Source organism: Salmo salar, chromosome ssa01 (assembly GCF_905237065.1).
Source record: "Salmo salar chromosome ssa01, Ssal_v3.1, whole genome shotgun sequence".
NCBI classification, from domain to species: Eukaryota; Metazoa; Chordata; class Actinopteri; order Salmoniformes; family Salmonidae; genus Salmo; species Salmo salar.
Genome location: NC_059442.1, coordinates 94671539 through 95793922, shown reverse-complemented (window position 1 = coordinate 95793922; position 1122384 = coordinate 94671539). Strand labels below are relative to the sequence as shown.

The 1122384-nt window shown below is 44.2% G+C and overlaps 11 protein-coding genes, 1 long non-coding RNA gene and 1 other non-coding gene across 19 annotated transcripts; 10 read left to right on the top strand and 3 right to left on the bottom strand.

Moving 5' to 3' along the window:
* Window positions 1-68385: 68385 nt before the first annotated feature.
* Window positions 68386-75269, bottom strand: LOC106610689 (delta-like protein D). Its single transcript, XM_014210161.2, has 11 exons — window positions 74723-75269; window positions 74310-74600; window positions 73209-73266; window positions 72854-73111; window positions 71464-71524; window positions 71214-71344; window positions 70801-70970; window positions 70384-70600; window positions 69433-70264; window positions 69214-69340; window positions 68386-69086 (listed from the first exon to the last, which is right to left on the bottom strand). Exons 1-11 carry the CDS (start codon window positions 74774-74776, stop codon window positions 69081-69083), a joined length of 2205 nt encoding a protein of 734 aa, XP_014065636.1. The 5' UTR covers window positions 74777-75269; the 3' UTR covers window positions 68386-69080.
* Window positions 75270-162718: 87449 nt separating this feature from the next.
* On the top strand, window positions 162719-168570 carry LOC106610676 (protein phosphatase 1G). 2 transcript variants are annotated; one of them, XM_014210139.2, is made up of 11 exons: window positions 162719-162815; window positions 163212-163354; window positions 164598-164667; window positions 164804-164889; window positions 165877-166006; window positions 166184-166617; window positions 166935-167042; window positions 167276-167510; window positions 167663-167792; window positions 167916-168015; window positions 168111-168570. In XM_014210139.2, exons 2-11 carry the CDS (start codon window positions 163244-163246, stop codon window positions 168297-168299), a joined length of 1593 nt encoding a protein of 530 aa, XP_014065614.1. In that variant the 5' UTR covers window positions 162719-162815; window positions 163212-163243; the 3' UTR covers window positions 168300-168570. The 2 variants fall into 2 exon arrangements, with proteins under 2 accessions (XP_014065614.1, XP_014065622.1); XM_014210147.2 differs by lacking the exon at window positions 162719-162815 and adding an exon at window positions 162822-163000.
* Window positions 168571-175598: 7028 nt separating this feature from the next.
* LOC106610657 (rho GTPase-activating protein 27) lies at window positions 175599-209126 on the top strand. Of its 5 annotated transcripts, none has more exons than XM_014210125.2 (19): window positions 175599-175886; window positions 177714-177859; window positions 178065-178878; window positions 199696-200154; window positions 200959-201204; window positions 201486-201566; window positions 202497-202574; window positions 204159-204226; window positions 204408-204495; window positions 204946-205047; window positions 205240-205338; window positions 205508-205607; window positions 205747-205875; window positions 206177-206275; window positions 206438-206515; window positions 206719-206850; window positions 207496-207601; window positions 207909-208093; window positions 208314-209126. In XM_014210125.2, the coding sequence occupies exons 2-18, from the start codon at window positions 177762-177764 to the stop codon at window positions 208084-208086; spliced, it is 2955 nt and encodes a 984-aa protein (XP_014065600.1). In that variant the 5' UTR covers window positions 175599-175886; window positions 177714-177761; the 3' UTR covers window positions 208087-208093; window positions 208314-209126. The 5 variants fall into 5 exon arrangements, with proteins under 5 accessions (XP_014065600.1, XP_014065592.1, XP_014065576.1 ...); XM_014210117.2 differs by having other exon boundaries at window positions 208211-209126; XM_014210101.2 differs by having other exon boundaries at window positions 207909-209126.
* A 2715-nt stretch (window positions 209127-211841) lies between these two features.
* LOC106610650 (vacuolar protein-sorting-associated protein 25) lies at window positions 211842-218259 on the top strand. Its single transcript, XM_014210092.2, has 6 exons — window positions 211842-211975; window positions 212505-212650; window positions 212888-212941; window positions 213024-213112; window positions 213359-213434; window positions 217208-218259. Exons 1-6 carry the CDS (start codon window positions 211929-211931, stop codon window positions 217318-217320), a joined length of 525 nt encoding a protein of 174 aa, XP_014065567.1. The 5' UTR covers window positions 211842-211928; the 3' UTR covers window positions 217321-218259.
* Window positions 218260-221805: 3546 nt separating this feature from the next.
* LOC106610613 (serine/threonine-protein kinase WNK4) lies at window positions 221806-351012 on the top strand. Its single transcript, XM_045697380.1, is given in 21 exon segments — window positions 221806-222446; window positions 222696-223375; window positions 272539-272711; window positions 273016-273236; window positions 273869-274026; window positions 303391-303479; window positions 304988-305207; window positions 310498-310765; window positions 310768-310914; window positions 311382-311563; window positions 311719-311798; window positions 319770-319905; window positions 320363-320479; window positions 324457-324630; window positions 336728-336782; window positions 336978-337121; window positions 339946-341033; window positions 341388-341484; window positions 347930-348614; window positions 348799-349102; window positions 349638-351012. Coding segments are annotated over 20 exon segments (4992 nt in total). The 5' UTR covers window positions 221806-222446; window positions 222696-222724; the 3' UTR covers window positions 349641-351012.
* Window positions 351013-356928: 5916 nt separating this feature from the next.
* LOC106610644 (cytochrome c oxidase assembly factor 3 homolog, mitochondrial) lies at window positions 356929-358496 on the bottom strand. The gene is made up of 2 exons (XR_001329944.2): window positions 358211-358496; window positions 356929-357637 (listed from the first exon to the last, which is right to left on the bottom strand). It is a non-coding gene; the product is annotated as a cytochrome c oxidase assembly factor 3 homolog, mitochondrial (long non-coding RNA).
* Window positions 358497-375357: 16861 nt separating this feature from the next.
* LOC123744734 (protein TANC2) lies at window positions 375358-605015 on the top strand. Its single transcript, XM_045724545.1, has 5 exons — window positions 375358-376031; window positions 420517-420550; window positions 516281-516392; window positions 590385-590462; window positions 603625-605015. Exons 3-5 carry the CDS (start codon window positions 516320-516322, stop codon window positions 603837-603839), a joined length of 366 nt encoding a protein of 121 aa, XP_045580501.1. The 5' UTR covers window positions 375358-376031; window positions 420517-420550; window positions 516281-516319; the 3' UTR covers window positions 603840-605015.
* A 10297-nt stretch (window positions 605016-615312) lies between these two features.
* Window positions 615313-831202, top strand: LOC106610487 (protein TANC2-like). Of its 2 annotated transcripts, XM_045724542.1 has the most exons (26): window positions 615313-615927; window positions 709959-710075; window positions 741730-741878; window positions 754585-754789; window positions 758822-759070; window positions 767250-767381; window positions 790662-790943; window positions 791157-791284; window positions 792535-792766; window positions 794071-794240; window positions 796805-797083; window positions 797267-797434; window positions 799363-799523; window positions 804014-804122; window positions 804286-804408; window positions 805033-805269; window positions 806710-806898; window positions 807185-807287; window positions 812730-812863; window positions 813001-813124; window positions 813773-813948; window positions 816323-816455; window positions 819990-820081; window positions 824640-824786; window positions 825363-825463; window positions 825723-831202. In XM_045724542.1, exons 3-26 carry the CDS (start codon window positions 741789-741791, stop codon window positions 828100-828102), a joined length of 6144 nt encoding a protein of 2047 aa, XP_045580498.1. In that variant the 5' UTR covers window positions 615313-615927; window positions 709959-710075; window positions 741730-741788; the 3' UTR covers window positions 828103-831202. The 2 variants fall into 2 exon arrangements, with proteins under 2 accessions (XP_045580498.1, XP_014065351.2); XM_014209876.2 differs by lacking the exon at window positions 709959-710075.
* Window positions 831203-853412: 22210 nt separating this feature from the next.
* Window positions 853413-871073, top strand: lsm12 (LSM12 homolog (S. cerevisiae)). Its single transcript, NM_001139674.1, is given in 5 exon segments — window positions 853413-853556; window positions 866133-866263; window positions 867257-867366; window positions 868083-868209; window positions 870231-871073. Coding segments are annotated over 5 exon segments (582 nt in total). The 5' UTR covers window positions 853413-853429; the 3' UTR covers window positions 870318-871073.
* Window positions 871074-1037027: 165954 nt separating this feature from the next.
* On the top strand, window positions 1037028-1066378 carry LOC106610502 (collagen alpha-1(I) chain). The gene is made up of 49 exons (XM_014209886.2): window positions 1037028-1037329; window positions 1038969-1039172; window positions 1039887-1039918; window positions 1040719-1040754; window positions 1042101-1042196; window positions 1044228-1044299; window positions 1044936-1044980; window positions 1045410-1045463; window positions 1045828-1045881; window positions 1047491-1047544; window positions 1048233-1048286; window positions 1048551-1048604; window positions 1048691-1048735; window positions 1049349-1049402; window positions 1049775-1049819; window positions 1049940-1049993; window positions 1050802-1050900; window positions 1051166-1051210; window positions 1051704-1051802; window positions 1052288-1052341; window positions 1053001-1053108; window positions 1053426-1053479; window positions 1054152-1054250; window positions 1054972-1055025; window positions 1055254-1055352; window positions 1055572-1055625; window positions 1055804-1055857; window positions 1056016-1056069; window positions 1056174-1056227; window positions 1056504-1056548; window positions 1056918-1057016; window positions 1057354-1057569; window positions 1057932-1057985; window positions 1058258-1058311; window positions 1058440-1058547; window positions 1058923-1058976; window positions 1059157-1059210; window positions 1059374-1059535; window positions 1060014-1060121; window positions 1060795-1060956; window positions 1061391-1061498; window positions 1061788-1061841; window positions 1061929-1062036; window positions 1062286-1062339; window positions 1062864-1062971; window positions 1063099-1063390; window positions 1063709-1063899; window positions 1064100-1064342; window positions 1065096-1066378. Exons 1-49 carry the CDS (start codon window positions 1037248-1037250, stop codon window positions 1065240-1065242), a joined length of 4383 nt encoding a protein of 1460 aa, XP_014065361.1. The 5' UTR covers window positions 1037028-1037247; the 3' UTR covers window positions 1065243-1066378.
* Window positions 1066379-1074399: 8021 nt separating this feature from the next.
* On the top strand, window positions 1074400-1105510 carry LOC106610511 (neurabin-2). The gene is made up of 10 exons (XM_014209897.2): window positions 1074400-1076521; window positions 1097599-1097731; window positions 1098493-1098613; window positions 1099760-1099864; window positions 1101396-1101528; window positions 1103286-1103438; window positions 1103618-1103671; window positions 1103812-1104041; window positions 1104282-1104375; window positions 1104711-1105510. Exons 1-10 carry the CDS (start codon window positions 1075058-1075060, stop codon window positions 1104759-1104761), a joined length of 2538 nt encoding a protein of 845 aa, XP_014065372.1. The 5' UTR covers window positions 1074400-1075057; the 3' UTR covers window positions 1104762-1105510.
* A 1896-nt stretch (window positions 1105511-1107406) lies between these two features.
* On the bottom strand, window positions 1107407-1115025 carry LOC106610521 (histone-lysine N-methyltransferase PRDM9). Its single transcript, XM_014209909.2, has 7 exons — window positions 1114867-1115025; window positions 1114447-1114551; window positions 1114227-1114325; window positions 1113761-1114032; window positions 1110129-1110196; window positions 1109840-1110030; window positions 1107407-1109673 (listed from the first exon to the last, which is right to left on the bottom strand). Exons 2-7 carry the CDS (start codon window positions 1114538-1114540, stop codon window positions 1108061-1108063), a joined length of 2337 nt encoding a protein of 778 aa, XP_014065384.1. The 5' UTR covers window positions 1114541-1114551; window positions 1114867-1115025; the 3' UTR covers window positions 1107407-1108060.
* Window positions 1115026-1115216: 191 nt separating this feature from the next.
* trnag-ccc (transfer RNA glycine (anticodon CCC)) lies at window positions 1115217-1115287 on the top strand. The gene has a single exon. It is a non-coding gene; the product is annotated as a tRNA-Gly (tRNA).
* The last annotated feature ends 7097 nt before the right edge of the window (window positions 1115288-1122384 follow it).

Here is a 1122384-nt window from a genome sequence, read left to right as displayed (position 1 = left end):
TATGTTCCTAACTAGTGGGCCAATGTTCTGGGGAGAAGATATGTTCCTAACCAGTGGGTCAATGTTCTGGGGAGAAGATCTGTTCCTAACCAGTGGGCCAATGTTCTGGGGAGAAGATATGTTCCTAACCAGTGGGTCAATGTTCTGGGGAGAAGATATGTTCCTAACCAGTGGGTCAATGTTCTGGGGAGAAGATATGTTCCTAACCAGTGGGAACACAGCAAACCAATGTTCTGGGGAAAAGAGATGTACCTAACCAGTGAGCCAATGTTTGCAACCTTTTTGTTGGGAAATTCGATGGAACCTTTTGGAAATGAGTAATTGTTCCGTTTTTATTCACTGCAGACTTCTTTATTGCTGTCAGATGTCAATGATTTTCAGCATAACATGTGAAACTCAGATTTTTTTTATTGCAGTCGTCCAGACTGTATTACCCTGGAGTCTCGTATGCCTACTGAAATAAGGACGTCCTTCACAAGTTGTCTTTATGACCAGGATTTATGTACAGACTCTGGGACACACTTTATAAAGTGGGAGTGAAAGTACCATCTCTTTTGATAGGTTGCAACACTTTTAAACAATGTGTCATGAAATAAAACTGATCCTCTCATAAAGCCAGCAGCAGCTGTCAGAGAGATAACAGCCTGTGGCTGAGCCTTGCTGGTTGTGAGAAACTCTACCAGGCTGTATTACTCCTCTGGCTTGTTTCTCCCTCTTGGGTCAAAGCAAACACTGGATCACTTGCTACTATGTATTGTTTTTAAATTTACCTTTTTTAACTAGGCAAGTCAGTTAAGAACAAATTCTTATTTACAATGACAGCCTGGGAACAGTGGGTTAACTGCCTTGTTCAGGGACAGAATGACAAATTTTTACCTTGTTAGCTCTGGGATTTTGAACTAGCAACGCTCTAACCATTAGGCTACCTGCCACCCCATCAATTATTGTATCAATTATTAATCTGGTAAGCTCATGGAAAATACAAACACTTTAGGGCTTTTAAATTTAAAGACCCCCCTGCTGTTTTGACTTGCGGTGGATAGCCAGGCTGTTAATGCCCTCGCTACATATTCGTCGCCAGACCCACTGGCTCCAGGTCATCTACAAGTCTATGCTAGGTAAAGCTCTGCCTTATCTCAGCTCACTGGTCACGATAACAACACCCACCCGTATCATGCGATCCAGCAGGTATATATATCTCACTGGTCATCCCCAAAGCCAACGTCTCCTTTGGCCGCCTTTCCTTCCAGTTCTCTGCTGCCAGTGACTGGAACGAATTGCAAAAATCGCTGAAGCTGGAGACTTACATTTCCCTCACTATCTTTAAACATCAGCTGTCTGAGCAGCTAACCGGTCGCTGCAGCTGTACATAGTCCATCTGTGAATAGCCCACCCAATATACCTACCTCATCCCCATATTGTTTTTATTTACTTTGCTGCACTTTTGCACACCAGTATTACTACTTACACACCATCATCTGCTCATCATCATCTGCTCATCTATCACTCCAGTGTTAATCTGCTAAATTGTAATTACTTTGCTACTATGGCCTATTTATTGCCATACCACCTCATGCCATTTGCACACACCTTATATAGACTTTCTTTTTTTCTATTGTGTTATTGACTGTACGCTTGTTTATTCCATGTGTAACTCTTTGTTGTTGTTTCTGTCGCACTGTTTTGCTTTATCTTGGCCAGGTCACAGTTGTAAATGACAACTTGTTCTCAACTAGCCTACCTGGTTAAATAAAGCTGAAATAAAATGTTTAAAATGCCAGGCTGTTAAATCAGGTGTAATTGTCCTCTCTTGTTGCCAGGCTGTTAAACCAGGTGTAATGGTCCTCTTGTTGCCAGGCTGTTAAATCAGGTGTAATGGTCCTCTTGTTGCCAGGCTGTTAAATCAGGTGTAATGGTCCTCTTGTTGCCAGGCTGTTAAATCAGGTGTAATGGTCCTCTTGTTGCCAGGCTGTTAAACCAGGTGTAATGGTCCTCTTGTTGCCAGGCTGTTAAATCAGGTGTAATGGTCCTCTTGTTGCCAGGCTGTTAAATCAGGTGTAATTGTCCTCTCTTGTTGCCAGGCTGTTAAACCAGGTGTAATGGTCCTCTTGTTGCCAGGCTGTTAAATCAGGTGTAATGGTTCTCTTGTTGCCAGGCTGTTAAATCAGGTGTAATGGTCCTCTTGTTGCCAGGCTGTTAAATCAGGTGTAATGGTCCTCTTGTTGCCAGGCTGTTAAACCAGGTGTAATTGTCCTTTCTTGTTGCCAGGCTGTTAAACCAGGTGTAATTGTCCTTTCTTGTTGCCAGGCTGTTAAACCAGGTGTAATTGTCCTTTCTTGTTGCCAGGCTGTTAAACCAGGTGTAATTGTCCTTTCTTGTTGCCAGGCTGTTAAACCAGGTGTAATGGTCCTCTTGTTGCCAGGCTGTTAAACTAGGTGTAATGGTCCTCTCTTGTTGCCAGGCTGTTAAACCAGGCTGAGCGCAGACAGCAGCATGGTTATCGGACCTTCCTCATGCATATTTTACTGCCTCACACCTGTTGCCTCTCCACAACGAGAGTGCCTTTGCCCCAGTGGACAAGCGGCTTAAGTGAGGACTGGCCATACGGTAGGCACCTTTCACCACCGTTCTGTCTCACCAGCCTTGAATGAAGCAGTTAATGGACGGGTGTTTGTTGAGGTAAAGGGTAAAGAAGGGAGTGTGTGAATGGAGGGGGTTTACTGGTTTTGTTCCGGTGAGGTATCTTTAGCCAGGTATATTTTACCACCAGAATAAGGCCTAAACTCATGACAAACCACGTAGTGTTTGAAGCGTTGGCGGATCTCCCTCTGCTCTCTCCAGTAGTCACCCACAGGACCTAGACAGGTTCTCCAGTAGTCACCCACAGGACCTAGACAGGGGTTCTCCAGTAGTCACCCACAGGACCTAGACAGGGGTTCTCCAGTAGTCACCCACAGGACCTAGACAGGTTCTCCAGTAGTCACCCACAGGACCTAGACAGGGGTTCTCCAGTAGTCACCCACAGGACCTAGACAGGGGTTCTCCAGTAGTCACCCACAGGACCTAGACAGGGGTTCTCCAGTAGTCACCACTCACTGCTTCGACCAACAGCTGGCTACAGCTGCTCTCTGGTTGCACCACATGCTTGAGTGAGGTAAGTGGCTGGCTGCACAGACGGGTCCAGTAACCTGCACAGCCAACACGTAAAAATAATCTTTGCACAAGGTCCCCCTCAGCAGGGAAGACTGCAGATGTTTTGTTCAGCACTGCTGGCCACTTCACCCCTTTAGTTCTGCAGCCTGTATCAGTTAGTGTGAAATTCACTCCGGTGTCAGTTTAGACCTTATGGACTGAATCCTGGACTTTAGCAGCAGCATGATATAACTGAATACCACCTGTACTGTAATGTCCACTGTTTAATCACATTTCTTTTTAGTATACACTATATTCCTCAGTGTGTTAAATGCGTGTTAATTTTGGGGCAGCTGTAAAATGGGAGTTGTTTATAGTTAGTATCAGTATAAGCAATAAACACCTAGATGTGCTGTCCGGCCTGTCAGTGACGACCTCCCCTTTCACCTGTTCCTCCACAGCGTGGGAAGGAGGCCTGTGATAAGTTAGACTTTGATGTAAACCCTGTTCTCTCTGCTGAGTGTCTGTGCTGCTGCGTTAGGGGTGGGCAGGCAGGCTTCATTTTACAGCTCATTCCAGTTTCTTCGGCCTCTGGAACAGTTTCACAGTCCTGTTTGGAACAGTGGGCCCGCTTTGTCACTGAGCTGCTGAAGCACCTCTGGGGCGCCCTGTGATTGAAGACAACATATGGACAATGCCCTCCCTTCCTGTTTCAAGGGAATGTTGTTCGGGCTGGGTGGACTCCTGGGAAAGGGAGTGCTACCTTTGACCTCTGAAATCACTCATTTACCCTGGGCCCAGGGAGAAGATGAGGGGGTCTGCAGGAAGGGATGCAGCCAACCAGCTGTTACTAGAAACACCCAGTGTTTCTGTGGCCATTCTCAGGGAGGAAGGCAGACCCTTTTGGGGGCAGGGCAGGGCAGAGCAGAGCAACAGGGCCAAAGCATTTGCCTGACGATCTGTGTTAGCCATTTCTATAGCTGCGTTCTACAATGTGGATTATAGGCTTTTGGTACAAACTGAGAAGCCATGATGGGGTAGAGATAACAAGATGTATGGGTATGCTGTTTTATTGGTGTTTTATGTTAAATGTAGTGTATTTCTCTAGTTTGTTTCATGGCTGTATTTCTATAATTATTTGTGTTGCAGCCAGGTTGAGGTTTGTGTTGCAGCCAGCTTGAGGTTTGTGTTGCAGCCAGCTTGAGGTTTGTGTTGCAGCCAGCTTGAGGTTTGTGTTGTCCCAAAAAAAACAGACTTCTCTTTTGGGATGCATTTCTCTTTGTCTGTCCTCTCTCACTTTACAATCCCCGTTACAGTCCTTGTTACAATCCCTGTTACAGTCCCCCGAATGGGCAGCTGTGGGTTTGACACCACATCCCAGACCTGTATCTGTCTGTGCACTAATTCAAGTATCAACTATTTACGGACATCATCCGCCAACCTACCGTTTCTGATGTGTCTGTCTGTCAGTGGGCTGGGTGTGGGCAGAAACCTGAGCCGTTTACACAGTCCTCCAAACTATCCCCTGATAAGGAATAGGGGATTATCATCTCTGACCTGTTTGCTATGAGTTACCTGTTGTTTTCAATTGTTACTGATATTAAAGATACATAAAACATTGTGGAGACATAGGAGAGGAGCACTTCTTTTGCCTGCTGCCTTTGATACCGTGAACCATCAGATCCTCCTCTCCACCCTCTCCGAGCTGGGCATCTCTGGCACCGCGCACGCTTGGATTGCGTCCTACCTGACAGGTCGCTCCTACCAGGTGGCGTGGCGAGAATCTGTCTCCGCACCACGTGCTCTCACCACTGGTGTCCCCCAGGGCTCTGTTCTTGGCCCACTCCTATTCTCGCTATACACCAAGTCACTTGGCTCTGTCATATCCTCACATGGTCTCTCATATCATTGCTATGCAGATGACACACAATTAATCTTCTCCTTTCCCCCTTCTGACAACCAGGTGGCGAATCGCATCTCTGCATGTCTGGCAGACATATCAGTGTGGATGACGGATCACCACCTCAAGCTGAACCTCGGCAAGACGGAGCTGCTCTTCCTCCCGGGGAAGGACTGCCCGTTCCATGATCTCGCCATCACGGTTGACAACTCCCTTGTGTCCTCCTCCCAGAGTGCTAAGAGCCTTGGCGTGACCCTGGACAACACCCTGTCGTTCTCCACCAACATCAAGGCGGTGACCCGATCCTGTAGGTTCATGCTCTACAACATTCGCAGAGTACGACCCTGCCTCACACAGGAAGCGGCGCAGGTCCTAATCCAGGCACTTGTCATCTCCCGTCTGGATTACTGCAACTCGCTGTTGGCTGGGCTCCCTGCCTGTGCCATTAAACCCCTACAACTCATCCAGAACGCCGCAGCCCGTCTGGTGTTCAACCTTCCCAAGTTCTCTCACGTCACCCCGCTCCTCCGCTCTCTCCACTGGCTTCCAGTCGAAGCTCGCATCCGCTACAAGACCATGGTGCTTGCCTACGGAGCTGTGAGGGGAACGGCACCTCCGTACCTTCAGGCTCTGATCAGGCCCTACACCCAAACAAGGGCACTCCGTTCATCCACCTCTGGCCTGCTCGCCTCCCTACCTCTGAGGAAGCACAGTTCCCGCTCAGCCCAGTCAAAACTGTTCGCTGCTCTGGCACCCCAATGGTGGAACAAGCTCCCTCACGACGCCAGGACAGCGGAGTCAATCACCACCTTCCGGAGACACCTGAAACCCCACCTCTTCAAGGAATACCTGGGATAGGATAAGGTAATCCTTCTAACCCCCCCCCTTAAAAGATTTAGATGCACTATTGTAAAGTGGTTGTTCCACTGGATATTATAGGTGAATGCACCAATTTGTAAGTCGCTCTGGATAAGAGCGTCTGCTAAATGACTAAAATGTAAAAAAATGTAAAATGTTTTGGTTATAGGTGTATGCTGTGAGGTGATGTTTCATCATAGGTACTGTGAAGTGATGTTTCATTATAGGTGCATACTGTGAGGTGATGTTTGATCATGGGTGTATACTGTGAGGTGATGTTTCATTATAGGTACTGTGAAGTGATGTTTCATTATAGGTGCATACTGTGAGGTGATGTTTGATCATGGGATGAAAATTGAACAGAACTTAATGCTGGATTGTGAACAATGCCGAAAAGCCTTTGTTAAAAAAAACTGTGGAGTCGACTTCCAAGTGGAGTCGCAATTCAAAGGATCAGACACGAGACGTATGTGGCAGGGGCTACAGACAATCACGGACTACAAAAGGAAAACCCACCATGTCATGGACACCAACGTCTTGCTTCCAGACAAACGAAACACCTTCTTTGCCCGCTTTGAGGATAATACACTGACGTGGCCCGCTACGAAGGACTGTGGGCTCTCCTTCTCTGTGGCCGATGTGAGTAAGACATTTAAAAGTGTTAACCCTCGCAAGGCTGCCGGCCCAGACGGCATCCCTAGCCGCGTCCTCAGAGCAGCTGGATGGTGTGTTTACGGATATATTCAATCTCTCCCTATCCCAGTCTGCTGTCCCCACATGCTTTAAGATGACCACCATTGTTTCTGTACCCAAGAAGGCTAATGTAACTGAACTAAAGGACTATTGCTCCGTAGCACTCACTTCTGTCATTCGAGAGACTAGTCAAGGATCATATCATCTCCACCTTACCTGTCACCCTAGACCCACTTCAATTTACTTACTGCCACTATAGGTCCACAGACGATGCAATCGCCATCACACTGCACACTGCCCTATCCCATCTGGACAAGAGGAATACCTATGTAAAATAATGTTCATTGACTATAGCTCAGCATTCAACACCATAATACCCTCCAAGCTCATCATTAAGCTTGAGGCCCTGGGTCTCAACCCCACCCTGTGCAATTGGGTCCTGGACTTCCTGATGGGCCGCCCCAGGTGGTGAAGGTAGGAAACAACATCTCCACTTCGCTGATCCTCAACACTTGGGCCCCGTGCGTGATCAGCCCCCTCCTGTACTCCCTGTTCACCTATGACTGCTTGGCCATGAACGCCTCCAAATCAATCATCAAGTTTTCAGATGACACATCAGTAGTAGGCTTGATTACCAACAATGACAAGACAGCCTACAGGGAGAAGGTGAGGGCACTCGGAGTGTGGTGTCAGGAAAACAACCTCTCACTAAACGTCAACAAAACAAAGGAGATGATCGTGGACTTCTGGAAACAGCAGAGGGAGCACCCCCCTATCCACATCGACTTGACAACAGTGGAGAAGGTGAAAAGTTTTAAGTTCCTCGGCGTACACATCACGGACAAACTGAAATGGTCCACCCACACAGACAGTGTGATGAAGAAGGAGCAACAGCACCTCTTCAACCTCAGGAGGCTGAAGAAATTTGGCTTGTCACCTTAAACCCTCACAAAATTTTACAGATGCACAATTGAGAGCATCCTGTCGGGCTGTATCACCACCTGGTATGGCAACTGCACCGCCCACAACCACAAGCCTCTCCAGAGGGTGGTGTGGTCTGCACAACGCATCACCAGGGGCAAACTACCTGCCCTCCAGGACACCTACAGCACCCGATGTCACAGGAAGGCCAAAAAGATCATCAAGGACAACAACCACCCGAGCTATTGCCATTTCTCTCCGGCAGCATCCAGAAGGTGAGGTCAGTACAGGTGCATCATAGCTGGGACCGAGAGACTGAAAAACAGCTTCTATCTCAAGGTCATCAGACTGTTAAACAGCCGTCACTAACACAGAGAGGCTGCTGCCAACATACAGACTTGAAATCATTGGCCACTTTAATAAATGGATCACTAGTCACTTTAATAATGCCGCTTTAATAATGTTTACATACCTTGCCATACTCATCTCATATGTATATACTGTATTTTATACCATCTATTGCATCTTGCCGCTGTGTCAATGCTCATCCATATATGTAAATGTATATATTCTTATTCCATTACTTTACTTAGATTTGTGTGTATTAGATAATTGTTGTGGAATTGTTAGATATTGCTGCACTGTCGGAACTCGAAGCACAAGCATTTCGCTACACTCGCAATAACATCTGCTAACCATGTGTTTGTGACCAATATTTGATTTGATTTGAAACGCTGAGTCGGGATCAAAATGCTGGGCCGGGACCAAATTGCTTTGCCGGGACCAAAACGCTGGGCCGGGATCAAAACACTGGGCTGGAAAGTAGAGTATACAAGCAAACAAAAACACACAAACATACAGGTAAATGCCAAAAATACTGGAACCGCCAACAAAGTGTCTTAATAGGGCGTTGGGCCACCACGAGCCAAAACAGCTTCAATGCACATTGGCATAAATTCTACAAGTGTCTGGAACTCTAGTGGAGGCAAGTGACACCATTCTTTCACAATAAATTTCATAATTTGGTGTTTTGTTGAGGTGGAGGAAAATGCTGTCTCAGGCACCTCTCCAGAATCTCGCATAAGTATTCAATTGGGTTGAGATCTGGTGACTGAGACAGCAATGGCATATGGTTTACATAGTTTTCATGCTCATCAAACCATTCAGTGAACTCTCGTCCTATGTGGGCATAGACATGGTAGCCAAAATAATGGCCTGCCAAGCATTTTTATAAATGACCCTAAGCATGATGGGATGTCAACTTCTTAATTAACTCAGGAACCACACCTATGTGGAAGCACCTACTTTCAATATACTTTATATCCTTCATTTACTTAAATTTTTCCATTATTTTGGCAGTTACCTGTATGTCAATATGTCACAGAGGGGTGGGGAAATAGGAGAAAGTGTAGTTGGTCTCCAAGAGGGACAATGCCTTATACAATAATACTGTATCACATCTGTAGGAGCAATTAAAGCAAATAACAAATAAAGCTCTTGTATTTCTTGGATGTTTTTCATTTATATGAAATACATTCAATGTTTGAAAAGTATGTATTCATAAACTCTGTTGCAGTATTTTCAAAGTGAAAATTAACCGTTGGCCATTTACTGAGTTTAGATCAAAATAGATCCAACAACGGTTTGATTTTCAGCCTGAGAACACCCTTCATCCAGTTAGTCTTTCAGAGAAAGAAGTGACCAAACAGAAGCGCTCTGGTGTGGTGTGGCTGAGGCCGGGTGGCCAAAGGGGGCGGTCCCCCCGAGCAGGCCACTGTGGTGAGAGTGAGGCGCCATAGACAGGGGCTGGTGACCCACTGAGAAGAGAGAAAACATTCAGTGGCCCTGTCTGACACCAGGGGTCAGGGGTTCAGCCCCAGCCACTGTAGGAAGCTTAGAAGGCAGGCCCCTCTTCCCGCTCCCCCCAGCGCCATCATTTTGAAGCCGGAGCAGCTGGCAGGTGTCAGGAGTTACAAAGGGCCATCTGTGCAGAGAGAACTGTCCTAACCATTCCTTCGCTCGCTACTTCATTAAACTTTCCACTTCATAAACCCAATCGGGCCAGCTCGCTGTCGCTGGCCAGCGTGTGGGCCACGCTCCCCAACTTTTTTTCCCAGGACTCACTCGATCAGTCCACATTGCCAACTATAAACAAGTGACAAGCCGCTTTTCCCCATCCTGAGCTGTTTTCTCTATTTGGCCAGTAGGAATAAAAACAAAACAACTTTTATTGGCAAGCTTGAGAGATGGAATTTTAAGATCAAAATAAATCATTTTTGATATGAAGAAAACAAGTTGGAACTGTGTGTACTGAAGAGACTTTGCAAATATAGCTGCGAGCAGCAATGCACGGGGTTCACAGGGTGACAGAAAGGACACGATCAGTTGGATAACAAAACCAGCAGTGAAAGCGTTTATCTGTTAATACCCCAAGGATGATGCAAGTGAAGTTTAGTCTAACCCTGCGCAAGTACTTCCAGTTCACGTTTTCTAATACGGCAGCAATAGTGCACATAATAATCCCAATATTTAGTTTCAGTTATAATTCTTATTTATTTTTTCTTAGAAAATACCCTTGTTTCGCAGCTCTTTCATATTGGACAATGCCAACATAATACAAATATTTCACAATATTTGTTCATATGTTTGTGTATATGATTTAAATCCCAGTTGGCACACTCCACATTAGCGTTCCAAAATACTTCAATACACTCAATACACTCTCACAGTTGTAATATGGTAGGATTTCCGATTTATAATTTTCCTGAATAAAAGATCCACTTTTCACTACAACAATATGTGATTATACAGATATACTAATCACAATATTTCACATTGTTTGTCTGCATAAATCTAATATTAATTTGCATGAGACAAAGTCAACTTGATAAATGGTCATTGCACTAGTATCCTATGGTGCCAATGACATCTATAGAAGCACCAACTGTTCTGGTGCAGCCACCTAAGGTTGCAGTTACTTTATATTCCCTCAGCTTCTAAGGACATATACAAAAGGTTTACATACAAAATTTCATGGCCCCATATCAATCGGTTCAGTTCTTACAGCCCTGGAGTGATATGGTGCCATCTAGTGATGTAGCTTGGCCGTCTTTGAATGCAGCAACTAATCATCCTCAAATTCATTAGAGGCTAATTCATTGAGTCTATGTACCAAATCTGGAATCCATTTTACTTATGGTTCATGAGAAGAATATTTTGAAAGTATTTTTTAGCATTTGTGCTAACGTGCATCTATAGGTACAGTGCGGCCATATTTGAATGCAGCAACTATTTTGAGAAGATTATTTTTAGTATTAGCGTAACATATGCAAAGAATGAGCTGTTAATAGTCTCTTTGTTTTTTGAGATATCAATACCTGATTCAGTGTTTGTTCATCTTAGGGATGTCCATGATAGCGATGACAAGTTTCAAGTTGACAAGTGGATTTACAAGGGGCAGGTGGACATGTAAAATCTTATAACTTTTTGGTCAATAACGCCATCTATTGACCCTTTGCTTTTCTCAAACTATGTTAAGACATGGCCCTACATTCTGAATTTGGTGTAATTTGGTCCTATGGTTCATGAGAAGAATATTATTTAAACTATTTATTGCATATTTTAGCATATTAGCATATGTGCTAATATACATCTACTGGTATAGTGTGGCCATCTTTGAATGCATCAATGTCATTTTCTCAAACTCTTTAGGGACTATTGTGATGAGTCCAAATACCTTATTTGGAGTGAATCTGACTTTTAGGCAGTGAGAAAAAGATTTTGTATGATTATTTTAAGCATTGGCATTACATAGTCCAAAAAGTGAATTGTTAATAGTTTCCTTTTTTAAAGATATCAATGCCAAACTTAGCATGGTTTTGATGACCCAAAAACGTTTCACGTTGATAGGCTATTGTGGAGTTGATTTACAAATTATTTAAATTGACTTTTAAAATCTGATTTCCTTATTTATCAATAACTCAGCAATTTATTAACTAATCCCTTAACTGTACCATGGGCCAACATACAACATTTTTGGTGTTATTTGGACTTAGGGTTCATGAGAATACGTTTTTCAAAGGTTTTCCAAAATGTCCAAGATGGAGGAAAATCTATCCTGATGAACCTTATGGGTCCTTAAGGCAAATTCGTTCCGCATGAGGAAAGACATCTACATACAAAGTTTCAAGTCTCTAGGTCAAACGGCGGGAGAAAATAGGGTTTAAGTGAGACTGCTTATAACAGCGCCACCGGTAGGCCAATCGGTGCCATTCTTTTTTACAGGGTTACTCATGCTGCTCTATTTTCGGCTCGAGTTAAGGCAGCGCTAGTGTCAAACACACGTTAGTTTGCAATTCTGTCATGTAAAAACTGGCGCGCTGGCATTTTCCAGCCCTAATGCCAGGTTCAGCAATTTACCTTTCTAACAGCAGCACACTTGCGCTCAGATGGGAGGGGTGGATATATTTGTGTCGTGTCCTTAAAAACAAGATCAAAAGTGTAATTTCAGGCAGTGCAGGTAGGGATATTTAAGACCAACCAAAAGCTGGTTTTAGCAGTAATGCAGTTGGTTATGAAATGAATTTTGACACCAGAAACACAGCCTATACAGCCATGACGCACAATGCCCATGTAACAATATATGATTTGGTGCCTGTATACTTTGTATTTAGAAACATAAAAGACTAATGTTTTTCCCCCATTTTGTTTTATTTTATTAAAAAACAAGCATAGCCTCCTCCTCTCAATGAACTATGTTTTCTTTTTGTCCTGCACAATGTAAACAAGTAGGCTAGTCAAGACCAACAATAAAGTGTTTGGCTCGTGAGACCGCTTGGAAATATATCTTAATCACCAAAGCTTTATTAAAATGTCAAGTTTGATAGGAGCAAAACAGTGAGCTAACATTCCCTTTTTTCTATGTATTGTAGTCAGGCCTACATTATATTAGCCAGTCGTTGGACGTGCATAAAACCCCCTCCATGATGTAGGCTAAACGTGTCCATGCCCATTATGAAACAAGAGAAACAAAACTTATTAGACACAGCCATTTTATATATACTGCTCAAAAAAATAAAGGGAACACTTAAACAACACAATGGAACTCCAAGTCAATCACACTTCTGTGAAATCAAACTGTCCACACTGATTGACAATAAATTTCACATGCTGTTGTGCAAATGGAATAGACAACAGGTGGAAATTATAGGCAATAAGCAAGACACCCCCAATAAAGGAGTGGTTCTGCAGGTGGAGATCACAGACCACTTCTCAGTTCCTATGCTTCCTGGCTGATGTTTTGGTCACTTTTGAATGCTGGCGGTGCTTTCACTCTAGTGGTAGCATGAGACGGAGTCTACAACCCACACAAGTGGCTCAGGTAGTGCAGCTCATCCAGGATGGCACATCAATGCGAGCTGTGGCAAGAAGGTTTGCTGTGTCTGTCAGCGTAGTGTCCAGAGCATGGAGGCGCTACCAGGAGACAGGCCAGTACATCAGGAGACGTGGAGGAGGCTGTAGGAGGGCAACAACCCAGCAGCAGGACCGCTACCTCCGCCTTTGTGCAAGGAGGAGCAGGAGGAGCACTGTCAGAGCCCTGCAAAATGACCTCCAGCAGGCCACAAATGTGCATGTGTCTGCTCAAACGGTCAGAAACAGACTCCATGAGGGTGGTATGAAGGCCTGAGGTCCACAGGTGGGGGTTGTGCTTACAGCCCAACACCGTGCAGGTCGTTTGGCATTTGCCAGAGAACACCAAGATTGGCAAATTCACCACTGGCGCCCTGTGCTCTTCACAGATGAAAGCAGGTTCACACTGAGTGGAGAACGTTCTGCTGCCTGCAACATCCTCCAGCATGACTGGTTTGGCGGTGGGTCAGTCATGGTGTGGGGTGGCATTTCTTTGGGGGATGCTCGCCAGAAGTAGCCTGACTGCCATTAGGTACCGAGATGAGATCCTCAGACCCCTTGTGAGACCATATGCTGGTGCGGTTGGCCCTGGGTTCCTCCTAATGCAAGACAATGCTAGACCTCATGTGGCTGGAGTGTGTCAGCAGTTCCTGCAAGAGGAAGGCATTGATGCTATGGACTGGCCCGCCCGTTCCCCAGACCTGAATCCAATTGAGCACATCTGGGACATCATGTCTCGTTCCATCCACCAACGCCACGTTGCACCACAGACTGTCCGCCACCTCATCAGGAGCATGCCCAGGCGTTGTAGGGAGGTCTACAGGCACGTGGAGGCCACACACACACTACTGAGCCTCATTTTGACTTGTTTTAAGGACATTACATCAAAGTTGGATCAGCCTGTAGTGTGGTTTTCCACTTTAATTTTGAGTGTGACTCCAAATCCAGACCTCCATGGGTTGATAAATTGGATTTCCATTGATTATTTTTGTGTGATTTTGTTGTCAGCACATTCAACTATGTAAAGAAAAAAGTATTTAATAAGATTATTTCTTTCATTCAGATCTAGGATGTGTTGTTTAAGTGGTCCCTTTATTTTTTTGAGCAGTGTATATTGTATTGTAATTTACACTGTACTATGTATTAGACCTACAGTAGATAATGTGTATGTACTCATACTGCTTGGTGGTGCGACCATCACTCAGGGTGGTGTGCTGCCCAACATCCAAGCAGTGCTGCTCCCCAAGAAGACTGAGAAGGCCGTCAAAGCCAAGTAAATTCGCTACTGCGGCTTCAACTTGACTACTCAACCCCCAAGTAGTCAACTAAAATGGCGCAGGAGCAGAAGGCAAACGTTTTACGTGCCCCCGACCGATTGTGTTTTTTGTTTGTTTGTCTACGTTGTCTGTAACTGATTTTTTTACTCATTTTGTACATAATGTTTCCCCTACCATTTCTTATGACCGAAAATAACTTCAAGACATAAGGACTGCGATTACTCACCACAGACTAGCAGAATACTTTTTCTTCTTTCACGACTCTGACGAGCCCGAGGCGGAGGATATACGGCTCCCTCAGGAACAGGCCCAGAGCCCCATGATCTGTGTGAAGAGGAGGCGGCGAAAGAGAGGCTAGAGAGCGGGCTGCCTGCTGAGAATTCTAAGGCGATCAAATAAACCCCCACTTCCCTCAATTCTTTTAGAAAATGTGCATTCTTTGGACAATAAAATCGACTAGTTACATGGAAGATTAAACTACCAACGGGACATTAAACATCTTATGCTTCACTGAGTCGTGGCTGAACGACGACAACATCAACATACAGCTGGCTGGTTTTACGATGTACCGGCAGGATAGAACAGCGGCGTCTGGTAAGACAAGGGGCGGCGGTCTATGTATTTTTGTAAACAACAGCTGGTGCACGATATCTAAGAAAGTCTCGAGCAATTGCTCACCTGAGGTAGAGTTTTTCATGATAAGCTGTAGACCACACTACCTACTGAGAGAGTTTTCATCTGTATTCTTTGTAGCTGTTTACATACACCCACGGTCAGAGGCTGGCACTAAGATAGCATTGAATGAGCTGTATTCCGCCATAAGCAAACAAGAAAACGCTCACCCAGAGGCGGCGCTCCTAGTAGCCGGGGACTTTAATGAAGGGAAACTTAAATCAGTTTTACCAAATTTCTGTCAGCATGTTAAATGTGCAACCAGAGGGAAAAGAACTCTGGACCACTTATACTCCCCACACAGAGACGCATACAAAGCTCGCCCTCCATTTGGCAAATCTGACCATAATCCATCCTCCTGATTCCTGCTTAAAAGCAAAAATTAAAGCAGGAAGCTCCAGTGACTAGATCAATAAAAAAAGTGGTCAGATGACGCAGATGCTAAGCTACAGGACTGTTTTGCTAGCACAGAATGGAATATGTTCTTGGATTCCTCCAATGGCATTGAGGAATACATCACATCGGTCATTGGCTTCATCAATAAGTGCATCAATGACGTCATCCCCACAGTGACAGTACGTACCCCAACCAGAAGCCATGGATTACAGGCAGCATCCGCACTGAGCTAAAGGCTAGACCTGCCTCTTTCAAGGTGCAGGACTCTAACCCGGAAGCTTATAAGAAATCCCGCTATGCCCTCCGACGAACCATAAAACAGGCACGCTTGCGCTCAGATGGGAGGGGTGGATATATTTGTGTCGTGTAATTTAAAAACAAGATCAAAAGTGTAATTTCAGGCAGTGCAGGTAGGGATAAACATCAATACAGGACTAAGATTGAGTTGTACTACACCGGCTCTGACACTCGTTGGATGTGGCACGGCTTGCAAACCATTACAGAATACAAAAGGGAAGCACAGCCGAGAGCTGCCCTGTGACACGAGCCTACCAGATGAGCTAAACTACTTCTATGCTCGCTTTGTGGCAAATAACACTGAATCATGCATGAGAGCACCAGCTGTACCAGAAGACTGTGTGATCACGCTCTCCGCAGCCGATGTGAGTAAGACCTTTAGACAGGGCAACATTCACAAGACCGCAGGGCCAGACGGATTACCAGGACGTATACTGCGAGCATGCGCTGACCAACTAGCAAGTGACATTTTCAACCTCTCCCTGTCCGAGTCCGTAATACCAACATGTTTTAAGCAGAGCACCATAGTGCCTGTGCCCAAGAACACTAAGGTAATCTGCCTATATGACTACCGACCCGTAGCACTCACGTCTGTAGCCATGAAGTGCTTTGAAAGGCTGGTCATGGCTCACATCAACACCATCATCCCAGAAACCCTAGACCCACTCCAATTTGCATTCTGCCCCAACAGATCCACAGATGATGCAGTCTCTATTGCGCTCTACTGTTAGATTTCATTGCAGCCTTTGATATTATTGACCATAACCTGTTGTTGTTGAAAAAACTTAAGTGCTATGGCTTTTCAACCTCTGCCATATCGTGGATTCAGAGCTATCTATCTAATTGAACTCAGGGTTTTCTAACATCTCTAATGTCAAACATGTAAAGTGTGGTGTACCTCAGGGCAGCTCTAAATCCAGAACAAATTCAAGAAAACATACAGTATTATATATAGCTATTTGCATGGAACTTCCTTCCATCTCATATTGCTCAAATTAACAGCAAACTTGGTTTCAAAAAACAGATGAAGGAACACCTCGCGGCACAAAGCCTCTCCCCTATTTGACCTAGATAGTTTGTGTGTATGCATTGATATGTAGGCTACATGTGCCTTTTTAAAAATGTATGTAGTTCTGTCCTTGAGCTGGTCTTGTCTAATGATGTTCTGTAAATGTCATTCTGTATTATGTTTCATGTTTTGTGTGGACCCCAGGAAGAGTAGCTGCTGCTTTTGCAACAGCTAATGGGGATCCTAATAAAATACCAAATACTCCACACTGCCCTTTCCCACCTGGACAAAAGGAACACCTATGTGAGAATGCTATTCATTGACTGCAGCTCAGCGTTCAACACCATTGTGCCCTCAAAGCTTATCAATAAGCTAAGGATCTTGGGACTAAACACCTCCCTCTGCAACTGGATCCTGGACTTCCTGAAGGACCGCCCCCAGGTGGTAAAGGTAGGTAACAACACATCCGCCATGCTGATCCTCAACACAGACTCCCTCAGGGGTGCGTGCTCAACCCTCTCCTGTACTCTCTGTTCACTCATGACTGCATGGCCAGGCACGACTCCAACACCATCATTAAATCTGCCGATGACACAACAGTGGTAGGCCTGATCACCGACAACAACGAGACCTGGCCGTGTGGTGCCAGGACAACAATCTCTCCCTCAACGTGATCAAGACAAAGGAGATGATTGTGGACTACAGGAAAAATAGGACCAAGCACGCCCCCATTCCCATCGACGGGACTGCTGTGGAGCAGGTTGAGAGCTTCAAGTTCCTTGGTGTCCGCATCACCAACAAACTAACATGGTCCAAGCACACCAAGACAGTCGTGAAGAGGGCACGAAAAAACCTATTCCCCCTCAGGAGACTGAAAAGACTTCGGATGGGACCTCAGATCCTCAAAAGGTTCTACAGCTGCACCATCGAGAGCATCCTGACTGGTTGCATCACTGCCTGGTATGGCAACTGCTCGGCCTCCGACCGCAAGGCACTACAGAGGGTAGTACAAACGGCCCAGTACATTACTGGGACCAAGCTTCCTGCCATCCAGGACCTCTATACCAGGCGGTGTCAGAGGAAGGCCCTAAAAATTGTCAGACTTCAGCCAGCCTAGTCATAGACTGTTCTCTCTGCTACCGCACGGCAAGCGGTACCGGAGCACCAAGTCTAGGTCCAAGAGGCTTCTAAACAGCTTCTGCCCCCAAGCCATAAGACTCCTGAACACCTAATCAAATGGCTACCCAGACTATTTGCATTTCCCCCCTCCCCACACCACTGCCACTCTGTTGTCATCTATGCATAGTCACTTTAATAACTCTACCAACATGTACATACTACCTCAACTAACCGGTGCCCCCGCACACGGACTCTGTACCGGCACCCCCCTGTATATAGTTTCATTTTTTACTGCTGCTCTTTATTTACATGTTACTTTTATCTCTTATTCTTATCTGTATTTTATTTGAAACTGCACTGTTGGTTAGGGCCATTTAGTCAATGTGCGTAGGTACAGGTTAGTCGAGGTAATTTGTACATGTAGGTAGGGGTAAAGTGACTATCCATAAATAATAAACAGCGAGTAGCAGCAGTGTAAAAGCAAGCGGGTGGCCATTTAATGAATTGTTCAGCAGTCTTATGGCTTGCGGATTGAAGCTGTTAAGGAGCCTTTTGGACCTAGACTTGGCGCTCTGATACCGCTTGGCGTGCAGTAGCGAAGAGAACAGTCTATGACTTGGCAGAATGAAGTCTTTGACAATTTTTTGGCCTTCCTCTGACACCGCCTAGTATATTCAGTGCCTTCTGAAAGTATTCAGACCCCTTGACTTTTTCCCCATTTTGTTACGTTACAGCCTTATACTAAAATGTATTAAATTAAACATTTTCCTCAGCAATCTGCACACAATACCCCATAATGACAAAGCGAAAACAGGTTATAAGAAATTTGGGCAAATTTATACAAAATTTAAGCATAAATTCCTTATTAACTTAAGTATTCAGACCCTTTGCTATGACACTCAAAATTGAGCTCAGGTGCATCCTGTTTCCATTGATCATGTTTCTACAACTTGATTGGAGTCCACCTTTGGTAAATTCAATTGAATGGACATGATTTGGAAAAGCACACACTTGTCTATATGAGGTCCCACAGTTGAAAGTACGTCAGAGCAAAAAACAAGCCATGAGGTCGAATGAATTGTCCGTAGAGCTCCGAGACAGGAATGTGTCGAGGCACAGATCTGGGCAAGGGTACCAAAAAAGTTCTGCCGCATTGAGGGTCCACAAGAACACTGTGACCTCCATCATTCTTAAATGGAAGAAGTTTGGAACCACCAAGACTCTTCCTAGATCTGGCTGCCCAGCCAAACTGAGCAATTGGTGGAAAAGGCCCTTGGTCAGGGAGGTGACCAAGAACCCAATGGTCACTCTGACAGAGCTCTAGAGTTATTCTGTGGAGATGGGAGTACCTTTCAGAAGACAACCATCTCTGCAGCACTCCACCAGTCATGCATTTATGGTAGAGTGGCCAGACGGAAGCCACTCAGTAAAAGGCACGCTTGGAGTTTGCCAAAAGGCACCTAAAGACTCTCAGACCATGAGAAACAAGATTCTCTGGTCTGATGAAACCAATAACTCTTTAGCCTGAATTTCAAGCGCCATGTCTAGAAGAAACCTGGCACCATCCCTACATTGAATGGTGACAACGCAGGAGTGGCTTCGGGACAAGTCTCTGAATGTCCTTGAGTGGCACAGCCAGAGCTCAGACTTGAACCCGATTGAACATCTCTGGAGAGACCTGAACAGAGCTTGAGAGGATCTGCGGAGAAGAATGGAAGAAACTCACCAAAATACAGGTATGTCAAGCTTGTAGCGTCATACCCAAGAAGTCTAGATGCTGTAATTGCTGCCAAAGGTGCTTCAACAAAGTACTGAGTAAAGGGTCTGAATACTTATGTAAATGTAATATGTCAATGTTATTTATTTTGATAAATTAGCAAAAATGTCTAAACCTGTTTTTGCTTTGTCATTATGGGGTATTGTGATGTACTGGGCCGTACGCGCTACCCTCTGCAGTGCATTACGATCGGATGCCAAGCAGTTGCCATACCAGGTGGTCAGGATGCTCTCGATGGTGCAGCTGTAGAACTTTTTATTTTAATATATAAAACATTTTTACCCACTGTTTCTCCCCAATTTCATGATATCCAATTGGTAGTTACAGTCTTGTCCCATCGCTGCAACTCCCTTACGGACTCGGGAGAGGCGAAGGTTGAGAGCCATGCATCCTTCAAAACACGACCCTGCCAAGCTGCACCTCTTCTTGACACACTCCTCGCTTAACCCGAAAGCCAGCCGCACCAATGTGTTGGAGGAAACATCATACAACTGGAGACCGTGTCACCATGCATGCGCCCAGCCCACCACAGCAGTCGCTAGAGCGTAATGGGACAAGGACATCCCGGCTGGTCAAACCCTCCCCTAGCCCGGACGATGCTGGGACAATTTTGCGTCGCTTCTTTGGTCTCCCGGTCGTGGCCGGCTGCGTCACAGCCCAGAATCAAACCCAGATTTGTAGTGACGCCACAAGCACTGTGATGCAGTGCCTTAGACCGCTGCGCCACTCAGGAGGCCCAGCTGTAGAACGTTTTGAGTATCTGGGGACCCATGCCAAATCTTTTCAGTCTCCTAAGGGGGAAAAGGCATTGTCGTGCCGTCTTCACAACTTTCTTGGTGTGTTTGGACCATGATAGTTTGTTGGTGATGTGGACACCAAGGAACTTGAAACTATCGACCCACTTCACTACAGCCCTGTCGATGTGAATGGGGGCTTGTTTGGCCCTCCTTTTCCTGTAGTCCACGATCATCAACTTTGTCTTTCTCACGTTGAGGGAGAGATTGTTGTCCTGGCACCGTTGTGTTGTCAGCAAACTTAATGATGGTGTCGAAGTTGTGCTTGGCCCCGCAGTTGTGGATGAACAGGGAGTACAGAAGGGGATAAGCACTCATCCCTGAGGGGCCCTGTGTTGAGGATCAGCGTGGCAGAAGTGTTGTTGCCTACCCTTACCCCCTCGGGGTGGCCCATCAGGAAGTCCAGAATCCAGTTGCAGAGGGAGGTGTTTAGTACCAGGGTCCTTAGCTTGGTGATGAGATTTGTGGGCACTATGGTGTTGAACGCTGAGCTGTAGTCAATGAACAGCATTCTCACATATGTGTTCCTTTTGTCCAGGTGGGAAAATGCAGTATGGAGTGCGATTAAGATTGCGTCATCTGTGGATCTGTTGGGGAATTGGAGTGGGTCTAGAGTTTCTGGGATGATGGTGTTGATGTGAGCCATGACCAGCCTTTCAAAGCACTTCATGGCTACCGATGTGAGTGATATGGGGCAGTAGTCATTTAGGCAGGTTACCTTCTCTTTCTTGGGCACAGGGACTATGGTGGTCTGCTTGAAACATGTAGATATTACAGACTTGGCCAGGGAGAGGCTGAAAATGTCAGTGAAGACACTTTCCTGGTAATCCGTCTGTTGACCTGTTTAAAGGTCTTGCTGACTTTGGCTACAGAGAGCATAATCACACAGTCTTCTGGAACAGCTGGTGCTCTCATGCATGCTTCAATGTTGCTTGCCTCGAAGCGAGCATAAAAGTCTCAAACGGAGCTCATCCAGTTTATTTTATGGTGATTGAACGTTGACCAACAGAACGGATGGTAGAGGCGAGTTACCCACTCGCAGACAAATTCTCACAAGGCACCCTGATCTGCGCCCCCTCCATAGTCTGCGTTGTTTTAATATTATATGCCCACGGGAAGCAATTATGGTGCCTGTAAGTGTATTTAGACACAGCATATTTTAAACAAGTTGTTGTTTTGTTTAGAATTTGATTGTAATTATTTGCTCTCTTTTTAGGCCTTATCAATAATGAATTTAATCTTGCTTACTGACAACATTTGGTATGCCCATGCTCCACCATAATGCAATTTACAGTAGGCTTAGCCCCTCAATCAGTGTGAATGTCACGTTCGTCATATGAAGGAGACCAAGGCGCAGCGTGGGTATCGTTCCACATCTTTATTTATATGTGAAACTATGCAAGACATACTATAAACAAAACAACAAACCGTGACAAAGAGGTGCAACATGCACTAACTCAAAATAATCTCCCACAAACACAAGTGGGAAAAACATCAACTTAAATATGATCCCCAATTAGAGACAACGATGACCAGTTGCCTCTAATTGGGAATCATACGAAAACCCCAACATAGAAAAAAGAAACTAGAACACAACATAGAAAAATTGAACTAGACAAAACCCCCCAGTCACGCCCTGACCTACTCTATCATAGAAAATTACGAGCTCTCTTTGGTCAGGACGTGACAGTGAATTCTATGCGTATATTTCCACGTTGAAGCCATGCAATTACTTAGAACAATGTGGACTGCACACCTGCACAACAGGTTCAAGTTAACATATTTGGCAAAGAGGGCATATGTCTACACTACCGGTCAAAAGTTTTAGAACGCCTACTCATTCAAGGGTTTTATTTATTTTTACTATGTTCTACATTGTAGAATAATAGTGAAGACATCAAAACTATGAAATAACACATATGGAGAATCATGTAGTAACCAAAAAGTGTTAAACAAATCAAATTCTATTTTATATTTGAGATTCTTCAAATAGCCACCCTTTGCCTTGATGACAGCTTTGCACACTCTTGGCATTCTCTCAACCAGCTTCACCTGGAATGCTATTCCAACAGTCTTGAAGGAGTTCACCACAATTGCTGAGTGAGCACTTGTTGGCTGCTTTTCCTTCACTCTGCAGTCCGACTCATCCCAAACCATCTCAATTTGGTTGAGGTTGGGGGATTGTGGAGGCCAGGTCATCTAATGCAGCACTACATCAATCTCCTTCTTCGTAAAATAGCCCATACATAGCCTGGAGGTGTGTTGGGTCATTGTCCTGTTGAAAAACAAATTATAGTCCCACTAAGCCTGTTGAAAAACAAATTATACTCCCACTAAGCCCAAACCAGATGGGATGGCGTATCGCTGCAGAATGCTGTGGTAGGCATGCTGGTTAAGTGCCTTGAATTCTAAATAAATCACAGACAGTGTCACCAGAAAAGCACCCCCAAACCATAATTCCTCCTCCTCCATGCTTTACGGTGGGAAATACACATGTGGAGATCATTCGTTCACCGACTCCGCGTCTCACAAAGACATGGCGGTTGGAACCAAAAATCTCCAATTTGGACTCCAGACCAAAGGACAAATTTCCACCGTTCTAATGTCCATTGCTCATGTTTCTTGGCCCAAGCAAGTCTCTTCTTATTATTGGTGTCCTTTAGTAGTTGTTTCTTACAAGCAATTGGACCATAAAGGCCTGATTCACGTCGTCTCCTCTGTACAGTTGATGTTGAGATGTGTCTGTTACTTGAACTCTGTGAAGCATTTATTTGGGCTGCAATTTCTGAGGCTGGTAACTCTAATGAACTTATCCTCTGCAGCAGAGGTAACTCAGGGTCTTCCATTCCTGTGGCGGTCCTCATGAGAGCCAGTTTCATCATAGCGCTTTTGGTTTTTGCAACTGCACTTGAAGAAACTTGAAAAGTTCTTGAAATATTCCGTATTGACTGACCTTCTTGCCTTAAAGTAATGATGGACTGTCGTTTCTCTTTGCTTATTTGAGCTGTTCTGGTTTATTTGAGCTGTTAGGTTTGTTAAAATAGTGCCCATGGCCTCTAGTTTCTGTGTGCCAAATTATATTTTTTACCAATCTATTCTGGAGTTGGATGTCAAGAAAATAAATCCAAGAATAACAATAGGTTTTACAGCTTTGCTTTGAACCCCCTAATTACATCAAAGACTTCAGTTGCATTGGATATACAGTATATTTAAGAAACTACATGATGCAATTTGTCTTAGAAATTCTATGGCTCTATCTATTATATGGCGTCATCTTTCTGTTTTAAAAATGTGGAACTAAAGTGTATGTTCTGTCATGCACCTTAATTACCAGATGTATTTAGAACCCTAAAATGTCTGTTTAGAAAAATGGAGAAGATATGTGTATGAACAAGTATAGACTTTGATATCATTTTGGGTTAGTTAAATACCTATACACCTGGTGGTGGTCAGTGTGGCTTAAAACTAATGACAAGACAGAATGGAGGAGAGGGTGCAGGCAGCGATTTGGAACAGGGCCCCCAGACAGTGAGTCCAACATTGTTCCCTGGTGTTGAAACAGTTAAGTTGGTAACAAGCGTGGCGGTTGGAAAGGATTGGCTCAGGATATGAGAGGGAAATGGCCTGAGTAAGGAAAGACTCGTTCTCAACTCGCTCAAATAGGAAATGGGCACTGATTCCAAGGAAATGGTCTGTGTTCCTGACTAATCATTTGGGCAGGCCTTCTACTGTGATCCAGCCTCTTCCTCCAGCAGTGCTGTCTGTGTGTCTATCTGTCTATTTGGACAGCACTGTGGAGCAGGGGGGGCAGGAACAATATAGGTCACAGAGGAGAGGAGGGGGCAGGAACAGCACAGGTCACAGGGGAGAGAAGAGAGGAGAGGCGAGGGCAGGAACAGCACAGGTCACAGAGGAGAGGAGAGAGGAGGGGAGGAGAGGGCAGGAACAGCACAGGTCGTAAAGTAGAGGAGAGGGCAGGAACAGCACAGGTCACAGAGGAGAGGAGAGAGGAGGGGAGGAGAGGGCAGGAACAGGACAGGTCACAGAGGAGAGGAGAGGGGAGGAGAGGAAAGGGCAGGAACAGCACAGGTCACAGAGGAAAGTAGAGTAGAAGAGAGAGGAGAGGGCCGGAACAGCACAGGTCACAGAGGAGAGGAGAATAGAGGAGAGGAGAGGGCAGGAACAGCACAGGTCACAGGGGAGAGAAGAGGAGTGGAGGAGAGGGCAGGAACAGCACAGGTCACAGAGGAGAGTAGAGTAGAGGAGAGGGCAGGAACAGCACAGGTCACAGACGAGAGGAGGAGAGGAGAGAGGAGAGGAGGGGGCAGGAACAGCACAGGTCATATCGGAGAGGGCAGGAACAGCACAGGTCACAGAGGAGAGGAGAGGAGAGAGGAGGGGAGGAGAGGGCAGGAACAGCACAGGTCACAGAGGAGAGGAGAGAGGAGGGGAGGAGAGGGCAGGAACAGCACAGGTCACAGGTCACAGAGGAGGTCACAGAGGAGAGTAGTGTAGAGGAGAGGGCAGGAACAGCACAGGTCACAGAGGAGAGGAGAGTAGAGGAGAGGGCAGGAACAGCACAGGTCACAGAGGAGAGGAGAGGGCAGGAACAGCACAGGTCACAGAGGAGAGTAGAGTAGAAGAGAGAGGAGAGGGCAGGAACAGCACAGGTCACAGAGGAGAGGGCAGGAACAGCACAGGTCACAGAGGAGAGTGGAGGGCAGGAACAGCACAGGTCACAGAGGAGAGTAGAGTAGAAGAGAGGGGAGAGGGCAGGAACAGCACAGGTCACAGAGGAGAGGAGAGTAGAAGAGAGAGGAGAGGGCAGGAACAGCACAGGTCACAGAGGAGAGTAGAGTAGAAGAGAGAGGAGAGGGCAGGAACAGCACAGGTCACAGAGGAGAGGAGAGGGGAGGAGAGGAGAGGGCAGGAACAGCACAGGTCACAGAGGAGAGTAAAGTAGAAGAGAGAGGAGAGAGGAGAGGGCAGGAACAGCACAGGTCACAGAGGAGAGGAGAGGGGAGGAGAGGAAAGGGCAGGAACAGCACAGGTCACAGAGGAAAGTAGAGTAGAAGAGAGAGGAGAGGGCCGGAACAGCACAGGTCACAGAGGAGAGGAGAGGAGAATAGAGGAGAGGGCAGGAACAGCACAGGTCACAGGGGAGAGGAGAGAGGAGGGGAGGAGAGGGCAGGAACAGCACAGGTCACAGACGAGAGGAGGAGAGGAGAGGAGGGGGCAGGAACAGCACAGGTCATATCGGAGAGGGCAGGAACAGCACAGGTCACAGAGGAGAGGAGAGAGGAGGGGAGGAGAGCGCAGGAACAGCACAGGTCACAGAGGAGAGTAGAGTAGAGGAGAGGGCAGGAACAGCACAGGTCACAGAGGAGAGGAGAGAGGAGGGGAGGAGAGGGCAGGAACAGCACAGGTCACAGAGGAGGTCACAGAGGAGAGTAGTGTAGAGGAGAGGGCAGGAACAGCACAGGTCACAGAGGAGAGGAGAGTAGAGGAGAGGGCAGGAACAGCACAGGTCACAGAGGAGAGGAGAGGGGGCAGGAACAGCACAGGTCACAGAGGAGAGTAGAGTAGAAGAGAGAGGAGAGGGCAGGAACAGCACAGGTCACAGAGGAGAGGAGAGGGCAGGAACAGCACAGGTCACAGAGGAGAGTGGAGGGCAGGAACAGCACAGGTCACAGAGGAGAGTAGAGTAGAAGAGAGGGGAGAGGGCAGGAACAGCACAGGTCACAGAGGAGAGGAGAGTAGAAGAGAGAGGAGAGGGCAGGAACAGCACAGGTCACAGAGGAGAGGAGAGGGGAGGAGAGGAGAGGGCAGGAACAGCACAGGTCACAGAGGAGAGTAAAGTAGAAGAGAGAGGAGAGATGAGAGGGCAGGAACGGCACAGGTCACAGAGGAGAGTAGAGGAGAGGAGAGGGCAGGAACAGCACAGGTCACAGAGGAGAGTAGAGTAGAAGAGAGAGGAGAGGGCAGGAACAGCACAGGTCACAGAGGAGAGTAGAGTAGAAGAGAGAGGAGAGGGCAGGAACAGCACAGGTCACAGAGGAGAGTAGAGCAGAAGAGAGAGGAGAGGGCAGGAACAGCACAGGTCACAGAGGAGAGGCGAGGGCAGGAACAGCACAGGTCACAGAGGAGAGGAGAGGGCAGGAACAGCACAGGTCACAGAGGAGAGGAAAGGAAAGGAGTCCACTATTGTGTGCAGGAATATCTTTGGCAAGGCTGTTAGGACATGACATGTGTCATGTGGAAGAAGGGATCCCATTGCTTACAGAGTTCCATATAAGGCTATGGTTTATCACCGCCTCATATCTTAGCTTTCTACAATTGAAATAATACAGGTAACCTACTGGAACACCATTTGCTGCACTAACTGTCTGCTGGATGTGACAAGCGCAGAATGAGTTGAGCAGTAGGTGCATCTTTTAACCCCAACATGGTTAGTTGATGATGTGTCTATGTAATCACCATGTCACCATGACATCTAGGGTCACTACATCAAATGAGTAATAACGAGAGATTGAGGCACACACTTAAAGATGCATTCTCAAACTTTTGTATAATTTCTGCCAGTAGTTTAGAAAGTAGTGGTCACGAGCCAAAAGTGGTCCCCATTTTATGTGTACTACGTCATCCTTTTCGTATGATATCCTACATCAATGATAGGCTCATATGATATGCTACATTCATGATATGCTCGTATAATATGCTACATCCATGATATGCTCGTATAATATGCTACATCCATGATATGCTCGTATGATATGCTACATCCATGATAGGCTCGTATGATATGCTACATACATGATAGGCTCGTATGATATGCTACCAATCCAATTCGTACTACATGTTAATAATATCCTGGTAATATCCTGGTGTGAATCTTTAACCCTATAGAGTAAGAACTGGAGTGCATCTTTAACCCTATAGAGTAAGAACTGGAGTGCATCTTTAACCCTATAGAGTAAGAACTGGAGTGCATCTTTAACCCTATAGGGTAAGAACTGGAGTGCATCTTTAACCCTATAAGGTAAGAACTGGAGTGCATCTTTAACCCTATAAGGTAAGAACTGGAGTGCATATTTAACCCTATAAGGTAAGAACTGGAGTGCATCTTTAACCCTATAAGGTAAGAACTGGAGTGCATCTTTAACCCTATAGAGTAAGAACTGGAGTGCATCTTTAAACCCTATAGAGTAAGAACTGGAGTGCATCTTTAGCTCTATAGCGTAAGGCACAAACTCACGATTTCTTCACATAACCCACTGTTCCCTGGGCGTCGAAGACATGGATGTCGATTATGGCAGCCCCCCGCACCGCTCTGATTCAGAGGGGTTGGGTTTAATGCAGAAGACACATTTCAGTTGAATGCATTCAGTTGTACAACTGACGTTTCCCTTAACTGAATTCATGTAATCACAGTTAAAGACACTAAGTGTATCCATGTAATCACCGTTATAAACAAATGAATTAATGTATGAGTGCAAGCACACTACAGTCATACGTCTTCCTGTCATTCCCAGAGATACCAGCACTGGGGACCAGGGGGGCTGGGGAATGTGTGGGTTGGCTGTGAGGTCGGCTGTAGGAGCCCTTCCACTCTGTCACCCTCCTCAGGGACAGAAAGAAACGCCCTGCAGGGAGACCCAGTCCAGGGAACTGCCTTGTTCAGGGGCAGAATGACAGATTTTTACCAGCTCAGGGATTTGATCCAGCAACCTTTCAGTTACTGATTAGGGTGTATAAAGGTGATTACATGAATTCAGTTAGGGTTTATAACGGTGATTACATGAATTCAGTTAGGGTTTATAATGGTGATTACATGAATTAATTTAGTGTTTATAATGGTGATTGCATGAATTCACTTAGTGTTTATAATGGTGATTACATGAATTCATGTATTGTTTATAATGGTGATTACATGAATTCACTTAGTGTTTATAATGGGGACAAACAAAGGCAAATCCTTTCAGAACTTACTGGCAGGTTTTTGGAAATGATCATGTCCATAAACTACATGAACTCTTTGATACTTAATATGTGCTTTATGAGATTAAGGGAAACAAATGTATGTAATGTTCCAGTTTATTTACTCCTGCTGTATATCAATATGACATGCTTGAGTATGATAAATGGGTTTAGATTAGAGTCCATTTTCACACTACTCTGCATTAGTGTCTCACTGTATTCTTGTCAGGCGACTTGTAAAACAAATGAATGATGATGACCTTGAACAGGACTTCCTGACTCAGTCAGTAAATATTGGCAAGAGTGCCATCCTCGTAGCTCAGCTCTAGCAGAAAGGAAAATACAAAAATACAATACAACACTTTCACTGGTCTCTTTTTAATTAAGAACGTTATACTTTTGGAATTTATGTTTTGTCTCTGAAACAGAACAGTATTCTATTTGTTGGACAACATTTTTTTTATTCCGGTTGACTTCTTCCATGAAATGCACTTTCTCTTTGTCTTTTGCTACTATATCCTGTGCTGTCAAAGAGGTGAAAGTGAAAGCCATTTGTCTATCTCAGAGGACATTTCTTCTCAGTGTCACTCATTCATCCCAGGTCCTCTGACGGCTCCAACGATAGCCTGGGTCAGAGCTCCTAAGAAATTCACACATCCTCACAGAAAAGGGAAGTTCCTATTCTATGTGCCAAAATCCAACTACTGTAGGACATACCATAACATCAACACTAGACCACAGTTACCATGTTGGTCTAGACAGAGCTACTCTGACCCTGAAAACCAACTGAACTCTCTCTCTCTGGACTGTTGCTGCTGTATGAATAATCTGGTGGACGGTTATTTCAAGGAGCACTTCTAAAATGTTATTGCTATATTCGTATTTTATTGGAATATTGGTATATTCGACTCTGGCTGCGCCGGACTGGTGGCGACTCTGGCAGTGCCGGACTGGCGGGCGGCTCTGGCAGCGCCGGACAGGCGGGCGGCTCTGGCAGCGCCGGACAGGCGGGCGGCTCTGGCAGCGCCGGACAGGCGGGCGGCTCTGGCAGCTCCGGACAGGCGGGCGGCTCTGGCGCAGGACGCACCAGGCTGGGGAGACTTGCAGGAGACCTGGCTCTAGGAGCAGGCACAGGACTCACCCGGCTGGAGAGACATGCAGGAGGCCTGGCTCTGGGAGCAGGCACAGGACTCACCAGGCTGGGGAGACTTGCAGGAGGCCTGGCTCTGGGAGCAGGCACCGGATACACTGGGCTGTGGAGGCGCAACGGCGGTCTCGAGCGCAGGACTGGCACCACCCGTACTGGCTGGGTGCCCGCTTCCCCCCGGCAAATGCGGGACGCTGGCACCGAGCACACCGGCCTGTGGATGCTCGGCCTCGACACCATGCGCATCACCCCATAGCACGGGGCCTGACCAGTCAAATGCTCGCCACGGTAAGCACGGGGAGTTGGCTCAGGCCGCACTGGGTTCTCCAGGCGAACTGGGGAAACCGTGCATGGAGCGGGCGCAGGACTCACCGGGCTGTGGAGGCGCACTGGAGGTCTGGAACGCCAAGCCGGCACAAGACGTGCAGGGCTGGGGAGGTGCACAGGAGGCCTGGTGCGTGGGGCTGGCACAGTCTTCACCAGATGGCTAGCACACACCTCAGGACGAGTATGGAGAGCTGACTCAGGTGACATCAATTCGAGGACACGCTCCGTAGGGCGAATGTCGTGCCTCATGCACCAACACAGCAGCTCTCTCATAGCGCTCTCCTCCAACACCTTCACGGTCTCTGCTTCGCTCACCTCCAATTTCACCCAGACTGGCTCTGGTTCCATCCTCGGCTCCGCCGACTGTCCCGTGTGCCCCCCCAAAAAAAATCTTGGGGCTGCCTCTCCTGGCCACGCTGCTTGGTCCTTTGGTGGTGGGCAGTTCTGTCACATCCATCGGATGAAGTAGACCAAGGTGCAGCGTGGTGAGCGTACATTTTCCTCTTTATTGAATGTCGCCAGCAAAACCAATAAACAATACAAAACGACCGTGAAGCTTACAGGGCAAAGTGCCACAAACAAAGTTAACTACCCACAAGGACAGGTGGGAAAAAGGGCTGCCTAAGTATGGTTCCCAATCAGAGACAACAATAGACAGCTGTCCCTGATTGAGAACCATACCCGGCCAAAACAAAGAAATACAAAACATAGAAAATAGAACATAGAATACCCAAAACACACAGAAAAACACCCCCTGCCACGCCCTGACCAAACTACAATAACAAATAACCCCTTTTACTGGTCAGGACGTGACAGTAGGCTGCTTTAAGTATATTTTCCTATGACCATATGGGTACAATAATTTTTCTTTGTGGAGTTTTTCAGAGTAGTGATTCTAATTTGATTATGTTACTTGAAATTTTGTTTTATCTTTTGACGAGTAGTAGTGCTGTTTTATACATTACTCTCATGGAGAGTTATGTGTTAGAAATGGGGGAGGATACAGTCCTTTGAGGTTTTGGATTGAAGTTTACACACCTTGAGTGATATGTGAAGGAGTGTATTGTTGTGTTGTTTGTTCTGTTCTATTCCCGATAGGTTATAGGTCTAACTTCCTGATCCTGTGGCTCTGCGATGAAGTTGAAATTGTGATGGGAAGTATAAGCCAATTTGAAAGAATAGTTTCAATAGAATGTGTTGTTATTCTCTTTGAAATATGTTTAGACATTTGTATTAACAATAATTGGTAAAAGTAATAATTTATCATGTAGTTAATGAACTGAACTAAACTGTTCTGATCTGTTCTTTCGAGGTTATCATGAAAAGTGACATCAGACGGTATCTTAATGCATGGAAGAGATATTTGGACCAAACAGTGTGTGTACCTCAAACCCCCTCTAACTGGTTAAAGAAGAAGAGAAAGGTGTTAAATACGGCCCTGTCCGCACCACTTCTACCGAGAGAAATGGCCGAGCCAGCAACCGGTGTACAGTATCTGATATAAGCTATCAACTGTTTTTCTCTCATGTTTCTCTCAGGAGTGTGAGAGGAGTCCACGTGGAGTGAGCATGGGGAGAGATCTGTTCTAAACTTCAATTATGTTGCTGGTATACTGGTTGACGACTGGCCAACACATAATGGGTGGTAAAGGTGATGGCGGCTCAGGTGAAACATTGAAATTGGGACATTATCATGGGCCATCCACTTTGAACTTTAAAGCTATCTGAAGAACAACGAAAAGGACGCCAGAAGAATCAGTGCCTGGAGGAGGGGGTTGGTCAACTGTGCCCAAAACTGTTTAGACTTGATTGTAGAGGTCTACACCACGTAAAATTATAGTAATTTAGATTAAGAATGCATTGAGATACTGATCTGTATTATAATCATGATAAAATGTTAATAGTAGAATTATGGGATAATTATACTGGATGTTAATATAAATGTACATTCTGCTAATGTTGATGTTTGTTAAATTGAGTTTTTACTTTGAGTGAGTGATAAGACCAATTTGAATCACTGAGCAATGTCATTTTAAAATTTTGGTTGGATAATTAACTGGGTTCTAATTATGATTTTATTTGGAAATTGAATGATTTTTTTAAAACTGAAGGATTGAGTTGAGTATGTTAATATCTATATGAGTGAAGCAATTAATGTATTAGGGATTGATTGTTGTTATGAACTAAAGATGTTGAAACTATTATAAGCATGCCATGGGTGAATGACATTGGTGAACTCTGATCTGGAGAGTGAAACTGATCCTAATCTATTTGATCTATAGGCATTGCCTTATAAATAGTGGAATCATGATGCTTGTCTTGGGTCATGTTCATTGGGCACCAAGGATATACATTTTATTTTAACTAGGAGTCACTACCTGGATTTGTACAACAAGATATGCTAATTTTAGTTTCTGGGATGGAAATAGTCATTTCCAACATACTATGCTGATCCATTGGAGTGTGATAGATAACTAAAGATTATTTTATTAAACTCCATTGTTGCATGCACTGCATTATGCATTAATTATGTGCTTTTCACTGTCTATGGAAAATATAGCTTTGAATCCCATAAACTGTATGCATTTTTTTTCTTCTTGTGTTCGTGCAGGTGACTGTATCATAACCTTCCCAGACAAATTGCTAGAGTGTTCAGAAAATGTGTTGGGGGTTTGAATGAGGCTGAGTTAGTGTTGTGGTCATGTGCAGGAACCCCATGCAATGAGTTATTGTTTGATGATTTTTGGTTTATGTAGAATATATGTATTTTCTATGTGAATGAATGTTCTTAAATCTTGTAATTTTCTTTTAAGTTGAGAAGATTCTCAAAATGGGGGAGATGTCGTGGAAATTGCAAGATTATGTAATAATGCTTGTATAGCATTATAATGGTTGTTTTATTCGACAGAATAGATTATTCTGTTAACTATTGTGTGTGTGTTCTACTGAGGATGGGCCTCTATGAGATAGCACTGACAGAGGAGATTTACGATGTCTTTGGGAGATAAAACCTAAAGAGCATTCCAGAGAACATGAGCTAATGGTTCTGTTCTATACCGTACCAGGGAGAGACGGTTCCAGTTTGGAGTAGGAGGACCAGACACTGGTCTATACAATGAAGTAGATACCTTTCATACAAATCTTAACCTTGTGACCATTCTATGTATCTGTTGTTCGTCATGTAGGTTGAGAAGGATGTATCTTGGCTATAAAAGATCTTTGTACTTTTGTGTTGTCACTTTCAATGGTTCATTAGAAATGGTGCATCATTGAAAGTCAATTGCTATTGCAAAGCTCTTATTATTAAAAATGTAGTTTAAGTATAACTCTGACTGGTGTGTGAAGTTTGTTTCTCCTCATTTGGTAATACAGAAATTAGCCACCACACTACCTCTCTCAAGGATTAACCAACCTCCTATTTGGCCACACCGGACAGTAAGACATTTTTTTATTTTATAGGAAGTAGAGTTTAACTCAAAGGAATTCAAACAAATTCAACATGAAAGTCTCATTCATTTGACACATATTTTTGTCAAAAGGATATGTCACTTATTAATGCAAAGAATACACATACCATTTTATTTTTCTTTGTCATAAGATGTTAGATTGTTCCCTTCCATACTGCAGTGTTTGATGTAATGCATTCTGGAAAAGAACTGAAATCTCATATTTCAAAACATTAAGGGAATTATGAATTATAATAAACAATCCACAGTATGATCTTGGAGTATTTCCAGACCACTGTAATTACTTAAAATTGTTATAGGAGAATGAGTTTAAAAATGAAAGGTTTCAACATTAAACATTTCTGTGGTGATGTGTAGAATAAATAAAGCAATTGTAATTTAATTTAATTAAATTCTACTTCCTTTAATTCAAATTAAATTCAACTTCTGCTTCATGTGGGGTGTGGACAATTCAAATTCAAGAATATTGTCACGCCCTGACCTGAGAGATCCATCTTTCTCTGTTTGGTTAGGTCAGGGTGCGACGTGGGGTGGGCATTCTATGCTATCTATTTCTTTGTTTTGGCCGAGTATGGTTTCCAATCAGAGGCAGCTGTCTATCATTGTCTCTGATTGGGAATCATACTTAGGCAGCCTTTTTCCCACCTGTGTTTGTGGGTAGTTGTCTTCTGTTTTGCATAGTGTACCTCACGGAACTGTTTGGCTTTTCGTTTTGTTAATTTTTGTTTGAGTGTTTTTTGATAAATAAAATCATGAACACGTACCACGCTGTGCTTTGGTCCCCTTCTTCCGACGAACGCCGTTACAAATATAATTGGAATTGAAGAGTAGTTCATTACTCAATTCAGAATTTACCCCAACCGTGCAATCTAGTAGGGGCTGGAAGCTATAGTAGGCATCGATTGGTCAGTTCACCTTTCCCAAATGTAGGTCCCGCCCTGTTCACGATCCCTCGCCCATGCTTGTAACACCCAATGGTCCCTGCCCACTTCTCTTCTCTTCCATTAAAAATGAATGGCTTCTGTTGTTTCATCTCCCCACATCATTTTCAGCTAATCAGCACCTTCACATGCTTACTAGACCGCTCGTGTGAGTGTGTCCGCGCACGCCATTGCGCGCATGTTGATTTTGTTCACCCACACCAGACGCAATCAGGACATGCAGGTTGAAACATCAAAACGAACTCTGAACCAACTATATTAATTTGGGGACAGGTCGAAAAGCATTACACATTTATGGCAATTTAGCTAGCTTTTTAATTTTACATTTTATTTAACTAGGCAAGTCAGTTAAGAACAAATTCTTATTTACAATGACGGCCTAGGAACAGTGGGTTAACCACCTTGTTCAGGGGCAGAATGACTGATTTTTACCTTGTCAGTTTGGGGATTCGGTTACTGGCCCAACACTAACCACTAGGCCCCATATCTTGCTGTTGCTATCTCATTTTTCCTGGGACATAAACATTGGGTTGTTATTTTACCTGAAATGCACAAGCTCCTCTACTCCGACAAGAGATAAAAGGGTAAGCGGAGTTTGTTTCTGGTAATCTCTCCTCCTTCATGCTTCTTCTTCTTCTTTGGACTTTGTATTGTGGTTGGCAACCAACTTTAAAGTGCATTATCATCACCAACTGGACTGGAGTGTGAACCTCAGTTCATCTTTCAATCACCCACGTGGGTACATGCTCCTAAAAACCAATGAGGAGATGGCACGTGGTTATATGCTCCTAAAAACCAATGAGGAGATGGGAGAGGCGGGACTTACAGCACACAGTCACAAATATAACCAATTTCTATTTTAGCGCCTGGCCACGCAGACGCCTGCGAGCAGTGTGGGTGCAATGATTGAATAACATGTATGTGTACATTTATTTTTGCAACACTCGCTCACGCGACGCGAGCGGTGTGGTCAGCATGTTAGTGTTTAGCAATGCAGACGCTTGTTGATGCGCGCAAGCAGTGAGCATGAAATGATTGAATAACATGCAGGTGCATGGTAATCATTTGATGTCTTTAAAGAAAAGAAAATCTTGCACTTGTCTGTAATACTTACGTATCGTAAGGACAGAATACTTCAAACATAATTCACTGTCTGTTTTGGAAACAGTCCAGTCCCTAGTGTGATTTTGGAGACATCTACCCACCTAACTAATAACTATGCTGCTCCATATTTGGACGACAAAGTTCTCTGCTTTTCTCATCTGTTTTTGTAAACAGCAAATAAAACCAATGGGAAAAAACAATGATATAATTTCATCCAACAGTAATCAATCAGCATGTGGGTGTAAAGTATATACTTTCTACTTTGCTTCATGTATAATCAGATGGTTTACTGCTGTACCACTGTTTACACTAGCATCTATCTTTCCCTTCCCCTATTCAGTAGATAGAGGGTGGATACTGGCAAGGGCTTCCTCTAGGTCCCTATTCATTTCCTCAGTAAAACTTTTGCCCAGACATCATCAGTCAGTGTGAACAATAGACGGGAAGATTGTTTAGCAACAAAAGCAACGCATGCGCAACTATGGGGCAAAACAGACAGGGTTGGCTTAGATTGTTGACAACATGTAAACTAGATTTAGTCTCCAATGCTTATTGAAAACAAAAATAAAGTTGCATAATGAGCACGTCTCTCCAATACATAGATATTTTTATTTTTATTTTTGGTTAGCAAGCTAACAAATGTTTGCCATTTTAACATCGACGTGACATCTGTCAAAACACCACAAAACAAGATATGGTATCAAGAACAAGATGAAACTAGCTGAAACGAGCCACTGCCGATTTCCCACATGGCAGTTTCTTGTCATTGTTGCTAGCTATCTGGCCATACAGAATCACAACAACCAGTGGAGGCTCCTCAGAGGAGGAAGGGGAGGACCATCCTCCTCAGTGAATTTCATAAAAATAAAAATAGTGAAACTTTAAAGTTATCCCTTTTAGATAAAACTATACTAAATATATCCACGTCACCAAATAATTGAGTAAAACACTGTTTTGCAATGAAGGCCTACAGTTGCCTCAGCATAATTCTGTAGGGTAACACCATGGTATAGCTGGAGGACAGCTAGCTCCTGTCCTCCTCTGGGTACATTGACTTCAATAGAAAATCTAGGTGGCTCATGGTTCTCACCCACTTCTCTTGCAGCATAAACTGACATGTTGTCCACCCACTCAAAGGATCAGAGAATGAATCTAGTACTGAAAGCATAAGCTACAGCTAGCTAGCACTGCAGTGCATAAAATGTGGTGAATAGTTGACTCAAAGCTAGAGAAAGACAATAGTTGAAATGTTTGGAACAAATACATAAACAAATTAAGGAGAATAGCGAGAGCGAGAAAGAGAGAGAGAGAATGAGAGCTAGCTATATTTGGTTGTCTTTTTTAACTTTCAGTTTGCTAGAAAATGCAGCTAGCTAGTTTAGCCTACTGGCTACCTGGCTCAAACAGAGAGGGATGCTATGTAGCTAGCTGACTATGGCTATTCAACACTGGAATTCTTCCAAGTCAAGGCAAGCTTTTGGATTTATTAATTTATTGCCACAGGGGCCTGCTGGTGTAACTGCTAAACTGCTTGCTGACTGTACACTGTACTGCATGATTGTAGCGGGTTTACTAACGCATTCGTGCTAGTAGTTCTAGTTGACTATGACGTGACAACGATGTAGGCTGTGTGTAGAAGTTAGTGGTCACGATATGAAGGTTTGGCTAGGAAAGTTGTTTTCGCCTGGTCATAGACAGCTGATGTGTTGTTCACTGAAGTCCACATGCAAAGGGAACAGTTGAGAGGAGGAGAGCGTGTAGATGGTTGCGAGAAGGAATTCTACAATGAGTGTCAAGGCTTTCGGAAGGATCGGACCAATACGCAGCGTGATCGTAGTTCCACATCTTTTATTCAGTCGTGAAACTCATGCAATAAACCATAAACTTGAAATACAAAAACAAGAAAGCCGTGACGCAGAGCAGGCATACACTACTCACAAAATAATCACCCACAAAACACCAGTGGGACAAACATCAACTTAAATATGGCCTCCAATTAGAGACAACGACAACCGGCTTCCTCTAATTGGAGGTCATGCCAAACAAAACTAACCTAGAAATACAAAACTAGAAACTAAACATAGAAATACAAAAACGGACAAACACCCCCTGTCACGCCCTGACCTACTCTACCATAGAAAATAACAACTTACTATGGTCAGGACGTGACAACGAGCAAAGTGATCATGCTGTTTTTATGTTGCTGCTATGAAAGTGAACTGTGTGTGTGATCAGGGGTGTGTTCATTCCACTGATTCTGTTGAAAACATTTCTTAAACAGAAGCAAACTAAATGAAACAGGGATAAATATACCTGAATTTGTTCAATAGAAATTCTCATTTGCAACTGTTGGACTAATGATTACACCCTAGATCAGCTAGATGCAGGCAAGAGTGTGCAAGGCTGTATCGAATGTGTCAATGTCTGTCACCTTGATTACTCAAAGTTCTCTCGACCTGTGCACCTTCATTGTAAACTTTAATTAATAAGCTAGGTTGTAGCAACCTCATGATGGGTATAGGTCAAATTCAAGTATCATGTAGTAGCCTAAACATATCGATGTTACATTGAGCTGGGTTAATGGAATATGAATGACAGTCATCCAACATGCTGTAATAGAAATAAGGCCATGCTCATAAAAAATAATCATCCTCCCTCATCTTAAATGGCACCGACCGCCACTGATAACAATACACAGACTTCCACCCCTTTGAAGTGCGCACATCGTTTTCGTGACGTTGTCAGCTAACCCGTCTATATCTCAAGCATTCCTCTGGAACGAACACCCCCACACACACTGTTCTTGTCCAATTAGCTTTTACCAGAAAGCAAAGTCACTTTACCCCTACCTACATGTATAAATGACCTCGACTAACCTGTACCCCCGTACATTGACTCGGTACCGGTATCCCCTGTATAGCCTCGTTATTGATATTTTATTGTGTTACTTTTTTTACTTTAGTTTATTTAGTAAATATTTTCTTAACTCTATTTTCTTAACACTGCATTGTTGGTTAAGGGCTTGTAAGCAAGCATTTCACGGTAAGGTCTACACCTGTTGTTTTTGGCGCATGTGACAAATAAAATTTGATTTGATTTGAAATAATGTTTTTAAGGTCGACAAAGTGACAATTTATTTAGCTCTGTTTTTTAATTCTTATAATTCATCCACATGATGCAATTTGCTTTAAAAACCCATGTTCCCTACATCCAAACAGTGATTGGACAAAAGGCAGATAAAAGCCTTCAGTAAAAAGTGAAACCCCTCCTCTGCTCCCCACCAAAGGGATGGTGACAATGCTACAAGCCAAGTGGAAAGAGACACTAAATCAATGTTGCCCGCTTTATGTGAGCCAGCGGGGCGAGTGGGGCGAGAAGACGACATGGCGCTTTCTGAATGGTCGCCTTTGCCAGGCCAGTGGCGACCGTGGGGTGGAAATGTGAGTTTAAGTGACTGGTGTTATTGACTCCAGTCAACAAATGAGTCCATGTAATCCGTCTGACTTTGTTCTGTTCACTTGGTGGAGCGCTCTCATTAGTCCCCTGTGAATGCTCAACCTTGTCAGAGGTTAGGTTACGTCAGCAGGTCTGCTCTACCGCCCACTGACCTCTGATTCAGGGCTCAACCTGTCAGCAGGTCTGCTCTCCTGCCCACTGACCTCTGATTCAGGGCTCAACCTGTCAGCAGGTCTGCTCTACCGCCCACTGACCTCTGATTCAGGGCTCAACCTGTCAGCAGGTCTGCTCTCCTGCCCACTGACCTCTGATTCAGGGCTCAACCTGTCAGCAGGTCTGCTCTACCGCCCACTGACCTCTGATTCAGGGCTCAACCTGTCAGCATGTCTGCTCTACCGCCCACTGACCTCTGATTCAGGGATCAACCAGTCTGGAGGTCTGCTCTCCTCCCACTGACCTCTGATTTAGGGCTCAACCTGTCAGCATGTCTGCTCTCCTGCACACTGACCTCTGATTCAGGGATCAACCAGTCAGGATGTCTGCTGTCCTGCCCACTGACCTCTGATTTAGGGATCAACCTGTCCTCCTGCACACTGGCCTCTGATTCAGGGCTCAACCTGTCAGCAGGTCTGCTCTACCGCCCACTGGCCTCTGATTCAGGGCTCAATCTGTCAGCAGGCCTGCTCTCCTGCCCACTGATCTCTGATTCGGTGCTCATTCTTGGACAAATTAAATCTGACAAATGACAAATCTTGCAGTGAACCCTTTGCAGCAGCACATTTGCTTTTAACACGGGAACCCCATTAGGCAGACCAGGCAGAAAGGCTCTTTTAGTGGCTATCTGGGCCGGCCCGAAACGGTTTTAACGTTCGTCCCACTTGACAGCTAGCAGTGGGCTTCTCTGGAACAAATGCCAACGTTTGGGGCACGTGGCTGTTTTATTTGCTCTGACAGATAACTTTGGTGAGGGGGAGGAAAAGTGTGTTCTGTGGTGTTTTAGGGCCTTGTGTTGACTGTCAGAGAGTTTGATTTAGTTAGATTTATACTGGATTAGATGACAGCCAGAGAGGTTGTTCCCCTCCTTGTGGACCAGGGAGAAGCTATGGAATTGATTTGTACCTCTCCGTCTAGTCAAAATGCACAGTTATCTCCCAAAGTTCGCTCATACTGATGGGCAATGAGTTTCTTTGTGGGTAATGTCAAACACAGAATACGGAAAGGACATGGGAAATTAACTCTATGCCAAGGCTGTCATTGTGCTGCTTTTCCAGTCAAATTGTTAGCAAATCAGTTATTACAACTAAATACCTACAGCTGAATTCTTCATTACCCATGTCTATAACAGGTTCATAACTGTCTGCATAACTTTGCTCTCAATTGAAGGACAATCAAAGAAACATTTTTATAACATTGGTTGTTTTAAAAAAATATTTTTTTACAGTAATTAGACCAATTAACATGTACAACGTGTTAATCTACCAATCCAAGTCTGAATCTATCACTTGTTTTTATTCGGTTCAGGGGACTCCTGGGAAGAAGCAGGCAAAGTTTCCTGCTGCAATAACTCTAGTAGCCTGCGATCTCCTGTCGACCAACGCATTCTTAATCAGCAACTCTCCGTTATCCTACCAGCAGATGAAGTATGTTTACCTTGCTCTCCCAGCCTGGTCTAGGAGGAACACTCCAGTTTGGACCATCATTTAGTTTCCAATAGGGCTTGCAGATACAAATGGATCTTACAAAACTGATTCCCCAGTCTCTTTGGTACTTCAACGTCAGAAAGGAGCACAAATATTGTGTTTAAATTCAAAAGATGAAGGAACTTTTAAACTTTACAGGAAAATATCTCATGTATGTACGTAAATGTTATTCCAAAAAGTGTAATTATCCTTTGGCAAAGGTGTATTTAGGCTTATTCAGTACACACATACATCATTAAATCTAATTTTACTAAAGCTGATCATCATGCTCAACCACATTGTACGGTACCATGTCAAAGGAGAAGGTAGGGATGAAACCCTGTGTCAAAGGAGAAGGTAGGGATGAAACCCTGTGTCAAAGGAGAAGGTAGGGATGAAACCCTGTGTCAAAGGAGAAGGTAGGGATGTAACCCTGTGTCAAAGGAGAAGGTAGGGATGTAACCCTGTGTCAAAGGAGAAGGTAGGGATGAAACCCTGTGTCAAAGGAGAAAAGCAGGGATGAAACCCTGTGTCAAAGGAGAAGGTAGGGATGAAACCATGTGTCAAAGGAGAAGGTAGGGATGTAACCCTGTGTCAAAGGAGAAGGTAGGGATGAAACCCTGTGTCAAAGGAGAAGGTTGGGATGAAACCCTGTGTCAAAGGAGAAAAGCAGGGATGAAACCCTGTGTCAAAGGAGAAGGTAGGGATGAAACCCTGTGTCAAAGGAGAAGGTAGGGATGTAACCCTGTGTCAAAGGAGAAGGTAGGGATGTAACCCTGTGTCAAAGGAGAAGGTAGGGATGAAACCCTGTGTCAAAGGAGAAGGTAGGGATGAAACCCTGTGTCAAAGGAGAAGGTTGGGATGAAACCCTGTGTCAAAGGAGAAAAGCAGGGATGAAACCCTGTGTCAAAGGAGAAGGTAGGGATGAAACCCTGTGTCAAAGGAGAAGGTAGGGATGTAACCCTGTGTCAAAGGAGAAAAGCAGGGATGTAACCCTGTGTCAAAGGAGAAAAGCAGGGATGTAACCCTGTGTCAAAGGAGAAAAGCAGGGATGAAACCCTGTGTCAAAGGAGAAAAGCAGGGATGAAACCCTGTGTCAAAGGAGAAAAGCAGGGATAAAACCCTGTGTCAAAGGGAGAAAAGCAGGGATGAAACCCTGTGTCAAAGGAGAAAAGCAGGGATGAAACCCTGTGTCAAAGGAGAAAAGCAGGGATGAAACCCTGTGTCAAAGGAGAAAAGCAGGGATGAAACCCTGTGTCAAAGGAGAAAAGCAGGGATGAAACCCTGTGTCAAAGGAGAAAAGCAGGGATGAAACCCTGTGTCAAAGGAGAAAAGCAGGGATGAAACCTAGGTCAATGTGACCGTGTGACTACTACTTCAAGTTTTACGTTTTATTGGTCGTATGTGCAGGATACACATGGTATACACTGTCCAACCAAATGCTTACTTGCAGGTTACTTCTGGACAATGGAATAAAAATAAGAAATAATTAAAGATAAGAATATGAACATAAAGTAAATGACTCAGTAGAATACAACAAACATTTTAGCGTTTAGCGTGGCTAATTCACACCCTGTGGGCTGTCTCATTTTGATGTGGTCTTTAGGACTTGCTTTGCTCTCTGATTAGACTTCCTGATGTTCATTCATAGAGATGGGGGTCAATTCAACTCACTCATTAGATCCCTTCAGAAGTTACTCCTTTCGAAGAACGAGACTAAACACAAACCAAATTCAATTCTGTGTTCATGTAAACTGTTTGCTGTATATGACCAAAATAGCATTTATTATTGTTATGGTTATGCTAAACACAATGAAGAAGAGAAAAATGATGGGAGACGATGGGACATATCACATTGTTTTAATCAGTTTGATTGTGTCCTGTCTGAGTTTTGTTTTTAGAATGAAGTCTATAAGGGAGGGGGGCGGGCTTTTCTCTCTCTCTCTTGATCTCTCTCCCTCAGTCTCTTCTTCCTCCATTCATATTCAGATGAAAGCCTTCTCTGTCTAGTCATTTACATACTGTGGAGGGAAGTATGGGGCAAGCCAGCCAGGCCCTGGCATGTCTGCCGGAGGAGAGGGATGAGAAAATGCCAGCACAGGCCGGTAGATACCAGAAGGGACGGAGCAATACCGCTCAGCCCATTGATGGGCGTTACTCACCATCTGTCCATTGGAGTGGCGAGGCGTCCGTGTCGACTCCCAGCTGCATGGCATCACAGGCAGACTGGAGCCAGAGTGAGGTCCCCAGAGCTCCGCTGGCTAGAGCAGTCCCACGCAGACACGAGAGGGGAGGACAATGTACTGGGGGGATGGGTGGGTGAGAGAGAGAGGGGCTGTTCAGCACTGCTGTTTATGGATACATCCATCCCCCGCCATGACTGGGCATACTCACACTGTCTTGTGTCATTGTCATTCATCTGAATGTGAGACTGACTTTCTGTCCTTGTGTGTCAGCAGTGGAAGATCCCATATGCAGTGTTGTCAGGGATGACATCATGTCCTCCACTTCCTCTCATGTTTTCTTCTCAGGGTTATAACTGTCCAAATAAATAAGAGAAACGATGAGTCACATCTCACGTCTAGTCACAATAATCCCGGTTAGATGCCTCCTCATGATTAATCTAGCGAACAGCACACATCCGTCCCCTATCTTGTTTTCCCTGTAATTGGCCTTAAGCTAAAGGCCAACGGAGGACATGGAATACTTTTTCCTTTGTTCTCAACCGAAGGGATTTTCATTCAGTTGATTGTGGCCAAACCTCAACTCTCCTACCCATCTGCCATTTGAAATGATTATCATCTCAAGAGAGCAGAGCATTCAGTGTTAGTGGTCATTAATCAGGCGTCAGTTCACCGATCCATTCCCACACACCCCACACTGAACGCTGTCTCCAAGGGACACGCCCCGCTCTCGCTTCAATGGAGAAGACCTGGCAACCCGGCGCTTTCCGAGCACGAGAGTAAAGGTGCTGTGCATTTATATACACATTATATTTGCTCTCGTGATGTGTGCATGCTATTTATTGGGGTGTTGTGGCTCTTTTTTGCACCGTGTCAATTACGGTGCCTGGGATCAAGGTCCTGTGAACTCCATAGGTCACAAAGGGCCCTCAGAAAAGGCCTCATATTCAGAGGATCCTTTAGCATTGACCAGAAGCCACACTGGCCACAGGGCCAGACAACACAAAACAGAGGAGAGAAGAAAACAACCATTATTCTTGACTAGGAACAACAGCAGCATCTCACTGAATAAATAATAAATACAAATACAACTATTACTACTCATTGGCACAATTTACAATCACCTCCCAGCAATATTATCACTCATAAATTCCACTAAATTCCTCGTGGCTTCTCAGTGAAACAAATTGATCATTCTGATTCTGATTCTGATTGAACATTGACATTTTCACCAAGTCTATCTATAAATGAGCAGATCAAAAACACCAAGCAAGGACTGGATCACCAGGGATTTCAAATCATTTAGTTTGAGTTTAGGTTTAATAAATATGCCACTTAGAAGATGCTTGTATCCAAAGCAACTAACAGTCATGTGTGCATACATTTCCCATACAGGTGGTCCCAGGAACCAAACCCACTATACTGGCATTGCAAGCACCATTTCTCTACCAATTGAGCTACTGAGGACCTGTAAACTGAAGTAATCCTGATGGGTCTGTTGGATAAAACTCATTATGATCCATTTATTTTACTCACAGTAGCTTATAAAACACGAACATTGTTCAGTGTCTTTAAAAAAAAATCTGTTTCAATATATTGGGATGTGAGGACCATTTCACTCACAATTTGATAAATGTAAATGACTGACTGGTTCCCCTGGTCTGAAATATGTATGTGGTTGTCTTTACTCTGATTTTGTTTTGACATCTTTATTCTTTTGGCATGAAGAAAACTTGGAATAATAACTAACCAATAGGTTCCCATCAATATGTACAACCTTGAATACAATTAAAACAATCACGAATCGATTGTACCTTAATTTCATCACATTTTCCTTCTCTCCACCAAACAGAGAGTAATCCATTATTATTTGTGTGCGCTCCCATTGATGAGCTCTCAACGCTCTTTGGCTCAGCACAGCTCTGTGGGTTTGGCTTGTGCGCAGGGCTGAATTCTTGCAAGGAGGCATCTGTTGCTTATAGTTCTGACATCTGCTGCCATTGCTCCCCTTTCCCATCATGCTGTGGGATATGGTTTCTTTGTATACACCATTGTGAATTGAATCATTGTCTGCCGCAGGCGGTTCCCACGAATCGTGCAAAGGAAGTTATTGCCATGCTTAGAAACCTGTTGTCATTGCCTCTGCACAGTGATCCTCATTGGGAGGATGCTACTCTTCATTTCACTTTCCTATGAGGGAATGAAAAAAAAGATCAACCTCTGAAAAGTTGAGTTTATGATATTGCTAAACAAGGAGAAACTGCGGACATTTGTGTTGAACTGGAAAATTAATGAGCACAGAAAAATGTTGAACAACATAAAGTGAATCTGTAAAAATTTGCATTTTTCACCACAGCGGAATTTGATAACTATCTGTCCAATATGGTCAGTTAGAGGATTTGTAAAATCTGGTTTTGGGGTTTGAGTTGGTAGATTCCCTGTCTGTTATCTCTCCTGTGGTGTATCTGGTAGGATTTCCAAGAGCCTCTTCTGGGAGGAGTGAGCACAAGGGACTCAAAGAGGCTTCGTCCCTAGGGAGCCACTTTTAACTCCTGACATTGCCCACTGAGTCATAGCAGAATATCAAATAAAATCAAATCAAAGTTTATTTGTCACGTGCTCCGAATACAACAGGTGTAGACCTTATAGTGAAATGCTTACTTACAGGCTCTAACCAATAGTGCAAAAAGGGTGTTAGGTAAGTAAAGAAATAAAACAACAGTAAAAAGACAGGCTATATACAGTAGCGAGGCTATAAAAGTAGCGAGGCTACATACAGACACCGATTAGTCAGGCTGATTGAGGTAGTATGTACATGTAGATATGGTTAAAGTGATTATGCATATATGATGAACAGAGAGTAGCAGTAGCGTAAAAGAGGGGTTGGCGGGTGGTGGGTGGCGGGTGGCGGGACACAATGCAGATAGCCCGGTTAGCCAATGTGCGGGAGCACTGGTTGGTCGGCCCAATTGGGGTAGTATGTACATGAGTGTGTAGTTATAGTGACTATGCATATATGATAAACAGAAAGTAGCAGTAGAGTATAAAGCGGGGTAGCGGGGGGGGGGGGGGCTCACATTGCAAATAGAATAGCGCACCGTGGGGTTGGTGGGGAAGACAAAGCGGATAATAGCCCACTGTGGGATTAGTGGGGAAGACACAACAGATGATAGCCCACTGTGGGGTTGGTGGGGAAGACAACAGATAATAGCCCACCATGGGGTTGGTGGGGAAGACAACAGATAATAGCCCACCATTGGGTTGGTGGTGAAGACACAACAGATAATAGCCCACCATGGGGTTGGTGGTGAAGACACAATAATAGCCCACCATGGGGTTGGTGGTGAAGACACAAAATATAATAGCCCACCATGGGGTTGGTGGGGAAGACAACAGATAATAGCCCACCATGGGGTTGGTGGGGAAGAGAGCAGATAATAGCTCACCATGGGGTTGGTGGAGAAGACACAACAGATAATAGCCCACCATGGGGTTGGTGGAGGAGACACAACAGATAATAGCCCACCATGGGGTTGGTGGGGAAGACACAACAGATAATAGCCCACCATGGGGTTGGTGGGGAAGACACAACAGATAATAGCCCACCATGGGGTTGGTGGGGAAGACACAACAGATAATAGCCCACCATGGGGTTGGTGGGGAAGACACAACAGATAATAGCCCACCATGGGGTTGGTGGGGAAGACACAACAGATAATAGCCCACCATGGGGTTGGTGGGGAAGACACACAGATAATAGCCCACCATGGGGTTGGTGGGGAAGACACAACAGATAATAGCCCACCATGGGGTTGGTGGGGAAGACACAACAGATAATAGCCCACCATGGTGGGGAAGACACAGCAGATAATAGCCCACCATGGGGTTGGTGGGGAAGACACATCAGATAATAGCTCACCATGGGGTTGGTGGTGAAGACACAACAGATAATAGCCCACCATGGGGTTGGTGGGGAAGACACATCAGATAATAGCCCACCATGGGGTTGGTGGGGAAGACACATCAGATAATAGCCCACCATGGGGTTGGTGGGGAAGACACAACATATAATAGACCACCATGGGGTTGGTGGGGAAGACACAGCAGATAATAGCCCACCATGGGGTTGGTGGGGAAGACACAGCAGATAATAGCCCACCATGGGGTTGGTGGGGAAGACACAACAGATAATAGCCCACCATGGGGTTGGTGGGGAAGACACAGCAGATAATAGCTCACCATGGGGTTGGTGGAGAAGACACAACAGATAATAGCCCACCATGGGGTTGGTGGGGAAGACACAACAGATAATAGACCACCATGGGGTTGGTGGGGAAGAGAGCAGATAATAGCCCACCATGGGGTTGGTGGGGAAGACACACAGATAATAGCAGACCATGGGGTTGGTGGGGAAGACACAGCAGATAATAGACCACCATGGGGTTGGTGGGGAAGACACATCAGATAATAGCCCACCATGGGGTTGGTGGTGAAGACACAACAGATAATAGCCCACCATGGGGTTGGTGAAGACACAACAGATAATAGCCCACCATGGGGTTGGTGGTGAAGACACAACAGATAATAGCCCACCATGGGGTTGGTGGGGAAGACACACATAATAGCCCACCATAGGTTTGGTGGGGAAGACACAACAGATAATAGCCCACCATGGGGTTGGTGGTGAAGACACAACAGATAATAGCCCACTGTTGGGAAGACACTGCAGTTAATGATAAACTTTGCTTACTGTCCTCCTCCTCAGGACGACTGCCATTGGTCTGTTCCACTCACAACCTGCTAAGCTGCAGACAACATAAAAGACTTGCATGATATTTCTGCCACACCACAGAAGAGGCTTGCGTTTGCACACTTAAGAATAACATTTGGCACCTAAGTGAGTGTTTGCGCTTCAGACAAGCTGTTCCTTATAAAACAAATGTGTTTGTGAACACAGAAAACATTTATAATTAAACTGTCTGACAGTTTCTGATGTACATTTTCTAAATTAACCTTTACTTTAATGTGGCCATCGCTCATTAATGAAAATGTTGAAGAGTTTGGAAAGTGAAGACTAACAACCTTGATGGCAAACTAAAGAGAAGCAAACAAACCATTATTACATTTGTTGCAGTCTATGTGAGCTACATTTGTGCTACAAGTTTAGATCCACATCTAAATAATGTAAAGTCCTGGTCTGTTGGTTATTAATAAAGTCATTGATGTAAGACGTTTGTATGTGTCATGGCTGTCTATAGAATTACATTTACATCATTTAGCAGACGCTCATATCCAGAGCGACTTACAAATTGGTGCATTCACCTTATGATATCCAGTGGAACAACCACTTTACAAGAATGGGACCAAAGCGCAGCGTGTGTATCGTTCCACATTTTATTATAACTGTGAAACTATGCAAGACATACAAATAAACTAATGACCAAAACAACAAACCGTGACAAACCCTAGTGGGAAAAACAACAACTTAAATATGATCCCCAATTAGAGACAACGATGACCAGCTGCCTCTAATTGGAGATCATCCCAAAAAACAACATAGAAATGCAAAAACTAGAAGCCCCACATAGAAATACATAAACTAGACAAAACCCCAACATAGAAAAAATAAACTAGAACCAACATAGACATAAATACACTAGACAAAACCCTTTGTCACGCCCTGACCTACTCTACCATAGAAAAATAAAAGCTTTCTATGGTCAGGATGTGACAGTATGCATTTTTTTTGCACGCATCCATCTTGCACTCAGAAAATATTAACTCAGTTTACTCAGTGCATTCAGGACTATTTGATATAGTGATGTTGGCTGGATTTACAGGCTACAAGGATGCTAACATTTCACAGTTCATCCAAAGATCATGTTGATTCACACCAGTGTTCAATCAAATTCAAGGATTTTAATAGGCTCCTCACAATACATTTCTACCTTCACAACTCAAGCTTCTTTTCCTACCTTTGCCCGAGATACTCAGTCCTACTCAGCCATATTTGTCTGACATGATGAACTAATCTCTGGACAGATGAGAAGGAGGCCTGGCTTCTTGTCTGTCTTCCATGACTAAGGAAATGTGGAAACCTTGGACTCCTGCAGAGGCTTTCAGGAGGACCAACACTTCCCCTAAGGGCACTAGCGGTCCCAGGACAGTGAAAGTGTCAGCTAGAACATTCGTTGAGAAAACAAAGGGGATGATTGTGCTCTCTCGATCACTGAGTTTGTACCAGACTGTGATTTACATGGGTGGAGAGCTCTGTCCCTCTCAAGATGAGAGGGCGTGTGATGGATGGATGGTCCCTGTGGGGGCTGAAGTGGACTATCACCCCCCTAGCTGTGTGGTCCCTCCTGGGCAATGTCAAGGGGCACGAAGGGCCAGAGTGGGTATGGTCATTATAATACATGTGGAGTTTTACTTTACTCCACCTGTGTTGCACTAAAGGAATGGAGGCATGCCTCTCCTGTCTTAAATGGGGGGGGGCAGGCAGCCTAGTGGTTAGTGTGTTGGGTTAATAACCGAAAGGTTGCTAGATCAAATCCTGAGCTGACAAGGTAAAAATCAGTCATTCTGCCCCTGAACAAGGCAGCACTGTTCTTAGGCTGTCATTGTAAATAAGAATGTGTTCTTAACTGACTTGCCAAGTTAAATAAATAAAAAATAGTTATCCGTGTTGGTTTCTGCCATTGATCAGAGATGGTTGTAAATCATCCAGTTTACCATGTTTTTTATGCTCTGTTTATACCTTCATTTCTTTGATGAAATTCAGTAGATCTAGCTCAATGTTGATAAATGCATACATTTACCCTGAAACTTTGACAAATGTATCCATTTAGCTACATTCATCAAATCAAATTTTATTTGTTAAATACACATGGTTAGCAGATGTTAATGTGAGTGTAGCGAAATGCTTGTGCTTCTAGTTCCGACCAAGCAGTAATATCTAACAAGTAATCTAACATTTTCACAACAACAAAGGAATGAATAAGAATATGTACATATAAATATATGGATGAGCAATGGCCGAATGGCATAGGCAAGATGCAGTAGACGGTATAGAGTACAGTATATACATATGAGATGAGTAAACATTATATAAAGTGGCATTGTTTAAAGTGACTAGTGATACATTTATTACATCTAATCTTTAATTATTAAAGTGGCTAGAGATTTGAGTCAGTATGTTGGCGGCAGCCACTCAATGTTAGTGATGGCTGTTTAACAGTGATGGCCTTGAGATAGAAGCTGTTTTTCAGTTTCTCGGTCCCAGCTTTGATGCACATGTACTGACCTCGCCTTCTGGATGATAACGGGGTGAACAGGTAGTGGCTCGGGTGGTTGTTGTCCTTGATGATCTTTTTGGACTTCCTGTGACATCGGGTGGTGTAGGTGTCCTGGAGGGCAGGTAGTTTGCCCCCGGTGATGCATTGTGCAGACCTCACTATCCTCCGGAGAGCCTTACGGTTGTGGGTGGACCAGCTGCTGTACCAGGCGGTGATACAGCCCGACAGGATGCTCTCTATTGTGCCTCTGTAAAGGTTTGTGAGTGTTTTTGGTGACAAGCCAAATTTCTTCAGCCTCCTGAGGTTGAAGAGGCGCTGTTGCGCCTTCACCACGCTGTCTGTGTGGGTGGACCATTTCAGTTTGTCCGTGATGTGTACACCGAGGAACTTAAAATGTTCCACCTTCTCCACTACTGTCCCGTCGATGTGGATAGGGGGCTGCTCCCTCTGCTGTTTCCTGAAGTCCACGATCATCTCCTTTGTTTTGTTGACATTGAGTGTGAGGTTATTTTCCTGACACCACACTCCGAGGGCCCTCACCTCCTCCCTGTAGGCCATCTCGTTGTTGTTGGTAATCAAGCCTACCACTGTAGTGTCGTCTGCAAACTTGATGATTGAGTTGGAGGCGTGCATGGCCACTCAGTCATGGCTGAACAAGGAGTACAGGAGAGGGCTGAGAACACACCCTTGTGGGGCCCCAGTGTTGAGGATCAGCGGGGTGGAGATTTTGTTTCCTACCCTCACCACCTGGGGGCGTCCTGTCAGAATGTCCAGGACCCAGTTGCACAGGGCGGGGTCGAGACCCAGGGTCTTGAGCTTAATGACGAGTTTGGAGGGTACTATGGTGTTAAATGCTGAGCTGTAGTTGATGAACAGCATTCTTACATCGGTATTCCTCTTGTCCATATGGGTTAGGGCAGTGTGCAGTGTGATTGCGTCATCTGTGGACCTATTGGGGCGGTAAGCAAATTGGAGTGGGTCTAGGGTGTCAGTGATATGATCCTTGACTAGTCTCTCAAAGCACTTCAAGATGACGGAAGTGAGTGCTACGGGACGATAGTCATTTAGCACAGTTACCTTAGCTTTCTTGTGAACAGGAACAAAGGCGGCCCTGTTAACCTGTTATGGCTAGGGGGCAGTATTTTCACGGCTGGATAAAAAACATACCCGATTTAATCTGGTTACCACTCCTACCCAGTAACTAGAATATGCATATACTTATTACATATGGATAGAAAACACCCTAAAGTTTCTAAAACTGTTTGAATGGTGTCTGTGAGTATAACAGAACTCATTTGACAGGCAAAAACCTGACAAGGTTTCAGGCAGGAAGTGGCCTGTCTGACAAGGTGTCGTTCTTCTTGTCTCTGTTTATTGAAGAGTGAGGATCTTAGCTGTCCCGTGACACTTCCTACGGCTGCCATAGGGTCTCAGAAGGCGGTAAAAAGCTGAATCGTGGCTTTGCAGGCTCTGGCTGAAACAAAGTAGCGCGTTTGGGTAGTGGCTGGTTACAGTACTGTGAGACTCAGGCTCGTGCCCGCGTCGACCGAAAGCTTTGTTTACTTTCCTCAGTTTAGCTAAAAGGAGATTCCTGGTCGGAATATTATCGCTTTTTTACGAGAAAAATGGCATAAAAATGGATTTTAAACAGCGGTTGACATGCTTCGAAGTACGGTAATGGAATATTTAGATTTTTTTGTCACGAATTGCGCCATGCGCACGACCCTGATTTACCATTTCAGATAGTGTCTGGGACGCACGAACAAAACGCCGCTATTCGGATATAACGATGGATTATTTTGGACCAAACCAACATTTGTTATTGAAGTAGCAGTCCTGGGAGTGCATTCTGACGAAGACAACAAAAGGTAATGAAACTTTTATAATAGTAAAGCTGATATTGGTGAGTGCTAAACTTGCCGGGTGTCTAAATAGCTAGCCCGTGATGCCTGGGCTATGTACTTAGAATATTGCAAAATGTGCTTTCACCAAAAAGCTATTTTAAAATCGGACATATCGAGTGCATAGAGGAGGTCTGTATCTATAATTCTTAAAATAATTGTTATGCTTTTTGTGAACGTTTATCGTGAGTAATTTAGTAAAATGTTAGCGAATTCCCCGGAAGTTTGCGGGGGGTATGCTAGTTCTGAACGTCACATGCTAATGTAAAAAGCTGTTTTTTGATATAAATATGAACTTGATTGAACAAAACATGCATGTATTGTATAACATAATGTCCTAGGGTTGTCATCTGATGAAGATCATCAAAGGTTAGTGTTGCATTTAGCTGTCTTCTAGGTTTTTGTGACATTATATGCTAGCTTGAAAAATGGGTGTCTGATTATTTCTGGCTTGGTACTCTGCTGACATAATCTAATGTTTTGCTTTCGTTGTAAAGCCTTTTTGAAATCGGACAGTGTGGTTCGATAAAGGAGAGTCTTGTCTTTAAAATGCTGTGAAATAGTCATATGTTTGAAAAATTGAAGTTTTTGTATTTTAGAGGAGTTTGTATTTCGCGCCACGCCCATCATTGGATAATGGAGCAGGTGTTCCGCTAGCGGAACGTCTAGATGATAGAGGTTAAAGCATATGGGAACAGCAGACTGGGACAGGGATTGATTGAATATGTCCGTCAACACACCAGCCAGCTGGTCTGCGCATGCTCTGAGGACACGGCTAGGGATGCCGTCTGGGCCGACAGCCTTGCGAGGGTTAACACATTTAAATGTTTTACTCACGTTGGCTGCGGTGAAGGAGAGCCCACAAGTTTTGGTAGCGGGCCGTGTCGGTGGCACTGTATTGTCCTTAAAGCGAGCAAAGAAGTTGTTTAGTTTGTCTGGGAGCAAGACATCGGGGTCCGCGATAGGGCTGGTTTTCTTTTTGTAGTCCGTGATTGACTGTTGACCCTTTTTGTAGACCGTGATTGTCCATTTTCAACCCTCTCAAAAATGTTTTCTTGCCTAACATCATTATTTGGAAACGGTATATTGATGATATTTTTGTTCTATGGAGGGGTGATGCAGAACAGCTCCAGGCATTCCATGCTTTTCTTAACTCCTGTTCTGAACATTTGAGATTTACTATGCAATCTGATACACATCAAATCAGTTTTCTTGATCTTCTGATCTTGTGTGAAAATAATGTTCTATATACTGATCTTTACAGGAAACCTACTGATCGTAACAGTTTGTTGAGGGCTGATAGTTGTCACCCACTTCCTTTGAAAAATAGTTTGCTCTACAGCCAATTCTGTCGAATCAAAAGAATTTGTAAAAAACAATCAGATTTCGACAGAAATATGGCTGAGACGCACAGAAAGTTCAAGGAGAGGGGGTACAAAAATGATCAGATTAATATTGCCATTGAGAAAATTCAGAACAAAATGAGACATGACCTTTTTCAAGGTCAGTCTCGCAAAAAGACGCATTCTTGCGTTCTAACTATCCCGCTATTCAAAGTGCTCTGAACAAAATTAAGGGAATCGTTCTCAAACATTGGCACATTCTAAAATCCCATGATAGTCTCGGTAATGTGTTTTCGGACCTTCCCTTGGTCGTATTCTCGCGGGGCAGAAATCTCAGAGACCAATTGGTACACTCTGATTTACCACCCCAAGATATTCCTGAACAACGTCTATTTGCGCCCCTACTGGATGGAAATTACAAGTGTAATGGCTGTGCTCAATGCAATGGCACTTATAAATGTAAATCCTTCAAACACCCACAAACAGGGAAATCGATCCCAATCAAAGGTGTTATCACATGCTCCACTAAGGCAGTTATTTATCTTATAACTTGTCCTTGTGGTAAAAATAATGTGGGTAAAACAAAGCGTGAATTAAAAGTACGTATCTCAGAGCATCGTAGCACCATTAGGTGCAAAAACTTGATTTACCCAGTTGCGGCCAACTTTATGGAAGTAAACCACTCGATTTCGTCTCTGCGTTATATTGGCATCGAACATGTCACCCTCCCTAGGAGAGGGGGTGACCTTGATAATTTATTGTTAAAACGAGAGGCTGCCTGGATCTTTAATTTAAAGACCCTTGCTCCCTTCGGTCTCAATGTAGACTTTGATTTGAGGCCATTCTTGTGATTTTTGTGACTTTGCCATTGTAATTGTTTATAAGCTTGTGTAGTCTAAAATGTATCTATGATCGTATGCTATCCATTTGTTCTTTCGTATGTTCTTTGTACGCCATTTTTATATTTCAGAGTTAACCAATGATATTAGGCCACATTTGGCCATGATTACAGACACCTGTGTGTTTTCTGACACTATATAAACGAGTAATCTCGCAGTGTTTGTGATGATATGCTGATGAAGACAGCTTGGCTGTCGAAACGTTGGATATTACATTTTTGCATCTGAGCTCCTAGAGTGTGCAGCTCTCCCTTATTTTCAAGTTTTCTACTCCGCTAGCCAGCACCTCGCCTTAATAGGTATGCGTTTCTTTTTCTTCTAGATTGACTGTTGACCCTGCCACATACCTCTCGTGTCTGAGCCATTGAATTGCGACTCTACTTTGTCTCTATACTGACGCTTAGCTTGTTTGATTGCCTTGCGGAGGGAATAGCTACACTGTTTGTATTCGGTCATGTTTCCGGTCGCCTTGCCCTGATTAAAAGCAGTAGTTCACTCTTTCAGTTTTGCGCGAATGCCATCAATCCACGGTTTCTGGTTGGGGAAGGTTTTAATATTCGCCGTGGGTACAATATCACCGATGCACTTGCTAATAAACTCGCTCACCAAATCAGCGTATACATCAATGTTGTTCGACGCTATCCGGAACATATCCCAGTCCACGTGATCGAAGCAATCTTGACGTGTGGAATCCGATTGGTCCCTGCAACTTTGACAATGTAGCTATTACGTTACAAAATTAATCCTGCAACTTTGACCCATATATCCATTCAGCTACATTTACCCTGCAGGTTTGACAAATGTATCGATTTAGCTACATTTACCCTGCAACTTTTGCCATTGTATCCATTTAGTTACATTTACCCGGCAACCTTGACAACTGTATCCATTTAGCTAGATTATGCCTGCAACTTTGACAAGTGTATCCATTAAGCTACATTTACCCTACACATTCTACAAATATATCAATTTGGCGACATTTACCCAGCAACTTTTACCAATGTATCCATTTATGTATCTACATTTATCCTTTAACTGTGACAATGTATTCATTTAGCTACATTTACCAAACAACTTTGACCAATGTATCCATTTAACGACATTTACCCTGTATTTTTTGACCAATCTATCCATTAAGCTACATTTACCATTTAGCTACGTTTACCCTGCAACTTTGACCAATGTCTCCATTTTGCGACATTTACCTTGCATCTTTGACAAATGTTTCCATTTACCTACATTTACCATGCTGCTCCAAACAATGTATCCATTTAGCTACATTTACTTTTCAACTTTGACAAGTGTATCCATTTAGATACATTTACCCTGAAACTTTGGCCAATGTATCCATTAAGCTACATTTAGCTACATTTACCCTGCAACTTTGACAAATGTACCATTAAGCTACATTTACCCTACAACATCGGCAAATATATTCATTTCGCTACATTTACCCAGCAACTTTGACCAATGTATCAATTTAGCTACATCACCCTGCAACTTTGGCCAATGTATCTATGTAGTTACATTTATCCTTTAAATTTGACAAATGTCTCTGTTTAGCTACATTTACCCTACAACTTTGACCAATGCATACTTTGACAAATGTATTGATTTCTTTACATTTACCTGGCAACCTTAAACTGTATCATTTAGCTAGATTTAGCCTGCAACTTTGACCAATGTACAGTTGAAGTCGGATATGTACATACACTTAGGTTGAAGTCATAACTCATTTTTCAACCACTCCACACATTTCTTGTTAACAAACTATAGTTTTGGCAAGTCGGATAGGACATCTACTTTGTGCATGACACAATTGTTTACAAACAGATTATTTAACTTATAATTCACTGTATCACAATTCCAGAAGGTCAGAAGTTTACATACACTAATTTGACTGTGCCTTTAAACAGCTTGGAAAATTCCAGAAAATATGTTCTGGCTTTAGAAGCTTCTGATTGCATAATTGACATCATTTGAGTCAATTGGAAATGTACCTGTGGATGTATTTCAAGGCCTACCTTCAATCTCAGTGCCTCTTTGCTTGACATCAAAAGAAATCAGCCAAGACCTCAAAGACATTCTAGACCTCCACAAATCTGGTTCATCCTTGAGAGCAATTTCCAAACGACTGAAGGTACCACGTTCATCTGTACAAACAATAGTACGCAAGTATAAACACCATGGGACCACGCAGCCGTCATACCGCTCAGGAAGGAGACGCATTCTGTCTCCTAGAGATGAACGTACTTTGGTGCGAAAAGTGCAAATCAATCCCAGAACAACAGCAAAGGACCTTGTGAAGATGCTGGAGAAAACCGGTACAAAAGTATCTATATCCACACTAAAATGAGTCCTATATCGACATAACCTGAAAGGCCGCTCAGCAAGGAAGAAGCCACTGCTCCAAAACCGCCATAAAAAATCCAGACTATGGTTTGTAACTGCACATGGGGAAAAAGATCGTACTTTTTGGAGAAATGTCCTCTGGTGTTACGTGTTACGTTTTTCTTGTTCCCCATTTTTCCCCTGCTAGTGTGTTTGTCTTGGGCATTACAGGTGTACCGAGTTGCGGCTAACGATGGTGGGCGTGGCTGTAGCTGATTACAGAGAGGATATCTGTTTGCCGTGTGAGAAGAGAGAAGGGGGGGGGGGGGAGAGAGAGAGGATACTTGTTTGTTGTTTGATTATTTGTGTTAATTTTCTTGTGTTTCAGCCTGTCCCCCTGAGGCGCTCCACCCTACCTAGGTCCTGGAGAAGGGAAAAGGTAGATCTGCCCATGGGTGTACATTCTCATGTAGATAACCCATTGTTTTATACACTAGGTTAGCTGGGTGGGTGTCACCCTTGTATTTTTCTTGGAACCAGGTAGGACAGTGGGTTAGGGCTTAGAGTGTGTTAGGAAGGATTAGGTGTGTAGAAGAGGAGGGACCTTTTGTTTATTTTCATTACTTGGACCCCGATCCCAAATATTTCCCTTCTCTTACCTTCCCTTGTTGTGGCTGTTTTGTTTCTTACTGATTATTTATGGGTGTTTTATATTATTTATTTAACAAATTCACTAAACATCCCCTGAGGGTTAAAATTGAGTTCTGGTTGTGGTCTGATTTATTTATCGCTCATTACACCCCACATTTCTTCCCTTTTCATCTGTATTACCTGGTGTGTTTAGGCCCAGGCATTTACGTCTCCTCCTCAGACGAGCTACACCCGAGGGGAGAACGTAATATCTGGTCTGATGAAACGAAAATAGAACTGTTTGGCCATTATGACCATTGTTTTGTTTCGTGGAAAACTTGGGAGACTTGCAAACCGAAGAACACCATCCAACCGTGAAGCACACGTGTGGCAGCATCATGTTGTGGGGGTGCTTTGCTGCAGGAGTGGCTGGTGCACTTCACAAATTAGATGGTATCATGAGGAAGGACAATTGTGTGGATATATTGAAGCAACATCTCAAGACATCAGTCAGGAAGTTAAAGCTTGGTCACAAATGGGTCTTCCAAATGGACAATGACCCCAAGCATACTTGCAAAATGGCTTAAGGACAACAAAGTCATTGTATTGGAGTGGCCATCACAAAGCCCTGACCTCAATCCTATAGAAAATGTGTGGGCAGAACTGAAAAAGCGTGTGTGAGCAAGGAGGCCTAAAAACCTGACTCAGTTACACCAGCTCTGTCAGGAGGAATGGGACAAAATTCACCCAACTTATTGTGGGAAGCTTGTAGAAGGCTACCTGACACGTTTGACCCAAGTTAAACAATTTCAAGGCAATGCTACCAAATACTAATTGAGTAAATGTAAACTTCAGACCCACTCGGAATGTGATGAAAGAAATAAAAGCTGAATTAAATCATTCTCTCCATTTTTCTGACATTTCACATTCTTAAAATAAAGTGGTGATCCTAAATGACCTAAGACAGGGTATTTTTACTAGGATTAAATGTCAGGAATTGTGACAAACTGAGTTTAAATGTATTTGGCTAAGATTTATGTAAACTTCCGATTTCAACTGTATCCACTAAGCTACATTTACCCTACAAATTCGACAAATATATCAATTTGGCTAAATTTACCCAGCAACTTTTACCAATGTATCCATTTAGTGACATTTACCCTGCAACCTTGACAAATGTATCCATTTAACTACATTGTCCCTTGTCACATCCTGACCAGCAGAGGGTGTTGTGTAGTTTTGGTCAGGACGTGGCAGAGTATGTCTATGTGTGTTCTGGGTGTTGTGTTTCTATGTGGGTCTGTGTGGCTCCCGATCAGGGACAGCTGGTTATCGTTGTTCCTGATTGGGAGTCATATAATTAGGAGTATGTTTGTCACTTGGTTTTGTGGGTGGTTGAGTTAACACTGCTATTCGTTTGTTCGTAAGTAGCATGTTGTTAGTGTTTATTGGTTTTCTGTGTATACTTTACACACACACACACACACACACACATATATTAAAAAGATGAGTATCCGCATGCAGTTTGTTCTCTTCAACACGGCTTCAACATTTATGACAACCCTGCAACTTTGACCAATGTATCTATTTAGCTACATTTACCCTGCAAATTCTACAAATTTATCAATTTAGCTACATTTTCCCTGCAACTTTGACAAATGTATCCATGTAGCTACATTTACCCTGCAACTTTGACATTTGCTATTTAGCTACATTTACCCTGCAACTTTGACAAATGTATCCGTTTAGCTACATGTATCCTGCAGATTTGACAAATGTATCCGTTTAGCTACATTTATCCTGCAACTTTGACAAATGTATCCACTTGGCTACATTTACCCTGAAACTTTGACAAATATATACATTTAGCAACATTTTCCCTGAAACTTTGACAAATGTATCCATTTTAGCAACATTTAACCTGCAAATTCTGACAAATGTATCAATTTTGCTACATTTTCCCTGCAAATTCTACAAATGTATCCATTTTGCTACATTTACCTTGCAACTTTGACCAATGTATCAATTTAAATACATTTGCTATTTAGCTACATTTACCCTGCAACTTTGGCCAATGTATCAATTTTCGCTACATTTGCCCTGGCAATTTCAACAAATGTATCCATTTAGCTACATTTATCCTGCAACTTTGAGAAATGTATCCATTTGACTACTTTTACCCTGCTACTTTTACAATAACCATTTGACTACATTTACCCTGCTACTTTGACAAATGTATCCATTTAGTTACATTTACCCTGCAGCTATGACATGCCTATTTAGCTACACTTACCCTGCAGCTTTGACAAATGTATCCATTCAAACATACATTTACCCTGCAGCTTTGACAAATGTATCCATTCAAACATACATTTACCCTGCAGCTTTGACAAATGTATCCATTGCAAACATACATTTCCCCTGCAACTTTGACAAATGTATCCATGTTCATCCCCAAAAAGTTGTTCCTTTTTCTTCATTATCATGTATCTAATTGATTTAACTGGAGAAGCTTGTCCATTAAACTATTTCATCACTACTCAGAGTAGTCCTCCTCATTCCTTTGCATAATAACTTTATTTAGAAATGTCTTCGGTCTGTTTAAAACCTCTTTAAGGATCCGCCCCTTTTTTCAAATTTTCGCCTGAAATGACATACCCAAATCTAACTGCCTGTAGCTCAGAACCTGAAGCAAGGATATGCATAGTCTTGGTATCATTTGAAAGGAAACACTTAAGTTTATGGAAATGTGAAAGGAATGGGGTGGCAGCTAGCCTAGTGGTTAGTGTTGGGCCAGTAACCAAGAGGTTGCTAGTTCAAATCACAGACCTGACAAGGTCAAAATCTTTCATTCTGCCCCTGATCAAGGCAGTAAACCCACTGTTCCTAGGCTGTCATTGTAAATAAATATTTGTTTTTAACTGACTTGCTTAGTTAAATAAATGTAGGAGAATATAACACATTAGATCTGGTAGAAGAGAATACCATCATATTTGAAATGCAAGAGAAAAGCCATAATGTTTTATTCCAGCCCAGGCTCAATGGAGATTTATGCCACTAGATGACAGCAGTGTATTTGCAAAGTCTTAGACTTATCCAATGAACCATTGCATTTCTGTTCAACATTTTGTATCAAGACGCCTAAGTTTTCCTAATTGGTTTATTAGTAACTTTACAAGTTCTTAACTGTGCACTCTCCTTAAATAGCATATTATTTCATTGTAATAGCTACTGTAAACTGGACAGTGCAGTTAGTTAACAATTTAAGCTTTCTGCCAATATCAGATATGTCTATGTCCTGGTAAAATTTCTTGTTACTTTCAACCTCATACTAATTGCATTAGCCTACGTTAGCTCAACCGTCCCGTGGGGGACCCACCGATCCTGTAGAGGTTGTGTGCGGCGTGGGGATTGGTCGAGTGTTGTCAACAGTATTCCCCTTTCTGGAGATGTGTCGACCAATCCGCACGCTGCCTTTTACACCCACCACTTCCCTTTGTGTCCTTTTCATTGTCATGCACGTTTTGTTTCCCAAGACTTCACTGTCACAACCCTAAATCCTATCCTTAGCCCGTCGAATGAGATCTAAGGCTCCAGGTTGCAGTAGAAAGTGGGGTGGTGCTGCATTGTAGGGAGTGACAGGTGACCACTATACAGGAACAAAGGATGACTCATTGTTGAACCATGATCCCCTTTCTTCTTCCATATTATCCTCTTTCCACAATCTGTCAATTGTACTTGCCATTGAGGGGCTTGCAGAAGAAAACAGCTTTATATTGACTAATCCATACAGAAGTAAGAGTGCACACACAGACTGTTCCAAAGGGGATCCACAACACCAGCATCTCCCCTTTTAATGAAACAAGAAGACAAATGAAGCCAGATGAAGGAAACGGGAGATATCTGAACGGGAGATATCTGACCGGGGGATATCTGAACGGGGGATATCTGACCAGATGAACGGGGGATATCTGACCAGATGAACGGGGGATATCTGACCAGATGAATGACATCCTGGGAAAGTCATTGACTTTACCAACCAGAACACTAAGGGCTCTCTTGTCATGGTCAAATAGATTAGGACCAGAGTAATTCTGTCTTCAAAGAGGGACCACGGTGGATTTAAGAAATAACCTACAGATAACAAAGCTAGTTTGTTAGCCGTAGCCTGAAACAATTGGCTGAACGTAAGTAAAAGTTAAAATGGAAAAACACCACCATTGGGCATCTCTTGGATGTACAGTACATTATCCAGGACGGTTCAGGAAAAGATCCTGCAGCTACATTGTGAGTTGATAATTAGTGTCACATCTAATCAACATCATTGACCAATGGCATCTACTTCAAATATTATAAATGTCAAACTGAAGAATGGCGCCAAAACTGTTAACTTCAGTGTTGTTGTCAAGGGGATCTCAGTCCTGTTGCATGATGGGAAGATGTTTAGGAGCTACCGCTTATGTGCATCTGTCACGTGTGCTCCCTCTCCGGCCTCTAGGTCACCAGGCTGCTCGTTATGGCGCACACCTGTCACCATCGTTACGCGAACCTGCGCGTCATCAGACTCACATGGACACCATCACTTCCCTTATTACCTTCCCTATATATGTCACTCCCTTTGGTTCCTTTCCCAGGCGTTATTGTTTTTGTTTGTTTCCTGTCTGTGCGTTGTTTGTTTTGGTCATTAAATTATGCACTCCCTGAACTTGCTTCCTGACTCCCAGCGCACTCGTTACAGAATAGCGCCTCACCAAAGGGAAGCATCAGGGGGTCAGTTTTTAAAATCTTTTTGTGTTGAAAGTGATGTCGGGTCCGGGTGTCCGAACCGGAGCTACCTGGGAGGCCTCAGGTGGTTTGTCGGGTTCCCCTGCCTCAGCTGGCTCGACGGATTTCCAAACCTCAGCGGGATCGATAGGCTCCCATGCCTCAGCTGGTGAACAGGTTCCCGTGCATCGACTGAGGCAACCGGGGAGGTCTCAGCCGGCTCATCAGGTTCTCACGCCTCAGCTGGTTCGTCAGGTTTCTGCACCTCAGTGGAGGTGACCGGTCCGCTCCAGATCCCCGGGATCGTCCCTTTGGTCGGTGTCCTGCGGCAGGAGCCGCGCGTCAGGGCGGGGGTACTGTCACGTGTGCTCCCTCTCCGGCCTCTAGGACACCAGGCTGCTTGTTATGGGGCACACCTGTCACCATCGTTACGCGCACCTGCGCATCAGACTCACCTGGACTCCATCACTTCCCTGATTACCTTCCCTGTATGTGTGTGTGTGTGTGTACTCTCTTTGGTTCCTTCCCCAGGCGTTATTGTTTCAGTTTCCTGTCTTTGTTGTTCGTGTTTTGTTCATTAAATTATGCACTCCCAGAACTTGCTTCCCGACTCCCTGTGCACTCGTTACAGCAGTTTTGCAACAGAAAACAATACACACAAACATTTGGCATTCCACCATATTCAAAACATATTTGGATCAACCCCCCCCTCCCCCAGTGAATGAATAGAAGACGCAAATCCTAAGGATGAATGCACCACCAATAGCTGAAAAGAAGAACTGTAATGGCTGTCGTATAGAGGGGACCAAAGCACAGCGTGTTGAGTGCTCATTATGATATTTATTAACTCAAACACTAAAGACAAAATAACAAATGGAAAATGATCAGAATACAGTTCTGTCAGGTACAGAGACTAAACAGAAAATAACTGCCCACAAACACAGGTGGAAAAAAAACCTACTTAAATATGATCTCCAATTAGAGGCAACGAGGACCAGCTGCCTCCAATTGGAGATCAACCCAAAAAACAACAGAAATAGAAAAACTTGAACTTAATCATAGAAAACCACCCAAAACACCCCCTGTCACGCCCTGGCCTACTCTACTACAGAAAATGACATCTTACAAGGGTCAGGACGTGACAGTACACACCCCCCCCCAAAGGTGCAACTAAAATTAGAAACCACAAAACAAAAAGGGAGGGTAGGGAGGGTGACAATTGTCTATGGCGGTTGTAGTGCAATACCCAGAACCTTACCATCCAGCAGATCCTCCAGCAGCGGCGGTGGCTCTGGTTCGGGGCGTAACCCCTGCTCCGCCCGCAGATCCCTCTGCTTCTGTACCACCGGACCGTGGATCGTCGTCGGATGAACCTTACTGTAGATCATCGCCGAAGACTCTAGGCTGCAGGCCGTCTCAGGAGGTGCTGTACGAGGGAGCGTCGCCGGAGGCGCCGGACTGGGTATGCGTACTGGAGGTCTGATGCATGGGACTGGCATAGGTGGCGCCAGACTGGTAACACGCACCTCAGGTCGAGTGCGGGGAGGAGGCACAGGACGTACTGGGCTGTGGAGGTGCACCGGAGGTCTGATGCGTGGGACCGGTACAGGTGGCACCGGGCTGATGACGCGCACCTCAGGGCGAGTGCGGAGAGGAGGTACAGGACGCACCGGACTGTTGAGACGTACTGGAGACCTGGTGTGTATAACCTGTATTACTTGTTCCGGAACTTCCACACACTTCTCAGGACGAGTACGGGGAGCTGACTCAGGTGGCACCAAACTGACGACACGTTCCTTTGGGAAAAACTTGTGCGTCCTCCCAACTCAGTAACTCTTCCATTTCTCCCTTCTCCAAATTTTCCCTCTTCTCCCGGATTGGCTCTGGTTTGCTCCTCGGCTCCGCCGACTGCTCCATGTGCCCCCCAAAAAATGTTCTTTGGGTTTCTGTAGCCTCACGTGCCTCCCTGGCAGGCTTAAATATCTATCTATTACTTGGCCCCAAGTCCAGTTTAGCCTCTCTAGCCTCTCCATCAGAGACCAGGTATCCATCTCCTCCCGAGCACCCTGCTTGATCCAGTTGTGGTGGGCAGTTCTGTAACGGCTGTCGTATAGAGGGGACCAAAGCGCAGCGTGTTGAGTGCTCATTATGATATTTATTAACTCAAAACACTAAAGACAAAATAACAAACGGCAAACGATCATAATACAGTTCTGTCAGGTACAGAGACTAAACAGAAAATAACTGCCCAAACAAACACAGGTGGAAAAAAAAAACCCTACTTAAATATGATCTCCAATTAAAGGCAACGAGGACCAGCTGCCTCCAATTGGAGCTCAACATAGAAATAGAAAAACTACAATTTAAACATAGAAATAGAAACCGTAGAAAACCACCCAAATCACGCCCTGTCCTACTCTACTATAGAAAATGACATCTTACAAGGGTCAGGACGTGACAAGAACATTTCACAAGAAGTATGCATTACACCCATGACATTGTGGGAATTGCATTACAAATGCATTTATAAGCATGAATAGGTATGCTTTTTTAAAAGAACCATGAGCCATTATGATTATTATTATGTAAATAGTTATTTTGTCTATGTAATGCATTACAGACAGATTTATAGTGGTTGTACATTTATAGAGGCTGTTAGAAGATTACAGACGTGGGGTACAACATTTTACATTTAGGAAACAAAACATTTAGCAAGAGAATGAATATTTAGTCAAAAACAAAATGTAAACATTTTGAATATTAAGATCTCAATGTTATAGTTTAGTGTAATTCCAAACATAAATGCAAGTAAATCTGACTTTTTGACAATCCTTTATTTCATGCTTATCAAAGAGTTTCAAAGTTCTTCATTCAAAACACTCTGGCATATTGGCATTAATTGGTGACCTTTGTTTGATTATTGACACACAACTGGAGAAAAAAAGTATAAAAAAAAGATATTCCCCATGAGACGAAGAGCCGTGGAACAGGACTACACTGAATGAAGAAACAAAGGGTTGCTTTAGACCTGTCTTCTGGTATTTTCCAACTCAGCGAAAAAAGCCATTGTGTTACTGAAAAAAGTTAAGTTAAAAGCTAAGCATAGTACGTGAAAACAGCTGTCCAACAAATACTTTTCACTGGTCCCTATTGGAGCCACTATATTCACGCTGTATTTACAGGGCAAACAGTCCCACCGCTCCTCTCTGGCTGGTTGTAAAAACAAAGTTAATTTCAGTTGAAAACAAAAAGGGCACATGGAAGTGGCTGGAACTTTTTACCAAGCCTAAGGAGACCTTATCTTACATTTATAAAGCACAAAGAAGACACTCCATTTTGTATTTTAAAGCATATTCCAAGGAAGAGTACAGTGTAACATTTACACTTTCATTATTGTTCTTAGAAGTTTAACTGCTGCTATTGTCCTTCTTTCTCTTATTTGGACCTCATTCAAGACAGCAACATCCATTGTTTTATATAAAAAAAAGGAGATAACATGGACTATAAAGTGAGTTGTCAAAAAGATGGATTATCATATTACCAATAACCTGATAAGAATAGCAGGTGTATAAGGCAGGTCTGGTCGATGAATATTTGCTATGCCACATCATTAGCATGGTCAGAACACTAGGTTAACTTTCCTCATCCATGATTAAAGTTGCTCACAGCTGTTTGATTCAAGAGCACTGTTTATCATTTCAGTGAGCAACCTGATAGTACACATTCAACTACCCCTACATACCCCTGCTCCTTCTGGTCAGAAAATAAAACCTATATACCCCTGTCCCTTCAGGTCAGAATATAAAACCTATTTACCCCTGTCCCTTCTGGTCAGAATATAAAACCTATATACCCCTGTCCCTTCAGGTCAGAATATAAAACCTATATACCCCTGTCCCTTCAGGTCAGAATATAAAACCTATATACCCCTGTCCCTTCAGGTCAGAATATAAAACCTATATACCCCTGTCCCTTCAGATCAGAATATAAAACCTATATACCCCTGTCCCTTCAGGTCAGAATATAAAACCTATATACCCCTGTCCCTTCAGGTCAGAAAATAAAACCTATATACCCCTTCAGGTCAGAATATAAAACCTATATACCCCTTCAGGTCAGAATATAAAACCTATTTACCCCTGCCCCTTCTGGTCAGAATATAAAACCTATTTACCCCTTCAGGTCAGAATATAAAACCTATACACCCCTGCTGCAGTCAAATCTTTGTTCATATGGCGAACTAGAGGAGCAAATTTCTTTCTAAAATAATTCATCTTTATAGTAAACACGGATAAATAGTTGTGTAAATAAGAACATAAAATGTTTCAACAATATATCAGCTAACTGATACATTTCTAAGGTATCATACTGTATCATTTTTACAGATGGATGCTATTTATCAAATAGAAAACGGAGCAAACGTAAACATGATCTGCCTCAGCATTCTATGAACAATAACATGGCTACTCAGGATCATCATTCTAAACTCAGCAAAAAAAGAAACGTCATTTCACTGTCAACTGCGTTGATTTTCAGCAAACTTAACATGTGTAAATATTTGTATGAACATAAGATTCAACAACTGAGACATAAACTGAAGAAGTTCCACAGACATGTGACTAACAGAAATGGAATTATGTTTCCCTGAACAAAGGGGGGGTCAAAATCAAAAGTAAGTCTTAATCTGATGTGGCCACCAGCTGCATTAAGTACTGCAGTGCATCTCCTCCTCATGGACTGCACCAGATTTGCCAGTTCTTGCTGTGAGATGTTACCCCACTCTAGCACCAAGGCACCTGCAAGTTCCCGGACATTTCTGGGGGGAATTGCCCTAGCCCTCACCCTCCGATCCAACAGGTCTCAGACGTGCTCAATGGGATTGAGATCCGGGCTCTTCGCTGGCCATGGCAGAACACTGACATTTCTGTCTTGCAGGAAATCACGCACAGAACGAGCAGTATGGCTGGTGGAATTGTCATGCTGAAGGGTCATGTCAGGATGAGCCTGCAGGAAGAGTACCACATGAGGGAAGAGGATGTCTTCCCTGTAACGCACAGCGTTGAAATTACCTGCAATGACAACAAGCTCAGTCCGATGATGCTGTGACACTCCGGCCCAGACCATGACAGACCCTCCACCTCCAAATCGATCCCACTCCAGAGTACAGGCCTCGGTGTAAGCTCATTCCTTCAAAGATAAACGCGATTCAGACCATCACCCCTGGTGAGACAAAACCACGACTCGTCAGTGAACAGCACTTTGTGCCAGTCCTGTCTGGTCCAGCGACAGTGGGTTTGTGCCCATAGGCGACGTTGTTGCCGGTGATGTCTGGTGAGGACCTGCCTTACAACAGGCCTACCTCTCGCAGCCTATTGCGGACAGTCTGAGCACTGATGGAGGGATTGTGCATTCCTGGTATAACTCGAGCAGTTGTTGTTGCCATCCTGTACCTGTCCCGCAGGTGTGATGTTCGGATGTACCGCTCCTGTGGAGGTGTTGTTACACATGGTCTGCCACTGCGAGGACGATCAGCTGTCCGTCCTGTCTCCCTGTAGCGCTGTCTTAGGCGTCTCACAGTACGGACATTGCAATTTATTGCCCTGGCCACATCTGCAGTCCTCATGCCTCCTTGCAGCATGCCTAAGGCACGTTCACGCAGACGAGCAGGGACCCTGGGCATCTTTCTTTTGGTGTTTTTCAGAGTCGGTAGAAAGGCCTCTTTAGTGTCCTATGTTTTCATACCTGTGACCTTAATTGCCTACTGTCTGTAAGCTGTTAGTATCTTAACGACTGTTCCGCAGGTGCATGTTCATTAATTGTTTATGGTTCATTGAACAGGTATGGGAAATGGTGTTTAAACCCTTTACAATGAAGATCTGTGACGTTAATTTGATTTTAAGAATTATCTTTGAAAAACAGGGTCCTGAAAAAGGGACGTTTCTTTTTTTGCTGAGTTTATGAACATAAACATGACAACTCTGGATCAGCATTCTATGAACATAAATATAACAACTCTGGATGCTTGGCTCTGTTGTGCTTCTACAGTGGTACAGTATAATGCATTTGCCTCATGCACCCCAACTCTGGAATGGGGTGTCCCTCCATCTGGACAGCTGCAGGTCAATGTGTTATTCAGTGTAGTTTTCAGCTGTCCACTTCTTACTCAATGCTTCAAAGAGTGATTATGAATGAAGACAGTCATACAGTACATATGGTAATGATGTTTGTGTTTCCTGCTTTCATATAGGTTTCTAACCATTTGTCGTGCTGGTTTTGGATTCTCATCGAGTTAGATCCAAATCAGTCTTTGAGTACGAAGTGCAAGTTGCTTGTAGGCTACCATCTAGCCTTACTAAATGACATTGACTAAGGTTTCAAAAAAGTTGGAAAACACTGACCAGATCATTTTCCAGGGGTGGTTTCTTCTTTTGTCAGAAGGCTCTTTCTTCCAAAAAATAAATTGCCATCAAGATGAGGGTAGTAATTTGTGATTACCGGTTGTGCCAGTTAGTGAGGTCCCTCAGGGAGACAGTTGCATCAGGCCAAGAATACACAGTTTACATTAAGACTACGTATAGAACTTAGGGTGAAACATTGCATGCATTTATGTCAAAGAGAAATCACTCTAATATTCAATGTTTTGCGTGACATGTTATGTAGGTGGATAATCAAAGACACTTATATGCTATTATTTCATACATTATTTATTTTTGAAAAATATTTAGTTGATTTTTCTTAATGGGCAACAATTCCAATAGCTTCTGTACAATGCTTCTTAAATACATTTTTGTTGGAAAACAAAGTCACATTGACCTGAACTGCCTTATATACATTAGACATAAATTATATCAAAATGAAATCTACAAATTCACAAACAAATGGAACACATAACACAATTAAATTAAAAGAATACATCTTTGAAAAAAACACAACAGTATGTTTACAAATTTAAAGGCAGTATTTTCCCATCTTAAAACTAAGTCAGAAGACTGCCTCAAAGGCTTTACAAATATACACTGCAGTCAGTGCATACTCATTATACACAGTAATTAACTCAAATGTGTATGTTTAAATACATATTAAAAAGCAACCCTCCATAGTGCAATGAGGTACAACTGTCCTCACAGGCAGTGCAACAAATCCATATTACGCACGTTCCTGGGAAACATAAGTTGTGAGAGCACGGACCAGTGTGGTCCAACATCCTTTATCTGCAGCCACTGTGCTTACTTCAGTTGAGAACCAGCTCATTCTGAATATCACTGTCAATGTCTTGGTCTCACAGCAGCAGTCACACGAAGGGAAACCTTCCCCCTGGGTTTGAGCAGCATTCACCGGAGTAAAACCTCCAGTAGAGAAGACGAGCTACAGCTCAGCTTGGTGTTACACCTGGGGAAGACAAGAGGCAAAGATGCTTTAGTTTCAGAGTATTTGGCTATACGCCAACCAGTGAAAACTAAATATGCAAACTGTAAAGCGATACATTCAGCAGTGAAAAAGAGGAAAATCAACTCACCTCAGTTGCAATGATACATTCATCTTTCTCGTCTGATATGACGTAGACTGACTGGTACTTTGTGTTGTTGCAAATCGATGCTTCGTTGCACATTGACTCCTCTGGACGTTTATCTTCTGAGGCGTCACTGAGAACACAAGAAAAATGAATACATTAACATCAACATTCACTCTTCAGACAAGCATCACATAATTTATATCTAAATGTGTAGATATTCACCTCTTTAAACGTTTTCTGTGTTTCTCTTCAAACTCACTGTCGGAACAAAAAGATTCAGAACAATCTGATTCGGAACACTTTGCTTCACTCTTTTCTTGGTCCTCTTTCGACACATCTTCTGGCTTCAGCTCATGCACCAGATTATAATCCGTTGACGAACATCGGGATTTGTAGCCATTCTGCTCTCCTCCAGCATTGTCCGAGTGAAAGTCCACTTTCTTATTGGTGTTCTTGACCCCTGTCGTGCCGATCACGCTGACAGATAGGTCCTTGTCAGGCCGTTGACAGTTGTTGGCCAGGTTGTTCATGGTCTCACTCTCACTGTGGGTGTCTCCCTGCTGACTCCTCTGCTGCACCTTGACCCGGATGTAAACCACCAGCACGGCACAGGCCACCAGCAGCAGCAGCGCCAGGATAATCCCAGCACACACTGCAGTCCAGGGGAATGTGCCTTGGTCCTCTTCATCAGAGTATCTCTTACCAGCTCCTTCCACCCCGGGCTGTCCCTGGGGGTGCTCCGGCAGGAGGAACTGGCAGTTATGGCCGCCGTAGCCTGGCACACAGGCGCACACGTAGCGGTTCTTCCTCTCGTGGCAGGTGGCTCCGTTGTGGCAGGGATTGTGCTCACATTTGCTGATGGTCGAGCTGCAGTTCTTGCCGGTGTATCCAGGTGGGCAGGTGCAGGTGTAATCGTTCATGCCATCCAAGCATGTGCCACCATTCTGGCAGGGGTAGTTGGCGCACTCGTCAATGTTGTCCTCGCAGTTGGCTCCGGAGAAGCCCTCAGGACACTGGCACATGTAGGAGTTCACAAGGTCCATACACTGGGCACCTGGAGACATTAAAAAGGCATGTTAAACCAACTGTTACAGTATTCATTCATGTCCTCAGACTTTGAATAGAAAGGTTAAACTGGTAAACACAGAACTGGAGAAGTTTGTTTCAGCTTACCGTTGGAGCATGGGTTGGAGGTGCAGTGGTCGATCTTCTTCTCACAGTTGAATCCGGCATAGCCGAGAGGACACTGGCAGTAGTATCCTCCCTCTGGGTTGTCAGCACAGCGTCCGCCGTTAAAGCAAGGCCCATCAGCACAGGTCATGGCACTGAGCTCACAGCTGTTGCCATAGAAGCCTGGGGGGCAGGCACATGTGTATGTGTTTTCTAAATCCTGTCAGAGGCGAGACAAAGCACTTGCTAAGCAAAAGTTACAACTCCTTAATGACTTGTTATTAATTTGTTTTGCTACATTCACCATGAGGAATGCCTGCCAGCTCTAGCATAGCAGCACCACACACTATGTGACACTATATCACTGAGAAATGCTTTCTAATGTAACTAATGAGGGGCAGCTCAGAAAAAGATACTTACAGTGCAGCTTCCCCCATTTTGGCAGGCGTTGTCGGAACATTCATTAACCTCAATCTCACAGCTGGCCCCAGTGAAGCCGGGTTTACAGGAGCAGGTGTAGCTACCCTGGCCAGTATTGGTACAAGTGGCTCCATTCACGCAGGGCTTGTGGTGTGTGCAGTAGTTGAGATCTGAAACAGACAATGGCACATGCCGATTAGTCTTCTGAGAGTTAAGGTACAGTGATATCCAGGATGTTTTTATGACTTGTTTTAAGGCCAAGAATGCCCTATTCTCTGAACCTGATTGGTATGGTGGCTTAGATAACATAGTGGGGATACTGTATGTCATCTCAACACCAGCACAGTCTGGATCTGGTGGAGAAGGACAGATGAGCACTAGTCCGTTGCATATGGGAGATAAACAGAACTCACCTTGGTTGCAGAAGAGGCCACCCCACCCCTCCAGGCAGCTACACTGCCACGGCTGCTGGCAGGTGCCATGAAGACACCCTGGATAGCGGATGCAGTCATCACAGTAACGCCCACTGAAGCCAACTCTACACCTGTAACCACACACAATGGTCATGGTTAGATATCTGGCATATATGAAACTACACCAAACGGTGATCCTGTTGACTGGTGTTTAACCCAGACAGAAGATGGACAAATCACTGGGACTTACTTGCATTCACCAGGCTTGTCACAGAATCCATGCTCCTCGCCACAACCAGGAAGACAGATTGCTGCAATGAGATAGACCATCACAAGTGAATCACGGGAATCTAACTCATTGGAACATGTGTTTATACCAGCAGAGCTTATTTTCAGATAGGCCCTTTCAGTAAACACTGGTTCATTCATTTCAGTGGGCTGGTGGCCCCATTAGCCGTTACCTAGAGAATATGCTCCACTTGTCACCAGGGGACCAACATTCTGCTTAACACAGTTGCTGCCTATACAAAGGCTTCTTTTTCGGCTAACTATGGGTCAGAAGGGTTAGGGTTAACCATAACTATGGGTCAGAAGGGTTGGGGTTTACCATAACTATGGGTCAGAAGGGTTAGGGTTAACCATAACTATGGGTCAGAAGGGTTAGGGTTAACCATAACTATGGGTCAGAAGGGTTAGGGTTAACCATAACTATGGGTCAGAAGGGTTAGGGTTTACCATAACTATGGGTCAGAAGGGTTAGGGTTTACCATAACTATGGGTCAGAAGGGTTAGGGTTAACCATAACTATGGGTCAGAAGGGTTAGGGTTAACCATAACTATGGGTCAGAAGGGTTAGGGTTTACCATAACTATGGGTCAGAAGGGTTAGGGTTTACCATAACTATGGGTCAGAAGGGTTAGGGTTTACCATAACTATGGGTCAGAAGGGTTAGGGTTTACCATAACTATGGGTCAGAAGGGTTAGGGTTAACCATAACTATGGGTCACAAGTCCCTTTTTTCTTTCTGCTTATATAACCCCTCCCCTTAATGTCCCTCAGTCTGTGCCGATACAATGTGGACAGCTGGTGTACGTGGTGCCAGTGCAGGACAGCTGGTGTACGTGGTGCCAGTGCAGGACAGCTGGTGTACGTGGTGCCAGTGCAGGACAGCTGGTGTACGTGGTGCCAGTGCAGGACAGCTGGTGTACGTGGTGCCAGTGCAGGACAGCTGGTGTACGTGGTGCCAGTGCAGGACAGCTGGTGTACGTGGTGCCAGTGCAGGACAGCTGGTGTATGTGGTGCCAGTGCAGGACAGCTGGTCCATTGTCTACTCTCACTCAGCAGCTGCCTGCTTCCAACAATACCTCACTAAGCCAATCAACGCCAAGTGCACTGCCAAGTAGCCAATCAGGCATTGCATTTAATCTATGGCTTGGGTGTGAATATTCGGCAAACTTCTCTTATTTAAATTTGCCTAAACAGTGCAACCCACATTTTGATAAGTGAAACGATTTGGTAATAACGCATGATTTATTCTGACTAATGACTGCAAATTAACCACATTCATACTTTTGTAAAAGAAAAATGGAACAAAAGTTAGTATGGGCAAAGCAGAAGTAAGGAGGATGCAGCCTACTTACGTTCTGTGCAGTAGGTTCCCTTCCATCCTGAGTTGCAGATGATCTCGCCACGGTCCCCACAGGTGAAGTGACCGAAGGCATCATCTCGTGGACGGCAGAAAACAGAACAACCCTCCCCGTAGTAATGCTCATCACAAACAAATCGGTAGGAGTACTTCAGCTCTGTTCTTCCACTAGTCTGTAAATCAGAGGACCACTCAACGCCCACTGTCAGATGCTTCTGAGTGGTGAAGCGACTGATCAGACCTTCAGGGTTATCTGAAAATTGTGAATACAGGAATTAGTACATACATCCCTATACATATTTACAATTAATCGTTTTGTTTGGTGACCTGTTGCTCTGTATTGAATTTACCTGTTGAAAGATCGCCAGAATCTGTGTGTAGGGCCTCAATAATGAGAGAGAATGTCCCCTGTTGAAAAAAAAGAACAATTATAATAAGGAACAACTGTGCCAAAGGGTTAGAAGGTGCTGAGGCCCCACAGGCCATAAACATTGGGCTGTTAGGCCTGATAGAGGTGAGCCACCGTTAGGCTTCTGTTGGGCCTGATAGAGGTGAGCCACCGTTAGGCTTCTGTTAGGCCTGATAGAGGTGAGCCACCGTTAGGCTTCTGTTGGGCCTGATAGAGGTGAGCCACCGTTAGGCTTCTGTCAGGCCTGATAGAGGTGAGCCACCGTTAGGCTTCTGTCAGGCCTGATAGAGGTGAGCCACCGTTAGGCTTCTGTCAGGCCTGATAGAGGTGAGCCACCGTTAGGCTTCTGTCAGGCCTGACAGAGGTGAGCCACCGTTAGGCTTCTGTCAGGCCTGACAGAGGTGAGCCACCGTTAGGCTTCTGTTAGGCCTGACAGAGGTGAGCCACCGTTAGGCTTCTGTTAGGCCTGACAGAGGTGAGCCACCGTTAGGCTTCTGTCAGGCCTGACAGAGGTGAGCCACCGTTAGGCTTCTGTTAGGCCTGACAGAGGTGAGCCACCGTTAGGCTTCTGTTAGGCCTGACAGAGGTGAGCCACCGTTAGGCTTCTGTCAGGCCTGACAGAGGTGAGCCACCGTTAGGCTTCTGTCAGGCCTGACAGAGGTGAGCCACCGTTAGGCTTCTGTCAGGCCTGATAGAGGTGAGCCACCGTTAGGCTTCTGTCAGGCCTGATAGAGGTGAGCCACCGTTAGGCTTCTGTTAGGCCTGATAGAGTGTGCCACTTTTAGGCTTCACACTTAATTCCACCACTTCCCCATTTACTCGAAGTTTCATGCAGAGATACCAATTATACTCCAACTATGGGGATGTGAAGTTTCCCACCCTGATAGCATTTGTTAAACGTGCCTTAGTCCCTCTTCCTGTCCTGGGATATGTTACATTTCACTATGACCGTTAATGGCATTGTCAAAGCCCCAAAATTGGTGAACCTTGAGCATGCTGACCAAGATTGTATAATTTGACAAAGCTGTGCTTAAATACTCACCGGCCACGTGAATCCAAAAGAAAACTGAATAGGGTTGGCGAATGCTTCTGCAGTTGTTTCCGGCACTTGGAAGGAGTTTGATCCGAGGACAGGAGTCACCGCACCACCATAGGTACAAGGTGGTTCCGGTGATACATTAACTTGATAATGCTTCAAGCAGATTCTAAAAAACGTTTTGCATTCACACTGCTGAATCCCAGAGGCTCCTTTGCAGCAGTTTGTATTGCCTGTCACTCCTTTCTTGTTGAGAAACTCTTGCAACTTCAACTCGAAAACCCCTGAACAAAAACCCTGTAAAAACACAATTAAAACATGAAGGTTGTATTCTATTATGTTTTTGATATGTAGCCTACACATGACTAATGAATAAACTTAAATTACAAATCAATTCAAGAGTGTCAAATTCGCAATACCTGGCCTATCAAGACACAAAGGATGACAGCTATCACACGCGACTGGCGTCCCATTGTGCTGACGATATTCAATAAATAGTTAAATGTCCACGAGCCAGGGCAATTGACGTATAACCCGGCTCAGAAAATCATCGAGAAAGTTATTTTCCGTAATAAAAAGTCCCACTTAAAAATCCGTACGGTCTTCAGACGTCTTGAATGGAACTGGAGTTTCTCGATGCTTCTCAGTGTGACTTCATGAACAAAGTTTACAATACAATGTAATCCTCAGCAGTGGTGCCGGTGACGAAAAATCCCAACGAAAAAATGGGGAATGAACTCGAAATTCCGTGCCAAGGTGTTAATACCGATCCAGTTATTAGATATTGCAGTTCAGCACAGCTTCTGACTTGAGGGCGCAAATGAGACAACCCAGTTTTAAGGCTGCTTGTGTTTTGTTTATTTCCCCTTGATTGACAATGATAAAAAAATGTAGTGATCCAAAACACTTCCCCAAGGCTTTCTCAGATCTTCGCCCTATGTAACTATGCGTGTGTCTGAGGTCCCAGCCTGCCTGCTGCTAGTTATATACAGACTGCGCTGCTACGGTAATGAGATGCAAATTAGCTAGTCTACTCCCCAATCTGTCTCGAGCTGTCACAAACGGACACTTTTCAAAACCTCCCTCTCAAAATATCGCCAAATGGTCATTGAGCTGTAAAATGTACAACCCTTCCCCATGGCACAAAACAAAACACTCTCATTTAGATTCCAACAAAATGTTCACCTCCAGAATCCTTTACATCCCTCTCTGATATAAACCTCAAATTACATCACATAACATATCCGCATTGTAAAACCCATGTAGGCAACGGTACGCTCCAAATAGCCTACATCTTCCACGCTTAATGTAAGACTATTTTTCATTCTTTAGCTTTTCAACATCACCCTTTTCTCCTAAACGTAACTTTTTATTTCATTTTTTACAAATTTGTTAAAGTGTGCCCACAAACTGTTTATTCACACAATAACAATTCATGTATTTAATCACAATATAAAACTAATGGTCAACATGAATTTACATTTAATCAAAATGGAAAATCAATAACTTATAAACAGGTTTTCACATAGCTCTTGGAAAATCTTGCCAAAAACCTAAGGATATTATCTTGATATAATTCAATGAAATCTACAAAAACATAGTTTATTTTTTTTATTATGAGTTTTGACAACTTTACACATCAACAGGTCAAGTGGATGCTTTTTTCTTTTTTTTTTTTTTACAACTGTAATATTGTGTTGACTTTAGGCATATATGTATAGATTTAACATTTTACATTCTTGTATGCTGGGCAGTAAAACTGAGCTGGTGTGTCGTTCGCATGGCTGTCATTAAGGCACTTTGTTATTGTGCGGGCCGAGGGAAAGAATAAGTTTCTTCTTTGTTGCTCTCAGCTGTATGGTAATTCAGGCAGCAGCACCTGCTCTCTCCACAATGTACTAGGGAGAAAGAGCTCCCCTCGGCGCACGCTGCCGTCCCTACAACAATGTCCTCAGTTTAAAGAAAAACACGTAGTTTGTTATTCCAGAAAAAAGTCAACAGGTTTTTGGTTATTTCAATATTAGCCAACAACAGAGATTTTTAAACTAGCCCATAACATTTGGTAAACTGTTCATTCTTTTTCATTGGTGAAACTTTCAGAAACATATTTGTGTCTTGTGAAAGAGGACATCATTTGTGCTGATGGTTCTAAGCTGATTACTCTGCCTCTCTGGTGACACTGAGACTGTGTGTGTGTGGGTGGGTGGGTCGGGTGGTCTTAATTAGGACGCTAATTGAAACGGAATTTCAATTTTTGGCGGGTGGCAGCAACGACATTTGAATGAGCGGCGTTCCAAAACAAGAAAAGCATTGATCCCATGCGCAATTACGCAACGTTTTCCCCCGTGTGTTTTAGTCTACTCTTGGGTTTACTAAGACATTGTGTGTAGCCGATGTAATGTCTGAGTGATGTTTTTATGTTTAGAATCATTATAATGGTCAAGATATGACACTTCCAAATAAAGATTTGGAATAGGTGCCTACCTTTGTACTCAAAGGAAATTGATGAGAGAGAACATTTCAACACTATGACTAATACCATTATGCATGTGTTCACATGGCCATATGGTTTCGAAGATCCGTGTTGTATTTAACCAGTTGATTCTTCAATACACCCAATGCAGTAATCCGAAGGATGTGGCTCTACGTTTTTACAGGTTTTTGCTCTGTACGTAATTCCGCGTGCTTGAGGTTTACGCGATCACCTCTTCTCCCAACCCTTCTGTCCTCATATAGGCAGGCCTACGCTGCACTATCAGGCGTTTCTTTTATTGACGTGGCATTCATTTATCGATTATGGCAGCAAAGCTTAACTGAAAGGCATGGTGAAATCCTGCAGAATCATGATCATTACACGTATTATTTTCAAACAAAATGTATGCCTCGAGATTCTGTCTTGGATAAATCAAGCATAAAGCTTCTTCTTCGAACTCCCCCTTCATTCTGAAGGTGGACTATGGGGAGACTGTTTAACTTAAGTGTTTCTATAGGGGGCTGTTGTACTTTAACTCCTGCCCACCAGTAGCTCCATTGAACAAAAGAGAGACTCGAGGTCTGACTATTCATCTTTTCTTTGCGCTTTAATTTTCATTGATTTTGAATACAAGGGGAAACCCTTGGGGATTTTATCTGAAGGGCACGACACGCCTTTAGACGCGGACAGCCTCCCAAGCCAACCATCTGCTCCACACCAAATGGCGTTTTCCCCCCAACCTCAACTGCATGTCTCTGCGTTTCTCTACATATTGCACAATCTTCATCCAAATTGGCCTGGAAGCATGTTATTAGAGAGACTGCAACGGTATGATGCTGACCATATGGTTAGGGAAGCCAAAATTAAAGTTTTTCGGATAGATTGCTCGTGGGAACATAAACACTGAGAACATGAACCATAACGACCAGATAGATAGCAACTCAGGCGTATAGCCTACGTTACCATTCACAAAAATTCTACCTAATTTTAAGTAGCCTATTGCGCAATTGTTCATTTGGATCAATATTCAAAGTCATCAGTATTATGACCTGCTGTTTTAACTGTGTTGAACAAATATGTTATTAGTTGTAAATAATAAATACATGTTTTGAACAACAGACACCAGTGAACATAATATAAATGTCTAACTTTTTGCTTTGCCAAATAGACATGCAGGCCATCGTTTCCCTCAGTGATATAACTGGACTGGAGTTCAGACAGAGGACGGAGCTTGTTTAGCGCGCTGAATCTCCACGTAGGTTTATTTTAGAACAATGAGTTTCTCGTCGGCATCCTGTGTGATGCTCAAAAGTAATTGTGCTGTAATTGTGCTGATTACAATTATAAAGAATCTGTCGCGTGGCTCGAATGCCTGCCTCCAGATGATGGATATCAGCAGTGCAGCCTCACCACATGACGACAGAAACTCGATAGCAAATCATCTGCTCTCTTTGGCCCAGCCCGTATTTTAATGACAATACCCGTGTGATTACCTGTGATCCTATGAACGAGACGAGATTCATTTGTCTTCAAGAAGTCCGATTACTCCGGCCAGCTGCTCTGTGAGTGAACAAGGACCCATTTCAAAGAGGCCGTTCTTTGTGCCCTGTATGTTGTTGGGGTCATGGGGGGATATTGGAGTAACTTTGCGTGTGTGTGCGCGCGTGCGCGTATTTGTGTGCATTCTTCAGGACGGGGTTTACTGCTGAGCCTCTAGAATTCTTTAGCAGAGTGGAAGGCAGTCGCGTGCTTTATGGAGAACATCTGCTTCTGTTTTGGGTGTCTTTTTCCTTGTGTGTCAAGCTTGGGTCCTAGAGGGGGTTGGAGAAAATCAATCCAAACGGCAATAACAAGAAGAAGGCCATATGCCTACATAACCTATAGGCATAATATCCTAAGAAAATCCCTGATTCATTGGATTAGACCTATAGCCTAAAGTAGGCTGGAAAAGGTCTAATTCACTCCATTAAATTAGCAGGAGAGATTGTTGAGAATCATTTTGTAGGCTCCAGCCTTTTTTGATTCGGAGTAGCTGCTGATGTGAATTCTTTGGAACCCTCAATAACTAAAGGTCTGAAGCGTCTGGCATGTGCAAGATTGCTTTAGCACAGATTGGCAGATTATTTTTATGTAAGAGCTTTTAGTTTTTAGCAAACTTCATCCCTACCCCCATAAAACCATCTTCACTATTTCACCTTGGGGATGAGCTCCAGTGCTAGGATACCATCAGACCGTCATTATGAGCCCCTCACCCCCAATTCCAGAGCAAGGCAATCTGAATTACGGCACAACGCCATCCCACTGAATGTAGGATTTAACGGGGCGGTGCCCCTTTAGAATGGCTCCCCAGGTCCCTGGGAGCATCTGCCCAGAGATGACCAGATGTAGGCACCTGTGGTGACAGCCTGCGTATGCTCCAACCTATTCACACTTTTCAAGTCACGGCCACAATAGAAGATAAAGCTTTGTGTGCACAGTATTATAACTCCTGGATGATCTATTTCTCAACAGCAGTAGGCTGAAATCTACTTTTTATTAGGCCTAGTTAACCAACTTCACTATTGAACTCTTTCTCCAACTTTATTTTCAAACGTTCAACAAATGATTAGGGTATGAAGTGTGACAACTTTTAGGCTATTTAGCAGCCAACCTGAATCATAGCCTTGGCCCTAGGCTTAGTTCTTATTATTAAACAGTTCAAACATTCTGTTGCAATAGCTAGAATACTTCTCCCTGAAAAGCATGGCCAGAGAGTCACACTCAGTGCGCTTTGAAACTATTTTTCTGAATATTCTGTGAGCATTATACCCATTTAGTCAGTTATTAATTCACTTACATGACATACATTGACTGGTATGAGCCAGTGCATTGTATTGCTCCTAGCCACTATTTAAAACATATTTTTCATTTGCCTTTGTATGAGTTGGTATAAAAGACTTGCAGTATTTCATGGAGAAATGTTGTCCAGAAACCTGTGGACCTCAGGGAGATGGCAATGCAGCATGTCAACAGCCACCAACAGGGCAGCAGCACCACTCCTCCTACACAGGTGGTGGATGGCATGGCCTGTCTGAGGGACTGGTATGGTGGCCAGTGGAAAGAGTTCATGCATTGCCTGGAGGAGTTTGTGGGTGCCTTCACAAATGCAGGTATCTGTCACAACGTCCATAGAAGGTGGCGCCTCTCCTCGGTCGGGCGGTGCTCGGCGGTCGTCGTCGCCAGCCTACTAGCTGCCACCGATCTATGTTTCAGTGTCTGTTAGTTATGTCTGTTTTTGGTTGCACCTGTTTCATGTTTGTCATTAGTGGGGAGGGTATTTAGTTCGTCTGTGTTTAGTTAGGATTTGTGCGGAATTGTTTTATGTTATGTGTGGTAGGGGTTGTAATTATTTAACGTAGTTGCATTTTGCTATGTATCGTTTAGGCATTAGGGTAGCCGGGCTGCGCCCCGTCTGTCTTTTAGAGTGGAGCTTTCCTCTCGTCATGTGACGTTTGTGCACCCTGCCTTATATGTGGATTTTGCCCCTTGGCAGTATTAAATTACGTTTGTTCAAACGGACCTCAGTCTCCTGCACCTGACTCATCCTCCAAGTGTTCTAGCTGCCCGTGACAGTATCTGACTTGTGTTTTTCTTTGACGGTCACAAGTCAGTTGTGTGGAGGTGAGGATGGAGTCAGGCGCAGGACACAGAACTGAGTAAAAATAACGTAATTACTCTGAAACAAGAATATACCACTAACACAGCCGACTAACACAAAACAAGAAACAATCACGCACAAGACATAATGAGAACCAGAGGGTTAAATAGGGAAATAATCATAACATAATGGGAGCCAGGTGTGAACAATCAAGACATAACAAATGGAAAAATAAACGTGGATCGATGGCAGCTAGAAAGCTGGTGACGACGACCGCCGAACGCCGCCCGAACAAGGAGAGGCACCAACTTCGGCGGAAGTCGTGACATTGACTGGGTAGTGGAAGAAGGCAAACAGGCAGAGTTGGTGAAACGGCAATTGAGGGTCAACGAGAACGTTGCCAGGGTGTTCCACCATTTAAAGTGTCATCATCAACAGCCTGGCCGGGAGCTGTTCTGCCTCCCCTCAGGGCTGGCCACCTTATCTCTCTTTGCCCTCAAGTCTCTAGGCCAGGAAACCTGGTGCTCTGCCCGCGAGGATGACTATGAGATCACCAGCTTTGCCCTCCGTCACAACTGTAGGGCATCCTGGGACAGGACACAAACTTCATAATCTTTGGCTCAGTCCCCTATCTGTCTGTGAGTCAGCTGAGTCTAGACACCATGACCACATGCTGATTTCCAGAGACTGTCCCACGCCCTCCAGCTCCCTCTGCTCGCGTGTCTCCTTTGTAACGATGTGGTGCCAGAGCAGTAGATGCAGCGGCCGCGTAGTGATGCCCTGGCAGCTTACAGGACATCCACATCCACATCCACCACAACGGTAGAAAACGTATGCTGTAGCAGATTTCATCAGTAACAACAATCTGTCCAGAGTGGGAACCCATGGTGTTAGCTCTCTGCCTCTAGAATGAGAGGTTGTGGACAAAGGAATACAGTACTATCTACTTCCTGGTCAAAAGCTACTATGGGACATTAGTGACACCTCTACGAGGAGAGGTATCTGAAGAAGAGCTGCTTGAGTCCTTACAGCAGCGTTTCCCAAACTCGGTCCTCGGGACCCCAAGAGTTGCACGTTTCATTTTTTGCCCTAACACTTCACAGCTGATTCAAATGATCAAAGCTCGATGATTAGTTGATTATTTCAAGCAGCTGTGTGGTGCTAGGGCAAAAACCAAAATGTGCACCCCTGTCCCCCAGTTTGGGAAACCCTGCCTTACATCCTCCAGGGAAGAAACAGATGTAGATTGTTTCAGTTTAATAAACTAGAAACATAAAAAGCCCAAACAATATGATGGTTATGTTTGTTTTGAATCCTGTTTTTTCTTTACAGGCAGACAAAGAAAAGCACATGTGAGCAGAGTGTTTTATGGTGTACAATGTACTGTATGATGTTGTGCTGGAATGCAGTAATACACTTGAAGACAGGGAGGATGCTGAGATCACTCCACAGGCAATTGTGTTTCAACCTTTCAGAGAACGCATCTACGGCATTCAGTTACCTACAAATCCATGTGTTGTATATTATTACGTGGTTATTACAAAATGATTGATTATTTCATGGTTATCACAAAATGACATATGGCATGATGAATATTACATGGTTATTAAAACATTGCAAGGTTATTTGTTGCCAGTTTTACTACCAGGCACCATCTTAATAATGAAACAGGTTTCACTATGAAGTACACAGAAATACTTTGTACATCTTTGGATACATTTCTTGCCATTTATCATGCATCTTTTCTCAGCAGTGGTGGACGGGCCCAAACAGTGAGGGAATGGCTTGTCTTTCCTGGAAACCCACTGAAGGAGCGCAAAGTAGTATCTCCCTTGCCGCTGGATGCCGCTGGTATGTTGTGAATTAATTAGGCAACGTGGAATAGGTGACTTCATATTGATGCAAAGTGCTGCAGATGGATTTCACCTTGAAATAATATTTTCCTTGCCAAGGTGGAAAACCAGATTTTAAGGTTTTATGGTCTGGGAAGGACTCCGAAACGATATGCCTCCACATCTCCACTTTTTTGGCAGTATTTGAGTTGGATTCATTCTCAGTGGAACATGATCATCTGGAAGGCTCTCTGGTGGCTGTGCTGTGCCTTTCGACCTACACTGCCATGCAGGTGAGGAAAATACTATGTTATAATGTAGAGTGTTTTTTTTGTCTGGTTATTTAGAAACAACTGTACTTCAGCCTCTCGTCTCAGTAGAGTTTTATCATGATTGAACAACATAGAAGCAGTCTCCCCTCTGGGGTTTTACAATGTTGTCGTTGGTCTAGCTCTTATTATTGACCTTTATTATGACACGAGGGCTGGCATTATCACATACAGTAGGAAAGATGGCGCCGACGGAGAAGGGCGATATCTTATTAGTTCCATCCTAACTTAGCTACAGTGAGGGGAAAAAAGTATTTGATCCCCTGCTGATTTTGTACGTTTGCCCACTGACAAAGAAATGATCAGTCTATAATTTTAATTGTAGGTTTATTTGAACAGTGAGAGACAGAATAACAACAAAAAAATCCAGAAAAACGCATGTCAAAAATGTTATCAAATGATTTGCATTTTAATGAGGGAAATAAGGATTTGACCCCTCTGCAAAACATGACTTAGTACTTGGTGGCAAAACCCTTGTTGGCAATCACAGAGGTCAGACGTTTCTTGTAGTTGGCAACCAGGTTTGCACACATCTCAGGAGAGATTTTGTCCCACTCCTCTTTGCAGATCTTCTCCAAGTCATTAAGGTTTCGAGGCTGACGTTTGGCACCTCCAACCATCAGCTCCTTCTACAGATTTTCTATTAGAGTAGGGTCTGGAGACTGGCTAGGCCACTCCAGGACCTTAATGTGCTTCTTCTTGAGCCACTCCTTTGTTGCCTTGGCCGTGTGTTTTGGGTCATTATCATGCTGGAATACCCATCCACAACCCATTTTCAATGCCCTGGCTGAGGGATGGAGGTTCTCACCCAAGATTTAATGGTACATGGCCCCGTCCATCGTCCCTTTGATGCGGTGAAGTTGTCCTGTCCCCTTAGCAGAAAAACACCCCCAAAGCATAATGTTTCCACCTCCATGTTTGACCATGGGGATGGTGTTCTTGGGGTCATAGGCAGCATTCCTCCTCCTCCAAACACGGCGAGTTGAGTTGATGCCAAAGAGCTCCATTTTGGTCTCATCTGACCACAACACTTTCACCCAGTTGTCCTCTGAATCATTCAGATGTTCATTGGCAAACTTCAGACGGGCATGTATATGTGCTTTCTTGAGCAGGGGGACCTTGCGGGCGCTGCAGGATTTCAGTCCTTCACGGCGTAGTGTGTTACCAATTGTTTTCTTGGTGACTATGGTCCCAGCTGCCTTGAGATCATTGACAAGATCCTCCCGTGTAGTTCTGGGCTGATTCCTCACCGTTCTCATGATCATTGCACCTCCACGAGGTGAGATCTTGCATGGAGCCCCAGGCCGAGGGAGATAGACAGTTCTTTTGTGTTTCTTCCATTTGCGAATAATCGCACCAACTGTTGTCACCTTCTCACCAAGCTGCTTGGCGATGGTCTTGTAGCCCATTCCAGCCTTGTGTAGGTCTACAATCTGGTCCCTGACATCCTTGGAGTGCGCTTTGGTCTTGGCCTTGGTGGAGAGTTTGGAATCTGATTGATTGATTGCTTCTGTGGACAGATATCTTTTATACAGGTAACAAGCTGAGATTAGGAGCACTCCCTTTAAGAGTGTGCTCCTAATCTCAGCTCGTTACCTGTATAAAAGACACCTGGGAGCCAGACATTTTTCTGATTGAGAGGGGGTCAAATACTTATTTCCCTCATTAAAATGCAAATCAATTTATAACATTTTTGACATGCGTTTTTCTGGATTTTTTGTTGTTGTTATTCTGTCTCTCACTGTTCAAATAAACCTGCCATTAAAATGATAGACTGATCCTTTCTTTGTAAGTGGAAAACGTACAAAATCAGCAGGGGATCAAATACTTTTTTCCCTCACTGTATATAGTGACTTGTATCATGTTCATCTTAATTTGTTTTACAGAAAGGTAATACTATTGTCACATATGACCGCCAAGCACTTCTGGACATCAGATCGACACTTACTTACCTTGAATTCCACTTCAAATGCGACTCAGCTGTTCCACTGTTCACTCCGGACCATATTCATTTGTTCCATGGCTACCAAAACACTGCAGGCGTAGACGCGGGAGACGAGGTGTAAAATCCTGGTAAAATTGAAAGAGAAAACCAAATGACTCACTCCTCCATTCTATTGGCAAATGTCCAGTCACTCGAGAATAAGATGGTTGAGCTTAGTTCGAGAGTCTCTTATCAGAGAGACTTGAAAAACTGCAATATATTATGTCTTATGTCTTTTCAATTTAAATTACTATACAACATTCTTGCAACTAATAGAATTTTATATATATGGGGGATACAATCTTCCCAGCTCTGCAGATTCTGCTGTGAGGAGGCAGAGAGATTAGATCATTTATTTTGGTATTGTCCATATGTAGCTCGTTTTTGGTCACAGGTCCAGGAATGGCTGAAGAATTGCAACATTTGCCTAGAACTAACGCTGCAGATAGCAATACTGGGTGATTTGAAAAGCCATAGTCAATCAATCAATAATGTAATCATTATTTTAGCAAAAATGTTTATTTTTATATTACAATCTGTAGAAGCTATGAGAATAGAAAGGTTCAATTGTTTTGTGAAGCATCACAGCACAGTTGAAAAATATATGGCAAATAGAAATCCGAAACGGATGATGTTGAGAGATAGATGGGAGGGGTTGAATGGAGCTGAAGGGTGGGACTAATAACAAGATAAACAATGTAAAACATACGGGGTCTGTAAAATGTATATAGGTTCACAACTTTTGTGATATAGCACAGTTACAAATAGAAATCAAACTGGATGGACATCAGAAATAGAGGAAGGACTAAAAACAAACAAAAAATAACTATTGTAAAATAGACTGTCTGTAAAATTTGTATAAGATGAATAAATTGAAGATAAAAGCCGAAGTGTTTATTAGTTTACTCCAATTGGGGGATCGGTGGTAGGGTTTGCGGGGAATAATAATAAAGGTATATTCTTTAAAAAAGTATGTATGTCTACATAGGTATGTGTATGTATTGTAATGACCTGACTAGATCATGAAGGAACAATTGTCCAGACAGAGGATGGAGTTAACGAATGGACGGTTTATTAACACAACTTAACACAGGCTACTGTTTGGCCGCAGCCCACGCCAAATAAATGAAAGGTACACTACAAACCAACCGTGACCTTCTCTTGTGAAGCCCAGACGTAAGAGAGAGAACAATGGCTAAACCCGGTCTTAACTTCCAATGCTCCATCCCCCTGCCCAACCCCCCTCCACGCCACTCCGCCAACCACCAGGCTGCCCGGTATCAGAACATTCCAGGCATTCCCGTGATTGGCAGATAGCAGGTTGATTGGCATGACCCCGCGAACACTGGTAAGTACGACACAACCCACTAATAGCCTAACACATAACCCACAACTGTCTGTGCGGGTCGCTACACAGCCCCCCCCCACCACAAAGTCCCTCGTCCCCGAGGGAACAAACAAAGTCTCTGAAGCGACCCGGAGGTCTCCTTTGCCTGCGTGGCCGTGATGGTCGCAGAGTGTCCAGATGTGAAACAGGGGGCTCCATCCGTGGCAGGGGGCTGCCCCTCTGGGACCCAGGGGATGAAGGAAGGGATATGGGGGACAAGGAAGCGGGAACGGGGAATACAGTCCGTGGCACCGGAGAACCACAAGGTGACACAGGGAGGGAGACAGGGGGAGTGGGCCGTCTGGAGCCTTGTCGACGGCACCTGGGGGTGGGTGCCTGGAGAATGTCATTGCCAGAGAGGGGAATTGTGGGGGTCCCTGGGGTTTGGGGAGAAGCGGCCCCTCTGTATGGGGCTAACCTGTCCCGGTGCAGTGCCACCTTTATCCCCCTGGAAGGAAGCTGCACCCGGTACACAACCTCCCCTACCCTCTCCAGGATGCTGCAGGGCCCCACCCAGTGACTGTCCAACTTGGGGCATCTGCCTTTTTTCCTTAGGGGGCTGTAGACCCAGACCAGCTCCCCAGCCACAAAGTGCCTTCCCCGGGTGTGCACGTCATAGTTCCTCTTCTGCCTCACACCTGCATTCACCAGCTGCTCTCTGGCGAAGTTGTGGGCTGTCTCCAGGCGGTCCTGGAGTCTCCGGGCATACTCCGGCCCCGGGGGAACATGAGGGCTATCCAGGGGCCGACCAAACGCCATCTCCACAGGGGTGCGGATCTCTCTCCCCAGCATGAGGAGGGCAGGCGTGCAGGAGGTGGAGTCTTGGACAGCGGAACGGCATGCCATGAGGACCATAGGCAGGTGCTTGTCCCAGTCACGCTGGTGTTTGGCAGAGACGATGGCCAGCTGCTGTCCAAGCGTTTTGTGAGCATATGCCCGCCGAGAGAGGCTCTCAATGTCATTAGCTAGCACCCGTAGAGGCTCTCCAGGCTGCCTGCGTCTATTACTCAGTTCGGAGCGCAGCAGCCCGGGCTGTACACATTGTCCATAGCGCCTCCTCAGTGCTCCCACTAAGGCACCATAGTCGCGTCTGTCCTCGGGGCTAATCAATATCAAACAGGCCAGAGCATAATGAGGTCTAGCATTGTCTTGCATTAGGAGGAACCCAGGGCCAACCGCACCAGCATATGGTCTCACAAGGGGTCTGAGGATCTCATTTCGGTACCTAATGGCAGCCAGGCTACCTCTGGCGAGCACATGGAGGGCTGTGCGGCCCCCCAAAGAAATGCCACCCCACACCATGACTGACCCACCGCCAAACCGGTCATGCTGGAGGATGTTGCAGGCAGCAGAACGTTCTCCACGGCGTCTCCAGACTCTGTCACGTCTGTCATATGTGCTCAGTGTGAACCTGCTTTCATCTGTGAAGAGCACAGGGCGCCAGTGGCGAATTTGCCAATCTTGGTGTTCTCTGGCAAATGCCAAACGTCTTGCACGGTGTTGGGCTGTAAGCACAAGCCCCACCTGTGGACGTCGGGCCCTCATACCACCCTCATGGAGTCTGTTTCTGACCGTTTGAGCAGACACATGCACATTTGTGGCCTGCTGGAGGTCATTTTGCAGGGCTCTGGCAGTGCTCCTCCTGCTCCCCCTTGCACAAAGGCGGAGGTAGCGGTCCTGCTGCTGGGTTGTTGCCCTCCTATGGCCTCCTCCACGTCTCCTGATGTACTGGCCTGTCTCCTGGTAGCGCCTCCATGCTCTGGACACTACGCTGACAGACACAGCAAACCTTCTTGCCACAGCTCGCATTGATGTGCCATCCTGGATGAGCTGCACTACCTGAGCCACTTGTGTGGGTTGTAGACTCCGTCTCATGCTACCACTAGAGTGAAAGCACCGCCAGCATTCAAAAGTGACCAAAACATCAGCCAGGAAGCATAGGAACTGAGAAGTGGTCTGTGGTCACCACCTGCAGAACCACTCCTTTATTGGTGTCTTGCTAATTGCCTATAATTTCCACCTGTTGTCTATTCCATTTGCACAACAGCATGTGAAATTTATTGTCAATCAGTGTTGCTTCCTAAGTGGACAGTTTGATTTCACAGAAGTGTGATTGACTTGGAGTTACATTGTGTTGTTTAAGTGTTCCCTTTATTTTTTTGAGCAGTGTATTTACCCAAAAAATATATGGGGGATTGGAAAGGATGCAGACAATTACATTGATGGAACAAATATTCTTTCCGCAATATTAAGCTGATCCACCCCAATAAAAATAAAAAAATATATATATATATTATGTCTTACTGAAACATGGCTGGATGATGATGCTATGCACATAGTTCTCGGTGGATTCTCCATGCAGCGGCAGGATCGTACTGTGGCTTCGGGGAAGTCAAAAGGACGTGGAGTATGTTTTTTCATAAATAACAATTGGTGTGCTGCTTCTAGTGTGAAGGAAATCTCAAGCTTTTGCTCACCTTATATAGAATACCTCATGGTAAGCTGCAGACCATCTCATCCGTAATTATCACAGCTGTCTACATCCCATCACAAGCCAACACCACTCTGGCACTTAACGAATCGGGCTATAAACAAACGACTAACCGCTCACCCAGAGTAAGTTTTTCTGGTGGGCAGAGACTTTAACGCGGAGCGACATAAAACCCGTCCTACCTCCATCCTGACATATTGCCAAGGCTGGTTGGTTGGGTCGAGAACAGGAACATCCCCCAAGTCATCCAGGAGCATCCTACGAGCTCCATTCACCAGGGAAGGGGAGACCACTTCGGGGAGGGATTCCTGCGATACTTCCACCAGACCAGAGCGGCGTCCGGCTACTGGGGTAGAAGAAAAAGGAAAAACTAGGCGGCCGTGGATTCCCCAGTAGCTTGTGTAGGTTCACTACTTGTTTGCTAAGAGTAGCCACTTCGCCCCTATAGTCCTCTGCAAGCAAACAGTTGCTACATTGAAAGTCAGAGCGGTCCACATTGTCCAGAATAAAGCAAAGTTAACAGAGCTATTGCAGCGTTGAAAACGATCAATAGCGACCTCCATTTGAGACTGCCAGCTAGGCTAGCTGGGTTTCCGTGTTTCTCTCTTTACATGGAATCTGCGGGAACCCGGGACAGATAGTAGAGTTCACAGTAACTGAGCCCAACTGTGCCGCGGGATCCAAAATTAAAATAAAAAGTATATAAAATCACACTGTCACAACTTTATAAAAACAAGCCGATAAACCGAGGTCTCTCGTTCAGTGTTCCGATGCTCATTGTATGTTTATTAAAAAAAAAATATATCACCTTTATTTTACCAGGTAGGCCAGTTGAGAACAAGTTCTCATTTACAACTGCGACCTGGCCAAGATAAAGCAAAGCAGTGCGACACAAACAACACAGAGTTACACATGGAATAAACAAACGTACAGTCAATAACACAATAGAAAAAAGTCTATATACAGTGTGTGCAAATAGCGTGAGGAGGTAAGGCAATAAATAGGCAATAGTAGCGAAGTAATTAAAATGTATCAAATTAACACTGGAGTGATAGATGTGCAGATGATGATGTGCAAATAGAAATACTGGTGTGCAAAAAAGTAAATAAAAACAATATGGGGTTGAGGTAGGTAGATTGGATGGGCTATTTACAGATGGGCTGTGTACAATTGCAGATGTGGCAGGGTTGCAGACAATAACGGAATACAAAGGGAAACCCAGCCATAAGTTGCTTAGTGAGGCAGAATTCCCAAATGATCTAAATGCTTTTTATTCTCACTCCAAGGAATATAGCACTATGCCTTGCATTAAACCTCCTGTTTTTCCAGATGACTGTGTGATCTTGGTCACCATGGCCAATGTGAGCTAAACCTTTAAACAAGTTAACAATCACATGGCTGGAGTAGACGGAATACCAGGACGCGTACTCAAACATTTTCAATCTCTCCTTGTCCCAGTCTGTAATCCCAACATGTTTTAAGCTGACCACGATTGTCCCTGTTTCCAAGAGCTCCAAGGTAACCTGCCAAAATGGCTATCGCCCTGTAGCGCTCACATCTGTAATTATGAAGTGCTTTGAAAATCTGGTCATGGCTCACATTACATTTACATTTATGTCATTTAGCAGACGCTCTTATCCAGAGCGACTTACAAATTGGTGCATTCACCTTATGATATCCAGTGGAACAACCACTTTACAATAGTACATCTATATCTTTTTTTTTGGGGGGGGGGTTAGAAGGATTACTTTATCCTATCCCAGGTATTCCTTAAAGAGGTGGGGTTTCAGGTGTCTCCGGAAGGTGGTGATTGACTCCGCTGTCCTGGCGTCGTGAGGGAGCTTGTTCCACCATTGGGGTGCCAGAGCAGCGAACAGTTTTGACTGGGCTGAGCGAGAACTGTGCTTCCGCAGAGGTAGGGAGGCGAGCAGGCCAGAGGTGGATGAACGCAGTGCCCTTCTTTGGGTGTAGGGACTGGTCAGAGCCTGAAGGTACGGAGGTGCCGTTCCCCTCACAGCTCCGTAGGCAAGCACCATGGTCTTGTAGCAGATGCGAGCTTCAACTGGAATCAACACCATCGTCCTAGAGACCCACTCCAATTTGCCTATCGCCCCAACAGATCCACAGATGACTCAATCTCAACTACATTTTACACTGAACTCTCCTACCTGGACAAGAGGGGAAATAACTATGTTAGAATGCTGTTCATAGACTACAGCTCAGAGTTCAACACCATAGTCCCCTCCAAGCTCAGGGACCCTGGGACTGAACACCCTCACTCTGCAACTAGATCCTGGACTTCCTGGCGGGGCCAGCCCAGGGTAGTGAGGGTAGGCAACAACACCTCTGCCACGCTGACCCTCAACACAGGGCCCCTCAGGGGTGTGTGCTTAGTCCCCCTGTTCACCCACGACTTTGTGGCCAAGCACAACTCTAACACCATCATCAATTTTGCTGACGACACCACAGTGGTAGGCCTGATCACCAATGCCGATGAGTCAGTCTAAAGGGAGGAGGTCAGAGACTTAGCAATGTGGTGCAAGGACAACAACCTCTCCCTCAAAGTCAGTAAGACCAAGGAGCTGATCGTGTGCTATAGGAGAAAGAAGGGAGAGCAAGTTTCCATCCACATCGACAGGGCTGTTGTGAAGCGGGTCGAGAGCTTAAGTTCCTTGGCAACCACATCATTAAGGACTTAACATGGTCCACACACCTGCACAGTCATCACCGCTTGGTATGGAAAATGCACCGCCCTTGATCGCAAAGCGCTACAGAGGGTGGTGCCAGTACCTCACTGGGGCCGAGCTCCCTGCCGTCCAGAAAATCTATATCAGGTGGTGTCAGAGGAAGGCCCAAAAATTGCTTAAGACCACCCACCCAAGCCATAGACTGTTTACTCTGCTACTGTCCGGCAAACAGGCTTAACTTTTCAACCCCCAAAGTCAATACTTTGTAGAGCCACCTTTTGCAGCAATTACAGCTGCAAGTCTCTTAGGGTATGTCTCTATAAGCTTGGCATATCTAGCCAATGGGATCTTTGCCCATTTTTCAAGGCAAAACTGCTCCAGCTCCTTCAAGTTGGATGGGTTCCTGCTGGTGTACAGCAATCTTTAAGTCATACCACAGATTCTCAATTGGCCTGGGCTTTGACTAGGCCATTCCAAGACATTTAAATGTTTACCCTTAAACCACTCAAGTGTTGCTTTAGCAGTATGCTTAGGGTCATTGTCCTGCTGGAAACTGAACCTCCGTCCCAGTCTCAAATCTCTGAAAGACTGAAACAGGTTTCCCTCAAGAATTCCCCTGCATCATTCCTTCAATTCTGACCAGTATCCCAGTCACTGCCTATGAAAAACATCCCCACAGCATGATGCTGCCACCACCATGCTTCACTGTGGGGATGGTGTTCTCGTGCAGAGAGGTGTTGGATTTGCGCCAGACACAACGTTTTCCTTGATGGCTAAAAAGCTACATTTTAGTCTCATCTGACCAGAGTACCTTCTTCAATATGTTTGGGGAGTCTCCCACATGCCTTTTGGTGAACACCAAATGTGTTTGCTTATATTTTTATTTAAGCAATGCTTTTTTCTGGCAACACTTCCGTAAAGCCCAGGTTTGTGGAGTGTACGGCTTAAAGTGGTCCTATGGACAGATACTCCAATCTCCACTGTGGAGCTTTGCAGCTCCTTCAGGGTTATTTTGGTATCTTTGTTACCTCTCTGATTAATGCCTCCTTGCCTGGTCCATGAGTTTTGGTGGGCGGCCCTCTCTTGGCAGGTTTGTTGTGGTGCCATATTCTTTCCATTTTTTAATAATGGATTTAATGGTGCTCTGTGGGATGTTCAAAGTTTCAGATATTTTTTTAACCCAACCCTGATCTGTACGTCTCCACAACTTTGTCCCTGACCTGTTTGGAGAGCTAATTGGTCTTCATGGTGCCGCTTTCTTGGTGATGCCCCTTGCTTTGTGGTGTTGCAGACTCTGGGGCCTTTCAGAACAGGTGTATATATACTGAGATCATGTGACAGATCATGTGACACTTAGATTGCACACAGATGGACTTTATTTAACTAATTATGTGACCTTTGAAGGTAATTGGTTGCACCAGATCTTATTTAGGGGCTTCATAGCAAAGGGGGTGAATACATATGTATGCACCACTTTTCCATTTTCCATTTTTTAGAATTCTTTGAAACAAGTCATTTTTTTCATTTCAGTTCACCAATTTGGACTATTTTGTGTAGCAGCAAAGGGGGGACCAACTCCATATTAATGCCCATGATTTTGGAATGAGATGTTCAAGCAGGTGTCCACATACTTTTGGTAAGGTAGTTTGTCAGTGTCTGCGAAGGAACAATAGTTATGTCTACTGCTGCACTTAGGGTGCTCTATGCATAATGCACAATTCATGTTTTCTCAGGGATTTCTCAATGTTGGATGTTCGTTTTTTTATACGAGACCTTGTTTCCATTACCCTTAGACTGGAACACTTCTCATGCTTGTTTTTATGTGGGCCACCTCTCCTTGGAAGACATGGATGCATATCTCAGCCAAGCTATCTGCGTCAGTACATATCCTATGCAAGGGTGAGTGAGATACATTAGTGTATCTGACATAAACCCGTTATATGGGGTTTATAGAAGCTTCATAAAGTGGTTATATCATATTTGGGAAAGTGTCAGATATAACGACCTGTTACTTATGTAGTTGTACATTTTCTTATAAATTATTTGTGTAGCAAATGCTGACCTGTTGTGCCCACAACCACTGTGATTATTATTATTTGACCCTGCTGGTCATCTATGAACATTTGAACATCTTGGCCATGTTCTGTTATAATCTCCATCCGGCACAGCCAGAAGAGGACTGGCCACCCCTCATAGCCTGGTTCCTCTCTAGGTTTCTTCCTAGGTTCTGGCCTTTCTAGGGAGTTTTTCCAAACCACCGTGCTTCTACATCTGCATTGCTTTAGGCTGGGTTTCTGTACAGCACTTTGTGACATCAGCTGATGTAAGAAGGGCTTTATAAATACATTTGATTGATTGACCTTCATTTTGTGGAAAAACTGAAGATAATTGGAAAGCTTTTGGAAAGCTTTTCGGAACGCATAGTAGTCTTTCTGGTATAGGCACTGCATCTTCATCTTACTCATCCAAGTTTAACATTTTCTGGAGTGATGAATCACACTTCACCATATGGAAGTCCGACAGACAAATCTGGGTTTGGTGGATGACAGGAGAATGCTACCTCCCCAAATGCAACCACACCCAGGACAACAACAAGAGAACGGTGCTGGGAGAATAGTCAAGAAGCCATTTTTCCACAATATAGTAAGTCCCACAGATGAAACTCATTTGACTCTTTCTCAATATGCAAGAAGATGCAGCAGCAGAAACTGCTGAGAGGGGATAATTTTGGGGCGCATTGCAACATTCCTGCTCAAACTGCTCTAACTGTGGTCTGAACCTGAGAGTGATGCTCTGGCGACGGACTCCAAGCTGTCCCCGACATTGACCACAGTGGCTATTTGCACCTCCCCACCCTACTTTAAACCCTACTACGCCTGCTATTTCTGCCCCAGCCGCCCAGAGTGGCCGGCGGTTTTCCTGGGCCCGGGTTGATAGCGGCTCCTTACGGTAGATATAATGGATGATAGCAGCGACAAATTAGAGCCTGGTGGGAGACATCCAGAAAGCCACATCCTGATTTACGGTGCTTCCATAGCATCCTCCCAGCGTCCCCCCTAAAGCTCGCGTCAGTCAGTTTCTCTGGTCTTGCCAAAACACTGCATGTTTTTGTTGTGTTGTTTGTTTTTAGAGTAGATCAGCTTTAATATTTCAGATTGTGGCTTCTAACAATGTAATTGTCTGCGTCATTTCCAATCCCCCATATATATTTTTTGTAAATATATATATATTTTCCTTTATTATTTTCCCCTAACCCTACCACCCCTCCCCTAATTGGAGTAAACTAATGTACAACAACACTTAGGCTTCCACTTCCAACTTATACATACTATATACATTTTATGGACACAGTATATTTGACATTAGTTATCTTTTTTTGTCCCATCCTTCTGCTACCCTCAACCCCTTACATCAATCTCTGAAGACCATCCAGTTTTTATTTATTTTTGCCATATATTTTTCAACTGTGCTGTGATGTTTCACAAAGTTCTGAACCTATATATAGTTTACGGTCAATCTATATTTTACATGAGTTATCTTGTTTTTTTGTGTTATTTTTAGTTCAACCCTTCAGCTCTCCTCAACCCCTCCCATCTGTCTCTGAACACCATCCAGTTTTGATTTCTATTTGCCATATATTTTTCAACTGTGCTGTGATGTTTCACAAAAGTTCTGAACCTTTCTATTCTCATAGTTTATACAGATTGTAAATTAAAGATAAACATTTTTGCTAAGAGTATTATTATATTACTGATCGATTGACTATGACTTTTCAAATCACCCAGCAGTGCTATTTTCAGAGTTAGCTCCAGGTAAATGTTGCAATTCTTCAGCCATTCCTGAACCTGTGACCAAAAACAGGCTACATATGGACAGTACCAAAACAAATAATCAAATGATTCTGTCTCTTCGCAGCAAAATCTGCAGAGATGGGAAGGTTGTATCCTCCTTATATATAACATTCTATTGGTTGCAAGAATTTTGTATAATTAAAATGGAAAAATTCTAAGTTTTGAATCCGGCGTTGTTTTGCGTATCAGTTCATAAACCATGTGCCATGGAATTGGTACATTGAAAATCTCTTCCCAACTATTTTGCAATATATATGGCACAGCTGTCAATTTGTTGGTCTTTAAATTAATTTATTTTATTAATCTATTTTATTTATCACAATTTTCTTTAATAGACCAGTTATGGTCTTTAATGCAGGGCTGACAGACAAGTTCCTTACTTTCTCCCCCTTCCACTTTTCTCTTCCATTTTTGCGGTAATGCTGCAATAAGTTGGTTGTAATTTTGGATAGAGCAGACAATTTCATATATTTTTGTTGGCTGCATGTGTGACATAACGCCACCAGTCATATTTATAATACATTTTCCAAAGATTATACCGTTGTTGTTTTTTATACATATTTGTTTTACCAATTAGTATATTTGAGTTTAACCATAATATTTGTTGTAATATTTGTCCAGTCTTTTCTGGTGGATTAATAGCTAACAATTGCAACAACATTTCTATGGCATGTTTTAAAAATAGCAATATTTTGGAGATTATTTCATTTTAAAATAACTGAAAGTGAGAGGTTATCATCTGAATAAAGGGAAAAAAGGCCATTCTTGAACAAGAGGTGAGCCATTCTTACTAATCTGCTAGAGAACCAGTTCAGATTTAAGTATAGCTTTTGTATGACTTAAGCATTTAATGTGAGGTCCAGTGCTTTAATATATTATAATTTCTGCCCTCCGAATTCATATTCATTATATAAATAGGCCCGTAAAACAAATTCTGGCTTGCCGTTCCAAATAAAAAAAAATCTTGCTCATATCATTTAAAAAACAAGTGATTATGTGAAGGCAGGGCCATAAGCAAATACTGTATGTAAACTGGGATATGACAACATTTTTAATCAGGATGATTTTTCCACAAATGGAGAGGTATTTTCCTTTCCATGGTAGCAAGATCTTATCTAATTTTGCTAACTTTCTATTCAAATGTATTGTAATGAGATCATTTCTTTCTTTCGGAATATGAATACCGAGTATCTCCACTTCACCGTCAGACCATTTTATTGGTAAACTACACAGTAATGTAAAATATATTTTTACTGATACGTAATGTAGTACATTTATCATAATTTGGTTGTAATCCAGAGAGGTTAGAAAAAGTTATCTAGACCCTGTGGAGGTATCCAAATTGTGGATTTAAAAGAAAACATGAATCATCAGCGTACAATGTCACCTTTATTTTTAAGCCCTGGATTTCTAGCCCCTTGATATTATTGTTGGATCTGATTTTAATAGCTAACATTTTGATGGCCACAATAAATAGATATGCCGATAGTGGACAGCCTTGTTTTACTCCTCTTGACAGTTTGATACTTTCTGAGAAGTAGACATTATTTATTATTTTATACCTAGGGTAACTATACATAATTTTATCCCATTGTATAAATTCTCCAAAATGTAAATATTCCAGGCATTTATACATATTTCAAAGTCAGCTATGTATACCAGGCCTGGTTTAGTTGGTAAACCAGGCGAGGCAATCATTTGAGAAACCAAGGCTGTCGAGTCTGCCAATAAGAATGTGGTGATTGACAGAGTCGAAAGCCTTGGCCAGGTCGATGTATACGGCTGCACAGTAATGTCTCTTATCGATGGCGGTTATGATGTCATTTAGGACCTTGAGCATGGCTGAGGTGCACCCATGACCAGCTCTGAAACCAGATTGCATAGCAGAGAAGGTACGGTGGGATTCGAAATGGTCGGTAATCTGTTTGTTAACTTGGCTTTCGAAGACCTTAGAAAGACAGGGTAGGATAGATATAGGTCTGTAGCAGTTTGGGTCTAGAGTGTCACCCCCTTTGAAGAGGGGGATGACCGCGGCAGCTTTCCAATCTTTGGGAATCTCAGACGATAAGAAAGAGCATGCTTTCCACCTGCAACCCCTATTACAGGCTAGTAATAGGTGTTGCAACAATTTCGGCAGATAATTTTAGAAAGAGAGGGTCCAGATTGTCTAGCCCGGGTCCAGATTTTGCAGCTCTTTCAGAACATCAGCTATCTGGATTTGGGTGAAGGAGAAATGGTGGGGGCTTTGGCGGGTTGCTGTGGAGGGTGCCGGGCAGTTGAACGGGGTAAGGGTAGCCAGGTGGAAAGCATGTCCAGCCGTAGAGAAATGCTTATTGAAATTCTCAATTATAGTGGATTTATCGGCGGTAACAGTGTTTCCTAGCCTCAGAGCAGTGGGCAGCTGGGAGGAGGTGCTCTTATTCTCCATGGACTTTACAGTGTCCCAGAACTTTTTTGAGTTAGTACTACAGGATGCAAATTTCTGTTTGAAAAAGCTAGCCTTAGCTTTTCTAACTGCCTGTGTATATTTGTTCCTAACTTCCCTGAAAAGTTGCATATCACGGGGGCTATTCGATGCTAATGCAGAACGCCACAGAATGTTTTTGTGCTGGTCAAGGGCAGACAAGTCGAGTGAACCAAGGACTATATCTATTCCTAGTTCATTTTTTTTGGAGTGGGGCATGCTTATTTAAGATGGTGAGGAAGGCACTTTTAAAGAATAGCCAGGCATCATCTACTGATGGGATGAGGTCAATGTCATTCCAGGATACTCCGGCCAGGTCAGTTAGAAAGGCCTGCTCGCAGAAGTGTTTTAGGGAGTGTTTGTCAGTGATGAGGGGTGGTCGTTTGGTCGCAGACCAATTATGGATGCAGGCAATGAGGCAGTGATCGCTGAGATCTTGATTGAAAACAGCAGAGGTGTATTTGGAGGGCGAGTTAGTCAGGATGGCATCTATGAGGGTGCCTGTGTTTACGGATTTGGGGTTGTACCTGGTAGGTTCATTGATAATTTGTGTGAGATTGAGGGCATCAAGCTTAGATTGTAGGATGGGTGTTAACCTGTTTAGGATAGGGGGCAGTATTTTCACGGCCCGGATAAAAAAACGTACCCGATTTAATCTGGTTATTACTCCTGCCTAGAAACTAGAATATGCATATAATTCGTAGATATGGATAGGAAACACCCTAAAGTTTCTAAAACTGTTTGAATGGTGTCTGTGAGTATAACAGAACTCATATGGCAGGCCAAAACCTGAGAAGATTCTATATGGGAAGTGCCCTGTCTGACCATTTCTTGACCTTTTCATAGCCTCTTTATGGAAAATAGAGGATATCTGCTGTAACGTGACATTTTCTAAGGCTCCCATAGGCTCTCAGAAGGCGCCAGAACGGGGAATGATGACTCTGCAGTCCCTGGGTGAAAAACAGTAGGGCTTTTGGAAAGTGGTCGTTCTGAGAACAATGACACGGGTGTGCGCGTGCATGTGAAGACTCCATTTTCTATTTTCAGTGTTTGAACGAAAACAAGGTCTCCCGGTCGGAATATTATCGCTATTTTACAAGAAAAATCGCATAAAAATGGATTTTAAACAGCGTTTGACATGCTTCGAAGTACGGTAATGGAATATTTTGAAATCTTTTGTCACGATACGCGCCGGCGCGTCACCCTTCGGATAGTGTCTTGAACGCAAGAACAAAACGCGGCTATTTGGATATAACTATGGATTATTTGGAACCAAAACAACATTGGGTGTTGAAGTAGAAGTCCTGCGAGTGCATTCTGACGAAGAACAGCAAAGGTAATCCAATTTTTCTTATAGTAAATCTGAGTTTGGTGAGTGCCAAACTTGGTGGGTGTCAAAATAGCTAGCCATGATGGCCGGGCTATCTACTCAGAATATTGCAAAATGTGCGTTCACCGAAAAGCTATTTTAAAATCGGACACCGCGATTGCATAAAGGAGTTCTGTATCTATAATTCTTAAAATAATTATGTTTTTTGTGAACGTTTATCGTGAGTAATTTAATAAATTCACCGGAAGTTTTCGGTGGGTATGCTAGTTCTGAACATCACATGCTAATGTAAAAAGCTGTTTTTTGATATAAATATGAACTTGATTGAACAAAATATGCATGTATTGTATAACATAATATCCTAGAAGTGTCATCTGATGAAGATCATCAAAGGTTAGTGCTGCATTTAGCTGTGGTTTTGGTGTTTGTGACATTATATGCTAGCTTGAAAAATGGGTGTGTGATTATTTCTGGCTGGGTACTCTCCTGACATAATCTAATGTTTTGCTTTCGTTGTAAAGCCTTTTTGAAATCGGACAGTGTGGTTAGATAAAGGAGAGTCTTGTCTTTAAAATGGTGTAAAATAGTCATATGTTTGAAAAATGAAAGTTTTGGGATTTTTGAGGAGATTGTAATTCGCGCCACGCTCTATCATTGGATATTGGCGAGGCGTTCCGCTAGCGGAACATCTAGATATAAGAGGTTTTAAGCATGTCCCAGTTTAGGTCACCTAGTAGCACGAGCTCAGAAGATAGATGGGGGGCAATCAATTCACATATGGTATCGAGGGCACAGCTGGGGGCAGAGGGAGGTCTATAGCAAGCGGCAACAGTGAGAGACTTGTTTCTGGAAAGGTGAATTTTTAGAAGTAGAAGCTCGAATTGTTTGGGTACAGACTTGGATAGTAATACAGAACTCTGCAGGCTATCTTTGCATTAGATTGCAACACCGCCCCCTTTGGCAGTTCTATCTTGGTGGAAAATGTTATAGTTAGCGATGGAGATTTCAGGGTTTTTGGTGGTTTTCCTAAGCCAGGATTCAGACACGGCTAAGACATCCGGGTTGGCAGAGAGTGCTAAAGCAGTGAGTAAAACAAACTTAGGGAGTAGGCTTCTAATGTTAATGTGCATGAAACCAAGGCTTTTACGGTTACAGAAGTCAACAAATGAGAGCACCTGGGGAGTGGGAGTGGAGCTAGGCACTGCAGGACCTGGATTAACCTCCACATCACCAGAGGAACAGAGGAGAAGTAGGATAACGGTACGGCTAAAGGCTATACAAACTGGCCGTCTAGCACGTTCGGGACAGAGAGTAAAAGGAGCAGGTTTTTGGGCACGATAGCATAGATTCAAGGCATAGTGTACAGACAAAGTTAAGGTAGGATGTGAGTACATTGGAGGTAAACCTAGGCATTGAGTAATGATGAGAGAGATATAGTCTCAAGAGACGTTTAAACCAGGTAATGTCATCGCCTATGTAGGAGGTGGAACAACATGGTTGGTTAAGGCATATTGAGCAGGGCTAGAGGCTCTACAGTGAAATAAGACAGTAATCACTAACCAGGACAGTAATGGACGAGGAATATTGATATTAGAGAGAGGCATGCGTAGCCAAGTGAACATATGGGTCCAGGGAGTGGTTGGGCTGACTGGGGACACGGCGATTCAGACAGTTAGCAGGCCGATGCTAACAAGCTAACAGTTAGTAGGCCGGGCTAAACAAGCTAGCAGTTAGCAGACTGGGGCTGGCAAGCTAGCAGTTAGCAGACCGGGTTAGCAACCAAGCAGTTGGCAGACCGGGGCTAGCAGTTAGCAGACCGGGGCAGGCAAGCTAGCAGTTAGCAGATCGGGGCAAGCAAGCTAGCAGTTAACAAACCGGGGCTAGCAAGTTAGCCTTTGGGGGACGTTGCGATGGGGGTAAGTCTGTTTTTTCCTCTTCGTGTGGTGACGTCGATAGACCAGTCGTGGAATTAGTAGGGTTCCAAGTAGCTCTAGGTAGCTAGTAGGCCGAGGTTAGCAGAATGGGCCTTCAGCGGACGTCGCGCCTGAGGGGCCTGTTGGAATCCTCGGGCAGATTATGTCAGTATTCCAGTCGTAGAGGATCGGCGGGGTTCCGTGCCCCGTACCGGCAGTAGAAGGGGTCCGGATATTGTAGCCCAGAAGTGGGTTTCGGTGGTAGCACAGGAACCCTGGCCGGGCTAGCTTCAGGCTAATTGGTGCTTGCTCCGGGATGGAAACTCTAGCAAGGAATAGTCACCCGGGATTGCAGTTAGCTAGTTGCGAAGATCCAGATGAAAATGTTCAGAGTTTGCGGTAGGAATCCGGGGATATGGGGAAAAAATTATAATAATAGGTCCGTTATGCTCTGGTTTGAGTCACGTTGTTCGAACTGGCGAGAGCTTTCCGAGCTAAAGGTTAGCTGATGACCGCTAGCAATGGTTTGCTGACTGATAGTTGGTAGGTAGTTAGCTGGCTAGCTTCAGTTGAGGGATTCCAGATCCGAAGTAAATAGAAATACTTTAGGAAAAAAAACAGATCCACGCCACATTGGGTGAGGCGGGTTGCAGGAGAGTATTTAGAAGTTGAGGTTTAGGAAAATATTTTATAAAGATATACAAAGAAAAAGATGTAAAAAGATATATACAAGGGACACGACAATACAAAGACGTCTGACTGCTACGCCATCTTGGATTGACAGAATTGTCAATTGGATTAATAAGAATTGTTTGTGTTGGGGAGATTTCTGTTTAGTGAGTGCACAGTAACAGCAGGTGTTGAATGGGTGGGCAGGAGGAGGTTATTATGAAAGTGTGTGTGTGCAAGTGTGTGTGTAAGTGTGTGTGTGTGAGAGAGAGAGAGAGGCCGGGCAGGCGGACGGGGTGGTGACAGCCTGCTGCTGGACAGATTAGAGTGTGTGTAGACTTGTGTCTGCCTCCTACTCCAGGGCTCCACACGCACCTGTTGCCCCACGCCATTGTTGCATCCCATCAGGAAGGATATTGTCACATCTGCCTGAAATCTCAGAAAGCCAGGGGAGGGGAGGGGTAGAGAGAGGAGAAGGGGGAGACAGATGGCAGGAGACTCTCCAGGGGCAGCCTGATGCTTTTTTCCCCCCCCCCCTAATCTCTCTCCCCCTGCGGTGCTTTCTCATACTGGGGGAATGTCCATTAAGCCTAGGGCTGGGGATCAGGGGATGCCACTGCATCAGGGAGCTGCTGGGAGCCAGCATACAGCCATCCACACACACAAATAAACCCTTTTATTCAATGGCAAGGACTACAGATTAGACCAGTCCTAGTTCCTACTAGTGTTGTGAGTAGGGTTGCAAAATTCATGGAACTTTCAATAAATTCCCTGGTTTTCCAGAAATCCTGGTTGGAGGGTACTGGATTTCCTGCTTATTCATTCCTGATTTTGGGAACCCTCCAACCGGGGTTTTATTGAATGTTACCGGAATTTTGGAACCCTAGTCATGAGCCCCTGATCATCTAAGCTTGTTCAGCAGAATGGGAATTGTGGTGCTGTTTCAAAGAGACCTGTTTCTCACTGGTAAGATCCTCTGTTGTGTAATGGACGGGGAGACGGTTGTCCAAAACACAGAGGGGTGCCCCCAGGGGTATCAACTGTCTCAGACATCTGGTTGGAGGAGATTTTAATGTTTATGCTTTGGTGAAGCTACTGTGGGGACAGCTGCACCCCTGTACTTAAAGACGTGGGCCTTCCTAACGTATACCTTCTTCATTGAGGGTGGCTCCATGGCTGGAGATTAGCATTCTGGTTTCAAGAAAAATACACCAAATTATGGAAAGGAGGCCTGACTAAGTTTAGAAAAATTTAAATTGTAACTGGTATGCTAATTGGCCAGGGATCCCACACACAAGCATGTGTTTCCTACTTTGAACTGCCACTTTCAACCAATGAACAGGACAAGTGTAGCCACACATTGTCAAATTACTACTTGTGCATGCTCAGAGATACTCCGTTTTGAAGAAGCCCCAAAGTAGTTGCTTCCCTTGCTTGCCTGTATGTGTGTTTAAATGTGGGATGAGTGCTTTGTTTAGGGGCGGTGTGCCTGGAAGGCGCCTGCTGCTGACTGCAGCCTCTTTAGCTCGCTCTCTCTTCTCTCTTTGCTTTAGCTGAAGCTGTGTTTGAGTGTGGAGCAGGTGGCAGGCAGGTCTCTGGGCCCATGTGTTTGATAGGGCCTAATCAGCCCTATTTTATCTCCTATGGGCTGAGGGCCCAGGTGAGACCTGAGGGTAAATACAGGGGACATCTGCCTGTTGGCTAGCTAGCTACCACTCCTGTCCTGCTGCGACCCCTGGCTCTCCTCTCTCTGTGCTGCTGCAGATCAACTCTCTGGGACAGAGTTTATTTACTGTAACTAGCCTAGTTCTATGCTGTATGTGCTATAGCATACTCTTCTATTGTTACCATGCCATGGAGTTAGGCCCATACATTACAGAACATTCCCATAGAAACATATGTGTCGAACAGATATAATTGTATGTCATGTAGAATAGAGAATCATGTCAGCTCTGTTCATTCCATTTCTATCTTCTCTGCAGGTCTCTTAAGTGGAGCCCCGAGCGGTTCAGCTGGGCTCTCTGTTTGTTCGAGGGCTGACCCACCTGGCGGCTGCCAAGAGGCTTGCGGCTGCCCCTTCCCCATGTAGCAGCTGGTGCCCTGAAACACCTTTGACGACCTGCTCTTCCACTCAGAGTACCTGCTGGCTCACTCAGGGAGGCCCCAGGAAGAGCTGCTGGAGGGCAATGTGAGTAAGTGGAAACACTGGTAGTAGAATTGATTATAGCTATTAGCTACTGTAACTGATGGTAGGATTGATTATAGCTATTAGCTACTGTAACCGGGCTCCCGAGTGGCGCAGCGGTCTAAGGCACTGCATCTCAGTGCTAGAGGTGACACTAAAGACCCTGGTTTGATTCCAGGCTGTATCACAATCGGCCGTAATTGGGAGTCCCATTGGGCGACGCACAATTGGCCCGGCTTCGTCTGGGTTAGGGTTTGGCCGGGGTAGAATTTGTTCTTAACTAACTTGCCTAGTTAAATAAAAATTGTAAAAAATAAAAACTGTGGTAGTAGGGTTGATTATAGCGATTAACTAATGTAACAGTGGTAGTAAGATTGATTATAGCTATTAGCTACTGTAATAGTGGTAGTAGGATTTATTATAGCTATTAGCTACTGTAGCTGTGGTAGTAGGATTGATTATAGCTATTAGCTACTGTAGCTGTGGTAGTAGGTTTGATTATAGCTATTAGCTACTGTAATTGTGGTAGTAGGATTTATTATAGCTATTAGCTACTGTAATAGTGGTAGTAGGATTTATTATAGCTATTAGCTACTGTAGCTGTGGTAGTAGGATTTATTATAGCTATTAGCTACTGTAGCTGTGGTAGTAGGATTGATTATAGCTATTAGCTACTGTAGCTGTGGTAGTAGGATTTATTATAGCTATTAGCTACTGTAGCTGTGGTAGTAGGTTTGATTATAGCTATTAGCTACTGTAATTGTGGTAGTAGGTTTGATTATAGCTATTAGCTACTGTAATTGTGGTAGTAGGATTTATTATAGCTATTAGCTACTGTAATAGTGGTAGTAGGATTTATTATAGCTATTAGCTACTGTAGCTGTGGTAGTAGGATTTATTATAGCTATTAGCTACTGTAGCAGTGGTAGTAGGATTTATTATAGCTATTAGCTACTGTAGCAGTGGTAGTAGGATTTATTATAGCTATTAGCTACTGTAATAGTGGTAGTAGGATTTATTATCGCTATTAGCTACTGTAACAGTGGTAGTAGGATTGATTATAGCTATTAGCTACTGTAATTGTGGTAGTAGGATTTATTATAGCTATCAGCTACTGTAATAGTGGTAGTAAGATTGATTATAGCTATTAGCTACTGTAATAGTGGTAGTAGGATTTATTATAGCTATTAGCTACTGTAACAGTGGAGGTAAGATTGATTATAGCTATTAGCTACTGTAATAGTAGTAGTAGGATTTATTATAGCTATTAGCTACTGTAATAGTGGTAGTAGGATTTATTATAGCTATTAGCTACTGTAATAGTGGTAGTAGGATTTATTATATGTATTATCTACTGTAATAGTGGTAGAAGGATTTATTATAGCAATTAGCTACTGTAATAGTGGTAGAAGGATTTATTATAGCAATTAGCTACTGTAATAGTGGTAGTAGGATTTATTATAGCTATTAGCTACTGTAGCTGTGGTAGTAGGATTTATTATAGCTATTAGCTACTGTAGCAGTGGTAGTAGGATTTATTATAGCTATTAGCTACTGTAGCAGTGGTAGTAGGATTTATTATAGCTATTAGCTACTGTAGCAGTGGTAGTAGGATTTATTATAGCTATTAGCTACTGTAACAGTGGTAGTAGGATTGATTATAGCTATTAGCTACTGTAATAGTGGTAGTAGGATTTATTATAGCTATTAGCTACTGTAATAGTGGTAGTAGGATTTATTATAGCTATTAGCTACTGTAACAGTGGAGGTAAGATTGATTATAGCTATTACCTACTGTAATAGTAGTAGTAGGATTTATTATAGCTATTAGCTACTGTAATAGTGATAGTAGGATTTATTATAGCTATTAGCTACTGTAATAGTGGTAGTAGGATTTATTATAGCTATTATCTACTGTAATAGTGGTAGAAGGATTTATTATAGCAATTAGCTACTGTAATAGTGGTAGAAGGATTTATTATAGCAAATAGCTACTGTAATAGTGGTAGTAGGATTTATTATAGCTATTAGCTACTGTAGCTGTGGTAGTAGGATTTATTATAGCTATTAGCTACTGTAGCTGTGGTAGTAGGATTTATTATAGCTATTAGCTACTGTAATAGTGGTAGTAGGATTTATTATCGCTATTAGCTACTGTAACAGTGGTAGTAGGATTGATTATAGCTATTAGCTACTGTAATAGTGGTAGTAGGATTTATTATAGCTATCAGCTACTGTAATAGTGGTAGTAAGATTGATTATAGCTATTAGCTACTGTAATAGTAGTAGTAGGATTTATTATAGCTATTAGCTACTGTAATAGTGGTAGTAGGATTTATTATAGCTATTAGCTACTGTAATAGTGGTAGTAGGATTTATTATAGCTATTATCTACTGTAATAGTGGTAGTAGGATTTATTATAGCAATTAGCTACTGTAATAGTGGTAGAAGGATTTATTATAGCAATTACCTACTGTAATAGTGGTAGTAGGATTTATTATAGCTATTAGCTACTGTAGCTGTGGTAGTAGGATTTATTATAGCTATTAGCTACTGTAGCTGTGGTAGTAGGATTTATTATAGCTATTAGCTACTGTAGCTGTGGTAGTAGGATTTATTATCACTATTAGCTACTGTAACAGTGGTAGTAGGCTTGATTATAGCGATTAGCTACTGTAATAGTGGTAGTAGGATTTATTATAGCTATTAGCTACTGTCATAGTGGTAGTAGGATTTATTATAGCTATTAGCTACTGTAATAGTGGTAGTAGGATTTATTATAGCAATTAGCTACTGTAATAGTGGTAGTGCGATTTATTATAGCTATTAGCTACTGTAATAGTGGTAGAAGGATTTATTATAGCAATTAGCTACTGTAATAGTGGTAGTAGGAATTATTATAGCAATTAGCTACTGTAATAGTGGTAGTAGGATTTATTATAGCAATTAGCTACTGTAATAGTGGTAGTAGGATTTATTATAGCTATTAGCTACTGTAGCTGTGGTAGTAGGATTTATTATAGCTATTAGCTACTGTAGCTGTGGTAGTAGGATTTATTATAGCTATTAGCTACTGTAGCTGTGGTAGTAGGATTTATTATCACTATTAGCTACTGTAACAGTGGTAGTAGGCTTGATTATAGCGATTAGCTACTGTAATAGTGGTAGTAGGATTTATTATAGCTATTAGCTACTGTCATAGTGGTAGTAGGATTTATTATAGCTATTAGCTACTGTAATAGTGGTAGTAGAATTTATTATAGCTATTAGCTACTGTAATAGTGGTAGTAGGATTTATTATAGCAATTAGCTACTGTAATAGTGGTAGTGCGATTTATTATAGCTATTAGCTACTGTAATAGTGGTAGAAGGATTTATTATAGCAATTAGCTACTGTAATAGTGGTAGTAGGATTTATTATAGCAATTAGCTACTGTAATAGTGGTAGTAGGATTTATTATAGCTATTAGCTACTGTAATAGTGGTAGTAGGATGTATTATAGCTATTAGCTACTGTAGCTGTGGTAGTATGATTTATTATAGCTATTAGCTACTGTAATAGTGGTAGTAGGATTTATTATCGCTATTAGCTACTGTAATAGTGGTAGTAGGATTTATTATAGCTATTAGCTACTGTAACAGTGGTAGTAAGATTGATTATAGCTATTAGCTACTGTAATAGTGGTAGTAGGATTTATTATAGCTATTAGCTACTGTAGCTGTGGTGGCTGGCTCCTCTAACTTGAGTCAGTCTTTCCCCAATTTGATTTTCAAGATGAGTCCCTAAAAGCAACATCCAGGCATTGTGGCTCCAAAGTGTCTATCTGAAACAAATATAAGTTAATATATTGCAGGGGAAACCCTACCTTGGGTGTACACTCTTTTACTGTAACTTGGCTCATCCTCTTGTCTAGACCCCCTGGGTGTTCCTGTTCCATTCCCTCAGAGAGCTGGTCTTGGGAACCTGCAGCTGGCGTGGCCAGACCATCTAGTCCAGACCATCCCGTCCTGACCATCTAGTCCAGTACAGACCATCCAGGCCAGACCATCTAGTCCAGACCACCTAGTCCAGACCATCCAGTCCAGACAATCCAGTTCAGTCCAGACAATCCAGTTCAGTCCAGAACATCCAGTTCAGTCCAGACTATCTAGTCCAGACTATCTAGTCCAGACTATCTAGTCCAGACTATCTAGTCCAGACTATCTAGTCCAGACTATCTAGTCCAGACCATCTAGGCCAGTACAGACCATCCAGTCCATCTTGTCCAGCCCATCTTGTACATACCATCTAGGCCAGACCATCTAGGCCAGACCAGACCATCTAGTCCAGACCATTCAGTCCAGACCATCTAGTCCAGTACAGACCATCCAGACCAGACCATCTAGTCCAGTCCAGACCATCTAGTCCAGTCCAGACCATCTAGTCCAGTCCAGACCATCTAGTCCAGACCATCCAAACCATCTAGTCCAGACCATCCAAACCATCTAGTCCAGACCATCTAGTCCAGACCATCTAGTCCAGACCATCTAGTCCAGACCATCTAGTCCAGACCATCTAGTCCAGACCATCCAGGCCAGACCATCCAGGCCAGACCACGGACAACACAGCCCATTGAGACACATTCATCTCACTAATGAAGCATGTTGAGGTCCCAGTGTCGGTGAACATGGCACACATACTGTATTTACACAAACACAGAGTCTATTAGTGAGATGAAACAGAGTCCATACGTTCAATGTATTTACTAAATATATTTGTATCTGCCTATACTATTTGTTTAGGCTAGTGTTAAAAAGGCCATGGCAACAAATACTTAACAAAGGAGTCTTCATAGTACCCTCCCCAAAGTTATGTGATTCCTGAGGCAAAGACATCGCTGCTCTTTGCCACACTCAAAGAGAGACAGCCTATTATTATTATCCATATGTTCTGAATAAAGGAAATAATGATGATTGAGAGAGAATGTGTACTGTACCATGCGGGACTGTTGGTGCCCCTTGAGGGGGAACAATACCCAGTAGTCTCTACAGTCTATAATATGATCCATCTGGGCCCCAATCCATTGAAAAAGTCCAGTGGTAGATACTTTTGGCTCCTCAAGATACTTTGTCATAAGAATAATTCTGGGTTTATTTTTATAGGACGTGATCTATATTAAGTAACATAACAAGACAACCAAATTATAACGTCCCAGAACTAGTCTGTTACAAAGGCCTCAACCCCACTGCTTTCAACTTGCATCCTGCTTCCTGTGGTTCTCTATAGAGATTAAAAGAACACGGAAGGCAACATTTTCTCCATCTGTTTGTTCTCTTGACGTTGAACAACACGTCAAATATGACCTACATTTTGTAGAGTTTTTGCTGGTTTTGTTACTATGATATGATTTGTAATGTCTGCTCTTCGTCCACACACAGTATTTTAATTAGTGTATGAGCCTATTTCTGTGGACCACAGTTCGAAAGTATCAAATAGTTCTGTAGACAAAATCTATCATAACTCAAAATAACTGTTGAAGTATAGATGGGAATGGGAACTTGTCCAAAACCGACATGGTTAGTAAATATACCACAGTTAGTAAATATACCACAGTTAGTAAATATACCACAGTTAGTAAATATACAACAGTTAGTAAATATATCATAGTTAGTAAATATACCACGGTTAGTAAATATACCACGGTTAGTAAATATACCACGCTTAGTAAATATACCACGGTTAGTAAATATACCACAGTTAGTAAATATACCATAGTTAATAAATTTATCATGGTTAGTAAATATACCACGGTTAGTAAATATACCACGGTTAGTAAATATACCATAGTTAATAAATTTATCATGGTTAGTATGGTCAAAATGTTTGTTTCACCTTAGAGGAACTCAATATTTTAGCAGCAATTATGTAGAACAGGTTTACTATGGTATATTTACTAACTGTGGTATAATTGTATTATGCTGCTAAAATATTGAGTTCCTCTGAGGTGAAACAAACATTTTGACCCAAATAACATGAGGCCCCTAATAACATAATAAGGCCCCTAATAACATAATGAGGCCCATTATAACACAATGGTGCCCCTAAAAACATAATGAGGCCCCTAATAATATAATGAGGCCCATAATAACATAATGAGGCCCATAATAACATAAACATTGTTTTTTTTTTTTTTTTTACATTTTAGTCATTTAGCAGACGCTCTTATCCAGAGCGACTTACAGTAGTGAATGCATACATTTCATACATTTCATTTCATGCATTGTTTTTGTACTGGCCCCCCATGGGAATCGAACCCACAACCCCGGCGTTGCACACACCACGCTGGCGTTGCAAACACCATGCTCTACCAACTGAGCCACAGGGAAGACATAATAACACAAGGAGGCCCCTAATAACATAAGGAGGCCCCTAATAATTTAATGAGGCCCATAATACCATAAAGAGGTCCATAATAACATAATGAGGCCCCTAATAACATAATGAGGCCCCTAATAACATAATGAACCCCTTAATAACATAATGAAGCCCTTAATAACATAATGAGGCCCCTAATGACATAACGAGGCCCTAACAACATAATGAGGCCCCTGATAACATATTGAGAGCCCTCTAATCATTAGTGAAAACAAGACAAAAACAGAACTACCAGACTGTGTGTGTGTGTGTGTGTGTGTCTACCTGCATGCCTGTGTGAGGCAGATGTTGACAACTGACTTTTCTTTTTTTGTCTCCTTGTCATTGTTTACTCTAAGTCTCTGTCTGTTATACAAGAGTTGTCATGAGTTTATAGATCGAATACGCTGCAAATAAAAAATGTAGACATAAAAAGGTATGTCTTTAATTTACGTCTTAGACTCAACCAGTAATGGTTACCCTAGGGTTGTGGGGAGATGGTGGTGGCGCTTTGCGGAGCACAGAATTGCATGGTTTGTGTTTGGAGTGATTCTTAATGTTTCATCTCCACAGTGAAATATTTATTCCAAGAGTCTGGACCTCATAATTATAAAAGAGCATAAAAATATTTTGTGGTATTGTCCTCAGGGATGCACGGGGAAGGAAAGAGGCGCCCCATGAGGACAGCATGGTCTACCTCCTCAATACTACAGACCCCAGACCAGATCCCCGTCAGGACAGCATGGTCCCCCTCCTCAACACTACAGACCCAAGACCAGATCCCCGTCAGGACATGGTCCCCCTCCTCAACACTACAGACCCCAGACCAGATCCCCGTCAGGACAGCATGGTCCCCCTCCTCAACACTACAGACCCCAGACCAGATCCCCGTCAGGACAGCATGATCCCCCTCCTAGACACTACAGACCCCAGAGCAGAGATCCCAGAGGACAGGTACATGGTAGGCTACAGACAGACCACTAGCTGCTGGTTGCTGTCTGGACCACTAGCTGCTGGTTGCTGTCTGGACCACTACCTGCTGGATGCTGTCTCGACCAGGGCAGAGTGCCATTGAGGTTTATTCCAACCAGCTAGCAAAAAAGCCGTAGCAACATATAATTCCATTCTGTTGTTGGTATGACTTTCAACCAGCTGACCAAAACCTTAACTGTTTTTTAAAACTTGCATGCAAGCATGATTTTCATGATAGTCCTATCATTCTTAATTAATCATATATTCTATTTTTCACAGAGCATAACAGACAAAGATTAAGACATCCAAACAGACAGAGACACCACATGGCCCCTACGTGAGACACCACATGGCCCCTACGTGAGACACCACCTGGCCCCTACGTGAGACACCACCTGGCCCCTAGGTGAGACACCACCTGGCCCCTAGGTGAGACACCACCTGGCCCCTAGGTGAGACACCACCTGGCCCCTAGGTGAGATACCACCTGGCCCCTAGGTGAGATACCACCTGGCCCCTAGGTGAGATACCACCTGGCCACCAGGTGAGATACCACCTGGCCCCTAGGTGAGATACCACCTGGCCACCAGGTGAGATACCACCTGGCCACCATTTGAGATACTACTTGGCCCCGCAGGTGAGGTACCCCCGAGCCCCTAGGTGAGACACCACCTGGCCCCCAGGTGAGATTTCACCTGGCCACCATTTGAGATACCACTTGGCCCCGAAGGTGAGGTACCCCCGAGCCCCTAGGTGAGACAATACCTGGTTCCTAGGTCAGACACCACCTGGCCCCTAGGTGTGTGTCAACATTTCTTATACTGTTACATGAGCAAGCTGCATTCATTCATTCAGAATTGCCTTGAAAACAATTATGATTTATTTCCCGCACTGTTTTTATTGTAGGTGGCAGAATCCACATCCTGATTTCACCTGACTGTCAGTGTTGAAGGGACAGCGGAGGGCCTCAGCTCCGATGAAATATGTTACATCCATCATGCTTTGTCTCAACCCTCTTACAGAATTGTCCTGTTGTTGTTGACCAGCCCAGCCCAACACACTCAGGGGATACGTCTAAGACTAGACTGTCTTGTTTTACCATAACTTCACTATCAGTTGGATTGGAGAAATATAGCTCCTGTAAAGTAACAATATGAGACATTGGTTTCAATAGGATTGCAATAGGAGAGGATATTGGTCACACGAATAGGAAGAAGGGCTCTTGTTGAGTAGGTCCACTTTTTGGAGGTTGGAGGTGAGGGATTGTAAGAGGTGAAAGAGGACCTGAGGGAGCAGATACATTTCCCTTGGCTAAAGTTACTCTGAATCGGAGCAAACTCCAAATATACGTGAGAGTTGGCTTGACTTTGTTGACGTATTTATTCAAAGTGTCACTTTAAAATATAAAAAAGATCCGATGTAATTTACTATGTCATTATCATAATTATTATTCATGCAGATGTGATTTGAGTATGTCATCATTTTGAAAAAAGTCATAAATTCTGAACAAGGGGAACGTCGAACGCCATGGAAATCACCTGCCATGCTCCACTACCTTTATCAGTGCTATGGAAATCACCTGCCATGCTCCACTATCTTTATCAGTGTTATGGAAACCACCTGCCATGCTCCACTACCATTATCAGTGTTATGGAAATCACCTGCCATGCTCCACTACCATTATCAGTGTTATGGAAACCACCTGCCATGCTCCACTGCCATTATCAGTGCTATGGAAACCACCTGCCATGCTCCACTGACATTATCAGTGTTATGGAAACCACCTGCCATGCTCCACTACCATTATCAGTGCTATGGTAGTGTCATCTGTAAGTCTTTGCTAGGTAAAGCCCCGCCTTATCTCAGCTCACTGGTCACCATAGCAGCACTCACCCGTTGCACACACTCCAGCAGGTATATTTCACTGGTCATCCCCAAAGCCAACTCCTCTTTGGCCGCCTTTCCTTCCAGTTCTCTGCTGCCAATGACTGGATCGAATTGCAAAAATCACTGAAGCTGGAGTCTTATATCTCCCTCACTAACTTCAAGCATCAGCTGTCAGAGCAGCTTACAAATCATTGTACCTGTACACAGCCCATCTGTAAATAACCCACCCAACTACCTCATCCCATATTGTTATTTATTTTTTTGCTCCTTTGCACCCCAGTATCTCTACTTGCTCATTCATCCTCTGCACATCTATCACTCCAGTGTTTAACTGCTAAATTGTAATTATTTCGCCACTATGGCCTATTTATTGCCTTGCCTCCCCAATCTTAATATATTTGCACACACTGTATATAGACTTTTTCTATTGTGTTATTGACTGTAAGTTTGTTTATCCCATGTGTAACTCTGTGCTGTTTATGTCGCACTGCTTTGCTTTATCTTGGCCAGGTCGCAGTTATAAATGAGAACTTGTTCTCAACTGGCCTACCTGGTTAAATAATATGAAATAAATAAAAAATAAAATGGAAACCACTTGGCATACTCCACTGACATGCTCCACTGCCATTATCAGTGTTATGGAAACCACCTGCCATGCTCCACTGACATTATCAGTGCTATGGAAACCACCTGCCATGCTCCACTGCCATTATCAGTGTTATGGAAACCACCTACCATGCTTCACTGCCATTATCAGTGTTATGGAAACCAACTGCCATGTTTCACTTCCATTATCAATGTTATGGAAACCAACTGCCATGCTCCACTGACATTATCAGTGTTATGGAAACCACCCACCATGCTTCACTTCCATTATCAGTGTTTAGAATGCTGCCACATTCCCATAGAGAAGGCAGCTAAGCAGCGAGCATCGCTTGCATCTACGGGGCTGCCCGTGGGGAGAGAATGTTTGGGTCTATCTGAGGTGGGGGATGACATGCATGGGGTGCCAAGCAGGGCCCCTTATTCTTAACAATACACGACAGTTCCTGGCCCTCTCCCCAACGCACAGATGTATCAATAATGTGCTGACAAAGTTCACAGAGGTCAAACAAGAATAAAAACATAATTAGGGACATACTAATCATTGAAATAGTTAACAGTTAAGCTTTTCTCCCTTTGCCTTGATAATCCTAATGGGTTTAATTAGAGCATATGGGTAATAAACTCAGCAAAAAAAGAAACATCCTCTCACTGTCAACTGCGTTTATTTTCAGCAATCTTAACATGTGTAAGTATTTGTTTGAACATAAGATTCAACAACTGAGACATAAACTGAACAAGTTCCACAGACATGTGGCTAACAGAAATTGAATAATGTGTCCCTGAACAAAGGGGGGGGGGTTAAAATCAAAAGTAACAGTCAGTATCTGGTGTGGCCACCAGCTGCATTAAGTACTGCAGTGCATCTCCTCCTCATGGACTGCACCAGATTTGTCAGTTCTTGCTGTGAGATGTTACCCCACTCTTCCACCAAGGCACCTGCAACTTCCCAGACATTTCTGGGGGGAATGGCCCTAGCCCTCACCCTCCGATCCAACAGGTCCCAGATGTGCTCAATGGGATTGAGATCCGGGCTCTTCGCTGGCCATGGCAGAACACTGACATTTCTGTCTTGCAGGAAATCACACACAGAACGGACAGTATGGCTGGTGGTATTGTCATGCTGGAGGGTCATGTCAGGATGAGCCTGTAGGAAGGGTACCACATGAGGGAGGAGGATCTCCTCCCTGTAACGCACAGCGTTGAGATTGCCTGCATGACAACAAGCTCAGTTCGATGATGCTGACACACCGCCCCAGACCATGACGGACCCTCCACCTCCAAATCGATCCCGCTCCAGAGTACAGGGCTTGGTGTAATGCTCATTCCTTTGACGATAAACGCAAATCCGACTATCACCCCTGGTGAGACAAAACCGCGACTCGTCAGTGAAGAGCATTTTTTTCCAGTCCTGTCTGATCCAGCGACGGTGGGTTTGTGCCCATAGGCGACGTTGTTGCCGGTGATGTCTGGTGAGGACCTGCCTTACAACAGGCCTACAAGCCCTCAGTCCAGCCTCTCTCAGCCTATTTGCTGACAATCTGAGCACTGATGGAGGGATTGCGCGTTCCTGGTGTAACTCGGGCAGTTGTTGTTGCCTTCCTGTACCTGTCCCGCAGGTGTGATGTTCGGATGTTCCGATCATGTCCAGGTGTTGTTACACATGGTCTGCCACTGCGAGGAAGGTCAGCTGTCCGTCCTGTCTCCCTGTAGCGCTGTCTTAGGCGTCTCACAGTACGGACATTGCAATTTATTGCCCTGGCCACATTTGCAGTCCTCATGCCTCCTTGCAGCATGCCTAAGGCACGTTCATGCAGATGAGTAGGGACCCTGGGCATCTTTCTTTTGGTGTTTTTCAGAGTCAGTAGAAAGGCCTCTTAAGTGTCCTAAGTTTTCATAACTGTGACCTTAATTGCCTGCCGTCTGTAAGCTGTTAGTGTCTTAACCACCGTTCCACAGGTACATGTTCATTAATTGTTTATGGTTCATTGAACAAGCATGGGAAACAGTGTTTAAACCCTTTACAATGAAGATCTGTGAAGTTATTTTGATTTTTACAGATTCTTTGAAAGACAGGGTCCTGAAAAGGGATGTTTCTTTTTTTGAGTTTATGTTCCAAAGTTGTCTCTAAGTACGCATGTACAGCTCAGTGACAATACAGGCTGCTCTTCTCTTTCTGTCTGAGGTGCATGCCAACACGGCCAGTGATGAATATTCAGCCCAGGCCGTATTAGTCCCTGATGATCTCTTGTCTTTCAGCCCTTGTGGTTTGGAACCAATCCAAACACACGTCATACAATTGTCTGTCAGCCCATTGAAACATGGAAAGCTTTCCAGACAGAAAAGGGAATGGGTAGTTGTTGGTTTTAATTAGACTAATTGTGAATAAGAGAAATCTGTTAATGATAATGATGTGAATGATAAAACAAATCATGGCGATTAGAGGAATGTCAAATGTTGCCTGACTGGAGTCATAGACTCCATAAGGTTCTTTATTTAACTCTGTAGCCCTTTACACTTGTAACCGGATACGGGTTGAAAATGGCAGATTTGGACACTGATAAATGCCTACATCAGAACGCAGTAGTTGTATAGTAAAAAAAAAGTTGATATTCTTTACCTTTATCTAACTATGCAAGCCAGTTAAGAGCAAATTCTTATTTTACAATGACGGCCTACCCTGGCCAAACCCTACCCGGACGACGCTGGGCCAATTGTGCACCGCCCTATAGGACTCCCAATCACAGCTGGTTGTGATACAGCCCGGGATAAAACCAGGGTCTGTAGTGACACCTCTAGCACTGAGATGCAGTAACTTAGACTGCTGCACCACTCGGGAGCCCATGCAATACATGACATCAGAGCTCAGTGGCTGTACAGTAACATGCTATAATGACATCAGAGCTCAGTGGCTGTACAGTAACATTCTATAATGACATCAGAGCTCAGTGGCTGTACAGTAACATGCTATAATGACATCAGAGCTCAGTGGCTGTACAGTAACATGCTATTCATGAGTTCAGAGTTCAGTGGCTGCACAGTAACATGCTATAATGACGTCAGAGCTCAGTGGCTGTACAGTAACATGCTATAATGACATCAGAGCTCAGTGGCTGTACAGTAACATGCTATTCATGAGTTCAGAGCTCAGTGGCTGTACAGTAACATGCTATTCATGAGTTCAGAGCTCAGTGGCTGTTCAGTAACATGCTATAATGACGTCAAAGCTCAGTGGCTGTACAGTGTCATGACGTTGGCCTGTGGGTAAGGTTTATGACCCCCCCCCCATAAATACCTTTCTCCCTTCCCCTCTCTGACCGTACTGAAGGACTTGAATAGCCTGTGTTAAATATAGAGAGTCTGGGAACATCAAACAAATGGGGAAAGGAACCATATTTTGGTAATAAAACCAGTTGGAAATATGCTTTGGAACGTAATGAGTATGGATGTCAGTTCGTTGTTATCTGAAACATTATGATTGATGACAGGACGACATAAACTGTACCTGAGAAAGTATACACCCTCTAGTTATCAGAGTAACATGGAATTGTTATGCAATTGAAATGTTTGATATTGAAATTGTTTGTTAGGAGATGAAATGTAATTTTAGCTTCCAAATGAGAGATTTGGGTTTTCATAAGGAAAGTGCCCTGCTTGATCAGTGGCCCACCCCTGTGAAGAGGAGGGGTTATAAACGATGAAACACATCCTTCCCCCCTCTCCACTATATAAGCCTTTGACGAAAAGATAACCGTGTGGTTCCAGTACGGGAGGTCTGCAGCCTCTACGTTAGAAGGACACACATGTCAAGTACAGAACTAAGCCAACCTCGGCATGAGCTTTGGTGGCGAATGGTATGAACTTTGAGCTTATTCACTACAGAAGTGATACTTCCTAGCCGTTGAGTTAGCAGCGGCCGCTGTAGACGTGGGCTAGGAAAGGACGGACGACGGATCCAGTCTAACAAACAGACGAAGATACCACCACGTATCCAATTGACCACCATTGACATTCTTCCGAAAACAGGAAGATCTGTTGGTCAACCCGGCCAGCATCTACGACCAATCTACCGAAGCGCAGCTCAGAGTAAATATTTATTGCATTTTCCTTTTCCAAATGGGCGGTAATTTAGAATGCATAAGATAATGTATTTACGATAGCATAGCTGCTGTTTCTTCGTTCCTAAGTCTTCCCGCTCTTTCATTCAAGCCCAACCCCCTTTCCTTTGTGTAACCAGGTTCCGTCCACCGGGACGTTTTCTGTATGACATCATATGTATTCGGTGTATTTGTAATTCTGTGTGATTGTTTAGGTATTTAGTAAATAAATAATTAAACCCAATTTTGTATTGCTGATTCAACTTGTTAGCCAGGGTTCGTGAAGATAGCCAAGAATTTACAACTTTCATTATGAGACTGAAAATAAGATAAGGGTTAATATTGACTGCTATCGATGTAAAATATTACTAAGTATTTTAAGAGTTTATTCAGAAGATAACGGCTCTATAAAGGTTCTTCCGTGGTGCCACATTGTAATTCATCCGACTTGAGTTGGATTTCAGCGTGTGCCAGCAGGGACCTCTGAAGAGTCACCAGTACTTTCCTTCAAGAATAATTAGTCAGGTGACACTCAAGTCGTTACTCATGATATCCAGACGGATATCGATGTCTTATTCAATTGAACTAATAAGTGAAATTGCCAGATTTACATTCTCAAGCGGATCTTTTAAATAATATCCAAATTGATGAGTTTTCTAAATGAGACATTGTAATCTTTTTCCCACATTAACCTAGATGAATAAACCTCTCAGGTTAATTAAAGTTTAAATCCCAAATAGCCTATACAGGTTTGATTTATCATTAAAATTGATCAATCAGTAAAATTTGGTTTTTGCAAAACCCATTCAGTAATCCAGTACTGACAGAAGTCCCGCCCCCGCGGGAATCCCATGTGGCTTCGGCCCAAGGAAGAAGTGTACCATAGTGGGGAGCGTTCCCAACATTTGAACTACTGTTAACACTTATGATATGCAATCAATGGAGATTGTATGGATTATCATCTCATTCAATTTAATAAGTTAAATTGTTGAACATACCTTAATGTTCTTGCAATCAAATGAGACACTTTTAAACTTCCCATATTAACCTGGATGAAGCAACCTCTCAGGTTAATTCAAGTTTAATACCCAGATAGCCTACCCAGGAAGGATTAATCATTGGCATTGATTAATTAATTCAATTTGCTTTTGCAAATTCATTCACGTCCAACTTCCACATTACTGGTACAGTACTGATGGTTCGTCAACATCTATGAATAGATTAAACTTGTCTTTGCAGCTTCCAATGAATTACAAACCCAAACATTGAAAAAAAATAGGAACATTTTTCCTCTAAATTTTTCTAATAATGTGCAAGCTACCAAAGGAGGTGGTCACCACTCCTCCGCTAATTAGTGAACCTCAACCCATAAAAGGATCGATCTCTGACCTCAGCAGGGATACCAACCCTAATTATGACATTAGCGAAAACACAGCCGAAATTGCGAACGCTCTCCAAAATCAACCATCAAACACAGGCTTTGTGACGGTTCTCTCCACTTTAGCACTTATGTATCGCCATCAAAGGTTGGCATCGATCCAATACCACAGTGCACAGCTGAAGCACGTGCAAGACATGGCTAACATGAGGGCAAAGGTGGAGAGAACTGAGCAACTATTGACAAAAGCAGGAAATGAAAACATTCTGCTAGCCGAGGAACTGCGTTTGAAATCGGAAGAATTAAAAGTAATTGCTAATACTTATGACGATGAACGAGCACAAACTCTCCAACAAAATCATCGTCTGCAGGAACTACTCGTTTTAGCCAAAACTAAATACGATGTAGTCCACTCCAAACTAGATAAATCTGTCGAGTTATCTATAAACAGGAGCGCACAATTTGATAACATGCAAGCAGTTTTGTTGAACGTTACTCAAGGTAACAATGTTCTACTCCAAATTCTGCAGACCAAAGACGATCAGTTGATGAACACAATGACAAAGTTGGATGACAAATCAGCAGAACTTATTGAAGTCGCTGACCAAATGAATGATGAGAGAACTCAGGTGATGAGGATGGAAATATTGATTTCTAAGCAAGCAGAGGAAATCTCATCACTGAATCTCTCGCTCTGTACTCGAGACCTCTATCTGCAAACCATGACAGATAAGTTTGAGACCGAAAGGAGCAGAGGTGACACTCACGTGTCCAAAATCGGTACTCTAAGCGCTCAAGTGGACTCTGCAATGCAGCAGAAGACCACCCTTAGGTACCATCTGGAGGAAGTCCAGAATGGTCACGCTCTACAGCATGACTACCCATCCAAGCAACCGGAGTCCGGTACTCAAAGGAGTGAAGACGATAGGTTTCAGACATTGCCTCCATCATGTGTCCCTCAGTCTTCTCCTCTTGGCCATTCGGCACTGAGTAATATGGAGCCTCTTGGCCAACAAAGCCAAAGCTTGGCTTCTCCTCTTGGCCTGTCGGCCCCAATTTCTCCACAGGATGAAGCCAACCCTCTCCGCCCGCTTGGCGCGGAATACCTTGACAAACTCGTCAAGAATTTCCCCACCTTTGACCCCGTTCCAGGTCAGCCAAACGATACTGAGACGTTCCTAGCTGACATAGAGGACGCGTTGGGTGGCTACCCGAATGCTACGGGTTCTGTCAGGGTTTAGCTGTTGAAGCGAACGTCGAATAGACACGTGACGAGGTTCATTCGCCTACAACAGCAACACGTGCTAAATGACTACGCTAAACTTGCCACAGCTTTGAAATTAGAATTCAGTGGTTCTGCGACTCGCAAACACGATAGCTCACTGGCTAACATGGTCAAACAAGCTCGGAACGAACACCCACAAGCTTTCTATCATAGGCTTCGTTCAGCTTATTTTGGCCTACTCACGGAAACGGAAATGGAAGAGCTGTTACCATTCAAACAAATGTTTCTGTCGAACATGTATCCCACCTTCATTACCTACTTGGGCCCTGCAGCCCACGTTGGCTTGCCTATCTTACAACTCAGAGAGCTTGCAAGCACAGCTTTTGAGGCATCAAAAGCTCGCAACACTAAGAGCCCTGACCACTCGGTTTTGAAGTTTGACCAGGAGCACTCACTCCAGTTAGAGGGTGCATTATCAGGTATTGGAGCGTCGAGAGCTGACGCACAACAACAGTTTCTACCACGAAACCATGATTCCAATAACCGCCGCGGTCGAAATAACTGTAAAGTACGTCGCCTTCAAAACGACTACCGCTACAATCTACCTGTTCGCTACGTTCCTGCACCCAACCCACACAAAGTGTCAGAACACAAGGGTAACAAAGGGTTGAAGGACGATCAAAATGTAGACCAATGTTCTCCAGAAGTTCCACTACGTGAAGAACTAAAGCGAGAACAATTTGAGAAAAGGGTAAAAGATAAGTCACAAGGACTAGACGGGGAATTACCGGACACCAGGTCCGCAGAAATTAACACCCATAGCAAGGACGTTAAAGTTCAAATTTCTCCCGCTCTCATTCAAGACCCTATCCAGGGCCCGCCTGATCAAGAAACAAGCCCCCGGGCTTTGTCTATAGACTCTGATACAAAAGTTGCGAAGAAAAAGGTAAAACGCTTCGTTAAAGCCAAGCCCACTCAAAATCGGAAAAGTTAATCTGCTTCCATCTTGAACAGACATGGCACATCACGTCGTTGCGAACGACCACTCCACTTTGTGGGGAATATGTCCACTAACCACGAATCTAAACGGCCATACCTGGAAACAGTCCTGGAGGATTGCTTCACTTGTCATGCGCTAATTGATTCGGGTGCGACAATATCACTCATCTCTCAAACATTGTTTGATGATCTCAAAAGGGCTTTGAAGCCAACTAAACGTTGGTTAAAAGTGGAGCGATGCGACACTACACTTCGAGGGGTCACTCAGACTACCTCGCCTCTCACATTGAGAGTCATGCTGAAACTACAGTTCAAGGACGTATCGCTCGTTAACCCTGTGTATGTTACCAGCCTCGAAACTGTACCCCTGCTACTTGGAGCAGACTTGATGGATCGATTACTCCCATTGATGGATTGGAAAACCAACCAGGTATGGTCACAGGCCACAGTGCCTTCTCCACTGACCACACTGTCTTCCCCTAACGCTAGCTGCAACGCAGTCATTCACGAGGGGTATCTGTCGAAAGCACCCCTTGGGAAAAAGACGTTTAGAAACCTCTTGGTGCAGAATCCGATCCAAGGAGATATTACGATATCTCGACACATTCCATCAGCCAATCTGATTGACCATTCTTTTCATGATTTCGAGCCAGCTGTCTCTGTGAATGAGCAACTTCCCTCCTCCTTGCAGTCGTGCAATACGGTAGTTGAGATTAACTTCTCTTGCCCTTCGGACACTTCCGCAAGCACTGCGGCCGTCTCAGCAAGAAAAACATTGATGCGCAGAGTACACTCTGCTTCCGATGATACACCTTCTGCTTTGTTGGGGACTGTCACCCCTTACAATGACACTAATGGCGTCAGTCCAGCAACTGACCCGATGACTCCCACTGGTGAAACACTTTGCGATATCACAGACCGATATCCTCGTCTCAGTTTGCAGGTACTGAAGAGGTTGCCACACGCGGACGCGGTGGTGACTGACAGACCTCGACAGCCACTGAGGGTGTTGAAGCACAAACACCAGGAGATTTGGTTGAAAGGTTACAGCCATTCTCATAATAACGCGGCCACTGACAACTCGTACATAGGGTCCGACCTTTTCGTTTGCGCCTCGGACACCAACACCACCCGCTGGTGGGGGGGTCCCGAGACACAAAGGGGGGGAATAGTAGCCCAGACCCATGATGAGCCTCATCGAGGCCGGTGGGGGGGTCGAGACTACGGACAACACTGTACGAGGCCGCCAGAGCATAAATCAAATCTAGTTGTAAACTCCCCTATGAGAACAGTGAGGAGCAGACAGGCCCCTAGATGGGGATTATCTTAGAACACATCTAAGATAGTTCTGAGGTGTACCACACTGGTCGTAAAGGAAGTCCAGTGGACTTGTCCACCTCCAAAACAAATGGCAACAATAATCATTCCTTGCCATGTGTAGGTTCAACTACAATACAACTAGTAATATGCTCCAATCATGTGTTCCGGTAGATAATATTTCAGAATAAATCGGTAGGACAACTGGACCCCTTGAATACCAGTACCAATACCACAGTCAGTCCAGCAACACTCAGTAAGAGGATTAGTAACCTCACAAGTTAAATTGCTATTGATAATAGCGACATAGGAGTCACTCAGAGTGCAACACGGGGAAGGGAATCTCCATTGCACTCTTCCAATGGTTAACACATGCCACTAATAAATAGAACCCTCCGTTCAGGAGAAAAGTTATTAGAAGTCATGAACCATGATCACACCACGTATGACTGGTCCAATACTTAAAGAGTACTTCTGTCGTGAGGTTAGCTCCTCCGTGAATAACATAGCTATGAAATAGACTTCATACTTACCGCCACTACAATAGTGGAAGACACCGTGACTTGTAGAAAACTACTACAGACTCCCTTGACACCAATCCTGACTGACCTCCAGGCATTGACCTGAAAATTACCTGACTACGTCAGACTCATTCTGAACAAGTTGTAATCTGCCAGAATACTTGGTTTTCTTCCATTGACATGCGTGATTGTGTAAGCATAAACGCACATGCACAACGGAACATCCAATTAGGATTTATGCTAGGATCACTTAAGGGTCCAAGCAAAATACCAGCCTTAGTAAAGTTGAACATTTACTTCTAGGCCTTTGACTCTACAGCACTCACCAGTTTTCTAACCAGAAGTCCATAGGTCATCCTGTAGACTGCCCAAAACTAGTGCCTTACAGCTGTAGACTTATCATATAGTTGTCAACTTAGGATAGTACCCTAAGCGCCACCCCGCAAATTAGGAAAGCCCTAAATATGACATTAGACAATGCCATGATAGGGTCATTTTGCAAAGACCATGGACGTAGATAGAATACAGTCCAATTAGATGATTAAGGTGGCATAACTATATTTTGTTTTGTTTATGCTTTCATTCATTTTGTTTCATTTTCTTCGGCACATAGAAAGTGATAAAGCCATAAACAACTCCCCCATACAACCATCAGTTAGTGCCACAACGCCGCTCATTTGGGAGGAAATGTAATGATATATTTCATGAGTGTGTGTGCGTGCGTTGTTAACATCTGCCTAAGTTACTGCCCAGATATTCCAGTCTGGACGACCAGACGACGGGTCCGGAACGGCGATCCCAATCCGGACATCCGCTGCCGAGCCATGGAACGGACATCTTCATTTGCAGAGACCCTACCCGGGTCGACCACCAGAGGGGGGACTGCAAAGCAACCACCAACTGGACATCTGCTGCCCAGCCTTGGAGCGGACTTCTTCATTTGCAGACACCCTACCCGGGTCAACCGCCAGATGGGGACCACAACGATGATCCACAACCAGGACAACCCACGTTCATTTTTATGATTGGTTTACAACATGCAGTTTAATCGCAAGATTGAACCCAACATGGGGGGGGCTGTCATGACGTTGGCCTGTGGGTAAGGTTTATGACCCCCCCCATAAATACCTTTCTCCCTTCCCTTCTCTGACCCTACTGAAGGACTTGAATAGCCTGTGTTAAATATAGAGAGTCTGGGAACATCAAACAAATGGGGAAAGGAACCATATTTTGGTAATAAAACCAGTTGGAAATATGCTTTGGAACGTAATGAGTATGGATGTCAGTTCGTTGTTATCTGAAACATTATGATTGATGACAGGACGACATAAACTGTACCTGAGAAAGTATACACCCTCTAGATATCAGAGTAACATGGAATTGTTATGCAATTGAAATGTGTGATATTGAAATTGTTTGTTAGGAGATTAAATGTAATTTTAGCTTCCAAATGAGAGATTTGGGTTTTCATAAGGAAAGTGCCCTGCTTGATCAGTGGCCCACCCCTGTGAAGAGGAGGGGTTATAAACGATGAAACACATCCTTCCCCCCTCTCCACTATATAAGCCTTTGACGAAAAGATAACCGTGTGGTTCCAGTACAGGAGGTCTGCAGCCTCTATGTTAGAAGGACACACATGTCAAGTACAGGACTAAGCCAACCTCGGCGTGAGCTTTGGTGGCGAATGGTATGAACTTTGAGCTTATTCACTACAGAAGTGATACTTCCTAGCCGTTGAGTTAGCAGCGGCCGCTGTAGACGTGGGCTAGGAAAGGACGGACGACGGATCCAGTCTAACAAACAGACGAAGATACCACCACGTATCCAATTGACCACCATTGACATTCTTCCGAAAACAGGAAGATCTGTTGGCCAACCCGGCCAGCATCTACGACCAATCTACCGAAGCGCAGCTCAGAGTAAATATTTATTGCATTTTCCTTTTCCAAATGGGCGGTAATTTAGAATGCATAAGATAATGTATTTATGATAGCATAGCTGCTGTTTCTTCGTTCCTAAGTCTTCCCGCTCTTTCATTCAAGCCCAACCCCCTTTCCTTTGTGTAACCAGGTTCCGTCCACCGGGACGTTTTCTGTATGACATCATATGTATTCGGTGTATTTGTAATTCTGTGTGATTGTTTAGGTATTTAGTAAATAAATAATTAAACCCAATTTTGTATTGCTGATTCAACTTGTTAGCCAGGGTTTGTGAAGATAGCCAAGAATTTACAACTTTCATTATGAGACTGAAAATAAGATAAGGGTTAATATTGACTGCTATCGATGTAAAATATTACTAAGTATTTTAAGAGTTTATTCGGAAGATAACAGCTCTATAAACGTTCTTCCGTGGTGCCCCGACTTCCTAGTTAATTACATTTACATGATTAGCTTAATCAGGTAATATTAATTACAGAGAAAGAATTTTATAGGTTAGCATGTCATATCACTTAATCCGGCATAGCCAAAGACACGACAACAGTAACATGCTATAATGATGTCAGAACTCAGTGGATGTTCAGTAACATGCTATAATGATGTCAGAGCTCAGTGGCTGTACAGTAACATGCTATAATGATGTTAGAGTTCAGTGGCTGTACAGTAACATGCTATAATCATGTCAGAGCTCAGTGGCTGTACAGTAACATGTTATAATGATGTCAGAGGTCACGGTCTCCTCTTCACATCTCTTTATGGGTTTTGACTGACAGCCGTTCTGAGCTTGAGCACCGTGCGCAACAAGAAGTTTCCCCCATCCCTTCCGCTATTGGGCAACTTTTGCACATTTGTTGTCTGAGTGAGGGAAATGCTGTAAATTAAGAGGACTCTATGTATTTTGAAAGGTGAGACGTTGAGGATTATAATAAATACTGCGTTGATGTCTTACAAGCAAGCCTAACAGCCGTGAGTCCAAATGTGCACTTCACATTTCAGATCAAATCAAAGTTTATTGGTCACGTACACAGATTTGCAGATGTTATTGCAGGTGCAGCGAAATGCTTGTGTTTGTAGCTGCAACAGTGCAGTAATACCTAATGCTTGTGTTTGTAGCTGCAACAGTGCAGTAATACCTAATGCTTGTGTTTCTAGCTACAACAGTGCAGTAATACCTAATGCTTGTGTTTCTAGCTGCAACAGTGCAGTAATACCTAATGCTTGTGTTTGTAGCTGCAACAGTGCAGTAATACCTAATGCTTGTGTTTGTAGCTGCAACAGTGCAGTAATACCTAATGCTTTCTGTTGTTTTTATTAATTTATTTATTTCACCTTTATTTAACCAGGTAGGCAAGTTGAGAACAAGTTCTCATTTACAATTGCGACCTGGCCAAGATAAAGCAAAGCAGTTCGACAACATACAAAAACACAGAGTTACACATGGCGTAAAACAACATAAAATCAATGATACAGTAGACAAAAATAAGACTATATACAATGTGAGCAAATGATGTGAGATAAGGGAGGTAAAGGCAAAAAAAGGCCATGGTGGCAAAGTAAATAAAGTATAGCAAGTAAAACACTGGAATGGTAGATTTGTTATTTGAAGAAAGTTCAAAGTTAAAATATAAATAATATGGTGCAAAGGAGCAAAATAATAAATAAAATAAATAAATACAGTAGGGGAAGAGGTAGTAGTTTGGGCTAAATTATAGATGGGCTATGTACAGGTGCAGTGATCTGGAAGCTGCTCTGATAGCTGGTGCTTAAAGCTAGTGAGGGAGATAAGTGTTTCCAGTTTCAGAGATTTTTGTAGTTCGTTCCAGTCATTGGCAGCAGAGAACTGGAAGGAGAGATGACCAAAGGAGGAGTTGGCTTTAGGGGTGACCAGAGACATATACCTGCTGGAGCGCGTGCTACAGGTGGGTGCTGCTATGGTGACCAGTGAGCGGAGATAATGGGGGACTTTACCTAGCAGGGTCTTGTAGATGACCTGGAGCCAATGTGTTTGGCGACGATTAAGAAGCGAAGGCCAGCCAACGAGAGCGTACAGGTCGCAGTGGTGGGTAGTATATGGGGCTTTGGTGACAAAACGGATGGCACTGTGATAGACTGCATCCAGCTTGTTGAGTAGGGTATTGGAGGCTATTTTGTAAATGACATCGCCGAAGTCGAGGATTGGTAGGATGGTCAGTTTTACGAGGGTATGTTTGGCAGCATGAGTGAAGGATGCTTTGTTGCGAAATAGGAAGCCAATTCTAGATTTAACTTTGGATTGGAGATGATTGATGTGAGTCTGGAAGGAGAGTTTACAATCTAACCAGACACCTAGGTATTTGTAGTTATCCACAAATTCTAAGTCAGAACCGTCCAGAGAAGTGATGCTGGACAGGCGGGCAGGTGCAGGCAGAGATCGGTTGAAGAGCATGCATTTAGTTTTACTTGTATTTAGGAGCAGTTGGAGACCACGGAAGGAGAGTTGTATGGCATTGAAGCTCGTCTGGAGGGTTGTTAACACAGTGTCCAAAGAAGGGCTAGAAGTATACAGAATGGTGTCGTCTGCGTAGAGGTGTATCAGAGATTCACCAGCAGCAAGAGCAACATCATTGATGTATACAGAGAAAAGAGTTGGCCCAAGAATTGAACCCTGTGGTACCCCCATAGAGACTGCTAGAGGTCCGGACAGCAGGCCCTCCGATTTGACACACTGAACTCTATCAGAGAAGTAGTTGGTGAACCAGGCGACGCAATCGTTTGAGAGACCAAGGCTACTGAGTCTGCCGATGAGGATGTGGTGATTAACAGAGTCAAAAGCTTTGGCCAGGTCAATGAATACGGCAGCACAGTATTGTTTCTTATCGCTGGCGGTTACATGTCGTTTAGGACCTTGAGCGTGGCTGAGGTGCACCCATGACCAGCTCTGAAACCAGATTGCATAGCGGAGAGGGTGCGGTGGGATTCGAAATGGTCGGTAATCTGTTTGTTGACTTGGCTTTCGAAGACCTTAGAAAGGCAGGGTAGGATGGATATAGGTCTGTAGCAATTTGGGTCAAGAGTGTCACCTCCTTTGAAGAGGGGGATGACAGCAGCTGCTTTCCAATCTATGGGAATCTCAGACGACACGAAAGAGAGGTTGAACAGGCTAGTAATAGGGGTTGCAATAATTTCGGCAGATCATTTTATAAAGAAAGGGTCCAGATTGTCAAGCCCAGCTGATTTGTAGGGGTCCAGATTTTGCAGCTCTTTCAGAACATCAGCTGAATGGATTTGGGAGAAGGAGAAATGGGGGAGGCTTGGGCAAGTAGCTGTGGGGGGTGCAGTGCTGTTGAATGCAGTAGGGGTAGTTAGGTGGAAAACATGGCCAGCCGTTGTAGCTGCAACAGTGCAGTAATACCTAACGCTTGTGTTTCTAGCTACAACAGTGCAGTAATACCTAATGCTTGTGTTTGCAGCTGCAACAGTGCAGTAATACCTAATGCTTGTGTTTCTAGCTGCAACAGTGCAGTAATACCTATTGGTCGTGTTTCTAGCTGCAACAGTGCAGTAATACCTAATGCTTGTGTTTCTAGCTGCAACAGTGCAGTAATACCTAATGCTTGTGTTTCTAGCTGCAACAATGCAGTAATACCTAACGCTTTCTGTTGTAACTGCAACAGTGCAGTAATACCTAACGCTTGTGTTTCTAGCTGCAACAATGCAGTAATACCTAATGCTTTCTGTTGTAACTGCAACAGTGCAGTAATACCTAATGCTTTCTGTTGTAACTGCAACAATGCAGTAATACCTAATGCTTGTGTTTCTAGCTGCAACAGTGCAGTAATACCTATTGCTCGTGTTTCTAGCTGCAACAGTGCAGTAATACCTAATGCTTGTGTTTCTAGCTGCAACAGTGCAGTAATACCTAGCAATACAAAAAAATACAATACACACTTAATCCAGAAAGAAAGAAAGATATTAGGAAATATCAGAACGAGACGGAATATAAATGTATATAGATATAATAGACAGTATGGACAGTATATGAATAGAAAAGGTATGTACAGCAGTAGTTATATAGGATGGTGTGTATAGACAGTATGGACAGTATATGAATAGAAAAGGGGTAGTTAGGTGGAAAACATGGCCAGCCGTTGTAGCTGCAACAGTGCAGTAATACAATAGCAGCAGTAATTTCCATATCATAAAACTCATGTCATATAACCTAGAGTGTCAACGTTTATGATCACCATGTTTGATATACAGTTACAAGATTACCTGGTGTCATACCCTGGGTTGTTTTGAACAGAATTAGCCTATGTTTGTTTGTTGTGAAGGGAATTTACTGCAGCAGAAGCACCTGAATGCACTCATGACCGCTATCTATGCGCACCGAAATTATAAACTGTTTCCCTGAATTGTATTGTGAAACCATAACACTGTTGTGTCGTATATTATAATTTATCTAGTCATGTTGACAATAGAACAGACTTTCAAATGATGCCCATCTGACCCAGATTGCAATTTATAATGGACCACTTTTGGATTGCGTAAACAACAACAGTAATTGTGTGATGGCTGGGATGCAGGGTTGTGTTCCAAACAAAACAACCACAAGGGTGCTTGCTCTAGTTCCTCAACGGCACAGCCAGGAGAGCTAAAAAAAAAGCACCTTATAGTTTAAGACTCTGAGTCATGAAAGTGCATTGAAATTATTTCAGAATTGTGCACATTGGAGGTGTGGCCACTTGGAGACACCAGTTAGTTCTCTCATCCCGAGTGGCGCAGCGGTCTAAGGCACTTCATCTCAGTGCTAGAGTCATCACTACAGACCCTGGTTTGATTCCAGGCTGTATCACAACTGGCCGTGATTGGGAATCCCATAGGGAAGCGCACAATTTGCCCAGCGTCGTCTGGGTTTGGACGGGGTAGGCCGTCATTGTAAATAAGAATTTGTTCTTAACTGACTTGCCTAGTTAAAGGTAAAATCATTCAAACCCTTGTAATTTTTCGGTCTTATGTTGCACCTACCCCACATTTTCCAGGAATATTCTTATGTTACTGAATGTATTTCGTTATCAACAAATGCGGCGAATAATACAGTAAATGTAAAATGCACATCAAATCAACAGTGTAATGTTTAGATTCAGTCTTGTGTCAGGTGAACGGATGTGTCCTCACCTTTAGTATAATCATTTTCCCATAATCTCCAAACAGTTCACTTTTAATTGCTATTATCTTTATGAATATGCTTTCCATATTTGTTCGGTAAGAAACATTTCAATTTAGCCCTATCCATATACAGTGAGGGAAAAAAGTATTTGATCCCCTGCTGATTTTGTACGTTTGCCAACTGACAAAGAACTGATCAGTCTATAATTTTAATGGTAGGTTTATTTGAACAGTGAGAGACAGAATAACAACAAAAAAATCCAGAAAAACGCATGTCAAAAATGTTATCAAATGATTTGCATTTTAATGAGGGAAATAAGTATTTGACCCCTCTGCAAAACATGACTTAGTACTTAGTGGCAAAACCCTTGTTGGCAATCACAGAGGTCAGACGTTTCTTGTAGTTGGCAACCAGGTTTACACACATCTCAGGAGGGATTTTGTCCCACTCCTCTTTGCAGATCTTCTCCAAGTCATTAAGGTTTCGAGGCTGACGTTTGGCAACTCGAACCTTCAGCTCCCTCCACAGATTTTCTATTGGATTAAGATCTGGAGACTGGCTAGGCCACTCCAGGACCTTAATGTGCTTCTTCTTGAGCCACTCCTTTGTTGCCTTGGCCGTGTGTTTTGGGTCATTGTCATGCTGGAATACCCATCCACGACCCATTTTTCAATGCCCTGGCTGAGGGAAGGAGGTTCTCACCCAAGATTTGACGGTACATAGCCCCGTCCATCGTCCCTTTGATGCGGTGAAGTTGTCCTGTCCCCTTAGCAGAAAAACACCCCCAAAGCATAATGTTTCCACCTCCATGTTTGATGGTGGGGATGGTGTTCTTGGGGTCATAGGCAGCATTCCTCCTCCTCCAAACACGGCGAGTTGAGTTGATGCCAAAGAGCTCCATTTTGGTCTCATCTGACCACAACACTTTCACCCAGTTGTCCTCTGAATCATTCAGATGTTCATTGGCAAACTTCAGACGGGCATGTATATGTGCTTTCTTGAGCAGGGGGACCTTGCGGGCGCTGCAGGATTTCAGTCCTTCACGGCATAGTGTGTTACCAATTGTTTTCTTGGTGACTATGGTCCCAGCTGCCTTGAGATCATTGATAAGATCCTCCCGTGTAGTTCTGGGCTGATTCCTCACTGTTCTCATGATCATTGCAACTCCACGAGGTGAGATCTTGCATGGAGCCCCAGGCCGAGGGAGATGGACAGTTATTTTTTGTTTCTTCCATTTGCGAATAATTGCACCAACTGTTGTCACCTTCTCACCAAGCTGCTTGGCGATGGTCTTTTAGCCCATTCCAGCCTTATGTAGGTCTACATCTTGTCCCTGACATCCTTGGAGAGCTCTTTGCTCTTGGCCATGGTGGAGAGTTTGGAATCTGATTGATTGCTTCTGTGGACAGATGTCTTTTATACAGGTAACAAGCTGAGATTAGGAGCACTCCCTTTAAGAGTGTGCTCCTAATCTCAGCTCATTACCTGTATAAAAGACACCTGGGAGCCAGAAATCTTTTTGACTGTTAGGGGGTGAAATACTTATTTCCCTCATTAAAATGCAAATCAATTTATAACCTTTTTGACATGGGTTTTCTGGATTTTTGTTGTTATTCTGTCTCTCACTGTTCAAATAAACCTACCATTAAAATTATAGACTGATCATTTCTTTGTCAGTGGGCAAACGTACAAAATCAGCAGGTGATCAAATACTTTTTTCCCTCGCTGTAGCCCAGTTTAAAAGGTTAAGTATTCTGTGAAAGTAAATTGTCACCTTTTTAGAATAGGGGCTAGGTCTGATTATCTAGCACATGCAAGGTCTTCATCAATGTGTGGTAACACCTCATCTTGTTCCTATTGCATCAGGTGTATGTGGTTCCTCTTGTCATCTGTATCCATCTAAAGAGGAGGACTGATGCTTGTACTTTGTCAGTGAAGTTGTACAGTATAGCATTCTTCCAACGGGACGTCGTAAAAAATGGACCAAAGCGGAAATAGGATATGGAGAAAGTTCCATTGCTCAAGTGGTCAAACCACAGCTCTTTCCGTTTATCTGCAGAAAATGGAACACATGCTGGAATGAAAAACAAAGATACATAAACAGATGACTTGACCTTGGCGGCAGAGCAACATATAGATTGAGCAGGAAAGAGATCCCGTTGATTTCTACAGAAAGAAGAGATGAGAAAAGGGCCAAGGTTGTTGATACAGTGATGATGATGTCATGGGTTTGTGTATGATACTGAGATAGATGGGCTTTTAGACAATATACAATGAAAGTCCTGTGAAGTCATCATGAAGGGAAACTATGCTGGTTAGAGCACTACTGCACTAGCCTCCCACTGGGCACAGACATCAGTTCAACGTTTAGTTTTGATTTACATTTGGTTGAGTTGTCAACTAATGTGAATTCAACATGAAATCAACAAACTAAGATTAACTTTGGTACCAAGGTCTTTAAATCTGGCCTGCATACACAATGCTAAATGAAGCATATATGTGGTATGTAAGTTGAAAAGCAGCCTAGATAGAAGCAAGGGAGCTGCAGCAGCAACACCTCTCTTTTGAGTTTCACAGTCCCCAATTAGCCATTTAATTGTGGCATGGCTTCGTGTGCCCTAATGGTAAATATAGTCTCTCTGCCTCAGAGTCGTTGTGGTTGTTGTCAAGGCCAAGTGGGCAAGAACTGGAGGTGCTGCGAGGGGGCTACGGTGGCTGACTGTGCGACAGGGGCGGGTCGCACCCATCCTCATGACCATAACAGGGAGCAAGTCGTCTGTTGTGTGGCAGGCCGGGGGAGAGGCAGGGGGAGGGGAAGAGCGGCGGGTCTCTGCCACAGGAACCAGATGACTTGGCACACTATCATCTCTGTTTCCTCTGTGGAACAGAGGGATGGGTGGGGCCTGCAGGCGCGGCGGCATAGCCAACCATCCCTGAGCCCCGAGACTGTGCCGTACCCAAAGAAATGAAAGCCTGCACACTGCTATTTTCAGTTTGGCTTTGTGTTTTGGCGGTTGGGTGTGGGAAGAGAGGGGGGTGGGGATAGTGAAGATTGTAGCATGTGCCAAAAACTGTGAAAGGGCCTTGACTGCAGTTGGTTGGCTACTCTCGTCAGTATCACGGTGTTGATTACAAGTAGCCGTTAGTTGTGGATTGAATTTAACATTTTGTGGGTTTATGTTTAGTAAATATAAACAATCACCATCTACAAATAAATGTTTACTTATAGTGGTGATGATCATAATTATAGAATGTCCAGTCTGTTTTCTATAATAAGCCCCTTCAGGACTGCCTATAACTTGAGTTGAAACACCGTATCTTCTGGGATAGGACTGCTGTACAATCCTACAATAGTTACATACATGCCAACGTGAGCAACTATAGCCAGGATATTTACAACTGAAACTATAGACACTTTTCTATAAAAAGTGTGGAACCGCTCCAAAAATGTGTTCATGCTGTATTTGTGCATGGACTTCCACTAAGTTAAAAACCAAAGAGGAAGAAAAAAAGAACTTAACCAAACAGAGTGCTGTTTGTGCTGTCTGGATGTTGGCATGTGTTTAGTGGGTTGAGGTGAGTGTGAGTGTAAGTCTGCCTTTGTGCATGTCAAGTAAACAGTACCATGCCCTCGCCAACGCTATAGTGCATAGCTTTCAGTATTATCTTTTTTGTTTTTGGAATCTAGGGCCATTTAGAGACATTATTGAAAACAAAGGATTACCGGTAGCTCCAGTAGTTCATATGATGAGATAAGTATGAAGTGTAGTAAGAAAGAGCTTGAGTAATAACAGTGAGGACCTTGAAACCAGCTCTTTTAACAGTTCTGTACTGTCAGACTGACAGCACAAAGCATGGTTTAGTTGATGTTAATGTGACAACAATCATTTTACAGGATACCCTACTGCTATTGAATTACATTTATGTCAGTGGTGCATAAATTGTGACCGAGGAACAAACAAAAAATGACATTCTTAACAAACCATGGGAATTGGTTAACTAACTCACCTGTTGGTTTGACCAAAGTCACCCTACAGATGTAGGATCTTAATTTGAGCCAGTTTGCTACAGCTGGAAAATAATCCTGCAGCAAAAGGAAATGTGAATTATTATATGGATCATAATTAATGGACATATTTGTAGAGGTTGATACATTTTTCCCAAGGGATAATCAAGTGTGAAATTTCACAGTGGAAATTACAAGCTTCAGAAGCCTTTTCAAGCCTCAAATACACTACAAGTTTTAAATGTCCTGCATTGCAGGAAGGTTCTGCAATAGGGTGATCAAATGAAGATCCTACATTTGTACCATGAAACCCTCCCTCCCCTTGTTACAGAGCTATAAAACCCTGCCAGTAGAGAACTATACACATATAGCATGAGCAAACCATTTATCATTTTTTCCCATCCTGTATATCCTAGTGATATACAGCCAGTCGTCAAACACAGTTTGGTTCTGTCTTAAAGGAGGAAAATGCGATGGACTGTCAGTAATTTGCATCCAGTGCTATTTACCTCTTATGGCTAATCTCACATTGGGGAGTATAACAATGCAGCACGAAATGAGGAGGAAATGTCAGGTTATGTTTCAGTGCCAGCCTCCTCCTCACTCTCCATCTGTAGCAATAGCCGGTGCGTATTGGAACATATGCTGCTTGTTGCACACCAACCATCTGTTGGCTGAACTGATGGAGTGATCCTGTTGCCAGGGTGATGGGGCCATTCAGTGAAATAACCCTGTGTACAAACATTTCCTGTTTCTAGTACATAGGAATGTCTTTGCTACTGCATGTTACCTAGAGCAACTTTTGTCAGTGAAAACGGTTTTGACGACAATAAACATTTTTGTAAAGTAACAACCTAACAATTTAGTGCAGAACAAAATGTGTCTTAATCCCAAACTACTTTTAGGAGATGTCAATATCTACATTTCAATCATCAAAATAATTCTGCTTTCAATATGATCTAATATTTAGTGATATGAAAGTAACTGCCCAGTGTTTCCAGATTTCTACAAATTATGATTTATAATTACTTACAATATGAGTGAAGTAGATTTCCTTAAAAAAAGAATGTAATTAGGTATGTTAAAAAAAAAGCAGCTTTTCTGTGTTGGAATGGTGTAGGCCTATAATGGTATTTAAAAATATTCATGCAAGTAGACCCCTGATTGGCCAGCTCATCTTCCTCTAGGCCACTGATTGGCCAGCTCATCTTCCTCAGGGAGTTGACATCATGTTCTATGAGGAAAAAGCAAGCATTTTTTAATAGGTTGGCTTGAGATACAAGTTTGAGGTGGGGTTTGAGTGTTTTTCTCAAATGTATGATTTGGCCACAAATACATGTATAGGATGAGTCAACAATGTTATTTGGGTATGAGTTAACAGAATATGAACTTTAAATGTATGATTTTCACTGGGCAGTTACTTTAAGACATGTTAAGTCTCTCCCAACGGAAAGTATAATTCAAAGCCTATCTACTGTTGTTTTCCGTTATGTTCATGTAGGTATGGCTCTCAGGGGTATAGACAGGTAGATTTCCCCAAGGAAGGCCATGCCCAGAGAGAGAGAGAGAGAGAGAGAGAGTTGTGCTGTGCACACTCTAGTGTGGTGTGTCGTTGAGCCCAGCCGTGTCTGATTTCTGTTCATTCAACTGCCGTCACTCCAGCCAACCTGAGACACAAAGGGGAGAAGAGCGCCCCAACACAAAGGACCAGGGAGAAAGTAAAAGCATTTGAAACCCAATCCTCAAGACATATGCTGCCGTTTTGGCCGTCTACTTTGCTCTCAACTGTATCTAACTGATGCTATATTCACTTCAGTCAAAAGACTGAAGGATTCTCTATACTCCCTACTCCACCCTCCATTCCACAGGCCTGGTGACCATATGTCAGCCCCACACGTGACTTACTACTGTATCAAAGTCACAGAGCATCTCCAGGGAAAAGTTCTCAAAAGTGCACCAAACTCTTTGGGTAACCTTGTCTGAATGAATACAAGGACATGGCTATGAGTTGCAGCTGTGGCTTGCTGAAACGCTGTGAACTAACTGAATGAAACAGTGAAAGATAAAATGACAGGCTGGTGGGGATGATGTCATTCAACGTACAAAACAGAAAGTCAAGGAAAGTTGCCTTCGACTGTGGTCTGTAGTGTGACCAGTGTAAGGACAGAACTTGCATTGTTGCAGCATAAGCTCTTTTTGTCACATAAGTGACTACAGCCGCTCAGCACCACCACAGGGTTGTGTGAAATACCCGGAACAACAGGTCAGCCAAACATGAGGCTACTACATCTTCAGGTTTTAAACCCTACTTTCACATTCTTCTAAGTTGGGAGATTTTTTTATAGGATCATGAGAGCCTGAACAAAAATACACCTGAGATAATTGTTTCTTTTTGAGGGCCTCAAAATGGCCTCTCTGTACCCCCACACTAACATAATGTACCCATACCAACTAAGGATCACACAAAAAAACATTCCATGTAGTTGAATTGTGAATGGGTGTATGCCACGGTGAGCAATTACTGTATGTCGGACGGTGAAGTGGTAGGGGGCTTCACGTGTGAATACGTTTTAATGACAAGGATGAGGACCACATGAGAACAGCCCCCCAGAAGGCAAAGCAGGGGAGATGGAAGTACCACATGGAGCGAGCTGCTGCCATGGAGGTCCGAGATGTGAGACCGAGCACAGAGGGGAGGGCGTGGGCTTCCTCTAGCTCACACGGTCATGACTGACTTTTACAGTCTCACGTGCTGCTGGAGATCTCTATCAGGTCTTCAAGGGACTGGCAAACCATCCCCGCTGCTTGTAGGATGTAAAAAACAAACAGCACTTTCCTAAAAAACAAAAACTGGTATTTTTACATTGACCCCCAGCTCTAGCTTGGTCTTATCTAGAGTCAAATGTTGGTGATGCTTTATGTGAATGTTGCATTATAATTCCTACCAGAAGGTATCATTCATAAAGAGCTTGATATTACATACTGCATTACTGATGTCAAAGGCATCATGTTTAAATCAACTGTCTGTAGGCATGATCGCATTCCCAAATTTTTGTCAAATAATCAGTATGGGGGAATTCAGACCTGAGTTAAGCGCATGTAAATGGAAGGAAGTTAGAGCCAGTTTTGTGAACCAATAATACTAGCATTTGTGGAATGACTGGAAGTCTATGGTATCTGCTAGCATGCTAGCAGTCATTGCACTAGGGCTAGTTAGCAACTTCCTTCAAACTGGTCGCAGAGACATAAAAATGGTATGCCTTTAATTCCCTTTTTATGCACTTTTCTCTCTGACCTTGAACTTAAGCATGGGTAAATGCATGTGCCAGCCAGGTCACAAATATGGACCTTGACTTCATTCCCAGATAATTCCACCACCTTTTCGTGTGAGGGAACTCTAAATAAGGTCTAGCAACCTGTCACTTCCCGACAGAAATAACACCATTCCCCATGCATTGTAATTGAGAAATTGATAAGAGCCAGGTAAATGAGCAATCCGTTTGCATAAGTGGATTGTAAATACAAATGACTATTGTTTTAGATCTATTTTACCTTATGATCGCTGGAGACAAATCTGAAACCAGTCATATGGCTGCAAACTGAATCATATCAACATGACAGGTAGGCTATCTGTGCCTTCCCCACAGTGAAGCATATCAACATGACAGGTAGGCTATCTGTGCCTTCCCCACAGTGAAGCATATCAACATGACAGGTAGGCTATCTGTGCCTTCCCCACAGTGAATCATATCAACATGACAGGTAGGCTATCTGTGCCTTCCCCACAGTGAAGCATATCAACATGACAGGTAGGCTATCTGTGCCTTCCCCACAGTGAATCATATCAACATGACAGGTAGGCTATCTGTGCCTTCCCCACAGTGAAGCATATCAACATGACAGGTAGGCTATCTGTGCCTTCCCCACAGTGAATCATATCAACATGACAGGTAGGCTATCTGTGCCTTCCCCACAGTGAAGCATATCAACATGACAGGTAGGCTATCTGTGCCTTCCCCACAGTGAAGCATATCAACATGACAGGTAGGCTATCTGTGCCTTCCCCACAGTGAATCATATCAACATGACAGGTAGGCTATCTGTGCCTTCCCCACAGTGAAGCATATCAACATGACAGGTAGGCTATCTGTGCCTTCCCCACAGTGAAGCATATCAACATGACAGGTAGGCTATCTGTGCCTTCCCCACAGTGAATCATATCAACATGACAGGTAGGCTATCTGTGCCTTCCCCACAGTGAATCATATCAACATGACAGGTAGGCTATCTGTGCCTTCCCCACAGTGAATCATATCAACATGACAGGTAGGCTATCTGTGCCTTCCCCACAGTGAATCATATCAACATGACAGGTAGGCTATCTGTGCCTTCCCCACAGTGAAGCATATCAACATGACAGGTAGGCTATCTGTGCCTTCCCCACAGTGAAGCATATCAACATGACAGGTAGGCTATCTGTGCCTTCCCCACAGTGAATCATATCAACATGACAGGTAGGCTATCTGTGCCTTCCCCACAGTGAATCATATCAACATGACAGGTAGGCTATCTGTGCCTTCCCCACAGTGAAGCATATCAACATGACAGGTAGGCTATCTGTGCCTTCCCCACAGTGAAGCATATCAACATGACAGGTAGGCTATCTGTGCCTTCCCCACAGTGAAGCATATCAACATGACAGGTAGGCTATCTGTGCCTTCCCCACAGTGAAGCATATCAACATGACAGGTAGGCTATCTGTGCCTTCCCCACAGTGAAGCATATCAACATGACAGGCAGGCTATCTGTGCCTCCCCCACAGTGAAGTATATGAAATGCTGTGCCGTTATACAGAATTTAAATTCTAACTTGCAGGGATGAATGTTGGAGACGCAAGCCAAATGAAATGACAAGCCAAATCTGTGCAGAGTGACAGTCGGCTCTAGAATGTTTTAATTTCAGGCCAGACTTTTCTCCGTTTTTTAAAACAATATGTATCATGTTAAATATTAGCCACCACTGTCAGTAATACCCAACCACACACTTTTGTAACTGTCACTTGTCTCCAAGGGCAAGTGCTGAGGCACATTCTATTAGAAATTAGAATGTCCGTATTCATGTGGCCGGTGTAGAGGTCTTTTTTCTCCATGTATATTAAACCCCGCCCTCCACTGTGGCCTTTATTTATTATAATAGTGCTACTGCAAATGACTACAATTCCCATCCCACTGGGCAAAAACTGGTTGTATCAATGTTGTTTACACATAATTTCAACCAAAAAAATCTATATGATGATGTTGAATCAATGTGGAAAACTGATTGGATTGAAAAAGTCATCAACGTAAGGGTATTTCATATTTTTTTCACCCGACTTTTAACCTAAATCCAATGAAATGGTGACATTTGTTGTTGATTTCACATTGAATTCACGTTAGTTGACAACTCATCCAAATGTAAATAAAAACTAGATTTTGAACTGACATCTGTGACCAGTGGGATGATGTGCTCTCATATATTAGAAGCATTTGTCTGCAACTCATTCCCACAGCATTGTGTTAGATCTGGGTTTATGTGCCACGGACTGCCACCAACCATTGCCCTCGTTGGCATTCTTTTGTCTAGATTTATATTGAAGGTAAACAGAGGGAGGTGCCTAGGTTGCATATCAATGAGGAGTAAGGGGGTTGGTGCCCATAGAGGACCCAGTTATATAAACACTCATCTCCATGCCAATCCACCCATCCTGCTAACATTTGATTGAGCCACCAACTCCTGGTTTGGAGTCCAGGTTCACCGGATTTGACTGAATGTGAAGTCAAGTAAAACCTCAGTGTTTTATGTTCTCTCTGGATTTGTTTATTTTTGAACCAGCATGATCAAATAGTGACAACAATGGCTTGAGGAGGTCTCTACCAATGTCATCCCCATATCGCCCCTCTGGATTGGATCAACAACAGTGCTAACTAAAGCACACAGAATCTTAGCAGACACAGTAGTAATTGCCATATCATATACAATATTTAGGGGTTGACATTAGCAATGCATACCATTTTTATTGTAATCAACCAGATCACTCACAAATAAACTGTGTTGATGCAACAGGCACAAGGACACCTAATGTTTCGTAGCTGTAAACGCATGTGTATCATTTTGCTTGTTGGGGGGTTCATTTTGTTACTTGGGGGAAAAAACACCCCCAACCCCATTGGCCTTTCATATTCTGCCAAATTGCCTGCGCATGTCCTCAGACAAGCTAAGCATTAAGTATAGCAGAGTTGTGATTTACTGGAGACAGTCACAGCCATAGATCCTCCCCTAGAAAAACTGAAGAAAGAAACCCACAGATTCCATGCGGTGGCTTACCCACTAAATCATCAGGGTTCAGGTGGCAAACTGATCCAAACCAGTCTTATTTCCCAACACATTTGAAGGACTTCTGTACATTAGACTCAAGTATATTTTGACGCAACACACAGAGTCAACCAAGAGGACAAGGAAAGACAATAAAAAGTAACAAGGAGGTCATAATGGTGCTTAGTCCAGTACCAAGCCTGTCATTATGAAGTTCCCTCATCTCCCTTTGGACGTTTCGCTCCCAGTTCCAACACAGCGACATTTAAATAACTTTATTCCTAACAGGAAGGCTTTGGCAAAGTCTCGTTCAGATCCGCTATATTTAGATGTCAGTGTTTATAAATTGCATCCCTTCACAAATGTGTTGACTCAAGCTCGGCTTTATCGGAGGCAGGCAGGCAGAAGGCCTAGCAGCCCTTTCTCTCTGGTCTCATCCAGGCAGTCAGATGTTGCTGTGGCAGTAGTCAGCCAGCCATGGTGGAGAGCAGTCAGCCAGCCAGGGGTGGACAGCAGACAGCCAGCCGGGGGTGGACAGCAGACAGCCAGCCAGGGGTGGACAGCAGACAGCCAGCCAGGGGTGGACAGCAGGCTTGCAGCCGGCTGCATTCTCCCGGTCACAGAGGGCCAGCGTGCCCTAAATTCTTGCACTTAACCGTCCCTTCTCTTTAGAGTTAGTGTATTCTGGAGAATTTGGCCACAAGAAAGATGGTGAGGACGATAGTAGGCTATGTAGTCAATAGAACACTGGAGCCATTGTCTCCCCTTTAGAAAGATTTGGACTGTGTCCTCTTTCCCATTGTGATTCCCCAATTACTCTTAATGATACTGGCAGAATGGTAAAAGTTGCGGTTCGATAAATCTATCAAAGATTTATGCTATTGGAATCTTTCCCTTGGCCATCATTAGCCCTAAAGATGTTTTCTGGGTAACGTGAGGGACACTGCCATGTTGTTGTGTACTTTGTGCTCGTAGATGACATCTGGAACAGGCGGAGGGGCGTTGCGGGTCCAATGAGCCCAGTGATCATTTAGCACGTCTTTAGCAGGGCCGGTGACTGAGGAGCTGCGAGACTGACTCCCAGTAGCATATGGCTTTGTAGTTAGGCAAGGAGTCACCCCCTCCTGGGCCGAACAGCTGTCACGCCACAAACAGCCAATTACATGTACATTTAAAAGCCAGTGAACTGAACAGATCCAACAATCACTGCTAGGTTTCCCACCCTCAACCTCAGGATGCCCCTACGTCTTCCTCCTCCGGGGTTATTTCCATGGAAACTTCTGCCCTGGCCAGCCGGCCCCACACTCAGGAACATCGGGTTGTGAACGGACTAGCTAATTCCACCCAGATGGCACCTGGAATGGAGATGCCATGCACTTCCTCTGATCTGGTGTCAATCACATGCTTGAAGCCCGGTGTTAAGAGGGAGCGGCAGGGGGTGCAGGGGTCACCACGGGCCAGGGTCCTCTCTTCCATGACCTGAGCTGTGGAAGATCAGCATAAGGTGAGTCACTCAGGTGTTTTCTCCCTCCCATGGGTTCCTTATGATAAATCATGGGGAAGTGGCGGCCGCTATTCCATAGAGCAGACCCTTTGATCCTGTCTCCATGGGAATAAAGAGCTTTGAAGCTGCTTTAGCACTGTCCATTATTCACAATAGACTCCAAGCTGAGATTGCTTTCCTGAATGGAGGTGTTGTTGCCTTGATCTTAAATCTTAAAGGGATGTGGCCTCCTTGGCTACTGTTAGGTGAGAGTCAGGATGTGGCCTCCTTGGCTACTGTTAGGTGAGAGTCAGGATGTGGCCTCCTTGGTTACTGTTAGGTGAGAGTCAGGATGTGGCCTCCTTGGCTACTGTTAGGTGAGAATCAGGATGTGGCCTCCTTGGCTACTGTTAGGTGAGAGTCAGGATGTGGCCTCCTTGGTTACTTTTAGGTGAGAATCAGGATGTGGCCTCCTTGGTTACTGTTAGGTGAGAGTCAGGATGTGGCCTCCTTGGCTACTGTTAGGTGAGAGTCAGGATGTGGCCTCCTTGGTTACTTTTAGGTGAGAGTCAGTGGAAGTGCTTGGAGTCGGCCATGGTGTCATCCTGTCCTCCTATAGTTGTGCTAATGAGAACCTCCAATTCTGATCCAGATGTATCTTTCCACAGGAAACCAAGCAACATAGGTCTACCTATATAGTACGCTACACAGTAACCATGGTATGCTGCTAATATTACCACGTCAAACGCAGTTTCTCATTTAGTCAGTTTCTCATTTAGTCAGTTTCTCATTTTTGTCAGTTTCTCATTCCATCCTAAACTACCACAGCATCCTGAGGACAGAGGACATCCTGTAGATGAGCTGGGTAATTGAGCAGTAAACAGGAATCGTTCCTAATAGTCAGGTACATGCCATGTCTCTTTGATAAGAAGACGTGCTTCCCCTTGGCAGGGTCTTGTCAAACACCATCCTGCCAAGGAATTCAACAAGCTCTCACAGTCTCACTTCAGAATTAGACGTTCATACATGTTTCTCAAACGTCAAATTTATACGTTGTTCCAAACGTCAAATTTATAATATAAGTGTTTAAGGTTACGTGTAAGCATTAACTCCGAATGGTTAAAGTAAGGGTCAAGGTTTGTGATAGGCTTAAAACAAAAATATCAAAAACCTTTTGAACCAGAGGCAGAGGCAAAAGCCCATTTTTTAATGTTTTTATTTAACCTTTATTTAACTAGGCAAGTCAGTTAAGAACAAGTTCTTATTTACAATGACGGCCTACCCCGGCCAAATCCTAACCCGGATGATGCTGGGCCAATTGTGCGTCGTCCTATAGGAGGCTTACGCCCATCCACCATCCCTGTCCACAACACCATAGCAAAACCAAAACCTACTTGAAAGTAACAGCGCTCACTGTTGCCCCTAGTGGCCGGTTTCCATGTAATCTCCTGACATGGATGGACGTCGAATACTGACTTGTATGAAGGAACTTGCTAATATACTGTACCTTCTAGAGGGAGGAGCCCAAGGCCTACTTTTAAAGGGAGGAGCCTACTTTAAAAAAAAATGTTTAGTCATTTTGTAGACACTCTTATCCAGAGAGACTTACAGGAGCAATTACGGTAAAGAACCTTGTTGAAGGGAATGGGATTCAAACAAGCAACCTTTCAGTTACTGATCCAATGTTCTTAACCACTAGGCTACCTGCCACCCTTTTAGAGGGCTGAGCCCAAGGCCGACCGCTGGTTCTTTAGGGGACAGTAAACATGTTCTAATGCAGCAGACTGGTAGACACACAAGGCAGTGTGTGTGTGTGTGTGTGGGGGGGGGGTCTGTCTGTCTAGGTGTGTGTGTGTGTGTGATGTGGGTGGGGTTCTGTCTGTCTGTCTGTCTGTCTGTCTGTCTGTCTGTCTGTCTGTCTGTCTGTCTGCCTGTCTGTGCGTGCGTGAGTGAGTGAGTGAGTGAGTGAACTGGGGGTCAATGGGGAGGAACTCTGGAGCTAGCTGCTGCATCGTTAACCCCGGTGGAGGAGCATCCCCTGCTGCCAGGCGGGTGTGAATTACCCCCATTCTCACCTTGGACCATTCCCAAGTGCCAAAGGCCTGCTGGGCTACCACTTCACAGATTCCTGCTGGGCTGCCACTTCACATAGGCCTGCTGGGAAAGATCCAGGCAGAAACAACACAGACAGAGAGACCCCAACCAGAGGGACACCAGGAGGTAGCGACACCAGAGGGACACCAGGAAGTAGCGACACCAAAGGGACACCTGGAAGTAGCGACACAAGGTTATGCATACAATGACTTTGACCTCCATAGTTTTTTAAGGCATTGGTTTTTATCTTATAACCTGTGCTTTGCTAAGTAGGGAAGACCATGATTTTGACCCAGATTATTGATGAAGTGGTTAAGTAGAGGGCTCTCCAAGAACAGGGCTGTCGGAAGCACACGTCTGTCGGTTTACAAGGAATCTTTTATTTATTTAGATGACTACTGCGTAGTGTATATCACAGCATATGTGACTCACCACCTGAATTCGGTCTTTTGTAGCAATATTTGAAATTGTGTTTTTTACATTGGATAAAAGTAGAGAGGAACAATGGGAAAGTATTTCTGCTTTGAAAGTTGATAAACTTGTAAACTCACTTTTGAGAAAATGGCATTTGAAGATTTTGGTATCTAGTGAAGAGCTCTTCTTGGTCTACACCCATTCAGCATCGTACACACCCTCTTAACCTTTAGCCCCACCCATCTCGTTTCGGTCTTGGAGCATTCAGAGCGCACACTTGATGCTATGGCCAATGATCTGTTTACCTCTGGATAACATGAAAACAGCCTAACCAGCTCGGCAGGCAAGAATTTCATTAGGCTTTTTTGGCAACGTTTACTGACACAGGCCATATTCAACGGGTGTTGTACACTTTAGCTTAAGACATGTGGCTAGCTAGGTAAACAATGAACCTAGCTAGGTAAACAACGATGAACATGGTGCCAAATCATGTCGTTACTACCCTGCATGAATATGCTGGGAGCTAACCAACCAGGTTCAATATTAACTAGCTAACATTAGGCTCTAACTAGCAAAGCAAACGGCTCTGGGATACGAATAATAATGTCAGCTATGGAGCCAGCCAGCTAACTTTAGCTAGATAGCTAACAGTACACTTTAGCTTGAAATGAAACCACTTTCTGTTAAAATTGGAAACGTGTAATATCTGAAAATGTAGCTAGCTAATGCTAGACTATCGTACCTGTATACATCATCGTGCCTCCCTGTCACAGATGCCATGCCAAGGTTGCCCTTTGTTTGAAGATGTAATCTGGAGACAAGTGTTTTCTCCATCTCTTTAGCTATCATACTCTAATTCCACTGATTTCAAAACACTTATCAAATCAAATCAAATGTATTGGTCACATACCTGTGTTTAGCAGATGTTATTGAGGGTGTAGCAAAATGCTTGTATTTCAAAATGCTTATTATTTATGCAGCCCCACTACACGATACATTTAAAAAAAAAAGCCACGTTCAACAGGATTACCAACACAGACTGACCATGTCACGACTCCCGCCGAAGTCGGCCCCTCTCCTTGTTTGGGCGGCGTTCGGTGGTCGACGTCACCGGCTTACTAGTTGCCACCGATCGATGTTTCACTGTTTGTTTGGTTTTGTCTTTATTGTGTACACCTGTTTTTGATTTTCCCTAATTATGTTCATTATTTAAATCTCTGCATTTCCTGTTTGTCTTGTCGGTGATTGTTTCCTGTTTTGTGTGGTTGGAGGTGTTTCTCCGCAATATGTGTTTTTCCTATGAGAAGATTTATTGATTTTTCAACTAAACACGTTTGTTTACATTCATCCCTGTGTCCTGCGCCTGACTCCTCTACTTCTCTAAGAAAACCATTACAGACCAGCTCAAATAGACAGAAGCTTTCTATATGGCAGACCAATCCAAACTCCTCTCTCGTCATGTCCAGCCCACTCATTATCTCAGCCAATCATGGCTAGTGAGAAGGTTGCTGACTTTTTCTGTGGCTTAACCAACAAGGCTCGTAATTTAACAATTTTATTCGTATTTACAGATGGCATACAAGTTTGTTATTAAGGCACATGAAAGTTCACATGTTCCAGAAGGCATTTCTGCCCAAAAAACGCATTTTGATAAAAATAAAAAAAATGTTAAAATGGCTCTCCTGTTGAAGTCGTGACTTGCGACATATGCCTAGTTTCCTGAAACGGGTCACAAATACAGACCTCTAGAAATGGCTCTAGTGGTTTATAGGGTATATAGGATATACAGGGCATATATGTATACAGAGTATATATGATATATAGGGTATATTAGGGTATATATGGATTATAGGACATATACAGTACCAAAAGTTTAGACAAACCTACTTATTCAAGGGTTTTTCTTTATTTTACTATTTTCTACAGTGTAGAATAATAGTGAAGACATCAAAACTATGAAATAACACATATGGAATCATGCAGTAACCAAAAAAGTGTTAAACAAATCAAAATAGATTTTCGATTTTCGATTCTTCCAACTAGCCACCATTTGCCTTGATGACAACTTTGCACACTCTTGGCATTCTCTCAACCAGCTTCATGAGGTATTCACCTTGCATACATTTCAATTAACAGGTGTGCCTTGTTAAAATTACATTTGTGGAAATTCTTTCCTTCTTAATGTGTTTGAGCCAATCAGTTGTGTCACATCTTTAAACAGTCAAACATTCACAGGGCCAGACGGATTACCAGGACGTGTACTCAAAGCATGCGCGGACCAACTGGCAAGTGTCTTCACCAACATTTTCAACCTTTCCCTGACCGAGTCTGTAATACTTACGTTTCAAGCAGATTACCAAAGTGCAAGTGCCCAAGGAAGTGAAGGTAACCTGCCTAAATGAACACCGCTCCTTAGCACTCACGTTGGTAGCCATGAAGTGCTTTGAAAGGCTGGTCATGGCTCAGATCAACAGTATCATCCTGGATACCCTAGACCCACTCCAATTCACATGCCGCCCCAACAGATCCACAGATGACACAATCTCAATCGCACTCCACACTGCCCTTTCCGATCTGGACAAAAGGATCACCAATGTGAAGATGCTGTTCATTGTCTACAGCTCAGTGTTCAACTAAATGTATCACTAAGCTAAGGACCCTGGGACCAAACACCTCCCTCTGCAACTGGATCCTGGACTTCCTGATGGGCTGCCCCCAGGTGGTAAGAGTAGGCAACAACACGTCTGCCACGCTGAGCCTCAACACTGGGGCCCCTCAGGGGTGTGTACTTATTCCCCTCCTGTACTCCCTGTTCACCCACGACTGCGTGGGCAAACCCGACTCCAACACCATCATTAAGTTTGCTGACGATACAACATTGGTAGGCCTGATCACCGACAAGATTGAGACAGCCTATAGGGAGGAGGTCAGAGACCTGGCAGTGTGGTGCCAGGACAACAACCTCTCCCTCAATGTGAGCAAGACAAAGGAGCTGATCGTGGACTACAGGAAAAGGAGGCCCAAACAGGCCCCCATTAACATCGATGGGGCTGTAGTGGAGTGGGTTGAGAGTTTCAAGTTCCTTGGTGTCCACATCACTAACGAACTATCATGGTCCAAACACACCAAGACAGTCGTGAAGAGGGCAAGACTACACCTTTTCCCCCTCCGGAGACTGAAAAGATTTGGCATGGGTCCTCAGATCCTCAAAACGTTCTTCAGCTCACCATCAAGAGCATCCTGACCGGTTGCATCACCGCCTGGTATGGCAGCTGCTCGGCATCTGACCATAAAGCTCTACAGAGGGTAGTGCGTATGGCCCAGTACATCACTGGGGCCAACCTTCCTGCCCTCCAGGACCTAAACACTAGGCGGTGTCAGAGGAAAGCCCAAAAAATGGTCAAAGACTCAAGTCACCGAAGTAATCAGCTGTTCTTTCTGCTACCGCATGGCAAGCGATACCGGAGCAGCAAGTCTAGGACCAAAAGGCTCCTTAACAGCTTCTACCCCCAAGCCATAAGACTGCTGAACAATTCATCAAAGGCCACCCGGACTATTTACATTGCCCCCCCATTTATTTTTACACTGCTGCTACTCGCTGTTTATTATCTATGCACAGTCATTTTACCCCTACCTACATGTACAAATTACCTTGACTAACCTGTACCCCCCCACACATTGACTCGGTACCGGTACCCCCTGTATATAGCCTCGTTATTGTTATTTTATTGTATTACTTTTTATAATTTTTTTACTTTAGTTTATTTTGTAAATATTTTCTTAACTCTTTCTTGAACTGCATTGTTGGTTAAAGGCTTGTAAGTAAGCGTTTCACGGTAAGGTGTTGTATTCGGCGCATGTGACAAATACTGTTTGATTTGATTTAATTTGTTGAGCTACAAGGTCTTGGTGTAGTGTGTTTCTCAAAATACCAAAAAGAAAATGTATTGTGTCTCATCTGAAATTGTGATGATAATTCTCATCAGTCAAGTGATACACATGCTGGGATATTAATGTGCTGCCATTATCTACTAAATGTATCAAGTCATTTTGCTGCAATCAGCAGATTTTGCCTGTCCTCTCTGAGCATTGTCTTTATTTCTTGAGTGCATAATTTGGTTGTTAGTGACCCAGCATTCTGCCACAAAATACAACATTCTAACTTAATAAAGTGTACATCTGTTTCTTTAGTTTTTCTGTAATGCATTAACTATTTACAATTCTTTAGATTTGTTCCATGAAAAGAAATTCTGATTTAAATATATCTCTTTCCCACAAGCTGTTGTCTCCGTCTATGTTTTGAACCCCTCCCCTTCCCTTTGGAGCTGTCTGTGGGAAAAGCCATCCAGATAGCAGGATAGAGAAAGCATTGAAATGGGTAATTCAATTTCAGTGTATTGCAATGAGGAGAGAGATAGGGAGACAGGGAGGGAGGGAGGGTGACTGGGAAGAGGGTGAGAGAAAGACAGAGAGAGTATCTTGTCTGGCTACTGCATTTTGAATGAATAAAATAACTGGTGGATCACTTAAATCACGGAGTTGATCCAATGCGCCACCTATTGGGGATGTTGTGTAACACATTTATTTTTTCATGTTTGTATGATACATTTGCCACTGCTTGGTATAGAGAGGTTTTTACATAATTTGATTGGATGAAGTGAGTGACACTAACACAATGTAAAGCACTTTGACACATTGTAGAAATAACATGCCTACATGAATGCAGTCATTTAGTGTTATCACTGTTATCACTCAGTGAACATCCAAACCAGTTAACAACAAGCAGTAAGATTCAGTTGGAGCACCCCTGGTACATCTCAATATGGATATGCAAAACTGGTATATTATCACCCCTTGTTGACTGCAGTAGTCTGAAGAATGATGGGATCTAATGCCCAAACAATCAATAAATGACACTTCACTATAAAACTCACAAAGATGTTTGATTTTAGCGAACAGGAATGAATAAGTCAGCAGCACAGAGAATGGAGGGGGGCCATGTTGCATTCGGGCTCTACTACTGCAGTAGCTGAGATAAGGTAGCTGGACCATGTTGCAGCAGGGCTCTACTACTGCAGTAGCTGAGAGAAGGTAGCTGGACCATGTTGCAGCAGGGCTCTACTACTGCAGTAGCTGAGAGAAGGTAGCTGGACCATGTTGCAGCAGGGCTCTACTACTGCAGTAGCTGAGAGGTAGCTGGACCATGTTGCAGCAGCGCTCTACTACTGCAGTAGCTGAGAGAAGGTAGCTGGACCATGTTGCAGCAGGGCTCTACTACTGCAGTAGCTGAGAGAAGGTAGCTGGACCATGTTGCACCAGGGCTCTACTACTGCAGTAGCTGAGAGAAGGTAGCTGGACCATGTTGCAGCAGCGCTCTACTACTGCAGTAGCTGAGATAAGGTAGCTGGACCATGTTGCAGCAGGGCTCTACTACTGCAGTAGCTGAGAGAAGGTAGCTGGACCATGTTGCATTCGGGCTCTACTACTGCAGTAGCTGAGAGAAGGTAGCTGGACCATGTTGCAGCAGGGCTCTACTACTGCAGTAGCTGAGAGAAGGTAGCTGGACCATGTTGCAGCAGGGCTCTACTACTGCAGTAGCTGAGAGAAGGTAGCTGGACCATGTTGCAGCAGGGCTCTACTACTGCAGTAGCTGAGAGAAGGTAGCTGGACCATGTTGCATTCGGGCTCTACTACTGCAGTAGCTGAGAGAAGGTAGCTGGACCATGTTGCATTCGGACTCTACTACTGCAGTAGCTGAGAGGAGGTAGCTGGACCATGTTGCAGCAGGGCTCTACTACTGCAGTAGCTGGAGAAGATAGCTGGACCATGTTGCATTTGGGCTCTACTAATGCAGTAGCTGAGAGAAGGTAGCTGGACCATGTTGCATCCAAGCTCTACTACTGCAGTAGCTGAGAGAAGGTAGCTGGACCATGTTGCAGCAGGGCTCTACTACTGCAGTAGCTGAGAGAAGGTAGCTGGACCATGTTGCAGCAGGGCTCTAATAATGCAGTAGCTGAGAGAAGATAGCTGGGCCTTGTCAACAGTTACTCTCTCTTGTCCCTGAGTGTAGAAGAGCCCTGATAACAGCCAGCAGGTTGGTGAGAGGTGCCGTTAGAGCAGACAGGCCTGAGCTCCAGCCTCACGCCACCAGGGTGTTAGCCCCCCCATCCTCTCCCCCTCTGCCCCCACTGCCATCTCCTGTGCCTCTGTAATGAGTGTCAAAAACAGGGATGATCAATATAAAGTGGCCTTGTACAGATACAGTGTGAGAAGTGGGGGGAGCAATGGTGTATGTGTGTGCAAGTGCTTGTAAGTGTGTGTTTGTGTGTGTGGAGGACTGAGACGGTATGCAGATCAAAAGAGGTTCTGCTGTGGACCTGTAGTATGGACCACAACGTCCTTTACTATTATCCCACAACAACAATGGGCTTCCTGAAGCTGTGGAAGAATACCACAAATAACCGTCTCCAATCAGCCAGTCTGCCTCGGCGTGGCATGTATGTGAGCATACAGGTCAACCTGAACCATTGTAACCAAAGTCTATGCTTCTAAACAATCATGTTGAGGGAGTGGTGCCTAGAATGGTGTCTGGGAAGTAACAGATAAGTGTGGTTTGTTAAAAAAGCTTAGTAAAATATTTAAAATCAAATGTTATTGGTCACGTAAAGATATTTAGCAGGTGATATTGCAGGTGTAGTGAAATGCTTGTGTTCCTAGCTCCAACAGTGCAGTAATACCTAACAATTCACAACAAAACACACAAATCAAAAAATAAAAGAATGCAATTAAGAAACATATAAATATTAGGACGAGCAATGTCGGAGTGGCATTGACTAAAATACAGTAGAATATAGTATATACATACAGTGCATTTGGAAAGTAGTCAGACCCCTTGACTTTTTCCACCTTTTGTTACCGTACAGCCTTATTCTAAAATTTATTAAATAGTTTTTTTCCTCATCAATCTACACACAAAACCTCATAATGACAAAGCAAAAACAGGTTTTTAGAAATGTTTCCAAATGTATTAAAAATAAAAAACTGAAACATGACATTTAAAATCAGTATTCAGACCCTTTACTCGGTACTTTATTGAAGCACCTTTGGCAGCGATTACAGCCTCGAGTCTTCTTGGGTATGACACTACAAGCTTGGCACACCTGTATTTGGACAGTTTCTCCCATTCTTCTCTGCAGATCCTCTCAAGCTCTGTCAGGTTGGATGGGGAGTGTCGCTGCACAGCTATTTTCAGGTCTCTCCAGAGATGTTCGATCGGGTTCAAGTCTGGGCTCTGGCTGGGCCACTAAAGGACATTCAGAGACTTGTCCCGAAGCCACTCCTGCGTTGTCTTGGCTGTGTGCTTAGGGCCGCCGTCCTGTTGGAAGGTGAACCTTCGCCCCAGTCTGAGTTCCTGAGTGCTCTGGAGCAGGTTTTTTATCAAGGATCTCTCTGTACTTTGCTTCGTTCATCTTTGCCTCGATCCTGTCTAATCTCCCAGTCCCTGCCCCTGAAAAACATCCCTACAGCATAATTCTGCCACCACCATGCTTCACCGTCGGGACGGTGCCAGGTTTCCTCCAGACGTGACACTTGGCATTCAAGCCAAAGTTTGCTCCGTTCATCTTTGACCAATTCCACTCAATTGTCATGCTTGAGTAAAAGTAAAGATACCTTATAGAAAATGATTCAAGTAAAAGTAAAAGTCACCCAGTAAAATACTACTTGTGTAAAAGTCTAAAAGTATTTGGTTTTAAATATACTTAAGTATCAAAAGTAAATGGAATTGCTAAAATGTACTGAAGTATCAAACGTAAAAGTAAAAGTATAAACCGTTTCAAATTCCTTATATTTTTATTGACAGATAGCCAGGGGCACGCTCCAACACTCAGACATCATTTACAAACAAAGCATTTGTGTTTAGTGAGTCCACCAGATCAGAGAGAGTAGGGATGACCAGGAATGTTCTCTTGATAAGTGTGTGAAGTGGACCATTTTCCTCTCAAAATGTAACGAGTACTTTTGGTTGTCATGGAAAATGTATGGAGTAAAAAGTACATTATTTTCTTTTGGAATGTAGTTGTCACGACTTCCGCCGAAGTTGGTGCCTCTCCTTGTTCGGGCGGCGTTCGGCAGTCGACGTCACCGGTTTTCTAGCCGCCACCGATCTACGTTTCATTGTCCATTTGTTTTGTCTTTATTGGACACACCTGGTTTACATTACATTATGATGTATTCCCTATTTAACCCTCTGGTTCCCACATGGTTTTGTGCGTGTTTGTTCGTTGTTAAGTGTTCGCTATTTCTGTGAGCTGGAGTATTTTCCCTGCGTGGAATTATTTTTGTGGTTTATTCGAGTAAAGTACATTTTTTACTCAGTTCTGTGTACTGCGCCTGACTCCGTCCTACCCGCTGCACATTGACACTTGACAGTAGTGAAGTAAAAAAATATATAAATAGTAAATAAAGTACAGATACCCCAAAAACTACTTAAGTAGTACTTTAAAGTATTTTTACTTAAGTAGTTTACACCACTAGCCTGATGGACTTGAGATAGAAGCTGTTTTTCATTCTCACGGGGCAAGTTGGATAAGTTGAGCGAAAGGAGTAAGTTGAGCCACCGTTGTTTCTAGGAAGCCATACACAAAATTAATAATTTGACCAAATATTTAGGAAGAGGTCATCATTTCATGGAGTCTGTTATTAAGGAAGAAACCACATGGAAAAAGTGGTAAGCAAGTTAGGTCTAAAAAATTGATTTTCATCCAGTCAAATGAATGTATTGTGTTTGAGGTTTTACGTAGATAATTTTAAGATTGTTTCTAAGCATCAGTTGAGGTCTTGATAGGCTTCAATATGAGGTCCTAAACCTCGCATGAACGTGCACCCGTGTAGCTGTGGAGGCTAATATAGTCAAAATGTTTCTGTTGGGGTAAGTTGAGCATCAATGGCCATGGGTTTGAGCCAATGGTTGAGCCAATGGCAAGTTAAGCAAATTGAGGTGTTTAATGCATTTATTTCTATTGACTGATTTCCTTATATGAACTATAACTGAGTAAAATCTTTGAAATTGTTTATATATTTGTTCAGTAGATATCTTTGTTTGAAAGAATACTATATTTGGCTTGATGGAGTGATGCTGAATGCATAAACTTACCCCACTCTCCCCTACCCCAAAATTCATGAAAAGAGAAAATTAATCAGATTGTCCCCACTTTTTCATGTGAATTTAACATTCCCAGGGACTCAGTCCTTAAAGGAAAATTCCACTCAAAAACTAGGTATTTGTTTCAGTAGTCCGCTGTTGATAAAGTCCCAAAATCATTTCAACGTCAGCAATCAAGTTTTCAAGGTACAGAAATTGTCAGTCTCTAAAGTACATCTTGAAAACTTGATTGATGACATTCAAAACATTTTAAACAGTTCTCAACTTGATATGACAGTTCTAATCTAGATATGTGTTGGTGTAGACTAGAGAGGTATTGAGGGAACACTGGAGAGCCTCTACGTATGACAAGTAAGGTAAAGGATATCCTGGAGAGAGGGTTTGGCCCGTGTCCTGCGCCTGCCACAAATAACAATAAAAAGTATTAATAACTCATAAGAAGGAGACCCCTGATGTGCTGGGGAAGTTGTTAGATTAAAGGCTAAACAACATTAGTAGCTCAGTGTGTGTGTGTGTGTGTGTGTGTGTGTGTGTGTGTGTGTGTGTGTGTGTGTGTGTGTGTGTGTGTGTGTGTGTGTGTGTGTGTGTGTGTGTGTGTGTGTGTGTGAGAGAGAGAGAGAGAAAGAGAGAGAAAGAGAGAACAAGAGAGAGGGGGAAAGAGAGCAAACCGAGCAAACAGTTCCTTGTCCATTCAAAGACAAAAACTTGGGCGGGCGTTTCAAGTACTGATTGAATAAATGAGCCTAGTGACAGTGTGAAAAGAGACTGTGAATGGAGCAGGGAAAGGTGGATGGCAGTTATTATATTTCCCTCTGGAGACTGGTGTTCCCAGGGGATGTAATTGATTTAGATGGATCAACAGTGGGGTTCCCACAGCCTGCGTCTGTTTGTTCTCCAACAGCAGACCCCATTGAGCAGACTGACCCTCTCCACGAACAAGAGGGGAGAGAAAAACAAAAACAACTACAAAACCCGGGTGGAAGAGAGCAAAAGGACTGTTCACACTGGCCCATAAATCGGTCCCTTTCCTCTCCAACATTTGATTGTTTTCCTGCCCCTCCCCACACGCCCTTATTTTTAGGACTTTGATAGACTTTATTCTCAGGCTTCTATTTGAGACTGTTTTTATTGAGTTTTTATGTGAAATCGCAGTAATGGCCTGTTACATTCTGAATTTGTCACTGTAGCTATGATAAAGAAAGAAAAAAGAGATTCTCAGACCACTTCATTTCAATGCAACATCAAGCCGGGTCAACTCCCCTTTGATATAACAGCACCACTAGAGATGTTCTAAGTTAACTGAAATATGCTAAAGTTGTACTGTAAAAGTTATCTGCATATGGTTCAGCTACAGTAGTAGCTGATGTTAGCATTCAGCTAACTAGTAGCTAATGATCTATGACGATGCAGAAATAATTTTGTTTAGTTTGCTTCTTAGTTCTTTATAAATGGCACGGTATGGTAACATTACTGTACTTTTAAATATGAGGGGTAGTAATTGTTCCTTTTTAATCAGCTAACGTTATTTGATTGTTAGCCAGCTAGCAGTGCTATATGTGCTATTGTCTTGTAATTTAGCTAATGAGGGAAGTTGGGGAAGTTGTTAGATTAAAGGCTAAACAACATTAGCAGCTCAGCGTGTGTGTGTGTGTGTGTGTGTGTGTGTGTGTGTGTGTGTGTGTGTGTGTGTGTGTGTGTGTGTGTGTGTGTGTGTGTGTGTGCTGCCTCTTGACAATGTATTGAATGTTGATCAAATCTTTTTTTTTAAACAGATAATGAAAATGTTATGACTTTAATCTCTTGAAAACAATCATGTTTAAAGCAAATTCATAAAGGTTTGATTGTCCTAAACTGAATAAGCCTGTAATAAAAGCACTTCTCCATTGCCATGCTCTTTGACAACCCGCTGGGCCACCCAACCATAACAATATGTATGGATTTACTCCCACACTTCAAACCAGACAAGAATACCTTGTGGCATGGTCAAGGACATGGACAGCTTTTTATGGTTCATTTATTTTTTCCAAATACGGCTTTATGGTGTCTAAGAGCTTATGCATTCAAATGAGTCTATCTGCCCTCTTTCTCACACTCTGGCCACAGGCAGCTGGCTAGTGGACAAACTGAGGGTGAATCAAGGGTGCTCTAGCTTTTAATCTTTGTTTTATAGCTATTTCAGCCCAGGCAACGCTTATTTAGGCTTCAATAAGGAGGTGATGGGACACTAGGACTCTTGTATCAGTTTGAGGGAGCATTCAAAAGCACATGACCAACATCAATCACTGATGAATTGTAGGCCTGCTACAACAATGAATGATTGTCACTGGTGCTGTGAAATTCTGTATGTATCATTATCTTATTCAATCCATGTTATTTCCCTCATCGACAGGATCTTTGAGTCTACAACAAGAACGCCATATTGCCAGAGGGACATCCATCATTGTGTGGAAAGGTGCCTTTTATTTTAGTATAGCACTTAAAATTCTGCCTGATTCTTCTGGTTCAGTACCTCACGTGCAGACAGTCGTTTTTTCTAGGTGACTGCTGAGGTCATACTGTCCTGGGAAATTTAAGTTATCCATTTAAATCAACAAATGATCGCGACCTCTTCTGAGTATATGAATGTGCCCGGTGGCAGATGGCAGCGTTCCATAACCCATAGACTTAGAGCACTAACCCCCAAGGGGGATCATGCATCCCTGGGTCATCAGTTGGTCACACCAAGGAAGAGGGAGAGAGTGAGAGATAAAGGGAGGGGAGGGTGGAAGAATGAGATAGAGGTGACTCTTGTTCTCCCTTAATCCCCCAAATTGAGCGAATACATTTTAGAGTTCTGCATATGCAAACAGGGGGGTTTAAGACTCTCTCCAACCCTGATTAGGCCTCTATCTTATCAGGGATAGGGATGCCCATGAATAATTACAGACAGCCATGTAGACTTATTTTACCCGCTTGTCTTTTTGACAGCTGCCAGCAGTATTTTCTATTTCAATTTGGCCAGGCAAGTCAAACCCAAATAAACTAGACAGCTAAGTCTAACCTATCCCAAATAAACTAGACAGCTAAGTCTAACCTATCCCAAATAAACTAGACAGTTAAGTCTATCCTATCCCAAATAAACTAGACAGCTAAGTCTAACATATCCCAAATAAACTAGACAGCTAAGTCTAACCTATCCCAAATAAACTAGACAGCTAAGTCTAACCTATCCCAAATAAACTAGACAGCTAAGTCTAACATATCCCAAATAAACTAGACAGCTAAGTCTAACCTATCCCAAATAAACTAGACATTTAAGTCTAACCTATCCCAAATAAACTAGACAGCTAAGTCTAACCTATCCCAAATAAATAAGACAGCTTAATCAATATCAATATCATAGTTTTAAACCGATTGCAACACTCCAGTTATGGCTTCTTTTCCCATGGAGGAGGCACACTGTTGTCTGACACTCATAACTCATAACATGTAGGAGCCAGTGGTGTAGTGGAGGGTAAATGCAAGTAAACGCAAGTACCCAAACTTTTTTTTGCAAGACAGTTTACCCACCTTTTGAGGGAAAATGCTTTCAATGTACAGGGAGCATTACTTAATTCACTGTGAACGGCGATCAGAGTTTATCCAGCTATTCCTTGACCACTACATTACTGGCATGAGCCGTGTGTGTGTGTGTGTGTTGAGACACATCAGCTGCAATCTCAACTAAAACCAGAGATCTCTGTGACTCAGCAGTTGAAGGAGGAATTTGTCCATCCCCCATCTCTGAGAGAGAGAGAGAGAGAGAGAGAGAGAGAGAGATGAATCAACAAAAGAACAGTGCAGAATACCTGACCACTGTGACTGACCCAAACTTAAGGAAAGCTTTGACTATGTACAGACTCAGTGAGCATAGCCTTGCTATTGAGGAAGTCCGCCGTAGGCAGACCTGGCTCTCAAGAGAAGACAGGCTATGCCCATAAAATGAGGTGGAAACTGAGCTGCACTTCCTAACCTCTTGCCAAATGTATGACCGTATTAGAGACACATATTTCCCTCAGATTACAAAGACCCACAAAGAATTAGAAAACAAACCCAATTTAAATAAAGTCCCATATCTACTGGGTGAAATATCACAGTGTACCATCACAGCAGCAAGATGTGTGACCTTTTGCCACAAGAAACTGGCAACCAGTGAAGAACAAACGCCATTGTAAATACAACCCATACTTATGTTTATTTATTTTCCCTTTTGTATTTTAACTATTTGCACATAATATGACATTTAATTAAATGTCTTTATTCTTTTGGAACTTTTGTAAGTGTAATGTTTAACGTACATTTTTATTGTTTATTTCACTTTTGGTTATTATCTACTTCACTTGCTTTGGCAATGTCAACATATATTTCCCATGCCAATAAAACCCTTAAATTAAAATAGAGAGAGATAGAAAGAGAGAGACCACAAATTCCAATTGGCTATACTTAAACTCTTTAATATCATTCTCAGTTCTGGCATCTTCCCCAATATTTGGAACCAAGGACTGATCATCCCAATCCACAAAAGTGGAGACAAATTTGACCCCAGTAACTACCGGGGGATATGCATCAACAGCAACATTGGGAAATCCTCGGCATTATCATTAACAGCAGACTCGTACATTTCCTCAGTGAAAACAATGTACTGAGCAAATCTCAAATTGGCTTTTTACCAAATTACTGTACGACAGAACACGTATTCACCCTGCACAACCTAATTGACAAACAAACAAACCAAAAAAAGGCAAAGACTTCTCATGCTTTGTTGATTTCAAAAAAGCTTTCGACTCAATTTGGCATGAGGGTCTGCTATTCAAATTGATGGAAAGTGGTGTTGGGGGAAAAACATATGTCATAATAAAATCCATGTGTACAAACAAGTGTGCAGTAAAAATTGGCAAAAAACACACACATTTCTTTCCACAGGGCCGGTGGGTGAGACAGGGATGCAGCTTAAGCCCCACCCTCTTCAACATATATTTCAACGAATTGGCCAGATCATCAGTTGGCACTAGAAAAGTCTCCAGCACCCGGCATCAACCTACTAGAATCTGAAGTCAAATGAGACCTGGCTCTCAAGAGAAGACAGGCTATGTGCACACTGCCCACAAAATGAGGTGGAAACTGAGCTGCACTTCCTAACCTCCTGTCAAATGTATGACCATATTAGAGACACATATTTCTATCAGATTACACAGACCCACAAAGATTTAGAAAACAAATCAAATTTGATAAACTCCCATATCTATTGGGTGAAATATCAGTGTGCAATCACAGCAGCAAGATTTGTGAGCTGTTGCCCCAAGAAAAACGCAACCAGTGAAGAACAAACACCATTGTAAATACAACCTGTATTTACCTGTAAATCAAATGTTTATTTACTTTCCCTTTTGTACTTTAACTGCATATCATTACAACACTGTATATAGACATAATATTACATTTGAAATGTCTATTCTTTTAGAACTTTTGTGAGTGAAATGTTTTATTGTTTATTTCACTTTTGTTTAACTATTTCACTTGCTTCGGCAATGAAAACATATGTTTCCCATGCCAATAAAGCCTGTTAAATTGAAATTGAGAGAGAAAGAGAGCTTCTCACAGAATCACACCTCTCCATCTGGACAGGCCCCTTTCCAAATGTTAATCACAGCAGGGACCCCCATTTTTCAACCTACATCAGGGACAACTCTCTTTAGAACACTTTGGGGATAAACAACTGCTGTTTTTTTTTGGGGGGGGTTGTTGTTTTTAGGTCCTCACTTTCTAGATTCACTTTCTAGGATGTCAATCATCAACTGTTTTCAATCGTCAACAACAATTTCCACATCAAGTTACACTGTGTCAAAACTTTAGACAATTACTATACGCTACAGGACCATTTATAAGACTATATACGTACTTTTATAAAACTAACCACACATGCATTTCATGTTTAAAACTTTGTGTTGTTCTTGCCTAGAGATAAAACAATGGTCTTTAAACACCTATGCTAAACTTTGACCCATGATAAAGCACACTGGGTCCAGATCAACTCAGCCTTTTCTGTGTAAATCTGTGAGTTACATGTGCCACCTGCTTCAGTATATCGATCAATGATAAGGTAACTTTATTTTACCATAAGATTCAACCTGTTCAGTATAGTCAGATTGGCTTGACTCTGACAAATGTATATATAATTTGAAGAGCATGTAGCCTGTCAGAATCAGAATATTAGTATGTGTTATTTAGACATATCTCACTCCAACATGATGAAAGGCTTTGAGGTGTTATTGGCCACCACCAGGCGTTTGGCATTCTGGCAAAACCAACCTGAGCACTGGTGTGTATCTCCCCCCTTGTGTTTAATGATGAACTAGGCAACCCTTTCAGGCTCCACTAACTCTGTTCCCGTTCCCAGGACAGAACAATCTACCCCGAGAGAAGGGGATTCTCAAATGTTGTAATGGTATTACAGAATTACAAGCAAACGGGAGTTAGAATAATTAGACAAAACAATAGGAGCAATACCAACAGGACAGGACAAGATATCGGCACTAAAAATCTCATTTGTTTTTTCCCACCTACTGTTATGTATGCTTGGATACAGTGAAGAAGTGGGTATACTCTAATTTTGTAAAACATTTTCCAAATGGCCCGCCCGGCGAAGGAAAGGCACCCTGTGTGAAAAATTATATGAGAACAGTGACAAACACTGAATGACCGAAAATTATAAATCCCATATTGGTCTTTCACAGTCAGGCCAACCCAAACTGTACTGTGCAAGTAGGCTAACAGTAGGCCTACTATTGAAACAGATAAATGAGGCTTTCAACTGAGTAAAAAAATGGCCACTGGATTGAAGCAAATAATCATAATATCATTATGCTAGATAGGAATAGGCTACTTTGTAGCAAGTTAACATTTATTTGAGAAGTTTATTGGGAAAGCCTTTCTATCTACCATAAGATGGTAAGGCCTATAATGGTAAGGCCATTAGCATTGCTAGATTTTTCTTGTTCCTCAATTGTTTGAAACCTAAACCTATTACTTGAGGCATGTCTTACCTTGCTTCAAAGTAGCCTATAGTCAAAATTCCACCATAGAAACTTGGAGGCAATTATATTATATTGACTTCCTTATATGCATTCTGTTCTATTGGTTTTCTTTCAACTTTCTTTCATTGTCTAGCAGCCAAAGCCATTATCCAAGTCATATTTGCAACCCATGATAGTTATTGCATCTTTAGATCTCCCCTCTTTCTACATTTCTAATGGATATTTCCAAATCTGTCCATGAAACCTCTCGCATGTATGGTGCACATGTTTCCCGCAAGTTGCATTACCGCCATGAGCACATTGCTGCGCCTAAAAAGTGAATAAATAATAGTTCATCAACATTTTAAGCTAAACATTCAAAAGCATCTTAAGGCTAAGTTCATCATTAAAACGTTTATAGGAGCATCGTTAATCTCCGAGCTGTTTCCCAAAACCATCCTTATTAAAGTTGCGCTTGAAATTGATCAAATCTAACACCCGCTTCAGACCACTGGTAGAACAGCAAAGTGCTTTGTTAGATGCTTTTTTCCCCTCCCGTGTCACTTAAATACACAGAAGATCTCCACTAAACATAGAAACGCATGGTTTATCCCTCTCTATTTGACCACTGATAACTTCAGAACAAAGTTGACTACAGATACAACATTGCCAATGTCTTTACAATTGATACAAACAAGCCACATATCAAAAAAAGTTTAAAATGAAAATCGAGAAGACTGCATTCAAATATAAACAGTACCCTAGGCTATATAGCCTATTTCAATCATATTGAAATACATGTCATGATCAATCAATTGACTTATATTTTGCTAAATGTAGGCTCTATCTGAAACTTGTCTCAATATATTTCATGACATGTAGCCTAACGTGCGCAATGATGTGCCAAATTTGTGATTTTGTGCATTTTCATTGGATAAGCTTCATAATAAGCAGCCTCAGTATTTGCAGCCATAGGTGGTAATATCTCTCTAGGTCTCGTCAGTATTGTGAAATAATTATAATGTTAAGGTAAGATTTGAATGGAGAAAGCTGATCAGAGAGCCTTTATTTCGATCCTATCAGTAGCCCTATCGACACATGCTCCAACTAGCACTTAGCGAACATTCTTTTTGTGTGGTGTTTTGGGAAATGCATGTTAGGCCTACATCTTCAGCGGTTGTAGGAAAGATACATCGTTAACACTCGTAAGCCTAAGTTCCATGCCATCGAGAAACCGGTCCTGATCTGTTCCATCAGCTTTATTAATTCATATGGCGTATAGTCTACTTCCGCTACACTACTTTGATATGCATCGTGGAGATAAAGAAGTTAGCAGGCCTATACACAATGCCCATTGAAAAATACGTGGGTATACAACATATACCTGCGTAAACCCTCCACTACCCCACTGATTGCGTATTTAGCCTCTCTTTCATGTCTACTGATTAAATAACTTTATGTTAAAAGGAAAATATACGAGGAAAGGAAATAGCAGTGGTGGAAAAAGTACCCAATTGTCATACTTGAGTAAAAGTAAAGATACCTTCATAGAAAATGACTCATGTAAAAGTGGAAGTCTAAAAGTATTTGGTTTTAAATATACTAAATGTAATTGCTAAAATATACTTAAGTATCAAAAGTACAAGTATAAATCATTTCAAATTCTTTATATTAAGCAAAGCAGATGGCCACATTTTCTAGTTTTTATTTATTTACTGATAGCCAGGGACACACTCCAACACTCAGACATAATTTACAAATTAAGTATGTGTTTAGTGAGTCCACCCGAACAGAGGCAGTAGGAATGACCTGGGATGTTCTCTTGATAAGTGTGAATTAGACAATTTTCCTGTCCTGTTAATCATTTAAAATGCAACGAGTAGTTTTGGATGTCAGGGAAAATGTATGGAGTAAAATGACCATCATTTTGTTTAGGAATTTAGTGAAGTAAAAGTAAAAGTTGTCAAAAATATAAATGACAAAGTAAAGTGCAGATACCCCAAAAACCTACTTTAAAATATTTTTACGTAAGTACTTTACACCACTGGGAAATAGGGATCTACTCCAACGTTTGTTGGCCACACTAGAATCGGTGGCTATGGCGACACCACATGGACGTCTTTGTTCATTGCAGTTAAAGTTTTGGCGCACTTTCTGAACGGACTCTTTCTGAACGCCCCTGCTCACAAATAGGCATGCGTATTTCTCGTTCATCACGGCGTTTCCGCTTCCTTTATGCCTCCTGTTCTTTTTGAGAGGTATGTTTATAGCTAGCTATGTTGTTAACGTTTGCAGTTACACGTGCTGGTATTTTCCCGTACAATGTTCCAATTGTGACTTACTTTTAGGCCAGAACTGTTTTGATAGCAACTATAATCTTCCGCTTGATGGTGTTTGAAGTTTACCATTTGGCTTCTCTTTAAAGGAAATGGCTCGTTTGCGAGTAAGAACTGTAGCTAGCTATGCTCGTTTGTTAGCCTAGCCAACGTTAGCTATCAATAATATTAAGGAAGCCCTTTGCGACAATTGCAATGTTTATACTCCACTGCATGATATAAGGAATTGTAAGATGACGTTGGAGCATCTGTGTAATTTAACTGATTACCTTGTTTTTGTCCTGCTAACGTTAAATCGGATTTTCCAACACCAACTAGATTGAAACCCACTGTTTGTTGGTAGCTACATCATGGGAGCTTACTTGTCGCAACCCAACACAGTGAAGTCCTCTTCCAATGGTGGAAACCAAAAGATGAGCTTCGGCTTTGCAGCCATGCAAGGCTGGCGTGTCTCTATGGAGGTAAGATTATCTAAACATTGCTTGTTGGATTGGATTCAGCAGTAATTCTTTGCCAATGCTGTCTAGTTATCACCTAGCTAGAATGCGAATTACATGATTTGGTTTAGACGACAATAAAAAATCTTTATCTAACTGGCTGTAAGGGATAGGTAGTCCTTATATAACTTTATAACGTTTGGCATCTTAGGTAACTAGCTATATGATTCCAACCATTAATGTGTCATAGTGTTAACTTAGTTGAGGCTTAAATATTAAAGTCAACGTTGTTGTGCAGGAAGACTGTTTGTAGCTAACGTTAGCAGGGTAGCTAAATTGTTAGCTAGCTACAAAACTAACTAGCTAGCTATGTAGTTAACTTTCCTGCATGTACTGATATGGAGATTCCACGCAAAATTTGATTTTGTATGTTCCCCTTTAAAGCCACGCCAGTAAGATGTGCATACCATTAAGACTGTGCCAGCAAATGCATCCCATTACATTTTCACATTCAAATGGCACTAGTCTGATTAGTGATTTATACGATCTGGTGGAAGGCTCATCATTTGTTTATTTATTTTACCAGGTAAATTCACTGACACATTCTCATTTACAGCATCTACTTGGGGAATAGTTTTCCAGAGAGAGGTAGGGGGATGATTGAGTCAATTGGAAGCTGGTGATGATGATTATGTACAGTTGTGGGAAAAGTACCCAACTGTCAAACTTCAGTAAAAGTAAAGATACTTTTGTTATTTTCTATTAATCTAAGTCACCCAGTAAAATTCTACTTGAGTAAAAGTATTTAGTTTAAAATATACTTAAGTATCAAAAGTAAAAGTGTAAATAATTTGCTTATATTAAGCAAACCAGATGGCACCATTTTTTATTTACAGGAAGGGGCTGAAAGCCAGGGGCACACTCCGACATCATTTACAACCAAAGCATTTGTGTTTAGTGAGTCCGCCAGATCAGAGGCAGTAGGGATGACCAGGGATGTTCGGTTGATAAGTGTGTGAATTTGACTGTTTTCCAGTCCTGCTAAGCATTCAAAATGTAACTAGTACTTTTGGGTGTCAGATAATTTATGAAGTAAAAAGTTACTTTTCTTTAGGAATAAAGTAAAAGTAACCCAAAAAAACTAATTCAGTACTACTTTAAAGTATTTTTTTACTTAGGTACTTTACACCTCTGATTCGGTATGATGAGGATTGGATTGGGAATTTGGCATTCCATGAGAGTAAAATGTTTTTGTTTCTTGCAACAGGATGCTCACAACTGCATTTTAGAACTGGATGATGAAACGGCCATGTTTTCTGTGTATGATGGACATGGAGGTACTGTGTATTCTTACTATCCCTAAGATAAACCTTTTTGAGCATACCTTGGACTTGTTTTTGTTAATACCGGAGACTGTTAAGCTAGTTACTTTAATTTAAGTAATCAAGACTTAAAATGCTTTTGCCTTCACAGGTGAGGAAGTTGCATTGTACTGTTCCAAGTACCTACCTGATATCATTAAAGAACAAAAGGCTTACAAAGATGGCAAACTGCAAAAGGTGAGTGGAAGAATGCATTTGGACTAGGGAAAGGAATCCTTCTGACATGGGCAGTTAACTACTTTTTTTTTTTTTTTTTACAATTTAGCCTTCATTTAACTAGGCAAGTCAGTTAAGAACAAATTCTTATTTACAATGATGGCCTATTGGGGAACAGTGGGTTAACTGCCTTGTTCAGGGGCAGAAGGACAGATTTTTACTTTGTCAGCTCGGGATTTGATCCAGCAACGTTTCAGTTACTGGCCCAAAGATCTAACCACTAGGCTACCTTCTGTTGGATATGTAAGAATTAAGTAGGCCTACCAATAAATCATGTATTTTGGGCACCCTTAAAGCTACAATGTAACTTTTTGGGCGTCATGACCAAAATAATTTTACTTTAGTTTGTTTAGTAAATATTTTCTTAACTCTATTTCTTGAACTGCATTGTTGGTTAAGGGCTTGTAAGTAAGCATTTCATGGTAAGGTCTATTATACCTGTTGTATTCGGCGTGTAACAAATACAATTTTATTTGAAATATGCGTAGAAATGTGTTTTATAGATATCATTTACATTTACGTCGTTTAGCAGACGCTCTTATCCAGAGCGACTTACAAATTGGTGCATTCACCTTATATGTCAGTCATTGAAAGCAAGTCGACGAGGTGTATGTTCTATATGCTCTATTTCTATGCTTCCCGTAAAGTTTTGTTATTGCGTATTTTGTCCATCAGCTGTAAATAATCTAGATTTTTGGTTATGGAAAATATTTCACAGCGGTTTAGATGGTACAATGATTTTCTACACAATGGCTGCTTGTGTTGCCACAAACTATTACAATTTAAGCAACTAGGAAATGGTGGAGTGATTCCTACAATATTGCATCTTTAAACGATATTAGAAGTGAGTACCTACCAACTTTGGTTGTAGATCTTGTGCTCTTTGTCAAACTCCTCCATAGGAGCATACATTGTCTTACTGGGTGGATGCATGTCGATGTGTTTCAGGCTTTGGAGGATGCATTTCTGGCAATTGATAGCAGGGTGACCACAGAGGAAGTGATCAAAGAGCTTGTTCAGATAGCTGGCCGCCCACAAGAGGAAGCACCAAATGAAAAAGTTGCTGAAGAAGATGATTGTGAGTAGACTCCAGCAACTGCCCAAGATCTAGTAAAATGATTGGTCACATACGTCTTTAGCGGGTGTAGCAAAATGCTTCATATGTAGTTAGACATTGCTGTGGCTGGAATCATAAACCATTATTCAAAACAAATCATTTGTAATTCAAACCCATGTGTTCCTTTCCCTCTGTTAGTGGACAATGAGGAGGCAGAGCTTTTGCATGAGGAGGCCACCTTGACCATTGAAGAGCTGCTCGTTCGCTACGGACAGAACCGCAATGCACTCAAACACAAGAAGCTCTGTCCGGAGGGCAACAAAGAGTCTGGGGAAGGTGAACCACATTCCTATGGGGAGAAGGGCATCAATGGAGAAGTGGAGGGTGAGATGGACAGCAATGGGAAGGCCAAGGCTGGTGGTGGTGCAGGATTCTCCAAGCTGCGGGCCTGCAGGAGAGCAGGAGGGGACAGCTCTTCAGCGACAGGAGCAGCAGGGTCCTGTGAAGGAGAGAAGGACACCGGGCCTTCCTGCTCTTCCTCAGCGGCTCCGGCTCCGGGAGACACCAGCTCCAAGTTCTTTGAGGACAGTGATGAGTCGGGGGAAGAGGAAGATGAGGGAAGTGAAGAGGAGGTGAGGTGGAAGATCAAGCCTTCAGGAATTACTGTAACTCTGGCCAACCCTCTACCTGAAGAGCTACTGGGTGTGTAGGCTTTTGCCAACAGTTCTTACTCACCTGGTTAAGATAATCATGGTCCTGGTGAGCAGCTATTGTCTGAGATTCTGGTTGGAGAAAATGTCTGCAGAAGGACTGCTCTCCAGGGGGAGGGTTGGCCGCCTCTGCTGGATCACATTACCCCCACTGGATTTGAACAATTAAACAGTCTAAGCTTTTTATACTTTTTTGAAAGAATCGTATGTGGGTTAATGATGTAATTATGCTTCTACAGGATGGCAGTGAGGAAGGTGAAAGCAGTGATGATGAAGAGGAAGACACTGAAGAGGGAGAGGATGAGGAGGAAGAGATGTGCTACCCTGGAATGGATGGGAAAGAAGAGGTAGAATACACAGCTTAATTTAGATCCTGCCATAACCCTAAAGGAAACCTAAACCTGAATGGAGAGCCTGAGTAGCCCTGGTTGTTGTAATGGGGCTATTCATGTCTATCTGGAGTAGTGGTCACTTTTTGTCTCACTAAATGCAACATTTTATCCTGCCTTTGTGTTTTGACCTGGATTAAACTGAAGGCGGCTATTCTCCGATAAGAGCTTTGTGTCTCTACCCCTCCTAGCCTGGCTCAGACAGTGGCACTACAGCGGTGGTGGCTCTGATCAGAGGGAAACAGCTGATTGTGGCAAACGCCGGGGACTCCCGCTGTGTGGTGTCTGAGAAGGGCAAGGCCATAGACATGTCCTACGACCACAAGCCAGAGGATGAGCTGGAGCTGGCCAGGATAAAAAATGCTGGGGGAAAGGTCACCATGGACGGCCGCGTCAACGGAGGACTCAACCTCTCCAGGGCCATCGGTAAATGGATCCTCCTCCTGCATATCCTAGCCCTGGCATTGGTGTTTCGATTGAAGTATCAGGCATAGTTTCCAGTAAAGAATGGCCTTGCTGTTGAAGAACGGGCATCAGACTGAAAGGACATAACTGAATGGCCTTTGTTGTGTTTTCAGGCGATCACTTTTACAAACGAAACAAGGCCCTTGGCCCAGAGGAGCAGATGATCTCCTCAATGCCTGACGTCAAAGTGCTCACCCTCAACCCGGAGCATGACTTCATGGTCATTGCTTGCGACGGAATCTGGTACAGCTTGTTTGATAGTAGCATTTTATAGTACTGTTTTCTCTTAAATTAGGCCGTACTTCAATAATCAATTTGTGAAATGGAACCACCTCAGAATTCCTCCTTAATGAGTGTCATCCACAGGAACGTCATGAGCAGTCAGGATGTTGTGGACTTTGTCAGTCAGAAAATAAAGCCTGATGCCAGTGGCGTTGCCAGGCCTCTGTCCTCCATAGTTGAAGAGGTAAGCGATATAGCTTCTTTTTTTTTTGACTCAATCCCCTGTATGCATAAAAAATTTTAACATTGAACTATGAACTTTTTATTTGGTCTCCGTAGCTACTTGACCATTGCCTTGCACCTGATACGTCTGGAGATGGTACAGGCTGTGACAACATGACCTGCATCATCATCACGTTTGGCGCTCACCCTGGCAACAGCATGGCCGACATCACCAATAAGAGGAAGCCTGAAGAGATTATCCCAGAGAAGAACGGGAATGACAGCAAGAAGTCAAAAAGCCAATAGAACTGCCAATAAGTAGAATAGCTCCAGTCCTTTTCACAAGCCAGGACTTTTTCTCTGGAAACTTTTAAAGACAGTGGTCTCTGGAATAGGATGAGTTTTAGTTAATGATACAAGATACAAGAATAAATGGAAAACAGAAAAACATTTTCTTGGTGTGTAATTGATTTTGCTTATCTGCCCCATTGGAAACGTGACTCCTAGTGTACTGTTTGTCACCACGCCCTTTATGTATATACTTGTTAATTGAATAAATGCATTTTCTTTAATTATGGATCAATGTGACATTTGGTGCATACTTCTGACACCATTGTAATTACAAATACATTTTAAATGTGATGAGTGACATCTTGTCTACTTTACCAGGACAATCCCTGTTTGCATTGGGCACATGTCCCCTGACAGAACACTTGAGAAACTACTCAACAGTTAAATAGATTTAAACATAAAATGATTCAATTCATGTAACATTTTATACTAGCTGTATTTTTAATGAATACATTTTACATTCCTTGCACTCACTGATTCCCAGAACTTAGCCAACCTGCTGAGTTAAGGCCACTTGCTATTTAAATGTCTCTCATACCTTGGTTTGCACATCCTACCTTGGTTTCTCTAACTATGCCTTGAATTTTGCATTACTCGATTTACGTTCCAGGTTTAGCAAATGCTTTTATTAGTGAATAAACTATTCAAGGAACAGAAGCTCCTCACTTAATCTGTTTGTATGCTGGACTAAAAGGACCACTCAGTTAAAGGGATACTAAAATATATTTTAGTACATTTATTACCTTCAGAGAACATTGTGAGTTGCACATGAAAAATCACATGAATATTTTTTTCTTCTCCCTAAATCAATAAAGTTGACAAACCTGTAATTTTGTTTCTATGTAATCAGTAATGGATATGGCAAGGTTGCACAATCATGTAGCAAAGCACTAAAGCATCATGCCAATAGTTTCAGAACTAAAAAATAAATGGTTTGGAACTAGCCTGTTTATGTGATCATTCTACACCGTCAAGGAGTGGAATGAAAGCACAAACTGACTGGTACACAGGCTAGTTGGAACTACTGTTCCCAAAATACTAGTGAGATTAGTTTATTTTACTTGGTGAACAAAGTTCTGATGTTGGTATCCAAAAGCAAATGGAATTTCCATACCATTCAAACTTTCTTCATCTTAGATTTTCAAGATATGCAACAGATCAAATCCGATACAAAGATGTCATCATAGGTATGCATTAACCAGATACCCTTTACCATGATCTACTCCTAAATCTTCTCATCTGTGTACTATTGTAAAGTGGTTGTTCCACTGGATATCATAAGGTGAATGCACCAATTTGTAAGTTGCTCTGGATAAGAGCGTTTGCTAAATGACGTAAATGTAAAAATCTGGCTATGGTAAAGTTAATAGTATAAGCAAATGGAATGTTCCTTAAACATGTTGGGCCTAGGTGTTTTCTTCTACCACATAGGTGTTCTGATGAACATCCCCAACCAGCTGTTGTGAGAATCAGCCATCTGAAACATCTATATAAAACACAATCCGAATGTAACATAGCCAGTAGACTGTGGTACACCTCTTAGTGCTCGATTCAAGTAAACCCTTATCCTGTATGCAGTAACAGAAAATCATTTCTTTTAAATCTGAAAATCACACTGCCCATATTTGTCATCAGCAATGATTACCTGCATTCTTTTATGAATACATCTCAACTGTTGGTTCATTAACTATTTCCCATCAAAAAAGAAAGAATAATTGAGCCGACATGGATTTACATGTATGATAGTACTGTAATTCAATTATAATGGATTCTTATGATGTACCTGATCAATTTTCCCATGGCATCTTAATTTAATCTGAGGAAACAGTTCTTCAAGTCTTACTATCTGAAATACACACATATATCTATACATACACATTCTTGTTCACATACTCACATACTTCTGATCCCTCCTGTCTCAGCCTCCAGTATTTATGCTGCAGTAGTTTATGTGTCGGGGGGCTAGGGTCAGTCTGTTACATCTGGAGTATTTCTCTTGTCTTATCCGGTGTCCTGTGTGTATTTAAATATGCTCTCTCTAATTCTCTCTTTCTCTCTTTCTGTCTTTCTCTCGGAGGACCTGAGCCCTAGGACCATGCCTCAGGACTACCTGGTATGATGACTCCTTGCTGTCCCCAGTCCACCTGGCCGTGCTGCTGCTCCAGTTTCAACTGTTCTGCCTGCGGCTATGGAACCCTGACCTGTTCACCGGACGTGCTTGTTGCACCCTCGACAACTACTATGATTATTATTATTTGACCATGCTGGTCATTTATGAACATTTTAACATTTTAACATTTTGACCATGTTCTGTTATAATATCCACCCTGCACAGCCAGAAGAGGACTGGCCACCCCTCATAGCCTGGTTCCTCTCTAGGTTTCTTCCTAGGTTTTTGGCCTTTCTAGGGAGTTTTTCCTAGGGAGTTTTTCCTAGCCACCGTGCTTCTTTCACATGCTTTGCTTGCTGTTTGGGGTTTTAGGCTGGGTTTCTGTACAGCACTTTGAGAATATCAGCTGATGTACGAAGGGCTATATAAATAAATTTGATTTGATTTGATTTGATTTAATTGATCAGTGTCATGGCAATAGTCCGTGGTTTTGGAATGACTGAGAATAAGCATATACACCACCCAACATTAATCACACATTCTAACAATAATGGAAACAATATATATATTATATACAGTGCATTCGGAAAGTATTCAGACTCCCTGACTTTTTCCACATTTTGTTACGTTACAGCCTTATTCTAAAATGGATTAAAAAAAAAATTCCCCCTCAACAATCAACACATAATGACAAAGCAAAAACATACTTTTAGACATTTTTGTAAATGTATTAAACATTAAAAACTCAAATATCACATTTACATAAGTATTCAGACCCTTTAGTCAGTATTTTGTTGAAGCACCTTAGGCAGTGTTTACAGCCTTGAGTCTTGGGTATGACGCTACAAGCTTGGGGCACCTGTATTTGGGGAGTTTCTCCCATTCTTCTCTGTAGATCTTCTCAAGCTCTGTCAGGTTGGATGGGGAGCATCGCTGCACAGCTATTTTCAGGTCTCTCCAGAGATGTTTGATCGGGTTCAAGTCTGGGCTCTGGCTGGGCCACTCAAGTACATTCAGAGACTTGTACAGACGCCCCTCCCTCATTGTCTTGGCTGTGTGCTTAGGGTCGTTGTCCTGTTGGAAGGTGAACCTTCGCCCCAGTCTGAGGTCCTGAGTGCTCTGGAGCAGGTTTTCATCAAGGATCTCTGTACTTTGCTCCAAAGATCTTTCCCTCGATTCTGACTAATCTCCCAGTTCCTGCTGCTGAAAAACATCCCCTCAGCATGATGCTACCACCACCATGCTTCACCGTAGATATGGTATTGGCCAGGTGATGAGCAGTGCCTGGTTTCATCCAGATGTGATGCTTAGCATTCAGGCCAAAGAGTTCAATCTGGGTTTCTTCAGACCAGAGAATCTTGTTTTTCATGGACTGAGAGTCCTTTTGGCAAACCTCAAGCTGTTTGTCGTGCCTTTTACTGAGGAGTGTCATCCGTCTGACCACTCAACTATAAAGGCCTGATTGGTGGAGTGCTGCAGAGAAGGTTGTCCCTCTGGAAGGTTCTCCCATCTCCACAGATGAACTCTAGATTTCTGTCAGAGTGACCATCAGGTTCTTGGTTACCTCCCTGACCAAGGCCCTTCTCTCCCGATTGCTCAGTTTGGCTGGGGGGCCAGCTCTAGGAAGAGTCTTGGTGGTTCCAAACTTGTTTCATTTAAGAATGATGGACACCACTGTGTTCTTGGGGACCTTCAATGCTGCAGAAATGTTTTGGTACCCTTCCCCAGATCTGAGCCTCGACACAATCATGTCTCAGAGCTCCACAGACAATTCCTTCGACCTCATGGCTTGGTTTTTGCTCTGACATGCACTGTCAACTGTGGGACCTTATATAGACATGTGTGTGCCTTTCCAAATCATGTCCAATCAGTTGAATTTACCACAGGTGGACTCCAATCAAGTTGATCAATGGGACCAGGATGCACCTGAGCTCAATATCCAGTCTCATAGCAAAGGTTCTGAATACTTATCTAAATAAGGTATTTCTGTTTTTTATTTGTAATACATTTTCAAAAATGTCAAAAAATCTGTTTTCACTTTGTCATTATGGGGTGTTGTGTGTTGATTGATGAGGAGAGATGTGAAGGTTGAATCATGCGTCCTCCGAAACATGACCCGCCAAACTGCACTTCTTAACACCCGCTCGCTTAACCCGGAAGCCAGCTGCACCAATGTGTCAGAGAAAACACAGTTCAACTGACGACCGAAGTCAGCCTGCAGGCGCTCGTCCCGCCACATGTAGTCGCTAGAGCACGATGAGCCAAGTAAAGCCCTCCTGGCCAAACCCTGCCCTAACCCGGATGATGCTGGGCCAATTGTGTGCCACCCTATGGGACTCCTGGTCACGGCCGGTAATGACACTGCCTGGCCTGTAGTGACAGCTCGAACTCCAGGCTGTAGTGCCTTAGTCCGCTGTGCCACTTGGAAGGCAGATTTTTTTCATTTATTTAATCAATTTTAGAATAAGGCTGTAACTAAATGGAAAACAAAGTGAAGGGGTCTGAATACTTTCCGAATGCACTGTGTGTGTGTGTGTGTGTGTGTGTGTGTGTGTGTGTGTGTGTGTGTGTGTGTGTGTGTGTGTGTGTGTGTGTGTGTGTGTGTGTGTGTGTGTGTGTGTGTGTGTGCTATCCTTAACGAGGCATGTGGTACACAACATTACGAGCTAGCATGACTGGCTAATATCTTGGCTAGCAGGCTAGAAGCAGCATGACTCACATGGAAAAGGAATAACTTTATAAACCTTATGAATATGCCTTAAGAACACCCAACTTAAACCCCATGACATGTTGGAGAGTACATACAATTATATGCACACACTAAACACAGGTCAAATAAAAGAAACATGAGGAATAGTCCAGTGAGTCCGTTCTTATTTGACCTCGATCTCACTCTGACGGCAGGAGCTGGGTTGAGTGAGGTGCGCGGGGAATGGCCAACTATGGCCAATACAAGTGGTGTGACTTGCAGGTACACTAATAAGATATAAGGGGTGTTGGGCAATTACAACAAACTAATGGTTGAGGGGTGCTGAAACTGCTCAATTAGAGCTGGCCTTTTTAACTCGCTCTCCCGTTTGTGTCTGGATGGCACAATGAGCCAGAAGAGGCGGGCTCAGGTCATCTAGGAGATACAGAGCGACGCACCCGGGAGCCCATTGATCATGCTGTTGTCACTCAAAGTCGGAGGGGTGGGGGTAAACCTCACTGCCACCTCACGCGTCTTTCTCATGGACCCAGTGAGTGTGTGTACCATGCAGTAACAGACATACACACTCTGAGATGTGTGTACCATGCAGTAACAGACATACACACTCTGAGATGTGTGTACCATGCAGTAACAGACATCCACACTCTGAGATGTGTGTACCATGCAGTAACAGACATACACACTCTGAGATGTGTGTACCATGCAGTAACAGACACTCTGAGATGTGTGTACCATGCAGTAACAGACATACACACTCTGAGATGTGTGTACCATGCAGTAACAGACATACACACTCTGAGATGTGTGTACCATGCAGTAACAGACATACACACTCTGAGATGTGTGTACCATGCAGTAACAGACACTCTGAGATGTGTGTACCATGCAGTAACAGACACTCTGAGATGTGTGTACCATGCAGTAACAGACATACACACTCTGAGATGTGTGTACCATGCAGTAACAGACATACACACTCTGAGATGTGTGTACCATGCAGTAACAGACATACACACTCTGAGATGTGTGTACCATGCAGTAACAGACACTCTGAGATGTGTGTACCATGCAGTAACAGACATACACACTCTGAGATGTGTGTACCATGCAGTAACAGACATACACACTCTGAGATGTGTGTACCATGCAGTAACAGACACTCTGAGATGTGTGTGTGTGTGTGCGCGTGTGTGTACCAGGTTTGGAACCCAGCAGCAGAGGACCAGTGTGTGGACCCCTGCCACTGCCAGAAGAAAGACGTTGTCATCACTAAGGTCAGAGGTTACAGGGCTGGGGGTTGTGGGTAATGTAGTCACTAAAGTACATAGTTTTGGTGTGTAGTCTATACTGAAGGACAGAACGGCAGGAACGCAGGAATAAAGTTTCTGTGACAAACCAGATATACATTGGTCTTGTTTCTTTAAATATGATATCTTAAATTCACCACAGAGGGAAATTCAGGGATCAAACCTCTGTCACATCCTACTCTAGGCCTGTGTCTTCAGTCTTCCCAACAGCACACATTTTGGTTGTTGCCCCTGACAAACTCACCTGATTCAACTGGGGTGGCAGGTAACCTAGTGGTTAGAGTGTTGGACTAGTAACCAAAAGGTTGCAAGATTGAATCCCTGAGCTGACATGGTAAAAAACTGTCGCTCTGCCCCTGAACAAGGCAGTTAACCCATTGTTCCTAGGCCGTCATTGAAAATAAGAATTTGTTCTTAACTGACTTGCCTAGTTAAATAAAGGTAAAATAAAAAAACTCAAGGGCTTGATGATTATTTGACAAGTTGAATCAGGTGTGCCTGTCCGGGACTACAAAACCAACAACGTGTGCTGTTGGGAAACACTCCTATAGAGAATGGGCGAGGCATGGTTTTACTGTACAATTTACTGACTTGCTTTATTTTAGAGACCAGAGGAAAATCTTATGAGGCTAAACGAATGTGATTCCTAACAAAACCAAGATCTGAAATAATCTTGATACCAGTGTTTGCTTCCCCTTTTTGGCCAACTGCCATGAAATGCTAAACCAGCAGAAATTCACACTGGCATTTAGGCTAGAGGGTATTTATTGACAACACTTATTGACAATTACTGCATCCCAAACAGTACCTTATTCCCTATATAGTGCATTACTTTTGACCAGGGCCCATAGGAGACGCACACATATTTGTTTGTAATTTATCAATTTCACATGGCTGTTAGCCTATAACCAGAGAAAATTCCCCACTGTAGTTCTAAAGGGAAGTAACGGTCAGTTTGGTCACAGACTCCTAGGAAACCAGATGATGTTTCATGAGGGACTGAATAGAACTATATATTGAGTCACTCCCATTTTTCATAGCTCTGAGTGTGTGTTCCTGTCCCCCAGTCTCCATTCTCTCAGTGTTGTTCCTATACCCAGTCAGTAGAACAGGAAATGATACAGAGGCAGTCAGGCAAGTTGAAACCTGTGCACGCACACACACACACAGCCCCGTGGTAGACAACTAGGCGTTTATAACCGACACTACAGGAGCTCAAAACATACTTGGACAAGTGAACGGTAATGTGATGGAAAATAGATGCTGAAAGAGAAAGATTTACCAGGTGTAATATGATGGGAATTAATGCAAATGGTAGATTTATTAAACTCACTCTAACGTCTGGGATCCACTGAACATTCAGAGAGTAGAGGACAGAGTTGGTACAAGTCTTCTGGCTGTATGCCCACCTCCAGGTATGAATACGTACTGTATTGTCAAGCCTTGAATTACATTGGTTTTATTGTAAAAGTTTGATGTACTGTTAGTGTGCATTATTATTGTAACATGAGATTCCCTTTGAACAACACTTCTGCTAGACCCCCTTAGTGTGGATTACATCATGCTTAACTTCTGCTAGACCCCCTTGGTGTGGATTAAATCATGTTTAATGTATTTTAGTCCCCCTTAGTGGGGATGAAATCATGTTTAATTTCTGCTAGTCCCCCTTTAGTGTGGATTAAATCATGTTTATCTTCTGCTAGGCCCCCTTAGTGGGGATTCAATCATGTTTAACTTCTGCTAGGCCCCCTTAGTGGGGATGAAATCATGTTTAATTTCTGCTAGTCCCCCTTTAGTGTGGATTAAATCATGTTTAATTTCTGCAAGTCCCCCTTTAGTGTGGATTAAATCATGTTTAATTTCTGCTAGTCCCCCTTAGTGTGGATTAAATCATGTTTAATTTATTCTAGTCCCCCTTAGTGGGGATGAAATCATGTTTAATTTCTGCTAGTCCCCCTTTAGTGTGGATTAAATCATGTTTATCTTCTGCTAGGCCCCCTTAGTGGGGATTAAATCATGTTTAACTTCTGTTTTACATGCACTGTTTTTTATTTTACCTTTATTTAACTAGGCAAGTCAGTTAAGAACAAATTCTTATTTTCAATGACGGCTTAGGAACAGTGGGTTAACTGCCTTGTTCAGGGGCAGAACGACAGATTTTAACCTTGTCAGCTCGGGGATTCAATCTTGCAACCTTTCGGTTACTAGTCCAACGCTCTAACCACTAGGCTACCTGCCACCCCTATCTGACTCTTTATAATGTAGGGTTGGATTGTTACTGTAGGCTATATCAAGTTCAAAACTTTCAAAAAGTTACCCTTCCTCAAAGAAAATATTTTAAATGCACTCTTACTAGAACAATTGAACTAAGTATTATGTCAGTTGACAACAAAAAAACAACTGTCATGTTGACATAGATCAGACGGTCCACTCTAAATGGGTTAGTATGGAGAGGGAATAGACTTAGCAGGGTTATTGGTCCTGGTTATTGGTCCTGGTTGTCAATGATGTCACTGCTGAAATTAGAAGAAGGAATTGAGTCCTTTGTTTTTGGAAGTTCTCCCCGTGTTTCTGGAGGCCTTATATGGCAAACTGAAATTGCAGCTTGACAATGGCGTGAGCTGTGCATCGTCAACCCAGGTTGGTGCTGGGCTACAGGCTTCCTGTTCTGTGAGCTCTGTGTTGTGAGTCTATAGAGCTCTTTATGTTTTGGGTTAGGACATTCTGAACTGCAGTGACTGCTGGCAGCAACTTCCTGTAGCACTATTTCTATGGACAGCGATGGGAGACAACCTTTACTGATGTCTGCCTGCCCATTGTTCAGGTTAAAATCATGAAACAGAAACAGCAATACTGGTCACTCTGCATTCTTTATGACGATAATCTGTAAGGCAGAAGTGGATCATGTTGATTGAGGACAACTATGACGTTAGTAACTGAGTACTCCCACCTCAGAGATCCTATTAAAATACATGTATGTAATTCAATGACTCCGATAATGTTGAGGTTTCCAAATGTCTATTACTGTATGGCCGGAGTCCTGTCTAAGTTTACTGGATCGGAATTTGTTTTCATCTTGTTTTTAATGCGTGTATGTCCCAAATGCCCACCCTATTCTCTATGTGCCCTGGTTAAAAAGTAGTGCACTATAAAGGGAATAGGGTGCCGTTTGAGACGCACAAAGTCAGATATGCCCATTTTAAATGTACTGTTTTGATGTGACTATCTGCATTTCAACACAGAGGCTCCAGCCAGCATAGCGGCTAACTAGGCCTAACAACCGTAACTGTATGCCTAACTACAGTAACATGGCGATGGTGCAGGTGGAGTTTGAGTATGAGTACACAGCCAAGGACGGGGCTCTGGTCTCCATCAAGCCCAACGAGAGGTAATTGAATTGAAAATCTTTATTGTCCAGAAAATATTTCACAAAATGGAAATTAGTCTTTAGTTAAAAAAGTAAAATTACAAAGGAACAGATCAGACAACATGATATGGATGATAGATCTTAACAATACATGCACAGTACACGTGTCATTGCACAGCCCAAACACATTCTTCATGTTGCCTCTCTGGGCCTCTAATGTTCACAGGTACATCCTGGTCTCCAGGACCAACGACTACTGGTGGCACGTCCGGAAGGACCAGAGGACCAAACCCTTCTATATCCCTGCCAAGTATGTGAGGGAGCTCTCTGTGAAGACCCAGGGCCCACTGGACCTCACAAATTCTGGGACTCAGAGTCGCACATTCTTACAGTCAACGACTGACAGAGAGCCACTGAACATGTCTAACAAAGGTCAAAGGTCAGGCGCTGTGACGCAGGTCCGCATCTCCACGGATCACTCTGCGAGAGCCACCACTCACAGGATGTCCACGTTCGGGGTCTCACAAGACATTGATGATATCAAGCATTATGAGCACATGAAGACCATGGTGGGACTGCAGACCTCCAATAATGAGACTAGAGATATCCCGCAACATGATCTGAAGAGGCAAAGTTTAGCTCCAGGTTTCTCATTCACCTCAGCCTCAGACGCTCAAGGTCTTGGTGATATGCTGCAGCACTGTTCCCTAAAGCTCCATGTCTCACCTGAGCCCACAAGCGGACTTCCCCAGCTGCAGTCAAGCCCTCCTACACTTATCAAGGATCAAGATAAACAGCAGATCTCAGATGGCCGGATAACGAAAACACTGCCAGGGGATCCTAGTGGGCTATCTCATTTATCTCAGGACTCAGATATCTATGAGACTATATCAGATACCCAGCACTCAGAGTTGACAGACTTTGTGGGAACAGAACTGGCTGAATCTTTGGGTTCAACTGAAACATCAGCAGAACAACAGCAGAGCCTGGATCGAACTTCTGGTCCAATTGACGTTACAGCCCCTTCCCCTACAGCTCAGGTAAGATTAAGGGTTCACTGTAGACATTCATAACATCCTACATACATTTATAATATGCAAGTATTTTATTTGACTTTATAATGATTGACATGAAGCCATTTGTAAAGGATGTGAGTTGGATGGGAACATCAGAGAAAATAATTGGTATTACTAACTTCTGACATCAGAGGGTGCTGTTCAGTCATGGTAGAACTGGCATCCAGACAAGCTTTCAAGGTCTGCTGGATAAGCACAGAAGTAATCAAGCCTTGCAATGCTCTGTCAATGCTTTTTTTCTCAGCTTTTTGAAGTAATGATTACTGAGGTTGGGAATCACTATGTTCACTATTTGGTTTGTTCATTGTCGTTACCCTGTTGTGTTTATCTTAAGAAAAGGAGAGATTTTATCCAAGATTCACAGAGGAATTATTATTATACTCTGGGAAATACTCAATGTTTGCATCCCCAATGGCACCCTATTCCTTATATATCAGGGGTACTTAACTCTTACCAGAGGTCCAGAGCCTGCTGGTGTTCTGTTCTACCTGATAACTAATTGCATGCACCTTTTGTCCCAGGTCTAAATCAGTCACTGATTAGAGGGGAACAATGAAAAAAAACGTAGTGGAACTGGCTTCGAGGTCCAGAGTTGAGTTTGAGGGCCTTATACAGTGCACTACTTTTAACCAGGGCCTCTAGTCAAAAGTAGTGCCCTTTATAAGGAATAGGGTGCCATTTGGGATGCACATTGAATCACAAACACAGATGAGAACTAGGCATATGACTTATTCTGTCAGATTTTCCAAAAGTTAATCTGGTCAACAGGACCAGGGATCCAAAAACATGACTCTAAAGATGCTTTCAGTAAGTGAGCCTTGTGATCTGCATTAAAGATACATGGTGAGTTTATGGATAACAGAATGCAGCGAGTTTGATTGAAGGTTGTGCTGTGGTCTTGTACAGACATGTACAAGTTATCCATGAAAGGGTAAAATCCCTGCTAATGTATTGAAAGATTCCTAACATAGCATAGCAGATACTAGCTATAGTAGACTCCATGTGTTATTCTGTGGCAGCTCATATACACAAGCCCTTTTGCTTTTGTGTGCCAGTCCACTGCCCCTAGAATGCAACTGTAGGGTCCGGTCCAGCAGATTCAAGTGCTCGATCTGGTCCGTTCGGTACAACTGTCTGGAATACGATACGCAGGACACAATCACTGTTAGGTGTATGGACCTATGCAATTTGATTGGAACATTTGAGTTTCTGAGATTTCCCAAAAGTGGAATCCTCTTTCTACCTTTTCTTTCCTCTTCTTTTTACTTTATTGAATGTGGGTGGGAGTTGGTGGGGCAACCACAGAACAGTTTAGAAACCGGTTAGTTTGGTTGATTCGAATGCATACCTACTGTAACCAGAAAGGAAAGAGTTAATCAGAAATTTAGGCTACCAACAAACCACTCCCAAACGGCTGGTTGTAGCTTCCAGCTGCTACCTGTTGACGAGAATTATACCGCCGTAAAAAATATTAACATTTTGCAAATTACATTGACTACAGTTGGTTGGTTTGACAGGCGTCACAGTGAAGCAACATCGTTTTTTGGAGAAACCTGAAACATTCCGCGAGTCTGCTTTTCATCGTTGGTTCACCTGCTCCGAGGTAAAGTGACGTAGGCCGCTCCTAGTATCAGGATGTAGTCAAGCATGGAACCATTTTATATCCTTCTCAATGCTGAGAATTCATTTGTTATATTGTTGCGCTTGCGGGTGGCAATGTGAAAACATTTACATTTCTGACTAAACTAGTGTGCAAAGTTTGAAAGTAGTCTGTAAAGTAGGCCTACATTGTTGTTACATTTGCTATAACAGAACTTGAACTAGTTTGCTAACTTGAAACTTCCAGAGAGCTGGTTTGTGGCTCTCCACAATCCTCCTCAGTGGAATGAATGACCCCCTCACTTTCCCCTGTCTGTTGGGACACTTATTTGCATCCCAAGTGGCACCCAATTCCCTATGTAGTGCATTTAGGACATAAACAAAGCTGTTACTCATGTGGACGTGCCAGGTCCCCTCAAGTGGAGCCACACTGTCCCACAATAGAGGTTCCGTTTCCATGATGATGTGTGGGGTATAGAGTTGAATTTAGGAGAAGAAGCTAGCCAGGGCTTAGGTTAGGTGGCAGTGCCATCCATGCCATGTAGTGTGTGTGTGTGTGTGTATAGACTGTGCACACTGGCAATCAAGCTAATATAATTGGTAATTTCTCATCTCTACTCAGTACATGTACCATAGGCTAGTTCCATTGCTTCCTGAATTTAAGCCTTCTAGGTAAATACTTCATGTTCTATTGTGTTATTGACTGTACGGTTGTTTATTCCATGTGTAACTCTGTTGTTTTTGTCGCACTGCTTTGCTTTGTCTTGGCCAGGTTGCAGTTGTAAATGAGAACTTGTTCTCAACTGGCCTACCTGGTTAAATAAAGGTGAAATAAAAACATCTGGGATGGTTGATTGGCTAGGCTTTTCTGGATGATAATTGAATGACCTTGTGGTACCCCTGCTATGCAGCAACAAGGGTAGCATTCCAAATGGCACCCTATTTAGTGCCCCATAGGGATTTGTTCCCTATGGTCAAAAGTAGTGCACTATGTAGTTCTGTCCTTTCTGGCATGGGATCCATCCACAGTTCATGTGTTGGTGCCAGCTGTTTGTAACATTTAAGTTGTGTCCAGTACAGTGGCTGCATTCTAAATTCTGATGAAGAGGCTTTAATCCAACAGAATGTACAGAGAGCCTTCAACCTGTATTCACTGTGTTCTAGAGCTGTAATGATGTACCATGTGCTACAGATTCATGAAATGAGTAGAATTTTTGGTGCAGCTAGATATCAGCCCTGAAGGTTTTTTCAGGAGTGAATGACAAGGGGTTTTACACTTTGACTCCGGTTTTTCACTTTAAAATTGTATGCTAACAAAACCATTGATTTCAAAGTTTAACGAACCATACAACTCTATGCACAAGGACTACTTTTAACAATTTCCACTGAAATATGTACAAAATTAAATTTAGTGGAAGAACTGTGCAGATTCCAACTTTGGTAATGAAATTACAGTAAAATCATGCAATCACGTTTTCCAAAGAACTGTTAAACATCATGGCAACATGAGTTCAAAAAAGTCTCTTTTGGTTATTGAACTACAGTAAGTGAAGTGGATTTACAGTTTAAGTTTACATACACTTAGGTTGGAGTCATTAACTTGTTTTTCAACCACTCCACAAATTTCTTGTTAACAAACTATAGTTTTGGCAAGTCGATTAGGACATCTACATTGTGCATGACACAAGTCATTTTTCCAACAATTGTTTACAGAAAGATTATTTCACTTATAACTCACTGTATCACAATTTCAGTGGGTCAGAAGTTTACATACACTAAGTTGACTCTGCCTTTAAACAGATTGGAAAATTCCAGAAAATGATGTCATGGATTTAGAAGCTTCCGATAGGCTAATTTACATAATTCGAGTCAATTGAAGGTGTGCCTGTGGATGTATTTCAAGGCCTACCTTCAAACTCAGTGCCTCTTTGCTTGACATCATGGGAAAATCAACAGAAATCAGCCAAGACCTCAAAAACATTTTTTTTTGTAGACCTCCACAAGTCTGGTTCATCCTTGTGAGCAATTTCCAAATGCCTGAAGGTACCACGTTCATCTGTACAAACAATAGTACGCAAGTATAAACACCATGGGACCACGCAGCTGTCATACAGCTCAGGAAGGGGACACGTTCTGTCTCCTAGAGATGAACCTACTTTGGTGCGAAAAGTGCAAATCAATCCCAGAACAACAGCAAAGGACCTTGTGAAGCTGCTGAAGGAAACAGGTACAAAAAGTATCTATATCCACAGTAAAACGAGTCCTATATCAACATAACCTGAAAGGCCGCTCAGCAAGGAAGAAGCCACTGCTCCAAAACCTCCATAAAAAAGCCAGACTACGCTTTGCAACTACACATGGGGACAAAGATCGTACTTTTTGGAGAAATGCCCTCTGGGTTGATGAAACAAAAATAGAACTGTTTGGCCATAATGACCATCGTTATGTTTGGAGGAAAAAGGGGGAAGCTTGCAAGCCGAAGAACACCATCCCAACCGTGAAGCACAGGGGTGGCAGCATCATGTTGTGGGAGTGCTTTGCTGCAGGAGGGACTGGTGCACTTCACAAAATTGATGGCATCATGAGGAAATAAATCATGTGGATATATTGAAGCAACATCTCAAGACATCAGTCAGGAAGTTTAAGCTTGGTTGCAAATGGGTCTTCCAAATGGACAATGACCCCAAGCATACTTCGAAAGTTGTGGCAAAATGGCTTTAGGACAATAATGTCAAGGTATTGGAGTGGCCATCACAAATCCCTGACCTCAATCCCATAGAAAATTTGTGGGCAGAACTGAAAAAGCGTATGCGAACAAAGAGGCCTACAAACCTGACTCAGTTACACCAGCTCTGTCAGGTGGAATGGGCCAAAATTCTCCCAACTTATTGTGGGAAGCTTGTGGAAGGCTACCCAAAACGTTTGACCCAAGTTAAACAATTTAAATGCAATGCTACCAAATGTGATTAAAGAAATAAAAGCTGAAATAAATCGTTCTCTCTACTATTATTCTGACATTTCACGTTCTTAAAATAAAGTGGTGATCCTAAGACAGGGAATTTTTACTCGGATTAAATGTCAGGAATTGTGAAAAACCGAGTTTAAATGTATTTGGCTAAGGTGTATGTAAACTTCCGACTTTAACTGTACATCCGATAATGGAAATACGGTAACAGAATTGCATCATGGGTCCCTAATCTGTACTACACAGAAATGCATAATTATCGATATGAATGTCCAAACTTGTGAAACATGAGGAGAATGACATCACAGCAGAGTAGAGTACAGTACAATATACTCTACCTTTCTTTACTGTACTATTAGACTGTGCAGTACTGTGTTCTACTCACTGTATTGTACTCTACTGTGCTCTACTCACTGTACTGTGCTCTACTCATTGTGCTCTACTCACTGTACTGTACACTACTGCTCTACTCACTGTGCTCTACTCACGGTACACTGCTGTGCTCTAGTCACTGTGCTGACAATGCTTTGAGGCTATTTTTTTCTTGGGAAATGGTGCCTTCTATGCCTTCATTTCCCAAAAAGATAGACTCTTAGCTTTCATTTGACACCAATTTGATATGCTCCTATTCGATGGAAATGCCCATCACCTTTACATGTCTTGTAACTGTAGCCTTCACTTACGCTGTGCAATAAGGGCTCTGGTCTCACACTTTATCATAGGGCTCTCGTCAAAAGTAGTGCATTATGTAGGGACTAGGGTGCCATTTGGACCTTGATTTCAATCCCTTTCTGACAGCACGCCTTTTTGATTTTAACAAAACCTTCCATACATGTTTGCCCATGGTAGAAGTAGTCAGAAAGTTACTTTTTAGACCTGAATGCCAAAACATTCAGGAGATAGAGGTGCTCAAAGTTGACCCATTTTGCATACCCCAGCCTATCATGAAACATCCATATCTTCATCACTGGAAAATATCAACGGTTAGGTTTGATATCATTTGAAAGCTTACAAAAAGTTTTGTTAAACTACTCTCTGATTTCTTGAAAAAAAGTATAAAATAAATAAACATCTACAGTACCAGTCAAAAGTCTGGACACTTACTCACTCAAGGGTTTTTCTTTATTTTTTTAAAACTATTTTCTACATTATAAAATAATAGTAGAGACATCAAAAACTATGAAATAACACATATGGAATCATGTAGTAACCAAAACAGTGTTAAACAAATGAGATTCTTCAAAGTAGTCACCCTTTGCCTTGATGACAGCTTTGCACACTCTTGGAATTCTCTCAACCAGCTTCACCTGGAATGCTTTTCCAACAGTCTTGCAGGAGTGTGTTGGGTTTTAAAAACAAATGGTAGTCCCACTAAGCGCAAACCAGATAGGATGGCGTATTGCTGCAGAATGCTGTGGTAGCCATGCTGGTTAAGTATCTCTTGAATTCTAAATAAATCACTGGTACTGTAACCAGAAAAGCACCATCACACCTCCTCCATGCTTCACGGTGGGAACCACACATGCAGAGATCATCCATTCACCTAATCTGTATCTCACAAAGACATGGCAGTTGGAACCAAAAATCTCAAATTTGGACTCATCTGACCAAAGGACAGATTTCCACCAGTCGAATGTCCATTGCTTGTGATTTTTGGCTCAAGTAAGTCTGTTCTTCTTATTGGTGTTCTTTAGTAGTGCTTTCTTTGCAGCAATTTGACCATGAAGGCCTGATTCATGCAGTCTCCTCTGACCAGTTGATGTTGAGATGTGTCTGTTACTTGAACTCTGTGACTAATTTATTTTGGCTGCAAATATTGAAGCTGGTAACTCTAATGAACTTATCCTCTGCAGCAGAGGTAACTCTGGTTCTTCCTTTCCTGTGGCGGTCCTTATGAGAGCCAGTTTCATCATAGTGCTTGATAGTTTCTTCAAGTGCAGTCGAAAAAACCATCTAAGTTCTTCAAATGTTTCGGATTGACTGACCTTCATGTCTTATAATAATGATGGACTGTCGTTTTCTCTTTGCTTATTTGAGCTGTTCTTGCCATAATATGGACTTGGTCTTTTACCAAATAGGGCTGTATTCTGTATACCACCCCTACCTTGTCACAACACAACTGATTGGCTCAAATGCATTAATTAACTTTTAACAAGGCACACCTGTTAATTGAAATGCATTCCAGGTGACTCATGAAGCTGGTTGAGACAATGCCATGAGTGTGCAACGCTGTCATCAAGGTAAAGGGTGGCTACTTTCAAGAATTTGCTTAACAGTTTTTTTGGTTACTACATGATTCCTTAGGTGTTTTTTCATAGTTTAGATGTCTTCACTATTTTTCTACAATGTAGAAAATACCAAAAATAAAATCCCTGGAATGAGTGGGTGTGTCCTAACATTTGACTGGTACTTTGTGTCATTGTATAACCTTTAACATTAATTAGGGTACGGTATGCAAAATATGTCAGCTTTGGAATTAACCAGGTTAAAAATGAGCTTTTTCTGTTTCTAATTAAATTGACTGGCAAAAAGAATGCATGTATTTGATCAGAGTTCAAAGTTTTGATTGAATATTGACCTCTGCCTTCCAAAATAAAATGCCAGGAAACTGCTCCAACAGATTGTGTGTGAGAGAGACCTATCTATCTGATTCTGCTCTCTGACAGAAAAGAACACTGAACACTGTCTGTTTTGTTCTCCTCCTAAACAGCAACATTGGCTCAAATGACTCCCTATATGGTCCATCTTATTAGTCTGGTCCAAATGGCTCCCTACTCCCTATATGGTCCATCTTATTAGTCTGGTCCAAATGGCTCCCTACTCCCTATATGGTGCATCTTATTAGTCTGGTTCAAATGGCTCCCTACTCCCTATATGGTGCATCTTATTAGTCTGGTCCAAATGGCTCCCTACTCCCTATATGGTGCACTTAATACTTTTGACCAGAGCCCTATGGGCCATTCCCTATGGGCCTTGTTCAAAAGCAGTGCACTATATAGTGCGTAGAGAGTAAATTGTGACACATACTAGGCTTGGCTTCTCACTGAGCACAGACGTCAATTCAATGTCTATTCCTCTTTGATTCAACCAACATTGATTCAACCAGTGTGTGCCCAGTGGGTTCTTACTGAAATCATTGGGAGGTTATTTGAGAGTAAGGATGGGTGAATACATTTAGATGAATCCAACATTTTAGCGTAACACCGGATGTCATGATCCCAAGACTCTGTGGAAAATAGTCATGGTTAGACTATCGAGTGGAGGGGACTACCCTAGTTAAATGAACTCAATTGACATGAAAATTAATGTAGGAATGGTTTTCTTACATTATCAAATTAACCATAAATTCCTTAACTATTGTTATAAACAAAATATGAATGTAAAAAACAGTTGTGATCTTGTTGATATCATCATGTTCATGCATACTTCACCAGATCACTAGGTTATTTGCATTAGTACTGGTAAATTGTTACTGCCAAGGACCGAAAGGCTCCTTAGCAGCTTCTACCCCCAAGCCATAAGACTGCTGAACAGTTCATCAAATGGCCACCGGACTATTTGCATTGACCCCCCCCCATCCCCCCTCCTTTTGTTTTGCACACTGCTGCTGCTCGCTGTTTATTATCGATGCATAGTCACTTCACCCCTACCTACATGTACGGATTGCCTCAGCTGGCCTGTGCCCCCGCACATTGTCTCCGTGCCGGTACCCCCTGTATATAGCCTCGTTATTTTATTGTGTTACTTTTTATAATTATTTACTTTAGTTAATTTGGTAAATATTTTTTTGACTCTTTCTGGAACTGCATTGTTAGTTAAGGACTTGTAAGTAAGCATTTCACGGTAAGGTCTACACTTGTTGTATTCTGCCCATGTGACAAATAAAGTTTGATTTGATTTAGTAAACGTACACACCATTTTGAGAGAGAAATGGAAATTCAGCATTTTTCTCTGTACTTGTTGTGCAAATCTCCTCTAGAGGCTCCCAATGACCGCTCCTCAGCTGTAATGAGACTATTTCATGGCTGTGTTTACACAGGCAGCCCAATTCTGATCTTTTTTCACTAATTCACATCAGCTCTGAAAAATATCTGATGTGATTGGTCAAAAGTCCAATTAATGGGGAAAAAATATCAGATTTGGCCTGCCTGTCTAAACGCAGCCTTTGGCCCCGTTCCTCTGCCTAGGTGCTGCTGATGCTTGCCAGATCTTACAATGTCTGGATAGGTATTTCATTTATCAGCTAACCACATATGTTATAGCAACCTGTCAGTCGATGACATGGCACGCAACCATTGGTTGATGCATGCAACATCTGAGCAGGGGAATGCAACCATTGTCTAAAGCGGCTATTCCCAAACTGGGGTACGGTACGTGTAATGCCTTCGGGGGTACCCCAAATAAAAATGTGATTCACATAACTTAATATTAGGGGAAAAAAATGTCAAATTTTTTTTTTTCTTCACATTTTCAGAGTATCCTGCCTTGGCAAATCGCGCTGTTAAGACACTGATGCCCTTTGCAACCACGTACCTACAGTATGTGAGAGTGGATTCTCGGCCCTCACTAGCATGAAAACTAAATACAGGCACAGACCGTGTGTGGAAAATGATTTAAGACGGAGACTCTCTCCAATACAACCCAACATTGCAGAGTTACGTGCATCCTTCAAGCACACCCTTCTCATTAACTTGTGGTGAGTTATTTAAATAAGGTTTTATATGTAAGATGGTTAAATAAAGAGAAAAATTATTGATTATTATTATATTATTATTTGTGCCCTGGTCCTATAAGAGCTCTTTGTCACTTCCCACATGTCGGGTTGTGACACAAACTCACACTCATTCTTATGTTTAATAAATGTATAGTGTGCGTGTGGCAGTCTTACAATGATGGCAAAAAAAAACATTTGAAAGTGTGCTGACCCACGTGCTAGAGGGGGTACGCAGCTGGCGGTTGAATGTTTGAAGGGGTACGGGACTATAAAAAGTTTGGGAACCACTGGTCTAAAGTATCTTGTCTCCTTAGTCATAGAATCATATTAGATCAGGAATGTCTTTAATTTCATCTTGATGCATGGTTCTTTTTTATGTACTCTATGTTTGTAATGATAGGGTTAACTGCTTGGGACTTCGCTATCAAAGCTCTTGAGATCTACATATCTGTAAATATGCATTTTAACTAAGTGGCTTTACTGCCCTTACAGAAAACTAATGTGGTTCACATGTGAAATGTGTTTTCGGAATACTTCACATGTGATCACGTTTTCACATGGTAGTTTCATTTTATCACGTGTTGCTTTAATGTTATCACATTAACTTCACGTAAGTTCACATGAAAACATGGATTTTTGGAACACTTCATGTATGTAATGTATGTTTTTTTCCGTAAGGGTGTGTACAGTACCGTAGGCATTCTTGGACAGCAGTTGTTACCCAACACCTAAGTCACTTTCAGTATCTTATGTTTCAGACACTGCAGTATGTTCAGAGATTACCATATCTTCTCTTTTTCCTCTATCCATACATGTATACTGTAGAATGTATACATCTCTGTGTTCCATCTATGTTCTAGAATTTCAATGTTCTCGAAACTCTATGTTCTCCTGCTTCATATGCGAGCAGGTTCTCTGCCTCGGGGCATTCAGAAGAGACATGTCAATAAAGCGTGAATCAGCTTGGCCTGAGGTGAAGTGAGGAGATGGGTAGGGAAGTGATAAGGCTGCTGTGCTGTATGTAGATTGTAAATGGAGCCATAACTGCCGTCTCTGGGGTAATCCAGGATTCTGGGCCATGAGGAGTGATGTAACGGGTAGGAATCAGACTCCATTAATAGGCCGACTGTGTTTTTGTGGCCTGATTTTGGGCCCCAATTTGCTCCTCCATTGTTTTATTGGATGATTGCTAAAGCAGTGAAGTCATCAGGCAGTTGGCTGCTTTGTAGCATTGCTCAAGGCTATAAGAGAAGGTTCTGATTATTCTCCTTTAGGGCAATTAGAGGCTATACAAAATATGGCTATCGTCTCCTTCAGGAGCTAGTTTAACATCACGTTTCCTCTTCAACCATCTCCTTCTTCAGGAGCTAGTTCAACATCACAACAATGTTTCCTCTTCAACCATCTCCTCCTTCAGGAGCTAGTTCAACATCACAACAATGTTTCCTCTTCAACCATCTCCTTCTTCAGGAGCTAGTTCAACATCACAACGTTTCCTCTTCAACCATCTCCTTCTTCAGGAGCTAGTTCAACATCACAACAATGTTTCCTCTTCAACCATCTCCTCCTTCAGGAGCTAGTTCAACATCACAACAATGTTTCCTCTTCAACCATCTCCTTCTTCAGGAGCTAGTTCAACATCACAACAATGTTTCCTCTTCAACCATCTCCTCCTTCAGGAGCTAGTTCAACATCACAACAATGTTTCCTCTTCAACCATCTCCTCCTTCAGGAGCTAGTTCAACATCACAACAATGTTTCCTCTTCAACCATCTCCTTCTTCAGGAGCTAGTTCAACATCACAACAATGTTTCCTCTTCAACCATCTCCTCCTTCAGGAGCTAGTTCAACATCACAACAATGTTTCCTCTTCAACCATCTCCTTCTTCAGGAGCTAGTTCAACATCACAACAATGTTTCCTCTTCAACCATCTCCTTCTTCAGGAGCTAGTTCAACATCACAACAATGTTTCCTCTTCAACCATCTCCTTCTTCAGGAGCTAGTTCAACATCACAACAATGTTTCCTCTTCAACCATCTCCTTCTTCAGGAGCTAGTTCAACATCACAACAATGTTTCCTCTTCAACCATCTCCTTCTTCAGGAGCTAGTTCAACATCACAACAATGTTTCCTCTTCAACCATCTCCTTCTTCAGGAGCTAGTTCAACATCACAACAATGTTTCCTCTTCAACCATCTCCTTCTTCAGGAGCTAGTTCAACATCACAACAATGTTTCCTCTTCAACCATCTCCTTCTTCAGGAGCTAGTTCAACATCACAACGATGTGAAAGTAAGTCAGCATACAGGGTCAGTTCCAATACCATATTTACAATGTGCAGGGATACTGGAGTGATAGAGGTAGAAATATATAGGGGTAAGCATACTAGATACAGGGTCAGGGGTGTTATTATGACACTATTGGTTGGGGTGTTATTATGATGACACTATTGGTTGGGGTGTTATTATGATGACACTATTGGTTGGGGTGTTATTATGATGACACTATTGGTTGGGGTGTTATTATGATGACACTATTGGTTGGGGTGTTATTATGATGACACTCTTGGTTGGGGTGTTATTATGATGATGACACTCTTGGTTGGGGTGTTATTATGATGACGACACTCTTGGTTGGGGTGGTTCATTTTGGCCAAAGGCATCAGACAGGCAGCAGATACAACAGTCTGATCCCTTCACTAACGTTTCCTGTGTCAAGTCAAGCACTCACCAACTCTGCAGAACTTCAGATAATCTGGGTTTATCCTTATGTACTTTTACAGAGATGTTTTCCCCTGAAATGGGTACATTTCACCTCTCTCCAGTGCATAATTGTGTTTTGCTGTGTACATTTCAGATTTGTTGTCATTGATTTTAAAACCACTTTAGTAGTATTGTTATAGTTACTTTCAGGGTGATTACAGACGTGATGTTCAAAGATGTAACCCAAACCAGAGTTGTAGCAGTGAGGACAGTGGACTAGATCAAGTTCCTTCTTTTTTCGGAAAGAAGATAAACCAAGGTTTTTTCACTATCTTAGCTTTCTCTCTCTCTCTGAACCCCCTCCCCCTGTCATTGTAACAGAAAAGGCAGTTATTTTTTTCAAGGAATCTCTAACTGTCATTGGTCACCAGCAGACACAGCTGGTCTGAGAGGATGTGTGTGTTAGGGTGTGTGTGCCCGCCCGCCTGCCTCAGCTCCTGTCAGTTCAGTCCTGTGATAGCTAGTGTAGCTGTGCTCTAGTCAGCTGTAGGATTATATGGCTCTACTCATTGGGATTACATAAACATGGTGGATCTTTATGCAAAGCCCCGGCATGGGTACCGGGCCCGGGGGAGCTTGGCTCTCCCAATACCAGCCCAGGTAGGTCCAGAACTTACTGTACACTATACTGTATATCTAGATGCAACAGTACAGCCTCAGTAAAACTATGCTGTCCAGAATAGAGATCAGTGTGTTGGGTTTGTTCAGTATATACAACATTGACAGTATTTACGTCTACCTTGTTATCACCTTCCTACTTCCTGTTTAGTCTACTTAGTCTCACCCTACTGAGGATATATTGCTTCAGCTCAACTTTATTTACCTGTGCTGCAGTGTAAGTCAACCCCAGAGAGTAAGCTCAATAACACAAGCAATGCCTGCTTCAGCATGTTTAGCACATAGCTCCGTTAAAGCACTCTTGATGTAGACTTGAGGTTAGAGGTTTGCTAGTTGTTAGTTGACACATTTGCCAACACAAAACCATAGTTTCTCACATATAGGTATTGAATTCACTGTGTGCTGCTTACTGTGGGTATTGGTGTAATGGGTAGATTGAGGGTTAAGCCTGTAGTTTATTTTTATTGGTGACACTGACATTTTATCCCACAAACATCTGGTTAGTGTGTGCTTATTGTGGGTAGATATCTCTTTCCAGTGGGCAGGGGAGGGGCATTCCACAATCAGAGAGATCAATGATGCAGCTCTCTCATTTCCTTTCTCTTGTCTGTCTAGTCATGTGTATTGATTACCTTGTGGTGATAATGAGATCAATAATGATGTTATTGAGCTCCCGAGTGGTGCAGCGGTCTAAGGCACTGCATCTCAGTGCAAGAGGTGTCACTACAGTCCCTGGTTCGAATCCAGGCTGTAGCACATCCGTCCGTGATTGAGAGTCCCATAGGGCGGCGCACAATTGGCCCAGCGTTTGGCCGGGGTTGGCCGTCATTGTAAATAAGAATTTGTTCTTAACTGACTTGCCTCGTTAAATAAAAACAATATAAAAACATTTAAAAAACTAGATGGTGCACCGAGTCCATGTCTGATCAAAACATGAAATGGTAAAATTTACCCATTACTATACATATCTGCCTTCCGACCATTGACCTAAATAGGTTTCAGACCTGTCACCATTTCTCAATCCAGTGGTTGGTTGAGCAGGGAGAATATTTATCAAAAAAACAGTGCAAACTTGAATGCTATTTGGCCCTAAACAGAGAGTACACAGTGGCAGAATACCTGATCGCTTTGACTATGTACAGACTCGGTGAGCATGGCTTTGCTATTGAGAATGGCTGCCGTAGGCAGACCTGGCTCTCAAGAGAAGACAGGCTATGTGCACACTGCTCACAAAATGAGGTGAAACTGAGCTGCACATCCTAACCTCCTGCCAGCTGTATGACCATATTAGAGACGCATACAGTGCATTCGGAAAGTATTCAGACCCCTTGACTTTTTCCACATTTTGTTACATTACAGCCTTATTCTAAAATGGATTCAATCGTTTTTTCCCTCATCAATCTACACGCAATACCCCATAATGACAAAGCAAAAACAGGTTTAAAAAAAAATATCACATTTACATACGCTTTCAGACACTTTACTCAGTACTTTGTTGAAGCACTTTTGGCAGCTATTACAGCCCTGAGTCTTCTTGCGTATGAAGCTACAAGCTCGGCACACCTGTATTTCAGGAGTTTCTCCCATTCTTCTCTGCAGATCCTCTCAAGCTCTGTCAGGTTGGATGGGGAGCGTTGCTGCACAGCTATTTTCAGGTCTCTCCAGAGATGTTCGATCGGGTTCAAGTCCGGATTCTGGCTGGGCCACTCGGACATTCAGAGACTTGTCCCGAAGCCACTCTTGCGTTATCTTGGCTGTGTGCTTAGGGCCGTTGTCCTGTTGGAAGGTGAACCTTCACCCCAGTCTGAGGTCCTGAGTGCTCTGGACAGGTTTTCATCAAGGATCTCTCTGTACTTTGCTCCGTTCATCTTTCCCTCGATCCTGTCTCCCAGTTCCTGCTGCTGAAAAACATCCCCACAGCATAATGCTGCCACCACCATGCTTCACCGTAGGGATGGTTCCAGGTTTCCTCCAGACGTGACACTTGGCATTCAGGCCAAAGAGTTCAATCTTGGTTTCATCAGACCAGAGAATCTTGTTTCTCATGGTCTGAGAGTCCTTTAGGTGCCTTTTGGCAAACTCCAAACGGGCTGTCGTGTGCCTTTAACTGAGGAGTGGCTTCTGTCTGACCACTCTACCATAAAGGCCTGATTGGTGGAGTGCTGCAGAGATGGTTGTCCTTCTGGAAGGTTCCCCCATCTTCACAGGTGTGTGCCTTTCCAAATGATGTCCAATCAATTGAATTTACCACAGGTGGACTCCAATCAAGTTGTAGAAACATCTCAAGGCTGATCAACGGAAACAGGATGCACCTGAGCTCGAATTTTGAGGGTCATAGCAAAGGGTCTGAATACTTATGTAAATAAGGTATTTCTGTTTTTAATTTTTAATACATTTGCGAAAATTAACTTGTTTTTGCTTTGTCATTATGGGGTATTGTGTGTAGATGGACGTGGAACAAAATGAATTTAATCCATTTTAGAATAAGGCTGTATCAAAATGTAGAAAAAGTCAAGGGCTCTGAATACTTTCCAAATGTATGCACTGTATTTCTCTCAGATTACACAGATCCACAAAGGATTTGAAAACAAACCCCATTTTGATAAACTCCCATATCTATTAGGTGAAATACCACAGTGTGCCACCAGAGCAGCAAGATTTGTGATCTGTTGCAACAAGGGCAACCAGTGGAGCACAAACAACATTGTAAATAAATTAACAGATACATATAGGTTTTATCTTCCCTTTCATACTTCAACTATTTGCACATTGTTACAACATTGTACATTGCCAATAATATAACATTTGAAATGTCTCCATTCTTTTAGTGTGTAATATTTACTGTTCATTTTGTTTTATTTCACTTGTTTATTTCCCTTGTTTCTTGCCTATTCCATTTGATTTGGCAATGTAAACACGTTTCCCATGCCAATAAATCCCTTTGAATTTGAGGGAGGGAGGGGGAGATGGAGAGGGAGAGCACTTTCACAATGCCATGATGAGGACATCATAGGCAGCAGTGTTCCCAGGGGGACCTCCCAGGAGTCATAAAGTCAGGCAGAGACCTCTCATGGGATACAGGAGGTGAGACTCTGGCCTCTGGAATAGATGAGCCTCCAGGTGAGTCTCTGGCCCAGTTGAGGCTCTGACCTCTGGAACAGATGAGACTTCAGGTGAGACTCTGTCCTCTGGAACAGATGAGCCTCCAGGTGAGACTCTGTCCTCTGGAACAGATGAGCCTCCAGGTGAGACTCTGTCCTCTGGAACAGATGAGACTCCAGGTGAGACTCTGTCCTCTGGAACAGATGAGACTCCAGGTGAGACTCTGTCCTCTGGAACAGATGAGACTCCAGGTGAGACTCTGGCCTCTGGAACAGATGAGACTCCAGGTGAGACTCTGGCCTCTGGAACAGATGAGACTCCAGGTGAGACTCTGTCCTCTGGAACAGATGAGACTCCAGGTGAGACTCTGGCCTCTGGAACAGATGAGCCTCCAGGTGAGACTCTGGCCTCTGGAACAGATGAGCCTCCAGGTGAGGCTCTGGCCTCCGGAACAGATGAGCCTCCAGGTGAGACTCAGATGAGTCTCCAGGTGAGACTCTGGCCTCTGGAACAGATGAGAGTCCCGGTGAGACTCTGGAACAGATGAGATTCCAGGTGAGACTCTGGAACAGATGAGAGTCCCGGTGAGACTCTGGAACAGATGAGATTCCAGGTGAGACTCTGGCCTCTTGAACAGGTGAGACTCCCGGTGAGACTCTGGAACAGATGAGACTCCAGGTGAGACTCTGGAACAGATGAGATTCCAGGTGAGGCTCTGGCCTCTGGCAATGTAGTATCAGTGAGTGAGTGTGCCAATGTTTACTGGAAGGATGGACACTCATTTACTTCTGTCATTAATTAAATTAAAACAACTTTATTTATCCCAGAGGAGCAATTACTTAAGGCAGCTGCAACAATGACAACAAGACTAACATTTAGGCTATCAAGGTTAACTCGACAATCCTTACCATGTGTATTGGCCTTGACTAGGTCTATACTTACATACTCAGAATTGCGTTTTGTGCTTCATACGGTAAAATACTGGAACTTTCTATAACTGTGGGTTCCAGATGAGAGGAAGAATAAAATGTATTTGAAGTTATATTCAGTCAGCTGTTTGAGTCATGTAAGCATTCTTGACATAGTTTTTTGACTGGCTTCAGTTAGTAACCATTGTCAGTAATCATTGTGAAACTGTTGCATGAAACCTGAATATTGGCCTTGCATACAGGGTTGGGGAGTAACTGATTACATGTCATCTGATTACAAAAAAAAACTAAACTACTGTAATCAGATACTTTTGAAAAACTACATGAATATTTATTGGATTACAGTTAAATTCAGAAAGGATGTTTGAGAAATACATTGACACCTTTCTGTTTTCTCAATGACATTCAAATCAGCATCAAACAAAGGCGCAAGTTAAAATGTATTCCACTTGAGAGAGTCGACCAGAAGTCAGAGATCTCTATGATGGCACACAAAATGCGTTTGATGGATATTTTTTGTCTTCTTCTTCTAATGCCATTTAAGGGAAAAGTAATAAGATTACGTTATTTAGTTTGGGTAATCCAAAAGTTACATATACTGATTTACAATTTTGGAAAAGTAACCGTTAACTGTAACGGATTACTTTGGAAAATAACCTACCCAACCTTGCTTGCATATTTCATGTGGACAGCTGTCATTAATCTTTCTTTTCACTGGAACACCCCACCTAAATGGAAGACAATGTCACATGAATGCCTCGGCAGTATTGTGAAGCAGTACAGTTTCAGTTTGTTGAGTGGTGAACTTTGTACATCCCTGTTGCACCTCCAGTTTTGGCAATGCAGAGTCAGTGTCTGTAGTTATTATTTTTTTGTCACCTTTATTTAACCAGGTAGGCAAGTTGAGAACAAGTTCTCATTTACAACTCCGACCTAGCCAAGATAAAGCAAAGCAGTTCGACACATACAACAACAGAGTTACACATGGAGTAAAACAAACATACAGTCAATAATACAGTAGAAAAATAAGTCTATATACAATGTGAGCAAATGAGGTGAAATAAGCGAGGTAAAGGCAAAAAAAGGCCATGGTGGCGAAGTAAATACAATATACCAAGTAAAACACTGGAATGGTACATTTGCAGTTGAAGAAAGTGCAAAGTAGAAATATAAATAATGGGGTGCAAAGGAGCAAAATAAATAAATACAGTAGGGGAAGAGGTAGTTGTTTGGGTTAAATTATAGATGGGCTATGTGCAGTGATCTGTGAGCTGCTCTGACAGCTGGTGCTTAAAGCTAGTGAGGGAGATAAAAGTTTCCAGTTTCAGAGATTTTTGTAGTTCGTTCCAGTCATTAGCAGCAGAGAACTGGAAGGAGAGGCGGGCGAAGGAGTAATTGGCTTTGGGGGTGACCAGTGAAATATACCTGCTGGAGCGCGTGCTACAGGTGGGTTCTGCTATGGTGACCAGCGAGCTGAGATAAGGGGTGGACTTTACCTAGCAGGGTCTTGTAGATGACCTGGAGCCAGTGGGTTTGGCGACGAGTATGAAGCGAGGGCCAGCCAACGAGAGCGTACAGGTTGCAGTGGTGGGTAGTATATGGGGCTTTGGTAACAAAACGGATGGCACTGTGATAGACTGCATCCAATTTATTGAGTAGGGTATTGGAGGCTATTTTGTAAATGACATCGCCGAAGTCAAAGATCGGTAGGATGGTCAGTTTTGCAAGGGTATGTTTGGCAGCATGAGTGAAGGATGCTTTGTTGTGAAATAGGATGCCAATTCTAGATTTAACTTTGGATTGGAGATGTTTGATGTGAGCCTGGAAGGAGAGTTTACAGTCTAACAAGACACCTAGGTATTTGTAGTTGTCCACATATTCTAAGTCAGAACCGTCCAGAGTAGTGATGCTGGACGGGCGGGCAGGTGCAGGCAGCGATCGGTTGAAGAGCATGCATTTAGTTTTACTTGTATTTAAGAGCAGTTGGAGGCCACGGAAGGAGAGTTGTATGGCATTGAAGCTCATCTGGAGGGTTGTTAAGTGTCCAGAGAAGGGCCAGAAATATACAGAATGGTGTCATCTGCGTAGAGGTGGATCAGAGACTCACCAGCAGCAAGAGCGACATCATTGATGTATACAGAGAAGAGAGTCGGCCCAAGAATTGAACCCTGTGGCACCCCCATAGAGACTGCCAGAGGTCTGGACAACAGGCCATCCGATTTGACACACTGAACTCTATCAGAGAAGTAGTTGGTGAACCAGGCGAGGCAGTCATTTGAGAAACCAAGGCTATTGAGTCTGCCGATAAGAATGTGATGATTGACAGAGTCGAAAGCCTTGGCCAGGTCAATGAATACGGCTGCACAGTATTGTTTCTTATTGATGGCTGTTAAGATATCGTTTAGGACCTTGAGCGTGGCTGAGGTGCACCCATGACCAGCTCTGCAACCAGATTGCATAGCGGAGAAGGTGTGGTGGGATTCGAAGTGATCAATAATCTGTTTGTTGACTTGGCTTTCGAAGACCTTAGAAAGGCAGGGTAGGATAGATATAGGTCTGTAGCAGTTTGGGTCTAGAGTGTCCCCCCCTTTGAAGAGGGGGATGACCGCAGCTGCTTTCCAATCTTTGGGAATCTCAGACGACACAAAAGAGAGGTTGAACAGGCTAGTAATAGGGGTTGCAACAATTTCGGCAGATAATTTTAGAAAGAAATGGTCCAGATTGTCTAGCCCGGCTGATTTGTAGGGGTCCAGATTTTGCAGCTCTTTCAGAACATCAGCTGACTGGATTTGGGAGAAGGAGAAATGGGGAAGGCTTGGGCGAGTTGCTGTGGGGGGTGCAGTGCTGTTGACCGGAATAGGGGTAGCCAGGTGGAAAGCATGGCCAGCCGTAGAAAAATGCTTATTGAAATTCTCAACTATAGTGGATTTCTCGGTGGTGACAGTTTTCTATCCTCTGTGCAGTGGGCAGCTGGGAGGAGGTGCTCTTATTCTCCATGGACTTTAGTGTTCCAGAACTTTTTTGAGTTTGTGTTACAGGAAGCACATTTCTGCAGGAAAAAGCTAGGTAACTGGGTAATCAATCAAATCACATTTTATTTGTCATATGTGCCGAATACAACAGGTGTAGAACTTACCGTGAAATGCTTACAAGCCCTTAACCAACAATGAAGGATTTTTTTAAATTAAGAAAATATTTGCTAAAAAATAAATAAACTAAAATAAGAAAAAAAAGCAACACAATAAAATAACAAGAACGAGGCTATATACAGGGGGTACCGGTACCGAGTCAATGTGCGGGGGTACAGGTTAGTCGGGGTAATATGTACATGTAGGTAGAGGTAAAGCGACTTCTCATAAATAATAAACAATCAGTAGCAGCAATGTAAAAAAATGGGAACAATGCAAATATTCTGGGTAGTCATTTGATTAACTATTTAGCAGTCTAATGGCTTGGGATTAGAAGCTGTCGGATGCCGAGCAGTTGCCATACCAAGCGGTGATGCAACCAGTCAGGATGCTCTCGATGGTGCAGCTGTATAACTTTTTGAGGATCTGACTACCCATGTCAAAATTTTTTCAGTCTCCTGAGGGGTAATATGTGTAGTAATAGTGGGCGTCTGTAAATTTAGACACAAATGAGGCGTTGGTTTGTGGTCTGGAGCTTGATGCTCTCTCTTCAGCTTTAGAATTTACTTCCTGAGCTGACTGCTCCGGAAGACCGTCTCTGATCTGCTCTGTCACCCTCTTACTGAGTGCTATAAGCCTCTCGTTCCTCCAGAACATAACAACTACTTTTATCTACACAGAACCAACTGACTGTCTGTAGAGGTGATAGACTAAAGTTAATGTTGGTTATGTTGTTCACAGGCTTGGCTCTCTGTTGCATGAAGCATTTTGACCGTCTAGAGTGACTCAGTGTCACTTAGCCTCAACCTGGTCCCAGATCAGTTTGTGTTCCTGCTGTAAGTTTATTGTCAAGACAGCGCAAACAGATCTGGCATCAGACAGTGTTCTAACTACTTGGTGTCACACTGTAGTTCGAAACATTTCCAGCTGACCTCTGGCCCCATATTATCTGCTCTTCCCATAGGTCAAGGAGAGTGCCCAGAACGCTGTGTACGTCAATGTAGCGGAGCTCGGCAGAAACATCTCTGAGTCCCTTCCCTCAGCCTTCTCCCCTCCCTGCACTCCTCCATACCTGGACTCTAAGGGATGGGAGGTGCACACTGACCAGGAGAGTAGACGGGAGTACTACTACCACCCCGAATCCGGGCAGACCACCTGGGACAACCCCCACATAGACCCTGAGGCTCCAGCCGAGGTGTCTGTGTGTTCGCCCTCCTCTCAGTTCCCCTCCCTGTCCCCCACCTCCACCTCCCCCCCTGCATGGACCTCTGACTGGAAGCAGTGTTTGGATGTGACCAGCGGCCACCAGTACTTCTACAACCCAGTTTCGGGGGAGACGTCTTGGGAGCCCCCAGAGCCACAGTGCCCCTACCCCCCTCTGATGGAGCCTCTGAGTGGGCTCCGGTCTCTGGAGGAAGGGCCGGTAAGGCCTGCTCCACTTCGACACCCAGTCTATTTTAGTTTCCTCATGGGACATCTACAAATAATACGCTCATCTTTTTAATGAAGTTTAAGCTCCTGCTAAGTCCTACACCTACAGTACATAGCAGAAAGTTGGTTTTCATGATTATGTAATTATCCTCCTGCTAAGTCCTACACCTACAGTACATAGCAGAAAGTTGGTTTTCATGATTATGTAATTATCCTCCTGCTAAGTCCTACACCTACAGTACATAGCAGAAAGTTGGTTTTCATGATTATGTAATTATCCTCCTGCTAAGTCCTACACCTACAGTACATAGCAGAAAGTTGGTTTTCATGATTATGTAATTATCCTCCTGCTAAGTCCTACACCTACAGTACATAGCAGACAGTTGGTTTTCATGATTATGTAATTATCCTCAAACTAGTAGGCATTCTGTACATTCCCACATTGACCTCATTGTGAACTTTTTGCAAACTGCATTGTTGAGTTTTCACCATTCTAAAGAGGCTTGTGAAAGAAAAATCTGAAAGCTGTTTAAACTGTTCAGTTGAAATGAGGATCTTTGAAAAGGTAAAAGGAAGCTAGAAGGAAAGTCATCCATTGTCCTGGTCTCCATCTGTTTTGAAGTAGAACACTGAATGTAACATTCTCACAACGTGTGTCTGTCTGTGTACATGCGTATGGGTGTGTGCATGTGTCTGTTTACACACCTCGTGTGTGTGTGTGTGTGTGTGTGTGTGTGTGTGTGTGTGTGTGTGACAGGATGTTTGTGCAATGCATAATGTGTGTGTGTGTGTCCAGCCTCCCCTGCCTGAGGAGGACTACCCAGCAGATGACTACCCAACCGAGGTTGACCTACCAGAAGAGGAGTTGTTGGCTGTGTCCCCTGTGACCCCTCACTCCTTCCCTAAGGACTACACCCCCAGCCATGTGACCCGGGCAGTCATCCCCAGGGCCAGCCTGGACAGGAGCGCCCCGACGGGCTGGAACCTCAACATAGACCCTGATGGGACCTGGGTGTTCTCCAACAGACACTCACCTGATCAGGTACACAGACTCTTTCTTTATTTAGACTTTATTTATTCTGGTTAGTCTCATTTGAGATAAAAATGTACTTTTCAAGCGAGAGCTGTCCAGGAATGCAGTCTCGGGGTAAACCGTGCCACTCAGCTTGAAGGAATATCACGGCTAAATGCACCGTTATGCTATTAGACTAGAAGATGTCGTAAGTGTATGCACTATGTAATATGCACTACATTTTTTTCCAGAAAGGTTCAGGAAAGTCAATATTTAACCGGAAGTCTTTGTCATTGTGTGTGTGGTAACAGTGGATCAAATCGTTGGATGACAGAGGACTGACGTACTACTACCTTAGAGATGGCTCCAGATCCCAGTGGAACCTGCCTGAGGTAGAGATCAAGATTAGAGATCACCCATAGCAAGTATGAAATGGAAGATCTCATTCATGTGAACAGATTGTTCTAAATTTGCCTATAGCAAAGAGAACATTCTATTATGATTACTCCTCTTCATTCCCATTGGAACACAAGGCCACAGTGAGCTCCTCCCCTTCTTCATGTCCTCAGCAACATGTTGTGCATCGCTTAAAGAGAGTTTCATCTTGGACAGCTCACCCACACGGTTTAGATCAGTATTTTCCTCATGTAGATGTGAAAGGTTTCTCCACTGTGAACATGCATTTCTCCATTATCATTTGACCAACCAAGGCCCCTGTAGTGTCAGGCCAGTCCAAGGTGGGGAACGGTGTTGAGCTGGACGGGGTCTTTTTAACGGTCATGAAGAACTGGAGACACACCATGGGTGCAACTTATGTCAGCTCAGCCCTGCAGGAGGGGGGGAGGACTAATAAACACATACTGGAGCATTAACATACCTCACGTCCCCCTAACCAGAGCCCACCACAGTAGAGCTATGAGGTAGAGTAGGTGTGTCAGCTGGCTCTGACCACAGTGTTCAGTAAGGCAGAGTGAAGTGACTGAGCGCCTTATGAAACCCCTGACCCTCAGCTCTCATACTGAGCCACCCTGACACCGCTTCCTAAACGAGAGAGTGCCCAGCACCTGGGACATTTCAGTCATCTGTGTGTTCAGTGCACCACGACAGAGTAGACGGTGCACCACGACAGAGTAGACGGTGCACCACGACAGAGTAGACGGTGCACCACGACAGAGTAGACGGTGCACCACGACAGAGTAGACGGTGCACCACGACAGAGTAGATTGTGTACTCTGGGGTAAGATTAAGTGATTGCAGACGCTAGGAAGTTAGGAATTAAGTAATAGTAAAGCATCCATTATTCTTCTCCTGTTGGGCAAAAGTTCTTCCCGACTCACAGAAGAAATGCCTCAGACTACGGCTCCAGTGCGGACAACTCTCCAGAGGTGGGGCAGCACCACGTGAGTTCTCCTCCTCCTCACCTGTCGTCCTCTCCTGTCCTCCTCACCTGTCCTCCTCATCAGTTCATTAGAGTTACCAGCTTCAGAAATTGCAGCCAATATAAATGCTTCACAGAGGTCAAGTAACAGACACATCTCAACATCAACTGGTCAGAGGAGACTGCATGAATCAGGCCTTCATGGTCAAATTGCTGCAAAGAAACCACCACTAAAGGACACCGATAAGAAGAAGAGACTTGCTTGCGCTAAGAAATACAAGCAATGGACATTAGACTGGTGGAAATCTGTCCTTTGGTCTGATGAGTCCAAATTTGAGATTTTTGGTGCCAACCACCGTGTCTTTGTGAGATGCAGAGTAGGTGAACGGATTATCTCTGCATGTGTGGTTCCCACCGTGAAGCATGGAGGAGGAGGTTTGATGGTGTGGGGGTGCTTTGCTGGTGACACTGTCAGTGATTTATTTAGAATTTAAGACACACTTAACCAGCATGGCTACCACAGCACTCTGCAGCGATATGCCATCCCATCTGGTTTGGGCTTAGTGGGACCAGAATCTGCTTTTCTGCAAGACAATGACCCAACACACCTCCAGGCTGTGTAGGGGCTATTTGACCAATAAGGAGAGTGATGGAGTGCTGCATCAGATGACCTGGCCTCCACAATCACCCAACCTCAACCCAATTGAGATGGTTTGGGATAAGTTGGACCTCCGAGTGAAGGAAAAGCAGCCAATAAGTGCTCAGCATATGTGGGAACTCCTTCAAGACTGTTGGAAAAGCATTCCGGGTTAAGCTGGTTGAGAGAATGCCAAGAGTGTGCAAAGCTGTCAGCAAGGCAAAGGGTGGCTACTTTGAAGAATCTCAGATATAAAAAAAAATGTTTTTGTTTAACACTCTAGGTTACTACATGATTCCATATGTTATTTCATGGTTTTGATGTCTTCACTATTATTCTACAATGTAAAGAAAAACCCTAGAATGAGTAGGTATGTCCAAACTTGTGACTGTACTGTAATACATGCATGCTATCTATCTAAGGGCTAATGGTGTGACGTACTAATGGTGTGTCGTACTAATGGTGTGACGTACTAATGGTGTGTTGTACTTGTAGAGTAGTAGTTGCTTGGGACTATTCTGATATGGCATAGCTACCCCTGGGAGAGTGGAAAACAGATGTCACTTGGGAAATGTAATATTTCCTGGTATATTAATAGATTCCCCTTTCGAGGACAGCTGATGTCACATCACCATTGGCAAACTGTCAGCCAAAACCACGAACTGCCACACCCCCTCATCACACCTCACTACACCCTGAAAGAAAGCATGCACTAGTCGAAAATGTCTGTGCTTTCATCCCCTCCATGCTGTTCGTTATAAAACATAGAGGTAGAGGTGTCTGTTCACGAGCTAAGACAAAGTAGCTTGCTGTGAGAGTTTAGCCACAGTTGTCATATCCGCCTGTTGCTTTTTTGTGCATTTCTATTAGTAGAGCTTAAGGTTAGTATCAAGGCACCAATAATGATGTCTCACTTGAACACTTGGCTTCACATCCTTAAAAGCATGTTATGTTTGGATCCTTTTTCAGGTGCAGAGTTTAGAAAAAGTTGGAATACTCAACAAAACTAAAGTGTCAGAGAACGGGAAAAGAGTAAGGTAATTCTGACCTCATCCAAAGTCTGAGCATAATTGCTGACATGAATGACATGGAAACAAGTGATGGAATAATCAGCCATGAACTTGAATGTATAGTCATCCATTACATTACCAAATGACTTTCTACACTGCAACATTCCCTGAAGTACAGTACAGCTCACACTCAGTGACCTTCCTGTAGGAAAAACTGGGCCCAGTCATGGACGGTCCTTCACGGAGGGGTTCTGACCTTCCATAAAGAGCCCAAGTCTGCAGCCACAGGAGCATCTGTGAGTGAAAGGTGTACATGTGTTACCTGCACAGAAAAATATCTCTAACATCTGCTTGGTTACACATTCCCTCACCTGACTGTGTGGGAACTCTACATTCCTGTTCTGGGACATTCAGTACATTTCTGTTTCTGAGGGAGTGAGGGAACTAACAGCTTTGAGACGTTAGCCCCGAGCTGAACACCTAGACATGGTCTCAGAAACATCTATAGTAAAATGTTTGACTGTGTCTTATTAGAAGGAATGAAAGAAAATGCTGTGAACATCTTAGAATGTAACATACAGGATGTTGTGTTGAAGCCATGACAGAGTGACGGCTCAGCACAGACAAGCCCTGAAGGCTCAATGAGGCATGACAGTCAAAGCTTTGTCCAGCTGTCTGATTTCATGGAATGCAGTGCTGTCTGTTTTCATCAACTGGTCCTCCATGATGTCTTTCTCTCTTCACAGATCAAGACCAATCAGATTGTCCCAGAGGTCACGGTAGATCTACGAGGGGCAAAGATTGGCTGGGCTCCCAGGGATAAATCCAGCAAAAAGAATGTTGTAGAAGTGAGTTGACAGTTGGTTGCTATGGAATCATAATAGGAGTTGTACTAGATACAGCAAAGACAATCCTGACAGGAGTGATTCTCGGAAGCAACATCATGTGAGAATACATTTGCCATTAATCCAAGACTGTTACCCTCTGTATAAATCTGTAAAGCAAATATTTAACGTCATAATAATGTATGTTGTCTTCAGTTGAAAGACAGAAATGGCGTTGAGTTTCTGCTACAGTACGACACTGAGAGTATCATCAACGACTGGCACAAAGTTCTAATGGACACCATACGACAGCTGGTATGTTTCTTTAAGTAAATTAACTCGCACACTTTAACGTGCTGCCAGGTGCATGGAGACAAATATGTACTGGATAAAAAGAAAAACTCCCTGATGAAGGTCAATTTAGGTCGGTTAACTTAATGGCTGCTGGTTCAAACATCATGCATGTTAGTCAATGACATTGCAGGACCAGGAACACCACCAATCTGAGGAGGAGGATGGGGACGTCAGTGAGAAGTCCTACAGTACAGACAGAGATCAGAGGTCACCAGGTACCATGGACAGGAGTAAGTTCTCCTTGCTCCAAATACACTGTAACAGACGTTTCAGCTGCAATAGCCTCCGCCAGGTCAACTTGCTCATGTTTCGTGACTATGTACCCCCCCCCCCCTTCCTCCTCCTTGTCTTCCTTCTCCTCCTCCCCAGTTTCCAGACCGAGAACGGACACCTCCTCTGGGGGAGAGACCGAACAGAAGAAGGTTCGTACCAAGCTGATGAAGTTCCTCCTGAAACGACCCACACTGCAGTTCGTCAAGGAGAAGGGTTACATCCGAGGTGGGCTCATAGGGTCTTCATTCCTACAAAGCAGCACATGCATAACTGGCTCCAAATCAGGCTACATAACATTTACTGTCAGGATTTGTCCCGACGATGTTACTAATCCAGGGAGAGATCATATGTTCATATCTTCTGTTGTGGTTGTGATATGGGTCAGGGTTGGGGTCAAGAGAATTGAAGCATTGAAGGAATTGGAATGTCAATGTACTTCCTGAATTGACTGGAATTGACCCCAACCCTGATACGGGTCAGCATCATATACACTGTACACACTAACCTCCATCATCCTTTTCCTCAGACAATGTGTTTTGCTGTCATCTGGCTGCACTGTGTGCCCAGGAGAAAACTACAATCCCCAGCTTTGTGGAGAAATGTATTCGAGCAGTGGAAAAGAGAGGTAATGATTAGTAATCACACTGATGATGATTGTTATATGCCAGCAATAACATTGTAATAGCAGTGTATTATTCAGCACAGTGTAAATGGTAATAGAAAAAAAGTTACCACAGTCGTTGATTGACCCAGATGCTGATGTGTGTGTGTGTGTGTGGCTTCACAGGTCTGGACATGGATGGACTCTACAGAGTCAGTGGGAACCTAGCTGTCATTCAGAAACTACGCTTCAAGGCAGATCATGGTAATGCTTTACATTTGTGTGTGTGTGAGAGACTGTGTTCTGTGACGTCCACAGGGTCGTTATACGTTTTACGTTAGCCTCCATATTGTTTTATGGACTCCACAGGTGTGTCTGAATATTGTTTTATGGGTTCCACTGGTGTGGCTGAATATTGTTTTAAATGGACAAATAAAACATATCAAAAAAGTAATTCTGTTCCACAGAGGAGCTAGACCTGGAGGATGGCCAGTGGGAGGACATCCACGTTATCACAGGGGCTCTGAAGCTGTTCTTCAGGGAGCTTCCTGAACCCCTTTTCCCCTTCAGTCACTTCAGCCGCTTCATCCAGGCCATCAGTAAGCAGCAGGCCGGACGCTGTGCTGTGGCCCCCTAATGGAACCTCAGTTTCCTCATTCAATGTTGTGTAGTCTGAAACTCTGTTAAGCATTAGACCCACAATGCCACCTCAGTTTCCTCACACAGTGTAGAATAGTCTGAAACTGTGTTAAGCATTATCCCCACAATGCCACCTCAGTTTCCTCACAGACTGCCTGAATAGACTGAAACTGTGTTAAGCATTAGCCCCACAATGCCACCTGTTTACTTTCAGACTGAAACTGTATTAAGCACTACCCCCACAATGCCAACTCAGTTTCCTCACAGTGTATAATAGTCTGAAACTGTTAATTATTAGCCCCACAATGCCAACTCAGTTTCCTCACAGTGTAGAATAGTCTGAAACTGTTAATTATTAGCCCCACAATGCCAACTCAGTTTCCTCACAGTGTAGAATAGTCTGAAACTGTGTTATGCATTAGACCCACAATGCCACCTCAGTTAAATCTGAAACTGTTAAGCTATTACTTCACTATCAAGGAAGGACTAATCATGTTTACCACCTCACTTCCCTTTTTAATAAGCATTGGAGATTGTAACACACTTGTGCCCTTGAATCTATACATTAGTAAAATGTGTATTGTTCTATCCTGTCTTGTTTACAGGAACTGTTGAGTACCACCTCAAAGTGTCTTACATGCGAGAGCTTGTTGAGTCTCTCCCTCGGCCAAACCATGATACCATGGAACTCCTCTTCAGCCATTTACGCAAGTATGTCTTTCACACACTCACATTTAGCCTGTGTCTCAAATGGCACCCTATTTGCTATAAACAGCACTATTTTTTACCAGAGCCCTATTGTATTGATGATATTATGATAACTAATGATAACTGGTTGTATTCTGCTTCTCTCTCTTGTCTTCCTGCTCTCTCTCTCCCCTCCCTTTCTCTCTCTCTCTCTCTCTTTCTCCCCCCATCGCCCCTCCTTCTCGCTCTCTTTCTTGCTCGATCTCTCACTCGCTCTGTCTCGCTTTCGCTCTCTTCCCACCCTCTCTCTCTCTCCCCTTGCCCCTCTTAGAGTGATAGAGTATGGAGAGGAGAACCGTATGACTGTGCAGAACGTGGCTATCGTCTTTGGTCCCACGCTGCTCCGGCCAGAGATGGAGTCAGCCAATATCACCATGCACATGGTTTTCCAGAACCAGATAGTGGAGCTAATCCTCAAGCAATATGAATACATCTTCCATTCCAGTTGAACCAATGGTAAGCATCTGTCAGTCAGAGGAGAGGGGTCAAATTAAGCAATATTGCAGGAGGGGAAAAAACACAATCACTACCGCACAGAGGGTGCATCCAACTAATCTTTCCTTCTTTCTAAAGTGTGCACTTGTTCACTACTCCTCACAAATTGGATTGGTGTAGCATGGACTAGAGGGAGTTTAAATATAGGTCTACCTGATCTTTTCCTTTCAAATCCATGAAGGGAAGGGAACAAGCGCACACGAAAGGAGAGATTGGGATTCAACGACGGAGAATCTAGTTGAAGGGGATGTCAAATATCTGCACTGCATTTATTGTAATATCTTCATTGGATAATCATTAACCAATTCAGATTGTTCTCTGAATTTCTGCAACTCATTGCATTCCTCATTGTGAAATAGCACATCTGCTCAAGGCATCACTTATGTGCAATCTAAAAAGAAATGTGGGTTGCTATAGGCCTACTTTGAAATCTTCCTTCCATGTAGAAATGTAACATCACAATAACATGATTTTATCTTAACACTCCAATCCCCAAGGCAACCTGGAAAGACACATTGATACTTTGTTTTTTATCACAGATCAGACAAACCATTTCAGATGGATTTTTAAAGGTTACATTGAAATGTTTAAAGGTGGATCTGATGTTGCTGTATAGCTCAGAAGTCCTGTGTTTATGAATGTTTCTTATTCAGTCAATGTATATAACTAATTTAGACATTTATAAAAGACATGCTGTGACACTGACTTCCATTGTACAACCTCTCTAGATTTTGTACTGGATAATCAGATGACATCTTTTTTTATATAATTTTAGTTTGAACACAGAATGATAATAACGTATGGCTGTACTATTTAAGGATGTTTGTTAGCCTTAATAGAGTCGAGAAAGACCAAAATGAAAAGACAGGTGTGATAAGCATGACATTAGGTTTTTGTTCTGTACATAGAAATAAATATCATATTTATGCTGTAAATTACTGAAGTTGCACAATGTGTATATTTAATAAAATAACTGTAAAAACATGTCAAGTAACACGACTCACTCCTTTCTCAATATGTCTTCTAATATAAACCAGTTTTTCATGACATAATGTAACTTATCCACTGTTGTGTGATAGATGTGTGTGATATATAGCCCAACTGGCCGCCAGATTGCGCTATTTAAGCATGTGGGATATGACACAATGCGGAGTGCCTAGATACAGCCCTTAGCTATGGTGTATTGACCATATACCACAAACCCCTGAGGTGCCTTATTGCTATTATAAACTGATTACCAACGTAATTAGAGCAGTAAAAATGTATGTTTTGTCATACCCATGGTATACGGTCTGATATATCACGGTTGTCAGCCAATCATCATTCAGGGCTCGAACCACCCAGTTTATAATATTCCTTTTACGTCATTTGTCATTGGATGAGTCTTAAGGAATAATATCATCCGATGACAAACGACGGGAAGAGCACGCTTGTTTGAAATGGAAAAGCATTGCGGTAGCTTTTGATAAAGAAGAACATCAAGACAAAGCGACTGCTTTGTAAGTGGGTTGCACTGTTGAGCGTTACATTGTACGGAGATTGTGACAGCCTGTTAAATGCATCCCTTGAGAATGAAAGAACAAGATGTACGTCAGGAGAAGTGCAGTATTATAAGGAGACATATACTTGGAATACGGAGGAGGAATGGCAGGAAAAAGAGAGGCAGAAGAGGTCTAAGAGAGAGAGAGGGGGAGGAATAGGGTGAGCTTGAGTCGGTTAAAAATGCCGGAAAAAAAGGGAGATTGTTTGTTAAAGAATAATGGTAGAAAGTGTAAGCAGAATGAGCTGAAGACAGGAGGAGAAATGGAAGTGAATGAGGTTGAAGTATTGGAGGTTGTAGGTGTGGTACAGTTCTCGGAGCCTGATGCTTGCACCAAGGGTCAGAATAAAGATGAATCTGTGACAGTAGGGGTGAAGTTTTGGGAAAAAGTGGACCCTTGCCTTTTGGCAGATCCATTTGTGGTTTCAGGGTGGGTGAAAACAGAGTTGGGTGCTGTGGAATCGGTGAGGGTAACCAGAAGTGGTCTTGTGATAATTGTTTGTGTTTCTGCTGGTCAGAGGGAGAAGGCGCTCCGCGTTAAACGAATGGGGGCAAGAAATGTGAATTGTTTTGCTCTCAAGAAAAAGGCACCATTGAAAGGAGTGATTTCTGGGGTAGCAGTAAATGTAAAAGTTGACCAACTGAAGGGGAAGATTCCCAGTGTTGGTGTTGTTGTTTGGTGCGACACAGACAGGGTGGCATGAGTGGTGAAACAGAAGAGTCATTGTCTGTTCTTTTGAGGTATTTATTAATTTTTTAAATTTATTTTGCCTTTATTTAACCAGGTAGGCCAGTTGAGAACAACTTGTCATTTACAACTGCAACTTGGCTAAGATAAAGCAAAGCAGTGCGACACAAACAACACAGAGTTACACATGGAATAAACAAACGTACAGTCAATTACACAATAGAAAAAGTCTATATACAGTGTGTGCAAATGAAGTAAGATTAGGGAGGTAAGGCAATAAATAGGCCATAGTGGCGAAATAATGACAATTTAGCAATTAAACACTGGAGTGATAGATGTGCAGAAGATGAATGTGCAAGTAGAGAAACTGGGGTGCAAAGGAGCAAAAAAATAACAATATGGGGATGAGGTAGTTGGGTGGGGTATTTACAGATGGGCTATGTACAGGTGCAATGATCTGTAAGCTGCTCTGACAGCTGATGCTTAAAGTTAGTGAGGGAGATATGAGTCTCCAGCTTCAGTGATTTTTGCAATTCGTTCCAGTCATTGGCTGCAGAGAACTGGAAGGAAAGGCGGCCAAAGGAAGAGTTGGCTTTGGGGATGACCAGTGAAATTTACCTGCTGGAGCGCATGCTACGGGTGGGTGCGTGCTGCTGTTTGATGTTGAGTCTTTGCTCGACAAAGTGTTGTTAGGATATATAATATATCCTGTATGAGCTTTTGTGCCAAATACATTACGTTGTTACAGGTGTCAAGCTTATGGGCACGTGGCAGCAGTGTGTAGGAAGGAAGTTCCTAGGTGTGAGAAGTGTGCAGAAGGGCATGAGACAAAGGAATGTGTAGCATCGGGGAAAGTTGTGGTATGTGTTAATTGTAGGGGTGCCCATGGGGCTGGGCATCAGAAATGCCCCATGCGAGAGAGGCAGTTTGAGGTTTCCAGGGTTAGAGTAGTGCAGAAGTTGTCATATGCTAAGGCAGTGAATAAAGTAGAGGAAGATGGGTGAAGGGGGAGGGATCCTGAGAGGAGTGGTGTAAGTAGATCTGTACCCGTACAGAGGGATAGGCCAACAAGTGATATGTTTCAGTGAGATTGGGTTTATTAGCATTTATAGCAATGGTTATCAACTGTACTGTAGGGATGGAACGTAAGTCGCAGAAAATTGAGGTTGTGGTGGAAGCTGCAGTTAAGGTATTTAGGTTTGCGAGACTTGACATCAGAAGAGTTACAGGGTGTGTTAAGTGTTGGTGTCCCATCCTTTCATGTTGTTGGCCTGAGGTAGGACCAAATATATTTAAATAGTGGAGTAGGGTGGTGTTATATTTAATTAATATTTTTTATTTTTATTTTGGTAAATGTAGTGTTAGATGGTAGTGTATTTGTTTATTTATTTATAGATTTTTCAAGCAAAGTATAAAGAAGTTGTACTCCAATCTAGTAGGTGGCGGTAATGCAACATTTATTGGATGCCAACCGCCGTTATCGCATTGAAGAAGAAGAAGAAGAAAAAGAAGAAGATTTATAGGTTGCACTTATTTCCGGGTGTCAGCTGTGCGTACATCTTTTTGCAATGAGTTTTGAGTGGCCTTGGCAGTATAATTTCCCTCCGTTTTTTACGTAAGTTAACACTTTCCACAACTAAACTGTGATTCCAGGTATAAAGAAGTATTGTGTGGATTGTGTTTGCGAATAAAATAGTTTACCTGCTTTAAAATAATGCTAGCTGAAGCTAGCTAGGGAAGTTAGCTTTAGCCATCCAAGGCGAACATATTTTAGGTTCGAGTCAAGGTTTCGATGCAATGAATGATTTCAGTGCTTTGCTCGATATGTAGTTAGCTAGATAGCCATGTTTCTCGTTTATAATTATAGTTAACGTTATCTACCTATGATATATTAGCTAGCTGGCTAGTAAAGCTTGTTAGCTAAGATGGTAAATTGTCCAGATGCATTACATTTAATTTTCTAATTTGCAACAAATAATGTACGATGTGGTTGTTCCCAGCTAACGTTTATGATTATTATTCACCTCTTCAACTTAATCAAACTTACTTAGCTGTTAGTGAGTGATTATCTGGGTACTTCTGTCTCTTAACTTAGCTACATGCCAATATAAGTTGATGCAATGGTTGCTTTTGATTGTTGACAGGTTACAACCCAATGTTGACACCAGACAGAAACAGCTTGCAGCATGGTGCTTCCTTGCTCTGTCCTACTGCCGCCATCACAAGCTCTACACTTTGGACATCATGGAAGTCCAAGAGTGCCCTGTGTTCAACCACAAGAATATTGATAGTATCCTTTTATTCACCGTATTCTAAGTTTCACTTACTGACATAAATCATAGATCTAACCAACCCGAAAAAAACACGAGGCCATCTCTGGATCTACTGTCCTCTTATTTGTTGTTGGATAGTGACTTTGAGGCTATGGGAAGGTAATAACATAGAACATTTATAAGGATGTTCTTTGAAATTATACCCCCTGAATATTTCCCCTCATATCTGCTAGAAACCTTAACTGATCTTGCAGGAAAACTATCAACGGAGGCCATACTAATTGTTTTTGAGGAATTGAGGAAAAAAGGTAACAGAACTGCTTTCATTGAAAGATGTATTTGGATACTTATTATGACACTAACAATAATTTAACTGGATATTGCTTACAGGAAACCTGGAATGGTTAGACAAGAACAAGACACAGTGTCTAGTCATGTGGAGGAGGCCAGAGGAATGGGGCAAACTGATTTACCAGTGGGTGAGTAGGTCTGCTATGGGTCCTGGTCTAAAGGAATATATTATATAGGGAGTAGGGTGCTTCTCTGGACGTAGCCTAGATCTCCTTTGACATTGTTGGAAGAATACTGTAATGTAGTATCATTATAGAAGATGTGCTGTGGTCTAGTAGATTTCCTAGTCAAAATAGTCTAAATCCTGGTGACCTCAGTATGCTGTTATTGATACTTCTTTATGAAGTTTGTGTTTCCTCTCCCTATCATTTCAGGTCTCTAAAAACGGTATGGTCAATACAGTGTTTACACTCTACGAGCTCGCCAATGGTGACGACACAGAAAGCGAAGGTACAACAACAGAAATGTGCATTTCTGACATACAGTGCATTCGGAAAGTATTCGACACCTTGACTTTTTCCACTTTTTTTTTTACCTTACTGCCTAATTATTAAATAGTTTTTTTCCCTCTTCAATCTACACATAATACCCCATAATGACAAAGCGAAAACAGGTTTTTAGAAATTTCTATTCTATTAAACATAATTCTAATTCTATTAAAAATAAAAACTGAAATACCTTATTTACATAGGTATTCAGACCCTTTCCAGAAGGACAACCATCTCTGCAGCACTCCACCAATCAGGCCTTTCTGGTAGAGTGGCCAGACAGAAGCCACTCCTCAGTAAAATGCACATAGCCCGCTTGGAGTTTGCCAAAAGGCACCTAAAAGGACTCTGACCATGAGAAACAAAATTCTCTGGTCTGACAAAACCAAGATTGAACTCTTTGGAAACCTGGCACCATCCCTACGGTGAAGCATGGTGGAGGCAGCATCATGCTGTGGGGATCTTTTTCAGCGGCAGGGACTGGGAGACTAGTCAGGATCAAGGGAAAGATAAATGGAGAGATCCTCGATGAAAACCTGCTCCAGAGTGCTCAGGACCTCAGACTGGGGCAAATGTTCATCTTCCAACAGGAACACAACCCTAAGCACAGAGCCAACTCAGGAGTGGCTTCGGGACAAGTCTCGCTCAATACGGAAGTGGTCAGATGAAGCGGATGCTACGCTACAGGACTGTTTTGCTAGCACAGACTGGTATATGTTCCGGGTTTCATCCGATGTCGTTGAGTATACCACCTCAGTCATTGGCTTCATCAATAAGTGCGTCGACGACGTCGTCCCCACAGTGACCGTACGTACATATCCCAACCAGAAGCCATGGATAACAGGCAACATGCGCATCGAACTAAAGGCTAGAGCTGCCGCTTTCAAGGAGCGGGACACTAATCCGGACGCTTATAAGAAATCCCGCTATAACCTCAGACGAACCATCAAACAAGCAAACTGTCAATACAGGATTAAGATTGAATCCTACTACACCAGCTCTGACACTCGTCAGATGTGGCAGGGCTTGAAAACTATTACGGACTACAAAGGGAAACCCAGAGGCGAGCTGCCCAGTGACGCGAGCCTACCAGACGAGCTAAATACCTTTTTATGCTCACTTAGAGGCAAGCAACACTGACGCATGCACGAGAGCACCAGCTGTTCTGGATGACTGTGTGATAATGCTCTCAGTAGCCGATGTGAGCAAAACCTTTAAACAGGTCAACATTCACAAAGTCGCGGGGCCAGACGGATTACCAGGATGCCTACTCAAAGCATGCACGGACCAACTGGCATGTGTCTTCACTGACATTTTCAACCTGTCCTTGACCGAGTCTGTAATACCTACATGTTTCAAGCAGACCACCATGGTCCCTGTGCCCAAGGAAGTGAAGGTAACCCGCCTAAATGATTACCGCCCCATAGCACTCACGTCGGTAGCCATGAAGTGCTTTGAAAGGCTGGGAATGGCTCACATCAACAGCATCCTCCCGGGAACCCTAGACCCACTCCAATTCGCATACCACCCTAACAGATCCACAGATGACGCAATCTCAATCGCACTCCACACTGCCATTTCCCACCTGGACAAAAGGAACACCTATGTGAGAATGCTGTTCATTGACTACAGCTCAGCGTTCAACACCATAATGCCTACGAAGCTCATCACTAAGCTAAGGACCCTGGGACTAAACACCTCCCTCTGCAACTGGATCCTGGACTTCCTGACGGGCCGCCCCCAGGTGGTAAGGGTAGGCAACAACACATCTGCCACACTGATCCTCAACACTGGGGCCCCTCCTGTACTCCCTGTTCACCCACGACTGCGTGGGCAAACACGACTCCAACACCAAGTTTGCTGATGACAACAGTGGTAGGCCTGATCAACGATGAGACAGCCTATATGGAAGGAGGTCAGAGACAACAACCTCTCCCTCAATGTGTGCAAGACAAAGGAGCTGATCGTGGACTACAGGAACTTGAGGGCCAAACTTGCCCCCATTAACATCGACGGGGCTGTAGTGGAGTGGGTCGATAGTTTTAAGTTCCTTGGTGTCCACATCACTAACGATCTGTCATGGTCCAAACACACCAAGACAGTCATGAGGAGGGCACAACAAAACCTTTTCCCCCTCAGGAGACTGAAAAGATTTGGCATGGGTCCCCAGATCCTCAAAGTTCTACAGCGGCACCATCGAGAGCATCCTTACCAGTTGCATCACCGCCTGGTATGGCAACTGCTCGGCATCTGACTGTAAGGCGCTAAAGAGGGTAGTGTGTACGGCGCAGTACATCACTGGGGCCAAGCTTCCTGCAATCCAGGACCTATATAATCGGCAGTGGCAGAGGAAAGCCCATAAAATTCTGAGGCTCCAGTCACACAGGTCATGGACTGTTTTCTCTGCTACCGCACGACAAGCGGTACCGGAGCGCCAAGTCTAGGACCAAAAGGCTCCTTAACAGCTTCTACCCCCAAGCCATAAGACTGCTGAACAATTAATCAAATGGCTACCAGACTATTACATTGAACCCCCCCCTCCATTTGTTTTGCACACTGCTGCTACTCGCTGTTTATTATCTATGCATAGTCACTTCACCCCTACCTACATGTACAAATTACCTCTAACCTGTACCCCCGCACACTGACTCGGTACCGGTACCCCCTGTATATGGCCTCGTTATTGTGTTACTTTTTATTATTTTTTACTTTAGTTTATTTGGTAAATATTTTCTTTACTCTTCTTGAACTGCACTGTTGGTTAAGGGCTTGTAAGTAAGCATTTCACTGTAAGGTCAACACTTGTTGTATTCGGCGCATGTGACAAATAAAGTTTGATTTGAACGTCCTTGAGTGGCCCAGCCAGAGCCTGGACTTGAACCCGATCAAACATCTCTGGAGAGACCTGAAAATAGCTGTGCAGTGATACTACCCATCCAACCTGACAGAGCTTGAGAGGATTTGTAAAGACGAATGGGAGAAACTCCCCAAATATAGGTGTGCTAATGTTTTAGCGTCATACCCAAGAAGACCTGAGGCTGTAACCGCTGCCAAAGGCGCTTCAACTGAGTAATCAAATGTATTTATTAAGCTGTTTTTACATCAGCTGATGTCACAAATTGCTATACAGAAACCCAGCCTAAAACTCCAAACAGCAAGCACGGTGGCTTGGAAAAACTCTCTAGAAAAGTAGAAACCTAGAGAGGAACTGCGCTCTGAGGGGTGGCCAGTCCTCTTCTGGCTGTGCCAGTTTGAGATTATAACCGTACACGTCCAAGATGTTCAAACGTTCATAGATGACCAGCAGGGTATAATAATAATAATAACAATAAATATGGCTTTTCATAGTCGAGCATTCAGATCCTGACTATAGAGTTAGAGACAGCAGGTGCGGTAGAGAGAGAGTCGAAAACAGCAGGTCTGGTACAAGGTAGCACGTCCGGTGAACTGGTCTGAATACTTATGTAAATGTGATATTTTGTGTTTTACTTTGTCATGTGATCAACAGTTTTTGCTTTGTCATTATGGGGTATTGTATGTAGATTGATGGAAAAAAAGCAATTTAATCCATTTTAGAATAAGGCAATGTAACAATGTGGAAAAAGTCAAGGGGTGTGAATACTTTCCGAATGTACTGTATTTCCTGCTAGTCATCCCTACCAAAAAACATTTGTACTGTTTTATACCATCTGAGCTGTACAGCATAAGTAAATAGCTGTAACACATTTCCCCCAGAATTCCATGGGCTGGAGGAGTGGATGCTGATTCGCTCGCTGCAGGCCCTGCAGACGGACGGCAAGGCAGAGGTCATCACCATGGATGACGGGAAGGGGGTCAAGTTCTTCTGAAGTAGCATTGCATTGTGGGATTGAATCAAGGGCTCAACTCAGATTGGGAACGTTTAATCCTTAGACTGTGAGGGTTCTGCTAGCCTGTTCCCAAATCTCTTTGTGTTGTCCTGCTAACTCTTGTGGTCATTGGTGTGACACAGGATGTGCACAGGCTGTGGCAAGACAGTGCAAACAGATCTGAGACCATGTTAATAGGGTTACTGCTGTTTAAAAGGCTATTATTTGCACCTCAGCACCCAATCCACGTGCTTGATGAGAATAATAGTAATTATTTGGTTTAGGAAGTTGCCTTTTTTGGTTCCTCATAAGTTTAAAGCATTTTCTTATTGGAAGAGAACCAATCTAGATAGTAAATTTACATTTTAGTAATTTAGCAGATGCTATTATCCATTTGCAGGAGCAGTTTAGGAGATGACTTTAGTTTGACTACTGTGGTAGTCACCTGGAACTTTTGATGTGGGCAGGTGTTCTGACAGACATGTGTCAAATAATTCAGGGGAGCCAGTCCTATGCATGTTTAGGTATTCTTGGAGAGAGACTTTCCCCACAATCTATCTTCCCCTTACTGTCTTCTGTTTTGTATTTAGAACTCATTTTTATCCTCACCTTCCTGGATAATAACGAATATACTTGCAGCGATGTGGTGGTGCGGCAGCGCTGGGGACTTCTGCCCGCCTGTTTTATTGCTCTTCCTCTTTACCAGAAATCCCAGTCAAGACGCCCTAGATACATTTGGGGAGTTTGAAAACCCCCAGAAGAGGAAACAAAATCTTGGTTTAGTTCAGCTGTTATAATGGTGCTGGATGTCTCTTGTACAGACTGATTGCTGTAAACCCTTAGTACAGAACCTATCTCTGTGTTCTATTGAACCTCTTTTTTTTTTTTTTTTTTTAAACTAGTGGAATACTGTAAGAAAATAAATGGAATAGATATTGAGTCCTACTTGCAGTTATGATTGAGGACAATGTTGTACGTCATGGTCTGATTTGAGCGCCAATCAATTTTGTATATATGAATGTCTATGGTGGCAACATAACATATCTCTGCTCAGGGGAGCGTGGATGAATTTGTTGTATTATAGTGCCCCCTAGTGTCAAAAGATACAGAAACTGTATTACAGTTTTAATAGAACTTTATGAATGGGCACCAGGCTTATATAGGGAAGAACATTATTTAGTTAAAGTAGTACTAAAGGTTGTTTGAGAGCATCAAATCAGTGATGTTTTGTGGGACAATTCTGACTGACTGATCTACTAATGATAATGTGTGGTTATGCAGTGATTTGTAGATCAGTTAGTTGGCAGTCGTCTGCAATGTTGATCAAGCCCAGAGACTCTACATAACCAAGAAAGATATAGCCTGCCTTACACAACCATGTTGGTAGTAACTTCCCAGGAATCACTAGACAGACTGACTGGGATGTTACTGTGTTTACCTACAGTTCATTCGTAAAGTATTCAGACCCCTTTACCTTTTTCACATTTTGTTATGTTACAGCCTTATTCTAAAATGATTAAATACAACTTTTTCCTCATCATCCTACACACAATACCCCATAATGACAAAGCGAAAACAGATCACTAGAATCTTTTGCCAATGTATTACAAATAAAAAACAACTTATTTACATAAGTATTCAGACCCTTTGCAATGAGACAAGAAATTGAGCTCAGGTGCATCCTGTTTCCACTGATCATCCTTGAGATTTTTCTACAACTTGATTGGAGTCCACCTGTGGTAAATTTAATGAATTGGACATGATTTCGAAAGGCACACACCTGTCTATGTAAGGTCCCTCACTTGATAGTGCAGGTCAGAGCAAAAACCAAGCCATGAGGTCGAAGGAATTGACCGTAGCGCTCCGAGACAAGATTGTGTCGAGGCACAGATCAGGGGAAGCAGTCCCCTAGAACACAGTGGCCTCCATCATTCTTAAATGGAAGAAGTTTGGAACCACCAAGACTCTTCCTAGAGCTGGCTGCCCGGTCAAACTGAGCAATCGGCGGAGAAGGTCCTTGGTCAGGGAGGTGGCCAAGAACCCGATGGTCACTGACAGAGCTCCAGAGTTCCTCTGTTGAGATGGGAGAACCTTCCAGAATGACAACCATCTCTGCAGCACTCCACCAATCAGGCCTTTGTGGTAGAGTGGTCAGATGGAAGCCACTCCTCAGTAAAAGGCACATGAAAGGCCACCTGTAGTTTGCCAAAAGGCACCTAAAGACTCAGAATATGAGAAACAAGATTATCTGGTCTGATGAAACCAAGATTGAACTCTTTGTCCTGAATGTCAAGCGTCACATCTGGAGGAAACCTGGCACCATCACTATGGTGAAGCATGGTGGTGGCAGCAACATGCTGTGGGGATGTTTTTCAGTGGCAGGGACTGGGAGACTAGTCAGGATCAAGGGAAAGATGAACGGAGAGATCCTTGATGAAAACCTACTCCAGAGCTCTCAGGACCTCAGACTGGGCTGAAGGTTCACCTTCTAACAGGACAATGACCCTAAGCACACAGCCAAGACAATGCAGGAGTGGCTTCGGGACAAGTCTCTGAATGTCCTTGAGTGGCCCAGCCAGAGCCTGGAATTGAACCCAGACAATCCATGTTTCCTGTACAGAGCTACAGTAAATACACTAAACAGAAATATAAACACAACATGTAAAGTGATGTTTCATGAGCTGAAATTAATGATCCCAGAAATTGTCCGTATGCACAAAAAGCTTATTTCTCTTAGATTTTGTCCACAAATTTGTTTACATCCCTGTTACTGAGCATTTCTCCTTTGCCAAGATAATCCATCCACCTGAGAGGTGTGGCATGCCAAGAAGCTGATTTAAAAAGCATGATCATTACACAGGTGGACCTTGTGCTGGGGACAATAAAAGGCCACTCTAAAATGTGCAGTTTTGTTCCACAACACAATGCCACAGATGTCTCAAGTTTTGAGGGAGCGTGCAATTGGCCTGCTGACTGCTGGAATGTCCACCAGAGCTGTTGCCAGAGAATTTCATGTTAATTTCTCTACCAATGCCATTTTAGAGAATTTGGCAGTACGTCCAACCGGCCTCAAAACTGCAGACAAAGTGTAACCCTGCCAGCCCAGGACCTTCACATCCGGGATCTTCACCGGCGGGATCGTCTGATACCATCTACACGGACAGCTGATGAAACTGGGGTTGCACCAAAGAATTTCTGCACAAATGGTCAAAACCCGTCTCAGGGAAGCTCATCTGCGTGCTTGTTGTCCTCACCAGGGTCTTTACCTGACCGTTGGCACGCTGGAGAGGTGTGCTCTTCAGGGATGAATCCCGGTTTCAACTGTACCGGTGTGTGGGCGAGCGGTTTGCTGTTGTCAACAGAGTGCCCCATGGTGGGGTTATGGTATGGGCAGGCATAAGCTATGGACAATGAACGCAATTGCATTTTTATCGATGGAAATTTGAATGCACAGAGATACCGTGACGAGATCCTGAGGCCCATTGTTGTGCCATTCATCCAACGCCATCACCTCATGTTTCAGCATGATAATTAATGGACGGCCCCATGTCGCAAGGATCTGTACACAATTCCTGGAATGTGAAAATGTCCCAGTTCTTTCATGGCCTGCATACTCACCAGACATGTCATCCATTGACCGTGTTTGGGATGCTCTGGATCGACAAGTAAAACAGCGTGTTCCAGTCCCCGCCAATATCGAGCAACTTCGCACAGCCATTGAAGAGGAGTTTTAAATATATATATATATATATTTTCACCTTTATTTAACCAGGTAGGCTAGTTGAGAGCAAGTTCTCATTTACAACTGCAACCTGGCCAAGATAAAGCAAAGCAGTGCGACAAAAACAACAACACAGAGTTACACATGGAATAAACAAACGTACAGTCAATAACACAATAGAAAATCTGTATACAGTGAGTGCAAATGAAGTAAGGAGGTAAGGCAATAAATAGGCCAATAGTGGCGAAGTAATTACAATTTAGCAATTTACACTGGAGTAATATATGTGCAGATGAGGATGTGCAAGTAGAAATACTGGTGTGCAAAAGAGCAGAAAAACAAATATGGGGATGCGGTAGGTAGTTGGTTGGTTGGATGGGCTATTTACAGATGGGTTGTGTACAGCTGCAGCGATCGGTAAGCTGCTCTGACAGCTGACGCTTAAAGCTACTGAGGGAGATATAAGTCTCCTGTGGGACAACATTCCACAGGCCACAATCAACAGCCTGATCAACTCTATGGGAAGGAGATGTGTCGTGCTGCATGAGGCAATTGGTGGTCACACCAGATACTGACTGGTTTTCTGATTCACGCCCTGACCTTTTTTAAAGGCAACTGTGACCAACAGATGCATATCTGTATTCCCAGTTGTGAAATCCATAGATTAGGGCCTAATTTATTTATTTCAATTGACTAATTTCCTTATCTGAACTGTAACTCAGGAAAAGCTTTAAAATTGTTGCATGTTGTGTTTATATTTTTGTTCAGTGTAATAGTAGCAGCTAGAGAGAGCCCTTTATTTGGAATAAGGTGCAATTTGGGATGCAAGGAAGGGAGACATGCCCGTGACATTACTGACCTCCACTAGGCTATGAGGTTAATCCCATGCTGCTCTGATTCACCTCCCCATGTTTACTTGGTTCTATGGTATTTGGTAATATAATTACATAACTGATTCATTAATTACATAACTGATTCATAGAATCTCTGTGTTTGGGGTTGTTGTTTAACACCTTACATGCACACAGACAGAGATAACAGTATTGTAATTTAAATGCTTTTTACCCACATAACCTAACTCAGAACAGGAAAATCCTGTTATCAACGATTCCAAAGGAAATAAGGAATATACACACGAATGGACATATACCTCATGAAGTCAGTCATTTGAGAAGAGGCTGTGGTTTGTGAATCAGGCGCTGTATGCTGCGTCACATTGCCCAGGTAAACCACGCAGGCTGTTTATGGGGCGGAGTTCGGTCGATATACACAGAGACTTTACTTTCTTCACTAGAGGTGACAGTGGAGTTGACGACTCACACATACAGGAGCAATGAACCGTCCGGTCGACTCGGATTCTCTGAGACGCATTATGTGAATTTTCTGAATTTGTACACCTTTTCAGGTAAGCTATTTCAATTCAAGTGCAAAATTGAGAATACTTGTTTTTGTCAGTCTATATTGACCTAATTGTCTTGTACTAGGCTACGTGCCACACAGTTTACCCTATGTTCCACAACTAACCTAATGTGTAAAAATGTATAACTAGGCTACAATGGAAAGTAGCTTCAATTGCTGAAAGATATGTGTAAAATAGCATGCTGTTTTATTAAGGTAACGGCCGGGTTTAATTGTATTATTTCTTTTTTTTAAGTCTCGGAAATAAGAATACGAACCGTTACAATGTCACACACGGAGTTTGAGGTAGCTGGACGCGGCTTCCCAAGCCTTTCCGACGAACTGAAAGATGACTGCTTATCTGGCCGTGTCCCGTCGATGCCGCGGAGGAACAACTTGGCTGCCAGGAGAAATTCTTATGGACTTCACAAAATTAACATGGACATCGACCCACAACTCTATGGTGGGGCGCTTTCAAAGGCTCTTTCCGGGTCCGCGGAGAATATTTTAACTTTAACGGAGGCCAGAGTTGAGGAGGACGACAAAACGGAGACTCCGCCGGCGTCTCCATCTCCGGTCTCCATCCCGGGCGCGAGCACCACCGGCAGCAAGTCCCCCTGTACCCAAATCAAGGACCCGGTCACCCCTCTGGTGAACAACTGGAGCTCGATCCCGAGCCCCAACAGACAAGATGCCAGCTCGGACTCAGACAATGAGCTTGTTCAAAATAAACCACACAACGTGCTGTCACGCAGTCCGTATGAAAGCAAATGGGAACAGGAGGAGAGGGAGGACATTGAGACCAAAGCTGTGGCCACCTCACCTGATGGAAGATACCTGAAATTCAACATTGAGATTGGGAGGGGTTCGTTTAAGACCGTTTATAAAGGACTGGACACAGAGACTACTGTGGAAGTGGCATGGTGCGAGCTGCAGGTGAGTGACAGACATCATTTTACATTATTGTCATGAAACAATGGTGATCATGATGTCATCAGACCTTTTTTCTCATGCTGAATTGCTAATATGATAAACATCGTTTCTTTGAATCTATTGGCACCATTGAAGTTATCCTTATTTATTTGTGTGCATGTGATGTAACTTATGGGGATAATTAGCCTGATGCTTGGTGACACTGCTATGACACTACCAACTGGTCCTGTCCTAGTGCCAGCAGTAGGCTCTGTAGTGACAGTGGACCAGGTGGGACATAGACACCTCAGAGTCCTAGGCCTATACCTTTCTCCTTCACCTTAGAATAGGCCTAATTCATACTTCATAGGCCTACACTCTCAGTACAAAACCCCAACAACTTCATGGGTCTCCCTGTGGTGAAAGTTCCAGAGCAATCTGTGACATTGGTTGGTAATCCATATTCACCTTAAAAGATTTAGATGCACTATTGCACTATTGTAAAGTGGTTGTTCCACTGGATATTATAAGGTGAATGCACCAATTTGTAAGTCGCTCTGGATAAGAGCGTCTGCTAAATGACTTAAATGTAAAATGTTAAATGTTCTCTGTGACATTGAGCTGGCTCCTGTTGCTCTTGCATGCCAGGAGGTCAACCTGTCAACGGTCTGCTGCTCCAACTGAGCCAGTCTGCCTGGCCGGCCAGCCTGCCTCTAAGCTGTGTTTTCAGTACCAACCAGTAACACCAGCTCCCTGCCTCTCTCGCTCTCAGCCTTGCTCACATGTAAACTACGAACTGCCAAAGTCGCAGATGATTTTAATTCTTCCCTCACTCAACTACAAATCCTCAATCCCACAAGAGACACCTATTGACTGACTGACTGTGCTATTAGATTATTCACTCACTGTTATGTATGAATCATTTGTATTGAGGGTTCTTTTATGGTGTCTGTCTGAACCCCTCCCCACACGCTCATTGAATGGCTAGCTTTAGAAATGTTGAGATACATTTGGTTGATTCATTGGTCAAATGAACCAGTTATCTACCTTTGAAAATACATTTTCTAACTAGGGATAGCTAACACAATGTCACAAAGTATGACGCACTAGCCAGTTAACTTTCATTCTGAAATAACTTCATATTTCCGAGTTAGTCAGACATTAGTTTAGATCATCTTGAAATTGGCATGGAGAGCATGCTGTTTTAGTCCACACAACATGTCGCCCTATCACCACAGTAGAACCTGATGAACATGGGGGGAAGCAATAAAATTGGCCAGCCACAGTTATGCTTTTTTGTCCTACCAGATCCCCGATGAGAAGGTTCTAGCTAGTGTATCCCTCTTTCCTTCAACTCTTGTTGGATGTAGATGTCCGGTTTATCAGGTCCCATGACTGTTATTTACAAGTTAATTACAATTAGCTTTAGCACCACCTGATAGAGCAGATCTAGTCTCGCGCCAGACGTAAGTCGTCTGGCACGAGAGACTGGGAGGGAGACTAGAGCAGATACAGAAGTTCTGACTGAACGCACATTTAAGTGGCCCAGGATGGTCCATTTACTTTGTGCTGTTATAATTTATGCTATGAAATCCTGCGATTTCATTGGGGCAGTCCCTCCTCATAGCAAATAGCTGGGAAAACAACAGCCTGGTCTCATAGACTAGACATAACAAAGTAATTGTAAGTCTGGGACACTCAAATGAGTATGATATGTTACGTTTGGTATGGTTACGTAAGACAGATGGTTACTTAATCAAAAAAAAGTAGGGTGGTTGGTTGGTTGGTTAGTCGTGGTGGATGGGTGGGTGTACAACGTGAATGTCTAGCAACTCAAAGGTTGCGAGTTCGAATCTCATCACGGACAGCATTTTAGCTAATTAGCAACTTTTCAACTTTTTAGCTACTTTGCAACTACTTAGCATTCTAGCTAACCCTTCCCCCAACCCTAACCTTAATCCTTTTAGCTAACACTTCCCCTACCTCTCACCCTAATCCCTAGCCTAGAAAACTATAGCCAGCTAACTAACGTTAGCCAACTAGCTAGAATTCGTAACATTTCATACGTTTAGCGAATTTGTATCATATTGGACATTTTGCAAATTTGTAACATATTGTACGTTTTGCAATTTAAACTTATAATACAAATTGTAATTCGTAACATATCATACGAAATGGGTGATAGACATCCACAGATTAATACATACCATTTGAAACGTAACATATCATACTAAATGGAGTGTCTTAGATTTACATACAGTATAATACGAAATGCTCTGAGACTAGGTTGAAAACAATCCAAGCAATGTTAGCACGCCTATGTGCCCGCGGAGCAGCTGCTGGCAGAATCACTGAGGGGCAGAGTAGTAAGTAACTGAACAGCTTGTTTTGAACAATATATTTTTGAAACAGGAAAATGTACACAGTACACTTTTACGAGCATTTAAAATATAATCTGTGAATTATATATAATATATATATAACACATCCTATATATATATATATATATATATATACTATATCTTTATTTATGTAAAAATGTTTTACCAATCCAAGTGTGGCTCCTCCCCTAACCCTTACCGTGCCGTATGTTGAGCGGAGGTGGGTCAGGGAAGACTTCTTATAGGGAGAAGTTGTGATGAATGTTCCTTTATTTTACATTGAGAGATAGAGAAGGGCTGCCGCGTCATCTTGGGACCACTCCTGTGTATTGCGGTAAATCAAATCTTTGAAAACATTGTTTGTATAGAAATGCCAAGTGTTGTTTCTGTTTGAAACACATCCGATAAAAATAGATCTGCCACTGAGGAGGGTGGTGGCTACTGAGCAACAGAGGCCCAGGCCTGGAGAGCAGCAGCCAGGACACAATTGGATCTCCTTCAAGGAGCTGAGAGACAAGGTGTGTATTCCAAATGGCACCCTATTCCCTATTTAGTCCACTATAAAGGGAAAAGGGTGGCATTTGGGATGTAGACAAGGGAATTTTACCAGATTCTTATTCCCCTTTCTTCACCTACATCTCTCTGAATATAGTTTAGTTTGGTTTAGAGGCCAGTTGGTTACCTGCCTTACTCTGGCTAGCTGCCATGTTCAGTTGTTCATGGTGGTTTGGTTTCTCCTCTCTCTCTCTCTCTCTCTATGGGACAAGGAGGCTTTAGCTGGGTTAAGGCCCCTAATCACCTCTAATGAGCTTTAAGGTGGCCGTTGTTGGTGTAGTTACCACTACATTATTCTGTTCTGTTCTGGATGACTGTGTGATAATGCTCTCGGTAGCCGATGTGAGCAAGACCTTTATCTAGATGTTCCGCTAGCGGAACACCGCTCCAATATCCAATGATAGGGCGTGGCGCGAATTACAAATTCCTCGAAAATCCGAAAACTTCAATTTTTCAAACATATGACTATTTTACACCATTTTAAAGACAAGACTCTCCTTTATCTAACAACACTGTCCGATTTCAAAAAGGCTTTACAACGAAAGCAAAACATTAGATTATGTCAGGAGAGTATCCAGCCAGAAATAATCAAACACCCATTTTTCAAGCTAGCATATAATGTCACAAAAACCAAAACCACAGCTAAATGCAGCACTAACCTTTGATGATCTTCTTCAGATGACACTCCTAGGACATTATGTTATACTATACATGCATGTTTTGTTCAATCAAGTTCATATTTATATCAAAAACCAGCTTTTTACATTAGCATGTGAAGTTCAGAACTAGCATTCCCACCGAACACTTCCGGTGAATTTACTAAATTACTCACGATAAACATTCACAAAAATCATAACAATTATTTTAAGAATTATAGATACAGAACTCCTTTATGCAATCGCGGTGTCCGATTTTAAAATAGCTTTTCGGTGAAAGCACATTTTGCAATATTCTGAGTACATAGCCCGGCCATCACAGGCTAGCTATATTGACACCCACCAAGTTTGGTACTCACCAAACTCAGATTTACTATAAGAAAAATTGGATTACCTTTGCTGTTCTTCGTCAGAATGCACTCCCAGGACTTCTACTTCAACAACAAATGTTGTTTTGGTTCGAAGTAATCCATAGTTATATTGAAATAGCTCCTTTTTTGTTCGTGCGTTCAGGTAACTATCCGAAGCTGTGGTTTTGATTTTTGTGACATATATGCTTGCTATGAAAATGGCTGTGTGATTATTTTTGGGTGGGTACTCTCCTGACATAATCTAATGTTTTGCTTTCGCTGTGAAGCCTTTTTGAAATCGGACAGTGTGGTTAGATTAACGAGAGTCTTATCTTTAAAATGGTGTAGAAGAGTCATATGTTTGAGAAATTGAAGCATTTTTTAGGTGTTTGTATTTCGCGCCACGCTATACTATTGGATATTGGTGAGGCGTTCCGCTAGCGGAACGTCTGTCCCATACAGGTTAAAGGTACAATGTTTTCGTAATAACGTCATCTCTTAACCTTTAACCTCTATGGGCTAGGTGGGACGCTTGCCAGCATATAATGTCACCAAAACCCAGAAGACCGCTAAATGCAGCACTCACCTTTGATGATCTTCATCAGATGACAACCCTAGGACATTATGTTATACAATACATGCATGTTTTGTTCAATCAAGTTCATATTTATATCAAAAACCAGCTTTTTACATTAGCATGTGACGTTCAGAACTAGCATACCCCCCGCAAACTTCCGGGGAATTCGCTAACATTTTACTAAATTACTCACGATAAACGTTCACAAAAAGCATAACAATTATTTTAAGAATTATAGATACAGACCTCCTCTATGCACTCGATATGTCCGATTTTAAAATAGCTTTTTGGTGAAAGCACATTTTGCAATATTCTAAGTACATAGCCCAGGCATCACGGGCTCGCTATTTAGACACCCGGCAAGTTTAGCACTCACCATAATCATATTTACTATTATAAAAGTTTCATTACCTTTTGTTGTCTTCGTCAGAATGCACACCCAGGACTGCTACTTCAATAACAAATGTTGGTTTGGTCCAAAATAATCCATCGTTATATCCGAATAGCGGCGTTTTTGTTCGTATGCGTTCCAGACACTATCCGAAATAGTAAAGAAGTGTCGCGCGCATGGCGCAATTCGTGACAATAAAATTCTAAATATTCCATTACCGTACTTCGAAGCATGTCAACCGCTGTTTAAAATCAATTTTTACGACATTTTTCTCGTAGAAAAGCGATAATATTCCGACAGGGAATCTCCTTTTCGGCAAACAGAGGAAAAAAATCCCAAAGGCGGGGGCGGTCGGGGTCACGAGCATAAGCCCAGTGTCCCTTGATCGGCCACTTGAGAAAGGCGATAATGTGTTTCAGCCTGGGGCTGGAATGACGACATTCTGTTTTTTCCCGGGCTCTGAGCGCCTATGGACGACGTGGGAAGTGTCACGTTAGAGCAGAGATCCTTAGTAAATGATAGAGATGGAAAAGAAGTTCAAGAAATGGTCAGACAGGCCACTTCCTGTAAAGGAATCTCTCAGGTTTTGACCTGCCATTTGAGTTCTGTTATACTCACAGACACCATTCAAACAGTTTTAGAAAATTTAGGGTGTTTTCTATCCATATGTAATAAGTATATGCATATTCTAGTTACTGGGTAGGAGTGGTAACCAGATTAAATCGGGTATGTTTTTTATCCAGCCGTGTCAATACTGCCCCCTAGCCCTAACAGGTTAATAACAATACAAAGATTACATACATTTTCATATTCCATCTCTCGTCATGACCACCATTGTGGCTGACGGAAACCATTGTTCCAAAGTCCCTTTATTGCATGTTTTAATGTTCTGCGGCCAGTTCTTCATAGTGAGGACAAAGGAATTTCTCTATGTCCTACGATTTATCATGGGCGTGAGGGGTCATAAAACCCCCACATCCTCATACCCCTAGATCTCTCCTCCTCTGTTGGGGATTGAGAGATAATCTGTAGGTTTGTGGTCTCCTGTAACCTGACCTGATCAGGACAGTCATGACAGACTGCAGCTCAGCTTTCAACACCATAGGGCCCACAAAGCTCATCACTAAGCTACGGACCCTGGGACTAAACACCTCCCTCTGCAACTGGATCCTAGACTTCCTGTTGGGCCGCCCCAATGTGGTAAGGGTAGGCAACAACACGTCTGCCATGCTGATCCTCAACACTGGGGCCCCTCAGGGATGTGTACTTAGTCCCCTCCGGTACTCCCTGTTCACCCACGACTGTGTGGCCAAACTCGACTCCAACACCATCATCAAGTTTGCTGATGACACAACAGTGGTAGGCCTGATCACCAACAACGATGAGACAGCCTATAGGGAGGAGGTCAGAGAACTGGCAGTGTGGTGCCTGGACAACAACCTCCCCCTCAATGTGAGCAAGACAAAGGAGCTGATCGTGTTCTACAGGAAAAGGCGGGCCGAACAGGCCCACATTAACATCGACGGGGCAGTAGTGGAGTGGGTCGAGAGTTTCAAGTTCCTTGGTGTCCACATCACCAACGATCTGTCATGGTCCAAACACACCAAGCAGTCGCGAAGAGGGCACAACAAAACCTTTTCCCCCTCAGGAGACTGAAAGGATTTGGTATGGGTCCCCAGATCCTCAAAAAGTTCTACAGCTGCAACATCAAGAGCATCCTGACAGGTTGCTGCTACTCGCTGTTTATTATCTATGCATAGTCACTTCACCCCTACCTACATGTACAAATTACCTCTAACCTGTACCCCCGCACACTGACTCGGTACCCCCTGTATATGGCCTCGTTATTGTTATTTTATTGTGTTACTTTTGATACTTTTTTACTTTAGTTTATTTGGTAAATATTTTCTTTACTCTTCAACTGCACTGTTTTACGGTAAAGTCTACACTTGTTGTATTCGGCGCATGTGACAAAAAAGTTTGATTTTGATTTGATTATTCTGACCTCAGGGGGAAGCTGCTTTAATTGCTCCGCCTCTTAGTACTGCTTTGGTTTTATCAGTATCTTTGTCGCACCTGTACTACTGTTCAGTCGTGTGGTCAGGTACCACAAAGAAGGACCTCGTTCCTGGACTGCTGTTCAGTCATGTGGTCAGGTACCACAAAGAAGGACCTGCACTACTGTTCAGTCATGTGGTCAGGTACCACAAAGAAGGACCTGCACCTGCACTACTGTTCAGTCATGTGGTCAGGTACCACAAAGAAGGACCTGCACCTGCACTACTGTTCAGTCATGTGGTCAGGTACCACAAAGAAGGACCTGCACCTGCACTACTGTTCAGTCATGTGGTCAGGTACCACAAAGAAGGACCTGCACCTGCACTACTGTTCAGTCATGTGGTCAGGTACCACAAAGAAGGACCTCACACCTGGACTACTGTTCAGTCGTGTGGTCAGGTACCACAAAGAAGGACCTGCACCTGGACTACTGTTCAGTCGTGTGGTCAGGTACCACAAAGAAGGACCTGCACCTGGACTACTGTTCAATCGTGTGGTCAGGTACCACAAAGAAAGACTTCGGAAAATTACAATTGGCTCAGAACAGGGCAGCACAGCTGGCCCTTAAATGTACACAGAGAGCTAACATTTTTAATATGCATGTCAATCTCTCCTGGCTCAAAGTGGAGGAGAGACTGACTTCATCACTACTTGTATTTGTCAGAGGTATTGACATGTTGAATGCACCAAGCTGTCTGTTTAAACGACTAGCACAGCTCAGACACCGATGCATACCCCACAAGACCTGCCACCAGAGGCCTCTTCACTGTCCCCAAGTCCAGAACAGACTATGGGAGGTTCACAGTACTACATAGAGCCATGACTACATGGAACTCTATTCCACATCAGGTAACTGATGCAAGCAGTATTATTAGATTTTAAAAAACATGTAAAAATACAACTTATGGAACAGCCGGGACTGTCAAGAGACACGTAAAGGTACAGACACAAGCATACACACACAAGCACACGCACTCTACACACACGTACATTGTAATATTGTTGTATAGTGGCATTATACATTTTGTATTGTAGATATGTAGTGGTGTAATATTGTTGTATGGTGGTATTATACATTGTGTATTGTAGATATGTAGTGGTGTAATATTGTTGTATGGTGGTATTATACATTTTATAGTGGTGTAATAATGTTATACGGTGTACTGTTTTATATTTTGTTTTATGTGTAATGTAAGTGCCTTAATGTGTTCGGTTCCAGCTGCTCCCTGTACAGTCGTTGATGTGTTGGTGTCCCTGGTTCCAGCTGCTCCCTGTACAGTCGTTGATGTGTTGGTGTCCCTGGTTCCAGCTGCTCCCTGTACAGTCGTTGATGTGTTGGTGTCCCTGGTTCCAGCTGCTCCCTGTACAGTCGTTAATGTGTTGGTGTCCCTGGTTCCAGCTGCTCCCTGTACAGTCGTTGATGTGTTGGTGTCCCTGGTTCCAGCTGCTCCCTGTACAGTCGTTGATGTGTTGGTGTCCCTGGTTCCAGCTGCTCCCTGTACAGTCGTTGATGTGTTGGTGTCCCTGGTTCCAGCTGCTCCCTGTACAGTCGTTGATGTGTTGGTGTCCCTGGTTCCAGCTGCTCCCTGTACAGTCGTTAATGTGTTGGTGTCCCTGGTTCCAGCTGCTCCCTGTACAGTCGTTAATGTGTTGGTGTCCCTGGTTCCAGCTGCTCCCTGTACAGTCGTTAATGTGTTGGTGTCCCTGGTTCCAGCTGCTCCCTGTACAGTCGTTAATGTGTTGGTGTCCCTGGTTCCAGCTGCTCCCTGTACAGTCGTTAATGTGTTGGTGTCCCTGGTTCCAGCTGCTCCCTGTACAGTCGTTAATGTGTTGGTGTCCCCTGGTTCCAGCTGCTCCCTGTACAGTCGTTAATGTGTTGGTGTCCCTGGTTCCAGCTGCTCCCTGTACAGTCGTTAATGTGTTGGTGTCCCTGGTTCCAGCTGCTCTCTGTACAGTCGTTAATGGGGTCCTGAACTCTACAAATTCTTTGATTTCAACAAATAGCTGCGGCGAAACTGTTCTTGCAATAATGGATTTGAATTGGAAGTAGGACAACAGGTACCCTAGCGGTTAAGAGTGTTGGGCCAGGTTGCTGGTTCGAATCCCCGAGCCAGGCTAGATGAACACATCTGTCGATGTGCCCTTGAGCATGGCACTTAACCCTAATTGCGTCTGTCAGTCGCTCTGGATAAGAGTGTCTGCTAAATGACTAAAATGTAAATGAAACAGAGCACCTTTATTCCTTCAATGAGTAGGCCTGTGATGTTTCTGCTTTTGTTGTATAGTGAAGTATTACAATAAAATCACAGTATCGAATCGCAATACATATAGAATCGTGAGAATCGCAAGACATTGTATCCGTACCTAAGTATGGTGGTAATACTGTATGGTGATAATACTGTATGGTGATAGTATGGTGTTAGTATCGTATGGGGATAGTATCGTATGGTGATAGTGTCATATGGTGATAGTATAGAATAGCATAGTATGGTGATAGTATAGCATGTGGTGATAGTATCATATGATGATAGTATCGTATGGTGATAGTATAGCTTGGTGATAGTATTGTATGGTGATAGTATAGCTTGGTGTTAGTATTGTATGGTGATGGTATTGTATGGTAATAGTGTCATATGGTGATAGTATCGTATGGTGATAGTATCGTATGGTGATAGTATAGCTTGGTGTTAGTATTGTATGGTGATGGTATTGTATGGTAATAGTATAGTATGGCGATAGTGTCATATGGTGATAGTATAACTTGGTGTTAGTATTGTATGGTGATGGTATTGTATGGTAATAGTATAGTATGGTAATAGTATGGTGTTAGTGTCATATGGTGATAGTATCGTATGGTGATAGTATTGTATGGTGATGGTATTGTATGGTAATAGTATAGTATGGTAATAGTATGGTGTTAGTGTCATATGGTGATAGTATTGTATGGTGATAGTGTCATATGGTGATAGTATCGTATGGTGATAGTATCGTATGGTGATAGTATCGTATGGTGATAGTATAGCTTGGTGTTAGTATTGTATGGTGATGGTATTGTATGGTAATAGTATAGTATGGTAATAGTATGGTGTTAGTGTCATATGGTGATAGTATCGTATGGTGATAGTATAGCTTGGTGTTAGTATTGTATGGTGATGGTATTGTATGGTAATAGTATAGTATGGTAATAGTATGGTGTTAGTGTCATATGGTGATAGTATCGTATGGTGATAGTATTGTATGGTGATGGTATTGTATGGTAATAGTATAGTATGGTAATAGTATGGTGTTAGTGTCATATGGTGATAGTATCGTATGGTGATAGTGTCATATGGTGATAGTATTGTATGTTGATAGTATTGTATGGTGATGGTATTGTATGGTAATAGTATAGTATGGTGATAGTATAGTATGGTAATAGTATAGTATGGTAATAGTATAGTATGGTAATAGTATAGCATGTGGTGATAGTATCATATGATGATAGTACCATGCTCTACTGGTAATCTATTTCAAGCCTTGAGCTTGGGAGTATAAATCGGACTGACAAGTGCTGAACTGAAGGCACCATTCTAGAGGTCTTCACGGGTCCAAAAAGTTGAACCCGTTCCGAAATAGACCTGGGGCTTTCCCACCCGGACCCAATATGCATAAATAAATAGTTTTAATATAGATACCCGTTCCGAACAGACCGAGGACAACGAGACCCGCTCCTTATAGACTTGGTCAGATCCAGACCTGGTCCGATCCAATCGTAGTGAGGGAAGCAGAAGAAAAGTCATTTTTTAAGCTACTTTATGAACCAGAGCTGATAACATGTGACAGGAGGGGGGCCATACTGTGAGGGAGTGACAAGGGGAGCAGGGAGGACGGAGGGAGAGACGAGAGACAGCAACTAACCGAGCCGACTCGTGCTATACTAGACTAATTGCTGCCATAGCTAGTTTATTTATCATCCAATATGATTACGTAGTGCCTGTCTTGACTGCATCAAACCAGGAAAAGCTAGTTGAGCTAGCTAATGTTAGCTAGCTAGGCTAATTGAGGCTGCAGTGTAGCATGCGCTTTCTCATCCTACAGTTACAAATAACAACAACTCCATTCAGAATATTAAGTAGCAGCCTACCTGGTCGTTATAGCCTATCCTTCTCCTTTAACTTTTATTTCCAGCATTTTAATTCCATATTCCATTGATTAGATATCTCCTAACTTTTGTCACATGGAGGCTCTATAACTGTAGCCTATTGCCTCTTTGATGTCTTCTGATTGGCCAACAACAACAAGCGACACGCGCCATGCTCCACTGTCATGAAAAGCAAGAGCAGCAGCATCAATTATAACATCTCTCTCTCTACTGCAGCAGTCTGTTAGGATCTGTACGGGCCCTTCCGGACAAGTCAGTTCAAATTACACATACCCAAGACCTGTGACATTGTTTAGAATTCTGGATCTGGGCGTGCTTGGGTCCCAGATTGTTTCTCGGGTATTTGGGTACAGGTGGATACTTGAAGACCTCTACACCACTGTAACGGCCGTCGTTGAAGAGAGTAGATTAAGGTTAGTGCTCATCATGAATTTATTTAAAATACTCTAATTAGACCTATATAAAATAATTAAACAATGAATACCTTATCCTCTCCTATAATCCATGCTCACAATACAATGAATCTATTGGAATTAGAAGGAATTCAGCTAAACAAAAAACCGACAGCCAAACAGTTCTGTCAGGTGCAAAACACTAAACAGAAAGTAACTACCCACAAACCCCAAAGGAAAACAGGCTGCCTAAGTATGACTCCCAATCAGCGACAACGATGTACAGCTGTCCCTGATTGAGAGCCATACCAGGCCAAAACAAAGAAATACAAAGCATAGAAAAAAGGACATAGAATGCCCACCCAAATCACACGCTGACCAAACCTAAATAGAGACATAAAAAAGGCTCTCTCAGGTCAGGGCGTGACAACCACAATACAGTTATGTATGTGTGTAAAGTAAAACATTTGTGAAGAAAAATAAATGTTGAAATCATTCATCTCTACCCTTCTTCCTCTAATCTTCCCCAACAAATAGAGTAGATTTTAACATTATCAAGCATTTACTATCAGATTCGAGAGTTATCCTCATGTAGCCTATGTGGGCAGGCACATGTGTGTTTGTAACAGTGAAGCAGAAGAGAAGGGAGAGTGAGGGGGTACACTCACCACCCAGGCTGCGGTGGCCAACTGGAACCAGTAGTGGAGCAGTGAAATGGCCTCTGGAGGGAGTAGGATCTGGAAGCTTTGCTGTTTACATGTAAGATCTGCTTTTAGGTACATGCTCACTTTATCAGTGCCAGATTAAACTAAAGTAGTTAAACCCTCATTTATACAATTATACGCTTTTCATGATGAGTTGCATCATGGTTCAAAATACAAATCATTCATTTCTACTATTGTTTTATATCATGCTACAGTAAACCATGAACTAGCCTGCGAGTGTGCATGTGTGTGTGTGTGTGTGTGTGTGTCCGTTATCTCTGACAGAGGGGTTAATGTTCAGTGTCAAAACAGACGCAGGGTTTTCGGAGGGTCTCCTATTAATTTAGCTGCTGGAAACAACAACACTGTCTATCCTCTCAGAGCCCACAATATGACTGGGTCTATCTTATCTGCACCAGCCCCATATTCTATTGACTTACTGAGGAAAGTGGAGGGGGCCCACAATGGTGCAGTGTAGATGTCAACACATCATGTTGATGTGGAGGGGGCCCACAATGGTGCAGTGTAGATGTCAACACATCATGTTGATGTGGAGGGGGCCCACAATGGTGCAGTGTGGATGCCAACATGTCACGATGATGTGGGGGGGGCAGTGTAGATGCCAACACGTCATGTTGATGTGGAGGGGGCCAGTGTAGATGACAACACGTCATGTTGATGTGGAGGGGACCAGTGTAGATGCCAACACGTCATGTTGATGTGGAGGGGGCCAGTGTAGATGACAACACGTCATGTTGATGTGGAGGGGACCAGTGTAGATGCCAACACGTCATGTTGATGTGGAGGGGGCCAGTGTAGATGCCAACACGTCATGTTGATGTGGAGGGGGCCAGTGTAGATGCCAACACGTCATGTTGATGTGGAGGGGACCAGTGTAGATGCCAACACGTCATGTTGATGTGGAGGGGACCAGTGTAGATGCCAACACGTCATGATGATGTGGAGGGGACCAGTGTAGATGCCAACACGTCATGTTGATGTGGAGGGGGGCAGTGTAGATGCCAACACGTCATGATGATGTGGAGGGGGCCAGTGTAGATGCCAACATGTCATGATGATGTGGAGGGGGCCAGTGTAGATGCCAACACGTCATGTTGATGTGGAGGGGACCAGTGTAGATGCCAACACGTCATGTTGATGTGGAGGGGGCCAGTGTAGATGACAACACGTCACGATGATGTGGGGGGGCAGTGTAGATGCCAACACGTCATTTTGATGTGAAGGGGGCCAGTGTAGATGCCAACACGTCATGTTGATGTGGAGGGGGCCAGTGTAGATGCCAACACGTCATGTTGATGTGGAGGGGGCCAGTGTAGATGCCAACACGTCATGTTGATGTGGAGGGGACCAGTGTAGATGCCAACACGTCATGATGATGTGGAGGGGACCAGTGTAGATGCCAACACGTCATGTTGATGTGGAGGGGACCAGTGTAGATGCCAACATGTCATGTTGATGTGGAGGGGACCAGTGTAGATGCCAACACGTCATGTTGATGTGGAGGGGACCAGTGTAGATGCCAACACGTCATGATGATGTGGAGGGGACCAGTGTAGATGACAACACGTCATGTTGATGTGGAGGGGGCCAGTGTAGATGCCAACACGTCATGATGATGTGGAGGGGGCCAGTGTAGATGCCAACACGTCATGTTGATGTGGAGGGGGCCAGTGTGGATGCCAACACGTCATGTTGATGTGGGGGGGGGGCAGTGTAGATGCCAACACGTCACGATGATGTGGGGGGGACCAGTGTAGATGCCAACACGTCATGTTGATGTGGAGGGGACCAGTGTAGATGCCAACACGTCATGTTGATGTGGAGGGGGCCAGTGTAGATGCCAACACGTCATGTTGATGTGGAGGGGGCCAGTGTAGATGCCAACACGTCATGTTGATGTGGAGGGGACCAGTGTAGATGCCAACACGTCATGTTGATGTGGAGGGGGCCAGTGTGGATGCCAACATGTCACGATGATGTGGGGGGGGGGGGCAGTGTAGATGCCAACACGTCATGTTGATGTGGAGGGGACCAGTGTGGATGCCAACACGTCATGTTGATGTGGAGGGGGCCAGTGTAGATGCCAACACGTCATGTTGATGTGGAGGGGACCAGTGTAGATGCCAACACGTCATGTTGATGTGGAGGGGACCAGTGTAGATGACAACACGTCATGTTGATGTGGAGGGGACCAGTGTAGATGCCAACACGTCATGTTGATGTGGAGGGGGCCAGTGTGGATGCCAACACGTCATGTTGATGTGGAGGGGGCAACACGTTGTGATGATGTGGAGGGGCCAACACATCGTGGTGATGTGGAGTTGCCAACATGTTGTGATGATGCTCAATTTCCACATTATTCATTACGAGACATAGTTGAGGTTTAGGGTTTAGTGAATGATTTGTCCCAAATACAATGCTTTTAGTTTTGGAAATATTTACGATTTGCTCATTCCTTGCTACCCATTCCAAAACTAACTGCAGCTCTTTGTTAAGTGTTGCAGTCATTTCAGTTGCTTTAGTAGCTGACGTGTATAGTGTTGAGTCATCCACATACATAGACAACCTGGCTTCACTCAAAGCCAAGTGGCATGTTGTTAGTAAAGATTAGAAAAAGCAAGGGGCCTAAACAGCTACCCTGGGGAATCCCTGATTCTACCTGGATTATGTTTGAGAGGCTTCCATTAAAGAACACCCTCTGTGTTCTGTTAGACAAGTAACTCTTTATTCACATTACAGCAGGGGGTGTAAAGTCATAGCACATACGTTTTTCCAGCAGCAGACTATGATCGATAATGTCAAAAGCTGCACTGAAGTCTAACAAGACAGCCCCCTCACTCATTTTATCATCAATTTCTCTCAGCCAATCATCTGTTATTTGTGTAAGTGCAGTGCTTGTTGAGTGTCCTTTCCTATAAGCGTGCTGAAAGTCAGGTTGTCAATTTGTTTACTGTGAAATAGCATTGTATCTGGTCAAAAACATTTTTTTCCCCCAGAAGTATACTAAGGGTTGGTAACAGGGTGATTGGTCGGCTATTTGAGCCAGTAAAATGGGCTTTACTATTCTTGGGTAGAATAATTACTTTTGCTCCCCTCCAGGCCTGAGGGCACACACTTTCTAGTAGGCTTAAATTGAAGATGTGGCAAATCGGAGTGGCAGTATCGTCTGCTATTATCCTCAGTAATTTTCCATCCAGATTGTCAGACCCCGTTTGCTTGTCATTGTTAATAGACAACAATAATTCTTTCACCTCTTCCACACTGACTTTACAGAATTCAAAAATATAATTCTTGTCTTTCATAATTTTGTCAGATATACCTGGATGTGTAGTGTCAGCGTTTGTTGTTGGCATGTCATCCCTAAGTTTGTTTATCTTGCCAATGAAAAAGTCATTCAAGTAGTTGGCAATATCAGAGGGTTTTAGATGAATGAGCCATCTGATTCAATGAATGATGGAGCCGAGTTGGCTTTTCCCCCCCAAATTTCATTTAAGGTGCTCCAAAGCTTTTTACTATCATTCTTTATATCATTTATCTTTGTTTCAAGGTATAGTTTATTTGTAATTTTATTTAGTTTAGTCACATGATTTCTTAATTTGCAGTACGTTTGGCAATCAGCTGGGCTGCCTGACTTATTTGCCATACCTTTTGCCTCATCCCTCTCAACCATACAATTTTTCAATTCCTCATCACTCCAAGGAGATGTAACCGTTTTTACAGTCATTTTATTAATGGGTGCGTGCTTAATAGTAACTAAAATAAGCAATTTCATAAATGTGTCAAGTGCAGCATCTGATTGCTCCTCATTACACACCACAGACCAGCAAATATTCTTTACATCATCAACATATGAATCACTACAAAACTTATTGTATGACCTCTTATACACTATATTAGGCCCAGCCTTTGGAACTTTGGTTTTCCTAGATATGGCTATTATATTGTGATCATTACATCCTATGGATTTGGATACAGCTTTAAAGCACATTTCTGCCACATAAGTAAGGATGTGATCAATACATGTTGATTCCTGTGCTGTTTGTAAATACCCTGGTACAGTAGGTTGACTGACAACCTGAACCAGGTTGCAGGCACTGGTTACAGTTTGAAGTTGTGTGTTGAGTGGGCAGCTTGATGAGAGCCAGTCAATATTTAAATCACCCAGAAAATATACTTGTCTGTTGATATCACATACATTATCAAGCATTTCACACATATTATCCAGATACTGACTCTTAGCACTTGGTGGTCTATAGCAGCTTCCCACAAGAATGGGCGCTTTAGGTGAGGCAGATGAACCTGTAGCCATATTACTTCAACAGTATTTAACATTAGATTGTCTCTAAGCTTTACAGGAATGTGGTTCTGAATATAGACCGCAACAGCGCCCCCATTAGCATTTTTGTCTTTTCGGTAGATGTTATAACCATGTATTGCTACCACTGTATCATCAAAGGTATTATCTAAGTGAGTTTCAGAGATAGTCAGAATATGAATGTCATCTGTTACAAGCAAGTTATTGACTTCATGGACCATGTTTTTCAGGCTGCATATGTTAATATGTGCTATTTTTAGCACATTTCTGGGTTGCTTGATTGTTTTTAATGCTTTACTGGGAAGATTATCAGAAGTAGACTTGCTCATGTAATTTATATTGGAGCTGTGCAGGGTGAGCTGCGCAAAGTGGTCTTCCTACTAGGGCACACCGCCTCAGTGTGTCTGCCAATGCCCCTAGGATAATGTACATTTGATGCAGTATTATGATTATTTATTGTCACAATGGTAGGGATTAACTGAGCTGGTCTTGGGTCATTGATAAGTCATGGTGATGTGGAGGGGGTCCAACACATTGTGGTGATATAGATGAAGCAACACGTCGTGGTGATGTCGAGGAGGCAACACGTCGTGGTGATGTGGAGGGGGAAACACGTCGTGGTGATGTGGAGGCAACACGTCGTGGTGATGTGGAGGGGGAAACACGTCGTGGTGATGTGGAGGCAACACGTCGTGGTGATGTGGAGGGGGAAACACGTCGTGGTGATGTGGAGGAGGGGCCAACACGTCGTGGTGATGTGGAGGAGGGGCCAACACGTCGTGGTGATGTGGAGGAGGGGCCAACACGTCGTGGTGATGTGGAGGAGGGGCCAACACGTAGTGGTGATGTGGAGGAGGGGCCAACACGTCGTGGTGATGTGGAGGAGGGGCCAACACGTCGTGGTGATGTGGAGGAGGGGCCCACTGTGAGTCAGGAGCTCTATTTGTTTCTTTGTGTTAACTTTACACGGTCCAGAGGAAAGGATGCACAAGATGTCTCCTCCTACCAGACGTCTCCTCCTACCAGACGTCTCCTCCTACCAGACGTCTCCTCCTACCAGACGTCTCCTCCTACCAGACGTCTCCTCCTACCAAACGTCTCCTCCTACCAGACGTCTCTTCCTACCAGACCTCACCTCCTACCAGACGTCCCCTCCTACCAGACGTCCCCTCCTACCAGACGTCCTCTCCTACCAGACGTCCTCTCCTACCAGACGTCCTCTCCTACCAGACGTCCTCTCCTACCAGACGTCCTCTCCTACCAGACGTCCTCTCCTACCAGACGTCCTCTCCTACCAGACGTCCTCTCCTACCAGACGTCCTCCTCCTACCAGACGTCCTCTCCTACCAGACGTCTCCTCCTACCAGACGTCTCCTCCTACCAGACGTCTCCTCCTACCAGACGTCTCCTCCTACCAGACGTCTCCTCCTACCAGACGTCTCCTCCTACCAGACGTCTCCTCCTACCAGACGTCTCTTCCTACCAGACCTCACCTCCTACCAGACGTCTCCTCCTACCAGACGTCTCCTCCTACAAGATGCGCGTGTGTGCACTTTGCAGACGAGGAGGGGTGGAAAACCTTGTCGTTATTCAGATGTGCTCAATTTGGTTTGTAGAGGTATTCTAGCCATATCTGCAATTGGCACTGATAATAGTGTGCAATAGTGGCTAATATTTCAGTAAGTGTTAGGATATCATCATCAAGTTTGTCTGATATCAAGTAATCAACATTTCTGTGGTCGATGCCCCTCCTCTCCAGCTCATTTACATCCCTATCCTAATTTATTTCTATGGTCGATGCCCTGCCTCTTCAGTTCATTTACATCCCTATCCTAATTGATTTCTATGGTCGATGCACTTCCTCTTCAGTTCATTTACATCCCTATCCTAATTGATTTCTATGGTCGATGCACTTCCTCTTCAGTTCATTTACATCCCTATCCTAATTGATTTCTATGGTCGATGCACTTCCTCTTCAGTTCATTTACATCCCTATCCTAATTGATTTCTATGGTCGATGCACTTCCTCTTCAGTTCATTTACATCCCTATCCTAATTGATTTCTATGGTCGATGCACTTCCTCTTCAGTTCATTTACATCCCTATCCTAATTGATTTCTATGGTCGATGCCCCTCCTCTCCAGCTCATTTACATCCCTATCCTAATTCATTTCTATTCCATTGAAAATAATATTTTTTCTAAAATCATAACAAAAAGTTTCCCTCAGTCATCATAATATGCCATTGTTCCGCTTCAGTTGATGAGAATGAGCGAATGGAGAGAACCTGTTGATGACTGTGTTGAGTGTTAGCTAAATGTTCTACCCTGTGTTACTGCCTAGCCTCTCTCCTGGAGGTAGAACCTGGCTCTGACCAATGGGAGACCAGAGATACCCGCTGATAGAACACTCAGTGGAACATAACAGACCAAAATCATATCTCCCTCTGCCAGTAGTAATGATTGAGCTATTGTTCTTACTACTTTTATGCACATGACACATGACATTATCATTACAGGAGACACTCTCTGTGTATTAATACTTCAGTGGGACTCATATTCTTTTTGGACTCAACAATGGGCCAGAATCCATATCATTAACTTTTCCAGCCTATAAAAATATGTGAATAAAAATGGTTTGGTGACCCACGTTTCATTGGATGATTAGCTTTCTTTGTTTAAAATGAATCTGATTGGATGGTTTGTTCCTTGCCTATTACCCAATCTCTGAGAGATACAGTAGGCATAATCCTGGTTTTTGATTGGCTGCCCCTCTTCCTGCTCCCACAACTTATGGTGCTCATTATTTTGATCTGTCTTTCGTTTTCTTTCCATCTGCAATGGTGCTGTAGCATGGTGCTGTAGAATGTTGCTGTAGCATGGTGCTGTAGAATTGTGCTGTAGCATGGTGCTGTAGCATGGTGCTGTAGAATGGTAGCATGGTGCTGTAGCATGGTGCTGTAGGATGGTGCTATAGAATGGTAGCATGGTGCTGTAGCATGGTGCTATAGAATGGTAGCATGGTGCTGCAGCATGGTAGCATGGTGCTGTAGAATGGTGCTGTAGACTGGTAGAATGGTGCTGTATCATGGTAGCATGGTGCTGTAGAATGGTAGCATGGTGCTGTAGCATGGTGCTGTAGAATGGTAGCATGGTGCTGTAGCATGGTAAAATGGTGCTGTAGAATGGTGCTGTAGAATGGTAGCATGGTGCTGTAACATGGCGCTGTAGCATGGTGCTGTAACATGTTAGCATGGTGCTGTAGAATGGTGCTGTAGCATGGTGCTGTAACATGGCGCTGTAGAATGGTAGCATGGTGCTGTAACATGTTAGCATGGTGCTGTAGATCCACATCAGTAGAGAAACTGGTTTAAACTCTAGTGAAAAACAATATCATACCACAGCTGCATGGTATTGACAGTGTACCATGGTCTGTTTTGGGGGAAAACATGTGGTCATGTGTGGTCACTCAGGAGGAGTGTGGGCTTGGAGGTCTAGATTGGCGCAGCGGTCTAAGGCACTGCATCTCAGTGCAAGAGGCATCACTATAGTACCTGGTTCGAATCCAGGCTGTATCACATCCGACCATGTTCGGGAGTCCCATAGGGCGACGCACAATTGGCCCAGCGTCGTCGGGGTTTGGCCAGAGTAGGCCGTCATTGTAAATAATAATTTGTTCTTAACTGACTTGCCTCGTTAAATAAAAATAAAATAAATAATAGAGGGGCCTAGGTCACCCTTCTCAAAACAAGTCCAGTGCCTCAATCACAGATGAGGGGGAAAGGGTGCCCCACCACCCCACCACACATTTAATCCTCTGTCAATGTTACGACTACAGTGATGAATGGGTTAATGGCGTAACGAGTATTGGACACACTAATGGCTATAACCTGTTTGGGACCAGCACCTCACACCACATGGTCAAACAGAACAACAAACATTCAAACGTGTTTTCTCAGTCAACAGCTTATAGTATGTACTTTAACAGAGCAAGACACCCCTTTAGGGTTACTAAAGCCCCCCCTGCTCATACTGCACTCTAAAAAAAGATGGGTTATTTGGTAACACAGTGCTGGGTAAATATTGGACAAATCACACACTGGGTTATTTTGACCCATAAATTGAGTTGTTTGGATGACCAAACATGGTTTAATTTAACAAGCCGTTGGGTTTTTATTCACTTTCATGCTGGGTTGGCCCAGCAGCTGGGCCTTTATTAATGCAATCCTCATCTTATTTTTAGGAGGCGTGGTTTTTTAGGGGCGTGGCTTTAGTGGCCACCATTGAGAGTCATTTCTGTTCATCATGTTAAGTTTGTACACCACAAATGTTAATTGTCCTTGTATTTTTTTGCACATTAAATATTTTTATATCAAATTAATAACATTATAACAAAGTGGTGACTATCCAAACGTTGGGATATGCATAGACTCTTGAGGAACTCACACACTCATACACTAATAAAAGCTACAAAAGTGTCAGTGTTCAACCTTAACACGTGATAACAATACAACAGAACGGATTAAACAGAATTACATTTACTCACACGACTGGACAAAAATAACTATCTGAAAGCCACGCCCCTACTAAGCCACGTCTGCAGTCTTCTGATCTGACCCGCAGGGTCATATCTCAATAACCCAGCATCAACAACCCAACCGTGCTCTTTTTAAAGGAAACAAATGCCTGCAACCCAGCAGCTGGGTCATCCAAACAACCCAGCCTTTTTTAGAGTGTGGAAGGGTGGCCAACTGGACATCTAAACAAAGTCAAGTATATCATGCCCATACTTTATTTTTTTAATCTTAATTGTTTGTCATTTCCTTCTCTCTTTTTTTTTTTTTACACCAAATACAAACAAAAACAATGACTACATCTCCTCTGCCAATACCCACACGCTCACTCTCACATCCTTATTGCTGTCACGACTTCTACTGAAGTTGATGCCCCTCCTTGTTCGGGTGGTGTTCGGCGGTCGACGTCACCGGCCTTCTGCTTCCCCTCCGCTGCTTGGTCCTTTTGTGGTGGGTAATTCTGTAAGGGCTGTCGTCATGGAGAGAAGAAGACCAAGGTGCAGCGGAGTTAGTGTTCATGATTTAATTCAAAAAAGAACACTGGAACACTACAAAACACCGACAGCTCAACAGCACTGACAGCTGAAACACAACTGAACAGAAACAACACGTACATAACAAACAAACAATCACCGACAGAGAAATGAGGGGAAGCAGAGGGTTAAATGCACAACATATAATTACTGGGATATGAAACAGGTGTGTAAAGAGACCAGACAAAACCAATGGAAAATGAAAAACTGATCAATGGTGGCTAGAAGACCGGTGACGTCGACCGCCGAACACCACCCGAACAAGGAGGGGCATCAACTTCAGTAGAAGTTGTGACAATTGCTTGCATTTTGTACCAATTTGTTTTTCTCAGTCACCAATGCTATTTCAATATTTCAGTAAGAAATCATTTGAGTTATCCATTGTGTTAATGATGGTCGGATTAATTGATTTCCAATCCTTTTCTGACTCAAATAAGATTCCCTCAAAGTTGCTCTAATGTCCAAAGGATTTCAAATAGAAATTTCATGATATGTAACTTTTAGGCTGCTTGTATTTGAAACTATCTACATTGGTGAGTCCAATATTACTTTTCAATTCTGTCATGGAAATAAATGTATACTGTACAAAAATATGAATGCAACATGCCACAATTTCAACCATTTTACTGAGTTACAGTTAAAATGAATTAATTAGGCCCTTAATCTATGGATGTCACATGACTTAGCAGGGGCGCAGCCATTGGTGGGCCTGGGAGGGCATAGGCCCAACCACTTGGAAGCCGTGTTTACCCACTGGGTAGCCAGGCCCAGCCAGTCAGAAGGATTTTTTCCCTACAAAGGGCTTTATTACAGACAGAAATACTCCTCAGTTTCATCAGCTGTCCAGGTGGCTGGTCTCAGACGATCCTGCAGGTGAAGAAGCCAGATGTGGAGTTCCTGGGCTGGCATGGTTACACGTGGTCTGCGGTTGTTAGGCAGGTTGGACGTACTGCCAAGTTCTCTAAAACTACATTGGACGTGGCTTATGGTAGAGAAATTAACATTCAATTCTCTGGCAACAGCTCTGGTAGACATTCCTGCAGTCAGCATGCCAATTGCACGCTCCCTCAAAACTTGAGACATCTGTGGCATTGTGTTGTGTAGCAAAACTGCACATAGAGTGACCTTTTATTGTCCCTAGCACATGGTACACCTATGTAATGATCATGCTGTTTAATCAGCTTCTTGATATGCCACACCTGTCAGGTGGATTATCTTGGCAAAGGAGAAATGCTCACCAATAGGGATGTAAATAAATTTGTGCACAAAATTTGAGAGAATTTTTTTTTTTGTGCATATGGAACATTTTTGGAATCTTTTATTTCAGCTCATGAAACATGAGACCAACACTTTACATGTTGCGTTTATATTATTGTTCAGTATATTTCTATGCCTTTAGTGTTCCATGTTGAGCAATTTATCAGTGAATTCTGAAAAGCTATCCAAGTATTTTTCCATAAGGTTGTCTTTTTAGGGAGTGATATTGGTTATTGTGGAGTATGTTGCATTTTCTACCATATTGTTATAGTGTTCTTAACTACTGTAGGAAGATTCTGGGGATGAGCATGTGCATCTTCAATATGTACCCATTGTTCCTCTTTAGTGCATTTAACTGTATGGGGTAGCGAGGTTAAAAGCCTTGGGTATTGAGTTGATACAATTCCAAGTCTGGAAAGTTAAAACCACCCTCACATTTAGGAAGATGTAAAACTTTCCTTTTTACTATAGGAATTTTATGAGCCCATATAAAATCGGGTTAGGAACACCATTGACTACAGCTCAGCGTTCAACACCATAGTGCTCACGAAGCTCATCACTATGCTAAGGACTCTGGGACTAAACACCTCCCTCTGCAACTGGATTCTGGACTTCCTGACGGGCCGCCCCAGGTGGTAAGAGTAGGCAACAACGCTGATCCCTAACACTGGGGCCCCACAGGGGTGTGTACTTAAATCGAATCAAATCAAATGTATTTATATAGCCCTTCTTACATAAGCTGATATCGCAAAGTGCTGTACAGAAACCCAGCCTAAAACCCCAAACAGCAAGCAATGCAGGTGTAGAAGCACGGTGGCTAGGAAAAACTCCCTAGAAAGGCCAAAACCTAGGAAGAAACCTAGAGAGGAACCAGGCTATGAGGGGTGGCCAGTCCTCTTCTGGCTGTGCCGGGTGGAGATTATAACGGAACATGGCCAAGATGTTCAAATGTTCATAAATGACCAGCATGGTCAAATAATAATTATCACAGTGGTTGTCGAGGGTGCAACAGGTCAGCACCTCAGGAGTAAATGTCAGTTGGCTTTTCATAGCCGATCATTGAGAGTATCTCTACCGCTCCTGCTGTTGCTAGAGAGTTGAAAACAGCAGGTCTGGGACAGGTAGCACGTCCGGTGAACAGGTCAGCGTTCCATAGCCGCAGGCAGAACAGTTGAAACTGGAGCAGCAGCACGGCTAGGTGGACTGGGGAGAGCAAGGAGTGATCATGCCACGTAGTCCTGAGTCATGGTCCTAGGGCTCAGGTCCCCCGAGAGAGAGAGAGAGAGAGAGAGAGCATACTTAAATTCACACAGGACACTGGAGAAATACTCCAGATATAACAGACTGACCCTAGCCCCCCGACACAAACTATTGCAGCTTAAATACTGGAGGCTGAGACAGGAGGGGTCAGGAGACACTTAGTCCCCTCCTGTATTCCCTGGTCACCCACAACTGCGTGGCCAAACACGACTTCAACACCATCATTAAGTTTGCTGACGACACAACAATGGTAGACCTGATCACCGACAACAATGAGACGGCCTATAGGGAGGAGGTCAGAGAACTGGCAGTGTGGTGCCAGGACAACAACCTCTCCCTCAATGTGAGCAAGACAAAGGAGCTGATCGTGGACTACAGCAAAAGGCGGGCCGAACAGGCCCCCATTAACATCGATGGGGCTGTAGTGGAGTGGGTCGAGAGTTTCAAGTTCCTTGGTGTCCACATCACCAACAAACTATCATGGTCCAAACACACCAAGACAGTCGTGAAGAGGGCATGACAAAACCTTTTCTCCCTCAGGAGACTGAAAAGATTTGGCATGGGTCCCCAGATCCTCAAAAGGTTCTACAGCTGCACCATCGAGAGCATCCTGACCGGTTGCATCACCGCCTGGTATGGCAACTGCTCGGCATCTGACCATAAGGCGCTACAGAGGGTAATGCGAACGGCCCAGTACATCACTGGGGCCAAGCTTCCTGCAATCCAGGACCTATATAATAGGCGGTGTCAGTGGAAACCCATAAAATTGTCAGAGACTCCAGCCACCCAGGTCATAGACTGTTTTCCCTGCTACCGCGCGGCAAGCGGTACCAGAGCGGCAAGTCCACGACCAAAAGGCTCCTCAACAGCTTCTACCCCCAAGCCATTAGACTGCTGAACAATTCATAACAATCGCCACCGGAGAATTTACATTGCCCCCCCTCTTGTACACTGCTGCAACTCGCTGTTTGTTTTTTACCACTTCACCCCCACCTTCATGTACAGATTACCTCAACTAGCCTGTACCCCTGCACACTGACTCGGTACCGGTGCCCCCTGTATATAGCCTCGTTATTCTTATCGTGTTACTTTTTATTATTACTTTTTATTTTAGCCTACTTGGTAAATATTTTCTTCTTCTTGAACTGCACTGTTGGTTAAGGGCTTGTAAGTAAGCATTTCACGGTAAAGTCTACACTTGGTTTATTCGGTGCATGTGGCAAATATAGTTTGATTTGATTTGATTTTATGACCGAGTATACTTTTTTAAAGAATATCTTTGATGGGGTAATTGGTATTACCGAAAATAAATAAATAAATAAATAAATACAAAATCCTTGGGAGCCATTCCATTCTAAAGTGGCGACCATGTCAGCATGCATTGTGCCCGGCCTGCCACAGGAGTCGCTAGAGCGCGATGGGACAAGAACATCACTGCCAGATAAACTCTCCCCTAACCTGGACGAAACTGGACCAATTGTGCGCCGCACCTGTGTATTCCGGTCGTGGCCGTCTGCAACAGAGCCTGTACTCAAACCAGGATGTCTAGTGGCACAGCTAGCATTGCGATGCAGTGTCTTAGCCTGGGGACAGTGAGACTGAGATGCGCATTCACGAGAATTCTCCATTTCTTTCTTTCAGCCTTTGAATGAATACAACGTTGCCCGGTTGGAATATTATCGCTATTTTACAAGAAAAATAGCATAAAAATGGATTTTAAACAGCGTTTGACATGCTTCTAAGTACGGTAATGGAATATTTTGAAATTTATGTCACAAAATGTGCTCGCGCGTCACCCTTCGGATAGTGACCTGAACGCACGAACAAAACGGAGCTATTTGAATATAACTATGGATTATTTGGAACCAAAACAACATTTGTTGTTGAAGTAGAAGTCCTGGGAGTGCATTCTGACGAAGAACAGCAAAGGTAATCCAATTTTTCTAATAGTAATTCTGAGTTTAGTGTGTCCCAAACTTGGGTGTCAAAATAGCTAGCCGTGATTGCCGAGCTATGTACTCAGAATATTGCAAAATGTGCTTTCGCCGAAAAGCTATTTTAGAATCTGACACCGCGATTGCATAAAGGAGTTCTGTATCTATAATTCTTAAAATAATTGTTATGTATTTTGTGAACGTTTATCATGAGTAATTTAGTAAATTCACCGGAAGTTTTTGGTGGGTATGCTAGTTCTGAACATCACATGCTAATGTAAAAAGCAGTTTTTTGATATAAATATGAACTTGATTGAACAAAACATGCATGTATTGTATAACCTAATGTCCTAGGTGTGTCATCTGATGAAGATCATCAAAGGTTAGTGCTGCATTTAGCTGTGGTTTTGGTTTTTGTGACATATATGCTTGCTTTGAAAATGGCTGTGTGATTATTTTTGGCAGGGTACTCTCCTGACATAATCTGTTTTGCTTTTGCTGTAAAGCCTTTTTGAAATCGGACAATATGGTTAGATTAACGAGAGTGTTGTCTTTAAAATGGTGTAAAATAGTCATATGTTTGAGAAATTGAAGTTATATCATTTTTTAGGTATTTGTATTTCACGCCACGTGATTCCACTGGCTGTTGACTAGGGTGGGACGCAATCTAATATTTAGTCTTAGGTGATATCTGTTTTTAGTGGATCTTTTTTGTCTTCTGTTATTTGCTTCAGAGTTGTTGAGTCTTAGAAGGCTGTGGGATCAGTCCCACTGTTGTTTAATTCTCATTCATATATATTTTCATAGAAGCTTTTAAAATTGTAAAAAATCTCATTGTTGTTCCTAATTACCACTTTTGTATCTTTATCTTTAAAAATGATCACTGGTTTAGCATGCATTCATTTTGTGAGAGCTGAGAGATATTTACCAGGTTTATTTGCCATTAAGTAGTATGCTTTATTTGAGTTTAACCTGTAGTTGTTGGTTCTCTTCAGAAGTGAAATATATTTTTCCTGCTTAAGTTCCGAAGTTTTATTTTCTTCTTTACCTTGTAAGGGATAGGGTCAGATTTTACTTTAGCTGAGTATGAGATTATGATACTGACACAATGCTAGTAGTTATTTCCACTATCTCATTGGTTGGACACATCATTGGATAGAGTTGAATCCCCTTTGGCTCTGAAGGACTCTGAAGGGCACTATAAAGAGCTCTCCTCGCCTCTTGCATACTATCACGTCGTTAACTATTGTATATCTGGTAGTCCTGGTTGGCACCGTACAATACAGTGTTGTCCTCTCTCTGTAAACAGAACACATAGGTCGTATTCCAAATGGCACCACTTTTAAGGGACTTGGTCAAAAGTAGTGCACTATGTCGGGAATAGGGTGCCATTTGGGATGCACACACAGATGTAGGATCTTTTTTTGATCACCTTCTTGCAGGAGAACTTTCCTTCAATCAAGGAAATTTTAAACTTGTAGTGTATTTTGAGGTTTAAAAGGCTTCTGAAGTTTGTAATTTCTACTTCTACAAATTAAACACACATCTCATTGACAGTGGAATATGGACATTTCCACATGTGGTAAGGTGAATTGCCTGCACTAAAGAATGCCAGACACCATGGTTCTTAATCTGACTATTTCTCAGTCCCTCACAAATATTGTACATACATACAGTGCCTTCGGAAAGTATTCAGACCCCTTTACTTTTTCCATATATTGTTACGTTACAGACTTATTCTAAAATGGATTAAATAAAAAAAATCCTTGGCAATCTACACACAATACCCCATAATGACGAAGCGAAAACAGGTTTTTAGTGTTTTTTGCACATTTATAAGAAATGTAAAACAGGAAAACCATATTTACATAAAAAATTGCTGCGTCATTGAAGGTCCCCAAGAACACAGTTGGGGACACACTCTTAAATGAAAGAGGCTTGGAACCACCAAGACTCTTCCTAGAGCTGTCCACCCGGCCAAACTGAGCAATCAGGGGAGAAGGGCCTTGGTCAGGGAGGTGACAAAGAACCTGATGGCCACTCTGACAGAGCTCTAGAGTTCTTCTGTGGAGATGGGAGAACCTCCCAGAAGTACAACCATCTCTACAGCACTCCACAATCAGGCCTTTATGGTAGATTGGCCAGATGGAAGCCACTTCTCAGCAAAAGGCACATGACAGCCCACTTGGAGTTTGCCAAAAGGCACCAAAAGACTCTCTTTGCCAAAAGACTCTCAGACCATGACAAACAAGATTCTCTTGTCTGATGAAACCAAGATTGAACTCTATGGCTTGAATGCCAAGCGTCAAGTCTGGAGGAAACCTGGCACCTGAAGCATGGTGGTGGCAGAATAATGCTGTGGGGATGTTTATCAGTGACAGGGACTGAGCTCTCAGGACCTTAGACTGGGGCGAAGGTTCACCTTCCAACAGGACAATGACCATAAGCACACAGGGAAGACAATGCAGGAGTCGCTTCGGGACAAGTCTCTGAATGTCCTTGAGTGGCCCAGCCAGAGCCCAGACTTGAACCCGATCGAACATCTCTGGAGAGACCTGAAAATAGCTGTGCAGCAACTCTTCCCATCCAACCTGACAGAGCTTGAGAGAATCTGCAGTGAAGAACGGGATAAACTCCCCGAATACAAGTGTGCCAAGCTTGTCATACCCAAGAAGACTCGAGGCTGTAATCGCTGCCAAAGTTGTTTCAACAAAGTACTGAGTGAAGGGTCCTAATACTTACAGTTGAAGTCAGAAGTTTACATACACTTAGGTTGGAGTCATTAAAACTTGTTTTTCAACCACTCCACAAATGTATTGTTAACAAACTATAGTTCTGGCAAGTCGGTTAGGACATCTACTTTGTGCATGACACAAGTAATTTTTCCAACAATTGTTTAAAGACAGATTATTTCACGTATAATTCACTGTATCACAATTCCAGTGGGTCAGAAGTTTACATATGTTGTAGAGTGATGTTGTTCCCCTAGATTATGCACCAAGTTGCACACAAGGACAGTTCAAGTAGGCCAGGTCAAGAGGGGATGTTAATAAGTTAATAACAATAATAATAATTCAATGTGTTTTTTTTATTTAATTACAGCTGCATAGTTAAGGTAATTTATCAGTGTACAATTTTTTTTTTGATATCTATATTGTAAATACACCTAATTGTAAAAGTTTGTATATTTTGGTTTGGTCCATCGCGGGTTATCCGTACTTACGTACCGTACCCTCTTATTGTTCTCTTTTGCCTGACCTTCAACTAGCAAGGTATGTTGTCCTTGGCGCCGTAATTTGTCAATATAAAACTGTGGTAAAGTTACATAAAGTGCTGTTACGCAACTATAGGTTTTGTTACAATGTGGACAATTATAAAGATTTATGTTAACAACTTTCACTGAGCTCGCTAATTAGGGTACCTATTGTAACTCGGGAGTATTTGGGACCGTGTTTGAGTGAGTTGCTATGTGCTCACGCAGATGCCCGAGAGCTGTGACTGCACCGAGGGCTAACATATTGTGTGTTTACTTATAGTGTGCTGTTGGGCACTGAATGTGTGCATGCAGTTCCCGCTCTTTTGCCTGAACTTCAACTAGCAAGGTGCCCGAGAGCTGTGACTGCACCGAGGGCTAACATATTGTGTGTTGTCTCTTCGTGTGCAGGTCGAATAAAAATGATTCAACCATCAGAATTCCAGTTGTGGCAGTGTCCTAAATAAAAGTACACAACGCAGAACGAACCACGCTACACATACACTAGTTGACTGTGCCTTTAAACAGCTTGGAAAATTCCAGAAAATTATGTCATGGCTTTAGAAGCTTCTGATAGGCTAATTGACATCATCTGAGTCAGTTAGAGGTGTACCTGTGGATGTATTTCAAGGCCTACCTTCAAACTCAGTGCCTCTTTGCTTGACATCATGGGAAAATCAAAAGAAATCAGCCAAGACCTCCGAAAAAAATGTGTAGAACTCCACAAGTCTGGTTCATCCTTGGGAGCAATTTCCAAATGCCTGAAGGTACCATGTTCACCTGTACAAAAAATAGTACGCAAGTAGAAACACCATGGGACCACGCAGATGTCATACCGCTCAGGAAGGAGACGCGTTCTGTCTCCTAGAGATGAACGTACTTTGGTGCAAAAAGTGCAAATCAATCACAGAACAATAGCAAAGGACCTTGTGAAGATGCTGGAGGAAATAGGTCCAAAAGTATCTATATCACCAGTAAAACGAGTCCTATATCGACATAACCTGAAAGGCCGCTCAGCAAGGAAGAAGCCACTGCTCCAAAACCGCCATAAAAAGCCAGACTACGGTTTGCAACTGCACATGGGGAAAAAGATCATACTATTTGGAGAAATGTCCTTTGGTCTGATGAAACAAAAATAGAACTGTTTGGCCATAATGACCATTGTTATGTTTGGAGGGAAAAGGGGGAGGCTTGCAAGCTGAAGAACACCATCCCACCCATGAAGCACGGGGGTGACAGCATCATGTTGTGGGGGTGCTTTGCTGCAGGAGGGACTGGTGCACTTCACCAAATAGATGGCTACATGAGGAAGGGAAATTATGTGGATATATTGAAGCAACATCTCAAGACATCAGTCAGGAAGTTGAAGCTTGGTCGTAAATGGGTCTTCCAAATGGACATTGAACCCAAGCATACTTCCAAAGTTGTGGCAAAATGGCTCAAGGACAACAAAGTCAAGGTATTGGAGTGGCCATCACAAAGCCTTGACCTCAACCCTATAGAACATTTGTTGGCAGAACTGAAAAAGCGTGTGCGAGAATGGAGGCCTACAAACCTGACTCAGTTACACCAGCTCTGTCAGGAGGAATGGGCCAAAATTCACCCAACTTATTGTAGGAAGCTTGTGGAAGTCTACCCGAAATGTTTGACCCAAGTTAAACAATTTAAAGGCAATGCTACCAAATACTAATTGAGTGTATGTAAACTTCTGACCCACTGGGAATGTGATGAAAGAAATAAAAGCTGAAATAAATCATTCTCTCAACTATTATTCTGACATTTCACATTCTTAAAATAAAGTGGTGATCTTAACTGACCTAAGACAGGGAATTTTAACTAGGATTAAATGTCAGGAATTGTGAAAAGTTTAAATGTATTTGGCTAAGGTGTATGTAAACTTCCGACTTCAACTGAATGTAAATTCATTATTTCCGTTTTAAATACATTTGATAAAAAATCGAAAACCCCGTTTTTGCTTTTCATTATGGGGTATTGTGTGTAGATTCATATGGGGAAAAACGATTTAATACATGTTAGAATAAGGCTGTAACGTAAGAACATTTTGAAAAAGTCAAGGGGTCTGAATACTTTCCGAATGCACTGTACGTCCTTGTTCTTTGAAAGTGCCTAGTAGATCATTCCAGGAAAAAGCTTGATCTAATATTTGATTCAGAGGAGGTTGGCGGGTGGAGCTATAGGAGGCTCATTGTAATGGCTGGAATGGAATAAATGGAACGGTACCAAACAGATCTATCATATGGAAACCACGATTGACTTTGCTCTGTTCCATTCCAGCCATTACAATGAGCCTGTCCTCCTATAGCTCGCCCCTCCAGCTTCCTCTGATTTGATTACAGGGTACTACTTGATGTAAACCTGATTGCATTCATGCTTAGTAGGGCACCTGTGTGTACACACTGTGTGCTTTCATGTTTTGCTATAACAGAAATGTCATTGCCTCTTGCTAATCTAATGGGCACTAGTAATGGGCATTAGACAACACACTGTTTCGTGGAAAAGCAACTGAGTGGCCTGATTTGTGGGCTATGCTGTATCATGTGTCAATTATTCAGCCCACTGTAATCACTGGGGTATACCTAGCTCACATTATATATGAACAAAGCATGGATTCATGCGTCTGTTATTCAGCCCTCTGTAATCACTGGGATATACAGTGCATTCGGGAAGTATTCTGACCTCTTGGTTTTTTCCACATTTTGTGGAGATAGCTATGCATTGACGCTCCCCATCGAACTTGACAGAGCTTGAGAGGATCTGCAGAGAAGAATGAGAGAAACTCCCCAAATACTGGTGTGCCAAGTGTGTATACCCAAGAAGACTCAAGGCTGTAATCGCTGCCAAAGGTGATTCAAAAAAGTACTGAGTAATTGGTCTGAATACTTATGTAAATGTGATATTTCAGTTTTTCCTATTTAATACATTTGCAAAAAATTCTATAAAACAATTTTTGCTTTGTCATTATCGGGTATTGCGTGTAGATTGATGAGGGGAAAAAATGATTTAATCAATTTTAGAATAAGGCTGTCATGTAACAAAACGTGGAAAAAGTCAAGTGGTTTGAACACTTTCCAAATGCACTGTACCTTGCTCACATTATATATGAACAGAGCATGGATTCATTATACCAGACAAAACAACATGGACTCACTACTTAGGGAAGTAATGGCTCAGTAGTGTTGGCAAACAGTTACCTGGACAGTGTCATGCAGGAGACTGAGGCTGCGTCACAAATGGCACCCTATTCCCTACATGGTGCAGTACTTTTAGAGCCTATGGGGCTGTGGTCAATAGTAGTGCCCTGTATAGGGAATAGGGTGCCATTTGGGACAGGCCCACTGTTACCTGGCCAGTACCATGCAGGAGACTCCTTAAATTCCAGTTTAAGAACTCTGTGTTCCTCTCAGGTCCTTAATGACTGGTGTAAGATGTAACCGTGAAGGAACATCACAGCCTGTTAAGTTTTCTGCTCCAGTACACTAAACACAGAATATTATTATTTATGTACCAAAACACTTGGGTTGAAAAAACATATAAACCTGTGTTTTTTACCTGCAGTAGCTCCGGAGGTGTAAGAAACCTCACATAACACATAACTTGTTTATTGAATTCTGACACAGTAGCCTCATGAAATTTGGTCTCTCAAGCCAGTGGAAATAGGTTACTAACAATAAGTGGCACACATACAGTGTTTTGAAGAATGGTAAAATAAAACATTTTGCTAACATTTTCCTCCTGTGTTTGCCAAGTATAGGCTCATTTTAGATTTCATAAGTTTGTGTGGCGTACTGTGGAGGGAAGGATATGGCTGGAGACAAAGCTGTGGTCGTTATTGTTTATTTTATTTCACCTTTATTTAACCAGGTAGGCTAGTTGAGAACAAGTTCTCATTTACAACTACGACCTGGCCAAGATAAAGCAAAGATCATCACAGCTAGCTAGCTGCCACCGAGTGGCCCAGCCCCGAAGCTTGATATGAGCCAGGCCCACCTCCCGGCTTACTCAGTGATCACTCTTCACCAACACAGCTAGAATCCACTACTCCACCGGATTCTTGCCGTAAGCTCTGAACCTGTCATAAGCGTCGTTGTAGGTAGTAGACCAAAACACAGCGGCTATATGAATCATCTTCTTTTATTGAAGGAAAAAACAAAACAAAACACTTACACGAAACAAACGACGAAAAACAACCACCCACAAACACAAGAGAAAATAAACCCATTTAAATATGGCCTCCAATTAGAGGCAACGACAACCAGCTTCCTCTAATTGTAGGTCGTTCCAAAACCCCAACATAGAAATAGAAAACCCAGATGTTCCTCAGGTGATGTGGAGGCTAACCCAGGCCCTGGGTGTCCCCAGGCACTCTCATTTGTTGACTTCTGTAACCGATAAAAGCCTTGGTTTCATGCATGTTAACATCAGAAGCCTCCTCCCTAAGTTTGTTTTACTCTCTGCTTTAGCACACTCCGCCAACCCTGATGTCCTCGCCGTGTCTGAATCCTGGCTTAGGAAAGCCACCAAATATTCTGAGATTTCCATCCCCAACTACAACATTTTCTGTCAAGATAGAACTGCCAAACGGGAAGGAGTTGCAATCTACTGCAGAGATAGCTTGCAAAGTTCTGTCATACTTTCCAGGTCTGTGCCCAAACAGTTCAAGCTTCTAATTTTAAAAATGAATCTCTAGAAATAAGTCTCTCACTGTTGCCGCCTGTTATAGACCCTCCTCAGCTCCCAGCTGTGCCCTGGACACCATATGTGAATTGATTGCCCCCCATATATCTTCAGAGTTCGTTCTGTTAGGTGACCTAAACTGGGATATGCTTAACCCCGCGGCAGTTCTACAATCTAAACTAGATGCCCACAATCTCACACAAATTATCAAGGAACCCACCAGGTACAACCCTAAATCCGTAAATATGGGCACCCTCATAGATATTATCATGACCAACTTGCCCTCCAAATACACCTCTGCTGTTTTCAATCAGGATCTCACCGATCACTGCCTCATTACCTGCATCCGCTATGGGTCCGCGGTCAAGCGACCACCCCTCATCACTGTCAAACGCTCCCTAAAACACTTCTGCGAGCAGGCCTTTCTAATCAGGATATTGACCTCATCCCGTCAGTCAATGATGCCTGGTCGTTCTTTAAAAGTAATTTCCTCACCATCTTAAATAAGCGTGCCCCTTTCAAAAAATGTAGAACTAAGAACAGATATAGCCCTTGGTTCACTCCAGACCTGAATGCCCTCGACCAGCACAAAAACATCCTGTGGCGGACTGCAATAGCATCGAATTGTCCCCGCGATATGCAACTTTTCAGGGAAGTCAGGAACAATACACACAGTCGGTCAGGAAAGCAAAGGCTAGCTTTTTCAAACAGAAATTTGCATCATGTAGCTCTAACTCCAAAAGGTTTTGGGACACTGTAAAGTCCATGGAGAACAAGAGCACCTCTTCCTAGCTACCCACTGCACTGAGGCTATGTAAATACTGTCACCACCGATAAATCCACGATAATCGAGAATTTCAATAAGCATTTCTCTACGGCTGGCCATGCTTTCCTAATGGCTACCCCAACCCCGGCCAACAGCTCCGCACCCCCCGCAGCTACTTGCCCAAGCCTCCCCAGCTTCTCTTTCACCCAAATCCAGATAGAAGATGTTCTGAAAGAGCTGCAAAACCTGGACCCATACAAATCAGCTGGGCTAGACAATCTGGACACTCTCTAAAATTATCCGCCCCCATTGTTGCAACCCCTATTACCAGTCTGTTTGACCTCTCTTTCGTATCGTCCGAGATCCCTAAAGATTGGAAAGCTGCCTCTGTCATCCCGCTGTTCAAAGGGGGTGACACTGTAGACCCAAACTGTTATAGACCTATATCCATCCTGCCCTTCTAAAGTCTTCGAAAGCCAAGTTAATAAACAGATCCCTGACCATTTCGAATCCCACCGTACCTTCTCCGCTGTGCAATCTGGTTTCCGAGCTAGTCATGGGTGCACCTCAGCCACGCTCAAGGTACTAAACGATATCATAACCGCCATCGATCAAAGATTGTACCGTGCAGCCGTCTTCATCGACCTGGCCAAGGCTTTTGACTCTGTCAATCACTGTATTCTTATCGGCAGACTCAACAGCCTTGGTTTCTCAAATGACTGCCATGCCTGGTTCACCAACTACTTCTCAGACAGAGTTAAATGTGTCAAATTAGAGGGCCTGTTGTCCGGACCTCTGGCAGTCTCTATGGGGGTACCACAGGGTTCAATTCTCAGGCCGACTCTTTTCTCTGTATATATCAACGATGTCGCTCCCTGATCCACCTCTATGCAGACGACACCATTCTGTATACATCTGGCCCTTCTTTGGACACTGTGTTAACAAACCTCCAAACGAGCTTCAATGCCATACAACACTCCTTCCGTGGCCTCCAACTGCTCTTAAATGCTAGTAAAACTAAATGCATGCTTTTCAACCATTCGCTGCCCGCACCCACCCGCCCGTCTAGCATCACTACTCTGGACGGTTCTGACTTATAATATGTGGACAACTACAAATACCTAGGGGTCTGGCTAGACTGTAAACTCTCCTTCCAGACTCATATTAAACATCTCCAATCCAAAATGAAATCTAGAATCGGCTTTCTATTTCACAACAAAGCCTTCTTCACTCATGCTGCCAAACATACCCTCATAAAACTGACTATCGTTCCGATCCTCGACTTCGGCGCTGTCATTTACAAAATAGCCTCCAACACTCTACATAGCAAACTGGATGCAGTCTATCACAGTGCCATCCGTTTTGTCACCAAAGCCCCATATACCACCCACCACTGCGACCTGTATGCTCTCGTTTGCTGACCCTCGCTACATATTCGTCGCCAGACCCACTGGCTCCAGGTCATCTGTAAGTCTTTGCTAAGTAAAGCTCCGCCTTATCTCAGCTCACTTGTCACGATAGCAACACCCACCCGTAGCACGCGCTCCAGCAGGTATATCTCACTGGTCATCCCCAAAGCCAACACCTACTTTGGCCACCTTTCCTTCCAGTTCTCTGCCTCCAATGACTGGAATGAATTGCAAAAATCGCTGAAGCTGGAGACTTATATTTCACTCACTAACTTTAAACATCAGCTATCTGAGCAGGTAACCGATCGCTGCAGCTGTACATAGCCCATCTGTAAATAGCCCATCCAATCTACCTACCTCATCCCCATATTGTTTTTATTTACTTTCTGCTCTTTTGCACACCAGTATTTCTTCACATCTATCATTCTAGTGTTAATTTGCTAAATTGTAATTATTTCGCTACTATGGCCTATTTATTGCCTTACCTCCTCACACCATTTGCACACACTGTATTTAGACTTTATTTTTTTTATTCTATTGTGTTATTGACTGTACGTTTGTTTATCCCATGTGTAACTCTGTCTTGTTGTTTGTGTCACACTGCTTTGCTTTATCTTGGCCTGGTCGCAGTTGTAAATGAGAACTTGTTCTCAACTAGCCTACCTGGTTAAATAAGGGTGAAATAAATGAGGGTGACCGTGTTTACGAATTTGGGGTTGTACCTGGTAGGTTCCTTGCTAATTTGTTTGAGATTGAGGGCATCTAGCTTAGATTGTAGGGTGGCTGGGTTGGTAAGCATATCCCAGTTTAGGTCACCTAACAGCACAAACTCTGAAGATAAGTGGGGGGGGGGCAATCAATTCGCATATGGAGTCCAGGGCACAACTGGGGGCTGAGGGGGGTCTATAGCAAGTGGAAACAGTAAGACTTATTTCTGGAAAGGTGGATTTTTAAAAGTAGAAGCTCGAACTGTTTGGGCACAGACCTGGATAGCATGACAGATCTCTGTAGACTATCTCTGCAGTAGATTGCGACCTGCCCTCTTTGGCAGTTCTATCTTGGCGGAAAATGTTGTAGTTTGGGATGGAAATTTCAGAATTTTTGGTGGCCTTCCTAAGCCAGGATTCAGACACGGCTAGGACATCAAGGTTGGGGGAGTGTGCTAAAGCAGTGAATGAAACAAGCTTAGTGAGGAGGTTTCTGATGTTAACATGCATGAAACCAAGGCTTTTACAGTTACAGAAGTCAACAAATGATAGCTCCTGGGGAATAGGTGTGGTACTGGCGTCTACAGGGCCTGGGTTAACCTCTACATCACCAGAGGATCAGATGAGGAGTAGATAAGGGTATGGCTAAAGGCTATAAGAACTGGATGTCTAGTACGTTGGGAAAAGAGAATAAAAGGAGCAGATTTCTGGGCGTGGTAGAATAGATTCAGGGCGTAACGTACAGACAAGGGCATGGTAGGATGTGAGTACAGTGGAGGTAAACCTAGGCCTTGAGTGATGATGAGAGAGGTTTCGTCTCTGGTGGGACCAGTTAAGCCAGATGAGGTCTCCGCATGTGTGGGGGGTGGGACAAAAGAACTATCTAATGCAAGGTGAGCGGGACTGAGGGCTCTACAGTGAAATAAAACTATAAGGACTAGCCGAGACAGCAGTAGACAAGGCATATTAACATTAGAGAGAGGCATAAAGCAATCACAGGTGTTGATCGGGAGAGCTAAGACAACAACGGGTAAATGGCGTTGAATGGGCAGAGCGGGTCAGTTAGGGACATGCAGGACCTGAGTTCGAGGCTGGGGCCGACATATAAACAAAATGAGGTACCATGTTATTGAAACAGTCCACGGGGCATCAGCTGTGTAGCCGAGTGATCATAGGGTCCAAAGAACAGCAATAGGTGAGTCAGTAGTCAGTACTGCGCTAGGCGAGTGGGAAACACGGCACTTAGAAACTACCGGGCTGGGGCAAGAAGATTATGTTTACATACTGCTGTACTCATCTCATATGTATATACTGTATTCTATTCTACTGTATTTAGTCAATGCCACTCTGACATTGCTTGTCCTAATATTTATATATTTCTTAATTCCATTATTTTACTTTTAGATTTGTGTATTGTTGTGAATTGTTAGCTATTACTGCACTGTTGGAGCTAGGAACACAAGCAATTCGCACACCCGCAATAACATCTGCTAAATATGTGTGTGACCAATACAATTTGATTTGTCTAGATTTTTGATTTGATTTGTAACGCAGACCCAGTTACCTCACAGGTCAGAGTGGTCATCAGGGCAGCATCAGCCCCACTCTAAACTAACCCCGGAGGATATAGACACATTAACCCCACTCTAAACTAATCCAGGAGGATATAGACACATTAACCCCACTCTAAACTAATCCAGGAGGATATAGACACATTAACCCTACTATAAACTAACCCAGGAGGATATAGACACATTAGCCCTACTATAAACTAACCCAGGAGGATATAGACACATTAACCCCACTCTAAACTAATCCAGGAGGATATAGACACATTAACCCCACTCTAAACTAACCCAGGAGGATATAGACACATTAGCCCTACTATAAACTAACCCAGGAGGATATAGACACATTAGCCCTACTATAAACTAACCCAGGAGGATATAGAGACAGAAGACTTGAGAGATCCTTCGCACACTTGATACCTGTACATGATTTTCACATCTCTGAGAATCCTGACTTGTTCCAGGATGGACATGACTAAGGAGTTACAATAAATCGTGCTTACTATTTTTTGGAAGCATGCCTTACATGAGACAAACATCTTATCAACTCTTGCCCCACAAATGAAGATTGGGAAGAGTTGCTAACATTGTTTTGAGAAATGAATGACTTTAAAAGATGATACAATGTTTTATGACACAATTATTTCAGTTCCAAGGCCAGTCAGTCAGGCACACATGCAGTTCTTCCTTTCACACACGTCTACTATCTAGCAAAACCTCCAACCAGGCCAAACTTCCAGGTCAACGGCAGCCTAAATAGGTCTGCAAAGGCTGCGTCCCAAATGGCACCATTTTCCCTGATTAGTGCACTACCTTTGACACTATATATAGGGAATGGGGTGCCATTTGGGATGCACTGGACCCTGGTCAAAATTAGTGCACTATATAGGGAATAGGGTGCCATTTGGGATGCACATGAAGACACAAATCTAGAATCGGTGTCCGGCGTAGTCTTTTGCTTGTTTATTTAATTGCTTTAGGCGCCACTAAAGCGGGAGCCAGGTTTTCAGAGTGCTAACCCCGGTGAGAGAGAGAGAGGGCGGGCTGAATCTCCCCTATACCCCGCTACATTCATAGAACAGCTCAGGTTTTCCTTGGAAAGTATACACTGGTACCTCAGTTCCTCACACTGCAATGTCTGTCTGTCTCTCAGTGTATGTGTGTGCCACAGATCTCTATCTGAAGGAGCCTCTGGAGAGCATGTGGGACCTCCACATATTGTAGTGATGGGTTAAAGACACATAAAGAAGGAGAGAAACAAGATAACCGCTTTAACTGCTTAAGTTAGCCACAGCACTGGTACTGTATTCATTCTAGACCAAACATGCCATGATGTCTCCCCCACCCCTCTCAATTCAATTCAAGGAGCTTTATTGGCATGGAAAACATATGTTTACATTGTCAAAGCAAGTGAAATAGATAATAAACAAAAGTGAAATAAACAGTACAAGTGAACAGTAACCATTACACTCACAAAAGTTACAAAGGAATAGAGACATTTCAGGTGTTATATTATGTCTATATACAGTGTTGTAACGATGTGCAAATAGCTCAAGTACAAAAGGGAAAATAAATAAATATAGGTTGTATTTACAATGGTGTTTGTTCTTCACTGGTTGCCCTTTTCTTGTGGCAACATGTCACAAATATTGCTGCTGTGATGGCACACTGTGGTATTTCACCCAATAGATATGGGAGTTTTATCAAAATTGAATTTGTTTTCACATTCTTTGTGGGTCTATGTAATCTGAGGGAAATATGTGTCTCTAATATGGTCATACAGCTGGCAGGAGGTTAGGAAGTGCAGCTCAGTTTCTACCTAATTTTGTAGCAAGGCTATGCTTACTGAGTGTGTACATAGTCAAAGCTTTTCTTAATTTTGGGTCAGTCACAGTGGTCAGGTATTCTGCCACTGTGTACTCTCTTTTTAAGGCCAAATAGCATTCTAGATTGCTCAGTTTTTTAATTATTTCTTTCCAATGTGTCAAGTAATTCTCTTTTTGTTTTGTCATGATTTGATTGGGTCTAATTATGTTGCTGTCCTGGGGCTCTGTGGTATCTGTTTGTGTTGGTGAACAGAGCCCCAGGACCAGCTTGCTTAAGGGACTCTTCTCCAGGTTAATTTCTCTGTAGGGGAGGGCTTTGTTTTGGAAAGTTTGGGAATTTTGATAATCTCTCTCTCTCTTGCTGTCTCTCTGTCTTTTTCCATCTCTCTCTCTGTCTCTCTATTTTTACATCTCTCTCTCTCTGTCTTTCTCTTTCTCCTAACCTAGTCTTCCATATGCTGCACTCACACACACATCACTGCTTGCATTCTGAATGTTATATGAGGACAGTGTTATGTTCCTGACCTGTAAAGTAAATTCTACGCCTCCTTTAGTGCTGGGTTGGCTGTTGTCCATCCGTTTCCCAGTTGTCATATAGGGGTGCTGCTGATAAGCAGGAAGTTCTTAATACCAATAGTCCAACCATCAACACTGCTTATGTAACTGTGGAGGGAGTTGGCACAGGGTCATAATAGTTCCTGCAGCCTTTCCATGCAGATCCAGTGCTGTTATTGTACATTTGAAACGTCTAGAAGCAACAACGGCTCAGCTGCGAAGCGCGTAGTGTGTAAAAATCTTCTGTCCTCGGTGCAACACTCACTACCGAGTTCCAAACTGCCTCTGGAAGCAACGTCAGCACAAAAACTGTTTGTCGGGAGCTTCATGAATGGGTTTCTATGGCCAAGCAGCCGCACACAATCCTAAGATCACCATGCTTAATAAAATTCGCCGCCATTGGACTCTAGAGCAGTGAAACACTTTCTCTGGAGTGATGAATCACGCTTCACCATCTGGGTTTGGCGGATGCCAGGAACACGCTGCCTGCCCCAATGCATACTACCAACTGTGAAGTTTGGTTGAGGAGGAATAATTCCAGTGAAGGGAAATCTTAACGCTACTGTCACGACTTCCGCCGAAGTCGGCTCCTCTCCTTGTTCGGGCGGTGTTCGGCAGTCGACGTCACCGGCTTTCTAGCCATCGCCGCTCCATTTTTCATGTATCCATTTGTTTTGTCATGTTCCCTGCACACCTGGTTTTCATTCACCAATCAATTCATATGTATTTATTCCTCTGTTCCCCATCGTGTCTTTGTGTAGGATTGTTTGTGTTACGTGTATTTTGATATTGTGGATATTGTTACACGCATTACTATTTGTCTATGTTCCGTGTTTTGGGCACATTTATTGTTATTTTGTGCTGTCATTTTGACCGGAATAAAAAGTGTGCATGTTCACTACACTCTGCTCTCCTGCACCTGACTTCGCCTCCGATACACACTCCTAACAGCTACAGCATATAATGACATTCTAGACAGCTCTGTGCTTCCAACTTTGTGGAAACAGTTTGGGGAAGGCTCTTTCCTGTTTCAGCATGACAATGCCCCCGTGCACAAAGCGAGGTCCATACAGAAATGGTTTGTCAAGATCGGTGTGGAAGAACTTGAGCTTGCTTTGCTGCACTTGACCATATGACTGGACAATAATCAAGATAAGAGAAAACTAGAGCCTGCAGGACTTGCTTTTTGGAGTGAGAGCAGAGCATCTCTTTATAATGGACAGACCTCTCCCCATCTTTACAACCATTGAATCTATATGTTTTGACCATGACAGTTTGCAATCTAAGGTAACACCAATTAATTTAGTCTCCTCAACTTGTTCAACAGCCACACCATTCATTACCAGATTCAGCTGAGGTCTAGAACTTAGGGAATGATTTGTACCAAATACAATGCTCTTAGTTTTAGAGATGTTCAGGACCAGTTTATTACTGACCATCCATTCCAAAATAGTCTGCAACTCCATGTTAAGGGTTTCAGTGACTTCATTAGCTGTGGTTGCTAACACATATATGGTTAAATCATCAGCATACATGGACACACAGGCTTTGTTTAATGCCAGTGGCAGGTCATTGGTTAAAATAGAAAAGACTAGAGGGCCTAAAGAGCTGCCCTGCGGTACACCACACCCTACATGTTTGACATTAGAGAGGCTTCCATTAAAGTAAACCCTTTGAATTCTGTTAGATAGATAGCTCTGAATCCACAATATGGCAGATGTTGAAAAGCATAAAACATACGTTTTCTCAACAACAGGTTATGATCAATAATATCGAGGCTGCATTGAAATCTAACAGTACAGCTCCCACAATCTTCTTATATCAATGTATTTTAACCAATCATCAGTCATTTCTGTCAGTGCAGTACATGTTGAGTGCTGTTTTCTATAAGCATGCTGAAAGTTTGTTGTCAATTTGTTTACTGAGAAATAGCATTGTATTTGGTCAAACACATTTTTTCCAACAGTTTGCTAAGAGCTGGCAGCAAGCTGATAGGTCTGATGTTAGAACCAGTAAAGGCTGCTTTACCGCTCTTGGGTAGCGGAATGACTTTGGGTTCACTCCAGGCCTGAGGACAAAGACTTTTCTCTCGGCTCAGATTAAAGATATGACAGATAGGAGGGGCTATAAAGTCAGCTACCATCCTCAGTAGCGTTCCATTTAAGTTGTCAATGCCAGGTTTGTCATTATTGATAATTCCTCATCAATCCATGAAGCCTTAACAATTCTAACAGTCGGTTTCTTAACAAGTGCATGTTCATCAATAATTGGAAGAATCAATTTCATAAATTCATCAAGTGCAGCATCTGGATGCTCCTTATTAATTACATCAGACCAACAAATATTTTTAACATCATCCACAGTCACAGCAAAATCTTTTGTATGATGCCTTATGCACTATTGTAGGCCCATCTTTGGCTTTCCTGGATATAGCCACTACATTGTGATCACTGCATCCAATGGGTGCGGATACAGCTTTAGAACAAAGTTCTACAGTATTAGTCACGTATACTCCCCCTCCCGCGCTCGAGGTCATCAGGCTGATCATTATTACGCACACCTGTCACCATCGTTATGCGCATCAGCGCCTCATCAGACTCACCTGGACACCTTCACCTTCCTGATTACTTTCCCTATATATGTCACTCCCTTTGGTTCTTTCCCTAGGCGTTATTGTTTCTGTTCCATTGTTTCATGTCTGTACACTACTCTTGTTTTGTCCTTGTGTTATTTATTATTAAAAGTCACTCCCTGAACTTGCTTCCCGACTCCCAGCGTACACGTTACAGAATAATGCCTCACCAAATGGGAGCATCAGGGAGTGTTTGCTTGTTACTGTAGCATCCGGGTGTCACTACCGGAGCAACCGGGATGCCTCAGCTGGCTCGTCAGGCTTCCACGTGTCACGCGGAGTGGAACAGGTGAACATAAGAGCAGACTCAGACAAGGAGACTGGGATGAGGTAACCAAGGTATTAATTGAAAAACAGGGGGAAAATGGGGTGCAGGCCAAGGGAAGCTCGGGCAGAATGCAGGAAGCCAGGTGCGGAGGCTGAGGCTGGAGCGAGGGCAGTTGGGACTGGGTAAGCAGGTCCGGAGAGGAATCCAAGGACGCAGTGGAGTGGGTGTCCAGGACAGAGTAGCAGGACTGACTGGACGTGGGACTGGAGACAGGGGCCAAAGTCAGAGCGGGCAGAACTGTAGTGGAGAGGAAAACAGCGTCAGGCAAGGGAAAACAGGCATAACACGAAAACAGGATCTAAGCAGGAACAAACGGCTAAAAAACGCAGACTGATTGAGCAGGGATCTAGAAACGTGGAAGTGGCAGGGCTGAGTATTTGTAGAGGTCTTGATTATGGAACAGGTTGCAGCTGGTGGGGATCTGCTCTGGCCCCAGCACACCTGTCTCCTTCCACACAATCACACACACCCACACAGAGAGGAAGAGGGAGAGAGCACTGGGGGAGTGGCAGCAGGTTAGGGAGACACAGGATGAGAAGTAGAGGGCATGGCAGGAGCAGATGTAACACAATGCCTCAACCAGGTCGTCAGGTTTACAAGACCCGGTTGCCCCGTAAAGTGTCCGTTGCCGTGTCTACCGAGGACACCTCAGCTAGCTCATCAGGCTCCCATGCCTCAGCCGGTTCGTCAGGCTCCCAATGCCTCAGCTGGTTCATCAGCTCTCTGCACCTCAGCCGGCTCGTCAGGTCCCTGTGCCTCAGCTGGCTCGTCAGGTCCCTGTGCCTCAGCTGGCTCGTCAGGCCCCCGCGCCTCAGCCGGCTCGTCAGGTCCCCGTGCCTCAGCCGGCTCATCAGGCCCCCGCGCGTCAGCCAGTTCATCAGGTTCTCGCTCCTCAGCAGAAGCGATCTGCCTGCTCCTGGTCGCCGGGATCGTCTCTCTGGTCGACGTCCTGCGGGTGGAGCCGCTCGCCAGGGAAGGGGTACTGTCACGTATACTCCCCCTTCGGCGCTCGAGGTAGTCAGGCTGCTAATTTTTACGCACACCTGTCACCATCGTTACGCGCATCATCAGACTCACCTGGATGCCATCACCATCCTGATTACCTTCCCTATATATGTCACTCCCTTTGGTTCTTTCCCTAGGCGTAATTGTTTATGTTCCGTTGTTTCATGTCTGTACGCTACTCGTGTTTCTTGTTTTGTCCTTGTGTTATTTATTTATTAAAAGGCACTCCCTGAACTTGCTTCCCGACTCCCAGAGTACATGTTACAGTTAGTAAAAATGTGATCAATACATGTGGATGATCTTGTTCCTGTAGTGTTTGTAAACACCCTGATAGGTTGATTAGTAACCTGAACCAGATTACAGGCACTGGTTACAGTGAGAAGCTTCCTCTTGAGCGGACAGCTTGATGAAAACCAGTCAATATTCAGGTCCCCACGAAAGTAGACCTCTCTGTTTACATCACATACACTATCAAGCATTTCACAGATATTTTTTAGATACTGACAGTTAGCACTTGTTGGCCTATAGCAAGATCCAAAAAGAAAAGCCCTTATATGTGCCAGGTGAACCTGCAACCACAACACCTCAATAACACTTGAAATTATATCTTCTTTAAGCATTACAGGGATGTGGCTCTGAATAGCCCCCCCATAACCATTCCTGTTTCTTTTATAGATGGTATATCCTTGTATTGCTACTGCTGTATCATCAAATTAATTATCTTAGTGAGTCTCAGAAATAGCTAATATATTAATGTTATCTGATGTTAGCAAGTTTTTGATGTCATGAAACTAATTTCTAAGGCTGCATACAGAATATTAAAATGGGCTATTTTCAGCCCTTTCCCGGGTAGATTATCAGAGATAGATGTAATATGGAAAAGAGCAAACAAAAGAAGATCATTTAAAACAAAAAAATTCAGCAGTCCATTAATCAGTTGGTGTGTGTAAGTGTGTGTGCTGCGGGGTTGGCACTATGAACCCATAGGCTTTGCTCTCTCTCATCCCTTCCAGGCTTTTGGGAGGAAGGGTGGACAATGAGCCTGTCATAGCGGATGTAATACAATACGCTCTGGCAGCTTTCATGTGTGAGCACTTATTGTTGGTTTCTCTTTATGTTCAGACCAAGTTAAGTCTGTCATTTGTGTTGTATCAGTGTTAAATTCAACCATATAGTGATATTTATGTAATCTGGAAAGCATGTGATGACACATCATGTTTAAGTAGATTTGACATGGTTGTCAACATAAATTATCCTATTTTCAAATAAGGCACATCAAATCATCGTACAGAATTATCTGCAGCTTGTGTATATGTGTTTATGCTTAAACGGCATCATTACATCACTGTGCAATTAGTCCATGTCACACAACAAATTGATCCCGTGATAGCATAAAGTCAACACAATTGATGTTTTCACTTTTACTTTTGTTCTAAATTCACAGTAGGGAGCTGTCAAGGTTTCCAGGGCAGGCTGGTTGACCATGAGGCTAAATGCACGTACACACCACAGTGAGCTATACTGTAGAGGACCTTCAAGTTAAACAGGTCAGTCAGGTTGTCAGTCAGGTCAATCAGACCATAAGTCAGGTCGTCAATCAGGTCAGTCAGACCGTCAGTCAGGTCGTCAGTCAGACCGTCAGTCAGGTCGTCAGGTCAGTCAGGTCGTCAGTCAGGTCGTCAGTCAGGTCAGTCAGACCGTCAGTCAGGTCGTCAGTCAGACAGTCAGTCAGGTTGTCAGTCAGGTCGTCAGTCCGTCAATCAGGTCGTCAGTCCGTCAGTCAGGTCGTCAGTCAGACTGTCAGTCAGGTCGTCAGTCAGGTTGTCAGTCAGGTCAGTCAGACAGTCAGTCAGGTCGTCAGTCAGGTCGTCAGTCTGGTCATCAGTCAGGTCAGTCAGACTGTCAATCAGGTCGTCAGTCAGACCGTCAGTCAGGTCGTCAGTCCGTCAGTCAGACCATCAGTCAGGTCGTCAGTCAGGTCAGTCAGATCGTCTGTCAGACCGTCTATCAGACCATCAGTCAGGTCGTCAGTCAGGTCGTCGGGTCAGGCAGGTTGTCAGTCAGGTCGTCAGTCTGGTCATCAGTCAGGTCAGTCAGACTGTCAATCAGGTCGTCAGTCAGACCGTCAGTCAGGTCGTCAGTCAGGTCGTCAGTCAGACTGTCAGTCAGGTCGTCAGTCAGGTTGTCAGTCAGGTCGTCAGTCCGTCAATCAGGTCGTCAGTCCGTCAGTCAGGTCGTCAGTCAGACTGTCAGTCAGGTCGTCAGTCAGGTTGTCAGTCAGGTCGTCAGTCAGGTTGTCAGTCAGGTCAGTCAGACAGTCAGTCAGGTCGTCAGTCAGGTCGTCAGTCTGGTCATCAGTCAGGTCAGTCAGACTGTCAATCAGGTCGTCAGTCAGACCGTCAGTCAGGTCGTCAGTCCGTCAATCAGGTCGTCAGTCCGTCAGTCAGGTCGTCAGTCAGGTCGTCAGTCAGGTCGTCAGTCAGGTCAGTCAGGTTGTCAGTCAGGTTGTCAGTCAGGTTGTCAGTCAGGTCAGTTAGACCGTCAGTCAGGTCGTCAGTCAGGTTGTCAGTCAGGTTGTCAGTCAGGTTGTCAATCAACAGGAGACATGGCCCTCTGCTCTGCACTAGGGTTATGATTAAACACACGTGTCCTAACACACAAACACACATACACACAAACGAATACGCATGTACCCAGATTTTCTGCAGCTGCAACTCAATGACATAGTCTTTACCATGCAGTGGATGTCATCTGTATGAAAACAGAGGCAGTGGAAGCACCCAATCAGATCAGAGAGGGATCATTGTTAGATTGTTAGATGTTTACTCAGAGTTTACCTTCAAGGACACTGAAGCTCAGTCTCCCATCAATACTGTAATCCTAACATACGAGTCCTAGAATGTATCGCCTGTAGTTGCATCATACTCCTGTCTCTGTTACACTAATTCTCCACATACAGTATACATACAAACTCCTTGGTCAAAAGTTATTTTATTCTTATTTAATTAGTGTTTGGCAGTTGATGGACGTTGGGGCTCCCCTCATGTACCTTGCTCTCTGAGATAGTCCAGATCCTAAAACAAGCCCTCCCATGCTTGATAGGGCTTGAAGTCCCAAATGGTACCCTATTCCCTAGTGCACTACATTTGACCAGGGAATTACCAAAACTAGTGCACTATAAAGGGAATATGGTGCCATTTGGGATGCAGACAGGGCCTGGTAACGTGAGCGTCAGCCCCCTTCTCTAAAGGGGAGGAAGGTATCGTGGTCAGGTAATTGTAAACATAAACATACCCTCCAAGTTTTCCCCAGAACTGCCTGAATGCAGGATTCATGGTTGTAGAAGTTTAGAGGTCTCTCCAGAGTTTTCCGCCAGCTAGGCACCCACTGCAGCCTCCTGGCAGCTTTACTCAGAGACCAGAGACTGAATCAAGCCATTCATACCTCCCTCTGCACAAAAATTGATTTGTTCACCCACCTACTGTGACCCACCTACCCACTGTGATTATACTGTGACCCACCTACCCACTGTGATTATACTGTGACCCACCTACCCACTGTGATTATACTGTGACCCACCTACCCACTGTGATTATACTGTGACCCATCTACCCACTGTGATTATACTGTGACCCACCTACCCACTGTGATTATACTGTGACCCACCTACCCACTGTGATTATACTGTGACCCACCTCCCCACTGTGATTATACTGTGACCCATCTACCCACTGTGATTATACTGTGACCCACCTACCCACTGTGATTATACTGTGACCCACCTACCCACTGTGATTATACTGTGACCCACCTCCCCACTGTGATTATACTGTGACCCACCTCCCAACTGTGATTATACTGTGACCCATCTACCCACTGTGATTATACTGTGACCCACCTCCCCACTGTGACCTCCCCACTGTGATTATACTGTGTTTGGTAAAATTTCTCACAGCTATCGGAAACCTCCTCTCAAAATGTCTTGAAGTCACAGTTCAAGTTTTAAGAAAAATATGATTATGTAACACTGGAATGTGCTTCTCAAGATGGACGACCAACCTGGGATTTTTCACAAAAAAAACAAATTAGTACAGTAAAATATCTCCGTCAGTGGCTCTGTCTGTTCTCTCCCTGTAGGACACACACATTTTCATATTTTTCACACATCTTGATAAGCTTATTCATTCTGTATTGTGTGGTAATAAACAATAGTCATAAAGTCAGGCCTGAGGGCTGGGGGGTGTTCCCTGGCAATATGCTCTGCCCATAGAAATGGAATTCTAGAATGGTTCTGACTGTGTCGTATGTAAAAGTTCTAGAATATATCTATGTTGTGCTCCGTGCAGACGCGTAAGCTGACCAAGTTAGAGCGGCAGAGGTTCAGTGAGGAGGTGGAGATGCTGAAGGGCTTGCAGCACCCTAACATCGTCCGCTTCTACGACTCCTGGAAGGACAACTCCAAGGTCCTCAAGTGCATCCTGCTGGTCACCGAGCTCATGACCTCAGGCACCCTCAAAACGTGAGTTTGTCCTTCCTGCCCCAACCTGGCCTCAATCATCGTTGTAGTAGAGGAGACTGTTGTGCCTGTTTTGTCCCATTTGTTTTATTTCCTCTACAAAATTCCTCCTAGCAAATTCATATCATTTCAATATTTTCTATATTATTTTCTATATTTTATCGTGATTATGGAATCTTGATAGAAAACAAGGGTGGATAAAAATAGTTTTCTATCTGAACTTCTGACAGTCCTCTCTGGTTTGGAATGTACTGGTCTGGCCTGTACTGTTTAGGTAATGCATCCTGATAACGTGTGTTTACTGCAGGTACCTGAAGAGGTTCAAGGAGATGAAGCTGAAGCTGCTGCAGCGTTGGAGTCGGCAGATCCTGAAGGGGCTCCACTTCCTCCATACCCGCACCCCTCCCATTATCCACAGGGACCTCAAGTGTGACAACATCTTCATCACCGGCCCCACTGGCTCCGTCAAGATAGGAGACTTGGGCCTGGCCACACTCAAAAGTGCCTCCTTTGCTAAAAGTGTCATTGGTGAGTGTATATGAGTTTATTAACTAATTGCAGTCATCTATTTTTATGGATTAATTTCATGTTTTGGGTTTTTCTAGTTTAGGGCCTTTGAGTGCTCTAACTATATAATCATTATTAGATCACTGTGCCACAGATTACAACCCTATGATGCATGTCCTGTGTAATCAAATGTCTCTTTCCTAGAGAAGATGTGTGTGTGTGTGCGTGTGTACATCTGTGTGTGTGTCACGACTTCCGCCGAAGTCGGTCCCTCTCCTTGTTCGGGCGGCGTTAGGCAGTCGACGTCACCGGCCTTCTAGCCATCGCTGATCCACTTTTCATTTTCCATTTGTTTTCTCTTTGCTTTACACACCTGATTTAAATTCCCCAATTACATGTTCATTATTTAACCCTCTGTTTTCCCCATGGTTTTTGTGCGTGTTTGTTTTATGTATTTCGGTCCTTTTGTGTGGGCTTGGTATTTACTACATGGAATGTATATTATTGAGTAAAGTTACTTTTATTACTCATCTCTGCTGTCCTGCGCCTGACTCCTCTGCACCAGCTACACCCAGATCGTTACAGTGTGTGTGTGTGTGTGTGTGTGTGTCTTCTTGTGACTGGTATTGACTTGTCTCTCTCCTCTCCTCCAGGTACCCCAGAGTTCATGGCTCCAGAGATGTACGAGGAGAAGTATGATGAAGCTGTGGACGTCTATGCCTTTGGGATGTGTATCCTGGAGATGGCCACCTCAGAGTACCCCTACTCCGAGTGTCAGAACGCAGCCCAGATCTACCGCAAAGTCACCAGCGTGAGTGGAAATATATATGCCATTAGGCAGACCCTTTTATCCAAAGTGACTTACAGGAGTGCATGCATAAACTTTTCAAAAAAGGATTCCAAAAGGGTTCTTCAGGTGTCCCCATAGGAGAACCTTTTTTGGTTCCAGGTAGAACCAATCCTTTTTTTCCCTAAGAGTGTACATTTTGGTATGGGTGGCCCCAGGGGGACTCAAACTCAAAACCCTGTTGTTGCAATGCTCTGCCATGCTCTACAATCCTGCAACACAGGACCATGGTCCTACATAGACTGGGACTCTCCTCTCTCCATGCAGGGTTAGTCAATAACGTAATTGTGCACACCTGTTCACTCTCTTCCTCTTGCACCATGGAAGAGAGAAAATAACCCTATGAATGTCCTAGATGTCTGGAGGAAGGGAAAAGTCTACACGGGTTTCCTTGGGATGTCCCGAACTTTGATGTCACCCCATTGAAGTTGATATTTAAAAGTTAAGGTAAGGGTTAGGTAAGGGTTGGGTTTAATGTTAACCTCTATGGGCTAGGTGGGACGCTTGCGTCCCACCTACGTAACAGCCACTGGCAGCCTGTGGCGCGATTTTCAAAACGTTAAAAATCCTATTACTTCAATTTCTCAAACATATGACTATTTTACAGCTATTTAAAGACAAGACTCTCATTAATCTAACCACACTGTCCGATTTCAAAAAGGCTTTACAACGAAAGCAAAACATTAGATTATGTCAGCAGAGTACCAAGCCAGAAATAATCAGACACCCATTTTTCAAGCCAGCATATAATGTCACCAAAACCCAGAAGACAGCTAAATGCAGCACTCACCTTTGATGATCTTCATCAGATGACAACCCTAGGACATTATGTTATACAATACATGCATGTTTTGTTCAATCAAGTTCATATTTATATCAAAAACCAGCTTTTTACATTAGCATGTGACGTTCAGAACTAGCATACCCCCGCAAACTTCCGGGGAATTCGCTAACATTTTACTAAATTACTCACGATAAACGTTCACAAAAAGCATAACAATTATTTTAAGAATTATAGATACAGACCTCCTCTATGCACTCGATATGTCCGATTTTAAAATAGCTTTTTGGTGAAAGCACATTTTGCAATATTCTAAGTACATAGCCCAGGCATCACGGGCTCGCTATTTAGACACCCGGCAAGTTTAGCACTCACCATAATCATATTTACTATTATAAAAGTTTGATTACCTTTTGTTGTCTTCGTCAGAATGCACACCCAGGACTGCTACTTCAATAACAAATGTTGGTTTGGTCCAAAATAATCCATCGTTATATCCGAATAGCGGCGTTTTGTTCGTATGCGTTCCAGACACTATCCGAAATAGTAAAGAAGTGTCGCGCGCATGGCGCAATTCGTGACAATAAAATTCTAAATATTCCATTACCGTACTTCGAAGCATGTCAACCGCTGTTTAAAATCAATTTTTACGACATTTTTCTCGTAGAAAAGCGATAATATTCCGACAGGGAATCTCCTTTTCGGCAAACAGAGGAAAAAATCCCAAAGGCGGGGGCGGTCGGGTCACGCGCATAAGCCCAGTGTCCCTTGATCGGCCACTTGAGAAAGGCGATAATGTGTTTCAGCCTGGGGCTGGAATGACGACATTCTGTTTTTTCCCGGGCTCTGAACGCCTATGGACGACGTGGGAAGTGTCACGTTAGAGCAGAGATCCTTAGTAAATGATAGAGATGGAAAAGAAGTTCAAGAAATGGTCAGACAGGCCACTTCCTGTAAAGGAATCTCTCAGGTTTTGACCTGCCATTTGAGTTCTGTTATACTCACAGACACCATTCAAACAGTTTTAGAAAATGTAGGGTGTTTTCTATCCATATGTAATAAGTATATGCATATTCTAGTTACTGGGTAGGAGTGGTAACCAGATTAAATCGGGTATGTTTTTTATCCAGCCGTGTCAATACTGCCCCCTAGCCCTAACAGGTTTTAAGGTAAGGACGTCCCAAGGATTCTGGATTGCACTAACCCTGGAAGAAGTCTTGATGTTAGACTCCACTCTCCAGATGGAACTGAGGTGGCCATCTCCAGGATACACGTCCCTAAGGCCACAGCTGCATCATACTTCTCCTCATACACCAATTTATGAAAGCACCATTTTTTTTAAATTCATTTAAAGCTGTGTTCATTACCATGTTGTAGCCTTACCACCATCTCTATTCTCATCTGCAATTTTGACTCATAATATCTGATATTTAACTCAGAGATTCTGCGCTCGTTCTACGCTTCTACCTTTCCACAGATCTGACTGGATGCTCACACTCAACATGAGCTCTATTAGAAGATTCCATTTCCTACAGACCATGATGACATGGTGCTAGTTACCAGGGAGACAGATGACATGGTGCTGGTTACCAGGGAGACAGATGACATGGTGCTAGTTACCAGGGAGACAGATGACATGGTGCTGGTTACCAGAGAGACAGATGACATGGTGCTGGTTATCAGGGAGACAGATGACATGGTGCTGGTTATCAGGGAGACAGATGACATGGTGCTGGTTATCAGGGAGACAGATGACATGGTGCTGGTTATCAGGGAGACAGATGACATGGTGCTGGTTATCAGCGAGACAGATGACATGGTGCTGGTTACCAGCGAGACAGATGACATGGTGCTGGTTATCAGGGAGACAGATGACATGGTGCTGGTTATCAGCGAGACAGATGACATGGTGCTGGTTATCAGCGAGACAGATGGCATGGTGCTGGTTACCAGGGAGACAGATGACATGGTGCTGGTTACCAGCGAGACAGATGGCATGGTGCTGGTTATCAGCGAGACAGATGGCATGGTGCTGGTTACCAGGGAGACAGATGACATGGTGCTGGTTACCAAGGAGACAGATGACATGGTGCTGGTTACCAGGGAGACAGATGGCATGGTGCTGGTTACCAGGGAGACAGATGACATGGTGCTGGTTACCAGGGAGACAGATGACATGGTGCTGGTTCCCAGGGAGACAGATTACGTGGTGCTGGTTACCATGGTGAGAGAGAGATTACCTTTTCAGAGCAGCTCATAATAAAGACATTTCTAACTGACTCTGATTCCAACATATTATCAGACATTTAATAGCAGATGAAACATATCATAGTACTTAAAGACCTCTCCCTTCCACCAGAGAGATGCAGCTAAAGGTGCCTTCAGAAAGCAGTCACACCCCTTCACTTTTTCTACATGTTGTTCTGTTACAGCCTGAATTTACAATGGATTAAATTCAGATGTTGTGTCACTGATCAATACATAATAAAATATTACAAATAAATAGGACATGAAAAGCTGTAATGTCTTGAGTCAATAAGTATTCAACCCCTTTGTTAAGGGATGCCTAAATACGTTCAGGAGTAAACGTGCTTAACAAATAATAACATAACAAGTTGCATTCTATGTTCAATAATAGTGTTTAACATCATTTCTTCAGAGATGACTACCCCATCTCTGTACCCCACACATACAGATAATTATAAGGTCTCTCAATCGAGTAGTGAATTTCAAGCACAGATTCAACCACAAAGACCAGGGATGTTTTTCAATGCCTTGTAAAGAAGGGCACCGATTGGTAGATGTGAGCATGGTGAAGTTATATATTAAGCTTTAAAACAGTTAGAGTTCAATGGTTGTGATATGAAAAAACTGAGGATGGTCAGGGATGTGTTGATGAGGGAAGTGAGGAATGGGAGATGAGTCACTCAGCCAAGGATCAGGAGGAGAGGGCCGAGCTGGGCAGGAAGAAAGGGGACAGTGCGAGTCATAGGATGTTGGAAGAGGAGAGTAAGGTTGAAGAGGCAGAATCAGGAGACAGGAGGGAGAAGGATTTAACAGAAGGGAAAGAGTAGTGGGAGAGAGCGAGACAAGATTGTGATGGCGCATGCCCATCTGAGTGGTTAGGGATGGAGGAAAGGGAGACAGAAAAGCAAACAAAGTAGTGATCAGAGACCTGAAGGGGGTTGCAGTGAGATTAGTAGGCAAACAGCCTCTAGTAAAGATGAGGTCACGCATATTGCCTGCCTTGTGAGTGGGAGGGGACTGGGAAAGGGTAAGGTCAAGAGAGCCAAGGAGGGGAAAGAGAGTGTTGGAAAGAAATTAATTGAAGGCAAGCGTCAGGAGGGTGAAGTCGTCAAGTACGTATATTGGTGAGCCATTATAAGGAAATTAGCTTATCAAGGTTCAAGCTCATTGAGGAACTCTAAGGGAACCTAGTGGGCAATATATGACAATGTTAAGCTTGAGTGGACAAGTGACAGCATGAAATTCACTTAGGAGAAATGAGTAGCCCTGTGCCATCACCGCGATGACCAAATGTTCTCGGACTATGAGGAAAATGTATTCAGATGGAGAGAGCAGCAGTGTTCTCTGGGGTGATCCATGTCTCTGTCAGGGCCAAAAAGTCAAGGGACTGAAGGGCAGCTAGAGCAGAGATGAATTTGGCGTTCTTGAATGCATATCGGCAGTTCCAAACGCTGCCACGGAGCAGGAATTCCACATGGGTTGTGCGCGCAGGGTATACGCTCCCCACCCCCGACCAAGTGTCCGTAAAGCCTACAGAGAGAGAAGCCAACAGGTATAGAAAACACACATATAGTTGACAAAAGAGCAAACTGAGATGTGAAAATAACTATGTAAAATACTCAAGTGAACGAGTGGTGTGGAGCTTTACTCTCTTTCCTTTCTCGAACAACTCGACGGAACAACTCGGCAGAACCGTCTTTGTTTCGGCGACGGTCTTAGATTTGGAACACAATTGCCACCGCTGAGAAAACAGGGGAGACTAAAGTACTAACACTAATTGCTAATTGCCTTGCAAAGTTGAAGAGCAAACCTCCTGGTACTAATTGCTGATTGCCTAGGAAAGGAGAAACCACTCCCCCTCCAATACAGCCACTGTTTACGAAAACAACAACAGTCACAAATTGCCTTGCCCCTTAATCTTAGTTGATGTGTCAACAATCGTCTGCAAGTTAATAGCAGTCAGCAGTTCACACACCAAGTAGACTACTGGGAAGAAGGCAGCACTAGTTAGCAACAAGACAGTATTAGACAACAACAGAAGACAAAAGTTATACTTATCACTGCTGGAGATATCAGGAGTCCTCTAGCTATAGAATGAAGTACTGGGAGACAAATTAACCTTTCAGAAGTACAATAACTTAAAACACAAGGCCAAATCTACACAGGAGTTGCTTACCAAGACGACATTGAATGTCCCTGAGTGGTCTACTTACAGTTTTGACTTAAATCTACTTGAAAATCTACGGCAAGACTTGAAAATGGCTTTCTTGCAATGATCAACAACCAACTTGACAGAACTTGAATAATTTAAAAAAGAATAATGGGCGAATGTGGTACAAGAGACTTACCCAACAAGAGTCACAGCTGTAAACGCTGCTAAAGGTGTTTCTAACATGTATTGACTCAAGATACATTATTGTTTTGTTTTTCATAATTTTTGAATAAATGTTAGAATTTGTCTTCCACTTTCACATTACAAACTATTTTGTGTAGATCGTTAAAAAAAGACAAATACATTTAAATCCCACTTTGAAACACAATAAAATTTGGAAAATGTCAAGGGGTGTCAATACTTTCTTAAGGCACTGTATGTAGGTCTTCGGGAAAGAGTTCAGTTTAAAGCCAAGTCCATGATTACATTTACACCTGATTGCTGGATCAAAGTCCATGGCTATGTCCATGGACTTTGTGCATTTGGAAAGTATTCTGAACCCTTGATTTTTTCAAGTTACAGCCTTATTCTAAAATGTATAAAATAAATAGAAATTGTCATCAATCTACACACAATACCCCATAATGAAAAAGCCAAAACAGTTTTTTTGTATTAAAAATAAAAAACAGGTACCTTATTTAAAAAAATATATATATTTCACCTTTATTTAACAAGGTAGGCTAGATGAGAACAAATTCTCATTTACAACTACGACCTGGCCAAGATAAAGCAAAGCAGTGTGACACAAACAACAACACAGAGTTACACATAAAATAAACAAACATACAGGCAATAATACAATACAAAAAGTCTATTAACAGTGTGTGCAAATGAGGTAGGATAAGGGAGATAAGGCAATAAATAGGCCATAGTGGCGAAATAATTACAATATAGCAATTAAACACTGGAGTGATAGATGTGCAGAAGATGAGTGTGCAAGTAGAGATACTGGGGTGCAAAGGAGAAAAATACATAAAATAAATAACAGTATGGGGATGAGGTAGTTGGATGGGCTATTTACAGATGGGCTATGTACAGGTGCAGTGATCTGTGAGCTGCTCTGACAGCTGGTGCTTAAAGTTAGTGTGGGAGATATGAGTCTCCAGCTTCAGTGATTTTTGCAGTTCGTTCCAGTCATTGGCAGCAGAGAACTGGAAGGAAAGGCGGCCAAAGGATGAATTGGCTTTGGGGGTAAAATATACCTGCTGGAGCGCGTGCTACGGGTGGGTGCTGCTATGGTGACCAGTGAGCTGAGATAAGGCGGGGCTTTACCTAGCAAAGACTTATAGATGACCTGGAGCCAGTGGGTTTGGCGACAAATATGAAGCGAGGGCCAGCCAACGAGAGCATACAGGTCGCAGTGGTGGGTAGTATATGGGGCTTTGGTGACAAAATGGATGGCACTGTGATAGACTGCATCCAGTTTCTTGAGTAGAGTGTTGGAGGCTATTTTGTAAATTACAGTACAATAGTCAGTTTTACGAGGGTATATTTGGCAGCATGAGTGAAGGATGCTTTGTTGCAAAATAGGAAGCCGATTCTAGATTTAATTTTGGATTGGAGATGCTTAATGTGAGTCTGGAAGGAGAGTTTACAGTCTAACCAGACACCTAGGTATTTGTAGTTGTCCACATATTCTAAGTCAGAACCATCCAGAGTAGTGATGCTAGACGGGCGGGCAGGTGTTGGCAGTGATCGGTTGAAGAGCATGCATTTAGTTTTACTTGCATTTAAAAGCAGTTGGAGGCCACGGAAGGAGAGTTGTATGGCATTGAAGCTCGGCTGGAGGGTTGTTAACACAGTGTCCAAAGAAGTATACAGAATGGTGTCGTCTGCGTAGAGGTGGATCAGAGAATCACCAGCAGCAAGAGCGACATCATTGATGTATACAGAGAAAAGAGTCGGCCCGAGGATTGAACCCTGTGGCACCCCCAGAGACTGACAACAGGCTCTCTGATTTGACACACTGAACTCTGTCTGAGAAGTAGTTGGTGAACCAGGCGAGGCAGTCATTTGAGAAACCAAGGCTGTTGAGTCTGCCGATAAGAATATGGTGATTGACCCGAGTCGAAAGCCTTGGCCAGGTCAATTAATACATTTGCACAATTTTGTCTCTTATCAATGGCGGTTACGATATCGTTTAGGACCTTGAGTTTGGCTGAGGTGCACCCATGACCAGCTCGGAAACCAGATTGCATAGCGGAGAAGGTACGGTGGTATTCGAAATGGTCGGTGATCTGTTTGTTAACTTGACTTTCGAAGACCTTAGAAAGGCAGGGTAGGATAGATATAGGTCTGTAGCAGTTTGGGTCTAGAGTGTATCCCCCTTTGAAGAGGGGGATGACCGCGGCAGCTTTCCAATCTTTGGGGATCTCAGACGATACGAAAGAAGGGTTGAACAGGCTAGTAATAGGGGTTGCAACAATTTCGGCGGATAACATTAGAAAGAGAGGGCCCAGATTGTCTAGCCCGGCTGATTTGTAGGGGTCCAGATTTTGCCGCTCTTTCAGAACATCAGCTATCTGGATTTGGGTGAAGGAGAAATGGGGGAGGCTTGGGCAAGTTGCTGTGGGGGGTGCAGGGCTGTTGACCAGAGTAGGGGTAGCCAGGTGGAAAGCATGGCCAGCCGTAGAAAAATGCTTATCGAAATTCTCAATTATCGTGGATTTATCGGTGGTGACAGTGTTTCCTAGCCTCAGTGCAGTGGACAGCTGGGAGGAGGTGCTCTTATTCTCCATGGACTTGACAGTGTCCCAGAACCTTTTGGAGTTTGTGCTACAGGATGCAAATTTCTGTTTGAAAAAGCTAGCCTTTGCTTTCCTGACTGCCTGTGTATATTGGTTCCTAACTTCCCTGAAAAGTTGCATATCGCGGGGGCTATTCGATGCTAATGCAGTACTCCACAGGATGTTTTTGTGTTGGTCAAGTGCAGTCAAGTCTGGAGTGAACCAAGGGCTATATCTGTTGCTGGTTCTACATTTTTTGAACGGGGCATGCTTATTTAAGATGGTGAGGAAAGCACTTTTAAAGAATAACCAGGCATCCTCAACTGACGGAATGAGGTCAATATCCTTCCAGGATACCCGGGCCAGGTCGATTAGAAAGGCCTGCTTGCTGAAGTGTTTTAGGGAGCATTTGACAGTGATAAGGGGTTGTTGTTTGACCGCAGACCCATTACGGACACAGGCAATGAGGCAGTGATCACTGATATCCTGGTTGAAGACAGCAGAGGTGTATTTGGAGGGCTGGTTGGTTAGGATGATATCTACGAGGGTGCCCATGTTTACGGATTTGGGGTTGTACCTGGTAGGTTCATTGATCATTTGTGTGAGATTGAGGGCATCAAGCTTAGATTGTAGGATGGCCGGGGTGTTCAGCATGTCCCAGTTTAGGTCACCTAACAGCACGAGCTCTGAGGATAGATGGGGGGCAATCAATTCACATATGGTGTCCAGCTGGGGGCAGAGGTGCTCTATAGCAAGCGGCAACGGTGAGAGACTTGTTTCTGGAAAGGTGGATTTATAAAAGTAGAAGCTCAAATTGTTTGGGCACAGACCTGGATAGTAAAACAGAACTCTGCAGGCTATCTCTGCAGTAGATTGCAAACCGCCCCCTTTGGCAGTTCTATCTTGTTGGAAAATGTTATAGTTAGGGATGGACATTTCTGGGTTTTTCGTGGTCTTCCTAAGCCAGGATCCAGACACAGCTAGGACATCCGGGTTGGCAGAGTGTGCTAAAGCAGTGAATAAAACAAACTTCTATTGTTAACATGCAAAACTAGTCGTCTAGTACGTTCGGAACAGAGAGTAAAAGGAGCAGGTTCCTTGGCACGGTAGAATAGATTCAAGGAATAATGTACAGTACAGACAAAGGTATGGTAGGATGTGAATACAGTGGAGGTAAACCTATGCATTGAGTGACGATGAGAGCGATATTGTCTCTAGAAACATAATTTAAACCAGGTGAGGTCACCGCACGTGTGGGAGGTGGAACTAAAGGGTTAGCTAAGGCGTGTTGATCAGGGCTAGAGGCTCTACGGTGAAATAAGGCAATAATCACTAACCAAAACAGCAATGGACAAGGCATTTTGACATTAGGGAGAGGCATGTGTAGCCGAGTGATCATAGGGGTCCAGTGAGTTGCTCGGCGGGCTGGAGACTTGGCGATTCAGACAGCTAGCGGGCCGGGGCTAGCAAGCTAGCAGAAGGGCCTTGGAGGGACGTCGCGATGGAGGAAGTCTGTTGTAGCCCCCTCATGCTGTTACGTTGGCAGTCCAGTCGTGATGGATCAGCAGGGCTCCGTGCGTTGAAAGGGTCCAGGCCAATTGTCAAAATAGGTATAGTGGCCAAAGAATTTGTCCGATGAGCCTCTTCAGCTAACAGTCCGATATGCTGTAGACAGCTAGCGGGCCGTGGCTAGCAGGCTAGCAGATGGGCTTTCAGGGGACGCCGCCACGGAGGAGCCAGTTGAAAAAAACCCTTGGGCAGATTACGTTTTTAGTCCAGTCAGATGGATCGGCGGGGCCCCGCGTTGGCAGTAAAAGGGGTCCAGGCCAATTGGCAAAATAGGTATTGTAGCCCAAGGAGTGACTGATGGACCTCTTCGGCTAGCCAGGAGATGGGCCTAGCAAAGGCTAGCTCCAGGCTAATTGGTTCTTGCTTCGGGACAGAGACGTTAGCCAGGAGTGGCCACTTGGATAGCAGCTAGCTAGCTGTGATTATCCAGGTGAAAAGGTTCAGAGCTTGCGGTAGGAAACCGGAGATATGGAGAAAAATAAGTCCGATTTGCTCTGGTTAGAGTTGCGCCGTGCAGACTGGCAAGAGTTGTCTGAGCTAAAGGTTAGCTGATGACCGCTAGCAATGGCTAGCTGACTACTAGCTAGTAGCTAGTTAGCTGGCTAGCTTCTGTTGGGGGTTCCGGTTCAAAAGAAAGAAAATAGCAGATCCATACCACATTGGGTGAGGCGGATTGCTGTAGAGTATGTTGAAGTTGAGGTTGAGGTTTAAATATATGCGAAGAAAAAAGGTATAAAAGATATATACCCGGGACACGACAAGATGAGGACAAAGACGTCTGACTGCTACGCCATCTTGAAATAAGTAATTTACATAAGTAATCAGAACGTTTGCTATGAGACTCAAAATTGAGCTCCAGTGCATCCTGTTTCCATTGATCATCCTTGAGATGTTTCTAGAAATTGATTGGAGTCCACCTGTGGAAAATGATTGGACATGATTTGTAAAGGCACACACCTACAGTGGGGAGAACAAGTATTTGATACACTGCCGATTTTGCAGGTTTTCCTACTTACAAAGCATGTAGAGGTCTGTAAATCCAGAAAATCACATTGTATGATTTGTAAGTAATTAATTTGCATTTTATTGCATGACATAAATATTTGATACATCAGAAAAACAGAACTTAATATTTGGTACAGAAACCTTTGTTTGCAATTACAGAGATCATACGTTTCCTGTAGTTCTTGACCAGGTTTCCACACACTGCAGCAGGGATTTTGGCCCACTCCTCCATACAGACCTTCTCCAGATCCTAAAGGTTTCGGGGCTGTCGCTGGGCAATACGGACTTTCAGCTCCCTCCAAAGATTTTCTATTGGGTTTAGGTCTGGAGACTGGCTAGGCCACTCCTGGACCTTGAGATGCTTCTTACGGAGTCCAATAATCGCGCCCTCAAGCGCCAGGGGGAAAGAGCAGGAGCAAGCATGACAGTACCCCCCCCCACACCTCTAGAGGTGCCACCTGGCGTCCCACCTGGGCGAGCCTGAAGGGCCGGCCCGAGGCACGGGCGCTGGACAAGCCGGCTGGGCGTGAAACCCTGAGGAACCGACAGAGGCATGAGAGCCTGGCGAGCTGGCTGAGGCATAGGAGCCTGACGTTCCGGCTGAGGTATGACGGCCTGTCGATCCCACTGAGACATGGGAGCCGGATGATCTGGCGGAGGCGAAGCAGCCTGACGAGCTGGCTGGGCGTATAAACCTGACGATCCGACTGAGGCCTGACGTGGGATGGGCACCTTCCGAGCCAACCGGGGAAAAAACCTCTTGAGCAAGCTAGGGTGTGACAGTCCGACGAGCTGGCTTAGGCACACCCAGTTCCATCGGTGTCAGGCCCCGGAACCAACGTCACCACCAACCAGAACGTCAGCACTCCCCGATGCTTCGTATGAAGCAGGATACAGAGCGGGGAACTAGACAGATATAGGGAAGGTAATGACAGAGGTGATTGAGTCCAATAATCACTGATGCGTGTGACGGGGGGAAGGCAGGTGTGCGTAATAATGATGGCAGGTGTGCGCAATGCTTGGGAGCCTGGCTCCCTCGAGTGCCAGAGGGGAGGAGTGGGAGCAGGCGTGACACAGAGAGGTAGTCAGTAATGAAGGGACCGTCCACATTGAGAGATGTGTTCTTGGGCTTTGGGCTTGAGCATACAGGGTGGTGACGCCACAGTGGGTTTGGGCAGGTGATGGTAGAATGATGTGTTTTGAAAATGACGTCTGCCTTCTGCACAAACGTCGTCTCTCTCTCTAAGTGCAGGTTACTGTAGGGGTCGCTGATCGGCCGCCACTCACCATCCATAAAGTCAATGTTCCATAAACAACTAAAAAGGTGTCACGTCCTGACCAGCAGAGGGTGTTGTTGTGTAGTTTTGGTCAGGACGTGGCAGAGTATGTCTGTGTATGTGTGTTCTGGGTGTTGTATTTTTATGTGGGTCTGTGTGGCTCCCGATCAGGGACAGCTGGTGATCGTTGTTCCTGATTGGGAGTCATATATTTAGGAGTATGTTTGTCACTTGGGTTTGTGGGTGGTTGTGCTAACACTGCTAGTATTTTTGTTTGTAGTAAGCCTGTTAGCCTGTCGTGAGTTTCGTGTTTATTGTTTTCCTGTGTATACTTTGCTTTAATTTATTATTCTTTGCATTAAAAGATGAGTATCCACATTCCGCCTGCAGTTTGGTCCATTCAACACGGCTTCAACAATTATGACAAAAGGACCTATTCAGGGGAGTCTGGGGCAATTACTTGGCAGATTACCACTGCTAGTCTGAACACGTTTTTAATATAATGTCACGTTTTAACATAATAAACTGTTAAATTCACAAGCAGAGATATTATCTCCACTGTGCATTATAACAGAGTCAGATCGAAAGAGAATACTCAATTGGTTTGCTTGCTTGTATACTGGCTGTTCCGCTGTTAAATAGATAAGCCATAGCGTTATTATAATGATAGTGGGGGCCAATTGAAGAGCATTGTCCTTTGTGTTCTTTACTTGTTATCAAGTATTTGGAAGAGTTGAAGGGATGTGGAAAAAGAGTCCTTTACAATCACAATGATCTCCAGATTATAGTGAAATTCAGAGCATTGGTGTTATGTAACACACTGTCACGCTGTTCCAAGGTAATAACTGTATTACAGTAGCTGATGCATTTACACAGAGAATCCATTGACATGTTGTTCCTACTTCAAGGTGTGAAATGAGAATATCACACCTTTAGTTACACTCCATTCCTGCCATCCATAGTCTCACAGTTCGATTCTCTGTCTCAGAATAAATAGGTTATTAAGGAAAACATAGGCCGGTGTCTGGCCCTTGGCAAATATTAAACTCAGAAGCCAAACATGACGAGTCAACATTGTTGCACAATTACAACAATGTAAACCAGTCAACCAACCAACCAACCAACCAACCAACCAAACAACCGTGATTTACCAAACGGTTTTATTTTAATGTCTGAATAAACATGGGGTAAGTTTAGGACAGCTGTGATGTTCACGTTAGCTGTTTAACACATATGGGGACTTGTTCTGTTCTATTATCAGAGATTGAAACAGTTGCAAACCCATAATGCACTGCTCACCGAGTTGCACCGGCGTGGGTGATGAGAGAGGTCTGCATTCTTTCTGTAGCCATGCTGTCCTTTAAACGACAACACTAACACGAACAGATATACAGTCTCTTTGGTCTGCCCTTTTAAATGACAACACTAACACGAACAGATAGACAGTCTCTTTGGTCTGCCCTTTTAAACAACAACACGAACAGATAGACAGTCTCTTTGGTCTGCCCTTTTAAATGACAACACTAACACGAACAGATAGACAGTCTCTTTGGTCTGCCCTTTTAAACAACAACACGAACAGATAGACAGTCTCTTTGGTCTGCCCTTTTAAACAACAACACGAACAGATAGACAGTCTCTTTGGTCTGCCCTTTTAAACAACAACACGAACAGATATACAGTCTCTTTGGTCTGCTCTTTTAAACAACAACACTAACAGATAGACAGTCTCTTTGGTCTGCCCTTTTAAACAACACTAACACGAACAGATATACAGTCTCTTTGGTCTGCCCTTTTAAATGACAACACTAACACGAACAGATAGACAGTCTCTTTGGTCTGCCCTTTTAAACAACACTAACACGAACAGATAGACAGTCTCTTTGGTCTGCCCTTTTAAACAACAACACGAACAGATAGACAGTCTCTTTGGTCTGCCCTTTTAAACAACAACACGAACAGATAGACAGTCTCTTTGGTCTGCTCTTTTAAACAACAACACGAACAGATAGACAGTCTCTTTGGTCTGCCCTTTTAAACAACACTAACACGAACAGATATACAGTCTCTTTGGTCTGCCCTTTTAAATGACAACACTAACACGAACAGATATACAGTCTCTTTGGTCTGCTCTTTTAAACAACAACACGAACAGATAGACAGTCTCTTTGGTCTGCTCTTTTAAACAACAACACGAACAGATAGACAGTCTCTTTGGTCTGCTCTTTTAAACAACAACACGAACAGATAGACAGTCTCTTTGGTCTGCTCTTTTAAACAACACTAACACAAACAGATAGACAGTCTCTTTGGTCTGCCCTTTTAAATGACAACACTAACACGGACAGATAGACAGTCTCTTTGGTCTGCCCTTTTAAATGACAACACTAACACAAACAGATAGACAGTCTCTTTGGTCTGCTCTTTTAAACAACACTAACACAAACAGATAGACAGTCTCTTTGGTCTGCCCTTTTAAACAACACTAACACGAACAGATAGACAGTCTCTTTGGTCTGCTCTTTTAAACAACACTAACACGAACAGATAGACAGTCTCTTTGGTCTGCTCTTTTAAACAACACTAACACAAACAGATAGACAGTCTCTTTGGTCTGCCCTTTTAGACAACAACACTAACACGAACAGATAGACAGTCTCTTTGGTCTGCCCTTTAAATGACAACACTAACACGGACAGATAGACAGTCTCTTTGGTCTGCCCTTTTAAATGACAACACTAACACAAACAGATAGACAGTCTCTTTGGTCTGCCCTTTTAAATGACAACACTAACACAAACAGATATACAGTCTCTTTGGTCTGCCCTTTAAATGACAACACTAACACAAACAGATATACAGTCTCTTTGGTCTGCTCTTTTAAACAACACTAACACGAACAGATATACAGTCTCTTTGGTCTGCCCTTTAAATGACAACACTAACACGAACAGATATACAGTCTCTTTGGTCTGCCCTTTTAAATGACAACACTAACACAAACAGATATACAGTCTCTTTGGTCTGCTCTTTTAAACACCACTAACACAAACAGATATACAGTCTCTTTGGTCTGCTCTTTAAATGACAACACTAACACAAACAGATAGACAGTCTCTTTGGTCTGCTCTTTTAAACACCACTAACACAAACAGATATACAGTCTCTTTGGTCTGCTCTTTTAAATGACAACACTAACACAAACAGATATACAGTCTCTTTGGTCTGCCCTTTAAATGACAACACTAACACGAACAGATAGACAGTCTCTTTGGTCTGCCCTTTAAATGACAACACTAACACGGACAGATAGACAGTCTCTTTGGTCTGCTCTTTTAAACAACACTAACACAAACAGATAGACAGTCTCTTTGGTCTGCCCTTTAAATGACAACACTAACACGAACAGATATACAGTCTCTTTGGTCTGCCCTTTAAATGACAACACTAACACGAACAGATATACAGTCTCTTTGGTCTGCCCTTTTAAACAACACTAACACGAACAGATATACAGTCTCTTTGGTCTGCCCTTTTAAACAACACTAACACGAACAGATATACAGTCTCTTTGGTCTGCTCTTTTAAATGACAACACTAACACGGACAGATAGACAGTCTATTTGGTCTGCTCTTTTAAACAACAACACGAACAGATAGACAGTCTCTTTGGTCTGCCCTTTTAAACAACAACACGAACAGATAGACAGTCTCTTTGGTCTGCTCTTTTAAACAACAACACGAACAGATAGACAGTCTCTTTGGTCTGCTCTTTTAAACAACAACACGAACAGATAGACAGTCTCTTTGGTCTGCTCTTTTAAACAACAACACGAACAGATATACAGTCTCTTTGGTCTGCCCTTTTAAACAACAACACGAACAGATAGACAGTCTCTTTGGTCTGCTCTTTTAAACAACAACACGAACAGATAGACAGTCTCTTTGGTCTGCTCTTTTAAACAACAACACGAACAGATAGACAGTCTCTTTGGTCTGCTCTTTTAAACAACAACACGAACAGATAGACAGTCTCTTTGGTCTGCTCTTTTAAACAACAACACGAACAGATATACTGTCTCTTTGGTCTGCCCTTTTAAATGACAACACTAACACGAACAGATAGACAGTCTCTTTGGTCTGCCCTTTTAAACAACAACACGAACAGATAGACAGTCTCTTTGGTCTGCCCTTTTAAATGACAACACTAACACGGACAGATATACAGTCTCTTTGGTCTGCCCTTTTAAATGACAACACTAACACGAACAGATAGACAGTCTCTTTGGTCTGCTCTTTTAAACAACAACACGAACAGATAGACAGTCTCTTTGGTCTGCCCTTTTAAACAACAACACTAACAGATAGACAGTCTCTTTGGTCTGCTCTTTTAAACAACAACACGAACAGATATACAGTCTCTTTGGTCTGCTCTTTTAAACAACAACACGAACAGATAGACAGTCTCTTTGGTCTGCTCTTTTAAACAACACTAACACAAACAGATAGACAGTCTCTTTGGTCTGCCCTTTTAAACAACACTAACACAAACAGATAGACAGTCTCTTTGGTCTGCCCTTTTAAATGACAACACTAACACAAACAGATAGACAGTCTCTTTGGTCTGCTCTTTTAAACAACACTAACACAAACAGATAGACAGTCTCTTTGGTCTGCCCTTTTAAACAACACTAACACGAACAGATAGACAGTCTCTTTGGTCTGCTCTTTTAAACAACACTAACACGAACAGATAGACAGTCTCTTTGGTCTGCTCTTTTAAACAACACTAACACAAACAGATAGACAGTCTCTTTGGTCTGCTCTTTTAGACAACAACACTAACACGAACAGATAGACAGTCTCTTTGGTCTGCCCTTTAAATGACAACACTAACACGGACAGATAGACAGTCTCTTTGGTCTGCCCTTTTAAATGACAACACTAACACAAACAGATAGACAGTCTCTTTGGTCTGCCCTTTTAAATGACAACACTAACACAAACAGATATACAGTCTCTTTGGTCTGCCCTTTAAATGACAACACTAACACAAACAGATATACAGTCTCTTTGGTCTGCTCTTTTAAACAACACTAACACGAACAGATATACAGTCTCTTTGGTCTGCCCTTTAAATGACAACACTAACACGAACAGATATACAGTCTCTTTGGTCTGCCCTTTTAAATGACAACACTAACACAAACAGATATACAGTCTCTTTGGTCTGCTCTTTTAAACACCACTAACACAAACAGATATACAGTCTCTTTGGTCTGCTCTTTTAAATGACAACACTAACACAAACAGATATACAGTCTCTTTGGTCTGCCCTTTAAATGACAACACTAACACGAACAGATAGACAGTCTCTTTGGTCTGCCCTTTAAATGACAACACTAACACGGACAGATAGACAGTCTCTTTGGTCTGCTCTTTTAAACAACACTAACACAAACAGATAGACAGTCTCTTTGGTCTGCCCTTTAAATGACAACACTAACACGAACAGATATACAGTCTCTTTGGTCTGCCCTTTAAATGACAACACTAACACGAACAGATATACAGTCTCTTTGGTCTGCCCTTTTAAACAACACTAACACGAACAGATATACAGTCTCTTTGGTCTGCCCTTTTAAACAACACTAACACGAACAGATATACAGTCTCTTTGGTCTGCTCTTTTAAATGACAACACTAACACGGACAGATAGACAGTCTATTTGGTCTGCTCTTTTAAACAACAACACGAACAGATAGACAGTCTCTTTGGTCTGCCCTTTTAAACAACAACACGAACAGATAGACAGTCTCTTTGGTCTGCCCTTTTAAACAACAACACGAACAGATAGACAGTCTCTTTGGTCTGCTCTTTTAAACAACAACACGAACAGATAGACAGTCTCTTTGGTCTGCTCTTTTAAACAACAACACGAACAGATATACAGTCTCTTTGGTCTGCTCTTTTAAACACCACTAACACAAACAGATATACAGTCTCTTTGGTCTGCTCTTTTAAATGACAACACTAACACAAACAGATATACAGTCTCTTTGGTCTGCCCTTTAAATGACAACACTAACACGAACAGATAGACAGTCTCTTTGGTCTGCCCTTTAAATGACAACACTAACACGGACAGATAGACAGTCTCTTTGGTCTGCTCTTTTAAACAACACTAACACAAACAGATAGACAGTCTCTTTGGTCTGCCCTTTAAATGACAACACTAACACGAACAGATATACAGTCTCTTTGGTCTGCCCTTTAAATGACAACACTAACACGAACAGATATACAGTCTCTTTGGTCTGCCCTTTTAAACAACACTAACACGAACAGATATACAGTCTCTTTGGTCTGCCCTTTTAAACAACACTAACACGAACAGATATACAGTCTCTTTGGTCTGCTCTTTTAAATGACAACACTAACACGGACAGATAGACAGTCTATTTGGTCTGCTCTTTTAAACAACAACACGAACAGATAGACAGTCTCTTTGGTCTGCCCTTTTAAACAACAACACGAACAGATAGACAGTCTCTTTGGTCTGCTCTTTTAAACAACAACACGAACAGATAGACAGTCTCTTTGGTCTGCTCTTTTAAACAACAACACGAACAGATAGACAGTCTCTTTGGTCTGCTCTTTTAAACAACAACACGAACAGATATACAGTCTCTTTGGTCTGCCCTTTTAAACAACACTAACACGAACAGATAGACAGTCTCTTTGGTCTGCCCTTTTAAACAACAACACGAACAGATAGACAGTCTCTTTGGTCTGCCCTTTTAAACAACAACACGAACAGATAGACAGTCTCTTTGGTCTGCTCTTTTAAACAACAACACGAACAGATAGACAGTCTCTTTGGTCTGCCCTTTTAAACAACACTAACACGAACAGATATACAGTCTCTTTGGTCTGCCCTTTTAAATGACAACACTAACACGAACAGATAGACAGTCTCTTTGGTCTGCTCTTTTAAACAACAACACGAACAGATAGACAGTCTCTTTGGTCTGCTCTTTTAAACAACAACACGAACAGATAGACAGTCTCTTTGGTCTGCTCTTTTAAACAACAACACGAACAGATAGACAGTCTCTTTGACCTGCTCTTTTAAACAACACTAACACAAACAGATAGACAGTCTCTTTGGTCTGCCCTTTTAAATGACAACACTAACACGGACAGATAGACAGTCTCTTTGGTCTGCCCTTTTAAATGACAACACTAACACAAACAGATAGACAGTCTCTTTGGTCTGCTCTTTTAAACAACACTAACACAAACAGATAGACAGTCTCTTTGGTCTGCCCTTTTAAACAACACTAACACGAACAGATAGACAGTCTCTTTGGTCTGCTCTTTTAAACAACACTAACACGAACAGATAGACAGTCTCTTTGGTCTGCTCTTTTAAACAACACTAACACAAACAGATAGACAGTCTCTTTGGTCTGCCCTTTTTAGACAACAACACTAACACGAACAGATAGACAGTCTCTTTGGTCTGCCCTTTAAATGACAACACTAACACGGACAGATAGACAGTCTCTTTGGTCTGCCCTTTTAAATGACAACACTAACACAAACAGATAGACAGTCTCTTTGGTCTGCCCTTTTAAATGACAACACTAACACAAACAGATATACAGTCTCTTTGGTCTGCCCTTTAAATGACAACACTAACACAAACAGATATACAGTCTCTTTGGTCTGCTCTTTTAAACAACACTAACACGAACAGATATACAGTCTCTTTGGTCTGCCCTTTAAATGACAACACTAACACGAACAGATATACAGTCTCTTTGGTCTGCCCTTTTAAATGACAACACTAACACAAACAGATATACAGTCTCTTTGGTCTGCTCTTTTAAACACCACTAACACAAACAGATATACAGTCTCTTTGGTCTGCTCTTTAAATGACAACACTAACACAAACAGATAGACAGTCTCTTTGGTCTGCTCTTTTAAACACCACTAACACAAACAGATATACAGTCTCTTTGGTCTGCTCTTTTAAATGACAACACTAACACAAACAGATATACAGTCTCTTTGGTCTGCCCTTTAAATGACAACACTAACACGAACAGATAGACAGTCTCTTTGGTCTGCCCTTTAAATGACAACACTAACACGGACAGATAGACAGTCTCTTTGGTCTGCTCTTTTAAACAACACTAACACAAACAGATAGACAGTCTCTTTGGTCTGCCCTTTAAATGACAACACTAACACGAACAGATATACAGTCTCTTTGGTCTGCCCTTTAAATGACAACACTAACACGAACAGATATACAGTCTCTTTGGTCTGCCCTTTTAAACAACACTAACACGAACAGATATACAGTCTCTTTGGTCTGCCCTTTTAAACAACACTAACACGAACAGATATACAGTCTCTTTGGTCTGCTCTTTTAAATGACAACACTAACACGGACAGATAGACAGTCTATTTGGTCTGCTCTTTTAAACAACAACACGAACAGATAGACAGTCTCTTTGGTCTGCCCTTTTAAACAACAACACGAACAGATAGACAGTCTCTTTGGTCTGCTCTTTTAAACAACAACACGAACAGATAGACAGTCTCTTTGGTCTGCTCTTTTAAACAACAACACGAACAGATAGACAGTCTCTTTGGTCTGCTCTTTTAAACAACAACACGAACAGATATACAGTCTCTTTGGTCTGCCCTTTTAAACAACAACACGAACAGATAGACAGTCTCTTTGGTCTGCCCTTTTAAACAACAACACGAACAGATAGACAGTCTCTTTGGTCTGCTCTTTTAAACAACAACACGAACAGATAGACAGTCTCTTTGGTCTGCTCTTTTAAACAACAACACGAACAGATAGACAGTCTCTTTGGTCTGCCCTTTTAAACAACAACACGAACAGATAGACAGTCTCTTTGGTCTGCCCTTTTAAACAACACTAACACGAACAGATAGACAGTCTCTTTGGTCTGCCCTTTTAAATGACAACACTAACACGAACAGATAGACAGTCTCTTTGGTCTGCCCTTTTAAACAACAACACGAACAGATAGACAGTCTCTTTGGTCTGCTCTTTTAAACAACACTAACACAAACAGATAGACAGTCTCTTTGGTCTGCCCTTTTAAATGACAACACTAACACGGACAGATAGACAGTCTCTTTGGTCTGCCCTTTTAAATGACAACACTAACACAAACAGATAGACAGTCTCTTTGGTCTGCTCTTTTAAACAACACTAACACAAACAGATAGACAGTCTCTTTGGTCTGCCCTTTTAAACAACACTAACACGAACAGATAGACAGTCTCTTTGGTCTGCTCTTTTAAACAACACTAACACGAACAGATAGACAGTCTCTTTGGTCTGCTCTTTTAAACAACACTAACACAAACAGATAGACAGTCTCTTTGGTCTGCCCTTTTAGACAACAACACTAACACGAACAGATAGACAGTCTCTTTGGTCTGCCCTTTTAAATGACAACACTAACACAAACAGATAGACAGTCTCTTTGGTCTGCCCTTTTAAATGACAACACTAACACAAACAGATATACAGTCTCTTTGGTCTGCCCTTTAAATGACAACACTAACACAAACAGATATACAGTCTCTTTGGTCTGCTCTTTTAAACAACACTAACACGAACAGATATACAGTCTCTTTGGTCTGCCCTTTAAATGACAACACTAACACGAACAGATATACAGTCTCTTTGGTCTGCCCTTTTAAATGACAACACTAACACAAACAGATATACAGTCTCTTTGGTCTGCTCTTTTAAACACCACTAACACAAACAGATATACAGTCTATTTGGTCTGCTCTTTTAAACAACAACACGAACAGATAGACAGTCTCTTTGGTCTGCCCTTTTAAACAACAACACGAACAGATAGACAGTCTCTTTGGTCTGCTCTTTTAAACAACAACACGAACAGATAGACAGTCTCTTTGGTCTGCTCTTTTAAACAACAACACGAACAGATAGACAGTCTCTTTGGTCTGCTCTTTTAAACAACAACACGAACAGATATACAGTCTCTTTGGTCTGCTCTTTTAAACACCACTAACACAAACAGATATACAGTCTCTTTGGTCTGCCCTTTAAATGACAACACTAACACGAACAGATAGACAGTCTCTTTGGTCTGCCCTTTAAATGACAACACTAACACGGACAGATAGACAGTCTCTTTGGTCTGCTCTTTTAAACAACACTAACACAAACAGATAGACAGTCTCTTTGGTCTGCCCTTTAAATGACAACACTAACACGAACAGATATACAGTCTCTTTGGTCTGCCCTTTAAATGACAACACTAACACGAACAGATATACAGTCTCTTTGGTCTGCCCTTTTAAACAACACTAACACGAACAGATATACAGTCTCTTTGGTCTGCCCTTTTAAACAACACTAACACGAACAGATATACAGTCTCTTTGGTCTGCTCTTTTAAATGACAACACTAACACGGACAGATAGACAGTCTATTTGGTCTGCTCTTTTAAACAACAACACGAACAGATAGACAGTCTCTTTGGTCTGCCCTTTTAAACAACAACACGAACAGATAGACAGTCTCTTTGGTCTGCTCTTTTAAACAACAACACGAACAGATAGACAGTCTCTTTGGTCTGCTCTTTTAAACAACAACACGAACAGATAGACAGTCTCTTTGGTCTGCTCTTTTAAACAACAACACGAACAGATATACAGTCTCTTTGGTCTGCCCTTTTAAACAACACTAACACGAACAGATAGACAGTCTCTTTGGTCTGCCCTTTTAAACAACAACACGAACAGATAGACAGTCTCTTTGGTCTGCCCTTTTAAACAACAACACGAACAGATAGACAGTCTCTTTGGTCTGCTCTTTTAAACAACAACACGAACAGATAGACAGTCTCTTTGGTCTGCCCTTTTAAACAACACTAACACGAACAGATATACAGTCTCTTTGGTCTGCCCTTTTAAATGACAACACTAACACGAACAGATAGACAGTCTCTTTGGTCTGCTCTTTTAAACAACAACACGAACAGATAGACAGTCTCTTTGGTCTGCTCTTTTAAACAACAACACGAACAGATAGACAGTCTCTTTGGTCTGCTCTTTTAAACAACAACACGAACAGATAGACAGTCTCTTTGACCTGCTCTTTTAAACAACACTAACACAAACAGATAGACAGTCTCTTTGGTCTGCCCTTTTAAATGACAACACTAACACGGACAGATAGACAGTCTCTTTGGTCTGCCCTTTTAAATGACAACACTAACACAAACAGATAGACAGTCTCTTTGGTCTGCTCTTTTAAACAACACTAACACAAACAGATAGACAGTCTCTTTGGTCTGCCCTTTTAAACAACACTAACACGAACAGATAGACAGTCTCTTTGGTCTGCTCTTTTAAACAACACTAACACGAACAGATAGACAGTCTCTTTGGTCTGCTCTTTTAAACAACACTAACACAAACAGATAGACAGTCTCTTTGGTCTGCCCTTTTAGACAACAACACTAACACGAACAGATAGACAGTCTCTTTGGTCTGCCCTTTAAATGACAACACTAACACGGACAGATAGACAGTCTCTTTGGTCTGCCCTTTTAAATGACAACACTAACACAAACAGATAGACAGTCTCTTTGGTCTGCCCTTTTAAATGACAACACTAACACAAACAGATATACAGTCTCTTTGGTCTGCCCTTTAAATGACAACACTAACACAAACAGATATACAGTCTCTTTGGTCTGCTCTTTTAAACAACACTAACACGAACAGATATACAGTCTCTTTGGTCTGCCCTTTAAATGACAACACTAACACGAACAGATATACAGTCTCTTTGGTCTGCCCTTTTAAATGACAACACTAACACAAACAGATATACAGTCTCTTTGGTCTGCTCTTTTAAACACCACTAACACAAACAGATATACAGTCTCTTTGGTCTGCTCTTTAAATGACAACACTAACACAAACAGATAGACAGTCTCTTTGGTCTGCTCTTTTAAACACCACTAACACAAACAGATATACAGTCTCTTTGGTCTGCTCTTTTAAATGACAACACTAACACAAACAGATATACAGTCTCTTTGGTCTGCCCTTTAAATGACAACACTAACACGAACAGATAGACAGTCTCTTTGGTCTGCCCTTTAAATGACAACACTAACACGGACAGATAGACAGTCTCTTTGGTCTGCTCTTTTAAACAACACTAACACAAACAGATAGACAGTCTCTTTGGTCTGCCCTTTAAATGACAACACTAACACGAACAGATATACAGTCTCTTTGGTCTGCCCTTTAAATGACAACACTAACACGAACAGATATACAGTCTCTTTGGTCTGCCCTTTTAAACAACACTAACACGAACAGATATACAGTCTCTTTGGTCTGCCCTTTTAAACAACACTAACACGAACAGATATACAGTCTCTTTGGTCTGCTCTTTTAAATGACAACACTAACACGGACAGATAGACAGTCTATTTGGTCTGCTCTTTTAAACAACAACACGAACAGATAGACAGTCTCTTTGGTCTGCCCTTTTAAACAACAACACGAACAGATAGACAGTCTCTTTGGTCTGCTCTTTTAAACAACAACACGAACAGATAGACAGTCTCTTTGGTCTGCTCTTTTAAACAACAACACGAACAGATAGACAGTCTCTTTGGTCTGCTCTTTTAAACAACAACACGAACAGATATACAGTCTCTTTGGTCTGCCCTTTTAAACAACAACACGAACAGATAGACAGTCTCTTTGGTCTGCCCTTTTAAACAACAACACGAACAGATAGACAGTCTCTTTGGTCTGCTCTTTTAAACAACAACACGAACAGATAGACAGTCTCTTTGGTCTGCTCTTTTAAACAACAACACGAACAGATATACAGTCTCTTTGGTCTGCCCTTTTAAACAACAACACGAACAGATAGACAGTCTCTTTGGTCTGCCCTTTTAAACAACACTAACACGAACAGATATACTGTCTCTTTGGTCTGCCCTTTTAAATGACAACACTAACACGAACAGATAGACAGTCTCTTTGGTCTGCCCTTTTAAACAACAACACGAACAGATAGACAGTCTCTTTGGTCTGCCCTTTTAAATGACAACACTAACACGGACAGATATACAGTCTCTTTGGTCTGCCCTTTTAAATGACAACACTAACACGAACAGATAGACAGTCTCTTTGGTCTGCTCTTTTAAACAACAACACGAACAGATAGACAGTCTCTTTGGTCTGCCCTTTTAAACAACAACACTAACAGATAGACAGTCTCTTTGGTCTGCTCTTTTAAACAACAACACGAACAGATATACAGTCTCTTTGGTCTGCTCTTTTAAACAACAACACGAACAGATAGACAGTCTCTTTGGTCTGCTCTTTTAAACAACAACACGAACAGATATACAGTCTCTTTGGTCTGCTCTTTTAAACAACAACACGAACAGATAGACAGTCTCTTTGGTCTGCTCTTTTAAACAACACTAACACAAACAGATAGACAGTCTCTTTGGTCTGCCCTTTTAAATGACAACACTAACACGGACAGATAGACAGTCTCTTTGGTCTGCCCTTTTAAATGACAACACTAACACAAACAGATAGACAGTCTCTTTGGTCTGCTCTTTTAAACAACACTAACACAAACAGATAGACAGTCTCTTTGGTCTGCCCTTTTAAACAACACTAACACGAACAGATAGACAGTCTCTTTGGTCTGCTCTTTTAAACAACACTAACACGAACAGATAGACAGTCTCTTTGGTCTGCTCTTTTAAACAACACTAACACAAACAGATAGACAGTCTCTTTGGTCTGCCCTTTTAGACAACAACACTAACACGAACAGATAGACAGTCTCTTTGGTCTGCCCTTTAAATGACAACACTAACACGGACAGATAGACAGTCTCTTTGGTCTGCCCTTTTAAATGACAACACTAACACAAACAGATAGACAGTCTCTTTGGTCTGCCCTTTTAAATGACAACACTAACACAAACAGATATACAGTCTCTTTGGTCTGCCCTTTAAATGACAACACTAACACAAACAGATATACAGTCTCTTTGGTCTGCTCTTTTAAACAACACTAACACGAACAGATATACAGTCTCTTTGGTCTGCCCTTTAAATGACAACACTAACACGGACAGATAGACAGTCTCTTTGGTCTGCTCTTTTAAACAACACTAACACAAACAGATAGACAGTCTCTTTGGTCTGCCCTTTAAATGACAACACTAACACGAACAGATATACAGTCTCTTTGGTCTGCCCTTTAAATGACAACACTAACACGAACAGATATACAGTCTCTTTGGTCTGCCCTTTTAAACAACACTAACACAAACAGATATACAGTCTCTTTGGTCTGCCCTTTTAAACAACACTAACACGAACAGATATACAGTCTCTTTGGTCTGCCCTTTTAAATGACAACACTAACACGGACAGATATACAGTCTATTTGGTCTGCTCTTTTAAACAACACACACGAACAGATAGACAGTCTCTTTGGTCTGCCCTTTTAAACAACAACACAAACAGATAGACAGTCTCTTTGGTCTGCTCTTTTAAACAACACTACACGAACAGATAGACAGTCTCTTTGGTCTGCTCTTTTAAACACACAACACGAACAGATAGACAGTCTCTTTGGTCTGCTCTTTTAAACAACACTAACACGAACAGATATACAGTCTCTTTGGTCTGCCCTTTTAAACACCACTAACACGAACAGATATACAGTCTCTTTGGTCTGCCCTTTAAATGACAACACTAACACGAACAGATAGACAGTCTCTTTGGTCTGCCCTTTAAATGACAACACTAACACGGACAGATAGACAGTCTCTTTGGTCTGCTCTTTTAAACAACACTAACACAAACAGATAGACAGTCTCTTTGGTCTGCCCTTTAAATGACAACACTAACACGAACAGATATACAGTCTCTTTGGTCTGCCCTTTAAATGACAACACTAACACAAACAGATATACAGTCTCTTTGGTCTGCCCTTTTAAACAACACTAACACGAACAGATATACAGTCTCTTTGGTCTGCCCTTTTAAACAACACTAACACGAACAGATATACAGTCTCTTTGGTCTGCTCTTTTAAATGACAACACTAACACGGACAGATAGACAGTCTATTTGGTCTGCTCTTTTAAACAACAACACGAACAGATAGACAGTCTCTTTGGTCTGCCCTTTTAAACAACAACACGAACAGATAGACAGTCTCTTTGGTCTGCTCTTTTAAACAACAACACGAACAGATAGACAGTCTCTTTGGTCTGCTCTTTTAAACAACAACACGAACAGATAGACAGTCTCTTTGGTCTGCTCTTTTAAACAACAACACGAACAGATATACAGTCTCTTTGGTCTGCCCTTTTAAACAACAACACGAACAGATAGACAGTCTCTTTGGTCTGCCCTTTTAAACAACAACACGAACAGATAGACAGTCTCTTTGGTCTGCTCTTTTAAACAACAACACGAACAGATAGACAGTCTCTTTGGTCTGCTCTTTTAAACAACAACACGAACAGATAGACAGTCTCTTTGGTCTGCTCTTTTAAACAACAACACGAACAGATAGACAGTCTCTTTGGTCTGCTCTTTTAAACAACAACACGAACAGATAGACAGTCTCTTTGGTCTGCTCTTTTAAACAACAACACGAACAGATAGACAGTCTCTTTGGTCTGCTCTTTTAAACAACAACACTAACAGATAGACAGTCTCTTTTGTCTGCTCTTTTAAACAACACTAACACGAACAGATATACAGTCTCTTTGGTCTGCTCTTTTAAACACCACTAACACAAACAGATATACAGTCTCTTTGGTCTGCCCTTTTAAATGACAACACTAACACAAACAGATATACAGTCTCTTTGGTCTGCCCTTTTAAATGACAACACTAACACAAACAGATATACAGTCTCTTTGGTCTGCCCTTTTAAATGACAACACTAACACAAACAGATATACAGTCTCTTTGGTCTGCCCTTTAAATGACAACACTAACACAAACAGATAGACAGTCTCTTTGGTCTTTTCTGTTTCCAAGTGTTCCCTCCCTCCCTCCCTCCCTCCCTCCCTCCCTCCCTCCCTCCCTCCCTCCCTCCCTCCCTCTGTGTTTACCTGAAGGCAGAGCACAGTGCCATGCAGGCAGACTGGCAGGCAGGCTACATGGTGGCAGACATCACAGCCTCAGGGGGTTATCCAGCTACTGGAAAGGACTGTTGTGGGTCCAGCTCCTGGAAAGGACTGTTGTGGGTTCAGCTACTGGAAAAGACTGTTGTGGGTTCAGCTACTGGAAATGACTGTTGTGGGTTCAGCTACTGGAAAGGACTGTTGTGGCTTCAGCTACTGGAAAGGACTGTTGTGGGTTCAGCTACTGGAAAGGACTGTTGTGGCTTCAGCTACTGGAAAGAGACTGTTGTGGGTTCAGCTACTGGAAAGGGACTGTTGTGGGTTCAGCTCCTGGAAAGGACTGTTGTGGGTTCAGCTACTGGAAAGGGACTGGTGTGGGTTCAGCTACTGGAAAGGACTGTTGTGGGTTCAGCTACTGGAAAGGACTGTTGTGGGTTCAGCTACTGGAAAGGACTGTTGTGGCTTCAGCTACTGGAAAGAGACTGTTGTGGGTTCAGCTACTGGAAAGGGACTGTTGTGGGTTCAGCTACTGGAAAGGACTGTTGTGGGTTCAGCTACTGGAAAGGACTGTTGTGGGTTCAGCTACTGGAAAGGACTGTTGTGGCTTCAGCTACTGGAAAGAGACTGTTGTGGGTTCAGCTACTGGAAAGGGACTGTTGTGGGTTCAGCTCCTGGAAAGGACTGTTGTGGGTTCAGCTACTGGAAAGGGACTGTTGTGGGTTCAGCTACTGGAAAGGACTGTTGTGGGTTCAGTTACTGGAAAGGGACTGTTGTGGGTTCAGCTACTGGAAAGGACTGTTGTGGGTTCAGCTACTGGAAATGACAGTTGTGGGTTCAGCTACTGGAAAGGACTGTTGTGGGTTCATCTACTGGAAAGGGACTGTTGTGGGTTCAGTACTGTAGGTACACTCATCATGAGGGAGGAAAGTCTGAGGCAAAAATGTTTCTCAGGCAACATCTGAGGAAGCACATACTTTGACTGTATCTGCAGAAAAATAGAAAGATATGCACACCCAACTTCAGAAAAACATATCAAAGAAAAAGGTATTGTCCACAACTCTGTTTCCATGGTGATTTAATCAGACACATCAAATAAGACAACGTTTCCATCTGATCTTTGTTAGGTCATGGTACCAGAGTTGCGGACATTTTTCTTTGTATTCGTACATTCCCCTGTGATAGTACTATGTTCCCTTAGGTTACCATTGCCTTCCATTTTGAACCAAGCATGTAAATAAGCAATGCTAACCAGAATACTTTTCCTTACAGGGGATGAAGCCAGACAGTTTCTACAAAGTCAAGGTCCCAGAGCTCAAAGAGATCATCGAAGGATGTATCCGGATGGACAAAGATGAAAGGTATTGGGCTTCTCATAATATTCTTACATTACAGAAAACATATGAGATATTACACATAGGATAAAATGAACATTCCAGACATTATGCTAAGTAAATTATATATCAAATCCTTTGGCGTTTAATTAAGGTGTCCAATTAAAAGGAGTTGATTGAATTGAATAGCTACAGTTGATGTTGGAAGTTTACATACACCTTAGCCAAATACATTTAAACTCAGTTTTTCACAATTCCTAACATTTAATCCTAGTACAAATTCCCTGTTTTAGGTCAGTTAGGATTACCACTTTATTTTAAGAATGTGAAATGTCAGAATAGTAGTAGAGAGAATGATTTATTTCAGCTTTAATTTCTTTCATCACATTCCCAGTGGGTCAGAAGTTTACATACACTCAATTAGTATTTGGTAGCATTGCCTTTAAATTGTTTAACTTGGGTCAAACGGTTCGGGTAGCCTTCCACAAGCTTCCCACCTCTAAATTGGGTGAATTTTGGCTCATTCATCCTGACAGAGCTGGTGTAACTGAGTCAGGTTTGTTGGCCTCCTTGCTCGCACACACTTCTTTAGTTCTGTCCACAAATTTTCCATAGGATTGAGATCAGGGTTTTGTGATGGCCACTCCAATGCCTTGACTTCGTTGTCGTTAAGCCATTTTGCCACAACTTTGGAAGTATGCTTGGTGTCAACGTCCATTTGGAAGATCCATTTGCGACCAAGCTTTTAACTTCCTGACTAATGTCTTGAAATGTTGCTTCAATATATCCACATAATTTTCCTTCCTCATCATGCCATTTATTTGGTGAAGTGCACCAGTCCTTCCTGCAGCAAAGCACCCCCCACAACATGATGCTGCCACCCTCGGGCTTCACAATTGGGATGGTGTTCTTCGGCTTGCAAGCGTCCCCCTTTTTCCTCCAAACATAACGATGGTCATTATGGCCAAACAGTTCTATTTTTGTTTCATCAAACCAGAAGACATTTCTCCAAAAAGTATGACCTTTGTCCCCATGTGCAGTTACAAACCATAGTCTGGCTTTTTTATGGCGGTTTTGGAGCAGTGGCTTCTTCCTTGCTGAGCAGCCTTTCAGGTTGTGTCGATATATGACTCGTTTTACTGTGGATATAGATACTTTTGTACCTGTTTCCTCCAGTGTCTTCACAAGGTCCTTTGCTGTTGTTCTGGGATTGATTTGCACTTTTCACACCAAAGTACGTTCATCTCTAGGAGACAGAACGTGTTCCTTCCTGAGCGGCATGACGGCTGTGTGGTCCCATGGTGTTTATACTTGTGTACTATTGTTTGTACAGATGAACATGGTACCTTCAGGCGTTTGAAAATTGTTAAAAAAATTACTTGTGTCATGCACAAAGTAGATGTCCTAACCAACTTGCCAAAACTATAGTTTGTGAACAAGGAATTTGTGGAGTGGTTGAAAAACGAGTTTTAATGACTCCAGCCTAAGTGTATGTAAACTTCCGACTTCAACTGTATATTATTCCTTTACCTCAGGTACACCATCCAGGACCTGCTGGAGCACACGTTCTTCCAGGAGAACAACGGCGTCCATGTTGAGTTGGCTGAGGAGGACAACACGGTGAAGTCAGGCCTGAAGCTGTGGCTCCGCATGGACGACACCAAGAAACTCCATGGGAAGTACAAGGACAACAACGCCATTGAGTTCCTGTTTGAACTCTACAAGGATGTGCCAGAGGAGGTGGCGCAGGAGATGGTGAGCAGCACACATTTCAAGTTGCAGGTTTATTTTCAATACTGTATGTAAAATCTTACTCAGAGCAGAGCTCTCAGCAGAGCTGAAAACAGTAAGAAAGCCATGAAATGGTCAAGTTGAGATTTGTATAAGTTTAGATTGGTATACTGTATCCACTCCCTTTGGTACTACTCATATGGTAACAACTGTTACTGTAATAGGCTGTGTGAGAGAGCAATATGGCCTACCCCTGAGGCTGGGTATCTTTCCACAACACTTGTCTTGACCTTTGCACTTGCCTAGCATCATGTCCTCTTTAATGTTTATGTCCTCTAGTTGTAGCATTAATGATAAGAAGGGTTTCCTGTTGTGGCTCTCAAGCTAAGGACCAGTGGAGACAGCTAGGTGTAATACTATAGCTATTATGCAGGTAGGTAGTAGACTCAGCTTACACATTGTTGGAGTGTCACTGTAGCATCAGGTGAAAACACAGCCATTCTTATTTTTAGAGCCAAACAAAATAAGTTATACACAGAGGGCAGACAGACATACACTACCATTCAAAAGTTTGGGGTCACTTAGAAATGTCCTTGTTTTTGAAAGAAAAGCAAAAAATGTTGTCCATTAAAATAACATCAAATTTATCCGAAATACAGTGTAGACATTGTTAATGTTATAAATGACTATTGTAGCTGGAAACGGCAGATATTTTATGGAATATCTACATAGGTGTACAGAGGCCCATTATCAGCAGCCATCACTCATGTGTTCCAATGGCCCTTGGTGTTAGCTAATCCAAGTTGATCATTTTAAAAGGCTAATTGATCATTAGAAAACACCTTTTGCAATTATGTTAGCACAGCTGAAAACTGTTGTCCTGATTAAAGAAGCAATACAACTGTCCTTCTTTAGACTAGTTGGGTATCTGGAGCATCAGCATTTGTGGGTTCGATTATAGGCTCAAAATGGCCAGAAACAAAGCACTTTCTTCTGAAACTCGTCAGTCTATTCTTATTCTGAGAAATGAAGGCTATTCCATGCGAGAAATTGCCAAGAAACTGAAGATCTCGTACAAGCTATGTACTACTCCCTTCACAGAACAGCACAAACTGGCTCTAAAACAAGGACATTTCTAAGTGACCCCAAACTTTTGAACGGTAGTATATAGATATATAAACTCAGCAAAAAAATAAACGCCCTCTCACTGTCAACTGCGTTTATTTTCAGCAAACTTAACATGTGTAAATATTTGTATGAACGTAACGAGATTCAACAACTGAGACTTAAACTGAACAAGTTCCACAGACGTGTGACTAACAGAAATGGAATAATGTGTCCCTGAACAAAGGGGGGGTCAAAATCAAAAGTAACAGTCAGTATCTGGTGTGGCCACCAGCTGCATTAAGTACTGCAGTGCATCTCCTCCTCATGGACTGCACCAGATTTGTCAGTTCTTGCTGTGAGATGTTACCCCACACCGCGACTCGTCAGTGAAGAGCACTTTTTGCCAGTCCTGTCTAGTCCAGCAATGGTGGGTTTGAGCCCATAGGCGACGTTGTTACCGGTGATGTCTGGTGAGGACCTGCCTTACAACAGGCCTACAAGCCCTCAGTCCAGCCTCTCTCAGCCTATTGCGGACAATCTGAGCACTGATGGAGTGATTGTGCGTTCCTGGTGTAACTCAGGCAGTTGTTGTTGCCATCCTGTATCTGTCCCGCAGGTGTGATGTTCGGATGTACCGATCCTGTGCAGGTGTTGTTACACGTGGTCTGCCACTGCGAGGACGATCAGCTTTCCGCCCTGTCTCCCTGTAGCTCTGTCTTAGGCGTCTCACAGTACGGACATTGCAATTTAATGCCCTGGCCACATCTGCAGTCCTCAAGCCTCCTTGCAGCATGCCTAAGGCACGTTCATATAGATGAGCAGGGACCCTGGGCATCTTTCTTTTGGTGTTTTTCAGAGTCAGTAGGAAGGCCTCTTTAGTGTCCTAAGTTTTCATAACTGTGCATACCGTCTGTAAGCTGTTAGTGTCTTAACGACTGTTCCACAGGTGCATGTCCATTAATTGTTTATGGTTTATTGAACAAGCATGGGAAACAGTGTTTAAACCCTTTACAATGAAGATCTGGGAAGTTTGGATTTTTACAAATTATCTTTGTAAGACAGGGTCCTGAAAAAGGGACGGTTTATATATATAACACCATACAGTGGTAGTAATGAGTACAGGATAAGTTGAAGAATGAATATTCTATCTAGATTCAGATGATAAAGCTACATTCACCTCATTTAGTAGCCCGTCTAATCAAATAAAATTGTATTTGTCACATGCGCCGAATACAACAGGTGTAGAGCTTACAGTGAAATGCTTAGTTATAAGCCCTTAACCAACAATGCTTTAAGATGTTAAGAAAACATATAAAAATAAGTGTTAAGTAAAAAATAGATAAGTAGATAATAGAAAATAAAATTAACAAATAATTAAACAGCAGCAGTAAAATAACAAGTGAGGCTTTATACAGGGGGTACCTGTACAGAGTCAATGTGCAGGGGCACCAGTTAGTCGAGGTAATTGAGGTAATATGTACATGTAAGTAGAGTTAAAGTGAATATGCATAGATTATAAACAGAGAGTAGCAGCAGCGTAAAAGAAGGATATGGGTAGCCCTTTGATTAGCTGTTCAGAAGTCTTATGGCTTGGGGGTAGAAGCTGTTAAGAAGCCTTTTGGACCTCGACTTGGCGCTCCGGTACCGCTTACAGTGCGTTAGCAGAGAGAACAGTCTATGACTAGGGTGGCTAGAGTCTTTGAACATTTTAGGACCCTGCCTGATATAAATGTCCTGGATGGCAGGAAGCTTGGCCCCAGTGGTGTACTGGGCCGTACGCACTACTGTAGTGCCTTGAGTTCGAAGGCAGAGCAGTTGCCATACCAGACAGTGATGCAACCAGTCAGGATGCTCTCGATGGTGCAGCTGTAGAACATTTTGAGGATCTGAGGATATCTAGATATCCCCTTTGCAACAGACCAGGAAACACATAGAATCTAATACCCCAAGATCACATAGTTTACGATTTGATTACAATCGTGGACACACACTGCCATATGCTTAGCCCATAAAGTGAAGTGGACGTGCCTGGAGATAGTGTGTCAAGGGCACAGCTCAGCGTTTAATCATCAGTGGTAGAAATGTGAGAGGAGAGCGAAAAGAAGAAAGCAGAGGTCAGGGTTTTAATAATATAATGTCTCTCGCTCTCACGAACAAGAGGCCATATGAAACAGCCTTTCCTAGGGTGAGTCCCAAATGTCGTCCCAAATGGTACCCTTTTCACTTTATAGTGCATTATTTTTTACCAGGGCCAACACACTAGTCTGCCATTTGGGAGGTAGGACTTTGTGTCCTCCAGCCCTCTTAGCAGAGGTCACTTTTAATGAGAAGGACCCGGCCTGGCCACCAGCCACAATTCCATACCTCTTCCTCCTGCCTGCTGCCTTTTCATCAAGTTCCCATGTATTATCATCCAGGACATTTAGTCTGGGTTATGGGAATCTAACAGTGTAATCTGATGACATGTTGAGAAAAGGGTTAGAGAGAGGAGGGAGGCAAATCACCAACTTTGTGTACATCCCAAGTTACACCCTATTCATTATGCAGTGAGGGAAAAAAGTATTTGATCCCCTGCTGATTTTATACGTTTGCCCACTGACAAAGAAATGATCAGTCTATAATTTTAATGGTAGGTTTATTTGAACAGTGAGAGACAGAATAACAACAAAAAAATCCAGAAAAGCGCATGTCAAAAATGTTATAAATTGATTTGCATTTTAATGAGGGAAATAAGTATTTGACCCCCCCTCAATCAGAAAGATTTCTGGCTCCCAGGTGTCTTTTATACAGGTAACGAGCTGAGATTAGGAGCACACTCTTAAAGGGAGTGCTCCTAATCTCAGTTTGTTACCTGTATAAAAGACACCTGTCCACAGAAGCAATCAATCAATCAGATTCCAAACTCTCCACCATGGCCAAGACCAAAGAGCTCTCCAAGGATGCCAGGGACCAGATTGTAGACCTACACAAGGCTGGAATGGGCTACAAGACCATTGCCAAGCAGCTTGGTGAGAAGGTGACAACAGTTGGTGCGATTATTCGCAAATGGAAGAAACACAAAAGAACTGTCAATCTCCCTCGGCCTGGGGCTCTATGCAAGATCTCACCTCGTGGAGTTGCAATGATCATGAGAACGGTGAGGAATCAGCCCAGAACTACACGGGAGGATCTTATCAATGATCTCAAGGCAGCTGGGACCATAGTCACCAAGAAAACAATTGGTAACACACTACACCGTGAAGGACTGAAATCCTGCAGCGCCCGCAAGGTCCCCCTGCTCAGGAAAGCACATATACATGCCAGTCTGAAGTTTGCCAATGAACATCTGAATGATTCAGAGGACAACTGGGTGAAAGTGTTGTGGTCAGATGAGACCAAAATGGAGCTCTTTGGCATCAACTCAACTCTCCATGTTTGGAGGAGGAGGAATGCTGCCTATGACCGCAAGAACACCATCCCCACCGTCAAACATGGAGGTGGAAACATTATGCTTTGGGGGTGTTTTTCTGCTAAGGGGACAGGACAACTTCCCTGCATCAAAGGGACGATGGACGGGGCCATGTACCGTCAAATCTTGGGTGAGAACCTCCTTCCCTCAGCCATTGAAAATGGGTCGTGGATGGGTATTCCAGCATGACAATGACCTAAAACACACGGCCAAGGCAACAAAGGAGTGGCTCAAGAAGAAGCACATTAAGGTCCTGGAGTGGCCTAGCCAGTCTCCAGATCTTAATCCCATAGAAAATCTGTGGAGGGAGCTGAAGGTTCGAGTTGCCAAACGTCAACCTCAAAACCTTAATGACTTGCAGAAGATCTGCAAAGAGGAGTGGGACAAAATCCCTCCTGAGATGTGTGGAAACCTGGTGGCCAACTACAAGAAACGTCTGAACTCTGTGATTGCCAACAAGGGTTTTGCCACCAAGTACTAAGTCATGTTTTGCAGAGGGGTCAAATACTTATTTCCCTCATTAAAATGCAAATCAATTTATCAATTCACATTTCCTGTTGCTGTAGGATTATTTTCCTGCTGTAGCAAACTGGCTGAAATTAAGATCCTACATCTGTACAGTACAGAACAGCACGGTCAGGAAGTACATCAGACCTCTATGCATTATTATTTACACAGACAGTGGTAGTTCATGGACCGTGATGTGTTCCCTGTTTGTATCAGTATTAAGTCCTGACTCTGCTACGTCCCTTCTCTCAGGTAGTGCTGGGCTTTGTGTGCGAGGCCGACTTCAAGCTTGTGGCCAAGGCCATTCGGGACCGCGTCAACATCATCAAGCGGCAGCGTGACAAACTACGCCGCCTCGCAGAGAAGAAGAAGCAGGAAGAGGAGGAGGCCATTGAGAAGGAGCCCAAGCCTGCACTGCAGCCGCCCTCCCTGAAAATCAACATGTCTCCATCAAAGCCCCATCAGAGCACCATAGGCGTCCACGCCCCCACCCCGGCCCAGAGCCAGGATCACCCCCCCCCCTGAACCCGCTGACCCCCGCCCTGTCCCCCGTCAACAGCTCTCTGGACTCGGGCATCAATGCCAGCTTCATCCATGAACCTGAGGAACCAGAGGCAGACCAGCACCAGCACTTCCAGGTCCACCACACCAGCTGCTCCTCGGCCAACTGTGAGAACACTTAACTTAACCTTTAGCTAATTTGGGCTGTGGCTCTGTCCCGAATGGAACCCTAGTCCCTATATAGTGCACTACTTTTGACCAGGGCTCATTGCTTTCATAACTGTTGGTTTCATAACTGTTGTAGTGCTGAATGGCCCTGACTAGATGTACATGTGGGAGGCCCTGAAAGAAAGGAGGATAACTTAATTATTCAGTCCCTGGTCTAACAGTGTACCTCACCAGTTGTGTGTATGCATGTGTGTGTGTGAGTGAGTGTGTGCGTGACTGTGTGGGTGTGTGAGTGCATGCGTGCGTGCATGCAATCCTTTGTGTGAGTGCGTCTGTGTCAGTCAGTCAGTGAGTCACATGCTCATGGCTGATGTCTCATGCCTGGTCAGTCACATGCTCATGGCTGATATCTCATGCCTGGTCAGTCACATGCTCATGGCTGATGTCAGATGTGTTTGTTGTAACAGCTGACTGCGAGACAGACGGCTATCTCAGCTCCTCTGGCCTCCAGGATCCCCTGGAGATAGCGGTCAGCCTCAACTGGTCAACCCTGACCCCTCCCACCCTGACCCAAAACACTGGGACTGGGACTACCGCCCTCAACAGACACCCTCAGCACCACTCCATCCCAGCCCTCCGCTTCCCCTCGGTGTGTTCATGGGACAAATAGCTAGCTAGCTATGATGATGACTAGTAACTCTACCTGAACTGTACATTAATAAAATTGTATTTTTGAATTACCATAATACACTATGTGTCTGTTCCCTCTTCCTGACTGTTCCCTCTCCCTTGTCCTGTTCGTAGAGTATTGCAGTATTGGGTAATATGGAGCATGGCCACTCTGGAGAACACTCTACCAGCGGCTTCAACTCACCTGTGGACAGGTACATTCCTCAGCCTCTTCCCTAGAATAGATACTTTATTGTCCATTTTTGCTAGAAAAAGAAATACATCTCTTGCCTTTCCCATCACCTCCAGACACACAAATACCCACACACACACACAAACACACAAATGCATGCACAGACACACACACACACACACACACACACACACACACACACACACACACACACACACACACACGTTGAGAGGCACAGGGTCAGTCAATGCTGATCTACTTCCAACAGCAGTGGAATCTGAGATAAACAGACCGCCAGTTGCCAAGTTCCTACTGGACCATCTAACCTCTACGCTTCATACGCCTCCGTACACATCTGTGTCCAAACAGCAGATTGACCTGAGGTTCTTAACAGCCCCTCTCTCTAGCTAAGGGAAACGACAGCCCCTCTCTCTCCCAGCCGAGGGAAACGACAGCCCCTCTCTCTCCCAGCCGAGGGAAACGACAGCCCCTCTCTCTCCCAGCCGAGGGAAACGACAGCCCCTCTCTCCAGCTGAGGGAAACGACCGCCCCCTATCTCCACCTGAGGGAAGCAACAGCCTGTCTCACTCCAGCTGAGGGAAACGACAGCCCCTCTTTCTCCAGCTGAGGGAAATTAAGCCCCTCTCTCTCTAGCTGAGGGAAACAACAGCCCCTCTATCCAGCTGAGGGAAACAACAACCCCTCTCTCCCGCTGAGGGACACAACACCCTCTCTCTCTCTCTCTCTCTCTCTCTCTCTCTCTCTCTCTCTCTCTCTCTCTCTCTCTCTCTCTCTCTCTCTCTCTCTCTCTCTCTCTCTCTCTCTCTCTCACCAGCTGATAGAAACAACAGCCTGTCTCTTTCTAACTGAGGGAAACGACTGCCCCCCTCTCTCCAGCTGAGGGAAACGTCCTTCCCTCTCTCTCCAGCTGAGGGAAACAACAGCCCCTCTCTCTCCAGCCGAGGGAAACGACAGCCCCTCTCTCCCGCTGAGGGACACAACACCCTCTCTCTCTCTCTCTCTCTCTCTCTCTCTCTCTCTCTCTCTCTCTCTCTCTCTCTCTCTCTCTCTCTCTCTCTCTCTCTCTCTCTCTCTCTCTCTCTCACCAGCTGATAGAAACAACAGCCTGTCTCTTTCTAACTGAGGGAAACGACTGCCCCCCTCTCTCCAGCTGAGGGAAACGTCCTTCCCTCTCTCTCCAGCCGAGGGAAACGACAGCCCCTCTCTCCCAGCCGAGGGAAACGACAGCCCCTCTCTCTCCAGCCGAGGGAAACGACCACCCCACTCTCTCCAGTTGAGGGAAACGACCGCCTCTCTCTCTCCAGCTGAGGGAAATGACCGCTCCTCTCTCTCCATCTGAGGGAAACGACCATCCCTCTTTCCAGCTGAGGGAAACGACATTCTGTCTCTCTCCAGCTGAGGGAAACAACATTCTGTCTCTCTCCAGCTGAGGGAAACAACATCCTGTCTAGCTCCAGCTGAGGGAAACGACAGCCCCTCTTTCTCCAGCTGAGGGAAATGAAGCCCCTCTCTTTCCAGCTGAGGGAAACAACAGCCCCTCTCTCCAGCAGAGGGACACAACCGCCCCTCTCTTTCCAGCTGAGGGAAACGACCGCCCCTCTCTCTCCAGCTGAGGGAAATGACCGCCCCTCTCTCTCCAGCTGAGGGAAACGACCGCCCCTCTCTCCCCACCTGAGGGAAACGACAGCCCATCTCTCTCTCCAGCTGAGGGACATGACAACCCCTCTTTCCAGGTGATGGAAACATCTCTTCTCTTCAGCTGATAGAAACATCAGCCCTCTCTCCAGCTGAGGAAAACAACAGCCTGTCTCTCTCCAACTGATGGACACATGATCCCCTCTTTCCAGTTGATGGACACATCTCTTCAGCTGATGGAAACAACAGCCTCTCTCTTCAGCTGATGGAAATAACAGCCTCTCTCTCCAGCTGAGGGAACAACAGCCCCTCTCTCCAGCAGAGGGACACAACCGCCCCTCTCTTTCCAGCTGAGGGAAACGACCGTCCCTCTCTCTCCAGCTGAGGGAAACAACAGCCTGTCTCTCTCCAGCTGAGGGAAATGACAATCTGTCTCTCTCCAGCTGATGGACACTACAGCTCCTCTCTCCAGCTGAGGGAAACAACGGCTCCTCTCTCCAGCTGATGGAAACAACAGCCTCTCTCTCTCTTCAGCCGAGGGAAACGACCCCCCCTCTCTCTCCAGCTGAGGGAAATGACAGCCCCTATTTCCAGCTGAGGGAAACGACAGCCTGTCTCTCTCCAACTGAGGGAAACGACAGCCTGTCTCTCTCCAGCAGATCGACACTACAGCTCCTCTCTCCAGCTGAAGGAAACAACGGCCCTCTCTCAGCTTAGGGAAACAACAGCCTGTCTCGCTCCAGCTGATGGACACAACAGCCCCTCTCTCCAGATGATGGACACAACAGCCACTCTCTCCAGCTGAGGGACACAAAAGCCCATCTCTCCAGCTGAGGGACACAACAGCCCCTCTCTCCATCTGAGTGACACAACAGCCCCTCTCTCCAGCTGAGGGAAACAACAGCCCCTCTCTCCAGCTGAGGGAAACAACAGCCCCTCTCGCTCTCCAGCTGAGGGAAACATCAGCCCCTCTCTCTCTCCAGCTGAGGGAAACAACAGCCGGTCTCTCTCTCCAGCTGAGGGAAACAACAACCCGTCTCTCTCTCCAGCTGAGGGAAACAACAACCCGTCTCTCTCTCCAGCTGAGGGAAACGACAGCCAGTCTCTCTTCAGCTGATCGACACTACAGCTCCTCTCTCAAGCTGAAGGAAACAACGGCCCTCTCTCAGCTGAGGGAAACAACAGCCTGTCTCTCACTCCAGCTGAGGGAAACAGCAGCCCGTCTCTCTCTCCAGCTGAGGGAAATGACAGCCCATCTCTCCAGCTGATGGACACAACAGCCCCTCTCTCCAGATGATGGACACAACAGCCACTCTCTCCAGCTGAGGGACACAAAAGCCCATCTCTCCAGCTGAGGGACACAAAAGCCCATCTCTCCATCTGAGTGACACAACAGCCCCTCTCTCCAGCTGAGGGAAACAACAGCCCATATCTCTCTCCAGCTGAGGGAAACATCAGCCCCTCTCTCTCTCCAGCTGAGGGAAACGACAGCCAGTCTCTCTCCAGCTGATCGACACTACAGCTCCTCTCTCAAGCTGAAGGAAACAACGGCCCTCTCTCAGCTGAGGGAAACAACAGCCTGTCTCTTTCTCCAGCTGAGGGAAATGAAGCCCCTCTCTTTCCAGCTGAGGGAAACAACAGCCCCTCTCTCCAGCAGAGGGACACAACCGCCCCTCTCTTTCCAGCTGAGGGAAACGACCGCCCCTCTCTCTCCAGCTGAGGGAAATGACCGCCCCTCTCTCCCCACCTGAGGGAAACGACCGCCCCTCTCTCCCCACCTGAGGGAAACGACAGCCCATCTCTCTCTCCAGCTGAGGGACATGACAACCCCTCTTTCCAGGTGATGGAAACATCTCTTCTCTTCAGCTGATAGAAACATCAGCCCTCTCTCCAGCTGAGGAAAACAACAGCCTGTCTCTCTCCAGCAGAGGGAAACAACAGCCCCTCTCTCCAGCAGAGGGACACAACCGCCCCTCTCTTTCCAGCTGAGGGAAACGACTGCCCCTCTCTCTCCAGCTGAGGGAAACAACAGCCTGTCTCTCTTCAGCAGAGGGAAACGACATTCTGTCTCTCTCCAGCTGAGGGAAATGACAATCTGTCTCTCTCCAGCTGAGGGACAGGACAACCTCTCTTTCCAGGTGATGGAAACATCTCTTCTCTTCAGCTGATAGAAACATCAGCCCTCTCTCCAGCTGAGGAAAACAACAGCCTGTCTCTCTCCAACTGATGGACACATGATCCCCTCTTTCCAGTTGATGGACACATCTCTTCAGCTGATGGAAACAACAGCCTCTCTCTTCAGCTGATGGAAATAACAGCCTCTCTCTCCAGCTGAGGGAAACAACAGCCCCTCTCTCCAGCAGAGGGAAACAAGAGCCCCTCTCTCCAGCAGAGGGACACAACCGCCCCTCTCTTTCCAGCTGAGGGAAACGACTGCCCCTCTCTCTCCAGCTGAGGGAAACAACAGCCTGTCTCTCTTCAGCAGAGGGAAACGACATTCTGTCTCTCTCCAGCTGAGGGAAATGACAATCTGTCTCTCTCCAGCTGATGGACACTACAGCTCCTCTCTCAAGCTGAAGGAAACAACGGCCCTCTCTCAGCTGAGGGAAACAACAGCCTGTCTCTCTCTCCAGCTGAGGGAAACAGCAGCCCGTCTCTCTCTCCAGCTGAGGGAAATGACAGCCCATCTCTCCAGCTGATGGACACAACAGCCCCTCTCTCCAGATGATGGACACAACAGCCACTCTCTCCAGCTGAGGGAAACAACATCCCCTCCATCTCTACAGCTGAGGGAACAACAGCCCCTCTCTCTAGCTGAGGGAAACAACTGCCTGTCTCTCTCCAGCTGAGGGAAATGACCGCTCCTCTCTCTCCAGGTGAGGGAAACGACAGCCCGTCTCTCTCCAGCTGAGGGAAACGACATTCTGTCTCTCTCCAGCTGATGGACACTACAGCTCCTCTCTCCAGCTGAGGGAAACAACGGCCCCTCTCTCCAGCTGAGGGAAACAACAGCCCTTCTCTCTCCTACTGAGGGAAACAGCGGCCCGTCTCTCTCCAGCTGAGGGACACAAGAGCCCCTCTTTCCAGCTGATGGAATCATCTCTTCTCTTCAGCTGAGGGAAACAGCAGCCCATCTCTCTCCAGCTGAGGGAAACAGCAGCCCGTCTCTCTCCAGCTGATGGAAACAGCAGCCCGTCTCTCTCCAGCTGAGGGAAACAACTGCCTGTCTCGCTCCAGCTGATGGATACAACAGCCCCTCTCTCCAGCTGAGGGAAACAGCAGCCCGTCTCTCTCCAGCTGAGGGAAACAGCAGCCCGTCTCTCTCCAGCTGAGGGACACAACAGCCTGTCTCTCTCCAGCTGATGGACACAAGAGACCCTTTTTCCAGCTGATTGAAACATCTCTTCTCTCCAGCTGATGGACACAACAGCCCCTCTCTCCAGCTGATGGACACAACAGCCCCTCTCTCCAGCTGAGGGACACAACACCCTCTCTCTCTTTCTCTCTCCAGCTGATAGAAACACAGCCTGTCTCTCTCCAGCTGAGGGAAACAACAGCCTGTCTCGCTCCAGCTGATGGATACAACAGCCCCTCTCTCCAGCTGAGGGAAACAGCAGCCCGTCTCTCTCCAGCTGAGGGAAACAGCAGCCCGTCTCTCTCCAGCTGAGGGACACAACAGCCTGTCTCTCTCCAGCTGATGGACACAAGAGACCCTTTTTCCAGCTGATTGAAACATCTCTTCTCTCCAGCTGATGGACACAACAGCCCCTCTCTCCAGCTGATGGACACAACAGCCCCTCTCTCCAGCTGAGGGACACAACACCCTCTCTCTCTTTCTCTCTCCAGCTGATAGAAACACAGCCTGTCTCTCTCCAGCTGAGGGAAACAACAGCCTGTCTCGCTCCAGCTGATGGACACAACAGCCCCTATTTCCAGCCATTGGACAAAACAGCCCCTCTCTCCAGCTGAGGGAAACAGCAGCTCGTCTCTCTCCAGCTGAGGGAAACAGCAGCCAGTCTCTCTCTCCGGCTGAGGGAAACAACAACCTCTCTCTCGCTCTCTCTCCAGCTGAGGGAAACAACAGCCTCTCTCTCTCTCCAGCTGAGGGAAACAACATCCTCTCTCTCTCTCCAGCTGAGGGAAACAACAGCCTCTCTCTCTCTCCAGCTGAGGGAAACAACAGCCTCTCTCTAGTTTATTTATTGAAGCACAATGGACTCTGATGTTTCTGTTTTACTTTCGTATCAGATGTTTCTGGTAACTGTGTTTTCATGAAGCGGTATGTGAGGAGAACAGCTTTCTTCTCTGTAGGGGAGCCTAGAATGGGGTGGGGCTGGTTTTTGTGCGTCTGTGCGGCTGTGTATGCTCCGGCATGTGTAGCACATGGGGATGTGTGAAACTTACTCCTCAGCTTGAAGTGTCCTCAGCTTGAAGTGTCCCCACTTGCGCCTCTGAATAGCAAGCTTTTCGCGTGGTACGACTGGTAGCAAGGCAGAGGTCCTGGGTTCGAGCCTTGGTGGGATCCAAATCAGGAGGAAGTGGTACTCGCTAAGCAAGTAGCGTGAGGTCCTTTACGTGTGTGTTGTCATCTGGTGCCCATTCTGTCTAGGGAATACCTTGTTCAAGTTTTATCCGCTGTGAACTGAAGTTACCCAAAAGTTATTCCAATTTTAGAAAATGGTTAGAAAGCACAGTGGAATCTTCTAACCAGTAGAGCGTCTGTCTGTAAATGTTTGATGGCCTCAGAGGAGTAGTGGATGGCTGGAGGGATAAATCAGGGACCACGGCTCTAAGAGACCCAGGGGACTCAATTAGCTAACCATGAAGCTTTTTACTGCATGTTCTCCCAGGCTGTGTAACACGTTTTCATTACATAAATGCTCCACTGCTGAATTGAACACATGGATTTGTTGTTCCTTTCTTATGACTGTATTGTTTTCTTTCAGAGATGTGTCCCATATTACAGCACACTAACGTTTACTATATCCTCACATTAGGCTTTATTTGGCATATACACTCACTGGCCAGTTTATTAGGTACACCCATCTAACACTGGGTTGGTCCCCCATTTGCCTCCAGAACAGCCTGAATTCTTCAGGGCATTCTACAATGTTCCACAGGGATGTTGGTCCATGCTGACGCGATGGCATCGCACATTTGCTGCAGTTTGGACAACGTTACGTTCATGCTGTGAACAGTCCGTTCCATCTCATCCCAAATATGTTCTATTGGGTTGAGGTCTGGGGCCTGCGCAGGCCACTTAAGTACACTGAACTCGCTGTCATGTTCCAGCAAATGTTTTTCCTGGAACATGTGTGGCCGTCTGCTGCAATAGCTATTCTATGACAAGAATCAACCTGTTGTGCGCTCCAAGATGCCATTCTGCACGATACTATCGTACTGTGCCGTTATTTGTCTGTTTGTGACCCGCCTGTTTGTGATCCGCCTGCTTCCACAATTCTTGCCATTCTCCTTCCACCTCTCTCATCAATGAGCTGTTTTCACCCACAGGACTGCCACTGACTGGATGTTTTTTGTTTGTCGCGCCTGTAACGGAGACGCTGTGAGTCGAGAAGCAGGTGCAGGTGAAACGTTTAATAAAACAACAAACATAAAACGAGACACCATAACAGTGGCGACAATGCATGAACACAGGAACAATACCGACTGAGGAAGGAACCCAAGGGAGTGACAGATAAAGGGGAGATAATCAGGAAGGTAATGGAGTCCAGGTGAGTATCATAATGATCTGCAGGTGCGCGTAATGATGGATGCCAGGTGTGTAACGATGGATCTAGGACCGGTGCTTAGTATACCGGCAACGTCGAACGTCGGAGGGGAAGAGCGGGAGTAGATAGCACCATTCTTGGTAAACCCTAGACACTGTAGTGCGTGAAAAGCCCAGGAGTGCGGCCGTTTCTGAGATACTGGATCTGGCGTGCCTGGGACTGACAATCATAGCAAACTCAAAGTTGCTTAGGTAACTCGTTTTGCCCATTCTAACGTTCAATGGAACAGTAACTAAATGCCTCGATGCCTGTCTGCCTGCTTTATATAGCAAGCCACAGCCACGTGACTCAATGTTTGTAGAAGCGATTTGTGACATCGGCTGATGTAAAAAGGGCTTTATAAATACATTTGATTGATTGATTCATTTTCGTGAACGGGGAGTGTACCTAATAAACAGGTCTAGCTCTGTTTCCTATTTTGACGTGTGGTTATTTCTATTTCATCCTCATTGCATGGTTATTAACTCATAAATGACTGCAACATAAAATGCACCAGTGGTTTTACAGCGGTAATGACAAATTTACTAACACGCCAATCATCTTCACAGCTACGCCTCCGACGTGACCTTGGGTTTGAGTGATGGCTACGAGGGCCTATCAGAGAGGAGTGGCAAGACTGCTGCCAGGCGCACGGCTGGCAAGCTGTTCCGGAGGAGAGCCCGTTCAAGACTGCGCATCACTGGGGTAAAACAAATCAATGAATCAATCAATCAAGCAAGACTATTCTGTTCAACTGATTGTCAAGCCCACAATTAGGGCCTGTCCCAAGAGCACCATATTCCCTATATAGTGGGGGAATATAATGCTAATGGGGTACCATTTGGGATGCCTACTTTGCAGTTTCCCATATATTCATTTAGCAGCAGCACTTTTTTTTTAGATATATACAGTACCAGTCAAAATTTCGGACACACTGACTCATTCAAGGGTTTTTCTTTATTTTTACTATTTTCTACATTGTAGAATAATAGTTAAGACATCAAAACTATGACTATGACTACATCCTGCATACACACGTCCTGCATACACACATCCTGCATACACACGTTCTACATACAGACGTTCTGCTGCTTCCCCAGTGTTTCTTTAGTCTACAGAACATAAACAGAGTTACCCTGATAGATGGTGTCTCTATGTGCAGCTCTCTGACAAAGACGACCGGGTGGTGGAATGTCAGCTGCAGACTCACAATGACAAGATGGTTACTTTCAAGTTCGACCTGGACGGAGACAACCCAGAGGACATCGCAGCTGTCATGGTTAGTGGTCACCTCTAGGGTTCCCTATTCCCTATGTAGTTCACTACTTTTGACCAGGGCCCTAAATAGGAAATAGGGTACACCATTTGGGACGCAGACCTAGTCTACTCAGTCGACCATTGGCCCTTCACTGATCTCCAAATAATAGACCTACATACTATAGGTGTAACGGCTGTCGTAGAGAGGGAACCAAAGCGCAGCGTGGTACGTGTTCATGATTATTTATTAAACAATGAAACACTAGAACAAAAGAAACAAAACGAAAAGCCAACAGTTCCGTCAGGTAACGAATACGAAACAGAAAACAACTACCCACAAACACTGGTGAGAAAAGGCTGCCTAAGTATGATTCCTAATCAGAGACAACGATAGACAGCTGCCTCTGATTAGGAACCATACTCGGCCCAAAACAAAGAAATACAAAACATAGAATGCCCACCCCACACCCTGACCTAACAAAATAGAGAAATAAACCGTCTCTCTCAGGTCAGGGCGTGACAGTAACCCCCCTCCCCCAAAGGTTCCGGGGCATGGATTACAGGCTCCGGGGCATGGATTATCCCTACAGGCTCCAGGGCATGGATTATCCCTACAGGCTTCTCACCATGGATTATCCCTACAGGCTCCGGGCCATGGATTATCACTGGAGGCTCCGTGCCATGGATCATCCCTACAGGCTCCGGGCCATGGATCATCGCTACAGGCTCCGGGCCATGGATCATCGCTACAGGCTTCTTGCCATGGATTAACACTTGAGGCTCCGGGCCATGGATTATCACTGGAGGCTTCGTGCCATGGATCATCCCTACAGGCTCCGGGCCATGGATCATCACTGGAGGCTTCGTGCCATGGATCATCACTGGAGGCTTCGGAACATGGATCATCACTGGAGGCTTCGGACCATGGATCATCACTGGAGGCTTTGTACGTGGAGCCGGAACGGGTCTCACCGGACTGAGGAGACGTACTGACAGCCTGGTATGTGGAGCAGGCACAGGACGTACTGGGCTGTGGAGGCGCACTGGAGGGAGAGTGCGAGGAGCAGGCACAGGACGTACTGGGCTGTGGAGGCGCACTGGAGGGAGAGTGCGAGGAGCAGGCACATGCTCACCACGATAAGCACGGGGAGTTGGCTCAGGTCTCAACCTGACTCCGCCAATCTACCCGTGTGCCCCCCCCCAAAAAAAAAAACATTTTGGGGCTGCCTCTCCTACTTCCCCAGCAGGCTTCTGTATCTCTCCAATACTTGCCCCCAAGTCCAGTCTATCCTCTCTCGCAACTCCTCCAGAGACCAGGAATCCATCTCCTCCCGGGCACGCTGCTTGATCCAGCTGTGGTGGGTAGTTCTGTAACGGCTGTCGTAGAGAGGGGACCAAAGCGCAGCGTGGTACGTGTTCATGATTATTTATTAAACAATGAAACACTAGAAACAAAACGAAAAGTCAACAGTTCCGTCAGGTAACGAATACAAAACAGAAAACAACTACCCACAAACACTGGTGAGAAAAGGCTGCCTAAGTATGATTCCTAATCAGAGACAACGATAGACAGCTGCCTCTGATTAGGAACCATACTCGACCCAAAACAAAGAAATACAAAACATAGAATGCCCACCCCACACCCTGACCTAACAAAATAGAGAAATAAACCGTCTCTCTCAGGTCAGGGCGTGACAATAGGGTAGTATAACCTCCAGAGAAATGAAGCACTACCAGCTTATCTTAATAGCAGATTCTACTATCTTCCCCTATCTCAAACAGCAGCACAAGTTCTACGTCCCACTTCCAGTTTAAACACTTTTCTCTGTGTTTCTATGTCATATAGATGTATCTCAGTTAGGGGGATGTGAGGCATGCAGATAAGCAGTATACACCCGTGCCATTTTAGTTTACACACGTCTCATTTAGGTATGATTACGAACTTGGGGGGCGGTTCTGGCGTAGGGATACACAAAGCACGTAGCCAAGATGAGGTAGTGGTATTTTCTACTTCTGTTGGTGGTAAATTCTAGAACTTTGTGTTGACTGATTATTCTGTTTATTCCAACTCTGAATGAAACACAGTGCGCTTTTGTTTAGTCGAGTCTTGGCACATAGTTAGTCAGGTCTTATAAAAGCCCCTGTGGTTATTAGTGCAGTACACCAGCACTACAAGAGCTGAATTAAGACATGCTGACAGGAGAGCCAGCCCATTCACCACAACCAACCATCCAATCAAACCACAATTCACAGAATAATGCAAACCGCCTTAATCCTGCTCTAGACCAGTGGTTTTCAACCTGTGGTCCTCGGACCACTGGTGGTCCACGGGGGTACTGCTGGCAGTCACATTTTTGATTGTAATTATTTATTTTAATTGTATTTTTTTGTTATATTTTTTTGTTGTTGAAAAGATTAGAACTGTTGGGAGTATTAATGTTATTGTTTGCAATTTTACATAAATGTTCACAATGCAAATTGTTTTAATATAATAATAATAATAATTGATTTGTTACATAGGCGTACAGAGGCCCGTTATCAGCAACCATCACTCCTGTGTTCCAATGGCACATTGTGTTAAGTAATCCAAGTTTATAATTTTAAAAGGCTAATTGATTATTAGAAAACCATTTTGCAATTATGTTAGCACAGCTGAAAACTGTTGTCCTGATTGAAGAAGCAAAAATACTGGCCTTCTTCAGACTAGTTGAGTATCTGGAGCATCAGCATTTGTGAGTTCGATTACAGGCTCAAAATGGCTAGAAACAAAGAGCTTTCTTCTGAAACTCGTCAGTCTATTCTTGTTCTGAGAAATTAAGGCTATTCCATGCGAGAAATTGCCAAGAAACTGAAGATCGCGTACAACGCTGTGTACTACTCCCTTCACAGAACATCGCAAACTGGCTCTAACCAGAATAGAAAGAGGAGTGAGAGGCCCCGGTGCACAAGTGAGCAAGAGGACAAGTACATTAGTGTCTAGTTTGAGAAACAGACGCCTCACGAGTCCTCAACTGGCAGCTTTATTAAATAGTACCCGCAAAACTCAACATCAACAGTCCGGTATGCTGGCCTTCTAGGCAGAGTTGCAAAGAAAAAGCCATATCTCAGACTGGCCAATAAAAAGAAAAGATGGGCAAAATAACACAGACACTGGACAGAGGAACTCTGCCTAGAAGGCCAACATCCCGGAGTCGCCACTGTTGACGTTGAGACTGGTGTTTTGCGGGTACTATTTAATGAAGCTGCCAGTTGAGGACTTGTGAGTTGTCCGTTTCTCAACCTAGACACTGTAATGTACTTGTCCACTTGCTCAGTTGTGCACCGGGGCCTCTCACTCCTCAATCTATTCTGGTTAGCGCCAGTTTGCGCTGTTCTGTGAAGGGAGTAGTACACAGCGTTGTACGAGATCTTCAGTTTCTTGGCAATTTCTCGCATGGAATAGCCTTCATTTCTCAGAAAAAGAATAGACTGATGAGTTTCAGAAGAAAGTTATTTGTTTCTGGCCATTTTGAGCCTGTAATCGAACCCACAAATGTGAATGCTCCAGATACTCAACTAGTCTATAGAAGGCCAGTTTTATTGCTTCTTTAATCAGGACAAGAATATTCAGCTGTGCTAACATAATTGCAAAATAGTTTTCTAATGATAAATTAGCCTTTTAAAATGATATACTTGGATTAGCTAACACAACATGCCATTGGAACACAGGAGTGATGGTTGCTGCTAATGGTCCTCTGTACACCTATGTAGATATTCCATAAAAAAATTGTCAGTTTCCAGCTACAACAGTCATTTACAACATTAACAATGTCTACACTGTATTTCTGATCAATTTGATGTTATTTTAATGGACTATTTGTCTTGCTTTTCTTTCAAAAACAAGGACATTTCTAAGTGACCCAAAACTTTTGAACAGTAGTGCACATACACAGACAGGCATTCAGGCAGAAAAACCTGCAGACGTGTTATTGATTTATTCATGGCGTGTGTATTTTCCAGGTACACAATGAGTTCATCTTGCCATCGGAGAAGGAGGGTTTCATCCACCGTATGGGTGACATCATCAAGAGGGCGAAGACTCTGATGAAGGAGCACATGGTCCACATGGGCGGCAGCCATGGAGCGCCATGCCCACAATACCACAACGGGGTCAACTCATTGACTGCGTCACAGGTCAGTACTAGCTCAGGTAGCAGCAGAAAACAGTCTATAATCTGGGTGACTGGAGTCTCTGACAATTTTATGGGCTTTCCTCTGACAACGCCTATTGTATAGGTCCTAGATGGCAGGGAGCTTGGCCCCAGTGATGTACTGGGCCGTTCGCACTACCCTCTGTAGCGCCTTACGGTCAGATGCCGAGCAGTTGCCATACCAGGCGGTGATGAAACTGGTCAGGATGCTCTCGGTGGTGCAGCTGTAGAACCTTTTGAGGTTCTGGGGACCCATGCCAAATCTTTTCAGTCTCCTGAGGGGGAAAAGGTTTTGTCGTGCCCTCTTCACGACTGTCTTGGTATGCTTGGACCATGATAGTTAGTTGGTGATATGGACACCAAGGAACTTGAAACTCTTGACCCACTCCACTACAGCCCCGTCGATGTGAATGGGGGTCTGTTCGGCCCGCCTTTTCCTGTAGTCCACGATCAGCTCCTTCGTCTTGCTCACTCACATTGAGGGAGAGGTTGTTGTCCTGGCACCACTGCCAGTTTTCTGACCTCCTCCCTATAAGCCATCTCATCATCGTCGGGGATCAGGCCTACCACTGTTGTGTCATCAGCAAACGTAATTATAGTGTTGGAGTCGTGCTTGGACACGCAGTCGTGGGTGAACAGGGAGTACAGGAGGGGACTAAGTACACACCCCTGAGGGGCCCCAGTGTTAAGGATCAGCGTGGCAGACGTGTTGTTGCCTACTCTTACCACCTGGGGGCAGCCCGTCAGGAAGTCGGAAGCCAGTTGCAGAGGGAGGTGTTTAGTCCCAGAGTTCTTTGCATAGTGATGAGCTTCGTGGGCACTATGGTGTTGAACGCTGAGCTGTTGTCAATGAGCAGCATTCTCAGATAGGTGTTCCTTTTGTCCAGGTGAGAAAGGGCAGTGTGGAGTGCGATTGAGATTGCTTCATCTATGGATCTGTTGGGGCAGTATGCGAATTGGAGTGGGTCTAGAGTGTCCAGGAGGATGCTGTTGATGTGAGCCATGACCAGCCTTTCAAAGCACTTCATGGCTACCGATCTGAGTGCCACGGGGCGGTAATCATTTAGGCAGGTTACCTTCGCTTCCTTGGGACCAGGGACTATGGTGGTCTGCTTGAAACATGTTGGTATTACAGACTCGATTAGGGAGAGGTTGAAAATGTCAGTGAAGACACTTGACAGTTGGTCCGTGTATGCTTTGAGTACACATCCTGGTAGTCCGTCTGGCCCAGCGGCTTTGTGAATGTTGACCTGTTTAAAGGTTTTGTTCACATCGGCTACCGAGAGCGTTATCACACAGTCATCCAGAACAGCTGGTGCTCTCGTGCATGCTTCAGTGTTGCTTGCCCCGAAGCGAGCGTAAAAGCTTGTCTGGTAGGCTCGCGTCACTGGGCAGCTCTCATCTGGGTTTCCCTCCGTAATAGTTTTCAAGCCCTGCCACATCCGACGAGCGTCAGAGCCGGAGTGTGTTTTGTCCTTTTATTTTTATTTAATTTTTATTCCCCGCTCCCGTCCCCGCAGGAGGCCTTTTGCCTTTTGGTAGGCCGTCATTGAATTGCCTAGTTAAATAAAAGTTAAATAAATACAAAAATCACCTAAACCAAAGACAACAATGTGTTAAACAAATCAAAATATATTTTATATTTGAGATTCTTCAAATAGCCACCCTTTGCCTTGATGACAGCTTTGCACACTCTTGGCATTCTCTCAACCTGCTTGACCTGGAATGCTTTTCCAACAGTCTTGAAGGAGTTCCCACATATGCTGAGCACTTGTTGGCTGCTTTTCCTTTACTCTGTGGTCCGACTCATCCCAAACCATCTCAATTTGGTTGAGGTAGGGGGATTGTGGAGGCCGGGTCATCTGATGTAGCACTCCATTACTCTCCTTCTTGGTCAAATAGCCTTTACACATCCTGGAGGTGTGTTGGGTCATTGTCCTGTTGAAAAACAATTGATAGTCCCACTAAGCCCAGATCAGATAGGATGGTGTATCGCTGCAGAATGCTGTGGTAGCCATGCTGGTTAAGTATGCCTTGAATTCTAAATAAATCACAGACAGTGTCACCAGCAAAGCACCCCCACACCATAAAACCTCCTCCTCCTCCATGTTTTACGGTGGGAAATACACATGCTGAGATCATTCCTTCACCCACACCACATCTCACAAAGACACAGCTGTTGGAACCAAATATCTCCAATTTGGACTTCAGACCAAAGGACAAATTTCCACTGGTCTAATGTCCATTGCTCGTGTTTCTTGGCCCAAGCAAGTCTCTTGTTATTATTGGTGTCCTTTAGTAGTGGTTTCTTTGCAGCAATTTGACCATGAAGGCCTAATTCACACAGTCTCCTCTGAACAGTTGATGTTGATGTGTCTGTTACTTGAACTCTGTGAAGCATTTATTTCGACCGTAATTTCTGAGGCTGGTGACTCTAATGAACTTATCCTCTGCAGCAGAGGTAACGCTTGGTCTTCCATTCCTGTGGCGGTCCTCATGAGAGACAGTTTCATCATAGCGCTTGATGGTTTTTGCAACTGAACTTGAAGGAATGTTCAACGTTCTTGAAATGTTCCAGATTGACTGACCTTCATGTCTTCAAGTAATGATGGACTGTCGTTTCGCTTTGCTTATTTGAGCTGTTCTTGCCATAATATGGACTTGGTCTTTTACCAAATAGAGCTATCTCCTGTATACCACCCTACCTTGTCACAACACAAGTGATTGGCTCAAACGCATTAGTTAATAGTTAAAATGATTCCTGGGTTTAGGGGTTATGGAGAAAGCAATATGAGTAACACTGTAATCAGGACATGGTGGTACTAAAAATCTCTTGAACCTTCATATAAATCCTATGATGTCATTAGTGGAAGCACCAACAGGCCTCCCTCTTTCCTCTCCACCCTCCTGTGTACATTACATTCCAGCTCTAATAATATAACTAGACCATTATTTATGTTCAGAGTGGTTCACTGAGAAAGGGTCTCCATCCCACATGGCACCCTATTCCCTTTATAGTGCACTGCCTTTGGGTTTAGGGCTCTGGTCAAAAGTAGTGCACTATATAGGGAATAGGTAGCCATTTCAGATGTACATGTACCTAGATAATGGCAGCCAGGAGAGAATACTCTGTAATTCCAGGACATGTTCCTATCTCCAGAGAACAACATGTCTGCTGTGCTGTGCCTTCCAGTAAACAGATCTAGGATGTCCATAGTGGAGAACAATGTGTTGTTTCATGTGGGTCGGGAGGACCGGTAACTCCTTCTCCTACACATATTACCCCCTGGGTACATAATTACCTCACGCAGTCCTGGAAATCTCTTCTTCCTGGCTCCGGATCAGGACCTGATTGAAAACAGGCTGCTGACCCGACCACATCTCTAACTGAGATCCCATATAGCCTTATACATTTCTAGGCTATTTGGACTATTTGTGTCCCCCCGGGAGGCGTCAGACGTCACTGCCTGCTTTTGCTGTGGTGTTACTAAACCTGTCTGTGGCGAGAGATGACATTCGTAGCTGGACGCTCAGTCGGATAAAAATCAAGGTTAACGTTACATATTGAGGAATTTATAACACCGTGGTGGAGTTACAGGCATGCTGCTGTCAGGGGACACCAACTCAGCTCACAAACTCAGACACCTGTGTCAACACCTGCAATCAACTAGCCAGCTAGCTAGCTAGCTTGCAATGGAACCCGCTTCGCCTGAAGTAGCTAATGAATGTTTCCAGCTCTGTAGAGCTGTGTTTATTTGCGCTCTTGTCCGCGACAATATTGACAATCCGGAGTTCCAATGCAGCAATTGTTTGCTAGCGGAGGATTACAGGAATGACTTGGCTATGCTTAGCAAACAAATCTAAATTCTGCGCAAACTTATAGGGAAAACACAAACTGTAACTTTCTTGTTCTCAACTCCTATGGCTGGACACCGCTTGGGTCTGATGGATGTTTCCCCGCCTTGTCGTCTGTCCCTATCTGAATGGCAGGTGCTTCCTGGAACATGCCTGCGAAGGAAGTCATCTCTTTCTGCTTCTTCTCCTCCATCCTGTAATGAAGTAGACGGAGAACACCAAGAAGAATGTTCCAAAAAGAGCTGGTTCCATGTCACAATTCGTTGGAAACCGAAGGCAGCGGCATGATGCTTAATGGATGGGAGTAACTGCGAGAGGTTCATAGCAGATTGACATGGAATAGCTTCGCTGCATTGGTGCCTGATCTACCTGCGCCCTCATCACTGGGATTGCCTGTGTCTGCGACGATGGTGCTGACTCCATTATGTTGACTCCAGCAGCAGCTTCGTTGTCGAGTTCGGCTCCTTTTCCCTCGATGGATCTGACGGGGCACTGCTTGCAGTGGGATGTCTGGACCTATCAATGTGAACAGTGGGCGTGTGCTATCCTGCATCTCCTGGGCCCGTGAAAGATTCAACGAATTGTGTTAGGGGTAAGAATGGCCGGATTTCTCCATTCCCTTCTCTGGCTGTTGTATTGGGCAGTTCAATGGTGACAAATGTCTCAGCATGGGTACAGGACATCAATAAGCTGCTCCCAAACACTTTAACCAGCATCAGGAAATTGAGTCTATTATAGTTCATGTGGGATTCAATGACATTATGAAGGGCAGCTCAGAACAGCTGAAGATGGATTTTAAAGAACTGATTGTGTCACTACTTGACCCCTAACAAATGCCCCACAATATATCTGTCCCCCTGCCCTCCCTAAATCGTGGCATTGAATGATTCAGCAGACTTTTAGCCCTCTATAACTGGCTACAAGACTATTACAGCTCTGTGGGTGTTAATCCCTACCATTGTGTTGCTGAGTTGTCATATGCTTCAGAAAATGTACATTATCTCAGGGGCGTTGGAAGACACAATGTAAGTAACCTCATTTATGTCCCTCTTACTGCCCCGAATGCCTCTGCTGATCCCACAGCTATTTTATGCAGTAATCATGTGCCTATGAACCAGAGTTGTACTGTTAGCATTGAGGCGGTGTGCCCTAGTAGGAAGTCCACTGTGTGCAGTTCACCCTGCACTAACATCAATTACATGGCATGTCTACCTCTGCTAAGCTTCCCAGTAAAGCAATGAAAACAATCAAGCATCCCAGAAAAGTTCTAAAAATAGCCCAGGTTAACATATGTAGCTTAAGAAACAAGGTCCATGAAGTCAATAACAGATGACATTCATATTCTGACAATTTTTGAAACTCACTTAGATAATACCTTTAATGATACAGTGCTAGCAATACATGGTTATAACATCTACCGAAAAGACAGAAATGCCAACGTTGGAGGTGTTGCCATTTATATTCAGAACGACATTCCTGTAAAGCTTAGAGAGGATCTCATGTTAAAAACTGTTGAAGTAATATGGTTACAGATTTATCTGCTTCACTTAAAGCCCATTATGGTGGGAAGCAGCTGTAGACCAAGTGCTAACAGCCAGTATCTGGATAACGTGTGAAATTCTTGATAATGTATGTGATATCAACAGAGGTATATTTTCTGGGTGATTTAAATATTGACTGGCTTTCATCAGGCTGCCCAGTCAAGAGAAAGCTTCAAACCTGGTTCAGGTTATCAGCCAGGGTAGTTCCAAACAGCACAGGAATGAAATCAACAACATATATTGATCACATCTTTACTAATGCTGCAGAAACTTGCTTTAAAGCAGTATCCAAATCCATTGGATGTAGTGATCACAATATAGTAGCCATATCTAGGAAAACCAAAGTTCCAAGCTTTAGGCCTAATGTTGTGTGTGCGTTTTATAGTGATTCCTATGTTGTTGATGTAAAACATATTTGTTGGTCCGTGGTGTGTAATGAGGAGCAACCAGACGCTGCACTTGACACATTCATGAAATTGCTTATCCCAGTTAATAATAAGCAGGCATCCATTAAGAAAACGACTGTAAAAACAGTATTATGTTTGAGAGGGATAAGGCAAAAGGAATGGCATATAAATCTGGCTGCACAACCGATTGGCAAACGTACTGCAAATTGAGAAATCAAATGACTAAACTGAATTAAAAAGAAGAAACTACACTATGAAACAAAGATAAAGGACATAAAGAATGATAGTAAAATGCTTTGGAGCCCCTTAAATGAAATGTTCGGCAAAAAGGCAAACTCAGCTCCATCATTCATTGAATCAGATGGCTCATTCATCACATAATCCACTAATATTACCAACTACTTGAATGATTTTTTTCATTGGCAAGATTAGCAAACTTAGGCATGACATGCCAGCAACAAACACTAACACTACACATCCAAGTGTATCTGATCAAATTATGAAAGACAAGCGTTCATTTTGAATTACGTAGAGTGTGGAAAAGGTGAAAAAAGTATTGTTGTCTACCAACGATGACAAGCCACCGGGGTCTGACAACTTGGATGGAAAATTACTGAGGATAATAGCGGACGATATTGCCACTCCTATTTGCCATATCTTCAATTTAAGCTTACTAGAAAGTGTGTGCCCTCAGGCCTTGTCACGCCCTGACCTGAGAGAGCCTTTTTATGTCTCTATTTAGGTTTGGTCAGGGTGTGATTTGGGTGGGCATTCTATGTCCATGTTTCTATGTTTGGGATTTCTTTGTTTCGGCCGGGTATGGCTCTCAATCAGGAACAGCTGTATATCGTTGTTGCTGATTGGGAGTCATACTTAGGCAGCCTGTTTTTCCTTTGGGTTTTGTGGGTAGATGTTTTCTGTATAGCTACTTTGCCTTATGGAACTGTGTAGTCGTTGTTTTGTTTATTTTGTAAGTGTTCACTTTTCTTAATATTAAAAAGATGAGCATTCATATTCCTGCTGCGTTTTGGTCCTGTGTTCACGACGACCGTTACAGGCCTGGAGGGAAGCAAAAGTAATTCCGCTATCTAAAAATAGTAAAGCCCCCTTTACTGGCTCAACTAGCCGACCAATCAGTCTGTTACTAACCCGTAGTAAACTTTTTGAAAAGATTGTACAATGCTTTACAGTAAACAAATTGACAACAGACTTTCAGCACGCTTATAGGGAAGGACATTCAAGAAGCACAGCACTTACACAAATTACTGATGATTGGCTGAGAGAAATTGATGATAAAAAGATTGTGGGGGCTGTTTTGTTAGACTTCAGTGTGGCTTTTGACATTATCGATCAGTATGCTGCTGGAAAAATGTATGTGTTATGGCTTGACACCGCCTGCTATATTGTGGATAATGAGTTACCTGTCTAACAGAACACAGAGGGTGTTCTTTAACGGAAGCCTCTCCAACAAAATCCGGGTAGAATCAGGAATTCGCCAGGGCACTGTTCTAGGCCCCTTACTTCTATTATTTTTTACTAATGACATGCCACTGGCTTTGAGTAAAGCCAGTGTGTCTATGTATGTGGATGACTCAACACTATACACGTCAGCTACTACAGCGACTGAAATGACTGCAACACTTAACAAAGAGCTGCAGTTAGTTTCAGAATTGGTGGCAAGGAATAAGTTAGTCCTAAATATTGAAAAAACTAAAAGCACTGTATTTGGGAGAAATCATTCACTAAAACCTCAACTAAATATTGTAATGAACAATGTGGAAATTGAGCATGTTGAGATGACTAATGTGCTTGGAGTAACCCTGGATTGTAAACTTTCATGGTCAAAACATATTGATACAACAGTAGCTAAAATGGGGAGACATCTGTCCATAATAAAGCGATGCTCTACCTTCTTAACAGCACTATCAACAAGGCAGGTCCTACAGGCCCTAGTTTTGTCCCACCTGGAATACTGTTCAGTCGTGTGGTCAAGTGCCACCAAGAGGGATTTAGGAAAATTGCATTTGGCTCAGAACAGGGCAGCACGGCTGGCACTTGGATGTACACAGAGAGCTAACATTTTTAATATGCATGTCAATCTCTCCTGGCTCAAAATGGAGGAGAGATCGACTTCATCACTACTTGTATTTTTGAGAGGTATTGACATGTTGAATGCACTGATCTGTCTGTTTGAACAACTGGCACACAGTTCGAACACCCACTCATATCCCATAAGACATGCCAACAGAGGTCTCTTCACAATCCCCAAGTCCAGAACAGACTATGGGAGGCACACAGTACTACATAGAACCACGACTACATGGAACTCTATTCCACATCAAGTAACTCATGCAAGCAGTAAAATTAGATTTAAAAAACAGATACAAATGCACATTATGGAACTGTGTGGACTGTCAAGCAACACAAACATAGGAACCGACAAATGCATACACACACACACACTACAACATACACACTATACACACACATACACATATATTTTGTGTTGTAGATATGTGGTAGTAGAGTAGGGGCTAGTTATAAAAAATGTATTCATTGTATAACTGCTTTAATTATTCTGGACCCCAGGAAGAGTAGCTGCTGCTCTTCCATAATAAATACAAACCCCCCCAACTCTTCCCCTTAAAAACCCTAGATGTCACTTCGGTTGAAAGGAGAGGACCAAGGTGCAGCGTGGTGAGCGTACATATTATTTTTATTAGAAAAGACGCCGAACAAAACAATAAACACTACCCAACAAACCGTGAAGCTAAAGGCTATGTGCCATAAACAAAGTCAACTTCCCACAACACAAGGAGGGAAAAGGGCTACCTAAGTATGGTTCGCAATCAGAGACAACGATAGACAGCTGTCCCTGATTGAGAACCATACCCGGCCAAAACATAGAAAATAAAGGACATAGAAAAAGGAACATAGAATGCCCACCCTAGTTACACCCTGGCCTACCCAAAACAGAGAATAAAAAACCTCTCTATGTCCAGGGCGTGACACTAGAAAATGAGTTCTGTCTGAGAGAGTGTAACCACAACAATATTTGTGCATCCCAAATTGCACCCTTTTCCCCACACAGTCCACTACTTTTGACCAGAACATAGGGGCTTGGTCAAAAGTAGGGGCATGGTCAAAAGTAATGCACTATAAAAGGAATAAGGTGCCATTTGGGATGCAAATGATCTCTGTCCTGGTTGTGGATTACGGTTAGGGGCATATCCGCTTCTATTCTTAAAAGCATCTCAGATTGGTTCTGAAGTTATTTGTTGATATAAAACTCCTCATGGAAGACGGGATAGGAGTGGACCCCTGGACATGTATGTCTGTTCTCATTACAGTCTAATAATTCAAGGAAATAAGACAAATCTGTGACTAGACCAGTGGTTCCCAAACTTTTTAGAGTCCCGTACCCCTTCAAACATTCAACCTCCAGCTGCGTACCCCCTCTAGCACCAGAATCAGCAAACTCTCAAATATTGTTAGCCTGCCACACACACACACTATAAGATACATTTATTAAACATAAGAATGAGTGTGAGTTTGTCACAACCCGGCTCGTGGGAAATGACAAAGAGCTCTTATAGGACCAGGGCACAAATAATTATATAATAATAATCAATCATTTTGTTCTTTATTTAACAATCTTACATATAAAACCTTATTTGTTCATCGAAAATTGTAAATAACTCACCACAGGTTAATAAAAAAAAAAAAAATTATTTTACCTTTGTTTAACCAGGTGGGCCAGTTGAGATCAAGTTCTCATTTGCAACTGCGACCTGGCCAAGATAAAGCAAAGCAGTGCGACAAAAACAACAACACAGAGTTACACTTAAACAAACGTACAGTCAACACAATAGAAAAATATATGTACAGTGTGTGCAAATGTAGAAGATTAGGGAGGTAAGGAAATAAATAGGCCATGGAGGCGAATTACAATTTAGCATTAACACTGGGGTGATAGAGATGATGATGTGCAAGTAGAGATACTAGGGTGCAAAAGAGCAAGAAGATAAATAACAATATGGGGATGAGGTAGTTGGGTGGGCTATTTACAGATGGGCTATGTACAGGTACAGTGATCGGTAAGCTGATCTGACAGCTGATGCTTAAAGTTAGAGAGGGAGATATAAGTCTCCAGCTTCAGTGATTTTTGCAATTCGTTCCAGTCATTGGCAGCAGAGAACTGGAAGGAAAGGTAGCCAAAGGGGGTGTTGGCTTTAGGGATGACCAGTGAAATATACCTGCTGGAGCGCGTGCTACGGGTGGGTGTCGCTATGGTGACCAGTGAGCTGAGATAAGGCGGGGCTTTACCTAGCAAAGACTTATAGATGACCTGGAGCCATTGGGTTTGGCGACGAATATGTAGCGAGGGCCAGCCAACGAGAGCATACAGGTCGCAGTGGTGGGTAGTATATGGGGTTTTGGTGACAAAACGGATGGCACTGTGATAGACTACATCCAGTTTGCTGAGTAGAGTGTTGGAGGCTATTTTAATGGGAAGGGTGTGCTTGAAAGGATGCACATAACTCTGCAATGTTGGATTGTATTGGAGAGAGTCTCAGTCTTAAATCATTTTCCACACAGTCTGTGCCTGTATTTAGTTTTCATGCTAGTGAGGGCCGAGAATCCACTCTCACATAGGTATGTGGTTGCAAAGGGCATCAGTGTCTTCACAGTGCGATTTGCCAAGGCAGGATACTCTGAGGGCAGCCCAATCCAGAAATCTGTCAGTGGCTTCTGATTAAATTGAATTTTCACAGAACCGCTTGTTGCAATTTCGATGAGGCTCTCTTGTTCAGATATTGGTAAGTGGACTGGAGGCAGGGCATGAAAGGGATAACGAATCCAGTTGTTTGTGTCATCAATTTTGGGAAAGTACCTGTGTAATTGCACACCCAACTCACTCAGGTGCTTCGCTATATCACATTTGACATTGTCCGTAAGCTTGAGTTCATTTAGACACAAAAAAATCATACAATGATGGAAAGACCTGTGTCTTTTCCTTGTTAATGCAGACAGAGAAGAGCTCCAACTTCTTAATCATAGCCTCAATTTTGTCCCTCACTTTGAATATAGTTGCGGAGAGTCCCTTTAATGCTAGATTCAGATCATTCAGGCGAGAAAAAACATCACCCAGATAGGCCAGTTGTGTGAGAAACTCGTCATCATGCAAGCGGTCAGACAAGTGAAAATTATGGTCAGTAAAGAAAACTTTAAGCTTGTCTCTCAAATTAAAAAAAATCTGCCAATACTTTGCCCCTTGATAACCAGCGCACTTCTGTATGTTGTAAAAGCGTTACATGGTCGCTGCCCATATCATTGCATAGTGCAGAAAATACACGAGAGTTCAGGGGCCTTGCTTTAACAAAGTTAACCATTTTCACTGTAGTGTCCAAAATGTCTTTCAAGCTGTCAGGCATTCCCTTGGCAGCAAGAGCCTCTCGGTGGATGCTGCACTGTACCCAAATGGCAAGCAACTGCTTGCACGCGCGTTACCACTCCACTATGTCTCCCTGTCATGGCTTTTGCGCCATCAGTACAGATACCAACATGAGCAGCAGCTACGTTTGGCTACATACGGACCGTTAGTGGAACTGTTAGTTTGTTTCCTAATTAGGACGGGTTAAAGTTAGTTATTAGTACATATTATGGTGGTTAAAAGATTTAGACCAAAGCGAAGTAATGGGAACACCACATAGTTGTTAATGATTGTCTTAATGGGTCGTTATTCAAATGGTCCTCATCATTATAATGACCCTGCCTTAATGCAACTGACTTCTCACAACAAACCCATTGGGTTTATGTCCTATGTTTATGTTTATTAATGAAATGTTCTGGAACTTTGGCGACTACTAAGTATTTTTTAAACCTCTCGCTTTGGGCTGGATGTGTCAATGTGTAGTTCATACATGCATAATCTATGAGCAGAATTACTGTTTTACCTCAATTAGATTGAAAGCTGTGCTGCGCCATTTTTGTTACATTTTCCCCTACTTGGGCCAGCCCCCTAGCAATGTAAGTTCTAGCCAATGAGCTTCAGCCCCTGTCCATTTGAGTGACACCTAGCAAGATGCACACACAGGAGAGTGAGAGAGAGAGAAATGATGTGGTGCACATATCTGCTCATATGTGATGTAGTACGCAACTTTCAGGGACCACTTTTGGCACGTGAGCGCTAATTTCAGAACTACTGGCTAAAAAGTATTAAAAAATTACCAGACAATCTCTAACTCACTGTGTATATCTGTGTCCTCTCTCCCAGCCTAATCTTCACAGTCACATTGTGGAGTGGACACACTCTGCCTTCTCTCTACCAGGTAAGAAAACGAAACCTCAGTTCTTCTCAGTATCATCTTGTGCTGCTTGGTCTCTATTCATATTCAACCTCCCTACACCTACTGTATGTTCACTAGGGTTTGTATGGTAAATATACATGCATTTTCTTGCCACTGTGCATGTCCATCTCAATGACTGAGACTGACTTGACTGTCTGTATCTGTCTGTTCTCCCAGACTTCAGCATGGCTGACCCCAGTGTAGGCGTGCATGGTTCTCCCTTGGGTCCCACTGATGGAGGAGACTTCTTCAGCCCAGCAGACGTGACTTTACCTGCATGGAGACCTCTATTACGCTCCCAGTCTTTCCACAACGCCCCAGGTACTGTACTGTAACAGCCTACCTCTCCTCCTCCTCCCCACAGGCCCATGTGAAGAGACTTAGCATTGTTTACTGTTCACCACAGAGAGAGGACTGTTGCAGACTAAATGACACCCTATGACCTATAGGGCACGACCAAAGCCTGGTCTAAAGTAGTGCACTATTAAAGGAATAGCGTGCCATTTGGGATGCATCCTCATCTTGGCAGTGGAACACAAACCGGTCCCGACACTGTCGTAAAACCCCTCCCTCCTCAGACCACGTTCTTAGTATTGTCAGGACATTTGAATGGTCCCGACTAACTTTCCCTACACCTCAAAGCCCGGTTTTGTGCCTCAGTGGTGCCGTGCCAGCCTTGCCCCAGGGCCTCTTTGGTAATTACCTCATCTGAAGGAAGCTTGTTGCCTCTTTTCGAGAGGTGAATGCAGTCACTGTGAAGCATAAGCTTTCCCAGCCTGTTTTCTGTTTTCTAGCACACGCACACAGAAACGTACGCATACACATACAGACACACGCACACAAACAATCCCACTCCCCCTCTTTCCAAGAAAGCTCCCCCCCTCCACTGGAGGAGATGGAAGCATTTAAAGTCAATTAAAGAACACACAATGTCCCCTTCCACCCCACAAGACTTGGAGGCCATCTGAAGTATATCCCCCCTTCCTCCTTCCCCTGTTGTCTCTCTGTTCTCTGCTGGACACAGCCACAGCACAGTCTGGCTTCACAATGCCTGCTGGAACTGAGTGTTGCCCAAACTATATTTCTATCTGAATTTACATGTTAGTGGCTGGATTACCTCAGTGACTGACATGTTAGTGGCTGGATTACCTCAGTGACTGACATGTTAGTGGCTGGATTACCTCAGTGACTGGTATGTTAGTGGGTGGATTACCTCAGTGACTGGCGTGTTAGTGGCTGGATTACCTCAGTGACTGGCATGTTAGTGGGTGGATTACCTCAGTGACTGGCATGTTAGTGGCTGGATTACCTCAGTGACTGGTATGTTAGTGGGTGGATTACCTCAGTGACTTGCGTGTTAGTGGCTGGATTACCTCAGTGACTGACATGTTAGTGGCTGGATTACCTCAGTGACTGACGTGTTAGTGGCTGGATTACCTCAGTAACTGGTGTGTGAGTGGCTGGATAACCTCAGTGACTGGCGTGTTAATGGCTGGATTACCTCAGTGACTGGCGTGTTAGTGGCTGGATTACCTCAGTGACTGGCGTGTTAGTGGCTGGATTACCTCAGTGACTGGCGTGTTAGTGGCTGGATTATCTCAATGACTGGTGTGTTAGTGGGTGGATTACCTAAATGACTGGCGTGTTAATGGCTGGATTACCTCAGTGACTGATATGTTAGTGGCTGGTTTACCTCAGTGACAGGAGGCCTGTTGGTTCATAACTGTAGAGCCATTGTTGAATACAATTTAAAATCAATGGATGGGGTAGTGTAATGGCATCCACACTAATCCCTGTGCCCAGTGGGATGTTTTCAATTTCAGACTTTCATAAAATGTCAAAACTAGTCTTTCTTTGCTCCATTAAATGTCTAATCCAAAATAAATCCCTGCCTGCGTCCCAAATGGGATCCTATTCCCTACATTATACACTACTTTTGACCAAGGCACTACTTTTGGGTGCCATTTGGGATGCATACATAACTGCACATGTCCCAACCACTCTGGCTATCAGCGCCTGTTATGCAATGACAATCTCATCAAAGCTCTCTCTTAAACTGTGATTTTGTTAAGACAAAACCCTGCCATTCGCCATGGAAACCATCGCACATGAGGGATTTATGTTCTAAATGCCTGATGTCACTTGGCAGTGGGGTAGAAGGAACAATCCAAAATCTGAGGAGAGTGAGATGGAGCAAGAATAATATAATTCACTAGTCTCTGTTTGATAAGTCCGTTTCCCACTCTTTTACAACCTAAGGGGTTCTCTAGACGTTGGCATAACAGTTTGTATGAGGACACTGTAAAGAACACATTGAGGTTTTGTAAGGAGTTCTTTTTACATAAGTGGTATTTCTGAGTTAGGTAATGTTGTGTTGTTTTGTGTCTACCAATCTGTCACCACACATGAAGTTCCCTCTCAGTAAAGAAAAGTTACTTCAATTTGATAATAACTACCGTAATATCCGGACTATTGAGCGCACCTGAATATACCCACTGAATTAAAAAAATATATATATTTTGAACATAAATAAGCCGCACATGTCTATAAGCCGCATGTGCCTACCGGTACATTGAAACAAATGAACTTTACAGGCTTTAACGAAACACGGCTTGTAACAAAAATAAATAGGCTTTAACGAAACACGGCTTGTAACAAAAATAAATAGGCTTTAACGAAACACGGCAGTAAACAGTAGCCTACCAAGAAAGTCATTGCTCCAGACCAAGGTCGCGTGCAGCAGCTCTATTTCCTTTTCCAACAGCCAGATCAATCGCCTTCAACTTGAAAGCTGCATCATATGCATTTCTCCGTGTCTTTGCCGAGATGAGGGTGACAAAATGACTACCGTAATCATAATGATGGGAAGTTTGAGCGCGCTCGATTTAAACAGTAAACAAAAAAGTTGTTTGACCTTAACCCGATCGGCAATTTCATTGGTCTAATGAAAGCTTCATGCCGCCAAAAAACTGAGCACGTCACAGAATGTGTTTTTTTTTTCTTTTTTTTTTTAAAGCGGGAAAAATCCATATATTAGCTGCGTCATTGTTTAAGCCGCGAGGTTCAAAGCGTGGGAAAAAAGTAGCGGTTTATAGTCTGGAAATTACGGTAACATAAACTGTTCTGTTTTGTTTCTATCTTCCAGGTTCTCCTCACTACCAGCAGCACCACCTAGCCTCCATGTTCTCCCCAGAGCACCCTCATCCCCAGCAGCAGCACCCCCACCCCCAGCAGCACCACCCAGCCTCCATGTCCCCCAAGCCCCCAGCGCACCACCCAGCCTCCATGTTCTCCCCAGAGCACCCCCAACCCCAGCAGCAGCACCCCCACCCCCAGCAGCACCACCCAGCCTCCATGTTCTCCCCAGAGCACCCCCACCCCCAGCAGCACCACCCAGCCTCCATGTTCTCCCCAGAGCATCCCCATCCCAAGCAGCAGCACCCCCATCCCAAGCAGCACTACCACATGCCCCCCTTCATGAGCCACACACACTTCCCTTTCCCTTACCCAGTGAACCCCGGCTCCCCAAAACCAGCCCATTCTCCCCTCACACGGGTTGCCAGCAACCCCATGTTCCCCTCCGTTTACTCCCCAGCCTTCTCCGGGGGCCCCCACTCTGATGCCCCGAGCCCCTCAGAGTACAGCGGGGAGGGGAACCCTCTGTCTCCCTCTGCTCAACCCCAGCACTCCGACATGTGGCCTTCCCACACACAGCCCCTCTTCTCCCTGGCCAATGTGATCTCTATGGCGATGAGCATGGCCCACTCCTTCATCCCTGCCAATACCCTGGCCAACCAAGGGATGCCCTCCATAGCAGGCTTCCACCCCCAGCTAACCCACCCCCAGTCGGGCTACCCGTCCATCTACTCCCCCCACTATCAGACAGCTCCAGTGGAGGTCCCCTACCCTCAAGGTGAAGGAAAACAGCACAGTGTCTACCAGGGCGCAGACACTCCAACACAGATGCAGAGGGATGGGTCTGGGTCTGTGTACTCTCAAAACAGACACCCCAGCTGGCAGCATAACCACATATCTCCCTCTATGATGGGCTACAACACCCCTCCAAGGAACCCACAGGGGATGTCACCGCAAACTGTGTCTTCCAAACGCCTAAGCCATTTACAGAATAGTTCCCAGGGATTCTACATGGTTCCTCAGGACCAGTCTGATGTGTCCAGCTCTGCGTCGGGGTCTGACCTGTCCCCCTCGGCCCCAGACAGCCCAGAGAGCACAGTAAGTTACCAACTAGACCTTACATGACTGTCTGACCGTGACAAGTAATGTCATTCTTGCTGAATATTTTTGGTCACTGAAACATAGCTGAAATTATTTTGCAAAAGCCTACTGGAAAAAAGGAATCAACATTGTTATTTGTTGCTTTTATTATTATTATTTTTTTAGGTAAAATTGCATTGTTGGTTAAGGGCTTGTAAGTAAGCACTTCACTGTAAGGTTGACCTGCTGTATTCGGCGCATGTGACAAATAAAATTTGATTTGATTAAGAAAATGATAAAGAGAAATACCTAATGTATGGGGGGATATGTATGTTGTATGTTGATTACATGTTTCCTTCCTCTTTTCCCAAGTTATCATTGTTCACCTCAACCACACCAATGTCCAGACCAATGGTGCCTGAGATGAATGCCAGTGCTCCCAAGCCCAGAGTTTCTCCCAGTTACACAGGTAGAATTCCCCTCGCTACCTCTACTCTAGCTGTATTCTACTGTACTGGCCCTTACCTAAGCTTACTGTTGATCTGTTGATGGTAGGAGACGGGTCGGGGAGGACGCTGGCAGACCTTGTTAGCACACTAAACAAATGCAGAGTAAACATTCCAGACACACACACACACACACACACACACACACACACACACACACACACACACACACACACACACACACACACACACACACACACACACACACACACACACACACACACACACACACACACACACACAACAAGGCCCTTTCTCTATTAAGCACGTGTGTTTTATGTTGTATTCTGTCTAAATAAGGCCTACCCAGCTAGCACATAACGTTCTGAGAACCATATGTTTCTTAGAGCTTGGTGAGAGCATGGTTACAAACTTCCCACAACTTTCTGGGAATGGTGCAGGATAGTTGCTTGGCTTTGGAACATTTTCAGCACATTTAAGGAACTTGACAAAAAAACATTATTTTCTTGGTATTTCATTACTTTAACAGAACATTTCCTAAAAGTTCAAACATGGTTACATTTAATAAAAATGTTGGTAATGTAGGAATGTTCTCCAACTGGTTTGATATTGGGAATGTTCTCAAATAGTTCAGAAAACGTTGAGAAACAACGTTCTTCTGTGGGAATTTCAGTACTTTAGCATAACGTTTCCTCATGGTTCTATTTAAAGGCATGTTCTCAGAACGTTCAAAAACTTTCCAGTAAAGTTCAGAGGTTATTATAGTAAATTAAAACTGAAACTAAAACAAAAACAAAAACTAATCAAAAAAACGATTTAGTAAACTGCAATAAAATAATTAAGAAACACGTTTGAGAAACTAAAACTATACTAAAACTATTAACTATGGTAAATTATTTTCAGTGTTAGTTTTTTCTCTTCTAAACTTTGGGAAAAAAAGATGCATCATGCTGCACAAAAGAAAATATTTTAAAAATAAGCTTTATTTAACTCGGCAAGTCCGTTAAGAACATATTCTTATTTACAATGAAGGCCTAACCCGGACAACGCTGGGCCAATTTTGCGCCACCCCTATTGGACTCCCGATCACAGCAGGTTGTGATACAGCCCGGGATCGAACCCGGGTCTGTAGTGACGCCTCTAGCACTGCGATCCATAGCCCGGCCCAGTGCACTTAGTCAAACTTCCTCATTGTCCCAGCATTCACATCTCATCCGTACAAGTACCTTGCCTGTGACAGCATGGGCAGTGCCATTGAGGCTAACATTGGTGATTTACCTCCACCTGCAGTGCTGGAGTCTTAAACCAAATCGTGTGTGCCATTCATTTAGTGTGGTCACTAGATGTCGGTAATATAGCTCAAAGCCATTTACTAACTATAGGCAATCCAATTTGAAGAAGAAGACAATGCTCTGATCCTTGGCTGATTACTCCGGAATCCCCACCCAGTTGACTACTTTAAAATGGTGGAAGCCATTTTAAATGATCTCTAATGATCTCTATTCATTTCTTTGGAACAGGGAAGCACGTCGCTACCTTATCCAGTGACACCACGGCCCTGTCTGTTTGTTTCCCTAGCGTCAACATCCCCATCCCATACATTTTTACAGATAACCTCAAAATGAAGTCTGAAATGTCTTGAGTCAATAAGTATTCAACGCTTTTGTTATGGCAAGCCTAAATAAGTTCAAGAGTAAAAATGTGCTTAGCAAGTACCATAATAAGTTGCATGGACAATAATAGTGTTTAACATGTTTTTTGAATGACTACCTCATCTCTGTACCCCACACATACAATTATCTGTAAGCTCCCTCAGTCGGGCAGTGAATTTCAACCACAAAGACCAGGGAGGTTTTCAAATGCCTCGCAAAGAGCACCACCTATTGGTGGATGGGTAAAAATAAAAAAAAGCAGACATTGAATATATCTTTGAGCATGGTGTGGTTATTAATTACACTTTGGATGCTGTATCAATACACCCAGTCACTACAAAGATACAGGCGTCCTTCCTAATTTAGTTGCCGGAGAGGAAGAAAACCACTCAGAGATTTCACCATGGTGACTTTAAAACAGTTACAGAGTTTAACAGTTGTGATAGGAGAAAACTGAGGATAGATCAACAAAATAGTCGTTACTCCACAATACTAACCTAAATGACGGAGTGAAAAGAAGGAAGCCTGTACAAAAAAAAGAAAAAATAACATGCATCCTGTTTACAACAAGGCACTAAATGAATACAGCAAAAGACGTGGCAAAGCAATTCAAAGCAACTTTAGTCCTGAACATAAAGTGTTATATTTGGGGCAAGTACAATACAACACATTACTGAGTACCACTCTCCATATTTTCAAGCATAGTGGTGGCTGCATCATGTTATGGGTATGCTTGTAATTGTTAAGGGACTGGGGAGTATTTCAGGGTAAAACAAAATCAATGGAATGGAGCTAAGCACAGGCAAAATCCTAGAGGAAAATCTGGCTCAGTCTACTTTCCACCAGACACTGGGAGATTAATTCACCCTTAAGCAGGACAATAACCTAAAACACAAGGCCAAATCTACACTGGAGTTGCTTACCAAGAAGACAGTGAATGTTCCTGAGGGGCCAAGTTATAGTTTTTACATAAATCAAAAGCAAGATCTGAAAATGGTATTGTGTGTAGAATCCATTTTGAATTCAGGCTGTAACACATAAAAATGGAATAAGCCAAAGGGAATACGAATATGAATACTTTCTGAAGGCACTGTAAAGTGGTAGCTATCTAGCTAGCGAGATGGAGAATGCAGAGGTTATTTTTAATTAGTGCATTTCACAAGTGGCTAGTTTGCATCATTTACAGTACATTCACTAAAACCACTGCAAGGGATTTGCCTGATGCTCTGAGATGTCTGCTTACGTGCTTCAGATAAAGAATGGACTCTTGAGTGTTAAGGCTGAAGCAATAGACTGCAGATGAAAGTCGAGGAGTGAAGTCGGGGAGGTGCATCTGCAACAGCCAAAAGTTGTGGTTTTCCAAAGGCACAGCTCAGTGCAACATGGCAGTGTTGCTGTCGTTTATACCCGTTTTTTTTGTAATGTCGAAATAAACATTTATCGCACATTCAAACTGTAAATACATTGTCCTATTTTTTTATATTGTACACTGTACTATCAATTGGTTATTGAGAGCCTCACATTCATTTGTCCACTGTATACATGAAAATCGCAAATTTGGTTCCTGTTTCAGTCACATCTTTGGTCATGTTCGTGTGAGGCAAACAAAAACATCTTAATGATTGGTTGACAAAAGAGCCTCCCACAATGCAGGCAGTGGCTGTAGGCTGAAGATGGTGAAGAGCAACTGAAGAAACTTGCAGTCTTTGATCACATATTTTTTTGTAAAGTTAATGCCATTGTCATGTAGGCGCAGGCGGCCAATTTATATCCCCATAATGCAACACATTAGGCGGTAACCAAGGCGGTAACCAATGATGATTTTTCAGGCTTGGCCTACCTACCCAAACTTGGGAGAGTTTTCTGTCTGAAGAATACCCTTCCCGGATTTGTTTTCTTTCTAAATGTCCAAGAGAATCCTTTAGGTCTGTGATTTCAGAGACTACTAGCTAGCCTAACACTTGCTAACACTAGCTATCACTAGCTGACACTAGCCTATTACTAGCTATCACTAGCCTATTACTAGCTAATTACAAGCTAACACTAGCCTATCACTAGCTAACACGAGCCTATTTCAAGCTAACACTATCTAACACTAGCCTATTACAAGCTAACACTAGCTAACACTAGCCTATTACTAGCTAACACTAGCATATCACTAGCTAACACCAGCCTATCACTAGCTAACACCAGCCTATCACTAGCTAACATCAGCCTATCACTAGCTAACACCAGCCTATCACTAGCTAACACCAGCCTATAACTAGCTAACACTGGTCTATCACTAGCTAACACTGGTCTATCACTAGGTAACAGAATAAATAACACATACATGGCTGCTAGCCCCCCAGGCATAGGCTACTTTGTCCTTGACACTAAAACAGAAACTAAATAACATAAAAATGAAATAGAAATGTTTTTATCAAACTAAAATGGAATAAAAACGAAAACTAACTGAAACTAAACTACATTTAAAATAAAAATGGAAAAAACGAATAGAAATAAAAATATATATATAAAAACACAAAACTATAATAACCTTGGTTCAGAGAACATTCTAAGAATGTTATTTAAAAACATATACATTCCATTCTCAGCAGCAACAAAACTCTCTCTATCCTCTATCTTGTTAAGTGTGTTCAGGTGTGTTGGCCACACCCACTAATTGGCCACACCTGATCTTAATGAGTGCTTGTTTCCTTTGAAATGGGGTCTGTTTGAATAGACTAAAATTAATAGCTTTGTTTGCGTAAAAAAACATGGCATGGCTAGCTCCATCCTGGTTGATAGAGGACAGAAGATTATATGTTTGAATCATTTGAATCATTATTTGAGTAAAGTCATACCATTTATAAATGAAGACAGATCATTAGTTTGTTCGATATGGTGGGATCTTTTTGTGTCGGTAAAATCTATTATGCGCGAATTGACTGTGGAAACACCTTTATGCGCAAATATTTAGATATTAACCATCATATCGAAGTTAACTACGTGATGATATGGTGTGTGTGTGTGGTCCACCCACAATGACTCGGAAAACCATGATGTTTATTAGGCTACAGATTAAATCAATTGTGATTAACATCACAAAGTGGTGAAAGTGCAATGTGATGAGTTTGATGCTTCTTTCCAATATAAATCGAAGGTCTTATTCTGGTTACATGATGATCGATGCTTGGCTGCCGTTTGACAAAATAAAATATTATCGCTCTTTTGGCCATAATAATCTCATGTAGGCTATATCCGCACTGTATCTGCAAGCTGTAGGCTAGAGCGCATGTGACAATATTATATATCGCCACATTTTTTGTGTCAAAACAATCAGTAGAGTTGAAAATGCGATGGAATCCCATTTAACTGGAATTTTTTATTCGGTACATGGGAATTTAACCGCAAAAGTTATTATGTGGACTATGTTATCACGCACATACTTTAATCTGCAGTCAATTTGATGGAAAACATCTCTGGTGGGAAAATGCACATATTTTATTTATGCAGATTTTAGAATATTCACATGAAAATCTGATGCGAATTGGATGGAATCCTAGCTACTGATGCTGTGTCACAATAAAAAAGAAATGTGCTTGAAGTTCAAAAAAGTTAACCCAAAATAAGCTAGCAATATTATTAAGTGTTATTGAAACATTCAGTTAAAGTTTGAAGGAGGTTATTTTTTTTTAAAACTCTAAATAACCTATATTTTCCATTCTCAGAGCATTAATAAAACCTCCAGGAAAACTTTCAAGGAACCAGAGAGTAAACCATTCTCAGAATTGCCCTGCAATCTAAAAATAAGCCTTCCCAGAACAGGCAAAATTTTGCACTTCTGTTATAGGAACGTTTAGAAAACAGTTTTACCGGTCAGGAAACGTATGACTTCGTTACTACAACCAATGTGAAACCAAAAACATACGTACCCGCAACTTCCAAGGAACCAAATGTGCTAGCTGGGTAATGACTGTGTTTGGGCCAATTTGCCCTTCCCGTTGTTTCCTGTTCTGTTTAATCCTGCCCACATCGGTGTTTGGTGACAACATCACCTATTAGCACTAGCAGAGCCTCGGGATCATTGAATAAGGGACCAATACGTAGGTGTGATTATAGCCCTGCCTACCAGTATTGACCTATTAGAAGATTTGTCCAGCAGAACTGACCAATTAGATGGCTTCCACACTCGTTACAGGTCTCTCCTCCCATTTCCTACACCGCCACTCCGCCCTGCTCCGGTCCCCGAGCGACCCAACCCATCAAGGCCCACCCCGCTCAATAGACAGACAGAACAGGCTCTGTTTGAGAAGTCCCAGGGCCGCATTCAGCAGAGAAAAGCTGTTTCCAAGCCAGTAGAGTGACACCTAGTTCCACACCTCAGCTAACTTTGATTCCTTCCCACTTCTTACACCACTGCCAGATGTTGGCAGTAGATATGGCAGTTGGATTGGTTTTCTGACAGAAAGTTATGAAACTAAGGCCAGGGTTCTATCCGATCAACGGTAGAGCCACGTAACTGCATGCTTGATATTTAAAGGAAATTTCAAATTGAGTTGACATATGCAGCGTGTACCATGAATGCTCCGCGAATGCAGAAACATTGCCTTTAAACGGCGCATAGCCCGAAAAGGGGCAATCGGATTGAATCCCGGCCTAAAGCATTGTAATCAATTTGAGTGTACATGAGTCAATATCAGTGGAATATAATATCAACTACTGGAACAGAATGTAAACACAAACAGCAGATTGTGAAAATGAATTATTATCACTGTATTGATATTGTTCATAAACACCCTTCTCCCCACAGATCCCCCGCCTCCTGCTGTCACAGTGGGCCGTTTCCAGGTCTCCCCTAGCATGGAGATCCCTGTGACTGCTGAACCAGGTGGACAGGGCTCTAACCCCGTCAGGCCCATGTCAGTGGGCAGCACTACCACCTCCAAGAGCAGCACAGAGGAGCAGGAGCAGTGGGAGTCAGAGACCAGCCTGAACACCTCCCTCACTCTTTCCCCCTCACACCAACACCTCACTATGGGGGAGGACCGGGAGGTCCAAGTAGAGTGGGCCGGGACCAAGGAGCAGCAGCAGGAAGAGGAGGAGGAAGAACAGGGGGAAGATGAGGAGGAGCAGAAGAAGGAAGAAGAGGGGGAAGAAGATGAGGAAGAAGTTGGGGAAGAAGATGAGGAGCAGGAGGGGGAGAAGGAAGAAGATGAGGAGCAGGAGGAAAAGGAAGAGCAGCAGACAGTGAGGAGGAGGAGGAGGAGGAGAATGTGCAGCCTCAGTCTGATGGGTATGTCTGCAGACAGCGGCCTTTCCGTTATAGCGGTGGACTCAGAGGGTCGTGGCCTGTGGGAGGGAGGGGCAGGGAGCCCCACCTACAACTCCGCCCTAAACCACATGTGGCTGAGCTACAGCCGTAACTTCAGATACCTGAGCAGTGACGACTCAGAGAGTGAGGACATGTGGGAGGAGCTGCAGGAGATGAGGGAGAAGTGAGTGTTTCACCTTCAGCATCTCTTCAGTCATTCACCCATTTTGGGTTTTAATCGAAGTTTGATTACTTTGAACTCAACTTGACTCTCAACTATTCCAAAGCACTTACACATATCCTCCTCAGAGTCCTAAACTGTTTATCTTTATCCCGCTCTCTCATTCTCTCTCTCTCCCTCCTGTCAGACACTTGGCAGAGGTGCAGAGTCTCCAGGCCACCCAGAAGAGGGAGATTGAAGAGCTGTATGAGAGGATGGGGAAGGTTCCCCCTGCGGGGATTGTCTCTCCTGCCGCCATGCTGTCAAGTCGCCAGCGCCGCCTCTCTAAGGAAAGGAGTTACCTCTCCTCCCGCAGAAACAGTCTGCAGCGCCTGGACATGCTCCCCCTCCAAGGTATCATTAGGAGGAACTCTCTGGGTGGCAGCAGCAGTAGCAGCTCTCTGGAGAAGCCCTCTAAAGGGGTGACTTTTGCATCTGACGTCAGTAGAATGGTGGGTTTACACATTGTCCTTACAGGGGCCGGGTCTGAATACTTCTACTTGCGTTCTAAATAGTAGGATGATTGGGAATGCGAAAATAAAACGTTTTATAGTGTGTGGGAAGAAAAAAAAGAATCGCTGCCAGCTACTGAGGAATAGAATCATCTTTTCAGACCAGCGTGTGTTTGACAACAGCTGATAATCAGATAAGGGGAGAAGCTATACCAAAATGAACAAATGGCGGGAAACAACGCAATTGCGCATTAGCTGACACACTCTCGGTATGTTGACATTTGTTGCTTACTGCATATGTTTTTATTAAATACTACATTCTAAATAGTATATGTGATTAGTACACAGTATGCAGTTTTAGTAAGTAGTAGGCAAGCCAGATTTCAGACACGGCTACTGTATTGAGTATGTGTTGTATTCATCCTGCTGTCCAAAATCTGAGTTTATCTAGAAGACAGGAGGTGAACAATTCTCCACTATATCTGAATACTCTACACATCTAATCATTGCATCTCCTTGTCTCCTCTCTCACCAGTAAGAATCTCAAGCCATGCTTGCTGTAGAATAAGTCCGGACTACCTCATCTGAAGAGTGACTGCAGTGATCATATCCATCTTGCTGGAGGAAGGAAGTGACATCACGTCTAAACCCTTTATCTGGCCCCCCACTGGAGGAGAGAGTAACCTAGGCCCCCCAGAAACCAGGAAGCTTCTCTGCTGAGCCAATGGTCACAGGGTTAATCAAAGGTCACGGGTTCATCAGAGATCACAGGGTTCATCATAGGTCACTGAGCCCTCTGCTATGAAGGGACAACGGAACCTCTGTCATCTGCTGTCAGTCACCCCAGAGAGAAGCCCTGCCAGTACAATGGTTCAGTAGGATGCCACCAGAACAGTGTGAGTATAAAATGAGTGTAAACGGCTCACAACAGTACCAGCCCAAGTAGTGCTATATCCTTCCTCATACTATGCTATGCTGAACATGTGTGATAGTTGTACATACAGTAGAGCCTTAGTGATCAGCTATAATCCTGCCTTGTAGACACAAAGCAGTAAGGGTTGTTCGAGCAACAATATTGGGATCATGGGATCAAGTCCGGGGCAGTGGATCAATATTTTCCTGCTTATCTGACTGTCGCAGACAGTTTTTATTGGGACTGTTTCAGATTATTCACATTTTTATTTGCACATTTGACTGTCTGTTTGCAATCTGTTGATGTTGATGCTGACTGTAAGCGCACTACTGCCCTCTAGAGTGACTATGGAAATCCAGATATGTTGTTGTACTTCTGCTGGTTTTCTAATGTGCAACAGCATTATGAAGGACAACTGTTGTCGACATGTAGAAGGATGTGAACATTGTTTTCTAACGTTAGGCAGTATCTTATATACATGATAGTGAGCATTTATCAATACAATTCAACACTATAGACCAGTAGTTTTCTATTGCTGAATACAACCTAGTGGTAGCACTATAACACTGAGATTGCGGTGTCAGTCTTTCCGTAGGAAGCTAGACAACACAGCTCTATACATGAGGAATACCCAAGACAAACTAACTACTTACTCCTTTAAAAAAAAAAAAGTCCAGTGAAAGTATTGCCAAATCAGCCACGTTGATAAAAAATGTAAACTAGTTATGGTTGATGATTGTTACGAATCTCTCTTGACTTTTTCACTGAGATTATATTTTCTACAAAAAGAATCCAATATACAGATATAGGTGTAGACTAATGGGTCTCACCATGATTGTAAATATGAAATAATGCATTTATAAATTACGTTTGCAAATGAACCAAAGACATTTTGGCAACCTACATTTCTTGCACATACACGGAGTGTATAAAACATTATGAACACCTGCTCTTTCCATTAGACTGACCAGGTGAATTCACAATTTATTTCCAAATAATGTAATATATTTTTTACTTTCTTATATATAAAAATGTATTCTAGGCACACCGGTTCTAGGCACACCGGTTTGAGTGTGTCAAGAACTGCAACTCTGCTGGGATTTTCACACTCAACAGTTTCCTGTGTGTATCAAGAATTATCCACCACCCAAAGGACATCCAGCCAACTTGACACAACTGTGGGAAGCATTGGAGTCAACTTGGGCCAGCATCCCTGTGGAACGATTTCGACACCTTGTAAAGTCCATGCCCCAACTAATTGAAGCTGTTCTGAGGGCAAAGGTGGTGAAACTCAATAATAGGAAGGTTTAGGGCTGTCTCCGACAAAAAAAACTAAATCTTGGTCGACTGGGTCCTTTTTTCTTTTGACCAATTAGACAAAATGTTAAAACGTGTATTTTTCCATACAGACTGAGCTTATCTGATGCAGTAAGTACTTAGTTTAATTAAACAATGAATATACACAAATGACTCAAGAATGAGCCAGAGATCAATATATCCTAACCAGAAGAAAAATACCTGTTCCCGACCCTCTTTCTCCCGCTGATGCTGGCCTTCGCTGATTCTTCCGTTATCCTCCTAAAGTTGCCGGTAATAGGCTACACCATGGGCCGGCAACCTTTTATATTTGCAGTGTCAATTTATCTTACCATTTCTACCGATCTGGGTGTCAGTTATGATTTTCATATGCACATTTTAGTGGAACAGTTTAATTTAATTTATAATAGTCTTTGTATCTCAAAATAATTGTCATGTGGTTAATCTAAATTATATCTACATATGAATGAAAATGATACACATCTAAAAGTAACTTCTATTGCCATTGGCAACTATGTAAAAATAGCCTTCATAAACCAACAAATAAAAACATTGCAGCCTGCAGGTAGAATCTATCCTGATAAAAAAAACATCCTTTAAATCACATTGGCTACCCATGGCCTGTCTGCAAGGAACTTGAAACATTGTATCAACTATTAACTTGGGTACAGCCTGAAGCTTGAGCTAGCAAACTTGCAACATGGTATAAAACATTCTGGGGCCTCAGAGTTCCCCACACCAGTGTAATCATCTATTTTGTGACGTTTCCACTGGATCAGAGCATGACATGTTTCCCTTTCATGCCAAGTGGATATCGAAAAGGAAAGCACTGGAGATATTTTTCAAATACATTGACGTTCTGAAAAGAGACTTGCTCAGCTCCAGAGCTCATTACTTAAGACAATTAGAAATACTATCAGACATCCCCCAAATGGGCACATTTATTGGCCTGCATTTGCACGCAGGCCAGGTAGCCTAGGCCTATATACTTCTAGGCCTATATGCGTAATTAGGTGCACGTCCTTACTCAACATTGACAGGAGCGCTCCAAAGAAAAGACAATTAATACAATGACAAAACTCGTAAATTGATTGAAATAAACCAAAACTTGTTCCTCACAAGTGTAGCATAGGTTGTGAGCTCTGCACACAACATGTCCACTCCGACAATGAGAACAGCAAAATACTGGTATAATAATATAATGACTGCATTAACAGAAATGACCCTAACCAAACAAACATTGTAGATTAGAAATGATGGGGATTAATGGTAAATATAGCCTATTACTGGTGATATACACTACCGGTCAAAAGTTTTAGAACACCTACTCATTCAAGGGTTTTTATTTATTTGTACTATGTTCTACATTGTTGAATAATAGTGAAGACAGCAAAACTATGAAATAACACATATGGAATCATGTATTAACCAAAAAAAGTGTGAAACATCAAAATAGCCACCCTTTGCCTTGATGACAGATTTGCACACTCTCGGCATTCTCTCAACCAGCTTCACCTGGAATGCTTTCCCAACAGTCTTGAAGGAGTTCCCACATATGCTGAGCACTTGTTGGCTGCTTTTCCTTCACTCTGCGGTCCGACTCATCTCAAACCATCTCAATTTGGTTGAGGTCGGGGGATTGTGGAGGCCAGGTCATCTAATGCAGTACTCCAGCCCTCTCCTTCTTGGTCAAACAGCCCTTACACAGCCTGGAGGTGTGTTGGGTCATTGTCCTGTTGAAAAACAAAATGATAGTCCCACTAAGCTCAAACCAGATGGGATGGCATAATCGCTGCAGAATGCTGTGGTAGCCATGCTGGTTAAGCGTGCCTTGAATTCTAAATAAATCACAGACAGTGTCACCAGCAAAGCACCCCCACAACATAACACCACCTCCTCCTCTATGCTTTACGGTGGGAAATACATATGCTGAGATCATCCGTTCACCCACATTGCATCTCACAAAGACACGGCGGTTGGAACCAAAAATCTCCAATTTGGACTCCAGACCAAAGGACTAATTTCCACCGGTCTAATGTCCCATGCTTGTGTTTCTTGGCCCATGCAAGTCTTTTCTTATTATTGGTGTCCTTTAGTAGTGTTTATTTTGCAGCAATTCGACCATGAAGGCCTGATTCAGTCTCCTCTGAACAGTTGATGTTAAGATGTGTCTTACTTGAACTCTGTGAAGCATTGAATTTGGGCTGCAATTTCTAAAGCTGGTAACTCTAATGAACTAATCCTCTTCAGCAGAGGTAACTCTGGGTCTTCCATTCCTGTGGCGGTCCTCATGAGAGCCATTTTCATCATAGCGCTTGATGGTTTTTGCGATTGCACATGAGGAAACTTTCAAAGTTCTTGAAATGTTCTGTATTGACTGACCTTCATGTCTTCAAGTAATGATGGACTGTTGTTTCTCTTTGCTTATTTGACTGTTGTTTCTCTTTGCTTATCTTGCCATAATATGGACATTGTATTTTACCAAATAGGGCTATCTTCTGTATACCACCCCTACCTTGTCACAACACAACTGATTGGCTCAAACGCATTAAGAAGGAAAGACATTCCACAAATGAACTTTTATCAAGGCACACCTGTTCATTTAAACATGATGATTAGGTGATTACCCAGGTGATTACCTCATGAATCTGTTTGAGAGAATGCTAAGAGTGTGCAAAGTTGTCATCAAGGCAAAGGGTGGCTATTTGAAGAATCTCAAATATAAAATATATTTTCATTTGTTTAACACTTGTTTTGGTTACTACATGATTCCATGTGTTATTTCATAGTTTTGATGTCTTCACTATTATTCTACAATGTAGGAAATAGTAAAAATAAAGAAAAACCCTTGAATGAGTAGGTGTTCTAAAACTTTTGACCGGTAGTGTATGTAACAGGGAACTGATCATAGACACTAACAATCAAAGGGCAAACAGTTGACACAATGAAGTTATGAAACAATGAGAGACGTGCCTTCTTCATCTTAGCCACACGCTCCTTCTTGGACCACAGCCTCCTCAATGAATTAGTCCACTGAGACATGCGCAAATCAGACAAGAAATAATCATCTTGGCCAACCAACAGCCTATGGACCAAACAATCGACCAGTAGACTAAATGGGCTCAGTCCTAAAGGTGTTCCTAATGTTTTGTACACATCATTGAACAATGATAAAACATTGCTGCAATGTGTAATAAACAATAAAACAACTCTGCACTTTAGTAACTTCTACTTTAGTAGTCACTAATTTCATACTTTTTGTAAATGAAGTAGCTTATTTATATGCACAGGTAGGGAGGGGAGAAAATGACTGCATAACAAATGGATCGAACTGTGAGCCCTTAGCCATTGCCTTAAATACGCACACTGAATTCTATTTTTATTTTATTTAACTAGGCAAGTCAGTTAAGAACAAATTCTTATTTACAATGACGACCAACCCCGGCCAAACCCTAACCCGGATGACACTGGGCCAATTGTGTGCCACCCCATGGGACTCCCAATCACGGCCGGTTGTGATACAGTCTGGAATTGAACCAGGGTCTGTAGTGACACCTCTAGCCCAGATGCACTGCCTTAGACCGCTGCGCCACTCAGGATGATACTCACCTAAGATTTCCACAAATGTATATATTTAAAGAAAATGTGATTACAATGCTAATATTTTAATAAATGTGTATGATTGTATTGCTTTGATATGCAAAGCTGCTGTCCTGCCATGCTCAAATCTGTGCCTTCCCCTTGCAATGTCTTATTTAATATTTTTACTCTGTAGGTTTGGTGGCTACAGCATACTCTGTAAATCATATTTTGACATAATAGTTGGAATTATGATAGCGTTCCTCTCTGCTTCAGTACTATTGTGCCAATATTAGTGTACAATTAAAGTCGGAAGTTTACATACACTTAGGTTGGAGTCATTAAAACTCGTTTTTCAACCACTCTACACATTTCTTGTTAGCAAACTAGTTTTGGCAAGTGGGTTAGGACATCTACTTTGTGTATGACACAAGTAATTTTTCCAACAATTGTTTACAGACAGATTATTTCACTTATAATTCACTATATCACAATTCCAGTGGGTCAGAAGATAAAATACACTAAGTTGACTGTGCCTTTAAACAGCTTGGAAAATTCCAGAAGATGATGTCATGGCATTAGAAGGTTCTGACAGGCTAATTGACATAATTTGAGTCAATTGGAGGTGTACCTGTGGATGTATTTCAAGGCCTACCTTCAAACTCAGTGCCTCTTTGCTTGACATCATGGGAAAAATCAAAAGAAATCAGCCAAGACCTCAGAAAAAAGAATTGTAGACCTCCACAAGTCTGGTTCATCCTTGGGAGCAATTTCCAAGCGCCTGAAGGTACCACGTTCATCTGTACAAACAATAGTATGCAAGTATAAACACCATGGGACCACACAGCCGTCATACCGCCCAGGAAGGAGACGCGTTCTGTCTCCTAGAGATGAACGTACTTTGGTGCGAAAAGTGCAAATCAATCCCAGAACAACAGCAAAGGACCTTGTGAAGATGCTGGAGGAAACAGGTACAAAAATATCTATATCCACAGTAAAGCGAGTCCTATATCGACATAACCTCAAAGGCCGCTCAGCAAGGAAGAAGCCACTGCTCAAAAACCGGCATAAAAAAGCCAGACTACGGTTTGTAACTGTACATGGGGACAAAGATTGTACTTTTTGTAGAAATGTCCTCTGGTCTGATGAAACAAAAATAGAACCGTTTGGCCATAATGAACATTGTTATGTTTGGAAGAAAAAGGGGGAGGCTTGCAAGCCGAAGAACACCAGCCCAACCGTGAAGCACAGGGGTGGCAGCATCATGTTGTGGGGGTGCTTTGCTGCAGGAGGGACTGGTGCACTTCACAAAATAGATGGCTTCATGAGGAAGGAACATTATGTGGATATATTGAAGCAACATCTCAATACGTCAGTCAGGAAGTTAAAGCGTGGTCGCAAATGGGTCTTCCAAATGGACAATGACCCCAAACATACTGCCAAAGTTGTGGCAAAATGGCTTAAGGACAACACAGTCAAGGTATTGGAGTGGCCATCACAAAGCCCTGACCTCAACCCTATAGAACATTTGTGGGCAGAACTGAAAGTGTGCTAGCAAGGAGGCCTATAAACCTGACTGTTACACCAGCTCTGTCAGGAGGAATGGGCCAAAATTCACCCAACTTATTCTGGGAAGCTTGTGGAAGGCTACCCGAAACGTTTGACCCAAGTTAAACAATTTAAAGGCAATGCTACCAAATACTAATTGAGTGTATGTAAACTTCTGACCCACTGGGAATGTGATGAAAGATATAAAAGCTGAAATAAATCATTCTTTCTACTATTATTCTGACATTTCACATTCTTAAAATAAAGTGGTGATCCTAACTGACCTAAGATAGGAACTTTTGTCTAGGATTAAATGTCAGGAATTGTGACAAACTGAGTTTAAATGTATTTGGCTAAGGTGTATGTAAACCTCCGACTTCAACTGTATGTCTGACATTTAGCCTATGAAACATTCCACTGACCTTACATGAAGATGTAATTTGTGTTGTAAAAAAACGACATAATACAATTTTTACAACTCCGTCCTTTATCAACATAAATATATTTCAATCTGATTGTGTTTCTTTGTCTCAGTTCAGTAGTTCCAATTCAAATCCCACACATTTCAAGGCCACTGTAGAATTAACATTATTGATTGGAGGTTGAATTAGTTCTATAGACAGTTTTGGGAGACATATGGCGCTGAATGGGGCAGTACCAATAATTCTATACAAGTGACTGACTACTTATTGGGAGAAAAGGAAGAATAGGGTCCTGTTCATGTTTTTTTTTTAAGTGACCGTTTCTTACAAAAGTCTACAACAACTACAAGTAGTCCATTTTCTTCCATTTAGTAAACACCACCCAGGTATCCTGAATTGGTAGGGCAATCGGGAGCAGTAGATCTTTCCTCCTATTGACAAGCATGTTTAATCACAATGAAAACGCTTAACTCAGCAGCAATTTTACATAACCTACAGATCCTGGGCAAAACATGTCCGATGCTGCCTCTTTGAAAGTTGACAATGGCTAGCAGTGGAATAAGGTGTAGCGTCAGCATTAGTCTTTTCGTCCCTTCCAGTGCAGTAGATAGGATACGTGGCACACCACACAGTCCATCTGAGCTAAGTTCTGATTGCCATGTCAGTTGGTGCCTGTCTTTGCCCCTCTCATCTTGGCCTCCTCATCCAGCTCATCCATGATCTTCTCCTGTTTCACTGAGTAAAACGTGTAGGCATCTAGGAGAAGCAAAGTTAAGGCAAATGTGCAGATTGAGGCAAGGGATGTGCTGACTGAAAAGCGATCTACAGTCGACCTTAGTTACTGTACATACACACAAAGATGAATGTTTTTAACATCAACATACATTTATGGCACGTTTTACACTCATCACCAGCTTTCACTGTAGCAGCCTACAATAAAGTGACAAGCTGAGAGACCTATTTAGGTATCTAGTTAGCCAATTAGTAAACCAGAAACTGGGCATTCAGGAGAAGCTTAATATGGCGATTCGATTTGAAAGGAAAATCGCTATATTCAACGACTCCTGTAAACCCAAATTCTGGTTTTAAGGCCAATTAACTAACTCACTTGCTACAGTACAATGCAAACACTTCATGGTGCGCTTCACCGTTTCAACGTGCATGTCATTTCATTTCTACAATGACTTGCAGCTTCAAGGACCTAAATTAATGTCCGGTTGACTAAACTATGGAAAACATTGCCATGGCTTGTTATATCATGCCGGATAGTGCAAGTTAGCTCTTACGTAACTAGCTAGTTCACCTTGTGTGACTGTTTCACAAGGATACAAATTCCCATTACAATGGCTCCGATACCAAGTCCTGTTGCAATATTACGGCCCCTCAGCTGCTGCGATTTCTTCTTCCATTGCGCAAGCTCCACTTGTCTGATAAAGTAGAACTCGTCCCTGGTAAGATCCTCCTTGTTTGGATCTATTCTCTTGGCAAAGGGAACTTCAGGATCCACCGTTGGTTTCTGGTCAGACATCTTTCCGACGACCAGGCTGGTCTGTTTATGCAACACTATAATAGGTCCCTCGGACGTTTCCGGGTTCGACGCAAAAAGTTCCTCTGTTTCGAATGCGATTTCTTTATATGTGTGTTGCAATTACCCCATCTCATGGAAACCGGTTCTAGAATTTTGTCATTTGAAAAATGATCAGTACATTTTTCTATGTGTATCGGGAACAAGTAACGTTAGAAACAAGCTCAAGCTGTATGGCTAGTAGCTATGAAGAAAAGTTAACGTTAGCATTGGCTTTGATTTGTTAGGATCCCCATTAGCTAACGCTAATGGATGGCGACAGCTAGTCTAACTGGGGTCCGACACAACGAAAAATACATTACAGACGAAATACTTTACAATTTACATACATTTAAAAACATTAACGTGTTGTGTGTGTGCATCTATCAGTTACATGTCAGTACACGCACACAAAAAGTAGGTCACATGGGGCCCTTACAAAAAAGATTGCCGTTTTGAAACTGCAGTAAAAGTACAGTCAACTGTGGAGTTTTGGACGCAGTAATTATAGAATGTGCCCTTTTATAGACGCATTTCATACCATTCTATGTCACTTCACATGACTGGAGACTTTGGGATATTTTTTAATACAGCACAGATGATCGGAATGCAGGCTACTTTGACACTGACAAACTGAGAACAATAAAACTACCTTTTCTCGAATCTATCAATAGCCTAGACCTAGGTGTGTGGAGACATACAATATTGTAGGCTACAATGTGAGGAGGAAATATAGTCCTAAAATGCTTTCCAGTTTCACAATCTCACCCAATGATGCGGGGCTCACTTACATTTACATTTTAGTCATTTAGCAGACGCTCTTATCCAGAGCGACTTACAGTAGTGAATGCATACATTTCAATTCATTTCATACATTTTTTTTTCTTCCTCGTACTGGCCCCCCGTGGGAATCGAACCCACAACCGAGCCACAGGGATGGCTGATTCTCTCCTGCCAAAAGCCTCTCTCTCTCGGAAGTTTACCAAATATTTTAGCCTACAGCAGTCTTCTCATTTCAGCAGGAGCCATTTGCTTTCCTGTGTTTCCCTTGATTTGTATTTTTAATATTTCGAAAGACCTGTTTTGTCTGCGTGATGTTTTTTCACTGTCAAATCTGCTGCGCGTTCAAAACTGTAGTCTATTTCCTGTCTATCAGAGCAGAGGGAGAGAGATCATAGAAAGTGAATCTCATTCTAGTTATGTGAGAAATACTGTCGCGCTTCTCATACAGCCAAGGCCACGCTTCTCATAGGTTACAATGTTGCGCAAAACATAAACCCTTAGAATATTAGGCCAGGAATGAAAATCTATTTTTTCACTGTTTCTTTGTGGGGGCATGGAAATGAATGAAGAGACAACTCGAATGAACTTTGATCGCTTTTGTAAAAACATTTGACATTTAAAAAAGTGAAAAATATTTTTCATGCCACCAAAGTTAACAAATCCGGCCAAATAGGTTCCGGAAAAAAACTGTCCTAAACAGAGAGGTGCCGGATCCTGTTCTGGCATGATCCAGCTCAAATTAGGCACTGGTCACACTGCAAAATTACTGCAGTAAAAAAAAAAAGTTTATTATGGACGCAGTATTTGCAGCATACTGCAGTTAGACTGCCGTTATACAGCATTGTACTGCAGTTAAACTGCACTCTGACTGCAGTATCTTTTTGTCAGGAGAGGCGTTGTGCCATGAGGTGTTGCTTTATTTATTTTTTTTTAAACCAGATTTGCTGTTCACTTGGAGTATGGAAGATGGGAGTTCAATACAGTCATGGCTCTGTATAATACGGTACGTTTCCTTGAATTTGTTCTGGACCTGGGGACTGTGAAAAAAACCCTGGTGGCATGTCTGGTGGGGTAAGTGTGTGTGTCAGTGCTGTGTGTAAGTTGACTTAGTGTCACACCCTGATCTGTTTCACCTGTCTTGTGCTTGTCTCCATCCCCCACCAGGTGTCTCTTGTTTTTGTCATTATCCCGTGTATTTATACCTGCGTTTTCTGTTTGTCTATTGCCAGTTCGTCATGTCTCGTTAAGTCGTCCCAGCGTCTTTTCCGTGTTACCGGCTGTTTAGTTCTTGTTCTCTAGTCTTCCCGGTTCTGTACCTTTTTGACTCTGCCTTAGACTACGAACCTCTGACTGCCCTCGACCTGCCCTTTTGCCTGCCCCTTTGTCATAATAAATATTCTGAGAGCCGAACCATCCTACTCCTGTGTCTGCATCTGGGTCATATCCTGAGTCGTGATACTATGCAAACAATTAGGAATTTCCAACACATTAATGTTTCTTATGAAAACAAGTAGTGACGCAGTCAGTCTTTCCTCAACTCTTAGCCAAACTGGCATGCATAGTATTAATATAAGCCCTCTGATTACAATAAAGAGCAAGACGTGCCGCTCTGTTCTGGGCCAGCACTTTGCAGCACTTGACCATATGACTGGAAATAATCAAGATAAGATCAAATTAGAGCCTGCAGGACTTGCTTTGTGGAGTCAAAAAATCTGAGCATTTATTTATTACAGACAGACCTCTCCCCATCTTTACAACCATTGAATCTATATGTTTTCACCATGACAGTTTACAATAAGGGAACACCATGTAATTTAGTCTCCTCAACTTGTTCAACAGCCATACCATTAATTACCTGATTCAGCTGAGGTCTAGAACTTCAAGATGGCGCCGACAGAGATTGTTGCCTCGCTTCAGGTCCTTAAGAAACTATGCAGTTATTATTTTTTTTTAATGTATTATTTCTTACATTGTTAGCCCAGAAAATCTCAAGTGTTATTACATACAGTCGGGAAGAACTATTGGATATCAAAGCGATGTCAACTTACCAACATTACGACCATGAATACGTCTTTCCTGAAGCGGATCCTTTGTTCGGACCTCCACCCTGGTCATGGGATCTTACCCCAGAGGCCGACCCAAAACAACGCGGTCGCCGCAGGAGAGGCAGACGGAGCGGCCTACTGGTCAGACTCAGAAGGCGAGCACACCATCCAACTCTTCCTAACATATTACTCATCAATGTCCAATCTCTAGATAACAAGGTGGACGAAATTAGGGCACGAGTTGCCTTCCAGAGGGACATCAGAGATTGTAACATTCTCTGTTTCACGGAAACATGGCTCACTCGGGATATGTTGTCAGAGTAGGTACAGCCACCCGGTTTCTTCATACATCGCGCCAACAGAAACAAACATCTCTCTGGTAAGAAGAAGGGTGGGGGTGTATGCCTTATGATTAACGACTCATGGTGTAATCACAACAACATACAGGAACTCAAGTCCTTATGTTCACTTCGCCTAGAATTCCTTACAAGCTGGTAGCATTCTGGATCATTGCTACTCTAACTTCCGCAATGCATACAAAGCCTTCCCCCCCCTGCCTTCGGCAAATCTGACCATGACTCCATTTTGTTGCTCCCACCCTATAGACAGAAACTAAAACAGGAAACGCCCGTGCACAGGTCTATCCAATACTGGTCTGACCAATCGGATTCCACACATGAAGATTGCTTCAATTCATGCGTATGTTCCGGATAGCCTCAGACAATAACATCGATGTATACGCTGGCTCGGTGAGCAAGTTTATTAGCAAGTGCATCGGAGATGTCGTACCTACTGTGACTAAAACCTTTCCTAACCAGAAACCGTGGATTGATGGCAGCATTCGTGCAAAACTGAAAGCGTGAACCATCGCTTTTAATCATGGCAAGGCGACTGGAAACATGACCGAATACAAACAGTGCAGCTATTCCCTCTGCAAGGCAATCAAACAAGCAAAGCATCAGTATACAGACAAAATAGAGTCGCAATTTAACGGCTCAAACACGATCGTATGTGGCAGGGTCTACAGTCAATCACGGATTACAAAAAGAAAACCAGCCCCGTCGCGGACATCAACATCTTGCTCCCAGACAAATTAAACAACTTCTTTTGCTCACTTTGAGGACAATACAGTGCCACTGACACGGCCCGCTACCAAAGCCTGTGGGCTCCCCTTCTCCATGGCCAACGTGAGTAAAACATTTTAAAAGTGTTAAACCTTGCAAGGCTGCCGGCCCAGATGGCATCCCTAGCCGCGTCCTCAGAGCATGCGCAGATCAGCTGGCTGGTGTGTTTACGGACATATTCAATTAATCCCTATCCCAGTCTGCTGTCCCCAAATGCTTCAAGATGGCCACCATTGTTCCTGTTCCCAAGAAAGCTACAGTAACTGAACTAAATTACTATCGCCCCGTTGCACTCACTTCTCTCATCATGAAGCGCTTTGAGAGACTAGTCGAGGATCATATCACCTCCACCCTACCTGATACCCTAGACCCACTCCAATTTGCTTACCACCCCAATAGGTCCACTGACGATGCAAGCGCCATCACACTGCACACGGCCCTATCCCATCTGGACAAGAGGAATACCTATGTAAGAATGCTGTTCATTGACTACAGCTCAGCATTTAACACCATAGTACCCGCCAAACTCGTCATTAAGCTTAAGGCCCTGGGTCTCGACCCCGTCCTGTGCAACTGGGTCCTGGACTTTCTGACGGGCCACCCCCAGGTGGTGCTCCCCGCTGATCCTCAACATTGCGACCCCACATGGGTGTGTTCTCAGCCCTCTCCTGTACTCCCTGTTCACCCATGACTGCATGGCCATGCACGCCTCCAACTCAATCATCAACTTTGCAGACACTACAGTGGTAGGCCTGATTACCAACAACGACGAGACAGCCTACAGGGAGGAGGTGAGGGCCCTCGGAGTGTGGTGTCAGGAAAATAACCTCTCACTCAACGTCAACCAAACAAAGGAGATGATCGTGGACTTTAGGAAACAGCAGAGGGAGCACCCCACATTGACGGGACAGTAGTGGAGAAGGTGGAAAGTTTTAAGGTTCTCGTTGTACACATCACAGACAAACTGAAATGGTCCACCCACACAGACAGCTTGGTGAAGAAGGCACAATAGCGCCTCTTCAACTTTAGGAGGCTGAAGAAATATGGCATGTCACCTAAAACACTCACAAACTTTTACAGATGCACAATCGAGAGCATCCTGACGGGCTGTATCACCGCCTGGTACGGCAACTGACCCGCCCTCAACCGCAAAGCTCTCCAGAGGGTGGTGCGGTCTGCACAGCGCATCACCATGGCCAAACTACCTGGCCTCCAGGACACCTACATCACCCGATGTCACAGGAAGGCCAAAAAGATCATCAAGGACAACAACCACCCGAGCCACTGCCTGTTCACCCCACTACCATCTAGAAGGCGAGGTCAGTACAGGTGCATCAAAGCTGGGACCGAGAGACTGAAAAACAGCTTCTATCTCAAGGCCATTAGACTGTTAAACAGCCATCACTAACATAGAGAGGCTGCTGCCAACATACTGACTGAAATCTCTGGCCACTTTCATGAATTGACTTAATAAAGGTATCACTAGTCACTTTAAATAACGCCACTTTAATAATGTTTACATATCCTACATTACTCATCTAATATGTATATACTGTATTCTATACCATCTACAGCATCTCGCCTGTGCCGCACGGCCATCGCTCATCCATATATTTATATGTACATATTCTTATTCATCCCTTTACATTTGTGTGTATAAGGTAGTTGTTGTGAATTTGTTAGATATTACTGCATTGTGGGAACATTAACATCTGCTAACTATGTGTATGTGACCAATGCAATTTGATTTGATTTGTAAGGAATGATTTGTACCAAATACAATGCTGTAGTAACTACTTTACTGTTGAATTATTTTTTCATTGGCAAGATTAGCAAATTTAGGCATGCCATGCCAGAAACAAACGCTGACACTACACATCCAAGTATATCTGACCAAATTATGAAAGACAAGCATTGTATTTTTGAATTCCGTAAAGTAAGTGTGGAAGAGGTGAAAAGATTATTGTTGTCTATCAACAATGACAAGCCACCGGCTGACAACTTGGATGGAAAATTACTGAGGATAATACGTGTAGGCATCTAGGAGGAGCAATTGCCACTCCTATTTGCCATATCTTCAATTTAAGCCTACTAGAAAGTGTGTGCCCTCAGGCCTGGAGGGAAGCAAAAGTTATACCGCTACCTAAGAATAATAAAGCCCCCTATATCCTTAGTAAACTTTTATAATGTTATTTGACAGTTAACAAATTGACAACAGACTTTCAGCACGCTTATAGGGAAGGGCATTCAAGAAGAACAGCACTTACAAAAATTACTGATGATTGGCTGAGAGAAATTGATAAAAAAGACAGTGGGTGCTGTTTTTTAGACTTCAGTGCGGCTTTTGACATTATCTATCATGGTCTGCTGCTGGAAAAAAGTAACCAAACAGGAAAATCCTCATCCAGAGGCGGCGCTCCTAGTGGCCGGGAACTTTAATGCAGGGAAACAAATCCGTTTTACCTTATTTCTACCTGCATGTTAAATGTGCAACCAGAGGGGGAAAAAAACTCTAGACCACCTTTACTCCACACACAGAGATGCAGACAAAGTTCTCCCTCGCCCTCCATTTGGCAAATATCACCATAATTCTATCCTCCTGATTCCTGTTCACAAGCAAAAACTAAAGCAGGAAGCACCAATGACTAAAAAAGTGGTCAGATGAAGCAGATGCTAAGCTACAGGACTGTTTTGCTAGCACAGACTGGAATATGTTCCAGGTTTCTTCCGATGGCATTGACGAGTAAACCACATCAGTCACTGGCTTCATCAATAAGTGCATCGATGACGTCGTCCCAAAAGTGACTGTACGTACATACCCCAACCAGAAGCCATGGATTACAGACAACATCCTCACTGAGCTAAAGGGTAGAGCTACCGCTTTCAAGGAGCGGGACTCTAACCCGGAAGCTTATAAGAAATCCCGCGATGCCCTCCAACGAACCATCAAACAGGCAGAGCATCAAATACAGGACTAAGATCAATTCGTACTACACCGGCTCCGATGCTTGTCGGATGTGGCAAGGCTGGCAAACTATTACAGACGAAGCACAGCCACGAGCTGCCCAGTGACACGAGCCTACCAGACGAGCTAAATTACTTCTATGCTCGCTTCGAGGCAAGTAACACTGAAACATGCATGAGAGCATCAGCTGTTCCGGATGACTGTGTGATCATGCTCTCTGCAGCCGATGTCAGTAAGACGTTTAAACAGGTCAACATTCACAAGGACGCAGGGCCAGACGGATTACCAGGATGTGTACTCCAAGCATGCGCTGACCAACTGAGTCTGTAATACCAACATGTTTCAAGCAGACCACCACAGTCCCTGTGCCCAAGAACACTAAGGTAACCTGCCTAAATGACTACCAACCCATAGCACTCACGTTGGTAGCCATGAAGTGCTTTGCAAGGCTGGTCATGGCCCACATAAACACCATTATTATCCCAGAAACCCTAGATCCACTCCAATTTGCATACCACCCCAACAGATCCACAGATGATGCAATCTCTATTGCTCTCCACACTGCCCTTTCCCACCTGGACAAAGGAACACTTATGTGAGAATTCTACAGTATTCATTGACTACAGCTCAGTTCAACACCATAGTGCCCTCAAAGCTCATCACTAAGCTAAGGACCATGGGACTAAACACCTCCCTCTGCAACTGGATCCTGGACTTCATGATGGGCCGGCCCCAGGTGGTAAGGGTAGGTAACAACACATCCACCACGCTGATCCTCAACACGGGGCCCCTCAGGGTTGCGTGCTCAGTCCCCTCCTGACCCCCCCATTTTTACGCTGCTGCTACTCTTTATTATCTATGCAGTCACTTTACTTCTACCTACATGTACATATTACCTCAATTACTTCAACTAACCTGTCCCCCGCACATTGACTCTGTACCGGTACACCCTGTACATAGCCTCGCTACTGTTATTTTGTTGTTGCTCTTTAATTATTTGTTATTTTTCTATTTTCTTATTTATTAATTTTTTTTACTTCAGTTTATTTGAGCAAATACTTTCTTTACACTTATATTTCTTAAAATTGCATTGTTGGGTATGGGCTTGTAAGTAAGCATTTCACTGAAAGGTCTACACCTGTTGTATTCGACGCATGTGACAAATACAGTTTGATTTGATTTTGACTCTGGTATGGACGAAGGACTGGTGTCAGCTGAGCTCCTGAAGGAGAGCTCAGCCCTGTAGATGTCCTCACTGTGTACGCATTCCTCTGTAATACTCCTGCTCCCTGAGAAGCCCTGGAAGGGATCAGTGATCAGCTGGAGATAGGGCTCTGGGTCGTCTGGTCTGGGGGAGCGGTGGTACTGCAGTGAAGGGAGATGGGGACAATCTGTGTAGGACCTTCCAGAAGAGGTCTGGGGTTGTGGGAGGGAGCAGCTGTCTAATGAATCTTGACTGGGTCCTGTCTTGTAGAGATGTTTGATCTATCCACACGGTCACATGATGGCGCTCCCATCATGCTCTTCCCCCTCAGTGCACCTTGACTTTGTGTCAGAGTGTTTGGCTTAGTTTCACAGGTGGATAACTTACAGACACAGTTTTTATATCCACAGATTTGTGTTTGTGACATGGTGGATATTGTTCCTTACCTTGAAGAAAAGCATCAAGAAGAAAGTATAACAATTTGGGAACAAATTCAATGTAAATAGAGACATTGGAACCCCCATAACCACTGCTGAGTGTAGTCAGTTGTCTAAGAGAGTGCATTGTGAGAATCTTACAGTGGGGCAGTGGTTCTTCTCACAGTCTTTGATGTGCTTGCCAGTTCTGCTGTTCTACTCTGGGTTCTGCTGGAGATGGCAAGTCACTGAGCCTTTGTTCAGTGAGTTTATCGTCTCTGATATGGTGGATTTCACAGAGCTGGAGGACAAGGTTTAGAGAAACACTATTAGGGATAGAAGTGGGAAGAAGGCTGCAGTCTCCAAACTCACAAACTATAGAGATATTTACATTTTACATACCATTTTAGTAGAGATTCTTAGTAGTGACTGCATCCATTTTCCATACTGGTCCCCCCGGGAATCAAACCCACAACCCTGGCATTGCTCTACCAACTGAGCCACATGGGATCAATGTTGCTTCAATGACATGTACAGCTAATGGTATGTGACAGTTGTAAAACTGTAGAAGTGTGAAGAGTTATCAATACCTTCTTGGTAGCTGGCGCTCCCTGTGCCCATGGTCTTTCATACGTGCAGGATTTTAACCTATTTGTCTGAGGTGCTGGTGATGCCGTCCGTACTCTGTGTACTTCCCTCCTCACCTCTGCGTCTGCCCTTTCCTGTTCCCGTCTGCGTAGGTGGTCCTGCAACATAATTACCTTCATTTCCTACAATCACCTTCATTATCACCCTCATTATCACTTCCATTCACCATACCGCTGCTTTCAGGCGCTGTCATACTTGAACAACATCCATGCATACAATTTTCTATGCCCTGTAAACCTTCATATCATAGAAATTATTTGAGAACTACTAATGTACAATAGTTAGGACTACCTCTTTAATGTTTTTTTTATTTTTATTTTTATTTAACTAGGCAAGTCAGTTAAGAACAAATTCTTATTTACAATCATGGCCAGTTGTGATACAGCCTGGAATTGAACCAGGGTCTGTAGTGATGTCTCTAGTACTGAGATGCAGTACCTTCGACCACTGCGCCACTCGGGAGCCTGTAATGTACAATAATGTATAATAGTTAGGACTACCTCATTAATGTACAATAGTTAGGACTACCTCTTTAATGTACAATAGTTAGGTTTACCTCTTTGGAACATACTGTAGCTTACCTGATATTTAAGGTCAATCCTCTTCCTTACCTCACGCATGTGTTCAGCCTTGGTGAGGTTCTCAGCTGCATGTCTTTCCCTGCTGCACATTATGTGGACAAAGACTCCTGACACAAAATGTTACCAACCTGGACTCAGACATAAGAGGGTAAACTTAAATCCGGGACACTTCAATATATGATATGTTACGTTTTGTATGGTATGTATTAATTTATGGATGTCCATCATCCATTTCGTATGATATGTTACGAATTACAATTTGCATCATGTTACGAACTGCAATTCATACAATATGTTACGAATTTGCAAAACGTATATGTTAGGAATTTTATGGCTAACGTTAGCTAGGTGGCTAACATTGACAATGGGCCTCTGATCTCATGGTATCTCTGTGCATTCAAATTGCCATCGATAAAATGCAATTGTGTTTGTTGTCCGTAGCTTATGGCTGCCCATACCATAACCCCACCACCACCGTGGGGCACTCTGTTAACAACGTTGACATCAGCAAATCACTTACCCACATGACGCCATACACACTGTCTGTCATCTGCCCAGTACAGTTGAAACTGGGATTCTTCCGTGAAGAGCACACCTCTCCAGTGTGCCAGTGGCCATCGAAGGTGAGCATTTTCCCACTGAAGTCAGTTAACACGCCAAACTGCAGGTAGGTCAAAACCCTGGTGAGGATGACGGGCACGCAGGTGAGCTTCCCAGAGACGGTTTCTGACAGTTTGTGTAGAAATTATTTGGTTGTGTAAACCCACAGTTTCATCAGCTGTCCGGTGGCTGGTCTCAGACCATCCTGCAGGTGAAGAAGCCGGATGTGGAAGTCCTGGGCTGGCGTGGTTACACATAGTCTGCGGTTGTGAGGCCGGTTGGACGTACTGGCAATTATCTAAAACGATGTTGGAGGCGGCTTATGGTAGAGAAATTAACATTCAATTATCTGGCAACAGCTTTGGTGGACATTCCAGCAGTCCCCATGCCAATTGCATGCTTCCTTAAAACTTGAGACATCTGTGGCATTGTGTTGTGTGACAAAACTGCACATTTTAGAGTGGCCTTTTATTGTCCCCAGCACAAGGTTCACCTGTTTATTGATCATGCTGTTTAATCAGCTTCTTGATATTCCACAGTAGTCAAGTGGATGGATTATCTTGGCAAATGAGAAATGCTCACTAACAGGGAACAGTAAACAAATTTGTGCACAACATTTGTGAGAAATAAGCTTTTTGTGCTTATGAACAATTTCTGGGATCTTTTATTTCAGCTCATGAAACATGGGACCAATACTTTACATGTTGCGTTTATATTGATAAATGATAAGTTCCGGAACTCCAATTTGAGCAGCAGCAGCTGAAAAATGAGCTCCTACAAATATTGAAATTTACATGGTTTTTAGAGTGAAGTACATCGGAAAAAAGCAAAAGAAAACTGCAAGACTGAATAGGAGAAAAAACAAGCAACAAACAAAGAAGATAGGCTTTTGAAAAATAACTATTTTTCATAAAATTGTAGTTATCTTAGCAAGCTGAATTGTTTACCAGTTGCTAAGCAGTTGCTAGGGACTCTTTTGGAAGAAGCTAGCTAGCTAACGAAGAACAACAAAGAATATCTAGTTAACAGAAGAAAAGAAAGAGAAAATCAGGACAGAAGAAAAAGGATATCAAAGTGAAACAGTTCTCTAAAGACACAGGAGACAATAATACAAGAAACAACACTTCTGTAGCTTGTCAACTATGTGTCTGTCTATCCCTGTTCTCTCCTCTCTGCACAGGCCATACAAACGCTTCACACCGCGTGGCCGCTGCCACTCTAACCTGGTGGTCCCAGCGCGCACGACCCACGTGGAGTTCCAGGTCTCCGGCAGCCTCTGGAACTGCCGGTCTGCAGCCAACAAGGCTGAGTTCATCTCAGCCTATGCTACCCTCCAGTCCCTAGACTTCCTGGCGCTGACGGAAACATGGATTACCACAGATAACACTGCTACTCCTACTGCTCTCTCTTCGTCTGCCCACGTGTTCTCGCATACCCCTAGAGCATCGAGCCAGCGGGGTGGTGGCACTGGAATCCTCATCTCTCCCAAGTGGACATTCTCTCTTTCTCCCCTGACCCATCTGTCTATCTCCTCATTTGAATTCCATGCTGTCACAGTTACCAGCCCTTTCAAGCTTAACATCCTTATCATTTATCGCCTCCAGGCCCCGGTTCCCTTGGAGAGTTCATCAATGAGCTTGACGCCTTGATAAGTTCCTTTCCTGAGGATGGCTCACCTCTCACAGTTCTGGGTGACTTTAAACCTCCCCACGTCTACCTTTGACTCATTCCTCTCTGCCTCCTTCTTTCCACTCCTCTCCTCTTTTGACCTCACCCTCTCACCTTCCCCCCCTACTCACAAGGCAGGCAATACGCTTGACCTCATCTTTACTAGATGCTGTTCTTCCACTAATCTCATTGCAACTCCCCTCCAAATCTCCGACCACTACCTTGTATCCTTTTCCCTCTTGCTCTCATCCAACACTTCTCACTCTGCCCCAACTCGGATGGTATTGCGCCGTCCCAACCTTCGCTCTCTCTCTCCCGCTACTCTCTCCTCTTCCGTCCTATCATCTCTTCCCTCTGCTCAAACCTTCTCCAACCTATCTCCTGATTCTGCCTCCTCAACCCTCCTCTCCTCCCTTTCTGCATCCTTTGATTTTCTCTGTCCCCTATCCTCCAGGCCGGCTCGGTCCTCCCCTCCTGCTCCGTGGCTCGACGACTCACTACGAGCTCACAGAACAAGGCTCCGGGCAGCCGAGCGGAAATGGAGGAAAACTCGCCTCCCTGCGGACCTGGCATCCTTTCACTCACTCCTCTCTACATTCTCCTCTTCTGTCTCTGCTGCTAAAGCCACTTTCTACCACTCTAAATTCCAAGCATCTGCCTCTAACCCTAGGAAGTTCTTTGCTACCTTCTCCTCCCTCCTGAACCCTCCTCCCCCTCCCCCCCCCCTCCTCCCTCTCTGCGGATGACTTCGTCAACCATTTTGAAAAGAAGGTTGACGATATCCGATCCTCGTTTGCTAAGTCAAACGACACCGCTGGTCCTGCTCACACTGCCCTACCCTGTGCTTTGACCTCTTTCTCCCCTCTCTCTCCAGATGAAATCTCGCGTCTTGTGACGGCCGGCCGCCCAACAACCTGCCCACTTGACCCTATCCCCTCCTCTCTTCTCCAGACCATTTCCGGAGACCTTCTCCCCTTCCTCACCTCGCTCATCAACTCATCCTTGACCGCTGGCTACGTCCCTTCCGTCTTCAAGAGAGCGAGAGTTGCACCCCTTCTGAAAAAAACCTACACTCGATCCCTCCGATGTCAACAACTACAGACCAGTATCCCTTCTTTCTTTTCTCTCCAAAACTCTTGAACGTGCCGTCCTTGGCCAGCTCTCCTGCTATCTCTCTCAGAATGACCTTCTTGATCCTAATCAGTCAGGTTTCAAGACTGGGCATTCAACTGAGACTGCTCTTCTCTGTGTCACGGAGGCTCTCCGCACTGCTAAAGCTAACTCTCTCTCCTCTGCTCTCATCCTTCTAGACCTATCTGCTGCCTTTGATACTGTGAACCATCAGATCCTCCTCTCCACCCTCTCCGAGTTGGGCATCTCCGGTGCGGCCCACGCTTGGATTGCGTCCTACCTGACAGGTCGCTCCTACCAGGTGGCGTGGCGAGAATCTGTCTCCGCACCATGCGCTCTCACCACTGGTGTCCCCCAGGGCTCTGTTCTAGGCCCTCTCCTATTCTCGCTATACACCAAGTCACTTGGCTCTGTCATATCCTCACATGGTCTCTCCTATCATTGCTATGCAGACGACACACAATTAATCTTCTCCTTTCCCCCTTCTGATAACCAGGCGGCGAATCGCATCTCTGCATGTCTGTCAGACATATCAGTGTGGATGACGGATCACCAGCTCAAGCTGAACCTCGGCAAGACGGAGCTGCTCTTCCTCCCGGGGAAGGACTGCCCGTTCCATGATCTCGCCATCACGGTTGCCAACTCCCTTGTGTCCTCCTCCCAGAGTGCTAAGAACCTTGGCGTGATCCTGGACAACACCCTGTCGTTCTCCACTAACATCAAGGCGGTGACCCGATCCTGTAGGTTCATGCTCTACAACATTCGCAGAGTACGACCCTGCCTCACACAGGAAGCGGCGCAGGTCCTAATCCAGGCACTTGTCATCTCCCGTCTGGATTACTGCAACTCGCTGTTGGCTGGGCTCCCTGCCTGTGCCATTAAACCCCTACAACTCATCCAGAACGCCGCAGCCCGTCTGGTGTTCAACCTTCCCAAGTTCTCTCACGTCACCCCGCTCCTCCGCTCTCTCCACTGGCTTCCAGTTGAAGCTCGCATCCGCTACAAGACCATGGTGATTGCCTACGGAGCTGTGAAGGGAACGGCACCTCCATACCTTCAGGCTCTGATCAGGCCCTACACCCAAACAAGGGCACTGCGTTCATCCACCACTGGCCTGCTGGCCCCCCTACCTCTGAGGAAGCACAGTTCCCGCTCAGCCCAGTCAAAACTGTTCGCTGCTCTGGCACCCCAATGGTGGAACAAGCTCCCTCACGACGCCAGGACAGCGGAGTCAATCACCACCTTCCGGAGACACCTGAAACCCCACCTCTTTAAGGAATACCTAGGATAGGATAAAGTAATCCTTCTAACCCCCCCCTTAAAAGATTTAGATGCACTATTGTAAAGTGGTTGTTCCACTGGATATCATAAGGTGAATGCACCATTTTGTAAGTCGCTCTGGATAAGAGTGTCTGCTAAATGACTTAAATGTAAATGTAAATGTAATATTGTTGTTTAGTATTGTTGCAAATTAGCTAAAGTTGTCTGTGATGAGATTTGAACACGCAACCTTTGGGTTGCTAGACGTTCTCCTTAAATGTGGACCAACCACCCTACCTGCTCCCAACCTGTTTTGCATGTCAGCAATCAGGTTTTCGCAACAAAACTTTCTAAATACAGAAATACAGCTGGTATGATACATTTTGCTCGTTGGCGTGTTCATCACCAAAATGCTTGTCAGTAGGTAAGACAGGACAGGTGGAACGGTCCAATCGTGATGGCAGATGCTTAAGCAAATGCCCTACAATTCTGTTAATATTTTAACAAGTTTTTTTTATAGCTAAATTATTATAATCTCCTATTACTTACTATTCAATCCAATACATTTCCAGTCAGTCAGTGAGCTGCTAGCTACTTCCCCAACTTCTGCGTTTTCCCCACGTCTCTTCGTCTCCATGGAGATGAGGCGCGCTCTCAAAACTTCAGGTAGAGTTGTGTGTGGTGGATTCAGACGCGCGCATGCTGTTTTTTTTCACCCTGTCCCTGGTGCATGGAAATGTTTTCCCGAAAATGATACAACAGGTCAGACCTGAGTGCATTCATGATGGTATAGGATACCCCTAACCCGTCCAAACTACCAGCTCCATCACTCCCCATATGGTCACCATGGAAACACTGCAGTGGTAAGAAAGTCATTGGGGGATTTATTTTTTATGGCTCACTTGCCAAATATGCAAGTTGGCTCTTTAGGGCCCTGCCTTTTGCTTCTCCCTAGCAACTGGTTGCTATGCTGCTATTTCTTTCCATGCTGTTGTTGGTGCAGTGTATGAGATTCATAACTAGGCCTAATCAACCTCCCCCTGCTGTGCATTGACATGTCAAACATGCTTGCCCTTCATCATGTGCTCACACCTATAGGCAACAACTCAGTCTAGTTCACAGTAATGCACTGGTTTTCCTGCTTCCTGTTTTCTTATGAGGCGGAAAGAAAATAATTGTACCCACTTTGAATGTGTGAAAATAATATTTACTGGTATCTCTACTTACTTCATTAATATCAGTCTGTTCAAGGCTTAGTTGGCCTTCCCTTGCACGGTACAAACACAATTAGGCCTAAAACTAAAGTACTGAAAATTCTTTAAAGTTGCAATCAGCAGTAGAAACAATAAGATGTTTGAACTAATCTCATGAGGCATTTCTAAATTATATTCTTCAAGAATCAATTGGTACATATCATATAGCTACTGCTGATCGCCCCTTTAATGGAAAATTAACTGCATGTCAAATTGTTGTGCTTACCTAACAGCCTGAGAATATGCCGGCCTACCCCAACTCCAGTAGCAGATGGTATATCTGCTGTGGAGAGATCATGGGATTAGAGAAAAAATAATCTCCACCCCATGATCCTCCAGGAGTCTGCACAACGTCTGAGTGCAGAGCGGAGTGGTGTGACGGATTACAGCTGCCTGAAGCACCTGAGGGAAGGAAGGTGTGTGCGGTATGCGGCCTGTGTGTGATATGTGCAGGGGAGGCGCTGTGTGTGAGGGAGGCTATGCTTTGGCAGAGAGAGAGAGAGTGAGTGTCAATCCCCAATAGCACCCTCTTCCATATTTAGTGCACTACTTTTGACCAGGGCTCATTAAGCTCTGGTCAAAAGCAGTGCACTAAATAGGGAAGAGGGGGCCATTTGGGATGCTGTCAAAGAGAGGTGATGGAGTATCAGTGGATTAACAGTGGATCCAAGGGCCAGAACTCTCTCTCTGGCGTAACACTGCCTCAGCTCTACATGACTCTGCTGATCGCTTCACATCAAACTTAACCCTCATTAATCTCTCCTCTTGCCCCTCACTGGATGCTTCCCAAATGCCATGCTCCCTATACCCTTTATGGTGCACTACATAGGGCTCTGGCCAAAATAAGTGCACTATGTAGAGAATAGGGTGCCATTTGTGACTAAGATTCTGTCAAAACCCCACGCACTGAAACCAGCAGCCCTGGGCTTGGCACACAGCTGGAGGGGGCATTTCTCACTGCCGTCCTTTAGCCTCAGCTTTCCTGCTGTAATATAGTAGGCTGCAGCACAGAGACATTGTATGACGATACATGCACCAGTTTACACCAAGGCTACAGATCACATTTGAAATGACAATCAAATAATCATTTGAATAAAATTTACATTTCGCATGTATGTGGTATGCACCTTTTTTTTTAAGACAATAGTATTCATTAAGTAATGTTGTATAGATCCTCTAAAGCAGACATGATCAATCTGTTGACCTTTCTTCCCCTAAGAGAATAGACCTACAAAATCTGCAGTCTCCAGAATGAGTCGCCTGCAGACCTCACATTTTTATAGCATAATTGCCTTACATCAAATGTCAAATGCCTTGGCCGTGGGGGAATGAACTAAAGATTTGATTGACATTGACCTTGTCTCCTCTTGAATAATTATTATGATCGGTTTAGACATTAGTGCCTCCCATTTTCATGATTTATGCATCGTCTTCTACCGCGCTGTGCACTGCCCGCTGCCAGTCAGAGGTTGCACCGGTAGGCGTGCTAGCGCTCCATACGTACTGCGGCTGTGGATCATATGACTTTTTCTTATGAATCGGTCCAGTCCTACACTTGATATATTTCCTGGGGTTAAATTACCGGCGGCGATGAAATAGGTAACTACGCAGTGTCGCGCGCTGCATGAACAAGTAGAGTGTTCTTTTTTGTTTTTGTTTATCTGTATATCCTTTCTTATATTATGGGTGAATTTTTATTGGAAATAGAAAGTCGATAGACATATCAGTTTAATATATTTGGCTAGACGGTGTAGACTATTTATTCGCTCTGTGACGGTAGTGGACTATTGATAACGTCAACTGTAGCTAGCAATTTCGCTTGAGGATCTCAAAGAAACCGGCTACGGGTATTTGCTGCAACTGATGCGAACTGGCTAGTGTCAGGCTGGAGAGACAAAGTTAAGCAAGGTAAGGATAGGTAAGGATACTGTAGGTTATGTCTTTATTTAGGCAGTAGGCTTGACATTAATTAAGCTGCATGCCATGTGTGAGAAATCCCATTTAAAAACAGACACATGCATGATCGATATCTCCCGCCTGATCCAAATAGCCAACTGTCAACGCTGTAGCCACCCTCCCCAGTCCCCACCTCCTACAAAAAGCAATTGTTCTATATATATTCTCTATATATATTTTTTAAAGTAACAAGCCTTTTGTTTGTCTCTGTACTTGACTATAAGCCATAAAACACTTTAGTGTGCATGCATATACGATACACACCCACCATGGTAAAGAGCTGTCCAGGATAATGTCACTAGTTCAAGGTAAAGAGCTGTCCAGGATAATGTCACTAGTTCATGGTAATGAGCTGTCCAGGATAATGTCACTAGTTCATGGTAATGAGCTGTCCAGGATAATGTCACTAGTTCATGGTAAAGAGCTGTCCAGGATAATGTCACTAGTTCATGGTAAAGAGCTGTCTAGGATAATTTCACTAGTTCATGGTAAAGAGCTGTCCAGGATAATTTCACTAGTTCATGGTAAAGAGCTGTCCAGGATAATTTCACTAGTTCATGGTAAAGAGCTGTCCAGGATAATGCCACTAGTTCATGGTAGAGCGCTGTTCAGGATAATGTCACTAGTTCATGGTAAACAGCTGTCAATGATAATGTCACTAGTTCATAGTAAAGAGCTGTTTTTTCTTGCTGTGTGGCTTCAGCCCAGTACCTACCTTATTCTGTCTCTTATCTGACATCTGGTTGGTTCCTCCTGACAGGGTCTTATGTGCTAATGATGGTTCAACATAGCCCTTGATCATGACTCTCAGTTCCATTACATTACACATAAGAGTCATTGGACGAAGGGGTCTTCTGTATGTTTTTTAGTATGTCACCTTAGTGTTCTTTGTTAAGAGCCCTGACTCTTGGTCTGAACATTAACATACAACACTTGCGTTACGGTTTTGGAAGCATAAGGACCTTATCTTTCATATTATTGAGTATACATTTTCTAGAAAACAAAACGTTAAAACACCTTTCTTTATAGGGTTAGTGTTCCCACATGGCCATATCTCTATGTTACAGTACATGTTTACTGAAGACAGACGGAAGACAGAGGGACGACCTGTGTTAATTAGCTATCTAGCATGTTTCCGAACACCTTTGTGTAATGGAAGAAAGCTGCCAGAAACTTGTCACTGAAAAATACTATCGTCTGCAACCAATGTTCCCTCAAAACAATTTAGTCACTGAAAAATACTATCGTCTGCAACCAATGTTCCCTCAAAACAATTTAGTCACTGAACAAATTTCAGGTCTGCTGAGCGCAAACTTCAACGTTGTAAATATTCTGTGCAACTTCACCATGCATTTACACTGAGGCTGTACCCGATTTAAGTCAACATTTTAACAGTGGCCAAGTAGGCTACTGTGGCTATTTGATCATAATGTAGGCATACCAGAGTGGCCTACCATAAAAAACAATGGGGAAAATGCATCCCATAACATTTTAACATGGAAATAGCTGTTCTATCATTCAGCCTACAATAGCAGCCAATGTGTGGTGCTCAATGTAGGCCTACATTCCATGAGACTTTTGAAAAAAACATGCAGGTCTTGACATTAACCTGTTTATCCACTTGTCCTTCGGACAAGGAGGTGACTGAAAATGTTGTCGTGTTTGATACGAGAAACTACTTTACAAAATGAAATGCATTATTATTCCCATCCCATTATTACAGAGAATCAGACAAATTATGCTACCCTCTGCCTATTGGCTACTTAGATTATTCAAGCCAGGATCAAAATACAACACTGCTCCTTTAAAACAAAAAAAAGCTCTTAACCTGACTGGCTTTTCAAAGATGCCTAGAAATGTACACGTTTTATGCTCTTGTAAGAAGCAATCACTCCCCTATTGCTGGCTATAAATGATCTATAACTGGGCTATTAACTCACTAACTAGCAAAGGATATGAACAAAATGTGCACATGTTGCTACATGCAGCTCTGGCTTTAATCTCAAAACAAGCACATCTCACTACCGCTAATGCTGTAAACACAGTACAGTTCAAAGCAAATGGCACAGAACCATGTATGACAAAGGTCTATTTGCATACAGGCCTACATCAGCTCTGATTGTTTATGCCGCTCCGGTATGTGTAGAGTATGGGCTTAGGGCGGCAGTGGCAGCGTAGCCTAGTGCTTAGAGCGTTGGACTAGTAACCGAAAGGTTGCAAGATCAAATCCCCGAGCTGAAAAGGTACAAATCTGTTGTTCTGCCCCTGAACAAGGCAGTTAACCCACTGTTCCTAGGCCGTCATTGAAAATAAGAATTTGTTCTTAACTGACTTGCCTAGTTAAATAAAGGTTAAATAAATTACTGTGTGTCAATGCAATAGAATTCTACTCCGATGCTTGCAAAAGCTCTTGCATAGTTTGTTTTGTTTCGGTATGTTGCATTGAAAGTGGCTAATATTGCGTCGACTCAATCACAATAAAGGGAAACGTTGATATTGTTAACAGGGAAAACTATAGAACAGTGGTACCAACCTTTTCTGAGTCAAGATCACTTTGAGTCAAAATTCAAGCTCTAATTCAAGATCTACCACTCAGATTTTTTTTATTGTACATGACTTAAAAACCGTAAGCCTATGCAACATCAACCAATTTCTGAGGTTTGTGCAGAAAGCTATAGGCCCAATACATTATCACCCCATATTGGCTTTGCTTGAATTGTTGTTCGGACCATATTTTTTAATTATATTTCAAAATTTGAGGTAGGCTATATGATCACACCAGTAATAAATCTGTTGTTGTACTACTTGTGAGGCACAGCTGATTGAGCATACATTTGAAATATTTGCTGTTTATTTTACTGGGCTGATGGTGCCTGCATCTGATGGTCAGTCACAGTGGAGGGAGAGAGCAGCAGACTGAGGGTCCGCTTCTCAACATCCCTCCACTTTTCCCTTTCTGACACTGACCAAAAAACTAATGGGGAAACTCGAGTCTGGCAACGCATTATTTCTGCCTCATGCACAAATTCATTTTGTTACTCCTATGAACAGAGAAAGTTAAATATTCCTCGATATTAAAAAAGACCCAAGCCGTTAATAATAACAACAATGCAAGCCTATAGATACACTTTCCTACTCATTCATTACTGCTGCACTGCTTGTTGTAGCGCTGAGTGGAAATGAGAAGAATGTGCATTTTATGGCTTATAATCAGGGGCGCAACTTTCACTGGGAACATGTCCCCCCACATTTTGAAATTGCATTTTTGCTCCTCCCCCAATTTTATAATTGAAATGTGATACAAAACGAGGCTACGGTGTGGTTTAGGACCATGCGGACGCCTCCGGCCGGTCGGGTAGGCTGTTTGGAGTGTTTATCTGACTGGAAAAATAATAGTGTTGAATACGAATTGTTGCCAGTGCTGAGAAAGAACTTAAACATGAACTCATTCATAAAAACAGCATCTCTTTAAACGTTTTGTATTCTCACAGTATCAACTTTGCTTAAGCTTTATTTTATGCCTGCTACAGTACTGCAGACAGTATTCTGAGCCATCCAATTGGCCAGCAGTAGGACCATAGTGCACTTGATTTGCTCTCCTGGCCCGCCGGGAAGGCAGAGATTGTACCTTCAGATATGTTCAGTAGAGTAGAGTAGATATGTTCAGTAGAGTAGATATGTTCAGTAGAGTACAGTACATATTTTTAGTTCAGTAGAGTAGAGTACAGTAGATATGTTCAGTACAGTACAATTAAGTGATAATGCCTGAGAAGCCGGTGTTTGGAGGATATATTGGCACGGGTGTTGTTAGGTCCGAGACGAAATGTGCCAATATTGTTGGCTTCAAGGGCATTATCACTTTTATTGAACGGGTTACCAACATATTCAAATAATGATTTACATATTTTTATTAAAAACATTATTATGATGAATTTATTCATACTATTTAATCTTTCCACAATATATAGTCCCGACACAAATCTAGGGTTGCTACCCAAGCCGGCTGGTCGTTTGTTCTATCGGTTCGGTTGCCAGAGACGCGACCCAGTCGTTTAGTCTTTTTGTTCTGTATCTATGGACGTGACCCAGCCATTCGTTCTAAATGTTCCAAGCAAATACTGGCTGGCAACTTTCTTATCCCTTGCTTGCTAGCTTTTTTCAATTGACATTTATTTGTATTTATCCATAAAAAGGATGCCAGCGGATTCATGATTTCGACTGGCTGAGAAACGCTGCCTGCCTGTCTGTCTCGTCCCGACTCCCACATGTTCATTACTATGGGACAGCTGGAAATCGAATTTGAATATTAAAACAGACAGCAAGGTTTATACAAATCTCCACTGTTGAAAACTAAATGTTATTAAAAAAGAGCTGTGAGATAATGTCTAGATCAAGTTTATAAATTGCCTGGCTGGGCTGGTGAGACAGTGGATTGCACAATCAGATGGAACAGAGAAAATAGGTATTTTAACGTCATAGATTTAGCTGGTGGTAACTTGTGGAATAGACACCAGCTGGAATGCGGTTTTAACCAATCAGCATTCAGGATTAGACCCACCCGTTGTATAATACAGTACATTATACTGTACTTTACTCTAGTGTGTGGTACTGAACTGTACTGTCCAAACATAGCCATAAAAAACTCTTATGAACTGAACATAACAGTATGCCAGTAGAAGGGAGGACAGTAGCAGGTGACCCTATGAGCTGAACATAGCAGTATGTCAGTAGAAGGGAGGACAGTAGCAGGAGACCCTATGAGCTGAACATAACAGTATGTCAGTAGAAGGGAGGACAGTAGCAGGAGACCCTATGAGCTGAACATAACAGTATGCCAGTAGAAGGGAGGACAGTAGCAGGAGACCCTATGAGCTGAACATAACAGTATATTAGTAGAAGGGAGGACAGTAGCAGGTGACCCTATGAGCTGAACATAACAGTATGCCAGTAGAAGGGAGGACAGTAGCAGGAGACCCTATGAGCTGAACATAACAGTATGTCAGTGGAAGGGATGACAGTAGCAGATGACCCAACGGCAGTTTGTGACAATTATGATTTTCCCATTGTAGCCAATTCAATTGCAGTAATTCCGTTACTGATTTTTTTTTGGTATTTCCGTTACAAACAGAATTACAAGTTTTGATCACTTAATTCATAAACTAACTTAAAAAAACTTTTATCCCTTTTTCTCCCCAATTTCATGATATCCAATTGGTAGTTACAGTCTTGTCCCATCGCTGCAACTCCCCTACGGACTCGGGAGAGGCGAAGGTCAAGAGCTGTGCATCCTCCAAAACACGACCCTGCCAAGCCGCACTGCTTCTTGACACACTGCTCACTTAACCCGGAAGCCAGCCGCACCAATGTGTCGGAGGAAACACTGTCCAGCTGGCAACTGTAGGTCAGCTTGCAGGCGCCTGGCCCGCCACAAGGAGTCGCTAGAGTGCAATTGGACAAGGAAATCCCGGCCAGCCAAACCCTCCTCTAACCTGGACAATTGTGCACCGCCTCATGGGTCTCCTGGTCACAGCCGGTTGCGACACAGCCTGGGATCGAACCCGGGTCTGGAGTGACACCTCAAGCACTGTGATGCAGTCCCTTAAACCCCTGCACCACTCGGGAGATAAACAAACTTGATATCAGTAAAAACACTACAACTAATTGATAGGTTTACCTTTACTTATTACTTATATCTTCAAGATGCAGTATGTGGGTTTTTGGTAGCTGAATCCCAGGCACAAGGCAATGTTTCTTAAACTTACAGAAGGCAAAACTAAATAGTGTTGATATTAGTCGGCAGGGGTCTTTACTTCAACATTATTGTGTTTTGATGTATTTCTAATACCTTTTAACTTTTTCTGGTAGATGTTGTAGAAGACCTCTTTTCCATCTGTTTGACCAGATATCAAAGCCTTTGCTTATTCAACATTATGGAATAAGGGATGGAAAATTGTTGAAAAATGTATATATGCCTTAATTACTCAAAAATATAGACTCTTAGCTTTCATTTGACACCCAATTTGATGTGCTCCTATGAATTTCACATGTTGGACCCATCTCTCTCGGTTTCTTTCTATTTCGTCTCTCTCTCTCTATTTGTCTCTCTCTATTTTTGTACCTCTCTCACCCCCTCTCCATCCCACACTCACATCTGTGATTTTAGTATGCTGGAGACAGTGAGGGTGTTTTGAGGATTGGTTTCCATTATGAGGTCATGTTTTCTGCTGTCTAGTGTTTAACTGTCATTTCACTGCGTTATCTTTGTCCACCAGGAGTGTCAAGGCCTTAGTTTCCACCGACCCAGCCAGACACCATCCCACAGACAGGTCATGGATGGAACCGTGAGGTTGGAATGGACAGATTTGTTTTAAGATACAACAGTAAATCAGTTTATATCGTTTCAAAAATCCTATTCAGTCACATGTAACGTCATTCTTGGTCACCCTTGGGCAATTCCACTGGAACAGAATTATGCTTTGACACAGTTTTTTTACTTCAAAATATATGCCAAACAAAAACCACTGATTTCAAAGTTTACTCTGCACAATTACTACTTTGAACAATTTACACAGTAAATACTGGAAAATCGGTGCAGATGCAAAGTTTAGTAACAAAATCAGTGTAAAATCTCCTTCAGTTTTATTCTCTTACTAAACTTTGTATCTGCACAGTTCTTTCTGTAAATGTGTTTAACACATTTTCAGTGGAACTTGTTGAAAGTAGTCCTTGTGCATAGAGTTCTATGGTTTGTTATGCTTTGAATTTCTTTTGTTTGGTATACATTTTGAAGTGAAAAATTTGAGTCTCAGTGTAATTGCATTACAATTGAATTGCCCCCCTTTCTGGATCAAACTACACAAGAACTGTGACTATTTGCTGCCGGGCATTGGAATCTACAGTAGCTTTGCTACACAACAGGGTACTTGTGGATATTTTATGCTTCACCAGTAGTAGGTCTTACTTGGAGTGGTTAGAATGGATTTAGGGATTTCTGCCGACACAAGAAGTGTAATAATATTGCTCTGTCAGGTTTGAGACTGCTGCATTTTATCAGCCACCAGCCGGAGAGGAGAGCTGCGGGTGCACTCTTAAAAAAAAGTGTTCCAAAAGGGTTCTTCGGCTGTCCCCGTAGGATAACCCTTTTTGGTTCCAGGTAGAACCCTTTTTGGTTCCATTTAGAACTCTTTTTGGTTCCATGTAGAACCCTTTGTGGGTTGAAATATCAAAACGAACTCTGAACCAACTATATTCATTTGGGGACAGGTCGAAAAGCATTAAACATTTATGGCAATTTAGCTAGCTAGCTTGCTGTTGCTAGCTAATTTTCCTCGGATATAAACATTGTGTTGTTATTTTACCTGAAATGCACAAGGTCCTCTACTCTGATAATTAATCCACAGATAAAAGGGTAAGCGGAGTTTGTTTCTGGTAATCTCTCCTCCTTCATGCTTCTTCTTCTTCTTTGGACTTTGTATTGTGGTTGGCAACCAACTTTAAAGTGCATTATTATCACCAACTGGACTGGAGTGTGAACCTCAGTTCATCTTTCAATCACCCACGTGGGTACATGCTCCTAAAAACCAATGAGGAGATGGCACGTGGTTATATGCTCCTAAAAACCAATGAGGAGATGGGAGAGGCGGGACTTGCAGCGCGGCTAGCGTCACTGATTGAATAACATGTATATGTACATTTATTTTGCAACACTCACGCATGCGACGTTAGCGGTGTGGTCAGCATGTTAGCTTCTAGATAGCAATTTTTTTTCCTAAAGGCTGTGGGTGTCCCTCTCTGGATGCATTCCAAATGGCAAAAGCATTGCACTATGTAAGGAGCAGGGTGTTATTTGGGACGCAGACTCTCTCTCCCATGCTCTCTGCTCTCCCTGTCTCTTTCTCTTTCTGTCTCTCTCTGAATGTTATCAGCAGTGAAAATGTGAGGCGTTTTCCTGGCGAGGTATTAAAGGTGTCATTATCTGGGGTATTGTGATTCATTTCCCTCAGCTCTGAGGTAAATGGCAACTCTTTATGCGCCTTTAATCAGGAAGAGCAGTCATGGAAATCATAGAGAAAGAACGGTCGGTTGTCATGGAAATAATCTCAGATGGGTGCTTTATAGTTACATTTTTGGGTGGGATGGGTGTTGAATCTTTAGTGTAGAAGCCTCATTTGTTTTGCGAGGGAATTTTTTATGTATTTTTTGTTGTTGTGCAAATCCACCCTCCCTGACGAATAACTAAATTTGTATGCAAAAGCAATCTATTTAATGCAAGCCAGGCAAGCGGAATAGTACTACCGCAATACATGTATATTAGGCAGCAGAAATCACCTCTCCCCATAGGAAACATATCAGACAGAACATCCATGGTGGAAAATGTTAAAGATCTGATTTCTGATATGATAGCCCTGTGTGGATTAGACACTGAGCTGAACTCCTTTAATGCGCTAAGGATTCTCCACAGGCTTTGCCACACACATTCATACATTCTGCTTTGATTCTGTAAATACGGTGCTGCAGATGAAGTGTCCTTACAGCTCCTTAGTCGTCCTTTTATAGGGATCCTGGGTACATCCCAATTGGCACCTATTCCCTATATAGTACACTATTTTCGACCAGGGCTAATGGGGCTCTGGTCAAAGTAGTGCACTATATAGGGAATATGATGCTATTTGGGACACACCCATAGAGATTCTAACAGAGATAAACAACAAGGCCTTTTTGCTCAGCCTCTGAGCTGTGTGTCTGTCAAAGGCTGCTGTGGGTTGTGTGTCTGTCAAAGCAGTTTGTGGGCTGGCTGCGGTGGGCTGTCTTCTCCTTTGTCAGCTGTGCTGCCGGGAGTTGGAGACGGGTCATTCCATGTCATTTCAGCAAGCCATGACACCCACAATCTCAGATTGTTCTGAAATAGTTTCTGTAGTTAGAAACGTAAGATTAGCATTCCTGAAACATTATTTTGTTGACAATTTCTCAGAGATCAAATTAAAAAAGCTAATAGATTGCACCAAAATTGGCCCTTTTAATTCATAGGATGTGCGTAATATTACACCAATATATTACCCAACATCCGATTTGAACCAAACTTTTCCTACCATTGAGTAAGACATGAGGAATCCAATAAAATGGTCAAAAGCCACCCACAGACTCCCCACGCCAATCCCACCCCAACAACCAGTATACAGTATCAGTTCTCTATGTTTATAAAGATGCAGTTTGGAGTATTGCTTCTTTATTGTAATGTATTTTTTGTGAATCTGGTGCTGTTTTTTCTCACTGTTTAGAGAAATGAGCCATTGAAGTCGCTTTATTTACCATAAATTAGTGTGAAAGTACCTGTTTTTTTTTTGTGAGAGAAGTTTTGGTTTATTTCATACCATTTACGAGTTGTCCATTTATTGTCTTTTGTTTGGAGCGCTCTTGTCAATATTCAGTAAAGAAATGCATCTTATTAGGCATAGAAGTAGATCTAGACTACCTGGCCTGCACACAAATGTAGGTCTATAAATGTGCCCATTTGGAAATCTGATACTATTTCTGATTGTCTTAGCTCACCATAATGGTGGAGCTTCTCAAAGTATTTTTTTCTTCGCCTCAAACAGCAAGTAAACAAAGTATGTTTTAACATCCATTGAGAAGGACAATAGTTCCTCAACGTTGCCTATTTGAAAATTCTTTCCAGCTCTCTCTTTCGATAACCCCTCAGCATGAAAGGGGAAATAAATGTGATGCTCTGATCCGAAGGAAACATCATAAAATATCATAAACATCATAAAATTACTTCTTATCCCTTGTACAAATATCCTACAGCTCTGTCTGTCCGGAGCTCACTGGCGCATGAAACTCTGAGGGCCCAGAATATTTCATACAATGTTGCAAGTTTTCTATCACGAGTTTGGGCTGACCAGGTTAATAGTTGATACAAGTGCCTTGCAGACAGGCCATGTGTAGCCAATGTATTTTATAGGATATTTATTTTTATCAGGATATTTTCTACCTGCATGCTGACATTTTTTTATTTGTTGGTTTATGAAGGCTATTTTTACATATTGGCAATGGTAATAGAAGTTACTTTTAGATTTGTATTGTATTGAATTTTGAGTAACCACATGACATTGATTTTGAGATATGAAGACTTTATTATAAATGAAATGAAACTGTCCCATGCAAATGTGCATATGAAAACCATAACTGGCACACAGATCAGTAGAAATGGTAAGATAAATAGGCACTCCAAATGGAAAAGGTTGCTGACCCTGGTGTAGCCTATTACCGGCAACTTTAGGAGCCTTATGCAATGGCGATTTTAGCATGCAAATCTTGGTAGGGCAAACTCCCCCAAAAATGTTTAGATGCATGCCAGCAAAGACACTACACAACACTAAACAATACATTAATTGCACTATAACGGCGACAAGCTGTGCCCACAAACTGTTGGGGCCTACATAAAGCTGTCCCAACAGCAGAGCTTTCTTTCCAGCACGATGGAGTGAATCCTTAACACCGCCATACCTGGCTATCAGCGGAGCCTTGTCTGGCAGCGAAACAATTAATTCAACCTTTTTAAAAAACATGGCTGGCTTGTTTAAACAAATGTGGTTTCTACTGACAATTGAGATGTACACACTATGGCATAAGGGAACGATGAGCGGATGAGAGGCATTCCGATTTTTTTAAGACACTTATGAGCGAGCAACAGTAAGACGGACGTAGTCAATATAACTATGCGTTCAGCACTTTTGAAATGTACAGTGACAGAATGCAGAACATGGGCTGCTCTTACAGTATTTTCCCTGTACATCAAGTCAGAATGGAAGGATAAATAAAGGGGGCATATAAGCTGACAATGACAGCTAAGACAATATTAGATGATGACATTTCTAAAAAACAGGTTATAGGCTACATGTGCAGCACATTGGCATGTTTAGTTAAAATTCAGAGGGGTTAACAGACCAAATTATTAGGGTGAGGCACATGGGCTACAAACAGCTTACTACACAACATACACTTAGTATTACTTTTTTAGCTACAGTATACAGTTGAAGTCGGAAGTTTACATACAGCTGAGCCAAATACATTTAAACTCAGGTTTTAACAATTCCTGACATTTAATCCTAGTAAAAATGCTCTGTCTTAGGTCAGTTAGGATCACCACTTTATTTTAAGAATGTGAAATGTCAGAATAATAGTAGAGAGAATGATTTATTTCAGCTTTTATTTCTTTCATCACATTCCCAGTGGGTAAGAAGTTTACATACACTCAATTAGTATTTGGTAGCATTGCCTTTAAATTGTTTAACTTGGGTCAAATGTTTTGGGTAGCCTTCCACAAGCTTCCCAGAATAAGTTGGGTGAATTTTGGCCCATTCCTCCTGACAGAGCTGGTGTAACTGAGTCAGGTTTATAGGCCTCCTTGCTCGCACGTGCTTTTTCAGTTCTGCTCACACATTTTCAATAGGATTGAGGTCAGGGCTTTGTGATGGCCACTCCAATACCTTGACTTTGTTGTTCTTAATCCATTTTGCTACAACTTGCACAACTTGCTTGGGGTCATTGTCCATTTGGAAGACCCATTTGCGACCAAGCTTTAACTTCCTGACTGATGTCTTGTCTTGTCTTTGCTGTTGTTCTGGGATTGATTTGCACTTTTCGCACCAAAGTACGTTAATCTCTAGGAGACAGAACGCGTCTCCTTCCTGAGTGGTATGACGGCTGCGTGGTCCCATGGTGTTTATACTTGCGTACTATTGTTTGTACAGATGAACGTGGTACCTTCAGGCGTTTGGGAATTGCTCCCAAGGATGAACCAGACTTGTGGAGGTCTACAATTTTTTTTCTGAGGTCTTGGCTGATATCTTTTGATTTTCCCATGATGTCAAGCAAATAGGCACTGAGTTTGAAGGTAGGCCTTGAAATACATCCACAGGTACACCTCCAATTGACTCAAATGATGTCAATTAGCCTATCAGAAGCTTCTAAAGCCATGACATCATTTTCTGGAATTTTCCAAGCTGTTTAAAGGCACAGTGAACTTAGTGTATGTAAACTTTTGACCCACTGGAATTACAGTGGGTCGGAATTACACAGTGAAATAATAATAATACTCCCAATATACACTACCGTTCAAAAGTTTGGGGTCACTTAGAAATGTCCTTGTTTTTGAAAGAAAAGCAATTTTTTTGTCCATTTCAAATAACATCGAATTGATCAGAAATAGAGGACGACCGATTAATCGGCGTAGCCGATTTAATAAGGGACGATTTCAGGTTTTCGTAACAATCGGTAATCTGCCTTTTTGGATGCCGATTATGGCCGATTACATTGCAATCCACGAGGAAACTGCGTAGCAGGCTGACCACCTATTACGCGAGTGCAGCGTCAAAAGGACCTTTTGGCTGCATGGAGCCAAGGTAAGTTGCTTGCTAGCATTTAACTTATCTTATAAAAACAATCAATCTTCACATAATCACCAGGTAACTACATATGGTTGACGATATTACTTGGTTAACTAGCTTGTCCTGCGTTGCATATAATCAATGCGGTACCTGTTAATTTATCATTGAATAACAGCCTACTTCAACTTCGCCAAACGGGTGATGATTTAACAAAATCACGTTCGCGAGGAAACCACAATCGGTGAACAAATGTACCTAACCATAAACATCAATGCCTTTCTTAAATTCAGTACACAGAAGTGTATTTTTTTTAAACCTACGTATTTAGTTAAAAGAAATTCATGTTAGCAGGCAATATACCAAAAATTAGAACAGGTCATGGTAGAAATAGTTTTAGTTACTTAGCTCCGGGGTCCTGGAATTCTCTCCTGAACATGAACAAATTTGATGATCTAGTTTTGTTGGTGGAGTTTAAACACTTGATCGATGTATATATCATAGATGAGTGTAATTGTTTTTAGGCCAGCTGGTTTTAGTTAAGACTTTCGTGTTTTTAACGTAAAATGTTTTTGCTGTACTGTATGTGTGTTTATAGTTTTGTCTAATGTTATGTTAGTGTATGTAAGTTGTTTTGTCTGAAACGTTGTTCCCCCTGCTGCTATTCGATCAGGTCTCTCTTGGAAAAGAGATGTTATCTCAATGAGAAATACTTGTATAAATAAAGGTAAAAAAATATTACCTAGGGAAATCACTTGCTGTCAGTGCAAGCAGAGTCGGGGTATATGCAACAGTTTGGGCCGCCTGGCTCGTTGCAAACTACGTGACTGTTATTAATTTGCCAGAATTTTACATATTTATGACTTAACATTGAAGGTTGTGCAATGTAACAGCAATATTTATACTTAAGGTTGCCACCCGTTTGATAAAATTTGGATCGGTTCCGTATTTCACTGAAAGAATAAACGTTTTGTTTTCGAAATGATAGTTTCCAGATTTTACCATATTAATGACCAAAGGCTCGTATATCTGTGTTCATTATATTATAATTAAGTCTATGACTTGATATTTGATTGAACAGTCTGACTGAGCGGTGGTAGGCAGCAGCAGGCTCGTAAGCATTCATTCAAACAGCACTATACTGTGTTTGCCAGCAGCTCTTAGCAATGCTTGAAGCACAGCGCTGTTTATGACTTCAAGCCTATCAGCTCCCGAGATTAGGCTGGCAATAATAAAATGCCTATAAGAACATCCAATAGTCAAAGGTATATGAAATACAAATGGTATAGAGAGAAATAGTCAATGCGTCATAATTCCTATAATAACTACATCGTAAAACTTCTTAACTGGGAATATTGAAGAACTGGGAATATTGAACAACCAGCTTTCATATGTTCTCATGTTCTGAGCAAAGAATTTAAACGTTAGCTTTTTTACATGGCACATATTGCACTTTTACTTTCTTCTCCAACACTGTGTTTTTGCATTATTTAAACCAAATTGAACATGTTTCGTTATTTATTTGAGACTAAATAGATGTTATTTATGTATTATATTAAGTTAAAATAAAAGTGTTCATTCAGTATTGATTGTTGTAATTGTTATTATTACAAATATATATATATATATATATATATAATAAACCGGCCGATTAATCAGTATCGGCATTTTTGGTCCTCCAATAATCGGTATCGGCGTTGGAAAATCATAATCGGTCGACCTCTAATCAGAAATACAGTGTAGACATTGTTCATGTTGCAAATTACTATTGTAGCTGAAAACGGCAGATTTTTTTATGGAATATCTACATAGGCGTACAGAGGCCCATTATCATCAATCATCACTCCTGTGTTCCAATGGCACGTTGTGTAAGCTAATGCAAATGTATAATTTTAAAAGGCTAATTGACCATTAGAAAACCCTTTTGCAATTATGTTAGCACAGCTGAAAACTTGTGCTGATTAAAGAAGCAATAAAACTGTCCTTCTTTAGACTAGTTGAGTATCTTGAGCATCAGGATTTGTGGTTTCGATTACACGCTCAAAATGGCCAGAAACACAGCATTTTCTTCTGAAACTCGTCAAACTATTCTTGTTCTGAGAAATGAAGGCTAGTCCATGGGAGAAATTGCCAAAAAACTGAAGATCTCTTACAACGCTTTGTACTACTACCTTCACAGAACAGCGCAAACTGGCTCTAACCAGAATAGAAAGAGGAGTGGGAGGCCCCGGTGCACAACTGAGCAAGAGGACAAGTACATTATCAAATCAAAGTTTATTTGTCACGCGCTCCTAATACAACAGGTGTAGACCTTACAGTGAAACGCTTACTTACATGCTCTAAACAATAGTGCAAAAAAAGGTGTGTGTGTGTGTGTGTGTGTGTGTGTGTGTGTGTGTGTGTGTGTGTGTGTGTGTGTGTGTGTGTGTGTGTGTGTGTGTGTGTGTGTGTGTGTGTGTGTAGGTAAGTAAAGAAATAAAACAACAGTAAAAAGACATTTGAAAATAAGAGTAGCAAGGCTATATACAGACACCGGTTAGTCAGGCTTATTGAGGAAGTATGTACATGTAGGTATGGTTAAAGTAACTATATGATGAACAGAGTAGCAGTAGCGTAAAAAGAGGGGTTGGCGGGTGGTGGGACACATGCAGATAGCCCGGTTAGCCAATGTGCGGGAGCACTGGTTGGTCGGGCCAATTGAGGTAGTATGTACATGAATGTATAGTTAAAGTGACTATGCATATAAGACAAACAGAGAGTAGCAGCAGCGTAAAAGAGGGTTTGGGGGGGGGGGCACACAATGCAAATAGTCCGGGTAACCATTTAGTTACCTGTTCAGGAGTCTTATGGCTTCGGGGTAAAAACTGTTGAGAAGACTTTTTGTCCTAGACGTGGCACTCCGGTACCGCTTGCCGTGCGGTAGTAGAGAGAACTGTCTATGACTGGGGTGGCTGGGGTCTTTGACAATTTTTAGGGCCTTCCTCTGACACCGCCTGGTGTAGAGGTCCTGGATGGCAGGCAGCTTTGCCCCAGTGATGTACTGGGCTGTACACACTACCCTCTGAAGTGCCTTGCGGTCGGAGGCCGAGCAGTTGCCGTACCAGGCAGTGATGCAACCAGTCAGGATGCTCTCGATGTTGCAGCTGTAGAACCTTTTGAGGATCTCAGGACCCATGCCAAATCGTTTTAGTTTCCTGAGGGGGAATAGGCTTTGTCGTGCCGTCTTCACGACTGTCTTGGTGTGTTTGGACCATTCTAGTTTGTTGTTGATGTGGACACCAAGGAACTTGAAGCTCTCAACCTGCTCCACTACAGCCCCGTCGATGAGAACGGGGGCGTGCTCGGTGCTCCTTTTCCTGTAGTCCACAATCATCTCTTTAGTCTTGGTTACGTTGAGGGATAGGTTGTTATTCTGGCACCCCCCGGCCAGGTCTCTGACCTCCTCCCTATATGCTGTCTCATCGTTGTCGGTGATAAGGCCTACCACTGTTGTGTCGTCTGCAAACTTAATGATGGTGTTGGAGTCGTGCCTGGCCATGCAGTCGTGGGTGAACAGGGAGTACAGGAGGGGACTGAGCACGCACCCCTGGGGAGCTCCAGTGTTGAGGATCAGCGTGCCAGATGTGTTGTTACCTACCCTCACCACCTGGGGGCGGCCCGTCAGGAAGTCCAGCATCCAATTGCAGAGGGAGGTGTTTAGTCCCAGGTTCCTTAGCTTATTGATGAGCTTTGAGGGTACTATGGTGTTGAACGCTGAGCTGTAGTCAATGAATAGCATTCTCACATAGGTGTTCCTTTTGTCCAGGTGGGAAAGGGCAGTGTGGAGTGCAATAGAGATTGCATCATCTGTGGATCTGTTTGGGCGGTATGCATATTGGAGTGGGTCTAGGGTTTTTGGGGTAATGGTGTTGATGTGAGCCATTCCCAGCCTTTCAAAGCACTTCATGGTTACAGACGTGAGTGCTATGGGTCGGTAGTCATTTCGGCAGGTTGCCTTTGTGTTCTTGGGCACAGAGACTATGGTGGTCTGCTTGACACATGTTGGTATTACAGACTAAATCAGGGACATGTTGAAAATGTCAGTGAAGACACCTGCCAGTTGGTCAGCACATGCTCGGAGCACACGTCCCGTAAATCCATCTGGCATCGCAGCCTTGTGTAATTTGGCTACGGAGAGCATGATCACACCGTCTTCCGGAACAGCTGATGCGCTCATGCATACCTCAGTGTTGCTTGCCTCGAAGCGAGCATAGAAGTGATTTAGCTCATCTGGTAGGCTCGTGTCACTGGGCAACTCGTGGCTGTGCTTCCCTTTGTAGTCTGTAATAGTTTGCAAGCCCTGCCACATCTGACGAGCGTTGGAGCCGGTGTAGTATGATTCAATCTTAGCTCTGTATTAATGCTTTGCCTGTTTGATGGTTCGTCGCAGGGCATAGCAGGATTTCTTATAAGCTTCCGGGTTAGAGTCCTGCACCTTGAAGCGGCAACTCTACCCTTTAGCTCAGTGCGAATGTTGCCTGTAATCCATGGCTTCTGGTTGGGGTATGTACGTACAGTCACTGTGGGGATGACGTCCTCGATGCACTTATTGATAAAGCCAGTGACTGATGTGGTGTATTCCTCAATGTTATCGGATGAATCCTGGAACATGTTCCAGTCTGTGATAGCAAAACAGTAGTTTAGCATCTGCTTCATCTGACCACTTTCTTATAGACCGAGTCACTGGTTCTTCCTGCTTTCATTTTTGCTTGTAAGCAGGAATCTGGAGGACAGCGTTGTGGTCGGATTTACCAAATGGAGGGCGAGGGAGAGCTTTGTACGCGTCTCTGTGTGTGGAGTACAGGTGCTCCACACACAGAGGTTGCACATTTAACATGTTGATAGAGATTTGGTAGAACTGATTTAAGTTTCCCTGCATTAAAATCTCTGGCCACTAGGAGCGCTGCCTCTGGGTGAGTGGTTTCCTGTTTGCTTATTTCCTTATACAGCTGACTGAGTGCGGTCTTAGTGCCAGCATCTGTTTGTGTTGGTAAGTAAACAGCCACGAAAAGTATAGCTGAGAACTCTCTAGGCAAGTAGTGTGGCCTGCAATTTATCACAATATACTCTACTTCAGGCGAGCAGATTCTAGAGACTTCCTTAGATTTCGTGCACCAGCTGTTGTTTACAAATATGCACAGACCACCCCCCCCTCGTCTTACCGGAGTGTGCTGTTCCATCCTGCCGGTGCAGCGTATATCCCGCTAGCTGAATATCCATGTCGTCATTCAGCCACGATTCCGTGAAACATAGGATATTACAGTTTTTGATGTCCGGTTGGTAGGATATTCGTGATTGTAAATCGTCTAATTTATTGTCCAATGATTGCACGTTGGCGAGTAATTTTGACGGTAACGGCAGCTTTCCTACTCGCCTTCTGCGGTCCTGACGAGGCATCCGGCTCTTCGTCCTCTGTACCTGCGTCGCTTCCTCTTGCGAATAACTGGGATGTCGGCCCTGCCGGGTGTTTGGAGAAAATCATGTGAGTCTTGCTTGTTGTTGAAAAAATCTTTGTCTAATCTGAGGTGAGTGATCGCTGTCCTGATATCCAGAAGCTCTTTTCTGCCGTAAGATACGGTTGCAGAAATGTTATGTTCAAAATAATTTACAAATATAGTGAAAAAACCCACATAATAGCACAATTGGTTGGGCGCCCGTAAAACTGCTGCCATTTCTTCCGGCGCCATTTTAGCCGAGAATGTCTAGTTTGAGAAACAGATGCATCACAAGTCCTCAACTGGCAGATTCATTAAATAGTACCCGCAAAACACCAGTCTCAACGTCAACAGTGAAGAGGCGACTCCGATATGCTGGCCTTCTAGGCAGAGTTGCAAAGAAAAAGCCATATCTCAGACTGGCCAATAAAAAGAAAAGATTAAGATGGGCAAAAGAACACAGACACTGGAACTCTGCCTAGAAGGCCAGCATCCCAGTCACCTCTTCACTGTTGACGTTGAGACTGGTGTTTTGCGGGTACTATTTAATGAAGCTGCCAGTTGAGGACTAGTGAGGTGTCGGTACTTGTCCTCTTGCTCTGTTGTGCTACTTGCTACTTGATTCCATATATGTTATTTCATAGTTTTGATGTCTTCACCATTATTCTACATTGTAGAAAATAGTAAAAAATAAAGAAAAACCCTTGAATAAATAGGTGTTTTAAAGCTTTTGACCGGTGGTGAAGTTTCAGTAGTTGTGAGACAGCGACTGACATCAGACTGGTTTTGTATGAGAACATATGCTGCTTATCTTTCTTCAAAGGACCAGGCTCTGTAGCCTTAAAGGGAGAATCCATCAGTACAACCAAATATTAGGACACATGATCAAAGCACTTCTGTGTTTCATTCTGAATATCCATGTCATCATTCAGCAACGATTCCGTGAAACATAGGATATTACAGTTTTTGATGTCCCGTTGGTAGGATATTCGTGATCATTTAATTAATCATTTAATGATTTAATTTAATGAATCTGCCAGTGTTTCATTCTGAAACACAGCTGAAGCCATACAAACATAATTACTGTTTACAAATTACAAATACGATCATAGTTCCTCTAATGCTAGACTAACTAAGGCTAGTATTTCTACAGTATGTGGGTAAGGATTGTATACTGCAGTAGAGCTCAGTAAAATGCATCATGCAGCGTTGCCTGATTGAGTATGAGTGGCGTACTGCATATCTTGATGATGCCTCATGCCTGGCCTGACGTGTCCAGTGCTCCGTTCATAGCCTCAGTCTCCTGTCCCTCTAAGCCCCCTGTCCTCCTGTCCCTCTAAGCCCCCTGTCCTCCTGTCCCTCTAAGCCCCCTGTCCTCCTGTCCCTCTCAGCCCCCTGTCCCCTCCACTCCTCCTCACTGTCCTCTTGTCCCTCTCAGCCTCCTGTCCCTCTAAGCCCCCTGTCCTCCTGTCCCTCTCAGCCCCCTGTCCTCCTGTCCCTCTCAGCCCCCTGTCCCCTCCACTCCTCCTCACTGTCCTCTTGTCCCTCTCAGCCTCCTGTCCCTCTAAGCCCCCTGTCCTCCTGTCCCTCTCAGCCCCCTGTCCCCTCCACTCCTCCTCACTGTCCTCTTGTCCCTCTCAGCCTCCTGTCCCTCTAAGCCCCCTGTCCTCCTGTCCCTCTCAGCCCCCTGTCCCCTCCACTCCTCCTCACTGTCCTCTTGTCCCTCTCAGCCTCCTGTCCCTCTCTTAGCCCCCCTGTCCTCCTGTCCCTCTAAGCCCCCTGTCCTCCTGTCCCTCTAAGCCCCCTGTCCTCCTGTCCCTCTCAGCCCCCTGTCCCCTCCACTCCTCCTCACTGTCCTCTTGTCCCTCTCAGCCTCCTGTCCCTCTAAGCCCCCTGTCCTCCTGTCCCTCTCAGCCCCCTGTCCTCCTGTCCCTCTCAGCGACCTGTCCCCTCCACTCCTCCTCACTGTCCTCTTGTCCCTCTCAGCCTCCTGTCCCTCTAAGCCCCCTGTCCTCCTGTCCCTCTCAGCCCCCTGTCCCCTCCAATCCTCCTCACTGTCCTCTTGTCCCTCTCAGCCTCCTGTCCCTCTAAGCCCCCTGTCCTCCTGTCCCTCTCAGCCCCCTGTCCCCTCCACTCCTCCTCACTGTCCTCTTGTCCCTCTCAGCCTCCTGTCCCTCTCAGCCCCCTGTCCTCCTGTCCCTCTCAGCCCCCTGTCCTCCTGTCCCTCTCAGCCCCCTGTCCTCCTGTCCCTCTCAGCCCCCTGTCCTCCTGTCCCTCTCAGCCCCCTGTCCTCTTGTCCCTCTCAGCCTCCTGTCCCTCTCAGCCCCCTGTCCTCCTGTCCCTCTCAGCCCCCTGTCCTCTTGTCCCGCTCAGCCTCCCGTCCCTCTCATCCCCCTGTCCTCCTGTCCCTCTAATCCCCCTGTCCTCCTGTCCCTCTCAGCCCCCTGTCCTCCTGTCCCTCTCATGATTCATGATTTGAGAAAGTTGCCCAAAAAGCTTGTGCTCTGTTCCTTGCCTCAGGCTGCATACACTGTTCTATCATCACCGTAAGACTGACCCTGCAGACATCTGGAGAGGCTGCCAGCCCAGTCCCCTAATTCCTTCAGACAGCCAGACGTCACCTCTCTGCTACGGCACAGTGCAGACATCTGGAGAGGCTGCCAGCCCAGTCCCCTAATTCCTTCAGACAGCCAGACGTCACCTCTCTGCTACGGCACAGTGCAGACATCTGGAGAGGCTGCCAGCCCAGTCCCCTAATTCCTTCAGACAGCCAGACGTCACCTCTCTGCTACGGCACAGTGCAGACATCTGGAGAGGCTGCCAGCCCAGTCCCCTAATTCCTTCAGACAGCCAGACGTCACCTCTCTGCTACGGCACAGTGCAGACATCTGGAGAGGCTGCCAGCCCAGTCCCCTAATTCCTTCAGACAGCCAGACGTCACCTCTCTGCTACGGCACAGTGCAGACATCTGGAGAGGCTGCCAGCCTAGTCCCCTAATTCCTTCAGACAGCCAGACCTCACCTCTCTGCTGCTGCACTGCTCTCAGTAGAGTCTGCAGCACAGTACACTGTAGCCATATCCCTAAAATAGACAACCAGTGGTAGCAGTTATATTTCCAGTCAGTCAGAGACTCATGTGATTGGAGCAGGGCCTCTGTTGCTGCATCCTGATGTAATGAAATGTAATTCATATTTCTTCTGGACAAGCCTGAGTGTGTAATTGTGAGTGTGTAATTGTGAGTGTGCAGTTGTGTGTGGGTGTCTGTTTGTATCTGTGCCTATGTGTGGCTGTCTACATGACAGAGCTCTCTGATTCTGTCTGATTCTAAAGTAGATGGCCATGCATCCAGGTGGTTGTTGTGTAAACAAAGAGGAGTTATGCGGCCGTAGCCAATCAATCTGCTGCTCCAAAGCCTCTTCTGGGGGACCTGGGATCGCTGTTAGCCAATTAAGCAGCTGCATATACTGTGTGTGCCGGCCCCAGCTGCCGACGGCAGATAAATAACAGACTGTGAATTCATCAGGGCTGAGAGCTCTGACTTTGACTGGCTGCATCCCAAATGGCAATCTATTCCTTATTTAGTCCATTACTCTTGACCAGAGCCCAGGGACGCCTATGGGACACCTCCTCTGTCTCTCTTCTCTGTTTCCCAGTCTGCAGGGACAGCAGAGTGGGAAAAACTTTGCTCGCCCTCCCGCCTACTTCCCTCTCCCCCAGGGTCAGGAGCAACCGCTGACCCCTGACCTCCCAGTGCAGTAGCACTCCTATATTTACATTGACAGGGCAGGGCTTAGTTATTTCACCTCTCTGCTTTCTGTTGGGCACATTACCAGGGACCTACAGTAAGTCTTAAAGCATCTGATAAAGAATTATAGTGTATCAAGTTGTACTGCAGTTGTCTCAGTCAGAATGTAATCATACAGCGTTATAGAGGTGACTAAAAAGAGAGCTGTCGTTGTCAGTATGTATAGGGCATTTCCATGTAAAAGGTCCCATGACCACAAACATTTGAAGTTCATAGGAGCATATCAAATTTGGTGTCAAAAGTCTATATTTTGGAGAAATTAAGGCACATATAACCTTTTTCAAAAATGTTTTATTCTAAAAGTTAGGAATAATCTAAGGCTTTGATTTCTGGTCAAACATATAGAAAAGGGGTCTTAGAAAACATCCACCAGAAAAATTCTTAAGGTATTAGAAATATATCAAAACACAATAATGTTGAAGTAAAGACCCCTGCCAACTAATATCAACACTTCTATTTAGTTTTGGAGAAATTATTTGCCTAGTGTCCTGTCATTCTCTTACCAAAAAAACACGTCTTTAAGATACACTATATATACAAAAGTATGTGGACATCTCTTCAAATTAGTGGATTTGGCTATTTCAGCCACACCCGTTGCTGACAAGTGTATAAAATCGAACACACAGCCATGCAATCTCCGTAGACAAACATTGGCAGTAGAATGGCCTTACTGAAGAGATCTGTGACTTTCAACGTGGCACCGTCATAGGATGCCACCTTTCCAACAAGTCAGTTCATAAAATTTCTGCCCTGCAATAGCTGCCCCGGTCAACTGTAAGTGCTGTTATTGTGAAGTGGAAACGTCTAGGAGCAACAACGGCTCAGCCACAAAGTGGTAGACCAAATCAAATTCAAATCAAATCAAATTTTATTTGTCACATACACATTGTTAGCAGATGTTAATGCGAGTGTAGCGAAATGCTTGTGCTTCTAGTTCCGACAATGCAGTAATATCCAACGAGTAATCTAACCTAAAAACTTCACAACAATTACCTTATACACACAAGTGTAAAGGAATGAATAAGAATATGTACATAAAAAAAATATGAATGAGTGATGGAATAGAACGGCATAGGCAAGATGCAGTAGATGGTATAGAGTACAATATATACACTGCTCAAAAAAATAAAGGGAACACTTAAACAACACATCCTAGATCTGAATGAAAGAAATAATCTTATTAAATTCTTTTTTCTTTACATAGTTGAATGTGCTGACAACAAAATCACACAAAAATAATCAATGGAAATCCAATTTATCAACCCATGGAGGTCTGGATTTGGAGTCACACTCAAAATTAAAGTGGAAAACCACACAATAGGCTGATCCAACTTTGATGTAATGTCCTTAAAACAAGTCAAAATGAGGCTCAGTAGTGTGTGTGGCCTCCACGTGCCTGTATGACCTCCCTACAATGCCTGGGCATGCTCCTGATGAGGTGGCGGATGGTCTCCTGAGGGATCTCCTCCCAGACCTGGACTAAAGCATCCGCCAACTCCTGGACAGTCTGCGGTGCAACGTGGCGTTGGTGGATGGAGCGAGACATGATGTTCCAGATGTGCTCAATTGGATTCAGGTCTGGAGAACGGGCGGGCCAGTCCATAGCATCAATGCATTCCTCTTGCAGGAACTGCTGACACACTCCAACCACATGAGGTCTAGCCTTGTCTTGCATTAGGAGGAACCCAGGGCCAACCGCACCAGCATATGGTCTCACAAGGGGTCTGAGGATCTCATCTCGGTACCTAATGACAGTCAGGCTACCGCTGGTGAGCACATGGAGGGCTGTGCGGCCCCCCAAAGAAATGCCACCCCACACAATGACTGACCCACCGCCAAACTGGTCATGCTGGAGGATGTTGCAGGCAGCAGAACGTTCTCCACGGCGTCTCCAGACTCTGTCACGTCTGTCACGTGCTCAGTGTGAACCTGCTTTCATCTGTGAAGAGCACAGGGCGCAAGTGGCGAATTTGCCAATCTTGGTGTTGGGCTGTAAGCACAACCCCCACCTGTGGACGTCGGACCCTCATACCAGCCTCGTGGAGTCTGTTTCTGACCGTTTGAGCAGACACATGCACATTTGTGGCCTGCTGGAGGTCATTTTGCTGGGCTCTGGCAGTGCTCCTCCTTCTCCTCCTTGCACAAAGGCGGAGGTAGCGGTCCTGCTGCTGGGTTGTTGCCCTCCTACGGCCTCCTCCACGTCTCCTGATGTACTGGCCTGTCTCCTGGTAGCGCCTCCATGCTCTGGACACTACGCTGACAGACACAGCAAACCTTCTTGCCACAGCTCGCATTGATGTGCCATCCTGGATGAGCTGCACTACCTGAGCCACTTGTGTGGGTTGTAGACACCGTCTCATGCTACCACTAGAGTGAAAGCACCGCCAGCATTCAAAAGTGACCAAAACATCAGCCAGGAAGCATAGGAACTGAGAAGTGGTCTGTGGTCACCCCCTGCAGAACCACTCCTTTATTGGGGGTGTCTTGCTTATTGCCTATAATTTCCACCTGTTGTCTATTCCATTTTCAGAACAGCATGTGAAATGTATTGTCAATCAGTGTTGCTTCCTAAGTGGACAGTTTGATTTCACAGAAGTGTGATTGACTTGGAGTTACATTGTGTTGTTTAAGTGTTCCCTTTATTTTTTTGAGCAGTATACATATGAGATGAGTAATGTAGGGTATGTAAACATATAAAAGTGGCATTGTTTAAAGTGGCAGTGATACATTACATCAAGATGGCAAGATGCAGTAGATGGTATAGATTACAGTGTATACATATGAGATGAGTAATGTAGGGTATGTAAACATATAAAAGGGGCATTGTTTAAAGTGGCTAGTGATACATTACATCAAGATGGCAAGATGCAGTAGATGGTATAGAGTACAGTATATATGAAATGAGTAATGTAGGGTATGTAAACATTTATATGAAGTTGCATTGTTTAACCTCACTAGGGTAGGGGGCACTATTTTCACCTCTGGATGAAAAGCCGTGCCCAAAGTAAACTGCCTGCTACTCAGGCCCAGAAGCTAGGATATGCATATAGTTGGTAGATTTGGATAGAACACACTCACACGTTTCCAAAACTGTTAAAATAATGCCTGAGTATAACATAACTGATATGGCAGGCAAAAACCTGAGAAAAATCCATCCAGGAAGTGGGGATTTTTTATTTTTGTAGTTTTCTATTGAATGCCATTATAGTATCCACTGACTTAGGACTCAAATTGCACTTCCTATGGCTTCCACTAGATGTCAACAATATTTAGAAATTGTTTCAGGCTTGTATTCTGAAAAATGAGGGAGTAAGACCAGTCTGAATGAGTGGACACTGCAGTGTCCCAAAGCTTTTTTATGCGAGCGACTGAGAGCACGCCTTTCTTGTTTTCCTTTTATATTGACGAAGCTATTGTCCGGTTGAAATGTTATTGATTGTTATGACTAAAAACAACCTGAGGATTGATTATAAACATCGTTTGACATGTTTCTACGAACTTTACTGATACTTTTCAGATTTTTTGTCTGTCTGTTGTGAATGCCTTTGAGCCTGTGGATTACTGAACAAAACGCGTGAACAAAACAGAGGTTTTTGAATATAAGGAGGGACTTTATCGAACAAAACAAACATTTATTGAGTAAATGGGTGTCTTGTGAGTGCAACCATATGAAGATCATCAAAGGTAAGTGATTAATTTTATCACTATCTCTGACTTGTGTAACTCCTTTACTTGGCTAGTAACTGTTTGTAATGATTTGTCTGCTGGGCTCTGTTCTCAGATAATCGCATGGTATGCTTTCGCCGTAAAGCCTTTTTGAAATCTGACACCGTGGTTGGATTAACAAGAAGTTAATCTTTAAACCGATGTATAACACTTGTATGTTTTATGAATTTTTATAATGAGTATTTATGTTTTTGAATTTGGCGCTCTGCAATTTCACTGGATGTTGGTAGCGTCCCACACCCCCTAGAGAGGTTAAAGTGGCTATTGACACATTTATTACATACATTTTTCCATTATTAAAGTGGCTGGAGTTGAGTCAGTATGTTGGCAGCAGCCACTCAATGTTAGTGATGGCTGTTTAACAGTCTGATGGCCTTGAGATAGAAGCTGTTTTTCAGTCTCTCGGTCCCTGGGGATGTCGCAGCTGGGGATGTCGTCTGGGCCTGCAGCCTTGCGAGGGTTGGCACGTTTAAATGTTTTGCTCACGTCGGCTGCAGTGAAGGAGAGCCCGCAGGTTTTGGTAGCGGGCCGTGTCAGTGGCACTGTATTGTCCTCAAAGTGAGCAAAGAAGTTGTTTAGTCTGTCTGGGAACAAGACATCCTGGTCCGCGACGGGGCTGGTTTTCCTTTTATAGCCCGTGATTGACTGTAGACCCTGCCACATACCTCTCGTGTCTGAGCCGTTGAGTTGCGACTCTACTTTGTCTCTATACTGACTCTTAGCTTGTTTGATTGCCTTGCGGAGGGAATAGCTACACTGTTTGTATTCGGTCATGTTTCCGGTCACCTTGCCCTAATTAAAAGCAGTGGTTCGTGCTTTCAGTTTTGTGCGAATTCTGCCATCAATCCACGGTTTCTGGTTTGGGAAGGTTTTAATAGACGTTGTGGGTACGACATCGCCGATGAACTTGCTAATAAACCCGCTCACCGAATCAGCGTATTCATCAATGTGATCGAAGCAATCTTGAAGCGTGGAATTCAATTGGTCGGATTAGCGTTGAACAGACCTGAGCGCGGGAGCTTCCTGTTTTAGTTTCTGTCTATAGGCTGGAAGCAACAAAATTGAGTCGTGGTCAGCTTTTCCGAAAGGACGGCAGGGCGGGCCTTATATGCGTCGCGGAAGTTAGAATTACAATGATCTAGGGTTTTGCCAGCCCTGGTTGCGCAATCGATATGCTGATAGAATTTAGGCAGCCTTGTTTTCAGATTAGCCTTGTTAAAACAAGTTCACAGAATGAGACCGCCGAGTGCTGAAGCGTGTAACGTGTAAAAATCTTCTGTCCTCGGTTGCAGCCTCTGGAAGCAACATCAGCACAAAAACTGGAGCTTCATGAAATTGGATTCCATGTCCGAGCAGCTGAAACACAAGCCTAAGATCATCATGTGCAATGCCAAGCATTGTCTGGAGTGGTGTAAAGATCACCACCTTTGGATTCTGGAGCAGTGGAAACGCGTTCACTGGAGTGATGAATCACGCTTCACCATCTGGCAGTCCGACGGACGAATCTGGGTTTGGTGGATGCCAGGGGAATAGAATGTCATTTGGGATACGGCCTGGGTCTTGTTAAGTGTTTTATTGAAATACCCTGAAGAGCTATACACCAAAACAAATGGTTTTAACAATTATCAATTGTTTTTGAAGTGAACTTCAATTGTCCTCCCAAAAGTTTTTGAATATGGTTTAATAGGGTTTCATCTATTTAAGTATTTTATCAGGTTAACTTCATTGCTATGTTGTTTTTGCTGAAACACCTGTGTTTGTAGAGGATGAAGGGGATGTATTGTCATTCCCACAGCTGGTATTATGATGAGCTGTGAGGAAATAAAGGGTGTGACTGACTAGGCTAGGGGACGATCATCCTAACCACTCCTGCCTGAACTAGTGTAGGAGTAATCTAGGTTCGGGGATGAGCATCCTCACATTGAATTGTGGATTGTGATTGTTTAGGGAAAAATGTTGTGTTTAAAAAAATATTATAATCAGCTGTGGAGCGCAGATAGAATTATACTGCAAGTTGACATGGGAAATGGAATGGCAGCAAGCCTACTAAGTGAACTGTTCTTTGCTAGTATTAGTATCCAAGAGGGGAGTGAGTAGTAGTAGATTATGTCCCAAATGTCACCCTATATAGTGCACTACTTTGGACCAGGGCCAATAGGGAAATGGGGTGCAATTTAGGACACAGATGTATTTAGCTGCCCTGCTGCTTCAAGTTCAGTTACCAGAATTGTCCTTGTTCAGGCATGGTACAGACAGAGAGACTTCTAAAGCCAGCTATAAATACCCCGGCGCCTCTGGTCCAAAATACACATGAAGGGGCAGGAATAAAGAGTATGCAGCTCAAAGCTAGGATCTTCAGAAACACACAGGGAGAATATCAATTGCATACTCCTGGTCTCCTTCTCAAAACCCATTGGAGGAGAAGGTCAGAGGGGAGGGACCAATGGGTTTTGAGGTGAGGAGAGAGGATGCGAGGAGTATGCAATTGAGATTCTCTCAAAGGTGCCACATACATATATTGGTCAAAAGCAACCAATGGATATGCTGGCTTCCGCACAATAGTCCTAGCAGGTCATTTCCATGTAAAAGGTCCCATGAGCACCAACATGTGAAGTTCATAGGAGCATATCAAATCGGTGTCAAATGAAAGCTAAGTCTATATTTGTGTGAAGTGAAGGCATAGATACATTTTTCAACCATTTTCCATCTAAAGAAATACCGCATAAGTAAAGGCTTTGATTTCTGCATAAATACACCAACACAATAATGTTGAGGTAAAGACCCCTGACAATTAATATCAACACTTAGATGTAGTTTTGGTGAAATTGTTTACCTTCTTAAAGTTTAAGAAAAATTGCCTTGTGCCTTGTAATTCCGTTACCAAAACCCCACATATTTAAGAAAAAGAAGTGTTAGGGCGATGACATTTCACAGATGTAACAACTAATGGTAGGCCTATCAATTCATTATAGTGATTTTACTGATATAAATTTGGTTTATTAATTATTAAGTGATTAAAACTCATCATTCCATTACCAAAATGGTAACGAGATTACCAAAAAATCTGTAAAGGAATTACTGCAACTGGATAAAATAATAGTCACAAGCCACAGTTGGGGAACCTGCTACTGTCCTCCCTTCTACTGCTACTGTCCTCCCTCCTACTGCTACTGTCCTCCCTCCTACTGCTACTGTCCTCCCTTCTACTGCTACTGTCCTCCCTTCTACTGCTACTGTCCTCCCTTCTACTGCTACTGTCCTCCCTTCTACTGCTACTGTCCTCCCTTCTACTGCTACTGTCCTCCCTTCTACTGCTACTGTCCTCCCTTCAACTGCTACTGTCCTCCCTTCTACTAATATACTGTTATGTTCAGCTCATAGGGTCTACTGCTACTGTCCTCCCTTCTACTGCTACTGTCCTCACTTCTACTGCTACTGTCCTCCCTTCTACTGACATACTGTTATGTTCAGCTTATAGGGTCACCTGCTACTGTCCTCCCTTCTACTGACATACTGTTATGTTCAGCTCATAGGGTCACCTGCTACTGTCCTCCCTTCTACCCTCATACTGTTATGTTCAGCTCATAGGGTGACCTGCTACTGTCCTTCCTTCTACTGACATACTGTTATGTTCAACTCATAACTGTTTTCTTTCTCCTTCTGTTAAAACAGTCTCTCTGGACAACCCCTCCCTCTCTCTGCCTGTTTCTCACTCTCCAATTAATGTCACCTGTCCCGGATCATACTGGCACCGACCTACCCATGAGCCACCGCCTCTTTCCATTTACTGGGACCTAGAACAAGCATCTCTGTTTTGTCCGAGTTTAAAAGTAGAAAGTTTGCAGCCATCCACTTCTTTATGTCTGAAACACAGGCTTCTACCGAGGGCAATTTTGGGGCTTCACCATGTTTCATTGAAATGTACAGCTGTGTGTCGTCCGCATAGCAGTGAAATTTAACATTATGTTTTCGAATGACATCCCCAAGAGGTAAAATATATAGTGAAAACAATAGTGGTCCTAAAACGGAACCTTGAGGAACACCGAAATTTACAATTGATTTGTCAGAGGACAAACCATTCACAGAGACAAACTGATATCTTTCCGACAGATAAGATCTAAACCAGGCCAGAACTTGTCCATGTAGACCAATTTGGGTTTCCAATCTCTCCAAAAGAATGTGGTGATCGATGGTATCAAAAGCGGCACTAAGATCTAGGAGCACGAGGACAGATGCAGAGCCTCGGTCTGACGTCATTAAAAGGTCATTTACCACCTTCACAAGTGCAGTCTCAGTGCTATGATGGGGTCTAAAACCAGACTGAAGCGTTTCGTATACATTGTTTGTCTTCAGGAAGACAGTGAGTTGCTGTGCAACAGCTTTTTCTACAATTTTTGAGAGGAATGGAAGATTCGATATAGGCCGATTAGTTTTTTATAATTTCTTGGTCAAGATTTGGCTTTTTCAAGAGAAGCTTTATTACTGCCACTTTTAGTGAGCTTGGTACACAGCCGGTGGATAGAGAGCCGTTTATTATCTTCAACATAGGAGGGCCAAGCACAGGAAGCAGCTCTTTCAGTAGTTTAGTTGGAATAGGGTCCAGTATGCAGCTTGAGGGTTTGGAGGCCATGATTATTTTCATCATTGTGTCAAGAGATATAGTACTAAAACACTTTAGTATCTCCCTTGATCCTAGGTCCTGGCAGAGTTGTGCAGACTCAGGACAATGGAGCTTTGGAGGAATACCCAGATTTAAAGAGGAGTCCGTAATTTGCTTTCTAATGATCATGATTTTTTCCTCAAAGAAGTTCATAAATGTATTACTGCTGAATTGAAAGCCATCCTCCATTTGCGAATGCTGCTTTTTAGTTAGCTTTGCGACAGTATCAAAAATACATTTCGGATTGTTCTTATTTTCCTCAATTAAGTTGGAAAAATAGGATGATCGAGCAGCAGTGAGGGCTCTTCGATACTGCACGGTACTGTCTTTCCAAGCTAGTCGGAAGACTTCCAGTTTGGTGTGGCGCCATTTCCGTTCCAATTTTCTGGAAGCTTGCTTCAGAACTTGTGTATTTTCTGTATACCAGGGAGCTAGTTTCTTATGACAGATGTTTTTAATTTTTAGGGGTGCAACTGCATCTAGGGTATTGCGCAAGGTTAAATTGAGTTCCTCGGTTAGGTGGTTAACTGATTTATGTCCTCTGACGTCCTTGGGTAGGCAGAGGGAGTCTGGAAGGGCATCAAGGAATCTTTGGGTTGTCTGAGAATTTATAGCACGACTTTTAATGCTCCTTGGTTGGGGTCTGAGTAGATTATTTGTTGCAATTGCAAACGCAATAAAATGGTGGTCCGATAATCCAGGATTATGAGGAAAAACATTAAGATCCACAACATTTATTCCATGGGACAAAACTAGGTCCAGAGTATGACTGTGGCAGTGAGTAGGTCCAGAGACATGTTGGACAAAACCCACTGAGTCGATGATGGCTCCGAAAGCCTTTTGGAGTGGGTCTGTGGACTTTTCCATGTGAATGTTAAAGTCACCAAAAATTTAAATATTATCTGCTATGACTACAAGATCCGATAGGAATTCAGGGAACTCAGTGAGGAACACTGCATATGGCCCAGGAGGCCTGTAAACAGTAGCTATAAAAAGTGAGTGAGTAGGCTGCATACATTTCGTGACTAGAAGCTCAAAAGACGAAAACGTCATTGTTTTTTTGTTGTAAATTGAAATTTGCTATCGTAAATGTTAGCAACACCTCCGCCTTTGCCGGATGCACGGGGGGTATTGTCACTAGTGTAACCAGGGGGTGTGGCCTCAATTAACACAGTAAATTCATCAGGCTTAAGCCATGTTTCAGTCAGGCCAATCACATCAAGATTATGATCAGTGATTAGTTCATTGACTATAACTGCCTTGGAAGTGAGGGATCTAACATTAACCTCTTACATCTAGACGTTCCGCTAGCGGAACACCTGCTCCAATATCCAATGATAGGCGTGGCGCGAATTCCAAATTCCTCAAAAATACAAAAACTTCAATTTTTCAAACATATGACTATTTCACAGCATTTTAAAGACAAGACTCTCCTTTATCTAACCACACTGTCCGATTTCAAAAAGGCTTTACATCGAAAGCAAAACATTAGATTATGTCAGCAGACTACCCAGCCAGAAATAATCAGACACCCATTTTTCAAGCTAGCATATAATGTCACAAAAACCCAGAAGACAGCTAAATGCAGCACTAACCTTTGATGATCTTCATCAGATGACACACCTAGGACATTATGTTATACAATACATGCATGTTTTGTTCAATCAAGTTCATATTTATATCAAAAAACAGCTTTTTACATTAGCATGTGACGTTCAGAACTAGCATACCCCCCGCAAACTTCCGGGGAATTTACTAACAATTTACTAAATTACTCACGATAAACGTTCACAAAAAGCATAACAATTATTTAAAGAATTATAGATACAGAACTCCTCTATGCACTCGATATGTCCGATTTTTGAAATAGCTTTTTGGTGAAAGCACATTTTGCAATATTCTAAGTACATAGCCCAGCCATCACGGGCTAGCTATTTAGACACCCGGCAAGTTTAGCCTTCACCAAAATCAGATTTACTATTATAAAAGTTTGATTACCTTTTGTTGTCTTCGTCAGAATGCACTCCCAGGACTGCTACTTCAATAACAAATGTTGGTTTGGTCCCAAATAATCCATCGTTATATCCGAATAGCGCCGTTTTGTTCGTGCGTTCCAGAAACTATCCGAAATGGTAAATCAGGGTTGTGCGCATGGCGCAATTCGTGACAAAAAAATTCTAAATATTCCATTACCGTACTTCGAAGCATGTCAACCGATGTTTAAAATCAATTTTTATGCAATTTATCTCGTAAAAAAGCGATAATATTCCGACCGGGAATCTCCTTTTCGGCAAACAGAGGAAAAATCACACAGACGGGGGCGGCCAGGGCACGCGCCTAAGCCCACAGTCCCTTGATCGGCCACTTGAGAAAGGCGATAATGTGTTTCAGCCTGGGGCTGGGATGACGACATTCAGGTTTTTCCCGGGCTCTGAGCGCCCATGGAAGACGTAGGAAGTGTCACGTTAGAGCAGAGATCCTTTGTAAAAGATAGAGATGGCAAAGAAGTTCAAGAAATGGTCAGACAGGCCACTTCCTGTAAAGGAATCTCTCAGGTTTTGACCTGCCATTTGAGTTCTGTTATACTCACAGACACCATTCAAACAGTTTTAGAAACTTTGGAGTGTTTTCTATCCAAAGCCAATAATTATATGCATATTCTAGTTACTGGGCAGGAGTAGTAACCAGATTAAATCGGGTACGTTTTTTATCCAGCCGTGAAAATACTGCCCCCTAGCCATAACAGGTTAAGTAACCCAATTTTGAGATGTGAGGTATCACAATCTCTTTCAATAATGGCAGGAATGGAGGAGGTCTTTATACTAGTGAGATTGCTAAAGCGAACACCGCCATTTTTTATTTTGCCCAACCTAGATCGAGGCACAGACACTGTCTCAATGGGGAAAGCTGAGCTGACTACGCTGACTGTGCTAGTGGCAGACTACTACTGGATACTACTGGATGTTCTTACAGGCACTATAGTATTGCCAGCCTAATCTCGGGAGTTGATAGGCTTGAAGTCATAAACAGAGCTGTTCTTCAAGCATTGCGAAGAGCTACTGGCAAACGCAGGAAAGTGCTGTTTGAATGAATGCTTACGAGCCTGCTGCTGCCAACCACCGCTCAGTCAGACTGTTCTATCAAATCAGACTTAATTATAATATAATGAACACACAGAAATACGAGCCTTTCGTCATTAATATGGTCAAATCGAGAAACTTTCATTTCGAAAACAAAACGTTTGTTCTTTCAGTGAAATACGGAACCGTTCCGTATTTTATCGAACGGGTGGCATCCCTAAGTCTAAATATTGCTGTTACATTGCACAACCTTCAATGTTATGTCATAATTATGTAAGATTCTGGCAAATTAATTATGGTCTTTGTTAGGAAGAAATGGTCTTCACACAGTTCGCAACGAGCCAGGCGGCCCAAACTGCTGCATATACCCTGATTCTGCTTGCACAGAACACAAGAGAAGTGACACAATTTCCCTAGTTAATATTGCCTGCCAACATGAATTTCTTTCAACTAAATATGCAGGTTTAAAAAAATATACTTGTGTATTGATTTTAAGAAAGGCATTAATGTTTATGGTTAGGTACATTGGTGCAACAACTGCTTTTTTCACAAATGCTCTTGTTAAATCATCACCCGTTTGGCGAAGTAGGCTGTGATTCGATGATAAATTAACAGGCACCGCATTGGTTATATGCAACGCAGGACAAGATAGTTAAACTAGTAATAGCATCAACCATGTGTACTTAACTAGTGATTATGTGAAGATTAATTGTTTTTTATAAGATAAGTTTAATGCTAGCTAGCGACTTATCTTGGCTCCTTGCTGCACTCACAGTCTCCTCTTGGAGTGTAATGTAATCGGCCATAATTGGCACCCAAAAATGCCGATTACCGATTGTTAAGAAAACTTGAAATCGGCCCTAATTAATCGGCCATGCCGATTAATCGGTCGACCTCTAGTGTTTATAGTGCGTATGTTATCGTGTGTGTATGCATGTGTCTGTGCTTATGTTTGTGTTACTTCAAAGCCCTACTGTTCCGTTAGGTGTATTTTTATCTATTTTTTTCAATCAAATTTTACTGCTTGCATGAGTTACTTCAAATCAAATTGTATTTGTCACATGCACCGAATACAACCTTACCGTGAAATTCTTACTTACAAGCCCTTAACCAACAATGCTTTAAGAAGTTAAGAAGCCTTTTGGACCTACACTTGACGCTCCGGTACCGCTTACTGTGCGTTAGCAGAGAGAACAGTCTAGGGCTAGGGTGGCTGGAGTCTTTGACAATTTTTAGGGCCTTCCTCTTACATCGCCTGGTATAGAGGTCCTGGATGGTGGGAAGATTGGCCCCAGTGATGTGCTGTACGCACTACCCTCTGTAGTGCCTTGCGATCGGAGGCCGAGCAGTTGCCATACCAGGCAGTGATGCAACCAGTCAGGATACTCTCGATGGTGCAGCTGTAGAACCTTTTAAGGATCTGAGGACCCATGCCAAATCTTTTCAGTCTCCTGAGGGGGAATAGGCTTTGTCGTGCCCTATTCACGACTGTCTTAGTGTTTTTGGACCATGATATTTTGTTGGTGATGTGGACACCAAGGAGCTTGAAGTTCTCAACCTGCTCCACTGTAGCTCTGTCGATGAGAATGGGGTCGTGCTCGGGTCCTCCTTTTCCTGTCGTCCACAATCATCTCCTTTGTCTTGATCAAGTTGAGGGAGAGGTTGTTGTCCTGGCACCACACGACCAGGTTGCTGAACTCCTCCCTACAGGTTGTCACATCATTGTGTTCCTTTAGTCCAGGTGGGAAAGGGCAGTGTGGAGTGCAATAGAGATTGCATCATCTGTGGATCTGTTGGGGCAGTATGTAAGTTGGTGTGGGTCTAGGGTTTCTGGGATAAGGGTGTTGATGTGAGTCACGACAAGACTTTCAATGCACTTCATGGCTACAGACGTGAGTGCTGCGGGTCGGTAGTCATTTAGGCAGGTTACCTTAGTGTTCTTGGGCACAGGAACTATGGTGGTCTGTTTGAAACAAGTTGGTATTACAGACTCAATCAGGGACAGGTTAAAAATGTCAGTGAAGACACTTGCCAGTTGGTCAGTGCATGCATGGATTACACGTCCTGGTAATCCGTCTGGCCCAGCGGCCTTGTGAATGTTGACCTGTTGAAAGGTCTTACTCACATCAGCTATTGAGAGCGTTATCACACAGTCATCTGGTACAGCTGATGCTCTCATGCATGCTTCAGTGTTACTTGCCTCGAAGTGAGCATATAAGTAACTTAGCTTGTCTGATAGGCTCGTACCACTGGGCAGCTCGCGGCTGTGCTCCCTTTGTAGTCTGTAATAGTTTGCAAGCCCTGCCACATCCGACGTGCGTCGGAGCAGGTGTAGTACGATTCAATCTCAGTCCTGTGTTGAGGTTTTGCCAGTTTGATGGTGCATCGGAGGTTATTGCAGGATTTCTTATAAGCTTCTGGGTTAGAGTCCTGCTCCTTGAAAGTGGCAGCTCTACCCTTTAGCTCAGTGCGGATGTTGCCTGTAATCCATTGCTTCTGTTTAGGGTATGTATATATGGTCACTGTGGGGAAGACATCATCAATGCAATTATTGATGAAGCCAGTGACTGATTTGGTGTACTCCTCAATGCCATTGAAAGAATCCTGGAACATTTTCCAGCCTGTGCTAGCAAAACAGTCCTGTAGCTTAGCATCTGCTTCATCTGACCACTTTCTTATTGACCGAGTCACTGGTGCTTCCTGCTTTTAGTTTTGTTTGTAAACCGGTATTGGGAGGATAGATTTATGGTCAGGTTTGCCAAATGAAGGGCGAGGGAGAGCTTTGTACGCGTCTCTGTGTGTGGAGTAAAGGTGGTCTAGAGTTTTTTTCCCTCTGGTTGCACATTTAATGTGCTGGTAGAAATGAGGTAAAACGGATTTGAGTTTCCCTGAATTAAACTCCCCGGCCACTAGGAGTGCCGCCTCTGGATGAGCGTTTTCCTGTTTGCTTAACAGTTTAAACAGCTGTTGTTTATAAATATACATAGACCGCCACCCCTTGTCTTACCAGAGGCCGCTGTTCTATCCTGCCGAAAAAGCTTAACCTCTTGGGGCTAGGTGGGACGCTAGCGTGCCACCCGTGGTGCACTCCATCAACAGCAGGTGCATTTCAAGAGCGGCAAATTTGAATCCAAATAAATGTCAAAATTCAAATTTTTCAAAAATACAACTATGTTACACCATTTGAAAGATAAACATCTCCTTAATCTAACCACGTTTTACGATTTCAAAAAGGTTTTACGGCGAAAGCATAAATTTAGAGTATGTTAGGACAGTACATTTACAAGAGTTGTGTGTAATGTTTTGTCAAGTCAAAGACAGGGTCACCAAAACCATAAAACCAGCTAAAATGATGCACTAACCTTTTACAATCTCCATCAGATGACACTCCTAGGACATTATGTTAGACAATGCATGCATTTTTAGTTCTATCAAGTTCATATTTATATACAAAAACAGCGTTTTACTATGGCATTGATGTTGAGGAAATCGTTTCCCTCCAATAACCGGCAGTCAAGTCAGCGTCAGAAATTAAATAATTAAAATTAGAAAACATTGGTAAAATATTATATTGTCATTTAAAGAATTATAGATTTACATCTCTTGAACGCAATCAACTTGCCAGATTTAAAAATAACCTTACTGGGAAATCACACTTTGCAATAATCTGAGCACTGCGCCCAGAAAAATACGCGTTGCGATACAGACTAGACGTCATGTTGGGGAGATCTAAAATCGAAAATACTATGTAAATAATCCATTACCTTTGATTCTCTTCATCAGATGTCACTTCCAGGTATCACAGGTCCATAACGAATGTAGTTTTGTTCAAAAAAGCTCATCATTTATGTCCAAAAATCTCCGTCTCGTTAGCACATGATGTAAGCCAGCCGGACTTCTCGTCATGAACGAGGGGAAAAAATATATTTCCGTTCGTTCAAACATGTCAAACGTTGTATAGCATAAATCATTAGGGCCTTTTTAACCAGAACATGAATAATATTCAAGGTGGACGAATGCATACTCTTTTATAACGTATTGGAACGAGGGTACCCAACATGAAGTACCGCGCCAGGTGTCTAATGGGACATCACCGTTCCATGGCTCTTGTTCGGTCAGATCTCCCTCCAGAAGACTCAAAACACTTTGTAAAGGCTGGTGACATCTAGTGGAAGCAATAGGAAGTGCCAAAATATTCCTAAACCCCTGTGTTTTTCAATGGGATAGGTTTAAAGTCAATACAACACATCAGGTATCCACTTCCTGTCAGAAAATGTCTCAGGGTTTTGCCTGCCAAATGAGTTCTGTTATACTCACAGACACCATTCAAACAGTTTTGGAAACTTTAGAGTGTTTTCTATCCATATATAATAAGTATATGCATATTCTAGTTACTGGGTAGGATTAGTAACCAGATTAAATCGGGTACATTTTTTTTATCCAGACGTGCAAATGCTGCCCCCTAGACCCAACAGGTTAAAACCCGCCTTCTCTATGTTATTCATGTAGTCGTTCAGCCACACTCGGTGAAACGTAAGATATTACAGTTTTTAATGTCCCGTTTAGTAGGATATACGTGATCGTAGTCCGTCTATTTTATTGTCGATTGAATGTACGTTGGCTAATAGGGCCGATGGGAAAGGTAGATTACCCTCTCGGCTACGGATCTTAACAAGGCACCCGGATCTTCGTCCACGATACTTCCGGCCCTTTCTCCTGTGAATGACGGGGATGTGGGCCTTCTCGGGTGTCTGAAGTAAATCGTTCTCATCTGACTCGTTGAAGAATAAGTATTCCTCCAGTAAGCAATCGCTCTCCTGATATCTAGAAGCTCTTTTCGGTCATAAGACACGTGGCAGAAACATTATGTACAAAATAACTAACATGTAAAAACATACACAATAGCACATTTGGTTACGGGATCGTAAAACAGCCATCTCCTTCGGTGCCATTCTCCTACTTGGTGTGGAGTAGAGTTCCCTGTAGTAATTTCTCTATGTAGTACTGTGCACCTCCCATTGTCTGTTCTGGACTTGGGGACTGTGAAGAAACCTCTGGTGTTATGTCTTGTGGGGTATTAGATTAGATTAGATTCCACTTTATTGTCATTGAACAAGTACAAGTAGAGTACAACGAAATGAGCTTAGCATCTGACCAGAAGTGCAAATAAAAGAGTGCAAAAAATGTACAAGTAAAACAACTAAGTACAATGCATATTATTAAGTGGGATGTATAAATGTGCAATGAAGGCAAATGGCAAGTACAAATGGCAAGTGTAAATGTGCAATGAAGGCAAATTGAAAGTGCAAGGAGGCATGCAACTGAAATGCAGGGATAGCAGCAATGAGGTTACCGAGGTAGACATGTACATGCACAACTGAATAATGTCCTTCATCAGACTTTGCAAAGCAATGTCAGAGTCCAGTAGTACCGTGAAGAGTGCTAAGAGAGTAGTGCAACAAGGTCCCTGAGAGGCAGTACTAAGCGGTGGACGGGTGGATATGGCTAGTGCCGTGTCACAGAGTTCAGCAGGGTTACAGTAGCTGGAAGGAAACTGTTATTGAGCCTGCTAGTGCGGGAACGTAGAGACCTGTACCGCCTGCCTGATGGTAGGAGGACAAACAGTGTGTGGCATGGATGTGAAGGGTCCCTGATGATGCCACGTGCCCTACGCAGACACTGCTTGTGCTGGAGGTCTACGATGGCAGGGAGCTCGGCACAAGTGATGTGCTGGACGGTTTTCACCACCCGTTGCAGGGCCTTCCGGTCAGCCATGGAGCATCGACACTGTCGCGCTGTTAGTCAGAATACTCTCGACCGTGCAGCGGTAATAATTCACCAGGATCTTGGGAGACAGGCGGGCCTTCTTCAGCCTCCTCAAAAAGTACAAGCTCTGCTGCGCCTTTTTGACCAGGGTTGAGGTGTTGAGGGTCCAGGAGATGTCATTGGAGATGTAGACACCCAGGAATTTGAAGCTGGGCACACACTCCACCTCAGTGCAATCAATGAGAACTGGGGTGTGGCTGCAGCTTTTAGACTTCCTGTAATCTACAATGAGCTCGTTGTTTTTTTTGCATTGAGGGCCAGGTTTTTGTCAGCGCACCATGCAACCAGGTGCTTGACCTCCTCTTTAGGCTGACTCGTCATTGTCACTGATCAGGCCTACCACCATGGTGTCGTCTGCGAACTTGACAATGGTGTTGGAACCGTGTAAAGAAACGCAGTCGAAGGTGAAGATGGACTACAGGAGGGGGCTCAGCACGCAGCCCTGTGGCACATCGGTGTTCAGGTTCAGGGTTGAGGAGGTGAAGTTGTCTAACCTGACAGTTACAGAGAGAGGGGCTGATTCCTAGGTCATAGAGTTTGGTGACCAGCCTAGAGGGAATGACCGTATTGAATGCTGAGCTAAAGTCTATGAACAGCATTCTCACATAGGTGTTGGTTTTGTCCAGGTGGGTCAGGGCAGATTGTAAAGCTGTGGAGATGGCGTCCTCTGTAGACCTGTTTGGTCGGTAGGCAAACTGGTAGGGATCCAGTGTTGGAGGGAGACAGGACTTAAGGTAGGCCAAAACCAGTTTTTCAAAGCACTTAATGATCGTGGGGGTGAGTGCAACAGGTCGGAAGTCATTCAGGCTTGATGCGGTCGACTGCTTTGGCACTGGCACAATGGTTGCGGTCTTGAAGCACGTGGGGACAACCGCCTGGGCCAGTGACAGGTTGAAAATGTCAGTGAAAACCTCGGCCAGCTGCCCAGTACATGCTCTGAGCACATGACCGGGGACGCCATCAGGACCAGCAGCCTTGCATGCATCCACCCTGCTCAGTGACGACAACACATCTGCGATGGATAGTCTGAGGGGCAGGTCGTCTGGGGTGAGCTCAGCTTTGATGGCTGGATCTTTGTTGTCCCTGTCGAAGCGAGCATAGAACTTGTTTAACTCGTCGGCGATGGAGATGTCACTGGCTGTGGGGGTAGGGTTTTTTGGCCGGTAGTCTGTGATGGCTTGGATGCCCTGCCACATGCGTTGAGGGTCGGAGTTATTGTTGAAGTGCTCCTCAATCTGCAGTTTGTGGTCATGTTTAGCCATCTTGATGCCCTTTTTCAGGATGGCCCTGGATGAGCTGTAGGTTTCCGCATCGCCGGATCTAAAAGCAGCGTTGCGTGCCTTTAGCAGTAGTCGGACCTCTCTGTTCATCCAAGGCTTCTGGTTGGGGGAAGGTCTTTATTAGTTTATGGGTGGTGACATTGTTGATGCGGATGGTGACGTAATCCAGAACGGAAGAAGCATATGTTTCAATGTCCGTAGGAGAGTCAAGGGTGGCCTGAGTGGCAAACAATCTCCAGTTTGTGTGTTGAAACTGATGCTGTAGTAATGAGTCTGACCCCTCTGGCCACACTTTGACTGTCCTCACTGATGGTTTCACACATTTAATGAGGGGTAAATACTTGAAGTGGGAACAGACTTGGAGTAGGAACAGTGAAAGGTGATCAGACTGTCCAATGTGGGGGAGGGGAATGGCTTTGTAAGCCTCCGGAATGTTTGTATACACGTGGTCTAGTGTATTGTCTCATCTAGTGGGGCAGGAGACATTTTGGTGGAATTTGCGAAAAACAGTTTTGAGATTTGTGTGGTTAAAATCCCCTGCAACAATAAAAGCATGTGTGTCCGAGCTGTGCGCCAGTAGTTCAAACAGATAGCTCGGTGCACACCACATGTCAATACCTCTCACAAATACAAGTAGTGATGAAGTCAATCTTTCCTTCACTTTGAGCCAGGAGAGATTGACATGCATATTATTCATGTTAGCTCTCTGTGTACATCCAAGGGCCAGCCGCGCTGCCCTGTTCTGAGCCGATTGCAAGTCTCTTTTTGTGGCACCTGACCACAGGACTGAACAGTAGTCCAGGTGCGACTAAACTAGGGTCGGTAGGACCTGCCTTGTTGATAGTACTGTTAAGAAGGTAGAGCCGAGCTTCATTATGGACAGACTTCTCCCCATCTTAGCTACTGTTGTATCAATATGTTTTGACCATGACAGTTTACAATCCAGGGTTACTCCAAGCAGTTTAGTCACCTCAACTTGCTCAATTTCCACATTATTTATTGCAAGATTTAGTTTAGGTTTAGTGAATGATTTCTCCCAAATACAATGCCTTTAGTTTTCTTTCAATATTTAGGACAAACTTATTCCTTGCCACCCACTCTGAAACGAACTGCAGCCCTTTGTTAAGTGTTGCAGTCATTTCAGTCGCTGTAGTAGCTGACATGTATAGTGTTGAGTCATCCGCATACATAGACACACTGGCCTTACTCAAAGTGGCATGTCATTAGTAAAGATTGAAAAAAGTAAAGCGACAGCTGCCCTGTGGAATTCCTGATTCTACCTGGATTATGTTCTAGAGGCTTCCATTTAAGAACACCCTCTGTGTTCTGTTAGACAGGTAACTCTTTATCCACAATATAGCAGGGGGTGTAAAGCCATAAGACATATGTTTTTCCAGCAGCAGACTATGATCGATATGTAAAAAGACGCACTGAAGTCTAACAAAACAGCCCCCACAATCTTTTTATCATCAATTTCTCTCAGCCAATCATCAGTCATTTGTGTAAGTGCTTGCTTAAAGTCCTTCCCTATAAGCGTGCTGAAAGTCTGTTGTCAATTTGTTTACTGTAAAATTGCATTGTGTCTGGTCAAACACAATTGGTCGGCTAGTTGAGCCAGTAAAGGGGGCTTTACTATTCTTAGGTAGCGGAATGACTTTTGCTACCCTCCAGGCCTGAGGGCACACACTTTCTAGTAGGCTTAAATTGAAGATATGGCAAATAGAAGTGGCAATATCGTCCGCTATTATCCTCAGTAATTTTCCATCCAAGTTGCCAGACCCCGGTGGCTTGTCAGTGTTGATAGACAACAAAAACATTTTCACCTATTCCACACTCACTTTACGGAATTCTAAATTACAATGCTTGTCCTTCATAATTTGGTCAGATATACTTGGATGTGTAGTGCCAGCATTTGTTGCTGGCATGTCATGCCTACGTTTGCTAATCTTGCAATATCAGTTTGCAATATCAGTTGGTTTTGTGATGAATGAGCCATCTGATACAATTAATGATGGAGCTTAGACTTTTTTCCCAAGATTTCATTTAAGGTCCTCCAAGCTTTTTATCATTCTTTGTTATTTATCTTTGTTTCTTGGTGTAGTTTCTTCTTTTTATTCATCCCTCTCAAGCATAACATTTTTTCAATTCCTTGTCAATCCACTGGGATTTAACTGTTTTTAGTCATTTTCTTGATGGGTGCATGCTTATTAGTAACTGGAATAAGTTATTTTGTTAATGTGTCAAGTGCAATGTGTGTTTGCTCCTCATTACACACCATGTCCCAACACATTTTCTTCTTTACATCAACAACATAAGAATCACTGCAAAACTTATTGTATGACCTCTTATGCACTACATTAGGCCCAGCCTTTGGAACTTTGGTTTTCCTAGATATGGCTATTATATTGTGATCACCACATCAGATGGATCAGGATACTGCTTTCAAGCTAATTTCTGCAGCATTAGTAAAAATGTGATCAATACATGTTTATGATTTCATTCCTGTGCTGTTTGTAAATACCCTGGTAGGTTGACTGATAACCTGAACCAGGTTGCAGGCACTGGTTACAGTTTGAAGCTGTTAAGAGTCAGTGGGTACAGCAATGGTTTCTTCAAGTTGAGGAGCATTTTATTGTAGCGGCAGGTAGCCTAGCGGTTAGAGAGGTGAGCCAGCAACTGCTTGACTGAGGGACCTTACCAATAATTGTATTTGTGGGGTACAGAGATGAGGTTGTCATTCAAAGATGAACGGAGCAAAGTACAGGAAGTTCCTTGATGAAAACCTACTCCAGAGCGCTCAGGACCACAGACTGGGGCGAAGGTTCACCTTCCAACAGGACAACGACCCTAAGCATAAGCACACAGCCAAGACAATGCAGGAGTTTCTTCGGGACAAGTCTCTGAATGTCCTTAAGTGGCCCAGCCAGAGGCTGGACTTGACCCCGATTGAACATCTCTGAAGGGACTGAAAAAAGCTGAGCAGCAACGCTCCCCATTCAACCTGACAGAGCTTGAGAGGATCTGCAGAGAAGAATGGGAGAAACTCCCCAAATACAGGTGTATCAAGCTTGTATAGTCATACCCAAGAAGACTCGAGGCTGTAATCGCTGCCAAAGGTGCTTCAACAAAGTACTGAGTAAAGGGTCTGAATACTTATGTAAATGTGATATTTAAGTTTTTTTAAAGTTTTTTTAATTAAAAAATCCAGTCACTATGGGGTATTGTGTATAGATTGATGAGGAAAAAAATGATTGAATACATCTGTAATCTACCAAAATGTGGAAGAAGTTAAGCTGTCTGAATACTTTCCGAAGGCACTGTTTGTATATACAGCCTTCAATGTTAGAACAGTAAACATAGAAATAGTGCACATAGAACAGCTATACCACTTCTTAGACTTGATTTCAATGAGAATGACAGATCTATAACGAACAGCATTTCTATGTGAATTTGTCCAGGTCGCCCAAAAAGTTACATATTGCAGTTTTAAGTCAGTTTTGATGAATTCTTGGCTACTGACTGATCTCTCGGTAAGAAAATACCTCAATCAGTTCCCTAACTTCTGAAACCCCCCTCCCTCAGTGCTCCTAAATTATTTCTAAATAAATAACTTATATTGGTTCATGTTGTGCTTTTCTTGTGTTCTTCTAATGCCTGTTCATTAATGATTGAGGCTTGTACCTTTTCAGGTGGTTATGTTTAGGCCTTCCTGTGCTCTTACAGAAACAAAACAATGACAGTGCAACATGACAAGCAGAATGTCATCGAACAGTCTGTCTGTCTGTCTGTCTGTCTGTCTGTCTGTCTGTCTGTCTGTCTGTCTGTCTGTCTGTCTGTCTGTCTGTCTGTCTGTCTGTCTGTCTGTCTGTCTGTTGTAATGTCATTATGACATGTTCAGTTAGTAGAATGCTGAGTGACTCCATTGATTTAGATCAGAGTTCTTCTGGGTGCAACAGTATCTATGTGTCTCAAATGACACCCTATTTCCCCCATAGGGCTCTGGTCAAAATATAGTGAAGACGATGCCGTTTGTGATACACCCTGTGTCAGTCCACCCACAGTTTTAGCAAGATTTCAGATCAACAATTGGGATCTTGCCTGTGAACAATTTAACAGCAAACTCTTTCAGAGAGACATCCCACACCACAATGCAGACTTACTCTCTCTCTTTCTCTCTCTCTCGCTCTCTCTCTGTTTCAGGTTATACACCTGCGTAGCCTGCTGTCTACTCATGGTGAGTCATCATCTCTTTCAAGTTTTGCACAAGTAAGACTACACCTGTCTGGCTGGCTCTACAGTAATTTAGGTCTAAACCAATTTCACTCACGCTCCGCAGTTCTCTTCAGAATCAGGTTGTTATTGTAAAATAAAATGTGTTCTCATTCTCAATGACGTACCTGGTTAGATAAACACACACACAAAGTATTCAGAGGTGTTTCTATTTTATGACATTTTATTTAACCTTTATTTAACTGGGGAAGTCAGTTAAGAACATATTCTTATTTACAATAAGAATATAACCAAAAGGCAAAAGACCTCCTGCGGGGACGGGGGTTGGGGGGCAAAAAAATAAATTTAAAAAATAAATAATAAAATACATATATATATGACAAAACACACATCACGACAAGATAGACAACACAACACTACATAAAGAGAGACCTAAGACAACAACATAGCAAGGCAGCAACACATGACAACACAGCATGGTAGCAGCACAAAACATGGTACAAACATTATTGGGCATGTATGGACTTTCTTTTTACCAAATGGGCTATCTAATGTATACCAACCATACCTTGTCACAACACAAATAATTGGCTCAAACGCATTAAGAAGGAAAGAGGGCACCACCTAAGCCCCTTTTTTATTTAGAAAAAAACCTAGAGAGGCTGTTAGCTGTCCCCTCTGAGGAGAGCTGCGGTTTAATGTGCCTATGCTTCCACTCCATATACTGCTCTGCTGCAGTAGATGTTAGGGACCACACCGCATAGTAGTGGACCATGCTCCTGTCACTACAGATACTGCTCTGCAGGGGCACCACGACAACAGCTCAACACCCCTTAAACAGCTGACAGAAGCAGATAGAGGCACACACACTGTTCAAAACAACACACACAGCCCAGTCATGACGCATCAGAGCAGATACTGTACAGGCTACTTAAAGTCTGGTAACGTTGCAGCTAAATTGTGGCCACCAGATATTTCTTTATTTATTATTATATCTATTGTTATCATGTAGATGTTTAGATGTATGCCCCAGGAAGACCACATCCACTGTCATGGATGACCCCACCCACCCACACAGGAAGACCTCTCTCTCTCTCTCTCTCTCTCTCTGTCTCTCTCTCTGTCTCTCTCTCTCTGTCTTTCTGTCTCTGTGTCTCTGTGTGTGTGTGAAGGCCTTGCCCAGTGAAACTTGTTCTCACAAAATGACTTTGTGTCCAAACAACAATTTCATGGCTGGGCAGTCGCAGAATAATTACGAGGCCCCCAAGCAGACACATCGATCAGCACTCAGTACCTCTCTCCAAAATAAGAGCTCATTTTTGATAGGTAGCTTCTCACCAAATAAATGAATTGCACTATCTGCCACTGCTAGTCTTAAGACAAGTCTTTGAAAAAGGATTATAGAATAATACATTATTATTCTTTGCTGATGGGCTCTCTATTTCTGCCTTGGTAAGCAACATAAAAACTATTCTGAGGCAGTGGCACCCAACGTCCTCTCACTACCCGAAAAAAACAGGTAGACATTACTACAAGGGCTGTGTCTTTACTGGTATACTACTAAAATAAAAAATTTGCAAACATCACTGCTAAACAAAATCAAAGTTTGGAATATAATTTAATTTAGCAGAATAGCTTTAAAAACATATTCCACCCTGATTACAAGAGCCCAGTATTAAATACGTCGTCCACCCTGATTAGAAAAGCACAGTATTCAATTGGAGCTAGCTACAGAATGCCCTGACTGACAGAACCACAATTCATTCAGTATGCCACTGAAACACATTCCCTGACTGACAGAACCACTATTCATTCAGTATGCCACTGAAACACATTCCCTGACTGACAGAACAACTACTCATTCAGGACACCATCCAACCTGGAACTGAGTGAATAGTGTTTGATCTGATACTATTTTGAATGCCAAGAAAAAAAATACAAATGAAAACAATAAAAGAAAGTACATTACAATGACATATTTTACTTTATGGGGACTGAATGCTGAGTTAAGGCTGCCAGGCTTGCTAGGATAGACCAGATACAATTTCAATTAGCACTGAGGTGTGAAGTGAGAGGTGTCGAGGCCTTTGGGCCCAACAAGTGGCAGGAGTCTTTGAAGCCGTCTTTGAAGCCCCCCTCCCGCTGTTCAAAGACCATCCACTGGCATTTTCTACAAGAAATCTGTCTCCAGAAATAAAAGCTTCTCCCAAGTGGGTGTGACACTAGCCCCAAGTTGATATATATTTTATTTTTTGCTATTTGCTTCATGACTCCTGCTTGCTTTGTTGGCTATGAACTTTCTTGTTTACCCAGCCGTGAGACAGACTATGTTTGTTCACACACTCTGGACTCTGACTCTCTATTGGTTACACAGACTTTTGGCATGCCATCCTATTCTAACCACTTCTCGCCGGCTTTGTATTCATGCTACCTGATGAAATTGCTGTACAATATGATCTTGTTCCCATGTAATGCCCATTCAGATGTCATAAATCAGCACTGCTGAGCTCTCCCTGTCCTCTGCGTGCCTAGGCATCTCCCTGTGGCTCAGTTGGTAGAGCATGGTGTTTGCAACGCCAGCATGGTGTGTGCAACGCCAGGGTTGTGGGTTCGATTCCCACGGGGGTTGTACAAAAAAATAAATAAAGAAAATGCATGAAATGAAATGTATGCATTCACTACTGTAAGTCGCTCTGGATAAGAGCGTCTGCTAAATGACAAAAATGTAAAATGTTGATTGTATTACTGCTGATGATATCTGGAAGTGTGCATGTACACCCTGGCCCATCTACTGTTACTAGCCCAAATTCTGACTTGTGTTCTGATATCTGCTTCACTGATTTCTGCTCTCGTAAAAGCCTGGGTTTTCTGCACGCTAACACTAGAAGCTTTTTACCTAAAATGGAACAATTGAAAGTGTGGGTTCACAGCTCCAGTCCAGATGTGTTGGTTATTACTGAGACATGGTTAAGGAAGAGTGTTTTGAAACTGATGGTAACCTTTCTGCTTATAACCTTTTTTTGGCAAGACAGATATTCCAAAGGTGGGGGACTGGCAATCTTTACCAAGGATCACCTTCAGTGCTTGGTTGTCTTCATCTAGTCTGTCCGCAAACAATTTGATTTGCTGATTCTAAGCATTCAACTTTCAAATAGCTCTTTGTTGACTGTTGCTGGGTGCTATCGTCCTCCATCAGCACCGGCCTGCACCCTACCTGCCCGAAGTGCTCTCCTGGCCCCTTACACTAAGTCTGAATTTTTCCTGATAGGTGACCTAAACTGGGACAGGCTTAAACCACCTGAACAAGTCCTAAAGCAATGGGACTCATTACATCTTTCTCAGATTATTACCAATCCCACAAGATATGACTCCAAAAACCCAGAAAAGGCTACTCTCCTTGATGTTATCCTCACAAATAATCCTGAGACGTATCAGTCTGGTGTTTTCTGTAATGACCTTAGTGATCACTGTTTTACAGCCTATGTTCGTAATGGTTGCTCAGTGAAACGACCTGTCCTGACTTGCTAAAAAACATTAATGAGCAAGCCTTCCTTCATGAACTGGCCTCTGTAAAATGGTATAGAATCAAATCAAATCAAATTACATTTATTTATATAGCCCTTCTTACATCAGCTGATATCTCAAAGTGCTGTACAGAAACCCAGCCTAAAACCCCAAACAGCAAGTAATGCAGTTGTAGAAGCACAGTGGCTAGGAAAAACTCCCTAGAAAGGCCAAAACCTAGGAAGAAACCTAGAGAAGAACCAGGCTATGAGGGGTGGCCAGTCCTCTTCTTGCTGTGTCGGATGGAGATTATAACAGAACATGGCCAAAATGTTCAAATGTTCATAAATGACCAGCATGGTCAAATAATAATAATCACAGTAGTTGTCGAGGGTGCAACAAGTCAGCACCTCAAGAGTAAATGTCAGTTGGCTTTTCATAGCCGATCATTGAGAGTATCTCTACCGCTCCTGCTGTCTCTAGAGAGTTGAAAAAAGCAGGTCTGGGACAGGTAGCACGTCCGGTGAACAGGTCAGGGTTCCATAACCGCAGGCAGAACAGTTGAAACTGGAGCAGCAGCACGGCCAGGTGGACTGGGGACAGCAAGGAGTCATCATGCCAGGTAGTCCTGAGGCATGGTCCTAGGGCTCAGGTCCTCCGAGAGAGAGAAAGAAAGAAAGAGAGAATTAGAGAGAGCATACTTAAATTCACACAGGACACCGGATAAGACAGGAGAAATACTCCAGATATAACAGACTGACCCTAGCCCCCCGACACATAAACTATTGCAGCATAAATACTGGAGGCTGAGACAGGAGGGGTCGGGAGACACTGTGGCCCCATCCGATGATACCCCCGGACAGGGCCACAGGCAGGATATAACCCCACCCACTTTACCAAAGCACAGCCCCTACTCCACTAGAGGGATATCTTCAACCACCAACTTACCATCCTGAGACAAGGCCGAGTATAGCCCACAAAGATCTCCGCCATGGCACAACCCAAGGGGGGCACCAACCCAGACAGGAAGACCACGTCAGTGACTTAACCCACTCAAGTGACGCACCCTTCCTAGGGACGGCATGGAAGAACACCAAGTAAGCCAGCGACTCAGCCCCTGTAATAGGGTTAGAGGCAGAGAAACCCAGTGGAGAGAGGGGAACCTGCCAGGCAGAGACAGCAAGGGCGGTTCGTTGCTCCAGAGCCTTTCCGTTTACCTTCACACTCCTGGGCCAGACTACACTCAATCATAGGACCCACTGAAGAGATGAGTGTTCAGTAAAGACTTAAAGGTTGAGACCGAGTCTGCGTCTCTCACATGGGTAGGCAGACCATTCCATAAAAATGGAGCTCTATAGGAGAAAGCCCTGCCTCCAGCTGTTTGCTTAGAAATTCTAGGGACCATTAGGAGTCCTGTGTCTTGTGACCGTAGCGTACGTGTAGGTATGTACGGCAGGACCAAATTGGAAAGATAGGTAGAAGCAAGCCCATGTAATGCTTTGTAGGTTAGTAGTAAAACCTTGAAATCAGCCCTTGCCTTAACAGGAAGCCAGTGTAGGGAGGCTAGCACTGGAGTAATATGATCAAATGTTTTGGTTCTAGTCAGGATTCTAGCAGCCGTATTTAGCACTAACTGAAGTTTATTTCGTGCTTTATCCAGGTAGCCGGAAAGTAGAGCATTGCAGTAGTCCAACCTAGAACTAACAAAAGCATGGATTAATTTTTCTGCATCATTTTTGAACGGAAAGTTTCTGATTTTTGCAATGTTACGTAGATGGAAAAAAGCTGTCCTTGAAACAGTCCTGATATGTTCTTCAAAAGAGAGATCAGGGTCCAGAGTAACGCCGAGGTCCTTCACAGTTTTATTTGAGACGACTGTACAACCATCAAGATTAATTGTCAGATTCAACAGAAGATCTCTTTGTTTCTTGGGACCTAGAACAAGCGTCTCTGTTTTGTCTGAGTTTAAAAGTAGAACGTTTGCAGCCATCCACTTCCTTATGTCTGAAACACAGGCTTCAAGCGATGGCAATTTTGGGGCTTCACCATGTTTAATTGAAATGTACAGCTGTGTGTCGTCCGCATAGCAGTGAAATTTAACATTGTTTTCGAATGACATCCCCAAGAGGTAAAATATATAGTGAAAACAATAGTGGTCCTAAAACGGAACCTTGAGGAACACCGAAAGTTACAGTTGATTTGTCAGAGGACAAACCATTCACAGAGACAAACTGATATCTTTCCGACAGATAAGATCTAAACCAGGCCAGAACTTGTCCGTGTAGACCAATTTGGGTTTCCAATCTCTCCAAATGAATGTGGTGATCTATGGTATCAAAAGCAGCACTAAGATCTAGGAGCACGAGGACAGATGCAGAGCCTCGGTCTGACGCCATTAAAAGGTCATTTACCACCTTCACATGTGCAGTCTCAGTGCTATGATGGGGTCTAACACCAGACTGAAGCGTTTCATATACATTGTTTGTCTTTAGGAAGGCAGTGAGTTGCTGCGCAACAGCTTTTTAATTTTTTTTGAGAGGAATGGAAGATTCGATACAGGCCGATAGTTTTTTATATTTTCTGCGTCAAGATTTGGCTTTTTCAAGAGAGGCTTTATTACTGCCACTTTTAGTGAGTTTGGTACACATCCGGTGGATAGAGAGCCATTTATTATGTTCAACATAGGAGGGCCAAGCACAGGAAGCAGCTCTTTCAGTAGTTTAGTTGGAATAGGGTCCAGTATGCAGCTTGAAGGTTTAGAGGCCATGATTATTTTCATCAATGTGTCAAGAGATATAGTACTAAAACACTTTAGTGTCTCCCTTTATCCTAGGTCCTGGCAGAGTTGTGCAGACTCAGGACAACAGAGCTTTGGAGGAATACGCAGATTTAAAGAGGAGTCAGTAATTTGCTTTCTAATGATCATGATCTTTTCCTCAAAGAAGTTCATGAATTTATTACTGCTGAAGTGAAAGCCATCCTCTCTTGGGGAATGCTGCTTTTTAGTTAGCTTTGCGACAGTATCAAAAAGAAAGAATCAGCTTGATCCCCTCTGTCAAAGATGCTTTGACCTTCTTTTTTGATATTTTCAGTGGTATTGTTAACAAACACGCTCCCATAAAGAAAATGAGAATTAAAAACAGGTTCAGCCCCTGGTTCGACCGTGATCTTGCAGAATTACTCCACCTCAAGAATTGCATTTGGCGAAAGGCTCGGCACACACGTACTCAGGCTGACTGACTATCGTTCAGGCAAATGAGAGATAAGTGCACTCAGGCTATCCAGAAGGCCAAAGTTAGTTACTTAAGGAGCAGTTCTCTCTCTGTGGGTCTAACCCAAAGAAGTTCTGGAAAACGGTTAATGACCTGGAGAATAAACCCTCCTCCTCACAGCTGCCCATGTCCCTTACAAGCACTGACTGGCTTTTCTTGATGTCTATAGTATTCTCTCTGGTATGCAATCTGGTTTCCACTCAGGTTATGGCTGTGTCACTGCAACCTTAAAGGTCCTCAATGATGTCACCATTGCCCTTGATTCTAAGCAATGTTGTGCTACTATTTTTATTGACTCGGCCAAAGCTTTTGATACGGTAGACCATTCCATTCTGGTCTCTGAGGGGTCTTTGGCCTGGTTTGCTAACTACCTCTCAACAACATAGCTCAGGCAGTAGGATGCTCTCTCATCCATTTATATGCAGATGATACAGTCTTATACTCAGCTGGCCCCTCCCCAGATTTTGTGTTAAATGCTCTACAACAAAGCTTTCTTAGTGTCCAACAAGCTTTCTCTACCCTTAACCTTGTTCTGAACACCTCCAAAACAAAGGTCATGTGGTTTGGTAAGAAGAATGCCCCTCTTCCCACAGGTGTTATTACTACCTCTGAGGGTTTAGAGCCTGAGGTAGTCACCTCATACAAGTACTTGGGAGTATGGCTAAACGGTGCACTGTCCTTCTCTCAGCACATATCAACACTGCAGGCTAAAGTTAAATCTAGACTTGGTTTCCTCTATCGTAATTGCTCCTCTTTCACCCCAGCTGCCAAACTAACCCTGATTCAGATGACCATCCTACCCACGCTAGATTACAGAGACAACACACACTGTATATAGATTTTTCTATTGTGTTTTTGACTGTACATCACTGCACTCTATACTCCTCTGTAAACTAGTCATCTCTGTATACCCATCGCAAGACCAACTGGTTGATGCTTATTTATAAAACCCTCTAAGGCCTCACTCCCACCTGAAATATCTACTGCAGCCCTAATCCTCCACATACAACACCCGTTCTACCAGTCACATTCTGTTAAAGGTCCCCAAAGCACACACATCCCTGGGTCGTTCCTCTTTTCACTTCGCTGCAGCTAGCGACTGGAACGAGCTGCAACAAACTCTCAAACTTGACAGTTGTATCTCAATATATTCATTCAAAGACTCAATTATGGACACTCTTAATGACAGTTGTGGCTGCTTCATGTGATGTATTGTTGTCTCTACCTTCTTGCCCTTTGTGCTGTTGTCTGTGCACAATAATGTTTGTACCATGTTTTGTGCTGCTACCATGTTGTTGCTACCATGCTGAGTTGTCGTGTGTTTCTGCCTTGCTATGTTGTTGTCTTAGGTCTCTTATGTAGTGTTGTTGTCTCTCTTGTTGTGATGTGTGTTTTGTCCTATATTTATATTGTATTTGTCAGTGTGCACTAGAAAACAGGAGGGTCGAAATCAGGCGCAGGAGACACAAGTCCGTGTACACACGTAATTTTGATAATATCCACACATAGCCCAGAAAATGGGTAAGGCAGGGCAAGGCAAAACAAATGCCCAAAACAAACAGCCCGCACGCAGCTTAGGGACGCAGCCCAAAACACGGTGCACCAAAACCCACAGGCAGAGGGAAAAACACCTGTACCTCTGAACAAACACCTGACAACAAATAATCACGCACACAGCACAACCTACACAGAACGACTAAATACCCTCCCCCACTAATGAACCGATACTAAACAGGTGCCAACTAAACTAGACCTAACCAACAGAAAATAAAAGAGGATCGGTGGCAGCTAATAGGCCGGCGACGATGACAGCCGAGCGCCGCCCGGGCGAGGAGGGGAGCCAGCTTCTGTCGATGTTGTGACAGTATTCATTTTTTTTATTTTTTATCCCATGCCCCAGTACTCATTGGAGGCCTTTTTCCCTTTGGTAGGCTGTCATTGTAAATAAGAATTTGTTCTTAACTGACTTGCCTAGTTAAATAAAGGTTAAATAAAATAAAAAATATTAAAAAAAATATACTGCTCAAAAAAATAAAGGGAACACTAAAATAACACATCCTAGATCTGAATGAATGAAATAATCTTATTAAATACTCTTTTCTTTACATAGTTGAATGTGCTGACAACAAAATCACACAAAAATAATCAATGGAAATCCAATTTATCAACCCATGGCGGTCTGGATTTGGAGTCACACTCAAAATTAAAGTGGAAAACCATACTACAGGCTGATCCAACTTTGATGTAATGTCCTTAAAACAAGTCAAAATGAGGCTCAGTAGTGTGTGTGGCCTCCACGTGCCTGTATGACCTCCCTACAATGCCTGGGCATGCTCCTAATGAGGTGGCGGATGGTCTCCTGAGGGATCTCCTCCCAGACCTGGACTAAAGCATCCGCCAACTCCTGGACAGTCTGTGGTGCAACATGGCATTGGTGGATGGAGCGAGACATGATGTCCCAGATGTGCTCAATTGGATTCAGGTCTGGGGAACGGGCGGGCCAGTCCATAGCATCAATGCCTTCCTCTTGCAGGAACTGCTGACACACTCCAGCCACATGAGGTCTAGCATTGTCTTGCATTAGGAGGAACCCAGGGCCAACCGCACCAGCATATGGTCTCACAAGGGGTCTGAGGATCTCATCTCGGTACCTAATGGCAGTCAGGCTACCTCTGGCGAGCACATGGAGGGCTGTGCGGCCCCCCAAAGAAATGCCACCCCACACCATGACTGACCCACCGCCAAACCGGTCATGCTGGAGGATGTTGCAGGCAGCAGAACGTTCTCCACGGCGTCTCCAGACTCTGTCACGTCTGTCACATGCTCAGTGTGAACCTGCTTTTATCTGTGAAGAGCACTGGGCGCCAGTGGCGAATTTGCCAATCTTGGTGTTCTCTGGCAAATGCCAAATTTCCTGCATGGTGTTGAGCTGTAAGCACAACTCCCACCTGTGGATGTCCTAATGGAGTCTGTTTCTGACCGTTTGAGCAGACACATGCACATTTGTGGCCTGCTGGAAGTCATTTTGCAGGGCTCTGGCAGTGCTCCTCCTGCTCCTCCTTGCACAAAGGCGGAGGTAGCGGTCCTGCTGCTGGGTTGTTGCCCTCGTACGACCTCCTCCACATCTCCTGATGTACTGGCCTGTCTCCTGGTAGCACCTCCATGCTCTGGACACTACGCTGACAGACACAGCAAACCTTCTTGCCACAGCTCGCATTGATGAGCCATCCTGGATGAGCTGCACTACCTGAGCCACTTGTGTGGGTTGTAGACTCCGTCTCATGCTACCACTAGAGTGAAAGCACCGCCAGCATTCAAAAGTGACCAAAACATCAGCCAGGAAGCATAGGAACTGAGAAGTGGTCTGTGGTCCCCACCTGCAGAACCACTCCTTTATTGGGGGTGTCTTGCTAATTGCCTATAATTTCCACCTGTTGCCTATTCCATTTGCACAACAGCATGTGAAATTTATTGTCAATCAGTGTTGCTTCCTAAGTGGACAGTTTGATTTCACAGAAGTGTGATTGACTTGGAGTTACATTGTGTTGTTTAAGTGTTCCCTTTATTTTTTGGGCAGTGTATATGGACTGTAACAGTGGAGATGGACACAGTCAAACAGTGTTCAGAATGTGCTCTGTGTGTCACAAATAATGTTGTTGTGTTGAAGGGAGGACCAATACGCAGCGGGAATGTGGATACTCATCTTTTTAATAAAACACGAGCAAAGCATCCACAGGAAGAAAACAATAAACAATACTCACGACAAGAACAGTGTGGCAGGCTAAACAAAAGCAGTGCTCACAAACAACTACCCACAACCACAAAGAAAAACACACCTGTTTATTGGACTCCCAATCAGAGGTAACTAGAAACACCTGCCTCCAGTTGAGAGTCCAGCACCCAACCTACACATAGAAAACCTACCTAGAACCTACACACAACACAAACACTCTGCCACGTCCTGACCAAAACTAATACAATTACTCCCTCTGCTGGTCAGGACGTGACAGTACCCCCCCCCTAAAGGTGCAGACCCCGACTGCACCTAAAAGAATAGACAAAAACCCCCAAACAACAAAAAAAATCCACCTAAACTAAAGGGAGGGAAGGGAGGGTGGCTGCCGTCAACGACTGCACTGTGCTACACCCCCCCTCCCCAACCCACCTATAGAGGAGGCAGCTCAGGTGCGGGTCGTGGACCTCGCTCCACCTTCGGCGTCGCCCACTTAGGTGGCGCCCCTGGCTGCGCCCGGCTGGCGGGCGGCAATGACTGCGCCGGGCAGACGGGCCACTCTGGCTAACCCGGGCAGACGGACCACTCTGGCTGGGCCGGAGGACAGGCGGGCCACTCGGGCTGGGCCGGAGGACAGGCGGGCCACTCGGGCTGGGCCGGAGGACAGGCGGGCCACTCGGGCTGGGCCGGGGGACAGGCGGGCCACTCGTGCTGGGCCGGGGGACAGGCGGGCCACTCGGGCTGGGCCGGGGGCCAGGCGGGCCACTCGGGCTGGGCCGGGGGACAGGCGGGCCACTCGGGCTGGGCCGGGGGCCAGGCGGGCCACTCGGGCTGGGCCGGGGGACAGGCGGGCCACTCTGGCTGGGCCGGGGGACAGGCGGGCCACTCGGGCTGGGCCGGGGGACAGGCGGGCCACTCGGGCTGATCCGGGCAGACGGGCCGCTCTGGCTGATCCGGGCAGACGGGCCGCTCTGGCTGATCCGGGCAGACAGGCCACTCTGGCTGATCCGGCCCGGCTCTGGCTGATCCGGGCAGACGGGCCGCTCTGGCTGATCTGGGCAGACGGGCCGCTCTGGCTGATCCGGGCAGACGGGCCGCTCTGGCGGCTCCTGACTGGCGGGCCGCTCTGGCGGCTCCTGACTGGCGTGCAGCTCTGGCGACTCCTGACTGGCGGGCAGCTCTGGCGACTCCTGACTGGCGGGCAGCTCTGGCGACTCCTGACTGGCGGGCAGCTCTGGCGACTCCTGACTGGCGGGCAGCTCCGGCGGCCCCAGACTGGCGAGGCTGGGCTGACGCACTAGATGCCTGATGCGTGGGGCTGGTACAGGACGTGCCAGCCTGGAGACACGCACCTCAAGGCTAGGGCGTGTAGCGGGAAACACTGGACCGTAGAGGCGCACTGGCGGTCTCGAGCGCAGGGTTGGCATCACCCCTTCAGGCTCAATGCCCACTCTCCCCTGGCACATGCGGGGCGCTGGTACTGCACGTACCGGCCTGAAAATACCAGGCCTCACCACAGCACCTACCCCAAAGCACGGGACCTGTCCAGTCTGTTTCTGTCCAAAAAAGGTACGGGGAGCTGGCCTGGGTCTCCAATCTCGCCCCGCCAAACAGCCCTTGTGCCCCCCCCCCCAAAAAAATGATTGGGGCTGCCTCTCGGGCTCCCTTACCCGCCGTGTTCCCCAGTCCTCGCCAGAATTCCTCTGCTGCTTGGTCCTGCTATGGTGGGTAGTTCTGTCACAAATAATGTCGTTGTGTTGAAGGGAGGACCAATATGCAGCGGGAATGTGGATACTCATCTTTTTAATAAAACACGAGCAAAGCATCCACAGGAAAAAAACAATAAACAATACTCACGACAAGAACAGTGTGGCAGGCTAAACAAAAGCAGTGCTCACAAACAACTACCCACAACCACAAAGAAAAACACACACCTGTTTATAGGACTCCCAATCAGAGGCAACTAGAAACACCTGCCTCCAATTGACAGTCCAGCACCCAACCTACACAAAGAAAACCTACCTAGAACCTACACACAACACAAACCCTCTGCCACGTCCTGACCAAAACTAATACAATTACTCGCTCTGCTGGTCAGGACATGACACTGTGATGTACATTTTGACATTCAAGGTCATGTCAAAATAAATTGTGGTCTTGGTGAATGACTTAATTTCCCTCGCCATTAGCTAGGTTTCCATCCAATTGGCAACAGATTTTTATACAAATATTCTAAAATGTTAAACTTATTCCATCTGCCTATAAAATGCTTTTCCTCATTGTGGTGGTAGTACAACAGTAATACAACAAAACATATCTTTCTACTATATGATGGTTTTTATATCAATATTAGCGCTTAAAATCATTTCCACCGCAGTTGTCGCATAATCTATTTCACCGACAAAAAAAGATCCCAACTTGTCTTCAGAACAGCACGTCAGAACAGCACTTCAGAACAGAACTCAAATGTGCCATTCTTTCTGGGTGCTCAGCTCAGCTGTCCAATACCAGATTGTGGTGTGTTGAAGCATGAGACATGTGAGTCCTCCTGTCTGTCTTGTGTAGTCTGGTGTAAGACAGCTTTTGAGCTGTGGAGTCTCTCGCTTGCTCTCTCCCTCTCCCTTTTCCCCTCTCTCTCTCTTGCCCTCTCTCTTTGCCTCTCTCTCCATCTCCCTTCTCCTCTCTCTCTCCCTCTCCATCTCCCTCTTTCTCTCTCTCCATTCTCTCGCTCTCCATTCTCTCCTCTCTCTCTCCTTCCCCTCTCTTCTGTCTCTTCTTCTCTCTCCTTCCCCCTCTCTCTCTCTTCCTCTCCTCTCTCTCTACTTCCCTTCTCTCCTGTCTCTCTCTCCTCTCTCTCTCCTTCCCCTCTCTCCTGTCTCTCTCTCTCATTCTCCTCTCTCCTGTCTCTCTCCTCTCTCTCCCTCTCTCACTCTTTACCGATTGGTCACTGGCCTGCATGCTGAAGCTAAGATCATCTAACTGTCATGCAGCAGCTCATTAAAAAGAGACTGGTGGCTTTGAATTCGATGGACCTTGTTGGGGCAGCTTGACGTTTATTGTCATGAGTCTTGTCCTGGCCAGCTGCAATGTTAAAATGGGCTATATTGTAAATATTTATGAAAACAAAATTTGGTTTTTGGTCTAAATTTAAGCATTAGGATTAGCAGTGTGGTTAAGGTTAGGTTTAAAATCATATTTTATGACTTTGTGGCTGTGCCAGCAAGTGACCACTAGAGCTGCCTCCAAAACAACGTTCATGACAAAAAACGCTTACCTGCCTTGTTGAGTTGGGTAGCCCTTAGTAGTAGGGGAGGGAAGTGGAGGGAATACAGCTAGGCTACATATCTATTTGGGTTTATTGGTTAGGTTATAAGATATGTTACCAAAATTTGGGCTTGGAGATGGGGATTGGGACCGGTTCAGGGAACAGAACCGAAAACTTGAAAATAACAATATTTTCTGAGGAACGGAAACAGAAACGGGAACACTATTGTTCCGGAACAAAACCATTATTTTCAAATGTTGAGAACCGGTTGTGAGTGAGACTCAAATGGCACTCTATTCCCTATATTGTGCATTACTTTTGAAATTGAGTGCCATTTAAGATATACCCATGTCACAGCTGCAAACTACAAATCTGAAAGACTGTAAGTGGCCATTTGGAGGTAAGCCATCTCAATCAATCAATCAATCAATCAATCAATCACTCAATCAATCAATCAATCAATCAATCAATCAATCAAAATGTATTTATAAAGCCCTTCTTACATCAGCTGATGTCACAAAGTGCTGTACAGAAACCCAGCCTAAAACCCCAAACAGCAAGCAATGCAGGTGTAGAAGCACGGTGGCTAGGAAAAACTCCCTAGAAAGGCCAGAACCTAGGAAGAAACCTAGAGAGGAACCAGGCTATGAGGGGTGGCCCTCTTCTGGCTGTGCCAGGTGGAGATTGTAACAGAACATGGCCAAGATGTTCAAATGTTCATAGATGACCAGCAGGGTCAAATAATCACAGTGGTTGTAGAAGGTGCAACAGGTCAGCACCTCATTAGTGAATGTCAGTTGGCTTTTCATAGCCGATCAACTCCTGCTGTCTCTAGAGAGTTGAAAACAGTAGGTCTGGGACAGTTAGCACGTCCGGTGAACAGGTCAGGGTTCCATAGCCGCAGGCAGAACAGTTGAAACAGGAGCAGCAGCATGACCAGGAGGACTGGGGACAGCAAGGAGTCATCAGGCCAGGTAGTCCTGATGCATGGTCCTAGGGCTCAGGTCCTGAGAGAGAGACAGAGAGAGAGAGAGAGAGAGAGAGAGAGAAACTTAAATTCACACTGGATAAGACAGGAGAAATACTCCAGATATAACAGACTGACCCTAGCCCCCCGACACATAAACTATTGCAGCATAAATACAGGAGGGGTCGGGAGACACTGTGTCCCCGTCCGACGATACCCCCGGTCAGGGCCAAACAGGCAGGATATAACACCACCCACTTTGCCAAAGCACAGCCCCTACACCACTAGAGGGATGTCTCCAACCACCAACTTACCATCCTGAGACAAGGCAGAGTATAGCCCACAAAGATCTCCCCCACGGCACAATCCAAGGGGGGGGGTGGGGCGCCAACTTGGACAGGAATATCACGTCAGTGACTCAACCCACTCAAGTGACACACCCCTCCTAGGGATGGCATGGAAAAGCACCAGTAAGCCAGTGACTCAGCCCCTGTAATAGGGTTTGAGGCGGAGAATCCCAGTGGAGAGAGGGGAACCTGCCAGGCAGAGACAGCAAGGGCGGTTCGTTGCTCCAGTGCCTGTCCGTTCACTTTCACACTCCTGGGCCAGACTACACTCAATCATAGAACCTACTGAAGAGATGAGTCTTCAATAAAGACTTAAAGGTTGAGACCGAGTCTGCGTCTCTCACATGGACAGGCAGACCATTCCATAAAAATGGAGCTCTGCCTCCAGCTGTTTGCTTATAAATTCTAGGAACAATAAGGAGGCCTGCGTCTTGTGACTGTAGCATACGTGTAGGTGTGTACAGCAGTACCAAATCAGAAAGATAGGTAGGAGAAAGCCCATGTAATGCTTTATAGGTTAGCAGTAAAACCTTGAAATCAGCCCTTGCCTTAACAGGAAACCGGTGTAGAGACGCTAGCACTGGAGTAATATGATGACATTTTTTGGTTCTAGTCAAGATTCTAGCAGACGTGTTTAGCACTAACTGAGGAATATTTATTGCCTTTTCTGGGTAGCCGGAAAGTAGAGCATTGCAGTAGTCTAACCTAGAAGTGACAAAAGCATGGATACATTTTTCTGCATCATATTTGGACAGAAAGTTTCTGATTTTTGCAAGGAAAAAAGTTAACACATGAAAGTAAACATTTCGTTTCCGAATGACATCACCAAGATGTAAAATTTATAGTGAAAACAATAGTGGTCCTAAAACGGAGCCTTGAGGAACAGCGACATTTACAATTGATTTGTCAGAGGACAAACCATGCACAGAGAGAAACTGATATATTTCCGACAGATAAGATCTAAACCAGGCCAGAACCTGTCCATGTAGACCAATTTGGGTTTCCAATCTCTCCAAAAGAATGTGGTGATCTATGGTATCAAAAGCAGCACTAAGGTCTAGGAGCACGAGGACACCTTCACAAGTGCAGTCCCAGTGCTATGATGGGGTCTAAAACCAGACTGAAGCGTTTTGAATACATTGTTTGTCTTCAGGAAGGCAATTCGTTTTTCTAAAATATTTGAGAGGAATGGGAGATTCGATATAGGCCGATTTAGTTTTTTATATTTTTGGGGTCAAGGTTTGGCTTTTTCAAGATAGGCTTTATTACTGCCACTTTTAGTGAGTTTGGTACACATCCGGTGGATAGAGAGCTGTTTATTTTGTTCAACATAGGAGGGCCAAGCACAGGAAGCAGCTCTTTCAAAAGTTTAGTTGGAATAGGGTCCAGTATGCAGCTTGGAGGTTTAGAAGACATTATTATTTTCATCAATGTGTCAAGAGATATAGTACTAAAAAACTTTAGTGTCTCCCTTGATCCTAGGTCCTGGCAGAGTTGTGCAGACTCAGGACAACGGAGCTTTGGAGGAATATGCAGATTTAAAGAGGAGTCCGTAATTTGCTTTCTAATGATCATGATCTTTTCCTCAAAGAAGTTCATGAATTTATTACTGCTGAAGTGAAAGCCATCCTCTCTTGGGGAATGCTGCTTTTTAGTTAGCTTTGCGACAGTATCAAAAAGAAAGAATCAGCTTGATCCCCTCTGTCGAAGACGCTTTGACCTTCTTTTTTGATATTTTCAGTGTTATTGTTAACAAACACGCTCCCATAAAGGGAATGCTGCTTTTTAGTTAGCTTTGCGACAGTATCAAAAATACATTTTGGATTGTTCTTATTTTCCTCAATTAAGTTGGAAAAATAGGATGATCGAGCAGCAGTGAGGGCTCCATCATATGATGACTACTGAAGTGAACTGTAGTTGTCACTAAAGGCTTAAGTAAAGTGTAGTCATCACTAAAGGCTGAAGTAAAGTGTAGTTGTCACTAATGGCTGAAGTAAAGTGTAGTTGTCACTAATGGCTGAAGTAAAGTGTAGTTGTCACTAAAGGCTGAAGTGAAGTGTTGTCGTCACTAAAGGCTTGGTGCCTTATGCCAAGCAGTAGGTAGATAGAGAGGACACCTGTCACGTTGTATGCGTCCCAAATGGCACCCTATTCCTTTTGTTGTGCACTACTTTTGACCAGGGACCATAGGGCTTTAGTGACGACAACACTTCACATCCATTGGCTTAGTATTTTCGATTGGAGTGGTTTTTGTGAGTGCCAGGCTAAATGGAGGTACTTACTTTGAAGCTCTCCCAGGGCCGTACTTCAAAAGGCCTTCATTAAAAACCTAATAATAAAATATCTCCTCTTACATGAGTTATAGCAGAAGGATCATTGTACCTTTTAAATTAATGTTGCTCTCGTTAACCTTTTGGAATGAATACATTTATATTCATCAGACATTATTGGATGAGACAATGTATTATCAAGATATTGAGCCAGTACAGTGTCAAACACCAAGACAGTCTTAGTCTGTCATTGTGTAAAATAGTGTGATTATGAACTGGTTAAGTCAAACTGCAGAAATCAAGAGCACATCATTGAGACCTGTCTCTCTCTGCCAACCTTTGAGAAATAGCTGCCTGGGCATGTGAAGCATTGAATGTGTCCCAAATGGCAGTTTATTTCCTTTGTAGTGCACTACTTTTGACCAGGGCCCATAGGGCTCGCGTCAAATATAGTCCACTTTATAATGAATAGGGTGCCATTTGGGACACAGTAAATGGACATGCGAAGCATTGAGCCTAGTTCATCTCTTCTACACTAGACTGAGTGCTTTTCTCTATTCCGCTACATTTTTCATTTTCTGTGAGTCTCAGACACTGCACATAATTGTCTACAGGGGTGTGAGATATGGGCTGGTGAGAGATTGTTTCAATTCATTTTTCTCTCTTGTTGGGAGAGCTGTTACATCCTTCTGTCTCCCTAAATCTTATCAGATAAATGTTAGGGTTCTGCCAGCTTTTATGCCACAATGTCCCATGCAATGGGTCAATCACACAGGCTGTAATAGGAAAGGGTCCTGTTTCCATCGTGTAGCAGGGTAATGTATTCTCAATACTAAGGTGTGTATTGCGTATACTGAAAGCAAATGCTGGAGTTGTGCATTAAAGTAGTTGAAGTTGGCCAAAGGTGAGCATGCCAGGCATGTGTGATTTATTTTGGAGTGCAGTGTTTTGAATTATAATGACCCAACCGAAGCTGGGTGGGCGGGTTGTCCACTTTGACGCCTCGCTCAATTACAACGGTTCTCTATTTTTGCTTTGTATTACTAGCGCTGTTGTGACAAAAAACAATATAAAGGTTGTAATTATTCACTTTTTTTCGAGCTAATTTGAATTGGTTTAGGTAGCTAAGGCTTGAGGCTTTACCATGCATGCTAAATTAGACCAAGTCGTCCCATTATTGCAAACACAGCATTGCTGTCAGCAAAGATAATTGGCGATATGGACTATCCTGCTAGCATACAGTCACTGCTCTGCCTGTCCCGTTTTTCCCACCCGCCTCGCTCTGCTTGCTCTGCCTACCCACTTCTGGTGAGTTTTCTGCTTACTGGACAGTATGGGAGTGTTATCACACATTTCCAGAATTTTCTCTGGGTCTGGAGAGCTACTATCATGGACATCATCATCTATTCTGTAAGGGTTTGTTGATTAGTTTGCATGAATGCTATGTTGCAAGTTTGGACTAGCATAGAAACCTTTGCTTGGTTTGGTAGGACACTTCCAGGTTCCAACAGAAGGCTCATCATAGTACCTTCTGTTCAGCTGAAGACATCACAGACAGGCTTTCATCTTCATCTTCACATCGCGCAACAATGAGCATCAGTAATGACTGTATGGATGGTGATGGAAAGCTAAACACAGACATCAGATTGTACACCGGGGCTTTTGAGGGATTTCCTCAAGTAGGGAACCAGAATGGATGCACAGGTTTGTTCAAATCCTCTCCTCCTCCCCTTCCTACCCCCTTTCCTCTCCTGTTCCTGTGCCAGCCGTCATTGCCAGCTGTGCCCTGTCAGCATCTGCCTCCCCCTTTTACTTTCCTCAGATTCAAATAAATGGATTTAAAACAGACAGAGACATTGCTTGTGATCATAAGCTTGCTCCCTCCCTCAGTTGTTCAAGCACACTTTGTAATGATAACGAGTGGTGGCCCCTTGATTATTGTCTTGTGGACACCCACGACCATCAGAGGGGCAGTGGGAGGAATCTTTCTTTCTTTTTTCTTTCTGTCACACGTGCTCCCGCTCCCCCTCTTTGGCGCTCGAGGTTGCCAGGATGCTCATCATTACGCACACCTGTCACCATCGTTACGTGCGCCAGCACTTCATCGAACTCACCTGGACTCATCACGTCATTGATTGCCTCCCCTTTATCTGTCACTTCTTCCATTTCATTCCTGTGTCTGCATTGATGTTACTTTGTTTCTCTTGTCCCGATGTTGTTCTTGTTTAGTTTCATGTCTGTTTATTATTATATCTTCACCCTGTACTTGCTTCCCGTCTCCCAGCATCTGTAATTAACGGAATCGTTTCTTTCTTTCTTTCTTTCTTTCTCTTTCTTTCTTTCTTTCTTTCTTTCTTTCTTTCTTTCTTTCTTTCTTTCTTTCTTTCTTTCTTTCTTTCTTTCTTTCTTTCTTTCTTGTCTGTGCTAATATAGCCACAAATTTGCTAGCAAGCTAACCAACAACTGTAACGATGTATTTGAGAGACGACAATTGCTTATTTTGCAACTTTATTTATGTTTTCAATCCCACTTTACATGACGTTCAGCTTATAAAGCCTTCATAATACCTTCATAAGCACTACATAAATGTGTTACAAAACATCATGCAAGTATGTCATGCTTTATAAAGGGTTCATATAAATGTACATAACTGTGCGACATGATCACCAATGTCAAATGTGACATAACCCACTGTTGAATATGATATAAACATGTGCATTATAAAGGGTGACATGTTGTGCTGAAGGATGGCTCTAGCTCTAGTCACACTACACTTAATCTCGTTCCCAGACACTTCTGCCCAAATGCGCCAAACGTCTGGTGGACCAACACATCAAACTTGGCCTTCATTAGTTAGGGTTAGTGTTCAAATGACATTTTTAGAAGATACATTGTGGAAATGGGCAGGGTTTAGCAATAATTATGACTTTTTTGCAAACACCATGCTCTACCAACTGAGCCACATGGGACCACGTTCCTCAGTACACAAAAAAACGAGCCATACCGCACGATGCTGGACCCATTCAGATCTTTGACACATTCACCCACTCCCCCGCTGAAAGATCAGCCACAAAATGTTGGCACCATTGTAACAGGTTGTAATCAAGGCCTGGTCTCCTGCATGGGAACAGAAGAGAAATACCTGGTGCGGTAGTCTCAGGTTGGACTACTCCAAATCATCTTGGTTCTGACACACACACACACACACACACACACACACACACACACACACACACACACACACACACACACACACAAATGCAAGCTTTGCAGGTCCATCAACCAATTTCACTACCTCTCACACCCTACAGTAATCTGTGGATCATGAGAGAACCCTCATAAATCAGCAGAACGTTACTAACCTATTTATTGAAACTTAATGTAATGTCCTGTAATACTTAGTTTGAAGTGAGACCCCTTCGGTCCTTCATAACACATCTATAAATGCCTTGTATCATATCCAGTGCTTCATTTGAACTGGACCCAGCCGGAACAGGATCCAGCACCTCTCCATTTTGGACTGTTTTGTTCCGGAACTTATTTGGCCAGATCCGGTAACTCTCATGGCATAACTTGTTTTCCTCCACTTTTTGCAATGTATAAATTCTAATGAAAGCGATCAAAGTTAATTCGATATGCCTCTTCATTAATTTTCATGCCCCCACAAAAAAACTTTATGTGAAAAAGTAGATTTTCAGCCGGGCCTAATATTTTAAAAGTTGATTTGGGTTGAGCCGGCCCGGGCTTATGATTTGCTCAACATTGTAACCTATGTTTGAGACCAATGCGTGGCCTTGACTGTATGAGAAGCACGCCAGTATCTCTCACATAACTTGAATGAGATTCACTATCTATGATCTCTCTCCCTCTGCTCTGATAGACATGAGCCTGGAACTCTCATTTCTCCATTGCACTTCATCATTTATTTCCTTATAGAATCATAACCATGCAAAGGGTTCTGAAGGAACTGCAGCACCCCTGATAAATGTAAAAGAATTTGCTAAAGTTATAGAATTAATTATGTCTGTTCAGAAATAAATTACATAATTTAGAATAGCCTACTACACCATGAGAAGGCCTATAATTTAGCCACAGAAGATCAATAGCTTCTTTTTAAAAATAGCCTAGCTGTGGATTGTAGCCCAATAACAAGAAATAGCCTGCAGTCGGGAATGCACAGCAAATCTGTCAGTGAACAAACAGCACGCAGACAAAACAGGCCTTATGCAATATTTCAGATACAATCTAGGGAAAACAGGTTGGAGAGCAAATGGCTCCAGCTGTAGCCTATCAAAATATTTATCAACTTGCAAATCTTGTTTTAAAAAGTAAAACAAGAGAGAGAGAGGGACAGCAAGTGAGCTGTGAGCTGTACATCATTGGGTGAGTCTGTGAAACTTGAAAGCATTTTAGGACAATAATTTCCTTCTCATTTTGTAGCCTACAATATATTTATTCAACACACTTAGGCCTAGTCTATTGATGGATTCAACACAAGGTCGTTTTTATTGATCTCAGTTTGTCAGTGTCAAAGTAGCCTGTCATTTCGATCATTTGTGCAGTAACGCATGAATTGTTTGAAGTGTGTTTAGAAAAGGCCACATTTCCCCCCTAGGTTACTAAAATGTTCCCCATGTGTGGAACTTCTCTCTGTGCTCTATGCCATTATGCAAATGCGATGATATGCATGCAATGCTTTATTAAAGGTGATTTTGTTTCTCATGCATTCCGCTACCTCAGAACTCCCCAGGTCACCCCCCTCTGCTCACTTTTTGTTCCGGCACCATCCCGATTTACAAATTAAGCACTGCATATGACACTGTACTTAATACAAAGTCAGACACCTTTGGTAATTCATAATACATACATAACGGTTTAATGATGTGAACACAAATGTAAACTGAAAAATATGTGTATAGCTTGACGATCACCATAGTAGAATGATTGATTGTTATTTATATTGTTTGACCATCAACTTTGCCAGCTCTGTCCTAATGGTCCTGTCCTGTCTGCATGATGGCACATCCTCATCCTCCCCATGTATTCTCTAGCAGCGTTGGTCTCACAACACTGGCCAGTCTGGACAGTGAGTAATTGAGCTGTAGTCCAGTGTCATTAGCTCACGCTCTACAGATTAGTGACACTCAAATTATCAGAACAACAGTGGGATGCATGGATGGTTGCTTGGGGATAAGGAAGTAACATTGGCTTGTTTATTTCTGTGTTTGTTAGTTAGTGTGGTATTAACCTCATTGGATCAGTGTTTCTTCTACCACTGACTGAATTCATCTTCCTGGCTCTGTCCTGTAAAGTGTAATTTATTCAGATATGCATACTCTAATGCTCTCCAATCAGTATTTCAATTAGAGGGTCACTGGGTTACGCTTTGGGCTAACACTCAAACCCTGCCCTTCTATGCCCTCTCTCTCTCTTTGAATTAAATTCAATTTAAGGGCTTTATTGTCATGGGAAACATATGTTAACATTGCCAAAGCAAGTGAAGTAGATTATTTCACTTTTGTTTATTAACAATAAAAATGAACAATAAATATTACACTCACAAAAGTTACAAAATAATAAAGACATTTCAAATGTCTTATGTGCAAATAGTTACAAAAAGGTAAAATAGATAAACATATCGGTTGTATTTACAATGGTGTTTGTTCTTCACTGGTTGCCCTTTTCTTGTGGCAAAAAGGTTACAAATCTTGCTGCTGTGATGGCACACTGGTATTTCACCCAATAGATATGAGAGTTTAGCAAAATTGGGTTAGTTTTTGAATTCTTTGTGGGTCTGTGTAATCTGAGGGAAATATGTGTCTCTAATATGGTCATACATTTGGCAGGAGGCTAGGAAGTGCTGCTCAGTTTCCACCTCATTTTGTGGGCAGTGTGCACATTGCCGGTCTTCTCTTGAGAGTCAGGTCTGCCTACGGCGGCCTTTCCCGATAACAAGGCTATGCTCACTGAATCTGTACATAGTCAAAGCTTTCCTTAAGTTTGGGTCAGTCACCATGGTCAGGTATTCTGTGTAACGCCCTGGCCATAGAGAGGGTTTTTTTGTTCTTTATTTTGGTTAGGCCAGGGTGTTACATTGGGTGGGCGTTCTATGTTCTTTTTCTAGGTTTTTGTATTTCTGTGTTTTGGGCCGTGTGTGGCTCCCAATCAGGCACAGCTGAAGTTCGTTGTTGTTGATTGGGAGTCACACATAAGGAGCATGTTTTTCCTTTGGGTTTTGTGGGTAATTGTATTTTGTTAGTGTGTTTTCCTAACAGAACTGTTTTCTGTCGTCTTTTGTTTATTTTTGTAGTGTTCTCTTTATTCATTAAAACACTAATGATGAACACATCCTCCGCTGCGTATTGGTCCACCTTTTCCGACGATGACTTCTCTGTTTCATCTGACGACGAAGACAGCCGTTACATTCTGCCACTGTGTACTCTCTGTTTAGGGCCAAATAGCATTCTAGTTTGCTAACATTTTTTGTAAATTCTTTCCAATGTGTCAAGTAATTCTCTTTTTGTTTTCTCATGATTTAGTTGCGTCTAATTGTGTTGCTGTTCTGGGGCTCTGTGGGGTCTGTTTGTGTTTGTGAACAGAGCTCCAGGACCAGCTTGCTTAGGGGACTCTTCTCCAGGTTAATTTCTCTGAAGGTTATGGCTTTGTTTGGGAATCGCTTCCTTTTAGGTTGTTGTAGAATTTAATGGCTCTTTTCTGGATTTTGATAATTAGTGGATATCGGTCTAATTCTGCTCTGCATGCATTATTTGGTGTTTTACGTTGTACACAGAGGATATTTTTTGCAGAATTCTGCATGTAGAGTCTCAATTTGGTGTTTGTCACATTTTGAATTATTGGTTGTTGAGCGGACCCCAGACATCACAACCATAAAGGGCAATGGTTCTATAACAGTTTCAAGTATTTTTTGCCAGATTTTATGTTCACAGCTTTGTGGAAGTTACCTGTGGCGCAGATGTTTAGGCCAAGGTATGTATAGTTTTTTTTGTACTCTAGGGCAATGGTTTCCAGATGGAATTTGTATTTGTGGTCCTGGGAACTGGACCTTTTTTGGGACACCATTATTTTAGTCTTACTGAGATTTACTGTCAGGGCCCAGGACTGACAGAATCTGTGCAGAAGATCTAAGTACTGCTGTAGGTCCTCTTTGGTTGGGGACAGAAGCTCCAGATCATCAGCAAACAGTAGACATTTGACTTCAGATTCTTGTAGGGTGAGGCGGGGTGCTGCAGACTCTTCTAGTGCCCTCGCCAATTTGTTGATATATATATTGAAGAGGGTGGGGCTTAAGATGCATTCCTCTCTCACCGCACGGCCCTGTGGAATGAAATGTGTGTGTTTTTTGCCCATTTTAACTGCACACTTGTTTGAACACATGGTTTTTATAATGTCGTATGTTTTCCCCTCAACACCACTTTCTATCAATTTGTCTAGCAGGCCCTCATGCCAAATTGAATTGAAAGCTTTTTTTAAATCAACAAAGCATAAGAAGACTTTGCCTTTGTTTTCATTTGTTTGTTTGTTAATTAGGGTGTGCAGGGTTAATACGTGGTCTGTCGTATGGTAATTTGGTAAAAAAAACTATTTGACATTTGCTCCGTACATTGTTTTCGCTGAGCAAATGTACACGTCTGCTGTTAATGATAATGCAGAAGATTTTCCAAAGGTTGCTGTTGCCGAATATCCCATGCTAGTTATTGGGGTCAAATTTGTCTCCACTTTTGTGGATTGGGGTGATCAGTCCTTGGTTCCAAATATTGGGGGAATATGCCAGAGCTGAGGAAGATGTTAAAGATTTTAGGTGTAGCCAATTGTAATTTGTGGTCTGTATATTTTATCAGTTAATTTAAGATACCATCAACCCCACAGGCCTTTTTGGATTGGAGGGTTTGTATTTTGTCCTGTAGTTCATTCAATGTAATTGGAGAATACAGTGGGTTCTGGTAGTCTTTAATAGTTGATTCTCAGATTTGTAATTGATAATCTATACAGTGGAAGTCAGAAGTTTACATACACTTAGGTTGGAGTCGTTAAAACTCATTTTTCAACCACTCCACAAATTTCTTGTTGACAAACTATAGTTTTGGCAAGTCGGTTAGGACATTGTGCATTTCCAACAATTGTTTACAGACAGATTATTTCACTTATAATTCACTGTATCACAATTCCAGTGGGTCCGAAGTTTACATACACTAAGTTGACTGTGACTTTACAGCTTGGAAAATTCCAGAAAATGATGTCATGGCTTTAGAAGCTTCTGAGTCAATTGGAGGTGTACCTGTGGATGTATTTCAAGGCCTACCTTCGAACTCAGTGCCTCTTTGCTTGACATCATGGGAAAATCAAAAGAAATCAGCCAAGACCTCAGAAAAGAAATTGTAGACCTCCACAAATCTGGTTCATCCAAATCTGTCTCCCACTTCCACAAGAAATGTTAATTTGTTCGATAAAGTCCATCATTTATGTCTAAATAAATCAGTTTTGATGGCGCGTCCAGATCCCCATTCCAAAATGTATCTATCCATCATTGACGAAAAGTTAAAGTTCCCTCAGCGTTTGTAGAAACATGTTAAACCATGTTCACGATCAATCTTTAGGGTGTTATAATCGTAGAATTGTGATAATATTCCAACCGGACAATAGCAGATTCATTACAGAAGAAAAATAAAAATGGCTAATCCTTCGTGAGCGTGCGCGAGGTAAGCCAGTGACCCCAGTGAGAACACTTACTGTTCCGGGTGTTATTCAATGAAATTGCATTCTAGAAGCCTCAAACAAGGTTCTAATGACTGTTGACATCTAGTGGAAGCCTTAGGAAGTGCAATATGACATCACAGACACTGTATTTTAGAACTTCATTTGAAATGACTACAACCCTCTTGAGGTCCAACTTCCTGGTTGGATTTTTCTCAGGTTTTTGCCTGCCATATGAGTTCTGTTATACTCACAGACATCATTCAAACAGTTTTAGAAACGTCAGAGTGTTTTCTATCCAAATCTACTAATAATATGCATATCCTACCTTCTGAGTCAGTTTAATTTGGGTACGTTTTTCATCCGGCCGTGAAAATACTGCCCCCTATTGTGAAGAGGTTAATGAATATGATGTCAGTTCGGTTGTCATCTGAGACATTATGACGGATGACAGGACGACATAAACTGTATCTGGGAAAGTCTACACATTATAGTTATCAGATTCACATGGAATTGTTGTGCAATTTAAATGAAACTATTTGTTTAAAGATTAAATGTAATTTTAGCTTCCAAAGGAGAGAATTGCGTTTTCATAAGGTTAGAGCTCTGTTCAATCAGTGGCCCGCCCCTGTGAAGAGACATTGGTTATAAACTATGAAACACACCCTTCTCTCCCTCCACTATATAAGGCCGTGACGAAAATGTAACTTTCTGTTCCGAGTATGCGAGGCCTGCAGCCTCTGCGTTAAAAGGGCAAATAACTTTCTGTTCCGAGGACGATAGGACGATGGTCCATACGTTAAAAAGGCCTAACATGTCAACTACAGAACTAAGCCAACCTCAGCGTGAGCTTTGGTTGTGAATGGTATGAACTTTGAACTCTTATTCACTAAAGAAGTGAGACATCCTAGCTGTTGAGTTAGCAACAGCAGCTGTAAACGTGGGCTAGGAAAGGACGAACAACGAAGATACTACAACGTATCCAATTTACTACCAGAGACATTCTTCCGAGGACAGGAAGATCTCTGTTGTCCAACACGGCCAGCATCTACGACCAACCTACCGAAGCGCAGCTCAGAGTAAATATTAATTGCATTTTCCTTTTCCAAATGGGTGGTAATTTAGAATGCATAAGATACTGTATTTACGAAAGCTTAGCTTCTCCCTTTGTTCCTCAGTCTTCCCGCTCTTTCATTCAAGCCCAACCCCCTCTCTTTGTGTAACCAGCCGTCATACAGGTTCTGTCCCCCAGGGACGTTTTCTGTATGACACAATTTGCATTCTGTGTATATGTAATTCTGTGTGATTAGTTAGGTATTTAGTAAATAAATAATTAAACCCATTTTTGTATTGCTGATTCAACTTGTTAGCCAGGGTTCGTGAAGATAACCAAGAATTTACAACGTTCAGATGAGACTGAAACAAGGTGACGATTAATATTGACTGCTATTGATGTAAAATATTACTAGGTCTTTCAGAGTTTATTCGGAAGATAACAGCTCTATAAACACTCTTTCGTGGTGCCCCGACTTTCAAGTTAATTACATTTACATGATTAGCTCAATCAGGTAATATTAATTACAGAGAAAGGATTTTATAGAATAGCATGTCATATCACTTAATCCGGCATAGCCAAAGACACAACAGGAGCACAATCTCTCGCTTTTCTGTGTGCTCAGTGGATGTGTGGGGGTTTTCAAGAGAGCTATCAGGGGAACTGACAGGGTGGCTGTTAGGAGGGGGTGGAGTCTGTTGGGTTGGTGGGTCCTGTGTTTTCTGTCCCATTGTAGCTATCCTCGTCTGCAGGACAGTTTGAAGAGGTGTGATCAGACTCACTCAGGATGGGGGAGTCGTCACAGAGAGAGAGAGCTTTTCCTTCTGTGCTCTCTCTTTGATCCCGTAAAAGTCCTGCTGGAACTGCATGGATGCCCTGCACCATTACTGTCCCAGACTTGTACATGTTGACAGAGGTTGTTTCCATTTCCTCAATGTCTAGTATTCTGAGTTTCCACCCTGGGCCAAATCCTTCTCTCTTGATATAGGGTTAGTGTGCTCTTATACCACTGTGCCATGCCTGGGGATGGTCTGTGTGGAAAATGAAGTTGCTTACGTTCCCCTCTTTGTAGCAGTCAGCAAATAGTGTCTCTGGATTGTCATTGAGGAGCTATTTTTGTACTTATTTCTTGCAGTGTTATTTTATATCCATGTAATGACCTCTGGACAGGGATAAGCCATTGGGGCTCCAAAGGCCTCTGCATTTAGGTGTGTGTGTTCACACATCAGTGCTAATTGAAGTTCCAGACAGGTCAGTTCTGTCCTAGTATTTTGGTAGCTTAGTAGCCTTATTTATCAAGCTTTATATAACACAATTACTTAGAGACGGGTGTCTTGTAATTTTGTCCAAAATCAAGGTATGGAAATTAGATTTTGATTTCATGTTTTGATGTTGAGGTTTGTATCCTGTAAGTCCTTGTGAAAATTCTGTATCTACATTTATACAACTCTAATTCTATCTTTTTGCAGAAGGACTCAGGAGCCCAATGGCTCCCTCTCTCTCTGTCTCTCTCTCAATTCAATTCAAAGTCTTTATTGGCATGGGAAACATATGTTTACATTGCCAAAGCAAGTGAAATAGATAATAAACAAAAGTGAAATAAACAATACAAAATTAACAGTAAACATTACACTCACAAAAGTTCCAAAAGAAAAGACATTCTTTTGAAACTTTTGTGAGTGTAATGTTTACTGTTAATATTATGTCTATATACAGTGTTGTAATGATTTATACAGTGTTGTCGTTCTCACTCACTCACTCACTCACTCACTCACTCACTCACTCACTCACCTCACTCACCTCACTCACCTCACTCACACACACCCCTTCTATTCTCTCCCTGCCCTGGCAGCCCTGCACGTCTCCAGCTAGCTTCATTATATCAGCCCTCCACGTCTCCAGCTAGCTTCATTATATCAGCCCTGCACGTCTCCAGCTAGCTTCATTATATCAGCCCTGCACGTCTCCAGCTAGCTTCATTATATCAGCCCTGCACGTCTCCAGCTAGCTACATTATATCAGCCCTGCACGTCTCCAGCTAGCTTCATTATATCAGCCCTGCACGTCTCCAGCTTGCTACATTATATCAGCCCTGCACGTCTCCAGCTAGCTACATTATATCAGCCCTGCACGTCTCCAGCTAGCTATATTATATCAGCCCTGCACGTCTCCAGCTAGCTACATTATATCAGCCCTGCACGTCTCCAGCTTGCTACATTATATCAGCCCTGCACGTCTCCAGCTAGCTACATTATATCAGCCCTGCACGTCTCCAGCTAGCTACATTATATCAGCCCTGCACGTCTCCAGCTAGCTACATTATATCAGCCCTGCACGTCTCCAGCTAGCTACATTATATCAGCCCTGCACGTCTCCAGCTAGCTACATTATATCAGCCCTGCACGTCTCCAGCTAGCTACATTATTCAGCCCTGCACGTCTCCAGCTAGCTACATTATATCAGCCCTGCACGTCTCCAGCTAGCTACATCATATCAGCCCTGCATGTCTCCAGCTAGCTATATCATATCAGCCCTGCATGTCTCCAGCTAGCTACATTATATCAGCTCCTGCACCCCGCCTGCAGCTAATGACAACTTCCTTTATTGAGACGTAGCTGCCATTGGGTTCATTTACTCAGAGTGACAATTTAAGATGTCTTAAGTACAGTATGAATCGGACACATTTAAAACATTTATTTTTTTATTTCACCTTTCTTTAACCAGGTAGGCTAGTTGAGAACTTCACATTTGCGGATGCGACCTGGCCAAGATAAAGCAAAGCAGTTCGACACATACAACAACACGAGTTACACATGGAATAAACAAACAAACAATCAATAATACAGTAGAAAAGTCTATATACAGCATGTGCAAATGAGGTAGGATAAGGGAGGTAAGGCAATAAATATGCCATGGTGGCGAAGTAATTACAATATAGCAATTAAACAATGGAATAGTAGATGTGCAGAAGATGAATGTGCAAGTAGAGATAATGGGGTGCAAAGAAGCAAGATAAATAAATACAGTATGGGGATGAGGTAGATTGGATGGGCTATTTACAGATGGGCTATGTACAGGTGCAGTGATCTGTGAGCTGCTCTGACAGCTGGTGCTTAAAGCTAGTGAGGGAGGTAAGAGTTTCCAGCTTTAATGATTTTTGCAGTTCATTCCAGTCATTGGCAGCAGAGAACTGGAAGGAGGCGGCCAAAGGAAGAATTGGCTTTGGGGGTGACCAGTGAAATATACCTGCTGGAGCGCGTGCTACGGTTGGGTGCTGCTGAGATGAGTGAGCTGAGATAAGGCGGGGCTTTACCTAGCAGAGACTTGTAGATCACCTGGAGCCAGTGGGTTTGGCGACGAGTATGAAGCGAGGGCCAGCCAATGAGAGCGTACAAGTCGCTGTGGTGGGTAGTATATGGGGCTTTGGTGACAAAACAGATGGAACTGTGATAGACTGCATCCAATTTGTTGAGTAGAGTATTGGAGGCTATTTTGTAAATGACATCGCCGAAGTCGAGGATCGGTAGGATGGTCAGTTTTATGACGGTATGTTTGGCAGCATGAGTGAAGGATGCTTTGTTGCGAAATAGGAAGCCGATTCTAGATTTCATTTTGGATTAGAGATGTATAATGTGAGTCTGGAAGGAGAGTTTACAGTCTAACCAGACACCTAGGTATTTGTAGTTGTCCACATATTCTAAGTCAGAACCGTCCAGAGTAGTGATGCTGGACGGGCGGGCAGGTGCGGGCAGCGATCGGTTGAAGAGCATGCGTTTAGTTTTACTTGCATTTAAGAGCAGTTGGAGGCCACGGAAGGATAGTTGCTTGGCATTGAAGCTCATCTGGAAGTTAGTTAACACAGTGTCCAAAGAAGGGCCAGAAGTATACAGAATTGTGTCGTCTGCGTAGAGGTGAATCAAAGAATCACCAGCAGCAAGAGCGACATCATTGATGTATACAGAGAAGAGAGTCGGCCCGAGAATTGAACCCTGTGGCACCCCCATAGAGACCGCCAGAGGTCCGGACAACAGGCCCTCCGATTTGACACACTGAATATCAGAGAAGTAGTTGGTGAACCAGGCGAGGCAATCATTTGAGAAACCAAGGCTGTTGAGTCTGCCAATAAGAATGTTGTGATTGACAGTGTCAAAAGCCTTGGCCAGGTCAATGAATACGGCTGCACAGTAATGTCTCTTATCGATGGCGGTTATGATATCGTTTAGGACCTTGAGCGTGGCTGAGGTGCACCCATGACCAGCTCTGAAACCAGATTGCATAGCGGAGATGGTACGGTGGGGTTCGAAATGGGATTCGATCTGTGGGATTCGATCTGTTTGTTAACTTGGCTTTCGAAGACCTTAGAAAGGCAGGGTAGCAGTTTGGGTCTAGAGTGTCTCCCCCTTTGAAGAGGGGGATGACCATGGCAGCTTTCCAATCTATGGGAATCTCAGATGATACGAAAGAGAGGTTGAACAGGCTAGTAATAGGTGTAGCAACAATTTCAGCAGATAATTTTAGAAAGAGAGGGTCCAGATTGTCTAGCCCGGCTGATTTCTAGGGGTCCATATTTTGCAGCTCTTTCGAACATCAGGCTTGGGTGAGTTGCTGTGGGGGGGTGGAGGGCTGTTGATCGGGGTAGGGGTAATCAGGTGGAAAGTATGGCCAGCCGTAGAAAATTGCTTATTGAAATTCTCAATTATAGTGGATTTATCAGTGGTGACAGTGTTTCCTAGCCTCAGTGCAGTAGGCAGCTGGGAGGAGGTGCTCTTATTCTCCATGGACTTGTCCAGTGTCCCAGAATTGTTTTGAGTTTGTGCTACAGGATGCAAAATTCTGCTCGAAAAAGTTAGCCTTAGCTTTCCTAACTGCCTGTGTATATTTGTTCTTAACTTCCCTGAAAAGTTGCATATCACAGGGGCTATTCGATGCTAATGCAGAATGCCACAGGATGTTTTTGTGCTGGTCAAGGGCAGTCAGGTCTGGAGAGAACCAAGGGCTATATCTGTTCCTGGTTCTACATTTTTTGAATGGGGCATGCTTATTTAAGATGGTGAGGAAGGCACTTTTAAAGAATAACCAGGCGTCCTCTACTGACGGGATGAGATCAACATCCTTCCAGGATACCCGGGCCAGGTCGATTAGAAAGGCCTGTTCGCTGAAGTGTTTTAGGGAGCGTTTGACAGTGATGAGGGATGGTCGTTTGACCGCAGACTCATTACTTATGCAGGCAATGAGGCAGTGATCACTGAGATCTTGGTTGAAAACAGCAGAGGTGTATTTGGAGGGCAAGTTGGTTAGGATGATATCTATGAGGGTGCCCGTGTTTACGGAATTGGGGTTGTACCTGGTTTGTTCATTGATAATTTGTGTGAGATTGAGGGCATCATGCTTAGAATGTAGGATGCCCGGGGTGATAAGCATGTCACAGTTTAGGTCACCTAGCAGCACGAGCTCTGAAGATAGATGGATAGACATTCCGGTACGTAGGTACCTGTTTGATTACGCATAATGCCTGCTTTGTCACACTGCAGTGCTGTACCATTATTCCTGGTAGAAGTAGCTTAATATATAGTAGGATATTGATGTTTGTGTTTTTTTACATGTGTCTTGATTATAAGATAAGACAAAGACACTACTTCTTGTGGATAGCAGTTCATTAATACCCAAAGCACAATGCCTCATCAGCTGTGATGGTTCAGCCCTCTCTATTAGTAGTCATGTAGGTCTGACTGCTGCAGCAGGACTTGAAAACACTGAAAGCCTAAACATCTCACAAATGACAACAATCTGCTTGCTTCATGCTTTGTTTACCGTTCAAACTCATTGTTGTCATTGTCACTAAAGCGAAAATGATGCACTAAATGACTGCTTGTATCTATGAGAGTCCCAGGTCCTCATTTCTTCACAAGATTTTGGGCTTGCGTCCCAAACTAGTCAAAGGTAATGCACTATGTAGGAAATATGGTGCCATTTTGGATGCATATCTTGTTTCTGGGTTAGAGAAGGAGAGAAGTGGTCTTAATAACTAGTTCTCTCAGTGCAGCCTGTCTGTCACTCTCCAACTCCTGACAGGCTGGACTGACTGACTGACTCATAAATGTATCTTTCTATGGACTGACTGACTGGCGCGTGATGGAAAGCTGTGGCCAAATTAAAGCCTGGGAAGAGAGGAGAGAGAGAGACCCAATTATGCTGTTAATAACCTCCCACTGACCTCTCTCTATGGTGCTTCTTCCCCAGTGCTCGTTATATTAAAAAAAACATTTGTTTGATTACAGAGGCCTGTTTCAATCACATGGAGTGATGGAAGTTTGTTCTCAAACTCCTTTACAATGCAGTGCTTATTGTGGCTGATGTAAAAACCATAAACAGCGTCTCTGAACACAGCCCTGTTAAACAGAGAACGGTATTACAAGGTTGATCATGTATAGTTGTCCCTTTAAATCCGCACAGGGGTGGGCAACTCCAGTCCTCGAGGGCCTGATTGGTGTCACACTTTTTCTCCATCCCTAACAAACACAGCTGAATAATCAAATTGCATTCTAAGCCGAAGATCATGATTAGGTGATTATTGGAGTCAGGTGTGTTAGCTGGGGCGAAACTGTTAGACCAATCAGGCCCTCGAGGACTGGAATTGCCCACCCCTGTAGTGTAGAGACAATGGAGAGAGGAGTATTACAATGTTCGAATCTGGAATACTTCTCAATAAACACAAATAAAAAGACCTATAGTCATTTATCACGAAGCTGGGGGGAGTTGGTTATAAAGAAAATCTGTGTGGCACAAGCAAGACTAATTACACAAAAAAGCAGATTTTATTCCCCACAAACTCTGTCACCTCCACCTCATTATTCACTGTTTAAAGTAATAGTTCCAATAGACTTGTCATTGCGCTAACGTTAATTAGCGTTGGCTCTCGAAACTACCTTCATACTGGACCCCAATATCTCCAAATATCCCTTTAACATGAATATTTTTGCATGCTAAAAGTAATCTCATGGCACTAAACTATACCAGGTCTGTGCCCCAAATGGCACATTATTCCCTACATAGTGTACTACTGTTCCCTAAATAGTGCCGTATATAGGGAATAGGGTGCCATTTGGGACGCATACTCTCTCCAAGAAGTTCTCTTACTCTATTAGTCTACTAGAATGGAAGGGAAGCTAGGTGAGAGGTCCTGCTGATTCACCGAGCAGCAAGGTAGTTCTCCTCCTGAGTGAATGTTAAAGGAGAGGTAGACCAGGTTTGTGTCCCAAATGGCACCCTATTCCCTATTTGTCCACTACTTTTGACCAGGGCCCATAGGGAATAGGGTGCCATTTGGGACTAGGTTTTGCTGGAGGACTAGCTCGAAGAATGTTTTATTCATCACAAACAGAGAGACATGATTAATCTCTCCTTTTCTTCCTCCTCCCCTTCAATGCAACCCCACTCATAGCCAAGGCCAGAGCTGTTCTGAGGTTGCAATCCGCATACTTATTTCCCCAGGTGTTTTGTTACGACTGTTGGCTGAAATAGAGTCTCAACCCATCGTAAACAAATCACTTTGAAAATTTGACCGGTTTTCCCTCTCTTGTTCAGTACCAAGAGGCCCAGATACTGATTGGCAGAAACTCATTTGGTTGCTAGTGTCAGAAGTTATTATCAGAGCCATTTTGACACATGGACGACTCCAGTTTCTCTCTCTACCCTGCTGTTTGGTGCGACTGGAATAGTTAGTGAACCATGCCATTCTCGTCCTGCGATTTTTAGATCTATACCTCCTGTATATTTGATAGGCCTGTACCCTCAAGCCCTGTGATCTGTGGGGTGGAAATGCACCTTGCAACCAAGAATGCATCCCAAATAGCACCCTATTCCTTATATAGTGCACTACTTTTGTAGTTCACTTTAAAGGGAATAGGGTGCCATTTTGAACGCAAATACTGCTTACTGATGTCACTGGCACTCCCTGGCGATGTCATAAATAGACTACAGTGTCACTGTGAAACCTGATGAAGTCCATGTGGAATAGAAACAGAAAACGATGCCGGACATCTCTCTCACCTTCACCAGACGATGACATCACAGAGCCACTGATGCTTGTCTCTATTCACTGTAGTGTTGTTGCAGACAAACTGCAGTCAGTATGTCCTTGTTGTCTAAAGACCAGGGTTAAAGTAAAAGAGTAGACTATCTTTTCCCAGTTTGTTGATAAAGATTACAGGTAAAGAGTTGACGCTTTGCCCACTCTGTTGATAAAGATTACATTAAGAGTAGAATCTCTTTGCCCAGTCTGTTGATACAAATTACAGTAAAAGAGTAGACTCTTTGCACGGTCTGTTGATACAGATTACAGTAAAAGACAACCTTGTAGTATGTGTACAGCCCTGTGAAAAGGGGATATTACATCAAATATGTTTCCATTTGTATCTCAGACAAGTCACTCAGAGCCTTATGAGAGAAATGTGGTCATATACTCTGAAACAATATCAGATCTAATTTTGACATATATTGAAACAAAATGAGAGCCAGACAGTGCTGGTATAGCCAAGGTTTATGAAGCACATTTCAGTGCATTCCTACTGGCACACTAAAGCTAGCAGGATATAATCTGAGGCAGAGCTGTGTCACACAGCCAGACCCACTTCTGAGAAGCTGGCTGTGTGGGGTGATCAAATCAAATACAATTATACTGGTCACATACACATATTTAGCAGATATTATTGCGGGTGTAGCGAAATACTTGTGTTCCTAGTTCCAACAGTGCAGTATTATCTAACAATTCACAACAATGCACACAAATCTAAAAGTAAAATAATGAAATGAAGACATATATAAATATTAGATTGAGCAATGTCGGAGTGGCATTGACTAAAATACAGTAGAATAGAATACAGTATATACATATGAGATGAGTAAAGCAGTATGTAAACATTATTTAAACATTATTAAAGTGTTCCATTATTGAAGTGACCAGTGATTCCAAGTCTATATAGGGCAGCAGCCTCTAAGGTGCAGGGTTGGATGACCGGGTGGTACCCGGTTAGTGATGGCTATTTAACAGTCTGATGGCTTTGAGATAGGAGCTGTTTTTCAGTCTCTCGGTCCCAGCTTTGATGCACCTGTACTGACCTCGCCTTCTGGATGGTAGTGAGATGAACTGTCCGTGGCTGAGGTGGTTGATGTATGTGATGATCTTTTTGGCCTTCCTGTCACATCGGGTGCTGTAGGTGTCCTGCGGTGATGCGTTGGGCAGACCGCACCACCCTCTGGAAAGCCCTGTGGTTACTGGCAGTGCAGTTGCCGTACCAGGCGGTGATACAGCCCGACAGAATGCTCTCAATTGTGCATCTGTAAAGTTTGTGAGGGTATTAGGGGCTAAGCCACATTTCTTCAGCCTCTTAAGGTTGAAAAGACGCTGTTGCGCCTTCTTCACCACACTGTCTGTGTGGGTGGACCATTTCAGATCGTCGGTGATGTGTACGCCGAGGAACTTGATGCTTTTTAACTTCTTCACTGCGGTCCCGTCGAAATGGATAGGGACTGGTGTTGAAGGCTGAGCTATAGTCAATGAACAGCATTCTTACATAGGGCAGTGCGATGGTGATTGCATCGTTTGTGGATATATTGGGTACGGTATGCAAATTGAAGTGGGTCTAGAGTGTCAGGTAAGGTAGAGGTGATGTGATCCTTAACCTGTTAGGGCTAGGGGGCAGCATTTGCACGTCTGGATAAAAAAAATGTACCCGATTTAATCTGGTTACTAATCCTACCCAGTAACTAGAATATGCATATACTTATTATATATGGATAGAAAACACTCTAAAGTTTCTAAAACTGTTTGAATGGTGTCTGTGAGTATAACAGAACTCATTTGGCAGGCAAAACCCTGAGACATTTTCTGACAGGAAGTGGATACCTGATGTGTTGTATTGACTTTAAACCTATCCCATTGAAAAACACAGGGGCTGAGGAATATTTTGGCACTTCCTATTGCTTCCACTAGATGTCACCAGCCTTTACAAAGTGTTTTGAGTCTTCTGGAGGGAGATCTGACCGAACAAGAGCCATGGAACGATGGTGTCCCATTAGACACCTGGCGCGAGTTCATGTTGGGTACCCTCGTTCCAATACGTTATAAAAGAGTATGCATTCGTCCACCTTGAATATTATTCATGTTCTGGTTAAAAAAGGCCCTAATGATTTATGCTATACAACGTTTGACATGTTTGAACGAACGGAAATATATTTTTTTCCCCTCGTTCATGACGAGAAGTCCGGCTGGCTTAGATCATGTGCTAACAAGACGGAGATTTTTGGACATAAATGATGAGCTTTTTTGAACAAAACTACATTCGTTATGGACCTGTGATACCTGGAAGTGACATCTGATGAAGAGAATCAAAGGTAATGGATTATTTACATAGTATTTTCGATTTTAGATCTCCCCAACATGACGTCTAGTCTGTATCGCAACGCCGTATTTTTCTGGGCGCAGTGCTCAGATTATTGCAAAGTGTGATTTCCCAGTAAGGTTATTTTTAAATCTGGCAAGTTGATTGCGTTCAAGAGATGTAAATCTATAATTCTTTAAATGACAATATAATATTTTACCAATGTTTTCTAATTTGAATTATTTAATTTGTGGTGTTGACTTGACTGCCGGTTATTGGAGGGAAACGATTTCCTCAACATCAATGCCATAGTAAAACGCTGTTTTTGGATATAAATATGAACTTGATAGAACTAAAAATGCATGCATTGTCTAACATAATGTCCTAGGAGTGTCATCTGATGGAGATTGTAAAAGGTTAGTGCATCATTTTAGCTGGTTTTATGGTTTTGGTGACCCTGTCTTTGAATTGACAAAACATTACACACAACTCTTGTAAATGTACTGTCCTAACATACTCTAAATTTATGCTTTCGCCGTAAAACCTTTTTGAAATCGTAAAACGTGGTTAGATTAAGGAGATGTTTATCTTTCAAATGGTGTAAAATAGTTGTATTTTGAAAAATTTGAATTTTGACATTTATTTGGATTCAAATTTGCCGCTCTTGAAATGCACCTGCTGTTGATGGAGTGCACCACGGGTGGCACGCTAGCGTCCCACCTAGCCCATAGAGGTTAACTAGCCTCTCAAAGCACTTCATGATGACAGAAGTGAGTCCTATGGGGCGGTAGTCATTTAGTTCAGTTACTTTTGCTTTCTTGGGTACAGGAACAATGGTGGACAACTTGAAGCAAGTGGGGACAGCAGACTGGGATAGGGAGAGATTGAATATGTCCGTAAACACTCCAGCCAGTTGGTCTGCGCATGCTCTGAGGATGCAGCTAGGGATGCTGTCTTGGTCTTACTCACGTCAGCCACGGAGGATGAGAGCCCACAGTTCTTGTGACCGGGCCGTGTCGGTAGCACTGTGTTATCCTCAAAGCGGGCGAAGAAGGTGTTTACCTTTTCCTGGAGCAAGACGTTGGTGTCCGCGACTTGGCTGGTTTTCCCTTTGTAATCCGTGATTGTCTGTAGACCGTGCCACATACGTCTCATATCTGAGCTGTTGAATTGCGACGCCATTTTGTATCTGTACTGACATTTTGCTTGTTTGATTGCCTTATGGAGGGAACAACTACACTGTAGGTATTCAACCATATTCCCAGTCACCTTGGTTGAATGCGTTGGTTCACGCTTTCAGTTTTGCGCGAATGCTGCCATCTATCCACGGTTTCTGATTTGGGTAGGTTTTAATAGTTACAGTGGGAACACCATCCGCTATACACTTCCTGATGAACCCAGTCACCACGTCCATGTTATTCTCAGAGGCTACTCGGAACATATCACAGTCCTCGTGATCAACACAATCTTAAAGCATGGATTCCGATTGGTCAGACCAGCATTGAATGGACCTTAGCACGGGTACTTCCTGTTTTGAATTTCTGCCTATAGGAAGGGATGAGAAATGGATACATGATCTGATTTGCCAAAGGGAGGGCCTTGTAGGAATCCTGGAAGTTGGAGTAGCAGTGGTAGAGTGTTTTAGCAGCGCAATGTGTTGATAGAACTTCGGTAGTGTTTTCCTCAAATTTGATTTGTTAAAATCCACAGCTACAACAAATGCGGCTTCAGGATATGTGGTTTCCAGTTTGCACAAAGTCCAGTGTAGTTCCTTGAGGGCCGTCGGGGTGTCGGCTTGATGGGGATTATACACGGCTGTGACTATAACCGAAGAGAATTCTCTTGGGAGGTAATATGGTTGGCATTTGATTGTGATGTATTCTAGGTCGGGTGAACAAAAGGACTTGAGTTTCTGTACGTTATCACAATCACACCATGAGTAGTTTATCATGAAACATACACCCCTAACTTCCTTCTTCCCGGAGAGTTCTTTACCTGTCTGCGCGTTGTACTGAGAACCCAGCTGGCTGTATGGACAGGGACAGTATATCCCGAGAGGGACATGATTCTGTGAAACAGAGTATGTTACAGTCCTTGATGTCTCTGTGGATGGAGATCCTCACCCTGAGTTTGTCTACTTTATTCCCCAGAGACTGAACATTAGCGTGTAATATACTCGGAAGAGGTGGATGGTGTGCACGCCTCCTTAGTCGGACTAGAAGTCCACTCCGAATACCTCTTCTCTACCATCGGTGTCTTGGAGCAGCCTTAGGTATATGTTAACCTCTATGGGCTAGGTGGGACGCTAGCGTCCCCCCCGTGGTGCACTCCATCAACAGCAGGTGCATTTCAAGAGCGGCAAATTTGAATCCAAATAAATGTCAAAATTCAAATTTTTCAAACATACAACTATCTTACACCCTTTGAAAGATAAACATCTCCTTAATATAACCACGTTGTCCGATTTCAAAAAGGTTTTACGGCGAAAGCATAAAGTTAGATTATGTTAGGAGAGTACATTTACAAGAGTTGTGTGTAATGTTTTGTCAATTCAAAGACAGGGTCACCAAAACCATAAAACCAGCTAAAATGATGCACTAACCTTTTACAATCTCCATCAGATGACACTCCTAGGACATTATGTTAGACAATGCATGCATTTTTAGTTCTATCAAGTTCATATTTATATCCAAAAACAGCGTTTTACTATGGCATTGATGTTGAGGAAATCGTTTCCCTCCAATAACCGGCAGTCAAGTCAACACCACAAATTAAATAATTAAAATTAGAAAACATTGGTAAAATATTATATTGTAATTTAAAGAATTATAGATTTACATCTCTTGAACGCAATCAACTTGCCAGATTTAAAAATAACCTTACTGGGAAATCACACTTTGCAATAATCTGAGCACTGCGCCCAGAAAAATACGCGTTGCGATACAGACTAGACGTCATGTTGGGGAGATCTAAAATCGAAAATACTATGTAAATAATCCATTACCTTTGATTCTCTTCATCAGATGTCACTTCCAGGTATCACAGGTCCATAACGAATGTAGTTTTGTTCAAAAAAGCTCATCATTTATGTCCAAAAATCTCCGTCTTGTTAGCACATGATCTAAGCCAGCCGGACTTCTCGTCATGAACGAGGGGAAAAATATATTTACGTTCGTTCAAACATGTCAAACGTTGTATAGCATAAATCATTAGGGCCTTTTTTAACCAGAACATGAATAATATTCAAGGTGGACGAATGCATACTCTTTTATAACGTATTGGAACGAGGGTACCCAACATGAACTCGCGCGCCAGGTGTCTAATGGGCCATCATCGTTCCATGGCTCTTGTTCGGTCAGATCTCCCTCCAGAAGACTCAAAACACTTTGTAAAGGCTGGTGACATGTAGTGGAAGCAATAGGAAGTGCCAAAATATTCCTCAGCCCCTGTGTTTTTCAATGGGATAGGTTTAAAGGTAATACAACACATCAGGTATCCACTTCCTGTCAGAAAATGTCTCAGGGTTTTGCCTGCCAAATGAGTTCTGTTATACTCACAGACACCATTCAAACAGTTTTAGAAACTTTAGAGTGTTTTCTATCCATATATAATAAGTATATGCATATTCTAGTTACTGGGTAGGATTAGTAACCAGATTAAATCGGGTACATTTTTTTTATCCAGACGTGCAAATGCTGCCCCCTAGCCCTAACAGGTTAAATTGACCTGTGGGGTAAGAACAAAGGATCCAATTTGGGAAAGTTGTTTTCCTGGTCGTAATGCTGGTGAGTTACCACCGCTCTGATATTTAAAAGTTATTTCGGGCTGTATGTAATAACACAAAAAAAATTCTGGGCTAATAATGTAAGAAATAACACACAAAAAAACTAAATACTGCAAAGTTGCTTAGGAGCTAGAAGCAGAGCTGCCATATCTGTCAGCTCCATCTTTATGTGGTGACCATCAGACGTGTGTGTGCCCTCTCTGCTTCAGGCTGACACCATTCTGCCCCCATGTGGCATTTGAGCTCAGGGCAAGACAGACATGCCAGGATTTCTTTAAAATGACTCTTTTCTGCTGTAATAAGTCATTTTTACTTAGCCTCAGGATCCCTCCTTCACTTTTTCTCTCTCATAAAGAAATACAGCATTTATTTCAGTCTCTACTGGTCATTTGATGAATGCCTGTGAATGATGAAAAGGGCAGCTACAGTATCACGGTGTATGCGTCCCACCCTATTCGCTATGGGCCTTGGTCAATAGTAGTGCACTATGAAGATAATAGGGTGCCATTTGAGGAAAAAGCCCCCCAAAATCCCATTGAAAATCAAATGAGAAGTGGAAAGGCAGAAGAAGGCAGGGGTGAGACCAGACTACACGATCCTCAACTATTTCATTCAGTAGGAATTCAATTTGAATGCTCGACCAGGCCGGAGTCATTGACTGACACTTGAAATGCCTCCATCTCAATGCAAATGTGCCCATCACTCTCTCTCTCTCTTTCTTTCTCTCCCTGATTACCTGTCATTCATGTCCCAGTGTGTTGTGACCTTCCCTCCCTGTGTCACTACTCTATTTACTCCTTTAAACCGCCTGTCAAACACAGATCCATTCTCCTTCCTGCGGCCACAGCCATTTGTTTGAACAGGGACGGCAACCCTGCCACTGCAGGGCATATGAAATGGGAGTCTCAGGATGCACCCTATTCCTTATATAGTGTACTACTTTTGACCAGGACCCGTAGGTCTTTTGACCAATGCACTATATAGGGAATCGGTTGCCATTTGGGACAGGTCCTCTTTCTGTCGGGATTTATGCTGGCATAATCTATGTGTTCTGTCTACTGGTGATTTGACGTGGCCTGTGTCATTTGTACGTTTGATAACGGCTATAATTTAGATTAGGGAATTGGATGTGGGATTTCTCATTATTATCGTGATATTCATTTAAACAGTTGCTGTGGTTAGTTGGAGACATCTCCTCAGAATGACTTGTAGGTATAGATGTCTTGTTTCAGATGGAGGGATGAGAGGAGCGGTGAGCAGATGGGGTGAGAGGATTGATGGGAGAAGTGACTACATTAGTCAGATGAATGATATTCTGTGTTTGATTGTAGATGTCTCTCAGTTCAGTTCAGCTATGTATGTTAAACAAGCTCTGTTCTGCTTGACTTTCAGTCTCATTGTTGTCAACTATGTTGTCTCACCATCTAATTACATGTCACTGTAAAAATTATTTTAAAATCAGGGCTACTCTGCTACCACTTTCATTTTGATGTCTCCTAGCAAAACTCCCTTTAACTTAATCAACAACAGACACCCCTATTTTTTCCTCCTAGTGGTCACTTATTACAAGTCTACTGTTGTGATGGGATACTGAGAAATGGGAGTGAAAGCAGCCTGTGAACGGTCCTATATTTATCCAGCTCTCCCTCTAGCCAGGGGAATACACCTGCCTCCATGGCTCTGCAGACCCCAGTATTTCATCACATTGTTATAGTGCCTTCCCAGACGTCCCCTCTAAAACAAACAAGGGAATTAAAGGCAATAAATTATGTTTATTTTCCTCTTTCCCCTCTGATATAGGCTGACGCTATTTCAGTAGGTTCAGTAGGCCTGGGGGATGCGTACACCTCTCGCCCTGTCGTCCTGGGTCTGAGCCTGGGGATGCGTATACCTCTCGCCCTGTCGTCCTGGGTCTGAGCCTGGGGATGCGTATACCTCTCGCCCTGGGTCTGAGCCTGGGGATGCGTATACCTCTCGCCCTGGGTCTGAGCCTGGGGATGCGTATACCTGTCGTCCTGGGTCTGAGCCTGGGGATGCGTATACCTGTCGTCCTGGGTCCTGAGCCTGGGGATGCGTATACCTGTCGTCCTGGGTCTGAGCCTGGGGATGCGTATACCTGTCGTCCTGGGTCTGAGCCTGGGGATGCGTATACCTCTCGCCCTGTCGTCCTGGGTCTGAGCCTGGGGATGCGTATACCTCTCACCCTGTCGTCCTAGGTCTGTGCCTGGGGATGCGTCCCAAATGGCACCCTTTCCCCTATATAGTGCACTACTTTTGACCAGAGGCCTATGATGACAATTTGCAATTTAGGATGCATCATGGGCCTGGGCAGATACTTCACCTTTTTGATATCATTAGGATTTCTGTTCCATTGCTCCGCTGGCTGGCCGTCCCCTAATCCCCCACTGTGGGATTTATCCCTGTCTAACTCACACACATACACACACCAGACACCCGTTAGGAGAGGGCAGGCTAGCCTGGAATCCAAACCAATATCATTGTTGCATTATTGTTTCTCTCCACAGTAGAAGAAGAAGAAACTGAACTATAATGAGTTTGGATTTCAGGCAAAGAAGAAGGCCCGACCAGACTGTCTCAGGGCCATACAGTATATATGTCCCCATCTATGGCTCTGGCCCTAACCTCTATGCATGTAGATGGTTTGACAGAGACATAGACAGTCACTGAAATAATACAGAAATACACTACGGAAAAATAAGGAACAGCACATCAGAAATCAGCTCAATATAGACTCTAACCACTTCTGTGAAAATTGGAAAACACTAAAAAAAACATGAAGAATTATCTATCCAAAATAGAGATGTATGGGTAAATCACTTCTCCAAACTTTATGGCTCTATAACAAAGAACAAACAGTATAAACATATACGTATGGCTAGCACAGACTGGAATATGTTCAGAAATTCTTCCGATGGCATTGAGGAGTACACCACATCAGTCACAGGCTTTATCAATAAGTGCATCGAGGACGTCGTCCCCACAGTGACTGTACGTACATACCCCAACCAGAAGCAATGGTTTACAGGCAACATTCGCACTGAGCTAAAGGGTAGAGCTGCTGCTTTCAAGGAGCGGGACTCTAACCCAGAAGCTTATAAGAAATCCCGCTATGCCCTCTGACGAACCATCAAACAGGCAAAGCGTCAATAAAGGACTAAGATCGAATTGTACTACACCGGCTCCGACGCTTGTCAGATGTGGCAAGGCTTGCAAACTATTACAGACTACAAAGGGAAGCACAGCTGAGAGCTGCCCAGTGACACAAGCCTACCAGACGAGCTAAATCACTTCAATGCTCGCTTCGAGGCAAGTAACACTGAAACATGCATGAGAGCATCAGCTGTTCCGGATGACTTTGTGATTACACTCTCCGCAGCCGATGTGAGTATGACCTTTAAACAGGTCAACATTTACAAGGCCGCTGGGCTGGATGGATTACCAGGATGTGTACTCCGAGCATGTGCTTACTAACTGGCAAGTGTTTTCACTGACATTTTCAACCTCTCCCTGTCTGAGTCTGTAATACCAACATGTTTCAAGCAGACCACCATAGTTCCTGTGCCCAAGAATACTAAGGTAACCTGCCTAAATGACTACCGACCCGTAGCGCTAACGTCTGTAGCCATGTAATGCTTTGAAAGGCTGGTCATGGCTCACATCAACACCATTATCCCAGAAACCCTAGACCCACTCCAATTTGCATAACGCACCAACAGATCCACAGATGATGCGATCTCTATTGCACTCCACACCGCCCTTTCCCACCTGGACAAAAGGAACACCTACATGAGAATGCTGTTCATTGACTACAGCTTAGCATTCAACACCATAGTGCCCTCAAAACTCATCACTAAGCTAAGGACCCTGGGACTAAACAGCTCCCTCTGCAACTGGATCCTAGACTTTCTAACGGGCCACCCCCAGGTGGTAAGGGTAGGTAACAACACATCTGCCACGCTGATCCTCAACACGAGGGCCCCTCAGGGGTGCGTGCTCACTCCCCTCCTGTACCCCCTGTTCACTCATGACTGCATGGCCAGGCACAACTCCAACACCATCATTATGTTTGCTGATGACAACAGTGGTAGGCCTGATCACTGACAACGATGAGACAGCCTATAGAGAGGAAGTCAGAGAACTGACCATGTGGCGCAAGGACAACAACCTCTCCCTCTACATTATCAAGACAAAGGAGATGATTGTAGACTACAGGAAAAAGTTTACCGAGCATGCCCCCATTCTCATCGACGGGTCTGTAGTGGAGCAGGTTGACAGCTTCAAGTTCCTTGGCGTCCACATCAACAACAAACTAACATGGTCCAAGCTCACTAAGATAGTCGTGAAGTGGCCACAACAAAACCTTTTTCCCCTCAGGAGACTGAAAAGATTTGGCATGGGTCCTCAGATACCCAAATGATTTTACTGCTGCACCGTCAAGAGCATCCAGAACCCACTGTATTCTCCAATTACCTTGAATGAATTACAGGACAAAATAAAAACCCTCCAACCCAAAAAGGCCTGTGGTGTTGATGGTATCCTCAATGAAATGTTAAAATATACAGACCTCAAATTCCAATTGGCTAAACTAAAACTATTTAACATCATCCTTATCTCTGGCATCTCCCCCCCCCAGAAAAAAAGGTTAAAAAAATGTTTTAACCAAGGACTGATCACCCCAATCCACAAAAGTGGAGACAAATTTGACCCCAATAACTACCGGGGGATATGGGGCAACAGCAACCTTGGGAAAATCTTCTGCATTATCATTAACAGCAGACTTGTACATTTCCTCAGTGAAAACAATGTTCTGAGCAAATGTCAAATTGGCTTTTTACCAAATTATCGTACGACAGACCACGTATTCACCCTGCACACCGTAGTTGACAAACAAACAAACAAACCAAAACTAAGGCAAAGTCTTCTAAATCATGAGAAAACAAAAAGAGAATTACTTGACACATTGGAAAGAATTAACAACAAAAAAACTGAGCAAACTAGAATGCCTTTTGGCCCTAAACAGAGAGTACACACTGGCAGAATACCTGACCACTGTGACTGACCCAAACTTAAGGAAAGCTTTTACTATGTACAGACTCAGTGAGCATAGCCTTGCTCCGTAGGCAGACCTGGCTCTCAAGAGAAGACAGGCTATGTGCACACTGCCCACAAAATGAGGTGAAAACTGAGGTGCACTTCCTAACCTGCTGCCAAATGTATGACCATATTAGAGACACATATTTCCCTCAGATTACACAGATCCACAAAGAATTTGAAAACAAATCTGATTTTGATTAACTACCATATCTATTGGGTGAAATACCACAGTGTGCCATCACAGCAGCAAGATTTGAGACCTGTTGCCACAAGAAAAGGGAAACAGTGAAGAACAAACACCATTGTAGATAAAACCCATATTTATGTTTATTTATTTTCCTTTTTGTACTTTAACCATTTGCACATTGTTACAACACTGTATATATACATAGACATTTGTAATGTTTTGAACTTCTGTGAGTGTAATGTTTACTGTTCATTTTAGTTTTTCTCACTTTTGTTTATTATCTGCTAAACTTGCTTTGGCAATGTTAACATATGTTTCCCATGCCAATAAAGCCCCTTGAATTGAAATGACAGAGACGGCTGGTGTACGAGGTTACGGCCACCTTGACTGGGAGTTATTTTTCTTCCTATTCCAGACTGTTCGCTACAGTAGACATGCTTCTGAAGCAGAATGTCAGCTTCTTAATAAGCACTGTCCGCTCCCTCTGAGCAACCCTCTCAACCTCACACTCACACCGCACACACACACAGACACCCACACAGACACACACAGTACGTACTCTGACAGGAGAGAAGTGAAGAGTCAATGCATTATGGATGACTCCTGACTCCTTCACTGAAATTAATAGGCTGCTGGCTCAGGACAAACACTTTTAAAACAATGTTTTCTCTGCTATGCTTTCACCGTTTTTTCTTAGATTAAAATCGGACATCTGTATTCAAACCCAAAGTATTATCTTATTACCCAGTGTATTACTGCTCCTCAAAGTCAGCTTATACAATGGCAGTCTTTGGCTCTGATGTACAACGTGTTTTAGGATAGTTCAGGACTTTAGTCATTGTTGAATGGGAAATGTGTGGTGAATTTCTCTCTCTGTGTTCCTCTGACACGGGGGAACTCCTAATCCTAGTAGGATAAACCCACTCTCACTGGGAATAGGATTTGGTCTACTGGGGACTTTCCCCCTACCATTGAGTTACTTTGAGCATCTAGAAGCGCTAAATATATGAATCAATTAATGAATCAATTAATTAAATGTTTATTATCATTAGCTGCAGCAGAGGTCGTGGTCAAACATTAGAGGGTACTTCTGGTCCAAAAGTGCAAAGTAGTGCAGTATATAGGGAATATTGTGCAATTTCAGAAGCAGCGACACATTTATTTCACCCTCCACTTGTGTTACAGGTAATTACATTAAGTGCCTTCTCTCTCACAGGAAGCTGTGACTTCACTTGTGTCATTCGATAATTGTGAGTGTGTTTTCTCACAGATGCAGGGTTTAAAAATTGGGCAAGCAGATTAATTCCATTGGCTTGGCCTACACCGGTGGCCTCTGCTATCTCCAGACTGATTAAAGGGGATTTTATTGATGCATGAAAGAAATACCTTTACTCTGGAATTAACAGTGGGGTCCGAAATTATTGACAGCCTGTCACGACTTCCGCTGGAGTCGGTCCCTCTTCTTGTTCGAGCGGCGTTGTAAGGGCCGTCGTTCAAATGAGACCAAGGTGCAGCGGAGGATGTGTTCATCTTCAGGAATTTATTAAAGAAAGAACACGTTAGACAAAAAACAAGAAACCGACAGCCAAACAGTCCTGTCAGGTGCAAACACTAAACAGAAACAATTACCCACAAAACCCAAAGGAAAAACATGCTCCTTATGTGTGACTCCCAATCAGCAACAACGAGCTTCAGCTGTGCCTGATTGGGAGCCACACGGCCCAAAACAAAGAAATACAAAAACATAGAAAAAGGAACATAGAACGCCCACCCAATGTAACACCCTGGCCTAACCAAAATAAATAACAAAAAACCCCTCTCTATGGCCAGGGCGTTACAGGCGTTCGGCGTCATCGGCCTTCTAGCCATTGCCGATCCACTTTTCATTTTCCATTTGTTTCGTCTTTGTTTTCTACACACATGGTTTCAATTCCCCCATTACATGTACATGTGTTTGTTCTATTGTTCAGGCTGTTACAGACGGCTGGTTATTTGTTGCCCGGTTTTGTTATTACGCCCGTTTATTTCGTGGTACCGGTATTTTTCCCGCACCGTAGTATTGTGTTATAACTGGTGTTATCTTGTATTAAATACCTTGTCCACGCACCTTTCACCAGTTACCCACAGTCTTGATAAAGATTAGCAAAAAATGTGTGTATAAAATGCATAATTAAAATACTGATTAATATTGTATGCAAAAAAAGGGAAATTATATTATTTTATACTAATACAATTCCTCAGAGAAAGAGGTTTTGTTTAACAAGTAATCTTTTTTTCTCAAAAAGGTAGGAGTCAAAATTATTGACACCCCTGTTTTCAATACATTTCAATACCTCAACTTGCGAGGATAACAGCACTGAGCCTTTTTCTAAAATGCTTTATGAGATTAAAGAACACATTGGGAGAGATCTTAGACCTTTCCTCCATACAGAATCTTTCCAGATACTTGATATCCTTTGTCTGCGCTTATAAACTGCCCCCTTCAATTCAAACCACAGGTTTTCAATGGGTTTAAAGACATTATCCTTGCAAGGTAAGGTATTGCAAGGTAAGGTATTGCAAGGTATTGACAACAGGGGTGTCAATAATTTTGACCCCTATCTTTTTGAGAAAAAAATTATTGTTTAACAAAAACAATTGCTCAGAGAAAGAGAATTAGTATAAAATAATAGAATCATTATTTTTTTGCATACAATATTAATCAGTATTTCAATTATTTATTTTATACTGTAATATTTGCTAATCTTTATCAAGGGTGTCAGTAATTCCGGACCCCGGTGTATATATTTATACATTTATTTAAATCTACCAGCTGTAGAATTAGCCCTTGTGTTGCTCCTCCTGATCAAAACAGTGGGCTTTGCTCCTCCAGTCAATCCAGTGGGCTAAATGGCACCCTTTCCCCAAATTTTTCCAAATAGCACCCTGTACAGTGCCTTCAGAAAGTATTAATTTCCCTTGACTTATTCCACATTTTGTTGTATTACAACCTGAATTAAAATTTATTTAAAAAAAATCTTACCCATCTACACACATAAATCTCACCCATCTTCTGGGTAAGTCTCTAAGAGCTTTGCATACCTGGATTGTACAATATTTGCACATTTTTCTTTTTAAAATTATTTAAGCTCTGTCAAGTTATTTGTTAATCATTACTAGACAGTATTTTCAAGTATTTTTAAGTCAAGTGTAACTAGGCCAGTCAGGAACATTTTATGTCGTCTTGGAAAGCAACTCCAGTGTATATTTGGTTATTGTCCTGCTGAAGGGTGAAATTGTCTCCCAGTGTCTGTTGGAAAGCAGACAGAACCAGGTTTTTCTCTAGGATTTTGTCTGTGCTTAACTCTATTCCGTTTCTTTTCATTATAAGAAAATCCCCAGTACTTGCCGATGACAAGCCTATCCATAGCATGATGCAGCCACCACCTTGCTTGAAAATATGAAGAGTGGTACTCAGTGACGTGTTGTGTTGGAATTACCCCAAATATATTGCTTTGTATTCAGGACATACATTTAATTTCTTTGCCACATTTTTAACATGTTTTGTAATATTTTTTTATTCTGTACAGGCTTCCTTCTTTTCACTCTGTTATTTAGGTTAGTATTGTTGATGATCCATTCTGTTTTCTCCTATCACAGCCATTAAACACCGTAATAGTTTTAAAATCACCATTGGCCTCATGGTGAAATCCTTGAGCGGTTTCCTTGCTCTCTGGCAAATGAGTTAGGAAGGACGCTAGTATCTTTCTAGTGACTGGGTGTATTGCTACACCATCCAAAATAATAACTTCACCATGCTCAAAGGGATATTCAATGTCTGCTTTTTTATTTTTACCCATCTCTCAATAGGTACCATTCTTTGCGAGGCATTGGGAAACTCCCTGGTCTTTGGGGTTAAATCTGTGTTTAAAATTCTCTACTCGACTGAGGGACCTTACAATTATCTGTAAGTGTAGGGTACAGAGATGAGGTAGTCAATTCCACTTTGACATTATGGGGTATTACAGTGGTTCCTCCTTTAAAAATGGTGTCATACTGCAGTACACCTTGCGGGCTGCTGCAGCATTCTATGGCACGTTATTTAATTGTCAGCCATTTTTTACGTTAATGCAAGTTAGATCTAGTTTGACCACCAGAGGGCAACTTTGAGAAGCAATTGATAGTCTCCCATATTGGCATTACTAGATGGGATTGATTAAGAAATTTGGCTTAATTAATTTGATTAATATTATTGTTTCTATTCCGAGAAAAATGAAAAAACGAAACTCAGGTTTTCCATTAGGATGGAATGGAAAATATGGCACTGTACAACGTGACGGTCAGGAGTACAGTATTGGGCTATTTATCTAAAGAATCCAGTGTCCTGCAGGAGACCGGGGTTTAATTCCCTGACGGGGAGAAAGGAGTAGGCTGTCCTTGTAAATAATAATTTGTTCTTAACTGACTTGCCTAGTTAATTTAAGGTTACACTAAGAGCATAACATTTCTACACCGTCATTTTCTAATTCTAGTCTAACCAATACCCAAATGTAGATTCAGTGAAAATAAAAATCTCATTGATTTATCAAGGCCAGTCCCCATGCTTGTTTCAGAGCAGCGTGTAACGGTGCTAAAATAGTTGTAGGCTATTGCTTCTAACTTCAATATGCTCTTTAAATAAATAAGACCTACACCACTTTAACAGCACATTACTCAACGCTAGTGAGACTCATGTCGCCTACGGTAGGCCAACAGTATATCGAAAAATACGACGTGACTCTCCGCCAATAATTACATATAGAGGACCTCGTCACAGACTTCGTGAATCTGCACAATCCCGAGTCTTACTAATCATTCCGTACTACACAAATTGATTTGATTATTTATTTACTAACAAACTAAATGATAACATAGGACACACACACACACACACACGATATAGGTTATTGATTAGAAACTTAATACAATGACAACGAGTCCCTAGTGGACTAACACAATATGACACTTGTTACACAAGATGGAGAATTAAAGAGGGAGAGAAAGTGAGAGGGAAAGAGAAGCAACACTTGGACACATTTGGGATCTACACTCAATATATCCCTAACACCTTGCCCCGCCCTGTGCAACTGGGTCCTGGGCTTCCTGACGGGCCGACCCCAGGTGGTGAAGGTAGGAAACATCATCTCCACTCCACTGATCCTCAACACTGGGGCCCCACAACGGTGCATTCTCAGCCCTCTCATGTCAATGAACATCATTCTTACATAGGTATTCCTCTTGTCCAGATGGGATATGGCAGTGGGATGGCAATTGCATTGTCTGTGGACCTATTGGGGCAGTAAGCAAATTGAAGTGGTTCTAGGGTGACAGGTAGGGTGGAGGTGATATGATCCTTGACTACCCAGCTAGCACAGTGGATATGGGCCAATTCCGGCTGAGAGTCTGGGCACTCACCTGAGTGTCAGACTCGGCCGACATCATGTGGCCCGAGTCTGGGCTGCCTTCGGCAGTGTTACTTATGGCTAGGATGTGGAGATGGAGCTCGGGCCGATTCCGGTGTGAGTTATCTGGCCCAAATATATTACTTGGGGCTCGGGCTGATTCCTCTGAGAGTTATCTGTCCCAAATGTATATATTACTTGGGCCTCGGGCCGATTCCGGTGTGAGTTATCAGGTCCAAATGTATTACTTGGGGCTCGGGCCGATTGGAGCAACTCTCTGGCAGATTCTCTCTGGCAGATTTACATGGGCTACTTTATATAATATAATTAACATATAATTAACATTTCATTTTTTATTTATTTTTCCATATTTTCCTCATTGCTTCTGTGATCAAAAAATACAATTAACATTTAAATGAAATTCTTTAAGAGTGCAGTAGTATCTTAGTATTTTGATACTTTGTAAAAGGCAATTGATAAGCATTACAAACTTTGTGGATGGAACCTCCCGAGTGGCACAGCGGTCTAAGACACTGCATTGCAGTGCAAACTGCGTTGCTACAGATGCTGATTCGAGACCCGTGCTGGCAGTGACCAGGAGGCCCATAGTGCGACGCACAATTGGCCCAGAGTCATCCAAGTTAGGGGAGGGTTTGGCCATCCGGGATGCCCTTGTCCCATTGCGCTGTAGAGACTCCTGTGGCGGGCTAGGCGCATGCACACTGACACGGTCACCCAGGTGTATGGTGTTTCCTCTGCCTTGTTTTTTTGTGGAGGGGTATAATTTGTTTGTATAGAATGTATAATAGTAATATTTAAAATTACTAAAAATCGGGTAATTTTGTATACATTTATTTAAATTTGCATCGGGCCACTTTTGGGAGCATTCTGGTAAGATGCCGGCAAAGTCGGCTGAATTCCGTTACACGGAAACGGCCCAATGTACTTGGGCCGATTCTGGGCAGTAATTCATTTTGATTCCGGGCCGAGTCCGAAACCCGATTCCGGGCCGATTCAAATCAGTTCCTGCCCCCCGGAAGAGGACCACTTCTGGGTCGATTCCTCATTGCTAGCTGGGTAGTCTCAAAGCACTTCATGATGACAGAAGTGAGTGCTACGGGGTGATAGTCATTTAGTTCAGTTACCTTGGCTTTCTTGGGAACAGGAACAATAGTGGCCACCTTGAAATGTGGGGACAGCAGACTGGGATAGGGATTGATTGAATATGTCCGTAAACACACCAGCCAGCTGGTCTGCGCATGCTCTAGGGATGCCGTCTGGGCTGGCAGCCTTGCGAGGGTTAACACGTTTAAATGTTTTACTCACGTCGGCCATTTAAAAAAAAATATATTTTTGATTTTAACCTTATTTAACCAGGAAGGGCTCATTGAGATTTAAAATCTCTTTTTCAAGAGCGTCCTGGCCAAGATAGGCAGCACCAAGTCATTACAAAAATTAAAGACAAACAACATGAAAAACTACAAGTAATCTAGTAAAAACCATAGAATTCACAAGAGTATAACAAAATCAAAAATAGCAAATTAAAAACATTGACAGGTCAGGGAATCAGTCTCAAGATCATTCATCAGTGATTTAATTTTCCAGTTTAGAAGTATTTTGTAAATCGTTCCAAGACGATGGCGCAGAGTACATAAAATCCCTTTTACCAAATTCAGTTCGGACATTTGGAACAGTTAGCAGGATAAAGTCCAGCAAACGAAGAGAGTGCCCATCACATTTCTGAACAATAAAAATGCCCAAATAAAAAGGTAGTAAACCCATAATGGCTTTGTAAATAAAAGTATACCAGTGACTGAGCCTACGAGTGACTAGAGAAGGCCAGCCAACCCTGGTATACAAAGTGCAGTGGTGCGTAAGGGTTTTGCAGTTTAAAATAAATCTCAAAGTGCCATGGTAAAGGGTGTCAATTGATCTCAAACACTGAGCGGAAGCATTCATATATAAAATATCCCCATAGTCTAGTAAAGGCATAAATGTAGCTGATACTAGCCTCCTTCTGGCTTAAAAGAAAAACAGGCCTTATTCCTAAAATAAAATCCCAGTTTAAGCGTCAATTTTTTTTAAGTTGTTGAATATGCAATTTAAAAGAGAAGCAGTTATCAATTAAAATTCCAAGATATTTATATGAGGTTACATTCCAAGATATTTATATGAGGTTACAGTCCCAATCTCATTGCCCTGACAGGTAATAATAGGTGAAAAGTTCAGAGGTCTATTTCTTGCTTTAGAAAACACCATTAGTTAAGTTTTGTCAGTATTGAGTATAAGCTTCAATTGACAAGGTATGTGGAACAGTATAAAAAGCAGTTTGCAAGTTCTGGAAAGATTTTGTAAGAGACGAGGCACAACAGTAAATAACAGTATCATCAGCATAAAAATGAAGTTGCGCATTGGACATTTTTGTCTAAATTATTTGTATAATTAGTGACTAAGAGAGGACCAAGTGCAGAGCCTTGGGGCACACCATTACAGACAGACAATTTAACAGACATGAGCCCATCAAATTGAGTGCACTGAGTTCTATCAGACAGATAGTTAGCAAACCATGCAACTGCATGCTCCGAAAGACCTACACTTGACAATCTCTGCCTTAGTATAGCATGATCAACTGTATCAAAAGCCTTAGAGAGCTCAATAAAAGTGAGACACAGTGCTGTTTTTGTCAAGGGCTTCAGTGATAACATTTAAAACCTTCATGGCTGCCATGGAGAAGGAGAGCCTACAGTCTTTGTTAGAGGGCCGCGTCGGTGGCGCTGTATTATCCTCAAAGTGCGCAAAGAAGTTGTTTAATTTGTCTGGAAGCAAGACGTTGATGTCGGCGACGGGGCTGGAATTATTTTTGTAATCCGTGATTGTCTGTAGACCCTGCCACATACGTCTCGTGTTTGAGCTGTTGAATTTGCGACTCCACTTTGTCTCCATACTGACACTTTGCTTGTTTGATTGCCTTATGGATGGAATATGGTCCCGTGTGGCTCAGTTGGTAGAGCATGGTGTTTGCAACGCCAGGGTTGTGGGTTCGATTCCCACGGGGGACCAGTATGGAGAAGAAAAAAAATGTATGAAATGTATGCATTCACTACTGTAAGTCGCTCTGGATAAGAGCGTCTGCTAAAATGACTAAATGTATAACTACACTGTTTGTATTCGGCCATATTCCCAGTTGCCTTGCCATGATTAAATGCGGTGGTACGTGCTTTCAGTTTTGTGCGAATGCTGCCATCAATCCACGGTTTCTGGTTCTGGAAGGTTTTAATAGTCACAGTGGGTACAACATCTCTTATGCACTTCCTTATTAACTCGCTCACGAGTCAGCATATACGTCAATGTTGTTCTCTGAAGCTACCCGGAACATATCCCAGTCTATGTGATCGAAGCAATCTTGAAGCGTGGAATCTAATTGGTCAGACCAGCGTTGGATAGATCTAAGCACGGGCGCATCTTGTTTTAGTTTCTGCATATATGAGGGGAGCAACAAGATGGAGTCATGGTCAGATTTGCCAAAAGGAGGGTGGGGGAGGGCCTTGTATGCATCGTGGAAGTTAGAGTAGCATGTTACTCGCTCGTGTACTGCAATCGATATGCTGATAGAATTTAGGTAGCCTTGTTCTCAAATTAGCTTTGATAAAATCCCCAGCTACAATAAATGCAGCCTCAGGATATATGGTTTCCAGTTTGCATGAAGTCCAGTGAAGTTCCTTGATGGCTGTCTTGGTATCCGCTTGCGGGGGGATATACACGGCTGTGACTTTAACCGAGGAGAGTACTCTTGGGAGATAATATGGTCGGCATTTGATTGTGAGGAATTCTAGGTCAGGTAAAGGACTTGAGTTCCTGTATGTTGTTACAATTACACCATGAGTCTTTAATCATGAGACATACACCCCTGCCCTTCTTCTTACCGGAGAGTTGTTAATTATTGTCGGCTTGATGCACTGAAAATCCCGTTGGCTGTACTGACTCTGACAGCATATCCCAAGCTAGCCATGTTTCCGTGAAACAGAGTATGTTACAATCCCGGATATCTCTTTGGAAAACAACTCTTGCCCTGATTTCGTCGACTTTGTTAACCTCTCTGGGCTAGGCGGGACGAATTCGTCCCACCTACGTAACAGCCACTTGAAGCCTGTGGCGCGATTTTCAAAACCTTAAAAATCCTATTACTTCAATTTCTCAAACATATGACTATTTTACAGCTATTTAAAGACAAGACTCTCGTTAATCTAACCACACTGTCCGATTTCAAAAAGGCTTTACCACGAAAGCAAAACATTAGATTATGTCAGCAGAGTACCAAGCCAGAAATAATCAGACACCCATTTTTCAAGCTAGCATATAATGTCACAAAAACCCAGAAGACAGCTAAATGCAGCACTAACCTTTGATGATCTTCATCAGATGACAACCCTAGGACATTATGTTATACAATACATGCATGTTTTGTTCAATCAAGTTCATATTTATATCAAAAACCAGCTTTTTACATTAGCATGTGACGTTCAGAACTAGCATACCCCCCGCAAACTTCCGGGGAATTCGCTAACATTTTACTAAATTACTCACGATAAACGTTCACAAAAAGCATAACAATTATTTTAAGAATTATAGATACAGACCTCCTCTATGCACTCGATATGTCCGATTTTAAAATAGCTTTTTGGTGAAAGCACATTTTGCAATATTCTAAGTACATAGCCCAGGGATCACGGGCTAGCTATTTAGACACCCGGCAAGTTTAGCACTCACCATAATCATATTTACTATTATAAAAGTTTGATTACCTTTTGTTGTCTTCGTCAGAATGCACTCCTAGGACTGCTACTTCAATAACAAATGTTGGTTTGGTCCAAAATAATCCATCGTTATATCCGAATAGCGGCGTTTTGTTCGTGCGTTCCAGACACTATCCGAAATGGTAAAGAAGGGTCGCGCGCATGGCGCAATTCGTGACCAAAAAATTCTAAATATTCCATTACCGTACTTCGAAGCATGTCAACCGCTGTTTAAAATCAATTTTTATGCCATTTTTCTCGTAGAAAAGCGATAATATTCTGACCGGGAATCTCCTTTTCGGCAAACAGAGGAAAAAAATCACAAAGACGGGGGCGGTCAGGTCACGCGCCTAAGCCCAGAGTCCCTTGATCGGCCACTTGAGAAAGGCGATAATGTGTTTCAGCCTGGGGCTGGGATGACGACATTCAGGTTTTTCCCGGGCTCTGAGCGCCTATGGACGACGTAGGAAGTGTCACGTTAGAGCAGAGATCCTTAGTAAACGATAGAGATGGCAAAGAAGTTCCAGAAATGGTCAGACAGGCCACTTCCTGTAAAGGAATCTCTCAGGTTTTGACCTGCCATTTGAGTTCTGTTATACTCACAGACACCATTCAAACAGTTTTAGAAACTTTAGGGTGTTTTCTATCCATATGTAATAAGTATATGCATATTCTAGTTACTGGGTAGGAGTGGTAACCAGATTAAATCGGGTATGTTTTTTATCCAGCCGTGTCAATACTGCCCCCTAGCCCTAACAGGTTAACTAGGGACTGGACATTAGCGAGTAACATACTTGGAAGCGCTGGGTGGTGGGCGCACATCCGAAGCTTCACTAGAAGACCACTCTGGCACCTTCTCCTCTGGCGGCGTTGTTTTGGGTCGGCCTCTGGAATCAGTTCAAATTCCCTCGGCGGTGCAGACAAAGGATCTGCTTTGGGAAAGTCATATTCCTGGTTGTATTGCTGGTTGTGCTGGTAAGTTGACCTCTATCTGATATCCAATAGTTCTTTCCGGCTGTATGTAATAACACTGAAGGATTTCTGGGCTAAAAATGTAAGAAATAATACATAAAAAAACTACAAAATACTGCAGTTGCCTAAGGACTAGAAGTGAAGCTGCCATCTCTATCGGTGCTGTCTTGATAAGTGTTATTGTGGGTGTAGCGAAATGCTTGTGTTCCTAGCTCCAACAGTGCAGTAACATCTAACAATACACAACACACAAATCTAAACATGTAAAATAATGGAATAACGAAATCTCCATGGAATTAAGAAACGGAATTGAGAAATATACATGCACCCAATAGCTTACCAAAAACAGGGCACACTAATTTGACAGAACTGTCAACAAGTTAGGCTTGCTAACTCCAGCTAGCAGTCATTCAGCTTGGCTAAACAGAACATCACATTTCTGATTTGAGTCCTAAGCAATGCCCAGGAGCACATACAGTCAGGAGCGGAGGAGAGGAGAAAATTGTTTTCATTGTTGTTGTTTGCTAATCGAACAGTTATACCGGAGACTGTTGTCATTTGGCTAACAAATAACCATCATCCAAAATTCCATGACAATGCAATGACAACCACTTGTCAGTTTGGGTGGGAAATCTCTGGAAATCTTGGTAATCTGGTTCCCGCTATTAAACTCTATGGTAGCTGTCCTAGCTAGTACTCTATCCACAGTATTTACAGTAGCTATGGTAATGCACATTTCAGTATCCACGGTATCTACAGTAATCCACATTTCAGTAGCCACAGTTATCCACATTTCAGTATCTACAGTAATCCACATTTTAGTAGCCACAGTAATGCACATTTCAGTATCCACAGTATCTACAGTAATCCACATTTCAGTAGCCACAGTAATGCACATTTCAGTATCCACAGTATCTACAGTAACCCACATTTTAGTAGCCACAGTAACCCACATTTCAGTATCTACAGTAATCCTCATTTCAGTATCTACAGTAATCCATATTTCAGTGTCTATAGTATCTACACTAATCCAAATTTTCGTATCCACAATAATCCACATTTTAGTAGCCACAGTAATCCACATTTCAGTAGCCCCAATAATCCACATTTCAGGACCCACAGTAATCCCTAATGTCAATATGCCTTGTCTATTGCCGTTTTGGTTAGTAATTTTTGTCTTATTTCACTATAGAGCCTCCAGCCCTGCTCAATATGCTTTAGCTAGCCCTTATGTCCCACCCCACACACATGCGGTGACCGCACCTGGCTTAAGTAGTGCCTCTAGAGACAAAATATCTCATCGTCATGCAATGCCTAGGCTTACCTCCACTGTAATCACATCCTACCATACCCTTGTCTTTACATTATGCCTTGAATCTATTCTTCCGCGCCCAGAAACCTGCTCCTTTTACTCTCTGTTCCGAACGCACTAGATGACCAGTTCTTTTAGCTTTTATCCGTACTCCTATCCTATCTTCTCCTTTGTTCCTCTGGTGATGTAGAGGTTAACCCAGGCCCTGCAGCCCCCAGCATCACTCCCATTCCCCAGGCGCTCTCATTTGTTGACTTCTGTAACCGTAAAATAATTGGTTTCATGCATGTTAACATTAAAAGCCTCCTCCCTAAATTTGTTTTATTCACTGCTTTAGCACACTCCGCCAACCTGGATGTCCCAGCCGAGTCTGAATCCTGGCTTAGGAAGGCCACCAAAAATCCTGAAATTTCCATCCCTAACTACAACATTTTCCGACAAGATAGAACTGCCAAAGGGGGCGGAGTTGCAATCTACTGCAGCGATAGTCTGCAGTGTTCTGTCATACTATCCAGGTCTGTGCCCAAAAAATTTGAGCTTCTACTTTTAAAAATCCACCTTTCCAGAAACAAGTCTCTCACCGTTGGCGCTTGTTATAGAACCCCCTCGGTACCCAGTTGTGCCCTGGACACCATATGTCAATTGATCGCCCCCCCCCCATTTATCTTCAGAGTTTGTACTGTTAGGTGACCTAAACTGGGACATGCTTAACACCCCGGCCGTCCTACAATCCAAGCTAGATGCCCTCAATCTCACACAACTCATCAAGGAACCTACCAGGTACAACCCTAAATCCATAACCTTGGACACCCTCTTAGATATCATCCTGGCCAACCTGCCCTCTAAATACACCTCTGTTGTCTTCAACCAGGATATCAGCGATCACTGCCTCATTGCCTGCGTGCGTACTGGGTCCGCAGTCAAACCACCATCCCTCATCACTGTCAAACGCTCCCTAAATCACTTCAGCGAGCAGGCCTTTCTAATCGACCTGGCCTGGGTATCCCGGAAGGATATTGACCTCATTCCATCAGTAGAGGATGCCTGGTTGCTCTTCAAAAGTGCTTTCCTCTCCATCTTAAATAAGCATGCCCCATTCAAAAAATGTAGAACTAAGAACAGATATAGCCCTTGGTTCACCCCAGACTTGACTGCCCTTGACCAACACAAAAACATCCTGTGGCATTCTGCATTAGCATCGAATAGCCCCCGCGATATGCAACTTTTCGGGGAAGTCAGGAACCAATATACTCAGTCAGGAAAGCGAAGGCTAGCTTTTTCAAACAGAATTTTGCTTCCTGTATCACTAATTCCAAAAAGTTTTGGGACACTGTAAAGTCCATAGAGAAGAAGACACCTCCTCCCAGCTGCCCACTGCACTGAGGATAGGAAACACTGTCACCGCCGATAAGTCTACGATAATTGATCATTTCAATAAGTATTTTTCCTCGGCTGGCCATGCTTTCCACCTGGCTACCCATACCCTGGCCAACATCTCAGCACCCCTGCAGCAACTTGCCCAACCCCCCCGCTTCTCCTTCACCCAAATCCAGACAGCTGATGTTCTGAAAGAACTGCAAAATCTCGATCCCTACAAATCAGCTGAGCTAGACAATCTGGACCATCTCTTTCTAAAATTATCTGCCGAAATTGTTGAACCCCTATTTCTAGCCTATTCAATCTCTCTTTCGTATTGTCTGAGATCCCCAAAGATTGCAAAGCTGCCACGGTCATCTCCCTCTTCAAAGGGGGAGATACTTTCAGCCAAACTGTTATAGACCTATATCCAACCTGCCCTGCCCTTCTAAAATCTTCGAAAGCCAACTTAATAAACAGATCACCAACCATTTTGAATCCCACCGTACCTTCTCCACTATACAATCTGGTTTCCGAGCTGGTCATGGGTGCACCTCAGCCACGCTCAAGGTCCTAAACGATATCATAACCACCATCGATAAAAGACAGTACTGTGCAGCTGTCTTCATCAACCTGGCCAAGGCTTTCGACTGTCAATCACTGCATTCTTATCGGCAGACTCAATAGCCTTGGCTTCTCAAATGACTGCCTCGCTTGATTCACCAACTACTTCTCAGAGTTCAGTGTGTCAAATCGGAGTGCCTGTTGTCTGGACCTCTGGAACTCTATGTGGGTACCACAGGGTTCAATTCTCGGGCTGACTCTTTTCTCTGTATAGATCAATTATGTCGCTCCTGCTGCTGGTGATTCTCTGATCCACCTCTAGGCAGACGACAACATTCTGTATACTTCTGGCCCTTCTTTGGACACTGTGCTAACAAACCTCCAAACAAGCTTCAACGCCACACAACACTCCTTTGTGGCCTCCAACTGCTTTTAAATGCTAGTAAAACTAAGTGCATGCTCTTCAACCGATTGCTGCCTGCACCCTCCCACCCGACTAGCATCACTACTCTGGACGGTTCAGACCTAGAATGTGTGGACAACTACAAATACCTATGTGTCTGGTTAGATTGTAAGCTCTCCTTCCAGACTCACATTAAGCATCTCCAATCCAAATTGAAATCTAGAATCGGCTTCTGATTTCACAACAAAGCCTCCTTCACTCATTCCGCCAAACATACCCTCGTAAAACTGACTATCCTACTGATCCTTGACTTCAGCGATGTAATTTACAAAATAGCCTCCAACACTCTACTCAGCAAGCTGAATGTAGTCTATCACAGTGCCATCCGTTTTATCACCAATTCCCCATATACTACCCACCACTGCGACCTGTACCCTCTCGTTGGCTGGCCTTCACTACATATCCGTCGCCAAACCCACTGGCTCCAGGTCATTTATAAGTCTTTGCTAGGTAAAGCCCCAAATTATCTCAGCTCACTGGTCACCATAGCAACACCCACCCATAGCACTCGCTCCAGCAGGTATATTTCACTGGTCATCCCTAAAGCCAACACCCCCTTTGACTTCCTTTCCTTCCAGTTCTCTGCTGCCAATGACTGGAACGAATTGCAAAAATCTCTGAAGCTGGAGCCTAATATCTCCCTCCCTAACTTTAAGCATCAGCTGTCTGAGCAGCTTACCGATCACTGTACCTGTACACAGCCAATCTGTAAATTGCACACCCGACTACCTCATCCCCATATTATTATTTACCCTCTTGCACCCCAGTATCTCTACTTACACATACAGTATCTCACAAAAGTGAGTACACCCATCACATTTTTGTAAATATTTGAGTACATCTTTTCTTGTGACAACACTGAAGAAATGACACTTTGCTACAATGTAAAGTAGTGAGTGTACAGCTTGTATAACAGTGTAAATTTGCTGTCCCCTCAAAATAACACAACACGCAGCCATTAATGTCTAAACTGCTGGCAACAAAAGCTGGCAACAAAATATTTTCACCCCTAAGTGAAAATATCCAAATTGGGCCCAGTGTGTCAATATTTTGTGTGGCCACCATCATTTTCCAGCACTGCCTTAACCCTCTTGGGCATGGAGTTCACCAGAGCTTCACAGGTTGCCACTGGAGTCCTCTTCCACTCCTCCATGACAACATCACGGAGGTGGTGGATGTTAGAGACCTTGCACTCCTCCACCTTCCGTTTGAGGATGCTCAATAGGGTTTAGGTCTGGAGACATGATTGGCCAGTCCTTCACCTTTACCCTCAGCTTCTTTAGCAAGGCAGTGGTCGTCTTGGAGGTGTGTTTGGGGTCGTTATCATGTTGTAATACTGCGCTGCGGCCCAGTCTCCGAAGGGAGGGGATCATGCTCTGCTTTAGTATGTCACAGTACATGTTGGCATTCATGGTTCCCTCAATGAACTGTAGCTCCCCAGTGCCGGCAGCACTCATGCAGCCCCAGACCATGACACTCCCACCACGCTTGACACCATCTGAACCAAATAAGTTTATCTTGGTCTCATGAGACCACAGGACATGGTTCCAGTAATCCATGTCCTTAGTCTGCTTGTCTTCAGCAAACTGTTTGCGGGTTTTCTTGTGCATCATCTTTAGAAGAGGCTTCCTTCTGGGATGACAGCCATGCAGACCAATTTGATGCAGTGTGCGTCGTATGGTCTGAGCACTGACAGGCCGACCCCCCACCCCTTCAACCTCTGCAGCAATGCTGGCAGCACTCATACGTCTATTTCCCAAAGACAACCTCTGGATATGACGCCGAGCACGTGCACTCAACTTCTTTGGTCGACCATGGCGAGGCCTGTTCTGAGTGGAACCTGTCCTGTTAAACAGCTGTATGGTCTTGGCCACCGTGCTGCAGCTCAGTTTCAGGGTCTTGGCAATCTTCTTATAGCCCAGGCCATCTTTATGTAGAGCAACAATTCTTTTTTTCAGATCCTCAGAGAGTTCTTTGCCATGAGGTGCCATGTTGAACTTCCAGTGACCAGTCATTAGAGGGAGTGTGAGAGCGATGACACCAAATTTAACACACCTGCTCCCCATTCACACCTGAGACCTTGTAACACTAACGAGTCACATGACACCGGGGAGGGAAAATGGCTAATTGGGCCCAATTTGGACATTTTCACTTAGGGGTGTACTCACTTTTGTTGCCAGCGGTTTAGACATTAATGGCTGTGTGTTGTTATTTTGAGGGGACAGCTAATTTTCACTGTTATACAAGCTGTACACTCACTACTTTACATTGTAGCAAAGTGTCATTTCTTCAGTGTTGTCACATGAAAAGATATACTCAAATATTTACAAAAATGTGAGGGGTGTACTCACTTTTGTGAGATACTGTACATGACCTGCACATCTATCACTCCAGTATAAATGCTAAATTGTAATTATTTTCGCCTCTAGGGCCTATTTATTGCCAACCTCCCTACTCTTTTACAATTGCACACACTGTACATAGATTTTTCTATTTTTCTTTTCTTTTGTGTTATTGATTGTATGTTTGTTTATGTGTAACTCTGTGTTGTTGTTTTTGTCACACTGCTTTGCTGTATCTTGGCCAGGTCGCAGTTGTAAATGAGAACTTGTTCTCAACTGGACTAACTGGTTAAATAAAGGTGAAATAAAAATATATTTAAAAAATCCACATTTCATTATCTACAATATTCCACATGTCAGTAGCCACAGTAATCCACATTTTAGTATCTACAGTAATCCACATTTCAGCATCTACAGTATCAACAATAATCCACATCTCAGTATCCAGAGTAATCCACAGTAATCCACATTTCAATATCCACAGTTATCCACATTTCAGTATCTAAAGTATCCACAGTTATTCACATTTCAGTATCCACAGTTATCCACATTTTAGAAAGGCAACCACCACAAAGGCAACCACCGCAAATTGTATAGAATACATATCCGCAACACTTTGTTTATTGGAAAGTTTGACTTCCTCTGCTTTCATCTGAATATGTTCTTTAACCACATCTCTTTCTCTCTCCTAACAGGATGCAATTGTCCTGTCTGGTGTATCAGACTCCAGCAGTTCTAATGACTATAGTGATTAAGGAGGAGTGAGGGTTTTAAATTAGTTGTTTCTATAGCAAAGATTTCACTGAGTGACTCTAGCAGTGAGTGATTAGAGAGCAGAGAGAGAATAGCACATCTAATCACACAGTAAGGTTGATTATGAGACCATTAAAGGAGATGGAAGTTTGCTTTGGGAGAACAACACATTTAAACTTTTAAAGGTCTGTTCACGGAATTGGCCTTATCAGCATGGAAGGCGATACAGTGAGGCAGCGCTAACACGTGTAGTTTCTGCAGTCAAAAGTAAAACAAAAAAATCTATTTACGTTCGTTCAAACATGTCAAACGTTGTTTAGCATCAATCTTTAGGGCCATTTCTAACGTGAAACATCAGTAATATTTCAACCGGCCCTTTCCTGTGTCTTGAAAAACGTTTGGAATACAAGGTCTCATCTCACATGAACGCGCATGAACGCGCAATAATGAAGTGACGACATCCCAGGGACATCAACTTCCCTTCCTTCTCATCCGGTCTCTGTTCATCATAGACGCTTCAAACAACTTTATAAAGACTGTTGACATCTAGTGGAAGCCATAGGAAGTGCAAAATTAATCCTTTGTCACTGTGTGTTTTATTGGCAATGACTCGAAAATAGTACAGCCACAAGATTTTCATTTCCTGCTTGTATTTTTTCTCAGGTTTTTGCCTGCCATATGAGTTCTGTTATACTTACAGACACCATTCAAACAGTTTTAGAAACTTCAGAGTGTTTTCTATCCAAATCTACTAATAATACGCATATTCTATTTTCTGGGCCAGAGTAGTAACCTGTTTAAATTGGGTACGTTTTTTATCCGGCCGTGAAAATACTGCCCCCTAGCCCCTAGAGGTTAACACTGACTGATGAGGTTATGTCTGCACTTTTGTTTGAATGTATAGCTAGCGTGATTTTAATGAATGATTGATGGTTGAGATCAATCAGTTCGGGTAAAACACTAACAAACAAAGTCCAGTCAAGCTATCATCAGTCATCTCACAAATCAAATGCCCCACCCATATTCAACCAAAGAAACATCACACATTGAACCAAAATGACCTCAAATATACCACAAGATATACAAGATATCATCACATTAGCTTATACTGAACAAAAATATAAACGCAACATGTAAAGTGTTGGTCCCATGTTTCATGAGCTGAAATAAAAGATCCCAAAAACCTTATTTCTCTCAAATGTTTCTCTCAATTTGCTTACATCTCTGTTAGTGAGCATTTCTCCTTTGCCAAGATAATCCATCCACCTGACTGCTGTGGCATATCAAGAAGCTGATTAAACAGCATGATCAATACACAGGTGCACCTTGTGCTGGGGACAATAAAAGGCGCAGTTTTGTCACACAACACAATGCCACAGATGTCTCAAGTTTTGAGGAAGCATGCAATTGGCATGCGGACTGCAGGAATGTCCACCAGAGCTGTTGGCAGACAATTGAATGTTAATTTCTCTACCATAAACCGCCTCCAATGTCGTTTTAGAAAATTTGGCTGTACATCCAACCGACCTCACAACTGCAGATCACGTGTAACCATAGCAAAGATTTAGTGTTTTACCCGGCTTCTTGACCTGCGGGATGGTCTGAGACCAGCTGAGACCAGCTGAGACCAGCTGATGAAACTGTTGGTTTGGACAACCGAAGAAGTTCTGTACAAACTGTCAGAAACCGTCTCAGGAAAACAAATCTGCGTGCTCGTCATCCTCACCATGATCTTGACTTGACTGCAGTTCAGCATCGTAATCAACTTCAGTGGGCAAAAATTCACTGCAGTTAGATGTGCTGGTGCCACTCAGGAAGTTTAAATTATTGATTGAGGACCTCCATGTAGTTGAATGTGATTGCTTTTATTAAATATGTTTACTTTGGTTTATTGTGTGCTGAATTATATTGCTTTATAGACATGTTGTTTTATTATTCTGTTTATTGTAATGTATACAGGGCTCTCTTGTGAAATAGATTTTTAATCTTAATGTGACTCCCAGTTTAAATAAAGGTTATATAAAATAAATAAATAATCCTGGTTTCAACAGTACCGGGCAGATGGCCGAGAGTGTGTATGGCGTCATGTGAATGAGCGGTTTGCTGATGCCAACGTTGTGAATAGATTGCCCCATGGTGGCGGTGGGGTTATGGTTTGGGCAGGCATAAGCTACGGACAACAAACACAATTGTATTTTATTGATGGCAATTTGAATGCACAGAGATACCGTGACCAGATCCTGAGGCCCACTGTTGTGCCATTCATCTGCCGCCATCACCTCATATTTTAGCATGATAATGCATGACCCCATGTCGCAAGGATCTGTACACAATTCCCGGAAGCTGAAAATGTCCCAGTTTTTCCATGGCCTGCATACTCACCAGACATGTTACCTATTGAGCATGTTTGGGATGCTGTGGATTGACGTGTAAGACAGCGTGTTCCAGTTCCCGCCAATATCCAGCAACTTCGCACAGCTATTGAAGAGTAGTGGGACAACATTACACAGGCCACAGTCAACAGCCAGATCAACTCCATGCGAAGGAGAAGTGTCAAGCTGCATGAAGCAAATGGTGGTCACACCAGAAAATGACCGGTTTTCTGATCCACGCCCCTACCTTTTTTTTTTAAAAGGTATCTGTGACCAACATATGTATATCTGTATTACCAGTCATGTGAAATCCATAGATTAGAGCCTAATGAATTTATTTTAATTAACTGATTTCCTTATATGAACTGTAACTCAGTAAAATCTTTGAAATTGTTGCGTTTATATTTTTGTTCAGTGGTAATAACACATCACATCTGAATATCACATCCTAATGGTAACATTTTATCATCAGTTGTCGACCTCTAGTCATCATAAAGTCTGCTCCACTCAGACAAAACCTCAAATCAAATCAAAGTTTATTTGTCACTTGCGCCGAATACAACCGGTCTTAAGTGTGCCTTACAGTGAAATGCTTACTTACATGCTCTAACCAATAGTGCAAAAAAGGTATTAGGTGAACAATAGGTAAGTAAAGAAATAAAAACAATAACAACAAAAATACAGTGAAAAATAACAGTAGCGAGGCTATAAAAGTACCGAGGCTACATACAGACACCAGTTAGTTGGGCTGATTGAGGTAGTATGTACATGTAGATATGGTTAAAGTGATTATGCATATATGATGAACAGAAAGTAGCAGTAGCGTAAAAGAGGGGTTGGCGGGTGGTGGGTGGCGGGACACAATGCAGATAGCCCGGTTAGCCAGTGTGCGGGAGCACTGGTTGGTCGGCCGATTGAGGTAGTATGTACATGAATGTATAGTTAAAGTGACTATGCATATATGATTAACAGAGAGTAGCAGCAGTGTAAATGAGGGGTGGGCACACAATGCAAATAGTCTGGGTAGCCATTTGATTACCTGTTCAGGAGTCTTATGGCTTGGGGGTAAAAACTGTTGAGAAGCCTTTTTGTCCTAGACTTGGCACTCCGGTACCGCTTGCCGTGCGGTAGTAGAGAGAACAGTCTATGACTGGAGCGGCTGGGGTCTTTGACAATTTTTAGGGCCTTCCTCTGACACCGCCTGGTGTAGAGGTCCTGGATGGCAGGCAGCTTAGCCCCAGTGATGTACTGGGCCATACGCACTACCCTCTGTAGTGCCTTGCGGTCGGAGGCCGAGCAATTGCCGTACCAGGCAGTGATGCAACCAGTCAGGATGTTCTCAATGTTGCAGCTGTAGAACCTTTTGAGGATCTGAGGACCCATGCCAAATATTTTTTGTTTCCTGAGGAGGAATAGGCTTTGTCGTGGCCTCTTCACGACTGTCTTGGTGTGTTTGGACCATTCTAGTTTGTTGGTGTTGTGGACACCAAGGAACTTGAAGCTCTCAACCTGCTCCACTACAGCACCGTTGATCATAATGGGGGCATACTCGGTCCTTCTTTTCCTGTAGTCTACAATTATCTCCTTAGTCTTGATCACGTTGAGTGATATAGGTTGTTATTCTAGCACCACCCGGCCAGGTCTCTGACCTCCTCCCTATAGGCTTTCTCGTCGTTGTTGTTGTTGTGTCCTCAATACCTCATCAGTTATTTAGGCGACACACCAGCCAAGCCATGCTGTCTGGGTTAGACTGTGCATGGTAAATAAGGTGAGGGGTTAGGAATATGCTGTCTGGGTTAGACTGTGCATGGTAAATAAGGCGAGAGGTTAGGAATATGCTGTCTGGGTTAGGCTGTGCATGGTAAATAAGGTGAGGGGTTAGGAATATGCTGTATGGGTTAGACTGTGCATGGTAAATCAAATCAAATGTATTTATATAGCCCTTCGTACATCAGCTGATATTCTCAAAGTGCTGTACAGAAACCCAGCCTAAAACCCCAAACAGCAAGCAAAGCATGTGAAAGAAGCACGGTGGCTAGGAAAAACTCCCTAGGAAAAACTCCCTAGAAAGGCCAAAAACCTAGGAAGAAACCTAGAGAGGAACCAGGCTATGAGGGGTGGCCAGTCCTCTTCTGGCTGTGCAGGGTGGATATTATAACAGAACATGGTCAAAATGTTAAAATGTTCATAAATGACCAGCATGGTCAAATAATAATAATCATAGTAGTTGTCGAGGGTGCAACAAGCACGTCCGGTGAACAGGTCAGGGTTCCATAGCCGCAGGCAGAACAGTTGAAACTGGAGCAGCAGCACGGCCAGGTGGACTGGGGACAGCAAGGAGTCATCATACCAGGTAGTCCTGCTTTACAGGTAGTCCTAGCTTTACACCACTCCAGTCGACGCTTGGCATTGCATATGGTGATCTTAGGCTTGTGTGCACTCAGCTCTGGCAGGGCAGAAATATAAAGAACTGATTTGTTGGAAAGATGGCATCCTATGACAGTGTCACGTTGAAAGTCACTGAGCTCTTAAGTCAGGCCATTCTACATGCCAGTGTTTGTCTATGGAGATTGCATGGCTGTGTGCTCGATTTTATACACCTGTCAGCAACGGGTGTGGCTGAAATAGCAGAATCCACTGATTTGAAGGGGTGTCCACATATATACCGTAATGACGCGGCTAATATATGGATTTTTCCCGCTTTCAATTTTTTTTTCCCAAAAAAACACATTCTGTGACGCGCTCAGTTTTTTGGCGGCATGAAGCTTTCATTAGACCAATGAAATTGCCGAACGGGTTACGGTCAAACAACTTTTTTGTTTACTGTTTAGATTAAATCGAGCGCTCTCAAACTTCCCATCATTCTGATTACGGTAGTCATTTTGTCACCCTCATCATGGCAAAGACACGGAGAAATGCATATGATGCAGCTTTCAAGTTGAAGGCGATTGATCTGGCTGTTGGAAAAGGACATAGAGCTGCTGCACGGGAGCTTGGTCTTAATGAGTCGATGATAAGATGTTGGAAACAGCAGCGTGAGGAACTAAAGCTTACAGCAAATTGTTTATTTTTTGTTACAAGCCGTGTTTCGTTAAAGCCTATATATTTTTGTTACAAGCCGTGTTTCGTTGAAGCCTATTTATTTTTGTTACAAGCCGTGTTTCGTTAAAGCTTGTGTAAAGTTCATTTGTTTCAATGTACCGGTAGGCACCCGCGGCTTATTTATGTTCAAAATAATATTTTTTTATATTCAGGTGCGCTTAATAGTCCGGAAATTACGGTATTTATATATATACTGCTCAAAAAAATAAAGGGAACACTTAAACAACATAATGTAACTCCAAGTCAATCACACTTCTGTGAAATTAAACTGTCCACTTAGGAAGCAACACTGATTGACAATATATTTCACATGCTGTTGTGCAAATGGAATAGACAACAGGTGGAAATTATAGGCAATTAGCAAGACACCCCCAATAAAGGATTGGTTCTGCAGGTGGGGACCACAGACCACTTCTCAGTTCCTATGCTTCCTGGCTGATGTTTTGGTCACTTGTGAATGCTGGCGGTTCTTTCACTCTAGTGGTAGCATTAGACGGAGTCTACAACCCACACAAGTGGCTCAGGTAGTGCAGCTCATCCAGGATGGCACATCAATGCGAGCTGTGGCAAGAAGGTTTGCTGTGTCTGTCAGCGTAGTGTCCAGAGCATGGAGGCGCTACCAGGAGACAGGCCAGTACATCAGGAGACGTGGAGGAGGCCGTAGGAGGGCAACAACCCAGCAGCAGGACCGCTACCTCCACCTTTGTACAAGGAGGAGCAGGAGAAGCACTGCCAGAGCCCTGCAAAATGACCTCCAGCAGGCCACAAATGTGCATGTGTCTGCTCAAATGGTCAGAAACAGACTCCATGAGGGTGGTATGAGGGCCCGACATCCACAGGTGGGGGTTGTGCTTACAGCCCAACACCATGCAGGACGTTTGGCATTTGCCAGAGAACACCAAGATTGGCAAATTCGCCACTGGCGCCCTGTGCTCTTCACAGATGAAAGCAGGTTCACACTGAGCACGTGACAGACGTGACAGAGTCTGGAGACGCCGTGGAGAACGTTCTGCTGCCTGCAACATCCTCCAGCATGACCGGTTTGGCGGTGGGTCAGTCATGGTGTGGGGTCGCATTTCTTTGGGGGGCCGCACAGCCCTCCATGTGCTTGCCAGAGGTAGCCTGGCTGCCATTAGGTACCGAGATGAGATCTTCAATCCAATTGAGCACATCTGGGACATCATGTCTCGCTCCATCCACCAACGCCACGTTGCACCACAGACTGTCCAGGAGTTGGCGGATGCTTTAGTCCAGGTCTGGGAGGAGATCCCTCAGGAGACCATCCGCCACCTCATCAGGAGCATGCCCAGGCGTTGTAGGGAGGTCATACAGGCACGTGGAGGCCACACACACTACTGAGCCTCATTTTGACTTGTTTTAAGGACATTACATCAGAGTTGGATCAGCCTGTAGTGTTTTCCACTTTAATTTTGAGTGTGACTCCAAATCCAGACCTCCATGGGTTGATAAATTGGATTTCCATTGATTCTTTTTGTGTGATTTTGTTGTCAGCACATTCAACTATGTAAAGAAAAAAATATTAAATAACATTATATCTTTCATTCAGATCTAGGATGTGTTGTTTAAGTGTTACCTTTATTTTTTTGAGCAGTATATAAATATAAAAGTATGTGCAAAGGGAATTTATTTGAGAATAAAATCACCAGCTCTCTACACTGTTAACTGTATCCCAAGATAAACCATTGTGTTTGTAACACTGTGAATGTTTCACTAGCACTGACCTCGGTCTGTGCTGGTATGTGCTTATTGATGGGACATTTACTGCCACTGTTATTGACTGTTAGAAGGTTGAGCCCTCAGTCACAGTCCCAGTATGGATGCATCCCAAATGGCACCCTATTCCCGACATAGTGTGCTACTTTTGACCAGGGCCCACTCTTTGGGAAACATAATAGATGTTGGATAACATGAAAACAGGACAATGAGGACACAGCTAGAAGGACAGCATTATTTCACTTTAAAGCCATGATTTCCTAGAGAACCAAAACCAAATGTTTTCCTAGAAAACCAAAGCCACAGAGGAGTCCCAAACCCCCACATCACACCTTTCTTCAGAAGTATCTTATTATGTTGTGCCATGTAAGACAAGTGTCTACCCACAGTGAGCAGGTGTTCTGTACCAGAATGTTCCTGAAAGTAGTGGGAGGCCCCAGTGTCTAGAGGGTTTTGGAGAGGGAGAGGTACGGGAGATAGTTGAAAGCTTTTCATGTTCCTCTCGTTTGATTGTTTTAGTTTGGATCCAGAGAGCTGGTTCAGTTCTTTCTTTCTTTCTTTCTTTCTTTCTTTCTTTCTTTCTTTCTTTCTTTCTTTCTTTCTTTCTTTCTTTCTTTCTTTCTTTCTCTCTCTGTATATCTCTGTCTCTCTCTCTCTGTTGCTTTCTGTCTCTCTCTGTGGCTTTCTGTCTCTCTCTGTGGCTTTCTGTCTCTCTGTGGCTTTCTGTCTCTCTCTGTAGCTTTCTCTCTCTCTCTCTTTCTCTCTCTCTTTGTACCTCATCCCCCTCTCCCTCCCTGCATCTTAATATATTTGTCTCTCTCTTTGTACCTCTCCCTCCTCTCTCTCTCTCTCTCTCTCTCTCTCTCGCTCTCTGTCTCTCTGTGTCTCTCTCTCTTTGTACCTCTCCCTCCCCTCTCTCTCCCTGAATCTCTCTCTCTCTTTTTTCTCTCTCTCTCTTTGTACCTCTCCCCTCTCTCTGTCTCTCTCTGTCTCTGTGTCTCTCTCTGTCTTTCTCTGTCTTTGTAGCTTTCTGTATCTCTAGCTCTCTCTCTCTGTCAATTTCAATTTAAGGGCTTTATTGGCATGGGAAACATATGTTTACATTGCCAAAGCAATAGAAATAGATAGTAAACAAAAGTGAAATTAACATAAAAAATTGTAAAGTTAACATTACACTCAGAAAAGTTCCAATTTAATAAAGGCATTTCAAATGTCTAAATTATGTCTATATACAGTGTTGTAATGATGTGCAAATGGTTAAAGTACAAAAGGGAAAATAAATAATCATACAGTAGCAAGAAAAAGTATGTGAACCCTTTGGGAATTAAATCAACAACAGAATGGCTTCAACAGAAGAAAATACACCTTCTGGAGTTGCCCAGTCAGAGTCCTGACCTCAACCCTATTGAGATGCTGTGGAGGGTCAACCAGTTATTAAATCCAAGGGTTCACATACTTTTTCCACCCTAAACTGTGAATGTTTACACGGTGTGTTCAATAAAGTCATGAAAACGTATAAGTGTTTGTGTGTTATATGTTTAAGCACACTGTGTTTGTCTTTTTTTGTGACTTAGATGAAGATCAGATCAAATTTGATGACCAATCTATGCAGAAATCCAGGTATTTCCAAAGGGTTACATACTTTTTCTTGCCACTGTAAATATGGGTTGTATTAACAGTGGTGTTTGTTCTTCACTGGTTGCCCTTTTCCTGTGGCAACAGGTCACAAATATTGCTCATTGATTGCACACTTTGGTATTTCACCCAATAGATATGGGAGTTTATCAAAATTGGATTTGTTTTTTAATTCTTTGTGGGTCTGTGTAATTTGAGGGAAACACGTGTCTTTAATATGGTCATACAATTGGCAGGAGGTTAGGAAGTGCAGCTCAGTTTCCACCTCATTTTGTGGGCACATAGCCTGTCTTCTCTTGAGAGCCATGTCTGCCTACGGTGGCCTTTCTCAATAGCAAGGCTATGCTCACTGAGTTTGTACATATTCAAAGCTTTCCTTAAATTTGAGTCAGTCACAGTGGTCAGGTATTCTACCACTGTGTACTCTCTGTTTAGGGCCAAATAGCATTCTAGTTTGCTCTGTATTATTGTTTATTCTTTCCAATGTGTCAAGTAATTATATTTTTGTTTTCTCATGATTTGATTGTGTCTAATTGTGTTGCTGTCCTGGGGCTCTGTGGGGTCTGATTGTGTTTGTGAACAGAGCCCCAGGGCCAGCTTGCTTAGGGGGCTCTTCTCCAGGTTCATCTCTCTGTAGGTGATGGCTTTGTTATGGAAGGTTTGGGAATCGCTTCCTTTTAGGTTGTTGTAGAATTTAACGTCTCTTTTCTGGATTTTGATAATTAGCAGGTATTGGCCTAATTATGCTCTGCATGCATTATTTGGTGTTTTACGTTATACACTGAGGACATTTTTGCAGAATTCTGCATACAGTCTCAATTTGATGTTTTTCCAATTTTGTGAATGCTTGGTTGGTGAGCACACCCCAGATCTCACAACCATAACGGGCAATGGGTTCTATAACTGTTTCAAGTATTTTTCAGACAGATTGTCACGAATCCCACCGAAGGTGGCTCCCCTGCCTGCTCGGGCGGCGCTCGGCGGTCGTCGTCACCGGCCTACTAGCCGCCGCTGATCCCTTTTTCCTTTTCGTTTGGTATGTCTTATTGTTTGCACCTGTTCCTCATTTGGTTCTTTTGATTTTTGGTTATTTAAGCCTGGTTAGCCCGCCCAGGTTTGTGCGGGATTATTTAGCGTCAGGTTGTGTTTTGTATTTGGATGTGCTGGCGATCTACTATTGTTATATTTTTATGCATGCTGTGCACCTGTTGTTCTGGGCACTTTGCATTTTTCACGCCGGTTGTGTTGGCGTCGATCGTGTTGTGTTTTATTTAACCTGTTAGGGCTAGGGGGCAGTATTGACACGGCTGGATAAAAAACATACCCGATTTAATCTGGTTACCACTCCTACCCAGTAACTAGAATATGCATATACTTATTACATATGGATAGAAAACACCCTAAATTTTCTAAAACTGTTTGAATGGTGTCTGTGAGTATAACAGAACTCAAATGGCAGGTCAAAACCTGAGAGATTCCTTTACAGGAAGTGGCCTGTCTGACCATTTCTTGAACTTCTTTTCCATCTCTATCATTTACTAAGGATCTCTGCTCTAACGTGACACTTCCCACGTCGTCCATAGGCGCTCAGAGCCCGGGAAAAAACAGAATGTCGTCATTCCAGCCCCAGGCTGAAACACATTATCGCCTTTCTCAAGTGGCCGATCAAGGGACACTGGGCTTATGCTCGTGACCCCGACCGCCCCCGCCTTTGGGATTTTTTCCTCTGTTTGCCGAAAAGGAGATTCCCTGTCGGAATATTATCGCTTTTCTACGAGAAAAATGTCGTAAAAATTGATTTTAAACAGAGGTTGACATGCTTCGAAGTACGGTAATGGAATATTTAGAATTTTATTGTCACGAATTGCGCCATGCGCGCGACACTTCTTTACTATTTCGGATAGTGTCTGGAACGCACGAACAAAACGCCGCTATTCGGATATAACGATGGATTATTTTGGACCAAACCAACATTTGTTATTGAAGTAGCAGTCCTGGGTGTGCATTCTGACGAAGACAACAAAAGGTAATGAAACTTTTATAATAGTAAATATGATTATGGTGAGTGCTAAACTTGCCGGGTGTCTAAATAGCGAGCCCGTGATGCCTGGGCTATGTACTTAGAATATTGCAAAATGTGCTTTCACCAAAAAGCTATTTTAAAATCGGACATATTGAGTGCATAGAGGAGGTCTGTATCTATAATTCTTAAAATAATTGTTATGCTTTTTGTGAACGTTTATCGTGAGTAATTTAGTAAAATGTTAGCGAATTCCCCGGAAGTTTGCGGGGGGTATGCTAGTTCTTGCGGGGGGTATGCTAGTTCTGAACGTCACATGCTAATGTAAAAAGCTGTTTTTTGATATAAATATGAACTTGATTGAACAAAACATGCATGTATTGTATAACATAATGTCCTAGGGTTGTCATCTGATGAAGATCATCAAAGGTGAGTGCTGCATTTAGCTGTCTTCTGGGTTTTGGTGACATTATATGCTGGCTTGAAAAATGGGTGTCTGATTATATCTGGCTTGGTACTCTGCTGACATAATCTAATGTTTTGCTTTCGTTGTAAAGCCTTTTTGAAATCGGACAGTGTGGTTAGATTAACGAGAGTCGTGTCTTTAAATGGCTGTAAAATAGTCATATGTTTGAGAAAATGAAGTAATAGGATTTTTAAGGTTTTGAAAATCGCGCCACAGGCTGGCAGTGGCTGTTACGTAGGTGGGACGAATTCGCAAGCGTCCCACCTAGCCCATAAACACACAGTTCCTTACCTCTGCTCTCTGCGCCTGACTCCTACCACCACTCCTAGCAACTACTGACAGAATCCCGCACCAGCTATGGAGTCAGCATGAGCAGCCTCCCCTCCTCTCCCATCGATGGAGGAACGGGTCCTCCATCATACCACCATCCTCCACCGAATCGGCTCAGCGATGGACCAGATGATGGAGAGGATGGACCGATGGGAGAGGAGTGGCCTCCCTACCGCATCCCCAGCACCAATTCCTCCTCCACCATCTACCCCTCCACCGACGTCCGGACCCGGAGCCCTACGCCTGGCTCTCCCCAGGGAGTACGATGGAGCGGCGGCTGGGTGCCAGGGGTTCCTGCTACAGTTGGAGTTGTACCTGGTGTCATGACGTTGGCCTCTTTTGGTACAATTTTGTGATACTCAGAAGAGACAATATAGCCATATTACCATAAAACTGTTTATATAATAGACTCAGTTTAAGACTTGCCTCATATGGGTGTATGGAATGTATTAATAAGGATAAAGCTTTTGTAAGACATTGAGATGCTATGTACTGATGTAATGTGATAGAATTGTATTTCTGTAACCAAATCTAACTCAGTCATAGGCACGCCCCAGGGACATATACAGGACCAGGCGTCATTTGAATCCTACAGACGAAGAACCATATATGTGACAATTTTTCCATTTTAAGATAATCAGTTATTTTTATATTATTCATTGTGTGTACCACATTAGGTGTTTTATGGTTGACAAATAATTCACCATACTCATATCTTCCAACAACAATTGATATTTTTTTGTTATTTCAAAAAAGACTTTTTTTATTGCCGTTTTAATTTTTAGAATGTGGAAGAACAGTATATCTCCAGTGATGATTTCAGTTTGTGGAAGAACAGTATATGTGACATTTTCCATGACACTTGTAAGATGTCCTTTTTTAATACCTGATATGATGTTTTAAGTAATTTCAAGTACAAATGCCCTTCATGTAAATAACTTAAATGCAATATGTAGTTAATTCATTTAATGGAGGTTCATTTAAAGGTGGTCTATCAACTTTAGCACCGATGACTTTTCTTAAGTTGAGTCATGAAATCTTAGTCTCATTTAAAATGAAGTCCTCAATGTGAACATACCATAGAATAACTACAAAAATAGAATACAATTAAATTAATTCAATCAAAAGAAGTACAACTTGTACATATCAAATATGGATCAATGTGATGTGCCAATATGCATGTCCATTATGCAGGTCCCTAAGGTCAATATTACAAAACGTTCAGAAAACCATTCTCTTTGCGTTTAACACTATGATCTGCAATTAAGTTTTGAATTGCGTTAAACCCATGCTAAAGGCAAGAAATGTCCTGTACTGAGGTGACAGCAGTAAATAAGTATTAACTGCTTAGAGTTGATGCTAAATGTGGTGACAGAGATGTATATTGTAATGAATAAAAAAAGGGAATCATTAGGATATTTTATTATTAGAACAACATGTTGCATGTTGATGGGATGTTAGTAAACTATTCTCTGTGCAATACCTGTGACTTTTAACCACCTCACTGAAGTGATCTGTAGTCCAGCTGGTCGCTTGAGGACAGAATCTGGGAGGTGACTGAAGTCTTCACATTGCATCCTCATCATCTTGAATGGTTTTGCTGGTTGTGCTTGTTGTTTCTCGTATGGGACAGTGTAGAAACTGTTGAACAGATGTAGCTTGCGCTCATCAGTCAACTTTCCACAATCCTTTCTGCACGTCGTGGAACACGCTCTTCCCTGCGGGATACAGTGTAACGTTACATATAACTAGCTAGCTACTGTAGCCATGTCGAATCATCCGGTGGATGGACAAAAAGTACCTAGCTATGTTTCTTCTATAATCTAGCAATAACATTTGTAACGATAATGTATAAGTTAGTAGGCAACGAACTTTAGCTAATATATTTTCTCTATAGTTACAAATTAGACAACCCAGAACATGCATGTTAGTTACTGTACTCTATAGCTAGCTAGCTTGATTGTTTGATATACGGTTCTTCCACATACCTCTTTTGGACAGCTTTTCCCAGTTTTTTCTTGACCCTTACGATTTGTATAGGGTTTTCCCGCATCCCGTAAGATCTTCCTTTGCCTGTCTTTCCATTCTTTTAGTTTTGTTTTACGTTTCTTTCCCACATTTCGGCGATTTTCATCAGCAACAGAAAAGTTGTGCGCTTGTCCGTCCATTCTGAGTGGTGCACATAAACGGTTATTCCACGAGAGCCTATCTTTAAATGAAAAATGATTGTTAATTAGCGCGTGGAAAGCTTGTGAAACCGGTTCACTATAGAAAAAGAGTGTCCAATAATGATTTTTCATGTATATCTCGTTTTTTTGAAAAATGTCACATATACGGTTCTTCGTCTGTAGGATTCATTTGACCAGCCTGTTCGATGGGCACTATAAAACACTCCCTGATTTACATTTCTCCAGACCAGGCCTACACTCCGTTGGCCAAATAGGTTCTACCATCTAATTCCTCTACTGAAAGTGAACCATACCACGTGGTTAACTTTTAGACTATCGATACTGACAGAATAAGAACAAGTCTTTGATATTAATTATTAGTCTGCAGCTAAGTAAATTATATCATTGAACGCGAAGACCAACGAAGCAACCATTCGATGACGACATTAATGAAGGTCACTCTGAAAGATCCATTCTAACCGAGAGAGAGAGAGAGAACGCGGACAAAACTCCCCAACAGAACTACTCTCCAACAAGAATCAGAACGACACACTGAGCGTAAATATATATATTGATTGCAATTGTTCCCGAATGAGTGAGCCTTCAATTGTCAATTGTTAATGAACTCTGTGTAAACTTCTCAGCTGACCATTTATGACCCATTGTTCAACAGGCCGACCAGCCTGTTTAGCCCACAAGGGCACATTCCGATACCAATCCTTTGTTGACGATAATTACTGTTTGTATGTTTTTCTGTTAATTACTTAGTGTAGTAAATAAATGATTTTAACCTCTATGGGCTAGGTGGGACGCTAGCGTGCCACCCGTGGTGCACTCCATCAACAGCAGGTGCATTTCAAGAGCGGCAAATTTGAATCCAAATAAATGTCAAAATTCAAATTTTTCAAAAATACAACTATTTTACACCATTTGAAAGATAAACATCTCCTTAATCTAACCACGTTTTACGATTTCAAAAAGGTTTTACGGCGAAAGCATAAATTTAGACTATGTTAGGACAGTACATTTACAAGAGTTGTGTGTAATGTTTTGTCAAGTCAAAGACAGGGTCACCAAAACCATAAAACCAGCTAAAATGATGCACTAACCTTTTACAATCTCCATCAGATGACACTCCTAGGACATTATGTTAGACAATGCATGCATTTTTAGTTCTATCAAGTTCATATTTATATCCAAAAACAGCGTTTTACTATGGCATTGATGTTGAGGAAATCGTTTCCCTCCAATAACCGGCAGTCAAGTCAGCGTCACAAATTAAATAATTAAAATTAGAAAACATTGGTAAAATATTATATTGTCATTTAAAGAATTATAGATTTACATCTCTTGAACGCAATCAACTTGCCAGATTTAAAAATAACCTTACTGGGAAATCACACTTTGCAATAATCTGAGCACTGCGCCCAGAAAAATACGCGTTGCGATACAGACTAGACGTCATGTTGGGGAGATCTAAAATCGAAAATACTATGTAAATAATCCATTACCTTTGATTCTCTTCATCAGATGTCACTTCCAGGTATCACAGGTCCATAACGAATGTAGTTTTGTTCAAAAAAGCTCATCATTTATGTCCAAAAATCTCCGTCTTGTTAGCACATGATCTAAGCCAGCCGGACTTCTCGTCATGAACGAGGGGAAAAAAATATATTTCCGTTCGTTCAAACATGTCAAACGTTGTATAGCATAAATCATTAGGGCCTTTTTAACCAGAACATGAATAATATTCAAGGTGGACGAATGCATACTCTTTTATAACGTATTGGAACGAGGGTACCCAACATGAACTCGCGCGCCAGGTGTCTAATGGGACATCATCGTTCCATGGCTCTTGTTCGGTCAGATCTCCCTCCAGAAGACTCAAAACACTTTGTAAAGGCTGGTGACATGTAGTGGAAGCAATAGGAAGTGCCAAAATATTCCTCAGCCCCTGTGTTTTTCAATGGGATAGGTTTAAAGTCAATACAACACATCAGGTATCCACTTCCTGTCAGAAAATGTCTCAGGGTTTTGCCTGCCAAATGAGTTCTGTTATACTCACAGACACCATTCAAACAGTTTTAGAAACTTTAGAGTGTTTTCTATCCATATATAATAAGTATATGCATATTCTAGTTACTGGGTAGGATTAGTAACCAGATTAAATCGGGTACATTTTTTTTATCCAGACGTGCAAATGCTGCCCCCTAGCCCTAACAGGTTAAGACAATTGATGTATGGATGATTTTAGTAAAGACTGGGTTCGTGCAGATACAACAATTTACGACGTTTTGGAATGAGACTGGACTAGAGGTAAATCCACCATTTAAACTTAGAAGATAATCGACCTATACTATAATAGAATATAATATTATAGTACAGGAAAGTTATATTAGGAAAATTATAGCTTTGTAATCTGAATATTCTCCTTGGTGCCCCGACCTCCTAGTTAATTACAATTAAACGATTAATCAGTTTAATCGCGTGATAATAATTACAGGGAGCTAATTGATAAACATATCTTCCGTTTAATGGTACCCCCAAAGACACGACATTTGGTGCCCCGTGTAAGGCCTCAAACTAAAACGCACATTGGTTCAATTTGATAACATATTGGAGCCCCCTTGCTAGGAATCTAAGATAGAATTTGACTTTGCTGTGAAATTCTATATATCAATTGTGCAAACAGAATTGTACAAACAGCCTGCTATGTAAACAAAGTGATTTTGCATTTTCCATTGAGAGAAGCTATTTAGAATAGCTCCGGTCTTATGTCGATAGCAGTGAGGATTAAATTCCAGATTTAGTCCGTTAGGCCAAACGATACTATTTCTGTCGGTAAATATTAACTTCTAGAGTAAGGTTAGAAATTAGAGGTTAACTGTCCGGGAACCGAGCCGAATAATTTGCCTACCGCACTAAGACTGTGGGCAGACCATATGCGTATTTGTAGTAAAGTACCGTGTCGCTCCGGTCAACATAAACGCTAGCAGAATATGCTGAATGGGGTTTAAGGTGAGACGTCACTAGAAAACCCACCCTTTCCATAAGGGAAAGGATCCTATTTTGGTGCTTGGAAGGATACTCCTGAACCAAGTAGCAATAGCTTAGCATTACGGGTAAGCTAACAGAGAGGGAACATTTTACCCTCCACCGTAACACGTTTAAAATTTCTCCGCTAGCGCGACGGAAGTCCGACCTTTGTACTTCCGTTTAAATTTCAGCATTCTGCACCCTGGTGGTGAAGAATTGCCAGTACATCTCTAGGGGAAATTCAAACGTGGAGCACGTCTCATTCAATTTAACTAACAAGTGAAATTGCCAGATTTACCTTTTCAAGTGGATCTTTCAAATAATATCCAAAATTGATTGGGCGTCTACAATGAGACATGATTAACTTTTTCCAAACTTAACTTAGATGAAGCAATGCTCTCAGGTTAATTGAAAGTTAATTCCCAGATAGCCTATACAGGTTTGATATATCATAAATAGATTAATCAGTAAAATCTGCTTTAGCAAGGCACAGTCAGTAAAACCCCTTTACTGACGTTCAGCCCCAGGTAGGAGCGTACCCTAGTGGTGAAGGGTCCCAACATTTGAACTACGGTTTACACTTATGATATCAAATCAATGGAGATTGTATGGATTATCGTCTCATTCAATTTAATAAGTTAAATTGTCGAACATACCTTTCTAGGTTCTTCCAATTAAATGAGACAACTTAAACTTTGCATATTAACCTGGATGAAGCAACCTCTCAGGTAATTCAAGTTTAATACCCAGATAGCCTACCCAGGTAGGACTAATCATTGGCATTGATTAATTCAATTTGCTTTTGCAAATTCATTCACGTCCAACTTCCACAGTACTGTACAGTACTGATGGTTCATTAACGTCTATAAATAGATTAAAATCGTCTTTGCAGTTTTCCACATTCCAAAATGTTGGAAAAGTAGGAAAAACATTTTTTCCTTTCAAATGTTCTAATAATGTGCAGGCTATCAGAGGGGGTGGTCCCCACTCGCCCGCTAATTAGTGAACCTCCACCCGTAAATGGATTGATCTCTGACCTCAGCAGCGATAACAACCCTAATTATGCCATTAGTGGAAAAGCAGACAACAATGTTTTCCAAAATCAACCATCGGGCGCAGGCCTCGTAAAGGTTCTCTCCAGTCTAGCTCTGATGTCTTGCCATCCGAGATTGCCATCTGTCCAATACCGCAGTGCACAGCTGAAGCACGAGCAGGTAACGGTAGACATAAAGGGACAGGTGGAGAGAGACCGGGAAACCAATCACAAATGCAGAAAAGGGAGAAATTCTGCTAGCTATGGAACTGCATTCGAAAACTGAACAATTAAATGTAATTGCAAAAACGTATGACGATGAACAAGCACAAGCTCTTCAACAAAATCGTTTTCTACAGGAACAAAATCATATGCTACAGGAACAACTCGATTTAGCCAAAACGAAATACGATGATGTCCATGCCAAACTAGATAAATCTGAAGAGTTATCTACAAACAGGAGCGCTCAACTTGACAACATGCATGCTGTTTTGTTGAATGTTACTCAAAATAACACAGTGCTCCTCAAAGCGCGGCAAACCAAAGACGATCAGTTAATGAACACAATGACAAAGTTGGATGATAAATCAGCAGAACTTATTGAAGTCGCTGACCAAATGAATGATGAGAGAACTCAGGTGATGAGGTTGGAAATATTGATTTCTAAGCAAGCAGAGGAAATCTTATCACTGAATCTCTCGCTCCGTACTCAAGACCTCTATCTGCAAACCATGACAGATAAGTTTGAGATCGAAAGGAGCAGGTGTGACACTCACGTGTCCAAAATCAGTACTCTAAGCGCTCAAGTGGACTCTGCAATGCAGCAGAATTCCACCCTTAGGTACCATCTGGAGGAAATCCAGAATGGTCACGCTCTACAGCGCGACTTCCCATCCAAGCAACCGGAGCCCTGTATTCACAGGAGTGAAGACAATAGGTTTCAGACCTTGCCTCCCTCATGTGTCCCTCAGTCTTCTCCTCTTGGCCCTTCGGCACTGAGTAATATGGCGCCTCTTGGCCAACAACAACAAGGCTTGGCTTCTTCTCTTGGCCTTTCGGCCCCAATTTCTCCACAGGATGAAGCCAACCCTCTCCGCCCGCTTGGCGCAGAATACCTTGACAAACTCGTCAAGAATTTCCCCACCTTTGACCCCGTTCCAGGTCAGCCAAACGATACTGAGACGTTCCTAGCTGACATAGAGGATGCGTTGGGTGGCTACCCGAACGCTACGGGTTCTGACAGGGTTTACCTGTTGAAGCGAACGTCGAATAGACACGTGACGAGGTTCATTCGTCTACAACAGCAACACGTGCTAAATGACTATGCTAAACTTGCCACAGCTTTGAAATTAGAATTCAGTGGTTCTGCGACTCGCAAACACGATAGCTCACTGGCTAACACCGTCAAACAAGCTCGGAACGAACACCCACAAGCTTTCTATCATAGGCTTCGTTCAGCTTACTTTGGCCTACTCACAGAAACAGGAATGGAAGAGCTGTTACCATTCAAACAAATGTTTCTGTCGAACATGTATCCCACCTTCATTACCTACTTGGGCCCTGCAGCCCACGTTGGCTTGCCTATCTTACAACTCAGAGAGCTTGCAAGCACAGCTTTTGAGGCATCAAAAGTTCACAACGCTAAGAGCCCTGACCACTCAGTTTTGAAGTTTAACCAGGAGCACTCACTCCAGTTAGAGGGTGCATTATCAGGTATTGGAGCGTCTAGAGATGACGCACAACAACAGTTTCTACCACGAAACCATGATTCCAATAACCTCCGCGGTCTAAATAACTGTAAAGTACGTAGCCATCAACATGACTACCACTACAATCGACCCGTTCGCTACGTTCCTGCACCCAACCCACAAAAAGTGTCAGAGCACAAGGGTAACAAAGGGTTGAAGGACGACCAAAACGTAGACCAATGTTCTCCAGAAGTCCCACTACGGGCAGAACTTAAGCGAGAACAATTTGAGAAAAGGGTAAAAGATAAGTCACAAGGACTAGACAGGGAATTACCGGACACCAGGTCCGCAGGAATTAACACCCATAGCATGGACGTTAAAGTTCAAATTTCTCCCGCTCTCATTCAAGACCCTATCCAGGGCCCGCTTGATCAAGAAACAAGCCCCCGGGCTCTGTCTATAGACTCTGATACAAAAGTTGCGAAGAAAAAGACAAACGCTTCGTTAAAGCCAAGCCCACTCAAAATCAGAAAAGTCAATCTGCTTCCATCTTGAACAGACATGGCACATCACGTCGTTGCGAACGACCACTCCACTTTGTGGGGAATATGTCCACTAACCACGAATCTAAACGGCCATACCTGGAAACAGTCCTGGAGGACTGCTTAGCTTGTCATGCGCTAATTGATTCGGGTGCGACAATATCACTCATCTCTCAAACATTGTTTGATGATCTCAAAAGGGCTTTGAAACCAACTAAACGTTGGTTAAAAGTGGAACGATGCGACACTAAACTTCGAGGGGTCACTCAGACTACCTCGCCTCTCACATTGAGAGTCATGCTGAAACTACACTTCCAGGACGTATCGCTCGTTCACCCTGTGTATGTTACCAGCCTCGAAACTGTAACCCTGCTACTTGGAGCAGACTTGATGGATCGGTTACTCCCATTGATGGATTGGAAAACCAACCAGGTATGGTCACAGGCCACAGTGCCTTCTCCACTGACCACACCGTCTCCCCCTAACGCTAGCTGCAACGCAGTCCTTCACGAGGGGTATTTGTCGAAAGCACCCCTTGAGAAAAAGACGTTTAGAAACCTCTTGGTTCAAAATCCGATCCACGGAGATAGTACGATATCTCGACACATTCCATCAGCCAACCTGATTGACCATTCTTTTCATGATTTCGAGCCAGCTGTCTCTGTGAATAAGCAACTTCCCTCCTACTTGCAGTCATGTAATACGGTAATTGAGATGAACTTTTCTTTCCCTTTGGACACTTCCGCAAGCACTGCGGCCGTCCCAGCAAGAAAAACATTGATGCGCAGAGTATACTCTGCTTCCGATGATACACCTTCCGCTTTGTTGGGGACTGTCACCCCTTACAATGACACTAATGGTGTCAGTCCAGCAACTGACCCGATGACTCCCACTTGTGAAACACTTTGCGATATCACAGACCGATATCCTCGTCTCAGTTCACAGGTAATGAAGAGGTTGCCACACGCGGACGCGGTGGGGACTGACATGCCTCGACAGCCACTGAGCGTTTTGAAGCACAAACACCAGGAGATTTGGTTGAAAGGTTACAGCCACTCTCATAAAAACGCGGCCGCTGACAACTCGTACATAGGGTCCGACCTTTTCATTTGCGCATCGGACACCAACACCACCCGCTGGTGGGGGGGTCCCGAGGCACAAAGGGGGGGAATAGTAGCCCAGACCCATGATGAGCCTCATCGAGGCCGGTGGGGGGGTCGAGACTACGGACAACACCGTACGAGGCCGCCAGATAATAAATCAAATCTAGTTGTAAACTCTCCTATGAGAACAGTGAGGAGCAGACAGGCCCCTACACGGGGATTATCTTAGAAGACATCTAAGATAGTACTGAGGTGTACCACACTGGTCGTAAAGGAAGTCCAGTGGACTTGTCCACCTCCAAAACTAATGGCATCAATAATCATTCTTTGCCATGCGTAGGTTCAACTACAATACAACTAGTAAAATGCTCCAATCATGTGTTCCGGTAGATAATATTTCAGAATAAATCGGTAGGATAACTGGTCCCCTTGAGTACCAGTACCAATACCAGCTACACTCAGTATGAGGATTTGTAACCTCACAAGTTAAATTGCTATTGATAATAGCGACATAGGAGTCACTCAGAGTGCAACACGTGGAGGGGAATCTCCAGTGCACTCTTCCAATGGTTAACACACATGTCACTAATAAATAGGACCCTCCATTCAGGAGTAAAATTATTAGAAGTCATGAACCATGATCACACCACGTATGACTGGTCCAATACTTAAAGAGTACTTCCGTCGTGAGGTTAGCTCCTCCGTGGATAACATAGCTATGAAGTAGACTTCATACCTATCGCCACTACAATAGTGGAAGACAGTGACTTGTAGAAAACTACTACAGACTCCCTTGACACCAATTCTGACTGACCTCCAGGCATTGACCTGAAAATTACCTGACTACGTCAGACTCATTCTGAACAAGTTGTAATCTGCCCGGATACTTGGTTTTCTTCCCTTGACATGCGCGCTTGTGTAAGCATAAACGCACATGCACAACTGAACATCCAATTAGGATTTATGCTAGGACCACTTAAGGGCCCAAGCAATATACCAGCCTTAGTAAAGTTGAACATTTACTTCTAGGCCTTTGACTCTACAGCACTCACCAGTTTTCTTCCCAGAAGTCCGTAGGTCATACCTGTAGACTGCCCAAAACTAGTGCATTACAGCTGTAGACTTATCATATAGTTATCAACTTAGGATAGCGCCTAAGCAACACACCAAGTAGGAAAACCCTAGATATGGCATTAGAGACAATGCCATGATAATCATTTTGCCAGAACATTGGACGTATATAGAATACAGTCCAATTAGATGATTTTTTTTGTGTGAACTATATTTTGTATATTTTTGTTTTGTTTATGCTTTCATTCCTTTTTGGTTCAGTTCCTTTGACACTTAGGAAGTGATAGAGCCATAAACAAAGTCCCCATACAACCATCACTTAGTGCCACAACGCCGCTCATTGGGGAATTCATGTAATTATATATATTTCATGAGTGTGTGTGTGCGTTGTTAACATCTGCCTAAGTTACTGCCCAGATCTTCCAGTCTGGACGACGGTTCCGGAACGGCGACCCCAAATCCGGACACCCACAGCCTATCCTTGTGGCGGCATGCCCGCTGTCAGAGAGACTACCAAGGTAAACCACCAGAGGGAGGGACCGCAACGGCGATCACCAACCAGGACATCCCCTGGCCCTTCCTGGGGTACTTTACAGCTTCCAGGGAACCTACCAAGGTACACCAATTGAGGAGACCGCAACGGCGATCACCAACCGGACATCAACTGCCCATCCTTGTGGTGGACGGCTCCGCTTTCAGAGAGCCTACCAAGTTCAACCACCAGAGAGGACTGCAACGATGATCTACCAATGGGACATCACGTGGTCATGATTTTATGTTGATTTGTAACTTGCAGGATAAACAAGATCCAAACCACCAGGGGGGGTATGTCATGACGTTGGCCTCTTTTGGTACAATTTTGTGATACTCAGAAGAGACAATATAGCCATATTACCATAAAACTGTTTATATAATAGACTCAGTTTAAGACTTGCCTCATATGGGTGTATAGAATGTATTAATAAGGATAAAGCTTTTGTAAGACATTGAGATGCTATGTACTGATGTAATGTGATAGAATTGTATTTCTGTAACCAAATCTAACTCAGTCATAGGCACGCCCCAGGGACATATACAGGACCAGGCGTCATTTGACCAGCCTGTTCGATGGGCACTATAAAACACTCCCTGATTTACATTTCTCCAGACCAGGCCTACACTCCGTTGGCCAAATAGGTTCTACCATCTAATTCCTCTACTGAAAGTGAACCATACCACGTGGTTAACTTTTAGACTATCGATACTGACAGAATAAGAACAAGTCTTTGATATTAATTATTAGTCTGCAGCTAAGTAAATTATATCATTGAACGCGAAGACCAACGAAGCAACCATTCGATGACGACATTAATGAAGGTCGCTCTGAAAGATCCATTCTAACCGAGAGAGAGAGAGAAACGCGGACAAAACTCCCCAACAGAACTACTCTCCAACAAGAATCAGAACGACACACTGAGCGTAAATATATATATTGATTGCAATTGTTCCCGAATGAGTGAGCCTTCAATTGTCAATTGTTAATGAACTCTGTGTAAACTTCTCAGCTGACCATTTATGACCCATTGTTCAACAGGCCGACCAGCCTGTTTAGCCCACAAGGGCACATTCCGATACCAATCCTTTGTTGACGATAATTACTGTTTGTATGTTTTTCTGTTAATTACTTAGTGTAGTAAATAAATGATTTTAAGACAATTGATGTATGGATGATTTTAGTAAAGACTGGGTTCGTGCAGATACAACAATTTACGACGTTTTGGAATGAGACTGGACTAGAGAAGATAATCGACCTATACTAATGAGACTGGACTAGAGAAGATAATCGACCTATACTATAATAGAATATAATATTATAGTACAGGAAAGTTATATTAGGAAAATTATAGCTTTGTAATCTGAATATTCTCCTTGGTGCCCCGACCTCCTAGTTAATTACAATTAAACGATTAATCAGTTTAATCGCGTGATAATAATTACAGGGAGCTAATTGATAAACATATCTTCCGTTTAATGGTACCCCCAAAGACACGACACTGGCTACCGTTCGTCCGACTCCCTCGGGAGATGAGAGCGTAAGCGTCCTCGTCTCCTGCTTAACGGGACGTGCCCTGGAGTGGGCCAACGCAGTGTGGTATGGCCCAGACTCGGCAAGGGATCACTACCCCGAGTTCACCCGCCGTTTCCGGGCCGTGTTCGACCACCCAGCAGAGGGCCGGGCGGCGGGTGAACGGCTGTTCCACCTGCGGCAGGAGACGAGGAGCGCACAGGACTTTGCTCTGGAGTTCCGGACCTTGGCTGCTGGAGCGTGGTGGAACGACAGGGCCCTGATGGACCTCTATCGGTGTAGCCTCCGGGAGGACGTCCGCCGTGAGCTAGCCTGTCGGGACACTACCCTCTCACTAGATGAACTAATCGACATGTCCATTCGTCTCGACAACCTGCTGGCGTCCAGACAGGGCCCTGTTGGTTCCACCTCCAGGTCCTCCAGCTCCCATCCCTATGGAGCTAGGGGGGGCCGCGTCCAGGGGAACCGGAGGAGGAGGCTCCTCTTGTACCCAGTGTGGTCGGAGAGGACACGTCAGGCCAGGTGGGCCATGTTCTTTACCCGTTTCCGGTTCACGATCTCTTATCGGCCAGGTTCACAGAACACGAAGGCCGACGCACTGTCCCGCCTATATGACACCGAGGAGAGGGCCATCGATCCGGCTCCCATTCTTCCAGCGTCGTGCTTGGTAGCTCCGGTGGTATGGGAGTTGGACGCGGAGATCGAGCGGGCGTTACGGTTGGAACCTGCACCATCGCAGTGTCCGGCAGGTGTTCAGTACATGCCGCTTGGTCTCCGTGATCGATTGATTCGATGGGCCCATAATCTCCCCTCTTCGGGTCACCCTGGGATCGAGAGGACAGTGCGGAACCTGAGGGGGAAGTACTGGTGGCCCACCTTGGGTAAGGACGTGCGGTTTTATGTTTCCTCCTGCTCGGTGTGCGCTCAGAGCAAGGCTCCTCGACACCTGCCTAGAGGGAAATTACACCCCCTCCCCGTTCCACAGCGGCCGTGGTCACACTTGTCAGTGGACTTCCTCACTGACCTTCCCGTGTCTCAGGGGAACACCACTATCCTGGTCGTTGTGGATCGGTTCTCGAAGTCCTGTCGTCTCATCCCGTTGCCCGGTCTCCCTACGGCTCTGCAGACTGCGGAGGCCCTGTTTACCCATGTCTTCCGGCACTACGGGGTGCCCGAGGACATCGTTTCTGATCGGGGTCCCCAGTTCACGTCCAGAGTTTGGAGGGCGTTCGTGGAACGTTTGGGGGTCTCGAGAGTAATGGGCAGGTGGAGAGAGTGAACCAAGAGGTGGGTAGGTTTCTAAGGACGTATTGCCAGGACCGGCCCAGGGAATGGGCGAGATACGTGCCATGGGCAGAAATAGGCCAAAATTCTCTACGTCACTCATCAACCAACATGTCACCATTCCAGTGCGTGTTGGGCTACCAGCCGGTCCTGGCTCCATGGCACCAGAGCCAGACCGAGGCTCCTGCGGTGGAGGATTGGGTGCAGCGCTCGAAGGACACTTGGAGAGCCGTCCAAGACGCACTCACAAAGGCGAGTGGACGGCAGAAGAAGAGCGCTGACCAGCACCGCAGTGAGACCCCTGTGTTTGCACCAGGGGATCGAGTCTGGCTCTCGGCTAGAAACCTGCCCCTCCGCTTTCCCTGCCGGAAGCTGGGCCCGCAGTGTGTAGGGCCGTTTAAAGTCCTGAGGAGGATAAACGAGGTGTGTTACCGGTTACAACTTCCATCTTACTACAGTATTAACCCCTCGTTTCATGTGTCTCTCCTCAGGCCGGTGGTGGCTGGTCCCATGCAGGAAGGTGAGGTGCCGGAGGTTCCTCCACACCCGCTGGACATTGGGGGCCATTCTGGACTCCAGACTTCGGGGGGGGGGCTACAGTACCTCGTCGATTGGGAGGGGTACGGCGTGGAGGAGAGGTGCTGGGTACCCAGGAAGGACACTACTGAGGGAGTTCCACCGCCTTCATGGGGATCGCCCTGCGCCTCGTCCTCCAGGTCGCCCTCGAGGTAGGTGGCGGCGCGCTGCGGGAGCCGCGCGTCAGGAGGGGGGTACTGTCACGAATCCCACCGAAGGTGGCTCCCCTGCCTGCTCGGGCGGCGCTCGGCGGTCGTCGTCACCGGCCTACTAGCCGCCGCTGATCCCTTTTTCCTTTTCGTTTGGTATGTCTTATTGTTTGCACCTGTTCCTCATTTGGTTCTTTTGATTTTTGCTTATTTAAGCCTGGTTAGCCCGCCCAGGTTTGTGCGGGATTATTTAGCGTCAGGTTGTGTTTTGTATTTGGATGTGCTGGCGATCTACTATTGTTATATTTTTATGCATGCTGTGCACCTGTTGTTCTGGGCACTTTGCATTTTTCACGCCGGTTGTGTTGGCGTCGATCGTGTTGTGTTTTATTTAATAAACACACAGTTCCTTACCTCTGCTCTCTGCGCCTGACTCCTACCACCACTCCTAGCAACTACTGACACAGATCCTAATTGGTATGTCAAATGTTATCTTCCTTTTGATGGCATAGAAAGACCTTCTTGCCTTGTCGCTCAAATCGTTCACAGCTTTGTGGAAGTTACCTGTGGCGCCTATGTTTAGGCCAAGGTATGTATCGTTTTTTGTGTGCTCTAGGGCAACGGTGTCTAGGTGGAATTTGTATTTGTGGTCCTGGCAACTGGACATTTTTTGGAACACCATTATTTTTTGTCTTACTGAGATTTACTGTCAGGGCCCAGGACTGACAGAATCTGTGCAGAAGATCTAAGTGCTGCTGTAGGCCCTCCTTGGTTGGGGACAGAAGCTCCAGATCATCAGCAAAGAGTAGACATTTGACTTCAGATTCTTGTAGGATGAGGCCGGGTACTGCAGACTCTTCTAGTGCCCTCGCTAATTCCTTGACATATATGTTGAAGTGTGTGGGGCTTAAGCTGCATCTCTGTCTCACCGCACGTCCCTGTGGAAAGAAATGTGTGTTTTTTGCCAGTTTTAACTGCACACTTGTTGTTTGTGTACATGGATTTTATAATGTTGTGTGTTTTTTCCCCAACACCACTTTTCATCAATTTGTATCGCAGACCCGCATGCAAATTGAGTCAAAAGCTTTTTTGAAATCAACCAAGCATGATAAATACTTTGCCTTTGTTTTCATTTGTTTGTTCGTCAATTACGGTGTGCAGGGTGAATACGCGGTCTGTCGTATTGTAATTTGGTAAAAAGCCAATTTGACATCTGCTCAGTACATTGTTTTCACTTGAGGAAATGTACGAGTCTGCTGTTAATGATAACGCAGAAGGCGTTAACGCAGAAGGCGATAACGCAGAAGGCATATCCCACGGTATTTATTGGGGTCAAATGTGTCTCCACTTTTGGATTGATGTCAGAGCCAAGGAGGATTAAAGGGTTTAAGTTTAGCCAATTGGAATTTGTTGTCTGTATATTTTAACATTTCATTGAATGAGGCTTTTTTGGGTTGGAGGGTTTGTATTTTGTCCTGTAGATGATTCAATGTAATTGCAGAATCCAGTGGGTTCTGGAAGTCTTTAACAGTTGATTTTAAGATTTGTATTTGATCATGTATATATTTTTGCAATTTTTTATTTGTTATAGAGCCAGAAAGATTGGATAAGTGGTTTACCCATACATCTCCGTTTTGGATACAAACTCTTTGTGCTCTTGTTTGTTTAGTGTTTTCCAATTTTCTCAAAGTGGTTAGAGTCTATGGAATCTTCAATTATATTGAGCTGATTTCTGACGTTCTGTTCCTTCTTTTTCCGTAGTGTATTTCTGTATTGTTTTAGTGATTCACCATATTGAAGGCTCAGGTTTTCTGGGTTTCTATGTTTTTGGTTGGATAGGTTTCTCAATTTTTTTCTTAGGTTTTTGCATTCTTCATCATTGTTGATTTTGTTATGTTTTCTCTTTGAAATATATAGATTTGATAGGGAAGCTGAGAGGTAAAATATACTGTTTAGGTTTTCTACTGTCAAGTTTACACCTCCACTATTACAGTGGAATATTTTGTCCAGGAAGTTGTCTAAAGGGGATTGAATTTGTTGTTGCCTAATTGTTTTTTGTTAGGTTTCCAAACTACTTTCCTTCCATCTATAGCATTTCTTAATATTATTCAGTTCCTTTGGCTTTGATGCCTCAAGGTTGAGTATTGCTCTGTTCATGTAGAAGTTATTTTGCTGTGATCTGATAGGGGTGTCAGTGGGCTGACTGTGAACACTCTAAGAGACTCTGGGTTGAGGTCAGTGATAAAGTAGTCTACAGTAGTGCCAAGAGATGAGCTATAAGTGTACTAACATAGGAGTCCCCTTGAAGCCTACCGTTGACTATGTACATACCCAGCGTGCGACAGAGCTGCAGGAGTTGTGCCCAGTTTTCATTGGTTGTTGGCGTAGATGTGCCTAGGGGGGCATATGGGGGAGGGAATGCTGTCACCTCCAAGTAGATGTTTGTCCCCCTGTGTGCTGAGGGTGTCAGGTTCTTGTCCAGTTCTGGCATTTAGGCCGCCACAGACTAGTACATGTCCCTGGGCCTGGAAATGATTGATTTCCCCCTCCAGGATATAGAAACTGTCTTCATTAATGTGGGGGGATATAGGTAGCACACAGGAGGATTTTTTTTTCTGTTGAGATCATTTCCTTTTAAATTTCAAACCAAATGTAAAGTGTTCCTGTTTTGATTAATTTAATAGAGTAATCTTTACAAAATTAGCATAACCCCTGAGTCCTTTCCCTGTTTCACACCTGGTGGTTTGGTGGATCGGACTACCAGCTCTCTGTAACCTAGAGGGCAACCAGTGGGTCCATCTCCTCTATACCAGGTTTCTTGTAGGATAACAATGTCTGTATTTATTTGATGAAGTCCAGGTTCCTGCTCTTTAGACCAAAGGCAGATGACCTCAGGCCTTGGATATTCCAGGATAAGGTAGTGAAGGATTTGTGTTCCACAGGTCTGGGAGAGTGTCTCATTGGTCTGGGCGAGGTGTCTATTGATCTGTTGCTCCTGTGTGAGGTGTTGGGGCTGCGGTTGAGGGCGATGTCCTTTAGGGTCCGGGCGAAGGTGGGCACTGCTGCCTTGTATAGGTGGACCTGGTCGTAAAGGCTGTTCAAGTTCAGGGTGGTGTGGTGGGCCAGTTAAACATTTTGTTTTGAGGCACAGTTACAGGAAATACTTGCGTTCACCCGCTGTATGGTAGCAGGGTGGAAGTCTTTTCGTGGTAGCAGGGTGGGGATAACCACTTGTGCTTTGGGAAAAGTAGAAGAAGCTTTTTCAATCACTCCCTTGAGTGCTGTGGCAACCCTTTCCTGCTGTGTTCTCAGGTCTTTTGTGCCTGTGTGTATTATTATGTGGCTGGGTAAACCTAGTTGGTCCTCAGACAGAAGGTCTAGGTTATGCTGGGTGTTTGGACACCAGAGTTTTGACACTGTGTGTTTGGGAAAACGTTTATTTTCTTGTATTTATTTCCCATTTGAGTCCATAAGGAGTACAATCTGTAGTTTGTGTATGTCCTCAGTGGGGGTGGGGGGGTTGTCACGAGGGCTATCAGGGTGGCTGACGGGGGGTGCTCAGAGGGGTTGGGATCCCCTGGTCTTGGGGTTCTTCATTTGTCTGTCCTGCTGTGATGTCGAGGCTATGGGTCTGGGGTGGACTGCTCTCTCTGTCTCTCTCTCTCTGTCTCTCTCTTTATCTCTCTCTCTCTCTGTTTCTCTCTCTCTCTGTATCTCTCTCTGTATCTCTCTCTGTACCACCCTCTGTATCTCTCTCTGTATCTCACTATATCTCTGTATCTCTCTCTCTATCTCACTCTCCCCAGATCCTGGCTGTGTGCTGCTCGGCTGCTGAGTCATTCTGGGTTGAACAGAGAACAAGGGATGTAGAGGGAGAGAGGGATGGAGAGAGAGACAGACTTGGGGAATTTAAGATTTTATATTTTGATTTTATCACCAGCTATTGTGTATAATTCTGATATGCTGGCCTCTCCCTGCTATTGTATATAATCTGATATACTGGCCTCTCCCTGCTGTTGTGTATAATTCTGATATACTGGCCTCTCCCTGCTATTGTGTATAATTCTGATATACTGGCCTCTCCCTGCTATTGTGTATAATTCTGATATACTGGCCTCTCCCTGCTATTGTGTATAATTCTGATATACTGGCCTCTCCCTGCTATTGTGTATAATTCTGATATACTGGCCTCTCCCTGCTATTGTGTATAATGCTGATATATTGGTCTCTACCTGCTATGCTACATATCCTTTTGTCAGCTCCTCTGAGCTGGCCTCCTACGTACAGTACTGTACACTCCCAGTGATGTACCTAGCTGTTGTTCTCCCACTCCCACTCCTAACCCCTGTCCTTGGTCTCCAAATCCAATATAACCTGTAACATCATCACCAGCCATTCAGGTAGCTAGACTCCTATTGGTTCAGTCTCTCTCTCTCTCTCTCTCTCTCTCTCTCTCTCTCTCTCTCTCTCTCTCTCTCTCTCTCTCTCTCTCTCTCTCTCTCTCTCTCTCTCTCTCTCTCTCTCTCTCTCTCTCTCTCTCTCTCTCTCTCTCTCTCTCTCTCTCTCTCTCTCACAGACAGACATCTGACTTAAGGAAAGGAAGCAATGCACAGATTACCATTTTTCTATTGACAGAAGATGAGTCATTATAGCAGGAAGATAAAGAAAGAGAACAGAGAAGCCTTTAGCTACCTCCCTGTCTATAGGTCTCAGAACCAAGGTCAGGAGTACAGGGACTAGGACTTCTTGGAGAAATCCTTTTCATGACTTCTATTTTCCCTGTTTGTTTCCTTCAGGTTTCTGTGTGGTAGCCGTGGCGATCTGCTGCTGTAACTATGTTTAGGAACAGCTTGAAGATGCTGCTGACAGGCGGCAAGGCCAATCGCAAGAACCGCAACGGCAGCAGTGGTGAGTCTGACCCCTGACCTTTAACCTGTGATCTCTGTAAACAATGATTAACAACATGCCTGTCTTCTGTGTGTCAGACACCAATAGCCTTACATTGGGTTTCAGTAGTAGTGCTCAAAATGCACCTGATATGAGACTCATTTATACAGTGCATTCAGAAAGTATTCAGACCCTTCCCTTTTTCTACATTTTATTACATGACAGCCTTATTACAGAATTAATTAAATAAAAATGTTTCTACATCAATCTACACACAATACCCCATAATGACAAAGCAAAAACATGTTTTTAGAAATGTTTGCAAATGTATTAAAAGCAGAAAACAGAAATACCTTATTTACATAGGTATTCAGACCCTTTGCTATGAGACTCAAAATTGAGCTCAGGTACATCCAGTTTCCATTGAGATGTTTCTAAAACTTGATCGGAGTCTACCTTTGGTAAATTCAATTGTTTGGACATGATTTGGAAAGGCACACACCTGTCCATATAAGGTCCCGCAAATGACAGTGCACGTCAGATCAAAAACGAAGTCATGAGGTCGAAGGAACTGTCCGTGGAGCTCCGAGACAGGATGGTGTCAAGGCACAGGTCTGGGGATGGATACCAACAATTTCTGCAGCATTGAAGGTCCCCAAGAACACAGTGGCCTCAATCATTCTTAAATGGAAGAAGTTTAGAACCACCAAGACTCTTCCTAGAGCTGGCCGCCTCGGCTCAACTGAGCTATCAGGGGAGAAGGGCCTTGGTCAGTGAGGTAACCAAGAACCCGATGGTCACTCTAACAGAGCTCCAGAGTTCCTCTGTGGAGATGGGAGAACCTTCCAGAAGGACAACCATCTCTGTAGCACCACCATTCAGACCTTTATGGTAGAGAGCCAGACTGAAGCCACTCCTCAGTAAAAGGTAAATGACAGCCCGCTTGGAGTTTGCCAAAAAGCACCTAAAGAACTCTCAGACCATGAGAAACAAGATTCTTTGGTGTGATGAAACCAAGATTGAACTCTTTGTCCTGAATGCCAAGCGTCACATCTGGAGGAAACCTGGTACCATCCCTACAGTGAAGCATGGTGGTGGCAGCAGCATGCTGTGGGGATGTTTTTCAGGGGCAGGGGCAGGGACTGGGAGATAAGTCAGGATCGAGGGAAAGATGAACGGAGCAAAGTACAGAGTTTGGACATGATGCATGTGCATGTCGTTGTAGAATGGCGCCGGAGAGGATGGCTGACGTTTTACGTGCTCCTAACCAACTGTGTTATTTTTTTATTTTTTTTTGCGTTGTTTATAACTTATTTTTTTTGTACTTATTTTGTATATAATGTTGCTGCTACCGTCTCTTACGACCGAAAATAACTTCTGGACATCAGAACAGCGATTACTCACCACCAACTAGTAGAAGCTTTTTCCTTTCATGAATCCAACGAGTCCGACGTGAAGGATGTACTACTTTCCCAGGATCAGGCCCAAATCCCCGTCATTTGAGTGAAGAGAAGACAGAGAAAAAGAGGGTGGAGTTCGGGCTGCCTATTGAGAACATGTAATCATTGGAAAATAAAATCGATGACCTATGAGCAAGATTAAACTGTGGCCGAACGACGACATGAACATCATACAGCTCACGGGTTTTACACTGTATCGGCAGGATAGAACAGCAGCCTCTGGTAAGACAAGGGGTGGCGGTCTATGTATATTCGTAAACAACAGCTGGTGCACGATATTTAACCTGTTGGGGCTAGGGGGCAGTATTGAGAAATTTTGAAAAAAATATGTGCCCATTTTTAACTGCCTCCTACACCTACTCAGAAGCTAGGATATGCATATTATTAACACATTCGGATAGAAAACACTCTGAATTTTCTAAAACAGTTTGAATGGTGTCTGTAAGTATAACAAAACTCATATTGCAGGCAAAAACCTGTGAAAAATAGATAAAAAAAATGTGAATTTTGTGACTGTACTATTTACTGTCATTGTTTTATAGATACCATAGTGAGAAAGGATTCATTTCGCAACTCCTACGGCTTCCACTAGATGTCAACGATCTTTATAAAGTTGTTTGAAGCGTCTATGATAAACAGAGAGCAAATTAGAATGCAGGGAAGTTGACATGTCGTCACTTCATTTTTTTGCGCCTGCGCATAAATCTGGAAGAGTGAGTTTGTCATAATTGTTTATCTAGACATAGGATAGGTTGTGTGAAAATATTACTGATGTTTACTGATGTTTCACGTTAAAAATGGACCAAAAGATTAATGCTAAACAACATTTGACATGTTTGAACGAACGTAAATAGATTATTTACTAGGTTTTTTTAGCTTTTCGGCGTGATTTTACACCCCCCCCACCACGTTTTGTGGGAGCATACTGAACGCTAACTACTTGGTGTTATTTGGACATAAATTATGAACTTTGTCAAAAGAAACCACATTTGTTCTGGACCTGGGATTCCTGGCAGTGCCTTCTGATGGAGATAATCAAAGGTAAGGGGATATTTACAATGTTATTATCGATATTAGATGATGCTAACTGTATAGCATAGCCTATTGTTCTTAGCATAGCACCCCGTTTATTGCAAAATGTGATTTCCCAGTAAAGTTATTTTGAGATCTGGCCATTCGGTAGCAATTACGAGATGATAATATATTATTCTTTGAATGACAATATTATAATTTACCAATGTTTTCGAATAGTAATTTTGTTATGTTCACCGGAAGCATTTCAGAGAAGAAAAAAATCTGAATTTCACGCTACTGTAAAATGCTGTTTTTGGATATAAATATGAACTTGATGGAACAAAAAATGCATGTATTTTATAACATAATGTCCTAGGAGTGTCATCTGATGGAGATTGTCAAAGGTTGGTGCATAATTTTAGCTGGTTTCTGCTTTTGGTGACGCCTGACCTTGAATTGAAACTGGATGTTTGTACTTTTGTGGCTATGTACTGTCCTAACATAATCTAACTTTATGCTTTTGCCGTAAAGCCTCTTTGAAAATCGAACAATGTGGTTAGATTAAGGAGATGTTTATCTTTTAAATTGTGTAAAATAGTTGATTGTTTGAGAAATTTAAATTATTAGATTTTTGATGTTTTGAATTTCCAGCCTTGTTAGCAATCCCGTCTCGGGGTTCATTGCTAACCTGTAGCCCCAACAGGTTTTAAGGAAGTCTCAAGGTTTTGCTCGCCTGAGGTAGTGTGGTCTACAGCTTACCATGAGATACTCTATCTTCCTAGGGAGTTTTCAACTGTATTTTTCGTAGCTGTCTACATACCACCACAGACCGATGCTGGCACTAAGACTGCACTCAATAAGCTGTATACCGCCATAAGAAAAGGAAAACGCTCATCCAGTGGCGGCGCTCCTAGTTGCCAGGGACTTTACCAAATTTTTACCAAATTTCCACCGGCATTTTAAATGTGCAACCAGAGGGAAAAAAACTCTAGACCACCTTTACTCCACACACAGAGACGCGTTCAAAGCTCTCCCTCGCCCTCCATTTGGAAAATCTGACCATAATTCCATCCTCCTGATTCCTACTTACAAGCAAAAACTAAAGCAGGAAGCACCAGTGACTCGGTCAATAAAAAAGTGGACAGAGGAAGCAGATGCTAAGCTACAGGACTGTTTTGCTAGCACAGACTGGAATATGTTCCGGGATTCTTCCGATGGCATTGAGGAGTACACCACATCAGTCACTCGGTTCATCAACAAGTGTATCGATGACGTCATCCCCACAGTGACTGTACGTACATACCGCAACCAGAAGCCATGGATTACAGGCAACATCCGCACTGAGCTAAAGGGTAGAGCTGCAGCTTTCAAGGAGTGGGACTCCTTGAACATGGAAGCTTACAAGAAATCTCGTATGCCCTCCGATGAACCATCAAACAGGCAAAGCTTCAATACAGGACTAAGATCGAATCGTACTACACCGGCTCCGACACTCGTCGGATGTGGCAGGGCTTGCAAACTATTACAGACTGCAAAGGGAAGCACAGCCGAGAGCTGCCCAGTGACATGAGCCTACCAGACGAGCTAAATAACTTCTATGCTCTCTTCGAGGCAAGTAACACTGAAACATGCATGAGAGCATCAGCTGTTCTGGACGACTGTGTGATCATGCTCTCCGCAGCCGATGTGAGTAAGACCTTTAAACAGGTTACAAGGCTGCAAGGCCAGACGGATTACCAGGTCGTGTACTCCAAGCATGCGCTGACCAACTGGCCAGTGTCTTCACTGACATTTTCAACCTCTCCCTGTCTGAGTATATAATACCAACATGTTTCAAGCAGACCACCATTGTCCCTGTGCCCAAGAACACTAAGGTAACCTGCCTAAATGACTACCGACCCGTAGCACTCACATCTGTAGCAGTGAAGTGCTTTGAAAGGCTGGTCATGGCTCACATCAACACCATTATCCCAGAAACCCTAGACCCACTCCAATTTGCGTACCGCCCTAACATATCCACAGATGATGCAATCTCTATTCCCCTTTCCCACCTGGACAAAATTCACACCTATGTGAGAATGCAATTCATTGACTACAGCTCAGTGTTCAACACCATAGGGCCCTTGGATCCACTAATCTAAGGACCTTGGGACTAAACACCTCCCTCTGCAACTGGATCCTGGACTTCTTGACGGGCCCCCAGGTGGTAAGGGTAGGTAACAACACATCCACCATGCTGATCCTCAACACGGGGGCCCCTCAGTGCGTGCTCAGTCCCCTCCTGTACTCCCTGTTCGCTCATGACTGCACGGCCAGGCACAACTCCAACACCATCATTAACAGTGGTAGGCCTGATCACCAACAACAACAACAACGAGATACCCTATAGGGAGGAGGTCAGAGACCTGGCTGTGGGGTGCCAGGACAACAACCTCTCGCTCAACGTGATCAAGACAAAGTAGGTGATTGTGGTCTACAGGAAAAGGAGGACCGAGCACGCCCCATTCTCATTGAAGGGGCTGTAGTGGAGCAGTTTGAGAGCTTCAAGTTCCTTGGTGTATTCATCACCAACAAACTATCATAGTCCAAACACAGCAAGACAGTCGTGAATAAGCCACGACAAAACCTATTCTCCTCAGGAGACTGAAAAGATTTGGCATGGGTCTTCAGATGCTCAAAAGTTTCAACAGCTGCACAATCGTGAGCATTGACTGGTTGCATCACTGCCTGGTGTGGCAACTGCTCGGCCTTTGACCGTAAGGCACTACAGAGGGTAGTGCGTACGGCCCAGTACATCACTGGGGCCAAGTACAGTCGAGTGCTCAAAACAAACCCCCGACTCAGACGTTGCAAGAGGTTTTTGCCCATGGCACACCATATGGCAAAGAATGACGAAGATTGAAGGAGATAACAGTTGCAACTTACATCAACAACGACATGGCCCCAATTTACACGGTCAAGGAACGGGGGTTTCGTGAGTTGGTGCTAACACTCGACCCAAGGTGCCAAATGCAAATTGATGTGACACATATTAATGCCAAAATAACATGCAAAACAGGCAAGCCCCCAAAATATATATATTTTAGGCCTATTTTTATTTTGTTTGCAACTATAGGTGCAGTGTTTTCTATTTACCTTTTTAGATTTATACATTCATATTTTATATTTTGTTACATGCTTATTTTTAAAATGTACGCAAAGGTTGTAGATAAGGAGAAATAATCAAATGTGAGTAAGCACCTCCTTTTATTTGTTGAGTATAATTAAAAATGCAATAAGAAATAGGCCTTTACATGTGGTCATTTTATATAAACTATTTATTAATAAAATTTACAGAAAATGTGCTATATCGTGATATGTATCGTTACCGGGATATGAAATGGCCTATATTGGGATATGAGATTTTGGCCATATCACCAAGCTTGTAGCATCATACCCAAGAAGGCTCGAGGCTGTAGTCATTGCCAAAGGTTTTTCAACAAAGTACTGAGTATAGGGTCTGAATACTTATGTAAATTTGATTTAGCAGTTTTTTATTTTCAATACATTTGCAAAAATGTATAACAACCTGTTTTTGCTTTGTCATTATGGTGTATTGTGTGTAGGTTGATGAGGATTTTTTAAAAAAATCAATTTTAGAATAAGGCTGTAACATAAACAAAATGTGGAAAAAGTAAAGTGGTCTGAATACATTCCGAATGCACTGTAGGTACATCTTGTTGGCAATGATGATCTGTTCAGGTTTCAGACAACTGAATAAGTTTTGAACAGAGTTGATTCTTATCTGAAGACACTTTACTTTCATTTTCAATCAACACCTGCCATACTATCAAAAGTTCTCATGCTCTTGGTTCCTATAGTACACTATATCTCACTGTATTCACTCACTTATGTGTTTTAACTGTTAAATGCTCAGAAGGAGAGAAAGCTGTGTCAGTACAGAAACACTTTCTGTTCCTTTACGTCCCAAATGACACCTATTCCCCATTTAATGCACTACTTTTGACCAGGGCCCATAGCGCTCAGGTCAAAAGTAGTGCATTATGTAGGAAATAGGGTGCCATTTGGGATGCTGACAGGATCTTTATCACAGAGGAGGAATGTGCCGCCTAAGGGCTTTCGCTCGGCCCGCCACTTGACGATTTTCTGAGATTAAATGAATCTTGTCAGGCCCTGCATATGAATTACAGCTGAAATGTTGAACAGAAAAGCCTAGATATCTTGTATATCACACATTGCCAGTCACACACACCCTATTGCCTACATCATATGACTAACTTAACGCTTTGGAGCGTTCCAGCAGCTACTGCTGATGTAAATTGGAATAATCTATCCCACCACATGGCCCAGACATTGTTACATTATCAGACAGATCCAGTTTTACTGTGTGTATATGAGAATGTGTTAAGGGCCATCTCGCTTCACATCACTGATTTTAATCCTACTTTGTGGTTATAACTTTACACACTCAACGATGTCAACCCAACTGCTCTGAGAGAATGTTGTGTTCTTCCTCTTCAAATATGGCTGAAATATTTCTACTCATCCTTAAGGCAGCATAAGATTTTACGGTGCAGCTTTACATTCCACTGCAGTGATGTGATATGACTCCAACAACATATCAAGCTGCTACACACACACACACACACACACACACACACACACACACACACACACACACACACACACACACACACACACACACACACACACACACACACACACACACACACCAGCAGAACCACTCAGCTGTGTGTGCCTTGAGATAGCATGTCATACCACCCTATTCTTTATACTAGTCATGTTAACTGTTCCTTTTGCAATTAGCCCATTTCACTGAGTGCTGTTCTCCAACCACAGTCTGTCTTTGTGTGTGTGTGTGTGTGTGTGTGTGTGTGTGTGTGTGTGTGTGTGTGTGTGTGTGTGTGTGTGTGTGTGTGTGTGTGTGTGTGTGTGTGTGTGTGTGTGTGTGTGTGTGTGTGTGCCAGTTGAACTCTTTCAATAATGAGGGAAAACAACAGTGAGTCTGCCTGTCAAATAGACAGACAGCTCACAGTGCAAACCTTATGCTGCTCACTCAGTCAGTCAGTCAATAATGGCATTGTTATTATATCAAATCACAGACAAACTACACTTGATTGTAATTGAAATATCAACAGACAGTCTATGAAATATCATATATATATACTATAGTCTGTATGATTAAATCAACAAATATTTGAATACAACAGGTGTAGACCTTACTGTGAAATGTTTACTTATAAGCCCTTAATCAACAATAGAGTTAAAAAAATATTTACTAAATTAACTAAAGTAAAAAATGTAATAAAAAATAACACAATAAAATAACAATAATGAGGCTATTTATAGGGGGTACTGTATATAATGTGCGGAGTCAATGTGCGGGGGTACAGGTTACTCAAGTTATTTTGTACATGTAGTTAGGGGTAATGTGACTATGCATAGATAATAAACAGCGAGTAGCTGCAGTGTAAAAACAAAGGGGGGTGGCCATTTGATTAATTGTTCAGCAGTCTTATGGCTTCGGGGGAGAAGCTGTTAAGGAGCCATTTGGAGCGAGACTTGCCGTTCTGATACCGCTTGTCATGCGGTAGCAGAAAGAACAGTCTATGACCTGGGTGACTGGAGTCTTTGACAATTTTTTGGTCTGAGTAGACTGCTGTTGAGGACGTAATAACTGTCCTGTCTGTCAGTACAGCATCAGTATTGCAGCTGTAGACTGCTGTCGAGGACGTAATAACTGTCCTGTCTGTCGGTACAGCATCAGCATTGCAGCTGTAGACTGCTGTTGAGGACGTAATAACTGTCCTGTCTGTCAGTACAGCATCAGTATTGCAGCTGTAGACTGCTGTTGAGGACGTAATAACTGTCCTGTCTGTCAGTACAGCATCAGTATTGCAGCTGTAGACTGCTGTCGAGGACGTAATAACTGTCCTGTCTGTCAGTACAGCATCAGTATTGCAGCTGTAGACTGCTGTTGAGGACATAATAACTGTCCTGTCTGTCAGTACAGCATCAGTATTGCAGGTGCCAGATGATCCTCTATCTACACAATACACAGACAGGCTCATTCAAGAGGCGTTATCTGAACTGATCATCTCTTCGCTGATCACAAGTAGTCTCATTAAAGCTCAGTCAAAGGTGTTCCTCCCATCACAAGATGCAGTGTTATCTTCAGACTTCAGATAGGCTTTGAATAACCTCAAGTCTTCTGATCAGATGATGATATGGATAGACAGAGGGGTCTGACTAAAGATCAGAGAGTTCAATACCCATACATCCCCGATAACATACATTGTACTATGTAGAGGAATGAAGCAATGTATTGGGCATGCTTTCTAAGTGGTGTGCTAGTAGCCTAGTACTGGTGGGTCCATGAATTTATTTGAATGTTCCATCCCTGCTGCTGGCGTGGCTAGTCACCGAAAGGTTGCCAGTTCGGATCCCCGAGCTGACAAGGTGAAACGTCTGTCATTCTGCCCTTGAGTAACTCAGTTAATCCCCGACAAGAACAGCTCCCCAGGCGCCCAATGTCACAGTGCCCTGCACCTCTCTGATTCATAGGGGTTGGGTTAAAAGCGGAAGTCAAGGGAGGGAGAGAGGAAGCGGACGTCAAGGTTGGGAGGGAGGGAGAGAGGGAGCGGAAGTCATGGTTGAGAGAGAGAGGGAGCCCAGGTTGAGAGGGAGAGAAGGAAAGCGATACTGACAGAGAGACTGAGAGGACTGGATAGATCACAGCATTATGGTAATAGATTCATCTTTCCCTCTGATTGGCTGGCTGGAAATGTCAGTTTAATACTTCTCTCTCCAATACTCTCAGATATACAGGAGCGGCTAGGGAATAGGGGTTATCAAAATCAAATCAAAGTTTATTTGTCACGTGCGCCGAATACAACAGTGAAATGCTTACTTACACGCTCTAACCAATAGTGCAAAAAAGGTATTAGGTGAACAATAGGTAGGTAAAGAAATTAAACAACAGTAAAAAGACAGGCTATATACAGTAATGAGGCTATAAAAGTAGCGAGACACCGGTTAGTCAGGCTGATTGAGGTAGTATGTACATGTAGATATGGTTAAAGTGACTATGCATATATGATGAACAGAGAGGTTCAGCAGCGTAAAAGAGGGGTTGGCAGGTGGTGGATGGCGGGACAATGCAGATAGCCCGGTTAGCCAATGTGCGGGAGCACTGGTTGGTCGGCCCAATTGAGGTAGTATGTACATGAATGTATAGTTAAAGTGACTATGCATATATGATAAACAGAGAGTAGCAGCAGCGAAAAAGAGGGGTTGGGGGGGTTGGGAGGGGCACACAATGCAAATAGTCCGGATAGCCATTTGATTACCTGTTCAGGAGTCTTATGGCTTGGGGTTAAAAACTGTTGAGAAGCCTTTTTGTCCTAGACTTGGCACTCCGGAACCGCTTGCCATGCGGTAGTAGAGAGAACAGAGAACAGTCTATGACTGGGGTGGCTGGGGTCTTTGACAATTTTTAGGGCCTTCCTCTGACACCACCTGGTGTAGAGGTCCTGGATGGCAGGCAGTTTAGCCCCAGTGATGTACTGGGCTGTATGCACTATCCTCTGTAGTGCCTTGCGGTCAGAGGCCGAGCAGTTGCCGTACCAGGCAGTGACGCAACCAGTCAGGATGCTCTGTTGCAGCTGTAGAACCTTTTGAGGATCTCAGGACCCATACCAAATCTTTTTAGTTTCCTGAGGCTTTGGACCATTCTAATGTGTTGTTGATTTGGACACCAAGGAACTTGAAGCTCTCGACCTGCTCCACTACAGCCCAGTTGATGACAATGGGGGCATGCTCGGTCCTCCTTTTCCTGTTGTCCACAATCATCTCCTTAGTTTTGGTTACATTGAGGGATAGGTTGTTATTCTGGCACCACCCGGCCAGGTCTCTGACCTCCTCCCTATAGGCTGTCTCGTCGTTGTCGGTGATCAGGCCTACCACTGTTGTGTTGTCTGCAAACTTAATGATGGTGTGGGACTCGTGTCTGGCCATGCAGTCGTGGGTGAACAGGGAGTACAGGAGGGGACTGAGCACGCACACCTGGGGAGCTCCAGTGTTGAGGATCAGATGTGGCAGATGTGTTGCTACCTACCCTCACCACCTGGGGGCGGCCCATCAGGAAGTCCAGGATCCAGTTGCAGAGGGAGGTGTTTAGTCCCAGGATCCTTAGCTTAGTGATGGTACTATGGTGTTGAACGCTGAGCTATAGTCAATGAATAGCATTCTCACATAAGTGTTGTTTTTGTCCAGGTGGGAAGGAAGTGTGGGGTTCAATAGAGATTGCATCATCTGTGGTTCTGTTAGGGCGGTATGCAAATTGGAGTGGGTCTAGGGTTTCTGGGATAATGGTGTTGATGTGAGCCATTACCAACCTTTCAAAGTACTTCATGGCTACGGACATGAGTGCTACGGGTCTGTAGTCATTTAGGCAGGTTGCCTTTCTGTTCTTGGGCACAGGGACTATGGTGGTCTTCTTGAAACATGTTGGTATTACAGACTCAGTCTGTGACATGTTGAAAATGTCAGTGAAGACACCAGCCAGTTGGTCAGCACATGGCCGGAGCACACGTCCTGGTAATCCATCTGGCCCTGCAGCCTTGTGTATGTTGACCTGTTTAAAGGTCTTACTCACGTCGGCTACGGAGAGCGTGATCACACAGTCGTCCGGAACAGCTGATGCTCTCATGCATGCCTCAGTGTTGCTTGCCTTTAAGTGAGCATAGAAGTGATTTAGCTCGTCTGGTAGGCTCGTGTCACTGGGCAGCTCGTGACTGTGTTTCCCTTTGTAATCTGTAATAGTTTTCAAGCCCTGCCACATAAGATGTGCGTCGGAGCTGGTGTAGTATGATTCAATCTTAGCCCTGTATTGACGCTTTGCCTGTTTGATGGTTCGTCGCAGGGCATAGCAGGATTTCTTGTAAGCTTCCGGGTTAGAGTCCCGCACCTTGAAGCGGCAGCTCTACCCTTTAGCTCAGTGCGAATGATGCCTGTAATCCATGGCTTCTTGTTGGGGTATGTACGTACAGTCACTGTAGGGACGACGTCCTCGTTGCACTTATTGATAAAGCCAGTGACTGATGTGGTGTACTCCTCAATGCCATCGGAAGAATCCCAGAACATGTTCCAGTCTGTGATAGCAAAACAGTCCTGTAGTTTAGCATCTGCTTCATCTGACCACTTTTTTATAGACCGAGTCACTGGTGCGTCCTGCTTTAATTTTTGCTTGTAAGCAGGAATCAGGAGGATAGAGTTGTGGTCGGATTTACCAATTGGAGGGCGAGGGAGAGCTTTGTATGCATCTCTGTGTGTGGAGTACAGGTGATCTAGAATTGTTTTCCCTCTGGTTGCACATTTAACATGTTGATAGAAATTTGGTAGAACTGATTTAAGTTTCCCTGCATTGAAGTCTCCGGCCACTAGGAGCGCCGCCTCTGGGTGAGTGGTTTCCTGTTTGCTTATTTCCTTATACAGCTGACTGAGTGCGGTCTTAGTGCCAGCATCTGTCTGTGGTGGTAAATAAACAACCACGAAAAGTATAGCTGAAAACTCTCTAGGCAAGTAGTGTGGCCTGCAATTTATCACAGTATACTCTACTTCAGTCGAGCAAAATCTAGAGTCTTCCTTAGATGTGCCTGTAGGGGCTAAGGGTAGATCCATATGGAATTCAGCACCAGATGTGTCGTGACAACTCAGAAGCTTTGAGACCAAAATGAAGGTCAGTTCAAGAATGAGGCAGATGGATGGATAGACGCCTTCTGCTTTCTGTTGTATTATTGATGTTCAGAGACCTTTTGGTGGAGACCCTTAATGAACACTCAGACATGCCTTCAGTCTGTGGGCGGGCCACTTGAATTGATTCAAAATGGCCTCTTTGGAATTGGAACTGAATAAGGCAGCCATGCAAGTACTCTCCTTCCCTCTCCACAGACAGATGGGCGGGTGGGGCGTATGGCGGGGCAGACAGACAGTGAGACAGCCAGACAGTGAGACAGACAGAGACAGGCGGACAGACAGTGATGGAATGTTCCCGGATGTTCTGGAACGTGTTCTGGATTCATTCAGACCAGATGGAACCAGACGGGCAGCAGGTGCCTGCCAGGAATCACATTTCCTACCTAATTGTGGGATTCTAATTGACATCTGATTTTCTACAGCAGTGGAGGAGAAATGTTATTAGAAATCAGTAGCTCTGTAAACAGCCATCAAACTCTAATAGGCTCAGGGAGTGATGGAGGTATGATACATTAATACTTGTGTGACTCTTAATACCCTTACATTCACTGGCTGGTTTTTCTGCTCTATACTGATTTGACTGTAAATGTACCATTCTAACTGTTCCACCATCAGGTTGACAATGTGAAGAAATAGACTCATTGACATTGTTCATGCCACTCATATGTAGTCATACACAGACATACGGTATTACCTATATAAACGAAGGCTATGCCAAATATTAAAGAATAAGCAGGCTTCTATAGTAAGGGATAACTGAATGGTCCAGGGATACAGAAGGAGCTTCAGAAGGAGCTCAATAGGAGAGTTGGTATTGGCTGCTGTCCACCAGTCGACAGATTGGCAGCACCTGATTGGCTTGTCCTGCTCCACACACACTGTATGTCCCAAATAGCACCCTATTCCCTATATAGTGGACTACTTTTGACCAGAGCTCTATGGGCCCTATGGGCCCTGGTCTAAAGCATTACACTATAAAGAGAATTGGGTACCATTTGGAATGCAGACACAGTAACGTCCCCTTCCTTCCTGTGTTAATGAACTCATAAAAATGAATGGAGGAATTAGAGTAGAGGCACCACAGAGACTTAGCGATGTTGGATACAGTAGAATAGAGGATCAGCTACATGATACGTAGGGTCATCATGTTTGTCCTTCTAGATTCGCTTAGAAATATGTTTTATCCTCTAATGAAGGAGGATACATTATTCAGGGCTCACTTGAAAAAGAGACCTGGTTCTCAATGTGACTTCCCTGGGTAAATAAAGGTTAAATAAACTTGAGAAATTCTGTGTGCAGTATAAAGACAAAAAGCCACACATGTGGTGTTATGTGCTGCTCCAAACGCTGTGTTGGCATAAATCGAGATACAGTGCCTTGCAAAAGTATTCACACCCCTTGGCGTTTTTCCTATTTTGTTCCATTACAACCTGGAATTTAAATTGAATTTTATTTGGATTTCATGTAATGGACATACACAAAATAGTCCAAATTTGTGAAGTAAAATGAAAAAAAATTACTTGTTTCAAAAATGTCAAAAAATGTGCAACCGAAAACTGGTGCGTGCATTTGTATTCACCCCCTTTGCTATGAAGCCCCTAAATAAGATCTGGTGCAACCAATTACCTTCAGAAGTCACATAATTAGTTAAATAAAGTTCACCTGTGTGAAATCTAAGTGTCACATGATTTGTCACATGATCTCAGTATATATACACCTGTTCTGAAAGGCCCCAGAGTCTGCAACACCACTAAGAAAGGGGCACCACCAGGTAAGTGTCTCTATGAAGACCAAGGAGCTCTCCAAACAGGTCAGGGACAAAGTTGTGGAGAAGTACAGATCAGGTTTGGGTTATAAAAAAATATCAGAAACTTTGATTATCCCACGGAGCACCATTAAATACATTAATAAAAATTGAAAGAATATGGCACCACAACAAACCTGCCAAGAGAGGGCCACCCATCCAAACTCACGGACCAGGCAAGGAGGGCATTAATCAGAGAGGCAACAAAGAGACCAAAGATAACCCTGAAGGAGCTGCAAAGCTCCACAGCAGAGATTGGAATATCAATCTACAGGACCACTTTAAGCCATACACTCCACAGAGCTGGGCTTTACGGAAGAGTGGCCAGAAAAAAATAAGCAAACGTTTGTGGTCTGCCAAAAAGCATGTGGGAGACTCCCCAAACAGAAGGTACTCTGGTCAGATGAGACAAAAAATGGAGCTTTTTGGCCATCAAAGAAAACGCTCTGTCTGGTGCATACCCAACACCTCTCATCACCCCGAGAACACAGTGAAGCATGGTGGTGGCAGCATCATGCTGTGGGGATGTTTTTCATCGGCAGGGACTGGGAAACTGGTCAGAGTTGAATAATGGATGGTGCTAAATACAGGGAAATTCTTGAGGGAAACATTTTCAGTCTTCCAGAGACCTCTCTTTCGTATCGTCTGAGATTCCCAAAGATTAGAAAGCTGCCGCGGTCATCCCCCTCTTCAAAGGGGGTGATACTCTAGACCCAAACTGCTACAGACCTATATCTATCCTACCCTGTCTTTCTAAGGTCTTCGAAAGCCAAGTTAACAAACAGATTACCGACCATTTCGAATCCCACCGTACCTTCTCCGCTATGCAATCTGGTTTCAGAGCTGGTCATGGGTGCACCTCAGCCACGCTCAAGGTCCTAAACGACATCATAACCGCCATCGATAAGAGACATTACTGTGCAGCCGTATTCATCGACCTGGCCAAGGCTTTCGACTCTGTCAATCACAACATTCCTATTGGCAGACTCAACAGCCTTGGTTTCTCAAATGACTGCCTTGCCTGGTTCACCAACTACTTCTCTGAAAGAGTTCTGTGTGTCAAATCGGAGGGCCTGTTGTCCGGACCTCTGGCAGTCTCTATGGGGGTGCACAGTGCTCAATTCTCGGGCCGACTCTCTTCTCTGTATACATCAATGATGTCGCTATTGCTGCTGGTGATTCTCTGATCCACCTCTACGCAGACGACACCATTCTGTATACTTCTGGCCCCTCTTTGGACACTGTTAACTAACCTCCAGACGAGCTTCAATGCCATACAACTCTCCTTCCGTGTCCTCCAACTGCTCTTAAATGCAAGTAAAACTAAATGCATGCTATTCAATCGATCACTGCCCGCACCTGCCCGCCCGTCCAGCATCACTACTTTGGACGGCTCTGACTTAGAATACGTGGACAACTACAAATACCTAGGTATCTGGCTAGACTGTAAACTCTCCTTCCAGACTCACATTAAGCATCTCCAATCCAATATTAAATCTAGAATTGGCTTCCTATATCGCAACAAAGCATCCTTCACTCATGCTGCCAAACATACCCTCGTAAAACTGACCATCCTACCGATTCTCGACTTCGGCGATGTCATCTATAAAATAGCCTCCAACACTCTACTCAACATTTTGGATGCAGTCTATCACAGTGCCATCTGTTTTGTCACCAAAGCCCCATATACTACCCACCACTGCGACCTGTACGCTCTAGTTGGTTGGTCCTTGCTTCATACTCGTCGCCAAACCCACTGGCTACAGGGTATCTACAAGTCTCTGCTAGGTAAAGCCCCGCCTTATCTCAGCTCACTGCTCACCATAGCAGCACCCACTCGTAGCACGCGCTCCAGCAGGTATATCTCACTGGTCACCCCCAAAGCCAATTCCTCCTTTTGTCGCCTTTCCTTCCAGTTCTCCGCTGCCAATGACTGGAACGAACTGCAAAAATCACTGAAGCTGGAGACTCATATCTCCCTCACTAGCTTTAAGCACCAGCTCTCAGAGCAGCTCACAGATCACTACACCTGTACATAGCCCATCTGTAAACAGCCCATCTATGTACCTCATCCCCATTCTGTATTTATATTTCTATCTCCTTTGCACCCCAGTATCTCTACTTGCACATTCATCTTCTGCACATCTACCATTCCTGTGTTTAATTGCTATATTGTAATTACTTCGCCACCATGGCCTATTTATTGCCTTAACTCCCTTATCTTACCTCATTTGCACTCACTGTATATAGACTTTTTTTCATTTTTTTGTACTGTATTATTGACTATATGTTTTGTTTATTCCATGTGTAACTGTAACAACTGTGTTGTTGTACGTGTCGAATTGCTATGCTTTATCTTGGCCAGGTCACAATTGCAAATGAGAACTTGGTCTCAACTAGTCTACCTGGTTAAATAAAGGTGAAATAAAATAAAAAATAAATAAATAAAAAAGGTTCGGCCTCTGACTCCGACTCGCTGCTTAATGGGGAGAACCACTTGAAAGTTTCTGTCGGCTGAATGAGCGACACCGGTTGAGCATTCCTACAGCATTTCCTTCCAGAAGCCATAAGAAAGATGTCTGGCTGCGGGGACTGTGCGTGGGGATTTATACTACTATCTGTACTTACTGGTGGCACAGATGCTGTTTCATCCTTTCCTACACTTAAATTACCCTTGCCTAACGACTGTGTCTGAAGCTGGGCTTGCAGCACAGCTATCCTCGCCGTAAGGCGATCGTTCTCCTGTACATTATGAGTACAGCGACTGCAATTAGAAGGCATCATGTTAATGTTACTACTTGGCTTCGGCTGGTGGAGGTCCCGACGAACCACGTCCAGATAAGGCGTCCAGAGTGAAAAAGTTGAATGAAAAAAAAGTTGAGCGAGAGAAACTAAAACTATAAACAGTAATTAAAAAGTAAAAACCCGTAAAGTTGGCAGGTAGCAAAGTAAGGTTAGCAACAAAACGCACAGCAGCACGTAAACAAGTCTACAAGTTGTGACCAGAAATGACGTGCTAATTGACATCTCTAGAAATGACACGCCATAATTGACATCATTTCAGTCAATTGGAGGTGTATTTCAAGGCCTACCTTTCAGATGTATTTCAAGGCCTACCTTCAAACTCAGTGCCTCTTTGCTTGACATCATGGGAAAATCAAAAGAAATCAGCCACAAATTGTAGACCTCCACAAGTCTGGTTCATCCTTGGGAGCAATGTCCAAACGCCTGTAGGTACCACGTTCATCTGTTCAAACAACAGTACGCAAGTATAAACACCATGGGACCACGCAGCCATCATACTGCTCAGGAAGGAGACGCGTTCTGTCTCCTAGAGATAAACGTACTTTGGTGCAAAAAGTGCAAATCAATCCCAGAACAACAGCAATGGACCTTGTGAAGATGCTGGAGGAAATGGGTACAAAAGTATCTATATCCACAGTCAAATGAGTCTTATATTGGCATAACCTGAAAGGCCGCTCAGCAATGAAGAAGCCACTGCTCCAAAACCGCCATAGAAAAAAGCCAGACTACGGTTTGCAACTGCACATGGGGACAAAGATTGTACTTTTTGGAGAAATGTCCTCTGGTCTGATGAAACAAAAATAGAACTGTTTAGCCATAATGACCATCATTATGTTTGGAGGAAAAAGAGGGAGGCTTGCAAGCCGAAGAACACCATCCCAACCGTGAAGCACGGGGGTGGCAGCATCATGTTGTGGGGGGGCTTTGCTGCAGGAGGGACTGATGCACTTCACAAAATAGACGGCGTCATGAGGAAGGACAGATTATGTGGATATATTGGAGCAACATCTCAAGACATCTGTCAGGAAGTTAAAGCTCGGTCGCAAATGGGTCCTCCAAATTGACAGTGGCCCCAAGCATACTTCCAAAGTTGTGGCAAAATGGCTTAAGGACAACAAAGTCAAGGTATTGGAGTGGCCATCACAAAGCCCTGACCTCAATCCTATAGAACATTTGTGGGCAGAACTGAAAAAGTGTGTGCGAGCAAGGAGGCCTACAAACCTGACTCAGTAACACCAGCTCTGGCAGGAGGAATGGGCCAAAATTCACCCAACTTTTTATGGGAAGCTTGTGGAAGTTAACCAATTTAAATGCAATGCTACCAAATACTAATTGAGTGTATGTAATCTTCTGACCCACTGGGAATGTGATTAAATAAATTTAAGCTGAATTAAATCATTCTCTCTACTATTATTCTGACATTTCACATTCTTAAAATAAAGTGGTGATCCTAACTGACCTAAGACAGGGAATTTTTACTAGGATTAAATGTCAGGAATTGTGAAAAACTGAGTTTAAATGTATTTCGCTAAGGTGTATGTAAACTTCCTACTTCAACTGTATATGGTTTGTTTCAATGGCATACTACTCCCTTTGTGGTGCACTCCTTTTGGCCAGGGCCCATGGTCAGAAGTAGTACACTTTAGTGAAAATAGGGTACCATTTGGGACAGAACAATACCCTCCATCAGGCCACAGTAGCTCTACTGTCTTATCTTGCAGTGTGCATGAGTTACTTTCATCTAATGGCCATAAACATGTACATTAAGCTGGTGTGTAAACAGTGTCTGTACTCTGTAGCCAGTGAAGGAGAAACTATGGCTTGCATCCCAAATGGCTTCCTATTCCTTATGCAGGACACTACTTTCCACCTGAGCCAAAAGTGGTGCACTATAAAGGGAATAGGGTGCCATTTGGGGCTCTGTAGCCAGTGAAGAGGAAACTAAATTATGACTCAATATCTAAGGACAACAGCAATGCCTTGTCCGTCTACTGTACTGTCTCTTCACCTAGGCTGAAGCATGTTGTTAAGCTTCATGTCAGTCCCAAATCAACCTATTCCCCATGTAGTGCACAGTGTTGGTGAAGCTACTACTCTGAAAATATAGTTTACTAATGTCATGACGTTGGCCTGTGGGTAAGGTTTATGACCCCTCCATAAATACCTTTCTCCCTTCCCTCTCTCTCTGACTCTACTGAAGGACTCTTGAATAGCCTTTGTTAAACAGAGAGAGTCTGGGAACATCAAACAAGTGGGGGGAAAGGAACCATATTTCGGTAATAGAACCAGTTGAAAATATGCGTTGGTACTTAATGAATATGATGTCAGTTCGGTTGTCATCTGAGACATTATGACTGATGACAGGACGACATAAACTGTATCTGGGAAAGTCTACACATTCTAGGTCCATACGTTAAAAAGGACTAACATGTCAACTACAGAACTCAGCCAACCTCAGCGTGAGCTTTGGTTTTGAATGGTATGAACTTTGAACTCTTATTCACTTAAGAAGTGAGACATCCTAGCCATTGAGTTAGCCATTGAACCTAAAAGGGTTCTTCAGCAGACCCCTTTGAAGAATCTCTTTTGGTCCCAGGTAGAACTCTTGAGTTCCATTTTCACAGAGGTTTCTACATGGAACACAAACAAGTTCTACCTGGAGCCAAAAAGGGTTATCCTATGGGGTCAGCCAATGAACCCTTTTGGAACCCTTTTTTCTAAGTATATTAATACAAAAAAAATGTTTCAAGTGAGAATTGGGAAGGTCTGATGCTGAAAAAGATACAAAAAGGATTGTCTACTTCAGCCATTTTTTATTTTGTTTTTCCAAAAAAGAGTAGTGTGTAGTTCCATTAGTTAGCTACACCGCTACACGGTAAAACAGTAGTGTGTAGTTCCAGTAGTTAGCTACACCGATACATGGTAAAATAGTAGTGTGTAGTTCCAGTAGTTAGCTATACCGCTACATGGTAAAACGGTAGTGTATAGTTCCAGTAGTTAGCTATACCGCTACATGGTAAAACGGTTCTCTGTAGTTCCAGTAGTTAGCTACACCGATACATGGTAAAATAGTAGTGTGTAGTTCCAGTAGTTAGCTGCACCGCTACATGGTAAAACTGTTGTGTGTAGTTCCAGTAGTTGGCTACACCGCTACATGGTAAAATAGTAGTGTGTAGTTCCAGTAGTTGGCTACACCGCTACATGGTAAAACAGTAGTGTGTAGTTCCAGTAGTTAGCTACACCTCTACATGGTAAAACGGTTGTGTGTAGTTCCAGTAGTTGGCTACACCGCTACATGGTAAAACGGTAGTGTGTAGTTCCAGTAGTTGGCTACACCGCTACATGGCTAAAAGTAATGAACTACTGAAAACACTACCTTGATTTGAATTTAGTTAATCTACCACCAAGCTACTGCAAAATGTAGTTTAGTTACCAGTTGAACTACATGTAGTTCACTACTCCCCAACACTGGTAGTGCACAAATTTTGACCACGCCCAATGCACTATATAGGAAATAGGGTTCTATTTTGGGGCATTTAATCTACATTCAGTAGTGTGTAGGGGCTGTACAGTCACAGAGGCAGTGAACCGCTACACCCATGTCTTACTGAAGCTAGTCTTGTTGGTGGTCCAAGGTGCACAGGGTTGTTCTGTTGTCATCAAGAGAGAGAAGGAGATTAGCTATGTGTATGATGCCGTATGTTGTGTTTTTTTACAGCTCTTCTCAGTAGCTCACTATTAACAACACAATTCTTTCTTCTCAAATATTAACAACATAATTCTTTCTTCTCAAATATTAACAACACAATTCTTCTCAATATTAACAACACAATTCTTCTCAATATTAACAACACAATTGTTTCTTCTATTCTGGAGTTCTATTTCTGTTTTAAGCTCACCATGCACCATCAATAGGTTTTTGTGTGGGTGGCCCAAAGGTAAACCTAGCAATCAGGAAAGAGCAGTCAGTGACAGCAAGGTAGGCTCCACCACGTAACCTCATCATTGGTCGCCGATGACCTCATGACCTCGCCCAAGGTGACAAAGCACAGGTGAAGCTGCTGCCCTCCGAAGGTCAAAAACAATTGACTCCATCTCACTTAGGTGGGGAAACAGGCGCCTAGTGATGTCCTCATCTGACCTCACCACTGGGCAACCATGTCAACAAAGGAGCTGGAAGCGGAATGTCCGCTGAAGGTCCGAGACAACTCAGAGATGTCATCAGAGAGGATGGTGAGATATGACCTCAGTGTCAGTGGCAGCACTCTCCTAACTACTCCTTGTGTGTTGAAGACACTTCCCCTTTTTACCCCCTTTTTCTCAACAATTTTCGATCTTGACTCATCGCTGCAACTCCCCAATGGGCTCGAGAGAGTCTTGCGTCCTCCGAAACAAAACCTACCTAACCAAGCTCCTTAACACCCTCCAGCTTAACCTGGAAGCCAGCCACACCAATGTGTCAGAGGAAACAGCGTTCAGCTGGCGACCGGGGTCAGCCCGCAGGCACCCGGCCCGCCACGAGGAGTTGCTAGAATGCGATGAGCCAAGTAAAGCCCCTGCGGCCAAAACATCCCCTAACATAATGTGGTTGGGTCTAATTGTGTTGCTGGCCTGTGGTGGAATGTGTGGGCATCACTTCCTTTTAGATAGATGTAGAATAAAAACTATTTTTTCTTTTTTTTTCTTTTTTTTTCTCTCAATTTTCATTTTACATTGGGATTTACATTGTACACAAAGTATATTTTTGCAGAATTCTGCATGCAGAGTGTCAATTGGGTATTTGTCCCATTTAGTGAATTATATGGGTTCTAGAACTGACTGAAGGTTTGTTTGTATTTTTAGCCAGATCCTGTCAAGTTTGATGTTCCTGTTGATGACATAGAAGGCCCTTTTTTGCCTTTTCTCTTAGGTCGTTGGTTAGGCAAGCAACCATTTTTTTTTAGATGCATGCCAGCGAAGCCACAACACCACTCTAAATAATACATTAAATGCACTATAGCTGTGACAAAGGGTGCCCACAAACGTTTAGGGTCTACATAAACCTGTCCCGAGAGTGGAGATTATGGCTGACTTGCTTCAATATGGTTTCTATTGACTTCATGTTGATTTGTGAAACTGGATAAGAACCGCATTCTCCTTCAATAATAGTGAATGTCGATATGAGTTTGACTTTTGTTTGTTCTTATATAATTAACACTTAGCTCTAAGTATAAGCAAGTGCAAGCAAACGAGCTGCAATTCCGAAATGGAACGTGACAGAAATTCTGATAGATGTTTATTCAGATAAATCCAGCAAAAAAAAAAGAGAGAGAGAGAGAGAGAGAGATTCAAAGTATTTATTTAACCTTTTCTGGCCTATGGGGTTGCATGTGAAGGTTTTTTTTAAATTCTTTTTGGGGTGGAAAAGTTTCTCTCTGACTCGGTGGTTGGCATCAGAATGGTGATGGTGATGATGATTTTGAGAAGAAAGACTCAGACAAGGCCTCCTGCAGGTTGTTCTTGTAGAGTGATTTCAATAAAGAAAGTGCTGTCTTTCCACAGGCCATAGCTTGGTAGCACACTGGAGTTCTGTGGTCGGAAAGGAATGTATATACTGGGGGGAAAATGAGCTGTACACCAACTTTGCTGTAATTAACTGGTCACTTTCAGAAAACCTTTCTTGCACATGAGCAGCAATTTTGTCGCATGCCTCCTTCATCACGGGTGCAGAGTTACGTTTTCTCTGCCTTGGTTCAGTGGCATCAACATGTCCTTTGGCCAGTGCATTAGTATGCTCACAAATGTTTTTGAATGTTCACCTTGAAGCAGCGTTTCCTGCTGCATCAATGGTTTGTTTCTGCATTATGTTGCACAAAACATCCACCTCTGGCATGACCAAGGAAAAGAACTGGAGCAGTTGCAGAAATGTGGGATCCTTGATTTTCATGGACAGGCCATAAGCCTCGCTGATGGTGATCTCATCCTATCCAGGCTGTGTGCGGATGTCCTCCATGCACTGGGCCCATGTCTCACGGTTCTCCCACACAGCATTGACGGTTCTGCTTTTGAAGTTCCATTGTGGCCTGGTGACCCGTCTGTTCGTTGATTCCGTGAGAGTGGAGAGTCTTTTGAGTGAGCCGGTGGCAAAAAAACACTTTAAGCATGCTCACTCTCCCAGCACAAAGTTGTTGAAGTGTTAGATTCAGGTGGTGTGCGTAACAGTGCACAAATTGCGCGTTAGGACACCACATGCATTACCATTCATCACCGCTGCCCCATCGTAGGTTTGTGCAGCCAGCTTCTCCTTGGCATTCAGTGGCGCTAGGACATGTTTGATGGTGTTGGAGAGGCAATCACCAGTTTTGTCCTTCGCCTCTACGAACACCTCTCACACACACTGTTGTCTGGTAACATGTAGCGCAGCACTATTACCATCTGTGATTTACAGGAGACGTCAGTGGTGTCGTCTGCCTCGTCTCAGACACCTCCTTAGCTATAGCTTCTCTGGAAACTTCATACATGCAATCCAAAAGTTCATTTTGGATCGTGCTTGATGTACCCTTACAAATTGGTTGCTTGTCATAATGCCTTTGTAGCCTGTAATCTCCTTCATGGTCTCAAAAATACACCTGAAAACGCATGGGTTCATGGAGTCGGCCGACTCATCATGGCCTCGCAGTGCTGTCTCACAATTGCTACACAATTTAATGCATGCTATAATTGTGTCAAATACATACCTATTCTCCTCCGTTTGTTGGTTGTGAAGTTCGATGGCTCGTCTATATGCGGTGTGTAGTTGAGCCACAATGTTTGATTTCCCCAGTAATCCCACTTTAACAGCGTTGTCTATATGTGATGCACAATTCTCATGTTTTGAAAACCTTTCAGACACGTTTTAAATCTTTAAGCCCAGACTTGTACCACACACCCTCTCCACTGAATAGCAGGCGGACAATGCAAAATAGTGATTGCTTTGACTTCTGTAATGTTTATGTCCAATGGCCGAAGAGCGCCGAGATGTTTTATCTCTAATTTGTCTTTATATGACAAGGATTGAAAAAGATTTGCCAGTAGATTGTCGACTTGATTCATGATGATGACTGCTAGCTTGCTAGCTAAGATTTTGAAAGTATGATGTTGACATGATCAGTCCAATCAAAGCTACTGTAGATATTTTTCATTTTATTTCACCTATATTTAACCAGGTAGGCAAGTTGAGAACAAGTTCTCATTTACAATTGCGACCTGGCCAAGATAAAGCAAAGCAGTTCGACAACATACAAAAACACAGAGTTACACATAGAGTAAAACAACATACAATCAATGATACAGTAGAAAAAAATAAGGCTATATACAATGTGAGCAAATTATGTGAGATAAGGGAGGTAAAGGCAAAAAAGGCCATGGTGGCAGAGAAAATAAAGTATAGCAAGTAAAACACTGGAATGGTAGATTTGTTATTTGAAGAAAGTTCAAAGTTAAAATATAAATAATATGGTGCAAAGGAGCAAAATAAATTAAATAAATAAATGAAGTAGGGGAAGAGGTAGTAGTTTGGGCTAAATTATAGATGGGCTATGTACATGTGCAGTGATCTGGGAGCTGCTCTGATAGCTGGTGCTTAAAGCTAGTGAGGGAGATAAGTGTTTCCAATTTCAGAGATTTTTGTAGTTCGTTCCAGTCATTGGCAGCAGAGAACTGGAAGGAGAGACGACCAAAGGAGGAGTTGGCTTTAGGGGTGACCAGAGAGATATACCTGCTGGAGCGCGTGCTACAGGTGGGTGCTGCTATGGTGACCAGTGAGCGGAGATAAGGGGGGACTTTACCTAGCAGGGTCTTGTAGATGACCTGGAGCCAATGTATTTGGCGACGATTATGAAGCGAAGGCCAGCCAACGAGAGCGTACAGGTCGCAGTGGTGGGTAGTATATGGGGCTTTGGTGACAAAACGGATGGCACTGTGATAGACTGCATCCAGCTTGTTGAGTAGGGTATTGGAGGCTATTTTGTAAATGACATCGCCGAAGTCGAGGATTGGTAGGATGGTCAGTTTTACGAGGGTAAGTTTGGCAGCATGAGTGAAGGATGCTTTGTTGCGAAATAGGAAGCCAATTCTAGATTTAACTTTGGATTGGAGATGATTGATGTGAGTCTGGAAGGAGAGTTTACAGTCTAACCAGACACCTAGGTATTTGTAGTTGTCCACAAATTCTAAGTCAGAACCGTCCAGAGAAGTGATGCTGGACAGGCGGGCAGGTGCAGGCAGCGATCGGTTGAAGAGCATGCATTTAGTTTTACTTGTATTTAGGAGCAGTTGGAGACCACGGAAGGAGAGTTGTATGGCATTGAAGCTCGTCTGGAGGGTTGTTAACACAGTGTCCAAAGAAGGGCCAGAAGTATACAGAATGGTGTCGTGTGCGTAGAGGTGGATCAGAGAATCACCAGCAGCAAGAGCGACATCATTGATGTATACAGAGAAAAGAGTTGGCCCAAGAATTGAACCCTGTGGTACCCCCATAGAGACTGCCAGAGGTCCGGACAGCAGGCCCTCCGATTTGACATGTTGTAAAAGCATTACATGGTCACTGCCCATATCATTGCATAGTGCAGAAAATACATGAGAGTTCAGGGGCCTCAGTTAGGATCACCACTTTATTTTAAGAATGTGAAATGTCAGAATTATAGTAGAGAGAATTTAATTTAGCAGAATAGCTTTAAAAACATATTCCACCCTGATTACAAGAGCCCAGTATTAAATACGTCGTCCACCCTGATTAGAAAAGCACAGTATTCAATTGGAGCTAGCTACAGAATGCCCTGACTGACAGAACCACAATTCATTCAGTATGCCACTGAAACACATTCCCTGACTGACAGAACCACTATTCATTCAGTATGCCACTGAAACACATTCCCTGACTGACAGAACAACTACTCATTCAGGACACCATCCAACCTGGAACTGAGTGAATAGTGTTTGATCTGATACTATTTTGAATGCCAAGAAAAAAATACAAATGAAAACAATAAAAGAAAGTACATTACAATGACATATTTTACTTTATGGGGACTGAATGCTGAGTTAAGGCTGCCAGGCTTGCTAGGATAGACCAGATACAATTTCAATTAGCACTGAGGTGTGAAGTGAGAGGTGTCGAGGCCTTTGGGCCCAACAAGTGGCAGGAGTCTTTGAAGCCGTCTTTGAAGCCCCCCTCCCGCTGTTCAAAGACCATCCACTGGCATTTTCTACAAGAAATCTGTCTCCAGAAATAAAAGCTTCTCCCAAGTGGGTGTGACACTAGCCCCCAGTTGATATATATTTTATTTTTTGCTATTTGCTTCATGACTCCTGCTTGCTTTGTTGGCTATGAACTTTCTTGTTTACCCAGCCGTGAGACAGACTATGTTTGTTCACACACTCTGGACTCTGACTCTCTATTGGTTACACAGACTTTTGGCATCCCATCCTATTCTAACCACTTCTCGCCGGCTTTGTATTCATGCTACCTGATGAAATTGCTGTACAATATGATCTTGTTCCCATGTAATGCCCATTCAGATGTCATAAATCAGCACTGCTGAGCTCTCCCTGTCCTCTGCGTGCCTAGGCATCTCCCTGTGGCTCAGTTGGTAGAGCATGGTGTTTGCAACGCCAGCATGGTGTGTGCAACGCCAGGGTTGTGGGTTCGATTCCCACGGGGGGTTGTACAAAAAAATAAATAAAGAAAATGCATGAAATGAAATGTATGCATTCACTACTGTAAGTCGCTCTGGATAAGAGCGTCTGCTAAATGACAAAAATGTAAAATGTTGATTGTATTACTGCTGATGATATCTGGAAGTGTGCATGTACACCCTGGCCCATCTACTGTTACTAGCCCAAATTCTGACTTGTGTTCTGATATCTGCTTCACTGATTTCTGCTCTCGTAAAAGCCTGGGTTTTCTGCACGCTAACACTAGAAGCTTTTTACCTAAAATGGAACAATTGAAAGTGTGGGTTCACAGCTCCAGTCCAGATGTGTTGGTTATTACTGAGACATGGTTAAGGAAGAGTGTTTTGAAACTGATGGTAACCTTTCTGCTTATAACCTTTTTTTGGCAAGACAGATATTCCAAAGGTGGGGGACTGGCAATCTTTACCAAGGATCACCTTCAGTGCTTGGTTGTCTTCATCTAGTCTGTCCGCAAACAATTTGATTTGCTGATTCTAAGCATTCAACTTTCAAATAGCTCTTTGTTGACTGTTGCTGGGTGCTATCGTCCTCCATCAGCACCGGCCTGCACCCTACCTGCCCGAAGTGCTCTCCTGGCCCCTTACACTAAGTCTGAATTTTTCCTGATAGGTGACCTAAACTGGGACAGGCTTAAACCACCTGAACAAGTCCTAAAGCAATGGGACTCATTACATCTTTCTCAGATTATTACCAATCCCACAAGATATGACTCCAAAAACCCAGAAAAGGCTACTCTCCTTGATGTTATCCTCACAAATAATCCTGAGACGTATCAGTCTGGTGTTTTCTGTAATGACCTTAGTGATCACTGTTTTACAGCCTATGTTCGTAATGGTTGCTCAGTGAAACGACCTGTCCTGACTTGCTAAAAAACATTAATGAGCAAGCCTTCCTTCATGAACTGGCCTCTGTAAAATGGTATAGAATCAAATCAAATCAAATTACATTTATTTATATAGCCCTTCTTACATCAGGCTTCCTGACAGATGTGTTGAGATGTTGCTCCAATATATCCTCATGATGCCGTCTATTTTGTGAAGTGCACCAGTCCCTCCTGCAGCAAAGCCCCCCCACAACATGATGCTGCCACACCCGTGCTTCACGGTTGGGATGGTGTTCTTCGGCTTGCAAGCCTCCCCCTTTTTCCTCCAAACATAACGATGGTCATTATGGCCAACAGTTCTATTTTTGTTTCATCAGACCAGAGGACATTTCTCCAAAAAGTACGATCTTTGTCCCCATGTGCAGTTGCAAACCGTAGTCTGGGTTTTTCTATGGAGGTTTTGGAGAAGTGGCTTCTTCCTTGCTGAGCGGCCTTTCTGTTTCTGTTGATATAGGACTCGTTTTACTGTGGATATAGATACTTTTGTACCTATTCCTCCAGCATCTTCACAAGGTCCTTTGCTGTTGTTCTGGGATTGATTTGCACTTTTCGCACCAAAGTACGTTCATCTCTAGGAGAAAGAACGCGTCTCCTTCATGAGCAATATGATGGCTGCATTGTCCCATGGTGTTTATACTTGCATACTGTTGTTTGTACAGATGAACATGGTACCTTCAGGCGTTTGGACATTGCTCCCAAGGATGAACCAGACTTGTGGTGGTCTACAATTCTTTTTCTGAGGTCTTGGCTGATTTCTTTTGATTTTCCCATGATGTCAAGCAAAGAGGCACTGAGTTTGAAGGTAGGCCTTGAAATACATCCACAGGTACACCACCAATTGACTGAAATGATGACAATTAGCCTATCAGAAGCTTCTAAACCCATGCCATCATTTTCTGGAATTTTCCAAGCTGTTTAAAGGCACAGTCAACTTAGTGTATGTAAACTTCTGACCCACTGGAATTGTGATACAGTGAATTATAAGTTAAATAATCTGTCTGTAATCAATTGTTGTAAAAATTACTTGTGTCATGCACAAAGTATATGTCCTAACCGACTTGCCAAAACTATAGTTTGTTAACTTCTCTAGGGTAGGGGGCAGTCTTTTGAAGTCCGGATGAAAGGCATGCCCAAATTAAACTGCCTGCTACTCAGGCTCAGAAGGTAGGATATGCATATTATTAGTAGATTTGGATAGAAAACACCCTGAAGTTTCTAAAACTGTTTGAATGATGTCTATGAGTATAACAGAACTCATATGGCAGGCAAAAACCTGAGAAAAATCCAACCAGGAAGTGCGAAATCTGAGGGTTGTAGTTTTTCAATTGATTGCCTATTGCCTTTACAGTGACTAAGGGTTCATTTTGCACTTTCTAATGCTTCCATTAGATGTCAACAGTGTTTAGAACGTTGTTTCAGGCTTCTACAGTGAACAGAGCGCGAACAAGAGTCAGATGACTGAGAAAATGACATGAGTTCAGTGGCGCGCTTTCACGTGAGAGGTTGCTGTGTTCCATTACATTTTTGAAGACATTGGAAACGTCCGGTTGGAATATTATTGAAGATTTATGTTAAAAAGGCCCTAAAGATTGATGCTATACATCGTTTGACATGTTTCTACGAACGTAAATATAACTTTTTTTGACTTTTCGTCGTGAAATTTTCGGCGCGCTTCCTACATTTGGAGTAGCTTACTGAACGCGCTAACGAAAAGGAGGTATTTGGACATAAATTGTGGACTTTATCGAACAAAACAACATTTATTGTGGACCTGGGATTCCTGGGTGTGCATTCTGATGAAGATCATCAAAGTTAAGTGAATATTTATAATGCTATTTATGATTTTAGATGACTCCAAAATGGCGGGTATCTGTATTGCCTGATGTTGATTTCTGAGTACTGTTGTTGGTTTTGCAAAGTATGCTTTCCCCGTGAAGCTTTTTTGAAATCTGTCACAGCGGTTGCATTAAGGAGATGTTTATCTATAATTCTTTGAATAATATTTTATCAACGTTTATGATGAGTATTTCTATAAATTGATGTGCTCATTCACAGGAAGTTTTTGAAGGAAAAACATTTCTGAACATTACGGGCCAATATAAAATGGGGTTGTTGGATATAAATATGAACTTTATTGAGCAAAACATACATGTATTGCGTAACATGAAGTCCTATGAGTGCGATCTGATGAAGATTATCAAAGGTTAGTGCTTAATTTTAGCTGTATTTCTGGTTTTTGTGACGCCTCTTCTTGCTTGGAAAATGGCTGTGTGGTTTTTCTTGTCAAGGTGATGTGCTAACATAATCTAATGCTATGCTTTCGCCGTAAAGCCTTTTTGAAATCGGACAATGTGGTTGGATTAAGGAGAAGTGTATCTTTAAAATGGGATATAATAGTTGTATGTTTGAGAAATTTAAATTATGAGATTTTTGTTGTTTTGAATTTGGCAACCTGCTATTTCACTGGCTGTTGAATAGTGTGTCTTGCAGGTGGGACGGTCACGTCCCACATACCCCAAAGAGGTTTTAACAAGAAATTTGTGGAGTGGTTGAAAACTAGTTTTAATGACTAAAACATAAGTGTATGTAAACTTCCGACTTAAACTGTATATATATTTTTAAATGTGAATCACATTTTTATTTGGCGTATCCCTGACAGTATTGTGCGTACTCTGGGGGTACGCGTATCCCAGTTTGGGAATACCTGCTCTAGGGCAACAGTGTCTAGATGGATTAGCATTTGTTGTCTTGGGTGCTGGACCGTTTTTGGAACACCATTATTTTTGTCTTACTGAGATTCACTGTCAGTCCAGGTCTGACAGAATCTGCACAGAATATCTAGGTGTATCTGTAGGGCCTCCTTTGTTGGGGGACAGAAGCACTAGATCATCTGCAAACTGTAGATATTAGATTTCTGAGTCCAGTAGGTTGAGGCAAGGTGCTGCCGAATGTTCTAGTGCCCTTGCCAATTTGTTGATATTTATGTTGAAGAGTGTGGGGCTGCATCCGTCTCACCCCACGGCCCTCAGGCAATACATTTTCACTGCACACTTGTTTGTATACATTGATTTCATTGTATGTTTTTCACCCAACAGCGCTTTCCATCTATTTGTATAGCAGACTCATATGCCAAATTTAGTCAATGCTTTTGCGAAATCAACATGAGAAGACTTTGCTTTTGTTTTGGTCTGTTTGTTAATACGGCTGTCCAGGTTGTATACGTGGTCTGTCGTACATTAATTTGGTAGAAAGTCAATTTGACATTTGCTCAGGACATTGTTTTCACTGAGGAAATGTTGGAGTCTGCTGTTGATGATCGAATTGCTGCAAAGAAACCACTACTAAAGGACACCAATAATAAGAAGAGACTTGCTTGGGCCAAGAAACAAGCAATGGACATTAGACCGGTGAAAATCTGTCCTTTGGTCTGATGAGTCCAAATTTGTGATTTTTGGTTCCAACCGCCATGTCTTTGAGAGACGCAGAGTAAGTGAATGGATGATCTCTGCATGTGTGGTTCCCACTGTGAAGCAGGGAGGAGGAGGTGTGATGGTGTGCGGGTGCTTTGCTTGTGACAATGTCAGTGATTTATTTAGAATTCAAGGCACACTTAATAACCAGCATGGCTACCACAGCATTCTGCAGCGATACGCCATCCCATCTGGTTTGCGCTTGGGACTATCATTTGTTTTCCAACAAGACAATGACCCAACACACCTCCAGGCTGTGTAAAGGCTATTTGATTAAGAAGGACAGTGATGGAGTGCTGCATCAGATGACCTGGCCTCCACAATCACCCGACCGCAACCTAATTGAGATGGTTTCGGTTGAGTTAGATCTGGACCCAAGGAAAGAACTAATAAATATCAACAAAAAAAACCTAAGCTAGTTTAGCCTGCTTCATGAACAGCTAGATAACTAACCAACCAATAAAATACAGTGGGTGGTCCACCCAGTTCTAACTAGGGTACTTAGAGTTTTCCTACGGGTAATGTATGCCCATGGGCGACTTGGCTTGGTATCCCCTTTTCCCACAAACAGTTCTACACCACAACAATACATACTCACATAATAAAGGACAAATGTGACATGTAGGCTCAAAAACAAAAGAGAGGTAGCTGGAGAGACAACTGATTGGGTTTCTTTTAAACCAAGGGAAAGGGGATGTGATTGGGTAAGGGAAACGGAGCAGGTGTGTCTTCAGATTGGCGACTGATTGGTGTCTGATTGGCGACTGATGACTGCCAACTGTGACTAGGGCAGAAGAAGAGAAAACAAATACACACAGGATACCTGTATCCGTAACAGTTGGTCATATGAAACACTGACTGACTCAGTGAGGACAGAGTTTGGTTGGTCATATGAAACACTGACTGACTCAGTGAGGAGAGGTTGGTTGGTCATATGAAACACTGACTGACTCAGTGAGGACAGGGGTTGGTTGGTCATATGAAAGACTGACTGACTCAGTGAGGAGAAGGGTTGGTTGGTCATATGAAACACTGACAGACTCAGTGAGGAGAGGTTGGTTGGTCATATGAAACACTGACTGACTCAGTGAGGAGAGGAGTTGGTTGGTCATATGAAACACTGACTGACTCAGTGAGGAGAGAGGTTGGTTGGTTGGTAATATGAAACACTGACTGACTCAGTGAGGAGAGGAGTTGGTTGGTCATATGAAACACTGACTGACTCAGTGAGGAGAGAGGTTGGTTGGTTGGTCATATGAAACACTGACTGACTCAGTGAGGAGAGAGGTTGGTTAGTTGGTCATATGAAACACTGACTGACTCAGTGAGGAGAGAGGTTGGTTAGTTGGTCATATGAAACACTGACTGACTCAGTGAGGAGAGAGGTTGGTTAGTTGGTCATATGAAACACTGACTGACTCCAGTGAGGAGAGGGGTTAGTTGGTCATATGAAACACTGACTGACTCCAGTGAGGAGAGGGGTTAGTTGGTCATATGAAACACTGACTCAGTGAGGAGAGGGGTTGGTTGGTCATATTAAACACTGACTGACTCAGTGAGGAGAGGTTGGTTGGTCATATGAAACACTGACAGACTCAGTGAGGAGAGGTTGGTTGGTCATATGAAACACTGACTGACTCAGTGAGGAGAGGAGTTGGTTGGTCATATGAAACACTGACTGACTCAGTGAGGAGAGAGGTTGGTTGGTTGGTCATATGAAACACTGAATGACTCAGTGAGGAGAGAGGTTGGTTAGTTGGTCATATGAAACACTGACTGACTCAGTGAGGAGAGAGGTTGGTTAGTTGGTCATATGAAACACTGACTGACTCAGTGAGGAGAGAGGTTGGTTAGTTGGTCATATGAAACACTGACTGACTCAGTGAGGAGAGAGGTTGGTTAGTTGGTCATATGAAACACTGACTGACTCAGTGAGGAGAGGGGTTAGTTGGTCATATGAAACACTGACTGACTCAGTGAGGAGAGGGGTTAGTTGGTCATATGAAACACTGACTCAGTGAGGAGAGGGGTTGGTTGGTCATATTAAACACTGACTGACTCAGTGAGGAGAGGTTGGTTGGTCATATGAAACACTGACTGACTCAGTGAGGAGAGGAGTTGGTTGGTCATATGAAACACTAACTGACTCAGTGAGGACAGGGGTTGGTTGGTCATATGAAACACTGACTGACTCAGTGAGGAGAGGAGTTGGTTGGTCATATGAAACACTGACTGACTCAGTGAGGAGAGAGGTTGGTTGGTTGGTAATATGAAACACTGACTGACTCAGTGAGGAGAGAGGTTGGTTGGTCATATGAAACACTGACTCAGTGAGGAGAGGTTGGTTGGTCATATGAAACACTGACTGACTCAGTGAGGAGAGAGGTTGGTTGGTCATATGAAACACTGACTGACTAAGTGAGGAGAGAGGTTGGTTGGTCATATGAAACACTGACTGACTCAGTGAGGAGAGAGGTTGGTTGGTCATATGAAATACTGACTGACTCAGTGAGGAGAGAGGTTGGTTGGTCATATGAAACACTGACTGACTCAGTGAGGAGAGGAGTTGGTTGGTCATATGAAACACTAACTGACTCAGTGAGGACAGGGGTTGGTTGGTCATATGAAACACTGACTGACTCAGTGAGGAGAGGTTGGTTGGTCATATGAAACACTGACTGACTCAGTGAGGAGAGGTTGGTTGGTCATATGAAACACTGACTGACTCAGTGAGGAGAGAGGTTGGTTGGTCATATGAAACACTGACTGACTCAGTGAGGAGAGAGGTTGGTTGGTTGGTAATATGAAACACTGACTGACTCAGTGAGGAGAGGAGTTGGTTGGTCATGTGAAACACTGACTGACTCAGTGAGGAGAGAGGTTGGTTGGTTGGTCATATGAAACACTGACTGACTCAGTGAGGAGAGAGGTTGGTTAGTTGGTCATATGAAACACTGACTGACTCAGTGAGGAGAGAGGTTGGTTAGTTGGTCATATGAAACACTGACTGACTCAGTGAGGAGAGAGGTTGGTTAGTTGGTCATATGAAACACTGACTGACTCAGTGAGGAGAGAGGTTGGTTAGTTGGTCATATGAAACACTGACTGACTCAGTGAGGAGAGAGGTTGGTTAGTTGGTCATATGAAACACTGACTGACTCAGTGAGGAGAGGGGTTAGTTGGTCATATGAAACACTGACTGACTCAGTGAGGAGAGGGGTTAGTTGGTCATATGAAACACTGACTCAGTGAGGAGAGGGGTTGGTTGGTCATATTAAACACTGACTGACTCAGTGAGGAGAGGTTGGTTGGTCATATGAAACACTGACTGACTCAGTGAGGAGAGTGGTTGGTTGGTCATATTAAACACTGACTGACTCAGTGAGGAGAGGTTGGTTGGTCATATGAAACACTGACTGACTCAGGGAGGAGAGGAGTTGGTTGGTCATATGAAACACTGACTGACTCCTTGAGGAGAGGTTGGTTGGTCATATGAAACACTGACTGACTCAGTGAGGAGAGAGGTTGGTTGGTCATATGAAACACTGACTCAGTGAGGAGAGGTTGGTTGGTCAAATGAAACACTGACTGACTCAGTGAGGAGAGGTTGGTTGGTCATATGAAACACTGACTGACTCAGTGAGGAGAGAGGTTGGTTGGTTGGTTGGTTGGTTGGTAATATGAAACACTGACTGACTCAGTGAGGAGAGGAGTTGGTTGGTCATGTGAAACACTGACTGACTCAGTGAGGAGAGAGGTTGGTTGGTTGGTCATATGAAACACTGACTGACTCAGTGAGGAGAGAGGTTGGTTAGTTGGTCATATGAAACACTGACTGACTCAGTGAGGAGAGGTTAGTTGGTCATATGAAACACTGACTGACTCAGTGAGGAGAGGGGTTGGTTGGTCATATTAAACACTGACTGACTCAGTGAGGAGAGAGGTTGGTTGGTTGGTCATATGAAACACTGACTGACTCAGTGAGGAGAGAGATTGGTTAGTTGGTCATATGAAACACTGACTGACTCAGTGAGGAGAGGTTAGTTGGTCATATGAAACACTGACTGACTCAGTGAGGAGAGGGGTTGGTTGGTCATATTAAACACTGACTGACTCAGTGGGGAGAGATTGGTTGGTCATATGAAACACTGACTGACTCTGTGAGGAGAGGAGTTGGTTGGTCATATGAAACACTGACTGACTCAGTGAGGAGAGGTTGGTTGGTCATATGAAACACTGACTGACTCAGTGAGGAGAGAGGTTGGTTGGTCATATGAAACACTGACTCAGTGAGGAGAGGTTGGTTGGTCATATGAAACACTGACTGACTCAGTGAGGAGAGAGGTTGGTTGGTCATATGAAACACTGACTGACTAAGTGAGGAGAGAGGTTGGTTGGTCATATGAAACACTGACTGACTCAGTGAGGAGAGAGGTTGGTTGGTCATATGAAATACTGACTGACTCAGTGAGGAGAGGAGTTGGTTGGTCATATGAAACACTAACTGACTCAGTGAGGAGAGGGGTTGGTTGGTCATATGAAACACTGACTGACTCAGTGAGGAGAGGTTGGTTGGTCATATGAAACACTGACTGACTCAGTGAGGAGAGAGGTTGGTTGGTCATATGAAACACTGACTGACTCAGTGAGGAGAGAGGTTGGTTGGTTGGTAATATGAAACACTGACTGACTCAGTGAGGAGAGGGGTTGGTTGGTCATATTAAACACTGACTGACTCCTTGAGGAGAGGTTGGTTGGTCATATGAAACACTGACTGACTCAGTGAGGAGAGAGGTTGGTTGGTCATATGAAACACTGACTCAGTGAGGAGAGGTTGGTTGGTCATATGAAACACTGACTGACTCAGTGAGAAGAGGGGATGGTTGGTCATATAAAACACTGGCTGACTCATAACATACAGTATGCAGTGCATACACATTTATTTATCACCTTTCTTTCAGAATAGATTTGTTCATAATGATTATTAGTTACAACAGCATAGTGTATATCACTTGGTTGTCCCTGTATTTTGAAATTATAATACATTTTTTATATATTCCACAATGTACTAATATAAACATTAGACCTAGAACAAGGATATTGGTACTGAAAGGGTTAAGGAGTTCTGCCCTGACTGAGACACCGAGAGTGAGTATGAGAGCGAGTTATTGCTGCTAGTGAGAGAAGAGGGGGAAGGAGAGAATGCCTGTCTGCCGGTGTGTGTGTGTTTGTGCATGTGCGCACTGTCACCTGGTGCTTTCCTTCCTCGCTGCCTGCTCACGCTGTGGCGAGCTCTCTCTCTGTCTGGGCCATGCTTCACCTCTCTCTTTCTCCCTCTCTCTTTCCCTCTTTTCCCTACCTCTCTTTCACCCCTCTCTTTTCTCTAGCTCTTCAGCATTCCTCCCCCCTCCCTCTTTCCTTTATTTTGGACCTTTCTTACTATGGTGCAGGATTATTTAATTGCCTGGGAAGCCGAGACGTTGGACTGACAAAGGTGAGCTGGATGGAGAATAGGGGAGGGAATGGACTGTTTTATTAACCAGTCTCATCGGTGTATCAAGTAGCCTGTTTTTCCCAGGGTTTTGGACCTGTGTTGGCAGCAGATGTCTGTGGCTCTGTGGTTGTTCCTGATGTGTGCCACCTTGCCCCAGGTATGGGGCCATCACACCAATCAGGTTCTCCATCACAACACTATACACCTCCTGTGTCTGGTGGGTCCTCTCAGCTCTGTTCTTGTGTAATGTTTGACCAGTGCTTTTCTTCGTAATAACACAGGTTGTACATGCATAATGAATGCTTATATCCTTCCTAGTTCTAAAATTCTATCATTGAATCTCTGGGAGATACATCATTGAGCAGCACCCACTCTGCTCCTCCAGCATCTAGTGTTACCATGACCATCTCTCACCCACATTCTCTCTCTCTCTCTCTCTCTCTCTCTCTCTCTCTCTCTCTCTCTCTCTCTCTCTCTCTCTCTCTCTCTCTCTCTCTCTCTCTCTCTCTCTCTCTCTCTCTCTCTCTCTCTCTCTCTCTCTCTCTCTCTCTCTCTCTCTCTCTCTCTCTCTCTCTCTCTCTCTCTCTCTCTCTCTCTCTCTCTCTCTCTCTCTCTCTCTCACCCAGCTCACCCAGCTCACCCAGCTCACCCAGCTCACCCAGCTCACCCAGCTCACCCAGCTCACCCAGCTCACCCAGCTCACCCAGCTCACCCTGGAATATTTTTGGAGCGAGAGAGAGAGGCTGAGAGAGGAGAGGAGACCGGGACAGGGACGAGGAGAGGTAGAGAAACTGAGAGAGGAGAGGAGATAGGGACGGGGAGAAAGAGGAGAGGTAGAGAGGCTGAGAGACAGGCACAGGGAGAGCGAGGAGAGGTAGAGTCTGAGAGGAGAGAGAGGATGGGTAGAGAGGAGACAGGGAGAGGTAGAGAGACAGAGGAGAAAGGGACAGGGAAAGGCAGAGGCTGAGAGGAGACAGGGAGAGGTAGAGAGACAGAGGAGAAAGGGACAGGGAAAGGCAGAGAGGCTGAGAGGAGACAGGGAGAGGCTGAGAGGAGACAGGGAGAGGGAGAGGGAGAGAGTCTGAGAGGAGAAAGGGACAGGGAAAGGCAGAGGCACTGAGAGGAGACAGGGAAAGGCTGAGAGGAGACAGGGAAAGGCAGAGAGGCTGAGAGGAGAGGGAAAGGCAGAGAGGCTGAGAGGAGACAGGGAAAGGCAGAGAGGCTGAGAGGAGACAGGGAAAGGCAGAGAGGCTGAGAGGAGACAGGGGTAGGCAGAGAGGCTGAGAGGAGACAGGGGTAGGCAGAGAGGCTGAGAGGAGATCGGGAAAGGCAGAGAGGCTGAGAGGAGATGGGGTAGGCAGAGAGGCTGAGAGGAGATGGGGATAGGTAGAGAGGCTGAGAGGAGACAGGAGAGCAGGGAGCTTAATGTTTTAGCCTCAGGTGGGCTAATGATGGTCCTCGCAACTCCATCTGTCTCCCCTGCTCCCTCCTCACCATCATCCCCCCCATCCTCTTCATCTACCTCTTCTTCACACCCCACCCTCCAGGTCTAGAACAACATTTGATTGTGAACACAATTGAGCACATCTGGGACATCATGTCTCGCTCCATCCACCAACGCCACGTTGCACCACAGACTGTCCAGGAGTTGGCGGATGCTTTAGTCCAGGTCTGGGAGGAGATCCCTCAGGAGACCATCCGCCACCTCATCAGGAGCATGCCCAGGCGTTGTAGGGAGGTCATACAGGCACGTGGAGGCCACACACACTACTGAGCCTCATTTTGACTTGTTTTAAGGACATTACATCAAAGTTGGATCAGCCTGTAGTGTGGTTTTCCACTTTAATTTTGAGTGTGACTCCAAATCCAGACCTCCATGGGTTGATAAATTGGATTTCCATTGATTATTTTTGTGTGATTTTGTTGTCAGCACATTCAACTATGTAAAGAAAAAGTATTTAATAAGATTATTTCATTCATTCAGATCTAGGATGTGTTATTTTAGTGTTCCCTTTATTTTTTTGAGCAGTGTATATTTTTTTATTACTGGTGTCACGAACTGGCTCAAAGTTCATAACAAAAAGGGAGACAACGTGGAGACAAGAATAACAAAATAGATTTTTTAAATAAAGTAAACAAAATACAATTCACAATGGTGTGTGTAATCAGTAATGTAAGTGAGTGTTTGCATGCAGAAATGTGATAATGCAGGGTGTTGAAAGGTGCCAAAGCAAACAAAATGGCCACAACCAAACTAACACTGTGTCTGCATGGAGAGAGTCTCAATGAATGGGGAAGAGGTGCATTTGTCCTGGGACACACCCGAGCCCAGGTGTCCCATTTCGCTGACGACCCTCCCGGCTCCGCCCACCGACATCCTATTAAGGAAAACAAGAGCAAAGAGAAATAATTCGGCAGACAGAGTGGGAGGGTCGTCACACCACCCCCCCATAAAAACCGGGGACCAACAAAGACCCCGGAACACCATACCAGTCACACAACAAATTAATCCAGCCTCTGCGTCCCTTTGCCCCAGCCAACCTCGTCCTCCCCAGACCTCAGCAACCTTTGCGGACAGGAAGCAACCTTTCAGAGGAAAGAAAACGAGACCAGAAGGGAACAGACAGGAGCGACATAACAGGACAATACCAGACACAAAATAACAGTGGTCAGTAACATGGACATTCAGGAACCGGGCGCACGAGAGAACACGTCAGCAATGACATTATCAGTCCCTCGGATGTGCCGCATATCGAGATGGAATGCTTGTAAAAATAAACACATAATCTCATTATCCTCTGATTAGGACACATCATGGACCTCAAATAGGTGAGAGGGTTATGGTCGGTGTAGACCACAATAGGTACTACTCCCGACCCGACATACACCTCGAAGTGTTGTAGTGCCCATATGAGTGCTAGCACTTCTTTTTCAATGACCGAGTAGTTCAACTGATAATGGTTAAACTTTTTGGACAAGAAACTAACAGGCCTCTCAACACCAGACACATCCGCTTGCTGCAAAACTGCACCTGCCTCCATGACTAGCATCCACCTGGAAGGTAAATGACAAATCCACGCGAGCAGCAGCCAGCACCGGAGTTGAGGTAAGCAACCTCTTTGCATCTTCAAAAGCCTGTTGACAACGAGAAGACCATACGTAAACAGCCTTAGCTGTCAGCAAATCTGTCAAGGGAGCGACCACAGTATAGAAGTTCCTACAAAAACTACGGTAATAACTTAGCAAAACTCATCAGTTCCTTTTTAGTAGTTCGTGGTGGAAAAGCATCAATAGCTACCACTTTAGCCCGAACAGGACGCACTTCACCCTGCCCAACCACCTTTCCAAGGTATGTAACGGTCGCCTGAGCAAACTCACATTTAGCCAGATTGCGGGTCACCTCACGATCAGCTAGGCGGTCAAACAAGGCTTGAATACGGAACAGATGTTCCTCCCAATTATATGTATATATCACCACATCGTCCAGATAAACCGCGCACCCGGCCAGACCGGAGACAACCCAGTTCAGAAGTCGCTGAAAAGTTGCAGGTGCATTACGCAAGTCGAAACTCATAACCGAATACGAGTACAGACCAGTGGGTGTAATAAAGGCAGAGATTTCACATGCCCTACTCGTCAGTAGCACCTGCCAATAGCCCTTTAACAGGTCAAATATGCTCACGAATTTAGCTGCGCTGACTTGATCAATGCAGTCCTCCATCCGAGGAAGAGGAAATTAATCTGGCTTAGTGACACTGTTTACCTTAGGGTAGTCCGTACAAAATCTGTTTGTCCCATCCAGTTTACTGACCAAGATACAGGGAGAAGCCCAACTGGAGATAGCAGAGCCTTCTATCTTACTCTCCAGCATGTATCTGACCTCAGCATCCAGATGAAATTAGATCATTGATCACTCTGAATGACCTTAGGGATTCCAAACAGTGAGAAAAACTGAGTCAAAGCTTTTAACCTCTCTAGGGTATGTGGGACGAAATCGTCCCACCTACGTAACAGCCAGTGTAATCCCGTGGCACGTTATTCAAAAACCTAAAAAATGCAAAAACTTCAATTTTTCAAACATATGACTATTTTACACCATTTTAAAGACAAGACTCTCGTTAATCTAACCACACTGTCCGATTTCAAAAAGGCTTTACAACGAAAGCAAAACATTAGATTATGTCAGCAGAGTACCCAGCCAGAAATAATCAGACACCCATTTTTCAAGCTAGCATATAATGTCACATAAACCCAAACCACAGCTAAATGCAGCACTAACCTTTGATGATCTTCATCAGATGACAACCCTAGGACATTATGTTATACAATACATGCATGTTTTGTTCAATCAAGTTCATATTTATATCAAAAACCAGCTTTTTACATTAGCATGTGACTAGCATGTGACTAGCATTCCCACCACAAAAAACATAACAATTCTTTTAAGAATTATAGATACAGAACTCCTCTATGCACTCGATATGTCCGATTTTAAAATAGCTTTTCGGTGAAAGCACATTTTGCAATATTCTCAGTAGATAGCCCGGCATCACAGGGCTAGCTATTTAGACACCCAGCAAGTTTAGCACTCACCAAAGTCAGATTTACTATAAGAAAAATGTTATTACCTTTGCTGTCTTCGTCAGAATGCACTCCCAGGACTTCTACTTCAATAACAAATGTTGGTTTGGTTCAAAATAATCCATAGTTATATCCAAACAGCGGCGTTTTGTTCGTGCGTTCAAGACACTATCCGAAAGGGTAAATAAGGGTGACGAGCATGGCGCAATTCGTGACAAAAAAATTCTAAATATTCCATTACCGTACTTCGAAGCATGTTTAAAATCAATTTTTATGCCATTTTTCTCATAAAAAAGCGATAATATTCCGACCGGGAATCTGCGTTTAGGTAAACAGACAAAAGAAAATAAAGCACGGGGTCGACTCGTGCACGCGCCTAAGCCCATAGTACTCTGATCGGCCACTTGCCAAAAGCGATAATGTGTTTCAGCCAGAGGCTGCCTCGATATCGTTCAGCTTTTTCCCGGGCTCTGAGAGCCTATGGGAGCCGTAGGAAGTGTCACGTTAGAGCAAAGATCCTCAGTCTTCAATAAAAAGAGCCAAGATGAAACACAACTTGTCAGACAGGCCACTTCCTGCATGGAATCTTCTCAGGTTTTGGCCTGCCATTTGAGTTCTGTTATACTCACAGACACCATTCAAACAGTTTTAGAAACTTTAGGGTGTTTTCTATCCAAAGCCAATAATTATATGCATATTCTAGTTACTGGGCAGGAGTAGTAACCAGATTAAATCGGGTACGTTTTTTTTATCCGGCCGTGTCAATACTGCCCCCTAGCCCTAACAGGTTAACACAGACTTAGTCGTTGTAGACCGGAGAGGATAGGCAGCAGGAAACCTAGTGGTCTGACACAATAGTGAACAGGTAACTACTACCCTTTTTAGAACGAGGCAGAGGACCAACAGTCAATAATCAGATACTCAAAAGGTTGGCTGAGTACAGGAATAGGAAACAGTGGTACCGGCTTGATTAGGTTTACCAGTTAATTGACAGGTGTGACAAGTTGATGAACTTAGATTGGAGCGGGATAGAGATAACAGGGAAAGCAGTGACAGACTTCTTTGTGGTATTCTCGTTAGCCGGTGCAGTGACCAGGTCGCCATGGCTCATAGAACGCGTCACTGCACACACAGAGAACACCTCTGGGAAACTCTGCGCACTCTCATCAGAAATACCTACAAATGACGGCTTAGTGGAAACCAATAGAGATGGAAACACGACATGCCATACACGCTCACCAGCCAAGTTATTCCCAAGGATAACATCGATACCCTCAATAGGCAACGAAATACGCATCCCCACAACAACCGCACCTTTCACCAGTCCACAATCCAACATCAGTTTATGCAATGGAACTGACAGAGTGTTCAAACCTATTCCCCTAATCAGTCTCAGCAGAGAAGGGTAACAGATTCCAACACAGACGATTCAGAGGCACCTGTGTCTCTCAGGATCTTCACTGGCACTAGGTTCTTACTTCCTAACATAGACACAAAACCCTCCGTAATGAAAGGTAAATAGTCTGAGTCAATATGGACTTTCACATGCCCCTGGGCATGAGACAATGTGTCAGGAGTGAACTGATGTGGAACAGGCGCAGCTAACGCCATAGGCTTAGATTTAACATAAGCACAAGTACTGAATTTACCCCTAGCCCTGATAACTGGACATTTGTTTTTCCAATGACCTGAACCTTGACAGTAGTGACACTCTTGACCAAAGTCAGCTTTACCATGGGTGTCAGGCTCAACCCTAGTAGAATGAAACTCTGCCCGTGAATCAAATCAAATGTATTTATATAGCCCTTCTTACATCAGCTGATATCTCAAAGTGCTGTACAGAAACCCAGCCTAAAACCCCAAACAGCAAGCAATGCAGGTGTAGAAGCACGGTGGCTACGAAAAGGCCAAAACCTAGGAAGAAACCTAGAGAGGAACCAGGCTATGAGGAGTGGCCAGTCCTCTTCTGGCTGTGCCGGGTGGAGATTATAACAGAACATGGCCAAGATGTTCAAATGTTCATAAATGACCAGCATGGTCAAATAATAATAATCACAGTAGTTGTCGAGGGTGCAACAAGTCAGCACCTCAAAAGTAAATGTCAGTTGGCTTTTCATAGCCGATCATTGAGAGTATCTCTACCGCTCCTGCTGTCTCTAGAGAGTTGATAACAGCAGCTCTGGGACAGGTAGCACGTCCTGTGAACAGGTCAGGGTTCCATAGCCGCAGGCAGAACAGTTGAAACTGGAGCAGCAGCACGGTCAGGTGGACTGGGGACAGCAAGGAGTCATCATGCCAGGTAGTCCTGAGGCATGGTGCTAGGGCTCAGGTCCTCCGAGAGAGAGAAAAAAAGAAAGACAGAAAGAGAATTAGAGAGAGCATACTTAAATTCACACAGGACACCAGATAAGACAGGAGAAATACTCCAGATATAACAGACAGACCCTAGCCCCCTGACACAAACTACTGCAGCATAAATACTGGAGGCTGAGACAGGAGGGGTCAGGAGACACTGTGGCCCCATCCGATGATACCCCCGGACAGGGCCAAACAGGCAGGATATAACCCCACCCACTTTGCCAAAGCACAGCCCCCACACCACTAGAGGGATATCTTCAACCACCAACTTACCATCCTGAGACAAGGCCGAGTACAGCCCACAAAGATCTCCGCCACGGCACAACCCAAGGGGGGACGCCAACCCAGACAGGAAGACCACGTCAGTGACTCAACCCACTCAAGTGACGCACCCCTCCTAGGGATGGCATGGAAGGACACCAATAAGCCAGTGACTCAGCCCCTGTAATAGGGTTAGAGGCAGAGAATCCCAGTGGAGAGAGGGGAACCGGCCAGGCAGAGACAGCAAGGGCGGTTCGTTGCTCCAGAGCCTTTCCGTTCACCTTCACACTCCTGGGACAGACTACACTCAATCATAGGACCTACTGAAGAGATGAGTTTTCAATAAAGACTTAAAGGTTGAGACCGAGTCTGTGTCTCTCACATGGGTAGGCAGACCATTCCATAAAAATGGAGCTCTATAGGAGAAACCATGCCTCCAGCTGTTTGCTTAGAAATTCTAGGGACAATTAGGAGGCCTGCATCTTGTGACCGTAGTGTACGTGTAGGTATGTACGGCAGGACCAAATCGGAAAGATAGGTAGGAGCAAGCCCATGTAATGCTTTGTAGGTTAGCAGTAAAACCTTGAAATCAGCCCTTGCCTTAACAGGAAGCTAGTGTAGGGAGGCTAGCACTGGAGTAATATGATCAAATGTTTTGGTTCTAGTCAGGATTCTAGCAACCGTGTTTAGCACTAACTGAAGTTTATTTAGTGCTTTATCCGGGTAGCCGGAAAGTAGAGCATTGCAGTAGTCCAACCTAGAAGTAACAAAAGCCTGGATTAATTTTTCTGCATCATTTTTGGACAGAAAGTTTCTGATTTTTGCAATGTTACGTAGATGGAAAAAAGCTGTCCTTGAAACAGTCTTGGTATGTTCTTCAAAAGAGAGATCAGGGTCCAGAGTAACGCCGAGGTCCTTCAAAGTATCTCTCCAAACTCCCCCACTGACTCCGAATACGGGGCTCTGCAAAGACTTTTGTGAGTCAAACATACTCGTCTGCCAAAACCGCAGCTTCAGCGACAGTGTTTACTTTTCGTTCGTTCATGTACATGGCTATTCGATCAGGGATTGTGTCCTTAACCTCTGGGAAATGTGGGACGCTAGCGTCCCACCCACGGGACACACTATTTAACAGCCAGTGAAATAGCAGGGCGCCAAATTCAAAACAACAAAAATCTCATAATTCAACTTTCTCAAACATACAACTATTTTACACCATTTTAAAGATGAACTTCTCGTTAATCCAATCACATTGTCCGATTTCAAAAAGGCTTTACAGCGAAAACATAGCATTAGATTATGTTAGGACAGCGCCGAGACAAGAAAAACCACACAGCCATTTTCCAAGCAAGGAAAGGCGTCACGAAAACCAGAAATACAGCTAAAATGAATCACTAACCTTTGATTTTCATCCGATGGCACTCATAGGACTTCATGTTACACAATACATGTATGTTTTGCTCGATAAATTTTATATTTATATCCAAAAACCCCATTTTACATTGGCGTGTAATGTTCAGAAATATTTTGCCTCCCAAAACTTCCGGTGAATGAGCACATCAATTTACAGAAATATTCATCATAAACGTTGATAAAATATTAAACTGTTATTCAAAGAATTATAGATACACTTCTGCTTAATGGAACCGCTGTGTCAGAATTCAGAAAAACTTTACAGCGAAAGCACACTTTGCAATAATCTGAGTACAGCGCTCAGAGACGAAACCAAACCCGCCATTTTGTGGAGTCAACAAATCTCAGAAATAACATTATAAATATTCACTTACCTTTGATGATCTTCGTCGGAATGCACTCCCAGGAATCCCAGTTCCCCAATAAATGTTCATTTGTTTCGATAAAGTCCATATATATGTCCAAATACCTCATTTTTGTTCGCGCGTTTGGTAGAGTACTCCAAATACAATGTGCTCGCGCAGTTAATTTCAGACGAAAAGCCAAAAAAGTTATATTACAGACAATGTATAGAATGTCAAACGATGTATAGAATCAATCTCTAGGATGTTTTTATCATAAATCTTCCATAATATTCCAACCGGACGATTCCTTTGTCTTCAAAAAAGAAAAGGAACACAGCTGACTCTCACGGGAGGGTGCGCCACTGAGCTCATGTCATTTTCTCACTCATCTACTTCCAGGAGCTCTTATTCTCTCCCTATTCACAGTAGAAGCATGAAACAACGTTGTAAAGACTGTTGACATCTAGTGGAAGCCTTAGGAAGTGCAAAATGAACCCTAAGTCACTGTATACTGTATAGGCAATCACTTGAAAAACTACAAACCTCAGATTTCCACACTTCTTGGTTGGATTTTTCTCAGGTTTTTGCCAGCCATATGACTTATTTTATACTCACAGACATCATTCAAACAGTTTTAGAAACTTCAGAGTGTTTCCTATCCAAATCTAATAATAATATGCATTTCCTACCTTCTGGGCCCGAGTAGCAGGCAGTTTAATTTGGGCACGTCATTCCTCTGAATTTCCAAATACTGCTCCCTGTCACTAAAAAGTTAAATTGCTCTAACATAATCCGATCATACAGCCCTTGGAAAGTCATAACTGCAGAGGCGGAACACCAGCGATTAAACTGAAGATAATTCTCAAGCAAACTCAATATGAGTCTGCTTATCATCCCTTTTTAAAGTTCTAAATCGTTGGCGGTAAGCCTCAGGAACCAAGTCGTAAATCTGTAACACAGCCATTTTAACCTTATCATAACTGACACTGTCAGCTACACTAAGAGCTGAATATGCTTCCTGCGCTATACCAGTCAGCACACACTGCAACATTAAAGTGCGGTCAGAATCAGGCCAATTCCTGGCGTCAGCAACATGCTCAAACAACGAAAAGAATATCTCAGGGTCCTTTTCATTAAACTGAGGCAACAACCGTAAGTTCTCAACAATATCAAATGTGTCCGGGGCACGACCAAAAGAGGAACGACCCCTAGGTAAATCTGGGTCACCTTCCCAGAGCAAACTCTCCCCTGAGAGATTTCCTTCCCTAACCAGCTCTAGCCGCTCTTGTTGCAGCTTGATTTTAGCACGCTCCATTTCCTGTTTAAATGCCAATTCCTTTTCATACTTTACACGATCATGCTCTAGCTGTAACAGAAGCAGTTCTTTCTGCTGTTCAAAAAGAAGACTACTAGGACTAACCAATTGAGTGGTCATTGTAACATTACGGGGAAACGGCGAGTCCTCAGCAGAGGCTGCCCCAGTGGTAACTTCAAGAATACCACTCTCCATCAGATTGGCCTTCAATATCAACCTAATAGAATTTTTGCCGTTTATCACTAATTTCAACCTTGTAGTGTTCAGCAACTTTCAACAGCTGTTCTTTAGTACATAATTCTAACAGTTCCTCTGATGGAATGCAAATGAACTCGTCTACATAAGACACCATAGTCACAAGAAAAAAAAAGAAAGAAAAATGTTTTCCCCTCTGCTGACCATACCAGACCACAACCAGAGAAATGACAATCACACTGGGCATCACAGAAGAGAGATGCGATATATATATATGGAGCTTCCCCAAAACCTACAGTAACTCAACCCTAGTCTTCGTGCGGATTTGCGGTGGGTAATTACGCACTGTAGCCCGCTGGCAAGGAAATAAACCACCCAGCACGTTGGAAGATTCCACCAAGCCACGGATGTGCCCCCGTGACAACTGCTCAGTCCACAGACACCACACAAAAATAACAAACAAAATAACCATGCCCAACGTATTCCAAAGTGAAACACGTCGCCAAGCCAAACAGAGGAAAAAAGGCTATAACTTCTCTAGGGCCAGTGGGACGAAATCGTCCCACCTACGTAACAGCCAGTGGAATCCTGTGGCGCGTTATTCAAATACCTTAGAAATGCTATTACTTCAATTTCTCAAACATATGACTATTTTACACCATTTTAAAGACAAGACTCTCGTTAATCTAACCACACTGTCCGATATCAAAAAGGCTTTACAACGAAAGCAAAACATTAGATTATGTCAGCAGAGTACCCAGCCAGAAATAATCAGACACCCATTTTTCAAGCTAGCATATAATGTCACATAAACCCAAACCACAGCTAAATGCAGCACTAACCTTTGATGATCTTCATCAGATGACACACCTAGGACATTATGTTATACAATACATGCATGTTTTGTTCAATCAAGTTCATATTTATATCAAAAACCAGCTTTTTACATTAGCATGTGACGTTCAGAAGTAGCAAACTTCCGGTGAATTTACTAAATTACTCACGATAAACGTTCACAAAAAACATAACAATTATTTTAAGAATTATAGATACAGAACTCCTCTATGCACTCGCTATGTCCGATTTTAAAATAGCTCTTCGGTGAAAGCACATTTTTCAATATTCTAAGTAGATAGCCCGGCATCACAGGGCTAGCTATTTAGACACCCACCAAGTTTAGCCCTCACCAAAGTCAGATTTACTATAAGAAAAATGTTATTACCTTTGCTGTTCTTCGTCAGAATGCACTCCCAGGACTTCTACTTCAATAACAAATGTTGGTTTGGTTCAAAATAATCCATAGTTATGTTCGAATATCCTCTGTTTTGTTCGTGCGTTCAAGACACTATCCGAAGTGTAAAGAAGGGTGACGCGCACGACGCGTTTCGTGACAAAAAAATTCTAAATATTCCATTACCGTACTTCGAAGCATGTCAACCGCTGTTTAAAATCAATTTTTATGCAATTTTTCTCGTAAAAAAGCGATAATATTCCGACCGGGAAAGCGTGTTTACGTTCAAAGAGAGAGAAAATAAAAACATGGGATCCCCTCGTGCATGAGCCTCAGTCTGATGGTCCTCTGATAGACCACTTACCCAAGGCGCTAAAGTTTTTCAGCCAGCGGCTGGAATTACATCATTCAGCTTTTTCCCGGGTTCTGAGAGCCTATGGGAGCCGTAGGAAGTGTCACGTTACAGCAAAGATCCTAAATTTTCAATAAACAGAGCCAGGAAGCCCAAGGAATGGTCAGAGAGGGTACTTCCTGTACAGAATCTTCTCAGGTTTTTGCCTGCCATATGAGTTCTGTTATACTCACAGACACCATTCAAACAGTTTTAGAAACTTTAGGGTGTTTTCTATCCAAAGCCAATAATTATATGCATATTCTAGTTTCTGGGCAGTAGTAATAACCAGATTAAATCAGGTACGTTTTTTTATCCGGCCGTTTAAATACTGCCCCCGTGACAACTGCTCAGTCCACAGACACCACACAAAAATAACAAACAAAATAACCATGCCCAACGTATTCCAAAGTGAAACACGTCGCTAAGCCTAACAGAGGAAAAAATCTATAACTCCAGGTAGCTAGTGTCACCACCCTACCCAAATCTCCCACTGAGGTACACAGCCGATTGTACTCACCTCCTCGGACCGATGACCCAACTGCGAGTAGAGCAAGAGTCTCCAACCTGGGCAGGGGCCTGGAAACTAACTAATGTACTTTCTCCAACGCAGCACACAACGAACTATCCACCGCAGTGGCAAGTTTACCAACCAAACAAACAAAGGCAACCAGTACTGGGCACCAAACATTACAACTCAAACAAGCTGTAACAAAAGATGCAAAACAAAGCACCTACAGAGTTTAACATTAACTCCACATCTTCTCCCAAACACAACACACATACTAGTAAGCCAAATTACGCTAGTATTAGTCCTTCATAATGCAACAAAGTGCTATACGCCAAAATGTCTAGGAACCAATCTTATGATCCCGGACGAGCCCCCACTTGTCACGAACCGGCTCGAAGCCCGTAACAAAAAGTGAGACAACGTGGAGATAAAGAATAACAAAATATATTTATTAACTGAAGTAAAGTAAATACAATTAACAATGGTGCGTGTAGTCAGTAGTGTAAGTGAGTGTTTGCATGCATAAATGTGATAATGCAGGGTGTTGAACAGTGCCAAAACAAACAAAATGGCCACAAAAAAACTGCCACACCCAAACTCTAACAGTGTGTCTGCATGGAGAAAGTCTCCTCAATGAATGGGGAAGAGGTGCAATTGTCCTGGGGTGTCCCATTTCGCTGATGACACTCCCGGCTCTGCCCACCAATATCCTATTAAGGAAAACAAAAGCAAAGAGAAATAATTTGGCAGACAGAGTGGGAGGGTTTAAGAAGATATATATTGATAGAACACACTGGGTAGAGGGATTGTTTTGGCAGTTGTAAAATATATATTTAAATGACCTGGTAGAGGGATTGTTTTGGCATTTGTAAAATATATATCTTCTTAAATTAATGGGTAGAAGTATTGTTTAGGCAGTTGTAAAATATATATCTTCTTAAATGACTGGGTAGAGGGATTGTTTTGGCAGTTTAAAAATATATCTATTCTTAAATGACTGGGTAGAGGGATTGTTTTGGCAGTTGTTTACAAGCTGGCAGTCACATACTGTGTTCACTAGTTCATTTATATTTGATCATGTTTCATTATTCAAGCCTGCTTGTTCACAGTTGTCTCTCCTCTGCCTGCAATGGAGTTGATGTGGTTGTGTGTGCGAGGCATATATCACCAGTGTTGTTCAGGACAGAGTGAGTGATTTTTCTGGGCTAACAAGAGGATAAGAATAAGAGAGTGTGAGGAAAGAGGGAACAGCACGGACATACTGTCTCCCCTAGCTCTCTCTCATTCTCTCTCTTTGTCTTTTGTGTCTCTCTCTCTCTCTCTCTCTCTCTCTCTCTCTCTCTCTCTCTCTCTCTCTCTCTCTCTCTCTCTCTCTCTCTCTCTCTCTCTCTCTCTCTCTCTCTCTCTCTCTCTCTCTCTCTCTCTCTCTCTCTCTCTCTCTCTCTCTCTCTCTCTCTCTCTCTCTCTCTCTCTCTCTCTCTCTCTCTCTCTCTCTCTCTCTCTCTCTCTCTCTCTCTCTCTCTTTTTTTTTTCTATGGTGGAGGGTTAATGCAATATTTGTTTTAGCGGTATCCACCGTTTTTTTCAGAGTTAGGGTGGAAGAAGACAGAGTAAGGTTTCTGGGGTTTGCAAGGTGTGGTATGCGCGATGGCTTCTCAGCCTAGCGCGGAGGAGACGCTGTCGATACGGCATGGATTCAGGTGTGTTCCTGAGAATGGAGTTAAGGTGGAGGAGGTTCTGCTCGCGGTCGGCGAACAGGTAGGAGCTGAATTTATACATTCTGCTTCTAGAATGAACAAAGCGGTGGTGGTGTTCATGAAAAGAGAAAATTTGGTTGGTAGGCTAATTGCTAGCGGAATATTTGTAAGGGATGTGTTGGTGCCAGTTTTACCTCTTTCTACCCCTTCGACAAGAGTAGTTGTTGCAAATTTACCTCCGTTTATTACGGACGATCAAATCAGGAAAGAGCTGAGTCGTTTTGGTAAGTTTGCTAGCGGGTTTCGTGTACTGTCGGCAGGTTTTCAGGCAGCTGCTGTTAAGCACGTTGTTTCGTTCCGGAGGCAAGTGTTTATGTTCCTGAACAACAATGAGCAACAGCTAAATGTGCATTTTAAAGTGAGGCATGGGGAGGGGCTCTATGCAGGGTTTGCCAGCACAGACAGTCTACGGTGTTTTGAGTGTGGGGATTTGGGGCATAAGAGTTTTGCGTGCCCACATAAAGGCCGTAGACAAAGTGAGGGTACAAGCGCCGGTGGGGGAAATCGAGGTCAAAGTGCAGGGGGAAATGAGATGCAGACAGCAGAGGCTGGGCCTAGTCATACCAGGGATGGTGGGGTAGCTGAGGCTGGGTCTAGTAAGGCAAGAGATGGTGGGGTAGAGGAGGCTGGGTCTAGTCAGACTAGAGATGGTGGTGTAGTGGAGGCTGGGTCTAGTCAGGCTAGAGATGGTGGTGTAGCGGAGGCTGGGTCTAGTCAGGCTAGAGATGGTGGGGTAGTGGAGGCTAAGCCTAGTCAGGCTAGAGATGGTGGGGTAGCTGAGGCTGGGCTTAGCTATGATATGGAGGATGGTGTAAATGATGCTGGGCCTATTCATGCTATGGAGGGTGGTGTAGAGGATGCTAGGTCTAGTCAGGTTATGCTAGTGGATGAGGAGAGTATAGTGGGGAAGTGTAAGAGACTAGGGGGGGGAGGAGGGTGCCAAGCGGAAAAGGAAAAAGGGTGTGGTTAAAGGCACAATGGAAATTTTGCCTGTTGCTGTGGGAGATGCCATGACCAGAGAGGAAGAGCAGGTGGTCAGGGTGGGAGATAGAGATGAGGAGGAAAGTGAGTCTGAGGAAGAGGATGAGGAGATATTTTTTCAGACTCCTCTTCAATAGGCCCGGAGCTGACAGCCAGTCAAGCAGAGGGGTCTAAGTACACATTGAGAGAACTGACAAGGTTCCTGAATGAGGCCAAGGGAAAAAAGTTAATCTTGAGGCTTTTTTCCCTGATTCAAGAAAGTTTGTACGATCAGTACAACATGCTGTGAAAAATGAGGGGCATGGTGTCCTCTCACCCAGGAAACGGTTTAGGTTGAGGAAGTGGGTCACAACAGTGCGTAAGGGTTTACCTTCGGACACTGTTTAGATGTATACTTTCTTTCTGACACTGGGACTTTTGAGCTTTGCTATTGGTCTTTTTTCTCTGCTGGCTTTTCTCCCACTTCTTATGGAGACTCTACGGGTAGGCTCGCTCAATATAAATGGCGCCAGAGATGCGGGAAAGATGAGTGTGTTGGGTGAATATGTAAAACAAAAAAAAGTACAGGTGTTGTTTCTGCAGGAGACACATAGTGATGTGTTGAATGAAGTCGATTGGGGGCTCTGGTGGAAAGGGGCAAGTGTGTTGAGCCATGGGACAAATCTTAGTGCAGGAGTGGCAGTCCTTTTTGCACCGGGTCTGTCTGTAAAAATGTGCTCCTCAAAGGAGGTGTGTAGGGGTAGGCTCCTTGTTGTTAAAGCAGAAATTAACAACATGGGTTTTGTCTTTATAAATGTGTATGCGCCTAACACAGGGAGAGAAAGAGGGGTTCTATTTGGGAGTCTTAGACAGGAACTCTCACAGGTAGCGCCTGAGGAGACACTGGTGGTCGGAGGGGACTGGAACTGCACAATGGATTTTACAAAAGACAGAAATGGGGAAGAGCCTCATTCAGTGTCAGTGGGAGTGTTAAGGGACATTATTAATCAGTTCGACTTAGTGGATGTTTGGAGAACTAAACATCCGAACACAAGACAGTACACATGGGTGAAGGTTTTTGGGGCTAGGGTGAGTGCAGCCCGACTTGATCGGTTTTATATGTCTAGGAATCGGAGCAATAGGCTGTTGGGCGCTACCATTCTCCCGGTGGGGTTTTCCGATCATCACATAACCATGGCTCGGCTGTCTATTTCACCAGGGCCCCGGCAGGCATCCTATTGGAAATTCAATGTAAAGCTCTTACAAGATGCCACTTTTTGCGCAGGTTTCCAGACCTTCTGGGAAAGGTGGAGGCAGCAAATAGAGGAGTATGAGTCTCTGAGCCAATGGTGGGATGTGGGGAAAATCCAAATTCGGCTTTTCTGTCAACAATACACAGCTCTCTCATCCTCAGAGGCTAGGAGAGTATTGGGGGAACTAGAGCGGTGTATTAGTGAGATGGAGGTAGAGATGGTGGGGCAAGGCAATGTAGGCCTCCAGGCTAATTTAGCTGAATTACGCAGGGACCTGGGCAGTTTTTTCCAGGTTAAAGCAAAGGGAGCACTTGTAAGAGCTAGATTCTCCATGCTCAAGGAGATGGATGCTCCCAGCTCCTTCTTCTTTGGTTTGGAAAGACAGAGCAGTGAAGCCAAGGGTATGCATTGTCTACGGCTGTCTGATGGGCGGGTGACCTCTGTGGTGGGTGAGATGCGGGAGCGGACTGTGGAGTTTTATACTGAATTGTATAGGGCAGAAGAGTGTGATCCTTTGTGTGCTCAGGTCTTGTTCACAGAACTCCCTAAACTCTCTCTGGCACAGAGGGACGATTTGGACGTTCCTCTGTTGTCCCATGAACTGGCAGAGGCCGTAACCCAGATGTCCCCCGGTCGTGCACCGGGGGTCGATGGACTCCCAGTGGAGTTTTATAAAAAATTCTGGGGAATAATTGGACAGGACTTCTTTTGCGTGTTGCGTGAATGCGTCGGGGTAGGAGAGTTGCCGATGAGCTGCCGTCGGGCGGCTCTGACTCTCCTGCCCAAAAAAAGGGGACTTGTGTGAACTTAAGAACTGGAGGCCTGTGGCATTGCTCTGTGCGGACTACAAGATATTTGCCAAGGTCCTCTCTAACAGACTGAAGTCCCACTTGGACTCGATAGTACATAAGGACCAAACATATTGTGTACCGGGACGCTCAATCACGGACAACCTGTTCTTAATTAGGGACATGTTGGACTTGTCGAGAGGTTCTAATGTGAACTTTGGACTGGTCTCTTTAGATCAAGAGAAGGCTTTTGACAGAGTGGACCATGAATATGTGTTTAATGTGATGTCTGTGTTTGGGTTTGGGAGGAGTTTTTTGACCTGTGTGAAGCTGTTGTATGCTGGGGCATCATGTATGGTTAAGGTGGGAGGGGGGCTCAGTAGGCCAGTCTGGGTGAGACGGGGCATTAGACAAGGATGCCCTCTATCTGGGCAGTTATACACATTAGCCATTGAGCCTTTTTTAGGCCTGCTACGCAGGAGACTGCAGGGAGTGTGCTGGACAGGTATGGGTGTGGTGACAGGCATAGCAGTGTCAGCATATGCAGATGATGTCTCTGTGATGGTCAGGGATGGTCAAGATATGCAGGCACTGGAGACCAGTCTGAAGGTGTACGAGGGAGCTTCATCAGCTAAGGTAAACTGGGGCAAGAGCAAAGCTCTGTTATGTGGGGCATGGGGGGATAGGGCTCCTCCTCTGCTTCCAGGGGGTTTGCAGTGGGGTTGTGAAGGGCTTAAAGTGTTGGGGGTGTACCTGGGCTCGGAGAGGTGGGTCAGGAAGAACTGGGAGGGGCTGTCACAGGCAGTGGTGTCAAGACTGGCCAGGTGGAGGTGGCTCCTGTCCCAAGTGTCATATAGAGGGAGGGTGCTGATAATTAACAACCTGGTGGCATCCTCCCTGTGGCATAAACTGGCTGTCCTCAACCCCCCCGCCGGTCTGCTCGCAGACCTGCAACGCAAGCTGGTGGACTTCTTCTGGTCGGGCCATCACTGGCTGAGGGCGGCAGTGTTGTATATGACCGTCCACGAAGGAGGACAGGGCCTGGTGGAACTGGAGAGCAGGATGGCTGCTTTCCGGCTAAAGGCGGCACAGAGACTGCTGTACCATACTGATGTTGGCTGGAGGGAACCAGCATGCGCGCTGCTGAGGAGAGCTGGAGATTTAGGGTTGGACCGGCAGCTGTTCCTCATGAAGCTGGAGAGGCTGAGTACAGCAGGTCTCTCTGATTTTTACTCTGCGGTGCTGAGGGCCTGGCAGCTGCTAAGGCACACACGAGAAGGGGGTGTGGAGCCTGGGCTGTGGGTGTGGGAGGAGCCTATCTTCCACAACCCAGCCATCCCTTTGAGATCGGTCCAGTCGGCCACCCTGCAGAGGCAACTGATGGCAGGGGGTGTAAAAAGGCTGGGTGACTTGAGACTCCTGGGAGAGGAGGGGTGGAAAAGCCCGGAAGTCTTGGCACAGCAAACAGGAATAACGTCACTTAGGCTGCTGGAGAGATTCCTGGAGGAGGTCCAGGAGGCACTGTCTGAGCCGGTAAGGGGGATGTTTGAGCAGCCAAAGGGAGAGGGGCTACCAATGTTTCCGCCACTGCAGGTGACGGCAGAGACTGGAGACTGGCAAGGGGGTCTGGAGGACTTGTTAGATTTTAACACTCCGAGCCTGGGGGAGTTTGAAGGGGTGGGAGGTAAAGCCCTCTACAACCTCTGTGTAAAGGTGAGGAACATTAGGAGCCTAACAGGAGTGAAGGCACATCAGTGGCAGGGGGTATGTGGGGTGGAGAGTATGGTGGGTTTTAGATGGAGGGGGCTCTACAAACCCCCAGTACCAAAGAGGTCAGGGGACCTCCAGTGGAGGGTTCTACATGGAGCCCTGGCCACTAACAGCTGGTTGGCACGGGTTGAACCGGGAGTCGGGCAGGAGTGTCATTTCTGTAAAATGAAAGAAACTGTGATTCATGTGTTTTCTGTGTGCACCAGATTAATGCCATTAATGTCTCTGTTGGAATGTCTGTGTGAGAGGTTGGGGGTGGTTTTTACTGTTGGGATGTTTATAATGGGATACAGGTATTCAAGTAAGGAGAAGGAAAAATGTGTTTTGTTGAATTTTCTGTTTGCTCAGGCAAAGTTATCTATTTGGCTAACAAGGAGGAACAGGGTCAAAGGTGGGGGGATAACAGACCCTTTATTATTGTTTAATGGGATGGTCTCTGCGCGCCTTAGGGTTGAGTTTGAGTTCTATAAAATGATAAAAAGTGTGGAGATGTTTCAGGAGATATGGTGTGTTGGGGGGGCTGTCTGTATAGCTGGGGAAGATGTTTTGGATATACGGTTGTAGGAGTGGGTATTGTCTTGAGTATTGTGATGTTGGCTTGTATCATGTGGTTGCTGGAAAGGCGAGTATGGTACATGTATGCATTACAGGATGTATTTTTGGTTTTATTTTTAAGGGGGAGGTTGGGTGGTGAGTTTTAAATGAAATGAGAATGTTTCAGTAAAAAAAGTCAAAGTCAAAGTCAAAGTCAAAGTCAAAGTCAAAGTCATCTCTCTCTCTCTCTCTCTCTCTCTCTCTCTCTCTCTCTCTCTCTCTCTCTCTCTCTCTCTCTCTCTCTCTCTCTCTCTCTCTCTCTCTCTCTCTCTCTCTCTCTCTCTCTCTCTCTCTCTCTCTCTCTCTCTCTCTCTCTCTCTCTCTCTCTCTCTCTCTCTCTCTCTCTCTCTCTCTCTCTCTCTCTCTCTCTCTCTCTCTCTCTCTCTCTCTCTCTCTCTCTCTCTCTCTCTCTCTCTCTCTCTCTCTCTCTCTCTCTCTCTCTCTCTCTCTCTCTCTCTCTCTCTCTCTCTCTCTCTCTCTCTCTCTCTCTCTCTCTCTCTCTCTCTCTCTCTCTCTCTCTCTCTCTGTGTAAACATTACACTCACAAAAGTTCTAAAAGAATAAAGACATTTCAAATGTCATATTACTCTCTCTCTCTAGCCCTTTCCCCCTATCTCTTTCTCTCCCTTTCTATCAATTCAATTTCAATTTAAGGGCTTTATTGTCATGGGAAACATATGTTGACATTGCCAAAGCAGGTGAATTAGATAATAAACAGAAGTGAAATAAACAATAAAAATTAACAGTAAACATTACAGTCACAGATGTTCCAAAAATAATAAAGACATTTCAAATGTCATATTATGTCTATATACAGTGTTGTAGCGATGTGCAAATAGTTAAAGTACAAAAGGGAAAATAAATAAACATAAATATCGGTTGTTTTTACCATGGTGTTTGTTATTCACTGGTTGCATAAATAAACATAAATATCGGTTGTTTTTACCATGGTGTTTGTTATTCACTGGTTGCATAAATAAACATAAATATCGGTTGTTTTTACCATGGTGTTTGTTATTCACTGGTTGCATAAATAAACATAAATATCGGTTGTTTTTACCATGGTGTTTGTTATTCAATGGTTGCTCTTTTCTTGTAGCAACAGGTCACAAATCTTGCTGCTGTGATGGCACACTGTGGTATTTCACCCAGTAGATATGGGAGTTTATCAACATTGGGTTTGTTTTCACATTTTTGTGGATCTGTGTAATCTGAGGAAAATATGTCTCTAATATGGTCATACATTTTCAGGAGGTTAGGAAGTGCAGCTCAGTTTCCACCTCATTTTGTGGGCAGTGTGCACACAAAATGTAGAATTTAACTTCTCTTTTCTGGATTTTGATAATAAGCGGGTATCAGCTAATTCTGCTCTGCATGCATTATTTGGTGTTTTACGTTGTACCCGCCAATTCGTTGATATATATGTTGAAGAGGGTTTGGGCTTAAGCTGCATCCCTGTCTCACCCCAAGACCCTGTGGAAATAAATCTTTTTTTTTGCCAATTTTAACCGCACACTTGTTGTTTGTGTACACGTATTTTATAATTTTGTATGTTTTCTCCCAACAACACTTTCCATCAATTTGTGTAGCAAACCCTCATGCCAATTGAGTCAAATCAACAAAGCATGAGAAGACATTGCCTTGTTTTGTTTTGTTTGTTTGTCAATTAGGGTGTGTAGGGTGAATACGTGGTCTGTCATACGGTTATTTGGTAAAAAGCCAATTTGACATTTGCTCAGTACATTGTTTTCACTGAGGAAATTAACTAGTCTGCTGTTAATGATAATGCAGAGGATTTTCCCAAGGTTGCTGTTGACGCATATCCCACAGTAGTTATTGAGGTCAAATTTGTATCCACCTTTGTTGGATTGGGCTGATCAGTCCTTGGTTCCAAATATTGGGGAAGATGCCAGAGCTAAGGATGATGTTAAAAAGTTTAAGTATAGCCAATTGGAATTTTGTGGTCTGTATATTTTATAATTTAATTGAGGATACCATCAACACCACAGGCCTTTTTTGGGTTGGAGGGTTGTATTTTGTCCTGTAGCTCCTTCAATGTAATTGGAGAATCCAGTGGATTCTGGTAGTCTTTAATAGTTGATTCCAAGATTTGTATTTGATCATGTATATGTTTTTGCAGTTTGTTCTTTGTAATAGGTCCAAAAAGATTTTAGTAGTGGTTTCCCATACATCTCTGATTTGGATGGATAACTCTTTGTTGTTTGTTTAGTGTTTTCCAAATTTCCCAAAAGTGGTTAATGTATATTGGTTCTTCAATTACAATAGGCTGATTTCTGACGTGCTGTTCCTTCTTTTTCCGTAGTGTATTTCTGTATTGTTTTAGTGATTCACCATAGTGAAGGCTAAGGCTCAGGTTTTCTGGGTTTCTATATTTTTGGTTGGATAGTTTTCTGAATTTGTTTCTTAGGTTTTTGCATTCTTCATCAAACCATTTGTCATTGTTGTTAATGTTCTTTGGAATTCTGTTTGAAATGTTTAGATTTGATAGGGAAGCTGAGAGGTCAAATATACTGTTTAGGTTTTCTACTGCCAAGTTTACAGTTACAGTGGAACTTTTTGTCCAGGAAGTTGTCTAAAAGGGATTGAATTTGTTGTTGCCTAATTGTTTTTTGGTAGGTTTCCACAATACTTTCCTCCCATCTATAGCATTTCTTCATATTATTCAGTTCCTTTGTCTTTGATGCCTCATGATTGAGCATTGCTCTGTTCAAGTAGACTGTGGTTTTGCTGTGATCTGATAGGGTTGTCAGTGGGCTGACTGGGAACGCTCTGAGACTCTGGGTTGAGGTCAGTGATGTCGTGACTTTGGCATCATTAAAACTGAAGACATATTTATCAATTAAACAGTCCAAAATCACATTACACAATTTCACAAATAGCTTCATCCTTATTCATTCATTTTATACAACAATTAGATATAATCCTCATAACTGAGGCTATTATATAAACAGTGTTATGGTAATGTGACAGTATTGTCTCATGAGTTTCACAAAATTGTACCAAACGGACCAGTTCGTAGCTGGATTCTTCACCGATCTTTTATACCTTCTCCAGAACATAAATGTCGTCCGGTTCTCCAGTTCTGTGAGGTGGAAGAAATTCCTTTGTTTTCTCTATGAAAACTCACTCTCTCTCTATACTGTGGCCATGAGGAGGATCTCCTCATAGGAATGTATGACCTCTCTTACAGAGCCTGGTGAAAGGGGTATAGAGAGGGGGATGGTGCTCGCTGTACCCAAAGAGGGCAACGTCATGACAGTGATAAAGTAGTCTACAGTACTACTGCCAAGAGATGAGCTATAGGTGTACCTAATATAGGAGTCCCCTCAAAGCCTACTATTGACTATGTGCATACCCAGGGTGCAACAGTGCTGCAGCAGTTGTGACCCGTTTTTGTTGATTATGTTGTCGTAGTTGTGCCTAGGGGGGAAAATGGGGCAGGGAATGCTGTCGCCCCCTGGCAGGTATTTGTCCCCTTGTGTGCTGAGGGTGTCAGGTTCTTGTCCAGTTCTGGCATTTAAGCCGCCACAGACTAGTACATGTCCCTGGGCCTGGAACGGATTGATTTCCCCCTCCAGGATTTAGAAACTGTCATCATTAAAGTATGGGGATTCTAGTGGGGGTATATAAGGAGCACACAGGAGGATATTTTTCTCTGTTGAGATCATTTCATTTTGAATTTCTAGCCAAATGTAAAATGTTACTGTTTTGATTAATTTAATAGGATGAGCTAGGTCTGCTCTGTACCAAATTAGCATACCCCCTGAGTCCCTTCCCTGTTTCACACCTGGTAGTTTGGTGGATGGGACTACCAGCTCTCCGTAACCTAGAGGGCAACCAGTGGGTCCATCTCCTCTATACCATGTTTCTTGTAGGATAACAATGTCTGTATTTCCGATTTCTTTGGTGAAGTCAAGGTTCCTGCTCTTTAGGCCAAAGGCAGATGACCTCAGGCCTTGGATATTCCAGGATGAGATAGTGATTGTGTTCCATAAAGTATCCTCTCTCTCTCTCTCTCTCTCTCTCTGTCTTGCATTCCTTCCCTCCCTCCCATCCCTATTTCTTTCTTCTCCTGTGTCTCTTCTCTCTGGACTAATGGTTGCCCCCTGCTGTTTGAAAACTCTGCACTCAGATTGGAATAAAGAACACCCAATGACACCTTTCATATCTGACATCAAATGATGTCTCTCCTCTCGGATGGAGTTTATTTTCTTCTCCAAAGCTATGTTGTTCGTGTGGTCTTTGTACTATTATTGTACTGTTGTTGTTAGGGCTATTTATCGCTATGACACTTTGATGTAACGAAACATACTGTTGTTGCCCTCATTAACCTAATGCTCATCCTTGATTCTCCTGTTTAGAAACCATGTCCATTTAAATGCCGTCTGTGTACATCCATGGATGACTCACATGGTTTATTATTGATTGCACTGCACTGAAATGCTCCGCTGCGTCCCAAATGGAACCCTATTCCCTAAAGTGCACTACTTCTGACCAGGGCTTATAGGGCTATTTAAAGGGAATAATGTGCCATTTTGGACAGGCTCTTAGTCTTCCTCTAGAAATGCTTTGTTTATGTCAGAATCAGGACCTTTTGGCATGTATTTCCCTGGTATAGTTGGTGCAGTGATCAGTAGAGACAGACATATGGCTCCATAGCAGGGGACTCACATCTCCTACAGTACACTGGAGGTCAGAGAGAGGCAGAGGTGACTGTACGCTATCACTGTGCTGGGAGAAACAGGGGGAGGAAGAGAGAGGCAGAGGGAGACAGAGGGAAGAGAGAGGCAGAGGAAGACAGAGGGAAGAGAGAGGCAGAGGGAGACAGAGGGGGGAGGGAGACAGGGGGAAGAGAGAGGCAGAGGGAGACGGGGAGGGAGACAGGGGGAGGGAGACAGGGGGAGGTAGACAGGGGGAGGGAGACAGGGGGAGGGAGAGAAGGGGAAGACAGACAAGGAGTTGAAGAGAGTGAGGGTGATGATAGTGATTTGTATGATGGTAGCTCGCCTTGAGTGCCAGAAATGCACTTTATAAATAACATTCACTGTCATTATTATTATGGAGGTAGAGAGAGAAATGGAAAAGGGGGGAATGCAAGTACCGGAGAGATGTTGTCTTTACACTGTTCTGGTCAGTTGGTTTGGTGCTGCTTCTTGATGAGAGATGTTGTCTTTACACAGTTCTGCTCCGTTGGTTTAGTGCTGCTTCTTGATGTGTAGATATGGGGTCTAAAAAAGGCAGTTCTCCATGGGCCTGATCAATAGAACCATGTCTCTCTCTCTCTCTCTCTCAGCCCATTGGGTGTCTATTAACATACTGCTAACTAAATTACATTTTTTCAATAAAGGCTGCTAGTTAATTAAATAGTCTTACGAGCGCAAACAACAAAGTCATTGCAAAGACAGGTAACCCAGCTCATGAAGTTATACATATAAGGTGGGAGCTACCGAATGTCATTTTTGGTGAGTTTGGACATTTACAAGCAAATGTGAGATATTGTGCAAATGAGCAAAGTTTCGACGCATGTTTGTCTGAAGGAAGAACAGTACTGGCTCTGGAGCAGCATGTGTACATGCTCTGTCTGTGTAAAGTTGCTAGGGCAACAGGTCTGCCTGCTCTGCTGGGAGAAGAGGGGGGGGAGAAGAGGGGGGTGAGACCAGACTGAGGGGCCAAGAAGGAAAGGATAAAAAAATAAACACAAGGAAGTCAAAATAGCAGCAGTGGTAGCTGTACAGATAAGTCATCTATAGCGCTTTGACTTCTCAAACACGGCAGATAGATAACACAATGTGATGCCCCGTCTCCTTATTAATTCAGCCACTTACTGAGATAACTAGCAAGTTAAACCAAATCAACAGCTGGACTCACCTGCTCCCTCTTTCAGCCATTGTGCTATTTACAAACAAACACGTGACTGAATCAACTGCTCTTGGGAACTATGGTAAGCTTCATAATGTACATTAATGTGACCAGTGAAATGAAGAACGCAATTTGCTTTATCTCCTAATGTATTGCACAAGTTGACTGCAGGTATTTACTTAAAGTAGCTAGAAATATTTACATTTATTGAAAAACGTATAGTAAATAGATTTGAAGGTATTGACGGTATCGAAAAGCCATTCCGTGGCTTTTTCCAAATACCCAGGTATAGGATATATATGGTATACCGCCCAAGCCTAGCCAGTAGGCAGTCACTTGAGTGTCTTTGTATTATATAATACCCTAGTACCTCAGGTTGCTGATTGGTTGTGTGTCTTTCTGGCAAAGCCCACCCACTCAATACTGCCTCAGAGGTTCATAGTGTGGGAGGGATGCCCCTCTCTCTTTATTCAAAGGGCTTTATTGGCATGGGAAACATATGTTTACATTGCCAAAGCAAGTGGAATAGACAGTAAACAAAATGGAAATAAACAATCAGAAATTAACAGTAAACATTACACTCACAAAAGTTTTAAAAGAATATAGACATTTCTCAATATTAAGGCTATGCTCACTGAGTCAATGCTTTTCTTAAAACCTGTTGGGGATCTTATCCCGATATCGGGATTCATTGTCAAGAGACCAGGGCGGGAAATTCAAAAACTGCAAGAATCTAATAATTTCAATTTCTCAAACAATCAACTATTTCTCACAATTTGAAAGATAAACATCTCCTAAATCCAACCACATTGTCCGATTTCAAAGAGGCTTTACGGCGAAAGCATAAAGTTAGGTTATGTTAGGAGAGTACATTGAAAATAGCTGTGTGTAATGTTTTGTCAATTCAAAGACAGGCGTCACCATAAGCGGATAACCAGCTAGAATTATGCACCAACCTTTGACAATCTTCCTCAGATGACACTCCTAAGACATTATGTTACACAATACATGCATTTTTTGTTCCATCAAGTTCATATTTATATCCAAAAACAGCATTTTACCGAAGCGGTGAAAATCAGATTTTTTTTCTCTCAAATGCTTCCGGTGAACAACGTTACAAATCACAAAATTACTATTCGATAACATTGGTAAATTATATTATTGTCATTCAAATATTCATAGTTTAACATTTCGTAAATGCTACTGCAATGCCAGATTTCAAAATAACTTTACTGGGAAATCACAATTTGCAATAAACCGGGTGCTGTGCTAAGAACAATAGGCTAGGCTATACAGGTTAGCACCATCTTGTACCCATGTAATATCAAAATTACTATTGTCAATATTCCCTTACCTTTGATTCTCTTCATCCATTGGCAATTCCACGCATCCCAGGTCCACTGCAAATGTGGTTTCTTTCAACAAAGTTCATAATTGATGTCCAAATAACTCCAAGTTGTTCCATGTTGTTAGCGCTTCGGTAGGCTACTAAAAAGTAGCGGGGGGAGTCACGGCGAAAAGTAAAAAAATAATCTATTTACATTGTTCAAACATGTCAAACGTTGTTTAGCATCAATCTTTAGAGCCATTTTTAACGTGAAACATCAGTAATGTTTCAACCCGACCTCTCCTGTGTCTTGAAAAACGTCTTTGAAAAATGTATCGCATCACATGATTGCGCAGGTGCAGCCAATAATGAAGTGACGACATCCCAGGGAGGTCAACTTCTCTTCCTTGCCATCCGGTCTCTGTTCATCATAGACGCTTCAAACAACTTTATAAAGATCGTTGACATCTAGTGGAAGCCGTAGGAGATGCGAAATGAATCCTTTCTCACTATGGTATCTATAAAACAATGACACTAAATAGTACAGTCACACATTTTTTTTTGATCTATTTTTCACAGGTTTTTGCCTGCAATATGAGTTTTGTTATACTTACAGACACCATTCAAACTGTTTTAGAAAATTCAGAGTGTTTTCTATCCGAATGTGTTAATAATATGCATATCCTAGCTTCTGAGTTGGTGTAGGAGGCAGTTAAAAATGGGCACATATTTCTTTCAAAATTTCTCAATACTGCCCCCGAGCCCCAACAGGTTAATTTTGGGTCAGTCACAGTGGTCAGGTATTCTGCCACTGTGTACTCTCTGTTGAGGGCCGAATATCATTCCAGTTTTCTCAGTTAAGTGGTCAGGTATTCTTCCACTGTCTACTCTCTGTTAACCCCTGTGCGGCCTAAAATCATATCGCCATTAGCATAACAAAATTTAATAATTTTCTTTTTAAATTTTTTTCTCCAAATTATATCGTTTTATAGATACACCTCTCCTGAATCGAACCACGTTGTCCGATTTCAAAAAGGCTTTACAGCAAAAGCAAAACATTAGATTATGTTAGAGGAGTATATCGTAAAAGTAGCCACATAGCCATTTTCCGACCAACCACATGCATCACAAATAACCAAAAAACAGCTAAATGCAGCACTAACCTTTCACAATCTTCATCAGATGACACACCTAGGACATCATGTTACACAATACATGCATTCTTTTGTTCGATAAAGTTCATATTTATATATAAAAACAGCATTTTACATCGGTGCGTAACGTTGACTAACTATTTTCCCTCAAATGCATCCGATGAAACAGAGCTACAATTTACTAAATTACTATTCGAAAACATTTTAAAAATATAATATTGTCATTCTAAGATTTATAGATAAATATCTCTTGAAAGCACCTTTAATGCCAGATTTAAAATTAACTTTACTGGGTAATCATACTTTGCGATGAAAGGGGATGCGATACTCTGAAAAATAGGCTAACGTTACAGGTCAGCGCCATTTTGGAACAATCGCATATCACATCTAGTCTTGTATACTATTGTCAATAATCCCTTACCTTTGGTTGTCTTCATCAGAAAGCACTTCCAGGAATCCCAGGTCCACAACAAATGTATTTTCGTTCGAAAAAATTACTCCTTTATGTTCCAAGAGCTTGTTCTTGTTAGCGCGTCTGAAGGCTGATCCAAATGCTCCGTCGGCCGCGGGACAGCCATTTCGAGAAAATGCATTTTTTTCCCATTTAGGTTGGTTCAAACATGTCAAACGTTGTATAACATAAATCTTCAGGGCGTTTTTCAACAAGAGAGCCAATAAGATTCAAGGAGGATGATTGCATTGTCTTTCAAAACGTTTCGAAAAGGGGAGGGAAGCCAGGGCCGCCGGCGTCATAATGGTGATGGCCCTCTCCGTGTGACCACGTTCCACAGCGTCTCATTCATTCAGTTTTCACAGTAGGAGACTCAAACCACTTTGTAAAGACTGGGGACATCTAGTGGAAGCAATAGGAAGTGCTCAATGAACCATAGCTCACGGTGTGATTAATAGGCAACGTGATGAAGTTGAGTTCGCAATTCAGAATTCCACTTCCTGTTTCGATCTGTCTCGGGGTTTTGACTGCCATATGAGTTCTGTTATACTCACAGACACCATTCAAACAGTTTTAGAAACTTTAGGGTGTTTTCTATCCACAAGTATTCATTATATGCATATCCTAGCTTCTGAGTTTGAGTAGTAGGCCGTTTAAAATGGGCACTAATTTTTTTCAAAATGCGCTGTGGCGCCCCCTATCCTAGGCGAACGTCAAGAGGTTAAGGGCCAGATCATATTCCAGATTGCTCTGTTTTTTGGTTGATTCTTTCCAGTGTGTCAAATAGTTATCTTTGTGTTTTCTCATAATTTGGTTGAGTCTAATTGTGTTGCTGGCCTGGGGCTCTGTGGGGTCTGCTTGTGTTTGTGAAAAGAGCCTCAAAACCAGCTATCTGAGGGGACTCTTCTCTAGGTTCATCTCTTTGTAGGTAGGTGAGGGCTTTGTGGTGAAATGTGTGGGCATCTCTTCCTTTTAGGTGGTTGTGGAATTTAACAGCTCTTTAAAAAAAGTATTTATATCTTTCTCTCGTCTCTCATCTCTCTCTCGTCTCATCTCTCTCTAAATTCATTTCAAAGGGCTTTATTGGCATGGGAAATGTATGTTTACCTTGCCAGAGCAAGTGGAATAGACAATAAACAAAACGGAAATAAAAATGGAAATAAAGAGAAATTAACAGAAATTAACAGTAAACATAACACTCACAATTATTTTTTATTTTGTCAACTTTTACCCCCAATTTTGTGATATCCAATTGGTAGTTACAGTCTTGTCCCATTGCTGCAACTCCCGTACGGATTCGGGAGAGGTGAAGGTCGAGAGCCATGCGTCCTCTGAAACAGAACCCTTCCAAGCCGCACTGCTTCTTGACACACTTAACCCGGAAGCCAGCCACTCCAATGTGTCAGATGAAACACTATACACCTGGTGACCGTGTCAGCGTGCATGCGCCCAGCTTGCCACAGGAGTCGCTAGAGTGAGATGGGACAAGGACATCCCAGCTGGCCAAACCCTCCCTTAACCCGGACGACTGTGGGCCAATTGTGCGCCGCCTCATGGGTCTCCCGGTTGTGGCCGGCTGTGACACAGCCCGGGATCGAATCCGGGTCTGTAGTGATGCCTCAAGCATTGTGATCCAGTGCCGTAGACTGCTGCACCACTCGGTAGGCCCCCGCTCACAAAAGTTTTAAAATAATATAAACATTTTAAATATCGTATTATTGGCTATGTACAGTGCAACAATGTGAAAATAGTTGAAGTACAAAAGCGAAAATAAATAAACATAAATATCGGTTGTATTTTCAAATCAAATCAAAGTCTATTTGTCACGTGCGCCGAATATAACAGTGAAATGCTTACTTTCAAGCCCTTAACCAACAGTGCAGTTTTTAAGTAAACAATATTAGGCAAACAATAGATAAGTAAAGAAATATAAAACACAGTAAAAAATAACAGTAGTGATGCTATATACAGGTACCGGTATAGAGACAATGTGCGGGAGCACCAGTTAGTCGGGCTATTTGAGGTAATATGGACATGTAGGATTAGTTAAAGTGACTATGCATAGATGATAAACAGAGAGTAGCAGCAGCTTAAAATAGGGGTTGGTGGAAGGGGGGGGGGTTAGGGGTGGGGCACAATGCATAGTCTGGGTAGCCATTTGATTAGCTGTTCAGGAGTCTTATGGCTTGGGGGTAAAAGCTGTTGAGAAGCCTTTTGGTCCTAGACTTGGCACTCCGTTACGTTACCACTTGCCATATGGTAGCAGAGAGAATAGTCTATGACTGGGGTGGCTGGAGTCTTTGACAATTCTTTGGGCCTCACTCTGACACCGCCTGGTATAGAGGTCCTGGATGGCAGGCAGCTGAGCTCCAGTGATGTACTGGGCCGCACGCACTACCCTCTGTAGTGCCTTGTGCATAGTCACTTTAACTATAAATTCATGCATATACTATCTCAATTGGGCCGACCAACCACTGCTCCCGCACATTGGCTAACTGGGCTATCTCCATTGTGTCCCGCCACCCACCACCTGCCAACCCCTCTTTTACGCTACTGCTACTCTCTGTTCATCATATATGCATAGTCACTTTAACCATATCTACATGTACATACTACCTCAATCAGCCCGACTAACCGGTGTTTGTATGTAGCCTCGCTACTTTTATAGCCTTGCTACTGTATATAGCCTGTCTTTTTACTGTTGTTTTATTTCTTTACTTACCTATTGTTCACCTAATACCTTTTTTACGCTATTGGTTAGAGCCTGTAAGTAAGCATTTCACTGTAAGTTCTACCTACACCTGTTATATTTGGCGCACGTGACAAATAAACTTTGATTTGATTTGCAGTTGGAGGCTGAGCAGTTGCCGTACCAGGCAGTGATGCAACCAGTCAGGATGCTCTCGATGGTGCATCTGTAGAACCTTTTGAGGATCTGAGGACCCATGCCAAATCTTTTTACTTTCCTGAGGGGGAATAGGCTCTTTCGTGCCCTCTTCACAACTGTCTTGGTGTGTTTGGACCATTCTAGTTTGTTGGTGATGTGCACACCAAGGAACTTGAAGCTCTCAACCTGCTCCACTATAGCCTCGTCGATGAGAATGGGGGCATGCTCGGTCCTCCTTTTCCTGTAGTCCACAATCATCTCCTTTGTCTTGATCATGTTGAGGGATATAGGTTGTTATTATGGCACCACCTGGCCAGGTCTCTGACCTCCTCCCTATAGACTTTCTCGTCGTTGTCAGTGATCAGGCCTACCACTGTTGTGTCATCTGTAAACTTAATGATGGTGTTGGAGTCGTGCCTGACCATGCAGTCGTGGGTGAACAGGGAGTACAGGAGGGGACTGAGCATGCACCCCTGAGGGGCTCCAGTGTTGAGGATCAGCGTGGCAGATGTGTTGTTACCTACCCTTACCACCTGGGGCCGGCCCATCAGGAAGTCCAGGATCCAGTTGCAGAGGGAGGTGTTTTGTCCCAGGATCCTTAGCTTAGAGATGAGCTTTGAGGGCACTATGGTGTTGAACTGAGCTGTAGTCAATGAATAGCATTCTCACATAGGTGTTCCTTTTGTCCAGGTGGGAAAGGGCAGTGTGGAGTGCAGTAGAGATTGCATCTTCTGTGGAGCTGTTTGAGCGGTATGCAAATTGGAGTGGGTCTAGGGTTTCTGGGATAATGGTGTTAATGTGAGCCATTACCAGCCTTTCAAAGCACTTCATGGCTACAGACGTGATTGCTACCGGTCGGTAGTCATTTGGGCAGGTTACCTTAGTGTTCTTGGGCACAGGTACTATGGTGGTCTGCTTGAAACATGTTGGTATTACAGACTCAATTTACAATGGTGTTTGTTCATCACTGGTTGCCCTTATCTTGGGCAACAGGTCACAAATATTGCTGCTGTGATGGCACACTGTGGTATTTCACCCAATAGATATGGGAGTTTATCAAGATTGTGGTTCTGTGTAATCTGAGGGATAATGTGTCTCTAATATGGTGCACATAGCCTGTCTTCTCTTTAGAGCCAGGTCTGCCAACGGCGGCTTCTCTCAATAGCATTGCTCACTGAGTCTGTACATAGTTAAAACTTTCCTTAAGTTTGGGTCAGTCACTGTGTACTCACTGTTTAGGGCCTAATAGCAGTCCAGTTTGCTCTGTTTTTTTGTTAATTCTTTCCAATGTGTCCAGTAATTATCTTTTAGTTTTCTGATGATTTGGTTGAGTCTAACTGTGTTGCAGTACCAGCTGGCTGAGGGAACTCTTCTCCAGGTTCATCTCTCTGTAGGTGAGGGATTTGTTATGAAAGGTTTGAGAATCGCTTCCTTTTAGGTGGTTGTATAATTTAACTGCTCTTTTCTGGATGTCTCTCTCGTCTCCCCTCCCTCTTTCCTCTCTCCTATTTTTCTCCTCTCTCATGCTATCTCATCCCTTTCTCTCTCTTCTCTCTCACCCTCCCTCTGTACTTCCTGTTCCACTAACACCTCCTTCCAGGACCCTGTAGAGTGGTAGAGCTGGTGGCCAGCGCTTGACGCAGATCAGCCCCTCTCATGCGTCACCATTCATCGCTTTGGCCCTGGCCCTGTCTGAATAATTGTACAGTACAGCCACCCAGTCTCACAGCCTCCCAGTCTCACAGCCTCCCTGCCTCACAGCCACCCTGCCTCACAGCCACCCAGTCTCACAGCCTCCCTGTCTCACAGCCACCCAGTCTCACAGCCTCCCTGTCTCACAGCCTCCCTGTCTCACAGCCTCCCTGTCTCACAGCCTCCCTGTCTCACAGCCACCCTGCCCCATAGCCACCCTGCCCCACAGCCACCCTGCCCCACAGCCACCCTGCCCCACAGCCTCACTGTCTCACAGCCTCCCTGTCTCACAGCCTCCCTGTCTCACAGCCTCCCTGTCTCACAGCCTCCCTGCCTCACAGCCACCCTGCCTCACAGTCTCCGTCTCACAGCCACCCTGCCTCACAGCCTCCCTGTCTCATAGCCTCCCTGCCCCACAACCTCCCTGTCCCACAGCCACCCTGCCTCACAGCCTCCCTGCCCCATAGCCTCCCTGCCCCACAGCCACCCTGTCTCACAGCCTCCCTGCCCCATAGCCTCCAAGCCCCACAGCCACCCTGTCTCACAGCCTCCCTGCCCCATACCCTCCCTGCCACCCTGTCTCACAGCCTCCCTGTCTCACAGCCACCCTGTCTCACAGTTACATACATTCATTCATGCTCAGAGAGAAGGATGAGTGTACAAGGAAGCCATTAGCGGGATCAGCAGAATGGTCTGAGGGCAATTCCATGGTAAAACCACTGATTTCAAAATTTAACAAACCATTATGTACAAGGACTACTTTTAACAATTTCCACTGAACATTTGACAAAAACACATTTACAGGAAGAACTGTGCAGGACAAAGTACGGTAGCAGAATAAAACTGAGGGAGATTTTACTGTAATTCTGTTACCAAACTTTGCATCTTCACAGTTTTTCCAGTTAATTCCATTTTTTATTTATTTACTATGTAAATTCTTGAAAAAAGTCATTGTTCATAGAGTTGTATGGTTGGTTAAACTTTTAAATCAATGTTTTTTTATTTGACTTTAATGTGAAAAATCGTCTTGGCGTAATTCGGTTACTGTGGATTTGCCCTTGATAATGGTTTAGGTTTTTGTTCATCATTTTGTAGCATTTTAACTGTTTTTGTTAACCAGGCTGTGTATAGTGCAGTATGCTGTTTCTACTATGCTGCAGCACCCAAAGTGTATGATTCAATTAATTCCAACTATGTTTCGCCTTGGTGCTGTGTTGTCTGTTCATTACTGTAGACTATCTAGTGGAATACAGGTCAGACATGGGAGGGCTCAGGGGGAGAGAAGGGAAGCAGAAGCTCAAATGAATGACATTACATTATTGTAGCCACAAGCTCAGCAGAATATGACAACATGGAAACAAAGGAAACCGTATTGTAGTCTACATTGTTTCGGTGTACTCTTCTCTTTTACTCTTTTTTTGTTGTTGTACTTTTACCCCTTTTTTTCCACAGTTTCATCATATCCAGTTGGTAGTTACAGTTTTGTCCCATCGCTGCAAATCCCATACGGACTCTGGAGAGGCGAAGGTTGAGAGCCATGCGTCCTCCGAAACACGACCCTTGACCCTTGGCCAATTGGCTACTTGGCCAATTGTGCGTCGCCTCATGGGTCTCCCGGTCACGGCCGGCTGTGACACAGCCTGGGATGAAATCCGGGTCTGTAGTCACGCCTTAGACCACTGCGCCACTTGGGAGGCCCTTTTCTTTTCCTCTTTAATTGAAAACATGAGGCATCGGCTGCTTTACAAATTGGAATACTCCATTAATTTGAATGTTTGCTCAGGGGACTTAGGCTAGAAACATGTACTGTAGCTAGAAACAGAACTTAAGCTGAGATTCCATCAAGGATTTGTCTAAATTGCATTAAAGCCTTAACAGATCTGAGTTGGTAAAACTGCTGGCTCAACTCTTTCCCCTTACCTGTCTCTGTCAGCCCTTCCTTCCTTCCTTCCTTCCTCTCTCTCTCTCTCTCTCTCTGTCTCTGTCTCTGTCTCTCTCTGTCTCTGTCTCTCTCTGTCTCTGTGTGTGTGTGTGTGTGTGTGTGTGTGTGTTCCTGGTGGGAGCAGCTATTCCAGCTGGCTCAGCACTCAGGTCCATTCTCAAAGTAACATTACGTAAGAGCTGACAGCATTGTCTTTGGTCTGTCAGGCTGGATAATACAGTACAACATGACCTCTCTCTACTGTACTAGCTACATACAGTAGCTCTGTTCACAACCCACTCACAGTCTGGCTGTTCACATTGCAGCTAACTTTAATCTCTAGGCGCATTGTCTTAGGTCAGATAGTGTGACATTTGTCTGCACCATTGGAGGCTGGTGGGAGGAACTATAGGAGGATGGGCTCATTGTAATGTCTGGAATGGAATAAAATGGAATGGGGTAAAATATGGTTTCCATATGTTTGATCTGTTTGATACCGTTCCATTAATTCCATTCCAGCTTTTACAATGAGCCAGTCCTCCTATAGCTCCTCCCACCAGCCTCCTCTGGTCTGCACTGTCAGTTGAGGGATTAGTGTTGTGTAGTGACGGATTTCACTCTATTGATTTGATGTGATTTCATCGTGATGCATTGTAGTATAGCTATTTTTTGTTCAAGTATATAACATTTGAGTTTCACCATGTGATGCTTTCAGCTCCACTGCGTAGCCTGTTTGTCATTGGGTTGTTTCAAAGAGAACAGAATAGACCTTTGTCAAAGTGGTGAGGGGGTGTGCCCCAGTTGTCACACTAACGCTCAGGCCCTCTGGGTAATGCTATTGGTCTGTCTACAAGCTGGATCTTTCCATCAGCAGCCGAGTCTACCTTGAATGGGCACAACAGACAGCAGATTGTGTACTGATGTCCAGTCTGTTTATTGTGGGTTGATGATCAGAACATATACACAAGTGTTTGTTTGGGAGAATACACACACACACACACACACACACACACACACACACACACACACACAGGACCCGTTGATGGAAACGTGGTGTATCCGTCATGGCCAGATTACACGACCCTTTGCAATAAAGACCCACACCGCTTTGTACGTTAGTGGCAAGCTGAGTACTACAGACAGAGAAATCCATTGGCTTAGATAACTTTCAAACAACAGCTTGTTTATAAATGGGTTGGCTTAATTTGAGTGGGATGTGTGATTTCAGAATGAATCATGATATGCCACTAAGTCCCTTGTAGTTTTAGGCTGCTTCCCACATGGCACCCTATTCCCTATTTCGTGCAATACTTTTGACCACAGCTCAAGCTCATAGGGCTCTGGTCAACAGTAGTGCAATTTATAGGAAATAAGGTGCCGTTTGGGCCGCAGCCTTAGTTGTATGGCTCTACTGTTGATTACTGTGCATTAGAGAGGGGCTGGCCTCGTCAAACAGACTGTAGTGGAGGCAAAGCTGGCTGGCCATTGCATCAACCCCCTAACCAAGCCCTGCTCCATCCACTGTGATCAATCTGTCCCTGAAAATCCATCCCTGAGCGAATCTCTCAGTTGTCTGGGCCCACTGTATTGATCCTCATATCATTGGCTAACCCGGCTGTAGCTCTGTCAGTAAACTGTACTGTACTGTACCACCAGTCCTACCCTCACAAGTGTCCCACTTATCCACAGGGACTAGCTCTGTGGATCAACAGTCCTCTCAGAATTGTAACAGTTCTGCTGTAGGCTGTCCTCTCAGGGGCTGGCCCTGGGCTCTGGACAAGGGCCTGGTTGGTGTCTCTGGTCTACATCCCAGCAGACCACAATGAACAAGAACAATTGGGTCCACTTTGCCAGTGTGCGGGACTCTCTAGGACCCTGGAGGAGGGGTGTGGAGGGGCTGTGTTGTCAGCAGCCTCCTGAGGTCCCAGTCCTGGTTGGTGGAGGATGAGGTGACCTACCTGCTGGAACGCCACCCGCATGCCCGCACTCACTCTCTCTCCTCTTCCTGGCATCCTCACTCTCTCCTCTTCCTGGCATCCTCACTCTCTCTCCTCTTCCTGGCATCCTCACTCTCTCTCCTCTTCCTGGCATCCTCACTCTCTCCTCTTCTTGGCATCCTCACTCTCTCCTCTTCTTGGCATCCTCACTCTCTCCTCTTCCTGGCATCCTCACTCTCTCCTATTTCTGCCATCCTCACTCTCTTTCCTCTTCCTGGCATCCTCACTCTCTCCTCTTCCTGGCATCCTCACTCTCTCCTATTTCTGCCATCCTCACTCTCTTTCCTCTTCTTGGCATCCTCACTCTCTCCTCTTCCTGGCATCCTCACTCTCTCCTATTTCTGCCATCCTCACTCTCTTTCCTCTTCCTGGCATTCTCACTCTCTTTCCTCTTCCTGGCATCCCCACGCTCACTCAATTTCTTTCTTTCTTTCTTTCTTTCTTTCTTTCTTTCTTTCTTTCTTTCTTTCTTTCTTTCTTTCTTTCTTTCTTTCTTTCTTTCTTTCTTTCTTTCTTTCTTTCTTTCTTTCTTTCTTTCTTTCTCTCACTCCTCATCTGCAGATGGAGGGAATGAGGACCTGGCAGACCCCCGTTCGCCCAATCTAGAGAACCACCCCCACCTGAGCCACACCGGTCAAAGTAGGTAGTTACACTACTGGGTGTGTTACACTACTCTGTGGACCAAACCCCCTCTTCCTCTGTCGCTGTCTCTCCGTCTCTTTATCTATCTGTCGCTGTCTCTGTCTCTCTCTCTGTCTCTCTGTCTCTCTCTCTCTCTGTGTCTCTCTCTCTCTCTGTGTCTCTCTCTCTCTGTGTCTCTCTGTGTCTCTCTCTGTCTCTCTCTCTCTCTCTCTGTCTGTCTCTGTCTCTCTCTTTGTCTCTCGCTCTCTCTGTCTCTCTGTCTGTCTCTGTCTCTCTCTCGCTCTCTCTCTGTCTCGCTCTCCCTTGCTTTCTTGCTCTCTGTCTCTCTGTCTCTCCTTTATCCCATTTCCCCGTATTTCTTATTTTTATATCCATCTCTTATTTTTTCCTTCTGAATTTTTTGATTCATGCTCATACTATTTTCCTGCCCCTCTCTCTACTCTCTCCCCTGGAGCAACAGAGAGGGCTAGAGGCTGTTTAAAGGGCTGTATTTTATATCACTTAATAGCAGAGGATTTAATAACTGGAGAAGAAGTGATGTTGTAATTTTGTGGAGAGAGAACACTATGAATGTTTATGTTCCTGTAATTTTGTCTGAGTCTGTTCTCCCTGGAAGTATACACTGGGCAGGAAGAGAAACAAAATGTTAGTCAATTGTGTCTGTCAACAATAAAACATCAAATCAAATGTTATTTGCCACATACACATAGTTAGCAGATGTTAATGTGAGTGGAGCGAAATACTTGTGCTTCCAGTCCCAACAGTGCCGTAATATCTAACAAGTAATCTAACAAATTCACAACAACTACCTAATACACACAAATGTAAATGGAATGAATAAGAATATGTACATATCAATATATGGATGCACGATTGCCGTGTGGCATAGGCAAGATGCAGTAGATGGTATGAAATACAGTATATACATATGAGATGAGTAATGTAGGATATGTAAACATTATTAAAGTGGCATTATTTGAAGTGACTAGTGATACCATTATTAAATCCATATATTAAAGTGGCCAGTGATTTGGGTCTGTATGTTGGCAGCAGCCTCTCTATGTTAGTGATGGCTGTTTAACAGTCTGATGGCCTTGAGATAGAAGCTGTCTCTCGGTCCCAGCTTTGATGCACCTGTACTGACCTCGCCTTCTGGATGATAGCGGGGTGAACAGGCAGTGGCTCCGGTGGTTGTTGTCCTTGATGATCTTTTTGGCCTTCCTGTGACATCGGGTGCTGTAGGTGTCCTGGAGGCCAGGTAGTTTGCCACCGGTGATGTGTTGTGCAGACTGCACTACCCTCTGGAGAGCCTTGCGGTTGAAGGCAGTGCAGTTGGAATACCAGGAGGTGATACAGCCTATCAGGATGCTCTCGAATGTGCAAATGTAAAAGTTTGTGAGGGTTTTAGGTGACAAGTCAAATTTCTTCAGCCTCCTGAGGTTGAAGGTTGTGCCTTCTTCACCACGCTGACTGTGTGGGTGGACAATTTCTGTGTACGCCGTGGAACTTAAAACTTTCCACCTTCTCCACTACTGTCCTGTCGACATGGATGGGGGGGGGGTGCTCACTCTACTGTTTCCTGAAGTCCACGATCATCTCCTTTCTATTGTTGACGTTGAGTGAGAGATTGTTTTCCTGACACCACCTGGGGGCGGCCCGTCTGAAAGTCCAGGATCCAATTGCACAGGGCAGGGTTGAGATCCAGGGCCTTAAGCTTAAAGATGAGCTTGGCGGGTACTATGGTATTGAATGCTGAGCTTTAGTCAATGAACAGCATTCTTACATAGGTATTCCTCTTGTCCAGATGGGATAGGGCAGTGTGCAGTGTGATGGCCATTGCATTGTCTGTGGACCTGTTGGGGTGGTATGCAAACTGAAGTGGGTATAGGGTCCTTGACTAGTCTCTCAAAGCACTTCATGATGACAGTGTCACGACTCCCGCCGAAGTCGGCTCCTCTCCTTGTTCGGGCGGCGCTCGGCGGTCGACGTCACCGGTCTTCTAGCCATCGCCTCTCCACCTTTAATTTTCCATTTGTTTTGTCTTGTTTTCCCGCACACCTGGTTTACATCCCCTCATCACTCTACGTGTATATTATCCTCTGTTCCCCCCCCCCATGTCTGTGTGCGTAATAGTTCGTTACGTTTATTGTGTGGCGCGGCAGGCTGTTTTTTTCCAGGTATTGTTTTGAACCCGTGGTATTGTATTGTTGTGCATTGTTTGTGTGACTAGTGCGCTTGTGTGACTAGTGCGCTTTTGCCTTTGGCTGGAGTGTTATGACGCTGTTGCGTCTGACTGATTTTGCTTCGGCCAATTAAAGTGTGCCTGTTCACTCAACTCTGCTCTCCTGCACCTGACTCCAGTTGACCAGTTGCGCACCCAGTCTGACAGACAGAAGTGAGTGCTACAGGGTGATAGTCATTTAGTTCAGTTATCGTTGCCTTCTTTGGTATAGGAACAATGGTGGTCATCTTGATGCATGTGGGGACAACAGACTGGGATAGGGAGCGATTGAATATGTCCGTAAACACACCCCCGCCAGCTGGTCTGCGCATGCTCTGAGGACGTGGCTAGGGATGCCGTCTGGGCCAGCAGCATTGCGAGGGTTAACAGGTTTAAATGTCTTACTCACATCGGCCACAGAGAAGGAGAGGCCCGCAGTCCTTGGTAGCGTCGGTGGCACTGTATTATCCTCAAAGCGGGCAAAGAAGGTGTTAAGCTTGTCTGGAAGCAAGACGCCGGTGTCCGTGACGTGACTGGTTTTCTTTTTGTAGTCCATAATTGCCTGTAGACCATGCCACATACGTCTCGTGTCTGGGCTGTTGAATTGTGACTCCATTTTGTCCCTATACCGACATTTCACTTGATTGATTGCCTTGTGGAGGGAATAACTACACTGTTTATATTCAGCCATATTCCCCAACCTCTTTCCATGGTTGAATGCGGTGGTTTGCGCTTTCAGTTTAGCACGAATGCCGCTGTCTATCCACGGTTTCTGTTTGGGGTAGGTTTTAATAGTCACAGTGGGTACAAATCTCCAATGCACTTCCTACTCACCGAGTCAGCGTATAAATCAACGTTATGGTTTGAGGCTTCCCGGAACATTTTCCAATCCACGTGATCAAAGCAATCTTGAAGCGTGGATTCCGATTGGTCAGACCAGCGTTAAATGGTTCTAGCCACAGGTACACCCTGTTTGAGTTTCTGCCTATAGGACGGTACGAGCAAGATGGAGTTGTGGTCGGATTTGCCGAAGGGAGGGCGGGGGAGGGCCTTGTATGCATCGCAGAAGTTAGAGTAGCAGTGGTCCAGTGTTTTGCTCAAGCGGGTGCTACAGCCAATGTGCTGGTAGAATTTAGCTGTGGTAAAATCCCCAGCTACAATAAATGCAGCCTCAGGATATATGGTTTCCAGTTTACATAGAGTCCAGTGAAGTTCTTTCAGGGCCTTTGAGGTATCTGCTTGGGGGGGGATATACACAGCTGTGACTATAATCGAAGAGAATTCTCTTGGGAGATAATGTGGTCGGACTTTGATTCTAAGGAATTCTGGGTCAGGTGAACAAAAGGACTTGAGTTCCTATATGTTGTTATTGTTACACCATGAGTTGTTAATCATGAGGCATACACCCTCGCCCTTCTTCTTATCAGAGAGATGTTTGTTTCTGTCGGTGCGATGCATGAAGAAACCCGGTGGCTGTACCAACTCTGAAAACAATCCCGAGTGAGCCATGTCTTCTGTGAAACAGAGAATGTTACAATCTCTGATGTCTCTCTGGAAGGCAACTCGTGCCCTAATTTCATCCACCTTGTACTCTAGAGACTGGACTTTGGCGACTAATATGCTCGGAAGCGGTGGGTGGTGTGCTTGCCTTCTAATTCTGACCAGGAGGCTGCTCCGTCTGCCTCTCCTGCGGCAACGACGTTGTTTTGGGTCGGCCTCTGGGATTAGATCCAATGTCCAGGTTGGAGGTTCAAAAAAAGGATCCGCTTCGGGAAAGTCGTATTCCTGGTTGTAATGTTGGTAAGTTGACGTCGCTCTTATATCCAATAGTTCTTCCCGGCTGTTTGTAATAACACTTGAGATTTTCAGAGCTAACAGTGTAAGAAATAATACATAAAAAAAACAAATTACTGCATAGTTTCCTAAGGACGTGAAGCGAGGCGACCATCTCTGTCGGCGCCATCTTACAATTGTTATAGACTACAGTTATGGAGTTCTGCTTCCATAGGACTAATTTAGGCAGTGTGATTTTCCCACAGGTGTCCTTGCTCTTTTTTACCTATGTTTTGAGCTGAATGCTTCTATTGGGGGGGGGTGTTTGTGTTTGCGTCTGAGTGTTTTGTTTTGTGAAGTGTCTTTTACACTCTTCAAAAATACCTGTCTGTCTCAACAGTTCAACAAGGAGCATTTAAATTCACCCTACCCTTTTGTTTGGCAGCTTTTTGAGAGGTAAGCCACTTACCACGTCAATGTAGCTATGTAGCCTCCCCCAGACCATTGGCTCACCAAACTTCTCTTGGCTCTCAGACATGTAAAGCTTTCCAGGCAGCTTCTCTTGAATTCCCCTCTGGTCTTCATTCACACCCTCCTTGCAGACAGACAGACTGACTGAGGGATGTGGCCACTGCTGCTGCTGCTGCTACAGTACATAGATGGAGTCTCTCAGGCAGAGCTGAAACCACAGAGCCAGGGGGTACGGTGTCAGATGGTGTGTGTGGCATGTGTGTGTGATAGTGTGATGGTGTAAGCAGTCCCTGGCTGTGTCTGTCTATCACACACACACACACACACACACACACACACACACACACACACACACACACACACACACACACACACACACACACACACAGCACTCTATGGGGACTAGTGGGGAGAGTCTGTTAATGGCTCCTGGTCTCTGGTATCTGCTATGCTATCTGATTTTACTTGAAGGTGTTGGCCAGTTGGTTTCACAGCTCTGTCTGTTCAGTGGGACAGGGCCGTCTGGGCTGGGCTTGGATGTGGTTATGTATGGACAGACAAAATGGCTGTACAGAGTGTTATACAGAAGTGTTAGTGTGCTAGGAAATGTGAGAATTAAAAATGTAAAAAAAACTGGCAAACAGAACTTGTGATATTTGGAGGGAGGTGTTGCTGTGGTTTAGTGATTGCTCCTGTGTTCTTTCAGGAATTGAGCTCCCTTATGGTTTGGTTGTCTTTGGATAATGGTTGATCTCTATTCTAGCTACATATCTTTGATGTTATACACCAGGTGTGCTCAACCTTCTTTGACGTGAAATCTGCTTTTTCATTTGCCAGCCTGATGAGATCTACCAGTCTCTAAATCTAAACCAACAAACAAAATGTATGAAACGCAACACACCACTGAGTATGGACCTGCCTCTCTGATACCCAAATATAATGTGGACCAATAACATGTTTTCCTCAAATAAGTGCAACTAATTAAATTTCCTACCTTAGTGGGACTTTTGGCATTGGGTGGAGCCAAGTCGTTTTTCATAGTCAGGGCTGTAGCAGCGTGTTGCAAGTCTCATGCAGGCCACAAAGGTGGTCATCAGTCATAGTAGATCTGTACTTGGACTTTATTATCTTCATGTGAGAAAATGCAGACTCACAGAGATAGGTTGATCCAAAAAGGGCTGATAAGTTGAGAGCACATCTTCTTATTTGGGGATCCTCTAGGACTAGCTCCCAGAACTCTTCCTTCATCTCAGTGGTTGCCCTGGATTTCAGATGAATGTCATTTTGAAGGGTGAGAATTTCTGTTTCTGCTATAGTTGTGTCCAACTGAAAAAGTGATCCCATTTTGGAGGCAATGACTTCCACATTTATGTCTGTGCCAAACGAAAGCACATATAAGTGGCAATAGGCTCAAGTGATGCAAAGTCAGTGAAACGACTGTTAAACTCAGATAAGATGCTCCGGACTTGCTCCACGTAACGTGCATTGTCTAGTTCTGAATGCATGTGTTGAAAGAAGTGCAGGTCCTTGCATTGCAGTTTTCTTGCGAGCAGTTGTAGTTTGCATTTAAAAGTGTTCACAGAGCTGATCATGTCGATTGCATGTTTACCTTTCCTTACAGCTCTACATTCAGTTCATTAAGCATGTAAGTTAGGTCAGTGAGGAAAGCTAAATCCAGGAGCCACTATGTGTCCTCTAGCTGTGCATGTTCTGCATGTTTGGAGACCTTGAGAAACTCCTTGATTTCAGGCAACAACTCACTCAATCTCCCGAAAAATGTACTTTGGCTCAGCCACCGCACATCCGTGTGCAGCAGCAGGTTTGTGTGCTCTGCTTCAGTCTCTTCTAAGTGAGCGAGAAATAGCCTCCGCTGTAGGCTTCTTACTCGAATAGAACTCACAATCTTCATCGCATCATCCATCACCTCTTTCATGTTTAACATCTTCCCGCACAAAGCGTGCTGATGAATTACGCAGTGATAACTAAGAAAGTCCGGGAAAGAATCATCTTCTTTGCACAATGCAATGAACCCACTGCCGCCTACCATAGCGGGTGCCCCATTGGTAGTAATGGAGACAAGCTTACAAAAGGGCCGTTGGACTTGGTTAGCAAACTCCATAAAAGCTTGAAAAATATTTTCGCCTCTTCTATGACCTTTCAGTGGCAAAATGGCGAGTAGTTCCTCCTTTGCACTCATGTTGTCCAATACCATTCTGATGAAAATGCATAACTGTGCCACATCTACCATATCTGTGTACTCAACAAACTAGAGGGAATAACACTCGCAGCTGTCAACATCCTTCTTCAGTTGATCCTCGAGGTTCTCCGCTATTCCCTCACTTCTTCTTGTCACCGAATGTCATTGATGGCAGCCATAATTTCAGTCTTATTCTTGAAATCCCCAAACAGCGAGTCTGCAGCCTCAATAAATGCTTCCTTAATCTTCTCCCCATCTTTGAACAACTTTTTATGCTTAGCAAGAACGCGACTCACACGATTAGATACTATGGTTGCCACCTTCCCTTTGGTCACAGGCCTTGTGAAAATTGACTGCTGCGCTGCCAGTAGATTTTTTAAATTCTTGTACCTTTCTTCTTCAGTTTTTGCTGGAAAATCTCTTTCCTGGGTTTTGTGTTTGGTTTTAAAATAGTACCTTTATTTGGGATAGCTGTGCTATTATAGCAGATGAGGCACACACATTTTGAGTTTGACATGATGAAAAAAGAATCCTCCTCCCATTCCTTGTGGAAATTATACGTTTTCAGTTTTTTCTATCCTTCCCTTCACTCATTATTGCTGCTGTCGACCACACAATTTAAGAACGAATCTGGCTACAAAGTTAGCTAGCTACCTGCTTGGCATCACCGTGACCTTGACTTGGAGTTGGCGGGTGGCATCTGACCGTGCTAACTAGGCATATGTCAATAAGTGGGCAGGACCTGGTCATATTTTATGTAAATCACATCTCTTTTCAGACATTGCTGTGAATGAAGGACTGATGAACGTTAATACAGAAAGAGATTATAGGCATTGATTTGTGTGGCTGAATTTTAGTATAATCATCTCACGGTCAACTGGCAAGCACTCCGCGATCGACCAGTAGACCGCAATTGATTGGTTGGGCACCCCTGTTATACAGTGAACCAAAATATAAATGCAACATTCAACAATTTCAAAGATTTTACTGAGTTTCAGTTCATATGAGGAAGTCAATCAATTTAAATAAATTCATTAGGCCATAATCTATGTATTTCACATGACTGGTCACAGATTCCTTAAAAAAAAGTTGGGGTGTGGATCAGAAAACCAGTCAGTATCTGGTGTTACTACCAGTTGCCTCATGCAGCGAGACACATCTCCTTCCCATAGAGTTGATCAGGCTGTTGATTGTGGCCTGTGGAATGTTGTCCCACTCCTTTTCAATAGCTGTGTGAAGTTGATGGATATTTGTATTTTTAATTTTTTTATTTCACCTTTATTTAACCAGGTAGGCTAGTTGAGAACAAGTTCTCATTTACAACTTTGACCTGGCCAAGATAAAGCAAAGCAGTGCGACGAAAACAACAGAGTTACACATGGAATAAACAAACATGCAGGCAATAATACAGTAGAAAAAGTCTATATACAGTGTGTGCAAATGAGGTAAGATAAGGGAGGTAAGGCAATAAATAGGCCATGGTGGCAAAGTAATGACAATATACCAATTAAACACTGGAGTGATAGATGTGAAGAAGATGAATGTGCAAGAAGAGATACTGGGGTGCAAAGGAGCAAGATAAATAAATAAATACAGTATGGTGATGAGGTAGTTGGATGGGCTATTTACAGATGGGCTATGTACAGGTGCAGTGATCTGTGAGCTGCTCTGACAGTTGGTGCTTAAAACCTGTTGGGGATAAGGGGCAGTATTTGCACGGCCGAATAAAAAACGTACCCGATTTAATCTGGTTACTACTCCTGCCCAGTAACTAGAATATGCATATAATTAGTAGATTTGGATAGAAAACACTCTAAAGTTTCTAAAACTGTTTGAATGGTGTCTGTGAGTATAACAGAACTCATATGGCAGTCAAAACCCTGAGACAAATCCTAGCAGGAAGTGGAAATCTGATGTGTGGAATCACTTCAAGCCTTTGCCATTGAAACACACAGGGACTTATTAATCATTTAGCACTTCCTAAGGCTTCCACTAGATGTCAACAGTCTTTACAAAGTGGTTTGAGTCTTCTATGGTAGAAACTGACCCAAAGAGAGGCTTGGGAAGTTGGTCACACGTTCCCAGACAGGTTAAAGCGTCCCACGTTCCCAGACAGGTTAAAGCTAGTGAGGGAGATATGAGTCTCAAGCTTCAGTGATTTTTGTAGTTCGTTATAGTCATTGGCAGCAGAGAACTGGAAGGAAAGGCGGCCAAAGGAGGAATTGGCTTTGGGGGTGACCAGTGAGATATACCTGCTATGGGTGGGTGCTGCTATGGTGACCAGTGAGCTGAGATAAGGTGGGGCTTTACCTAGCAAAGACTTGTAGATGACCTGGAGCCATTGGGTTTGGCGATGAGTATGTAGCGAGGGCCAGCCAACTAGAGCGTACAGGTCGCAGTGTGTAACGCCCTGGCCATAGAGAGGGGTTTTTTGTTCTTTATTTTGGTTAGGCCAGGGTGTTACATTGGGTGGGCGTTCTATGTTCTTTTTCTAGGTTTTTGTATTTCTGTGTTTTGGGCCGTGTGTGGCTCCCAATCAGGCACAGCTGAAGTTTGTTGTTGTTGATTGGGAGTCACACATAAGGAGCATGTTTTTCCTTTGGGTTTTGTGGGTAATTGTTTCTGTTTAGTTTTGTACCTAGTAGAACTGTAGGCTGTCGTTCATTTTCGTGTTTTGTTTAAAGTGTTTCTATTAATTAAATATTGAATATGAACACTCACTCCGCTGAGTATTGGTCCACCTTTTCCGACGATGACTTCTCTGTTTCATCTGATGACGAAGACAGCCGTTACACAGTGGTGGGTAGTATATGGGGCTTTGGTGACAAAACGGATGGCACTGTGATAGACTGTATCCAATTTGTTGAGTAGAGTGTTGGAAACTATTTTGTAGATGACATCGCCGAAGTCGAGGATCGGTAGGAGGGTCAGTTTTACGAGGGTATGTTTGGCAGCATGAGTGAAGGATGCTTTGTTTTGCTAAATAGGAAGCCAATTCTAGATTTAATTTTGGATTGGAGATGTTTAATGTGAGTCTAGAAGGAGAGTTTACAGTCTAGCCAGACACCTAGGTATTTGTAGTTGTCCACATATTCTAAGTCAGAACCGTCCAGAGTAGTGATGCTGGACGGGCAGGCAGGTGCGGGCAGCGATCGGTTGAAGAGCATGCATTTAGTTTTACTTGTATTTAAGAGCAGTTGGAGGCCACGGAAGGAGAGTTGAATGGCACTGAAGCTCGTCTGGAGGTTAGTTAACACAGTGTCCAAAGATAGGCCAGAAGTATACAGAATTGTGTCGTCTGCGTAGAGGTGGTTCAGAGAATCACCAGCAGCAAGAGCGACATCATTGATGTATACAGAGAAGCGAGTCGGCCCGAGAATTGAACCCTGTGGCACCCACATAGAGACTGCCAGAGGTCCGGACAACAGGCCCTCCGATTTGACACACAGAACTCTATCAGAGAAGTAGTTGGTGAACCAGGCGAGGCAGTCATTAGAGAAACCAAGGCTGTTGAGTCTGCTGATAATAATGTGGTGATTGACAGAGTCGAAAGCCTTGGCCAGGTCGATGAATACGGCTGCACGGTAATGTCTCTTATCGATGGCGGATATTGGCAAGAGCTGGAACACACTGTCGTACATGTCGATCCAGTGCTTCCCAAACACGGTCAATGGGTGGCATGTCTGGTGAGTATGTAGGCCATGGAATAACTGGGACGTTTTCAGCTTCCAGGAATTGTGTACAGATCCTTGCGACATGGGGCCATGGATGATCATGCTGAAACATGAGGTGGTGGCGGCAGATGAATGGCACGACAATGGGCCTCAGGATCTCATCACGGCATCTCTGTGCATTCAAATTGCCATCAATAAAATGCAATTGTGTTCATTGTACGTAGCATATGCCTGCCCATACCATAACCCCACCGCCACCATGGGGCACTCTGTTCACAACGTTGACATCAGCAAACTGCTCGCCCACACTTCTCCAAGCTGCTCGCCCACACATTGCCAGTGGCCATCGAAGGTGAGCATTTGCCCACTGAAGTTGGTTACGACGCCAAACTGTAGTCAAGTCAAGACCATGGTGAGCTTCCCTGAGAAGGTTTCTGAAAGTTTGTTAATCTTACATCTAGACGTTCCGCTAGCGGAACACCGCTCCAATATCAAATGATTGGGCGTGGCGCGAAATACAAACTCCTCAAAAATCCGAAAACTTAAATTTTTCAAACATATGACTATTTTACAGCATTTTAAAAACAAGACTCTCCTTTATCTAACCACACTGTCCGATTTCAAAAAGGCTTTACAACGAAAGCAAAACATTAGATTATGTCAGGAGAGTACCCAGCCAGAAATAATCAGACACCCATTTTTCAAGCTAGCATATAATGTCACAAAAACCAAAACCACAGCTAAATGCAGCACTAACCTTTGATGATCTTCATCAGATGACACTCCTAGGACATTATGTTATACAATACATGCATGTTTTGTTCAATCAAGTTCATATTTATATCAAAAACCAGCTTTTTACATTAGCATGTGACGTTCAGAACTAGCATTCCCACCGAACACTTCTGGTGAATTTACTAAATTACTCACGATAAACGTTCACAAAAAACATAACAATTATTTTAAGAATTATAGATACAGAACTCCTTTATGCAATCGGTGAAAGCACATATTCTGAGTAGATAGCTCGCCATCACGGGCTAGGTATTTTGACACCCACCAAGTTTGGTACTCACCAAACTCAGCTTTACTATAAGAAAAGTTTGATTACCTTTGGTGTTCTTCGTCAGAATGCACTCCCAGGACTTCTACTTCAACAACAAATGTTGGTTTGGTTCCAAATAATCCATAGTTATATCCAAATAGCGGCATTTTGTTTGTGCGTTCAAGACACTATCCGAAGGGTAACGAAGGGTGACGCGCGGACACGTATCGTGACAATACATTTCAAAATATTCCATTACCGTACTTCGAAGCATGTCAAACGCTGTTTAAAATCAATTTTTATGCGATTTTTCTCGTAAAATAGCGATAATATTCCGACCGGGAGTCGTTGTTTTCGTTCAAAGACTGATAATCTAAAATGGACTCTTCACGTGCACGCGCGCACCCATCTCATTGTTCTCAGATCGACCACTATCCAAATGCGCTACTGTTTTTCAGCCATGGCCTGCAGAGTCATCATTCAACGTTCTGGCGCCTTCTGAGAGCCTATGGGAGCCTTAGAAAATGTCACGTTACAGCAGAGATCCTTTGTTTTGGATAGAGATGACAAAGAAGGCCAAGAAATGGTCAGACAGGGTACTTCCTGTACAGAATCTTCTCAGGTTTTGGCCTGCCATTTGAGTTCTGTTGTACTCACAGACACCATTCAAACAGTTTTAGAAACGTTGGAGTGTTTTCTATCCAAAGCTACTAATTATATGCATATTCTATTCTGGGCAGGAGTAATAACCAGATTAAATCGGGTACGTTTTTTATCCGGCCGTGAAAATACTGCCCCCTATCCATAACAAGTTAAGAAATTATTCGGTTTTGCAAACCCACAGTTTCATTAGCTGTCTGGGTAGCTGGTTTCAGACGATCCCGCAGGTGAAGAAGCCGGATGTGGAGGTCCTGGGCTGGCGTGTTTACACGTGGTCTGCGGTTGTGAGGCCAGTTGGACATATCACCAAATTCTATAAAACAACGTTGTAGGTGGCTTATGGTAGAGAAATGAACACTACATTATCTGGCAACAGCTCCGGTGGACAATCATGCAGTCAGTAGTCCAATTGCACGCTCCTTCAAAACTTGAGACATCTGTGGCATTGTGTTGCGTGACAAAACTGCACATTTTCGAGTGGCCTTTTATTGTCCCCAGCACAAGGTGAACCTGTGTAATGTTCATGCTGTTTAATCAGGTGGATGAATTATCTTGGCAAAGGTGAAATGCTGTCCTAAATAAGCTTTTTGTGCGTATGGAACATTTCTGGGATCTTTTATTTCAGCTCATGAAACATGGACCAACACTTTGTATGTTGCATTTGTAATTTTGTTCAGTAAATGAGAAATGTCGGCTTTCTGGTATATTGTTATTGAGAGAAACAGGGAGGCATCCTGTCATGTCTGCCTTCAGAGCTGTGGTCTCTACTGGGTCAGGCCAGGCAGATCTCAGTCAATACCACAGTAGCATCACAACATGGGTCGCTCCATGGCTCTTGGTTCCGCAGTCATTTTAATTTACACTGAACACTGTAAGAAATCATACATGTAGTGAAGAAATTACTTCATATTAATACCCTGTTCACAGTGCCACAAGAAGCACATGTATAATGCCTTATACATTATGCAGAATGTAATACATTGCACAACAAAGGCACTAATAACTGTTCTTAAACATTCATGACTATCCATAACTATACTCACATAAGTGTTGTAAATTCTGAAATATATGCATAGAATACATTATTATTATGCTGACAGTTCTGCTTCCTCCTGCAGGTGGCAGTATAGACAGTGACTGTGCCTTTGAGGGTGACTATGCCCTGCCACCTCTGTCTATGACCGACGGCATGCAGCACATCCGCATCATGGAGGGCGTGTCACGCTCCCTGCCCTCCTCCCCGCTGCTCACACACCAGACCATCAGCGTCCGGCTGCAGCCCGCCAAGAAGCTCACAGGTACACGCAACACCCCCACAGCAGAACTCCCATAGGCCAAGCAGTGGGGCTGTCTGATTAACCAACCAACCAATGTCACTCATTCGTGTTGGAATGTCGTGTGAGGAAATTCAAAACAGCCAGTTACATGATGGTAACTGTGAAGTGGGATGCTTATGTCAATGATCACTGATGCCGGTCAACAAAATCTATAAATGATCAACCACAGCCCTCCCAGGTCAAGGCCCACGAAGAATCACTCCAGCCTTACCTAATAGCTGGGTTGGGATGCCAGGTCAAGACCCACTAAGAATCACTCCAGCCTTACCTAATAGCTGGGTTGGGATGCCAGGTCAAGACCCACTAAGAATCACTCCAGCCTTACCTAATAGCTGGGTTGGGATACCAGATCAAGGCCCACTAAGAATCACTCCAGCCTTACCTAATAGCTGGGTTGGGATGCCAGGTCAAGACCCACTAAGAATCACTCCAGCCTTACCTAATAACATCATACACAATGATTCATTTGTCTATACTGGGCCTGTTAAAAACTGTGTCATCTTCACTGGGGTTGCTGCTTGCTACTGCTGGACGAGAAGACTTTGTGTTGTTGGTGACAGGAGCCAGGAGAGGTGGGGTTGGATTGGAGGAAATGGGGCCTGAAAATGTGATTTCATAGCAAGCTAATCTTCTGCTGCCAAATCTCTTTCTGTCAATTCAATTTAAGGGCTTTTTGGCATGGGAAACATATGTTTACATTGCCAAAGCAAGTGAAACAGGCCTCTCTCAATAGCAAGGCTATGCTTACTACAGTCTCTACAGAGTCAAAGCTTTCCCTAATTTTGGGTCAGTCACACTGGTCGGATATTCTGCCACTGTGTACTCTCTGTTTAGAGCCAACTAGCATTTTAGTTTGCTCTAAATTCTTTCCAATGTGTCAAGTAATTATCTTCTTGTTTTTCATGATTTGGTTGGGTCTAATTGTGTTGTTGTCCTGGGTCTCTCTCTATCTTTCTCTTCCTCCCTCTTTCGTGCAGAACATTCTGCCTAATTTACTGACAGCACTTTCATCTGCTTGAATCAAAAGGAATTCTGGGAGCTTCATTGTGTTTGCCGTTATCTTGATGATGGTTGTCTCATAGAGGAACGCTGTTGTTAGTATTGTTAAAGAATAGCTTGATTAATGACCCAGACACGGTTCTCATTCTCCCTTAGTTCTGCATGTCTTTATCTCACAGTTTGGGTGTGAGCTCTGTAATTGTGTATAAATGCATAGTCATTCAACTTATGATTTTTACTTTGCCTTGTTAATGCAATATAGTCATAATTATGTTTGGCCGGTGTAGGCCGCCGTTGTAAATAAGAATTTGTTCTTAGCTGGCTTGCCTAGTTAAATAAAGGTTAAAATAAAATAATATAAATATAAAAATTAACAGATTGGGCATGGTCTCGAGCACCCTAGCCTTCTTCCCACTCTTTAATTAATTCAACCCAGTGCCACTCCTTAAACCGCCTGTCAGTGCCAAGTTACAGTATGGGCAGCATGGGCATCTGAGCCCAAGGGTTCATCCAAAATGGCACCCTATTCCCTTTATAGTGCACTACTACTTATAGTGCACTCAGTGTTAGTGATGGCTGTTTAACAGTCTGATGGCGTTGAGATAGAAGCTGCTTTTCAGTCTCTCGGTCCCAGCTTTGATGCACCTGTACTGACCTCTCCTTCTGGATGATAGCGTGGTGAACATCGATGGGGCTGTAGTGGAGCGGGTCGAGAGTTTCAAGTTCCTTGGTGTCCAGATCATCAACAAACTATCATGGTCCAAACACGCCAAGACAGTCGTGAACAGGACACCACAACACCTTTTCCCCCTCAGATTTGGCATGGGTCCAATTTTATTGTGTTACTTTCTATTAAAAAAAAATATTTTTTACTTTAGCTTATTTGGTAAATATTTTCTTAACTCTTTCTTGAACTGCATTGTTGGTTAAGGGCTTGTAAGTAAGCATTTCACGGTAAGGTTTAGAAAATCATTGAGTTTCTAATTGAATCCCCTCCGCTCTTTCCGCTCTCTCTGCCTGCATGGAGGTTTCACCCAGGGGGTCTCAGCTGCTCTGAACCCAACCTGTGAACTGGATTGGAGAGGTGGGCAGGAGCTGGCAGGGGGTTACTTATGGCTTTTCCCCTTTACAGATCCAGCAGTGCCATTGTTTGTGTCCCAGAAGGCACCCCTATTCCCTATGGGCTCTGGTCAAAAGTAGTGCACTATGAAGTGCCACAGTTCCCCCGGCTGGTGGGTTAGGGTTAGGGATAGAGGTAGGGTTAGGGATAGGGATAGAGTTAGGGATAGAGGTAGGGTTAGAGGTAGGGTTAGGGATAGAGGTAGGGTTAGGGTTAGGGTTAGAGGTAGGGTTAGGGATAGAGGTAGGGTTAGGTGGGAAAATGTCACACTGCCTTTGGTCCAGAAGATCACAAGTGCATCCTGTTCTCTCTGGTGGTTCTGAACACTGGGCAGCAGACAGCAACATCCTGACCTGTCTCTTCTCTCTGGTGGTTCTGAACACTGGGCAGCAGACAGCAACATCCTGACCTGTCTGTTCTCTCTGGTGGTTCTGAACACTGGGCAGCAGACAGCAACATCCTGACCTGTCTGTTCTCTCTGGTGGTTCTGAACACTGGGCAGCAGACAGCAACATCCCGACCTGTCTGTTCTCTCTGGTGGTTCTGAACACTGGGCAGCAGACAGCAACATCTGGTGGTGAGTTCTGAACACTAGGCAGCAACATCCTTTAACTATAGTGGAGTAGACAGTCGTGACCTGTCTGTTTGGGCCTCAAACCCTCAGCATTGATTCCATTCCACTGCTGTTGTGTTCTTTGATGTCTCCCACCACTGCTGCTAGTCCACTGTGCTGTGTGTCTGGAACGGCTCAGGAGTTGATACACATAAAATGGCTAACTGTCACGTGTGCTCCGTCTCCGGCCTCTAGATCACCAGGCTGCTCGTTATGGCGCACACCTGTCACCATCGTTACACACACCTGAACGTCTTGTAACGGTTTTGACTTGAGGTTATCGTTTATAGGGGTGCCAGGTAGGTTGTGCCTACCAGAGAAAATAATGGTTTCTCCTTTTGGTTTGGGAGGGAATGAGTCCCATCTGGTCCGTCAAGTCTACACCAATACAAAGGACTCATGTAAAAGTCAGGATGGAAATACACTTTTCATAAACCCTTAAAACATTGGAAAGAACTTACAAAACAACTGTATTCTTTTGCATGGGTTGTATTACCAACATAAATGATCACACACACATAACAATATAACAAATAATGAACTCTGGTTCCTCCAGAAATGTCCTGTACCTCGGGCCTAGAAAGAGTCCAGCCCGGTAAAGAACTTCAGGGAACTCAAGTGACCGTGGTTACACAATGTTTGTTCTTTCATACAAGTGTAGCGTAAACCCAGTATCAATCAAAATAACAAATATTTTACCACACAACTATAAAGCGTATCACATCTTAATACGTCCTCACTTACAACTAACTACATAAATCATCACGGTATACATCACACCAAAACAAATTAAATACCGTATACAAAAAGGTTGTAGTCAGTCGGTCAGTCAGACAAGCCAATCCGCTGACAGATCTCCAGCGGAGAAAGGCCAAGAAGAACAACGGAGAGGTGGAGTCCACGGACGCAAAGAGTGGATCCGATCCTGGGTAAACTTGCTATTAGGCTACAAAGCACACTTTTAAATGCAACAAAACAAACGGAAGAGAGACGCTTCAGAACTGAGGGTTGACCACATCCTTATTCACGTCTCCATCACAACCCCACAGTTGCGCAGCTGATGCTGGCTATTTAATTGGGAATTAAAGGGAATGTGCCCTATTGGAAGGAGAAGCACTATTTAATTGAGAATTAAAGGGAAAGCGCCCTATTGGAAGGAGAAGCACTGAGACGGTTCAGGAAAATTCAGGGCCATCACAGTTTTCACTCACCTGGACTCTACCACTTCCTTGATTACCTTCCCTATATATGTCATTCCCTTTGGTTCCTTCCCCAGGCGTTATTGTTTCTGTTTCCTGTCTGTGCGTTGTTCGTGTTTCTTGTTTTGTATTATGTTTCATTTATTAAAACACTCACTCCCTGAACTTGTTTCCCGACTCTCAGCGCATATCTCTATCTTCAATGAGTCTGTGTGATGTAGCCCATGATACCTTTTTCATAGCAGATACACGAGACCCTCAGTGATATACAGTCTGTGGTTAATAAGCTCAAGGTTTTGCTGAAACCTCCAGGACAGGAGCTCTCCAGCAACAGGGTTGAACCGTTCTGAGATCAAAAGTAGTTCACTTCCTAGGGAATATGGTGCCATTTGGGATGCCCTGTAGAGCCACAACCAGCTGATTGATCAGACTTACTCCTCTCTGAAACTTTTAAAGGCTTTATTTCATCATCTATTTCTCTGTGTCACACTACTCCCCTAATTAATGACAGATAGCGATCAATACAATGAACTATTGGATTTCCATGTTAAGATGGAAAATAATTGCATTAGACTTTAACCCTTTACACTTGTGGGAATTGGCCTATATGGATAGGGCGAAATTGACATAATTTTTACAGAAGAAATATAACTATGACAGTAATTGAAAGGGAACCGTTTGGAGATAATGGGAAAATGATTAGACTAAAGGTGAGAACACAGTTCACCTGACACAAGACTGCATCCAAACGTTACACTGTTGATTTGATGTGCATTTTACATTTCCTGTACTATTCACCACATTATTTGATATCGAAATCTGAAAATACTCTGGATACATTCAGTAACATAAGACAATTTCTGGAGAATGTGGGGTAGGTGCAACAAAAAAATGACAAGGGTTTGTTTGAGAGGACTAACTGGTGTCTCCAAGTGGCCACACCTCCAATGTGCACAATTCCAAAATAATTTCAATGCACTTTTATGACTCAGTCTTCAACTGTAAGGTGCTCTTTTTTTAGCTCTCCTGGCTGTGCCGTTGAGGAACTAGAGCAAGCACACTTGTGGTTGTTTTGTTTGGAACACAACCCTGCATCCCAGCCATCACACAATTACTGTTTATGCAATCCAAAAGTGGTCCATTATAAATTGCAATCTGGGTCAGATGGGCATCATTTGAAAGTCTGTTCTATTGTCAACATGACTAGATAAGTTATAATATATGACACAACAGTGTTATGCTTTCACAATGCAATTCAGGGAAACGGATCATCATTTTGTTGGGCATAGGGGTCATGAGTGCATTCAGGTGCGTGAGCCGCAGTGATTTTTCATGGTGATCATAAACGTTGAAACTATATATGAGTTTTTTGATATTGAAATGTGAAGTGCACATTTGGACTCACGGGTGTTTGGCTTACTTGTATGACATCAAAGCGGTGTTTATTATAATCCTTAACATGTTTTTTTGCTTTTTCATTATGGGGTATGGGGTAGGCCACCATTTGAAATAAGAATTTGTTCTTAATAACCTCTTACATCTAGACGTTCCACTAGCGGAACACCTGCTCCAATATCCAATGATGGGCGTGGCGCGAATTACAAATTCCTCAAAAATACAAAAACTTCAATTTTTCAAACATATGACTATTTCACAGCATTTTAAAGACAAGACTCTCCTTTATCTAACCACACTGTCCGATTTCAAAAAGGCTTTACAGCGAAAGCAAAACATTAGATTATGTCAGCAGAGTACCCAGCCAGAAATAATCAGACACCCATTTTTCAAGCTAGCATATAATGTCACAAAAAACAAAACCACAGCTAAATGCAGCACTAACCTTTGATGATCTTCATCAGATGACACTCCTAGGACATTATGTTATACAATACATGCATGTTTTGTTCAATCAAGTTCATATTTATATCAAAAACCAGCTTTTTACATTAGCATGTGACGTTCAGAACTAGCATACCCCCACAAACCTCCGGTGAATTTACTAAATTACTCACGATAAACGTTCACAAAAAACATAATTATTTTAAGAATTATAGATACAGAACTCCTTTGTGCAATCGAGGTGTCCGATTTTAAAATAGCTTTTCGGTGAAAGCACATTTTGCAATATTCTGAGTAGATTGCCCAGCCATCACGGCTAGCTATTTAGACACCCACCAAGTTTAGCCCTGACCAAAGTCAGATTTACTATTAGAAAAGTTTGATTACCTTTGGTGTTCTTCGTCAGAATGCACTCCCAGGACTGCTACTTCAATAACAAATGTTGGTTTGGTTCAAAATAATCCATAGTTATATCCAAACAGCGGCGTTTTGTTAGTGCGTTCAAGACACTATCCGAAGTGTAAATAAGGGTCACGAGCATGGCGCATTTCGTGACAAAAGATTTCTAAATATTCCATTACCGTACTTCGAAGCATGTCAACCGCTGTTTAAAATCAATTTTTATGCCATTTTTCTCATAAAAAAGCGATAATATTCCGACCGGGAATCTGCGTTTAGGTAAACAGACGAAAGAAAACAAAGCATGGGGTCGACGCGGGCACACGCCTGAGTCTCACAGTACTGTAACCAGCCACTATCCAAACGCGCTACTTTTTTTCAGCCAGAGCCTGCAAAGCCACGATTCAGCTTTTTGCCGCCTTCTGAGAGCCCATGGGAGCCGTAGGAAGTGTCACGTAACAGCAGAGATCCTCTGTAATGGATAGAGATAATCAAGAAGGGCAAGAAATTGTCAGACAGGGCACTTCCTGCATGGAATCTTCTCAGGTTTTGGCCTGCCAAATGAGTTCTGTTATACTCACAGACACCATTCAAACAGTTTTAGAAACTTTGGAGTGTTTTCTATCCAAAGCTAATAATTATATGCATATTCTAGTTTCTGGGCAGGAGTAATAATCAGATTAAATCGGGTACGTTTTTTATCCGGCTGTGAAAATACTGCCCCCTAGCCATAACAGGTTAACTGACTTGCCTAGTTAAATAAAGGTTAAATAAAAAATAAAATATAACATTTGTGTGTAGAATGATTTACGATTTAATCCATTTTAGAATAAGGCTGTAACCTAGCGAAATGTGGGAAAAGTAAGAGATCTGAATACTCTGTGTGGCTGAGATATTACTGTACTGTACTGTAGGGCTACCTTGGGCCTAGGAGTGTGGTCCATATAGTATCTATATAATATATCTGTCTGGCTGATGCTGAGACTGGCATTTATATATTTCAATCTCCTCCCCTGCAAATCTCTTCACCCAGCCGGTTCAGCTCCCAGGGCCGATCGTTCCCCAATTACAATCTGCGTGACCAACAATAACCCTTCCTCCTTTCCCCACATGGAAAGTCATTTGTTCCGCCAAAGGGAAATGTGACATTTTCTGCTCCTCTGACTTTTCACAGGTGGAGAAAACGGAGAAAAGTCTATATGAGAAGGTAATTGAAAAGGAGGAATATAATGTCATGAGAACCAGTGGACCTGAACACGTCAATACTGACTGAAGAAAACACTGCATCCAGATTGGCACCTTAATCCCTATATAGTGCGCTGCCAATAGGGCTCTGCTCAAAAGTAGTGTATAGGGAACAGGGTACCATTTAGGACACACTCAGTGTTTATCGTTTAGCAGATGTCAGTTAAATAAACCTGTGGTTTTCAGACAATGCCATCCACCGTGTCTGCTTCAGTAAGCTCTAAGGGTTTGTCAATACTGTATGGGTGCGGAAGTCCACACAACTCTTTTTCACTGTTTTGGAAACTGTATGTCATCGACATGTGATGTGGCATTTGTTAGTCTTTTGAAATACCACAATATCAATGACTGAGAGATGGAAGTCCATTGAGGTGCAGACGGGCTATACATAGTCAAACAGAATCGTATCAGTCATAGACGAGGAACCTTTCATCGGCCTTTAGATAACCAAGATAACTCAGTAGTTGTAACTGTTTGCTAGTATTCCAGGTTTTGATATAACAGGTTATGAGTTTTACAGATTATACATGAGTCTGCCTGTCTTGGTCTGCTAGGTCTGATGAGAACAGAAAACTTTGTAATGATGTCTACGCCTCATTAGGATAGAGAGAGCACGAGAGAGGTGAAGACAACTAGAATTACAATTTAGACCATCACGGAGGACCAGATTCAACCAACATTTTTAATTAATTTATTTTATTTTATTTCACCTTTATTTAACCAATTGCGACCTGGCCAAGATAAAGGAAAGCAGTTCGACACATACAACAACACAGAGTTACACATGGAGTAAAACAAACATACAGTCAATAATACAGTAGAAAAATAAGTCTATATACAATGTGAGCAAATGAGGTGAGATAAGGGAGGTAAAGGCAAAAAAGGTGGTATTTACTTTGCCATGGTGGCAAAGTAAATACAATATAGCAAGTAAAACACTGGAATGGTAGATTTGTAGTAGAAGAAAGTGCAAAGTAGAAATAGAGATAATGGGGTGCAAAGGAGCAAAATAAATAAATAAGTAAATACAGTAGGGGAAGAGGTAGTTGTTTAGGCTAAATTATAGATGGGCTATGTACAGGTGCAGTGATCTGTGAGCTGCTCTGACAGCTGGTGCTTAATAAAGCTAGTGAGGGAGATAAGTGTTTCCAGTTTCAGAGATTTGTGTAGTTCGTTCCAGTCATTGGCAGCAGAGAACTGGAAGGAGAGACGGCCAAAGGAGGAATTGGCTTTGGGGTTGACCAGAGAGAATTACCTGCTGGAGCGCGTGCTACAGGTGGGTGCTGCTATGGTGACCAGTGAGCTGAGATAAGGGGGGACTTTACCTAGCAGGGTCTTATAGATGACCTGGAGCCAGTGGGTTTGGCGACGAGTATGAAGCGAGGGCCAGCCAACGAGAGCATACAGGTTGCCGTGGTGGGTAGTATATGGGGCTTTGGTGACAAAACGGATGGCACTGTGATAGACTGCATCCAGTTTATTGAGTAGGGTATTGGAGGCTATTTTGTAAATGACATCGCCAAAGTCAGGATCGATAGGATGGTCAGTTTTACGAGGGTATGTTTGGCAGCATGAGTGATGGATGCTTTGTTGCGAAATAGGAAGCCAATTCTAGATTTAACTTTGGATTGGAAATGTTTGATGTGATTCTGGAAGGAGAGTTTACAGTCTAACCAGACACCTAGGTATTTGTAGTTGTCCACATATTCTAAGTAAGAACCGTCCAGAGTAATGACGCTGGACGGGCGGGCAGGTGCAGGCAGCGATCAGTTCAAGAGCATGCATTTAGTTTTACTTGTATTTAAGAGCAGTTGGAGGCCACGGAAGGAGAGTTGTATGGCATTGAAGCTCGTCTGGAGGGTTGTTAACACAGTCCAAAGAAGGGCCAGAAGTATACAGAATGGTATCGTCTGCGTAGAGGTGGATCAGAGACTTACCAGCAGCAAGAGCGACATTATTGATGTATACAGAGAAAAGAGTTGGCCCAAGAATTGAACGCTGTGGCACCCCCATAGAGACTGCCAGAGGCCCGGACAACAGGCCATCCGATTTGACACATTGAACTCTATCAGAGAAGTAGTTGGTGAACCAGGCGAGGCAATCATTTGAGAAACCAAGGCTATTGAGTCTGCCGATGAGGATGTGGTGATTGACAGAGTCGAAAGCCTTGGCCAGGTCAATGAATACGGCAGCACAGTATTGTTTCTTATCGATGGCGGTTACGATATTGTTTAGGACCTTGAGCGTGACTGAGGTGCACCCATGACCAGCTCTGAAACCAGATTGCATAGGCTAGTAACAGGCTAGTAATAGGGGTTGGAACAATTTTGCAGATAATTTTAGAAAGAAAGGGTCCAGATTGTCCAGAACATATCGGTCTAAGTTTCCTGCATATCTTTAGGCCAACAACAGAGCATCCCCATCCCTTTATTTAATCTATTCCATGTAATCCCACCAGCCAGAGAGGGAGAAAGGAAGTTACTGAGACCAAGGAAAGATGAGGAGGAGAAAGAGAGAATATCTACACTATATATACAGCAGTATGTGGACACCCCTTCAAAATAGTGGATTCTATTTCAGCCACACCCATTACTGACCGGTGTATAACATTGAGCACACAGCCATGCAATCTCCATAGACAAACATTGGCAGTAGAATGGCCTTACTGAAGAGCTTGGTGACTTTCAACGTGGCACCATCATAGGATGCCACCTTTCCAACAAGTCAGTTTGTAAAATGTCTTCCCCGGTCAACTGTAAGTGCTGTTATTGTGAACTGGAAATGTCTAGGAGGAACAATGGCTCAGCCGTGAAGTGGTAAGCCACACAACCTCACAGAACAGGACCACCAAGTGCTGAAGCACGTAAAAATCCTCTGTCCTCAGGTTCTCGGTGGCAACACTCACTACCGAGTTCCTAATTGTCGCTGGAAGCAACGTTAGCACAATAACTGTTTGTTAGGAGCTTCATGAAATGGGTTTCCATGGCCAAGCAGCCGCACATAAGCCTATGATCACCATGCGCGATGCCAAGCATCAGCTGGAGTGGTATAAAGCTCACCACCATTGGACTGTGGAAACGTGTTCTCTGGAGTGAGAAATGACGGTTCACCATCTGGCAGCCCGACAGCCGAATCTGTGTTTGGCGGGTACCAGGAGAACGCTACCTGCCCTAATGCATAGTGCCAACTATAACGTTTGGTGGATGAGGAATAATGGTCTGGGGCTGTTTTTCATGGTTCGGGCTAGGCCCTTTAGTTCCAGTGAAGGGAAATCTTAACGCTACAGCATACAATGACATTCTAGACCATTCTATACTTCCAACTTTGTGGTAACAGTTTGGGGGAGGCCCTTTCCTGTTCCAGCATGACAATGCACCTGTGCACAACGCGAGGTCCATACAGAAATGGTTTGTCGAGATTGTGTGGAAAAACTTGACTGGCCTGCACAGAGCCCTGACCTCGACCCCATGGAACACCTTTGAGATTAATTGGAACGTCGACTGCGAGCAAGGCCTAATTTCAGTGCCCGACATCGCTAATGCTCTTGTGGCTGAATGGAAGCAAGTCCCCGCAGCAATGTTCCAATATCTAGTGGAAAGCCTTCCCAGAAGAGTGGAGGCTGTTATAGCAGCAAAGGGGTGACCAACTCCATATTAATGCTCATGATTTTGGATTGAGATGTTTGATAAGCAGGTGTCCACATACTTTTGATCATGTAGCGTATAAAAATAGCTGCGGCTGTGGGGCCATGCGTTTCAAGGGTAAAATGCGGGCGCAGGGAGGTTCGGGTCCAAGAGGAGATTGAGTAACATATCCACAAAGAGACCCTGTCTCCCCCCAGATGATTCTGCCTTAGTTCTTACCCAGATATGTCCCCGAAGCTTCTCACCACTGTGAACTGTGAAACAGTGCCCCTTAAATACCACCCTCCCTCCCTTCCTCCTCTTTTATTCCATGTTTTTCTCTCTTTCCATACTCCCTCCCTCCCTCCCTCTCCGTCCTCCCCGGTGGTTGCCATAACAACAGCAGCACTGCGCCATTCATCTGCTGGTGTACAGAGTAGTCCTGGGCTCCCTGCTCCTGTGGAACTAGCAGTGCCTCTCACATCTATACATAACACCGCTCGCTAAGCGCCAGTCACGGACACCAATGAGCTCGCAATCCATCTATTGGCCCGCATTTGCCTCTGCTGCTTAGGAAAGGTCTTCTTTTTTTGGAAGGAGAAAGCTGGCTGACTGTCCAAGGATGAGTGAAGATATCAGAGAGAATGTAATCTCAGTGTCCCTCTCTCTCTCTCCTAGTGACACAGTGACTGCTGCCTGGGTGCCTTCCTCGTCCTCCTCCTCCTCCTCTCGCTTTTCTCGTCACCCTGCCATATCTGCTTCCTGCAACCCATATCATTTTCCGTGGCTGAATCGAGCTGACTGAACGGCGTCAGCAACACTGAGACCTGTAGAGGATTACTTTGAAAGAAGAGAGGAGAGGAGACGAGGAGAGTCGTTATTATTTTTCCTCCTCTGCTTGATTTGCTGTGCCGCTTGCTGTGTGGGTACCAACCAAGGGGTCATCGTTCAGGGAGGAAGGTCTGTTTGTGTCACTGGACGGAGAAGGAGGGAAACTGGTGCCATATTCCAGCCATCCACAATCATGCAGGATCTGGCTTGAGAATGGTGAGCCACCTCCAATTAGGGATGGGCACGGTCATTAAAATATCTGAACGGATGTTAGTATCTGATCACTTGTGTGAGTGTTAATTTTTGTAGAGATTTAGTTTTAGGCCTTTAATTAATCCTTGTGAAATTGTTACATACACAAGGGTATACCATACCACCTCTGCTGTAACTTACCTGGTGTGCTCCAGGCCTGGCCCAGGTTAACAGGCTCTCTGGGCCTGGCCCAGGTTAACAGGCTCTCTGGGCCTGGCCCAGGTTAACAGGCTTTCTGGGCCTGGAACTGGTTAGCAGGCTCTCTGGGGGGTCAGTGTGGAGGAGTGGAGTGGATGTATTTGTCATAGGTTTGAATGCTATTGTTGGTACAGCAAGCTGGGCTTATAAGGAGAGAGAGGAGGTAGGCTAAGGTCTTTGCAGCTGTAATCAGAATTTAGGCTCAGTAACTGTAGTAACTGGCTACAGCGTGGGGAGTAGTAACTGGCCACAGCGTGGGGAGTAGTAACTGGTCACAGCGTGGGGAGTAGTAACTGGCTACAGCGTGGGGAGTAGTAACTGGCCACAGCGTGGGGAGTAGTAACTGGCCACAGCGTGGGGAGTAGTAACTGGCCACAGCGTGGGGAGTAGTAACTGGCCACAGCGTGGGGAGTAGTAACTGGCCACAGCGTGGGGAGTAGTAACTGGCCACAGCGTGGGGAGTAGTAACTGGCCACAGCGTGGGGAGTAGTAACTGGCCACAGCGTGGGGAGTAGTAACTGGCCACAGCGTGGGGAGTAGTAACTAGCCACAGCGTGGGAGTAGTAACTGGCCACAGCGTGGGGAGTAGTAACTGGCCACAGCGTGGGGAGTAGTAACTGGCCACAGCGTGGGGAGTATTAACGGGCTACAGCGTGGGGAGTAGTAACTGGTCACAGCGTGGGGAGTAGTAACTGGCCACAGCGGGGGGAGTAGTAACTGGCCACAGCGGGGGGAGTAGTAACTGGCCACAGCGGGGGGAGTAGTAACTGGCCACAGCGTGGGGAGTAGTAACTGGCCACAGCGTGGGGAGTAGTAACTGGCCACAGCGTGGGGAGTAGTAACTGGCCACAGCGTGGGGAGTAGTAACTGGCCACAGCGTGGGGAGTAGTAACTGGCCACAGCGTGGGGAGTAGTAACTGGTCACAGCGTGGGGAGTAGTAACTGGCCACAGCGTGGGGAGTAGTAACTGGCCACAGCGTGGGGAGTAGTAACTGGCCACAGCGTGGGGAGTAGTAACTGGTCACAGCGTGGGGAGTAGTAACTGGCCACAGCGTGGGGAGTAGTAACTGGCCACAGCGTGGGGAGTAGTAACTGGCCACAGCGTGGGGAGTAGTAACTGGCCACAGCGTGGGGAGTAGTAACTGGCTACAGCGTGGGGAGTAGTAACTGGCCACAGCGTGGGGAGTAGTAACTGGCCACAGCGTGGGGAGTAGTAACTGGCCACAGCGTGGGGAGTAGTAACTGGCTACAGCGTGGGGAGTAGTAACTGGCTACAGCGTGGGGAGTAGTAACTGGCTACAGCGTGGGGAGTAGTAACTGGCTACTGGTGGGTGACTGTAGCAGTAACCGGCTACTGGTGGGTGACGGTAGCAGTAACTGGCTACTGGTGGGTGACTAGCAGTAATTGGCTACTGGTGGGTGACTGTAGCAGTAATTGGCTACTGGTGGGTGACTGTAGCACTAACTGGCTACTGGTGGGTGACTGTAGCAGTAACTGGCTACTGGTGGGTGACTAGCAGTAACTGGCTACTGGTGGGTGACTAGCAGTAACTGGCTACTGGTGGGTGACTGTAGCAGTAACTGGCTGCTGGTGGGTGACTGTAGCAGTAACTGGCTACTTGTTGGTGACTTTAGCACTAACTGACTACTGGTGGGTGACTGTAGTAATAACTGGCTACTCGTGGGTGACTGTAGCAGTAATTGGCTACTGGTGGGTGACTGTAGAAGTAACTGGCTACTCGTGGGTGACTGTAGTAGTAACTGGCTACTGGGGGGTGACTGTAGCTGTAACTGGCTACTGGTGGATGACTGTAGTAGTAACTGGCTACTGGTGGGTGACTGTAGTAGTAACTGACTACAGGTGGGTGACTGTAGCAGTAACTGGCTACTCGTGGGTGACTGTAGTAGTAACTGGCTACTGGTGGGTGACTGTTGCTGTAACTGGCTACTGGTGGATGACTGTAGCAGTAACTGGCTGCTGGTGGGTGACTGTAGCTGTAACTGGCTACTGGTGGATGACTGTAGCAGTAACTGGCTACTGGTGGGTGACTGTAGCAGTAACTGGCTGCTGGTGGGTGACTGTAGTAGTAACTGGCTGCTAGTGGGTGACTGTAGTAGTAACTGACTACTGGTGGGTGACTGTAGCAGTAACTGGCTGCTGGTGGGTGACTGTAGTAGTAACTGGCTGCTGGTGGGTGACTGTAGTAGTAACTGGCTGCTGGTGGGTGACTGTAGTAGTAACTGGCTGCTGGTGGGTGACTGTAGTAGTAACTGACTACTGGTGGGTGACTGTAGCAGTAACTGGCTGCTGGTGGGTGACTGTAGTAGTAACTGACTACTGGTGGGTGACTGTAGTAGTAACTGGCTGCTGGTGGGTGACTGTAGTAGTAACTGACTACTGGTGGGTGACTGTAGCAGTAACTGGCTGCTGGTGGGTGACTGTAGCACTAACTGACTACTGGTGGGTGGCTGTAGTAGTAACTGGCTACTGGTGGGTGGCTTCTGGTCCTCCCTTACTTCTAACTGTGTGTGTGTGTGTGTGTGTGTGTGTGTGTGTGTGTGTGTGTGTGTGTGTGTGTGTGTGTGTGTGTGTGTGTGTGTGTGTGTGTGTGTGTGCATCCATTTGTTATGTCCATATATATGTGTTTCAATTACTGTGTGAACAGTTGGAAATGGTATGTTATGTATCAGAATTTGAGAGACGTCATGTCTTCCTTTCTGCTATCGTCTCCATAGTTCCATCAGAGACGCCTGCATGCCTCTCTCTCTCTCTCTCTCGGGGGTTAGCTAGCTAGCTGGTGTGAACAGCTGAACAGAACAGAATGTCCCAATAAGAAGGATGTCTGCTGCATGAATAGTCCTCTCATCAGTAGCTGCTGCTGCTGGTGGTGTCAGGTGAAGGAAGGTGTTTGTTGAGGAGAAGGACATACACACACACACACACACACACACACACACACACACACACACACACACACACACACACACACACACACACACACACACACACACACACACACACTCGCCATCGACAGACAGATTCCACAGGAGTTTGCTGCTATCGTCACCTCCTGCAGAGAGCTGTGATGAGGCTCCTTGTTGTCTGTCAGTCTCAGTCAGGATTTTAGCATTGTCCCTCGTGACAGTCTTCTTGTTTTAGACACAAAAGATTGGTGTGTGTGTGTGTGTGTGTGTGTGTGTGTGTGTGTGTGTATTGGTGTGTGTGTGTGTGTGTGTGTGTGTGTGTGTGTGTGTGTGTGTGTGTGTGTGTGTGTGTGTGTGTGTGTGTGTGCGTGTGCGTGTATTGGTGTGTGTATTGGTGTGGGTGGGTGCATGGCCTATGTGATGACATGATTCCATCACAGGGCTTAATGAGGATCTGTATACATTCACCAGTTGAAGGATGTGAATCTGTCACACTGCTTTACCCCTGTTGAGCTGAAGGTCATGTATAGGAGGGATTGACAAATGCAGATAGGATTCATCTACCGGTACAAGCACCTTTAGAGTATTGCCTAAGAAATAATGTATCTTTAAAGTGTATGGAAGTAGCATGCGCCGTTAATTGATTTTCTACATCAGTGCTGATAGACATAGACTACAGCTAGCTACACCCACATTCAAATGGAGAACATTGCCCGTTAGTAATAATAGTCTGTCCAAATGAATTTAAGGTTAATTTGGTTATCAAAGGATAACCAGTGGAGCATGAAGTGTATTCTATTCTCTTCACTAAGTAAGAGCCTCTGGGTTGGTTCCTGCATGCTGGAGCTTCGTTCAGACCCTTTTCACCACTCAATTCTTATCAGAAAACCAGCCAGCTAGCCCACTGAGAGAGACTGGTTATGTTGCAAATGGCACCCTACTCCCAATGTAGTGCACTACTTTTGACAAGGGCCAACAGGGCTCTGGTCAAAAGTAGTTCACAGTTTAGGGAATATGGTGCCATTTGGGGCACAGGCACTGTCTCCTTAGAAAAGTGGGCACAGTCTGTACTCTGTATGGTGTGACACCCCAGCAATAAATCAAACATTGACAAAACCACTCTCCTGTAAAAACCCTCACTTTGTCTCTCAGAGCGAAAGGTTACAACAGGAATCTCATTATGTTTGCTGTCTGGCTAGCTGGTGGAGTAGTGGAAAGGTGGAGGCTGTTGAAAAGTACTTAGAGCCCGTCAAGTCCTCCCATCATCTCAGTGTCACCGCGACAACACAACTCATCCAGAATTTTGTTGCCGTAATTAACCCTTCACTATGAGTTAGTTAATGCAGGTTAAAGGGATAGTTCACCCAAATTACAAAAGTACATGTTGGTTTCCTTACACTGTAAGCAGTCTATGGAAAAGGTGTGTCAGCAAGGTTTGGTTTAGTTTCCTTGACACTTTGTCCACATGCTAACATTTTAGCATTTGTGGCACAAATCCCATTCAGGACATGGTACCGATATTAGCATTCTTTGTGCATCATGTTCAAATCATCTATAAGTGACTTTGTTGAACTTCACAATACATTTTCGATTATTTTTGATGATTTGGAAATGATGAGTGAAAAATACAAATGTTGGTCCCATGACTATTGGTCCATTTTTATGGAATTGAGTTTTGTTTTGTTAAGACCCTCCAGGAACGGACTTGTCCAGAGCAAATTGTGGATAAATACTTTTTTGTTCTTTCTATTTGTAAAATACTAAATTGACAACATGCAGTATCAACAATTCCCTCTGGGCAAGTCTGATGAATATACACTTAAATCCACTTCAATCAGATCAGTGGTCACCAACCTTTTCTGAGTAATGATCACTTTCTGAGTCAAAATGCAAGCCGACCTCTACCGCTCAAATTGTTTTGTTTAAACATGACTTAAAAAGCATAAACCTATGCAACATTAACCAATTAAAAACAGTTCTGTAGCAATGAGGTTTGTGCAGTAGGCTATAGGCCCAATACATTATTACTGCACATTGGCTATGCTTGAATTGACCTGCCAATGTTGTTCTTCTCAGACCATTTTCAAATTATATTTGTAAAAAAATGTGTTATATGATCACGCTGGTAATAGATCATTTGACTGAGCATAATAATTAGCATATTTTTACTGTACTGATGATGTAATGTGATGCTACTGGCGGCAGAGAAGTCAGGCGCAGGAGAGCGGAAACTGATTTACAACGGTTGTGTTTAATAACCATAAACCACCGTGAACAGAATAATACAAAAAAATGGGTCAAACAAAACCCAGTAACTACCAGCATACCGTGCACAATCACTACAACAAACAATTATGGACAAGGACATGGGGGGGAACAGAGGGTTAAATGCACAACATGTAATTGATGGAATTAGAACCAGGTGTGATGGAAGACAAGACAAAACCAATGGAAAATGAAAAATGGATCGGCGATGGCTAGAAGGTCGGTGACTTCGACCGCTGGACGCCGCCCGAACAAGGAGAGTGACCAACTTCGGTGGAAGTCGTGACAGATGAACTGCATCTGATGGTCAATCTGAGGGTAGAGAGGTAGGGAGCAGCAATGAGGCTGCCTGTCACCCAACTCACTGTTCATCCGCTCTCCCTCCCTCCGCTGAGAAAAGGGGACACAGTCTTCCAGCTGATGGGGAAACTGAAGTCACACTGCATTATTTCTGCCTCATGCACCAATTCATGTCGTTACTCCTATGACCAGAGAAAGTGAAATATTATTCGATATTAAAAAATACACAAGCCGGTAATAATAACAACACAAGCTTATCAGAACACTTTGCTGTAGTCATTCATTACAGCTGTAGTGCTGGTTGTAGAGATCCCCCGGTTGTTGACCGAATCATTTATTGGGAATGACTGTTGTTCCATTGGGTTCGCACAGGGTGATTTAACAGTGCAAGACTTGTCAAGAAGGAGCTATGGATTTGGAATGAGTCAATTTAACCCGTTAGTAGGAGTCAGTATATGTAGGAAACTAAGTGGATTTATTGTCATTATGTATAACCTTTTTGTTCAATTGGGTTTTCCATTGGGTCCTTATACAGTGGAAGGCTGCGTCTCAAATTGCACCCCCATTTCCTATACAGTGCACTTTTTTGACCAGGGCCCATAGCAGTGCACTATATAGGGATTTGGGTGCCATTTGGGACGCACACAAAGACTGTTCTAGAAGAAGCTGTATTAGTGTAAGAATGAAAAACCCGCAGTGTGCTATTAATAGGCCTGATAATGATTTGCTTACAAAACACAGCAGTGGGATTACCATGCGTTACGTATCCTGACTACCCCACCACTCATCTGCTAATGATGATGCTACCAAGCTCAGCAGATCAGGTGTCTGTCTGTCCGTCCGTGTGTGCGTGCGTGTGACAGTGGTTATGTTGAGTCATATATGTTAGTATTTCAGGATTCAGGGCACCACACTAGTGTTTTCAATGGGTGATACTAGTGCTATAACTGCAATTAGGTGAATGGATGGCCTCCATTAAGCATCGCTCTTCTCTCTATTCTCATCTTTATCTTTACAGGAAAATTGCTTTCACTAACGTCAGTGACTTTAAAGCATTTTTACTCTGTTTCTCCTCTCCCCGTTGAGCTCCAATCACCTCCACTCTGTTTCTCCTCTCCCCGTTGAGCTCCAATCACCTCCACTCTGTTTCTCCTCTCCCCGTTGAGCTCCATTCAACTCCACTCTGTTTCTCCTCTCCTCGTTGTGCTCAAATCACCTCCACTCTGTTTCTCCTCTCCCCGTTGAGCTCCATTCAACTCCACTCTGTTTCTCCTCTCCTCGTTGTGCTCAAATCACCTCCACTCTGTTTCTCCTCTCCCCGTTGAGCTCCAATCACCTCCACTCTGTTTCTCCTCTCCCCGTTGAGCTCCAATCACCTCCACTCTGTTTCTCCTCTCCCCGTTGAGCTCCAATCACCTCCACTCTGTTTCTCCTCTCCCCGTTGAGCTCCATTCAACTCCACTCTGTTTCTCCTCTCCTCGTTGTGCTCAAATCACCTCCACTCTGTTTCTCCTCTCCCCGTTGAGCTCCATTCAACTCCACTCTGTTTCTCCTCTCCTCGTTGTGCTCAAATCACCTCCACTCTGTTTCTCCTCTCCCCGTTGAGCTCCAATCACCTCCACTCTGTTTCTCCTCTCCTCATTGTGCTCAAATCACCTCAATAACCAGAGAACTCAATAACCAGAGGCCTTAGCGTGGAATGGACGTAAAGTGTATTTTTTGGTTTTAGAAAAGCACTGTATAAATCCTTGGTATAATTAACCTTCTATTTGACTCAGTGTCAGTCAGGGTATCAATCTACAGCAGGGGTATGAAGATCTCACCCTATGAGGTCCAGAGCCTGCTGGTTTTCTGATCCGTCACTGATTAGAGAGGAAAAATGAAAGAAAGCAGTGGAACTGGCTTCACAGTCCAGATTTGAATTGAAGGGAGGTTATTCACAGTAGGATAGCTTGGATTGATTAGCATGTTTTCTGTGCTTCTGCTTGCTTTTTGGAGTCTAGGCCGGGTTACTGTAAAGCACTTTGTGAGAAACTGCTAGTGTATAAAGGGCTTTATAAATACATGTACTTGATTGATTGAGGGGGTTAGGGTGGGGTAATAGGTATATACAGTGTGATGTTAGAGGTAGGAGGACCTGCCAAGACCTGCAGCCGACCTAGACCTTCATGCACTGCTCTGGGCCTATAAATAATCTCACTAGGGGTTAGAGCTCAGCTGGGACTGGGGACAGGGGTTAGGGGTCAAGGCATGTCGGCTATTAGAATCTGCTCCATCATCCATCCACATTAGGTCTGAGGCCATTCTACGATACTCTCACCTCTTAAATACACTGCTTAATCACAGAGTCACATAACTCTATACTGATGGTGTCATTCTCAAGTCTCTCTCTCTCTTCCTCCACTATGTTTACCTGAAGACTACCTACTCAATGTGTTACTGGTATGTCATTCTCAGCCTGTTCCAGCTATACACTCACCCTGTAGTCTTCCTCCACTATAGTTATCTGACGACTGCCTCCTCAATGCAGTATAACAGTATCATGTAACTCTATACTGGTGTTGATGTCTAATTCTCAGTTTGTCTCACCCTCTAGTCATTTCCTCCCTTTGTCCATTGTGGTTGTCTGAAGAGCAAGTGGTCCCACATCCACATTGAAAGACCCAGAAGCATTGCAGTTCTTAACACTCTCAAACCGGTGTGCCTGGCACCTACTACCATACCCCGTCCTGCCCATTTTGTCCTGCCCATTCACCCTCTGAATGGCACACATACACAATCCATGTCAGTTTATGTTCTGGAAAAAGCAGGTGTTCCTAATGCTTTGTACACTCAGTGTATAGGGGATAGGGTACCGTTTGGGACGGACTGCATGACTTGACAGCAGGTAGCCTAGCGGTTAAGAGCATTTGACCAGTAACCAAAATGTTGCTGGTTCGAATCACACACAACAGTTTCCCGAGTGTATCAAGAATGGTCCACCCAAAGGACATCCAACAAACTTGACACAACTGTGGGAAGCATTGGAGTCAACATGGGCCAACGCTTTCGACACCTTGTAGAGTTCATACCCCTATGAATTGTGACTGTTCTGAGGTCAAAAGTAAGTGCAACTCAATATTCGGAAGGTGTTCTTAATTTTTGGTTCACTCAGTGTATAGTGCACTTCTTTTGACCAGGGTAGTGCACACTATAGGGAATATGGTTGTCACGTCCTGACCATATACTTAGGTTTTTTTGTATTATATTTGGTCAGGACGTGGCAGTTATGTTTGGTTATGGTATAGTGGGGTTGTGAGTGTTGGGGTAGGTTCTAGGTTAGGTATTTCTATGTGGAGTTTAGTGAGTGTATGTTTGTTTGGTTAATTGGGGTTGGGACTCTCAGTTGAAGGCAGGTGTTGTCTATCTGCCTTTGATTGAGAGTCCCATATAGTGGGGTGTGTTTGTTTGATTTTTGTGGGTAATTGTAATTTTGCACTGTGTTTCGTTTCACCTGTGAAACTGTCACCTTTCTCCTCTGCGTGTTTATTTTGTTTTGTCGTTTCCATCTAAAATAAATATGATGTGGAACAGTCAACCTGCTGCGTATTGGTCATCGAGTGATTTCGACATATCTTCCGATGAGGGAGAATACGAGGAACGTGACAGAATTACCCACCGACAACGGACCAAGCAGCAGAGGAAGGAGCAGCACAAGGAGAGGCACCAGGAGAAAAGCATTCTGGAGTCATGGACTTGGGAGGAAATCCTGGATGGGAAAGGTCCATGGGCTCAAGCTGGGGATTATCGCCGCCCACAGTGGGAGATCGAGGCGGCGAGAGCTGAGAGGCGCTGGTATGAGGAGAGGGAGCGCAACGGACACGGGAGGCAGCCCCACAATTTTTTTGGGGGGGGGCACACGGGGAGATGGGCGGAGTCAGGTGGTAGACCTAAGCCAACTCCCCGTGCTTACCGGAAGCAGCGTGGTACTGGTAAGACACCGTGTTATGCTGTGGAGCGCACGGTGTCCCCAGTGCGCGTTCAAAGCCCGGTGCGCTACATACCAGCCCCCCGCAAGTGCCATGCGAGTGCAGGCATCGAGCCAGGGCGGATGGTGCCAGCTCAGCGCGTCTGGTCTCCAGTGCGCCTCCTCGGTCCAGGTTATCCTGCGCCGGCGTTGCGCACTGTGTCTCCAGAGCGCTGGGAGGGTCCAGTTCGCCCAATGCCTGCTCTCCGCCCGTGCCGGGCCAAAGTGGGCATTCAGCCTGGAGTGTGGGTAAAGAGTGTCCGTACCAGAACTCCAGTGCTCCCCCACAGCCCGGTTTATCCTGTGCCTCCTCCTCGGACCAGGCCTCCAGTGGGTCTCCCCATCCTGGTTCATCCTGTGCCACCTCCCAGGACCAGGCCTTCAGTGGGTCTCCCCATCCTGGTTCATCCTGTGCCACCTCCCAGGACCAGGCCTCCAGTGGGTCTCCCCATCCTGGTCCGTCCTGTGCCACCTCCCAGGACCAGGCCTTCAGTGGGTCTCCCCAGCCTGGTGAGTCCTGTGCCACCTCCCAGGACCAGGCCTTCAGTGGGTCTCCCCATCCTGGTCCGTCCTGTGCCACCTCCTCGGACCAGGCCTCCAGTGGGTCTCCCCATCCTGGTTCATCCTGTGCCACCTCCCAGGACCAGGCCTTCAGTGGGTCTCCCCAGCCTGGTGAGTCCTGTGCCACCTCCCAGGACCAGGCCTTCAGTGGGTCTCCCCATCCTGGTTCATCCTGTGCCACCTCCCAGGACCAGGCCTCCAGTGGGTCTCCCCATCCTGGTCCGTCCTGTGCCACCTCCTCGGACCAGGCCTCCAGTGGGTCTCCCCATCCTGGTTCATCCTGTGCCACCTCCCAGGACCAGGCCTTCAGTGGGTCTCCCCAGCCTGGTGAGTCTTGTGCCTGTGCCCAGGGCCAGGCATCCATCATGTCTCCCCAGCCTGGTGAATCCTGGGTCAGGGCCGTCGGAGGATCCGACACCGGGGTGCGGCCCAGAGGATCCGACACCGGGTGCGGACCAGAGTATCCGACAACCTCTTGCGACCCGGGACTGAGGGGAGCTGCCTGTGACCCAGAACCGGGTGAGTCTGGTCACAATTCTAAAATAAAGTTGATTAACTATGACTGTGATGATTCTGCCTACAACCCAGAACCGAAGGAGTCTGCTTACAGCCTGGGACCGACGGAGTCGGCCCACGAACCAGAACCAAAGAAGTCTGCCTACTGTCCTAAGCCCAACAGGTCTGTCTACGGTCTGTTGGACAGTAGGCCAGAACCGAGCCACCTCCAATAGAGGTGGGTTGGGGAGGGGGGTGTAGCACTGTGCCGTCGGTGACGGCAGCCACCCTCCCTTCCCTCCCTTTAGTTAGGAGGTTAATTGTGTGTTGTTTTTTTTTTGTTTTGTTTTTTTCTGTTGGTTTTGTGCATTCAGTGTATGCACCTTTAGGGGGGGGGTAATGTCACGTCCTGACCATATACTTAGGTTTTTTTGTATTATATTTGGTCAGGATGTGGCAGTTATGTTTGGTTATGGTATAGTGGGGTTGTGAGTGTTGGGGTAGGTTCTAGGTTAGGTATTTCTATGTGGAGTTTAGTGAGTGTATGTTTGTTTGGTTAATTGGGGTTGGGACTCTCAGTTGAAGGCAGGTGTTGTCTATCTGCCTTTGATTGAGAGTCCCATATAGTGGGGTGTGTTTGTTTGATTTTTGTGGGTAATTGTAATTTTGCACTGTGTTTCGTTTCACCTGTGAAACTGTCACCTTTCTCCTCTGCGTGTTTATTTTGTTTTGTCGTTTCCATCTAAAATAAATATGATGTGGAACAGTCAACCTGCTGCGTATTGGTCATCGAGTGATTTCGACATATCTTCCGATGAGGGAGAATACGAGGAACGTGACAATGGTACCATTTGGGATGCATCCATGGAGGAAGTCCATGGAATTCCTTAAGTAATGACTAGTAATGTGGGTGGCAGTTGAATAACCCCAGTAGACTACATCATAGGCCTGTAGTGGAATTACTCCTCTCTGGAACCACCAGACTATCATGGACCACATTGAGCAAGGCTGTTGGCTTTGGAGCCGGATTCTAATTTCAGGGTGCAGCACTGCGGTGACCCGCGGCTTGTGTGTTTGCATTTGGCGTTTTGTTTTTAATTGTTGATAGTGTTTGTCTTCGTGTTGTTTTATTCTCCTTGTATTTATTGTCTGTATTTATATTGATGTCTTTTGTATTTTATTTTATTCAACATTTCTTTAACTAAGCAAGTCAGTATGTTTGATCATACTATATGTGTTATGTACATAGAGACGCAAACGGCATTTCCCCATGAAGATATTAAAGTCATTATCTTATGTAAGCATTGGTTGAATGCACTGTTGGCTAACCTTACATGACTTATACTAGCATGTAAGCTTTGGATGTAGTCTTGTGAGCCGTACTTTAAATTTCATGCTAGCTATGTGAGAGTCTTGTAAACCTTACCAAACAGCCCCGTAGCTATAACATTCTGAATAATATTGGAGTGTTTTAAGATGTAATCCTGCTAGCACACAGGTTATCTGAGGCACAGAATCAACAGCATTTGGGGCAGAGTTGAGAAGGACAGAACCACAGCTAATGAGTGTTCTTAACAGATCAGCTCCTCCCCCTGTGTCTGATGTGTTGTGTGTGTGTGTTACCTCACTGGGCTAATCCCCCCATGGCTGTAATGATAGACACACCTACACACACACACACACACACACACACACACACACACACACACACACACACACACACACACACTTACTGAAGCAGCTGAGTTAATGGTGCATGTACGGGGGTGTTGTCAGCAGCCTCTATATTCAGTCTGAGCTGAATGAACACAACACCTTCCAGTGTTTCACACTCTACTAGCCAGTGTTGTTTAGACAACCATCCAACCAGACAGGCTTTAAGAGGTACTGTAGAGATACTGTAGAGGTACTGTAGTAGTGACTGTAGAGATACTGTAGAGGTACTGTAGTAGTGACTGTAGAGGTACTGTAGAGGTACTGTAGAGATACTGTAGAGGTACTGACGGGCTACTGTAGAGGTACTGTAGAGGTACTGTAGTATTAACTGTAGTGCTACTGTAGAGATACTGTAGAGGTACTGTAGTAGTGACTGTAGAGGTACTGTAGAAGTACTGTAGTAGTAACTGTAGAGGTACTGTAGAGATACTGTAGAGGTACTCTAGTAGTGACTGTAGTAGTGACTGTAGGGCTACTGTAGAGGTACTATAGAGGTACTGTAGAGATACTGTAGAGGTACTGTAGTAGTGACTGTAGAGGTACTGTAGTAGTGACTGTAGAGGTACTGTAGTAGTGACTGTAGGGCTACTGTAGAGGTACTGTAGAGATACTGTAGAGGTACTGTAGAAGTACTGTAGTAGTGACTGTAGGGCTACTGTAGAGGTACTGTAGTAGTGACTGTAGAGGTACTGTAGTAGTGACTGTAGAGGTACTGTAGTAGTGACTGTAGGGATACTGTAGAAGTACTGTAGAGGTACTGTAGTAGTGACTGTAGAGGTACTGTAGTAGTGACTGTAGAGGTACTGTAGAGGTACTGTAGTAGTGACTGTAGGGCTACTGTAGAGGTACTGTAGAGGTACTGTAGTAGTGACTGTAGGGCTACTGTAGAGGTACTGTAGTAGGGCTACTGTAGAGGTATTGTAGAGGTACTGTAGTAGTGACTGTAGAGGTACTGTAGTAGTGACTGTAGAGGTACTGTAGTAGTGACTGTAGGGCTACTGTAGAGGTACTGTAGAGGTACTGTAGTAGTGACTGTAGGGCTACTGTAGAGGTACTGTAGAGGTACTGTAGTAGGGCTACTGTATTGTAGTGACTGTAGGGCTACTGTAGAGGTACTGTAGTAGTGACTGTAGGGCTACTGTAGAGGTATTGTAGAGGTACTGTAGTAGTGACTGTAGAGGTACTGTAGTAGTGACTGTAGAGGTACTGTAGTAGTTACTGTAGAGGTACTGTAGTAGTGACTGTAGAGCTACTGTAGTAGTAACTGTAGAGGTACTGTAGAGATACTGTAGAGGTACTGTAGTAGTGACTGTAGGGCTACTGTAGAGGTACTATAGAGGTACTGTAGAGATACTGTAGAGGTACTGTAGTAGTGACTGTAGAGGTACTGTAGAGGTACTGTAGAGATACTGTAGAGGTACTGTAGTAGTGACTGTAGAGGTACTGTAGAAGTACTGTAGTAGTGACTGTAGGGCTACTGTAGAGGTAATGTAGTAGTGACTGTAGGGCTACTGTAGAGGTACTGTAGTAATGACTGTAGAGGTACTGTAGTAGTGACTGTAGAGGTACTGTAGTAGTGACTGTAGAGATACTGTAGAGGTACTGTAGAGATACTGTAGAGGTACTGTAGGGCTACTGTAGAGGTACTGTAGAGGTACTGTAGTAGTGGCTGTAGAGGTACTGTAGAGGTACTGTAGTATTAACTGTAGTGGTACTGTAGAGATACTGTAGTAGTGACTGTAGAGGTACTGTAGAGGTACTGTAGTAGTAACTGTAGAGGTACTGTAGAGATACTGTAGAGGTACTCTAGTAGTGACTGTAGGGCTACTGTAGAGGTACTGTAAAGATACTGTAGAGGTACTGTAGTAGTGACTGTAGAGATACTGTAGAGGTACTGTAGTAGTGACTGTAGAGGTACTGTAGAGATACTGTAGAGGTACTGTAGGGCTACTGTAGAGGTACTGTAGAGGTACTGTAGTATTAACTGTAGTGCTACTGTAGAGGTACTGTAGTAGTGACTGTAGAGGTACTGTAGTAGTGACTGTAGAGGTACTGTAGTAGTGACTGTAGAGATACTGTAGAGGTACTGTAGAGATACTGTAGAGGTACTGTAGGGCTACTGTAGAGGTACTGTAGAGGTACTGTAGTAGTGGCTGTAGAGGTACTGTAGAGGTACTGTAGTATTAACTGTAGTGGTACTGTAGAGATACTGTAGAGGTACTGTAGTAGTGACAGTAGAGGTACTGTAGTAGTAACTGTAGAGGTACTGTAGAGATACTGTAGAGGTACTCTAGTAGTGACTGTAGTAGTGACTGTAGGGCTACTGTAGAGGTACTATAGAGGTACTGTAGAGATACTGTAGAGGTACTGTAGTAGTGACTGTAGAGGTACTGTAGTAGTGACTGTAGAGGTACTGTAGTAGTGACTGTAGGGCTACTGTAGAGGTACTGTAGAGGTACTGTAGAAGTACTGTAGTAGTGACTGTAGGGCTACTGTAGAGGTACTGTAGTAGTGACTGTAGAGGTACTGTAGTAGTGACTGTAGAGGTACTGTAGTAGTGACTGTAGAGGTACTGTAGTAGTGACTGTAGGGCTACTGTAGAAGTACTGTAGATGTAGTGTAGTAGTGACTGTAGAGGTACTGTAGTAGTGACTGTAGAGGTACTGTAGAGGTACTGTAGAGGTACTGTAGTAGTGACTGTAGAGGTACTGTAGTAGTGACTGTAGAGGTACTGTAGAGGTACTGTAGTAGTGACTGTAGGGCTACTGTAGAGGTACTGTAGAGGTACTGTAGTAGTGACTGTAGAGGTACTGTAGTAGTGACTGTAGAGGTACTGTAGTAGTGACTGTAGGGCTACTGTAGAGGTACTGTAGAGGTACTGTAGTAGTGACTGTAGGGAGGTACTGTAGAGGTACTGTAGTAGGGCTACTGTAGAGGTATTGTAGAGGTACTGTAGTAGTGACTGTAAAGGTACTGTAGTAGTGACTGTAGGGCTACTGTAGAGGTACTGTAGAGGTACTGTAGTAGTGACTGTAGGGCTACTGTAGAGGTACTGTAGAGGTACTGTAGTAGGGCTACTGTAGAGGTATTGTAGAGGTACTGTAGTAGTGACTGTAGGGCTACTGTAGAGGTACTATAGAGGTACTGTAGAGATACTGTAGACGTACTGTAGTAGTGACTGTAGAGGTACTGTAGAGGTACTGTAGAGGTACTGTAGTAGTGACTGTAGGGCTACTGTAGAGGTACTGTAGTATTAACTGTAGTGGTACTGTAGAGATACTGTAGACGTACTGTAGTAGTGACTGTAGAGGTACTGTAGAGGTACTGTAGAGGTACTGTATTAGTGAATGTAGAGGTACTGTAGTAGTGACTGTAGAGATACTGTAGAGGTACTGTAGAGATACTGTAGAGGTACTGTAGGGCTACTGTAGAGGTACTGTAGAGGTACTGTAGTAGTGGCTGTAGAGGTACTGTAGAGGTACTGTAGTATTAACTGTAGTGGTACTGTAGAGATACTGTAGAGGTACTGTAGTAGTGACTGTAGAGGTACTGTAGAGGTACTGTAGTAGTGACTGTAGAGGTACTGTAGAGGTACTGTAGAGATACTGTAGAGGTACTGTAGGGCTACTGTAGAGGTACTGTAGAGGTACTGTAGTATTAACTGTAGTGCTACTGTAGAGGTACTGTAGTAGTGACTGTAGAGGTACTGTAGTAGTGACTGTAGAGGTACTGTAGTAGTGACTGTAGAGATACTGTAGAGGTACTGTAGAGATACTGTAGAGGTACTGTAGGGCTACTGTAGAGGTACTGTAGAGGTACTGTAGTAGTGGCTGTAGAGGTACTGTAGAGGTACTGTAGTATTAACTGTAGTGGTACTGTAGAGATACTGTAGAGGTACTGTAGTAGTGACTGTAGAGGTACTGTAGAGGTACTGTAGTAGTAACTGTAGAGGTACTGTAGAGATACTGTAGAGGTACTCTAGTAGTGACTGTAGGGCTACTGTAGAGGTACTGTAGAGATACTGTAGAGGTACTGTAGTAGTGACTGTAGAGATACTGTAGAGGTACTGTAGTAGTGACTGTAGAGGTACTGTAGAGGTACTGTAGAGATACTGTAGAGGTACTGTAGGGGCTACTGTAGAGGTACTGTAGAGGTACTGTAGAGGTACTGTAGTATTAACTGTAGTGCTACTGTAGAGGTACTGTAGTAGTGACTGTAGAGGTACTGTAGTAGTAACTGTAGAGGTACTGTAGAGATACTGTAGAGGTACTCTAGTAGTGACTGTAGTAGTGACTGTAGGGCTACTGTAGAGGTACTATAGAGGTACTGTAGAGATACTGTAGAGGTACTGTAGTAGTGACTGTAGAGGTACTGTAGTAGTTACTGTAGATGTACTGTAGTAGTGACTGTAGGGCTACTGTAGAGGTACTGTAGAGGTACTGTAGAAGTACTGTAGTAGTGACTGTAGGGCTACTGTAGAGGTACTGTAGTAGTGACTGTAGAGGTACTGTAGTAGTGACTGTAGAGGTACTGTAGTAGTGACTGTAGAGGTACTGTAGTAGTGACTGTAGGGCTACTGTAGAAGTACTGTAGATGTACTGTAGTAGTGACTGTAGAGGTACTGTAGTAGTGACTGTAGAGGTACTGTAGAGGTACTGTAGAGGTACTGTAGTAGTGACTGTAGAGGTACTGTAGTAGTGACTGTAGAGGTACTGTAGAGGTACTGTAGTAGTGACTGTAGGGCTACTGTAGAGGTACTGTAGAGGTACTGTAGTAGTGACTGTAGGGCTACTGTAGAGGTACTGTAGAGGTACTGTAGTAGGGCTACTGTAGAGGTATTGTAGAGGTACTGTAGAGGTACTGTAGTAGTGACTGTAGAGGTACTGTAGTAGTGACTGTAGAGGTACTGTAGAGGTACTGTAGTAGTGACTGTAGGGGCTACTGTAGAGGTACTGTAGAGGTACTGTAGTAGTGACTGTAGGGGCTACTGTAGAGGTACTGTAGAGGTACTGTAGTAGGGCTACTGTAGAGGTACTGTAGAGGTACTGTAGTAGTGGCTGTAGAGGTACTGTAGAGGTACTGTAGTATTAACTGTAGTGGTACTGTAGAGATACTGTAGTAGTGACTGTAGAGGTACTGTAGAGGTACTGTAGTAGTAACTGTAGAGGTACTGTAGAGATACTGTAGAGGTACTCTAGTAGTGACTGTAGGGCTACTGTAGAGGTACTGTAGAGATACTGTAGAGGTACTGTAGTAGTGACTGTAGAGATACTGTAGAGGTACTGTAGTAGTGACTGTAGAGGTACTGTAGAGGTACTGTAGAGGTACTGTAGAGATACTGTAGAGGTACTGTAGGGCTACTGTAGAGGTACTGTAGAGGTACTGTAGTATTAACTGTAGTGCTACTGTAGAGGTACTGTAGTAGTGACTGTAGAGGTACTGTAGTAGTGACTGTAGAGGTACTGTAGTAGTGACTGTAGAGATACTGTAGAGGTACTGTAGAGATACTGTAGAGGTACTGTAGGGCTACTGTAGAGGTACTGTAGAGGTACTGTAGTAGTGGCTGTAGAGGTACTGTAGAGGTACTGTAGTATTAACTGTAGTGGTACTGTAGAGATACTGTAGAGGTACTGTAGTAGTGACTGTAGAGGTACTGTAGTAGTAACTGTAGAGATACTGTAGAGGTACTCTAGTAGTGACTGTAGTAGTGACTGTAGGGCTACTGTAGAGGTACTATAGAGGTACTGTAGAGATACTGTAGAGGTACTGTAGTAGTGACTGTAGAGGTACTGTAGTAGTGACTGTAGAGGTACTGTAGTAGTGACTGTAGGGCTACTGTAGAGGTACTGTAGAGGTACTGTAGAAGTACTGTAGTAGTGACTGTAGGGCTACTGTAGAGGGTACTGTAGTAGTGACTGTAGAGGTACTGTAGTAGTGACTGTAGAGGTACTGTAGTAGTGACTGTAGAGGTACTGTAGTAGTGACTGTAGGGCTACTGTAGAAGTACTGTAGATGTAGTGTAGTAGTGACTGTAGAGGTACTGTAGAGGTACTGTAGAGGTACTGTAGAGGTACTGTAGTAGTGACTGTAGAGGTACTGTAGTAGTGACTGTAGAGGTACTGTAGAGGTACTGTAGTAGTGACTGTGGGGCTACTGTGAGGTACTGTGGTACTGTAGTAGTGACTGTAGAGGTACTGTATAGTGACTGTAGAGGTACTGTAGTAGTGACTGTAGGGCTACTGTAGAGGTACTGTAGAGGTACTGTAGTAGTGACTGTAGGGCTACTGTAGAGGTACTGTAGAGGTACTGTAGTAGGGCTACTGTAGAGGTATTGTAGAGGTACTGTAGTAGTGACTGTAAAGGTACTGTAGTAGTGACTGTAGGGCTACTGTAGAGGTACTGTAGAGGTACTGTAGTAGTGACTGTGGGGCTACTGTAGAGGTACTGTAGAGGTACTGTAGTAGGGCTACTGTAGAGGTATTGTAGAGGTACTGTAGTAGTGACTGTAGGGCTACTGTAGAGGTACTATAGAGGTACTGTAGAGATACTGTAGACGTACTGTAGTAGTGACTGTAGAGGTACTGTAGAGGTACTGTAGAGGTACTGTAGTAGTGACTGTAGGGCTACTGTAGAGGTACTGTAGTATTAACTGTAGTGGTACTGTAGAGATACTGTAGACGTACTGTAGTAGTGACTGTAGAGGTACTGTAGAGGTACTGTAGAGGTACTGTATTAGTGAATGTAGAGGTACTGTAGTAGTGACTGTAGAGATACTGTAGAGGTACTGTAGAGATACTGTAGAGGTACTGTAGGGCTACTGTAGAGGTACTGTAGAGGTACTGTAGTAGTGGCTGTAGAGGTACTGTAGAGGTACTGTAGTATTAACTGTAGTGGTACTGTAGAGATACTGTAGAGGTACTGTAGTAGTGACTGTAGAGGTACTGTATAGGTACTGTAGTAGTGACTGTAGAGGTACTGTAGAGGTACTGTAGAGATACTGTAGAGGTACTGTAGGGCTACTGTAGAGGTACTGTAGAGGTACTGTAGTATTAACTGTAGTGCTACTGTAGAGGTACTGTAGTAGTGACTGTAGAGGTACTGTAGTAGTGACTGTAGAGGTACTGTAGTAGTGACTGTAGAGATACTGTAGAGGTACTGTAGAGATACTGTAGAGGTACTGTAGGGCTACTGTAGAGGTACTGTAGAGGTACTGTAGTAGTGGCTGTAGAGGTACTGTAGAGGTACTGTAGTATTAACTGTAGTGGTACTGTAGAGATACTGTAGAGGTACTGTAGTAGTGACTGTAGAGGTACTGTAGAGGTACTGTAGAGGTACTGTAGTAGTGACTGTAGGGCTACTGTAGAGGTACTGTAGAGGTACTGTAGTAGTGACTGTAGGGCTACTGTAGAGGTACTGTAGAGGTACTGTAGTAGGGCTACTGTAGAGGTATTGTAGAGGTACTGTAGAGGTACTGTAGTAGTGACTGTAGAGGTACTGTAGTAGTGACTGTAGAGGTACTGTAGAGGTACTGTAGTAGTGACTGTAGGGCTACTGTAGAGGTACTGTAGAGGTACTGTAGTAGTGACTGTAGGGCTACTGTAGAGGTACTGTAGAGGTACTGTAGTAGTGACTGTAGGGGCTACTGTAGAGGTACTGTAGAGGTACTGTAGTAGGGCTACTGTAGAGGTACTGTAGAGGTACTGTAGTAGTGGCTGTAGAGGTACTGTAGAGGTACTGTAGTATTAACTGTAGTGGTACTGTAGAGATACTGTAGTAGTGACTGTAGAGGTACTGTAGAGGTACTGTAGTAGTAACTGTAGAGGTACTGTAGAGATACTGTAGAGGTACTCTAGTAGTGACTGTAGGGCTACTGTAGAGGTACTGTAGAGATACTGTAGAGGTACTGTAGTAGTGACTGTAGAGATACTGTAGAGGTACTGTAGTAGTGACTGTAGAGGTACTGTAGAGGTACTGTAGAGATACTGTAGAGGTACTGTAGGGCTACTGTAGAGGTACTGTAGAGGTACTGTAGTATTAACTGTAGTGCTACTGTAGAGGTACTGTAGTAGTGACTGTAGAGGTACTGTAGTAGTGACTGTAGAGGTACTGCAGTAGTGACTGTAGAGATACTGTAGAGGTACTGTAGAGATACTGTAGAGGTACTGTAGGGCTACTGTAGAGGTACTGTAGAGGTACTGTAGTAGTGGCTGTAGAGGTACTGTAGAGGTACTGTAGTATTAACTGTAGTGGTACTGTAGAGATACTGTAGAGGTACTGTAGTAGTGACTGTAGAGGTACTGTAGTAGTAACTGTAGAGGTACTGTAGAGATACTGTAGAGGTACTCTAGTAGTGACTGTAGTAGTGACTGTAGGGCTACTGTAGAGGTACTATAGAGGTACTGTAGAGATACTGTAGAGGTACTGTAGTAGTGACTGTAGAGGTACTGTAGTAGTGACTGTAGAGGTACTGTAGTAGTGACTGTAGGGCTACTGTAGAGGTACTGTAGAGGTACTGTAGAAGTACTGTAGTAGTGACTGTAGGGCTACTGTAGAGGTACTGTAGTAGTGACTGTAGAGGTACTGTAGTAGTGACTGTAGAGGTACTGTAGTAGTGACTGTAGAGGTACTGTAGTAGTGACTGTAGGGCTACTGTAGAAGTACTGTAGATGTAGTGTAGTAGTGACTGTAGAGGTACTGTAGAGGTACTGTAGAGGTACTGTAGTAGTGACTGTAGAGGTACTGTAGTAGTGACTGTAGAGGTACTGTAGAGGTACTGTAGTAGTGACTGTAGGGCTACTGTAGAGGTACTGTAGAGGTACTGTAGTAGTGACTGTAGAGGTACTGTAGTAGTGACTGTAGAGGTACTGTAGTAGTGACTGTAGAGATACTGTAGAGGTACTGTAGAGATACTGTAGAGGTACTGTAGGGCTACTGTAGAGGTACTGTAGAGGTACTGTAGTAGTGGCTGTAGAGGTACTGTAGAGGTACTGTAGTATTAACTGTAGTGGTACTGTAGAGATACTGTAGAGGTACTGTAGTAGTGACTGTAGAGGTACTGTAGAGGTACTGTAGAGGTACTGTAGTAGTGACTGTAGGGCTACTGTAGAGGTACTGTAGTAGTGACTGTAGGGCTACTGTAGAGGTACTGTAGAGGTACTGTAGTAGGGCTACTGTAGAGGTATTGTAGAGGTACTGTAGAGGTACTGTAGTAGTGACTGTAGAGGTACTGTAGTAGTGACTGTAGAGGTACTGTAGAGGTACTGTAGTAGTGACTGTGGGGCTACTGTAGAGGTACTGTAGAGGTACTGTAGTAGTGACTGTAGGGGCTACTGTAGAGGTACTGTAGAGGTACTGTAGTAGTGACTGTAGGGGCTACTGTAGAGGGTACTGTAGAGGTACTGTAGTAGGGCTACTGTAGAGGTACTGTAGAGGTACTGTAGTAGTGGCTGTAGAGGTACTGTAGAGGTACTGTAGTATTAACTGTAGTGGTACTGTAGAGATACTGTAGTAGTGACTGTAGAGGTACTGTAGAGGTACTGTAGTAGTAACTGTAGAGGTACTGTAGAGATACTGTAGAGGTACTCTAGTAGTGACTGTAGGGCTACTGTAGAGGTACTGTAGAGATACTGTAGAGGTACTGTAGTAGTGACTGTAGAGATACTGTAGAGGTACTGTAGTAGTGACTGTAGAGGTACTGTAGAGGTACTGTAGAGATACTGTAGAGGTACTGTAGGGCTACTGTAGAGGTACTGTAGAGGTACTGTAGTATTAACTGTAGTGCTACTGTAGAGGTACTGTAGTAGTGACTGTAGAGGTACTGTAGTAGTGACTGTAGAGGTACTGCAGTAGTGACTGTAGAGATACTGTAGAGGTACTGTAGAGATACTGTAGAGGTACTGTAGGGCTACTGTAGAGGTACTGTAGAGGTACTGTAGTAGTGGCTGTAGAGGGTACTGTAGAGGTACTGTAGTATTAACTGTAGTGGTACTGTAGAGATACTGTAGAGGTACTGTAGTAGTGACTGTAGAGGTACTGTAGTAGTAACTGTAGAGGTACTGTAGAGATACTGTAGAGGTACTCTAGTAGTGACTGTAGTAGTGACTGTAGGGCTACTGTAGAGGTACTATAGAGGTACTGTAGAGATACTGTAGAGGTACTGTAGTAGTGACTGTAGAGGTACTGTAGTAGTGACTGTAGAGGTACTGTAGTAGTGACTGTAGGGCTACTGTAGAGGTACTGTAGAGGTACTGTAGAAGTACTGTAGTAGTGACTGTAGGGCTACTGTAGAGGTACTGTAGTAGTGACTGTAGAGGTACTGTAGTAGTGACTGTAGAGGTACTGTAGTAGTGACTGTAGAGGTACTGTAGTAGTGACTGTAGGGCTACTGTAGAAGTACTGTAGATGTAGTGTAGTAGTGACTGTAGAGGTACTGTAGAGGTACTGTAGAGGTACTGTAGTAGTGACTGTAGAGGTACTGTAGTAGTGACTGTAGAGGTACTGTAGAGGTACTGTAGTAGTGACTGTAGGGCTACTGTAGAGGTACTGTAGAGGTACTGTAGTAGTGACTGTAGAGGTACTGTAGTAGTGACTGTAGAGGTACTGTAGTAGTGACTGTAGGGCTACTGTAGAGGTACTGTAGAGGTACTGTAGTAGTGACTGTAGGGCTACTGTAGAGGTACTGTAGAGGTACTGTAGTAGGGCTACTGTAGAGGTATTGTAGAGGTACTGTAGTAGTGACTGTAAAGGTACTGTAGTAGTGACTGTAGGGCTACTGTAGAGGTACTGTAGAGGTACTGTAGTAGTGACTGTAGGGCTACTGTAGAGGTACTGTGAGAGGTACTGTAGTAGGGCTACTGTAGAGGTATTGTAGAGGTACTGTAGTAGTGACTGTAGGGGCTACTGTAGAGGTACTATAGAGGTACTGTAGAGATACTGTAGACGTACTGTAGTAGTGACTGTAGAGGTACTGTAGAGGTACTGTAGAGGTACTGTAGTAGTGACTGTAGGGCTACTGTAGAGGTACTGTAGTATTAACTGTAGTGGTACTGTAGAGATACTGTAGACGTACTGTAGTAGTGACTGTAGAGGTACTGTAGAGGTACTGTAGAGGTACTGTATTAGTGAATGTAGAGGTACTGTAGTAGTGACTGTAGAGATACTGTAGAGGTACTGTAGAGATACTGTAGAGGTACTGTAGGGGCTACTGTAGAGGTACTGTAGAGGTACTGTAGTAGTGGCTGTAGAGGTACTGTAGAGGTACTGTAGTATTAACTGTAGTGGTACTGTAGAGATACTGTAGAGGTACTGTAGTAGTGACTGTAGAGGTACTGTATAGGTACTGTAGTAGTGACTGTAGAGGTACTGTAGAGGTACTGTAGAGATACTGTAGAGGTACTGTAGGGCTACTGTAGAGGTACTGTAGAGGTACTGTAGTATTAACTGTAGTGCTACTGTAGAGGTACTGTAGTAGTGACTGTAGAGGTACTGTAGTAGTGACTGTAGAGGTACTGTAGTAGTGACTGTAGAGATACTGTAGAGGTACTGTAGAGATACTGTAGAGGTACTGTAGGGCTACTGTAGAGGTACTGTAGAGGTACTGTAGTAGTGGCTGTAGAGGTACTGTAGAGGTACTGTAGTATTAACTGTAGTGGTACTGTAGAGATACTGTAGAGATACTGTAGAGGTACTGTAGTAGTGACTGTAGAGGTACTGTAGAGGTACTGTAGAGGTACTGTAGTAGTGACTGTAGGGCTACTGTAGAGGTACTGTAGAGGTACTGTAGTAGTGACTGTAGGGCTACTGTAGAGGTACTGTAGAGGTACTGTAGTAGGGCTACTGTAGAGGTATTGTAGAGGTACTGTAGAGGTACTGTAGTAGTGACTGTAGAGGTACTGTAGTAGTGACTGTAGAGGTACTGTAGAGGTACTGTAGTAGTGACTGTAGGGCTACTGTAGAGGTACTGTAGAGGTACTGTAGTAGTGACTGTAGGGCTACTGTAGAGGTACTGTAGAGGTACTGTAGTAGTGACTGTAGGGCTACTGTAGAGGTACTGTAGAGGTACTGTAGTAGGGCTACTGTAGAGGTACTGTAGAGGTACTGTAGTAGTGGCTGTAGAGGTACTGTAGAGGTACTGTAGTATTAACTGTAGTGGTACTGTAGAGATACTGTAGTAGTGACTGTAGAGGTACTGTAGAGGTACTGTAGTAGTAACTGTAGAGGTACTGTAGAGATACTGTAGAGGTACTCTAGTAGTGACTGTAGGGCTACTGTAGAGGTACTGTAGAGATACTGTAGAGGTACTGTAGTAGTGACTGTAGAGATACTGTAGAGGTACTGTAGTAGTGACTGTAGAGGTACTGTAGAGGTACTGTAGAGATACTGTAGAGGTACTGTAGGGCTACTGTAGAGGTACTGTAGAGGTACTGTAGTATTAACTGTAGTGCTACTGTAGAGGTACTGTAGTAGTGACTGTAGAGGTACTGTAGTAGTGACTGTAGAGGTACTGTAGTAGTGACTGTAGAGATACTGTAGAGGTACTGTAGAGATACTGTAGAGGTACTGTAGGGCTACTGTAGAGGTACTGTAGAGGTACTGTAGTAGTGGCTGTAGAGGTACTGTAGAGGTACTGTAGTATTAACTGTAGTGGTACTGTAGAGATACTGTAGAGGTACTGTAGTAGTGACTGTAGAGGTACTGTAGTAGTAACTGTAAAGGTACTGTAGAGATACTGTAGAGGTACTGTAGTAGTGACTGTAGGGCTACTGTAGAGGTACTGTAGAGGTACTGTAGTAGTGACTGTAGGGCTACTGTAGAGGTACTGTAGAGGTACTGTAGTAGTAACTGTAGAGGTACTGTAGAGATACTGTAGAGGTACTCTAGTAGTGACTGTAGTAGTGACTGTAGGGCTACTGTAGAGGTACTATAGAGGTACTGTAGAGATACTGTAGAGGTACTGTAGTAGTGACTGTAGAGGTACTGTAGTAGTGACTGTAGAGGTACTGTAGTAGTGACTGTAGGGCTACTGTAGAGGTACTGTAGAGGTACTGTAGAAGTACTGTAGTAGTGACTGTAGGGCTACTGTAGAGGTACTGTAGTAGTGACTGTAGAGGTACTGTAGTAGTGACTGTAGAGGTACTGTAGTAGTGACTGTAGAGGTACTGTAGTAGTGACTGTAGGGGCTACTGTAGAAGTACTGTAGATGTAGTGTAGTAGTGACTGTAGAGGTACTGTAGAGGTACTGTAGAGGTACTGTAGTAGTGACTGTAGAGGTACTGTAGTAGTGACTGTAGAGGTACTGTAGTAGTGACTGTAGGGCTACTGTAGAGGTACTGTAGAGGTACTGTAGTAGTGACTGTAGAGGTACTGTAGTAGTGACTGTAGAGGTACTGTAGTAGTGACTGTAGGGCTACTGTAGAGGTACTGTAGAGGTACTGTAGTAGTGACTGTAGGGCTACTGTAGAGGTACTGTAGAGGTACTGTAGTAGGGCTACTGTAGAGGTATTGTAGAGGTACTGTAGTAGTGACTGTAAAGGTACTGTAGTAGTGACTGTAGGGCTACTGTAGAGGTACTGTAGAGGTACTGTAGTAGTGACTGTAGGGCTACTGTAGAGGTACTGTAGAGGTACTGTAGTAGGGCTACTGTAGAGGGTATTGTAGAGGTACTGTAGTAGTGACTGTAGGGGCTACTGTAGAGGTACTATAGAGGTACTGTAGAGATACTGTAGACGTACTGTAGTAGTGACTGTAGAGGTACTGTAGAGGTACTGTAGAGGTACTGTAGTAGTGACTGTAGGGGCTACTGTAGAGGTACTGTAGTATTAACTGTAGTGGTACTGTAGAGATACTGTAGACGTACTGTAGTAGTGACTGTAGAGGTACTGTAGAGGTACTGTAGAGGTACTGTATTAGTGAATGTAGAGGTACTGTAGTAGTGACTGTAGAGATACTGTAGAGGTACTGTAGAGATACTGTAGAGGTACTGTAGGGCTACTGTAGAGGTACTGTAGAGGTACTGTAGTAGTGGCTGTAGAGGTACTGTAGAGGTACTGTAGTATTAACTGTAGTGGTACTGTAGAGATACTGTAGAGGTACTGTAGTAGTGACTGTAGAGGTACTGTATAGGTACTGTAGTAGTGACTGTAGAGGTACTGTAGAGGTACTGTAGAGATACTGTAGAGGTACTGTAGGGCTACTGTAGAGGTACTGTAGAGGTACTGTAGTATTAACTCTAGTGCTACTGTAGAGGTACTGTAGTAGTGACTGTAGAGGTACTGTAGTAGTGACTGTAGAGGTACTGTAGTAGTGACTGTAGAGATACTGTAGAGGTACTGTAGAGATACTGTAGAGGTACTGTAGGGCTACTGTAGAGGTACTGTAGAGGTACTGTAGTAGTGGCTGTAGAGGTACTGTAGAGGTACTGTAGTATTAACTGTAGTGGTACTGTAGAGATACTGTAGAGGTACTGTAGTAGTGACTGTAGAGGTACTGTAGAGGTACTGTAGAGGTACTGTAGTAGTGACTGTAGGGCTACTGTAGAGGTACTGTAGAGGTACTGTAGTAGTGACTGTAGGGCTACTGTAGAGGTACTGTAGAGGTACTGTAGTAGGGCTACTGTAGAGGTATTGTAGAGGTACTGTAGAGGTACTGTAGTAGTGACTGTAGAGGTACTGTAGTAGTGACTGTAGAGGTACTGTAGAGGTACTGTAGTAGTGACTGTAGGGCTACTGTAGAGGTACTGTAGAGGTACTGTAGTAGTGACTGTAGGGGCTACTGTAGAGGTACTGTAGAGGTACTGTAGTAGTGACTGTAGGGCTACTGTAGAGGTACTGTAGAGGTACTGTAGTAGGGCTACTGTAGAGGTACTGTAGAGGTACTGTAGTAGTGGCTGTAGAGGTACTGTAGAGGTACTGTAGTATTAACTGTAGTGGTACTGTAGAGATACTGTAGTAGTGACTGTAGAGGTACTGTAGAGGTACTGTAGTAGTAACTGTAGAGGTACTGTAGAGATACTGTAGAGGTACTCTAGTAGTGACTGTAGGGCTACTGTAGAGGTACTGTAGAGATACTGTAGAGGTACTGTAGTGGTACTGTAGAGATACTGTAGAGGTACTGTAGTAGTGACTGTAGAGGTACTGTAGAGGTACTGTAGAGGTACTGTAGTAGTGACTGTAGGGCTACTGTAGAGGTACTGTAGAGGTACTGTAGTAGTGACTGTAGGGCTACTGTAGAGGTACTGTAGAGGTACTGTAGTAGGGCTACTGTAGAGGTATTGTAGAGGTACTGTAGAGGTACTGTAGTAGTGACTGTAGAGGTACTGTAGTAGTGACTGTAGAGGTACTGTAGAGGTACTGTAGTAGTGACTGTAGGGCTACTGTAGAGGTACTGTAGAGGTACTGTAGTAGTGACTGTAGAGGTACTGTAGAGGTACTGTAGAGATACTGTAGAGGTACTGTAGGGCTACTGTAGAGGTACTGTAGAGGTACTGTAGAGGTACTGTAGTATTAACTGTAGTGCTACTGTAGAGGTACTGTAGTAGTGACTGTAGAGGTACTGTATAGGTACTGTAGTAGTGACTGTAGAGGTACTGTAGAGGTACTGTAGAGATACTGTAGAGGTACTGTAGGGCTACTGTAGAGGTACTGTAGAGGTACTGTAGTATTAACTGTAGTGCTACTGTAGAGGTACTGTAGTAGTGACTGTAGAGGTACTGTAGTAGTGACTGTAGAGGTACTGTAGTAGTGACTGTAGAGATACTGTAGAGGTACTGTAGAGATACTGTAGAGGTACTGTAGGGCTACTGTAGAGGTACTGTAGAGGTACTGTAGTAGTGGCTGTAGAGGGTACTGTAGAGGTACTGTAGTATTAACTGTAGTGGTACTGTAGAGATACTGTAGAGGTACTGTAGTAGTGACTGTAGAGGTACTGTAGAGGTACTGTAGAGGTACTGTAGTAGTGACTGTAGGGCTACTGTAGAGGTACTGTAGAGGTACTGTAGTAGTGACTGTAGGGCTACTGTAGAGGTACTGTAGAGGTACTGTAGTAGGGCTACTGTAGAGGTATTGTAGAGGTACTGTAGAGGTACTGTAGTAGTGACTGTAGAGGTACTGTAGTAGTGACTGTAGAGGTACTGTAGAGGTACTGTAGTAGTGACTGTAGGGCTACTGTAGAGGTACTGTAGAGGTACTGTAGTAGTGACTGTAGGGCTACTGTAGAGGTACTGTAGAGGTACTGTAGTAGTGACTGTAGGGCTACTGTAGAGGTACTGTAGAGGTACTGTAGTAGGGCTACTGTAGAGGTACTGTAGAGGTACTGTAGTAGTGGCTGTAGAGGTACTGTAGAGGTACTGTAGTATTAACTGTAGTGGTACTGTAGAGATACTGTAGTAGTGACTGTAGAGGTACTGTAGAGGTACTGTAGTAGTAACTGTAGAGGTACTGTAGAGATACTGTAGAGGTACTCTAGTAGTGACTGTAGGGCTACTGTAGAGGTACTGTAGAGATACTGTAGAGGTACTGTAGTGGTACTGTAGAGATACTGTAGAGGTACTGTAGTAGTGACTGTAGAGGTACTGTAGAGGTACTGTAGAGGTACTGTAGTAGTGACTGTGGGGCTACTGTAGAGGTACTGTAGAGGTACTGTAGTAGTGACTGTAGGGGCTACTGTAGAGGTACTGTAGAGGTACTGTAGTAGGGCTACTGTAGAGGTATTGTAGAGGGTACTGTAGAGGTACTGTAGTAGTGACTGTAGAGGTACTGTAGTAGTGACTGTAGAGGTACTGTAGAGGTACTGTAGTAGTGACTGTAGGGGCTACTGTAGAGGTACTGTAGAGGTACTGTAGTAGTGACTGTAGGGGCTACTGTAGAGGTACTGTAGAGGTACTGTAGTAGTGACTGTAGGGGCTACTGTAGAGGTACTGTAGAGGTACTGTAGTAGGGCTACTGTAGAGGGACTGTAGAGGTACTGTAGTAGTGGCTGTAGAGGTACTGTAGAGGTACTGTAGTATTAACTGTAGTGGTACTGTAGAGATACTGTAGTAGTGACTGTAGAGGTACTGTAGAGGTACTGTAGTAGTAACTGTAGAGGTACTGTAGAGATACTGTAGAGGTACTCTAGTAGTGACTGTAGGGCTACTGTAGAGGTACTGTAGAGATACTGTAGAGGTACTGTAGTAGTGACTGTAGAGATACTGTAGAGGTACTGTAGTAGTGACTGTAGAGGTACTGTAGTAGTGACTGTAGAGGTACTGTAGTAGTGACTGTAGGGCTACTGTAGAAGTACTGTAGATGTAGTGTAGTAGTGACTGTAGAGGTACTGTAGAGGTACTGTAGAGGTACTGTAGTAGTGACTGTAGAGGTACTGTAGTAGTGACTGTAGAGGTACTGTAGAGGTACTGTAGTAGTGACTGTGGGGCTACTGTAGAGGTACTGTAGAGGTACTGTAGTAGTGACTGTAGAGGTACTGTAGTAGTGACTGTAGAGGTACTGTAGTAGTGACTGTAGGGCTACTGTAGAGGTACTGTAGAGGTACTGTAGTAGTGACTGTAGGGCTACTGTAGAGGTACTGTAGAGGTACTGTAGTAGGGCTACTGTAGAGGTATTGTAGAGGTACTGTAGTAGTGACTGTAAAGGTACTGTAGTAGTGACTGTAGGGCTACTGTAGAGGTACTGTAGAGGTACTGTAGTAGTGACTGTAGGGCTACTGTAGAGGTACTGTAGAGGTACTGTAGTAGGGCTACTGTAGAGGTATTGTAGAGGTACTGTAGTAGTGACTGTAGGGCTACTGTAGAGGTACTATAGAGGTACTGTAGAGATACTGTAGACGTACTGTAGTAGTGACTGTAGAGGTACTGTAGAGGTACTGTAGAGGTACTGTAGTAGTGACTGTAGGGCTACTGTAGAGGTACTGTAGTATTAACTGTAGTGGTACTGTAGAGATACTGTAGACGTACTGTAGTAGTGACTGTAGAGGTACTGTAGAGGTACTGTAGAGGTACTGTATTAGTGAATGTAGAGGTACTGTAGTAGTGACTGTAGAGATACTGTAGAGGTACTGTAGAGATACTGTAGAGGTACTGTAGGGCTACTGTAGAGGTACTGTAGAGGTACTGTAGTAGTGGCTGTAGAGGTACTGTAGAGGTACTGTAGTATTAACTGTAGTGGTACTGTAGAGATACTGTAGAGGTACTGTAGTAGTGACTGTAGAGGTACTGTATAGGTACTGTAGTAGTGACTGTAGAGGTACTGTAGAGGTACTGTAGAGATACTGTAGAGGTACTGTAGAGGTACTGTAGTATTAACTGTAGTGCTACTGTAGAGGTACTGTAGTAGTGACTGTAGAGGTACTGTAGTAGTGACTGTAGAGGTACTGTAGTAGTGACTGTAGAGATACTGTAGAGATACTGTAGAGGTACTGTAGAGATACTGTAGAGGTACTGTAGAGGTACTGTAGAGGTACTGTAGTAGTGGCTGTAGAGGTACTGTAGAGGTACTGTAGTATTAACTGTAGTGGTACTGTAGAGATACTGTAGAGGTACTGTAGTAGTGACTGTAGAGGTACTGTAGAGGTACTGTAGAGGTACTGTAGTAGTGACTGTAGGGCTACTGTAGAGGTACTGTAGAGGTACTGTAGTAGTGACTGTAGGGCTACTGTAGAGGTACTGTAGTAGGGCTACTGTAGAGGTATTGTAGAGGTACTGTAGAGGTACTGTAGTAGTGACTGTAGAGGTACTGTAGTAGTGACTGTAGAGGTACTGTAGAGGTACTGTAGTAGTGACTGTAGGGCTACTGTAGAGGTACTGTAGAGGTACTGTAGTAGTGACTGTAGGGCTACTGTAGAGGTACTGTAGAGGTACTGTAGTAGTGACTGTAGGGCTACTGTAGAGGTACTGTAGAGGTACTGTAGTAGGGCTACTGTAGAGGTACTGTAGAGGTACTGTAGTAGTGGCTGTAGAGGTACTGTAGAGGTACTGTAGTATTAACTGTAGTGGTACTGTAGAGATACTGTAGTAGTGACTGTAGAGGTACTGTAGAGGTACTGTAGTAGTAACTGTAGAGGTACTGTAGAGATACTGTAGAGGTACTCTAGTAGTGACTGTAGGGCTACTGTAGAGGTACTGTAGAGATACTGTAGAGGTACTGTAGTAGTGACTGTAGAGATACTGTAGAGGTACTGTAGTAGTGACTGTAGAGGTACTGTAGAGGTACTGTAGAGATACTGTAGAGGTACTGTAGGGCTACTGTAGAGGTACTGTAGAGGTACTGTAGTATTAACTGTAGTGCTACTGTAGAGGTACTGTAGTAGTGACTGTAGAGGTACTGTAGTAGTGACTGTAGAGGTACTGTAGTAGTGACTGTAGAGATACTGTAGAGGTACTGTAGAGATACTGTAGAGGTACTGTAGGGCTACTGTAGAGGTACTGTAGAGGTACTGTAGTAGTGGCTGTAGAGGTACTGTAGAGGTACTGTAGTATTAACTGTAGTGGTACTGTAGAGATACTGTAGAGGTACTGTAGTAGTGACTGTAGAGGTACTGTAGAGGTACTGTAGAGGTACTGTAGTAGTGACTGTGGGGCTACTGTAGAGGTACTGTAGAGGTACTGTAGTAGTGACTGTAGGGCTACTGTAGAGGTACTGTAGTAGGGCTACTGTAGAGGTATTGTAGAGGTACTGTAGAGGTACTGTAGTAGTGACTGTAGAGGTACTGTAGTAGTGACTGTAGAGGTACTGTAGAGGTACTGTAGTAGTGACTGTAGGGCTACTGTAGAGGTACTGTAGAGGTACTGTAGTAGTGACTGTAGGGCTACTGTAGAGGTACTGTAGAGGTACTGTAGTAGTGACTGTAGGGCTACTGTAGAGGTACTGTAGAGGTACTGTAGTAGGGCTACTGTAGAGGTACTGTAGAGGTACTGTAGTAGTGGCTGTAGAGGTACTGTAGTATTAACTGTAGTGGTACTGTAGAGATACTGTAGTAGTGACTGTAGAGGTACTGTAGAGGTACTGTAGTAGTAACTGTAGAGGTACTGTAGAGATACTGTAGAGGTACTCTAGTAGTGACTGTAGGGCTACTGTAGAGGTACTGTAGAGATACTGTAGAGGTACTGTAGTAGTGACTGTAGAGATACTGTAGAGGTACTGTAGTAGTGACTGTAGAGGTACTGTAGAGGTACTGTAGAGATACTGTAGAGGTACTGTAGGGCTACTGTAGAGGTACTGTAGAGGTACTGTAGTATTAACTGTAGTGCTACTGTAGAGGTACTGTAGTAGTGACTGTAGAGGTACTGTAGTAGTGACTGTAGAGGTACTGTAGTAGTGACTGTAGAGATACTGTAGAGGTACTGTAGAGATACTGTAGAGGTACTGTAGGGCTACTGTAGAGGTACTGTAGAGGTACTGTAGTAGTGGCTGTAGAGGTACTGTAGAGGTACTGTAGTATTAACTGTAGTGGTACTGTAGAGATACTGTAGAGGTACTGTAGTAGTGACTGTAGAGGGTACTGTAGTAGTAACTGTAGAGGTACTGTAGAGGTACTCTAGTAGTGACTGTAGTAGTGACTGTAGGGCTACTGTAGAGGTACTATAGAGGTACTGTAGAGATACTGTAGAGGTACTGTAGTAGTGACTAGAGGTACTGTAGTAGTGACTGTAGAGGTACTGTAGTAGTGACTGTAGGGCTACTGTAGAGGTACTGTAGAGGTACTGTAGAAGTACTGTAGTAGTGACTGTAGGGCTACTGTAGAGGTACTGTAGTAGTGACTGTAGAGGTACTGTAGTAGTGACTGTAGAGGTACTGTAGTAGTGACTGTAGAGGTACTGTAGTAGTGACTGTAGGGCTACTGTAGAAGTACTGTAGATGTAGTGTAGTAGTGACTGTAGAGGTACTGTAGAGGTACTGTAGTAGTGACTGTAGAGGTACTGTAGTAGTGACTGTAGAGGTACTGTAGAGGTACTGTAGAGGTACTGTAGTAGTGACTGTAGGGCTACTGTAGAGGTACTGTAGAGGTACTGTAGTAGGGCTACTGTAGAGGTATTGTAGAGGTACTGTAGAGGTACTGTAGTAGTGACTGTAGAGGTACTGTAGTAGTGACTGTAGAGGTACTGTAGAGGTACTGTAGTAGTGACTGTAGGGCTACTGTAGAGGTACTGTAGAGGTACTGTAGTAGTGACTGTGGGGCTACTGTAGAGGTACTGTAGAGGTACTGTAGTAGTGACTGTAGGGCTACTGTAGAGGTACTGTAGAGGTACTGTAGTAGGGGCTACTGTAGAGGTACTGTAGAGGTACTGTAGTAGTGGCTGTAGAGGTACTGTAGAGGTACTGTAGTATTAACTGTAGTGGTACTGTAGAGATACTGTAGTAGTGACTGTAGAGGTACTGTAGAGGTACTGTAGTAGTAACTGTAGAGGTACTGTAGAGATACTGTAGAGGTACTCTAGTAGTGACTGTAGGGCTACTGTAGAGGTACTGTAGAGATACTGTAGAGGTACTGTAGTAGTGACTGTAGAGATACTGTAGAGGTACTGTAGTAGTGACTGTAGAGGTACTGTAGAGTATACTGTAGAGGTACTGTAGGGCTACTGTAGAGGTACTGTAGAGGTACTGTAGTATTAACTGTAGTGCTACTGTAGAGGTACTGTAGTAGTGACTGTAGAGGTACTGTAGTAGTGACTGTAGAGGTACTGTAGTAGTGACTGTAGAGATACTGTAGAGGTACTGTAGAGATACTGTAGAGGTACTGTAGGGCTACTGTAGAGGTACTGTAGAGGTACTGTAGTAGTGGCTGTAGAGGTACTGTAGAGGTACTGTAGTATTAACTGTAGTGGTACTGTAGAGATACTGTAGAGGTACTGTAGTAGTGACTGTAGAGGTACTGTAGTAGTAACTGTAGAGGTACTGTAGAGATACTGTAGAGGTACTCTAGTAGTGACTGTAGTAGTGACTGTAGGGCTACTGTAGAGGTACTATAGAGGTACTGTAGAGATACTGTAGAGGTACTGTAGTAGTGACTGTAGAGGTACTGTAGTAGTGACTGTAGAGGTACTGTAGTAGTGACTGTGGGGCTACTGTAGAGGTACTGTAGAGGTACTGTAGAAGTACTGTAGTAGTGACTGTAGGGCTACTGTAGAGGTACTGTAGTAGTGACTGTAGAGGTACTGTAGTAGTGACTGTAGAGGTACTGTAGTAGTGACTGTAGAGGTACTGTAGTAGTGACTGTAGGGCTACTGTAGAAGTACTGTAGATGTAGTGTAGTAGTGACTGTAGAGGTACTGTAGAGGTACTGTAGAGGTACTGTAGTAGTGACTGTAGAGGTACTGTAGTAGTGACTGTAGAGGTACTGTAGAGGTACTGTAGTAGTGACTGTGGGGCTACTGTAGAGGTACTGTAGAGGTACTGTAGTAGTGACTGTAGAGGTACTGTAGTAGTGACTGTAGAGGTACTGTAGTAGTGACTGTAGGGCTACTGTAGAGGTACTGTAGAGGTACTGTAGTAGTGACTGTGGGGCTACTGTAGAGGTACTGTAGAGGTACTGTAGTAGGGCTACTGTAGAGGTATTGTAGAGGTACTGTAGTAGTGACTGTAAAGGTACTGTAGTAGTGACTGTAGGGCTACTGTAGAGGTACTGTAGAGGTACTGTAGTAGTGACTGTAGGGCTACTGTAGAGGTACTGTAGAGGTACTGTAGTAGGGCTACTGTAGAGGTATTGTAGAGGTACTGTAGTAGTGACTGTAGGGCTACTGTAGAGGTACTATAGAGGTACTGTAGTGGTACTGTAGAGATACTGTAGACGTACTGTAGTAGTGACTGTAGAGGTACTGTAGAGGTACTGTAGAGGTACTGTATTAGTGAATGTAGAGGTACTGTAGTAGTGACTGTAGAGATACTGTAGAGGTACTGTAGAGATACTGTAGAGGTACTGTAGGGCTACTGTAGAGGTACTGTAGAGGTACTGTAGTAGTGGCTGTAGAGGTACTGTAGAGGTACTGTAGTATTAACTGTAGTGGTACTGTAGAGATACTGTAGAGGTACTGTAGTAGTGACTGTAGAGGTACTGTATAGGTACTGTAGTAGTGACTGTAGAGGTACTGTAGAGATACTGTAGAGGTACTGTAGGGCTACTGTAGAGGTACTGTAGAGGTACTGTAGTATTAACTGTAGTGCTACTGTAGAGGTACTGTAGTAGTGACTGTAGAGGTACTGTAGTAGTGACTGTAGAGGTACTGTAGTAGTGACTGTAGAGATACTGTAGAGGTACTGTAGAGATACTGTAGAGGTACTGTAGGGCTACTGTAGAGGTACTGTAGAGGTACTGTAGTAGTGGCTGTAGAGGTACTGTAGAGGTACTGTAGTATTAACTGTAGTGGTACTGTAGAGATACTGTAGAGGTACTGTAGTAGTGACTGTAGAGGTACTGTAGAGGTACTGTAGTAGTAACTGTAGAGGTACTGTAGAGATACTGTAGAGGTACTCTAGTAGTGACTGTAGGGCTACTGTAGAGGTACTGTAGAGATACTGTAGAGGTACTGTAGTAGTGACTGTAGAGATACTGTAGAGGTACTGTAGTAGTGACTGTAGAGGTACTGTAGAGGTACTGTAGAGATACTGTAGAGGTACTGTAGGGCTACTGTAGAGGTACTGTAGAGGTACTGTAGAGGTACTGTAGTATTAACTGTAGTGCTACTGTAGAGGTACTGTAGTAGTGACTGTAGAGGTACTGTAGTAGTAACTGTAGAGGTACTGTAGAGATACTGTAGAGGTACTCTAGTAGTGACTGTAGTAGTGACTGTAGGGCTACTGTAGAGGTACTATAGAGGTACTGTAGAGATACTGTAGAGGTACTGTAGTAGTGACTGTAGAGGTACTGTAGTAGTGACTGTAGATGTACTGTAGTAGTGACTGTAGGGCTACTGTAGAGGTACTGTAGAGGTACTGTAGAGGTACTGTAGTAGTGACTGTAGGGCTACTGTAGAGGTACTGTAGTAGTGACTGTAGAGGTACTGTAGTAGTGACTGTAGAGGTACTGTAGTAGTGACTGTAGAGGTACTGTAGTAGTGACTGTAGGGGCTACTGTAGAAGTACTGTAGATGTACTGTAGTAGTGACTGTAGAGGTACTGTAGTAGTGACTGTAGAGGTACTGTAGAGGTACTGTAGAGGTACTGTAGTAGTGACTGTAGAGGTACTGTAGTAGTGACTGTAGAGGTACTGTAGAGGTACTGTAGTAGTGACTGTGGGGCTACTGTAGAGGTACTGTAGAGGTACTGTAGTAGTGACTGTAGGGGCTACTGTAGAGGTACTGTAGAGGTACTGTAGTAGTGACTGTAGGGCTACTGTAGAGGTACTGTAGAGGTACTGTAGTAGGGCTACTGTAGAGGTATTGTAGAGGTACTGTAGTAGTGACTGTAGAGGTACTGTAGTAGTGACTGTAGGGCTACTGTAGAGGTACTGTAGAGGTACTGTAGTAGTGACTGTAGGGCTACTGTAGAGGTACTGTAGAGGTACTGTAGTAGGGCTACTGTAGAGGTATTGTAGAGGTTCTGTAGTAGTGACTGTAGGGCTACTGTAGAGGTACTATAGAGGTACTGTAGAGATACTGTAGACGTACTGTAGTAGTGACTGTAGAGGTACTGTAGAGGTACTGTAGAGGTACTGTAGTAGTGACTGTAGGGCTACTGTAGAGGTACTGTAGTATTAACTGTAGTGGTACTGTAGAGATACTGTAGACGTACTGTAGTAGTGACTGTAGAGGTACTGTAGAAGTACTGTAGTAGTAACTGTAGAGGTACTGTAGAGATACTGTAGAGGTACTCTAGTAGTGACTGTAGTAGTGACTGTAGGGCTACTGTAGAGGTACTATAGAGGTACTGTAGAGATACTGTAGAGGTACTGTAGTAGTGACTGTAGAGGTACTGTAGTAGTGACTGTAGAGGTACTGTAGTAGTGACTGTAGGGCTACTGTAGAGGTACTGTAGAGATACTGTAGAGGTACTGTAGAAGTACTGTAGTAGTGACTGTAGGGCTACTGTAGAGGTACTGTAGTAGTGACTGTAGAGGTACTGTAGTAGTGACTGTAGAGGTACTGTAGTAGTGACTGTAGGGATACTGTAGAAGTACTGTAGAGGTACTGTAGTAGTGACTGTAGAGGTACTGTAGAGGTACTGTAGTATTAACTGTAGTGGTACTGTAGAGATACTGTAGAGGTACTGTAGTAGTGACTGTAGAGGTACTGTATAGGTACTGTAGTAGTGACTGTAGAGGTACTGTAGAGGTACTGTAGAGATACTGTAGAGGTACTGTAGGGCTACTGTAGAGGTACTGTAGAGGTACTGTAGTATTAACTGTAGTGCTACTGTAGAGGTACTGTAGTAGTGACTGTAGAGGTACTGTAGTAGTGACTGTAGAGGTACTGTAGTAGTGACTGTAGAGATACTGTAGAGGTACTGTAGAGATACTGTAGAGGTACTGTAGAGGTACTATAGAGGTACTGTAGAGATACTGTAGACGTACTGTAGTAGTGACTGTAGAGGTACTGTAGAGGTACTGTAGAGGTACTGTAGTAGTGACTGTAGGGCTACTGTAGAGGTACTGTAGTATTAACTGTAGTGGTACTGTAGAGATACTGTAGACGTACTGTAGTAGTGACTGTAGAGGTACTGTAGAAGTACTGTAGTAGTAACTGTAGAGGTACTGTAGAGATACTGTAGAGGTACTCTAGTAGTGACTGTAGTAGTGACTGTAGGGCTACTGTAGAGGTACTATAGAGGTACTGTAGAGATACTGTAGAGGTACTGTAGTAGTGACTGTAGAGGTACTGTAGTAGTGACTGTAGAGGTACTGTAGTAGTGACTGTAGGGCTACTGTAGAGGTACTGTAGAGATACTGTAGAGGTACTGTAGAAGTACTGTAGTAGTGACTGTAGGGCTACTGTAGTAGTGACTGTAGGGCTACTGTAGAGGTAATGTAGTAGTGACTGTAGGGCTACTGTAGAGGTACTGTAGTAATGACTGTAGAGGTACTGTAGTAGTGACTGTAGAGGTACTGTAGAGATACTGTAGAGGTACTGTAGGGCTACTGTAGATGTACTGTAGAGGTACTGTAGTAGTGGCTGTAGAGGTACTGTAGAGGTACTGTAGTATTAACTGTAGTGGTACTGTAGAGATACTGTAGTAGTGACTGTAGAGGTACTGTAGAGGTACTGTAGTAGTAACTGTAGAGGTACTGTAGAGATACTGTAGAGGTACTCTAGTAGTGACTGTAGGGCTACTGTAGAGGTACTGTAGAGATACTGTAGAGGTACTGTAGTAGTGACTGTAGAGATACTGTAGAGGTACTGTAGTAGTGACTGTAGAGGTACTGTAGAGGTACTGTAGAGATACTGTAGGGCTACTGTAGAGGTACTGTAGAGGTACTGTAGAGGTACTGTAGTATTAACTGTAGTGCTACTGTAGAGGTACTGTAGTAGTGACTGTAGAGGTACTGTAGTAGTGACTGTAGAGGTACTGTAGTAGTGACTGTAGAGATACTGTAGAGGTACTGTAGAGATACTGTAGAGGTACTGTAGGGCTACTGTAGAGGTACTGTAGAGGTACTGTAGTAGTGGCTGTAGAGGTACTGTAGAGGTACTGTAGTATTAACTGTAGTGGTACTGTAGAGATACTGTAGAGGTACTGTAGTAGTGACTGTAGAGGTACTGTAGAGGTACTGTAGTAGTAACTGTAGAGGTACTGTAGAGATACTGTAGAGGTACTCTAGTAGTGACTGTAGGGCTACTGTAGAGGTACTGTAGAGATACTGTAGAGGTACTGTAGTAGTGACTGTAGAGATACTGTAGAGGTACTGTAGTAGTGACTGTAGAGGTACTGTAGAGGTACTGTAGAGATACTGTAGAGGTACTGTAGGGCTACTGTAGAGGTACTGTAGAGGTACTGTAGAGGTACTGTAGTATTAACTGTAGTGCTACTGTAGAGGTACTGTAGTAGTGACTGTAGAGGTACTGTAGTAGTAACTGTAGAGGTACTGTAGAGATACTGTAGAGGTACTCTAGTAGTGACTGTAGTAGTGACTGTAGGGCTACTGTAGAGGTACTATAGAGGTACTGTAGAGATACTGTAGAGGTACTGTAGTAGTGACTGTAGAGGTACTGTAGTAGTGACTGTAGAGGTACTGTAGTAGTGACTGTAGGGCTACTGTAGAGGTACTGTAGAGGTACTGTAGAAGTACTGTAGTAGTGACTGTAGGGCTACTGTAGAGGTACTGTAGTAGTGACTGTAGAGGTACTGTAGTAGTGACTGTAGAGGTACTGTAGTAGTGACTGTAGAGGTACTGTAGTAGTGACTGTAGGGCTACTGTAGAAGTACTGTAGATGTACTGTAGTAGTGACTGTAGAGGTACTGTAGTAGTGACTGTAGAGGTACTGTAGAGGTACTGTAGTAGTGACTGTAGAGGTACTGTAGTAGTGACTGTAGAGGTACTGTAGAGGTACTGTAGTAGTGACTGTAGGGCTACTGTAGAGGTACTGTAGAGGTACTGTAGTAGTGACTGTAGAGGTACTGTAGTAGTGACTGTAGAGGTACTGTAGTAGTGACTGTAGGGCTACTGTAGAGGTACTGTAGAGGTACTGTAGTAGTGACTGTAGGGCTACTGTAGAGGTACTGTAGAGGTACTGTAGTAGGGCTACTGTAGAGGTATTGTAGAGGTACTGTAGTAGTGACTGTAAAGGTACTGTAGTAGTGACTGTAGGGCTACTGTAGAGGTACTGTAGAGGTACTGTAGTAGTGACTGTAGGGCTACTGTAGAGGTACTGTAGAGGTACTGTAGTAGGGCTACTGTAGAGGTATTGTAGAGGTACTGTAGTAGTGACTGTAGGGCTACTGTAGAGGTACTATAGAGGTACTGTAGAGATACTGTAGACGTACTGTAGTAGTGACTGTAGAGGTACTGTAGAGGTACTGTAGAGGTACTGTAGTAGTGACTGTAGGGCTACTGTAGAGGTACTGTAGTATTAACTGTAGTGGTACTGTAGAGATACTGTAGACGTACTGTAGTAGTGACTGTAGAGGTACTGTAGAGGTACTGTAGAGGTACTGTAGTAGTGACTGTAGAGGTACTGTAGTAGTGACTGTAGAGATACTGTAGAGGTACTGTAGAGATACTGTAGAGGTACTGTAGGGCTACTGTAGAGGTACTGTAGAGGTACTGTAGTAGTGGCTGTAGAGGTACTGTAGAGGTACTGTAGTATTAACTGTAGTGGTACTGTAGAGATACTGTAGAGGTACTGTAGTAGTGACTGTAGAGGTACTGTAGAGGTACTGTAGTAGTGACTGTAGAGGTACTGTAGAGGTACTGTAGAGATACTGTAGAGGTACTGTGGGGCTACTGTAGAGGTACTGTAGAGGTACTGTAGTATTAACTGTAGTGCTACTGTAGAGGTACTGTAGTAGTGACTGTAGAGGTACTGTAGTAGTGACTGTAGAGGTACTGTAGTAGTGACTGTAGAGATACTGTAGAGGTACTGTAGAGATACTGTAGAGGTACTGTAGGGGCTACTGTAGAGGTACTGTAGAGGTACTGTAGTAGTGGCTGTAGAGGTACTGTAGAGGTACTGTAGTATTAACTGTAGTGGTACTGTAGAGATACTGTAGAGGTACTGTAGTAGTGACTGTAGAGGTACTGTAGTAGTAACTGTAGAGGTACTGTAGAGATACTGTAGAGGTACTCTAGTAGTGACTGTAGGGCTACTGTAGAGGTACTGTAGAGATACTGTAGAGGTACTGTAGTAGTGACTGTAGAGATACTGTAGAGGTACTGTAGTAGTGACTGTAGAGGTACTGTAGAGGTACTGTAGAGATACTGTAGAGGTACTGTAGGGCTACTGTAGAGGTACTGTAGAGGTACTGTAGAGGTACTGTAGTATTAACTGTAGTGCTACTGTAGAGGTACTGTAGTAGTGACTGTAGAGGTACTGTAGTAGTAACTGTAGAGGTACTGTAGAGATACTGTAGAGGTACTCTAGTAGTGACTGTAGTAGTGACTGTAGGGGCTACTGTAGAGGTACTATAGAGGTACTGTAGAGATACTGTCGAGGTACTGTAGTAGTGACTGTAGAGGTACTGTAGTAGTGACTGTAGAGGTACTGTAGTAGTGACTGTAGGGCTACTGTAGAGGTACTGTAGAGGTACTGTAGAAGTACTGTAGTAGTGACTGTAGGGCTACTGTAGAGGTACTGTAGTAGTGACTGTAGAGGTACTGTAGTAGTGACTGTAGAGGTACTGTAGTAGTGACTGTAGAGGTACTGTAGTAGTGACTGTAGAGGTACTGTAGTAGTGACTGTAGGGCTACTGTAGAAGTACTGTAGATGTACTGTAGTAGTGACTGTAGAGGTACTGTAGTAGTGACCGTAGAGGTACTGTAGAGGTACTGTAGAGGTACTGTAGTAGTGACTGTAGAGGTACTGTAGTAGTGACTGTAGAGGTACTGTAGAGGTACTGTAGTAGTGACTGTAGGGCTACTGTAGAGGTACTGTAGAGGTACTGTAGTAGTGACTGTAGGGCTACTGTAGAGGTACTGTAGAGGTACTGTAGTAGTGACTGTAGGGCTACTGTAGAGGTACTGTAGAGGTACTGTAGTAGGGCTACTGTAGAGGTATTGTAGAGGTACTGTAGTAGTGACTGTAGAGGTACTGTAGTAGTGACTGTAGGGCTACTGTAGAGGTACTGTAGAGGTACTGTAGTAGTGACTGTAGGGCTACTGTAGAGGTACTGTAGAGGTACTGTAGTAGGGCTACTGTAGAGGTATTGTAGAGGTACTGTAGTAGTGACTGTAGGGCTACTGTAGAGGTACTATAGAGGTACTGTAGAGGTACTGTAGACGTACTGTAGTAGTGACTGTAGAGGTACTGTAGAGGTACTGTAGAGGTACTGTAGTAGTGACTGTAGGGCTACTGTAGAGGTACTGTAGTATTAACTGTAGTGGTACTGTAGAGATACTGTAGACGTACTGTAGTAGTGACTGTAGAGGTACTGTAGAAGTACTGTAGTAGTAACTGTAGAGGTACTGTAGAGATACTGTAGAGGTACTCTAGTAGTGACTGTAGTAGTGACTGTAGGGCTACTGTAGAGGTACTATAGAGGTACTGTAGAGATACTGTAGAGGTACTGTAGTAGTGACTGTAGAGGTACTGTAGTAGTGACTGTAGAGGTACTGTAGTAGTGACTGTATGGCTACTGTAGAGGTACTGTAGAGATACTGTAGAGGTACTGTAGAAGTACTGTAGTAGTGACTGTAGGGCTACTGTAGAGGTACTGTAGTAGTGACTGTAGAGGTACTGTAGTAGTGACTGTAGAGGTACTGTAGTAGTGACTGTAGGGATACTGTAGAAGTACTGTAGAGGTACTGTAGTAGTGACTGTAGAGGTACTGTAGTAGTGACTGTAGAGGTACTGTAGAGGTACTGTAGTAGTGACTGTAGGGCTACTGTAGAGGTACTGTAGAGGTACTCTAGTAGTGACTGTAGAGGTACTGTAGTAGTGACTGTAGAGGTACTGTAGTAGTGACTGTAGGGCTACTGTAGAGGTACTGTAGAGGTACTGTAGTAGTGACTGTAGGGCTACTGTAGAGGTACTGTAGAGGTACTGTAGTAGTGACTGTAGGGCTACTGTAGAGGTACTGTAGAGGTACTGTAGTAGGGCTACTGTAGAGGTATTGTAGAGGTACTGTAGTAGTGACTGTAGAGGTACTGTAGTAGTGACTGTAGAGGTACTGTAGTAGTGACTGTAGGGCTACTGTAGAGGTACTGTAGAGGTACTGTAGTAGTGACTGTAGGGGCTACTGTAGAGGTACTGTAGTAGGGCTACTGTATTGTAGTGACTGTAGGGCTACTGTAGAGGTACTGTAGAGGTACTGTAGTAGTGACTGTAGGGCTACTGTAGAGGTATTGTAGAGGTACTGTAGTAGTGACTGTAGAGGTACTGTAGTAGTGACTGTAGAGGTACTGTAGTAGTTACTGTAGAGGTACTGTAGTAGTGACTGTAGAGGTACTGTAGTAGTAACTGTAGAGGTACTGTAGAGATACTGTAGAGGTACTGTAGTAGTGACTGTAGGGCTACTGTAGAGGTACTATAGAGGTACTGTAGAGATACTGTAGAGGTACTGTAGTAGTGACTGTAGAGGTACTGTAGAGGTACTGTAGAGATACTGTAGAGGTACTGTAGTAGTGACTGTAGAGGTACTGTAGAAGTACTGTAGAGATACTGTAGAGGTACTGTAGGGCTACTGTAGAGGTACTGTAGAGGTACTGTAGTAGTGGCTGTAGAGGTACTGTAGTAGTGACTGTAGAGATACTGTAGAGGTACTGTAGAGATACTGTAGAGGTACTGTAGGGCTACTGTAGAGGTACTGTAGAGGTACTGTAGTAGTGGCTGTAGAGGTACTGTAGAGGTACTGTAGTATTAACTGTAGTGGTACTGTAGAGATACTGTAGTAGTGACTGTAGAGGTACTGTAGAGGTACTGTAGTAGTAACTGTAGAGGTACTGTAGAGATACTGTAGAGGTACTCTAGTAGTGACTGTAGGGCTACTGTAGAGGTACTGTAGAGATACTGTAGAGGTACTGTAGTAGTGACTGTAGAGATACTGTAGAGGTACTGTAGTAGTGACTGTAGAGGTACTGTAGAGGTACTGTAGAGATACTGTAGAGGTACTGTAGGGCTACTGTAGAGGTACTGTAGAGGTACTGTAGAGGTACTGTAGTATTAACTGTAGTGCTACTGTAGAGGTACTGTAGTAGTGACTGTAGAGGTACTGTAGTAGTGACTGTAGAGGTACTGTAGTAGTGACTGTAGAGATACTGTAGAGGTACTGTAGAGATACTGTAGAGGTACTGTAGGGCTACTGTAGAGGTACTGTAGAGGTACTGTAGTAGTGGCTGTAGAGGTACTGTAGAGGTACTGTAGTATTAACTGTAGTGGTACTGTAGAGATACTGTAGAGGTACTGTAGTAGTGACTGTAGAGGTACTGTAGAGGTACTGTAGTAGTAACTGTAGAGGTACTGTAGAGATACTGTAGAGGTACTCTAGTAGTGACTGTAGGGCTACTGTAGAGGTACTGTAGAGATACTGTAGAGGTACTGTAGTAGTGACTGTAGAGATACTGTAGAGGTACTGTAGTAGTGACTGTAGAGGTACTGTAGAGGTACTGTAGAGATACTGTAGAGGTACTGTAGGGGCTACTGTAGAGGTACTGTAGAGGTACTGTAGAGGTACTGTAGTATTAACTGTAGTGCTACTGTAGAGGTACTGTAGTAGTGACTGTAGAGGTACTGTAGTAGTAACTGTAGAGGTACTGTAGAGATACTGTAGAGGTACTCTAGTAGTGACTGTAGTAGTGACTGTAGGGCTACTGTAGAGGTACTATAGAGGTACTGTAGAGATACTGTAGAGGTACTGTAGTAGTGACTGTAGAGGTACTGTAGTAGTGACTGTAGAGGTACTGTAGTAGTGACTGTAGGGCTACTGTAGAGGTACTGTAGAGGTACTGTAGAAGTACTGTAGTAGTGACTGTAGGGCTACTGTAGAGGTACTGTAGTAGTGACTGTAGAGGTACTGTAGTAGTGACTGTAGAGGTACTGTAGTAGTGACTGTAGGGCTACTGTAGAAGTACTGTAGATGTACTGTAGTAGTGACTGTAGAGGTACTGTAGTAGTGACTGTAGAGGTACTGTAGAGGTACTGTAGAGGTACTGTAGTAGTGACTGTAGAGGTACTGTAGTAGTGACTGTAGAGGTACTGTAGAGGTACTGTAGTAGTGACTGTAGGGCTACTGTAGAGGTACTGTAGAGGTACTGTAGTAGTGACTGTAGAGGTACTGTAGTAGTGACTGTAGAGGTACTGTAGTAGTGACTGTAGGGCTACTGTAGAGGTACTGTAGAGGTACTGTAGTAGTGACTGTAGGGCTACTGTAGAGGTACTGTAGAGGTACTGTAGTAGGGCTACTGTAGAGGTATTGTAGAGGTACTGTAGTAGTGACTGTAAAGGTACTGTAGTAGTGACTGTAGGGCTACTGTAGAGGTACTGTAGAGGTACTGTAGTAGTGACTGTAGGGCTACTGTAGAGGTACTGTAGAGGTACTGTAGTAGGGCTACTGTAGAGGTATTGTAGAGGTACTGTAGTAGTGACTGTGGGGCTACTGTAGAGGTACTATAGAGGTACTGTAGAGATACTGTAGACGTACTGTAGTAGTGACTGTAGAGGTACTGTAGAGGTACTGTAGAGGTACTGTAGTAGTGACTGTAGGGGCTACTGTAGAGGTACTGTAGTATTAACTGTAGTGGTACTGTAGAGATACTGTAGACGTACTGTAGTAGTGACTGTAGAGGTACTGTAGAGGTACTGTAGAGGTACTGTAGTAGTGACTGTAGAGGTACTGTAGTAGTGACTGTAGAGATACTGTAGAGGTACTGTAGAGATACTGTAGAGGTACTGTGGGGCTACTGTAGAGGTACTGTAGAGGTACTGTAGTAGTGGCTGTAGAGGTACTGTAGAGGTACTGTAGTATTAACTGTAGTGGTACTGTAGAGATACTGTAGAGGTACTGTAGTAGTGACTGTAGAGGTACTGTAGAGGTACTGTAGTAGTGACTGTAGAGGTACTGTAGAGGTACTGTAGAGATACTGTAGAGGTACTGTAGGGGCTACTGTAGAGGTACTGTAGAGGTACTGTAGTATTAACTGTAGTGCTACTGTAGAGGTACTGTAGTAGTGACTGTAGAGGTACTGTAGTAGTGACTGTAGTAGTGACTGTAGGGGCTACTGTAGAGGTACTATAGAGGTACTGTAGAGATACTGTAGAGGTACTGTAGTAGTGACTGTAGAGGTACTGTAGTAGTGACTGTAGAGGTACTGTAGTAGTGACTGTAGGGCTACTGTAGAGGTACTGTAGAGGTACTGTAGAAGTACTGTAGTAGTGACTGTGGGGCTACTGTAGAGGTACTGTAGTAGTGACTGTAGAGGTACTGTAGTAGTGACTGTAGAGGTACTGTAGTAGTGACTGTAGGGGCTACTGTAGAAGTACTGTAGATGTACTGTAGTAGTGACTGTAGAGGTACTGTAGTAGTGACTGTAGAGGTACTGTAGAGGTACTGTAGAGGTACTGTAGTAGTGACTGTAGAGGTACTGTAGTAGTGACTGTAGAGGTACTGTAGAGGTACTGTAGTAGTGACTGTAGGGCTACTGTAGAGGTACTGTAGAGGTACTGTAGTAGTGACTGTAGAGGTACTGTAGTAGTGACTGTAGAGGTACTGTAGTAGTGACTGTAGGGCTACTGTAGAGGTACTGTAGAGGTACTGTAGTAGTGACTGTAGAGGTACTGTAGAGGTACTGTAGTAGTGACTGTAGGGCTACTGTAGAGGTACTGTAGAGGTACTGTAGTAGTGACTGTAGAGGTACTGTAGTAGTGACTGTAGAGGTACTGTAGTAGTGACTGTAGGGCTACTGTAGAGGTACTGTAGAGGTACTGTAGTAGTGACTGTAGGGCTACTGTAGAGGTACTGTAGAGGTACTGTAGTAGGGCTACTGTAGAGGTATTGTAGAGGTACTGTAGTAGTGACTGTAAAGGTACTGTAGTAGTGACTGTAGGGCTACTGTAGAGGTACTGTAGAGGTACTGTAGTAGTGACTGTAGGGCTACTGTAGAGGTACTGTAGAGGTACTGTAGTAGGGCTACTGTAGAGGTATTGTAGAGGTACTGTAGTAGTGACTGTAGGGCTACTGTAGAGGTACTATAGAGGTACTGTAGAGATACTGTAGACGTACTGTAGTAGTGACTGTAGAGGTACTGTAGAGGTACTGTAGAGGTACTGTAGTAGTGACTGTAGGGCTACTGTAGAGGTACTGTAGTATTAACTGTAGTGGTACTGTAGAGATACTGTAGACGTACTGTAGTAGTGACTGTAGAGGTACTGTAGAGGTACTGTAGAGGTACTGTAGTAGTGACTGTAGAGGTACTGTAGTAGTGACTGTAGAGATACTGTAGAGGTACTGTAGAGATACTGTAGAGGTACTGTAGGGCTACTGTAGAGGTACTGTAGAGGTACTGTAGTAGTGGCTGTAGAGGTACTGTAGAGGTACTGTAGTATTAACTGTAGTGGTACTGTAGAGATACTGTAGAGGTACTGTAGTAGTGACTGTAGAGGTACTGTAGAGGTACTGTAGTAGTGACTGTAGAGGTACTGTAGAGGTACTGTAGAGATACTGTAGAGGTACTGTAGGGCTACTGTAGAGGTACTGTAGAGGTACTGTAGTATTAACTGTAGTGCTACTGTAGAGGTACTGTAGTAGTGACTGTAGAGGTACTGTAGTAGTGACTGTAGTAGTGACTGTAGGGCTACTGTAGAGGTACTATAGAGGTACTGTAGAGATACTGTAGAGGTACTGTAGTAGTGACTGTAGAGGTACTGTAGTAGTGACTGTAGAGGTACTGTAGTAGTGACTGTGGGGCTACTGTAGAGGTACTGTAGAGGTACTGTAGAAGTACTGTAGTAGTGACTGTGGGGCTACTGTAGAGGTACTGTAGTAGTGACTGTAGAGGTACTGTAGTAGTGACTGTAGAGGTACTGTAGTAGTGACTGTAGGGGCTACTGTAGAAGTACTGTAGATGTACTGTAGTAGTGACTGTAGAGGTACTGTAGTAGTGACTGTAGAGGTACTGTAGAGGTACTGTAGAGGTACTGTAGTAGTGACTGTAGAGGTACTGTAGTAGTGACTGTAGAGGTACTGTAGAGGTACTGTAGTAGTGACTGTAGAGGTACTGTAGAGGTACTGTAGTAGTGACTGTAGAGGTACTGTAGTAGTGACTGTAGAGGTACTGTAGTAGTGACTGTAGGGCTACTGTAGAGGTACTGTAGAGGTACTGTAGAAGTACTGTAGTAGTGACTGTAGGGCTACTGTAGAGGTACTGTAGTAGTGACTGTAGAGGTACTGTAGTAGTGACTGTAGAGGTACTGTAGTAGTGACTGTAGGGCTACTGTAGAAGTACTGTAGATGTACTGTAGTAGTGACTGTAGAGGTACTGTAGTAGTGACTGTAGAGGTACTGTAGAGGTACTGTAGAGGTACTGTAGTAGTGACTGTAGAGGTACTGTAGTAGTGACTGTAGAGGTACTGTAGAGGTACTGTAGTAGTGACTGTAGGGCTACTGTAGAGGTACTGTAGAGGTACTGTAGTAGTGACTGTAGAGGTACTGTAGTAGTGACTGTAGAGGTACTGTAGTAGTGACTGTAGGGCTACTGTAGAGGTACTGTAGAGGTACTGTAGTAGTGACTGTAGGGCTACTGTAGAGGTACTGTAGAGGTACTGTAGTAGGGCTACTGTAGAGGTATTGTAGAGGTACTGTAGTAGTGACTGTAGAGGTACTGTAGTAGTGACTGTAGGGCTACTGTAGAGGTACTGTAGAGGTACTGTAGTAGTGACTGTAGGGGCTACTGTAGAGGTACTGTAGAGGTACTGTAGTAGGGCTACTGTAGAGGTATTGTAGAGGTACTGTAGTAGTGACTGTAGGGCTACTGTAGAGGTACTATAGAGGTACTGTAGAGATACTGTAGACGTACTGTAGTAGTGACTGTAGAGGTACTGTAGAGGTACTGTAGAGGTACTGTAGTAGTGACTGTAGGGCTACTGTAGAGGTACTGTAGTATTAACTGTAGTGGTACTGTAGAGATACTGTAGACGTACTGTAGTAGTGACTGTAGAGGTACTGTAGAGGTACTGTAGAGGTACTGTAGTAGTGACTGTAGAGGTACTGTAGTAGTGACTGTAGAGATACTGTAGAGGTACTGTAGAGATACTGTAGAGGTACTGTAGGGCTAGTGTAGAGGTACTGTAGAGGTACTGTAGTAGTGACTGTAGAGGTACTGTAGAGGTACTGTAGTATTAACTGTAGTGGTACTGTAGAGATACTGTAGAGGTACTGTAGTAGTGACTGTAGAGGTACTGTAGAGGTACTGTAGTAGTGACTGTAGAGGTACTGTAGAGGTACTGTAGAGATACTGTAGAGGTACTGTAGGGCTACTGTAGAGGTACTGTAGAGGTACTGTAGTATTAACTGTAGTGCTACTGTAGAGGTACTGTAGTAGTGACTGTAGAGGTACTGTAGTAGTGACTGTAGTAGTGACTGTAGGGCTACTGTAGAGGTACTATAGAGGTACTGTAGAGATACTGTAGAGGTACTGTAGTAGTGACTGTAGAGGTACTGTAGTAGTGACTGTAGAGGTACTGTAGTAGTGACTGTAGGGCTACTGTAGAGGTACTGTAGAGGTACTGTAGAAGTACTGTAGTAGTGACTGTAGGGCTACTGTAGAGGTACTGTAGTAGTGACTGTAGAGGTACTGTAGTAGTGACTGTAGAGGTACTGTAGTAGTGACTGTAGGGCTACTGTAGAAGTACTGTAGATGTACTGTAGTAGTGACTGTAGAGGTACTGTAGTAGTGACTGTAGAGGTACTGTAGAGGTACTGTAGAGGTACTGTAGTAGTGACTGTAGAGGTACTGTAGTAGTGACTGTAGAGGTACTGTAGAGGTACTGTAGTAGTGACTGTAGGGCTACTGTAGAGGTACTGTAGAGGTACTGTAGTAGTGACTGTAGAGGTACTGTAGTAGTGACTGTAGAGGTACTGTAGTAGTGACTGTGGGGCTACTGTAGAGGTACTGTAGAGGTACTGTAGTAGTGACTGTAGGGCTACTGTAGAGGTACTGTAGAGGTACTGTAGTAGGGCTACTGTAGAGGTATTGTAGAGGTACTGTAGTAGTGACTGTAAAGGTACTGTAGTAGTGACTGTAGGGCTACTGTAGAGGTACTGTAGAGGTACTGTAGTAGTGACTGTAGGGCTACTGTAGAGGTACTGTAGAGGTACTGTAGTAGGGCTACTGTAGAGGTATTGTAGAGGTACTGTAGTAGTGACTGTAGGGCTACTGTAGAGGTACTATAGAGGTACTGTAGAGATACTGTAGACGTACTGTAGTAGTGACTGTAGAGGTACTGTAGAGGTACTGTAGAGGTACTGTAGTAGTGACTGTAGGGCTACTGTAGAGGTACTGTAGTATTAACTGTAGTGGTACTGTAGAGATACTGTAGACGTACTGTAGTAGTGACTGTAGAGGTACTGTAGAGGTACTGTAGAGGTACTGTAGTAGTGACTGTAGAGGTACTGTAGTAGTGACTGTAGAGATACTGTAGAGGTACTGTAGAGATACTGTAGAGGTACTGTAGGGCTACTGTAGAGGTACTGTAGAGGTACTGTAGTAGTGGCTGTAGAGGTACTGTAGAGGTACTGTAGTATTAACTGTAGTGGTACTGTAGAGATACTGTAGAGGTACTGTAGTAGTGACTGTAGAGGTACTGTAGAGGTACTGTAGTAGTGACTGTAGAGGTACTGTAGAGGTACTGTAGAGATACTGTAGAGGTACTGTAGGGCTACTGTAGAGGTACTGTAGAGGTACTGTAGTATTAACTGTAGTGCTACTGTAGAGGTACTGTAGTAGTGACTGTAGAGGTACTGTAGTAGTGACTGTAGAGGTACTGTAGTAGTGACTGTAGAGATACTGTAGAGGTACTGTAGAGATACTCTAGAGGTACTGTAGGGCTACTGTAGAGGTACTGTAGAGGTACTGTAGTAGTGGCTGTAGAGGTACTGTAGAGGTACTGTAGTATTAACTGTAGTGGTACTGTAGAGATACTGTAGAGGTACTGTAGTAGTGACTGTAGAGGTACTGTAGAGGTACTGTAGTAGTAACTGTAGAGGTACTGTAGAGATACTGTAGAGGTACTCTAGTAGTGACTGTAGGGCTACTGTAGAGGTACTGTAGAGATACTGTAGAGGTACTGTAGTAGTGACTGTAGAGATACTGTAGAGGTACTGTAGTAGTGACTGTAGAGGTACTGTAGAGGTACTGTAGAGATACTGTAGAGGTACTGTAGGGCTACTGTAGAGGTACTGTAGAGGTACTGTATAGGTACTGTAGTATTAACTGTAGTGCTACTGTAGAGGTACTGTAGTAGTGACTGTAGAGGTACTGTAGTAGTAACTGTAGAGGTACTGTAGAGATACTGTAGAGGTACTCTAGTAGTGACTGTAGTAGTGACTGTAGGGCTACTGTAGAGGTACTATAGAGGTACTGTAGAGATACTGTAGAGGTACTGTAGTAGTGACTGTAGAGGTACTGTAGTAGTGACTGTAGAGGTACTGTAGTAGTGACTGTAGGGCTACTGTAGAGGTACTGTAGAGGTACTGTAGAAGTACTGTAGTAGTGACTGTAGGGCTACTGTAGAGGTACTGTAGTAGTGACTGTAGAGGTACTGTAGTAGTGACTGTAGAGGTACTGTAGTAGTGACTGTAGAGGTACTGTAGTAGTGACTGTAGGGCTACTGTAGAAGTACTGTAGATGTACTGTAGTAGTGACTGTAGAGGTACTGTAGTAGTGACCGTAGAGGTACTGTAGAGGTACTGTAGAGGTACTGTAGTAGTGACTGTAGAGGTACTGTAGTAGTGACTGTAGAGGTACTGTAGAGGTACTGTAGTAGTTACTGTAGAGGTACTGTAGTAGTGACTGTAGGGCTACTGTAGAGGTACTGTAGAGGTACTGTAGTAGTGACTGTAGGGCTACTGTAGAGGTACTGTAGAGGTACTGTAGTAGGGCTACTGTAGAGGTATTGTAGAGGTACTGTAGTAGTGACTGTAGAGGTACTGTAGTAGTGACTGTAGGGGCTACTGTAGAGGTACTGTAGAGGTACTGTAGTAGTGACTGTAGGGCTACTGTAGAGGTACTGTAGAGGTACTGTAGTAGGGCTACTGTAGAGGTATTGTAGAGGTTCTGTAGTAGTGACTGTAGGGCTACTGTAGAGGTACTATAGAGGTACTGTAGAGATACTGTAGACGTACTGTAGTAGTGACTGTAGAGGTACTGTAGAGGTACTGTAGAGGTACTGTAGAGGTACTGTAGTAGTGACTGTAGGGCTACTGTAGAGGTACTGTAGTATTAACTGTAGTGGTACTGTAGAGATACTGTAGACGTACTGTAGTAGTGACTGTAGAGGTACTGTAGAGGTACTGTAGAGGTACTGTAGTAGTGACTGTAGAGATACTGTAGAGGTTCTGTAGAGATACTGTAGAGGTACTGTAGGGCTACTGTAGAGGTACTGTAGAGGTACTGTAGTAGTGGCTGTAGAGGTACTGTAGAGGTACTGTAGTATTAACTGTAGTGGTACTGTAGAGATACTGTAGAGGTACTGTAGTAGTGACTGTAGAGGTACTGTAGAGGTACTGTAGTAGTAACTGGAGGTACTGTAGAGATACTGTAGAGGTACTCTAGTAGTGACTGTAGGGCTACTGTAGAGGTACTGTAGAGATACTGTAGAGGTACTGTAGTAGTGACTGTAGAGATACTGTAGAGGTACTGTAGTAGTGACTGTAGAGGTACTGTAGAGGTACTGTAGAGATACTGTAGAGGTACTGTAGGGCTACTGTAGAGGTACTGTAGAGGTACTGTAGAGGTACTGTAGTATTAACTGTAGTGCTACTGTAGAGGTACTGTAGTAGTGACTGTAGAGGTACTGTAGTAGTAACTGTAGAGGTACTGTAGAGATACTGTAGAGGTACTGTAGTAGTGACTGTAGTAGTGACTTAGGGCTACTGTAGAGGTACTATAGAGGTACTGTAGAGATACTGTAGAGGTACTGTAGTAGTGACTGTAGAGGTACTGTAGTAGTGACTGTAGAGGTACTGTATTAGTGACTGTAGGGCTACTGTAGAGGTACTGTAGAGGTACTGTAGAAGTACTGTAGTAGTGACTGTAGGGCTACTGTAGAGGTACTGTAGTAGTGACTGTAGAGGTACTGTAGTAGTGACTGTAGAGGTACTGTAGTAGTGACTGTAGAGGTACTGTAGTAGTGACTGTAGGGCTACTGTAGAAGTACTGTAGATGTACTGTAGTAGTGACTGTAGAGGTACTGTAGTAGTGACTGTAGAGGTACTGTAGAGGTACTGTAGAGGTACTGTAGTAGTGACTGTAGAGGTACTGTAGTAGTGACTGTAGAGGTACTGTAGAGGTACTGTAGTAGTGACTGTAGGGCTACTGTAGAGGTACTGTAGAGGTACTGTAGTAGTGACTGTAGAGGTACTGTAGTAGTGACTGTAGAGGTACTGTAGTAGTGACTGTAGGGCTACTGTAGAGGTACTGTAGAGGTACTGTAGTAGTGACTGTAGGGCTACTGTAGAGGTACTGTAGAGGTACTGTAGTAGGGCTACTGTAGAGGTATTGTAGAGGTACTGTAGTAGTGACTGTAGAGGTACTGTAGTAGTGACTGTAGGGCTACTGTAGAGGTACTGTAGAGGTACTGTAGTAGTGACTGTAGGGCTACTGTAGAGGTACTGTAGAGGTACTGTAGTAGGGCTACGTTAGAGGTATTGTAGAGGTACTGTAGTAGTGACTGTAGGGCTACTGTAGAGTTACTATAGAGGTAATGTAGGGCTACTGTAGAGGTACTATAGAGGTACTGTAGAGATACTGTAGAGGTACTGTAGTAGTGACTGTAGAGGTACTGTAGAGGTACTGTAGAGATACTCTAGAGGTACTGTAGTAGTGACTGTAGAGGTACTGTAGAAGTACTGTAGTAGTGACTGTAGGGCTACTGTAGAGGTAATGTAGTAGTGACTGTAGGGCTACTGTAGAGGTACTGTAGTAATGACTGTAGAGGTACTGTAGTAGTGACTGTAGGGCTACTGTAGAGGTACTGTAGAGGTACTGTAGAAGTACTGTAGTAGTGACTGTAGGGCTACTGTAGAGGTACTGTAGTAGTGACTGTAGAGGTACTGTAGTAGTGACTGTAGAGGTACTGTAGTAGTGACTGTAGAGGTACTGTAGTAGTGACTGTAGGGCTACTGTAGAAGTACTGTAGATGTACTGTAGTAGTGACTGTAGAGGTACTGTAGTAGTGAATGTAGAGGTACTGTAGAGGTACTGTAGTAGTGCCTGTAGAGGTACTGTAGTAGTGACTGTAGAGGTACTGTAGAGGTACTGTAGTAGTGACTGTAGGGCTACTGTAGAGGTACTGTAGAGGTACTGTAGTAGTGACTGTAGAGGTACTGTAGTAGTGACTGTAGAGGTACTGTAGTAGTGACTGTAGGGCTACTGTAGAGGTACTGTAGAGGTACTGTAGTAGTGACTGTAGGGCTACTGTAGAGGTACTGTAGAGGTACTGTAGTAGGGCTACTGTAGAGGTATTGTAGAGGTACTGTAGTAGTGACTGTAGAGGTACTGTATTAGTGACTGTAGGGCTTCTGTAGAGGTACTGTAGAGGTACTGTAGTAGTGACTGTAGGGCTACTGTAGAGGTACTGTAGAGGTACTGTAGTAGGGCTACTGTAGAGGTATTGTAGAGGTTCTGTAGTAGTGACTGTAGGGCTACTGTAGAGGTACTATAGAGGTACTGTAGAGATACTGTAGACGTACTGTAGTAGTGACTGTAGAGGTACTGTAGTAGTGACTGTAGAGGTACTGTAGAGGTACTGTAGAGGTACTGTAGTAGTGACTGTAGAGGTACTGTAGTAGTGACTGTAGAGGTACTGTAGTAGTGACTGTAGAGATACTGTAGAGGTACTGTAGAGATACTGTAGAGGTACTGTAGGGCTACTGTAGAGGTACTGTAGAGGTACTGTAGTAGTGGCTGTAGAGGTACTGTAGAGGTACTGTAGTATTAACTGTAGTGGTACTGTAGAGATACTGTAGAGGTACTGTAGTAGTGACTGTAGAGGTACTGTAGAGGTACTGTAGTAGTAACTGTAGAGGTACTGTAGAGATACTGTAGAGGTACTCTAGTAGTGACTGTAGGGCTACTGTAGAGGTACTGTAGAGATACTGTAGAGGTACTGTAGTAGTGACTGTAGAGATACTGTAGAGGTACTGTAGTAGTGACTGTAGAGGTACTGTAGAGGTACTGTAGAGATACTGTAGAGGTACTGTAGGGCTACTGTAGAGGTACTGTAGAGGTACTGTAGAGGTACTGTAGTATTAACTGTAGTGCTACTGTAGAGGTACTGTAGTAGTGACTGTAGAGGTACTGTAGTAGTAACTGTAGAGGTACTGTAGAGATACTGTAGAGGTACTGTAGTAGTGACTGTAGTAGTGACTTAGGGCTACTGTAGAGGTACTATAGAGGTACTGTAGAGATACTGTAGAGGTACTGTAGTAGTGACTGTAGAGGTACTGTAGTAGTGACTGTAGAGGTACTGTAGTAGTGACTGTAGGGCTACTGTAGAGGTACTGTAGAGGTACTGTAGAAGTACTGTAGTAGTGACTGTAGGGCTACTGTAGAGGTACTGTAGTAGTGACTGTAGAGGTACTGTAGTAGTGACTGTAGAGGTACTGTAGTAGTGACTGTAGAGGTACTGTAGTAGTGACTGTAGGGCTACTGTAGAAGTACTGTAGATGTACTGTAGTAGTGACTGTAGAGGTACTGTAGTAGTGACTGTAGAGGTACTGTAGAGGTACTGTAGAGGTACTGTAGTAGTGACTGTAGAGGTACTGTAGTAGTGACTGTAGAGGTACTGTAGAGGTACTGTAGTAGTGACTGTGGGGCTACTGTAGAGGTACTGTAGAGGTACTGTAGTAGTGACTGTAGAGGTACTGTAGTAGTGACTGTAGAGGTACTGTAGTAGTGACTGTAGGGGCTACTGTAGAGGTACTGTAGAGGTACTGTAGTAGTGACTGTAGGGGCTACTGTAGAGGTACTGTAGAGGTACTGTAGTAGGGCTACTGTAGAGGTATTGTAGAGGTACTGTAGTAGTGACTGTAGAGGTACTGTAGTAGTGACTGTAGGGGCTACTGTAGAGGTACTGTAGAGGTACTGTAGTAGTGACTGTAGGGCTACTGTAGAGGTACTGTAGAGGTACTGTAGTAGGGCTACGTTAGAGGTATTGTAGAGGTACTGTAGTAGTGACTGTAGGGCTACTGTAGAGTTACTATAGAGGTACTGTAGGGCTACTGTAGAGGTACTATAGAGGTACTGTAGAGATACTGTAGAGGTACTGTAGTAGTGACTGTAGAGGTACTGTAGTAGTGACTGTAGGGCTACTGTAGAGGTACTGTAGAGGTACTGTAGTAGTGACTGTAGGGCTACTGTAGAGGTACTGTAGAGGTACTGTAGTAGGGCTACTGTAGAGGTATTGTAGAGGTACTGTAGTAGTGACTGTAGAGGTACTGTAGTAGTGACTGTAGGGCTACTGTAGAGGTACTGTAGAGGTACTGTAGTAGTGACTGTAGGGGCTACTGTAGAGGTACTGTAGAGGTACTGTAGTAGGGCTACGTTAGAGGTATTGTAGAGGTACTGTAGTAGTGACTGTAGGGGCTACTGTAGAGTTACTATAGAGGTACTGTAGGGCTACTGTAGAGGTACTATAGAGGTACTGTAGAGATACTGTAGAGGTACTGTAGTAGTGACTGTAGAGGTACTGTAGAGGTACTGTAGAGATACTGTAGAGGTACTGTAGTAGTGACTGTAGAGGTACTGTAGAAGTACTGTAGTAGTGACTGTAGGGGCTACTGTAGAGGTAATGTAGTAGTGACTGTAGGGCTACTGTAGAGGTACTGTAGTAATGACTGTAGAGGTACTGTAGTAGTGACTGTAGGGCTACTGTAGAGGTACTGTAGAGGTACTGTAGAAGTACTGTAGTAGTGACTGTAGGGCTACTGTAGAGGTACTGTAGTAGTGACTGTAGAGGTACTGTAGTAGTGACTGTAGAGGTACTGTAGTAGTGACTGTAGAGGTACTGTAGTAGTGACTGTAGGGCTACTGTAGAAGTACTGTAGATGTACTGTAGTAGTGACTGTAGAGGTACTGTAGTAGTGACTGTAGAGGTACTGTAGAGGTACTGTAGTAGTGCCTGTAGAGGTACTGTAGTAGTGACTGTAGAGGTACTGTAGAGGTACTGTAGTAGTGACTGTAGGGCTACTGTAGAGGTACTGTAGAGGTACTGTAGTAGTGACTGTAGAGGTACTGTAGTAGTGACTGTAGAGGTACTGTAGTAGTGACTGTAGGGCTACTGTAGAGGTACTGTAGAGGTACTGTAGTAGTGACTGTAGGGCTACTGTAGAGGTACTGTAGAGGTACTGTAGTAGGGCTACTGTAGAGGTATTGTAGAGGTACTGTAGTAGTGACTGTAGGGCTACTGTAGAGGTACTGTAGAGGTACTGTAGTAGTGACTGTAGAGGTACTGTAGTAGTGACTGTAGAGGTACTGTAGTAGTGACTGTAGGGCTACTGTAGAGGTACTGTAGAGGTACTGTAGTAGTGACTGTAGGGGCTACTGTAGAGGTACTGTAGAGGTACTGTAGTAGGGGCTACTGTAGAGGTATTGTAGAGGTACTGTAGTAGTGACTGTAGAGGTACTGTAGTAGTGACTGTAGGGCTACTGTAGAGGTACTGTAGAGGTACTGTAGTAGTGACTGTAGGGCTACTGTAGAGGTACTGTAGAGGTACTGTAGTAGGGCTACTGTAGAGGTATTGTAGAGGTACTGTAGTAGTGACTGTAGGGCTACTGTAGAGGTACTATAGAGGTACTGTAGGGCTACTGTAGAGGTACTATAGAGGTACTGTAGAGATACTGTAGAGGTACTGTAGTAGTGACTGTAGAGGTACTGTAGAGGTACTGTAGAGATACTGTAGAGGTACTGTAGTAGTGACTGTAGAGGTACTGTAGAAGTACTGTAGTAGTGACTGTAGGGCTACTGTAGAGGTAATGTAGTAGTGACTGTAAGGCTACTGTAGAGGTACTGTAGTAATGACTGTAGAGGTACTGTAGTAGTGACTGTAGGGCTACTGTAGAGGTACTGTAGAGGTACTGTAGAAGTACTGTAGTAGTGACTGTAGGGCTACTGTAGAGGTACTGTAGTAGTGACTGTAGAGGTACTGTAGTAGTGACTGTAGAGGTACTGTAGTAGTGACTGTAGAGGTACTGTAGTAGTGACTGTAGGGCTACTGTAGAAGTACTGTAGATGTACTGTAGTAGTGACTGTAGAGGTACTGTAGTAGTGACTGTAGAGGTACTGTAGAGGTACTGTAGTAGTGCCTGTAGAGGTACTGTAGTAGTGACTGTAGAGGTACTGTAGAGGTACTGTAGTAGTGACTGTAGGGCTACTGTAGAGGTACTGTAGAGGTACTGTAGTAGTGACTGTAGAGGTACTGTAGTAGTGACTGTAGAGGTACTGTAGTAGTGACTGTAGGGCTACTGTAGAGGTACTGTAGAGGTACTGTAGTAGGGCTACTGTAGAGGTATTGTAGAGGTACTGTAGTAGTGACTGTAGGGCTACTGTAGAGGTACTGTAGAGGTACTGTAGTAGTGACTGTAGAGGTACTGTAGTAGTGACTGTAGAGGTACTGTAGTAGTGACTGTAGTGCTACTGTAGAGGTACTGTAGAGGTACTGTAGTAGTGACTGTAGGGCTACTGTAGAGGTACTGTAGAGGTACTGTAGTAGGGCTACTGTAGAGGTATTGTAGAGGTACTGTAGTAGTGACTGTAGAGGTACTGTAGTAGTGACTGTAGGGCTACTGTAGAGGTACTGTAGAGGTACTGTAGTAGTGACTGTAGGGCTACTGTAGAGGTACTGTAGAGGTACTGTAGTAGGGCTACTGTAGAGGTATTGTAGAGGTACTGTAGTAGTGACTGTAGGGCTACTGTAGAGGTACTATAGAGGTACTGTAGGGCTACTGTAGAGGTACTATAGAGGTACTGTAGAGGTACTGTAGAGGTACTGTAGTAGTGACTGTAGAGGTACTGTAGAGGTACTGTAGAGATACTGTAGAGGTACTGTAGTAGTGACTGTAGAGGTACTGTAGAAGTACTGTAGTAGTGACTGTAGGGCTACTGTAGAGGTAATGTAGTAGTGACTGTAAGGCTACTGTAGAGGTACTGTAGTAATGACTGTAGAGGTACTGTAGTAGTGACTGTAGAGGTACTGTAGAGGTACTGTAGAAGTACTGTAGTAGTGACTGTAGGGCTACTGTAGAGGTACTGTAGTAGTGACTGTAGAGGTACTGTAGTAGTGACTGTAGAGGTACTGTAGTAGTGACTGTAGAGGTACTGTAGTAGTGACTGTAGGGCTACTGTAGAAGTACTGTAGATGTACTGTAGTAGTGACTGTAGAGGTACTGTAGTAGTGACTGTAGAGGTACTGTAGAGGTACTGTAGTAGTGCCTGTAGAGGTACTGTAGTAGTGACTGTAGAGGTACTGTAGAGGTACTGTAGTAGTGACTGTAGGGCTACTGTAGAGGTACTGTAGAGGTACTGTAGTAGTGACTGTAGAGGTACTGTAGTAGTTACTGTAGTAGTGACTGTAGGGCTACTGTAGAGGTACTGTAGAGGTACTGTAGTAGTGACTGTAGGGCTACTGTAGAGGTACTGTAGAGGTACTGTAGTAGGGCTACTGTAGAGGTATTGTAGAGGTACTGTAGTAGTGACTGTAGAGGTACTGTAGTAGTGACTGTAGGGCTACTGTAGAGGTACTGTAGAGGTACTGAAGTAGTGACTGTAGGGCTACTGTAGAGGTACTGTAGAGGTACTGTAGTAGGGCTACTGTAGAGGTATTGTAGAGGTACTGTAGTAGTGACTGTAGGGCTACTGTAGAGGTACTATAGAGGTACTGTAGAGATACTGTAGATGTACTGTAGTAGTGACTGTAGAGGTACTGTAGTAGTGACTGTAGGGCTACTGTAGAGGTACTATAGAGGTACTGTAGAGATACTGTAGAGGTACTGTAGTAGTGACTGTAGAGGTACTGTAGAGGTACTGTAGAGATACTGTAGAGGTACTGTAGTAGTGACTGTAGAGGTACTGTAGAAGTACTGTAGTAGTGACTGTAGGGCTACTGTAGAGGTAATGTAGTAGTGACTGTAGGGCTACTGTAGAGGTACTGTAGTAATGACTGTAGAGGTACTGTAGTAGTGACTGTAGGGCTACTGTAGAGGTACTGTAGAAGTACTGTAGTAGTGACTGTAGGGCTACTGTAGAGGTACTGTAGTAGTGACTGTAGAGGTACTGTAGTAGTGACTGTAGAGGTACTGTAGTAGTGACTGTAGAGGTACTGTAGTAGTGACTGTAGGGCTACTGTAGAAGTACTGTAGATGTACTGTAGTAGTGACTGTAGAGGTACTGTAGTAGTGACTGTAGAGGTACTGTAGAGGTACTGTAGTAGTGCCTGTAGAGGTACTGTAGTAGTGACTGTAGAGGTACTGTAGAGGTACTGTAGTAGTGACTGTAGGGCTACTGTAGAGGTACTGTAGAGGTACTGTAGTAGTGACTGTAGAGGTACTGTAGTAGTGACTGTAGGGCTACTGTAGAGGTACTGTAGAGGTACTGTAGAGGTACTGTAGAGGTACTGTAGTAGTGACTGTAGGGCTACTGTAGAGGTACTGTAGAGGTACTGTAGTAGGGCTACTGTAGAGGTATTGTAGAGGTACTGTAGTAGTGACTGTAGAGGTACTGTAGTAGTGACTGAAGAGGTACTGTAGTAGTTACTGTAGAGGTACTGTAGAGGTACTGTAGTAGTGACTGTAGAGGTACTGTAGTAGTAACTGTAGAGGTACTGTAGAGATACTGTAGAGGTACTGTAGTAGTGACTGTAGGGCTACTGTAGAGGTACTATAGAGGTACTGTAGAGATACTGTAGAGGTACTGTAGTAGTGACTGTAGAGGTACTGTAGAGGAACTGTAGAGATACTGTAGAGGTACTGTAGTAGTGACTGTAGAGGTACTGTAGTAGTGACTGTAGGGCTACTGTAGAGGTACTGTAGAGGTACTGTAGTAGTGACTGTAGAGGTACTGTAGTAGTGACTGTAGAGGTACTGTAGTAGTGACTGTAGGGCTACTGTAGAGGTACTGTAGAGGTACTGTAGTAGTGACTGTAGGGCTACTGTAGAGGTACTGTAGAGGTACTGTAGAAGGGCTACTGTAGAGGTATTGTAGAGGTACTGTAGTAGTGACTGTAGAGGTACTGTAGTAGTGACTGTAGGGCTACTGTAGAGGTACTGTAGAGGTACTGTAGTAGTGACTGTAGGGCTACTGTAGAGGTACTGTAGAGGTACTGTAGTAGGGCTACTGTAGAGGTATTGTAGAGGTACTGTAGTAGTGACTGTAGGGCTACTGTAGAGGTACTATAGAGGTACTGTAGGGCTACTGTAGAGGTACTATAGAGGTACTGTAGAGATACTGTAGAGGTACTGTAGTAGTGACTGTAGAGGTACTGTAGAGGTACTGTAGAGATACTGTAGAGGTACTGTAGTAGTGACTGTAGAGGTACTGTAGAAGTACTGTAGTAGTGACTGTAGGGCTACTGTAGAGGTAATGTAGTAGTGACTGTAGGGCTACTGTAGAGGTACTGTAGTAATGACTGTAGAGGTACTGTAGTAGTGACTGTAGGGCTACTGTAGAGGTACTGTAGAGGTACTGTAGAAGTACTGTAGTAGTGACTGTAGGGCTACTGTAGAGGTACTGTAGTAGTGACTGTAGAGGTACTGTAGTAGTGACTGTAGAGGTACTGTAGTAGTGACTGTAGAGGTACTGTAGTAGTGACTGTAGGGCTACTGTAGAAGTACTGTAGATGTACTGTAGTAGTGACTGTAGAGGTACTGTAGTAGTGACTGTAGAGGTACTGTAGAGGTACTGTAGTAGTGCCTGTAGAGGTACTGTAGTAGTGACTGTAGAGGTACTGTAGAGGTACTGTAGTAGTGACTGTAGGGCTACTGTAGAGGTACTGTAGAGGTACTGTAGTAGTGACTGTAGAGGTACTGTAGTAGTGACTGTAGAGCTACTGTAGTAGTGACTGTAGTGCTACTGTAGAGGTACTGTAGAGGTACTGTAGTAGTGACTGTAGAGGTACTGTAGTAGTGACTGTAGGGCTACTGTAGAGGTACTGTAGAGGTACTGTAGTAGGGCTACTGTAGAGGTATTGTAGAGGTACTGTAGTAGTGACTGTAGGGCTACTGTAGAGGTACTGTAGAGGTACTGTAGTAGTGACTGTAGAGGTACTGTAGTAGTGACTGTAGAGGTACTGTAGTAGTGACTGTAGTGCTACTGTAGAGGTACTGTAGAGGTACTGTAGTAGTGACTGTAGGGCTACTGTAGAGGTACTGTAGAGGTACTGTAGTAGGGCTACTGTAGAGGTATTGTAGAGGTACTGTAGTAGTGACTGTAGAGGTACTGTAGTAGTGACTGTAGGGCTACTGTAGAGGTACTGTAGAGGTACTGTAGTAGGGCTACTGTAGAGGTATTGTAGAGGTACTGTAGTAGTGACTGTAGGGCTACTGTTGAGGTACTATAGAGGTACTGTAGAGATACTGTAGACGTACTGTAGTAGTGACTGTAGAGGTACTGTAGAGGTACTGTAGTAGTGACTGTAGGGCTACTGTAGAGGTACTATAGAGGTACTGTAGAGATACTGTAGAGGTACTGTACTAGTGACTGTAGAGGTACTGTAGAGGTACTGTAGAGATACTGTAGAGGTACTGTAGTAGTGACTGTAGAGGTACTGTAGAAGTACTGTAGTAGTGACTGTAGGGCTATTGTAGAGGTAATGTAGTAGTGACTGTAGGGCTACTGTAGAGGTACTGTAGTAATGACTGTAGAGGTACTGTAGTAGTGACTGTAGAGGTACTGTAGTAGGGCTACTGTAGAGGTATTGTAGAGGTACTGTAGTAGTGACTTGTAGAGTTACTGTAGTAGTGACTGTAGAGGTACTGTAGTAGTGACTGTAGGGCTACTGTAGAGGTACTGTAGAGGTACTGTAGTAGTGACTGTAGGGCTACTGTAGAGGTACTGTAGAGGTACTGTAGTAGGGCTACTGTAGAGGTATTGTAGAGGTACTGTAGTAGTGACTGTAGAGGTACTGTAGTAGTGACTGTAGAGGTACTGTAGTAGTGACTGAAGAGGTACTGTAGTAGTTACTGTAGAGGTACTGTAGAGGTACTGTAGTAGTGACTGTAGAGGTACTGTAGTAGTAACTGTAGAGGTACTGTAGAGATACTGTAGAGGTACTGTAGTAGTGACTGTAGGGCTACTGTAGAGGTACTATAGAGGTACTGTAGAGATACTGTAGAGGTACTGTAGTAGTGACTGTAGAGGTACTGTAGAGGAACTGTAGAGATACTGTAGAGGTACTGTAGTAGTGACTGTAGAGGTACTGTAGAAGTACTGTAGTAGTGACTGTAGGGCTACTGTAGAGGTAATGTAGTAGTGACTGTAGGGCTACTGTAGAGGTACTGTAGTAATGACTGTAGAGGTACTGTAGTAGTGACTGTAGAGGTACTGTAGTAGTGACTGTAGAGATACTGTAGAGGTACTGTAGAGATACTGTAGAGGTACTGTAGGGCTACTGTAGAGGTACTGTAGAGGTACTGTAGTAGTGGCTGTAGAGGTACTGTAGAGGTACTGTAGTATTAACTGTAGTGGTACTGTAGAGATACTGTAGAGGTACTGTAGTAGTGACTGTAGAGGTACTGTATAGGTACTGTAGTAGTAACTGTAGAGGTACTGTAGAGATACTGTAGAGGTACTCTAGTAGTGACTGTAGGGCTACTGTAGAGGTACTGTAGAGATACTGTAGAGGTACTGTAGTAGTGACTGTATAGGTACTGTAGTAGTGACTGTAGGGCTACTGTAGAGGTACTGTAGAGGTACTGTAGAAGTACTGTAGTAGTGACTGTAGGGCTACTGTAGAGGTACTGTAGTAGTGACTGTAGAGGTACTGTAGTAGTGACTGTAGAGGTACTGTAGTAGTGACTGTAGGGCTACTGTATAAGTACTGTAGAGGTACTGTAGTAGTGACTGTAGAGGTACTGTAGTAGTGACTGTAGAGGTACTGTAGAGGTACTGCAGAGGTACTGTAGTAGTGACTGTAGAGGTACTGTAGTAGTGACTGTAGAGGTACTGTAGAGGAACTGTAGTAGTGACTGTAGGGCTACTGTAGAGGTACTGTAGAGGTACTGTAGTAGTGACTGTAGAGGTACTGTAGTAGTGACTGTAGGGGTACTGTAGTAGTGACTGTAGGGCTACTGTAGAGGTACAGTAGAGGTACTGTAGTAGTGACTGTAGGGCTACTGTAGAGGTACTGTAGAGGTACTGTAGTAGTGACTGTAGAGATACTGTAGTAGGGCTATTGTAGATGTACTGTAGAGGTACTGTAGTGGTGACTGTAGAGGTTCTGTAGTAGTAATTGTAGAGGTACTGTAGTAGTTACTGTAGAGGCACTGTAGTAGTGACTCTAGAGGTACTGTAGAGGTACTGTAGTAGTTACTGTAGTAGTGACTGTAGAGGTACTGTAGTAGTGACTGTAGAGGTACTGTAGTAGTGACTATAGAGGTACTGTAGTAGTGACTATAGAGGTACTGTAGAGGTACTGTAGTAGTTGCTGTAGAGGTACTGTAGTAATGACTGTAGTAGTTACTGTAGTAGTGACTGTAGAGGTACTGTAGTAGTGACTGTAGAGGTACTGTAGTTGTTACTGTAGAGGTACTGTAGTAGTTACTGTAGAGGTACTGTAGTAGTGACTATAAAGGTACTGTATAGGTACTCTAGTAGTTACTGTAGAGGTACTGTAGAGGTACTGTAGTAGTAACTGTAGAGGTACTGTAGTAGTTACTGTAGAGGCACTGAAGTAGTGACTGTAGAGGTACTTTAGTAGTTACTGTAGTATATACTGTAGTAGTGACTGTAGAGGTACTGTAGTAGTGACTGTAGAGGTACTGTAGTAGTTACTGTAGAGGTACTGTAGTAATGACTGTAGAGGTTCTGTAGTAGTGACTATAGAGGTACTGTAGTAGTGACTATAGAGGTACTGTAGAGGTACTGTAGTAGTTACTGTAGAGGTACTGTAGAGGTACTGTAGTAGTAACTGTAGAGGTACTGTAGTAGTAACTGTAGAGGTACTGTAGTAGTTACTGTAGAGGCACTGTAGTAGTGACTGTAGAGGTACTGTAGTAGTGACTGTAGAGGTACTGTAGTAGTGACTGTAGGGGTACTGTAGTAGTGACTGTAGGGCTACTGTAGAGGTACTGTAGAGGTACTGTAGTAGTAACTGTAGAGGTACTGTAGTAGTAACTGTAGAGGTACTTTAGTAGTGACTGTAGAGGTACTGTAGTAGTGACTGTAGGGGTACTGTAGTAGTGACTGTAGGGCTACTATAGAGGTACTGTAGAGGTACTGTAGTAGTGACTGTAGGGCTACTGTAGAGGTACTGTAGAGGTACTGTAGTAGTGACTGTAGAGATACTGTAGTAGGGCTACTGTAGATGTACTGTAGAGGTACTGTAGTAGTGACTGTAGAGGTTCTGTAGTAGTAACTGTAGAGGTACTGTAGTAGTTACTGTAGAGGCACTGTAGTAGTGACTCTAGAGGTACTGTAGAGGTACTGTAGTAGTTACTGTAGTAGTGACTGTAGAGGTACTGTAGTAGTGACTGTAGAGGTACTGTAGTAGTGACTATAGAGGTACTGTAGTAGTGACTATAGAGGTACTGTAGAGGTACTGTAGTAGTTACTGTAGAGGTACTGTAGTAATGACTGTAGTAGTTACTGTAGTAGTGACTGTAGAGGTACTGTAGTAGTGACTGTAGAGGTACTGTAGTTGTTACTGTAGAGGTACTGTAGTAGTTACTGTAGAGGTACTGTAGTAGTGACTATAAAGGTACTGTAGAGGTACTCTAGTAGTTACTGTAGAGGTACTGTAGTGGTACTGTAGTAGTAACTGTAGAGGTACTGTAGTAGTTACTGTAGAGGCACTGAAGTAGTGACTGTAGAGGTACTGTAGTAGTATATACTGTAGTAGTGACTGTAGAGGTACTGTAGTAGTGACTGTAGAGGTACTGTAGTAGTTACTGTAGTAATGACTGTAGAGGTTCTGTAGTAGTGACTATAGAGGTACTGTAGTAGTGACTATAGAGGTACTGTAGAGGTACTGTAGTAGTTACTGTAGAGGTACTGTAGAGGTACTGTAGTAGTAACTGTAGAGGTACTGTAGTAGTAACTGTAGAGGTACTGTAGTAGTTACTGTAGAGGCACTGTAGTAGTGACTGTAGAGGTTCTGTAGTAGTTACTGTAGAGGTACTGTAGTAGTGACTGTAGAGGTACTGTAGTAGTTACTGTAGATGTACTGTAGTAGTTACTGTAGAGGTACTGTAGTAATTACTGTAGAGGTACTGTTGTAGTGACTGTAGAGTTACTGTAGTAGTGACTGTAGAGGTACTGTAGTAATGACTGTAGAGGTACTGTAGTAATGACTGTAGAGGTACTGTAGTAGTGACTGTAGAGGTACTGTAGTTGTTACTGTAGAGGTACTGTAGTAGTTACTGTAGAGGTACTGTAGTAGTGACTATAAAGGTACTGTAGAGGTACTCTAGTAGTTACTGTAGAGGTACTGTAGAGGTACTGTAGTAGTAACTGTAGAGGTACTGTAGTAGTTACTGTAGAGGCACTGAAGTAGTGACTGTAGAGGTACTGTAGTAGTTACTGTAGTATATACTGTAGTAGTGACTGTAGAGATACTGTAGTAGTGACTGTAGAGGTACTGTAGTAGTTACTGTAGAGGTACTGTAGTAATGACTGTAGAGGTTCTGTAGTAGTGACTATGGAGGTACTGTAGTAGTGACTATAGAGGTACTGTAGAGGTACTGTAGTAGTTACTGTAGAGGTACTGTAGAGGTACTGTAGTAGTAACTGTAGAGGTACTGTAGTAGTAACTGTAGAGGTACTGTAGTAGTTACTGTAGAGGCACTGTAGTAGTGACTGTAGAGGTTCTGTAGTAGTTACTGTAGAGGTACTGTAGTAGTGACTGTAGGGGTACTGTAGTAGTTACTGTAGATGTACTGTAGTAGTTACTGTAGAGGTACTGTAGTAATTACTGTAGAGGTACTGTTGTAGTGACTGTAGAGTTACTGTAGTAGTGACTGTAGAGGTACTGTAGTAATGACTGTAGAGGTACTGTAGTAGTGACTGTAGAGGTACTGTAGTAGTTACTGTAGAGGCACTGTAGTAGTTACTGTGGAGGTACTGTAGTAATGACTGTAGAGGTACTGTAGTAGATACTGTAGAGGTACTGTGGTAATGACTGTAGTGGTACTGTAGTAGTGACTATAGAGGTACTGTAGTAGTTACTGTAGAGTTACTGTTGTAGTTACTGTAGAGCAGGTTTTCCCAAGCAGGGGTACGCGCAATGCTGTTGGGAGTACGCCAAATAAAAATGTGATTCACATTTTAATTAATAATAATAATATTTTTATCAAATTTTTTTTTTTTTCATCTTCATTTTCAAATGTATATTTTCCTACGAGGCTAAACATTTGGGTGAGGTTTTTTTCTCACCTGAGTAGCCTCGTTTCACTGCCAAAAAGAAAATTAAACCATCTTGTGTTCAGCGAAATAACAACGCAATGTCAAATACAGGTAGTCTCTTCAAATAATTAACATCCAATCACATTAACCGTTGCTCTCTCACGGGAATTCCACTAACGGTCCATATGTTGCCAAACGTAGCTGCTGCTCATTCCGTTTGCTTGAAAATTGATAAATGGTTAAAAAAAGTAAGGCCCGTGTCCATGGAGACAAATACCAGCTCTACTGGTAGTACTGCTACTACCAGCAGTACTACACCCGCACCTGTTGACGACACAAGTTGTTCTGCTTCCACGAACACATCCAATGCTAGCATCAGTGATTCTACATTTGTTGTTAGCCCAGCTAGCATGGATACTGACAGTTGTGAATCTGATGCAACCTGAAGAGCTACTGCCCCTATACCTGGGAAAGCACCGAACAACAGACAGGGACGTTGGACCATCGAAGAGGCGCAAATATGATGAGAACTACATTGATTTGGGGTTCACTTATATTGGGAGTAGTGTCTTTCCTCAGCCACGGTGTGTTTATACAGTGGGGAGAACAAGTATTTGATACACTGCCAATTTTGCAGGTTTTCCTACTTACAGAGCATGTAGAGGTAATTTTTTTATCATAGGTACACTTCAACTGTGAGAGATGGAATCTAAAACAAAAATCCAGAAAATCACATTGTATGATTTTTAAGTAATTAATTTACATTTTATTGCATGACATAAGTATTTGATACATCAGAAAAGCAGAACTTAATATTTGGTACAGAAACCTTTGTTTGCAATTACAGAGATCATACGTTTCCTGTAGTTCTTGACCAGGTTTGCACACACTGCAACAGGGATTTTGGCCCACTCCTCCATACAGACCTTCTCCAGATCCTTCAGGTTTCGGGACTGTCGCTGGGCAATACGGACTTTCAGCTCCCTCCAAAGATTTTCTATTGGGTTCAGGTCTGGAGACTGGCTAGGCCACTCCAGGACCTTGAGATGCTTCTTACGGAGCCACTCCTTAGTTGCCCTGGCTGTGTGTTTCGGGTCATTGTCATGCTGGAAGACCCAGCCACGACCCATCTTCAATGCTCTTACTGAGTGAAGGAGGTTGTTGGCCAAGATCTCGCGATACATGGCCCCATCCATCCTCCCCTCAATACGGTGCAGTTGTCCTGTCCCCTTTGCAGAAAAGCATCCCCAAAGAATAATGTTTCCACCTCCATACTTCACGGTTGGGATGGTGTTCTTGGGGTTGTACTCATCCTTCTTCTTCCTCCAAACACGGCGAGTGGAGTTTAGACCAAAAAGCTCTGTTTTTGTCTCATCAGACCACATGACCTTCTCCCATTCCTCCTCTGGATCATCAAATCAAATCAAATGTATTTATATAGCCCTTCGTACATCAGCTGATATCTCAAAGTGCTGTACAGAAACCCAGCCTAAAACCCCAAACAGCAAGCAATGCATGTGAAAGAAGTACGGCGGCTAGGAAAAACTCCCTAGGAAAAACTCCCTAGAAAGGCCAAAAACCTAGAAAGAAACCTAGAGAGGAACCAGGCTATGAGGGGTGGCCAGTCCTCTTCTGGCTGTGCAGGTTGGATATTATAACAGAACATGGTCAAGATGTTAAAATGTTCATAAATGACCAGCATGGTCAAATAATAATAATCACAGTAGTTGTCGAGGGTGCAACAAGCACGTCCGTTGAACAGGTCAGGGTTCCATAGCCGCAGGCAGAACAGTTGAAACTGGAGCAGCAGCACGGCCAGGTGGACTGGGGACAGCAAGGAGTCATCATACCCGGTAGTCCTGAGGCATGGTCCTAGGGCTCAGGTCCTCCGAGAGAAAGACAGAAAGAGAGAAAGAGAGAATTAGAGAGAGCATAATTAAATTCACACAGGACACCGGATAAGACAAGAGAAATACTCCAGATGTAACAGACTGACCCTAGCCCCCCCGACACATAAACTACTGCAGCATAAATACTGGAGGCTGAGACAGGAGGGATCAGAAGACACTGTGGCCCCATCCGATGATACCCCCCGGACAGGGCCAAACAGGCAGGATATAACCCCACCCACTTTGCCAAAGCACAGCCCCCACACCACTAGAGGGATGTCTCCAACCACCAACTTACCGTCCTAAGACAAGGCCGAGTATAGCCCACAACGATCTCCGCCATGGCACAACCCAAGGGGGGGCGCCAACCCAGACAGGAAGACCACGTCAGTGACTCAACCCACTCAAGTGACGCACCCCTCCCACACCAGTAAGCCAGTGACTCAGCCCCTGTAATCGGGTTAGAGGCAGAGAATTCCAGTGGAAAGAGGGGAACCGGCAAGGCAGAGACAGCAAGGGCGGTTCGTTGCTCCAGCCTTTCCGTTCACCTTCACACTCCTGGGCCAGACTATACTTAATCATAGGACCTACTGAAGAGATAAGTCTTCAGTAAAGACTTAAAGGTTGAGACTGAGTCTGCGTCTCTCACATTGGTAGGCAGACAATTCCATAAAAATTGAGCTCTATAGGAGAAAGCCCTACCTCCAGCCGTTTGCTTAGAAATTCTAGAGACAATTAGGAGGCCTGCGTCTTGTGACCGTAGCATACGTGTAGGTATGTACGGCAGGACCAAATCGGAAAGATAAGTAGGAGCAAGCCCATGTAATGCTTTGTAGGTTAGCAGTAAAACCTTGAAATCAGCCCTTGCCTTAACAGGAAGCCAGTGTAGGGAGGCTAGCACTGGAGTAATATGATCACATTTTTTGGTTCTAGTCAGGATTCTAGCAGCCGTATTTAGCACTAACTGAAGTTTGTTTAGTGCTTTATCCGGGTAGCCGGAAAGTAGAGCATTGCAGTAGTCCAGCCTAGAAGTAACAAAAGCATGGATTAATTTTTCTGCATCAACAGACAGAAAGTTTCTGATTTTTGCAATGTTACGTAGATGGAAAAAAGCTGTCCTTGAAACAGTCTTGATATGTTCTTCAAAAGAGAGATCAGGGTCCAGAGTAACGCTGAGGTCCTTACAGTTTTATTTGAGACGACTGTACAACCATCCAGATGAATTGTCAGATTCAACAGAAGATCTCGTTGTTTCTTGGGACCTAGAACAAGCATCTCTGTTTTGTCCGAGTTTAAAAGTAGAAAGTTTGCAGCCATCCACTTCTTTATGTCTGAAACACAGGCTTCAAGCGAGGGCAATTTTGGGGCTTCACCATGTTTCATTGAAATGTACAGCTGGGTGTCGTCCGCATAGCAGTGAAATTTAACATTATGTTTTCGAATGACATCCCCAAGAGGTAAAATATATAGTGAAAACAATAGTGGTCCTAAAATGGAACCTTGAGGAACACCGAAATTTACAATTGATTTGTCAGAGGACAAACCATTCACAGAGACAAACTGATATCTTTCCGACAGATAAGATCTAAACCAGGCCAGAACTTGTCCATGTAGACCAATTTGGGTTTCCAATCTCTCCAAAAGAATGTGGTGATCGATGGTATCAAAAGCGACACTAAGATCTAGGAGCACGAGGACAGATGCAGAGCCTCGGTCTGACGCCATTAAAAGGTCATTTACCACCTTCACAAGTGCAGTCTCAGTGCTATGATGGGGTCTAAAACCAGACTGAAGCGTTTCGTATACATTGTTTGTCTTCAGGAAGGCAGTGAGTTGCTGTGCAACAGCTTTTTCTAAACTTTTTGAGAAAAATGGAAGATTCGATATAGGCCGATAGTTTTTTATAATTTCTGGGTCAAGATTCGGCTTTTTCAAGAGAGGCTTTATTACTGCCACTTTTAGTGAGCTTGGTACACATCCGGTGGATAGAGAGCCGTTTATTATGTTCAACATAGGAGGGCCAAGCACAGGAAGCAGCTTTTTCAGTAGTTTAGTTGGAATAGGGTCCAGTATGCAGCTTGAGGGTTTGGAGGCCATGATTATTTTCATCATTGTGTCAAGAGATATAGTACTAAAACACTTTAGTATCTCCCTTGATCCTAGGTCCTGGCAGAGTTGTGTAGACTCAGGACAATGGAGCTTTGGAGGAATACCCAGATTTAAAGAGGAGTCCGTAATTTGCTTTCTAATGATCATGATCTTTTCCTCAAAGAAGTTCATAAATGTATTACTGCTGAAGTGAAAGCCATCCTCCATTTGCGAAGGCTGCTTTTTAGTTAGCTATGCGAAAGTATCAAAAAGAAATTTCGGATTGTTTTTATTTTCCTCAATTAAGTTGGAAAAATAGGATGATCGAGCAGCAGTGAGGGCTCTTCGATACTGCATGGTACTGTCTTTCCAAGCTAGTCGGAAGACTTCCAGTTTGGTGTGGCGCCATTACCGTTTCAATTTTCTGGAAGCTTGCTTCAGAGCTCGTGTATTTTCTGTATACCAGGGAGCTAGTTTCTTATGACAGATGTTTTTAATTTTTAGGGGTGCAACTGCATCTAGGGTATTGCGCAAGGTTAAATTGAGTTCCTCGGTTAGGTGGTTAACTGATTTTGTCCTCTGACGTCCTTGGGTAGGCAGAGGGAGTCTGGAAGGGCATCAAGGAATCTTTGGGTTGTCTGAGAATTTATAGCACGACTTTTAATGCTCCTTGGTTGGGGTCTGAGCAGATTATTTGTTGCGATTGCAAACGCAATAAAATGGTGGTCCGATAGTCCAGGATTATGAGGAAAAACATTAAGATCCACAACATTTATTCCATGGGACAAAACTAGGTCCAGAGTATGACTGTGGCAGTGAGTAGGTCCAGAGACATGTTGGACAAAACCCACTGAGTCGATGATGGCTCCGAAAGCCTTTTGGAGTGGGTCTGTGGACTTTTCCATGTGAATGTTAAAGTCACCAAAAATTTGAATATTATCTGCTATGACTACAAGATCCGATAGGAATTCAGGGAACTCAGTGAGGAACACTGCATATGGCCCAGGAGGCCTGTAAACAGTAGCTATAAAAAGTGAGGGAGTAGGCTGCATAGATTTCATGACTAGAAGCTCAAAAGACGAAAACGTCATTGTTTTTTTTTTGTAAATTGAAATTTGCTATCGTAAATGTTAGCAACACCTCCGCCTTTGCCGGTTGCACGGGGGGTATGGTCACTAGTGTAACCAGGGGGTGAGGCCTCATTTAACACAGTAAATTCATCAGGCTTAACTCATGTTTCAGTCAGGCCAATCACATCAAGATTATGATCAGTGATTAGTTCATTGACTAGAACTGCCTTGGAAGTGAGGGATCTAACATTAAGTAACCCAATTTTGAGATGTGAGGTATCACAATCTCTTTCAATAATGGCAGGAATGGAGGAGGTCTTTATACTAGTGAGATTGCTAAAGCGAACACCGCCATTTTTAATTTTGCCCAACCTAGATCGAGGCACAGACACGGTCTCAATGGGGAAAGCTGAGCTGACTACGCTGACTGTGCTAGTGGCAGACTCCACTAAGCTGGCAGGCTGGCTAACAGCCTGCTGCCTGGCCTGCACCCTATTTCATTGTGGAGCTAGAGGAGTTAGAGCCCTGTCTATGTTCGTAGATAAGATGAGAGCACCCCTCCAGCTAGGATGGAGTCCGTCACTCCTCAACAGGCCAGGCTTGGTCCTGTTTGTGGTTGAGTCCCAAAAAGAGGGCCAATTATCTACAAATTCTATCTTTTGGGAGGGGCAGAAAACAGTTTTCAACCAGCGATTGAGTTTTGAGACTCTGCTGTAGAGATCATCACTCCCCCTAACTGGGAGGGGGCCAGAGACAATTAATCGATGCCGACACATCTTTCTAGCTGATTTACACGCTGAAGCTATGTTGCGCTTGGTGACCTCTGACTGTTTCATCCTAACATCGTTGGTGCCGACGTGGATAACAATATCTATATACTCTCTACACTCGCCAGTTTTAGCTTTAGCCAGCACCATCTTTAGATTAGCCTTAACGTCGGTAGCCCTGCCCCCTGGTAAACAGTGTATGATCGCTGGATGATTAGTTTTAAGTCTAATACTGCGGGTAATGGAGTCGCCAATGACTAGGGTTTTCAATTTGTCAGAGCTAATGGTGGGAGCCGTCGGCGTCTCAGACCCCACAACGGGAGGAGCAGAGATCATCCAGATGGTCATTGGCAAACTTCAGACGGGCCTGGACATGCGCTGGCTTGATCAGGGGGACCTTGCGTGCGTTGCAGGATTTTAATCCATGACGGCGTAGTGTGTTACTAATGGTTTTCTTTGAGACTGTGGTCCCAGCTCTCTTCAGGTCATTGACCAGGTCCTGACGTGTAGTTCTGGGCTGATCCATCACCTTCCTCATGATCATTGATGCCCCGCGAGGTGAGATCTTGCATGGAGCACCTGACCGAGGGTGATTGACCGTCATCTTGAACTTCTTCCATTTTCTAATAATTGCGCCAACAGTTGTTGCCTTCTCACCAAGCTGCTTGCCTATTGTCCTGTAGCCCATCCCAGCCTTGTGCAGGTCTACAATTTTATCCCTGATGTCCTTACACAGCTCTCTGGTCTTGGCCATTGTGGAGAGGTTGGAGTCTGTTTGATTGAGTGTGTGGACAGGTGTCTTTTATACAGGTAAGGAGTTCAAACAGGTGCAGTTAATACAAGTAATGAGTGGAGAACAGGAGGGCTTCTTAAAGAAAAACTAACAGGTCTGTGAGAGCCGGAATTCTTACTGGTTGGTAGGTGATCAAATACTTATGTCATGCAATAAAATGCAAATTAATTACTTAAAAATCATACAATGTGATTTTCTGGATTTTTGTTGTAGATTCCGTCTCTCACAGTTGAAGTGTACATATGATAAAAATTACAGACCTCTACAGGCTTTGTAAGTAGGAAAACCTGCAAAATCGGCAGTGTATCAAATACTTGTTCCCCCCACTGTATGTGCAAAAGTACTATCTCACAACTCGATGAAACCTTCACTCTTGCACAGACATTTCGAAACAAAACATGCAAATTTGAAAAATAAGCCTCAAGAGTTTTTGGAGCGAGAATTAAGACAACTTTCGTGTAGTAAGACATGTATAAAAGCAACAGATACCATTAATAAGAAGGGGCTAGAAGCGTCTTATATGGTGAGCTACCGAGTGGCTAGGACAGGCAAGCCCCATATTATTGTGGAGGACTTAATTCTTCCTGCTGCCATGGATATGGCTGAGACAATACTGGGGGAAAAGGCCCAAAAAACTATACAGACAATCACTTCATCAAACAACACTGTTTCACAACGCATCAGTGACAGGGCATGAGATGTTGTGAAACAATTACTGCTTCGCATACAAGCCAGTGAATTATATGCGTTACAGCTGGATGAGTCAACAGACGTGGCGGGCCTGGCACAGCTCCTGGTATATGTCCGTTATGTTTATGGGGGGTCAATTAAGGAAGACATCCTCTTCTGCAAACCACTGGAAACCAGGACAACAGGAGAGGATATTTTTAAAGTACTGGACAGCTTTGTGACATCAAATGGACTTTGGTGGTCAAGATGTGTTGGTATCTGTACTGATGGTGCAAAAGCCATGACAGGGTGACATAGTGGAGTGGTAACGCACATGCCAGCAGTTGCTCCCAACGCCACTTGGGTACACTGCAGCATCCACCGAGAGGCTCTTGCTGCCAAGGTAATGCCTGACAGCTTGAAAGATGTTTTGGACACTACAGTGAAAATTGTTAACTTTGTTAAAGCAAGGCCCCTGAACGCTCGTGTATTTTCTGCGTTATTCAATGATATGGGCAGCGACCATGTAACGCCTTTACAACATACAGAAGTGTGCTGGTTATCATGGGCAAAGTATTGACATTTTTTAAATTGAGAGACGAGCTTAAAGATTTCTTTACTGACCATAATTTTCACTTTTCTGACCGCTTTCATGATGACGAGTTTCTCACACGACTGGCCTATCTGGGTGATGTTTTTTCTCACCTGAATGATCTGAATCTAGGATTACAGGGACTCTCTGCAACTATATACAATATGCGGGAAAAAATTTAGGCTATGATTAAGAAGTTGGAGCTCTTTTCTGTCTGCATTAACAAGGACACCACAGGTCTGTCCATCATTGTATGATTTGTTTGTGTGCAAATGAACTCAAGCTTATGGACAATGTCAAATGTGACATAGCGAAGCACCTGAGTGAGCTGGGTGCGCAATTACGCAGGTACTTTCCCGAAATGGACGACACAAACAACTGGATTCGTTTTCCCTTTCATGCCCTGCCTCCAGTCCACTTACCGATATCTGAACAAGAGAGCCTCATCGAAATTGCAACAAGCGGTTCTGTGAAAATTGAATTTAATCAGAAGCCACTGCCAGATTTCTGGATAGGGCTACGCTCAGAGTTTCTTGCCGTGTGAAATCGCGCTGTTAAGACACTGATGCCCTTTGCAACCACGTACCTACAGTTGTTACTGTAAACTTCTGACTTCAACTGTAGTTTATTTATTTTATTTATTTTTTATTTCACCTTTATTTAACCAGGTAGGCTAGTTGAGAACAAGTTCTCATTTACAACTGCAACCTGACCAAGATAAGCATAGCAATTCGACACATACAACAACACAGAGTTACACATGGAATAAACAAAACATACAGTCAATAATACAGTAGAACAAAAGAAAACAGAAAGTCTATATACAGTGAGTGCAAATGAGGTAAGTTAAGGCAATAAATATGCCATAGCAATAAATATGCCAAGTAATTACAATATAGCAATTAAACACTGGAATGGTAGATGTGCAGAAGATGAATGTGCAGTAGAGATACTGGGGTGCAAAGGAGCAAGATAAATAAATAAATACAGTAAGGGATGAGGTAGGTAGATAGATCGGCTGTTTACAGATGGGCTATGTACTGGTGCAGTGATCTGTGAGCTGCTCTGACAGCTGGTGCTTAATGCTAGTGAGGGAGATATGATTCTCCAGCTTCAGAGATTTTTGTAGTTCGTTCCAGTCATTGGCAGCAGAGAACTGGAAGGAAAGTCGACCAAAGGAGGAATTGGCTTTGGGGGTGACCAGTGAGGTATACCTGCTGGAGCGCGTGCTACGAGTGGGTGCTGCTATGGTGACCAGTGAGCTGAGATAAGGCTGGGATTTACCTAGCAGAGACTTGTAGATGACCTGTAGCCAGTGGGTTTGGCGACAAGTATGAAGTGAGGGCCAACCAACGAGAGCGTACAGGTCGCAATGGTGGGTAGTGTATGGGGCTTTGGTGACAAAATGGATGGCACTGTGATAGACTGCATCCAGTTTGTTGAGTAGAGTGTTGGAGGCTATTTTATAGATGACATCACCGAAGTCGAGGATCGGTAGTTTTACGAGGGTATGTTTGGCAGCATGAGTGAAGGATGCTTTGTTGCGATATAGGAAGCCGATTCTAGATTTAATTTTGGATTGGAGATGCTTAATGTGCGTCTGGAAGGAGAGTTTACAGTCTAACCAGACACCCAGGTATTTGTAGTTGTCCACGTGTTCTAAGTCAGAGCCGTCCAGAGTAGTGATGCTGGACAGGCGAGTAGGTGCGGGCAGTGATCGATTGAATAGCATGCATTTAGTTTTACTTGTGTTTAAGAGCAGTTGGAGGCCACGGAAAGAGAGTTGTATGGCATTAAAGCTCGTCTGGAGGTTAGTTAACACAGTGTCCAAAGAGGGGCCAGTAGTATACAGAATGGTGTTGTCTGCGTAGAGGTGAATCAGAGAATCACCAGCAGCAAGAGCAACATCATTGATGTATACCGAGAAGAGAGTCGGCCCGAGAATTGAACCCTGTGGCACACCCATAGAGACTGCCAGAGGTCCGTACAACAGGCCCCCCGATTTGACACACTGAACTCTATCAGAGAAGTAGTTGGTAAACCCGGCGAGGCAATCATTTGAGGGACCAAGGCTGTCGAGTCTGCCAATAAGAATGTGGTGATTGACAGAGTCGAAAGCCTTGGCCAGGTCGATGAATACGGTTGCACAGCAATGTCTCTTATCGATAGCGGTTATGATGTTGTTTAGGACCTTTAGCATGGCTGAGGTGCACCCATGACCAGCTCTGAAACCAGATTGCATAGCGGAGAACGTATGGTGGGATTCGAAATGGTCGGTAATCTGTTTGTTAACTTGGCTTTCGAAGACCTTAGAAAGACAGATAGATATAGGTCTGTAGCAGTTTGGGTCTAGAGTGTCACCCCCTTCGAAGATGGGGATGGCCGCGGCAGCTTTCCAATCTTTGGGAATCTCGGACAATACGAAAGAGCGGTTGAACAGGCTAGTAATAGGGGTTGCAACAATTTCGGCAGATCATTTTAGAAAAAGAGGGTCCAGATTGTCTATTCCGGCTGATTTGTATGGGTCCCGATTTTGCAGCTCTTTCAGAACATCAGCTATCTGGATTTGGTTGAAGGAGAAATGGTGGGGGCATTGGCGGGTTGCTGTGGAGGGTGCCGGGCAGTTGACCGGGGTAGGGGTAGCCAGGTGGAAAGCATGGCCAGCCGTAGAGAAATGCTTATTGAAATTCTCAATTTTAGTGGATTTATCGGTGGTAACAGTGTTTCCTAGCCTCAGAGCAGTGGGCAGCTGGGAGGAGGTGCTCTTATTCTCCATGGACTTTACGGTGTCCCAAAACTTTTTTGAGTTAGTACTACAGGATGCAAATTTCTGTTTGAAAAAGCAAGCCTTAGCTTCTCTAACTGCCTGTGTATATTTGTTCCTAACTTCCCTTAAAAGTTGCATGTTACGGGGGCTATTCGATGCTAATGCAGAACGCCACAGGATGTTTTTGTGCTGGTCAAGGGCAGACAGGTCTGGAGTGAACCAAGGACTATATCTATTCCTAGTTCCACATTTTTTGATTGTGGCATGCTTATTTAAGATGGTGAGGAAGGCACTTTTAAAGAATAGCCAGGCATCATCTACTGACGGGATGAGGTCAATGTCATTCCAGGATACCCGGGCCATGACGATTAGAAAGGCCTGCTCGCAGAAGTGTTTTAGGGAGCGTTTGACAGTGATGAGGGGTGGTCGTTTGGTCGCAGACCCATTACGGATGCAGGCAATGAGGCAGTGATCGCTGAGATCTTGATTGAAAACAACAGAGGTGTATTTGGAGGGTGAGTTAGTTAGGATGACATCTATGAGGGTGCCCGTGTTTACGGATTTGGGGTTGTACCTGGTAGGTTCATTGATACTTTGTGTGAGATTGAGGGCATCAAGCTTAGATTGTAGGATGGCCGGGGTGTTAAGCATGTCCCAGGTTAGATCACCTAGTAGCACGAGCTCAGATGATAGATGGGGAGCAATCAATTCACATATGGTATCGAAGGCACAGCTGGGGGCAGAGGGAGGTCTATAGCAAACGGCAACAGTGAGAGACTTGTTTCTGGAAAGGTGAATTTTTAGAAGTAGAAGCTCGAATTGTTTGCGTACAGACTTGGATAGTAATACAGAACTCTGCAGGCTATCTTTGCAGTAGATTGCAACACCGCCCCTTTGGCAGTTCTATCTTGGCGGAAAATGTTATAGTTAGCGATGGAGATTTCAGGGTTTTTGGTGGTTTTCCTAAGGCAGGATTCAGACACGGCTAAGACATCCGGGTTGGCAGAGTGTGCTAAAACAGTGAGGGAAACAAACTTAGGGAGTAGGCTTCTAATGTTAACATGCATGAAACCAAGGCTTTTACGGTTACAGAAGTCAACAAATGAGAGCACCTGGGGAGTGGGAGGGGAGCTAGGCACTGCAGGACCTGGATTAACCTCCACATCACCAGAGGAACAGAGGAGAAGTAGGATAAGGGTACGGCTAAAGGCTATACCAGCTGGCCGTATAGCACATTCGGAACAGAGAGGAAAAGGAGCAGGTTTCTGGGCACGATAGCATGGATTCAAGGCATAGTGTACAGACAAAGGTAAGGTAAGATGTGAGTACATTGGCGGTAAACCTAGGCATTGAGAAATGATGAGAGAGATATAGTCTCTAGAGACGTTTAAACCAGGTGATGTCATTGCATATGTAGGAGGTGGAACAACATGGTTGGTTAAGGCATATTGACCAGGCCTAGAGGCCTATTGATATTAGAGAGAGGCATGCGTAGCCAAGTGAACATATGGGTCCAGTGAGTGGTTGGGCTGACTGGGGACACGGTGATTCAGACAGTTAGCAGGCCGATGCTAACAAGCTAACAGTTAGTAGGCCGGGGCTAGCAAGCTAGCAGTTAGCAGACCGGGGCAGGCAAGCTAGCATTTAGCAGACCGGGGCAAGCAAGCTAGCAGTTAACAGACCGAGGCTAGCAAGTTAGCCTTTGGGGGACGTCGCGATGGGGGTAAGTCTGTTTTTGCCTCTTCGTGCGGTGACGTTGGTAGACCAGTCGTGGAATTAGTAGGGTTCCAAGTAGGTCTAGGTAGCTAGTAGGCCGCGGTTAGCAGAATGGGCCTCCAGCGGACAACATGGTTATAGAATATTGGTTGCATTCTATATGCTGTCAACTGTCAGTATACAGGAGTATTTTTTTTTTCAACGAGGCCATGAATTTTATTGTATTTAGCAAGCAAGCAGTTGGCAGACCGGGGCAAGCAGTTGGCAGCAGTTGGCAGACCGGGGCAAGCAGTTGGCAGCAGTTGGCAGACCGAGGGCTAGCAGTTAGCAGACCCTCAGGACTGAGGGGCCTGTTGGAATCCTCGGGCAGATTATGTCGGTATTCCAGTCGTAGAGGATTGGCGGGGTTCCATGCCCCGTACTGGCAGTAGAAGGGATCCGGATATTGTAGCCCAGGAGTGGGCTTCGGTGGTAGCACAGGAGCCCTGGCCCGGCTAGCTTCAGGCTAATTGGTGCTTGCTCCTGGATGGAAACGCTAGCCAGGTGTAGTCACCCGGGATTGCAGTTAGCTAGTTGCGAAGATCCAGATGAAAATGTTCAGAGTTTGCGGCTGGAATCCGGGTTATGGGGGGGGCGGGGAAATAATATAATAATAGGTCCGTTATGCTCTGGTTTGAGTCACGTTGTTCGAACTGGCGAGAGCTTTCCGAGCTAAAGGTTAGCTTATGACCGCTAGCAACGGTTTGCTGACTGATAGCTGGTAGGTAGTTAGCTGGCTAGCTTCAGTTGAGGGATTCCAGATCCGAAGTAAATAGAAATACTTTAGAAAAAAAACAGATCCACGCCACATTGGGTGAGGCGGGTTGCAGGAGAGTATTTAGAAGTTGAAGTTTAGGAAAATATTTTTTTTAAATATGCGAAGGAAAATATATAAAAAGATATATACAAGGGACACGACAGGACAAAGATGTCTGACTGCTACGCCATCTTGGATTGTATTTACTCTAGTAGTTACCGTAAAGGTACTGTAGTTGTTACTCCACATGCAATGTAGTAGGTACTGTAGTAGGCCTAGTAAGGTACTGTAGAGGTACTATAGTAGTTACTGTAGTGGTACTGTCGTAGTTACTGTATAGGTACTGTAGTAGTTACTGTAGAAGGCCTAGTAAGATACTGTAGAGGTGCTATAGTAGTTACTGTAGATATACTGTAGTAGTTACTGTGGAGGTAATGTAGTAGGCCTAGTAAGTTATTGTAGAGGTACTGTAGTTGTTACTGTAGAGGTACTGTGGTGGTACTGTAGTGGTACTGTATAGTCCTAGTAAGGTACTATAACAGTTAATGTAGTAGTTACTGTAGTGGTATTGTAGTACCATGTAGTAGTTACTGTAGTAGTTACTGTTGGCATACTATATTAGGTACTGTAGTAGTTACTGTTGAGGTACTATAGTAGTTACTGTAGTAGGTGGTGTTGAGGTACAGTACTGTAGTAGTTTCTGTGGTGGTATTGTAGTAGTTACTGTAGTAGTTACTGCACATGTACTGTAGTAGTTACTGTAGACATACTATAGTAGTTACTGTAGTAGTTACTGTAGAGATACTGTAGTAGTTAGTATTGAGGCACTGTTGTATTTACTGTAGTAGTTAGTGTTGAGGTACTGTTGTATTTACTGTAGTGTTATTGTAGTAGTTAGTGTAGGGCTACTGTAGAGGTACTGTAGAGGTACTGTAATAATTACTGTAGAGGTGCTGTAGCAGTTACTGTAGTAGTTACTTTGGAGGTACTGTAGTAGTTACTGTAGAGGTACTGTAGTAGTTACCGTAGAGGTACTGTAGTAGTTACCGTAGAGGTACTGTAGTAGTTGCTGTAGAGGTACTTTAGTAGTGACTGTAGAGGTACTGTTGAAGTTACTGTAGAGGTACTTTAGTAGTGACTCTACAGAGGTACTGTAGTAGTTACTGTAGAGGTAGTGCAGTAGTTACTGTAGTAGTTAGTGTAGAGGTACTATAGTAGATACTGTAGAGGTGCTGTAATAGTTACTATGGAGGTACTGTAGAGGTATTGTAGTAGTTACTGTAGAGGTACTGTAGTTGTTACTGTAGAGTTACTGTAGAGGTACTGTAGTAGTTACAGTAGTAGTTAATATACAGTTCCAGTAGTAGTTACTGTAGAGGTACTGTAGTAGTTACAGTAGTAGTTACTGTAGAGTTGCTGTAGTAGTTACTGTAGAGGTACTGTAGTATTTACTGTAGTAGTTACAATAATAGTTGTTGTAGAAGTACTGTAGTAATTACCTTAGAGGTCATGCAGTTATTACTGTAGTAATTACTGTAGTAGATAACGTAGTGGTACTTTAGTGAATACTGTAGTAGTTACAGTAGGAGTTACTTTAGAGGGACTGTTGTAGTTACTGCAGAGGTATTGTAGTAAATACAGTAGGAGTTACAGTAGAGGGTCTGTAGTAGTTACTGTAATGGCACTGTCATTGTTACTGTAGTGGTACTTTAGGATTTTCTGTGGTGGTATTGTAGTAGTTACTGTAAAGTTACTGTAGAGGTACTGTAGAGATAATGTAGTAGCTACTGTATTAATACTATAGTAGTTACTGTAGTAGTTACTGTATTGGTACTGTAGTAGTTACTGTATTGGTACTATATGTGTTACTGTAGTAGTTACTGTAGAAGTTCTATAGTAGTTACTGTAGTAATTACTGTTGAGGTACTGTTGTAGTTAGTGTTGAGGTACTGTAGTATTTACTGTATTGATATTTTAGTAGTTACTGTGGAGGTACTGTTGCAGGTACTGTGGTGGTACTGTGGTAGTTACCATAGAGGTACTGTAGCAGTTACTGTATTAGTTACTGTAGAGGCACTGTAGTAGCCCTATTAAGGTACTTATGTGGTTACAGTAGAGGGACTGTAGTAGTTGCTGTGGAGGTGTTGTGGTAGGCCTTGTAAGGTACTGTAGAGGTACTGTAGTTGTTACTGTAGAGGTTATGTTGTAGTTACTGTAGTAGTTAGTGTAGAGGTACTATAGAAGTTACTGTAGAGGTACTGTAATATTTACTATAGAGGTACTGTAGTGGTACTGTAGAGGTATTGTAGTAATTGCTGTGTAGGTACTGTAGGAGTTACTGTAGAGGTACTTTAGTAGTTACTGTAGAGGTGCTGTAGTAGCCCTAGTAAGGTACTTGGTTGGTTACTGTAGTAGTTACCTTATTGGTACTATAGTTGTTACTGTAGTAGTTACTGTAGAGGTACTGTAGTAGTTACAGTAGTGGTATTGTAGTTGTTACTGTAGTAGTTAGTGTTGAGGTACTGTGGTAGTTACTGTAGTAGTTACTGTTGAGGTACTGTGGTAGTTACTGTAGAGGTACTGTAGTAGTTACTGTAGAGGTACTGTAGTAGTTACTGTAGTGGTATTGTAGTAGTTACTGTAGTAGTTACTGGTGAGGTACTGTGGTAGTTACTGTTGAGGTATTGTAGTAGTTACTGTAGTAGTTGGTGTAGAGGTACTGTAGTATTTTATGTGGTGGTATCTTATTAGTTACTATAGTATAGTTTTTGCTGCAGTGGTATTGTAGCAGTTGGTGTTGCGGTACTGTAGTAGTTACTGTAGTAGTTACTGTAGAGGTACTGTAGTAGTTACTGTAGAGGTACTGTAGTAGTTACTGTAGAGGTACTGTAGTAGTTACTGTAGTGGTATTGTAGTAGTTACTGTGGTAGTTACTGTTGAGGTATTGTAGTAGTTACTGTAGTAGTTGGTGTAGAGGTACTGTAGTATTTTATGTGGTGGTATCTTATTAGTTACTATAGTAGTTACTATAGTAGTTACTGTAGAGGTACTGTAGTAGTTACTGTAGTGATACTGTAGTAGTTACAATTGAGGTAGTGTAGTAGTTGCTGTGGCTGTACTCTAGTAAGCCTTGTAAGGTACTGTAGATGTACTGTAGTTGTTACTGTCGAGGTACTGTTCTAATTACTGTAGTAATTAGTGTAGAGGTACTTTAGAGGTACTATAGTAGTTACTGTAGATGTACTGTAATAGTTATTATAGAGGCACTGTAGTGGTACTGTAGAGGTATTGTAGTAATTGCTGTATAGGTACTATAGTAGTTACTGTAGAGGTACTTTAGTAGTTACTGTAGAGGTGCTGTAGTAGCCCTAGTAAGGTACTTGTTTGGTTACTGTAGTAATTACCTTATTGGTACTATAGTAGTGACTGTAGAAGTTACTATTGAGATACTGTAGTAGTTACTGTAGTGGTATTGTAGTAGTTACTGTAGTAGTTAGTGTTGTGGTACTGTGGTAGTTACTGTAGAGGTACTGTAGTAGTTACTGTAGTAGTTGGTGTAGAGGTACTGTAGTATTTTATGTTGTGGTATTTTAGTAGTTACTGTAGTCATTACTGTAGAGGTACTGTAGTAGTTACTGTAGTGATACTGTAGTAGTTACTTTATTGGTACTATAGTAGTTTCTAAAGTAGTTACTGTGTTGATACTATAGTAGTTACTGTAGAGGTACTGTAGTAGTTAGTGTTGAGGGACTGTTGTTTTTTGCTGCAGTGGTATTGTAGTAGTTGGTGTTGAGGTACTGTAGTAGTTACTGTAGTAGTTACTGTAGAGGTACTGTAGTAGTTACTGTAGAGGTACTGTAGTAGTTACTGGAGTGGTATTATAGTATTTACTGTAGTAGTTAGTGTTGAGGTACTGTGGTAGTTACTGTAGTAGTTACTGTTGAGGTGCTGTGGTAGTTACTGTTGAGGTACTGTAGTAGTTACTGTAGTAGTTGGTGTAGAGGTACTGTAGTATTTTATGTTGTGGTATTTTAGTAGTTACTGTAGTCGTTACTGTAGAGGTACTGTAGTAGTTACTGTAGTGATACTGTAGTAGTTACTTTATTGGTACTATAGTAGTTTCTATAGTAGTTACTGTATTGATACTATAGTACAATTTACAATTGAGGTAGTGTAGTAGTTGCTGTGGCTGTACTGTTGTAAGCCTTGTAAGGTACTGTAGAGGTACTGTATTGGTTAGTGTAGAGGTACTATAGTAGTCACTGTAGAGCTACTGTAATAGTTACAATAGAGGTACTGTAGTGGTACTGTAGAGGTATTGTGGTAGTTACTGTTGAGGTACTGTAGAGGTACTGTAGTAATTAGTGTAGAGGTACTATAGTAGTTGCTGTAGAGCTACTGTAATAGTTACTATAGCGGTACTGTAGTGGTACTGTAGAAGTATTGTGGTAGTTACTGTTGAGGTACTGTAGGAGTTACTGTTGTAGTTACTGTAGAGGGATTGTAATAGGTACTGTATAGGTACTGTAGTTGTTACTGTAGAGGTATTGTAGTAACTGTAGAGGTACTGTAGCAGTTATTGTAGAGGTATTGTAGTAGTGACTGTAGAGGTGCTGTAGTAGTTACTATAGTAGTTAGTGTAGAGGTACTATAGTAGTTGCTGTAGAGCTACTGTAATAGTTACTATAGAGGTACTGTAGTGGTACTGTAGAGGTATTGTGGTAGTTACTGTCGAGGTAATGTAGTTGTTACAGTAGAGTTACTATAGTTACTGTAGAGATATTGTAGAGGTACTGTAGTTGTTTCTGTAGAGTTGCTGTTGTAATTACTGTAGTAGTTACAGTAGTAGTTACTGTACAGTTCATGTAGTAGTTTATGTAGAGGTACTGTAGTAGTTACAGTATTAGTTACTGTAGAGTTATTATAGTAGTTACTGTAGAGGTACTGTAGTATTTACTGTAGAGGTTCTGTAGTAATTACTGTAGAAGTCATGCAGTTATTACTTTAGTAAGTACTGTAGTAGTTACAGTAGGAGTTACTGTAGAGGTACTGTTGTAGTTACTGTGGAGGTACTGTAGTAATTACTGTAGTAGTTACAGTAGTAGTTACTGTAGAGTTACTGTAGTAAATACTGTAGTAGTTACAGTTGAAGTTACTGTAGTGGTACTGTTGTAGTTACGGTAGTAGTTACTGTAGATGTACAGTTGTAAATATTGTAGTAGTTACAGTAGGAGCTACTGTAGAGGTTCTGTAGTAGTTACTATATTGGTACTGCGTTCTTACTGTAATTGTACTGTAGTTATTACAGTAGTAGTTACTGTAGATGTACTGTAGTAGTTACTGTCGAGGTACTATAGTAGTTACTGTAGTAGTTAGTTTAGATTTATGTGGTTGTTACTGTAGAGTTAATGTATTAGTTACTGTGTTGGTACAGTAGTAGTTACTGTAGTAGTTACTGTATTGGTACTATAGTAGTTACTGTAGTTGTTACTGTAGAGGTACTGTAGTAGTTACTTAAGTGGTGTTGTAGTAATTACTGTAGTAGTTCGTGTTGAGGTACTGTATTAGTTACTGTAGTAGTTAGTGTTGAGGTACTGTAGTTTTTACTGTAGAGATAATGTAGTAGTTAGTGCTGCGGTACTGTAGTAGTTACTGTAGAGATACTGTAGTAGTTAGTGTTTAGGTACTGTAGTAGTTACTTTAGAGGTACTGTTGTATTTACTGTAGTGGTATTATAGTAGTTACTGTAGTAGTTAGTCTTGTGGTACTGTATTAGTTACTGTAGTGGTATTGTAGTAATTACTGTAGTAGATAGTGTTGAGGTACTGTATTAGTTACTGTAGTAGTTAGTGTTGAGGTACTGTAGTATTTACTGTAGATATTCTGTCGTAGTTAGTGCTGAGGTACTGTAGGAGTTACTGTAGTAGTTAGTGTTGAGGTACTGTATTAGTTGCTGTAGTAGTTAGTGTTGAGGTACTGTAGTATTTACTGTAGATATGCTGTAGTAGTTAGTGCTGAGGTACTGTAGTAGTTAGTGTTGAGCTACTGTTGTAGTTACTGTATAAGTACTGTAGTAGTTAGTGTTGAGGTACTGTAGTAGTTACTGTAGTAGTTACTGTAGAGGTACTGTAGTAGTTACTGTAGGGGTATTGTAGTAGTTACTGTAGTAGTTAGTGTTGAGGTACTGTAGTAGTTACTGTAGTGGTATTGTAGTAGTTACTGTAGTTGTTTGTGTTGACGTACTGTAGTAGTTAGTGTTGAGGTACTGTAGTAGTTACTGTAGTAGTTACTGTAGTAGTTACTAGAGGACCTTGAGGGCAGAACTTGGTGTCTCCACATATGCAAGGCCTTGTGTGTGTTTGTTTGTGTCTTTCAATGTGTCGTTGCACTGACGATGTGAACATAGTCACATCATCAAGGTATAAGAGGACAGATTTATAGCGACAGTCTCCAAACATGCATTCCTGAAATGTACTGGGGGCTTTGCACAACCCAAAGGGCATGCTATTTAATTCAGACAAACCAAAAGGAGTTTATGTTTATACATAGATTGTTGTAACACCCTGTTATGAACACCTTTGTCATCGTTTGTCATTCATGTATCTAATTATACTAAATGTATCTCATTATCTTATAATTAACGTAATGAGCATTACCTGGATATTCATTTCATATGCACATCTCATTAGTTTCTCAAAGCCCAGCTTGTGTCTTAATGGACTTTCATGTAGGAGTCTATGTTTTTCATATGGACACTTTCAATGATATGTTTTGCAGGACATGTTCTTGTTATTTTTCCTAAAGCCTTGGCTTTACAATGGCTGTCTGAGGGAAATAGACATGAGCTGTTTGTTTATTCTTTCGGTTTCTTTCCCACATTACCACACTCCCACCCAACCACCCTACCACACTACCACCCTACCACACTCCCACACAACCACCCTATCACACTCCCACAGTCCCACACGACCACCCTACCACACTTCCACCCTACCACACTACCACCCTACCACACTCCCACGCTACCACCCGCCCACATTCCCATACTACCACACTCCCACTCTACCACCCTACCACACTACCACCCTACCACACTCCCACACTATCACCCTCCCACACTACCACCCTACCACCCTAACACCCTCCCACAGTCCCACACTACCACCCTACCACACTCCCACACTACCACCCTACCGCGCTCCCACCCTCCCGCACTACCGCACTCCCGCACTGCCACACTCCCGCACTACTACACTCCCGCACTACCACCCTCCCGCACTACCACCCTCCCGCACTACCACACTCCCGCACTACCACACTACCACCCTACCACACTCCCACACTATCACCCTACCACACTCCCACACTACGACCCTCCCACCCTACCACCCTAACACCCTCCCTCAGTCCCACACTACCACACTCCCACCCTACCGCACTACCACACTCCCGCACTCCCACCATCCCGCACTACCACCCTCCCACCCTTCCACACTCCCACACTCCCACCCTCCCACCCTACCACACTCCCATACTACCACACTCCCACCCTACCACCCTACCACCCTCCCACACTACCACACTACCCCTCTTCTGCACTACCACACTACCGCACTCCCACACTATCATATTCCCACACTCCCACACTACCACATATACTACTCACAGAGGATGTCTCAAATATCTACTTTCCAACTATGTGCATCTGCATATAGATATTTATTAGCTGAGTGGATTTGCATGCTGCCATCCGTCATTCTGTCACTGCCTGGCTGGTAAGGTTCTTCCTTCCTGGCTGGCACACTGATAATGTACTGCTGGTAAGGTTCTTCCTTCCTGGCTGGCACACTGATACTGTATTGCTGGTAAGGTCCTTCCTGGCTGGCACACTGATAATGTACTGTTGGTAAGGTCCTTCCTGACTGGCACACTGATACGGTACTGCTGGTAAGGTCCTTCCTGGCTGGCACACTGATACTGTACTGCTGGTAAGGACCTAATGGATGGAATATGAATGACAGTCATCCAATATGCTGTAATAGAAATAAGGCCATGCTCATAAAAATAAAAATTGTCCTCGCTCATCTTAATGGGCACAGACCGCCACTGATCCTGGCGTTGGTGACTAAACTGCTTGGAGTAACCCTGTATTGTAAACTGTCATGCTAGCATAATATTGCCACATTACAATATAACATTTCAACATAACATTGCCGGCATAACATTACAAGTTCAGAACATGTCGAGCTATTATATTCAAGTCTTTTAAACTGTTCCAGTGTACACCTCACTTGAGGAAGTCATGTGTTATTTTAATTCTATTGTATTCTGTTCTACTCTATTCTACTATATTCTAAGCCAAACAGATTTGACTTGTGTTATGTCCCATTTGCATAGGAACATAATGTTCCTAGACATCCACCACCCCTGAATTTTTTACATTCTAACATTTTCGGCACCTTTCCTTTCTCGGAAAGGTTGCCTGTTCGCTGCCAGTGTCTGAGTCAGGTGTGAATACATTCCCAAAATGGATGTCATTTGCAGGAAGTAACAGTGACTCGCTTAATACGGAAGTGGTCAGATGACGCAGATGCTAAGCTACAGGACTCTTTTGCTAGCACGGGTTGGAATATGTTCCGGGATTCTTCCGATGGCATCGAGGCAATACCGCATTAGTCACCGGCTTCATCAATAAGTGCATCGACAACGTCGTCCCCACAGTGACCGTACGTACATATCCCAACAGTAAACCATGGATTACAGGCAACATCCGCACTGAGCTAAAGGCTAGAGCTGCCACTTTCAAGGAGCGGGACACTAATCCGGACTCTTATAAGAAATCCTGCTATGCCCTCCATCAAGACAGGCAAAACGTCAATACGGGACTAAGATTGAATCCTACGACACCGGCTCTGACCCTTGTCGGATGGGTCAGGGCTTGCAAACTATTACGGATTACAAAGCGAAGCCCAGCCACAACTGCCCAGTGACACGAGCCTAACAGATGAGCAAAATGACTTCTATGCGAGCTTCAAGGCAAGCCACACTGAACCATGCATGAGAGCACCATCTGTTCTGGATGACTTTTAAACAGGTCAACATTTACAAGGCCGTATTACCAGGACGTGTACTCAGAGCATGCGCTGACCAGTGGTGTAAAGTACTTTAGTAAAAATACTTTAAAGTACTACTTAAGTAGTTTTTTGGGGTATCTGTACTTTACTATTTATATTTTTGACAACTCTTACTATTACTTCACTACATCCCCCCCCCCCCAAATAAAATAATGTACTTTTTACTTTCCCTGACACCCAAAAGTACTCATTACATTTTGAATGCTTTAGCAGGACAGAAAATTGTCCAATTCACACACTTATCACGAGAACATCGCTGGTCATCCCTACTGCCTCTGATCTGATGGACTATCCGTAAAACTTTTATAATAATTGTGCCATCTGGTTTGCTTAATATAAGGAATAAAAAATGATTTGTGCTTTTACTTTTGATACTATTTAAAACTGAATACTTTTAGACTTTTACTCATGTAGTATTTTACTGGGTAACTTTTACTTGAGTCATTTTTATTTTATTTTTTTACCCCCTTTTTCCCCCCAATTTCGTGGTATCCAATTGGTAGTTACAGTCTTGTCTCATCGCTGCAACTCCCGTACAGACTCAAGAGAGGCGAAGGTCGAGAGCCGTGCATCCTCCGAAACACAACCCAACCAAGCTGCACTGCTACTTGACACAATCTGCACTCAAACCCAGAATCTCTAGTGGCACAGCTAGCACAGCGATGCAGTGCCTTGGACCACTGAGCCACTCGGGATGCCCCACTTTTACTCAAGTATGAGAATTTAGCACTTTTTCTACCACTGGCACTGACCAACTGTCAAGTGTCTTCATTGACATTTTCAACTTGTCCCTGAGCGAGTCTGTAATACAGTACATGTTTCAAGCAGACCACCATAGTCCCACTGCCCAACAGCACCAAGGTAACCTGCCTAAATGACTACCGACCCATAGCACTTACATCTTTAGCCATGAAGTGCTTTGAAATGCTGATCATGGCTCACATTTTATTTATTTAACCTTTGTTTAACTAGGCAAGTTAGTTAAGAACAAATTCTTATTTCCAATGACGGCCTACCCCGGCAAACCCTAACCCGGATGACACTGGGCCAATTGTGCACCGCCCTAGCACTGAGATGCAGTGTCTTAGACCGCTGCGCCACTCGGGAGCCCAATCAACACCTTCATCCCAGAAACCCTAGACCCATTTCAATTCGCATACCGCCCCAAAAGATCCACAGATGACGCAATCTCTATTGCACTCCACACTGTCCTTTCCCACCTGGACAAGTTCCTTGGTGTCCACCATCACCATCAAACTATCATGGTCCAAACACACCAAGACAGTCGTGAATAGGGCACGACAACGCCTATTCCCACTCAGGAGTCTGAAAAGATTTGGCATGAGTCCTCAGATCCTCAAAAGGTTCTACAGCTGCACCATCGAGAGCATCCTGACTGGTTGCATCACTGCCTAGTATAGCAACTGCTCAGCTTCCGACCGCAAGGCACTACAGAGGGTAATGCGTACCGCCCAATACATCACTGGGGCCAAGCCTCCTGCCATCCAGGACCTGTATACCAAAGACTCCAGCCACCAAAGTCATAGACTATTCTCTCTGCTTCGGCATGGCAAGCAGTACCGAAGCGCCAAGTCTAGGTCCAAAATGCTCTTTAACAGCTTCTACCCCCAAGCCATAAGACTACTGAACAGGTAATCAAATGGCCACCGGACTATTTGCATTGACCCTCTTTTTTTACACTGCTGCTACTCTTTATTATCGATGTATAGTCACTTTTCCCCTACCTGCATGTACATATGACCTCAATTACCTCGACTAACTAACCCTTACCCCCGCATATTGACTCTGTACCGGTACCTGCTGTATATAGCCTCGTTATTGTTATTTTATTGTGTTACTTTTTTAAACTAGTTTATTTAGAAAATATTTTCTCATTCTGCACTGTTCGTTAAGGGCTTGTATGTAAGCATTTCACGGTAAGGTCTACACCTGTTTTATTCGGCGCATGTGATGAATAACATTTGATTTGATTTGATTGCGTCACTAGGCAGGCTGACAGACATTTACATTTTTCAATGCTCTTAAATTTAGAGGATGATTATTCAATAGAAGTTTGACGTTCTGTTCTATGTTATACTGTAATTATCACCTTTATCTACTGACGGTTAAAAATGCCCAAGGAATGTGATTAGGTGATTGGGTAACGTATACTGGTGTAGGATCTTATTTTGAGCCAGTTTACTACAGCAGGAAAATAATCCTGCAGCGACAGGAAATGTAAATTATTATGTAGATTATAATCAATGGACATTTTTGAAGGGGTTGATACATTTTTTGTAAGGGAAAATCAATCTGAAATGTCAAAGTGGAAATTAAAAACTTCAGACAAGCACATTACAAGTTTTACATTTCCTGCATTGCACACAAGTTATCATGCAACAGGGTGATCAAATTAAGATCCTACATCTGTAGGAGTAATGTATAGGACAGGGCTCTCCAACCTTGTTCCTGGAGAGCTACTGTCCAGTAAGTTTTCGCTCTAACCCTAAGCTAGATCACCTGATTCTAATAATTATCTGATTGATAAGGTGAATCAGGTTAGGTACAACTGGGGTTGGAGCGAAAACCTACAGGAGGGTAGCTCTCCTGGAACAGGGTTGGATTGAAAACCTACTGGAGGGTAGCTCTCCTGGAAAAGGGTAAGAGTGAAAACCTACAGGAGGGGAGCTCTCCTGGAACAGAGTTGGAGTGAAAACCTACAGGAGGGTAGCACTCCAGGAACAGGGTTGGAGTGAAAACCTACAGGAGGGTGGGGTTGGAGAGCCCTGGTAGGGAGGTATTGGCTTGGTGTCAGCTGGTTGGAGAGCCCTGGTAGGGAGGTATTGGCTTGGTGTCAGCTGGTTGGAGAGCGCTGGTAAGGAGGTATTGGCTTGGTGTCAGCTGGTTAGAGAGCGCTGGTAGGGAGGTATTGGCTTGGTGTCAGCTGGTTGGAGAGCCCTGGTAGGGAGGTATTGGCTTGGTGTCAGCTGGTTGGAGAGCGCTGGTAGGGAGGTATTGGCTTGGTGTCAGCTGGTTGGAGAGCCCTGGTAGGGAGGTATTGGCTTGGTGTCAGCTGGTTGGAGAGCCCTGGTAGGGAGGTATTGGCTTGGTGTCAGCTGGTTGGAGAGCGCTGGTAGGGAGGTATTGGCTTGGTGTCAGCTGGTTGGAGAGCCCTTGTAGGGAGGTATTGGCTTGGTGCCAGCTGTGCTCTTGTTGTTCTATATACTATGTTACTGTAACAAGCTTGAGCTAAAGTTGTATCTGTGACCAGTTACTTGTGATCCAACTCAAATGAGTTGACATGAATAAGCTTTGCTGTGTGTTAGTCATTTCAACGTGCCAACGCAATTTCATAAGCTCTCTCTGTCTGTCTCCCCTCTCTCTGTCTGTCTCACCTCTCACTGTCTGTCTCACCTCTCACTGTCTCTCCTCTCTCTGCCTGTCTCCCCCTCTGTCTGCTTCCCCCTTTCTGTCTGTCTACTCTCTCTCTCTCTCTGTCTGTCACCCCTCTATCTGTCTGTCTCCCTTCTCTCTCTGTCTGTCTCCCCCCTTTCTGTCTGTCTCCTCCTCTCTGTCTGTCTTCTCTCTCTCTGTCTGTCTGTCTCCCCCTCTGTCTATCTCCCTTCTCTCTCTGTCTGTCTCCCCCCTCTCTGTCTCCCCCCTCTCTGTCTGTCTGCCCCCTCTCTGTCTGTCTCCCCCTCTCTGTCTGTCTCCCGCCTCTCTGTCTGTCTCCCGCCTCTCTGCCTTTCTCCCCCTATCTGTCTGTCTCCCCCCTCTCTGTCTGCCCCCCTCTCTCTGTCTGTCTCCCACTCTCTCTTTCTCTCTCTTTCTCTCTCTCTCATCGTTTGGGTGTTCTTTGTCCCTGTGTGTGTTCTGTCTCATTGTGTGTGTTTGTGTGCTTTCTGCTCCCAGCCCCTCTGCGGAAAGCAAAGTTTGGGGAGAGCCCTGGCATTCCACAATCAGAGCTCGGCTCCCCTACACACACCTCCTGTACTACCAGGAACCACAACCTGGATACATACGTCCCCGGTAAGTCTGCCCTGCTCTGTCCTTCCGTTTGTCTGTCCATACAGTGTGTGGGTGAGTGCAGATTGAATGTGTGTGTCAGAGCTAAGCAGTGTTCGGTTCGGTCTTTTGCGGCATCTTTACCAGACACTGCACATCTCGGAGGTCATTAGCTGAATTGCTTTCCTGACGCCCCCCCTTTCCAGACTGTCTAGTTCTTCTTCCTAACACCCCCCTGTCCAGATTCTCTTGTTCTTCGTGACCCCCTACCCCCGTGTCCAGACTCTCCAGTTCTTCCTGACCCTCCATGTCCAGACTCTCTAGTTCTTCCTAACACCCCATGTCCAGACTCTCTAGTTCTTCCTGACCCTCCATGTCCAGACTCTCTAGTTCTTCCTGACCCTCCATGTCCAGACTCTCCAGTTCTTCCTGACCCTCCATGTCCAGACTCTCTAGTTCTTCCTGACCCTCCATGTCCAGACTCTCTAGTTCTTCCTGACCCTCCATGTCCAGACTCTCTAGTTCTTCCTGACCCTCCATGTCCAGACTCTCTAGTTCTTCCTAACACCCCCTGTCCAGACTCTCTTGTTCTTCGTGACCCCCTACCCCCGTGTCCAGACTCTCTAGTTCTTCTTGACCCCCCCCTCCCGTCCAGACTCTTTAGTTCTTCCTGACCCCTCCTCCCCGTCTAGACTCTCTAGTTCTTCCTAACGCCCCCCCCCATCCAGACTCTCTAGTTCTTCTTCCTAACACCCCCCTGTCCAGACTCTCTAGTTATTCTTCCTAACACCCCCCAGTCCAGACTCTCTAGTTCTTCTTCCTAACACACCCCTGTCCAGACTCTCTAGTTCTTCGTGACCCCCATCCCCCGTCCAGACTCTCTAGTTATTCTTCCTAACACCCCCCAGTCCAGACTCTCTAGTTCTTCTTCCTAACACCCCCCAGTCCAGACTCTCTAGTTCTTCTTCCTAACACACCCCTGTCCAGAATCTCTAGTTCTTCTTCCTAACACCCCCCTGTCCAGACTCTCTAGTTCTTCTTCCTAACACCCCCCTGTCCAGATTCTCTAGTTCTTCTTCCTAACACCCCCCTGTCCAGACTCTAGTTCTTCTTCCTAACACCCCCCTGTCCAGACTCTCTAGTTCTTCTTCCTAACACCCCCAGTCCAGACTCTCTAGTTCTTCTTCCTAACACCCCCCTGTCCAGACTCTCTAGTTCTTCTTCCTAACACCCCCCTGTCCAGACTCTCTAGTTCTTCTTCCTAACACCCCCCTGTCCAGACTCTCTAGTTCTTCTTCCTAACACCCCCCTGTCCAGACTCTCTAGTTCTTCTTCCTAACACCCCCCTGTCCAGACTCTCTAGTTCTTCTTCCTAACACCCCCCTGTCCAGACTCTCTAGTTCTTCTTCCTAACACCCCCCTGTCCAGACTCTCTAGTTCTTCTTCCTAACACCCCCCTGTCCAGACTCTCTAGTTCTTCTTCCTAACACCCCCCTGTCCAGACTCTCTAGTTCTTCTTCCTAACACCCCCCTGTCCAGACTCTCTAGTTCTTCTTCCTAACACCCCCCTGTCCAGACTCTCTAGTTCTTCTTCCTAACACCCCCCTGTCCAGACTCTCTAGTTCTTCTTCCTAACACCCCCCTGTCCAGACTCTCTAGTTCTTCTTCCTAACACCCCCCTGTCCAGACTCTCTAGTTCTTCTTCCTAACACCCCCCTGTCCAGACTCTCTAGTTCTTCTTCCTAACACCCCCCTGTCCAGACTCTCTAGTTCTTCTTCCTAACACCCCCCTGTCCAGACTCTGTAGTTCTTCTTCCTAACACCCCCCTGTCCAGACTCTCTAGTTCTTCTTCCCAACACCCCCCTGTCCAAATTTTCTAGATCTTCTTCCTAACACCCCCCTGTCCAGACTCTCTAGTTCTTCTTCCTAACACCCCCCTGTCCAGACTCTCTAGTTCTTCTTCCTAACACCCCCCAGTCCAGATTCTCTAGTTCTTCTTCCTAACACCCCCCAGTCCAGACTCTCTAGTTCTTCTTCCTAACACCCCCCTGTCCAGATTCTCTAGTTCTTCTTCCTAACACCCCCCTGTCCAGACTCTCTAGTTCTTCTTCCTAACACCCCCCTGTCCAGACTCTCTAGTTCTTCTTCCTAACACCCCCCAGTCCAGACTCTCTAGTTATTCTTCCTAACACCCCCCTGTCCAGATTCTCTAGTTCTTCTTCCTAACACCCCCCTGTCCAGACTCTCTAGTTCTTCTTCCCAACACCCCCCTGTCCAAATTTTCTAGATCTTCTTCCTAACACCCCCCTGTCCAGATTCTCTAGTTATTCTTCCTAACACCCCCCTGTCCAGACTCTCTAGTTCTTCTTCCTAACACCCCCCAGTCCAGACTCTCTAGTTATTCTTCCTAACACCCCCCTGTCCAGACTCTCTAGTTCTTCTTCCTAACACCCCCCTGTCCAGATTCTCTAGTTCTTCTTCCTAACACCCCCCTGTCCAGACTCTCTAGTTCTTCTTCCTAACACCCCCCTGTCCAGATTCTCTAGTTCTTCTTCCTAACACCCCCCTGTCCAGACTCTCTAGTTCTTCGTGACCCCCATCCCCCGTCCAGACTCTCTAGTTCTTCCTAACCCCCTCCATGTCCAGACTCTCTAGTTCTTCCTAACCCTCCATGTCCAGACTCTCCAGTTCTTCCTGACCCTCCATGTCCAGAGTCTCTTGTTCTTCCTGACCCTCCATGTCCAGACTCTCCAGTTCTTCCTGACCCTCCATGTCCAGACTCTCCAGTTCTTCCTGACCCTCCATGTCCAGAGTCTCTAGTTCTTCCTGACCCCCCCGTCCAGACTCTCTAGTTCTTCGTGACCCCCATCCCCCGTCCAGACTCTCTAGTTCTTCCTAACCCCCTCCATGTCCAGACTCTCAAGTTCTTCCTGACCCTCCATGTCCAGACTCTCTAGTTCTTCCTGACCCTCCATGTCCAGACTCTCAAGTTCTTCCTGACCTTCCATGTCCAGACTCTCAAGTTCTTCCTGACCCTCCATGTCCAGACTCTCTAGTTCTTCCTGACCCTCCATGTCCAGACTCTCCAGTTCTTCCTGACCCTCCATGTCCAGACTCTCTAGTTCTTCCTGACCCCCATGTCCAGACTCTCTAGTTCTTCCTGACCCTCCATGTCCAGACTCTCTAGTTCTTCCTGACCCCGTCCAGAATCTCTAGTTCTTCCTGACCCCCCCATCCAGACTCTCTAGTTCTTCCTAACCCCCTCCATGTCCAGACTCTCTAGTTCTTCCTGACCCTCCATGTCCAGACTCTCCAGTTCTTCCTGACCCTCCATGTCCAGAGTCTCTAGTTCTTCCTGACCCCCCCGTCCAGACTCTCTAGTTCTTCCTGACCCTCCATGTCCAGACTCTCCAGTTCTTCCTGACCCTCCATGTCCAGACTCTCTAGTTCTTCCTGACCCTCCATGTCCAGACTCTCTAGTTCTTCCTGACCCTCCATGTCCAGACTCTCTAGTTCTTCCTGACCCTCCATGTCCAGACTCTCTAGTTCTTCCTAACACCCCCTGTCCAGACTCTCTTGTTCTTCCTGACCCTCCATGTCCAGACTCTCTAGTTCTTCCTGACCCTCCATGTCCAGACTCTCTAGTTCTTCCTGACCCTCCATGTCCAGACTCTCTAGTTCTTCCTAACACCCCCTGTCCAGACTCTCTAGTTCTTCCTAACCCTCCATATCCAGACTCTCTAGTTCTTCCTGACCCTCCATGTCCAGACTCTCTAGTTCTTCCTGACCCTCCATGTCCAGACTCTCTAGTTCTTCCTAACACCCCCTGTCCAGACTCTCTAGTTCTTCCTAACCCTCCATATCCAGACTCTCTAGTTCTTCCTGACCCTCCATGTCCAGACTCTCTAGTTCTTCCTAACCCTCCATATCCAGACTCTCTAGTTCTTCCTGACCCTCCATGTCCAGACTCTCTAGTTCTTCCTAACCCTCCATATCCAGACTCTCTAGTTCTTCCTGACCCTCCATGTCCAGACTTTCTAGTTCTTCCTGACCCCCCCCATTTCCACTCGCTAGTTCCTTCTGACCCCCCATGTCCAGACTCTCTAGTTCTTAGTCACTCTTTCTCTTTAATCCTCTCCCTCTCTCTACTGCTCTACCACTTCCCCTCGCTCCCCCTCTCTCTATCTCTCTACCACTTTCTCCCCCTCACGCTCTCACTCCTCTCCCACACCTCGTCTTCGGTTTCTGTTTAGATCACAGCGGACCATTCCTCTGTATTCCCGTGGAGAGTCCAGTTCCCTCCCTACATCCCCTCTTTCCCACCACAGGAGAACAACATCAGCTTGGGCCGTTAAATGTGGTGAAGGCATGGAATACCAATGCTGTTACTGCTGGTACTCTGTGACAGTAGGGTGGATTGATTTGAACAGGAATTCTGCTCAGTAGGGAAAAGCTAAGAAAAGATGAGCTTTGACCTCCCACATGGAACGAATGGCATTCGTGTTAGCTTTTATCAAGAGGTCTCAGGGAACGTGTGACTACCTGAGTCTGAGTTTAACATCTGATCTTAGGACAGAATACCAGACCACAGGTCCCATTCTGCCTTGTGTCTGTGTCTAGACTTGTGTGTATGTGTGTGTGCATGTGTGTTATAGCATAGCCTCCACTGGTGTTTTACTATACATTGTACAACCCATCCTACTGTACAGGATGTGAACAGCACCTCTTTCATGGTAGTAGCCATAGAGATCCTATACATTATTATAATTCCTAATCCTATGGTAGTAGCCATAGAGATCCTATACTGTCACGTCCTGACCAGTAAAAGGGGTTATTTGTTATAGTAGTTTGGTCAGGGTGTGGCAGGGGGGTGTTTGTTTTGTGTGTTTGGGATTTTGATGTATGTTCTATATTTTATATTTCTATGTTCATTCTATGTTCCCTATCTAGTTTTTGTATTTCTGTGTTTTGGCCTGGTATGGCTCTCAATCAGGGACAGCTGTACTTCATTGTCGCTGATTGGGAGCCATACTTAGGTAGCCCTTTTTCCACCTGTCTTTTTTGGGAAGTTGATTCTGCAATACTGTTCGTTCATTGTGCTTCTTGTTTATTGTTTTGCTGGTTCACGTTAATTGAAAGATGATGAACCCAACCCACGCTGCGCCTTGGTCTCACTCTAACGACGGACGTTACATATACATTATTCTAATTCCTAACCATAGAAATCCTATACATTATTATAATTCATAACCATAGAGATCCTATACATTATTATAATTCCTAATCCTATGGCAATAGCCTTGTAATCTAGTGTTACAGTGTCTGTCCTATTCTGTGCAAGGGTAGCATTCCAGAGAGACATCCAAGACTGTAACGTTCTTTGTTTCACGGAAACATGGCTGACTCGAGACACGCTATCTGAGTCGGTACAGCCACCTGGTTTCTTCACGCATCGCGCCAACAGAAACAAGCATCTCTCTGGTAAGAAGAAGGGTGGGGGTGTATGCCTTATGATTAACGAGACGTGGTGTGATCATAACAACATGCAGGAACTCAAGTCATTTTGTTCACCTGACTTAGAATTCCTCACTATCAAATGCCGACTGCATTATTTACCAAGAGAATTCTCTTCGATTATAATCACAGCCGTGTATATCCCTCCCAAGCAGACACATCGACGTCCCTGAAAGAACTTCATTGGACTCTATGTAAACTGGAAACCACATATCCTGAGGCTGCATTTATTGTAGCCGGGGATTTTAACAAGGCTAATCTGAAAACAAGGCTCCCTCAAATTCTATCAGCATATCGGTTGTGCTACCAGGGCGGGCAAAACCCTAGACCACTGTTATTCTAACTTCCGCGATGCATATAAGGCCCTCCCCTGCCCTCCCTTTGGAAAAGCTGACCACGACTCCATTTTGTTGCTCCCAGCCTATAGACCGAAACTAAAAAAGGAAGCTCCCGCCCTCAGGTCTGTTCAACGCTGGTCCGACCAATCGGATTCCACGCTTCAAGATTGCTTCGATCACGTGGACTGGGATATGTTCCGCATTGCTGCGAACAACAACATTGACGAATACGCTGACTCGGTGTGCGAGTTCATTAACAAGTGCATCGGCGATGTCGTATCAACAGCGTCTATTAAAACATTCCCCAACCAGAAACCGTGGATTGATGGCAGCATTCGCGCAAAACTGAACGCGCGAACCACTGTTTTTAATCAGGGCAAGGTGACTGGAAACATGACCGAATATAACAGCTATTCCCTCCGCAAGGCAATCAAACAAGCTAAGCGTCAGTACAGAGACAAAGTGGAGTCGCAATTCAACGGCTCAGACACGAGAGGTATGTGGCAGGGTCTACAGTCAATCACGGACTACAAAAGAAAAATCAGCCCCGTCGCGGATCACGATGCCTTGCTCCCAGACAGACTAAAGAAGTTTTTTGCTCGCTTTGAGGACAATACACCACTAACACGGTCCGCTACCAACACCTGCGGGCTCTCCTTCACTGCAGCAAACGTGAGTAAAACATTTAAACGTGTTAACCCTCGCAAGGCCGCAGGCCCAGACGGCATCCCCGGCCGCGTCCTCAGAGCATGCGCAGACCAGCTGGCTGGTGTGTTTACAGACATATTCAACCAATCCTTATCCCAGTCTGCTGTCCCCACATGCTTCAAGAGGGCCACCATTGTTCCTGTTCCCAAGAAAGCTAAGGTAACTGAGCTAAATGACTACCGCCCTGTAGCACTCACTTCCGTCATCATGAAGTGCTTTGAGAGACTAGTCAAGGACCATATCACCTCCACCCTACCTGACACCCTAGACCCACTCCAATTTGCTTACCGACCCAATAGGTCCACAGACGACGCAATCGCCATCACACTGCACCTTACCCTAACCCATCTGGACAAGAGGAATACCTATGTAAGAATGCTGTTCATCGATTACAGCTCAGCATTTAACACCATAGTTCCCTCCAATCTCGTCATTAAGCTCGAGACCCTGGGTCTCGACCCCGCCCTGTGCAACTGGGTCCAGGACTTCCTGACGGGCCGCACCATCACAAGGAGCAAACTACCTGCCCTCCAGGACACCTACACCACCCGATGTCACAGGAAGGCCAAAAAGATCATCAAGGACAGCAACCACCCGAGCCACTGCCTGTTCACCCCGCTAACATCCAGAAGGCGAGGTCAGTACAGGTGCATCAAAGCTGGAACCGAGAGACTGAAAAACAGATTCTATCTCAAGGCCATCAGACTGTTAAACAGCCATCACTAACATTGAGTGGCTGCTGCCAACATACTGATTCAACTCAAGCCACTTTAATAATGGGAAAATGTATGTAATCAATTTATCACTTGCCACTTTATATTATTTATATTAGATAATGTTTACATAACCTACATTATTCATCTCATATGTATATACTGAACGCCATACCATCTACTGCATCTTGCCATCTTGATGTTCTTAGACGTATCACTAGCCACTATAAACATTGCCACTTTATATAATGTTTTCATTACCTACATTACTCATCTCATATGTATATACTGTACTCCATACCATCTATTACATCTTGCCTATGCCGTTCGGCCATCACTCATTTATATATCTTTATGTACATATTCGTATTCATTCCTTTACACTTGTGTGTACAAGGTAGTTGTTGTGGAATTAGTAGATTACTTGTTAGATATTACTGCATGGTCGGAACTAGAAGCACAAGCATTTCGCTACACTTGCATTAACACCTGCTAACAATGTGTATGTGACAAATACATTTACATTTACATTTTAGTCATTTAGCAGACGCTCTTATCCAGAGCGACTTACAGTAGTGAATACATTCATTTCATTTCATGCATTTTTTAAATATTTTTTTTGTACTGGCCCCCCGTGGGAATCGAACCCACAACCCTGGCGTTGGACACACCATGCTGGCGTTGCAAACACCATGCTCTACCAACTGAACCACAGTATTTGATCAATTTGATTTTATTTGGCTACTTATGTTGATTTTAGGGGGAATGTGGGGGCTTACATGACTTAACCATCCTGTCTCACTTCACCTGTAACCCCTGTTCTCCTGTGGTATGGAGGTATGGGGCTCCCCTGTTCTCCTGTGGTATGGAGGTATGGAGGTATGGGGCTCCCCTGCTCTCCTGTGGTATGGAGGTATGGAGGTATGGGGCTCCCCTACTCTCCTGTGGTATGGAGGTATGGGGCTCCCCTACTCTCCTGTGGTATGGAGGTATGGGGCTCCCCTACTCTCCTGTGGTATGGAGGTATGGGGCTCCCCTGTTCTCCTGTGGTATGGAGGTATGGGGCTCCCCTGTTCTCCTGTGGTATGGAGGTATGGGGGTATGGGGCTCCCCTACTCTCCTGTGGTATGGAGGTATGGGGCTCCCCTACTCTCCTGTGGTATGGAGGTATGGGGCTCCCCTGTTCTCCTGTGGTATGGAGGTATGGGGCTCCCCTACTCTCCTGTGGTATGGAGGTATGGGCCTCCCCTGCTCTCCTGTGGTATGGAGGTATGGGGCTCCCCTACTCTCCTGTGGTATGGAGGTATGGGGCTCCCCTGTTCTCCTGTGGTATGGAGGTATGGGGCTCCCCTGTTCTCCTGTGGTATGGAGGTATGGGGCTCCCCTACTCTCCTGTGGTATGGAGGTATGGGGCTCCCCTACTCTCCTGTGGTATGGAGGTTTGGGGCTCCCCTACTCTCCTGTGGTATGGAGGTATGGGGCTCCTCTGCTGTTCTGTGTTATGGAGATATGGGGCTCTCCTGCTCTCCTGTGGTATGGAGGTATGGGGCTCCCCTACTCTCCTGTGGTATGGAGGTATGGGGCTCCCCTGCTCTCCTGTGGTATGGAGGTATGGGGCTCCCCTACTCTCCTGTGGTATGGAGGTATGGGGCTCCCCTGCTCTCCTGTGGTATGGAGGTATGGGGCTCCCCTACTCTCCTGTGGTATGGAGGTATGGGGCTCCCCTACTCTCCTGTGGTATGGAGGTATGGGGCTCCCCTGCTCTCCTGTGGTATGGAGGTATGGGGCTCCCCTGCTCTCCTGTGGTATGGAGGTATGGGGCTCCCCTGCTCTCCTGTGGTATGGAGGTATGGGGCTCCCCTACTCTCCTGTGGTATGGAGGTATGGGGCTCCCCTACTCTCCTGTGGTATGGAGGTATGGGGCTCCCCTGTTTTCCTGTGGTATGGAGGTATGGGGCTCCCCTGCTCTTCTGTGGTATGGAGGTATGGGGCTCCTCTGCTGTTCTGTGTTATGGAGATATGGGGCTCTCCTGCTCTCTTGTGTTATGAAGGAATGGGGCTCCACTGCTGTTCTCTGGTATGGAGGTATGGGGCTTGCCTGCACCTATGGTATGGAGGAATGGGGCTCCCCTGCTCTTCTGTGTTATGGAGGAATGGGGCTCCCCTGCTCTCCTGTGTTATGAAGGAATGGGGCTCCCCTGCTCTCCTGTGTTATGAAGGAATGGGGCTCACCTGCTCTCCTGTGTTATGGAGGAATGGGGCTCCCCTGCTCTTCTGTGTTATGAAGGAATGGGGCTCCCCTGCTCTCCTGTGTTATGAAGGAATGGGGCTTGCCTGCACCTATGGTATGGAGGAATGGGGCTCCCATGCTCTTCTGTGTTATGAAGGAATGGGGCTCCCCTGCTCTCCTGTGTTATGAAGGAATGGGGCTTGCCTGCACCTATGGTATGGAGGTATGGAGCAATGGGGCTCCCATGCTCTTCTGTGTTATGAAGGAATGGGGCTCCCCTGCTCTCCTGTGTTATGAAGGAATGGGGCTCCCCTGCTCTCCTGTGTTATGAAGGAATGGGGATCCCCTTCTCTCCTGTGTTATGAAGGTATGGGGCTCTCCTGTGTTATGAAGGTATGGGGCTCTCTTGTGTTATGAAGGTATGGGGCTCCCCTGCTCTCCTGTGTTATGAAGGTATGGGGCTCCCCTTCTCTCCTGTGTTATGAAGGTATGGGGCTCTCCTGTGTTATGAAAATATGGGGCTCCCCTGCTCTCCTGTGTTATGAAGGTATGGGGCTCCCCTGCTCTCCTGTGGTATGAAGTTATGGGGCTCTCGTGTGTTATGAAGGTATGGGGCTCCCCTGCTCTCCTGTGGTATGAAGTTATGGGGCTCTCGTGTGTTATGAAGGTATGGGGCTCCCCTGCTCTCCTGTGTTATGAAGGTATGGGGCTCCCCTGCTCTCCTGTGTTATGAAGGTATGGGGCTCCCCTGCTCTCCTGTGTTATGAAGGTATGGGGCTCCCCTGCTCTCCTGTGGTATGGAGGAATGGGGCTCCCCTGCTCAGCTGTGGTATGGAGGAATGGGGCTCCTCTGCTCAGCTGTGGTATGGAGGGTTGGTTCTCCCCTGCTTGCTCCACACATTTGCTAGCTCCTCTCTCCTCTCAAAAGGCTGCAAAAGGAGATAGAACCAGGTGCGTCCGCACAGGAACACATTCCTCTTCGCTGCGTTTTGCGCTGGCAGATAGTTACCATGGCAACCATCTGTCTCTCTTCTCTCCCCTCCTCTCTCTCCGTAGCTCAGGAATCTGATTGAGGAGGACTAGGAGAGGAGAGGAGGGCAAACACACAAGCTTACTTTATATTGCTCTGTTTTTTTCATATTCAAATTGTGTTTCTAATTTAGTGAAATCCTTTGTCTTTTTGCTTTCAAAGCTGTCCAAGATCTAGGCTGTCACTTGGATAAATTCAATAACAAACAGTATGTTGCAATGTCAATATGCTCAAGTAAATATATTCAAATGAAGCCATGTATCAGACCTAAATCAAAAGACACACACACCTGCTGTGATTGTCTGTCTCTGTCTGTCTGTCTGTCTGTCTGTCTGTCTGTCTGTCTGTCTGTCTGTCTGTCTGTCTGTCTGTCTGTCTGTCTGTCTGTCTGTCTGTCTGTCTGTCTGTCTGTCTGTCTGTCTGTCTGTCTGTCTGTCTGTCTGTCTGTCTGTCTGTCTGTTCGTCTGTCTGTCTGTCTGTCTGTCTGTCTCGTCTGTCTCGTCTGTCTGTCTGTCTGTCTGTCTGTCTGTCTCGTCTGTCTGTCTGCTCGTCTGTCTGTCTGTCTGTCTGTCTGTCTGTCTGTCTCGTCTGTCTGTCTGTCTGTCTGTCTGTCTGTCTGTCTGTCTGTCTGTCTGTCTGTCTGTCTGTCTGTCTGTCTGTCTGTCTGTCTGTCTGTCTGTCTGTCTGTCTGTCTGTCTGTCTGTCTGTCTGTCTGTCTGTCTGTCTGTCTGTCTGTCTGTCTGTCTGTCTGTGATGGTGGATGTTAGGAGCCCCCTGTGATGGTGGATGTTAGGAGCCCCCTGTGATGGTGGATGTTAGGAGCTCCCTGTGAGGGGGATGTGTTTCTTCACAACCCACCATTACCATGTTCTACTTCTGGATATGGGTTGTACAGGCTTAATGACCTCCCAGACCAACTTTACTGTGTGTAGATTGGTTGTACAGGCTTCAATGGCCTCCCAGATCAACTTTACTATGTCTAGATGGGTTGTATTTTCACACCAAATCGGAAATGCAGACTCCTGAGGGTCCTATAATGTGTAGTGTGATTACTGCAGTTGCATGTGTGTGCATTGTTGTTCATGTAGTATGAATGAATTACATAGTAAACACACTCCCAATGGCAGCCTTCCTCCTTGCTCTAAACCCCACAGTCCTGTGGGTCTGGTCTGACTAGTCAGTCAGAGAGGGAAGGGAAGGAAGGAGGGAGAGAAGGGAAGGAGGGAGAGAAGGGAAGGAGGGAGAGAAGGGAAGGAGGTCTCGGGGTTGTATTCATTAGTGTAATTATTTTGCAACAAAAAACTAGTGTTTTTTTATTGGACATTTTCAGGTAGGTCCCTCCCTGTTTCAGCCTGTTTGCTTCCGTTTGGTTCCTTTTGAATACACCCAAAGAAACCAGTCTGTCTAATCTCTCTCACTACTATTTAGTTGAACACATCACCCTCTGTCAGCTGTCTTTCTTTGATATTCCCACGTCCACATCTAACACCCTTAACCCACACACAGCAGAGAGAAACCATCTCTTCAGCTGAGATCAACACGTTACCCAGCAACACCCCGCCCATAACAAAGTAGTCCACCAGCGGCAGCATCAGGTATCAGTTTAACAATAACATCCTGGTATTGTGCCCTCATGACCAAACCAGAGCAGGATCTAGCGACATATTAGTAATGATGACAGTGAAACCTCCAGCATTGCTAGAAGTGTCTTCCTTCCTATCATCATATTACAGTAGTTTCAGAGGATATTCAGACCCTCTCCAATATACTGTACATGTGTACATACTGTATCCTACATACCGCTCTCGCTCTCTCGCTCTCTCTCTCTCTCTCTCTTAATTCAAATTCAATTTAAGGGCTTTATTGGCATGGGAAACATTGCCAAAGCAAGTGAAATAGATAATAAATAAAAGTGAAATAAACAATAAAAAAAAACAATAAAATTGACAGTAAACATTACAGTTACAAAAGAATAAAGACATTTCAAATGTCATATTATGTCTACAGTTGAAGTCGGAAGTTTACATACACTAAAGTTGGAGTCATTAAAACTATTTTTTTTCAACCACTCCACAAATTTCTTGTTAACAAACAATAGTTTTGGCAAGTCGGTTAGGACATCTACTTTGTGCATGACACAAGTAATTTTTCCAACAATTGTTTACAGACAGATTATTTCACTTATAATTCATTGTGTCACAATTCCAGTGGGTCAGAAGTTTACATACACTAAGTTGACTGTGCCTTTAAACAGCTTGGAAAATTCCAGAAAATAATGTCATTCTGATAGACTAATTGACATCATTTGAGTCAATTGGAGGTGTACCTGTGGATGTATTTCAAGGCCTACCTTCAAACTCAGTGCCTCTTTACTTGACATCATGGGAAAATCAAAAGAAATCAGCCAAGACCTCAGAAAAACAATTGTAGACCTCCACAAGTCTGGTTCATCCTTGGGAGCACTTTCCAAATGCCTGAAGGTACCATGTTCATCTGTACAAACAATAGTATGCAAGTATAAACACCATGGGACCACCCAGCCGTCATACCGCTCAGGAAGGAGACGTGTTCAGTCTCCTAGAGATGAATGTACTTTGGTGCGAAAAGTGCAAATCAATCCCAGAACAACAGCAAAGGACCTTGTGAAGATGCTGGAGAAAACAGGTACAGGTTCGACATAACCTGAAAGGCGCTCAGCAAGGAAGAAGCCACTGCTCCAACACCGTAATAAAAAAACAGACTACGGTTTGCAACTGCACATGGGGACAAAGATTGTACTTTTTGGAGAAATGTCCTCTGGTCTGATGAAACAAAAATAGAACTGTTTGGCCATAATGACCATCATTATGTTTGGAGGAAAAAGGGGGACGCTTGCAAGCCGAAGAATACCATCCCAACCGTGAAGCACGGGGGTGGCAGCATCATGTTGTGGGGGGGGCTTTGCTGCAGGAGGGACTGGTGAACTTCACAAAATAGATGACATCATGAGGGAGGAAAATTATGTGGATATATTGAAGCGACATCTCAAGACATCTGTCAGGAAGTTAAAGCTTGGTCGCAAATGGTACTTCCAAATGGACAATGACCCCAAGCACACTTCCAAAGTTGTGGCAAAATGGCTTGGCAAAATGGAGTGGCCATCACAAAGCCCTGACATCGATCCTATAGACAATTTGTGGGCAGAACTGAAAAAGTGTGTGCGAGCAAAGAGACCTACAAACCTGACTCAGTTACATCAGCTCTGTCAGGAGGAATGGGCCAATATTCACCTATTTATTGTGGGGAAGCTTGTAGAAGGCTACCCGAAACATTTGACCCAAGTTAAACAATTTAAAGGCAAGGCTACCAAATACTAATTGAGTGTATGTAAACTTCTGACGCACTGGGAATGTGATGAAAGAAATAAAAGCTGAAATAAATCATTCTCTCTATTATAATTATGACATTTCACATTCTTAAAATAAAGTGGTGATCCTAACTGACCTAAAACAGGGAATTTTTTACTGGGATTAAATGTCAGGAATTGTGAAAAACTGAGTTTAAATGTATTTGGCTAAAATATATGTTAACTTCCGAGTTGTAATCTTTCTCGCTCTCTCTCTCTCCCTATCGCTCTCTCCTTATCTCTCTATCTCTCTCTCTCTTAGAAACACACACACACACACACACACACACACACACACACACACACACCACTGCCCTCACACAGGTTAGGGGCGTGTTAATTTACCTCATCCAAGCACACCACTGATTGTATGGCATGGGAAGAGTAGTGTGTGGAGGAATCTTAACAGGCATGGCATGTCATTACTAGAATGGGTTGGCTGTCCCAAACCCAGTGAGTCCAGTTCAGTCTCAATCTCAGGAGAGTTTACCTCTGATGCACAGCTCTGCTCTCAGGAGTTGTTAAGGTATTGAGTCTCTTTTCTCTACTCTACCCTACACTACTGTACCCCACTCTACTCTACTGTACTCTACTCTACTGTGTCCTATGCTACTCTACACTACTGTACTCTACTCTACTGTACCCTAATCTACCCTATGCTACTCTACTGTACTCTACTGTACTCTGCCCTACCCTACCCTACTCTACTCTACCAAACTTTACTCTACCCTACTCTACTGTACTCAAGCCTACCCTACTCTACTGCACCATACTCTCTACCTTACTCCACCCTACCCTACTGTACCCTACTGTACTCAACCCTACCCTACTCTACTGCACCATACTCTACCTTACTCTACCCTACTGTACTCCACTGTACTCTACCCTACTCTTACTTACTCTACTCTACTGTGCCCAACTCTACTCTACTCTACCTTACGCTACTCCACCCTACCCCACCCTACTTTACCCTACTCTACTCTACCCTATTCTACCCTACTTTACTCTACTCTACTCTACTCTACCCCACCCTACTTTACCCTATTCTAGTCTACCCTACTCGGTTTCAACCCTACTCTACTCGGTTTCTACCCTACTCCACTCCACTCTACCCTACTCGGTTTCTACACTACTCTACTCGGTTCTACCCTACTCTACTCCACCCTACTGTACTCTACTCTACCCTACTTTACCCTATTCTAGTCTACCCTACTCGGTTTCAACCCTACTCTACTCTGTTTCAACCCTACTCTACTTGGTTTCTACCCTACTCTACTCCACCCTACTCTACTCTACCCTACCCCACCCTACTTTACCCTATTCTAGTCTACCCTATTCGGTTTCAACCCTACTCTCCTCGGTTTCTACACTACTCTACTCCACCCTACTCTACTCGGTTTCTACCCTACTCTATTCGGTTTCTACCCTACTCTACTCGGTTTCTACCCTACTCTACTCGGTTTCTACCCTACTCGGTTTCTACACTACTCTACTCAATCCTACTCTACTCGGTTTCAACCCTACTCTACTCGGTTTCTACACTACTCTACTCCAACCTACTCTACTCGGTTTCTTCACTACTCTACTCCACACTACTCTACTCGGTTTCAACCCTACTCTACTCGGTTTCTACCCTACTCTACTCGGTTTCTACACTACTCCACCCTACTCTACTCGGTTTCTACCCTACTCTACTCGGTTTCTACACTACTCTACTCCACCCTACTCTACTCGGTTTCTACCCTACTCTACTCGGTTTCTACACTACTCCACCCTTCTCAACTCGGTTTCTACCCTACTCTACTCCACCCTACTCTACTCGGTTTCTACACTACTCTACTCCACCCTACTCTACTCGGTTTCAACCCTACTCTACTCGGTTTCTACACTACTCTACTCCAACCTACTCTACTCGGTTTCTTCACTACTCTACTCCACCCTACTCTACTCGGTTTCAACCCTACTCTACTCGGTTTCTACCCTACTCTACTCGGTTTCTACACTACTCCACCCTACTCTACTCGGTTTCTACCCTACTCTACTCGGTTTCTACACTACTCTACTCCACCCTACTCTACTCGGTTTCTACCCTACTCTACTCGGTTTCTACACTACTCCACCCTTCTCTACTCGGTTTCTACCCTACTCTACTCCACCCTACTCTACTCGGTTTCTACACTACTCTACTCCAACCTACTCTACCCGGTTTCTACACTACTCTACTGCACCCTACTCTACTCGGTTTCAACCCTACTCTACTCGGTTTCTACCCTACTCTACTCGGTTTCTACACTACTCTACCCCCCCTACTCTACTCGGTTTCTACCCTACTCTACTCGGTTTCTACACTACTCCACCCTACTCTACTCGGTTTCTACAGTACTCTACTCGGTTTCTACACTACTCTACCCCCCCTACTCTACTCGGTTTCTACCCTACTCTACTCGGTTTCTACACTACTCCACCCTACTCTACTCGGTTCTACCCTACTCTACTCGGTTTCAACCCTACTCTACTCGGTTTCTACACTACTCTGCTCCACACTACTCTACTCAGTTTCTACACTACTCTACTCGTTTTCTACACTACTCTACTCCACCCTACTCTAATCAGTTTCTACACTACTCTACTCCACCCTACTCTACTCGGTTTCAACCATACTATACTCGGTTTCTACCCTACTCTACTCGGTTTCTACACTACTCTACCCTACTCTACTCGGTTTCTACCCTACTCTACTCGGTTTCTACACTACTCTACTCCACCCTACTCTACTCGGTTTCTACCCTACTCTACTCGGTTTCTACCCTACTCTACTCGGTTTCTACCCTACTCTACTCGGTTTCTACCCTACTCTACTCAGTTTCTACACTACTCTACTCCACCCTACTCTACTCGGTTTCAACCCTACTCTACTCGGTTTCTACCCTACTCTACTCCACCCTACTCTACTCGGTTTCTACACTACTCTACTCCACCCTACTCTACTCGGTTTCAACCCTACTCTACTCGGTTTCTACCCTACTCTACTCGGTTTCTACACTACTCCACCCTACTCTACTCGGTTTCTACCCTACTCTACTCGGTTTCTACACTACTCTACTCCACCCTACTCTACTCGGTTTCTACCCTACTCTACTCGGTTTCTACACTACTCTACTCCAACCTACTCTACTCGGTTTCTACACTACTCTACTGCACCCTACTCTACTCAGTTTCAACCCTACTCTACTCGGTTCCTACCCTACTCTACTCGGTTTCTACACTACTCTACCCTACTCTACTCGGTTTCTACCCTACTCTACTCGGTTTCTACACTACTCTACCCTACTCTACTTGGTTTCTACCCTACTCTACTCGGTTTCTACACTACTCTACTCCACCCTACTCTACTCGGTTTCTACCCTACTCTACTCAGTTTCTACACTACTCCACCCTACTCTACTCGGTTTCTACCCTACTCTACTCCACCCTACTCTACTCGGTTTCTACACTACTCTACTCCATCCTACTCTACTCGGTTTCTACACTACTCTACTCCAACCTACTCTACTCGGTTTCTACACTACTCTACTGCACCCTAATCTACTCGGTTTCAACCCTACTCTACTCGGTTTCTACCCTACTGTACTCGGTTTCTACACTACTCTACTCCACCCTACTCTACTCGGTTTCTACCCTACTCTACTCGGTTTCTACACTACTCTACTCGGTTTCTACACTACTCTACTCCACCCTACTCTACTCGGTTTCTACCCTACTCTACTCGGTTTCTACACTACTCTACTCGGTTTCAACCCTACTCTACTCGGTTTCTACACTACTCTGCTCCACCCTACTCTACTCGGTTTCTACACTACTCTGCTCCACCCTACTCTACTCGGTTTCTACACTACCCTACTCGGTTTCTACACTACTCTACTCCACACTACTCTACTCAGTTTCTACACTACTCTACTCGGTTTCTACACTACTCTACTCGTTTTCTACACTACTCTACTCCACCCTACTCTAATCAGTTTCTACACTACTCTACTCCACCCTACTCTACTCGGTTTCAACCCTACTCTACTCGGTTTCTACCCTACTCTACTCGGTTTCTACACTACTCTACCCTACTCTACTCGGTTTCTACCCTACTCTACTCGGTTTCTACACTACTCTACTCCACCCTACTCTACTCGGTTTCTACCCTACTCTACTCGGTTTCTACCCTACTCTACTCGGTTTCTACCCTACTCTACTCGGTTTCTACCCTACTCTACTCCACCCTACTCTACTCGGTTTCAACCCTACTCTACTCGGTTTCTACCCTACTCTACTCCACCCTACTCTACTCGGTTTCTACACTACTCTACTCCACCCTACTCTACTCGGTTTCAACCCTACTCTACTCGGTTTCTACCCTACTCTACTCCACCCTACTCTACTCGGTTTCTACACTACTCTACTCCACCCTACTCTACTCGGTTTCAACCCCTACTCTACTCGGTTTCTACCCTACTCTACTCGGTTTCTACACTACTCCACCCCTACTCTACTCGGTTTCTACCCTACTCTACTCGGTTTCTACACTACTCTACTCCACCCTACTCTACTCGGTTTCTACACTACTCTACTCCACCCTACTCTACTCGGTTTCTACCCTACTCTACTCGGTTTCTACACTACTCCACCCTACTCTACTCGGTTTCTACACTACTCCACCCTACTCTACTCGGTTTCTACACTACTCCACCCTACTCTACTCGGTTTCTACCCTACTCTACTCCACTCTACTCGGTTTCTACCCTACTCTACTCGGTTTCTACACTACTCTACTCCACCCTACTCTACTCGGTTTCTACCCTACTCTACTCGGTTTCTACACTACTCTACTCGGTTTCAACCCTACTCTACTCGGTTTCTACACTACTCTGCTCCACCCTACTCTACTCGGTTTCTACACTACCCTACTCGGTTTCTACACTACTCTGCTCCACACTACTCTACTCAGTTTCTACACTACTCTACTCGGTTTCTACACTACTCTACTCCACCCTACTCTACTCGGTTTCTACCCTACTCTACTCGTTTTCTACACTACTCTACTCCACCCTACTCTACTCGGTTTCAACCCTACTCTACACGGTTTCTACCCTACTCTACTCGGTTTCTACACTACTCTACCCTACTCTACTCGGTTTCTACCCTACTCTACTCGGTTTCTACACTACTCTACTCCACCCTACTCTACTCGGTTTCCACCCTACTCTACTCGGTTTCTACCCTACTCTACTCGGTTTCTACCCTACTCTACTCGGTTTCTACCCTACTCTACTCCACCCTACTCTACTAGGTTTCTACACTACTCTACTCCACCCTACTCTACTCGGTTTCAACCCTACTCTACTCGGTTTCTACCCTACTCTACTCCACACTACTCTACTCGGTTTCTACACTACTCTACTCCACCCTACTCTACTCGGTTTCAACCCTACTCTACTCGGTTTCTACCCTACTCTACTCGGTTTCTACACTACTCCACCCTACTCTACTCGGTTTCTACCCTACTCTACTCGGTTTCTACACTACTCTACTCCACCCTACTCTACTCGGTTTCTACCCTACTCTACTCCACCCTACTCTACTCGGTTTCTACACTACTCTACTCCAACCTACTCTACTCGGTTTCTACACTACTCTACTGCACCCTACTCTACTCGGTTTCAACCCTACTCTACTCGGTTTCTACACTACTCTACCCTACTCTACTCGGTTTCTACCCTACTCTACTCGGTTTCTACACTACTCTACCCTACTCTACTCGGTTTCTACCCTACTCTACTCGGTTTCTACACTACTCTACTCCACCCTACTCTACTCGGTTTCTACCCTACTCTACTCGGTTTCTACACTACTCCACCCTACTCTACTCGGTTTCTACCCTACTCTACTCCACCCTACTCTACTCGGTTTCTACACTACTCTACTCCACCCTACTCTACTCGGTTTCTACACTACTCTACTCCACCCTACTCTACTCGGTTTCTACCCTACTCTACTCGGTTGCTACCCTACTCTACTCGGTTTCTACACTACTCTACTCCACCCTACTCTACTCGGTTTCTACACTACTCTACTCAGTTTCAACCCTACTCTACTCGGTTTCTACACTACTCTGCTCCACCCTACTCTACTCGGTTTCTACACTACTCTACTCCACCCTACTCTACTCGGTTTCTACACTACCCTACTCGGTTTCTACACTACTCTTCTTCACACTACTCTACTTTGTTTCTACACGTTTCTACACTACTCTACTCCACCCTACTCTACTCGGTTTCTACCCTACTCTACTCGGTTTCTACACTACTCTACTCCACCCTACTCTAATCAGTTTCTACACTACTCTACTCCACCCTACTCTACTCGGTTTCAACCCTACTCTACTCGGTTTCTACACTACTCTACCCTACTCTACTCGGTTTCTACCCTACTCTACTCGGTTTCTACACTACTCTACTCCACCCTACTCTACTCGGTCTCTACCCTACTCTACTTGGTTTCTACCCTACTCTACTCGGTTTCTACCCTACTCTACTCGGTTTCTACACTACTCTACCCTACTCGGTTTCTAACCTACTCTACTCGGTTTCTACACTACGCTACTCTACCCTACTCTACTCGGTTTCTACACTACTCTAACCTACTCTACTCTGTTTCTACCCTACTCTACTCGGTTTCTACACTACTCTACTCCACCCTACTCTACTCGGTTTCTACCCTACTCTACTCGGTTTCTACACTACTCTACTCCACCCTACTCTACTCGGTTTCTACCCTACTCTACTCGGTTGCTACCCTACTCTACTCGGTTTCTACACTACTCTACCCTACTCTACTCGGTTTCTACCCTACTCTACTCGGTTTCTACACTACTCTACTCCACTCTACTCGGTTTCTACCCTACTCTACTCGGTTTCTACACTACTCTACTCCAACCTACTCTACTCGGTTCTACCCTACTCTACTCGGTTTCTACACTACTCTACTCCACCCTACTCTACTCGGTTTCTACCCTACTCTACTCGGTTTCTACCCTACTCTACTCGGTTTCTACACTACTCTACTCCACTCTACTCGGTTTCTACACTACTCTACTCCACCCTACTCTACTCGGTTTCAACCCTACTCTACTCGGTTTCTACACTACTCTACTCCAACCTACTCTACTCGGTTTCTACACTACTCTACTCCACCCTACTCTACTCGGTTTCAACCCTACTCTACTCGGTTTTACCCTACTCTACTTGATTTCTACTCTACTCTACTCGGTTTCTACAGTACACTACTCCACCCTACTCTACTCGGTTTCTACCCTACTCTACTCCACCCTACTCTACTCGGTTTCTACACTACTCTACTCCACTCTACTCGGTTTCTACCCTACTCTACTCGGTTTCTACACTACTCTACTCCACCCTACTCTACTCGGTTTCTACCCTACTCTACTCGGTTTCTACACTACTCTACTCCACACTACTCTACTTGGTTTCTACACTACTCTACTCAGTTTCAACCCTACTCTACTCGGTTTCTACACTACTCTGCTCCACCCTACTCTACTCGGTTTCTACACTACTCTACTCCACCCTACTCTACTCGGTTTCTACCCTACTCTACTCGGTTTCTACACTACTCTACTCCACCCTACTCTAATCAGTTTCTACACTACTCTACTCCACCCTACTCTACTCGGTTTCAACCCTACTCTACTCGGTTTCTACACTACTCTACCCTACTCTACTCGGTTTCTACCCTACTCTACTCGGTTTCTACACTACTCTACTCCACCCTACTCTACTCGGTCTCTACCCTACTCTACTCGGTTTCTTCCCTACTCTACTCGGTTTCTACCCTACTCTACTCGGTTTCTACACTACTCTACCCTACTCTACTCGGTTTCTACCCTACTCTACTCGGTTTCTACACTACTCTACCCTACTCTACTCGGTTTCAACCCTACTCTACTCGGTTTCTACACTACTCTACTCCAACCTACTCTACTCGGTTTCTACCCTACTCTACTCGGTTTCTACACTACTCTACTCTACTCGGTTTCTACCCTACTCTACTCGGTTTCTACACTACTCTACTCCACCCTACTCTACTCGGTTTCTACACTACTCTACTCAGTTTCAACCCTACTCTACTCGGTTTCTAATCTACTCTGCTCCACCCTACTCTACTCGGTTTCTACACTACTCTACTCCACCCTACTGTACTCGGTTTCTACACTACCCTACTCGGTTTCTACACTACTCTTCTTCACACTACTCTACTTTGTTTCTACACGTTTCTACACTACTCTACTCCACCCTACTCTACTCGGTTTCTACCCTACTCTACTCGGTTTCTACACTACTCTACTCCACCCTACTCTAATCAGTTTCTACACTACTCTACTCCACCCTACTCTACTCGGTTTCAACCCTACTCTACTCGGTTTCTACACTACTCTACTCCACCCTACTCTACTCGGTCTCTACCCTACTCTACTTGGTTTCTACCCTACTCTACTCGGTTTCTACCCTACTCTACTCGGTTTCTACACTACTCTACCCTACTCTACTCGGTTTCTAACCTACTCTACTCGGTTTCTACACTACGCTACTCTACCCTACTCTACTCGGTTTCTACACTACGCTACTCTACCCTACTCTACTCGGTTTCTACACTACTCTAACCTACTCTACTCGGTTTCAACCCTACTCTACTCGGTTTCTACACTACTCTACTCCAATCTACTCTACTCTGTTTCTACCCTACTCTACTCGGTTTCTACACTACTCTACTCCACCCTACTCTACTCGGTTTCTACCCTACTCTACTCGGTTTCTACACTACTCTACTCCACCCTACTCTACTCGGTTGCTACCCTACTCTACTCGGTTTCTACACTACTCTACTCCACCCTACTCTACTCGGTTTCTACACTACCCTACTCGGTTTCTACACTACTCTTCTTCACACTACTCTACTTTGTTTCTACACGTTTCTACACTACTCTACTCCACCCTACTCTACTCGGTTTCTACCCTACTCTACTCGGTTTCTACACTACTCTACTCCACCCTACTCTAATCAGTTTCTACACTACTCTACTCCACCCTACTCTACTCGGTTTCAACCCTACTCTACTCGGTTTCTACACTACTCTACTCCACCCTACTCTACTTGGTCTCTACCCTACTCTACTTGGTTTCTACCCTACTCTACTCGGTTTCTACCCTACTCTACTCGGTTTCTACACTACTCTACCCTACTCTACTCGGTTTCTAACCTACTCTACTCGGTTTCTACACTACGCTACCCTACTCTACTCGGTTTCTACACTACTCTAACCTACTCTACTCGGTTTCAACCCTACTCTACTCGGTTTCTACACTACTCTACTCCAATCTACTCTACTCGGTTGCTACCCTACTCTACTCGGTTTCTACACTACTCTACTCCTCGCTACTCTACTCGGTTTCTACACTACTCTACTCCACCCTACTCTACTCGGTTTCTACCCTACTCTACTCGGTTTCTACCCTACTCTACTCGGTTTCTACACTACTCTACCCTACTCTACTCGGTTTCTACCCTACTCTACTCGGTTTCTACACTACTCTACTCCACTCTACTCGGTTTCTACCCTACTCTACTCGGTTTCTACACTACTCTACTCCAACCCTACTCTACTCGGTTTCTACCCTACTCTACTCGGTTTCTACACTACTCTACTCCACCCTACTCTACTCGGTTTCTACCCTACTCTACTCGGTTTCTACCCTACTCTACTCCAACCTACTCTACTCGGTTTCTACCCTACTCTACCTCGGTTTCTACACTACTCTACTCCACCCTACTCTAATCAGTTTCTACACTACTCTACTCCACCCTACTCTACTCGGTTTCAACCCTACTCTACTCGGTTTCTACACTACTCTACCCTACTCTACTCGGTTTCTACCCTACTCTACTCGGTTTCTACACTACTCTACTCCACCCTACTCTACTCGGTCTCTACCCTACTCTACTCGGTTTCTTCCCTACTCTACTCGGTTTCTACCCTACTCTACTCGGTTTCTACACTACTCTACCCTACTCTACTCGGTTTCTACCCTACTCTACTCGGTTTCTACACTACTCTACCCTACTCTACTCGGTTTCAACCCTACTCTACTCGGTTTCTACACTACTCTACTCCAACCTACTCTACTCGGTTTCTACCCTACTCTACTCGGTTTCTACACTACTCTACTCTACTCGGTTTCTACCCTACTCTACTCGGTTTCTACACTACTCTACTCCACCCTACTCTACTCGGTTTCTACCCTACTCTACTCGGTTGCTACCCTACTCTACTCGGTTTCTACACTACTCTACTCCACCCTACTCTACTCGGTTTCTACACTACTCTACTCCACCCCTACTCTACTCGGTTTCTACACTACTCTACTCCAACCTACTCTACTCGGTTTCTACCCTACTCTACTCGGTTTCTACACTACTCTACTCCACCCTACTCTACTCGGTTTCTACCCTACTCTACTCGGTTTCTACCCTACTCTACTCGGTTTCTACACTACTCTACTCGGTTTCTACACTACTCTACCCTACTCTACTCGGTTTCAACCCTACTCTACTCGGTTTCTACACTACTCTACTCCAACCTACTCTACTCGGTTTCTACACTACTCTACTCCAACCTACTCTACTCGGTTTCTACCCTACTCTACTCGGTTTCTACACTACTCTACTCCACCCTACTCTACTCCACCCTACTCTACTCGGTTTCTACCCTACTCTACTCGGTTTCTACCCTACTCTACTCGGTTTCTACCCTACTCTACTCGGTTTCTACACTACTCTACCCTACTCTACTCGGTTTCTACCCTACTCTACTCCACTCTACTCGGTTTCTACCCCTACTCTACTCGGTTTCTACACTACTCTACTCCACCCTACTCTACTCGGTTTCTACACTACTCTACTCCACCCTACTCTACTTGGTTTCTACACTACTCTACTCAGTTTCAACCCTACTCTACTCGGTTTCTACACTACTCTGCTCCACCCTACTCTACTCGGTTTCTACACTACTCTACTCCACCCTACTCTACTCGGTTTCTACCCTACTCTACTCGGTTTCTACACTACTCTACTCCACCCTACTCTAATCGGTTTCTACACTACTCTACTCCACCCTACTCTACTCGGTTTCAACCCTACTCTACTCGGTTTCTACACTACTCTACCCTACTCTACTCGGTTTCTACCCTACTCTACTCGGTTTCTACACTACTCTACTCCACCCCTACTCTACTCGGTCTCTACCCTACTCTACTCGGTTTCTTCCCTACTCTACTCGGTTTCTACCCTACTCTACTCGGTTTCTACACTACTCTACCCTACTCTACTCGGTTTCTACCCTACTCTACTCGGTTTCTACACTACTCTACCCTACTCTACTCGGTTTCAACCCCTACTCTACTCGGTTTCTACACTACTCTACTCCAACCTACTCTACTCGGTTTCTACCCTACTCTACTCGGTTTCTACACTACTCTACTCTACTCGGTTTCTACCCTACTCTACTCGGTTTCTACACTACTCTACTCCACCCTACTCTACTCGGTTTCTACACTACTCTACTCAGTTTCAACCCTACTCTACTCGGTTTCTACACTACTCTGCTCCACCCTACTCTACTCGGTTTCTACACTACTCTACTCGGTTTCTACACTACTCTACTCCACCCTACTCTACTCGGTTTCTACCCTACTCTACTCGGTTTCTACCCTACTCTACTCCAACCTACTCTACTCGGTTCTACCCTACTCTACTCGGTTTCTACACTACTCTACTCCACCCTACTCTAATCAGTTTCTACACTACTCTACTCCACCCTACTCTACTCGGTTTCAACCCTACTCTACTCGGTTTCTACACTACTCTACCCTACTCTACTCGGTTTCTACCCTACTCTACTCGGTTTCTACACTACTCTACTCCACCCTACTCTACTCGGTCTCTACCCTACTCTACTCGGTTTCTTCCCTACTCTACTCGGTTTCTACCCTACTCTACTCGGTTTCTACACTACTCTACCCTACTCTACTCGGTTTCTACCCTACTCTACTCGGTTTCTACACTACTCTACCCTACTCTACTCGGTTTCAACCCTACTCTACTCGGTTTCTACACTACTCTACTCCAACCTACTCTACTCGGTTTCTACCCCTACTCTACTCGGTTTCTACACTACTCTACTCTACTCGGTTTCTACCCTACTCTACTCGGGTTTCTACACTACTCTACTCCACCCTACTCTACTCGGTTTCTACCCACTCTACTCGGTTGCTACCCTACTCTACTCGGTTTCTACACTACTCTACTCCACCCTACTCTACTCGGTTTCTACACTACTCTACTCCACCCTACTCTACTCGGTTTCTACACTACTCTACTCCAACCTACTCTACTCGGTTTCTACCCTACTCTACTCGGTTTCTACACTACTCTACTCCACCCTACTCTACTCGGTTTCTACCCTACTCTACTCGGTTTCTACCCTACTCTACTCGGTTTCTACACTACTCTACTCGGTTTCTACACTACTCTACCCTACTCTACTCGGTTTCAACCCTACTCTACTCGGTTTCTACACTACTCTACTCCAACCTACTCTACTCGGTTTCTACACTACTCTACTCCAACCTACTCTACTCGGTTTCTACCCTACTCTACTCGGTTTCTACACTACTCTACTCCACCCTACTCTACTCCACCCTACTCTACTCGGTTTCTACCCTACTCTACTCGGTTTCTACCCTACTCTACTCGGTTTCTACCCTACTCTACTCGGTTTCTACACTACTCTACCCTACTCTACTCGGTTTCTACCCTACTCTACTCCACTCTACTCGGTTTCTACCCTACTCTACTCGGTTTCTACACTACTCTACTCCACCCTACTCTACTCGGTTTCTACACTACTCTACTCCACACTACTCTACTTGGTTTCTACACTACTCTACTCAGTTTCAACCCTACTCTACTCGGTTTCTACACTACTCTGCTCCACCCTACTCTACTCGGTTTCTACACTACTCTACTCCACCCTACTCTACTCGGTTTCTACCCTACTCTACTCGGTTTCTACACTACTCTACTCCACCCTACTCTAATCAGTTTCTACACTACTCTACTCCACCCTACTCTACTCGGTTTCAACCCTACTCTACTCGGTTTCTACACTACTCTACCCTACTCTACTCGGTTTCTACCCTACTCTACTCGGTTTCTACACTACTCTACTCCACCCTACTCTACTCGGTCTCTACCCTACTCTACTCGGTTTCTTCCCTACTCTACTCGGTTTCTACCCTACTCTACTCGGTTTCTACACTACTCTACCCTACTCTACTCGGTTTCTACCCTACTCTACTCGGTTTCTACACTACTCTACCCTACTCTACTCGGTTTCAACCCTACTCTACTCGGTTTCTACACTACTCTACTCCAACCTACTCTACTCGGTTTCTACCCTACTCTACTCGGTTTCTACACTACTCTACTCTACTCGGTTTCTACCCTACTCTACTCGGTTTCTACACTACTCTACTCCACCCTACTCTACTCGGTTTCTACACTACTCTACTCAGTTTCAACCCTACTCTACTCGGTTTCTACACTACTCTGCTCCACCCTACTCTACTCGGTTTCTACACTACTCTACTCCACCCTACTCTACTCGGTTTCTACACTACCCTACTCGGTTTCTACACTACTCTTCTTCACACTACTCTACTTTGTTTCTACACGTTTCTACACTACTCTACTCCACTCTACTCGGTTTCTACCCTACTCTACTCGGTTTCTACACTACTCTACTCCACCCTACTCTAATCAGTTTCTACACTACTCTACTCCACCCTACTCTACTCGGTTTCAACCCTACTCTACTCGGTTTCTACACTACTCTACTCCACCCTACTCTACTCGGTCTCTACCCTACTCTACTTGGTTTCTACCCTACTCTACTCGGTTTCTACCCTACTCTACTCGGTTTCTACACTACTCTACCCTACTCTACTCGGTTTCTAACCTACTCTACTCGGTTTCTACACTACGCTACTCTACCCTACTCTACTCGGTTTCTACACTACTCTAACCTACTCTACTCGGTTTCAACCCTACTCTACTCGGTTTCTACACTACTCTACTCCAATCTACTCTACTCTGTTTCTACCCTACTCTACTCGGTTTCTACACTACTCTACTCCACCCTACTCTACTCGGTTTCTACCCTACTCTACTCGGTTTCTACACTACTCTACTCCACCCTACTCTACTCGGTTTCTACCCTACTCTACTCGGTTGCTACCCTACTCTACTCGGTTTCTACACTACTCTACTCCACCCTACTCTACTCGGTTTCTACACTACCCTACTCGGTTTCTACACTACTCTTCTTCACACTACTCTACTTTGTTTCTACACGTTTCTACACTACTCTACTCCACCCTACTCTACTCGGTTTCTACCCTACTCTACTCGGTTTCTACACTACTCTACTCCACCCTACTCTACTTGGTCTCTACCCTACTCTACTTGGTTTCTACCCTACTCTACTCGGTTTCTACCCTACTCTACTCGGTTTCTACACTACTCTACCCTACTCTACTCGGTTTCTAACCTACTCTACTCGGTTTCTACACTACGCTACTCTACCCTACTCTACTCGGTTTCTACACTACTCTAACCTACTCTACTCGGTTTCAACCCTACTCTACTCGGTTTCTACACTACTCTACTCCAATCTACTCTACTCTGTTTCTACCCTACTCTACTCGGTTTCTACACTACTCTACTCCACCCTACTCTACTCGGTTTCTACCCTACTCTACTCGGTTTCTACACTACTCTACTCCACCCTACTCTACTCGGTTTCTACCCTACTCTACTCGGTTGCTACCCTACTCTACTCGGTTTCTACACTACTCTACTCCTCGCTACTCTACTCGGTTTCTACACTACTCTACTCCACCCTACTCTACTCAGTTTCTACCCTACTCTACTCGGTTTCTACCCTACTCTACTCGGTTTCTACACTACTCTACCCTACTCTACTCGGTTTCTACCCTACTCTACTCGGTTTCTACACTACTCTACTCCACTCTACTCGGTTTCTACCCTACTCTACTCGGTTTCTACACTACTCTACTCCAACCTACTCTACTCGGTTCTACCCTACTCTACTCGGTTTCTACACTACTCTACTCCACCCTACTCTACTCGGTTTCTACCCTACTCTACTCGGTTTCTACACTACTCTACTCCAACCTACTCTACTCGGTTCTACCCTACTCTACTCGGTTTCTACACTACTCTACTCCACCCTACTCTAATCAGTTTCTACACTACTCTACTCCACCCTACTCTACTCGGTTTCAACCCTACTCTACTCGGTTTCTACACTACTCTACCCTACTCTACTCGGTTTCTACCCTACTCTACTCGGTTTCTACACTACTCTACTCCACCCTACTCTACTCGGTCTCTACCCTACTCTACTCGGTTTCTTCCCTACTCTACTCGGTTTCTACCCTACTCTACTCGGTTTCTACACTACTCTACCCTACTCTACTCGGTTTCTACCCTACTCTACTCGGTTTCTACACTACTCTACCCTACTCTACTCGGTTTCAACCCTACTCTACTCGGTTTCTACACTACTCTACTCCAACCTACTCTACTCGGTTTCTACCCTACTCTACTCGGTTTCTACACTACTCTACTCTACTCGGTTTCTACCCTACTCTACTCGGTTTCTACACTACTCTACTCCACCCTACTCTACTCGGTTTCTACCCTACTCTACTCGGTTGCTACCCTACTCTACTCGGTTTCTACACTACTCTACTCCACCCTACTCTACTCGGTTTCTACACTACTCTACTCCACCCTACTCTACTCGGTTTCTACACTACTCTACTCCACCCTACTCTACTCGGTTTCTACCCTACTCTACTCGGTTTCTACACTACTCTACTCCACCCTACTCTACTCGGTTTCTACCCTACTCTACTCGGTTTCTACCCTACTCTACTCGGTTTCTACACTACTCTACTCGGTTTCTACACTACTCTACCCTACTCTACTCGGTTTCAACCCTACTCTACTCGGTTTCTACACTACTCTACTCCAACCTACTCTACTCGGTTTCTACACTACTCTACTCCAACCTACTCTACTCGGTTTCTACCCTACTCTACTCGGTTTCTACACTACTCTACTCCACCCTACTCTACTCGGTTTCTACCCTACTCTACTCGGTTTCTACCCTACTCTACTCGGTTTCTACCCTACTCTACTCGGTTTCTACACTACTCTACCCTACTCTACTCGGTTTCTACCCTACTCTACTCGGTTTCTACACTACTCTACCCTACTCTACTCGGTTTCTACACTACTCTACCCTACTCTACTCGGTTTCAACCCTACTCTACTCGGTTTCTACACTACTCTACTCCAACCTACTCTACTCGGTTTCTACCCTACTCTACTCGGTTTCTACACTACTCTACTCCACCCTACTCTACTCGGTTTCTACCCTACTCTACTCGGTTGCTACCCTACTCTACTCGGTTTCTACACTACTCTACTCCACCCTACTCTACTCGGTTTCTACACTACTCTACTCCACCCTACTCTACTCAGTTTCTACCCTACTCTACTCGGTTTCTACCCTACTCTACTCGGTTTCTACACTACTCTACCCTACTCTACTCGGTTTCTACCCTACTCTACTCGGTTTCTACACTACTCTACTCCACCCTACTCTACTCGGTTTCTACACTACTCTACTCCAACCTACTCTACTCGGTTTCTACCCTACTCTACTCGGTTTCTACACTACTCTACTCCACCCTACTCTACTCGGTTTCTACCCTACTCTACTCGGTTTCTACCCTACTCTACTCGGTTTCTACACGACTCTACCCTACTCTACTCGGTTTCTACCCTACTCCACTCGGTTTCTACACTACTCTACTCCACCCTACTCTACTCGGTTTCTACACTACTCTACTCCACCCTACTCTACTCGGTTTCAACCCTACTCTACTCGGTTTCTACACTACTCTACTCCAACCTACTCTACTCGGTTTCTACACTACTCTACTCCACCCTACTCTACTCGGTTTCAACCCTACTCTACTCGGTTTTACCCTACTCTACTCGGTTTCTACACTTCTCTACCCTACTCTACTCGGTTTCTACCCTACTCTACTCGGTTTCTACACTACTCTACTCCACCCTACTCTACTCGGTTTCTACCCTACTCTACTCTATGCCTTCTCCCATTTGTGTTCTCTTTTAGTTTTAGTGTTTGTGATTGGTATTGATTTAGTATTTAAATAATGTTGGGGTTGGGACTTGAACATGTAAAGGACATTTATCCATCAGTTTGCTGCATGGTTGCCTTGTGAATCTTGTCATTTTCATGGGCTCCTTCTCTTGTCTAGTTTCTATTCGAGGTGTGGTTGCCTCCCAGGTAAAGCCAGTTGGTTTACTCTGTTTTACACACACTCACAAACATACTCCTTCTCTCTCTTTCTGTCTCTCTCTCTTCCTCCTTCTCCCTCTCTCTCCCCTCTCTCTCTCTTAATTATTTCCCCTCTATCTCTCTCGCTCTCTTCCTCTCTCCTTCTCTCTGTCTATAGGGGAGTCAAGCAGGGAGCTGGGCCCCCCTCCTTCGGTGGATGAGGCAGCCAACACATTGATGACGCGGCTGGGCTTCCTGTTGGGAGACAAAACTAGTGAGGGGCCAGACGGAGAACATTACAGCATGGACGAACCAGACAATAGACAGGTGTGTGTGTGTGTGTGTGTGTGTGTGTGTGTGTGTGTGTGTGTGTGTGTGTGTGTGTGTGTGTGTGTGTGTGTGTGTGTGTGTGTGTGTGTGTGTGTGTGTGTGTGTGTGTGTGTGTGTGTGTGTGTGTGTGTGTGTGTGTGTGTGTGTGTGTGTGTGTGTGTGTGTGTGTGTGTGTGTGTGTGTGTGTGGCCATCCCACAATGCTAACCCCTCCTCTCTCTACTACTGCTATCACTGAGGAAATGTTGCTGGGGAGGAAAAATGTCTCTCCATATTCATGATATCTTGAGATTCCATTCTGTGTTCCTCTATTTCTGATCCCATTTGGGAAACAGTTAAGAACAAATTCTTATTTACAATGACAGCCTACCCCGGCAAAACCCAGACGACGCTGGGCCAATTGTGCGCCACGCTATGGGACTCCCAATCACGGCCGGATGTGATACAGTCTGGATTTGAACCAGGGACTGTAGTGTCACCTCTTGCACTGAGATGCAGTGCCTTAGACCGCTGGGCACCACTTAGGAGCCCAGACATACCTGGGATGTAATGACTTCCCTTTACCTGACAGTTTGATGAGCTTCTTGTTTACAGCCTGGTGCTATACATCTCTGTAAGCCAAGTCCACAGATAAAAAAGAAACTCACTAAATTGCACTTTACATTCCCAATTTGTCAGTTTCTCAAAGCATAAACTCTTCCGCCCTAATTAGGCCATTATATAACAAAGTTCCTAGATTATTTATTCAGCTCGACACATCAAAACTTCAAAAAAGTTGTCATTCGTTAATATATTCTGCTACTTTAGTGTGCTGATAACCAGCAGGTTGATTTAGCCTCATATTTCTCTCACCACTGACTGAACCTCGGCTGCTAAATGGCTTTTAGATATATACATGTACATGTACAGTGCCTTCAGAAAGTATTCACACCCCTTTACTTTTTCCACATTTTGTTGTGGGATTAAAATGGATTTAATTGTAATTCTTTGTCAACGATCTACACAAAATACTCTTTCAGAAAAATGGAAGAAAAATGTGAACATTTGCAAAACATTTCTGAAAAATAAAACGCTAATATATCTTCATTAAATTAGTATTCAACCCACTGAGTAGACCTTTGGCAGTGATTACAGCTGTGAGTCTTTCTGGGTAAGTCTCTAAGAGCTTTGCACACCTAGATTGTACAATATTTGCACATTATTCTTTAAAAAATGATTCATCCTCTGTCAAGTTGGTTGTTGAACATTGCTAGACAGCCATTTCCAAGTCTTACCATAGAGCTGATTTAACCCTTGTATTGTCTTAAGGGTCAAAAATGACCCGCCACTATGTTAAACAGCAGAGAAAGCCCCCTAAATTATATTTTTTCAGCTTGAAATTTTATAACTTTTCCTAGAGTGAACCCAACATTAGAAAAAGTGAAACATCGCCTTTGTTCATATTTCCATGAAAGCTGTACACCACCAGGGTACAACGATTGTCTTAGGGTCCTTTTTGACCCGGCAGTTATAAAATAATTTACACACCACGAAAACCACAAAGACACACACACACACACACACACACACACACACACACACACACACACACACACACACAATGATACATTGAGGTTATGTGTGCTACTGATTGAACTCAGCCAGCAGCTCCTGAAGAGGAAGATCACCATGGTTTGCACAGTTAGAAAGAACAAGCCTGAGCTCCCCCTGCACTCCTCACGACAAGGAGGAGAGAGGCCTTCTCATCAAAGTTTGCCTTCACCCCCACTACCACTCTAGTTTCTTACCTCCAAAAGAGGAACAAGAATGTGGTCCTCCTGATCACAATGCACAAAACGGCTGAGATCGGTGATCGTAAGGACAGGAAGCCAGCCATCATCCTGGACTACAACACAACAAAGGAGGTGTGGACAACCTGGACAAGGTGATTGGAACTTACAGCTGCTGGAGGATGACTGCCCACTGGCTCCTGGTCATCTTCCATAACATCATTGATGTGTCCTCATACAATGCCTTTGTGATATGGAACAAGATCAACCCTACCTGGATGCCTGATAAGCGGAACAAGAGGAGGGTGTTCCTGGACCTGCTGGGAAAGGCACTTGTTACCCCACACATTCAAAGAAGGAAGTGCCTCCCCCGCACAGCAGCCTCTGCAGCGCTTGTGAAAGCTGTTCAAGGGGCTGAATCTTGTCCTGATCCACCTGAGGCTGCAGCTGGCAAGAGGAGGAGATGCCAATTCTGCTCCCCAAAGAAGGACTGTAAAACAAATACTATGTGCTGCACATGTGAGAAATACATCTGCAAAGTCCATGCACACACACTTGCATACTGTCCTACATGTGCTAATTAGAGTTGATTGATTTATGTTCTTCACATTTTTGTAACTATTATCTTATTTTATTTGTATTGATTGTTTTTGTTTATACACCTTGTGGGTGGGGGCAATGGTTAACAAAATGGGACAAGACTAGTATTTTGTAGTTGAGTTCCTCATTGTACATGTAATGGAGTGTGTAACTGGCTGCAGGCAAGTCAGGAGCAGGAGAGCAGAAATGGATAGCAAACGGAGCCCTTTATTGAGGCGAACAAAACACGGCATTCAGAAAACTAAACACACATGGGTTACAATAACCCGGCGCAAACCAGCCTGGAGTACACATATATTTACACATAACAATTACACACACAGACATGGGGGAAACAGAGGGTTATATGCAAGTAATGAGGGAATGCAAACCAGGTGTGCGGGGAAAACAAGACCAATCCAATGGAAAATGAAAGGTGGATCGGCGATGGCTAGAAGACCGGTAACATCGAACGCCGCTCGAACAAGGAGGGACCGACTTTGGCGGAAGTCGTGACAGTACAGTATATAAGAATATGTTACTATGTTGCCAAAAAAGTTCAAGACTGTTATTGTTTCCCTTCAATAAAATGCAATAAAAACTACTTTCTGAACATTCCTGCTACTTTCTTAGGCTACACAAGTGCTATCTCTTGCTAAAAAATGTATTTTTACACTTATGTAGTACCTTTAGCAATAATAATAATAATACAACTCTACTTTAGTAAAGAAAACAATTATGACAGGTGTGTTGTAATAAAAACGAGTGGTGTCCATTAAATGCTGTCTTTCTGCGTAGTGAAGAGGGAAAACACAGATATTCACAAAGTTTGTGATGAATGACAGGTTATTTCTTCATGCAAAATAGATTTGGGGTTTAAAATTCAATTAAGCTGCTTTATTTTAGGGGTTTAGTGAAGGCGGGTCATTTTTTACCCTTAGGACAAGGGGAGTATACAGAATATTAAGACTATACAAGGGGTAAATCAAAACAGTATCTAGGCCACTCAGGAACATTCAATGTTGTATTGTTAAGAAACTTCAGTGTAGATTTGGCCTTGTATTTTTGATTATTGTCCTGCTGAAAGGTGAATTCATCTCCCAGTGTCTGTTGGAAAGCAGACTTTCCTCTAGGATGTTGCCTGTGCTTAGCTCTATTCCGTTTCTTTTATCATAAAAAACTCCCTAGTCCTTGCCGATGACAAGCATACCCATAAAATGATGCAGCCACCACCATGCTTGACAATATAAAGAGTGGTACTCAGTGATGTGTTGCATTTGTCCCATATATAACGCATTGTATTCAGGACAAAGTTAATTTCTTTGCTACATTTTTTGCTGTTTTACTTTAGTACCTTATTGCAAACAGGATGCATGTTTTGGAATATTTTTTATTCTGTACAGGCTTCCTTATTTTCACTCTGTCATTTGATCCATCCTCAGTTTTCTTCTATCACAGCCAACTATGGACCTGTTTTAAAGTCACCATTGCCCTCATGGTGAAATCCCTGAGTGGCTACCTTCCTCTCTAGGAACTGAGCTAGGAAGGACGCCTATATCTTTGTAGTGACTGTGTATATTGATATGCCATCCAAAGTGTAATTAATAACTTCACCATGCTCAAAGGGATATTCAATGTCTGTATATATTTTTTCTCTCCCATCTACCAATAGGTGCCCTTTGGCATGGGCGAGCACTGCAAAATAAATGCACACATACATGTTATTCAATCATTGCACCCACACTTCTCACGTGCGTCAACAAACGTCTGCATAGAACACTAAAATAGAACTTGGTTCTATTTATGGCACTTGACGCGCTGCCCTCTCCCATCTCCTCATTGGTTTAGCTAGCTAGCTAAATTGCCATAGATGTTTAATGCTTTTCGACCTGTCCCCAAATTAATATAGATGGTTCAGAGTTCATTTTGATTTTTCAACCTGCGGACGCACGTGTACGAGAGGTGTTGTCAGCATGTGAGGGACCTTACAGATAATTGTATGTGTGGGGTACAGAGATGAGGTAGTCATTCAATATCATGTTAAACACTATTATTGCAACTTATTATGTGACTTGTGTATAACACATTTTTACTCTTGAACTTATTTAGGCTTGCCATAACATAGGGGTTGAATCCTTATTGACTCAAGACATTTTAGCTTTTCAATTTTTATTAATTTGTAAACATTTGAAAAAACATAATTACACTTTGACATTATGGGGTATTGTGTGTAGGCCTGTGACTAATTTAAATTCAGGCTGTAAATAAAACAAAAAATCAAGGGTTGTGTATACAGAAAGTATACTTTTTCCACATTTTGTTTTATTTACAGCCTGAATTTACAGCTCCAGATAGTCAACTAGTGTAAAGAAAAAATGTAAATTTTATTTTCTTTCAAAAACAAGGACATTTCTAAGTGACCCAAAACTTATACACACACTACCATTAAAAGGTTTTGGGTCACTTAGAAATGTCCTTGTTTTTGAGAGAAAATTAAATTTAAATAACGTCAAATTGATCAGAAATACAGTGTAGACATTGTTGATGTGGTAAGTGACTATTGTAGCTGGAAACGGCATCTTTTTTTATGGAATATCTACATAGGCGTACAGAGGCCCATTATCAGCAACCATCACTCCTGTGTTCCAATGGCATGTTGTGTTAGCTAATCCAAGTTTATCATTTTAAATTATAATTGATCATTAGAAAACCTATTTTGCAATTATGTTAGCACAGCTGAAAACTGTTGTTCTGATTAAAGAAGCAGTACAACTGGCCTTCTTTAGACTAATTGAGTATCTGGAGCATCAGCATTTGTGGGTTCGATTTCAGGCTCAAAATGGCTAGAAACAAATAACTTTCTTCTGAAACTCGTCAGTCTATTCTTGTTCTTGGAAATGAAGGCTATTCCACATGAGAAATTGCCAAGAAACTGAAGATCTCGTACAAGGCTGTGTACTACTCCCTTCACAGGGAGAGTTCCTCTGTCCAGTGTCTGTGTTCTTTTGCCCATCTTATTATTTTATTTTTATTGGCCAGTCTGAGATATGTTTTTTTCTTTGCAACTCTGCCTAGAAGGCCAGCTACCCTGAGTCACCTCTTCACTGTTGACGTTGAGACTGGTGTTTTGCAGGTACTATTTAATGAAGCTGCCAGTTGAGGACTTGTGAGGCATGTTTCTCAAACTAGACACTCTAATGAACTTGTCCTCTTGCTCAGGTGTGCACCGGGGCCTCGCACTCCTCTTTCCATTCTGGTTAGAGAAAGTTTGCGCTGTTCTGTGAAGGGACTAATACACAGCGTTGTACGAGATCTTCAGTTTCTTGGCAATTTCTTGGCAAAATTACCTTTTTAAGCAATACATCAGACACCCTGCGTTCTCTACCTCAAACCTAATTAGAGAGCGAGAAAGAGAGCGAGAGAGAGATGGCCGGTCTACCATGGCAGAGGAACATCAAAGCTCCAGGCATTAACAGTTTCTGACAGAGAGTACATAGTGGCAGAATACCTGAATATGGTGACTGACTGACTATATACAGACTCAGTGAGCATGGCCTTGCTATTGAGAAAGGCCACCATAGGCAGAGCTGGCTCTCAAGAGAAGACAGGCTATGTGCACACTGCACTTCCTAGCCTCCTGCCAAATGTATGACCATATTAAAAACACATATTTCCCTCAGATTACACAGACTCACATTTAAAAAATAAAAAATACATCTAATTTTGATAAACTCCCATATCTATTAGGTGAAATAACAGTGTGCCATCACAGCAGCAATATTTGTAAACCTGTTGCCACAAGAAAAGGGCAACCAGTGAACAAACACCATTATAAATACAACCCATATTTATGTTTATTTATTTTCCCTGTTGTACTTTAACTATTTGCACATTGTTACAACACTATATATAGCCATAATATGACATTTGAAATGTCTTTATTCTTTTTGGAACGTTTGAGTTTAGTGTTTACTGTTCATTTTTTATTATTTATTTGACTTTTGTTTATTATCTATTTCACTTGCTTTGTTAATGTAAACATATGTTTCCCATGCCAATAAAGCTCCTTGATTTGAATTGAATTGAGAGATTGTCATCATGATGAAATGACCCCCCCTGGACTGAATGGTGGAGAGTTGTGGTGTTACATGTTGCTTTAGCTAGATATATTACGGACTGTATAGGTATGGACTGACGCAGTGTGGCTAACCAATTAGACTGGTGGAGCTTGCTAGCTGTTAGTGGTGTTATACTGTAGTGGTGTTTTCCTTTAGTGGTGTTATACTGTAGTGGTGTTTTCCTTTAGTGGTGTTATACTGTAGTGGTGTTATGCTGTAGTGGTGTTTTCCTTTAGTGGTGTTATACTGTAGTGGTGTTATACTGTAGTGGTGTTATACTGTAGTGGTGTTATACTGTAGTGGTGTTATGCTGTAGTGGTGTTTTCCTTTAGTGGTGTTTTCCTTTAGTGGTGTTATACTGTAGTGGTGTTATACTGTAGTGGTGTTATGCTGTAGTGGTGTTATGCTGTAGTGGTGTTATGCTGTAGTGGTGTTATGCTGTTGTGGTGTTATACTGTAGTGGTGTTATTCTGTAGTGGTGTTATGCTGTAGTGGTGTTATGCTGTAGTTGTGTTATGCTGTAGTGGTGTTATGCTGTAGTGGTGTTATGCTGTAGTGGTGTTATGCTGTAGTGGTGTTATGCTGTTGTGGTGTTATGCTGTAGTGGTGTTATGCTGTAGTGGTGTTATGCTGTAGTGGTGTTATGCTGTAGTGGTGTTATGCTGTTGTGGTGTTATACTGTAGTGGTGTTATGCTGTAGTGGTGTTATACTGTAGTGGTGTTACGCTGTAGTGGTGTTACGCTGTAGTGATGTTATACTGTAGTGGTGTTATGCTGTAGTGGTGGTATGTTGTAGTGGTGTTATGCTGTAGTGGTGGTATGCTGTAGTGGTGGTATGCTGTAGTGGTGGTATGTTGTAGTGGTGTTATACTGTAGTTGTGTTATACTGTAGTGGTGGTATGCTGTAGTGGTGGTATGCTGTAGTGGTGTTATGCTGTAGTGGTGTTATACTGTAGTGGTGTTATACTGTAGTGGTGTTATACTGTAGTGGTGTTATACTGTAGTGGTGGGGTGTATAGAGAGATATGTAAGAGAGGTTCATTAAAGAATGTAGGGAATAGGGTGCCATTTTGGATGCATTCTGTGACTCATCGTTGACCCCTGCCATGTGTGCTCCCTCTATAAAGTCACATATTTCCATATTTCCTTACTTTCCTTATATATATACACTGCTCAAAAAAATAAAGGGAACACTTAAACAGCACAATCTAACTCCAAGTCAATCACACTTCTGTGAAATCAAACTATCCACTTAGGAAGCAACACTGATTGACAATAAATTGCACATGCTGTTGTGCAAATGGAATAGACAACAGGTGGAAATTATAGGCAATTAGCAAGACACCCCCAATAAAGGAGTGGTTCTGCAGGTGGGGACCACAGACCACTTCTCAGTTCCTATGCTTCCTGGCTGATGTTTTGGTCACTTTTGAATGCTGGTGGTGCTTTCACTCTAGTGGTAGCATGAGACGGAGTCTACAAACCACACAAGTGGCTCAGGTAGTGCAGCTCATCCAGGATGGCACATCAATGCGAGCTGTGGCAAGAAGGTTTGCTGTGTCTGTCAGCGTAGTGTCCAGAGCATGGAGGCGCTACCAGGAGACAGGCCAGTACATCAGGAGACGTGGAGGAGGCCGTAGGAGGGCAACAACCCTCCTACGTGCAAGGAGGAGCAGGAGGAGCACTGCCAGAGCCCTGCATAATGACCTCCAGCAGGCCACAAATGTGCATGTGTCTGCTCAAACGGTCAGAAACAGACTCCATGAGGGCCCGACGTCCACAGGTGGAGGTTGTGCTTACAGCCCAACACCGTGCAGGACGTTTGGCATTTGCCAGAGAACACCAAGATTGGCAAATTCGCCACTGGCGCCCTGTGCTCTTCACAGATGAAAGCAGGTTCACACTGAGCACATGACAGACGTGACAGAGTCTGGAGACGCCGTGGAGAACGTTCTGCTGCCTGCAACATCCTCCAGCATGACCGGTTTGGCGGTGGGTCAGTCATGGTGTGGGGTGGCATTTCTTTCGGGGGCCGCACAGCCCTCCATGTGCTCGCCAGAGGTAGCCTAACTGCCATTAGGTACCGAGATGAGATCCTCAGACCCCTTGTGAGACCATATGCTGGTGCGGTTGGCCCTGGGTTCCTCCTAATGCAAGACAATGCTAGACCTCATGTGGCTGGAGTGTGTCAGCAGTTCCTGCAAGAGGGAGGCATTGATGCTATGGACTGGCCCGCCCGTTCCCCAAACCTGAATCCAATTGAGCACATCTGGGACATCATGTCTCGCTCCATCCACCAATGCCACATTGCACCACAGACTGTCCAGGAGTTGGCGGATGCTTTAGTCCAGGTCTGGGAGGAGATCCCTCAGGAGACCACCCGCCACCTCATCAGGAACATGCCCAGGTGTTGTAGGGAGGTCATACAGGCACGTGGAGGCCACACACACTACTGAGCCTCATTTTGACTTGTTTTAAGGACATTACATCAAAGTTGGATCAGCCTGTAGTGTGGTTTTCCACTTTAATTTTGAGTGTGTCTCCAAATCCAGACCTCCATGGGTTGATAAATTGGATTTCCATTGATTATTTTTGTGTGCTTTTGTTGTTCGCACATTCAACTATGTAAAGATAAAAGTATTTAATAAGATTATTTCTTTCATTCAGATCTAGGATGTGTTGTTTAAGTGTTCCCTTCATTTTTTTGAGCAGTATATATATTTGGTAAGGAAATGTGACTTTGTAGAGGGAGCACACATGGCAGGGGTCAATATATATATATATATATGGTAAGGAAAAACAGCTAATGTTGGGTTTTTTATCCATGAAAAGACATTGAGCCCCTCAAGGGCGGCAATATGAGGATACGAAATGATACGTTTTTCTATTACCCTTAAATCAATATACAATAAACCTTCAGTTGGGCTGCAGTAGGTAGATTCTTACAGTAGCTGGGATCTCTTCAGGATAGCTAAAGCCTACTGACTGAGGGAAGAGGGTGACCTTTCTTTATCTCCAAAAAGACGGCCATTAATTGCCTCTCCCCTCTCCTTCCCTCCACATCTCCACCTCTTCTTCCTCTCCTCCCCTCCACATCCCCACCCCTTCTACCTCTCCTCCCCTCCACATCCCCACCTCTTCTACCTCTCCTCCCCTCCACATCCCCACCTCTTCTACCTCTCCTCCCCTCCACATCCCCACCACTTCTACCTCTCCTCCCCTCCACATCCCCACCTCTTCTACCTCTCCTCCCCTCCACATCCCCACCTCTTCTACCTCGCCTTCCCTCCACATCCCCACCTCTTCTACCTCTCCTCCCCTCCACATCCCCACCTCTTCTACCTCTCCTCCCCTCCACATCCCCACCACTTCTACCTCTCCTCCCCTCCACATCCCCACCTCTTCTACCTCTCCTCCCCTCCACATCCCCACCTCTTCTACCTCTCCTCCCCTCCACATCCCCACCTCTTCTACCTCTCCTCCCCACCGCTTTCCTCCATCTACCTACCACCCCTCCACCTACAACTGCTCTACCCCTCCTCTACTCCTCCCCTCCACATCCCCACCGCTTTCCTCCATCTACCTACCACCCCTCCACCTACCACTGCTCTACCCCTCCTCTACTCCTCCCCTCCACATCCCCACCGCTTTCCTCCATCTACCTACCACCCCTCCACCTACCACTGCTCTACCCCTCCTCTACTCCACCCCTCCATCACTCCACCCCTCCATCACTCCTCCCCTCCTCCTCTCCACCCCTCCATCACTTCTTCCCTTCCTCTTCCCCACCTCTCCTCCCCTCCACCTCCCCACCTCTTCACTTCTCCTCCCCTCCTCCTCCCCACCCCTCCACCCCTCCATCACTCCTCCCCACCTCTTCACTTCTCCTCCCCTCCTCCTCTACCTCTCCACCCCTCCACCTTTTCACCCCTCCATCACTCCACCCCTCCATCACTCCTCCCCAACTCTCCACCCCTCCATCACTTCTTCCCTTCCTCCTCCCCACCTCTCCACCCCTCCATCACTCCTCCCCTCCACCTCCCCACCTCTTCACTTCTCCTCCCCTCCTCCTCCCCACCCCTCCACCTCTCCACCCCTCCGTCACTCCTCCCCTCCACCTCCCCACCTCTCCACCCCTCCACCTCTCCACCCCTCCATCACTCCTCCGCTCCACCTCCCCACCTCTTCACCTCTCTACCTCTTCTCCCACCTCCTCCAACTCTCCACCTTAGCAAGGCAAAGATCCAATGATCAAAGTTCAATCCAATTCTACTGTGCTTTTTAAGGTCAGATGGTCAGACTAACACACAGAGGAAGCGTCCCAAATGCAGTGCACTACACTACCTATGCAGTGCACTACATTTGAAGTATTGCACTATATAGGGATTAGGGTGCCATTTGGGACTTATCCAGAGTGCGCTAGCCCAGCAGATAGAGGTTTTGCTGCTTGCTGTGTGTGTATGTTTTCTGCTAGCCTCTCACAGACCTACCCAGTTGACTGGCCTCTTCCATACGCTGAGTACAGGGGTCAGCTCTCACTGGGCAGCCTGCACAACTCCATGACTGTACTAGGCCCAGCCCATCTCGGGGGAGGGGAGGAGACGGGGATGAGAGGGAACACGTAACAGGCACCATGCAACCTGACTGACCTGGCTCTCTGCTGTCCTATCACTACAGCTCTGACCAGGAAGACCAGGGATGGTCTGAGTGTTTCAGTTACTGGCTACCAAGGAGGCTAAGCAGAAGTACAGTTGAGTCTATGGGAGGGCGTGTGAGGGGAAGCCAAGTCAAGTCTATTTGTCAAATGCACATGATACACAGTATAATGAAATGCTGACTACAGGTTCACCTCTCAACAATGTGACATAATAATGAAATGCTGACTTCAGATTCACCTCTCAACAATGTGACATAATAATGAAATGCTGACTACAGGTTCACCTCTCAACAATGTGACATAATAATGAAATGCTGACTACAGGTTCACCTCTCAACAATGTGACATAATAATGAAATGCTGCAATCTCATTGGAATAAAAATGTAGTACATTTAACAGAAATATAAATATAAAAAGGCACTCAAACTCATTTACAGTTGAATATTTACAGTAGGATATTGACAGTGGGATATTGACAGTAGGATAATGACAGTATAATGTTTACAGTAGTACATTTACAATATGATATTGACAGTAGGATATTGACAGTGGGATATTGACAGTAGGATAATGACAGTATAATGTTTACAGTAGTACATTTACAATAGGATATTGACAGTAGGATATTGACAGTAGGATATTTACAGTGGGATATTGACAGTAGGATAATGACAGTGTAATGTTTACAGTAGTACATTTACAATAGGATATTGACAGTAGGATATTGATAGTAGGATATTTACAGTGGGATATTGACAGTAGGATAATGACAGTGTAATGTTTACAGTAGTACATTTACAATAGGATATTGACAGTAGGATATTGATAGTAGTATATTTACAGTAGAATAATGACAGTATAATATTTACAGGCAGGATATTGACAGTGGGATACTGGCAGTAGGATATTGACAATAGGATGATGACAGTAGGATATTTACAGTAGGCTGTAGGACAGGATGATATTTGCACAATAAAACCATTTTTTAAGCACTTCGGCAAGGGATTTTACCTCGAAGCCCCTCATACCCCCCTTAGTGAACTGAGCGGCACTTCTACCTTTGACCTTACCCCATAAACACAGTCATTATTTGAGTGAGTGAGTGAGTGAGCGAGCGAGCGTGTATATTAGCCATGCCAGAATTCTTCTCTCCCTGTGGTGCCCTCTCTGAGCTGACATCAGGGAAGGGCACGGCAGGGGGTCACAGTAAAATGTAACAGGTAACATCCAATGGGAGGAGGGCCACAGCAACATTGTGACAGGCTCTGTCCAATGGGAGCAGGGCATAGCAGGGTCAGGAAGTGTTTATTCATTCTGCTGCTAGATATAAGCAGGGTCAGGAAGTGTTTAAAGCTCTCTCTCTCTCTCACTCAGCAATGCTGTGGAATCATTCTGCTGCTAGATATAAAATGGAAGCTTCAGTACTGCTGGTTCCTGACTATGATAAACCTACACAGAAACCTATGGAGACTCAACATGTGACTACTTCCTCCTTTCCTATTGATGTGGCCTCAATTGTGTTGGTGTTCTGGGCTGTGTTGTAACTAGTACCGTCATCTGACTCTGTGTTTCTCCTCCAGGGCCTGGCTGCTAACCAGAGGCTCAGTCCATGCTCCACCCTGACCAGCAGCACAGCCTCCCCCCCGGCCGGCTCACCCTGCTCCACCCTAGCGCCTGGCGCTGATGGTGCCATGCCCACGGGTAACCAGGATAATAAGGACCACGCCTACGGATCTGTCTCAAGCCCCACCTCCACCCTGGAGAGCCGGGACAGCGGCATCATCGGTGAGGGGGATGGACTATATACACACACATATGCACATCGTAAGAAACGCACACGCGCATACACACTCAAAAACACACGCACACACTCAGAACACAAAACCCTGTTTATTCATTAGAGAAAACAGGACACAGTATATCAGAGAACAGAATATCAGTCGGATAGCTGTTCATGTGCAGAATACTACAGACATTTACATGACTGGTTGTGTTGTTGGGTCATTGAGCATGGTCGTAGCAAAGGCAACTCTAGCCCTTGATCATATCTCTCAGTTCCATTACATTACACATAAGAGTCATTGGACGAAGGGGTCTGAACATTAACATACAACACTTGCATTACGGTTTTGGAAGCATAAGGACCTTATCTTTCATATTAGCAAGTATTAATTTTCTAGAAAACAAAACGTTAAACACCTTTATAGGGTTAGTGTTCCCACATGGCCATATCTCCATGTTACAGTGCATGTTTACTGAAGACAGAAGGAAGACAGAGGGACGACCTGTGTTAATTAGCTATCTACAGTAGCATTTTCCGAACACCTATGTGTAATGGAAGAAGGCCACCAGAAACTTGTTGTCACTGAAATATACTATCGGCTAAAATTGTGATAAAACCTGTTAAACCGTAGTACAGTAAGTGTGTTTTTTGCATTTGTGAAATTATTTGGATGTAATATGAAAGTTAAGGGCTTTATGTTACAGACCTATATCCTGCCCTGCCTTTCTAAAGTCTTCAAAAGCCAAGTGAACAAACAGATCACCGACCATCTCGAATCCCACCGTACCTTCTCCGCTATGCAATCTGGTTTCCCAGCTGGTCACGGGTGCACCTCAGCCACACTCAAGGTCCTAAACGATATCATAACCACCATCGATAAAAAACAGTACTGTGCAGCCGTCTTCATCGACCTGGCCAAGGCTTTCGACTCTGTCAATCACCATATTCTTATCGGCAGACTTAACAGCCTTGGTTTCTCTAATGACTGCCTCGCCTGGTTCACTAACTACTTCCCAGATAGAGTTCAATATGTCAAATCGGAGGGCCTGTTGTCCGGACCTCTGGCAGTCTCTATGGGGGTGCCACAGGGTTCAATTCTCGGGCCGACTCTTTTCTCTGTATATATCAATGATGTCGCTCTTGCTGCGGGTGATTCTTTAATCCACCTCTATGCAGACGACACCATTCTGTATACATCTGACCCTTCTTTGGACACTGTGTTAACAAACCTTCAAACGAGCTTCAATGCCATACAACACTCCTTCCGTGGCCTCCAACTGCTCTTAAACGCTAGTAAAACTAAATGCATGCTCTTCAACCGATCGCTGCCCACACCCGCCTGCCCGCCTAGCATCACTACTCTGGACGGTTCTGACTAGAATATGTGGACAACTGTAAATACCTAGGTGTCTGGCTAGACTGTAAACTCTCCTTCCAGACTCATATTAAGCATCTCCAATCCAAAATTAAATCTAGAATCGGCTTCCTATTTCGCAACAACTCCTCCTTCACTCATATTGCCAAACATACCTTCGTAAAACTGACTATCCTGCCGATCCTTGACTTTGGCGATGTCATTTACAAAATAGCCTCCACCACTCTACTCAGCAAATTGGATGCAGTCTATCACAGTGCCATCCAGTTTGTCACCAAAGCCCCATATACTACCCACCACTGCGACCTGTATGCTCTCGTTGGCTGGTCCTCGCTACATATTCATCTCCAAATCCACTGGCTCCAGGTCATCGATAAGTCTTTGCTAGGTAAAGCTCCGCCTTATCTCAGCTCACTGGTCACCATAGCAACACCCACCCGTAGCACGCGCTCCAGCAGATATATTTCACTGTTCATCCCCAAAGCCAACACCTCCTTTGGCTGCCTTTCCTTCCAGTTCACTGCTGCCAATGACTGGAATAAATTGCAGAAATCACTGAAGCTGGAGACTTATATCTCCCTCACTAACTTCAAGCGTCGGCTGTCAGAGCAGCTTACCGATCGCTGCAGCTGTACACAGCCCATCTGTAAATAGCCCATCCAACCAACTACCTACCTCATCCCCATATTCTTATTTTTTTCTGCTCTTTTGCACGTCAGTACTTCTACTTGCACATCCTCATCTGCACATCTATCACTCCAGTGTTAATTGCTAAATTGTAATTACTAGGCCACTATGGCATATTTATAGCCTTACCTCCTTACTTAATTTGCACACACTGTATACAGATTTTCTATTGTGTTATTGACTGTGTGTTTGTTTATTCCATGTGTAACTGTTTGTTTCGTACTGCTTTGCTTTATCTTGGCCAGGTTGCAGTTGTAAATGAAAACGTGTTCTCAACGGGCCTACCTGGTTAAATAAAGGTGAAATTAAAATAAAATAAAAAATGTTTCTGGAACCCGAATTGCAATTGAGAGTCGATTCACGTTTAGATGGAGTCTGTCTGTTTTGTCTTCCAGAGACTGTCTATGTTAGGCTCCTTAACCTCTCTGGGCTAGGTGGGACGCAAGCGCTTGCGTCCCACCTACTCAACAGCCAGTTGAATCCCGTGGCGCATTATTCAAATACCTTACAAATGCTATTACTTCAATTTCTCAAACATATGACTATTTTACACATTTTTAAAGACAAGACTCTCGTTAATCTAACCACACTGTCCGATTTCAAAAAGGCTTTACAACGAAAGCAAAACATTAGATTATGTCAGCAGAGTACCCAGCCATAAATAATCAGACACCCATTTTTCAAGCTAGCATATAATGTCACATAAACCCAAACCACAGCTAAATGCAGCACTAACCTTTGATGATCTTCATCAGATGACAATCTTAGGACATTATGTTATACAATACATGCATGTCTGTTCAATCAAGTTCATATTTATATCAAAAACCAGCTTTTTACATTAGCATGTGACTAGCATGTGACTAGCATTCCCACCGAACACTTCCGGTGAATTTACTAAATTACTCACGATAAACGTTCACAAAAAACATAACAATTATTTTAAGAATTATAGATGCAGAACTCCTATTTGCACTCGATATGTCCGATTTTAAAATAGCTTTTCAGGTGAAAGCACATTTTGCAATATTCTAAGTAGATAGCCCGGCATCACAGGGCTAGCTATTTAGACACCCAGCAAGTTTAGCACTCACCAAAGTCAGATTTACTATAAGAAAAATGTTATTACCTTTGCTGTTCTTCGTCAGAATGCACTCCCAGGACTTCTACTTCAATAACAAATGTTGGTTTGGTCCCAAATAATCCATTGTTATATCCAAATAGCGGCTTTTTGTTCGTGCGTTCAAGACACTATCCGAAAGGGTAAAGAAGGGTGACGAGCACGGCGCATTTCGTGACAAAAAAATTCTAAATATTCCATTACCGTACTTCGAAGCATGTCAACCGCTGTTTAAAATCAATTTTTATGCCATTTTTCTCGTAAAAAAGCGATAATATTCCGACCGGGAAAGCGTGTATACATACAAAGAGAGAGAAAATAAAAACATCTCGTGCACGAGCCTGAGTCTCAGAGTACTCTGACCGGCCACTATCCAAACGCGATAATGTGTTTCAGCCTGGGGCTGCCTCGATATCATTCAGCTTTTTCCCGGGCTCTGAGAGCCTATGGGAGCCGTAGGAAGTGTCACGTTACAGCAAAGATCCTCAGTCTTCAATAAACAGAGACAAGAAGAACAAGATCTTGTCAGAGAGGGCACTTCCTGTAAGGAATCTTCTCAGGTTTTTGCCTGCCATATGAGTTCTGTTATACTCACAGACACCATTCAAACAGTTTTAGAAACTTTAGGGTGTTTTCTATCCAAAGCCAATAATTATATGCATATTCTAGTTACTGGGCAGGAGTAGTAACCAGATTAAATCGGGTACGTTTTTTTATCCGGCCGTGTCAATACTGCCCCCTAGCCCTAACAGGTTTTAAGAGTACATCTTGGGCTAAGGCAACCCTTCCTTCACCCTTCCTTCATTCTCACACCACTCTCCTCTACTCACGTTGTTCCTTCCTTCCTTCCAGCCACCCTGACTACCTACCCTGAGAACGCTGAGCGTGGGGGTAAATACAGTGAGGGGGGTTTCTCGCGGGGCAGTAACCTGAAGCTGTGGCAGAGCCAGAAGTCTGGTATGGATTCGTTCCTGTACCGTGTGGATGAGAACATGGCTGCCTCCACCTACAGCCTCAACAAGATCCCAGAGAGACACCTGGACAGCATGTCTGCTCACTCCACCCCTCTGTGCCTCATGCCTCGCCCTAACTCTGTCGCAGGTGAGTCACATGCGCCGAATACAACAGGTGAAGAAAAAAAATGTAAAGAAAATGTAAGATTGAAAAAAAAAGAAAGTGACAATGCATGGATAATAAACAGAGTAGCAGCAGTAAGTGTTAAGTAAAAAATAGAACAAATAATTGAACAGCAGCAGTAAAATAGAGAGTAGCAGCAGCGTAAAAGAGGGGTCTGGGTAGCCCTTTGATTAGCTGTTCAGGAGTCTTATGGCTTGGGGGGTAGAAGCTGTTAAGAAGCCTTTTGGACCTCGACTTGGTGCTCCGGTACTGCTTGCCATGCGGTAGCAGAGAGAACAGTCTATGACTAGGGTGGCTAGAGTCTTTGACAATTTTTAGGGCCTTCCTCTGACACCGCCTGATATAGAGGTCCTGGATTGCAGGAAGCTTGGCCCCAGTGATGTACTGGGCCATATGCACTACTCTCTGTAGTGTCAGCTCATGCTCATGTACATGTCCTGGTAATCCGTCTGGCCCTGCGGCCTTGTGAATATTGACCTGTTTAAAGGTCGGCTACAGATAGCATTATTACACATTCGTCCGGAACAGCTAATGCTCTCATGCATGCTTCAGTGTTGCTTGCCTCGGAGTGAGCATAGAAGTTATTTAGCTCATCAGCGTAGTTGTTGATGAAGTTTGCTGCACTCGCCACAAGTCCTCATGCTTCAGGTGTAACCTGTGCTTGCTTGGGCCAGCTCTCTTTTTGATGGAAGGCTTTAGACCGTCCTCCTTGTATGACTGATGGAGGTCAGGTGAGTTTTACTGATGCTGAAAGACAAATTCCAGATACAAATATTTTGGCATTATTATACAATAGATAGCCATAATCACGGTCAGACACACCTGGCTAACTTGATCGGTAATGTAATCACCTGGTGAAGTGGAGTCTTTTTTTTAGACATGCCTTCTTAACAATGAACCATAATCCTAATCCATAGAGTACTAGCATTATACAAACCGATTGAATAGGTTCGATGTTATCTAGTTAGCTAGCTAACATTAGGCTATAACTAGCAATGCAAAATGGCATTCATAGATAACGTTACTACAGACAGATCATAAACGTAATGTTAACTAGCGAGCCAGCCATCTACGGTCAACTAGCTAGCTAACAGTAAGCTTTAACTTTGGGTCTTTTGTTTAGACATGCAGCTCGCTAGCTAACTAAACAATGAACCAACATAATCCCAATCCATAGAGTACTAGCAAAATACAAACCAATTGTCATAGCTAGCTAATGTTAACCGAATAGGTTCAATGTTAGTTAGTTAGTTAGTTAGCTAGCTAACATTAGGCTATAATTAGCAATGCGAAATGGCATTCTGAGATAACGTTACTACACACAGATCACACAGATGTTACACACAGATTTTAACTAGCGACATCTAACGTCAGCTAGCTGGCATCTAGCACACTCAGACGAGAGTGCTCTGAAATAGATACTTGCATAGTTGAGTCTTTTGTAAAAAAAATTCTACACAATACATTTTTTTTAAAGCCGCGTTAGACAGGATTACCTACACAAGCTGACCAGCTCAAATAGACAGAAGTGTGCTATATGGCAGACCAATCCAAACACATCTCTCGGCATGTCCAACCCACTGTCACACTGTTATAAATGATTCGGGAGACAGACGCAGGAATGCATAATAGGATTTTTTATTGTACCCAAATTACGGTGTGACGTGTAAAGGCACGGAGACTAAGACCAAACAAACACTATACAAAAACACAGGGTTGAAACCAACACAAAATAGCGAGGAGTACCTCGAATAAATAACAGACGCGCACAATGATTATCACACGGGACGATACCCGTAATCACCTGCGCAATCCACAACGGCACGAAACACACAACAACAGACATTGTAACAATAATCGACAGCCCAATGGAAACCGAAGGGCACACTTATACAAGTACTAGTCAGTGGGAATAGGGGACAGGTGTGCGAATAAAAGTTCCGGAGGGATCCGTGACACCCACTCATTATCTCAGCCAATCATGTGTAGTGGGAAGGTTGCTGGCTTTTTCTGTGGCTTAACCAACTATGCTGTTTTTTTAACAATTTTATTCGAATTTACAGATGCCAAAAAAAAAGATTTAGATGTCTTTTTTTAAAGTTTACATTCAAACAGAATCTCCTGTAAAGTAGTGACCCGCGACATACGCCTAGTTTCCTGAAACAAGTCACATATAACCTATAGATATATCCTAACCTTTGACGTTGACCAACAGATTAACCTTGACTGTGACCTTATGAAGTGTCCGTCCTCCCCCTGTTTCTCTAAACAGAGCAAGAGAATGATGACAGTCATTTGTTTGATTCCAGGGAAAACATGTTTATTTTGCACATTCTGTACTCTTATCTCCATGTTGAGGCTGCAAGTCTAAAATCAAGTGTTCTGAAATCTCCCTGGCATGTGTGTGTAAATAACAGAGTGCAGAGTTATTTTCTTCAAAGGCTTTTAGCCAAAACACATTGAGGAGAAGGGAACATTACATAGAAAATTGATATGCATATCGAATTGTGACAATTATGGCATGCCTCAAATAGCTTATTCTCCAAAGTATGGCTAAATGCATCTTAAAAATGTCAGTTACATAACAGGCTGCCATTCCTGACTGATCTTACTGTATCATTGTCTTGCTATTCAGAGCAGAGGCATTCATGGGAGATGAGCTGTATTAACGAGCCTTCCCTTCAGGTTGTCATAACTCTCCTGTGACGATCTGAAGGATCAGGTTGGGTCCGCTCCAGATCAGTGGGTCCGCTCTACAGAGTGCTCTCTCTCGTAGAGTGGGAGAGTAGAGTGGGAGAGCAGGTAGTCGGCTGTTTTATGGGCGGTCATAAAATACGCTGCCTCTATGCTCTGTAGTGTTCGAGTTTGGAATGTAAACTGTGGAACACAGAGAGACCCTTGGACATCAAAAGTTTGATTAATTAAACAATATTAATATTTTTGAGAATGTAGTAATGGTCCGTGGACACTTAAGGGACAGTCATGTCAAGTGTGTTTAATTTGGTGATCTCATGAAGGACAGGAAACACACATAACTGTATCTCTTCCCCAGCTGTCAGGTTTACATCTAAATATTGTGAAACGTACACTACCTCTCAAAAGTTTGGGGTCAATTAGAAATGTCCTTATTTTTTTAAGAAAAGCACATGTATTTTTTGTCCATTAAAATAACATCAAAATGAACAGAAATACGGTATAGACATTGTTAATGTTGTAAAAAATATATATATTTAATCTTTATTTAACTAGGCAAGTCAGTTAAGAACAAATTCTTATTTTCAGTGAAGGCCTAGGAGCAGTGGGTTAACTGCCTTGTTCACAGGCAGAATGAGAGATGTTTACCTTGCCAGCTTGGGATTTGATCTTGCAACCTTTTGGTTACTAGTCCAACGCTCTAACCACCAGGCTACCTGCCGCCCCGTGATTATTGTAGCTGGAAACGGCTGTTTTTTATGGAATATCTACATAGGTGTACAGAGGTCCATCATCAGCAACCATCACTCCTGTGTTCCAATGGCACGTTGTGTTAGCTAATCCAAGTTTATAATTTTAAAAGGCTAATTGATCATTAGAAAACCCTTTTGCAATTATGTTAGCACAGCTGAAAACTGTTGTACTGATTAAAGAAGCAATAAAACTGGCCTCCTTTAGACTAGTTGAGTATCTGGAGCATCAGCATTTGTGGGTTCGATTACAGGCTCAAAACGTCCAGAAACAAAGACCTTTCTGCTGAAACTCATCAGTCTATTCTTGTTCTGAGAAATGAAGGCTATTCCATGCAAGAAATTGCCAAGAAACTCAAGATCTCGTACAACACTGTGTACTACTCCCTTCACAGAACAGCGCAAACTGTCTCTAACCAGAATAGAAAGAGGAGTGAGATGCCCCTGTGCACAACTGAGCAAGAGCACAAGTACATTAGAGTGTCTAGTTTGAGAAACAGACGCCTCACAAGTCCTCAACTGGCAGCTTCATTAAATAGTACACCTTAAAACACCAGTCTCAATGTCTACAGTGAAGAGGCAACTCCGGGATGCTGGCCTTCTAGGCAGAGTTGCAAAGAAAAAGCCATATCTCAGACTGGACAATAAAAATAAAAGATTAAGATGGGCAAAAGAACACAGACTGGACAGAGGAACTCTGCCAGGAATGAGAGAAAGGTGAAAGAAGAGGAGGCCATGGATTGGCTGGTCTACCACGGCAGACGAACATCAAAGCTCCAGGTGTTAACAGTTTCTATCAGAGAGAGAGAGAGAGAGATGGAAAGAGAGCATGAGAGAGAGAGAGAGAGAGAGAGAGAGAGAGAGAGAGAGAGAGAGAGAGAGAGTGAGAGAGAGAGAGAGCGAGAGAGAGAGAGAGAGAGAGAGAGAGAGAGAGATTTGAAGTGCAGGAGAGAACTCTCTGAGAAGATGAAGGGAGAGGAAAGAAAGGAGGAGGTGGAAAAAGAGGAGAGAGGGAGGGGGATACTTTACCTAATGAGAGAGAAGCCTGTTGGGATAGTGTGAGCAGGATGGAGAGAGGAGGGAGAGAGGGATGGATGGAGGGAGGAGAGAGAGAGGGATGGATGGATGGAGGGAGGAGAGAGAGGGGGATGGAGGGAGGAGAGAGAGAGAGGGATGGAGGGAGGGGAGAGAGATGGATGGAAGGAGGAGAGAGGGGGATAGAGGGAGGAGAGAGAGGGGTGGAGGGAGGAGAGAGGGATGGAGGGAGAGTAAAGCGGGTGGGTGGAGAGAGAGAGGGATGAGGGAGAGGAGAGAGAGGGGGATGGAGGGAGAGGGGGGAGAGGGGTAGAGAGAGGAGAAAGAGGGATGGAGGGAGGAGAGAGAGGTGAAGGGAGGAAATAAAACATCTTAAAGATCTCAGATCTCAGTAGTATTTTAAGGGAAGTAGAACAGAAATGAACATAAACTTTTATTGAAAAATTGACATGAATGAAACGTAGTCATCTATAATACCTCTGTCTATAATACCTCTGTCTATAATACCTCTGTCTATAATACCTCTGTCTATAGTACCTCTGTCTATAGTACCTCTGTCTATAGTTCCTCTGTCTATAATACCTCTGTCTATAGGACCTCTGACTATAATACCTCTGTCTATAGTACCTCTGTCTATAGGACCTCTGTCTATAATACCTCTGTCTATAATACCTCTGTCTATAGTACCTCTGTCTATAGTACCTCTGTCTATAATACCTCTGTCTATAATACCTCTGTCTATAATACCTCTGTCTATAATACCTCTGTCTATAATACCTCTGTCTATAGGACCTCTGTCTATAATACCTCTGTCTATAGTACCTCTAACTATAATACCTCTGTCTATAGTACCTCTGTCTATAGGACCTCTGTCTATAGTACCTCTGACTATAATACCTCTGTCTATAGTACCTCTGTCTATAGGACCTCTGTCTATAATACATCTGTCTATAATACCTCTGTCTATAATACCTCTGTCTATAGGACCTCTGTCTATAGGACCTCTGTCTATAGGACCTCTGTCTATAATACCTCTGTCTATAATACCTCTGTCTATAGTACCTCTGTCTATAGTACCTCTGTCTATAATACCTCTGTCTATAATACCTCTGTCTATAGTACCTCTGTCTATAGTACCTCTGTCTATAGTACCTCTGTCTATAGTACCTCTGTCTATAATACCTCTGTCTATAGTACCTCTGTTTGTACTACCTCTGTCTATAGTACCTCTGCCTATAGTACCTCTATCTATAATACCTCTGTCTATAATACCTCTGTCAATAGTACCTCTGTCTATAGTACCTCTGTCTATAATACCTCTGTCTATAGTACCTCTGTCTATAGTACCTCTGTCTATAGTACCTCTGTCTATAGTACCTCTGTCTATAGTACCTCTGTCTATAGTACCTCTGTCTATAATACCTCTGTCTATAGTACCTCTGTCTATAGTACCTCTGTCTATAGTACCTCTGTCTATAGTACCTCTGTCTATAGTACCTCTGTCTATAGTACCTCTGTCTATAATACCTCTGTCTATAGTACCTCTGTTTGTACTACCTCTGTCTATAGTACCTCTGCCTATAGTACCTCTATCTATAATACCTCTGTCTATAATACCTCTGTCTATAGTACCTCTGTCTATAGTACCTCTGCCGAAAGGACCTCTGTCTATAGGACCTCTGTCTATAATACCTCTGTCTATAGTACCTCTGCCGAAAGGACCTCTGTCTATAGGACCTCTGTCTATAATACCACTGTCAATAGTACCTCTATCTATAATACCTCTGTCTATAATACCTCTGTCAATAGTACCTCTGTCTATAGTACCTCTGTCTATAATCACTCTGTCTATAATCACTCTGTCTATAGTACCTCTGTCTATAATACCTCTGTCTATAATACCTCTGTCTATAATACCTCTGTCTATAGTACCTCTGTCTATAGTACCTCTGCCGAAAGGACCTCTGTCTATAGGACCTCTGTCTATAGGACCTCTGTCTATAATACCTCTGTCTATAGTACCTCTGCCGAAAAGACCTCTGTCTATAGGACCTCTGTCTATAATACCTCTGTCTATAATACCTCTGTCAATAGTACCTCTGTCTATAGTACCTCTGTCTATAGTACCTCTGTCTATAATACCTCTGTCTATAATACCTCTGTCTATAGTACCTCTGTCTATAGTACCTCTGTCTATAGTACATCTGTCTATAATACCTCTGTCTATAGTACCTCTGTCTATAGTACCTCTGTCTATAATACCTCTGTCTATAATCACTCTGTCTATAGTACCTCTGTCTATAATACCTCTGTCTATAATACCTCTGTCTATAGTACCTCTGTCTATAGTACCTCTGTTTGTACTACCTCTGTCTATAGTACCTCTGCCTATAGTACCTCTATCTATAATACCTCTGTCTATAATACCTCTGTCTATAGTTCCTCTGTCTATAGGATCTCTGTCTATAATACCTCTGTCTATAGTTCCTCTGTCTATAATACCTGTCTGTAGTTCCTCTGTCTATAATACCTCTGTCTGTAGTTCCTCTGTCTATAATACCTCTGTCTATCATACCTCTGTCTATAGTTCCTCTGTCTATAATACCTCTGTCTATAATACCTCTGTCTATAATACCTCTGTCTATAGTTCCTCTGTCTATAGTTCCTCTGTTTATAATACCTCTGTCTATAGGACCTCTGTCTATAATACATCTGTCTATAATACATCTGTCTATAATACCTCTGTCTATAGTTTCTCTGTCTATAGTTTCTCTGTCTATAGGACCTCTGTCTATAATACCTCTGTCTATAGTTCCTCTGTCTATAATACCTCTGTCTGTAGTTCCTCTGTCTATAATACCTCTGTCTGTAGTTCCTCTGTCTATAATACCTCTGTCTATAATACCTCTGTCTATAGTTCCTCTGTCTATAGTTCCTCTGTCTATAATACTCCTCATAAAGGGAGCGGGAGATTGGGCAACCGTCACATTTTAGAGGAGACGGTAGCATTTAGTTTATTTCTGAAATGCGTTGTGGGATAGCTGGCTGGACTGTGGAGGTCTCAGGCCTGGCCTACTGCCCAGCCTGGATGTGTATCAGAGAGCAGCGATGTTCCTGGGGACTGACAGACGGACGGACGGATGGACGGACGGAAGGACACACACACACACACACACACACACACACACACACACACACACACACACACACACACACACACACACACACACACACACACACACACACACACTCTCTCTCTCTCTTCTAATCCCATTGAAGATGCAGTGGCCCCAGAGCAGAGCTGGTCTTCAGACACAGCAGTCTGAGGCTTTCTCTCCATGAATAAGATATTTGTCTGCAGAGTTAATTAATCCACAGGGTCTGGGTGGCATCTGGAACAGCCCCGCAGAGGGAGGGGAACAAGTCCATGGAACAGTCAATCAGAGGGGGTTGGGGGACAGTTCCATGGAACAGCCATATTGCATCCCTCCCTTCCGCCCTCATCTCTAACCTTTACTGTGAACTAACTCACCCTGGCTTGACAGCTAAACCGCATCAAGATGCTGGCATGAACTAATATAATGCTGTATGTGATTCAAAGCTAACAGTTTCTTTCTCGCCTCTCCTGCTCTGTCCCCACCTACCCGCTTCATACACACCCTCAGCCACCAGCTGGGCTCAGCTGGAAGACGTGGCCTACCTGGAGGATCAGAGACACACTCCGCTGAGCATGTCCATGCACATGAACCGACAGAACACACACACCGGGGCAGGACGCGCTCAGACCGACCTCAGAGGTAAGACAGCAATGCTATAGCCCTTCAGAAGGGACGGGTCCTAAATCATACCCTATGCTCTATATACTGTCGTGCACATAGGGCTCTGGTCAAAGGGCACATTATAGGGAACTGCCTAATCTGCAGATATAACAGACATAGACAGAAACCTCTCTCCTCGGTCTAGATATAATAGACATAGACAGACACCTCTCTCCTCAGTCTAGATATAATAGACATAGACAGAAACCTCTCTCCTCGGTCTAGATATAATAGACATAGACTGACACCTCTCTCCTCAGTCTAGATATAATAGACATAGACAGACACCTCTCTCCTCAGTCTAGATATAATAGACATAGACAGACACCTCTCTCCTCAGTCTAGATATAATAGACATAGACAGACACCTCTCTCCTCAGTCTAGATATAATAGACATAGACAGAAACCTCTCTCCTCGGTCTAGATATAATAGACATAGACTGACACCTCTCTCCTCAGTCTAGATATAATAGACATAGACAGACATCTCTCTCCTCAGTCTAGATATAATAGACATAGACAGACACCTCTCTCCTCAGTCTAGATATAATAGACATAGACAGACACCTCTCTCCTCAGTTAGTCCTCTTGTCATCATGACATGGTCTGCATCCCAAATGTTACCCTATTCCCTATATACCTGGATCAGGTAGCTTGCACTCCTTACTTCTCACAGAGAGCTAAAGAGAGAGAGGGGGAGAGTGGGGGAGAGAGAGAGTGAGTGTGGCGGAGGAAGGTAGAGAGTGTGGGGGAAGGAGGGAGAGAGAGTATGGGAGAGAGAGTGGGGGAGAGAGAGAGATAGGGAGAGTGAACAAATTGTCTGCCACAAAAGTAGGAATGGTCACGACTTAACATTGCTTATATACTATAGAGGGTTGTTGTGCTAGTCAGATGGTAACCAGATGCTGAAGTGTCCTCCTGCACTATACTATAGAGGGTTGTTGTGCTAGTCAGATGGTAACCAGATGCTGAAGTGTCCTCCTGCACTATACTATAGAGGGTTGTTGTGCTAGTCAGATGGTAACCAGATGCTGAAGTGTACTCCTACACTATACTATAGAGAGTTGTTGTGCTAGTCAGATGGTAACCAGATGCTGAAGTGTCCTCCTGCACTATACTAGAGGGTTGTTGTGCTAGTCAGATGGTAACCAGATGCTGAAGCGTCCTCCTGCATTATACTATAGAGGGTTGTTGTGCTAGTCAGATGGTAACCAGATGCTGAAGCGTCCTCCTGCACTATACTAGAGGGTTGTTGTGCTAGTCAGATGGTAACCAGATGCTGAAGCGTCCTCCTGCACTATACTAGAGGGTTGTTGTGCTAGTCAGATGGTAACCAGATGCTGAAGCGTCCTCCTGCACTATACTAGAGGGTTGTTGTGCTAGTCAGATGGTAACCAGATGCTTTGCTTCTTTAGTTTAATGTTGTTTGATGCTGTCAGGGAAATCAAGGGACTAGCTCACTGATCCCAAATGTCACCCTATTTAGTGCACTACTTTTGACCAGGGCCCTAGATAGGTAATAGTGTTATTTGGGAATCAACTGAGGTAGCTTAGCTTGAGGTGTTGATAAACCTGGTGGTACAGGCAGGTTCACTTTCTTACATTTACACCCACTCATTTTAGACACACACACATGCACACAAACACACTCACACACACACTGGCACTCAAACTCACACTCACTCAACATTCACACAAGCATGCACACAAACACACACTCACACATAACAGTCACACACACTGGCACTCAAACACACACTCACTCAACATTCACACACACTAACACACACACACGTGCATGCAGGCAGACACACACTCACACACATACACGGTGTGGAGTAGAGAGTAGATCCCCTGGTACTTCATATGGAGCAGACTGAAGTACCACTCGTCCTCTCCTCCACTCCCTCATCCTTTCATCCTCCCCTGCTCTGAGTCATCCTCACCTGGTGAATAATTCAACTGTCTGAGTGAGCCTCTCCGTCTGACTAGCCAGGGGTAGGAGAGGAAACAGAATGATACATCTCTGTCTGACTAGCCAGGGGGGAGGAGAGGAAACATGGTGATACCTCTCTGTCTGACTAGCCAGGGGTAGGAGAGGAAACAGAATGATACATCTCTGTCTGACTAGCCAGGGGAGAGGAGAGGAAACATGGTGATACCTCTCTGTCTGACTAGCCAGGGGGGAGGAAACAGAATGATACCTCTCTGTCTGACTAGCCAGGGGTAGGAGAGGAAACAGAATGATACCTCTCTGTCTGACTAGCCAGGGGGAGGAGAGGAAACAGAGTGATACCTCTCTGTCTGACTAGCCAGGGGGGAGGAGAGGAAACATGGTGATACCTCTCTGTCTGACTAGCCAGGGGTAGGAGAGGAAACAGAATGATACATCTCTGTCTGACTAGCCAGGGGAGAGGAGAGGAAACATGGTGATACCTCTCTGTCTGACTAGCCAGGGGGGAGGAAACAGAATGATACCTCTCTGTCTGACTAGCCAGGGGTAGGAGAGGAAACAGAATGATACCTCTCTGTCTGACTAGCCAGGGGGGAGGAGAGGAAACAGAGTGATACCTCTCTGTCTGACTAGCCAGGGGGGAGGAGAGGAAACATGGTGATACCTCTCTGTCTGACTAGCCAGGGGGGAGGAAACAGAATGATACCTCTCTGTCTGACTAGCCAGGGGAGAGGAAACAGAGTGATACCTCTCTGTCTGACTAGCCAGGGGAGAGGAAACAGAATGATACCTCTCTGTCTGACTAGCCAGGGGGGAGGAGAGGAAACAGAGTGATACCTCTCTGTCTGACTAGCCAGGGGGGAGGAGAGGAAACAGAGTGATACCTCTCTGTCTGACTAGCCAGGGGGGAGGAGAGGAAACAGAGTGATACCTCTATGTCTGACTAGCCAGGGGGAGGAGAGGAAACAGAGTGATACCTCTCTGTCTGACTAGCCAGGGGTAGGAGAGGAAACATGGTGATACCTCTCTGTCTGACTAGCCAGGGGGGAGGAGAGGAAACAGAGTGATACCTCTCTGTCTGACTAGCCAGGGGAGAGGAAACAGAGTGATACCTCTCTGTCTGACTAGCCAGGGGGGAGGAGAGGAAACAGAGTGATACCTCTCTGTCTGACTAGCCAGGGGGGAGGAGAGGAAACAGAGTGATACCTCTCTGTCTGACTAGCCAGGTGGGAGGAGAGGAAACAGAGTGATACTTAGGCCTATACCTTACAGCCTTGCCTGAACAGGGAATGATACAGCACCATCTACAGAAGACCCCACAGACACAATCCTAGCCTGGAAACAGTCCCTGCTCCCACCTTACTGCTCACAGCCCTGCAGCCATGTTTCTAGGAGCGGACCAACAGAGGCTCTATGACTTCGCTAATAGGCCTAATGCTTAATGGTCTCCGCCATAGACAACTGCTAGTGCTGAGTAGTATCTTGGTGATTACAGTGGGAGAGAGCTGTACTGGTGTAGTATCTTGGTGATTACAGTGGGAGAGAGCTGTACTGGTGTAGTATCTTGGTGATTACAGTGGGAGAGAGCTGTACTGGTGTAGTATCTTGGTGATTACAGTGGGAGAGGAGAGAGCTGTACTGGTGTAGTATCTTGGTGATTACAGTGGGAGAGGAGAGAGCTGTACTGGTGTAATATCTTGGTGATTACAGTGGGAGAGGAGAGAGCTGTACTGGTGTAGTATCTTGGTGATTACAGTGGGAGAGGAGAGAGCTGTACTGGTGTAGTATCTTGGTGATTACAGTGGGAGAGGAGAGAGCTGTACTGGTGAAGTATCTTGGTGATTACAGTGGGAGTGGAGAGAGCTGTACTGGTGTATTATCTTGGTGATTACTGTAGGAGAGGAGAGAGCTGTACTGGTGTAATATCTTGGTGATTACAGTGGGAGAGGAGAGAGCTGTACTGGTGTATTATCTTGGTGATTACAGTGGGAGAGGAGAGAGCTGTACTGGTGTAGTATCTTGGTGATTACAGTGGGAGAGGAGAGAGCTGTACTGGTGTAATATCTTGGTGATTACTGTAGGAGAGGAGAGAGCTGTAATGGTGTAGTATCTTGGTGATTCCAGTGGGAGAGGAGAGAACTGTACTGGTGTAATATCTTGGTGATTACAGTGGGAGAGGAAAGAGCTGTACTAGTGTAGTATCTTAAAGATTACAGTGGGAGAGGAGAGAGCTGTACTGGTGTAATATCTTGGTGATTACTGTAGGAGAGGAGAGAGCTGTACTGGTGTAGTATCTTGGTGATTACAGTGGGAGAGGAGAGAGCTGTACTGGTGTAATATCTTGGTGATTACAGTGGGAGAGGAGAGAGCTGTACTGGTGTAATATCTTGGTGATTACAGTGGGAGAGGAGAGAGCTGTACTGGTGTAATATCTTGGTGATTACAGTGGGAGAGGAGAGAGCTGTACTGGTGTAGTATCTTGGTGATTACAGTGGGAGAGGAGAGAGCTGTACTGGTGTATTATCTTGGTGATTACTGTAGGAGAGGAGAGAGCTGTACTGGTGTAATATCTTGGTGATTACAGTGGGAGAGGAGAGAGCTGTACTGGTGTAGTATCTTGGTGATTACAGTGGGAGAGGAGAGAGCTGTACTGGTGTAGTATCTTGGTGATTACAGTGGGAGAGGAGAGAGCTGTACTGGTGTAGTATCTTGGTGATTACTGTGGGAGAGGAGAGAGCTGTACTGGTGTAGTATCTTGGTGATTACAGTGGGAGAGGAGAGAGCTGTACTGGTGTAATATCTTGGTGATTACAGTGGGAGAGGAGAGAGCTGTACTGGTGTAGTATCTTGGTGATTACAGTGGGAGAGGAGAGAGCTGTACTGGTGTAGTATCTTGGTGATTACAGTGGGAGAGGAGAGAGCTGTACTGGTGTAGTATCTTGGTGATTACAGTGGGAGAGGAGAGAGCTGTACTGGTGTATTATCTTGGTGATTACTGTAGGAGAGGAGAGAGCTGTACTGGTGTAGTATCTTGGTGATTACAGTGGGAGAGGAGAGAACTGTACTGGTGTAGTATCTTGGTGATTACAGTGGGAGAGGAGAGAGCTGTACTGGTGTAGTATCTTGGTGATTACAGTGGGAGAGGAGAGAGCTGTACTGGTGTAATATCTTGGTGATTACAGTGGGAGAGGAGAGAGCTGTACTGGTGTAATATCTTGGTGATTACTGTAGGAGAGGAGAGAGCTGTACTGGTGTAGTATCTTGGTGATTACAGTGGGAGAGGAGAGAACTGTACTGGTGTAGTATCTTGGTGATTACAGTGGGAGAGGAGAGAGCTGTACTGGTGTAGTATCTTGGTGATTACAGTGGGAGAGGAGAGAGCTGTACTGGTGTAGTATCTTGGTGATTACAGTGGGAGAGGAGAGAGCTGTACTGGTGAAGTATCTTGGTGATTACAGTGGGAGAGGAGAGAGCTGTACTGGTGTAGTATCTTGGTGATTACAGTGGGAGAGGAGAGAGCTGTACTGGTGAAGTATCTTGGTGATTACAGTGGGAGAGGAGAGAGCTGTACTGGTGTAGTATCTTGGTGATTACAGTGGGAGAGGAGAGAGCTGTACTGGTATATTATCTTGGTGATTACTGTAGGAGAGGAGAGAACTGTACTGGTGTAGTATCTTGGTGATTACAGTGGGAGAGGAGAGAGCTGTACTGGTGAAGTATCTTGGTGATTACAGTGGGAGAGGAGAGAGCTGTACTGGTGTAGTATCTTGGTGATTACAGTGGGAGAGGAGAGAGCTGTACTGGTATATTATCTTGGTGATTACTGTAGGAGAGGAGAGAGCTGTACTGGTGTAGTATCTTGGTGATTACAGTGGGAGAGGAGAGAGCTGTACTGGTGAAGTATCTTGGTGATTACAGTGGGAGAGGAGAGAGCTGTACTGGTGTAGTATCTTGGTGATTACAGTGGGAGAGGAGAGAGCTGTACTGGTGTGGTATCTTGGTGATTACAGTGGGAGAGGAGAGAGCTGTACTGGTGTAGTATCTTGGTGATTACAGTGGGAGAGGAGAGAGCTGTACTGGTGTAGTATCTTGGTGATTACAGTGGGAGAGGAGAGAGCTGTACTGGTGTAGTATCTTGGTGATTACAGTGGGAGAGGAGAGAGCTGTACTGGTGTAGTATCTTGGTGATTACAGTGGGAGAGGAGAGAGCTGTACTGGTGTAGTATCTTGGTGATTACAGTGGGAGAGGAGAGAGCTGTGCTGGTGTAGTATCTTGGTGATTACAGTGGGAGAGGAGAGAGCTGTACTGGTATATTATCTTGGTGATTACTGTAGGAGAGGAGAGAGCTGTACTGGTGTAATATCTTGGTGATTACAGTGGGAGAGGAGAGAGCTGTACTGGTGTGGTATCTTGGTGATTACAGTGGGAGAGGAGAGAACTGTACTGGTGTAGTATCTTGGTGATTACAGTGGGAGAGGAGAGAACTGTACTGGTGTAATATCTTGGTGATTACAGTGGGAGAGGAGAGAGCTGTACTGGTGTAGTATCTTGGTGATTACAGTGGGAGAGGAGAGAGCTGTACTGGTGTAGTATCTTGGTGATTACAGTGGGAGAGGAGAGAGCTGTACTGGTGTAGTATCTTGGTGATTACAGTGGGAGAGGAGAGAGCTGTACTGGTGTAGTATCTTGGTGATTACAGTGGGAGAGGAGAGAACTGTACTGGTGTAATATCTTGGTGATTACAGTGGGAGAGGAGAGAGCTGTACTGGTATATTATCTTGGTGATTACAGTGGGAGAGGAGAGAGCTGTACTGGTGTAGTATCTTGGTGATTACAGTGGGAGAGGAGAGAGCTGTACTGGTGTATTATCTTGGTGATTACAGTGGGAGAGGAGAGAGCTGTACTGGTGTGGTATCTTGGTGATTACAGTGGGAGAGGAGAGAACTGTACTTGTGTAGTATCTTGGTGATTACAGTGGGAGAGGAGAGAGCTGTACTGGTGAAGTATCTTGGTGATTACAGTGGGAGAGGAGAGAGCTGTACTGGTGTAGTATCTTGGTGATTACAGTGGGAGAGGAGAGAGCTGTACTGGTATATTATCTTGGTGATTACTGTAGGAGAGGAGAGAGCTGTACTGGTGTAGTATCTTGGTGATTACAGTGGGAGAGGAGAGAGCTGTACTGGTGAAATATCTTGGTGATTACAGTGGGAGAGGAGAGAGCTGTACTGGTGTAGTATCTTGGTGATTACAGTGGGAGAGGAGAGAGCTGTACTGGTGTGGTATCTTGGTGATTACAGTGGGAGAGGAGAGAGCTGTACTGGTGTAGTATCTTGGTGATTACAGTGGGAGAGGAGAGAGCTGTACTGGTGTAGTATCTTGGTGATTACAGTGGGAGAGGAGAGAGCTGTACTGGTGTAGTATCTTGGTGATTACAGTGGGAGAGGAGAGAGCTGTACTGGTGTAGTATCTTGGTGATTACAGTGGGAGAGGAGAGAGCTGTACTGGTGTAGTATCTTGGTGATTACAGTGGGAGAGGAGAGAGCTGTGCTGGTGTAGTATCTTGGTGATTACAGTGGGAGAGGAGAGAGCTGTACTGGTATATTATCTTGGTGATTACTGTAGGAGAGGAGAGAGCTGTACTGGTGTAGTATCTTGGTGATTACAGTGGGAGAGGAGAGAGCTGTACTGGTGTGGTATCTTGGTGATTACAGTGGGAGAGGAGAGAGCTGTACTGGTGTAGTATCTTGGTGATTACAGTGGGAGAGGAGAGAACTGTACTGGTGTAGTATCTTGGTGATTACAGTGGGAGAGGAGAGAGCTGTACTGGTGTAGTATCTTGGTGATTACAGTGGGAGAGGAGAGAGCTGTACTGGTGTAGTATCTTGGTGATTACAGTGGGAGAGGAGAGAGCTGTACTGGTGTAGTATCTTGGTGATTACAGTGGGAGAGGAGAGAGCTGTACTGGTGTAGTATCTTGGTGATTACAGTGGGAGAGGAGAGAACTGTACTGGTGTAGTATCTTGGTGATTACAGTGGGAGAGGAGAGAGCTGTACTGGTATATTATCTTGGTGATTACAGTGGGAGAGGAGAGAGCTGTACTGGTGTAGTATCTTGGTGATTACAGTGGGAGAGGAGAGAGCTGTACTGGTGTATTATCTTGGTGATTACAGTGGGAGAGGAGAGAGCTGTACTGGTGTGGTATCTTGGTGATTACAGTGGGAGAGGAGAGAACTGTACTTGTGTAGTATCTTGGTGATTACAGTGGGAGAGGAGAGAGCTGTACTGGTGTAGTATCTTGGTGATTACAGTGGGAGAGGAGAGAGCTGTACTGGTGTATTATCTTGGTAATTACAGTGGGAGAGGAGAGAGCTGTACTGGTGTAGTATCTTGGTGATTACAGTGGGAGAGGAGAGAGCTGTACTGGTGTAGTATCTTGGTGATTACAGTGGGAGAGGAGAGAGCTGTACTGGTGTAATATCTTGGTGATTACAGTGGGAGAGAGCTGTACTGGTGTAGTATCTTGGTGATTACAGTGGGAGAGGAGAGAGCTGTACTGGTGAAGTATCTTGGTGATTACAGTGGGAGAGGAGAGAGCTGTTCTGGTGAAGTATCTTGGTGATTACAGTGGGAGAGGAGAGAGCTGTACTGGTGTAATATCTTGGTGATTACAGTGGCAGAGGAGAGAGCTGTACTGGTGTAGTATCTTGGTGATTACAGTGGGAGAGGAGAGAGCTGTACTGGTGTGGTATCTTGGTGATTACAGTGGGAGAGGAGAGAGCTGTACTGGTGTAGTATCTTGGTGATTACAGTGGGAGAGGAGAGAGCTGTACTGGTGTAGTATCTTGGTGATTACAGTGGGAGAGGAGAGAGCTGTACTGGTGTAGTATCTTGGTGATTACAGTGGGAGAGGAGAGAGCTGTACTGGTGAAGTATCTTGTTGATTACAGTGGGAGAGGAGAGAGCTGTACTGGTGTAGTATCTTGGTGATTACAGTGGGAGAGGAGAGAGCTGTACTGGTGAAGTATCTTGGTGATTACAGTGGGAGAGGAGAGAGCTGTACTGGTGTAGTATCTTGGTGATTACAGTGGGAGAGGAGAGAGCTGTACTGGTGTGGTATCTTGGTGATTACAGTGGGAGAGGAGAGAGCTGTACTGGTGTAGTATCTTGTGATTACAGTGGGAGAGGAGAGAGCTGTACTGGTGTAATATCTTGGTGATTACAGTGGGAGAGGAGAGAGCTGTACTGGTGTGGTATCTTGGTGATTACAGTCGGAGAGGAGAGAGCTGTACTGGTGTATTATCTTGGTGATTACAGTGGGAGAGGAGAGAGCTGTACTGGTGTAATATCTTGGTGATTACAGTGGGAGAGGAGAGAACTGTACTGGTGTAGTATCTTGGTGATTACAGTGGGAGAGGAGAGAGCTGTACTGGTGTAGTATCTTGGTGATTACAGTCGGAGAGGAGAGAGCTGTACTGGTGTAGTATCTTGGTGATTACAGTGGGAGAGGAGAGAGCTGTACTGGTGTAGTATCTTGGTGATTACAGTGGGAGAGGAGAGAGCTGTACTGTTTATCTGTCTTTGTGTCTCTGTGTCTGTGTGTCTGTGCCTCTGTCTCGTGTGTATCTGTCTCTATCTTTATCTGTGTGTCTGTGTGTATGGGTCTCTGTCTCTGTGTGTCTCTGTCTCTGTGTGTCTCTGTCTCTGTGTGTCTCTGTGTGTCTGTGTGTCTCTGTGTGTCTCTGTCTCTGTGTGTCTGTGTGTCTCTGTGTATCCGTGTCTCCGTGTATCTGTCTCTGCGTGTGTCTGTGTCTCTGTGGGTCTCCGTCTCTGTGTGTCTCTGTGTCTCTGTTTCTGTGTGTCTGTGTCTCTCTGTGTATCTGTCTCTGTGTGTCTCTGTGTCTCTATTTCTGTGTGTCTGTGTCAAATCAAATCAAATCAAATCAAATTTATTTTTATATAGCCCTTCGTACATCAGCTGATATTCTCAAAGTGCTGTACAGAAACCCAGCCTAAAACCCCAAACAGCAAGCAAAGCATGTGAAAGAAGCACGGTGGCTAGGAAAAACTCCCTAGGAAAAACTCCCTAGAAAGGCCAAAAACCTAGGAAGAAACCTAGAGAGGAACCAGGCTATGAGGGGTGGCCAGTCCTCTTCTGGCTGTGCAGGGTGGATATTATAACAGAACATGGTCAAAATGTTAAAATGTTAAAATGTTCATAAATGACCAGCATGGTCAAATAATAATAATCATAGTAGTTGTCGAGGGTGCAACAAGCACGTCCGTTGAACAGGTCAGGGTTCCATAGCCGCAGGCAGAACAGTTGAAACTGGAGCAGCAGCACGGCCAGGTGGACTGGGGACAGCAAGGAGTCATCATACCAGGTAGTCCTGAGGCATGGTCCTAGGGCTCAGGTCCTCCGAGAGAAAGACAGAAAGAGAGAAAGAGAGAATTAGAGAGAGCATATTTAAATACACACAGGACACCGGATAAGACAAGAGAAATACTCCAGATGTAACAGACTGACCCTAGCCCCCGACACATAAACTACTGCAGCATAAATACTGGAGGCTGAGACAGGAGGGATCAGAAGACACTGTGGCCCCATCCGATGATACCCCGGACAGGGCCAAACAGGCAGGATATAACCCCACCCACTTTGCCAAAGCACAGCCCCCACACCACTAGAGGGATGTCTCCAACCACCAACTTACCGTCCTAAGACAAGGCCGAGTATAGCCCACAACGATCTCCGCCATGGCACAACCCAAGGGGGGGGGCGCCAACCCAGACAGGAAGACCACGTCAGTGACTCAACCCACTCAAGTGACGCACCCCTCCCATGGACGGCATGGAAGAACACCAGTAGGCCAGTGACTCAGCCTCTGTAAAAGGGTTAGAGGCAGAGAATCCCAGTGGAAAGAGGGGAACCGGCAAGGCAGAGACAGCAAGGGCGGTTCGTTGCTCCAGCCTTTCCGTTCACCTTCACACTCCTGGGCCAGACTATACTTAATCATAGGACCTACTGAAGAGATAAGTCTTCAGTAAAGACTTAAAGGTTGAGACTGAGTCTGCGTCTCTCACATTGGTAGGCAGACCATTCCATAAAAATGGAGCTCTATAGGAGAAAGCCCTACCTCCAGCCGTTTGCTTAGAAATTCTAGGGACAACTAGGAGGCCTGCGTCTTGTGACCGTAGCGTACGTGTAGGTATGTACGGCAGGACCAAATCGGAAAGATAGGTAGGAGCAAGCCCATGTAATGCTTTGTAGGTTAGCAGTAAAACCTTGAAATCAGCCCTTGCCTTAACAGGAAGCCAGTGTAGGGAGGCTAACACTGGAGTAATATGATCAAATTTTTTGGTTCTAGTCAGGATTCTAGCAGCCGTATTTAGCACTAACTGAAGTTTATTTAGTGCTTTATCCGGGTAGCCGGAAAGTAGAGCATTGCAGTAGTCCAGCCTAGAAGTAACAAAAGCATGGATTAATTTTTCTGCGTCATTTTTGGACAGAAAATTTCTGATTTTTGCAATGTTACGTAGATGGAAAAAAGCTGTCCTTGAAACAGTCTTGATATGTTCTTCAAAAGAGAGATCAGGGTCCAGAGTAACGCCGAGGTCCTTCACAGTTTTATTTGAGACGACTGTACAACCATCCAGATTAATTGTCAGATTCAACAGAAGATCTCTTTGTTTCTTGGGACCTAGAACAAGCATCTCTGTTTTGTCCGAGTTTAAAAGTAGAAAGTTTGCAGCCATCCACTTCTTTATGTCTGAAACACAGGCTTCTAGCGAGGGCAATTTTGGGGCTTCACCATGTTTCATTGAAATGTACAGCTGTGTGTCGTCTGCATAGCAGTGAAATTTAACATTATGTTTTCGAATGACATCCCCAAGAGGTAAAATATATAGTGAAAACAATAGTGGTCCTAAAACGGAACCTTGAGGAACACCGAAATTTACAATTGATTTGTCAGAGGACAAACCATTCACAGAGACAAACTGATATCTTTCCGACAGATAAGATCTAAACCAGGCCAGAACTTGTCCATGTAGACCAATTTGGGTTTCCAATCTCTCCAAAAGAATGTGGTGATCGATGGTATCAAAAGCGGCACTAAGATCTAGGAGCACGAGGACAGATGCAGAGCCTCGGTCTGACGTCATTAAAAGGTCATTTACCACCTTCACAAGTGCAGTCTCAGTGCTATGATGGGGTCTAAAACCAGACTGAAGCGTTTCGTATACATTGTTTGTCTTCAGGAAGGCAGTCAGTTGCTGTGCAACAGCTTTTTCTAAAATTTTGGAGAGGAATGGAAGATTCGATATAGGCCGATAGTTTTTTATAATTTCTGGATCAAGATTCGGCTTTTTCAAGAGAGGCTTTATTACTGCCACTTTTAGTGAGCTTGGTACACATCCGGTGGATAGAGAGCCGTTTATTATGTTCAACATAGGAGGGCCAAGCACAGGAAGCAGCTCTTTCAGTAGTTTAGTTGGAATAGGGTCCAGTATGCAGCTTGAGGGTTTGGAGGCCATGATTATTTTCATCATTGCGTCAAGAGATATAGTACTAAAACACTTTAGTATCTCCCTTGATCCTAGGTCCTGGCAGAGTTGTGCAGACTCAGGACAATGGAGCTTTGGAGGAATACCCAGATTTAAAGAGGAGTCTGTAATTTGCTTTCTAATGATCATGATCTTTTCCTCAAAGAAGTTCATAAATTTATTACTGCTGAAGTGAAAGCCATCCTCCATTTGCGAAGGCTGCTTTTTAGTTAGCTTTGCGACAGTATCAAAAAGAAATTTCGGATTGTTCTTATTTTCCTCAATTAAGTTGGAAAAATAGGATGATCGAGCAGCAGTAAGGGCTCTTCGATACTGCACGGTACTGTCTTTCCAAGCTAGTCGGAAGACTTCCAGTTTGGTGTGGCGCCATTTCCGTTCCAATTTTCTGGAAGCTTGCTTCAGAGCTCGTGTATTTTCTGTATACCAGGGAGCTAGTTTCTTATGACAGATGTTTTTAGTTTTTAGGGGTGCAACTGCATCTAGGGTATTGCGCAAGGTTAAATTGAGTTCCTCGGTTAGGTGGTTAACTGATTTTTGTCCTCTGACGTCCTTGGGTAGGCAGAGGCAGTCTGGAAGGGCATCAAGGAATCTTTGGGTTGTCTGAGAATTTATAGCACGACTTTTAATGCTCCTTGGTTGGGGTCTGAGCAGATTATTTGTTGCAATTGCAAACGTAATAAAATGGTGGTCCGATAGTCCAGGATTATGAGGAAAAACATTTAGATCCACAACATTTATTCCATGGGACAAAACTAGGTCCAGAGTATGACTGTGGCAGTGAGTAGGTCCAGAGACATGTTGGACAAAACCCACTGAGTCGATGATGGCTCCGAAAGCCTTTTGGAGTGGGTCTGTGGACTTTTCCATGTGAATGTTAAAGTCACCAAAAATTAGAATATTATCTGCTATGACTACAAGATCCGATAGGAATTCAGGGAACTCAGTGAGGAACACTGCATATGGCCCAGGAGGCCTATAAACAGTAGCTATAAAAAGTGAGTGAGTAGGCTGCATAGATTTCATGACTAGAAGCTCAAAAGACGAAAACGTCATTGTTGTTTTTTTTTGTAAATTGAAATTTGCTATCGTAAATGTTAGCAACACCTCCGCCTTTGCCGGATGCACGGGGGTATGGTCACTAATGTAACCTGGGGGTGAGGCCTCATTTAACACAGTAAATTCATCAGGCTTAAGCCATGTTTCAGTCAGGCCAATCACATCAAGATTATTATCAGTGATTAGTTCATTGACTATAACTGCCTTGGAAGTGAGGGATCTAACATTAAGTAACCCAATTTTGAGATGTGAGGTATCACAATCTCTTTCAATAATGGCAGGAATGGAGGAGGTCTTTATACTAGTGAGATTGCTAAAGCGAACACCGCCATTTTTAATTTTGCCCAACCTAGATCGAGGCACAGACACGGTCTCAATGGGGAAAGCTGAGCTGACTACACTGACTGTGCTAGTGGCAGACTCCACTAAGCTGGCAGGCTGGCTAACAGCCTGCTGCCTGGCCTGCACCCTATTTCATTGTGGAGCTAGAGGAGTTAGAGCCCTGTCTATGTTCGTAGATAAGATGAGAGCACCCCTCCAGCTAGGATGGAGTCCGTCACTCCTCAACAGGCCAGGCTTGGTCCTGTTTGTGGGTGAGTCCCAGAAAGAGGGCCAATTATCTACAAATTCTATCTTTTGGGAGGGGCAGAAAACAGTTTTCAACCAGCGATTGAGTTGTGAGACTCTGCTGTAGAGCTCATCACTCCCCCTAACTGGGAGGGGGCCAGAGACAATTAATCGATGCCGACACATCTTTCTAGCTGATTTACACGCTGAAGCTATGTTGCGCTTGGTGACCTCTGACTGTTTCATCCTAACATCGTTGGTGCCGACGTGGATAACAATATCTCTATACTCTCTACACTCGCCAGTTTTAGCTTTAGCCAGCACCGTCTTTAGATTAGCCTTAACGTCGGTAGCCCTGCCCCCTGGTAAACAGTGTATGATCGCTGGATGATTAGTTTTAAGTCTAATACTGCGGGTAATGGAGTCGCCAATGACTAGGGTTTTCAATTTGTCAGAGCTAATGGTGGGAGCCGTCGGCGTCTCAGACCCCACAACGGGAGGAGTAGAGACCAGAGAAGTCTCGGCCTCCGACTCCGACTCGCTTATCTCTGTGTGTCTCTGTCTCTGTATATCTCTGTGTCTCTGTGTCTCTGTCTCTGTGTGTACTGTCTCTGTGTGTCTGTGTCTCTCTGTATCTCTGTCTATCTGTCTCTGTGTGTCTGTGGTGTCTCTGTCTCTGTGTGTCTGTGTCTCTATGTGTCTGTCTCTATGTGTTTGTGTCTCTGTGTGTCTGTCTTTGTGTGTCTGTGTGTTGTCTGTTTTTAGTTGAGGTCATTTTGCTCAATTCAATTCTCTCCCTCTCTCCTCTTGCGGTTGCTTCCTGCACACAACAAGCCTCGCCCCCTGTCACTCAAGTAGCTCAGTTCCTCCTCCCCGCTGTTAGATTCACTATAAGCTTGCATGTTGTTCTGTTAGGTCAAATGTAGTCAACAGATTGTTCCAAACAAGAACAATGCTGCCTTCCAATTTGCTTCTCAATAGAAATTATTATATTTATATGATTCCAACAGTTTACTCGAGTGTTTTTATCTACACTCAGGGACCAGTTTGTTAGGTACACCCATCTAGTACCGGGTCAGACCCTCTTTGCCTCCATAACAGCCTGAATTCTTAGGGACATTGAAACGTTGCTCAGTTGGAATTAAGGGACCTAATGTGTGCCAGGAAAATATTCCTCACACCATTACACCACTGCCACCAGCCTGTACGGTTGACAACAGGCAGGATGGGGACTCATGCTGCTTACACTAATTCCTGACTGCCATCAGCATGACGCAAAAGGAACCGGGATTCGTCGAATCAGGCAATGTTTTTCCACTCCTCAATTGTCCATTGTTGGTGATCGTGTGCCCACTGGAGCTGCTTCTTCTTGTTTTTAGCTAATAGGAGTGGAATCTGATGTGATTGTCTGCTGCAATAGTCCATCCGTGACAAGCAGCAACGAGTTGTGCGTTCTGAGATGCTGTTCTGCGCACCACTGTCGTACTGCGCCGTTATTTGTCTGTTTGTGGCCCGCCTGTTAGCTTCCACAATTCTTACCATTCAATTCTTGCCAAACTCGAAGTCGCTTAGGTCACTCATTTTGCCCATTCTAAAGTTCAATCTAACAGTAACTGAATGCCTCAATGCCTGTCTGTCTGCTTTATATAGCAAGCCACGGCCACATAACTCACTGTCTGTAGGAGCAAACCATTTTCGTGAACGGGTTGGTGTACCTAATAAACTGCATTGCTGGAGCTAGGAACACAAGCATTTTGCTATACCCGCAATAACATCTGCTCAGTATGTGTATGTGACCAATACATTGTTCCCCGGTCGAAGACGTGGATGTGGATTAAGGCAGCCCCCCACACCTCTTTGATTCAGAGGGTTAAATGCAGAGGACACATTTCAGATGAATACATTCAGTTGACTAGGTATCCCCCTTTCCCTTTCCCAATTTGATTTGAGTGTATATCACTAGTCAAATTGCAATCGCAATATTTGGTTAAAAAATAAATAAAAAAAACCCGCTATTAGATATTGTGTAGCTCTATTCCAGTTCTTCATTCGAATTGGAATTTCTGTTATTTCCTGAATTCAAATGTAATTGACCTTTGACCCCAACCCTGCTCTGCACCACTCTCATACGGCACACGGCTGCCAGATTCCATTTTGTTATGCTCTCCGTTCCCCTGTCTGTTCTCTCATTGCCTCCTCTGTTTTTCTCAGCTTCTGCTAACAACCACGCCTGGCAAGCTCAACCCTGTAAATTGACTTTACTTTTAACTGGTTACATGTCTGGTTACATGTCTGGTTACATGTGTTGCCACCTCAGCACCACTAGTGGGTTAGTTGCACATGTTAGTGATGTTGTTTCAGATAACACAGCTAACTGTAAAGTTTGTTAGGGCAATAGACTTTACAGCGAAAGCATGCCATGCGATTGTTTGAGGATGGCGCCCCACATCAACATATTTTTCAACCTGGACAGGCTTCATAAAATCACAAATAGCAATTAAATAATCACTTACTTTTTGAAAATCTTCCTCTGATTTGCAATCCAAAGGGTCCCAGCTACAACATGCATGGTTGTTTTGTTAGATAAAATCCTTATTTTTATCCCAAAAAGTCTGTTTAGTTGGCACCATCGATTTGAGTTCAACATGCAGACAAAGGAATCCAAAAAGCAACCGCTAAACTTTGTTAAAACAACTACATTTCTATTTAATCCTCAGGTACCCTAAAATGTAATTAAACTATAATATTTCATACGGAAAGAAGTATGTTAAATAGAAAAGTAAAATTAGCAAGTGCGCGTCCACTTCGTCGCGCGCCCACAGACTGATTTCCAGTACCAAAACTCAGAATTCTTCCTCGTTTTGGAAGATACAAGCCTCAAACCTTGAACAAAGACTGTTGACATTTAGTGGAAGCCATAGGAATTGCAATCTGGGAGCTGGAATTGCATAGGACCCATAGCTTTCCATTGTAAGAGCATGAGATCTCTCAACAAAAAAAAAATTGGTTGTTTTTTCTTTGGATTTTCTCCTAACATATCAATTGTGTTATAGTCTCATACATTATTTTAAAATTTCAACAAACTTCTAAGTGTTTTCTATCCAATGGTACCAATTATATATCTGGGCCTGAGTAACAGGCAGTTTACTTTGGGCATGTCAATCAGGCGGAAATTCTGAAAAAATGAACCTAGACCTAAGAAGGAATCTGTCCTGAGAGACACAGAAGTAGTACTCATGTTTAGAAGTAGTACTCATGTTTAGGAGTCGTACTCATGTTTAGAAGTAGTACTCATGTTTAGAAATAGTACTCATGTTTAGAAGTAGTACTCATGTTTAGATGTTGTCCTTCTTTCATCTCCAGACATATTTGAGTCCAAACATAAAATCAAATCAAATTTTATTTGTCACATATACATGGTTAGCACATGTTAATGCGAGTGTAGCGAAATGCTTGTGCTTCTAGTACCGACCATGCAGTAATATCTAACAAGTAATCTAACAATTTCACAACAACTACCTTATACACAAGTGTAAAGGAAGGAATTAGAATATGTACATATAAATATATGGGTGAGCGATGGCCGAACAGCATAGGCAAGATGCAATAGATGGTATAGAGTACAGTATATACAAATGAGATGAGTAATGTAGGGTATGTAAACGTTATATAAAGTGGCATTGTTTTAAGTGACTAGTGATACATTTATTACATCCAGTTTTTAATTATTAAAGTGGCTAGAGATTTGAGTCAGTATGTTGGCGGCAGCCACTCAATGTTGGTAATGGCTGTTTAACAGTCCTTGAGATTGAAGCTGTTTTTCAGTCTCTCGGTCCCCGCTTTGATGCACCTGTACTGACCACGCCTTCTGGATGATAGCGGGGTGAACAGGCAGTGGCTCGGGGGGTTGTTGTCCTTGATGATCTTTTTGGCCTTCCTGTGACATCGGGTGGTGTAGGTGTCCTGGAGGGCAGGTAGTTTGCCCCCGGTGATGCGTTGTGCAGACCTCACTACCCTCTGGAGAGCCTTGAGGTTGTGGGCGGAGCAGTTGCCGTACCAGGCGGTGATACAGCCCGACAGGATGCTCTCGATTGTGCATCTGTAAAAGTTTGTGAGTGTTTTAGGTGACAAGCCACATTTCTTCAGCCTCCTGAGGTTGAAGAGGCGCTGTTGCGCCTTCTTCACCACGCTGTCTGTGTGGGTGGACCATTTCAGTTTGTCCGTGATGTGTACACCGAGGAACTTAAAACTTTCCACCTTCTCCACTACTATCCTGTCAATGTGGATAGGGGGGTGCTCCCTCTGCTGTTTCCTGAAGTCCACGATTATCTCCTTTGCCGAAAGGAGGGCGAGGGAGTGCTTTGTATGCGGCGGAAGTTAGAGTAACAATGATCCAGAATTTTACCAGCCCGGGTCGCCTATTCGATATGCTGATAAAATTTAGGGAGCCTTGTTTTCAGATTAGCCGTGTTAAAATCCCCAGCTGCTATTACTCCCCCATCGTTTCCATCCATTCATTTTTTAATACTACATGTGTTCAGATGAAGAAAGACGTTTATCTAATTAATCCCCCTAGTGAGGAAAAGTAATAGTATTTGTGTTAGGACAGGTTTTATGTGTAAAAAATAAATACATCCCTTGAATCCCTTTTCTGCCACGTGATTACAGCAGTGGGAGGTCGTCCAGGGTTTGGGAATAACAGATTACAAAAAACAAACTGTAATCCATTACAGCTAAAATATTGTAATCAGATTCCAGATACTTTTTTAAAACTAGATGATTACTTCTAGGATTACTTTTAAATTCAGAAAGGATGTTTGCAACAACAACAACAAAATCTTTGACACATTTCTGTTTTCTCAATGACATTCAAATGTACATGGAGAGCTAACAATAATATGCATGTCAATCTCTCCTGGCTCAAAGTGGAGGACAGATTGACTTCATCATTGCTTGTATTTGCGAGAGGTATTGACATGCTGAATGCACTGAGCTGTCTGTTTAAACCACTAGCACACAGCTCGGACACCCATGCATACCCCACAAGACATGCCACCAGAGGTCTCTTCACAGTCTATAGGGAGGAGGTGTCACAGCGGTCGATGAAAGGGGACCAAGGCGCAGCGTGTAGAGTGCTCATTCTTACTTTATTTCACGAGAACACAAACAAAATAACAGAACAACAGACAACAGTTCCATAAGGTACTCAGACAAAACGGAAAATAACTACCCACAACCCCAAAGGAAAAACAGGCTGCCTAAGTATGGCTTCCAATCAGAGACAACGAAAGACACCTGCCTCTGATTGGAAACCATACCCGGCCGAACATGAAAACCAACACATAGAAAATGATAACTAGAACAAACCCACATAGAAACAGAAAACCCAAAATACCTACAAAACAAACCCCCCTGCCACGCCCTGACCACTCTACTATGGCAAATTACCTCTTACAAGGGTCAGGACGTGACAGGAGGTCAGAGACCTTGCAATGTGGTGCCAGGACAACAACCTCTCCCTCAATGTGAGCAAAACAAAGGAGCTGATTGTGAACTATAGGAAAAGGAGGGCCGAACAGGCCCCCATTAACATCGACGGGGCTGAAGTGGAGCGGGTGTAGAGTTTCAAGTTCCTTGGTGTCCACATCACCAACAAACTATCATGGTCCAAACACACCAAGACAGTTGTGAAGAGGGCACAACAACACCTTTTCCCCCTCAGGAGACTGAAAAGATTTGGCATGGGTCCCTACATCCTCAAAAAGTTCTACAGCTGCACCATCGAGAGCATCCTGACCAGTTGCATCACCGCCTGGTATGGCAACTGCTCGGTATCTAACCGTAAGGAGCTACATAGGGTAGTGCGTACGGCCCAGTACATCACTGGGGCCAAGCTTCATGACATCCAGGACCTATACACTAGGCGGTGTGAGTGGAAGGCCCAATAAATTGTCAAAGACTCCAGTCACCCAAGTCATAGACTCTTCTCTCTGCTACCGCATGGCAAGCGCTACCGGAGCACCAAGTCTAGGACCAAAAGCCTCCTTAACATCTTCTACCCCCAAGCCGTAAGACTGCTGAACAATTAATCAAATGGCCAAATCATTGACCCCCACTTTACAAATTACCTTGACTAACCTGTACCCCCGCACATTGACTCAGTACCGGTACACCCTGTATATAGCCACATTATTATGTAATTTTCTTATGTTACTTTTTGATTTGATTGATTTATTTTCAGTTTATATTTTCTTAACTCTATTTTTTGAACTGCATTGTTGGTTAAGGACTTGTAAGTAAGCATTTCACCGTAAGGTCTACCTACACCTGTTGTATTCGGCGCATGTGACAAATACAACTTGAATTGATTTGACAGTACTACATAGAGCTATGGCTACATGGATCTCTATTCCACATCAAGTAACTAATAAACTTTATGGAAAAGCGGGGACTGTGAAGAGACACACACACACAGGAACAGACACACGCATACACACACATGCTAACACACACACTCTATTCACATGTACACATAGATTTTGTGTTGTAGATATGTTGTAGTAATGTGTTTTAATGTGTTGTAGATATGTTGTAGTAATGTGTATTAATGTGTTGTAGATATGTTGTAGTAATGTGTATTAATGTGTTGTAGATATGTTGTAGTAATGTGTATTAATGTGTTGTAGATATGTTGTAGTAATGTGTATTAATGTGTTGTAGATATGTTGTAGTAATGTGTATTAATGTGTTGGGAAGTGTAATGTTTTAAATCTGTATTGCCTTAAACAAACCCCAGGAAGAGTTGCTGCTGACCATAATAAACCCCAGGAAGAGTAGCTGCTGACCATAATCAATCAGAGGAAGAGTAGCTGCTGACCATAATAAACCACAGGAAGAGTAGCTGCTGACCATAATAAACCACAGGAAGAGTAGCTGCTGGCCATAATAAACCCCAGGAAGAGTAGCTGCTGCCTTGGCATGAACTAATAGGAATCCATAACAAACCCCAGGAAGAGTAGCTGCTGCCTTGGCAGGAACTAATAGGGATCCATAACAAACCCCAGGAAGAGTAGCTGCTGCCTTGGCAGGGATTAATAGGGATCCATAACAAACCCCAGGAAGAGTAGCTGCTGCCTTGGCAGGAACTAATAGGGATCCATAACAAACCCCAGGAAGAGTAGCTGCTGCCTTGGCAGGAACTAATAGGGATCCATAACAAACCCCAGGAAGAGTAGCTGCTGCCTTGCAGGAACTAATGGGTTTAGTTTAAGTTTGTTCCACCTGAGCGAGTCCGACCACAAGTCAGAGACCACTATGATGACGCACCACATGTGTTGATGGATCGTGGGAAAAGAGCAGGAATAGGCTTTTTTTTGGGCTACAGTCCAAGCTGTCTTCCAATGGTGTGACTGCTGTCAGTTTCCAAAGATTATCCAACATCAATAAACGCATGGAGGTAAGGAGGACAGCAGTGGTGTGACCTATGGGTGTTCACTTGGTATTCATATCCTCATAATGCAGTGATGTGAATCACACTGCTGCTCTCTTATTTAGCTATTTGTGCCTTACAGATTGTTGTGGATGGCTGTTCACAAATGTATATGTATATCCTAACCCAATAATGGTTGAACTGAAGAGGTTTAAGCTGCCTATCAAATCATTGTTTTTGCAACCAGTGGAAAGCCAGCAGTGTTTCAGTGATTCTTGAAAGATGGTACAATCTCAAATCTAAAATATTTGTCTTAATATTAACAAAATGTTAAATATATATTTTGATACCAAGGTATCGACCGAAAAATGAATTCCCAAGTTTATCAAGCCTTTTTGCAGGAGAATGTAAGGCTATCTGTCCACCAATTGAAGCTCAACAGAAGTTGGGTGATGTAACAGGACAACGACCCAAAACACAGAAGTAAATCAACAGAATGGCTTCAAGAGAATAAAATACGCCTTCTGGAGTGTCCTGACCTCAACCCGATTGAGATGCTGTGGCATGACCTCAAGACAGTGGTTCACGCCAGACTTCCCAAGAACCAGACATAAACTGAAACAGTTTTGTAAAGAGGAATGGTCCAAATTCCTCCTGACCGTTGTGCAGGTCTGATCCGCAACTACAGAAAACGTTTGGTTGAGGTTATTGCTGCCAAAAGAGGGTCAACCAGTTATTAAATCCAAGGGTTCACATACTTTTTCCACCCTATACTGTGAATGTTTATACGGTGTGTTCAATAAAGTCATGAAAACGTATAATTGTTTGTGTGTTATTAGTTTAAGCTGACTGTGTTTGTCTATTGTTGTGATTTAGATGAAGATCAGATCAAATTATATGACCAATTTATGTAGAAATCCAGGTAATTCCAAAGGGGTTCACATACTTTTTCTTGCCACTGTAGCTCCCTATAGTTCCAAGTAGTTCCAGATAGCTCCACCCATTGACTTATTCCACATTTTGTTGTGTTACAGCCTGAATTCAAAATGGATTTTAAAAAAAAACATCTCACCCAGCTACACACAATACCCCATAATGACAGTGAAACTGCAAATGTTTTAGGGGGAAAGTAATCAGATTATGTTACTGAGTTTGGGTAATCCAAAAGTTACGTTACTGATTGCAATTTTGGACAGGTAACTAGTAACTGTAACGGATTACATTTAGAAAGTAACCTACCGGGCCTCCCGAGTGGCGCAGCGGTCCAAGGCACTGCATCGCAGTGATAGAGGTGTCACTACAGACCTTGGTTCGATCCCGGGCTGTTTCACAACCGGCCGTGATCGGGAGTCCCATAGGGCGCTGCACAATTGGCCCAGCGTCGTGTGGGTTAGGGGAGGGTTTGGCTACTTGGCTCATCGTGCTCTAGCGACTCCTTGTGGCGTGCCAGGCGCCTGCAGGCTGACCTCAGTCGGCAGGTGAACAGTGTTTCCTCAGACACATTGGAGCAGCTGGCTTCCGGGTTAAGCGGGCGGGTTGAGGAGACAAGATCAAAAATAAAGTAACCTACCTAACCCTGAGGCAGTCCCATGACAGTCAGGACTCACCGTAGGTCATGCACACTCATGTATCTCAATGTAATGGTGGCAACCATTTTAACTGTCATCCTCCCGCTCTCCCTCTCCAGTGCGGTTCGCCCCGTACCGGCCACCTGACATCTCCCTGAAGCCCCTCCTCTTCGAGGTGCCCAGCATCACCATGGACTCCATCTTTACCGGCCGTGATTGGCTGTTCCAGGAGGTCGACGCCCATCTCAACAGTGGCAAAAACAGCACCAACCGCGGTGTGGTTATTGTGGGCAACATCGGCTACGGCAAGACGGCCATCATCTCTCGTCTGGTGGCGCTGAGTTGCCACGGAACACGCATGAGACAGACGGCCTCTGACTCTCCGCAGACCTCACCCAAACGTAGGCTCAGATACCTACTATTAGAGAGTGATGTTAAAATGACCACACCATCTTTCAATAAAGTTTCTTAAAAACATTTCTGTTCACCAAAACAGAGGTGACATATCCGCTTTGTTATTGTTTGAAACGCAGATATCCCCTTTAAGGTAATACAATAATGGTTTGACAAACATGACATTGGTTAAACCCTCTTCCTTCTATGCGTTTCCTCAGATGGAGAGCTCCCCCTTACCCAGCCCCAGCCGTCCCACAGCACAGGTACCCTGGGAGGGGGCAGCTGTCCCGGGACCCCCGAGATGAGACCACGCCAGGAGGAGACCATGAGGAGACTGGCATCTCAGGTAAAAAAATATAAAACCTCCAAAAAAGATTATACCCTCATTGTCTAGCTAGCAAACCACTTAAAATGCATGTCCAACTTCATAGTAAGTGGCCCGCTAGTGTGGATATTGGAACAGTTTCAAGTTTCACATTTGAGACATCAGTACGCAAGGCTCTTTAGATTACAGATATCCATTAAGGGTCTATAAACATTCTTACAACCTTTTCTCTGGAGTAAACTTGTTAACATTTATGAACCTGTCTAGACTGTTAAATAAGGTATGACTGATGTAGGTGCTAAGTGGCTTCCCTAAATCCCCACAACACTCACATCATCACACCATAGCCCCAGTCTCCCCTTCCCTAAACCCTAAACAGGGGTGACAGATGCCATTTGTAGCCCCACATCAAGCCCCGCCTCCAGCCCCACCTCCAACCCCATCTCCAGCCCCATCCCCAGCCCCACCCCCCTACCCAGGCCCATTCCCAACCCACCCCCCTACCCAGCCCTATTCCCAGCCCCATTCCCAACCCTCTTCCAGCCCCCTCCCAGCCCCATCACTCACCCCAGCCCCATCACTCTCCCCAGCCCCAGCCCCTTCCCTCTCCCCAGCCCCATCCCTCGCCCCAGCCCCATTTCCAGTCCCATTCCCAACCCTCCCAACCCCAACCCCAGACCCATTCCCACCCCTCCCATCCCCAGCCCATCCCTCTCCCCAGCCGCATACCCAGCCCCATTCCCAACCCTATCACACATCCCTCTCTCCAGCACCATTCCCAGCCCCATCACACATCCCTCTCCCCAGCACCATTCCCAGCCCCATTCCCAACCCTATCACACATCCCTCTCCCCAGCACCATTCCCAGCCACATTCCCAACCCTATCACACATCCCTCTCCCCAGCACCATTCCCAGCCCCATCACACATCCCTCTCCCCAGCACCATTCCCAGCCCCATCACACATCCCTCTCCCCAGCATCATTCCCAGCCTAATTCCCATCCCCAATGTAGCAGCGCCAGTTTATAAAACCTGATTCCCATTGTCAAAACATAGAAAACAGGGTCGTGTTCATTAAGCACCAATCTGAAGAAAGAAAGAGTAAAACGTTGAGGGACTTCCTGTATCAATAAGAAATGCTCATTTTATTTTTCACATTTTGTGGAAAGTTTTTTTTTACAGTGTGCCCTTATGAACATAACCCAATATTGTATTTTCCATCCCATTTTACTGACCTGACTATCGCGTATCCCCCTCTCTATCGCCCCAGGTGGTGGCGTACCACTACTGCCAGGCAGACAACGCCTACACGTGCCTGGTGCCGGAGTTTGTCCACAACGTGGCAGCGTTGCTGTGTCGCTCGCCGCAGCTCATCGCCTACAGAGAGCTGCTGCTCCGGGAGCCACACCTACAGAGTATTCTCAGTCTACGCTCCTGTGTTAAGGATCCCCTGGCCTCCTTCAGAAGAGGAGTTCTAGAACCCCTGGATGTCCTCTACAAAGGTGATACAACTCTCTGCTGCTATTATCTGCTGCTATTATACACCCTTAGATAACTATCATAGATAACTCTACTAGGAGTTCTAGGAACCCTGGATGCTCTCTACAAAGGTGAGTTCTGGTCTGCATCGCAAATGGCACCCTATTAGCTATATATTGCACTATTTTGGACCAGAACCCTATAGGTCCTGGTTAAAAGTAGTGCCCTATAGGCCCTGGTTAAAAAAAGGTGAAATAATTTTTTTTAATGTTGGAACATTTCTGCGGGGACTTGCTTCCATTCAGCCACAAGAGCATTAGTGAGGTCGGGCACTGATGTTGGGCGATTAGGCCTGGCTCACAGTCAGCATTCCAATTCATCCCAAAGTTGTTCGATGGGGTTGAGGTCAGGGCTTTGTGCAGGCCAGTCAAGTTCTTCCACATGATCTCGACAAATCATTCATGTATGGACCACACTTTGTGCACAGGGGCATTGTCATGCTGAAACAGGAAAGGGCCTTCCCCAAACTGTTGCCACAAAGTTGGAAGCACAAAATCGTCTACAATGTCATTGTATGCTGTAGCGTTAAGATTTTCCTCCACTGGAACTTAGGGGCCTAGCCTGAACCATGAAAAACATCCCCAGACCATTATTCCTCCTCCACCACACTTTACAGTTGGCACTATGCATTGAGCCAGGTACAGTAGCGATCTCCTGGCATCCGCCAAACCCAGATTCATCCACTCGACTGCCAGATGGTGAAGCGTGATTCATCATTCCAAAGAACGCGTTTCTACTGCTCCAGAGTCCAATGGTGGCGAGCTTTACACCACTCCAACCGGCGCTTGGTATTGCACATGGTGATCTTATGCTTGTGTGTTGCTGCTTGGCCATGGAAACTTCCGACGAACAGTTATTGTGCTGACGTTGCTTCCAGAGCCAGTTTGGAACTCGGTAGTGAGTGTTGCAACCGAGGACAGACAATTTTTACGTGCTATGTACTTCAGCACTCGGCGGTCCCGTTCTGTGAGCTTGTGTGGCCTACCACTTGTTACTCCTAGATATTTCCACTTCACAATAACAGCACATACATTTGACCGGGGCAGCTCTAGCAGGGCATAAATATGACGAACTGACTTGTTGAAAATGTAGCATCCTATGATGGTGCCACATTGAAAGTCACTAATTTGAAGGGCTGTCCACATACTTTTGCGTATATAGTGTATGTATTCTTGATTTCAGCAATAAAGGTCTGAGTACATTAGGCCGAACATTTGCAGTCAGATTGTTTTGGTCAATATTGACTATTTTCTCTGTGTTTTTCCAGAGAGGAAGATCGCCTCTGAAGAAGACCTGGTCATCCTGATAGATGGGCTAAATGAAGCAGAGTTCCACAAGCCTGACTACGGAGACACCATCGTCTCCTTCCTCAGCAAAACCATCAGCTTGTTTCCCCACTGGCTCAAACTGGTGGTCACGGTCAGGACCACATTGCAGGTAGACTCATTAGATACAGTCCTCTACCTTTCTAATAAGAGGCCCCTAAAAAGAAACAACATGAACACTAGCTACGTTTCCATACAATTGGCGAAAGGTTTTCATGCGAATAATCTAGAATCCGCATTAAGAAAATATGCACATTTTCCTACCAGTGGTGTGTTTCCACCTTATTCACTTGTTGATGATAAAAATCTGTGTGTGATGACGTAGTGACACAAAATGTACTTCTTCGCTTAAGTTTTCATGTAGTGAATAAAAATCTATAGCATTTTCAACTCTACCGGTAATTCTGTTACAAAAAAACTGTTGGGTTAAATAACAAATGTGCCTGCTCTGGTCTTGGTACATGTGCTCTAGCCAACAGCTTACAGATACGGTGTGGGTAGGCTACCTAACCTACATGATGAGAATATTATGGATAAAATCAAGACTATTTGTATTTCTCCAACGTCAGCCAAGCATTGATCATCATGTCACCAGAATGTGACCCTCGATATTTATTGGAAAGGAGCATCAAGCTCATCACCTTGCACTTTCACCACCCTGTGAAGTTCATAACTTCTTTCATATTTAGCCTAATAAACTGCATGCTTTCCTGAGTCATAGTGGGAGAACCACACAACATATCATCGCGTGACTCCAACGTTTACTTCGATATGATGTATATTATTTACAGTTGAAGTCGGAAGTTTACATACACCTTAGCCAAATACATTTAAACTCAGTTTTTCACAATTCCTGACATTTAATCCTAGTAAAAATTCCCTGTCTTAGGTCAGTTAGGATCCCCACTTCATTTTAAGAATGTGAAATGTCAGATTGATAGTAGAGAGAAGGATTTATTTCAGCTTTTATTTCTTTCATCACATTCCCAGTTGGTCAGAAGTTTATATACACTCAATTAGTATTTGGTAGTATTGCATTTAAATTGTTTAACTTGGGTCAAACGTTCCGGGTAGCCTTCTACAAGCTTCCCACAATAAGTTGGGTGAATTTTGGCCCATTCCTCCTGACAGAGATGGTGTAACTGGGTCAGGTTTGTAGGCCTCCTTGCTCGCACACACCTTTTCAGTTCTGCCCACACATTTTCTATAGGATTGAGGTCAGGGCTTTGTGATGGCCACTCCAATACCTTGCCTTTGTTGTCCTTCAGCCATTTTGCCACAACTTTGGAAGTATGCGACCAAGCTTTAACTTCTTGACTGATGTCTTGAGATGTTGCTTCAATATATCCACATAATTTCCCTTTCTCATGATGCCATCTATTTTGTGAAGTGCACCAGTCCCTCCTGCAGCAAAGCACTCCTTGCTCCTTGCTGAGCGGCCTTTCAGGTTATGTCGATATATGACTCGTTTTACTGTGGATATAGATACTTTTGTACCTGTTTCCTCCAGTGTCTTCACAAGGTCCTTTGCTGTTGTTCTGGGATTGATTTGCACTTTTCACACCAAAGTACGTTCATCTCTAGGAGACAGAACGCGTCTCCTTCCTGAGCGGTATGATGGCTGCGTGGTCCCATGGTGTTCATACTTGCGTACTATTGTTTGTACAGATGAACGTGGTACCTTCAGGCATTTAGAAATTTCTCCCAAGGATGAACCAGACTTGTGGAGGACTACCATTTTTTTCTGAGGTCTGACAAATTTTTTGTTGATTTTTACATGATGTCAAGCAAAGAGGCACTGAATTTGAAGGTAGGCCTTGATATACATCCACAGGTACACCTACAATTGACTCAAATTATGTCAATTCGCCTATCAGAAACTTCTACAGCCATGACATCATTTTCTGGAACGTTCCAAGCTGTTTAAAGGCGCAGTCAACTTAGTGTATGTAAACTTCTGACACTGGAATTGTGATACAGTGAATTATAAGTGAAATAATCTGTCTGTAAACAATTGTTGGAAAAATAAACTTGTGTCATGCACAAAGTAGATGTCTTAACCGACTTGCCAAAACTATAGTTTGTTAACAAGAAATCTGTGGAGTGGTTGAAAACAAGTTTTAATGACTCCAACCTAAGTGTACGGTATGTAAACTTCAGACTTAAATATTTGCGCATAAAGGCGTTTCCACCGCAATTTTACCGACACAAACAGATCACACCATGTCGAATGAACAAATTATCTGTCAGCATTTATAAAATTGTACCGAAACTTCCTGTTTCCATCAGAGCTGTCATTATTTTTTTTTTATAGGGTGTGACTTTATTTGCATTAACAACTGGATGAAACATGGTTACTGTTGTCCGAAAAAAGTATAATTTTCTTTTGATAGAGATTGTCAATAGATTGACATCAGTGGAAGATCCTAGATGGCTTCTATATCTTGTTCCACCTCTCTTTCCCTCCCACCTTTTTTTCTTCTTCAACCCACCTTCATTCTCCTCTCTCCCATCTTGTTTCTCCATTTATCCCTTCTTCCCGCATTCTTTTTCCATTCATCTTCATCCTCCTCTCTCCTTATCTCTCCTCCTCATCCTCCTCTCCTTCCTCCATCATTCCCCTCCTCTTCCTCCTCCTCCTTCTCCCCTCTCCCCTCCCTTACTTCCCTCCTATAGGAGATCACCAAGCTTCTCCCATTCCACCATATCTCTGTGGATGGTCTAGAGGAGAATGATGCAATAGACCAGGACTTACAGGGTTACATCCTGCACCGCATCCACAGCAGTCCTGAGATACAGAACAACATCTCTCTCAACGGCAAGATGGACAACACCACCTTCGGCAAGCTCTCAGCCCACCTCAAGGCCCTCAGCCAGGGCTCCTATCTCTACCTCAAACTCACCTTTGACCTTATAGAGAAGGGGTACCTGGTCCTCAAGAGCTCCAGCTACAAGGTCAGCCTGCCATTTACACTACATTGTATTGCCTAAGTTTTATTTTTGTCTTGTTAATTTTATTCCTAATTTTAATTATATGTGCCATTTTATTGCACTCCCTATCTAAGAAATGTGCTATAATAATGACCGATTGATTGACTGACTGACTGATCAATTAACGGATTGATTCATTGATCCCAGGTGGTGCCTGTCAATCTGGTTGAGGTGTACCTGTTGCAGTGCAACATGCGTTTCCCTACACAGTCTTCCTTCGAACGGGCCCTCCCCCTACTCAACGTGGCTGTGGCGTCCCTCCACCCCCTCACTGACGAACAGATCTACCAGGCTATCAATGCTGGCTCCCTGCAGGCAAATACACGTATTAATCAGACAGGAAACTGTTAGCATTTCCCATAGGAAAACATGTCCCACTTTTATTTATTAATTTTATTGAAACTTTATTTAACTAGGCAAGTCAGTTAAGAACAAATTCTTATTTACAATGACGGCCTCCTGCGGGAACGGGGGCTGGGATTAAAAATACACCATAATTTAAATAACAATATAGGACAAATCACACATCACAACACTTACAGTGGGCTCCAAAATGACTGGCACCCCTGACTGGCAATGCACAAATAATACTTTAACAAATATAAACAATATAATTATAGAGAGAAACTCAAAATACCAACATGTGAGAAATACTGTACTTTATTAATGTTTCAATGGAACCAAACAAAATATACAATTATTTAATACAAAATAAATGTCACCAAAATCAAGGTTTCATAATTATTGGCACAGCATGGAGTCTTTTCATGTAATGTTTGACAAGGTTAAGGAACACATTTGGAGGGATTTTGGACCATTCCTCTATGCAGATCCTTTCAATATCCTTCATATTCTTGGGTTTGCGCTTATCAACTACCCTCTTCAACTCAGCCCACACGTTTTCGATTGGATTGAGGTCCGGTGACTGAGATGGCCATGGCAGAACATTGATTTTGTTGTCACAGAACCATTTCTGTGTGGATCTTGAGGTATGTTTTGGTCTTGTTGAAAAGTCCACCTACGGCCAAATCCCAGCTTTCTGGCAGAGGCAACCAGATTGTCAGCCAAAATTGCCTGATACTTGGTGGAATTTATTATGCCATCAATCTTAACCAGTGCCCCTGGACCTCTGGAATTAAAACAGCCCCAAAGCATCACTGACCCACCACCATATTTCACCATGGGTATGAGGTGCCTCTCCTTGTATGCAGCTCTGTTTCAACGCCAAACATGCCGATGCTGTATCTGACCAAAACGTTCAATTTTGGTCTCATCTGACCTGAGCACCTTCTTCCAGTCATAATTTAAATGGCGTTTGGCAAACTCCACGCGCTTGCGTCTGTGTCTTGGTGTCTGAAAGGGCTTTCTTCTGGCAACCCTTCCAAAGAGATTGTGGTTGTGGAGGTGGCGTCTGATGGTGCTTTTTGAAACCTGGTGACCCCAAGACGCCACCAAGGCCTGCAATTCTTTCACAGTGATTCTTGGGGATTTTGTTGCTTCTCACCATCCTCCTCCCTATCCTGGGGGGCAAAATGCATTTGCGTCCTCTACCCGTGAGGTTTTCAACTGTTCCATATCTTTAGATTTTGTTTTAGAATTGCTAGCCATTACCAGATTTTTTACTTTTTTAAAATTTAACCTTTAACTAGGTATTTATTTAACTAACCTTTATTATGAAGGTCTACGACCATCTGTCTCTTTTGAACTGACAGTTCTTTTGTTTTCTTCATGGTGTTGGATGACAAAGGGATATTGTATGTGTGTTACCTCATTTTTATACCCTAGTAAAACAGGAAGTGACGTAATGGCTCAATATAGTTCCTTAAGACGTAGATAAACTTAAATAAGTGGAATTTAATTATTGGTTTAATTTCGGTAGATGTTATGTACAATAATCTTTAAGGGTGCCATTAATTGTGAAACCTTGATTTGGAGGACATTGATTTTTAATTAAATCAATAAATTATTTTGGTGGGTTCCATTGAAACGTTAATAAAATACATTATTTCTCACATGTTGGTATTTTGAGTTTATCTCTATAATTATATTGTTAATATTTTTTTAAGTATTGTTTGTGCATTGCCAGTCAGGGGTGCCAGTAATTTTGGAGCCCACCATGCTAACACTAGCTGTATACCGGTTAGCAACAATAGGGCCTGTGAAGAAGAACAGCCTTAGCAAAGCATCTGGGCATGTGAACAGCTAACAAGCTAACTCTCTTGGTTTCACCCTCTTTGCTGCAGGGCACGCTGGACTGGGAGGACTTCACACAGCGCGTAGACAACCTGGCCATGTTCCTGGTCAAGAGAAGGGATGGGACCAGGATGTTTGTTCACCCATCATTCAGAGAGTGGCTGATCTGGAGGGAGGAGGGGGAGAAGACCAAGTTCCTCTGTGAACCCAGGTCAGGGGGTGGACAGGTCTGCTGGGGTGTGTGTGTGGAGAGGAGGGGTACTGTCCAAGAGACTGGTATAGTCTTGGATAGGGTAACACAATTCTGGGAAATTTTCCCAAATTCTTAGGTTTCCATAAATCCCGGTTAGAAGATTCCTGGAATCAGGAGGAAAAATCCTTCAACCAGGATTTCTGGAAAACCTGAGGATTTGGGGAAAGCTACTGGAACCATAGTCTTTGAAACCCTAATCTTGGCGTTACCGTATCTTGGAAACTGGTCTCTCACTGGCTAATGCCTAGTGACAATGTAGATAATGTGTGTGTGGTATGGTAAAGTCATTAAAGTGGTGTTTGCAGCTGTTCAAATGGTCTGACCTACAGTATGTAACGCCCTTTACACTCGTACCCGTATACAGGTTGACAATGGCAGATTTGGACACTGATAAATGCCTAAATTGGAGCTCAGTAGCTGTTCAGTAACATGCTATAATGATGTCAGAGCTCAGTGGCTGTACAGTAATATGCTATAATGATGTCAGAGGTCAATGGATGTACAGTAACATGCTATAATGACTTCAGAGCTCAGTGGCTGTACAGTAATATGCTATAATGACGGCAGAGCTCAGTGGCTGTACAGTAACATGCTATAATGACATCAGTGCTAAGTGTCTGTATAATACATGATATACATTATGTCAGAGATCAGTGCCTGTACAGTAACATGCTATAACGACGGCAGAGCTCAGTGGCTGTACAGTAACATGCTATAATGACATCAGTGCTAAGTGTCTGTATAATACATGATATACATTATGTCAGAGATCAGTGCCTGTACAGTAACATGCTATAACGACGGCAGAGCTCAGTGGCTGTACAGTAACATGCTATAATGACATCAGTGCTCAGTGGCTGTACAGTAACATGCTACAATGACGTCAGAGCTCAGTGGCTGTACAGTAACATGCTTTAATAATGTCAGACCTCAGTGGCTATACAGTAACATGCTTTACATGATGTCAGAGCTCAGTGGCTGTACAGTAACATGCTATAATGACGTCAGAGCTCAGTGGCTGTACAGTAATATGCTATACTGACATCAGAGCTCAGTTGCTGTACAGTAACATGCTATACTGACGTCAGAGCTCAGTGGCTGTACAGTAACATGCTATAATGACGTCAGAGCTCAGTGGCTGTACAGTAACATGTTATTTTGACGTCAGAGCTCAGTGCCTGTACAGTAACATGCTATAATTACATCAGAGCTCAGTGGCTGTACAGTAACATTCTATAATGACATCATAGCCCAGTGGCTGTACAGTAACATTCTATAATGACATCATAGCCCAGTGGCTGTACAGTAACATTCTATAATGACATCAGAGCTAAGTGGCTGTACAGTAACATGCTACAATGATGTCAGAGCTCAGTGGCTGTACAGTAACATGCTATAATGACATCAGTGCTCAGTGGCTGTACAGTAACATGCTACAATGATGTCAGAGCTCAGTGGCTGTACAGTAACATGCTATAATGACGTCAGAGCTCAGTGGCTGTCAGTAACATGCTACAATGACGTCAGAGCTCAGTGGCTGTACAGTAATATGCTATAATGACGTCAGAGCTCAGTTGCTGTACAGTAACATGCTATAATGACATCAGTGCTCAGTTTCTGTACAGTAACATGCTACAATTACGTCAGAGCTCAGTGGCTGTACAATAACATGCTATACATGACATCAGTGCTCAGTTGCTGTACAGTAACTTGCTACAATGACGTCAGAGCTCAGTGGCTGTACAGTAACATGCTTTAATAATGTCAGACCTCAGTGGCTGTACAGTAACATGCTATAATGATGTCAGAGCTCAGTGGCTGTATCAGTAACATGCTATAATGACGTCAGAGCTCAGTGGCTGTACAGTAACATGCTATACATGACATCAGTGCTCAGTTGCTGTACAGTAACTTGCTACAATGACGTCAGAGCTCAGCGGCTGTACAGTAACATGCTTTAATAATGTCAGACCTCAGTGGCTGTACAGTAACATGCTATAATGATGTCAGAGCTCAGTGGCTGTATCAGTAACATGCTATAATGACGTCAGAGCTCAGTGGCTGTACAGTAACATGCTATACATGACATCAGTGCTCAGTTGCTGTACAGTAACATGCTATAATGACGTCAGAGCTCAGTGGATGTACAGTAACATGCTTTAATAATGTCAGACCTCAGTTGCTGTACAGTAACATGCTATAATGACATCAGAGCTCAGTTGCTGTACAGTAACATGCTATACATGACGTCACAGCTCAGTTGCTGTACAGTAACATTATTTTGACGTCAGAGCTCAGTGCCTGTACAGTAACATGCTATAATGACGTCATAGCCAAGTGGCTGTACAGTAACATTCTATAATGACATCAGAGCTCAGTGGCTGTACAGTAACATTCTATAATGACACCATAGCCAAGTGGCTGTACAGTAACATTCTATAATGACATCAGAGCTCAATGGCTGTACAGTAACATTCTATAATGACATCATAGCCCAGTGGCTGTACAGTAACATTCTATAATGACATCAGAGCCCAGTGGCTGTACAGTAACATGCAATACATGACGTCAGAGCTCAGTTGCTGTACAGTAACATGTTGCAATGATGTCAGAGCTCAGTGGCTGTACAGTAACATGCAATACATGACGTCAGAGCTCAGTTGCTGTACAGTAACATGTTACAATGATGTCAGAGCTCAGTGGCTGTACAGTAACATGCTATACATGACGTCAGAGCTCAGTTGCTGTACAGTAACATGTTGCAATGATGTCAGAGCTCAGTGGCTGTACAGTAACATGCAATACATGACGTCAGAGCTCAGTTGCTGTACAGTAACATGTTACAATGATGTCAGAGCTCAGTGGCTGTACAGTAACATGCTATACATGACGTCAGAGCTCAGTTGCTGTACAGTAACATGTTACAATGATGTCAGAGCCCAATGGCTGAACAGTAACATGCAATACATGACGTCAGAGCTCAGTGGCTGTACAATAACATGCTATAATGAGGTCAGAGCTCAGTGGCTGTACAGTAACATGCTATAATGACATTTCAATTTAGCCTTATCCGTATAGGCCAATTCCCACCCGTTTAAAAGGTTAATGAAATTAAGTGTATTTTGACAGTGAAGCTAGCCAATAGTGTGGTACCACTTTATTAGGAGTGTGCCAAATATATGCTTTGTAGATGTTCAACTAACTGTCAACAACATTTTAACTAACTATCTACTAACCCTAACCCATAACTCTGAGTCTAACTCTAAAACTCTAACCCTAACCCTAACTCTAAAACTCTAACCCTAACTCTAAAACTCTAACCCTTACTCTAAAACTCTAACCCTAACCCCAACCCCAACTCCTAACCCTAACCCTAGCTCTAAAACTCTAACCCCAACCCTAACCCTAGCTCTAAAACCCTAACCCCAACCCCAAGTCCAACTCCTAACCCTAACCCTAGCTCCGAAACTCTAACCCTAACCCCAACCCTAACCCTAGCTCTAAAACCCTAACCCCAACCCCAACTCCTAACCCTAACCCTAGCTCTAAAACTCTAACCCTAACCCCAACCCCAACCCTAACCCTAGCTCTAAAACCCTAACCCCAACCCCAAGTCCAACTCCTAACCCTAGCTCTAAAACTCTAACCCCAACCCCAACTCTAAAACCCTAACCCTAAAACCCTAACCCTAAAACCCTAACTCTAAAACCCTAACTCTAAAACCCTAACCCTAACTCTAACCTTAACCCTAACGAACACGTTTTGTTCAGTAATCCACTGGATCAAAGGCGGTCACGACATGCAGACGAGTACATCCTAATAGCACCGGTAAAGATCGTCGAAACATGTGTTTATAATGTTTATAATTAATCCTCAGGTTGTCAATTGTCTAAATAATTGATAATATTTCAACCGGACAATAGAGTGTTCAATAGAAAAGAAAAAGAACGAAGGGCGCGCTATCGGTCACGCGCGCAAACTAGCTCTGCTTCATTCTGCATGCCACATAGAAAATGCTCTCATTCTTCCTCGTTTTTCAGAATACAAGCCTGAAACAATGTCTAAAGACGGTTGACATCTAGTGGAAGCCATAGGAACTGCAATTTGGGTCCTATCCAAATACATACAGTATTCAATAGAAAGTACCCACATCAAAAATATTCCACTTCCTGGATGGATTTTTCTCGGGTTTCGCCTGCCATATCAGTTTTGTTATACTCACAGACATTATTTTAACAGTTTTGTAAACTTTAGAGTGTTTTCTATCCAATTCTACCATGCATATGCATATCCTAGCTTCTGGGCCTGAGTAACAGGCAGTTTACATTGGGCACCTCATTCATCCAAAATTCAAAATACAGCCCCCTACCCAAGAGAGGTTAACTCTAACCTTAACCCTAATCTTTTTTTGTTCAGTAGCTTATGGTGTTCCTCCTGTCTCTCTGTAGGAGTGGCCACACCCTGCTAGCCTTCTGGTTTTCTCGCCAGGAGACCAAGCTGAACCGACAGCAGACCATCGAACTGGGACACCACATCCTCAAAGCACACATCTTCAAGGTTCACCTAACCATACTCTACCTGCCTACGCACACACACACACGCACACACGCATGCGCGCGCATGCACGCACGCACGCACACGCGCGCACGTACACACACCTTCGTATGCACACAGCACAACGCAAAACAGTGACAGCTAAAATGATGTCTTTAAATTTCAGGGCCTAAGCAAGAAAGTTGGGGTTTCCTCGTCTATCCTCCAGGGGATGTGGGTTTCCTACAGCACAGATGGCCTGTCCACTGCCCTGTCCTCACTCAGAAACCTCTACACTCCTAATATCAAGGTAACTTACTGCTTTACCCTCTACACTCCTAACATCAAGATAACGTACTGCTTTACACCTACACTTCTAACATCAAGATAACTTACTGCTTTACCCTCTACACTCCTAACATCAAGATAACTTACTGCTTTACACCTACACTTCTAACATCAAGATAACTTACTGCTTTACCCTCTACACTCCTAACATCAGGATAACTTACTGCTTTACCCTCTACACTCCTAACATCAAGATAACTTACTGCTTTACCCTCTACACTCCTAACATCAGGTTAACTTACTGCTTTACCCTCTACACTCCTAACATCAAGATAACTTACTGCTTTACCCTCTACACTCCTAACATCAAGATAACTTACTGCTTTACCCTCTACACTCCTAACATCAGGATAACTTACTGCTTTACCCTTTAAAAATGAAAGCCTCTCCCTCTCATGGCTCCGTATATACCAACATGTGCTGCTTTCATCAGGGTTTCAGCTCTCCCTCTGACATGGTGCCAACCAACTCCAGTGTATTCCAAACCAGGTTCATCGCCTGAAGGGCTGTTCCTACTGACAAATTACATTGACTTTCTATACAGTTTCTCTGTCTATAACACCGTGTAAAATCTGTCTGTGCCCAGGTGAGCCGGTTGCTGATGCTCGGCGGTGCCAACGTTAACTACCGGACGGAGGTGTTGAACAATGCCCCATTGCTGTGTGTGCATGCCTTCCTGGGTTACATAGACATGGTGGGGCTGCTGTTGGAGTATGGAGCCTCTGTAGACCAGCCTTCAGAGAGCGGTCTCACCCCACTGGGCTATGCTGCCTCCGGGGGACACATGGCTATAGTCAACACACTGTGTCTAAGGAGAGCCAAGGTGAGAGGGGAAGAGGAGGGAGAGAGGGGAAAGGGAAGAGGAGGGAGAGAGGGGAAAGGGAAGAGCAAGAGAGAGAGGGGAAAGGGAAGAGCAAGAGCAAGAGAGAGAGGGAAGAGAGAGAGAGGGGGGAAGGAAGAGAGAGGGGGGAGAGGAGGTAGCAAGAGGAGGGAGAGAGGGGCAGGGAAGAGAGAGGGGAGTAGAAGGAGAGAGGGGAAGGGGAGGGGAGAGAGAGGGGGGAAGAGAGAGAGGGGAGTTGAGGAAAGGGGGAAGAGATAGGAGAGGGAGAGAGAAAGAGGGGGGAGGGAGAGAGAATGGGGAGAGAGAGGGGAGTGGAGGGAGACGGGGGAAGAGAGAGAGGGGGAGAGGGAAGAGAGAGAGAGGGAGGGTGGGTGGGTGAAGAGAAGAGAGAGAGGGGAGTGGAAAGAGGGGGGAGGGAAGTGGGAGAGAGGAGGGGGAGGGAAGAGAGAGAGAGGAGGGAGAGGAGAGAGAGAGGGACAGGGACAGGGAAGAGAAAGAGAGGGGAGAGAGGGGTGGTAGGGAAGAGAGAGAGGGGAGAGGAGGGAGAGAGGGGTAAGGAAGAGAGGAGGGAGAGAGTGGGGAGAGAGGGTACAGGAACGAGAGGGAAGGGAAGAGGGGGGAAGTGGAGGGAGGGAAGAGAGAGAGGAGAGAGAGGGAGAGGGGGAGGGAACAAAGAGCGAGGAGGAAGAGGGGGAGGGAAGATGGAAGGAGGAGAGAGGAGAGGGAGGGGAGAGGAGGAGGGGAGAGAGGGGAGAGAAGAGAGTGAGGGGGAGTGGAGGAAGAGAGGGGAAGAGAGAGAGGGAGGAGAGAGGGGGGAGGGAAGAGAGAGATGGGGAGGGAAGAGAGAGAGGGGAGAGTGAAGAGAGTGAGAGAGGAGTGCAGGGAGAGAGGGGGAGGGAAGAGAGAGAGGGGAGGAAAGAGAGAGAGGGGAGAGGGGGGAGAGGAGGAGGAGAGGGGGAGGAAGAGGAAGCGGGGGAAGAGTGAGGGGGAGTGGAAGGAGAGAGGGGAATGGAAGAGAGAGAGGGGAGAGGAGGGACAGAGGGGGAGGAAGAGGGAGAGTACAGGAAAAAAATGTATGCATTCACTACTGTAAGTCGCTCTGGATAAGAGCGTCTGCTAAATGACTAAAATGTAAAAATGTAAAAATGTAGGGGAAGAGTGAGGGGGGAGTGGAGGGAGAGAGGGGAGGGAAGAGCGAGAGAAGAGGGGGGAGAGAGGGATAGAAGAGAGAGATAGGAGAGAGGAGAGAGGGAAGAGAGGGGGGGAGAGAGGGAGAGAAGAGAGAGAGGGAAGAGAGAGAGAAGAGGACAGAGTATGTTTGCAGATTCATCTCTATCTATCTTAATCTTCTTCTATTTTCTCAGGACGAATGGGGATTGACCAACTTTATGTGCGCTTCTGTCTGTGTGTGTCCGTCAACAGGTGGACCACCTAGATAATAATGGTCAGTGTGCCGTGGTGCATGCAGCTCTCAGGGGCCAGATGGATGTGGTCAAGTTCCTCATCCAGTGGGACTGGGCCATGGGACAACCACAACAACAAGGAGCCTTCAGCAAGAGCCACGCTGTCCAGCAAGCCCTCATCGCTGCGGCTAGCATGGGATACACAGAGGTAGGCCTTTCCTCGCTGAGAAATCTCCTGACCTGGGGATGATGTAGCTTCATCATTTCTCCTCTACTCATCTCCTGCTATTAGCATAATGCTTGGCACCAACCTTACTCACTCAGCTGACAGTCTTCTACAGCTAGGATGTTACTATTTTATTTGGGGGATTTTTTCGTAATTTCCCTGCAGTGTGTGGACTGTTTATCCCTCCTACCAGTATTGCGTGCCGCTCACAATAACAAGTGATTTTTCAGTTGTTTGTGTTTTTTGGATGTATCATTATTTCAACCAGATTGTGTCCTACCTGCTGGACCTGCCAGAGAAGGATGAGAAGGATGAGGAGAAGGTGGAACGAGCTCAGATTAACAACATTGACACCCTGTGGGGAGAGACAGGTATGCTACAGCTTCTCATCATGTGCTTGTTAAAAAGGTATTCAGATATAGTCTGCAGCCTTGTGGAGATTTGGGCCTAGGTCAAGTGTTAACCGGCGATAGCCGACACCCGCATAAATGATGTTTTGGTGCTGTCAGAGGTGGAACTGTCAAATCGGTGAGCAGCTGCTCTTTTGATCATTGTCATGAAGCCACATCCGTCTCACTAGCGTTAGAAGTTCGGAAAGAGAAAGTGTAGGCTATATAGAAATAATGACTCACATTGAAAATCATTCAACAAAATAATTAGGGATTCTATCATCCTAATGGAGGTGAAGATCACATCTCACATTCCAGTGTTCAAACAAGGCTGCATGGGATTTCTGTTAATGCCTCTCCGTGTAGCCAATGTCCGCTTTCGGTATACTGCCAGGAGCCACTGTTGGATTTGACGGCTCTAATGTAGTTCCTCCTCTGACACCGTCAAAACAACTGCTATGCCGAAGTCAGCTAAGCAGATCTCATTGAATCTGACAGTGCAGCTTCCTTAGGGGGAATCATTATGTCTCAGTGGCTTTAGGTTTGACACTTGAATTGTAAGCCAATGCTTAGTCTGGGCTTAAGCTGAGATGTGGATGGATGTCATGATTGCTTAGACATACTGTAGGAAGGGATGCTTGCTGTACTTGTTTACCATAGGAGTTTAGATCACTACAGAGAGAGAGAGAGAGAGAGATTTAGAAAAGAATAATAGTGAAGAAGGCCCACATACACTATATATACAGCAGTATGTGAACACCCTTTCAAATTATTGGATTTGGCTATTTCAGCCACACCCGTTGCTGACAGGTGTATAGAATTGAGCACACAGTCGTGCAATCTCCATAGACAAACATTGGCAGTAGAATGGCCTTACTGAAGAGCTCAGTGACTTTCAACATGGCACCGTCATAGGATGACACCTTTCCAACAAGTCAGTTTGTCAAATTTCGGCCCTGCTAGAGCTGCCCTGTCAATTGTAAGTGCTGTTATTTTGAAGTGAAAACGTCTAGGAGCAACAACGGATCAGCCGCAAAGTGGTAAGCCACACAAGCTCACAGAACTGGCCCGCCGAGTGCTGAAGCCCATCGAATGCTGAAGCCCGTCTGTCCTCGAGCTTGTGTTGCTTACACACAAGCTCGCGGACAGGAGCTTCATGAAATAGGCCGAGCAGCCTCACACAAGCCTAAGATCGCCATGCGCGAATGCTAAGCGGTGGCTGGAGTGGTGTAAAGATCGCCACCACTGGACTCCATTGGAGTAGTGGAAACACGTTCTGGAGTGATGAGATCACGTTTCACCAACTGGCAGTCCGACGGACAAATCTGGGTTTGGCGGATGCCAGGAGAACGCTACCTGCCCCAATGCATAGTGCCAACTGTAAAGTTTGGTGGAGGAGGAATAATGGTTTGGGCTTGGCCCCTTAGTTCTAGACGATTCTGTGCTTCCAGCTTTGTGGCAACAGTTTGGGGAAGGCCCTTTCCTGTTTCAGCATGACAACGCCCCCTTGCACAAAGCGAGGTCCATACAGAAATATTAATGCCCATGGTTTTGGAATGAGATGTTCGACGAGCAGGTGTCCACATACTTTTGGTCATGTGGTGTATGTTCCAAGCTGAACTCAAATGCAGTGAGGTCATAGTTACAAAGAGAGAGGGACAGACACACACAGATATTTGCTCTGCTGTTGTGCCAGACAGCGACTGGCTGATATCAGATAAACAGTGCAGTGGTGTTATTGGAGCACAGACAGACGGAGCAGTGCAGAGCTCAGAACTAGTGTCAGAGGGAGAGGGGGGTTTCTTTGCTCTGGGCTGCTGGACAATGACTGCTGTTAGAGACTATTCTCTCTATGTACCGCAAGGCAGAGAGGGAGAGACAGGTGGGAGGATTGTGAGCAATACTATGACTCAGTCAGTTAAATCCATACGCATAACTGTCTGTCTGTCTGTCTGTCTGTCTGTCTGTCTGTCTGTCTGTCTGTCTGTCTGTCTGTCTGTCTGTCTGTCTGTCTGTCTGCCTGCCTGCCTGCCTGCCTGCCTGCCTGTCTACAGTCTGCCTACTGTCTGCCTGTCTACAGTCTGTCTGTCTACTCTCTGTCTGTTTATCTACTGTCTGTCTACTGTCTTTCTGTCTTCTGACTGTCTGCTGTCTGTCTGTCTACCGTCTCTGTCTACTGTCTGTCTACTGTCTGTCTGTTTATCTACTGTCTGTCTACTGTCTTTCTGTCTACAGTCTGTCTGACTACCGTCTGTCTGTCTACTGTCTGTCTACTGTCTGTCTACTGTCTGTCTACTGTTGGTGTACTCAAACTCTCCACTTGTATCCACTTAGAATGCAATCAGTGTGCATACTAACAAATGACACACATAAAGACTATCTTAAGGATAAAAATGACTGATCCATGTGTCCCTCGACTCTCTCTGTCCTGTTGGAAACAATGACTCAATCAGTGAATTGCATAGAGGTGACTGTCTACTCCCACACCACTGTTCTCTCCTTCCTCTTTCTCTACTGCCACACCACTGTTCTCTCCTCCCTCTTTCTCTACTGCCACATCACTGTTCTCTCCTCCCTATTTCTCTACTGCCACACCACTGTTCTCTCCTTCCTCTTTCTCTACTGCCACACCACTGTTCTCTCCTCCCTCTTTCTCTACTGCCACACCACTGTTCTCTCCTCCTTCTTTCTCTACTGCCACACCACTGTTCTCTCCTCCCTCTTTCTCTACTGCCACACCACTGTTCTCTCCTCCCTCTTTCTCTACTGCCACACCACTGTTCTCTCCTCCCTCTTTCTCTACTGCCACACCACTGTTCTCTCCTCCCTCTTTCTCTACTGCCACACCACTGTTCTCTCCTCCCTCTTTCTCTACTGCCACAACACTGTTCTCTCCTCCCTCTCATTACTTCTCGTATGTGTTTAAATGCAGTGAGGTCATTGGTTTAAAACACTGTTGTGATATCTAACATGTCTCATCCCTTAATAGAATGCTGTGTAAAACCACTATTAATGCCAAATAATACAATCAATCCACCATCAAACCATTCTATTAATGCCAAATAATATTAACAGTCCACCATCAAACCATTCTATTAATGCCAAATAATACAATCAGTCCACCATCAAACCAATAGCTTACTAGGGATTGTTTCATTATGCAGACATTGCAGTCTAGCCTACTAGATTATCCTTAGCTATAGTGCCTTCGGAAAGTATTCAGACCCCTTGACTTTTTTCACATTTTGTTACGTTACAGCCTTATTCTAAAAATGACTAATTTGTTTTCTTTCCGTCATCAATCTAAACACAATACCCCATAATGACAAAGCAAAAACAGGTTTTTAGAAATGTATTTATTAAAAATAAAAAAATGAAATATCATATTTACATAAGAATTCAGACCCTTTACTCATTACTTTGTTGAAGCACCTTTGGCAGCGATTACAGCATTGAGTCTTCTTGGGTATGACGCTACAAGCTCTACAAACCAGTTTTCGCTTTGGCATTATGGGATATTGTGTATAGATTGCTGACTGAAAAAATATGTAATGAATTTTAGAATAAGGCTGTAACGTAACAAAATATGGAAAAAGTCAAGGGGTCTGAATACTTTCCGAATGCACTGTACAGTATTTACTGGTTATTATTATATCACACATTGGAACTCAGACTCCCCGCTGTCGGGGCTATCCGTCTCATCAATCATAGGCTTACCAGTGTTCTCAGAAGGGGGGGTCACTCTCATGAGCGCCACTGGGTCTCAGGCAGTCATCAGCTTGGTTTTCTGGAAGAGGAGGAAGGCCAGCACTCTCACTAGAGGAACTGTCACTCTTCTGGAGAGGAGGAAGAGGAGGGCCAGCACTCTCACTAGAGGAACTGTCACTATTCTGGAGAGGAGGAAGAGGAGGGCCAGCACTCTCACTAGAGGAACTGTCACTCTTCTGGAGAGGAGGAAGAGGAGGGCCAGCACTCTCACTAGAGGAACTGTCACTCTTCTGGAGAGGAGGAAGAGGAAGGCCAGTACTCTCACTAGAGGAACTGTCACTATTCTGGAGAGGAGGAAGAGGAGGGCCAGCACTCTCACTAGAGGAACTGTCACTCTTCTGGAGAGGAGGAAGAGGAGGGCCAGCACTCTCACTAGAGTAACTGTCACTCTTCTGGAGAGGAGGAAGGAGGGCCAGCACTCTCACTAGAGGAACTGTCACTATTCTGGAGAGGAGGAAGAGGAGGGCCAGCACTCTCACTAGAGGAACTGTCACTCTTCTGGAGAGGAGGAAGAGGAGGGCCAGCACTCTCACTAGAGGAACTGTCACTATTCTGGAGAGGAGGAAGAGGAGGGCCAGCACTCTCACTAGAGGAACTGTCACTCTTCTGGAGAGGAGGAAGAGGAGGGCCAGCACTCTCACTAGAGGAACTGTCACTCTTCTGGAGAGGAGGAAGAGGAGGGCCAGTACTCTCACTAGAGGAACTGTCACTATTCTGGAGAGGAGGAAGAGGAGGGCCAGCTCTCTCACTAGAGGAACTGTCACTCTTCTGGAGAGGAGGAAGAGGAGGGCCAGTACTCTCACTAGAGTAACTGTCACTCTTCTGGAGAGGAGGAGGAGGGCCAGCACTCTCACTAAAGGAACTGTCACTATTCTGGAGAGGAGGAAGAGGGCCAGCTCTCTCACTAGAGGAACTGTCACTCTTCTGGAGAGGAGGAGGAGGGCCAGCACTCTCACTAGAGGAACTGTCTCTCTTCTGGAGAGGAGGAAGAGGAGGGCCAGCACTCTCACTAAAGGAACTGTCACTATTCTGGAGAGGAGGAAGAGGGCCAGCACTCTCACCAGAGGAACTGTCATTCTTCTGGAGAGGAGGAGGGCCAGCACTCTCACTAGAGGAACTGTCACTATTCTGGAGAGGAGGAGGAGGGCCAGCGATCTCACTAGAGGAACTGTCACTCTTCTGGAGAGGAGGAGGAGGAGGAGGGCCAATACTCTCACTAGAAGAACTGTCACTCTTCTGGAGAGGAGGAGGAGGGCCAGCTCTCTCACTAGAGTAACTGTCACTCTTCTGGAGAGGAGGAGGAGGAGGAGGAGGGCCAGTACTCTCACTAGAAGAACTGTCACTCTTCTGGAGAGGAGGAGGAGGAGGAGGGCCAGTACTCTCACTAGAAGAACTGTCACTCTTCTGGAGAGGAGGAGGAGGGCCAGCTCTCTCACTAGCGTTCCTAATGTTTTGTCCAATCAGTGTACATTGCGTTGTTTAATATGTGTTTCTTCCCTGCCCTGTGTGCCCTTAGGATCCACTTCCTGTACAATCTGCAAACTAACACATGGCACACATGATAACTGTCAGTCTTAGAATGATCAATTGTAAAAAATGGAAAAGACTGTTTTACAACATGGCTGATCCCTGTGTGTCCCTCTCCTCTTCCTTTAGCTCTCACGGCAGCAGGGGGCCGGGGGAAGCTAGACGTCTGCAGGCTGCTGCTGGATCAGGGAGCAGCGGTGGCGCAGCCCAACAGACGAGGCATGGTACCCCTGTTCAGTGCTGTTCGACAGGGAAACTGGCAGGTGAGACTGAGTGCACCCTTTTTATTGCACTGCTTTTGACCCAAACACTTAATCAGACAAAGAGAGATCAAGCGGTCAGGTTGACAGAAACAGGCTGTTGTGTGCTAGATGGTGATGATAGTGTTGTCCTCTCTCAGATTGTGGACCTTCTCCTGACTCACGGAGCGGAGGTGAACCTCGCAGACAAGCAGAGCCGAACCCCTCTGATGATGGCTGCCTCAGAGGGTCACCTGGGCACTGTGGAGTTCCTACTGGCACAGGGTGAGGGTCCGGAGGAAGACATCATCCACTCATTCCTTGACCTGCTGTCCTTTCATCCATTGATTTATATACCGCAAACTCTCAAGAGACTTTTGTTGAACACAATCACCAACTGTAACGGCTGTCGTATTGCAGAGAGGACCAAGGCGCAGCGGGTTGCATGTTCATCATTATATTTAATGAATAAAGATACCTCGAAACAAAACAATAAGCAAAGAATGACAGGTGACAGTTTCACAGGCTATAATAACAAGCAGTGCGAAATACAACTACCCACAAATCCCCAGGTGAAAACACGCAACTAATATATGACTCCCAATCAGGAACAACGACGTACAGCTGTTTCCTGTCGGGAGCCACACAGACCACACAGAAATAAACAAACTAGAAAATCAACCTAGAATACAAAACCCAGAACATACACCAAAACCCCGTAATACATAAATAAAACACCCCTCTACAATACACATAGCCCCCAAACCACATAAAACAAATACCCTCTGCCACGTCCTGACCAACCTACAAATACAAATAACCCCTATACTGGTCAGGGCGTGACAAACGCATTGACGGTACTTTGTTTTACCAATTTACCTTTTACTCCCAATGCTGACCTGTAACCCCTGACCCCTCTGATCCACCTGCCAGGTGCGTCCCTGCCTCTGATGGACAAGGAGGGGTTAACGGCTCTGAGCTGGGCGTGTCTGAAGGGACACCTGCCCGTGGTGCGCTGTCTGGTGGAGAAGGGGTCTGCTACCGACCATGCTGATAAGAACGGACGCACGCCCCTCGACCTGGCCTCCTTCTATGGGGACTCAGAGATGGTGAGTGGACGTACAACATTAAGAAAAAAATGTGTTCAAGTATATAAATATAGTTATATTTGTGTATATTTTGCTAGCAGTAACTCTCCCAAATGTTAGTACCATCCTATGATCCTTCTCTGATGAAGATCATTAATCAATACATTCCTCCCTCCTCCCCACTGTCCTCCCTCCTCCCCACTGTCCTCGCCCCTGTCCTCCCTCCTCCCCACTGTCCTCCCTCCTCCCCACTGTCCTCGCCCCTGTCCTCCCTCCTCCCCACTGTCCTCGCCCCTGTCCTCCCTCCTCCACACTGTCCTCCCTCCTCCCCACTGTCCTCGCCACTGTCCTCCCTCCTCCCCACTGTCCTCCCCACTGTCCTCCCTCCTCCCCACTGTCCTCGCCCCTGTCCTCCCTCCTCCCCACTGTCCTCCCTCCTCCCCACTGTCCTCCCTCCTCTCCACTGTCCTCCCTCCTCCCCACTGTCCTCGCCCCTGTCCTCCCTCCTCCCCACTGTCCTCCCTCCTCCCCACTGTCCTCCCTCCTCCCCACTGTTCTCGATCCTCCCCACTGTCCTCGCCACTGTCCTCCCTCCTCCCCACTGCCCTCCCTCCTCCCCACTGTCCTCGCTCCTCCCCACGGTCCTCGCTCCTCCCCACAGTCCTCGCCACTGTCCTCGCTCCTCCCCACTGTCCTCGCTCCTCCCCACTGTCCTCGTTCCTCCCCACTGTCCTCGTTCCTCCCCACTGTCCTCGCCACTGTCCTCCCTCCTCCCCACTGTCCTCGCCACTGTCCTCCCTCCTCCCCACTGTCCTCTCTCCTCCCCACTGTCCACGCCCCTGTCCTCCCTCCTCCCCACTTTCCTCCCTCCTCCCCACTGTCCTCCATCCTCCCCACTGTCCTCCCCCCTGTCCTCCCTCCTCCCCACTGTCCTCGCCTCTGTCCTCCCTCCTCCCCACTGTCCTCGCCCCTGTCCTCCCTCCTCCCCACTGTCCTCCCTCCTCCCCACTGTCCTCCCTCCTCGCCACTGTCCTCCCTCCTCCCCACTGTCCTCGCCCCTGTCCTCCCTCCTCCCCACTGTCCTCCCTCCTCCCCACTGTCCTCCCTCCTCTCCACTGTCCTCCCTCCTCCCCTCTGTTCTCGATCCTCCCCACTGTCCTCGCCACTGTCCTCCCTCCTCCCCACTGCCCTCCCTCCTCCCCACTGTCCTCGCTCCTCCCCACTGTCCTCGCTCCTCCCCACTGTCCTCGCCACTGTCCTCGCTCCTCCCCACTGTCCTCGCTCCTCCCCACTGTCCTCGTTCCTCCCCACTGTCCTCGTTCCTCCCCACTGTCCTCGCCACTGTCCTCCCTCCTCCCCTCTGTCCTCGCCACTGTCCTCCCTCCTCCCCACTGTCCTCCCTCCTCCCCACTGTCCTCGCCACTGTCCTCCCTCCTCCCCACTGTCCTCACTCCTCCCCACTGTCCTCACTCCTCCCCACTGTCCACGCCCCTGTCCTCCCTCCTCCCCACTTTCCTCCCTCCTCCCCACTGTCCTCCATCCTCCCCACTGTCCTCCCCCCTGTCCTCCCTCCTCCCCACTGTCCTCGCCTCTGTCCTCCCTCCTCCCCACTGTCTTTGCCACCTGTCCTCCCTCCTCCACTGTCCTCCCTCTTCTCCCCATTCACTCTCCTTCCCACTGACCTCCCTCCTCACCCCTGTCCTCCCTCCTCCCCCGTTCTCCCTCCTCCCCACCCTCCCTCCTCCCTTCTTCTCCCTCCATTCCCCCACCCCTCATTCTCACTCCTCCCTACTGTCCTCCGTCCTCCACCCGTTCTCCCTCCTCCCCACTGTCCTCCCTCCTCCTCACTGTCCTCGCCCCTGTCCTCCCTCCTCCTCACTGTCTTCGCCACCTGTCCTCCCTCCTCCACTGTCTTCCCTCTTCTCCCCATTCACTCTCCTTCCCACTGTCCTCCCTCCTCACCCCTGTCCTCCCTCCTCCCCCATTCTAACTCCTCCCCACCCTCCCCCCTGTTTTCCCTCCCCATTCTCCCTCCTCCCTACTGTCCTCCGTCCTCTACCCGTTTTCCCTCCTCCCCTCTTCTCCCTCCATTCTCCCTCCCCTCATTCTCACTCCTCCCTACTGTCCTCCGTCCGCTACCCGTTCTCCGTCCTCCCCCGTTCTCCGTCCTCCCCTCTTCTCCCTCCATTCCCCCTCCCCTCATTCTCACTCCTCCCTACTGTCCTCCGTCCTCCACCCGTTCTCCCTCCTCCCCCCTGTTCTCCCCCCATTCCCTCTCCCCCTATTCTCACATCCTCCGTACTGTCCTCGGTCCTCCACTCGTTCTCCCTCCCTCCTGTTCTCCCTCCTCCCTCCTGTTCTCCCTCCACCCCCCGTCTGCTGTCTGTCCTCGCAGGTCCAGTTCTTAGTGGACCAGGGGGTGATGATAGAGCATGTGGACTACAGTGGGATGTGTCCTCTGGACCGGGCCGTGGGCTGCAGGAACACCTCCGTGGTGGTCACTCTGCTCAAGAAGGGAGCCAAGATAGGTATTGAGAATGGACTTAGTGTTAGACTGGAAGCCAATAGATTTTGGGCAGGGGCTGTCCCTAATGGGCCCTGGTAAAAACTAGTGCACTGTGGGGTAAAGGGTGCCCTTCTAGACGCAGCCAGGATTTGTATGTAGACAGTGAATGAAATATCCTCTCCTGGAAAAGAACCCCATTCTCTCCATAGTGCAACAGTTTGGATCTTTTGACTGTAGAATTGGGAAACAAAATGACACTTGACTATCTGATGTTGAGACACAATTCAAAGACTATCCATGCCACAGTAGGATGACACAGCAATACAGAATCTGCATCCTAAATGGCAACCTATTTCTTATATAGTGCACTACTATTGACCAGAAGTAGTGGACTAAATACAGAACACAGGGCCATTTGGGATGCAACTTGTTACTGTCTCTTTGGAGCTGAGCGAACAGCTGAACCCCACTGTTTTGTATGTTCCCCCTGCTGCTCCTGGTGCACCATACTGCAGGTCTTCTCTGTTCTCTCTGGCCAGTCCTTCCTCAGATCTGTAGATGTCTCTGTGTTGTTCTACTGTGTCCTCCTGTAGTATTTCTCTGTTCTCTCTGGCTAGTCCTTCCTCAGATCTGTAGATGTCTCTGTGTTGTTCTACTGTGTCCTCCTGTAGTATTTCTCTGTTCTCTCTGGCTAGTCCTTCCTCAGATCTGTAGATGTCTCTGTGTTGTTCTACTGTGTCCTCCTGTAGTATTTCTCTGTTCTCTCTGGCTAGTCCTTCCTCAGATCATAAGATGTCTTTGTGTTGTTCTACTGTGTCCTCCTGTAGAATTTCTCTGTTCTCTCTGGCTAGTCACTCCTCAGATCATAAGATGTCTCTGTGTTGTTCTACTGTGTCCTCCTGTAGTATTTCTCTGTTCTCTCTGGCTAGTCACTCCTCAGATCATAAGATGTCTCTGTGTTGTTCTACTGTGTCCTCCTGTAGTATTTCTCTGTTCTCTCTGGCTAGTCCTTCCTCAGATTATAAGATGTCTTTGTGTTGTTCTACTGTGTCCTCCTGTAGTATTTCTCTGTTCTCTCTGGCTAGTCCTTCCTCAGATCATAAGATGTCTCTGTGTTGTTCTACTGTGTCCTCCTGTAGTCTCTCTCTCTTCCTCTATTTCAGCTCTCTCTGGTTCCTTCTTTCTCTCTTGTTCATTCTTTCTTTCTTTCTTTCTTTCTTTCTCTCTGCTCTCCCTTTTGTTCATGTTCTCTGTCTCTCTGTCCTTCTATGTGTGATCTCTGAGACAGGCTGTTGTTAGTGTGTTTTTTCTTTCCTCTTATCCCTGCTTCTCACTGCTGCTTTTTTCTGTTCCTCTTCTCACTCTTCATCCTCCTCCTTTTTCTCTTTGTCTTTTTTTCCCACTTGCCTTCTCTGCCACGCACCTTTTTCTGTTTTTTCTTTTTTGATTACTCTGGCCCACTGCACTCCCCCTCCCTCCCTTGCTCATGACCCCCCGACCTCTCTGCTGTACCAGGATGTCAGACGCTGCCCAGTCGGCCTAGAGGTAATCCCAAGGCTGTCGACATCTCACCCCAGCAGGCATTTTGACAGCCCTACCTCCTCTTTCTGTGTTGTCTTAGTGTCGTCATGGTCTGTGTCAGCAGGCCAGCTTAGCTATAACCCCCATCTACAACCCCCATCCTGAGAAATAACACTCAGGTATTACTATTACCTCTGAGGCCAAGATTCAATCTGATCGCGGGTTATAGGCATTGGCTTTTAAAGGCAACGTTCCAGCGTTCATGGAGATCCTGTTCATGGTAAATGCTGGATATGTCGGCTCAATCGTAAATTGCCTTGAAAAGCAGCAATGCCTATAACCTGAGATCAGATTAAATCCCAGCATGACTGAGATAACTATAACTTGGACTGCTTTTATTTAGAGGTAGATGTTGACATTCCAGTTGGGTTATGATGTGTTATGACAGCATACCCAGCCTTGAGCACACTACACTGTATGTGTCTTGTAATGCAAGAAGGCCACCCACCTTGTCCTCATGCAAGAAGCCCACCCACCTTGTCCTCATGCAAGAAGGCCTCCCATCTTGTCCTCATGCATGAAGGCCACCCACCGTGTCCTCATGCAAGAAGGCCACCCACCTTGTCCTCATGCAGGAATCTCACCCTGTCTTAATGCAAGAAGGCCACCCACCTTGTCCTCATGCAAGAAGGCCACCCACCTTGTCCTCATGCAAGAAGGCCACTCACCTTGTCCTCATGCAAGAAGGCCACCCACCTTGTCCTCATGCAAGAAGGCCACCCACCTTGTCCTCATGCAAGAAGGCCACCCACCTTGTCCTCATGCAAGAAGGCCACCCACCTTGTCCTCATGCAAGAAGGCCAACCACCGTGTCCTCATGCAAGAAGGCCACCCACCTTGTCCTCATGCAAGAAGGCCAACCACCGTGTCCTCATGCAAGAAGCCCACCCACCTTGTCCTCATGCAAGAAGCTCACCCAACTTGTCATCATGCAAGAAGGCCAACCACCGTGTCCTCATGCAAGAAGCCCACCCACCTTGTCCTCATGCAAGAAGCTCACCCACCTTGTCTTAATGCAAGAAGGCCACGCACCTTATCCTCATACAGGAGGCCCACCCACCTTGTCCTCATGCAAGAAGCCCACCCACCTTGTCCTCATGCAAGAAGCCCACCCACCTTGTCCTCATGCAAGAAGCCCACCCACCTTGTCCTCATGCAAGAAGCCCACCCACCTTGTCCTCATGCAAGAAGGCCACTCACCTTGTCCTCATGCAAGAAGGCCACCCACCTTGTCCTCATGCAAGAAGCCCACCCACCTTGTACTCACGCAAGAAGGCCACCCACCTTGTCCTCATGCAAGAAGGCCACCCACCTTGTCCTCATGCAAGAAGGCCACCCACCTTGTCCTCTTGCAAGAAGGCCACCCACCTTGTCCTCTTGCAAGAAGGCCACCCACCTTGTCCTCATGCAAGAAGGCCACCCACCTTGTCCTCATGCAAAAAGCAGACCCACCTTGTCCTCATGCAAAAAGCAGACCCACCGTGTCCTCGTCTCTCCAATCAATGTGTAAATGTGTTTCAAGTGTTGCTTTTGCAGAGAGATACTGTATGATAAGTTATCCTAGTTAGATTAATATTTTCTGCGATGATTCCGTCTGTGCTGACTGTCAGTTGAGGGATGAGCGTCGCGTAGGAGTGACACCACCTGACGTAAGGCAATTAGTTAGATTGGGAGTGACTCAGCCTTTACCAGCTGCATAATTTTGTGTTTTGATATATCATATTTCTACCCCTTTGGCTTGTGGCTATTGATTGATAAGGCTGGACTTTTGTCCCAACAGTGCACTCCTTTATCTGGATCAATAGATGTTAGAGAGAGAATAGCGTAATTTTCTCTGCAGTGGACAAACGTCTGTCTATCTCTGTCATTCCTGCCACTTTGTTGTTGTTGTCACTTGTTTTTGTTACTGTGTTTACTGTGACTCCAAAACAACATGTTTTTATCGTTCCCTGCTTTCTCATCCTGTGTTCTTCAGGTCCAGCCACATGGGCCATGGCTACCTCCAAACCTGACATCATGATCATCCTACTGAGTAAGCTGATTGAGGAGGGAGACAGCTTCTATAAGGTGAGATCAGGAGGCCCTACCCTAATCTGAGGAAGGACTGTCACCTGTTGTTGGACAATATTCATACATATAAGAAAGAAAATATATACAGTACCAGTCAAAAGTTTGGACACTCCTACTCATTCAAGGGTTTTTCTTTATTTGTACTATTTTCTACATTGTACAATAATAGTGAAGACATCAACATTATGAAATAACACATACGGAATCATGTAGTAACCAAAAAAGTGTTAAACAAATCAAAATATATGTTATATTTGAGATTCTTCAAAGTAGCCAACCTTTGCCTTGATGACAGCACTGCACACTCTTGGCATTCTCTCAACCAGCTTCATGAGTTAGTCACATGGAATGCATTTTAATTAGCAGGAGTGCCTCGTTAAAAGTTAATTTGTGGAATTTCTTTCCTTAATGCATTTGAGCCAATCAATTGTGTTGTGACAAGGTAGGGGTGGTGTACAGAAGAAGGACATTAGACCTGTGGAAATCTGTCCTTTGGTCTGAGGAGTCAAAATTGTCGATTTTTGGTTTCAACCACTGTGGCTTTGTGAGATGCAGAGTTGGTGAATGGATGATCTCTGCATGTGTGGCTCCTACCGTGAAGCATGGAGGAGGAGGTGTGGGGGTGCTTTGCTGGTGACGCTGTCTGTGATTTATTTAGAATTCAAGGCACATTTAACCAGCATGGCTACCACAGCATTCTGCAGCGATACGCCATCTCATCTGGTTTGCGCTTAGTGGGACTATCATTTGTTTTTTCAACAGGACAATGACCCAAAACACACCTCCAGGCTGTGTAAGGGCTATTTGTGACTCACCACCTGGATTTGGTCTTATGTAGCAATGGGGAAGTAATTCTGCTTTGAAAGCTGATCAACTTGTAAACTCACTTTTGAGAAAATCACCTTTGAATGTGATCACCTTTGAAGTGAAGAGCTGTTCTTTGTCTACACCCATTCAGCATCCTTCACATCTTCTTAAGCTTTAGCCCCACCCATCTCGTTTCGCTCTCGGAGCGCACACTTGACGCTCTGGCCGATGATTTGTTTACCTCTGAATAACATGAAAACAGCCTAACCAGCTCTGCTGGCAACAATTTCATTCCGCTTTTTTGCAGACTGACACCGGCCATATTCAACAGATGTTGTACACACATCACATAATGTTAGCTAACGAGCCAGACAGCTAACGTTAGCTAGTTAAACAACAATGAACAGAGCCAACAATGCTGCTGTGCTGGGAGCTAACCAACCATGTTCAATGTTAGCTAGCTAACATTAGGCTCTAACTAGAACAGCAAATGGCTCATGGAAACAAATAATAATGTCAGTTAGGGAGCCAGACAGCTAACGTTAGCTAGCTAGCTAACAGTACACTTTAGCTTAAGACATATAGCTAGCTAGCTAGGTAAACAATGTACCTAGCTAGGTAAACAAAGTGTAAGTTCACACACATCACGTAACATTAGCTAACGTGCCAGCCAGCTATTGTTAGCTAGTTAAACAACAATGAACAGAGCCAACAATGCCACAGTGCTGGGAGCTAACCAACCATGTTCAGTGTTAGCTAGCTAACATTAGGCTCTAACTAGAACAGCACACGGCTCTGGGAAACGAATAATAACATCAGCTCGGGAGCCAGTCAGATAATGTTAGCTAGCTAGCTAACAGTACACTTTAGCTTGAAATGAAACCACTTTCTGTCAAAATTAGGAAACGTGTAATATCTGAAAATGTAGCTAGCTAACGCTAGACTAACTTACCTGTATACATCATCATGCATGATGGACGTGTCTCCCTGTCAGGAATGCCACGGTTGCCCTTAGTTTGAAGATGTAATCCAGAGACAGGTGTTTTCTCCATTTCTTTAGCTATCATACTCTAATTCCACTGATTTCAAAACTTGATCCTCCAGAAAGTGGAGAGCAACACTTATGCAGCTCCACTACACAATACATTTTAAAAAGACGCGTTTGATAGGATTACCAACAAAGACTGACGAGCTCAAATAGACAGAAGCCTTCTATGGCAGACCAGTTCTCTCTCCTCTCTTGGCATGTCCAGCCCACTCATTATCTCAGCCAATCATGGGTAGTGGGAGGGTTGCTCACTTTTTCTGTGGTGTAACAAACAAGGCTTGTAATTTAACAGATGGCATACAAGTTTGTTATTAAGGCACATGAAAGTTCACATGTTCGAGAACGCATTCCTGCCAAAAAAGGCATTTTGATAAAAACATTTTTTTTAACGTTCAAACTGCTCTCCTGTGAAGTTGTGACTTGTGACATTCACCTAGTTTCCTGAATCGGGTCACATTTGACCAAGAAGAAGAGTGATGGTGTTGCATCAGCTGACCTGGCCTCCACAATCACCCGACCTCAAACCAATTGAAATGGTTTGGGATGAGTTGGACGGCAGAGTGAAGGAAATGGAGCGAACAAGTGCTCAGCATATGTGGGAACTCCTTCAAAACTGTTGAAAAATAATTCCTCTTGAAGCTGGTTGAGAGAATACCCAGAGTTTGCAAAGCTGTCATCAAGGGTGGCTACTTTGAAGAATATAAAATAAACACTTTTTTGGTTACAAAACTCAGCAAAAAAAGAAATGTCTCCTTTTCAGGACCCTGTCTTTCAAAGATAATTCATTAAAATCCAAATAACTTCATAGATCTTCATTGTAAAGGGTTTAAACACTGTTTCCCATGCTTGTTCAATGAACCATAAACAATTAATGAACATGCACCTGTGGAATGGTCGTTAAGACACTTACAGCTTACAGACGCTAGGCAATTAAGGTCACAATTATGAAAACTTAGGACACTAAAGAGGCCTTTCTACTGACTCTGAAAAACACCAAAAGAAATATGCCCAGGGCCCCTACTCATCTGCATGAACGTGCCTTAGGCATGTTGCAAGGAGGCATGAGGACTGCAAATGTGGCCAGGGCAATAAATTGCAATGTCCGTACTGTGAGATGCCTAAGACAGCGCTACAGGGAGACAGGACAGACAGCTGATTGTCCTCGCAGTGGCAGACCACGTGTAACAACACCTGCACAGGATCAGTACATCCGAACATCACACCTGCGGGACAGGTACAGGATGGCAACAAAAACTGCCCGAGTTACACCAGGAACGCCCAAGCCCTCCATCAGTGCTCAGACTGTCCGCAATAGGCTGAGAGAGGCTGGACTGGGGGCTTGTTGGCCTGTTGTAAGGCAGGTCCTCACCAGACATCGCCGCCTATGGGCACAAACCCACCGTTGCTGGACCAGACAGGACTGGCAAAAAGTGCTCTTCACTGACGCGTCGTGGTTTTGTCTCACCAGGGGTGATGGTCAGATTTGCGTTTTATCGTCAAAGGAATGAGCGTTACACCTAGGCCTGTACTCTGGAGTGGGATCCATTTGGAGGTGGAGGATCCGTCGTGGTCTGGGGTGATGTGTCACAGCATCACCACACTGAGCTTGTTGTCATTGCAGGCAATCTCAACGCTGTGCATAACATTTATATTTTAGTCATTTAGCAGACACTCTTATCCAGAGCGAATTACAGTAGTGAATGCATACATTTCATGCATTTTTTTTTGTACTGGCCCCCCGTGGGAATCGAACCCACAACCCTGGCATTGCACACACCATGCTGGCGTTGCAAACACCATGCTCTACCAACTGAGCCACAGGGAAGACATCCTCCTCCCTCATGTGGTACCTTTCCTGCAGGCTCATCCTGACATGGCCCTCCAGCATGACAATGCCACCAGCCATACTGCTCGTTCTGTGTGTGATTTCCTGCAAGACAGGAATGTCAGTATTCTGCCATGGCCAGCGAAGAGCCCGGATCTCAATCCCATTGAGCACATCTGGGATCTGTTGGATCGGAGGGTGAGAGCTAGGGCCATTCCCCCCAGAAATGTCCGGGAACTTGCAGGTGCCTTGGTGGAAGAGTGGGGTAACATCTCCCAGCAAGAACTGGCAAATCTGGTGCGGTCCATGAGGAGGAGATGCACTGTAGTACTTAATGCAGCTGGTGGCCACACCAGATACTGACTGTTACTTGTGATTTTCACCCCCCCTTTTTTCAGGGATACATTATTAAATTTCTGTTAGTCACATGTCTGTGGAACTTGTTCAGTTTATGTTTCAGTTGTTGAATCTTGTTATGTTCATACAAATATTTACACATGTTAAGTTTGCTGAAAATAAACGCAGTTGACAGTGAGAGGACGTTTCTTTTTTTGCTGAGTTTACATGATTTCATATGTGTTATTTCATAGTTTGGGTGTCTTCACTATTATTCTACAATGTAGAAAATAGTAACAATAAAGAAAAACCTTTGAATGAGTATGTGTGCCCAAGCTTTTGACAGGTACTGTATATACAGTATACACATCCAAGAAAGAACCTGTGATCTAATCAAACTATTTGCAATGCTTTTGTCTACACTTTTGACAGATTTATTTATCCTCAAGCGTTTACAGATTTATTTTAATGGTCAATAAGAGCTATATGTTGTCTGTCTTGTATGAATAACATGTTGTGTGTGTCGGTGTATTCAACAGAAAGGGAAAGTAAAGGAGGCAGCACAGCGCTATCAGTACGCCCTCAAAAAGTTCCCCCGTGAAGGCTTCAGTGTGGACCTAAAGACTTTCAGGGAGCTCAAAGTGTCCATCTTACTCAATCTGTCCCGATGTCGGAGGAAACTGAACGTGAGTTGGTGGGCTCTGACCATGGATCCATCCCAAATGGCAACCTATTCTCTATATAGTCCACTACTTTTGACCTAGGCCCAGATGCACTATATACAGAATAGGGTACCATTTGAGACACAACCATGTATAGTATATTATCAATACATGCATTCCAGAGTAATACATAGTAGTAACTAATAGTGACAGTACTGGATATTACCTATATTGTCCTCAGTATCTGACTCAGGGAGGTAAAAGTACTGGATAGTACCTCTATTGTCCTCAGTATCTGACTCATGGAGGTAACAGTACTGGATAGTACCTCTATTGTCCTCAGTATCTGACTCATGGATGTAACAGTACTTGATATTACCTCAGTATCTGACTCATGGAGGTAACAGTACTGGATAGTACCTCTATTGTCCTCAGTATCTGACTCATGGATGTAACAGTACTTGATATTACCTCAGTATCTGACTCATGGAGGTAACAGTACTGGATAGTACCTCAGTATCTGACTCATGGATGTAACAGTACTGGATAGTACCTCTATTGTCGGTATCTGACTCATGGATCACTTGTTATTTCATTCAGGACTTTGGGATGGCTGAGGAGTTTGCTACAAAGGCACTTGAATTGAAACCAAAATCATACGAAGCGTACTATGCCAGAGCCCGAGCCAAGCGTAGCAGCAGGTAACCTTCTATTTACATCCCTGCTTCCCTTCCACTGTAGAACCGTTGACATATTCTGCTCTGATCTCATATTTTTCAGTCTCTCATCATAAGATTTTCCTCCTTTTTTGTGACCAATAGTTTTTTCCTTAGTTTATTCATTTTCACAGCCGTGTTTTATAAAATAAATAAAATCATTAAAAAACACTTAATGTAAGAATACAAACCTTACCTCAGTTCCAACCCTGTTGCATTTTCCCACTCCTGCCTGTCTCTGCAGGCAGTTCCCTGAGGCCTTGGAGGACCTGAATGAAGCAATGAAGCAGAGCCCCAACCACCCTGAGATCCAGCGCCTCCTGCAGCGGGTAGAGGAGGAGTGTCGACAGCTTACCCAGGAGGAGGAGGACGCACAGAAGCTGGAGCCTCCCCCATCTCCTCCCCCCTCGCCTCCCCCAGATGGGGGGGAGGAGGAGGAGGAGATGTCCCTGTCCTCCCTCCCACTCCCCCTGGAGCTCCCCCCTCCCCCGGAGCCTCGGCTGGAGGACATGGAGCCGGTCCAGGATCTGTTTGAGGACGAGGACTATCTGGAGCAGGAGGCCATGTCTATGGTGAGTATGGGTTCTATGGGTCTGGCCCTCGAGAGGGAGCTCTGCTCCAACCCCTCCAGCCTGCCTATCATCCAGAGCCCCCCTCTTTCTCCAACCATCCACCAGCACCCCTACCACCAGGACCAGGCCTACCTGTCAGGGGGCTCCCCCATGGGCCAGGCTTACGTCTACGACCACCCCAGCCCCACCTCCATGTCATCCCCCGGCATCCAGAACTACCAGCTGCCGTCGCCCCCCTCAATGTCCCCCACGCACCACAACTCCCCCTACCGACACAGCCCTCCGCAGGCCTCCCCGGTGCACCAGACCACTTACCGCTTCAGCCCCCCGCCCAATGGAGGAGGGGGACAAGGGATGGACCACGGATACCAGAGCCCCCCGCTATCCCCTCTGCGTCGGGGTGGGGTACAGAGCCAGTACAGAGCCAGTCCCCCGGTGGAGAGTGTGTGTCTGTACAGGTCCCAGTCAGGGTCTCCGGTGCGCTACCAGCAGGAGCAGCCTACCCTTTCAAAGATGAGCAGCCAGAGGTCCTTCCAGCAGAGCTCACAGCCTTCCCTGCATAATCAGGCCTCCCTGCACCACCAGGCCTCCCTGCACCACCAGGCCTCTCTGCACCACGACACCCTCCAGACCCACCAGCACCACCAGGCCCAACTGAACCACCAGGTCTCCCAACAGCACCACCAGGCCCAACTACACCACCAGGCCTCCCAACACCACCAGGACTCCCTGCATCACCAGGCTCAACAGCACCACCAGGCACAGGGCCTGCGCCTTCAGCCCTCCATGGCCCAGATTGTTCGCACCAATCAGCCCAGCAACACATACGGCCAGATGGGTCACCCCATGCGTTACCAGGGGGCCTCCATGGATGTGCCGATGGAGAGCCAGAGCCGGTTGATGTACCAGCCCTCCCTGGATGGTCGCTCCATGCCCCAGTCCAGCCTCTCAGCTGGGGCCCTCTGTCAGCACGGGGGCCGGGGAGGGGTTATAGAGGGCCTGATGAAGGATGAGCTACCCCAGCGCCCCTCCTCTGCCTACCGTGCCAGCAGTGGGGGAGGACAAGGGGGCCAGCTCCAGGGAGCTGTCCGCTATAGCCAGACCCCCCAGATTAGCCGCAGCCAATCAGCTGCCTACTACCCTGGTGCCAAGCACGAGCTGGAGCGACAAAACAGTGCCATGCCCCAGTGCCAGCTCGGATCACCAGAGATCGGCCACATGGTGAGGCGGCCCGTCAGTGCCACTACCACGGAGATCAAACCACACATTTCCACTCCCCGGCCCCTCATCCACTCCCAGAGCGCGGGCCTCCGCTTTTCCCCTTCCAGCAACAACATCCCCACAGGGGGCTCTAGCTGTAATCTAGTCCCAGGCTTCAGGCCTTCCTCCTCCATCCAGGGGATGGAGATCCCGCTGCAGGTGGCTTACGAGGGCTACGAAGGCTACGAGGGGTACGAGCGTTCCTGTAACGACGACATCTCCCCAAACTCGCCCTCCCAGGGGGGCGGTGGGGGGCTGTACCAGGGTGAGAGCACCCGCTCACGGACCACGCCCTTCATGGGCATCATAGACAAGACAGCACGGACTCACCAGACTCAATACCTGCAGCAGCCCTCGTCCCAGCGGCCCTGGGCTATGACCTCCATGGACTCTGGCATCAGCCCCACATCGCCCGGCCAACTGGTCCAGCAGGGCTCGTCCTACAGCCCCCCCACCTCGCTGGGGAACTTCGCTTACTACAACAAGACTAACAACGCCCAGAACGGACAACTCCTGGAGGAGGACTACTACCCCCAGCAGCCCCAGCAGCAGCAGTCCTCCCTGGGCAAGCTGGCCAACGGCGCCTCCCGGGGTGGAGGAGGGGACATCCTGGAGAGGGTGAGCCAGGTGCCCACCTACCCAGACGTGAAGGTGGCCAGGACTCTGCCCGTAGCTCAGGCCTACCAGGACAACATGTACCGACAGCTCTCCCGTGATATGTCCCGTGACTCTAGGCAGGGCCCCACCTCCCCCATCAAACCAAAGAGACCTTTCGTGGAGTCGAATGTGTGAATGTACCGTCCACGGCCGGACTGGGCGTGTGAGTGGGAGGGGAGAAAGGGAGGGGGGGGAAGGGAAGGGAGGAAGGGAGGGGAGGGGGGATGTTGAGTTAAGGCTGCTGACCTTGTTTGACGTTGATGAAGAACACATGATACATAGACAGATTACAGCCCCGCTCACACAGAGAGCAGTTTACAACAGGCCCCGCTCACACAGAGAGCAGTCTACAACAGGCCCCGCTCACACAGAGAGCAGTCTACAACAGGCCCCGCTCACACAGTGAGCAGTCTACAACAGGCCCCACTCACACAGTGAGCAGTCTACAACAGGTCCCACTCACACAGTGAGCAGTCTACAACAGGCCCCACTCACACAGTGAGCAGTCTACAACAGGCCCCACTCACACAGTGAGCAGTCTACAACAGGCCCCACTCACACAGACAGTAGTCTACAACAGAACCCACTCACACAGAGAGCAGTCTACAATAGGCCCCACTCACACAGTGAGCAGTCTACAATAGGCCCCACTCACACAGTGAGCAGTCTACAATAGGCCCCACTCACACAGTGAGCAGTCTACAATAGGCACACACGGGGTAGTAGTCTAGTCATACAGTACATAGAAACTAACACACTGGGGCTAGTCCTGATCAAACACAGGGCCAGTCCTGATCAAACACAGGGCCAGTCCTGATCAAACACAGGGTCAGAGTCCCTAACACTTCCAGGGGGAGGGAGTGGGAGTGAAACTGAGGGCCCTTACCTTACTGTACCTGTGAATTCTCTATCCATCTACCATATGCTATCTTTAAAATACGACTTGTGCTCTTATTCAAGGTTGCTAGACTCTCTGTAATACAATATTAATATGTTCACTACTGTAAATGGGTCAGAAATTACACCGTGAGTGTGCATAGAGAAATTATTATATTTATTATTAAGTTATATAATGTAAATACATATAAAAACATGAATGATTTTCTTTGTGTTCTTTCTGTTTTTAATTATTTTTTAGCCTTCTGTCCTTGTGCTGTCCTTAATAAGTCCTTGCTCCCATCGAGCGCTTTTTCAGCTATACAGCCAGCTGAAACTCATCCAAAACACTCAATCATCCAAGAACTAGGCCGGAGATATCTTTAGTCGATTTAAGGATGAAAAGTGTAAAACTGCAACACAAAAAGTCACAGCATACAAAACACACACACATACTAAGTAGCTAGCATGTTGATAGCAGCTAGCTACATTCATTTCAATAGGAACGGCTAATCCGGTTTAGTCTAGTGACAATATATCTGTAAAAGTAACACAAACGTATGATATGTAAGTGTTAATAAAACAACCAGGAATGTTAATACTTACAGATGATGCCAACTGAAGGGCTATAAAGGACAGGATGATGGTGGATAGAACAGTATATCGTGGTTAGACTGAACACTAAAAAGCAGTAAACAAAAAAATCATTAATTTCATATGAATGGCACTTCTTCTGCAATACAAAGACCATTAGGTGGGTGCAAAGGCAATACATGCTTAATGTGGTCCATGATGCAACAACATGGTTTCAGAATCAACTAGGACAGGGAATGAGGGACATTTAGAAACTTTGAATTACTCACATGTCAAAGGATATTTTCCTAGTTTCTAAATATTAGCTTTGTCATGTTATATTTTTGGTATTTTAATTTAACTTTTTATTACGTTTATATTATTCATAAATGTCTGCACTAAATGCCTGTGAAGTTCTTAACTTAAGGTGCACTTTATGTATTTTTGTTACTTTATCGTTATTGAATGTTACTGATTTTGTATTATTGGAGGTCAGTTGGGGCTTCTGACCAATGATACTGGATTATTACTGATTACTCATTGTCGTAGGAACTCTGATCTACAAAGCAAAGTAGTGAATGACAATATAAAGTGCAAACAATGTTTTTAAATGTCTGAAGATGTATAGACTTTATAGCACATTGTAAAAGCTGCATATACTGGCCATCCCCCTCAACCCAACCCCAGATCCCTTCATAGACAGACGGATCTCATACGCAAGTGGCTTGTGTTCTTTTTTTATCCTTACCACGAGTGAAAATTGTCCTCTTTTGCAGTTTCCTTATAGCTACTATTCAATTAAATCACAGTGTGTGGAACCTATTGACTGACAGTCAATCAGATGGTCCCAAATCCAGTGACAAAGCACTTAACTTCAATGTCAAGGGAAAGTCCTGGAGAGAGAAATGTAAAGGTTGTATTCATGAACGGACTAACATATTTTTATATTTGCCAGGTGAGAGTATAAAAACAATGGGTGTGTGAATGTACTTCAGTCAGATTGAATGCTCAGTCAGTTGCCACTGCTTCATGGACTGCTTCCATTTTGATCTTGTCTGCTATTCAAATGGGTGAATAAAATTATTCAAATGGTTCCCTACCCACAGGATAGCTCATTTGGACAACTTTAAGACCATACTGTATGGGTGAGGAATTGTACTATTCTTTCAAAAAGGACTATAAAAGGACTTTTGAGGTGTTTTGTTTTCCATCTTTCGATGTAAATTAGTTGACTGTAAAATGTAAATTAGTTGGCTGTAAATATTCAGATGCATGTTTTATTATTTTTCCTGATTTCAAACAGAAACACATACAGTATACACAGTGTCCTGAATCTGGTCTGGGATCTGTGATAGACATCTGGGATATACATCTGGTCTGGGATCTTTGATAGACATCTAGATATACATCTGGTCTGGGTTCTGTGATAGACATCTGGGATATACATCTGGGATATACATCTGGGATATACATCTGGTCTGGGTTCTGTGATAGACATCTGGGATATACATCTGGTCTGGGTTCTGTGATAGACATCTGGGATATAGATATGGGATATACATCTGGTCTGGGTTCTGTGATAGACATCTGGGATATAGATCTGGGATATACATCTGGTCTGGGTTCTGTGATAGACATCTGGGATATACATATGGGATATACATCTGGTCTGGAATCTGTGTTAGACATCTGGGATATACATCTGGTCTGGGATCTGGGATAGACATCTGGGAAATACAGTACCAGTCAAAAGTTTGGACACACCTACTCATTCAAGGGTTTTTCTTTATTTTTACTATTTTCTATATTGTAGGATAGTAGGGAAAACATAAAAACTATGAAATAACACATATGGAATCATGTAGTAACCAAAAAAGTGTTAAACAAATCCGATTCTTCAAAGTAGCCACCCTTTGCCTTGATGACAGCTTTGCACACTCTTGACGTTCTCTCAACCAGCTTCACTTGGAATGTTTTTCCTACAGTCTTGAAGGAGTTCCCACATATGATGAGCACTTATTGTCTGCTTTTCCTTCACTTTGCGGTCCAACTCATCCCAAACCATCTCAATTGGGTTGAGGTCGGGTGATTGTGGAGGCCAGGTCATCTCATGCAGCACTCCATCACTTTCCTTATTGGTCAAATAGCCTTTACACCGCCTGGAGGTGTGTTGGGTCATTGTCCTGTTGAAGAAAAAAATGATAGTCCCACTAAGCGCAAACCAGATGGGACGGTGTATCGCTGCAGAATTCTGTGGTAGCCATGCTGGTTAAGTGTGCCTTGAATTCTAAATAAATAACTGACAGTGTCACCAGCAAAGCACCACCACTCCATAACACCTCCTTCTCTATGCTTCATGGTGGGAACCATACCTTCGGCGATCATCCGTTCACCTACTCTGCGTCTCACAAAGACACGGCGGTTGGAACCAAAAACGAACCTTTGGACATCAGACCAAAGGACAGATTTCGCCCAGTCTAATGTCTATTGCTCGTGTTTCTTGGCCCAAGAAAGTCTCTTCTTATTATTGGTGCCCTTTAGTAGTGGTTTCTTTGCAGTAATTCGACAATGAAGGCCTGATTCACGAAGTCTCTTGTGAACAGTTGAGATGTTGAGAAGTGTGTGTTACTTGAGCTCTGTAAAGCATTTATTTGGGCTGCAATTTCTGAGGCTGGTAACTCTAATGAACTTATCCTCTGCAGCAGAGGTAACTCTGGGTCTTCCTTTCCTGTGGCGGTCCTCATGAGAGCCAGTTTCATCATAGCGCTTGATGGTTTTTGCGACTGCACTTTAAGAAACTTTCAAAGTTCTTGACATTTTCCGGATTGACTGACATTCATTTGAAATGCATTCCAGGTGACGACCTCATGAAGCTGGTTGAGAGAATTCCAAGAGTGTGCAAAGCTGTCATCAAGGCAAAGGGTGGCTTTGAAGAATCTCAAATATAAAATATATTTTGATTTGTTTAACACTTTTTTGGTTACTACATGATTCCATATGTGCTATTTCATAGTTTTGATGTCTTCACTATTATTCTACAAAGTAGAAAATTGTACAAATAAAGAAAAACCCTTGAATGAGTAGGTGTGTCCACACTTTTGACTGGTACTGTACATCTGGGATATACATCTGGGATATACATCTGGTCTGGGATAGACATCTGGGATATACATCTGGGATGTACATCTGGTCTGGGATAGACATGTGGGATATAGATCTGGGAAATACATGTCCGATAGACATCTGGGATAGACATCTGGGATATGCATCTGGGATGTACATCTGGTCTGGGATAGACATGTAGGATATAGATCTGGGAAATACATGTCCGATAGACATCTGGGATAGACATCTGGGATATGCATCTGGTCTGGGATAGACATGTGGGATAGACGTCTGGGATGTACATCTGGGATTGACATTTGGGACAGACATGTGGGATAGACATGTGGGATAGACATCTGGGATATACATCTGGGATGTTCATCTGGTCTGGGATAGACATTTGGGATATACATCTGGTCTGGTATAGACATGTGGGATAGACATGTGAGATAGACATGTGGGATATACATCTGGTCTGGGATAGACATGTGGGATATACATGTGGGATAGAAATGTGGGATATACATGTGGGATATACATCTAGTCTGGGATAGACATGTGGGATAGACGTGGGATAGACATCTGGTCTGGGATAGACAGGTGGGATAGACATCTGGGATAGACATGTGGGATAGACATCTGGTCTGGGATAGACATGTGGGATAGATATCTGGTCTGGGATAGACATGTGGGATAGACATCTGGTCTGGGATAGACATGTGGGATAGACATGTGGGATATACATCTGGTCTGGGATAGACATGTGGGATATACATCTGGTCTGGGATTGACATGTGGGATAGACATGTGGGATATACATCTGGTCTGCGATTGACATGTGGGATAGACATGTGGGATATACATCTGGTCTGGGATAGACATGTGGGATATACATGAGGGATAGACATGTGGGATATACATCTGGTCTGGGATAGACATGTGGGATAGAGTAATGAAGCTGTATCCTTTCCACCAAACCTCCAACCAGACAAAACGCAAAACTCTGAAGCGTTCTAGTTTTATTATTTTATTTTATTTAAATGTATTTGCTTGCTGAGCAGAGTTCTTTAGTCTGTAAATGTGAGCTTGCAGAGCGCTGTGATGAAATATTGATTAAAAACTAAAAGAATGTGTTTTTATCTCATGATAACTGATTGTATTCTGTACAGTCAACCCTATGTATTGAAGAATAGCATATTTATAAATGGTTACCAACTGAAAAACATCCTGCATGTCATTTATTTGCTTTGGTCTTTCAGGTGAATGATATGAATAGCTGCATACAGTATCCTGACATTTTTATTGTCAGGGCATTTCTTATTTAGTGTTACATGCCTTAACTTGCCAAGCAAGCATAAACTACTAGTCTGTAGCTTGTGTTGTGGCTAATTTCTGCATTACCAAATGAGGAGAGTTACAAACTTCACACACCAGTCAGAGTTATACTTAAAACTACATCTTTAATAATTAAGATGCTTTTGCAAAAGCACTTGACTTTCAATGATTCGCTATCACTAATGAACCATTGAAAAGTGACTACACAAAAGTACAAAGATCTTTTATAGCCAAGATACACCCCTCTCAATGTACATGACGAACCACAGATCTTAGGAACAGTTCACAAAGGTTAAGTTTTGTATGAAAGATATCTATAAAACATATCAGACAGCAACTGCTGTGTCAACCGTTTTCATTGTATAGACCAGTGTCTGGTCCTCCTACCCCAAACTGGAACCGTCTCTCCCTGGTACGGTATAGAACAGAACCATTAGCTCATCCAATGGCATAAATCAATTGACAACTCTAGATACTCCCATCTCAAGTAAACCACCTCTTGACTCCACTCCTGGACAAGCTCACTGAGGGGAGTGAGCCTCTAGGTTATACACTATCCCAAGATAAGTGCAACATCAGAGGGGACATACAAGGGTCCAGACACTGCCATACACCTTCCCCCAATGCCAAAGGAGGGAGTGACTTGCGCACAGACATTGTGGAGACAAGTAATTGGTTCCTGATAAGTGAAATAAATGATTATAGGTAAATGAGTAAAGAATCCTGTCAAGGATTCTAGGAGTGGTGGTTGGAGTCAGGCGCAGGGAGCAGAGGGTAAGTAATACGTCTTTTATTTCTCCGGCACAAAACGTTCACGCCAAAACAGAATGGCGCGTAATAAGGTAGACCAACCCAAAACACAGGGCAAACAGTCCGGAGAGAAAATAAGGCACCAGCCAGCACATCCAAATAACAAAACAGTGAAATAATCCCGCACAAACCTGGGCGGGCTTGACAGGCTTAAATAAACACAAATCAAGAAATGAAACAGGGAACAGGTGCAACCAATAAGACCAAACAAACAGAAAAGGAAAAAGGGATCAGCGGTGGCTAGTAGACCGGCGACGACGACCGCCGAGCACCACCCGAACAGGCAGGGGTGCCACCTTTGGTGGGATTCGTGACAAATCCACTCTGAAACTCATCTAATTAGTAATTCGTAGTTGATGTAGAATGTATAATGAATAGTTAAAGTACTGAACGTAAGTCCCATAAAGGTCTAGTAGAGGCTGGAGAGGGAGAGAAATGTGTGTGCGTATTAGTGGACCTAAGAGGACCGTAGACATTTGTTCTACCTGACCTAGCAACTTTGAGAGGCTTTGGAGGAAATATGGGAGTAACTCTCAAGGTCTCAGTAATCTCGGGGGGGAAAGCACAGACAGCGCTGGATAGTGATTAACAGTTGTGAGAAGTCCGGGGAGGGATACATTCATCTACTGTTTGTGTGTATGTATGTGCGTAGGTTATCTACTGTTTGTGTGGAGGTGTGTGCGTAAGCGGAGAGAGAGGATAAAATGAACTTCTTTGTCAATGTTGGGCAGAACGTTCTCTGAATAAACCGTACGAACCTTTTGCAGAAAGCTGAATCTTTGCCTAATTATTATTAACCCATTGTCTTACAAACCTTGGGGATTAGTCAAAGCTTATCGATTGTTAATTATTATCATTAGGATAGAAAATTCCTATAACAGTTCCCCATTAATCACGCCATCCCTTCACATGGTTTAACAGATTCATTCACATATGACAAGTATCTCACATAAGCATATTATGCAAATAAAACATCTTAATTATCTATGTTACCCAACTAATTCTGATTCATCCGCCACATTCCCCTCTCAAGGGACTCCGTCCCTTCTAGAGAATCAGAACAGTAAGGTTACACCTTACAAACAGTAGTTGTAGGTTATATGAATTATGTAAAAAAAATACATTATCAAATTTAAAAAGAAAATAAAGAATCAAATCCCTTCAATTTCGAGTACCTTAGCTTCATGTAAGCTTTCTCCCTTCGGAAACTTAGTTTACAACCTTGATTCTACAAGACAGACATGCACATGTTTAATCCCACGGAATAATACATTGTTAAGAAAATACAAAAAGAAAACAGAACATAAAAATGCTCCCTAAGTTACAGGAGAACCAGTGTCTAAACACAGGCCTCATCTCAACAGAAAGGACAGTCATCCCTCTGAGTCCCCTCTCAACTTAAAAGAAAATCACAAGATTTAAGAACATTCATTCACATAGAAAATACATATATTCTACATAATCCAAAAATCATCAAACAATAACTCATTGCATGGGGTTCCTGCACATGACCACAACACTCAGCCTCATTCAAACCCCCAACACATTTTCTGAACACTCTAGCAATTTGTCTGGGAAGGTTATGATACAGTCACCTGCACGAACACAAGAAGAAAAAAAATGCATACAGTTTATGGGATTCAAAGCTATATTTTCCATAGACAGTGAAAAGCACATAATTAATGCATAATGCAGTGCATGCAACAATGGAGTTTAATAAAATAATCTTTAGTTATCTATCACACTCCAATGGATCAGCATAGTATGTTGGAAATGACTATTTCCATCCCAGAAACTAAAATTAGCATATCTTGTTGTACAAATCCAGGTAGTGACTCTTGGTTAAAATAAAATGTATTCCCTTGGTGCCCAATGAACATGACCCAAGACAAGCATCATGATTCCACTATTTATAAGGCAATGCCTATAGATCAAATAGATTAGGATCATTTTCACTCTCCAGATCAGAGTTCAGAGCCTCAACATCTTTAGTTCATAACAATAATCAAAACAATCAATCCCTAATACATTAATTTCTTCACTCATATAGATATTAACATACTCAACTCAATCCTTCAGTTTTAAAAAAATCATTCAATTTCCAAATAAAATCATAATTAGAACCCAGTTAATTATCCAACCAAATTTTTAAAATGACATTGCTCAGTGATTCAAATTGGTCTTATCACTCACTCAAAGTAAAAACTCAATTTAACAAACATCAACATTAGCAGAATGTACATTTATATTAACATCCAGTATAATTATCCCATAATTCTACCATTAACTTTTTTTATCACGATTATTATACAGATCAATATCTCAATGCATTCTTAATCTAAATTACTATAATTTTACATGGAGTAGACCTCTACAATCAACCTGATACCCCAAAAGTCTAAACAGTTTTGGGCACAGTTGACCAACCCCCTCCTCCAGGCACTGATTCTTCTCGCGTTCTTTTCGTTCTTCTTCAGATAGCTTTACAGTTCAAAGTGAATGGCCCATTATAATGTCCCAATTTCAATGTTTCACCTTAGACGCCCATTATGTCTTGTCCATTCGTCAACCAGTATACCAGCAACATAATTGAAGTTTAGAACAGCACCTTTCTCCATGCTCACTCCACATGGACTCCTCTCACACGCCTGAGAGAAACATGAGAGAAAAGCAGTTGATAGCTTAGATCGGATACTGTACACCAGTTGCTGGCTCGGCCATTTCTCTCGGTAGAAATGATGCGGACAGGGCCATATTCAATGCCTTTGTCTTCTTCTTCAGCCAGTTAGAGGGGGTTTGAGGTACACACACTGTTCGGTCCAATTATCTCTTCCATGCATTAAGATACCGTCTGATGTCACTTTTCATGATAACCTCGAAAGAACAGACCAGAACAACATTTTAGTTCAGTTCATTAACTACATGATAAATTATTACTTTAACCAATTATTCTTAATACAAATGTCTAAACATATTTCAAAGAGAATAACAACACATTCTATTGAAACTATTCTTTCAAATTGGCTTATACTTCCCATCTGTAACGGCTGTTGAATGGAGTAGACCAAGGCGCAGTGTGGTTAGTGCTCATCTTTGAAATGTAATGTAAAAAGAGAACAATTTACAAAATAAACAAAAGACAACAGCCAAACCGTTCTGGCAGGTAACAAATGACTAAACAGAAAATATCTACCCACAAAACCCAAAGGAAAAACATGCTGCCTAAGTATGACTCCCAATCAGCAACAACGAAGTACAGCTGTTCCTGATTGGGAGCCATACCCAGCCGAAACAAAGCAATCCCAAACATAGAAATACAGACATAGAATGCCCACCCAAATCACACCCTGACCAAACCTAAATATAGACATAAAAAGCCTCTCTCAGGTCAGGGCGTGACACCATCACAATTTCAACTTCATCGCAGAGCCAAAAGATCAGGAAGTTAGACCTATAACCTATCGGGAATAGAACAGAACAAACAACACAACAATACACTCCTTCACATATCACTCAAGGTGTGTAAACTTCAATCCAAAACCTCAAAGGCCTGAATCCAAAACCTCAAAGGACTGTATCCTCCCCCATTTCTAACACATAACTCTCCATGAGAGTAATGTATAAAAAAACACTACTACAGGTCAAAAGATAAAACAACATTTCAAATAACATAATCAAATTAAAATCACTACTCTGAAAAACTCCACAAAGAAATATTATTGTACCCATATGTTCATAGGAAAATATACTTAAAGCAGCCTACCCTTAGTTAAAGGCAATGCCCTCTATCACATTGGTCCAAATTACAAATAAGTCTAAGAACTATAAACTCCATCATAAGTATCAAGTTCACAAATTACCTTGAAATCAGTATAACAAATGACCTAAAATTCTTTATCCAAATGGCTTTTCAATGAGGTTGATCAAGCCCCAATGAAAAGTCATGATACGGGTCATAGGTCATACAAACCCTTCAGAAAGTGTTTCTTACTATACTAGACAAATTAAAGAAAAAACCGTCAAACATTTTCTACATGTATCTCAGGTTCCCAGAACATTTCTTTATCAAAAGAATACACATGTTTAATTAAAACTCAGAAAATAAAAACTAAAAATTCCAGATATCTTAGCACTAAGTCAAATGGAAAACTCACTAAACCCAAAGGAAACAAATCAAACATACTATTTTAAAAACACCAACAACTAGTAATAACAAATGTGTTGTGTTTGGGTATTTGCAAACCTTAAGGTAAAAACAAACAATAATTTGCCAGGCCTTTTCAATTGTGGTAGTTTACGACCTCAATCTCACTCACTCTCCCAAGATTATAGCCCCAGGAAACATTCCAAAGAGAGACAAAGAAATCCAAATTTTCCCCCAAAAAACACAAAACACTTCGTTAGCATTCATTATACTACACCAATTCAGAAACTCAAAAGTTAACTACAAACAAAACATAATAATAATGATAATTCCACTGTACTCCCTCAAATCATTAATCATTAGTTTTAATCTACATCAATGTATATGTATGCTTAATTGAACATGCGCTACCCTTAGATACAATTATCCTGGTATCATTACTAGACCAATGTCCAACAAATATGTGATAGCTTTTTCTCCTTTGGATTGTTCCTGTTACCCCACTAAATGTAAAAGAATTCTTTCGCAAAAGTAGTACATTTCTCAGCGTAAGGAATCAGTGATATTTAATCCCAGGCATTTAATAAAAATGTAGACGTGTTCTCCCATGTCTCCTTTAACATACATACTTTAGTTGACTTCCATCCGTCCCGGAAGAAAGAATCCTACTCAAACACATCAGATAATACAATGTTTAATTAAGTGAAATCAACACCCAAAATAAACACTAAACAGTAAACAATAAACAAACCCATAACCTCTTTCCAGCAATCAAATAATTTCAACCTGTTGCATACATTTTGTAAAACACATTTTTTTAACAAATCTAAAACTATATTTATATATATTATTAATATAATTTTTTATTACAGCCCACGTCCCCGCAGGAGGCCTTTTGCCTTTTGGTAAGCCTTCATTGTAAATAATCATTTGTTCTTAACTGACTTGCCTAGTTAAATAAAGGTTATAATTAAAAAAAGACATGGTATACCAGGTGTATGACAAAACCGGAAATATCTTCCAAAAGCATTATAAAGCATGTAAATAGGCTTATGTCTGGATTTGATTAGAGCTTTGATCAGCATGAAATGTCCAACCTGATGCTAGCTGAGCCTGATGAGACATATTAAATACATTTTATGAGCCCTACATTAACTACATTTAATGAGCCCAAGCCCAAAAAAGCCCAAATGATTGTGCCGTTATGCAATACATATATGATATAGGCTACTGCACATTAGCACGACAGAAAAACACAAAGGCCATAGATGAAGCTACCTACGTTGATATTCCTTCTTAATTATCTCGATAACAACATGGAAAGGGGGTATATCTTGCTGCGCAACAATTTCTTGACCTATTTTTGAGGCCTTGTGGTTAGATTTTGGTCATTGGGCTAGAAATTTCAGCTCCACCTGGCAACCCTGGCCACCCAGACAACTGCAACTCCTGTCGGTTGAGAAAGTACACTGCATGACCAAAAGTATGTGGACACCTGCTCATCGAACATCTCATTCCAAAATCACGGCCATTAATATTGAGTTGGTCCCCCCTTTGCTGCTATGACGACCTCCACTCCTCTGGGAAGGCTTTCCACTTGATGTTGGAACTTTGCTGCGGGACTTGCTTCCATTCAGCCACAAGAGCGTTAGTGAGGTCAGGCACTGATGTTGGGCGATTAGGCCTGACTCGCCGTCAGGGTTCCAAATGCACAAGCATTTCGCTACACTCGCATTAACATCTGCAAACCATGTGAATGTGACAAATAACATTTGATTTGATTTGAATTCTTAAATTGGAAACTTAAATCCGTTTTACCTCATTTCTACCAGCATGTTAAATGTGCAACCAGAGGGAAAAGACCACTACAGTCCCTGTGCCCAAGAACACTAAGGTAACCTGACTAAATGACTACTGACCCGCAGCACTCACATCTGTAGCCATGAAGTGCTTTGAAAGGCTAGTCATGGCTCACATCAACACCATTATCCCAGAAACCCTAGACCCACTCCAATTTCCATGCTGCCCCAACAGATCCACAGATGATGCAATCTCTATTGCACTCCACACTGCCCTTTCTCACCTGGACAAAAGGAACACCTATGTGAGAATGCTATTCATTGATTACAGCTCAGGATTCAACACCATAGTGCCCTCAAAGCTCATCAATAAGCTGGGACTAAACAACTCCCTCTGAAACTGGATCCTGGACTTCCTGACGGGCCGCCCCAGGTGGTGAGGGTAGGTAACAACACATCTGCCACGCTGATCCTCAACATGGGGGCCCCTTAGGTTGCGTGTTCAGTCCCCTCCTGTACTCCCTGTTCACTCATGACTGCATGGCCAGGCACGACTCCAACACCATCATTAAGTTTGCTGATGACACAACAGTGGTAGGCCTGATCACCGACCACGATGAGACAGCCTATAGGGAGGAGGTCAGAGACCTGGCCGTGTGGTGCTTTTACAACAACCTCTCCCTCCCTTTTTTAGGTATTTTCTTAAAACTGCATTGTTGGTTAAGGGCTTGTAAGTAAGCATTTCACTGTAAGGTCTACACCATTTGTATTTGGCGCATGTGACAAATAAGATTTGATATGATATTACCTAAGTCCAGGATGGACAAAGGGGGCGTTGTTGGGGCTGTGTTTCTGGACCCAAGGAAGGCTTTTGATACTGTTAACCATGAGGTTCTCATCACATAATTGTCAAAGTTCAACTTTTTCCCCGATGCCTTAAGATGGATGAAAACATACCTTGAAGGCAGAACTCAGTGTGTCAGAGTGAGCAATGAGCTGTCTCCCAATCTTAGCTATGATGTGGGCGGGCCCCAAGGGTCAATACTGGGGCCCCTCCTGTTCAGCCTGTACATTAATGATCTGCCTTCTGTCTGTACTGGGACTGAAGTTCAAATTTATGCAGATGATATAGTGATATATGTGCACGCAAAGAGCAAAAAACAAGCTGCACAAGAACTCACTACTGTCATGGTCCAGGTGACAAAGTGGCTCAGTGACTCATGTTAGCATCTCAATGTGAAAAAACTGTCTGCATGTTCTTCACAAAGAGTGCAACTGATGCTACTGAGCAAGATGTCTATGTGTCAGGGGAGAAGCTCCAGGTGGTATCTGATTTTAAGTACCTTGGCATCATACTTGATTCAAACCTCTCTTTTAAAAAGCAGGTGAAAAAGGTAATTCAAATAACCAAATTCAACCTAGCTAATTTCCTACTTTTACGAAATTGTTTAATTACAGAGGTAGCAAAACTGTCCTTCAAATCAAATCTATGATACTCCGTCACTTAACATACTGCTTGACTAGTTGGGCCCAAGCTTGCTGTACAACATTAAAACCCATTCAGTCAGTCTACGAACAGGCTCTCAAAATGCTTGATAGGAAGCCCAATAGTCATCATCAAACAACTTTTAAGAAGGCACACCTGTCAATTGAAATGCATTCCAGGTGACTACCTCATGAAGCTGGTTGAGAGAATGCCAAGAGTGTCCAAATTTGTCAATGGCTGCTTTGAAAAAATATAAAATATGTTTTGATTTGTTTAACACTTTTTTGGTTACTACATGATTCCATAATGTGTTGTTTCATAGTTTTAATGTCTTCACTACTATTCTACAATGTAGAAAATAGTAAAAATAAAGAAAAACTCTGGAATGAGTGTGTGTCCAAACATTTGACTGGTACTGTATATTTAACCTGCAGGGGAACCAACCAGCTCACCGTCCTGAGAGAGGGGATGCTGACCAGTCAGCAAGGTCTGGAGGTACTGCAGGGGGAAATAGCAGAATCTTTTATAATATATGCCATTTAGAAGACAATTTTATCCGAAGCACGTACATTTTACGTATGGGTGGTCCCAGGGAATCAACCCCACTACCCTGGCGTTATGCGCGCCATGCTTTACCAACTGAGCTACAAAGCACCTTATCCAGAATTAGACACAGAAAACAAAAACACCAAAAACATCCAGTCAGCGGCAGTCCTGTGGGCAAAAACAGCTAGTTGATGAAAGGTGGAAGGAGAATGGCAAGAATCGTGCAAGCTAACGGCCGGGCCACAAACAGGCAAATAACAGCAGTGGTGTGCAGAACGGGATCTCGGACGCACAACTCGTCGAGCCTTGTCAAATCAAATCAAATTTTATTGGTCACATACACATGGTTAGCAGATGTTAATGCAACTGTAGCGAAATGCTTGTGCTTCTAGTTCCGACCATGCAGTAATATCTAACAAGTAATCTAACAATTTCACAACAACTACCTTATTCACACAAGAGTAAAGGAATGAATAAGAATATGTACATATAAATGTATGGATGAGCGATGGCCAAACGGCATAGGCAAGATGCAGTAGATGGTATAGAGTACAGTATATACATATGAGATGAGTAATGTAGGGTATGTAAACATTATATAAAGTGGCATTGTTTAAAGCGACTACTGATACATTTATTACATCCAATTTATAATTATTGAAGTGGCTAGAGATTTGAGTCAGTATGTTGGCAGCAGCCACTCAATGTAAGTGATGGCTGTTTAACAGTCTGATGGCCTTGAGATAGAAGTTGTTTTTCAGTCTCTCAGTCCCAGCTTTGATGCACCTGTACTGACCTCGCCTTCTGGATGATAATGGGGTGAACAGGCAGTGGCTCGGGTGGTTGTTGTCCTCGATGATCTTTTTGGCCTTCCTGTGACATCAGGTGGTGTAGGTGTCCTGGAGGGCAGGTAGTTTGCCCTTGCGTTGTGCAGACCTCACTACCCTCTGGAGAGCCTTACGGTTGTGGGCGGAGCAGTTGCCGTACCAGGAGGTGATACAGCCCGACAGGATGCTCTCGATTGTGCATCTGTAAAAGTTTGTGAGTGTTTTTGGTGACAAGCCAAATTTCGTCAGCCTCCTGAGGTTAAAGAGGCGCTGTTGCGCCTTCTTCACCACGCTGTCTGTGTGGGTGGACCATTTCAGTTTGTCTTCTCCACTACTGTCCCGTCGATGCGGATAGGGGGGTGCTCCCTCTGCTGTTTCCTGAAGTCCACGATCATCTCCTTTGTTTTGTTGACATTGAGTGAGAGGTTATTTTCCTGACACCACACTCCGAGGGCCCTCACCCCCTCCCTGTAGGACGTCTCATCGTTGTTGGTAATCAAGCCTACCACTGTAGTGTCGTCTGCAAACTTGATGATTGAGTTGGAGGCGTGCATGGCCACGCAGTCATGGGTGAACAGGGATTACAGGAGAGGGCTGAGAACGCACCCTTGTGGGGCCCCAGTGTTGAGGATCAGTGGGGTGGAGATGTTGTTTCCTACACTCGCCACCGGGCGGCGGACCGTCATCAAGTCTAGGACCCAGTTGCATCACTGTTACATCCTCAGAAAGTATGAGCTCCTGAGTTGGAAAAATCTTGTGCAATACACCGACACATGTCTTGTATTCAAGATCCTAAATGGCCTGGCTCCCCCTCCACTCAGTACTTTTGTTAAACAGAAAACCCAAACATATGGCAGCAGATCCACAAGGTCTGCCATGAGAGGTGACTGTATAGTTCCCTTAAGGGAAATAACCTTTAGTCAATTGCTTTTCTTTGTGAGAGGTTCCCATGTTTGGAATACACTGCCATCAGACACACATAACTGCACCACCTATCACACTTTCACAAAAAACATGAAGACATGGCTAAAAGCCAATCAGATTTGTGATAATAATCTCTAGTTGTGTATTGCCGCTTTCCATGCTGTTTGTAGATTGTGAGGTGTGGAAACACTTTGTTGCTTTTATGGATTTTGTCTTGTTGCTTTTTGTGCTATGTTGCTCTGTCTGCATGCTATGTCTTGCTTGTCCTATGTTGCTCTGTCTGTATTCTATGTCTTGCTTGTCCTATGTTGCTATGCGTGTGCTCACTGCTCAATGATTGTCTGTATTGTTATTGTAATTGTTTTAAATAACCTGCCAAGGGACTGTGGTTGAAAATTAGCCGGCTGACTAAAACCCGCACTTTTACTGAAACGTTGATTAATGTGCACTGTCCCTGTAAAAATAAAAATAAACTCAAACTCAATTTCCTCAGCAAACCTGTTCCCCCGCACATTGATGCTCTACCGGTACCCCCTAGATATAGCCTCGCTACTGTTATTTTACTGCTGCTATTAATTGTTTGTTCTTTTTATTTTTTACTTATCTGTTTTTTACTTAACACAGATTTTTCTTAAAACCTCATTGTTGGTTAAGCGCTTGTAAGTAAGCATTTCACTGGAATGTCTACACCTTTTGCATTCGGCGCATGTGACAAATAAAATTTGATTTGATTTGAATTCATCCCAAAGTTGTTCGATGGGGTTGAGGTCAGGGCTTTGTGCAGGCAAGTCAAGTTCTTCCACATCAATCTCGACAAACCATTTCTGTTTGGACGTCGCTTTGTGCATGCATTGTCATACAGGAAATGGCCTTCCCCAAACTGTTGCCAGAAAGTTGGAAGCACAGATTCCTCCTCCACCAAACTTTCCAGTTGTCACTATGTATTGGGGCAGGTAGCATTGTCCTGGCATCCGCCAAATGCAGATTAGTCCGTCGGACTGCCAAAATGTGAATCGTGATTCATCACTCCAGAGAACGCGTTTCCACTGCTTCAGAGTCCAATGGCAGCGAGCTTTACTCCACTCCAGCCTATGCTTGGCATTGCACATGGTGATTTTAGGCTTGTGTGCAGCTGCTCGGCCTTGGAAACTCATTTCATGAATCTCCCGACGAACAGTTCTTGTGTTGACGTTGCTTCCAGAGGCAGTTTGGAACTCGGTAGTGAGTGTTGCAACTGAGGGCAGATGACACTCCGTTTGTCCAGTTCTGTTGGCTTGTGTGGGCTTCCACTTCGTGGCTGAGCCGTTGTTGCTCCCAGATGTTTCCATTTCACAACAGCACTTACAGTTGACTGGGGCAGCTCTAGCAGGGCAGAAATTAGACTAATTGACTTGTTGGAAAGGTGGCATCCTATGACATTGTCACATTGAAAGTCACAGAGCTATTCAGTAAGACCATTTTACTGCCAATGTTTGTGTATGGAGATTGCATGGCTGTGTGCTCGATTTTATAGACCTGTCGACATCATTCCAGGTGTGGCTGAAATAGCCGAATCCACTAATTGGAAGGGGTGTCCACATACTTTTGTATTTATAGTGTAAGTCAAGGGGAACACGAGAAGGAAGGCAGCTTTGGTGTCCCCAATGTAAGTGGCAATCAACCAGTGGCGATTTTAGCATTTAAATCTTGGTGGGGGAAAAAAAAGAAAAGTGGAATGCATGCCTGCAAAGCCACTACACAACACAACACTAAACAATACATTAATTGCACTATAATGGTGACAAACGGTGACAAAAAACTGTTTGGGCCTACATAAAGCTGTCCCAACAGCAGTCCCAACATCTTACCACTGCTTTACCTGGTTATCAGCGGAGCCTTGTCTGGCAGCGAAACAGTTCATTCAGCCTCATTTACTGCCTTTAAAAAAAACATTTCTGATATGGCTGGCTTGCTTAAACAAATGTGGTTTCTAATGAAAATTGAGATGTACAAACTATTGCATGAGGGGACGACAAGCGGATAAGAGGCAATCCGTAATTTTGATTTAGCCATTAAAGAGCGAGCTAGGACGGACGTATCATTAGTCAATATAACTAGTTGTTTAGCACTTTTGAAATGTACAACGACAGAATTCAGAACATGGGCCGTTCTTACAGTGTTCTCCCTGTACACCAAGTCAGAACCGTAGGATAAATAAAGGGGGCATATGAGCAGACAATGAAAGCTCTTACAATATTTGATGATTACATTTCTCTAAAACTGGTTATAGGCTACAGTAGAACAGTCAGAAGAGTAGGTGAAATTTTGAGGGGTAAATAGACCAAATTATTAGGGTGAGGCACATGGGCTACTAACATCTTACTACACAACATACACAAGCAGCATACAATACATTTTTGGACTCACATTGTTCATGCTGTGCTCACTTGAACAAGAAGGTGTCACTGCGGTCCTCCGAATAACAGTTGTTTTGAGCGTGGCACAAATCATGCTTATTTGACAGCATGGCCAATGTTGAATGTTTATCATTTCCAATTTGGAAAAAAGCCCCTTAATCCAAGATTTGGGACCACACAGCCACTGTCACTGATTCCTTCCAAACCACTCGTTAAATTTACGATTTGCAACTTGTTGTGTAATGTTTATGTCCAATGGCCTATGAGCACTGATCTGTTTTATCTATAATTTCTCTTCATTATTTCTCTTTATATGACAAGGATTAAAAAGGGTTTGTCAGTAGATTGTCTTGTTTATGTGCTGCTGTGCATTTTGTTGCCGATCTTATTTTGCTACCTGACTACTTCACGGTTTTTACTTTTTCATTACCGTATATTTTTTGTTTTTCCCTCACTCAACTTTTTTCATCCCGTAGGTTTTATCTGGACATGGTTCGTCAGGACTTCAAACAGCCGAAGCTAAGTAACATTAACATGATGCCTTCTAATTGCAGTCGTTGTACTTATAATATACAGGAGAACGATCGCCTTATGGCGAGGATAGCTGTGCTGCAAGCCCAGCTTCAGACGCAATCGTTAGGCAAGGGCAATTTCAGTGTAGGAAAGGATGAAACAGCGCCTGTGGCACCAGTAAGTACAGATAGTAACGTTAGTATAAACCCCCTCGCACGGTCCCCGCAGCCGGACAACTTTCTCATGGCTTCTGGAGGGAAACGCGTAGGAATGCTCAACCGGTGTCGCTTATTCAGCCGACAGAAACTTTCAACCGGTACTCCCCATTAAGCGAGTCGGAGTCGGAGGCCGAAACTTCTCTGGTCTCTGCTCCTCCTGTTGTGGGGTCTGAGACGCCGAAGCCTCTCACCATTAGCTCTGACAAATTGAAAACCCTAGTCATTGGCGACTCCATTACCCGCAGTATTAGACTAAAAACGAATCATCCAGCGATCATACACTGTTTACCAGGGGGCAGGGCTACCGATGTTAAGGCTAATCTAAAGACAGTGCTGGCTAAAGCTAAAACTGGCGAGTGTAGAGAGTATAGAGATATTGTTATCCACGTCGGCACCAACGATGTTAGGATGAAACAGTCAGAGGTCACCAAGCGCAACATAGCTTCAGCGTGTAAATCAGCTAGAAAGATGTGTCGGCATCGATTAATTGTCTCTGGCCCCCTCCCAGTTAGGGGGAGTGATGAGCTCTACAGCAGAGTCTCACAACTCAATCGCTGGTTGAAAACTGTTTTCTGCCCCTCCCAAAAGATAGAATTTGTAGATAATTGGCCCTCTTTCTGGGACTCACCCACAAACAGGACCAAGCCTGGCCTGTTGAGGAGTGACGGACTCCATCCTAGCTGGAGGGGTGCTCTCATCTTATCTACGAACAATGACAGGGCGTCTTACCTCTCTAGCCCCACAATGAAATAGGGTGCAGGCCAGGCAGCAGGCTGTTAGCCAGCCTGCCAGTTTAGTGGAGTCTGCCACTAGCACAGTCAGTGTAGTCAGCTCAGCTATCCCCATTGAGACCGTGTCTGTGCCTCGATCTAGGTTGGGCAGAACTAAACATGGCGGTGTTCGCTTTAGCAATCTCACTAGTATAAAGACCTCCTCCATCCCTGCCATTATTGAAAGAGATTGTGATACCTACATCTCAAAATAAGGCTACTTAATGTTAGATCCCTCACTTCAAAGGCAGTTATAGTCAATGAACTAATCACTGATCATAATCTTGATGTGATTGGCCTGACTGAAACATGGCTTAAGCCTGATGAATTTACTGTGTTAAATGAGGCCTCACCCCCTGGTTACACTAGTGACCATATCCCCCGCGCATCCCGCAAAGGCGGAGGTCTTGCTAACATTTATGATAGCAAATTTAAATTTACCCCCCAAAAAACAACGACGTTTTCGTCTTTTGAGCTTCTAGTCATGAAATCTATGCAGCCTACTCAATCACTTTTTATAGCTACTGTTTACAGGCCTCCTGGGCCATATGCAGCGTTCCTCACTGAGTTCCCTGAATTCCTATCGGATCTTGTAGTCATAGCAGATAATATTCTCATTTTTGGTGACTTTAATATTCACATGGAAAAGTCCATAGACCCACTCCAAAAGGCTTTCGGAGCCATCATCGACTCAGTGGGTTTTGTCCAACATGTCTCTGGACCTACTCACTGCCACAGTCATACTCTGGACCTAGTTTTGTTCCATGGAATAAATGTTGTGGATCTTAATGCTTTTCCTCATAATCCTGGACTATCGGACCAACATTTTATTACGTTCGCAATCGCAACAAATAATCTGCTCAGACCCCAACCAAGAAGCATTAAAAGTCGTGCTATAAATTCTCAGACAACCCAAAGATTTCTTGATTCCCTTCCAGACTCCCTCTGCCTACCCAAGGACATCAGAGGACAAAAATCAGTTAACCACCTAACCGAGGAACTCAATTTAACCTTGCGCAATACCCTAGATGCAGTTGCACCCCTAAAAACTAAAAACATTTGTCATAAGAAACTAGCTCCCTGGTATACAGAAAATACACGAGCTCTGAAGCAAGCTACCAGAAAATTGGAACGGAAATGGCGCCAAACCAAACTGGAAGTCTTCCGACTAGCTTGGAAAGACAGTACCGTGCAGTATCGAAGAGCCCTCACTGCTGCTCGATCATCATATTTTTCCAACTTAATTGAGGAAAATAAGAACAATCCGAAATTTCTTTTTGATACTGTCGCAAAGTTAACTAAAAAGCAGCATTCCCCAAGAGAGGATGGCTCTCACTTCAGCAGTGATGAATTCATGAACTTCTTTGAGGAAAAGATCATGATCATTAGAAAGCAAATTACGGACTCCTCTTTAAATCTGCGTATTCCTCCAAAGCTCCGTTGTCCTGAGTCTGCACAACCCTGCCAGGACCTAGGATCAAGGGAGACACTAAAGTGCTTTAGTACTATATCTCTTGACACAATGATGAAAATAATCATGGCCTCTAAACCTTCAAGCTGCATACTGGACCCTATTCCAACTAAACTACTGAAAGAGCTGCTTTCTGTGCTTGGCACTCCTATGTTGAACATAATAAACGGCTCTCTATCCACCGGATGTGTACCAAACTCACTAAAAGTGGCAGTAATGAAGCCTCTCTTGAAAAAGCCAAATCTTGACCCAGAAATTATAAAAAACTATCGGCCTGTATCGAATCTTACATTCCTCTCAAATTTTTTTGAAAAAGCTGTTGCGCAGCAACTCACTGCCTTCCTGAAAACAAACAATGTACACGAAACGCTTCAGTCTGGTTTTAGACCCCATCATAGCACTGAGACTGCACTTGTGAAGGTGGTAAATTACCTTTTAATGACGTCAGACCGAGGTTCTGCGTCTGTCCTCGTGCTCCTAGATCTTAGTGCTGCTTTTGATACCATCGATCACCACATTCTTTTGGAGAGATTGGAAACCCAAATTGGTCTACATGGACAAGTTCTGGCCTGGTTTAGGTCTTATCTGTCAGAAAGATATCAGTTTGTCTCTGTGAATGGTTTGTCCTCTGACAAATCAACTGTAAATTTCGGTGTTCCTCAAGGTTCCGTTTTAGGACCACTATTGTTTTCACTATATATTTTACCTCTTGGGGATGTCATTCGAAAACATAATGTTAAATTTCACTGCTATGCGGATGACACACAGCTGTACATTTCAATGAAACATGGTGAAGCCCCAAAATTGCCCTCGCTAGAAGCCTGTGTCTCAGACATAAGGAAGTGGATGGCTGCAAACTTTCTACTCTTAAACTCGGACAAAACAGAGATGCTTGTTCTAGGTCCCAAGAAACAAAGAGATCTTCTGTTGAATCTGACAATTAATCTGGATGGTTGTACAGTCGTCTCAAATAAAACTGTGAAGGACCTCGGCGTTACTCTGGACCCTGATCTCTCTTTTGAAGAACATATGAAGACTGTTTCAAGGACAGCTTTTTTCCATCTACGTAACATTGCAAAAATCAGAAACTTTCTGTCCAAAAATGATGCAGAAAAATGTATCCATGCTTTTGTTACTTCTAGGTTGGACTACTGCAATGCTCTACTTTCCGGCTACCCGGATAAAGCACTAAATAAACTTCAGTTAGTGCTAAATACGGCTGCTAGAATCCCGACTAGAACAAAAAAAATTTGATCATATTACTCCAGTGCTAGCCTCCCTACACTGGCTTCCTGTTAAGGCAAGGGCTGATTTCAAGGTTTTACTGCTAACCTACAAAGCATTACATGGGCTTGCTCCTACCTATCTTTCCGATTTGGTCCTGCGGTACATACCTACACGTACGCTACGGTCACAAGACGCGGGCCTCCTAATTGTTCCTATAATTTCTAAGCAAACAGCTGGAGGCAGGGCTTTCTCCTATAGAGCTCCATTTTTATGGAATAGTCTGCCTACCCATGTGAGAGACGCAGACTCAGTCTCAACCTTTAAGTCTTTACTGAAGACACATCTCTTCAGTAGGTCCTATGATTAAGTGTAGTCTGGCCCAGGGGTGTGAAGGTGAACGGAAAGGCTGGAGCAACGAACCGCCCTTGCTCTCTCTGCCTGGCCGGTTTCCCCTCTTTCCACTGGGATTCTCTGCCTCTACCCCTATTACGGGGGCTGAGTCACTGGCTTACTGGTGTTCTTCCATGCCGTCCCTGGGAGGGGTGCGTCACTTGAGTGGGTTGAGTCACTGACGTGGTCTTCCTGTCTGGGTTGGTGCCCCCCCCCCTGGGCTGTGCCGTGGCGGAGATCTTTGTGGGCTATACTCGGCCTTGTCCCGGGATGGTATATTGGTGGTTGGAGACATCCCTCCAGTGGTGTGGAGGCTGTGCTTTGGCAAAGTGGGTGGGGTTATATCCTACCTGTTTGGCCCTGTCCGGGGGTTTCATCGGATGGGGCCACAGTGTCTCCTGACCCGTCCTGTCTCAGCCTCCAGTATTTATGCTGCAGTTGTTTATGTGTCGGGGGGCTAGGGTCAGTCTGTCACATCTGGAGTATTTCTCTTGTCTTTTCCGGTGTCCTGTGTGAATTTAAATATGCTCTCTCTAATTCTCTCTTTCTTTCTCTGCACTGAGCTAGGCTGAAACACCTGCATTTTGGAGCTGCCTTACTCAAGAAAACAAAAAAGAGACCATAGCTGTGTTCGAATACACATACTAACCACACAATTTGTGACATAAATTGAGTATATAGTATGCTTATTGGTCATAGTATGGATATAGTTATTATGGCAAAAGTTCCCGGATGTCGAAACTAAATTCACCAAAATACTAAGTATACATGCAGAGAACACTATTTCTGTACTTTTAGGGCCGATAATGCAATTCTTCTGTACATGGGCGTGGCTTCACAACATTTCCAGATTTGAAGATAATGGCGGAAAATATTGTGACGACCCTGGGTTAATTAGCGCAGAAATCGACTCTGCCGCTTGAGCGGGCTTTTGCGGCAGTCGATAGCGCGCCGGACCTCGGGCTTGAAGGTCGAGGGTTCGAGACCTCCTCCCTGCTGTTTCATTACATTGGTGTCGGAAGTGATCGGACCTTGCATCCACGACAGTGCGTGTGCTTTGCTGGTGAGCACGTTCCTGTAAGACGTAGAGTCGCAAGCTAGCGCGAGGACGCGCACTTTGAAAGGAGGGAGTAGTGTGACGACCCAGGGTTTATATGCGCGGAAATCGACTCTGCCGCTTGAGCATGCTTTTGCGGCACAGTCGAGAGCGCGCCGGACCTCGGGCTTGAAGGTCAAGGGTTCGAGACCTGCTCCCTGCCTGTTTCGTTACAATATGCAGCCGAAGTCTGACAAGAGCAAATACAAATTCATTGAACTAACTAATGGCAAATGTTACGAAAATGTTTAGCAATGTAATAAAGTAATGACTTTTTAAATAAGTTACGTTACATGTTATGTTGGCTGACAATTGGTTAGCTACGCTATCCTTACGAACCGCATTGCATTACAGTAGTATGTGCATGTATGTTAGCTAGTTACCTAATGTTCTGAATTTACAATCTGACAACGCTCTGGATTTACGAACGCCCAGAGTACACTCTGTAACTGCAGATTGAATTTACGAACACACCCGAAATCGTACATATTTTTTTGCTAGTCGTGCTAACAAGCTAGCAAGAGGTTGCATAGCAACAGCATCAACTTCCGGTAGACAGGCGAAGCTCTAGTATGCTCAACTGAAACGATACAGTTAGTTTACAGTATACTAAAATGAACTAATAGTATATAGTATATACTCATTAAGTATGTAGTATACAGTATGTTAGTATGGGTATTCGTAACACAGTCCATGTTGGTATGCAGCTTTATTAATTCAATGATATATATCATTTTTTATATAAATGTTTTCATCCAAGGGATCCTACAATATGATATCCTTGGTAAAAATCTAAATGTAATGCTGGAATGCCATCTAGCTACAGTATGAACTATGGAATTAATTAAAATCATCATATGCAACGTAGGTAATTTGACATGTCCCGAAGTCGCCAAGTGACGGGTTCACGTACTAATTTTACGTAATACTGGAGCTCCGCTTTCCTGGCGGAGAAGATGGCGGCTCCTGGACCCGGGGAGTATTTTAGCGTCGGGAGCCATATCTCTTGTCTCACCTGCTTGGGCCAGCGTCTGCAGGGAGAAGTGGTGGCCTTCGACTACCAGTCCAAGATGTTGACTTTGAGTATCCTTTCTCCATTTTAGGATGCCATTGAATCATTGGCCTGTTTGCCTTCGGCGAGGGCCTGTCTGTAGCCAACATATGTCAAATAGTGATCCGCGCAGGCGTAATTGTAGCTAGCCGAATTGCTTAGCTAGCTTTGTCCCACGTGAAATATTTTCATACAATTCATTACTTTTGTATTACATTTTGTTAATGTTGCTGGAGTTTTGCTCTGATCGCGTAGTTATTGCTTACATGTGTTGTGAGCCAACGTAGAATTGCTGGTCCTCGACTAGGATCACTATTTGGCAGAACCCATTATGGCATCATGGCAGATTCATTAACAGTATACGGTAATTGTTATTGGCTAGCGTGACAGTCTTGCTTGCTAACTGACCAGGGCAGATGGTTTTAACATGCCATATACTGTCATTCTTGTTGCCACCTAACTGATTGCAATGGTAGGCAAATGACAATTAATTTCATTGCCCCAACGCTAACTAGCGACGTTAATTTGCTGTTAGTTAGCAGCTAACGTTAGCTTGCGTTTAGATAGCCAGCAAATTATAATTTATGGTACCATTTCACGCTGTTAAGAATATCAAGTATAAAGACAGTCTTGGTTATCAATCTGATTAACTAGCACAGCATGATTGACTTGTCAAAGCCAGTGGATGACCCAAGGGTACCTAGTTAACGTTAACTAGCCTAACTAGTTAGCTAGTTACGGTAGTATGATGAAACATGCCGGTTCTGTCACTGTACAGTAGCGCTAGCTAGCAAAAAGCGAATCTTATTGGTCAACTATATGGCTCTTCAATAAACCTTGGCCCAAGTAACTAGCTGAAAAAGCTTTGGATTTCTCTCGTCAATCCACACTTTTGAGGGTGGGCGTAGGCCCACCATGCATGTGCTCTAATGACTGCTTGTCAGTAGCCCTTGATCATGACTCTGTTCCATTACATTACACGTAAGTCGTTGGATGAAAGCGTCTCCTGTAGTAGTGTGTGGGGGGGGTTGTTAAGATCCAACGCTCGGTCTGAACATTAAGATGCATAGCTTGCAGTGCAGTTTTGTATTTCTAGCCCGCATTTGTACTTGAGGCACATGTGCTTCGCTTTTCAACTAGCTAAAAGCTTGGTAGTTGGAGTGTGTGTATTTATGTTTGTAGGCATGGTAAAGCAACGCACGAGTAGAAAATATTGAGCTCATGCCGTGCTGACCTGTTGCCGCCTCTACAACCAATGTGGTTATTTGACCCTGCTGGTCATCTATGAACGTTTGAACATCTTGAATAACAATCTTGCCTTAATGCCATGTACTCTTATCTCCACCAGGCACAGCCAGATGAGGACTGGCCACCCCTCAGAGCCTGGTTCCTCTCTAGGTTTCTTCCTATGTTCCTGCCTTGCTAGGGGGGTTTTCCTAGCCACTGTGCTTCTACATCTACACTGTTTGGGGTTTTATGCTGGGTTTATGTATAATCAATGTGTGACATCTGCTGACATGAAAAGGGCTTTATAAATACATTTGATTTGGTACACAGAACACACCACTGCCTAGTGCTGCACCCCCAACGCACTGCGCCATTGACAATGTGGACCGCGCTATGAATGAATGACTTCCGCTGGAACAGTTTGATGCATCCGGTGGACATGAGGCATAAAGACCTTAACTTTAATATCAGAGAGAAATCATTTGAAAAAAACAGGTTAAATTGATACTCAACTTGATCGCGTCGAAGCGTAACTGGGGAAGTGCAACGGAAGTGTAGTTTAGTCTGATGGAGGCTCCATATCTGTAACTGCTACAGTTTAGTCGGATGGAGGCTCCATAGCTGTATGGATCTGTAACGGCTACAGTAAGTGTATCTTTATTTGAAGGATTCTTTCTCACTAATGAAAGACAAGGGCCATATGTTTAGAAAGCCATTTTGCAAGCAATGATTATTGATGTTTTTAACGTTAAAGATGCACTATGCAGAAATCGTTCCACCATTTCCTGGTTGCGCAAATCATAGTAGTGCCTCTAATTTCCGTTGATGCCAAAACAAGCAAGTATAGTGTCGAGTTGTTGTACCATCTAAACCGCTGTGAAAAATATTTTCCATAACCAAACATTTTGTATTTTCACCCATTTGAAGCTGGTGTTCCAAACCAAAAGTAATAGACGTAAGAACAAAACTTAAGAACGGGCAGCATAGAAATGGCGCACGTAGAACAGATCTACCACTTCTTAGACTTGCTTTCAATGAGTGACAGATCTTTAACTTGCGTTTCTATGTGAAATTGTTCTGGTTGCCAAAAAAGTTACATATTGCAGCTTTAAAACACAGCTTCGGGATTGTAGTTCACATAAGTCATGGCTGAAGCTAATGGCTGAGAACTAGGGAGAAGGCAGAATGCTGCCTACAGATTGAGTGCTTGGTTATCACATTCATGCCGCTATTGCCATTCAACTCTATTTTTTTCTTCTCGTTATACTAGTCCACTGAGACTGAAGATGTCGTTTAGCACTCACAGAGCTTCTGAATTTAATTGTAGATTAAATTGTCAATGAATGGCAGTGGCAGACAGTAAAGACCCCACCAGGAACAAAGCATGCAAACATGTAACCACAGTTGCAATTCTTTCTGTGTTGTGGTTAAAGCCATAACTGTAGTTGGATGTTTTGTAGATAAACAAATACAATTTTATTAGTCACTTGCGCTGAATACAAAAGGTGTAGATCCTACAGTGAAATGCTTACTTATGAGCCCCTAACCGACAGTGCAGTTTAAAAAAATACAGATAATAATAAGAGATAAAAGTAACAAGTAATTAAAGAGGAGCAGTAAAAATAACAATATATACAGGGGGGGGTGCCGGTACAGAGTCAATGTGTGGGGGCACTGGTTAGTTGAGGTATGTACATGTAGGTAGTTATTAAAGTGACTATGCATAGATGACAACAGAGTGTGGTGTGGGTGGGGGGCAATGCGAATAGTCTTGGTAGCCATTTGACTAGATGTTCAGGAGTCTTATGGCTTGGGGGTAGAAGCTGTTTAGAAGCCTCTTGGACCTAGACTTGGCTCTCTGGTACCGCTTGCCGTATGGTAGCAGAGAGAACAGTCTATGACTAGGGCTGCTGGAGTCTTTGACAATTTTTATGGCCTTCCTCTGACACTGCCTGGTATAGAGATACTGGATGGCAGATAGCTTGGCCCCAATTATGTACTGGGCCGTTCTGTAGTGCCTTGCGGTTGGAGGCCGAGCAGTTGCCATGCCAGTCAGGATGCTCTCGATGGTGCAGCTGTGGAACTGTTTGAGGATCTGAGGACCCATGCCAAATCTTTTCAGTCTCCTGAGGGGGAGTAGGTTTTGTCATGCCCGCTTCACGGTGTGCTTGGACCATGTTAGTTTGTTGGTGATGTGGACACCAAGGAACTTGATGCTCTCAACCTGCTCCACTGCAGCCCGTCGATGAGAATGGGGGCGTGCTCGGTCCTCTTTTTCCTGTCGTCCACAATCATCTCCTTTGTCTTGAACACATTGAGGGAGAGGTTGTTGTCCTGGCACCACACGGCCAGGTCTCTGACCTCCTCCCTGTAGGCTGTCTTGTTGTCGGTGATCAGGCCTACCACTGGTGTCATCGGCAAATTTAATGATGGTGTTGGAGTCGTGCCTGGCCGTGCAGTCAAGAGTGAACAGGGAGTACAGGAGGGGGCTGTGCACGCACCCCTGAGGGGCCCCTGTGTTGAGGATCAGTGTGGCGGATGTGTTGTTACCTACCCTTACCACCTGGGGTTGGCCTGTCAGGAAGTCCAGGATCCAGTTGCAGAGGGAGGTGTTTAGTCCCAGGGTCCTTAGCTTATTGATGAGCTTTCAGGGTGCTATGGTGTTGAACGCTGAGCTGTAGTCTATAAATAGCATTCTCACATAGGTGTTCCTTTTGTCCAGTTGGGAAAGGGCAGTGTGGAGTGCAATAGAGACTGCATCATCTGTGGATCTGTTGGGGTGGTATGCAAATTGGAGTGGGTCTAGGGTTTCTGGGATGATGGTGTTGATGTGAGCCATGATTAGCCTTTCAAAGCACTTCATGGCAACAGACGTGAGTGCTTCGGGTCGGTAGTCATTTAGGCAGGTTACCTTAGTGTTCTTGGGCACAGGGACTATAGTGGTCTGCTTAAAACATGTTGGTATTACACACTCGGACAGGGAGCGGTTGAAAATATCAGTTTAGACACTTGTTAGTTGGTCAGCGCATGCTCGCAGTACACGTCCTGGTAATCCGTCTGGCCCTGCGGCCTTGTGAATGTTGACCTGTTTAAAGGTCTTACTCACATCGGCTGTGGAGAGCGTGATCACACGGTCTTCCGGTACAGCTGGTGCTCTCATGCATGTTTCTGTGTTATTTGTATAGAAGTAATTTAGCTCGTCCGGTAGGCTCGTGTCACTGGGCAGCTCTCGGCTATGCTTCCCTTTTGTAGTCTGTAATGGTTTGCAGGCACTGCCACATCCGACTAACGTGAATAGCATGCATGTTTTGTTCAGATGGCATGATTGAAGTGGGATGTCCATCTTACCAGGTATCCTGGTAGTTTTTGACAAGCTATCCCAGAGGTGATAGATGTACCTCCAGGTGAATGTGTATTTTCAGTATTTAGGCCTAGATGTTTAACACTAAGCTAGGGCCTATGTTGTGGAGGGACACACCATCTCTGCATTTAGTGCCTTAGTGCCTTACATACATTTATTCTGTTCCATTCATGCCTCTTCTTTCTCAGGATGCTTTCTGTCATGCATTGCCATAACCTGGGAATGTTCTGTTCCGTAAATGTTTATATTTTTATTTAAAGTTTATCTAGGCAAGTCCGTTAAGAACAAATTCTTATTTACAATGACTGCCTGCCCCGCCAAACCCTGGGCCAATTGTGCGCCGCCCTATGGGACTCCCAATCACAGCCAGCTGTGATACAGCCTGGAATTGAACCAGGATCTCTAGTGAAGCCTCTAGCACTGAGATGCAGTGCCTTACACCGCTGCGCCACTCGGGAGCACATTCATGTCCCTCTACTTTCTCTAGGATGCTTCCTGTCATTCTTTACCATGCTATAACCTGGGAATGTTCTCCTGTGGCTGCAATAGGTGGCAGCATTTCCCTTGGTTGTCATTCCAGCTGACTATGACAGTACTGCTACAGCCTACACCAAGACTTCCTCAGTCTCTAACCACGGCTGCTGGTGGGAGCCATGCGCCTGGCAAGACTTCCTCAGTCTCTATCTAACCACAGCTGCTGGCGGATCGCCATGTGACTTCCTCAGTCTACCACTCTATTACGTTGATCTACAGGTGTCTGAGATTTTAAGATATTGGTGGGGAGACTAGACCCTAATATTGGTGGGGAGAATAGACCCTAATATTGATGATTGATGGGGAGAATAGGCCCTAATATTGGTGGGGAGAAGAGACCCTAATATTGGTGGGGAGAATAGGCCCTAATATTGGTGGGGAGAATAGACCCTAATATTGATGATTGATGGGGAGAATAGGCCCTAATATTGATTGACTCATTCTAACCCTGCTGATATATTTGCTCATTCAAATACCTGTAGAGGAGTAGAAGACGCTCAACCAACATGAGATGAGGTGCAAGCAAAAAAATCAAAGGCATTTGGAAGGAATAGGCGTGACTCTCACGTGAGAGACACCTTCCAAATGCTCAGTCAAATGGCTGGAATACTGTGCAGCATGACAGATGCGCAGTCTGGACAGTTCGTAAAATGGGGTGTTTTTGTATAGACTTGTGAATATTTATCCAAAGGTCTTGAGATTCTTTGAATGTCACTGATGCTCTAGCCATGTGCTAGGATGCTTATTTTCTACTGTTACTGCTACTACTATGCATTGTGTGATGCTACTGCTACTACTGCATTGTGTGCTGCTGTTACTACTGCTACTACTATGCATTGTGTGATGCTACTGCTACTACTATGCATTGTGTGCTGCTGTTACTACTGCTACTACTATGCATTGTGTGTTGCTGCTACTACTACTATGCATTGTGTGTTGCTGCTACTACTACTATGCATTGTGTGTTGCTGCTACTACTACTATGCATTGTGTGTTGCTGCTACTACTACTATGCATTGTGTGTTGCTGCTACTACTACTATGCATTGTGTGTTGCTGCTGCTACTACTACTATGCATTGTGTGTTGCTGCTGCTACTACTACTATGCATTGTGTGTTGCTGCTGCTGCTACTACTACTATGCATTGTGTGTTGCTGCTGCTGCTACTACTATGCATTGTGGTGTTGCTGCTGCTACTACTACTATGCATTGTGTGTTGCTGCTGCTACTACTACTATGCATTGTGTGTTGCTGCTGCTGCTACTACTACTATGCATTGTGTGTTGCTGCTGCTACTACTACTATGCATTGTGTGTTGCTGCTGCTACTACTACTATGCATTGTGTGCTGCTTCTACTACTATGCATTGTGTGCTGCTGCTACTACTACTATGCATTGTGTGTTGCTGCTGCTACTACTATGCATTGTGTGTTGCTGCTGCTACTACTATGCATTGTGTGTTGCTGCTGCTACTACTATGCATTGTGTGTTGCTGCTGCTACTACTATGCATTGTGTGTTGCTGCTGCTACTACTATGCATTGTGTGTTGCTGCTGCTACTACTATGCATTGTGTGTTGCTGCTGCTACTACTATGCATTGTGTGTTGCTGCTGCTACTACTATGCATTGTGTGTTGCTGCTGCTGCTACTACTACTATGCATTGTGTGTTGCTGCTGCTGCTACTACTACTATGCATTGTGTGTTGCTGCTGCTGCTTCTACTACTACTATGCATTGTGTGTTGCTGCTGCTGCTTCTACTACTACTATGCATTGTGTGTTGCTGCTGCTTCTACTACTATGTGTTGCTGCTGCTGCTGCTACTACTACTACTATGCATTGTGTGTTGCTGCTGCTGCTACTACTACTATGCATTGTGTGTTGCTGCTGCTGCTTCTACTACTACTATGCATTGTGTGTTGCTGCTGCTTCTACTACTATGCATTGTGTGTTGCTGCTGCTGCTACTACTACTACTATGCATTGTGTGTTGCTGCTGCTGCTACTACTACTACTATGCATTGTGTGTTGCTGCTGCTGCTGCTACTACTACTATGCATTGTGTGTTGCTGCTGCTGCTACTATGCATTGTGTGTTGTTGCTGCTGCTGCTACTACTACTATGCATTGTGTGTTGCTGCTGCTGCTACTACTACTACTATGCATTGTGTGTTGCTGCTACTACTACTACTATGCATTGTGTGTTGCTGCTGCTGCTACTACTACTATGCATTGTGTGTTGCTGCTGCTACTACTACTATGCATTGTGTGTTGCTGCTGCTACTACTACTATGCATTGTGTGTTGCTGCTGCTACTACTACTGTGTGTTGCTGCTGCTGCTGCTACTACTACTATGCATTGTGTGTTGCTGCTGCTGCTTCTACTACTACTATGCATTGTGTGTTGCTGCTGCTGCTACTACTACTACTATGCATTGTGTGTTGCTGCTGCTGCTACTACTACTATGCATTGTGTGTTGCTGCTGCTACTACTACTATGCATTGTGTGTTGCTGCTGCTACTACTACTATGCATTGTGTGTTGCTGCTGCTGCTACTACTACTATGCATTGTGTGTTGCTGCTGCTGCTACTACTACTATGCATTGTGTGTTGCTGCTGCTGCTACTACTACTATGCATTGTGTGTTGCTGCTGCTGCTTCTACTACTACTATGCATTGTGTGTTGCTGCTGCTGCTACTACTACTACTATGCATTGTGTGTTGCTGCTGCTGCTACTACTACTACTATGCATTGTGTGTTGCTGCTGCTACTACTACTACTATGCATTGTGTGTTGCTGCTGCTACTACTACTATGCATTGTGTGTTGCTGCTGCTGCTACTACTACTATGCATTGTGTGTTGCTGCTGCTGCTGCTACTACTACTATGCATTGTGTGTTGCTGCTGCTGCTTCTACTACTATGCATTGTGCGTTGCTGCTGCTGCTGCTACTACTACTACGCATTGTGTGTTGCTGCTGCTGCTGCTACTACTACTACTATGCATTGTGTGTTGCTGCTGCTGCTACTACTACTACTATGCATTGTGTGTTGCTGCTGCTACTACTATGCATTGTGTGTTGCTGCTGCTGCTGCTGCTGCTGCTACTACTTCTATGCATTGTGTGTTGCTGCTGCTGCTGCTACTACTACTATGCATTGTGTGTTGCTGCTGCTACTACTACTACTATGCATTGTGTGTTGCTGCTACTACTACTACTATGCATTGTGTGTTGCTGCTGCTGCTGCTGCTACTACTACTATGCATTGTGTGTTGCTGCTGCTACTACTACTATGCATTGTGTGTTGCTGCTGCTGCTACTACTACTATGCATTGTGTGTTGCTGCTGCTACTACTATACATTGTGTGTTGCTGCTGCTACTACTATGCATTGTGTGTTGCTGCTGCTGCTACTACTTCTATGCATTGTGTGTTGCTGCTGCTGCTACTACTACTATGCATTGTGTGTTGCTGCTGCTACTACTACTATGCATTGTGTGTTGCTGCTGCTGCTACTACTACTATGCATTGTGTGTTGCTGCTGCTGCTGCTACTACTACTATGCATTGTGTGTTGCTGCTGCTGCTACTACTACTATGCATTGTGTGTTGCTGCTGCTGCTACTACTACTATGCATTGTGCGTTGCTGCTACTACTACTACTACTATGCATTGTGTGTTGCTGCTACTACTACTACTACTACTACTACTACTACTACTATGCATTGTGTGCTGCTGCTGCTACTACTGCCACTACTATGCATTGTGTGCTGCTGCTGCTACTACTGCCACTACCATGCATTGTGTGCTGCTGCTGCTACTATTGCCACTACCATGCATTGTGTGCTGCTGTTACTACTACTGCCACTACTATGCATTGTGCTACTACTATGCATTGTGTGCTGCTGCTGCTACTACTGCCACTACTATGCATTGTGTGTTGCTGCTACTACTGCCACTACCATGCATTGTGTGCTGCTGCTGCTACTACTGCCACTACCATGCATTGTGTGCTGCTGCTGCTACTACTGCCACTACCATGCATTGTGTGCTGCTGCTGCTACTACTGCCACTACCATGCATTGTGTGCTGCTGCTGCTACTACTGCCACTACCATGCATTGTGTGCTGCTGCTGCTACTACTGCCACTACTGCCACTACTATGCATTGTGCTACTACTGCCACTATTATGCATTGTGTGCTGCTACTACTACTACTACTACTACTTAGAGGTAAAACGGACAGCATAAATTTAGAGTATGTTAGGACAGTACATTTACAAGAGTTGTGTGTAATGTTTTGTCAATTCAAAGACAGGGTCACCAAAACCATAAAACCAGCTAAAATGATGCACTAACCTTTTACAATCTCCATCAGATGACACTCCTAGGACATTATGTTAGACAATGCATGCATTTTTAGTTCTATCAAGTTCATATTTATATCCAAAAACAGCGTTTTACTATGGCATTGATGTTGAGGAAATCGTTTCCCTCCAATAACCGGCAGTCAAGTCAGCACCACTAATTAAAATTAGAAAACATTGGTAAAATATTATATTGTCATTTAAAGAATTATAGATTTACATCTCTTGAACGCAATCAACTTGCCAGATTTAAAAATAACCTTACTGGGAAATCACACTTTGCAATAATCTGAGCACTGCGCCCAGAAAAATACGCGTTGCGATACAGACTAGACGTCATGTTGGGGAGATCTAAAATCGAAAATACTATGTAAATAATCCATTACCTTTGATTCTCTTCATCAGATGTCACTTCCAGGTATCACAGGTCCATAACGAATGTAGTTTTGTTCAAAAAAGCTCATCATTTATGTCCAAAAATCTCCGTCTTGTTAGCACATGATCTAAGCCAGCCGGACTTCTCGTCATGAACGATGGGAAAAAATATATTTACGTTCGTTCAAACATGTCAAACGTTGTATAGCATAAATCATTAGGGCCTTTTTTAACCAGAACATGAATAATATTCAAGGTGGACGAATGCATACTCTTTTATAACGTATTGGAATGAGGGTACCCAACATGAACTCGCGCGCCAGGTGTCTAATGGGCCATCATCGTTCCATGGCTCTTGTTCGGTCAGATCTCCCTCCAGAAGACTCAAAACACTTTGTAAAGGCTGGTGACATCTAGTGGAAGCAATAGGAAGTGTCAAAATATTCCTCAGCCCCTGTGTTTTTCAATGGGATAGGTTTAAAGGTAATACAACACATCAGGTATCCACTTCCTGTCAGAAAATGTCTCAGGGTTTTGCCTACCAAATGAGTTCTGTTATACTCACAGACACCATTCAAACAGTTTTAGAAAATTTAGGGTGTTTTCTATCCATATGTAATAAGTATATGCATATTCTAGTTACTGGGTAGGAGTGGTAACCAGATTAAATCGGGTATGTTTTTTTATCCAGCCGTGTCAATACTGCCCCCTAGCCCTAACAGGTTAACCCGCTGTTCCTAGGCCGTCATTGAAAATAAGAATTTGTTCTTAACTGACTAGCCTAGTTAAATAAAGGTAAAATAAAAAAAAATTGAATCCCAACGACTCAAACCTGGATGCTCGCGTTCCAAAGAATGAAAAAATAGCATTGACAGCCATGGCTAGTGGAGGAGCTGAACAACTGGAAAAGCCTCCCGCTTCATTTAAGTCTCATGTATGGAAGCAGTTTGGATTCCATGTCAAAAATGATGAGGGAAGAAGGGTGGTGGACAAACACCATTACGGTGTGTAGGCATTGTGCCACAAGAAAGCCGTATGATCATAGAAATACATGTTCAAAGCGTCATCAACCTGGTGTGTCAGTGACAGGAGCCAACTCAGCCAAGAGACAACAACTTCTCAACGCGGTATTTAAGCCCTTTGCTGCAGAATCAGACCGGGCTGAAGCCATCACCAAATCTATTGGGATGTTTATCACTGTAGACATGAGGCCATACTCTGTTGTGGAAAACAAAGGGTTTAAAAAATTGGTGTAAGTGCTTGAGCCACGCTATGAAATCCCCTCGCGCACCCACTTCAGTATGAAGATCGTGCCAGATCTTTATGAACAGGAAAATATTAAAATTGAGCACTGAAACTGCACCATCTGTGTCCATGATCCTACCTCTGAGAACAAGGATCCTACAATCCATGGCCCCAAGTGAGGAAGACGGCACCATCACTAGAGATGTCAAGGCTGCCATTAGAGAGGACCTGAACCCCAGATACCCCCCTAATGTACAGGACTACCTTCATAGATCTACTGCACTGGCTCCAAGGTTCAAGTCCCGGTCTGTTCAAGTCCCGGTCTGTTCAAGTCCCGGTCTGTTCAAGTCCCGGTCTGTTCAAGTCCCGGTCTGTTCAAGTCCCGGTCTGTTCAAGTCCCGGTCTGTTCAAGTCCCGGTCTGTTCAAGTCCCGGTCTCACCTAGACCCTGCCCTATGCCGGAGGACATGCAGTGACCTCACCACTGAGGTTGTGGCCACTGAAGAGGTAAAAAAAGAGTGAATTACTTAAATAATAAATATACTGCAGTCTAATCTGTCTATGCTATTAGAATCATCCATTTATTTTTTATTTTTTGAATAATGGCTTTTATTAAATGTTATTGCTGCATTTTATAGTTAGTTTAATAGTTCAAGTCATTTCTTTCTGCAGGGTCAAGCCAACAGGAACAGACTCAGAGGCATCTCCTCCACAAAATCATTCAGCCATGAAGGAGCTTTTCAGGGAGACCTTTGCGAGCAAGGACACAGGCAAGACGTTTGCAACACCATCAAAGAGGTGGTGGCATCCTACAAGGCAGCAAGCGGCATTCCAGTGGATGGTGATCCACTGGCATGGTGGAAAAGCGTGTAAATACCCTCACATTGCCATGAAGGCAAGATGCTACCTGGCTGTGCCTGGCAGTTCCTAGCGAGAGGGTGTTCTCCACGGCAGGGGACATAGTGACCGCAAAGAGGTCTACCTTCTCCCCAAACAATGTAGAGATCCTCATCTTTTTGAAAAATAATTTGAAGTTAAGCTCAGGTCTGCTTTGCTTTCTTTCTTTACTTTTTTTGATGACGTGGACACAGGCTATTTTTTTCATTCACTATTGTTCAAAGGAAGAAGGTATCATGCCTCATATTGCACTTTAATATAACAATTGAGAATTGAATATTTTATTAAGGTTTTAATTAAATATTGAAAAGTTTGTTTCTTTAAGTGTTCTTTTAAGTAATAAATGGAAAGCAAAGTTATATTTGTCTCCGCTTTTTTTTCTGATCCGGAAAATTATCCGATCTGTGACTCAAAACCGTGATCCAAATCGTGAGCTTTTTTATTCGTTCCGCTACTACTATGCATTGTGTACATTTGCTGCTGCTACTACTATGCATTGTGTACAGCTACTGCTATTACTATGCATTGTGTGGCACTACTACTACTACTACTACTACTACTACTACTACTACTCAGCTTGTTTACCTTGACTTGAGTTCCTCCCAGAATGTGATCCCTCCAGCAGAAAGCCAAATCTCCACGACGTCATCCTGATCAATTTAGCCTATGTTTCTGAAGTGGATATAATAAATGATCGCACTGAAACTCCTCCTCTAGCATCACTGAATGTTAGCAAGGTAAGCCCTCATCTGCTGTCATACTGTAGATCCCTCAAATTCAGCCAGTTCCACTGCTTTTTTTTTCTTCTTCTTCCCCTCTAATCAGGGACTGATTTAGACCTGGGTCACTGTGTGTGTGTGTGTGTGTGTGTGTGTGTGTGAAATTAATTATCAGGTAGAATAGAACCAGGAGTAGTCCTGACCTCGGCGGGTAAGATTTGAATACCCCTGCAGTAGATGCTGCTTGACTTTTTGTGTATCCTAGGCTTTAATCGGGATTCTTTGTTCTTATGATTAGCCTATTTGTATGGACGACAACAATCTGTTACATTTTTTTTGGTCATCTTATGAACAGGCCAGGCCCAGTGTTGGGTTACTTGCGATGAGATGACTTGAGTTCCATTTGTCACCTGTCTCAAATAATCACCCATCTGAGCCAGTCATTGTTAAATGTTCCTTGTCAACTTTCTCACCACATTTTTCTGATCAAGGCTATCAATTTGTAAGCGAAGGTTGCGTCTTGCGCCTATTCCCTTCAAATGCATTTATATACTGAACAAAAATTAACGCAACATGCAACAATTTCAAAGATGACGAGTGCGCAGATGAGCTTCCCAGAGACAGTTTGTGGAGAAACAGAACATTTTCGGTTGTCCACAGTTTCATTAGCTCTCCGGGTGGCTGGTCTCAGATGATCCTGCGGGTGAAGAAGCCGGATATGGAGGTCCTGGGCTGGTATGGTTACATGTGGTTATGAGGCTGGTTGGACGTACTGCCAAGTTCTCTAAAACGACATTGCAGTTTGTGCACAAAATTTGAGAGAGATACACTTTTTGTGAATTATGGACATTTCTGGGATCTTTTATTTCACCTCATGAAACATGGGACCAACACTTTGCGGTTATATTTTTGTTCAGTGTAGGTTTTGATTACACCTCGACTCAAGTTGGTTGACTGCCTTCTTCTCCAAATCCCCTCCTAACTTTCTCCTCCCTGCCATCTTTCTCCCAGCTTGCCAATCGAGCACGGTCAGAGAAGGAGGACAAGCTGTCCCAAGCATATGCAATCAGTGCTGGGGTTTCTGTGGAGGGCCAGCATCTATTCCAGACTATTCACAAAACGTAAGTGTCTTTTTCAATTCAATAATATGAATTCCAGAGGGGCAGAGTGTCGGTGGGCAGCATTGTCTACTGGTGATAATATATCTGACATGGGCAGGGGATTCTTTATGGATCCCAGGCCGCCACTGGGCCTCCCGGGCCGCCACTGGGCCTCCCGGGCCGCCACTGGGCCTACACCGGGCCTCCCAGGCCGCCACTGGGCCTACTGAATATCCTTTCCAGTTATAATGGCTAGGTTTAGAGGCAGGTGATTTGAATACGTCCCATGTTAGGTCAACGTAAATTCAAACATTGGAAGTCTTGACCTGATTTTGGCTTTTAATCTTTGTTTAAATTGGTACGACGCGGTAACGACAATCCCAGCTCCGACACGGCCGTGTGTGGAAAAACGGAGAACGCGGTGCGACTGATGATCAACTGCTGTGCATACAAACTAAGTGATAGCACGTCGGGCGGCAAGATTCTCTGGGAGAATTGGATTAAGGCATTCACATATACCTTACAGTACTTAGTTGTACCGCATCTCCCCAATGTCTGTATCCCTATCTACTTTTACAGATAATAGGCTTAGATAATCTAATGATACATACTCTTGTAGATTGTGTCAAGTTTTAGCTTCATAAATGAAAATGATTCAATTGAGATTTAATGCTTTATTTCAAAATATTAGATAGACCTGACTCCTTGACCCGTTAAATGTGTACTATATTTTGCAGCATCAAAGACTGTAAATGGCAGGAGAAGAACATAATGGTGATGGACGACGTTGTAATCTCGCCGCCATACCAGGCTGACAACTGCAAAGGCAAAGAGGGAAGTGCTTTAAGTCATGTACGCAAAATAGTGAGTATCGCTTACCTACTACATCTACCTACTACTACAACTTTTAGGTCTGTCAACCTACCTACTGCGGTTAGGTCTGTCCACCTACAGTTGAAGTCGGACGTTTACATACATTTTAGCCAAATACATTTAAACTCAGTTTTTCACAATTCCTGACATTTAATCCTAGTAAAAATTCCCTGTCTTAGGTCAGTTAGGATCACCACTTTTATTTTAAGAATGTGAAATGTCAGAATAATATTAGAGAGAATGATTGATTTCAGCTTTTATTTCTTTCATCACATTCCCAGTGGGTCAGAAGTTTACATACACTCAATTAGTATTTGGTAGCATTGCCTTTAAATTGTGTAACTTGGGTCAAATGTTTCGGTAAGCCTTCTACAAGCGTCCCACAATAAGTTGGGTGAATTTTGGCCCATTCCTCCTGACAGAGCTGGTGTAACTGAGTCAGGTTTGTAGGCCTCCTTGCTCACACATGCTTTTTCAGTTCTGCCCACACATTTTCTACAGGATTGAGGTCAGGGCTTTGTGATGGCCACTCCAATACCTTGACTTTGTTGTCCTTAAGCCATTTTTGCCACAACTTTGGAAGTATGCTTGGGGTCATTGTCCATTTGGAGAACCCATTTGCGACCAAGCTTCAACTTCCTGACTGATGTCTTGAGATGTTGCTTCAATATATCCACATAATGTTCCTTCCTCATGATGCCATCTATTTTGTGAAGTGCACCGGTCCCTCCTGCAGCAAAGCACCCCCACAACATGATGCTGCCACCCCCGTGCTTCACGGTTGGGATGGTGTTCTTTGGCTTGCAAGCGTCCCCCCTTTTCCTCCAAACATAACAATGGTCATTATGGCAAAACAGTTCTATTTTTGTTTCATCAGACCAGAGGACATTTCTCCAAAAAGTACTGTCTTTGTCCCCATGTACAGTTGCAAACCGTAGTCTGGCTTTTTTATGGCCGTTTTTGAGCAGTGGCTTCTTCCTTGCTGAGCAGCCTTTGAGGTTATGTCGATATAGGACTCGTTTTACTGTGAATATAGATACTTTTGTACCCCTTTCCTCCAGAATCTTCACAAGGTCCGTTGCTGCTGTTCTGGGATTGATTTGCTCTTTTCGTATCAAAGGGCGTTCATCTCTAGGAGACGGAACGCGTCTCCTTCCTGGGCGGTATGACGGCTGCGTGGTCCAATGGTGTTTATACTTGTGTACTATTGTTTGTACAGATGAAGGTGGCACCTTCAGGCATTTGGAAATTTCTCCCAAGGATGAACCAGACTAGTGGAGGTATTGGCTGATTTTCTTTTGATTTTCCCATGATGTCAAGCAAAGGGGCACTGAGTTTGAAGGTAGGCCTTGAAATGCATCCACAGGTACACCTCCGATTGACTCAAATGATGTCAATTATCCTATCAGAAGCTTCTAAAGCCATGACATAATTTTCTGGAATTTTCCAAGCTGTTTAAAGGCACGGTCAACTTAGTGTGTGTAATCTTCTGACCCAATGGAATTGTGATACAGTGAATTATAAGTGAAATAATCTGTCTGTAAACAATTGTTGGAAAAATTACTTGTGTCATGCACAAAGTAGATGTCTTAACCGACTTGCCAAAACTATAGTTTGTTGACAAGAAATTTGTGGAGTGGTTGAAAAAAGAGTTTTAATGACTCCAACCTAAGTGTATGTAAACTTCTGACTTCAACTGTACCTACTGCGGTTAGGTCTGTCCACCTACCTACTGCGGTTAGGTCTGTCCACCTACCTACTGCGGTTAGGTCTGTCCACCTACCAACTGCGGTTAGGTCTGTCCACCTACCAACTGCGGTTAGGTCTGTCCACCTACCTACTACTACTACTACTACTACTACTACTATTGTTATAGCTGTCAATGCATTGTCTTTGTTGTGTAAAAAGTATACAATTAACATGTCACTTGCACTTTTTCTTACTTTTTGTTACCATAACAAAAGTTATTGATCATACATCTCAAGTTGTCTTCCCCTGTCCTTCCTCTGCAGGTTGAGAAACATTTTAGAGACTTGGAAAGTCAGAAGCAACGTTCACAAGCACAGCAAACACAGAAGGACTCCACTTTATCATCTTGAGTCCGCGCAGGGCAGTGTGGGTCGGGCCAGCCAGGGAATGCAACACTGCGGTGGGCTGGTGGACGGCACGGCGGGCAGTCCGTCTCGACTGCCGGACAAGGTTGGCATTCCTAGCCCTCCTTGTCAGAGACCAGGAAGATCGAGCGCTAAAGAGCACTGGGTCCAGAAGATCAAAAAAACATTAACGAAAAAGACACACACAAAAAAAAGAGGAAACGAGTTAATCTTAAATTAGACTTTATAAAGATAATTTAAAACATCAACCATGAAGCAACCATATAGTTAAAGGAAACTAACTTCATCTCACTCATCCCTCCCATCAATCCATCATCGTCCTCTTCTCCCCAATTGCTTTTCTCCTCTTTTCCATAAATGTCATTTATTCAAAAAGAGAAAAATAGAGCAGTCAAAGGCTTGTTAGCTTTATTTTCTGTCAGTTTCCTTTTTTGCTATATCCATGTTCTACAAGTGTCTGTTTTTCTGTATTTTAAACAAAACGTGACTTGAAATGCCACACTTTAAAAAGACATTTTCTAAAATAAAAGTAACAAATTCTGACTATAATACAGTAATTTCAATAGCTTTTTGCGAGGCAAAGAACACAAACCTTTGAAAGAGTCAGATGGCAAATGATTGATTTCCTGTTAGGTATTTTCATTGTACAATGAATTGTGGTATATGGAACATTATTGACTGCTCATTATTTTACAGAGACAGTGCAATAGGCCTAGCCTCATTAAACAACTGACCACTGCACTCATGTTTCTGTTCACATGAAGTGAAACCGAATGTGAGCTCTCGCGAGATCGGTCTGGTTTTACAAGGCTCCAGTAGGCTGCCGTTTTAATCATGACTGTATTCAATGTGCATGGACAACCCTGGCATGCCACCCTTTTATACACCTGACCATTTACCTGCTGTCCAGTTAACTAAAACATTATACTGATATGGTGCCATTTTAATGTAAAGAGATGTATCATGTAAGTTGTTAAATCAGTCCCATTTTCTAGAATTTGACTACACAGGAATTGTTATTTTCTCATTAGAAATATATTTGATTACAGAGAACTGACCTCACAGAATCCATCCCTTCATTACCTGGACATTCAATTAATTAAAATGGGAAACAGATTCTTATTTCTCCAATGCTGGCCCGTGCTGTGCTTGCTGCTTCAAAGAACTCAGGACAGAGGATACTGAACAAGATGGGTGAAGGGAGGCTGTTGTCATTCCAATTGACTGTAAATTACAGGTAATTTCAGTGTCAGTGATGGTTACCTGTCAAAGTAGGAAGTGAGAATCTGCAGGTAATGTCATTCCATTCCACTGGGTACCTGCTGGTCTAATCTGGAGTCTGATAATGGAGAAGACTAATTCATGGACTGCTGGAGACATGATTGGACAAGGGCAGTGCTTCCCAACTCCGGACCTCGAGTACCCCCGACAGCACACATTTTATTGTAACCCAAGAGAAACTCACCTGATTCAACTCATTGAGGGTTAGTTGACTCAGGTGTGGGAACACTGCACTAGGGTGTGTATTTTCATTGAACCTTTATTTATCCTGGAAGTCCCATTGAGGTCAGAAGACCTCTTTTTCTATTGTATATTTACATTGGCTGAGTACTAGATAATGAAGCTATATAAGTCAGAGGAATATGTTGGGAGGGGCTATAGGAGGACGGGCCCATTGTAATGGCATCAATGCAGCGGTATCAAACATGTTTGACTCTGTTCCATTGATTCCATTCTAGCCATTACAATGGGCCAGTCCTCCTATAGCCCCTCCCGCCATATTCCTCTGATAAGCCTTTGTGTTGCTAAATGACATCTCATCAAACATAATGTTCAAGATGGTTTTATGTTGTGGCAAACACAAATCCCTATTATGGGGGTCTACCCAAAATGGGCCATCTCTGATATTAGTTACTTGATCTATTTAATCGCTAACGTTCACCAACAGCATCAACTATGAACTACATCACATGACCATATCTGTCCCCATAACAGCTACATTGTTTTTAAAAATAAAAAACATACACCAACAAAATCTAAGGGGATCCAATTTGAAGATAACCACATGCAAACAGTGACAGTCTCGTACAACAGTGGTAGGTCTGATTACCAACAATGATGAGACAGCCTACAGGGAGGAGGTGAGAGTCCTGGTGGAGTGGTGCCAGGTAAATAACGTTAACATAAAGGAACTGATCGTAAACTACAGGAGACAGCACAGAGAGTACGCCCCCATCCACATCAATGGGGCCGCAGGGAAGAGGGTCAAAAACATCACTGACTACCTGAAAATAGTCCCTTAACAAAGAGCGTGGTGAAGGCACAACAGGGCCTATTCAACCTTGGAAGGCTGAAATAATTTGTCTTGGCCCCCCCCAAGACCCTCACAAACTTCTACAGATGCACCATTGAGAGCATCCTGTGTGACTGTATCACCAGAGGGTGGTGCAGTCAGCCCAATGTGTCACCAGGGGCACACTGCCTAAACTCCAGGACATCTACAGTACCCAGTGTCACAGAAAGGCCAAGGAGAGCATCGTCAAGGACCTCAGTCACGCAAGTCACGGCCTGTACACCTCGCTACCATCGAGAAAGCAGAGACAGTACAGGTACATCAAAGCTGGGACCGAGAGCCTAAGAAATCGCTTCTATCTCCAGGCAATCAGACTGTTAAGTCACCACCAGCCTTAGTCACTGTTCTAGCCAGCTACCACCTGGTACTCTACCCTGCTGCTCTATGTAAATAGTCATTGAACACGGGTCACTTTAATAATGTTTACATAATGTTTTACCCACTTTATATGTACACTGTGTACAAAATATGTCCTTTCCATGACATAGACTGACCGGGTGAATGCTATGATCACTTATTGATGTCACTTGTTAAGTCCACTTCAATCAGGGTAGATGAAAGGGAAGAGACAGGTTAAAGAATGATTTTTAAGCCTTAAGACAATTGAGATATGGATTGTGTGCCATTGAGGCTGTTGTGGTATATACTGTATTCTAGTAATTGCGCATCCTATTTAACTACTGTTTACACACCTTTTCCATTCATTTACTGTCTATACACCAATATATGTGTATATATTCCTGTCTCTGACCTTGCTCGTTCATATGTTTCCTAATTTCTTTATGGATTATGTGTGTATAATTTATTTTTATTGTCAGTTATTACTGCACTGTTGGAGCTAGAAACAAGCATTTTGCTTCACCTGCGTACGCTATCAATAAACGTACAGTGGGGTAAAAAAGTATTTGATCCCCTGCTGATTTTGTACGTTTGCCCACATACAAAGAAATGATCAGTCTATACTTTTAATGGTAGGTTTATTTGAACAGTGAGAGACAGAATAACAACAAAAATATCCAGAAAAACACATGTCAAAAATGTTATAAAATGATTTGCATTTTAATGAGGGAAATAAGTATTTGACCCCTCTGCAAAACATGACATAGTACCTGGTGGCAAAACCCTTGTTGGCAATCACAGAGGTCAGATGTTTCTTGTAGTTGGCCACCAGGTTTGCACACATCTCAGGAGGGATTTTGTCCCACTCCTCTTTGCAGATCTTCTCCAAGTCATTAAGGTTTCGAGGCTGACATTTGGCAACTCGAACCTTCAGCTCCCTCCACAGATTTTCTATGGGATTAAGGTCTGGAGACTGGCTAGGCCACTCCAGGACCTTAATGTGCTTCTTCTTGAGCCACTCCTTTGTTGCCTTGGCCGTGTGTTTTGGGTCATTGTCATGCTGAAATACCCATCCACGACCCATTTTCAATGCCCTGGCAGAGGGAAGGATGTTCTCACCCAAGATTTGACGGTACATGGCCCCGTCCATCGTCCCTTTGATGCGGTGAAGTTGTCCTGTCCATGAAGGATTTCAGTCCTTCATGGCGTAGTGTGTTACCAATTATTTTCTTAGTGACTGTGGTCCCAGCTGCCTTGAGATAATTGACAAGATCCTCCTGTGTAGTTCTGGGCTGATTCCTCACCGTTTCATGATCATTGCAACCCCACAAGGTGAGATCTTGCATGGAGCCCCAGGCCGAGGGATATTGACAGTTCTTTTGTGTTTCTTCCATTTGCGAATAATCACACCAAATGTTGTCACCTTCTCACCAAGCTGCTTGGCGACAGTCTTGTAGCCCATTCCAGCCTTGTGTAGGTCTATAATCTTGTCCTTGACATCCTTGGAGAGCTCTTTGGTCTTGGCCATGGTGGAGAGTTTGGAATCTGATTTATTGATTGCTTCTGTGGACAGGTGTCTTTTTTACAGGTAACAAGCTGCTGTTAGGAGCACTCCCTTTAAGAGTGTGCTCCTAATCTCAGCTTGTTACCTGTATAAACGACACCTGGGAGCCAGAAATCTTTATGATTGAGAGGGGGTCAAATACTTATTTCTCTCATTAAAATGCAAATCAATTTATAACATTTTTGACATGCGTTTTTCTGGATATTTTTGTTGTTATTCTGTCTCTCACTGTTCAAATAAATCTACCATTAAAATTATAGACTGATCCTTTCTTTATCAGTGGGCAAATGTACAAAATCAGCAGGGGATCAAATACTTTTTTCCCCCACTGTAGATTTTATACATCCTCCAGATTCAGAAATGAGACCTACATTTTTTCCTAAAAAACGTAGTCCTTGTCGATTACAAGCATACCCATAACATGATGCAGCCATTCCTGGAATCTGAAAATGTCCCAGTTTTACCATGGCATGCATACTCACCAGACATGTTACCCATTGAGCATGTTTGGGATGCTCTGGATCAACGTGTACGACATCGGGTTCCAGTTCTCGCCAATATCCAACTTGAAAAAATATAAAATATGTTTTGATTTGTTTAACACTTTTGGTTACTACATGATTCCATAATGTGTTGTTTCATAGTTGTAATGTCTTCACTACTATTCTACAATGTAGAAAATAGTAAAAATAAAGAAAAACTCTGGAATGAGTGAGTGTCCAAACTTTTGACTGGTACTGTATATTTAACCTGCAGGGGAACCAACCAGCTCACCGTCCTGAGAGAGGGGATGCTGACCAGTCAGCAAGGCCTGGAGGTACTGCAGGGGGAAATAGCAGAATCTTTTATAATATATGCCATTTAGAAGACAATTTTATCCGAAGCACGTACATTTTACGTATGGGTGGTCCCAAGGAGTCAACCCCACTACCCTGGCATTATGCGCGCCATGCTTAACCAACTGAGCTACAAAGCACCTTATCCAGAATTAGACACAGATAAAAAAAACAGAGTTAAAGAAAATTAAAACTTAAATCGGCCAGCTTCCTAGGCTTTTAACGCATGACAGTGTCTAGGGTTTACAGAGAATGGTGGGAAAAACCAAAAACATCCAGTCAGCGGCAGCCCTGTGTGCAAAAACAGCTAGTTGATGAAAGGTGAAAGGAGAATGGCAAGAATCGTGCAAGCTAACAGCCGGGCCATAAACAGGAAAATAACAGCAGTGGTGTGCAGAACGGGATCTCGTAACGCTCAACCTGTCGAGCCTTGTCAAATCAAATTTTATTGGTCACATACACATGGTTAGCACATGTTAATGCGAGTGTAGTGAAATGCTTGTGCTTCTAGCTCCGACCATGCAGTAATATCTAACAATTTCACAATAACTACCTTAGACACACAAGTGTAAAGGAATGAATAAGAATATGTACATAAAAATATATGAATGCGCGATGGCATAACGGTATAGGCAAGATGCAGTAGATGGTATAGAGTACAGTATATACATATGAGGTGAGTAATGTAGGGTATGTAAATATTATATAAAGTTACATTGTTTAAAGTGGCTAGTGATACATTTATTACATACATTTTTTCATTATTAAAGTGGTTAGAGATGAGTCAGTATGTTGGCAGCTGCCACTCGATGTTAGTAATGGCTGTTTAACAGTCTGATGGCCTTGAGATAGAAGCTGTTTTTCAGTCTCTCGGTCCCCGGTTTGATGCACCTGTACTGACCTCGCCTTCTGGATGATAGCGGGGTGAACAGGCAGTGGCTCGGGTGGTTGTTGTTCTTGGTGATCTTTTTGGCCTTCCTGTGACATCGGGTGGTGGCTTAACCTGAACCTGGGGGCTCCCTATAAATGTCTATAATTAGACAATATGATTGTTTCGAGTTTCAACTCACTTTTTTTAACAACTGATGTCCCCGGAGTTAGCAGCACTGTTGTTTAATTATGATGCAATGATTTCAAAGTCTGGTTTGTTGTTAAACATTCTCTGTCTGCTGATCACTGCCCTCTTCTGGTCTCTGCCTGCTCATCACTGCCCTCTTCTGGTATCTGCCTGGTCATCACTGCCCTCGTCTGGTCTCTGCCTGCTAATCACTGCCCTCTCCTGGTCTCTGCCTGCTCATCACTGCCCTCTTCTGGTATCTGCCTGGTCATCACTGCCCTCGTCTGGTCTCTGCCTGCTAATCACTGCCCTCTCCTGGTCTCTGCCTGCTCATCACTGCCCTCTTTTGGTATCTGCCTGGTCATCACTGCCCTCGTCTGGTCTCTGCCTGCTCATCACTACCCTCTTCGGTCTCTGTCTGCTCATTACTGCCCTCTCCTGGTTTCTGCCTGCTTTTGAGGCATCAGGTAGCCTAGTGGTTAGAGCATTGGGCCAGTAACCGAAAGGTTGCTGGATTGAATCCCCGAGCTGACAAGGTAAAAATCTGTCGTTCTGTCCCTGAACAAGGCAGTTAATCCACTGTTCCCCGGTAGGCCGTCATTGTAAAAAAGAATTTGTTCTTAACTCACATGCCTAGTTAAATAAAGGTTAAATAAAAATGTTTAAAAAAATCACTGCCCTCTCCTGGTTTCTCCCTGCTCGTCTCTGCCCTCTCCTGGTTTCTGCCTGCTCATCACTGTCCTCTCCTGGTTTCTGCCTGCTCTTCACTGCCTTCTCCTGGTTTCTGCCTGCTCATCACTGTCCTCTCCTGGTTTCTGCCTGCTCATCACTGCCTTCTCCTGGTCACCGCCTGCTCATCTCTGGTCTCAACAGATTTTTTTTTTCTTCATGGTTTGGATTTTATTACAAACTCAAAAAAGTTCTGGGACACTGTAAAGTCCATGGAGAATAAGAGCACCTCCTCCCAGCTGCCCACTGCACTGAGGCTAGGAAACACTGTCACCACTGATAAATCCACGATAATTGAGAATTTCGATAAGCATTTTTCTACGGCTGGCCATGCTTTCCACCTGGCAAACCCTACCCCGGTCAACTGCCCTGCACCCCCCAAAGCGACTCGCCTAAGCCTCCCCATTTCTCCTTCACCCAAATCCAGATAGCTGATGTTCTAAAAGAGCTGCAAAATCTGGACCCCTATAAATCAGCCGGGATAGACAATCTGGACCTTCTCTTTCTAAAATTATCTGCCGAAATTGTTGCAACCCCTATTATTAGCCTGTTCAACCTCTCTTTCGTATCATCTGAGATCCCCAAAGATTGGAAAGCTGCCGCGGTCATCCCCCTCTTCAAAGGGGGAGACACTCTAGACCCAAACTGCTATAGACCTATATCTATCCTACCCTGCCTTTCTAAGGTCTTCGAAAGCCAAGTTAACCTGTCTGGGCTAGGGGGCAGTATTTTCACGGCCGGATGAAAAACATACCCAATTTAAACAGATTACTACTCTGGCCCAGAAACTAGAATATGCATATTATTAGTAGATTTGGATAGAAAACACTCTGAAGTTTCTAAAACTGTTTGAATGGTGTCTGTGAGTATAAAAGAACTCATATGGCAGGCAAAAACCTGAGAAAAATCCAAGCAGGAAGTGGAAAGTCTGAGAATTGTAGTTCTTCTTTTGATTCTCTATCGAAACTACAGTGTCTTTGGGAGACGTTGCACTTCCTAAGGCTTCCATTGGCTGTCAACAGCGTTCAGAAAGTGGTTTGAGCTTTCTCCTGTCACTGGGCAGATAATAGGAGCTCAGTTACTGAGTGGTCTGCCTGGCAACAAAGGTTTTGGATATGCGCGGTCACGCGAGCGCACCGTTCCTTCTTTTTCTTCTTGAATGAATATGCTATTGTCCGGTTGGAATATTATCGCAATTTTACGTAAAAAATACCATAAAGATTGATTTTAAACAGCGTTTGACATGCGTTTGACAAGTACGGTAATGGAACATTTTGACTTTTCGTCTCTGGTTCCGCGCTCGCACGTTATGCCTTTGGATAAGTGATCTGTACGCACGAACAAAATGGAGGTATTTGTACATAAATATGGATTATTTCGAACAAAAACAACATTTCTTGTGGAAGTAGCAGTCCTGGGAGTGCATTCTGACGAAGATCAGCAAAGGTAAGAGAATATTTCTAATACTAATTCTGAGTTTAGGTTGCCCCGAACTTGGCGGGGGTCTGAATAGCTCGCCGTGATGGCTGAGCTATGTACTCAGAATATTGAAAAATGTGCTTTCTCCGTAAAGCTATTTTAAAATCTGACAAAGCGGTTGCATCCAGGAGTAGTCCATCTATAATTCTTAACATAATGTCCTAGGGTTGTCATCTGATGAAGATCATCAAAGGTGAGTGCTGCATTTAGCTGTCTTCTGGGTTTTGGTGACATTATATGCTGGCTTGAAAAATGGGTGTCTGATTATTTCTGGCTTGGTACTCTGCTGACATAATCTAATGTTTTGCTTTCGTTGTAAAGCCTTTTTGAAATCGGACAGTGTGGTTAGATTAACGAGAGTCTTGTCTTTAAATAGCTGTAAAATAGTCATATGTTTGAGAAATTGAAGTAATAGGATTTTTAACGTTTTGAAAATCGCGCCACAGGCTGCCAGTGGCTGTTACGTAGGTGGGACGCAAGCGTCCCACCTAGCCCATAGAGGTTAAATAAAGGTGAAATATATTTTTTTAAATCTATCTACCTGTGCCCGTTTCCACAAAGCGTCTCAGAGTAGGAGTGCTGATCTAGGATCTGTCCACACAAACATGTTCATTATGATCTAACAGGTCAAACTGATCCTAAATCAGCACTCCTATTCTGAGGCACTTTGTGGATACAGGCCCAGATCTTCCAGCAGTTTTCCTAGGATGCTGTAAATAATTGAATAGTGAATATACACAATACAAATTGTGTATTTAGTTGTTTATTATTTAGTTGTATGATATAACCTACACTCAGGAATGTCATCAGGAATGGAAACAAATTGTAACGGCTCGGTAGTCGGGTAGGAGGAATGAGGCGCAGGAAGCAGCGAACACAGGGAGTGGTGTTTTTAATCACACAGGATAAACAAAAGTTCCCAACCATAGGGAATAAAATACAAAATAGACGACCAGGTAAAGCCGACGAACAACACTTCGTCAAAGAACACAAATTAATCCCGCACAAACAACAGACGGGTCAGCTGAACTAAATACCCCCTCTAATAGCTAATTGGCCACAGGTGCCCAAAACCAAAAAAAGGGAAAACCAAAAAGGGATCGGTAGTAGCTAATAGGCCGGTAACGACGACCGCCGAGCGCCACCCGAGCAGGAGGGGGCGCCACCGTCGGTGGGAATCGTGACAGTACCCCCCTCCTGACGCGCGGCTCCCGCAGCGCGCCGACACCGGCCTCGAGGTCGACCCGGAGGGTGAGGCGCAGGGCGATCCGGACGGAGGTGGTGGAAATCCCTCAACATAGATGGGTCCAGGACGTCCTCCGCCGGCACCCAGCACCTCTCCTCCGGGCCGTACCCCTCCCAGTCCACGAGGTACTGCAGGCCCCTCACCCGGCATCTAGAGTCCAGAATGGCCCGAATGCTGTACGCCGGGGACCCCCGATGTCCAGAGGGGGCGGAGGGACCTCCGGCACCTCATTTTCCTGAAGGGGACCAGCTACCACCAGCCTGAGGTGAGACACATGAAACGAGGGGTTAATGCGGTAATAGGAAGGGAGTTTCAACCGATAACACACCTCGTTTATCCTCCTCAGGACTTTGAAGGGCCCCACACACTGTGGCCCCAGCTTCCGGCAGGGCACGCGGAGGGGCAGGTTCCGGGTCGAGAGCCAGACCCTGTCTGCCGGTGCGAACACTGGCGCCTCACTGCGGTGGCGGTCAGCACTCCTCTTCTGCCGCGCACTGGCCTCCTTTAGTGAGTCCTGGACGGCTCTCCAGGTCTCCTTGGAGTGCTGGACCCAGTCCTCCACCGCAGGAGCCTCGGTCTGGCTCCGGTGCCATGGTGCCAGGACCGGCTGGTAACCTAACACACACTGAAAGGGTGATATGTTAGTAGAGGAGTGGCGAAGTGAGTTCTGGGCTAATTCAGCCCAGGGAATATACCTCGCCCACTCCCCTGGCCGGTCCTGGCAATACGACCTCAGGAACCTGCCCACCTCCTGGTTCACCCTCTCCACCTGCCCATTGCTCTCGGGGTGATAACCGGAGGTCAAACTGACCGAGACCCCCAGCCGCTCCATAAACGCTCTCCAGACCCTGGATGTGAACTGGGAACCTCGATCAGAGACAATGTCCTCCGGCACCCCGTAGTGCCAGAAGACGTGGGTAAATAGGGCCTCCGCAGTCTGCAGGGCCGTAGGGAGACCGGGCAATGGGAGGAGACGGCAGGACTTAGAGAACCGGTCCACAACCACCAGAATCGCCGTGTTCCCCTGAGAGGGGGGAAGATCTGTCAAGAAGTCAATGGACAGGTGCGACCATGGTCGTTGTGGAACGGGGAGGGGCTGTAACTTCCCTCTCGGTAGATGCCTAGGAGCCTTACTCTGGGCACATACCGAACAGGAAGAGACATAGGACCTCACGTCCTTAGCCAAGGTGGGCCACCAGTACTTCCCCCTTAGACTCCGCACTGTCCTCGCCTCACCAGGATGACCCGCAGTAGGTAGCGTGTGCGCCCACCGAATCAAACGATCACGAACACCGAGCGGCACATACATGCGCCCCACGGGCACCTGCGCAGGTGCAGGTTCCAACACCAATGCCCGCTCGATGTCCGCGTCCACCTCCCATACCACTGGTGCCACCAGCCTAGACGCTAGAATGATGGGAGTTGGATCGATGGGCCGGTCCTCCGTGTCATAGCGACGGGACAGCGCGTCGGCTTTAGTATTCAGGGAACCCGGTCTATAGGAGATGGTAAACCTAAACCGGGCGAAGAACATGGCCCACCTCGCCTGACGTGGATTCAGTCTCATCGCTGCCCGGATGTACACCAGGTTTCGGTGGTCGGTCCAGATGAGAAAGGGGTGCTTAGCCCCCTCAAGCCTGTGCCGCCACACCCTCAGGGCTTTGACCACCTCTAGCAACTCCCTGTCCCCCACATCGTAGTTACGCTCCGCCGAACTGAGCTTCTTCGAAAAGAAAGCGCAGGGGCGGAGTTTCGATGGCGTACCCGAGCGCTGTGATAGCACGGCACCCACCCCAGCCTTGGATGCGTCCACCTCCACTATGAACGCTAAAGACGGGTCCGGGTGCGCCAACACGGGTGCGTCGGTGAACAGCGCCTTCAACTTCTTGAAGGCTCCGTCCGCCTCCGTCGACCATCGCAAACGCACCAGCACCCCCTTCAGCAGTGAGGTAATGGGAGCCGCTACCTGGCCAAAACCCCGGATAAACCTCCGGTAGTAATTGGCAAAGCCTAAGAACCGCTGCACCTCCTTCACCGTGGTTGGAGTCGGCCAATTACGCACGGCCTTAACGCGGTCACACTCCATCACCACCCCCGTGGTGGAAATGCGATAACCCAGAAAGGAGACGGCTCGTTTGGAAAACTCACACTTCTCAGCCTTAACGTATAGGTCATGCTCCAGCAGTCTACCAAGCACCTTGCGTACCAGGGACACATGCACGGAGCGGGTGGCAGAATATATCAGAATGTCATCGATATAGACTATCACGCCCTACCCGTGCAGGTCCCTGAGAATTTCGTCAACAAAGGATTGAAAGACGGCTGGAGCATTTTTCAACCCATACGGCATGACGAGGTACTCATAATGGCCCGATGTGGTACTAAAGGCGGTTTTCCACTCGTCTCCCTTCTTGATACGCACCAGGTTATACGCGCTCCTGAGATCCAGTTTTGTGAAGAACTGTGCTCCGTGAAATGATTCCACCGCTGTAGCGATGAGAGGTAGTGGGTAACTAAACCCCACCGTGATAGCGTTTAGACCTCGGTAATCAATGCACGGACGCAGACCTCCCTCCTTTTTCTTCACAAAAAAGAAACTCGAGGAAGCGGGTGAGATGGAGGGCCGAATGTACCCCTGTCCCAGGGATTCCGTGACATATGTCTCCATAGCCGCCGTCTCCTCCTGTGACAAGGGGTACACGTGACTCCTGGGAAGCGCAGCGTTAACCTGGAGATCTATCGCACAATCCCCCTGTCGATGAGGTGGTAATTTGTTCACCCTCTTTTTACAAAAAGCGATCGCCAAATCGGCGTAATCTGGGGGAATGCGCACAGTGGACACCTGGTCTGGACTTTCCACCGACGTGGCACCTATGGAAACTCCTAGACACTCCTCTGACCACCCCTGGAGAACCCCCTGTTTCCACGAAATACGGGGATTGTGACCAGCCAGCCAGGGGACCCCTAGCACCACCGGAAACGCAGGCGAATCAATAAGGAAAAAACGAATGTGTTCCTTATGATTCCCCTGCGTTACCATGTCCAGTGGCACCGTAGACTCCCTGACTAGCCCTGACCCTAATTGTCGGCTATCTAGGGAGTGCACGGGGAAGGGGGAATCTAACGGCACCCGCGGAATGCCCAGCTTGATGGCAAGTCCACGATCCATAAAGTTCCCAGCTGCGCCTGAATCGACTAGCGCCCTATGCTGGGAAGAGGGAAAAAATGTGGTAAACAAAACAGGTAAAAACACGTGACCAACAGGGGGTTCTGGGTGACTCTGGTGCTGACTCACCTGAGGTGACCGAGAAGTGTTCTGCCTGCCCTCTCGACTCCCAGACTGGCTCCTCCAGCACCGGTCAGCCGTGTGTCCTCTCCGACCACAGCTGGTGCAGGAGGAGCCACCTCCTCCGGTGTCCCTTGGCACGGCCCCCCCTAACCTCCATAGGGGTAGGGGCGGGGGTGCATGGGGGTGGAACGGGCTGGACCCTCTCCGAACGCCCGCGGGCGGCCAGCAAATTGTCGAGACGGATGGACATGTCTATAAGCTCGTCCAGGGACAGAGCTGTGTCCCGACAGGCCAGCTCCCTGTGGATGTCCGCCCGGAGACTGCAGCGGTAGTGGTCTATGAGGGCCCTGTCGTTCCACCCCGCCCCAACAGCCAAGGTCCTGAACTCCAGCGAGAAATGTCCTGAGCACTCCTCGTCTCCTGCCTGAGGTGGAACAGCCGTTCAGCCGAACTCTGGATAGTGGTCCCTCGCCGAGTCTGGGCTGTTCCAGACCGCATTAGCCCATTCCAGAGCCCGGCCCGTCAGGCAGGAAACGAGGGAACTCATGCTCTCCTCTCCTGTGGGAGCAGGTCTGACGATGGCCAGGTACAGCTCAAGCTGGAGCAAAAACCCCTGGCACCCAGCCGCCGCACCATCGTACTCCCTTGGGAGCGCCAAACGAAGCGCGCCAGAGCCAGACATATTGGGAGGCGAAGGTGGCTGTATCGGAGGAGGTGGAGGTGGAGAGAGGATTCCACTTCTCTCCCATCGGTCCATCCTCTCCATCATCTGGTCCATCGCTGACCCGATGCGGTGTAGGACTGTAGTATGGTGAAGCACACGTTCCTCCATCGAGGGAAGAGGAGTGCCCGCTGCTCCCGCTGATTCCATGCCTTTTTCAGTGGTGCGGGATTCTGTAACGGCTCGGTAGTCGGGTAGGAGGAATGAGGCGCAGGAAGCAGCGAACACAGGGAGTGATGTTTTTAATCACACAGGATAAACAAAAGTTCCCAACCATAGGGAATAAAATACAAAATAGACGACCAGGTAAAGCCGACGAACAACACTTCGTCAAAGAACACAAATTAATCCCGCACAAACAACAGACGGGCCAGCTGAACTAAATACCCCCTCTAATAGCTAATTGGCCACAGGTGCCCAAAACCAAAAAAAGGGAAAACCAAAAAGGGATCGGTAGTAGCTAATAGGCCGGTGACGACGACCGCCGAGCGCCACCCGAGCAGGAGGGGGCGCCACCGTAGGTGGGAATCGTGACACAAATGCTATTTAAAAAAGAAATATGATGCATTACGTACAGAAGGAGTTGATTGTAGTTCTAATCAGTGGTGTAAAATATTTAAGGAAAAATACTTTAAAGTACTACTTAAGTAGTTTTTTGGGTATCTGTTCTTTACTTTACTATTTATATTTTGGGCTTATTTTACAAATTGTTCTTCTGATACTTAGGTATACTTTAGCAATTACATTTACTTTTTATACTTAAGTATATTGAAAAAAAGTACTTTTAGACTTGTACTCAAGAAGTATTTTACTGGGTGACTTTCACTTTTACTTGAGTTATTTTCTATTAAGGTATCTTTACTTTTACTCAAGTATGGCAGTTGGGTATTTTTTCCACCATTGGTTCTAATTGCATTACGTACAGAAGTAGTGTAGTTCTAATTGATAGGAGATCAAAGGACATCCAGCCAACTTGGCACATCTGTGGGATGCACTGGTTGGAGTCAACATGTGCCAGCATCACTGTGGAATGATTTCGACACCTTGTAGAGTTCATTCCCCAACGAATTGGGGATGTTCTGAGCCGGGATAGTTGTTGCTGAATATGCGATAATGTGACTAGAATGATGTTGTAAACAACAGCCAATTCCGTAACATAGGCATGTCTTACATGGGCAGAAAGCTTAAATTCTTGTTAATCTAACTGCAGTCTCCAATTTACAGTAGCCATTACAGAAAACAAATGCCATGCTATTGTTTGAGGATAGTGCACAACAAAACACTTTTATCACAGCAACTGGTTTGATACATCCACCTCTGAAGGTAAATAAATAAAAGAAAATGCTATTAGTTACATGCACCGAATACAACAGGTGTAGACCATACAGTGAAATGCTTACTTACAAGCCCTTAACCAACAATGCAGCTTTAAGAAAAATAAGTAACAAATAATTAAAGAGCAGAAGTAAAATTTCAGTCGTGAGGCTATATACAGGGGGTACCAGTACAGAGTCAATGTGCAGGGGCACCGGTTAGTGAAAGGTAATTGAGGTAATATGTACATGTAGGTAGAGTTAAAGTGGTATAATAAACAGAGAGTAGCAGCAGCATAAAAGAGGGGGGGGGGGACAATGCAAATAGTCTGGGTAGCCATTTCATTAGCTGTTCAGGGGTCATGGCTTGGGGGTAGAAGCTGTTAAGAAGCCTTTTGGACCTAGACTTAGCAGATAGAACAGTCTATGACTAGGGTGGCTGGAGTCTTGACCCCAGTGATGTACTGGGCCGTACACACTACCCACTGTAGTGCCTTGCGGTTGGAGGCCGAGCAGTTCCCAAACCAGGAAGTGATGCAACCAGTCAGGATGCTCTCGATGTTGCAGCTATAGAACGTTTTGGGGATCTGAGGACCCATGCCAAATCTTTTCAGTCTGCTGAGGGGAATAGGCTTTGTCGTGCCCTCTTCGCGACTGTCGTGGGGTGTTTGAAGCATGATAGTTTGTTGGTGATGTGGACACCAAGGAACTTGGGGGTACCAGTACAGAGTCGGCACCAACGATGTTAGGATGAAACAGTCAGAGGTCACCAAGCGCAAGATAGCTTCAGTGTGTAAATCAGCTAGAAAGATGTGTCGGCATCGAGTAATTGTCTCTGGCCCCCTTCCAGTTAGGGGGAGTGATGAGCTCTACAGCAGAGTCTCACAACTCAATCGCTGGTTGAAACTGTTTTCTGCCCCTCCCAAAAGATAGAATTTGTATATAATTTGCCCTCTTTCTGGGACACACCCAGAAACAGGAGCAAGCCTGGCCTGTTGAGGAGTGACGGACTCCATCCTAGCTGGAGGGGTGCTCTCATCTTATCTACGAACATAGACAGGGCTCTAAATCCTCTAGCTCCACAATGAAATAGGGTGCAGGCCAGGCAGCAGGCTGTTAACCAGCCTGCCAGCTTAGTGGAGTCTGCCACTAGCACAGTCAGTGTAGTCAGCTCAGCTATCCCCATTGAGACTGTGTCTGTGCCTCGACATAGGTTGGGCAAAACTAAACATGGCGGTGTTCGCCTTAGCAATCTCACTAGAATAAAGACCTCCTCCATTCCTGCCATTATTGAAAGAGATCGTGATACCACACATCTCAAAATAGGGCTACTTAATGTTAGATCCCTCACTTCAAAGGCAGTTATAGTCAATGAACTAATCACTGATCATAATCTTGATGTGATTGGCCTGACTGAAACATGGCTTAAGCCTGATGAATTTACTGTGTTAAATGAGGCCTCACCTCCTGGTTACACTAGTGACCATATCCCCCGTGCATCCCGCAAAGGCGGAGGTGTTGCTAACATTTACGATATCAAATTTCAATTTACAAAAAGAAAAACAACAACGTTTTCGTCTTTTGAGCTTCTAGTCATGAAATCTATGCAGCCTACTCAATCACTTTTTATAGCTACTGTTTACATGCCTCCTGGGCCATATACAATGTTCCTCACTGAGTTCCCTGAATTCCTATCGGATCTTGTAGTCATCGCAGATAATATTCAAATTTTTGGTGACTTTAATATTCACATGGAAAAGTCCACAGACCCACTCCAAAAGGCTTTCAGAGCCATCATCGACTCAGTGGGTTTTGTCCAACATGTCTCTGGACCTACTCACTGCCACAGTCATACTCTGGACCTAGTTTTGTCCCATGGAATAAATGTTGTGGATCTTAATGTTTTTCCTCATAATCCTGGACTATCGGACCACCATTTTGTTACGTTTGCAATCGCAACAAATAATCTGCTCAGACCCCAACCAAGGAGCATCAAAAGTCGTGCTATAAATTCTCAGACAACCCAAAGATTCCTTGATGCCCTTCCAGACTCCCTCTGCCTACCCAAGGACATCAGAGGACAAAAATCAGTTAACCACCTAACCGAGGAACTCAATTTAACCTTGCGCAATAACCTAGAGGCAGTTGCACCCCTAAAAACTAAAAACATTTGTCATAAGAAACAAGCTCCCTGGTATACAGAAAATACACGAGCTCTGAAGCAAGCTTCCAGAAAATTGGAACGGAAATGGCACCACACCAAACTGGAAGTCTTCCGACTAGCTTGGAAAGACAGTACCGTGCAGTATCGAAGAGCCGTCACTGCTGCTCGATCATCCTATTTTTCCAACTTAATTGAGGAAAATAAGAACAATCCTACATTTATTTTTGATACTGTCGCAAAGCTAACTAAAAAGCAGCATTCCCCAAGAGAGGATGGCTTTCACTTCAGCAGTAATAAATTCATGAACTTCTTTGAGGAAAAGATCATAATCATTAGAAAGCAAATTACGGACTCCACTTTAAATCTGCATATTCCTCCAAAGCTCCGTTGTCCTGAGTCTGCACAACTCTGCCAGGACCTAGGATCAAGGGAGACACTAAAGTGTTTTAGTACTATATATCTTGACACAATGATGAAAAGAATCATGGCCTCTAAACCTTCAAGCTGCATACTGGACACTATTCCAACTAAACTACTGAAAGAGCTGCTTCCTGTGCTTGGCCCTCCTATGTTGAACATAATAAACGGCTCTCTATCCACCGGATGTGTACCAAACTCACTAAAAGTGGCAGTAATAAAGCCTCTCTTGAAAAAGCCAAACCTTGACCCAGAAAATATAAAAAAACTATCGGCCTATATCGAATCTTCCATTCCTCTCAAAAATCTTAGAAAAAGCTGTTGCGCAGCAACTCACTGCCTTCCTGAAGACAAACAATGTATACGAAACGCTTCAGTCTGTTTAGCCTCTTACATCTAGACGTTCCGCTAGCGGAACACCTGCTCCAATATCCAATGATAGGCGTGGCGCGAATGACAAATTCCTCAAAAATACAAAAACTTCAATTTTTCAAACATATGACTATTTTACAGCATTTTAAAGACAAGACTCTCCTTTATCTAAGCACACTGTCCGATTTCAAAAAGGCTTTTACAGCGAAAGCAAAACATTAGATTATGTCAGCAGAGTACCCAGACAGAAATAATCAGACACCCATTTTTCAAGCTAGCATATAATGTCACAAAAAACAAAACCACAGCTAAATGCAGCACTAACCTTTGATGATCTTCATCAGATGACAACCCTAGGACATTATGTTATACAATACATGCATGTTTTGTTCAATCAAGTTCATATTTATATCAAAAACCAGCTTTTTACATTAGCATGTGACGTTCAGAACTAGCATTCCCACCGAACACTTCCTGTGAATTTACTAAATTACTCACGATAAACGTTCACAAAAAACATAACAATTATTTTAAGAATTATAGATACAGAACTCCTTTGTGCAATCGAGGTGTCCGATTTTAAAATAGCTTTTCGGTGAAAGCACATTTCGCAATATTCTGAGTACATAGCCCGGCATCACAGGGCTAGTGTAACGGTTGTCTTCATGAATGGACCAAGGCGCAGCAGGTATGTGAATACTCATGGTTATTTTATTACCAAAAAAAAGAGTAAAGCATCCACTTGAAAAAACAATGACGGTGACAACAGTAGCAGTTTTACAGGCTATACACGCAGTGTAAAAACAACTACCCACAAACCCAAGTGACAAACATACTCCTACATATATGACTCCCAATCAGGAACAACGATCCCCAGCTGTTCCTGACTAGGAGCCACAAGACCAACACAGAACACAAGACTGCCACGTCCTGACCCCAAAACTACAACAACAGCTCCATCTGCTGGTCAGGACGTGACAGTACCCCCCCCTCAAGGTGCAGACCCCGGAATGCACCTAATAATGAAAAAACACCAACAAACAAAAATCCCCAACAAAACCCATAAACAATAACCCCTAAACAATAAGGGAGGGAAGGGAGGGTGGCTGCCGTCACCGACGGCACTGTGCTACACCCTCCCTCCCCAACCCACCTATCCTGGAGGTGGCTCCGGTGCAGGACGTGGACCCTGCTCCACCCTCGGCGTCGCCCACTTCGGTGGAGCCGATAGCTGCGCCAGGCAGACGGACCCCTCGAGCCGGGCCGGAGGACAGGAGGGCCCCTCGGGCTGGGCCGGGGGACAGGAGGGCCCCTCGGGCTGGGCCGGGGGACAGGAGGGCCCCTCGGGCTGGGCCGGGGGACAGGAGGGCCCCTCGGGCTGGTCCGGGGACAGGAGGGCCCCTCGGGCTGGTCCGGGGACAGGAGGGCCCCTCGGGCTGGGCCGGGGGACAGGAGGGCCCCTCGGGCTGGGCCGGGGGACAGGAGGGCCCCTCGGGCTGGGCCGGAGAGCAGGAGGGCCCCTCGGGCTGGGCCGGAGAGCAGGAGGGCCCCTCGGGCTGGGCCGGAGAGCAGGAGGGCCCCTCGGGCTGGGCCGGAGAGCAGGAGGGCCCCTCGGGCTGGGCCGGAGAGCAGGAGGGCCCCTCGGGCTGGGCCGGAAGGCATGCGGGCCCCTCGGGCTGGGCCGGAAGGCATGCGGGCCACTCGGGCTGGGCCGGAAGGCATGCGGGCCACTCGGGCTGGGCCGGAAGGCATGCGGGCCACTCGGGCTGGGCCGGAAGGCATGCGGGCCACTCGGGCTGGGCCGGAAGGCATGCGGGCCACTCGGGCTGGGCCGGAAGGCATGCGGGCCACTCGGGCTGGGCCGGAGGGCAGGAGGACCACTCGGGCTGGACCGGAGGGCAGGAGGACCACTCGGGCTGGACCGAAGGGCAGGAGGACCCCTCGGGCTGATCCTGACAGGCCGGGCACCCTGGCAGATCAGGGCAGGCGGGCACCTCTGGCAGAACCGGGCAGTCCGGCCACTCTGGCAGAACAGGGCAGTCCGGCCACTCTGGCAGAACAGGGCAGTCCGGCCACTCTGGCAGAACAGGGCAGTCCGGCCACTCTGGCAGAACAGGGCAGTCCGGCCACTCTGGCAGAACAGGGCAGTCCGGCCACTCTGGCAGAACAGGGCAGTCCGGCCACTCTGGCAGAACAGGGCAGTCCGGCCACTCTGGCAGAACAGGGCAGTCCGGCCACTCTGGCAGAACAGGGCAGTCCGGCCACTCCGGCAGAACAGGGCAGTCCGGCCACTCCGGCAGAACAGGGCAGTCCGGCCACTCCGGCAGTTCAGGGCAGTCCGACCACTCCGGCAGTTCAGCGCAGTCCGGCCACTCCGGCAGTTCAGCGCGAGTCCGACCACTCCGGCAGTTCAGCGCAGTCCGACCACTGTTGACTGGCGGGCAGCTCCGACGACTGTTGACTGGCGGGCAGCTCCGACGACTGTTGACTGGCGGGCAGCTCCGACGACTGTTGACTGGCGGGCAGCTCCGACGACTGTTGACTGGCGGGCAGCTCCGACGACTGTTGACTGGCGGGCAGCTCCGTTGACGACTGTTGACTGGCGGGCAGCTCCGTTGACGACTGTTGACTCCTGATGCGTGGGGCAGGTATTGGACGTACCAGCCTGGAGACACGCACCTCCATGCTAGTGTGTCTAGCGGGAAACACCGGACCGAAAGGGCGCACTGGTCGTCTTGAGTGCAGGGTTGGCATCACCCCTTCCGGCTCGATGCTCCCCTTGCCCTGGCACCTGCGGGGCGCTGGTACTGGGCGCACTGGGCTGTGCGTCCGTATAGGCGAGATGGTGCGCACCTCAGCGTAACATGACGCCCTCCACCTCGTACGCACCTCCCTGTAGTCACGGGTAGCTGGCTTACGGCTCTTCCCTGGCCTGGCCAAACTACCCGTGTGCCCCCCCCCAAAAAAATCTTGGGGCTGCCTCTCGGGTTCCCTTAGCTCCCTTAACTTGTCCGCCCAGAATTTTCTCTCGTCCTGCCAGGTCCATTCTTCCATTTCCTTCTCCTGTGGCTTCCTCCTCTTCTGCTGCTTGGTCCTTTGGTGGTGGGTAGTTCTGTAACGGTTGTCTTCATGAATGGACCAAGGCGCAGCAGGTATGTGAATACTCATGGTTATTTTATTACCAAAAAAAGAGTAAAGCATCCACTTGAAAAAACAATGACGGTGACAACAGTAGCAGTTTTACAGGCTATACACGCAGTGTAAAAACAACTACCCACAAACCCAAGTGACAAACATACTCCTACATATATGACTCCCAATCAGGAACAACGATCCCCAGCTGTTCCTGATTAGGAGCCACAAGACCAACACAGAACACAAGACTGCCACGTCCTGACCCCAAAACTACAACAACAGCTCCATCTGCTGGTCAGGACGTGACAGCTAGCTATTTAGACACCCAGCAAGTTTAGCCTTCACCAAACTCCGATTTACTATTAGAAAAGTTTGATTACCTTTGGTGTTCTTCGTCAGAATGCACTCCCAGGACTGCTACTTCAATAACAAATGTTGGTTTGGTTCAAAATAATCCATAGATATATCCAAATAGCGGCGTTTTGTTCGTGCGTTCAAGACACTATCCGAAGTGTAAATAAGGGTCACGCGCATGACGCATTTCGTGACAAAGAAATTCTAAATATTCCATTACCGTACTTCGAAGCATGTCAACCGCTGTTTAAAATCAATTTTTATGCAATTTTTCTCGTAAAAAAGCGATAATATTCCGACCGGGAGTGGTGGTTTTCGTTCAAAGATAAAACATGGAGTCCACTCGTGCACGAGCCTGAGTCTCACAGTACTGTGACCAGCCACAATCCAAACGCGCTACTTTTTTTCAGCCAGAGCCTGCAAAGCCACGATTCAGCTTTTTGCCGCCTTCTGAGAGCCCATGGGAGCCGTAGGAAGTGTCACGTAACAGCAGAGATCCCCTGTAATGGATAGAGATAATCAAGAAGGCCAAGAAATTGTCAGACAGGACACTTCCTGCATGGAATCTTCTCAGGTTTTGGCCTGCCAAATGAGTTCTGTTATACTCACAGACACCATTCAAACAGTTTTAGAAACTTTGGAGTGTTTTCTATCCAAAGCTAATAATTATATGCATATTCTAGTTTCTGGGCAGGAGTAATAATCAGATTAAATCGGGTACGTTTTTTATCCGGCCGTGAAAATACTGCCCCCTAGCCATAACAAGTTAAACCCCATCATAGCACTGAGACTGCACTTCTGAAGGTGGTAAATTACCTTTTAATGATGTCAGACCGAGGCTCTGCATCTGTCCTCGTGCTCCTAGATCTTAGTGCTGCTTTTGATACCATCAATCACCACATTCTTTTGGAGAGATTGGAAACCCAAATTGGTCCAAATTGGTCTACACGGAGTCCCGTAGTCCCGTAGTCCTGTGTAGTCCCGTGTGGCTCAGTTGGTAGAGCATGGTGTTTGCAACGCCAGGGTTGTGGGTTCAATTCCCATGGAAGACCAGTATGAAAAAAAGTTTAAAAAAATGTATGAATTCACTACTGTAAGTCGCTCTGGATAAAGGCGTATGCTAAATGTTTTTTAAAAAAATCTGTCGGAAAGATATCAGTTTCTCTCTGTGAATGGTTTGACCTCTGACAAATCAACTGTAAATTTCGGTGATCCGTTTTAGGACCACTATTGTTTTCACTATATATTTTACCTCTTGGGGATGTCATTCGAAAACATAATGTTAAATTTCACTGCTATGCGGATGACACATAGCTGTACATTTCAATGAAACTTGGTGAAGCCCCAAAATTGCCCTCGCTAGAAGCCTGTGTTTCAGACATAAGGAAGTGGATGGCTGCAAACGTTCTACTTTTAAACTCGGACAAAACAGAGATGCTTGTTCTAGGTCCCAAGAAACAAAGAGATCTTCTGTAAAATCTGACAATTAATCTTGATGGTTGTACAGTCGTCTCAAATAAAACTGTGAAGGACCTCGGCGTTACTTTGGACCCTGATCTCTCTTTTGAAGAACATATCAAGACTGTTTCAAGGGCAGCCTTTTTCCATCTACGTAACATTGCAAAAATCAGAAACGTTCTGTCCACAAATGATGCAGAATAATTAATCCATGCTTTTGTTACTTCTAGGTTGGAATACTGCAATGCTCTACTTTCCGGCTACCCGGATAAAGCACTAAATAAACTTCAGTTAGTGCTAAATACGGCTGCTAGAATCCTGACTAGAACCAAAAAATTTGATCATATTACTCCAGTGCTAGCCTGCCTACACTGGCTTCCTGTTAAGGCAAGGGCTGATTTCAAGGTTTTACTGCTAACCTGCAAAGTTTTACATGGGCTTGCTCCTACCTATCTTTCCGATTTGGTCCTACCGTACATACCTACACGTACGCTACGGTCACAAGATGCAGGCCTCCTAATTGTCCCTAGAATTTCTAAGCAAATAGTTGGAGGCAGGGCTTTCTCCTATAGAGCTAAATTTTTATGGAATGGTCTGCCTACCCATGTGAGAGATGCAGACTCGGTCTCAACCTTTAAGTCTTTACTGAAGACTCATCTCTTCAGTGGGTCCTATGATTGAGTGTAGTCTGGCCCAGGAGTGTGAAGGTGAATGGAAACGCTCTGGAGCAGCGAACCGCCCTTGCTGTCTCTGCCTGGCCGGTTCCCCTCTCTCCATTGGGATTCTTTGCCTCTAACCCTATTACAGGGGCTGAGTCACTGGCTTATTGGTGTTCTTCCATGCCGTCCCTAGGAGGGGTGCGTCACTTGAGTGGGTTGCGTCACTGACGTAGTCTTCCTGTCTGGGTTGTGCCGTGGCGGAGATCTTTGTGGGCTATACTTGGCCTTGTCTCAGGATGGTAAGTTGGTGGTTGAAGATATCCCTCTAGTGGTGTGGGGGCTGTGCTTTGGCAAAGTGGGTGGGGTTATATCCTTCCTGTTTGGCCCTGTCTGGGGATATCGTCGGATGGGGCCACAGTGTCTCCTGACCCCTCCTGCCTCAGCCTCCAGTATTTATGCTGCAGTAGTTTATGTGTCGGGGGGCTAGGGTCAGTCTGTTATATCTGGAGTATTTCTCCTGTCTTATCCGGTGTCCTGTGTAAATTTAAGTATGCTCTCTCTAATTCTCTCTTTCTCTCTTTCTTTCTCTCTCTCGGAGGACCTGAGCCCTAGGACCATGCCTCAGGACTACCTGACATGATGACTCCTGGCTGTCCCCAGTCCACCTGGCCGTGCTGCTGCTCCAGTTTCAACTGTTCTGCCTGCGGCTATGGAACCCTGACCTGTTCAACGGACGTGCTACCTGTCCCAGACCTGCTGTTTTCAACTCTCTAGAGACAGCAGGAGCTGTAGAGATACTCTCAATGATTGGATATGAAAAGCCAACTGACATTTACTCTTGAGGTGCTGACTTGTTGCACTCTCGACAACTGTGATTATTATTATTTGACCATGCTGGTCATTTATGAACATTTGAACATCTTGGCCATGTTCTGTTATAATCTCCATCCAGCACAGCCAGAAGAGGACTGGCCACCCCTCATAGCCTGGTTCCTCTCTAGGTTTCTTCCTAGGTTTTGGCCTTTCTAGGAAGTTTTTACTAGCCACCATGCTTCTACACCTGCATTGCTTGCTGTTTGGGGTTTTAGGCTGGGTTTCTGTACAGCACTTTGAGATATCAGCTGATGTAAGAAGGGCTATATAAATGCATTTGAGAATGGGGGTGTGCTAGGTCCTCCTTTTCCTTTAGTCCACAATCATATAATGTACTTACATTCAGTAATTTTGCTCTGATTTGTCATACTGAGGGTCCCAGAGATAAAATGTAGTGTAGTTTCATTTAAAAAAAATACATTTTTATATTCAAATGTAGGAACTGGGTTCTACAGTTTGACCCCACTGCTGTCTCTGGCTCCACACCCACCCTGCCCGGCCATCTAGATGTGTGAAGGTTAGTGACTTTTCTGTAGGGAAGCTAATGAGCCATCAAGAATGACACTCCTGGGTATGTGTAAACTTACATACCTGAAGGGAATATTTTGGCATTTGCTGTATGATTGATGAGAAACTCCATATTGCAAATGTATGGTCCCTTACTAGATGTCCGCGAATGTTTGTAAAATTCGCGGACAGCGGCGGGCCATGCACCGGTGCCAAATCTTCTGGGAAGTCATCTGTCACGTCCTGACCAGTAAAGGGGTTATTTGTTATTGTAGTTTGGTCAGGACGTGGCAGGGGGGGGTTTGTTTAGAGTGTTTCGGGGTTTGTTGGGCTATGTGTTTATGTAGAGGGGTGTTTGTTTAGAGTGTTCCGGGGGTTTTGGTTCATGTTCTATGTTACTATATTTCTATGGTCTAGTCTAGTCTTTCTATTTCTATGTTTAGGGTTGTTGATAGGCCTTCAATTAGAGGCAGCTGTTCCTCGTTGCCTCTGATTGAATGTCCTATGTATAGGGGTGTTTTGTAATGGGGGTTTGTGGGTAGTTGTCTCCTGTTTAGTGTCTGAGCACCTGATAGGACAGTTAGTGTCGTTCGTTGTGTTTGTATACGTGCTTTGTTTGTTTTTCCTTCTTTTAACCAATTAAAGAAGATGAGTATACACGTTCCTACTGCGTTTTGGTCTGATCCTTACGACACCTGTGACATCATCGAACGAAGTCTTCTCGGACATTCGGTTTCCGTTTTATAAAATGTTCTAGTTTTTGTCATTTTTCCATGTCCCAGAAAATACCACCAGAGGGCGAATGGAATCATATTGCAAATGTACAAAACATCACCAATCACGACGTGGCCATTTCTCCTAAAGGGAAAAGATTTTGAAGATGAAACTTGGTGAGCATAGGTTTGGCATAATGGGCAGTTGGCCCCGAACAAGATGGAGTCGAGGCCTCAACGCTTTTTGAGTTAACCTGTTATAATTCTTTAAATGACAATATAATATTTTACCAATGTTTTCTAATTTTAATTATTTAATTTGTGACGCTGACTTGACTGCCGGTTATTGGAGGGAAACGATTTCCTCAACATCAATGCCATAGTAAAACGCTGTTTTTGGATATAAATATGAACTTGATAGAACTAAAAATGCATGCATTGTCTAACATAATGTCCTAGGAGTGTCATCTGATGGAGATTGTAAAAGGTTACTGCATCATTTTAGCTGGTTTTATGGTTTTGGTGACCCTGTCTTTGACTTGACAAAACATTACACACAACTCTTGTAAATGTACTGTCCTAACATACTCTAAATTTATGCTTTCGCCGTAAAACCTTTTTGAAATCGTAAAACGTGGTTAGATTAAGGAGATGTTTATCTTTCAAAGGGTGTAAAATAGTTGTATGTTTGAAAAATTTGAATTTTGACATTTATTTGGATTCAAATTTGCCGCTCTTGAAATGCACCTGCTGTTGATGGAGTGCACCACGGGTGGCACGCTAGCGTCCCACCTAGCCCATAGAGGTTAAGGCCATTTTTTCTGGGATTAAAGGTCAAAAATGAAAATAGAGAGCTAATTTCACTACTTCACGTCAAGGTACATGAACCTACGGTGTCAGGAAAAAAGAACCAGACGTATCTATCGTAATTTAAGAGAAATCGTACAATGTACAATTGGTGATGTTCAAAAAAATCTTCGATGACAATTCATCAGGCCACTATGAGGTCTATCTGTGTTGATTCTAAGCTTCCTGGAGCAACCAGAAGTGGTTAAATTCACCCTAAAGATGTTTTGATGTTCCAAACCTGCAGTTTGTGAAGATTACTGCATTCAACCCTGTGTAAATCAGTCAGTTCTTAACATAAAGACTTCAAATTCAGGATTCTGTAAAAGCCTAGCCCAATGAGGATATGTGTTTACTTTAAGCTTCCTGTGTCAACCGGAAGTGCCTTAACCTGTTAGGGCTAGGGGGCAGTATTTGCACGGCTGGATAAAAAAATGTACCCGATTTAATCTGGTTACTAATCCTACCCAGTAACTAGAATATGCATATACTTATTATATATGGATAGAAAACACTCTAAAGTTTCTAAAACTGTTTGAATGGTGTCTGTGAGTATAACAGAACTCATTTGGCAGGCAAAACCCTGAGACATTTTCTGACAGGAAGTGGATACCTGATGTGTTGTATTACCTTTAAACCTATCCCATTGAAAAACACAGGGGCTGAGGAATATTTTGGCACTTCCTATTGCTTCCACTAGATGTCACCAGCCTTTACAAAGTGTTTTGAGTCTTCTGGAGGGAGATCTGACCGAACAAGAGCCATGGAACGATGATGGCCCATTAGACACCTGGCGCGCGAGTTCATGTTGGGTACCCTCGTTCCAATACGTTATAAAAGAGAATGCATTCGTCCACCTTGAATATTATTCATGTTCTGGTTAAAAAAGGCCCTAATGATTTATGCTATACAACGTTTGACATGTTTGAACGAACGTAAATATATTTTTTCCTCTCGTTCATGACGAGAAGTCCGGCTGGCTTAGATCATGTGCTAACAAGACGGAGATTTTTGGACATAAATGATGAGCTTTTTTGAACAAAACTACATTCGTTATGGACCTGTGATACCTGGAAGTGACATCTGATGAAGAGAATCAAAGGTAATGGATTATTTACATAGTATTTTCGATTTTAGATCTCCCCAACATGACGTCTAGTCTGTATCGCAACGCGTATTTTTCTGGGCGCAGTGCTCAGATTATTGCAAAGTGTGATTTCCCAGTAAGGTTATTTTTAAATCTGGCAAGTTGATTGCGTTCAAGAGATGTAAATCTATAATTCTTTAAATGACAATATAATATTTTACCAATGTTTTCTAATTTTAATTATTTAATTTGTGGTGTTGACTTGACTGCCGGTTATTGGAGGGAAACGATTTCCTCAACATCAATGCCATAGTAAAACGCTGTTTTTGGATATAAATATGAACTTGATAGAACTAAAAATGCATCCATTGTCTAACATAATGTCCTAGGAGTGTCATCTGATGGAGATTGTAAAAGGTTAGTGCATCATTTTAGCTGGTTTTATGATTTTGGTGACCCTGTCTTTGAATTGACAAAACATTACACACAACTCTTGTAAATGTACTGTCCTAACATACTCTAAATTTATGCTTTCGCCGTAAAACCTTTTTGAAATCGTAAAACGTGGTTAGATTAAGGAGATGTTTATCTTTCAAAGGGTGTAAAATAGTTGTATGTTTGAAAAATTTGAATTTTGACATTTATTTGGATTCAAATTTGCCGCTCTTGAAATGCACCTGCTGTTGATGGAGTGCACCACGGGTGGGACGCTTGCGTCCCACCTAGCCTATAGAGGTTAAATTGGGGTCACAGTGGCTGTTTCGAAGGGTTAAAAAGTCACATCTTTCCAAAACTTCATATGTGTGACTAGGTAACCCTCATGAACTGTAAATCAGTCATTTATCCCATCAGATTTCCAAGAAAAGCTCAAACACACACACAGCAAGGATGGCGTGACACAGTGTGGGGCTTAGAGACACACAGAGCCTGCAATAGTTACTTTTGTTCGAACTATCAAAGAACCGTCAGACCTAGAGCTCTGAAACTTTAGAAACCTGTTCTAGAGCTCAAGTCGATAGTGCACGGTGAGTTATGTGGATCTAGAATGTTCTCAGACCGAGAAACAGCCTCATTCATTTGCAATAACTTCAATTAATTTTGACCATTACGAAAATTACGACATTTAGAAAAGTCCCAGAGTCGCAAGACTAGGTGCATTGAAACCGCCTCGGCCCATAGACACGGACCCCCTCTGTCCGATAGCTCATTCAAGGACCCCGTAGCAACGCCTGGAAAAAGCGGATTTTCAGCACCAATTAAGGTCGCTGCTCGGGCTCCAAATGACCTATCGAGCCGAAACTTGGGATTCGGGGTCGCCTCAGCTAGGCCTACACATAGTGTCAAAACTGGACCCACAGCTAGAACGTAACTACGTGTTTTATGTTTTTAATGTGCTTTAAACAGAAGGCACTGTGAATTATGGGCCTGCTCTGAAATATGTGATAGTTGGCTTATAATCGAGTTGGAAAAAGTGGGTCTGGTGTCAGTTTGTATCAGTTTGGTGTCAGAATGATATCCATTTGACTGATGGACGGTGACTTTCTGGCTGACTTTTGTCCATTTGCAATATGTCTAACTTCTCTGGGCTAGGTGGGACGTGACCATCCCACACTATTCAACAGCCAGTGAAATAGCATGGCGCGAAATACAAAACAGCAAAAATATCATAATTTCAATTTCTCAAACATACGACTATTTTACACAATTTTAAAGATACACTTCTCCTTAATGTAATCACATTGACCGATTTCAAAAAGACTTCACAGCGAAAGCAAAACATTAGATTATGTTAGGAGAGTGCATAGACAAAAATAACCACGCAGCCATTTTCCAATCAAGGAGATGTGTCAATAAAACCCAAAACACAGCTAAATGAAGCAATAACCTTTGACGATCTTCATCAGATGACACTCCTAGGACATCTTGTTACACAATACATGTATATTTTGTTCGATAAAGTTAATATTTATATCCAAAAACAGCATTTTACATTGGCGCATGATGTTCAGAAAATGTATTCCCACCAAAAACGTCCGGTGAATGAGCACATCAATTGACAAAAATACTCATGATAAACATTGACAAAATACATAACAATTATTTTAAGAATTATAGATACAGTACTCCTTGATGCAACCGCTGTGTCAGATTTTAAAATAGCTTTTCGGTGAAAGCACATTTTTCAATATTCTGAGTACATAGCTCGCCATTAAAGCAAGCTATACAGACACCCGCCAAGTTCTGGGATCACCTAAACTCAGAATTAGTATTAGAAATATTCTCTTACCTTTGCTGATCTTCATCAGAATGGACTCCCAGGACTGCTACTTCCACAAGAAATGTTGTTTTTGTTCGAAATAATCCATATTTATGTCCAAATATCTCAGTTTTGTTCGTGCGTTCAGGTCACTATCCAAAGGCATAATGCGTGAGTGTAATTCGAGACATGAAAAGTCAAAATGTTCCATTACCGTTCGTAGAAGCATGTCAAACGTTGTTTACAATCAATCGTTATGGTATTTTTAACGTAAAAATGCGATAATATTCCAACAGGACAATAGCGTATTCATTCCAGAAGAAAAAGAAGGAGGGGCGAGCTGTCGGGCTCGCGCATCACTTAGTCCTTTGTCCATAGGCAGTCCATTCATTGACTGAGCTCCTATTCTCTGTCCGGTAACAGGAGAATGATGAAAAAACTTTCTGAAGGCCTTTGACAGCCAATGGAAGCCTTAGGAAGTGCAACGTGACCCCACAGACACTGTAGTTTCGATAGGGATTCAAAAGAAGAACTGCAATTCTCAGATCTCCCACTTCCTGGTTGGATTTTTCTCAGGTTTTTGCCTGCCATATGAGTTCTGTTATACTCACAGACATCATTCAAACAGTTTTCATCAGAGTATTTTCTATCCAAATCTACTAATAATATGCATATTCTAGTTTCTGGGCCAGAGTAGTAACCAGTTTAATTTGGGTTCGTTTTTCATCCGGCCGTGAAAATACTGCCCCCGACCCCTTGACAGGTTAAACAGTGATAGACCATCACCAATATGACATTCTGAAATCAACTCCAACGAGTGATGGAGAGGCACCATAATCACTGCCCGGCCATCCCGAGTTCATCGGACCAGTCAATTTTGCATTCCTGCAGATTTTTTGAGCATGTCAAATTCGTGATGGTAAATGCCAATTGAAACATATTGCAAATGGACAGCCATGTGCCTGGTGATTGGAACGGGTTACCAGGATAACATTTTTATAATGGTTTTAAATGCTTTTAGGGGGTGCAAGGGGTCCACGGTTGGGTAGGGAGCACCCCCCATCCGTGCCTATCCAATAGGGGGTGCCCCTAGTCATTTTGGACATTTTTCAAAAAATCATTAAAAAAACGACAGAGTCCCACTTCTCTCATGTCACCATCGAGCGATGGAGAGGAACCACTATCACTGGCCGGCCATCCCGAGTTCATCGGGCCAGTCAATTATGCATTTCTGCAGTATTTTTGAGCATGTCAAATTCGTGATGGTAAATGCCCATTGAAACATATTGCAAATGTACTGTACATTTGCAATATGATTCAACAGTGAAAATACATCACCAAATGGACATGATGAAATCAACACAATGAGCGATGGAGAGGAACCACTAGCACTGCCCGGCCATCCCGAGTTCATCGGGCCAGTCAATTATGCATTTCTGCAGTATTTTTGAGCATGTCAAATTCGTGATGGTAAATGCCCATTGAAACATATTGCTAATGGACAGCCGTGCACCAGGTGATTGGAATGGGTTATCAGAAGCACATTTTAAATGGTTTTTAATGCCTTTAGGGGGGAACAAGGGGTCTACGGTTGGGTAGGGATCCCTCCCCACCCGTGCCCATGCAATAGGGGGCAACCCTGGTCATTTTGGACATTTTCAAACATTTGTGAAAAAACAACAGAGTCCCACTTCTCCCTCATCATACATGACAAATATACCATCTAGGTTGATTCATGGCTTAACATAGGGCTATATATCATTTGGGCAGTATAAATACAATTTGGAAATGGTTCATTGACTTTTGGGTTTGGAAACAACTTCCTATGATCGTACATGGCAAATGGACAAATATGCTGATTTGGCACATTCAATACTTTCATATTGCATTTGGACATTTCTTATGGCATTTGGAAGAAAAAAAGAAAAAAAAGTGACTTTTGACTTCGACTTTTGACTTCCAATGAAATCATATTGCAAATGGACAAAACATATGCCTTATGGATAAGAAAAAATAAATAATTATGTCAATAAAATATGACAAAAGTATGTTCATACAGTTCTTATACATGTGTAATTCACAACAAAATCGATGATAAGTTTTCGGGAAAAAAATCATATTTTCAAAATTTTACTCTTGGGTCTTGACTTGTGTTACATTTGCAACAAGAAAATTCACGGTGGAGAGCGCTCTCCATCTATTGGATTTTTGCTGTGTGACACTTGGCATTTGCCATATGACATTTGCAATATGTTTTGAATGAAACTGAGTCCAAATGAGTTGTATTGTATATCGTGTATATGTTTCGTACAATGACAATATGTTCCCATTCCTTTTTGTCCATTTCATGGGGGTCTTCCCTTACAGGCCCTCTGTCACTAGACTCTACTCAGGCTGTGGGATGCCCTCTCACTAGGCCATACTCAGGCTGTGGGATGCCCTCTGTCACTAGGGTCTGCTCAGGCAGTGGGATGCCCTCTGTCACTAGGGTCTACTCAGGCTGTGGGATGCCCTCTCAATAGGGTCTGCTCAGGCTGTGGGATGCCCTCTGTCACTAGGGTCTGCTCAGGCTGTGGGATGCCCTCTGTCACTAGGGTCTGCTCAGGCTGTGGGTTGCCCTCTGTCACTACGGTCTGCTCAGGCTGTGGGATGCCCTCTTTCACTAGAGTCTGATCAGGCTGTGGGATGCCCTCTATCACTAGGCTCCTCTGAGGCTGTGGGATAACCTCTCGCTAGGGTCTGCTCAGGCTGTGGGATGCCCTCTCACTAGGCTCTACTCAGGCTGTGGGATGCCCTCTCACTAGGGTCTGCTCAGGCTGTGGGATGCCCTCTCAGTAGGCTCTATTCAGGCTGTGGGATGCCCTCTGTCACTAGGTTCTGCTCACGCTGTGGGATGCCCTCTCACTAGGCTCTACTCAGGCTGTGGGATGCCCTCTCACTAAGGTCTGCTCAGGCTGTGGGATGCCCTCTCACAAGGGTCTACTCAGGCTGTGGGAAGCCCTCTCACTAGGTTCTACTCAGGCTGTGGGATGCTCTCTCACTAGGCTCTACTCAGGCTGTGGGATGCCCTCTCACAAGGGTCTACTCAGGCTGTGGGAAGCCCTCTCACTAGGTTCTACTCAGGCTGTGGGATGCTCTCTCACTAGGGTCTGCTCAGGCTGTGGGATGCCAGGCCCTCTGTCACTAGGGTCTGCTCAGGCTGTGGGATGCCCTCTAACTAGGTTCTACTCAGGCTGTGGGATGCCCTCTGTCACTAGGGTGTGCTCAGGCTGTGGGATGCCCTCTGTCACTAGGCTCAACTCAGGCTGTGGGATGCCCTCTAACTAGGTTCTACTCAGGCTGTGGGATGCCCTCTGTCACTAGGGTGTGCTCAGGCTGTGGGATACCCTCCGTCACTAGGGTCTGCTCAGGCTGTGGGATGCCCTCTGTCACTAGGCTCTACTTAGGCTGTGGGATGCACTCTCGCTAGGCTCTACTCAGGCTGTGGGATGCCCTCTGTCACTAGGCTCTATTCAGGCTGTGGGATGTCCTCTGTCACTCGGGTCTGCTCAGGCTGTTGGATGCCCTGTGTCACTAGGGTCTGCTCAGGCTGTGGGATGCCAGGCCCTCTTTCACTAGCCTCTACTCATGCTGTGGGATGCCCTCTCACTAGGCTCTACTCGTGCTGTGGGATGCCTTCTCACTAGAGTCTGCTCAGGCTGTGGGATGCCCTCTGTCATAGGGTCTGCTCAGGCTGTGGGATGCCCTCTGTCACTAGGGTCTGCTCAGGCTGTGGGATGCCCTCTCACTAGGGTCTGCTCAGGCTGTGGGCTTGCCAGGCCCTCTGTCACTAGGGTCTGCTCAGGCTTTGGGGTGCCCTCTCATTAGGCTCTACACAGGCTGTGGGATGCCCTCTGTCACTAGGGTAAGCTCAGGCTGTGGGATGCCCTCTGTCACTAGGTTCTACACAGGCTGTGGGATGTCCTCTGTCACTAGGTTCTACACAGGCTGTGGGATGCCCTCTGTCACTAGGGTCTGCTCAGGCTGTGGGATGCCCGCTGTCACTAGGCTCTACTCAGGCTGTGGGATGACAGGCCCTCATTCACTAGGTTCTACACAGGCTGTGGGATGCCCTCTGTCACTAGGCTCTACTCAGGCTGTGGGATGCCCTCTTTCACTAGGGTCTGCTCAGGCTGTGGGAGGCCCTCTCACTAGGCTCTACTCAGGCTGTGGGATGCCCTCTGTCACTAGGTTCTACTCAGGCTGTGGGAGGCCCTCTCACTAGGCTCTACTCAGGCTGTGGGATGCCCTCTCACTAGGTTCTACTCAGGCTGTGGGATGCCCTCTGTCACAAGGTTCTACTCAGGCTGTGGGATGCCCTCTCACTAGGTTCTACTCAGGCTGTGGGATGCCCTCTCACTAGGCTCTACTCAGGCTGTGGGATGCCCTCTGTCACTTGAGTCTGCTCTGGCTGTGGGATGCCAGGCCATCTGTCACTAGGCTCTACTCAGGCTGTGGGATGCTCTCTGTCACTAGGTTCTACTCAGGCTGTGGGATGCCCTCTCACTAGGGTCTACTCAGGCTGTGGGATGCCCTCTCACTAGGATCTATTCAGGCTGTGGGATGCCCTCTCACTAGGCTCTATTCAGGCTGTGGGATGCCCTCTGTCACTAGGGTCTGCTCAGGCTGTGGGATGCTCTCTGTCACTAGGTTCTACTCAGGCTGTGGGATGCCCTCTCACTAGGGTCTACTCAGGCTGTGGGATGCCCTCTCACTAGGCTCTATTCAGGCTGTGGGATGCCCTCTGTCACTAGGGTCTGCTCAGGCTGTGGGATGCCAGGCCCTCTGTCACTAGGGTCTGCTCATGCTGTGGGATGCCCTCTAACTAGGTTCTACTCAGGCTGTGGGATGCCCTCTGTCACTAGGGTGTGCTCAGGCTGTGGGATGCCCTCTGTCACTAGGCTCAACTCAGGCTGTGGGATGCCCTCTAACTAGGTTCTACTCAGGCTGTGGGATGCCCTCTGTCACTAGGGTGTGCTCAGGCTGTGGGATACCCTCCGTCACTAGGGTCTGCTCAGGCTGTGGGATGCCCTCTGTCACTAGGCTCTACTTAGGCTGTGGGATGCACTCTCGCTAGGCTCTACTCAGGCTGTGGGATGCCCTCTGTCACTAGGCTCTATTCAGGCTGTGGGATGTCCTCTGTCACTCGGGTCTGCTCAGGCTGTTGGATGCCCTGTGTCACTAGGGTCTGCTCAGGCTGTGGGATGCCAGGCCCTCTTTCACTAGCCTCTACTCATGCTGTGGGATGCCCTCTCACTAGGCTCTACTCGTGCTGTGGGATGCCTTCTCACTAGAGTCTGCTCAGGCTGTGGGATGCCCTCTGTCATAGGGTCTGCTCAGGCTGTGGGATGCCCTCTGTCACTAGGGTCTGCTCAGGCTGTGGGATGCCCGCTGTCACTAGGCTCTACTCAGGCTGTGGGCTGCCAGGCCCTCATTCACTAGGTTCTACACAGGCTTTGGGATGCCCTCTGTCACTAGGCTCTACTCAGGCTGTGGGATGCCCTCTTTCACTAGGGTCTGCTCAGGCTGTGGGAGGCCCTCTCACTAGGCTCTACTCAGGCTGTGGGATGCCCTCTGTCACTAGGTTCTACTCAGGCTGTGGGAGGCCCTCTCACTAGGCTCTACTCAGGCTGTGGGATGCCCTCTCACTAGGCTCTACTCAGGCTGTGGGATGGCCCTCTGTCACAAGGTTCTACTCAGGCTGTGGGATGCCCTCTCACTAGGTTCTACTCAGGCTGTGGGATGCCCTCTCACTAGGCTCTACTCAGGCTGTGGGATGCCCTCTGTCACTTGAGTCTGCTCTGGCTGTGGGATGCCAGGCCATCTGTCACTAGGCTCTACTCAGGCTGTGGGATGCTCTCTGTCACTAGGTTCTACTCAGGCTGTGGGATGCCCTCTCACTAGGGTCTACTCAGGCTGTGGGATGCCCTCTCACTAGGATCTATTCAGGCTGTGGGATGCCCTCTCACTAGGCTCTATTCAGGCTGTGGGATGCCCTCTGTCACTAGGGTCTGCTCAGGCTGTGGGATGCTCTCTGTCACTAGGTTCTACTCAGGCTGTGGGATGCCCTCTCACTAGGGTCTACTCAGGCTGTGGGATGCCCTCTCACTAGGCTCTATTCAGGCTGTGGGATGCCCTCTGTCACTAGGGTCTGCTCAGGCTGTGGGATGCTCTCTGTCACTAGGGTCTGCTCAGGCTGTGGGATGCCAGGCCCTCTGTCACTAGGGTCTGCTCAGGCTGTGGGATGCCCTCTAACTAGGTTCTACTCAGGCTGTGGGATGCCCTCTGTCACTAGGGAGTGCTCAGGCTGTGGGATGCCCTCTGTCACTAGGCTCAACTCAGGCTGTGGGATGCCCTCTAACTAGGTTCTACTCAGGCTGTGGGATGCCCTCTGTCACTAGGGTGTGCTCAGGCTGTGGGATACCCTCCGTCACTAGGGTCTGCTCAGGCTGTGGGATGCCCTCTGTCACTAGGCTCTACTTAGGCTGTGGGATGCACTCTCGCTAGGCTCTACTCAGGCTGTGGGATGCCCTCTGTCACTAGGCTCTATTCAGGCTGTGGGATGTCCTCTGTCACTCGGGTCTGCTCAGGCTGTTGGATGCCCTGTGTCACTAGGGTCTGCTCAGGCTGTGGGATGCCAGGCCCTCTTTCACTAGCCTCTACTCATGCTGTGGGATGCCCTCTCACTAGGCTCTACTCGTGCTGTGGGATGCCTTCTCACTAGAGTCTGCTCAGGCTGTGGGATGCCCTCTGTCATAGGGTCTGCTCAGGCTGTGGGATGCCCTCTGTCACTAGGGTCTGCTCAGGCTGTGGGATGCCCTCTCACTAGGGTCTGCTCAGGCTGTGGGCTTGCCAGGCCCTCTGTCACTAGGGTCTGCTCAGGCTTTGGGGTGCCCTCTCATTAGGCTCTACACAGGCTGTGGGATGCCCTCTGTCACTAGGGTAAGCTCAGGCTGTGGGATGCCCTCTGTCACTAGGTTCTACACAGGCTGTGGGATGTCCTCTGTCACTAGGTTCTACACAGGCTGTGGGATGCCCTCTGTCACTAGGCTCTACTCAGGCTGTGGGATGACAGGCCCTCATTCACTAGGTTCTACACAGGCTGTGGGATGCCCTCTGTCACTAGGCTCTACTCAGGCTGTGGGATGCCCTCTGTCACTAGGCTCTACTCAGGCTGTGGGATGCCCTCTGTCACTAGGCTCTACTCAGGCTGTGGGATGCCCTCTGTCACTAGGGTGTGCTCAGGCTGTGGGATGCTCTCTCACTAGGCTCTACTCAGGCTGTGGGATGCCCTCTGTCACTAGGTTCTACTCAGGCTGTGGGAGGCCCTCTCACTAGGCTCTACTCAGGCTGTGGGATGCCCTCTCACTAGGTTCTACTCAGGCTGTGGGATGCCCTCTGTCACAAGGTTCTACTCAGGCTGTGGGATGCCCTCTCACTAGGTTCTACTCAGGCTGTGGGATGCCCTCTCACTAGGCTCTACTCAGGCTGTGGGATGCCCTCTGTCACTTGAGTCTGCTCTGGCTGTGGGATGCCAGGCCATCTGTCACTAGGCTCTACTCAGGCTGTGGGATGCTCTCTGTCACTAGGTTCTACTCAGGCTGTGGGATGCCCTCTCACTAGGGTCTACTCAGGCTGTGGGATGCCCTCTCACTAGGATCTATTCAGGCTGTGGGATGCCCTCTCACTAGGCTCTATTCAGGCTGTGGGATGCCCTCTGTCACTAGGGTCTGCTCAGGCTGTGGGATGCTCTCTGCCACTAGGTTCTACTCAGGCTGTGGGATGCCCTCTCACTAGGGTCTACTCAGGCTGTGGGATGCCCTCTCACTAGGCTCTATTCAGGCTGTGGGATGCCCTCTGTCACTAGGGTCTGCTCAGGCTGTGGGATGCTCTCTCACTAGGCTCTACTCAGGCTGTGGGATGCCCTCTGTCACTTGAGTCTGCTCTGGCTGTGGGATGCCAGGCCATCTGTCACTAGGCTCTACTCAGGCTGTGGGATGCCGTCTGTCACAAGGGTCTGCTCAGGCAGTGGGATGCTCTCTGTCACTAGGTTCTACTCAGGCTGTGGGATGCCCTCTCACTAGGTTCTACTCAGGCTGTGGGATGCCCTCTCACTAGGCTCTACTCAGGCTGTGGGATGCCCTCTGTCACTAGGGTCTGCTCAGGCTGTGGGATGCTCTCTCACTAGGCTCTACTCAGGCTGTGGGATGCCCTCTCACTAGGTTCTACTCAGGCTGTGGAACCCTCTCACTAGGCTCTACTCAGGCTGTGGAACCCTCTCACTAGGTTCTACTCAGGCTGTGGAACCCTCTCACTATTGTCTGCTCAGGCTGTGGAACCCTCTCACTAAGGTCTGCTCAGGCTGTGGAACCCTCTCACTAGGGTCTGCTCAGGCTGTGGTACCCTCTCACTAGGGTCTGCTCAGGCTGTGGTACCCTCTCACTAGGGTCTGCTCAGGCTGTGGAACCCTCTCACTAGGGTCTGCTCAGGCTGTGGTACCCTCTCACTAGGGTCTGCTCAGGCTGTGGTACCCTCTCACTAGGGTCTGCTCAGGCTGTGGTACCCTCTCACTAGGGTCTGCTCAGGCTGTGGTACCCTCTCACTAGGGTCTGCTCAGGCTGTGGTACCCTCTCACTAGGGTCTGTTCAGGCGGTGGGATGCCAGGCCCTCTGTCACTACTCTCTTCCTTCCAGCCCTTTGTCCTGTATGTATCAACTGCAGCTAGGCCTACAGCAAATTAGATTTGTTGCAGAGGAAATAACAGAAACATCACTTTAAAAGCGCACAAAAACAAATAAAAAAAATGCCATTAGAGTTAAATTCTGGCCTCATTGTTACAATTCAAACCTTGAAATCATGTTTTAGGACTTTTAGGAGTGTGAACTCCCCTCAATCCGTGTCACACTGCTGTCCAAATCAAACATGCATTAAAAGTTCATTACTCAACATGTCAGATGTGTCAGGATACAGGAGTCTGTACGGAGGACTGTGATGATGGACACGCCATATTCCTTATGGTAGGATTCATCCAAAAATGGCCTATTTTAATTCCCTGACTCAGGCTAATATTTTATGAAAATATGAATGAAATGTCATGTCTGAGGGGTATTCCTAGTTAAGCAGTGAACATTGGATCCTTGGTAATTACATCCTCTAGTCTGGCTGGATGGATTTACACAATGGCAGAGGAGATGTGTGTGTGTGTTATTACTCTCTTGACGGAGCCTTTTAAAACTGTAAAAGTCATTAACTCTGTAGGAAGATAATTGGACACATTTTTTCTAGGTATTTTACGGGGCTGAGGAGGCAGTACAGTGTGGTAGTAATTACAGCAGAATTACATTTCCTGAAGGAATAAGATTGCACTTTATCATACAGATAGTGATGGTACTGTCCAGCATCACTTTATTAAGGTATGCACTCTATGTTATTGGTTACGGGAGCTCTTCTTCCATTTCCCCTTCCCCATTTACTGCTATGGGCTGTTCATACTGTAGGCTACATGTCCAGACATGCTCTTCTATCAGGAGAAAGCATTGGTGTAGTTTCTCTTCAATGGCCACTGTTACCATCACAATGGTTGGTCAAAACACTAACACATTATGGCCAGCACATCAGGGTAGCTAATCATTCAATGTTGAGAAGTAAATACCTTCTTTGAAAAATCTGAATAACGGAATAGACCCCACCCCCCAACCCCTTCACAGAATTCGACTGAATAAGTTCTCTCTGCAAAATGGTGATCTCCCATTGGTTCAGAGCAGCAGAAGTGGACAGAGATAACATACTTGTTGCTAGGCAGCAGCAGTGGACAGAGAGAATAGACTTGTTGCTGGGCAGCAGCAGTGGACAGAGAACAGACTTGTTGCTGGGCAGCAGCAGTGGACAGAGAGAACAGACTTGTTGCTGGGCAGCAGCAGTGGACAGAGAGAACAGACTTGTTGCTGGGAAGCAGCTGTGGACAGAGAGAACAGACTTGTTGCTGGGCAGCAGCAGTGGACAGAGAGAACAGACTTGTTGCTGGGCAGCAGCAGTGGACAGAGAGAACAGACTTGTTGCTGGGCAGCAGCAGTGGACAGAGAGAACAGACTTGTTGCTGGGCAGCAGCAGTGGACAGAGAGAATAGACTTGTTGCTGGGCAGCAGCAGTGGACAGAGAGAACAGACTTGATGCTGTGCAGCAGCAGTGGACAGAGAGAATAGACTTGTTGCTGGGCAGCAGCAGTGGACAGAGAGAACAGACTTGTTGCTGGGCAGCAGCAGTGGAATAAGAGAACATACTTTTTGCCTGGGTCTCTTTTGTTTCACTACATCACTTTCTCTGTTCCAGATCTTGACTCCTCCCCTGGGCTTGGCTTGGCAGACACAACTCAGCCTCTTTCTGTGTGTGTGTGTCTCCTCAGCGCTGTACTGCAGCCAGCATCCACAGCTGGTTCCAATCTGAGGGCTCTGTTAAGAGCAGACAGCCGAGACGAGAAGAAGGCTCAGAGAAGAGAGGAGTGGACCAACAGACACAAGCTGGGGATCAACCAGTCCTAATTATGATGTTACTAAAGAGTGGGGAGTGTCACACCTAAACCGACAAGCCTCTTCAGCGATTTCCTCCATCTACCACAGCAGTCTCTTGGGATTTCCCATCTCAACCTTTTACCCTCTTTTGTGTAATTCAGATTTTCCACATACTTGTACAGCTACACACGTGTGTGTGTGTGTGTGTGTGTGTGTGTGTGTGTGTGTGTGTGTGTGTGTGTGTGTGTGTGTGCGAGTCTACATTGTTCTGCTAAACCATGTAAGTCTGTCATAAATAAAAGCAAGCAAACAGATTTTTCCTCCATGTCTGTGTTTCTCTCTGTGGAGGAAACCAAACCAGACTGTTCTTTATTTGGGCTCTGCTGAAATGTTTCTCTTTGACTTTGGCAAACTCTACAGACTGTGGGTTTCAGCTAGCCTAGATGGAAAGGCCCATCCAGTGGAAATGTCCTGTCCAAGACAGTCCAACTATTTTCACTCTTTAAAAAGCCCAATAAATGGAAAACCCTGCTTCCACATGACATATGCCAGGTTGAAAACACACAAAACACACTGTTCAGATTAGCTGTGCATTAGTAGAACAGATGCTTCTTTGGAATGGAACTCATCCTGACAGGTATCTGACTCCAAATCAAGATGAGTTCAACATTGTCTGTAGCTTCACCTTCTTCATTCCATCCAGAGAGAAGAACACAGACAGGCCCCAGTCAGAGGGTGTCCCCCAAATGGCACCCCATTCCCAAGCTCTGGTCAAAAGTAATGCACTAAATAGGGAATAGGGTGCCATTAGGGCTAAGATAGAATGTTCTCTCATGGCCCATAGTAGTGATGGGGAGACATTTATAGTTACATATTGGAGTATTATTTGGGAAGATATTAATTATATCAATACATTGACTCCTACCAATGATTTGTAAAAAAAAAAATCATTGGTAGGAGTCAATGTATTGATATAATTAATATCTTCCCAAATAATATATATATATATATATATATATATATATATATATATATATATATATATACAAAATATATATATATATATATATATATATATAAAAAAAAACAGTTGAAGTCGGAAGTTTACATACACTTAGGTTGGAGTCATTAAAACTTGTTTTTTAACCACTCCACAAATTTCTTGTTAACAAACTATAGTTCTGGCAAGTCGGTTAGGACATCTACTTTGTGCATGACACAAGTAATTTTTCCAACAATTGTTTACAGACAGATTATTTCACTTATAATTCACTGTGTCACAATTCCAGTGGGTCAGAAGTTTACATACACTAAGTTGACTGTGCTTTAAACAGCTTGGAAAATTCCAGAAATGATGGCATGGCTTCAGAAGCTTCTGATAGGCTAATTGACATAATTTGAGTAAATTAGAGGTGTACCTGTGGATATATTTCAAGGCCTACCTTTCAACTCAGCGCCTCTTTGCTTGACATCATGGGAAAATCAAAAGAAATCAGTCAAGACTTCAGATGCTGGAGGAAACAGGTACAATAGAATCTATATCTACAGTAAAACGAGTCCTATATCGACATAACCTGAGAGGCCGCTCAGCAAGGAAGAAGCCACTGCTCCAAAACCGCCATTAAAAAATCCGGACTACGGTTTGCAACTGCACATAGGGAAAAAGATCGTACCTTTTGGAGAAATGTCCTCTGGTCTGATGAAACAAAAATAGAACTGTTTGACCATAATGACCATCATTATGTTTGGAGGAAAAAGGGGGACGCTTGCAAGCCAAAGAACAACATCCCAACCTTGAAGCATGGGGGTGGCAGCATCATGTTGTAGGGGTGCTTTGCTGCAGGAGGGACTGGTGCACTTCACAAAATAGCTGGCATCATGAGGAGAGAAAATTATGTGGATATATTGAAGCAACATCTCTAGACATCAGTCAGGAAGTTAAAGCTTGGTCGCAAATGGGTCTTCCAAATGGACAATGACCCCAAGTATACTTCCAAAGTTGTGGCAAAATGGCTTAAGGACAACAAAGTCAAGGTATTGGAGTGGCCATCACAAAGCCCTGACCTCAATTCCATAGAAAATGTGTGGGCAGAACTGAAAAAGCGTGTGTGAGCAAGGAGGCCTAAAAACCTGACTCAGTTACACCAGCTCTGTCAGGAGGAATGGGCCAAAATTCACTCCATTTATTGTGGGAAGCTTGTGGAAGGCTACCCGAAACATTTGACCCAAGTTAAACAATTTAAAGGCAATGCTACCCAATACTAATGGAGTGTATGTAAACTTCTGACCCACTGGGAATGTGATGAAAGAAATAAAAGCTTAAATAAATCATTCTCTCTACTATTATTCTGACATTTCACATTCTTAAAATAAAGGGTTGATCCTAACTGACCTAAAACTGCATTTTTACTAGGATTAAATGTCAGAAATTCTGAAAAACTGAGTTTAAATGTATTTGGCTAAGGTGAATGTAAACTTTCGACTTCAACTGTATATATACAGTGTATATAACAGACTGAACAAAAATATACATGCAAAGACTTTACTGAGTCACGGTTCATATAAGGAAATCAGTCAATTGAAATACATTCATTTGGTCCTAATCTGGATTTCACATGACTGGGAATACTGATATGCATCTGTTGGTCAAAGATGCACAATATATACAAAAGTATGTGGACTCCCCTTCAAATTTGTGGATTCCGCTATTTCAGCCACACCCATTTCTGACAGGTGTATAAAATCGAGCACATAGCCATGCAATCTCTATAGATAAACATTGGCAGTGGTATGGAATTAGTGAAGAGCTCAGTGACTTTCAACGTGGCACCATCATAGGATGCCAACTTTCCAACAAGTCAGTTCATTAAATTGCTGCCCTGCTAAAGCTGCCCTGGTCAATTGTAAGTGCTGTTATTGTGAAGCAAAAACCTCTAGGAGCAGCTCAGCCACGAAGTGGTAGGCCACACAAGCTCACCGAACGGGACCGCCGAGTGCTGAAGCACGTAGCGAGTAAAAATGGTCTGTCCTCGGTTGCAACACTCACTACCAAGTTCCAAATTGCCACTGGAAGCAACGTCAGCACAACAACTGTTCGTCGGGAGCTTCATGAAATGGGTTCCATGGAAGAGCAGCAGCACACAAGCCTAAGATCACCATGCGCAATGCCAAGTGTCGGCTGGAGTGGTGTAAAGCTCGCTGATATTGAACTCTGGAGTAGTGGAAACGCCTTCACTGGAGTGATGAATCACTCTTCCCCATCTGGCAGTCCGACAGACGAATCTGGGTTTGGCAGATGCTAGAAGAACGCTACCTGCCCCAATGCATAGTGCCAACTGTAAAGTGGTGGAGGAGGAATAATGGTTTGGGGCAGTTTTTCATGGTTTGGGCTAGGCCCCTAAGTTACAGTGAAAGGAAATCGTAATGCATCAGCATACAATGACATTCTAGATGATTCTGTGCTTCCAACTTTGTGGCAACAGTTTGGGGAAGGCCCTTTCCTGTTTCAGCATGACAATGCCCCCATGCACAAAGTGAGGTCCATACAAAAACTGTTTGTTGAGATTGGTGTGGAAGAACTTGACTGGCCTGCACAGATCCCTTACTTCAACCCCATAAAACACCTTTGAGATTAATTTTAACAATGACTGTGAGCCAGGCCTAATCGCCCAACATCAGTGCCCGACCTCACTAATGCTCTTGTGGCTGAATGGAAGCAAGTCCCTGCAGCAATGTTCCAACATCTAATGGAAAGCCTTCCCAGAAGAGTGGAGGCTGTTATAGCAGAAAAGGGGGGACCAACTCCCATGATTTTGGAATGAGATGTTCAATGAGCAGGTGTCCACATACTTTTGGTCATGTAGTGCACCTTAAAAAAAAGTAGGGCAGTGGATTTGAAAACCAGTCATTATCTGGTGTGACCACCATTTACCTCATGCAGCAGGACACATCTCCTTCCCATAGATTTGATCAGACTGTTATTGAGGCCTGTGGAATGTTGTCCCACTCCTCTTCAATGCCAGTGTGAAGTTGCTGGATATTGGTGCAACACGCTGACGTACATGTCGATCCAGAGTTTCCCAAACATGCTCAATGAGTGACAAATCTGGTATGCAGGCCATGGAAGGACTGGGACATTTTCAGCTTCCACGAATTGTGTACATGTCCTTTCAACATGGGGCCGTGAATTATCATGCTGAAACATGAAGTGATGGCGGCTGATGAATGGCACTACACTGGGCCTCAGGATCTCATCACAATACCTGTGTGCTTTTGTAATTGCCATTGATAAAATGCAATTGTGTCCGTTGTCCGTAGCTTATGCCTGCCCATACCATAACGCCACCGCCACCATGGGGCACTCTGTTCACAACGTTGACATCAGCAAACCGCTCGCCCAAACAACGCCAAACCCGCTGTTTGCCATCTGCCTGGTACAGTTGAAACTGGTATTCATCAATGAAGAGCACACTTTGATGGACATTCCTGCAGTCAGCATGCCAATTGCACGCTTTCTCAAAAGTTGAGACATCTGTGGCATTGTGTTGTGTGACAACACTGCACATCTTAGAGTGGCATTTTATTGTCCCCAGCACCTGTGTAATGTTCATGCCATTTAATCAGCTTCTTAATATGCCACACCTGTCAGGTGGATGGATTATCTTGGCAAAGGAGAAATGCTCACAAACAGGGATGTAAACAAATTTGTGCACAAAATCTGAGAGATAATCTTTTTGTTTGTATGAAACATTTCTGGGATCTGTTGTTTCAGCTCATGAACAAGGGACCAACACCTGACATGTTGCGTTTATATTTTTGTTCAGTGTTTATATATATATATATATATATATATATATATCATTCGGAAAGTATTCAGACCCCTTCCCTTTTTCCACATTTTGTTACGTTACAGCCTTATTCTAAAATGGATTAAGCAAATGTTTTTCCTTTTCAATCTACACACAGTACCCCATAATGACAAAGGGAAAACGGGTTTTTAGAAATATTTCTAATGTATTAAAAAAGAACAGAAATACCTTATTTACCTAAGTATTCATACCCTTTGCTATGAGACTCGAAATTGAGCTCAGGTGCATCTTGTTTCCATTGATCATCCTTGAGATGTTTCTACAACTTGATTGGAGTCCACCTGTGGTAAATTCAATTGATTGGACATGATTTGGAAAGGCACACACCTGTCTATATAAAGTCCCATAGTTGACAGTGCATGTCAGAGCAAAAACCAAGGCATGAGGTCGAAGGAATTGTCCTTAGAGATCCGAGAAAGGACTGTGTCGAGGCACAGATCTGGGGAAGGGTACCAAAAATGTTTTGCAGTATTAAAGGTCCACGAGAACACAGTGACCTCCGCCAAATGGAACAAATTTGGAACCCAAGACTCTTCCTAGAGCTGGCCGCCTGGCCAAACTGAGCAATCGGGGGAGAAGGGCCTTGGTCAGGGAGGTGACCAAGATCCCGATGGGAACTTTGTCTGAGCTCTAGAGTACTCTGTGGAGATGGGAAACCTTCCAGAAGGACAACGATCTCTGCAGCACTCCACCAATTAGGGCTTTATGGTAGATGCCTCTCCTCAGTAAAAGGCACATGACAACCTGCTTGGAGTTTGCCGAAAGGCACCTAAAGGACTCTCAGACCATGAGAAACAAGATTCTCTGGTCTTATGAAACCAAGATTTAACTCTTTGGCCTGAATGCCATGCGTCATGTCTGGGGAAACCTGGCACCAGCCCTACGGTGAAGCATTGTGGTGGCAGCCTCATGTTGTGTGGATTTGTTTCAGCGGCAGGGACTGGAAGACTAGTCAGGATCAAGGGAAAGATGAACGGAGCAAAGGACAGAGAGATCCTTGATGAAAACTTGCTCCAGAGCGCTCAGCACCTCAGAATGGGGCGAAGGTTTTCTTTCCAACAGGAGAAAGACCCACAGCCAAGACAACGCAGGAGTGGCTTCGGGACAAATCTCTGGCCCAGCTAGAGCCCGGACTTAAACCCAATCGAACATCTCTTTGCCATCACTAGCACATTGAGTCTGCTGCATAGACTTGAAATCACTGGCCACTTTAATAGTGTTTACATATCTTGCATTAGTCATCTCACATGTACAGTATGTACTGTATTCTATACTATTCTACTGTATCTTAGTCTATGCCGCTCTGACATTGCTCGTCCAAATATTTATATATTCTTTTTTTATTATTATAAAAACATTTTTAGCCCTTTTTCTCCCCAATTTTGTGGTATCCACTCCAGCATTGGAGTCGGTAGAGGCAAAGGTCAAGAGCCGTACGTTCTCCGGAACACAACCCAGCCAAGCCGCACTGCTTCTTGATATAATGCCTGCTTAACCCGGAAGCCAGCCACACAATGTGTCAGAGGAAACACTGTACACCTGGTGACCGTGTTAGCATGCATTGCACCTGGCCCGCTACAGGAGTCGCTAGTGCACATTGGGAATGGAACATCCCTGCCAGCCAAACCCTCCCCTAATGACGCTGGGCCAATTGTGCACCACCCCATGGCTCTCCCGGTTGCGGCTGGCTGTGACAGAGCCTGGACTTGAACCAGGATCATCTAGGATCTCAATGCAGTGCCTTAGACCACTTTGCAACTCGGGAGTCCCAGATATTTATATATTCTTAATTCCAATCCTTTACTTAGATTTGTGTGTATTGGGTATACAGTGGCTTGCGAAAGTATTCACCCCTTTGGCATTTTTCCTATTTTGTTGCCTTACAACCTGGAATTAAAATAGATTTTTGGGGGGTTTGTATCATTTGATTTACACAACATGTCTACCACATTGAAGATGCAAAATATTTTTTATTGTGAAATAAGCAAGAAATAAGACAAAAAACTGAAAAATTTTGCGTGCATAACTATTCACCCTCCTAAAGTCAATACTTTGTAGAGCCACCTTTTGCAGCAATTACAGCTGCAAGTCTCTTGGGGTATGTCTCCATAAGCTTGGCATATCTAGCCACTGGGATTTTTGCCCACTCTTCAAGACAAAACTGCTCCAGCTCCTTCAAGTTGAATGGGTTCCGCTGGTGTACAGCAATCTTTAAGTCATACCAGATTCTCAATTGGATTGAGGTCTGGGGTTATTGTCCTGCTGGAAGGTGAACCTCCGTCCCAGTGTCACATCTCTGGAAGACTGTAACAGGTTTCCCTCAAGAATTTCCTTGTATTTAGCGCCATCCATCATTCCTTCAATTCTGACCAGTTTCCCAGTCCCTGTCGATGCAAAACATCCCCGGAGCATGATGCTGCCACCAGCATGCTTCACTGTGGGGTTGGTGTTCTCGGGGTGATGAGAGGTGTTGGGTTTGCGCCAGACATAGAGTTGTCCTTGATGGCCAAAAAGCTCAATTGTAGTTTCATCTGACCAGAGTAACATGTGGGGAGCCTCCCACACGCCTTTTGGTGAACACCAAATGTGTTTGCTTATTTTTTTCATTAAGCAATGGCTTTTTTTCTGGCCAGTCTTCCGTAAAGCCCAGCTCTGTGGAGTGTATGGCTTATGTGTGTGTATGGTGTATGGTCCGTTGGACAAATACTCCAATCTCCACTGTGGAGCTTTGCAGCTCCTTCAGGATTATCTTTGGTCTCTTTGTTGCCTCTCTGATTAATGCCCTCCTTGCCTGGTCCGTGAGTTTTGGTGGGGCTTGGCAGGTTTTTTGTGGTGCCATATTCTTTCCATTTTTAAAATAATTTATTTAATGGTGCTCTGTGGGATGTTCAAAGTTTCGGATATTTTTTAATAACCCAACCCTGATCTGTACTTCTCCACAACTTTGTCCCTGACCTGTTTGGAGATCTCCTTGGTCTTCATGGTGTCGCATGCTTAGTGGTGTTGCAGACTCTGGGGCCTTTCAGAACAGGTATATGTACTGAGATCATGTGACAGATCATGTGACACTTAGATTGCACACAGGTGGACTTTATTTAACTAATTATGTTACTTCTGAAGGTAATTGGTTGCACCAGATCTTATTTAGGGGCTTCAGAGCAAAGGTGGTGAATACATATGCATACACCACTTTTCAGTTTTTTATTTTTTTGAATTTATTGAATCAAGTAATTTTTTTTTCATTTCACTTCACCAATCTGGACTATTTTGTGTAGGTCCATTATATGAAATCCAAATAAAAATCCATTCAAATTACAGGTTGTAATGCAACAAAATAGGAAAAACACCAAGGGGGATGAATACTTTTGTAAGGCACTGTATGTTGTGAAATTGTTAGGCATTACTTGTTAGATATTACTGCACTGTCGGAGCTAGAAACGCAAGCATTTCACTACACATGCTAAACACATGTATTTGACCAATACAATTTGATTTGATTTGAGAGACCTGAAAATAGCTGTGCAGCGACGCTCCCCATCCAACCTGACAAAGCTTGAGAGGAACTGCAGAGAAGAATGGGAGAAACTCCCCAAATACAGGTGTGCTAACCTTGTAGCATCATACCCAAGAAGACTCGAGAATTTAATCGCTGCCAAAGGTGCTTCAACAAAGTACTGAAGAAAGGGTCTGAATACTTATGTAAATGTTTTATTTCATAATTTTTTGGACATTTGCAAAAATGTCTAAAAACCTGTTTTTGCTTTTTCATTATGGGGTATTGTGTGTAGATTGATGAGGAAAAATATTTAATCAATTTTAGAATAAGGCTGTAACGTAACAAAATGTGGAAAAAGTCAAGGGGTCTGAATACTTTCTGAATGCACTGTATATATACATATTATTATTAATATATATTTTTTATAAGTAAAGTTAGCTAGTGCTAGAGAGCTGTACCTGCACCAAAACACCGGTATTTGTCATCCTACAGCTTGTTTTTCACCTTCTTTTTAAATAGTGAGCCAACATGTTTTCAGCACTTTTAATTCCATGAATGATCACAACTAATTTTCTCATGGGTCTCTCTTGTCCCTCTGCAGCAGACATATGGTGAGCAATATTTGTTTTGAACATCTCATGGAATGCACCTGTCTGGACTGGACAGCAGTACCTGTCTGGACTGGTCAGCAGTACCTGTCTGGACTTGTCAGCCGTACCTGTCTGGACTTGTCAGCAGCACCTGTCTGGACTGGACAGCAGTACCTGTGTGGACTGGACAGCAGTACCTGTCTGGACTGGGCAAGAGTACCTGTTTGGACTGGACAACAGTACCTGTCTGGACTGGACAGCAGTACCTGTCTGGACTGGGCAGCAGTACCTGTCTGGACTGGGCAGCAGTACCTGTCTGGACTGGGCAGCAGTACCTGTCTGGACTGGGCAGCAGTACCTGTGTGGACTGGGCAAGAGTACCTGTTTGGACTGGACAACAGTACCTGTCTGGACTGGTCAGCAGCACCTGTCTGGACTGGACAGCAGTACCTGTCTGGACTGGACTGCAGTACCTGTCTGGACTGGGCAAGAGTACCTGTTTGGACTGGACAACAGTACCTGTCTGGACTGGACAGCAGTACCTGTCTGGACTGGGCAGCAGTACCTGTCTGGACTGGGCAGCAGTACCTGTCTGGACTGGGCAGCAGTACCTGTCTGGACTGGGCAGCAGTACCTGTCTGGACTGGACAGCATTACCTGTCTGGACTGGGCAAGAGTACCTGTTTGGACTGGACAACAGTACCTGTCTGGACTGGACAACAGTACCTGTCTGGACTGGACAACAGTACCTGTCTGGACTGGGCAAGAGTACCTGTTTGGACTGGACAACAGTACTTGACTGGACAGCATCATCTAATGTTCTGTTGGTGGTGTACTGTCAACCTGAAAGAGTCTCTAAAAGCAATTCTGAGCTTTACGTCTGACTCAGAGCAGAGAAATGTGTCTTGGCAGCTCCTCTCCTTTCCATTTCCAGCTGTTAGTAACACTTCCTGTGGGACTGCTGCTCCTCACATTTAATTCTAAATGATGTTTAATGTTCTTCTCTGGAAGAGGAGAGGAGAAGAGCAGGCTGGGTGAGGAGTGGGGGAGGCTGGAGCTAGGAGAGGAGAGGATGAGGCTGGGAGAGGAGTGGAGGAGGCTGGGGCTGGGAGAGAAGTGGAGTGGAGGAGGCTGGGGCTGGGAGAGAAGTGGAGTGGAAGAGGCTGGGGCTGGGAGAGGAGTGGAGGAGGCTGGGGCTGGGAGAGGAGTGGAGGAGACTGGGGCAGGGAGAGTAGAGAAGTGGAGGAGGCTGGGTGGGGAGTGGAGGAGGCTGGGAGAGGAGTGGAGGAAGCTGGGTGAGGAGTGGAGGAGGCTGGAGCTGGGAGAGGATGAGGCTGGGAGAGGAGAGGAGTGGAGGAGGATGGGGCTGGGAGAGGAGTGGAGAGGAGGAGATTGGGGTTGGGAGAGGAGAGGAGTGGAAGAGGCTGGGGCTGGGATAGGAGAGGAGTAGAGGAGGCTGGGTGAGGAGTGGAGGAGGCTGGGGCTGGGAGAGGAGTAGAGGAGGCTCAGTGAGGAGTGGAGGAGGCTGGGGCTGGAAGAGGAGTGGAAGAGGCTGGGAGAGGAGTGGAGAGGAGGAGGCTGGGGCTGGGAGAGGAGAGGAGTGGAGGAAGCTTGGGCTGGGAAAGGAGAGGAGTGTACGAGACTGGGGCTGCGGGAGGAGAGAAGTGGAGGCTGGGGCTGGGAGAAGAGAGGAGTGGAGGAGACTGGGTCTTGGAGAGTAGAGGAGTGGAGGAGGCTGGGTCTTGGAGAGGAGTGGAGTGGAGGAGGCTGGGAGAGGAGAAGAGTGGAGGAGGCTGGGGCTGGGAGAGGATAGGAGAGGAGGAGGCTGGGGCTGGGAGAGGATAGGATAGGAGGAGGCTGGGGCTGGGAGAAGATAGGAGAGGAGGAGGCTGGGGCTGGAAGAGGAGAAAATAGGAAAGGAGAGGAAGAGGCTGGGAACGGAAGAGGAGAGCAGGAGGCTGGGAGAAATAAGGAGAGGAGTGGAGAGGAGGAAGCTGGGTCAGGAGAGAAGTGGCGAGGAGGAGGCTGGGAGAGGAGAAGAGTGGAGAGGAAGAAGCTGGAAATGGGAGAGGGGAGGAGTGGAGAGGAGGATGCTGGGGCAGGGAGAGAAAGCCACAAAAAGGAGAACATTTAGAGCTTGCTGTAGTTTGTGTAAACCAAGACAAGGCCACTTCTTTTGAGATGTTCGGAGGAAAGATACAGTTTTCCTTCTTGTTCAGTTAGTGTAAAAATTGTGGAGTTCAATCTCTCTGAAACAACTTAAGTGTTGCATTTAACAAGGTTAGGGTTAGAGCTAGGGTTAGGGTTAAGGTTAGTAGATAGGTGAAACCTACTACCAGTACAATAGAGTGAAATCGAGGGCAAAGAGAAGTCTCTATTCGGCACGCAAGAACCCCACCAGTACACTAAAGTGAAATCAAGAGCAAAGAGAAGCCTCTATTCAGCATGCAAGAACCCTACCTGTACACTATAGTGAAGGGAGAGCAAAGAGAAGTCTATAATCGGCATACAAGAAACCAACCAGTACACTATAGTGAAAGTAGAGCAAAGGAAAGCCTCTATTCAGCATGCAAGAACCTTACCAGTACGCTATTGTGAAGGGGGAGCAAAGAGAATACTCTACTCAGCATGCAATAACAAAACAAGTACACTATAGTGAAGGAAGAGCAAAGAGAAGCCTCTAATCAGCATGCAAGAACTTTACCAGTACGCTATAGTGAAGGGAGAGCAAAGAGAAGCCTCTATTCAGCATGCAATAACCACAGCAGTACACTATAGTGAAGGGAGAGCAAAGAGAAGCCTTTATTCGGCATGCATTAACAACACCATTACACTATAGTGAAGGGAGAGCAAAGAGAAGCCTCTAATCAGCATGCAAGAACTTTACCAGTACGCTATAGTGAAGGGAGAGCAAAGAGAAGTCTCTATTCAGCATGCAATTATCACACCAGTACGCTATAGTGAAGGGAGAGCAAAGAGAAGTCGCTATTCAGCATGCAAGAACCTTACCAGTATGCTATAGTGAAGGAAGAGCAAAGAGAAGCCTCTATTCGGCATGCAATAACAACACCAGTACACTATAGTGAAGGAAGAGCAAAGAGACGCCTGTATTCGGCATGCAAGAACCCCACCAATACACTACAGTGAAATCAAGAGCAAAGAGAAGCCTCTATTCGGCATGCAAGAACCCCACCAGTACACTACAGTGAAGGAAGAGCAAAGGGAAGTCTCTATTCAGCATGCAATTATCACACCAGTACGCTATAGTGAAGGAAGAGCAAAGAGAAGCCTCTATTCAGCATGCAAGAACCTTAACAGTATGCTACAGTGAAATAAAGTGCAAAGAGAAGCCTCTATTCAGCATGCAATTATCACACCAGTACACTATAGTGAAGGAAGAGCAAAGAGAAGCCTCTAATCGGCATGCAAGAACCCTACCAGTACTCTGTAGTGAAGGGATAGCAAAGAGAAGCCTCTATTCAGCATGCAAGAACCTTACCAGTACGCTATAGTGAAGGAAGAGCAAAGAGAAGCCTCTATTCAGCATACAATACCACACCAGTACAATAAGGTGAAAGAAGAGCAAAGAGAAGTCTCTGTTCAGCAGGCAATTATAACACCAGTACGCTATAGTGAAGGAAAAGCAAAGAGAAGACTCTATTCGGCATGCAATAACAACACTAACCAGTACACTATAGCGAAGGAAGAGCAAAGAGAAGTCTCTATTCAGCATGCAATTATCACACCAGTACGCTATAGTGAAGGAAGAGCAAAGAGAAGCCTCTATTCAGCATGCAAGAACCTTAACAGTATGCTATAGTGAAGGAAGAGCAAAGAGAAGCCTCTATTCAGCATGCAATACCACACCAGTACGCTAAAGTGAAGGAAGAGCAAAGAGAAGTCTATTCAGCATGCAATTATCACACCAGTACGCTATAGTGAAGGAAGAGCAAAGAGAAGTCTCTATTCAGCATGCAAGAACCTTACCAGTACACTACAGTGAAGGAAGAGCAAAGGGAAGGCTCTATTCAGCATGCAAGAACCTTACCAGTACACTACAGTGAAATAAAGTGCAAAGAGAAGCCTCTATTCAGCATGCAATTATCACACCAGTACACTATAGTGAAGGGAGAGCAAAGAGAAGCCTCTATTCAGCATGCAAGAACCTTACCGGTACGCTATAGTGAAGGAAGAGCAAAGTGAAGCCTCTATTCAGCATGCAATACCACACCAGTACACTAAAGTGAAGGAAGATCAAAGAGAAGTCTCTATTCGGCAGGCAATTATCACACCAGTACGTTATAGTGAAGGAAGAGCAAAGAGAAGACACTATTCGGCATGCAATAACAACACCAACCAGTACACTATAGCGAAGGAAGAGCAAAGAGAAGTCTCTATTCAGCATGCAATTATCACACCAGTACGCTATAGTGAATGAAGAGCAAAGAGAAGCCTCTATTCGGCATGCAAGAACCTTACCAGTACGATATAGTGAAGGGAGAGCAAAGAGAAGCCTCTATCCCTCATGCAAGAACCTTACCAGTACGCTATAGTGATGGGAGAGCAAAGAGAAGCCTCTATTCAGCATGCAATAACCACACCAGTACACTATAGTGAAGGGAGAGCAAAGAGAAGCCTCTATTCAGCATGCAAGAACCTTACCAGTGTGCTATAGTGCAGGGAGAGCAAAGAGACGCCTCTATTCGGCATGCAAGAACCCCACCAGTACACTACAGTGAAATCAAGTGCAAAGAGAAGCCTCTATTTGGCATGCAAGAACCTTACCAGTTTGCTATAGTGAAGGAAGAGCAAAGGGAAGCTTCTATTTGGCATGCAAGAACCTTACCAGTACGCTATAGTGAAGGAAGAGCAAAGAGAAGCCTCTATTCGGCATGCAAGAACCCTACCAGTACCCTATAGTGAAGGAAGAGCAAAGGGAAGCCTCTATTCGGCATGCAATAACAACACCAGTACACTATAGTGAAGGAAGAGGAAAGAGAAGCCTCTAATCGGCATGCAAGAACCCTACCAGTACTCTGTAGTGAAGGGATAGCAAAGAGAAGCCTCTATTCAGCATGCAAGAACCTTACCAGTACGCTATAGTGAAGGAAGAGCAAAAGGGAAGCCTTTATTCGGAATGCTATAACAACACCAGTACACTATAGTGAAGGAAGAGCAAAGAGAAGTCTCTATTCATCATGCAATTATCACACCAGTACGCTATAGTGAAGGAAGAGCAAAGAGAAGCCTCTATTTGGCATGCAAGAACCTTACCAGTACACTATAGTGAAGGGAGAGCAAAGAGAAGACTCTATCCGGCATGCAAGAAACCTACCAGTACACTATAGTGAAGGGAGAGCAAAGAGATGCCTCTTTTCGGCATGCAATAACAACACCAGTACACTATAGTGAAGGGAGAGCAAAGAGAAGCCTCTATTCGGCATGCAATAACAACACCAGTACACTATAGTGAAGGAAGAGCAAAGAGAAGTCTTTATTGAGCATGCAATATCCACACCAGTACACTATAGTGAAGGAAGAGCAAAGATAATTCTCTATTCAGCATGCAATAACCACACCAGTACACTATAGTGAAGGGAAAGCAAAGAGAAGCCTCTATTCGGAATGCAATAACAACACCAGTACATTATAGTGAAGGAAGAGCAAAGAGAAGCCTCTATTCGGCACGCAATAACCTTACCAGTATGCTATAGTGAAGGGAGAGCAAAGAGAAGCTTCTATTCGGCTTGCAAGAAGCACACCTTTAAGGCTTGGGTGTCGTACTGGAGGAATCAAATGCAGGAAGCTGCGATACAGGGTAGTGGCTTTAATAAGCACGACGGCTAAAACACAAGCCTTCCCAAAACAGCGATCAAAGCGCACAACAGAAACAAGGTGCCCCAAACACAGGGGACAAAACACTGTTGGCGCAAACACACGCACTACTGCAAAATACAAAATCAGAGTGTCACCAAGCAAAGCAAACAGAGAAACAATCCCGCACAAAGAGCAGGCGGCGCTGCTGGCTAATAAAGCCCGCTAATCAGCCCAACTAGGAACAGGTGTCCCTAATAACGAAAAGGGGGGAAAACAAAAAGGGAATCAGTGGCAGCTAGTAGGCCGGTGACGACGACCGACGAGCGCCACCCGAGCAGGAGGGGGGGTCGTGACAGTACCCCCCCCCGACGCGCGGCTCCCGCAGCGCGCCGACACTGGCCTCGAGCACGACCTAGAAGGCGAGGCGCAGGGCGCTCCGAGTGGAGGCAATGGAAATCCCTCAACGGGGACGGGTCCAAGACGTCCTGCACCAGTACCCAGCACCTCTCCTCCGGGCCGTACCCCTCCCAGTCCACGAGGTACTGCAGGCCCCTCACCCGGCGTCTCAAGTCCAGAATGGCCCTTATGCTGTACGCCGGGGAGCCAACAATGTCCAGAGGGGGCGTAGGGACCTCCGGCACCTCACTTTCCTGCAGGGGACCAGCTACCACCGGCCTGAGGAGAGACACATGAAACGAGGGGTTAATACGGTAATAGGAAGGGAGTTGTAACCTATAACACACATTGTTTATCCTCCTCAGGACTTTGAAGGGCCCCACACACTGCGGCCCCAGCTTCTGGCAGGGCAAGCGGAGGGGCAGGTTCCGGGTCGAGAGCCAGACCTGTCCCCCGATACGAACACGGGGCCTCACTGCGGTGGCGGTCAGCACTCCTCTTCTGCCGTCCACTGGCTTGCTTCAGAGATTCCTAGACGGCTCTCCAGGTCTTCTTGGAGCGCTGCACCGTCTTCCACTGCAGGAGCCTTGGTCTGGCTCTGGTGCCATGGTGCCAGGACCGGCTGGTAACCCAACACACACTGAAAAGGTGACAGGTTAGTGGAGGAGTGACGAAGTGAGTTCTGGGCCAACTCAGCCCATGGAATGTACCTCGCCCACTCCCCTGGCCGGTCCTGGCAATACAACCACAGAAACCTGCCAACCTCCTGGTTCACCCTCTCCGCCTGCCCATTACTCTCGGGGTGATAACCGGAGGTAAAGCTAACCGAGACCCCCAGACGCTCCATAAACGCCTTCCATACCCTGGATGTCAACTGGGGACCTCGATCAGAGACAATATCCTCCGGCACCCCGTAGTGCCGGAAGACGTGGGTAAATAGGGCCTCCGCAGTCTGCAGGGCCGTAGGGAGACCGGGCAACGGGAGGAGACGGCAGGACTGAAAACCGATCCAAAACGACCAGAACCGTAGTGTTCCCCTGAGACTGAGGGAGATCGGTCAGGAAGTCCACTGACAGGTGAGACCATGGCCGTTGTGGAACGGGGAGGGGCTGTAACTTCCCTCTTGGGAGATGCCTAGGAGCCTTACTCTGAGCGCACACCGAACAGGAAGAGACGTAGAACCTCACGTCCTTAGCCAAGGTGGGCCACCAGTACTTCCCCCTGAGACCTCACACTGTCCTCGCTACACCAGGATGACCCGAAGAGGGTAGAGTGTGGGCCCACCGAATCAATTGATCACGGACACCAAGCGGCACGTACATGCGGCCCGCGGGGCACTCCTCCCTTAACGCCCGCTCGATGTCCGAGTCCAACTCCCATACCACCGGTGCCACCAACCTAGAAGCCGGAATGATGGGAGTAGGATCGATGGGCCGATCCTCCGTGTCATAGAGACCTGACAGCGCGTCGGCCCTCGTGTTAAGGGAGCCTGGTCTATAGGAAATGGTGAACCTAAACCGAGTGAAGAACATGGCCCACCTTGCCTGACGCGGATTCAGTCTCCTAGCTACCCGGATACACTCCAGATTCCGGTGATCGGTCCAGATGAGAAAAGGGTGCTTAGCCCCCTCAAGCCAGTGTCTCCACACCCTCAAGGCTTTTATCACCGGTAACAACTCCTTGTCCCCCACATCATAGTTGCGCTCCGCCGAACTGAGCTTCTTCGAAAAGAAAGCGCAGGGGCGGAGTTTCAGCGACACACCCAAGCGCTGTGATGGCACGGCACCCACCCCTGCCTTGGATGCGTCCACCTCCACTATGAATGCTAGAGAGGGGCCTGGGTGTGCCAACACAGGTGCCTCGGTGAACAGCACCTTCAACCTGTTGAAGGTGCAGTGAGGTAATGGGAGCTGCTACCTGGCCAAAACCCCGGATAAACCTCCGGTAGTAATTGGCAAACCCTAAGAACTGCTGCACCTCCTTCACCGTGGTTGGAGTTGGCCAATTACGCACGGCCTTAACGCGGTCACACTCCATCCACACCCCCGTGGTGGAAATGCGATAACCCAGGAAGGAGACGGCTTGTTTGGAGAACACACACTTCTCAGCCTTGACATATAGGTCATGCTCCAGTAATCTCCCAAGCACCTTGCGCACCAGAGACACATGTGCAGCGCGGGTAGCGGATTATATCAGAATATCATCGATATATACAACCACACCCTGCCCGTGCAGGTCCCTGAGAATCTCGTCTACAAAGGATTGAAAGACGGCTGGAGCATTCTTTAACCCATATGGCATGATGAGGTAGTCATAATGGCCCAATGTGGTACTAAATGCTGTCTTCCACTCGTCTCCATCCTTAATACGCACCAGGTTATACTCGCTCCTGTGGTCCAGTTTTGTGAAGAATCTGACTCCGTGAAATGATTCCACCGCTGTAGCGATGAGAGGTAGCGGGTAACTAAACCCCACCGTGATAGAATTTAGACCTCTGTAATCAATGCACGGACGCAAACCTCCGTCCTTTTTCTTCACAAAAAAGAAACTCGAGGAGGCGGGTGAAATGGAGGGCCGAATGTACCCTGTCCCAGAGATTCCGTGACATATGTCTCCATAGCCAACGTCTCCTCCTGTGACAATGGGTACACGTGACTCTTGGGAAGCACAGCGTTTACCTGGAGATCTATCGCACAATCCCCCTGTTGATGAGGTGGTAATTTGGTCGCCCTCTTCTTACAGAAAGCGATCGCCAAATCGGCGTATTCAGGGGGAATGCGCACAGTGGAAACCTGGTCTGGACTCTCCACTGATGTGGCACCGATGGAAACTCCTATTCACCTCCCTGAACACTCCTCAGACCACCCCTGGAGAACCCCCTGTTTCCACGAAATACGGGGATTGTGATCAGCCAGCCAGGGAACCCCCAGCACCACTGGAAACGCAGGTGAATCGATAAGAAAGAAACTAATCCGTTCCTTATGATTCCCCTGCGTTACCATGTCCAGTGGAACCGTAGCCTCCCTGACCAACCCTGACCCTAATGGCCGGCTATCTAGGGAGTGCACGGGGAAGGGGGAATCTATCGGCACTAGCTGAATGCCCAGCTTGATGGCAAGTCCGCGATCCATAAAGTTCCCAGCTGCGCCTGAATCGACTAGTGCCTTATGCTGGGAAGAGGGAGAAAAATCAGAAAACAAAATTAATAAGAACATGTGACCAACAGGGGGTTCTGGGTGAGTTTGGTGCTGACTCATCTGGAGTGACCGAGAAGTGTTCTGCCTGCCCTCTCAGATTGACTCCCCCAGCACCGGTCGTCCGTGTGTCCTCTCCGACCACAACTGGTGCAGGAGGAGCCACCTCCTCCGGTACCCCTCGGTACGGCCGCCCCCCTAACTCCATAGGGGTAGGGGCGGGAGTGCACAGAGGTGAGACGGACAGGACACGGGCAGCCAGCAGATTGTCCAGTCGATACGACATGTCGACCAACTCATCGAGAGAGAGAGCGGTGTCGTGACACGCTAGCTCCCTGCGAACGTCTGCCCGGAGACTACGCCTGTAATGGTCTATTAGGGCCCTGTCGTTCCACCCCGCCCCAGCGGCCAATGTCCTGAACTCAAGTGTGAAGTCCTGCGCACTCCTCGTCTCCTGCCTGAGGTGGAACAGCCACTCACCCGCCGCTCTTCCTTCCGGAGGGTGGTCGAACACGGCCCGAAAGCGGCGGGTGAACTCCAGATAGTGGTCCCTCGCCGAGTCCGGACCATTCCAGATGGCGTTGGCCTGTCAGACAGGAAACGAGGACACTCACACTCTCCTCCCCCGAGGGAGCAGGTCTCACGGTAGCCAGGTATAGCTCGAGCTGGAGCAGAAATCCCTGGCACCCAGCTGCCGCTCCATCATACTCCCTCGGGGGCGCAAGACGAAGCGCGCCGGAGCCGGACGCAGTGAGATGAGAAGGTGGCAGAGTCGGAGGAGCCGGAGGGTGAGAGAGGAGACCACTCCTCTCCCATCGGTCCATCCTCTCCATCATTTGGTCCATCGCGGATCCAATCCGATGGAGGACTGTGGGGGGATGGAGCACACGTTCCTCCATCGAAGGAAGGGGGTTGTCAGCTGCTCCTGCTGACTCCATAGTGGTGCGGGATTCTGTAAGGCTTGGGTGTCGTACTGGAGGAATCAAATGCAGGAAGCAGCGATACAGGGTAGTGGCTTTAATAAGCACAACGGCTAAAACACAAGCCTTCCCAAAACAGCGATCAAAGCGCACAACAAAACAAGACGACCGACGAGCGCCACCCGAGCAGGAGGGGGGGGGGCCACCTTCGGTAGGAGTCGTGACAACACCAGTACACTGCTGAAGGGAGAGCAAAGAGAAGCTTCTCTTCGCAATCCAAGAAGTATACCAGTACGCTTTAGTGAAGCGAGAGCAAAGAGAAGCCTCTATTCGGCATGCAAGAAGCACACCAGTACACTATAGTGAAGGGAGAGCAAAGAGAAGCTTCTATTCGGCATGCAATAACAACATCAGAAGTCAAAGTCCTCCAAACAAGGATAGCAAAAGACTTAAACCCTTACTAAAACACTAGTTTGATCGAACATTGAGGAGCATACAAGAATGTCCAGCATGTTATTCCAATCTCAAACTGAGTGACACTGGCAGATCATAGCCGCAGGGTTAAACCACTTTTCCGTTTTTTAATTTTTTTGAATTTATTGAATCAAGTTATTTTTTTCATTTCACTTCACCAATTTGGACTATTTTGTGTAGGTCCATTATATGAAATCCAAATAAAAATCCATTCAAATTTCAGGTTGTAATGCAACAAAATAGGAAAAACACCAAGGGGGATGAATACTTTTGTAAGGCACTGTATGTTGTGGAATTGTTAGGCATTACTTGTTAGATATTACCGTAATTTCCGGACTATTGAGCGCACCTGAATATAAGCCGCACCCACTGAATTTAAAAAATATATTATTTTGAACATAAATAAGCTGCACATGTCTATAAGCCGCAGGTGCGTACCGGTACATTGAAACAAATGAACTTTACACAGGCTTTAACGAAACACGGCTTGTAACAAAAATAAATAGGCTTTAACGAAACACGGCTTGTAACAAAAATAAATAGGCTTTAACGAAACACGGCTTGTAACAAAAAAATTCAAAATTAGCAGTAAACAGTAGCCTACCAAGAAAGTCATTGGTCACTATCTTCCTCCTCCTGTGCACTGAAACCACTGAAGTCATCTCCTTCGGTGTCGGAGTTGAATAGCCTCAGAATTGCTTCATCCAATATTGGATTGTTTTCATTGTCGCTCTCGTCACTTTCATCCGGAAGCAAATCCCCCGCTGAGCCCTCTTCAACATGCAGCAGTCCAGCCTTTCGAAACCCATTGATGATAGTGGATTTTTTGACAATGCTCCACGGAAAAAAAAATTGAAAGCGGGAAAAATCCATATATTAGCCGCGTCATTGTTTAAGCCGCGAGGTTCAAAGCGTGGGAAAAAAGTTGCGGCTTATAGTCCGGAATTTACGGTACTGCACTGTCGGAGCTAGAAACACAAGCATTTCACTACACATGCTAAACACATGCATTTGACCAATACAATTTGATTTGATTTGAGAGACCTGAAAATAGCTGTGTAGCGACGCTCCCCATCCAACCTGACAAAGCTTGAGAGGAACTGCAGAGAAGAATGGGAGAAACTCCCCAAATACAGGTGTGCTAACCTTGTAGCGTCATACCCAAGAAGACTCGAGAATTGAATTGCTGCCAAAGTTGCTTCAACAAAGTACTGAGGAAAGGGTCTGAATACTTATGTAAATGTTTTATTTCATAATTTTTTGGACATTTGCAAAAAATTCTAAAAACCTGTTTTTGCTTTTTCATTTTTGGGTATTGTTTGTAGATTGATGAGGAAAAATATTTAAACAATTTTAGAATAATGCTGTAATGTAACAAAATGTGGAAAAAGTCAAGGGGTCTGAATACTTTCTGAATGCACTGTGTGTATATATATATAATTATTATTAATATATATTTTTTATAAGTAAAGTTAGCTAGTGCTAGAAAGCTGTACCTGCACCAAAACACCGGCATTTGTCATCCTACAGCTCGTTTTTCACCTTCTTTTTAAATAGTGAACCAACATGTTTTCAGCACTTTTATTTCCATGAATGATCACAACTAATTTTCTCATGGGTCTCTCTTGTCCCTCTGCAGCAGACATATGGTGATCAATATTTGTTTGGAACATCAAATTGAATGCACCTGTCTGGACTGGACAGCAGTACCTGTCTGGACTGGTCAGCAGCACCTGTCTGGACTGGACAGCAGTACCTGTCTGGACTGGGCAAGAGTACCTGTTTGGACTGGACAACAGTACCTGTCTGAACTGGACAGCAGTACCTGTCTGGACTGGACAGCAGTACCTGTCTGGACTGGGCAAGAGTACCTGTTTGGACTGGACAACAGTACCTGTCTGAACTGGACAGCAGTACCTGTCTGGACTGGACAGCAGTACCTGTCTGGACTGGACAGCAGTACCTGTTTGGACTGGGCAAGAGTACCTGTTTGGACTGGGCAAGAGTACCTGTTTGGACTGGACAACATTACCTGTCTGAACTGGACAGCAGTACCTGTCTGGACTGGACAACAGTACCTGTCTGGACTGGGCAAGAGTACCTGTTTGGACTGGACAACAGTACTTGACTGGACAGCAACATCCAATGTTCTGTCGGTGGCGTCCTTCCACCCTGAAAGAGTCTCTAAAAGCTCTTCTGAGCTTTACGTCTGACTCAGAGAAGAGGAATGTGTCTTGGCAGCTCCTCTCCTTTCCATTTCCAGCTGTTAGTAACACTTCCTGTGGGACTTCTGCTCCTCCCATTTAATTCTAAATGATGTTTAATGTTCTTCTCCGGAAGAGGAGAGAAGAGCAGGCTGGGTGAGGAGTGGAGGAGGCTGGGGCTAGGAGAGGAGAGGATGAGGCTGGGAGAGGAGTGGAGGAGGCTGGGGCTGGGAGAGGAGTGGAGTGGAAGAGGCTGGGGCTGGGAGAGGAGTGGAGGAGGCTGGGACTGGGAGAGGAGTGGAGGAGACTGGGGCAGGGAGAGGAGAGGAGTGGAGGAGGCTGGGTGGGGAGTGGAGGAGGCTGGAGCTGGAGCTGGGAGAGGAGAGGATGAGGCTGGGAGAGGAGAGGAGTGGAGGAGGATGGGGCTGGGAGAGGAGTGGAAGAGGCTGGGACAGGAGTGGAGAGGAGTGGAGAGGAGGAGGCTGAGGTTGGGAGAGGAGAGGAGTGAACGAGGCTGGGGCTGGGATAGGAGAGGAGTGGAGGAGGCTGGGTGAGGAGTGGAGGAGGCTGGGGCTGGGAGAGGAGTGGAGGAGGCTCAGTGAGGAGTGGAGGAGGCTGGGGCTAGGAGAGGACAGGATGAGGCTGGGCTTACCTGCAAAACCACTGAACCACACGCCCCACTGGGCACACCACATCAATTCAACGTGGAGAATTGGGTAATATTTGGTTCAGTGGAGGCTCCTCAGATGAGGAAGGGGAGGACCATCCTCCTTAGTAAATTTCATTTTTTATTGTTAAACATTTAAAAAGCTATCCTTTTTAGATACAACTATACTAAATATATTCACGGCACCAAATAATTGATTAAAACACACTGTTCCTCAATGAAAGTCTACAGTAGCCTCAACAGCACTTTGTAGGGTAGTACCATGCTGTAGGACAGCTGTCTTCCGTCATCCTCTGGGTACATTGACTTCAGTACAAAACCTAGGAGTCTCATGGTTCTCACCCCCTTCTATAGACTTACACAGTAATTATGACAACTTCTGGAGGACGTCCTCAAACCTATCAGCTCTTGCAGCATGAACTGACATGTTGTCCACTCAATCAAAGCATCAGAGAATTAATCTAGTACTGAAGGCGTAAGCTACAGCTAGCTAGCACTGCAGTGCATAAAATGTGGTGAGTAGTTGACTCAAAGAGAGAGAAAGACAATAGTTGAACAGTTTTGAACAAATACATTTCTTGAAAAATTAAGGAGAAGCAAGACAGAGTGTGTAATTTTTTTCAGTTTCACTTAGCTAGCAAATGCAGCTAGCTAGTTTAGTTACTCAAACACCCGGCTCAAACAGAGCGATGCTATGTTAGCTAGATGGCTATGACTATCCAACACAACACTGTAACTCTTCCAATTCAAGGCAAGTTTCAGGTTTTACAAATGTATTCCCACCGGGGCCCGACGGTGTAACTGCTTACTGACTGTACGCTGTAACGTTACTGAATGATTGTAGTTGGCTTACTAACTTATTACTTCTGTTAGATATGTTGACTATAAGGTTACTTTAGCTAATTTGGTGACAACCATGTAGGCTGAGTGTAGCAGTTATGATATGGTTTGGCTTGGAAAGGTGTTTTCGCTTTGTCACATACAGCTGATGTGTTGTGCATTGAATTCCACAAACGATGTCTGTATGTTGTGTGGGTGCGTTCATGAGTGAGTGCATGCTAAGGTGCAGACAATCAGAGGTGGTCAGTCCAGTTCAAGTGTTCAGCAGTCTGATGGCTTGTAGATAGAAACTGTCTCGGAGCATATTGGTATCAGACATCAGTCTCTGACAAGTACAGACTATGGGAGGTGCACAGTACTACATAGAGCCATGACAAGATGGAATTCTATTCCACATCAGGTAACTGATGCAAGCAGTATTATCAGATTTTAAAAACAGGTAAAAATACAACTTATGGAACAGACAGACTGTCAAGAGGCACAAAGGTACAGACACACGCAAACGCACTCTACACACACGTACATTGTAATATTGTTGTCTTATACATTTTTGTATTGTAGATATGTAGTGGTGTAATATTGTTGTATGGTAGTATTATACATTTTCTATTGTAGATATGTAGTGGTTTAATATTGTTGTATGGTAGTATTATACATTTTGTATTGTAGATATGTAGTGGTGTAATATTGTTGTATAGTGGTACTCAGAATATTGCAAAATGTGCTTTCACTGAAAAGCTATTTTAAAATCGGACACCGCGATTGCATAAAGGAGTTCTGTATCTATAATTCTTAAAATAATTGTTATGTTTTTTGTGAACGTTTATCGTGAGTAATTTAGTAAATTCACCGGAAGTTTTCGGTGGGTATGCTAGTTCTGAACATCACATGCTAATGTAAAAAGCTGTTTTTTGATATAAATATGAACTTGATTGAACAAAACATGCATGTATTGTATAACATAATGTCCTAGGAGTGTCATCTGATGAAGATCATCAAAGGTTAGTGCTGCATTTAGCTGTGGTTTTGGTTTTTGTGAAATTATATGCTAGCTTGAAAAATGGGTGTCTGATTATTTCTGGCTGGGTACTCTCCTGACATAATCTAATGTTTTGCTTTCGTTGTAAAGCCTTTTTGAAATCGGACAATGTGGTTAGATAAATGAGAGTCTTGTCTTTAAAATGGTGTAAAATAGTCATATGTTTGAAAAATTGACGTTTTGGGGTTTTTGAGGAGTTTGTAATTCGCGCCATGCTCTATCAATGGATATTGGCGAGGCGTTCCGCTAGCGGAACATCTAGATGTAAGAGGTTAAATACTTCCGGTTGCTCCAGGAAGCTTAGAATCGACACAGGTAGACCTCATAGTGGCCTGATGGATTGTTATCGAAGACAGGTTCATAAGGCATTCATAACCCACATAAGCTTCAGGTTGAATTTAGGGGAATAGGCAATGTATTCCTAAGGGGAGAGAAGTCATTGCAAGCTGTTTGATGTAAACACCTTCTTTTCACTGTTAAGGGTTAATGCCACATGGTCAATGTTAGGCTTGCACAGATTGGGAGGACCTCAGGAACGTTCCTGAGGTCGAATTGTACTTCTAACCCTAACAGTTCTCCCGCTGTCACCCAAAAGCACCTGCAATTTAGGGCCAGGCTTCATTATGGGCCTACTTTTTTTTTCATGGTCGCTGCGCTCAGACCGAGCAAGCTATGGTCAAGCGGGGCATCTCATTGAACTCGGCACTGCCTAGAGATTATTGTAACGCCATTGCAGGCTCTGTGTGTCTTTAAGCCCCGCACTGTGTCACTCCATCCTTTATGTGTGTGTGTGTGTGTGTGTGAGAGAGTTTTTTCTTTGACATCTATTGGGAGAAATGACTGATTTACAGTTCATGAGGGTTGCCTAATCACACATATGAGGTTGTGGAACGATCTGACCTTTTTAACCCTTCGAAACAGCCCCTATGACACCATTTTAAGGCACTTCTGCTTGACACAGAAAGCTGAAAGTGAACACATATCCTCCTTGGGTTAGGCTCTTATAGAATATTGAGTTTTAAGTCTTTACGTTAAGAACTGACTTATTTACAGAGGGTTGAATGAGTGTGTGTTATTTCAGAAAATCACAGAAATCTCGCAGAGCTCCGAAACCCACCTTAACGGATTCATCTGAACACGCTGCAACTGGATCTGTAACTTTTTGGGAAAAAAACATTATTTTTTTTAACATCACATTGTACGATTTCTGTTAAATTCCGATAGATAAATGTCTGGTTCTTTTTTTCCTGACATCGTAGGTTCATGTACTTTGACGTGAAGCGGTCAAATTAGCGCTCTATTTTCATTTTTGACCTTTAATCCCAGAGAAATGGCCTTAACTCAAAAAGCGTTGAGGCCTCGACTCCATCTTGTTCGGGGCCAACTGCCCATTATGCCAAACCTATGCTCACCAAGTTTCATCTTCAATGTCTTTTCCGTTTAGGAGAAAAGGCCATGTCGTGAATCGTGATGTTTTGTACATTTGCAATATGATTCCATTCGCCGTCCTGCTGGTATTATCCCGGACAGGTGAAAAATGCCCGAAATTTGAACATTTTATAAAACGGAACCCGAATGTCCGAGAGACTTCGTTCGATGACTTCCCGGAAGATCCGGCCCCGGTGCACGGGCCGCCACCGTCCGCAAATTTTACAAGCATTCGCGGACATCTAGTAAGGGACTGTACATTTGCAATATGGAGTTTCTCATCAATCATACAGCAAATGCCAAAATGTTCCCTTCATGTATGGAATACAACCTTACATTGAAATGCTTAGGTACAGGCCCTTAACCAACAATGCTTTAAGAAGTAAAAAAAATAAATAATAAGTTAGAAAATAGAAAATAAAAGTAACAAATAATTAAACAACAGCGTTAAAATATCAAGCGAGGCTATATTTATTTTATTTTTTATTTCACCTTTATTTAACCAGGTAGGCAAGTTGAGAACAAGTTCTCATTTACAATTGCGACCTGGCCAAGATAAAGCAAAGCAGTTCGACACATACAACCACACAGAGTTACACATGGAGTAAAACAAACATACAGTCAATAATACAGTAGAAAAATAAGTCTATATACAATGTGAGCAAATGAGGTGAGTTAAGGGAGGTAAAGGCAAAAAAAGGCCATGGTGGTAAAGTAAATACAATATAGCAAGTAAAACACTGGAATGGTAGATTTGTAGTGGAAGAAAGTGCAAAGTAGAAATAGAAATAATGGGGTGCAAAGGAGCAAAATAAATAAATAAATACAGTAGGGGAAGAGGTAGTTGTTTGGGTTAAATTATAGATGGGCTATTTTCAGGTGCAGTGATCTGTGAGCTGCTCTGAAAGCTGGTGCTTAAAGCTGGTGAGGGAGATAAGTGTTTCCAGTTTCAGAGATTTTTGTAATTCGTTCCAGTCATTGGCAGCAGAACTGGAAGGAGAGACAGCCAATGGAGGAATTGGCTTTGGGGGTGACCAGAGAGATATACCTGCTGGAGCGCGTGCTACAGGTGGGTGCTGCTATGGTGACCAGTGAGCGGAGATAAGGGGGGACTTTACCTAGCAGGGTAAAGAGCGTACAGGTCACAGTGGTGGCTAGTATATGGGGCTTTGGTGACAAAACGGATGGCACTGTGATAGACTGCATCCAGTTTATTGAGTAGGGTATTGGAGGCTATTTTGTAAAGGACATCGCCGAAGTCGAGGATCGGTAGGATGGTCAGTTTTACGAGGGTATGTTTGGCAGCATGAGTGAAGGATGCTTTGTTGCGAAATAGGAAGCCAATTCTAGATTTAACTTTGGACTGGAGATGTTTGATGTGAGTCTGGAAGGAGAGTTTACAGTCTAACCAGACACCTAGGTATTTGTAGTTGTCCACATGTTCTAAGTCAGAACCGTCCAGAGTAGTGATGCTGGACGGGCGGGCAGGTGCAGGCAGCGATCGGTTGAAGAGCATGCATTTAGTTTTACTTGTATTTAAGAGCAGTTGGAGGCCACGGAAGGAGAGCTGTATGGCATTGAAGCTCGTCTGCAGGGTTGTTACCACAGTGTCCAGAGAAGGGCCAGAAGTATACAGAATGGTGTCGTCTGCATAGAGGTGGATTAGAGACTCACCAGCAGCAATAGCAATATATACAGCGGGTACCGGTACAGAGTCAATGTGAAGTTAGTTGAGGTAATTGAGGTAATATGTACATGTAGGTAGAGTTAAAGTGACTATGCATAGATTATAAACAGAGAGTAGCATCAGTGTAAAAGAGGGGTCTGAGTAGCCATTTGATTAGCTGTTCAGGAGTCTTATGTTTTGGGGGGTAGGAGCTGTTAAGAAGACTTTTTGACCTCGACTTGGTGCTCCGGTACCGCTTGCTGTGCGGTAGCAGAGAGAACAGTCTATGACTTGAGGACCCATGCGAAATCTTTTCAGTCTCCTGAGGGGGAATAGGCATTGTCGTGCCCCCTCATGACAGTCTTAGGGTGTTTGGACCATGATAGTTTGTTGGTGATGTGGACACCAAGGAACTTGAAGCTCTCAACCTGTTCCACTACAGCCCTGTCGTTGAGAATGGTGGCATGCTTGGTCCTCCTTCTCTTGTAGTCCACAATCATGTCCTTTGTCTTGATCACATTGAGGGAGAGGTTGTTGTCCTGGCACCACACGACCAGGTCTCTGACCTCCTCCCTGTAGGCTGTCAGATCATTGTCAGTGATCAGGCCTACCACTGTTGTGTCATCGGCAAATTTGATAATGGTGTTGGAGTCGTGCCTGGCCATGCAGTCATGAGAAAACAGGGAGTACAGGAGGGGACTGAGCAAGCACCCCTGAGGGGCCCCTGTGTTGAGGATCAGCATGGCAGATGTGTTGTTACCTACCCTTACCTCCTGGGGCAGCCCGTCAGGAAGTCCAAGATCCAGTTACAGAGGGAGGTGTTTAGTCCCAGGGTCCTTAGCTTAGTGATGAGCTTTGAGGGCACTATGGTGTTGAATGCTAAGCTGTAGTCAATGAATAGCATTCTCACATAGGTGTTCCCTTTGTCCATCCATGACCAGCCTTTCAAAGCACTTCATGGCTACAGACGTGAGTGCTACGGGTCAGTAGTCATTTAGGCAGGTTACCTTAGTGTTCTTGGGCACAGGGACTATGGTGGTCTGCTTGAAACATGTTGGTATTACAGACTCAGTCAGGGACATGTTGAAAATGTCAGTGAAGACACTTGCCAGTTGGTCAGCGCATGCTCAGAGTACACATCCTGGTAATCCGTCGGCCCTGCGGCCTTGTGAATGTTGACCTGTTTAAAGGTCTTACTCACATCGGCTACGGTGAGCGTGATCACACAGTCGTCCAGAACAGCTGGTGCTCTCATGCATGTTTCAGTGTTACTTGCCTCGAAGCGAGCATAGAAGTGATTTAGCTCATGTGGTAGGTTAGTGTCACTGCGAAGCTCTCGACTGTGCTTCCCTTTGTAGTCTGTAATAGTTTGCAAGCCCTGCCACACCCGACGAGCGTCGGAGCCGGTGTAGTACGATTCAATCTTAGTCCTGTATTGACGCTTTGCCTGTTAGATGGTTTGTCGGAGGGCATAGCGGGATTTTTATAGGCTTCCGGCTCCTTGAAAGCGGCAGCTCTAACCTTTAGCTCAGTATGGATGTTGCCTGTAATCCATGGCTTCTGGTTGGTGTATGTACATACTGTCACTGTGGGGATGACATCATCGATGCACTTATTGATGAAGCCAGTGACTGATGTGGTGTACTCCTCAATGCCATTGGAAGAATCCCGGAACATATTCCAGTCTGGGCTAGCAAAACAGTCCTGTAGCTTAGCATCTGCTTCGTCTGACCACTTCCTTATTGACTGAGTCACTGGTGCTTCCTGCTTTAGTTTTTGCTTGTAAGCAGGAATCAGGAGGATATAATTATGGTCAGATTTTCCAAATGGAGGGCGAGGGAGAGCTTTGTACACGTCTCTGTGTGTGGAGTAAAGGTGGTCTAGAGTTTTTTTCTCCTCTGGTTGCACATTTAACATGCTAACAGAAATCAGGTAAAACTGATTTGAGTTTCCCTGCAATAAAGTCCCCGGCCATTAGGAGCGCCGCCTCTGGATGAGCTTTTTCCTGTTTGCTTATGGCCATATACAGCTCATTGAGTGCGGTCTTAGTGCCAGCATCAGTCTGCGGTGGTATATATACAGCTACGAAAAATATAGATGTAAACTGTCTTGGTAAATAATGTGGTCTACAGCTTATCATGAGATACTCTACATCAGGCAAGCAAAACCTCCATACTTCCTTAGATTTTGTGCACCAGCTGTTGTTTACAAATATGCGTAGGCCGCCGCCCCTTGTCTTGCCAGAGGCTGCTGTTCTATCCTGCCGAAAAAGCCTAAAACCCACCAGCTGTATTTTAATCATGTCGTCGTTCAGCTACGACTCTGTGAAACATAAGATATTACCGTTTTTAATGTCCCGTTGGTAGGATATACGTGCTCGTAGTTTGTCTATTTTATTATCGATTGATTGTAAGTTGGCTAATAGGACCAATGGTAAAGGTAGATTACCCTCTTGGTGACGGATCTTTACAAGGCACCCGGACCGTCGTCCACAATACCTTCATCTTTTCCTCCTGCGAATGACAGGGATGAGAGCCTTGTCGGGTGTCTGGAGTAATTCCTTCCCGTCCGACTCGTTGAAGAAGAAGAATTCCTCCATAACAGGGTGGGTAATTGCTGCCCTGATATCTTAAAGCTATTTTCAGTCATAAGACACAGTGGCAGAAACATTATGTACAAAATAAGTTACAAATAATGCGAAAATACATACACAATAGCACAATTGGTTACGGGATTGTAAAACGGCGGCCATCACCTTCGGCACCATTATCCAAATGATAGTCGCACTAAGCGCAAACCAGATGGGATGGCGTATCACTGCAGAATGCTGTGGTAGCCATGCTGGTTAAGTGTGCCTTGAATTCTAAATAAATCACCAACAGTGTACCAGCAAAGCACCCCCACACATCACACCTCCTCCATGCTTCACGGTGGGAATCACACATGCGGAGATCATTCGTTCACCTACTCTGTGTCTCACAAAGACACGGCGGTTGGATCCAAAAATCTTACATTTGGACTCATCAGACCAAAGGACAGATTTCCATGTCCATTGCTCGTGTTTCTTGGCCCAAGCAAGTCTCTTCTTATTATTGGTGTCCTTTAGTAGTGGTTTCTTTGCAGCAATTCAACCATGAAGGCCTGATTCACGCAGTCTCTTAATAGTTGATGTTGAGATGTGTCTGTTACTTGAACTCTGTGAAGCATTTATTTGGGCTGCAATTTCTGAGGCTGGTAACTCTAATGAACTTATCCTCTGCAGCAGAGGTAACTCTGGGTCTATTTTTCCTGTGGCGGTCCTCGTGAGAGCCAGTTTCATCATAGCGCTTGATGGTTTTTGTGACTGCACTTGAACAAACTTTCAAAGTTCTGACCTTCATGTCTTAAAGTAATGATGGACTGTCTTTTTTCTTTGCTTATTTGAGCTGTTTTTGACATAATATGGACTAGGTATTTTACCAAATAGAGCTATCGTCTGTATACCAACCCCCTGTATACCAACACCAGTCCCGCTAAACGCAAAACAGACAGGATGGTGTATCGCTGCAGAATGCTGTGGTAGCCATGCTGTTAAAGTGTGCCTTGAATTCTAAATGAATTACAGACAGCATCACCAGCAAAGCACCCCCACACCATAATACCTCCTCCTCCAAGCTTTACGGTGGGAAATACACATGCAGAGATCATCCATTCACCCACACCGCATCTCACAAAGACACGGTGGTTGGAACCAAAAATCACCAATTTGGACTCCAGACCAAAGAGGTAACTCTGGGTCTTCCATTCCTGTGGCGGTCGTCATGAGAGTCAGTTTCATCATAGCGCTTGAGGGTTTTTACGACTGCACATGGAACAAACTTTCAAAGTTCTTGAAATGGACAAGAGGAACATCTGTTAGAGCGGTAAGCAAAGTGGAGTGGGTCCAATGTTTCTGGCATACTGGCCTTGATGTGGGCCTTGACCAGCCTCTCAAAGCACTTCATGATAATTGAGGTGAGCATGATGGGCTCCAGGACGATGGTGGTCTCCTTAAAGCAGGTGGGGACTACAGCCTGGGACAGGGACATGTTGAAGATGTCTGAGAAGACACCCGCCAGCTTGTCACTCTGAGGACGAGGCCAGGGATGCCATCTGGTCCGGCGGCTTTGTGATTATTCACTCTTTTAAGAGTTTTCCTCACGTCAGCCTCGGAGAGCATCCGGAGAAGTGAGAGCCCTAACCCTGGATGGCTCGGTATTGTCTGCCTCGAAGCGAGCATAGAATGTGTTAAGCTGGTCTTGGGTGGAGGCTTCAGTAGGCACCACACAGCTGGATTTGCCTTTGTAGTCTGTGATAGTCTGTAGTCCTTACTATGTGAGTCTGAGTTGTCGAACACTAAGTTTCAGTCTGTATTGTCTTTTTGCATCCCTAAATGGATTTGCGGTTGACAAATTACATTGAAACAACATTGATTTCAACTGTTTGTGCCGAGTGGGTCTATTGCGTGATCTCAACTCACATCATAGATAAACATAGCAGGAGAAAAATAATATTTGGTTTGTTTCCAAAAACCAACTGGCTAATGACTGGAGAAGTTGAACTGGCTGCTTTTCCTTTGTTCTCAGAATGTTTTATTCTTTGCAGATATTCCATTATTGTGTTTTTTTTTCTCTTGTCAAATTAAAAAGATGTTATAAAGCAGACCGACAGATAATAAATAATGAGCACAGATGAACTGGCAAAACGAAAGGAGAAATGAATATATCTATGTCATAGACTGTATAAGGGAATGCATCAAAAAGCACTTGTGGAATGTTCAGGACTGCAGACAAAAAGAAGTCGACAAAAAAAACTGAAAAGGTGATGACAGCAGTATAACTTTAAAAGATCCGTTTTGTGTTCGAGAGAGAGTTTTTCTCTCTGGCTCCTTTCACGCCCCTTTAGAATATGTGAGCGCTGCCCCTCCCTCCTCTCCAATGGTTACCTTGGTAATAATCCAGAGTATCGCATTTCTCCATTAATCTTGAAGCCCTACCCCACACCCCAACCAGTAACCCCTCATCCACCCTCACTACAGAGCGTTTTGTCTTTTCTCTTCCTGTGTACATCAGAGAAAACTTGTTTAGTGCATCAGTTCCAACATGTAGATCCAGGGAGGGATATAGTGCACTGGTGGACAGACATAGGAGCCGTCACTAGAGGGGGCCCTAGCATCCATTTGAGAGAGCACTAAGGGAACCTACATATCAGTACCTTACATCAACATGCTGACTACATCTCTTACAGTTGGTTTAGATTCCCCAGACCACTGCTGTTTATTTGTCTCATCATAGACAAAAGATTATTTTTCTTAACAGAGCAGAAACATATATTTACCAAAACAAGTGGTTTAGGAAGTTTGAAGTGTTTTTTGAAGGCATAGAGTTTTAAAATGCTTTCACTTACAGCGTGCACTTAAATGTTCACATTTGTAGATCTCAAGTACCGTTGTCCACTTCTTGAACATGTAACAATCAGCGTTTACAAGTGTTTGGTGTATAGCACAGTAGGAATACTGTATAACTAGGACATTGCAGATTTAAGATTCACTGACCACATTTTGTGAGGGTTGATATGTGGAAGTCCTTCAGACCTCAGACTATTTATTTTTTGATGTACTTAACAGAGACCTCAGGACTTGACTTGAGGGACATCTGACCAGAAGGTGGCAGCCAGGCTTAATGCCCTGATGGAAAAGAGCTGTGTCTGCACCACTGAACAAGGCACTTTACCTATGCAACACCTATCCACCTGGCTATGGAATGGGTGCGCTGTGTTGTATTAGAAACAGTCAAATGGAGAAAAACAATAGCGGCTACATTAATCTAACCATGCAACGTTGACATGGCATAAAGGGCCCTTACAACAAAATAAGTGCAAAACATCACATCAAAAACACATGTGGTTTTGGACACATGTATAAACACGTGTGAACAAATCACATTTAAAATGTCACCTGAGAATCAGAGGGGCGTACGGCTCAAAATAATGGCTGGAACGGAGCAAATGAAAGTGGCATCAAACACATGGAAACCATTCCACAAGTTCCTCTCCAGACATTACCATGAGCCCTTCCTCCCCAATTAAGGTGCCACCAACCAATTAAGGTGCCACCAGCCAGTGTATTAAATGTAACAAAAACCAGTTAACAATAACAGAAGCTAAAAATAGCTAGCTAGGATGAAATGGCAGTCTAGCTATTGCCTATAAGCTAGCTAGCGGTTATCAATTAGCATGCAACCATTAGATACAAATTACATAAAAAGTGAACTTCTAAAATACAAATCATTAGCGTGGTTGATATGTACACATGTACAGTTGAAGTCGGAAGTTTACATACACCTTAGCCAAATACATTTAAACTCCGTTTTTCACAATACCTAACATTTAATCCTAGTACAAATTCCATGTTTTAGGTCAGTTAGGATCACTACTTTATTTTAAGAGTGTGAAATAAATGTCAGAATAATAGTAGAGAGAATGATTTACTTCAGCTTTTATTTCTTTCATTACATTCCCAGTAGGTCAGAAGTTTACATACACTCAATTAGTATTTGATAGCATTGCCTTTAAATTGTTTAACTTGGATCAAATGCCACTCAAATACCTTGACTTTTTTTGTTGTCCTCAAGCCATTTTGCCACAACTTTAGAAGTATGCTAGGGGTCATTGTCCATTTGGAAGACCCATTTGCGACCAAGCTTTAACTTCCTGACTGATGTCTTGAGATGTTGCTTCAATATATCCACATAATTTCCCTTTCTCATGATGCCAACTATTTTGTGAAGTGCACCAGTCCCTCCTGCAGCAAAGCACCCCCACTACATGATGCTGCCACCCCCGTGCTTCACGGTTGGGATGGTGTTCCTCGGCATGCAAGCCTCCCCCTTTTTCCTCCAAACATAACGATGGTCACTATAGCCAAACAGTTCTATTTTTGTTTCATCAGACCAGAGGACATTTCTCAAAAAAGTACGATCTTTTTCCCCATGTGCAGTTGCAAACCGTAGTCTGGCTTTTTTATGACGGTTTTGGTGCAGTGGCTTCTTCCTTGCGGAGCGGCCTTTTAGGTTATGTCGATATATGACTTGTTTTACTGTGGATATAGATACTTTTGTACCTGTTTCCTCCAGCATCTTCACAAGGTCCTTTGCTGTTGTTCTGGGATTGATTTGCACTTTTCGCACCAAACTACGTTCATCTATAGGAGACAGAACGTGTCTCCGAGCAGTAACAGCATAACCTACGTTGCTACTGTACCATGACAAAGACCAAAGCCGGCGGAAATACCGTTGAGGACAGCGGTGTCTCTCCATCAAAAAGTGTCCTACAAGCAGATGCTACAAAAACAAAATAGCTGTTGTGTCCAAATACGGGTGGAGTCAACTAATAACATAATGGACAACCTGACCAGAGAGGACCTGAAGAAAAGCTTGCAGTTCTCCCAGGGTCAACTTAATGAGTTGAAACAGGAGAACGGCAAGATGACAGCAATCTGTAAGTCATTGAGAGAGGAAATTAGTTCCGTATGTGAATCCATGATAACAATGACAGAGAAATCAGTCTGAGGAAAAAGTGAGGGAAATGGTCTCGGAGAAACTGAAGTTGGAACACAGGAAGTTTGAGGTGGAGCGTGCCCACAGGACTATTTTTCTCTTGCTTTGTTTGCTCTTCTCCGTATTATGTCTATCTCTGATAGTCTACCCAGGAAAGGGCTGAAAATAGCCCATATTATTTGTCACACCCTGATCTGTTTCACCTGTCCTTGTGATTGTCTCCACCCCTTCCAGATGTCGCTTATTTTCCCTGGTGTATTTATCCCTATGTTTCCTGTCTCTCTGTGCCAGTTCGTCTTGTATGTCTTTCAAGTCAACTAGCGTGTTTTCCTGTACTCCTGCTTTTATTCTCTTTTTGCTAATCCTCCCGGTTTTGACCCTTGCCTGTTTTCTGGTGTAACGGTCGTCGTACGTAGTGGACCGAGCCGCAGCGGGTTGAGTGCTCATAGTGACTTTATTCAACACTGAACAAACAAAACAAGAAAACGATCGAACGAACAGGATTGCAGGCTAAACACACAGCTATGCAACATCAACTTCCCACAAAGAAACAGGTGAAAACAGGCTACCTAAGTATGACTCTCAATCAGCAACAAAGAAATATACAACATAGACAGAGCATAGAAATACGAAATATAGAACATAACCCATAAACCCCGGAATACTCTAACCAAACACCCCTCTACATAAACACATATACTAACAAACCCCGAACCACATAAAACAAATACCCCCTGCCACGTCCTGACGAAACTACAATAACAAATAACCCCTTAACTTGTTATGGATAGGGGGCCGTATTTTCACGGCCGGATAAAAAACGTACCCGATTTAATTTGATTATTACTCCTGCCCAGAAACTAGAATATGCATATAATTATTAGCTTTGGATAGAAAACACTCCAACGTTTCTAAAACTGTTTGAATGGTGTCTGTGAGTATAACAGAACTCATTTGGCAGGCCAAAACCTGAAAAGATTCCAAACAGGAAGCACCCTCTCTGACTATTTCTTGGCCTTCTTGATCATCTCTATCCAAAACAGCTGCTGTAACGTGCTGTAACGTGCTGTAACGTGACATTTTCTAACGCTCCCATAGGCTCTCAGAAGGCGCCAGAATGTTGAATGATGACTTTGCAGGCCATGGCTGAAAAACAGTAGCGCATTTGGTAAGTGGTCGATCTGAGAACAATGAGACTGGTGCGCGCGTGCACGAGACAACTCCATGTTTTATTTTCTTTGAACGAAAACAGGGTTTCCCGGTCGGAATATTATCACTTTTTTACGAGAAAAATCGCATAAAAATGGATTTTAAACAGTGTTTGACATGCTTCGAAGTACGGTAATGGAATATTTTGACATTTTTTGTCACGAAATGCGCCGGGCGCGTCACCCTTCTTTACCCTTCGGATAGTGTCTTGAACGCAAAACAAAATGCTGCTATTTGGATATAACTATGGATTATTTGGAACCAAACCAACATTTGTTATTGAAGTAGAAGTCCTGGGAGTGCATTCTGACGAAGAACAGCAAAGGTAATCCAATTTTTCTTATAGTAAATCTGAGTTTGGTGAGTACCAAACTTGGTGGGTGTCAAAATAGCTAGCCATGATGGCCGGGCTATCTACTCAGAATATTGCAAAATGTGCTTTCACCCAAAAGCTATTTTAAAATCGGACACCGCGATTGCATAAAGGAGTTCTGTATCTATAATTCTTAAAATAATTGTTATGTTTTTTGTGAACGTTTATCGTGAGTAATTTAGTAAATTCACCGGAAGTGTTCGGTGGGAATGCTAGTTCTGAACGTCACATGCTAATGTAAAAAGCTGGTTTTTGATATAAATATGAACTTGATTGAACAAAACATGCATCTATTGTATAACATAATGTCCTAGGAGTGTCATCTGATGAAGATCATCAAAGGTTAGTGCTGCATTTAGCTGTGGTTTTGTTTTTTGTGACATAATATGCTAGCTTGAAAAATGGGTGTCTGATTATTTCTGGCTGGGTACTCTGCTGACATAATCTAATGTTTTGCTTTTGCTGTAAAGCCTTTTTGAAATTGGACAGTGTGGTTAGATAAAGGAGAGTCTTGTCTTTAAAATGGTGTAAAATAGTCATATGTTTGAAAAATGGAAGTTTTGGGATTTTTGAGGAATTTGTAATTCGCGCCACGCCTATCATTGGATATTGGAGCAGGTGTTCCGCTAGCGGAACGTCTAGATGTAAGAGGTTAACTGGTCAGAACGTGACAGTACCCCCCCCCCAAAGGTGCAGACCCCGGATGCACCTCACACAAAAAATAAACACAAAAATAAACCCCCCAAACTAAAGGGAGGGAAGGGAGGGTGGCTGCCGTCACCGACGCTTCCCATGCTACACCCCCCCTCCCCAATCCTCCTACTGTGGAGGTGGCTCAGGCTCTGGCCTTAGTCCACCACCCTTAACTGCCGACCCCCGCTGAATACCTCGGGCTGAAGCGCGTCGCTGTAGACCTCGGGCTGAAGCGCTTCGCTGTATACCTCGGGCAGAAGGGCGACTCTGGGAGCTCCGGACTGTAGTGCGACTCTGGGAGCTCCGGACTGTAGGGCGATTCTGGCTGCGATGGTTCCGGACTGTAGGGCGTCTCACTCGGTTCCGGACTATAGGCCGTCTCACTCGGTTCCGGACTGTATGCGGTCTTACTCGGTTCCGGACTGTAGGCCGTCTCACTCGGTTCCGGACTGTAGGCCATCTCACTCGGTTCCGGACTGTGGGCCGTCTCACTCGGTCCCAGACTGTGGGCCGTCTCACTCGGTTCCGGACTGTGGGCCGTCTCACTCGGTTTCGGACTGTGGGCTGTCTCTCTCGGTTCCGGACTGTGGGCCATCTCTATACGGGGCACTGTCGCCGGACACTTTGGACGGGGCACTGTTTCCGGACACTCTGGATGGGGCACTGTTGCCGGAAGCTCTGGACGAGGCACTATTGCCAGAAGCTCTGGACGGGGTACTGTCGTCGGAAGCTCTGGACGGGGACTGCGCACTGAAAGCCTGATGCGTGGGGCTGGTAGTGGAGGTACCAGACTGGAGACGCACCCCAAGGCTACTGCGAGGAGCAGGAACAGGATGAGTTGGACTGGGCTGACGCACTGGAGGCCTGGTGCGTGGGGCTGGTACTGGAGATGCCAGACTGGATACACGAACCTCAGGGCTAGTGCAAGGAGCAGGAGTAGGATCAGCTGGACTGGGCAGGCACTGGTCAGAACGTGACATCTGGACTCCGTACCCGCCTGCCTGACCATTCTGCCTGCCCTGACCTCGAGCCTGCCTGACACTCTGTACCTCCTGGACTCTGAACTGGTTTTGACCTTTTGCCTGTCCACGACCATTCTCTTGCCTACCCCTTTTGGATTGATTAACAAAGGGTTAAACAAATAAAAATATATTTTATATTTGAGATTCTTCAAAGTAGCCACTCTTTGCCTTGATGCCAGCTTTGCACACTCTTGGCATTCTTAGAAATCAATTACTTGCTAACAGATTACATTCATATATTAGCCATTTCTGAGACTCAATTAGATAATTCATTAGATGATACAGCAGTAGAAATACAAGGATATAACATCTATAGAAGAGACAGGAATTATTATTTTTTTATTTCACCTTTATTTAACCAGGTAGGCTAGTTGAGAACAAGTTCTCATTTACAACTGCGACCTGGCCAAGAAAAGCAAAGCAGTGCGACACAAACAACAACACAGAGTTACACATGGAATAAACAAACACAGTCAATAATACAATAAAAAAAGTATATATATACAGTGTGCGAATGAGGTTGTCACAACGTCCACAGAAGGTGGCGCCTCTCCTCGGTCGGGCGGTGCTCGGCGGTCGTCGTCGCCGGCCTACTAGTTGCCACCGATCTGTGTTTCAGTGTCTGTTTTTAGTTATGTCTGTTTTTTGATTGCACCTGTTTCGTGTTTGTCATTAGTGGGGGGGTATTTAGTCTGTCTGTGTTTAGTTAGGATTCGTGCGGGATTGTTCTTTGTTACGTGTGGTAGAGGTGGTGTTGGTTTTATGTCGTTGGTTTACTACTTATTGTCTAGGCATTAGGGTTGCCGGGCTGCGCCCCGTCTGCCTTTTTGAGTGGAGCTTCCTTTAGTCTTTTGACTGTTGTGCTCCCAGCCTTATATGGATTTTGCCCTTGGATTTATTAAATCACGTTTGTTCCAATGGACCTCGTCTCCTGCGCTTGACTCACCCTTAAACTGTTCTATCCACCCGTGACAGAATCCCGCACCACAATATGGAGTCAGCAGGGACCGAAACACCATCGATGGAGGAACAAGTCTCCCAACATGCCAGCCTCCTCTACCGACTGGGCACGGCCATGGACCAGGTGCTGGCCCGTTTGGAGAGCTGGGAGCGAGTCGCTCCTTCACCCCCACCAGGACCAAGTTATCACCCTGCGCCCCTACCGACACCCACCGAACCCAGTACAGGCGGGATCCGGATCATGGCTCCCAGGGAGTGCGATGGGACGGCCGCTGGGTGCAAGGGGTTTTTGCTCCAGTTGGACCTGTACCTGGCGACCGTCCGGCCCTCTCCCTCTGATGAAGAGAGGGTGAGCGTCCTCGTCTCGTGCCTCACGGGTAGAGCTCTGGAATGGGCCAACGCCGTCTGGGAGGGCCCAGACTCAGCTAAGGACAACTACCCAGAGTTCGCTCGCCGCTTCCGGGCGGTATTCGATCATCCCCCGGAGGGCAAAGCGGCGGGCGAGCGATTATTTCATCTGAGGCAGGAGACGAGGAGCGCTCAGGACTTTGCCCTGGAGTTCCGGACTCTAGCCGCCGGATCGGGGTGGAATGAGCGGGCCCTGATTGACCACTTCAGGTGTAGTCTACGTGAGGACGTCCGCCGGGAGCTGGCTTGCTGGGACCATACCACCACCCTGGACCAGTTGATTGATTTGTCCATCAGGCTGGACAACCTGCTGGCTGCCCGAGGACGTTCCGATCGGGGCCTATTCATTCCACCTCCCATCCCTCCTGCTCCAACGCCCATGGAGCTAGGAGGGACTGCTGCTAGGAGGACCGGAGGGGGGGGCCTCTCCTGCACCCACTGTGGCCATAGAGGACACACTGCGGACCGGTGCTGGAGAGGTTCTCCCGGGAATTCAGATGGCAGGCAGAGCACCACATCGACCCCCCAGGTGAGTCAGCACCAGCCACACCCAGAGCCCCCTGTCGACCACATGTACGTCTCTGTTTTTTTTCCTGAGTTTTCCTCTCACTCCCAGTATAAGGCACTAGTCGATTCAGGCGCAGCTGGGAGTTTTATGGACCGTAGGGTTGCTGATAAGTTAGGGATTCCCCTGGTTAAACTGGACCAACCCTTCCCCGTGCACGCTTTAGATAGTCGACCACTAGGGTCTGGCCAAGTGAGGGAGGTAACAGTGCCACTGGTCATGGTGACGCAGGGGGGGTCATGAGGAACGTATCAGCCTGTTCCTTATTGCTTCCCCGGCATTTCCGGTGGTGCTGGGACTTCCCTGGCTAGCCTCTCACAACCCTCAGATTTCATGGGGGCAGAGGGCTCTTAAGGGGTGGTCGAGGGAGTGCTCAGGTAGGTGTATAGGAGTTTCCATCGGTGCAACCACGGTGGAGAGTCCAGACCAAGTCTCTACTGTACACATTCCCTCTGAATATGCCGATTTGGCTATCGCCTTCAGTAAAACGAAGGCGACTAAATTACCACCCCATCGACAGGGGGATTGTGTGATAAACCTCCAGGCTGGCGCGGCCCTTCCTACAAGTCACGTGTATCCTCTGTCGCAGGAGGAGACAGTGGCTATGGAGACATACGTCACTGAGTCCTTGAGACAGGGATACATTCGGCAATCTAAATCACCCGTCTCCTAGAGTTTCTTTTTTGTGAAGAAGAAGGGGGAGGCCTGCGCCTGTGCATTGACTATAGAGGTCTAAATTCTATCACAGTGGGGTTCAGTTACCCACTACCTCTCATTGCTACGGCCGTGGAGTCATTTCACGGGGCGCGCTTCTTCACCAAACTAGATCTCAGGAGCGCGTATAACCTGGTGCGTATCCGAGATGGAGACGAGTGGAAAACCGCATTTAGTACCACATCTGGCCATTATGACTACCTCGTCATGCCGTATGGTTTAAAAAATGCTCCCGCCATCTTCCAATCCTTTGTGGACGAGATTCTCAGAGACATGCTCGGACAGGGTGTGGTGGTGTACATCGATGACATCTTGATCTACTCCGCCACACGCGCCGCGCATGTGGCTCTGGTGCGTAAAGTGCTTGGGCGGCTGCTGGAGCATAACCTATACGTCAAGGCTGAGAAATGTGAGTTCTCCAAACAAGCCGTCTCTTTTCTGGAATATCGCATTTCCACCACAGGGGTGGTGATGGAAGATGACCGCGTTACGGCTGTGCGTAATTGGCCGACCCCTACCACGGTGAAGGAGGTGCAGCGGTTCTTGGGGTTCGCCAATTATTACCGGAGGTTTATCCGGGGTTTTGGTCAGGTGGCAGCTCCCATTACCTCACTGATGAAGGGGGTTCCGGTGCGATTGCGGTGGTCGGCAGAGGCGGACAGAGCCTTCCGTCGTCTGAAGGTTCTGTTTACCGACGCTCCGGTGCTGGCGCATCCGGATCCCTCTTTGCCATTCATAGTGGAGGTGGACGCGTCCGAGGCTGGGGTAGGAGCTGTTCTTTCGCAGCGTTCGGGCGCTCCTCCGAAGCTCCGCCCCTGCACATTCTTTTCTAAGAAGCTGAGCCCGGCGGAGCGCAACTATGATGTGGGGGACAGGGAGTTGTTAGCCGTGGTCAAGGCTTTGACAGTGTGGAGACATTGGCTTGAGGGGGCACGTCACCCTTTTCTCATCTGGACAGACCACCGTAACCTGGAGAACATCCGGGCAGCGAGGAGACTTAATCCTCGTCAAGCCAGGTGGGCCAAGTTCTTTATGAGGTTTCAGTTTACCCTTTCGTACATTCCGGGTTCTCGGAACCGGAATGCCGACGCACTGTTACGTCTCTACGACACTGAGGAGCGGACCATCAATCCCACTCCCATACTCCCTGCTTCCTGTCTAGTGGCACCGGTGGTATGGGAGGTGGATGCGGACATCGAGCGGGCGGGTCGGTCAGAACCCACTCCACCTCAATGTCCCGCGGGTCTGAAGTTCGTTCCGCTGGGTGTTCACGATCGCTTGATCCGATGGGCCCACACTCTACCCTCCTCGGGTCACCCTGGGGTGGAACGGACAGTGCGAGGCCTGAAGGGGAAGTACTGGTGGCCCACCTTGGTTGAGGATGTAAGACACTATGTCTCTTCCTGTTTGGTGTGCGCCCAGTGCAAGGCTCCTAGGCACCTGCCTCGAGGGAAATTACAGCCCCTCCCCGTTCCATAGCGACCTTGGTCTCACCTCTCGGTGGATTTCCTTACGGATCTCCCGCCATCTCGGGGGAATACTACGATCCTGGTTGTTGTGGATCGGTTCTCGAAGTCCTGCCGTCTGCTTCCATTGCCCGGTCTTCCTACGGCCCTACAGACTGCGGAGGCCCTATTCACCCACGTCTTCCGGCACTACAGGGTGCCCGAGGACATTGTATCTGATCGGGGTCACCAGTTTATGTCCAGGGTGTGGAGGTCGTTTATGGAGAGGCTGGGGGTCTCGGTCAGCCTGACCTCGGGTTTCCACCCCGAGAGTAATGGGCAGGTAGAGCGCATTAACCAGGATGTAGGCAGGTTTCTGCGGTCGTATTGCCAGGACCGGCCAGGGGAGTGGGCGCGGTTCGTGCCCTGGGCCGAGATGGCCCAGAACTCTCAGCGCCACTCCTCTACTAACCTGTCACCCTTCCAGGTCATGTTGGGTTATCAGCCGGTCCTGGTGCCATGGCAACAGAGCCAGACAGAGGCTCCTGCGGTGGAGGAATGGGTCCAGCGCTCTAGGGAGACCTGGAATGCTGTCCAGGAGTGTATAAAGAGGGCTGGAGAACGACACAAGGAGAGAGCTGACCGCCACCGCAGTGAGGCCCCTGTGTTTAACCCTGGGGATAGAGTCTGGCTCTCGACCCGGAACCTGCCCCTCCGCCTGCCCTGCCGGAAGCTGGGTCCGTGATTTGTGGGGCCATTCAAAGTACTGAGGAGAATAAACGAGGTGTGTTATAGGTTACAACTTCCTACATATTACCGTATTAACCCCTCGTTTCATGTGTCTCTCCTCAGGCCGGTGGTAGCTGGTCCGCTGCAGGATGCTGAGGTGCGGGAGGTCCCCCCGCCCCCCCTGGACATCGGAGGGGCCCCGGCGTACACAGTCCGGGCCATCTTGGACTCCCGACGTCGGGTGGGGGGCCTGCAGTACCTCGTGGACTGGGAGGGGTACGGTCCGGAGGAGAGGTGCCTCCGCCCGGATCGCCCAGCGCCTCGCCCTCCGGGTCGTCCCCGAGGCCGCGTCCGCGCGCTGCGGGACCCGCGCGTCTGGGGAGGGGTACTGTCACAACGTCCACAGAAGGTGGCGCCTCTCCTCGGTCGGGCGGTGCTTGGCGGTCGTCGTCGCCGGCCTACTAGTTGCCACTGATCTGTGTTTCAGTGTCTGTTAGTTATGTCTGTTTTTTGATTGCACCTGTTTCGTGTTTGTCATTAATGGGGGGGTATTTAGTCTGTCTGTGTTTAGTTAGGATTCGTGCGGGATTGTTCTTTGTTACGTGTGGTAGAGGTGGTGTTGGTTTTATGTCGTTGGTTTACTACTTATTGTCTAGGCATTAGGGTTGCCGGGCTGCGCCCCATCTGCCTTTTTGAGCGGAGCTTCCTTTAACCTCTCTGGGCTAGGTGGCACCAAATCGTCCCACCTACGTAACAGCCAGTGTAATCCCGTGGCGCGTTATTCAAAAACCTTAGAAATGCAAAACCTTCAATTTTTCAAACATATGACTATTTTACACCATTTTAAAGATAAGACTCTCGTTAATCTAACCACACTGTCCGATTTCAAAAAGGCTTTACAACGAAAGCAAAACATTAGATTATGTCAGCAGAGTACCCAGCCAGAAATAATCAGACACCCATTTTTCAAGCTAGCATATAATGTCACATAAACCCAAACCACAGCTAAATGTAGCACTAACCTTTGATGATCTTCATCAGATGACAACCCTATGACATTATGTTATACAATACATGCATGTTTTGTTCAATCAATTTCATATTTATATCAAAAACCAGCTTTTTACATTAGCATGTGACTAGCATGTGACTAGCATTCCCACCAAACACTTCCGGTGAATTTACTAAATTACTCACGATAAACGTTCACAAAAAGCATAACAATTATTTTAAGAATTATAGATACAGAACTCCTCTATGCACTCGATATGTCCGATTTTAAAATAGCTTTTCGGTGAAAGCACATTTTGCAATATTCTCAGTAGATAGCCCGGCATCACAGGGCTAGCTATTTAGACACCCAGCAAATTTAGCACTCATCAAAGTCAGATTTACTTTAAGAAAAATGTTATTACCTTTGCTGTCTTCGTCAGAATGCACTCCCAGGACTTCTACTTCAATAACAAATGTTGGTTTGGTCCAAAATAATCCATCGTTATATCCAAACAGCGGCGTTTTGTTCGTGCGTTCAAGACACTATCCGAAAGGGTAAATAAGGGTTACGAGCATGGCGCAATTCGTGACAAAAAAAATCTAAATATTCCATTACCGTACTTCGAAGCATGTCAACCGCTGTTTAAAATCCATTTTTATGCCATTTTTCTCGTAAAAAAAAGCGATAATATTCCGACCGGGAATCTGCATTTAGGTAAACAGACGGAAAAAAATAAAGCATTTGGTCGACTCGGGCACGCGCCTAAGCCCACAGTACTCTGAGCGGCCACTTGCCAAACGCGATAAAGTGTTTCAGCCAGAGCCTGCCTCGATATCGTTCAGCTTTTTCCCGGGCTCTGAGAGCCTATGGGAGCCGTAGGAAGTGTCACGTTAGAGCAAAGATCCTAAATCTTCAATAAAAAACAGCCTAGATGAAACATCTTGTCAGACAGGCCACTTCCTGTAAGGAATCTTCGCAGGTTTTTGCCTGCCATATGAGTTCTGTTATACTCACAGACACCATTCAAACAGTTTTAGAAACTTTAGGGTGTTTTCTATCCAAAGCCAATAATTATATGCATATTCTAGTTACTGGGCAGGAGTAGTAACCAGATTAAATCGGGTACGTTTTTTTATCCGGCTGTGTCAATACTGCCCCCTAGCCCTAACAGGTTAATCTTTTGACTGTTGTGCTCCCAGCCTTACATGGATTTTGCCCTTGGATTTATTAAATCACATTTTTTCCAACAGACCTCAGTCTCCTGCGCTTGACTCACCCTTAAACTCTTCTATCCGCCCGTGACAGAGGTAGGATAAGGGAGGTAAGGCAATAAATAGGCCATAGTGGCGAAATAATTACAATACAGCAATTAAACACTGGAGTGATGTGCAGAAGATCAATGTGCAAGTAGAGATACTGGGGTACAAAGGAGCAAAATAAATCAAATAAATAACAGTATGGGGATGAGGTACTGCACTGACATAAATGACTGATGATTGGTTGAAAGAAATTGATAATAAGAAGATTGTGGGAGCTGTACTGTTAGATTTCAGTGCAGCTTCAGTGCAACCTGTTGCTGAGAGAACCTATGTTTTATGATTTTTCGTCGCTCCTGTGCCTTGCCGTTCTCCTTCGCACCCCTGGGCCAGACTACATTCAATCATAGGACTTTCACACGTTGCATTGAGGCTCCAGACATGTTTATACTGCAGTGCAGAGAGGACGGTGGCCATCTTGGCAGGATGACCCCTTCAAATGTTGCCTTGAGGCTTAACTTTAGAGCATGATCTTTTTAGGATGCAATGCTATTTACCAACACGATCTAGCTGTTGTTACACAGCTAATGGCCCTTTTCTTGTATTCTTGATTTAGGACTATAATCATTTAAAACATTTCTTAATTGTTCCATTATAGTCAGAGAGATCTCCATGTGAATCATCTCCACATGGAGTTTCATTATCTAATTGACTGATTGAACAAGTACTTTTGCTATTTGGGATACTTTGGCCGTTTCTCTCCATTTTCTTCTTCTCCTTTCTCTCCATTTTATCGTCATCCCGAGCTCTTCCCTCCATCTAGCCAGATGTGTCTGTTACTAGCGGCTGGGGTTCGGGCAGAGGCAGTGAGAGGGAAGGAGGGAGGGAGGCTGGGAGACACAGACAGAGACAGAGAGAAATTTGTGTACACCATTTGAGAGAAATAAGCTTTTAGTGCGTATGTAAAAATTCTGGAATCTTTAATTTCAGCTCATGAAACATGCCTGCCAACACTTTATATGTTGTGTTTATATTTTTGTTGAGTATAGTTAATGGAGTCAATATGTTCTAAGTGATGGATCTGCTCTTTCTCTGTCGTGTCACATTTTGTTTTCTTCACAATTTTTACACGTACAGGGTTTAGCTAGGATTTCATATTCATGTAAAAATAATGTATTTTCCAATGCGGGTAAATAGCGCAAATGAGAACGCAACAAAACAATAATTTTGTCTCATTAACCAGGTTCACTGCGGTTACTATTTTTCTCTGTCAATGTTTTGTTACCAGAGCTGTAGTCACACAGCAGACCTCTGCTCAAACGGATCCAGCAGTATGAAATTAAGTGATTCCAGATGCAGGAGAAATTGAACTCATGTGTCTGTGAGAACAGAATGTTGCTGTCCTTTTGTTCCTCCATCTGCCATCTGCCATCACCTATATCTGTTTTCATCAACACTGTTGATCACTCACATGCCTGAACTCACCTCAACAGTACCTAAGTCTGCCTGCCTGTTGTAGCTGTATGCATCATGAGGTACTGTTAGGGGTCTTTGGTATAAAGAAAATGCAGGCGAACACTTGGATGGTAAAGCTGTGTTTGAAACCATGAAGAGATCAAGTTTCATGACTATGGAATGGAAAAAGTTAGTCGCATTGGAATGGAGAAACACTGGAACAAAAGCCAACCAATGAATGGAAATGGGAGGGCCATTTAGAGAACCAGAAAATTGTTGGTTGCTGTTTTTCCTTCAGCCTCTACTGTACTCTGTACTCTACTGTACTCTACTGTACTCTGTACTCTTCTGTACTGTGCTGTACTCTGCTGTACTCTAATGTACTCTGCACTCTGCCATACTCTACTGTACTCTGCTGTACTCTACTGTAATCTGTTCCCTACTGTACTCTGCTGTACTCTGCTGTACTCTCTACTCTACTGTACTCTGTACTTTGCTGTACTTGACTGTAATCTACTGAACTCTACTGTACTCTGTACTCTACTGTACTCTACTGTAGTCTCTACTCTACTGTACTCTACTATACTCTGTACTCTGCGGTACTTTATTGTACTCTACTGTACTCTGCTGTACTCTGCTGTGCTCTGCTGTACTCTGCGGTGCTCTACTGTACTCCACTGTACTCTGTACCCTACTGTACTCTACTGTAATCTGTACTCTGCTGTACTCTGCTGTACTCCACTGTACTCAGCAATACTCTGCTGTACTCTGCTGTACTCTGTACTCTGCTGTAGTTTTACTGTACTCTACTGTACTCTACTGTGTATTCTACTGTACTCTGTTTTCTGCTGTACTCTACTGTACTTTGTACTTTGCTGTACTCAACTGTACTATTCTGTACTCTGCTGTACACTGTACTCCAGAGGGCTCTGGCTGGGCCACTCAAGTACATTCGGAGACTTGTCCTGAAGCCACTCCTGCGTTGTCTTGGCTGTGTGCTTAGGGTTGTTGTCCTGTTGGAAGGTGAACCTTTACCCCCCTGTCTGAGGTCCTGAGCGCTCTGGATTTTTTTTTTATCAAGGATGTCTCTGTACTTTCCTCGGTTCATCTTTGCCTTGATCCTGACTAGTCTCCCAGTCCCTGCTGCTGAAAAACATCCCCACAGCATGATGCTGACACCACCATGCTTCTCCGGAGGGATGGTGCCAGGTTTCCTTCAGACGTGACGCTTGGCATTCAGGCCAAAGAGTTCAATCTTGGTTTCATCAGACCAGAGAATCTGGTTTCTCATCGTCTCAGAGTCTTTATGTGCCTTTTTGCAAACTCCAAGCGGGCTGTCATGTGCCTTTTACTGAGGAGTGGCTTCCGTCTGGCCACTCTACCATAACGGCCTGATTGGTGGAGTGCTGTAGAGATGGTTGTCCTTCTGGAAGGTTCTCCCATCTCCACAGGGGAAGTCTAGAGCTTTGTCAGAGTGACCATCGGGTTCTTGGTCACCTCCCTGACAAAGGCCCTTCTCCCCCGATTGCTCAGTTTGGCCGGGCGGCGGACAATTCCTTCGACCTCATGGCTTGGTTTTTGCTCTGACATGCACTGTCAACTGTGGTATCTTATATAGAAAGGTGTGTGCCTTTCCAAATCATGTCCAATCAATTGAATTTACCACTGGTGGATTCCAATCAAGTTGTAGAAACATCTCAAGGATGATCAATGGAAACAGGATGCACCTGAGCTCAATTTCGAGTCTCATAGCGAAGGGTCTGAACACTTATGTAAATAAGGTATTCATGTTTTTTATTTTTAATACATTTGCTAAATCTGTTTTTGCAGGGAGGGGGGAGGGAAGGAGGGGGGCAGGGAGAAGCTGGAGACTTATTTGGTGTGTGTTGTTTCTCCCCTATAGCGAGATGATGGATGAGGTAGAACTTGAGGAATGCACAAGGCAGGTAGAAACAGGAGAGGGAGAAAAAGACATGGAGGGGAAATAAAGAGAGAGCGAGAGAAAGAGAGAGAGAAGAATAGAGAGAGAAAGAGAAGGGGAAAGAGAAATTCAAATCAAAATCATCAAATCAAATGTTATTTCTAATATGCCAAATACAACGGGTGTAGACTTTACTGTGAAATGCTTGCTTACAAGCCCTTCCCAACGATGCAGTTAAAAATAGTAACACACAAGGAATAAAATCCACAAGAATGGAGCTACTGTATGTACAGAGAGTGCCAGTACCAGATCAATGTGCAGAGGTGCTAGGTATTTGAGGTAGATAATGTAACAAAATGTGGAAAAAGTAAATGTGTCTGAATACTTTCCAAAGGCACTGTATTTACATTAAGGCAGGGTAAAGTGACTAGGCAGCAGGGAAGATAATAATAAGGTATTTAAGGTAGATATGTACATGAAGGCAGGGTATAGTGACTATGTATCAGGATAGATAATAATAAGGTATTTGAGGTAGATATGCACATGAAGGCTTGTTAAAGTGACTAGGCATCAGGATAGATAATAATAAGGTATTTGAGGTAGATATGCACATGAAGGCAGGGTAAAGTGACTAGGCATCAGGATAGATAATAATAATAATGATAAGGTATTTGAGGTAGATATGCACATGAAGGCAGGTTAAAGTGACTAGGCATCAGGATAGATAATAATAATAATAAGGTATTTGAGGTAGATATGCACATGAAGGCAGGGTAAAGTGACTAGGCATCAGGATAGATAATAATAAGAGTACATTAAAGAACAGAGTAGCAGTAGCAAATGATGAGTGTAAAAGTGTGTGTGTATGTGTGTGTGTGTGTTTGTGTTGTGTTGGTATGCGTGTGTGTTACGTGTGTGTGTGCGTATGTGAATGTGTGCCGGTTTTGTGTGACAGCGTCAATGTAGTGTATATATAGTGTGTTTATATAGTTTTGTGAGTACGCGTAGAGTCCGTTCAGATAGTCCAGGTAACCATTTCATTAATAACTTTTTGAGGATCTGAGAGTCCATGCCAAATATTTTCAGCCTCCTGAGGGGACTGGATATGTAGCAGCGAGAATGGAGTTGGCCTGTGTGTCTCTCTCTGCTCTCTCTGTTCAGGCATAAACAAAGCAACAACAAAAAAAGGGAAATACAACATCTGTCTCTTTGGCAGGGTCTGTGGTGGTGGTTGACTAGTGGTGGTGACTGGACGTTTTCTATCCTCATTCTCCTTGGTTACCCTTTGTTATCAATCAATCAATCAATCAATCAATCAAATGTATTTATAAAGCCCTTCTTACATCAGCTGATGTCACAAAGTGCTGTACAGAAACACAGCCTAAAACCCCAAACAGCAAGCAATGCAGGTGTAGAAGCACAGTGGCTAGGAAAAACTCCCTAGAAAGGCCAGAACCTAGGAAGAAACCTAGAGAGGAACCAGGCTATGAGGGGTGGCCAGTCCTCTTCTGGCTGTGCCGGGTGGAGATTATAACAGAACATGGCCAAGATGTTCAAATGTTCATAGATGACCAGCAGGGTCAAATAATAATAATCACAGTAGTTGTCGAGGGTGCAACAGTTCAGCACCTCAGGAGTAAATGTCAGTTGGCTTTTCATAGCCGATCATTCAGAGTACCTCTACCGCTCCTGCTGTCTCTAGAGAGTTGAAAACAGCAGGTCTGGGACAGGTAGCACATCTGGTGAACAGGTCAGGGTTCCATAGCCGCAGGCAGAACAGTTGAAACTGGAGCAGCAGCACGGCCAGGTGGACTGGGGACAGCAAGGAGTCATCAGGCCAGGTAGTCCTGAGGCATGGTCCTAGGTTATTGGTTAGGCAACATGAATGGCTTCCTTCTAACAGTCAGCTGTATGTTTTGGTGATGATAGTTAATGCAGGCGAAGGCCGGCTTCCTTGTTTTAAAGAGGGCCTACTCTGGGAAATATGTTTTTTGAAGGAATGCTGTCTGCTTAGTCTCAACATGCTGAGGGTTAGAGGGTGCACGTGTTTATGCTTAATGTCCTCCATTAATACTCCTCTGGGTCAACAGCAGAGTTTTCTCCGGCTAAAATCAGATACTTCCGCTGCACTGCATACATAATAAGCTGTAGGCTAGAATTGATATTATTCTGCAACGTGACACCCTACTGCCTACAGGTGTAGGATCTTAATTCAACTATTTTTTCACAGCAGGAAAATAATCCTGCGGCAACAGGAATTGTGAATTATTGTGTGGATTATAATTGGAAATGTTTGTAGGGGGTCGATGCATGTTTTGTTAGGGGAAATCAAGTCTGACATTTTGAAGTGGAAATTACAAACTTTAGAAGCCTTTTTAAACCTTAAATACACTACAAGTTTGCATTTCCTGCTGTGCAGGAATATTTGATCAAATTAAGATCCTACATCTGCATATCATATGGATAGAATTAAATTAGAGGCATACTGTACTAGTCTGTATACATTATTGTAGAAATGTCCATACATTTGTCTTTGTACCTGTGCACACCCATATACTATATACTACCATTCAATCTTATCGCTAGACAGCTGTTGTCTCTTGAGTTTCTGAACGAAATTGTCGTTTAGCGGGGCTTCCACTGTGGTAGGTATGTTTGAAAGCAGGATAATAGTAGTCATTTGTGTCATGTACAGGGATAAAGGGAGTGGAGAGGAATCTTTAAATATTCATATCTGGGTGGGTTACTGTCATTCTGAGGTAAAATATACTCTACTGTAACTATCAGAGGCAAGGAGGAAAAACATCTGTGTCCCAAAACCAGTGGAGGCTTCTCACAGGAGGAAGGGGAGGACCACCCTCCTCAGTGAATTAAATAAAAATAGTCAAATGTTTTTTGATAAAACTACACTAAATATACTGCTCAAAAAAATAAAGGGAACACTTAAACAACACATCCTAGATCTGAATGAAAGAAATAATCTTATTAAACACTTTTTTCTTTACATAGTTGAATGTGCTGACAACAAAATCACACAAAAATAATCAATGGAAATCCAATTTATCAACCCATGGAGGTCTGGATTTGGAGTCACACTCAAAATTAAAGTGGAAAACCACACTACAGGCTGATCCAACTTTGATGTAATGTCCTTAAAACAAGTCAAAATGAGGCTCAGTAGTGTGTGTGGCCTCCACGTGCCTGTATGACCTCCCTACAACGCCTGGGCATGCTTCTGATGAGGTGGCGGATGGTCTCCTGAGGGATCTCCTCCCAGACCTGGACTAAAGCATCTGCCAACTGCTGGACAGTCTGTGGTGCAACGTGGTGTTGGTGGATGGAGCGAGACATGATGTCCCAGATGTGCTCAATTGGATTCAGGTCTGGGGAACGGGCGGGCCAGTCCATAGCATCAATGCCTTCCTCTTGCAGGAACTGCTGACACACTCCAGCCACATGAGGTCTAGCATTGTCTTGCATTAGGAGGAACCCAGGGCCAACTGCACCAGCATATGGTCTCACAAGGGGTCTGAGGATCTCATCTCGGTACCTAATGGCAGTCAGTCTACCTCTGGCGAGCACATGGAGGGCTGTGCGGCCCCCCAAGAAATGCCACCCCACACCATGACTGACCCACCGCCAAACCGGTCATGCTGGAGGATGTTGCAGGCAGCAGAACGTTCTCCACGGCGTCTCCAGACTCTGTCACGTCTGTCACGTGCACAGTGTGAACCTGCTTTCATCTGTGAAGAGCACAGGGCGCCAGTGGCGAATTTGCCAATCTTGGTGTTCTCTGGCAAATATCAAACGTCCTGCTCGGTGTTGGGCTGTAAGCACAACCCCCACCTGTGGACGTCGGGCCCTCATACCACCCTCATGGAGTCTGTTTCTGACCGTTTGAGCAGACACATGCACATTTGTGGCCTGCTGGAGGTCATTTTGCAGGGCTCTGGCAGTGCTTCTCCTGCTCCTCCTTGCACAAAGGCGGAGGTAGCGGTCCTGCTGCTGGGTTGTTGCCCCGCTACGGCCTCCTCCATGTCTCCTGATGTACTGGCCTGTCTCCTGGTAGTGCCTCCATGCTCTGGACACTACGCTGACAGACACAGCAAACCTTCTTGCCACAGCTCGCATTGATGTGCTATCCTGGATGAGCTGCACTACCTGAGCCACTTGTGTGGGTTGTAGACTCCGTCTTATGCTACCACTAGAGTGAAAGCACCGCCAGCATTCAAAAGGGACCAAAACATCAGCCAGGAAGCATAGGAAATGAGAAGTGGTCTGTGGTCCCCACCTGCAAAACCAGTCCTTTATTGGGGGTGTCTTGCTAATTGCCTATAATTTCCACCTGTTGTCTATTCCATTTGCACAACAGCATGTGAAATTTATTGTCAATCAGTGTTGCTTCCTAAGTGGACAGTTTGATTTCACAGAAGTGTGATTGACTTGGAGTTACATTGTGTTGTTTAAGTGTTCCCTTTATTTTTTTGAGCAGTGTATATTCACGTCACCAAATAATTTATTAAAATACACTGTTTTGCAATGAAGGTCTACAGTAGCCTCAGCAGCACTCTGTAGGGTAGCACCATGGTGTAGCTGGAGGACAGCTTGTCTCCATCATCCTCTGGGTACATTGACTTCAATACAAAACCTAAGATGCTTGTGGTTCTCACCCCCTTCCATAGACTTACACAATAATTATGACAAATTCCAGAGGATGTCCTCCAACCTATCAGAGTTGGAGGACGTGAACTGACATGTTGTCCACCTTGCAGCATGAACTGACATGTTGTCCACCCAATCAAAGGATCAGAGAATGAATCTAGTACTGAAAGCTTAAGCTACAGCTAGCTACCACTGCAGTACATAGAATGTGGTGAGTAGTTGACTCAAAGAGAGAGAAAGACAAAAGTTGAACAGTTTTGAGCAAATTAATTTCTTCAAAAATGAAAGTGAAGCGATAGAGAGAGTGCTAGATATATATTGTTGTATTTATTTTCACTTTCACTTACCTAACTAGATAATGCAGCTAGCTAGTTTAGTCTACTCAAACACCTGGCTCAAACAGAGAGGGATGCTATGTTAGCTAGCTGGCTATGGTTATCAACACTGAAACTCTTCCAAGTGTCACGACTTCTGCCGAAGTCGATGCCCCTCCTTGTTCGGGTGGTGCTCGGCGGTCGACGTCACCAGTCTTCTAGCCATCACTGATCCATTTTTCATTTTCCATTGGTTTTGTCTGGTTTTACTACACACCTGATTTCAATCCCATTCATTACATGTTGTGTATTTAACCCTCTGTTTTCCTTCATGTTCTTGTCCGAGATTGTTTTGTTTGTTATCGGTTTCGTGTATTTTGTATTGGTGAGCTACGGGTATTTTTTTACCCATGTTATTTTTATGTACGTTGGTTTTGGAGTTCGTGTTTGTTTATTCTTTATTAAATAACTCCAGTTATACCAAGTTGGTTTCTCCTGCGCCTGACTTCCTTGCCACCTACACACACGTCGATGACAGAATCTCGGACCAAAATATGAAGTCAGCAGGAGAGGGAACCCCGGACATGGAGGTGGAGGAGCGCATCCAGGAGAATACGGAGAAGCTTCACCATCTATGTGCCGCCATGGATCGCGTTGTCCAGAATATGGACCACTGGGAGAGACAGGGAGTTTTTCCAGTGCCTCCACCAGCCCAACCGGGGTCTATCCTGAGCGCCCCTTCTCAACCTGAACCCGGTGGCATTCGTCTATACATGCCTCAGGGGTACGACGGAAGTGCTGCCACCTGCCTGGGTTTCCTACTCCAATTAGACCTTTTCCTGGCCATGGTCCACCCAGTTCCATCTGACCGTGAGAAGAGTTTCGCCCTCGTCTCGTGCCTCACCGGGAGAGCCCTGGAGTGGGCCAGCGCTGTGTGTGGAGGAGGAGATGCGGCGTTGGACCATTATGAGGAGTTCACCCGCTGTTTTCAGGCAGTCTTTGACTATCCACCCAAGGGCAGAGCGGTGGGTGACTGATCGGGGTCCCCAGTTCACGTCAAGGGTTTGGAAGGCGTTCATGGACCGTCTGGGGGTCTCGGTCAGCCTTACCTCAGGTTTTCACCCTGAGAGTAACGGGCAGATGGAGAGAGTTAACCAGGATGTGGGTAGGTTTCTGAGGTCTTATCGTCAGGACCGGCCGGGGGAGTGGGCGGCGTTCGTGCCCTGGGCAGAGATGGCTCGGAACTCGCTCCGCCACTCCTCCACTAACCTCTCTCCCTTTCAGTGCGTGTTGGGGTATCAGCCGGTTCTGGCTCCTTGGCATCAGAGTCAGACCGAGGCTCCTGCGGTGGACCACTGGTTTCGGCGTGTGGAGGAGACCTGGGACGCCGCTCACGTCCACCTTCAGCACGCCGTATGATGCCAGAAAGTTGGCGCAGACTGTCACCGCAGTGAGGCCCCGGTGTTCGCACCGGGGGACAGGGTCTGGTTCTCGACCAGAAACCTGCCCCTCCGCCTGCCCTGCCAGAGGCTGAGTCTGCGGTTTGTGGGGCCTTTTAAAGTCCTGAGGAGAGTGAACGAGGTATGTTATAGGTTAAAGCTTACCCCCCATTACCGCATTAACCCCTCGTTCCATGTGTCTCTCCTCAGGCCGGTGGTGGCTGGCCCGCTCCAGGAGGCTAAGGTGCGGGAGATTCCTCCACCCCCTCTGGACATTGAGGGGGCCCCGGCGTACTCCGTTCGATCCATCCTGGATTCGAGACGTCGGGCGAGGGGCCTTCAGTACCTCGTGGACTGGGAGGGGTACGGTCCGGAGGAGAGATGCTTGGTTCCGGTGGAGGATGTGTTAGATCCTTCCCTGCTGCGAGAATTCCATCGTCTCCATCCGGATCGCCCTGCACCTCGTCCTCCGGGTTGTCCCCGAGGCCGGTGTCAAAGCGCAGCTGGAGCCGCGTGTCAGGGGGTGGGGGTACTGTCACGACTTCTGCCGAAGTCGATGCCCCTCCTTGTTCGGGTGGTGCTCGGCGGTTGACGTCACCGGTCTTCTAGCCATCACTGATCCATTTTTAATTTTCCATTGGTTTTGTCTGGTTTTACTACACACCTGATTTCAATCCCACTCATTACATGTTGTGTATTTAACCCTCTGTTTTCCCTCATGTCCTTGTTCGAGATTGTTTTGTTTGTTATCGGTTTCGTGTATTTTGTATTGGTGAGCTACGGGTATTTTTTACCCATGTTATTTCTATGTACGTTGGTTTTGGAGTTCGTGTTTTTTTATTTTTTATTAAATAACTCCAGTTATACCAAGTTGTTTTCTCCTGCTCCTGACTTCCTTGCCACCTACACACACGTCGATGACACCAAGTCAAGGTAGGCTTTTGGTTTTATTAATTTATTGCCACCGGGGTTCGCCGGTGTAACTGCTAAACTGCTTTCTGACTGTAATGCATGGTTGCAGTGGGTTGACCAACATGTTAGTTCTAGTAGCTATGTTGATGTAGGCCGTGTGTAGCGGTTAGAGGTTATGATATGAATGTTTGGCTTGGTAAGGTTTTATCGCCTGGTCACAGACAGCTGATGTGTTGTGCACTGAAGTCCACAAGCAAATGGAAAGGTGAGAGGAGGAGAGCGCGTAGATACGTGTAACGCCCTGGCCATAGAGAGGGGTTTTTGTTCGTTATTTTGGTTAGGCTAGGGTGTTACATTGGGTGGGCGTTCTATTTGCATTTTTCTATGTTGGTTTGTTTCGTTGATTTTGGCCGTGTGGCTTCCAATCAGGCACAGCTGTAGAGTGTTGTTGCTGATTGGGAGTCACACATAAGTGCCTGTTTTTCCGTTGGGGTTTTCTGGGTAATTGTTTCTGTTTAGTGTTTTGCACCTGACAGGACTGTTTGGCTGTCGGTTTTCTTGTTTTGTTTTGTGTAGTGTTCTTTAGTAAATTAAACTTCAATGATGAACACTAACTCCGCTGCGTATTGGTCCACTTTCTCAGACGATGACTTCTCTGTTTCGTCTGACGACGAAGACAGCCGTTACAATACGAGAAGGAATTACACAATGATCAAAAGGATTCATGCAGTTTGTATGTGGCTGCTATGAAAGTGAACAGTGTTTGCTCAGGGTTGTAGTAACTCCACCTATTCTGTTGAAATTGTTTCTTAAACGGAAGCAAACGGAATGAAACTGGGATAAACATACCTGAATTTGTCCAATAGAAGCCCACCGTACCTTCTCTGCTATCTGGTTTCTGAGCTGGTCATGAGTGCATCTCCGCCACGCTCAAGGTCCAAAATGATATCACAACTGCCATCGATAAGAGACAATATAGTGCATCTGTATTCATCGACCTGGCAAAGGCTTTCGACTCTGTCAATCACCACATTCTTATCGGCAGACTTAACAGCCTTGGTTTCTCAAATGACTGCCTCGCCTGGTTCACCAACTACTTCTCAGACAAAGTTCAGTATGTCAAATTGGAGGGCCTGTTGTACAGACCTCTGGCAGTCTCTATGGGGGTGCCACAGGGTTCATTCATCGGGCCGACTCTTTTCTCAGTATGTAGTATCAATGATGTTGCTCTTGCTGCGGGTGATTCTCTGATCCACCTCTACGCAGACGACACCATTCTGTATACTTCTGGCCCTTCTTTGGACACTTTGTTAACTAACCTCCAGACGGGCTTCAGTGCCATACAAAACTCCTTCCGTGGCCTCCAACTGCTCTTAAATGCTAGTAAAACTAAATGCATGCTCTTCAACCGATCGCTGCCCACACCTACCCACCCACCCAGCATCACTACTCTGGACGGTGCTGACTTAGAATATGTGGACAACTACAAATACCTAGGTGTCTGGTTAGACTGTAAACTCTCCTTCCAGACTCACATTAAGCATCTCCAATCCAAAATTAAATCTAGAATCGGCTTCCTATTTCTGTAACAATTCCTTTTGATGGAGGGGTGTGTGTGGAATCAGGAACAGGAGAGCAGATGGGTTCCAGGGAAAATCAACAGTTTATTAGGCGGTTCCAAAGGCACAACACAGACACAAAGGAAAACCGCACAAATGTCGTATCCACTCACAGGGAGGGCACGATACACACAGAGGAGAAATCTTGACTCTGCTAGCTACAAGCAATATGTCCAAGGTAAACACATACTGTACTTAAAACAAAACAAAGCCCGTGGTGCAGGCACGCACCCCTTACAAGAACCATACAGCAATAATCCCGCACACAGCCTAACCTGCAGCGGGGAAATATAAACCCACCGAAATCAGAAAAACTGGACACAGGTGTGTAGAACCAGACAGAACTAAATTAAAAGGAAAATGGAATCAGTGGCAGCTAGTAGGCCGGAAACGACGACCACCGAGCACCACCCGAAGAGGGAGAGGAGCCACCTTCGGTGGAAGTCGTGACAATTTCGCAACAAAGCATCCTTCATTCATGCTGCCAAACATACCCTAGTAAAACTGACTATCCTACCGATCCTTGACTTCGGCCATGTCCTTTACAAAATAGCCTCCAACACTCTACTCAGCAAATTGGATGCAGTCTATCACAGTGCCATCCGTTTTGTCACCGAAGCCCTATATACTACTGCGACCTGTATGCTCTCGTTGGCTGGCCCTTGCTTCATATCCGTAGCCAAACCCACTGGCTCCAGGTCATCTATAAGTCGTTGCTAGGTAAAGCCCCACCTTATCTCAGCACACTGGTCACCATAGCAGCACCCACCCGCAGCACGCGCTCCAGCATGTATATTTCACTGGTCACCCCTAAAGCCAATTTCTCCTTCGGCCGCCTTTCCATCCAGTTCTCTGCTGCCAATGACTGGAACGAATTGCAAAAATCACTGAAGCTGGAGACTCATATCTCCCTCACTAGCTTTAAGCACCAGCTGTCAGAGCAGCTCACAGATCACTGCACCTGTACATAGCCAATCTGTAAATTGCCCATCCAACTACTTCATCACCTTAAAACCTGTTAGGGCTAGGGGGCAGTATTTACACGGCCGGATAAAAAACGTACCCGATTTAATCTGGTTATTACTACTGCCCAGAAACTAGAATATGCATATAATGATTATCTTTGAATAGAAAACACCCTAAAGTTTCTAAAACTGTTTGAATGGTGTCTGTGAGTATAACAGAACTCATATGGCAGGAAAAAAACCTGAGAAGATTCCTTACAGGAAGTGGCCTGTCTGACAAGTTCTTGTTCTTCTTGACTCCCTTTATTGAAAACTGAGGATCTTTGCTGTAACGTGACACTTCCTACGGCTCCCATAGGCTCTCAGAACCCGGGAAAAAGCTGAATGATGTAATTCCAGCCCCTGGCTGAAAAACATTAGCGCCTTTGGTAAGTGGTCTATCAGAGGACAATCTGACTGAGGCGTGTGCACGAGGTGACCCCATGTTTTTATTTTCTCTCTCTTTGTACTAAAACACAGATTCCCGGTCGGAATATTATCGCTTTTTTTACGAGAAAAATGGCATAAAAATTGATTTTAAACAGCGGTTGACATGCTTCGAAGTACGGTAATGGAATATTTAGATTTTTTTTGTCACGAAACTCGTCGGGCGCGTCACCCTTCTTTACCCTTTCGGATAGTGTCTTGAACACACGAACAAAACGCCGCTATTTGGATATAACTATGGATTATTTTGAACCAAACCAACATTTGTTATTGAAGTAGAAGACCTGGGAGTGCATTCTGACGAAGAACAGCAAAGGTAATAACATTTTTCTTATAGTAAATCTGACTTTGGTGAGGGCTAAACTTGGTGGGTGTCTAAATAGCTAGCCCTGTGATGCCGGGCTATCTACTTAGAATATTGCAAAATGTGCTTTCACCGAAAAGCTATTTTAAAATCGGACATAGCGAGTGCATAGAGGAGTTCTGTATCTATAATTCTTAAAATAATTGTTATGTTTTTTGTGAACGTTTATCGTGAGTAATTTAGTAAATTCACCAGAAGTTTGCGGGGGGTATGCTAGTTCTGAACGTCACATGCTAATGTAAAAAGCTGGTTTTTGATATAAATATGAACTTGATTGAACAAAACATGCATGTATTGTATAACATAATGTCCTAAGATTGTCATCTGATGAAGATCATCAAAGGTTAGTGCTGCATTTAGCTGTGGTTTGGGTTTATGTGACATTATATGCTAGCTTTAAAAATGGGTGTCTGATTATTTCTGGCTGGGTACTCTGCTGACATAATCTAATGTTTTGCTTTCGTTGTAAAGCCTTTTTGAAATCGGACAGTGTGGTTAGATTAACGAGAGTCTTGTCTTTAAAATTGTGAAAAATAGTCATATGTTTGAGAAATTGAAGTAATAGCATTTCTAAGGTATTTGAATAACGCGCCACGGGATTCCACTGGCTGTTACGTAGGTGGGACGAAATCGTCCCACTGGCCCTAGAGAAGATATTGTTATTTATTTTATTAATTTTGCTCCTTTGCATCCCAGTATCGCTACTTGCACACTCATCTTCTGCACATCTATCACCCCAGTGTTTAATTTGCCATTCTGTAATAGTTTTGCCAGTATGGCCTATTTATTGCCTCACCCCCCTTATCCTACCTAATTTGCACACACTGTATATAGACCCTCTCTATTGTATTATTGACTGTATGCTTGTTTATTCCATGTGTAACTCTGTGTTGTTGTTTGTGTCGCACTGCTTTGCTTTATCTTGGCCTGGCCGCAGTTGTAAATGAGAACTTGTTCTCAACTAGCCTACCTGGTTAAATAAAGGTGAAATAAAAAATAAAACAAATCTTGTTTGCAACTTTTGGACTAATGATTACACTGAATTACCCTAAATCAGCTAGATGCAGGCAAGAGTGTGCAAGGCACTACTGAACATGTTTATGTCTGTCACCTTGATTACTCAAATCTCTCTTGACATGTGCACCTACATTGTAAACTTTCATTCATTGGCTAGGTTGTAGCAACCTCATAATGGGTACAGGGAACATTTGAGTATCATGTAGTAGCCTAAACCTATCAATGTTACATTGAGCTGGGTGAATGGAATACGAATGACAGTCATCCAACATGCTGTAATAGAAATAAGGCCATGCTCAATAAAAAACAATCGTCCTCCCTCATCTTAAATGGCACCGACCACCACTGCCCAAAACGTCTGTCTTCCCTTAACAGATGTATCCCAAATGGCACCCTATTCCCTTTTGACAAACCTCATTTGGGACTCAGATAATGTTTGTCTAAATGTTGAACATGTTATATATTCGATCCCTTCAACTCCACCTCATCATCTGACTTGAATAAAGCCAGCATGCAGAGGAGCTCTGCTGTGATGACTCATTCCCTGAGTAAAGTGGTTTGCTCAAAAAACGATTTTTCCGTTTTCAAATAGACATTTGACTGCAGAACAAAAGTATACTCATAGGCTACATCTGATTGTTATCTTTGAGACAAATGCTTATTTTTCTTTGTTTTAACGTAACATCTAGCCATTGAAGTGAGGCATAATTCATTTCTATAAATATATAGGGATGCCAACATAGTGAGAGAATGAGGGAGAGGAGGGGGGTTTAAGTGTCAAACAGTAATGCTTTTAGATTTGGAGTCATTATTAGTGGAGAAATTATCCTAAATCCAGAACACATGATCAACATTAGAGAATTCTTTGTAGAAGACAAATAAAACATACTATATGGAATTCCATACACAACATTGAATATGGAGGTTTCTAACTCTACACAGTAACAGTGCATGTGCCGGGGATGTAAGGGAGGAGTGGGTGCATGTGTGGCCGTGGATTAATCCGACATCCATACAAACTCGAGCTGTTTTGTGCTCTCTTCTGCCCCTCCACTCTCTCTCTCTCTCTCTCTCTCTCTCTCTCTCTCCTAGCTCTCTCTCCCCATCTCTGTGTTGTGTTCTTTCTCTCTCTATTTGCACCTCAGCCAAGCGGACTCCCTATGTTGATGTGGCAGGCAGGCCTGAGAAATGAAATGGTGCTCCGCTTTTGTGTTAGCAAAGCCTCCGGTATCCTCTCCTTTCACTGGTATTCATTTTCATGGCTAAACAGGTGGGTTAAAACAGGTGCAAGAGGACATCTCTGACATGCATCTAAAATTACTTCATTGAACATACTAACTACAAAGTGGCCAATTAACTCACTAATTAGGAATCAAAGTAATCCTGAGGGACCAGCTCCAGACAGGTTGTATGAACATCTTCAATCCCCCCCCCCCAGACTTATTCAGTGACTTTAGCCAGGCCAGCCTTGTCTTAGTAAGTGTAGTTGGGCCAGAGGCTGGATCTAGGATTCAGATCTATGCTTAGCGTGTGTCAATGATGTGATGTGGAGAAAGGAAACAGACGGCTAGCTCAACCCCATTCAAAGGTGCAGCTGAACACGAAGCATGGAGAAACTAGCAGCATGGAGAAACTAGCTGCTCATCTAAATATGGGCATCTGTCCACAGCCAATCAGAAAACGAGCAATCTTTCAAAAGCCAATCAGAAGACTATAGTCCACCATGGCTCCACCTCCAATAATTCCTAATTCACACCCTCTCTTGCAATGACTAGCTTTCACATTATCATTTTTTCGCTAAAACATTTGATGTGCAAACCTCAAATCCTAAAATTTATTTATCTTTCCTCTCCTCTCCTCTCCTCTCCTCTCCTCTCCTCTCCTCTCCTCTCCTCTCCTCTCCTCTCCTCTCCTCTCCTCTCCTCTCCTCTCCTCTCCTCTCCTCTCCTCTCCTCTCCCATCCCCCCTTCTCCTCTCCCTCTCACTCTCCTCTCCCTCTCCCTCTCCACCCTCCTATCATCCTCCTCTCCTCTCCACCCTCCTATCATCCTCATCTCCTCCCCTCCTCCCCCTCTCCTCTCCACCCTCCTATCATACTCCTCTCCTCCCCCTCTCCTCTCCTCTCCTCTCCTCCTCTCATCATTCATTAAATAGCCAACCGTTGCCTTGATGACAGCTTGCACACTCTTGGCATTCTCTCAACCAGCTTCATAAGGTAGTCACCTGGAATGCATTTCAATTAACAGGTGTGCCTTCTTAAAATGTCATTTGTGGAATTTCTTTCCTTCTTAATCCGTTTGAGCCAATCAGTTGTGTTGTGACAAGGTAGGGGGGTATACAGAAGATAGTCCTATTTGGTAAAAGACCAAGTCCATATTATATCAATAACAGCTCAAATAAGCAAAGAGAAACTACAGTTCATCATTACTTTAAGACATGAAGGTCAGTCAATACGGAACATTTCAAGAACTTTGAAAGTTTGTTCAAGTGCAGTCGTAAAAACCATCAATCGCTATGATGAAACTGACTCTCATGACGACCACCACAGGAATGGAAGACCCAGAGTTACCTCTTTGGTCTGGAGTCCAAATTGGAGATTTTTGGTTCCAACTGCTGTGTCTTTGTGAGATGCGGTATGGGTGAATGGATGATCTCTGCATGTGTATTTCCCAACGTAAAGCTTGGAGCAGGAGGTGTTATGGTGTGGGGGTGCTTTGCTGGTGACGCTGTCTGTAATTTATTTAGAATTCAAGGCACACTTAAGCAGCATGGCTACCACAGCATTCTGCAGCGATACACCATCCCATCTGGTTTGCGCTTAGCAGGACTATCATTTGTTTTTCAAAAGGACAATGATCCAACACACCTACAGGCTGTGTGAGGGCTATTTTACCAAGAAGGAGAGTGATGGAGTGCTGCATCAGATGACCTGGCCTCCACAATACCCCAACCTCAACCATATTGAGATGGTTTGGGATGAGTCGGACCGCAGAGTGAAGGAAAAGCATTCCAGGTGATGCTGGTTGAAAGAATGCCAAGCGTGTGCAAAGCTGTCATCAAGTCAAAGCGTGTCTATTTGAAGAATCTCAAATTTAAAATATATTTTGATTTGTTTAACACTTTTTTGGTTACTACATGATTCCATGTGTGTTATTTCCTTCCCAAGTTCTCTCACGTCACCCCGCTCCTCCGGAAACTCCACTGGCTTCTAGTTGAAGCTCGCATCTGCTACAAGACCATGGTGCTTGCCTACGGAGCTGTGAGGGGAACGGCACCTCCATACCTTCAGGCTCTGATCAGTCACTACACCCAAAGAAGGGCACTGCGTTCATCCACCTCTGGCCTGCTCGCCTCCCTACCTCTGCGGAAGCACAGTTCTCGCTCAGCCCAGTCAAAACTGTTCGCTGCTCTGGCACCCCAATGGTGGAACAAGCTCCCTCACGACGCCAGGACAGCGGAGTCAATCACCACCTTCCGGAGACACCTGAAACCCCACCTCTTTAAGGAATACCTGGGATAGGATAAAGTAATCCTTCTAACCCCCCCCAAAAAAGATATAGATGTACTATTGTAAAGTGGTTGGTCCACTGGATATCATAAGGTGGATGCACCAATTTGTAAGTCGCTCTGGATAAGAGCGTCTGCTAAATGACGTAAATGTAAAAAATGTAAATGTAATTTCATAGTTTTGATGTCTTCACTATTCTTTTACATTGTAGAAAATAGTAAAAATAAAGAAAAACCCTTTAAACATTTGACCTATTGTGTATCTTCCCTGGTATTTCCTCTGAGGATTAGTCACAGAATTCTGGTTCCCAGCTGACAGAGAGAGGGGCTTTGGGCTGTTGGCTGGGCCAGGGCAAAGGGATGTGGAATGTTTGCAGTGTCTCTCACTGTCTCGTAGGGGTATATGGAGAGCCACAGTTGGACTCTGCTCCTTAACTGCGTGGCCATAGATTTGGGGCTGGTTTCTTGACAGTTTCTGCAGAATGATTTATTATGGAGAATGTTCATTGATGCTTTTTAGTACAGAACAAGGCTTGATCTGGGACAGGGAAACTGGTTCTTAGTGTTTACCGACACTATGCTATAAACAGTCTAGTGTTGCTTAATAGACTATACAATGCTATAAAGAAACCCACATCTGTAGCTCTGTTCATCGTTGTCAGTAGACACAAGCATCAGACTATTACCATATTCATCAGTGAAGTAGTATCTGCTAGGTGAACACAAATTCACAATAGTCCTAGAACATCAGACACTGTTTCTATGAGACACGGAATCTTGAATAAAGAAGTAGGGATATATTAAACTGTGAGCATTTCGTATAAAGATTATCCTTGAACTTTCAGCTCTTCCCTTCATCCTCCTCTTCCTCCGGCCCTAATTTGACTGACTGTCATGGACTCTGCTTCTCTCGCTCACCAACAGAAGGCGTTTCCACATGCTCCAATCAAATGTAAATTTAGAGCAGAGGGGAGGCAGGGGAGAGTGGGGTGCTGTGGGGTGAGACCTCTCCCTCTAGCCTCTTCATAATGACTACACACACTGCCCAAAGCCCTGATGGTCCTCTTCAGTTCCAGTACTGTTTATCTGACACGCCCATTTTAGACCTGTATACTCTAGCCCATTTTATACCTGTTTATCTATAGCCCATTTTATACCTGGTTACTCTAGCCCATTTTATACCTGTTTATTTATAACGCATTTTACACCTGTTTATCTATAGCCCATTTTATACCTGTTTATCTATGGCCCATTTTATACCTGTTTATTTATAGCCCATTTTACACCTGTTTATCTATAGCCCATTTTATACCTGTTTACTCTAGCCCATTTTATACCTGTTTATTTATAACTCATTTTACACCTGTTTATCTATAGCCCATGTTATACCTGTTTATCTATAACTCATTTTACACCTGTTTATCTATAGCCCATGTTATACCTGTTATAGCCATTTTATATCTGTTTATCTATAGCCCATTTTATACCTGTTTATCTATAGCCCATGTTATACCTGTTTATCTATAACTCATTTTACACCTGTTTATCTATAGCCCATGTTATACCTGTTAGCCATTTTATACCTGTTTATCTATAGCCCATGTTATACCTGTTATAGCCATTTTATATCTGTTTATCTATAGCCCATTTTATACATGTTTATTTATAGCCTATGTTATACCTGTTTATAGCCTATTTTATACCTGTTTATCTATAGCCCATGTTACACCTGTTATAGCCATTTTATACCTGTTTATTTATAACCCATTTTATACCTGTTTATCTATAGCCAATGTTATACCCGTTTTGTAGCCATTTTATATCTGTTTATCTATAGCCCATTTTATACCTGTTTATTTATAGCCTATGTTATACCTGTTTATAGCCTATTTTATACCTGTTTATAGCCTATTTTATACCTGTTTATAGCCTATTTTATACCTGTTTATCTATAGCCCATGTTACACCTGTTACAGCCATTTTATACCTGTTTATTTATAACCCATTTTATACCGGTTTATCTATAGCCCATGTTATACCTGTTTATCTACAGCCCATGTTATACCTGTTTATAGCCTATTTTATACCTGTTTATCTATGGTCCATTTAGATATTTATGGTTTACATGGCTAAACATGCATGTGACGTGCCTTGCTAATCAGGTAGACAGAAGTGAAATCTCATGCACTTCCTGGCTATCTCAGTGTAGACTGTCTTCAGTCTTTATGGCAACATAAGCCAAACAGTTTCAGCCCTAAATTCCATAGAGCATGGTTGTAATTATGACAGCAATGACAGGTCCCATACTGTTTATAGCTTACTATTCTACCACCACAAAAGGATTACAGTAAAATGCCACTGTAGATGAAGCCCGTTGAGCACCCTAGCCACGTATGAACTGAGGGCCTATGTTTTGCAAGGATCCCAAGGTGTAATGGGGATCTCCATGAAACGCACAGGAGTGCTCAACTCGCCTCAACTTTTCCTTTCCAACGGGCAAAAACTGGTTACAATGGTGTCTAATGACTTCTTTAGTGAAGTCATTGTCAGGTTGTATACTTTTTTAAGGTGACCAGAAATATCCCATTTGACTGAGACAGTGAAGTTATTGTGAGGAAGACATTGAGTTGAGGAGAACATGTTTCAGCCTTCACAATACTTGCCATGAGCTACTTGGCTGCTGAATCACAGATTATGTTCTATCTGGTTTCAATACTGCAGTCCAATGAACATCTGGTTTTGTAACACATCAAACATTTCAGAGAGTTAAATAAGTCAGTGAACTCATCGGTAGATAGAGGGACTGCAAAAGACATTAGGCCCAGAGAGAACAGAGCCTGTGAAGTTATAGAGTTTGGAACGCTTTCAAGGGTCTTCCACAACAGATATCCTTACCTGTTATTGAATCTGGAATGGAAAATGTGTATGTCTGCCGCTTGGCATTGTAGAAAACACTGTTATAAAACAGCTGCTAAACAGATTATATCGGCCCAATATGTAACCTTTGTATGGGACTCCAGACATTCGCATGCTTCTAAATAGTGTGAGGTCCTTTAATCGAAATCTTCTGCTATTCTGATTGGCCAATAAACACTATGGGCTGCTATCAACTTCCAATGTGATAATAAAGCTGTTCCACTTCTTCAGGGAACTGGGATACAAGACTTGAGCAATTAGGAAACTAAAACTCACCTAGATGGCTACCAACATTAGAATAAAGGGAATCAGTTTAGACAGAAAAACAGTGGGAGTGCTGTAGACTGAATTTCTTAAACCAGAAATTTCACAAAATGGCTACCCTTTAAACATCATCAAAGTGTATCATCCAACCCTCTGTTAAAACACTAGCTAGATCAGACAAGGAAGGAGGTATAGAAGGAGGGAGGGAAGGAAAGATAGAGCCAGTCTCTTCCAGCTCTACCTGGCAGGACACCAGCAATAATACAAAAGGAGAAAAGGATATTCAAAGCTGCAATCTGTGTGGTACCAGGTCATAAACCAAGTTAACCAAACCAGTCAGTCCTTCTCTCTCTCCAGCCTCTAATTTGGGGACTTATTTTAGTAGATCATTTATTGAGCGTGTTCTCTGTGCTGAGTCAACGTCACTTGAGGCAACAATGACCTTGCTATATTCTCTGCCACATGCTACTCTTTTTGTGTAGTCACAAATGACACACCCTGTCCAGACCCTATTCCATAGGATTTGGTTAAAAGTAGTACACTAAATAGGGAATAGGGTGCCATTTGTGATGCAACCTGTGAGTAGTATGAGACTGATGGGATGGTTAAATCTGCTCTTTCTTTCAGGCCTCTGGATTATTGAGCACTGGATATGGGAAATGAGTGTCTCTGTGCTATGAGAACTAAAATGAAAGAAGACAATGCCTATCCTCTAGTGCAGGGGAGACACGTCAATTGAAGAGGTGGAAAGTACAGCATCTCTACTACTACTTACATTAGAATCCTATCTATTTAGAACATCATTAGCAATGTTGACCTTATTTCACAAAGGCCTTTGACACTAGCAATAGGAAGAGCTAGACAGAAAACGCTCCATTGGTATCTTGTAAAGAAAGTGAGAAGTCAAACAAGCAGACATTCTGTCTACATGGGCCACTTTAATGACAATGGTTAATTGAGGAATTGGGCCAGAAATGTAACCATTCTCTAATCCATAGACAGATCTATGGATGCAAGGACCATCCATGAGATTAAAATGATAGTTTTAACCATGTTTTGAAGTGTTTCAGTGTTTGTTTACAATTATAAACAATGGAGTAAAAAAAAGTATATTTTGGGTTCTGATAGGGTACAACAGTTGAACTAGGCTCATAAGTTATATTCTTCAAGAATCAATGGGCATATGTCATTATTTTAAAAGTCTACAAATGGATTTAGCAATGGCAGACTGCCCCTTTAAATGGCAGAGGCCACATTGAATGGTAACAAATGGAGGTTGAATTAGAGGACCGGGTAAGGTTCAGACCAGGTGTCTGAGAGCTGAGATTTACAGTTGCATAAAAAGGGAGTTTCCCTTGTTTAATATCATACATAGCTAAGAAGGAATGCCTCAGAAAGAATGAGACTGCATCCCAAATTGCACCTTATTCCCTACATGGTGCACTTCTTTTGACCAGGGCCTCTGGTAGTAGTGCACTATATAGGGATGCACCCTGAACTGAGGTCATGAGCCAATAATTCAATGACCAACTGATTTGTTGAACTCAAATTGACTATAACTTCTTTACTAATGATCAGGGCGGACTCTAGCCTTTTGGTGGCACTAAGCGAGATTTGGTTGGGGGTCTTCCCATCTCGCGGAAAAACATTTTAGTGGTCCCTCTCTTGATAGCGGAGAGAAACATATAAACTTTAAAGTTCATTTCTTGCAATTCTACACATTTTGCCAAGGGGCGGAGAGAAAATGTTGCAATTGTATAAATAAGAAAATGCAATTCTACTCATTTTGCCATGGGGCAGAGAGAAAAACATTTGCAGTTTTAAACTCCCACAAGTAATGTTCTCTTTTTTTCAATTGAAAGACAATGCCCATAGCTTACCCATGATGTTGCACTTTAAGTCAATAATTCATCGTTATAGTCAGAGTATGATATATTTGGGGTTGAAGTGGGAAATGCGAAGTAACTTCAGATATTTTCTGTGTCAATCCCGTGTTTCCCCTATGAGATGACGTGCTAACACTGTGCAGTCTACGTTTCTTTTCAGGGCTGGGTTTTATTTGAATGTTACCACCCACCAGCATGGCATTGTTTGTTCATCAGAAACACCTGCAAAGTTGTTCCTCTTCGTGAGTTGTTACTGTACAATATAATAGATCATCTTTGGCTAAGCCAAACACCTTTTCGCAGTAGCCTTCACTTGGCAGCCTGAGTTATGGAGCAAATTAAAATAGAGTGTATAAACGTATGTTTTTGTCACCTCCACTTTTCTAACAGTAAATGATCCATTGGATAATTTGTAAAGTTTCTGTTATTTTTGAGCGAGTCTGTATCCCAAGTGGCGCAGCGGTCTAAGGCACTGCATCTCAGTGATTGAGGCATCACTACAGACACCCTGGTTTGATTCCAGGCCGTATCACAACTGGACGTGATTGGGAGTCCCATAGGGCGGCGCATAATTGGCCCAGCGTTGTCCGGGTTTGGCTTGTGTAGGCCGTCACTGTAAATAAGAATTTGTTCTTAACTGACTTGCCTAGTTAAATAAAAAAATAAAAATATATACATATGACCATTATATATAAATGGTAAAATTGCGCTCCCCCGTATCCCAAGATGAATGGTTTTGACCACGCTACAGTGCTTTGATTGGTGCAGCTATAATGAAAATGCACTAGCAAAAGAAAATGTCACAAACTTGTTTATCTATTTTGTGCTGATGTTACGTTTGTATTGGTGTTTTGTTTCGTGTCCGATGCTCTCAGGGTGTTGTTACACATAATTTGCGGTGCGCATCATGAGCAAAGTCATTGTAGCCTACCATTTCCCCTAGCTGTGAGAACCATGGCCCCTAGCTGTGGGAACCATGGCATGAGCACGGGGTGACTTAGCATTGCTGAAGTGCAGCCAAATAGCCTGACAGCAGCTTACCAAAGGTTGCACCGTGTCTATTACAACGTAGAAAAACGCAGCTGTAGTCCAAACCATTCACTAGTTAGGCTAGCTACCTTACTGGAGCTAGGTAGCCTAGTGGTTAGGAGCGTTGGGCCAGTTACCAAAAGGTTGCTGGCTAAAATCCCTGAGCTGACCAGTTGAAAAATGTGTTGATGCGCCCTTGAGCAAGGCACTGAACCATAATTTCTCCAGAGTTGCCATCAGTAAGGCCTGCCCCCCATCTATCTTCAGAGCTCTTGCTGTTAGGTGACCTAAACTGGGACATGCTTACCACCCCGTCCATCCTACAATGTAAGCTTGATGCTCTCAATCTCACACAAATTATCAATGAACCCACCAGGTACAACCCCAAATCCGTAAACACGGGCACCCACATAGATATCATCCTAACAAACCTGCCCTCCAAATACACCTCTGCTGTCTTCAACCAGGATCTCAGCAATCACTGCCTCATTGCCTGCGCCCATAATGGGTCTGCGGTCAATCGACCACCCCTCATCACTGTCAAACGCTCCCTAAAATACTTTAGCGAGCAGGCCTTTCTAATCGGCCTTGTCCGGGTATCCTGGAATGATATTGACCTCATTCCGTCAGTAGAAGATGCCTTGTTATTCTTGAAAGTGCTTTCCTCACCATCTTAAATCAGTATGCCCCATTCAAAAAACATTGAACCAGGAACAGATACAGCCCTTGGTTCACATCCAGACCTGACTGCCCTTGACCAGCACAAAAGCATCATGTGGCGTACTACATTAGCATCGAATAGCCCCCGCGATATGCAACTTTTCAGGGAAGTTAGGAACAAAAATACACAGGCAGTTAGGAAAGCAAAGGTTAGCTTTTTCAAACAGAAATTTGCATCCTGTAGCACTAACTCCAAAAAGGTCTGTGACACTAAAGTCCATGGAGAATAAGTGCACCTACTCCCAGCTGCCCACTGCACTGAGTATAGGAAACACTGTCACCACCGATAAATCTGCGATAATTCAGCATTTTTGAGAAAGCATTTTTCTACGGCTGGCCATGCTTTCCACCTGGCTACCCCGACCCTGGTCAACAGCACTGCACCCCTCACTGCAACTTGCCCAAGCCTCCCCCATTTCTCCTTCACCCAAATCCAGATAGCTGATGTTCTGAAAGAGCTGCAAAATCTGGACACCTACAAATCAACAGGGCTAGACAATCTGGACCCTCTCTTCTTAAAATTATCCGCCAAAATTATTGCAACCCCTATTACTAGCTTGTTCAACCTCAACCTCTCTTTCGTATCGTCTGAGATCCCCAAAGATTGCAAAGCTGCCGTGGTCATCCCCCTCTTCAAAGGGGGAGACACTCTAGACCTAAACTGCAACAGACCTAAATCTTTCCTACCCTGCATTTCTAAGGTCTTCGAAAGCCAAGTTAACAAACAGATCACCGACCATTTCGAATCCCACCCTACCTTCTCCGCTATGGAATCTGGTTTCCGAGCTGGTCATGGGTGCACCTCAGCCACGCTCAAGGTCCTAAACGACATCATAACCGCCATCGATAAGAGACAACACTGTGTAGCTGTATTCATTGACCTGGCCAAGGCTTTCGACTCTGTCAATCATCACATTCTTATCGGCAGACTCAACAGCCTTGGTTTCTCAAATGACTGCCTTGCCTGGTTCACCAACTACTTCTCTGACAGAGTTCAGTGTGTCAAATCGGAGGGCATGTTGTCCGGACATCTGGCAGACTCTATGGGGGTGCCACAGGGTTCAATTCTCGGGCCGACTCTTTTCTCTGTATACATCAATGATGTCGCTTTTGCTGCTGGTGATTCTCTGATCCAACTCTACGCAGACGACACCATTCTGTTACTTCTGGCCCTTCTTTGGACACTGTGTTAAATTACCTCCAGATGAGCTTCAATGCCATACAACTCTCCTTCTGTGGTCTCCAACTGCTCTTAAACGCAAGCAAAACTAAATGCATGCTCTTCAAATGTTTGCTGCCCACACCCACCCACCCGTCCAGCATCACTACTCTGGACGGTTCTGCCTTAGAATACGTGGACAACTACAAATACCTAGGTGTCTGGTTAGACTGTTAACTCTCCTTCCAGACTCACATTAAGCATCTCCAATCCAAAATTAATTATAGAATCGGCTTCCTATTTCGCAACAAAGCATCCTTCACTCATGCTGCTAAACATACCTTTGTAAAACTGACTATCCTACCAATCCTTGACTTTGGCAATGTCATTTACAAAATAGCGTCCAACACTCCACTCAGCAAATTGGTTGCAGTCTATCACAGTGCCATACATTTTGTCACCAAAGCCCCATATACTACTGTAACGGTTGTTCAAAGGAGTAGACCAAGGTGCAGCATTGTAAGTGTTCATCTTGATATTTACTTTTACTCAGAACACATTAACAAAATAATAAACAATTGTAAATGATCGTCACGTCTTGCAGGCTTTACCGAGCAGTACAAAAATAAGATCCCCCAACTCAAGGAGGGAAAAAGGGCTGCCTAAGTATGGTTCCCAATCAGAGACAACGATAGGCAGCTGCCTCTGATTGGAAACCATACCTGGCCAGAACATAGAAATATAAAACCTAGAATGCCCACCCCACACCCTGACCTTACAAAATAGAGAAATAAACCATCTCTCTCAGGTCAGGGCATGACAATACCCCCCCAAAGGTGCGGACTCCCGGCCGTAATCCTGAACCTATAGGGGAGGGTCCGGGTGGGCATCTATTCTTGGCGGCGGCTCTGGTTCGGGGCGTAGCCCCCACTCTGCCCGCTGATCCTCCCGCTTCTGTGTCGCCGGAGGAACCAGACCGTCTCGCCGAAGGCTATGCACTGCCGACCGCCGCTGAAGACTCTGGGCTGCAGGCCGCCGCTGAAGACTCTGGGCTGCAGACCGCCGCTGAAGACTCTGGGCTGCAGACCGTCGCTGAAGACTCTGGGCTGCAGACCGTCGCTGAAGACTCTGGGCTGCAGACCGTCGCTGAAGACTCTGGGCTCCAGACCATCGCAGAAGACTCTGGGCTGCAGAACGCCACGGAAGACTCTGGGCTGCAGAACGCTGCGGAAGACTCTGGGCTGCAGAACGCTGCGGAAGACTCTGGGCTGCAGACCGTCGCTGAAGACTCTGGGCTGCAGACCGTCGCTGAAGACTCTGGGCTGCAGACCGCCGCTGAAGACACCTGGCCTTACATTTGACTCCTTAAAGAGATGGGTTGGGCTAACAGGCTGACTACACCAAAATAAATTTAGGAATATATGTTATTCAAATATTGCACCCACACTGCTCGCGCGAGCCAACGAGCGTCTGCGTTGCCAAGGGCTAAAACAGAAGTCAGTTCTATTTCTGACGCAGATTGCACAGCAAGTTCTGCCTCTCCCATCTCCTCATTGGTTTATAGAAGCAGGTACCCACGTGCCATCTCCTGCATTTCAGGTAAAATAACAACTCAATGTTTATATCCCAGGACAAATTAGCTAGCAACAGCAAGCTAGCTAACTAAATTGCCATAAATGTTTAATGCTTTTTCGACCTGTCCCCAAATTAATATAATTGTTTCAGAGTTTGTTTTATGCACGATGGCACACGCACGCAGACGGTTTGGGTTTCGGTTCCGATACTGAATGGATGTAGACAAAGAAGAGCTCTCCAGTGGATTTACCAAAACATTCAAGGGCCATTCAAGGGCCAACTTTCAAAGCAGAATTAATTTCCCGTTGTTCCTCAACTGCAGTGTATGATATACCATTTTGTAGCTCTGAGTCTCTACTTTTATCCAATGTAAAAAAAAAAAAATAATCCAATTTTGCTACATATGACCGAATCTAGTCGGTCACATTTTGAAAATTGCAGCAGGTATATTTGACTATTCTTACTCTCAATACTAAATTGAAACCCCGACTGAGCTCCCCCGGGGGCCCTAAGTGACCACTTACGTCACTTATGCCTGGAGCTGGCACTGCTGACAGTTATTATGAATGTTCATATTAACTTGCTATGTGATGTCGATGAACATGGGGGGGGTCAGTTAAGAGCAAATTCTTATTTACAAAGACAGCCTACCCCGGCCAAACCCTAAACCAGACAATACAGCCTGGAATCAAACCAGGGTCTGTAGTGACGCTGCTAGCACTGAGATGCAGTGCCTTAGACCGCTGCACCACTCGGGAGCCCCAGAGGGAATAGGGTGCCATATGTGATGTTGATGATGACACAACACTATAGGTATTTACAGTCAAATCAAAGTTTATTGGTTGATGTTGTAGCGGGAGCAGATAAATGCTGATGTTACTAGCTCCCAATAATGCAGTATAATGTCAAACTGTAGATAAACAATAAGAAATACAGAAAAAGAAGGTTCCAGCCATGCTAATCGAGTCAGTGTGCCTCTCGCTGTGCCGACCATCCACTCAAAGTTAGTTACTCAATAAAATAAATGACAGTAAGTGAAGTGGGTCTGCTGCCTCCAGTCTTGGCCTCCTACTGTAGTTCTGCCTACCCACGACCCATCTCCAGTCCCCATCCCCCAAGCAACATCTGAAAGCTATTAGCACCACGTTTCCAGGGTGACACAGGAGGCCATCATAAATCTTGGTCCTCCTCCTTCTCTGCGTCAGAACACGTGGCTAGCACCAGGGGAGCCTCAAAGCGTAGCACATGAAATATCCCCCCTCACAGGCCTCCATGACAGAATCATCTCCAAAACATGGAGAATAGACTAATAAATAGGACATGGAATCACAGGCCAAGAAAGGTATAGGTATACATCTCAAATGGCACTCTATTCCCTATTTAGTGCACATAGGGAATAGGCTGCCATTTGGGACAGAGCCCACGTTAATCTTGGCACATTCAACCAAGGCAAATGTGTGCCAGCAACAACTTCTGATCTCTATTACCAGTAAGAACAACAGCAGAACAACAACAGAACAACAGCAAAATGACAGCAGCAGGGAGGAGAAATAGACTTACAGCCTTAAACGTGGCAACCAATGTTACACTGACCCAATGGATGTGGTGGGAAGGCAATGTGGGAGGAAGGGGAAGGAAAGGAGAAAAATAACGGTTGTGGCCATTTTAAAATGGGAAAAGGCTTATTTTCTCCCTCCACTAAACAGTGGGTTCAGGGAAGAAAAAGTATTGAGTTGAATGTTACGGGAGGGAGAATCAACCGCTGAATTCTTTTCCACTGAGGTCACTGCTGCTGCTTCTCTCTCTACCAGTCTGATCTACCCAGAGAGAGGAGAGAGCTGATAGCCTGGTCTGGTCCGTCTGCAAGCTGTTTTAGCGCAAAGCTGGGGTGCTGGGGCTCTGTCTGCACATGCTCAGAAGAGCATCTGTCTGATGGCGCTCTCCCCATGACCCACCACAGCCTCTGCCCACCCAGAGAATCGGACTTTTACAGTATACCCTCTATATTGACCTTTTTACAATATACCCTCTCTATAGTTATTTTTACAGTATCCCTCTATAAATGTATTTTTACAGTATGCCCTCTATATAGGTATTTTTACAGAATACCCTCTATATAGGTCATTTTACAGTATCCCTCTATATATGTATTTTTTACAGTATACACTCTATATAGGTATTTTTACAGTATTCCTCTATATAGGTATTTTTTTCACAATATCCTTCTATATAGGTATTTTGACAGTATACCCTATTTATTGGTATTTTTACGGAATACCCTCTATATAGGTAATTTTACAGTATACCCTCTATATAGGTCTCATTGGTTTACAGTACATGCCTCTAATGTACATGCTAACTCCAAAAGGGACTATGTCAAAAGGTTCTCACTGGTTGAATCAGCAACTCAATCAGTATTCATATGCTGCTGTGAGTCCCTTACAGTTCTACATTCCAGGTCAGCATCAGCATCCCATTCACATTTTGCATTCTAGTGATACATTTACATTTCAGTAGATGCTCTTTTCCAGAGCGACTTATAGTAGTGAATGCATACATTTCATAACTTTTTTCTGTTCTGGTCCCCCGTGGGAATCGAACCCACAACCCTGGCGTTGCAAACACCATGCTCTACCAACTGAGCCACACGTGGTCCATAGTGATACAAAGTAGGAGGCTATATTTCATCCCAATGTGTACTGAGACGCACACGCTTCGCACATGTGTGAGCATGTGGTGCATACAAGCAGACACACAAACTGACACTTTCTCAGTTACCTCAGAATGGTAAGTGTTTCATTCCCCCTCTTCCTGCTGGGGCCATGAGGGAATACCACCAACACAAAACACAGGCCTTCTCCAATCATCCATCAGCGTCAATGACCTCTCGTTGATGTCATGGGGGGGGGTTATGGTCTCTGGAAAACAATATTGGAAGTGAATAGAGACTTTAACCTTTGGACTTTGGGACTTTAGACAATAGTGCAGAGAGGTATACTGTAGGCTACCACCACACTCCAAAACTGGTGATGCACAACACGATTTAGATGACTGATATTCCATCTTATACAGTACATACCAGTAGTAACAGTATTATTATACCGGTTAACTTTCACATTGGTTGTCATTGTTCATGCTCATTTTCATAAATTCCAACAAGGAAAGCTATGTAATTGCAAAAAGCGCCCGAATTCTTTCAATACTTGTTTGAAATTCGTAGACATGTTGACTTGTGAGTGAATCCAATTGAGGTTTTCTAAGTTCACTCGGATTGATGTTGAAAGTCATCTAAGGTTTACAAGACGGACCAAAGTAAATACAAACCAACAGGACAATAGGCCTGTTAAACTAACATTGCTTTAACAAAAGCCAAAAATGATTAGATTAATTTATTTGATCATTGGTAGTTTATGTTTCTTATTAATGCAATCATTTGTATCATCAATGTGAGCTGCTCCACGGCACAACCATGTTGTTTGAACTGCACGCTTTTGCTACCCGACAGATAATATTCTGCTCAAACTAGGCTATGAGTGCGGCATTTGTATTTGTATTTATTAAGGATCCCCATTAGTTCCTGCCAAATCAGCAGCTACTCTCCCTGGGGTCCGGCAACATTAAGGCAGTTATATACAATTACACTTTTCACAACACATTTGGCGTGTTCCCTCAGGCCACTATTCTACTACCACATATCAACAACACATGTAGTGTGTTCCCTCAGGCCACTAGTCTACTACCACATATATACAACACGCTTTGCCAATAACAGCTAATTTTCTGTTTTCCCCTCCCCACTCAGACCACTCCCAGAAACTCCTAGCAATTTCTTGCTTGAGAAATTGTTCCTTGCTAAGAAGCTAATTTTGTTTATTTTTTACAATTGTAATGGAAAATAATCACTGTAAGATACTTAATTATTACCCAGTAAAAATGGCTGCATTGGACCTTTAAGCTAACAAGGGGTACGCTTTTTGCATTTTTTTCCAACCAGGGATATGGTGTACCCCCACACATCCCTCAATTCGAGAACTGATGGTATATCTGTATCATGAACAGTTGAAGTTGGAAGTTTACATACACTTAGGTTGGAGTCATTAAAACTTGTTTTTTAACCACTTCACATATTTCTTGTTAACCTAACTATAGTTTTGGCAAGTCGGTTAGGACATCTACTTTGTGCATGACACAAGTACATTTTCCAACAATTGTTTACAGACAGATTATTTCAATTATAATTCACTGTATCACAATTCCAGTGGGTCAGAAGTTTACATACACTAAGTTGACTGTGCATTTAAACAGCTTGGAAAATTCCAGAAAATGATGTCATGGCTTTTGAAGCTTCTGATGGGCTAATTGACATCATTTGAGTCAATTGGAGGTGTAGTTGTGGATGTATTTCAAGGCCTACCTTCAAACTCAGTGCCTCTTTGCATGACATCATGGGAAAATCAAAAGATATCAGCCAAGACCTCCACGAGTCTGGTTCATCCTTGGGAGCAATTTCCAAACGCCTGGAGGTACCACGTTCATCTGTACAAACAATAGTACGCAAGTATAAACATCATGGGACCACACAGCCGTCATACCGCTCAGGAAGGAGACTCGTTCTGTCTCCTAGAGATGAACGCCCTTTGGTGCGAAAGGTGCAAATCAATCCTAGAACAACAGCAAAGGACCTTGTGAAGATGCTGGAGGAAATGGGTACAAAAGTATCTATATCCACAGTAAAATTTGTTCTATATCGACATAACCTGAAAGGCCACTCAGCAAGGAAGAAGCCACTGCTCCAAAACCGCCATAAAAAAGCCTACGGTTTGCAACTGCACATGGGGACAAAGATCGTACTTTTTGGAGAAATGTCCTCTGATCTGATGAAACAAAATTATAACTATTTGGCCATAATGACCATCGTTATGTTTGGAGGAAAAAGGGGGAGCCTTGCAAGCTGAAGAACACCCTCCTAACCGTGAAGCACGGGGGTGGCAGCATCATGTTGTGGGGGTGCTTTGCTGCAGGAGGGACTGGTGCACTTCACAAAATAGATGGCATCACGTGGAAGGAAAATTATGTGGATATATTGAAGCAACATCTCAAGACATCAGTCAGGAAGTTAAAGCTTGGTCGCAAATGGGTCTTCCAAATGGACAATGACCTCAAGCATACTTCCAAAGTTGTGGCTAAATGGCTTAAGAACAACAAAGTCAAGGTATTTGTGTGGCCATCACAAAGCCCTGTGAATGTGCTGTTTTTTACATTACAAGGAACACTGTTTAGTTCAGCCAATCTCAATGGGAAACTGTCCCTCATCTCTGGGATGTAATACTAACCTAGAATACTGAGACAGATGTGTCTGAGGAACTGCCAGGTGGACCGATGGATTTACATGCTGTTCTCTAGAGAAGAAGAAAATATTGGGCAGAACATGGAGAGGGAATATGGGAAAGCAGAGAGGGAAGTGAGAAAAAAGTGTGCTAACTACAGATATAGGATCTTAATTTGATCACCCAGATTCATGAGAACTACAAGAAAACTTGTAATGTATTTGAGGTTTAAAAAGGCTTCTGAAATGTGTAATTTCTACTTTGACATTGTTTACTTGATTTTCCATTATTAAAACTGTCCGTTAATAATAATCCACATAATAATTTACATATCCTGTTGATGCAGGATGATTTTCCTGCTTTAGCAAACTGGCTCAAATTAAGATCCTACATCTGTATGACTGCCATGTACTGAGATAACATGCTGTTTCTATTTGGTAGTGAGGAGAAATATGGGAAAAGCGGAGGAGAGGGAGGATATAGTATGCTAACTGTGGCTGCCATGTTAGTTGATCACATCCTTGATTTTGGGCCTTCTTCTTAGTAGCCGGCTATTAATCAGACTAAACCACATGCCTCGGCTGAAGAAGAGGTATTTCGTTTTTTAGATAGTTTTCAAACATGGTAGAAATCAGTGAATTGAACTTTCCACATGGTGAATTCCATTTTGTTCAGCACTAACATAAAGAAAGGAAAGAAAATCCTTCATTGAAACTGCATGTCTCAGTCTGACAGACTAGAAAAGCATCCCTGCACAAAATTACATTGTGGTGAGTTTCGTTTTAGCATGGGGGGAGAGTGTGAGTCCTCCGTAAGATGGGCACATTTTCCTCCCAGAGTTCCGAGCTTCTCCACTACCCATCCTGGAGTCAATGGGGAGGTTTCCATTCCTTCTTTCTCTCCTTAACTTTTTGTCTGTTTGTCTTTCTCTACCTTTTTTTTTCTCTCGGTCTCTACCTCCCTTTCAATCTCCATCTCTCTCTTTCTGTCTCTTTGTCCCCCTTTCTCTCTCCCTTTCTTATTTTTACCTTCTGCCTCTTCTTTCCCCTTCTCTCAGACTCGCTCAATACGGAAGTGGTCAGATGATGCTACACTACAGGACTGTTTTGCTAGTACAGACTGGAATATGTTCCGGGATTCATCCAAAATGGCATTAAAGAATACACCACCTCAGACATCGGCTCCATCAATAAGTGCATTGATGACGTCGTCCCCACAGTGACTGTTCATGCATATCCCAAACAGAAGCCATGGATTACAAGCAACATCCGCATCGAGCTAAAGGATAGAACTGCCGCTTTCAAGGAGCGGGAGACTAATCCGGACACTTATAAGAAATCCTGCTATGCCCTCAGACGAACCATCAAAAAAGCAAATTGTCAAAACAGGATTAAGATTGAATCATACTATTCTGGCTCTGACGCTCGTCCGATGTGGCAGGGCTTGAAAACTAGTATGGACTACAAAGGGAAACCCAGACGTGAGCTGCCCAGTGACGCGAGCCTACCAGACGAGCTAAAAGCCTTTGATGCTCGCTTCAAGGCAAGCAACACTGAAGCATGCACGAGAGGACCAGCTGTTCTGGATGACTGCGTGATAACACTCTCGGTAGCCGATGTGAACAAACCCTTTTTAATTTTACTAGGCAAGTCAGTTAAGAACAAATTCTTCTTTACAATGACAGCCTAGGAACAGTAGGTTAACTGCTTTGTTCAGGGGCAGAACAACAGATGTTTTACCTTGTCAGCTCGGGGATTCAATCTAGCAACCTTTCAGTTACTAGTCCAACGCTCTAACCACTAGGCTACCTGCCGCCCCTTTAAACAGGTCAACTTTCACGAAGCCGCTGGGCCAGACGGATTACAAGGCCGTGTACTCAAAGCATGCGCGAACCAGCTGTCAAGTGTCTTCACTGACATTTTCAACCTCTCCCTGACCGAGTCTGTAATATCTACATGTTTCAAGTAGACCACCATAGTCCCTGTGTCAAAGGACGCGAAGGTAACCTGCCTAAATGATTATCGCCCCATGGCACTCACGTCGGTAGCCATGAAGTGCTTTGAAAGGCTGGTCATGGCTCACATCAATTGCATCCTCCCGGACACCCTAAACCCACTCCAATTCACATAAAACCCCAACAGATCCACAGATGACGCAATCTCAATCGCACTCCACACCTTCCTTTCTCACCTGGACAAAAGGAACACCTATGTGAGAATGCTATTCATCGACTACAGCTCAGCGTTCAACACCATAGTGCCCACGAAGCTCATCACTAAGCTAAGGACTCTGGGACTAAACACCTCCCTCTGAAACTGGATCCTGGACTTCCTGACGGGCCGCCCCGAGGTAGTAAGAATAGGCAACAATACGTCTGCCACGTTGATCCTTAACACTGGGGCCACTCAGGGGTGTGTACGTAGTCCCCTCCTGTGTTCACCCACGACTGCATGGCCAAACATGACTCCAACACCATCATTAAGTTTGCTGATGACACAACAGTGGTAGGACTGATCACCGACAACGATGAGACGGCCTATAGGGAGGAGGTCAGGGAACTGGCAGTATGGTGCCAGGACAACAACCTCTCCCTCAATGTGAGCAAGACAAAAGAGCTCATCGTGGACTACAGAAAAAGGTGGGCCAAACAGGCCCCCGTTAACATCGACGGGGCTGTATTGGAGCGGGTCGAGAGTTTCAAGTTCCTTGGTGTCCACATCACCAACGAACTATCATGGTCCAAACATACCAAGACAGTCGTGAAGAGGGCACATCAAAACCTTTTCCCCCTCAGGCAACTGCTCGGCATCTGACCGTAAGGCGCTACAGAGGGTAGTGCGAACGGCCCACTACATCACTGGGCCCAAGCTTCCTGCTATTCAGGACATATATAATAGGCGGTGTCAGACGAAAGCTCATAAAATTTTCAGAGACTCCAGTCACCCAAGTTATAGACTGTTTTCTCTGCTCCGCACGGCAAGGGGTACCAGAGCGCCATGTCTAGGACCAAAAGGCTCCTCAACAGCTTCTACCCCCAAGCCATTAGACTGCTGAACAATTCATAAAAATCGCCATAGGACAATTTACATTGACTCCCCACCCCCCCTCTTGTTCACTGCTGCTACTCACTGTTTGTTTGTTACCTATGCATTGTCACTTCGCCCCCACCTACATGTACAGATTACCTCAACTAGCCTGTTTCCCTGCACACTGACTCGGTACCGGTGCCCCCTGTATATAGCCTTGTTATTGTTATTCTCATTGTGTTACTTTTTATTAGTACTTTTTATTTTAGCCTACTTGGTAAATATTTTCTTCTTCTTGAACTACACTGTTGGTTAAGGGCTTGTAAGTAAGCATTTCACGGTAAAGTCTACACTTGTTGTATTCGGCGCATGTGGCAAATAAAGTTTGACTTGATTTGATTTGAACGTCTCTCCAGAGCCGCCTCAGTATTTATGAGTGCTTGCCTTGCACTGGGGCGTCAGGTAACCGGGGTAACTGAAGAGATTTTCAGAACAGTTTCTCTATGAGCTCATGTCCCCCAATAATTTTTACATACTCACCGGTTGACATGGGCCTCGGTGTAATGTGTGGCCTTGGCGTAATGTACATTGCCTGAGAATGTATCCCCCCAGCCTGTACAATGTAAGTTAGGGTTTGCAGTTGAGGGCAAACTGAATACAGTTTAAAAATGCAGACTGAATTGAGCTCCATTTCACGTTTGTTGAAACAATAGAGGAATGTGGTGTGATTCAGTCTGTATTTCAAGGCTAGATCTTTATAGTTTTTATAGAAGTATTCAAACTACTGACCTCATGCAGGACTCATACTTTGTTTATTAAAGCTAGCTGGATATATAAACAGCAAGACAGCTTCAATAAAGATAATTTGAGGGGGAATAGAAGGGAACAACAAAAGGTAAAAGGAGTTAGAAATAAACTGTGAATATAAGCCATGAAGACCCTTTTTCGCCAGAAGTTTTTCTGGCCTGGAACCAAGATGGAGATGGACAGCCTGCCAGAGCGACAGGAAATATGGCCTATGTTAAACAGGCTGAGAGTTTCTGAGTTCCTCTGCATATTTCTCAAACTTTGAAACCCTCTGCCATGTAGAACATCATCTGGTCTGGTGTAATCCATTTTATCACATGTAACATTCAATTATTTTCTATTAATGAAATTGCTCAGAGAAAGATATTTTGTCATGTATCATTTGTTAAACAAAATCTCTTTCTCTTCCCCTCTGTTTGAGGTTTTGTGAGTGGGAACTATGGTTCCCGGGTGAGTCTGTCAGGACCTTCGGTTGTGTCTTGTGGCTTCTTCTAACATGCAACTCAATGAACATAAATAATGTCAAAAGAGCAGCTCTTTTAGATTATTTGTCAAATACCATTCAGAATTTCTGCTCAGAAAAATCTGATCTGTGAACAGTTTTATTCACTCATGTCTGACTGGAGGTTCATAGATTGGTCATGACTCATATCTGGTGACGTGTTTCAAAATGTCGTTTTATCCATTCCAGCTGTCTTTATTCTTTTTGCTCTCACTTCTCTCTGTCATGAACGAACTAGTTGAACTGTCGGTTCCCTTATAGCGTTGGAGGAACTGTGTACAGTATCTCTATACAAACAGTATTTAACTCTCCGACAACCTTTGTTTAGAGAAAGAAAAAACAGCTGCATGTACAGCCATAAAAATATAAACAAGTTGGAAAAACTCTTAGCTCTGCCATAGACATAAAGTAAGAACAAGTTCCACCTTTGCCCAGCTGTGAAGAAGGTTTCAATTGATGAATGTGTCACACTGCAGAGCACTCCCAGAGAAACTGCTCACTGTCTGGTATGCTTTCTCTCCCCCTGTGTTTAGTTGTGTCATGCCTGCCAGCAGAGCAGCAGCAGCACATTATCTGAAGTCAGGGAAGAATCCAGTCATATTTTCCATCTACCTCAGTGTGTCTGGCTCTGTATGTCTGAGTGGTGGAGGGGGAGTGTGGGTGGACTGGAGAACACGGAGGGAGGGAGAGAGGGATGGAGGGAGAGAAGAGGGAGGGAGCTCTCCCGAGACGGTAAGTTCCAGAGAAGGAGAAAAAAACTGGAAAAAGACCGTTGCTACAATGAATGTTCAGGCTGAGTTGAAGACAGAAAACACAATGCTCTCCAGTGGTAGAGGTTTTACCAGCATGTCTAATGTCTTCCTACACACTGCTTTGTTGAAATGCAACTCAACCTAATATTCTAATAAACATTAGGGGTCATGTTGAACTGTTCTCTTGTAAAGGATGAGAAGCAGAATGGTTAGGATTGTTCAGTTCTTTTCTCTTGGCCTGCTGAGGAGGTAGCACCATAAGGAGAGGATCTTTGTGAAAACAGGAGACATGTTTTCATAGGCTCTTATTTTTCGACAGCAGCAGGAAGTCTTCAAGATAATGTGTTGTTTTTTTCATTCCTTTCACTTTTTTAGACATTCATTGGTGACTAAATCTCAGTGATTCAATCATACTGTACCTCAACGCAGAAAGCTCTCATTAAATAAAGAGCGTATAAGTCATCCCAACACCCACTAATTACATGGATCCACCACAACCTAATGAATGAGGGGGAATTCATTGGAATACAGTAATCCCAAAATTCAATAGAAGACCCACCACAGGTAATCTGTCCACAGGTACAGTATAGTCAAATCAAATCAAATCAAATGTTATTGGTCACATACACATGGTTAGCAGATGTTAATGCGAGTGTAGCGAAATGCTTGTGCTTCTAGTTCCAACAGTGCAGTAATATTTAACAAGCAATCTAACAATTCCACAACAACTACCTTATACACACAAATGTAAAGGGATGGAATAAGAATATACACATATAAATATATGAATGAGCGATGGCCGAGCAGCATAGGCAAGAGGCAATAGATGGTATAAATACAATATATACGTATGAGATGAATAATGTAAGATATGTAATATTATTAAAGTGGCATTATTTAAAGTGACTAGTGATCCATTTATTAAAGTGGCCAATGATTTGAGTCTTTATGTCTTTATGTAGGCAGCAGCCTCTCTGTGATGGCTGTTTAACAGTCTGATGGCCTTGAGATAGAAGCTGTTTTTCAGTCTCTCTGTTCCAGCTTTTATGCACCTGTACTGACCTCGCCTTCTGGATGGTAGCGAGGTGAACAGGCAGTGGCTTGGGTGGTTGTTGTCCTTGATGATCTTTTTGGCCTTCCTGTGACATCAGGAGCTATAGGTGTCCTGGAGGGCAGGTAGTTTGCCCCCGGTGATGCGTTGTGCAGACCACACCACCCTCTGGAGAGCCTTGCGGTTGATGGCGGTGCAGTTGCCGTACCAGGAGGGGATACAGCCCGACAGGATTCTCTCAATTGTGCATGTGTAAAAGTTTGTGAGGGTTTTAGGTGACAAGCCACATTTCTTCAGCCTCCTGAGGTTGAAGAGGCGCTGTTGCACCTTCTTCACCACACTGTCTGTGTGGGTGGACCATTTCAGTTTGTCCGTGATGTGTACGCCGATGAACTTAAAACTTTCCACCTTCTCCACTACTGTCCTGTCGACGTGGATAGGGGGGGGTGCTCCCTCTGCTGTTTCATGAAGTCCATGACCATCTCCTTTGTTTTTTTTATGTTGAGTGAGAGGTTGTTTTCCTGACACCACACTCCGAGTGCCCTCACCTCCTCCCTGTAGGATGTCTCGTCGTTGTTGGTAATCAAGCCCACTACTGTTGTGTCATCTGCAAACTTGATGATTGAGTTGGAGGTGTGCATGGCCACGCAGTCATGGGTGAACAGGGAGTACAGGACGGGGCTGAGCACGCACCCTTGTGGGGCCCCAGTGTTGAGGATCAGCGAAGTGGAGATGTTATTTCCTACCTTCACCACCTGGGGGTGGCCTGTCAGAAAGTCCAGGACCCAATTGCACAGGGCGGGGTTCAGACCCAAGGCCTTAAGCTTAATGATGAGCTTGGAGGGTACGATGGTGTTGAATGCTGAGCTGTAGTCAATGAACAGCATTCTTACATAGGTATTCCTCTTGTCCAGATGGGATAGGGCAGTGTGCAGTGTGATGGCGATTGCATCGTCTGTGGACCTGTTGGGGCGGTATGCAAGCTGAAGTGGGTCTAGGGTGGCAGGTAAGGTGGAGGTGATATGATCCTTGACTAGTCTCTCAAAGCACTTCATGATGACAGAAGTGAGTGCTATGGGGCAATAGTAATTTAGTTCTTTGCCTTCTTTGGTACAGGATCAATGGTGACCATCTTGAAGCATGTGGGGACAGCAGACTGGGATAGGGAGCGATTGAATATGTCCGTAAACACACCCGCCAGCTGGTCTGCGCATGCTCTGAGGACGTGGCTAGGGATGCCATCTGGGCCAGCAGCCTTGCGAGGGTTAATAACCTGATATGGATAGGGGGCAGTATTTTCACGGCCGGATGAAAAAACGTACCCGATTTAAACTGGTTACTAATCTTGCCCAGAAACGAGAATATGCATATTATTAGTAGATTTGGATAGAAAACACAAAAGTTTCTAAAACTGTTTGAATGGTGTCTGTGAGTATAACAGAACTCATATGGCAGGCAAAAACCTGAGAAAAAGTCAACCAGGAAGTGGAGGATCTGAGAATTGTAGTTCTTCTTTCTAGTCCCTTTCGAAACTACAGTATCTGTGGGGTTACGTTGCACTTTCTAAGGCTTCCATTGGCTGTCTAAAGCCTTCAGAAATTGATTTGAGCCTTCTCCTGTCACTAGGCAGAGTATAGGAGCTCAGTTACTGAGTGGTCTGCCTAGCAACAAAGGGATTGGATATGCGCGGTCCCGCGAGCTCGCTGTTTTTTCTTTTTCTCCTTGAATGAATACGCTATTGTCCGGTTGGAATATTATCGCAATTTCACATAAAAAATACCATAAAAATTGATTTTAAATAGCGTTTGACATGCTTCTAAGTACGGTAATGGAACACTTTGACTTTGTGCGTCTCGAATTGCGCTCACGCGTTACACTTTGGATAGTGACCTGAACGCATGAACAAAACGGAGGTATTTGGACATAACTATGAATTATTTCGAACAAAAACAACATTTCTTGTGGAAGTAGGAGTCCTGGGAGTGCATTCTGACGAAGATCAGCAAAGGTAAGAGCATATTTCTAATACTAATTCTGAGTTTAGGTTGCCCCGAACTTGGCGGGTGTCTGAATAGCTCACCGTGATGGCTGAGCTATGTACTCAGAATATTGTGCTTTCTCCGTAAAGCTATTTTAAAATCTGACACAGCGGTTGCATAATGGAGTTCTGTATCTATAATTCTTAAAATAATTATTATGTATTTTGTCAACGTTTATGATGAGTATTTTTATAAATTCACCGGAAGTTTTTGGTGGGAATACATTTTCTGAACATCGTGCGCCAATGTAAAATGCTGTTTTTGGATATAAATATGAACTTGATTGAACAAAACATACATGTATTGTGTAACATAATGTCCTAGGAGTGTCATCTGATGAAGACCGTCAAAGGTTAGTGCTTCATTTAGCTGTGTTTTGGGTTTTATTGACACATGTCCTTGCTTGGAAAATGGTTGTGTGGTTATTTTTGTCTATGTACTCTCCTAACATAATCTAATGTTTTGCTTTCGCTGTAAAGCCTTTTTGAAATCGGACAATGTGGTTGGATTAAGGAGAAGTGTATCTTTAAAATGGTGTAAAATAGTCGTATGTTTGAGAAATTGAAATGATTGGATTTTTGAGGTTTTTGTATTTCGCGCCACGCTGTTCCATTGGATATTGGCTAGGCGTACCGCTAGCGGAACATCTGTCCTCAACAGGTTTTAACACATTTAAATGTCTTACGTCGGCCACAGAGAAGGAGAGGGGGGGTCCGAAGTCCTTGGTAGCGGGCCGCGTCGGTGTTACTGTATTATCCTCAAAGCGGGCAAGGAAGGTGTTTAGTTTGTCTGGAAGCAAGACATCGGTGTCCGTGACGTGGCTGGTTTTCTTTTTGTAATCCGTGATTGACTGTAGTCCCTGCCACATACGTCTCCGTTGAATTCTGACTCCACTTTGTCCCAATATATACATTTCAGTTGTTTGATTGCATGGCGGAGGGAATAACTACACTATTTATATTAAACAACACATATTTGCCTCTCTCGCTCTCTGTTTGTGTGTGTGTGTGAGAGAGAGAGAGAGAGAGAGAGAGAGAGAGAGAGAGAGAGAGAGAGAGAGAGAGAGAGAGAGAGAGAGAGAGAGAGAGAGAGAGAGAGAGAGAGAAAAAAAAAAACACACTGGATTCGGAGCAGAGATGTGCTACAGTTGTCTGGCTGGTTAGAGAGTGCAGGGCGGCTCTGCACTCAAAGGGTTTCCTTATGAGTCACTTTAACATGACATAGACCTGAAACAATCTACCACACACCCCACAAGAGGATGACCGCTGCACACTTGGGGTCCATGAACATTTCAGATGTATTGGGGCAAGTGACCCTCGTCAGAGCCTTACATACCAGTGTATCAAGAACCCTTCTATGCACTTCTCAGTTCCACTAATTCTTCCTCCTGAGGGTGCTGTATTAATCTATGTTTACACAGAACATATCTGCTTCTAGGGTGGTTTGGAAAAATAACTGCAGAGATTCTGGAATATGTCTACTTGTGGCAAGTTGTGCTACATCTAAAGAAAAAGTTGGAGTGAACAAAGATCTGAGCTATTTCTGATATACAATGCCTTGCAAAATTATTCAGACCCCTTGGATTTCTTCACATTTTATTGTGTTTCTGTCATGTGTGCTCCCTCTCCGACCTCTAGGTCACCAGGCTGCTCGTTATAGCGCACAACTGTCACCATCGTTACACGCACCAGCGCATCATCAGACTCACCTGGACTCCATCACTTCCCTGATTACCTTCCCTATATATGTCACTCCCTTTGGTTTTATTAAAACACTCACTCCCTGAACTTGCTTCCCGACTCAGCGCACATCATTACAGTTTCAAAGAAGGATTAAAACTGATTTAATTGTCAGTTTTCGTCAACCATTCTACACAAAATACTATTAATGTCAATGTGGAAGAAAAATTCTATATATTTTTTGATAAATATAGTTGTTGTATAAGTATTCAGCCCATTTGTTTAGGAAAGCCTAAATTAGTTCAGGAGTCAAATTTGGCTTAACAAATCACGTAATAAGTTACATGGACTTACTCTGTGTGAAATAATAGGTGTTGACATGATTTTTGAATGACTAACCCTTCCTCTGTCCTCCATACCAAGCCAAGTTAACAAACAGATCACCGACCATTTCGAATCCCACCGTACCTTCTCCACTATGCAATCTGGTTTCTGAGCTGGTCATGGGTGCACCTCAGCCACGCTCAAGGTTCTAAACGATATCATAACCGCCATCGATAAGAGACAATACTGTGCAGCTGTATTCATTGACCTAGCCAAGGCTTTCGACTCTGTCAATCACCACATTCTTATCGGCAGACTCAACAGCCTTGGTTTCTCAAATGACTGCCTCGCCTGGTTCACCAACTACTTCTCAGACAGAGTTCAGTGTGTCAAATCGGAGGGCCTGTTGTCCGGACCTCTGGAAGTCTCTATGGGGGTGCCACAGGGTTCAATTCTCGGGCCGACTCTCTTCTCTGTATACATCAATGATGTCGCTCTTGCTGCTGGTGAGTCTCTGATCCACCTCTAAGCAGACGACACCCTTCTGTATACTTCTGGCCCTTCTTTGGACACTGTGTTAACTAAGGCGAGCTTCAATGCTATACAACTCTCCTTCCGTGGCCTCCAACTGCTCTTAAATGCAAGTAAAACTAAATGCATGCTCTTCAACCGATCGCTGCCCGCACCTGCCCGCATGTCCAGCATCACTACTCTGGACGGTTCTGACTTAGAATATGTGGACAACTACAAATACCTAGGTGTCTGGTTAGACTGTAAACTCTCCTTCCAGACTCACATTAAGCATCTCCAATCCAAAATGAAATCTAGAATCGGCTTCCTATTTCGCAGCAAAGCATCCTTCACTCATGCAGCCAAACATACCCTCGTAAAACTGACTATCCTGCCAATCCTTGACTTCGGCGATGTCATTTACAAAATGGCCTCCAACACTCTACTCAGCAAATTGGATGCAGTCTATCACAGTGCCATCAGTTTGTCACCAAAGCCCCATATACTACCCAACACTGCGACCTGTATGCTCTCATTGGCTGGCCCTCGCTTCATATTTGTCGCCAAACTCACTGGCTCCAGGTCATCTATAAGTATTTGCTAGGTAAAGCCCCACCTTATCTCAGCTCACTGGTCACCATAGCAGCACCCACTCGTGGCACGCGCTCCAGCAGGTATATTTCACTGGACACCCCCAAAGCCAATTCCTTCTTTGGCCGCCTTTCCTTCCAGTTCTCTGCTGCCAATGACTGGAACGAATTGCAAAAATGGGTCTCCAGCTTCAGTGATATCTCCCTCACTAACTTTAAGCACCAGCTGTCAGAGTAGCTCACAGATCACTGCACCTGTACATATCTGTTAGTAGCCCATCCAACTACCTCATCCCCATACTGTTATTTATTGTTTTTGCTCCTTTGCGCACCAGTATCGCTACTTGCACATTCATCTTCTGCACATCTATCACTCCAGTGTTTAATTGCTGAATTGTAATTATTTCGCCACTATGGCCTATTTATTGCCTTACCTCCCTTATCTTATCTCATTTGCATGCACTGTATATAGACTTTTCTTCTATTGTGTTATTGATTGTGTGTTTGTTTATTCCATGTATAACTCTGTGTTGTTGTTTGTGTCGTAATGCTTTGCTTTATCTTGGCCAGGTCGCAGTTGTAAATGAGAACTTGTTCTCAACTAGCCTACATGGTTAAATAAAGGTGAAATTAAAACAATAAAATATTCACAACATCTGTAACGTCCATCCGTCATGTGTTGAATTTCAAGCACAGATTGAACTACAAAGACCAGGGAGCTTTTAGAAAGCCTCATAATGAAGGGCAGTGATTGGTAGATGGGTAACAATAACAAATCAGACATTGAATATCTCTTTAAGCATGGTCAAGTTAATAATGATGCTGTGGATGATGTATTAAACCACCCAGACACATCAAAGATCCTTTTGAACTGAGCTGCAGGACAGGAATGAAACTGATCAGGGATGTTACCATGAGGTCATTGGTGATTTTAAAACAGCAACAGAGTTCAATGGCAGTGATGGGAGAAAAGGGAGGACGGATCAACAACATTGCAGTGACTCCACAATAATGACATAAATGACAGAGTGAGAAGAAGAAGACAAATACACAGAATGTTGTTGATCCGTCCTCAGTTTTATCCCATCATAGCCATTGAACTCTGAAGCTGTTTTAAAATCACCAATGGCCTTATGGTAACATCCCTGAGCCGTTCCATTCCTGTCCTGCAGCTCAGTTAAAGTAAACTTTTTATTTTTTAAACACAGCAAAGGAATGGACTTTTTGGCCTAAATGCAGGGCCTTATGTTTGGGGCACAGAACATCACTGAGTAACTGGTGGTGGCTGCATCATGTTATTGGTGTGCTTGATATAGGCAAATACTGGGTTTTTCACAATAATGTCACGTTCTGACCTGTAAAGGTGTTATTTGTTAGTGTTTAGTATGGTCAGGATGTGGCAGGGGGTATTTTGTTTATATGTTTCGGGGATTGTTAGTCTATGGTTATAGACAAGGGGTGTTTGATTAGAGTGGTCTAGAGTTTTGGTATATGTTCTATGTTAGGGCATTTTCTATGTTTATTCTAGTCACTCTGTTTCTATGTGCAGTTTTGTTCTTGACTTTCAATTGGAAGCAGCGGCTCCTCGTTGCTTCTGATTGAAGGTCCTATAATTAGGGATTTGTTTGTATTGTGGATTGTGGGTAGTTGTATTCTGTTTTGTGCTTATCACCTGACAGAACTGTTAGTGTCGTTTCCGTTAATTGTATGCGTGTTTCATTTGTTTCTCCTTCCTCAATATTAAAAAAAGAAGATGAGTATACACTTCCCTGTTGCGTCTTGGTCCTCCACACACGACACGCGTTACAGATAAAAATAAATGGGATGGAGCTAAGCACAGGCAAAATCCTAGAGAAAAATCTGCTTCAGTCTGCTTTACACCAGACACTGGGAGATTAATTCAGCTTTCAGCAGGACAATAACCTACAACACAAGGCCAAATCTACATTGGAGTTGCTTACCAAGAAGACAGTGAATGTTGCTGAGTGGCAAAGTTACAGTTTTGACTTAACTCTGCTTGAAAATATATGTCAAGACTTGAAAATTGCTGTCTAGCCATGATGCCCAACATACTGACAGAGCTTGAAGAGTTTTGAAAAGAATAATAGGCAAGTATTGTACAATCCAGGTGTGGAAAGCACTTAAAGACTATAATCACTGCCAAAGGTGATTCTAACATGTATTGTTTTATATTTTTTATTTAACCTTTATTTAACTAGGCAAGGCCTTTAAGAACAAATTCTTATTTACAATGACGGCCTACTAAAAGGCAAACGGCCTCCTGCGGGGACGGGGGCTGGGATTAAAAATGTTAAATAAATACAATATAAATATAGGACAAAACACACATCACAACAAGAGAGACAATAAAACACTACATAAAGAGAGACCTAAGACAACAACATAGAAAGGCAGCAACACATGACAACACAGCATGGTAGCAACACAACATGGTAGCAGCACAAAACATGGTACAAACATTATTGGGCACAGACAATAGCACAAAGGACAAGAAGGTAGAGACAACAATACATCACGCAAGGCAGCCACAACTGTCAGTAAGAGTGTCCACGATTGAGTGTTTGAATGAAGAGATTGAGAGTGTTTGTTGCAGCTCATTCCAGTCGCTAGCTGCAGCGAACTGAAAAGAGGAGCGACCCAGGGATGTGTGTGCTTTGGGGACCTTTAACAGAATGTGACCAGCAGAACGGGTGTTGTATGTGGAAGATGAGGGCTGCAGTAGATATCTCAGATAGGGGGGAGTGAGGCCTAAGAAGGTTTAATAAATAAGCATCAACCAATGGGTCTTGCGACGGGTATACAGAGATGACCAGTTTACAGAGGAGTATAGAGTGCAGTGATGTGTCCTATAAGGAGCATTGATGGCAAATCTGATGGCCGAATGGTAAAGAACATCTAGCCGCTCAAGAGCACCCTTACCTACTGATCTATAAATTATGTCTCCATAATCTAGCATGGGTAGGATGGTCATCTGAATCAGGGTTAGTTTGGCAGCTGGGGTGAAAGAGGAGCGATTACGATAGAGGAAACCAAGTCTAGAATTAACTTTAGCCTGCAGCTTTGATATGTGCTGAGAGAAGGACAGTGCACCGTCTAGCCATACTCCCAAGTACTTGTATGAGGTGACTACCTCAAGCTCTGATCCCTCAGAGGTAGTAATAACACCTGTGGGAGGAGAGGCATTCTTCTTACCAAACCACATGATCTTTGTTTTGGAGGTTTTCAGAACAAGGTTAAGGGTAGAGAAAGGTTGTTGGACACAAAGAAAGATTGTTGTAGAGCATTTAACACAAAATCCTGGGAGGGGCCAGCTGTGTATAAGACTGTATCATCTGCATAGAAATGGATGAGAGAGCTTCCTCCTGCCTGATCTATGCTGTTGATGTAAATTGAGAAGAGCGTGGGGCCTAGGATTGAGCCTTGGGGTACTCCCTTGTTGACGGGAAGTGGCTGAGACAGCAGATTTTCTGACTTTATACACTGCACTCTTTGAGAGAGGTATTTAGCAAGCCAGTCCAAAGACCCCTCAGAGACACCAATACTCCTTAGCCGGCCCACAAGAATGGAATAGCCTACCATATCAAAAGCTTTGGCCATTTCAATACAAATAGCAGCACAATATTGCTTAGAAGCAAGGGAAATGGTGACACCATTGATGACCTTTAAGGTTGCAGTGACACATCCATAACCTGAGGGGAAAACAGATTGCATACCAGAGAGAACACTGTAGACATCAAGAAAGCCAGTCAGTTGATTATTGACAAGTTTTTCCAACACTTTTGATAAACAGGGCAAAATAGAAATAGGCCTATAACAGTTAGGATCAGCTTGATCTCCCCCTTTAAATAAAGGACGAACCGTGACTGCCTTCCGCGCAATGGGATCCTCTCCAGAAAGGAGAGACAGGTTAAATAGGCTTGGCGATGATAGGGGCAGCAACCTTAAAGAAGAAAGGGTCTAAACCATCTGACCCAGATGTTTTTTTAGGGTCAAGTTTAAGGAGCTTAAGGAGCTCCTTTAGCTTAGCCATGTGCAGTAACAACAACATCATCAACATTAAGGGACATGGGCAGCTGTGAGGAGGAGGGTTTATTCTTGTCACGGATCCTTAAGGGCAGGAGGAAGGGGCAGAGTCAAACGCAGGAGACTTATGTCCAGTAGTGCCGAAGTTTATTTACACCGACACTCGGAAAACACCAAACTAAATACCCCCCCACTAATGACAGACAAGAAACAGGTGCGGACCTAGACAGACAAAAAACAAAGAACACAGAAACATAGATCGGTGGCAGCTAGTAGACCGGCGACGACGACCGCCGATCGCCGCCCGACCGAGGAGGGGCGCCATCTTCTGTGGATATTGTGACAGTACCCTTCCCCTGACACGCGGCTTCCGCAGCGCGGCGACGCCGGCCTCAGGGACGACCCGGAGGGTGAGGCGTCGGCCGGTCCGGACGGAGACGATGGAACTCCTGCAGCATAGCTGGATCCAAAATGTCCCCCACCGGTACCCAGCACCTCTCCTCCGGGCCGTACCCCTCCCAGTCCACGAGGTACTGCAGGCCCCCTACCCGACGTTGGGAGTCCAGGATGGCCCGGACTGTGTACGCCGGGGCCCCCCGATGTCCAGGGGGGGGCGGAGGGACCTCCCGCACCTCAGCGTCCTGCAGTGGACCAGCTACCACCGGCCAGAGGAGAGACACATGAAACGAGGGGTTAATACGGTAATATGAAGGGAGTTGTAACCTATAACACATCTCGTTTATTCTCCTCAGGACTTTGAACGGCCCCACAAATCGCGGACCCAGCTTCCGGCAGGGCAGGCGGAGGGGCTGGTTCCGGGTGAAGAGCCAGACTCTGTCCCCCGGATTATACACGGGGGCCTCACTGCGGCGGCGGTCAGCGCTCTCCTTCTGACGACCTATCGCCCGCTTCAAACACTCCTGGACAGCACTCCAGGTCACCTGAGAGAGCTGTACCCATTCCTCCACCGCAGGAGCCTCTGTCTGGCTCTGCTGCCAGGGCACCAGGACCGGCTGAAAAGCTAATTCAACCTGAAAAGGTGACAGGTTAGTAGAGGAGTGGCGCTGAGAGTTCTGGGCCATCTCGGCCCATGGCACGAACCTCGCCCACTACCCTGGCCGGTTCTGGCAATACAACCGCAGAAACCTGCCCACATCCTGGTTAATGCGCTCTACCTGCCCATTACTCTCGGGGTGAAAACCCGAGGTTAGGCTGACCGAGGCCCCCAGCCTCTCCATAAACGACCTCCACACCCTGGAAGTGAACTGGGGACCCCAATCAGATACGATGTCCTCGGGCACCCCGTAGTGCCGGAAGACATGGGTGAATAGGGCCTCCGCGGTCTGTAGGGCCGTAGGAAGACCGGGCAACGGGAGCAGACGGCAGGACTTCGAGAACCGATCCACAACGACCAGGATCGTGGTGTTCCCCTGAGATGGCGGGAGATCCGTGAGGAAATCCATCGAGAGGTGAGACCAAGGTCGCTGTGGAACAGGGAGGGGCTGTAGTTTCCCCCGAGGCAGGTGCCTAGGAGCCTTGCACTGAGCGCACACCGAACAGGAAGAGACATAGTGTCTTACATCCTTAGCCAAGGTGGGCCACCAGTACTTTCCTTTCAGGCCTCGCACTGTCCGTTCCACCCCAGGATGACCCGAGGAGGGTAGAGTGTGGGCCCATCGGATCAGGCGATCGCGAACACCAAGCGGAACGAACTTCAGACCCGCGGGACATTGAGGTGGAGTGGGTTCTGACTGAACTGCATCCACCTCCCATACCACCGGTGCCGAACTGCATCCACCTCCCATACCACCGGTGCCACTAGACAGGAAGCAGGGAGTATGGGAGTGGGATCGATGGTCCGCTCCTCGGTGTAGTAGAGACGCGACAGTGCGTCTGCCTTCCGGTTCTGAGAACCCGGAATGTATGAAAGGGTAAATTGGAACCTCGTAAAGAACATGGCCCACCTGGCTTGACGAGGATTAAGTCTCCTCGCTGCCCGGATGTACTCCAGGTTACGGTGGTCGGTCCAGATGAGAAAAGGGTGACGTGCCCCCTCAAGCCAATGTCTCCACACTGTCAAAGCCTTGACCACGGCTAACAACTCCCTATCCCCCACATCATAGTTGCGCTCCACCGGGCTCAGCTTCTTGGAAAAGAATGCGCAGGGGCGGAGCTTCGGAAGAGCGCCCGAACGCTGCGAAAGAACAGCTCCTACCCCAGCCTCGGACGCGTCCACCTCCACTATGAATGGCAAAGAGGGATCCGGATGCGCCAGCACCGGAGCGTCGGTAAACAGAACCTTCAGATGACGGAAGGCTCTGTCTGCCTCTGCCGACCACCGCAGTCGCACCGGACCCCCCTTCATCAGTGAGGTAATGGGAGCTGCCACCTGACCAAAACCCCGGATAAACCTCCGGTAATAATTGGCGAACCCCAAGAACCGCTGCACCTCCTTCACCGTGGTAGGGGTCGGCCAATTACGCCCTGTCGTAACGCGGTATCATTCCATCACCACCCCTGTGGTGGAAATGCGATATCCCAGAAAAGAGACGGCTCGTTTGGAGAACTCACATTTCTCAGCCTTGACGTGTAGGTTATGCTCCAGCAGCCGCCCAAGCACCTTGCGCACCAGAGCCACATGTGCGGCGCGTGTGGCGGAGTAGATCAGGATGTCATCGATGTACACCACCACACCCTGTCCGAGCAAGTCTCTGAGAACCTCGTCCACAAAGGATTGGAAGACAGCGGGAGCATTTTTTAACACATACGGCATAACGAGGTACTCATAATGGCCAGATGTGGTACTAAATGCGGTTTTCCACTCGTCTCCATCTCGGATACGCACCAGGTTATACGCGCTCCTGAGATCTAGTTTGGTGAAGAAGCGCGCCCCGTGAAATGACTCCACTGCTGTAGCAATGAGAGGTAGTGGGTAACTGAACCCCACTGTGATAGAATTTAGACCTCATTAGTCAATGCACGGGCGCAGGCCTCCCTCCTTCTTCTTCACAAAAAAGAAGCTCGAGGAGACGGGTGATTTAGATGGCCGAATGTATCCCTGTCTCAAGGACTCATTGACGTATGTCTCCATAGCCACTGTCTCCTCCTGAGACAGAGGATACACGTGACTTTTAGGAAGGGCCGCGTCAGCCTGGAGGTTTATCACACAATCCCCCTGTCGATGGGGTGGAATTTGAGTCGCCTTCGTTTTACTGAAGGCGATATCCAAATCGGCATATTCAGAGGGAATGTGCACGGTAGAGACTTGGTCTGGACTCTCCACCGTGGTTGCACCGATGGAAACTCCTATACACCTACCTGAGCACTCCTTACCTGAGGGTTGTGAGTGGCTAGCCAGGGGATTCCCAGTACCACCGGAAACGCCGGGGAGTCAATGAGGAATAGGCTGATACGTTCCACATGACCCCCCCACGTCGTCATAACCAGTGGCACAGTAACCTCCCCCACTTGGCCGGACCCTAGCGGTCGACTATCTAGGGCTTGCACAGGGAAGGGGTGGTCCAGCTGAACCAGGGGAATCCCTAACCTATTAGCAACCCCACAGTCCATAAAACTCCCAGCTGCACCTGAATCGACTAGTGCCTTATACTGGAAGTGAGGGGAAAAATCGGGAAAACAAACTCAAGTGTACATGTGGTCGACAGGGGGCTCTGGGTGTGGCTGGTGCTGACTCACCTGGGGGGTAGATGTAGTGCTCTGCCTGCCATCCGAACTCCCGGGTGGACCCCTCCAGCACCGGTCCGCAGTGTGTCCTCTGCGCCCACAGTGGGTGCAGGAGAGGCCCCCCCCTCCGGTCCTCCTCGGAGCAGCTCCTCCTATCTCCATGGGCAGTGGAGCAGGAGGGCTGGGAGGTGGAACGAACAGGCCCCGACTAGCACATCCCCGGGTAGCCAGCAGGTTGTCCAGCCTGAGGGACAAATCCACCAGCTGGTCTAGGGTGATGGTGTGGTCCCTACAAGCCAGCTCCCGGCGGACATCCTCTCGGAGACTGCAACGATAGTGATCCATCAGGGCCCGCTCATTCCACCCCGATCCCGCGGCAAGGGTCCGGATCTCTAGGGCGAAGTCCTGAGCGCTCCTCGTCCCCTGTCTCAAGTGAAACAACCGCTCACCCACCGCCTTGCCCTCCGGGGGATGATCGAATACCACCCGGAAGCGGGTAGTCGCCCCGAGCCGAGTCTGGGCCATCGCAGACCGCGTTGGCCCATTCCAGGGCTCTACCCATAAGACAAGAGACGAGGACGCTCACTTTTTCTTCGTCGGAGGGAGAGGGGCGGACGGTCGCCAGGTACAGTTCAATCTGGAGCAAAAACCCCTTACACCCTGCGGCCGTCCCATCAAATTCCCTCGGCGGCGTAATCCGGATCCTGCTCGAGCCCGCTTCAGGGGGTGTCGGTAGGGGCGCCAGCTGAGGAACCGGAGCTGGTCCGGTGGGGGAAGCACCTCTCTCCCAGCTCTCTAATCGGGTCAGCACCTGGTCCATCGCCGAGCCCAGACGGTGGAGGAGGTTGGCGTGCTGTGACACCTGCTCCGCTACTGATGGTGCTTCTGCTCCTGCTGACTCCATGTAAATTTGGTGCGGGATTCTGTCACGGATCCTTAAAGGCAGGAGGAATGGGCAGAGTCAAACGCAGGAGACTTATGTCCAGTATTGCCGAAGTTTATTTACACCGACACTCGGTGGTCAAAAAGGCACAGGGAGCGCGCAATACCCAAAAGGGAAAACAGGTAATCCACGAAAGAATAATAATAATAAACGCGTTCCGCTACTGGGAACACACAACAACAGCGTACACAAACACTGCCCGCTGACATGCAATTAATCCCACACAAAAAACGAACCCAAAGGACCAAACTAAATACCCCCCCACTAATGACAGACAAGAAACAGGTGCGGACCTAGACAGACAAAAAACAAAGAACACAGAAACATAGATCGGTGGCAGCTAGTAGACCGGCGACGACAAGCGCCGAGCGCCGCCCGACCGAGGAGGGGCGCCATCTTCTGTGGATATTGTGACAATTCTCCAGGTCTTTAACCTCTTTCCAGAACTTCTTGTGGTTAGATCCACAGTGAAAGAACTGCTCCTTAAAGTAACTAACTTTGGTCTTCCGGATAGCCTGAGTGCAATTATTTCTCATTTGCCTGATCGATAACTAGTCAGCCTGAGTATGCGTGTGCTGAGCCTTTCGCCGAATGCAATTCTTGAGGTGGAGTAACTCTGCAAGATCACGGTCGAACCAGGGGCTGAACTTGTTTTTAATTCTCATTTTCTTTATGGGGGCGTGTTTGTTAACAATACCACTGAAAATATCAAAAAAGAAGGTCCAAGCGTCTTCGACAGAGGGGAACAAGCTGATTCTGTACCATTTTACAGAGGCCAGTTCGTGAAGGAAGGCTTGCTCAGTAAAGTTTTTTAGTTAGCGTCTATGACAAATCAGGACAGGTCGTTTCACTGAGCAGCCATTACGAACACAGGCTGTAAAACAGTGATCACAAAGGTCATTACAGAAAACACCAGACTGATACCTATCAGGATTATTTGTGAGGATAACTTCGAGGAGTGTAGCCTTTTCTGGGTGTTTTGAGTCATACCTTGTGGGATTGGTAATAATCTGAGAAATATTTAGAGAATCCCATTGCTTTAGGTCTTGGTCAGGAGGTTTAAGCATGTCCCAATTTAGGTCACCAAGCAGGACAAATTCAGATTTAGTGTAAGGGGCCAGGAGAGAGTTTTTGGCAGGTAGGGTACAGGCTGGTGCTTATGGAGGACAATAGCACCCAGCAACGGTCAACAAAGAGCTATTTGAAAGTTTAATGCTTAAAACCAGCAAATCAAATTGTTTGGGGACAGACTTGGTGGAGACAACCGAGCACTGAAGGTGATCCTTGGTAAAGATTGCCACTCCCCCACCTTTGGAATATCTGTCTTGCCAAAAAAGGTTATTTACTCAGGGAGCTGAATACTTATGCAACGACTATATTTGTGTTACAAAAATGGCATTCATCTTTAAAGAATGTAAGAATTTGTTTTGCACTTTGACACTACAGAATATTTTGTGTAGATTGTTGACAAATGACAATTAAATCACTTTGAGTCCCACTTTGTAACACAATAAAATGTAAGGGGTCTGGGGGGTATTCAGAAAATCCAAGGGGTCTGAATACTTTTGAAAGGCATTGTATTACGGCATTTTATTTTACACAATAACAGACATTAACATTTAAATGGTAAAATTTAAGGTAATCATATCCAAAATACAATTTGCCCATCCTAACCTACAACTTGTCTAGAACGGTTGGGATCACAAAAGATGACTGCCTTAACTTTGGAGGACATAAAATGTCTGCATGGAACCAGCTTTACCCGAAACTTGGGCTCCAATAATACGTTCAATCCAAAATCATAATTTGGACAATGGAATAATGTCATTAGGTAGTAATCATTATTCCATTATTAATACTTTTTTTGTCAGTTGATACGTCTGGGGACTCTTCTGTGCCTCTAGCTATAAATTATCCTCTCAGGGTTATAAGTAAAAGCTTGTCCTTACAATGATTCATATTATCCATCAGATTTTGGCATTACAATAATAATTTTGGTAATCCCCCCCTCATCTCCCCTGTAACTATTCCCCAGGTCGATGCTGTAAATGAGAAGGTGTTCTCAGTCAACTTACCTGGTAAAATAAGGGTTAAATAAAAAATAAAAAAGCATTTGGAGTAAATCTACTATAAGCTCCAACCCTTACAAGTAGAAACACGTGGACGGAGCCAGAAGCTGCTTTCTGCAGTGTATAGCTCAGATGCTTGGAGAGGAATGCTCATTAAAAAAAAATATATATTACCTTTAAAACTCTGCCTGCTACAATACTACAATTCTTAATAGGCTTTAGGCTTTAGTTCAATATTAGCTTTATGTTACTAAAAGTCTTCCAGGTGCTTCTTTGAAAACATAATTTTACTACAATGTAGTCCTGGCTTCTTTTCTATTGCCTTATATCAAAAGGGAGAAGTGTTTTGCCAATAGTATTTTGGCCACCATTCTCAACCTAATATATTCACTGGGGGATGGGTTTTTGGATTTCATGTGGAAACTATAAGTCATGTCAGATCAGACTGTAGCAGCTGTGGCATAACACCTTATCTCTCACTGTAGCAGCTGTGGCATAACACCTTCTCCTCACTGTAGCAGCTGTGGTATAACACCTTCTCTCTCACTGTAACAGCTGTGGCATAACACCTCTCTCTCACTGTAGCAGCTGTGGCATAACACCTTCTCTATCACTGTAGCAGCTGTGGCATAACACCTTCTCTCTCACTGTAACAGCTGTGGCATAACACCTTCTCTCTCACTGTAGCAGCTGTGGCATAACACCTTCTCTCTCACTGTAGCAGCTGTGGCATAACACCTTCTCTCTCACTGTAACAGCTGTGGCATAACACCTTCTCTCTCACTGTAGCAGCTGTGGTATAACACCTTCTCTCTCACTGTAACAGCTGTGGCATAACACCTTCTCTCTCACTGTAGCAGCTGTGGCATAACACCTTCTCTCTCACTGTAACAGCTGTGGCATAACACCTTCTCTCTCACTGTAGCAGCTGTGGCATAACACCTTCTCTCTCACTGTAGCAGCTGTGGCATAACACCTTCTCTCTCACTGTAGCAGCTGTGGCATAACACCTCTCTCACCGTAGCAGCTGTGGCATAATGACTTCTCACTCATTGTTATACTTCAGTTATGATTTCTTTGGGGCAATGATGGGATTTGTTTTTTCTTCCCAGAGGATTCTGGGGCATCTAATTCAAAAGAATTAGATGCTGTTTCTTTTTTAAAGATGTTGTGTTTAACTAGGCAAGTCAGTTAAGAACACATTCTTATTTACAATGACAGCCTAGGAACAGTGGGTTAACTGCCTTGTTCAGGGCCAGAATGACAGATTTTTATCTTGTCAGCTCGGGAATTCAAGGCTACCTGCCACCCCAAGATGTGGAGGCTATAATTCTCCATTGTTGACAACATTATCATAAGACAGTCATAAAGATGTCCTCCCAAATCCTATTGTCAGACTTTTATTGTACTCTAATTCAAAAGTAAGGGAATCCTGTTCCTCCTTTTTGAAGATGTGAAGGCTGTCTTCATATTTGAATGCCTGTCTTCATATCTGAATTACAACATTACCATAAGACAGTCGTAAAGATGTCCTGCTAATGTAGACTTTTATTTTAAATCCTACTGGCAGTTTGTGTGGCAGTTATTTTACCATTGAGAAAAAGGTTTTCCCAGCAGACCATAAAGACTGCTGAAACTCCACACTCTCATTCAGTCTGTTTCCACACTAGCCACCAGTCTGAACTCTGACACTCAGCCCACAAAAATATAGATTACGATATTTTCAGTCCAACAAAAACACCAACAATCACAAGATCTGCTTAAAACTCAGTCCTGCCGGGCTTCCTCCTCTTTCCGCTAGAATGGCATTGTTTTAGCATCTTTCAGTGTTCTTGAGTGTCTCGGTCTTGTCTCGGACATATTTGTACTTGGTCTCAGACAGTGAGGACTCGTAATTTCTTACTGAGACCAGCCGAGACGAGTGGAGTAAAAAACTCATAATTATCAACTTGCATTCAGTCAGCGAATAAAACTGCTTATATACACTGCATTCTTGAAACAAGAAAACAGTATATTAAAAGCCTTAACATATATTATAGTCATGTTTGCGCAGTGGTGAACCTACAGGCCGTCACTGTGTGACAGGTTAGTACAGTGGTGAACCTACAGACCGTCAATGTGTGACAGGTTAGTACAGTGGTGAACCTATAGGTCTTCACTGTGTGACAGGTTAGTACAGTGGTGAACCTATAGGTCTTCACTGTGTGACAGGTTAGTACAGTGGTGAACCTATAGGCCTTCACTGTGTGACAGGTTAGTACAGTGGTGAACCTATAGGTCTTCACTGTGTGACAGGTTAGTACGGTGGTGAACCTATATGATTACTTTATCCTATCCCAGGTATTCCTTAAAGAGGTGGGGTTTCAGGTGTCTCCGGAAGGTGGTGATTGATTCCGCTGTCCTGGCATCGTGAGGGAGCTTGTTCCACCATTGGGGTGCCAGAGCAGTGAACAGTTTTGACTAGGCTGAGCGGGAACTGTGCTTCCGCAGAGGTAGGGAGGCGAGCAGGCCAGAGGTGGATGAACGCAGTGCCCTTCTTTGGGTGTAGGGACTGATCAGAGCCTGAAGGTACGGAGGTGCCGTTCCCCTCACAGCTCCGTAGGCAAGCACCATGGTCTTGTAGCAGATGCGAGCTTCAACTGGAAGCCAGTGGAGTGTGCGGAGGAGCGGGGTGACGTGAGAGAACTTGGGAAGGTTGAACACCAGACGGGCTGCGGCATTCTGGATGAGTTGTAGGGGTTTAATGGCACAGGCAGGGAGCCCCGCCAGCAGCGAGTTGCAGTAATCCAGACGGGAGATGACAAGTGCCTGGATTAGGACCTGCGCCGCTTCCTGTGTAAGGCAGGGTCGTACTCTGTGAATGTTGTAGAGCATGAACCTACAGGATCGGGTCACCGCCTTGATGTTAGCGGAGAACGACAGGGTGTTGTCCAGGGTCACGCCAAGGCTCTTAGCACTCTGGGAGGAGGACACAATGGAGTTGTCAACCGTGATGGCGAGATCATGGAACAGGCAGTCCTTCCCCGGGAGGAAGAGCAGCTCCGTCTTGTCGAGGTTCAGCTTGAGGTGGTGATCCGTCATCCACACTGATATGTCTGCCAGACATGCAGAGATGCGATTCGCCACCTGGTTATCAGAAGGGGGAAAGGAGAAGATTAATTGTGTGTCGTCTGCGTAGCAATGATAGGAGAGACCATGTGAGGATATGACAGAGCCAAGTGACTTGGTGTATAGCGAGAATAGGAGAGGGCCTAGAACTGAGCCCTGGGGGACACCAGTGGTGAGAGCACATGGTGCGGAGACGGATTCTCGCCACGCCACCTGGTAGGAGCGACCTGTCAGGTAGGACGCAATCCAAGAGTGAGCCGCGCCGGAGATGTCCAACTCAGAGAGGGTGGAGAGGAGGATCTGATGGTTCACAGTATCAAAGGCAGCAGATAGGTCTAGAAGGATGAGAGCAGAGGAGAGAGAGTTAGCTTTAGCAGTGCGGAGAGCCTCCGTGACACAGAGAAGAGCAGTCTCAGTTGAATGACCAGTCTTGAAACCTGACTGATTTGGATCAAGAAGTTCATTCTGAGAGAGATAGCAAGAGAGCTGGCCAAGGACGGCACGCTCAAGAGTTTTGGAGAGAAAAGAAAGAAGGGATACTGGTCTGTAGTTGTTTGCATGAGAGGGATCGATGTGAACCTATAGGCCTTCACTGTGTGACAGGTTAGTACAGTGGTGAACCTATAGGCCTTCACTGTGTGACAGGTTAGTACAGTGGTGAACCTATAGGTCTTTACTGTGTGACAGGTTAGTACAGTGGAGAACCTATAGGCCTTCACTGTGTGACAGCTTAGTACAGCGGTGAACCTATAGGCCTTCACTGTGTGACAGGTTAGTACAGCGGTGAACCTATAGGCCTTCACTGTGTGACAGGTTAGTAGAGTGGTGAACCTATAGGCCGTCACTGTGTGACAGGTTAGTACAGTGGTGAACCTATAGGTCTTCACTGTGTGACAGGTTAGTACAGTGGTGAACCTATAGGCCTTCACTGTGTGACAGGTTGGTGATTTTGAAAAGACAGCAACGGTAATACCAGCACACTCATGTAGGAGAGTTCACGTTTGTAAAACCCAATGGGCCAGTCACGGCCGGCCCTAGACGTTCTGTCCCCCTAGGCGAGACAAATATCTGCCGCCACCCTCCTATCCCTGCTAAACTATGTATAGCAGGGGTCAGCATTAGGTTTGGCCATGGGCCAATTTTTTTCTCACCTGAAAGTTGGAGGAACAGAACATAATAGCAGCCCAATTCATAGGCTTACACTGCAAATTAAACACAATTTTTAACACATCTCGTTAGTAGGCTATATAATCATTTCAATGTTAATAACATAGCTTAATATGCGTACATTGATAAAATCACCAATGTCTCAATTATATTTGTTTTTTTTGTTTGTGTTGTGTGCGTTGATTGGGGAAAAACATCTTGTAATCAAAAGAAAATGTTGGGCTGAAAAAGTCTCCAAAGAAAGGAGGATAATGAAAATAGAAGATTCAGCGAAGAATGGACAGAGAAATAGGCATTCGTACCATATTTCTCTAACGTCAAACCAGTGTCTTGTTTGCAACACTGTTTGCAAATAATTCAATCTTAGGCATCCTTATAAATCTAAGCATGGCACTTTCAAAAGTCACCTTTCCACCCAGACAGACGTTCTACTGGCGAAGAAAAATGTAAGCTTCAACTGCTGGTTACTCGTCCATTGCATAACCCTAAAACAGAAGTGCTTCCCTAAAAGCTGCCTGGGTTTAATCAAATATCTTCTCTTTTCAGAAAGTGAAAAGCCCAATTAATAGGGACAAAATAGCAAAGTCAATTTGTTTGTCTCCTTGAATATTATTGTCTGCAGTTCAGCTTCAGAATGTCATAGAGAGGAAACAATATATCTCCATATGCATCACGTCTTTCGCGGGCATTTTAAAGCTTGTTTCTATCATAAAGCATCACGGAGTTAAGCATTGTTATAGGACGCTTTATATGGTCTGGATACTTTTTATGTATTTATTTTCAAATATAATAATAAAGCTAACAATAGGTATCCTTTTTGCCCTTATCTTTAAGGTCCTGGAGTGGCCTAGCCAGTCGCCAGACCTTAATCCCATAGAAAATCTGTGGAGGGAGCTGAAGGTTCGAGTTGCCAAACGTCAGCCTCGTTACCCTAATGACTTGGAGAAGATCTGCAAAGAGGAGTGGTACAAAATCCCTCCTGAGATGTGTGCAAACCAACTACAAGAAACGTCTGACCTCTGTGATTGCCAACAAGGGTTTTGCCACCAAGTACTAAGTCATGTTTTGCAGAGCGGTCAAATACTTATTTCCCTCATTAAAATGCAAATCATTTTATAACATTTTTGACATGCGTTTTTCTGGATTTTTTTGCTGTTATTCTGTCTCTCACTCTTCAAATAAACCTACCATTAAAATTATAGACTGATCATTTCTTTGTCAGTGGGCAAACGTACAAAATCAGCAGGGGATCAAAACTTTTTTCCCTCACTGTATGTGAGAATGCTGTTCAATGACTACAGCTCAGCGTACAACACCATAGTGCCTACAAAGCTCATCACTAAGCTAAAGATCCTGGGACTAAACACCTCCCTCTGCAACTCCTGGACTTCCTGATGGGCCGCCCCCAGGTGGTAAGGGTAGGTAACAACATATCTGCCACGCTGATCCTCAACACTCAGGACCCTTAGGGGTGCGTGCTTAGTCCCCTCCTGTACTCAATGTACCCAAGCACGACTCCAACACGATCATTAAGTTTGCTGACGACACAACAGTGGTAGGTCTGATCACCGACAACGATGAGACAGCCTATAGGGAGGAGGTCAGAGACCTGGCAGTGTAGTGCCAGGACAACAACCTCTCCCTCAATGTGAGCAATGAACACATCACCAATGAACTATCATGGTCCAAACACACCAAGATAGTCATGAAGAGTGCACGAGAACACCTTTTCGGCCACAGGAGACTGAATAGATTTGACATGGGTCCCCAGATCCTCAAAAAGTTCTACAGCTGCACCATCGAGAGCATCCTGACCGATTGCATCACCGCCTGGTATGGCAACTGCTCAGCATCTGACCGTAAGGCGCAACAGAGGGAAGTGCGTACGGCCCAGTACATCACTGGGGTCAGGCTTCCTGCCATCCACGACCTATATCCTCTTACATCTAGACGTTCCACTAGCGGAACACTGCTCCAATATCCAATGATAGGGCGTGGCGCGAAATACAATCTCCTCGAAAATCCGAAAACTTCAATTTTTCAAACATATGACTATTTTACACCATTTTAAAGACAAGACTCTCCTTTATCTAACCACACTGTCCAATTTCAAAAAGGCTTTACAACGAAAGCAAAACATTAGATTATGTCAGGAGAGTACCCAGCCAGAAATAATCAGACACCCATTTTTCAAGCTAGCATATAATGTCACAAAAAACAAAACCACAGCTAAATGCAGCACTAACCTTTGATGATCTTCATCAGATGACACTCCTAGGACATTATGTTATACAATACATGCATGTTTTGTTCAATCAAGTTCATATTTATATCAAAAAACAGCTTTTTACATTAGCATGTGACGTTCAGAACTAGCATACCCACCGAACACTTCGGTGAATTTACTAAATTACTCACGATAAACGTTCACAAAAAACATAACAATTATTTAAAGAATTATAAATACAGAACTCCTTTATGCAATCGCGGTGTCCGATTTTAAAATAGCTTTTCGGTGAAAGCACATTTTGCAATATTCTGAGTAGATAGCCCGGCCATCACAGGCTAGCTATTTTGACACCCACCAAGTTTGAAAAGACAGCAACGGTAATACCAGCACACTCATGTAGGAGAGTTCACGTTTGTAAAACCCAATGGGCCAGTCACGGCCGGCCCTAGACGTTCTGACACCGGCCTCGAGGGCGACCCGGAGGGCACAGGGTGATCCGGGTGGAGGCGATGGAAATCCTTCAACAGGGATGGGTCCAAGACGTCCTCCACGGGTACCCAGTACCTCTCCTCCGGGCCGTACCCCTCCCAGTCCACGAGGTATTGCAGGCCCCTCACCCGGCGTCTCGAGTCCAGAATGGCCCGTATGGTGTACGCCGGGGACCTCCGAGGTCCAGAGGGGGAGGAGGGACCTCCGGCACCGCACCTTCCTGCAGGGGACCAGCTACCACCGGCCTGAGGAGAGACACATGAAACGAGGGGTTAATACGGTAAAAGGAAGGGAGTTGTAACCTATAACAAACCTCGTTTATCCTCCTCAGGACTTTGAAGGGCCCTACACACTGCAGGCCCAGCTTCCGGCAGGGCAAGCGGAGGGGCAGATTCCGGGTCGAGAGCCAGACCCTGTCCCCCGGTACGAACACGGGGGCCTCACTGCGGTGGCGGTCAGAGCTCCTCTTCTGCCATCCACTGGCTTGTTTCAGGGATTCCTGGACGGCTCTCCAGGTCTCCTTGGAGTGCGGCACCCACTCCTCCACCGCAGGAGCCTCGGTCTGACTCTGGTGCCATGGTGCCAGGACCGGTTGGTGACCCAAAACACACTGAAAGGGTGATAGGTTAGTACAGGAGAGACGGAGTGAGTTCTGGGCCAACTCTGCCCCTGGGATGTACCTAGTCCACTCCCCTGGCCGGTCCTGGCAATATGACCGCAGAAACCTGCCCCCCTCCTGGTTCACCCTCTCCGCTTGCCCATTACTCTCAGGGTGATAACCGGAGGTCAAGCTGACCGAGACCCCCAGACGTTCCATAAACGCCTTCCATACCCTGGACGTCAACTGGGACCCTCGATCACAGACAATGTCCTCCGGCACTCCGTAGTGCCGGAAGACGTGGGTAAATAGGGCCTCCGCAGTCTGTAGGGCCGTAGGGAGACCGGACAATGGGAGGAGACGGCAGGACTTAGAAAACTGATCCACAACAACCAGGACCGTAGTGTTCCCCTGAGAAAGGGGGAGGTCGGTCAGGAAGTCCACTGACAGGTGAGACCATTGCCGTTGTGGAACGGGGAGGGGCTGTAACTTCCCTCTCGGAAGGTGCCTAGGAGCCTTACTCTGGGCGCATACCGAACAGGAAGCGACATAGACCCTAACGTCTTTAGCCAAGGTGGGCCACCAGTACTTCCCCCTGAGACCCCGCACTGTTCTCACCACACCCGGATGACCCGAAGAGGGTAGAGTGTGGGCCCACCGAATCAATTGATCCCGAACACCAAGCGGCACGTACAAGCGACCCGTGGGACACTGTGAAGATGCAGGTTCCACCCTTAACGCCCGCTCGATGTCCGAGTCCACCTCCCATACCACCGGTGCCACCAGCCTAGACGCTGGAATGATGGGAGTCGGATCGATGGGCCGGTCCTCTGTGTCATAGAGACGGGACAGCGCGTCGGCCTTCGTGTTCAGGGAGCCCGGTCTGTAGGAAATAGTAAACCTGAAACGGGTGAAGAACATGGCCCACCTTGCCTGATGCAGATTCAGTCTCCTAGCTGCCCGGATATACTCCAGGTTCTGATGGTCGGTCCAGATGAGAAAGGGGTGCTTAGCCCCCTCAAGCCAGTGTCTCCACACCTTCAGGGCTTTTACCACCGCTAACAACTCCCGGTCCCCCACATCATAGTTACGCTCCGCCAGACTGAGCTTCTTCGAAAAGAAAGCGCAGGGGCGGAGTTTAGGTGGCGTACCCGAGCGCTGTGACAGCACGGACCCACCCCAACCTCGGATGCGTCCACCTCCACTATGAAAGCTAGAGAGGGGTCCGGGTGCGCCAACACGGGTGCATCGGTGAACAACGCCTTCAACCTCTTGAAGGCTCTGTCCGCCTCAGTCGACTACCGCAAACGCACCAGCCCCCCCTTCAGCAGTGAGGTAATGGGAGCTGCTACCTGGCCAAAACTCTGGATAAACCTCCGGTAGTAATTGGCAAACCCTAAGAACCACTGCGCCTCCTTCACCGTGGTTGGAGTCGGCCAATTACGCACGGCATTAACGCGGTCACACTCCATCACCACCCCCATGGTGGAAATGCGATAACCCAGGAAGGAGAAGGCTCGTTTGGAGAACACACACTTCTCAGCCTTGATGTATAGGTCATGCTCCAGCAGTCTCCCAAGCACCTTGCACACCAGAGACACATGCGCGGGTGGCGGAATATATCAGAATATCATCGATATAGACAACCACGCCCTGCCCGTGCAGGTCCCTGAGAATCTTGTCTACAAAGGATTGAAAGACGGCTGGAGCATTCTTTAACCCATACGGCATGACGAGGTACTCATAATGGCCCGATGTGGTACTAAATGTGGTTTTCCTCTCGTCTCCATCCTTGATACGCACCAGGTTATATGCGCTCCTGAGGTCCAGTTTTGTGAAGAACCTTGCTCTGTGAAATGATTCCACCGCCGTAGCGATGAGAGGTAGCGGGTAACTAAACCCCACCGTAATAGCATTTAGACCTCTGTAATCAATGCACAGACGCAGACCTCCCTCCTTTTTCTTCACAAAAAAGAAACTCGAGGAGACGGGTGAAATGGAGGGCCGAATGTACCCCTGTCCCAGAGATTCCGTGACATATGTCTCCATAGCCAACGTCTCGTCCTGTGACAAAGGGTACACGTGACTCTTGGGAAGCACAGCGTTTACCTGGAGATCTATCGCACAATCCCCCTGTTGATGAGGTGGTAATTTGGTTGCCCTCTTCTTACAGAAAGCGATTGCCAAATCGGCGTATTCAGGGGGAATGCGCATAGTGGAAACCTGGTCTGGACTCTCCACCGACGTAGCACCGATGGAAACTCCTATACACCTTCCTGAACACTCCTCTGACCACCCCTGGATAACCTCCTGTCTCCACGAAAACCGGGGATTGTGACTAGCCAGCCAGGGAACCCCCAGCACCACCGGAAACGCAGGTGAGTCGATAAGGAAGAGACTAATCCGTTCCTTATGATTCCCCTGCGTTACCATGTCCAGTGGAACTATGGCCTCCCTGACCAACCCTGACCCTAATGGCCGGCTATCTAGGGAGTGCACGGGGAAGGGGGAATCTATCGGCACTAGCGGAATGACCAGCTTGATGGCGAGCGCGATCCATAAAGTTCCTAGCTGCGCCTGAATCGACTAGCGCCCTATGCTGGGAAGAGGGGAAAAAATCTGAAAAAAACAATTTCAACGAACATGTGACCGACAGGGGGTTCTGGGTGAGTTTGGTGCTGACTCACCTTGGGTGACCGAGAAGTGTTCTGCCTGCCCTCTCGACTCCCAGACTGGCTCCTCCAGCACCGGTCGGCCGTGTGTCCTCTCTGACCACAGCTGGTGCAGGAGGAGCCACCTCCTCCGGTAACCCTCGGCACTGCCCCCCCTAACTCCATAGGAATAGGGGCGGGAGTGCACGGAGGTGGAACAGACAGGACCCTTTCAGAACGCCCGCGGGCAGCCAGCAGATTGTCCAGTCAAATCGACATGTCGATGAGCTCGTCGAGAGAGAGAGCGGTGTCCCGACACGCTAGCTCCCTGTGGACGTTCTCCCGGAGACTACACCGGTAATGGTCTATCAGGGCCCTGTCGTTCCACCCCGCCCCAGCAGCCAAGGTCCGGAACTCCAGCTCGAAGTCCTGCGCGCTCCTCGTCTCCTGCCTGAGGTGGAATAGCCGCTCAACCGCCGCTCTTCCCTCCGGAGGGTGGTCGAATACAGCCCTAAAGCGACGGGTGAACTCTGGGTAGTAATCCTTCGCCGAGTCCGGACCATTCCAGACTGCGTTGGCCCACTCCAGAGCTCGGCCCGTCAGGCAGGAAACGAGGGCACTCACACTCTCCTCCCCCGAGGGAGTAGGTCTCACGGTGGCCAGGTACAGCTCGAGCTGGAGCAGAAATCCCTGGCACCCAGCCGCCGCTCCATCATACTCCCTCGGGAGCGCAAGACGAAGCGCGCCAGAGCCGGATGAAGGGGGGGCGGATTAGTCGGAGGAGCCGGAGGTGGAGAGAGGAGGCCACTCCTCTCCCAACGGTCCATCCTCTCCATCATCTGCTCCATCGCCGATCCGATGGAGAACTAATGTGTGATGGAGAACACGTTCCTCCATCGAGGGTAGGGTGTTGGCAGCTGCTCCTGCTGACTCCATTCAGGATTGAGGTGTGGGATTCTGTAACGCTTGTCAGGAGCAGGAAGCAGAGAATGCAGGGTAGTGTTATTTATTAACTTCTCTAGGGCCAATGGGACGATTTCGTCCCACCTTCGTAACAGCCAGTGGAATCCCGTGGCACGTTATTCAAATACCTTAGAAATGCTATTACTTCAATTTCTCAAACATATGACTATTTTACACCATTTTAAAGACAAGACTCTCGTTAATCTAACCACACTGTCCGATTTCAAAAAGGCTTTACAACGAAAGCAAAACATTAGATTATGTCAGCAGAGTACCCAGCCAGAAATAATCAGACACCCATTTTTCAAGCTAGCATATAATGTCACAAAAACCCAGAAGACAGCTAAATGCAGCACTAACCTTTGATGATCTTCATCAGATGACACACCTAGGACATTATGTTATACAATACATGCATGTTTTGTTCAATCAAGTTCATATTTATATCAAAAGACAGCTTTTTACATTAGCATGTGACATTCAGAACTAGCATACCCCCCGCAAACTTCCGGTGAATTGACCAAAAATTTACTAAATTACTCACGATAAACGTTCACAAAAAACATAACAATTATTTTAAGAATTATAGATACAGAACTCCTCTATGCACTCGATATGTCTGATTTTAAAATAGCTTTTCGGTGAAAGCACATTTTGCAACATTCTAAGTAGATAGCCCGGCATCACAGGGCTAGCTATTTAGACACCCACCAAGTTTAGCACTCACCAAAGTCAGATTTACTATAAGAAAAATGTTATTACCTTTGGTGTTCTTCGTCAGAATGCACTCCCAGGACTTCTACTTCAATAACAAATGTTGGTTTGGTCCCAAATAATCCATTGTTATATCCAAATAGCGGCGTTTTGTTCGTGCGTTCAAGACACTGTCCGAAAGGGTAAAGAAGGGTGACGAGCATGGCGCATTTCGTGACAAAACATTTCTAAATATTCCATTACCGTACTTCGAAGCATGTCAACCGCTGTTTAAAATCAATTTTTATGCCATTTTTCTCGTAAAAAAGCGATAATATTCCGACCGGGAATCTGCATTTAGGTAAACAGACGAAAGAAAATAAAGCATGGGGTCGACTCGTGAACGCGCCTAAGCCCATTGTCCTCTGATCGGCCACTTGCCAAAATCGATAATGTGTTTCAGCCTGGGGCTGCCTCGATATCATTCAGCTTTTTCCCGGGCTCTGAGAGCCTATGGGAGCCGTAGGAAGTGTCACGTTACAGCAAAGATCCTCAGTCTTCAATAAACAGAGACAAGAAGAACAAGATCTTGTCAGAGAGGGCACTTCCTGTAAGGAATCTTCTCAGGTTTTTGCCTGCCATATGAGTTCTGTTATACTCACAGACACCATTCAAACAGTTTTAGAAACTTTAGGGTGTTTTCTATCCAAAGCCAATAATTATATGCATATTCTAGTTACTGGGCAGGAGTAGTAACCAGATTAAATCGGGTACGTTTTTTATCCGGCCGTGTCAATACTGCCCCCTACCCCCAACAGGTTAAACACACAACGGCAAAACACAAGCCGCCCCAACAGCAAACTAGAGCGCACACAAAAACCAAAGTGCCCAAACACATGGGACAGAACAGGTTGGCGGAAAATACGCACTCGCACCTCAAAATACAATGAGCGTGCATTCACAAGCTATACAACAATCAAATAATCCCGCACACAGAGCAGGTGGGCCTCCTGGCTAAAATAGCCCGGCTAATCAGCCCAAACCAAAAACAGGTGCCCACAATAAACGAAAAGGGGGAAAATGGAATTAGTGGCAGCTTGTAGGCCGGCGACAACGACCGCCGAGCGCCACCCGAACAGGAGGGGGAGCTACCTATGGTAGGAGTCGTGACAGCTGCTTCCATTCTTTACGCACTGTTTCAGTTTCAATTACTCAATATTCTGGACAAAAATGGATGAATGTAACTATGGCTGGGAATGTCAATACAATCAAACTAGCAAGGGCAATGATCACAAGTCAGGCATAATGTGGCTAATAGGCTAGCATATCTAATGTAGCAAGCTAAAAACATGGAGCCTAAAGTTAGATAGATAGCTAGCTAGCTGCTAGGAGGATTTCATGCCATTGGAGGAGTGGGTGAGTGACTGACTTTTTCCTCTCATATCGTTTTTTCGGTGGCTATACACAGCTAGAGATGCAGGGGTCATTTGTTTAGCTAGCAACAACTTGAACAACTGTTATTCAGTTAGCATATCTCTTGCATTTGCAAATTCAGAACAACGGATGTATTTACGAATATGTAACACCCGCTGAATATGACCGGTGTCAGTAAACGTAGACAAAAAAAAGTAATAGTTAGTCAAGAACGCTCTAGATAACATGTAAACAGCCTAACCAGCTCTGCTACGGAGAGTACAATGGTCAGAGTGAGGTGTTCTCTCATTTGTGTCTGGAAGGAGCTAGCTAGCAAGCAAGCCAACTTTAGCCAGTTAGCTTGGGTGCTTGGGTGCTTGGGTGCTTGGTTGGGACAAGCATGCATTGGCAGGCAAGCTTTAGAAGGACGTGGAGGCTACAATTCCCCATCGTTTATCAGTGCAATTTTGATGGCCAACTAGCTGAAACATTTTGAGAGGGTTTATCTAAAGTCCTTCGTTAGATTTTAGCTCATCTTGATCTGGCTAGCATTAGTTGTTGATCTTGTTGTTGTTCATGTGCATAACTAAGGGAGCGAGTGTCTACCGTTTCATGGTTGTTTGATCAATAAGACTGTAAAGTACCCAAATGTAAGAGGACTCCCGTGGTGTTTACATATTTGCAGAAATCCATTCAGGTGTATTTTGTGGCTTTTGGCGAATGCGTTCTAATGATCTAAAGTCATCCAAAGTTCAAAGTGAATGATGCCCGTGTGGCAAATGGCTTGTTTGTATAAAGGCCTACTGTAGTTCTGATTGGCTATAGCGCACCGGTCTGTGTAGACTCCTGTCCCAGATATTTTCATTTGGTTTTATCTATTATTTTTCCAAACTCACAGATGCTTTCCCACTCTATATTGCTATAGAATTTTCACAAATGCCTTAGTATACGTAATTCCCAAATATTCTAAGAATTTATGAAAACGTGAAAATGACCATATCTAAGTGGTCGCTTCCTGGGGGTGTATATGAACAGATTTGAATAATATTTAATGTTGCTAAAATGCTGTTAGTTCTACTTTAAATGCAACAATGTTTCACACACACAAGTTATTTTCAAAGAGATGGCTAACAACAGCAAGCGCGCTGCAATAAAAAACACAGTTCCACTCATCAGATGATGAAAATTTGAAACAACTTCTTGTTGAAAGTTATTCTTGAAAAGGGAGAATCTAACAAATTAGCAACAACATCCTCTTTGATAACACCTGCTGCAGCCACTGCAAACTAGCCAACAACAAAAGCTAGCTAGCTAGACCGTCGGAAAACTACAGCTCGCTATTGCACAGTGACCTGTTGTCCTTCAAAAAGGCAGAAGATTCCATACGTTTTTGTAAGAACGGTCCCACCCATTAAGTGAAAATGTTATTGGTTGATTCCACTGTCACTCCAAAAATTTGCCCTTATATATTTGAATGACAGATACCTTTATCTAGCTTCTGATAAAACATTGACATTCTGATTAAGTGTTTTAAACTCAGTGTTCTCATCCCATTAACTTATGTTCCAACTGAGAGCAAGACCTTGCCTATTCCTGTGGTCTTAAAATTATAAACTTAGTAAGTGATTTAAACTAACAACAGCTGCTTGATATCACTGTCCAACTAATAAACATTTCTCTTCAAATGTAATTTGTTAGTTGAGGCAGACATTGGGCAGTTTGAACAAGCCTGATTTCTACTCAAAGATATTGACCGTAGCACTGCAGTAACTGCATATCCCTATTTTCACATGACACACATGATTACAGGGCAGACACAAACGACTGGAAAGAAAGAGGGCAAAAATGTATGTCTGCATTTTTTATTGTCGTTATGTTTATTTTACATGGAATACTACGTTCTGAATGGACACACACGCACACACATTATCCCTAACCCCTTCTCTCTTATCAAAGGAGACTCGGGAAGTGAGTGTTCTTGTGTTGTGGCTTGAACCCCCTGCTTTAGGACACCATGAACCATCTTCATGGGTTATTATGTGTTCAACGTAAACAACGGTTTTCTACAGTAGGCCTGGCTTAGTGAATTGTCATGTAGGTTTACTTCATTTATTTTTTATTAACATTTTATTCATTTAGCAAATGCTCTTATCCAGAGCGGCTTACAGTTAGTTATGAATGGAAGTTAAGTTATGTGTCATGCACCGCATATAAAGATTATTCAAAATAATATAAGGACACAGCAAAAATATTACTTTCTTCACCAATGAGCCACAACAACCCAGCACACATGTAAATATATATGACACCTAGCAGCACATAAATATATATAATACCCAGAATATAGATATATATAACACCTAGCAGTATATAGATATATATATATCACCCAGTAAATAGATATATATAACACCTAGCAGCATATAGATATATATAGATACATATATACATACAAATCAATAAAAATCCAGACGGAAAATATTTACACAAGAAGCAACCTAATATCACACAGTCAAACTCTCAGTCATTTAGTAAGTTCACCATTCTGCCATTCTCACTGTTAAACATTGCACAGTGTTCAACACAACGCTGATTGTTATAGATATCTATTTACTGGGTGTTATATATATATCTATATATACATCAAAACTATGAAATAACACATATGGTATCATGTAGTAACCAAAAAGGTGTTAAACAAATAAAAATATATTTTATATTTGAGATTCTTCAAAGTAGCCACCCTCTGCCTTGATGAGAGCTTTGCACACTCTTGGCATTCTCTCAACCAGCTTCATGAGGTAGTCACCTGGAATGCATTTCAATTAACAGGTGTGACTTTTTTTAAATTCATTTGTGGAATTTGTTTCCCCCTTAATGCATTTGAGCCAATCAGTTGTGTTGTGACAAGGTAGGGGTGGTATACAGAAGATATACCTATTTGGTAAAAGACCAAGTCCATATTATGTCAAGAACAGCTCAAATAAGCAACGAGAAACGACAGTCCATCATTACTTTAAGACATGAAGGTCAATCAATACGGAACATTTCAGGAACTTTTAAAGTTTCTTCAAGTGCAGTCGCAAAAACCATCAAGCGATATGATGAAACTAGCTCTCATGAGGACCGCCACAGGAAAGGAAGACCCAGAGTTATCTATGCTGCAGAGGATAAGTTCATTAGAGTTACCAGCCTCAGAAATTGCAGCCCAAGTAAATACTTCACAGAATTCAAGTAACAGACACATCTCAACATCAACTGTTAAGAGGAGACTGTGTGAATCAGGCCTTCATGGTTGAATTGCTGCAAAGAAACCACTACTAAAGGACACCAATAATAAGAAGAGACTTGCTTGGGCCAAGAAACACGAGCAATACAACTTAGACCGGTGGAAATCTGTCCTTTGGTCCGATGAGTCCAAATTTGAGATTTTTGGTTCAAACCGCCGTGCCTTTGTGAGACGCAGAATAGGTGAACGGATGATCTCCACATGTGTGGTTCCCACCATGAAGCATGGAGGAGGAGGTGTGATGGGGTGGGGGTGCTTTGCTAGTGACACTGTCTGTGATTTATTTAGAATTCAAGGCACACTTAACCAGCATGGCTACCACAGCATTCTGCAGCGATACGTCAACCCAACTGGTTTGCAATTAGTGGGACTATCATTTGTTTTTCATCAGGACAATGACCCAACACAACTCCAGGCTGTGTAATGCTATTTGACCAAGAAGGAGAGTGATGGAATGCTGCATCAGATGACCTGGCCTCCACAATCACCCGACCACAAGCCAATTGAGATGTTTTGGGATGAGTTGGACGGCAGAGTAACGGAGAAGCAGCCTACGAGTGCTCAGCATATGTGGGAACTCCTTCAAGACTGTTTGAAAATAATTCCAGGTGAAGCTGGTTGAGAGAATGCCAAGAGTGTGGAAAGCTGTCATCAAGGCAAATGGTGGCTGCTTTAAAGAATCTAAAATGTAAAATATATTTTAATATAATAACACTTTTTTGGTTACTACATGATTCCATATGTGTTATTTTATAGTGTTGATGTCTTCACTATTATTCTACAATATGAAAATACTACAAATAAAGGAAAACCCTTCAACGAGTAGGTCTGTCCAAACTTTTGACTGGTACTGTATATAACACCCAGCATATAGATATATACAGTGAGGGAAAAAAGTATTTGATCCCCTGCTGAAACCGTAATGACTTGGAGAAGATCTGCAAAGAGGAGTGGTACAAAATCCCTCCTGAGATGTGTGCAAACCTGGTGGCCGACTACAAGAAATGTCTGACCTCTGTGATTGCCAACAAGGGTTTTGTCACCAAGTACTAAGTTATGTTTTGCAGAGGGGTCACATACTTACTTCCCTCATTAAAATGCAAATCAATTTATAACATTTTTGACATGTGTTTTTCTGGATTTGTGTGTTGTTATTCTGTCTCTCACTGTTCAAATAAACCTACCATTAAAATTATAGACTGATCATTTCTTTGTCAGTGGGCAAACGTACAAAATCAGCAGGGGATCAAATACTTTTTTACCTCACTGTATATATAACACCCAGCTGCTGGGTGTTATATATACAGTGAGGTATATATATAACAACCATTATATTGATATATATAACACTCAGCATATATACAGTGCCTTCCGGAAGTATTCAGACCCCTTGACTTTTTTCACATTTTGTTAGGTTACAGATTAATTATAAAATGGATTAAATGTTCTGTTTCCCTCATCAATCTACACACATTACCCCATAATGACAAAGCGAAAACAGGATTTTATACATTTTTGCTAATTTATAAAAATAAAAAACTGAAACATCACATTTATGTAATTATTCACACCCTTTACTCAGTACTTTGTTGAAGCATGTTTGAAAGCGTTTACAGCCTCAAGTCTTCTTGGGTATGACACTACCAGCTTGGCTCACCTGTATTTGTGTAGTTTCTCCAGAGAATCTTGTTTCTCATGGTCTGAGAGTCTTTAGGTGCCTTTTGGCAAACTCCAAGCGGGCTGTCATGTGCCTTTTACTGAGGAGTGGCTTCCGTCTGGCCACTCTACCACAAAGGCCTGATTGGTGGAGTGCTGCAGAGATGGTTGTCCTTCTGGAAGGTTCTCCCATCTCCACAGAGGAACTCTGGAGCTCTGTCAGAGTGACCATCTGGTTCTTGGTCACCTCCCTGACCAAGGCCCTTCTCCCCCGATTGCTCAGTTTGGCCAGGTGGCCAGCTCCAGGAGGAGTCTTGGTGGTTCCAAACTTCTTCCATTAAAGAATGATGAGGCCACTGCGTTCTTGGGGACCTTTAATTCTGCAGAAATTGTTTGGTACCTTTCCCCAGATCTGTGCCTCGACACAATCCTGAATCGGAGCTCTACAGTAAATTCCTTCGACCTCATGGCATGGTTTTTGCTCTGACATGCACTGGGACCTTATATTGACAGGTGTGTGCCTTTCCAAATCATATCCAATCAATAGAATTTACCATAGGTGGACTCCAATCAAGTTATAGAAACATTTCAAGGATGATCAATGAAAACAGGACGCACCTGAGCTCAATTTCGAGTCTCATAGCAAAGGGTCTGAATACTTACGTTTGTAAATAAGATATTTCTGTTTTTATTTTTAATACATTTGCAAACATTTCTAAAAACCTGTTTTCGCTTTATCGTTATGAGGTATTGTGTGTAGATTGCTAAGAAGTTTTTTTTTATTTAATACATTTTATAATCAGGTTGTAACGTAACAAAATGTGGAAAAAGACAAAGGGTCTGAATACTTTCCGAAGGCACTGTATATCTAATACCCAGTATATATATATATATATTTATATATATATATATATATATATATATATATATATATACAGTTGAAGTCGAAAGTTTACATACACTTAGGTTGGAGTCATTAAAACTCATTTTTCAACCACTCCACAAATTTCTTGTTAACAAACTATAGTTTTGGCAAGTCAGTTAGGATATCTACTTTGTACATGACACAAGTAATTTTTCCAACAATTGTTTACAGACAGATAATTTTACTTATAATTCACTGTATCACAAGTCCAGTGGGTCAGAAGTTTACATACACTAAGTTGTCTGTGCCTTTAAACAGCTTGGAAAATTCCAGAATATGATGTCATGACTTTAGAAGCTTCTGATAGGCTAATTGACATAATTTGAGTCAATTGGAGGTGTACCTGTGGATGTATTTCAAGGCCTACCTTCAAACTTAGTGCCTCTTTACTTGACATCATGGGAAAATCAAAAGAAATCAGCCAAGACCTCCACGAGTCTGGTTCATCCTTGGGAGCAATTTCCAAACACCTGAAGGTACCACCTTCATCTGTACAAACAATAGTACGGAAGTATAAACACCATGGGACCACGCAGCCATCATAACGCTCAGGAAGGAGACTCGTTCTGTCTCCTAGAGATTAATATACTTTGGTGCAAAAAGTGCAAATCAATCCCAGAACAACAGCAAATGACCTTGTGAAGATGCTGGAGGAAACAGGTACAAAAGTATCTATAGCCACAGTAAAACAAGTCCTATATCGACATAACCTGAAAGGCCGCTCATCAAGGAAGAAGCCACTGCTCCAAAACCGCCATAAAAAAGCCAGACTATGGTTTGCAACTGCACATGGGGACAACAATCGTACTTTTTGGAGAAATGTCCTCTGGTCTGATGAAACAAAATTAGAACTATTAGGCCATAATGACCATCGTTATGTTTGGAGGAAAAAGGGGGACGCTTGCAAGCCGAAGAACACCATCCCTACTCGGAAGCATAGGGGTGGCAGCATCATGTTGTGGGGGTGCTTTGCTGCAGGAGGGACTGGTGCACTTCACAAAATAGATGGCATCATGAGGTAGGAAAATTATGTGGATATATTGGAGCAACATCTCAAGACATCAGTCAGGAAGTTAAAGCTTTGTCGCAAATGGGTCTTCCAAATGGACAATGACCCCAAGCATACTTCCAAAGTTGTGGCAAAATAGCTTAAGGACAACAAAGTCAAGGTATTGGAGTGGCCATCACAAAGCCCTGACCTCAATCCCATAGAAAATGTGTGGGCAGAACTGAAAAGGTGTGTGCGAGCAAGGAGGCCTACAAACCTGACTCAGTTACACCAGCTCTGTCAGGAGGAATGGGCCAAAATTCACACAACTTATTGTGGGAAGCTTGTGGAAGGCTACCCGAAACGTTTGACCCAAGTTAAACAATTTAAATGCAATGCTACCAAATACTAATTGAGTGTATGTAAACTTCTGACCCACTGGGAATGTGATGAAAGAAATAAAAGCTGAAATAAATCCTTCTTTCTAATATTATTCTGACATTTCACATTCTTAAAATAAAGTGGTGATCCTAACTGACCTGCGACAGGCAATTTTGACTAGGATTAAATGTCTGGAATTGTGAAAAACAGAGTTTAAATGTATTTGGCTAAGGCGTATGTAAACTTCCAACTTCAACTATATATACTGCTCAAAAAAATAAAGGGAACACTTAAACAACACATCCTAGATCTGAATGAAAGAAATAATCTTATTAAATACTTTTTTCTTTACATAGTTGAATGTGCTGACAACAAAATCACACAAAAATAATCAATGGAAATCCAATTTATCAACCCATGGAGGTCTGGATTTGGAGTCACACTCAAAATTAAAGTGGAAAACCACACTACAGGCTGATCCAACTTTGATGTAATGTCCTTAAAACAAGTCAAAATGAGGCTCAGTAGTGTGTGTGGCCTCCACGTGCCTGTATGACCTCCCTACAACGCCTGGGCATGCTCCTGATGAGGTGGCGGATGGTCTGCTGAGGGATCTCCTCCCAGACCTGGACTAAAGCATCCGCCAACTCCTGGACAGTCTGTGGTGCAACGTGGCGTTGGTGGATGGAGCGAGACATGATGTCCCAGATGTGCTAAATTGGATTCAGGTCTGGGGAACGGGCGGGCCAGTCCATAGCATCAATGCCTTCCTCTTGCAGGAACTGCTGACACACTCCAGCCACATGAGGTCTAGAATTGTCTTGCATTAGGAGGAACCCGGGGCCAACCGCACCAGCATATGGTCTCACAAGGGGTCTGAGGATCTCATCTCGGTACCTAATGGCAGTCAGGCTACCTCTGGTGAGCACATGGAGGGCTGTGCGGCCCCCCAAAGAAATGCCACCCCACACCATGACTGACCCACCGCCAAACCGGTCATGCTGGAGGATGTTGCAGGCAGCAGAACGTTCTCCACGGCGTCTCCAGACTCTGTCACGTCTGTCACATGTGCTCAGTGTGAACCTGCTTTCATCTGTGAAGAGCACAGGGCGCCAGTGGCGAATTTGCCAAACTTGATGTTCTCTGGCAAATGCCTAACGTCCTGCACGGTGTTGGGCTGTAACCACAACCCCCACCTGTGGACGTCGGGCCCTCATACCACCCTCATGGAGTCTGTTTCTGACCGTTTGAGCAGACACGTGCACATTTGTGGCCTGCTGGAGGTCATTTTGCAGGGCTCTGGCAGTGCTTCTCCTGCTCCTCCTTGCACAAAGGCTCCTGCTGCTGGGTTGTTGCCCTCCTACGGCCTCCTCCACGTCTCCTGATGTACTGGCCTGTCTCCTGGTAGCGCCTCCATGCTCTGGACACTACGCTGACAGACACAGCAAACCTTCTTGCCACAGATTGCATTGATGTGCCATCCTGGATGAGCTGCACTACCTGAGCCACTTGTGTGGGTTGTAGACTCCGTCTTATGCTACCACTAGAGTGAAAGCACTGCCAGCATTCAAAAGTGACCAAAACATCAGCCAGGAAGCATAGGAACTGAGAAGTGGTCTGTGGTCCCCACCTGCAGAACCACTCCTTTATTGGGGGTGTCTTGCTAATTGCCTATAATTTCCACCTGTTGTCTATTCCATTTGCACAACAGCATGTGAAATTTATTGTCAATCAGTGTTGCTTCCTAAATGGACAGTTTGATTTCACAGAAGTGTGATTGACTTGGAGTTACATTGTGTTGTTTAAGTGTTCCCTTTATTTTTTTGAGCAATGTATATATATATATATACAGTACCCGTCAAAAGTTTGGACACAACTACTCATTCAAGAGATTTCCTTAATTTTTTATATTTTCTAGATTGTAGAATAATAGTGAAGACATCAAAACTATGACATTTCTTCTTCAAAGTAGCCACCCTTTGCCTTGATGACAGCTTTGCACACTCTTGGCATTCTCTCAACCAGCTTCATGAGGAATGCTTTTCCTGTTGGATGCTTTTCCTTCACTCTGCAGTCCAACTCATCACAAACCATCTCAATTCGGTTGAGGTCAGGTGATTGTGGAGGCCAGGTCATCTGATGCAGCACCATCACTTTTCTTCTCTGTCAAATAGCCCTTACACAGCCTGGAGGTGTGTTTTGGGTCATTTTCCTGTTGAAAAACAAATGATTGTCCCACTAATTGCAAACCAGATGGTATGGCGTATCACTGCAGAATGCTGTAGTAGCCATGCTGGTTAAGTGTGCCTTGAATTCGAAGTAAATCATCAACATTGTCACTAGCAAAGCACCCCCACACCATCACACCATGCTTCATGGTGGGAACCACACATGCGTTGATCATCCTTTCACCTACTTTGCATCTCACAAAGACACTGCGGTTGGATCCATGAACTTATCCTCTGAAGAAAAGGTAACTCTGGGTCTTCCTTTTTTTGTGGCGGTTCTCATGAGAGCCAGTTTCATAATTTCGCTTGATGATTTTTACGACTGCACTTGAAGAAAAGTTCAAAGTTCTTGACATTTTCCAGATTGCCTGACCTTCATGTCTTAAAGTAATGATGAACTGTCATTTCTCTTTGCTTATTTGAGCTGTTCTTGCCATAATATGGACCTGCTCTTTTACCAAATAGGGCTATCTTCTGTATATCACATCTATCTTGTCACAACCCAAGTGGTTGGCTCAAACGCAAGTAGGAAAGAAATTCCACAAAATAACTTTTAAGAAGGCACACCTGTTAATTGAAATGCATTCCAGATGACTATCTCATGAAGCTGGCTGAGGGAATTCCAAGAGTGTGCAAAGCTGTCATCGAGGCAAAGGGTGGCTACTTTGAAGAATCTCAAATATTAAATATATTTTGATTTGTTTAACACTTTTTTGGTTACTACATGATTCCATATGTGTAATTTCATAGTGTTGATGTCTTCACTATTATTCTACAATGTAGAAAATAGTCAAATAAAGAAAAACCCTTCAATGAGTAGGTATGTCAAAACTTTTGACTTGTACTGTATATATAACACCCACTATATTGCAGATACTGTACATCAAATAAGTCAAGTTAATGAAAGATAGGTGACGTAATTTAAGTAATAGCACAGCTCAACACATTTCAGAAGATGTTTAGAAGTGTTGATTGTTATTTGTGATGTCCAGTATGAGTGTGCACATGAATTTTTAAGGAAAAATATTGCAGTGTCCTAAGTCATTGAGTCCTCTTTCGTTTTTAAACAGTAGGTCATTCAAAATATAAATGTGACTTCCTCTCTTAGTGATGCTCAAGATACTGTAATAAACATATTAAAAGTTGAAATAATAATGCTGCAAAACATGCAATTGTTCCCTCTGATTATTTCACTCATTGTAATTAGAAGGTCAAATACATGTTTCTAGGTTGAGTGCCTCAGTGGCATACAGTAGGAAAAAAAAGCTAGGTGGAGAAGGAAGGATGTCAGATATGGCTACATTAATAGAAGCCGCAACGTGTCCTCTCACTGAGAGTGCAATGAGAGTGCTTTGCAATACTGCCACATTTTCTTCTCTTCTTCTTCTCGAGCATCATCGTACACATGGGAGTGGCAACCCAGATTTGGATAAGCTGCATTATGCATGTCATGTAATTACAATGCATTCAATGCCAGAAGTGATTATTGTGCTGGATTGTATGCACCATTCAATTGTCTTTATGAAATGTGTGTCAACCAAACACTGTGAAGAGTGAAACAAAATCATAATGAACAAAATAAATAAAAACAGAATGTTGAATGCACATTGTAGGTATATCATTTTAATTGAAGTTTTGTTTGGATGTTGGTGTCAAGTAAAAAACTTGAATGAGAGTGTAGCCTATACAAGTAATTAATTTCAAAATCATCTCAACAACTATAAACTCATGGCACATATCTGTTCAAAGCTCATTACATCAGGACTATCTTAGCACAATGTTATGTTGTCTTCATTCATAAGTGGGCCACTCCATGCCACGTTTGCAATTATTGTCAAGGGTGATTCATTTCCAAACTATTGTGATAGCATCCATCTGTAGGACCCAATAATGTAAACATTATGGCTGTCATTGCTATCAATCAATAAAACGACATGAGACCCCATAAGAAAGGTATCAACAGTAGGCTCCCTTCAGCCAGACTTAAGTAGCATCTCCATGTGTAAACTGTTAACATATGTGTGTAAAACTGTGTGTAAACGTCAATCAAAGCTTAATTTCTGAAGCAATTTTCATGATCTGTCATGTTCAGATACTTATTCAGATCCTTGCATTCTGATATTCCATGACACAAAGGTGTCTGCTGGAAAACATCCACATGCAACAACATCATCTGAAATTGCACAACCTAAACCCAGCTGTTACTATTCCACATAAAATAAAATACTTAGCTTACAACGCAATTTAAATAATGAAACACTTGATGGCATGTTCCAAAATGTGGATTTAAAAACGTTCCTGACAAGTTGCCTCAAGTTGAATAGGCTACTATCAAGATTAAAGTAGGGTTGAAAATAGTTCGTTTGAATAAGAAAAAAATATCCATGGAGTCGGAAGATGACAGCCCCGGTGTTTGAATGTCCACGTTTTAACCAAAATGTGAACTTGTTTTACATGTTTTAAATGCCGCCCTTCCCCCCCGAACTGTGAAGGAGGGACTCCTTTCACTTGAACATGTACAAGTTATCTTCTGCTCCCAGGACCTCCCCAAAAGTTTGGCATATAAAAGCCCAGTTTACTCATTTGTTTAGGCAGTAGGGAGGTTCTGTCAGGGTCTGGATTGGAGTAACAAAGAACCGGACACTACGTTTTATGTTTGGAGTCTGAGGAGTAAAACCAGGATTCCCCTTGCTGCAAAGAGTCTACATGTCTAATATTTAGACATGTTCAGCTTTGTGGATATTCGGTTAGCGCTGTTGCTGAGCGCAACAGTACTATTGGCGAGAGGTCAAGGAGAGGACGATAGTAAGTATCACTTTATATGAGATTATGGGACAGGGACGCTCGCAGGAAGAATTGGATAGCGCGTAAAAGGATGCTGCGCACCTTTCTTTTGTGTTTGGGATGTTACAAATGATGCTTACCTACCCTGTGGGAAACATGGCGTTAAATTGTCAGCAAACATCATCAAAGGGGTTATACCATTGCTTTTGGAGCTCTGAAGCTCGATGCATTGAACAAGGATTTTATATTGTTCTGCTTCCATGGCTGAGCGTTCGTTCCCTGGCGTGCAGACACATGTTTAGCGCGCCCCTGCCATCGCTGTTCACGCGCTGTTCCATGTCCTCGGGCAAGGGAAATTCTAGCTGCTACAAAAGCTTGGATGCGCAATGATGACATGATGTTCAGATGGAATTGGAATAAACTAAACATTTACAAACCACTTGAAAAAATATATATTGCTGATGTAAATTAAATAAAAATAAGCAATGAGGACATCTTTTTCAGAAAAAAAGCTCAGAACAAAAGTTTATTTGCATCTGAGGCCTATATCACCAAAATCTAGGAATTATATTATGAACAACGCAACAACGAATTATGCATGGACTGGAAAAAGCTCCTCAAAGATTAGACAATAGGAAAGCCACGCCTTATTCCCCATTGGCCTACTAGTATAAATGGAAGTTTGTAACCTATTTAACAAACCCAAATGGAATTTGCAACAATAAGTTTCCATTGCTTCTTTTAGAGTAACTTTAAACCAGGGAGTCAAATTAAGTGAAAATAGTTTAACTATGACGTCTTCAATGGAATTGTCTAGACATCAATTGATCAGATTGGATATAGTGGCAGGGAGGGGCATGTGGCTCGGTAGATTTTGTCATTGTACAGGCTGGGAGCGCCACAATGTGGTAGATATTAACAATTGCATGTATAGGGACCCACCGGAACCCCAATTAGAGACCCTACAGGCTTGTCAGATGTTGGTTATAGGCCTAGGCCTGTCTGATGTTGGTTATAGGCCTAGGCCTGTCTGATGTTGGCTATAGCATCGCTTGTAGTTCAAAGTTCAAACATAGGCCTTGGTAATTATGCATGCCACAAAGCATTTCATTGCATTTGGAAACATTTTATGTTTCGAGGGGGCGGCTCCCCCATTTTTACCGACCACGTTACAACTCCCATTAGACACCCCCATGCTGGTCTACTGCAAAGGCAACAACCAGTGCAACACAATAGGACATTCAGTTAAGTTATGCCTGTAGTAGGGAGTAGTAGGGTCTCTGTAGTCTACTTTTTCTTAAATATTCTGTAAATAGGCCTATATCTAATAAATATCTAAAGGATTCTCAAGTTGGGCCTTGAGCCTTTGGGATCTTGGTAGGTCTAGGCCTTGCCAATCTTAGGCCTATGTCGATTCATTGAGAGTGGCCTCCTAGGATCCTACATTAGGTCTACAGTACCTGTGGCAGGAGTTCAGTTTCACAGTCATGACTGGTTTGCTCTTTTCTAGTTTTTCCTGCATTGTCACATTTTTATTTGAAGAGGTTTGGGTTTAGCCTACACGTTAGAAGTATGAGGCCTTCTGTTTAAATGATGTCACTTCTGATAGATTTATTTGCCATGTGACTTACCTTGCGTCTCCAAAACTCCATCTTCCCAGGTGGATTCGGCAGCTGCTCGTTGGACGGCCAACAGTACAACGATAAGGATGTGTGGAAACCTGAACCCTGCCAGATCTGCGTCTGCGACAGCGGAACCGTTATGTGTGACGAAGTGATTTGTGAGGACACAACCGACTGCGCCGACCCTATCATCCCCAACGGCGAATGCTGTCCTATCTGCCCCGATGACTCCGAGACGGAGGGTAGCCTACCTTTGATGACCTTATATTTATTTTACCTTTATTTATTTAACTAGTCAGTTAAGAACAAATTCTTATTTACAATGACAGCCTAGGAACAGTGGGTTAACTGCCTTGTTCAGAACGACATATTTTTACCTTATCAACTCGGGGATTTGATCTAGCAACCTTTCGGTTACTGGCCCAACACTCTAACCACTAGGCTACCTGCCGCCCACCTGTGCTTTGTGGTAGTGTTCTGGCACCGCCTAGTGGCACCAGTTGACTGCAATGTTTCCAGTTATAGACAGAGGGGGACAAACCCGAAAGGAACCGAGCAGCCCTTAGTCTACACTGCCCAGACTGGGCTGGCCATTACTTAGAATGGACTGTGGATACCTTATTGATGAGAAGCAAATCATTCAATTGGATATTACTATTGCTTTTCTTTTCCCTCCACCTTAATGAATGGATTAACCCTGTTAAATGCTAGAGATGTGGATGTGCAGATTCATTTTACACTCACATCTCCTCATATATAGGCCTAATCAGCATTAAGCCTGTGATGTCTTCACATTGCTGTATGGGGTCCAGCCATCATGCATTCATTATCAACACAGTATTATTGTACATTGAGAAACATTGTTTACAGGATAGTACTACTACACAGTTCATGTTTGATATGAGTTTATAAGGGGTAATAATAATATTATATTTTCCTCTCAATTGATTTCATAGGTCCCCAGGGGCCAGTAGTGTCTGAGACAGAGGTATTTATGCACATTTTACTCCCAAGATTGATTTATGTCAGTGAAAATGTATTAGTGCATGACACAGGAGGTTGGTTGCACCTTAATTGGGGAGGACGGGCTTAGTGGTAATGCCTGGAGCGGAATCAGTGGAATGGTATCAAATACATAAAACACATGGTTTGATGCCATTCCATTAGCTTCGTTCCAGCCATTATAATGAGCCATCCTTCCCCCAGCAGCCTCCATTGGTGCATGACTGTTATCATATTATTTAATAATGACAGTTCTGGCCTGCTTACAGGCATCATAAATGAGCCCATTATGTTCATTATGGGTAATATTTGTTGAAATGTGTGGTGTATGCTATTCATTTCAATTCATTCAAACTGTGATACCTTTCGAATGTGCTCTAGGCTTACCATTTGACTCTCCACCAAACAAACGTTCAATGCCTTTATTTGTGCTAAGTATACTGCTACCTCAGTAGGATTACACCTCTCTCATTGGTGCCTCAGTAGGCCTTCACTTCTCTCATTGGTGCTTCAGTAGGACTACACCTCTCTCATTGAAATGCCTCAGTATGCCTAAACCTCTTTCATTGGTGCCTCAGTAGAACTACACCTCTCTCATTGGTGCCTCAGTAGGACTACACCTCTCTCTTTGGTGCGTCAGTAGGACTACACCTCTCTCTTTGGTGCTTCAATAGGACTACACCTCTCTCATTGGTGCCTCAGTAGGACTATACCTCTCTCATTGGAGTGCAGTGAAAGGAGCACTGTAGCACAGCTGATTCTCTTCCTCTTGTTGTTCTCCCATAGGGACCAGAGGGAGGAGTTGGCCCCAAGGGTGATGATGTAAGTTTCAAGTTCAATTTAGGACATAAGTTTAACTTAAGTTCAACTTGAAGTTGTTTATTTTGTGTAATTAAATTGTATTGCTTGCGACATGTCCTATGGTTTAGATGTTCCATGAGAGGCCTAAGGAAAAGCATATTCTGGTACGGTGGATTAGTGTCATTGATTCTTCTGATGAATCATGGCTTTGCAGAAGTGGTGCTTGAGGTGGAGGTTGGGATTTGAACTGTAAAGGATTGTAAACACAGGTGGACATTTTGGAAGGATAGGAGCAGGAGACGGTCTTTGGCTAATCTGCTGCTTCTGTTCAGTACAGAATCAAATGGAGTAACTAGACAGTGAAATTAGGTTCTGAGTTTACACACCTATTTAACACACCTATAGAACATACCTATGGAATACACCTATTGAACATACCTATAGAACATACCTATGGAACACACCTATTGAACACACCTATTGAACACACCTATGGAATACACCTATTGAACACACCTAATGAACACACCTATTGAACATACCTATAGAATATACCTATGGAACACACCTATTGAACACACCTATTGAACACACCTATGGAACACACCTATTGAACACACCTATAGAACATACCTATGGAACACACCTATTGAACACACCTAATGAACACACCTATTGAACACACCTATTGAACACACCTATGGAACACACCTATTGAACACACCTATTGAACACACCTATGGAACACACCTATTGAACACACCTATTGAACACACCCATTGAATACACATATTGAACACACCTATTAAACACAGCAAAGCTAATTTGTAGTAGAGTTTTTACTGTACAATGTTATTGTAACTGTTTAACTTACACAAGTCTTTAAAAGTAAAGGTTGACATTAGTTTCTATTGACAGATATAGATTTTTCAAATATTAAACATATTGACCTATTGACCTTTGTTTGAACGTTGACCTTTGCAACCCAGGTCAAATCAGCACTAGCATAAACATTGACCTTTGCAACACAGGTTACACCAGCACTTGCATACCAACCGGTGTGAATGATTTTAAACATTTTAAAGAAAAAAAATCAACAATGCCAGAATTGCTATTCACAGCATGCACTACTTCACCACTTCAACCACCACTTTTAGGTCTATACCAATTAAAATATCATTTATCTTATGAAGTACATTAGAAGATAGGCCTGAATTTGTGTAATGCAGTGCACACAGAACTTTATTTATTTAAGTAACTCAGCCATGGGTTGTTGAAGGCTGAGCTGTTACTGAGTAGCTGTCTGTCAATATATATGTCTCTGTTACTGACTAGCTGTCTGTCTATCTGTCTGTCCATCTCTCCAGGGTCCTGAGGGTGTTCCCGGTAACGATGGCATGGACGGCCAGCCTGGCCTTCCCGGCCCCCCAGGCCCCCCTGGACCTCCTGGTCTTGGCGGTGGAGTAAGTAACCTCATGACAAGACAATATCCACTGACTATTCCTGTGGATATTGTCCAGTTACTACTACTCTTGTACCAGAGTTATTTACATCCATGCTTTTTACCTGAGAGGAAATATCAACTGAGTTAGAGAGCAGTGAGTTTACAGTTGCTCCCTGCTCCCTTCAGCACCAGTGGTGAGTTTACAGTAGCTCCCTGCTCCCTTCAGCACCAGTGGTGAGTTTACAGTAGCTCCCTGCTCCCTTCAGCACCAGTGGTGAGTTTACAGTAGCTCCCTGCTCCCTTCAGCACCAGTGGTGAGTTTACAGTAGCTCCCTGCTCCCTTCAGCACCAGTGGTGAGTTTACAGTAGCTCCCTGCTCCCTTCAGCACCAGTGGTGAGTTTACGGTAGCTCCCTGCTCCCTTCAGCACCAGTGGTGAGTTTACAGCAGCTCCCTGCTCCCTTCACCACCAGTGGTGAGTTTACAGTAGCTCCCTGCTCCCTTCAGCACCAGTGGTGAGTTTACGGTAGCTCCCTGCTCCCTTCAGCACCAGTGGTGAGTTTACAGTAGCTCCCTGCTCCCTTCAGCACCAGTGGTGAGTTTACAGTAGCTCCCTGCTCCCTTCAGCACCAGTGGTGAGTTTATAGTAGCTCCCTGCTCCCTTCAGCACCAGTGGTGAGTGGACAGCTCCCTGGTTCTCTGATCTAAGGCAGGGTTATGGAGGAGAGGAGTTAGAGTAGAGGAGGGCTCTCCAAGCTTGTTTTTGGTGAGCTACCCTCCTGTAGGTTTTCACTCCAACCCTGTTCCTGGAGAGCCACCCTCCTGTAGGTTTTCGCTCCAACCACTGTTGAAACCAACCTGATTCATCTTATCAACCAGCTAATTATTAGAATCAGGTGTGCTAGATTAGAGTTGGAGTGACACCCTACAGGATTGTAGCTCTCCAGGAACAGGGTTGGAGTGAAAACCTACAGGAGGGTAGCTCTCCAAGAACAGGGTTGAAGTGAAAACCTACTGTATGGTAGCTATCCAGGTACAGGGTTGGAGTGAAAACCTACTGTATGGTAGCTATCCAGGGACAGGGTTGGAGAGCCCTGGACTAGAAAGAGAAAACAGAGAGGCACACATCTGTTATGATAGTAGATAGAAAAGGTTCCTCCTCGTTAATAGTGATATTAGTAGATACTTGCCCCAATTTTCGAATGAATTGTTTGATGTAGCAAGCTGTTATTTCACCCTATATGACTAAAGCTACATCCCAAATGGCACCCTGTTCCCTATATAGTGCACTACTTTTGACCAGAACCCTGTTTGAGTTCGAGTTAGAGACGGTGTTATTAACAGTTCTAATCTATTATAAACATGACTTACAGTACAGACAGTGTTATTAACAGTTGTAACCAGTTATTAACATGAGTTACAGGCAGTGTTATTAACAGTTGTAACCAGTTATTAACATGAGTTACGGACAGTGTTATTAACAGTTGTAACCAGTTATTAACATGAGTTACAGGCAGCGTTATTAACAGTTGTAACCAGTTATTAACATGAGTTACAGGCAGTGTTATTAACAGTTGTAACCAGTTATTAACATGAGTTACAGGCAGTGTTATTAACAGTTGTAAGTAGTTATTAACATGAGTTACAGACAGTGTTATTAACAGTTGTAACCAGTTATTAACATGAGTTACAGGCAGTGTTATTAACAGTTGTAACCAGTTATTAACATGAGTTACAGGCAGTGTTATTAACAGTTGTAACTAGTTATTAACATGAGTTACGGACAGTGTTATTAACAATTATAACCAATTAGAAACGTGGTTACGGACAGTGTTATTAACAGTTGTAACCAGTTATTAACATGAGTTACGGACAGTGTTATTAACAGTTGTAACCAGTTATTAACATGAGTTACAGGCAGTGTTATTAACAGTTGTAACTAGTTATAAACATATTTTGCTGTTTTGTCATCTCTATGTTTTATGTATTTAGAAACATCCAAAGCTAACTATTTTTAGAAACAAATTGATCATTTCTTTCCTTTCCTCCAGAACTTCTCTCCTCAGATGCACCATGGTTATGACGAGAAATCCAGCGGAGGCCAGGCCCAACAGGGACCAATGGTACAAACTGCTTTTTTTCTTCCTCTGTGCTGTTTAGTGTTGAGAGTGAAGCCACATTTCCAGGATACATGTAATTTAATTGAATTTATTTGCGTAAAAACATATACAGCAAGATATACATGGACATTGTATTCCCAGAGGATAGAACATAAAAGGAGTAATTAAAACACTTTTTTCCAAAATGGTCCTCGCTGAGACAAACCCCTTCAGGAACCCTGATAAGAGACAGTATCAAAACAGTTATGTTAACTATATGAAACACAGATAATGTGGACTGCTGCAATGCAAAACTGTCTTCACAAATGGCCAACCATTGTCTATTACCAAACATCTACAAAAATATTAGTCAGAGTTACGCAATCACATAGCCAGACCCCAGGCAGACCAGATTAGTATTGGTGTTTTTGAAGAAGATCATGGATCCTGTCGACACAGTAGAGTTTATACTAAGCTAGTGCTTAAACAGTACAATGCTTTCAGGTTTGCAGTAGTCCTCTGGTAGTGATCGCTCACAATCATCAGCTATTTTATCCTTTAGTTAACAATATCTCACACAATCACTTTATCTCAATCAAAGGAGGTAAAGTACTGCTGCAAATGGATTAATTGATTCATTGGTTGTTGTGTTTCCAACAGGGCCCAATGGGTCCCCGTGGTCTCCCTGGCCCACCAGGTAACACTGTAAGTATCCTCTCATTAGTCATTTGATGTGTTGTCAACAACACCAACCTCACTCATCTCATTCTTTTTTGACAATAAACATTTATTTGCATCTGTGTTTATTATAGCAGCTACATTCCCATGTTCCCTCTGACCATAACATGTCTATAGTTTGTTTTAGAGACTCTGCATACATTTCTACAGTATACAATGTAGTATATTTATGTCTTAAAACAGTACGTCTTATAGGGCTGGTTTCCCGGATGGAGATTAAGTCTAGAGTGGGACTAAAAAGCATGCTCAATGGAGAATCTCCTTTGAAAAAGCCTTTTAGTACATACAGGATTAGGATTAATTTGGTTCTGGAAAATGTCCCATCATTTGTTATAATAATAAATGTTATAGCTTAAATACTCTGTGTCATATGGTCTGATCTGTGTTCATGTCCAGGGTCCCCCCGGTCATCATGGTCCCCCTGGCGAGCCCGGTGAGCCTGGCGGTGCTGTGAGTATACAAACATTACAACTTCCTGTGCCCATCAGTATCAATTGACACACATTCTGAACGCATCACTTCCTGTCCATGACCATGTTGTAGTAGCCACCTCCCACGCACACACCCACACACACACACACACACACACACACACACACACACACACACACACACACACACACACACACACACACACACACACACACACACACACACACACTGACTATTCACACTTGTGTGTATATTATATTTCAGTGAGCCCTGTCATTTGTGATCTATAATAGTCATAATAAATGTATACTATACCCCAGTAACCTTTGACCCAAAGCAACATACACACACACCTCCCTTCATGCTTGTTTGTTCCCTGTAGGGTCCCATGGGTCAACGTGGTACAATGGGCCCCCCAGGCAAGAACGGAGATAATGTAAGTTGTGTTTCCATGATCTCAACTTTCCTTCTATCTCATTCAATTTGTCAGATATGATCTCCACTTTCCTTCTATCTCATTCCATTTGTCAGATCTGATCTCCACTTTCCTTCTATCTCATTCCATTTGTCAGATCTGTAGCTCAGAAACCCTGATCATTAGTAAAGACAGTAAACTGAACTTAACATAGACTTCCTCTAGTTTTCCTCCTTTGCAACTTACACCATAATATTTCCCCCCACTGCATATCGACATGTATGATTACATAATTACATACATACTGTATTCATAATATATACAGTACCAGTCAAAAGTTTAGACATACCTACTCATTCAACGGTTTTTCTTCATTTTTACTATTTTCTACATTGTAGAAATTATAGTGAAGACATCAAAACTATGAAATAACACATATGGAATCATGTAGTAATCAAACAAGTGTTAAACAAATCAAATTGGGTTGAAGTCGGTGAATGTGGAGGCCAGGTCATCTGATGCAGCACTCCATCACTCTCCTTCTTGGTCAAATAGTCCTTGCACAGTCTAGAGGTGTGTTGGGTCATTGTCCTGTTGATAAACAAATGATAGTCCAACTAAACGCAAACAGTATGGGATGGTGTATCGCTGAAGAATTTCCAGATTTCCACCGGTCTAATGTCCATTGCTCATGTTTCTTGGCCCAAGCAAGTCTCTTCTTCTTATTGGTGTCCTTTAGTAGTGGTTTCTTTGCAGCAATTGGACCATAAAGGCCTGATTCACACAGTCTCCTCTGAACAGTTGATGTTGAGATGTGTCTGTTTCTTGAACTCTGTGAAGCATTTATTTGCGCTGCAATTTCTGAGGCTGGTAACTTTAATGAACTTATCCTCTGCAGCAGAGGTAACTGTGGGTCTTCCTCTCCTGTGGCGGTCCTCATGAGAGACAGTTTCATCATAGCGCTTTCATAGTTCTTGAAATGTTCTGCATTGACTGACCTTCATGTCTTAAAGTAATGATGGAATGTCATTTCTCTTTGCTTATTTGAGCTGTTCTTGCCATAATATGGACTTGGTCTTTTACCAAATAGGGCTCTTTTGTGTACCACCCCTACCTTGTCACAACACAACTGATTGGCTCAAACACATTAAGAAGGAAAGAAATTCCACAAATGCACTTTTAACAAGGTACACCTGTTCATTTAAATGCATTCCAGGTGACTACCTCATGAAGCTGGTTGAGAGATTGCCAAAAGTGTGAAAAGATGTCATCAAGGCAAAGGGTGGCCACTTTGAAGAATCTAAAATATTAAATATATTTTGATTTGTTTAACACTTTTTGGTTACTACATGATTCCATACGTGTTATTACGTAGTTGTGATGTCTTCACTATTATTCTATAATGAAGAAAATTGTAAAAATAACAAAAACCCTTGAATGAGTTGGTGTGTCCAAACCTTTGACTGGTACTGTATATATATGTAATTTAATCATAATATTTGCAATTTATTCATCACTTTTTTATGCATTTTTTTATGGCACATTATTGTCACTGTTTGCCACAGCATTGTTCACAGTGAGAGGACCTCTCTGTCTCTCCATCAACCTCGCTCTCCTCTCTCCTCTGCAGGGTGAGCCTGGCAGGTCTGGTCGCCCCGGTGAGCGTGGCTCCGCTGGCCCTCAGGTGAGTGGTCCTCTAACCCTATAGATCAAGGGTCAAATGCTCCTATCCAAACAGACCTGGCTCTGATACCAAGCATGCCTTCCAAATGGCTCCCTAATCCATATGTAGTGCCCACAGGGCTCTGGTCAAAAGTAGTGCACTATAAAGTGAATAGGGTGCTATTTTAGATGCAGCCCAAATATCAGTAGAGTATCTACAGGGTGAGATTTAAAGTAGAGTGTCTACAGGGTGGGATTTAAAGTAGAGTGTCTACAGGGTGGGATTTAAAGTAGAGTATCTACAGGGTGGGATTTAAAGTAGAGTATCTACAGGGTGGGATTTAAAGTAGAGTATCTACAGGGTTGGATTTAAAGTAGAGTATCTACAGGGTGGGATTTAAAGTAGAGTATCTACAGGGTGGGATTTAAAGTAGAGTATCTACAGGGTTGGATTTAAAGTAGAGTATCTACAGGGTTGGATTTAAAGTAGAGTATCTACAGGGTTGGATTTTAAAGTAGAGTATCTACAGGGTGGGATTTAAAGTTGAATTAGAACCATTGTAATATATGGACATTAAAGTAAATAACCACTAATCCAAATCAAGTTAGTTGCAGCACTGAAAAGACATACAGTACATGAAGAATAAAGACTGTATGGTTTTTGTCTGTTATGACGACCTGTCCACATCATTCCTTCTTCTGCCCTACAGGGTGCTCGTGGAACCCCTGGAACTCCTGGCCTCCCCGGCATCAAGGGACACAGAGTGAGTAATAGGAGGAGTGACATGAGGATGCTCCAGGGTGAAGTTTCCCCTATGTACAGATCTAGGATCAGCTGCCTCCCGAAATCCTATCCCTAACCATTTGTAGTGGAAATGTATAACTGATCCAAGAACAGCGACTAGGGGCTACTTCACCCTACTCCCATGATGATATGACAGCCATGACACTACTACATTCCTACATTAAACTCCTAATCATACAGAATGGCACTTAACCTAAAAAATGCTCTTTGATTTCCTTCTCAGGGTTTCAATGGAATGGATGGTGCCAAGGGAGACAGTGGCCCAGCCGGCCCTAAGGTTAGAGGTCAATCTAATGATATCTATCACAATGTACATCTATCGTTATCTGTTCTGGAGAACTCATCTGTTCCCTCTGACCACAGGGAGAGGGTGGTGCCCCTGGATCCAGCGGTAACCCCGGTGCTATGGTGAGTATCCTGTGCATATGATAAATACACTTTGATTTGATTTGAGTAATGCTCTCGTCTCAGTAAACATATCGGAGGCCATTAACTCTTAGGAACTTTAATGACATCAACCTGCCTTCCAGTAGTAGTAATTACTAAATAATGTTTTCTGAACAAATTGTTACGGTCAGGTAAAAGTAGCAAGCCACTGACATTGTCTAGTCATTACTGTACTCTCTAGTGTTACTGAACTCCCTCTCTTCCTCCCTCTCTTCCTCCATCTGCTTCCTTCCTCTCTTCCTCCCTCTCTTCCTCCCTCTGCTTCCTCCCTCTCTTCCTCCCTTTGCTTCTTCCCTCTCTTCCTCCCTCTGCTTCCTCCCTCTGCTTCCTCCCTCTCTTCCTCCATCTGCTTCCTCCCTCTCTTCCTCCCTCTCTTCATCCCTCTGCTTCCTCCCTCTCTTCCTCTCTCTGCTTCCTCCCTTTGCTTCCTCCCTCTCTTCCTCCCTCTCTTCCTCCCTCTCTTCCTCTCTCTGCTACCTCCCTCTCTTCCTCCCTCTCTTCCTCTCTCTGCTTCCTCCCTTTGCTTCCTCCCTCTCTTCCTCCCTCTGCTTCCTTCCACTATTCTTCTTCCTAGGGTGCTCGTGGTCTTCCTGGTGAGAGAGGCCGCCCCGGACCCGCTGGACCTTCTGTAAGTACTGCACAGCACAACCTTCACTGTTCGTTTGAGAGATTGATTGATTGGTTGGTCGGTTGATTGGTTGGTTGATTGAATTTATGAATTGAATGTAATTATAAACTGGGTGGTTCGAGCCCTGAATGCTGATTGGCTGACAGCCGTGGTATATCAGACCATATACCACGGGTATGACAAAACATGTATTTTTACTGAATAGCAGCAATACCATAAACACTATCTAGAATGGCACAGAAAAGTCAGTGACTTGTTGTCATATAGTATAAACTATTGCTGCAGTACTCCTAAAGATGTTCATGCCCATGTCTGGCTTTTGGAATATTTATTAAAGAATGGTCATAACAGTGTAATACCCTCTTTCTATAGGGTGGCCGTGGTAATGATGGCAACTCTGGTCCTGCTGGATCCCCTGTAAGTATCTTTATTACTGGTGACTAATCCTACCTGTCGTAGCAAGTCAGAGTACAGCGCTCAGCGCCATGTGTTAGTCCTGACTATGTTAGTTAAATAATGTTTATTTGATCTCTTCAGGGACCCACTGGCCCATCTGGTTCCCCTGGATTCCCCGGAGGTGCTGGAGCTAAGGTATGTCATAGCCCCCCACCCCAAACCCCTACCCCTAAACCTAATCCACTTGTTGCTTCCAAATTCTCTATCCATTGGATAGCATTGGATAGAGCCAGTTTCACCCATATTTCTTACACCAGTCCTTTCCTCTCAAATCCATGAAGGGAAGTGAACAAGTGCAGACTTAGGGCAGAAGGGTAGAGAATTGGGACACAGATTGAGAACCTGATCTGATACAGGTAGTGGCCACCAGATGGCATATGATGACCTCGTGGAACACCTCCGTCCTGTCCCTTTACTGTAGACTACTGTAATCTACAGACCTCTATTAGAGAGGAAACAGTGAGAGACTACTGTAATCTACAGACCTCTATTAGAGAGGAAACAGTGAGAGACTACTGTAATGTACAGACCTCTATTAGAGAGGAAACAGTGAGAGACTACTGTAATGTACAGACCTCTATTAGAGAGGAAACAGTGAGAGACTACTGTAATGTACAGACCTCTATTAGAGAGGAAACAGTGAGAGACTACTGTAATGTACAGACCTCTATTAGAGAGGAAACAGTGAGAGGAGTGAAAAGATGAAATCGTACTCAACAGGAATAATATAAACATAACACATAAAAACAAACAATGATTAATTATATTCCTACACACACACACACACACACACACACACACACACACACACACACACACACACACACACACAAAATCTCCCCCCTCACACACACACAGAGAGATGATAACATCAGTTTCAAAGAATGTGAACATCCAGCACCCTCCTACACCCTCCTAATGTCCTCTCTGCTGCCCCCTTTAGGGAGAGACCGGTCCTCAGGGAGGCCGTGGCTCAGACGGACCCCAAGGATCTCGTGGAGAGCCCGGTAACCCTGGACCCGCTGGTGCTGCTGGACCCTCTGTGAGTACTGTTGTGCATGGTTGCCCTTAAATGCTTATATTATTATTTGTCCTGGTTGCTTGTGATTGTAAGTCCTTATCTTATATATGCTTATAGATCATTATCTTTATATAGGTCCTTATCTTTATATAGGTCCTTATCCTTATATATGTGTATATGCTTATGTTTACCCTCGTAGTGCACCGTTTAACCTCTGACCCCTGAAGTTTACTGTAATATAATGTCCCCCCCCTCTCTTTCCCGCTCTTTTCCTTTAACCAAACAGGGTGCCCCCGGAAGTGATGGCCAATCAGGAGGCAAGGGTGCCACTGTAAGTATGAGCCTTGTGGATACATCTAACTGATGGTCTATGATTGATTATGTTCAAATGAACACTGGTAATACTATATACGTAATATACTAATGATAATAAATGCCATTTAGCAGATGCTTCTATGCAAAGCCATTAAGACTGTAGTATGTGGAATGCCATTAAGACTGTAGTATGTGGAACGCCATTAAGACTGTAGTATGTGGAACGCCATTAAGACTGTAGTATGTGGAACGCCATTAAGACTGTAGTATGTGGAACGCCATTAAGACTGTAGTATGTGGAACGCCATTAAGACTGTAGTATGTGGAACGCCATTAAGACTGTAGTATGTGGAACGCCATTAAGACTGTAGTATGTGGAACGCCATTAAGACTGTAGTATGTGGAACGCCATTAAGACTGTAGTATGTGGAACGCCATTAAGACTGTAGTATGTGCATGCATACGGGTGTTGGTGCATTAACGTGTGTGTTCTCTTGTCCATCCCATAGGGTGCTGTTGGTATCTCTGGTGCTCCTGGTTTCCCAGGATCCCGTGGCCCCGCTGGACCTCCCGGAGCTGGTGGTGGCCCCGGCCCCAAGGGTAACCATGTGAGTACCACTGTTACGATCACTATTTAGTAAATTGATCAAATAGCATTTCATGTATAAGTTTGCAGCACTAGTCCATTTTGTGATGTGCTTGGGCTGTTTTGATCAAGCAGTGGTGGTGAGGATTGCTTTGTAAATTAATACTACACAGAATTCAATAGAACACAGTCATTTAATCCATATCTATGGATGTATAAAACAATTAAACGTTTGCAGCACTACACTCCATTTTGTGATGTGTAACATAGCCCAGGAATTAGTGGTGAGTGTTACCTGATGTGCTGTGGAGGCTGCTGAGGGGAGGACAGCTCATAATAATGGCTGGAATGGAGCAAAAGGAATGGCATCAAACACATGGAAACCATGTTTGATGTATTTCATACCATTCCACCTATTCCGCTCCAGCCATTACCATGAGCCCATCCTCCCCAATTAAGGTGCCACCAACCTCCAGTGCTGATGTGATTTGTTTGATTTCCCTACAGGGTGAGCAAGGAGCCCCAGGCTCCAAGGGAGAGCCCGGTGTAAAGGGAGAGCCTGTAAGTTGGACCGCCCTTATATATAACCTATGGAAATATTTATTTAACAAGCAGCTGACCATGTCTCAAAACATTTAGTGCTGATTTCCGGGACACAGATTAAGCAAGCCCAGTTGTGGGCCGAAAAGCATGTTCACTGGAGAATCTCCAATGACATAGGTTTTTTGTCCAGGATTATGCTTAATCTGTGTCTGGGAAACCGGACCACAGGTCTCTAACCCAAGGATAGACACCTGTTTCTTCTGAAGGTATTGTTAGACAGGGGAGTTTACTACAGGTCTCTAACCCAGGGATAGACACCTGTTTCTTCTGAAGGTATTGTTAGACAGGGGAGTTTACTACAGGTCTCTAACCCAGGGATAGACACCTGTTTCTTCTGAAGGTATTGTTAGACAGGGGAGTTTACTACAGGTCTCTAACCCAGGGATAGACACCTGTTTCTTCTGAAGGTATTGTTAGACAGGGGAGTTTACTACAGGTCTCTAACCCAGGGATAGACACCTGTTTCTTCTGAAGGTATTGTTAGACAGGGGAGTTTACTACAGGTCTCTAACCCAGGGATAGACACCTGTTTCTTCTGAAGGTATTGTTAGACAGGGGAGTTTACTACAGGTCTGATGTCTGACCCCTCTATCCCTTCCTCCTCTTTTTCAAACCAGGGTTCCTCTGGTCCTGGCGGCCCCCCTGGCCCATCTGGGGAGGAGGGAAAGAGAGGTGCCCGTGGTGAGCCTGGTGGAGCTGGTGGTGTTGGACCCCCTGGGGAGCGTGTATGTTACCAGATACCCCTTCTCTGATGTGCCCCTACTCATAAGAACGATGTCCCTTCACAGACAGATTTGTTTTAAAGTTGTGTTTTGTTATCTCCATATGATTCCAGTAAATGACCATATAGATTTTGGAATATGAAAAAGCAACAACCAACCACCAGAGCCTCAGTCACCAGTCTATACTAGACCATGTCCATAGAATACCTTTCATTCCCAGGGGACACTGAACGTCAGTCAAGCCTTGACTTTGTGATGTGGTGTACCTGTTCCATGGTCCACTGTGTAATACAGTGTGTCGGTCCTGTTTCTTCCAACAGGGTATGCCTGGTATGCGTGGTTTCCCCGGCTCTGATGGAGCTGCCGGTGGCAAGGTGAGTCAATTGTCCAATATAATAATAGTAATAATAATAATAATAATGACAGTAATAGTAATAGTTGAACAGTAAACTATAAAGTCCATGTGAAGAAACATGACGCCTGGTGTTTAGACCATGTTAGGCCATACATGAAATCAAGAGGCATTGGAAGCTTCAAAGCAGAACATTGTATTGAACCAAATTAAATTCAGCCGATAAGCAAAAACATCCTTATCCTTGAAGCTAGAATCCTTAATTGAAACAACAACAAAGCCGGCACACAGCCACTGTTATGGTAAAAAGTTAAAGGATGGGCCTGGAGAAATATAACCACTTTCAAATTCATAGACATGGATGCATAGGCTGACTATCCATGACATTAAATCATAGTTTTAACAATGTTTTGAGGCTATACAGTGTTTGTTAACATTTTTGCGTTCTGTTGAACTAAGAGCATGAGGCAAGTTATATTCTTCAAGAATCAATGGGTATATATCATTCATTTATAAATCCAAAAATGGATGTAACAACTGCAGATTGTAGCTTCAAATATGCTCACTGAATGTGTCCTGGTGGCTTGGTTACCCTCACAGAGCACTATTTCATCTCTAAGCCCTGAAGCTGACCAGAATGCTTACCTATCAAAACTTGACACAGACATCACCAATTAACCTTCTCATGTGATAGGGTGGCCCTGGTGAGCGTGGAGCCAATGGACCAATGGGAGCCCAAGGTGCCACTGGTGAGGCTGGTCGCCCCGGGGAGCCTGGCATGCCTGGATCCAAGGTGAGTGTCACCTGTTCACATCTCTCTCTCTCTCTCTCTCTCTCTCTCTCTCTCTCTCTCTCTATATATATATATATATATATATATATATATATATATCACTCTCTCTTTCACTCACTCTCTCTTTCTCTCACTCTCTCTTTCTTACTCTCTCGCTGTTTCTAGTTTTTGATCATTTAGCTGCACCTGCTATAACACCCGCTATTACACCCACTTTAACAACAGCTATAACACCCGCGATTACACCCACTTTAACAACAGCTATAACACCCGCTATTACACCCACTTTAACAACAGCTATAACACCCGCTATTACACCCACTTTAACAACAGCTATAACACCCGCTATTACACCCACTTTAACAACAGCTATAACACCCGCTATTACACCCACTTTAACAACAGCTATAACACCCGCTATTACACCCACTTTAACAACAGCTATAACACCCGCTATTACACCCACTTTAACAACAGCTATAACACCCGCTATTACACCCACTTTAACAACAGCTATAACACCCGCTATTACACCCACTTTAACAACAGCTATAACACCCGCTATTACACCCACTTTAACAACAGCTATAACACCCGCTATTACACCCACTTTAACAACAGCTAAAACACCCGCTATAACATTTGCTAAAATCTGTACGTGACCAATAAACTTTGGTTTGGTTTTATCTAATGTGTGCTCTTCTCTCCTTGCTTGCTGTAGGGTATGACTGGTAGCCCTGGCAGCCCTGGCCCTGATGGGAAAGTTGGCCCTGCTGTAAGTATTACTGATCTATTCACCATAAACTCAATGCATACCTAATTACAATATTATTACTATGTATATAATAAACTATATTGGCAAGAGGACATTATCGAGAGGATTTAACATGTTTTGACCTCCACGTTCCTTGGTCTAAAGTAGAAAGTAGAACAATAATTGTGTTGGTTCAGTCAAGTGAGCACCATACCCTTTGATAGCCTGTGTGATCCTCCTCTCCTGTAGGGTATCACTGGAAACGATGGTCGCTCCGGACCCCCAGGCTCCTCTGGAGCCAGAGGTCAGCCTGGAGTTATGGGATTCCCCGGACCCAAAGGACCTGCTGTGAGTAAACAAACAAACATACAATAAAATAAACAAAAGCATTCATTTCATTCCTAAATGGTGGTTACAAATGTATTATTTTCACCACTCCACAGTCGGTCTAGTTCATATACTGAACACATGTAAATGAATGTTAGGGGTGGTGTATTCAGGGTGTTTCTGACTGAGTAGAATATGAATGTACAGTAAGAGTAATCATTGTCTGTCTCTTCCCTACAGGGTGACAGCGGCAAGCCCGGTGAGAGAGGAGAAGCCGGAGCTGTTGGGGGTGTTGTAAGTGAAGCTATACTAAAACCTGAAACAGATAGGATCAATCATTCAAACTGTAACACACAGTATGCTGTATCAACATTTTTTGACTTGTCCACGTTAAATCAACTTATCTCAAGTCTGTGTCAATAGATCATTGTGTGTATTCTTGGATTTGTAATAGATCTCTTTTTGTTTCTAGGGCGCCCCTGGCAAAGATGGTGACTCTGGTGCTCCCGGACCCCAAGGCCCTGCTGTAAGTTTTGACACATCTCCTTCTTAGAATGAATGGCACATTTAGCCACATACATCTTCAGTACATTGACGCATTCTGTACAGTCCCTTTTAATGAAACATTGAGACACATACTGTATAAATTCATTCATGAGCCACCCAAACACCATTGTGTTCCAGGGAGGTCAAGGAGAGAAAGGAGAGGGCGGCCCCGCTGGTCCTAACGGATTCCAGGTAGGTTATCAACCACAATTCTTACCTCTGCTATCGTTACTTGTCTAGATATTCACATTGCAACCAATAATGTTACAACCACACCTCTCCCATCATCCCTATAGGGTCTGCCTGGAACTCAGGGAGCTACTGGTGAGCCTGGCAAGCCTGGTGATCAGGTAAGTAGTGCCCTCCCATCACAGAGATCCTATAGGTTCTAGATGTAATTCTATGCCCTCCATGACATGTTGAATTGAATTGACGAACAATTAGACCCCTGTAAGTTGCTGGAAAGTACGTTTTTACCCAAATGCAGTTGTTGAAGTGTAATCAGACTCTATCTAGCGATACATTTAATTATGTGGAAACTGTTGCTGTAAAAAGGGCTATAAATATATTTGATTGATTGACTGATTGGTTGGTTGATTGCTCCCCTCTCCTCTGTTGCTCCACAGGGTGTGCCTGGTGAGGTTGGAGGTCCCGGCCCCAGTGGATCCAGAGTAAGTACAGCATCACAGCAGATGGATCTGAACCCCCGGATCTGTCTATAAGCTGCCTGCTTCAGTAGCTGTTGCAGTACAGACAAGATGTTCACAGATCTTCTCCTCTTCTCCTCCCTCTTCTCTTCCTCCTCTCCTCCCCTCTTCTCCTCCTCGTCTCCTCCCCTCTTCTCCTCCTCATCTCCTCCACTCCTCTCCTCCCCTCTTCTCCTCCTCCTCTCTTCTCTTCCTCCTCTCCTTCCCCCTTCTCCTCTTCGTCTCCTCCCCTCTTCTCCTTGTCTCCTCCCCTCATCTCCTCCCCTCTTCTCATCCTCCTCTCCTCCGCTCTTCTCCTCTCCTCCTCTCTTCCCCTTTTTTCTATGTCCTAAGGGTGAAAGAGGTTTCCCAGGTGAGCGTGGTGGCATCGGCTCTGTTGGCCCCTCTGGACCCCGTGGACCTAATGGTTCTCCTGGTAACGATGGTGCTCGGGTAAGAGAACACTGGAGAACACAGATACAGATTACGTTATTGATTAAATAATTCAGCTGGTCCTTATGTTGATCCTAGGACTGAGAATTACATTAGGCCCTATACAATCATATAATTTGTCCTTTTCTTATTTATTTTTGCACCGCAACAAATATTTTTGTACATATATTATTTTGGCACAGAGCAAAAGGAGGTTTAATGTGTGTGTCTCTCTGTCTACCATCTCTGTTCCTTTTTGTAAATATATTATTTTGGTACAATGCGATAGGAGGTTTAATGTGTGTCTGTCTACCATCTCTATTGGTTTAATGTTTCTCTGTCTACCATCTCTGTCCAGGGTGAGACTGGAGCTGCTGGTGCCCCTGGCGGTATGGGAGCCCCAGGTCTGCAAGGAATGCCCGGAGAGCGTGGCTCAGGTGGCAACTCCGGTGCCAAGGGAGAACGAGGTGATGCTGGCCCCAAGGGAGCCGACGGTGGCCCAGGAAAAGACGGCATGCGTGGTATGACTGGACCCATCGGACCCCCCGGACCCACTGGTGCTCATGGAGAGAAGGTAAGAGCAAAAAGCTGTTTGGATTGAAACAGTTTGATTACCCAGTAAACGGTGCAATATCATATGTTGAAACAACTACTGTGTAGCTACAGCCTTGATGTGTTGAAACAACTACTGTGTAGCTACAGCCTTGATGTGTTGAAACAACTACTGTGTAGCTACAGCCTTGATGTGTTGAAACAACTACTGTGTAGCTACAGCCTTGATGTGTTGAAACAACTACTGTGTAGCTACAGCCTTGATATATAGGATTGTTTTGGTAATCTTCATTCAAATATGAGATACTTCTCCCTTCCTCTTTCTCCTCTCCCTGTTCTCCCTCCTCTCCCCTCCTCTCCCTCCTCTTTTTCTCTCTGTGTTAGGGTGAGGGTGGTCTTGGTGGCCCCCCTGGACCCGCTGGAGGTCGCGGTTCCCCTGTGAGTAACTTCCAATGACATACTACATGTTCACCTGCTTATGACAGCGGTGTAATGCACACATTGATGGCACTCCATTTCTCTTCATCACACTGAACAAAGCACATTGATGGCACGCCATTTCTCTTCATCACACTGAACAAAGCACATTGATGGCACGCCATTTCTCTTCATCACACTGAACAAAGCACATTCTGCTTGTTTATGTATCATTTTTTCATTCCCAACCTCTGACCCTATGTGTTTTCTACCCATAATCCATAATCCTCCAGGGCGAGCGTGGTGAGCATGGTGCCCCTGGACCTGCTGGATTCGCTGGACCCCCTGTGAGTAACATCATCACCCAGTCTGGTCCAGTCCAGAACACTCTGAAGCTGGTCACATTTCTGTTTCCAGGTGGAATCCTATAACCTAGCCCTGACCCGTCCTTTCTTCTTCTCCCTCCTTGCTTCAGGGTGCTGATGGTCAGCCTGGCAACAAGGGAGAGGCTGGTAACAATGGCCCCAAGGGTGATGCTGGTGCTCCTGGGCCCGGTGGACCGGTTGGTGCTCCTGGACCTCAGGTATGGCTGTCTGAGGCTGTCCTATCAGCTTTAACTCCTGAACCTACAGATTTGTTTGAACTACAAGCTCAAATCTCAAATCTCGAAGAAAGAAAGAAATATACATTTTGCTGTTTGCTGTTTGTTCCTGAATCAACCAATACAGTAATAGTTAGCAGATATACAGGTCAAGTTACTTTTGGCTAACAGGCCACCCTTATATATCCTTAATGTACTGTAATCCAGTGACCGGTTGAAATTGTCTCTCACCATTAGGAGAAGGTGTTGAGGACTGACTAGGTGATGTGACCATCAGTGTTCAGGACATATATTTATTGTCATGTGTCCTTTATAGATTTTTTTTATGGCCTAACTCTCTAATGTTTGTGTCCTCAGGGTCCTGCTGGTAATGCTGGTACTAAAGGAACTCGTGGTGCCCCTGGGCCCCCTGTAAGAACTTTAAACTCAAATCCTCAAATCATTCATAGCAACACTAGTTTTAATTTCTTTTAACTGAATAAAAATGTAAAATATGTTTTTTTAAGAAAGCTGTTCTGTATTCCTGTGTGTGTGTGTGTGTGTGTGTGTGTGTGTGTGTGTGTGCGTGCGTGCGTGTGATCATGTCCGTAGGGTGCTTCTGGTATGCCTGGTCCTGGTGGAAGAGTTGGCCCTCCTGGTGGAAGTGTAAGGTCACCTTTGTAGCACTTCATCTATCACCAATCTATCATTCATCCACACTGAAATATATCAAGTTTGGCTTTTCCAGCTAAAAATCTTTAACTCACATACTGTAATACTTCAAAAAATAGCTGTAAACAAATGACCCTCATCTCCTAAATGTTTTCAGGGAGCCCCCGGACCCCCAGGCCCCCCCGGACCCTCTGGTAAAGAGGGACAGAGGGGTGGACGTGGTGAAACTGGTCACGCTGGTCGCCCCGGTGAGGCTGGAGCCGCCGGATCCCCAGGACCCACAGGACCATCTGGAGCCAAGGGTAATGATGGCCCAATGGTAAGTACAGAGCAATAAACACATAAACAACAACAACAATAAACAAGCAAACAACAACAGCAATAAACAAATAACAACAATACACATATAAACAACAACAATAAACAAATGAACAACAACAACAGCAATAAACAAAGTAGTAAACAGAGCAACACATTAAGGACGAAGGGATGAAGGGCTGTTATATTATAATTATATTATTATATGTTTAGATGTTTCCCAGCATTACAAAACAAAACAACAATACGAAAAAAGACATATAATTTAAAGAACTAGATGGAATGTTTAACAAAATAATTAAACTGAAATAATACAAATATATAAAATAATACATCCAAATTTGTAATGCTACATAAACTTTATGCATGTAGTAAAGTTTAAACCATGGTGATGAATCCCTTTATAAAGGCTTGTTCTGGTTCTCCCTGCTGCATTGAAGAATATGTCATCTTTGCCTCGATCTGTTCTTTTTCTCCAGGGAGCCCCTGGAACCCCCGGACCCGGAGGTATTGCTGGACAGCGTGGTATTGTGGGGGGCCCAGGAGGAAGGGGACCCAGTGGTAGCCCAGGAGTTCCAGGACAAGCTGTGAGTGTTCCCATCAACAGCAGCCCCATCTCACTCGACATATTACTATTTAATGTCATCAAGTAGCTATGTAAGGGCGGCAGGTATCCTAGCGGTTAAGAATGTTGGGCCAGTAACCGAAAGGTCGCTTGTTCAAATCCCTGAGCTGACTAGGTGAAAAATCTTTTGATGTGTCCTTTTCAAAAAAAATTTTTTTATTTAACTCGGCAAGTCAGTTAAGAACAAATTCTTATTTACAATGGCAGCCTACCCCCCAGCCAAACGCTCCCCTAACCCAGACGATGATGGGTCAATTGTTCGCCTCCCTATGGGACTCCCGATCACGGCCAGTTGTGACACAGCATGGGAACGAACCAGGGTCTGTAATGACGCCTCTTGCACTGTAATACAGTGCCTTAGACCCCTGTGCCACTCAGGAGACCAAAAGCAAGGCACTTCAACCTATTTGCTCCTGTAAGACGCTCTGGATAAGAGCATCTGCCAAATGACTAAAAATGTATTTAACTCTTAACTTCTATCAAAAGTGTTACCTCACAACTCAAATCAGCGTCATTATTTTTCACACAAAAAGCCCATCAGATCCTTCATTCTTAAGTTTTCTCATGGCTTTCTTTGTCTCTACTTCCAAATCTCAAGAGTCTTAACCCTTGAGCTGTCCATTGTCCTCTCTCAGGGGGAGCCTGGTAAGCAGGGACCTGGCGGCCCCGTCGGTGAGCGTGGATCCCCTGGCCCCATGGGACCCCCTGGCCTGTCTGGTGCACCCGGTGAGGCTGGTCGTGAGGGTTCCACTGGTCACGATGGTGTTGCCGGTCGCGATGGACCCCCCGGTCCCAAGGTAAGCCTCTACTATCAAACCATGTCTTACTCTTCCATGACACTGTTGTTGTAAACAACATTGCTGCTGGATAATAGAAACAGCCTATTTGTCTTGAAATTACACACTCAGGGCTCTATTCATTCCGCATCGATGATGTTCAACGCTACAGTGTGATGGAAATTTAAAGGCAATGTTCCCGCTTTAGCATTCACGGTAAATGCTGCACATATCAGCTCAAATGGGAATTACTATACATTTCTATTGCGCAATCTGTAACACTTCAGCTTGACTCCTTTGAATAGAACCCTTACTGTTGGTTTATGTAGAGCTCTTTCAGGTGCTCTTTTCCAGCACTTTACAATGTAAGGAAGGAAACTCCAACACTTGTCCCCATTACTGGTGCTGTTACCCTCATGGCTCTTTGTTCCTGTGTGTGTGTGTGTTCATTGCAGGGTGACCGTGGTGAGAATGGTCATGCCGGTTCCCCTGGTGCTCCCGGACCTCCCGGTGCCCCCGGTCCCGCTGGTGCTTCTGGAAAGACTGGTAGCCGTGGAGAGTCTGTAAGTACCTCTTCTCATCAATTTAGGGGTCGACTATAGTATCTCTGTCACTTTCAGGCCGAAGGCCTTAGAATATGTTTTTACGTTTTGAACATTTGTTGGACTAGCTTACAATGTTACCCTGACATACCCTAAGATTCATCAATGTTACCCTGACATACCCTGAGATACATCAATGTAGAATACACACATTATTATCCTTGATTCTCTCTCTCTCTCTCTCTCTCTCTCTCTCTCTCTCTCTCTCTCTCTCTCTCTCTCTCTCTCTCTCTCTGTCTCTCTCTCTCAGGGTCCTGCTGGTCCCGCTGGCCCTAACGGTCCTGCTGGTGGTCGTGGGGCTCTTGTAAGTTTTCTGTCAGCATTTTGTCATCCATACTCCTCAACCTAATGTATTGTAAGTACATGTTTGACCTTTGACCTGTGTCTGTAGGGCCCTGCTGGTGCTCGGGGAGACAAGGGAGAGGCTGGAGAGGGTGGAGAGAGAGGCCACAAGGGACACAGAGGTTTGAGCGGCATGCCCGGACTTCCTGGACCCGCTGTGAGTATACCAGCCTTCCAATATCATACAACTCATGCTGTTACAGTTAGCTGCTTCTCTTTACAATAATTTACTGCCCTTTTAAAAGTTGTTTTTATTGATTTGTGGCATTAAGGAAGCATGCACATTGTGTCTGGGTTGAAGATCTGTTGTTCTCTTTGCTTTAACATATATAATGTGTGATTAATGTGATATAATGTGTGATTAATGTGATATAATGTGTGATTAATGTGATGTATCTGGTTCCAGGGATCCCCTGGAGAGTCTGGGCCTGCTGGACTTAACGGACCTTCTGGACCCCGAGTGAGTATGACTCTGACTCCCAGTTCATCAATAGAACATGGTTGTTAATGTAATATAAGTTACACATTGGCCCTGCCCTCCACAACAGTCTTCAGTTGGATAACATTGGCCCTGCACTCCACAACACTCTTCAGTTGGATAACATTGGCCTTGCACTAAACAACACTCTTCAGTTGGATAACATTGGCCCTGCACTAAACAACACTCTTCAGTTGGATAACATTGGCCCTGGACTCCACAACAGTCTTCAGTTGGATAACATTGTTCATAGAATGATCCTGTATGTGATGTTGTGTTCTTAACCTTAACAAGAAGATTCCACACATCAGATTGCGCAGGGATATCCTATCTAGTCATTTATTAGTGACGTTGTCGCTGGAATGGAAGGAATAGGACTTCTGATGAAGGCCATTGATGAAGGATGAGAGGTCAAGTTGTTAATTGTTAAATAATGGGTGAGCGCAGTGACTTTTCCTGTTAAAGGTATATGACTTCTAATGGAGTTGTTGTTCTGTGTCCTACAGGGACCCCATGGTTCTTCTGGCTCCACTGGTAAAGATGGCATGAACGGTCTGCCTGGACCCATCGGACCCCCCGGACCCCGTGGTCGCAACGGAGAGATGGGACCTGCTGTAAGTCTCACACTGACCTTCACATTTACCGTGCAGACGCACAAGCACACACACAGATCCTCACACACATAGCACAAGCCTTTGATGCCAGATTTGACCCATTTCTATCTTCTTCTTCCCTATCCAGGGTGCTCCTGGTTCTCCTGGTCTGCCCGGACCCCCAGGTCCCGCTGGTGGCGGCTTCCATGTCGCACCGATCTACAACCAGGAGAAGGGACCTGACCCCATGCGAGGAGGAGGAGGATACCACTACCGTGCTGATGAGCCTGACATGATGAACGACCGTGACATGGAGGTGGACACCACCCTGAAGAGCCTCAGCCAGAAGGTGGAGAACATCCGCAGCCCTGAGGGAACTCAGAAGAACCCCGCCCGCATGTGCCGTGACATCAGGATGTGCCACCCTGAGTGGAAGAGCGGTAAGTTCCAGGCTCAGTCCAGCGCACGCCCCAGACAAACAGTGGTTATATATATAGGCATGCTGTGATCAGTGATTGTTTGGTTGGTTGGAAGGTTGGTTGATTGTTGATTGATTGATTGATTGATTGATTGGTTGGTTGAATGAATGAATGAATTATTGAATTATTTATTTGATTCAATATTTATAAAGGAAACATCAAAGAGCTAGCAGCCTACATTAATAACTCTATCAATATAATAACTTCTACTTTATTGGACCTCTATGGTCACCTGAAGCACCTTGATGGCTTATATTCTGTTCTCTCTTAAACCCACAGGCCAGTACTGGGTGGACCCCAACCAGGGTTCTCCTCTGGATGCTGTCCAGGTCTTCTGCAACATGGAGACTGGAGAGACCTGCGTCTACCCATCCCAGGACTCCGTCCCCATGAAGAACTGGTATACCAGCAAGAACATCAGGGAGAAGAAGCACATCTGGTTCTCAGAGTCTATGGACAACGGCTTCCAGGTAAGGACCATTCAGCGTAACCATGTGGCAAGGACTACAATCAGAGCTCGGGTAGAAATGACTCAGACTTACACTCAAACTTGGATAACTGGGGACATGGGTCTTGACTTGGACTCAAGTTTTAGTGACCTGCCTTCACTACAAATCTGCCTTCATGATACTAACCCCCCCCCTCCTCCTCCTCTCCCTCTACTCTCCAGTTCCAGTACGGTAGCGAGGGCTCCAACCCAGAGGACGTCAACATCCAGCTGACCTTCATGCGCCTGATGTCCAACGAGGCGTCCCAGAATGTCACGTACCACTGCAAGAACAGTGTGGCCTACATGGACAAGGGCACGGGCAACCTGAAGAAGGCCCTGCTGCTCCAGGGATCCAACGAGATCGAGATCAGAGCAGAGGGCAACAGCCGCTTCACCTACACCGTCAGCGAGGACGGCTGCACGGTGAGACACCTACTACTACTGTCCACGTTTACTGTCCTCTACTCTTTTCTCTTATCTTTCAACTCCCTTCCGCTGTCTGTTATTCTATTCTCTCTTCTACTCTCGTCTTTTACTGTCTTCAAATGTCTTCTACCTCTCTTCTACTCTCCTCTATTCTCTTCTTCTACTCTCCTCTATTCTCTTCTTCTTCTCTCCTCTATTGTCTTCTTCTGCTCTCCTCTATTCTCTTCTTCTACTCTCCTCTATTCTCTTCTTCTGCTCTCCTCTATTCTCTTCTTCTGCTCTCCACTATTCTCTTCTTCTACTGTCCTCTATTCTCTTCTTCTACTCTCCTCTATTCTCTTCTTCTACTGTCCTTTATTCTCTTCTTCTACTGTCCTCTATTCTCTTCTTCTACTCTCTACTATTCCCTTCTTCTACTGTCCTCTATTCTCTTCTTTGACTCTCCTCTATTCTCTTCATCTACTCTCCTCTATTCTCTTCTACTCTCCTCTATTCTCTTCTTCTACTCTCCTCTATTCTCTTCATCTACTATCCTCTATTCTCTTCTTCTACCTTCCTCTATTCTCTTCTTCTACTGTCCTCATTTTGAATTTAAAATTGTGTGAAATCCATGTTATGAAACTAAAGGTGAATGAAGCAACTAAATAAAACAGAGGTTATATAGAGGTTAGTGTGTCATCAATCATCTTTACTAGGACTGGTTTCTGATTCTGACCTATGCTCTCTCGCTCTCTCTGTCTCTCTCCACAGTCACATACTGGCACATGGGGCAAGACAGTCATCGACTACAAGACATCAAAAACATCTCGCCTGCCCATCATTGACATCGCTCCTATGGACGTTGGTGCACCTGATCAGGAGTTTGGCGTCGAAGTTGGCCCTGTCTGCTTCGTATAAAATCAAAAAGAAATATGGACATGAAATTGTTTTGTTTTTTCTAGCAGTCATCTCTAATTCTATTTTCTATGCATTACCTACAAACTAATTTGGCTGCCACTGGTCCACGAGCTTAAAACTACTCTGCTGAAGACGTCGTTTGCATGTTTTTGATTCTGAAGAAAATACATTTGGGGGACTGCTACTTCAACCGAAACCTACAACAATCAAGGACACTTAAAAAAGAATACTTTGTTTCCACTGGCAACAAGAAAATAATTGAAGTGTAAAATAAAGTGTAAAATCCCCATGGAGAAACACAATGAGATACAGGTGACTTTTTTGCCGTTTTTTACCACTGCGGAAGGACAATGAAAGCAACAAATGCTATGCTCCATTTTCTGGTATTAAATAAATCTTAAAAACGACAGTGAAGTGTCTTCTTGTTCTAAATTCATGACAGAAAAACACCTGAACATTCACATTAATTTTGAATACATTAATGGCTACCTCAGAGAAGATCTCCATGTTACCCAAAATGTTTCACAAAGCCTAGGGCTGATTTTACACTACAGGAATATTATTGGATAGAAAACAAATGTCAAAGGTGCTATAATATCAACTCATGAGGTCCAGTTATTGGTGTTTGTTAGAGCAATCCTTTCCTGTCATAATTAGCTAACAACCATCGAATCTTTGGTGCTAACAAATAAACACATTGTCTTCCTTGTTGTCAGGCTAGTACAATTGTTTTCTTTGTCAAGTGTTGGTTAATTAACAGTTCTGAAATATGTTTTACTGTGGATATAATGCATGCCAATGGTGTCTGGTGTGGATTTAGGGAAGTGGTTTTGTTTTTAGTTGTATTTCATTTCCCCAGCTGATGTTTGTGTCCACCCTCTATGTTACCCTTGTGATTGTCCCTATCACTGCATCACTAAAGCACCACTCAAACCCTCCTGATGTTTGTGTTTTGTTTGTTGAAGAAAGACTTTTTAGGTTTCTAAAAAAGGAAGAGTTTTACAAAATCTGAGAAGCAGACACACTTTCATGGTTTTGAAAAAAGAGAATCTGTACTGATGTTGTACATGTATAATAAATCAAGATGTTTTTAATTATTTGGATGCTGAATAAAGCATGTGAAGTGGTCTACACAATGTTTGACATGTCCCCTTGGTTTTCTCCATTCAGCTCACATCAAACCGACAGACAACTCAGCGACCGTGGCTGATTATAAAAATGTTATGTTTTATAGTTTATTTTTGGGCAACTGATAAAATAATCTCCCAAATAACATAAAAGTTTAACTTTCATTCAAATCTAATATTGTAGGCTTATAGTCAAACACATAACTTCAAAGAAGCCAATGTTGGTCCCGTTCTTGGGAAACATAATATTGAGGCATTAACCAACGTAGCCCTAGTTATTACAACTGACTCAAACCCTGATGAGTGGGACTTGTAGGACATAGATCACATTGGTAAGGAGCATTTGGGATAACAAGTGACATTTATTTAACCTTCATTTAACTAGGCAAGTCAGTTAAGAACACATTCTTATTTACAATGACGGCCTCCAGGAGGCAAAAGGCCCCCTGCGGGGATGGGGGCTGGGATTAAAAATAAAATAAAAATATAGGACAAAACACACATCTCGACAAGAGAGACACCACAACACTACATAAAGAGAGACCTAAGACAACAACACAGCATGGCAGCAACAGATAAAAACAGAGCATGTTAGCAACACAACATGGCAGCAACACAACATTGTAGCAGCACAAAACATAGTACAAACACTCTAGTTGGTTTGGTTGAAAAAAACAAATCATTTTCTAAATGTCCAGTGGTCCTAATTTCCAATGACACAGTAATTGCAAAAATACATATGAGTTGACCATAATATACATGACCATCTCCAGTCACACATTTTGATTGGAGCATCTGAGCCTTGTCACCGTTTTGTTGGGATCCTAGAATTAGTAATGTAGCCTTGTACTGAACCCTGGAGGTTTTCGGTGGAACAGTTCTGAATTAGACTAGGCTACTGTGAGGGCTACTGTCTGTCTACCTCACACGGGTCTGTGGTCTACCCACTGCAGGTCTACGTGTTTTCGTTTCAGGCAGTAGACTTCCGGCCAGTTCCATTCCAGAAGGATATCCTCCAAACCAGGCTTGGCGCTACACATCCACAAATCCAGTCACAAAAAGAAGACATGCTGAAACGTGTGGATTATGTGGATGCGATTCTACTAAATTTACAATGTCCTTTTATAGATCTTACGTATTTTTTGGGGGGGAAATTAAGCGCAGATGACACGCGGAGTTTTTATTCTGCCATTTTACTTCCTAAAGATCTTCCTAAAGACGACGTGGATGAAGTGGATAAAAGTCGATGATGCCTCTGTGTGGTTACCCTGTAATTAGTAGGCTATTTATTGTGCTTTTCTTTTTTTTATTGTGTTCCTAAATTGCTTCTCTTTGATAGTAGTATGTTAAGTACTAGGCACGTCATTGGCAGCGCTCCTCTAATTAATCAGAAATCTTTGGACAAATGTTATTACTTGGTAATTACATAATTATTACACAGGCTATTTGGTGATAGAGATTACCATTAAAACAATAATGGAGTCGGTTAGGGGTTTTAGTTAGAAAAAAACATGGAATATATTATTTAAGAAACATTCTACCACTACATGTAGGCTATATGCCTACCAATGATATGGTTAAAAAAATGCTTTCCCTGCTAAAACAAATTAAGAATTGACCATTATGGTTGAATTTAATAGCAATGAGAAAAGGTTTAGGAAAGTATTTATGAATCATTTAAAAAACAGGTCTGGAGAGCCTTTACACACCAAAGGAGAAAAAAACGATTCATTCTGAAAATCGCCACATTCAGTTCTTTAACCCATGTTAATAATGTTGGAAGATAAGTGTAAAAGAATTATAAAGAGGGAGAATAGTGTACAATAGTAGGATATACCCTGGTCTATTGCCTGCACTATCCATGGGACTGAGTGATGACAGCCAAGTAGTACGACATTCGTCGGGTCGGGATCAAGCGGTTAAGGCTTGGTCTCCACTCTGCTTTATAACATTCAGTTAGCCTACATGTCTTTTTTTATTTTTTATTATCAAGTGTTACTAATGATCCTCAGCAACAACCACACGGCCGTGACGGCGTTTACAGAGGATGCAAATGAAGGTTAACAATACAATGTAATTAAATGGAATGATAATGTAGGCTACACCATCTGAAGGGAACTGGTAGTTGGTAGTTGAGTATGTGTGGTTATTAAGTCTACTGACAGTCGATAATGATAGTGGCTAATATTTAACATGATAGAAACAGGAAACGGAGAACGTGGGGGTAGATTATAATTAAGACATTCGAGAGTGCCCAACACTGCAAGTTAAAGGGCTGTACAATTTAAATTATACACAATGGCACAGCATTTCATCAACTTTACAATGGGAACGTTGATATGTTGATATGATTCAGTTTTTCTGCCATATGACTGGTTTCACATTTGTCTCCAGCAATTATAAGGTAAAATAGATTTTAAAAAACAATGGTCATTTATATTTACAATTCCCTTATCCAAACGGATTACTCATTTACCTAGCTCTTATCAATAGCTCTAAACAAGTTGTAAATTACAGTGCATGGAGAATTGTGTTATTTCTATAGGAAAAAGTGAAGTAGATGATTTTCCCTCTTGTAACCGGCAGGTTCGCATGACCTTATTCATCGTTTCCTTGCATCAGAATACATATAGAGAGAAAAGTGCATAAAATGGCGATTAATTCCCCCATAAGAATGTTGAAGTGCAAGGATCAACCTCTCAGCTGTTTTGGTGCCCTGGCTACCACGCTGAAGCGAATGCATTCACATGCGCAGATACTGTGTGTGACCGTGTGAGATAGAATAGCGAATTAAATTACATGTTTTCCTCATCAATCTACACACAATACCCTATAAATGCAAAGCGAAAACAGTTTTTTACAAATGTTTGAAAATGTATAATAAAATGAAAAACAGAAACACCTTATTTACATAAGTATTCAAACCATTTGCTATGAGACTCGAAATTGAGCTCAGGTGCATACTGTTTCCATTGATCATTCTTGAGATGTTTCTACAACTTGATTGCAGTCCACCTGTGGTAAATTCAATTGATTGGAAATAATTTGGAAAGCACACACCTGTCTATATAAGGTCCCCCAGTTGACAAAGCATGTCAGAGCAAAAACCAAGCCATGAGGTTGAAGGAATTGTCCGTAGAGCTCAAAGACAGGATTGGCACAGATTTGGGGAAGGGTACCAATATATTTCTGCAGCATTGAAGGTCCCCAAGGACACAGTGGCCTCCATCATTCTTAAATGGAAGAAATTTGGAACCACCGAGACTCATCCTAGAGCTGGCCGCCCAGCCAAACTAAGGAATCAGGGAAGAAGGGCCTTTGTCAGGGAGATGACAAAGAACCCAATGGTCACTCTGACAGAGCTCCAGAGTTCCTCTGTGGAGATGGGAGAACCTTCCAGAAGGACAACCATCTCTGCAGCACTCCACCAATCAGGCCGTTATGGTAGTGGCCAGACGGAAGTCACTCCTCAGTAAAAGGCACAGGACAGCCAGTTTGGAGTTTTCCAAAAGGCATCTAAAGACTCTCAGACCATGAGAAACAATATTCTCTGGTCTGATGAAACCAAGATTGAACTCTTTGGCAAGCGTCACTGAATGGCAAGCTTCACGTCTGGAGGAAACCTGGCACCATCCCTATGTTGAAGCATGGTGGTGGCAGCATCATGCTTTGTTTTTTTTTTTCAGCGGCAGGAACTGGAAGACTAGTCAGGGTTTAGGGAAAGATGAATGGCACAAAGTACAGAGAGATCCTTGATGAAAACCTGCTCAAGAGATCTCAGGACCATAGACTGGGCAAAGGTTCACCTTCCAACAGGACAACGACCCTAAGCACACTGCCAAGACAACGCAGGAGTGGCTTCGGGACAAGTCTTGAATGTCCTTGAGTGGCTCAGCCAGAGTCTGGACTTGAACCCAATCGAATATCTCTGGAGAGACCTGAAAATAGCTGTGTAGCAACCCTCCTCATCCAACGTGACAGAGCTTGAGAGGATCTGCAGAGAAGAATGGGAGAAACTCCTGAAATACAGGTGAGCCAAGCTTGTAGCATCATACCCAAGAAGACTCGAGCCTGTAATCACTGCCAAAGGTGTTTCAACAAAGTACTGAGTAAAGGGTCTGAATAATTATGTAAATGTGATTTTCAGTTGTATTTATTTTAAATAAATGTGCAAGTTTTTACTTTGTTATAATGGGGTATTGTGTGTAGATTGACGAGGGAAAATATATTTAATCCATTTTAGAATAAGGATTAACGTAGCAAAATGTGAAAAAAGTCAAGGGGTCTGAATGCACTGTATACCTGACTTGGAATTTAGTGGTACACTTTGAAGTTGATCCACTAGGTGGTGGTATAGACCAAATATCATAATCCAAGTGGAATATTGTGCTCTCTCTTCCTGTCTTCCTCTCTCCTTTCTCTTTTTCTCTCTTTCTCACTTTGTCTTTCTCTCTCTCTCTCCAATTTAATGGCTTTATTGGCATGGGAAACACATCTTAACATGTCATTATGTCTATATACAGTTTTGTAACGATGTGCAAATAGGGGAAATAAATAAACATAAATATGGGTTGTATTTACAATGTAGTTTGTTCTTCACTGTTTGCCCTTATCTGGTTGCAACAGGTCACACATCTTGCTGCTGTGATGGCACACTGTGGTATTTCACCCAGTAGATATGGGAGTTTTTCAAAATTGGGTTTGTTTTCTAATTCTTTGGATCTGTGTAATCTGAGGGAAATATGTGTCTCTAATATGGTCATACATAGGGCATGAGATTAGGAAGTGCAGCTCAGTTTCCACCTCATTTTGGTGGCAGTGTGCACATACAGTGAGGGGAAAAAGTATTTGATCCCCTGCTGATTTTGTACGTTTGCCCACTGACAAAGAAATTATCAGTCTATAATTTTAATGGTAGGTTTATTTGAACAGTGCGAGACAGAATAACAACAACAAAAAAATCCAGAAAAATGCATGTCAAAAATGTTATAAATTGATTTGCATTTTAATGAGGGAAATAAGTTGAAAACACCTAGCTGTCTGTTTAAACGACTAGCACACAGCTCAGACACCCATGCATACCCCACAAGACATACCACCAGAGGTCTCTTCACACACCCCATGTCCAGAACAGAATATGGGAGGCGCACAGTATGACTACATGGAACTCTATTCCACATCAAGTAACTAATGCAAGCAGTAGAATCAGATTTTAAAAAACATAAAAATACACCTTATGGAACAGCGGGGACTGTGAAGCAACACAAACATAGGCGCATACACACACGATAACATACGCACTATACACACACGTACACATGGATTTTGGGATGTAGCTAAGTGGTACTGGAGTAGGGGCCTGAGGGCACACACTTAGTGTGTTGTGAAATCTGTTATGAATATATTGTAATGTTTTTAAAATTGTATAACTGCCTTCATTGTATAACTGCCTTCACCCCTGGAAGAGTATCTGCTGGAAGAGTATCTGCTGGAAGAGTAGCTGCTGCCCTGGCAGGAACTAATGGGGATCCATAATAAATACAAATACCTGGAGGGCCAATCATTATGAACAGTCTGCCTCTGAATGTGTCATAGCTCTGTTTGTTAGTCACTGTGATCTGAAATGGAAAGAGAAATGGAGAGATGTTTTACCCTTATCCTTACACAGTTACAGGTTCCATACTGTGCCCAGAAATATCCTTTATGCAATTCATGCTTCAAATATGTTTCACATGTTTTAGTGCAGAATCATATTTCAACTGAGTTAAGTTTTAAACTAGATCCTCATGACACAGTGTCTGTGTCCCAAATGGCACCCTATTCCTCAGCCTGGCTACGGTCAAAAGTAGTGCACTATGTAGGGAATAGGGTGCTATATGGGGCCCCTAGTTGATGAGTCTGTACTCTGTACTTCTATCATACTCTCTCCCTGGGTCAGCGGGGTGCCGTAGAGGAAGCCATTATCATGGGGTGCCTCTGGGTAAAACGAAGCCAGCTGGGAAGGACTGCATGTTGCACATAAATAGCATGGGATTATTGTAGACCCACCCTGCTTTTCAGAATGGGAGAGTGAGAGAGTTTAGACACCTACCAATTTGCTGTAAGTCGTTCTAGATACGAGTGTCTGCTAAATGATTCAAATGTAAATGTTATGTAAGTGATGATCACTGCAGTCTGCATGAATGTCAGTTGTGACACACCTGTACATGTAATGAAGCTTTAAATTAAATAATGTGAAGAAATTAAAATCAACATTTATCTGTTCATTGGGAATGCATTACGTTGTTGCTGTTGGTCAATCATTAAAGGTCTAATCACAAACTTCAGGTTCTGCTGTTTTTAAAGAGGCGACTTAATCTCCGCCTAACCATAGTGTTTCAGGAAGGGTTCAAATTCATTCTGGACAATCTCTCTCTACAGCTGGAACACAAATAGCTCCCACAAGGGCATAATCCTTGATATCTGCCTTGACCACCAGCACACTGGCCACACACACTGTGTACAAGTAGATAGGAACACAAGCACCAAAGGATATCACTATTTGATAGGCTACATTTACATGAGGTTACAAATAACATGGAACTCGGGCAGTGAACTGATTGGCACTTAAACACCGTGTCCACACCACTACTCAGCCTTATGGCATATAATACACTTGACATACATACTGCCATCTGACATCAGCATATATACTGGCAGCACAATATTGTTCTTACTATAAAACTATTTAATCACTGGTAAGTTCTCTAAAATATCTATTGTAAAACACAAATGATCATTTGATATATATAGGATAAGTGATCAATGTAAATAAAAATCAGCTTGTTGTCATTGACTAAACTTGACTGTTAAAATAAATCAGCCTGTCCAGTCTGCCATCTTGTTTTGAGGTGTGATTACATCTAAACATTACAATAACAGGGGAGGTTAGCATTTTTGCAGGGGTATGATATTTGTGACTCTAAGTTTCTCACTCATCCTTATTCACGATTCATTCAGGACTATCCGTAATCATGGTAGCATCCACATGATGTATTAGTGTTTAGAAACATATATTACTACTTACAAAAAAAGTCACTTCAAAATGTCACAATACATTATTTACCATTTCATTATCTATTGGGAACAAAATAATCTGAAACACAACCAAAGCATACTCCAAGAAAGGTTCAAATCTCACCTTTCTTGTAAAAAACAGTTGTAAACAAGCGGAGGTGTAGTCATTTTTTAGGACCCAAACTCAAGTACTCATGATGATGTATTTCCTATTCAACTAAACGGCATGAATGAGGCTTGAAATGACTTCTATTTTTTTGTAAATATAGTATAATCAATTTATAAAACGACTAACTGTAAGATTTCACCTTCCTTATAACTGTAAAATACATATTTGTATGTTTAGTGTTAGAGAAAAAGTACATATTTTCTAAAGGTCTCTCGATCAAAATGTCTGCCCCATCACTGGGATTTTATATTATATGTTATATTTTTTTTCTGATCGTTATGTTAAACCTTATCTGCCTACATATTCTGAGATATAGCTAATTTACAGTCTTTATTCGTAGCTAGGGAAAACGCATTGGATGGACACGGTATGGAGCGCATGAGATGCAGAACCAGACTAGGCGACATAGCCTACAATTGAAGAGCCTACAAACCAACATGGTAAGGTTTTATGGTGAAGCTGAGGAAATAGTCTACCCTACGCCCTCACAAGAATGTCACAATGTCTCTCACTGCTAAAACATTGTATAACATTGTATTATCAAACTTGTAGGCCAGACAGGTAGTGGAAGCAGGATGCGACGATCTTAAACGGACACTAACCTGACGCACTCGGGTTTTGATTTCCTCAGAGTCCTAAAGTGCCCTAATTTTTAGAATCAAGTAGATTTATGTTTATTTGGCTCGTCTATTTGATATCATAATTTTAATGATATAAAACGTGTGTATGAAGTAGGCCTCACAAATATATTGATTATCACTAGGTTAATATTCCAGGTGTAGGAATTAAAATGTAGAGGACCAGTGATACGACCGGCGCTATGACCCCGTTGCGCCCGATTCTCAGCAGCGTTAACGTTGGTAAATGCTATACGGGATCCTTGAGACGTCCATTCCCTAAACCCTAATTTAACCATAACCCTTACCTAACCCTTACCATTTAAAATGTAAACTTCAACGATGTAATTCCAGAGTTGGGACGTCCCAAGGAACCCGGATAGCACGGACCGTTTTACGCGAGCGAAGAGGACACAGTGGCATTAATCAGCAGCTCAGAAAATCAAGAGATCAAAATGATGCTGCTGCTTGTGAAAAGGGATTAAACGGAATAAATCTTTCGTCAGTGGCAAATCCAGCGTTCATTAGGTTACTGTTCCAGTTTTCTGCAGTGATGTTTTTGTAACCAGCGCATTTTATCCGGGTTTTTGGTCAGGTTGGCGTTTTAATGACTAATGAATCGTTTTCAATTTCCATGGGAAAACACTGGATGCACGCAGCCTAAAACAATACCGTCGTTTTTTAAATTCTCTTCTGCTATTCAGTTCTAGTCGGCACGGCACATAGGCTCACCGACTCCCCAACATAATTGACTGTCGGTGAGAACGGACCAATTTGTGCTGACAACCGAGGAAAGGAAAGGGAAAGATGTCGTTGCTGAGCAGCGGTTGTGATGCTTGACTGATCATGATGAAGACCGATTCCTCATCTTCTAAAAGCACCGGCTCCGGTTCGACGCTGAGGAGCCCATCCCCGCACCGGAACGCATACGAGGCGGGGATGCAGGCGCTGAGGCCTGCCAAGGACAATGCTGCGAAAGGCGATCATATGCAGGAAGGGCACCGCGGCCGCAGGAGTTATGGCTCCAATGTTCACCGTATCAAGAACATGTTCCAGCAGATGCAAGGCCCAGGGAGCACATCTCCCTGCAGGGAGGGAGGGGAGGACCCAGAGAAGACTACTGAGAGGGTGCGTCTCTCCCTCCCCAGAGCCGGTAGCCTGAATGAGAATGTGGACCACAGCGCCTTGCTGAAGCTGGGATCCACTGTCTCAGAGCGGGTTAACCGGTTCGACCCTAATGCCAAAGCGGAGAATGGGCAGGCTCTCCAAGCTTCATCACCCAGCTACTCCAAGTTGCAGGAGACACGGAAGATTTTCGAACAACAGAAGGCGGCCCAGCAGCTGGAGCGGGAGAAGCAGGCTGCTGCCACCAACCGGGTCCTGCTGAAAACAGAGCAGACCTCGGGCCTGGGCATCCAGGATGGCAGGCTGGACGTGGTGGCGCGGTTCAATGGCAGCACAGAGTCCCTGGACAGCCTGGACACCACCGAGGCCGTGTCCCCCACCGTCTCCCAGCTCAGCGCTGTCTTCGAACGGGCCTCAGAGCTCCGCAACAACCTGCATCGCCTGTCCTCCACACCTCCGCTGCCCTCCCGGGGGGTCAGCACCAAGGTGGGGGTGCAGCTCAACTCCAAAATCATATCTAAGAGGGCGAACCGTGCTTCTGCCCTCCCACCAACCAGTCAGGAGGAGGAAGGGGGTTGGGGCCGCAGCCAGAGGGACCAGGATGGACCTCCCAGAAGCCTCAGGGCCTCATCCTCCTCCACTTCCGATGGCCAAAGCGGAGGGAAGAATGGAGGGCACAGTGGCCCCACACTCCCTGAGCCCAGAGAGGGCCGGGATAAGACTGGGCCAGACTCTGGGTCCCAGGCCAAAATTGAGGGCCAGTCTGAGGATCGTTCTGGTGACCTGGAGCCCAGCAGCACCATAGTTAAATCTGACATCCACCACTTCTCTCTGGAGAATGGAGAGAACAGTACAGAGAGAGAGGCCCAGGTAAGGGAGACCTCTCCCAAGGGCACAAGCAGTGAGAGGGGGAGGCAGGGTGGAGATGGAGAGATGGGCCAGGGGGGTACAGCAGAGGAGGGGGAAGAGAGGACTGTAAAGGAGGATCAGTCAGTGGGAGAACAGGTGGCTATCAGAATGTACAGCGCAGTGGGGGAGGACTCTGGAGGGAGCCAGCAGGAAGAGGAGGAGGATGAAGATGAGCCATACGAGCCCGAGTCCAGCTGTCATGAGAAACCTGGGCTGCCTGAAGAGGAGGACCCTCCACCTAGCCGGAAGATCTGCTTCAGCACGGGGCCTATCAAGGTGAGTTCACACTCTAATAGAATAAACACCCACTCACACACCTGCATACATACACATATATACACACACACACACACACACACTATATATACACACACACACACACATACATACACACACACACATACAAACACACACGCACCGGCACACACCCACACACACCCACCCACACATGGACCCATACACACACGCACACACACCCATACACGCACCCACACACACGCACACACACACACACGCACACATCCACACACGCGCTGTATTCAATTATATTTAGTACTTCATATGTCTCCATCTTTACAACCAGTCCTTATGTAGTGTGGCCCTACCACAGATTTCATATGTCTCCATCTTTACAACCAGTCCTTATGTAGTGTGGCCCTACCACAGATTTCATATGTCTCCATCTTAACAACCAGTCCTTATGTAGTGTGGCCCTACCACAGATTTCATATGTCTCCATCTTAACAACCAGTCCTTATGTAGTGTGGCCCTACCACAGATTTGATATGTCTCCATCTTTACAACCAGTCCTTATGTAGTGTGGCCCTACCACAGATTTCATATGTCTCCATCTTTACAACCAGTCCTTATGTAGTGTGGCCCTACCACAGATTTCCTTCAAGCCATAGATTATATGCCTAGTAATTTCCCCACTCCCCTCCCTCTGCCAATAAACATTACACTCAAAAGTTCCAAAATAAGAAAAGACATTTCAAATGTCATATTATGTCTATATACAGTGTTGTAACGATGTTCAAGTACAAAAGGCAAAATATATCAACATAAATATGGGTTGTTTTTACGATGATGTTTGTTCTTCACTGGTTGCCCTTTTCTTGTAGCAACATGTCACACAACTTTCTGCTGTGATGGCACACTGTGGTATTTCACCCAGTAGATATGAGAGTTTATCATTATTGGATTTGATTTAGAATTCTTTGTGGGTCCAAGTAATCTGAGGGAAATATGTGTCTCTAATATGGTCATACATTTAGTGGTTAGAATGTTGGGCCAGTAACCGAAAGGTTGCTGGATCGAATCCCCGAGCTGACAAGACATCTGTCGTTCTGCCTGAGCAAGGCAGTTAACCCACTGTTCCCCGGGCGCCGAAGACATGGATATCGATTACGGCAGGCCCCCGCACCTCTCTAATTCAGAGGGGTTGGGTTAAATGCGGAAGACACATTTCAGTTGAAGGCATTCAGTTGTACAACTGACTAGGTATCCCCTATTTCCCTATTGGGCAGGAGGTTAGGAAATGCATCTCAGTTTCCACCTCATTTTGTGCACAGTGTGCACATAGCCTGTCTTCTCTTGAGAGCCAGGTCTGCCTACGGCGGCCTCCCTTAATAGCAATTCTCACTGAGTCTGTACATAGTCAAAGCTTTCCTTAAGTTTGAGTCAGTCACAGTGGTCAGGTATTCTGCCACTGTGTACTCTCTGTTTAGGGCCAAATAGCATTCTAGTTTGCTCAGTTTTTTTGTTAATTCTTTCCAAAGTGTCAAATAATTCTCTTTTTGTTTTCTCAATTTTGTTGGGTCTAATTGGGTTGCGTCCTGGGGCTCTGTGGGGTCTGTTTGTGTTTGTGAACAGAGCCCCAGGACCAGCTAGCTTAGGGGACTCTTCTCCAGGTTCATCTCTCTGTAAGTGATGGCTTTGTTATGGAAGGTTTGGGATTCGCTTCCTTTTAGGTTGTTGTATAATTTAACGGCTCTCTTCTGGATTTTGGATAATTAGCGAGTATCGTCCCAATTCTACTCTGCATGCATTATTTTAGCACAATTCTTCATGTAGAGTTTCAATTTAGTGTTTTTCCCATTTTGTGAATTCTTGGTTGGTGAGCAGACCCCAGACCTCACAACCATAAAGGGCAATAGATTCTATAACTGATTCAAGTATTTTTTGCCAGATCCTAATTGGTATGTCAAATTGTATGTTCCTTTTGATGGCATAGAAGGCCCTTCTTGCCTTGTCTCTGAGATCGTTCACTGCTTTGTGGAAGTTACCTGTGGCGCTGATGTTTAGGCCGAGGTATGTAAAGTTTTTGTGTGCTCTAGGGCAACGGTAACTCGATGGAATATGTATTTGTAGTCCTGGCAACTGGACCTTTTTTGGAACACCATTATTTTGTCTTATTGAGATTTACTGTCAGGGCCCAGGTCCTTCTCTCTCTCTCTCTCTCTCTCTCTCACTCTCTCGCTCTACTATCTCTCTCTCGCTCTCTCGCTCTACTATCTCTCTCTCGCTCTCTCGCTCTACTATCTCTCTCTCGCTCTCTCGCTCTACTATCTCTCTCTCGCTCTCTCTCGCTCGCTCTCTCTCTCTCTCTCTCTCTCTCTCTCTACTCTCTCTCTCTACTATCTCTCTCTCTACTATCTCTCTCTCTCTCTCTACTATCTCTCTCTACTCTCTCTCTCTCTACTATCTCTCTGTCTCTCTCTCTACTATATATCTCTCTCTCTCTCTACTATCTCTCTCTCTATCTCGCTATCTACTCTCCCTCCCTCTCTCTACTTTTTTTCTCTATCTCTCTATCTACTCTCTCTCTTTACTCTCATTCTCCCTCTCTCTACTATTTCTCTCTCTCTACTCGCTGTCTTTACACACTCTCTCTACTCTGTAAATAATTGTTAGGGAGGAACAAAGAGGCAGAATAATTAGCATAGCTGCTCTTTTATTGTGTGTTGGCATATTCTGACTGTCTGGGTTTATAAAAGGTCAACAGTTGTGCAGTGGTTGGTTTTATATGGGTGGCAGTAATGCACCTACAAATATGTTTTGCAAACTGCCATTAAACTCCAAAGAAGAATAAGTGGTTGGTTTATATGGGCTGGTTGGTGGTTGGTTCATGCTCATGTGCTTTAAGTAAGTTAATGTACATCACTAGATGAGGAGAAGTCATATTAAGGATTTTTCTCTCAGCATGGTAGAGAAGTAGCCCTGATATGGCTGTAGCCTCCATTATCCAGAACCAGCATGCTTCATTTCCTGCTGATGGGCTATCCACTGTGGATGGGGTTCCCATTGTATTCAATCTGGTTAGCTAGGCATATGCTAGAACATTCACACCTGGCATAATTACCTTTATTTGCCAATGACATTTATACTCATTTCAAACGGAAGGTGTGGTATGTTACCTGTAAAAAATCTAAGGCAATCTTTACATGACCATCTTTCAAACAACCCCTTAGTTACCACTTATGTGCAGGTAGACCCCTTTCTACATATCAGTGGGTAACTTGGACATTTGGAAGGGTGGTGGTTGTTGTTAAACCATGGGGGCTGTTTACAGTTCAAAATAGGGAGGTGTTAATGAAGTGGAAGTGGAACAATGGAAGTGTTAATGATTTACCTGCAAAAAAACAGAGAACCATTCACACTGACCTGATACCTATAGAGAAGGAGACAACCATTCAGACTGACCTGATACCTATAGAGAAGGAGACAACCATTCACACTGACCTGATACCTATAGAGAAGGAGACAACCATTCACACTGACCTGATACCTATAGAGAAGGAGACAACCATTCACACTGACCTGATACCTATAGAGAAGGAGACAACCATTCAGACTGACCTGATACCTATAGAGAAGGAGACAACCATTCACACTGACCTGATACCTATAGAGAAGGAGACAACCATTCAGACTGACCTGATACCTATAGAGAAGGAGACAACCATTCACACTGACCTGATACCTATAGAGAAGGAGACAACCATTCACACTGACCTGATACCTATAGAGAAGGAGACAACCATTCACACTGACCTGATACCTATAGAGAAGGAGACAACCATTCACACTGACCTGACACCTGTATTTTGGTTACAAGGTCTGTGAAAATGCAGGAATCATGACAAAGTCTTTAGGTGGCTTTTATTTTTCCATGTTTTATTTGTTGTTGTTTTTTTTTAACCTCCTACCGCTTTCAGATATACCAAAACCTTGGGTATACAAATGCAGGCAAGATAAATTAGTGGGATTTTGGTCTGTGTATGCATTTACCCAGAATTTGATTACCGTAATTTCCAGATTATTAAGTGCACCTGAATATAAGCCGCATCCACTGAATTTTAAAAAAAATATTATTTTGAACATAAATAAGCCGCACATGTCTATAAGCCGCAGGTGCCTACCGGTACATTGAAACAAATGAACTTTACACAGGCTTTAACGAAACACGGCTTGTAACAAAAATAAATAGGCTTTAACGAAACACGGCTTGTAACAAAAATAAATAGGCTTTAACGAAACACGGCTTTTAACAAAAAATAAAAAATTAGCAGTAAGCTTTAGTTGTCTTTTTGCACTGAGTCAATTCCTCACGCTGCTGTTTCCAACGTCTTATCATCGACTCATTAAGACCAAGCTCCCGTGCAGCAGCTCTATTTCCTTTTCCAACAGCCAGATCAATCGCCTTCAACTTGAAAGCTGCATCATATGCATTTCTCCGTGTCTTTGCCATAATGAGGGTGACAAAATGACTACCGTAATCAGAATGATGGGAAGTTTGAGAGCGCTCGATTTAATCTAAACAGTAAACAAAAAAGTTGTTTGACCTTAACCCGTTCGGCAATTTCATTGGTCTAATGAAAGCTTCATGCCGCCAAAAAACTGAGCACGTCACAGAATGTGTTTTTTTGAGAAAAAAAAATTGAAAGCGGGAAAAATCCATATATTAGCCGCGTCATTGTTTAAGCCGCGAGGTTCAAAGCCTGGGAAAAAAGTTGTGGCTTATAGTCCGGAATTTACGGTAGGTGAAATGGCGCTGCCAAAGTAAGCAGAATCCACATTAAACAGAATCCACATTAAACAGAATCCACAGTAAGCAGAATCCACAGTAAGCAGAATCCACAGTAAGCAGAATCCACAGTAAGCAGAATCCACAGTAAACAGAATCCACAGTAAGCAGAATCCACAGTATACATAATCCACAGTATACATAATTCACAGTAAACAGAATCCATAGTAAAGACAATCCAGAGTATGCATAATACAGACAGAATATAGCAAAAAATTATTTCAGAATCCACATCCACTATTTAGGATTGCAGTTGTTTCAATTGATCATAGTGGTTTATTTGTAGAAATTGTAGTATTTTTAAAAATTATTATTGTTTTATTTGGAATGTTCGTTTTATTGATTGTGAAAATATTTGTACTCAGGGCACCATTGTGAATGAGACCCTGGTGTTAATTGGGCTCCGAATAAATACAAGTAAAAAAAGATCCGTATATATTATAGACATACACCAAACGCTATTGGAGACAGCATAATCAGATGGAGACTACAGCCAAGCCATAACCAGGCAAGGAGGAGAGAAGTTGATTCAGAGTGTCTCTCTACTGACGGGGAAGTGTAAGGATCTGAGAAGCAGCGTACGATTCTCTGCTAGCCCGTCTCAGTCTCCCTGCTCTGTCATGGTCTGCGTCCCAAATGGTAACCTATTCCCTATAGGGAGCATTACTTTTGACCAGGGCCCATAGTTCAAAAGTAGCGTACTGTGTAGGGAATGGCCTCTGGTCAAAAGTAGTGCACTATGTAGGGAATAGGGTGCCATTTGGGATGTAACCCTGTTCTTTGCAATCCCAGCTCAGTCTCACTGCATTGCCCTGAGGTCTCCAGAATTAACAAGGAGAGAGAGAAGCCCTGCCTTGATACTATTAGGTCCCACAGTCACACATGCAGCGCCAGCAAGCCAGCTCAAGCAGTGAATGAGACACTTCTGGCCTCTATCATGACAATTCATGTTGAACGTTTCCCCTCTCTCTCTCTCTCTCACTCTCTCTCTCTGTCTCTCTCTCTCTCTCTCTCTCTCTCTCTCTCTCTCTCTCTCTCGCTCTCTCGCAGAGTGGGGCTATGCTGTGGGCTTTCCTTATAATACTGGACACAACAGTAATAATAATCTATAGTGCTTTTCATTACAGAAATACATTTCAAAGCGCTTTGCGGCTGACTGTCGCTCAGTCTTTTTGATATTTTCTGTCTATTACACTGTACCCTACAGTGTCTGTCATCAGGAACAACCCCTCCCCTCACACTGACACAGTCCTTCACACTGTATCAGAGTCTCCTTTGTTAGATGGTTGGGGGTATAGTGCGTATGCATGGGAGTCGGGGAGGGAGGTCAAATTGAGGCCTTTTATATGGCAGCTAAGATTTCATGGTTTTTAATGACTGCAAGGACTGGTCAGAAAACTTATTATACATTTTTTACCTTTATTTAACCAGAAAAAGCCCATTGAGACCCAGAGTCTCTTTTTCAAGGGAGACCTGGCCAAGAAGGCAGCAACAATCAATACATGACATAATTAAAACATACAACAATACAGCACAACATGATCCAGCCTAAAAAAAAGCATTTACACTCCTCTGTGACAGTCTCCCATCAATATTTTAAATTCATTCAGTGGCACTAACATATCTAGATGAAGCATGGATTGTATTGCTCTCTCTCTCTCTCTCTCTCTCAATTCAAAGGGCTTTATTGGCATGGGAAACACATGCTTACATTGCCAAAGCAAGTGAAATAGTTAAAAAGTGAACATAGTCAAAGCTTTCCTTAAGTTTATTCTGCCACTGTGTACTCTCGGTTTGAGGCCGAATAACATTCCAGTTTGCTCAGTTTTTTTGTTAACTAATTGCCACACTAGAAATAATTATCTTTTTGTTTTTCTCATGATTTGGTTGGGTCTAATTGTGTTGATTCTAGTGAACCTCTATCTCTGTGTACCTTTCTCTCTCTTTTTGTCTCTCTGTGGTAAAGGAAGTGCTCGTGCTTGGCCATTTTTGTGAATACTTCCCCATCATTGTAACCATGCTCTCCCACTCACCCAGACGCCCACACACAGGGGTTGTTGTGGTGACAACCGTTGGGGTCTGTGTCAAATGTATATATTTTTTCTCTTCTAAAACTGGCACAAACAGCATCGCTGGTAGAGTTCAGTTCACACTACCGGCTTTGTTCACTCTTTTTAACACCCTGCTTTCCTTCTCACACTCCCTGTCTCTATCTGCCACCATTCTCCTCCTGTTTTTTTTTTAGAAGTGGATAAAAATAGCAGCATTGTGATCACTCCAGACAGGCCTCTCCTTTGGGCTGTCTGCTTGTTTTAAACACAGGAAGCTGCTCTCCAGCTCCTCATTTCTTATTGATTGATTTATTTGGTTGTTTCCTGTTTATACATCACTGCATTTCAGAACTGTTCTCTCCTGTTCTCCTGGTACAATATGCTTTGAATTATTGAGCCTAATATTGATTGGGAGATTTGTTGTTGTTGAGATAATCTCATTTGAATTTGTACCACTATGTCAACCAGTGACAGAATTCACCTGGCTTGCTCCCTCTCCAAATATCGTCCCACCTCGACCATCCTTCCCCAGTCCTCTCTCACTGATGAATATCTGCAGCCTACACAGTGACAGCACATAATAATCATAGTCAATGCTAGCTTCAGTCACAAATACACATCCGTTTTTTTACACTCTCTGCAATTCAAACAAATAACGAATACAAAAATAGTATTTGATGCAATTATAGCCCAGTAGACTTTGTTGACTAGATATTGAAATGTGTTAAAAATCCATTTAGCAGGTAGAAATTGTAGTATATTTGCAGCATTAGTAAAATGGAGGGTCTTTACTTGGAATACCAGGGAAGCCAGGGTGATGTAATGCAGCACAATGTGGCCAGCTATCCTAAAACTGTCCATACCATGAATCTATTGGCCAGTCATATCTTACACACTGTACTATCCTGTGAATCTATTGTCCAGTCATATCTTAGACACTGCCCACGAGAAGGGGGGGAAATGGGGTCCAGGCAGATAATCAACAAGGTCATTCTGTTCCTCTTTTCTGGCTGGGCTGCACCATGTTATACAGTCTATGGGCTGCACCGTGTTATACAGTCTATGGGCTGCACCGTGTTATACAGTCTATGGGCTGCACCATGTTATACAGTCTATGGGCTGCACCGTGTTATACAGTCTATGGGCTGCACCGTGTTATACAGTCTATGGGCTGCACCGTGTAATACAGTCTATGGGCTGCACCGTGTTATACAGTCTATGGGCTGCACCGTGTTATACAGTCTATGGGCTGCACCGTGTTATACAGTCTATGGGCTGCACCGTGTTATACAGTCTATGGGCTGCACCGTGTTATACAGTCTATGGGCTGCACCGTGTTATACAGTCTATGGGCTGCACCGTGTTATACAGTCTATGGGCTGCACCGTGTTATACAGTCTATGGGCTGCACCGTGTTATACAGTCTATGGGCTGCACCGTGTTATACAGTCTATGGGCTGCACCGTGTTATACAGTCTATGGGCTGCACCATGTAATACAGTCTATGGGCTGTGTTATACAGTCTATGGGCTGCACCGTGTTATACAGTCTATGGGCTGCACCGTGTTATACAGTCTATGGGCTGCACCTTGTTATACAGTCTATGGGCTGCACCGTATTAGACAGTCTATGCCTCTATGGGCTGCGCCACGCAGCTCAATGCACACTACAGTACAGTCCTGCTGCATGCAGCCTCTGTGTGTGGTGTCTATATGTGAAGAGCACTACCTCAGATTAGTGCATCTACAGACCTTGTTACGTAATGCTGGACACTAGTGCTTTCTGGTGGTTTCTGGGAATGAGTCACTAATAGATGACTTCTCTTTTCTGACAACTTCATTTAGTCCATGACAAAGTGCAATACCAATATAGTACAGTAGGAATAGTTTATGTAAGCACAACAGGTAGGCTACATCCTCATTTGGTCTTCTTCATACAGTTCTCCAATGCCTGTGTTGTCCTTCCTTACCCATATGGAGTTGTGTCTCAAATGGAACCCTATTCCCTATGCCATTTGAGATGCATACGTAGTGTCATTCAGCTCTGTGGCTGACCTTGTTATCATGCTGTGCTAATGCCCACCCAGGGTCACCTCGGCTTGGCTAAGCTCAATGTGACACAGTGCTGACCAAGCCAGCACTGCCAGCAAAAACACATGCTCTGCTCCTAACCGTTACCATGACAAAGGCATCCACTTTCTTGGCTGGAGGAGGGATGGCTGGATGGAGCGGTGGCAGGATGGAGGGGTGGAATAATGGAGGGGTGGCAGAATAGAGGGATGACAGGATGGAGGGGTGGAATAATGGAGGGGTGGAATAATGGAGGGGTGGCATAATGGAGGGGTGGAATAATGGAGGGATGACAGGATGGAGGGTTGACATAATGGAGGGTTGGCATAATGGAGGGTTGGAATAATGGAGGGTTGCCATAATGGAGGGGTGGAATAATGGAGGGGTGGCAGAATGGAGGGATGACAGGATGGAGGGGTAGAATAATGGAGGGGTGGCATAATGGGAGGGGTGGAATAATGGAGGGATGACAGGATGGAGGGGTGGAATAATGGAGGGTTGGCATAATGGAGGGGTGGAATAATGGAGGGTTGCCATAATGGAGGGGTGGAATAATGGAGGGGTGGCATAATGGAGGGGTGGAATAATGGAGGGTGGGCATAATGGAGGGGTGGAATTATGGAGGGATGGAATAATGGAGGGGTGGCATAATGGAGTGGTGGAATAATGGAGGGGTGGCAGAATAAAGGGATGGAGGGATGGTAGGGTGGAGGGATGGTAGGGTGGAGGGATGGTAGAATGGAGGGATGGTAGGATGGAGGGAGGATGACAGGATGGAGGGATGGTGGAATGGAGGGATGGTAGGAGGTAGGGATGGTAGGATGGCTGGATGGTAGGATGGAGGGATAGTATGATGGAGGAATGATAGGATGGAGGGAGGGAGGGATGGTAGGATGGTGGAATGGTAGGATGAAGGGAGGCATGGTAGGAGGGAGGGATAGTAGGGTAGCCTAGAGGTTAGAGCGTTGGGCCAGTAGCCGAAAGGTTGCTAGATCAAATCCCAGAGCTGACAAGGTAAAAATCTGTCGTTCTGCCCCTGAACAAGACAGTTAACCCACTGTTCCTAGGCTGTCATTGTAAATAAGAATTTGTTCTTAACTGACTTGCCTAGTTAAATAAAGGTTAAATAAAATAATGCAAAAATAAAAGGGTGAAGGGGTAGTAGGACAGAGGGAGGGATGGTAGGGTGGAGAGATGGTTGGTTTGATGGTCGGTGCTCAAGACAGGATGGTAGCAACACAACATGGTAGCAACACAACATGGTACAAACATTATTGGGCAAAGACAACAGCACAAAGGGCAAGAAGGTAGAGACAACAATACATCACGCAAAGCAGCCACAACTGTCATTAAGAGTGTCCATGATTGAGTCTTTGAATGAAGATAAGTACACAATGAAAGCTCTAACAATATTTGATGATGACATGTGCACCACCAAGTCAGAACAGTAGGGGAAAGGGACCAAATTATTAGGGTGAGGCACATGGGCTACTAACAGCTTGCTACACAACATACACCCAGTATTACTTTCTGAGCTAAAGTATACAGTTGAAGTTGGAAGTTTACATACACTTAGGTTGGAGTCATTAAAACTTGTTTTTCAACCACTCCACAAATTTCATGTTAACAAACTATAGTTTTGGCAAGTCGGTTAAGACATCTACTCTCTGCATGACACAAGTAATATTTCCAACAATTGTTTACAGACTAGGCTAATTGACATAATTTGAGTCAATTGGAGGTGTAACTGTGGATGTATTTCAAGGCCTACCTTCAAACAGACCCCAGGGATACTTCCAAAGTTGTGGTGAAATGGCTTAAGGACAACAAAGTCAAGGTATTGGAGTGGCCATCACAAAGCCAAGACCTGAATCCTATAGAAAATTTGTGGGCAGAACTGAAAAAGTGTGTGCGAGCAAGGAGGCCTACAATCCTGACTCAGTTACACCAGCTCTGTCAGGAGGAATGGGCCAAAATTCACACAACTTATTGTGGGAAGCTTGTGGAAGGCTACCCAAAACGTTTGACCCAAGTTAAACAATTTAAATGCAATGCTACCAAATACTAATTGAGTGTATGTAAACTTCTGACCCACTGGGAATGTGATGAAAGAAATAAAATCTGAAATAAATCATTCTCTCTACTATTATTCTGACTTTTCATATTCTTAAAATAAAGTGGTGATCCTAACTGACCTAAGACAGGGAATTTTTACTCTGATTAAATGTCAGGAATTGTGAAAAACTGAGTTTAAATGTATTTGGCTAAGGTGTATGTAAACTTCCGACTTCAACTGTATCTCCCTGGCATATTACATAATTTATGCAGCAGCATACAATACATTTTTTGACTCACCTTGTTGTGCTGTGCTTGCTTGAACAGGAAGGTAGCGCGGTGGCCCTTCTTGTGGGCAAATTTTGTCATGAAACTCTGTCATCAAAGTCCAGCATTCTCTGGATTTATGGTGCTTTCAAGACAACTGGGAACTCTGGAAAAAAAACAAGATAGAATTATGATGTCAGTGATCTTCAGGTTGGGGCTATAAAAAGAGGCCTGAGTTCCCGACTTGGAATTCCGATTTGAATGACCATTCAAAATGTATTTTCCCCATTCGGAGCTCGTTTTTTTTCCCGAGTTCCCAGTTGTCTTGAACTCACTGAAGTCTGAGATTTCCCAATTTAGAGTTTCCAGCTGTTGTGAATGCAGCAGAAGTCATGATGGATTGACAGCATGCCAATGTATTCAACCATTTCTGGCCCATGGTGTTGCATGTGAATGTTTATCCTTTTAAACTTGGAAAAGAGACCCTTAAACCCAGACTTGGACCACACACTCTCTCTACTGAATAGCAGGCTAGTGATTGCTTTGGAACGCTTGAAGTTAGCCACTGATTCCTTCCAAACCACTCCTAGTTGAATTTGCGATTTCCAACTTGTTGTCTGTTGTTTATATCCAATGGCCGAGGAGCCCCGATACGTTTTATATCTAATTCATTTTCATATGAAAAGGATTTGCCAGTAGATTGTCGACTTGATTCATGATGATGACTGCTTGTCTAGCTTGCTAGCTAAGATTTTTTAAGTTTGATGTTGACATGATTAGTCCATTATAATTGTATCTGTGGCCAATGACCTAGAGGCTTTTTGGATATGCACGTCTAATGTAAAGCTATTGCAGCTCCCAAGGTGCTTGCATTTTTGAGCTCTCCCTGTAGATTTTGCGGTGACGTAGTGTCCACATGAGTGACAGAACACTGAGCCAATCACAGTGCAGCTAGAGAACATTACCAACCACTATGCTCTGTATTTTCTGCTGGCTGCCCCACCACCACAAAAAGCACAGAGCTAGGCTGAAACACCTGCATTTTGGAGCTGCCTTACTTAAGAAAGCAAAAAAGAGACCATGTTTGTATGCAGCTTTATTAACTCACATTTATTTTACATTGTTTGCAAACTGATATGTGACACGTATTAAAGCCGAAATAACATAACAAAAAATATATTTTTTGTTAAGGTGTGGCTCAAAACAGGTGGGGCTCATTGACTGGTCGCCACTGGTAGGGCCACATGCATCCCAGGGTTCTGTCTCCGTTCATCATGGCTGCACGACCAGGCAGGACAGGACTCTCTTCTGGAACTGGGATTCATTATCATTAAGAGGATTCGGAATAATTATCCACCTCCCCCTTTGGCCTGAGACCAGTCAGTCTAACCTGTTTACACTGTAGTCTGGAGCCTTGTGGTTGTCCAGTCCCAATTGACTCCTACCCATTACTTTTGGCCTTTCAATGTGTGCAGATCTACAGTTGAAGTCGGAGTTTACATACACCTTAGCCAAATACATTTAAAAAATACATTTCGCAATTCCTGACATTTAGTCGTAGTAAAAATGTCCTGTCTTAGGTCAGTTAGGATCATCACTTTATTTTAAGAATGTGAAATCTCAGAATAATTGTAGAGAGAATGATTTATTTAAGATTTTATTTCTTTCATCACATTCCCAGTGGGTCAGAAGTTTACATATACTCGATTAGTATTTGGTAGCATTGCCTTTAAATTGTTTAACTTGGGTCAAACGTTTCGAGTAGCCTTCCACAAGCTTCCCACAATAAGTTGTGTGAATTTTGGCCCATTCCTCCTGACAGAGCTGGTGTAACGGAGTCAGGTTTGTAGGCCTCCTTGCTCGCACACACTTTTTCAGTTCTGCCCAAAAATGTTCTATAGGATTGAGGTCAGGGCTTTGTTATGGCCACTCCAATACCTCAACTTTGTTGTCCTTAAGGCAATTTGCCACAACTTTGGAAGTGTGCTTGGGGTCATTGTCCATTTGGAAGACCCATTTGCGACCAAGCTTAAACTTCCTGACTGATGTCTTGATGTTGCTTCAATATAGCCACATAATTTTCCTCCCTCATGATGCCATCTATTTTGTGTAGTGCACCAGTCCCTCCTGCAGCAAAGCACCCCCACAACATGATGTTGCCACACCCGTGCTTCACGGTTGGGATGGTGTTCTTCGGCTTGCAAGTCTCCCCCTTTTTCCTCCAAACATAACGATGGCCATTATGGTCAAACAGTTCTATTTTTGTTTCATCAGACCAGAGGACATTTCTCCAAAAAGTACGATCTTTGTCCCCATGTGCAGTTGCAAATCGTAGTCTGGCTTTTTTTATGGCGGGTTTGGAGCAGTGGCTTCTTCCTTGCTGAGCGCCTTTCAGGTTATTTGAGCGGTATGACGGCTGCGTGGTCCCATGGTGTTTATGCTTACGTACTATTGTTTGTACAGATGAACGTGGTACCTTCAGGCGCTTGGAAATTGCTCCCAAGGATGAACTAGACTTGTGGAGGTCTACAATTGTATTTCTGTGGTCTTGGCTGATTTCTTTTCATTTTCCCATGATGTCAAGCAAAGAGGCACTGAGTTTGAAGGTAGGCCTTGAAATGCATCCATAGGTACACCTCCATTTGACTCAAATGATGTCAATTAGCCTATCAGAAGCTTCTAAAGCCATGACATAATTATCTGGAATTTTCCAAGTTGTTTAAAGGCACAGCCAACTTAGTGTATTTAAACTTCTGACCCACTGGAATTGTGATACAGTGAATTATAAGTGAAACAATCTGTCTGTACACAATTGTTGGAAAAATTACTTGTGTCATGCACGACTTGCCAAACTATAGTTTGTTAACAAGAAATTTGGGGAGATGTTGAACAACGAGTTTCAATGACTCCAACCAAAGTGTATGTAAACTTCTGACTTGAACTGTATATGGTGGAACTTCCACCACTACACTGCTTATACCTTCCAGACCATTCAGATCTGCACACATCAACGTGTTATGGCCAAGGGGAAGGGGTGGCGATCGAATACTTACCGACTGTGATTGAGTGTTTGTTGGAGGTATCCCTTCCTTACATTGAGCTTGTTGCTGCAGCTTAATTAAGGTTAAATTGTCAACAGGAGACTTAGTGGCATTGAGGGTTTGTTGTAGTTACGTCTATATCCTCAGAAGGACAGTCTATATAATTCTTGGAGGGACATTAAGTCTCTGTTATACATGCTGAGCTTGTTGCAGTTTGATTATGGTTTGATTGTCATCAAGACAGTTAGTGGGAGATTGAGTGTTTGTTGGTGGTAGCCTGAGTGATTTTCGGAGGGACGTTAAGTCTCTGTTTTTGTGCTAAGCTTGTTGCTGCTGCAGTTTCATTATGCCACATGCCAGCTCTCTGAAACCAATTTAGCCCACATTGAGTGGGTTAATTGCAACAGATGACATGAAACGCTCTGAGACTGAGAGTAGCAGATTGTTCAGAACAGGCAGTCTATTGCAAAGATGGCAATGGGACAACCACCTCACCAATGGGGATTCACTTTCCACCCCATCTCACCAATGGGGTACCACTTTCAACCCCATCTCACCAATGGGGCACCACTTTCAACCCCATCTCACCAATGGGGTACCACTTTCCACCCCATCTCACCAATGGGGTACCACTTTCAACCCCATCTCACCAATGGGGTACCACTTTCCACCCCATAATTTTAGTTCAGTCTGAGCTTTCTTCAACTACCAAAGTGCCATTTCAATTTGACATGGGGAGAATCTCAGTTGCATTGCCTTGATTCCTTGTGTCCTCTCACCTCCTTTTCAAAACTCACTGGAGGAGAAGGTCAAAGGGGAGAACCTCTGGAGCAGGAAGTCAGGACCGTTGATTCTCCCATGCGGGAGAGCAAATAGTATAGAGAGTGAAGATTTTTTTAAATGGAACAAAATCAATATAATAGGAAGAGAGTGAGAGTGTTATAAAAGTGTGTGAAAAGCCCCTGTGGTTATGTTAACAGGTTAGCAGCAGAGCTTGTGGAGAGACTGTGTGGAGAGGAGCATGCTATTTCTGTTGAGTGAAACCATAGAACCTGTCACCACCACCTCCACACCTCCTGTTGAGTTAAACCATAGAACCAGTCACCACCACCTCCACACCTCCTGTTGTGTGAAACCGTAGAACCCGTCACCACCACCTCTACACCTCCTGTTGTGTGAAACCGTAGAACCCGTCACCACCACCTCTACACCTCCTGTTGTGTGAAACCGTAGAACCCGTCACCACCACCTCCACACCTCCTGTTGTGTGAAACCATAGAACCCGTCACCACCACCATTTGTTTTTTGGGAAAGCAAGAAGAGGAGGAACAGGGTAAACTGCTTTCTATTGGGAGGATGTAACCACTTGTGAAACCGTAGAACCCGTCACCACCACCTCCACACCTCCTGTTGTGTGAAACCGTAGAACCCGTCACCACCACCTCCACACCTCCTGTTGTGTGAAACCATAGAACCCGTCACCACCACCTCCACACCTCCTGTTGTGTGAAACCATAGAACCCGTCACCACCACCTCTACACCTCCTGTTGTGTGAAACCGTAGAACCCGTCACCACCACCTCCACACCTCCTGTTGTGTGAAACCATAGAACCCGTCACCACCACCATTTGTTTTTTGGGAAAGCAAGAAGAGGAGGAACAGGGTAAACTGCTTTCTACTGGGAGGATGTAACCACTTGCCCACACTGTTATCCAACCACATCCCTCCCAGCCAAGGGCTGTGTCCCAAATGCCACCCTATCCCTTAGATAGTTCTCTATTTTTGACCAGGGCCCATAGGGAATAGGGTGCCATTTGGGGCGCTGCCAAGGAGCCATTGTGGTAATTGTTGGAAAAAAATGGCAGAAGGCATGCCTCTATATACCTCTGTAGTGCCAACCTAGTCATTAGTGTGATTTTGTCAGTAACTCACGGTAGGCAAACTACATTGTAAAAAAAAAAGGTGGTTGTCACTTGCTGTGGAATTTGAATACGTGGTTTCCCGTTTAGCTACTAGCTACACAGAGCTTTTATAGGGCATCCCAGTCAGTCAGCTGGTGGCAGAGAGGGAGGCAGGGACAGAGGGACGGGTGTTCCTGGCCATCTGTTAGCCACTGTGACCTACTATCTGTCACAACTGGAGCAGCAGGAGAGTGCAGTGCTGCATGTATCCTCCCCCAGCCCTGCCCCGGCCTCCCCAGCCTCCCCAGCGCCAGCCTCCCCTAGTTGCCCTCAGCCCTGCCCCAGCTTCCCCAGCCTCCCCTAGCCTCCCTCAGCCCTGCCCCAGCTTCCCCAGCCTCTCCTAGCCTCCCTCAGCCCTGCCCCAGCCCTGCCCCAGCCTCCCCAGTCAACTGTAAGTTTCTGCAGTTGTTCTTCATCATCTTCGTACGGTAGTCTAGCGGTTAAGAGTGTTGGGCCAGTAACCGAAATATTGCTGGTTCAAATCCTAGAGCTGACTAGGTGAAAAATCTGTCTATGACCTTGAGCAAGGCACTTAACCCTAATTGCTCCTGTAAGTCACTCTGGATAAAAGTGTCTGCTAAATGACTAAAATGTAAACGTGAAATGTCCTGCCTGCATTGTGGGAGGTTATTGTTGGTTGACCCACGTGAACGTGACCAAAGACATGACTGAAACAGGAACCAACTTTGTCTCTCTAACCAATTTTTTGTAAAATGTACACACATCCACTGAGTGTACAAAACATTAGGAACAGCTGGTCTTTCCATGACATAGACTGACCAGGTGAATCCAGGTGAAAACTATGATCCCTTATTGATGTCACTTGTTAAATCCACTTCAATCTGTGTAGATGAAGGGGAGGAGACAGGTTAAAGGAGGATTTTGAAGCCTTGAGACAAAAATGTTAAGTGCTTTTGAACTGGGTATGGTAGTAGGTGCCAAGGACACCGGTTTGTGTCAAGAACTGCATCGCTGCTGGGTTTTTCACACTCAACAATTTCCTGTGTGTATCCAGAATGGTCCACCATCTAAAGGACATTCAGCCAACTTGAAACAACTGTGGGAAGCATTGGAGTCAGCATCCCTGTGCAACACTTTCGAAACCTTGTAGAATCCACGCCCTGACAAATTGAGACTGTTCTGCTCAAATCAATATTAGCATATGTGTATGTTTTGTGAACTCAGTGTATATTTTCAGTCTGTGACTGTGTGATATGGGAGCTGGAGACATGTTTATTTCGACATTACAAAGAAAAACTTCTAGAAACAATGGCAACACACTGTCGTGTTGCACTGAGCCTTGCCGTTGGAAAACTACATCAGTGTCTGACTTTCGGCTGTTGCAGATGCACCTCCCCTGACTTCATTCCTTGACTTTCGTCTGCAGTCGGTTGTGTCAGCCTTACCACTCAAACAAGCCCATTGATTGCCACAGTGCCAGCTTATCCGCCCCGCCCAGTCAGTGTTCATCTGCTGTGGTCTTACTTACAGTACAGGAGGGAGAGAGGATGGAAGGGAGATGTAGGGAGGAAGGGACGGAGGAAGAGAGAGAGAGGTATGGATGGTTGATTGAATGGAGGGAGGAAGAGATAGAGGGCAGGATGGATGAATGGATGGAGGGAGGAAGGGACGGAGGAAGAGAGAGAGGGCAGGATGGATGAATGGAGGGAGGAAGAGATAGAGGGCAGGAAGGATGAATGGAGGGAGATGGAGGGAGGAAGGGACGGAGGAAGAGAGAGGTATGGATGGTTGATTGAATGGAGGGAGGAAGAGAGAGAGGGCAGGATGGATGAATGGAGGGAGATGGAGGGAGGAAGGGACGGAGGAAGAGAGAGAGGTATGGATGGTTGATTGAATGGAGGGAGGAAGAGAGAGAGGGCAGGATGGATGAATGGAGGGAGATGGAGGGAGGAAGGGACGGAGGAAGAGAGAGAGGTATGGATGGTTGATTGAATGGAGGGAGGAAGAGAGAGAGGGCAGGATGGATGAATGGAGGGAGATGGAGGGAGGAAGGGACGGAGGAAGAGAGAGGTATGGATGGTTGATTGAATGGAGGGAGGAAGAGAGAGAGGGCAGGATGGATGAATGGAGGGAGATGGAGGGAGGAAGGGACGGAGGAAGAGATAGCAGGCAGAATGGATGAATGGAGGGAGATGGAGGGAGGAAGGGACGGAGGAAGAGAGAGGGCAGGATGGATGAATGGAGGGAGATGGAGGGAGGCAGGGAGGATATGAGGGCATCATGTTAGATAATCAGTGTGTGTCTGACCCTTAGTGGGATAATCCATATAAGGAAGAAGTAAATCTCTTGATTTTGGAGAAGAAAGTATTGGCCTGTGTGTTTGTGTGTGTGTTTGCCTCGTCTGTGTGTGTGTGTGTGTGTGTGTGTGTGTGTGTTTGCCTTGTCAGTCAGTGTGTGTGTGTGTGTGTGTGCGTGTGTGTTTGCCTTGTCAGTCAGTGTGCAAAGCTGAAGCCCAACACAGACAGGTATTACAGACACATCTGGATGTAGGGTTTCCTACATGTTTTAATACACTGGTCTCTGTTCACAAGGCCATGAAATGGGGCAGGAAGGTGCACCAACTGTGGCCTCTTGATCATTAAACTCAAGGAGCGAACTTCCATGTGAGACAGTCACAAATTACAACCTACTTCTTATGTAGTGCACTACTTTTGAATTCAATTGAGAACTCCATTTGTGCCAAGTCTGCTAGTGCTATGGTGGTGCTACAGACGCAAACAGACAGGGCTCTGGTCAAAAGTTGTGCACTATATAGGGAATAGGGTGCTATTTTGGACACACAGTGACAGAGAGTAAGACAGATTTGTAGGACCACTTTCAGTTGTTTTAACTGTTGATGTGCTAATGCCCTCAAACTCAGCTCTGGACCTCGAAGCCAGTTCCACTAGTTTATTTAATTTTCCCCCTCTAATCAGGGATTTAGACCTGGGACACCAGGTGGGGTGTAGTTAATTATCAGGTAGAACAGAATACCAGTCCGGACCTCGTAGGGTAAGATTTGAATACCCCTGTGCTAATGCCAGGCTACATCCATTCAGACGAAGGAGAAACATATTTTTTGTCTGCCTATAATCCATATTATCCTAATCCGCCTAAATACAAAGGCAACCTAAATCACACAACCCATTAAGACCGTGTGTGTGTGTGTGCGTGCGTGCGCATGACTGTATAGTTCTGAGCTGGCATTTATATGGCCATGGGAAGTGTCATCAACAGTGTATGTACTGTACGATGGCTGCTTTGATGCAAGGCCTTCTCTTCCTAGTGTTCTATTGGAAAATGTTTGATCCAACGGCACAGACCTAGGTACAGTTTAACACAGTCAAAGAAATGTGCCTCACCTCAACCTTCCCAGTATTCAATGATGTATGGAAACACAGATAATACTCTTATCTACTTCTCTCATGGGGAGGTTGATTGAATCATAGGGGCAATGTCAAATCTGACAAGCACTTCACTGTGCGGTTGCTACGGAGACAGAGACCATGTGATTTAGACAGCGCTGATCAAGCAAAGAGATGCTATTGTATATGTCCGTACTGACTACTCTGAGGCACAAACAGATCTAGAGTAAGAAAATGAGAAAAGCTGGCATACATAAAGACAGTTTAAAATGGAGGAAGAGGGATATTAACATAAAGACAGTTTAAAATGGAGGAAGAGGGATATTAACATAAAGACAGTTTAACATGGAGGAAGAGGGATATTAGCATAAAGACAGTTTAAAATGGAGGAAGAGGGATATTAACATAAAGACAGTTTAACATGGAGGAAGAGGGATATTAGCATAAAGACAGTTTAAAATGGAGGAAGAGGGATATTAACATCAAGACAGTTTAACATGGAGGAAGAGGGATATTAACATCAAGACAGTTTACCAGAGAAGAAGAGGGATATTAGTATAAAGACAGTTTAACATGGAGGAAGAGGGATATTAACATAAAGACAGTTTACCAGAGAGGAAGAGGGATATTAACATAAAGATAGTTTAACAGAGAGGGATATTAACGTAAAGACAGGTTAACAGAGAGGAAGAGGGATATTAACAGAAAGACAGTTTAACATGGAGGAAGAGGGATATTAACCCTCCCTGGAAGACCAAAGAGGAGAGTGGCAGTGGCCGTGAAGGAGAGGAGGCTTTTACAGTTAAGCCATGTTGGCAGCTCCAACTCTCCTTGTGTGTGTGTGTAGCAGCTGCAGTGGTCAGGCCTGCATTAGCATGCTGAAGGTGCTTATGTAAACTGTCATGGTCTACGTCCCAAATAGCACCGTATTCCCTATAAAGTGTACACCTATAGGGCTCTGGTCAAAAGCAGTGCACTATGTAAGGAATAGTGTGTCATCTGGGATGGACCCATGCTGTTGGAGCTGGGCCAATGTGGGAATCTCTGCTCTGAAATGGGCCACTATCTATTCTTTGAGAGGTGCTTTGTTTTATACTGTGGTTGATTTGAGGCCTGTTACCGAAATATAGTAGCACTTTGGTAGTTAAAGCAAGCTCTGACTGAGGCAAATTTGGTGATGGAAATGGTTTGTATTCATTATTAGAGGTGAATGACGTGTCAGTGTAATGCACTAAAGACAACACTATGTTGTCACCTCTGTCCCACCTCCACCCACCCATCTGAACATATTGGATCTAAGGCCTTCTTCCAACATGGATAGAGACATCCTGAATTATAAACATGCAACTACTTCTCAATCAGTCAATCAATCAGTCAATCAGACACCTAGCCTAAGTAAAATCAGTCTGAATAAACTGTTTTGTAATAAACTTCATTGTGAACGGTCCATCTCTCAGGTGTTTGCCACCTACCCCAACGAGGACTATGACCGTCGGAACGAGGACGTGGACCCCATGGCTGCATCTGCCGAGTACGAGCTGGAGAAGAGGGTGGAGAGGCTCGATCTGTTCCCCGTTGCGCTGGAGAAAGGTACACCTCAGCCAAATTACCCCCATAACCTTCATCTGGGATTCAGTTACCTTCATAACTTTAATCTGGGATTCAGTTATCCCCATAACCTTAATGTGGCAATCTGGGATTCAGTTATCCCCATAACCGTAATGTGTCAATCTGGGATTCAGTTATCCCCATAACCTTAATGTGTCAATCTGGGATTCAGTAATCCCCATAACCTTAATGTGTCAATCTGGGATTCGAATAACAACAACGATCATTCCCAGATTGCCCATTCAAGAAAACTCATTCACAGTACTTATATTTCACAGTACTCTAAAGAAGAGTTCTCCATCTCCATTCTCTTGAGACAATCAGACAATCAATCCCCATTAGCACCCATCCATCATTTCTCCATCATCCCTCCATTTTCCCTCCAGTTATCCCTCCCCCAAGTTGGGAATTCTCAATCACTCCATCTTCCCTCCAGTTATCCCTCCTCCCAAGAGGGAATTCTCAATCCCTCCATCTGCCAACCAGTTATCGCTCCTCCTAAATGGGAATTCTCAATCATTCCATCTGGCTTCCAGTTATCCCTCCTCCGGAGAGGGAATTCTAAATCACTCCATCTTCACATTGACAGGATGTTAACATAGGGTAAAATGACTGTCACAGGAAAACATTGATTTGAAAAGCTATTATGAAACAAAAGAGCATTTCATTTTCATCATGGATTAAGATAACTATGATTGTATTTTCTTCTCACAGTATTTCTCCTATATCCACTGTGTCTTCAGATGGTGATGGGCTAGGTATCAGTATCATTGGGATGGGGGCGGGGGCAGACATGGGCCTGGAGAAACTGGGCATCTTTGTCAAGACGGTTACCGATAAAGGAGCAGCGCACCGGGACGGCAGGTATGTCACAAAATGGTGTCCTTTCCATCTACGGCTTGTCCATCTATACTCTTGGCAGATTTACCTGAACAAGTTCTGCATGATTTAATCATCTTTTTTGGTTTTTTTGTGACCAACTTTTAATTTAGTTAGTCATTTATTCAGAAGGGGGTTACAGGTACAGGTTTAACATTGAAAGTCATTTTAATTCAGTTATATCCATATATTCAGTTATCATATTTGCATTTCATATATTCACAAACAGTATTTATTGTACCTGTGGGCTGCCACAAAAACAAAAAACACAAAAATAATGCATACACAGATAAAGAAAAAAAGTCTCCCCCTCCCGAATCCATTCCCCCAACCCCCTCAGTCCCCCTCCCCTTACCCATTCCCTTAACCTCCTCAATCCCCCTCCCCAACCCATTGCTTCAACACCCTCAGTCCCCCTCCCCAACCCATTCCCTCAAAACCCTCAGTCCCCCTCCCCAACCCATTCCCTTAACCCCCTCAGTCCCCATCCACACGCCTGCATCCTCCCTACCCACTGGAAACCATGTTTTCCAGCCCTTCCCACCCCGCCAAGCCCCCCTCCTCCCGCATCTTCATCTACCCTACCCCACCTCCCTGACCCGAAGAAAGCATGCCACCCACCCCTTCCCATCCCGCCCAGCAACTGAGGTTGCTTATCAGTCCCCCTCCCACCCAGTTGATGAATTGAATCAGGTGAGCCAATTTAGGAAATATTGAGAAACCCTGGTTTAAGAGATAAATGAATACCACTTCTTCCAGGGCAATGGGAGCCATAATATTTATCTCTATTCTCAGCCAGGGAGCAGAAGAGTCATGTCTAAACCAATTTATAATTGGGCGAAATGCTAGTCCTTGAATTGAATGATTAATGATGATTTAATAATGTAAGAAGCAATCAACCATCTGAGATGAGCCAGACTAGTGTATCTAGTAGTAGTATTCACATCTTGGTCTAGCTAGCTGATTTGATATGGTTCCTTGTGTGAACATGTCTCGCTTGCAAGATAGATTTCTATCTCAATGAGACAAACCTGTATAAAATAAAAGTTGAATAAAAGATGTCTGAAAAAGTAAGCATGTTATACGAGTCCTGACTGAGGCTGTTGTGCTACTTTGTGTTTCTCCATCCAGGATCCAGGTGAATGACCTGATAGTGGAGGTGGATGGGACCAGTCTGGTGGGGGTCACCCAGACCTTCGCTGCCTCCGTCCTCAGGAACACCACAGGCACCGTCAAGTGAGGATACGGTTTTGGGGATTCATCCCAAATGACCCTATTCCCTTTATAGTGCACGACTTTTGACCAGGGCCCAACTACTGCACCTTTTAAAGCAATTTTAAAACAATGAGCTAATGAAAAAGAATAGAGTTGTTTTGATGGATGTCACTCTCAAACACTTGAATACAGACAGACAGGTTAAATTGCTTGGCCCTGTATGAAGTTGGGCTCATCAAGTCTGATCTCTTCTTTGTGTTGTACAGCGTGATGTCAGACACCATTAAGGTTTTCTGGAGACATGTTCTTCTTAGTTTGCAGCAGCTTTAGACTCTAGAGAGACTGTCAAAATGACTCATTATATGCTCTGAGAGAGACATGTTTTTCAGTGTATTACCCTCCTCAGCTATGTAAGAAGAATCTGCAGTTCAGAATATAATTTTTTTAACCTTTATTTAACTAGGCAAGTCAGTTAAGAACACATATTTATTTACAATGACGGCAGTTAACAGTTGGTTAACTGCCTTGTTTAGGGACAGAACAACATATTTTTACCTTGTCAGCTCGGGGATTCGATCTAGCAGCTGATCTAGTACCCATAGTCTAGTACCCATATTCAATCTAGTACCCTTAGTCAGTCAGTTATCACATCCTCCCACATACGTACTGCATAGATCAGGTCACGCAGAGTAGTCATCAGAAGCCAAATAGGGCCATGATGATAGTATGATGAAGAGCCAACACTTCCCTTCATAGATATAGCAACAGAACCACAGCAGAACCACAGACAAAGCTGAAACTCTACATTTGGACCATAGCAGAGCATAAAAACATCACCATCATCCTCACAGCAGTCATCAACACAATTATCATTCCGAAATGCCAGAGGGGTCTATTTGTGGCTGACTGAATGGGGCACCAGAGTTCCCCAATCCCCAACACTCCTTTGTCGTCCTATAGGCTCATTCATTAATTATTCAGGAACTAGTCGTCAGTGGAGCTATGGGGGTAATTGTTAACGTGTGGTGTGTGTGTGTTCCTGTGTGTGTGTGTTTCTGTGTGCGCGTGTGTGTGCGTGTGTAATTGTTAGTGTTGTGTGACTTGTCGAAGATCAGAGCCCTCTTCAGAGATTGCTCATGAATTATAGAACAGGGTAGACGTGGAAGGAAGGGCTGAGGCAGGTGGTCAGTCGGTCAGTCCTATTCATAAAAATGTCAGCCAGAGGAATGGATGGATGGCTGAGGATGGGAACTGTGTTGGTTAGCATTTAATTACATGATAGTTAGCAGAGGGAATTGTAAGTCTGTTATGGTGGTCTTGATAACTGACTGACTATGGCTACTCATTCTGAACTGCACTGCTCAGATTCTTTTTACATAGCTGAGGAGGGTATTACACTGAAAAACAGAGCATATATTGAGTCAAAATAATCTAAATGTTGAAACAGGCTGTATAATTATTTAACCTCTTGCTAAGGGACCATATCATAGAGGTTCCTCTTATTGCAGTCCACATAGGAAGACATTTTCAAAAGCTGTGTAATGTAATGCAGGTTTCTGATTGGTCGAGAGAAGCCGGGCGAACAGAGTGAGGTGGCCCAGCTGATCCAACAGACCCTGGAACAGGAGCGCTGGCAGAGAGAGGTGATGGAACAACGCTACAGCCAGTACATGGAGGACCAAGAGGTAAGTCTCCAACCAGTCTCCAACCAGTCTACAATCAGTCTCCAACCAGTCTCCAACCAGTCTCCAACCAGTCTACATCCAGCATAGGTAGGTCTACAACCAAATTAGCCGTTGAACGGACAACCAAGAGGTACAGTACAGATGGACAGAAAGACTAGTCCAATAAGAAAACAGATGTTGTTTTATGTTGAAAAAGATTTTGCTACTGTGTGCCCAAAAGAACACGACCCTGAACACGGCCAGTTTAGAGACAGAAATGGAAGCCTGGTCACTATTTGAATTTTTCAAATGACTATGAAGCTTTTTAGGTCAATCGTTGCCTTTGTGTGTTCTCTTTTCCCCTCAGCTTTAGGATTAAGATATGTGTGCCAATCGCATCTTTGTCAGAAGGGACCCAAAGCCGGTGCCTGTATTGAGTGAGCTGAATGGGCGTGTGTCCATAGGTACGCTGTTACTGTTCAGTGTAGCCTGCAGACAGTATAAACACAAGTCTGCTTCCCAAAATACTCTATTCTTCCTATGGACTCTGGTCAAAAGTAGTACACTATATAGACAATAGGGTGCCATTTGTGATGCACGCCAACAGGTCAGTTCAGAGAGCCTAGGTCAAATAAGATAAATGAAATGATGTCCCCCTAGGACTCCTTTTTGAATCTGTTTATAACGTTCTGGCCACTTCCTCTCTGGGTTGTTGGGGTAGACATTTTATAGGACTTCAGGCGCTTCTCTGTCCTGGCATCCCAATACCAGCTTCCCCCTAAAGTCAAGCGCTTCTCTGTCCTGGCACCCCAATACCAGCTTCCTCCTACAGTCTATCTCTTCTCTGTCCTGGCACCCCAATGGTGGAACCAGCTTCTTCATAAAGTCTATCTCTTCTCTGTCCTGGCACCCTAATACCAGCTTCCCCCTACAGTCAAGCTCTTCTCTGTCCTGGCACCTTATTGGTTGAAAAAGCTTCTCCCTAAAGGCAAGCCCTTCTCTGTCCTGGCACCCCAATAGCAGCTTCCCCCTAAAGTCAAGCTCTTCTCTATCCTTGCACCCCAATCGTGAAACCAGCTTCCCACTAAAGCTTCCCCTGTCCATCTTCTGAAAATGTCTGAAACCTTATTGAAGAGTATCTTAAATAACTTTCACGGTGCCCCAGATGCCCACTTCCCCCACAAAAAAGGCAGTTGTCTTTTCCTACTAGCTCTGACTTTGCTGATGAGTACTTTGTTGAGGGAAAATGTACTTGATACGCTTGTGATGTGTTGATGTCTCACCTAGCTATCTTAAGATGAATCACTAAGTTGCTCTGGATAAGAGTGTCTGCTAAATGACTCAATTGTAAATGTCATCACCTATCACAACGAGGATGACCTCTATGCAATCAAAATCCTATGAGGATGCAGGACATTCTTATATTCTCCATCTTATTACAATGACATGCAGAATGATAGCATTATGGCTGAGGTTTAGTTCTGGTGTGTTCTCACCCCCTATCTAGGGACCCGCTTTACTGGTGTTATATGCCATCTAGTGGCCAGTCTCGATACCAATAGAGAACCAACCATGAAGCTCTTGTAGAGGCAGCAGTCACAGGCAATTATAAAAATGCTGTGGGATGGATGGATGGATGGATGGATGGACAGATGGAACTATATTGAACCTTTTCAAATATGCAGACACTTTGGCCGTCTCAGTTAAAACCTGGAGGCATTGTGGAAAACCCCAGACCCAATCGAGACTTCAGGCTCACCTGTCCGCTCTTCCCCCAGGGTGGCGAATATGGTACTGATGAGGAGGAGGATGATGAGGAGGAGGTCAGCCCCACGCATCCCTCTGCCATCGAGGTGTTTGAACTGGCTGAGAACGAGGACATCTCTCCACTGGAGACGGACCCTGAGAAGCTGGCCCATAAGTACCAGGAAGTGAGAGAAGACAAAGACAAGTTAAAGACAAAGGCCTGCGTCACTCTATTCCTTATGTAGTGCACTACTTACTTACTCACTTACTCTCTCTCTCCACCTCTCTTTCTTTCTCTCCCTCTGTCTGTCTCTCTCGCTCTCTTTCTGTCTCTCCCTGTCTCTCTCTCTCTCGCTCTCCTCAGCTTCACATAAAGCATGCTGTAACACAGGCAGAGATCCAACAGCTGAAAAAAAAGGTTGTTATATTATGTCATTCTTATTATGTCCTAATGTTTAATTGTAAATATGGGCAGTTGATATACAGTGGCCTTTACAGTTTTCATCCCCTGCCTGTCTGTTTGTGTACATGTGTTTGTGTGCTTCTCCACACTCCCAGCTGAACCATGCAAAGCAGGACAAGCAGCGCTGGCGTGTGGACAAGACCCAGTTGGAGCAGACCCTGCAGGAGAACAAGGAGCGCATGGAGAAGCTGGAGGGTTACTGGATGGAGGCCCAGAGTCTGTGTCAGGCTGTGGACGAGCACCTGAAGGAGACCCAGGCCCAGTACCAGGCTCTGGAGCGCAAGTACAGCAAGGCCAAGCGCCTCATCAAGGAGTACCAGCAGAAGTAAGGCCGGGACACACACACACATTGCATTGAGAGTGTGGTAAGGTTGTACATAAGAGGTCAATATAAAAGTATGTTAATTACAGTGAATAATAGAAAAGAAAGTAGAACTTGTTCAGTCTGCGGCAATGTTTCCAATGTTTCAGCCCCAAGGCTTTTCTCAGAGCTCATTCATTACAGTGGAAATACAAGTGGTTTTAGAGTGGTGTGATTGGTGTCTCTGTGATGGCTCTTCTCCAGAGAGATTGAGTACCTGAAGAAGGAGACTCAGCGCTGTCTTCAGGACGGGGCCGAGGCATCACTGAGGGAGGAGTCAGGACAGCTCCATGAACAGGTAATAGTGGAGACTGATGGTTGTATGTGTGGTTCCTGGGTTTGATTCCCGCTGGGGTCACCGATATGAAAAATATATGCACGCATGACTGTAAGTTGCTTTGGATAAAACTGTCTGTTAAATGGCATATATTATTATTATTATTATTATTATATTATAAATGTCATCGTGTGCAGCCATCAGGGAGACCATTGATTACACAGAACGTTGGTAGTTGCAGACAACTTTGTGATTGAGAAACTTGATTGAATGTATTATGGTAACAATTCAAGTTTCTAGTAGTCCATCATCTATAGTACACAAATGTAACCATAACTTTCTGTGTTTGTTTGCAGATAGCAGATCTGGAATGCAGGGTTGAGGTACTGAAATCTGAACCTTTATAAAAGCCTTGTTTTCTAAGAGTCTCTTCAAGAATTTCCAGAAGTGAATACGAGGATAGTGTTATTGTACTTGCAGTGGACCCATGGTATTTCTTGTCTCAAACTTTAGCCTGGTTTGCGGTCGAATACAGGTACCCTCAGGCTTTGTATTTCTTTATGTAATCTCTTTATGTAACAACTCTTTCAATCCCGTTTTGTTTTTAGATTTCCCAGCTGGTAATATTGTCAATAACTACTGGTTTGTCTGACAGTTTAATCAACCATTTTCTTAACATTCCAAAATACTGACAAGAACGTCCATGGAACTCTAACCGTTGCTGTTCCTAACTTTTCATTCCCAGTGTTCAGTATTTTACAATTTGATCACAAATCGTGTTTTTGGGTGAATTAGAAGACCGGGCTTTTGATTTCAATTGCCAAAACAAATCAAATTTCTTTCTTTTATTTGCCTATTTTGTAAGTGCCGTTTCATTTTCTGGATTGTCATTGTACAGCTGTAATACTGTATGTGGTTTATAAAACAAAAGTTTGCTTTGTATTTTTATTAATATATGTATAACATTTAACATATACAGTATGACATAATGGAGTCAACAGTTGGTGCTTATGTGACTGAGGAAGATGTGTAACTAGTCAAATGTCCACACTGGAGAAGATATACACTACCGTTGAAAAGTTGGGGGTCACTTAGAAATGTCCTTGTTTTTGAAAGAAGAGCAATTTTTTTTGGTCCATTAAAATAACATCAAATTGATCAGAAATGCAGTGTAGACATTGCTAATGTTGTAAATTACTATTGTAGCTGGAAACAGCTGATTGTTAATGGAATATCTGCATAGGCGTACAGAGGCCCATTATCAGCAACCATCACTCCTGTGTTCCAATGGCACGTTGTGTTAGCTAATCCAGGTTTATCATTTTAAAAGGCTAATTGATCATTAGAAAACCCTTTTGCAATTATGTTAGCACAGCTGAAAATTGTTGTGCTGATTAAAGAAGCAATACAACTGGGCTTCTTTAGACTAGTTGAGTATCTGGAGCATCAGAATTTGTGGGTTCGATTAGAAGCTCAAAATGGCCAGAAACAAATAACTTTCTTCTGAAACTCATCAGTCTATTCGTCTTCTAAGAAATTAAGGCTGTTCCATGCGAGAAATTGCCAAGAAACTGAAGATCTCGTACAACGTTGTGTACTACTCCCTTCACAGAACAGCACAAACTGTCTCTTACCAGAATAGAAAGAGGAGTGGGAGGCCCCGGTGCACAACTGAGCAAGAGGACAAGTACATTAGAGTGTCTAGCTTGAGAAACAGACGCCTCACAAGTCCTTAACTGGCAGCTTCATTAAATAGTGCCCACAAAACACCAGTCTCAACATCAACAGTGAAGAGGCGACTCCGGGATGCTTGCCTTCTAGGCAGAGTTCCTCTGTCCAGTGTCTGTTCATTTGCCCATCTTAATCTTTTATTTATATTGGCCAGTCTGAGATATGGCTTTTTCTTTGCAACTCTGCCTAGCTAACACAACGTGCCATTGGAACACAGGTTGCTGATAATGGGCCTCTGTACGCCTATGAAAATATTCCATAAAAAATCTGCCGTTTCCAGCTACAATAGTCATTTACAACATTAACAATGTCTACACTGTATTTCGGATCAATTTGATGTTATTTTAATAGACAAAAAAAATAGCTTTTCTTTCAAAAACGACATTTCTAAGTCATCCCAAACATTTGAACCAGTAGTGTAGCTTGATTGAACGTTTGGTGCTTCACTGGAATGAAAGTGGCAAGAGGTGGGCTATCTCCTACAATTACATCAGGAGACCAACTTTTGCAGGAGTTTGAGACTTCAGTCAACTGCTGCCACAGCCATACAGTATGTGTATTGTTAGTCAACTCCGCTACGCAGTAATGGCTACTGATGGGATTCAGTAAGAGTATACTAAACCTTCAGTAATAACCCCTTTCTTATTTAACTAACTAAACTTACATAACTCCTTATAAAAAGGAGAGAAATCCTCCATATGTGCTGTACCACAAAGGGACATGACATGATTGGAATCTTATCGTTTTTTTATTTTTTATTGTGAATATTATCAAAGATGTATTCAACACCGACTGAATGGCAGACACAAGAACTGGTGACTGATGGACTGAAACAGAGGGACGAGGCATAACTGAACTTGTCCATCGTGAACACAACCATGGACTTTGAAGGTGATGAAACATTCCTCCCTGTAAACATATGTGAGGTATTGGAGAAAAGCAATGCAAAGAAACAAGTGTTGATGAAAGCAGGAATGAATTTCAGAGGCTAGACCGGGGGGATTTCATGAAGACAGTGTTAGATAATGTTATCAAATGAACACATACTGTATCTCATGGGCATGTTTCGAGTGTTTATCAGATTTTAGGCTTGGACAGGGCACATGCTTTGCATTGTTTTGTGCAATAAATGGTGAACTGTGATACTGAAGTCAGTTATTTTTTTATAACTTCCATTTTACATTTCCCTCATCTTCAGATCACAAACTGAATTATACTCCAGGGACAATAGAGATATATTCTACTCTAAATTGGAAATGGCATATTATGAATAATAAACACATTGGTCATCAAAAAGAAAGGAAGACCAAGGCACTCCTCATATAATTAATTAAAAAGCCTTTATTTGTATGGCATGTTCAATGGAAACAGTTTACAAACTCTGACGCCATTCGGCTGCATAGCCTTCGTCAGGGAGTACAAAGATATGTCAATACAATGTCCAATTTTGAACAGCTTTTTCCAATCAACCCTGATTTGAAGAGGGAGTTGTTACAGAATTCATTGGACAACACCTAGTAAACAATACTATACACATTAAAAAGTGAAATACTGTAGATATGCTATCAAAAATGCATCTCAAGGCTAGAATCATTAGAACCCCTAGAAAGGTAGTTCTAACCTTGAATATGACTGGGCTAGGTGTTAAGAATAGGAGAGCCATCTATTTTATAGTACACTAGAACACAGCAAAAATGGACCACAACAGTCTAAACATAGCTAATTGAGGCCGGAACATGATCAATACTCATAGCTTGTAGGGAGGCAGGGTTGCCATGGTGTAAGGATTTGTACTGTTTTTTAACACATTTTCTTTGAAAACCAAAGTATGAACAACAATCACATTATTTTACATGAAGTGTTGTAAAATGTACTGGTATTCTCAGCTGTGAATGTTGAAATGGGTATGTATCAACTTAACCAAGTGTTTTCAAAGAAACACAATAGTCAATAGTGTGTGTGTGGTGCAACCAAATTATGAGTGTGTCTTTTCATGGTGTCTCGTCAGGTGATAATTTCGTGAAAAACTTTTCCCACACTGATCACACTTGTACTGTCTCTCTCCGTTGTGCAGCATCAGGTGAGCTTTCAGACTCTGAGGTCGACTGAAGCTTTTCCCACATTCAGGACAGGTACATGGTTTCACCCCAGTGTGTTTTCTCTCATGGCGCTTCAGATCCCCAGACTGACGAAAACTCTCTCCACACTCAGTACACAGGAAAGATTTCTCCCCTGTGTGTATCCTCACGTGCACATTCAGATGTCCAGAGTGGCTAAAACACTTCTCACAGTAAGAGCAGCGGTATGGCTTCTCTCCCGTGTGAATCCGCTGATGCTGCTTAAGGCTGTAGAAACAAGAGAAACCTTTCCCACAGTCATTGCACAAGTGCAGTTTGGCTGCGTCTGACTGGAAACACCGGTGAGCTTTGAACCTCTGAACGTGCTCGTAGCTCTTTCCACACTGCAAGCACAGGTGGACTTCTCCTGCCTCTCCGGCCTTCTGCTCCGACTGAATTATCCCTGAGCCTAGGCCTGTGGCCTGAGAGACATGCTCATCAGGGTGGTGTCTCTTAACGTGCTTCCGGAGGTACCTCTCCTCGGTGAAGGAGAACTGGCAGTAGGAGCAAGGGACAGCTTCTTTAGAGCTCAGCTGGATGTCCTTACATACTTCTGCATCCAGGTGGTGCTGTAGACCAGCAGCCTGACTGAAGAACCTTCCACAGTGGGTGCAGCAATAAAGCATATTTTCCTTCGGGTGCTTGTTGACCTTGTGCTTCTTCAGGGTGGTGTACCGTTTGAAGGTAACCCTGCATGTAGAGCAAGAGTACGGAGGTGGCCCCACCACGACCCGGATGCACTGATGGGCTTTAAGGGACTCTGGGTTGCCGAAGGTTCTCTGACAATCAGTGCAGCTGTACTGGGCCTCTCCTACAGCCTCTCTGCTCTCCTCCTCCATGTCCAGAGCATCTGGATTGGGATCTGAATGGAACCTCTTCTTGGTACTGGTTTCTCTTTGTTTCGGTGTGTTTGCCTTAGTTTTGGCTTTAGAGTTCCTGGTGAACTTTACCCTGAGGTTCCTCAGTCTCTGTGAGGAAGCTCTTCCTGTCTGGGTCTCTGTAGGTTGATCATTGGACAGAGGCTCGGGTTCCCAGGTGCTGTCAGAAGGAGGCGGGAGCGAACTCTCACCGCTGACCTCTACCACTCCAGGCTTCTTCTTCCTTCCGTGAACTCGTAGCTGGTGACTTGCCAGGTCGTACCCCTGAGTGAAACACTTCCTGCACTGGGGGCAGCAGTAGGGTCTGACGTTGGAGTGGACAGCTCGCATGGTTCTCTGGACGTGGCCTTTCTGCTTAAAACTCTTAGGACGCTGAGGGCACCGGTAGCCCAACTCACGGACAGAGGACGACATAGGGTCTGGGTTCATGTTACTGTTAGAAAGGTGATTTTCAAGCTCACTCAGTGCAGACGCAGGTGATAGGTCCAGAGGGTGTAATTGCTCTTTATGTCTTTGGATGTAGGTCTCAGTGGTGAAAGAAAGCTGGCACTGACAGCAGAGGAAAACCTGAGACGATAAATCTGTATTAACCTCTAAAACGGAGAGAAAAGAAGAAGAAAAGTTAGGTCTTATTAAACTAAAGTGACGTTCTTTCAACTTTTTGGAGAAATGTATTATTATCCCTTATACACCCTCACAGAAGCCTTCTAGACACCTAATGCCAGAGCAAGGTTGTAAAAAGAGACTAGGGATAAGTACCTGAAGGGGTGCTCTTTCGGAGCCAGATTTGGTCAGAAGGGTCCCTAAACCTGTCGATGAATCGCCCCCCAGGCCAAAACAGGAGCTCATCTCCTGGGAGGATGGAGCGGCAGCAGTGGAAGAAAACAGTCCCCCTGTACTGGAGTGCTATGAGATTACCCTCCTCTACATTACGAGCACAATTAACATACCTAAAAGAGAGATGAGAGAGAGTGCAATGGGACTAAGCACTCCATAACAGACAGACAGATGCAGTGTAAAATAAGGTACGTTCTACAACACAAGTTACCTCATCCAATTGGAATGAGTGTCTCTTGCAGAATCAATGTACTCAGATTCACCCTTACTGTTCCAGACCTGAAAAGAGACAAGCGCTTTAAACAGAACAATACGGACAAAAAATGTCAGCTGACCATGCTCCGATAGATAGAGCATAGAGACAATGCTCCAGAACAGTGTTGTGTCCCAAATGGCACCGCATTCCCTACATAGGCACTAAGTGAGCATACAATTAAAAAGCAAGGTCTTTTTTGGGGCAAAAACGATGCATGGCCATCATATTTCTAATGTTTATCATAGAAAACAATGTAAGGTACATTTTCTAATGTTTTTCTTAAAAGGTAATCTTGCATTTTATCAGAGAAATGTAAGCTGGCTAGACTGAGAAAAGCACTGGAGAAAAGTAGATATACATCAGTCAGAGCATGGTCGTGAACTCTCATCTGAGTGGAGAAGTGCAACTTAAGCACAAAATTAGTCTGATGCTGAGGAGAAATTACAATAAAAGCATTTTACATCTGCGTTTACAAAACACAGCAAGATATATGTTATGCATTGAATTTTTGTCCTCTGTAAAAAATTAAGAATTGTGCATTAACCCCTAAGTTTAACTGGCTAGTTACAGTGAGGGAAAAAAGTATTTGATCCCCTGCTGATTTTGTACGTTTGCCCACTGACAAAGAAATGATCAGTCTATAATTTCAATGGTAGGTTTATTTGAACAGTGAGAGACAGAATAACAACAAAAAAATCCAGAAAAACACATTTCAAAAATGTTATGAATTAATTTACATTTTAATGAGGGAAATAAGCATTTGACCCCCTCTCAATCAGAAAGATTTCTGGCTCCCAGGTGTCTTTTATACAGGTAACGAGCTGAGATTAGGAGCACACTCTTAAAGGGAGTGCTCCTAATCTCAGTTTGTTACCTGTATAAAAGACACCTGTCCACAGAAGCAATCAATCAATCAGATTCCAAACTCTCCACTATGGCCAAGACCAAAGAGCTATCCAAGGATGTCAGGGACAAGATTGTAGACCTACACAAGGCTGGAAAGGGCTACAAGACCATCGCCAAGCAGCTTGGTGAAAAGGTGACAACAGTTGGTGCGATTATTCGCAAATGGAAGAAACACAAAAGAACTGTCAATCTCCCTCGGCCTGGGGCTCCATGCAAGATCTCACCTCGTGGAGTTGCAATGATCATGAGAACGGTGAGGAATCAGCCCAGAACTACACAGGAGGATCTTGTCAATGATCTCAAGGCAGCTGGGACCATAGTCACCAAGAAAACAATCGGTAACACACTACGCCGTGAAGGACTGAAATCCTGCAGCACCCCTGCTCAAGAAAGCACTTACACATGCCCGTCTGAAGTTTGCCAATGAACATCTGAATGATTCAGAGGACCACTGGGTGAAAGTGTTGTGGTCAGATGAGATCAAAATGGAGCTCTTTGGCATCAACTCAACTCGCCGTGTTTGGAGGAGGAGGAATGCTGCCTATGACCCCAAGAACACCATCCCCACCGTCAAACATGGAGGTGGAAACATTATGCTTTGGGGGTGTTTTTCTGCTAAGGGGACAGGACAACTTCACCGCATCAAAGGGACCATGTACCGTCAAATCTTGGGTGAGAACCTCCCTCAGCCAGGGCATTGAAAATGGGTCGTGGATGGGTATTCCAGCATGACAATGACCCAAAACACACGGCCAAGGCAACAAAGGAGTGGCTCAAGAAGAAGCACAGTGGCCTAGCCAGTCTCCAGACCTTAATCCCATAGAAAATCTGTGGAGGGAGCTGAAGGTTCGAGTTGCCAAACATCAGCCTCGAAACCTTAATGACTTGGAGAAGATCTGCAAAGAGGAGTGGGACAAAATCCCTCCTGAGATGTGTACAAACCTGGTGGCCAACTACAAGAAACCTCTGTCCTCTGTGATTGCCAACAAGGGTTTTGCCACCAAGAACTAAGTCATGTTTTGCAGAGGGGTCAAATACTTATTTCCCTCATTGAAATGCAAATCAATTTATAACATTTTTGACATGCGTTTTTCTGGATTTTTTGGTTTTTATTCTGTCTCTCACTGTTGAAATAAACCTACCATTTAAATTATTGACTGATTATTTCTTTGTCAGTGGGCAAACGTACAAAATCAGCAGGGGATCAAATACTTTTTTCCCTCACTGTATCTAAATAAGTGGCTGAATTAATAAGGTGATGGGGCATCATATTGTGTTAGCTTTCTGCAATGTTTGAGAAGTCAAAGCCCTTTGGATGAGTTATCTTGATTTCCTAGCGTTTTTTTTCTTCTCAGTTCTCGCCCTGTTTGCTCCTCCCCCATCTTCTCCTCTCAGTTCTTGGCTGGTCTGCTCCTCCCCCATCTTCGAGCAGAGCAGGCAGGCCAGTTACCCTAGCAACTCTAGACTACACACAGACACAGCTTGTACATATGCTGCTCCAGAGCCAGTACTGTTCTTCCTTCAGACCAGCATGCGTCAAAACCTTCGTTCATTTGCAGTGTCTCTCATTCCCATTTTGCTTGTAAAATGTCCAGACTCATCAAAAATGACATTCGGTAGCTGGATTGCCTGTTTTTGCAATTTGTTTATTTTCGTTTTCATTCTTTAGCATATTTAGCTAGCAGCCTCCTTGGAAATGTGCTATTACTTGTGATAAGTTTGGTAGCGTTCTGGTAATAGACGCCCAATATCCCTTTTTTTGTCTCATACCATAAATCCCGGCATAAGACAAGGACGGTATGACGATATGAAAATCTGGATTTATTAAATTTTTTTAACCTTTATTTAACTAGGCAAGTCAGTTAAGAACAAATATCGAACCCGGGTCTGTAGTGACGCCTCTAGTGCTTTAGACTGCTGCGCCACTCAGGATCTCTTGGATACCACCCAACCCTATATTAAAATCAGTAGTAGTATGCTATAGCCTATTATCACATGCTGTCATAAGGAAGCATTCTGGGACAGGTGTGAACCAAATGTATTTCTTGACGTTTATGTTTACAAAACAGCACTCAAGTTGCCGTGATGCTCTTTTGACAATTGAGTTCATAGACTTTGATCAGCGCGTAGAATGAACGTGGCTGTCCAGTCTGCAGTCCACTCTAATCATAAGGGGCATTTCTTTACAAACGCATCCAATCGCCTTGGTCCCGGTCCCTTACTAAACCAATCACAAGCTTCAATCTGCTGTAGTTCACAGTGCTGTGGCAGAAAGATGATGGATGTCCCGGGTGAAGCTGCCGATATTACAATGTTTGTGATGTAGAATTGCAGGTACATATGCTCCGATTTTCAAAAAGATTTGGAGGCACAGTTGAAGTTAACTCACTCAATATACTTAAGCAATAAGACCAGAGGGGGTGTGGTATATGGCCTATATACACGGCTAAGGGTTTTTCTTAAGCACGACTCAACCATTCATGTAGTGTTGTGGTGTCTCTCTTGTCGTGGATGTGTGTTTTGTCCTATATTTTTATTTTATTTTTAATCCCAGCCCTCGTCCCCACAGGAGGCCTTTTGGTAGGCCGTCATTGTAAATAAGAATTTGTTCTTAGCTGACTTGCCTGGTTAAATAAATCTTAAATAAATACAATTTGAAAAAAGCATCCATCAGTACTCACCTCCCAGGAGTAGTCACTTGTTACTGCGCTGTCCCTGGTAGTCACCTCCCCCTCACAGGGGCCAAAGTGCATTCCTGGGGACACAATTGCTCCTTGGTTTAGAACCCCCAGACCAGCCCCAGGGATACTGGACCTGCCCACCACCAGCCCGTGGGGTAGGGTGAGGAGGGCCCTCTGGGGTAAGCCCACTGGAGTGGGAGAGTCCAGCATGAAGGACAGACCACCTTGGATATCACACTGGTCTTTGTAGGAGGCATGACACTCCTCACAATCTGTAAAAATACAAAGTGATAGGCCTAACTAAGTAAGATGACACAATCATGTGGTAAACTAAACTGGACATAACAAGGCCTTACACTTACTAACCGTAGATCTAAGCAACTATGATTTGAAAGATGCATGCAAAAACCATTGACGGCCTTTGAATTCAAGATAGTCAGAGTACACAGAATCTGTTGTCACTCACAGAGGTCATTGCCGTTGTCATTTGGTAGTGGATGATCCTCCTCTTGGCCTTGTACCACAGTGTTCACCAATATATTCTGGACCAGGCTGTCGGGCAACACTGTGACAACACAGATCCAGTGAGAAACAGGAGTACATGACAAACATTCCTGACACAGGAGTACATGTCAAACACAATATGAAACTGATTGAATTAGGCTACTGTAGCCTGAGTACCACACCTGCAGAGGCGTTGTCTGTAATGAGTTGGGCTTGACATCCCTCTTCTGATGCACCAGTCTCTGCCCACTCCACGATGATCACTTCTTCAGACATGACTGCAGGCTCTGTAGTCGGTTAGTAGGGTAGCAACATGACAGAGTCAGCAAGCACAACACAACAGCCATGTATCTGGACAAAACCCGTCACCCTGTGTGTTAAGCTATGGCAACAGCCATTTTGTCCTGATTCTATACCAATTGACGTATTAATTTAATTGTGTAATGAACATTAGCTACTAACGAAAACAAAATATATCTGACTGTCATAATACACATTGTTAGCTAGCTAGCTACAGAAAAACATGCTAGTTAATGCTAATTCCACATTGCTCGCTAGCATTTTTATCATAATATTGTGTTTACAATGATGTTAGGACAAACCTGTACAAATGAATCCACCTGAAACCTGTATCTAATTACTTGGTAATAATCTGTTAAGGTACTAGTGTGTTTGTTACTTTTGGAAAACTGATTTGACTTTTGTGGTAAAAGTTAATGGGTAGCTTGTAACAAATGTTCGGATGTTTGTTGCCCTTTTCATGAACCGGAAGTGAAAACCTTGCAAACGATCGCCTCTAAATGTGAACTTTTTACAATTATTATAGATTTTTTAAATTATCGATGACGCTTTAATGACCAGAGTATTATTCATACGCTATAAAACATGCATATAATGTCGAAACTGATTTACACTTTCTTTATATAATCAACAATCTGTCTCATATTTAACTGCGCCGCTGGTGTAATGGTATCATGGAAGATTCCCATTCTTTCGACCCGGGTTCGATTCCCGGGCGGCGCACTGTTTTTGCAATCTTGACACAAAACTGCAGTAGCATTATTAATAATCTCTGTTTTCGCGTTTCCTTTTCAGCAACCAAGTAGGCAACATTTTACCTCAGTAGTTGTCGCTTGTGTCTCATGGAAACAACCAAGCAACAGAGACACACTGAAGTTCCATACAGGTTGCAGTGGAGCCAGTCGGAAACAACTTTTACTCACTGGCATTCTCGTGCGGTGCCATAGTGTCGAGATTATCGAAACTATCCAAAATGTACTGCAAGTGACATTTGAGAAAGACGTCACCTATACCAGGTCATGACAGAAGCCAAGTGTTCCAGAAGATATGACTACTTAACACCAAATTTGCGACTGAGATGGTTGATGGCCAAAAATCTGGCCAAAAATCCAACTATATTTTAGGAATTCTTTGTCTATGCAATACAGAGCTTCTTCACATCCTTGGAAACTTGAAAAGATAAGTGTCCCCCATAATATATAGAGCTATACACATTTAATGACAGTCCATAACTCCCTTGTATTTTAGAGTCAATCAGTGTCACTGTTGAGGTTGAAGGTCAAGGGGAAATGTAAATGAGCAGTTTTGCAGTTTGATGTGTGCATGCATCCGCTGTGTTAGATTTGATCATGCTAATAGTAATAGTAATAACTGATGTTGTTTTAGAGTTTATTATAGTTTATCTTCAATGCTGGAGAATGATGATCCTGAGGTTGACACCTCTATTCCAGAATCAACCTACTCTTTCATTTTACATTACATTTTAGTCATTTAGCAGACGCTCTTATCCAGAGCGACTTACAGTAGTGAGTGCATACATTTTTCATAAATGTTTCATACTGGTCCCCCTTTCAGCTCCCAGGAGGATCATCCAGACCTGGACTTTCTCATCCAAGCCAGCTACTTCTATGAGGCTGTCAACATGCACAATGAGACTGACATCTAGTGGTGAAAAAAGTACCTACAGTGAGGGAAAAAAGTATTTGATCCCCTGCTGATTTTGTACGTTTTCCAACTTACAAAGAAATGATCAGTTTATAATTTTAATGGTAGGTTTATTTGAACAGTGAGAGACAGAATAACAACAAAAAAATCCAGAAAAAACGCATGTAAAAAATGTTATGAAATGATTTGCATTTTAATGAGGGAAATAAGTATTTGACCCCCTCTCAATCAGATTATTGACATTTTGGTTGGTCTCAACTTTGTGCACTTTTCAAAGTTCACCATTTCCAGTCCGCTCCTTTTTTCAGCCAATAGCTGCCAACTCCATGCAGCTCCATGGGTAGCGGTGGGTCCCAGCCCTAGGTTTGCAGCCATGCAGATGGAAGAGCGGAATGTCTACTGTGGAGTGTACAACGTTTTGCTGCTTCTGGATAGGTCAGTAACAGTAACCACAGTGTCTTTGTAATGTTGGAGCACCCGCTGCTAGCAATTAATACAGTAACAAGGCCTATAGTGTAAAGTCTGGGTGTGCATCCCAAATGGCACCCTATTCCCTAAACATGTTCTTGACCACCTGGTTTAATGTGTGCCTTAATGTGAGAAGGATGCGTATGTGACCAGGTGTTGAATGAGCATGTACCCAGGAGACACCTTACTTTAGGTCCAGGGCCAGCTCAGTTATGACTCCCACGGTCAGCCAGTCCAAGCAGGTTGTTCATATGTTCATGGTGACTAAATAAATATGTACATAAACCACACTAGAAAAAGGCCCAACTAAAGTTAATCCAAAAGAAACAAAGACAAGCTGAGCGGCTTCTTGCAATCTCTCTCACACTGAGTCACAATCATCTTGATCGCTCGCAATGCTTCCTGTCAATTTGACAACAAGCTGTTTTTTATTTACATTGATCACTTATCCTATAGAAAATTGTAATTTTAGTTTTATAATAAATATTTTAGAGAACTTACCAGTGATTAAATAGTTTTATAGTAAGAGGAGGAATATTGTGCTGCCAGTATATATATATGCTATTTTGATGTCAGATAACAGTATGTGAAATGACTGTAAATATAATTTCAGCAGCTATGTCAAGTGTATTGTATGCCATGAGGCTGAGTAGTGGTGTGGACACGTTGTTCAAGTGCAAATCAGTTCACTGCCCGAGTTCCATGTTATTTATAACCTCATGTAAATGTAACCTATCAAATAGTGATATCCTTTGGTGCTTGTTTTCCTATCTACTTGTACACAGTATTATGCCCATGTGGCAGTGGTTTGTGTTCCAGTTGCAGAGAAAGACAGTCCAGAATGAATTTGAACCCTTCCTGAAACACAATGGTAAGGCGGAGATTAAGTCACCTCTTTAAAAACAGCAGAACCTGAAGTTTGTGATTAGACCTTTAATGATTGACCAATAGCAACAATGTAATGCATTCCCAATGAACAGATAAATGTTGATGTTAATTTCTTCACATTATTTAATTTAAAGCTTCATTACATGTACAGGTGTGTCACAACTGACATTCATGTAGTCTGCAGTGATCATCACTTACATAACATTTACATTTGAATCATTTAGCAGACACTCGTATCTAGAACGACTTACAGCAAATTGGTAGGTGTCTAAACTCTCACACTCTCCCATTCTGAAAAGCAGGGTGGGTCTACAATAAGCCCATGCTATTTATGTGCAACATGCAGTCCTTCCCGGACCTGCAACACAAAATCTATGTGTACGTGTGTGTATAGTGTGAATGTTTGTGTTGCTTCACAGTCCCCGCTGTGAGGTGTATTTTTATCTGTTTTTTAAATCTGATTCTACTGCTTGCATTAGTTACTTGATGTGGAATAGAGTTCCATGTAGTCATGGCTCTATGTAGTACTGTGCGCCTCCCATAGTCTGTTCTGGTGGCATGTCTTGTAGGGTATCAAATCACATCAAATTTGATTTGTCACATGCAACAGGTGTAAACTTTACCGTGAAATGCTTACTTACAAGCCCTTAAAAAAACACACAATAAAATAACAATAATTAGGCTATATACAGGGGTTAGGGGTACCGAGTCAATGTGCTGGGGTACAGGTTAGTCGAGGTAATTTGTACATGTAGGTAGGGGTAAAGTGATTATGCATAGATAATAAACAGTGAGTAGCAGCTGTGTAAAAACAAAGGGGAGTGGGGGGTGTCAATGCAAATAGTCCAGATGGCCATTTTATTAATTGTTCAGGAGTGTTATGGCTTGGGGGTAGAAGCTTTTTTGAGGATCTGGGGACCCATGCCAAATCTTTACAGTCTCCTGAGGGGGAAAAGGTGTTGTAGTGCCCTCTTCACTACTTTCTTGGTGTGATTGGACCATGATAGTTTTTCCAAGATGGCATAGCAGTCAGACGTCCATTGTCCTCCTCTTGTCGTGTCCCGTATATATATATATATATATATATATATATATATATATATATATTTTACATATTTTCTTCACATATCTTTTTATATATTTTTTTCTAAAAACTCAACCTCAAAACACTCTCCTGCAACCCGCCTCACCAATTAAAAAAATAAAAATATTATTTACCTAAAATCTGAAATCTACAACAGAAGCTAGCCAGAGGTTAGCCAGAGGCTGGCCAGTTCACTGGCTAGCGTTGGAGTTCAGCTAGCCACGGTTGGCGGTCATCAGCTATCCCTTAGCTCGAAAAGCTATCGCCAGTTTTGTACAGCGCGACTCAGACCAGAGCATACCGGACCTATTTTTCTCTCCATATCCCCGGATTTCTACCGCAGGCTCTGGACATTTACACCTGGATCTTGCAGCTAGCTAGCTGCTACCCGAGTGACTATTGGCTAATGTCGGTCCCGGAGCTAACATCAATTATTCCGGAGCTAGCTGTTCAAGCTAGCCAGCTGAAGAGTTCCATCAGCCCCTCCTGGGCTACAATCACCTATCCGGACCCGTTTTATTGCCGATGCGGAGCCCCATCGGGCCTTCACGACTGGACTACCGACGTTACCTGCCCGAGGGAGTTATCCAACTGGCCCCTCCGTCGCGACGTAACCTGAACGCCCATCTGCGGCCCGCTAATCATTAGCTGTCTAATCGGCTGCTATCTTAATAGGTCTATCGGACAGTTTTCTTGGGCCACTATAACTATAACTATTTTTGCCAACTGGACTGGTCCCCCCCTACCACACGGAACCCCACTAACCCACAGATGGAAACGTACGAGGTGGCTAAAAACAGACCTCCCTCCATCTTCTGCCAGCTTGCTACCTATGGCCCTGCTACCTGTCTGAATCTCACTTGGACATTTATGTTCACTCGGCTAAGCATGCCTCTCCTTAATGTCAATATGCCTTGTCCATTGCTCTTCTGGTTAGTGTTTATTGGCTTATTTCACTGTAGAGCCTCTAGCCCTGCTCATTATACCTTATCCAACCTTTCAGTTCCACCACCCACACATGCTATGACATCTTCTGGTTTCAATGATGTTTCTAGAGACAATATCTCTCTTATCACTCAATGCCTAGGTTTACCTCCACTGTACTCACATCCTACCATACCTTTGTCTGTACATTATGCCTTGAAGCTATTTTATCGCCCCCAGAAACCTGCTCCTTTTACTCTCTATTCCGGACGTCATAAACGACCAATTCTCATAGCTTTTAGCCGTACCCTTATCCTCTTCTGTTCCTCTGGTGATGTAGAGGTGAATCCAGGCCCTGCAGTGCCTAGCCCCACTCCTATTCCCCAGGCGCTCTCTTTTGATGACTTTTGTAACCGTAATAGCCTTGGTTTCATGCATGTTAACATTAGAAGCCTCCTCCCTAAGTTTCTTTTATTCACTGCTTTAGCACACTCTGCCAACCCGGATGTCCTAGCCGTGTCTGAATCCTGGCTTAGGAAGTCCACCAAAAACTCTGAAATCTTCATCCCTAACTACAACATTTTCAGACAAGATATAATGGCCAAAGGGAGTGGTGTTGCAATCTACTGCAGAGAGAACCTGCAGAGTTCTGTCCTACTATCCAGGTCTGTACCCAAACAATTTGAACTTCTACTTTTAAAAATCCATCTCTCTAAAAACAAGTCTCTCACCGTTGCCGCCTGCTATAGACCACCCTCTGCCCCCAGCTGTGCTCTGGACACCATATGTGAACTGATTGCCCCCCATCTATTTTCAGAGCTCGTGCTGCTAGGTGACCTAAACTGGGACATGCTTAACACCCCAGCCATCCTACAATCCAAGCTCGATGCCCTCAATCTCACACAAATTATTAATGAAGCCACCAGGTACCACCCCAAAGCCGTAAACACGGGCACCCTCATAGATATCATCCTAACCAACTTGCCCTCTAAATACACCTCTGCTGTTTTCAACCAAGATCTCAGCGATCACTGCCTCATTGCCTGCATCTGTAATGGGTCAGCGGTCAAACGACCTCCACTCATCACTGTCAAACGCTCCCTGAAACATTTCAGCGAGTAAGCCTTTCTAATCGACCTGGCCCGGGTATCCTGGAAGGATATTGACCTCATCCCGTCAGTAGAGGATGCCTGGTTATTTAAAAAAAATGCCTTCCTCACCATCTTAAATAAGCATGTCCCATTCAAGAAATTTAGAAACATGAACAGATATAGCCCTAGGTTCTTTCCAGAGCTGACTGCCTTTAACCAACACAAAAACATCCTGTGGCGTTCTGCATTAGCATCGAACAGCCCCCGTGATATGCAGCTTTTCAGGGAAGTTGGAAACCAATGTACACAGGCAGTTAGAAAAGCCAAGGCTAGCTTTTTCAAGCAGAAATTTGCTTCCTGCATCACAAACTCAAAAAAGTTCTGGGACACTGTAAAGTCCATGGAGAATAAGAACACCTCCTCCCAACTGCCCACTGCAATGAGGATAGGAAACTCTGTCACCACCGATAAACCCACTATAATTGAGAATTTCAATAAGCATTTTCTATGGCTGGCCATGCTTTCCACCTGGCTACCCCTACTGCAGTCAACAGCACTGCACCCCCCACAGCTGCTCGCCCAAGCCTTCCCCATTTCTCCTTCTCCCAAATCCATTCAGCTGATGTTCTGAAAGAGCTGCAAAATCTGGACCCCTACAAATCAGCCGGGCTAGACAATCTGGACCCTTTCTTTCTAAAATGATCTGCCGAAATTGTTGCAACCCCTATTACTAGCCTGTTCAACCTCTCTTTCGTGTAGTCTGAGATTCCCAAAGATTGGAAAGCAGCTGCTGTCATCCCCCTCTTCAAAGGAGGGGACACTCTTGACCCAAACTGTTACAGACCTATATCTATCCTACCCTGCCTTTCAAAGGTCTTCGAAAGCCAAGTCAACAAACAGATTACCGACCATTTCGAATCCCACCGCACCTTCTCCACTATGCAATCTGGTTTCAGAGCTGGTCATGGGTGCACCTCAGCCACGCTCAAGGTCCTAAACGATATCGTAACCGCCATCGATAAGAAACAATACTGTGCTGCCGTATTCATTGACCTGGCCAAAGCTTTCGACTCTGTCAATCACCACATCCTCATCGGCAGACTCAATAGCCTTGGTTTCTCAAATGATTGCATCGCCTGGTTCACCAACTACTTCTCTGATAGAGTTCAGTGTGTCAAGTCGGAGGGCCTGTTGTCCGGACCTCTGGCAGTCTCTATGGGGGTGCCACAGGGTTCAATTCTTGGGCCAACTCTTTTCTTTGTATTCATCAATGATGTCACTCTTGCTGCTGGTGAGTCTCTGATCCACCTCTACGCAGACGACACCATTCTGTATACTTCTGGCCCTTCTTTGGACACTGTGTTAACAACCCTCCAGACGAGCTTCAATGCCATACAACTCTCCTTCCGTGGCCTCCAACTGCGCCTAAATACAAGTAAAACTAAATGCATGCTCTTCAACCGATCGCTGCCTGCACCTGCCTGCCTGTCCAGCATCACTGTTCTGGACGGTTCTGACTTAATATATGTGGACAACTACAAATACCTAGGTGTCTGGTTAGACTGTAAACTCTCCTTCCAGACTCACATCAAACATCTCCAATCGAAAGTTAAATCTAGAATTGGCTTCCTATTTCGCAACAAAGCATCCTTCACTCATGCTGCCAAACATACCCTCGTAAAACTGACCATCCTACCGAT

Excerpts from the sequence above, each read along its gene's own strand:
- LOC106610676 (XM_014210139.2), top strand. The coding sequence starts at position 163,244 with ATGGGAGCTTACTTGTCGCAACCCAACACAGTGAAGTCCTCTTCCAAT. Across the intron at positions 166,618-166,934 it reads ATGAGGGAAGTGAAGAGGAG|GATGGCAGTGAGGAAGGTGA; the intron begins GTGAGGTGGAAG and ends ATGCTTCTACAG. Across the intron at positions 167,043-167,275 it reads GAATGGATGGGAAAGAAGAG|CCTGGCTCAGACAGTGGCAC; the intron begins GTAGAATACACA and ends TACCCCTCCTAG.
- LOC123744734 (XM_045724545.1), top strand. The coding sequence starts at position 516,320 with ATGTTTAGGAACAGCTTGAAGATGCTGCTGACAGGCGGCAAGGCCAAT. Across the intron at positions 516,393-590,384 it reads GAACCGCAACGGCAGCAGTG|ATGGAGGGAATGAGGACCTG; the intron begins GTGAGTCTGACC and ends CCTCATCTGCAG. Across the intron at positions 590,463-603,624 it reads CCTGAGCCACACCGGTCAAA|GTGGCAGTATAGACAGTGAC; the intron begins GTAGGTAGTTAC and ends TTCCTCCTGCAG.
- LOC106610487 (XM_014209876.2), top strand. The coding sequence starts at position 741,789 with ATGACGCGGCTGGGCTTCCTGTTGGGAGACAAAACTAGTGAGGGGCCA. Across the intron at positions 816,456-819,989 it reads CAAGAAGGGAGCCAAGATAG|GTCCAGCCACATGGGCCATG; the intron begins GTATTGAGAATG and ends TGTGTTCTTCAG. Across the intron at positions 824,787-825,362 it reads GATGTCGGAGGAAACTGAAC|GACTTTGGGATGGCTGAGGA; the intron begins GTGAGTTGGTGG and ends TATTTCATTCAG.
- LOC106610689 (XM_014210161.2), bottom strand. The coding sequence starts at position 74,776 with ATGGGACGCCAGTCGCGTGTGATAGCTGTCATCCTTTGTGTCTTGATA. Across the intron at positions 71,345-71,463 it reads GACAAGCCTGGTGAATGCAA|GTGTAGAGTTGGCTTCAGTG; the intron begins GTAAGTCCCAGT and ends GTGTGGTTACAG. Across the intron at positions 70,971-71,213 it reads TGGCCTCTTCTGCAACCAAG|ATCTCAACTACTGCACACAC; the intron begins GTGAGTTCTGTT and ends TGTCTGTTTCAG.
- LOC106610657 (XM_014210125.2), top strand. The coding sequence starts at position 177,762 with ATGCCTAACTACAGTAACATGGCGATGGTGCAGGTGGAGTTTGAGTAT. Across the intron at positions 200,155-200,958 it reads GGTCTCTGGAGGAAGGGCCG|CCTCCCCTGCCTGAGGAGGA; the intron begins GTAAGGCCTGCT and ends GTGTGTGTCCAG. Across the intron at positions 204,496-204,945 it reads CTGCAGCCACAGGAGCATCT|ATCAAGACCAATCAGATTGT; the intron begins GTGAGTGAAAGG and ends CTCTCTTCACAG.
- LOC106610511 (XM_014209897.2), top strand. The coding sequence starts at position 1,075,058 with ATGATGAAGACCGATTCCTCATCTTCTAAAAGCACCGGCTCCGGTTCG. Across the intron at positions 1,097,732-1,098,492 it reads CCCCGTTGCGCTGGAGAAAG|ATGGTGATGGGCTAGGTATC; the intron begins GTACACCTCAGC and ends CTGTGTCTTCAG. Across the intron at positions 1,101,529-1,103,285 it reads AGTACATGGAGGACCAAGAG|GGTGGCGAATATGGTACTGA; the intron begins GTAAGTCTCCAA and ends CTCTTCCCCCAG.
- LOC106610502 (XM_014209886.2), top strand. The coding sequence starts at position 1,037,248 with ATGTTCAGCTTTGTGGATATTCGGTTAGCGCTGTTGCTGAGCGCAACA. Across the intron at positions 1,042,197-1,044,227 it reads CTCCTGGTCTTGGCGGTGGA|AACTTCTCTCCTCAGATGCA; the intron begins GTAAGTAACCTC and ends CCTTTCCTCCAG. Across the intron at positions 1,056,228-1,056,503 it reads CTGGCAAGCCTGGTGATCAG|GGTGTGCCTGGTGAGGTTGG; the intron begins GTAAGTAGTGCC and ends GTTGCTCCACAG.
- LOC106610650 (XM_014210092.2), top strand. The coding sequence starts at position 211,929 with ATGAGTTTTGAGTGGCCTTGGCAGTATAATTTCCCTCCGTTTTTTAC. Across the intron at positions 212,942-213,023 it reads TGAGGAATTGAGGAAAAAAG|GAAACCTGGAATGGTTAGAC; the intron begins GTAACAGAACTG and ends TATTGCTTACAG. Across the intron at positions 213,113-213,358 it reads GCAAACTGATTTACCAGTGG|GTCTCTAAAAACGGTATGGT; the intron begins GTGAGTAGGTCT and ends CTATCATTTCAG.
- LOC106610521 (XM_014209909.2), bottom strand. The coding sequence starts at position 1,114,540 with ATGTCTGAAGAAGTGATCATCGTGGAGTGGGCAGAGACTGGTGCATCA. Across the intron at positions 1,110,197-1,113,760 it reads CAAGTGACTACTCCTGGGAG|GTCTGGAACAGTAAGGGTGA; the intron begins GTGAGTACTGAT and ends GTCTCTTTTCAG. Across the intron at positions 1,110,031-1,110,128 it reads ACTCATTCCAATTGGATGAG|GTATGTTAATTGTGCTCGTA; the intron begins GTAACTTGTGTT and ends TCTCTCTTTTAG.